This window comes from Muntiacus reevesi, chromosome 2 (genome assembly GCF_963930625.1).
Source record: "Muntiacus reevesi chromosome 2, mMunRee1.1, whole genome shotgun sequence".
Classification (NCBI taxonomy): domain Eukaryota; kingdom Metazoa; phylum Chordata; class Mammalia; order Artiodactyla; family Cervidae; genus Muntiacus; species Muntiacus reevesi.
The window spans coordinates 20,262,334-21,415,766 of record NC_089250.1 but is presented as its reverse complement, the minus strand read 5'-3'; the positions used below and the strand labels follow the sequence as shown (position 1 = coordinate 21,415,766).

The 1,153,433-nt window shown below is 37.5% G+C and overlaps 2 protein-coding genes, 1 long non-coding RNA gene, 1 other non-coding gene and 1 pseudogene across 6 annotated transcripts; 2 read left to right on the top strand and 3 right to left on the bottom strand.

Annotated features, from left to right (window-relative positions):
* Nucleotides 1–38,756: 38,756 nt before the first annotated feature.
* PLXDC2 (plexin domain containing 2) lies at nucleotides 38,757–455,334 on the bottom strand. 3 transcript variants are annotated; one of them, XM_065921072.1, is made up of 15 exons: nucleotides 455,317–455,334; nucleotides 454,208–454,986; nucleotides 284,545–284,756; nucleotides 244,424–244,570; nucleotides 226,396–226,465; nucleotides 168,376–168,498; nucleotides 162,500–162,618; nucleotides 150,940–151,039; nucleotides 140,596–140,691; nucleotides 140,316–140,397; nucleotides 103,425–103,491; nucleotides 96,400–96,550; nucleotides 94,935–94,973; nucleotides 77,501–77,661; nucleotides 38,757–49,642 (listed from the first exon to the last, which is right to left on the bottom strand). In XM_065921072.1, the coding sequence occupies exons 2-15, from the start codon at nucleotides 454,317–454,319 to the stop codon at nucleotides 49,526–49,528; spliced, it is 1,596 nt and encodes a 531-aa protein (XP_065777144.1). In that variant the 5' UTR covers nucleotides 454,320–454,986; nucleotides 455,317–455,334; the 3' UTR covers nucleotides 38,757–49,525. The 3 variants fall into 3 exon arrangements, with proteins under 3 accessions (XP_065777144.1, XP_065777143.1, XP_065777145.1); XM_065921071.1 differs by lacking the exon at nucleotides 455,317–455,334 and having other exon boundaries at nucleotides 454,208–455,194; XM_065921073.1 differs by lacking the exon at nucleotides 455,317–455,334 and having other exon boundaries at nucleotides 103,431–103,491; nucleotides 454,208–455,193.
* A 143-nt stretch (nucleotides 455,335–455,477) lies between these two features.
* LOC136159167 (uncharacterized) lies at nucleotides 455,478–459,492 on the top strand. The gene is made up of 4 exons (XR_010661421.1): nucleotides 455,478–456,556; nucleotides 457,744–457,821; nucleotides 457,921–458,102; nucleotides 458,403–459,492. It is a non-coding gene; the product is annotated as an uncharacterized lncRNA (long non-coding RNA).
* A 113,125-nt stretch (nucleotides 459,493–572,617) lies between these two features.
* On the bottom strand, nucleotides 572,618–1,085,128 carry MALRD1 (MAM and LDL receptor class A domain containing 1). The gene is made up of 40 exons (XM_065919555.1): nucleotides 1,084,951–1,085,128; nucleotides 1,076,508–1,076,648; nucleotides 1,066,071–1,066,165; nucleotides 1,065,821–1,065,982; nucleotides 1,057,413–1,057,503; nucleotides 1,046,829–1,046,930; nucleotides 1,046,090–1,046,236; nucleotides 1,042,291–1,042,457; nucleotides 1,035,654–1,035,746; nucleotides 1,032,690–1,032,897; nucleotides 1,021,487–1,021,633; nucleotides 1,015,726–1,015,823; nucleotides 1,005,573–1,005,746; nucleotides 999,071–999,191; nucleotides 974,045–974,197; nucleotides 972,461–972,566; nucleotides 971,634–972,001; nucleotides 967,056–967,468; nucleotides 938,752–938,839; nucleotides 928,074–928,250; nucleotides 925,066–925,228; nucleotides 898,740–898,896; nucleotides 895,507–895,617; nucleotides 889,232–889,445; nucleotides 866,582–866,829; nucleotides 862,086–862,377; nucleotides 827,104–827,349; nucleotides 825,144–825,301; nucleotides 783,994–784,177; nucleotides 748,767–748,895; nucleotides 738,120–738,281; nucleotides 709,943–710,100; nucleotides 695,083–695,284; nucleotides 678,641–678,904; nucleotides 668,809–668,934; nucleotides 659,432–659,498; nucleotides 598,929–599,008; nucleotides 598,737–598,833; nucleotides 575,551–575,626; nucleotides 572,618–572,698 (listed from the first exon to the last, which is right to left on the bottom strand). The coding sequence occupies exons 1-40, from the start codon at nucleotides 1,085,126–1,085,128 to the stop codon at nucleotides 572,618–572,620; spliced, it is 6,444 nt and encodes a 2,147-aa protein (XP_065775627.1).
* LOC136157789 (selenoprotein W-like) lies at nucleotides 1,006,936–1,007,386 on the top strand (annotated as a pseudogene).
* A 15,498-nt stretch (nucleotides 1,085,129–1,100,626) lies between the features above and the next one.
* Nucleotides 1,100,627–1,100,732, bottom strand: LOC136162114 (U6 spliceosomal RNA). Its single transcript, XR_010661961.1, has one exon. It is a non-coding gene; the product is annotated as a U6 spliceosomal RNA (small nuclear RNA).
* Nucleotides 1,100,733–1,153,433: the final 52,701 nt, after the last annotated feature.

Genomic DNA, 1,153,433 nt, shown 5'->3' with positions numbered 1-1,153,433 from the left:
GGTTCAAAAATAAACTATTCTCAACCCTATTCTCAACAAGGAAAAATTTCTCAAAGCAAATGGATTTCAAGCAAAGAATCAATCTAGGGCCCTATCAGGAAAGCATGGCACCCTTTAGACAGAAACTGGCTCCCTCTGGGGACAAGTTTTACAGAATTTGCTTCCTGGGACTTTCCTGGTGGACTGGTGGCTAAGAGTTTGCCTTCCAACTCAGGGTATGTGGGTTCCATCCCTGTTAGGGGAACTAAGATCCCACATGCTATGGAGCAAGTAAGTCCACGCTCCACAACTAGAGAGAAGCAACTAATACCTGATGCAGTCATATATATATGTATATGTATATAAAGTCTTTGACCTCTGTTTATCCTTAACCATCATTTCTGATCACACATTCCCATCAAATTTCCTCCCAGTGTAAGGATATTTTAGCCAATCTCCCTGGCTCCAGTCTTTCTCCATTCTGATCCATCATTTGAAACCACTAGATTAATAGTTCTGAAGTACTACCTTGATTATTAATGCAAAACATTTCCGTCTATTATGTATGGTTTTTAAACTTGACACTGAAGGGAAAGAGCAGGACAAATATTCTGTATTTAAAGAGGCCTCTGAATAGTGGATAAAAGAAACATGCCAACAATAATTATAATAACATATATTTTAAATAGAGGTAAGAATAGGTACTATGAAATGTTTGCATCTATGCCAAGTAGCTTACATACCTTTTATTTAAACATGTCAATAAGCTTAGGAAGCAAATATTATTGCCAGGCTGAAATAAGCATTATTTTAACAGTAAATACATTATTACACCAACTAGGAAACTAAATCTCTAAGGGTATTGATAGCAGAGTATGTGGCGGCGCTAGACTGTGAACCTGCTTTAAGGACAAAGTGGTAACTGTAACCGTGACACTGCCCATCATCTCACTGACAGTGTGCCCCTCTCTCTCAACAGAAGAGTCCTGGATTATAACCACAGAAGTCTAAGAATAAGAGGCAGGATTTCAAACCCCTCCTCCAGATCACATGACCCCAGGATGTTGTTTCCACTGAGTGTGGAATGATGGAGCACTTCCCAGACATTACTTAGCTCAAGTGTTCCAGGCACCATTTTTTCTCCCCCAGAGCCCCTGCATCTGTGTCCGCACATTAGTGAGGACTGGAAACCTTTCAGGCTAATGCACTGGGATTTGAACATCTATCTTTGGAAACCTGGAATCCAAACCACTCATCCATTTAAATTAATTATGGAGTTGTTAAGAGAGTAGATCATAAAAGTTCTCATTGAGGGGAGAAAAAAAATGTAACTATGTGAGGTGATGGATGTTAACTAAACTTATCATGGTGATCATTTTGCATTATCTACATATATCAAATCACTATGATATATGAGTTACACTAATACAATGTTTTAGCCAATTATGTCACAATGAAAGGGATTCCCAGGTGGCTCAGTGGTAAAGAATCCACCTGCCAATGCAGGAGATGCAAGAAACTCGGACTCCATCCCTGGGTCAGGAAGATCCCCTGGAGAAGGAAATGGCAACCCACTCCAGTATTCTTGCCTGGAGAATCCCATGGACAGAGGAGCTTGGCAGGCTACTGTTCGTGGGGTCACAATGAGTCAGACAAGACGGAGTACGTACATTATATCACATTACAGGGAGCTAAAATCCCACATGTCTTTATGGCCAAAAGCCAAAACCTGAAACAGAGACAATATTATTATAACAAACTCAATAAAGGCTTTCAAAATGGTCCACATCAAAAAAAAAATTTTTTTTTTCCAAAAAAAAAAAGCAAAAGGAAACTGAAGGTGTTTGTGGTCCTGAGACCCAAACATTTCACCTTCATTTAGATAACAAAGAAGCCCTCACCCAGGGCATAGTGGATATTTGTAATAGAGAAAAATTAGAGATAAGCTATTTTTTACCAAAGACATGATGAAGATATTGCTATCTGTCATAGAAAAAATACTGCAGAGCAAGTTAATGAGTGAATTAAATTTCTATATCTTACTTCAGATAAATCTTTAAAACTTAATATTTAACCAGAAAAAGCATATTGAAAATATCATTTATATGAAAATATACTATATTTTTCAATGATCACCTACATATGGATGAAAATTGTAAAATAATTACAGTGATGATAAATGTAAGTCTGAGACAATAGTCACTTTTGGAAGGGAAAATGGAGAATGGGATTACAGTGGGATATATAAAGGGCTTTCAAATACCTCATAGTATTTTATTGCTTAAAATAATCTGAGATGTGTGATACAAAGTGATCAAGAATTTATAAAATAAGATGTTTTGTGTTAGAACCTTCATTCAGTTAACTTCTATGTTACTTGCCTAAATATTTGAAGTGCTTTAATTTTTTTTTTTAGTTACAAAAGATATTCACTATGATCTTATTTTACTGCTATTGATTGCTAAGATCTGAGAGACTGAGTTGCAACTGGTAAATACAATTGGGAAATAATATGAAAATTAACAAGTTTACCTGATTTTTTTTTTTTAAATTAGTGACAAATCTTAGAGCAAATCACCTAGTTCTTATACATGAGTCTTTATCTGATCAAAATCAGGGAATCATTTATAAATGCTTGAGAAATCAGAATTAAGTAATTTAAACCTCTTTAATTGGGATTACTGAATAGCAAGGTGGATAATTATTTTTTTATCAATCCTAACAGTATCCTGCCCCATCCAATCCTTTTAAGACCCAGAAATTACTTTTCTTTGAATGGATAATTCAACAGAATCTTTTGATGAATATCTCTTTATACAGAAGGTAAGGGTAACATGACCCTTTTTAAAAAAATACATAAGCAGGAAAATGAAAAATTTTAATAGTTACATGTCTTTCCACACAACTCCCATCTCCCAAATGAAATCCAAGAGATTTAAAAGCTGGTCACCATTTCCTATAAAATAATAGCAATCTTTAAAATTACATAAATGACAAATAACAGTTTCCCCAAAGTTTCTACTCTATCTTCAGAGTTAATGTTTTTTATCTTTTAATTACCCCTGAGACTTGAACCAACACACACCAAATATATTACACTATCATGTTAGCTACAAACTTTGGTGAACATTTTTTCAACCAATATTCCACAATAAACTTGGTATATGTATATGAGTTCTTTTCTTACAAAAATATCTCTATAATAAACATCATGTTTCCTTCAGTTGATGAAATAGCCTTCCTGATATCTTCCATTTGCTATTGGTTACTCTTAAGCTTTCTCCAGTTAAATATTCTTTCTATTATTGCATTTGTCTGAATATCTAATTTTGCTGTGTATGCTGTTTGGTCAGTCACTAATTTGTATCCAACTGTTTGTGACCCCATGGACTGTAGCCCGCCAGGCTCCTCTGTCCACGGAATTCTCTAGGCAAGAATACTGGAGCCGGTTGTCATTTCCTCCTCCAGGAGATCTTCCTGACACAAGGACTGAACCTGCATCTCCTGCATTGGCAGGCAGATTCTTTACCATAATAGAGTACATTGTATAGATATAGATATAGTACCATATCTAATAGAGTACATCTAATGATACATAAGGCCCAATCATACAGGACGGTAACGATTGTTCTTCCTGTTTGGCTATAAAGAAAATTACAACAGTTATTGAGTATCTACAATGCTGTGGATGTTGTGTTATCACATTATAAAGCTCTTCTAACAAAAACTGTCTAAGGTAATTAATATGCCAATTGTCAGAGAGGGCTTGGAGAGGTTAAGCTTCCGTTTCCAGCCCTGATGGATATCCAAATGATTTGGAGAGCTTCTATTTATTTTATTTTTTAATTGGAATATAATTGCTTTACAATGCTATGTTAGTTTCTGCTGTACAAAAACATGAATCAGTTATATGTATACATATATCCCCTCCTTCTGGAGCCTCCCTCCCACCCATTCCCCATCATACCCCTCTAGGTCATCACAGAGCACTGAGAGCTTTTAAAAGACACCAATTCCTGAGATGGAGATTTGCAAGCAGGAGAATGTTTTAAGCAGTGGACCTGGGAATGAACCCCATAAGGAGGTGGGGGAAGAAGCATGGGAAGAGGGACACCATGAACTGTGATAATGTCACTACAAAATGGGCTGTCACAGACCAGGGCATCCTCAAACTGGAAGATGCTCCCACATCATCCCCAAGGGAGGTGAGGGGCTGGAATTTTGCACTGACACATGGATTGCTTTCCTGAAGGCAGTCTCCTGCTGAGGCGGGCAATTCCTGGAGGGGACTCAACTGTGAGCTGCCAGCAGCCACACTCAGAGCAGATGGGGAAATCAGCACCCAGGTGCAGAAGACATGGTCTGGGTGGCACCCCACACAGTACTGTTTCTTATTAACTCCATTCAGTTCAGTTCAGTCACTCAAGTCGTATCTGGCTCTTTGTGACCCCAGAGACTACAACACGCCAGGCTTCCCTGTCCATCACCAACTCCCAGGGTTTACTCAAACTCATGTGCATTGAGGTGGTGATGCCATCCAGCCATCTCATCCTCTGTCATCCCCTTCTTCTCCCACCTGCAATCTTTCCCAGCATCAGGGTCTTTTCTAGTGAGTCAGTTCTTCCCATCAGGTGGCCAAAGTATTGGAGTTTCAGCTCCAGCATCAGTCCTTCCAATGAATATTCAGGACTGATTTCCTTTAGGATGGACTGGTTTGATTTCCTTGTAGACCAAGGGACTCTCAAGAGTCTTCTCCAAAACTACAGTTCAAAAGAATCAATTTTTTGGTGCTCAGATTTCTTTATGGTTAACTCTCACATCCACACATAACTACTGGAAAAATTATAGTTTTGACTAGACAGAACTTTGTTGGCAAAGTAATGTCTTTGCTTTTTAATAAGCTGTCTAGCTTTGTCATAGCTTTTCTTCCAAGGAGAAAGCGTCTTTTAATTTCATGGCTGCAGTCACCATCTGCAGTGATTTTTGGAGCCCAAGAGAATAAAGTCTGTCACAGTTTCCAGTGCTTCTCCATCTATTTGCCATGAAGTGATGGGACTGGATGCCATGATCATGGTCATCATTTTAATGCAATCATCCATGGATGATTGCAAAATAGCTGAACCTCTACAACATGACTTGCCTTTTTGGCATTGCTATCTGCCAGGGACCCAGAGGACCTTGCCTGCTTGTGTATTCAGAGGTAAGAGAACCAAAGTGGTATACTGACCTGATGAAAGAATGATCTTACTTTTCCACAGTATGTTCCAGGTTATCAAAAACTCTTTTTCATTATTTCATTTGAGACTGGAAATGACCCTCTAGGTAGGAGCAGGTCCAGTTTTGCAGGCCAGCACCTCAAGACTCGGGTCTGTAAGTGCCAAATCACATGTGCAGAAGGTCTTGGATTAAGTCCATGGCCAATCCTCAGTTCTTATGGACCCAGGTGCCTGTGTGTTGCAATGTCATGTCCATAATGCCAGGGTGTTGATAAAACTTCAACCTCCCTTCATCTCTCATTTCTGACAACCTTTTACAATTTCTTACAAAGTACAAGCTCAGCACATCCAATGACTTAAATGTGGAAGAAAACACAAAAACTGCATCACTGCACAAATATTTGCTTTATAAGTCACCCTTCCTAAGGGAGCTTATTAAATTATGCATCTTAGCATAAGATAAACCTACTAGTCTTGACACTCACTACATCTTACTTATCCACGTGTACTGGAAACATGAAATGTCATAGATATGAATGAACATACCTAAGGAAAACTTTTTATGTGTAGTGTCTCAAGATATAGTGTACCACACCACTTTAAGGCAATACAGTATGTCAATGAAGAAAAAATATATAGCAAAAACACAAAAAACTTTGGCTACTTTTATTTTTTCTACCCATTCATACTTTTCCTAAAATCTGAAGACTCTGCCTCAAGTCAGCACCAGGAATGTTCAGGAAATGATGTGGTTGTTTTTGAGAGAACCAGAGACAAACAGAATATTTAAGAGATTTGGGGGATATATGTGGTCCATATTGGGCCTTCACTGTGTAAAAATGGAGAAGAACTGTATCTGAATTCTTTATAGTAGTGTGGCTGTCTTAGTCCAACAAGAAATTCACAGGAAGAAATACGAAACACAGCTCTGTTTTCTGAGTTAGGTTGCAGACTGTAGCTATTCTATGACAGGATTTTGAGTCAAGACAGATGTTTTAATTCTAGCAGGTGTGCCTTCTACAAGACTTCTCTAAAATGAGAAGTCTTCATTTTAGAAATTTGGGGGTATTCAGAAATAAAATGTGTACTCTGATAGGAAGAGGCCACTTGTTTCTGGAGAAAGGTTCTGCTGGGTGAGGCTGGTGTGAAAGTGGGGCCACTTTCTGGAGTAGGACACAGATTCTTAGACAGGAAAGGCAGTCTGAAGGGTTTCTAGTTGTTAATATCCACAGCCCGCATTTCACCTGAGGCTAAAAAGAGGGGTTTCAGCCTTTACTGGGGTTGGAGAAAGAGGGTATTGCATGTGAGTCAAAGATCAGGAGAAGAGGGGTGGGGCCAAAGGATTCATAGAAGCTTCCTGTTGGTTGACCTCATCAGAGGACGTCAACAACTATAGACCAGGAATCCACAGTATATAAACCTAGCCAAGTTTGAGCCCCAGCTAACCTACTGCTTCCCTGTAAAAACTAAAATGGAAATCTTAAAACCAGAGCACAGAGGAAAGAAGCAGGTATGTGTGGAGGTTGGTTTCTACTCCTTGGTAAGCTACAGAGGTCAATCCTAGGAAATCAACCCTGAGTATTCATTGGAAGGACTGATGCTGAAGCTGAAACTCCAATACTTTGGCCACCTGATGCGAAGAACCAATTCATTGAAAAAGATCCTGATGCTGGCAAAGATTACGGGCAAGAGGAGAGGGGGACAACAGAGGATGAGATGGTTAGATGGCATCACCAGCTCAATGGACATGAGTTTGAGTAAGCTCTGGGAGATAGTGAAGGACAGGGGAGCCTCTCATTCTGCAGTCTATGGGCTTGCAAAGAGTCGGACACAATTTAGCGACTGAACAACAAAAGCTACCTATCACATAATGGGACATATCAGGTCATGTCCATCTTTATTATTATCATGACTATTTCAGCCCTGTAAACATATCTCTAAGAGTGTTAATACCTCTTTTTCTAGTCTGGATTGGGTGTATCTTTAGATTTCTGCACAGATTTTTTTTTCACATTGTCATGGAAATTCTTGTCCTTCATTTCTATATCTTTCTCTCCCTTTCTCATCTCCCATGCCTCTCTCTCTTTTTCTTTCTTTCCCTTCTTTACTTACTCATTTTGTTGGAACATATCTTCCAAAACTCTGAAGACAGATCTACAGGGAGTCCACTGCTTGGAGACCTGGCGTGTCTGAAAATGTCTAGTCAACACTCGCACTTGATTTATTATTTGACTGGAAATAGAATTCCAGGTTGTAAATCATTCCTTATTTGTTTTGAAGGTAATTTTCCATTCTCTTCTATCTTTGGGGGGAGCTGTTGGAAATTTGATTCCATTCTGAGCCCTTTGGTATGTGACCCACTCCCTCTCCCCTCCTCTTCTCCCTGCAAAAATCCCTAAAATATTGAAATGCTGATTTTAACACATCTGTCAATCTGTTAGACAAAGCATAGTCTCTCATTATTCATTGAAATCTTGGGGACGTTTCCCCAGGAAGACCAGGTGATGACCTTAGTCACGTTCCGGATTCTTTCCTACATACCAAAGCAAGAGAGCTTCCAAGTACTGATGGTCTTACCAAATGGAGAAATTCTCTGGACTCAGGACACTGGTTAAATTAGGCCCATTTGTCAAATAGATTGAATTCTGTTCATATTACTCCATTTATCAAATGAGACAACTCTTCTCACTTAGATGTTCCCCCCACTTGCACTTACTTTATGCTATAGAGGAAAGCAGATGGTTTGAGGCTGACGTCAGGAAAAGAAAGTATTTAGCACAGAACTCTACTTTAATGCAACAAGATACAAAATGTAAGCCAGAGAATGGAATGGAAAACTAGAAATTATTGCTGGTCAAACTGATATAACCTTAAAGGAATGTACATTTATATAACCCTAAAAGAATAGTAACATATTCCCTAGAGGAATATGTTCTTTAGGGAATTAGAGAACATGTTCAATTAAAACATGTTCTTAAAGTGAAGTTTAAAAATTAAATCAACGTGAAATTCATCACAGTGTGATTTACTTTAGTTTCATCTTAAATAGGATGTGGATGTTCATGCTGAGGAGCTTCAGTTGTGTCCAACTCTTTGTGACCCTATGGACTATAGCCTGCCAAGCTCCTCTGTCTATGGGGATTCTCCAGGCATGAGTTCTGGAATGGGTTGCCATGCCCTCCTTCAGGGGATCTTCCCAACTCAGGGATCAAACCCAAGTCTCTTGCATCTCCTGCATTGGCAGGCAAGTTCTTTACCACTAGTGCCATATGGGAAGCCATTAAATAGGATAAGGAAATCAAAAGATAAAAAATTAAAATGGGTCTGGTATAGATTTTAAGCAGAAATCTATACAAATTACAATGACCAAACAAGCTCAAGTTGTAACTTGCAGAATTAGCTGCTCAGAAATACCTGTACATGCTCTTCTCCCACATTTGCATCCCTCTCCCCCAGGGCTTCCTTGCTCTCTGGGTTCTGGCTGGCTGTGTCTAACATGAAGCACCAGCAGGAGAGCAGATTGGGGGCTCTCACCCTCAATGGGAAGGATTGCCTTCCCATTCCTCCCTGTGAGGGTCCCCTGGCTGCTTGTTCCCACCTGGTTGTGGCGGTATTTCCACTAAATTTAGCCCCAGGTTCCTGTAACATCACTCCTTTCCTCTGCTCCGTGTTGCCTGTGGTGTTATGGCTTTTGTTAGATCTCCATGTACCCCCATTATTTCCACATATCTAGTTCCCTTGTTAAATTCTACCCACCTCAAGTCTTTTGAATACCCAGCTCTTCCTCCTGGGACTCTAACAATGCAGCCTGCTTGCTGGCCTCCTCTCCCACCTGTTCTGAGATGCACGCTTTACTCTGGCCATAAAGAACCTGTGCAGATACCCCAAAACTTCTGAGCTTTAAATACACCATTTGTACTCATTTCTCTTCATATATATCATTTAAAACGCCCTTCCAATTTTGCCTTCCCTGGAGACATTTGACTACTAAATATGATTTAAATGCCTAGACTATGCCTCTTTTCACCCTATTACTACCTTTTTGTTGTTCAGAAAATTATAAACGTACTTTTCCACCCTCCCCAGCCTTCTCTGCTGCCTTGAACCAGAAGCTTCTTCAGAGCAGCTGTCACGTCTTGGTCTTCTTTGCCCCCCTGGCCTTTAGAGTCTGTTGACTCAGATAAATGAATGGAGAGAGAGTGGAGGCACCAGAGCCAAAGGAAAGATGATTGCAGTAGGTTGAACATAGGAAAGAGAAAGATCTTGGTGAAGACAAAATCAAGAAAGAGAACAAGAACTGTAAGAGTTTTACAGGAAAATATTTGTGAATTCAGGTGCCACCATTGCCAGAAGTTAGGATGTGCAGAGAGGATCATGGCTTAGAAGAAAGCAGAAGTTAGACACATCTTCTAGGATGCAGGGAGAGAGGTAAACTGAAGCTGCTGGAGGGAGCATGAGCTTTGATACTAACATAGACATTGTTTCTTTTTAGAGGTTGGGGCCAATACTCTGGTTGAGATTTCAGAGGAAAGTACTCTAGTGTGAGTTGTTTGAGAGCCAGGGATGTGGGGAAAAAACACCAAAGAGGCAAAACCAGTGAAGGAAAGAGAGGCAAAAGGAGAGAAAGTACCATCTCTTGGGGCCACTGAGAGATGGGTAAAGGGGCCCTAGGAGGAGGAGGGTATAGACAATAGTATCATGTGTCAGGAGACAAGCGTTCAGTCCCTGGGTGGGGAAGATCCCCTGGAGAAGGGAATGGCAATCCACTCCAGTATTCTTGCCTGGAGAATCCCATGGACAGAGAAGCCTGGTGGGCTACAGTCCGTGGGGTCGCAGAGAGTCGGACATGGCTGAGAGACTAACAGACACACACACCGTGTATCAGGTAAAAGTGTCAAGGAAGGGGAGAGAAAAGGCAGCAGGATTAGTGTCATGAACCCACTGGGTGGCTTGGAGGCAGAAGTCACACTGAGGGGGAAGGATATGACAGAGACAGGAGATAACAGGAGGAATTCTGGGGAGGCGATAACATGAGAAGAAAGCAACTTTTTGAAGTGGGCAGAAAAGAGGATCAGAAAACTGCCTGAATTTCTTTGAAATTACTTCCCAAAGCAGACAGGGAATGTTATTTTCAGTATCTACACTCTTAAATCTGACTTGCCTTACACTATTTGTCCCCACCGTCCTTTAGTGGACAGATCCAGGCTCTGGCAGCATATGCACTCCAGAGCGTATGCCCCACATATCTATGGGACATTTAATTATCTTCACAAATTTAAACTTTAAATTTAAATACCAGCATATTTAAACTTTGCTTTACTACGTCATCCTAGCCATTCTGCAGCTGAGGCTCTCAAAGTTGCCTGTATCTGTCTTTAGATCTGTTTAGTGGAGAGACCTGTCTGGTCCCTTCAGATGCTCATGTGTCCTTTTCCAATTTGTAGTTACCATTTTAGGGAAAGGGTTTTAGAGAAATGCGTATGGCAAGTCTCAGCATTTGATGGTCCATTCAAGTTTAATCTTTGGGAATTACATTTTTTTTCCTCTTGGAAAACAGAAAATACTCGCCAAGGAAAGCATTATTAACAGGAAGAGAAATAGCCATATTTTCTCCATTCAAAAATAAATAAATAAATAAAAAGAGAGAGAGAGAGCGAGTGAAGGGGAAATAATCCTCACTTCTTCCTGAGAAAGCTTTTGGCCAAGTTAAGATCACTAAATTTTCACTGCAATAGTTGTAAACCCAAAATTACTTTGCAGGACTGACTAATCATCTCTTAATTTCCCGCAGGAAAAACTGGAAAGGTGAACAGAAATATGGCTGTGATGCTTCCCCAGAAAACAGAAAGTTCAGAGCAAGTTGATGAGGCGCTGAATAAAAAACCGTGAGACAGAAGTATGTGACAGACACAGCCCCAAAGGCGGCGGATGCAGCGTGGGTATTCTTTCCGTTAGAGAAAGGACAGAAAATGGTTTCAAAAATAAAAAAGAAGCTGGAAGATAATAGTAACTGCTGAAATTGAAGCATTGGCACCTTGCAAAAGATGTGCAGGAAGAATAAACCAGCAGGAGAATATAAGATCTTGAAGATGTGTGGGGTGTGGGGGGTTTTTTTCCCCTCATCTTGGCATTTGGAGATCTATTCTTAGCTGGGAGCACCAAATCATTTGTATTCTTGCTGTGGAGTTAACAGTCTGTACTGCACCTCAGCTGCTGAGATCCAAAAGACACAAACCCTAGAAATCCTATTATCACAGTCTCTGATTTGGTGATAGAGATGTAATGAAGAGCACAACTTGTATTATTAATGGAGTGAGTAGATTCCTAAATCTTGGTAGATATCACATTACAGTTTTGAGCCCAGAGATGCCAGTTTTAAAGTGCAGCGTGTTGATATTTGAGTGTGTGTGTTAAACTCTTGGTCCTGTCCAACTCTTTGCAACCCAATGGATTGTAGCCTGCCATGTTCCTCTGTCCATGGGATCCTCCAGCAAGAATACTGGAGTGGGTTGCCATTTCCTTCTCCAATTTGAGTGTAGGTCTATATATAATTATGGCTACTTTTTATCCTTTAAAAAACTTCAGAGGGGCGGGAATGCTTGAAGTGGTAGATTCTCCATAGAGTTTGAAAACCGGGAAGCTGGATTGCTCTTGGGCACTAGCAAGGTTGGTACTATGGAGAAATAGAGTGAGCTGGAGTTTCATGGAAAAGTGTCTCCCTATCTATTTTTATTTGATGTTTTCTTTACATTTTGACAGCATTTTTAGCTGACTTTGACTCTATGCTGCTGAAACTAAAGCTCCAATACTTTGATCACCTGATATGAAGAGCCATTCTCATCAGGGAAGGGACCCTGATGCTGGGAAAGATTGAGGGCAGGAGGAGAAGAAGGCAACAGAGGATGAGATGGTTAGATGACATTAATGACTCAATGGACATGAGTTTGAGCATGTGGGGATATCTGGGAGATAGTGAAGGACAGGGAAGCCTGGCATGCTGCAGTCCATGGGGTCACAAAGAGTCAGACACAGCTTAGCAACTGAACAACTGGACTCTCATTTTCTGACTAGGAATATATTTTAATTTTGCATGCATCCCCTCCTAAATAGCAAAAAGATTCAACTTACAAAACAGGAAAGTTTTTTTTTTTTTTTTTTCCACTTTCCTGAGGGATCTTACATTGTGGACTTCCTTGGTAGCTCAGCTGGTAAAGAATCCACCTACCATGCAGGAGACCCCGGTTCAATTCCTGGGTCAGGAAGATTCCCTAGAGAAGGGATAAACTACCCACTCCAGTATTCTGGCCTGGAGAATTCCATGGAGAGAGGAACCTGGCAGGCTACAGTCCATGGGGTTGCAAAGAGTTGGACATGAGTGAGTGACTTGCACTTTCACTTTTCTTATACTCTATTTCTTTTCAGAGCCTGGAGATCAGAGACATCATCTCCTTTAGAACAATAAAAGCCATTATCCTTGTTGCTAGGAAGTTTATAACTGTTTAAGGAGGGTTTATTACCGTCACGATATGGATCCCTGATTAAATAAATTCCCCCAGGAAATGATGGAAATTAACACTGGGCCTGATTGGTCCTGTGTAAAATATACACATTGAAGTGTAATGTCACTTTTTTTCTGCATAACACTTCCCTGAAGCTTCTAAGTAAACCCTTCCCACTAAGGCAGCATCCTCAATATAGGGTGGATAGGCTGGTGGTGGTGGGAGTGCATGGAGGTGACCTGCAGAATCAATGGTTAAGCTTCTCCCTTGAATTGCGCATCTCTGAGAGGCTGTGAGTGAGGAGCTCAGCTATTTCATGGGTCTCTCAGGACTGCAGGTCATGCCCCTTCCATTTATTTCAAGAAAAGTTTGTTTCAACTCTGCCCGGATGTTGTTTCCTACCAACTGCAGTAGAGGTTATTGTTTTTGTGGCTAGTGTCCATTTCTACCTCTATTTTCCTTTAGGGAGCCATCCTACCATCCATCTCAATCCCACTGTGGTTGGGGAATTTATTGATATTAGTCTGAGCTACAGAGATGGGCAAGTGACTGATGCCTGACTAACTGGAATACCCCTTTCTCCCAGCCACGGAGATTAGTTCAGGGATGGGCAAGAGTCTTAGTCAGAATAGGTGTGATGGATTCTTTGGACAATGGTAGGGTTTTTGAAGGAACAATATGTTATCTTTTATTATGTGCCATGAAGGTGTGGGAGTGTAAGCTTAAAGCTGTTGGCAGCTACTTTGCATCATGAGGGAGTAATCACTGAGCATCATACCAACTCATGGGAATTCAGGAGTATAATAAATGTTCATGAAGAACTGAAATTATTTTCAAAATAAAGTACTACTGCTCGTATGCTAACGTAGATCTATGAATCTGGTTCTTAGGTTTAATTATCTGCGGCCACTATGGAGAACTTACTTTCTTTTTCCATACCTTATGGCTTCTGTGTACTCACAACTTTCAGTTACTGCTTTCTCTCTAGGTGTGTCTTGGCTTCTGTGCTACTCTATTGTCTGAGCCCTGTTATGTGTTTCTCATATTCAACATCATCAAGTAAGAGGTCTACATATGTTATTCACCAACCAGTACAGAAGGCTACTATGTAAAATTTGGGGAGGAAAAAATTCTACCCTCTTAAGTTTTGTGCCTGGCCCTGACAACATAAGATTAACAGGAGAAAAGCACACAAGTTTTTACAATCTTCCATGCACTCAGGAGTCTTGATAAGGGAAATGAAGATGTAAAGAAGAGATTTAGGCCCTAGAGCTTATATGCGATTGTAAAAAAGAACAATAAATTGTGGAGATGGGACAAGACAAAGGGACTTGGCTTGGGATAGTGAATTAAATGACAACCCACTCCAGTATTCTTGCCTGGAAAATCCCATGGACAGAGGAGCCTGGGAGGCTACAGTCCATAGGGTAGCAAAGAGTCGGAGACGACTGAGCGACTTCACTTTCTTTCTTCCTAGGACATACACAGAGGGCTTCCTTGGTGGCTCAGTGGTAAAGAATCTGCCCGCCAATGCAGGAGATCTGGGCTCAATCCCTCGGTCTGGAAGATCTCCCAGAGGAGGAAATGGCAACCAGCATTCTTGCCTGGGAAATCCCATGGACAGAGGAGCCCATGGGGTGCAAAGAGTTGATTATGACTGAGCGACTGAAACACACACAGGAACCATATGGGGAAATGAATGGGAGATCAGGGTTGTCTTCATTGCTTTGTTTGTATAGGTTCATTTAGGTTTCAACTCACAATCTCCAGTGATAAGAATATTTTTATCTTTCTGGTGCGGGGAGGGCAGATTTTTTTTAAATGGAAATCTCATGACCAGCTTTTAGATAGAAAGGAGGAGGGTAGAGAGCCCTTCCTGCAAAGTTTCTCAATTGCCTTGCTCTCAAAATAATCAATATGCCAAAGTGGCAATATTTTAGGGTGGCATGTTGTGAACCACTTCAACACTTTAAAGATAATCTATAGGTAGAATATATCCTTTAAAAAGTATTTATTGAGCACCTGCTATGTGCTAGGCATTGTTCTATGCATGTTAACCCATATTCACTTATGTTATTCTCACAAAACCCCATCAGGTAAGAACTATTAGTATCTTTCATTGTATGGAGGAGGAAACTATAGAATTTAGATAATTTGCCTGAGGTCACATGACTAATGAGCAGACAAGCAATGTTTAAACTATCCACTTTTCCTGTATTGACCTTTCCTCTATAACCACCCAGGCTTCCTCCATCACATCAGGTCATAGGTGTCCGCTTCCTTCCTGCCGATCTTTGAACAAGTCTTCCTTCTGTGTCAGGGGCCAAACTCCAGGCAGATCACCTGGCCCAGACAGTCATGTCAACCAATGTGTAGGAAAGGGCTTCTGTCCTCTTGGGGCTCTTCCTCATCACTGGTTAGAAAAATGTCACTTTGTTTTCATTTTCAATGGGCTACTTGATTAAACCATGACTTCCTCTTATAGGATAGGGGGCACACTGCAAGCTGCTTCCATTTCCTTTCTGCTCCCCACTCATAGTCTTCTTTCCATTTTTATCACATCAGCTTTCCTCACAGCACTTAGCACAGTGTTCACCTATATTTGTCTACCTGTGTGTTTATCCCTTTATCTCCTCCATTTCTATAAGGATGCGAAGTGTAATCTGTTTCATCCATTCTGAGTCATCAGCAGGGCTTAGATGTGGTGAGCCATCCAAAATATGTTTCACATGAATAAATGAGCAAAGAAATCAATGAATAAACTTCTTATCTGGATTTCTCTTTTAGGGAAAGGAAAGTCTAAAAATAGAGGTGAAGGGAGTTTGGGATTCACATGTATACACAGCTATATTTAAAATGGATAACCAACAAGAAGAAGATTCTTTCTTGAGACTTCCTTGAACTGCAAGGAGATCAGATCAGTCAATCCTAAAGGAAATCAACACTGAATATTCATTGGAAGTGTCAGGAGAGTGTATGCTCCTCGGTTTTTGTCTCGTCACAACAAAGATTTGGAGTGACGGACATTAAAGCCCCCCTCGGCGTGTCCCAGCTCTCGGGTCTTGGACAGACCCTGTTATAGCTCTCAGGTCTCGAACGAACCGTGTTACAGCTCTTAGACAAATCAGTGTTACAGCTCAGTGTTACAGTTCTATTTTATTTAGATAATGGCAGGAAAATCCATCTTCGAGGCGTGAGGGCACGTCGATCCAAAGACGCAAAGAGAAGAGAGTCCCAGCGTGCAGGAGAGAGAGAGAGAGCTAGCTTTGGCTCCTCTTTTTTTTTTTTTTTTTCATTTATTTTTATTAGTTGGAGGCTAATTACTTTACAATATTGTAGTGGGTTTTGCCATACACTGACATGAATCAGCCATGGATTTACATGTGTTCCCCATCCCAATCCCCCCTCCCGCCTCCCTCCCCATTCCATCCCTCTGGGTCATCCCAGTGCACCAGCCCTGAGCACTTGTCTCATGCATCCAACCTGGGCTGGTGATCTGTTTCATACTTGATAATATGCATGTTTCAATGCTATTCTCTCAGATCATCTCACTCTTGCCTTCTCCCATAGAGTCCAAAAGTCTGTTCTATACATCTGTGTCTCTTTTTCTGTCCTGCATATAGGGTTATAATTACCATCTTTTAAAATTCCATATATATGCGTTAGTATTCTGTATTGGTCTTTATCTTTCTGTCTTACTTCACTCTGTATAATAGGCTCCAGTTTCATCCATCTCATTAGAACTGATTCAAATGTATTCTTTTTAATGGCTGAGTAATATTCCATTGTGTATATATACCACAGCTTTCATATCCATTCATCTGCTGATGGGCATCTAGGTTGCTTCCATGTCCTGGCTATTATAAACAATGCTGCGATGAATCTTGGGGTACACGTGTCTCTTTCAGATCTGGTTTCCTCAGTGTGGATGCCCAGGAGTGGGATTGCTGGGTCAAATGGCAGTTCTATTTCCAGTTTTTTTAAGGAATCTCCACACTATTCTCCATAGTGGCTGTACTAGTTTGCATTCCCACCAAGAGTGTAAGAGGGTTCCCTTTTCTCCACACCCTCTCCAACATTTATTGCTTGTAGACTTTTGGATAGCAGCCATTCTGACTGGTGTGTAGTGGTACCTCATTGTGGTTTTGATTTGCATTTCTCTGATAATGAGTGATGTTGTGGCTCCTCTTTTTATATGTTTTTCTCTTCCCGGGCCTGTCCTATGTAAATTGGGCCAGCCAGGAGTGCTGTTTGTTTTACCTGAGGTTCTCACTCCGGTCCTCGGAAGTTCCTTTGTTCTATTTTCATGGGTTTTTCCCTTCCAGGTCTTTTAGCCACCGCCATTCTGGACTCCTTTCCCCTATTCTAACTACCTAACAGAAGGACTGATGCTGAAGCTCCAGTACTTTGGCTGCCAGATGTGAATAGTGGACTCATTGGAAAGGACCCTGATACTGGGAAAGATTGAAGGCAGGAGAAGGGGATGACAGAAGATGAGATGGTTGGATGGCACCACCGATTCGATGGACATGAGTTTGAGCAGACTCCGGGAGATAGTAAAGGACAGAGAAGCCTGATGTGCTGCAGTCCATGGGGTCGCAAAGAGTTGGACACGACTCAGTGACTGAACAAGAACAAACCAACAAGGACCTCCGGTGTAGTACAGGGAACTCTGCTCAGTGTTATATGGCAGCCAGGATGGGAAGGGAGTTTGGGGAAGAATGCATAACATGAATACGTATGACTGAGTCCCTTCACTATCCACCTGAAGCTATCACAACGTTGTTAATCAGTTATACCCCAATATTAAGTAAAAAATTTTAAATGTCAAAAAATAAACAATAAAATAATTAAAAAATAAATAAAAATAGAGGTAAAAGGGTGAATTCCTTAAGAATGAAACAGCAATTTAGAAAAAGAAAATGACCATTTGAGTATGGCATGAATGTGGCAGGCTGAACCAAGCTGGATCTTATCTTTGGTTACTATTGCATATGATGGATGCTCTTAGACAAGGTGACCATATGTCCCTGTTCATTTGGGGCAGTCCTGGTTTGCCCCTTGACCTGGCATCCTGTCTGATTTAGCATTTGTTTAGGGTAATGTGATTATATGTAAAATGCAATATTTGGTGATTTCTCTCCCTTTCCCCGACTCCTTCCAAGCATAAGGATATTTACACCTCCCTTTCTAGGAAAGCGTGCCCAGGGCTTGCTGATAACGCCATGTGTGCTCAGACAGCTCTGGATCCCCTGATTGTCCATGTCAGGAGGTTGTGGGAGAAGCACACTGTGACACTGTCCATGATGCCCACTTGATGTGCCAGCCAATGTGCCATAGAGCCCGCCAGCTGCTTCCACAGGTATGAAGCAGCAGCTGCAGCTGGGGGATCAGAGGGGATAAGGGAAAATTATGGGTTAAGTGGGTGTGAAATATCTATGAGAGATATATCTTTTTTTCCCCCAAAAATGGTACAGAGGAACCTATTTTCAGAAATAGAGACATAGACGTAGAGAACAAATATATGGACACTAAGGGAGGAAAGGAAGGTGGGATACATTGGGAGACTGGGATTGACATACATATATACCTATAGATATGACATATATATATATATATATATATATATATATATATATATTACTATAGATAGCTAATGAGAACCTACTATATACAGCAGAGGTGGGAAAAAAAGAAGGTACCTGTTTGTAGGACATATATTAAGGTAACCTAAGAAATGCATTCCAGGGCCTTTCCTGTGGCTCTGTGGTAAAGAATATACCTGGCAATACAGAAGACACAGGTTCTATCCCTGATCCAGGAAGATCCCACTTGCCTCAGATCAGCTAAGTTTATGCACCACAACTATTGAGCCTGTGCTCCAGAGCTCAGGAGCTGCAACTAATGAGTTCATGTGCCCTAACTAGAACCCATGCTCTGCAACAGAAGTCACCACATTGAGAAGCCTGGGTACCACACTTAGAGAGTAGCCCCTGCTCTCTGCAAGTAGAGAAAAGCCCGTGCAGCAATGAAGACCCAGCACAGTCATTAATAAATAAAATTATAAAAAAGTGCATCCCAATATATCAATATATTAGGTGCAGACAAATACTGCTTGATTCCATTTCCATGAGGTACCTAGAATAGTCAAATTCATTGGTAAGAAAGTACTCTGGTCGGTGCCTGGGGCCAGAGAAGGGGTGAGCTGGGGAGTGGGGATGGGGAATTGGTGTTTAACAAGGACAGAGTTTCAGTTTAAGAAGGTGAAAAACCCAGGAGATGGATAACAGTGAAAATGGACTTAGTACCACTGGGCTGTGCAGTTAAATATGGTTTCCCTGCCTTAATGGGAAAGATTGAGGGCAGGAGGAGTAGGTGACGACAGAAGATGAGATGGTTGGATGGCATCACTGACTCAGTGGACGTGAGCTTGAGCAAGCTCCAGGAGATGGTGAAGGATAGGGAAGCCTGGTATGCTACAGTCCACGCAGTCACAAAGACTTGGACACAACCAAGCGACTGAACAACTAAATCTTTTCTATTTTTAATCTCATTTTCCCCTTATATATTTTGTGACTATTTATGATTCTAAAAGTTTTGCTTGTCAGTGAAGCATCCAGATTCAAGGACTCCCCTGTAGGTACTGAAATTCAGTAAACTCCAGGGGGAGCCCAGAAACCTGCATTTCAACATGTTTGCTCCAGGATTCTGATGCTAGTGGCCTACAGAACAGCCTTGGGGAACAGCATGTGTGTCCACAGAGGGGCAGTACTTTTCCAATGGCACACTGTGGTGGTAACAAGAATCCTGGACCTGAGTGTGGATCCAGGGCCCTGAGGGACAGAAAGGATGTGAATTTGGGAAGGAGGGAGCCAGAACAAGCTGCTCAAAGTCCTGCTTAACCTAATTGGGTTTTATAGGATCTCTGAACAGAATTTTTTTTTAATTAATTAATTCGGCTGCACTGGGTCTTTGGGTCTGCACACAGGCTTTCTCTAGTAAGCAGGGGCTGCTCTCTAGTTTGCAAGGCCAGGGCTTCTCATGGTGGTGGCTTCTCTTGTTGCAGAGCATGGGCGCTAGGGTGCGAGGACTTCAGTACTTGTGGCATGTGGCTCAGTAGTTGCAGTTCCCAGGCTCTAGAGCACAAGCTCGGTAGTTGCAGTACACAGGCTTAGTTCCCCAAGGCATGTGGGAACTTCCTGGACCAGGGCTCAAAGGAGTGTCCCCTGCTTGGCAGGAGGATTGTTAACCACTGGGCCACCAGGGAAGCCCCTGAACAGGAGAATGATACCATGTATCTAATGCGTACCATATGTGGGACTTTACTTCTACATAACTATATATATGTGTCCAACAGCAAGCACACACAGTGATTTTTTTCCTGAAGTCCAGGTCACTGGATGATTTGAGGACCTGATACTTAGTCAGCTACCACTCATAGTCCTTACCATTGGTGGACGGGATTGGGTTGTTCGATTTGTGTGTGTGTGGTACCTACCTGCAGGCACACGGGTGACGGTGGCTGAAGAGAATAATGTTGCCCTCAAACCCCAGGGATGATCCTGACACAGATTCCTTGCGGGACTAAACTTAAATCAAGCTCCATCACCTTTTCCTAGGGCCATCTGTGCACCTCTTTGTAAAATCTCGTTTTAGCAAGAGCCATGTTAATTCAATTTGGTGTGAGTTTGCCATCCTTCTTCCTCTTATGGCCCCTCAATATCTAATTGATTTCCTCATTCTCCATCATCCCCCAGGTCTGTCTTCAGCAAAGGTTCTGTTAGCCAGGTTCAGCCAGAACCCTTTCTACCCTTGATGCTCCTCTTAATAATTCTTCATCCACTGACCCCCACACTGCTTCTTGTCTGTAAATCCCTCCTTACTCTGCTGTATTCAGAGTTGAGCCCAGTTCTACACTGAGATCTCTGTCCCTCTTTTGCAATAGTCTTGAATAAAATCTACTTTCCCTGCTTAACTTCCTTCCAGCTCTGGTTCTCCTTTGTTCTGTTTTTTCTTTACTGGTACTGATATTTGCATAGAATATGGCCAGGATGGATGCGGTTAATCTCAACAGGTTGGAAGTAAAAAATTTGATTGTATTTAATTACATAAATACATATTATAGTTTTTCTTTTAGAAGGCACGATTTTTTTTCTGAGATCTGAGAACATCCTGTTTTTTAAAAAAAGTCAATCCATCTGCTGAATTTGCCACGCACAAAGGAAAACGTTCCCAGTTGGGTTGATTTTTCGCTAGTTTCAAGCCATTGTATGTACTGAATTGGTTTTCAATAATAAAAGCTACAAAGATCTACTTTGTTCCTTTCCAAAAAGCCTCGTTTAGATTCTTCCTTGAATGTAGCGTGCCCAGATGGTGCGAAAGTAAAGTGAGACACGTGGTTCCCAGAGCTGGGTGCCCTGCAGGCTCTCCACCAGCTCACGGGAGTGCCGTCAGCATGGCCGGCCTCACGGCAGCAAGACAGGCACGCACCACCAGTGCCTGAGAACTCTGCAACATATTTCTGTGTGAACACAAAAACAAAGCAAACCAACCAGTAGTATGTGTTAAATGTCATCACTTAAAAAGAACAACAAAGATCTCAATGATTCTCAAAGTTCTGGCAGTAGCAGTAAGATTCGGCAGAAAGGGCCCCTTACTCCAAAGAGGAATATGGAGGTTGGAGTCCTGTCTCCTCCATGCACTGGGTGTGTGAAAATGGCAAATCTTTGAGGGGAAAAGATGAAGGATAAAATGATGTATTCTGCTTCGTTGTCTAATATTTCAGAGTTTTGTCACCAGTTGAGAATGATAATTTGAGGAGGGCATGGCAACCCACTCCACTATTCTTGCCCCAAAATTGCCATGGACAGAGGAGCCTGGCAGGCTACAGTCCAAAGGGTTGCAAAGAGTCAGACAGGACTGGAGCGACCTAGCATGAGGATGACAATAGCTACTGTATATTGTCGTCCCACAGGGACAAATTAGACCCCATGGGGGATGGATCTGGGGTCCCTGAGTCCCTCCAAGACAGAAGAAAGTACAGTGAGGAGAGAAGGAATATGTATGTTGAAGATGCCATGAGCTCCTGGGTATCAGTGTTGGGGTCTGAATTCTTGGATTTGTCTTTCTGGCTCTAGCAGTTTCTAGCTGAGTGACCTTAGGCAACAAATATAAAAACTCTGACCTGCTAAACCTCAGCATCTATGAAATGGGGATGAACTGTAGAGTCTTTTTCTCCAGGTTACTGTTAGGATCTAGAAATAACATCTAAACATAGATGAATGCCTGGTAGACATAGCACTCAGCACGTGCTAAATGCCATTATTATGATTCCCTTCAGTAAACACAACATGAGAATCAACAGCTTTACCCGAAGTTCATTAACTAGGAACTCTTTTCACTAGGCATATTCTGGAATTTTCTCTTTTGGTTTCAAGAGCTTTTAGATTTATGATCGAAATGCACACCAGTGACACCCTTAAAATCGTTTCTTTTTAATCCTTCGTTAAGAAAGTTGATTCAAAGAACTTCTCTCTGCAGCAGATTTTCTTTTTCTAAAAAAACAAAACAAAACAAAATGAGACCATGGTTTTCCTAGATAAAGTTGTTGTGGAGGGGATAAAAAGGAGTGGGATAGAGTTAGGTGGGGCAGCGGTTTCCTTGGTCAAAGTTTGGGAGACTCCAGATTAACTTTTTTCCTGAAGAAATTTTCAGAGACCTTTGTTGCTCAATAAATACATATTCAGTGCATATTATGTGCCAGACATTTTAAAGTGCTTCATAAATATTAACATATTAATCACATGAAGTAGAAGTTGTCTTCATTTCACCTCTAAGAAACCAGAAGTTAAGTACATAAGTCTTACAGCTAAGGAATGAAGAGTGGATAGTGGCCCTTAGACTCTTCTTTGAACCCCTTGCACAAGCTAATAAGCAGTTTCGAGCTCCAACACGGAGTCTGGCCCTTGGACTCTGATTCTCTATACTTATTTGACTGAAGAACCCACTTTTTGACAGAACAGATGGTAACAGAACTAAGGGACTAGTTTTCTCCATAATTCACAAATTCATTGATCTCAGTGGGGATGGAAATTTACATTTATTGAACAGCTGCTCTATGCCAGGTATAGGGCTGGTGTTTCTCCTCCCAACAGTGATAGGTAGTCAGTACATACGCAAAGCTTTAACCTGAGAATGATGGATTGTCTTTGGATTTGATTAATAAATCCGATATGCTGGGTAGTTCATCCTACTGCTGGATTTTCCTATCTACCAGACACAACTATTTATGCTATCAGCCAGGATGAAATAAACTAGGTGTTGGGATCATAAACAACAATCTCAAATTAGATCACAAATCATTTCCAAAACAGCCAAACCCACTGTTAAGCTGAAGGAGTTTGCATTAATATACAGCCTGGGTTCCAACCTTCTCTAGGGAGCATCCATCTGTCTGCTCAGTTCCACTCAATCACTTCGGGTCTTTTCCCTCTGAAGCCCTCCCACCACTTGACAAAGCAATGCTGATTGTTCTGGAAGCCCCCTCTGTCTTTGCCAAGAGATCTTTTTTTTTTTTTTTTAAGTCTTTATTGAATTTGTTACAATATTGCTTCTGTTTTATGTCTTGGTTTTTTAGTTGCAAGGCATATGGGATCTTATTTTCCCAACCAGGGATCAAACCCAAACTCCCTGCATTGGAAGGCAACGTCTAAACTACCAGACTGCCAGGGAAGTTCGGTAAGGAGACCTTTTTAATCCGTTAGTTGGGAATTTTATTTATTTATTTATTTTTTAGTTGGGAATTTTAATCTGAAGCCTAAGACAGAGTAAAATCACACTTTGGAAATAAACATGCTCTACTCACTAAATTTTTCAGAAAGTTCAAGGAAAAGGCACATACAGTTTAAATTTAATGAAATGTTCTTTTAGAGCTGCCTTGGCAACTATAAAATATGACAGCATCTCTGAACTACAGGGCTTGCTTGATTTAAGATATCCTAGGCTGAACACAGAGGCAGAAAAATGGAAAAATGATCAGTGCCTCTAGCTTTCATTATGCCTCCAAACCCTGATGACAAAAAGCCAACCTTCTTCTCTAAGCAAATACATTATGTTTATAATTAATTTGTGTTGTTCATCTTTGGTTTCATTCAAACATGGTTGTTAATGACAATGCCCAAGTATATTTCCAACTTTTCCTAAATACATGAACTAAATATATGTTTTTCTGTGCGTACTTTATCTCTTTAAAAATAATTCAGAGAGAATTTTTGCTTGTTTTATTATTATGCAAAATGAAGCAGGATAACTTTAAATGTGATTGGATTGAACTGCTATCTTTCTCCAACAGTGGCTGGTGTTATCATATCAGCTTTTAAGGTATTCTCAAGAAAATGAAAAAAACAAAACAAAACAAAGAAACAATAAATCAACAACAGCAACAAGAAATACTGGAGACTAAAAAAGAGAGAAAAGTTAAAGTGTCCTAGAAGGTTCAGTTTCTTGGAAAATATTTCCCTTAAAGAAGTACTTTGGAATGCTTATATGTCAAGAATGAGTAAAGGCAAATTTCCCATAAAATTGTATAACTCCAGGAAAATGTTTTTATAAAAAAACAATAGTTATACAGAACCATGAGAGCTTTGATATTTGATACTAAATCTGATATTTATACTTATTTAGTTAAAAGAGTCCCATTCTTCCCCTTTTTTGGAAGCTCAGGGCCACTCACCAGGTAACTTTTTTTCTGGCTGTACCTCAATAGGAAAGAGGTGACCATGTGACCAAGCTGATAATAATGTATATATATTATATGAACATGTCTGCTTTTTTCTTCTTGCTGTTCTGCCTTTTTGCTTTCCCTTCACTCACCATATGTTCTGCTCCACGCTGATTACCTCATGACGCAGATGTGGCAGAGCAGAAAACCAGTTAAGAGGTAAAATACTTTCCTCTCCAACTTTATTCTTGCAGAAGCCTAAGTACTTAGGGGCATTCAGATGATTTCACACTGAGATAAAAAGGACAGAATTTCTGGCTGTAGACAGCCAAAGTATCTTGGCCAGAAACATTAGGAAAGCTTTTCACCAACCTTGACTGGGCATCAAGAGATGCCCTTGACTGAGTGTTGCATAAGGTGGGAGGTTCAGAGCTCGCCAGAGCCAGGAAGACCAGGGTCAGGGACTGTACGTCACATCCAGGACAAAGCCGACCATCCCCAAGCGCATCAGTGTGGGGGCTGTTAGCAGCCTGGCAAAATCATCTTCAGTGGTCCCTGACTTTTAGGCACCAGGGATCAGTTTGGTGGAAGACAATTGTTCCATGGAAAGGGTTGTGGGGGGTGGGGGGAGGCGTGTAGGGGCCAGGGGGACGGTTTCAGGATGATTCAAGCATGTTGCATTTACTGTGCACTTTATTTCTATTATTATTATTACATCAACTCCACTTCAGGTCATCAGGCATTTGATCCTGGAGGGTGGGGACCGCTGAATTCCAGACCTTAGCATGTCAAGGGAAAGAGTCCTTCAAGAAGGACACCGGGAGTGCCCAGGGCTATGAGACTGTGGTCCACAGAATTGCTCCCTCTCCCACCCCCAGCCTTGCTGAGCTGCTGTACCCCCGTCTCTCCCAGGGACCCCCAAAATTCCTTCCTAACCCAGTCAGTGATGATGACTCAACCGCAGACAGCAGCTCGCCCGGCGAAAGCCGAGCACCACCTTCTTTCATTCATTAATCCATTTTAATTAATTCAACACATATTTATTGAATACTTCCTGTTGCTGGGTCCTATGTAGGCAATGGACAGAGAGAAATGAGTCTCTCCCCTCACATGTCTTCCATTCTCTTGGGGAGCCCAGCCATAGGCCGTTAAAACACATCAGGTAGCCCCATGAAGAAAAATAGGGTTGAGGAGGAGAGAGAGAAGGGAGAAGGTTCTAAATACTCTAGAGAAATGGGTCAGGTAGGGAAGGTGGCTGAGAGGATAGAACATCTGAGCAGAAACCTGCCTGCAGGGAAAGGCGGTGGAGGACTTAAAGGCTGGTAAAGGCTGGAGGGGAAAGAACAAGAGCGATCCCATCCCGGGTTCCTGAGGATGGGACATCAACACCGAATAAAGCTGCTGAGCCTGAGGCGCTCATGGGGCTTGGGGGAGGGCGGGGGAGGACAGGGCAGCAGCTGGATGGTGAAGAGGCGCTATCAGAGAGTTGGGAACAAAGGGATGACACTTAAGAGATCAGTGCAGACCGCAGCACTGACACTCCAGGACAGGCACGTCACAGGCAAGGTACACGGTACATTCAAGTGACCAGGTCAGTGGCATAAAGTGGACCTGGAGTCCCACCAGGGTTGGGTTGAAGTCACATGGCCAGCAGGAGTCGGACCCAGGCTCTCTGTGCCCCTGACCACTAGTCACCTGCTCTACTGCGCTACCTGCTTCTATACTAATGCCGCGGGCACTCAAAATGGGACGTTGGTGGTTTTTCCCCATATAAAAGGGAAAATAGTTCTCTGATTGTCAGGCATAAGACAGGTTTAATCATCTTTAACCATCTTTCTCTCCCAGTTATTTGAGTCCCATGTAGATAGCGCCATTCTGGCCCCCCGCTGAACTGTTTTCTGTCCACTCTGGGGCTTTCATGATTCTACTTTGTTTTATGTTGTGTTGTTCTCCACTTGGGCTGCTTTTTCCTTCTCTGTAACCCCCAGGACACAGTCAATGCCATCTTCTCTGTGAAGTTATCCTGCCTCACCTCTTTTTCAAATGTCACTCTTATGGTTCTTGTTACACACTCCTCCATTTCTGGCTCTTACTTGCCTGCTCAGTTGCTTAGTCGTGTCTGACTCCGTGATCCCATGGACTGCAGACCACCAGGCTCCCCTGCCCATGGAATTTTCCTGGCAAGAAAGAATACTGAAGTGGGTTGTCATTTCCTTCTCCAGGGGGATCTTCCTGACCCAGGGATTGAACCCATGTCTCTTGCAACTCCTAAGGTGGCAGGCAGATTCTTAAAACTGTAACATTTCACACAAGTGTGATATGCTTGCTTTCTCCTCTAGACAATGAGTTTCTCTGGAATAGGAGCTATAACAAGGATGTCAATCTGTTCCTCCGAAGGGTCTCCTCTGACCATTCCAGGAGCCAGAAGAGTGCCTGGTGCGTAGTAGTCATACCATTGACTGAATTATTGAATATGTTAGGATGTGAATAAACTGAGTTTTATCACAGGGATAGCTCAAAAAAGGGGGTAAAGCACTTAAGGAACCCACTTGAAAAATAGGGGTCACAGAATAAAAGGAGAAAAGACTGTGTTCGTAAATTAACCCTGGTCCTCAATAAAATAAAGAATCTGGCAGGGGTAGGGATGGTTTCTAAAGTCATCTTAATCTTTATAAGTGAGTCGTTAGAATTATGAAATTATAAGAAAATGACTTTCATATAAATGAGGAAACCAGTGCTTACTTCTTCACTCTGTTTTCGTTCTTAGAAACTTTCTTTGGGAGAAACTCATATACTCAAAGTTCCCAACTAGGAATCGAACCTGTGCCCCCTGCATTAGAAGTGTGGAAACTTAGCCATTGGACCTCTAGGGAAGTCCCTGAAGGAGAACAGGAGAGGCCTATTCTATAGGAGAGGCCATCAGATTTTCCTTGTGTGTGAGAGAGATCACCTCCCAAATACATTAATATAATCAAGTAAACTATGACACAATAGTTAACTTTTTGAGCCACCACTTTCTCATGATGCGTACTTGCCTACATGTTAGAGTTGAAAGAACAAGGTATATGAATTACTAGCACAGTGCCTTTCACACAATAGGTTTCCAATAAATTGTAAATATCAGTTTTATTACTACTAAATGAAAGGACATTATCTTATTTTCCTCAGTTAGTGCAGTACCATGAGGGTTTCCCATGTCATTAAATATACTTTTCAATCATCATTTTCCTGGACTACGTTATCTATTTTATTTGGGACTTACAAATTTTTGAATAATTTTCCTTGTCCAAAATGTAGTCCACCCCCCACCTGTTCACTAATATAAATAACCCTGCAGAGAACATCTGTGAATATAAAACTTTAAGTTTCTGCTTATTTCTTTGGGGTGGATTCCTAGAAGAGGAAATGCTGAATTTTAGTATGTAGACTTTGCAATGAAATTGCTCTTATGTCATGTTAAATTGCTTTCCAGAAAGTTCAACCCAGTTATTTTCCCAATTAGGGTGTAAAATGGTACAATCACTTCACAGTTCTCTTGACAACATAAAGTGTCTGTTTTTAAACTACTTCCTAATCTAATGGTCAAAGTGGTGTCGCATTGTCATTTTAATATGTACATCTGATGGCTGGAGATTTTTAATATCTCATGTCCATGCTTTGTTCCTGGGGCTCCCTAGAGGCCAGACCACTGTTCTTCCTTCTGCTACAGTTTCTTCCCAGTTTTCTTTGCCCTTTTTCCTCAACTTCTTCATGTTGGAATGTCCCAAGAGTCATGCATTAGGTCACATTTTCCCTTTATCTACAGTCACTTCTTAGATGATCTCATTGGTCCCATGGCCTTGAATGCCATATTCATGTCAAGCACTCTTGAATTTATGTCTTCAGTTCAGACATGTCTCTTGAACGTCAGACCCATAAATCCATTTTCTGTTCAACATCTTCACTGCAATGTCATAAAAATAAAATAAACAGACATATCAAACACAAGATGTTCCACACTGAGCTTCTAATGTTTTCTTACAAACTTGTTCATTTTTCAGTCTTGCTGTTCTTCATCAAGGGCAGTTCCAGTCCTCCAGACTCAGGCTCCCAACCCCAGAAATCCTGCAGATGCATGCCTCTTTCTCTCGCATCCCATATGTGACCCAATAGCAAACCCTATTGCTTCTCCCATCAAATAGAATCATGACCTGACCAATCCTCAACATCTTCATTGCTTCACTGTCATATAGTGTTTTTCTTTATAATGCTCTCATGACCCAGGTTTTTTTTTTTTAAGATTTTTTTTGATGTGGACCATGTTTAAAGTCTTTACTGAATTTGTTGCAATATTAATTCTGTTTTAAGTTTTGTTCTTTTGGCCCTGAAACACCTGGGATCTTAGTTCTGCAACCAGGGATCAAACCTGCACTCCCTGCATTGGAAGGTGAAGTCTTAACCACTGGACCACGAGGGAAATCCCATGACCTAATTTTGAAGTCCTGGCTGATGGTTGGTCTGTTTTCTTCTCAAAGCAGGTGATTGATCCACACCCCAACCACTTTACATACACTTGGATTCACCATCCACTTGCCCTAATCACTTCAGGGCCAGGTTCCCAATAGCTAGCAACACCTCCTATGCTCTGGAGCCCCTCAAATTCTTCAAACTAGCCAATACTGAAGGGCCCCCATGGAAACCTAGCTAACTCCACCCCGGGTGTCATACTTGGGCTGTCCCCCATAGCTCCGGCTTGCTGTTGTCTTGTCCCCAGATGCAAAGTCTGTGTGATTCTACCTAGCAGACTTCCCCTCTGCAAAGCTGTAAGCAAGAGAGTTCAGCCATTCACCACAACATCCCTATGTGATGGCCACCATCACAAAAAACTCATATAGAACATCCATTAGAACTCAAGCCGTGTTACCCCTCACCCAGAAGATTTGTAAGAAATAAAAAACTTAAAGCTGTTTGTTTTCACAAACAACTAGCTTAGAGTGATAGCCTGCTGATATAATAGCCATTAGGATATTTGCGAGGGAAAAGTCAGAAAAATTAAAGAGAAATGCCTAGGATTTTTGTGTGGGCTCATTCTACTGGTGAATTCAAAACTTAAGAATTGGAAAGGAGTGCACAGAAAGAATAATAAGTCCAGGTGACATTAGGGAAACATTGTTAACTCCAGTAGTAAGTACTCAGCCAATGAGGAACTGGGGGAGGGACTTGCATGCTGAGAGGGTAAAAAACCCATTGTAGCGACTCTGGGTGTGCCTGCCCACCAGACACCCGATCTTGCAAGACCGTCATTAAAGCCTCGTATCTTGCTGCACCTCAGCCTTGTGTCTCCAAGTTCATTCCTCGGGTTTGGGGGGTGGTTTTATTTTCCACAGACCGCACCAGCCTTCTGACATGCTCCTTCTGTTTCTGCCCTGCCGCAGTCCCACCCAGAAGCCAGAGTCATCGTTCCCAGTCGGAAGTCAGGTCTTGTCAACGGACAGCTCAGGACTCTCAGTTGGTTTCCATCTCACTTGGGGTGGCACCTGGCCTTGCCTTCTCTCTGACCTCCTCCTGTTTCTCCCGCTGGAATCATTCTGCATCAGCCACGCTGATGTCCTTGCTCTTCTTGAACCTGCCAGGAATGTTTCCTCTTCTGTGTGGCTTTGGACTTGCATTTTCCCTGGAAACTCTCAGGTCAATACTCCAAGGTTACCTTCTCTGATTGCCCTCTTAAAATTACAAGCCCTCTTCTCCAAGGCTCCTGATTTCTCTTTTCTGTTTTATTTTTCTACATAGTGCCTATTTTATAACTTATTTTAATGGATATTATTTAGATAACTGTTTCATTTGTCTTTTTACCCCATTAGAATATGCATACAGAGGGCAAGGGATTTCTGTTATTTTGGTCACTGTTTTGTTTGAAAAGCAGCCCAGAGCAGTGACCACAAGCACAGCCCCAAGGCGTGCACCTGGTCTCTGCCTCTCACTGTCTAGGGGCTGTGGACCAGTTGCTCAAGCACTAATTTCCTTTACTTTCTCTTCTGTGACCTGGGATTTTCATTCAGGTTGCTATGGCAAAACACCATAGACTGGGTGGCTTTACAAGCAACAGAGATTTATTTCTTACATTCTGGAGGCTGGGAAGTTCAAGGTGAACGTTCTAGGAGATGTGTGGTGAAAATCCATTCCTCCATAGATATCTTCTCACTGTGACCTCACTTAGAGAAAGGGGTCAGAGCGCTCTCTGGGTCTTTTTTTTTTGGCCATGCCATGTGGCTTGTGGGGTCTTAATTCCCCAACCAGGGACTGAACCTGAGGCCATGGCAGGGAATTAGACTCCAGGGAATTCTCACTGGGGCCTCTTATGCTGTTGTGTTTTTGTTTAGTCAATATGTTGTGTCCAACTCTTTTGCCACCCCATGGACTGTAGCCCACCAGGCTCCTCTGTCCATGGGATTTCCCAGGCAAGAATCCTGGAGCAAATTGAATTTCATTCTCCAGGGTTTCTTCCCCTCCCAGAGATCGAACCTGAATCTCCTGCATTGACAGGTGGTTTCTTTACAACTGAGCCACCAGGAAAGTGCTGGGGTCTCTTTTATAAGGGCACTAATCATACTCATGAAGGTTTCATGCTCCAACCTAATCCCTTCCACAAGGCCCCACCTCCTAATACCATTACAGTAGTGATTAGGTTTCAACCTGTGAATTTTGGGGGGACATGAACATTCAGTCTATGGCACATGGAGATAGATAGAGCAGCTGCTAAGAGGGGATAATAACAGAATTCAATAATTTGATACCAAATTTTAACATTACAATTTAATATGTTTATTTCAATGTCTGGCATAAGAAAAACAATAAATAAATGAACAAAGTGTTAAATTTCCAGCACATAAAACACTATTTGGCTCCTGCAAGATGGAGGCAAACATTCATAGAATGACTCCTCAAAAGAAAAATGCACAGCAAAAGAAAAACCAGGGCTTTAGTTGGGGTGTATGCTGATGAATGTGTTTTGTTTGCTGGATCTGGGGGAGCCTCCTGTTTCCTGGTGGCTCAGATGGCAAAGAATCTGCCTGCAGAGACCCACGTTCAATCCCTGGGTCAGGAAGATCCCTTGGAGAAGGTAATGGCAACCCACTCCAGTATTCCTGTCTGGAGGATCCCATGGACAGAGGAGCCTGGCAGACTACAGTCCATGAGGTCGCAAAGAGTTGGACACGACTGAGTGACTGACATACACTCATAGTTCAGAGACGTCTCCTATGAGTTGCTTCCTGAGCAGTGGTGGTATTTGTGCAGGTGAACTGGATTACTTGGTTTTTCTGTGAATTCATAAACAAATGAACAAAGTCAAAAAAGAGTGGGGAACTCTTTACATTCTCTAGCCAAATGTTAATAACATATAGTGCTATCATTGTGTGTGTGTGTTTTTTAATGTTTATTTATTTATTTGACTGTGCTGGGTCTTAGTTGTGGCACATGGGATCTAGTTCCCTGACCAGGGATCGAACCTGGGTCCCCTTCTTGGAGAGTTTTAGCCTCTGGACTACCAGGGAAGTCCTTGTGTTTAATTTTTTATTTAATTAAATTATTTAAACTTTTTTAATATTTGATTTTTAAATTTTTCATCACTTAGCTTTAAAGCTCCCTCCTTTTTGCTCTGATAAACCTCTAAGAACGAGGAGAGGATAAGACCAAGATATACAGTGGGGAGGAAAAGGAGACTTGCAGCGAGAATGAAAAACAGTTTCCAGTTTGAGCTGCTTGTTTTCCCGATCTGCTCTTACAGTTAATTGCTGCTGTCTACTTCTTTGCCTTAACTTTATCTTCTTAAGGACTAAGAAAACACTTCCGTAGCCAAATCAATGTATCCTTCATAGGCAACATAATAACATAACTTTTATTGGAAATTGTAAATTTAACACAAAGTTAAATATTTTAGTTCATTTATTTGTCATAATCATCCTAGGAAGGAGGTACTATTTGACCAGTGGGGTTACAGATGATGAAATCGAGCTTTGAAAGGTCAGCTGGGCAATGTCACAGACTTTGTCCGCTTCGATGCTACGTATATAGGGTGTGTAGGTATCAGATGGCCTGGTAGCTCATATTATTGGTGGAGAGAGAAAACTGAGCTCCGGAAACTGATAGATATAAACTGAGAGCCCGTGCCTGCCCCGAGCCCTCGGCTTCTGGGGGATCCTGGCCTGACATTTATCAGAAGGGCAAAAAGCAATCACCAGTGGACATTCCTTCCTGTTTCAGCATGAACTGCTGTTTTCAATGCCTCTGAGCCATGACTGCCAGGTCAGTTATCAGTTGTCGTTTTCTGTCAAGGAAATCAAACTGACTGCAGCAATCTGGCTGAAGTCAATGAACTCCCACCTCAATGCCTCAAATAAAGCATCGTATCGGGGCATAAAGATAAACAATAGGAAATCCACATGACCCCCCCTCTTCCTCATGCACTGCCCCTCTTCCAGCCTGGCTGCAGGGGACTCTCATGTGATATTCATGCTCTGGTTTTCACTTGTCTCTAACCATGTGCTCCTTTCCTATTGGCTCTGCTACTTTAACCTGTTGAGATCTGGTCTTGTTCAAACATCCATTTCCTTGCTAAAATGATATCTAATTAAATCCCAAAGGACATCGTTTTACAAAAGGGATTTTTTTTTTTTTTGCAAACCACGTATCTCTTTCTGGCCATGCTTGATCACCATCTCACTTTGAGGCACCCTGAGGACAATTTGAAATGTTATACAATGAAATAAGATGCAAGGTTCTATGGCATTTAGAATAATTTATGCGTGCCATCCTCCAGGCTTACAGCCAAACTGCAGCAGGAGAAATTTGCTTCACACTCTATCAAGGCTCACACCACAATGAATCCTTTTGGAAGGAAATCTAAATTGCAATTGTACAAAGAAATCTGGGGAGAAAAATAGCCCAGTGTTACCCTGCAACCCCAAAATGTTTGTTAAAGTTCACAAAAAAAAAAAAAAAAAAAAAAAAAAAATGTCAGTAGACTGTCTGGGAGAAGTTCAAAGACACTGAGTAAAGTTTATTGCAGCCAATAAGAGGAATGCACATTAAAAAGGGGTCAATTAACATTTATCAAGAGGTGCTGGCATTTGTGAAGTGTATTTACTCGGGGAGGCCAAGTGCATTTCACTGTCTTTAAAATGATAACAACTCACAGAAAATAATAAGTCCATCACTAGGTGGAGGCTGGGGTTACTACATGACCTAGAGTTGCAAATGTGATGGGAGTCTTATTGGTTTTCTCTCTTTGACACATTTTTGAAATTTCCAAAAACTATAATTGCCCTATGTTTAGACTTGGAGAAGCAGACATGTGGATGACATTTCTTGCCGTGCCATCTACTTGGATCAGGGAAAGAGCATCAGCTGAGGCAGTAATGTCCTGTCTGCAGTCATCTCTTTTCTCTATTTCCACACTCCCATCGGTTCTGCCTAGAGACACACTATACCCCAGAGGAGATGGAGGTGTAAGGAATGTCACAAAACTGTAGGTTTCTGTGCTTCTACAGGCTCCTTAGATCACCAAGGCACACACTTTACTTCCTCATGAGAAAATGGGGGGGGGGATGGGGAGATGAATTGGGAGATTGGGATTGACATATACACCCTGTAGGTAGGGGTTTCCCTGGTGGCTCAGTGGTAAACAATCCGCCTGGCAATGCAGGAGACACAGGTTCGATCCTTGGGTTGGGAAGATCTCCTAGAGAAGGAAATAGCAGCCCACTCCAGTATTCTTGCCTGGAAAATCCCATAGACAGAGGAGCCTGGTGCCTTAGAGTCCATGGGGTTGCAAAAGAGTCAGACATGACTTAGTGACTAAATGAGAACAACAACAAGATAAATTAGATAATTAATGAGAACCTACTGTATAAACAGGAAACTCTCCTCAGGGCGCTGTGGGACCTAAATGGGAAGGAAATCCAGAAGAGAGGGGAGATATGTATACATACAGCTGGTTCACTTTGCTGTACCAGTAGAGACTAACACATTTTAAAGCAACTCTACGCCAACGAAAAAAAAAACAATGCACTTGACCTGCAAGGCCATGCATGATCTTTAAAATCTTTAAACACAGAGTCAGCTTCAGGGAGCCAACTGGCATCTCCTTGATTTCCCTGATGACTAACTCAGGAGTTTATCTGCTTCCTTGGAGAGCTCTGAAATACATCAATATACCCACAAATGATCCAGAGGTGGTTTCCATTGAAATCCTCTCTCAACTGAGACCTGACACAGCCAAATAAATAAATAAAAATAAATGTTAAAAAAAAGGCACGCCTATATTGACAGGAAAGAAATTAATGATATGTCTCATTTTCCTATTTGGTCCTCATCATGGAGGCAAGTCAGGAGGTCTTGACTGTCTGGGTTGTCCTGGGATTTTTAGGAGGTTGAGAAAAGAGCTCTTGTAGAAGAAGTTGAAGAGATGGGTAAACCTGGCCTGGTCTACCTGATTTCACATGACTGTCAGACTGTGTTGCGCTCTTACCTTTGGGAAAAAAGGAATGTATAATTTGCTGTCAGGGGTGCTTACAGAGGAGGGGGAATTTCTCCCATGCCATGGGGCTGTTACCCTAGAAACATGCCCCAGCCCCTCTTTCAAGTGGAAACTAACTGCTCTGATCTGAGTATCAGATTCAACTGCAAAAGGAGGTAGCTGCCAAATGAAAAACGAGAACTGGTTGGAAAGAGTTGGGCCCAAGATAGTGGAAGACCTGACCTCCAGTAGACCTTGAGACTCATTCTACACTCATTGTGTAGAACTGGAAGAACCCATTCTCTGTGCAAGTCTTATTTTCTCTCCATCATCTCGGTGGTCCTTATTCTCTTCCCATTGTGAGATATTTCTTACTCCTGAAATGGAGCGTTGCCTCAATTCCTCATCCAAACCACACCCCTATCCTCGGATGTCACAAAGATTCATTCTTCCCTGTCTTTACTTAATTCTTTCTTTTTAACCTTGACTCTCCTATATATATTGGATCTCAGCCCCAGTCTAGTTGAGAAGCTGGTTTGCAAACTGAGTTCCTACTTTCCTATTCATTGGCCACTGAATCAATCTTAGGATGTTCCAGTGTCAGCATCAGTTTCATTACTGAATGAGAGAATCCAAGCAGGAAAAAGAACCTCCCTGGGGGAGATGAAGGGTCTCACTTGGTCAGGACTTTGGCATGCGTCCAGACAAGCAATTGATTAACATCGGATTTTATGAAAGGGACCGACCACATAGAGGCCAGATCTGAGAACTAAGAAGGAAGCGTAGTCATGGAACAGAAGCCAGACTAGAATAGTTATCGCCAGGTGGTCTCCAGATTTCTCCCCTGTGAGTCATCCATTACTTTGCCTACTGGGTCATCTTTCTGAAATGGTCTCATTTCTATGGCTCCTCTGCTTCTTAACTTTCTAGTGTATCTCCTCCTTTCAAGTCATACTCTGAAGGCCTGTCTGTGGATGTCATCAAGGGCTTTACTCTCCAGCCATCCTCTCCTTGTTTCTCCTCCTTGGCCAGTCCATTTGCTCCTAGACACCCCATCCTGAAGTATTGGAGCTGAAGCTCCAGTTCTTTGGCCACCTGATGTGAAGAGCTGACTCACTGAAAAAGACCCCAATGCTGGGAAAGATTGAAGGCAGGAGGAGAAGGGGACGACAGAGGATGAGATGGTTGGATGGCATCACTGACTCAATGGACATGAGTTTGAATGTGCTCTGGGAGATGGTGAAGGTCAGGGAAGCCTGGGGTGCTGCAGTCTTGGGGTCACAAAGAGTTGGACACGACTGAGCAACTGAACAACAGCAACAATCCCATCCTTGGGCTGTCTCTGTTGTCCCCTGCTGAAGGCCTGCTCACCTGCCAAGATCATGTACAAGTATCATTTCTTCCACGAAAGCTCTCCTGATGGCTTCTATACAGAATTAACGCTCCCCTCCTCTGCAACTTAACGGTATAACTGTGTTAATACTTCCATCCTGTGCTTGTCATCCTTGATCTGCTGTTTGTTTAAATGTGTCTCTCCTCTATTACACTACAGGCTAATTGAAAACAAGGATTTCATCTTCTTTGTTTGTGTAACCCTAGAGTCAAGCACCCTGCATAGCATGGGGTATGTATGTATATAAAGTTGCTCAGTGATGTCTGACTCTTTGCAACCTCATGGACTGTAGCCTGCCAGATTCCTCTGTCCATGGAATGCTCCAGGCCAGAATATTGGAGTGGGTAGTCATTCCCTTTTCCAGGGAATCTTCCCAATGCAGGGATCAAACCTGAGTTTCCTGCATTGCAGGTAGATTTGTTACCATCCAAGCCACCAGGGTTAGCAGAGGTTAGACATTCAATAAATTTTAGTTAAATAAACTGAGGGGGGGGGAAAAATTCCTGACTGCATGTCAGAAAGCTCTGATTCTGAAAACAGTGGTTTGAAATAGAGGACCTATGAGGAGAAGACTTGAATTTGTAGGAGACAGATCTACAGCTAATTTAAAAGTTTTATGATTGTCATTAACATCTTTTCGTTAATATTTCCACTGCATTATTAAAGAGATGGCACACATTAAATGATTTTTCAAAGCACTGGCCTTAATGTTTTTTTACTGTTAGGGAAAGTTGCATGATTTACATTAATATATTTTCCCTTTTGGCATCAGGAAGCAATTTACACCATTTAAAATGGTAGTTCTGAATTTACTATGTGATTTCAAAGTTTAATCAACACAGCCCGAAAGATCCATACAGAGGTAAGATTTAAAAAGAAAATCACTATCGAGTTACACAGAGTAATTGTTCAACCAGCACCACTGACTGGAATTTTAGCTTCTGGCACTTGCTTCCTGGCCCAAGTTCAGGCTTGGGCGTACTTGGTGTTGATATGAGAATAGCCTGAGAGTGATAGATCAAAAAAAGAGAAAGGATATTTGGAACTCAAAGCATCTCACTTCAGACATTCTACTTTAATTAGCTAACAAAGGGGTAAGATCATTTCCAGTTAGGGAAAAGGGGATGGAATCAAGGAGAACCTTCAGTAATTTCTTTGGAAGGTCATGGGAGTTTGTGAACCAGACTAGCGTCAGAGGCAGGAGCTGAACTGCAGCCCCATGATTTATAGTTTGAGTATGAAATATAGTATGAAATATATATTTTTATTTCATATTGGCAGCTCAGATCCTCCCACCTATCTGGTCCAGGAGGACTCAACCAAGTCTCCACCCAGACATTTTCTGTCCTCCATTTTCTACAGCTGACTCTAGTTGGTATCAGTCCTACACTAGGGCTTGTTTAGAAACAAAAATGTGGTCCAAAAGGACATATGCACTCCAGTGTTCATTGCAGCACTATTCACAATAGCTAAGACATGGAAACAACCTAGGTATCCATCGACAGAGGAATGGATAAAGAAGAGGTGGTACATATATACAATGGACTATTACTCAGCCATTAAAAAAAAGAATGAAGTGAAGCCATTTGCAGCAGTATGGATGGACCCAGAGCTTGTCATACTGAGTGAAGTCAGATAAAGAAGGAGAAATGTCATATGACATCTTTTATATGTGGACTCTAAAAAGAAATGATACAAATGAACTTATGCACAAAACAAATAGACTCACAGACTTAGAGAATGAACTTATGGCTGCTGGGGGGGAAGGATGGGGGAAAGTGATAGTTGGGGAGTGGGGAATCCACATGCACACACTGCTATATCTAAAATGGATAACCAATAAGCACCTACTATATAGCACAGGGAACTCTACTCAATGTTGAGTTCAGTGGCAGCCTGGATAGGAGGGCAGCTTGGGGGAGAATGGATGCATGTATATGTATAGCTGAGTCCCTTTGCTGTCCACTGGAAATTATCACAACATTGTTAATGGGCTATAATCCAATATAAAATGTTAAAAAGAAAGAAAGAAACAAAAGGACTTTCTATCCTTTCACTAGCCTACAGCTCTGGACACTGCACTCAGATTTTCTTCCACAATAGAGAAAATGTTTCAAAGGCTAATAGTGGAAAGGAACAAAAATACCTTGAAAGACAAGGGTAAACACATTTAAGAAATTAAAACAGGCTTCCCTGGTGGCTCCATGGTAAATAATCTGCCTGCCAATGCACGATACACAGGTTCGACCGCTGGTGTGGGAAGATGCCATATGCCACGGAGCAACAAAGCCCGTGAGCTGCAACTATTGAGCCGGGCTCTAGAGCCTGTGCCCCCAACAACAGAAGCCCCTGCAGAAGCCGTGCCTGCAACTAGAGAGTAACCCCCTCCCTGTGCAACCAGAGAAAAGCCTCACAGCAACGAAGAACCAGCGCAGTCAATAAATAAATAAAACTATTTTAAGAAATTAAAACAAAATGATCATTTATTGTTTTTAATATGTAGTCAAATATGACAGCAGTATTACACAAATTGCTCCCTTCTCCCCCTTCTAAAAATTCCCAAATATGTTGACTCCAACTGAAAGTGAAAGATAAAAAAAAAAAAGATTTAATTCTGAAAATAGCAATTGACAGAGAGAAGACATATGGCATTTGGTCACAACCAGCTTCCAGACCTTAAAAGAGGAATTGTGTCACCACGGCAGTTGATACACTGCGCTTTCTTACAAAATGATTACTAGGAAAAACAAACAAACCAGATTTTCCACATACTGTAAGGAAAAGAAATGCAAAAAAATTGGTTTAAGAAGCTGTGTGCAGAAAACGTCAATGAATTATTGCAATCGTAATGATCCCCAGGTAAGAGATAGATGGCAAATGAATAGACTGTAAGGAAATACATTCAAACTTAGCTAATTAATCTTACAGTGAAAATAACCAAGAAGATTGCAGAAGTACGTAGCATCCAAATTACTAAATTTAAACAGGGGATTCCAGTAAGGTCTTCTGCTATCATATACCATCAGTGCAAATTCAGATACAATCATTTTTACATTTGCAGGTTCAGGTATGTCAAGCACGAGGTCATCGAGGAAGTATTTGAATATGATTTTACTACGAAAAAATGCGATCTCCAGTGTCTCATTCACATGGCAAAAGAAGTAGGAATGATGCCCGGAGGAGTGGAGTAAATTCAAAATGCTCAGTTTTCCAAGGATTAAATGAAGTTTTGGAAAAACCTCAGCAATATTAACCTTCACCTGACAGACATGTCCTTGATTTGAAGTCCAGGACTGTGGAAAAGAGAAACAAACTCAAAAAGTGTGACAGGCTTACCCATTGCCTTTCCTTTTGTTGGGGGTGGTGTTTAATCACTAAGCTGTGTCCGATTCTTGGAGACCCCATAGACTATAGCCCACCAGTCTCCTCTGTCCATGGGATTTCCCAGGCAAGAATACTGGAGTGGGTTGCCATTTCCTCCTCCAGGGGATCTTCCCAACTCAGGGGTCGAACCTGTGTCTCCTGCATTGCCAGGCGGATTCTTTACCACTGAGCCACCAGGGAAGCCCTGTGTGTAGAGGGTCAGATTTTCCCCTCAGGGTTCTCTTTCAGCAGCTCCATAGTGAGCTTTGTGATTCTGACAAAGTCTACAATTATACCCACTTTGAAATGCATTTACAAATATTCTGTGTGCAACTGGCACGAAACACAGACAGTCCTCCCCTCCCCAGGTGCCCAGTTTCTCCTCCTTTCACCCTTCAATGTTTCAGATGACTACAAGCAGAATTACCAGAAACAGTAGTAAATTCCTGGCATTGGAAGTTACCATGATCCCAGCTGGCATGCAAAAAAAAAAAAAAAAGCCTGTTTCTTTTTTCCCCTGAAAATAATGTTCTTCCCAGGCACTGTTCAAAGCCTCAAATGAGGCAAATGAGAGATTTGTTTTGACCAACCAATGAAAAGACTTCCTGCATCTCAGCTAAGGCCCTGAGATTTAGTTCCAATAAACACAAAATGTTTGTGTCTCAAGAAATTTACTTCATTTCCCTAAAATGATCTTAACATTTTTTAGCAGAAGAAGCTCTGATTTCACTTGATGGTATTTTCAGAGTAGCCACTTACAGAGTAGCCAAAGAAGACACTTTGAGTTTTTATTTCCCTGCTAAAAATATGACGCTGAGTATATTTTTGTTCCAACTAGTTTTACAATGGTTGCTTAGGCATGACCACAATGTCTAGACACGAGTATGGAGTCTGGGTCCCTAGATGGTCAAACTTCACAGAGATCTGGGTCTGTAGAATATTGTACCCTTTCCTCAGGAAAAGTATTTTTATTGCATTTTATTACCTATGTGTGGTTGGATGTCACCTGGTCTCTGGTAAAAGGGAATCAAAGTACACGGTTATGCCTTGTAATTCAGAGGATAATAAGTGAAAAGTGTCTTTTTGGTCATTACTTACTCAAGTAATCCAATTCCCTTGGGAAAAAGCCTTATGAATTTAGCATTGGTGCCATAGAAGAGGTACAGATGGGTAACGGCTAAGTTTTAGCTAAAATGGGGCCACCTCTGCCTTCTGGATGTCATGTGTTTCTTGGCATAACTGGTGGGATCTGTGACCCAGTGTCTCAAAGTCTGGATGACTTAAATTTGAGCTGATCTTCATTGAATATATCTTTGCACATTGCTCTAAAGATGTTGAAAATTACGCTCGAAAGCATATTTTGATCTTTATTTTTCCATGAATCATCCCCCATCCACACATTTCTATACTTCTCATATAGCAGATGTCTAAAATTAGTTTCATGCTATTTATCTATTTGATAGGCACAAAAGGTTTATGGTTGCATGATAAGTAAGTGATATTTTGGTCATGAATATATATATATATATATATATATATTTGTAATGCTGAGAGAGGCCACTTTTATTAAAAAAAAAGAGAAAACAATACTCCAGTGGTATTGACAGAAGTCACTGAGGTTTTTCAACTGAAATAAAAATGAATATATTACTATCTTCCAAGTTAAAACTTTTTACCTTATCCCATTAGGAGAGGCTTTTTTAAAAAAGTAATTTTCAAATCTTAATAAATCTTAGAAATTAGAAAAAGATGAGCAAAACATATGTTTTGCATTAGTTAATCTTTTATCCTGGATTTAAAGTAACATAGACACTTTCAGTGTGGACAGTGATCTGGAAATTAATAAGAATTAACACTGAGAAGCCAATGATGATATGTTCTATAAATTTGTTATGGAGAATTGATTCAAGAATTTAGGTAATTTTACTTGAGCAGTTATCATCTTACTGCTTTGCAATAATCATTGTGAGAGTAGTGGGCACTGGATGATTTAAAATACATGTCAGGCAATAATTAGGCACATGCATTGAAATTTAAGTTGAAATTGGAAAATCTTAGTCAAAATCTTAAGTGTCACCATAGCATCTGATATGACAGTGGTAGAGAAGGAACTCATACACACACTTGAGGATCTCCTAGGTTGGAGTTTTCTGATTTCTGTGATGGTGTGGGTTGGGAAAGGTCTCTCTGGATGTTCTTGTCAGTTCTCTATAGCCTTGGATATTATAATCAAAGCTTTCAATTGTGTATATATTAGCAACTTGTAGTAAACAATGAAGAATGCTTCCAAAGTCTGAGTTGGTCTTTTAGCAAAGGAGGAGAGGAAGACCTGATGTTCCAGTTGGAGGTTTGTTGTTATTTGTAAGATATTCTTAAGGGGTTGTCTCATAACGTCACTGACTTTTCCAATTGGTGCAGCACAGACACAAGTACAAACACAGGGTTGTTTACAGTAAATCACTGATCCAAAGGAAAACTGACATAAGGCACATTGAATCAGCAGGAACTTTGGCTTGATAGGTTTAGATAGTACAACTCAGACATCTCCAACTTGCAATTACTTGGGACAGTTCAATTTTTTTCCCCCAAAGAGGGACGATAAAAAGAAATCAATATCAGAAATAGAAAACTTAAGAAAAAAACAGTTCATGTAGATATACTTAAAATTAGATGTACTAAACATCAACTTTTATGCACATTTTGAAAGCAAAGATGATGGAACAGGATTTGCAGACATGTAAAATACCCAGAAGAAAACTCTTTGAAGTCTCTGAGATACTGAAGCTGTGTGACACCAACTTTCTGACTTAGGCAAAAACCCCTGCGGCAGTTATTTCAGGGCAAAGCAAAACCACCAAACAGCCTTATCTCTTGCTATGAGAAAGTAAATCCCCAAGTTCCAGAGATAAACAGACAATCTTCAGATCTCTCAATAAATTTGTAAAACTAGGAGATGATGATATAGAAAAAGATGATGTTCGGTTCTGATTAAAATAGTGACTTTTACAGTCCCTTCTCATGCAAAGAGTTTACGATGCCAAGTCTTATTATTAATTTAAAAACCTACTTATAATGAAGATTAAGTGCCAAGAGAAAGAGAAACATTTCTTTTTTTCTCCTGATATATTTTGTTCACTAGCGAATTCAGTAGTTTGCCCAATCTCATCCCAGGGGATATTTGGCAATGTCTGGAAACATCTTTCATTGTCATAGTTGGGATATGTGTTTGTGTGTGTGTGTGAGCTACCAGCATGTAGTCAATGGGAACTTGGTAAGCTGGCAAACACTCTGCAATGCAAGGGCCCACTCCACCACCCCATCCCCATCTGTGAATTATGGGACCCCAAATGTCAATTAGTGCTGAGGCTGAGAAAACCTGAGACAATCTAATGAATGACAAACAACCACACAGAGCTAAAGTGCAAATGCTTCATTGATCTACGGATACGTCTGGAAGACCTTGAAAAGATGGCATTGATAAATTGCAAAGCCACAGTAGAAATATGAGAATAAGATAGTGAACTATTATTACATCTAATCAGGAAGAATTCAAATGACCTAAAAAGTCCTTCTGGGTCTGGGACAACTTTGAATGAGTAACTTTTCTTCTCATCAGTGAAATTAACACATCATTTGAAATTGAGCAAACAGCAGAGATGGGCAATGATGTATCATATTTTAGAAACGTTCCTCAGACAAGTACTTGAGAGTTCCCTATCTTAGTAGAATAGAAATTAGAACTGGAAATTGGATAGAGTAGTAGTGAGCCAATCAATTTGCAAAGTTGTGTTTGAAGATTTTACCCTATTACAATTATCAGTGGACATGCCTGATCTCTTATTGCTTGTATCTATCACTGTATATCACAAGACCTAACACAGCAACTTGGTTCCAGTAGGTGCTCAGTAACTATTTAAGTGAATTGGGTGGTTGAATGAATGAACAAATGAAGAAATGAATCAAAGTGCCCTGTAAAATGTAAAGTGCTTCACGAACACAAGGAAATACGAGTACATAGTATGTAATGCCACTGACCTCATAACATTTGCTCCAAAGAGCTTTTTAGGTTCCACTGGTTTAAAAGCAAATAAAAATTGTGATAATTCAGTAAGAAAATCTGCTATGAGGATGACTAGTTTTCAGGTACATCTGGGAAGAAATGAAGCAAAGGCAGAGCAATTTTAAGTGACACAAGATAGTATTGCTAACTTAGATGGCCATAGGTAGGGGCATGTAAAACCAGATAAAGACCTTGCAATAACCAGAACTGGAACTACTGGTACCATTCTTAGGACAACCACTTGATGGCAGAAGGTTGGTCCAATGTTCTCTACTCTAGGACAGAGCAGAGAGTCAGGATAGCAAATAAAAATTTCTTTCAGGCAGACCCTGCCTTCTAAGGGCTTTCCTAATGGCTCAGAAAGTTAAGAATCCGCCTGCAATGCAGGGGACCTGGGTTCAATCCCTGGGTCAGGAAGATCCCCTGGAGAAGGGAATGGCAACCCGCTTCAGTATTCTTGAAGCTGATGTGATTGGCTTTAAATACTGATGGAGGGGTGTAGGCAAACAGAATTGGAACAAAAATGACCAGTCAGGAGTTTTAAGTTCAAGACCCACTTCTGATGCTGGGCAAATGACTTTATCTCTCTGGGCCTCAATTTTCTGATCTGTAAATGAAGAGGTTGGATTAGATGACCTTCCATGATTCTGGCGTATAGATGATGATGCCAAAAACTGGAGGCTGGGAAAGTAAAAGCAAGAGCAATCTCTGGGAATTAATAAGATACATCTTAATAAAATATCTTAAAAATGCCTGAAGAAATACAAAGCAAAATAACAATTCACAGGAGAAAAAAGCCTTAACCGCAGCATCTATTTTTCAGTTACTCTTACTTAAATATTAATTTCTTATCATGGAAGTGTCTTGAATCAAGCCATGAGTTCCAGCAAAACTTTTTCTTATTGCCCTGAGCAACAGACACTAGGGCATTGCTAAACTTATACTACCTCAGGATGAGGAAATAACGTAAGAATTTTTCTTTTTGCCAAAACTAAGAAATCACACTAATCTGAGAATATGTATTACCTGAATATGACAAAATTTAATTTTATTCTTTTCATGTAGTTTGCATTTGCAATTTTTTACTTTTAAAACTATGTTCCACCTGCTGTAATATTTCAGTGTGGCAGGCCCTTACATTTGTGTTACAGGGAGAAAATACGTATTTGAAATTATTTGTTTGAGGTCCTCTCTTCTAAAGAGAAGCCTGCTGGTCAGCTCCTGGGTTCTCTTTGTTGTGAAGAGTTAACTGGGAAATCAGAAAAACTGGAGCGGCTCAGGGACACTACACAATAAAGAACTGAGCCAGATGAAGAACGCACCCAAGGACTTTGAGAGAAAGGATGGTTGAGGCTGACGTCATGCAGGGGGAACATAAGAGAAAATATTAATATGGGGAAAAAGGAATTGAAGCAATTCTTGAGTGTATGTTCCTTTGGCATTTCCTCAAGAACTGTACTGATTTGATTGTCTTTGAATGCTTTTAGGATGGATGGACTTTTTGTCCCTCGGAATACAATTTCGTGCTGGTACCGGACCAAGAGATGTGCTTTATATGGGTTGTACCTGAGTGCTTAGTTGTCCAGGTGTCCAACTCTGCAATCCTGTGGATTGTGGACCGCCAGGCTTCCCTGTCCTAGGGATTTTCAAGGCAAGAATACTGGAGTGTGTTGCCATTTCCTCCTCCACTGGATCTTCCCGACCCACAGATCAAACCTAGGTCTTCTGCATTGCAGGCGGATTCTTTACTGTCTGGGCCACCTGGGAAGCCCCTTCTATGGGTTCAATTGACATAAGGTTTCAAAAGTCTGTATGTTTAGTCAGTCTACATAAAAATAACCTTGCAAGGAAGACAGGACAGAAATATTTTTATTTTCCAAACTTGCAAATGGAGACTTGTAGTGGTAAAAGTGATTTTCCTGAGGACATAGTGGAAACTCAAAACTGTGTCAGCTGGAATTCTTTTCATTATTTTAAGCTGCCTCTCTGAGAGCAAAAACAGGTCTAGAAACTATCAAATCTATTTTTTCTCCTCCTCCTTTTCTTCAGGAAGAAAGTGAAAGTGTTAGTCGCTCAGTCTTGTCTGACTCTTGGTGACCCAATGGACTGTAGCCTGCCAGGCTCTTCTGTCCATGGGATTCTCCAGGCAAGAATACTGGAGTGGGCAGCCATTCCCTTCTCCAGGGGATCTTCCCAACCCAGGGATCAAACCTGGGTCTCCTGCATTGCAGGCAGATTCTTTACTGTTTGAGCCGCTGAAAAGGAAAGACTTCTATAGCAGAGTTAACAGACTTTGCTGCAAAGACAGGAGTGTTCTGTGCTGTCCAGTATGGAAGCCACAAGCCCCATGTGTCTTTTGGGGGCTTGAAATATGGCTAGGGTGACTGAAGAACTGAATTTTTATTTAATTTTAGTTAATTTAAATCATTCAATTTGATTAGTGGATATATCGGACAGCACACCCTACAAGCTTCCTGTGAGACTGCCCCATTTGTATGTTCTCAGTTGCTAAGTTGTGTCTGAATCTTTGGGATCCCACAAACTGTAGCCCAGCAGGTCCCTCTGTCCATGGAGCTTCCGAGGCAAGCATACTGGAGTGGGTTGCCACTTCCTTCTTCAGGGAGTTTTTTTGACCCAAGGATTGAACACTGTGTCTTGCATTGGCAGGTGTGTTCTTTACCACTGAGCTAGACATCCCAAATTAAAATAATAATTGGAGGTAAATTGCTCTTTAACTTTCTATTTGTTAGTATATGTTGAAGTTCAAACCTTTCACAAACAAATCAACACTGTGGTCAGTTTCACCTCATTGGCTTAAGATATCTTTCTTGACTTTTAATACCTTTGAAAAGTGAAAGTGTGTCCATCTCAGTGTGTCCATCTCTGTGACCCCATGGACCCCTGCCAGGCTTCTCTGTCCATGGGATTCTCCAGGCAAGAATTCTGGAGTGGGTAGTCATTCTACTCACAACCCAGGGATTGAACCTGGATCTCCTGCACCACAGGCAGATTCTTTAATGTCTGAGCCATCTGGGAATCCTTTACCTATTCACTAAATGTTTTTACAAATAATTAAGATGAAATAACTAACTTCCTCTGTAGCACCATTTATCTGATTCCTCTAGAACTTTATATATGTTCCTTTGCTATTATTTTCCTTTTACTAGGCTCATAGTATATGAAATAGCATGCAGATGCATCCTTTCTAATACATAATATATGAAAAGTTCAAAGCACCAGAGTCCATTCTGAATTTCCAGAAACTCTGTGAATGTCTTCTCTTCCTTTGCAGTAAATGGGCACCAAGAAGAAACCAGAGGTACAGAGTAGAATGAAAGTTTCATGAAAAAAAGAAAAAAAGGATTCAGTCAGTCTTTTCCCTTAGCTCTAAAAGATTCATCAACAACAGAAACATCTCACCACCTGTTTAACTCCTGATTTGGCTGGGAAGTTTTCCCATACTTCAGCAGCCTTTTCACTTTCACTTACTGGGTGCTCTAGTACACTGGACAATTCAGAGAGTTTTAGGTTATTTTACAAAATTGGAATTTAAAAAAAATCAAAAGTGGAAGATGAACTTTGAAAGGGATAGAAATTACACCACTACTTCAAAGAATTGAGAAAGGTGTTGGATATATATATGCAGGATTTATATAACTGTCAATCAGCTGTATTGGAAGCCACACCTAACACAAAAGCAAGTGAAAGAAGCATCAACTTATCCTAGAAGGAATCGTCTATGTGTTCCTTATGCCTTCGTAGAATACCGGTTGCATCAGTTATATTGGCAAGTCATTTGGTAATTGCTAACCGACCAAACCTACTCCACAAGAAATAAGTTGGTTTATTTCGTATCAACTGAACGTAGCTATAGCAGAGAGCTATAGCAGTCATCACACCCTTCAATCACCTTGCTTGTCAATTTTTGTTGTTGTTGTTGCAATGATCGTCTAAGCAGTTTAGGAAAAAAAAATTAACACCCTCATCAGGTACTTTAAAATGTAAAGCAAAATATACTCGATGGAAAATGGCACGAGTTTATATCAGACAGTTGTGAGGATAATATGTGATACTCTGTTAGCAGACTGATGTCATTTGATGTAGACACTGTGTACAGATGCTGAGTTGGTAGTAAAGTGCTGCTTACGAGACAGCTCTGCTTCTTGATACCTGAATCTGCAAATGTTGGACATGGGTACTCTATGAGAACCAACAGCTTCTTGGCACAAGATGTAAGTTTCATGGGTCGAGATGTTGATGATTGTACACACAGGACCTGAATTCAAACTTTAGGAGCTCAGTATATATATTAACCACTTTCCTCCTCTGGGTGGGGGGGTGCCTTTCCTGTCTTCACTCACAGGGATGGTTCAAAATCTGGACTGTGATTATGGGGCAAACAACAGATCCATCTAAGGAGCTTTTTGCATCTGCTTTATTTTGCCAGGGAGGGAAGGGGTTGATATGAATGTGAGAGCGGCTCCAACAGGCAGGAAAAATGATCGGCGCTGCAACCAGTTGACCCACTTCCACTAAGTGACATAAAAATATTCTAATATTAAGGATTATTTTACAACTCTATGGAAGTATGCAGTAATGCATCTCGCATTTGTTTTGTCTCGATGACAAAATGCACTCTGAGTCACAAGAGCCTGCCTTGTGTTAGTTATAAACAAAAATATATTTATATATATATATTTATGTAACTACTATGTGCTTTAAAGAAAATTACTGTATGATTCAGCAGGGTTCTTTCGCTCTTTTTCTCGCCAGGGATATGCTGACTTGAAAGACTTCTTAGATAGGAATCGACAATGAAATGGGCCTCTCAGACTGAAACGGCAAAAAGTTAAAAAAAAAACACCAAAACACGAAAAACCTCATATGCTTAGAATCCCTTAACATTTTTGCTTCAAAAACGATTAAGGAACTCTTGGTACTGTTTCCTTCTGTTTCCTTCAGCCAAGAACAACTGTGGCCTCACAGTCTTCACAGTTGGGAGGTGGAAGCGATGCTTCTGAAAACCAATCAGATGTTTTACTCTGAGCTGGGGGGGAACCAGAAACCTCATTTGTCCCTCCCTCTGTCCTCACACTTAGCTAAAAGGCTATGATTCTGTCACTGCTTACACAGAAGGCGTCCAGGAAGAGGGAGGCAAAGTCGGAACTGGAAAGATAAAGATTCATCCTGTAAAGTAACGAACTGGTTGGAACAGGTGGGTCTAGACCAGCAAAACAAAATCCTTCAGCCACATGTCTGGTAGAAAGACATAAAATCTCTTCTTCTGTGTTTGTTTGGGCCCCTGCATCACCTACTTCTCTCAGCAAACTGGAAATATTTGTCACTGTTCTTTTGAGTGAATGGGTTCAGGCTTTGGAACACAGTTATCAGAGAAGAATATTTGAACCAAAGGTATAGATCCCTTGTGAACTAAAGCTTTATTAATATTTTTTTTCTCGATCCCTTTGCAACCCTGCACCTTAAGCCAACAGCACTGTAATCTTGTCATATTTCTGATAAGTCCACAGGAGATGTGCTGAGTGAATTATAGAGGCCATTCCACTAGGGAATTCTATGTTCAGTGGTAACTGGTATCCTCTATAAGTTTAAAAAATTTTTTTTAACCCTTCCTGGGCTGGGCTTGTCCAGAAATCTCATCTCCTTCTGGCTAGAGCAGCTTAGGGCTCCTGTGTGTGTGTGTGTGTGTGTGTGTGTGTGTGTGTGTGTGTCTTATAGGTATAGGCAAATTTTTAGTCTTAACACCTGTAAGCCAGCACTGGTGCTGTTCTGTCCTAGAAATTTTAGCACTGCTCTGATACGATAAAACCTTCTTTCTCTCCAACTGGTTCAACTTCAGCATAGGCAGGATGGCCAGAACCTCTTCGGAACTTCATTGCTGGCCATCTGCTTGGGCGTCTCTGAAATAGAAAAATGCAAAAGGAGTGAACAGTGTGGTTACAGTCACATCATAAGAAAAATATATTTGCCAACTATTCAGATGAACTTCTGAATTAAATGTACCTACTTATTAAATGATCTCATTACCACCACAGTTGAAACTATACATGCCCAAAGCACCCTGCTTGCCTCTCTATTAATGGCATGACCGGCACCTCCCAGATGACAGTCCCTTGGCCAAAGCTACCCCCCAAAGGATTGAGAGTTTCTCAAAGACATGGTTTATGCTTTATGCATATTTATGTCTAAAAGACTCCATTAAGAGTCCAAATATAACTAAGCAAAAATGAACAGTCATGAAAAACAAATTTTCTTAATATATAACCATGGACACCTTCTCTTCTTTAGAAGTCAATAATTATACCACTTCATTTCACTTATTAATTCACTCAAAAAACCAAAGACCATAAAACTCTGCACAGTTATTAGAAGTGTGCTTCAAATTTGGTGCTTAGACTTCCTAGCAAAAACCAAACTAAAAGATCAATCACCTTAATATCTTAAAAATTAATTTATTAAGCTAAGACATCCCATAGATGACTTTCTGTGTTTGAAAATGAACAGATGTCATGCCCTGAAAACTGAATCCAACGTCACAGGTTGTGGATAATCTCAAACCTATGTAAATAATTGCACATATAGACAATAGTCTTAAAATACAGGTTACTTGTATTCACACTTCTCCCTAACCTTATGTTCATCAAACAAACCTTTTGTGATTTACAAACAGAAGTTATGGGATGAATTATTAAGTTACAGTAGCAGAAGACACTAAAAGGCATTTCTCAGCCACAGTGGCACCAGAAACTACTATTCCATTTATCAGAGTACCTATAATTTTGGAGTAAATAAACCAATAAATATTAAAGGAAGTTTATTTCTACCTAAGAATTTTAATGTGAAAAATGTTAAATATCAGTGTAGGTATATTGGCATTTGGCAGCTTTCTAGATTGGCCAATTACATTCCACTGTCATGATTAATGGCTGTAAAAGAGTCTTCCCATCAGGTAGGAATGAGTATTAGCTCTACCTTCTGGAAAAATACTAATCATGGTAATTGCATCCTGCCTGTTAATAATAATAGTACTGTCTCTATAACATTATGTGGTCAGAATGCTTTATATTTATTAGCTGGTTAAGTCCCATTATGTAAGTGAAAATGAATTATCTTTATTTTCCTAAAAAAGAAGGTAAAACTGAGAGGGCTAAATAGCAATCTAGTGTCTTTGTTGGAACTAAAAATCATCATCAATGAAAATATACTAAATGTTTCTAGAGAGATGGACACTGTAATTTGTGGTCACTCCTGTTGTGGGAAAATGCCAATATGCATTTTCGTTCTTAAAAAAAAAAACCCTGGCTGCACCAGATCTTAGATCCCCAGAACGTGGGATCTTAGTTTCCTGACAAGAGATCAAACCCAAGCCCCCTGCATTGCAGGTGCAGAGTCTTAACCACTGACCACCAGGGAAGTCTTCAGTATGCTCACTCTTGATAACCCCCACTCTGGTTTCAGTTACTTCACAACTGGGCTTCTCAGGGCACAGCTGCCCTTGTGTTCCTTGGAGCCAAGCAGCACCACTGTCTGTTCTGAAGCTCTACCTTCCAAGGCCCATTCGGCCCATGGGCCCAGCAGGCAGGCACCGTCCTACGCACTAGCACCGATTTACCACTCGGCACATAAAGACACTGTGTTACAGGTGATCATTAAAAAGGAGCGCTGATTATCATCACAAAGACAAGAGATGGCAGGCAGTGGTGAGAACGTGATGGAAAGGGAAACTGAGACACTATAGGTGGGAATGTAGATTGGTCCAAAGACTATGGAAAACAATCAGGAAGTTCCTCGAAAACTTAAAAATGGATCTACTACATGATCCGGCAATTCCACTTCTGGCATATACCTAAAATAAACGAAAACAGAAGTTTGCTGAGATACCTATATTCCCGCGTTATGGCAGCATTATTCACAATAGCTGAGATATGGACACACCCCAGGTGCCCATCCATGGATGAATGGGTAAAAAAAGATGCAGTGTGGACACACAATGGAATATTACTCTGTCATGAGAAAAGAGGATATCCTGCCATTTGTGACAGCAAGGATGGACCTTGAACACATGATGCTAAGTGAGGTAAGTCAGAGAAAGACCAGAAATGTGTAATATCACTTATCTGTGGGATCTCAAGAAGTCAGACCTAAGAAAAAAGCAAACAGTGGCTACCAGGTAATAAAGGATGGGGAGATAAGATTGATGGTATTTAAGGGTATACACTTGTGATGAGTATTAAACACTATTGTACTATAAGCATGCAATATAATAAATATTATTACAACAGCAACTATATTACAATATATAAATGTATCAAAGTAACATGGTGTATGCCTTAAACCTACACAATGCCAAACTTATCTAATTAAAGAAATAAAAAGAAACATCACTGATGAGAAAGTTGATGATGATGCCTGGGAAAGTTACATTTTATTAAACATAATTAATCATATTTCATGCTGTTAGAAGGTGATTTACATATCTGATCTTATATAATGTGTACAACTCAATCATTTACCTTGCACCCAAACCTAAAAAGCTGGCAAATGGCAGATCCAAGATTTAAAATGAGAGCTATCAGCTTCCAAAGTTAATTCTCCCATTATAGAAATTAGCTCTTAAAATTCATTACTTTGTGTACAACCTATCTGAAATTTATAAACATGGTTCTATTTTTATTTCAATCTTAAACTATAACATTACCAACAACTTCAGTATTCTAAGCATTACTAAGAATTCTAAGAATTACTAAATTAATAATTAATTCTCTGTCTTAGGTGAAAAGGTTACAGGATTATTGATAATGTTTATCATGTTCTTTGTAAACTCATCACAGAGGTTCTCAAAATAGAAAGTACAGTGAAGCTACCACTGTTAACACAGTGCAAACTTTTTTTCTGAATTAATTTCATGTCCTTAAAGAAAATTTCTTTCATCTTACCACTGCTCATTAGAGAAAAAACACCCTAACAAGATTTAAAACCACTAGAGATTCCACCACCCACACATAATTTGGTTCAAGTATCTGTGTATATCACTTATATTCATTTCTAGAAACACTGAATCACTGCAAATACTGTTTTATGAACTCCTTTATTTCCAATTAAGAACACAAAAAATTTTATGAACTATTCCTCTACAAAATTACTTTCAGTGTGTGCAGAGCATACTACATATAACTCAATATGAGTTATAAAGTCAATTTGATTTTGAGATTGTTTTCCAGATTGTTTGATAATATAAATAATGCTCCAGTGAATATTTTTGCTGCTAACCTCAAAGGAATTTTTCTGATTAGTTCCTTTTATAAACTCACAGAAGTGAAATTATTGGGCCAAAGAGAATGCACAGATTATTTACTAAAAATACCTGAAATGTCTAACATGGTGCTAGATGCTGTTTTGAAGGACATATGATCAAAGAAAAGTATAGAACATGGTTTCCATATGGAAGATAAAAACTTCTTCAGGGTAAAAGGGGTAAGACTTAATTTAGGTTTCACGAAAGCATTCTAAAGATGAACAAGATAGAATAGGTGTTATCTAACTACAAAATTATTCAAGACTCCTATTTTATATGTACAAAACTGAAAGATTTATACTTACTTTTACAGTTTTTGACTAGATGAAAAGAAAGGGCATTTCCCATAATAATATGTCAAAATTTACAATGATATCTATTAACTGTCATGCAACTGGTCTGATTTCACATTCTTTTACCGGTTCTTGATATCTCAATTTTAACCCTAAAAATGCCACAGAGTAATAAGTTTATCATACTCCTGCTTCCTTTCTAAAATGCTTCCACATATCACAAATCAATTAAATGATCCTAAATAAATCACTTGATTTCTCTGAGCTTTTGTTTCCTTATCTGTAAAATGATATTTGGGGATCTGTCCTCCAAAACTGAAGGATCCTTATACCAGGTTGCCTGAAATAACTGAACACTGGGGAGAAAAGTTAGTTAGAAACTTCTCTGGGTCATGGTTCTTCTGATCGTTGTCCCTCCTACTTTCCTCCACTAACTTTTAGGATCTCTAAACTGAAATCTACATAAATTAGTCCTAACTGAAGTTGTTTTTCTAGGTCAATCTGCAGTTGCTCAGAGAATTTCCTTACAAATGAAAACAAGGGGTCAGTTCTCTGAGTTCCACGACTCAATGTTTAGTTCTCACAGAACAATCTGTAAGGTTGGTGACTGCCAACCTTATCTTTAAGCTTGGTAGATACCACGAAGCATCTATCCAATAGACAAATGGGATCTAGAAACCTGGGCATCATGTCTGACTCTGCCATGAAATATGATGGATGGGTCATAACCTAGCATTTAATACTTCTTTCTTGAGGCTTAAACATGTCCCAACCTGTGTTCTTTTTAGAATTGCTAATTCAAATGTGGCTGATGGGGGCCACAGGGTCACTTGTTAACAGAGCAGGATGTATGCTGAAAATTGAAAAATTCAAACCAGACTGTACTGTTAATTCATTACAGAGATGCAGGATGTCATGACTTAAAACATGACTGTGTGTAATGCGTGGGTGCTCTCTAATTTCATTTCTGAGAATTATTTATGCAATTCATCACATTCAGAAGTAAATGTTCACACTGATATGTCTGCACTGGGGCGAGCCATGCAGGCAGGTATTCTCCCTAATTACTCCTTCAGAACTATTAACTGAACAGTCATTCAGATCTGTCTCAATGGTCTGTGGCAAGATAATTAGCTGAAATATCCACAAACAAACCTGCAGGGTACCTTGTGTTAGCAGTGTACACAAACCTGCAGCTGGAGACCTGTCTTCAAGCTCAGAGAGCAAAGCAGAGAGTGCTTTTTATGCGTTAGACGAACCCTTGAAAGGCAGTTACTAGACGTGAGTGTGAAAGACAAGGGGCTAATTCTGAACTTCCAGGCCCAGCTAGAAGACACCTGTGGTGCCTGATGGTGCCTGACAAGCAGTTGTTCTGAGATTTCTAGTATTTTGTGCTTTCTTCAGTAAACAGTGAGAAGTGGAAGGAGGATGAGATCCTGAGGCATGGACAGCTTCGTGGTCCCGTCACTTCCCAGCACAGGACTCAGGCACAGTCAAGTGTTTTGTTACTTAGTTTCCCCATTTGGAAAATGAAATGAGCTAGCTGATTTTTTAAAAGAATTTTTTCTTTTTTAATTAAAAAAATTAAATCATGGACCCTTTATTCCAATGAAATTTTACTTGAAACCCAGACAGGATCACTCAGAGTAAAGGTCTCCCTTCATTACGATGGACGAAGCCCTGCTTACACACTCGCTGAGCCCTGGGGCATCCTGGGCCTGAGCATGGTTTTGGAAACTATCGAACTAGATCTGCATTTCTCACCTTGCAGACAATCACAAGGCATCTTGTTAAAATGCAGATTCTGGTTCGGCAGACCTGGGAGAGGCCTGGGACTCTGCATTTCTAACAAGGTCCCAGGTGATGCTGATGCTGCCGGTCCACAGCACACTGGGAACAGAAAGGACAATGACTCGCTACGCTCTCTGCAATCAGCATTCTTTAAAAGTGAGTGGAAGAGAAAATACTGAACTCTGACTTTACTTGGATCTCCGCAGACCTTCATGGAAACTCCAGTATTGTATGTGTTCATTCAACTGGGTCAGCCTTTTCACATTTAGCTTTGGTCACGTTTGATTGTCCAGAGGAAGGAAATCATTTCTCTCATCTGTTTTGTGTTGCATATTAGTTCAACACAGGTTATATTCACTGATAAATCTGGGCTGCCAGATTTAGCAAATGGATCTATAGGCCATCAGTTAAATTTGAATGGCAGATAAACAATGAGTAATATCTTTAAACTATACTTCATGGGACATACTCATACTAAAAATTATTCATTGTTTATTTGAAATTCAAATTTATCTAAGTGTCATGTATTTTGATTTGGCAGCCCTAAATTCACAGGAAGACACAATATAATATCTGTGGGCTCTGGACAGTCAAACTTGCAATCTAATTAAAATAAATGACTCCTATTTGTGGCTATGTCTCTTTGCTTCAAAAATTGTAGGTTACTTTTTTCTTAAAAAGAGAACTCAAATGGATTTGTCTGTCTTCTGGTGTGACCAAGAATTCTAAGCAATAACTCTTGTGTGAAACAAAGCCTGGACTTTTTTTTTTTTTTGCACAGTCCCTACTCATCCTATTTTAGTTGCTTTTCCTCATGTGAAAGTTGTTTTAGTATCCTGCAGTTGCCTCTCTTCCAACCTAAAATTATGAATTGCCAGTGGTCTGTCCCCCTCATTTTAGAACTGTGCTATGGATAAATACTGAAGAATTACTTACTATAATCATAGTTAACACATACCCCAAATGAAAATTGTCCCAAAGCATATGAAGAACAGTTACTTACTGGAAATAACAAAACCATCATGATACTCACGTGATTTTCTAAAAGCTAAATTACTCTCAAAGGGGGGATAGATAGTTAGGGAGTTTGGGATTGATATGTACACACTGCTATATTTAAAATGGATAACCAACAAGGACCTACTATATAGCACAGGGAACCCTGCTCAATGTTATGTGGCAGCCTGGGTTAGAGGCGAATGGATACAGGTACATGTATGGCTGAGTCCCTTTGCTGCCCACCTGAAACCATCACAACACTGTTAACTGGCTACATTCCCATGTAAAATAAAAAGTTTTTTTTTTTTTTAATAAAAAGTTTTAAAAAGGAGGGACTAGATTGGGAGTTTGGGACTGACATGTACACACTAATATATTTAAAATAAGTTAGGACTTCCCTGGTGGTCCGCTGGTTGAGTATCCACCTACCAATGCAGGGACATGGTTTTGAGCCCTGATCTGGGAAGATGCCACATACCTACTGCTGCTGCTGCTGCTGCTAAGTCACTTCAGTCATGTTTGACTCTGTGTGACCCCATAGATGGCAGCCCACCACATGCCTAGGGGCACCTAAACCCATGTACCACAACAACCCATGAGTCCACACACTGCAACTAGAGAGGAGCCCCTGCTCGCTACAACTAGAGAAAGTCTATGTGCAGCAATGAACACCCAGTACAGCCAAAAATAAATAAAAAAGTAATAATAAAAATAAAAAGATAACCAGCAAGGACCTACTGCATAGCACTGGGAACTTTGCTCAATATTCTGTAATAAGCTACCTGGGAAATGAATTTGAGAAAGAACAGATACATGTATAACTGAATCACTTTGTTCTATACCTAAAACTAATACAACACTGTTAATCAACTATCCTCCAATATAAAATAAAAATTTGAAAAACAAAACAAAATGAAAATTAAGTGATTATTAGCTGCTAAATTAGGGGAAGAAATTTTTTAATATGGGAAGAAAAACCTTACAAACATACATTTCAAACAATGTCCATTTATTTTTAATATAGCCCACTGGATTTGAGAAGGAACTAAAAATATCACTTGGGGAAATTTAAAAAAATTATTGACATCAAAGCCCACTTTGGCCAATTGATTTAGAATCTATCGCTGGGGCTCAGGCAGCAGATTTTTTTTTTTTTTTTAAGTTCTCCGAGTCAGTCAGATGCACAGTAAGGGTTGAGAACCACTTTCCATATCTATATCCCATGTTCTCCTACTTCTGAGCCTTTACCTGTGGCTCCCCTAACCTGGAATGTCACTTACTTCATCATTTTCACTTATGCAAACACTATCCATTTCCTATTATTTCCCAGAAAGCTTTCTGGATTCCCACCTACAGGTTAGAAGTTACTTTTCACCTTCTTGTGTTGTCACAGACAGTTCCTGATATTTTGGCTACATGTCTTATCACGGTGTAGTCCACATGGTTATCGCTTATGTGGTTGCATGCATGCACTGTATGTATCTGTCCTTCAGGCTAACGTCACATCTGCTCAGCCCTGAACTAGCCATGGCGGTGTGTACTGAAGATACGTGTCATCTGGAGTAGATCCCTTTCGTAAAATCTACCTCTTCTGCAAGATGTTATTTTCAGTCATAATCGGAAAAGGAAATGAATAATAATAATGACCGGAAAAGAAGACAGTGAAAACCTTCCTGTTTTGAACTTCATAGATGTAATCATATCAGAAAAAAACAAATAAACAAAACAAATACCACTGCATAAACAGTAAAACAGAATGACAACGTATTTTTGAAAAAAGGTGGAAAAGACACCTGAGAGAATATTGCCAAACGGGTGAGCACCAGGTTCAAAGAATGATTTGTACTTAGTAAAAATAGAACTGAAGTGACTCAAGTTCTTTTTCTTTGTCTTCACAAACACAATGCTGTCATTCTTTATTTTGAATCTATTGTTTTAAAGCAGACTCTTGAAGTACTGGTGGGGTGGAGACCCGTTGATCCTGAACACATAAAAAGACTAGATTTGATGCATAAGAATTCATTTATTCTCTAAATGAATGCATACAACTGAGTCTGTTGTCAGGTGCCAAGCATGCAATTGGGGGTTCTCTGAATTAACTTTCATGTAGAAGACAATATTCACTAAAGGAAAAGTAAAAAAAAAAAAACACACAACAAAACATGCCGAGTTGAACTTTACATATATACTATGTTAGCAAAATTCAATAGTGACTGAATCAACTCTTTAGACCTTAGATCAGCAAAAATTTTTTAAACAATTAGAATTTCAAACACACAGTGATAAGAAAAATCTCACCTTATTTTGGTTTACCATTTCCTGTAGACAATCCCTCCGCTCCCCACTTACGACCTGCACCTGCGGCAGACTGTGCTCAAAGCCCCATGCTTGGTTCCACACTGATCCACCACGTTTAGCAAAGTGTAAGGTACAAAGAGACTCATATCGATTTGCATAGATCTTCTTCTCCAATTTATGCCCCGTGAGATACTCAGCATCCAGATTTTTCTTTTCTCTTTTGACTTCAACCCATTATTGGGCATTTTGTTGCCCCAAATAAGAATGGTTGATAGTGACTATTAGTGCATTCATGTGGGTGTAACTGCATTCAGCCAGCCAATAAAATTGCTATTTAAGCACCTATATGTAAAACACAACACTAACTCAAGGCATTTAAAGTATATTTAGGGAAAATAAGGTATTTGCTTACAAAAGATTGAATTCACTTAAAGCTAAAAACACACAGACAAGAGATTAGATTACTCAGTATAAAATCAAGTATATGCTAAAAGTATTCAAAAGTAAATTTTATGAGTTTGGGGAAAGGAAGCCTTCCTTTGGATTTGAGTCATCAGAGATGGTTTCATAAGCAGACTGAACATGAAGGCAAAGGACAGAATGAAACTCTGAGTGCAGTCTGGAGGCTACTGGCTGAACTCATCTCAGGTCTTTAGAAAACCTTAGCCGCTGGTTTTGATGTGCATTGCTTTTCCCCTTCTACTTTATCCCCTCCAGCAACTTGAAGAACTTTAACATTCTCTTCCTCAGAATTCCTCCCTGATCACTTTGAAAATATCCACTTCTGTCTCTTCTATATTCTTCATCCTATCTCATCTCAAAACAGCCACCTCCAAGGCCTGGCCATCTCCCTGCACTGCACTAGCTCTAATTCCTTCAGATTAAGTTCTTCCAGCCATATCTTAAATCCTCATCCTCTACATTTTCCTATTCCAGACTCTAAGCAGTCACACTACTGCAGAAAAAAAGTCACATATTCAGGTTAAGCCAGTCCCAAAGGATTAAGGCAGGAGATAGATGGGCCCCAGACTCAGGAGATGGAGTTCATTTCCAATGGACAGAAACTCCATAAAATGGGATAACTGGAGAGGCTGAGCCCCGCCCAGATGAAAGATAAGAGACCACATATTTCTCATTCTCAAAGTCAAGGAGACCTTCCCAATTAGAAAGCTCCTTGGAGGTCAAAAGGGGAGTGATGTCAATCTGCCTGTAGGCCTCTTTGTTGGAACCCAGCTTGGCTAAGCGATGTGCACATGGGAGGATCCTGAGATAAATGAAATACAGACTCAGAATCAGGCAAATAAAAATGACTGGCCAAAGGAAACCTGGAAGAAATGCCCCCGGGGCATTCCAACTGCCACGGGGCGTGACTCTATTTCTGAGTCAGCCTCTGTGTCTCTCCACACTACTCTTTTCCTCCTAATAAACACTTCACTTGTTTCACTACCCTCCATCTTTGTGGGAATTCTTTTCTGCAAACCCGAACGGCCAGGGCCTTGTCACTGACCACTGGTCTGATGGCTACGATTCAGCGCTCTTCCTGCTGTGGCCCGACCTCACTCTCTGGCCAGGATCTGAAACCCTGCTTCAAGCTGCTGCAGGCTGAGGCCACCTGAGATCAGAATCACACCCTTTCAATTGTGAACTCAGTGATAAGTTCATTCTTCTCTTGTTAAATCCGTATGATGCACCCATACTCCATCCAATTCCAATTCTCTCTCAATCTTGTATTTCATTGCCATTTTTATTGAGAAGATTAAGCCACTAAGATGCTAACCCTTCCCCTTGTTCTTCACTAAAGCCTTCATATCCACTGATCCTTTCTTCTTGTCTGAAATAAAAAGATAGTCTCCCTCCATGGCATAGCTAATTGCATTTCCTACTCAATCCTGTCTCTACTTCATCCTTCCCAAACACCTTAAACAAACAAAAACAAAAAACTTTCCTTTTTTTTTTTTTTTTTTTTTTTAACCTTATGCCTATACTCAACACCAGAAAAACAAAGAACCACCTTTACTTGATGTGTTTTTTTTGCAGGGTGGGGGGGGGGTGCTCATTACTAAATCTCTCTTGAATGTCTGACTGAATCCTCTGCCTTCACATTATACAACACTTTTTGCCCCTTAAATCTGATGTCCCCACCTTCCCTTGAAACTGCATCCTCACAGGTGACAAATAATCTCTTTGTCAATTTAGTCCCTTTTATTGCTTCAAATTCTTTGGTGTCTCTAGAGCCCTTTATAATGATGGGTACGCTTCATTTCTGGTATTCTCCCTGTTGCTGGTTCTCTAAGATGGCATATATTCTTACATCTTGGGTTTTTCCTTTTGTTTTCTTTTTTTTAAAAAATATACTTTTTACACTTGTCTCCTTTGCTGGTTTCTAAACGCTAAATGTTATGATGTCCTAAGAGAGCTGCGAACTCTCTGATCCCTCTTCCCAGTGGCATTCTTGATTCCCTTGGAATTCAATTCTCACTGTTGTAACTTTCATATATTCTCATCTGACTGCTTTATCTTAATCCATTCCTTCCCTTCAGTTGCTTTTTTGAAGAGGCCCAACTGTGATTTGACCATCAGCTCAAAACAAACATGCTTAAAATCCACCCCTCTCACTTTCTTTTCTAAACTAACTTTGTCTTCTGATGTTTCTAATTCTAATAACCAGAAAATTTTTTGTCCCTCTTTCTCAGATTTTGTACTTTGGAATTATATTTGCTATTTTTTTCTTCATCCCACACTTTCAATGCAAAGAATCAGGACACCCTCTCTACCATTACCACGGATTAGCTCTAGGAGTTTTGGAAATTGCTTAACTCCTTCAAGTGACCTTCTCTGTAAAACAGGGGTGTAACAATGACTATACAGACCTCACTGAGAACCAAAGAAAATGAACTAAAGGCACTTTCAGATACAAAATATTAAACAGGTGAAAATGGCTGAATTCTGTCTTCTGCCTTCACATGGCTCTTGAATTAGCTTCATTCCATTCCTTCTATTAATACCCTACTTCAGCTCCCAGTTCTCATGTCGCACATGAACTACAAACACAGCCTTCCAGCTCTCCTTTGTGGGTCCCTTTTCTCTTCTCCAGCTGTCTCCAGCCCATTTCCCTAATGCCTTTTCAATTTCTACTTCTTTATCACATCAGTGATTCTGACTGAGTGAAGCCTAGATTTTGTAGTTAGTTAGTTCTTCAAAAATCTGTCACATGTAATCTCCATCTGCATTAAAGCTACTCCCAGTACTTGCCATAGACACCAATATATAGTTGAATAAACCAACCAATCTGAACCTTCCTCGATCTAACACTTCTGTAAAATCATAACAGACCCTACTTGCATGTGAATGCCATTTCCTCTTCCACAGCCTGGCACTCATTTGAGACTCTACTCAAATACTATCTCTTTAATGAAATTCCCCCTGATTAAATTAATCTTTCTTTCTTTCCTAAGAATTTTTCAGTCCTTGACTGCACTATTTTGCCAAAGAATGCTCAAACCATCGGACAATTGCACTCATCTCACATGCTGGCAAAGTAATACTCAAAATTCTCCAAGCCAGGCTTCAACAGTATGTGAACTTCGAACTTCCAGATGTTCAAGCTGGTTTTAGAAAAGGCAGGGGAACCAGAGATCAAATTGCCAACATCCATTGGATCATTGAAAAAGCAAGAGAGTTCCAGAAAAACATCTACTTCTGCTTTATTGACTACACCAAAGCTTTTGACTGTGTGGATCACCACAAACTGTCAAAATTCTCAAAGAGATGGGAATACCAGATCACCTCACCTGTCTCTTTAGAAATCTGTATGCAGGTCAAGAAGCAACAGTTAGAACTGGACATGGAACAACAGACTGGTTCCAAATAGGGAAAGGAGTAAGTCAAGGCTGTATATTGTCACCCTGCTTATTTAACTTACATGCAGAGTACATTATGAGAAACGCTGGGCTGGATGAAGCACAAGCTGGAATCAAGATTGTTGGGAGAAATATCAATAACCTCAGATATGCAAATGATACCACCCTTATGGCAGAAAGCAAAGAAGAACTAAAGAGCCTCTTGATGAAAGTGAAAGAGGAGAGTGAAAAAGCTGGCTTAAAACTCAGTATTCAGAAAACTAAGATCGTGGCATCTGGTTCCATCACTTCAGGCAAATAGATGGGGAAACAGTGGAAATAGTGACAGACTTTATTTTGGGGGGCTCCAAAATCACTGTAGATGGTGACTGCAGCCATGAAATTAGAAGGCGCTTGCTCCTTGGAAGAAAAGCTATGACCAACCTAGGCAGCATATTAAAAAGCAGAGACATTATTTTGCCAAAAAAGGTCTGTGTAGTCAAAGCTATGGTTTTTCCAGTAGTCATGTATGGATGTGAGAGTTGGACTATAAAGAAAGCTGAGAGCCAAAGAATTGATGTTTTTGAACTGTGGTGTTGGAGAAGACTCTTGAGAGTCCCTTGGTCTGCAAGGAGATCCAACCAGTCTATCCTTAAGGAGATCAGTCCTGAATATTCTTTGGAAGGACTGATGTTGAAGCTGAAACTCCAATACTTTGGCCACCTGATATGAAGGACTGACTCATTGGAAAAGCCCCTGATATAGGTAAAGACTGAAGGTGGGAGGAGAAGGGGACGACACGGGATGAGATGGTTGGATGGCATCACCGTCTCAATGGACATGAATTTGAGCAAACTCTGGGAGCTGGTGATGGAGAGGACTGTCGTGCTGCAGTCCATGGGGTCGCAAAGAGTCGGACACGACTGAGCGACTGAACTAAACTGAACTGAACTGACTGCACTATTCAGCATTGAGTATACCTTTAATGTTCCTTGTATTATTATTAAATTCCTATGTGGCTATTTGATCATTCAAGATTTTATGTTCCACAATTTCACCTATATAATAAGCTGGCAAATGTGATTATACAGAGGATGACCACATGACATTGTCCAAATTAGGACACTTTGAGAGTGAGTGGGAGGACTATTAACGATTATATCAGACAATAGATATAAGCTAGGAGTTACACCTCTGTGATATTAACAGCATCTACCAGATTGCATTTCACAAGTAGGAACTTCAGTTTTGACTGATTTCCATGCCATGGTATAAGTTGTGAAGATTCCAGTCCTCCTTAGTCTTAGCTCATAATACCATATTGATAATGCAGTTGACAATATCTCTTAATTTTTTGAACCAAACTGCCACGAGTGGTTGTTGTCTACTAAAATAGAGTAATAATTTGCTATTAGACAGGCAATTTACTCTGAGGAAAAGCAATTTGTAGTGAGTGTGAAAACAAGCCAGCTCACTGGCACCTAGTGACTTGGTTAAAAGATGAGATAAACTTACTTTGGTCATAAACGCTCTAATAAAAGTCAAATGTGAGTTAGTGCTGCTCCGAACAACAACAGGACTGGCTGCAGTCCCCAAGAGGCTGTTCTCATAAAGTAACTTCTATCTGGAGCATCACTGAGCTTCTCAGTGAGGTCAAAGAGAAGCAGCAAGTTAAACTCTAATTAGCCGTGACCTTACGGATGGTAAATAGTGAACTATCTTCTGTCCTAAAGGGATTGCATGTTTTAATCCACATTTAATCAGGAAACAACTCAAATGACTGGTTTGTGGGCCAGTGGACCCCAGCCATTTTGGCACCAGAGGCTGGTTTCCTGGAAGACAATTTTTTCACAGACTGAGATGGAGTGGCTTCGGAATGATTTAATTGAATTACATTTACTATGTACTTTATTTCTGTTATGACTGCATCAGCTCCACCTCAGATCATCAGGCATTCGATCCTGAAGGTTGGAGACCCCTGCTTATGCCATCAAATCCAAGGGTGAACCCGATTTATAATGATAATTTAGAGTAATGTTTATCAATCAAGCCAGGACAAAAAGAGATCTATGGTATTTGACTGGTATCTCATGACGTGTTTAATTTGTATATGTTTACATAAGATGAAAAGGTTTAGAAAAACTCTAAATGGCAGATGGCAAACTTTTTATCTATTTAAGGTACTACAGAAAAATAGATATATATAATATGCTGCTGCTGCTGCTAAGTCACTTCAGTCATGTCCGACTCTGTGCGACCCCAGAGACGGCAGCCCACCAGGCTCCGCTGTCCCTGGGATTCTCCAGGAACACTGGAGTGGGTTGCCATTTCCTTCTCCAGTGCATGAAAGTGAAAAGTGAAAGTGAAGTTGCTCAGTCATGTCCGACTCTTCTTGACCCCATGGACTGCAGCCTACCAGGCTCCTCCGTCCGTGGGATTTTCCAGGCAAGAGTACTGGAGTGGGGTGCCATTGCCTTCTTCAATATATATGATGTACATCTATTTTAAATTTGAGAAACTTGTCTTATTTATTTTGGAATTTTGGGTACATACTATCCCTTTTCAAGTCAATTCAGAAGTTGAAATAAAAAATAATTATGATCCTATCCATAAAAAAGTGAATCACTATGTTGTACCACTGAAATTAATACAATGCTGTACATCAACTTTGTTGTTGTTTAGTCACTAAGATGTATCCAACTTTTTGCAACCTTATGAACTGTAGCCCACCATGGGATTCTCCAGGCAAGAATACTGGAGTGGGTTTCCATTACCTTCTCCAGGAGATCTTCCCGACCCACAGATAGAACTCAACTCTGCTACATTGGCAGGCAGATTCTTTACCATTGAATCACCTGGGAAGCCTGTCCTTCAACTATACTTCAATTTTAAAAAATAAAAAAGTAATTGAAGTTCTGAGAAGGGGAACAATATAGCATTAGGATGGAAGGAAAATAAATGTTAAGCATATCTGCTCTATAAGATCATTGGAAGGGGTATTACAGATGCATTTATAGCAATTTTCATACAATGTCGTAACTGACTAATATCAGTGTTTAATCATTCCTTACTTAGAGCCTCCAGTGATGTTCACTTCTATCCTTTACAAAGACTCATGTAATTTCTACAAAAGCTTAGTTTAAAGCGAAAGACATTCATCCTGTGATAAAGAAGTAATGATGACCACTCTAATGATACTGTGTGTGCCAGGTTACAGTCCTGGAAGTAACTCCAACATTCACATTGTTTTTAAAATGAAAGAAAGAAATTTAAAAAATCAAGATGTCTGAGACAGACCAATTAGTACCTATAAAAATGAGTTTTATTGCACAATCAGTGGTATTAAATCCAGGGGTTGAGAACCTGGTTTGTGAATTATTTAGATCATTCTAAATCACGTTTTTCCAGCCTCTTCTCATTTGGATAACTCACTAGTGTTTGCTTAAGAAAGGAGGGCGAGTATGAGAAACAAATGAACCCTTCCAAGAAATACAAGAAGGAAGCAATGGGAAAAAGATGAATGAGGTGAAGTGAAAGTCGCTCAGTCGTGTCTGACTCTTTGCGACCCCATGACTGTAGCCCGCCAGGCTCCTCTGTCCTTGGAATTCTCCAGGCAAGAATATTGGAGTGGGTAGCCATTTCCTTCTTCAGGGGATCTTCCCAACCCAGGAACTGAACCGGGGTCTCCTTGAACCAGAATTGAACTGGTGGATTCTTTACCAGTTGAGCTACCAGAGAAGCCCAATGGGAAAAAAAGATAAATACCTCCAATAAATTTTGGCATTTTTGGTTAAATACCAATTTTTGGCTAAAACTAATGATCATCTTTTTAAAAATAGTGCTTTTAACACAATGCTGATGAAGGCACCTTGGGAGGCAGCAAATGTGCTTTTAATTCCCGGTTGTATTACACAGAGAAGTTAAGGAATTGACCAAAAGTGAAAAAGTTAGTAAATTAAAAGCTAGAATTTTTGCAAGGTCTGTCCTTTTTGCACTGATCTCTTTCTACTTACTGCACTTAGCTCATTCCTGCTTCCGTTACTGTCAAACACTAAGGTCTCAGGCAAATCACTTCCCATCTCTTACTATTCACTTTCTCATCTAAAAAGTGAGAAAATGGACAAACACTGGTTCTCTACTTACTATGAGCCTATAACCTCCAATTAGTTTATAACTGTTACATATGTGCCAATGATTTTTTAAAAGGGCAATATTTTCATTTATTTTTAAAAATTAAAAAAAAATATATTTTGTCTGCATCAGATCTTAGTTATGGCAAGTGAGATCTAGTTCCCTGATCAGAGATCAAACCTGGGCCCCCTGCATTGGGAGCTCGGAGTCTAGCCACTGGCCAGCAGAGAAGTCCTGAAAGTGCAATATTTTAAATCAACATTAGTTTTATGCATTTAAAGCTTATAGTGACAGATTCAACTTAAAATATTCCAATAAGATTTGCATTAAAAATGTCCAAATGCATCAAGTCTTATAACATCAATGTTGCAATTTCAAGAGTTATTTATAGTTTCAAGCACACAAAAGTTTATTCAGGGAAATGAAGTTTTAATTTCTCTTCAGGTGAGACATGTCATGCAAGAGTTGGGAACCACTGCATTTGATTTTTCCTTAAATTTCCTGTCTCCAACTTTCTATCATTTTATGATTCTGTTATTGGCATTCCACTTGGATTATTTTAGATGAGACTACTTATTTACAGGTGGTGCAGTGGTAAAGAATCCACCTGTCAGTGCCGGAGACACAGGAGATGTGGCTTTGATCCCTGGACCAGGAAGCTCCCCTAGTAAGCTTGAAATGGAACTTGAAGTGGTCCATTTTCAGGATGAGGTAGCTGGCCATGTGTGCAAAATTATCAACCAATGGTTTTCCACTCAGAGTGAGCCATTTTTTCTTGGAAAATTATTGGCAAGTTAGTGTTGTCTAACAGCTTATACCTGGAGAGTCCCTAAGCTAACAGGATGTTTGGGAAGAGATAAACTAAAGTCCTTGTTGAGAAACGTGGACTTAGGATGGGAACGGAGTAGAAAGAATACCCTATGAGACCTAGACAATGACGTCCAGGAAGATTGTAACCCCATAGTATGCAGCCAGTGAGGAACTGGGGCGGGATCTGTGTGCTGGGGAATAAAAGTGCTTGCTGTAACTGACAGGGGTGTGCTTGCCCACGAGACATCCAATCTTGCAAGACCATCACTGAAAGTCTCGCTTCTGCTGTGCTTTGGGTTTCTGATTCCATTCCTTGGTTTGAAGCTGGTGAGCATATTTCTCACACCCTGGAGAAGGAAATGACAGAGGAGTCTGGCGGACTACAGCCCATGGGGTCTCAAAGAGTTGTACATGACTGAGCACATATGCACGCATTTATTTAGCAAATATTTACTAAGCATTGTGCTTATCTTCGGGATAAAAACAATGAATGAGACAGATGTTCTGTCCCCTGAAGCTACCATATATTTATTAAAGTTCAGTAAGAAGCAAAATAAAATAATACAATGAGGGAAGTCATTCTGATTTTGTTTTAAACAGTCCCCTGAAAGATCTGATCAGTTAATTCCACCTATTAACCAGAGTTAATAGAAAATAATTTCAAATCTCATAACCTCTGGTCATTCTTCCACTGAAATACCATAAATCATTTCATTTAAAAAGTAGGTATATACTTTTTCTCAGTTACACTAAATATATTCTGCTAAACAGCTTTTAAACTTGGTAAATAAAAATTTAAATCCAAAAACATGATAATTACTTAGTTTTTTAAAAGTATATTCTACTTCTCCTCTTCTGTACTCCTGAAATTTTTATAGTAATATATCTTCTGTATTTTAATGTTGTTATTTAGTTGTGTTCAACTCTTTGCCGCCCCATGAACTGCAGCTTGCCAGGCTTCCCTGTCCTTCACTATCTCCAGGAATTTGCTCAAACTCATGTGCATTGAGTTGATGATGCCATCCAATCATCTCATTCTCTGTTGCCCCCTTCTCCTCCTGCCCTCAGTCTTTCCAGCATCAGGGTCTCTTCCAATGAGTTGGCTCTTCACATTAGGTAGCCAAAGTATTGGAGCTTCAGCTTCAGCATCATTCCTTTCAATGAATATTTAGGATTTATTTCCTTTAGGATTGACTGGTTTGATCTCCTTCCTGTCCAAGGGACTCTCAATAATCTTCTCCGGCACTGCAATTAAAAGCATAATTTCTAGGGCACTCAACCTTCTTTATTGTCTAACTCTCACATCTGTACATGATTACTCAAAAAACCATAGTTTTGTCTATGACTTTCTGTTACTATAGCTTTCTCCCCAATAATTCCATTTCTTTTACATTTGGATTTGTCACTATCAATATATTTATCAGTTTGGTTTTCTTTTGACTTTGCTCAACATCTTCAGTGGTTTTTAGTTCATCTGGACCCTTTTTTATATACCTCTCTTTTTAAACAAATTCTAATCCAATTATGTTGTTTGTTAAGACATACCCAGTCCAATATTTCTCCTGATATTTCATTATCCTAATGAATTTATTGGGCTTCCCTGGTAGGTCAGTGGTAAAGAACTGAACATGATTTAGTGACTAAACAACAACAGGAATGAATTTATTATGTGTCTTTCCATTCAAAGCATTGTTGTTGTTGTCCATTCGCTCAGTCGTGTCCGACTCTTTGCAACCCCATGGACTGCAGCACGCCAGGCTTCCCTGTCCTTCACCATCTCCTGGAGCTTGCTCAAACTCATGTCCACTGAGTCAGTGATGCCATCCAACCATCTCGTCCTCTGTCGTCTCCTTTTCCTTCTGCCTTCAATCTTTCTCAGCATTAGGGTCTTTTCCTATGAGTCGGCTCTTCACAGCAGTACTGAAACTTCAGCTTCAGCAACAGTTCTTTCAATGAATATTCAGGGTTGATCTCCTTTAGGATGGACTGGTTTGATCTCCTAGTAGTCCAAGGGACTCTCAAGAGTCTTCTCCAACACCACAATTCAAAAGCATCAATTCATGATAAATTATTTAGTTGTTTTATAATGCTGTCCTAAAAATCACACTATTTTGAATTGGTGGAAAAATAATCTAAGTTTAATTTATTATGATTGCAATGCAACTATCATTACTAAATTAAAGTTTATAGTCTCTGTCTCTACAAACAGACTTAAGTATTTATTTTAACAAAAGTCAGCTATGAAAGTAAAAAGGAGAAATTATTCAACCATTGGTATTATAAGTAGAGCAACTTTCTTTTAAAGAGCTAACAGAAAGAAAGACTTGGAACACCTAAAACATATATTGTATTCTTAAAGCAACACAATTCAGGTTTACAGACACCCAAGTAGACTGTAGTTCTGTGGGATTTTATTTATTTATTCACTTGATTCTTTCGTCTTTTAAGGGTTTCCCTGTGGAATTTCATACACAAGTATAAATTATATGTGTGTGTATGCTCGGTCCTTCAGTTGTGTCCGACTCTTTGTGACTCCATAGCCTGTCAAGCTCCTCTGTCCATGGAATTTTCCAGGCAAGAATACTGGAGTGGGTCTCCATTTCCTCCTCCAGGTGATCTTCCCGACCCAGGGATCAAACTCACACCTCTTGCTTCTCCTGCATTGGCAGTCAGATTCTTTACCACTGCACAACCTGAGAAGCCCCATAAAAAATATATATATACATATAAATATGTATGATAAAAATATAATATGAATATATATAAAGTTTATTTCATGGCTTTATACACCATTAAAGATAATGAGTTATGGTATGGTGATTAAGGGGCTTCCCTGGTGGCTCAGATGATAAAGAATCTGCCTGCAGTGTACCTGAGTTTGATCCCTGGGTTGGGAAGATGCCCTGGAAGAGGGCATGGTAAACCACTCCAATATTCCTGCCTGGAGAATCCCCATGGCTAGCGGAGCCTGGTGGACTACAGTCCCTGGGGTCACAAAGTCAGACACGAGTGAGTGACTAAGCACAGCACATGGTAATTAAGAAGCAATTAGAGCAGCGAACTCAGTGAGATATTAAATATTTTATTCACTATTTTAAATAATTCTTCCTGATGAAGTGAAGAAAATATTTTATTAATTTAAAAACACTATAGTCTTGCCCGGAGAATCCCATGGACAGAGGATCCTGGTGAGTTACAGTCCATAGGGTCACAGAGAGTTTGACATGACTGAAGCAACTTAGCACACACACACACACACACACACACACACACACACACACACACACACACACACATGTTATCCAGAAGAGTAAATGAAAGATTATGCTTACAAAGAGCTCTTATTTTGGTAACTGCATAAATAAAAGAATCACCATAAACCTAAACTGATGTCTCAGAAACATTCAGTGATGGATATGCATAAAATTCCAGCATTTTAGACAGATACACAAAAAGTGTCTTTTTTAAAAAATGCAAACAATTTTCACCTTTTTTCATATGGCTATATTTCTGGAAAATTGCCATCTAATAAAACAACTTCTTTAAGGAGAGTGTCAAACCATTTCAGCTGGATTTTGCCTCATCTTTCCTTCTTCACAGTAATTCATCAGAAGTGAATGCCCCCTTTTGCCTCCTCTAAGAAATAAAAATAAATATTTTCTTTCAAAAAACCACTTTTTCCTGGAGTTTCCTTTAAGACTGGAATAAAACTAAAGAATGCCTTAAGGGCAACACTCAGTTATGAAAAAAAAAATGTGACTTCAAGATAAAAAAAGATCCATGGGTCTATGAAATGAATTCTCTATTTACTACACAGGTTAGTCAATGAATCATGTCTTCCTGTCTTCCAAGTGCTATTCATTAGGCAGCTGTAAAGCAAGATGCTAAACTTTTAGTAAACACTTTTTTTCTCCCCAGCAGCAGCCTCTTGAATCCTTGCCTAGCTCCTTTCCTCCGGTTTCTTTCCTGGCAGCACTCCCGATTGCCAGGAAAAGTTGAGGGCCACAGCTGTCCGTCTTTCTTTCATCTCACTCTCCATGGGTCCTTGTTATTTACAAATATTTCTTGGGATGAGGAATTCCTTGAATGACAAACTGCTCAGGAGCCTGTGGTTATGTGGGTGTTATAGCAGCACAGCCCACAGACCAGATGAGTCCCGAGTTCAAGTTCTGGCTCTGAAACTGGCTGTCACATGCCCCAAGTGAACTGTTTCACCATGCTGTGTTTCTGTCTCCACACTGGAGTTGCCTCCAGAAATGGTGGAGAGGAGAAAGGACACTTGCCACTTAGCTTTTAGGAATAGTGTGTATGTGCATGCTCAGCAGTGTGTGACTCTTTGCGACCCCACGGACGGCAGCATTCCATGCTCTCTGTCCATGGAATTTTCCAGGCAGGAATACTGGAGTAGGTTAAAACATTTAGGAAGAGAGGGGCATTTTCAATAGTGATATGTGATAGTATTTAACAGTGGGCAAACATTTATGTCTATAACCCATATTCATTCTGTATTATAAATCACAGAATCTATGCCTAGAAATGTTCAGCAAATATTAAATTTCATGTAGAACCCAAGGCATTTTAATTCTTCCAAAGAAATAGTAGCTTCATGAAAATCTATTAAAAATTAAGGAACATGTGCTTATTTGAATATTTGTTCTCTGCTATTTTATTTCAATATAATGAACCTGATTTCAAAAAAAGATTTTTAAGCATGTTATTGTATAATGAGATAGGTTTTAGTCAAACTCAAGTATCTTTTTGAAAGTTACTGAGAGAAGCCAGATAGGCCAACACAAATGAAAGCCATCTAGTAAAAAATCAAAAGAAAATGCTCAGTTTAAGACCTGAAGAGGATGAACAGAGAAATATAAAAGATAAGTTTATGAAAAATAGAGTATTCTGCCAAATGAGTAAAGAGTGACTGTCTCAGGAGAATGGAACTCTTAGCCCCGATCCTCTAAGACACGAGGTGTAAACAGCTCAGTTATTATTTAGTTACACAATACATGAAGTCATGATTTGGTTTATCATCAAGACTTCCTGATTCTCAACTACTTTTCTCTTGATTTTAATCACTTGAGTCATAATCACTGAGGATTCCGTATAACAATGAATTTCTAGAATTTAATCCTTGTTTTATCCCATTCTCTTTCTATAAGAAAAAGTTTAAAAGCTAAAGTCCAGGTAACATATGAGGAAGAGTGTTTGCATCCACAAAACTTACGTATAATAATTGGTGCATCTTTTCTGCAAGAACATAATACAAATATAACAGCTACTGTCACTATTATCTTCACTAAAAAAAGAATAGCAAGGACGGCTACATAATGTGGTGTACGTCTTTGGGTAATGATTTTGGCAATATTTGTTAAGTGCCTTTAAGATGTTTCTTTCTTTCATGAGATCATACTTTGGGGAAACTGTTTGGGGAACATAATGTATGTCTTTAGATACACATCTTCCTGGGCTTCTCAGCTGGTGCTAATGGTAAAGAGCCTGCCTGCCAAGGCAGGAGACATAAGAGACGTGGGTTTGAACCCTGAATTGGGAAGATCCCCTGGAGGAGGGCATGTCAACCCATTTCAGTAATCTAACTTGGAGAATCCCATGGACAGAGAAGCCTGGTGGGCTACAGTCCATAGGGTTGCAGAGAGTCAGACATGACTAAGCAACTTAGCACACGTGCATGCATCTTCCTAGATGGCTACACACAGCATGTGAAGCAAGCCCCTTTAACAGAGAGAGGCAGCATAGCCGAGAGGTTAAGGGCAGGATTCTAGAGAGCCTGGGCTGGAACCCTGACTCCACCACTGACTGAATACACGATACTGAGCAAGCTGCTTAAATTCTGTGCCTTATCTTCCTCACCTATGACATGGAGATCATTTTAGTGCCTCACAGTTCTCTGTGTGAGGCGCTAAATGAGGTAACAAATACAAATCACTTTCACCAGTGAATTTAAAAAAGTTCATTGTTATCATTATCATGTTCATGTTCATTATCATGTTCATGGGGCCAATTATAAGAGCAAACAATGGTAAGAACTCCAACTGCAACAGAATACAATATGGCTGCATAAACTGTGGCCTATCCACGAAACGGCCAACGTATTAAACTGTCATACGGGGGGAAGTAAGTCAGACAGGGAAGCAGAAATATCATATGGCATCCTTTACCTGTGGAATCTACAAAGAAATGATACACATGAACTTACTTAAAAAACAGAGACAGACTCACAGACTTAGAAAACAAACTCATGGCTGCCAGTGGGGAAAAGGGATAGTTAAGGACTTTGGGAAGGTTATGTACACACCGCTCTATTTAAAATGGATAACCAACAGAAAGCTATTGTATAGCACGTGGAACTCTGCTCAATGTCATGTGCCAGCCTGGATGGGAAGGGAGCTTGATGGAGAATGGATACTTGTGCATGTATTTCATCTGAAACTATCACAATATTGTTAATTGGCTATATCCTAATATAAACTGTTTCTGGTGTTAAAAATAAATAAATAAAAAAATAAAATAAAAAAAATTCATCACAGCATACACTTATTTTTTAGCATGGAAACTAATTTCTATAAATGTTTAATGCAGTCTGAATTTCATGGTGAAATACACAAGAAACATACTGGGTCACATTTTAACATCATGGACATTGGGATATGTCTTAAAGTCAAGGGCAGGTCACAGTTTAATGGGGAGTGTGTGATGCAGCTCAACTTGCTTCAGTCTGTGGTAGGCAGAATAATGGCTTCCCAGTGATGTCCATGTCCTAACTGCAAAAACCAGTCAATCACCAGATAGGCGGAACAGACTTTGTAGATGTGATTAAACTAAGGTCCGTGACCTGGGGAGGTTATCTGGGATCACAAGGGGCCTTACGAGAAGGTGGTAGGGGTTGGAGTTAGTAGTAGATGATGTGATGACAGAAGGAGAGATGGGATGATAGGAAGAAGGGGCCAGGAGCCAAGAAATGCATGCAGCCTCCAGCAATTGAAAATGGTAAGGAAATGATTCTTCCTGAAGCCTCTAGAAGGAGTCAGTTCCACCAATACCTTGACTTTAGCCCAATGAGACTGAGTTTGGATTTCTGACCTTCAGAACTGTAAGAGAGTGTGTGTTGTTTTAAGCTACCAGGTTCATGGTAATTTGTTACAGCAGCAATAGAAAACTAATGCACAGTCAAATTGGGTGAAATAAGGTTCTTTTTACTTCAAGGCATCGTAAACAATGTTAGGCCCTTGGTGTTTCTGAACACCTCTTCACAGCATATGGGACAATCAACGTAAAGCTGTTGAATGAATGTTGAATGCAATAGCATACAGCCATCAGAATGATGTTTCAAAAATAAAAAGTATAAATTTGCATTTCAGTGAAATCACAATTATACTAAATGGGCAGACACCAAGTTATGCATGTAAAAATTACAGAAAAACACACAGTTACAGTGATTAGTTCTGTACATTAGGACTCTAAGTGACTTTTTTTTTTGTTTTTATGTTTCCACATTTTTTTTTTTTTTTGATAATGAAGAGGTACAACTTTCTTAATGGGAAAAAAGCACATCAAATTCGCCTAAAAAGCAGACAGTAATATAATATAGAAGATGAAAAGTAACTGAGACAATACTGATAAACACAATCTCTTCATGCACCAATAGCTCTAATTTAGTTAGTAATTCAAATCTTTGAATTCATAGGTCTGGCATGTCAGTAAAACTGTGCAGTCATCATGCATTTGTGTTTTGATTTTGCAGACATGGGTCAGCTTTAATAATAGTACAGTTATGATGACTATCTTCAAAAATCATCTGCCAACCAGCCACTGTGAGCTGCATGAGGACGGCAGGGTGTCAAAGAGCCAATGATGGAGGCAGAATTATTGGCAATTGACTCAATGGCAAGAAAAAAGGCAAAGAGAAGAGAAGCTGGGAACCTGGGGATTAGGTGTGGAGAGATGAGGATTCTTCCTAGAACTGTGGCTCTCTGATCTTGGGGAAGGCGATCCACCACTCTGAACCTCAGTCTCTTCCTGTGTGTTATGAGGGGGTAGGACACAGCGTGTTAAGAGGCTTAAACACGTGAGAGTTACGGCAGCAGCCTGGTGTCTGGTTAGTCACTGAAGATTTACAGCTTTTCACCTGTCAGCCTTTGGAGCAAAGCAGTCATGACCTTGGGAAATGACCTTTCTTCCATCAGCACTAAGGTGGAAGCACATTAACAAGACTTAATATGAGTTTTCCAACTCCACAATGCCTCATCATTACACAATTATTATGACTTTGGGCTTTCCTGGTGGCTCAAACGGTTAAGAATCTGCTCACAATAAGGGAGACCTGGGTTTGATCCCTGGGTCAGGAAGATCCCCTGGAGAAGGCAATGACTTTCCCACTTCAGTAAGTCATTAAATTATCACTTTAAATGAAAATGCCAATTTTGGAAGATATTGTGTGTGAAAAATTAGTGGAAGTTTGAAATGTCCTAGGATATTTATCCTTTTTCTAGAAAGTACTTATAGAATACCCTTATTTAAAAGAGATTTCAGTTATTTAATTGAAATCTAGAGGAAGTTATAAGTCTTCAGGGTGGAATAAATCACATATATATATAACTTAAATGCAAAACAGAAAGGCAAATGCCAGAGAAATATATAGATGTATCACTATGGATAGAATTTCAGAGGAAAGATAGAATACGTGTAGCTGTCCTAGCAGAGCGATGGTAAGGAAAGCTTACAGGGTACATGGTCAAAGGCTACCGAGACCCAGAATTCAAAGACTGAGGTGGAAGAGGGGACTTTGTAGGTGGAAGGAACAGAATGAGCAATGTCTTGGTGGCACAGAGAATTTCGGGTGCATGTGGAGAAGAACATGGAGTGAATTGGATGGTACTGAACTCCATGTTGAAGGTGGCTCAGGTGGTAAAGAATCTGCCTGCAATGCAGGAGACCCGGGTTCGATTCCTGGGTCTGGAAGATCCCCTAGAGAACGGAATGGCAGCCCACTCCAGTATTCTTGCCTGGAGAGTTCCATGGACAGAGGAGCTGGTGGGTTACAGTCCATAGGTGGCAAAGAATCAGACATGACTGAGCGACTAACACGAATTCCAAGTTGAGGCGCTATGGGATAAAAATTGAAATGACAGACAAGATAGAAACAGCCAAGGTCTTGAAGGAGATCTAAGAAGACTGCACTTCACTCCACAGACAGCTGAGAGCCATAGAGGACTTCTGAACAATTATTTAATTGATTTGCATTCACTTCCCACTGTTACAGAGGCCAAAGGTAAATTTGTAGTTTAAAGGTCATCACAATTTCTCACTTAACATGTGAATAAAATTCTAAGTAACTGTCTGTATATCACCTGGTGAACTGGAGAAGATCTAAACTTTTCAAGTTGGAAGGTCTGAGGGAGGTTTCCTCCACTGCTCTAGCATTTATGTTGTGTTGAAGAGGAGTGTGGCTCCATGATGTGGGGATGAAAGCCAGGCACACAGGGGGACCAGGAAGCCCAGTTGTCTGAGACAGACGGTGACTTGGTCACACTGACCTTATCCTGTGGCCCCCAGGCTTCCCAGTCTCAGGTCTTCTGGACACAGGGTTCGGCTCTGGCCCTTCGTACACTGCTGCTGTTCCTCCTACCTGCTGTCTTGGGCACTGGCATGTTGTACATGCAAACACAACACTCATTTGGCTTGATGCTCTCATTGTGTTTGAATGAGTGTATGTACATGCATGTGCATTTATATGTATTGATAAATGTATAAATGAACACATGTGCTCACACAAAATGCCAATGGCACATACCATTATCTTATTGTTATAACTGTTATTTTGTAGGGAAATCTCTATTTTTCCTAAATGGTTTGTGAGCATTTTAAGAGCAGGCCCACCATACTGTATTATGAATCCAGCCAATACTCAATTAGTATTTATCGATTAGTTGATTTAAGTTAAGTCCTTCAGCCTGTGGCACACGGTGCATTCCTTTCAGGATCAGAAGAACAGCTGGTTCACATACTTGCTATAATGAGACAAAAAATATGGTTTCTATTTTCTTTTAGGTCTGAAAAAGGCAAGATGGCTTATTTCTTTAAAAGCTCCTGAGATAAGGTAACTGACAGCACATGAAAGCCATCCGTCAATACACGTGTGTGTGTGTGTGCGTGTGTGTGTGTGAAAGCAGCCAGTGCCCAAGTGTAAAGTGGAGAAATGTGCTAAATATTAAACGCAGGTGGTGTTAGCAAATGGCTACAGTTCATCAGTTGGCAAGGTTTTCATGTACTCTATTTGACACTTACCTCAATAAAGAAGATACTGGCTGCTGATGTCGGGTGGTGATACATATAGACTGTCACAAGGATGGCTGCGGCTATAATGAGGACCAGGATGAGAATCCCGACGATGAGACCGGCATGAAGGGCTCCTCCTTTCTTCTCGGCTGCACTGTCATCTGTAGAGGCTGGAAGAACAGGACAGCTGTCAGACATTCATGGGTGCACTCATAGATCTGCATTTTCATTGAGGGGGATATTCATATTCTTAATAAAGTACCAGTGAAATTTTTTTTTAAACTTTCTGAACGACTTTTCTTTTCCGCAACACCAATTTTAGAAGTTAGATGCTCTTTCCTTGGCAAATGAAAAAACCTATACTCTTAATGATTAAAAGCACATTTATAACTATGTTTTAATTTATGGTTCAATAGTCTTTATTCTGTTAAATAAGGCAAAATTAATAGCTTTTATTCTAAAAGTACTGGGGAAAATCTAAAACTCTAATTAACTGTATAATAAATTTAACTTTGATCTCTCTCATTAAACCACTGGCACTGTTACCTATGGAAAAATTGATTACTTTTTGAAATCTCCTCTCTCATTTTCTTTTGGAAAATTTGAACTGAAGAGTACCAAACATCTTTTGGTGGGCTACACAGGCATTTTGAGAAAGTCTGTGCATGAGTTCAAAGGATAATTTTTAAAATCTGTTTTAAACTGAAATGCTCTATAAAAGTGTAACAGATGGATGCTAAATGACCCGCAAATAGTTTATCACTATCTAAAGGGAACACAGCATATGAGAATATTCTACTATGCCACAGACTAATATCATTTTCTGTAACTTTACTAAGATACTCTCCATTGTAATATCCATTTCAGAGAGTAAGGAAAAAGGAGAAATTAAATTTTGAAAGCAATAATTAGCCTAGCCAAGCCAACCAACCAAATAAAACCAATCTCTGAAGTCTTCTCTTGTTCTAAGATTCTATAATATTTGATGTTTACTCAGGCATTTAGAGGAGATAGTCTTAAATTATGTGCAGCAGGAAATTGTACCTTATTACATAATATGATGGGTATTTTTGAGTCATTAGAAAATTCTTTAAGACTCAGAAGTTCTAGAACAGTGATTCCAAGTCCTTTCATTAGCAATTTACATCTTTGTTATTTTCAACTTTTGCATCTATGTTTTAAACATTTTTTGGTCTATTAAACCTCACTTAATAAGCACTGATTTATTTCTTTTACCATAATTTTTGTGAGTAGAAAAAACCAGATGTGACTACCTATCAGAATGTGTGGTAAGTACAAGAAAACAAAATTACAGATGGAGAAGAGAAATATGAACTCACAATTCTTCCCATCCATGCTTTCAAGTTTTGTTGCTATTATTTGTTTATTCTTTGCGTGAGACCCATAGTTCAGTAGTCCTTCTCCACGTCTAATGGGCTTCCCTGGTGGCTCAGGTGGTAAAGAAACTGCCTGCCATGAGGGAGACCTGGGTTCGATCCCGGGGTTGGGAAGATCCCCAGGAGGGCATGGCAACCCACCCCAGTATTCTTGCCTGGAGAATCCCCATGGACAGAGGAGCCTGGGGGGCTACAGCGCATGGGGTCGCAGGCAGTCGGACACGACGGAGCGACTAAGCACAGCCCAGCACCGCACATCTAATAAAGCCTAGATTCCTGAAGCTTCCCCTTACAAAACAGAATTCATTAGTCATGGAATGTAAAATTTAGGGTAATTCATTATGAAAAAGTTCATTTTCAGAGGATTCTGGAAGATGGGAGAGGAAGAAGTATCAGGAATATGTCTTCTCACATTGACAACAATTCCACTGGCAGAATCTGACAGCTCTGGACTCTGTTGAAGGCTTGTAACTTCCAGCAAGAAGGCTCACACTGCATGTCGTGGTTAATTCAAGGCAATTTCAGTGCTTAGGACAGTAGTAACTACACATCCTTGGCTGCTCAGCCATGGGGCAGGCAGCTACACCCCTGCTCCTGATGCAGCCTGTCTAGTCTTTGGTTAGGCCCTCTCTCCATGTGGTCAATAACAGTAACTACGCCATAGGGTTGCTGTGAAAATCAAACATTTCAAGCATATTAAGTACGTGAGAACGCACCTGGCATATAATAAGTACTTAACTGATGTAGTTATTATATTATTATATTTTACATGAGGCAGATTGAGGCAAATTACACTGTCAGATTCAGGACACTGCATAAACTATGTTTTTGCCCTTAACATTTGTTACTTTTAAGAGTCTGGCTTCATTCTTAAGTATGCTTGTATTCTTGCATTTTGTACACTTGACTTTTTTTCTTATTTTTAAAAGAGGGTAACAGATCCCTTTCATGGAAAAATAGGATTAATTTAAAATGTTGCTTTGGAGAATATGTGGCAAAAATATCTGCTAGAGTCACGAAAGGAAGCCTTGAATGTTTCTTCAAATCTCACGTATAATTCCATCCAACTACCCCTCCATCCATCCATCCATCCCTCCTTCCATTCATGCATCTTTCCATCCATATATCTCTTCTTCCATTCAAGCATCCATGCATGCATGAATGCATTCTCCATCTATCGCTCTTTTCATTCATGCATCCATCTATCCAAACAGCATTTGGATCTTTTTCTGGGATTAGCAATCTTTCAGAAGCATCATGAAACCTGGTGTGTGTGTGTGTGTGTGTGTGTGTGTGTGTGTGTGTGTGTGTGTGTGTGTGTGTGTGTGTGTGTGTGTGTGTGTGTGTGTGTGTGTGTGTGTGTGTGTGTGTGTGTGTGTGTGTGTGTAGATGGGAAAGGGAAGGAAAAGACACCTGTGACTTGACCTTGGACTGTGATTTCTCAGGTGGGCCAGTGTTTCACTCAAGACCTCAGCAGTTCTTGTCAATAAAACTATGACTTGCAGGCCATATGTTGCCAATCTTTAGAATAAAAAATCATAATCATAATCATAACTGCATTTATTCCTTGAAATCCACTCACTCTTTTTATTTAGGCATAAATGCTTACACTCACAATGATTATTAATCTATATTTCTAATAATGGCTACTTATAATATCCTCCTTTACAAATTCTTCTTTACAGTGCTGGTTTGGATGTTAAGACACCATTTCATATCTGATGAAACCTGTACAGAGCGTAGTTTGTTACAAGCCAATAAGTGCTTCATAACATTTTTGGATGATGATAATTTTAACAAAATAAACAATCTTCATGGATTTTCAAAATATTACTAACCAGTAGGAACCATGAATGTGCACATGACTTTAAGACATGTCATAATTAGAACAAATCATTTAGGGAGAAATGTGGCAAATTTCAAAATACTACAGAGCTATCTTGGTGTCCCAAGCCTATGCTATTTCTAAATACTTCACAAAAATTCAAAATGAAGTGGCAAAAATTGTATTCATATTTCTGGAGAACTTACTTTTCTGCTCTCACTATTTAGCCAAGCTTTCTGCATCTCTATTCTAGCTGCTTTCTTTATTATCAGGTATTATGATGGCACATTAAGGACCGTTAAATCTGGAGATAAAGTGAATATGTCATTGATGTGCTTTGATTTCAAATTATTTCACTATTTGGTTTTCAGTTTGATACCCCTTTTCAATTAAATGGAGTAGGGTTTACACACTTATCCTGCTGCTGCTGCTGCTGCTGCTGCTAAGTCGCTTCAGTCGTGTCCGACTCTGTGCGACCCCATAGACAGCAGCCCACCAGGCTCCCCCGTCCCTGGGATTCTCCAGGCAAGAACACTGGAGTGGGCTGCCATTTCCCTCTCCAATACATGAAAGTGAGAAGTGAAAGTGAAGTCGCTCAGTCGTGTCCAACTCTTAGCGATCCACGGACAGAGCCTACCTCCTCTGTCCATGGGATTTTCCAGGCAAGAGTACTGGAGTGGGGTGCCATTGCCTTCTCCATGACACACTTATGGGGAACTGCAAACAACACAGAGAACCCTCTGTGGTAAAAATCATGATCAACTCAAACACAAGTTGAAATTTAAAATGTTTAAGCAAGTGCTAGTAATTTCCATAATTGAAATTTAGTTCATTCACCTCGGGGGCAGACTGCTCAAATAAATTGATTTCATTCCTCAGAAAAGACAATGAACAAGGATGTTATCTCTGACAATATTCATTCCTGAGGTTCAACTGATTGTTCTTGGAAATTGGCAGAAAGAAGTAGGTCGAAGAAGACTCTGAACCTGTATCAGGTACAAACTTCTAAAGTTCGTCAGAGTCTATATGAGTTGGGGGAATATTCAAAGAAGTCAGGAGGAATCTAGCCTGAAAACCAAGTTCTTTTTCTATTCTTGGAAATATCTTATGCTCTTTCATTTATGTCCCAAAGTGAACAAAAGCCAAAGAATTACCCTCACACACACACACAGTATCACACAGAGGACAATTCAAGTCTTTAGCTTGTTTACCTTTACACTGTATATTTAAATATGATGAGTTAATGAGAAGAGAAAATAAGACCCCCCCCCAAAGGGAGCCTCAGAGCCAAAAAATAAAAGAGGAAATATATAAATATATTTGAAAAGCCTACCAAATCAAAGCCTTTTTTTCTGCTCTCTTGGAGACATACTTTAAAACATAAATGAAGCACAGAAAATCAATAGTATCAAAGATAATACACTCCCATCTGATCCACAGAGTGACCTATCAGTTCTTATGAGTTTCTAACTTTTAGAACTTTATAAAACACAGATCAATATTTAGACACAGAGAGGACTTTGAGAACTGTCAAATCAATCAAAGCATTATACTATCTTTGGGTAAGTTTTATAGCTACCATGATAGCAAAGATGACAGATTTTTAAAAGGCATTAAGCACATACTGAAAATATCCAGGACCTCATGTAAATGTGTTTAATTTTCTGCACTCCAAGAAAAGCTCATAAATTATTGATAAAAGATAAGATGAAAAAAAGTAGAAGAAAGACGATAGGAGGAAAGAAGGAAAAAAAATTGACCTTTTGTTTCTTCAAGGTGTAGCATTTAATTTTAGACCTCTATGTCTCCTTGGTCTTTCTATGTCTGTTTTTTTTTTTTTTTTTTTAGTATTTATATGTATGTAGTATTGATAATGAAATTTAGAAGTACAATTCTTGAATACATTAGAGGTTTTAATACACTGCTGAAATGATCATACCCACTTTTAAATTTTGTCAGTAACTAAAGTCCAGCAATAAAGTAAAACTAAAATAGAAACACTCCTTGTCTGAAATTTTATTCACTTTAAAGAGTTAGTTCTAAATCTAACTATTCTCTTGGCTTAAAAAAACCCATAAATTCCACAACATACAACATCTTTTGGGGGACCAAGAGGCTTTGGGCAAAGTCTTGCATGAATTTATTTAAAAAATCCATAAATCTTATACAGGTGATGTCAAATGTTCTTTCTTAACACTTCAGAATGAAGTTGGACTACAAAATGCTTAAAATGTTAGTGTTGCATTTTTGGATTGAAAACACAGGAGTCTCCCTGTGGAATATTATTGAACCCATTTATGAGCTACCAAATGTAACAGCAGAAAATCAAGTAAAAGAAAAAATTTCACTAAATTGACTTTTCCTTTGGAAGTTTCCCTTGCAACTGATGTCATTTTGTAGCTCACATAATTTCCTTCATGACACTTTAAATTTTCTACAGACATGATATGACCTTGACTTCATTTAGAGTTTCTCTGGGTATTTTACGTATCTTCTTATTTCTCATAATTCTCTTTGTTCTTTCATTTTCTTAATCATGGTGTTCCTATTTTTTCTCTTGGATGCTCACCAATCTGTCAATATTATTTGGGTATTAGGGTTCCTTGAAAGTATTATATGAGACATTCTTAATCCACAGTACGAATCACTGTGACCCTACATTCATTCATAATTCACACGATGACATCTCCCTAGGAGGGATTTGAGTAAGTACTGTGAAAAGATACTAAAATGGTGCACAAAACACAGCTAAGTGCATTATGTGTGGTGAGAATAACATTCTGGCAGGGGCAGCTGGCCCAGCTTCTCGTCTGCAGCCTGGGCTACTACAGAGCAGCTGTGAAATTTCATTCAGGGAAACATACAAAATGTTCTGGCTTAAAAGAGCTTACGGTATGACAATCCTTTTTAAACAATAATCCGCTACCTTTTATCTCAGGAAAATAAGGCTAAATAAAATTTCCATGAAATCATATTAAAAGAAATGCTTGATTCCATCAAAATGAGGGAATTTGGAGAGCAGTCACCACCCAGTCTGCTACTAGCCTTGTTATGTGATTAGTGCTTTTGTGCATGTATGTGTGTGAGCATCAAAAAGAGGGGATTTGCCATATTTATAGCTACCGTAACACCAAAAGCAAATCCTTGTAATGATCCATTCTGGCTTTCATTTCTTATTTGTATGTGCTATGTTTTGTAATGATTGACCCGTGTCTTTAATATTTTCAGCAACCGAGATCTTTATAAGATCTAACTTTTAAAGTTTCCCTAACATCAGCTTTCTATATCAAGTTGTCTTGCTTCTTTATTTAAAAGTATATTTAAAAATTGTTTGCTAAAAATGTGTCTCTATTTCTATAAAATAACCCACAGAAATCTTAGTACTTAAGTTTCCCATCTAAATAGTAAACATATATTAAATATATATGAAAAATATATTCACAATTACATTGGAATACCAAAGAAGAGGTTGACAGTATACTTTCAAGATCTGGGGGTACAGAAGAGTGACTCTTCATGCCATTTAATCCTGTCTATTTGAATGAAGTCACTTATATTAAAACAGTTCATTTATATACAAACATATGAATGAATATACAAATGCAATAAATGTTTGCTTTCCTATCAAATCCATCATGTTTTCTGAACATAGAGAAGGAACCTTTTCACCTTGCTCCCGTCAGTGTGGAGAGATAGATGTGTGTCCAAACCACTTAGCTAATGTGAACCCTTGCTATTGCCATTTCTTTTAATCATGGCTGTCTTACCAAGTCAATATGAGGTTTTCTTGAAAGTATTCATGGAAATGGGAAGCTTAAGTGCATGCTGGATAAAGCAAGGATGTCTCAGTGAATAGCTTTTTCAGTGGAAAGATCAAGATCAATCTCCATGTACCTTCACTGTCTACCTGTTTGAAGGAAAACAAACCACCAATCTCCTTGAGAGTTTACCTGCCTCTCCCCAGACTCCAGCAGTAACTGGGACATGGCCATGTTACATAGAATCTGCAGACAGTATCTGAAAAACAAAAGCCCCGCTGCTATGGTTTGGTAGGCTGTCTAAACAAAATTAACCTTATGGAGAGCTTCTTTTGAAAACTGCTAAATATTAAGCCAGTCTCAAGTTCTTTGGCACCTGAGTTTATATTTACAATTAACGAGAACCTATGTACTTCCTATGAAAGCATGGATTAATTTAGTTGCTGGAGATGTCAATTTGGCCCTTGTGGATACCTCAGGATTGAACATTAGCCCTTGATGTTAACAACCACACAACTTTTTGCTATTTGTTGTGGTTGATGTATAGAATCTCCCAGGAGGGTAAATGGGCAGGACTAAATGAATGTGCTATGTATCTCAAAAAGATAGAATCGGAAACTGGAAAAAAATAAACTTGGGTAGAGCTTCGAAGTGCATTTTAATTTGTGTTACCAGAACTAGTAAGACAGGCTATAAAACTATAAACATATAACATAAAAAAATATGATATAAATAAAACTATAAACATATATCAAGGGTGGAAAGAAAATACTGGAACCAGTTTTGAAGGGTAAGTATAGTTCACTGTTCCGCATCAGAACTGTCAAAACATGGCTCAGATAATGCCTTTAATGGGGGCAGATTCAGCTGGCCTGCTTGGGAAGAAGGATGCTAAAAAAATGTGTTTATCATGACTGTCTTCCCCTCAGGTCCTGAAATATCAACTTTCCTGGAATACAGAGCTCCACACATTGAATGTGGGATAGAATATGGTTAGGCCTGGAGGTGAGCACTATTCTCAGCCTCACCTTTCCATCCAATCAGCTTTGTGAACTGGCCCCACACGTGGTACAAAGCAGTACTGTGAATCTTACAGTCTCCTGGGCTCTTAACCCGTTGAGGGATGGGCTCAGAGGACCCACAAGGCTCATTCTGACCATGAACTGGCACCTGGAGCTGTCCGCGCTTGCTGAGATCCTGCGTGGCTTTAGTAGAGGGAGAGTGGCAAGCAAGTGGCTACACACTGTCCATGCTTTCATTCAACATGCATTCAAGCTTCAGCGAGAGAAAGGATTCCATTTCCATGAATAATTTCAAGAAGGCTTCATACTGGCCTGGGAGTACAGCCATGACTGAGAGGCGTGCAGATGCTAAGGCTCCAGGTTAGCTCAGTGGTTTGGACACACCTCTACCGGGTGAAGGGGATTCTTCCCCCACATTCAGCGCCACAGCTGGAGAAGCCCTCCCAGGTTGCAGGATGGCTGTGGGGAGCACAGCGCAAGCTCCGACAGCAGTGTTTAGTGCTGCAGCCAGGCTATATCCCTTACAGATTAGGGACCCCAGACAGATTACTTAAATCCCTGTCCTTCTGATATTTCGTGCGTAAAATAGGATTACAGTATGACTTTCTTCATGGGGTACTCTAAGCATTAAATGAGATCAACATGCAAAACCCTTAGATTAATGCCTGGTGTACAGTAACGGTCCAATAATTGCAAGATAATTTTATCACTATTAGCAACTACATGGGAGGATTCTAAGAACAATTTAAAGTAAACCACGAATCAAGTAATCAGAGGCATTAAAATTTATGCTTATTAATTAGAGAAGCTTCTTTGTTAAGGATAAATCTTCTTGCTCTCTTTTGTTGAGAATTTGAAGAAGCTTGGAAAAATTTACTCAAGAGTTAAGAAAAAACTAGTTCATGAGAAGCACATCAACATTTCTGTTTTCTTACTTTTTTTTCCACTAAGGTAAAATTTGCATCCTTGAAACGCACAGATCTTATATACCAAAGGAATCATCAGCCAAACCAACATACAGACTATTTCCATGCCTTTGGAAAATTTTCAGTTAATCAATCGATTGATTCCATTCCAATCAACCCTGACCTTACCCTGCCATGGAAACCACTGTGCTGCTTTCTCTTACTGTAGATTAGTTTCATCTATACTGAATTTCACATAAATTAAATCATACTATATGTACTCTTTCATACCTTGCTTCTTTTACCTAAACTAATGATTTAAAGTTTTATTTATATTATTGTATGTACCAGCAGTTTGTTCTTTTTTTCTGCTGAGTAGTAATCCACTGTATGAAATATTTAATTTGTGTATTCTCTTGACAAACTTCTGGATTGTTTCAGTTATTGGAAATTATGAATACAGTTGCTATGAATATCCTTGTACAATATTTTCGTGGCTATGGTTTCACTTGAATAAATACATAGAAGTAGAATTTCTGACTCATTTAGGAAAATTATTTGTATGCCTGAATTTGGTCTTCCATTTCGCTATTTGTTTCCTTTGTGTCCATCCATTATGTGGTCCATTTTTTCCTCCTCTCTTGCCTTCTTTAAGTTAAACAGATATTTCTTAGAATTCCATTTCAATTTAACTCTACATTAAAATTTTTTTTCTTTAGTAGTTGCTGAGCATAATGTTAACACATGTTGAAATCACTTATTGAAATTTGATCCAATTAGTTGCTAATTCACTACTGTAACTGAAATAATAACATTTGGTCACAGTACTTACTGTTATGAATTAGTGTTAAATAATTAACGCCTGTCCTTGCTACCCAAGATACATTTTAAATCTTGCATGGTATTATTTGACCATGCAGAATAAAATTCAAGCAAAAATTAGTTTTAATGGAACAGTAAGCCAGTGAAAACCTAGCTGCTAAAAATATTAAACTAAATTTACCATCTAACAGATTAAAATACTGTCTTTAAAGCTTTATGTCTTTTTAAAAATAATATATTTTTTCTCTCAGAGAAAATGTCTTTTTCTTTTTTTGCTTGCTTAAGCCAAATCAGCATATTTCATATTTCATATGGATTCAAGGAATCCACATTCCATGATTCCTTGAATCAATAAGCATTGATTCAAGCACACATGAAAACATTTAGTGTTGATGTCACCAAAGCACAAGGATGGTCACCATGGTCATCAGGCTCCAAATTCACATTAGCACACCCTTCAGACACACATAGGAGGTTCCCTTTTCCCTTTCCTTCAGAAATGTTCTATGGGTTATTTCAACTCCTGGGCCCCATAACTGACCTCTCCCACTCACTCTTGTCATATTGCTGTCTCCTATCACACTGAGAAAACAACAAGCTCAGAGGAATTCCCTAAACTTCTGCCTCTTACCCATCTCCTCTCATCCACGTGGACTAACCCATACCTGTTTGCACATATATTGCTTCATTTTCAGTCATCTCTCAACTCCTTTTCTTCATGTCTTTTTTCTTCTCAACACCTCTAACATATAAATACACTCCTAAAAAAACAACAGAATCCTACTTCCCTTCTCACCAAGCTTCTTTAAATAGCAGTGTGTCCCATTTAACTTCAATTTCTTTATTGCTCATCAACTTCTCAGATTCTCTCTGGGGACTGTGCATCTGTGGACTATAGAACTATCAGGTCAAGGTCAACAAATGTCAACTTACTATTTAATTCAATGGTTACTTTTCTATTTTTTTTTCATTTGTCTTTGGCATTGTTCACTACTTGTTTCTTGAAATTTTCTTCTTGTTTTCTGTGATTCCAAATTCTTCTGATTGTCTTGCTGTCTTTGAGTTTTTTTTCCTCCCACCAAAATCTCAACTGCCGAGTTCCCTCATGGGCTTCCCAGGTGGTGCTAGTGGTAAAGAACCTGCCTGTCAATGCAGGTTAGCCATAACAGACATGAGTTTGATCCCTGAGTCAGGAAGATCCCCTGGAAGAGGGCACAGCAACCCACTCCAGTATTCTTGCTTGGAGAATCCCATGGACAGAGGAGCCCAGCAGACTGCAGTCCATGGGGTCACACAGAGTTGGACATGACTGAAGTGACGTAGCATGCATGTGTGTTTTCCCTCATTAGTCCTTTGCACTTTTCATTTTTACATTATTCTTCTGTGATCTCATTCACTCATAATTTCAACTATCATTATATGCTGATGATGCCTAAATGTATAGTTTGCTTGTATTTCTCAAGTGAATTTCAGATTTGCATAGATTCTCTCTTTTCCTGATGACTCCAATGCTTCTTAGTATTTATGAAGCACTGCCTCAGACCACTTGTTCTTGATGGAACTGTACGTGGGAATCGCCTGAGGGCTTAAAAAGTATTGATGCTTAGATCCTAGATCCCGAGGTTCAGATTTAAGTGTTATGGAGAACAGTCTGAGCACTGGGGTTCTTAGGAGCTAGAATAATAAAATGAGAATAACCAGATGATTCTTATGTACATAAAAAGTTGAAAAACACTACTCTAAACAAAATTTTAGAAGAGAATTTCTTAATCCTATGGGACATTCAAAATAATATTCTGAAGTGTAAGAAATGTTCATTATTATGGCACTTGTACACTTTCTTATAGAGTTATTGCTCATGAAAAGTAGTCAAACAGAGCAAAAGATAAAACCAAATGCCAAGATATTTTTACAGTTTTAGAAACAGTAAGTGATAGATACTCAATAGTCTGTCAAAATGTAATAACAGTTTCCCTTTGCTTACAAGACTCTGATCGCTGTTAAAGAAAAACATGAAAAAAATAGCAAGGGAAGGTAGGAGAAAAAAGTGAAGGATAGGTGACTTTGATGATTTATGTATTAAAGCCAAAAAATAATTTGACTGAATGATAAATGAAACACTAGACACTTGATCTGTCACTACACACTAGGTAATAAAAATATAACCTTAGAAGTAGTCTAGTGAAAAAGTCAGAATAATGTTCTAACATTTTATCTTTGGTTAAAAAGCCTTATATGTTCACAAGTAGGAGATTAAACACAACAGATTCAGAATTTAGGCGGACCACTCCATAATTCATTCAAAGTAATATTTCTGTATTAACTCTTTAAAATTAATCATCTTGCAGATCTGTACTCCAGAATTAACTTGATCACATTCTGCAAACTGCTTAATGTAGTTACTTCAGCATCCTTTTGATGAAGACCCCACCTTCCAACTCAAGAACACAGCCTTTCAGAGTCCAGGTTTGGCAGACTTCCTACCAATGAGAAGAAATGACGAACACAGTGCCACCTACATGACACACCAGTGATGTCTTGGGTGCTCATACTTTAAATATCATTAGTAATTAAGAACTTACATTCAAATATGTTTTTTAAAAAGAAACATGACTATATCAGAAGGTAGAATCTTTAGAGGAACCAAGAGAGAATGCAGCTTTTGGTCTTATTATCACAGTACCCAATATCAGTCAACAAATTTAAATAATAAAATCAACCACAGGGTTTTAGAGCTTGATATAATTTTAACATCTGCAGTGTAGCAGAATGGCACAACTCCATTTGCTAAATTGAGCTGAATCTGGTTGAAGACTTCACTTCTCAGTTAAAAGACTTTGCTATTGATTCAACTCGCAGACCTATTTCAACCCTAAATATAATTTTTTCCAGTTTCCATCTTGAAGGCATTTACATTTCTATTTAGGTGGTGAGTGGTGAGTGTCATTTGGAAGCAACTAATTTAACACCAAAGGAGGCAGTCAATAGTTACACCAGCTAAAAACATACAGCTAGGTAATTCCTTAAAAATGTGACTCTTCTAACAAGCTTTTGCCAGAATTTGAAAACCCAAGGGAGGTGTAGCTTTAAATGCTTATAACCATTATCTACAGAAATACATATTATTTGAAGAATATATTCTAGGAATCCCTTAATGGAGGAGTAAACTTGAATTTCTTGAGAAAGCTAGAAGACTGGAAGAATTTAGTTTTTGAACATAAATGAAGAATACCCCTGCAGTCTGCAGAACACATGCCACTATTTCAGAAAGGACTCAGTTACACAGGGGGATCAACGCCTTGTGATTTTCAAAAAAAGGCTAAAATGAAAAGTAAGGCATAATTACATGGCAAAAGGAAGTTTCACTTCTAAATACTTATAAGTATAATCAGTTGTTATAGAAGAGGAGAAAGAACACTGGAGGTGTGAATGGTACTCCTTGGGTTGGCGCCTCCCACGCGAAGTTTCTAAGAGGATGCCCTGCATGGGAGCAGCCATCCTGTGCGGCTGCCAAGGTCCTGGAATCCACACTAAGACCAAACAGACTCACACGGCAGCTCTGCCACGTACTAGCCAGGTAACCTCACCTTTCTGTACCTCCGTTTCCTCAGCTAAAACATGGAAATATGGGCAGGACCAGTCAAAGGGATGTTGTGTGAATTAAAAGAGTTAATACACGGACAGCATTTAGAACGGTGGTTGGAACGTAGGAAACAAGTGCCTTTCCTATTTTTCTTTGATTCTCCCCCTCCTCCTCCTTCCTCTCCTCCTCCTCTTACCTCCTTCTTCTTACTTGCCTTTCACATGAATAAGGAACAGAAATGCTACTTAATTAGACATATATATTACTTGCAACTTAATACCATAAACATGCAAGTAGGAACATTTCAGTTAGAGACAAAATACTATTTGTATATTGGTTCCTCTGAGTTTTTGTATTCAGCCATTTATAATGGCTAATCAGTGCTAACTTACTAATGGGACCTGCGTTCATTAGGAATCATTCTCTTTGTCTAGATATTTTTTCAGTCTCTTAGATCAGGTCCAGGAAGAGCCTCTGCATATTTCCAGTTACTTGCTTGATTGGAGAGGTTTTATTAGTCTTTGGCATTAAGTGAAAATTCTCAGTTCTCTAAGATTCACTCAATGCCGAAGACTAATAAAACCTCTCCAATCAAAGAACTAACTGGAAATATGCAGAGGCTCTTTCTACACCTGATCTAATTGTAGCAGGGAACAGTGCACAAGTGACAATTTATCAGGAGTGATTTTTGCAGACTGGAACTCAGGCTGGGTCCTGTGGATGAGAAGCCCTGTTGTGTGCCTCTGGTGTCCAGCTGCTCAGAAGTATTTTATGTTTTCATATCAAAGATGAAGGGAAATCTCCTGGAAAGTGAATTTATAATCAGGTCAGCTGTGGATACCACTGAGAAAATCAACTACTTTAACCCACAGAAATATTCCAGGAAGACTCAGAGCCAAGGTAATCCAATATCTAAAGAAGATGATATACGTATGTAAAGGGCAGAATATAGCTACACATTGAGTACTTTGATAAATGTCACTCTCTTTTCTAGAAAAGTACAGACCTCTAAATTAAAGTGGTTTTAAGAACATCCAATTAAATCACAAAAGAAAATGTGCTGAATTTCTCTGCAATACACAGCAATTTATACAAATGTCTTAGCTTGCATTTAAAAAAATTCTCAATAAATGTGAGAAAGCATTTAAATTAGGCATCCTTTTCCATTATTACCTCAATCTCAAATAAAGAAGAAAAAAATGTTAAGCTGGAAGAAGAGAATGATTCTGAATTCTGTTTTCAACATGTTTAATTAACTAATGAAGTTTGATTTAAATTGGCAATCCTTCCTACATCTCCATATTCCATAAAATAAAAAGCTGTGGTAGTATGCTAACTTGATAAAGTTGCTATAAAAAGGAATGTGCGATCTCAAGTACTCTTTGAAAGGAACGTTTATCTTAGCACTGGTCAAGTTGGTCTGCTCTAACTGCACTTTTAGGAAAAGTGCTTCATAAGCAAACCTAGCCATGAAGAGAGTATAGACATGCTAAGTCTTACTGTGATATTTTGGAACTCTGACGGGTACCTGATGCATGTTTGTGCTCCGTAGCTCAGTCATGCCTGACTTCTTGCAACCCCATGGACTGTAGCCTGCCAGGCTTCTCTGTCCTTGGAATTTTCCAGGCAAGAATATTGGAGTGGGTTGCCATTTCTTACTCCAGGGGATCTTTCTGTTTCAGGGATCGAACCCTCATCTCTGGTGTCTCTCTGCATTGGCAAGTGTATTCCTTACCATTGCACTACCTGATGCATATCAGTGATCTAATATCATCTGAAAATCCAATAGTCAATTTTTCTAGTATGACGAAAAAAGAAAAGAAGCCCTCCATTTCAATCTTGGAATTTACTTAACTTGATTTCTCAGTGTCATAAGATAGTTTTAATGCACTGCATTTAAAAAAAAAAAATCAAAGTTTTACAATTCCTTGCTGCATTAAACAAAACTAAGGATTTTCCTTGGGATAACTGGTAACATTCTAGATAACTATTTCCCAAAGTGTATTCCACAAAACATTAAGTCAGTGAAAGCTATTTGTAAAAAAATTTTAAGATCAAATAGTGGAGAAATGCCAGATGCTAAATCTTTATCACCATCTTGAAGTTTCTTTAGAATCTATGCTTTCTGAAAGCCAGGAATTTGTCTAAACCATTTTCACTACCATAGCTGCAAGCATATACAATCCCTTGCAATTAGCAGGCACTTGGCAGGAATAAGTAAATGAATGAATGAACGATAAAAGCTTTAAACAGTTTTCCAGAAAATAAATTTCTTACATTTTCTTTCAACCAGAATATCTCATAGCTATCTGATAATGGGAATCTTTTGTTTTTTCCGTTGTTGTTGGTTAGTCGCTAAGTTATGTCTGACTCTTGTGACCCCATGGACTGTAGCCCACCAGGCTCCTCTGTCCATGAGATTTCCTAGGCAAGAATACTGAAGTGGGTTGCCATTTCCTTCTCCAGTTTTTTCCTGTTAGCATTATAGAATATTTTAGTCATATTAAAGAAAATAGACAGAATAGAGAACAATATAACAACACATTTAACTACTACCTGTATTAATAATTAAATATAGCAAATACAACAGAAGCTTCTGGGGACCCCTCCTCCATTCCATTTATTTCTTTTTAACACCCTCCATCCAAAGGAGGTAACCCCAACATTAGGACTTAGATTCTCTAACAACCTGCTCTGAGAAATTTTGAATGGGGTAATTGCTAAAGTCCCTTCAACACTAAGATTTTATTTTTAGCTAGTGTATACGTGGCAAATGGCCACTTGTGAAGCTATCCATGTACTGCATTAATACAACAATAAATAAGAAATAAATGAAATAAAACATTGTGATACAGAGGCAAGACAATGGAAAACTGACGTGATAATGATATATATGAAGAGGTTAAGCAGCTTTTCTTTAAAGTGGACTGATCTAAATATACAGATACAGATATACAGTAACCTAAGAAAAAACAGAAATATTTGTTTCTTGACTTAGACTGAGTAATTTAGAAACTATTCTCTACAAATTGAGAGAGAAACATACCTAACACCATATATGTTGGATTCTGACTTACTCAGGTTATCACCTGGGGCTGCAAAAGTGAGACTGTGCCGAGATCAGTAATACAGTGAGCCCATATTTACATAAAAGATGCTGCGGTGAGGGTGGGATGTTTCGAAAGAACAGGATGTATATTACCTGTGGTGAAACAGACCACCAGCCCAGGTGGGAGGCATGAGTCAAGTGCTTGGGCCTGGTGGGCTGGGAAGACCCAGAGGAATCGGGTGGAGAGGGAGGTGGGATGGGGAACCAGGATGGGGAATACGTGTAACTCTATGGCTGATTTATATCAATGTATGACAAAACCCACTGGGGAAAAAAAAAAAAAAAGATGCTGCTAAGAGGAAATCCCCTTCCTGAACTGAATAAACAGTTACTAAAACAGCTACATCTCTTTCATGAAATCCAGCATTCTATGATAGAGTTGCACATATGACCTAATATAATTTAAAAGGAAAAGAACTATTTTAAAAATTTTGGTCAATATCTTTTACAGACTTGTTTTGGTAAAGCCTTTCTTCCTCAAATTTTCAAGTACTATCACATACATTCCTAAATTGTCTTCGAAAAACTCTAGTTATCTACTTATTAACTATTCTTTCTCAGGTTTCCTTTTATCCTTTTCTTTGCATAAAAGATAAAAATGCCTAGTAAAAGTATATTTCCATATTGCTCTATTTTTTAATTTTAATTATAAATGATGTTGAATAGTCAATGTAGAGCAACAGGGTAGAACCCAATACCTGTAGATAGCCACATATGCAGCCAATAAACCAAGGACTACAGCAACAAGAAATAGCAAGGGATGTGGATAAATTTTCACTTTACAATTGGTCAGTGGCGTTCTGAAATTTTATAGGCAAACACTGAGATTAGAATTTCATTCCGCTATTGAAACAATTTGACTTTTCAAGTCAACCATTGAATTCTTCCTGTGTTAAATACCATCAGGGAGTAAAATATGACCTCATTCTACATTTAGAAGCCCCAATCCTTTCTCATGTGTAAGTGAATGAAATAGATTAGTATCTAAAAAATACTTATAAAAGAAAAGTGTCAGTTCCTACCTCCATTATCTTTTAGGTGTAGAGCAATCTTGGTATCATCTGGAAGAGAAAGTCAAAGTTACAACAGAAAAAATTTTAAGGTGCATAAATCAATTGTCTACTAATTCATTAACTGTTTAACAGGAATGGATTTTGATACTTTACTGAGTAAATTTCTAGGTCAATGAGAGTTAGTCTTACCTTATAGGATGCAGTACTAAACTTCCTGAGATTGTAAGATCAAGACTGTAAAACTTTAGTAAAGTTTTATATGACACTTAAGAGCTATGAGAAAAGTACACTGTTATAACTTTGATTTAAAATACATTTTAATTTTCTAAAATGATTTACTGTAATTAGACTCTAGAGTTCTTATTTATTTTAAAAACCAAGATCAAGGAAATTCCAAGTTAATTGGAATAGTAAATATTTGTCAGTATTTACAAACTTAACTTCAAAAGTTAAATGCTTATTCATTGCTAACAAATATGACCAAATAATATACAAAAAGATCTTGTCCTATGAGAATGAAATGTAGAATGTGCTTTTAATTTCAGTTGTATATTTCATTCTAAAGGGGAGGATTTGAATTACAGAAATATTTTTCTCAGGCTACATAATAACCCCAAATAAGATGGATTAAAATATAATATTGGTTTTAAAAGCAATAAAATGTACTCAGCAGCTATCCTTCACCTCATTTTATCACTTTATTCCAGTTAACTTTAAATATCCAATTAAATTTCAATTAAGAGCAAAAGATTCAAGTTTAATATCTTATTCAAATTAAAGCAAGGCTTATGAAAATAAATAAGACCATGTTTTCCCCACAAGGCTTACTCTGGGCTAACTGGTCTCACATTTCTCCCTAGTGGCACCATTCAGAATAATTAACAAATTTGGGCTAATATACCATCTTTCCCCAATGAGCTGTGTGCATGCATTCATGCTCTCTGGTATTTTTGCCTTTCCTGGCAAAGGAAATGCTTCTCTAGTACAATTTCTGTGTGATACACAATGCTTCTCTATAAGGTAATAGGCCAGCATATTTTATTGACTGTATCCAGGCAAATATAAGAATTGTGCATTAGTAGAATTACCTATTATTCAGAATACAAAATCAATGGACATTTTCTATGCATATTGCCTTCCTATCCTGTGATTAAAATGTTAAACACAGTTATTACAAAGTTCAGCAAGAAAGGAAGGAAGGAAAGGACATGAGAGGAAGCTCTTTCTCTTTTCTAGGGGCTCTAGTAGCCAAGATCACCATTAAAGACTAAATCTTAATAAAAGGCATACATACATTAAAGAAAAAAAAAAACAGCACATAGTTTTACTCCATCATAATTTTGTGTTTTCCCTTGTAGACATTCCTAAGAAATCTAGTTTGCTCAAGAAAAAATTCCCCCTGGAGAACCTCTCCTGCACATGTCAACAGTGAATTCCCTCCTTCAGTAACAGAGAAAAAGTGTCCCCAGGGCACCTTCTGTGGGCAGGCTGGTGGGCAGCTGGGAGGTGGCTGCTCTTCTGGTGGTCGTCAAGACCCTGAACTGTGTGGTTGCTGCGCGTATGGTGGTGCTGGTTCGAGCAGAACTTTCCACTGGATCTGTGGGGTCACACATCTTCTCTTTTGACTAATAAGAGAAACAGGGGAAGACAATGGAGGAGTGATCAGAGCTGCATTTTAAAATTCTATCAAGAAGAAAAACAATAGAAGAAACACAAGAAATAAAAGAAGTTGGCTGTAAAGCACAAAGGCTTCTCAAATCAAGACGAGTAATACTTTTTGTACAGGACTCTAGTTATAGATTTTACTGACTTTATATGTATATATATAAAATTGGATGTTAGAAAGCATTTCCATGTTTAGATATTTGGATTCCATCATTTCTGCAGTTAACTTTTCATATTACTGTTCTTCTTAACCTAAACTTTATAGCAATATATTTTTAAAAGACATGATGGGAAACACTCAAACTAGAAGAAAAATGTACATGAAGAGAAGGTTTAAGACATGGTTAAGTGTGTGAAGAAAGAATGTATTCCATTCACATAAAATTGTTAATGCTAAATTTGAAAAATGTAACTGCTCTATAATACTTCATTGTTTCAAAAATAATTTACCACAGGTTGAATGGATATTTGAGATTAAAATTTTGCTTTCCTTTATGAAATATTCAAAGTCACCCATGCAAAGGACTGAACAGCACTCAGGTAATCACTTAGAATATTTTCTACCTAGCAGAGTTATACTAGGACAAGGTGCATGTCGTAATTTTCATTTATAGCCCACAAGAATAAACAACATGACATTTACCAATAACAATTTCCAACATGCAAACTTTTATGGTTTAGGAGTTGCTATTTCTCCCTACTTCTTTGTGTTTCAAAGGACTTCATCCCTCTGTTGGGCCTTGACTATTAATAGAAGATAACTACGTACATATGGATGGTACTTATCCCACAACTGAAAAGTATTATTAAATAAATACCGTTTTAAAGTTCTCTTGTCATTAGTAACATGCAGTGTGCTGTATTGCTGGTTCAGGAAGAACAACCAATATGGTTTCCTTGTCACTAACTAGATATGATCCAGCTTACTCTCTGCAACATCCTAGAAGCCCATTCAATCCCACAGACTTTAGTTTCTGCATCTTCTCAGCCTCAGTAAGCTCATGATCTCCTCCTTGACTCCACATGAGTTATCATCCCCACACCCTGGACCTTCTCTGCAGTTGGGGATGCTTTAGTTCTGAAATCACACATGCAGTTATCCTTTTTTCCATCTATTCATGTAGCTGTTCACTCACATTCTTCTTATCCTGCACTTCTGTAGAACACCCAAGCACAGTGATGCGCTCCCTTTAGTCCTGTTTTTTCCATCAGTTCAACCTCGCTTTTCAATATCTTTAAGCATCTTGCCCTGTTTTTTGTTTTGTTTTCCACATCACCTTCTTAGAAAATCTGCAATACCGAATACAGTAAAAACTCTGCCTTTCCTAGCCTGCGCCAAAGCTGAGAGAGAGAGAAAGAGTGAGCGAGTGAGCTGGAGAACCACCACACAGCCTCCCACTGGGAGCTCCACAACCTCACCTCCAGCATCCCCAGCAAGGGCTTATATGCTGCCTGGCAATACTACCCAGCTTGACTGACCTCCTCTTTCATTATCCTCAGCATCAATTTCAAACTCTCTCCACTCTACTTAGAACTGCCATTCCATAATGTGTCTCCCAATTTTGCCCTTGGCCTCACTTTTTATATCTTTGATAAGTGAGTCATCAGCAAGAATTTTTAAAATTTATTTACAGATCAGCATTCCTACTTTAATCTGTACTGACCTGTCCTTCTTCCTCCCGTTGGGATGGACAGGTCCACTGGTGACAGCTGTTCCCTCAGTGTCTGCCCTGGCCCAGCCCAGGCTACCTTCTCAGGTATTGTGAACCTGCTCATCTGACCCCCTCCTTTCTCTTCAGTATTTAATCTTAATTTCCTCCTGCCTTGTTATCATCAGCACTTAACCATACTCAAGCACATCCCAGCTTATTTTAAAAACTCCATCTTCCCTCTTCTCCACATGCATCCTGGGATCATCCTGTTTTTCCTTCCATTTACAGTCAGAATTCAAGAGAGATGGACCATCCTTGGGCTTCACAGATACCCACAAGTTTGTTTTGGTCCAGCACAATTTAACTGAAATTTCTTATACCAATGTTTCTAAATACCTCCTTATTTACCACACCTTCCATATATACTCAATAGTTCACTAGCATTTGGCACCGTCTGCCTATTTTCTAACCTTAGAGTCTGCGACACATCCTCATCAATTTGCTGACACCTGTCTCACAACTGCTTCTCCCTTTCTTTCTTTGCTTTAAGGGTTGGTAATTCTCACAGATCTTTCCTGAACTATCTTTTCTCTATAGGCATGGTCACTAACAATCTCCTCCATATCTATGATTCAATTAACAACTTTATGTTAATTATGCATAAATGTCTATCTCCAGTCCACATTTTTCTCTTGGATTTTAGGCCCAAATATTCATCTGTTGACTTATATGCAGGTGGATGTCACAGACATCTCAAGCTCAGTAAGTCTAAGATGGAATTTGTCACACATTATTCTTCCCCTGTGGTTCTATTTGCACGCATGCGCATGCACGCACACACACACATACACACACACACACACACTCTGTATAACAGTATTCTTAATTACTCTAATGGTTAAGCTGAAGTCCTAACCTTGTTTTGCTCATGGCAGTAAAGGCAGACTACAGATCCTGACTGGTCCTCCTGCCATAATACAAGTGGATTCTGGATAAAACAAGAATTTTGAAGCATTACGAGGATTTTCAAGAAGTAGAGAAAAATCTCTGAAGGGGCCTTTCTTTTGTCTCCACCACCAAAACAAAATAAAGCAAAACATGTGTGCTATAAAGACAGTGGGAGCAATATACATTAGGTAAAGTAAAAGCGCAGGGTTTGCTCTGAAGGTAAAAATGTCAGAAACTAATTATGCTCTAAGGAGATCAGTTTGGTACCAGCAGTAGATGGGGGAGATTAATCCAAACCTCTCCTCCCCATAGTAATGCAGGAACAGATGGCACCCCCTGAAGCACTCAGGTTTCCAGCATCAAAACCTCTTTAGTGGAAAACATCATCTACCTACATCCTAGGAATTCCCATGGAATAAGATCAAACAAATGCACCACTAATTAAAGGACACAAAAAGAAACACAAAGAGAAAAAGAGTAGTCTGACAAAGACCCAGCAAAAACAAAAACAACATAATTAGACTAGCAAAAACTTTTCGATCCCAAATTGGGATCATCCAGTGTGAAACATATAAAAATTATACATGAAATATAGAAATAAATAAAGAGGAAAATTTAAAAATAAACTAGTAAACAGGCTATAAAAATGACATGGCAGATTGAACAAAGATTGACACTAAAAAATGAAAAACACCATTGTTGAAATTACTACCTCAATGGATAGGTTAAAGAGCAGATTGAACAAGAGGAAGAGATAATTAATAAACTGGCTAATAGATCTGAAAAAATCCCCTGGGATACAGTACAGAGAAATAAGAAAATAGATGATATTAAAGAGAAGTTATGCAAGGAAGTGATGAGCAGGTCCAGTCTACCTCCAAAGAGCTCAGAAGGTGAAGATGAAGAGAATGGAGAGAGTCTGATTGAATTTATCACATGCCCGGAATTTTTATCATAATCTTTTCTGCTGTAAATATCTTTGTCACATGCACTTTTGCTGAAAATACTCTTGCCACATAACTAATTGGCTGTAAGGCAATTTTGCTGTAAAAGATAAAATATCTGGCTGGTGGTTTGGTTGGACATACACAGTACAGAAATCATGACAGATGATGATTTGCCCAAGAGTTAGTTTCTTCTTCTGAAACACAAGACACGGCAGGAAAGAGGCCAAGGGCTTTGAAGGCACAGAGGTGAATCTGCGTTTCCCACAAAACTTTGTAATGTCTATCGATGGCCACGTGACAAAATGCCAAGAACGAACAGCAGTGCAGAGGCTTTTATGACACAATAGAGAGCTCAGTTACAAACAAGCATCCTAGCATTTGAAATTGATACCTCTCTTCAAGAAGGAAGAAATTTTACTGAAAATAACATTGGGATGTTGAACAAGCAGACAAATTAGTAGCAAAAAAATGTGTAATACTATGAACAAAAGACTTGGAAGGCAAGTGCTTAGGTTCAACCCATAGAAAAAAGTCACTTACTTGCATGGTATTGTCGTGAGTCTCCACACACATTAAATGTATTCAGATACTTTGTATTTCTCAATAAAATCTTTTTAATTTTGTTATTCACTTTCATGTTTCATTATATCCTTTCTAATGTCCCTCTTTTATTTTTCCTTATTGTATCTTTTATGGCAAAATTATGACCTCATGGCCATTTACTTGGCAAGAATGTTTGTGGCAAAGATGTTTATGGAAAAGAAGCTTATGGTGAAAAAATCTAGAACCCATTTATCCAACTTAATAACCAATCCGTTAGAAAATACACATCCTTCTCGAGCACATGTAGATCTTTGTTACAAATGACTCATTCACTATTCCATTAAAAGCTCCAACTAATTTTAAAGGATCAGTGTCATATAGAATGTGCTCTCTGGCAATTCAGTTAGGTAAGAAGTCACTAATGAAAAGATGAAATTTAAGATTTTCATAATTTAGAAATGCAGTATAATTTCACAGTTCAATGTAACTTCAGTGAAAATGAGGGCCTTCCCTGGTAGCTCAGTGGTAAAGAATCTACCTGCTAAGCAGGAGATGTGGATTCAGTCCCTGGGTTGGGAAGATCCCCTGGAGGAGGAGATGGCAACCCACTCCACTACTCTTGCCTGGGAAATCCCATGGACAAAGGAGCCTAGAGAGTAATAGTCCATGGGGTCACAAAGATTTGGACACAACTGAGCAACAGACTTTCAGTAAAAATATTGACAAGATTGACTACAGATATTGCAAGTTGATTTTAAAATTTATATGAAGAACAAAAGTTCAAAAGTTGTCAAAACACCTGAGAAGATGCAAAAGCAAAGTTTGTTCTATAGCTAATGATATTTCTCATAAAACTATAGTAATTAAGACAGGGTAATATACAATATATTAATTCTTCCAAAAAGTTGTTTGGATCATATCATCCCCTTAATTAAAGCCCTCCAGATAGCTTTCTCCTGCCTTTAACATGAGGCTCAAACTCCTTCAATGTTACATACTGGGCCCTGTCCACCTCACCAGTGTTACCTCTCACCACCCTTCTAATCTTCAGTTACCCCTCAGAAGTCACTAAATATCACCTCCTCAAACAAACGCTCCCTTATCCTACTGGACAAGACCATGCCCTTAGATTTTTCCTCTTTTCCAGTGTCATTCTCTAAGTGTGGTTCTTTGTTCAGTGTGTGTTTCCCCTGCTACACACATTTCTCACACTTACATTAGCAGGATTTAGAACAGTAAATAGTAAGTTCTCAAATTAGGACCTGCACTTATTGAATAAATTCATCTCAAAAGATCAGAAGGAAAATTTAACCCTAGTTTTAGGCACAGAAAATAAGACTGGATTTTGTGACCCTGTTTACTTACCTGTAACAGAAGTCTAGAATTGCTCACAATAGAGCTAGTAATTTGACAATTTAGTTATGGAATAAAAAGGAAACACTGGCTATTACAGAATGTGCTAGAGTCTGAGCTTCCTAGGAAGAGGGAATAATTAAAAAAATATTAGTGCTTAGCACAAACCATGGGACATGGTGAATTCCGCACACATATATTTAGGAGGGCTTAGAATGTGGTGGATTCTTCTCAATAGCTTATGTTTCATGCTGCGCACACACTGAAGCAAGAAAATTGTGATGTCTCAATTATACTTTTGATATTCAATTTCAACATTTTTAACTGAGGTAACTGTGATTACCTGAAAGAAACATCAACCTGAAAACACAACTATGACTCTCATTAATATATTTTACTTTTCAAGTATCATTGTTAAATAAGTGAAATGAAATATTGTTGATAAATCAGTATACATTATTGTAATTCACCACCCCCCCAACCAAGTGTCAAAAAGTTGATTAAAGCTACTGTGGCAGTAAGTTCAAGAATATCCTGAAAAATGCATTTCTCAAGATATTTATGAGACATCATAAATAAAAATTTAATTAAAAAAGGCTTTAGTAACCAGGATTCCCTAATAGTTTTAAAAACAGCTCTTTGACATGATATGCTTCACTGAGTGAAAAAACTTGTAGAACTGTTAATGGTTTTTGTAAGAAATATATACCCTAAAACTTAACAAAGGGAAAAAGAACAAATACTACTTTTCTCTGTGAACTTTATGGGATATTTTTATGTGACTCTGAACTCACAGTGCAAATGCAATTCACTAAAAAACTTTTAAACACGTTAGAATCACTTCTGCAATTTTATTTACTTGCTTGGATCACTCCTTTGCATCACTGTATCCATGATGCTTGCCTGAGACTTACTGTTTCCACGTTAGACCACATCTACCTTCTTCTATTATGCTGATTTGCTGCAATCAATCTCTTCCTCCATACCACTGGTTTCATTATTTGAGTGAAAAAGATGAAAAAAAATATCTCAAAAAAGCAGCAAATATTTAAGAGAGCTGCCCTTTGATAAAAGAGATTTAAATCCTGGTTCTACAATTCCTGAGTCACATATCTAGCTCCAGATTCTTTCTCTTCACCCCTACCTCAATATCACCCTTCATCCTTTCCTCTTCTCTTCTTGGTACCACAGAGGCAATAACAGCTCTGATCTCATAGGATAGGTATGAGAGTAAATTGAGATAATATATGTAGAGTTAAACCCAACATCTGGTACATATAAGGGCTCAATAACTGCTGGCTCTTTTTATTAAATTAGACCCCATTTTCATTAAGTTGCAGCAATGATATATGACAGCTTGGTCTTAGCAATCTTGTCATAATAAAGCACACCTGTACCTCTTCAGGGCATCCACTGTCCACCCAGTCCTGCCGATGGCGATCAAATCCACTGGAACATCTTCAGAGACAGCCATGTTGTAGATCAGAAAAGAAAGTATGGGGTACAGAGTGGAGGTAGAAATTAAAAAAGAAACACTGGTAAGTAGTTAATTTTCAAATGTGCACAACATAAACTTTCTTCTACAGAACTGTTAGCTGGAGCAGCGGATGAGCATTTAGAGTTCTGTGTAACCACCTACACACACCTTAGGGAATGATGCCATTGTTTGCACGAGATGACAAGTCACTCTACTGAGGCTCACACACAATACGGAGATCCTCACACAAAGGCGAGACAGTAGCCATTCTTTGGAGCTGGTTTTCCTTTTCCTCATGCGTATAAATTTTTCATTACAAAAAACATATACAAAAATTTTTGCAGGCATTTTTCAGGATTTCAGATCTTGTTATTTATATTACTTACATTTTAAAACTTAAGATCCACAGTCACAAAAACTCTTTCCCTATTGTACAGTAAAAGGTTAGTAAGTCAGGTTTGGGATGTTCAAACCTACACATTCCAAAAAAGAACTGGCCCTTGTCCAGGTCCTGGGAGATCACGTCTAAGACCTTGGAATATCCTGCCTGATAAAAGCGTCTTTGTATATCTTGGGTCTTGGGCTATGTGAGATAGTTCACACCAACAACATGATTTATAGTGCATGTCTGTTTTTATTTGCTTGGAGCCCTGGGCCACGCTGCATCAGTTTGACCCTTGAGGGGCTGGAGAACAGAGATAAAGTTAGTCATGGAAAATTTCATATCTATGTTATGGCCCTCAGTAAAAACCCTGGACACCAAGATTTGGATGAGTTTCCTCGGTTGGCAATACTTGGTGTGTGTTTTCACAAACAGTTGCTGGAAGAATTAAGTGTCGACTCCAGTGAGGGAGAAAGACTGGAAGCTGTGCCTTGTCACTCTTGGATTCGCCCATGTTCCTCCCCTTTGCTGATTTTAATGTGTCCTTTTTAAAAAACAGCAACTTGGAACACAACTTTTTCTCCTTTCTGTCAGTTCTTTTAGGGAATCAGTGAAGCTGAATGTGTTCCTGTGGACTTCTGCCTACATAATTCCTATGATTAAGTCACGTCTAAAAGGTCGGATTTACAAGGGACCCTACTTAGTAGTGCTCTGTGGTGACCGAAATGGGAAGGAAATCCAAAGAAGAGAGGATACATGTGTATGTATAGCTGATTCACTTTGCCGTACAGCAGAAACTAACAGAACATTGTAAAGAAACTGTACTCCAATAAAAGTTAAGTAAAATGATAAAAATAAAAGGTCAAATTAAGCAAGCACTGGGCTGATGAGATTTTTCTCACTCCCACTTTCTTTCTTCTTCTTTTTTTAAAGTTTTTGACTGGGCTGTGTGGATGTGGGAATCTTAGTTCTCCAACCAGGGACTGAACTCACAACCTTTGCATTGGAAGCATGGAATCTTAACCACTGGACCACAGGGAAGTCCTCCACTCTCTTTCTTGATTGAAATAATTTCTGCCCTCCCTACTGAAAATGCAACTACAGTTTATTCACTTTTCGAGACTCAGAAATTACTACCCAGAGCCCATTCTGATAAAGTTTCATCATTAGTGTGATCACATATTACTTTACTAATTAACTTTTCTCATTTATATAAAATTTCAGCCTCATGTCTTATTTGGGATTCCCTTGTGGCTCAGCTGGTAAAGAATCTGCTTGTAATGAGGGAGACCTGGGTTCAGTCCCAGGGTTGGGAAGATCCCCTGGAGAAGGGAAAGGCTACTCACTCCAGTATTCTGGCCTGGAGAATTCCATGGACTATACAGTTCATGGGGCCACAAAGAGTCGGACACACTTATTTACCAAACTTTATTGTGAATACTTTAAAGTTAGGACAAGCAGTATATTTGAGCATTCCTAGTATATTTGACACGTGAATTTTTTTTTCATGTATTTACCTATGAAAAGTAAAGTGTCTGCTGTCACCTTGTTTGCTTTACTGATATGCTGAGCACGTCATAAGAAATGCAGGGCTAAAAATAATCTTGAGAAAGAAGAATGGAACTGGAGGAATCAACCTGCCTGACTTCAGACTATACTACAAAGCCACAGTCATCAAGACAGTATGGTACTGGCACAAAGACAGAAATATAGATCAATGGAACAGAATAGAAAGCCCAGAGATAAATCCACGAACCTATGGACACCTTATCTTTGACAAAGGAGGCAAGGATATACAATGGAAAAAAGACAATCTCTGTAACAAATGGTGCTGGGAAAACTGGTCAACCACCTGTAAAAGAATGAAACTAGAACACTTTCTAACACCATACACAAAAATAAACTCAAAATGGATTAAAGATCTAAATGTAAGACCAGAAACTATAAAACTCCTAGAGGAGAACATAGGCAAAACACTCTCCGACATGAATCACAGCAGGATCCTCTATGACCCACCTCCCAGAATATTTGAAATTAAAGCAAAAATAAACAAATGGGACCTAATGAAAATTAAAAGCTTTTGCAAAACAAAGGAAACTATAAGTAAGGTGAAAAGACAGCCATCAGATTGGGAGAAAATAATAGCAAATGAAGCAACAGACAAAGGACTAATCTCAAAAATATACAAACAACTCCTGCAGCTCAAATCCAGAAAAATAAATGACCTAGTCAAAAAATGGGCCAAAGAACTAAACAGACATTTCTCCAAAGAAGACATACAGATGGCTAACAAACACATGAAAAGATGCTCAACATCACTCATTATCAGAGAAATGCAAATCAAAACCACAATGAGGTACCATTACACGCCAGTCAGGATGGCTGCTATCCAAAAGTTCACAAGCAATAAATGCTGGAGAGGGTGTGGAGAAAAGGGAACCCTCTTACATTGTTGGTGGGAATGCAAACTAATACAGCCACTATGGAAAACAGTGTGGAGATTTCTTAAAAAACTGGAAATAGAACTGCCATACGACCCAGCAATACCACTTCTGGGCATACACACTGAGGAAACCAGATCTGAAAGAGACACGTGCACCCCAATGTTCATCGCAGCACTGTTTATAATAGCCAGGACATGGAAGCAACCTAGATGCCCATCAGCAGATGAATGGATAAGGAAGCTGTGGTACATATACACCATGGAATATTACTCAGCCGTTAAAAAGAATTCATTTGAATCAGTTCTAATGAGATGGATGAAACTGGAGCCCATTATACAGAGTGAAGTAAGCCAGAAAGATAAAGAACATTACAGCATACTAACACATATATATGGAATTTAGAAAGATGGTAATGATAACCCTATATGCAAAACAGAAAAAGAGACACAGAAGTACAGAACAGACTTTTGAACTCTGTGGGAGAAGGTGAGGGTGGGATGTTTCGAAAGAACAGCATGTATATTATCTGTGGTGAAACAGATTACCAGCCCAGGTGGGATGCATGAGTCAAGTGCTCAGGCCTGGTGGGCTGGGAAGACCCAGAGGAATCGGGTGGAGAGGGAGGTGGGAGGGGGGATCAGGATGGGGAATATGTGTAACTCTATGGCTGATTCATATCAATGTATGACAAAACCCACTGAAAAAAAATAACTAAATAAAATTTAAAAAACAAACAAACAAACAAAAAAAGCCCCAAAACAAACAAACAAACAAACAAAAAAGACATGCAGGGCTAGATGAGTTATAAGCTGGAATCAAGATAGACGGGAGAAACATCTACAAGCTCAGATAATGCAGATGATACCACTCTAATGGCAGAAAGCAAAGAGGAACTAAAGAGTCTTTTGATGAGGATGAAGGAGGAGAGTGAAAGAGCCAGCTTAAAACTAAATATAAAAAAAATAAGATCATGGCATGCAGACCCATTACTTCACGGCAAATAGAAGGGGAAAAGGTGGAAATAGTGACAGATTTCCTCTTCTTGGGCTCGGAAATCACTGCGGATGGTGACTGCAGCCATGAAATCAGAAGATGACTATTTCCTGGCAGGAAAGCTATGACATACCTAGACAGTGTATTGAAAAGCAAAGATATTACTCTGCTGATCAAGGTCCACATAGTCAAGGCTATGGACTTTCCAGGGGTCACATACTGTTGTGAGAGCTGAACCACAAAGAAGGCAGAGTACCAAAGAATTGATGCCTTCGAACTGTGGTGCTAGAGAAGACTCCTGAAAGTCCCTTGGATAGCACGGAGATCAAACCAGTCACTCTTAAGGAAAATCAACCCTGAATACTCGTTGGAAGGAATGATGCTGAAGCTCCAGTATTCTGGTTATCTGATGAGAACAGCCGACTCATTGGAAGAGTCCTTGATGTTAGGAAAGATTGAGGGCAGACGGAGAAGAGGCTGTCAGAGGATGAGATGGCTGGATCGCATCACTGATGCAATGGACATGAACTCCGATGTGATGGACATGAACTTCAGAAGATAGTGAGGGACAGAGAGGTCTGGCATGCTGTAGTCCATGGGGTTGCAGAGTCAGATACAGCTGGGTGACTGAACAACAACAAGTATATCTGACACATGATTTATTTTCATATATTTTTGGGTCTATGAAAAGTAAGGATTTACAATGATCCTGAAGTTTAATATATAAATATATATAATTATACATTATAAATATAAATCCATATTAATAATCTAAATAGATATTTATGTATTTTTCAAAATAAATGGAGGCTTTTTGTCTTATATCCTTACAGGCTGTTCAATTTTAGTCTCATGTTTTCTTACACTGTTACTTCACAACTTCTTTTTTCACTTGTTTTGCAATGAGTCCACATGATTTTTTTCTAAGAATCCTTGCCAGAGATCATGTACCATAGCATGAATGAGCACAATTTAATTCAAGTGGAATGTGAAAACAGCTCGACTGTCAACAGAAAAGATCATATCTATCATTCTGCCTGGACATGATCCATTAGAGCTCAGCTATTTTATACCTACCATCTGTGCTGAACAAGCTCAAGTGTGGAATAAACATCAGTGTGTGATCTAGCATCCTGAGTTGAGAATCCCCAGTTGGTCAAGGCCATCTCTGGTTACCCAGAGATTCTGACGTTTAGAGTCTAATTCCAGATGAATTAGATAGTTGTTGCCTCTTCTTTTTCTCCCCTTCCAAGTTTGCTTAAATATTGAAAAGTATACTGACATTCTCTTTTGCAAGACGGGGATCTATCAATTTTCTACAAAGAATATATTTTGGGAATCATCTGACAAGTAATTAAATGCGACAGATAATTTTTAAATGCAGTTTGTCTTTATTTATTCCATTCTAGACGTACTCAAAGCCAGTGGGAAATAATAACTTTTACCTTATATTGTAATAAGACAGTACCAAATCTTAAATTTATGAGTCAATTTTATCTTAAGTAATTGGTCCCTTAAATTATTATATTAATCCCCGGGAAAAGTACAGAAACACTGCAGTTTGCCTGAGTTATTAAATACTCTCTCAATTATTGTGTGTGAAGTTAGGTTCTACTGAAAATATGTAATTCAATTAAGTAATTCATTCATTTATTTATTCACAATTGATTACCTATTAGTTGATCCACAGCTTACTAACTGCCAGGGTGGGAAGGATCGACAATGGAAAAACACAAAGTTTGGTTTGAAAAATTCATACATTTTTGTACCTTATGATGCCTTTAAAAATTAACAAAACAGGACTTTGCCTTTTCATAATTTTATTTTAAAACCTAGTAATTTAAACAGCATCAAAAACCAATTATAAACAAGAAGATGTATCTGTGTGTGTCTCTGTGTGTGTGTTGTACCAATCATTAAGAAAAGCTACCTTCCTATTATTTCAAAATTCTAAATAATGACCCTGATTCTGGGAAAGATTGAAGGAAGGAGGAGAAGGGGCGATGATGATGAGATGATGGGATGGTTGGATGGCATCATCCACTCAATGGACATGAGTTTGAGCAAACCCCGGGAGATGGTGAAGGACAGGAAAGCCTAGTGTGCTGCAGTCTATGGGGTCTGACATGACTGAGCGACCGAACAACAAATAAGTAAAAAATCACTTCTGAAAACACCTTCCTCCCTCCACTCCGCTGCTGTGTTGCTTCTCTAAAACATCACAACACTAACCACATTGTGCTCTAGCAGGCTGATTTCCAGAGATCTCAGAGAGGCTCTCCTGACCTGGAATCATTCCTGCTGAAATGCAGATTCCTGTATCTGAGTAAGATTCTCCTACAACCCAGGTCCAGCAATTTCATTGGAAACAGGCATCCCTGGTGATTCTCCCCACAGTGAAGTGGAAAACCCACTGACTTTCTATATGATATGTCTAGTAGACAACAGGCCTCTTTCCGCTTCACCAGCCGATCTCCTATGTTTATGACCCCTCTCTGATTGTGTTTCTCTCTTTTTTGAGTCTCTGCCTTTGAATATGCCATTACATTTGTCTGGAGTACCTTCTTCATCTCTACTTAGTAAACCAAATACAATGCAAGCCTTATCTCCTTCCAGAAGCATCTCCTTTTCCTCTTACCCAGAAGAGATAGCACCCTGTTTTCAATGTCCCTCAATACAAGTGCTAATGTCAATTATTACACTACAATTGGTTGTTTTCATGCTTCTCATACTCATAAGACTTTGCAGGGGAACATAATTCAGATGAAAAGTCTAGGGTCAAAACTGCTTGAGGTAGAAGTCTGGTTTGGCCACCAAATAGGTATGTGATCTTAGGCAAGCTATTTTTCCTATTTAAACTGGTTTCCTCATCTGTAAAATGATGGAGGGGGACTAGGTAAGAACTAAAACTAGAGTGTATGGTACACAGTCAACATTTAGTAAATGCCAGCTGTTTTTAATACCTAAGTAATGTCTTTGCAGCATGTATGTAACAAGGGCAAGAAGTCTTGAAAGTGAGTAAGATTTTCACTATATGGACAGAAGTTAGAAAATGTATACAAAATTAGCTGTTTACCATTGTAATATGAAATGTGTTTTATACTTAAAAGTTCCTTATCACCATATTTGGAAATTTATATTATAAAATCTTGTGAGAGAAAAATCTAAATTGCTCTCAAATATAGAGCACATATTTATTCAATATTTATAAATAGAAATTATATGGTTTTGTAAATATTCCCTAGAAATTGATTTAAACAGTCTGAGTTCCTAACTACAAAAGATTTCCAGTGTTTTTATTTTCAAGCTATTACCTTCTTCTCACTATTACCTAATACCAAAGCAGATTGTTGGAGAGTGATACTTCAAGTTAATTGTACTATTTTCCACTCAGCTTCAATGGGATGTTGATTTCAAAGCCCTCAGGAACCATGTTAAGTGAACCTCAGTTAATAAGTCAGCCTAGAAAGAAAACGGTACTCTCCTAGTCTGCAGCATCTAGTCAATTGTGAGATTAAAGCGTAAATCTCGTCATATCTCTAACTGATCTCAGTTTGTGGAAAGGGCTTCACAAATACAACTTGTTTTGCAAAGGTAGTATGTTCAGATAAAGAAAACAGAGTAAATGTTAAAATACATATATAAGGATTAAAAGTGAAGTCCATGTCTTTCTACACAATTGAACATGTGTCATTTTACCAGTAAGATAAAACCTCTACAAAAGAAAATTCTGGAGAAAAACCTTCACAGATTCCTGAGATCCAGTTAAGAATTAGTTTGTAGATTAGGAGTCAGATTAAGAGATTAGAAAAAAAAAAAACAGGGTAGTAAATATTTTAGGCTCTGCAGGCTACACAGTTTTGATCTAATTATTAATACTTACCTCTTCGATCATTGAAAAAGCAAGAGAGTTCCAGAAAAACATCTATTTCTGCCTTATTGACTATGCCAAAGTCTTTGACTGTGTGGATCACAACAAACTGTGGAAAATTCTGAAGGAGATGGGAATACCAGACCACCTGAGCTGCCTCTTGAGAAATCTGTATGCAGGTCAGGAAGAAACAGTTAGAACTGGACATGGAACAACAGACTGGTTCCAAATAGGGAAAGGAGTATGTCAAGGCTGTATATTGTCACCCAGCTTATTTAACTTATATGCAGAGTACATCATGAGAAATACTGCGTTGGAGAAAGCACAAGCTGGAATCATATTGCCGGGAGAAATATCAATAACCTCAGATATGCAGATGACCCCACCCTTACGGCAGAAAGTGAAGAGGAACTAAGAAGCCTCTTAATGAAAGTGAAAGAGGAGACTGAAAAAGTTCGCTTAAAACTCAACATTCAGAAAACTAAGATCATGGCATCTGGTCCCATCACCTCATGGCAAATGGAAGGGGAAACAGTGGAAACAGTGTCAGACTTTATTTTTTTGGACTCCAAAATCACTGTAGATGGTGACTGCAGCCATGAAATTAAAAGATGCTTGTTCCTTGGAAGAAAAGTTATGACCAACCTAGACACCATATTAAAAAGCAGAGGCATTACTTTGCCAACAATGGTCCATTTAGTCAAGGCTATAGTTTTCCAAGTAGTCATGTATGGATGTGAGAGTTGGATTATAAAGAAAGCTGAGCACTGAAGAATTGATGCTTCTGAACTGTGGTGTTGGAGAAGACTCTTGAGAGTCCCTTGGACAGCAAGGAGATCCAACCACTCCATCCTAAAGGAAATCAGTCCTGAATATTCAATGGAAGAACTGATGTTGAAGCTGAAACTCCAATACTTTGTCACCTGATGCAAAGAACTGACTGATTGGAAAATATCTTAATGCTGGGAAAGATTGAAGGTGGTAGAAGGGGATGACAGAGGATGAGATGGTTGGATGGCATCACTGGCTCAATGGACATGAGTTTGAGTGAACTCTGGGAGCTGGTGATGGACAGGGTGGCCTGGAGTGCTGCAGTTCATGGGGTCACAAAGAGTCGGACATGACTGTGCAACTGAACTGAACCAAACCTCTGCGATTGTAGCTCTAAAGCAGCCACATACAAATGCATGGAGAAATGGGTGTGGCTGTGTTTCAATAAAACTTTATTTATAAAACAAGGATGTGGGTCAATTTGGCCCACTTGCTATAGTTTCCTGATCTGTTATCTAAAAATAAAGATCTTTCAAATTCTGAAGACTAGAATACCTCATCAAAGTGTCTGATTATTTAAATGGTCCTTGAGGTCTCAGGTGTATTTACTGGCATGGTATCTTAATGGGAAAATCAATTGTACATTTGGTAAGTTTTCTTGCCGTAGTCTGCAAAAGTGTGAAAAATGATCCTCTGGCATTAAAGAGATGGGAAGTACTTTAAAAAATGTGTTTTAGGTGAGAAACAAGTATAATGATAAACAGCTGTGACTAAAACTAACTCATAACATATTTTTTTATAAGAGTATGGAGCTGTAAGATATGGGAAAATGATTTTGCTTTCAAATACTGAAAAAATTTCATTGGAAAGGTAGGACATAAAAGTTAAAAAATGTTGAGTACAAAAAAAAAATGTTGAGTACAATAATCATTATCATCAATAAAAAGTTAGTAAAAGAAATCATATCTTATTTCCCATATGGGGTATGTTTGTTCCTAATTGGCTTCAGGCATGAGATGGATGATTTTATTTCTAAAAGCATTTCTTCTAAAATCAAGAAACTTGAGCTTAAAGTTTTTCAGAATCTTCATACCTGAACTAATCATTACTTAGAGCTCTGGGAATGATAGATGAATTTGAGTACACAGTAATCGAATACAGAGGCAACACTACAGGACAAATTATGAAATTTACATCATTATAATATGCAAGGATATGGAGCATGTTGCCTTCTAACATACTCTTCATAACTCTTAAGCTCTTGATATTCGTTGTAGCCCAGGATCATAAGCCAATGCCATTAAGAATAGTTATCTGCAGAACATAGGAACTTTGTAAGTGGAGGAGTTTCAAATGGAAAACTGGGGTGAAATCATCTGGATCTGATAAGCAGAACCTTGTCATATCAGATGTGGCATCATGCAGAGCTGCAGGTTTTATAAAATAAAGACTTACTTTTTCTTTAGATTTCTAGAGTCTAGAGCACCCTAATATGTGTTTAAAAGCATAACATTAGGGTCTTTTACCCTTTCAATTCTTATATCTCATTAAAAATATTCACATCTTATTTCTTTTTCCTTCCAAACTATTGGTTTTATATATACATATACATATATATATGTGTGTGTGTGTATATATATATATATTACTTTTGGGATTTTATTTCCCCTATCGTACAATGAAAACCATTTTCAAAATGGAAAGTAATTTTTGTAAACAGCTTCTCAAGCTGGGGTTCTTTCTGCGTGTCACCTCCCGATCACAAGTCTGTTTTCAGTTTTGGAATGTGTAAGGTAGGAAAGAATTGGAATGAAACTACGTTATTTAGACTTAGCTGGAAACAATCTAATATATTTAGAAATCATTCTTATTAAAAGCCACTGCTGATGTTAGGAAAATATCCTCATTTATGCACAGTTAATACTTTAAGGGAAGGACATATAAAAGTAGACTTAGGGACTTCCCTGGTGTCTACGACAGTGGTTAAGACTCTGTGCTCCCAATGCAGGGGGTGCAGGTTTGACCCCTGGTCAGGAACTAAGATCCCATATGCCACATAGCAGAGCCAAAAAAAAAAAAAGACTTAAATATCTTAGGAAATAGAGATGCATAAAAAGTCAATTATACCCTGCACAATCCAATAAACCCATTTTAGTGCAAAATAGTAAGTGATAGTACAGTGCTTTCATCATGTTTTAATCAGGGAGATGGCAACTTTACCCAGATTATTAGATATTTGAGTATTTATTTTATATCTATATCAAAAAGTTTCCTAAGATACTATTTAGAAGGGGCAAGAGAATGAAGTATTCACCCATATGGAAACAGTTAAAAAGTGTATGATTCAAAAGACTTGGACTTACTTGTTCGCAGTAAAATTCAATTTTTATCTTTGCTCTCCCTAACTTTTAAGTGCTTCTAGTGAATGCTGAAATATGCTGGCTCAGGGAATTTTAAATTATGCAAGTTTGGCTGTGTATTGACTTAAATTATCCTTCATTACAGAGCATCATATAATCTCTGTATTATTCACAAATTTAAGCCATATGTTTGGACGTTATAATTGTTATTTTTTTAAACCAATAGTAGCTTAAGTAGTTAAATCTGGATTCCCACCAGAAGTAGTTGAAATAACTAAATCTGAATTCCTCAGTGACTTCCAGCTTTGTCCTAATTCACCAGCATGAAGTGGATGTGACTGCATTAGTAATATGAAGTATGCAATTTCAGAAATCTTCAGTTTATCGAAAAACAGATTACTCCAAGGTAGCCTTTGAAACTTTTTGAAATAAACCATGCTAAGAAATAGTTAACATTGTTTAATCATTTGTATATCTGGGTATGTGTTATGGTTGTATGTTTGTGTGTGCTGAAACTACATATTTATTGTGATGTTTCTCTTTTCTTCTTTTTTCAAAACATCCAAATAAAGCACAGAGATATTTTGCATTTTATTCTATTTCATTAACAAAAGTGCTGATTGCAACCACTGGGTAATTGATAGCATGACCCTCCTGAATTGCAGCCCTCAGTCTGAATAATTCTATCCTCGTAGTTCAAAATTTTAATCATATTTATGCTTTAAACAGCATTGTCTGGTTTGTAAAATAATCATTTTAATTGAAAATTACAGAAAAGTACAGAAACAGAAATTAAAGTAGATAATATCCCAGTGCTAAGATATCACTAGTTTTATTTCCCAACCAGTCTTTATTTAACATATAATTATATATACTTATGTATTAATCAAATTGGAATCATATCATGTGATAACTTGCTTTTTACAATTAATATGATAGTCTTGGCATTTTCCAAGCCCATAAGTATCCCTTGAGAGTTAATTTTTAACAACAGCATATACTCCATTATATGCTTTATAAACATTTTATTGATGTCTTACTATGTGTTCTATGTGTTACTATGTTACTATGTGTTACTATGAAAGAAATTTTTTTTCCTTTTTCTCTCTTTTTTGCATCTATATGAGAAGATGGATGTTAGCTTAAGCCATTTTGGTAATCACTTCACCATATATGTTAATTAAACTATCATGATGAAAGCTTTAAAATTATACAGTGAAGTATGTCAATTATTTCTCAATAAAACTGCAAATAATTATTCAACCTGTATATGAGCATATGGGCTTCCCTGGTGACTCAGTAGTAAAGAATCTGCATGCCAATACAGGAGATGAGGGTTAGATCCTTGGTTCGGGAAGATTCCCTTGGAGGAGATGGTAAACCCACCTCAGTATATCTGCCTGGGGATTCCCATGGACAGAGGAGCCTAGTGGCTACAATCCAGGAAGTTGCAAAAGAGATAAGACTTAGCAACTAAACAACAATATTGTAAGCATGCATATGTCATTGTAACCCTTATAAAAATACAAACCAGCATTCTTTTTTCAACTTGATGGATTAAAAGTGACAGTTATGTTTTATTTAGCATTTCTCTATTACAAGTGAGGTGGAACTTTAAACCATGTCTATCAACATTTCATACATCTTTGAGTGTATAGTCATTTCTTTTCCTTATTTTATTCAATTGGGCTATTTTTGCTTATAGGTTGTCTATAAAATAAGAGCATTAAATTTCTGCTAAACATATCATCTGTCTGTAATTTGCCATTTAATTCTAAATATGAATTTTTTTTGCCATAATATTTTTACACTGTAACATTTTTCAATCTTTTGTTCAAGATTTATTTTTTGCTTTTTTGCTCAAAGAGGCCTCCACTATGCTGGCATTATGTAAAACTTGCCATAGACTCTCCTAGTTAGCTCATTATTTCATTCTTTACTTTCAGTTTTCTAATCTGCTTTAAATTTATTGTAGTATGTGGCATGAAGTTAGAACCAAATCTAAAGAGACAAATATTATTCAGATTTATAGCTAAGAGTCCTCAGATCATTTATTGAGTAAGAGATCATTTGTCCATTTTTTGGAACTGCATGCTGTTATCACATATTACACTCATATGCTAAGGTCTATTTCTGAAACTCTGTAATCTTCTATTGATTGCCCTGTTCCTTCTCATGCAATTCCTATAATGACTTGATTATTACAGTTTAATCTAATGATCTATTTAGACTTAGTACAGTCTGCTTTCATTGATCTTATTTTTAAATTTTTTCTCAAGTTGTCTCACTCTTTATGCTTCTCTGTGATTTTTCTAATTACATTCTGATGCTCCAAATAATAATGTTATTGATGGAACTGATGTGGAAATAATGATATCTTAATCTATTCCAGCTTTCCATCCATTAAAATGTTTATTCAGGTGTTCTTTTAAGTGTCTCATCAAATTTTCATTATTTTCCTTATATGGAACCTACACATGATTAAGACTGTTAGTAAGTATTTTATCTATTTTTGCAATTATTAAGGAACTTTAATCTTGCATTTTCTAAATGGTTATTTCTGACATGGAAAGCTGTGAGCTTCTGTGTATTTTGTATCTGGTTCCTTTATTTATAAAAACTAGCTTCTGCTTTCCAATAGTTTTATCTCATTTGTTTCTTTTCTCTGTGTGTTAACCAGAGTTACAGAATTTTGGTATACAATAGTAGTAATCACACCCATGTCTTCTTCCTTGTTTTAGTGGGAATGTCTCTGGGACATTAATGTTTGGTATGCTTTTCCATTGTTTGAAATAATATTTACTGTCATGTTAATATGTATCTATTTCAGCCTGCTAACATTTTTTACTTAGGGCTTCCCTGATGGCTCAGATGTAAAGAATCTGCCTGCAACACAGGAGACCGAGGTTTGATCCTTGGGTTGGAAAGATCTCCTGGAGAAGGGAATGACTACCCTCTCAGTATTCTTGCCTGGAGAATTCCATGGACAGAAGGGCCTGACAGACTACGAACATTCTTACATAGAAAAAATTTGAATTTTATTAAATATATTCCTATCTATTAATATGACTAAATGATTTTCAATACTAGTGCTATAAATGGCATAATTGATTTCTTTAAACCAAACCATGTTTGTTTTCATGGGGTAAATTCATTATTTGGCCATGTTTTAATTATTTTGACTTTGTTAACTATAATGCAAGAGCTCTATGAATAATCTATAGCTAACATCTTACCTAATGATGAATGTTTTTCTCCTAAAATTAGAAATGAGATAAAATGGCTACTCTGACTACTTCTAATCAAGATTGTATTGTTCAGTTTGAAGAGGCAAAGTTAGAACTCAAGAAAGTGAAGTTTCAGCAAAGTAGTCAAACCATTAACTGCTTCCCGCTTCGCATGTTCCTTCTACAAATGCAAAGTAAAATAAGAAGTCAATGTGCAGCTTGATTAAGTCGCAAAAACAAGGTAGCCACAGCAGACTTCAGAAGAAGTACCGAACTGGTGAGATTCAGAACCACCCACGTTGGAGATATAAAGTAATATTTGTTATGATGGTGGAAAGCTGAAAAGCTAACAACTTCAATACTACAATGACTAAAACCAGCTAGAATCCAAAGTATATCTTAGGGTTAAATGTTCAGAGAAAAGTAGGTAAAGTTTCTGAGCAGGGTGGAAATCGTACACTACTGAGATAACAAAAATTGCACATATTCCTCTTTTTGAAACACTGGGATTTGTATGCATCACCAAACTAAACCAGACATTTCTGTTTACTGAGTCATATAGTCTGCTTAAGAAATGATCTGCTCTAGGATTTCCAGAAGAGGGTAGCTGATGGGACGTAGAGAAAACTGACACTCAAACAACAAAGACTCAGCATTTTCATTCGCTTTCTACCAGCTCTTTCCCAAATCATTTCCCTCTAATCTCTAACATCTGTAGTTTGCCTGCCTTCTGTTTCACTGCAGTCCCTTTTCTTCTTCCATCTGACCCATTTCTTCTATGAGATTGAACCCAGGATGTGCTCTGGGAAGGGTCCTCTGGTGGAGGATTTTCCTTTTCCCAGATGCCATCTGAATCAAGATTACATGGTGCCTATTTTTAGGACAGGAATAGTGATGCACATGTAGAGAACAGTCTTGTGGACACAGCGTGGAAAGAGAGGGTGGGGCGAATTGAGAGCAGCACTGAAACATATACATTACCATATGTAAAATAGCTAGTGGGAAGTTACTGAATAATACAGGGAGCTCAGTGAGGGGCTCCGTGACAGCCTAGAGGGGTGGGATGGGGTTGGGAGTAGGGGGGAAGTTCAAGAGGGAGGGAACACGTGTATACTTATGGCTGATTCACACTGTGGTATAGAAAAAGCCAACACAATATTGTAAAAAAATTATCTTCCAGTTAAAAATAAATTTAAAAAATTACAGCACCCAACTTGAGAACAGAACATGTACTATCTGATAAAATTAGAGATGAATACAGAGTCTTCAGTTTACCAAAGGCTCAGTCATGTTTGACTCTTTGCAACCCCATGGACTGCAGCACACCAGGCTTCCCTGTCCTTCACCATCTCCCAAAGCTTGCCCAAACTCATGTCCATTGAGTGGGTAATGCCATCCAACCGTCTCATCTTCTGTCATCCCCTTCTCCTCCTCCCTTCAATATTTCCCAGCATCAGAGTCTTTTCCAATGAATCGGCTCTTTGTATCAGATGGCCAAAGTATTGGAGCTTCAGCTTCAGTACCAGTCCTTCCAATGAATATTCAGGGTTGGTTTTCTTTAGGATTGACTGGTTTGATCTCTGTGTACTCTAAGGGACACTCAAGAGTCTTCTCCAACACCACAGTATGAAAGCATCTGTTCTTCAGGACTCATCAGTTCTTCAGTGGTCTAACTCTCACAACCATACATGACCACTGGAAAAACCATAGCTTGACTATATGGACCTTTGTGGGAAAAGTAATGTCTCTGCTTTTTAACACACAGTCTAGGTTTGTCATAGCTTTTCTTCCAAGGAGCAAGCATCTTTTAATTTCATGGCTGCAGTCACCATCTACAGTGATTTTGGAGCCCAAGAAAATAAAATCTATCACTGTTTCCACTTTTTCCCCTTCTACTTGCCATGAAGTGATGAAACTGTATATCTTCATTTTTTGAATGTTTAATTTTAAGCCAGTGTTTTTCACTCTCCTCTTTCACCTTCAAGAGGCTCTTTAGTTCCTCTTTGTTTTCTGCCATTAGCCTTTCTACTAAAGGCTATTAACATTTAAAAACAAACTTGTTATTCCAACTTCAAGTATAATATTTCTTCATTGACTGACATTAAATATGGCTTTTGCAATTTGCCAAAATCTGACTGAAAACACATTTTAACAATTTGGCTTTTTCTTTATGAAAGATTGCAACTCCTTTAGTAACACTGCAACTCTTCAAAGAAGACATGTGCTAATCTGAGGCTGAGGTGTGGTAACTGAAGGTAGACTATTACAATTACATAAGTAGACAGTTCATTTTGTTTTTTCAAATTATAAATACATGAATAAGATGTCACGTAGCTTTTATTTTAGACAAATGAAGACTATTTATTAATTATTATTTCTAAGAGCAAAATTAATCATTTTTGCAGCTTTTAGAATATGTGCGTAAAGTGAGTATTCCATTTTAAAAACAATGTTCTTTTTCCACCTAACTAAATGTGCAACTTTTGGAGTCCTTAACATGGGCAGCATTCTAGCACATTCTGAAGAATCTGGGGAGCACAGCACATTGTGTCATATTAGAAAAGAGAACTCCCCTTAAACACTCAACTCCCCTTCTGAATTCAGGCACTAAGAGCAATGGAGTCTCTAAACTTAGAGTAATAACTAACTTGATTAATAATTTCAACATGCTACTGGGGCACTGACAGGAAAAAACAACATTGTCTCATATACTATTGGTATAATGGGGAAAAGAAAAGGAAGGAAGTAGAGGTTATTGACGTTGTTGGAGCATGTAGTAGTTGACATGTGTTTAATAACAGTTAGTTATGTAATTCTCATGCAAATCTGGCAGTATTCCTTACATTTATCCCCATTTGACTATTGCAAAAACTTGTGACTGACTTATTTAGTGGAAAGAGCATGAGCTTCAGAACTGTATACATAAAATTAGGTTCAGGTCTCGACTCTGCCATTGATTGATTACAATCCATCTCCAAGTTATTATGGAGATTATTGGGTGGGATCTATTGTGAGCTATTACTGGAGATTCAGTTTCTGTAAACTGGAGACTGCAAAATCTACATTCACTGGGTGAGGATAAACGAGATAATATAGATGAAGCACTCTTCTGGCATTCGACACAGTGAGTGCTCAATAAATATAAGTTATCTTATGCTTCCTTACCATCCACAGCACTTAGCACAGGTTGAAAAGTACTTGTTGGAAAAAAAAAAAAGACATTGTAACCTAACTGAAAATCTATAAAATAACCTTCAAGTACTGATCCAGCGTCTTCAGCCACAAAAGTTAGGAATACAAAACCGAACAGAAGAAATCTTTTCTTTTTGATGAATTCTTCCAGAATCTAAAAATTCCTTGCCAGCATTCAGTTTTGCTGTGTTGGTAGAACAGAAATGAGAGTTGAGTTCTCAGGGAAAGGAAAAAAAAAAAAAAGAAGATTCCTCCTTGTGGCAGTTAGCCATTGAAGCGAACACCCTACGATAAAAAAATTCCTGGACATTTCAGGATTCTGACTTTTAACACCCTTTCTTACAATTTCTTGACTTCTTACCAAATATTGTACTTGAATGGCACTTTCAAATTCACAGAAGTGGACAGAAAGAGCAGTGACTTTTCTTTGCTGCTGACTCAGGAAAAGGAGCATCAAGTTTTGCGGATATAGGTGTGTCATGCCTCTGTAAGATGCTATCTATTTGCCAATAAATTTTTATTCCATGGTGATCAAATGAATAACTCCTCCTCTTTCAGAGCTGTCCATCTTCCTCAGGAACATCAGTGATGCATGCATCAACTCACCACTGTTCTGCCAAGATAGCAGTGCTGGGCTTGGGTATAGAACCAGAAATTCCTTTGAGGAGAAGATTACCTCATCAAGGGAAGGTCTGTATTCTAATTTATTTATTTATTTTTTACTATGAAAAGTTTCAGAATTTTATTGGGAATGCTGAGATTTATAGAGAAACAGATAAAGATGGTACTTCTAGTTTCTCAGAGAACCATAGGATGAACTTTTCCTTGCCTTCATTTACCATTTAGGAAAGGGCTATAAGGAATAAAAGAGACATTTATCATCATCTCTCGAGGAAGGGAGAAGGACATGGCAACCCACTACAGGTTCTTGCCTAGAGAATCCCGTGGACAGAGGAGCCTGGAGGGCTGCCGTCTGTGGGGTCGCAGAGTTGGACATGACTGAAGCCACTTAGCAGCAGCAGCAACTATAGGAAGAGCTACCATGAAACCACCCCAGACAAATCAGTCTCTCTCTTTCTCCTCTTCCCCACCCCTTTCTTAAGAGGTGTGTGTGTGTGTGTGTGTGCGGGTCTGACTCTTCGTGAAGCTATGAACTGTAGCCTGCCAGGCTCATCTGTCCATGGGGATTCTCCAGGCAAGAATACTGGAGTGGGTTGCCATGTCCTCCTCCAGGCGATCTTCCCAACCCAGGGATCGAATCCAAGTCTCCCGATCACAGGCAGCATTTTTATGGAAGTATTTCTAATCACAGTACATTTGGGTCCTTGCAAATGATCTGCAGAAAGAATCGGTGAACTAGTAAAGTTAGTATTTTTAACTACGACAACTTGCATTCATCATGGATTTTCAAGTTCTAACTTTAACCATTTTGTATTTGAGGTTTCATTTTTCAAAAATGTTTTTCCTGCTTAAGATGAATAACTTTGAAAACCATTTTATTAAATCATTTGTATATCACATTAATTAATCTAGGCTTGTTACCATTATACATTACAATGTAATTAAATCTTTTAGACAAGTAATAAGAGCTTATTTAAAATATGATAATATAACACTGACAGGAACTCTAAGAAGAGAAGCAACCTTTTCTCTTTTTCTCGCTGTGTATCTATAGGAGAAGTAACTTAAGGCATTTTCAGCCAGTACAGTCGCAGTCGTGTCCGACTATTTGTGACCGCGTGAATCGCAGCATGCCAGGCCTCCCTGTCCATCACCAACTCCTGGAGTTCACCCAAACCCATGTCCATCAAGTTGGTGATGCCATCCAACCATCTTATCCTCTGTCATCCCCTTTTCCTCCTGCTCTCAATCTTTCCCAGCATCAGGGTCTTTTCAAATGAGTCAGCTCTTTGCATCAGGTGGCCAAAGTATTGGAGTCTCAGCTTCAACATCAATCCTTCCAATGAACACTCAAGACTGATCTCCTTTAGGATGGACTGGTTGGATCTCCTTGCAGTCCAAGGGACTCTCAAGAGTCTTCTCCAACACCACAGTTTAAAAGCATCAATTCTTCGGTGCTCTGTTTTCTTAATAGTCCCACTCTCACATCCATACATGACCACTGGAAAAACCATAGCCTTGACTAGGCGGAATTTTGTTGGCAAAGTAATGGCTCTGCTTTTTAATATGCTGTCTAGGTTGGTCATAACTTTCCTTCCAAGGACTAAGCGTCTTTTAATTTCATGGCTGCAATCACCATCTGCAGTGATTTTGGAGCCCAGAAAAATAAAGTCAGCCACTGTTTCTACTGTTTCCCCATCTATTTGCCATGAAGTGATGGGACCAGATGCCATGATCTTAGAATCCTGAATGTTGAGCTTTAAGCTAACTTTTTCACTCTCCTCTTTCACTTTCATCAAGAGGCACTTTAGTTCTTCTTTGCTTTCTGCCATAAAGGTGGTTTCATCTGCATGTCTGAGGTTGTTGATATTTCTCCCAGCAATCTTGATTCCAGCTTGGGCTTCATCCAGCCCAGCATTTCTCATGATGTACTCTGCATATAAGTTAAAAAAGCTGGGTGACAATACAGCCTTGACGTACTCCTTTCCTGATTTGGAACAGTCTGTTTTTCCATGTCCAGTTCTAACTGTTTCTTCCTGACCTGCATACAGATTTATCAAGAGGCAAGTCAGGTGGTCTGGTATTCCCATTTCTTTAAGACTTTTCCAAAGTCTGTTGTTATCCATGCAGTCAAAGGCTTTGGCATAGTGAATAAAGCAGAAGTAGATGTTTTTCTGGAGCTCTCTAGCTTTTTTGATGATCCAGCGGATGTTGGCAATTTGATCTCTGGCTCCTCTGCCTTTTCTAAAACTAGCTTGAACATCTGGAAGTGCACAGCTCATGTACTGTTGAAACCTGGCTTGGAGAATTTTGAGCACTATTTTACTAGCATGTGAGATGAGTGCAGTTGTGTGGTAGTTTGAACATTCCTGGCATTGCCTTTCTTTGGGATTGGAATGAAAACTGACATTTTCCAGTCCTATAGAAACTGCTGAGTTTTCCAAATTTGCTAGCATATGAGTGCAACACTTTCACAGCATCATCTTTTAGGGTTTGAAAGAGCTCAACTGGAATTTCATCACTTCCACTAGCTTTGTTCGTAGTGATGCTTTCAAAGGCCCACTTGACTTCACATTCCAGGATGTCTGACTTTAGGTGAGTGATCACACCATTGTGATTATCTGGGTTGTGAAGATCTTTTTTGTATAGTTCTTCTGTGTATTCTTGCCACCTCTTCTTAATATCTGCTGCTTCTGTTAGGTCCATACCATTTCTGTCCTTTATTGTGTCCATCTTTGCATGAAATGTTCCCTTGGTTTCTCTAATATTCTTGAAGAGATCTTTAGCTTTTCCCATTCTGTTGCTTTCCTTTATGTCTTTGCACTGATCACTGAGGAAGGCTTTCTTATCTCTCCTTGCTATTCTTTGGAACTGTGCATTCAAACGGGTATATCTTTCCTTTTCTCCTTTGCCTTTTGCTTCTCTTCTTTTCACAGCTATTTGTAAGGCCTCCTCAGCCAACCATTTTGCTTTTTTGCATTTCTTTTTCTTGGGGCTGGTCTTGATCCCTGCCTCCTGTACAATGTCATGAACATCTGTCCATAGTTCATCAGGCACTCTGTCTATCAGATTGAATCCCTTGAATCTATTTCTCACTTCCACTGTATAATTGCAAGGGATTTGATTTAGGTCATACCTCAATGGTCTAGTGGTTTTCCCTACTTTCTTCAATTTAAGTCTGAATTTGGCAATAAGGAGTTCATGATCTGAGCCACAGTCAGCTCCTGGCCTTGTTTTTGCTGACTGTACAGAGCTTCTCCATCTTTGGTGCAAAGAATATAATCAATCTGATTTCAGTGTTGACCATCTGGTGATTTCCATGTGTAGAGTCTTCTCTTGTGTTGTTGGAAGACGATGTTTGCTATGACCAGTGCGTTCTCTTGGCAAAACTCTATTAGCCTTTGCCCTGCTTCATTCTGTGCTCCACGGCCAAATTTGCCTGTTATTCCAGGTATTTCTTGACTTCCTAATTTGCTTTCCAGTCCCCTATAATGAAAAGAACATCTTTTTTTGGTGTTAGTTCCAGAAGGTCTTGTAGGTCTTCACAGAACCATTCAACTTCAGCTTCTTCAGCATTACTGGTCGGGGCATGGACTTGAATTACTGTGATACTGAATGGTTTGCTTTGGAAATAATCAGAGATCATTCTGTCATTTTTGAGATTGCATCCAAGTACTGCATTTCAGGTATCCATATTTATATACATTAGTCATTCAAACTTGAAAACAGTCATTGCGCCATTTCATCAACTTATTTTGCTCAAGGAACCTATTTCTCCAGGCATATCTTTAGCTCACGCTAAACTCAGTTTTGTCTTCTAACGTCTTAAGAGTGATTATCCCAAGTAGAAGTAAATTGATTTTGACAGAAAAACTTTTAAGATTTGTAGAGTTTGTTGCAATGTTAAACAAGATTTCCTCATTACTTAAAAACTGCATGTTTACATATTTTGAAATATATCTTTGTCTTTCTATCTACCTGCTTTCCTACCTACCTATCTACATTTGAGTTCAATTTGCCTCTTGAAGTCTAGATTTTAATATCAATGCTTAAAAAAATGTGTATAATTTTGTAGTGATTTTTCATATACATAAAGCTTTGTTTTCTTTAAACTGTTTTTTATTCTCTCTTCATATTAATCTGTGGACTGACCTGAAATGGTCTGTTTCTAAGACTATAGCAAGTTCAGGTCCTTATGCAGATTACAAACAATGTATTAGTAAATTCATTCCAGTTTAAGGAATGATTCTGGTTATAAAAGAGTGTTCTGCTTTCTTATTTCCTTGCTTTATTGTATATCAGATTTGTCAGGCATATAAAATATCAAATTACTAAATGCTAATTTTATTAGAGTTTTATGCAGCCCATGTGCACAAGTGTTCTATGTCTTGTTAAAGACAGCAAAAAGAAGGATTTTAAGAATTTGGATGTGAAGCAATTTTCTGCTTCATAAAATACAGTTAGTGTCACCTTATGTTAACAGGAGCATTTTTGGATGTGTAGCTTTTTTTCTTCAAGTTTGCTTTTAATGAAACTGACTTGGTATTCCAGAGCACTCCTTCAACCCAGATCGAAAAAATATTTATAGTAAAAGCTATAGAAGCATATGGAGAATATCTATCTAGACCTGAATCTTCATGCTAATAGTTCAGCAGACTCATCAATTCAACATTCTCAAAATTTCTTTCTCTCTCCGAAGTGTAGAGAGTGCATGGATCCATTTTAACTCCATCTTCTGATATGAGTAGAAAACTTGACACACACAAAAAATGATACAGGACTAACTCTCCTGTATGAAATAAACTGTCCATATGCCATTTTTACTGCATGCAATCTTAATAGATTATTTACAAATAATTTCCCCTATCTATGTGATATTTTTACTTTCTGCAATTCCCAATTTTAATTGTTTTTTTTTAATGAGGACTCTAGCTTGCCATTTACTCACTTTGCATGGATATAACTTCAATTATTAAAGGAAACTTTATATGTATCATTTATAACAGGTCATTCAGATAAGTTTTGAATAGAGGTTAGTGTAAATATGCTGTTAATAATAAACTCTTTTAAATGGGCAAGGGGAGGCCTTCTTCTGTTTTGGGTTGCTTGTGCAGCTTGTGAATGTTCTTAGCAAAGTCACATCTACTAAGAGTAGGCATAGAAGCCTAATAGAGATATTTATTTATTTTTCCCTTCATCTCTCCAACAACCCATCTTTCAAAAATTTTTATTTTAAATCCTGGCTCCACTGGTTACTAATGTCAGGACCTCAGCTTAGCTTCTCAAACCTTCCTAATTCTCATGTACTTAATCTATGAAACAGGGATCTTAAAAACCTCTTAATGTGATTGCAAAGACTGAATGAAATAATGAATTTGGAATTAAAATATTAGTGGCAGTAAAGGCTTGCCTGTGATGCCTGGCACATGGTAATAGAGGATAAAAGGTAGGTACTATAATTACGTTAAGCATCTCCAAGGTAAGGCATTCTTCCACTTAAAACAACCCCCTTGTCTTTTCTTTTAAAGCTCATGCAATTTAGTAGCAGCAGGAAATCTGGGAAAAGATGAAATAAACCTGTGTGCTAGCAGAGTGCAGAGGAGAAAGAGATGAATTCTGATTAGGGCACAGATCAATACAGAGGTCTTCTCTGGTGGCTGAAAGACATTATTTTAGGAATATAATATCTGTGTATTTTTAGGAGAGCCTGTCATTAGAAACTGTTGCAGACAAGGTCATGATACATGGAGAGAACAGTCCTCCCTCGGAATATGAATTGTCATTGAAGGGAAAATTTGACATCTGGAATGAAGGAGAAGGTGGTTCTCTAGAAAGGAGAAAAAAAAATGAGTGTCACTAATCTGGAATTTGCTGATCTATTTTATAATAATCCAGAAAAGGAAAATTGGAATGCTAGTCTTTGTTCAGACTTCCCTGGTAGCTGGTAAAGGATTCGCCTGCAGTGCAGGAGACCCCAGTTCGATTCCTGGGTCGGGAAAAATTCCTGGAGAAGTGATAGGCTACCCACTTCGATATTCTTGAGCTTCCCTGGTGGATCAGTGAGTAAAGAATCTCCCTGTAATACAGGAAACCTGGGTTTTATCCCTTGGTTGGGAAGATCCCCTAGAGGAGGGCAAGGCAACCCACTCCAGTATTCTTGCCTGGAGAATCCCCATGGACAGAGGAACCTGGCTGACTGCAGTCCAAGGGGTGGCAAGCAGTCGGACACGACTGGGTAACTAAGCACAGCACAGTCTTTGTTCAACCAATAAGATCACTTTTATCTTGAAATATCTTCTTTGTTTTTCCCTAATAAAGTGTTATCAGCTTGGTCAGATTGCCCTACAGTCATATAGAAAGATACCTCTCTGGAAGAACACTATTTAGATGTTCATAGAGCTAAAGAAATAACAACATTGTTACATGCATTGTATCTCTGACTCGAGACTTGAGAGAAAATAAACTCTCTAGCATTTGGAAAATTTCATAAAAGTCATAAGTAGTATGTTCATATCAAGAAGTATAAAATAATCATATTTCAGCTTTTCTCAGAGAAAGATTTTCAGTTCAGTTGTCACTCAGTCATGTCCGACTCTTTGTGACCCCATGAACAGCAGCACGCCAGGCCTCCCTGTCCATCACCAACTCCCGGAGTCCACCCAAACTCGTGTCCATTGAGTTGGTGATGCCATCCAACCATCTCATCCTCTGTCGTCCCCTTTTCCTCCTGTTCTCAATCTTTCCCAGCATCAGGGTCTTTTCAAATGAGTCAGCTCTTTGCATCAGGTGGCCAAAGTATTGGAGTCTCAGCTTCAACATCAGTCCTTCCAATGAACACCCAGGACTGATCTCCTTTAGGATGGACTGGTTGGGTTTCCTTGCAATCCAAGGGACTCTCAAGAGTCTTCTCCAACACCATAGTTCAAAAGCATCAATTCTTCTGCGCTCAGCTTTCTTTATAGTCCAATTCTCACATCCATACATGACCACTTGAAAAACCATAGCCTTGACTAGATGGACCTTTGTTGACACAGTAATGTCTGCTTTTTAATAGGCTGTCTAGGTTGGTCATAACTTTCCTTCCAAGGAGTAAGCGTCTTAATTTCATGAGAAAGATTTTAGCAGAAAGCAAAAATTCAGAAACTATCCAATGATATTTTTATCATTTTCTTATGTAAGTGTTGAAAGAGCTGACTTGAGTATGAATATATTGTATTTTGAACATTTTTCTACATCTTGACATTAGATTTCCAGCAAAACAAACACTTAAACCAACAAACTACTTTTACTAAATGTTCTCTTCTTACCACAATATGTCTTTTCATTATAAGACTGTTAATCTAAGGTTCACCTAATACTCAATAGTCATTTCTATTTTTTTAACATAGAAACCAATTGTGAACTTTGATTTTTACTTTTAAATGTTGGTCTCCCTGTCCTTTAAGGATATTTTTCCCTCATAATAATTTAGAACCTACTGTTTTTAAATTGAGAAATTCAATTTCATTCTTGGGCAATTAAATTTTACCTATTTCCCAGGGAACTCATTATTGCATTAGTACAAACCAGCTAAGGGAATGGAATATGTAATTTAGCACTAGAATGATCCCTTTTTAGCTACCCCATATATGTTTGTTAGATTGCATTTGTTGAAGTTTAGTTTTCTAAATTATAACCAAATAAAATGCAGCCACCACAGTTGGTTAACACATAAGCAAAACTTTAAAATCACTTGGATAATCTTGAAAAAGCAAGTATAAACAGATGTGATGCTAAATAATTCTACAGATTTTATCTCTAGTTTGCCAAATGGTGCTCAGATGGAATGCAAACACAGCATCATTCACTGACTGGAAAATCAAAGACAACTTTAAAGATGCCTTGATATTTCAGGTGGGACTTTCTTACCAGGAGACTTGGCTCAAGCACCTGTTGCTTTAGATTTTGGAAAAAAGAAAGCTGGTTTCCAATCTGTATTCACAGTTACCCACTCAGAGAGACTGGCAGATGGCCAGTGGCAAAAAGGAGACAGAGACCAAAATGCAAAATATATGATAGAAGAAAGATAGAGAGCTTTAGATTATAGATAGATAAAATACATAGTTCAGTACATTTTTTTTCCCAAAAAGAATTAAATGCATTTTATATCCAAAAGGCTAATAAATCCAATACATCTCTTCTGGAGAAAGAAATATTGCCCATACATTCAGCATTGATAATTTTCTGTTCCTGAAAGGCTCTTTAACTTTAGAATTTTCTGAAAGAGTATCCACTTTTTCTTAATACACTTTAACATATATTTCCTTTCTTTTAATATTTATTGATTGATTCGGTGTAGGTAATATGTACATATGTAACTTCAAACTCTATAAAAGGGAATCTGATGAAATGATATTCTCTTTTTGTCAATTTCCAATTCATGGCAGTTTTCCCAAAGATGAACTCTGTTACTGACATCTCAAATACCTTTTCAAAAGTACTCTCTATATCAGAATACACTGACATTACACCTCATTATACTATTATAATTACACTTATTCAAGCTGACCTTGGAATGCTTAGAAGGAAATAAAAATAGACTCTAACTCTGTATTCTTAAAAGACAACACTGTTTATGCTATATTTCAAGATAATCTAATTAAGAGATGTACTAAGATTCTTTATCTAAATTTGAAGGATTATAAAGGGCCTTACACTAAAATGAATTCAAAATTCAATTAACTGCTTAAAAAGCACTGCATGTCAAAAACAATTATCTTGGATGTATAGTATTTCTAGAAGTATCTTTGCTCTTTCAGAACAGTGAATTTCTACTTTAGAAGCAGTAATTTAAAATTTAATTTAAAAATTCAGAAATCAAATATGTTCCAACAATTCTAACTAGCCAACAACATTCCAAAATAATTTATTTATTATATATGCTATACTTGGCCAAAAATTTCTTGTTTTCTATTATTATGATCTATTTTGTTAACTCTTGATAGATTTTAACCACAAATATTTTCGCCTTCAGAGCTTTTTTCTGTAGTATTTCTCTATTCCAAATTGAGGACAAGTGTTTGCATGCTGCAGGCTTACAGGATTCTCAGCCTACATGTGAAAGAGCAGCATTCCCGCTGTATCAGTCAGTCTCCCATTACCCCAGGATCCCCTGAGGAGGGCTGTTAAAAAGTTAAATCCTTGGGCTTCATTCTGGACTTACTGAATATGAATCCCTTGGAGGGTTTCAGAGATATTTGCATCTAAATAAGCTTTGGTAGCAATTTTTATCTTTTTTTAATTGGAAGATAATTGCTTTATAATGTTGTGTTGGTTTCTGCTACACACCAACGTGAATCAGCCGTAAGTATATATATGTCCCCTCCCTGTTGAACCACCCTTCCATCTCCCACACCATCCCACCCCTCTGACTTGTCACAGAGCACTGGGGTGAGTTCCCTGTGTTATACACCAACTTCCCACTAGTTGCCTACTTTACATATGGTAATGTATATGCTTCAATGCTTTGTAAGCAGTTCTTCACTGTACTTGTATGTGAGAACTACTGAACTTACAGCCATTCAGATGTAAAGAACATAAGAAGCAAACATATCTAGATGATATATTGATTTTGCATTTTAGCATATACAATCAAAAAGTTTTATTGATTTGTCCAAGATTAGTCAGTTAACTCTTGCCTGTGGCTCTAGGTGTTCAGACATCCAGTCTGAATTTGCTTCAGGCAACAAAACATGGCTTCCTCTCTAGTTTCAATTTTGGGAATTTTGATTCCTTTTGAATAACTCAGGAATGCTTCCTCCATTTAGGGCTCCTCTTGAAGTTTGGCTGGTTAGTACTCCCTGACACAGAAAGTCGAATAGACTTAATAAGTATACACTAAAGAGAAAGAATTTCATTTAGTCTAGATTAGTGCTACTGTGGTCACCAGTTTCAGATTTAAGGGAAGTTTATCCACTGTTGCTGAGTGTATATAATGAAAGCCTAATGTTTCCTTGATGCCTTCAATTAGAAGTGACAGCAATTGTTTTCTTCTTGTCTATCAGGAAGAACAGCTAGAACTGGACATGGAAAAACAGACTGGTTCCAAATAGGGAAAGGAGTATGTCAGGCTGTATATTGTCACCCTGCTTAATTAACTTATATGCAGAAGTACTTCATGAGAAACGCAGGACTGGATGAAGCACAGCTGGAATCAAGATTGCCAAGAGAAATATCAATAACTTCAGGTATGCAGATGACACCACATTTATGGCAGAAAGCAAAGATCTAAAGAGCCTCTTGATGAGAGTGAAAGAGGAGAGTGAAAAAGTTGTCTTAAAACTCAACATTCAGAAAACTAAGATTATGGCATCTGGTCCCATCACTTTATGGCAAAATGATGGGGATACAGTGGAAACAGTGAGGGACTTTATTTTTCTGGGCTCCAAAATCACTGCAGATGGTGACTGCAGCCATGAAATTAAAAGAAGCTTGCTCCTTAGAAGAAAAGTTATGACTGACCTAGACAGCATATTAAAAAGCAGAGACATTAGTTTGCTGACAAAGGTCCGTCTAGTCAAAGCTATGATTCTTCCAGTAGTCATGTATGGAAGTGAGAGTTGGACTATAAAGAAAGTTGAATGCCAAAGAATTCATGCTTTTGAAACGTGGTGTTGGAGAAGACTCTTTAGAGTCCCTTGGACTGCAAGGAGATCCAACCAGTCCATCCTAAAGGAAATCAGTCCTGAATATTCATTGGAATGACTGATGCTGAAGCTGAAACTCCAATACTTTGGCCACCTGATGCAAAGAACTGGTTCATTGGAAATGACCCTGAAACTGGGAAAGATTGAGAGTAGGAGGAGAAGGGGATGAAAGAGGATGAGATGGCTGGATGGCATCACCGTCTCAATGGACATGAATTTGAGTAAACTCCGGGAGTTGGTGATGGACAAGGAGGCCTGATATGCTGCAGTTCATGGGGTTGCAAAGAGTCAGACACGACTGAGCTACTGAACTGAACTGATCATAACTAGGCAAAGTGACATAGCATTCCAATTAATTTTTTATCAATGAAATAATTTTTTTGTATCTGACATAAGTACATAAGTAAGGAGATACCTTCTATCAAAGAAAAAGTAGATTTTGCTATAGTTATGAATAACTTCATATTTTGTATTTAATCTGACATTCAATTTATATACTGAAAAGAATAACATTTTTGGCAATCAAAATATTACTAATCAGTAATTCTTTCAAGCAAATACAAGAGATTTCAACTTGAAAGTCAGTGTATTGGAACACACATCAATAAAATTTATTTAAAAAATTTAAAAATCATTGAGTTCCAAATCTCCATCTGAAACTAGGTGCATTTTCAAACAGAGCTTTATTCTACTCCAATCCACTGGAATAAACTTAAGGCCCTCTAAGGATTATAACTAGTTTTCGATCAGGGCTTCAAGATTTCTTAAATGGCTTCTATTCGATTATTAGGTTTGGACTTCACACCTTGTCACGAAAGTTAATAGGCTTCGTTAAGTGAAAAAATCATATAAATGAATAATTTACAAGTAGCTTTGAATGTGAATTTATTAGACCATAATGTCAAAAGTGTTACAGACTAGAGCTTTGTTCAAGATATAAAAGGTGCACTTAAGCAAGTAAAATTATACTCACTCTTATCTACTGATCTATCTTAATTTTACAAATTTCAGACTTGACCATAATTTCAGAGTATATGGCTTGTCACTCAAGAACCATAGGTTCCTGATCCTCTCCTACAATCTTAAAACCTTGGATTAAATTAAGCCTTCCTATTAAATCAGACCAACTTTATATAGGTTTGTATGGCCCTCTAGGGCTTCGCTTGTGGCTCAGCTGGTAAAGAATCCACCTGCAATGCGGAAGACCTAGGTTCAATCCCTAGGTTGGGAAGATCCCCTGGAGAAGGAAAAGCTACTCACTCCACTATTCTAGCCTGGAGAATTTCATGGACTCTATAGTCCATGGGGTCATGAAGAGTCAGACACAACTGAGCGACTTTCATTCATTCATTCATTCATTCATTCATGGCCCTCTAAGGATTATAGTGGAGTTGCACGTTACTTCAGGGCTAGATATTGAGGTGGGTAAGTAAGTAAAAATCATACTCAGTCAAAATATGCTTGGAATTCCCTTAGTTACAGCCCTCTCAGGAGCCTGACATTCTGTTCTTCCTTCAGTATCAGAATGGGATATGGAGTGTGAGGTTCTTGGTGATGAAGTTGTTGGCTTGCTTCTTTGGATAATGAAAAATACCCACTGTGTCTTTAAACACGAGTCCCACTCAATGCAGCAAAGGTGCCTGTGTTAAGGGGTACAAAGGACCAAGACCAAAGGACAAAGACATGTTCAAGTCACCCTGGTGTTGTATTTTAGAAGCATAATATTACTGACTGGTGAAAGGTGAGATCAGCTGCACAATTTAAATTTGTTCTCTCCAACTCCCTTTTTTCTCCCAAATGTAGGCAATTTAATTTCTGTGAGCTCAATGAAAATATGAAAAGAATTCTCTTTTAAAAAATTAGATGTGCTTTTATTTGTTGCTGTTGTTGTTTAGTCTCTCAGCCATATCTGACTTTTTTGAAGCCTCATGGACTACAGCCCATGAGGCTCAGATGGGATTTCCCAGGCAAGAATACTGGAGAGGGTTGCATTTCCTATTCCAGTGGATGTGCGTTTCTATCCTTAATTAATTTAGGTCGATAATATATTTCATATTATTAATGAATTAGTAGCCAATATTTCTGACTTTATGTATTTTCAAAATTTTTGAAATGTATTACCTGTGATTCTTCCTATTTTTCTTTTTGTTACTGCAAAGAAATCCAATTCATTTAGTGGAAAATAATAGGCAGTGCCAGAAGATGCTCAGGGAGATGCAATAGAAAGAATAGGTAAAAAAAAAGAGAGAGAGAAGGGTTATTCATAAACATCACTCCCTCTTCTCATATTTTTTCTTAAGTAAATATGCTATAGTATTCTTCTCTAGATCCATGTCTTTACCATTAGGAGAGGTTTGCCTATTTTATTTATTCTTTTGATGGGTAGAATCATAGAATGTATTTATTCCTAAATTTTTACCAGTACCATTCTTATGACTTTGACTGGAACTAAGTAAATATAAGGTGGAAAATTCTTTTAAAATGAGGCACCAAGAGACTAACTCCTCAGTGTTCAGAGTGCTTAATGATAAATGTTGACATTTTATGCTGGGTATCCCCATAATTCTTTCCACAGCCATGTGGTTGACACTGACACAGCCAACGGGGAGAAACGGCCAACGTGAGCAATTAGAATTCCCAGTAAGGTGGAAGTTTCTGGCCTCAATTATCTCACAGTTCAGTCCCTCCTGTATGTGTTGGAATCCTTTATTAGGTCCAGTGCTATGCTGGGTGCTATGGGAGACACGAAAATGAGTAAGACTAAGACTGCATTTCTATCCTTTAAAGAATTTATGTTCTTTTATGTCCCCTTTGTTGGTTTCTCCTTTTGTCATCAACTTCATGTGGCAAAATTCAAATCACAGGAAGGAGTACATAATGAAAAGCAATACTCATTCTCCTCCTATCCCTGTTCATTATCATTTCCCTGGAGACAAATATGTTTATCAGTCTTTTAGATATTTTCTCTGAGATTTTCTCTGTCTAAACAAACATACATGCCTACAAATACTTTAAATAATTCTAAGTAATGGAAAATCAGCATCATACCTCATTATGCCAAGCCATGGGCTGGTTCCTGGGATGTCTTCTGTTTACAATTTATATTTTCTCCACAGCTGATCTCATTCAGTCCACTGAATTTAAATGCTATCTATATGATAATAACTCTCCATTCTGAGCTCCTAGCCATAACCTTTTCCTGGAATTTTTGGCTCATATATCCCTACCCACCCAGTATTTCTACCTGAAAGTCTGACAGGCACCTTAAACTTAAAGTTTTTATTTATTAAAGAGTTTACCCCAAACAAACTCTTTATTTCTCCTTCCCCTAGCCTCTTTCTCATACGCCATCTTGCCTATCTCAAAAAGTGAGCATCTGCATCCATCAAACTGGTCAAACAAAAATTTAGGAAGTATCCTGGATTCATATCATTTTCTTTACCTTCATTTCTAATCCATTACAAAGTAATCTGTCTCCCTTTGAAATGCGCTTTCCTTTCACTTTGGTGTAGCTGGTTCCCAGTTGTTTTGTTGTTATTGTTGTCACTAAGTCGTGTCCGACTCTGTGACTTCATGGTCTGTAGACCGCTAGGCTCTTCTGTGCTTCACTATTTCCTGGAGTTTGCTCAAATTCATGCCCAATGAGTCTGTGATGCTGTCTAAACATCTCATCCTCTGCCGTGCCCTCCTCCTGCCCTCAATCTTTCCCAGTTGTTTAGATTTAAGTTTAACTGTCACTTTTCCCAAGAAGCCTTAGCTGGTCACTCAGTCCAGAACAAGTACCAGTTCTCTAAACTTGACAGACCACTCATCATCAACTGGCTTTTTAATTTAATTATCGATTCATTCATTTTCCAGTTTAATATGCTAAACTCTAAGCTGCATGAGAACTTTGCCTTGATGGATGCCTCACTAGTTTTCTAACTCCCTCAGTGCTTAGACTAACACTTGCTGTTTAGATCAATGTGGACAGCAGTCAATACATTTTTAAGTAAATGAATGAGTAAATAAGTACTTTAAGAGCCAAAATATATTGGCTTTGCCAAAATGTTCGTAACATCCATAACAGCGTTTGGAAAAATTAGAACAAACTTTTTGACCAACCCAATATTTTCAGTTAAAAACTAAACATTTGGAAGGTGATGGCTGATGAAACCAAGGTCTCTTCACAAAGACAATGTTACTTAGCACGAAACCAACATGTACACTCCTGTTATTCTTATCAGTTTTGCTATATTTTACCTTCTGATGTCCTATTTATTTCCTTTGGCCTAGCACTCACCACTACTAACTTTATTTCCTGCATATCTCTTTGCTTAAACTCTATCTTGCTTACTAAACATGTAAGCTCTATGAGAGAAGTAATTTTTTCTCATTTACTATTGACTTCACAATCTAGGATATTAACTTAAACACAGAGACACTAAAATTTTTTTGTGGAATAAGTGAAGATAAAAGGTATGGGTGAAAGTGGTTGATTCAGGTCCTCTCAGCTTTCAGTGAAGAAATAAAAACAATCTTGTCTAGAAGTAATGACCACCTATCCCAAGGAAAGTTTTTCTGTGGGCCATACTGTGTGGCTCACAGCTTGTTAGTTCCCAGACCAGAGATTGAACCCAGGCCCAAGAGAAAGCAATTGAGTTTTAACCACTGAACCAATGGGAATTTCTCCAAGAAAACATTTTTGATCATCGATCTCATTAAATGTTCCTATAACTCAAATTCCTTTAGACCTTGGATAAGCCATAATAAACATTTTGCCTTGGTTTTGGTTTGTTAAAAAATGGGAGTTAAAGGAAATAAACAAACCAATTAAAATTATCTTATCTTTTTAGAGGAAGCCCAACTTGAGAATTCAGTAATTGCCACCAACTGATTATCATTCAGGGATAACAAAGCACAGAGGGAAACGTAAGAAGCATGGAAGAAAGGAGTCTGAGAGGCAATTTTCATGCTCCTTAGGATAAGATGTCTCTTGTTTTGTTGAATTTGTTAACAAAAGCTCTAAAGTCTAGGGAAATGCTACTGGGCAGCAAAAGCGAAGTTTTGATGCTCACAGGCCTAAGGAGAAATTAATAAAATGCAGTGGGGAAATTAAGTTGAACAAAAGTGCAATGAGCCATAGTTAAACCAATTAATTAAGCAGGTCTTGATATGTATATAACTGAGTTGCTGATAAATTAAAAATAAATCCAAGATTTTAAACTGGTGTTTGGTTGCATACCAAACAAACTTCAAGTTTTCTGCATGCTACTATTCCAAATGGTAACATGCAGAAAACTTGAAGTTTTCTTTAATACTCTTCTTTGACAAATTCCTTCCTCATTCATATGCATCATCACCTTTCTTTTTCCATTAATCTTAAAAAAACCCCTACGCTTTCAGTAATACATAAAAGTCATGCTTTGCTTGATTCTCTTCTGCATTCTTTTCATGTCAACTTCAAAACTATATAATTTTCTTGCACCGTCAATTACAGAAATATTCATTTTCCCATAGTATGTCAACTGTTCATCAGGAAGTGGTTAAGATTTTAAGTAGCTTAGTACACCTGTGGCCTGGTCTGTGTGAAGCAGAAAAGGTGAGACATCAAAATGGCAGGCTGGAGCCAATGCAACACTGTAAAACAATTATCCTCCAATTAAACAAACAAACAAACAAACAAACAAACAAAAAATCCCCAGAAGGCTAGAAGTCACACAGATTGAGTTTCAATTCCAAACTCATCACTGAAGAGCTCTGAGATCGTACACAAATGACTTAGTTCCTGGAAGCCTCAGTTTCCTCAACTATAAAAATGCTGTATGAATTAAATATCTTTGGAAATTCCTTGGAACGATGTATGTCAGAGAAACTTCTCAATAAAATGGGAGCATTAACAGTATAAAGAAGTTTGTGACTTGTGGATGTGTTTTGACTGTCAAAATTGCTTGCTTGAAACCCTAAACATATATTTACATCAAAAATGTTTTTAAAAAATAATGAAATGGTTAGTGGAAGGTAGATTTCTAGACTAGTGTCCCAAACCTTCATTTATAATATCATTATTTCAGTCGAGAATTGTCCTAATAGTTCTCTAGGTGAGGTGGCTAGTTCATCCTGGTTTTCTGTCAACGTTCCTGGTTTCAGCACTGAACATCCCTCATCCTGTGAGACATTTCATTCCCAGACAAACTGACTCATGATTCCTTCATTTGGAACCTAACCAACAGTCATTCACTCATTCATGTTTCTGCAGTAGCAGGTACATCCTTAGGCTGTGGAGATATGGAGACAATTCACTTTTAATAAACTCAGAGCCTAGCAGAGGAGACCAATAAGAGACAAACGTCCATAAGCCCTGAGCAAGATGCTAAACATAGAGGTTGGTGCAGAATGCCAGGAACCACAGGCTTCCTGGGTGGCTCAATGGTGAAGAATCCTCCTGCCAATGCAGAAGACTCAGGAGATACAGGTTTGATCCTTGGGTCGGGAAGCTCCCCTTGGAGAAGGAAATGGCAACTCACTCCAGTGTTCTTGCCTGGGAAATCCCATGGACAGAGGAGCCTGGGGTGGGGGGGGCTACAGTCCATGGGATTGCAAAGAGTAGGACATGATTGAATGACTGAGCACAGATGTTCCCATGCCAGGAACCACAGCATTTGGGTACCGCATACAGACTCAGATGAAGGAAAGTTGGTGAACACTAAACTGGAACTTGAATTAAGTTCGCACCCCAAATCAAAACCTACTTCATTCTTCTGGGCATTTTTCATGTTTTAGTTCAGTATTATTTAAATATACATATTAAAATGCCATATTTTTAGGTTCATTTTGGTCATCATCTAAACAGATTTTAACTAACTTCTGATCTGCATGTAATTTGTATGCATTGTCAGCGATATCTGAATCTAAAGGACTATAAATCCTTAATTTTATAGTAGTTCTTCCCACTCTGGAGAGACAGCCAAGAATCTACTTTTAAGAACATGAATAGCTGGCTTGATTTTGCATTATTCGCAATTTATTGCACAAAGGAAATTATTGGAACATGTTATGTTTAAAATAAAGCAGCAGTTACAGTAAATACTATATTACTCTCTCTATTATATTATAGTGGTTGTCCTAAACTCAGCAAGTTACACATGTTTCCAAAAGCTTGTTATCAAGGAATTGGAATTCTATTCTTTAAGCTTCAGTAACTTCTAAAGTCTTCTTGAACATGCCTCTATCATCACAGCAAAGGCTGCAGTAAGATGATAAGGCACTGGCTTCTTATAAAACAGAAAGCTCTGGCGGAACATGTAGGAACCTGAAGACTCAGTTCTCCTCCTGGAGCAAGAAGCAGATTTTTCATGAACTCTGAAGGTGAGAGGGGACTTATTCTCAGACACACTGGAAGTTCCAAGGTGGGCAGTGAAGTGAAAGTGAAAGTCACTCAGTCATGTCTGACTCTTGCGGCCTCATGGACTGTAGTTGGCCTGACTCCTCTTTCTCTGTCCACGGAATTTTCCAGGCAAGAATACTGGAGTGGGTTGATCTATATGACCCACTGCTGCTCTCCCAGCACTTGGGACATTACTAATGCACAAAATGGTTGAGTATATAAAACACATTTAAATGTCTTCACTCTGTATTTCCAACAAATGATCATCCAGTCTCTGGAAAACCTTACAGACTGAAAAATCCTCTTTGCATTCATGAAAATCGGTAAAACTCTTTGACACCAGCGAGTGATGCAGCTTAAGTTTCAAAGTCAGTTAGTTACAACTCAGGCCCAAACCACACATTTTATTTATGTAGCACAGATCAGCTAGGGTCATCATATTCCTCAGCCTCCGACTATACCTCCAATCCTGGTTGGTAAACCTCTGAGTTATTTATAGGAATTTGCTAAGAATGTTAATGTGATTAAGCATAAAACATCCTTGTTACTGTGCAGATGTATCATATCATGATTTCTGAAGACTATGAACCAATAACATCAATTTATAGATTCATCCATCACCATCATCTACCTTAAGCCCCATTGTGATGAGAAGTAGGTCAGATAATTATCGTATGGACTACAAAGATTGCTAGTCATTTTGAGCAAACAGAAAAATATGACAATTCCCTCATCTGAGCACTTTGGTGTTTTTTTCTTTTTCTTTTTAAACATGTATATATTTGTTCATGTATGCCCAGTCAACACACCTTACACATTCAAAATTCAATGGAAGAGTACAAGCAACAAGTCTTCACAAAGTTTTTAAATGTGTTGCATTATTCTCTTTTTACCTTTGAAGTTTGCTACACCAACTGCAGTTGAAGCCAATCTGAGAGGATACACAGGGGCCGCAACCATTGAACTGGAGGCATGCTAGGAAACAGGAGAGAATGGATGCATCAAGATGAGGAGTATGAAGAGGAGGGGAAAAAAAAAGACAACGCCACTAAAATTGAAATCACCCACGCATCCCCATGTATATGCAGGATCCAGAGACCCATGAATAAATAGACCATATCATCAAACCTGCAAATTGTTTTCCCACCCAGTTTTGTTTACACATTAACTTACTAGGCAATGGGGTCATCTCCACAGCTGAAATATTGGTGATTTTTGACATCTGTAGTTCCACTCGGTGGTATTCATAAATTGTTCTTCTTCGAACATCTGGAAGAACAGAAAATAGAAAAAAAAAATCCCCTTTCAACATTTTTTCACTTATAAAAAAAACTGTACTTTAATAGTGAATGTAGAGTTATATGCTTTTCACCTGATGGGCCTTTAAAATAAAAAATTTAAATAATCAAAGCCTGTAAAAAGTTTGAGTATCAAAATTTGAAACTCAGTGCCCATGTACCAGAAATCTTTCATCAGGAAATTGAAAATGTTGATTAGGGTCTCAGATTTCTCACTTATTTAGCAGGGTTTAAATCCATTTTCAAACCCAGTGTATACTTAAGATGTTTTCTTGATAGATTTATACATTTTGAAAGAATTTGACATATGAAATCAAGAAGGTAAGATAATCCCACTTCTCTGAAGTTAAAGTGAGTCCTTTAGGAATGGGTAGCAATCAAAAATTTTTCATAACCTGAATACACCTGGTTTAGCTAGAATAAGAGTCTGTTTTAAAGGTTTAGGGTAAGTTTCTTTAACAAAATTGAAGACAGAACTTAAATCATTAAAAAATCAATATTGCTATTTATTAAATAGAGTGTCATATCCTATGAAGGTTAATAACTGGCACTTATATTGCATGTAGGAATTTATAATAATTCATCAGCAAATCTAGCCATGTTCCTGAAGAATAGGTTAGATGAAAACTTTGAGAAGAACTTTAATAAGTAAAAATCAGATAAATACAAGCAAGTGTATTTTGTAACAAAACAAGACACTGATGATACGTATTCAAAATCTACTTTAAAAAAAGACCTGAACCTTATACTTATTAGCTTGCCTAACTTTGGTAAGTATAAATAGAAATGTAATATTATCAGCATTTTACCTAGCTCTTAGAATGCTTACAATAACAGGAATGCATTTCTTGATACTATGATACCTATCAGGAATTATTTGACAAGCTATAAATTATATTTAAAACATTGATTTTAGGAAGTCATATGTCATAGTGTTAATAAAAAATTCATGCATTTGAACAGTCTGGTTCAAATCCCAGTGTTGCTGCTAGGTATGTCATGACCTTGGGCTCTTGTTATCCTTTCTGTCCTTCACTTTTCTCATCTATAAAATAGAGATAATAGTACCTATATCACAGAGTTGTTTTGAGGATTAAGATGAGATAGTAAATGAAAGTTGCTTAGAATAATCCCTTTCACACAGTAAGTGTTCAGAAAATGTCAGATATAATTTTTGTCTAATTTCAATATGGCAACCATAGATCATACTGCATGTAATGATCTAATTCCTATAGAAATTAGGGATTAGGCCCTGAGATTAGGCTTCTAGGATTTTGCCTCTCATTTTATATTAGGGAAGGTTAAAATTTTGATTGAAGTCAACAGACCCAACAATGATGTCCTCTAGGACATGAAGCAGGAGTGTGGTAACTCAGAAGACAGAAAGCTGTCCGTTAGTAACAACGACCAGGAAATTTAACCCACTCCAGTACTATTGCCTGGAAAACCCCATGGATGGAGGAGCCTGATGGACTACACTCCATGGGGCTGCAAAGAGTTGGACACGACTGAGCGACTTCACTTTCACACATCTGGGAGGGAAGTCAAATATTTACTCACAACCTACACATACTTCCTTTTCTCTCTATGCATATTCTTTCACACACTTCTGATTATTCTCCATGAAGTTCTACAGCAAGAAGAGGAAGGGGGAGGGAGTGGCCCAAAATGAGCTCTGTTGGGGCTGGGTTACATCTAGAGCCCTTCACCAAATACATCTTCAGGTTTCTCAGATTAAGAAACACTGCTTAGAAATCCAATTCACATTTTTTTGGCATAAATGAAAGATGCACATATAATTTTCAAGTGAAATTTTATCCAACATTAGAGAAAATGCTAATTTCATGGTATTTAGTGAGGTGTCTTGATGTACATGAATCATGTCTTCTCTCTCTCTTTTTAACTTTTAAGGCATATGAAACCATCACTCAACTTCTGCCTAAATGGTATACATTCCTATATACTGGTTTCCTATACATTTTACTGAACAATTTAGTTCTTAGAAATAAATAAATAACATGGACTTGCCATGGGATCACTGTGATCGGGTTTCTTTGAGCCTTCTTCATCCTAAAATTTGCATAGTATCTATCACATTAGTAGGTGCTTAAAATACTAGTTTTCTTTTAACTTCATACTATACTTTGAAAAGCTCAAACAATGGGTATGACAGTGAAGCCTCTGGGAGTTTATTATTGATGAAGCAGATGGGATAAGGTGAAGGAGTGACCTTTTTTGCCATGCTAGTTCTATCACCTTGCTCAGACACCTCCAACAATTGGGAGGAGATGAATTTAACAAAACCAAAATCAATAAGAATGAGTTTTGTTTGATGATCTGCCAATTAATGACAGCTTCCAAATGGTCATTTCTGTTGTATTTCAGACATCTCCCTGTCAAAAACAAGTAATTAGGCATGTATTTACTGGTAGCTCCTGCCAATGCTAGAAGCTTTCATTTGATTCCAGAAATGTATTTTACTCATGTGTCTTCTTAGGAAGCTAGCCAAAATAATGATGAACCAAACATTCCGTCTTGTTGTGATGCAGCTTCAACTGTTTTATTACATCTTTACAAAACCAAGATCAACTATAATACCCACGAAGGGCTTTAAATTTTTTTTTAATGAAATGAAATAAATCTCTGAGCAGCTAACACAAACAGAATAGAATTCAATAATCAAAATCTTAAGGCAATATGATTCAAAGCATAACTATTGAATTGCACTTTTTAAAATATTTTAGACCATATCAGCAGGAGGGACTGAGTGATCATATGGAAGCACCAGGAATTCTCTCCAATCAATATCCATTCCAGCTCAAATGGAAACAGTTTAATGAGTGCCCTGTGGCATGATTAGCGATGATCTAGTTTATCTGTCTGCTTGAAAACTAACATTCACAGAGAGAATGTATGAGTTATTTCCTAAATTTTCTAAATTGTCTGATTCTTCTATTTATATAAATATTTTAATATCTTGTCTGAGTTGTCAAGTAAATGATTAGCTAACAGGTCCTTATCTATCTGTTGCAATGCTTAATGACTAGTCCCAAATGATTATTTCTTATTTTCTTCTCCAGTTCCAACTGAGCCCAGCACACAGCACCATTTAGTGAGAGTACTCTTTAATGCAAATAGCATGTATTGCAAAACTCAATGACAAGTTCACTCCCAGCATAAAGACTCAGGAGAAAAAGAGACTCCTGAGCAAAAAAGTACACTATTACTTTTTTGGGAAGTCATAAGCTGAGCAAAAAAGTACACTATTACTTTTTTGGGAAGTCATAAGCTTCCCACACAAAAATCCAATGCATGGAAAGAATTAGCCAGTTGGAGCTGTGAAATAAAGCATCTCCAACAGAAGATACTTCTGCCTCAAATATTTAAAAATATGTATTTATTCTTATTTATTTAGCTGCACTAGGTCTTAGTTGTGGCATGTGTGTGAATACTTAGTTGCAGCATATGGATTTAGTTCCCTGACCAGAGATCGAACTCAGGCCCCTGGCACTGGGAGCACAGAGTTCTAGTCACTGGACCACCAGGGAAATCCCTGCCTCAAATGGTTAAAATTCTCTCTATAGTTTTAATTCTATTAAACAATAATATAAGTTAGCACTGGACAAGGCAACATAAAATTGGGTGATCATGAGGTGCTAATCTGAACCTCACAGATTTTCCTCTCATTATTCTTTTGTGTTCATAAAAATTCTAAAAACAATTTCAATTATGTCAAAATTAATCAGTGATTTCTAATATCCAAAAAATTATTGTTTTTTGCTTCTTTTGAAAAATCAAGATCAATCAAATAGGGTATGTGAGAACTGTATGTACTATAGCAATAAAATATCACTTTGCATAATGCTTTCTATCTTTGAAGAGTTTTATGAGCGGTGACTTGATGGGGAAAATGTCATGATTTCTATTTCTGCTTCCTTTTGTTGAGCCTGGAGTGAGCTAGTGTGTACTTGACAATGGAGTGCCTAATGAAGCTGTGCAGTAAAGAGAAGCAATTTTATCTTCTGTAAAAATGAATAATTTTGAAGTGTTTTTCATTTTGAGGAGAGACAAGGTTAGATGACACAGTTTACTGAAGGGTTTGTAGATCTATCCGTCATTAAATGAATGAAAAGTTCCTGATAACTTTGAAAATAATAGATGAGGCTCAGTTCTTCTGAAAGAGCTTTAATTAGAGTGTATAAAAATTAAGGGAAAATATTGTCAACATGTTCTTTCATTTTAGTTACTAAGTAATTATAATAGATGTGTCCTACTACCAAGTCCAAAATTATACACATTTTTTTAATGGGGAAAATCAGTTACAGTGGAATGCTTAAATTTGAAAATGTATCACTGAATCATTTCTAAAATCTTAAAGCCTTTCAAAAGGCAAAGAAGAAGTAAAAAGTAGGTTAATGTAAATATTATGCTTGAAATTTAATGTTTTATTTCAACATGTATATATGGTTCATTGTCAACCTATTCAATATGGTAACCATGAATCATACACAACTCTTACAATTGAAATTAATTTAATCCAATTAAAAATTCAATTCCCCTGTCTCATGAGTCACATTTCAAGTGCATGGTAGTCACTTATGCTAGTAAGTCCATACTGGACGATTTAGGTTTAAAACATTTCAACCGCACAGAAAGTTCTATTGAACAGTATTGGTCTATGCTACTATTTTTATTTTTTTTAGAATTACAGCTTAAGGTTTTTGTATAATAAAAGTGCATCTCTGTTTCTTTTTAAGTTACATTTTTTTTAGTCTGTGCACATAATTTTGATCAAGCTCTTTGAAAAATTGCTGCGTATTCTGTAAGTTCATAAGGAAACCATGTATGGTAAACTATATACAATGTTCATTAAAGAGTTCTCTAAATACCTAAGTATTTTTAAAATATATTTGATTCCCAAATTATTTTTGAAAATGTTGTTTCTTAATGAGCTGTGAATAATAATAACCAACAAAGTGAAGGCACAAACAGTGTCAGTATATTTAAAATAGGAGACGCTGATGAGAAAGGGATTGGTGTTAAGAAAGAGCCAGTTAATATATGTTGGTGGGAAAAAAAAAGTGGAGTATTCTAAGGGATTCAGAAATTGTCATTATTTTAACTTGTAGTAGAACAATTTCAAGTTAGGTCAGCTGCTTTCCAGATTAGTTTCTAGTACAGGAATTCTACATGCAGGTGTAACTTTGACGTTACTGGAATGACATAGCTTTGAATTTCCAAATAAGCCAACCATGGAGACATGAGTGGATTTTCTGCATTTCTTGCTGGAAACGTTATGCTCATTAAGTTCAGAAGGTGAAGCAAAAGGTGAGGGATGATGGGGAAAGTCAGCACTCTGGAGACTGACTGAAATTCAAAATGTTAAATGGGAGGAGAGAAACAAACAAGTATGAACGGAATCAGTGAGCACTGTCCATTTATCCAAGAAGACTACACACCGCGTAAAAGAATCTGGAGGGACATAAGCTGAGACTGAGACACAGTTATTCAGTAGAGCTACTTAGCAAGACTGTACGGCAATTACACATTACACACGATCTATGAATAGATGACAATGCCAGAACTTTCTGGTAATCACAAGAATACTAGAGCAACAATGAAATACCATGTTCTGCGTATCAAATCTGTGAAGTTTAAAAAATGATAATAGTGTCTGAGAGCATTTGGGGGAAAAGGGTATGTAATATGATGCTGCTGGGGGAGTAAATTGTTATAGCCTTTATAGAAAACAATTCGTCAATGTGCATAAAAATCCATTAACATTTAATGGTTGCATATTCACTTTTTATGAATTAGATATGTGTAAACATTTAAAAAGAGGATGTTCAATACTGTTGTTTTACTGATAATTAACATGAAAAGCAACCTACATGACCAACCAGTACCGAAACAAATTATATAAATTATGAAACAAAGGAATTTGTTGCAACTATTGATGACCACATTTAGACAGGTATTTAGCAGTATAGGGAAAAAAATGTTGTATATAAGAAAAACAGGTGCTAAACATATTTACAGGATAATAACAGTTTTCTTACTGTGTGTGTATACACTATAAACAAAATACTGGATGAAGATACAAGGAAATATTGATTGTTACCTCTCTATAGTAGATTACGGGCACTTTAGTTTCCTTCTTTGGGTTTTCTATTATTTTAAAAATTCCCTTGAATTAATATGGACTGTGCTTATAATCCCAAGTATGTTTTTACCTCATATTTCTATAATCTATAAACAAGTTCATTATATGTAGACCTATTTTTCACATCTGTTCCTTTGGAGACTGAACTGACTCATCTCTGTGGTTTTTATTCTGTTTCTAAATTTCTGTAAAATATTTTATGAAAAACAGAAGGTAATGCGGACATATACAACCGACAGACACAATAGGTTAACAAACAAATGATGTCATAATCAGAAAGAATGAGTTTCAGAGAGAGTGTCAAAGTGTCCTTGGGTGGAAATTCCCTGTGGCCTCACTCTCCAGGGAACTGGGTCTGGGTGTGGGCGCCCCAGTCAGCCCTACTATCTTTTTAAAGTAACAACGCTAATGCTGATCAATAAACAATACATGTAAATACAAATACAGTGTTCCTTTGTGCCAGGTACCACATGCTATACACACACTGTATCTTTAGATACCAAGATGGTCATTTTGCATACAAAGAAAGTTATAGAAATTAAATAAAATGTTCAAGGTCTCATGATCAGTATTCACATGACAACATCCCTTAAACTGTCTGGACTTTTAACTAGCTTTTATCTTTTACTTTCTTCAAATATAAGAATTAATTTCATCATAGACATTTTTCATTTTTTTTTGAAGGAGGAAAGGAATTTCCCTTGTAACCTCAGAACTGTTTACTAACCTACTAACAATGCCTGAATTCCCTCTGATATTTTAAACTATCAGATCACCTCATCTTTTTTGAAAGGTAAAGTCTATTTTAATAAGCCATGCTAAAAGTTATAAGGAAAATATTTATTATTTGGAAGTCTTTAAAAACTGAAAAAAAATTGTTTTGTTGTTGACATTATGATGAAAGGGAGGTGGATCTTCATAATAAATAAATTCCATTTGCCTTATAGCTTTTTGAATGCTTTACCAAACCTTTACCAAATCTTATAAGAATGGTATAGTAATTGTGGGTCCACTGGGAAGAATTATTCTCATGGTTGTCATACTTTTCCCATGTTGTCATGGTTAGATTAAGCCAAGGATCTAGATTCTATAACCCATGTAACTAAACTGATTGTGTGTTGGTTAGTTGCTCAGTCGTGTCTGACTCTTTGCAACCCCATAGACTGTAGCCCACCAGGCCCCTCTGTCCATGGGATTCTCCAGGAAAAAACACTGGAGTGGGTTGCCATTTCCTTCTCCAAAAGGAACTATAGAAAGAAAGAAAGTGAAATCACCCAGTCGTGTCCAACTCTTTGCGACCCATGGACTGTAGCCTACCAGGCTCCTCCACCCATGAAATTTTCCAGGCAGGAGTACTGGAGTGGGTTGCCATTTCCTTCTCCAACCAAAATGGTTAAAATAACAGAAAACTGATCTTATGAGAATGAGGTCCTGTGTAATAATGCACCTTGGAATACAGAAGAAATAAAACCACCCATTAGTGAAGATAATGATTAGTTTTTCCCTAAATTCACTCAAGAGAAGAAAAAGGGGTAACAGAGATGAAAGATTTAAATCCCTATAAGGATGACTCCTAATAAGGAAGGTTGCTAAGTAAGGGAACAGAATCTTGAAAATAACTTAAATATTTATCTAAATTCTGATTATGCAAGTAAGTAGCATATTGATCTCTAGGAATCATCTAATTCTTCAAAAAAATATTACTTGTATAACTTGTATTACAGTATTCTTGGGTTAGCCTAATCTCTGGCATAAATAAATAAGCTGGTTTTTTTTCCCCCTCGGCCAAGAATACAATGCAACCATGCAGCCATATCTTTTAAGCTGAACCTCCTAACAGATATTGTTACACTTTATAAATGTGGGAAGAGATTTTCAAGGAGATTAGAATTTCTCTGCTTCCCCAAAGATTTTTAAGTAGAACACATAAATTCCAAAGTTCCTGCTGAAATATGGTCCCATCTAACGGCAGGGATGAGTGGACTGGAAACTCAGGACTTCTGTTCCTTCTTGGCAAATTTTCTCAAGATGACAGTGAGGTCAACAGGACATGTGAACATCACTCTGACGCAAAGCCTGCCTGAGAGAAGCTTCTCCCTGAACTCAAAGCTTTAGTACTTCCATTAGATGAATGCTGAGTCCCAAACTTCAGATGTAATCTGTTCTCAAAATTCAGATTGACTTTGCCAATTTATTCAATGAAATTTATACTTGAGAAGGATATTTTCCACTCCAAACATAAGGGTCACCCTATTACAATGTCACAAGGGATGCAAAAATTGCATTTAGGGATGCTGCTGTCTGAGGACAATTGTGTCATGTTTTTAGTTCTGACAGTTTTGTTTTCAATTTGTTACTTTTCCCATATATTTTTTAAGTCAATATGTCATATTTTTACTTTGATTCAATTCAATAAATTTCCTATTCCTTCTCCTTTTTTTTTTTTTTTTTTAACCTCACCTCATGCGAGATCTTGGTTCCCTAACAAGGGATTGAACTCGTGTTTCCTGCAGTGGAAGTGGGGAGTTGTAATCTCTGGACTGCCAGGGAAGTCCCCTCTGACACAATACTTGAATATTTTGCAAAAAAAAAAAAATTCTTTTACTTTGGTGGATCTTCTTCTTGAAACAATAATATATCAGAATATCAATGTTGACCAGGATGTCTTCCGAGGAGGCTGCAAATAAAATTCTTTCTGGGATGAAAGAAGCCACACATAAATTAAAACTAGCAAATCTTTTACTTGAGTGATAATTGGCTCAGGTCATGCTTGACTGAACACCTCTGAAAGGAAGAATGTGAGAACATTCCTCCTCACACAGGAATCAACTTGGCCTCTCCCAGGGCTCAGCCTCTTCTCTAAGAGTTCTGTGAGTATGTCTTTATGTTGCCTGCACATAAGGATATGTCTCTGCTTTGTTCACAGTACAGGTTTGTCTCTGGAAAATTTGCCTTGATTTAACAGTTGGCTGGATTATTACCTCCTGCAAATTCTCAGCGAACAAGGAGAAATAGCCATGGAAGATGCACGGTCTTCACCAAACAGAACTGCCACAAAAGAATGTCATTCTAAACTGTAATTATAAGATACCCCCTATAACATTTCCAGCAATTCATTGCTCCGAAAAGTCTAATTTACACTGCATTTACTTTCTGTATTTGAGAGATGACATAATTAAACAGATGTAGCACAAGTCAAGAACAAACAGCATATGCATGTGATAAATAAAGTCTATGGCTATAATGAAATAAAAGAGGAACAAGACCTTTGAACAAAAGGGAAAGGAATGATCTAATCTTGAGATGTATTGTATTGTAACCTCTTGCTTTACATGAACACATCCAGGACACAAATAATAATCACCTTTAGTACTACCATACTTAAGTAAACTTCAAGGCTATTCTTTAAATAGAGGAAGATTTTTAAAAGCAGAAGCTTTGAAGAAATGGCTATTTACATGATCAGAACTACTACAAATAGCAGTTACATTTTTTAATTTTAATATGATGACCAGCTACCCAAAGTAACATATATGTTTTTACTCTAAAAATATAAACCACTAGAAAGGCAAAAATGATTCAAACCAAAAAATAAAATATATTATGTGGTAGGTATGGCTCTGGCAATATTTTTTAACCTCCATTTATACTTTTTAAAATAAATCTTCCTTTATGTTCTCAAATAATTTTATAAGGACTTGTTAAATATAGAATGGCACAAAGCTGTTCTTTTGCTGAGAAATTTATGTAAACTAAACAAAGTCACACAGCTATCAGTCAAATAACCTGTCACTCTTTTAAGTTCTTCTTCCTATTAATACAAGAAATATATCTGCACAACCAAACTCTGCCAAAGAATCCAAGCTCTCTTGGCTTGGTTATTTAATTTCACTCCTCCTAAATTATTAGTTCAACACTACCAGAGAGATAGCAAATGCCAATTAGACTTATAAGCCAAACAATATAATTAAGAAGCAGCAATTAGCCTAAATCAACTTCCTTTCAATTTATCCCAACAGCAGACTCAGACTCTGAGATTATCCTTCTTCTACATACTGGGAATTTGCTGGATCCTGTGGACAACGACAAATGCATCTGACAGGCCCACTTTCACTGGGTGATTGGTCGAACTTATCTGTGTGACCAAGACAGGAATCTGGAAAAGAAAAAGCAGATTGTTATGAGTTAGATTTGAATAAAACATTCAGGGGTAGGGGTGATGAATGTGAACATCCTGTTTAATGGATAAAATTAGATGATAGAGATGAAGGGACAGAGAGAGCAGGAAACAGTAAAGCAAAAAGACATAAATATCTGAAAATAACATCTGTTTAGAGCTATTTGATGGGTTAAAGTGACAAAAGGGTTCCTAGTCCTACAGATGGGGCTAGTTGATGATGAAAGTAACAGATTCTCAGAGAATCAAACGGATGTTGAATGCTGAAAACTTATCCACATAAAGGTACACCATAAATGCATGTACTGCTGGCTATCATTTCAGAAATACAGATTTTTTTGGTATCATTTGTTTTCCCTAAAGACTCTATTATACATTCATTTTCATAGTTTAAAAAAAATCCTTGTTTTCAAGTGGTCTTGTAGATATAAAATGTAGAGAAAGATAATAGTGTGCTCTTAACTATATATTATTAACATACATTTGATTATTACATTGATTAAAATTAATATTACTAGATTAATTTAAATTAATATTAATATAGTTGATTAACATATAGCAAAATTTGGCAATTGTTTGTTAATGGATGTCGAACTTCACTATCCTGGCTAAAACTCATATGGAAAACACATTATTATGGGTCAGCTCAAGGCCATATCTCTTAAATTTAAATCTCAATAGAACCAAAATCTGAATATTATAGACATCTATAATGTGTTCATTTTTAAAAATTAGGACACACTGAGAATATATTAAACATGATACAACAGTAGTAAGACAAATTCTTGGAGTCATTTTTTCTAGATTAAGAAAAGAATCATTAGAGGTATGATTACTATTTTTATCACCAGTTTTATAGAGAAAAAAAGGGGAATGAAAAAATTCTCAATAAATAAAGGGACAAGAAATGAAAAGGAAGGGTAAATGCATGAACAAATCTTTAAGTAGAAGAAGCAGCTTGTGGACCATCTGTGGGAAATTCATTAAAGAACATATTAGATCAGATATGGTTGTATAAACCATAATAAACAGCATACCAATAAAAAGGAAGAAAAATAACTTGGAGAGAAGATATAATAAGGGCTATAGAGGCAATCCCAAAGAATGCTCAAACTACTGCACAACTGCTCTCATCTCACACGCTAGTAAAGCAATGCTCAAAATTCTCCAAGCCAGTCTTCAGCAATATGTGAACCGAGAATGGTTTTAGAAAAGGCAGAGGAACCAGAGATCAAATTGCCGATATCTGCTGGATCATCGAAAAAGCAAAAGAGTTCCAGAAAAACATCTATTTCTGATTTATTGACTACGCCAAAGCCTTCTGTGTGGATCACAATAAACTGGAAAATTCTGAAGGAGATGGGAATATCAGACCACCTTGCCTGCCTCTTGAGAAATCTGTATGCAGGTCAGGAAGCAACAGTTAGAACTGGACATGGAACAACAGACTGGTTCCAAACAGGAAAAGGAGTTGTCAAGGCTATATATTGTCACCCTCCTTATTTAACTTATATGCAAAGTACACCATGAGAAACACTGGTCTGGAAGAAGCACAAGTGGGAATCAAGATTGCCAGGAGAAATATCAATAACCTCAGATGTGCAGATGACACCACCCTTATGGCAGAAAGTGAAGAGGAACTAAAAAGCCTCTTGATGAAAGTGAAAGAGGAGAGTGAAAAAGTTGGCTTAAAGCTCAACATTCAGAAAACTAAGATCATGGCATCTGATCCCATCACCTCATGGGAAATAGATGGGGAGACAGTGGAAATAGTGGCTGGTTTTATTTTTTTGGGCTCCAAAATCACTGCAGATGGTGACTGCAGCCATGAAATTAAAAGACGCTTACTCCTTGGAAGGAAAGTTATGACCAACCTAGACACCATATTAAAAAGCAGAGCCATTACTTTGCCAACAAAGGTCCATCTGGTCAAGGCTATGGTTTTTCCAGTGGTGATGTATGGATGTGAGAGTTGGACTGTGAAGAAAGCTGAGCGGTGAAAAATTGATGCTTTTGAACTGTGGTGTTGGAGAAGACTCTTGAGAGTCCCTTGGACTGCAAGGAGATCCAACCAGTCCATCCTGAAGGAGATCAGTCCTGGGTGTTCATTGGAAGGACTGATGCTGAAGCTGAAACTCCAATACATTGGCCACCTCATGTGAAGAGTTGACTCATTGGAAAAGACCCTGATGCTGGGAGGGATTGGGAGCAGGAGGAGAAGGGGACGACAGAAGATGAGATGGCTGGATGGCATCACCGACTTGATGGGCATGGGTTTGAGTAAACTCCGGGAATTTGTGATGGACAGGGAGGCCTGGCATGCTGCGATTCATGGGGTCGCAAAGAGTCGGACATGACTGAGCGACTGAACTGAGCTGAACTGATACTGCTTATTTTTGCCTCAACATCATTAAATTATAAAAAGGGTTATTTCATCAAAACTTATCAACTAAGAGGACATTTTAATGTTTTTGAAATTTGTGGAATTATCTCAAAACAAGTAAATGGAAGATGACATTTTCCCTTTATGTACTAATCGGTCTTCTCCTGAACAATGTTGTGGTACTGCCAATTTTATATCAGTGTGCCCAGTTCTTAACTAGCACTAAGAAGTATTCTGATATGTGGACAACAGAAACAAACAAAATCAAACCAAGATTTTTGTCCCTAAAAGTTTATTTACTAAATGAAACTCTGAGATAATTTATTTAGTAATTGCTAAGTCAAACTTGGGCTTCCCAGGTTACTCAGTGGTAAAGAATCAGCCTGCCAGTTCAGGAGACATGGGTTCAATCCTCAGGTCAAGAAGATCTCCTGGAGAAGCAAATGGCAACTCACTCCAGTATTCTTGCCTGGAAATCCCATGAGCAGAAGAACCTGGTGGGCTATAGTCCATGGGGTCACAAAAGAGTCAGACATGAGCTGGTGACTAAACAAGAACAAGTCGTACTTGTTATCAGTATATGTGGCTGGAAGTATACTAGATAAGTGGTAAGTATAGGAGCTGGAGTGGCAGGAAGATGATTCTCGGTGAACATACCATGGATTTAAGGACAGGGAGAAGAAGAGAGTCAACAGCGTCATCAAGACTTTTGGTCTTAGCAGCAAGAAAGATGGCATCATGCTTTTCATTGGGGCCAGTGTGCTGCACACCTCTGGGGTTCATTCCATTGCTGGCTATGAGCACAGTGTCATCTGCTTGTGCAGAGAAGACAGCTGTGAAGAGCAGCATAGAAGCGTCCAGAGAAGGAGGAGACTAGGGGCAGGAAGCGATGGAAAAGGAAGAGGACCACAATACCACTGGCCTCCAACGCTCTTCTTTCACATTTTATAGAGTGCATGAATAAAAGCATAGAATTTCTAAAACTCTGCTATTTTATCCTGATTAAATATTAACATGAAAATGTACAAGAAGCTTTTGACTCTCCACATTTTCCTAGAAGCCAGCCAAGTCTTTTAGGAAACGATTACCTATCATGTTTAGAATAAAACCACTTTTATCAGTGAATGAAATGCTTAATTTGGGAAAAGATTAATGAGGCCAAGTGTAGGCTTTCTCTTTGATTTCTTTTAGGAACACGCCTGCCTCTCTTCACCTGATACCGTCCTATCGTTTCCACTTTGCCTTCTTGGGCTGTTATCTTTTCACTTCAAAACCTCAAAGGCGTGGGTTGTTCAGCATAAGGATGGTTCATCTACTCACTTACTGAGGCAAGTAATTGGGCCATGTGAGTTCCCTGTGAGTGAGTCAGGCCAGGCTTCACAGCTTATAATGAGAGGCCATTTGTTAAACTAAATCAGGAGCACAGCTAAAACCACATTTAAAATGAACAATTTTTTTTAAACAAACACCAACAAAGCAATCGTGTGTGTGCATATGTATATAAATAAACTGCCTAGAATTAGAACTGAGAGTGCACAAAATTAGCACAAGAAAGGACCTGTCATAGTGTCACAGTCCCCTACTCTAGAGCAGACTCTATATTGGATACTAAGTACACAAGTCAGAGAAGCCATAGCGAAGGGTAATGTCCAAGAACGAAAACTCTGCAACTCTGCTTATGGAAGCTATTCTTTATCCTTTCTCCAAATTTATATTCATCTTTAAAATGTCTCCTAAGTTAGTTCTGAGGATGTCAGTCAGGAAGTCAATCTGCATACAATCTCTGAACGACACCAGCTTTTAAAAAATGTGGCTTCATTATTTTCAAGAGCCTGTAATACTCACCTTTTTATGATTAAAGCTAAACTTAATTTTCACTTGACCTCTGTATGATTTGTAATGAATCATAATTTCTAAGAACAGGTTTTACAATGGCATTCATTCCACAGGACAGATACAGAAAAGGAGCGTTAACACCACTTAAAAAATATGCTTCCATTTCAGCTTACACAAGCATTTGTCAATTCTTTTCTTTTAAGGTGTTTTAATTTTCCTTGCATTTCATAAGACACAGATGAGTTTGTTATTTAAGTACGTATAATTTTTTTTTCTAGAAATGATACAGTGAAGCAAATGAAGTATGGAGGCTAAAAGAGTTGGAATAACTAGGTGGAATTAAGGCAGGAAATGGTATCAGGCATCAGCTTAGGGCAGAGCATGCGGGTCTTTGGTGGAAGATTCAGAGACAGAAGTTGTTTTCTTTTCCGTCTGTGGTATCATTTTCCAGGACACGAGGGCCAGACACAGTACTGAAAACGTGAACTTTTATGTCTGTCTCTGTAACTGTACATGTCTATGTAACAGTTAGGTGTGTAACAGCATGCTGCTTGAGTCGGAGGGAACAGAATATTATTTTTCTCTCTGTTCTGCCCTGCAAACCTTGCCAAAACATTCATTTGTTTCCATTATGGCCCAGCTATCTATCTAATAGGCAGCACAGCATCTCAGCAGGGGTCTGACTGCAGACCATGTGCTCCCAAGTATGAATCATATGCCTAGCAGAATGTAACTGGAGAAGAATTACTTTAAACTCATTTTTGTTCACTCACTAATCAGCAATGTGGTGTCTAATAGCTTATACATGTACCTTAAAAAAAAAAACCAAAGCTTACAATTTTAACCACCCTTACCTTCACTTAACCCTTGGCTTCCTACCTCATCTCTCTTAAAAATCTAATTGGGCTTCTCCTTATGCAGTAGGGCATCCAATTTTTAAAAGTCATGCTCTCTTTTATTACTATCAAAGCAACACATAAAGTCCTGAGTATTAGGGCTTAGTTGTCTGAAAACTACATTTGAACAGCAGGGCTTTCAGTTAAATTTGACAATACAAACATCCATTTGCTTTCCTGAATATTGTTGCCAGTTGTCACAATTGTTTTAAACCGCCTCTAGCTTTCAGTTTCTGAATGCTTTTCATATGCCAGCTATTAAGCAATGCACTTAATGGCCTGCAAGCAAAGATGAGCCATAAGTTAAAGATCTATTATTTTTAATATTATTAAAAATTATTTATTTACTTATTTGGCTGCATCAAGCCTTAGTTGTGGCACTTGGGCTAGGTTGCCCTGCAGCATGTGGGATATTAGTTCCTCAACACATCACCTGCATTGGAAGGCAGATTCTTAACCACTGGACTACAAGGAAGTCCTAAAGCTATATTCTTAAAATCCTTCCTATCCTCATTTTCATGATTGTACCCCACAGAAAATCTGGAAGCAGACAACAGGATGAAATTGACAAGAACAGCGCTATGTTAAAAGAGGGGCTTCCAACTTCATTTCTATGTAAGTTAGAAATGTTCTGGGGTAGGAAAGAAGAAATTGATGAGGGAGACATTGGAGAGAGCACACCAAGAGTAAATTTTCTAGCCAATCGTCACTGAGTGGAAATGTAGGATGAGTGTTCCAGGCTTCTGATTTCTCAAGAAAGGAGGCAAATCTATATTTTTATGTGAAATCTTCAAATATTTAGATGTGGGCAATATATTCATTGGATGAGATGGTTGGATGGCATCACTGACTCAATGGACATGAGTTTTAGCAAGCTCCAGGAGTTGGTGATAGACAGGGAAGCCTGGCGTGCATGGGGTCGCAAAGAGCTGGACACGACGGAGTAAATGAACCGAACTGAACATATCCATGTTTTAAATACACATCACTGAGCCCTCTGACTTAAAGACTGCCCGTTACTGAACTGACAAACTAGAGTTGGAGCTTCGTTTAAAAGAAGAGAGTGAGGCAGGTGCCCCCTGAGGAAGCCAGCTTGGCTCAAGATGATCAAAACCATAATGGGGAGTTCTTCTGATATGATAGCTGGATAAGGGAATTTGCCTAAACAGTTGGGAATAAAACACCGAGGGAAAGGAAATGGGATTAGGAAGTGTACCATGGATTTGGAGAGACCTGGGGAAAGTACAAGGACTTTTGCCTCAAGGACAAATTAGGTCCTGGAATCCTCAGAGCAGAGAAATGGGATATGGCCTGATATGGACAGGAACCCTGTGTGAAACAAACCTCTCCACGTCATCTCAGAGATTAAAGGGAAGTGGGGCTTGGAAGGAGAAAATGCACCCAGGAAAATCAAATACCTTGTCCAAGGACAACATAACCCACTAGAGGCAAAGCAGCATTAGAATAAACTTTCTGTGTTAATATAATTATTTCTTGTAGGTCACTGATTCTTATTTCCTTGCTGCTTTATTTATTTATTTTCACTCTTAATATTATAAAGGAAGAATGGTTCAATCTGTCATTTTCTTGCACTATGGGAAGTCTGAGAAAATGAAGATATTGGGGAGCTTTAGTATGTGAGATAACAAAAATGTATAAATGCAAATGAATTAAATCCTAAATAAAGCCATGCAGATACAATTTTACACTTTATGTATTTAAAATACGGGGAAGTGATAAGATATAAAAACATCTGTATCTACATTTTTCTCGGCATTATTTCTTGATAGTTTATAATTAGCATTTTATGGCATCTGGGTTTTCTCAACCCTGTATGATACATTTATCAAATAAATTTTATTTAAATATATATATATATATATATATATATATATAGTTTCTGGGATGCATATACATTATAACAACACATGTTAAGCATTCTTGCATATACAGCAATAGCCATAACAGCAAATCACTTCATACCTAAATGGCAATTGTCTCACTGTTCAGTTCTTTCTGGCTTTCTCCTTTTCGCTTGAATTATTATTATTTTTCGTATAAATTTTACAAGCACACCAAGTGTTCATCTTTTAATACTTTCAGGATGATTACCATGAGTGAAGGATCGTTACAGTTTAAGTAAGAGGAATAGTCCTCAAAGAAATTTTAAAAATGCATTTAGGTTGCCAGTTAAACCTACAACCAATTGACAATGATTTATTAATTATGTATTCTTTCACAGAAACAGTAAATGTTACACTAAGGAACATTAGGATGAAATACTTATATGGTAGAAGAGATTAAAAAGTAATTTTACCTAATAAACAGTAAAGTTCCTCTATATATACTTCCTCTAAAATTTGCTGCAGGATGAGATAATAAGTATTGGTATTCGATACTTCTTGGTATTCAACCACGAAAATGGATAAAGTAGGCTGACTCTAAGGTGGGGCCTATATTCCTCTATGGCCATATAGAAAGACTGCATGACTTGTCTTTTTAATTGTATTGTCTGAAACTGATGACCACTCTGTACCTCCCATGAACTGGTGAAAAAAAAATAATCAAATTTACAATAGTCACAAAATAGATCACTTCCTTTCCGAGTCTGTATCTGAAGTAACAATAAATTCAAAATATAATAGGAGAAGAAAGATGAAACAAGTTAGAGAATGTAACTCCTAAAATATGATAGTATACTAGGACAGGCAGCATCAAGAACTTTAAGAACTCTGGTTTCAAATCTGTAATGTTTTGGAATAATATCTTTTTGCATGTGTGAACAGGCAGTTTCCTTGTTACATTATCAATAGACCAAGAATTTCAGGTCTGTACTGTAATCAAGAGCTCTCCTGGTGACTCCGTGGTAAAGAATCTGTCTGCCAATGCAGAAGACCTGGCTTTGATCCCTGGGTTGGGAAGATCCCCTGGAGAAGGAAATGACAACCCACTCCAGTATCCTTGCCTGGGAAATCCCATGACACAGAAGCCTGATGGGCTACAGTCCATGGGGTCGCAAAAGAGTCGGACACAACTTAGGAACTAACAACAATAATTGTAAAGCAAACAAATATCACTATTCAATGGTAATTTAAAAAAACATACTGAATCTGGGTTCTATTAAGACAGCTAGTTATTCCTATTAACAGAACAGAAAATGGTAATTTGATTTTTCCAAATTCCATTTATCTGAGAAAAGATCTATTTTTATCATTATTTTCACTTATGTACAACTTCTTTTCATTTTTAAAAAATTTAACAAAATAGGGTCTTTCCTGGTGGCTCAGTGGTGAAGAATGCCTGCCAATGCAGGAGACACTGGCTCCATCCCTGATCCTGGAAGATCTCATGTGCGGGCAGAGCAACTAAGCTTGGGCGCCGCTGTTGAGTCTATGCTCTAGAACCTGGGAGCCACACTGCTAGGTCCACGGGACCCTACTGAAGCCTGCATGCCCCAGAGCAGGTCCTTTGCCACAAGAGAAGCTACCACAATCGGAAACCTACACACCACAAGCAGAGTAGCCCCTGCTCTCCGCAGCTAGAGGAAAGCCCTCACAGCAACAAAGCCCTGGCACAGCAATAAATAAAATAAATAAATAAAATTATTTTAAAAATTAAAAAATAATTTTAGTTCTGTATATTTAGTCAGAACAGGACTACAACATTATACTCCTTACATTCTTACAATTTCATTAGCTCTATAGCTTAACTCCTGACTTTATGGGACTATAATTGCGTAATATATTGGAGTCAGATGAAAAGATTATTAAAAAGCAAACATTAACACATATTTATTGGAATGAAACAAATGGGAAATAGATTTGTGACTTGTTGTACATAATCTTCTTGGGAAAGAAAAAAACATTGAGGTGTCCTAGGGTCACCATATTAAAAAATTTTGTTCTGGATTGTCCATATGTAGCTCTGTAACCTCAGGCATATCAATTAACCTTTCTGTCTGCATAGCTATAAAATAAAGGTAATTGTGTATGACCTAACTCCATAATCAAGCCACACACATTTACTAAACACCTTCTATGTGCCAGTGCCTTTGGGAAAGGATAAGAATATAGGATATTGCTGAAGAATTGAAAACTATCAAGTGTGTGAAAGCACTATGTCAAGGATAGTATATTAGACAAACAACTATGTTACACTATCAAAATTATAAATGCCTTTCTAGAAAGGCCAGGAGCACCTAGCTGTCACCTCAAATGGGCAGGAGGATCTTTATTGTGGCAAATTTTATAAGCAGAACCTTGCTTTAGAAAAATAAAGTACAAGACAGTTATCAGGAAGAAAAAAGTAGAATATAAAATAAGTAACTGGTTTTTAACCAGGAAGGAGAAAGGACAGCAAGGCAAATGATAAAGCAATTACTTCTTTTAGAACTCTAAATTCACAAGGACTGATAGTTTGGTGACACCAAGAAAGTGTTAAAATTACCTATCATCTTAATATTCCCATGACAAAACAGGAAAATCATAATGGAAAATTTCTCTTCAGTTAAATAAAGAAAAGAAAAGGACATTTTAAAAATATCAACCTCACTACAAAGAGAGAATAGGAAAAATAAACTGATACTATGCAATGTGAGACACCCATTGAGAACAGTATAAATAAAGATGACAATTTTGATAATAAGGTTTAGAGAGAGAGAGACCACAATAAGAACACAAACCTCTGTTTTGACAAAGCCTACAGTTAGTGAGATTTCAGATTCTAGACTTTCTGACTCTTCATCTTTCCAGAAATTTTACCACTGTTAGTTACAATGTCGAAAATAACATTGCATAACATTACTTGGCAGTTCCAGCAACACACTGGATTACAATGAAAACTAGAAATGTATAAGTCCCTTTAAGCAATATTCCCTCAGATTCCAGGGAGCATGATACAAGGAGCAGGTGGGCTATGATATCAAAACAGCTCTGGGTGAGGATGCAACAAGCAGAGTAGATCTTCTCTTCTATTCTATGTTCACTATTTCCCCAAGTAAATGATTAATTCCATATGGAAGAATTCTTCAAAGGAGTGGAAACATTTAACATGGTTATGAGATTTCCAAAAGCTGGCCTATTTAACTGAAACATAACCATCCCTCACTTTATAGAAAAGATAGATTTCAGAAGACGTGACCAAAGTGAATCCTTTTAAAATCATCAGCATCTTTTTAAGAGTCAGGGATTCATTTCCCAAGGGAAAAATAACCCTTCAGTTTAATAAGATGGTGAGTCTGTATTGCAGTATTATAAATACTCATTAAGACATGGGTCAATAATGCCCATTTATCAATTCACATTGTCACAATTTCTCTCATGACTAGTGACTGCCTAAAACATTATATCTGATACTTCTGAAACTTTATTCATGTATTCTTTGCTTCCTTTCCCCCAAAGTTTAGGTTGTCTAATAGACCTTAATTACTTTGTCAACAGAGTTTTAAATCAAACATGCTATTATTCTAATTTAGACATCCTGTAAATTTAAGGTTACAATCTAGTCAATTTCTATTCTCTGTCAACTTGGGAAAATGAAACAAAGCTTAAATTTCCTTATTCATTCTCTCACTTAGATCTCTAATGAATCTTTCCTGCGTGTATGCTTAGTACCTTCAGTTATATCCGACTCTATGCACTGTAGCCAACTAGGCTGCTCTCCATGGGATTCTCAGGCAAGAACGCTGGGGTGGGTGGCTATGCCCTCCTGCAGGGGATCTTCCTGACCCAGGGGTCGAACCCGTGTCTCCTGTTTCTTCTGCATTACCAGCGGATTCTTTACTGCTGAGTCACTGGGGAAGCCCTAATCTTTCCTATCAGGTAGCGGTAAACACTAGCCAAAGGACTTGTGGACTCAGCTGTTTTGGAACGCTCTCAGTACTGGGTCATCGAGCCACACAAATCTTCATGTCTATTAACACTTTGAAATTAGAGTCAAAAGATGTCACAGAAGTTGATGAGGCAAAAACAAATAATATAAATATAAACAATCAGATTTAGATGAAAATTCTTCCAACTGGAAATGTTTTTTTCCTCAGAAATATTTCATTATACTATCACGAGAATATAATTATTTAATAATTTTAATGAAATTCATAGGTCATTATGCCAAAGATATCAGGATGCAAAAATAAAACAAAACCCCAAAATAACCATTGTTATCCAGATTTTAAAAGTTGTACTTTTTTAATAAAGCAAAAGAAATCAAGAGGTGAGAAAAGGACTTGAGGCTCATGAATGCTACATGCCCTTTTCTTGACACTTGGAGAAAATGATAGAGAGGTCAAAGGTCAAAGGGGAAAGAACTCATCAATATATTACTTACTTCTTTATATCCAAAGATGATGCGCCCATCCATGAGGAGGGTTGCTTGGAACGTGAAGCTTCCCAGGTTGTAATTATCCTGGAGATGTACATGGTCCCATTGGACAACAAGTGCTGTGCCTATAAACCCCATTGGAACAGAAGAAATGTGATGAGAAAAATAAATCAATCAGTTCTGGTAGGAATCTTCACAAAAGCATGGATCTTACTTTCTCATCTAGTAGTTGTGCTACTTGAATTGTATATAATTAACTGGAATTCTGTTACTGAAATAGCATTTGGGTACTTATAAAAATTGGGTATTTTCTCAATCTAACCTCATACTGAGGTTAATATTGAGCCCAGTATGGGGGAATTTTGCCTTAGGAAGTCCATTAATGTTAATGGGTTTACTGTCTGCTTAAATTTCCATGAGTCACTTTCAAAATGCAACCCAAGTGACTTGAATGAACTTCAAATACATTTGACAAATGCTGAGAGAGAAAGAAACACATTCAGGGAAGCTAGCATCACTTATAACAGATTTGAAGATGTCTCTTCCATATTTAGAATTATACTCTTCCATGCTGAAGAAATTTCTTTAACACTAATGGGAATTTTCTTCTTTAATTCACAATGCCTGCATTTCTGTCTTTGTAGTATTGCTTCTAGAAGGTTGCAAGGTAGCTTTAAATGCCCCAGGCTAAGATTTCTGAAGCCCCCTTGAAGTACACTGGGATGAATCTTCAGTGCTGTATACCACAGTCTGATAAGTCAATCTGCCAATGTTTACTATAAAATTATTAACATGAAATATTAATTGAAACACAGCTTAATAGCCATCAATGAGACAACAGGATGAATCTGGAGGGGCATTAAGCTAAGTGAAATAAGCCAAAAAGAGAAAGAGAAAAACTGCATGGTATCACGTTCATGTGAAATCTTAAAACAAAGCAGGGACTAGAGTCTGGGGGAAACAGAGATGCTAACAGAAAGATACCAACTTTCATTTCTATAACAAGTCAGGTCTGAGGATCTGATGTATAACACAGTGATTACAGTGACACTGGAGGTTATGTGTGTGTGCCCAGTCACTTCAGTCATGTCCGACTCTGTGACTCCATGGACTGTAGCCTTCCAGGTTCTTCCGTCCATGAGATTCAACTCTAGGCAAGAATACTGGAGTAGCTAGCCATTCCCTTTTCCAGGGGAATCTTCCTGACCCATAGATCTAACCCCTGTCTCCTGTATTACAGGTGGATTTTTTACTGTTGAGCCATAGGGGAAGCCCAACACTGTATAATATAACCAAAATTTACTGAGAATAAAACCTAAAGAGTTCACATCAGAAAAACAAAAAGTATATATGTGAGGGGATGAATATGTTAGTTAATTTGATGATAGAAATTCTTTTCCAATGTAAACATATATCAAATTATCACATTGTACACTTTAAATACAGAAAAATATGTTTCTTTAAGGTAAAACTTTACAAGCAAAAAAATTATTTTTGACTTCTACCTTGGTACGTTTAGTCATAAGCAGCACCTAAGACATACCCCTGTTTTAAGTGAAAACCCATGTCTCTTCCTTTCATGGGCATCTCTGTATCTCTACTACTATTTTTTTTTCAACTGGAAAAGGCAAGAGGACAATAATAGCCAGGAAATTTTCCATAACTGTAGAAGTAAAAGGGTCTTCTGATCATGAAATGCCTCTTAACAACTGCTTCTTTTCTTACACACGTGTCCACACCTTTCTGGTCTCCTCCTAATTCCTATCCTCGCTAATTTCTATCTTCATGAATTTCAGTCAACACTTTGATGGTGCAGAGAAAACACCCAATTGGTAGGCAGATGATCTAGACTTGGGCCCTGCCTCTAAAACTTTGTGTGTGACCTTGAACACAACCTGCTTGAACCTGTATCTTCTACAACATGGGAAGAATAATTTTTGCTTTCTAGAGATTTCTGCATTCAGCTCCCAAATCCATAGTTTCTGCAAATTCGTGTGCATAAAAGAGGTCTACCTCTTTTAGAGTAATTAAATGTTTTTAATGCAAATTCTGATGACAATATTCTCCACATATTATTATAGCAGGTTTTTAAAAATAACACTAAAATGTGTGAATAAGTTTTATATTATGTCCTAATATAGCTCCTCCAACATTTGTTAATTTAAGTGGTTCTACCAGTAAGATTGCTATTGTTTAGATGCTAAATAGTGTCTGACTCTGTGACTCCATGGAATGTAGCCCATCAGGCTCCTCTGTCCATGGAGTTCTCCAGGCAAGAATACTGGAGTGGGTTGCCATCTCCTCCTCCATGTGATCTCTTTGGCCCAGGGATTGAACCCCTATCTGCTGCCTCTCCTGCATTAGCAGTTGGATTCTTTACCACTTAGCCACAAGAGAAGCCCACTAGTAAGATTAGTTGAGTGTAAATGTTATCCTTAAATTTAAAAAATTACCTACATATTTTTATCTTGTTTTATGAAATAATCAATGTTTCAAGTTTCACCTTTTATTAAATCTAAAACCCTATAGTCCACAGGTTAGTGAGAGCGGTTTCTAGAGGTACAATCTTATATTTCTCTCAGCAGATAATGATCACATATTGCTCTCTAGGTAGCACCTAACACAGGAAGCAATTAGATAAGTGAGTCAAAAAACATTTTCTTTGGTCAGCTACGATGTAGGAGAATAATCTGTCAAGAGCAAACTTGGACTCAAGCATGGAATTTACCAAAGAGCTGGGTTAGAGTGGTGCATCTCTTGGCTTATGACTGACAATCATATGTTGTTTCTCTGATGATGGACACAAAGTCTAACGGCACAGTTCCTCATGGTGGAGCTGAAGTTGTTATTTAAGCTCATGTAACAGACCGCATGAGTTGCTGCACCATCCTGAGCAGCTGGGACTTAGTACCGCTAGGGTGATCATACTTTCTGATCAGCAGTGGATGCCAATTTTTTAATCTCCAAAATAAAAACAGGCAAGTAGGCTGATCTAGGGGCATTTAAGGTCACTGTTAACTCCAAATTTTCTGATTCTATGTTTGATTAGGTTTATGATTGTGGTAAGAATTATGCTTCTAATCTGCTATTTATGAGCCATCGAATTATTTTTCTAGTAAAAGATTTAGTTTTATAACTTTTCTAGTTCTTGAGGATTAATATTCTGTGACTTCCTTACACTCCAGTAGTCATCTAGGCTGGCTATCATATCTGGAAGCATCGTCTGATTTTTAAAACCTAGTGCTTTAATACTTGCAGAAATTTTATCTTAGAAGAAATGTTCTAAACTGCTGCTGTCTCCTTTAGAGAAGTTTTGCTTTCCTAAAATGTTGAGTTTCCCATCCTTAAGCACTCCTTCAATGATCCGAACCAATCTGAGTTGGAAATATTTCAGTAAGTTGCTTTGGTATGAAAGGACTTTGTAAAGATCCTTACAGTATTGAGAAGTACTTCTATCATTTAATAAAACACAGAAATTACTAGCTCTTATTATTATAAGAACTCAGTATTCCCATCTATTACTATACAGAAGATATTTCAATAAAGTAAAAATACAACTGTTCTTGACTATTTGTATTTTCACAACTCTCAGAATTAAAAATCATTTTACATACTTAATTTTTTTCATTTATTCATTTATTGCATAATTATTGAGGACCTACTGTGTATTGAGTTCTTGTGCCAGGTATGCAAGAGAAAATCATTTCTTATAAATAGCCACTGCTCTTTAGAATCCAGTTGAAGTGGCACATATCAATTTTTCAAAATCATTTTAATAAAAGTAAAATTAAAATATGGAGCTACTTAGGCACAAGGTATGTGAGAGAGTGTAAGGGGAAGGAGACAATATGTTTTATGATTTTGATGTTAATGATATAAAAACTTGATCATCAGAAGCTTGTGTCCATGACTAAATGTCCCCAACATAATCTAGTAAGTGAGCTTGGAAAATACTCAACTTTCTTAATTACTTAGGGTAGATTCCTTAGGTGATTCAGGAGATAAACTTCAGATAAGTTGCTCACTGTAGCTCTGTCTAAAGTATACTTAAAATCTGCTCGTATATCTCTGACCCTTTGTACATCATGGGAGGACAGACTATAACAGTTCTTAAAATAATAGAAGGAAATAATTATTATGGTTAACATTTAGAGTTAACTTCATTTATTGGAGCACACTTTGGTGTTATTCAAATTGTTTGAAATCTGTTTCTCAAAGTGCACATCTGAATGTGTTTAGTTGTCTTCCTCTTTTGCTATTTTGACTTGTAAAATGACTTTATCACACTGGTCAGATCTCTTTCAGCAAAGTGATGTCATTTTCCCAAAGCGGAGGTCACCAGTAAGTCTATGCTACCCTACAGTAAATTTCTCCCTTGGTCATTAAGGCAAGACAAGAGGAGAAATAACTCTGTTCAGGCCACATGTTTCTATTTTAAAAGATGATTCTCATTTGGGCAAATAAATAATATTTTTGTATTATAAAGAGTACAGAAATGTCTATTTTTAAGTTTTCAAAACAAACATTCTTTTCTTGTAACTTCTTTTTCTATCACAGTTAGAGCCTTCACTAACATGTAGACATGAAAATTCACTTATGTTTTTAGGAACATAAATTTCTTACTTAGGTTTGGGGGCATTTAGTGACATATTCTACATCTTTCTTGACTATTTTGTGTGTTACCCTCAAGAAGTAGTAGGGATAAACTGTTGTCAGTATATACGATAAAACTTAACAGCTCTATTTCATATTTCAAAGTCAGGAAAACTTTTTCCTTAAGTGAATTTTGTTGTTTAGTTGCTGAGTTGTGTCTGACTCTTTTGCAACCCCACGGACTGTAGCCGACAGGCTCCTCTGTCCATGGGATTTCTGTACTGGACTGGAAGGAAATGTTGCCATTTCCTTCTCTAGAGGATCTTCCCCACCCAGGGATCAAACTTACATCAACTTGGCAGGTGGATTCTTTACCACTGAGTCATCTGCGAAGGCCAAGCGCATTTTAATTACTCACTATCCTATATTTTCTGGAGAAGGAAATGGCAACCCACTTCAGTACTCTTGCCTGGAAAATCCCATGGACAGGGCAGCCTGGTAGGCTACAGTCAAATGGGGTCGCAAAGAGTCGGACAGGACTGAGTGACTTCACTACTACACTATCCTATATTTTCAAAATATACAAATAGTTTATAAGTTTTAGAAATTTAATATCAATATATTATGCCACTTGGCTCTACCTAAAAATTGGAACTAAAAAATTTTCCTTATTTACTTCTTTATAATAGGAAAGACTTATTTCAAATAGCATCAAATAAATGTGTTTGCTTTGTTCAAAATAATGTTTGCAGCAAATCATTTATTATATTCCCTGCTGCTGCTGCTGCTGCTGCTAAGTTGCCTCAGTTGTGTCCAACTCTGCGCGACCCCATAGATGGCAGCCCACCAGGCTCTGCCATCCCTGGGGTTCTCCAGGCAAGAGCACTGGAGTGGGTTGCCATTTCCTTCTCCAATGCATGAAAGTGAGAAGTGAAAGTGAAGTCGCTCAGTCGTGTCCGACTCTTAGCGACCCCATGGACTGCAGCCTACCAGGCTTCCCCATCCATGGGATTTTCCAGGCAAGAGTACTTATATTCCCTTATACATGTTAATAAATGTTTGTTAAATGAGCAAATGAAAGAATGAATACATGAGTGACATTTAACCATGTACTTTATCCACTATTATAGTATTAATAGGTGCAGTATAACATTTGTTACCTCAGGCTATTTGCATCAAACAGTTAACAAATCCAGTCTAAACCCAAGATTACAAAAATAGTCATATGAATCTGATGATCAGTGTTTATAAGTATACATTCAGCAAAACATAGGCTAGCCAACACATACCATTATCAAAATATCTGACAGTTGAATTTCTGGATACACTGGGGTCAAAATTTGCCATTAAAGGTGCTATGTACTGTGTGGCAGTTAGCATTCGGTGCACAACTTCTCCAGTGTATATGAAACCTGTAATTAGGAAAACAGGAACTTGTTAGGAAAAAAATAAAATTTTAATTAAAATACCTCAACTCAACTTCAATTACATTTTGAAAAAAAAATCACAGTAGTTAAAAAAAGAAACATAATTAATATCCTAATATCTGATCAACATAGTTGAGTCTGGATTAAGTGACAAATTCTCATACAATATGGTAGCAGAACAGTAATCAGAAACCTACTACGTGTACAATTTTAACTGTGGGAAAGTGACTACGATCCAAAGAGATTACTAGGCTGAAAAGGCTAGTATAGTAAGTCATCCAAACATTAAATCTGCCTCCAGTAATCCCTTGCTATTTTTACACTAGTCAAACAGGTAAGTTCCATTTACAAATGAATGTATTCTCATGATGTTCCGTTATGCATTCTTAATCTCAGTTTAGGACATTTTAGGATTCATACCTACATATATTTAACACTAAAATGCAGAAAGGATTTTGAATCATCTATTCAAAGTTGAAAGGAGTCTAAGCACTCATGAATAAACTTCACATTTCTCAGATTGCTCAAGTAGCACCGTATCAAGGAGTTAGTCTATATGTTTGCAGATGAGATGGTAAACCATTGATAATGCACAAATACCTCTCTATTTAGAGAGTTATCGATGCCAGCCTATTCCAGCTACTGGATAACGAGAGGGAATTTACTATGGAGAACTTTATCTCGAATTAAATTTTAATAGCTCCCGTGTTACAACTCTACCCACTTTCAATTATTCACACTGGGTTTATTTACTTTGTGGATTATCCATGACAAATTGTTAATCCTAGACTGGCTTCTTGCCTCCAAGGTATTTAGCTGCCTAAAAGGAGAGTCAGATCAGGGAATCCTAATTTCTAATATTAAACTAGGAAGTGCACAATTAAGAACATATAAAAACATACATATACACACATTATTACAAAATAAAATTCAAAGCAAGTTATTTGTGACAATGCAATTGTAATGTTTAGGTAATCATAAGTTAACTACATATCTAGGGTTACTATAGATCATTTTTCCATTAATATTTTCATAAGAATTAATTTTAGAAAAAGCAGAATTTAAAAAAACCCCACAAAATTATGTTGAATTTAAACCCCTAAAAGTGTAAAACTTTTATCTCACTTCATGGTCTGAATAAAGCTTTCATTAGCATATCATGGCCCTCATTGTTTCAAATTCTCTATTGCAATTTCTAGTAAGTTATTGGAGAATTAAATCTCTAGTTTGTTATTGTTGCTTAGTTGTTAAGTCATGTCCAACTCTTGTGAGATGCCATGGCCTGTAGCCCACTGGGCTCCTCTGTCCATGGAATTTTCCAGGCAAGAATACCAGAGAGGGTAGCCACTTCCTTCTTCAGAGGATCTACCTGACCCAGAGATCAAACTCCAGTCTCCTGCATTGGCAGGCAGATTCTTTACCACTGAGCCACCAGGGAAGCCCTAAATCTGTAGTTATTCACTTTGAAATCAATTTCTGTCTTTCCAGCAGGGTCTTCTTTCCTTTGACTTCCTTTTTATTTTTCACCAAATGCATAATTTAATCATAGCTATTCAGCTTTTAAAAAGATACTTAAACTGGTAAAATCTTTAGCATGTTATAGTCATCAATTACTCTTTGTTTCACATTCAACAACAAAAAATATCTTTCAAAATAAATTCCCAGTGTCTTGAGCAGAACTGTGTAATTTGCTATTTCACATAGCTCAAGTGTACTAAAAGATGACAATAGGGTGAAACAGTCATTGCTTTTATTTGATTTCCCTGTAGATTCTCAGAGTCATGCTCTGTGTTCAAAGTCCAACATCACATCCTTAAAACTATAAAGATGAAGAGTGACTATTTTTCAGGGTCTGTGATTTTTTTCTCTTATCCTCACCAGTGTGCCTTTTATAATTTCACCATTAAAAGGAATACAACAATTCTATAAATATAATCTTTTAAGGAAAAGATTGATTTACACTCTGAAAGTGTTCTGTCAGGGTCAATATCCCCGGATAGTTATTCCTCTACTTTAAATTTTCCATGTACTAATAAGAGAAACTGATTGATTTAAAGAATAAGGAGAGTAGCAATTCAAAGCAAAAAGATAATTTTAAATCAATACAATATTTATTCACTGAAACAACTGCAGTAAGAAACTGCAGCAGCAATTTCTGAAAACTGAATTGAAAAATGCAGTCATAAAAGATTTCAGATACATAATTCTCACTATTAGCTTTTAAAATAAATAAGATTACACTTATTTTTATAGATTTCCCAAAATGTTATTCTCCAGTTTTCAGATCATGAGAATCACTATCTCTTGCTTCCTCTCCTCAGGAAAAAGTTTTCCAGGACTAGAATTTCTCAGATTTCAAAGGTGAAGTCTCAAACTGTTCCCAAAGAACTAAGTGAAAAGATGAATGAATTTGCTAATGTGTAAAAGCTATATTTACAATAACATTAAACTATAGGAGTATTACAATTGCTACAACTTCTACTAACAAGAAGAGAAGTGAAGTTGCTCAGTCATGTGTGATTCTTTGCGATTACAAGGACTGTAACCTAGCAGGCTCCTCCGTCCATGGCATCTTCTAGGCAAGAGTACTGGAGTGAGTTGTCATTTCCTTCTCCAGGGGATCTTCCTGACCCAGGGATCAAACCCAGGTCTCCTGCATTGCAGGCAGACACTTTACCCTCTGAGCCACCAGGGTAGACCCACTAAGAAGAAGCTGCTACTATAATTACTAGCACATCTGCCACTATGATTAATCTGCTGCCACTATTACCATTAATACCACTACCACCAAGATAAATGTGAAAAACAATTCAAGGATAACTCTACACAATTAGTTTAATTTTGCTAATTCAGAGAATATTTGTTTTCTTTTAGTCATATGAAACCTAATTCCTCCATTATCTTAGGTTAGTTCTTAATGACTATAAAGTAAAATGCTTGATTGTAGCCATGGGCCCTACTGAGTTCTCCTTACATTCCTAAGTTTTAAAAATATCATTTCAGCAATGATTAATAACTGAGTGGAGAGAAACCTTCCAGGCCTGCTGAGAGCAGGGAGGGAAGTGTAATCAGGTGTTGAATAAGAGCCAGCTATGCAAAGTAAAGCATCCTTTATTTGAATAAATGCTTTCCAAATCTTCAAAAGCACTCATAGTTACCTATAACCCATTTAGACATATGTCTCTTTTCTTTAGTTGTCTAGAAAATGTCCAGTTGTACAGAAAAAAATATTTCATTTTTCTGGTCCGTCACGTTTTAAGGTAATTTAGGTAACATATATTTACAGTTTTTAATTTTTTTTTATTTTCAAGCTCGGTTGTACCCACTTGAAAAGCTAAGCACAAAATGTCTCTTTTACTCGTTACATGCTTCTAGTTTAAATAGAATTTATCTACCTGGTCATACGATTTGTAGAAAAGTGCTTACTACTGAGGTAACGTGTAACTCAGTGATACTTCCATTAAAAAGTTCAAATAAGAGAAGCAAATGTGTTTTGATTTTTGAATTTCAACAGTTACACACTTCTCTTGCCTTCATTACTAAACCTAAAGTCAAGTTCTGAGCTCAGCTATGATTGACAGATTTTCTCTTGCAACTGAAGAGGATCTACTTGGCTGTCTCTGTAGATGGTCTCTAGTCACTTGAATCATCTATAGTTTTAAATTTGTACACCTCCTCAAGCCTTTGAGAATTCTATCACTGTAGGTCCTGATATGAAATACTCCTACACAGTAATTATATATTTACTAATCATGATTATATATATATATATATTAACCACAAATATTATTGTGATAATTGTGAGATTAACCAATACCTATATGGTGCAAATTCGCTTTAATCGTGTTCTACTCTTTGTGACCCCACAGACTGTAGCCTGTCAGTTTCCTCTGTCCATGGGATTTTATGGGCCAGAATACTGGAGTAGGTTGCCATTTCCTTCTCCAGGGGATCTTTCTGACCCAGGGATTGAACCCACATCTCTTACATCTCTGGAATTGACAGGAGGGTTCTTTAGCAACCCTAGCACCACCCAGGTACCCCTTTCCAATAAAATCTTGTGCTTTGTCAGTACATGTGTCTTCCTGGACAATTCATCTTAGAATATTAAACAAAAGCCTGCTCTCAGGTCCTGGAAGGGGTCTCCCCTCAGGTAACAGTTTCACTCAGAGCGTGGCACACACAGAAAGGGCCTGGAAGCTGCACACACACACCCTTCCCCTCCCCTTGCCTTATGCATCTCTTCCATTCAGATGCTCCTGAGTTGTATCCTTTATAATAAACCAGTGTGAGTGTGAGTGAAAGTCGCTCAGTTGTGTCTGACTCTCTGCAACCCCATGGGCTATAGCCTGCCAGGCTCCTCTGTTCATGGAATTCTCCAAACAAGACTACTGGAATGGATAGCCATTCCCTTCTCCTAGGGATCTTCCCAATCCAGGGATCGAAACCAGGATTCCCGCATTGCAGCAGATTCCTCACCATCTGAGCCACCAGGGAAGCCCAAGAATACTGCAGTGGGTAGCCTATTCCTTCTCCAGGGGATCTTCCCAACCCAGGAATCAATCCAGGGTCTTCTGCATTTCAGGCGGATTCTTTACCAGCTGAGCTACCAGGGAATCTCCAATACCTATATGCACGTGTGCTAAGTCTCTTCAGTTGTGTCCGACTTTTTGCAACCCTATGGGTTTGGCAACCCTATGGACTGTAGCCTGCCAGACTCTTCAGTTCATGGAGATTCTCCAGGCAAGAATACTGGAGTGGGTTGCCATGCCCTCTTCCAGCGGATCTTCTTGACCCAGGGATTGAACTTGTGTATCCTAAGGCTCCTGCAGTGAAGGCGGATTCTTTACCATTGAGCTACCAGGGAAGCCCCCAATACCTATATGGGCCTTACCAATTACATTATTTTCATATGTTCTCTTCAATGTATCCTTATAATAACTTTGAAAGGAATTACATTATTCATTTTGTTGTTGTTTAATCACTAAATCGTGTCTGACTCTTTGCAACCCCATAGACTGTAGACTACCAGTCTCCTCTGTCCATGGGATTCTCTAGGCAGGAGTGGGTTGCATTTCCTTCTCCAGGGGATCTCCCCCACCTGGGGACTGAACCTGCATTGCAGGTGGGTTCTCTGCCTCTGAGACACCAGGGAAGTCCACATTATTAATATTAGCATTATTATTATCAGGCTTCCCAGGTGGCACTAGTGGTAATGAAACCACCTGCCAATACAGAAGATGCAAGTTTCCTTTTATTAAATGAAGCATGTAATGAAGCTGGGTAATTTGCTTAATGCCACATGGCTAGAATTGGTCTCCAAATTTTATGACCTCTTCACAACATACTTTAGAATTCATTATGTGTCCGAATTAGACACCCCTCCTCACTGGATTTCATTCTTAAACAAAGGGTTTGAGGGAGAAAAGACCTGCTGTCTCTGTGGAAGTTCCAACACCTCCACCTTAGAGCAGAGGGGCAGTCCTCCTAAGTCCTGCTACTTTTACTGTACTGCTTCGGCCTCTATTCTTTTAACTGCAAATTGTATAAACAGACTTAAATTAGATTCCTCTAGTGAAAGTGAAAGTGAAAGTCGATCAGTCGTATCTGACTCTTTGCGACCCCATGGACTATGTAGTCCATGTGGATTATAGGATGGATGGGAGGGATGCCCGCTATTACAGTCCCCCAAATGACTCTCAGATTGGTAGGTGAATGACATATGAGTAGAGGATTTATTTAATTTTTACTAATAATTTTTACTTAAGTTTTTTGACTTTAGTGACAAGTTCCTTGACCTTTCTGTGCCTCAGTTCTCTAATCCATTAAATGGAGGAATAATCATATCAATATCATTGGATTGATATGATGGTTGAATCAGTTAATAGATAAAAAACACCCAAAGACAGTGTTTAAAACAAAAACGGGCAAGAAAAAAACCAATCAATTAAATTCTCTCTAGAGGGGATGGGAGGGAGACCCAAGAGAGGGGATGTATGTATACTTATAGCTGATTCACAATGCTATATGGCAGAAACCAACAAAACATTGTAAAGCAATTATCCTCCAATTAAAAAATAAACTTAAAGAAAAGAAAAGAAATCCTCTCTAATCTTCACCCCTTGAAGACTTTTCTGCCTAACGCCTAATAGTTGATATACCTACAGTAGGACACTTACGTAACTTCAAAACTGTGCTTCGGACTCAGATGGTATGATACATGTTTCCTTGCATTATTCCAGTTTGGGTTACAGTGTACCACTGGACCTAACTCCAAGACAACAGGTAATTAAAAAGCTTTAATGTCCAAAGTTCCGCATTGTGTAGATCTATATTTCCCTACATTCTAATGGAATAAGTGCCTTGTAAAAATATCAACTTCCTATTGGTTGTCAATTGTTGTTTCACTTAATAGGAAGTGTCACAGTAATGAAGGAAGCCTGAAGAGGCAATCATCGTCTGTGAAACATACTATAAAGCTTTAATGTGTAAAAGACTACCTAAAATATTTCACTTCATCATTCAACTGACATTTCTGACCCCAGAGGAAAAGCTGAAGCTGATGGGTATGCCTGTAGGGCATTGAACCTTTACAGTTAAATGCTGCCTTTAGAGTACAAATGACAATGGGGTATGCCACTGTTGCTACCTTTGTGAGATGTGTACTATGAAACCTACACATTCACCAAATAGATCTGAAACTTATGACCTTTTATCCATGAAGACTTAGAGAGTAGATTCCTCATACTGATCTTTCCTTAACCTTATACATGACCTGTCTCGTTTCTGTTCATGAAGAACTGAGTTGTTGAATAGGGTGCTGTTTGTGGTTGAAGTTTTATCAGTTATGCCAAAGAATGCTCAAACTACTGCACAACTGCACTCATCTCACACGCTAGTAAAGTAATGCTCAAAATTCTTCAAGCCAGGCTTCAACAGTACGTGAACCGTGAACTTCCAGATGTTCAAGCTGGATTTAGAAAAGGCAGAGGAACCAGAGATCAAATTGCCAACATCTGTTGGATCATCAAAAAAGCAAGAGAGTTCCAGAAAAACATCTATTTCTGCTTTATTGACTATGCCAAAGCCTTTGATTATGCGGATTGCCACAAACTGGAAAATTCCCAAAGAGATGGGAATAGCAGATCCTTCACCTGCCTCTTGAGAAATCTGTATGCAGGTCAGGAAGTAACAGTTAGAACTGGACATGGAACAACAGACTGGTTCCAAATAGTAAAAGGAGCATGTCAAGGCTGTATATTTTCACGCTGCTTATTTAACTTACATGCAGAGTGCATCATGAGAAACGCTGGGCTGGAGGAAGCACAAGCTGGAATCAAGATTGCTGAGAGAAATATCAATAGCCTCAGATACGCAGATGACACCACCCTTATGGCAGAAAGTGAAGAAGAACTAAAGAGCCTCTTGATGAAAGTGAAAGAGGAGAGTGAAAAAGTTGGCTTACAGCTCAACTTTCAGAAAACTAAGATCATGGCATCCAGTCCCATCAATTCACGGCAAATAGATGGGGAAACAGTGGAAACAGTGGCTGACTTTATTTTTGGGGGCTCCAAAATCACTGTAGATGGTGACTGCAGCCATGAAATTAAAAGATGCTTACTCTTTGGAAGGAAAGTTATGACCAACCTAGACAGTATATTAAAAAGCAGAGACATTACTTTGCCAACAAAGGTCTGTCTAGTCAAGGCTATGGTTTTTTCCAGTAGTCATGTATGGATGTGAAAGTTGAAGAATTGATGCTTTTGAACTGTGGTGTTGGAGAAGACTCTTGAGAGTCCCTTGGACTGCAAGGAGATCCAACTAGTCCATCCTAAAGGAGATCAGTCCTGGGTGTTCATTGGAAGGACTGATGCTGAAGCTGAAACTCCAATACTTTGGCCACCTGATGTGAAGAGTTGACTTATTTGAAAAGATCCTGATGCTGGGAAAGATTGAAGACAGGAGGAGAAGGGGACAACAGAAGATGAGATGGTTGGATGGCATCATTGACTCAATGGACATGAGTTTGGGTAAACTCCGGGAGTTGGTGATGGACAGGGAAGCCTGGCGTGCTGCAGACCATGGGGTCGCAGAGTTGGACACGACTGAACAACTGAACTGAACTGGTGTTTGTGGTGGACAACTTGCTTGAAGCAAACAAATGAAGTCTGTGTATAATTCAACTTGCATTTTGCACAAATGACATTTTATGAATCATAATACATTATCCCATGCTGCATAAGCCAACTTCTTTTAGACAAATACTTGCTTGTAGTTCAGTCAGCGTTTTAAACAAAATCACATGTAGCAGCAACTGCTAATATGAAAATTAAGAGTTGTGGTAAGTTATCTGGTAAATGTCTGCCAGATGCAACTGTACAATGATGGGTTTCATGTAACTGGCTTCCTCGGGACAAAATTGTTGTTAGTAGACCACGCAGTTCACTCTGAGGATATTGGTGTGTTCATGCAACTTCGTTAAAGGAAAAAAGAAAGAACCATTTCTGCAACTCATGTGAACTAACTAACCACAGGCACCTAGGAAGCAAACTATACTCTTCTCAATCATCAAATACATTTCCTCTACAATTCCAACCACCTGTTAAGGTAAAATACATCAATCATATTTTATATAATGAAAAGTTATATATGTTAAAGTACATCACCTCTCATAGACTCCTTTATTCTATTGGCTTATAGCCATATTGGGGATTACAAATTACAAATTATCCTCTGGGGAAGAAAAACAACCAGTAACAACTTGGTTATTGGCTGCAAATTATAAACATGAAATTACCAATATAAGCATTTATGTAGACGATATAAAGTGCCTCTCTCCAACCCCAGAAGGAAAGAACAGGAGTTAGAATTGTGTAGGTGAGTAAAGGAAGAGAAACAAAAATTCATATCTTCTTTTGTTTTTTCATGTTTTCCAAGCTGTATGATTCCAACTCATGTCAATACTTACTCTCATTGAGTTGCAATTTCTTCTGTAAATCAGGCTAAAATTAACCCCCTTTTAAACAACATTGCTGCGTGCATTAGCAGGTGAAAAGGGACTCTACAAATGTGGGTGCGATTTTACCACACAGAATATATACATCGAGCATTTCATTGCTCTGACATACTTTTAAAATCAGAGCCCTGGGGAGGCCCATCTGCCATTGCATCATTGATTTCTCTCCTCTTGAGCTCCTGATCACTGTGATCCTGGTCAGGCTCGAACTTCTGTGATATTTCCACTCTCTTGAGACACTTGCCCTGTTTACAATCTGAGACTTGTGATCTTAATTCTGTTTTCTCAGATGTTTCGGTAGTTTAGTCCCTTAAAGTGACGAGTGCTCAATAAGAGGGACAAAATAGCTATAACAAAATTGCACTGACCCAATTGTCTATTCATACTACACATTTTGCACTTTGTACTTTCAATGTGCCCTCCAATTTGAACACTCTAAATGGTAAATGCTGAAAGAAAAACTCTATTTGGGAAAAGAAAGAAATTTATAACATATTTGGCTTTGTTTTTATACACATGTGTGGGTTTTGTGTGCATACACACCTCTGCTGCTGTTGCTGCTAAGTCACTTCAGTCGTGTTCGACTCTGTATGACCCCATAGACGGCAGCCCACCAGGCTCCCCCGTCCCTGGGATTCTCCAGGCAACAACACTGGAGTGGGTTGCCATTTCCTTCTCCAATGCATGAAAGCGAAAAGTGAAAGTGAAGTCGCTCAGTCGTGTCCGACTCTTAGCAACCCCATGGACTGCAGCCTACCAGGCTCCTCCATCCATGGGATTCGCCAGGCAAGAGTACTGGAGTGGGCTGCCATTTCCTTCTCCAATGCACACCCGTATATACACATATGTATATGCATACATAGGTATATATACATACGTGTATAGAGAGCATGTGCATGCACATCTTAGAGTACACAGATTTTGTAAATCAATTCAAAACACATATTGAGTATCTCAAAATCTGAAGCACAATAAAATCCAATCAGCTTACTTCTTCTAAAAGCATTTTAAACATGATTTTACCCATTTTGCTGATTCCCTTTGCACAGCCCTTCAATATCTTGATTAATACCAACTAGATTGGGCTTTTAAAAAGAGCATTTATTTTCACGGATATAATGTATTCTTACCTAAAATTTATCAACTCTATTTTGGGAAATACTGTAGTTACTGAGAGTAGTGAGAGATTAAAAGAAGTCCTAAGGCTTCTTCGCATCTATAATAATTCTAATAATTCTCTCCCCACTCTTTCCCTCACACTACATGAAAAACTAAACAACCCAAAAAATCAAGCTTGTTTATTCAAGGTCATCCCTTCCTAGTGTTGCCTCCGGGGAGAGTTTATGAGGATGTATATTCTTCCACCAGAGAGTTACTACAAAGAGCTACTCATATTCATTCAGGATATGGTCATAGAGGCAAAAGAAAAGAGAATTTTGTTAGAATTACTATATATCTCAGAAACTAGATCCTAATTCAAATGTTAGAGATTCTACTTCTTATAATCATTATGAAAAAATTGGATTGAATATATTTATTTTGATCAAAATGCCAATAAAGCACTTTTCCTTGACCTTGGGAGTCATTACAAAGATTGCTTAGATTCTAAAATGCTTAAGTACATGTTCCAGCATTCATACACATTCAACTAGGGATATTTTGTGATGTTCAATGAATTTGTTTGCTTTTACATGTGACCATGTATTTTATTTCTTCTTACTTTATACATACTTTAGACAGAAAGACAATCTAAACCATGAATCCTTAGATATCTGAAAATGTTACTTTCCTTCCTACTCTATTAGGGATCTTATTTTTCCATTTCCTTCTCAACATTTTTACTTCAATTATACCTTAACATCTCGTTATCCAACCGAAGGAAAGCAGGAGCAAATGTTATTCACAAAAACGGCTCATTTACTTCTCATTTTACTGAACCTTTGACCAGAATAACACTGGAATCAGGCGGAAATGGATACAGGTATGTGGCGAACAAAAGGCAGTCAATAGAACCACAACTCTGGGACCACCCAGAGTGAATGAATAAGGCTACACCTGCTCTTAGGTTAACTGGTACGGAAAGTAGAAAAAGACCTTCCATGTGCCGAGGCAACACTTTATTGCCTCCCAGGGAAAATGAGAGAGATTTGTATGCATATATTTTCAACACCTTTACATTTACATCTGCCATAAAGGCTGGGGGAGCAAAGCTATCATCTTCCTGGGTTGAAAGAGGCACCTCTCAGCGGGGACCTCAGGAAGCATGGCCACTTTTCTGTGATTGACAATCTGGTTCTCTAACAGGTAGCTTTTAAGGCAGAGCAGCAAAAACCCATATCTTAAAATGTGCTTTTGTGTAACTGATTCAGACTGATCCGAACTGAAGGGATGGAGTTTCTTTTATTTCACTGTGATGTTCGCTAAGGCAGAGCATGAAAAGGTTCTCCATGCTGGGAAGAATTCTTTCCTGGACATCCGTCCACAGGTCCTGATCAATGTGTGAATGGAGCCATCAAGGTGGCAGCTGGTGAATCTGGCCTCGATGACATGACCCAGTCATAAGAGGGCTCCTTGTATATTTGCCCAAAGCTCAACAAAGCCAGGGAAAGCCTATATTTAATCAGACCCCAGTGCTAAAGTAATACCCTTTAAATTTATTAAAATAAAGATGAATGAGGTTTTAACGTTTCCACAAATCTGAGGTACAGGAGGCCTGGGGAAAAATAGGAAAAATTTTATTAGAGTTCACTGTTCAGGCTTCAACAATGCCATTGTCAGAAACCCTACCTAGGTACAAAATGACTATCAACTGTCTCCTTCCTATTTAAATCTCTCAGGAAGAATCTGGTGAATTACTATGTACTACAGTGTGAATGGCATATGATCTTTACCATGGTATCCCCTCTCAGGAGTATTTAAATGTTATTTTGTTATTTGAGGAAGAGGACTCTCCTTAAGCTAAAAAAAAAAAAAAAGTTCTCTCCTGTTGTTACTAACAAGGAGTTGAAATTATCCCAGTAGGCATCAACTCACTGCTGACCTTGGGTAGGAGGTCTCCAACTAAACCCATACCATCCTGCAAAACGTGGAAGGTAAAATCACGTGAATGTGGGTCACCACCCCCTTCAGGTGACCACTGTCATCCTCTGTAGGCTCTGCAATGCTGGAGATTTTTAAAGACTTGATACCACTACACAGTTCATCTCAAGAGTTAGAGTGACATGCTAGTCCCTCTGGCTTATGGCTGCTACCCAATGACTTTGAAAGTATACAAAATCTCAATTTTTATTACATATAGCCATTTCAGAGAACATTATATTGGAAGAGAAAGAGGTTTAAAAAGTTGAACTGTGGGTTTATCTCCTTCTTGTGCTGTTCAGTTGCTCAGTTGTGTCTGACTCTTTGTGACCCCCTGGACTGTAGCCCACCAAGCTCCTCTGTCCATGGAATTCTCCAGGCAAGAATACTGGAGTGGGTAGTCATTGCCTTCACAAGGGGATCTTCCTGACCCAGGGATCAAATCAGGGTTTCTCGCATTGCAAGCAGATTCTTTACGGTCTGAGCCACCTGTGAAGTCCATGGGCTACAGTCCATGGGGTTAAAAAGAGTCGAACATGACTGAGACTAATACTTTTGCTTTCTCCTCCATATGTAACCTGGGCTTTGATACAATCACAGCTCTCTGCAGGTGCCATGGATTTTATGCATTTTCACATGCTGCTTTTTCTGCTTGAAATACACTTTCCTCCTTTTGTGTCCTAGAAAATCCTATTCATTTTTTAAGCTTCAATTGAAATGTCTCCTCTTGTGTGAAGACTTCTTTTATCCTCTCTGATCACATAAGATCTGATTATACCCTTTGAAGTTCCAGCCCTATGCTCACCTGACTTCTATTACAGGTCTTACCACACAGAGTTACAATTGTTTATTTTCATATCCATCCCCTTGCCTCTCCTCTCACTTATCACCTGTTACAGACTCTAGAGGACGGAGACCATGATTTGTTCAAATTTGTGTCTCAACACAAGTTCTGACAGTCATTCATGTCCACATCCATTTGCAGGTAATAGTTGAGTGCTTGACATGTTGGAGAGATTACACTAGGCACCGAGGTTACTGGAGGGAGAGGACCTTTTTTGGACTTTGCAGAGAATGGTATGTGTGCGTGATGAGGTTGGAGAGCAACAGCCAGGGGTTAGTTTTGGGAGGTTATGCCAAACATGGCAAAGGTGTGGGGACTCTTTCTTTAAGCCACACCGTGTGGCTTGCAGGATGTTAGTTCCACAACCAGGGATCAAACCTGGGCCCTCTACAGTAGAAGTACAGAGTCCTAACCACTGAATCACCAGGCAGTTCCTTGACCTTTTCTCAAAGGCTGCAGGAGCACAATGAAGGGTTGAAACCAAGACTTAACACAACCAGATCAACTTTACTGGAAAAGCACTTGGATAAACACCGCATTCAGAAGAGTGTTTATTTCCAGTGAAGAACACATGGAGAAGGGTACACAGCAAAATTCAACTGTGTCCGTTTTACTCCCTTCAGTCAGTACTGGGTACACACATGTTTTCTGTATTATTCATATTTTTGGTATGGCTGAAAGTTTTTTGTATGGAATTTTTTTGATTACTGACTCAATTTTCTTACAAATTACAGATGTGCTCAGATTTTCTGTTTCTTAAGGATTCAGTCTTGGTAGGTTTTATGTTTCTAGAAGTTTACCTATTTCTTCTAGCTTATCCATTTGTTGGTGGATAATTTTTCACCGTAATCTCTTATGATCCTTTAAATTTCTCTGATATAACTTGTATCCTGTTTCATTTCTGATTTGAGTCAGTTCTCATTTTTCTTAATCTAATGGTTTATCATTTTTGCTAATCTTTTCAAAAACCAAGTCTTAGTTTTATTGATTTTTCTATTGTTTTGTTGTTCTCTCTTTCATTTATTTATTCTCTAATCTTTATTATTTCCTCCCTTCTGCTAACTTTGAGCTTAGTTTGTTCTTCTTCCTGTTTCCCAAGATGTAAAGTTAGGTTACTTGAAAACTTTCTTCTTTTTTAATGTGGGTGTTTATAGCTATAAACTTCTCTCTTAGTACTTCTGCTAATCCCATAAATTTTGGTATGCTGTGACTTTGTTTTGATTTGTTTCAATATATCACCTGGTTTCCTTTTGACTTCTTGTTTGACCCATTGATTGTTCACATATTTGTGAATTTCCCAGTTTTCCTTCTGCTATTAATTTCTAATATCATACCACTGCGGTTGGAAAATATGCTTGATATGATTTCAGTCTTTTAAAATATGTTAAGATTGTCTTGTGGCCTAATATATGATCTACCCTGGAGAATGTTCCATGACTTGAGAAGAATGTGTGTTTTGCTACAGATGAGTGGAATATTATGTATGAAATGTGAGGTTCATTTGGCCTACAGTGTTATTTTGGCCTAAGCCTGCCATTTCCTAATTGATTTCTGTTTGGATGTTGTTTCCACTATTGAAAGAAGAGTACTGAAGTCTCATACTATTACTGATAACTTCTCCTTGCAGTTTGCCAATGCTTGCTTTATATATTTAGGTGCTCTGATGTTGGGTGCACATATATTTGTAACTGGTTATAGCTTCCTGATGAATTAACTCTTTTATCATAATACAATATATTTTGCCTTTTTGTAACAGTTTTTGATATGAAGTCTATTTTATATAAGTATAGCTACCCTGTTCTCTTTTGGTGCCCATTTGTAAGAAATACGTTTTTCCAACCCTCCACTCAAAATCTGTATATGTTCTTAAATCTAAAGTGATGGCAGATAGTTGGATATATATATACATATATATATATATATGTATACACACACACATACACACACACACACACATACACACACATCCATTCGGCTAGTCTAAGTCTTTTGATTGAGGAGTTTAAATAAGGACTTACTATTGTCATTTTGTCAATTGTTTTCTGTCTTGTAGTAGTTCTTTTGTCCATTTCTTATTCTCTTGCTACTTTACTTTGCATTTCATTGATAATTTAGGAATGGTATGCTTTGCTTCCTCTCTCATGTATCTTTCACATGTGTTATTTATCTGGTTACCATGGAGCTTACATAAAACATCTTATAACATTAACAGTCTACTTTAAGCTGAGAACACTAATATTTGGTTATTCTTAACCAATTTTAAATGGAGTAAATATGATGCAATGACTACAGCATAATTTTTTATAATGTTTATTGACAAAGCAAACATTCCACTTTGACATTTTTGGTTTAAGTTTTTGAACTAAACAAAACCAAATGTTAGGTTATAAATATGTATATTTTGCTTGGAGAACATCTACAGTCCAAGTGAAATATATTTTTCCAAATCTCAAGACAAATGTTTTCAAAAAGTCTAACTCTGAATCAAAAGAATTACCTATCTTTCACATTGCAAAACATCATAACCAGAGTTGTTGGTGTAGATAAAAAAGAAAAAAAATTCAGTTTTTATAGTAAAAACCAATTTGGTTATTTTAAGGAATTCAGTTTTTTTAAGTGTTTAAGTAACCATAGGTGCTGGTGTAGATTTGAAAAACAATTCAGGAGTTCTTTTAAAAAGGTATGAAGAGTTTACCATCAAGGTTAAAGTAAACAAGGTTATGTCAAAGTAATAGAAAATGATAGAAGAAATTTTAAGGCATTGTATTACTTATTCATTAACTAAGGTTTACCAGTCTGTCACCCACACTAAACTGACTGTCCATATGGAGCAGGGAATGCGTCTGTTATTGAAATCCTTTCTGCCTGCTGCTCTGTGTACCACGTAATGGGTTCTCAATAAATGTTGGCTGATTTCTGTTGTGAAACGCAGCAGAAGGGAGCGTACTAAAGATATATTTTAGTTTAGTTTGGTAGAACTATATTCCTTTTGGAGGGAGTAGCAGTAGACGAGAAGTCCAGCAAGGAGCCAGAGGTGATTAGAAATAATTCAGGTGTAAGGTGACCTAACTGATGGCAGTAAGAATGGAAAGGAAAAGATGGGTCAAACAGAGTCTATGAGGGGGAAAAACAGAAAAGATGATCAGAAGGAAAAAAAAAAATCACTTTAACTTTAGAATGTAGAAAAAAAAGTGGAGAGATGGAGGAAAAAGGCAGCAAGGTTTAGGAGGGGAGGTGATGATTATCCAAGCCTGAAGTCCTCAGGGGTTGGCCACCTGGAAAAGCAGAGTGGAGATGGGACAAGAGACTGCACATCCTACAAAGGCCGGCAGGCCGGAGGACAGGGATGATGCCAGCCTTCCTGATGGAGGAGAGTGAGCATGGAAGGAGACAGAGGGGGCCAGGAAAAGAGGGAATGAGCTGGGAAAGAGCATCACAGAAATCCAAAGAGGTGATTGATTTCAAAAGAGGGTGTGTCTACAATATAAATGCATTCAGTAAGAAAAATAAATAGAAAATTTCTGATCAGGGCAATCCTTGTTACTACTTATGATAAGAGAAAAAGGAAAGAGAACCCATTTACTGTAAAAGGTGATAATGAAACAGCTCTAAGTGGCATGGTCTACTTTTAATGCCCTCCTTGAGCAGCACTAAATGATCTATTCAATTTTCTCCCCTGGATAGGCAAAGGCAGGTCTTTTCCTTTCAGTGTTTTTTGCATTCCTTTCTTCACACTCTCTTCTCTATTTTCCCTTTCCAGAAAGTCTTTCTCTCCAATGAACTACTCCTGACAAAACGGCACCTTCTTCTTCAGCTTTATCTTCTTCCTGGGCAATTTTCCATTCCTACCAGTCTTGCATTCCTTTGAACTTTCCCATCATCTTTCAACTTTCCCATGACATGGAGAATATTTTTGACACTTCTACATATTTTGTGTATTTCTTTGTTTCTTTTGCTAGTCATATTCATTTCCCTTCAAAATGGAAACGATCAGACTTAGTATTTATTACATCTCCATGAATGTTTGGAAAACTGTGTTTTACATATTTCATTTATTCCTCAATTTATCAATCCGAGGGCTGACTCAGTCCAGATGTTATTTGGGGGGCTGGATATAGCACTGAAAGATAAAGAGGGTCTTACCTTCTGGGAGCTTACTTTCTATGTTTTGGATGTACATTGACTAGTTAAATGTCTTTCTAATTCTAAAGATTTATTACTTTAAGGATCATTTCTTAATTATGGTGGTATTTTTAAAACACACCTATTCTCCACTGAGATAATCTTATAATTCTTTTCCATCTGAAAGGAGATATTAGAAAGACCATTTTAAAATAGAAAATTACTGATTACAATTATCATTAAGAAGAGAAACATTTAGACAAGGAGATGTTTTCTCAGACAAAATAATCAAACTGATCTAATTCTTTAGAGCTAAGCTTAAAAACACTGGGGCAGAATACCCTAGAAGAAGAAAGATTTTGCTATAATTAGTTTTTAATGTTTTCAGTGCATCACTGGAAACACAATTTAATATATCAAGCTAAGAGAGAAGCTGTTTTTCAATCAAGGAATAATAATATCTAATATGCTCAAGTTGCCAATTTGTATGGAAACATTTAAAACCACTACAAAGCAGTAATTCCCACTGGAGGCAGCAACATGATATCTTAGAAATTAATGCATTATAAAAAATGATGACATATGATGTCATTATGACAATGCCCCAAACTCATAGCTATTGCTAAATACATTCTGGAAACAGGGTGATGAAAACATATCATAATATGAAGGTTAATTGGTATAAGCAGAAATCTTGGAAAACATGATATTTTATTAAAAAAAAAAAGAAATGGACATATAAAATTTCCCTGAGTTATAGGTCAGCATTTCAAACCACAATCGTTGGAGTTCCTTCTTATTTTTTAAACCAGGCAATGTATTGTCCCACAATTAGAAAAAGTTCAAGTTTTTCATTTTCTCTTTCAGGAAAATGATCAAGACATTTGTTGATCTGATTTTTTTCATCCTTTATTTTATACATAAACAAATGAAACCTCCAATCCATATAACTTTTTCTTGATTGCATTACAAAATCTTTGTTAAAAATAATTTTTTTCTTTCATTTAAATCCACTTTTGATCGAAACTTTGCATCTATTGCAAACTTGCTATCCATTGAATAATTCTAAAAAAACAAAATATGTTCTGGAGATCTACTCTATAACATAGGTCTTATAGTTAAAAATATACTTCAAATTTTATTAGGAGGGCAATCTCTTACCAGAAAAGAAAAATTAATATAAAAATCAATCAATCAATCATATGGGAGGAAACTGTGGCAGGTAATGGATTTATTTATGGGCTTCTCAGGTGGTGTAGTAGAAAAGAACCCATCTGTCAATGCAAGACGTGGGTTCAATCCCTGGGTCGGGAAGATCCCCTGGAGGAGGGCATAGCAACCCACTCCAGTATTCTTGTCTGGAGAATCCCACAGACAGAGGAACCTAGCAGGCTACAGTCCACAGGGTTGCAATGAATCGGACACGACTAAAGCGACTTGGCACAAACACACGAATTTACTTATAGATTTGATTGTGGTGATGGTTTCATGGGTGAATATCTCCAAACTCATAAAGTTGTATACATTAAATATTTACAGGTTTTTGCATGTCCATAGTGCTGCAATAAGGTGACTTTAAAATGACAATATGAAATAAGAAATTTTTAAAAAACTAAGGCAAGTCATACATTGGGTTGGCCAAAAACAGGCCAATCCAATACTTGGAAAGTTCAAAAGGCAAAAAAATGAGAAGATTGGGGATGATTGGGGATTTGGAACAATAGCAAATGACATAACTTCTATCAGAAAGAGGTGATGATGAGATCTCCTTCAATTTCAATATTGATAATAGCTTCTATCCGTCGTTTTCAAATACTGGTGAACTGGTATCCATCCTTTTTGCATCCATATGATTTTACCTAACCTACCATGCACAGAACTTCTAATTGCCACTAACATCTTTCTCTTTTCCCTCACATAACATTTATTTAATATCTACCCTGCACAAGACATTGGAGAGAGGATAGGAGTAACTTAAGACTGCTATTGAAAATACGCATAGAAATGAATGAAAATGAAAACACAACAATCCAAAACCTATGGGACACTGTAAAAGCAATGCTAAGGGGAAGGTTCATAGCATTACAGGCTTACCTCAAGAAACAAGAAAAAAATCAAATAAATAACCTAACTCTACACCTAAAGCAACTAGAGGAGGAAGAAATGAAGAATGCCAGGGTTAGTAGAAGGAAAGAAATCTTAAAAATTAGGGCAGAAATAAATGCAAAAGAAACAAAAGAGACCATAGCAAAAATCAACAAAGCTAAAAGCCAGTTTTTTGAAAAGGTAAACAAAATTGACAAACCATTAACCAGACTCATCAAGAAACAAAGGGAGAAGAACCAAATCAACAAAATCAGAAATGAAAACGGAGAGATCAAAACAGACAACACTGAAATACAAAGGATCATAAGAGACTACTACCAGCAGCTCTATGCCAATAAAATGGACAACTTGGAAGAAATGGACAAATTCTTAGAAAAGTATAACCTTCCAAAACTGAACCAGGAAGAAACAGAAGATCTTAACAGACCCATCACAAGCATGGAAATCAAAACTGTAATCAGAAATCTTTCAGCAAACAAAAGCCCAGGACCAGATGGCTTCACAGCTGAATTCTACCAAAAATTTAGAGAAGAGCTAACACCTATCTTATTCAAACTCTTCCAGAAAATTGCAGAAGAAGGTAAACTTCCAAACTCATTTTATGAGGTGACCATCACCCTATTAGCAAAACCAGACAAAGATGCCACAAAAATAAGAAAACTATAGGCCAATATCACTGATGAACATAGATGCAAAAATACTTAACAAGATTCTAGCAAACAGAATCCAACATATTGAAAAGATCATACATCATGACCAAGTGGGCTTTATCCCAGTAATGCAAGGATTCTTTAATATCCACAAATCAATCAATGTAATACACCACATTAACAAATTGAAAGATAAAAACCATATGATTATCTCAATAGAAGCAGAAAAAGCCTTTGACAAAATTCAACATCCATTTATGATAAAAACTCTCCAGAAAGCAGGAATAGAAGGAACATACCTCAACATAATAAAAGCTATATGTGACAAACCCACAGCAAACATTATCCTCAATGGTGAAAAATTGAAAGCATTTCCCCTAAAGTCAGGAACAAGACAAGGATACCCACTCTCACCACTACTATTCAACATAGTTTTGGAAGTGTTGGCCACAGCGATCAGAGCAGAAAAAGAAATAAAAGGAATTTAGATTGGAAAAGAAGAAGTAAAACTCTCACTGTTTGCAAATGACATGATCCTCTATAGAAAACCCTAAAGACTCTACCAGAAAATTACTAGAGCTAATCAATGAATATAGTAAAGTTGCAGGATATAAAATTAACACACAGAAATCCCTTGCATTCCTATACACTAACAATGAGAAAACAGAAAGAGAAATTAAGGAAACAATACCATTCACCACTGCAACAAAAAGAATAAAATACTTAGGAGTATACCTACTTAAAGAAACAAATAACCTATATATAGATAACTATAAAACACTGATGAAAGAAATCAAACAGGACACAAACAGATGTAGAAATATACTGTGTTCATGGATTGGAAGAATCAATATTGTGAAAATGAGTATACTACATAAAGCAATCTAAAGATTCAATGCAATCCCCATCAAGCTACCAACGGTATTTTTCACAGAACTAGAACAAATAATTTCACAATTTGTATGGAAATACAAAAAACCTCGAATAGCCAAAGCAAACTTGAGAAAGAAAAATGGAACTGGAGGAAATCAACCTGCCTGACTTCAGGCTCTACTACAAAGCCACAGTCATCAAGAGAGTATGGTACTGGCACAAAGACAGAAATATAGATCAGTGGAACAGAATAGAAAGCCCATAGATAAGTCCATGTACCTATGAACACCTTATCTTTGACAAAGGAGGCAAGAATATACAATGGAAAAAAGACAACCTCTTTAACAAGTGGTGCTGGGAAAACTGGTCAACCACTTGTAAAAGAATGAAACTAGAACACTTTCTAACACCATACACAAAAATAAACTCAAAATGGATTAAAGATCTAAATGTAAGACCAGAAACTATAAAGCTCCTAGAGGAGAACATAGGCAAAACACTTTCCAACATAAACCACAGCAAGATCCTCTATGACCCACTTCCCAGAATATTGGAAATAAAAACAAAAATAAACAAATGGGACCTAATTAAACTTAAAAACTTTTGCACAACAAAGAAAGCTATAAGCAAAGTGAAAAAGACAACCTTCAGAATGGGAGAAAATAATAGCAAATGAAGAAATAGACAAAAGATTAATCTCAAAATTATACAAGCAACTCCTACAGCTCAATTCCAGAAAAATAAATGACCCAATCAAAAAATGGGCCAAAGAACTAAACAGACATTTCTCCAAAGAAGACATACAGATGGCTAACAAACACACGAAAAGATGCTCAACATCACTCACTATCAGAGAAATGCAAATCAAAACCACAATGAGGTACCATTACACGCCAGTCAGAATGGCTGCTATCCAAAAGTCTATAAGCAATAAATGCTGGAGAAGGTGTGGAGAAAAGGGAACCCTCTTACACTGTTGGTGGGAATGCAAACTAGTACAGCCACTATGGAGAACAGTGTGGAGATTTCTTTAAAAACTGGAAATAAAACTGCCATATGACCCAGCAATCCCACTCCTGGGCATACATACTGAGGAAACCAGATCTGAAAGAGACACATGTACCCCAATGTTCATCGCAGCACTGTTTATAATAGCCAGGACATGGAAGTAACCTAAATGCCCATCAGCAGACGAATGGATAAGAAAGCTGTAGTACATATACACAATGGAATATTACTAGGCCATTAAAAAGAATTCATGTGAATCAGTTCTAATGAGATGCATGAAACTGGAACCCATTATACAGAGTGAAGTAAGCCAGAAAGATAAACACCAATACAGGATACTAACTCATATATATGGAATTTAAAAGATGGTAACAATAACCCTATATGCAGGACAGAAAAAGAGACACAGATGTATAGAACAGACTTTTAGACTCTGTGGGAGAAGGCAAGGGTGGGATGATCTGACAGAATAGCATTGAAACATGTATATTATCAAGTGTGAAACAGATCGCCAGCTCAGGCTGGATGCATGAGACAAGTGCTCAGGGTTTGTGCACTGGTAAGACCCAGACGGATGAGATGGGGAGGGAGGTGGGAGGGGGGATCAGGATGGGGAACACATGTAAATCCATGGCTGATTCATGTCAATGTATGGCAAAAACCACTACAATATTGTAAAGTAATTAGCTTCCAACTAATAAAAATAAATGGAAAAAAAAAAAGACTGCTATTGTATCTGTTCTCTGTGCCTTTTTTTTTTTTTTTTTCCTTAATGCTTTATTAGGTCAGCCTAGAATATTATTTTTGAAAAATTTTAGAGTGCCTTAGAGTTTTCAATCTAATGTACATTTCCAAGAGGGATTTTTGGTATATGGTAATCTCTACACTAATTTGAGCAGGGATATGCTGTTTTTAAAATTGCTGCGTATTGCTCAGCCCTACAGACACAACTTGAGAAATACCACAATAGAGTGAAAAGGGCAGAGCAGGAAGGTCCAGGAAGAGTCACTGCTAATGTTGACCTGCTGACCTGCTGTATTGACTAATTTTCCATTCAGGGGTTACCGGTAACAAGACATCATCTGTCTTTTTTGAGAAAGATCGACTAGAGCTTCTTTTTTAACAATCAGCCTTTGTCCTCAGAGATTTGTCTGTTCCCTGAATTATGCCCTCCCCTGATTATGATACAAGATTCTGAATTAAATTTCTTGAGCAAATAGATAAAGAAAATGGAAGATGAAGTTTTTCTTCAGGGCACTGCTAAAGATGTTTTGAAGATTTATTTCAAATATTTCAAAGTCTGAGTAAGATACATAAGCAGAGTAGGAATCCAGGAAGTCTGATAGAGAGAACTGCAAAGTATTTAACTTGTACCTGGAACCATTTATAAAACCTAGGACAAAGATGAATCTAAAAGAGTTATTAAAGATAACTTCCTTAGGGGTAATATTCAAGATTAATTTGTTGTCTTTCCCTCCTTTTGTTTATATTGCCTCTTGAGGTTGTTTTCTTTTAGATAAATATGCACATCCTTACTGCTAACAGGTACATACTTTGAAATAATTTTCATTTTAAGGATATGAATCCAAACACTGAAGCTAAAATACCATAAACTGAATAAACTCTATCATTCAAAACACCCAAAACTGAATAAATCTTTCTCTGCCTTGGCATCTGTTCATCAGGAAGACTTTTGAAAGTCACCTTTGCATAATAACTCTCCCAGAACAGTTTCAGAACCTTGACTGTGACAGTGAAATAAGGCCACTGCAAATCACTATGCTGAGGACAGTGTCTTATAAAGGTAGATTTCATCTTATAATTCATTAAAATAAAAAACCCAGAAGTTTACTTGTCACATGTTAGAAGCTTATTTCTGCTCTTCTGTTTGCCCAAGCTCTTCCATTCTTCAGTTTTTCTATCCATCCATCCATTTTCCCTTCAGAAATCTCAAAACTAATCTCTTCTGGAAGAGTATAACTCATTATTCAACCTTCAGAAAGCATTTATGGAGGCATAAGTATATAATGAAAAACTATTGGTGAAAATTATCTAAACAAATAACCGGAAACATTAATATATACTAAGGGACAGTGACAAATGCTATGCTAGGAAGAAGATATACTGTATGCAGCATGAAGTTGACATTATACATTATATAGTATATGGAATATAGCATGTATAATAGAGTCAGTAGCATATAGCAAGTAGCACATAGTGTGCGGTATATAGAATTTACCATGTATTAACAGTATTTAGCCTAGTATATAGTGGACAGTTAGGTGAGTGCCCTGAAAGGCTGAACTGAAGGATGCTTAGGAATTAATAATGCATTGGTGAGAGAGAGTTCCAGAAGAGGAAAAAGGCATGAACGGCTTTGAGATGGTAAGGAGCATGGTTCCTCTGAAGACTGAAAGGAGGTCAGCATTGTTGGGCCACAGCCAATGTGAAGGAAAGAATACCTCCAAATTAAACTCCCAAGTTGTCATTCCACCTCCATCCGAACACTACCCATTCCTTGCTCCCCACACAGTCCACCTCCACGTGACCCAGCAAAAAGCTTGGATCGGAACAGAGAAGAGTCACTCATCTCAAAGGATCATCTGGAAGGACATCATTGAGCAAATTCTAGCACGGTGGCCACAGGTAAGGGATGCCAGCATAGGTATTCTCTTTCCTACCGTCTATGGATACTGGAACACGTTAGGGAGTGCTGTGGGGGAGGAGACGAGGAATGGAGGTGAGAATTTGAGCGAGCAGAGGAGCAGAGTCCTCTCTCACCTCCTTTGTGCTCACCTCCCCTTCCCTGCCTGCCACCCTCCCACCCTCTCACTTCCCGCAAGTCTGTTCTGCAGGTAGCAAGCATATGGTCTCAAGAAAACCAGAGATGTGTTTGGAAGGATGGGAGGAGAATGAGATGCGTCTAGTTCAGAGCGGGGATTACACGGCCTACAAGGAGAGAGCAAGCTCTGCCACAGAAAACAAGAGAAAACCCATGTGTTAACAAAGAAGACTGGCAGCTAAGACATTTGTGTCCAGTGATGCATTCAAACCAAGAATGGTCGATATGGGACCTAGTTGCTGGCAGTGAAGATTTGGTAATTTCATTATGAAAACAATATATTCACATGGAAAGCAATTAAAATAACATAACAATATATAAAAAAGGGTACCATCACACACTGGAGATTGTCTCAGTGGAATTTCAACATGTAGCTGAATTTGATCCAGGAAAAATTCATATAGAAAATAAGAATCAAGGCAAGATACAAAGAATAGGAAGGCAGTTGGAGATTTTAAAAATTATTTTTAACAAAGCACTGCTGTTGAAGCTGAAGCTCCAATACTTTGGCCCCTGATGTGAAGAGCTGACTCATTCATGAAGACTCTGATAATGGGAAAGATTCAAGTCAAGAGAAGGGGGTGGCAGAGGATGAGATGGTTAGATAGCCTTACTGACTCAACTGACATGAATTTGAGCAAACTCCGGGAGATAGTGAAGGACAGAGGAGCCTGCTGTGAAGTCCATGGGTTCACGAAGAGTTGGACACAACTTTGTGATTCAACAACAAAGCATCATGTTAAAATGTTGAAATGTACTTCCATGTAAAAACGTTGAAAACAAAAATTATACAAAGTAAAATACAACTCAAATTTGCTTCTGCTACCCAGAGATAACTACTGTCATTAATATTCTCAGTTTTTTTACATTCTCTCTCCCTCAACAATCTTCTTACATTTCCCTAGACAATTCATTCTCTCAACATAAAAGTGACTACTGAATATTTTGTCCTCTCCTCATATCCCACACACTTCTCAGACCTCCTCACTCTCAGCTGATGATTTTATTTTTTATTTCACAGGGGAAGCAGAAGCTACAGTAAGAACTGTCTCCCATCCAAGACTTTCTAGTCCCACTGGTTATCTTTCCAACACCTTTTGACTCTGAAGGACTCTGCTCCTCCTTCTAAAAGATATGGCTTCCTAGTTTCCCAAACACACACACACACACACACACACACACACACACACACACACATCTCCTCTGGCTTCACTTCACACAAAATAAAACCAAAACTTCCTTTGACTCCACTTCTTTTCCAGTTAGGCTCCTATTTTTAAGCACTTCTGCACAGAACTGTTTTAAAGATTTGTTAAAAATTCAGTCTCCTGTCACCCATTTCAAGTGCTCTTCAACTTTCCCCTGAACTCACACCTATCAGGTTTCTGTTCCCAGGACTCCTTCCAGACTGTTCTTATCAAGGTGAGCAGTGGTCCCACACGGCCCATCCAGTGCTCAGCAGAGCCACATTAAGACCTTCGAGGGGACTTTTTTCCATAAAAAGTACCTAAAAAGATAATTAATAAGTATTAAAATTATAATTTATGTGTATTGTTATAAAGAAATAGAACATAGGCTGGATTCATTATTATATTTATTGTTGTTATATTCATATCTTCTTTTTGAGGCTTCCCAGGTGGCGCCAGTGATAAAGAACCCGCCTGCCAATGCAGGAGACATAAGAGATGCGGCTTTGATACCTGGGTCAGGAACCCACTCCAGTATTCTTGTCTGGAGAATCCCAAGGACAGAGAAGCCTGGTGGGCGATGGTCCGTGGGGTAGCAAAGAGTTGGACACAACTGAAGCGACTTAGTTCACGTGCAGGTAGTGGAGAACCTGGCTGTGACGGTGACTTTTAAGTCCTCATCTTACTCAGACTCTCAGGAGAATTCCACATAATTGATTATCCTCTTCTTGAAAGCTATTTTCAAATGTCTTCAATGACACTACAATCTTGGCTTTCTTCTTATGTTGCTAGTTTCTGTTTCCAAGCATTCGCCCTCCTTCAAGCTTAGTTTCTTAGTCCTGTCCAACTCTGTGACCCCATGGACTGCAGTCCTCCCGGCTCCTCTGTCCATGGGGATTCTCCAGGCAAGAATACTGGAGTGGGTTGCCAGGCCCTCCTCCAGGAGATCCAACCAACCCACGGATCGAACCCAGGTCTCTTGCATTGCAGACGAATTCTTTACCATCTGAGCCGCCAGGGAAGCCCTCTCATTCCTTATTACCTTGAAAATATTGCTGTGCTCCAGGGCCAAGTCTAGGAGCCTTCTCTGTCTACCTACACTCAATTCCTAGGTACTCTCAACTTGTCTTGTGGCTTTAAAAATTGATTATTCCCAAACTTAAATCTCCAGTCTCCACTTCTCCCCTGAATTCCAGACTCAGGAATTGTAAAAGTTGTTTTTTTAAAAATATCTTTATTTGAATGTTTTATAGGCATCTCAAACTTAGCAGGTTGAAAATGGACTTCCTATTTCAATCCTGTTCTTCCCCTGTTCTGTACCACAATAAGTAACACTGTCATTCATTCAGCTGTTCAAGATAAAATCCTTAAAGTTACCCTAAACTTTCTCATATTCTCATACCCCTTATCCAATTCATCAGCAAGTATTATCAGGAATACCTTTAAAATACATCTAAAAGACTTCCATTAATGGTGATGGAACAGGATCAGATATATAATCCATTTAATAAACATTAAAGAGCAGTTTAATTTATGGGTTAAAGGATAGTAGGAATAAGTAATGACTATACCTTGCGATGAGGGCTATATTACAGAGAGAAATAGGAAAGTTAGGGAAGAGTGTTCAGTTACTCTCAAAGAGGTGATGGTATTTATGTACTGCATTGGAGGAAACACTGAGTTAACTGCCTGCAATGCAGGAGACCTGGGTTCAGTCCCTGGGTTGGGAAGATTCCCTGGAGGAGGACATGGCAACACACTCTAATATTCTTGCCTGGAGAATCCCCATGGAAAGAGGAGCCTGGCGGGCTGCAGTCCATGGGGTCACGAAGAGTCGAACAGGACTGTGAAGCTAAGCACAGCACACAGAGTTATCTACACCAAAGAAGAAATAGGATCCCACGTCCTGCAGCCAGTCAAAGAAATTAATAAATAAAATATTTTTTAGAAAGAAAACAAATAGGTATAGGATGATGTATAAACATAGTAACAATGTAGACGGCAGATATGCATATATGGAAACTTCTGAAATACAAAAATAAAGATGAGAAGCTGAGTGACATCTTGGAGCATGCTTGTATACATGAAATGGCACAGTCAAGATCTCTTAGAAAGTTTGGTTAAAAAGGAAAAGAAATTATATATATATAAAACTAACACAACATTGTAAATCAAGCATACTCCAACAAAACAAAAATTACCAATATACTGTTATATTAGGATCTGAGGGGAGACAATATTTCATCAGGAACTGATGCCCAGCACAGCCTAATGCCACAAAGAGGGCAAGGAGAATGACCTGTCATCTGCCCTCAGATTGGTTACAGTGCTGGGCACTATTAAAGCAGGCCAATGTTGTAATGACAAGCCTAAGGAAGCCAAAGGAAGAAGTTTTCAATGAAGGCAACAATCAAAGATGTTTTTAGTTGCAGGAAAACATGGTAACAGGAGAAAGCGGAGTGAAACAAAATGATCACGATTTGTAAGACAGGAAGTGTATAAAAGCTGAGGAGAAGGCAGTAGGAAACATCAAGACACCAGGACAGAAAGGACTGACGCCGCGTGTAGCTTCCTCCAGAGTCTAAATCTAAAGAATAACATGACTGACAATGGTTGGCAAGAGTGTATCTTATTTAGGCTTATGATTAAATTTTCCTGTCTTGGTTCAGAATTCACACAAACCTTCACTGAGCTGAAATGAGAGCCATCCTGTTGTCCACTATGCCTTGGAAGAGTGTGGTGAGTAGATCAACATTATCCCACCCTCTGAGGTTTTAAAACATAGTATATTATCTCCACACTCTGTTTTCAGAAGTCACAGTGTCCCCAAGCCAGATGCCATTCATTATTTTATCTTTAATCATACCTTTTCTTCATCACTTATTTTCATCACTCTGTGAAGAAAAATTGTTGAAATAGATGAATGGCAGCCACTGGCCAATGAAAACCTTGACATCTTAATGATAACAAGTTCAAACTGAATTACTAACCTAGAAAATGAGGACAACATAAGATGATATGATATGGTGATTATCTTGTAACTGCCAATACTGCTCACAATTAGTTTCTTAGACTATTTTCTTTTAACTTGTGTGGATATGACTTAAACTGCTAATACCTAATATGCAATTTTTATCTCAGTTTAGATGAGTGCCCAGCAAAAACTGTGTTTTAGTGATGAATATTTTTAAGGTCAACTGATTGAACCACAAACCAAAATGTAAGATGCACCAAAATAATTGGCAAAATTATTTAAATGACCAAATGACTGCCCCTTCTTTCCTGTCACTTTTTTTTGTCTCAAAGGAGATCAAACAAGTCTATCCTAAAGGAAATCAGTCCTGAATGTTCATTGGAAGGACTGATGCTGAAGCTGAAACTCCAATACTTTGGCCACCTGATGTGAAGAACTTACTCATTGGAAAAGACCCTGATGCTGGGAAAGATTGAAGGCGGGAAGAGCAGGGGACAAGACCTGATGCACATGAGTTTGAGTAAGCTCCGGGAGTTGGTGATGGACAGGGAAGTCTGGCGTGCTGCGGTCCACAGAGCCACAAAGAGTCAGACATGACTGAGTGAGTTTCACTCTTTCATTCACTCAGGGGAAGGAGAGAATACCAACAGGAATGACATGGCCTGATCAACTGAGTTACAGTCAATTCTCAATTACATCGAATGCCTTCTCAACTACACAGTATGTCTGTCCACCATGTTTATGGTACTTCCACCCTTCACCACGGAGGAAGAAGTTATTTGTATCACATCACCTCCATATTATGGATTTTGTTTTGTTGCTAAGGAAACTTCCTATTTTCTTTTTCTTTTCCTATCATACCTCTGCCCATATCTATATGGAATTACAAATGGAAACACAAGATGCATCACAAATTTTTGAAAACATCATCACAAACTCCTACATGCAGACTAAGCAATTGGTAACTTGGTCTCAGTGAGAAAGAACAGGATTAGAGTTTCTCTTCCTGAATCATTGTTTTAACGAGAAACACTTTAACACTTTCCCTCCCCACTTCCTATGGTTTTCCACAGCTGGGAATACTTCCATGGAGAGTCAGCATTTGCTAGAATGACATTCTCTTACTCACTGTGCCCTTATTTATCTCCAGCAACAAGATAGAGGCAAAGTTTGTTTGTTTTCTAGAAGCTAGTCTTTCAGCTTCCTCCTACAAATTCTGAGACAGCATAAGTTGTTAGACCCATACTTTCCGTGAATTCCTTTTCTGCATATGAGAAATGTTTTGTTTTCCTTGGGCACCAATATTACATATTGATTTTATATTTTAAGTCTTGTTAAATCACAATTATGCTGTATGACCTCTTACATAAAGCTATTTTACATAAAAGTTATTTAGAGAATGTATTACTAAAATAAAATAGCAAAACAAATAAGATTTCTATCAAACATAATTAAGAAAAGCTCCTTAGCAACATAATCATTTACTCAGTCAACCCTAACTAGGTTTTATCCTCCTGGAACTTTCAGTTAGATTTCTCAGCAGGGAGAGGGAATATTGTGAAAACAAGGAAAATTTTCTTATGGCTCAGAGATCCTCACTTAACCTAGTGCTTTTTCCTTTTGGCTGTTCATATTCATTTTACATTTTATTGCTAAACAAACAAACACTAAACAACAACAATGAAAAGCAATTCTTGAAACACTCATTTGAGAGTCTGTGGGAAACAGACTGGAAAGGGAGGTACTTAAAATATTCAATTCCTAATTTTTAAATAAAAGTTCAGTAAAGATTATTTAATTATGGTTTATCAAAATGATGGATCACCATGGAGATATTTAATTTGCAAATTATTATTTACTGACATGAGGACAATGGTCATAACATAATTAGATCAAAAAGAATGCTCTGAAAGATCCCTTTTGTATAGCTGGAAGAATACACTACAAAATGTTAACAGTGATAATTCCTGGGTGCTGATGTTAATAGTGATTTCTTTTTCTATTTTTGTGTTCTTCAGTATTTTTGAAATATTTCAGTTAGGAATGCTTTTGGCTGCAATGACTGAAAATCTGACTAAGTGGCTTCAACAAATATCAGCTTAATTAATTAATTAAATATTCTTATATATCAAGAAGTTTGGGACAGGAAGTTGTTGGCATTGCTTCAGCTGCTTAATAATGACCTTCTTTCAATTCTCCCATCTTTGGCTTTGTTGCTTTTTTCCCCTTAAGGGCTTTTTTGCCTCGTGATCACAAATTGTTACCTTAGTAACAGGTAATCATATCTGATTTCAAGGTAGAAAATGGGACCAGAAATAGCGTTAGTCATGCCTGTTCCATTTAGGTTCTTTACTGAAGCCCCCTTCTGAAAACTAACACCCTGACTCATTTTCTTTTCTGTCTTTTTTTTTCCCCTTCACATCTCACTTGCCAGAACTGGATTACAGGAGCATCCCCAGCTACACAGCATGGAGAGACTGACTGCCAGAAGTGGTTCAGGTTCATTGTGAGCCAATGACAATATCTTATAGGAACACTGAACCTTGAACAAAATCAGGATTCCATTAGGAAAGAAGAAAGTGGGAATGTGTATTTAACAGTGTCTTAGACGAAAACATCCACCACCCCACCACCACCTGCAAAGATATTCACATCTTGACCCCTGGTACATTTGAATGTTATATAATTTGGCAAAAAAAGATCTCTGCCAATCCTTGGGTGGTAAGGATCATCCTAGATTGTCTGGATGGACAATGCAATCACCTGTATCCTTGAAACAAGGAGACACCAGGAGATTAGACATGAGTGTGCGTGTGCACACAGTCGCTAACACCCAGGAGAAGATGATGTGAGGATAGAGCAGAGAGCAATTAGAAGACATTGACCTTGAAGAGATTCAGACTGGAAGAGGCAAGTGACACATTCCCCTCCAGAGCCTACAGAGGCAGTGTGACCCTGCCCACCCTGACATCAGCCTAATGATACTTGCTTTGGACTTCTGGCCTCCAGAACTGAATATATTCTGGTTGTTTTAAACTACCTAGTTTATGGAAATTTGTTACAGCAGTCAAAAGTAACTAATACAGATGAAAAACTGACATGTTATGTCTGCCACATAGACTATATATGTAGAGAGATAGAGAGTGAGAGGAACTGAGAGAGATCAAGTAATACACTATTACTTTCCAAATCATGTATTTATTACTTTATAAGAGCATTATTTTAAAAATGAAATAATTTGTAAAACAGAGAATTAATTCTTCCCATATTTCCATTGCAAGAAAATAATGTCTTTTCATCAAGGGGTTGCCCCCAAATTTAAACAAATCTTTATATGATCCACGGGCACCTATAACCAATTTCATTGACTTCTGTAGCACCTATAACCAATTTCATTGACTTCTGTAGAAATTGCATGGCCATTTTCAAAACTGGATTTGGCCACACAGGCTAAATTTTTTTCCATTCAATTACAACTTTAAGTTTGGAAAAAGAAATTTATGAGTAAAAACAAACAGATTCATGATAAATCTAAAAGTTATCACTGGAACAAGTTTTTAAGGAAGAAATTAAGGAAATGGGAAAAGAATACTGCCTCACACTTTTCCTACAGAAACAAACTTAAAATAGTAAAAGTATCTGTAATCTGCCATGGAAAATAAGTGAAGGATGACAGAATATTGGTATTCACTTCAAAGCTAGTTATTAAATTTTCCCCCTTTCCCCTCCAGAACTCAACACGACTCGGGCTATTTTCAGACTGTGATCTCTCTTTCATCAAAGTCAGCACTAGCTGTGAAGACCACCTGATCCACGTAATTACCTTAAACACACTCTCAGAGTCTCCTGATTCAAATGACCTATTTCTAGTGAAATAAGATGTTTCGTAACTTGGGCTGTGTGAAGTACGCTCTCAACCCTAAATTACTTATTCATGGGAGACAAATGCCCTGGGATCAATTCAAGGTACCGATTTCTCCCAGTGGGCTCATTGGAACGATATTCCCAAAGCACAACAAGAAGGCAATCTGCAGATTACCGGATAGAAATAACAACACAGGCTGAAAACCAGCCACAAGGAAAACCTGCAGAGCTGCTCTTCTAAAAATCTTATTCAGATAAATCCAAGAAGGGAATTAATTTTGATTTTATTCATGTGTTGTTGTTCAGTTGCTAAGTCATGTCTGACTATTTATTCAGACTATTCATTCAGTAGGAAACAAATATTCAGATCCTGCCTTTAGGAGAGAGAGCACGCTGTTTGTCTAATGCTTGCCATGAGTTTATATTCATCAATGAACCCTTTTCCCAATACGTACACCTACAAATTTAAATAAGTGGAGGAATACCTATACAAGACTTGGGGCCAGGCTTGGCTTCTGTGAAGAAGTGTATCAGCTGAGACCCAAAGGTCTGGCAGGGATGATGCAGGTAATGAATCTGGGAAGGAGGAGCCTATGAAGAGGCCTGGACCAGGGGATAAAGTAACTATAACCCTAAGGTATTTAAAGTGTGGTTGAAACTCAGTACAGAAGGGCTATTTGGATAAACTAACAAGTTGGAAGCATGAACAGCCCACATTTCATGGAATTCCTGCTGATATAGAAAAGCTGTGCCTACCCCACCTTTAAAAGAATATTTTGTCACAGGGAGAAGAATTTGGAGGGACAAGATGAGAAGAACAACAATAACTTAAGAGGGTACATGAGTTATCCAGGAGGGAGGGTAACAGGCAAAACACAAAGACAGAAAGTAGTTAGAAAAGTTGTTGCATTAGAGAAAGATTAAAAAGTACACTTGGTCTAGACTTGCTAACACAACAAGAGTTGGTGAGAAGAGCGAAGTCATGAATGATAATGACAGCAAGGCCTCGGGTCTGGACAGGGCAGTGTGTGCGTTTCCATACAGGACAGTGCGGAACATGGGGGGAGGGTGGGACCCTGGTGGTGGGAGTGGGGCATGGGATGTTGAATTTGGTATTGCCTTTGAGGTGGGGCCTCAACACAGAGCTGTCCCGAATGCTAGTGATACCTGTATGTCAGAATCCCCAGGAAGTTCTGGGCTGGAGAGATCTGCACAGTGATGTTTTATTTATTTTTTAATATTTAATTATTTGGCTGTGTCAGGTCTTAGTTGTGGCATGTGGGATGTTTGTTGCATCATGCAAGATCTTTTGTGGTGGTGCACAGGCTCAGTAGTGGCATTATGTGGGTTTTCTAGTTGCAACACACAGGCTCCAGAGTGCACAGGCTCTGTAATTGTGGCACACGGGCTTAGTTGCCCTGCAGCATGTGGGATCTTTTCTTTTTTTACTTTACAATATTGTATTGTTTTTGCCATACTTTGACTTGAATCCGCCATGGGTGTACATGTATTCCCCATCCTGAACACCCCTCCCACCTCCCTCCCCATCCCATCCCTCTGGGTCATCCCAGTGCACCAGCCCCAAGTACCCTGTCTCATGCATTGAACCTGGTCTGGCAATTCGTTTCACATGTGATAATTTACATGTTTCAATGCCATTCTTCCATATCATCCCGCCCTCGCCCTCTCCCACAGAGTCCAAAAGACTGTTCAAGCATGTGGGATCTTGTTCCCCAATCAGCGATAGAACCTGCGTCCCCTGCATTGGTAGGCAGAATTCTTAACCACTGGAACACCAGGGAAGTCCTCACAGTGATGTTTAAATCATGGGGAAATGCAATGATCAAGTTCACAAAGCTATCTTTACCCTGGGTGCAACCCAGGTAGCAAAATGATTTGTTACCTATTACCTCAGGATTCTGAGTCTGAAGTTTTGTTCATTCAGACATTTGATTGGATATTCTAGGAAAAAAACTTTAATATTGGAAATTGTGTGAATGGATATCATATTAATGATACTGCTAATACTGTTTAAAAGTATGCTTCTTTAGCTACTATTAACATGCGATAACCTTTGCCTTTTAGGATACAGGGGGGATTGTTTTCTGGGGCTTTCCATAAAAGAGGTAAGTAATGATGGTTTATACCAAGTCATTTTGTTTCTAATGTACAGCTGTATGCAGTGATTATGGAATATTAATATATTATGCAGAAGAAACATCTTACAACTTCAGAATTTCAGAACTTTCTCTGAAAGTTTTTAACTTTAAATAACTCTATTTAAGACAGTAACTGTAGCTTAAATATTACACTTATGAAGCACAAAATAAGGGAGGCCAAAGCAGTGAACAGAGTGTATATAGATAGCAAAGCAAAGTTAAATATAAGCACGTCTCACTGCAAAAGCCTATGATTCTAGGAAAGACTGAGGGTAGGAGAAGGGGGCGGCAGAGGATGAGATGGTTGGATGGCATCACTGACTTAATAGACATGGGTTTGAGCAAACTCCAGGAGATAGTGAAGGACAGGAAAGCCTGGCGTGCTGCAGTCCATAGAGTGACAGAGTACTACATGACATAGTGACCGAACAACAACATTATTTCCAGGGCATGGATGCAGAACTACACAGTCTATCTCCCTCCATATTCCCCTTCCATCTAATTCATTCATTCTGCCCCTCACCAGAGCTACTTCCTGCTTAGATTGTATAGTTTCCTGCTCTCCGTTGTTATTTCAGATTTTGTTAATAAACCTAAGAACGATGTCAGGTTTACTTTTTCCTTTGCTTTTTTGTGGAAAGTAGTTCCTGTTACGTGATTTTTGTGGAAATCATGCTTGAACTTTAAAAAACAACCTGCGATCCCAGAATACATATGGGCATTCCCCCCTGTTTACCATGTAATTCTCCTGCCATCTACAAAACGGAAAAAGTGGCGAGGACTGGGGTATGAGCCACAGTTTACATCTGTGGGCACTGTGCACCCAGCAGTTAGGTCAGCTGGCTTAGCCAGTGGTGAGACTCAGCTCCATTTGTGGCAAGCCAACGTCCTTACACTCAGCTGTGCCCAGGAAAACGCCACTACACAGGGCTTACCAGGGTGTGCAGGCCAGGGGAACTGTGAGATTTTCCCTCTTTGTTACCCTACTACAAAAAGGTCTTGAAAAAACATAAACATACACACACAATGGACATAGAATCCGATGCCCATTTTCCTCTTTAGCTCATGGGACCGTAAAGGTGGGACTCTCACTCAACGCCTCAAGAGTGCTATTTATCCTTTGTCTCTTGTATTGGTTCATGGTTATTCTCTCCCGGATTTCTTTCACTTTGAATGAACCATCATGTGTAAGAGTTCTGTCAATGAACTATCACTGCCTCCTTTAATCTCCTTTCTAGTCTTCTGTCTTGGGCCAATTTAGATCCTATAGTTTTTTAACCACATACTGGAAATGATGACCAGGATCCTGTATTTTATCCGCCTTTCACAATGGAAACAAGAAGCAACCATAGTAATCTCCACAGTCTTCAACAGTCCCACCTTAGTGGTTATAAAACTAAGTTCGACCTTTTCCTGATATCAAGGACTTTTACATAATGTTTCTAACCCATTCCTTGACCTTTTCTCTTAGTACATATCTCCATATCCCATGTGCAAGTCTCTGGATCACTCACCACCTTCTACTTGCACATCTTCCTCTGCCTGAAATTCCATTCCCCAGCTTCTCAGCCTACCAAAATCCTACTCTTGCTTCAAGATTCAAGTCAAATGCTACTTCCACCATAAATCCATTGACACATGAAGTAGGAATCAATTTGCTTTTATCTGGGCTTCCAATGCCGTTCGCAATCTCTCTACAATGTATGCCATGCCGTGCGGTCCCAAGTCACTTCAGTTGTGTCCGATTCAGTTGTGTCCGATTCTGTGTGACTCTATGGACTGTAGCCCACCACCCTCCACGTCCCTGGATTTCTCCAGTCAAGAATACGGAGTGGGTTGCCATGCCCTCCTATAGGGGATCTTCCTGACCTAGGGATCTAACTCGGTTCTCTTATGTCTCCTGCATTGGTAGGTGGGTCCTTACTAGTAGAGCTACCTGGGAGTTCAGTTTAGTTCAGTTGCTCAGTCGTGTCCGACTCTTTGTGACCCCATGGACTGCAGCACGACAGGCCTCCCTGTCCATCACCAACTCCCAGAGTTTACTCAAACTCATGTCCATTGAGTCAGTGATGCCATCCAACCATCTCATCCTCTGTCATGACCTTCTCCTCCCACCTTCAATCTTCCCCAGCATCAGGGTTTTTTCCAGTGAGTCAGTTCTTCACATTAGGTGGCCAAAATATTGGAGTTTCAGCTTCACCATCAGTCCTTCCAAAGAATATTCAGGACTGATGTCCTTTAGGATGGACTGGTTGGATCTCGTTGCTCTCCAAGGGACTCTCAAGTGTCTTCTCCAACACCACAGTTCAAAAGCATCAGTTCTGTGCTCAGCTTTCTTTATAGTCCAATCTCACATCCAAACATGACTCCTGGAAAAACCATAGCTTTGACTAGATGGACCTTTGTTGGCAAAGGAATGTCTCTGCTTTTCAATATGCTGTCTAGGTTGGTCATAACTTTTCTTCCAAGGAGCAAGCATGTTTTAATTTCATGGCTGCAGTCACCATCTGCAGTGATTTTGGAGCCCAAAAAAATAAAGTCTGACACTGTTTCCACTGTTTCCTCATCTATTTTCCATGAAGTGATGGGACCAGGTGCCATGATCTTAATTTTCTGAATGTTGAGCTTTAAGCCAATCTTTTCACTCTCCTCTTTCACTTTCATCAAGAGGCTTTTAGTTCTTCGCTTTCTGGGAAACGTGTGGTGTCATCTGCTTACCTGAGGTTATTGATATTTCTCCCAGCAATCTTGATTCCAATTTGTGCTTCATCCGGCCCAGCATTTCTCATGATGTACTCTGCACATAAGTTATGTAAGCATGGTGACAATATACAGCCTTGACGTACTCCTTTCCTGAATTGGAACCAGTCTGTTGTTCCATGTTCAGTTCTAACTGTTGCTTCTTGACCTGCATACAGAGTTTTCAGGAAGCAGGTCAGGTGGTCTGGTATTCCCATTTCTTTAAGAATTTCCCACAGTTTGTTGTGATCCACACAGTCAAAGGCTTTGGCATAGTGAATAAAGCAGAAATAGATGTCTTTCTGGAACTCTCTTGCCTTTTTGATGATCCAATGGATGTTGGCAATTTGATCTCTGTTTTCTCTGCCTTTTCTAACTCTAGCTTAAACATCTGGAAGTTCACGGTTTATGTACTGTTGAAGCCTGGCTTGGAGAATTTTGAGCATTACTTTGCTAGCATGTGAGATGAATGCAATTGTGTGGTAGTTTGAACATTCCTGGCATTACCTTTCTTTGGGTTTGGCATGAAAACTGACCTTTTCCAGTCCTGTGGTCACTGCTGAGCCTTCCAAATTTGCTGGCATATTAAGTGCAGCACTTTCACAGCATCATCTTTTCAGATTTGAAATAGCTCAACTGGAGTTCCATCACCTCCACTAGCTTTGTTTGTAGTGATGCTTCCTAAGGCCCCCTTGACTGCATTCCAGGATGTTGGCTCTAGGTGAGTGATCACACAATTGTGATTATCTGGGTTGTGAAGATCTTTTTTGTATAGTTCTTCTGTGTATTCTTGCCACCTCTTCTTAATATCTTCTGCTTTTGTTAGGTCCATACCATTTCTGTCCTTTATTGTGCACATCTTTGCATGAAATATTCCCTCGGTATCTCTAATTTTCTTGAAGAGATCTCTAGTCTTTTCCTCTCTATTATTTTCCTCTATTCATTGCATTGATCACTGAGGAAGACTTTCTTATCTCTCCTTGCTATTCTTTGGAACTCTGCATTGAAATAGGTATATATCTCCTTTTCTCCTTTGCTTTTTGCTTCTCTTCTTTTCACAGCTATTTGTAAGGCCTCCTCAGACAACCATTTTGCCTTTACATTTCCTTTTCTTGGGTATGGTCTTGATCCCTGCCTCCTGTACAATGTCATGAACCTCCATCCATAGTTCTTCAGACACTCTGTCTATCAGATTGAATCCCTTGAATCTATTTCTCTTTTCCACTGTATAATTGTAAGGGATTTGATTTAGGTCATACCTGAATGGTCTAGTGGTTTTCCCTACTTTCTTCAATTTAAGTCTGAATTTGGCAATAAGGAGTCCATGATCTGAGACGCAGTCAGCTCCCCGTCTTATTTTTGCTGGCTGTATAGAGATTTTCCATCTTTGGCTGCAAAGAATATAATCAATCTGATTTCCCTGTTGACCATCTGGTGATATCCATGTGTAGTCTTCTCTTGTGTTGTTGGAAGAGGATGTTTGCTATGACCAGTCCACTTTCTTGGCAAAACTCTATTAGCCTTTCCCCTGCTTCATTCTGTACTCCATGGCAAAATTTCCCAGTTACCCCAGGTATTTCTTGACTCTCTACTTTTGCATTCTAGTCCTGTATAACAAAAAAGACATCTTTTTGGGTGTTAGTTCTAGAAAGTCTTGTAGGTCTTCATAGAACTGTTCAACTTCACCTCCCTCAGCATTACTAGTCAGGGCATAGACTTGGATTACTGTGATATTGAATGGTTTGCCTTGGAAACGAACAGAGATCATTCTGTCATTTTTGAGATTGCATCCAGGTACTGCATTTTGGATTCTTTTGTTGAATATGATGGATGCTCCATTTCTTCTAAGGGATTCTTTCCCACAGTAGTAGATATAATGGTCATCTGAGTTAAATTCACCCATACCAGTCCATTTTAGTTCACTGATTCCTAAAATGTTGATGCTCACTCTTGTCATCTCTTGTTTGACCACATCCAATTTGCCTTGATTCATGGACCTAACATTCCAGGTTCCTATGCAGTATTGCTCTTTACAGCATTGGACTTTACTTCCATCACCAGTCACATCCACAGCTGGGTGTTGTTTTTGGTTTGGCTCTGTCTCTTCATTCTTTCTGGAGTTATTTCTCCACTGATCTCCTGTGGCTTACTGGGCCCCTATCAACCTGGGGAGTTCATCTTTCAGTGTCCTATCTTTCTGATATACATATAAATGTGTGTGCACATGTGTGTGTGCCTGTAAGTAAATATAATAGCAGATCTTTGAATTTATCTAATTTAACATTTCCCCCTTTGACTATTTGTGAGTGGTTCTAAATGACCATGCCATGCATTATTTATGTTTTTACAGAAGCAATGACTGAATTACTGTGGGGGGCACATATTGGGATGAACTCCCCAGCTGGTTGTAAGCCCAGCTTGTGCCCTGAAGCCCAGAAGCTCTGTTTCCCAGATAAGGTCAAATACAGTGGTGGTTGGGGGTTGGTGGTCAGGCAGTAAATGCTGTAGCAATATTCCTAAATTATGGAAGAATTATATTCCTCAGTGAATATATGAAGTTTTTAATCTTTATTCAGTGTTTAGCATTTGCCAAGGACTGTCCTATGCATTTCACATGTATTGTAATATTTTATTCTCACAGCAATTTTTATGGCAGGGGTTGTTGAAATACCCAATTTACAGATTAAAAAACTAAGGAAAAGAAGGCAAAATGTATTCATTGCAAAGGCAGAGTATGAACCAAGGCCATATTGCTCTATAGCTGGCACCTTTAACCAACCCACTCTGCTATCTGTGTGTGCTCAGTCACTCAGACTCTTTTGTGCCTCCACAGACTGCAGCCCGCCAGGCTCCTCTGCCCATGGGATTTCCCAGGCGAGAATCCTGGAATGGGGTGCCATTTCCTCCTTCAGAGAATCTTCGTGACCCAGGGATTGAACCAGTGTCTCCTGCATTGGCAGGCAGATTCTTTACCACTAAGTTACCTGGGAAGCCCACTCTGCTATCCACCAGGTGGTAAATGTGAATGACCTACTATAGGTATAAAATAGTACACCTGAACCGGTATATTGTATCTCTACCTCTCCAGGGCACCAATATCATGCCTTTTGGCTTGTTTCATCAACAGTGCCCAGCATGGTTACTTGTAAATAGCAGACTGTAAAACTAACAGTAGGTTCACGAAAATATTGAGCCTCAATATTTCTTTCTAACACAGAAAAAATATTTCATTCACTCACAATTCTTTCTTCTTAAATGCAAGGCTATAAATTCTCATTTGCCTTTGGGTTTTTCACTAAAAATTAACTTAATACATATTGGAAACATTTAGCTTTGTCACTGCAGCTATGTAAAGTAAGCACTGGCACACTTTGCATAGTAGCATTAGGAGAAATCCTTCATCCACACTTACAGAACCACTTGTCAGAAACAGAATTAAAGTAGATTTGAAACACCTCCAGGCAGCCTAAGGCCCTAGTGCTGTAAAGTATTCAAAGTTTTACTCTTTGACCCATTGCTGTTTAGATAATTTTGATTTTATGAAAAAAGGAAAAGGAATAATGAGCCTGGACAGTGGGGATTTATATACTCCACTCCTCTCATTCTGTATAGTCTGACACGCGTTTTATTAACACTTGCATTAAAGCACAGGAAGGGTGTTGTGACCAAATGCCAGAACCAACATATCCTTGATTAAAACACTGGGGATATTTAAGGATATGTCAGAAGTAGTAGAGAAATCATTAATAAAAAGACTCTAATGAAATGAACACAGGATGTGGAAACTGCAGTCCACCAACAGAAATGCTGCCTTCAGATATAGCCTCGCTTGCTTTTCTCTTTTAAAACAAACTGCTAAACATTGCTCCTAGTTTTTAAAAGATCAAGTTCGTTAGGGTGAGAAATTACTTTTTGACTGCTACCACAGGGCTCTTCATCAGGCATAGTATGTCCGACTGCCAAAATGTCAAGATCTAAATACTCAAACTGCATCTATTGGAGGAAGAAAAATCACTTAAGGTTAGAAGGTCCCCGTGGTTTTAAGGTTGCTCAGGATTTTACATATAGAGCTCTACAAACAAATATCTCACTGGACAACATCGCTATGTATTGGCTTGAAGCTAATGTGTGTGTAAGGCAAATGGAACGAAGGTGATGGATTGTGGTTTACTCCATGAAAATGGACAACTTGACAAATTGAAAAAAAAAAAATTATTTAGCAAGCCAAACATTTTCGTCCTGTGTTCAACGTTAATAAATTGTCTCTGAGTTACAGGTAGATTCTCAGTATATTCAAGCTGAATGGCACACAAAGACTTCTTCTAGCCCAAACCTAGGTGTTGGTAGTGAAATTGACAATCCTGCTATGCTGTTCCCGGGTATATTGCTGGGGTCAATGATGGCCTGCAGGGGCCTAGAGGAAGCAAGCTGGACTCGCACAGGAAAGGCTGGGCAATATGCATTCAAACAAACATTCCAGAATAGATGGATGGGTCATAAAATCAAGGTCATGTAATGACCATTTTTGTTTTGAATTGCTGGGCAATGTGCATTCAAACAAACATTCCAGAATAGATGGATGGGTCATAAAATCAAGATCATGTAATGACCATTTTTGTTTTGAATTCTTAATTATGAATTTCTTCTTAATTATGAATTTCTTCTTCATCCTTGAGAATTTCAAAGAAAACTTTTTATACATTCTTTTGCCTCCTATTTAGGATAAAAAGGCTTCTGTATAAAAGACTCTCATCGTTCTATTTTTTTCATTGTTTTTAATACATGCCGAGCAGAAGTGGCAGAGCATTTGTTCAGACTGGTGTTTACATCCCTTCTCTGAAGTTAAGTGCTCTATTGTACCCGCAGGCTCAGTTTTTCAAGGAGCTACTACAAGTGCTGTTCACTTTGAGGATGGGTTATTTGAATGAGGTGCTTGTGACAGATACTGTCTCACTGAATCACTGAAGGGAAAAAAATAAAACTCTTCTCTTCTATCCCCCTTTTGAACTCTCACTCAAATGGCACAGCACTGTAATGTTAACTTGAAGAGGCTGCCCAACATTTTGCATTTGGACCAACCTAGGAGGAGACTGTCAACTATGATTTGTGTTCTGGAATGCTGATATGAATATACATAATGCCCTTATAACCCAAAGAAAACAGCATAACAAAGAATGGGGCAGGAGGGGATAAAACATATTATTGCTTAGAACACAGTTTGGGGGGAAAAGTTAATGAAAGTTATCAGGCACAAACTGTCTTTAAATACTGCCAGATGACAAAATCGGGAAAATAATGAGTCCGTGTCCCCGGTGGAAAGCTCTGGGAGACAGACACAAAACAGAGGTGACATTGAGCCTTGTAAGAACAATCCTATGCTCTGTGTTCTAAATCTTGACCTGCCAGGCAAACTATTACAAGAAAGTCATTAGACCCACAATCTGGGGATGAGTAGTGACTTTTTTTTTCTTTTACAGTTTACAGGCAGCTGCAGTTGAATTTATGCCTGAAAACTCTAATTGCTTTCTTGATGATGTAAGTAGAAAGATGTTTACAAGTTCATTTTTTACTACAGAGTCTCCACTGACCAGATTTATATAAAAGTGCTGTGTTTCTTAAAATGTGTTTTGTCCCATTTTGTTGTTCAGTCGCTCAGTCATGTCCGACTCTTTGTGACCCCATGGACTGCAGCACACCAGGCTTCCCTGTCCTTCACCATCTCTCGGAGCTTGCTCAAACTCATGCTTATTAAGTCAGTGATGCCATCCAATCATCTCATCCTCTGCCGCCCCCTTCTCTAACTGCCTTCGCTCTTTCCCAGGATCAGGGTCTTTTCCAATGATTCAGCTCTTCACATCAGGTGGCCAAAGTATTGGAGCTTCAGCTTCAGCACCAGTCTTTCCAGTGAATATTCACGACTGATTTCCTTTAAGGTTGACTGGTTTGATCTTCTTACAGTCCAAGGGACTCTCAAGGGCCTTCTCCAGTACCATAGCTCAAAAGCATCAATTCTTCAGCATTCAACCTTCTTTATGGTCCAATTCTCACATCCATACATGACTATTGGAAAAACCATAGCTTTGACTATATGGACCTTTGTTGGCAAAGTAATGCCTCTGACTTTTAGTACACTGTCTAGGTTGGTCATAGCTTTTCTCCCAAGAAGCAAGCATCTGTTAATTTCATGGCTGCAGTCACCATCTGCAGTAATTTTGGAGCCCAAGAAAATAGCAAGCATAATAAACATGAGGATCACCTGGGGAATTATTGAAAATCGGATTCTTGGGTTCTGCTGTCAGGAAGTCCAATTGAGAAGAGGGTGGTGGTGTCTAGAGGTGGTCTGTACTCCCCATTATCCACATCACTTTCCCATATCTCCCCAAATAAAATATTAATAATCAATTAAAACAAGTCTTACATGTACTTTGAATATGAAATATCAGAAAATTTTTCTATTAAAATGAAATAGAATCTGGGAAATTCTGTGTGTGTATGCTACACAAACTCAACTTCATGACCATTTTTCTAGGTTCATCCCTTGCCCTCATCTTCTAACCCAGTCCCTGATCCCTTGCCCCTTGAACATAGACATTCTAGAGCAGTTGTCTGCGGGTCTGGTATAGGACTCTGATATCCACATTTTTAAAAAGCACTCCAGGGAATTCTGAGGCAGAACTTGTTATTCATTCTAACATTTTATCAGTTCCATGGCAGCCACCTGCTAAGCAAGAAGTGTTGAAACACAGTTGCAGTTTAGTTTATGAAAATAAGAGTTTTTAAACTGAAGTGAATAGCAACTCCACCCCAACCTCCCTCACCTCCAGTAGGTGCCAGCCTAGTACTAAAATAGTGCCAAACTGCAGGACAAATGCCACAGGATCAACCACTGCCCAAACAACCCATAGTCTCTAGGGGAAAAAGAAATGCATGCTTGTGTCCTTGACCTGAGTGGTATACCATTTACATACGTATTGAAAAGGCAAGTAATTTATATATTCTATATAGGTTGAAGAGCCAACTCATTGGAAAACACTCTGATGCTGGGCAAGATTGAAGGCAAAAGGAGAAGGGGGTGGCAGAGGATGAGAGGGTTAGATAGAGTCACCGACTCAATGGACATGAATCTGAGAAAACTGGGAGACAGTGGAGGACAGGGGAGCCTGGAATGCTGCAGTCCGGCGAGGTCGCAGAGTCGGATACAACTTATCCACTAAACAACAGCATTGTATATTGAACAAACAAAAAGGTTATGTAACACCCAAGGAAGACACTGAAATAAAGAAGCCTCCTGGATAATATTAATAAGACACAGATTTCTCAGTAGAGATATTCTTACAAACAGAGAGCTAATGCAATCCCTTACCTGCACCACCACCTTCACACACACTTTCAGTGGCTGGTCCTGAAATCCTTCATTCTACACATTCTTGAACAGATAATCAACCGAAGTATTTGTGGGCTGTCCCATCAGGGCACTCTTCTCTTCTATCCAATAGTAAATCCACGGGCGGCAGCCCACAGCTGTCTGCTGTCCTGCATAACTGTTCTTCTGGAGAATCCTGTGGTTTGGAAATCTTCCCTCTGGCTGGCACTAGTCCCTGGACCCTGCACCTTCTCTGAGGAGTGGTCACCTACCACCTTCCGCAGGGTGTCTCGGTTATTCCTAATGATAATCTGCTTTGCCTCCTGCCCTTCTCACTGCCACCCTGGCCCAGCTTGGCTTCTGCTTCTCTGAGGCTGGCTCTGCTCCTTACAGCTTGGCCAAGGGACAGGTTACTCAGAATCAGGGCATTGCCAAGAACTTAAGTATCACTTTGGTCCAGAAAATCTGAACTTCTGGAGTCTGTCTCCCACCTTGTTGAAAGTCCAAAGTCATTAAGCCCTTTGGACATCTGTATTAGTTGGCTGAAGCTGCCATAACCTAACACCATCAATGGGGTGCTTTAAACAATAGAAATGTATTTTCTCACAGTTCTGGAGGCTGGAAAGTCCAAGATCAAAGTTCAGGCAAGGTTTGACTTCTGTTGAGGACTCTTCTTGACTTGCAGATGTGGTCACTATGTCATTAAGTCCTCACATGGCCTTTCCCCTGAGTGCACACAGGGTGAGCGTGAGTTTGCTGTAGTCTCCCCTCTTAAGGACACCAATCCTACTGAATCAGGGCCCCTTCCTTATGACCTCATTAACCTCAGTCACATTCTTAGAGGCCTCATCTCTACATAGGAGTTTAGGGCTTCAACATACAAACTTAGGGAGGGATAGAGATATTCAGTTCATAACAATATCCTCATTAAACAATGTCTAGCACCACAGCCAGAGGATCTCCACTGGTATGGCCTCATTCATTCCTGATTTAATTCCCCTTCCTCACGGGTCCACCCTTGAAGCGCTGATATTTGCAGTCTGCAGACTTATGATAATAGATACACTCCTTACATTTTCCTATTTCTCCTTAGAAAATACTCAGCTAATTGTTTTCAGTTTCTAATTACTGATAATATATCATCAAATAAATTGTTTCTAATAATATCAAATATGTGTTGATTAATTAGATGGTGATATCTTCCCTTCTAATATGACCAACGTGTTTAAACCATGAATCACCCAAATCTTTTTTCTGTCCTTCTTTCAATGTCACATTTACCAAGTTAATGTTAATCTGGGTTTATCCTCAAGAAATTTAGATACACCAATAAACACTTCAATAAACAATTTAAATAAACACAATAAAATGGCAACTTCATTTACTACCAGAAACTCTAAAACATAAGAAAATTTTGAAAAAAACTAGTTCCAAAAATCTTGATACCTTACACTCTGAAAATTCCATTGTTTTCAAATAACTATCTACTATAAAGATTATACAAAAGGAAAACAAATATATGTACTTCAGGGATTTATTCCCTATGAGTTCTCACCTATAAGAATGTTAAATCCTAACAGCATTTGAAGGGATAATACATGAACAAAGCAGTCATTTGATGTATAGATGACTTTGTCTCCTTTCTTCCCATCTCCAGCAATCTACCAATTCTTCTCTTTAAGAGTAACCACTGTTAATAGTTTGTTGTATATCTTTCCAGCGATTTCTTTGTGAACTTAAAATCATATCTCTTTCAAATTATTTCAGAGATAGTTTATGCATGTTTAAATGTACCTGTCTGCACTCATATACATGCACACATATATGTGTGTAACATTGTTCTGCATCTTGATTTTTTCACTAGATATATGGAGCTATTTATTTTGTTTAAAGGCTACATGGCATTTCATTCTGTGAGTGCATAATAATTTATTTCATCTGTTCACAACTTGAACAGCCTTATTAACAGGTTGTTTTCAATCTTTAGCCTTAAACATTAGTTGACACTTGTGTGAGTGCACATACAGGATATATTTCTAGAAGTAGGAATGACAATTATACATTTTATATTTTAACAGATTATAATTGAGACTACATCTTTCTCTATATCCTAAAAATTTATTGTATTATAAAACTTATTTTTTAAACATCTTTACAAATCACAAGTAGAAAAAATATTTCATTGTTTTAATTTGTATCTCTTTTATTAGGAGTATGATTACACATTTTCCATACATTTAATAGCCACTTGTATTTCCTATTTTTTTTAAAAGAAACAAGTTTTTTTTTTTATTATTACTAGGTTTAAATTTAGTGAAAAGCTGCAAAGATAGTGCAAAATCTTTCCATATACTCCACACTTGTTTTCTCATACTAACACTTTACATTAGTATGTCATTAGTATGACCATATTGTGGTCAAAATTAATGAAATGATAATGATACATAATTATTATCTGAATTATTAAGTAAACTTATTCAGCTTTCCCTAATTTTTTCATACTGTCCTTTTTATATTCCAGCATCCCAGGCAGGACCTCACAGCCTATTTAGTTATCATGTCTCCCCAGGCTCCTCTTTTTTTTTTTTCTCATTTATTTTTATTAGTTGGAGGCTAATTACTTCACAATATTGTAGTGGTTTTTGTCATACATTGACTTGAATTAGCCATGGATTTACATGTGTTCCCCATCCCGATCCCCCCTCCCACCTCCCTCTCTACCGCTCCCTCTGGGTCTTCCCAGTGCACCAGCCCCGAGCACTTGTCTCATGCATCCAGCCTCCCTAGGCTCCTCTTGACTGTGACAGTCTCTCAGACTTCTCTCGTTTTTGATGGCTGACGTTTTAAGGAGCACTGGTTGAGCATTTTGTAGGAAGGTATGATTTTCTCTGACTTCTTTCAAGAATTTCTCTTTGCCTTCTTTTGTGTGTGTGTGTAGTTTGAAACTGATATGTCCAGCTGTGCTTTCTGCTGTCATTCTTTTTTTCCTGGTTAGTGTTCTCTGAGATTTCTGGTTTGGTGTCTGCCATTAATTTTGGAAAGTTCTTGGCTATTATTATTATTTCAAATATTCCTTCTGCTCTGCTCTTCTTTTCTCTCTGCTAACATTCCAATTATGTATACATTACATCTTTTATTACTGACAAAGGTCTGTCTAGTCAAAGCTATGGTTTTTCCAGTAGTCAGGTATGGATATGAGATTTGGACTATAAAGAAAGCTGAGCGCCAAAGAATTGATGCTTTTGAACTGCGGTATTGGAGAAGAATCTTGAGAGTCCCTTGGGCAGGACGAAGATCAAACCAGTCAATCCTAAAGGAAATCAGTCCTGAATATTCACTAGAAGGATTGATGCTGAAGCTGAAGCTCCAATACTTTGGCCACCTGATGTGAAGAACAGACTCATTGGAAAAGACCCTGATGCTGGGAAAGATTGAAGGCAAGAGGAGAAGGGGATGATAGAGGATGAGATGGTTGGATGGCATCACTGACTCAATGGACATGAGTTTGGGTGGACTTCGGGAGTTGGTGAAGGACAGAGAAATCTGGCGTGCTGCAGTCCATGGGGTCACAAAAAGTCAGACAAGACTGAGCAACTGAACTGAACTACATCTTTTATTATTGTCCCATAGTTCTTGGGTGTTCTATTTTTGCTTCTATTCTTTCTCTTTGTATTTCAGTTTTAGAAGTTTCTCAGCCTTTAGTGGGCCTGTGTCTTTGGACTGTGACCTTCACTAATGTTTCTCCAATGGAATAGGTTTTTCTCTCTGCCACCTACTAAGAACAGTAAACTTTGCTTACAAGAATGTACTGGAATAAAGTTTTGGGAAACAGCTGTGTTTTGAAGGCATTTGGAGGAAATTGATAAGTTATCTTTGGAGATTACCACTTAAAAAAAGAATAATCAGGAGGAAAAACTTATTCGGAGCAGAGCTCAATGACTATACTTCATAAATAGTATGGTAAATGTTTTGCTATGTAAATTGACAACAATTTTTAAAACATTAAAAGACTTTTGTCTTTTATATAGAATTTTATATAGAATTTATATAGAATTTTGTGTTTTTTTTTTTTTTTGGCAAAATCTAATTGTTCCAAATTCTTTTACTTTTTCCATGTTCCTTGAGTAATCTAAATGTGCTATTGATTGTCTCCACAGGCTATTAACTAAAAGATGCTTGTTTTTTTAAAGGAGCTGTGGAAATTGATAATAAAACAATTAAAAAGGCTTTTCCCCTCCATTTTCTTTGCCTTCAGCAGAAACCTCTCATTTGAACCATAAGCAGATTAAATGAAAATCTCACTGTAGCCCTCTGGCTAGGCAGATCAACAAAGTAATCTAAATCTACCATAATTCCATTAGAAATAACCAACAAAATATGTATTGTTTAATAATATGTCCCAGCTCCAGAGCTGTACCAGTTGAAGTCAGAACACAATTTTGAGTTGTTTCCACATTATACCTACTGGTTTCCTGTGATGTAAACAGGGGAAAATCCTGACAATAAAGGTTAGCATTGAAATAACCTTATGCTTCCCAAGTGGCTCAGTGGTAAAGAAGCTGCCTGCAATGAAGCAGGTGCAGGAGATGCAGGTTTGATGCCTGGGTCACAAAGATCCCTTGGAGGAGGGTTCAGTAACTCACTCCAGTATTCTTGCCTGGAGAATCCCTACAGACAGAGGAGCCTGGCAGGGTACAGTCCACAGGGTTGCAGAGTTGGACATGACCGAAGTGACTGAGCACGAATAAAGAAATTTGTCTCCTAATTCAAAGGCAAAACATCACACATAAATTTAACCAAATGAATGTTTAACTTTGAATTTGGGGTTGGACCTTCAGTATATTTTAGAGTTGGATTATTAGCAATTAATCAAATCTCATGTCTATGAAAGGCAACCTGGATGAGATGACATCAGGCAAGTGTCTTCCCCACCCCCCATCATTTGACCCATAACTAACTTTATGCTTTGATGACTTGTCCTTGAAGTTCATGTTCTACAAAGGGTAGAATAAGAAGCATCAAGATATGGGTGGCTTGCTGTTGATAATAATGCCTGTTATCCAGTTACAACCCATCATATCACAATTAGACCAACATTTCAAGATTCTTCTGCCATGTGTGAAATTCTGTAAGACTTTCAGAGTTGCAGCACTGGGAGGCCTTTAGAGGAGCTTCTGCAGTGTACTTAGAGATGACAGACATATCCAAGCTAACAAAGAGGACATCCAAGTCATCTACACAGGCCTATATTTCCCAGTTAGGAATGGATGAGCCAGACTTTAAAAGGAGATAATGAAAAGTTAAAAAAGTTAAGTCCCTAAGCACGTGCTGAGCTATGGATCATGTTATCAAAGAAAACAATAGACGAGCTAATAGGTAAACACAGCTTTACAGCAAACATATTTTGAAAAAGAACAGAAGAGAAAGAAATACATATAAAAAAAGGACAGTAGTAACAATACATGCTATTTTTGGAGTATTTTCTGTGAAATAAGTATCAATAATACATGTTATGTCATTAACTCCTGACCGAAGTCCTTATGAACTAGGAACTTTCATTATGCTATTGTACAGATTGGGAAACTGAGGCAGGAGAGATTAAGTAATTCACTGAAGGTCACAACAGCTATGACTGGTGTTATTTATGAAGACCCACATTCCAGTACTGAGAGTCCCTTGAACTGCAAGGAGATCCAACTAGTCCATCCTAAAGGAGATAAGTCCTGGGTGTTCTTTGGAAGGACTGATGCTGAAGCTGAAACTCCAATACTTAGGCCACTTCACGTAAAGAGTTGACTCATTGGGAAAGACCCTGATGCTGGGAGGGATTGGGGGCAGGAGGAGAAGGGGACGACAGAGGATGAGATGGCTGGATGGCATCACTGACTCGATAGCATGAGTTTGAGTATGCTCTGGGAGTTGGTGACGACAGGGAGGCCTGGTGTGCTGCGATTCATGGGGTCGCAAAGAGTCGGACACGACTGAGCGACTGAACTGAACTGAACTGAACATTCCAGTACAAGAGTATTTCTCTTAACCTAGGTATCAGACTGCTTCTTCAGGAAAACGAATTTCAATTGCTGACTTGAGTAGAAACAGAACTCTCTTGAACTTATTCCTGAAATGTACAGTGCGTGTGTGTGTGTGTGTGTGCTCAGTCAAGCCCAGCTCTTTGTGATCCCATGGACTGTAGCCCGCCAGGCTCCTCTTCTGCCCATGGAATTCTCCAGGCAAGAATACTGGAATGGGTTGCTATTTCCTTCTCCAGGGGATCTTCCCAATCCAGGAATCAAACCAGCGTCTCTTGTGTCTCCTGCACTGGCAGGCGGGCTCTTTACCATCATGCCACCTGGGAAGCCCAGAGTCTAAAGTCAATCCTGCCTCACTTAGTATTTTTCTCCTCTTTCTAGGACTGGACAAGGTTAGAGCAATTGCTGTACTTTGTTACTTTATTAATTAGTCACCTAAACTCCTTTTGTTTTCAATTGGGTGATGTATCTGAGCATCTAGATAATACTGTTATCTGAACTAGGGAGGAAAGCAAATACTTGCCAATATTTCAAACAAAGCCTGGATCCACAAGAGACTAAATGGTGCTTTCCATGTGCAAACATTCCTAAGTGAACAGTGAACGTCCACTGATCTATGGACTTCTCTGTGGCTGCTACGGTGATGGAAGGGGCTAAGCCTGGAGAATTTGCTTCTTACCCTTACTTCTTACCCTTACTTCTTACTCTCACTTTGATTAATCAACATTTCCCCATTCCTGTCACCAGTCATCACTTATCCACCACGGATCAATGATCCTGCCTTTTTTTAAACTGTACTTCTGTCTACCCACATTTCTGCCTCTGGTAATTTTCATATTGACTCAGGTCTATCTCCTGGGTGGTCCCTTTCTGCATCTCTTGTCACTCTGAGCTCCAGCGACACCTCACCCCAATCCCAAGGAACCAATGCTGATGAAATACAGCACACTGATACACAGGAGGAACAAACAGGCTTGTGAAGATGTGATTCATAAAGCCACGGGGAAAAGAAATTCAGTAATGTTGGTGAAATCTGCTGAATCTACTGAGGGACACGAGACAGTCTGGGGGAGAAAATTATCAAGAAGGACAATTGAGCTGAACTTTCAGGACGTATATCCAGAGAATCACTCAGACACAGCAAAGCAGACATCAAACAACTTATCTTTCCATCCAGGAATCTTTGAGACTTGAGTTTGTTAAATTTGTGAACCAAATTGGAATGGATTTTCTTTTGTTCAACGTCTATCCCTTCAATATCTCCCTACATCTATCAGATCTCTAGATACACATAATAACATAATGATAATAATAACACAAAATAATGTCATTTACTTTTTCACTAGATTCAGAAAGCTAATGGATGCAATAAAGTTCTGTTATATTATATACTTGGAAGATTACAGGGTTGGTATTTTAAATCAATCATCCTGAGTAATAACTAACTCTCGTCTGCTGTTAAAAAGCCTTTTATAACTGTTATTAATCAAGTACCTCTAAAAAGCATGAAATATTATTTGGGACTACAATTAAAATATTTCTATTTGAAAGAAAGAATAAAAAAGAAGCTGGTAGACTTGGTAATATACTTCCTGAAAACCCAGTCAAAATAATATGCACTTTTTGTTTTTAACCTCTCTTATTAGTGACAAAGGGGAACAAAACAAATGACTATTAACAAGATATAGGAAATTAGTTTAGATCTGAATTTCATACCATAGCTCAAAGAGTGGGGCTTCCCTGGTGGCTCAGTGGTAAAGAACCTGCCTGCCAATGAGGGAGACACACGTTCGATCCCTGGGTCAGGAAGATCCCCTGGAGAAGGAAATGGCAACCCACTGCAGTATTCTTGCTTTGGAAATCCAATGGACAGAGAAGTCTGGTAGGCTAGAGTCCATGGGGTCACAAAAGAGTCAGACATGACTTAGTGACTAAACAATAAACAACAACAGTTAAAAAAAAGACTCAGATTAATTTATTTTCACCTTGGGAGGAGTACTATTGGATTAGGAGGCATGGGAAGAAAGGAGATACAGTTGTTACTCTGTCTCCCAGACACAGCCCCACTCCCATACCAAAATCCCCTGAAGCTCAATTTGTGTACAACCAACACATATCCTCCCACAAACTTTAATTTAATGCTAGGTTGTATAATATCTCATACAATGTAAATAATTGTTAATACAATGCAAATGCTATGTAAATAGTTGCCAGCTCATAGAAAATTCAAGTTTTGCTTCATGGAACTTTCCAAAAAAATTTTTTTCAAATATTTTTGATCCATAGTGTGTTGAATCCCAGGATTCAAAACCTACAATATGGAGGGCTGACTGTATACATTTTACTTTTCCTTGTTTGACTTTTTTTAATGCTATGTATTAATTTTCCAGATATTAAATACAGATTACTTAGTGGACATTTTACATTTTATTAGTTAGCATCTGGTAAACAAATGAAAACAGAACTAAAATTAACATCTTATACAATGCTATATGTCAATTAAATGAGAAAACTAAACCAGAAAAAGAGATGTGTGCAAAACAGGTTTTGCAATAAAACTGTTTTCATACCCTGAAAAAAAAACCTGAACAGTTATCTTCTTATATCTCCAAATAGAAATTCACAAAGAAAGGAAAGGAGGGTAAACCTTCATATAACCAAGGTTGCCTTTAAATCATGTCATCTTTGATTCCTAATCTCATGTGTGGCTTGCTTGCAATTCTACACACTCATTTTGAATCAGCCTATATCCACATAATTAAAATTTGGGGTCAGACTTGCCTGGATAATGTTAACTTTTCTCTTCCCCAATATATAAGGCATCAATCACCATTCTTCCCACCTCTCACTTTCCTCTCATCTAGTTAAATGTAGTGCCCATAATGAACTCAAGAAAAAGATATCATTACTAGTGATGGTTGCAAGAATTAAAAAATTATATCCTCAAATGTAAACCTGCTTTTTGAAGCTTTTAAAAGGTCACCTTAGCAGCCTAAAATTTAAAAAGAACCTATTAAAGTATTCATCCTGTTGCTATTTAGCTGCTCACTCGTATCTGACTCTTTGCGATCCCACGGACTGTAGCACGCCAGGCTATTCTGTCCACGGAATTCTCAAGGCAAGAATCCTAGGGTCGGTTGCCATTTTCTTCTCCAGGGGATCTTCCTGGACCAGGGATTGAATCAATGTCCCTTGTCTGGGCAGGCAGATTCTTTTTTTTATTTGTTTGTTTTTTTTTGTTTTTGACTTTGGTTTAGCAGGCAGATTCTTTACCAATAAGCTACCAGGACGTCCATATATAAAGACATGTCACAGTAATTTGTGGACACATTCAGGGAGAACTGCAGTCAGTAGAATATCTTCTTTCATTTTGTTTCATAGAAACCAACATATTCCTCCTTAAAAATTTCAGTCCCTGGTCTATTTGCAATGGCTTTCAGTCTACTTTATTTAACCTGACGTGTGGTTTCTATATTTCTTGTAAGTTTTTCATAGTTAATAACTTTTTCTAGTTTTGTAAAATGATGAGCCTTTATCAGGTAGGTCTATCTGCTTATACCACCTATTTACTCAGAAGAGACCGATTGAAACTCTATGATTCAGAAGTTCTTTTCCAAGCTGTTCCTGGCTTTACTCACCTGTGTCCTAGTGAATCCTGTTGCCTGAAAACCTTTGCAAACACAAGATTAGATAACTCAAATGATGTGCCCTTCACTGGCTTCAGGCACTAGAAGTATTGAAAAACCTGCTTCTTTCTTTGCCTTTAAACCCCTCACCTTATCCCATCCTCCACTACCAGATCAGGCCAGATCTGTTATTTACTCAAAGAAACCCAGTGCTTACTGGATATCACCCAAATGTCTAAAGTTAAAAGTATTTTACATCACTCTTCCCAGTTCCCATTCACTGAACTCTTACTTTGAGTCTCCACTCAAGACAACAGATTTACTTGAAAGGCTTCCAAATACGCTCAATATGGACTCAGCAAACTCACTTAGCTCGGCATCCATTTGTCTGGAATATTCCTTCCTTCTTCACCTCTTTTCAACCTGCTTCTCTGCATACTAAAATTCCACCTTCCTTTAAGGCCAATGTCAAATGTTAGCTTTTTTACAGACCTGTTTCTGATTTGCTCAATAACAATGACCCTCTCTTGGAGCACCTTTCTGATCCTCCAACACTCACAGTCAACCTTGTCTTATTGCGTAGTCACATAATCCATCCTCTTCTTAGATTCTAAGTTCCTGGAGGATCAACAGTTTATTCTTCTCTGTACAAACTGAAGTATTAATGTTATGTACTGTGTCTCTCACATAGGAGGGACTCAACCAAAATTGACTGAAAAAATAAACAATGGAGGTGTAGACAAGCTATTTAGTTGAAAACTTTTACAAGAGATTCTGATCCCAGTTTGGAGAAGCCTAGGTCAGTGTCTAAATTATCTTACTTGTCTCTCTCTAAACAGGGTATGGATTTATATATGCAAGTGCCATACTAGCATTTTTTAAACAAAAAATAGAAAAAGGTTTTTTTACATTATTGTTTTCTTCAAAGAAGATAGAAATCATTCAAGAAATCAGATTTTTCACTTATTTTGAGGATCTTTGCAAAGAAAAAAGATATTTTGAAGCAGTAAACATGATATAGCCATCTGTTTGGGTTTTCTCCCACCAACTCAGGTAAGGGAAATTTTACTTCATATTGGCTAAATTGCTGGCATGACTTTTAAAGATAAAATGACTTGAGAAACTAAAAATGCAAAGCTGCCCATATTTTCACCACTGTGTGTACAGATTTTGAACAAACATAATTAATGATTCACTTTAAAAAATTCAGTAGAACACAGTTAACCTAAGTCTCAGAAAACATGTTTAATGTTCATATTATGAGATAACCATGTATATATCATACTTTAAAGATGTGAGTGGACATGAAGTAATTCATGGCTTATAGGAGCAGTCTTTTAACTTGCCTTTCTCCTTTTCATTCAATCCTTCAACATATTAATTAAAATGTCCATTAAATGCCCGGCAATATACTAGCACAGAAATACACAGTGAACTGATTAAGACAGAATCTGTGTATAAATTTTACTTATATATAAGCCCTTTTTTACACAAAATGTAATAGTTTCCAGACTGAAGCCTTAAAACCAGTTCTTCTGCTTAGAGTTTGTAAATTTTGCTAATAGTATCATTTCTCTCCCATGGTTTGAAGCCACAGAATTACCAAGGTCCTCAATATTTGTCACACTTTCAACTATATGCACTAACTTCAGTCTTTTTATACTTTAAGGCATTACAAAATATCTTGATTCTGCTCTGTGATTTTACTTTTTTTTAACACCAAAAACATTTTATATTGGATTATAGCCAATTAACAATGTCATTAATGTTGTTTCAGGCGAACAGTGAAGGGACTCAGCCATACATATACATGTATCCATTCTCTCCCAGACACCCCTCCCATCCAAGCTGACACATAACACTGAACAGATTCCCTTCCCCCCAGCTATCATGAGTTTGTTTTCTAAGTCTGTGAGTCTCTTTCTGTTTTGTCAGTAAGTTCATTTGTCTCATTTCTTTTTAGAGTCCACATATAATCTTGGTTCTGCTTCTTAAGTTTATCACTTATCTAATCAAGGACTGGTGACTCTAACTGACTTTTGAGGCAGTATACAAAATTGTCCCAACCTGCTTTTCATATCTTAACATTTGTTTTTCAAACCTACACAACCCAGCTTCATTCAAATTCGGTTATTTATTGTCTCAAAATACTCCACCAATTTTCTCTTCTGTATAGTATTCATTCAAGATATTCTTCCCCATGACATACTCTTCTTTCCCTACACAATCACAGAAATTCTAACTTCCTTCAAGAAATACCTTAAATAATACTTTTTCTATTAAGTCTTAAAGGATTCTCACGTTTGAGCTTTTCATCTCTGGAAACCTGTATTTCATCATTTGTATTTTCTAAGGAACTCCCACATTCTGCTTCACCTTGTCCACTAGGTTACATGATCCTAAGGCAGAGGTAGCTTTGTTTGCCAGTGCTTAGAGATGGTGCTTAAAACTTTTACTTGATTATTGGTATTCCTGATCACAAATCTTCCTCCGAATCCTACATAACTTCTAAGTCATTTACTGAAATATGATGAGTGACCAACCTGGTTTCCATATCATCCAGAAGGCCAAGACCCAGTGAAGGAAAGGGACTCTCTCTGGTGCTTTAGTATGAGCCACCCACAGACCTTTCATCCTATCTGTGTATTTCATTTATTAATAATTTGCTTCTTTACTTACTCTTCCATTTTTATGTTTTTCTCTTTCCCCTACTTTCTCTACTGCTCCTTAATAGGCAAGCAGTGATATTCTCTGGCATTTTGCTTATTTCTGCTAGTAGCACTCAAGGAATAAATTTTTCTGACTCCTGGGATATGCTATAAAAACTGATAATTGCATTTCTAGGCTATTGCTAATCTCTAAACTAACCTCCAAAGTCTGTGGAGAAAAAGAAAATGAAGAGAATTCAAACCAAATTTCAGTGTTCATTTTTAAAATTCTCAAATGAGTTGTCAGTCAACTTAGGTGGCATTAAAGGGGGAGGAAACAGTCAAATAACTAAAGCTAATAGAATGCATGTGTGTGCATGTATATATATATATATCTCAATCTACTACATAAGTTAAAAGAAAACAATATACTTCTATAGCTTCCTTAAGCACTTTTTCTTTATAATTCTGTTCCCTTTCATGTAGTCTTCCATATTACCAAAAATGAATGAAGGCTTGAAAAGAAAACAGAGATGAATCTATGCTGAAAATTATTATAAGTACATTTTTTTTTCCGCAGAAAAGTTTTCCCAATAGCTATACTTTTCTTCGGTTTTATTTATACCCATGACTTTTTGATAGAAGACAATGGCTTTCCCAATAAATGTCCTTTTTGAAATATGGAGTAAATTAAAAATAATAACTGCAGTGAAACTGTAGATTATTTAGAGTGAATGGGTAGAAAACCACTTACCCCCAGTTGCCACAGTGATTTCACGTAGGAAATGGCCATAAAATGGAAAATCGAAGGACAGATTCACTCTCTGCAAGGAATAACAACCAGAAAAGAAAATCAATAATGTGCATAACAGTAAATGTAAAATGAAGAGCCTTCTACCTAAAAAAAAAAAAAAATGCTTCTACTTTGCACCACTATTACTGTAGCTGACTTTTAGAATCTGAATCTTGGACAGAAATAAAGAAATTTTACCCTCTGATAATTAAATGTTTAAAATATGTGACAAAAATAAAGTTGGGCTGTTATGATCTGTTAATATGTTCTTCACTTCCAAAGGGAATCTGAAAGTTTCAGCTCTGAATCAAGTTATTCTCTTTAACATCACCACTACCTTTCAGTTGTCCACTACAAAGCAGGTCAACCATCATGACCAACAATTTATTTAGGGTTATTTTTTGTTTGATTAATCTTCTCCAAAATAGTAGAGCATGTTATCTGTTTAGTTTTACTGAGTAAAAAGTAAAAATATTTTATTTTAGGCAATTATATAGTCAACTTATCTTCTGTATAGAACAAAAGGCAGTTTCATGGAACAAGATACTTTGCACCTACAGATCTACACCTGCAGATATTTTTCTTTTTCAGATTGTGATAAACTCCACTGATTCAGTATACAAATGACCCTTGAACATGGGTTTGAACTGTATTGGTCAGTTCCACTTATAACATGTTTTTGTGTTTTTTTTTCTTCCCCAATAATATAGTATCTGTGTTTTCATTAGACAGATCTTTAAATTACTGAAGTGTTGAGAAAAGTTTGATTAGAGATCAAAGTATGAAATCAAAAGGACTAGGGTTTGAGTCCTGACTCTATCCTGCCCTTGGGTGAGTTATTCATTAATTCCTTTGTTTTTGAGACAGAGGTACCACTGTGTGGATTTTCAACTGGGTGAAGACTGGCAGCCCTAGCCCCAGTGTTGCTTGAGAGCAACTGCTTTATGCACACTTTTAAAGGCATGGAATACCAAGAATTAAAAAGTGCTGGTTACTAGAAAGCAACTTTTACTTTGTAGAGAGGAAAACTGGAGAGACCAAGGAATAAAGTTCATAAACTTTGCCCCTCTTTTTTTCTAAAAGAAGATCTGAAGCTTTGGAGATATATATATTTATAATATATCTTATTATTATATATTATACATACATATGTATAGGAAGATAAAAAACAAGACACAAAAAGCAAAGAAAAAGAAATCCTAGATTTTTCATTTGTTTGAAATAATATGAATCAGATTTATTATTATTAGGAAGGAAAAAACAGTGAGCTATAACAAAGATGATCAACTGAAATAAAAAGATCCATAGGGAAATTAATTGGCTGATTTAGAGCCCAATAGAATGTACAAACCACCTATAATAAAAGGCTATTATGTTAAAATTCAACAATTTCAATATTATATCTCTCCCAACATACAAGTTAAAAAAATAGAGAAGTATAGCTAGATTGAATTTGGCTCTTTCCAATTGTGCAAATGACTGCTTTCTATATCCATCAGAGATTCCTAATGACTTATTTGGCATGATATTAATCATTTAAAATTTACAGTGACTTTCAATTAGTCTTTTTTCCCTTTCCTTTCTAATGAAAGCTGCATCTTCAGAAGGGTTTATCTTCATTTTTTTATTTTATGTTGACTAATGGGAACAACAAAACCTATTTTTATAGCACTGACTGAAATGAGTGGTTACTAATAACCCTAAAATAAAAGCTTCAGTGGCAAAATCATATATCTCAAAGAAGACATTTGACACAGTCTTATAAAGGCACTTGCTCTAGTATATTGTTCTCCATCACTCTAATTTTTTCCATGCCATGGGCAAATTGGAAAATTTACAGTCCTTTGGCATTCTCACCTCCAGAATAGGAGTTTCGTTTAAACACCTATCACTAACAAACTCTATCAATTACTACCAAAGATGAACCAGAAGAATATGACAATTTCTCAGCCACAACAAATATTTAAATATTTTTAGAATCAAACTGAGATAAACAAATACATAAGTTAAAGACTATTTTTGATAGTAAGTTCTCACAGAAAAAATTGCTAATATATTATCCTGAAGCACAATATCAATGATTCAAATGTCTCCCTGTTTACTGTCTAAATGACCAGCTTACCTTAGTTATCACCATGGCCTGCTTTGTACTAATACCAATGACAATTAATAAAGGTGTTACCTTCTCAATAGTTGTGAAATCTCCAGGTACTACTGACACCCTTCCCTAAGTGTAGGTCACTTTTATCTTAATAACTTGCTTACAGGTGTCTTGGTTCCATTTTCCTTGGAATTTTTTTCTCTATACTATCTAGAATATCACTCCCCAATCCAATCACTTTCAATTTAGAATCCCACTGACCCTGGAATCACGCAAAAATAGTGAAAATGAGTTTTAAGACCCACCACTAATTGGTCTCGGCTATCTTATGGTTCTCCCTTCACGTTCTCTACACTGGCCAGCCTTCTAGAACAACTTTTACTTCCTTGAAACTGCCACCCTTAATCCTGGGCTCTGGTTCTTCAACATGATGTCTCTTTTGACTGTAATGATCTCTCAACCTTGGTTGGCCATGGCTCCCATATTCAAGCCATGGCCTAGTTTCCTTGGTACCCTAAACCTGACATAAGGACTTACAGCAGATGATTTGTTTGGAAGGTGATCCTAGGAAGCATGTGCTAAGGAAATGGGAAAAGTGAGACATGGAAAAGAGAACAACCAGTCACAGTTGCTGGATGTGTTACCACTATAGCCACATCTCCCTTGGAGACCTTCTGGGAAAAGTAGGGAAAACATGAGTCAGAATCATCTCACTGGAGGTTAGGAGGCTGCTATGTTGATCCATCCACTCCGAGCTCCTGTTCATCGACAGCGGGCAGATGATTCTCTCCCCAGGATTACTCTCAGGCAGAAAGAAGAGACACAGCACTTCAGTTGGGATGTTAGCTAGTATCCTAGAAACCGCCTCCCATAGTTTCAGTTTTCAGTGAGCTCAGGGATGCAGAAGGGACGTGAGGCAAAGCATCAAGAGGGACCACAAAGTGTCACATCCTCAGAGTCCTACTGTTACTTCCTGCAAAGTTACACCTCCTACTCTATCTCACCAAGCATTCTCTCTATATGAATGTACACAGGAAACAATCACATGGGGTTCAGATTTTAACTGCTTCAAAGTGAAACTAACTTAGTATCAGAGTGGTTAAGAATGGCCCAAAGTGTCAGTTGCTCAGTCATGTCAGACTCTTTGCAACCTTGTGGACTCTTAAGCCCGCCGGGCTCCTCTGTCCATAGAATTCTCCAGGCAGGAATACTGGAGTGGGTAGCCATTTCCTTCTCCAGGGAAGAATGGCCCAAGGGGGATACCAAAACTTGAACCCAGATTTGAAACACAACAAAGGCAATGCTCTTAATTACTGAAATATTGAAAGTAAAGTAATAAGGGGTATCACACTTAATGGCAAATTTCTGAAAATTATCATCCCTCTTTACAAAACATATAGACACAGACACACAGAGCAACACATCCACACAAGTTATTAAAACAAACAGAAATGATTAAGCACTAGGAGTTTATGGGACTCTTTGAAGCTAAATTATTATATATTCCATATAATTACCCCTGGGTAGTTGGATAATTATTGCTTCCTTCCCTGGTAGCTCAGATAGTAAAGAATCTGCCTGCAATGCAGGAGACCCAGGTTTGATCACTGGGTTGGGAAGATCCCCTGGAGAAGGAAATGGCAACCCACTCTAGAATTCTTGGCTGGAGAATCCCATGGACAGAGGAGCCTGATGGGCGACAGTGGCTACAGTTCCTGGGGTTGCAGAGAGTCAGACATGACTGAGAAACTTCTACTTTCACTTTCTTTTCATGGTATATAAAACTGGTATTTGGTGAAGCCAGAGGAGAGTTTTATTTATTCATTCATTCATTCGTGTAGTCAAAAATCATTGATTCAACACCTTATCTATACCAGGCACTAAATCCAAGGCTGGGCCTCAAAGAGTAAGGCCCAACCAGTTTCTTCCTTCAAGGAGTTAAGAAGGTGATGCAGGAGAGCAACACGGAAGAAGAAACTAATAGGACCAGGCAGGAGCAGAGTAAGGACCTGAAGAGGACACCTCAACCAGAGGAGATGCACTGAAGCTCTGCAAAGGGGATTACCAGACACTAGTTCAGATGAGACCTGAAGGCATGGGAGTGAAAAGCATGGGTAAAAATATACGTAGAAAGTAAAACTGGAAGGATCATAATTAATTGGACATAAAGTTGGGCTTCCCAGATGGCTCCAATGGTAAAGAATCTGCCTGCCAACGCAGGAGATGTAGGAGACTCCAGTTCAATTCCTGGGTTGGGAAGATCCCTGGAGAAACAAATGGCAACCTACTCCAGTATTCTTGCCTGGAGAAAATCTCAAGGACAGAGGAGCCTGGAGGGCTATAGTCTGTGGGGTCACAAAGATTCAGACACGACTGAGAACACACATACACAAAAGTTGGGAGTGAGGGAGAGAAGTCTAGAATAAAGAACAGGTTTCTAGCTAGGTGACTGGTGGACCATAATCCACTAGCTGAGATGATGAATATAGGAAGAAGAGTTATTTTGGTTATGTGTGAGAAGACCTGCTGTGTCACTAATTACACATCCTTTAACCACATCATTAAAATTTTTTAGAACTTGACTATGCAACAAAAACTTTTCTGCAACCAGAAAGGTAAACAAAATCCTGGACAACATCACTATCAGAGGAAATTAGGGCCACGCTAAAGATTTCCTTTTTTTTCAACCATGCCACGCAGCTTGTGGAATCTTAGTTCTTCCACCAGGGACGGAACTCAAACCCCTGCTTTGGAAGGGGGGGTCTTAACCACTGGACCACCAGGGAAGTCCCTCTTATAGATTACTAAGTACGTCCACATCTCTTATTGCCTCTGTTACATATTTTTCTTATGCCTGTTGCCATCTGGTTTCTAATTATTATGATCTCTGCTAATTATTTTTTAATAATACAAGAATTATAATCCTATGTAAACACTGCTTCAGTTTTACTTGTTTGCCTATTTCTCAGTGGTATTACAAAGATAAATTAATTAATCAATGCTTTCAAGACCTTGAAGACAGAAACCTCCTAATAAGAGTTAAAGAATCTGAAGTGGGTGCATTTATAATCCTAAAAACCACTGAGAAAGTCATTCATAAAAAATGCCTTTTGTTTTAAGACAGCTTCTTATTTACAGGAGTAAAGTTATACTCTTATGGTTCTCTAGCCTCCATTTCATCTTTGTAAGGTATAATTCTGATGAAAGCAGCCTGTGGGGGAAAAAATTAGTAATAACTAATCTTTTAGTGGAGAAGGAAATGGCAACCCACTCCAGTATTCTTGCCTGGGAAATCCCATGAAGCCTGGTGGGCTACAGTCCATAGGGTCACATAAGAGTTGGATACAACTTAGCCACTAAACAACAATAACAAGCTCTAGTAATTGCTGATCTAACAAGTTCATGACAGCAACGAGTCCAGAGAAAATAGCTGGTGTCCATTTATTTAAGAATAAATTCATGGGTTAATCGTTCATTTCTATACATGTATTTGAACATGCTATTTTTAATCATTCAAATAATTTCATGTTTGCAGGGCACATGTTTATATCTTGAAGTTATTAAATAGGTGGGATGATGATGGTGATGATTGACAAAGTGAGATTTGCATTAATTTTTCCAAAAAATTAGGCCAAGTAAATTGGAGTCATAGCATTTTCAGTTTGTTTATTGATGATGCCAAGTATTATTAATACTTGATGCCAAATATTATTAAGTATTATATTAATAACTTTGGGAGAAGTTGAAAATTTAAAGAAAAAAATACATGCTGTTTTATTTACATGGCTATTTCTAATGATACTGGCTTTCATCCAAAATACCTGAATAAATGACCAAATGACACCTGGACCTTCATAAGCACTGAGTCAATGGAGTCAATGATGGTTAACATTGTATTATGTACCTGAAGGGTTTAGCACAGCAAAAGTTCCTTAAAACTAGTTTCCTAAATAATAACAGCTCCTTATCTGATTTCTTATTAGAAATTAGGAGATGGAAATGATTTGATATATGTTGTTTCTAATAGCAATGGAGGCAAACTGCTTTTGTAATAGAATCACATCACAATTAGACATTATGTTCCACAGAAACATTATGATGGCTTCATTTTTGTTATATTGAAATGATCATAACTAGTGTATTTACTGGTGTTATAAGAATGGAATTAGCTTTTAATGTGTCGGACATTATTCTAAGTATTTTGTCTGCATTAGGCAAGTATGAATGCTAAAACTAGGTGAGAGTATGACAAGAAAGAAGATGTTTTGTATGCACAGAGTATCTCCTCCAAAGACACTTAGTAATTAGAAAAGGAAAAATAGTAAGTTTATAGCAAAGAAACAAAATCTGGTAGACATCACCTTAAGCAGGTGATCAAAGTTAACATGCTGGTAAGGAGGCGTGATGGCATCAGGTATGTATGCATGATGATGGACAAAATGCCATTCCCTGGGTATTCTTTTTTTTTCTCCCACACTGTGTATCCTGTGGGATCTTAGTTCCCCCACCAGGGATGGATCCCGGGTCCTGGACAATGAAAGCCTGCATGTTAACCAATGGACTGCCAGGGAAGTCCCTCCCCTAGTATTCTTGCCAAAAATTGAGACCCATATTTAACCATGAAGAAGAAGTAAACAAACCCCAAATCAAGATCACTGTACAGAGACTGATGAAGACTCTTTAAAATGTCAAGTTCATGAAAGATAAAGAAAGACAGAAAATGTGTCATAGACTGGAGGAGGTACGATAAGGAGATTTGACAAATAAAGGCCATGTGGGTCCTATATTGGATTCCAGATAGGAATAAGGATAGTTTGGGGACAGTTCACAAAAGGTGAATATAGCATGTAGATTAGTTAAGAGTATCACACCAATGGTAATTTTTTGGTGTTGGAAATTATACCATGAATATATAAAGTGTTACTACTTGGGGACGCTTGTTGAAAGCTATATGGGAACTCTTCAATAATTTTTCCAAGTTTATTTATAAGCCTGAAATTATTTCAAAACAAAACATGACAAGTTGTTCAGTCGCTCAGTAATATGTAACTCTTTGTGACCCCATGGACTGCAACACACCAGGTTTCCCTTCACCATCTCCTGGAGCTTGCCCAAATTCATGACCATTGAGCTGGTGATGCCATCCAACCATCTTGTCCTCAGTCAACCCCTTCTCCTCCTGCCTTCGATCTTGCCCAACATCAGGGTCTTTTCCAATGAGTCGGCCCTTCGCATCAGGTGGGCAAAGTATCAGAGCTTCAGCTTCAGAATCAATTCTTCCAATGAATATTCAAGATTGATTTCCTTTAGGACTGACTGGTTTGATCTCCCTTGATCAAACTTTATAAGAAAGGAAAACTAATAAGTTCAAAGCACCAGAAGCAGTAGAGCCAGGATTTCAATCCAAACATGCTTGACTCTAAACTCCTAAATCTTGCCCACTATAGGACATCATTCTCTCTCCCTTATACTAGGTGATCCTTTTCCTACCTATCATCACATCTTCTATAGCCATTTTCTACCTGGTACTCTTAACATTGTCAGTGACTGATGTTTTTGTTCTCAGTAAACTTTAAAATTTAATAACAGTAGAAATAGAGAGCTCCCAGATGCCTGAGGCTAAAGCCACACACGCAAAAAGAAAATGTGAGGAAGGTACAGAGCAGTCTCCTCTGATGAACTCACAGGGACTAGAGTAGTAGCGCTGGGCTGGATGGAGCCGTCGTGGGCTGCGCACCACTGAGGTCTGACGCCAGCATGGTGATCTCTTGCCACCGGATGATGGGAACGGCCTGAACTACTCATTTTGCACATTTGAGGATTAGATGCTTCCACTTCTTATCTGCCAAGGATAGACCCAAGGGCCTGTTTTCTAAACTTACACAGCATTTATTTATTTATTTTACAATTGTCAATGATAATGACCTTTAACTGGTTTATTCACCTATTTAACAAATATTTACTTATAAAAGTAACATAAACCGAAAGATATAAATATAAGTATATGGGCTTCCCTGGTGGCTCAGATGGTAAAGAATCTGCCTGCAATGCGGGAGAGCAGGGTTTGATCCCTGGATCTGGATGATCCCTGGAGAAGGAAATGGCTACCCACTCCAATATTCTTGCCTGGAGAATTCCATGGACAGAGGAGCCTGGAGGACTAGAGTCCACGGGGTCACAAAGAGTCAGATATGACTGAGTGACTAACACTTCTCAATTTGATATACATGTATATGTATGTAGATACGGATAGAAAGATTTAAATTAACAAGTTTCCACAACAAGTAACTACCAGAGAGAGAAAATGTACTATGGAGAGGCATTTCCATGTGGCCGACAGCAATGCAAGCTTGTTTTATATATCCTAAAGTAAGATCCTGCTTCTAGGCCATAAATGAGCTGAGTATTTGCCAGGAACAAAATAGCTGCTGTGGGCAGGATGCTTCACACCACTTTTTTCATGTGGAATTTTTACAAAATGGAATTTTAAACAAACTCTCACTCTTGCAGGGGAGTGAACAGGATATGGGTCGTTAATCCAGTGACTGAAAACACTGGAAACCTAATTAAAAGATCAAATTGTTCAGGAAAAGGGGCTAATCAATATGCAAATATACAGGCAAGGGAGTGGCTCCTTTCAGAAATAAAGCCCATCAACTGAATTGATTTTCTGGGTTAGAAATTCTAACTGCTTCAGCACTTTTTTGTAACAGAGAACTTAATTAACCCTGCATATTGAATGACACTGCATGGGGTTACATGTAAATTAGAAAAATAACATATAAACATTTTGCAGTTACCCAATGCTTGTTCATATGAATTTAAGATTGAGTGAACATCATATCTTTTGATCTCTTACACTTCATGGTTCCCAGCAACACTTGGCTTATGGTTGCCTGCCTATACTTGCATGTTTTGAGAATTATTCAAATTAGTTATGTGACTGTTTACCATTCAGGGAGCGTGCAGAGCATAAGTGTTTAAGGACACAGAGGGTAAGAAAAAAAACAGGATGTTATAAAGGAGCCCTGGGAGGGTCAGTGGGGGAGGGGAGACCCAGAGGTCACATCTGGATTTTCCACACCGCTCTAAGAACAAGGCAGTAATTCTACCAGGCTTCTCCAACCTAAGTGTGCACGGCAATCACTTAGTTCTTGTTAAAAATAGACTCTGCTGCTGGATAGTTGGGGGTGGGGGGGGGGAGGGAACCAAAATTCTGCATTTCTAACAAGCTCCCAGTGCTCCTGAGGCTGCCCCAGAAACCCCACTTGGAAAGTCGAGTTTGTGTCATATAAATGGTCTTTGAAACTCTAAAAGAGTGCTGTAAGGAAGCTTTGACAAGCGTGAAATGGGTTAAAAGGATAAATAGACTTGATTCTGGATAACATCATCTCACTTTGCCTGTTAGCACTCATCTGACCTGAAATTTTCCATTTAAGGCAGGAAAGGATAGAGATACCTCCTAGCGGAGCACCTTTAAAGTAATGATTTGCAAAAGCTCTTTGCAGCCTCAGTACACCTGAGGACAAGGGCATGGTGGCTGCTTCCTTGACCAGTGACCCTCAAACAGGGCAGGAAATGTATTCCTAAGAGCTTACCCTTGACAGTTTGGAAATGCCCTTGCTTGTCTCAGTGGATCATAATCTGTCCTCCCTTCTTTCCTGTCACTGGAAAATGATTGTTTTAGACTTAAAACTTCTGTATGACAGTGATTAGTATCAATCCTAACAGTCATCTAGAGCAGCCACGACTTAAGCATAGTACAAATGTTATTAATAAATCATTCCATTCTAGTGAAAATCATGGAAAGTAGGTACTATCAGCATTCCCATTTTACAGCTGAGGGAAATGATTAACATAAAATAAAATCACTTTAAGTTACCCAGCTTTTAGCCGGCAAATGTGGGGACTCTCGTGCAGACAGCCTGCTTCTAAGTCGACATGCTTATACACTCTATCAAGCTGCCCCTCAGCTGACATTGAAGCAGCTTGAAACATGACCAGCTTAAACTGGTTTTGCTCCCTTAAATCAGGCTGTTGAATAATCAAAACCTGGGTTACTTTACAGCAGTGTGCATGTGCAAGATAGGAACCGGTGTCTCCAGACCGGCCCTCAACCAAGAAACTTCAATCTACAGATCTCAAAGAACAGGTAAGTTGCCACTGGAGCCCTTTACGAAGCGAGAAGTCCTTCAGCTTCCAGCAGCTGGAGACTAGCCAATCAGCTTCCAAGTTTGAAATTCCTCTGACCCCTTAAATGTCGCCACAACCTTGAATCTGGGAGACAGATTTGAGCCTTGCCTGACTCCCTGCAGGTCAACCTCTCAATAAAGCCCTTTTCTTTCTCAAACACGTGCGTCACAGTATTGGTTTCTATGCACATCAGGCAGGGTATTAGGATTTGGAATTCAGTGTAGGCAAATCTCAGCAGAAAGGTGACTAAATAATTCAAAACTTGACCACAGGTTGAAATGAAAATTTAGGCCAGGTCCAATTTTAACTCTTCATCCTCCTCCACTAACATCCCCTCTTTTATTTTATTTTTTTAACTTTTTATTTGGAAATAAATTCAAATGAAAGTTACAATAATCCAAGGAGTCTCCTATATCTTTTAGGCAGATTCACTGGTTTTTAAAATTTTGCCACGGTGGCCAACTTTTGGATTTTTCAAAAGCAAAATAAGTAAATTGACGCCTCTCAACACAGCTTCCAAGAGCTGCTCCTTTATCCACCCACCCTACAGCTGGTCCTGCAGGGATCAGGACTCAAGTGGCTAAACTCAGCCTGTCTATCAGGAGTGAAACTTATTGACATTTTGTCTCAGACACTGGCTTGCATAACAAGAAATTCCTGGCAATTTATCACTCATTGAGAGTGACTAAAAGTGTTCTACTTCTGGTCCCATTGGCATAGGAACAGAGCACCTTCAGTGAGGAAAGGATGAGACACCTTCGTTCTGGGGCTGGAATTTCAGGCACGACACATGTTCTGATGGGAAGCCAATTTATAAACAAACAGTGTGCGATCTTGACTATTTCACCTAGAGTAATCATCCACCTAAGTCATAGGCTATAATTTAGTATGAAGAAATGCATAAAAATAAAGTTACCAAAAACAGACACAAAAAATATTTTTAAAGGATACTAGAATACTAACTTGTTCAGGAAATTTCAATTCCAAAATGTCTTAAGTCTTCTATCTTCTACAATTTAAAATTTTCCACAAGACTTACACCTATCTGCTTTTACTTGTATTTACTCTTAGGGAACATTATATTCCTTCTATATTTTGCTAACTTTTCTGTGCTACAAAATGTTTTCCTTGAAAAGAGTCCTGTGGAAGCTTTATCATTTAATAACTTCAGGATGAGAATATGTTTTACACTCATGTTATCTAAAATTAACCCTTGTTAAGTCTTCATGGGGTCCTTGAGAGATCGGAAAGGATGATTAAAAACGGGTCTAATAAGACAATATAGGATGAAAGATAGGAGTAAATGGATTTATTTATTCTACCTGAAACACAGCTGCCTGACTGTGGGATCCCACTTTAGCAGCTCCTAATTATAGAAGATTAATGTGAAACCTCCAAGTATTTGCCTCACTTGTGACTTTAAAAAGTTGAGTAGATAGTTACCAATATCCAGAATTATTTTACAGTCTTCATTGGCAACAGAGAATGTACGATTACTTCCTATGACTCTAACTTTATGGAGAGAATGGTGCCTGTCCTCTACTAAAGATACAACATGGAGAAATGGGATGAAATTAAACTGAAATATGATGAACTCAAGGATGATTTTTAAAAAGAAGGTATGTTCTTGCTTTGGAAAACAAAGGTTAGGAATATGCATAAAAATTGGCCACTACCTTCAAGAATTTCCAAAGTCCCTTCCATTACTAAAATATTAGATGGGAATGTTTAACCTGAGTCATTAACACCATTTGTGGAAGAGGGACTAGATCCTTCCATGTCCACTGGCTTTGGGGCAAGCAGACCAGCTAACCTGCATGGCATGCAGAGGAACTCAGTCACTCTGACATCAGGTTGGTTTTGTGGGATGGGGGGGGCGGGGGGAAAGGCCTTTCTTTTCCATAAAAGGCCCTCAAATAAACCTTTCTTCAGGACAGATAATTATTCTCAAAGTTTATCATTTCAGTATGATAGCAGTAAAGTGAATTAATTAAACAAAAATTAAGTTGGAGAAACAGTTGTGCAGACACAGCTTATCCTAGTCTGTTATTAAACTACAGAAAAACCCCATGAATGAAGACAAGTAAGGGTAGGCTGACGAACTGTGCGTGTCTGTGCCTGTGTGTTCAGACGTCTGCGACTCTTCTGCAAGGCCATGGACTGGAGCCCACGAGGCTCCTCCGTCCACGCGTTTTCTAGACAAGAATACTGGAGTGGGTTGCCATTTCCTCCTCCAGACGTGTGTCTTACTTGAAATGAAACAACTCACAAGAGAAAACGCAGCAAGTTTATTTAACAGTCAAAATAAAAATAAAAGCAACTTATTGTTAAATACTGTGAATAGACAAAATGTGTGGTGTAGAAAATAGCCCGATAGAGATGGCAAATTAAATTGCCTTTTGAGTTAATAATTTAGAAAAATAATCACTTATCAACAGATTTTCTAATGCACAGAAAAAAAAAGAATTCTGCAATATACAAAAACAATTGACTAAAGTCACCACAAGCATCCGAATGTAGTTCTCCCAACATCAACATTATGCAAATTTAAGACCAATGCAAATGCAAGTCAAAATACTGTTATTTTCCTGGGGAAAAAGAAAATACCTCTAGAAAGCCTAATTTTTGTTTAATGAAGGTTTCTGTATATATTTGAGTAGTCTGAAGATCCCCACAGAGAATAATCCAATTTAAAAATTTTAAAACAGTCTACCATCAAAACTGTACCAGTATCATCTAAAATTTTACCAGCTTTATTGTAGACAGGAGAGCAATACTTCATTTCATTTTGATAGTGTTTTTTATATAAAGAATCAATCTTCTCACTAATACACAGAAAGATAGTTTAAAGAAAAAATTTAAAGCCAGGGTATGTTTATGTCTGACAAAAAGCACACTGGCAATTTCCTGGCAAAAAAAATTATTTAAAGATATATAGATATAAATATATAGGTACATATCTATCTATAGAAAAAGATTCTTAGAGATTACTTAGGTATTAACGTATTTAGGGGTTAATATGTTTTGTTGTGAAGAATTAGGACTCAAACAACAATGCTACCTCATTACTACCTCATTGTTATTTGATGTTTTCAGTGTCCTTTCATATTCATTTCATTTTTATTCTTGAAATAACACTGGAGGAGAGCCAAAGCAGGCACTTTCCCCTTTGTTCTAGGTTATAATATCGAGGTCCAGAGAGGCCTGAATCTGAGAAAATGAGTTTTGGAGTCAAGGTCTTATAACTTCTGTAACCCCAGACTCCTTCCACTGGGACAATGGTGTTTCTGTAGAAGTTGTGAATCAGAACTTCACAAACTGTGATTTCAAAAGACAAATGAATTCTAATTTGTCTGAATCTAATTTGTTGAATCAAACTGTGTGTCCAGCAATAAATTAAATTATATGGACTGGAAGTACAGAAGAAAATTTCAAAATTGTGGCATTTGAAGGTCCTCATAGAAATAAAAAAAAAAAAAAGAAGTTTCAACTGGTTCTCAGGTTTGTAGTCAGAAAGTTCTAGGTTTGCAACCTGATAACTGTGGACTTTGAATAAGGAACAAAAAACCCAAATAAGTACAGTATTTGAAGGTAAGGTGCTGCTGACTCATTGCTTGTCATGTGACAGGGACTTATGCCAATTTTTTGCTTTCCTTTAACTAGTATTTGAAGACACACTTCTTCCTTTAATGTGTCCAACTGGAAAACTAGGTTTTAATATCTGTTTTTACTGCAAATATGATTTAAGAAATGTTATTTAACCCGAAAAGAACAATGGAGATATCTAAACAAAAAAGGACAAAGGGGAAATTGAAGGAACATGTAATCAAATTACTACATATATATGTGTATATGTATGTATGTAATACATATATACATACATACATATATATATAATATAAATACTAATAATTTTAGCTTACATTATTAAAGGAAAGAGAAATCATGGTGTTTTGGCACGTGAAGAATGTGAATTAAATGATAAGTTTTACTCTGACAGCATAATAGTATTGTGGATGGGAGAAAAGAGACAACCGTTACGCTATATCCAACATACCTCCTTTTCTAGAAAATTAATCCAAGATCCCCAAATATTGTTCAGACCACATTTATAAATGATAGTGGTGAAGGGGACAATATTCTTTACAAAGTCACGTTTCCAGGTCAGACACTCCTGTACCTTCCTCTGGCCCCCTCGGAGGAAGTGGGAAGGGCAGCTTTCCCAGTTTTCAGCTCTCTAACTTCCTTCCCTTTGCCCAGGGCTGGGTGAGTTAACCAGCGGGCCCTTGAGTCTCCCCTAGGCTAGATCTTTCTGTTCTCTTCTTTTGTCTAATTGGCTGACAGAAAGAATGAGCTGGGTATGCAAATTTCATCATTTGGTGTTAAGACTTAAGGAACTCCCCTCTTCCCTGAGGTTAAACTTAAGTCCCGTTTCCAGGCAAACTTCCAGAGGGGGCCTGCAAGCTAAGTCGCTTCAGTCGTGTCCATCTTTGTGACCCCATGGCCTGTAGCCCGCCAGGCTCCGCTGTCCATGGCATCCTTCAGGCAAGAATGCAGGAGTGGGTTGCCATTCCCTTCTCCGGGGAAATCTTCCCAACCCCAGGATTGAACCTGCATCCCCTACTTCTCCTGCATTGGCAGGCAGGTTCTTTACCACTAGCACCACTTGGGAAGTCTACCAGAAAGCTCTGCATCAAGGATTTTGATGATTATATCAGGAACCTAATCTATGAAGTGGATCATTGTTTCCCATTTGCTGTTTTCCCTCAGGGTTAAGCCTCTCAATAATATCACAGAGGGGACAGTAGCTGTGGCTGAGTGTCTGTGTTGTGTGTGTGGAGAGGGGTGGGGAAAGAGGGTGCATGTGGGCATTGTTGAGTCCCTGGCCATAACACTACCTTAACACTGCAATTCTGTCATCACCTCTAAAACCTGGTTCTACTCCAAGGCTGGCATAATAGAGATGGAGCTAAGAGAACAAGGCAGGATTGGAAAGATGAGCAGGCCAATGGAAGAAATAGTGAAACATGGATCACTGTCTACAATTTGGAAATCTTCAAACAAATATGTAACAATCATACTTCTGAAATAAATAATGTAGGAAACTTTTATAAAATATTCTAGTAAGAAAATCTGTAAGCTCCAAGATATAAAACTATTCAAATGAAAAAGTCTAAATGACAAGTTTTTCCTGAAAAAAAAGTAACTAAATGACATTATCAAGTTTATTGTTATAAATTGAATTTATTAATATGTATTTGGACGTGAATGCTTGTGTGTGTGTGTGTGTGTGTGTGTGTGTGTGTGTTTTCTGTTGGTGGTGATAGGGAAAGTAGATTCAAGACGAATTTCTAGCAGGAATAAATTCTTGATAATGGTTTAGATTCTCACGGAAAACCAATGGCACAGTAACGAAAATAAAGGTTTCTATCAATGATATATATTTAAAAATCAATGCAAGGAGCACCAGATAAGTTTCAAGCTCAAGCTCAAGTCTTTCCATTTGTGTTTTAGCCAATCTTTGGTGTTCAAACCAACAATGTCACTCTCACAATCACAGTAAAAAAAAAATAGGCCTTTACATCATATTTTTTTCTCGAAACTATCAGAAAGTTGTTATGAGGCAACCAAACTCTATTCCAAAGAGGAAAAAAAATCTTCTTTAAGGAAAGACAAGACACACGAACTACCTCCCCTGTGGGAAAACATAGGGGAAAGTCTAAAATGAAATCAGCTAGCATTTTAACTGATGAAATTCTTCCTTTGCTTACAGACATTGCTCACAGTGTCTGACACCAGAACTAGGTCATATTCTAGAACTTCCATGTGGATATGCCAATGTTCAAACTCTTATGAAGTATATATTATTAGAGACTGTGATATTGTGGGAAGATTGTCAAATGCAATACATTCCTGAAAAACATGGTCTTAATCCAATCTTTCTTATTTTATCTTCTTTTGAAGATCTGTTCTAAGCCAGACGATGAAACATTTCTGAATCTGTCATCTTCTCTGAGACTGCTTGAATATGCAAAGGAAAAGGAATGACGTAATTCAGCAAGGGGAGGTGGCTACTTCATCTGCTTCTGAACTTCAATGAAGTATCATGATACAATTAATTTCCATTTTAACTGTTAGAAGGTGATCTCCTGATATAGGAACATTTACATATACACAATGAAGGCTGTTGGCCAACATTTTTGATATCTTATATTTATCTTATTAATGCCTCTGTAAATCAGATCAGCCATTACTCTTATTAGTTCTATCTTTGTGTCAATAATATCTGGCATTTGCACTTGAAAAATTAAAGTTATTTTGTTTTCTCTGCACATTTTTCTAAACTGAACAGGACTTTGCTTCACTGATAGTAAGATCACCACTGTAATCAGTGGCAATGAAACTAAATAACTTTTGAAATGTTAAATAAGGAATCATCTTTGACAGAATGATTATCAAAGAATATTTTGAGAACCAAGAGTAGTAACTTTTACACATACATTTTGAACAAGGGACTGATTGCCTAGGTTTGCACCTGAGTCATACCACTTACTAGCATGAGAACCTTAGAGAGGCTGGTTATTCCAAGGTTAAGTTCTCCTATATGCAATACCTAGATGGCAAATGATATTTAAATTATAGAACTGCTGTGAAAACTGAAAAAGCTGGGCTTCCTTGGTGGTTCAGTGGTTAAGAATCTGCCTGCCAAGACAGGGACATGAGTTTGATCCCTGGTCCAGGAAGATGCCCCATGCCACAAGGCTTCAAAACCCGTGTGCCACAATTACTGAGGCCCCACTCAAGAGCCTGTGCTCTGCAACAGGAGAAGCCACTGCAATGAGAAGCCTTCACACCACACCTAGGGAGTCTCCCCAGCTCTCCACAATTAGAGAAAAGCCCTCGTACAGAAAAAACAACAACAACAACAACAACAACAACAACAACAACAACAAAAACAACCAGCAGAGCCACAAATAAAGAAAGAAAATTTTTAAAAAAGCTAATCCATGTAGGCATTCAACCTGATGCATAGAACACGGATTCAGTGACCATGTAAGCTAAGGGAGACCTGCTTTAATATCTCCTGTCCTCTCCACTGTATAGATGCAGAAACTGTGCCTCAGAAGAATTAAATTATCTGTTTAAGGAACCACCACTGGTTTAAGTTAAACCTGGGCTTCAAGTACATTTGGAGCCTTCTAGATTTAATTGATTATTTTCTTTTATATTAAACTTCTTCGCTTACCACATGTAACTTAGTCTACATGTATTATTTGAATCATGAATGTGTCTAGTTAAATCATCTTCAGAGACTAAGAGTAATAAACTCATATAAAATGGAAGATTGTGAATTAATGCAATTATATTAAAAATGTTGTCTAAATGCATGGATGACAAGAAAACTGAAAAGTATCAAGATAAATCTCAACTTTGAATGGAATATGCAACTCATTCTACTTACTGGAGAAATCAGTGGATAATTAATTAACTAATGGTTAAATTAATAGTGGCTTCTCAAAATAATTCTTTATCCTATTCCACAACATCTTATCTGTAATTAGTAATCTAAACTGCAAATGCAGAACTAAATATACTTGAAAAGTGATCATAACAAACAATGTCAGTATGTTAGGTAAAGCAAAAATTTCTTCACAGCAGAAAAAAAAAAGAAACTCAAAATGTCAAAGTACTTACTGCAGCCTGCCGATGAGTATTGGACAGTATTCCATGAATCTTCACTTTGTCCTTTTCCATTTGGTCTATGTTCACCCACAAATCCCGGCTGGCAGAATCAGATGGACCATATATCCGAGATATATAGTAATTATGATCTGTGTCCTCCTGTAATGATAGAAAATAATGCACATCAAGAACACAGACAATACAAACGGACTTTGAGGGTATTGTACTAAGTGAAATGTCAGCAAGAGAAAGATAAATACCAAAAACCTTGTGATATCACTTACATGTGGAATCTAAAAAAGCCAAACTCATGGAAACAGATGAGAATGGTGGTGATGAGGGGCTGAAAAGGGGTAAAGTGGGGAGATGCTGGTCAAAGGGTACAAACTTCCAGCAATGAGACGATTTGTTCTGGGGATCTAAAGCACAGCATGGGTGATTTTAGCTAAGAATACTCTATTACAGAGTAACTATATGCAGGTCAGGGAGCAACAGTTAAAACTGGACATAGAACAACAGACTGGTTCCAAATAGGGAAAGGATGTATATTGTCAAGGCCGTAATTGTCGCCCTGTTTGTTTAACTTGTATGCAGAGTACATCATGAGAAATGCGGGGCTGGACAAAGCCCAAGCTGGAATCAAGATTACTGGAAGAAATATCAATAACCTCAGATATGCAGATGACACCACCCTTATGGCAGAAAAGTGAAGAAGAACTAAAGAGCCTCTTGATGAAAGTGAAAGAGGAGGGTGAAAGAGTTGGCTTAAAGCTCAACATTCAGAAAACTAGGATCATGGCATCTGGTCCCATCACTCCATGGCAGATAGATGGGGAAACAGTGAAAACAGTGGCTGACTTTATTTTTTGGGGCTCCAAAATCACTGAAGACAGTGACTGCAGCCATGAAATTAAAAGACATGTACTCCTTGGAAGAAAAGTGATGACCAACTTAGATAGCATATTAAAAAGCAGAGACATTTCTTTGCCAACAAAGGTCTGTCTAGTCAAAGTCTATGGTTTTCCAGTAGTCATGTATGGATATGAGAGCTGGACTATAAAGAAAGCTGAGTGAAGAAGAATTGATGCTTTTGAACTGTGGTGTTGGGGAAGACTCTTGAGAATCCCTTGGACTGCAAGGAGATCCAACCATTCCATCCTAAAGGACATCAGTCCTGAATATTCATTGGAAAGACTGATGCTGAAGCTGAAACTCCAATACTTTGGCCACCTGATGCAAAGAACTGACTCACTGGAAAAGACCCTGATGCTGGGAAAGAATGAAGGCAGGAGAAGTGGATGACAGAGGATGAGATGGTTGGATGGCATCACCAATTCAATGGACATAAGTTTGAGTAAACTCTGGGAGTTGGTGATGGACAGGTAGGCCTGGCGTGCTACAGTCCAAGGGATTGCAAAGAGTCAGACACAACTGAGCGACCAAACTGAACTGAACTGAGAGTAACTATATAGCTTTTCCAGTAGTTATGTATGGATGTGAGAGTTGGACCATAAAGAAGGCTGAGTGCTGAAGGATTGATGCTTCTGAACTGTGGTGTTGGAGAAGACTCTAGAGAGTCCCATGGACAAGCCAGTCAATCCTAAAGGAAATCAATCCTGAATATTTATTGGAAGGACTGATGCTGAAGCTGAAGCTCCAATATTTTGGCCACCTGATGCAAAAAGCTGGCTCATCAGAAAAGACTCTGACACTGGGAAAGATTGAAGGCAGGAGAAGGAGATGACAGAGGACGAGATGGTGGGATGGCAACACTGACTCAATGGAAATGAGACTGACCAAGCTCCAGGAGATGGTGAAGGACAGGGAAGCCTGGAGTGCTACAGTCCATGTGGTTGCAAAGAGTTGGACACAGCTAAGTGACTGAATAACAATATAGTAACTTGAAAGCTGCTAAGACTGTAGATCTTAGAAGTTATCACCACTAAAAAAGAAATGGTAATAGTGTGACATGTTGGAGATGTTAGCTAATGCTATATATAAGTGTATCGACTCAGCATGTTGTACTCCTTAAACTTACACCATGTTACACATCAATTACATCTCAAAAAAGGTAGGAAAAAAAGAGAAACATTTATTCTTTTTTCAGAACCTACTCAGTACTAGCTAAATTTGCCTAAAGCATTTTACTTTCTAATTTAGAAGATAAAAAAAGTATATTTTACTTACAACCTTGACCCGCTTGAAATTTCTCCATTTCATCAGTTTATTTTGCTCTTTCCCTAGAGTTGTTTAAGCACCATTTTTACCCTAAAATTGAGAGTCTGTCAGAATTATGCCAAGCAAAGATAGAGGTAATCATATTTGATTCTTGTTATAAGCTTTGTGTTGATTCTGACTGCTATTTAAAATAACACCTCTAAGATGAATCTACTTGTAGCATTTTTTTTCTTTTTCAGGAGAATTTAGTGCTACATTCAATTTTTTTAAACAGTTAAATTTTTAATACTTTTATTGTCCTAGGATCAAAAAAGATTTTTCTTTCTTCTGACTCCCTTTTAAGAAGAGAAACACTTAAATCATTATACATCAAACTTACATAATTTAAAGAGTTATATATAGAATTTTGGGCTTCCCAGGTGGGGCTAGGGGAAAACAACCTGCCTGCCAATGCAGGAGACTCAAGTGCCATGGGCTCAATCCTCAGGTTGGGGAGATTGCCCTGGAGGAGGAAGTAGCAACCCACTCCAGTATTCTTGCTTGGGAAATCCCATGGACAAATGAGCCTGGTGGGCTACAGTCCACAGGGTCACCGAGAGTTGGACATGACTGAGCACACACACTCCGCCTGGAATACTTCATATAGAGTTTCATTATAAAGAAGAAAAAAGTCAGCCCCCAAAAGAAAAAACAAAAGAACAGAGATGTTCCTAAAGTTCATAAAAGAACAAACAAAAAAACAAACATGATTCTATTGGAATTAGAAGTGTTAGTATTCTTCAAAATAGCCAAAAGAGCTAGATAATCTCCAAGGAAAGTGGGGCTTCCCTGGTGGCTCAAAGGATAAAGCATTTGCCTGCAAGGCAAGAGACCTGTGTTCAATCCCTGGGTCAGGAGGATACCCTGGAGAAGGAAATGGCAAAGCACTCTGGTACTCTTGCCTGGAAAATCCCATGGACGGAGGGCCTGGTAGGCTACAGTTCATGGGGTTGCAAAGAGTCGGACATGACTGAGTGACTTCACTTTCACTTTCAAGGAAAGTGAGTTAGATTTTTTAAATATAAAAGTAATAAGCCTCTTTAGAATAAGCTGTTACATAAAAACAAAACTTAAAGGCTAATGAACAATCTGTGTACAATGGTCTCTCCTAAACCAGTAATGTTAGCTCTCTCTCTATTTGCTGCTGCCTAAATAAAAAATGTTGGAGAAGGCAATGGCACCTACTCCAGTACTTTTGCCTGGAGAATCTCATGGATGGAGGGGCCTGGTAGGCTGCAGTCCATGGGGTCGATAAGAGTAGGACACGACTGAACGACTTTACTTTCACTTTTCACTTTCATGCACTGGAGAAGGAAATGGCAACCCACTCCAGTGTTCTTGCCTGGAAAATCCCAGGGCCGGGGGAGCCTGGTGGGCTGCCGTCTATGGGGTCGCACAGAGTGGACATGACTGAAGCGACTTAGTAGCAGCAGCAAATAAAAAAGGTCACTTTTGGAATTCAGTTCAGTTTAGTCACACACACACACTTTTTGTGACCCCATGGACTGCAGCACCCCAGGCTTCCCTTGTCCATCACCAACTCCTGGAGCCTACTCAAACTCATTTCCATTGTGTCGCTGATGCCATCCAACCATTTCATCCTCCGTTGTCTCCTTCTCCTCCCGCTTTCAATCTTTCCAGCATCAGGGTCTTTTCCAATGAGTCAGTTCTTTGCATCAGGTGGCCAAAGTATTGGAGTTTCAACTTCAGGATCAGTCCTTTCAACGAATACTCAGGACTGATTTCCTTTAGGATGGACTGGTTGAATCTCCCTGCAGTTCAAGGGACTCTCAAGAGTCTTCTCCAACACTATAATTCAAAAGCATCAATTCTTCAGTGCTCAGCTTTCTTTATGGTCCAACTCTCACATCCATACATGACTAGTGGAAAAGTCATAGACAGACTTGATTAGACAGACCTTTGTTGGCAAAGTAATGTCTCTGCTTTTTACTATGCTGTCTAGGTTGGTCATAACTCCTTCCAAGGAGTATGCATCTTTTAATTTCATGGCTGTAGTCACCATCTGCAGTGATTTTGGAGCCCAAAAATATAAAGTCTCTCATTGTTTCCCCATCTATTTTCCATGAAGTGATGGGACCAGATGCCATGATCTTAGTTTTCTGAATGTTGAGCTTTAAGCCAACTTTTTCACTCTCCTGTTTTACTTTCATCAAAAGGCTCTTTAGTTCTTCTTTGCTTTCTACCAGGTGGTGTCATTTGCGTATCTGAGGTTATTGATATTTCTCCTGGCAAACTTGATTCCAGCTTGTGCTTCATCCAGACCAGCATTTCTCATGATGTACTCTGCATATAAGTTAAATAAGCAGGATGACAATAGACAGCCTTGGCATACTCTTTTCCCTATTTGGAACCAATCTGTTGTTCCATGTTCAGTTCTAACTGTTGATTCCTGACCCGTATACACATTTCTCAAGAGGCAGGTCAGGTGGTCTGGTATTCCCATCTCTTGAAGAATTTTCCAGTTTGTTTTGATCCACACAGTCAAAGGCTTTGGTGTAGTCAATAAAGCAAAAGTAGATGTTTTTCTGGAACTAGTCTTTTCTAAAAACATGAACTATAATTACTATTGAGTGACAATAAATTCAAACTTCTCCTTTTAAATTAGAATTTTGCCCTCCTTTCACTGAATGGTCCTAGAAATTGAGTTTTCTAGATAGCATGTTAAAAAGCAGAGATATTACTTTGCCAACAAAGGTCCATCTAGCCAAAGCTATGGTTTTTTTCAGTAGTCATGTATGGATGTGAGAGTTGAACCATAAAGAAAGCTGAGCAGTGAAGAATTGATGATTTTGAAATGTCCTGTTGGAGAAGACTCTTGAGAGTCCCTTGGACTACAAGGCGTTCCAACCAGTCAGTCCTAAAGGAAATCAGTCCTGGATATTCATTGGAAGGACTGATGCTGAATTGAAACTACAATACTTTGGCCACTTGATGTGAAGAAGTGACTCAGTTGAAAAGACTCTGATGCTGGGAAGGCAGGAGGAGAAGGGGATGACAGAGGATCAGATGGTTGGATGGCATCACCAACTTGATGGACATGAGTTTGAGCAAGCTTTGGGAGTTGGTGATGGACAGGGAGGCCTGGCGTGCTACAGTCCATAGAGTTGCAAAGAGTTGGACACCATTGTGCAACAGAACTGAACTGAACTGACTGAGAAATTGAGATAATACATCTCTTCCCTATAATGTGCATTGGTGAATTCTAGTTTTAATTGAATTTTCACTATTGATATCAATATGGTACCTGTCACAAAACCTTCATTTTTCTTGTTTCTCACTCAATAAATATTTACATGCTTTAAAAAGCAGTTTTGATGAGGAACACTCAGTAAAATCATATTATTCTTGACTAATTTGAATCACAATTAGGTTTTTTGTTGTTTATATTCTCATGAAATGTAATTGTGCTTATCAATTTGAGAAATTTCTAAATAGAACCTACTTGAAAACACTCGGGTATATGTAAGATTAATGGTTACTGAATAGAGGGTCTATGATTTGAATAATAAAATTTGGGATAGATTTTATCTAATGCATTTATTATTTAAGTGCTAATTATATAAAATATAATTATCCTTGAGATCCAGTCTAAATAAGAATCCCATGTACCTTTTCTTAAATACCATATATATGGTACTAACCCTAACCCTAACCCTAACCCCTATATAAAGGAAAGGAATATGGTAAGCAATAGTCTAAATAGATTTTGCTTCATGACTAAAAGAAAAAATATGATCCCAAGTTTAAATCTTGAGAAATGTGATTAAATGTTAACAGTAACTTAAAAAAAAAAATCCTAGGAAAATCTCCAATTAAACTCTAGGTATCATATACAAATTACATGTATACCCATGATTAAAGATAAAGTAAAGCGGAGAAGAAGGAAAAAGGAAATACAAAGAAAGAAGTAGGAATAAGAGTGTGCAACTCAAAGGAGCTTCTATTAATGATTTTTCTGGCCCTCCCTTTCAGAAGGTGATGACACGGATGGCCCAGGTTCTAGGAGAGTAACAGGCTTTGTGGTTGTGCTTGGACTCCTTCCCACTGTCTGGGAACGCTTTCAGTGGTGGGAACCTTCTTGACTTTGGGCATAAGTCCTTCTGCAAGTGCCATACTTCTGGCAACAATAGCTGATTGTCAGGATGAGCATGTAACCTAAGAAAGACCAATTAGTGAGACATCCAGGGAGCGATGTAGAGAGGAGATAACTTCCCTGATTCTGATTGTTGAGATGTGTAGGTGTGAGACTTGGAACTACTGCCACCATTTTGCTACCAAGGGGGAACCTTACCTGAAGATAAAGCAAGCACAGATAAGGACAGAACCATAAGCCCATGTGTAATGCAAAGAAAGAGCCAGATCCCGAACCAGTATACCTAAGTGTGCCAGCTCCTAGACTTGTTCAGCCACTTAGATGAATCATTAAATCTCTTCTTTGTTAGAACACCTTGAGTTGAGTTATTATCAACCAAAAGAATCCTGACACACAAGTTTTCTTAAATTGCATGAAAAGAGACTTAAGCAGTGTTGAATAAGACAACCTTATCTACAGATTTATAGATCTGGATAATAAACATCTAGTATTCCATCAAATCACATAGAAGAAATGAAAACTTTTATCTAACCTTCCAGAAATCATCAAGTCTGAATGACAAATGATAATGACTCATTTAATTTTTCAACAAATGGTATAATAGAGTGGTTTTGAAGAAAATATTCAATGAGTTTAAATTAAAAAATTAATTTTCTGCCTATTCCTAGTATTTTTACAGAGTTCAGCATCATTGAGGTCAGAGATAGAGTCTTTATATGACTTATATAACAGATTTTATGATAGTGCCAAATTCTTGTATGATTGCCAAATATATTTTTTCTTTAATATTACAAACTTTCAGTATAGAGTTCAGTATAATTGTTGCAATCAAGATATCTAAAATGACTTTGGTATTTCCTTTAACCTCTAAGTCTTTGTAACGAATCAAGACATAGTCTTGAAGTTAACATAAAGAATAAGAGTATCGTTATGCTAAACAATGGACTTGCTGCAAAAATATACATTTTTCGGTCTGTAATCAGTAATTATAATTACTGATATGGCTATGCGAACATACATTTACATTTTCACTTAAACTGGAGCTTCTCAAAACAATATTACATCTTTGAAAATACTGAAAGTTAAAGCCTTTTGACTTCTTGGTGTTTGCCTTCTATAGCCCAAGCTTGCCAGGTTGTCATGGAAACTTCTATTCAAAGAGGAAGACAATTTATTGTTTACCTAGGAATTTAGAGACAGAAGTTGTTAAAGTCCTGGGAGAGGTGTTTGGCTCAGCTACTCAGGAACGCCATAAACTAGGTGTCTCAAAAATATGACATCTTAGCACTACTAAATTATTCAAACCACATCTTGTCCTTTATAGGAGTAATGGTACTTAAGGCTTTGCCAAAAGCCACTTCAGGCATAAAGATTTTCCTATTCTGCTCAAAAGTAAACTATTTCTAACATCATAGAAAATAAAACAAAACACCACTGTGATATGCCTACTTGCCAATTCATTTAGGAAACCAACTGTTACTGAAAGGGGATGGCACAGTAGGTAGCTATAAATCCTATAAATGCATGCTTTTCAGACACGTCTGGAAATGTGCAGCTGTAAACAGAGGACATACACCAAAAATACAGAGAAAAGGTCTTTGCAATTATAGCCTAACCATTCGGCAAGAATCAATTGACTCAATTCCTAGTGTGGCCTTCTCTTGTGTCATAGGTATTAAGTTCATTTTATGTTAAATAATTTTTATGGATGCCTCATATTGCCTTAAGTGGTAATAGCGTTTGAACTCTAAATTCACTTCATTGAGAATTATTTTTAAAAATCATGAGTATATTGTATGAACATCACTGTGCTAGTCATTTGAAATATACAGATACATAAAACATAGCCAAAGATCTTAGGTAAAGTTACTTAGCATTTAATGGATTGGTTACATAATAAATACAGATAGTTTCATAATAAATACAGAAATATTATAATTTGAATGGTTCTTGCTAGGTGTTAAGATACACCAAATATGTTATATTCTTATGTTAATGATTTCACAAGGGTCATATAGTATATTTAAAGGTAAAACCATTACTTGTGTATATAAACCTCCTCAAAAACAATAAGTAACAAATAGTGATATAAATAATCATAAATAATCCATTTAAAAAATCATGTTGATGTAAGGAACCAAAAGGATACGAGCAAATTACAAAAGGAAGAAGAGAGTGAGCTGACAATTACAAAGGAAAAAATTACGAGATGAAATCATTAGTGGAAACAAGAGCAGAATATGTGTGTGTGCGCGCGCGCTCAGTCCCTCAGTTGTGCCCGACTCTTTGCAAACTCCATGGACTGTAGCCCACCAGGCTCCTCTGTCCAGGGGATTTTCCCAGGCAAGAATATTGGAGTGGGTTTCTATTTCCTACTCCAGGAAATCTTCCTAACCCAGGGATCAAACCCACTTCTCCAGTATCCCCTGCACTGGCAGGCAGATTCTTTACCACTGAACCATCTGGAAAGCCCAACAAAAGCAGAATAAATGTGATTAATTACTAGTCAGGACATAGGGAAAAGTCTTGAGAAACATACGCAAAATGAAATGGAAAAGAAGAATGAAGTGTATATATATACACACACATATATAAGAATGACAATCAAATTATTTTAAAATGACATACATTTTACAAACTTTAAACTATATATTTTAAAATAACTTGATATACATACACAGACGTACATATCCACACACTTAGTTGATTTAGACAAGTCTCTTTAATTATGTTAGAATAATTTTTTCTGAGATACGGACTTGAATCATACACTATATCCCACATAAATTTGCAATACAATTTTGACTATTAAGAAATCTTCTGGTGAAATTTCTCATAGGTTGAAAAAAGAGAATCAGAAATCTTATACATAGCTAGCAAGACAAATTGAGTAACAGTAAAAAACCCTGGATATGCTGATACTTCTCCATAATTTTCAGAGGAAGCAATGACTGTACCATGTGAGAGAAGGAAGTTGGGATTCAAGGAATTTTTGCCTGAGTTGTAATGTTAATTATAAAGGCAACACACATATTTGTACTACCCACAAATACAGGGGGATAGTAACCAAGATTTTCACCTCTGGGCTCCTCTGTCCACGGGATTCTCTAGGCAAGCATACTGGAGTGGGTGGCCATGCCTTTTTTCCAGGGGATCTTCCTGACCCAGGAATCAAACCTTCACCTCTTATGTTTCCTGACTTGGCAGGTAAGTTCTTTACCACTAGTGCCAACTGGACAGCCTTTTCTTAAAAATGGAACACCTAATTATACAACCGTTTCAGCTGAGGAGTGAGTCAAACATGGTCACAAGAATAGAGAAGCTGCTATATTGGTTATTTCTAGATGATGGGATTTGGAGAATGTTTTTTCCTCTTAATCTGTGTTACTGAATTATTGAATCTTTTAAATAAACATTACATGTAACTGCTTTCTTTTTTTTTTAAATAAAATAATAACAAATCCTTGAAGATGCTTCAAAGTATTAATTGTTGATTATTTGAATTCAAATTACCACAATATATCAAGAGACACAAGACGACAATGTTACACACAGATCATGTAGAATATCTATAATAAGTACCCGGAAATAACTACCCTGCTTAAAGAAGACTCCTTCAACACACTGTAAATTAGATAGTCACACTCAGTGAAGAGCTTCAAGGTCAGTAACTTTAAATTGCCCTGTGAAGAAGCCAATATATAAATTTTCAGTAAACCTTTTCTTTAAAGTACTGGTTTTAACAACCTAATTGATATAGAGTGAAATTTTTTTCGCTACTTAAGGGGAATGAAATCAGTGTTAATAGAAACATGAAAATAGTCATTTCTACTAAATTTTGAAGGAGAGGTTGCTTATAGTTTCGATCTGTAAAAAATGAATTCTTGTTTTAAGCACTTTATACAAGTATTACTAAGTTATCTCTCTTCACTCATTATGCAGAAATCATTTGTTTCGTGTGTATAAGGCACAGTATATATTAGTGAGATACATTTTGACAGAAAATACAGGTGGTAACGCTGAAGAATTCTTCAATGGTACAGCTTCATCTTGGCAATGGCTATAGTTCTACCAAGAGACTTTTCTTTTTTAAAAAACTGGAATACAATTGCCTTAAATGATGTGTTGGTCTCTGCTGTGTGAAGTGACTCAGCCACATGCATACATATATCCCCTCCCTCTTGGAGCCCTCTCCTCCGTCTCCCCAGCCAACCCATCTAGGTCATCCCAGGGCACAGAGCTGAGCTCCCTGTCACACAACAGCTTCCCACTAGCTATGATTTTACACATAGGAGTGGAGATGTGCCAACCCCAGTCTCACAGTTCATCCCACTCTCGCCTTCCCCTGCTGTGTCCACATGTGCATTCTCTAGGTCTGTGTCTCTATTTGTGTCTTGGAAACGGGTTCATCTGTATCATTTTTCTAGATTCTGCATATATGTGTTCATATATGATATTTTTTTTCTCTTTCTGACACTCCCAAATTCCTTGTCTGAGAGACTTTTAATGAGTTGCTTACGCTTTCCTTTTAGTTATTATCTAATAATAACTATAATCTGCCGACTTGTTTCCAGGAATGTTATGAAGGATCTCAAAAAGAGGCAGTAGGCTGAGACCCGGCTACGTTCTGACAAAGTCGCGGGCAGAGGACGGAAGGCAGGGAAAGCTGCGGGGAGGGAAACATGATGTGGACCACAGCATTAAACTTGAAGGCAGCTGATCTGCTCCACAGTTCTCACACGCTTGGCCACTAATATATTCTGTCAGTTCAGTGAAGTCAATTACGCCTTCAGTTCATTTCAGTGGACTGAAAGTGTGAAATTCCCCAGGCTTATCATCCTTCTTTGGCCAGAAGTAAAATCACACAGAGAATGGCAGGGGTCCTGGACCTGCAGGTACTGCCCAGTTGATCTTCCGGGAGAACTGAAGACACCATTAGACAGAAGATACATGGAAAGAGAGGTGGATGAAAAATCCACGGTAACCTCCACTTTTCCCAGCTACATTACAAGAAGGTGACCTACAGGGAATGTAGGATAGGAAGATAGTTAGGTCACATGAGCGTCTCTATTAGTAAAAAGCCAGTGAGAGGATTTAGCTTTCTGTCACTGCATTGCCAAAGAATGAAATTAGACCAACATATTTAAGCACATTTGAAAAGCATATGGACAGAATGTAAAAATTATTAAATTAGCTCCATACAATTTCACCACGATAGGGACAACTCCATATTATCTTCAAACAGCCTTCAATATACACCAGCAAGTACTATAGCAACACCCTTTTCCAGACACTCTGAACAATTATGCAGGAAAAAATTCAACTCAATGTTATGGCGTCAGAAGCATCAAAATCAATTCTCTGTCTCCTGTTGATTATATCAGATCATTGCACCAGTTCTCATCATGCATATCTTTTATGTAATTTCAGTTTCTCACAGACTCCTCTACCATTTCTCTAAGGGTTTTTACCTACTTGATCTATTTGCAGAGTGGTCTATTTCCCTAGAAACCTTGTCTAGACTCTTTAATTTACCAGTTCTTCACAAGAGTTTAGTTAAATGATATCCAAGAATGTAAGATTAGTTGGGGTGTGTGTGTGTATGTGTGTGTGTGTGTGTGTGTGGTGTGTGTGTATGTGAATTTATTGTGAAGTCAGCTTACTATGTGACACAATAAAATATGGGATCCCAGTAATATTTCCATTACAAAATATTTTTCATTTCCCCAGTAACAGTTTCTCTTAGATAAGATCATGTCTCATGCTATGTAGAGAGAGGTAAAGTATATGGCCAAGAAGGCATAATACATTCATTTATGATCTTTCAAGATAATAACAAAATCAAAGCTCCATAATTCAATTAAGTGGCTGCCTAGCTCTCCAGGCATTTTGGAATGTGTTGGTATGTGTTTGTGTTGACTCACTTATTAAATGAAACAAATAGCATTTTCTATCTGGATATAATAATAGTATACATTTATCTGCTCCTGGTAGACACCTTTAACCTTTGGAAGAATAAACTTGGGAGAGCACTCCCAGTCTTAGAAGGGTGAGAAAGAATCCACCAGAGAGAGAATCTGGGGTAGTTTTGAGTGAATTAACATCTCAATTTACCTTTTATAAATACAAGCAAGTGAAACCAAATCAAACAGTGGCCACTTAAGAGATGCACTGGCAATTTACAAAGAACCTCTGAAGGTTAAAAAAAAAAAAACTACAGAAAAAAACCTATGCATGAAAAAAATTTTTAAATATGTAGGAAATTTCTATTTAAAAAGCACAAAATTAGCATTACAATAACATAGCTCAATGGAGATTTGGGTTGAAGTACAGTTTTTGTGTCTAAATAGCCTCTGTAAGTTCTGGACTTTATTCAACGTAAGAAATTGAACTAGGTGTCTCTTAAAATGCCTTTCAGGTCCCAAGATACTAAAGCCACAAGAAAAATGGGAAAACATTGCTAGGGATGAATCAGAAGACTTTGGTGATACTCACCAAAAGAAATACAAGTGTGCAGTTTGAAGAGAAGGCACAGGTCTCTAGTTATAGTAACTGGATAGTATAGTCCCATATCAATAGGTCCCTAACCATCTTTGTTGGTAAGTTGTAGACTGGCCCCAAGATTGGAGGCAACTTAACAGACGTGTTGCAAGGAGTGTACGAATCCCTGGGGACACTATGCATTCATTATCCATGCAGACTGAAAAAAAATCACAGGTCTTGAATTTCTATGCAGTATTTTTTAATTTGTATTTGTATGCATTTAAAAAATGCACAATATATCATGATGCATAAAATGTGTGATCATTTGATAGTATCATTGAATTTCTCTATAAATTTTGGTATATTTTTCTCATCAATTGCAAGAAATAAAAACAATGGTGTGAGGGACCTCAAAATGTTCTGATAATCAGAAAAAACTATCATAATTTAAAATTATGAACACTTCTATTCTAGATGTAGCATTCATGCTAGGGCAGGAACTGGGGCACCATAAACATACCATCTTAGTCTGCCCAAGCTGCTGTAACAAAAGACCATAGACTGGCTTAAACAACAAAAATTTATTTTTCACAGTCTTGGATTCTGGGAAGCCTAAGATCAAAGTTCTGGCTGATGTGGTTTTTGTGAACGCTGTCTTCCTGGGTTGGAGATGACTGCCTTCTTGCTATGTCCTCAAACGGCTGAGAGAAAGTTCTTTAGTGTTTTCCTCTCCTCTTATAAGGCTTCCCTGGTGGCTCAGATGGTTAAGAAACTGTCTGCAGTGTGGGAGACCCTGGTTCAATCCCTGGGTCGGGAAGATCCCCTAGAGAAGGAAATGGCGGCCCACTCCAGTATTCTTGCCTGGAGAATGCCATGGACAGAGGAGCCTGGCAGACTAACGTCCAAAGAGTTGCAAAGAGTTGGACGTGACTGAGTGACTATCATTTCACTTCACTTCTCCTCTTATAAGAACATCAATCCCATTGAATTAGGGCTGCACACTTAATGACCTCATTTAATCTTTACCTCATAATGGCCAAATACTGGGTTGGCCAAAAAGTTCATTCAGGTTTGCATATACAATGTGACAGGATAATCTGAACGAACTTTTTTGCCAACCCAATATAACCACGTGGGAATTAGGGCTTCAACCTATGAATTTAGGGAAGACAGACCCAGTTGATAGCACATACAGATAGTTTGTTTATTAACTTTGAATTTGCTTTAAAAAAAAAAATCCCTAAATTTAATACCTTTGAAAATTCATCTCATTCTCTAGTATTAATCAAAATTGCCACCCAAGCTATCTAAAATAAGAGGGGTTTTTGAAAAACCATACAGTTCCCTGTCTTGACCCATTTCTTAGGAAAAAAAATTGAGAAATAACTACTATTTATATTTTCACAAAAATTATGGAAAAATTTACTCTACAGCAATTTCTAAAAATTATAACTCAGTTGACAGTTTTCACATAACCATTTGTGGAAAGGCTGGGTAATTTCCTCCTATGCACTGACCAATCTTTTCATTTCTAAGGTGACTGTGACAGTCCCCAAACTATCCAGTCTGGTATTTCAAGTGACAGGTATTAATTATCCAGCTTTTTTTCATATTATTATACCTTTAATGTCAAAGAATAAAATTTTCCATGTCTTATTTTAAACCTCTCATATCTTTTTAAAAAAAAACTTGAGACATTTTATATTTTTATGCTACTAACCCTTACTGAAGCATGAATTCTCCTCAAACATCAGAGATCACTTATAGTCCATAATTAACAGAGTGAGCAGTGCTCTATAGCTGCTAATATTTGAGAACAATTTTCACAAATAGTGTCCATCCCTGAACAAAACCCACCTTTTCACCAAATTTCATGTAATTGCCTTGCCATTTTTATTATCAAAATATTTCTCTAAACGAAAAAGCATAGAAAGTACAGCAATCAAAGAAACTAATTTCATCATTAATAGTATATGTCATATTATGCTAGTAAAGAAAAGCACCAGGATATTTAACCTATGTTTGTGAGAATACTGCTGGCTGTTACAGAAAATGTGGTATCCAGTTCTATCAGTTATATAGCTACAAGGACTGACAATTACATCAAAATAAAATTATATATATATATATGTCATTGGAATTTTGGAATTATATTTGAAAATCTAACATTAGGACAGATAAAGAGGATATGTTACTTGGGTATTTATTTCAAATTTCTAAATTTGGTGAAATAACAGATAATTCTTCACAATGTCTCCATTTATTTAACTATATTTTTCAGCCCTCTCCATCACAATTTTCACATCTTTCACAATAAAATTTTTTTAAAAAATAATTGATAATATATCTCAGATTATTTTAGTTTTTCTCACTTGCAAATTTTATAGTACTGGTTTTGAGGCAAAATTAATATGTGGAAAATGGAACAAGAATTAGGAGAAAATACAGCTTTGAAGCAAATTGTATATGTATATTTGACCTGTGATAAACATACTTTACAAAACTGTTAAGCCCAATAAAGCATGAAAAGAGCTATGTTGCTTGGTAAACTAGAACTAAATAGATATACTCTCATACCTGGAATGACAAAATGACGGAAAAATAGTCCCTTTCTGTGTTTCAGCAGCCCCTTATTAACTGGCCTGACCAAGCTTCTAGTATCTAATATTGAATTAGAGTTCTGTATTCTCTACATATTGAATTCATTTGCTCTATCTTTGCCATCTATTATTGGACTCTAGCTAGTAGGTCTTTGTTTCAGATCTTTTACTTTAAAACTTAAGAAAATGTTAATCACATATTTATGAGAGCTGGTTAATAAGCATAGCTAACTCTCATGAGTGCAAATTCTCAGCCTGGCACATAATATGCATTATGCATATAATCTTTACAAACCAATGAATTGTATGGATACTAAAGTTCAGAAACACCAATTAAGTTGCTTGGCATCACATAAAACCCAGGGATTATTAAAAAAAAGTCCTATATCTCTCCAATGTCTATGTTCTTTCCACTTCTAAAATGCCTGCTAGGTATTAAACTCTCTTGGGACCTCAACAAATATTACCTTTGGTCAAATCGCTTTCATGAGGCGAGTGCTCAGGCCTTCTGTAATAGCTCTTCTCACAGGTTCCCCTGCTTCTCATCTTGGTTCCCTTTAGTTTATTCTCTACAAAGTAGAGTAATCCTTTTAAAAGAAATCCTTTTAAAGCAGAAATCTGATCATATCCCTCTCCTGCTCTAATGAGATTTCCCTTCACACTTTAGAATAAAACCCAAAGTCCTTATAAACACTGGAGCCATCCCCACCCCTTCATCCTCCCTGTCACACACCTCATCAACTCTGCTAGCTCTCCTGTTGCCCCAGGAGCATGCAGTGCACCCCAACACCATACTGTGCATCTGGTCTTTTATGCACCTCTCCTAGTCTATCATGCTTTATTTCTGAGCCTGCTTTAATTTCCTTTGTAATTTTTATCTTTGGACTTAAAATTTTTTTACTGTCCCCCTGTTTAAAATCTCTCTCTCTCTTTTATTGGGTTCACTGCTGTATTCTAAATAGCAAACATCAGTACATCATACTCAGTATATGCAGGTTATAGACCTTATTTACATTTTTCAAGCCTAGTTACTTTGGCCTTATTACCTCCTAAGAAAAGATGTTGCAGTGGTTAATTCTTCTTAATAGCAAGGTACAAGTAAAAACTCATATACAAACCAATCTAATTTACTTATATATTTTATTCACCATTCAGTTTATTATTCTTGAAATTTCCATGATCTATGACAACCCGCCCCCCCCACCCCCACCCCCCGCCACTGCAAGCTACTTCTACCAGGAGTTATTGCTGGATAACCAACAACCTCCAAACTCAGGGGCTTGAAATAACCATTCTTTTGTTCAGGAATTCAGTTGAGGTGAGATTGGGTGCAGCTGGGCATTGCTTCTGTCCTACATGGTGTCAGCTGGGCTTACTGCTGGTCTGTGGCCAGTTCTCATGTCAGTTGGTTCCGCATGGACTTGGCCACACATTTAGGGTCTTTATCTCATTGTGCTGTCTCAAGCCCAAGGAGAGCAGACTGGGCTTATTCCTAAGCTGAGAGAATCCAAGCAAGTAAGGGTGGAGGCTGCAAGAATCAGGAGGCATTGCTCAGAAGGAGTTCAGGGTCCCTTTCACCTCATCATTTGATCAGAACAAGTCACAAAGCTTGTCCAGGGTACTTCTTCATGGGATAAACTGCAGGAATTTGCAGTCATTTTTAACCCATTATGCCATGCAAATTTTCTGTGCCTGAATGGTTCAGCTGTTTTGCTAAGTATACATAAAGTTCTTTTGACTATACTATTTCCACTTCGCTGAGAAACCATTTTGACAATACCTGTGGACAGTTTTAATTAAAAAAATCTGTAGTTGCTTTCCCTTTAGCATAGAGGGACTTTCAACAATGTAAATCTTCCTACTGCTTTCTAAATACGAATTTTAAAAGATGTAAATCTTCCTACTGCTTTCTAAATACAAATTTTAAAAGCCCGTTTGAAATGATAAATTCTTTCAGGATTCCATTTTAGAAGATGGAAAATCTTGCTGCAAACTCACTTAACTCAAGGTAGCTGATGCACAGGTCAGAGAAGGGCAGAGTCAAGGCAGAGAGGCTGCAGTCATTTCATGAGCCATTAAAAATAAAGAAGCAAGAGGAAAAACACAATCTGTTGAGGCTTTGTTTTAAAATTACCAATTCCAGATTCAAGCAAATATTTTCACAATATGGTTTTTGCTGACTTTGCAGAGAGATTCCCTCTCAGATCTATAAAGCTGGTATTTATATCTTGCAATCAAATTTTAAGATAGGAGAGATTTCATTCCAGTGCAATCTGAGAAGCAGGCTTTCCTTTTTTGCTTCTGTCTTACAAAATCACTCAGGGGAAAATCAGTGTTATGAGCTTCTCACTATCCTAAGAACTAGCTGGAAAAGCTGCCAGAAAAATGCACGGAGGTCAAATATTCAAGAGAACATAGTCTAATGTAGAAGGTGCTATAAAATGGCCTATTTATTTACAACCCTTTCTTTTAGTTGTCACTCATACAAGCTAACAAGTATTTATGTTTATGTGTTTGGGAGGCCTTGAGCTGGCTGTTGTGAAGGGCAAAAGATGCTTAGAATACAGTTTTTGCTCTCCAGAAACCTGCAACAGAGTGACATAATGCAGGTAACTCAGATCTCCCTACCCCAGACCAGCTAAAGATAAGGGCTGTGCTAATGGCAGAGTCAGTTCCATAAGCCTTCTCAGAAGGAGAAAATCTCACTTGGCTTTAGTGATAAAATGTAGGGTTCATAGAAGTCATGATAATTAATCTGGGCTTTAAAACATGAATTGAGAGGGTAATTCTCCTCAGAAGGACTGGTCTGAGCCCAGGGGAGTGAGCAAGAAAAAAACTAATAAGAATACAGAAACTAACTTGAACAACAGGGGAGTAATGTGAATTGAGTGCAGCTACATAGATAGAACTTTGATGATATAAACCATTAAACATCAATCTAGAAAGTCTGAACTTGATTCTGCATAAAATGAGAGCCTTGGAAGTTTTAAGTGTAGACTTAGAAGAAACAATCTAGAAAATAGGAGGGACTGGAGAAGGGAGAGATCAAAATCATACATTGGTTGGAAGCTATTATAAGAATAAAGAATAAAAAAATTAATTAACTAACTAATTACTTTTTAAAAAAAGAATAAAAGAATCAAGAACAAAATCTTAACAGCTCAACCAGAGGACTAAGAGAAAGAACAAAAGGGAAGAGGCTGTTGTGAGAAAGACTGAAGAGTCCAACAGACTTGCCAGTATTTATGAGGGAGAAGGGCACTCAAAAATGACCCTGCTGAATTTAGTCAGGATAACTAGGACTGCCTGGACGGCTGAGAGGAACGATGCCAGTTAACACGTCACTATAAATGCTAACAAACAAGTACAGAAAAATAAATATCCCTGGTTCCCAGATACAGTGCATACACCAATGGTCACAGAATAAGGCCTGAGGGGTAACCAGATGCTAACTGAGAAGCTCTCCCAAATGCAAGCGGGGCTTCCCAGATGGCTCAGTGGTAAAAAATCCGCCTACCAGTGCAGGAGACTCGTTGGAGTTGGGAAGATCCCCTGGAGAAGGAAATGGCAGCCCACTCCAGCATTCCTGCCTGGGAAATCTCACGGACGGAGGAGCCTGGTGGGCTACAGTCCATGGGGTTGCAAAGAGCCAGACGTGACTTAGTGACTAAACAACAACTTCAACAACAAACAACCCATATTCAAGTAACAACTGTATTTCTTTCTCTCACTGAGTATTCAAATAAGTGCTCAAGGCAAAGGCGGGAGGAGTACAATGCCACGAGTTAATGAATGCCCTTGAACTGCAGCAGTAGTTCCCAAACTTGTCTGCACATTCTAATCAACTGGAGATAATCTACAAATTTCACAGCCCGGATCATATTCCAGGCCAGTTAAGTCAGAATCAGGGCTGAATGCAGTGTAACCCGATGTGCAGACACAACTGGGAAACACTGAACAAGAGCAAACATCACTCTATCAGCTGAAATTCGTAATATGCAACTGAACATGTTCTATATCTATATGATCATACCAAAACCAAGACTTTAGAAATATATAAAAAATTCAACTTCTCTCCAGTGAGTTTACCAGAATTTAAGAATTTCACTTCTTAAAACCTTGAGCTTAGCACTTTTCAAAGCACACACAGCAAGGTTTACATTTCAGAGAACCGTAGGAATAATAAACAGCCCTTCATCTGTTTTTCAAATGATAATCCTTAAAGTTCCCAATAAAGATGGCTGAGTCCAAATTTTTATTCCTTAGTGGATATGATATCTGGAGAACTTTTGATTTCTCAGATCTGGAGCTTTCTGATTGTTTCATAGGTTGCATCTGTACACGTCCCAAACAGTATAAATTTGGAATCCTCATATCATGGCTTTGGATGAATTCATTAGACATACAATTTTATGTATTTCCCCCCGCCCCCCAGGTATACTAGCTTTGAAACAAGTGCAATGAATGTGCTGTATCACTTTGGGATATCAACACAATTTTAAAGATCATTAGTCTTCAAGCATGATCATCAGACTTTGCATAAACATGCAGTGCAAAGAATTAAGCTGTGGTAAATTGAATGTGACTGTTGTTCAGTGGCCAAGCTGTGTCTGACTCTGCAACCCCGTGGACATAGCCCACCAGGCTCCTCTATCTATGGGATTTCCAAGGTAAGACTACTGGAGTGGGTTGCCATTTCCTTCTCTAAAGCATCTTCCCCATCCAGGGATCAAACCTGCGTTTCCTACTTGGCTGGTGGATTCTTTACCACTGAGCCCCCTGGGAAGCCTTCCTGGATATAGTGGAGACTTTATATAACTTATGATGGCCTAGAGGTTTTTGGTTGCAAAAAAACACCAACAACAGTTTGCAAAACATGCAGAGAAATAACAGGCATAATTTTTAAAGCCAAGGAATAAAAACTAAAAGACTGACTTGAAAACGGAAAGTGATCATTTCCCCCAGAGTATTTCATGAAGCAATAAAATCATTTGCTGGTTAATCTTTTAAATGAAGGAGTTTTGGAAAGTGGCTACCTGAAAAATAACCTGTTTGCATACTTATCAAAGAATTTACAATAGAGACAAATATATGAGATCCACAGTAATGAATTCATAATACAGTGGTTCTCAAAAAATACAATGCAAGAAAATGACAATAACTTAATGAGTTTTTTAAAAGATACACTTGGTTATTCACCTATCATTAGTCTAATATCATGTTCTATTTCTTGTTAATGCTTTCTTTTTCTGAAAAGATAAGTTTTGCAGATAACGCATTTTTTAAAATGCTATTAGTTTGCAAATGAAAATGTTGAGTCTTTTTTTTTCCACTTTGGTTTTATGATATCCAAGTTCCAGAGGCCACTGCCACAGTGCCTTTTCCCTTCCTCTTCAGAGGCAGATGACAACATCTTTAAAGAACTGAAAATATTGGTCATGAAACTGGTGAGTGAAGCCTAGAGAATTTCTCATACTCGTCATACTCTGACAAAGTTAACTCACAAGACTCTAGGAAAGTTACAAGGATTCCACCTTCAAACTCAAACTCACTCCTCACCTCTAAAAGGGACAATAATGAATCCAGCATATGAGTATTTGCATATGTTTACAGTTCATCCTCTTGGTACACAGCTCTAAAGGACTCCCAAGGTCACTCCGGTGCTTAAGAGTGGCTGAAGGGCTTTTGTGCAGGCACAAAGAGTGGCAGGCACCTCCTCAGAGCGGGGAAGTGGGGGTGGCAGAGAGTATTTACATGGTACTGATCTTCTAATCCTTTTTCCAGGAACCAGCCTCTGAGGGTCCTCTGGGGATCAAGCTGTTCCTAGTACAAATAATGCACAGGAAGTACATTAGGCCCCAAAGAAATGCAGACTCCTTCACAGGGCTTTCAAAGATCTCTGGGCTTGGGCTTGAATTTCAGCTTCTCTTCCTGAGCCAGTCTCTTCCCCACCCACCTTGGAACCAGGGCTTTCCTCCAGTTCCTGGAATATAGCCACCTCCTCCCTACTAACTGCCTTCTCAAAATGCTACTTTTCCCATCTGGAATATTCCATCCCTGTGGCTCCATCATTTAAGTCTCAACAGAAATTTCATCTATAGTATCTTAGAAACCCCTGGCATCCCCAGCTAATGACTCTTGTCTCCTCACCTGCTTTGCTTCTTCATCTTTATGATTCTAGATTTATTTATTTACTTTTTATATCCACCCCACTTAATTGCTGGGCTTCCCTGGTGGTTCAGATGGTAAAGAATACGCCTGCAATGCAGAAGACCAAAGTTCAATCCTTGGGTCAGGAAGATCCCCTGGAGAAGCAATGGCTACCCCCTCCAGTATTCCTGCCTGGAGAATCCCATGGACAGAAGAGCCTGAGAGGCTAGAGTCCCTGTGGTGTAAAGAGTTGGACAAGACTAAATGGCTTTCACCTTTATCTTACTACTTAACCGTAAGCTCCAAGAAGGCCAGTTCATATCTGCTTTATTTATGGGGCGGGGGGGGGGGGGGGGGGGGGGGGCGGGGCGCAGAGCTAGCAATAAATATTTGTTGAGTGAGTAAAATAAATGGATGAATGAAACCTAGGAACTTTGCTTTATTTTATTTAAAAAAAATGTATTTTGAGTTCCTACATGTCAGTTTCTAAGTAAATTTATAGAGTCTAAACAAATTGATACTACTTTCCCAATAGTAAGTTGAGGGACAGTTGCTAGTCTGCCCCATAATAGCTTCATGACAAATTCCTGCTGCGTACAATTTTGAGTTCAGCATTTTAATAACAAACAAAAAAAATTGTGGCTAGAGGAGAAAGATCTAAATGGTTGAGGTTCTGTAGGTCAAGTCATGTGAGAAATGAATGGGGAAGAGTCCACTGGATGACACAGAGGAACTGGACTTACTTTTCCCAAAGGTCAGAAGCACAATTCATGTGATTTTCTGGGGATGAAATATTCAGGCAAGGATAAGAAAACAGTTTAATAAATTAAGATGTCAAAACCAAAATTTTCCCTCTTAAAAAAAGGATAAATCCCCATTAGAAGACTTTGAGCAAACGCTGTTGGGACTATTATGGGTAAAGTTTCATGTATTTGTATAAGAAATGCATTTTATACTATCTCAGATTATTTTGACGATCTTTAAGCATATTTAAACTACATTTAGTTTAGCTATATTTAAAACTACTTTTTGAAGTAATTGGTGACTTAATAAATAATTTTCTATTTGGGTAAGAAATAAGCTGAGAACAATCTGAATTTTCCAAAAAAAGACCTAGATTATTTTTTGTCTTCACTGTCTTTCCCTTCCACCTTCTATCTCTGGCTTGTACTCATTCATTAGGGTCAACACTCTTAGGACACTCTTTACCTTATATGATGTCTCATTCTAAATAAACAAGGTTATCTAGGGTACAAGAAGAAAAGTATCATTAATTGTTATTTAATTTTCTCATCAGGTACTAAAGATTATTGAACGATGTGTGCAACTCTTGAGTGATTCTAGCCACACGCACACACTTTGAAGGATTTAGTTAGATAATTCAGTTTCCAAAACACTGTAGCCAAAACTTTCAGACCATTAAGGAAATACCATTTACAAATAATAGATCATGAACATGAATATAACAAAGAGGTTAAGGAATTTTCCAGCACCACAAATAGGAAATCCATATGAATAAAGAGAGAAAATGTGTACACTGGTAAATTGACCTTGCTACTTTTCTTGAAGAGATAAATTATCACGGGTTCCCTGGAAAATACACCATGAAGAAATGGGGTGGAAAGAAGATACAATATGTGACTTCTATTGTGGGGATCTCTGTAGCCAGTCACAGGATTGAAGAAGAGTAGAATTCTCATTAAGAAAACAGTACCTAAGTTCAATAGTCATGTATGGTTGTGAGAGCTGGGCCACAAAGAAAGCTGAGCGCAGAATAATTGATACTTTTGAACTGTGATGCTGGAAAAGACTCTTGAGAGTCCCTTGGACCACAAGGAGATCAAACTAGTCTATCCTAAAGGAGATCAATCCTGGGTGATCATTGGAAAGACTGACACTAAAGCTGAAGCTCCAATCCTTTGGCCACCTGATGCGAAGAACCGACTCATTGGAAAAAATCCTGATTCTGGGAAAGATTGAAGGCAGCAGGAGAAGGGGATGACAGAGGATGAGATGATTGGATGGCATCACTGACTCAATGGACATGAGCTTGAGCAAGCTTCTGGAGTGCATGATGGATAGGGAAGCCTGGCGTGCTGCAGTCCATGGGGTCGCCAAGAGTCAGACATGACTGAACTGACTGGCTGACTAAGTTCAGATTGGAAGGTTACATGTTCTAGTGTCAGAAGCTTCAAATAATCTTTTTAAGGAAACATCATGGAGTAAACTGTCTCTCCACACCTCCCGCTGTGTCTTAGTCCATTCAGGCTGCCATGACTAAATACCATAGATACTACTACATAGTAGTATGTAATACTACATACCTGAGTGGCTGTAACAATAGAAATTTATTCTCACAGTTTTGGAGGCCAGAAGTTTCAGATTAGGGTGCTAAGGCCTGCAGATCCTGGTTAAAACCCTGACTTGCACACAGCTGCCTTCTTAACCATGTTGTCACGCCACCTGACCTTTTCTCAGGGTGTATCTGTGCAGAAAGAGCTCTGTCCCTCCTGCTCTTTGCCTGAGACCACTAACTTTAGCAGATTAGGACCCCACCCTTGTGGACTCATTTAACCTTGTGCTGTGCTTAGTCATTCAGTCATGTCCTGCTCTTTGCAACCCCATGGACTGTAGCCCGCCAGGCTCCTCTGTTCATGGGATTGCAATATTTCTGAAGACCAAAATAATCTCAGAAACATTCTTCAAAATAACCAGTGAAGGTGAGACCTTTAAAACCATCTTTCACTTCTTGTTTTCAATATCAAGTCACGTTTACAAGGGACACAATAGGAAGCAGTTTATCAGGACTGTACTTACATAAAATAAGGGCAGAAGAAAAGTCGGACAGAAGAGATCTGGGATAGATCTCCAAGAATCAGATTATATTCGACTGAATTTAACTCAACACAGAGTATGCTGCCTCTGGTGTACAAATGAAGGTAACAGGGAAGTTCCTCTCAGAACCTGGCCCTCTGGGATATGACCTAGCAAGTTTATATCAATTAAGAATGTATCAGTTATTTGTATGGTATAGAGTAGCAATAGTATCTGTGTGGACCATTGGGTTGTCCTATGGTCACTAAGTCATGTCCAGCTCTTGCAACCCCATGGACTGTGGCCTGCCAGGCTCCTCTGTCCATGGGATTCTCCAGGCGAGAATACTGGAGTGGGTTGCCATTTCCTTCTCCAGGGGATCTTCCCGACCCAGGAATCTGGGTCTGAACCCAGTCTCCTACATTGCAGGCAGATTCTTTTACTGACTGAGCTATGAGGGAAGCCCTGGACCATTGGATAGATGGGCCTATGGACATGTTTTTATTTTGCCATCATTGTACTGGTCCAGGTGTGATTAAGGAAAAAAAAAAAAGAATGAATAAACAACTTTAGTGTTTGGGTATCTCTTAAGAAACTAGAAACTCTGGCAATCTGTGCCCACACTCCCACATGCTTCCACTCTGCTGCAGCTGCCACAGTTCTATCCCCATGCCCCATCGTTCTCCTGTGCCCAGGAATGCAGTAAATCATGCCACCTGTGATGAAATCTTTGGTTTTGGTTTCTTTAAGTTTTTGGGACTTTTGCCACCATGACCCCAAGGGCTCAAATTTGCCAACCAAATGTAAATCCAGTGATTGTCTTCAAATACAGGACTGCAGAGTTTCAGATCACTCAGAACCCAATTAAGGCAATTGTACTTAAATGTCAAGACAACAAATTTGGCATGTGCTAGTATAATAATTAGAAAGGGATTTAATGAGCTAGATGGAATTGTGTTTGGAGGAAGTCTATGTAAAGCAAAAGGGAGTCATCAATCCAAACCAGTGGTTAATGCAGCCATTTTTAAAAATGGAATTCGATTACTTCATGTTAGAAGTAGGCAGATACAAAATCCCTAAAGAAAATGGAGCGGGGGGGAGAAATTCCAGATTGATCACATCACAGTGGAACTTGAAAACAGGTCTCTCCTGATTCCTAACAGGAGGCTAACACATGAGTTACTCTATTAAAGGAAGCCTTGCGCCATGGATGTCTCACCAAGGAGTCAGCGGGTGCACAGCCCTGTCAGGGTCCGATGTTACACTGAACCTTTCCCTCCCTTTTCTATCTAGATGCCCAATGGCTGCTGCCCATCGGGAAGCATTATAATATTGCTGTTATCAGGGAAAGGGCAATTAGCACCCAAGGCAGGTGGTCTGAGATTCCCAGCAGTGGTTTCGCGTTTTCCATCATCACTGGCAGGGACAGAAATCAGTAAGGTGCTTCTCGGTTCTCTCTCTGCCTCTCTCTGTCTCCAGGCATGTGTGCTTTTGCAGAATTTCATTTCACTTCATTTCATTTCATTTCATTTCACTGAAACAGTCAGAGGGGAAGCAGAAGGAAAGGCAGCAAAGGGGATAAAAACAGCCCCAGGAGAAGCAAATTGACAGAAGAGCGAGCAGCAGCTTCAGCAGCTCGCCAGAGCCAGGAGGACACTTCTCTAGCAGGTGAACCCTTGCTTTTGTAAAGTGTGGCAGCTTCGCTGCTCTGCTCCGGATCACTGCATGGATCTGGTGCTGTGGATACCAGCACTGCTGTCGCCTCTTACTACTACTTTGTATATGTGGACAGCTTTAAATGTAACGCTTCAAAAATACAGCTTATAGGGGGTGGGGGAGCAAATATGTGCAGGCAGCAAGAGCTTCAATCGGTACAAATGGATGGGGACTTAGTCCAATGGAAACAAGCCAGGGTTCCAGGTAGGCACTGAGGAGGCGTTACTGTGCCTGAGTCCGAGGGAAAGGGGTTTCTACACCACGACCATGAGACACTTTCTCGGTAATCACTTACCCTCATTCTTCATCTCTTCTTTTGCAGAAGAAAATCGTATTCAGATCATTTGAGTATGAAGACAAATTTACTGTCATAGGAAGAATCCCAGGAGAGAAGCGATAATCACATACCCCACTTCACTACCCATTCAAAGGTGGAAATAGCCAACAACAATGTCAGGCTGTTGTTTGGTCATCTAGTTCTAGCCCTTGGCACATTCTACTTTATTTACAGTCCAAGCCACAAGTGAATCTTGGTTTTCTTGGTCAGAAAGGAAGTCGAGTCTCTCTACCCTTTCTGGGTTTTATGTCTAACCCTCAGTTAAATAACTACTCTCGGTAACACCAATAAAATTTACTTCAAATCGATGAATGATTTATGAATGTCAACAGAGGCTCCAGCATTGTTTCATCTCTCACGGAGGCTGTAATCTGAGTTAGGTTTCCCTAGACTGGGTCTTTTGAAACAATCTGGTCATTTCTTGGCTATGTGATTTAGGTGGATATTCACGGAGTTTCTCTTGCCAAACCATGCTTTAAAAAAGGGGCCCTTTCACTTATTCTAGAAGAGAATCTACCTTCTATTTTTCATAGGAACTTGCAGGAACAGAGAGACAGGATAATGACTTCTGACTATAGAAGCTATTAGTGGTAACACAAGCTTCCAGTCAAGAGAAAGTCTGGCTTCTTCTTGGTTGAGAGGAAGGGCAAATTTGCCCCCAAGGGAGAAGAGGGGCCACAGAGGTTGAAACAGAAGCAGGTGAACCAGGGGCTTGTGTGCACGTGCTGAAAGGGGCCCAGTGAAGGAAGAAGGACTGGAGAACCCTAGCTGCCCCACTGTCTTGAGCTCATAGTCACATCTCCCTTCCAGTTTTCATAATTTCTGATTCCCATTATTTCAAAAAGCCCATTATGCTTTGATTTCCTTCATTGTGTCTCGTCCTTCCCTTCCAGAACCATAATCTAAAGAACATACTCAAAGCTTAAGCCATTCACTGAAGCAAAGGGAATCTTAGCCAAGTCTCCCAGGTAGCTGTTTAATTTTTATTGTCTCCATGAAAAAAAAAATACTGATTTTTGCTCAGAGAAATAAGTGTCTAACTATAACATAGAAGGGGCTACCCAACCACTGTTTATTTTCCCCCACAGAGGTAAGTTTTATTTACAATGATTATGAATAATGTAGACACATGTATATGTCCACACACACACACAAAACATATACACCCAAACATACATAGATAACACATACATTTACAAATGACTAAAACTTCTATTTAGAGGCTTCGGAAAAAAAATAATCTGTAGTTTATAGCAACCTTGCCTACACAAAAGGATTTTTAAAACCACTACCTACAATGCCAAATTTTTTGGTTTTGAATTTTGCAACTTCAGCCCAAAGGAAGACCAAGATACTTTGGTACAGAGCTACTGGGCAGATGGAAGATGACTGGTGGAAAGCACTGCTAGAATGAAAAAACAAAGTGAGAAAATTAATGTTTGTCCCAGATTCTGCTTCATTGCTGTCAACTGGCTTCTAGTTTTGTTTCAGGGACTGTTTCAAAGTTGGAAATAATTTTCTCTTACCAGAGTCCATATTACCAACTCTTAAAAAGTCAATAGAAAATCAGGGAGAACAGTCATTTACCACTTACTCTAATTTGCATTCAGAAGTAATCACCAAATGAAAAAAAAAAGTTTCCTTTGAAGATGTTTAAACATTTTTCTTTCGGAGATTAAAATGCAGAGCTATTTTTTCTTTTGTCCTTTGATGCAAATGATTTAAATGCAGAAAATATCACCATTCTCTTTTTAAGAACGAAGTTAGAAATACACCTTTACAAAGCGAAATTAAAAAAAAAAAAAATCCTGCAAGTGGCAGTTATGATGGTTCAGCAACTAAACTGCCTGAGTAAAGCATATCAAATACATTTGAAATCTGCTCAGACCGTGGCAAACCTATTCGATGAGGCAAAATAACATTTTAACCATCATGGCAAAAGTGATTTTGATTTCTATTTAAGTGCTTTGTGGAGCAATAAGTAACTGAACTGCAGCTGCTTTCTTTGTAAAGTCTTCTGCCTAAATACAGTCACATTGGCCGGACTGTTGGTAGGAGGAAAGAAGGGGGGCTTTTCAATGAATTGATCACTTTATTTCCTTATGGTGGAAAATATTACTTTCCACAGAGTTTCTGAGGAACAGTGACAATACAAAGACTTGTCTAAAATTTTTAACTTTAGAGGATAAATTTCTTATCACCACGTCAAATCAATAAAGTGAGAAAATTTTCCAATGAATACTTATTTTGGCCTGCACATTTCTGTATTTATTCATAAAGCTGTTTTCTTACTCTTTGAATTACGCCTTTCCCATCTGAATATGACATCCTTCTACTCTGGTAAAGATTGATCTCCTTCTTTGTAAAAATAAACTAAATGATTAATAAATAATAAGATAAAATAATAAAAGATTAATCTCCTTCTTGTGAAAATAATCTGATTGCTCAATGAACAGAGAAAGTTGACAAGTCATTCTTTGTTCAATAAGAAGGAGAAAAATGATTGTTTATACTTGATTTTTAAGATAACAGATCATCTATAACACTGTTTACAATGAATAAATGAACTGTTTTGAGTTCCTTGGAGACGTTTTTTAGTGTTCCCTGTAAACATTTTCAGAAACTAAAATTTTAAATCATCTTTTGCTCTATATTAATTTTATATGACAGAACTAGTAAAGATTTGCATTCAAATATGAATACTGGGCAAAGCACTATAAACTAAGAAAATTGTAAAATATTATAACCTAAAATGTTCTCAGAAAAAAAAAATCTGACAATCGTAAATCATAACATTCAACTTTGAAAATTACAAAAATTTATAGAGTAGAATTCATGAAACCTTAAAAGGTAGGCAGTATTAAATTAAACTGGAAAAATCCTATCAGAAGATGAAATATTTTTAGTTTGGCAAATATCTAAAAGACTTCTTTAATAAAAGGTGCTGTGACTAAGAGAAATGTTTAAACAGTAAAAAATTTGCTTGCAAGTTTTTCTTTCAAATTCCTTTGGCCACAAGTGGGATCAGCACTGTGAATGTAGAATGATACAGCTAGATAGATGATAGATAGAGATACTGTCTAAAAGGTGAATGTTAGTGTTTTCCATAGTTTTGCTTTTTAAGCTAGAGATCATGTAAATATATGAAGTTTACAAAAAGAGCAAAGAATTACTTGTAAAAGAGAAATAGTTTCAGCAGTATTTAATCCGTTCATTCAATTCAGTGCCATGGATTCCAAACTATTTTTTCAATTTAATAGCTCAGGCTTGAAATACCATCAGAAAATAGCTCAAAACAACTGTTCCCAAGGGCTGCAAAGTTCAATTCTTTTCTTGTTTCTAGACAGATTCAGACATCTATGCATTGCTGGGGCATGAACAGAAAGGTTTTCTTTCGGACACACAAAAAGAAAATTATGGCATTTTCTGTTCATTCCGAATGTTAACCACCCCTTCTTAAAAAGACCTTTGGATATTTGGTGCCTTCCTGAATAGAGTACAGAGTGACATGCTGGAAAATTTCTTTAAGACAAATGCAAAAACCAAAGAATATGCATATGCATATGCATGCTTTTTTACAGAGAGACTTTATCTACATTGGACTTCTCTGGTGGCTCAGCTGGCAAAGAATTTGCCTGCAATGCAGGAGACCCTGGTTTGACTCCTGGGTTGGGAAGATCCCCTGGAGAAGGGAACGGCCACCTACTTCAGTATTCTTGCCTGGAGAATTTCACGGACAGAGGATCCTGGTGGGCTACACGGACTTGCAAAGACTCAGACACAACTAAGCAACTAGCACACTTTCATTTTATCTAACTTAAAACTGCTTCAGAAATATACAAGATGAGATAACATTCCCCTGAACACTTGGCAAAATATATTATATATCATTATTTAAGAATAAAACTATACTTTATCATACTGTAAGTTTAAAGCAGAAAATTTTAAATACTTCCTATATAAGCAATGGCCCACTTATGTGGAGACCTAATAACATCTCCATCTAAGTCACAATATTTGGCAAAGACATATGAGACATCTTTGACAAAGGTCCATAGAAACTTCTGGGTGCCATACAAAATGCCAGATCATCATTGTTTATCAGAGGCCTTGTCTTTATTTTTCCAAAGCACTGGTACTAAACTGCAGAGTGCACATTAATTTGTTAGATAAAATAAATGGCAAAGACTTGGTGCGATTTAGTGAACTCAGTTGGTATTAGTATTTCTAAAATTAAATAAGTTAATTTTACTTAATAACATCATAGGGGCTGGCAGATTCACTATGCTACAAATCTTCAGGTGATTAAGTAGTGGCCTCAATACTCTTCGGGATGTAGTAATAAAAATCATGTTATTGGCATACCAGTATCAATCCAGACTTATTGAGCCATTGAACTACAATTAAGGGCTTTCCTGGTAGCTCAGCTGATAAAGAATCCACCTTTATGGATGCAGGAGACTCCGGTTTGATTCCTGGGTTGGGAAGATCTGCTAGAGAAGGGATAGGCTACCCATTCCAGTATTCTTGGGCTTCCCTTGTGACTCAGACAGTAAAGAATCCGCCTGAAATGTGAGAGACCTGGCTTCTATCTCTGGTTTGGGAAGATACCCTGGAGATGGGAATGGCTACTCACTCCAGTATTTTTGCCTGAAGAACTCCACGGACAGAGGAGCCTGGCAGGCTACAGTCGATGGGGTTGCAAAGAGTCAGACATAATTGAGTGATTTTCACTGAGCTACAATTACTTTTATTATTCTGCTTCTGAAAAGAATCACATAAAAGACTAATCCTTAAGGCATAATCCATTAATATAGAACAGGCTGTCCAGTGAATGACCCTCAAAGCTGTCTCTTTGTTGCCCAGAAACTAGATAGCTGAGAAGATGAGCTATGTACCCAGTAAGGAGAAGGACTGAGCCTGAATCCAACTCTGCATGGAACCTGGCAAGACCAGCCCAAGGTACTGGCACTTCTTAATCCACTGGTGGGTCAGTCTGGGCTGCTTGGCGCTTGATCCTAAAGTGTGTATTTCCCCTGTACAATGATCCTCTTAGATTTTTCCAATAAAGAGGAAAAACAAACATACACAGCCCTCCTGGGCCACTGTCCACTGGCGGACACCCCTCCATGAGATGCCAGGAGAACAGAGGACTCTACTGGCTTTTCTGCTACCAACTTCTAGACCCTCCTTAGTGATCACTGTTCCTTTACCCTAGCCCCTTCCTCAGCATACAAAGACTGCACACATTCTGGACTATCAACAATTAATCATTTCTTCAGCATGACTTTAAAAAATCAGTTAGATAAATGATATAGACTGATAACATTGAGCTGTACTATAATCTTGATAATGAAAATAATAATAATTTTCATTAAAGCATATTTTAAACATCCTGTTGGAAGTTAGCCTAAAGAAAGACAAAAAATAAGATTGCAAGATGACAAGACAAAAATTCAACTGGTTAACCTGATGTTTCCTGTATTGTAAGTTCCGTATCACTATCCTAATTAATGTGAAGAAAGGTGGATGATATGATACAGTCCTCACAAGTGGCCAGGAAACTAAGGTTGGAGAAACTCAGAGCAAGATTCTATTAATCTCAGGGTCCTGGTAAGGGGAGGTTAAATATGATATTTCTCTTCTTCTATGGAGAATGTAAGAATATTATTCTAAAATAAAATTCTTATTCTAAAAATAAATCATATGACCATAACACACTTAATTTTCAGTTCAGTTCAGTCACTCAGTCATGTCCGACTCTGCAACCCCATGGACTGCAGCACGCCAGGCCTCCCTGTCCATCACCAACTCCTGGAGTTTACTCAAACTCATGTCCATTGAGTAGGTGATGCCACCCAACCATCTCATCCTCTGTCATCCCCTTCTTCTCCCTCTTTCAATCCTTCCCAGCATCAGGGTCTTTTCAGATGAGTCAGTTCTTCGCGTCAGGTGGCCAAAGTATTGGAGGAGATTCAGCTGAAATTTTATAACCTGTATATATCTCTTTCTGAAGACTATTTACATGCTCTTACTGTAAGCAAACTCAATTAACTAACAGTGAAGCATCATAGAGATAATTCCGTTATTCTTTATGGAAATCTTTGAAGGACAGTTATGGATCTTTTTCCATTTTTGTTTCAATAAAGAGCTGACATGTCAAGCTCAGAATAATCTATAATTGAGCAAGATATATGACACTCTATTTTAATCCTCATTATCTTTTTAGAGGGTGAGCAATAATTGCAGATAAGTTCTGCCTGATTTACTATTTTCAGTGGATTTTCTTCCTTGAAAACTGAAAGTCATCATCATCAAGATTCTAAAAGAAAATGAATGGGATTAAATCATAAGTTTGAAACTGTGTGTTTTTGCCAATTCCCAAAAAAAGGAAGTGAAACAGATTTTGTTGTCAGTTCACATAACCTTTGGCAATACAGAGTTGAAGACATGAGGTCAATTCTCAAACCATATGAGATAGTTGCTGTCAAGGTTGTAGCTGGCCACCTTGGCAGGGAAGGAAATGACCAGGACCTGTAACTGGCCTCAAAATCAAGCAAACACCAGAAGTTTGGGTATAAACTTGTTCATAGTGGTTAATATATGTTATTGATTAGAAATCTAAATATTCCTGAAATTCATATGCTCATTAGTAACATTCCTCGACTATTTCACTTTACTTCACAGTAATTATCATTTAAATTTAATCATCTTTCCACTCCTTAGATTTGTGTTTTCAGATCCACTTTTCCCTCAGCCCCCCATAGTAATATTTTTGAAGCACCAATACAATCTCACCTTTCCCTATTTAAAACCTTTCAGTAGCTTCCAAGTATCTTCCTGATAAATCCCAAACACCTTAGCATAGTGATATGAACTGAACAGTTGTGTCTCTCCAAAATTCACATGTTGAGGCCTAACCCCTAATGCCATGGTATTTGGAGGGACCTTTAGGAGGTGATTCATTCATGAGGGTGAAGCCTTCATCAGTGGGATTAGTGCCCTTATAAAAGAGATCCATGAAGCGCCTTCTAGTGCCTTTAGCCATGGGAAGACACAACAGAAAGAGAGCCCCCCTATGAACCAGAAAGTGGGGTCTCATCAGACGCCAAATCCACCAGCTCCTTGATTTTGGACTTCCAGCCTAAGAACTGTGAGAATCAAGTCTGTTGTTTAAGTCACCCAGTCTGTGGTATTTCTGTTGCAGCAACCTGAACAGACTAAGACACACAGTATATAAGGGAGTTTGGAATCCTGTCCCTGCTTGTCTGTGCAAAACTCTCTGGCTAGAAACACCTTGATACCTGGCTTCCTTCTAACTCTCTCTCCATGACTGGGTTCAGAGGCTAACTTGTCTCTACATTAATCCTAGCTCTCTACAGAAAAAGGGTCTTCCTCTGGGTATCAGTGAACTTCCGCAGTATTTCTGCTCCTTTTTAATCAGAGGCCCTCGCAACACTTTCTTTCTCATCTTTTGTGGAAGCTGATCTGACATCCCCATGCATTTAGGAAATTTCAATTCACTCTTGAGTCAGAGAAGTGTGCTTCTTCAGGATTTATCTTAGTATTCCCTTTGCACAGCTTTCTGATTCTGCAACCAGAGAGTGATACCTCTACAAGTTTAAGATTCCCCTGAGAAGGAAATGTTTCATTAAAAAATCTACACCAGCTTTTCACATTCATAATAAGCATAGTACCAGAAATTTCCAGTATCAGGTGAGACTTTCCTTTCTTTTGAGAAATGTCACAAATCTGTATTATAATCACACCCTTCTCATCTATAAAGACTGTCTTCCATTAGTTCCCTAAGCAGAACAGTGGCCTGAAGACAGAATCAGCATAGTAGTATTTTGCAAATTTCCGTTATTTCTGCGAAATGGGATGATGTGTCTTATTACTACTACATGATATTTCTATTTAGAACTGTTATTGTCAGATCTCTGAAATTAAGAAAGTATATCTAGGCTTGAGACACACAAGCAGTGGGGTTTCATTATCTAAGAATATTCTGATGCATTCTCTATCCTGCAAACATACCAAGGAGATTATGCCCACATGAGACATTATGAAATTTGCCTTTGCTTTGTAAAATGCCATCAAAGCAACCACACTCTCTTTTAGATCAAGGACTTGTCAGTGGCTTCTTTCTTGGCAAACAGAGTACCTAGTTATGAACTACAATAAAATATTAAAACACATACAATAACCCGTGTGCAGCAATTAGCAACTGCTAGCTTTTTAAAGAAATACAGAATTGGTGACAATATGATACAGATACAATTGGCAATGTGCCACAGCAGATGATCAAAAAAAGAGTTTTTGCATACACATTTGAGGAAAAACAGTTGATCTCTAGTTTTTTTTTTTTTTAATATTTATTTATGTGACTGTGCCTGGTCTCAGTTGCAGCACCCAGAATCTCGTGGCATGTGAACTCTTATGTGTGGCATATTTGATCTAGTTGCCTGACAAGGGATGGAACCCAGGTCTCTGGAATTAGGAGCTCGGTGTCTTAGCCACTGAATTACCGGGGAAGTCTTTGATCTCTAGTTTTTAGCTACAAGTACAGCACATTTTGGGGGATTCCGTGTAGCTTAGTGTTAAAAAAAAAAAATCTGCCTGCAAAGCAGATGTGGGTTTTATCCTGGGTGGGGAAGATCCCCTGGAGAAGGAAATGGCAACCCACTCCTGTATTCTTGCCTGGGAAATCCCACGGACAGAGAAGCCTGGCAGGCTACAGTCCGCGGGGTTGCAAAGAGTCAGGCACGACTTAGTGACTAAGCAACAACATAGGGTATATTTGCTAACTGTTCTCCAGGATCCTTTCCTTAAAGATAAGCTTTAATGTGAACAGAGGTGACACAATTGCTAGATGTGCCTGCAATTTTTAATTCGGTACAAGAATGGGAAATCCATGAGCGATATTGTTGGTAGTCAGTGCAATTTAATCTAGGATGTTTCAGAAATTTACATCCTCAAAACCAACAGCTAAATCTGCTCTGTGCTCTAACTCTTTGTAAGGCCAAGTGTGGCCTGTGGTTTGGCCATATCTGCATCCCCAGAGAGGTGCTGGTCAAATTCACAGTGTCTCCGTCAGTCTGGATCATGGACTTACACTTATATGATCCATAAATCCTATTTTTAGTCTTCCCTTCTTCAAGTCATCCAGGTAATATGGAATCAAAGCCAAAAACAAAGTCACACTTGACAAGCCTTTTCAGAAATACATTCATTGTCCCAAGAGAAGGAATATGAAGTTCCAAACACTGGATGTGAAAAAAGTGGTAAGAACCACGTATTTGCTTCCTTGCATGAGAAAGGAATTTGTGACTGATTTCTGTAAGGGGAATGACTGTAAGTTACCAACAATATTACACAGGAAGAAGCCCAAGAACCTTAGCTCTATAAAGACAGGCTGTTCTCACCAAACACTGCTTAACCCCCTCTTCCTTATGAGGCCCCCTCATTGCTGTAAGGGCTCCACCCCAGAAAACAGAAGGGCAGTCAGCAGGGAGGAGAAGGTCCATGTATTGCTCATCCATGCATGTGTCCCTGGGGGCATGGAATTCACTAAGGACAGTTCAAACAAGGCCGAATCATGAATGGAATTCAGCCTTACCTGAAAGTCCTTGAAGCCCTTCTGTTCCCAAAGTAATTACAAAAACCATGCTAGTGACTGCTTTAAATACCTGCTAATCAGAAGGAAGTATGCTTCTTTCGATCTGCCCAAGTAAGGTATGCCTCTTTTTGGATTCCGTCTGTTCAGGTGGTCATACGTCCACATGAACATGTCCACATGAACAGAGAAGATACAAGAAAGGTCTGTGTAAATTAACATCCAGATCAACAGGGGCGCTTGTCAACTACTGAGTCCCCACTTATTCACCAGGAAATACAAATAGTTTCAAAACATCTTTATATCTTCATGAAAAGAATGTAAAAAAAAAAAAAAGAAGACGATGACAACAACAATGAAACTTCCATTGGAAGCATTATTTAACTGGGATACTAAGGTTTATAATCCCTCCATTATCTGTTCTCATGCAGAGCCAGAAAAAATACTGTCACCAATTTAAGAGAATAACAGCCTTTGTTTATTTCAGAATGAGCCTGTGCCAAAAGAGTAAATATACTATTGTCTTTTGTTTTCTGTCTTTGTTCAGTGAAAGTGGGATATAAAGTCTAGACGGTGGCAGAAGTCGAGGAGAACATGCACATGAATGCCATTCTGGGTGGTTTAAATCTCGCTGGGATACGTGTTATTTTAACAGTTGCTGCTATAGTCTTTACTCTTAGGCAAAATAATTCTGATTCCTGACATCGACTTTGGAAGCTTCTAAAAAGAAAAAGCATACAGAGTCTCTCATGCTCATTGCTTGTATTAAGCAACATAAATCAAAATCCTTATTCCTAAAAGATAAGAAAGATCTTGTCACAATGCCCAGGGCAGAGCAGTCACTCTCTAGCCATTTGGTTCCTTTCTTTCTTATTCCCATTTAACTCAATCAGGCAAAAGTATTCCGCCCCCAGCCCCCAAAGAGATTCAACAGTGTTCAAAAATACTTTTTCAAGGGCCAGGATAAATAAACTTTGCTGAGAAGTTTCAGATGTAGGCTTTCGCTTCCAGAACTAGTGGTGGTTCCAAGCAGTGACTTATGGAGCTTTAGATCCCCAATAATCTCAATCTATCCCCAGAACCCCACAAAAACCAACTCAAAATAAAAGCAGTCCTCTTGTTATGAAATCTAGCTTCAAGAAAAGTCCCCTTCCAAACAGATTGAAACCCTGGAGTTACTCTATCGATATTCAGGCGCTGCCACTATCCAAAAACATTACCCCTTATATTAGAGGAAGTCAAATAGTAAGGCTGTCTTGAGAGCTGGGCAGCCCTGGTTTGAATGCCAGCCCTTTATTCATTAATGAGAGACCTTAAGAAAAATACTAAACCTAAACCTGAAAGTCCCTCATGTAAATCACTGAGATTAGCCAGTGAACCTGGGGATGCAAGTCCTGCCAGGCTGATGAGAGGACCAGGCGAGATGATTCCACAGGGCACCTGGCAGGTCTCAGCACCCAGAGAGTCCTCAGTGAGTAGCTCCCTCCATCATCCTTCCTCCTCTTTACTGGTTCAGAATCTCTGACATTCTATGGTCTCCCTCTATGAAGGTAGAAAAAGAGAAAAAGTGGCTGAAAAACAAAATCACGACTATACTGACAGCTAGGACTAATTTTGAAAAGTCTTCATAAATCCCTGAGCAAAAGGACTTTGCTATTTGATAAATGATAAGAAAAACTCAGCACCCGGCGTAGAGACCACAGAGGTCTATGAGTCCGTGTCCTCACCTTCTAATCTCTGCAGGTTACTAGCTTAGTTCTAGGCCGAGAGTAAATAGCTCTGTTTCTGCTCTGCTCTCCTTGCTTTCTGCTGCACCCTGGCCAAAGAGCAGCCCAGGGAAGAACTGTGTTGCCCGCTCTGAGTTGCTGTAACTACACTGTTGACAAAATAGCAGGCGCTCTGCAGGAGTCGGAATAGCCTCTTGGAAACACTATATGACTTCTGCTACTGGCACATCCTCTGTTGCCTGTTAAGGGGCTGACTTGGGGCATCCAGGGATCCCCCCAAAGTCACACACTAGCTAAGGGGATGGAGAAGGGTTTTGAAAATCACTGGGCCTCTCACATCCACAGAATCCCAATGGCCTAGGCTTCAGATCTGAAGATTGCTATTACCCTGAGGGAACAAAACAAAGCCTTGATACTATCTGCAGAACTATGTGACATATGCTTCCTAAATAATGAGTATTTCAGGGCACTAAAAAGAATGTTGCCTGGTTCTTTAAAACATAAGCCTACCTAGAAGATGGTAGGAACTAAAACTTCAGATGGAGAGAATATAGAAACGGACAATGTCCACACCATGAATAAAAACAGAAGTCTGGCCTCAACTTCTAAAGCAACTAGTCCAGGAGCCAAAACTCAATCCTGGAAGCAATTGGTCCAGAATGGGTAGGACTTGATTGACAACTGATGGTTTTTCTTTTTTTTTGTTCCTCTGCCCAACTCTGGACCAACCATGGATAGCCAAACATCCCCCAGACCAATCCCACAAGATTCTTGGCTTCTGATTAGCCCACCTCCGGCTTCTCCATGCCAGCCACCTCCAGTCACAGCATACCTGAAGCCTTCTTTTTTTTTTAAACTGAGAAGCCTTTCCACTCTCCTGCCTTCTTTGAGTCTCCTCTGAAGGCCAGTGATGAAGGCTCACTCCCTTGCTGTAACAAACTGAACAAAGAGCTCTGTTCTCATTCCAGAGGTTTTTGCTTATTTCTATAAGATTCATTTGTTTCTTTTTGTTATATCTGGTGTACTAACAAATCATATTTTACCATTTGCAATGCAAAGGACCATGGAAACCTAGATGCTTTTGAACTGTGGTGCTGAAGAAGACTCTGAAGAGTCCCTTGGACTGCAAGGAGATCAAACCAGTCAATTCTAAAGGAACTCAACCCTGAATATTCACTGGAAGGATTGATGCTGAAGCTGAAGTTCCAATACTTTGGCCACCTGATGTGAAGAGTCGACTCATTCGAAAAGATCCTGATACTGGGAAAGACAGGGCAGGAGGGGAAGATGGCAGTAGGATGAGATGGTTGGATGGCATCACGGACTCAATGGACACAAGTCTGAGCAGGTTCAGGGAGATGGTGAAGGATAGGGAAGCCTGGCATGCTGCAGTCCATGGGGTCAAAAAGAGTTAGACATGACTTAGCGACTGAACGACAATGCAACCAACACCACCCTTGAGGCCTCTGGGCAACCCCAAAATCTGCCTCGGATGTGCCTTCAGCAGCCTTCCATACTCACCAAGCCCACCTGCAACCATCCTTTTCTTTCCACTTCACGGCTCCAATTATCATAGAGAATTACATACAGTAACAGAGTAGTCAACCATCCTAGTTTCCCAGAACTTCCCCATTTTAAGCATTGAAAGTCTTACATCCCAGGAACCCCCTCAGTCCCAGGTAAACTGGGACAGCTGGCTGGTTACCATTTGAGACTCCATGCCTGCCATCCTGACAGTCAGCCTTTGCAGGTGTAATTCATTCTGCCAGCAATCTTCTTTTACTATTAACAGATTATCAGCCTGCTGAGCTCCTCTCAATCAGCTGAGCCTGAGCTTAAATGCCCACTCCTAAGCCTCTTCGCCAGCAGTCCATCCCCCCAATCGCAAGCAGGTGATCCCCCTCCTCCATGCCACACTGGCCTGTACATACTTATGTGCATATCACGTGGCTATGGCAGCTAGACTTTCTGACCCTTTGACATACTGATCTCCCAGCGGGGAGAAGCTTTATTCTCTCCCCGCACTGTCATCACCACACCGAGGCCCTGTTTGTCTGTTTCCTGAGTAAGTGAATCTGTGGATGATTAACTGGCTTAGCTATTTATTTACCATAATAATAATTACTTATCATTGAGTTCGTGAATATTAACAAATTGTAGAACAAATAATTATTGTTAAATACTGTGATTATTATTGTTATCATCATTCATCAATTATTAATTAATGAATTAAACTGATCCCTGCAAAAAGGTCCAAAAGTTCTAGATTGAGCCAAAGAGACAGCATAATGTGGAATTTGGGAGCCTTCCAAGAAGCATACTCATTAATCCATCTCAATCACCCAGATCATCCACCCACCTCAATCTGGGTGGTGTTGTCCTGCCCATCGTCCAGGATCAGGTCCGTGAAGCCTCTGGGCTCTGGGGAGTCTTGGCCCAGGCTAGCTCGGTTTGAGTCTACGGCCTTGAGAGAATCCAAGTTCCTTTTCCACCTGTGGCTGAATGCATGTGTGTCCACCTCCACCTCCTCTTCTGTCTGTGGGAAGGCTTGAGCAACCTGATACTGCCCATCTGAAAAAATAAAATAAAATAATGAGTTACCACCTGTTATGCGTCGTTCACATGCTTTCTCATAGAGAAGGAAAATATCCTGCCGCTCATGAAAAGAGGAAACTAACTCAAAACAGTGAAACCCATTTAACTATAATATTTTGAGTTTGGTATGAAGAACTCTGAGTAGAAGGCAATTTCAGGACATGCCATAAGTCGTGACAATGCTTAATGTGCAGATCCAACAGAGTCCCTAAAACAGATGTGCTGCCCTAAAGCAATGCATTTTTATTCCCTTCCTTCCCTGCCCTCCACACACACCCTTCATAAACATTCTCTAGTTGTTCTGAGAAAATAAGCTGCAATCCAAACAAAGGAATGAAACCAACTGACTCCCAGCACATTTGAAAATACAAATCCGACATCATTAACTTGAAAGTTTATATTGTTTCACATAAGTTATGCTGAGCAGCAGAGAGATAGCAGAGCATTCGAACGGGTTAAAAAATATATAGAATGATCTTCATGTCAATGTGAAAACCTGCCTTGTAGCTCACAAGTCAGACTTGGTTCACTGCCGAATTCATTTAATAAGCAACACCCCTGGGAGGCATCACAAATGCTTTGCTCATTTGGGCTGTTCTCACCTTGGAATCTTGTCAGAGTGGTTAAGGATGACAGTGATGGGCACTTAGAGAAATGGATGAAAAACAAGGAGATCAAATCACAAAGGCATTTTAAAGCCATCTGCAGGGACTGGCTTTGCTGACCCAGCTCATGCCGCTTCTACAGGGGGGAAAATTAGATTTCATCATTACTCCTAGTCTTTCACTTCAGTGGGTCAGCAGGGGAAGATGTTCCACAAGTGTGGGCAATTCAGTGTCTGACCAAGAACAGTTCTCCTCTAGGCAACGATTACCAAAAGATATGAATTGACAGCCTTTAATAATAGGCAGGACATGGGTTCAAAAGGGCTAAGAGAATAGTGATTTAATTACAGCTGTGATGTTGCCATCAATACTAGAAGATTCCAAGAAACCAAAATGTATTTAATGAAACTTATACTTTGGCCACCTGATGCAAAGAGCAGACTCATTGGAAAAGACCCTGATCCTGGGAAAGATTGAAAGCGAGAGGAGAAAGGGGGCGACAGGATGAAATGGTTAGATATCATCATGGACTCAAAGGACATGAATCTAAACAAACTTCGGGAAATAGCGAAGAACAGGGGAGCCTGGTGTGCTGCAGTCGATGGGATTGCAAAGAGTCGAACATGGGATTGCAAAGAGTCGGACATGACTTAGCAACTGAACAAAAATAACAACAACAAATAATACACTAAATCCATTACTTTGAACTCTAATAACCAAGCCAAGGCTACCACTACTAGTCACATGCAAATATCTAAAACATCTCCCTTTGAAATCATGAAGGTGCTAATCATTTCCTCTTGAGGGGATATCCTTTGATTTCCCTGTGACTTTAAAAGATCTGCCATTGTTTATTGCCTTAGTAGAGACAGCCTAGAGCAAAACATTACCATACTGTAGGCTATCTAGACCTTTCCATGGGCTTGGAGAATATAACAGTGTAAAAGAATCATGGAAATGGAAACGACCAAACATTCCATAGAGAGGAAACCAGAGCCAGACAACGCAGCGCTGTGCTCAGCTCACAGAACTGTTATAAGGCTAAAGAAAAACTCAGGTACATGGAGGGTTGATCACAGTGGCCTCCCACCTGCCACGCAGTAAATGTTCAGTAAGTATGTCTAAAGAGGATTTTACAGAAAATGTTTATTTTTTAAGGTGTTATACCCACTGGCCATTGAATAGTGCTCAATAAATGTTTGTTGACTGAATGAATAATAAATAAATTGTAGACAGTCTCTTCAGAGCAAAGATGATGAAAGCAGGCAGAATTAGGTAAGGGAAGAAATGCAAGGATTCAGGAGAACTGGGGTGGAATTCTTTCTGTTAGGTTTGCTGAATAGGGGATGTTGCGTAATTTACAAAGCCCTCTTGTGGTTTTGTTACCCTTTATTTCAAATGGGAATGAAAATATCTCACCTGCAAAAGCAGACCACTTTTCCTGAGTAGGTGTCAGGCTCTAAGACTTATGATTCTAGGTAAAGCTACATAAAGCAATTTTATTTGCTTTATTTAGATGTCCTGCCTCATTACTAAAAATATATGATGTAGCTTACAACAAAAGTACACAATAAAGTTTTATAACAACCAGGTAAGGCCTCATAGCACAATACTTAGACTAAACTTTAGAGCTCTGCATTCGCTTTGCCCTAGGGGTGGTGGCGATCTGAATACAATTATGTAGGAACTTCTGAAAACCTATAGTATCCTTATTATAACATCAGTCTAGATAAGAAAGATAGCAAATATAATGCATTCAATGGGTCAAACAGTCCTAGATATGTGGTTTTTTTTTTGTTTTTTGTTTTTTTAACATCACAGAAAGGGAAAGGCTCCAGCCAGAGGTGTGTCAGTTCTTTCTAATGTAAATCAGAAAAATATACCTAAATGTTCAAAGTAGTAGTCTTCATTAAAATCTTCACACCAGAAATTCAACCCCACTGTTGGTTTCTTTAAAATAGATGTTATCATTGGATATTCACTGCCCGACTTTAAAACTTCACCATTACCCTTTTAGATTTTTATAACACAGGACAAAATACAGTGCTTTTCATGAAACTTAGGCCAGAAACATCATGCTAGCCCCTATGGTCCTGGCACAGGGCGTGGAGTAGATGAAATAACAAACAATGAAGGAGCTGTCTGCATAGGAAGTCCCCTTTCTCCTTTTCTCCCTCTCTGCTTCTTACCCTAGAGAACAAATAAAAAGAGCTTCAGAACACAGGGAGGGTAAAGTCCATGTTCCCCACTATTAAATTAATTAAACAAGGAGGCCATCAGACTGAGGAGTCTCTGATGGCTTCAGCAGCCTATGTAAGCAAACCTAAACCTGAGCCTGGAGGTGCCTCAAGTCTGAGAGATCAAAACCTAAGGACAACCAGCCACAAACTCCCAACTAGACTTTTCTGAATCAGGCAAACACTTAAGCTGCTGCTGCTAAGTCACTTCAGTTGTGTCCGACTCTGTGTGACCCCATATACGGCAGCCCACCAGGCTCCCCCCATCCCTGGGATTCTCCAGGCAAGAATACTGGAGTGGATAACACTTAAGCTACAGCCAATGAAATAATTTTCGTGTTTTCTTCTGCCTTTTCTCCATAAAAATCTCTCCCCTAGTTGGGGTCCTTGGAGTGTTCCTAACCACTTCTGGTATGCTGCTGCCCCACTGAAACTGATTTTTGTTCAGGTAGACTCTTAAAATGCTTGGTATGCCTCAGTTTATCTTTTAATACCACTTAAGCTGAATTTATATGCAGAGTACATCATGAGAAACTCTGGGCTGGAAGAAGCACAAGCTGGAATCAAGACTGCCGGGAGAAATATCAATAACCTCATATATGCAGATGATACCACCCTTATGGCAGAAAGTGAAGAGGAACTAAAGAGCCTCTTGATGAAAGTGAAAGAGGAGAGTGAAAAAGTTGGTTTAAAGCTCAACATTCAGAAAACTAAGACCATGGCATCCGGTCTCATCACTTCATGGGAAATAGATGGGGAAACAGTGGAAACACTGTCAGACTTTATTTTTGGGGGCTCCAAAATCACTGCAGATGGTGACTGCAGCCTGAAATTAAAATACGCTTACTCCTTGGAAGGAAAGTTATGACCAACCTAGATAGCATATTAAAAAGCAGAGATGTTACTTTGCCAACAAAGGTCCGTCTAGTCAAGGCTATGGTTTTTCCAGTGGTCATGTATGGATGTGAGAGTTGGACGGTGAAGAAAGCAGAGCACCAAAAAATTGATGCTTTTGAATTGTGGTGTTGGAGAAGACTCTTGAGAGTCCCTTGGACTGCATGGAGATCCAACCAATCCATCCTAAAGGAGATCAGTCCTGGGTGTTCATTGGAAGGACTGATGCTGAAGCTGAAACTCCAATCCTTTGGCCACCTCATGTGGAGAGTTGACTCATTGGAAAAGACCCTGATGCTGGGAGGGATTAGGGGCAGGAAGAGAAGGGGACGACAAAGGATGAGATGGTTGGATGGCATCACTGACTTGATGGGCATGAGTCTGAGTAAACTCCAGGAGTTTGTGATGGACAGGGAGGCCTGGTGTGCTGCGATTCATGGGGTCGCAAAGAGTCGGACACGACTGAGTGACTGAAGTGAACTGAAGTGAACTGAACTGAACTGTAGTTGAAATTTGGAAAGTCTGATGAATGTGTCAAACTCTTGTTTCTGTGATGAACATTCCACCTCATCCTTTAGTGAGATTACTGGGGAAGGTGAATTTAACAGACAGATAGGCCTTCTGCATAAAACTGGCATAAATGCTTCCTTTGGCATTTATTGTAGGTTTTCCTTATGAAAAACCTACACAAACATTTTGGCCAATCCCATATAAGGGTAAGTCCCCAGACCCGTATAACGTGTTTGTTTTTCACTTTTTAGTGGTGTTACATGATTTTTTTTTTTCTTGCTTTCTTTACTGTTGTATTAACACCTATTACAGCTGTTGATTAGTTTGCTTCCAAGATGCACATGCTTGCTCCTCCTAGAATTTACCACCTTGAACTCTGTAAACCAATCACTCGATCATCTGCTGGCTCAGACTGTGAAGAGTAAACAAAGGCTAAGGAAAGATCTATGGGGCTTCCCCCTGGTGGCTCAGCTGGTAAAGAATCCACCTGCAATGAGGAAGACCTGGGTTCGATCCCTGGGCTGGGAATATCCCATGGAGAAGGGAATGGCTACCCACTCCAGTACTCTTACCTGGAGCATTCCATGGACAGAGGAGCCTGGTGGGCTACAGTCCATGGGGTCACCGAGAGTCGGACATGACTGAGTGACTTTCACTTTCAAGAAAGGACCTAAGGGCTTTCCAATGACAAAATTTGTGAGCTTTAGGGCCTAGCTTCTGAATTTTCCTTGGGGTTGTTGCTTTACATGTAAGTCTTCCTCTCTGCTTAGGTTATGTATAAGCAAAACTAGCCAATCACACACAGAGGAAACATTCCCTATATGCTCATGACTCAGTACTACATGGTTCATCAAAACGAAAGTCTGAAAATAAAAAATAAAAAAAATTAAAAAATGAAAGTTTGACATTGGCTTTGATTTTGACCCCATTTCAGAATGATTTTTAGAGAAGATAAAACAAGTCAAAAATGGATGTTTTCCAGAAATAAAGATGGAGAAAAACTGGCAAAGCCACAGTCTGGTTATCTACATTGTAAATTATTCCTATTCACTTCATGGGCTTTCCAACTCATAAAAATATTGCAAATTATTCTTTAAATCACTGCCAAAACAGATCATTCTGAAGCAAGAGGAAAGGATATATGTAAAATAATTTTTCCCTCCCCAGCTGTAGTGAAAACAAAAGCAACAGGAGGGATCTTTCAATAGTCTGCTTGAACAGATTGTTTGCTTTCTGTCTACTGTATGTTAATTAAACCACTGATGGAAAACCTTCCAAGATAATTTCCGTGAACACATTTTGCTATAGTTGTTAATCACATAGTTCATGGAAACATTAAATATATCTAAGGACTCCCATTTGGACATAAGGAGAGAAAGCTAAAAGACACATTTTGTATATTTAATACATAAATTGACCTTAACACATTCTTGAGATATTTTATTTGATAAAAATTGCAGATAAAGTACTATTGAAAAAGATTCTTCACTACCTTTCAAATGGATCATCATTATGAAACCCAATAATGTCTAGTTAATCTGAGAGCAAAATAAGAAACTCATGTACACCTTCATATCATTCTTTGCAAAATTTGCAAGTTTCTTTTATGCTATCATCTACCATAAAATAAAATCATTTAAAATAAAAACAAAAGGGAAGAAAACAGTTCTGGGTTAGCTATGTTTATATTTGCATCTCATCCTAATGATTTTATTTAAATACCTTACATTCAGTTAATAGTTGAATGCATCTTTAACTGCGTTTCTTTTTTTTTTTATTATAACCCCAGTATAGTTTTTTCTATTGTTTATTTATTTACTTTTAATTGGAGTATAATTGCTTTACAATGTTGTGTTAGTTCCAGCTGTACTGCATTTCTTGAGTCTTGCATACAATCATATACACAATATATGTCAAGTGAGCAAGGAGTAACCACATAAACTGACATGTATTTTATGTAGTGAGGACCCACCATGACTGTACCTTTTGGACATACACTTGTGGTTTGCACTTAAATGAACGAAATCACCCTTGTGGATCCTATGGAAAGACTACAATTTTTCACTGCAAATAGATTTGCTGGCTTGAATCATCTGAGAATAGGCAAATTATTCAGCTAAGGTAGACTGCTGTATGGTTTCACACACCTCAGTTTATGGAAGTGAAGGGGAACTTCCACACAAATGGTTATAGTACTGGTTCTGTCCAATGATGAGCTGGCTATGTAGTGGACTAGGAGGTTTTGACTGATAGCATTACAGAGAAGATAGCTACAGAAGAGAAAGCACACAGAATATTTTGTTGAGAGGCAGCAGAGGGTTTGAATGGGAGGTGGACACTATTTTCTTGTTAAGCTTCACACGTGTTTCCTCACGTCTCCCAGTTGAGGACCACTGCTCCATGCTCTCGTCTCACCACGGGTGCCGAAGGTCACGTCTTCATCATCTCTTGCCTCCTGCCTGGTCTTACTTTCTTCAAACTCTCCCTTCTCCAATCTTTTCTCCATCTGCTGTCAGAGATAGCTTTCAAATTTATTCACTTCTCTATTTTTATTAAAACCTCTAAGGCTCCTTACCACCCAACAAAATGATAAAGCACTTCATGCTCTTGTTCTAACCACTCTTCCCTGACTCTGCCTCCCTCATCGGCTCTATGCTCCCACCACACAGAATCTCTCAATAACCTCTTTACCTGCAATAAATACCTTTGCATGGGGGGAAAGTCCTTCTTCATTCCAGGCTTTGGGAAATCTCATAGCTCCTTCAAGATCTAGTTCAAATATTGTCTTGGTAAATGGAGCATCCCTTGACTCCTTCAAGCAGAGCCGATTAAGTTTTCTTCTGCAGTCCAATGCCCCTTCTCATCTGATTCTTTAATCATTCTTCCACCTATCCCCACTTCAATGTGAGACTGTGCAGAAAAGTGTTGAGACAGCAGGTCTGAGACTGCTATCCTTAGAAAATCTTGTTTGTAAGGTTGGCCCTTGGCTGGCACCTGGGAACTGAGATTTGTGGGTGCTGGTGGGGGGATCCCCCCTTTCCCTAACAGATAAGAGGGGCTTACTGTGGCTAAACTGCCTGGGCAAACAATACTGTTTATGCTGGCCACCTGTCTTCCTTCCAGGAGCGTGGAATTTAGGTACATGGCAGACAGAAAGTGGTTATGTGAACAGTTCCCAGTACAAGTCCCTGGGCACTGAGTTTCTCGTGAACTTCCCTGTCTGACCATATTTCACACAGTTGTTATCACAACTGGCTGCTGGAGGAAGAAAATGCTTCCTCTGTGCTCCCACTGGAGAGGCTCTTGGAAACCTGCCCTGCTTTCCCCAGACATCACCCCGAGTGCCTTTTCCCTCTGCAGATTTTGCTCTGTAGCCTTTTACTTCTAACAAAGCACAACCGAGTCTTGTGAGTCCTCCTATCACATCACCAAACTTGACAGTGGCCGTGAAGTCTCCCGACACAGAGGTTCGATCTTATTTATACCTTTTGTTCCATTGGTACAAACATGGATGTTGACATATGATAAATACCCAAAGCTTTTTCTTTTTGAAAAGCAAATGAATGAATGAGTAAGTGAATGGTTGGCCAGGCTGCTGCTCATCTGAGACAGTGTCTTAAAGGATTATATATGTGATCTGTTGTCCAACTTCTTGAAACTTTAATTATGTCTCTTGCTCAGTCAGATAAAAGAGCGGAAAGAGAAAGCTATGGGAAAACAAAGCAATAGCAGCTTCTCCTTATCGGATATGAGTTTGACTCAACAAAAGCTCGCTGGCCAGTTGGTGATGTTCAGCAACACTCGTGGTTGCAATTCTTTCTGGTTCATGAACTCAGTAAGAAATAGAATACAAGTCTTTGAAGAACGTGGGCGTGGCCCAGGGAGGTTGAAAAGGTATGAAGTACTTGAAACAAGGACATGGTAAATAAAATGTGGAAAATAAATGGAGACTACTCTACAAGCCTGAAGAATGAGTCCAGTCTCTGAGGCACAGAGTAGAAGAACCACAAAGGCCTAAGACAAGATGTGAGTGTCCAGCATACTCCAACTCTCCACTCTTCCCCTTCTCTGACATCTCAGTCATCACAGGGTTCTTGGTCGCTTGCAGTAATTTTCCAGTGAAGAACATTAGGCAGGTCAAGAAAAAACACATAGGAAATGAAAGAGAATGGGAAAATATAACCAAATAATCCAAAGTATGTACAGAAAAAATTTGCACATTAAAAATGAAGTAGTTTTCTAACCTTACTATTAAATAAGATAATAAGCACAGATCTTAATCTTATATATAAAATGGTTAATTATTCTATGGAAAACATGATTAACCTTTATGAGCAAAGGTTAATATTATTTAAGACAATGTTAAGGTATTTGTCCATATTTACTAAAATCTTAAAAATAAAGAGAAAATAAAACTGTGTTAACAGTTATAAACAGAGGTGATCTATGCATTGTTTCTAATAATGGATTAATAATAATAATATTAGTAATAATAACTGATCTTCATTTAGGATTGGCCGAATGTAACACACTGTTCTAAATATTTGCATATGTTAATGTATTTGGCATGTACTATTTGGCATTTCTTATTTCACATATAAGGAAACATGTATATGAGAGGGTAAGTGATACACTAGGAAAATAACCAGAGCTGGGCCCATAGGCTTGGTATTAACTGTTATCTAATCTACTTCAGATGAATCTTCCAGGGGTAGAATTAGACATCTGTCAGAAAGTCTAATGATTTGACACAAAGAAAACACCCTGGTGCTGGGAAAGACTGAAAGTAAAAGGAGAAGAGGGTGGCAGAGGATGAGATGGTTGGATAGCATCACCGATTCAATGGACATGAACTTGGCAAACTCTGGGAGACAGTGAGGGACAGGGAGACCTGGCAAGCTGCAGTCCATGGGGTCACAAACAGTCAGAATCACTCAGTGACTGAACGACAAGATGACACAAAGAATCTAAAACAAAATTTAGACAAAATGCACTATTTGAAATGGCAAAAATATGTAAACAATCCAGTAGTGAAAGCAAATAAAGAATACAATATTTCATTTTCATCAAGTTGACTCTGCCAATGGGAGGAAATGAAACAAAGTTGATGTAAAAACAGCAGAAAATAAGAGCACTTTAAAACTGATCATATTTTTTAATGTCTTGAAAAGTTTGGAAGCACTTTAAAACAGATAATTAATCTTGTTAACTGAGTATTTTCTATTAAGACTCCCTAACAGAAATTTAAAAGAAAAACTGAATTCCTTCAAGTAGACTTTAGGACTTGTTTACCATGATGATAGCCTCCTATTTTATTATAACAAAGATGATTGTCAGAGAACTCAAGCTATTCGCTGATTTTTCCAATAAATCTGTCAGATTTGGCGAGTAAACTCATTTCCACATCAGCCATAGCCTACAAATAACCTACAGATAGTGAAAACAGCATGTAATTAAAACTAAGAGTCCATCTTTTAATAAGGTTCTAGGATTTTCAGCAGAAAACACAGCATCATGAAGTCAAAAAGGATATGGAATTTTTAGGTTACATGACCCTAACCATGTGTAAAATAAGAAGGAGCAAATTTATAACTTTTACAGTTTCTCCTAGCTTATAAAATTGTATCATCTACTTGCTAGCTAAATATCTCATTAACATACTTGAGGCTATTTGGAATCATATATAAAATATTCTACGCATTTGTTTTCAGGTTTACTATTTGTGAGAATCCATTTATTATAAATCTTTAGAGTCTCCACAGTTGAGTTCAGTTCAGTTCAGTCGCTCAGTCATGTCCAACTCTTTGCAACCCTATGAACTGCAGCATGCCAGGCCTCCCTGTCCATCAGCAACTCCTGGAGTCCACCTAAACCCATGTCCATTGAGTCGGTGACGCCATCCAACCATCTTATCCTCTATCATCCCCTTTTCCTCCTGCCCTCAATCTTTTCCAGCATCGGGGTCCTTTCAAACAAGTCAGCTCTTTTCATCAGGTGGACAAAGTATTGGAGTTTCTGCTTTAACATCAGTCCTTCCAATGAACACCCAGGACTGATCTCCTTTAGGATGGACTGGTTGGATCTCCTTGCAGTCCAAGGGACTCTCAAGAGTACCCTCCAACACCACAGTTCAAAAGCATCAATTCTTTGGTGCTCAACTTTCTTCACAGTCCAACTCTCACATCCATACATGACCACTGGAAAAACTATAGCCTTGACTAGACGGACCTTTGTTGACAAAGTAACATCTGTGCTTTTTAATATGCTATCTAGGTTGGTCATAACTTTCCTTTAAGGAGTAAGCATCTTTTAATTTCATGGCTGAAATCACCATCTACAGTGATTTTGGAGTCCAGAAAAATAAAATCAGCCACTATTTCCACTGTTTCCCCATCTATTTCCCATGAGGTGATGGGACCAGATGCCATGACCTTAGTTTTCTGAATGTTGAGCTTTAAGCCAACTTTTTCACTCTCCTCTTTCACTTTCATCAAGAGGCTCTTTAGTTTTTCTTCACTTTCTGCCATAAGGGTGGTATCATCTGCATATCTGAGGTTATTGATATTTCTCCCAGCAATCTTGATTTCAGCTTGTGCTTCCTCCAGCCCAGCGTTTCTCATGATGTACTCTGCATATAAGTGAAATAAGCAGGGTGACAATATACAGCCTTGATGTATCCTTTTTCCTATTTGGAACCAATATGTTGTTCCATGTCAAGTTCTAACTGTTGCTTCCTGACCTGCAGGGTTTCTCAAGAGGCAGGTCAGGTGGTCTGGTATTCCCATCTCTTTCAGAATTTTCCACAGTTTATTGTGATCCACACAGTCAAAGGCTTTGGCAGAGTCTCCACAGAACAATAAAAACTAAAGCTATTTAGTGAAATATCTCAATATTTCTTTATTATTGGCCATCCTCAACTACCCTTATTTCTTATATTCAGAATGGTCAATTTTAAAACAAAAGGTAAATCCAATGCATGAAAAGTGTGACTCTGCTAGCCAATGGAGATGGAAATTTCTGTAAACAAGGACCAGTCATGGCCAACAGCCTCTAAGGAAAGTTTAGTCTCCTGAGGCAAAATAGGGGAGATAGAATCAATTGTTATCATGGTGCCCCATGTCAAAGATGACATCCAAATGCCTATGACCCAAATCACTAAGGGCCTTCTATTAAGTTATGGCTGCCAGATGTCTGATAGATTCAGTTTCACTGCATGTTGTCATCAGCACATATTTAGTTTGTAGGGTCAGATCCATAAAGGAGGGCTTCCCAGGCGGTGCTAGTGGTAAAGAACCTGCCTGCCAATGCAGGAGATGTAAGAGACATGGGTCTGATCCCTGAGTCAGGAAAACCCCATGGTGGAAAGCATGGCAACCCACTCCACTATTCTTGCCTAGAGAATTCCATGGAAGAGGAGCCTGGCAGGCTATGGTCCATAGGGTCACAAAGAAAAGTGACTTAGCACATATGCATCCATAAAGGAGCCTAGGCTGACTTAGCCAGTGACCACAGATGACAGACAATTCATGTATTAGATGTATTAATATTTCTATCAGATTATGTTTTTGTAACTTTGATTTGAAAGTGAAGTCACTCAGTCATGTTTGAGTCTTTGTGACCCCATGACTGTAGCCTACCAGGCTCCTCCGTCCATGGGATTTTCCAGGTAAGAGTACTGGAGTGGGTTGCCATTGCCTTCTCCAGGGAATCTTCCCGACCCAGGGATTGAACCTGGGTCTCCCACATTGCAGGCAGACACTTTACCGTCTGAGCCACCCGGGAAGCCCAATATAACTCATACCATTATCAAAATATCCCCTGATTTCCACAAATTAACATATTAACTGCACCCCACTCTCTACTTATCCCCAAAATAATGAGCAATGCCCTTCACAAAATCCAACAACTAAGGAATTAAAGACCTGGTTTGGCAAAGTCAGGGCTCAGCCCTATAGCCTGCTCTATTCCCATTATTACTAAACAGATAATATTAGTTGTTAAATGTTGAATATCATTCTTGGATAAAGATGAAAAGTACAATGACTGACTGGAATTTTTGGCTTTCTACTGTTGCCAGAGTTGATAATATAGGCTTAAAAATATGTGCTTAAGGTGCTCAAATTTGAGCATCAAACACACACACACACAAAGACATTAAAGAACATTAAGTAGAAAGTTAAAAAAATCCTATTTCAGTTTTATATAAATTTAAGAGGCCAGCAGGGAAAACATCAATAGCACACATTAAGATTAATACTATGTATATCTATTCAATTTTTTGATCTATAAAATTGCAATCATGTATATTTTCCTTAATATACACAAGTATATCCTATCTAATGAATTTTTTTAAAAGACTAGTCCTCAAATTTAAAAAATAGGCAAATTCCATAAATAGGTAATTCACAGCAAAGAAATATAAATACTACCAAATATATTAGAATATTTAATATTTTAAGAAGTCAGAGAAATATAATAAATTGTAATTTTTTTATATACTACACTCACAAAGATTTACTGTAAAATTGTACTTGTTAGTATTTGATAAGATTATTTTATGAAAATAGTATTGTACTCTCTAACACTGGTAGGCAGATTCCAGTTTTAATTCAAATTTCATATGTGCATATTTTCCATCTGTAGTAAAAGTCTTCTAGGATTTGATACTGTGGAAATCCTAGATATGCAAAATGATTTATGAATAAGTATAAAAACCTGCAATAGTATTATTTGAATTGGTTAAAAGGAAAAACATATACATATGAATGCAAAATTAAGAAGAGAAAGAAATACATTATAGTATTACTAATGATTTTTTTCTGTGTTATGCAAGTTGGAAGCAGTCCATTTTATTTGGTTTGTTCTTTTGACATATCTTTATTTTGTACATTTTCTATAATGTGTTACTTCTATGGCAAGGGAAAAAATCCCTAGGTCTCTACCGTTCAAAAGTCAAAGATTCTGACTTGGTGAAGCCTTCCTTCATAACCAATAGAAGATTTTCCTAGACAGAATATTTTAATGGGATATCATAGAACTTTAATCAAACCCATTTCCATGTTCTTCTCATGAAAGTGTAATTATTGATTAAATGCCATTCCTTCACAAACTACCATGAACTTATCCATGGGAGGTGTCATGTCTTTATTCATCTTTGTGCTCTTTTTTGTTATTATAATGCTGCTGCTGCTGCTGCTAAGTTGCTTCAATCGTGTCTGACTCTGTGTGACCCCATAGACGGCAGCCCACCAGGCTCCCCCGTCCCTGGGATTCTCCAGCAAGAACACTGGAGTGGGTTGCCATTTCCTTCTCCAATGCATGAAAGTGAAAAGTGAAAGTGAAGTTGTTTAGTCGTGTCTGACTCTTGTCATTATAACAGATGTTCACTAAAATTGTCCAGGCTATTTCCTTGAGATATGTCCTGATACATTTGGGGTGGTGACCTGGCATTTTCTCTCATGGCAGCTCTTGCTTAAGGCACTCTCATATCTCTGCTTAAAATTCTTAGCTTTGTATACCTATATTTTGGGGGGTTATTTCTTGAGAAAATTAGATGTAGCCCTGTCAATTTCAGTGCAATTTCCTATATTTTATCATCTTTTCCTATATGTTTCATCAAGTAAAATATTAGTGTTACAACATTCTATCTGTAGCATCCTTTAAAAGGTTCAGAAAGATTAATACAGCAAGGCAAAGTGATTTTCCCATTATTATACTTCTCACATTTAATTCATATATTTAATGCAATATATTTTCACACGACCTGAGAACCACAAAGCAATGGGCAAAACTATTCAGCTTTGATATCTCCAAATAACTTTACAAAAAAGTTCTTTAAAAGAAATCACAGGAAAGATTTATGTTTCTGAATATCAAAGGCATTGTGAGGCAAGGATTCATAAATAATATATTAGTTACAGTAGGAAGCATATAATTCTTTAAACAAAACTGACACTTTGCTATCTATAATTAAATAAGAAATGCTTTATATACAAAGATGTGTTCACTTCATTAAGAACTTGAGTATTTATTAGCTGAAAACTTCCATGATTCATCTCCTTGCCTAGTTCCCCTTAAGACTAACTCAAGATAGTATCGGGGTGAAACATGTTGACACAGAGAAAATATTTCTCTATGTAAACCTATGATTTTCAATTAAAAACAATCATGTTCCAAATAGTCTCTTTGATAAGGATTGAAATACTTCAAGTAAAAAACTGGGAAAATAATGAGGAATAGAATAGGGAATAAGAGGAATAATGTAAATTTAGTCAAGAAATTTTGATATTTTTACAAGCTATCATACTTATAATACTATATTTTTACTCCACTGAATTCACTGTATTTTTCCTTTTTTTTGAAAAGAGAAATACTTAAATTTGAATATCAACTACCATTCAAATAGCAGTTTTAAAATACAGTTCCAAGAATTTCTAAAATGGTATGAATATCTGAATTCTGTAGCTACTTTCTTAAATAACATTGCCTAATTAAACTGCTTGATTGCATACATTATGCTGATTACACAATTTAACTCACATTGTAAATAAACCACAATCAACAAAATTACGTTAAAAAAGAAATTAAGACAGTAAAACTGTACTAAAGTTAGATTTCAATTTCTCTGATATATTCCTGAAATAGTCAGACCACCAGTAAGAATTAAGCCACCAAAGTGAGATAGAAATCCAAAGCAACCTTTCAACCATGTAGAGATCAGGAGAACGCCAAAACTTTTAGTCTATTGCTTCATTCTTCCTTTATCCTTGAATTATTTTTTTATAAACATTTTTTTGACTCATACAAACAAATTCCAGATAAACTGGAGTAGTCTCCACTTTAAGTACTTATTACGATACATCATAAGGTATCTAATTAATCATCAATTGCTGAATTTTTAAGTTGATTGTAGAGGTTAATTTTGTGAGCAGCCTCAATTCTTTTTCAGGAACAATTTATGTCTGTACTCTATTGCACTTAAACTGCATCAGTCTACAAAATAACCAGAAGGACGTGAAGCCAGATATCCCATATTTTCATCAATCACCTAATGGTGTCTTAAAAAATTTATTTTTGCCTATTTGTTCAATGAAAAAACAGAATCTCACTAGTTTAATTTACATTTTTGATTGTTAGTGAGTCAACATTTTTAAATGCTATTCCCTTGTTTCTTTTTTTATTATCCTATTCAAACCCTTTTGTGAGATAGGTAACTCATTTTTTAAATTTAAAGGATTGGTCGGCTTACTAAAAACTCTATAAAATTTTTTCAGAAAATCATTCGTTATATAAATCTGTCTCAGACAAATTTGTTGAAACCATGATATATTTTCCTAATATATGAGACTATTATGCTGTTTAGGTGCCTCTGCATGGTTATATCATAAAGGAAAGATACAGGGATACGTTTTCATATAAAGCTCAACAAACATGGTTTATATATTATGTATACATATATATGTGTATATATATATATATATAATTCAGCCATGAAAAGGAATAGAAATCTTATGTATAATACAACTTGGATGAAACTTTAAGAGTGTGCAAGCTGAAATAAACTAGGCTCAAAAGGACAAATATAATTCCATTTATCTGAAGTACATAGAGTAGCCAAAATATTAGAGACAGAAAATAGGGTAGAGGTTACCAGATACTGAAAAGGCAAAATAACAAGGAATTATTGCTTAATGAGTACAATCTGCGATGAAGAAAATGTTCTGGTGATTGATAGTAGTGACGGCTGCACCACATGATGAGTATAGTTAATACCACTGAATTGCATAGTTAAAAATTGTTAAAATGATAAATTTTGTGCTATGTGTATTTACCACATAAAAAAATGAACTCCCCCAAAGAGGCCCATTGATTACATTTGCTCCTTTTTCTATATTCTTATTATTTAAGCAATTATTTAATATTTGATGAATGAATGAATGAATAGAATTCATGAAAAATAGTAGGAAATCATTGGTTATAATTCTGAGAGTGTCCAAACTCTTATAAAATATTGGAATGTCCTCCTCTTTTCTGAAAGCTATCCACCTATCAGGTATTTTCCAATTTTGAGTTTCCCTAAATATCAGGTAGACTTCCAGAGACTTTCAAAACACTGAATCTTCAAAACCCCAACAAGTGAAGCGTAGTCTCATACAATAAACAACCCCAACAGCAGGTATACAAATGGTGAGTCTGGTTCCAAATCAAGGACAGAAACACTAAACTCATTCATCATTTAAAAAAAAGCCACAGGAAGAATAAATGCAGTTATTTGGGGGAAAGATTCTAAATTTTAAACAAGATAGAGTAGGGGTAAAGTAATAAAATATAAGTGAAAGTTATAATGCTGAACTCTTCCATTATGTTAACAAAAATTTTAAACAAATAAAAATTTAAAAAAGCAAACAGCATCAAAAGCTAGAAAGTCAACCTAGGGTAAAGAAGGATGGCAGGCATACACTAATATCTAAATTTTAATCAATTTAAATCCAAATATCTATTCATGACACCCTGGACACCAAAAGGAAGAAACTAAGGTAGTAAGGGGTACAAACTAAAGTACTGAATGGGTATAAAAACCTGTCATAGGGGAGGTGAGATGCACATTACATCAAGGAGCCAGACAAGCCTTTTGACAAACTAGGAAAAGGAAAAAAAGGAAAGAAAAAGAGGTTTTAATTGGAAGTATTTAGAAGAAAAATGACAAAGTTGTGTAAAAATAATTTGGGGAGTTGATTAGAGAGAATTCTTTTGGAGTTAGCAGCTGGGCTGACATATGGTCACGCTATGCAGGTGTGACCTGCTGTGGTTTGCTCTGTGGGATCTGGGTCCACTGTTCTGCGTTCTTCAAACAAAAGGAATGAACCTTGGTTGTCCTTTTACACCAGACTGAAACCTGGGTAACGGTTGTACACCATTTATAGCTTAATTAATTTAACTTAAGAATGGCCATGCTAAGCTCTTTCGGTTGTGTCTGACTCTTTGCAACCCTATGGATTGCAACCTGCCAGGCTGCCTGCCCGTGGGCTTCTCCAGGGGATCTTCCCGACCCAGGGTTCAAACCGGCATCTCTTCCATCTAACCTGCATTGGCAGACAGGTTCTTTACCATTAATGCCACCTGGGAAGCCCTAAGAATGGCCGTACTTGAAAAAAAGAACATTGGGAAAGAGAGATATCAATAAATTAAACATATATGTACAATTTCACTCCTAACCAATTCACACTTCAAAAAGTGGTGATAACTGGTCATGAACATTTCCAATGTTCATACACAGAAATCACGATTTGAATTGAACTCCAGTCCTACTCCAACACAAACCTCTTCATCCCTTGCAGAATAAATTAACACACTTAGTATGCTTTTATTTCTACACAGATAATTTTCTTTCACATTTCCCCAGAGGAAAACACAAAATGCTCTGAGGCAAACTTTCAAATGTATTGCTTATAAAGAATGGCACGTGAATAAAGAGAAGAAAACACGTCAGCTTGTTCTTGCTTTAACTTTATGTAATGTCTCACATCTCACAACACACTGCTCTAGAGTGAAGTGTTTTAACCTGCCTTCTGTTATGAATTACTTGGCTGGGTAACAGACAGGCAGTCTGGGATCATTTTTGTAAAGCCGTCAATATCCTTCAGTGCTATTAATATTTAGAATGCCAAGAGAATGCTTTCTTCCTCTTTTTACTTATCCATCAAATACTTCATGAAGTTTAATTAAAATTAAGTCAAAAATATTCTGTGTGCTTGTATAAACCTTAAATTTGTTAACCTGTTATTGGATTTTCAAAAATACCTGGTTAGAAAACTGATTTAATTTTCTATTTATATGTAAATTTGTTTCTAAACTTAGATGCAGGTCTGCTCTGAGAATGCTAATCCTAACTTTACCGTATTTAAACTTATTGTGGGGCCAATTAGAAAGGCCTCATCCCAATCCATAATACGTTTACCAATATCAGACATTTGACACATTTCAAAGCACTCCCCCAAAATGCCTATGTCGCTTCCTGTTTAAGAAAAGAAATGCATTCTTCTTCTTACTGTACATTCATTCATTCATTCATTCATTCTCATGAATCACATCTTGTTACAGGCCATCTTCAAACTTCCCAAAGGCTTCCCAGCGGTAGGCAGAAGAAGCAACCAGAGCTGTGGCCCAAGCAGGGAGGGACATTCTACTGGAGAATCTGAAGGAGGAATAGTGTGTCTGGAAGAGAAGGAGCCTGGGCAGAGGGCTTACGAGTAGGCTGGGGAAGTGAGCAGGAACCGGATTACACAGGGCACTAGCAGTGTGTAAGGGATGGGGTTTTACTCTGAGACAGTTGGAAAGTCAGTGGAAGGGTTTAACCAGCAAAGGTCATGATCTGACACATGTTTTCAAAAGATCACCTCCACTACTAGGGATATAAGTTGTTTTTTATCACTTTAGGCTCTACTGATAACAGTAAGAAAGAAAGCACTTTTATTCTGAAGATGTTCAGCTGTCATATAGAAAGAATAACATGTTTACTCAATAAGGGCTTGACTGATCCCAATGAGTTGTCAATTAGCATAAAAGAGTGGACTACAGGAAGAAAAATAAGTAATTAAGCTGATAGGTGACTAACAAATGTCTAGGATCATTAATTCTCATTTTATGTATTTAATAAGATACATAAAATATCTGACTGTGAATTTTATATATGCAACATCATCAGCAATGTCTCTAAGTAAGAAAAGGAAAAAAACTAGTGTCCACTATAATCTACTACTATAGTATCTCCACGATAGTAGAATATACATTTAAATTCTATGTATTAAGGTGTGGCATGGAATAGCAAAGAACAAGATTTGTTCTGTCTTTATTTAATATCATAGTAGGTAGAGAGAAAAGCAATGTTGGCTTAAAGTAAAAGAAAAGGCAATACAGTGGGGGGGGGCCTCAAAATTTAGGGCTCCCTAAATTTTGCTGGTTCTCAAGCAAACACTGTGTCCAAAGTTCACATTTCTCCCAAAAAGCTAACCAAAGATCATTTTTAAGTATTTATTGCCCTGATAAATTAGGAATGCAAAACTAATAATGAAGTGGTTTTCTTTGACAGATGATAAACTTTTAAAGTTCTGTTAGATGCTTAATAAATTTTTATGGAAAGAATGAGTTAAACAACATAATCTCAGGGAAAAAAGCCGAAGTACAATTTCCTTCTAGGAGAGTAAATATGAAAGGGGAAATTACGGGTAGCTGTTATAAAATCAAAAGGCCTATGTGTTAAACTGTAATAAATTTTTTTCCTAAAACAGCAAAAACGCACTCAAATTAGTTTCTCAAGCTTTAGAATGCATCAGAATCACAGTGTTCCTGAAGATTCCTGAAGTCCACTCTCTTTAGGAAGGCCGCAGGAGACTCGGAGGCAGGGAGACCAGAGAACAGGGCTTGGAGGAACACGGACATAAAACTCCGAAGAACCTTATCTCTGAGTCTGGGATTAAACGTCGCCATGTTTACACCTCGGGGCACCTTTCAAAGTTATGGAATATGGAGGAACACGAAGGAAAACATTAGATAGTCTGTGGGTATTGGCTCTGATTTCATTCTGACAGAAAAGACTTCTCTTCCAATATTTAAAACCTTATTTTAACTCATCTGCCTACACCACTTTGAAAAGTGCTTTCTGAACCATTATCTACTTAATTTTTCTCAATAGCCCTTGAATTATGAAAGGCACTATCATGGAAAATTGAAGAAAACTATTTCTCTCCTCTCTTTTTGCTTTTCACAAGAAAATGGCGTTGTCTTCTGATTTGGCTAGATTCATTTAGAAAAAGGGATGGACTTAAGCAATTACCCACTAACTGTTATTGAATCTACTATTGACATTTGTATCAATTGATTCACTAGTGAAGATTCAAGATGTAGAATTTTCTCATTACTGATTAGTCGGGGTTACCTGAAGAGAGTTGCTACTTAGAAGATTTTTTTATCCACTAAATGAGATATGAATAATTTTAGACTTAAAAAATACACTAAAGCCCATATAAATGGAATAAAAAAGCATGTACTGACATGAACTTTATGATAGCATATTTAAATTTTAGCAGATTCACTTCTCACAGAAATAAATTGACTTTTCAGAGCTGCTGTTCTTTGTTCAATAACACCGATCATAATAATATCATGCGATGATTCAGTATCCCTTCAGCAATACAAATGATATTCCTATAGAATGAAGGTTATATTGTTTATTTCCATACAATCCTGTTTTGCAATGAGCACCACTAACAAAGAAGCTGATTTTTATTGTTCTTTTTTTAATGCAAAACCTGCCAACTAGATGCTGAATAGGCATCTCAAAAAAAAAAAAAAAAAAAAGATGTCCTTCAGGAGGTGAATGGATGAATTCACCATTCAGACAATGGAATATTATTCAGCATTAAAAAGAAATGAACTATCAAGCTCTGAAAAGACATGGAGAAAACTTAAGTGAATATTAGAAAGTAAAAGAAGCCAATATAAAAAGAATGCATACTGTGATTCCAACTATTTGACATTCTGGAAAAGGCACAATTATGGAGACAATAAAAAGATCAGTGGTTGCAGGGGGTTAGAGGGTGAGGAGATGAAGAGGGAGAATGCAGGGAATTTTTAGGACAAAGAAATTACTTTGATATTATAATCAGGGACATATGTCATTATAAATTTGTCCAAAGCCATAGAATATACAGCATTAATAGTGAATCTGAATGTATTCTATGTACTATGGATAATAACCATGTGTCAATGTAGGTTCATAGATTGTAACAAATATGCTACTCTGGTGAGGAATATTGATAGTGGGATAGGTTGTACATGTAAGTGGCACAGAATAAATGACACATTTTTGTACCTTCTTCTCAGTTTTACTGTAAACCTAAAAATGCTCTAAAAATAAAGCCTATTTTTAAAAATCTCTTGCTGTTGCCCATAAAAAATTTAGCTAGTGACCCTGATTTCCATATTTAAATGATGTAAGTCCATTATCAATGTTAAATTAAAAAACATTAATTTTGCTCCCCTAACAAAGAATCAAAGTAATAAATCAGACAGGTATTATTTTTGCTTGTACTGAATTGTATTCCAAAGAGCTGTCTTATCCCATAGTTTAAATAAGCTCATGCGTCTATGACATTCAAGAAGAAAAATGATTGTGAAGTTTATGACTAAATCAGGATAGTGAAAAGGGATAACAGAACGCAAGGATGACTCTGACTGCATCCATAGCAAATCAAACACAAGTGACCAACAAAGAACTCCAGGATTAAAACGAGTCATGTGAACTGCTGTCATTTTTGAGAGCCCCTTGGACTGCAAGGAGATTAAGCCAGTCAATTCTAAAGAAGTCAACCCTGAATATACACTGGAGGGACTTATGCTGAAGCTGAAGCTCCAATACTTTGGCCACCAGATGCAAAGAGCAGACTCATTAGAAAAGACCCTGATTCTGGGAAAGATTGAAGGCAGGAGGAGAAGGGGATGATAGAGGATGAGATGGTAGGATGGCATCACTGAGTTTGAGCAAGATTTGGGAGGCAGAGAAGGGCAGGGAAGCCTGGTGTGCTGCAGTCCATGGGGTCACAAAGAGTCAGACATGACTGAGCAATTGAACAACAATTGTATGGTGATGAATGGAAACTAAATTTTTGGTGGTGAGCATACTACAGTATATACAGAAGTAGAAATACAATATTGTACATGTGAAACATAAACTAATGTTACTTCAATTAAAAAAATCAAGAAAATAGAACACTCAGTGCTTTCTTTGAAAGTTTTGGAATGTAATTCTTAATAAATTAATCAAGACCAACTCAAAATACATTTTACAAAACCAGAGGTTATGGACTGAATTTTGTGTCACTCCAAAATTCACAGGTTGAAGCCCTAACATTGAGTCTGGCTGTATTTCAGATTTGGCCTCTCAGGAAGTCATTAAGGTTAAATGAGTTCGTAAGAGTGAGCCCTGACCTGACAGGATTAGTGATACAATAAGAAGAGACACCAGAGGAAAGGCTATGTGACGACATAGCGAGAAGGTGGCTGTGTACAAGCTAAGAAGAGACTCTTATTAGAAACTGAATTTGTCAGCAACTTGGATTTCTAGCCAAAAGAACTGTGAGAAAAAAAAATTGTTATTTAAACTACTTAGTGTATAGTATTTTTGAATAGCAATAAGACACTAGATCATGTCATGGTGCACTTATCCTCGGTTGTGTCTAACGCTTCGTGACCCCATGGACTGTAGCCTCCCAGGCTCCTCTATCTGTAGAATTCCCCAGGCAAGAATACTGGAGTGGGTAGCCATGTCCTCTTCCAGGGGATCTTCCTGACCTAGGGATCGAACCCGCGTCTACTGCGTCTCCTCCATTAGCAGGTGGATTGTTTACCACTGAGCCATCTGGGAAGCTGTAATACACTAGACTTACCAACAAATGTTACCTGATCCTCTATGGTGTGTTTGGTATTTAAGTAGCTTTTGTGAAGGACATACAAGAGTATCAGGCTCCCCCCACCCCCACAAATACACCTTGATAAAATACACTGATACACTACGACCTTTAACTACATATATCCATCACAAAGATTCATTCATTTAAGCAAAAAATAGATATAAAAGAAATCATAACATTTTGTTATTAAAAAAAAATGCAAAGACCTGCTATCAAATCGACATTCCTTCTCATCTTTTCTACATCTTGCATGTTCACAGTTTAGCAAAATATAATTGAAATAAGAAGCCTGAGGCACTACAAAAATCATCAAAGAGAATTTTAATAACACATAAGATACTTTGATATTACTTCAAATACACCCAGCATATATGACATTTAACTGACAAGAGAAACAATTTTTTAAAGAGATTTTTAATGATATAGACTCAATTGGAAATTCAAGCAACTGCCAAGCTCTCAGATCAATCTGGATTGTTTAGGGTTGGCCATTTCTCCACTGTGGATATGTCAGAGGCAAAGTTTATTTCAGGAGATGGTTTAGAGTCAGTTCACATTATTACATGTGCAGGAACTTAACTAGCCCCTGGTTGTAAGGCAAACCAGATCAGTTGTACCTTCAGAGAATCTGAAGTAGGGAGGGGAAAAAAAAAAAACCTCATACCAACTCAAATGATAACTTGAAGAACTTGCTTAAAACATATTGATAAAAAAGTAGTTTATCCAAGTTGGCTCAGGTTATTTTGAAACTATTTATTGAGTATGTGCCAAATACTGAATGAAGCTCAGGAAACACAAAATTCACCTTGTACAGAGGTGTCACAAAATAGTTTTACCATACACCTTCCTATTCCAAGGCGGGAATGGGATTTCAAAGAGTCAGACATGACTGAGTGACTAATACTTTCACACACCTGTAGCTTTGGCTTCCCTGGTGGTTCAGGGAGTAAAGAATCTGCCAGCAGTGCAGGAGACCTGGGTTCGATAGGGAAGATAGCCCGGAGAAGGGAACAGCAAGCCACTCCAGTATTCTCACCTGGAGAATCCCATTGACAGGGAGCCTGGTGGGCTATGGGTTATAGCCCATGGGATTTCAAAGAGCCGGACATGACTGAGACAGTAACACATTCCTATTCCAATGGGAGCATTTCGTAAAGTGCTGTACAAAAACAAAACAAGCGAAACAAGCTGATGTTCTGCAGCAAACAAAGATTTCAGGAAGATTTGGTTAAACCAAGTCAAAAGTATTCAAAGGCTGAAGGATCACTCATAGTCATTACTATGTTAAAGTGCAGCAAGATTCTCCAACCTGGAGGTCTGCCAACTTGGAGAAATTTTGTCCAGGAGCATTTCATGTGATTCTTGTTCCACCTGCATACACACATTCATAGACACACATACGTATGTGAGAAAATGTTTATAAGTAATTAGAGTCAATATTACCAAGTTCTTGTTTAGTCCTTTCCAAAGTTACAAGGAACAACAGTTGTGAGCATAGAGTTGTAATCAGTACTTTGCAGAGTGGTCAATGACCTGCGACCACAAAGCATCCAGTTTGCAATGGGTGTGTGTGTTTAGTTGTTCAGTTGTGTCCTACTCTTGGTGATCCCATGGGCTGTAGCCTGCCAGACTCCTCTGTCCATGGGATTCTCCAGGCAATAAAAGTGGAGTGGGTTGCCGTTTTCTCCCCCAGCGGTTATTCCTGACTCAGGTATCAAATCTGGATCTCCAGCATTGCAGGTAGATTCTTTAACATCTGAGCCATAGGGAAGCCCCCAACTGCAGTATTACTCACCAAATAGCAGGTCTGGTGATAATTAAAATGCTTAAAGTGCTTGGTCTTACATGGAATTATGATTGATTGATAGCACTTTATAATCTTGTTCAGATGCCAAGTAACTATTGAGGGGTGAAACTAGAAATAAGACACACATGACGTTTTTGCGATTCTGAAACTCTTAACACCCCTAGAACTAACAATGAATTCTGATGGTGCTAATTAACTTTGACCTCAGAACCAAGTTGCAAGTAAAACTTGAGCAATAAAATTTCTTTTTATGTACATTAAGATTTTTTTTTTTTAAAAACGGGGTACGTAGAAAATTTCTACACAAATAAATCCTGTTTAACACAGCACTATTTATTGCTCACATAAAATAACTAGAAATGACAGAGCTCAGATTTTTAAACACTGGGTAAAGACAAATTATAAAGAAGCAAGTAAATGTACCAATAAATAATAAGATATATTTATTCTGTAAAGATAGCAAAGAAATTGAGACATAAAATTTGAGATTCAGAGGAATTTTAAAATTTAGTCTACTTCTGGCTAAGGTGGTAAACTACATCCACATATTTGCCCCTGATCTTACTTTAAAACCCAATAAATCAGAGTGCAAGAATATTTAAATACAAAAATTAAATGGAGGAGAAAGAAACAACTACAAAAGTTTAGCTGTCAGAAAAACAGAAGGCTGATTTGCTCAGAACTGGGCTCTACCAACTATATCAGGAAGTAGGCGTGGATATGGGGCAGAAAATTGGGGAGGATTAAGAAGAAACTAGATCATCAGATTCTCTACTCACCTTAGCAAAAAGCTGGAGGCATATTATCCCGAAAGGATAAAACAGAAGTGACACCAGATGCTATGTTAATGTTCCCCCAGGTTTTAAATGTTAAAGCCCCAATTTCTATGATGATGTTATTTGGAGGTGAGGATTTGGGATGTATAATAATTAGGACTAGATTGGCTCACAAGGGTGGGGACTTTACCAATGAAATTATTGCCCTTATAAACTTTCCCCCATGAGAGGATACAGCAAGAAGGTGGCCATCTGCAAACCAGGACATAAGACTTCACCAGATGCTCCACCTGTTGGCACCTTGATCTTGGACTCACAGCCTCCGAAATTGTGAGAAACAAATATTTTTTATTTAAGCCACCCAGTCTATGGGTGCGTATTATGGCAGCCCAAACAGATTAGGACTTCGGGCAATAATGAAAGCAGGGACACTGCCTTGTCATCAGGAGATTACTTAAAAGGTTATCATCTAAACGTGGAAACACCTCCCCTCTACGCCATCTCTCACACCTCCTAGGATCCTGGTGTCTGGGTTGAGGAACTCCAAGTAAATGAAGAGATTGTTCTCCATGGGATCCTGATAAACAGTAGATAATGATCAGAAGCTTTGGAGTGGCAGCCAGACATTCTAGTAATACATTTAACAAGCTTACAGGTGATATGGATGCTATTGGTCACAGCCTATACTTTTAGTGGCAAGTCCTAGAATCTGACCAACATAAAAGAAGGACAGAGACTGATATTGAGATTTCTCAACAAATGAGACTCAGCCAGATCAACCTAGAGTGAATGCAGTTAGCTTTATAGCACTACATTCTACAATAATGAGCGAACAGCCAAGGACTTCCAGACATCTGAGGAATGTCTCTGATATAAAAGAGTAAGACCAATCAGATAAAGACAATCTGAAGGGAAATGATGTTATGCAATGAGATAAACACTACCATAACTATCCTTAGAAATACCAGAGATAATATTTCATTCATGAAATAAGGAATACAATTTTTTTTCTTAAAAAAAAAAAACAGGGGAAAAGAACTCTAAGAAATAAAAGTTTTGATATTAGGAATAAAAGGAAAGGCTTAGAAGAGCACTTTGACAGGAAAATCTAGCAAAATTTTTAAAAATAGTTGGAAAAATAAGAAGCAGCAAAGTGGAAAAAAAGAGAATATTAACCTAGAAAGCCTCACTCTAACCCTAAACTTAACCCAAATCTCACAACAGGAACTCCAGAAAGCAGGGGGAGGGGGCAGGTAACACATGAAATGGAGGAGTAAAACATTAAACAGCCAAGCAATGGAATTTCCCAGAAATGATGAGTTTCCAGACTGATAGAAACCACTGGGTTTATACACACACACTTGGCAGAGCAGCATGAAATTGTTGAACACTGTGGATATGACAACCAAAATATGTTGAAAGAGAGACAAAAATTAGATCAGAGACCAAAAGGTGAAAATGATTTAGGACTTCTCAAAAGTGTGGCAGGAAACTAGAAGAAAAAAATAAAACCTTCAAAAATTGTGAAGGTAAATGAATTCCAACTTAAAAATTCTATAGGCAATCAATTTTGCATGAAAGTATAACACTTAACATATGCCAAATATCAAAAATCTATCTCTCAAGCATTCTTTTTCAGGAAACCACTGGAGCGTATACTCCTGTACCAAAATCAGGTATTAAAGGAAATATTAGACAAGGAACTTATGAAGCTAGAAACCCAATTCAAAAAAGATGAAGGGAATCCTAATACATACATAGCTCAGAGCCAAAATGTGCTTTCACAATCCTAATTAGGTTAATGTTTGGAAGCTGGAAAGATGGTGTGTAATAGGGAGGTTGAGGTTAATACAAAGAGCTAAAATCTCATCTTACAATTGTGTCTTATGAGATGGTAAAGTTGAAAAACCAAAGCTAGCACCATAAGCATACTATTTAGATATGTGTTAATAAATATCAAGAGGAATAGTTAAAAAGAAGTGAAAATAGCCATGGGAAATTACAGGGCTGTGGATGTGGGCTGAGGATGGTTATTTGTTGTTTTTTTTTAAGATTTTTTTTTTTTTGCTGTGGACCATTTAAAAAGTCTTGATTGAACTTGTTACAATATTACTTCTGTTCACTGTTTTGTTTTTTTGCCCACAAGGCATGTGGAATCTTAGCTCCCTGACCAAGGACTAAACCTGCAACCCCTGCATCGGAAGGCAAAGTTTTAACCACTGTACCACCAGGGAAGTCCCCTGATGACATTTATTCAACTCTTTAAACTATTTGACACACTAGTTTCTATGAAAATGGGAAGAATAACAATGAATTAATCTAACACTCATTTTAATCATGAAGAACCCGAGAGACTCAGAATTATGACCTTTTCCTTGGTCCCTTAATAAGTGGCCTTTAAGAATCAGGACCAGAGAATTTCATTGTTTCATTATTTAACCTGGCATAATTATGTTCTTAAACATAACCGCAGTCATAAAACTTTAGATAATTGTTCACTCAGTCATTTCACAAAAATCTACTGAGTGCAAACTAGTTCTTGGGGGTAAAATAGGGAGCAAAACTAGACCCAGTCTCTGACCTCATGGAGTTTATGAGTTGCTCAGAGACATTTTATATGACATTTACTGTTAAATAGAACCATAAGATTTAGAAATTAAATCTCCTAATCATACATTCATCTTTCCTACATTCCTTCTGAACGTTTCTACCCACATCCAGTCTAACTCTTGACTTCATTTACTGACACAGTAAGCATTAAGAAATTTATTTTTCCTTTCTTTCTCAGCGCCAAGGAAGGTCCAGCCACCACCAGCATTTCAAGTATGGCCTTTAAATGACTTCATGTTCCCATGTTGGTGTTGCTTTGTCGCCAGCATTTCAGCCCACAGACTGGCTGACAGCCCCACCAGAGCCACAGAAACCACCAGCTGGTTGGGGAACTAACGATTTACCTCTCGTGGTGCAATGAAGATTCTGTAATAAGTAGATTGTGTTGAGGATTGTGGAACTACGTGAGAAATTGGCCACTCTCCGACTTCCTGATGGAAATGTGACATAAGAAATTCTCTTAAAGGAACAGTACTACAATCTTGACAGACATGGGACACATTCTCCGACCTTTCAAAAATAACTTCAAACGGCAAACTATTGATGTACTCTGTCAATCTTGCTCTCCTCTTATTTAGGCTCTCAAAATTAAAATATCACATATTTTAATGTTCAAAATATTATGCATGAAAGTTGTGCATCTTAACTCCTTAAAGTTACTCACAGTTAACTATAAAGATTTCTTAGTTTCACTCATAAAACTCCCTTGAAAAAATAAAATGTTCTAATTTTAGTTATTTATTCTTTATCTAAAATGAAGGCTTCTTTAGTCTGTTTTTGGAAGTTTTTTTATACTCTTTCATTCATTCTCTTACTGATTGTCCTGAATGTCAGACGGAGGCAGAATGGCGCTCTCCCAGCAAGCTCAGACCCCATAATGATAGGTGTTCAACCAAAGGGTGCTTATTAATGGTTGTTCTTGGGGTTTTCTGGCTGATGGGCTACCATTCCCTTACCACTTCCTCTCAGACTGGTAATTCATCATCAGAGGGAAAATTCCATTATTATAACTTTATTCTGTAGCAGTAAAACTGGCGTTCCTCTTTAAAGGTAACCCTGAATCTTAAGCTTTTGACTCCATAGGATTCACTAGAGCAACTCTGTCATATATTTCTTCTTACTAATTTTAGGCTTTAAGTAGAAATTAGAAATTTCTTACTAAAAACCGAGAGGTCAAAACATCCTTAGTGTTAGTTGCTCAGTTGTGTCTGACTGTAGCCTGCCAGGCTCCTCTGCCCATGGAATTCCAAGAACACTAGAGTGGGTAGCCATTCCCTTCAAAGGGGATCTTCCCAACCCAGGGATTGAACCTGGGTCTCCAACGTTGCAGGCAGATTTTTTGCCATCTGAACCACCACATAATTCTTTTTTGCCTCTGAATCCCTTTATGATAATGAGAACACTGAGGTTACCTTGGCAGCACTGGCCAGAGTTCCTGCTAGAAAGCATCCTGTACATTCTCAAATCCTAGAGGATGTTAGACAACTGAAAGATCTGCAACAATTGCAAATGACAAAATTTCTCCTAAAATAAAGAAATTAACTGAAGTTATAGCTTATTAAGAATTAAATAGCTAAACTTCAAAATTATGGACGCTAAGTTTGATCAGAGATCATTGCCAACATCCATTGGATCATTGAAAAAGCAACAGAGTTCCAGAAAAATATCTATTTCTGCTTTATTGACTATGCCAAAACCTTTGACTGTGTGGATCACAACAAACTGTGGAAAATCCTTAAGGAGATGGGAATACCAGACCACCTGACCTGCCTCTTGAGAAATCTGTATGCAACAGTTGGAACCGGACATGGAACAGATTGGCTCCAAATCAGGAAAGGAGCACGTCAAGGATATATATTGTCACCCTGCTTATTTAACTTATATGCAGAGTACATCATGAGAAATGCTGGGCTGGATGAAGCCCAAGCTGGAATCAAGATTGTCAGGAGAAATATCAATAACCTCAGATATGCAGATGACACCACACTTATGGCAGAAAGCGAAGAACTAAAGAGCCTCTTGATGAAAGTGAAAAGGAGAGAGAAAAAATTGACTTAAAACTCAACATTCAGAAAACTAAGATCATGGTATTTGGTCCCATCACTTCATGACAAACAGATGGGGAAACAGTGGAAACAGAGACAGACTTTATTTTTCTAGACTCCAAAATCACTGCAGATGGTGACTGCAGCCATGAAATTAAAGATGCTTGCTCCTTCGAAGAAAAATTATGACCAACCTAGACAGCATATTAAAAAGCAGAGACATCATTTTGCCAACAAAAGTCCATTAAAGCTATGGTTTTTCCAGGAGTCATGTATGGATGTGAGAGTTGGACTCTAAAGAAAGCTGAGCGCCAAAGAATTGATATTATTGAACTGTGGTGTTGGAGAAGACTCTTGAGAGTCCCTTGGACTGCAAGGACATCCAACCAGTCCATCCTAAAGGAGATCAGTCCTGGGTGTTCATTGGAAGGACTGATGCTGAAGCTGAAACTCCAATACTTTGGCCACTTGATGTGAAGAACTGACTCACTGGAAAAGACCCTGATGCTGGGAAAGATTGAGAGCGGGAGGAGAAGGGGACGACAGAGGATGAGATGGTTGCATGGCATCACTGACTCAATGGACATGAGTTTGAATAAACTCCATGAGTTGGTGATGGACAGGGAGGCCTGGCATGCTGTAGTCCATGGGGTTGTAAAGAGTCGGACACGACTGAGCAACTGAACTGAACTGAAGTTTGATAAAAACTTTTACGTAAGAATTGACAGAGTTGCCCAATTCATAGAAGAGTTAATGAAGTCTTATGGGTTTTTCCTTTAGCAAAAATACTAATTTCTTTAACCCTTTCAATATTTTTCTTAATTCTGACTCTCCTTTCCAGGTAGATAGGGAGTAGGGATATTTCAAATTTATTGTCTCACCACTGCTAAAATTTTTTAAAAGTACCTAAAGGACATTAATTAGCTCAGATTCCGCCAACTGATCAATTAAATGCCACTTAGTTTTAATTTCAACTTTAACACCATGGCTCATCTGGTTATACTTCTTCTGTATCCTAATATCTTAACCTGTACCCATTCTGTCCTCATTGAAATCTCCCTTGCTCACTGTTGCTAGATACATTATGATAAGAGTCAAATGACCAGTTCAAAAACTTCTACTGGCTCATAACTATTGACAGAACAAAGGCTAGACCTATTAATCTGATACTAAAAAGACCATTCCAAATGATGTCCCACCCCACTCAAACCTACAAACCTACTACAAACCTTCCAGCAAAAATACACTGCTCTTCCACTCCCAGATAATCCTTGGACATTCCTACCTCTATGCCTAGTTCATGCCACTCCCTGTTCTTAGATTGCCACCCCCCATCTATTCTGTTCTTAAGCCATAGGTCATGGCACCTTTGGAGAAGGAAATGGCAACCCACTCCTGTATTCTTGCCTGGGAAAACCTGTGTACAGAGGAGCCTGGTGGGCTACAGTCCACGGGGTCAAAAAAGAGTTGGACAACAACATGGCACCCTGCTTGATTACACACACACAAGACTTTTCTCCTCCTTATCATGGCAACTGACATACTCTGACTTACATCACTGGTAATCCCATCTTTTCTCTCCATGATGCCTGCATTGGGCATTGCTATGTTAAAAGCGTTTAATAAATGTTTGCTGAGAGGTGAATAGAGGGGAAAACCACATGCCAAGCAGAAGTCTAGGACAAACATAAGTTACCCAATAAATCATTAAGTGTAGAAAACCCAAATGTGTTTCTTTTGCCCAGGCATTGTTCATTTTCCTTCATCCTAGAATTCTGACCATATCAATCTTTACCTTTGCACATGAACCCTTTGCAGGCTACCATTTCACTAGGCTATGCAACTTGCCTCTCTTGCCTCAGAATATAATCCCCTCTTCTCAGGCCTTTTATTTCTTCCTTACCTCTGATTTAGGGCATAGCAACCTTGACTGTCAAAGTCGAAACATTAACTAGTCTAGAGTGGGCTTCCCTAATGGCTCAATTGGTAAAGAATGCACCTGCAATGCAGGAGACCCCCATTTGATTCCTGGGTTGGGAAGATCTGCTGGAGAAGGGATAGGCTACCCATCTATAAAAAAGTCTATAGTACTTTTCCACATATTTATGATAAGAGGGAACTGAGATTGTGGGATGGACCCAAATACACAGGGTTTTGCTTTGGCTTTAGTCCATAATTTCCACCTCTTAAAACAATTCACTGATCATGTAATAAATAACATATTCAAATATTGGTGTATTCTCTCTCTAATAACATGCTGCAGTCCATGGGATCACAAAGAGTTGGACATGACTGAGTGACTGAACTGAACTGATAGCTCCTTGAAAAATAGAAATAATTAAAAGGTAAGCAATAGAATGCAACAATAAATTTGTATAATTTAGCAACCTCAAAATCTACAAAATAATCACAAACTAGCTATGTTATAAATTAAATCATATCTATTTTAAAATTATATGTAAACTCAAAAATCTTACTAAGGAAAAGAGAAAGGAGCAGTGCAGGACTTGAAAGACACTGGGAACAGCTGCATAATTTAATCCCAACACATCCGAGGGATTTTAAACTTGTTAGGTCCAAGCCAACTTCTGACAAATTACTCTGTGATGTTGGAATGAAATTCGGGGCGAGACTCCCATGGTAGAACATGTTTAGTCTAGATTCCTTGGGACTTGTTCAGGACCACTCAGGGGTACCAGAGGGACACCAGATTTGTCACCCATGACATTTTCACCACCTTAGTTCTTGGAGTTGCCAGCATGTTGCATCTTACTCCCCAGAAGTCCCTTCCTGAACCATGGTGGTACGGTTGGGGGCTACAAAGCCATACCAGAGGATCTGAGTATCTCACAGTCAGGAGACTCTAAAAGATGTCTTATGTTTGCACAATGTAACCGCTGGAAAAATTCAACTGTCTCCTAAATAACAAGAGTACGCCAAGGTAATGTCTTCACAGGATGTAGAGGAAGTTACTACATGTGCTTCACAGTCAGAAACTGCTCAGAAATCTGAAGGATTATGTGAGGTAATCCAATAGAGTTTCCACTGTAAACAGAAGGCTTAAGTTCACATGACAGTTATACACAACACAAAGGCATTCACTGTCTACCGCTTAATTCTATCTTTCTCACATGAACTGCCTTGAAAATGTCACTGTAGTCTGCCAAGCGACTTACTGTTTCTAAATTTTAATTGTGATTAGATAGTTGATGCATAAAAGATATGAGGACCATCAAGAGCAAAAAGTTGCTCCCAAGCAAGAAATCAGTCATTCATTACCTGAATAAACCAATAAAATACAAAGCAGGGGCTTGATAAAAGACAATAATGCAAAATGCTTCCTTCTTGTTAAATGATAGCTCAATGCCTGCTAAGAAACAATGCAACCTGTGAAAATAAAAGGTCTCCTGAGGCGGGAGAATGGGCTGGGGGACACAGGCTAATGTACAACTGCAGGATAAGATTGAAATTCCACCAAGTCTATTGATCACTCTTCACTTAAACCAAAAATGTAGCCATTTTGTGAAGGAGAATTCTGCCTTATAGTTTTCCCTAGTCCTATGGAGAAAACAGAAAATGTGCCACTTCTCTCTGAATCACATGCAGTGTATTGTCCTTTGACATTAACAAAAGATTGTATTTTAAATCATTACATTGTTTTCCCTTATATATATTTGTATCCTTTTTTATGGCCAGTCTCAATTGTTATAAGTACAGTATTTTACTATTTCAACAAAGCAAAAGTTTTTCTGATGACTTACCCGGGGTCTGATAAGAAGAAAACTTATCTCATCATATTAATGGAACCACTGGCCAATGGCATAAAGGCATCTACAAAAATGTTCCCATGACATGCTAAAAGATTTCTCTCCAGGCTATTTCTCTGAATAGCCTGGCCTTTCCACTAAATTCTCACTCTCCCCCACATTTTCCAAAGATGCTTTGAAGTATAAGAACCCAAAAGTTGGAAAGTGCCGATTTGGGATAATGTTATCAATTTAAGTCTTTATTTCTTATCTATCAATTCCCCTATGAATAAACTTTAATTCACTTCCACATCCATTGGAGAGGGGCAAGAGGGCAGTGGAATAAAGTGTCAGAAAGGCTAGTAACATACTTTTAAAATGAGCATTTTCAGTTCAAACCTCCATTTGGTTTTTGTGGGATTTAATTTCCACTGAACAGAAACCAAGTACAGATGTATTTGATTTCTCCTTAAGGGCTGGTTATGGGTGAATGCAAGGACCAGAGAAATGCAACAGAGAAACACTGGAGCAGAGTACACAGAGGAGTGTATCTTGCCTTCTATCATGTGTTTATGAGCCTTTCTGCATTACAGAAATAAAATGTCTGGTACATTGTAACTTAGGCTAACAAAGTAGAAGAGAAGGAAACACTTGTCAGAGGTGATCAGCTACAATATATATAGTGCATTGCAATTCTAATTAAATAAAGCTGTGAGGTCCTTCAGCTATTAAAAATGTCATCAGCAATTAAGCTAATTTGTGTCTGACCAAGGCTTTTACAGTAACTGATTACTTACAGGTGCCAAGTGCCCCAGAGAACTTTTGTCACCTGTTTTCAATCTTTGGATTGGCAGCCTCACCCTGACAAAACTTACCAGTCTAACACTCGGTGGTGATGTCTGTTGCAAGGAATAATCAATAGTTTTTTACAGGATCCCATCTACATTACCAAAGGACATTTTATTTTAGCTTTTCCCCTATATTCTAGCCACTACTGATAATATCTGAAAATAAAATGTCCCAAATGAACGGCACTATTCAAATGTCACAACCTGACATAGTTGTTGAATGAATTCTAAGTGACATTCTTCCCCAAACCAAATACAGAATAGACATGAGGTCATCACACTTAATCTCTCATGCAAAGTGGAAAATTCCTCCCACTATAAACCTGAAAGATTGATCTCCCCTTCGCTTTGACCACGCCAACATGCTTGTGCTGTGCTGTGCTCAGTCACTCAGCCATGTCTGACTCTTTTCAACCCATGGACTGTAGCCCGCCGGGCTCCTCTGTCCATGGGGATTCTCCAGGTAAGAACACTGGAGTGGGTCGCCATGCCCTCCTCCAGGGGATCTTCCTAATCCAGGGATCGAACCCAGGTCTCCCGCATCGCAGGTGGGTTCCTTACCATCTGAGCCACTAGGGAAGCCCAAGAATACTGGAGTGGGTAGCATAGCCCTTCTCCAGGGGATCTTCCTGACCCAGGAGTCAACCCGGGGACTTCTGACTTGCGGGCAGATTCTTTACCAGCTGAGCTACCAGGGAAGCCCGCAGACATGCTCACCATCTCCCAAAGCAGTCCATTTCTGCTTTAAAGAGCTGCAATCTTACAAGACCCATCCTGACATTGAGTGGAGACCGGTTTATTTGAAACTTCAACTTGCTGATTGTTCTGCTCATTAAATTGATGTCAGTGAAGCCCAAACCACCATCTATATGACAGTCTTTCAAATATTTGAAATAGCTATCTTTCTCTTCAAGTCTTTTCTAAATATTCCAAATTCTTTCACCTAATTCACATGATACTTGTGTTCTTTTCTTCTTAATGTTATTGCTATAAACGAAATCCATTCCGTCACTGCCGGTATAAAAACCTTTCTCTGAAAAAGTACACAATACTAAATAACAGTCTCACCTGACATACAGTCTGATTTTTCCAGAAAAATTGTGACACATTGACACTGATGTGTCAATATTACCTACCAGTACATTCACTTTTGAGGCATCAGGCTCCATTTTTTTAACATTGTGTGAGCTTTTTTTTTTTTTTTTCCATTTTAAAACATGAAAGCAAGCAAGGTCTTCCTTCTGTTTAAGTTGTACCATAAAAATTGTACCACCTATAGTCTACTCAAAATTGTTCCAGATTCCAGACACAAATGAGTGAAGTGTTACCTGCAATTATTTCAGTGTGCTGAAATGTGTCTCCTTTGTACCTGAAATCTTAAACTAATTTTAATCAGTGAATTATGATTTTAACATAGGTTGTTCCTTCTTCACATGTTTTTAAAAATTATTACTATTAGTACCATTGTTGTTATTATTTTAGTTGTTTCATCTTCATATGCTTATTTTACCTTTTCTAGTTTGTGTATAGTATATCTTAACAGTAAGGAATGAAGCAGGAAATACATTAAGTGGTTTTCCTAGGTCTAAACCCAAATATTGAAGTCATACAGTGTTTTGAGCTCATTTTATTCACTTACTTCATCTTTTCAAACTCCCTTATTTTTCTGAGTTCATCCAGACATAGAAAAAAATCCTTTCTTTTCCCTTGTCTTGATACTACTATCATATTTCCATCTCCCGGGACATATTTTTGAAAATCTAGCCCAAAATTTGTGTCTTGATTGAACACACCATGTAGGTTCCCATGTTGTTTTTACTCCACAAGCCCATTTGTGATTTTATGTCAACAAAAGTTAGGAATAAGCAGTTAATAGGAAAACGTGGTGCTCTATACATTGTACTAAAACATGTATGTTAATAAAAAAAAAGGTTTTACTTTTTAGAGGTTAAGAATGTGACAGTGTCATGATGGTCACATTTTACACGAGGTTGGATGTTCCAAGTGCACATAAAATTTGCACCATTAAACAAGTCTCGCCATGAGGTTGCCATCTGTTAACGCAGACAAAGACAGGCTGGATTTATGTCCGGACAGGCCCTTCAGGGCTCCGGAACACGGCTGTGGACACAGCGACCCCAGCACCAGCTGCCGCAGTCACATTGCTAGATCCTCAGAGCCATTTCCCCAACATTTACCCTGCCTCCACATTCCAGGCCGGCCTACCTCGGAAAAAATGTTAATACCAATTGTTCTCTTCTCTGGGAGGTCTCACCCATTAAGGGCTTCAGCAAGGCTGGGAAAGTTTCAGGTCCAGTGTGGCTGGACTTGAGTGCTGAGGTCCTGCTTTTTTGTTTATCATACTTAAAGAGAAAAAGGGAAAGGGAGGAGAGGAAAGGGAAGGGAAGTCATATTATTATGACTGAAAATAGAATGCAAAACTGTACATTCTATTCATGAGGCAAAAGAACACAATAATATAAGCTCATATTTCTCCTATTTGAGTATAAATGTAACACATAAACAGCAAAGATTTCTACTTTCTGTTATTTCCTTCTATCCAAAATGATAAAGAAAGGGTATGCTGAATAACTACTGACATTTCACTTCTAGATTTACAGCAGTGGCACCATTTAAAAAGGTAACTCAAATTATAATATTATCTATTTCAATATCAGTATCATATACCCATATAGACCTATCTATCAATATACATACAGAGAAAGAGATAGCCACACAGCTCTGGTTCAATGTTTGTGTCATTTTTTAGTACCTGCAGTTCTATAATTACATATTTCTCTGGTTTATGATCATGGTGATCACAAATGTGATTGTAATAGCCCATTCTACTTTTCCCTAATTCAGGACAGGAGTTGAAAGTCTACTTGTCCCATTTAACTGATAGCTAAAAGAAGCATCTTCTACAATTGAGAATGGGATCCTATTAGTAAGAAGAACATTGTAAACCCATTTGAGGACTACTGGGATATAATTAAGTAGGAACTTCATTCTAAAACTAGGGCACGCAAGCCCGGGGTTAATAATAGCTGTTCTGGGGCATGCTGTAGAATCTAAACTTAATCATCCTCATATCTGAGATTCATACATTTAGATGATGTCATTTCATCGTGTAACAACAACAACCAAAAAAACCAAAAAAAACCCAAAAAATATGTTTTGCAAGGAAGTTTACTGTGCTCTTGAGGATCTGTGGATCCAAGCACACAGAATCATAGGTTTTCTCACTGCCTCTGCTTCACCTAAGCCTGGGGATTTGCTGCTGCCACAGACAGAGCTCTGTTATTCCAGACGCAGACCTCACGTTCTCTTGGCCACATGAATACACAAAAAACATGGGAATGGATTGTCCTTAGGAGTCCCAGGTGATTCTAAGGAATTAAGATGATAAAAAGGTCAGTTCAGTATGCCTCAGTCCGTGAGACTGTTAGGTAATTAGAATAGGGAAGTGAAGTGAAGTGAAGTCACTCAGTCGTGTCCGACTCTTTGTGACCCCGTGGACTGTAGCCTACCAGGATCCTCAGTCCATGGGATTTTCCAGACAAGCATACTGGAGTGGGTTGCCATTTCCTTCTCCTAGAATAGGGAAAAGGAGTCCAAAATGGCGGTGGCTAAAAGACAGGAAGGGAAAAGCCCGTGAAAATAGAACAGAGGAAGGTCAGAGGAAGGTCCGAGGACTGGAGTGAGGACTTCAGGTAGAACAGCGCTCCTGCTTAAGCCCAGTTTGCATAGTACAGGCCCAGGGGGAAGAAAAAAATGTATAAAAAGAGGAGCCAAAGGGCTCTCTCTCTCTCTTCCCCCCCCCCCCCCCCCGCCCCACGCGTGCGTACGCTCTTTCTCTCTCTCTCTCCCCCTCTCCCTCTCTCTCTCTTCTGCACAATGGGGTGCTCTTCTCTTTACTTCTTTGGATCGACGTGCCCTCACGCCTCGAAGATGGATTTTCCTGCTATTATCTAAATAAAATAGAGCTGTAACACTGATTTATTTAGAGCTATAACACGGTCTGTCCTCCGAGAGCTGTGACCCGCCAAAGGGGCTTTAATGTCCGTCACTCCAAATTTTTATTGTGATGAGACAAAGAACCGAGGGGCATACACTCGCCTGACAAGACCAAAGGCACATATTTACATTTTCACTGGAACTAGGAAAAAAAGTTGGCCCGTAGTCCATGCCAATTCTACAGAATTTATGGGAGACTTTCTGATTGCAGTAGAACTCCTTCTCAAAAGAGCTTATAATCTATCTCGAGATTTTGCTGCACTAATCACAGCTAAGCCAGGTCATTCTAATATAGAGTGGCAGAGAAATTTTTAAGAAGTTAAAGAATCTAATGGATTATCTAGTTTAATAGCAGCCTCAGCAAAATGATGCATGTTGCTTTTTAATAAATGCAAATTATTTCACGTTGCTCTGAAGTGCACTGCTGTAGAAAAGTGGCCAGATTTCCAAATATTTCATTATGCAATATTCAAAGCCCCAGACATGAACTATTGTCTTTGAACTGGAGATCTGCATGCAAGAGGTCTGTTGTAGCATGCCTTCAGCTTGTTAAGGGAAGCAGCATTAGGCAGAGGGAAAAATTCAACTGTAATGTAGTTACAGCAGAAAGTGAAAGTGTTAGTCACTCAGTTGTGTCCAACTCTTTGCGACCCTATGGACTGTAGCCCACCAGGCTTCTCCGTCCATGAAGCTCTCCAGGCAAGAATACTGGAGTGGGTTGCCACTCCCTTCCCCAGGGGATCTTCCCAACCCAGGAACTGAACCTAGGTGTCCTTCATTGCAGGCAGATTCTTTACCAACTGAGCCACTAGGGCTAACCCCAGGAGGAGCTTTGGACTAATGCGGCCCTTCAGAGTTGCCCTCTACAGAGGCACAGAACCCATGCAGGCACTGTTGTTAAGCAAGAGCTGTGTAAGGTTTGGCAATAAGAATTAAAAAATGGGGCCTGACCGCAAGGATCTCAGGGTCTCGTGGAGCAGAGAGCAGGTAAAGAAGGACACAGGCAGGGTAACAGGTCTCGGAACAACAATGTGAGGCACGGTGCCAGTGGGAGTACCAGCACACAGCTCACAGCGCAGAGGCATTACTACAAAGACACTGCCAGGATGCTGTGTGTCTATTTTCCCTTTAGTGATGAGTTTTCTTTAGTGTATTGCTTCTTTTGAATTTCTGAGTTATTTCTACAGTGATGAGAGATGGAGTGTCTTTTATTACATTATGTGGAAGTGGGAAGCTAGTTGGAAAAAGTCCAACCCTGAAACGTTTTTGCTTACATAAAGGAACAATATTGAAAATCCGAGGGTCATCTTCCTTCCTATTGCTATGTTCCCTCACCTGAAAATAAATAAACAATAAAGCTGCAAGCTTCTCGTGGTGTGAAGCCAGCTTCCAGGAGTGAACTGTGCACATCTCTTGCCAACACCATTTTCAGTGATATCTGTTTGGTAGCATAAAAGTGGTCTTGGTGGGAGTATCTACACCAAGGAAATTGGCAAGTGCTACAAGTCAGGCCTATTTTCTTTCCTCAAAGAGTCAGTTTTTAAACATTTGCTGGCACACTATTGCTTATAACTAATGCTATTATTTTGGCAATAGAATTTTCCTAGTTGCCATATTCTCGATAATGAATTAGCAATTTTTGCATTTACAGGAATCTACTTATCAATGTGGGCAGAAGGTGAAAAATCACTGCTTCTCCTTCCCAAAGAAGACCTTTCCCAGTGGTCAAACTCATTTTCTGACTCCAGACATGACCGAAAACCTAAAGAAAGAAGGTTGGCTCTAATCAGAGATAATCAGAAGGGCTCTCCAGGTATTTCCCATCATGTCTCCTGAAATCTGTATCCTTGAGTTGAATACATCACATGTCAGATGAAAACAACCAGTAATGAAAAGTGATCATACCCTTGAGGGTGCGACAGTGTGTGTCACTTCTGATTTCAGGGGACAGGAGGATGGCATGGAATACCTGCCCTCTAAAGTTTTCTTCTGAAATACTGTTAAGCCTGCTGTGTGGAGTGAGTTACTAACAGAGTACAGCAGAACCAGGACAAAGGCGTATCCCAGAGAAAGTGAGAGGAGGGCCCTGAGCCATAATCCATTATAAATCAGGAGAGAGCAATAAAAATCAATTCACAGAGAAAGATGGCTGCAGACACTTCAGTACAAATAACAAGAAAAAGTCAAAATGGCTCCAATGAAATACAAATATCATGTAATCAAATGCTTATTAACAGTTCATCAGGATCAATTAGATAAATTAGATGCTATGCTTCTCAATATTTAAATCCAGATTCTTAATCTATAGCTTGTGTTCCTTTCATTCACCAAAAAAGCATTTTTGAATGTCTTATGAAAGACCGCCCAATTTGGTGAGCTCTTTAAGAGGAAGAATACATTATAAAAAACAGAATTTAAAATGTAAAAGGGTTTTCTTCTCATTTTACAGTGACTTTGGACACACACTCACAGAGTAAAACTGGACACACAAAAGCATAACACACATCAAATTTTACTAGAACTATGATTCTCCTGTGATAGCATTTATTCACTGAATTACAAGAATGATTGGTTAATATTCACATCTATCCTCATGCACATTTAAGCAGTGTCTGACCTTTATTTAAACCAGTGTTTCTTGAAGTGTGATCCCAGACTAGAAGCATCACCCAGACATACCAGTTAGATATGCAAATTCTTGGGCTTCACCCAAGACCTACTGAATCTAACTATAACTGACAACACTGTATTGTATTATTGAAATTTGCTGAGAGAGTAGAACTCTAATGTTCTTGAAAAGGGGGGGGGGCGGGGAAGGTAAATATGAAGGTAAGGAGTGTATTAAATAACTCAATTCAAAGTGTATACTTATATCAAGTTCCAAGATGTATACTTTAGAGACTTCCCTTGTAGCTCAATTGGTAAAGAATCTGCCTGCAATGCAGAAGACCCGGTTTCAATTCCTGGGTCAGGCAGATCTCTTGGAGAAGGAAATGGCAACCCACTCCAGTATTCTTGCCTGGAGAATCCCATGGACAGAGGAGCCTGGCAGGCTGTGGTCCAAGGGATTGCAAGAGTTGGACACGACTTAGCAATTAAACCACCACCAAGATGTATACTTCAAATATATGATAATTTCATTTGTCAATTATACCTCAGGGAAGCTGGAAAAACAAAAAGATAAATAATTTTTTTTAAAAAAAAGGAAGAAAATGGGTAGTGTTCAATGATCTATGCTTTGAAGAACCCTGCAAGTGATTCTGATCTCAAAGTTTGAGAACCTCGGGTTTAGAAGTAAAAGATAAAAGATGGACTGATAGATGGCATATGTGAAGGCACAGACTATGTGTACCCTGTATCACTCTTATCTTCCGCAGTGTCTGCCCATGGTCAAGGTCAGTAAACACTTCCTAAAAGAACAGCCTTCCTTTGCTCTCTTTATCTGCTAAAGAAATGATGCTAACTGAACACATCAAAAAATCCTCAGGCTCCATTGCCTTTAGTAAAATTCAGTTTGGGGTCCTGCCTCAAAATTCCTTCTGATCATGTTTTATCATATTACTATTTTAGATAGAATATTGTTGCAAATAAACGGTCCAAAATCTATTCCCTTTCACTGTCAGTTCTCCAGGGGAAAATGGTCAGGCATGAGAATACCCAAGTGCTCTAAACTCAATACGATTTGACCTGTAAGGTTCATCCTTTTATTCCTGAAGCGAGTCTTTCCAATACAAAAATGTTTACTAAATTTCATGTTTATTGAATGGTTACTAAATGTTTGGCGGGCAAAGAACATCCTGGTTTATTTCTTTACATCTTTAAACAGACAAAAAGATACCCAGTCACCAAAAGCCACCTCATTTCCATTCTAAAAAGGACAGTGTGTTCAGTATCATTTGCTCTGGAAAAAGGAAATCCCAGGGACGGAGGAGCCTGGCACGCTACAGTCTGCTGGATCGCGAAGAGCTGGTCGGCACTTAGTGACTAAACAACAATAGAAGAGGTGACAATGAGAACAAGTCACTCTGTTCAAGTACATGGCAACTGTCACAATAGAAAACGGATCTGTTAAGGTTGTAGGAAACTGCTTCTCAGCAAGGGCATGATACAAAAAACAAAGTATCATCATTTTGAGGGGCTTTCTACCATGGTAAAGGCATCAGGGTAGAGCAGTCCAGTTTCAGTTCAGAAATCAAGGCAGGCTCTGATGAAGCCAGTCAGACAGACTCCTTTCACAAGTCACTGAAATGCTGCTCTGAGCAAACGGTCCTCCACGACCTCTTTCTGTTTAATGTGCCAACCAAACATCTCTGCACATTAACACCATTTGACTCATATAGACAACACCCAAATTAACAGAGTTCACTTTGAAACCTCTGTAACTTGATGGAAATTAACATGGCTCATCTCAAGACACGATTGGTGATCATAAGACAAAAGGTTCCTACTGAGCTTTCTTTGTGCTTCTGATCTTAGTGTAAATTTTGTCACTTTGATTATATGAGTGTATGCTAATTTGAGTATATGCTAATGTTTCTTCTCTCCTAAAGTTTCTTTAATGCCACACCTGCATTGAAAACTTAACTGGATGCTAAGTACAAGGGGGTTCAAGTTACACATATTCAAATCTGCTTAGAGCTCCATACAAGCTCACTTGTGGCCTGACACTGAATGTCAGTGCATTGCTATCCTATCTGGTTAGACTTCTATGATCTTTGTCGATGCATTCGGTGACAATCAGTGGCTAGTATTTTGACCTTGAAAATAATGAGTCAGCACATATACATTGCTGCTGTTGAGTTATAGCCACATCCATGACCCCAACAAAGTAATCATGTAACTTGAGGTTCTTCAACAGTGTGCAAGAAAATATGGAGGTACTATCCATAAACCCTGCAGAAAACCGTTGTGAAAACAAGCAGGGAATATTCTGCTAACAACAGCTAAGTGAATGCAAACATAAACCCATGCTGTACAGTTAAAACCAGCAGCTTCCAGAATGGCCTAGATACTACAGATATACAATGTAAGAGGAGGTCTCATGGCTCAAGGCATGTAACTGACTGCTGCTTTTCTTTCTAATGCACTAAAATAACTGCCACACTTATGCCTTCATAGATGCTATATTTTTTAGTCTGCAGGTCAGTGGGCTATGTACATTGATGACTTGTACTTCAATTGATAATGCAAAATGACAACTGAGCGGTAATAAGTTATTCATGGCCTCTGCAAACTGACCTTGCGGGCTGTCACGACTTATTATAAATTTTTATTGTAACGTGGTGGGGAAAAAAGGTGTACCCTGGCACCATGGTTCTTTGACTGAAGGGTGGAAGGGAACTCTGTTTACTTGGGAAAATTTCTCAACAAGCTTTTGATGGTATAAGTGCAAGTTCACGGGAGCTGGATACCATTTAGTTTCAGAGTACCAAGAGAGAAGTTTTCTACCTGCATGGAGAAAAGAGCAGAAGAGACCAGAGGAGAGAACAGGGAGGAAAAGGAAAGAGGAGCTATGAAGAGCATGAAGCTCTCTCCTAACAAAGACTACGACGCTAGAGTGCCCAAAGACTGCAAAAATGGAGATGATCCCTGTTCCATTTTTCCACTTTGTTTTTTGTAACATTTTATGGAAAAAACTCAAACAAACTTTTTGGCCAACCCAACAGTAGAAAACTCTTTACTTTCTGTGTAAATAGTCTTTGTGGGGACTCAAAGATGGTGATGATTTTCACATCTATGCTACATAGAAGAGCATGGAGAAAATATGTAAGAAGGAGAACTCTAAAAGCTAGAGACACAGAAAATGTCCTAGAAATTTTCAGAAATCCTGACAATAGCTCTGTATTTCTACAGGGCATAGAATTTCAAGTGAAGCTGTGGAACAAACTTCTGAGATATTCAAGATATGCAGGTCCCTAAGGTTCTATTTTTTTTTTTGGCGCTCAGCTTTCTTCACAGTCCAACTCTCACATCCATACATGACCACTGGAAAAATCATAGCCTTAACCAGACAGACCTTTGTTGGCAAAGTAATGTCTTTGCTTTTTAATACGCTATCTAGGTTGGTCATAACTTTCCTTCCAAGGAGTAAGCGTCTTTTAATTTCATGGCTGCAGTCACCATCTGCAGTGATTCCAGAGCCCCCAAAAATAAAGTCTGACACTGTTTCTACTGTCTCCCCATCTACTTCCCATGAGGTGATGGGACCAGATGCTATGATCTTAGTTTTCTGAATGCTAAGTTTTAAGCCAACTTTTTCACTCTCTTCTTTCACTTTCATCAAGAGGCTTTTTAGTTCCTCTTCACTTTCTGCCATAAGGGTGGTGTCATCTGCATATATGAGGTTATTGATATTTCTCCTGGCAATCTTGATTCCAGCTTGTGCTTCTTCCAGCCCAGCGTTTCTCATGATGTACTCTGCGTATAAGTTAAATAAGCAGGGTGACAATGTACAGCCTTGATGTACTCCTTTTCCTATTTGGAACCAGTCTGTTGTTTTATGTCCAGTTCTAACTGTTGCTTCCTGACCTGCATACAGGTTTCTCAAGAGGCAGTTCAGGTGGTCTGGTATTCATATCTCTTTCAGAATTTTCCAGTTTATTGTGATCCACACAGTCAAAGACTTTGGCATAGTCAATAAGCAGAATTAGATGTTTTTTCTTGCTTTTTCGATGATCCAACAGATATTGTGAAGAAAGTTGAGCGCCGAAAAATTGATGCTTTTGAACTGTGGTGTTGGAGAAGACTCTTGAGAGTCCCTTGGACTGCAAGGAGATACAACCAGTCCATCCTAAAGGAGATCAGTCCTGGGGGTACCTTGGAAGGACTGATGCTGAAGCTGAAACTCCAGTACTTTAGCCACCTCATGCGAAGAGTTGACTCATTGGAAAAGACCCTGATGCTGGGAGGGATTGGGGACAGGAGGAGAAGGGGACAACAGAGGACAAGATGGCATGATGGCATCACCGACTCGATGGGCATGCGTTTGAGTGAACTCCAAGAGTTGGTGATGTACTGGTGTTCTGCGATTCATGGGGTTGCAAAGTGTCGGACACGACTGAACGACTGAACTGAACTGAACTGAAGGTTCTATTTAGCTTACTGGATATTTTACATTCTAAAGAAATCTGGCATCCCTAAGGAGAGGATGTTAAAAAAGAGATACATAGATCCCAGGTTTAGAATGAATGATTTAAATAAAGACCTTTGCAAGTCACTCTACAGCGCAGTATATTCAGATATGAATGCTTCTAAATTTAAGTGCCAAGGGTACTAACTTTTTCAAGTTTCGTAAATTAAGGTATGAACCTTCAACTCACGCTGATCATATATTTAATGAAAACCTGGACAAAGTCCTTGCCAAGAAAGGAACCATATAAACTCATGGCTATAAAGATATCCCCCTAAGGCAAGTTGTTTTCCTCTCAGAGGTGAAATGTTCTCTAGTAGCTTTTTATCAAAAAGTAAATTTGGATAAGACTTCCTTTCAATTATCTCTAGTAACACAATCTTTGATTTTATTTTCCTTTTTTTATTAGCAATGTGCTTCTCAGAAACACCAAGATTATCTTTGCAGGTCCCTTTATGACCCCTTTAAAAAAACATTCAATCCCCATTTTCTAAGATAAAAGGAGTTCACTGGCTGGAAGTTGGATGATTTTTATCAAGAGATGGCAATCCTTAAATTGTGTGACTTCTTAGGACTAATTGCTTCATTTGAAAAATAAGCATTCAATGGGATAACAGCAAAGGTTCAAACTTAGGTTCATCATTTTCCCTCTGTTCAGATAACAGAAAGTAAAGTAACTGCTTTCTATTTCTACTTCAGTCAGAAGCCTGCCTGCAACAGGCCACAGAAACGAGTTCAAAATTTCCTTTGTTGACCACAAGATGATATGCCTTGACAGTCTGGCTAACTGCTCCACTTACTTTTCTGGGAACGAGGTTTATGACAGTTTGGGAATATAATTTAAGGAATAACAACAATAGCAAAAAAAAAAAAAAGAAAGAAACTTACATGAGGCTTATCTAGTCTAGGATTAAACACAATTTTTTGAGATGATCTATTCTCTCCTTGTACCTCATTAAAAAAAAAAAATTCTCCACAAACTAATTCTGAACAACATCAACGAAGGCAGCTACGGAATGGACTGCAAGTATTGGGCTTCATCACGGCCTTGGAGAAGATGTGCTAAATCCCAAATGCCCTGGCCAATTATATTTCATAGACAATTCCAATTAATTTTAGAAAGACAGAACTGCTTACAGAGATACTTGGCTTTATCAGACACTTTACTGAACAGACAAAGATGTTGGTTTTTCAATTCTAGCTCATGTGTTTAAATGTCATGGAACAGTATAGCTAATAGGTTACAATGATTTGTTTTAGATCTGTAGGTTTTATCAGTTATTGAATCAAGCACATAAAGAGTGACCCAGAACTTTATCTTGGTTCAGAGAAGGGCCAAACATTTACTTTCCACAACAGTGTAAGTATAAACAAAGTCATGAAATTAGTCATTTGTGTCTCTCTTAGATAGTAATTGTACAACAGGAATCTTATCACTATAAAATCAAGCTTGATTATAGTCTGAGATAGTAAAGAAATAGATGATTAACTTCATCTGGTCTTTCTCATATGAAATAGCAGCAAATGTACATTGAAAAATAATTTTCATTCAGCAACATGTGTTAACCCAAGAAGATATTAGATCTGAAGAAAAACAAGTTAAGTCTCTAGTTAAGAGCTGAATTTACAAGAACATGCTGATCTAAGTCAGATAAGTTCAAAGAATAGTCTAAATATTTGATCACCAGGAAATCACAATGAGAAAACAGTATGTGTATCTGTTAGCCTTTCTGGTATCACCCAATATAAAAATAGGTACCAACATTGCATATAACTTGAACTCTAAAAAATAAACCTCATTGTCCCAATAACGAGATTTGCAAAAATTAGATTTGTATTGCTAGGGAATATGAAAACAGAATATAAACAGGTACAACTTTTCTTAAGACAATTTGGTAACATGTATTAATATCTATATACCCTTGTTCCACCAAGGTCATATGTAGAAATTTTACTGAAGAACCAACCAGATCAGGGCACAAAGACAAGTGTGCAAGTAACTTCACTTCAGTGTCACTCAAATAAAAAATTGGGAAATATCGACATGTTCATCATTAGGGATTTGTATACATATATTACGATGCAATAACTTCATGCAACACTATGTTGCCATAAAAGAGGTAATCCCATGTGCTAACACGGAAAGACGATATTTCCAGCATATTATTGAATCAAAAACTTCTGCAATTGATGCAAATTTCTTGTAATATTATATACATGTAATCTAAATGTATGTAAGAATGAAAAGCTGCTGGAAATTTGTGTATGAAAATATTAAAGTGGCTGACACTGTGGGTCAAATGTGCAACTCTTTTTATTTGTGTGTCAAACTTTCTATATTTCACATTCTTACAGTGAGCATTTACCATGCCTATAGTCCACAAAAAAACTGTAAAGAGATCAATATGCCTTTTAAAATGTGACACACATCAGCAGAATACTCTCTCTGCTCTAAAATTAATTTCCACACTGTCCTAGTTTGAAGACAAGAATTAGAGACAGAACTAAATTGGTGTGAGCTTGCTTGCAAACTCCTTAAGCCCCAGTTTTTCAGTAAGCATATATATCTTTGTCACAACTTGTAAAATTTCCAAATTGTTCATTTTCACAAATTGAGTTGCTTTGTAAGAAATGAGACACATTTACGTTGACATTTTACAAATTACATAAGTGTCCAAAGAGTAGGTATCTAAAATTACTCTTTAATTAAATAGAGGTTCCCAGAAGGACTTCTTAATTGCTAATATTTCTGAAGTTTTCAGTATTTATACTATAAAATAGGGATAACTGTAAACTTTTAACAAAAATCTGACTTATAATGAAATCATATGTCAGTATGTGCATCTGCATGCTAAGTTGCTTCAGTCCTGTCTGACTCTTTGCGACCCCATGGACTATAGCCTGCTAGGTTCCTCTGTCTAGGAGATTCTCCAGGCTAGAATACTGAAGTGGGTTGCCACGCCTTCCTCCAGGGGATCTTCCCCACCCAGGGACTGAACCCACATCTCCTTTGTCTCCTGCATTTGCAGGCAGGTTCTTTGCCACTAACGCCACCTGGGAAGCCCCTGTTGATCTAGATATCCTCAAAATGTGCTACGTGACACAGAATCTTGCCATTACCCTGCAGTGTCAACCACCTGTACCACACATGCACTGCTTTCATTAGGTATCCTATGATAAATCTTTTTATCATTTTCATGATTGTAGAGTCCCTGGATTTTGAGTATTTTTCAAATGCACACTTTCCTCTAGTATGTACTGTGAGTTCTGTTATCAGAATGTCCTTAGAATAAAATTCTGGGCTTGAAAGACAACCCAGGAGACCTACACACTCCATTTATCTTTCAAATAAGTGTGATGGAGAAAAAGAATGCAAACTTTTACCCTTTCATAGCAATGTGACTTGGCCTTTTTAGAGAGAGGGCATTTCCACAGTAGAAAAGAGTTCATTACTGAGGAGAGAAGACAGGAAAGTCAAGAAGAAAACTGCTGAAGGATACTTAAAATTGAAGAATATATTCACATTAGGAAGAGTGAGTGTCATATAATGGAGTGCAAGCAGAAGCCATGCAGAATGCATTTTTGTTTCAGCTGGTTTTGTTTTTGAGACTTCATGGCGGATTCACCGAGTCCTTTAAGACAGAAGGGACCTAGGAACTGCTGATTGGCTACTTTAATTTAATCAGCTGAAAGCAAAGTAGCTTACCAAACTATCTATCGATTTTATGTGAAAACGGGAGCAGTGAATGCTCTTAAGAACAGCCAGAAAGTCATCTTTCTGCATCTGGGGCAAGTAAATTTCCCAACTCCCTTTATCAGAATCCACTGTTTCTCCACTGCATGAAGTCCTCTATTTCAGACAGACATTATAAAATTAAGATAGTTCTATATACTAGAACTAAACCAATAAAAAATTGGAGGTAATTCTATAATAGTATGTAGGACACACATATAAAGGGCTCATATATAATTGGCAGAGAATGTGCTAGATAAGATGGATAGATAAGTGTGAGACAAACACAACCTGTACTGTCTTTCATCTTTTAGTCTTTCGGTCCATAAATTTATTCATTTACCCATTTACCTATGAATCTAGGTAATAAGCTAGCTAACTGTTATCAGTCAGCAATTAGTAAATTCTCAAGTTTGAATTAGTAAATTCTCAATGGGTTTGACAGCTGACGTCTTCATTGAGCAATGTTGATACAGATTCCAGAAAAGAAACAGAGACAGAAATAAATAATATTGAAACAAATAGATATAGAAATAAATAATGAAGTGGGAGCTATATATGCAACTATTATCTTCTAAGAGATACATTTAAAGATAAAAGAAATGAGATAAATTATTTTATGTATCCTATTAATCACAGTATATAAAAAATGGGGCTTTCCAGGTGATTCTGAGGTAAAGAACCTGCCTGCCACTGCAGGAGATGAGGGTTCGATCCCTGCGGTGAGAATATCCCCTGGAGAAGGAAATGGCACCCCCCTCCAGTATTCTTGCCTGGGAAATCCCATGGACAGAGGAACCTGGCAGGAGATAGTCCACGGGGTTGCAAAAGAGTCAGACACAACTTAGCAACTAAACAGCAACCTTGGATCCCAGTATTGGGAGAAGCAAGGTGTGTACTACAAGATGGAGAGGATCTAGGAATTTCCTGGGAATGAGGTAGGGAATGTTTTCAGGGAGGGGGGAAGTACAGTGACCCTTGCAGGGTTGGAGGTACCAACACTCCACACACTGGAAAATCCTCCTATAATTTATAGCAGATCCTCTCTATACATGGTTCCTACATACTGTATGTCTGAATCCATGTATTTAACCAACCACTGATCACTAGTGAAAAAAATCCACATACAAGTGCAACCACGCTGTTCAAGCTTGTGTTGTTCAAGGGTCAACTGTAGTTCAGTTTGGTAGGAGATCAAGGAAGGACAGAACAAGAAACAATTATCGAAGATTAGTATGGAGAAGGCCACTTGTAGTCCCCATCTGGGTTTGTTAGGGTAGAGAGTTTTGAGCAACAATATAATTCACACATCCACTTTAGGAGAACTGTCCTGAAGGAAGTGTACAGGACAGGGATGGAGCACTGTTGTCATTCCACTGCTCAGTCATGTCCATCTCTTTGCAATCCCTTGGACTGCAGCACACCAGTCTTCCCTGTCCTTCACCATCTCCCAGAACTTACTCATGTCCATTGAGTCAGTGATGCCATCCAACCATCTTGTCCTCTGTCATCCCCTTATCCTCTTGCCTTCAATCTTTCCCAGCATCAAGGTCTTTTCCAACAAGTTGGCTCTTCACATCATGTGGCCAAAATACTGGAGCTTCAGCATCAGTCCTTCCAATGAATCATCAGGGTTGATTTCCTTTAGGATTGACTGGTTGGATCTCCTTGCTATTCAAGAGACTCTTGAGTCTTCTCTAGCACCAGAGTTCGAAGGTATCAATTCTTTGGCACTCAGCCTTCTTTATGGTCCAACTCTCACATCTGTACATGACTACTAGGAAAACCATAGTTTTGACTATATTGACCTTTGCCAGTAAAGTGATGTCTCTGTCTTTTAATTTGCTGTCTAGGTTTGCCATAGCTTTTCTTCCAAGGAGCAAGTGTCTTTTAATTTCATCCTCTTAAGATATCCCTTAAGTGACTAGCCCTTAAGCAGACCCAAAACCATCCTGAGAGTTTTCTGACTGCTTAAGTTATGACAGAAAAATATTTTTCAAATGTATATCCATTTTCAATATGAACAGCTTATACCTTTATGCCTACTTGTTCACTATGAAAGCAATCTGCATTAAATAGCATGTTAACTCAGAAAAATCAATACATCAATAGGCAAATTACCTGAGGATTCCCAGGCAATAGTTTTCTAGTCGTTCTACATTAATTTAATGGAAGTAAAAATAAAATAAATTCAAGTAAATCAGGTTATACTGTGAAAATGGAATTAAAGCTGTATTTTTGTTCTCTCCAATGGAGTCCTAAATAAATAAGACATAATACATAGAGATCAGCAAAAATCAAATGTCAGATGTAGATAATAAATTATTCCATTCTACAAAATGGAAATCCTGTGAAATATCTGAATGGATATGGGATGTGAGGTGCTTTCTCCTGAGTTTTTCCTTCAGATGGCATGTATGATAATTATTTTAACTGTCTACTGGTAAAGATTGGCTTAGAGGAGATTTTCATTCAAAATGTTAGTAAGAATAATAAAGGATAAAAATTTTGTCCTCAGGAAATAGTGTGCAATGGGCTGACAGAAAGTCAGTCAATATGCAAGGCTTCAACTACTTTTTCTAAGTACCTTCAAAGAAATTGCTTTAAAAGATAAGCCCATATATTTTGTTTAACTAAGTCAATTGTGCTTTTTCTACATTATTATTTTCATAACCTCTGCCTGTTCCAGTGCCTACACATCCTGTTGATTTTTCATCAGTTTCAGCTCACTGTATATCATTTGCTATAAATTACTAAACTTCTAACAGCTCAAGTCAAACTTTTAACATGATTTAAATGCACGCTTCCGTCACCCCTCTCACACTTCCAGAAGTTAACAGCTGTCACTTTCTTTTCTGGACTCTCTGAAATTAAAAGACAATCACCAATGTTTGGGAGAACATCATTTCATCAGTGAAACAGAATATTCACTGTCACATTTAAAAGAAAAGAAATAGGTCACTTTCTTTTCATTCTGTATCAAGGATGATTTATAGTAAAAATTTTTAAATCATTCCTAGCAATCACTGAAAGCATGGTGATTATAAACCTCTTTAAGGAAAACAATTTTAGTGTTCAAGAAAGATACAAGCTTGATGGCTCTGAAACTGAAATTTGAATTATCTTTCCCCTTCCAATCTTTCTATTTTAAACCAAATCCAAAAGAATCCATTTTGATGCCAACACTTTTTGACCTGCTGTAAGTCTGAACTTTTTTTCCAAATTAAAAACAAGAAGTGTATTTTTGATAGACCTGTTCTTCTGTTTTATTGTTCAAACCAAAAATAGAAGTTCTCCTCGATTTCTCCTGCTGCCTCATCCTCCATTTCTCTACATACTCTTCACCCCTAACTGCCCAGGGTGTATGTATTCTCTCTCTCACACACAAACACACCCACAAACACATACGTGGAATGCTTTAACAAGTTCTACTGCTTCTACCCCCAGATAAAATCTCAAATGCCTCTAATCTTCCCTCTCCCCACTCAACAGCCCTTGTCCACATCACCATCACCTGGGTCTGAGCTTCCACAACAATTGCAGTGGTCTCTGATCTCATTGCTATATCCCTAAAATTCATTGTTTACACAGCAGTCTAACTATTTAAAACTATAAATCTGATCTTGTTATTATCTCACATCTTTGACATTTTTCCGTGGCTCCCCATGGTTTCCAAGCTCCTAAAAAAGCTGAACACTGGCTTTGATATCAACTAAGATCAGTCTCATCCTCCTATAAATAAAAGCTCCAATGACATTTCTCTTCAGAGTACAGAAGGCTTTACCTGCCTTAGATCCTCTTCTTCTAGCTAAAGCTGGAACTTTCATATTGTCAGGTATGGGCTCTAATGCTCTTTCCTGAAGGAAGTTTCCCTGACCACGTTATGAAATGGAGGTCTCCCCCATGACAGTTATGACACCAAAGCTTGTCAATTTCATTCAGAGTATTTTAACATTTAATAATACCTGGTTTACTTCTCCGCTTATTTACCTCTATCTCCCACTAGGACACAAGCCTCATAAAGCAGAAACTTTCACTGTCCATTCTACTGCTGGATATTAAATGCCTAGTATCACACACTTGACATGTAGTAGATGATCAATAAATATGTGTTGAATCAGTTCAATAAATAATGCATAAATATTGCATTTGACATAGTTTTTATGCATCATTACTATTAAAATTATTTACTCTTTTCCCAAATATTGGGTTGCCAAAAAAGTTCATTTGGGTGGAACTTTTTGGCCAACCCAATACTACAGAAAATTTGCACTGCAAAATTAACTAGTAGCATAAAATAAGGTCTAAAAAGGATGACTACAACATCTGGAGTTCTCCATTTTAAAAAAATATACAGAAACTGCAGAATTTTGTGTTACACATGTCAAATAAAAAGAGATAAGATTAAAACTTCCCCTACCCAAATCAAACAAAAAAAGAAAACCTGCCTTTAAGCCCACTACCATTAGTCCAGACAAGAACAAGTTAACCTGTTTAAAATAATCCCCTGTCTCAGAAACTTAAAGAAAGTGACAACTAGCCAATTTCTCTGTAGAATTTACTGACAGTTCAATATATTTCCAAGATTGCTACTTTTCTAATAGGTACACAGGCAAGCAGGTCCTTTCATCCCAAGCAACCATAACAGAATGTCATATATTTAACATATTTTTCCCTGTACATTCTCTGAACCAACCACGGAGGCAATGCTCTGATTAAGTCTGGAATTGTCTAGGGGTCTTGACTGCTAAATGGAACTTCCTGCATTTCAACTCCTATTAGTTTCATACAGTGAAATGTTGTTTAATTTTAGGTGAACAACATTGGGTTTGGTTTTGAGATCCTGTGGGAGAATCCACACTGTATTTATTCAATTAAAGTTGAATGAATCGAGGAGGTGGACTATCATTACTTATGTGAGGGTCATAAAAAATCAGTGTCATTTCCTGAGAAATAGCAGCCAGTCAGCTGGTGGAAAGGCTGACTTAATACATAATTCACTGTATGGTCTAAACAACAGCTGCAGTTAAGTACTCGAGTAGGTCAAGAGCGATCTTTTGGACACTCGAGTTCTTAGATAAGTCCATTTGTAACTCAGAAATTCTTCTGAGTCAAAATCTGACACTAAAGAGACTATCAAACAAACTAGTCTACAATGCCTGGAAAAGCTGACTATGAGGCAGAGGCTACCTGAAGTCATAAGAGCAACCTAGAATATGATTTTGGCAAAGACAGAAAAAAATATGATTTTTTAAAATATCAAAATCTATATTATTGATGAATTTAAGATCACATGAATTTTAAAATAAGATATAAATCTTCAAAGAAATCTCTAGCTTATTAGTCAGACCTTATATTCGGATATCTCAAGAGTGTCAGTTCAACTTCCTTAATTAGGTTCAACTTCCTCTTTTGTTAGGAGTATTTTAATGGAGAAAAAAATCCAGGGAAGTACAGTTTTTGGAGTACTTTCAGTACTGACCTCAAAGTTCCCTGAATTAGAAGAATCAATAAGAACTTGTTTTTGTTTCTTTTCTATTTCAATTTAACAACAGTAGACTGTAGAAGGAACAAAAATGACTACTCATCTCTCAGAGTGACTAAAATTGGTCAAATTTGGTCATTTCTAAATTTGTAGAAAACACATATTAAGTAAATATTTTAAATCATGACCTCTGAAGCATTTGTGGGCAGGATAAAGTATCCTGCATCAGCAAAGTCAGTAGACTAACTCCTTAAGTCCAAACTATAAGAAGTTATCATTGTAAGTTGTGTAAGTTTCTAAGGAATCATGAAAGAGCTTGTTTTAAAAGGACAGTAATATGCAGACAAAGACTCTTATTTTACTATAAAGACTGACAGTCTTGTTAATGAATCAATCTCTCAACAAACATTTATGCCAACAAAGATCTGTCTAGTCAAAGCTATGGTTTTTCCAGTAGTCGTGTATAGATGTGAGAGTTGGACTATAAAGAAAGCTGAGCACCAAAGAATTGATGCTTTTGAACTGTGGTGTTAGAAAAGACTTTTCAGAGTCCCTTGGACTGCAAGGAGATCAAATCAGTCAATCCTCAAGGAAATCAGTCCTGAATATTCATTGGAAGGACTGAGGCTGGAGCTGAAACTCCAATACTTTGGCCACCTGATGCAAACAACTGACTCTTTGGAAAAGACCCTGATGCTGGGAAGGATTGAAGGCAGGAAGAGAAGGGGATAACAGAGGATGAGAAGCTTGGATGGCATCACTGACTTGATGGACATGAGTTTGAGAAAGCTCCAGAAGTTGGTGATGGACAGTGAAGCCTGGTATGCTGCAGTCCATGGGGTCACAAAGAGTCAGACATGACTCAGCGACTAAACTGAATTGAACTGAATACTTTGCTCTGAAGGGGATGTTTCAAAGGAACTAGTTACAGAGTTATGGGTTTTGTTCTTAATGAATCCAGGTGACTCTAAGCATGAATTAATCTAAAAGCCAAGGTGCTGATGCAGGTCAAGATTGTTTGGCTAAAAACTACCAAACCAAAGTTCAGGTTCATATACTGATTTCACATTCAGGATTCACTCATGTATATTCAGTACTGAAGCAACCATTTTATAGTATGGATATAGTAAAATCCTCTACAAGCCACTAGAGACTTCACTGGGAGTATGCCACAGCTACTAGATTTTGGGTTTGTGAGATGTTTTCAATTATTTCCAAAACTATTTATTCATTAGCTTTAGGAGAGACTCTATTTCATTTTCTAGATTCATAATGAAAATGTCAGAATGGTGTTACACCCAATTTTCTTGTTTGAGGGTATCTGAATAAGTAAAGACAATAAAAAAAATTGAGTTCCATAACTTTAGACCAAGGTTGTTCACAGGGAGGCACAGAATTGTTACCTGGGGATAAGAGGTTAAATTCAAGATATTACTAATATCCAGACAAAAGGGTTGAGAAATCTGATATGTTGCGATAGGAAAGAAGTTGTACTTGGGGTAGAGGGTAGAAAGTTTAGATAAAATGGCTAGGGAAAAATGACTTTTGAAGATCTGAGGAAAAAGCTCAGATGATGTGGGAGATTCATTTCAGAGACATATCACTCCCTGACATACTATTTATCTTATTTGTCTTGTTTATTATCTGTCTCTTACTTGTCTATTTTACTATCTTACAAAGTAAACTGCATGAGGTCGAGAATTTTTGCCTGTTTGATCACCATTCTTCCCCACTGCCTAACATATAGGGAGCATTCAGCAAATATTTCTTAGACAAGAAGGAGGGGAGGAATGAAGGGAGGGAGAAAATACCACATTAAAGAGAGTCTGTCCTTCAATAAGTCACTTTGGATCTGGAAAGTTGGGCTATAACAATAAGTCTGCCTATTGAATATGGTTAAAATGATCAATATGCCTTCTACGACTCGGTTTTTCTAAAAAATGATGTTATTAGGTTATAACCAACAGGGCACATATGCACACACATACATACACACATATGCTAGCTACTCTTTTTTCAAGTTCCTACTTTGTAGTCCAATGTGTAAGTAGTACCACTGACAGAAAATTCTCCATTATCAAATTAAATTATAATTTTCTATTAGATAGTCACACACAAATCAGTTTATATTGAGACATGATATTCTTTTTACATCCTAATATAAGCACCATGGCCCAAGCTGGTAAAGAACCCACCTGCAATGCAGGAGACCTGGGTTCAATCCCTGGGCTAGGAAGATCCCCTGGAGAAGGGAAAGGCTACCCACTCCAGTATTCTGGCCTGGAGAATTCTATGGACTGTATAGTCCATGGGGTCACAAAGAGTTGGATACAACTGAACAACTTTCATAAGCACCATTCCTATTATTTTGGGCTTCCCAGGTGGCTCAGTGGTAAAGAATCCGCCTGCCAATGCAGGAGACACAGGTTCAGTCTGTGGGCCAGGAAGTCCCCCTGGAGAAGGAAATGGCAACCCACTCCAGTATTATTGCCTGGAGAATCCCATGGACAGGGGAGCCTGGCAGGCTACAGTCCACAGAGATGAAAAAGAGTTAGACATGACTGAGCAGGAGCACCTATTATTTTAGCCCCCTAAGAGCACTCTGAAACGTCAATTTCATTTATCACACTTCAACTGAGGTTAAAGGTGAATCTCTGATTTACCCCTACTGTTCCTATTAATTGTTTTTCTATGCATCTAACCTTTTGTGCTCCCAGAGGATATTCAGGTACTTACGCTTAGACAAGCACTGGAAAAATGACCATGTCAGTATAGCTGTTAATTCTTTCATTTCTGCATATCAGAATTTTTTCCCACTTGAATATTAAAGGTCAAATTTTCAACTAGCCTTCAAACACACAAAGAATTAGTATTTTGACATGGACAATGCTCCTGCCCAAATCAGGCTCTTCAAAAATGAATAAAGGAGCATCTATTCTGTACATTAAACTGGCTTTGCTATCTAAGTATATACTGTATGTGTGTTCTCATTTATTAAATAATAATATGACACTTTATTCTTTAAAATATAAAAGATATACAAAGCAGAATTTTTGAAAGAGTAATAACTGTTATGTTTAAGGTAGATTCTTTGATTATTAATAGCTTTACATAAGAAAAGAGAAGTTTGGACAGGCGAAGCTTGGCTCAAAGCCACAAAAGTCCCGAGTGACAAGGCTGGAATCCACATTAAGCTGTCTCTTTCTCCAGAACTCAGAGCATTAATTGAACTAGCACACAAGGACAGAATTTTCTGATCGCAACCACAATTTTCCGTTGAAACTATCAAGCATAATTTATGAGAAAACTTCCAGCTATCAATGGAGAAGTGGATGTAGGAAACATTGGTCACGGTGTATGAAATAGAATAGAATATCAAAATCAGTCTTAACTGAGGGCATTGTGTTCTCTCTGTTCCTCCAGACACAGAGAAGATCATTCTGCAATGCCATCCTCTGCTTGCTTGCACTAAGACCCTTGTTTATTTTCTCCATTTTCCCTTCATTAGCGTTTGAGACTGGTACCAGCAGAGGGCTGGGGCAGGAGGAAAGAGAACACATCTCTGTCAATTTTCACCCTTGCTCGAGGCCCTGATACTAATACTTTGAGCATTTGAATCCTGCAAAGGATACCTCTGGCTGCTAATTTTAATATTTAAAAAATATATTACAAATTGTCAGTTGTGAACTTAAAAATTCATTTTACTGGAATTGCTTAAATAAGTTTATTTAGCCATTTCATCCTTGAACATTTTAAAACCCTTCCTGGGGACATGATTTCATTTATTTATTAAAATGGGTAGTATAGACTGCAACAACATCTTATGGAACCTTTAATTTTATAGGACTCAGGTTTCTCCAGTGGCCTAGTCATAAAGAATCTGCCTGCCAATGCAGGAGATGTGGGCTCAGTGCCATGTTGGGGAAGATCCCCTGGAGAAGGAAATGGCAACCCACTCACTGATTCCACAGAGATTTAGGGACATCTTTAACAAGCATTGTACTTTCCAAATCCTTAGGGGTGGGAGATTCAAATGTGAACAAAACCTGTCCATATTTTAAAGGAGTTTAAATAAAGTAAATACAATGCTTGACTACAGCAAAATTTGCAACTTGATAAAAATAAAAATGTTAGAGTTGTACCGAGAAAAAAACAGAGAAAGACATAAATTACCCTGATGGGATCACAAAAGTTTTTAAGGAGGAGAGAACATTTGTGCAGGATTCAATACAATAAGTACATTTTTTTCCAAGTAGAATTATGGGTATAACCTTAGCAAACTATGATAGCAGTAAAGCACAAGATGTTTTTTGGAGAAAATAATTATCTAGTTATCTGAAGCTTCATTGAGTAGGGGAAGAAAGCCAAGTTGCAGAAAACTTCAAGTAACTTGCCCAAGGACACATAGCTCGTGTCAGCATCAGGATTCAAGCCTGGCTGTCTGGGTTCAGAGTCGGTTTTCATAACTACTGCACTATACAATACTGTATGAGTTTCTTTTTACTGTTGCGACAATTTAGCATTAACTTAGGAGCTGATATAACAAATTTATTATCAACAGTTGTGGAGGCTAGAAATTCAAAATGGTCCCACTGGGCTAAAAATCAAGATTTCCCGAGTTGCATTCCTCTTGGAAGCTCTTGGGGATTGTTTGTTTCTCTGCACTTCCCAGCTTCTGGAGATCCCATCACCTCCCTTTCTTGCCTCATGACCCCCTTCCTCACCTTTCAAGCCAGAAGTCTAATTAGCATCTTCCAAACTGTCTGACTCTCAGGCTCCTGACCCTCTCACTTATAAGACCCTTGAGGTGACACTGAACACACCTATTAATCCAGGATAAGCTTCCCACCTCAAGGAGGCTGATTAGCAAACTTAATGCCTTCCTAACCTTACTTCTCCTTAGCCATGAGCTATAACACAGTCACAGATCCAGGGGAATAGGAGGTGGACACCTCAGGAGAGGCTTTACCCTGCCTACCACAAACAGGATATTACATTTGGTTAGTGCAAAGGAATGGAGTGGAAGCTGAAGATGTAAAGAAAGCTTATGGAGCTCAGTGAATACTAATGAATCTAGGGTTCAAAGTCTGTATAGTCAAAGCTATGGTTTTTCCAGGAGTCATGTATGGTTTCAAGAGTTGGATCATAAAGAAGGCGGAGTGCCAAAGAATTGATGCTTTGGAATTGTGGTGCTAGAGAAGACTCTTGAGAGTCCCTTGGACTGCAAGATCAAACCACTCCATCCTAAAGGAAATCAGTCCTGAATATTCATTGGAAGGACTGATGTTGAAGCTGAAGTTCCAATATTTTGACCACCTGATGAGAAGAGCTGACTCACTGGAAAAGACCTGATGCTGGGAAAGATTGAGGGCAGGAAGAGAAGTGGGCAGCAGAAGTTGAGATGGTTAGATAGCATCACCGATTCAATGGACATAAATTTGAGCAAACTTCAGGAGATAGTGAAGGACAGGGAAGGGAAGCCTGACATGCTACAGTCCGTGAGGTCTCAAAGAGTCTGACAGGACTTAGCGACAGAACAAGAAGAAGCAATGAGAGGCTTCTCCATCCCCCCTCCCACATTACTAGAGCTGCACTGTAGGAGTTAACTCATTCAGGCAGGTGTGTAGAATTAATTAAAGGACAAGACAATTGGAGGCAGGGGATTCAGCTGAGCTGCTTTGAGAAAATTCTCTAATATACCAGGACTGATTCATGATGATGTTGACAATCTTTTCAAAGTTGAAAGCAGTCTGCCTGAGCCATCCACGCCCTTAATCAGTGGATGGAATAAATTTGAGTGGCACATTCAAGTCCAACTTGAATGAAGATTCTCTTCTGTGGTCTTGTCCAAAATTATAACAAGGATTTTGAAAGCTGGTGTGAAAATACATTTCCAGTCCTCTGGAAACTCTTTTCAACTCAACAGGGTAGAGGATGATATAAATCTTTCATATCTGATTGGAGTGAATTTTAGGCTCTGTCACATCAACTGAAAGCACTTTGTTGGGGTTAGATGTAGGCTTTTCTCCCTCCACAAGAGAGTTAATTCACCAATATTAAGAGGCAATTGAGGGGGAGAATGGGACGAACGGAGAAAGTAGCATCAACATATATACTATTAGATGTAAGACGGATTAAGTGGTGAGAAGTTGCTGTGTAGCACAGGGAGCCCAGTCTGGAGCTTTTGATGACCTGGGGGGTGGGGTGAGGGGAGGGGAGGGAGGCAAAAGAGGGAGGGGATGTTTGTCTAATCATGGCTGATTTGTATTCTTGTAGGGCAGAAATCAACATAACAATGTAAAAATTAATATATATATATAAAAATTCAAAATAGAAGAAAAATAAAAATAAAACAAACCAAAGAAAAATCCAAATGAATTTACTTGAAGCATCTAGGTGCACTTATGAAGGACAGGCAGGATGACGTGAACAGACTGTGGAGGCCTTTGCAGGTCAGATGAACCTGAAGACAAGTCAAGTCACATACAAACTGCTCACAGCTAAGGATGTCACTAGTGCTACAAAGCTAAAAGCTATCCCCCAGCTCCATCAGGACTGCACAGGGAAAAATAAGACACCCAGGCCAAGAGAACTGAATCCAGGCCAGCATGGCCTTGGCAAGGCTGACAGTTGGTGAGTGTTGCCAACATGGCATTCATTTCCAAACAAATTGAAGGTTTACAGGATGGGGATAATGCCTAATCACCAGCATGGCTGCATGACTTCGCTCTGCTACAAACACAACAAGATTTTTTAAATAGTTTCATCAGACTCTCTTTTTGGCCACAAGGACACTGACAGAAAGACAATCTCCTCAATGATGAGCCTCTCAGTACAGTCAGTAAGTAGGCAGAGGAAGACCTAAAAGGACAAATAAGACCACAAATATTCATGTATCTGAACAGCAGTATTAATATAAAGTTCACTATGACATGCACCAATCTGAATGGTTTCTTCCAAGAAAAATTACTGAATACAGAAGTTAACAAGTAAAGAAATACATATTTCAAATCTATAATATGTGGCATATCCATGCAAATTTATATTCTAAAGGCTTTCATGTCAGAAGTTGGAGAAAAGACAGTTTCTTATTCTGGAGCTTATTTCCATGTCTTTAAAATACATCGGCCAATGAGATGCGACAGCTTCTTAGTCGAACTATACCATCAATTCTCTATTTCTCTAGAGAATATTTATTATTACCAGGCCACAAGAAAATCCCTCTAAAGCGATTTTATCTGAAAAAAAAAAAAAAAAAGAGAAATACTACACCTCCAAGAAAGTATATCAGACCAATTCCTGGTTTATAAGGATGCTACAGATATTTACCTTGCAATTATAATCTAAAATCCTTCAATCATTATCAAATTTACCATGTAGCTACTTCTGCATAACAGCTACCAGGAAGTTAAAAATAGCCCACTTTTTAGAGGAAAGTGGCAAGAATTGATGGCCAGCTACTTTAAGGTACAAAGACCACATTCTATCAAATGTGGCAAATGATCTTTCCAGTAAACAATGCACAGCAGAAGTCTATCTCCTCCATAAAGAAACACAAATCACCTTTATGACCATCTGCTCTTCCAAGTAAACAAGTCCCTGAAATAACTCATTTTCTTCGGATGGGTCGATTGGATTTCACAGGTCTAAAAGGATAAGAGAATACTTCTCCTATTTTAAGAATTTCTTCAGATGACTGGTACTGTACAAGGGAGACAGGAAGATAGAAAAGAATAGGAAGACAGCCCAGTGGCACAGGGAGCTTTCCTTGGTCTAATATTTTACAAAGTACAGCAATCTTTTTTTTTTTTTGCTTTAATAGATCTTGACCAGCAAAACCATGCCCATGGCATATGGCAATGCTTATGTGCTCAACTACTCTATGAAATAGATCTTACATAATGGCTGCCCCATTAAAATACTTTCACCCTGGCAGAGGGCAGAAGTGAGAGCTCTGTCGTCTACCTTGTTTCTGAAAGAAAGATTGTAAAGACAGAGAAATCCTTAGCATTAGAAGCTGAGAATATTCTCAGAGACCTAAAGAGATTGTACAGAACAATAGAAAGACACTTAAACTCAGCAGCAATTAGGGTAAAGATACATGCTTACATCAAACGATGTCCTGTTGTTATAAAACTCCTATAGCAAGAAAAATGCCCCATTACATAAGCAAGCAGCCAAGCAGGGTTAAATCCATATTATTCAGTGGCTAAATATACAACTCGTGGGCGGGACTTCATTCTCTGGCTGCTGCTTCCTTTTCTTTTGAAAAGTTCTCAAGCTACATCCTGAATTTTAGCCATTGTACTATGAAATACATGGGCTTCCCCGGTGGCTCAGCAGGCAAAGAACCCGCATGCCAAGGCATGAGGTGTGGGTTCAATTCCTGACTTGGAAAGCTCCCCTGGAGAAGGAAATAGTAACCCACTCCACTATGTCTTGCCTGGGAAATCCCATGGACAGAGGAACCTGGCCAGCTACAGTCCATGGGGTCCCAAAGAGTGGGACATGACTTAGTGACTGAACAACATCTACCAAACACGTAGAGACAGAAAGTAAACCTCACTTAAAACCAAAATAGCATCTGTAAGTAATAGTATGGAAAAAAAAAAAAAAAAGCTTTTTTTTTAAAGGTGGAGAGATTATAATTAGTGGCTAAAATACTGATTTTGAACAAACTGGGGTCATCACTATTCATTATAAGAATCTCCTCACTATCAGTAAGCACTGGTTGCCTTGACTTTCCCCCCATAAATATTTAAATTACAATTTGGTCAACTGAAAATGAAACTATGTAATATATTTTGGACTGGATCTGAAAAGAAAAGATTAGACTTTTCTTTGCAGTATTTTTGGAGAATCCAATTAGGTTTCATGAAAAATGTTTGAGCCATGTAAAATAGTACATAAAAAGTTACAAAATTTGCCTAACATAGAGGAAATTTATGAAATCTGTTAATGGAACCTCCATAAGATAGTACTCAAAATTATTAGGGAAAACAACTACAAAATATCAGACAACGAAAATCTTACTATTTCAGGCACAGCAGACGGTGTTGTATAATGCTACTCGGCTCGCTACATGATATTCAACAGCTTTTACCATCTGGACAATCTTTTCTTCTCGACAGCATTTCTTTTCAATAGCATTTCCAATATTTCAACTTAAGTCCATTTATTCTTTCTCTGGCCTTTGGAAAAGATACAGAATGGTTGTAAAATTACTCCCATCTTTACAAAAGAGCAACCATGGCTAGCTATGAAACCTTGCCCTTCAATCAAGATAAATAGCACCGGGGTCTTTTGCTTTTTGTGCCCAACTCTTCCATCACTGTGGAAACTTAACTCTAAAACCAAAGTTCTTAACTTTTGGAATTTCAAACACAATCTAAAAAAATTTAAAAAGGCTTGACTGAAGAGTAAGTGTACCTCATCTCATGAAAGGCAAAAATATATATTTGGTTGAAAGAAAATAAGAAGAGCTATGTGGAACACAGTACATGGCACATAATGGGAATTCAGTAAATGAGAGTTTGGAATTCAAAGATATGAACTGGAGGGGGTGGAAGGGACAAAGACAGACAAAAGGAGATGAGCCCTGGGTGCCCTTGTGCATTTCTGTGAATGAAATATAAAGTTCTTTGCAATGTTCATAGTCACAAAAGGCATTGTTCTTTCTCCCATAAAGATGTTTAAAAGGATAAACATGGATTAGGCATCATTTCATTTCAAGTAAGACTTCCATTTGACCTGGCTTTAGAGAAGATTTTTTTAAAAAATTAAAAAGGAATTTCTAACAAAGTTTCACAGGAGACATACCAGATGTGGGTTTGATCCCTGGGTTGGGAAGATCCCCTGGAGCAGGGCATGGCAACCCACCCCAGTACTCTTGCCTGGAGAATCCCCATGGACAGAGGAGCCTGGTGGGCTACAGTGCATGGGGTCACGAAGTGTCAGACATGACTGAAGCGACTTAGCATGCGGTGTGCTATGACGTAACCCAGTACAGCTGGCTCCCTGGAATGACTGGAACCCAGAACTGGAAAACCAGTCAGGCTCCAGCAAAATTCTCTGCCTATAATTTTCCACAGAGCAGCTTCCTCTGTTCCCAGAGCTACGCAATGCATTCACTGAGACAGTCCAGGAGTAGGAGTTTAATTTTCTGTCACAGTTCTCAGTTCCAGGGGAGTGGCTCTGACTGGCCCATCTGCATTCAGGCTTCCACACTCGGTCTGCGCGGCAGCTCAGGGGCCCACTGGTCATCACGGCCACAGTTCGGGGGCAGACACTGGGGCTGGCCATCAGAGCACACACGTAGCGCCTCAGAGGAACACATTATCTCTCCAAAGCGAGAATTCAGAGCAGACACGCACAGTGCTGCCTTATAAATTCCAATTACTTTGAAACGTATATTTTCAGGGAAGTGTCTTTGAAAGCTTCCGTATCTAGGGATCAAGAGCATTTATTCTTGAAATAAAATGAATCAGAGGTATGAGGAATCCTGTTAGGATTAAGAGCCCTGTTCTTCCATGACATAGCTTTGTCAGTTGGATCAAATCCAATTTGAGTTCTGCTTTTACTAGTTTATTTACCTGTAGAAGCAGAGCACTGAATTTCTTGCTCTGAAATTCTTCAGGTCTAGAAATAAATGATTCTAGCACTCTATTTCATAATGTAATACCAGATCCTGAATCCACAAGATAACTTTTGAAGTGTTAACCACCCCACATCCCAGACAGACCTCAGATTAGAAATATTCAACAATTACAATTTGAGAATTTGAAAAATTATTAAAAACTGCTCTTTTAGAGAATTTCTACAAGTATTTAATTATACTGCCTCAAAAATTCTTGTTAAATTTCAAAAGTACCAAAATGTCTCATTCTTTTATTAAGCTATAAGGGCAACAGGTATTGGGATGTGCTTTTTAATCTATTGTTCAAGGAGGCAATAATGTTTTTTGTTTTCCATATTTCAATTGAAGAGCTCAAAGTGAAAGTAAAATTGTTAGTTGCTTAGTCATTTCCTACTCTTTGCAATCCCATAGAGTGTAGCCCACCAGGCGCCTCTGTCCACGGCATTCTCCAGGTAAGAATACTGGGGTGGGTAGCCATTTCCTTCTCCAGGGGATCTTCTCGACCCAGGGATAGAATCTGGGTTTCCTGCACTGCAGGCAACTTCTTTACCGTCTGAGTAACCAGGGAAGTCCATAGAACTCAGGTGCTTCACAACTCTTGACTAAAGGTACTATTATCCTCTCTCTGCAGATGATGAAACGTGATGAAGCTAATCAGAGAAGCAAAAAAGTCAAACAATTCTGAGAACCAATTTAATTTGTCTACTCTTAAAAAAAGCAACTATTGGACAGAGAAATGTGGTGAAGAGGGAAACCCAACCAATACAGATGTTCTTTCCTTCTTCCACACATGTTCAAACATAAGTAAGATCTTAAATTCAACTCTATTGACCAAAGAAAATTAAAATGCTATAAAAATTTAATTATTTCCAGAAAGCTACCTTAGAAATGGTTGTGCATCCAAAAAACATCGAGATTTTTTTTTTACACAATTAAATAAACTTCTATAGTAAAGAAATGTATTTGTACCTACCCAACAGGTCTTCCCTGTAGCTCCAATGGTAAAGAATCTGCCTGCAATGCAGGAGACCCAGGTTCAATTCCTGCGTCTAGAAGATTCCTTGGAGAAGGGGATGGCAACCCACTCCAATATTCTTGCCTGGAGAATCCCATGGACAGAGGAGCCTGGCGGGCTACAGACTGGGGTCGCAAAGAGTCGGACACATGAGTGACTAACACTGTAACTACTAAGGGATATTCAATGAGTATACTTGTCTTGGAAAATTCAAGTAAGAAAAAAAAAACCTTATTCTGTTACTATCCAATTAATTGAGGCCAAAATTTATATTCATATTAAAGGGATAAATCAGACAGATGATTTCTTAATTCTATATATCATTTTGAAAATTAGTGTGCATTTGAAACATTCATGACTTCCTAGCACTTTATTTTTACTAAAAAATATATTTCCAAATTCTAGGCTTCTTGATACAAATAATTTTATAATGTTCAAATTCCTCGCTTTATTCTAAATGAAGTAAATCCTCCCAGAATGTAGTAATAGTATGACACTAAACCATGCTATTTTCCCACTTTCTATTTCCAGAATATAAGTTTGTTTATAATGATAAATCTTTCTGGTTTTCAGATTCTTTCACGTACCTGTATTAAATCACCTAAATTCTTTTCAATAGTTGGAAATTACCTAAATCTGAATTGATTAAAGTGACCACCTTGAATGTATGCATGCATCTGGGCTCAGTCATGTCTGACTCTTTTTTAACCCCATGGACTGTATCCTGCCAGGCTCCTCTGTCCATAGGATTTCCCAGGCAAGAATACTGAATGGGTTGCCATTTTCTTCTCCAGGGGATCTTCCTGACTCAGGGATCAAACCTGCATCCCCTTCATTAGCAGGCAGGTTCTTTACCACTGAGCCACCAGGAAAGCCCATGTAAAAATATACATATTACATGAAACATCAACCATATCAATATAATTCAATCACTGCTTTGACATCCCCAAGTCCACATAAGCATGTCTCAGATTTTAGAAGTTAGAGTTGGAAAAATAAATTTCCCCTCATAGCTCAAAATCATCCACATTTTCTGTCTTTTATGCCATATTTGTCACATTGTGCCCAACAGAATGTTTTACTAAAATCTATAAATATTACATCTTTTTCAGTTACTGTATTGTTTTCTTCTTACCACACATCATCCTGTAACAGTTCTCTAAAGAAAAAAAAATAGAGAGGAGAAAAATTTCAGCCCCTTTAAACCTAACTTTCCTGAGCTTTCATTATTAAAAACTCTCACATGTAAGTAGGAAATGGAAGCTTAACAGTGTCACTAGATAAATCCTGAAGTCACAGCACACTTTCTGGTTATGTTGGAAAAACCATGTCCCGTATGCTAATTTGATGAAATTTAACTTCATGGAGAGACTCTGACCTGGGGTTGACCTTGACTGACAGGAACGTATGTTTTGTCTCATTAATTTATACAGTTCGCCACACGGATATCCTAGAGGGGACATTCAAATATGTTAATTGGTTAATTTGTTTTATTCAACAAACTTGCACCTGAGTCTCTTGGGTTTCCTGCATTAGCAGGTGGATTCTTTACCACTGTGCCACTGGAAGCCCATATATGTATGTTTGTGTGTGTGTGTGTGTGTGTGTATAAAAATCTTACTGCCACTACCCTAGTTAGAAACCTCGTTACTTCCTGTGAGCCTACATCGTTACTTACAATACCAGACTATTGTAACAGACTTCTCACAGGATGTCTGCATTTTGTTTCTTCCTACTCTAATTGATTCTAAGAACACACGCCAGTTGAATCCTCCCATGACCCGAGAGTCAAGCTCCAGTTACTTCTGGTTGCCTGCCCAGCTCAGGCCCATCTCTGCAGTTCTATTTTCAGGTCATCCACAACTTGGTCTCCCTATACTTCCATCTCCCTGTAGTAACAGGTAACTGAAAATCTTGTGTGTGAGAGATCAGACTCCTGCCCTAGGAACTATTTAATGCTTTTGCCTGAGTTAGAGCCTTGAGCTTCCCAGCTGTGCGACTGGCATATGGCAACGTAAGATAAGCTACATCTGCTGTATTTAACGTATTGCAACGTTGTAAGGATAGGGATGGCATTTGCAAATCAGGAAGGCTAGTAATGCCACCACATGAACAGAGGTTTTGAGTTTTTATAACCATTGAGAAATCAAATGCAAAAGCCATCCAGGGCAGAAAGAAATGTGTTAGCCACTGCTTATGCTGGGCTGAAAGATGCAAATACAATCTGTGTCCCAAAAGTCAATGCCACACCCATAGAAGTGTGTTAAACACTCTCCCAAAGGTGTTCTGGAGATAATCAGTTAAAAGAACTTGTTCCTGGCTTTTTCTCAAATGTCAATTTAACCAGGAGCCCTTCCTCATCCAGAAAGAAATTCTTGTTAGACATGCCTACCCAGGGATGGCAGATCCTGCTATGAGGCATGACAATAAGCCCACGTTATTACTTTCTTGGGTTTCCCTGTTTTTCTGGCTTACATTCCAGCCATCTGTTTGTACCTTAGCAGAATTATGGTGAGATGGTATGAAGAAGCCTCTGTCCTCATGAAACTCACAACTCAATAAGAGAGGCAGATAAACAAGCAACCGATTATAACACAATGGGATATGCGTTATAACAAATGTTAAGCTCAAATGACCATAGGGATATAGATGAGGGTACAATTCATTCTGTTGTGGGTGCAACAGGAAGGAGGGTTGGAAAAAAGTCGAGGATGAGGAGGTATCATGGAAGCTGGCCCTTACAGATTAGGTGGAAATAATACGAGAAGATGCATCAGTATAACCAGAGGCCCTGGTGTATGCTGAGCAGATAGTGGAGATGAAGGATTGGGACAATACACGACTTGGTAAAAGGGATGATGCCCAACTTGCGGGCACTGGGAACCATTAACATTTGCAAAATTATTCCAGTATTCTGGAAACTATTAACAAATAGATATGTGTCACACTTTGGAAAAGGCAAACAATGACAGGTGAGGAGGACGGACTAAAGGTGCAGAGGACCAGAGGACATTCGCCAATTCTAGGTGTAAAAAGTTGAGGCTGGTGTACGTCTCAATGTAACTGGAGACTGGGGCAGGGGGCTAGTGTCAGAGACATTTCCAATGTCATTAAGAACATCTAAGATCCAAAATTAGAACACAGAAGTGCTAAGATGAACTCTCACAATCTGCTAATATCCAGAAATAGTCCAGAATATGATCATCATTTTGGAATGAAACAGGTAACATCAGCATGTTATAAAAGACACTAAGCATGTTATATACATTATCTCTGGGTGTTTCCACAACCCCATTACAAATGAAGAAACAGAAGCTAGGAGACATGAAGTGAATTGTCACTAACACCCAATTCTGTCACATTTCAAAGCAAATGGGGAGTAGAGGATGGCATGATTTGTAGCATCTGCCAGTTTCCATGGTATGAAAAATCCACTGGAGTCACTGATGGCTGAACTGGGAAGAGATGCACATAGCTGGTCCTCAAGAGCCAGTGTGAGCTGGCCCTACTGCACCACTGGATTGATCTCACAAACATACCAGCAGGCATGTATGTAAAGCAGAGGCTGGCAAACTGCAGCCACATGCAAATTCAGTCAACATCTGTTTTTGTAAATAAAGCTTTATTGGAACACAGCCATCCCCAAAAGGCTAGGTATTGCCCGTGGCTATTTCACATTGCAATGGCAGAGTTGCATAGTTGCAGTGGAGACTTGATGCCCCCCCAAGCCTAAAATATTTGTTGTCTGACTCATTAGAGAAAATACTTGCCAACTAATGATATAAGTGTAAAACAGGCAAAACCAATTTATACTATGAGAAGTCAGAGTAGAGGAGACCTCAAGAGAGGTAAGTGGGGAAAAGTGATCAAAAAAAGCACACGGTACTTCTGGGGTAATAGGAATGTTCTATTTTATCATCAGGGTGCTGGTTCCCTAGTAAGAAGATATCATGCTTACAATTAGAATATGTGCATTTTTATATATGCAAATTATACTTCCACACATAAAAACATTTTTTAAAAAAGAGCAAGATGTTCTGAGAACAAATTTTAAAATTTTGTTTTAAACTTCTTTATTTATATCAGAATACAATTAACACATACTTGTCTGTTTGATTTACAACAGATTCTGATGAATTCTATATGTATCCATAATAGCAATAAAGGCATCTATCTATCGGGTGTTATTCTGCCAAAACTTCCTTTTTGATAGTTTACACTAGTCTTTTACCATCTTTACTGCCCTGGCAGAGTTTTCATGGTTCTCTCTCCACTGTTTTAAATGTGCTTTCAGAATGTGAATTCACTTGAATGGCACTCTCACCAAAAGGCTGCTTATGGGCTCAGTGCACATCCTTGGGGAGTGACTCTTCACTGCTGTGATTATCATGAATTGGACTCAAAAAAAAGCGGGAGGCAGACCAATCATGTCAGTGCTAACAGTCAGTTAGGTGGCTGGGCTAAGAGAAAGAGATGCCTGGCTATGGCCGATCATCAGTGGGAACAGCCCAGATGTGTGCACCGGAGCCAGACGAGCAGCCATGGCCACGTCGGGGCTCCCACGGGAGATTTTTGGACACGTGCGTCTCCTCTGACCACCCAGAGAGCCCACACCTCCCTCAGATGAAACGAGAGGAGCCACGGCACTCGCTGCCTTGGCTCTTCCTCTGCCAGGTGCCAGCTTGGCCTCTCTCCAGGTGGGAGAGGATATTCTTCCAGTGCCAGGCACCACCGCCTGTCAGCTGTCGGGGCGCCATGTGCTCTGGCTGCAGCAGCCAGCCAGCCTGTTACCTGATGGTGATGCACAGGGCCACCGGGTGCTGGTGAAGCCTGCACCACTCTTGACGGGGAGACCATCAAGACAGCCAAAGCGCCTTAGGCTCCCCCTGTCAGCATCTCCCACCCGCCAACTCTGAGGCCAGCCCCGATCACAAACAAGTATGTGTTGAAGACGTTGTTGTTTAGTGGCTAAGTCGTGTCTTGACTCTTTTACGACCCCATGGACTGTAGCCTGCCAGGCTTCTCTGTCCATGGGATTTCCCAGGCAAAAATACTGGAGTGGGTTGTCATTTCCTTCTTCCAGGGGATATTCCTGACCCAGGGATCAAACTCATGTCTCCTGCATTGGCAGGTGGATTCTTTAACATTGAAGATAAGAAGAGGCTAAAAACCCTAAGAGTGACTTGTTTACATAATCATGATTTTTTCAAAACTTTCTCTACTAAATCTTCAGTGGGACCCTATTCCCTCTTTCTGGAAATGGAGCAGCCCTGAGGCATTACTGAGGCCAACACTGGTGCTGAAATACTCTTGACTTTACGAGTCAACACACCTCCTTGGATACATGAGAGAGGGTTTTCTTTGGAAATTTTCTTTAAAAGAAACCATTGATCAGGATGGAGGGGACATATGTATACTTATGGCCGATTCATATTGATGTAGGGCAAAAACCATCACAATACTGTAAAGTTATTATTTTCCAATTAAAATAACTAAATAAATTTAAAAATAAAGTGCACACTAGGCAGCAAAGGTTTACTGTATAGCACAGGGAACTATAGTCAATATCTTGTAATAACCTATAATGGAAAGTAATTTTAAAAATAATATAGGTGTATATGTATAACTGAATCACCTTGCTGTGTACCTGAAACATTGTAAGTCAACTATACTTCAATAAAATATTAATTAAAAAATAAAATAAACCATAGAAAAGTCTGCTTCACTTTAGTGAGTGAATCACCAAAGGAGCAGAATATCCCTTAGGTCTGGATGTTGTACAGTGCTCAGCTGTGTCTGACTCTGCCACCCCATGGAATGTGACCACCAGGCTCCTCCATCCATGGGATTTCCCAGGCAAGAATACTGGAGTGGGTTGCCATTTCCTTCTCCAGGGGGGTCTTCCCAGTCCAGGGACAGAACCCACTTTTGACTTGACCCAAAGTCATGGACTTGATTCTGCCTTTCTCAAAGGTAATGGATTACCTAAGCAGAGCCCAATGAGTTCAGGAGAATATCTGATTTGGAAAGGATGGTACTCCACCATGCTCAAAAGGAAGGTGTCTTTTGTTGTTGTTGTTGTTGTTGTTTTTCATTCCCATAACATTCTGACTTTGGAATTTGCAACTAAAACCTCTAGTGTGAGATATGAGGGTAATCTATCAAAAGATTACAATTTACTTAAAAGTCATTTCATATGGAAAGCTATCTTTTGTGCTCCTCCAATTGACTGCACATGTGGCTGGCACAGTGGTCTCACTGTGCAGAAGAAAACATAATCCTCAAGCAGAAAATCAAAAATAAAAGGAAAGCAGAAAATGCCATAGAGTGTGCCAAACAAATAAAAATAAATGAAAGAAGCTGAAAAGCCTTTGAAAGTACATGTTTATTTTAATATCTGTCAGAAGAGATTTGGAACCTTGTCAGAAGAGCCCCTCTGATAACTTCAGTTGACTGACTGCATGATCTTGGCATAAATAGAAAGGCTAGAAGGTAAGATGATTAAGATCAGGAAAGACACATATTGTATTAATACCAAGAGGAAAGAAAATAAAGGGATTGGGAAAAAGGACAAGAAAAGTGGAAAAATTTGACCTTTGGAAAAATCTAGAAGATAAGTAAATCAGAAGTAAGAATAATACCAGGAATTGAGCTGGTATCTGTTACTTTGTCAAATTTGTAATGAAAATTGCAAAAGCTATGTTCCATGACACAAGCAGGAAGGGACGTTGACTGGAGACCCACTGGGATGGGTAGGATATTTAAAACAGCACGTGATGTGATGCACACTATCAAAAATTTGTTTGTACAGACATGCAAGTCCTTCAGGCAGGAAGTTTTTTTTATTAGATTTCATTATTTAATTTAAATACACACACGTACCGAAACTTTCCAAATTAGAAGGTATTTCCTGTTTTGAAGCTAAACGCATTAGGTATTATTTCCTGAATATGTCACCCTTGAAGATCCAGTTATTTCTGTGAGTGTGTGGGTTTTCATTAAGGTTCATTCACAGTTAATAGGGGACTTGCAGGAAAGCCTGAAAGGATACTGCAAGGCAGGAAAAGAGTCAGAGGTGTTGTATACAATCTGCCTTCCTCCTACCAAACTGTCTGACCCTTCTGTGAGGCGTGCAGCAACAAAATTGATAAGGGACTCTATGTCTGTTGGGGGAGGAAAGAGACGTGGGATATATGGAGAGAGTAACATGGAAACATTACAAACATTTACATTACCATATGTAAAATAGAAAGCCAATGGGAATTCCCTGTATGACTCAGGGGCTCTGAATAACCTAGAGGGGGGGGATGGGGAAGGAGGTGGGAGGGAGGTTCTAGAGGGAGGGGACATATGTATACCTATGGATGATTCATGTTGAGGTTTGGCAGAAACCAACACAATACTTTAAAGCAATTATTCTCCAATTAAAAACAGATAAATTTATTTTAAAAATTGATAAGGGAGGTGGTGAAGCTGAATTTGGACCTCTACAGAGGGTAACAGACTGAAAATAAAGCTATACCCCGCTTTCAATCCATCAAATATATACAAGGCCAAACCTAGTGGGTGCTGACAGTTACTGACATCATAAAGAGATCCTTCTCCTTTCAAGGAAGATTTGTTGTAGGGTTCCTTTAATGAGAAAGCCCACCAGAACGAATATTTAAAATACATTTTTAAATGATTTACAGGCACCTTTTAAATAATGTATTAACTGTGAATTGTCCAACAATGTGCACCTGTAAAACATCTGTTTGGCTGAAGCTTACGGATAGTCATTAAAATCAGCTTGGCTCACAGCCTGGTGCCCTGGGCAAATCAGAGCCTGCTCACAACGTTCAGAGATGGCAGCGGAAGGGAAGGAGGCAGCGGTGGGTGCTGGAAAGGAGAGGAATGTGCCAGCTGGAACCCACTCCTGCTTCTGAAGGACCGGAGTTCAGTTCCCAGGGGGAATGGGCTCACTGAGACCCTCTTCCTGCACCGTGCTTACACTCTGAGTTAGCAAGGGCATCTGAAGGACCAGACAAGCTCTCCTCTCCCTGATTCTTGACATTTGAAGAGGTAACACATGCTGCTACCTACCCCATCTTTCAACACCTGGAACACCTATCCTTTTTCTTTGTAAAATCTGTTTTCACTTGTTTAGCCATCTTCCCAAATGTAGCTGACACATTTTACAAAATTAGCCTACACTTCTGCTTATCATGGTATGCTATTTTTTTGTCAGTTTTACTATGTATTTGGAATGAGTCCAGTGTGCTTGAAATTTTTAAAATCTGGGTATAAATACCAGCCTGACTGCATTTCATTGATAAGAGTCAACATATCCTCTAAGTCGGCAAATATTCCTCTTGACAGCCATGAATTATGCTAAGATCACACAGCTAAAGACCTTATTAGTGGTTTGCAGTGAGCTCAAGTGGAAAAAACATCCCAGCTGTTTGTTTTTTTTTTTAAAGAAAGATTTTTCTTGAAACCAGTAAATGTTTGCTCCTGAAGTTCCATTTCCAATTGAGATATAGCATCTCCACTTTAAAAACTGATTTCACTCATCTTAATGAAATAATCTCCCAAGTTGGAACTTTCGAATTGGGGGCCTAGAAAGAATATAATATTTCATATTGAAATGGTAATAGGGAGTTTGAGGAACTTAAAATGTACCAAAAAGCAAAGCAAAAAAAAAAAAAAAAATGTGCTGGGAAATGAAATCCTTGGGGCAAAAAAAAAGGAGAAATGAGAATGTGCTCTTTCAAGAGCATGAACTGATGGCCGAAGGACCTTCCTCAGGACACTGGAGAAATTGTCCTTCTGGAATCTCTAAGCAGACCAATCACCCAAGAAAACTCAATTCTACAGTGATTTCAGAATAACGATTGTTAGAAAAGTTCTAGCTTTAGAGTCATTTTCAACAATTAAATATGAATATCCCAGAGAATGAAACTAACATAAAGTGGCAATGAAAACTATTCTTTCTTCCCTTTTCTCAGGAGGTGTAACCAACCCACTGGTTCTGGTATCAGGGGCTATATTTCAGAGTACATGCGTGCTCAATCGTGTTTGACTCTTTGCGACCCAATGAACTGTAGCCCACCAGGCTCCTCTATCCAGGGGATTTCCCAGGCAAGAATATTGGAGTGGGTCGCCACTGCCTCCTCCAGGAGATCTTCCCATCCCAAAGGTTGAACCCATGTCTCCTGCAGCTTCTGCACTGACTTGTGGATTCTTTACCACTGAGCCACCTGAGCAGCCCATAATTCTGAGTGTCTGGATGAAAAAGCAGATTTATCTTCTTTTTTTTTTTTTCTCTTCCTGATTCATAGCTTTGTGTTAGCCATCACTTACACTCTGATTCTGGCCAAGGGAAGAAAAGCTGATCTCAAGTCTATATTTGTGTACAAATAGCTTCAAAGCCAGAAGGAAATTGATTTATGCAAACTTTAGAACATGATTTTTAAAAGGTCACTGTTTAAAAATGTATCAATCAGTTGTTAAAAAGGTGAGAACAAATTTCCACAAAGAAATATAGACTCCTTTGACAGTCTATTTCACATTTCATATTGCTGAAGAAGAATCATATGATTCCACGTACAGAGGCATTTCGAGAATCGCTTTAGGCTTTAGGCTAACTCTCCAAGATGGAAATCTGACAGCTGGATATACATCCAAGGTTCAAGCCCCACTGCAGCTTTCCTGTAGAAAACTGACCCACTTGGGCTTCCCTGACGGTCCAGGGATTAGGAGTCTGACTGACAATACAGGGGACATGGGTTTGATCCCTGGTCCAGGAAGATTCCACAAGTCATGGGGCAACTAAGCCCACAAGCCACAACTACTGAGCCCATGTGCCTAGAATCCATGCTCTACAACAAGAGAAGCTACCGCAATAAAAAGCCTGCACACAGAGGCTAGAGCTAATACCCATTTGATGCAATTAGAGAAAGTCTGGCTGCAACAAAGACCCAGTCCACCCAAAGATAAAATTAAAAAATAGAGTAAAAGAAAAAACAAAACTGACAGCCTCTAGAGAATGGGTCCGTTATTAAAAGATAAAAAAGCCTTTATCTCCCTCTGGATCACTCTAGGATGGAAGAGAGGACAAGGGTCCTGTCTACAATAAAGCCCACCCAGCCCAGACTGTTCTCCAGGCTCCCTGTCACAGGAAGTTCAGCTAAGCCCCACCCGAGGGTGACCCTCGGTTCTGACATACTTTATCAACCAGATGGACTCCCCAGTGTCCCCACCCTGTCAGTGGGATGTGAGTGCTCTTTATCTTCTGCTCACTTATTTGTTTTTCTAAATTTTGCAATAAATATGGTCTGTGAGCATTTAAAAAAAGGCTATTTCTATAAAAGCCTTAACATACTTGTTCATTTCCAGATGCCTAAGGCAAAAATCTTATAAAAGGGTGGACAATGCCCAGCATCACCTTGTACTTACTTCCTCCTCCAGACTTCAAGTCCTTCACAGCCTATCATGAACTTAAGATTTACTGCCATTGAACCTATTATTATTCTACGAAGATACTACACCTTTTCACGATTCTCTGCTATTGTAAATTTGTCTTTTTACCTGAATTGCCCTTTATTCTGCCTTGATCAGAAAAATGTCATCTCATATTTTGAAAGCCAAGTCAAATACCAGCTTCTTCTGGGAAGCTCTCCCACACTCTGCCAGCCCACCCCACCTGGCCACTGTGTGTCCAAGGCATGCGCTCCATCACCTAGCTTTACTGCTCTGTGTGCTAGTTTCTCCACGTGGGGTTCACCTTTCCTTTCATCTTTTTTATTCTCAGAATTCTAGCAGAGCATCTGGAATGTGTTAAATTCACAAGAAACTGGATGGATGAATGAAAGAGTAAATTTTGTCAGGAACATCAGTTTTATTGTGAGTTGGACAGCAGTTGAGTAAGGCTAGAGAGGGGAAAGGAATCTGGGGCTCAAGCCCTAGAAATGAGACAGAGAAAAACAAATATCATATATTAATGCATGCATGCAGAGTCTAGAAAAATGGTACAGAGGAACCTATTTGCAGAGCAGGAAGAGAGATGCAGACATAGAGAACGGGTATGTGGACATGGGGTAAGGGGAGGATGGGATAAACTGGGAGAGTAGCACTGATACACATCCACTACCGTGTTTAAAACACATAGCTGCTGGGGAGCTGCTGGCTAGCACAGGGAGCTCAGCCTGGCGCTCCGTGATGACCTGTAGGGGTGGGATGGGGCAGGAAGGGAGGCTCAACAGGGGGGGACACTTGTATACATACTGGTGATTCACTTTGTGGTGCAGCAGAAACTGATGCAACAATGTGTATTGCTTATACTACAATAAAAAAGAAAGAAAGGAGGATGAAAAAAGAAAGAGTTGGGACAATGATCATTATCCAAACTGCAGAGCCCTCTACATCAGGAGGCACCAACTTCTCAAGTCTATCTTAGTAGATAATGCAGTGATCAAACTTTCAAACTTCGTGTCAATAGATATTGCAATCACTATCCCGTCTCACTGAAACGCCACAAGACATGTCCCCCTTCAGCAGTTCTGCACAACTCCCCACACTACATGGTTTCTCATTTCTTCCCACGAGGCCACATTTCTCAAAGGCAGTGTTGGGAATGGGGAAGGACATACTTCAAGCAAGACTGACATTCGAGTCCACTCTCATTAATGTCTTCCCCACAATATGAAAACATCCATAGGAAAACATGGAAATAAATTCTGCCTTGGTCCATTTTCCCCCATCTTAGATCCTTGAGAAAGTGATTCCATCATCCTTTCCCTGTAGTACCTAGTACATTTCCCAACCACAGTGGGCTCAGTGCTGTAGTCTTATAGATTTTTGCACTCAGATGCTTCTCATAAGCAGACAATCCCTTCTCTACTCCTTTTGGTGATTTTCAGACAAAATAATGCAACAGACAAAACAAAAACAAAAAACACCCTCAGGTAGTTTGTTTACTCTTTTCAAAGTTTACTTTTTACAGTTTAGAAGGCCATTTTATCCACTAATTAATTTTTCATTTGAGTCCACCTACTCAGTGCAAAACTGTAGTGCCCATTAAATTAAGCTAGAATGGTGACAGTGTTCATTCATATGGGGACATAATCTCCCCCGGATCCTTGACTAAGCATGAGTAGACATTACTATTTTTCTCACTTTTATTTGCTTCCATGGGATGGGTATAAAGTCACAGATTCAGAAACTGTGGAGACTGTTGTGCAAGAAACTAGCAATTATGCTTCTCTAAATTTGCTTCTGGTACAAATCTGCCAGATAGAATTGTATTTTGTGTCACCTCTTTTAAGGTAAAAAATTTCTTCATTTACTCCTGCCTGTCCTATATTGAAAAATAAGGGAAAATACCAACCCTAACCCTATCTCCCTGATATTACAATTCTCTTGTTCTCCTTAACGCACACATATGGATGCACTAAATGTCCATATGTGGAAACTCTTTTTTCAGTGAGTAGGTATAATGAATGTACTGCTTAGCTGATAAACCCTGGCACAGAACAGTCAATGAAAAACTCAGGCTGCATGCTTTCTCATTTCACTCTGTGGAAAACAGCAGGCAACTCCAACTCAATGAAAGCTACTTATTCCTCACTGAAGTACCATTCTCCAGTGGCTGATGAAAGCCTATTTTAGGGATGGGCAGATCCTGAACAGAAAAGCCGACTCTGTGACTTGAACTACTGCCCTGTTGCATTTTATGCAAAATGCAGGTGAGCTAAGTAGAATATAATTTGGCATAAAATTCCATGACCAAATACTTAGATATTGTCCTTTTTTTTTTTTCAAGGATCCTCATGCAGATGTCATTTACTTAAAAACAACAGTAACAGTAAAACAGATGAAGGCTTTCACATACCCTTCTGACATGGAAGAGAAATGAATCAACACTCCTAGCAACTCCCTTACTGTTTTGCAAGTCTGTTATACCTACCAGACTATCCACACACAAGGCCCATTCAGCACAAAATTGCCTGAGTGCTATCATGTACCACCAGTGGGCAGAGGCTACTAAGCTCTCCACGCCTTCAGCTTCCTCAGGATGCCAGCTGAGCTGCAATAAGTTTGACAGACTTTCCTGTGGGACCTGGGTGACCTTCTCTGGTGCTTTGATGTTAAATACAGCTCACTGGTGTCACGGCTGGAAGTTAAGTGAGTTAACTGTGCTGTCTGGAGCAGGCCCACAAATTTATATTCTCTGCACTTGCAGTTTGCAGACCTTTAACTTCACCCTGATTTTGAATTCTTTTCCTGCCAATCTCCGCCACCCGCCCCCCCACCCCCTGAAAGGATGGAGAGGTAATAGATAAGAAATACAACTTCATTGTCATATGGAACAAGCCATTATAGTGTCTCTACGGATGGCAATAAAGCGGGCCCTAGGAGACTACATCTGCCATCTGGGAAGTATGGTAGCTTTTACTCGTGCTCACTCGTCACCTGAATTGCAAGAGAACCCGCAAGCACCAATATCTATGCTATAAATGCAGGAATTGAACCATCAAGAAGTTGAATGTCTTTACCAAAATCTACCCCTTGGTAGGAAAAAACTGGACACACATGTTAGGTCATCTTTCCAGATCACCTCCAAATGATTTACACAGACTGCCTGAGGGTTAAGTACAAGTGTGGGGATGAAAAGCCTTTTTTCAAAAGTTCTATTCAGAACCATATTAATTCCTTTGCTGCACTGAAAAATCATGTTCTACTTCTGTGTCAATGTTTTCCCTATGAATGGATAAGGACATTATGAACCACTGTTATATAACCCGGGTAAGGAAGCAGGGCCCTCCACTCAGCAGGAATGTCAACATAATTGCTAGTTCTATATCAAATCTGAGAGAAATGGATAAATTGTATATTAATAACAAACAACAGGGGAGTCAGTTGAAGATGTTCCACTTTGTTTATACAAACATAGAGCAGCATTCACACCTTAGTTTTGGCTAGAAAAAAAGTCAATCAACCTATTCAAGTGGAGGCACCAATAGAGCTTGCTAAGTTCTCCCCTCCCAACCCCACCTTCTACTGACTGGCATGAATGTTTTAAAAGTTACCTTTACTTGCCTCAGTGTGGTGGTGACGGTTTACTCAGCAAGTTGTTTCCTACTCTTGCGACCCTGTGAACTGTAGCCTGCCAGGCTCCTCTGTCTGTAGGATTTCACATGGCAGGAATACTGGAGTGGGTTGTGATTTCCTTTTCCAGTACCTCAGTGTAACACTTGGGTAAAATATTTTTTTCTGCCTACACTGAATAACAAGAATTTGGTTTAATGAGTATGTACACCAATACCACAGACCCTCAGAAGAACATGGCGCAACACCAAGAAATATAACTCCTTGGATTGATTTTTACTCCTGTGGGACTCTTTCAGAAACTTTTCTATTGTGTTGAACATATGTATTTATATTTCGTTAAAATGGAAATCATTGTTTTAAGGGGAGACTTTTCTGACAGTATATCTAATGCTAAGAGAAATTTCAACTGTTACGTGATGTTTGGAGTGAACGGTCAGTGAAATAAATCTGTTCGCAAACACATGAAACCTCATTCTTTCTAAATAAAGCTAAAATTCAATAACATACTTTCTGCTTAATGCTGGCGACTTCAACTTCCTGGCTGAAAGAAATAGAGCGCCCAACAGTTTATAAAATGACTCAAAAGATTTCTCAAATATAATAAGTATCTTTGGCCAAATAGCATTTGGATGAGTTAAAAATAAACAACAACAAAAATCAGTATGTATATTGATACAGTGTGATCAGATTTCCTTTGAAATACCCAAAGTCTCAAGATTAAGAGGTTAAGAGAGCTTTGTAGTTAAGAGACTCACAGGGTTTGAACAACAGCTCATTTTTTCAATCCTCAAAAATGTTTGGTACCACATCTGTTAATAAGGAAACAGTTCGATGAGTCAGTGTCTGAGCTCTCATTGCCTTGAAGGCAGTCCAAAATGGGGATTTCTGGCACTTTGGGCCAATTTTATGAGCTTTAAAAATGTGCTGTAGTTTTAGAATCACTGAGCTGTATTTTGCCATTCAAATCACCAAGTCTCAGATATTCTCTCTGAAGTGTCATGGTTGATCCTCTCTTCCCGAGGAAGGCTCATCCCAGCCAATTAACCAGAAAGGAGAAGCAGCAGAACCAATCCAGAGTAGGTCCTCAAGTCATCCTCAACAGACTAGAAGAATGACTTCCCACCAGCAACAGGTCTTTCCCACTGGTCCCTAGAACAAGGACTTTGACAAAACATCAAGTACACAGTGTTGGTTTGTGTTTAATTACTCTCCACTCCTTCCCTGATAGCTTCCTGGTGAGCTTCCCTGATAGCTCAGTTGGTAAAGAATCCGCCTGCAATGCAGGAGACCCCAGCTCGATTCCCTGGTCGGGAAGATCTGGTGATGAAGGGATAGGCTACCCACTCCAGTATTCTTGGGCTTCCCTGGTGGTTCAGCTGATAAAGATCTGCCTGCAAAGTGGGAGACCTGGGTTCCATCCCTGGGTTGGGAAGATTCCCCTGGAGAGAGGAAAGGCGACCCACTCCAGTATTCTGGCCTGGAGAATCCCATGCCAGAACTTTTCAGTTTCGTAAGTTAAAAAGCATAATTTGTGATGTAGCCTTTTACCAAATCATCTTAACTTTTACAAGCTAAAATGGAGAAAATAGTTTCACATAAATCAATTAAGAGGGACTATAGTCCATGGGGTCACAAAGAGTCAGAGATGACTGAGTGACTTTCACTTTCACTTCACTTTCACCCTCCACTCCAACACACAGATGTAATTCTACTCTCAAGGAATAGCCCCACAAAGGATAAGTTGTGCTAAGCTTATACCCACACTGGCAAACTGTCCCTCAGTCCACAGTGAGTAAGCAGAGACACGAACCAGTACATTAGAGTTGAGTGTCCCTGCGCCGGGCACTTAGGCACTGCTGTAACCAACGGGCCCCAGGGCACTGGGCTTGGTGTGCAGAATGCAAACTGGCTTTCGGCCCCTCACCTCCTGGGGCCAGTGCCTCGAATGCAGAGCACAGACCTCACAAGAGTTACACAGCAGCGCTGCGTGGCCCCATTGACCCCATTCGGCTAAAGCCAGAGCCTTAAAGAAGAGAAGAAAATAATAAGCATAGTCGAGAGCTCAGTGAGGAAAAAATGAAGCTAACATTTACACGCTGTGCTTTGTTTTTTTCCAGTTACATATGATGCATGGCTAAAGTCAATTAACCCTCTCAGAATCACGTGTTCTTGGAATCCTCTGCAAATCCCGGGGTGGGTGTCATACCCATAACCAGAGGGAGGAAGGTTCTCAGTATTTAGCGATGAGAAGAATGGTCAGCAGAGATGAAACTGGTCCTCTGAAATGTCCACTAGGGAGTAGCACTCTGTGCTTACCGGACTGTCTGCTAATTGATGTATGTGAAACTACTTTGTCCACTTTAGCCCGTAAAAGTTAAGATGATTTTGTAAAAGGTTACATCACAAACTATGCTTTTAAAAGCATGAAACTGAAAAGTTCCATGTTTCAAAAGAATCATACAAATGGAAGTTGAGTAAACTCTTCACTTAACCAGAATAACCGAACGTCCCTGCTGGCTCAGACAGTAAAGAAAATGCCTGCAATAGGTTGCAGTAGACCCAGTACTTCAATCCCTGGATGGGGAAGATCCCCTGAAGAACGGACTGGCTACCCACTCCAGTATTCTTGCCTGGAGAATTCCATGGACAGAGGAGCCTGGAAGGCTGCTGTCCATGTGGTCGCAAAGAGTCAGACATGATTAGGGACTTTCACTTTCAAACAGAGTAAAAATCAATAGAATATAGCCCATCATTTTGAACCATTAAGTATCACAATCATGGATTAAAAAAACAAACAAACTCAGATGTCAGGAGACAAAACTCAAATGAGGCTTAATGAGTACTATTAGCATGATAGATTGCCATGTGTAATGAAACCAAGGTACACGCACAATGATAAACAACTATTGGTGTTGGGTCTCAGTGCTGGGGATCAGCACCAGGTGGAGAGAGCACAATGAAACAAATTGTTTAATTCGCTGTGGACTGGTTATTTGCGTCCCCCAAATTAATATGTCAAAACCATCATCCCAATGTGATGGTCTTCAGAAATGGGGCCTTTGGGAGGTAAAGTCATGAGGGTGAAGCCTTCATGAATGGGATTAGTGCCCTTATATATATATAAAAAGGGGGGGCCAGACAGCTAGTTAGCTCTCTTTTTGTCACCTGGGGACACAAGAGTACGGTCCTCTCTGAATGAATGAGCAGGACCTCACCAGACACTGAATCTGCCAGCACCTTGAACTTGGACTTTCCAGCATCCCGCACTGTGAGAAATAAATGTTTGCTGTTTAAGCCAGTAATTTACTGTATATTTGTTACAGCAGCTCAAACAGACTCAGCCTCAAAAAGTGCTAAGGTGGTAGCAATCAATCATCAGCTCCAGTTACGTACTGCTATGCAGGAATTTTATTCTTATAAAATTATTTGGGTGTGTGTTTGGGGTCGATAAAAGTGGCAACTGGTTTTCTTTTAATCCAATGGACCTAAATCAACTTCCTGGAACTGAGAAATACATGTATCTCTAGCTCTTAAAACACAGCCTTTCAAATTCTAGTAGGTGGTTTAGGATGTCTTGGCCTAATCTTTCTTCTGCAGACTAAACACTGCTGCACTTTACAGTCACGTGTTTTCCCACTCTAGCTGCCCCTGTGCAGTTTGTTTAATGTCAGTATTAAAGTATGGTGTTTAGAACGGAGTACCAGATTGAGCTTAAATAACCTATAGCAAAAGTGAAGGTTTAAGTAACAAACAGCAGGAAAAGAAAAGGTAAAATAAACTAGGTCTTAGGGGTCGAAGTATATTTCAGCAGGTATATTTTTTTAAAAAATGTGAAAAACTGACCATCTCCACTAGAAACAACAGTGGATACAACAGACATTGCTTCCTTTTTCTGAATTCTTTTCGCTTCCTGTTTTTAATCAGGTAGATTAAATATCAGCTCAATTTGCTAATTGCTTTCCTTAAAACAATTAACTATTAATTATAGTCACAGTTATGAGCTGTCTCCAATTCTTCCAAGCTGCAGATGTTTTTACAGCAGGCTCCCAACAAGATTGGCAGTGTAGAATATTTTCTGTCAGCAAATTGCAGTCCTTTTAGCAAGAGCCTAGGCTCAGGGGTAAAGAATCTACCTGCCAATGCAGGAGATGCACAGGAAATGCAGGTTTGCTCCCTGGGTCGGGAAGATCCTCTGGAGAAGGAAATGGCAACCCACTCCAGTATTCTTGCCTGGGAAATCCCATGGATAAAGGAGCCTGGCAGGCTACAGCCCACGTGGTTAAAAGAGTCAGACATGACTGAGCACACACACATACCTTGTATATATGTAATTGTAAAGACTGTCCTTTTAAAAATAAGGTTTTGGTGCAAAGGAAAATGAGCACCACAATGTAAATGCACATATAATAGCAATTAAAGCTAAATATATATAATAGCTAATATATAATAATATAATATAATAATACTATGATTTTAATAATTAATATATAATAAAATACATTATATAATACATATAGTATATTTTATATATATCATAATATAATATAATGTATATTATATTATATAATAATATAATTTTATATATAGTATAACAGCTAATATATATAATAGCTAATTAAAGCTAAAGGGTCTATAATATGAATTTTTATTGTCACTTTTTTGGGATAAAAATCCTACATTGTATTGACTGAAAAACAATTTTGAAACAACACATTGTTAGGAATAATCAGAAGCCACTTACAGAGTGAGACCCTCTTCTGCTGACATTTCTCCATAATTTATAGTCACCGTGGAATACAGTAAACACTGCATATTTACAAATGCAAGGTCTAAGTTAACGTGACTGACACTTCACAAGGTGTATACACTTCACACAGTGTATACTAATACATCAAATGTCTTTAGTAACTGTACAGGTTGTTTCCGTGAGAAAACTCCACGGAACTCAGCAACAGTGATGCATATTTATACTTGAGTTAATGGTTCTCAATATGTCCTGCAACTCCACTTGTACTGCATGCATGATGCAGTAAGTTCTTAATAATTTAGAAACACTTAACAGTCTGTTACCTGCTACTGAAAAGGAAGTCATGCTTACAAATGCCCTTTAAGAAAGCTGTATTTGCTCTCTGAGCTAAGAAGAGCATATAATGATCAACTTGCTCTGTACTCATCTTCCAGGAGTATCGATAGAAGAGTACAGAAAAGCAGTGCCTGCCTTAATTTCTTACTTTTCTTTAGTAAGCACTTTCCCACAATTTTCAACCCTCCCAAACCCTACTCAAGCCAAGGCAAGCCTCTATTTTTTGTTGTCTTAAAACAGGTATTAGTTCAAATTTTTATTCAATTAAAAAACAGCTGCATCAATTTGCCCAGCTTGTGTTTAATATACTTGATGTTAGAAAATATCAGCATGCTCAGAGTCTTCTACACCCATCTCTGTTTTCCATCCTTTTCACAAACCTTTTACAGAATTTTCTTCCTACAGAAACTGTGGGGATGCTGAACTCTACCTACTCGCATGCTTCTAATTACCTAGGCTTTTAGAATCTCCACCTCCTCTGCAAAGATTTTTTTCAGCCATTGCAGCCCAGGTTAATTACATTCTATTCTGAGAAGAAGGGTGGGACTTCCTGGCTCTGCCATGAACCAGCTGAATGTCTTCAAGCAACGCTTTCTTGATCTCTCACAGACTAATCTCCTCTCTTGTAAAATGAAGGACTAGATGAAAGTGGCATCGCATGGTGTAGCAATCTAAACTCAGGGTTTGACCGGCTCAGCATTTCTGGCAAGAAGACAGTGTTGATCTAGTTACAATGCACAAATTAACCAATGGCTAAATGGAGTGTAAGAACTCAGTTCATAGACTGAAATCCAAAAAGGCTGACTCCAGGAATGGGGCACCTTCAAAGAAAGGGTGAAAGCATTTCCCTAGCTCATTCAAGCCGGATGAGAAACGTGGTGTGCCCAACTTTGCATCATTCACCAGGAGAGTATGAGCTGTGAACTTTGCAAATCAGGCTCACTGCTTTAGTCTGACAGGAAAACTACCTGTGCTTCCTTTGTTACCCAGATCTCCAGTTCAAGAGCTGTTCAGAGGAAGCTGAAGCAGAATATAGGCATTTAATTTATTGTATTGTAATGTATTCAGATGAGTAGGTTATAAATACCCATTAAAAGGCTTTCTCAGCTGTTGATACAGATCAGAGACTTTGGAGAATTAAAGGTCAGTAATTGTTGTCACTCAGTTGCTAAGTCATGTCTGACTGCTTGCGACCCCATGAACTGCAGCAAGCCAGACTTCCCTGTCCTTCACCATCTCCCAGAGTTTGCTCAAACTCATGTCCACTGAGTCGGTGATGCCTTCCAACCATTTCATCCTCTGTCGCCCCCTTCTGCTCCTGGCCTCAATCCTTCCCAGCATCAGGGTCTTTTCCAGTGAGGTGACTCTTCGCATCAGGTGGCCAAAGAACTGGAGCTTCAGCTTCAGCATCAGTCCTCCCAATGAATATTCAGGGTTAATTTCCTTTAGGATTGACTGGTTTGATCTCCTTGCTGTTCAACGGGCTCTCAAGAGTCTTCTCCGGCAATCTCTAATAAGACACCCACATTGTCTGAATCCCTATCTTACTGATGTGAGAAAACACAAACAGCCTAAACCTAAAACGATAGTTATTGAAATTCACATTGAACATGAGCATTTAACAGCTAGAAACTGCATTCACTTCTCATTGCTAAGAGGACTGGAGTTTAATTGAGTCAGACATGCTAAAGAACTGCAAAACCATCTGGGAGAATTTATGTCCAAAAGTTAAAGGAGAGACATAGAATATGATGAGTATGAAGCATGATTTAAGTTTCTGTAATAGTTTTGAAGATCAGCTTCAGGGTGAATCGAAGGTATCATGGAGAGACACTGTAGTTTATAAGAAAGGCTGGCACAACTTAAATTGCAGCCCACCAAGGACATAAAAGATCCTTCATTTGGTTACAGAAGTACCCGAAGCCCAATTCCACGCTGCTTCTGTGGTCACATTCAGAGCAATGCTCAGGTTTTGTGAAAGTGCTCCTTGCTCAAATGGCACGGCTGGGACCAAAGCTCTGAGCTACTCTGAGTATCACAAAGCAGGGGTCAGAACTGAAGCAAGCCCTGCCTAAACACACTCCACAATTTTCTAAGAGTTGAGACCTTTTGAATACCAGCCTTCTAACTTAAATGATGAAAAGCAGTCGACTCCTGCAAGTGAGCCTCTTACAAAGAAGAAAGGTCTTCAGACTCTTTTGGCGATGCATTTATCATGGCTAAATATTGCCCGTTTTCAACGGCTTTATTTAGCTAGAAAATTTTCCTGTGTTCTGCTCTTGAACTTAACTGCTGGAGAACCAGGAATATAGTCAGATCAAATGAACCTTTAAACTACAAAAAAGTCATAATTATGCTGTATCTTCTATTTTGGAACATCAACTGTATGCCAGGTACTTCATGTATTTATTTCTAACACACTGATATTTGAGGGGAAATTTGAGTTCATGGAAGCACCACTACTGTGGAGCTCTGTGAGACTTGTCTCTGAGCTTCAATTTTCAAGTCTGTTAAATAGAAATAAGAATAATGGTCACTTCATACAGCACTATGCAGTTTAAAATAGTAAAAAGATTAGCAGAGGGCCTGTAAATAACTGTTAGCAGTTACTGCTTTAAGATTTACCTGAGTGTTTTCCCAACTTCAGTTCCTCATCCATCTGTAAGTATTTTGAGAAGAAAGCAAAGGAAAAATTTCTTCCACATAATTTCCTCATCAGCATTTTATCTACTTTGCTGCAGCTCACTATATTCTTCCCCACAGCATTTACAAATCAGATGCACTCTGTACTAATGAGGTGAATACTTAAAGCTAGTTGTTAGACCCTAGACTCTGAGACAGAGAAAAGGGAAACATGAGCTCTGTGTTCCTATGCATGTTTCTGATGTTAGCTAGCTGTACTTAAATGGATAGGGGCGGTGGGGACTTCAGTTCTGGAAGTATGAAGTGAGCACATCTCCCCCTTATCACACCTAAATCCCTGGTTAAAATGAATAAAACCATCAGCAGAAAACTCTAAAAGGTAGAGACAAAAAGGCAGACTTTCTAGGGAACCTTGCTATGCAAAGAATGACTAATTGACCTGTGTTAAAAGAATGGATGAAAATAGAGAGGGAATAACAACAGAAAAAAACTTGGAACATCAGAGCAATCAACAGAACAGGTAAGAATACTGGTAAATAAAATATGCTACTTATTCTTTATTCAGTTTTTAAAATTCTGTTATAGATATTTGAAAGCAAAACTATAATAGTTTCCAGTGTGTTTCTCAATATACATAAAGAAGGTAAACACATAACACATTGTCAATTATTTCACTTAGTATGAGTGTTCTAAATATGCCAACTGAAGGAGAGAGATTGGCAGAGTGGATTTTTTAAAAATGCTCCAACTATGTGATGTCTATAAGGAACTCAATTCTAATATAATGATATAGGTAGGATGAAAGTAAAGACGTACTATGAAAATACCAATCAAGGGCTTCCCTGATGGGCTAAGTGGTAAAGAATCTTCCTGCCAATGCAGGAGACATGGGTTTGACCCCTGACCCAGGAAGATCCCACATGCCCCAGAGCAACTAAGTCCAGGTACCACAGCTACTGAGCCTGTGCTCTAGAACCCGGAGCCACAACGACTGAGGCACGTGTGCAACTACTGAAGCTTGTGTTCCCGAAAGTCCATACTCAGTAACAAAAGTCGATGCAAGAGAAGCCCGTGCACTGCAAATAGAGAGTAGCTCCTGCTCGCTGCAATTAGAGAAAAGCCCACGCAGCAAGGAAGACCCAGCACAGCGAAAATAAATAAATAAACAAATTTTTATTAAAAAATACCAATCAAAAGAAAGGTGTAATATCACATAAAGTAGTCTTCAGACCGAAGAAAGTTACTGGACACGGAAAGGAACATTATATACTGATAGACGTGTCAATGCACCAAGATGAAGAGTGTTATGGTTTCAAGTATAAGGATACGAGGTAGACCTTGATTATAATACTGGCGACCTTGGACTTCAGCTTTCTGTAAGTTTCTCTAAGAATCAGTGTTCCCATCTCAAAAAATATAGGAATAATAATGCCCATGCCTTGAGTTGTTCAAATGTATAAATGAGGTCAATACATAAAATACCAACTTTTTGTTTGTAACTCCACTACCATATAAATGCTTTGGTCCAAAAATGGACACAAGAAATCCTCAAAGTAACCTTGACTTTCCAATTTTTGACATATCGCTTCTCATGAATAATGAGTTTTATTCGCAGAGCACAGTGTTTTGCTATAAAACATAAGGGGGGGAAATGTGCTGGTAAATTAGTAAAGATCTTGGAAATATAGAATTCCAATTAATTTCAGAAATAGAATCCAGATCCTTACATATTTTCACCTGCCTCTTCTTTTCAGATTTAAAATAGGAAGGAAAGGTAAGGAATAAGAGAAATAAACTAGACCATGCAATATTTAGTGGCTCAGCTGGTAAAGAATCCGCCTGCAATGTGGGAGACTTGGGATCGATCCCTGGGCTGGGAAGATCCCCTGGAGAAGGGAAAGGCTACCCACTCCAGTATTCTGGCCTGGAGAATTCCTTGGACTGTATAGTCCATGCGATCACAAAGAGTTGGACACGGCTGAGTGACTCTCACTTCACATGCAATTATTTAATATTCCACAAAACAAGAAGAATTGCAAAAAGAAAGAACAAAAAGTTATTACTCAAGTAGTCACATTTATTATTTCCTTCCTTCCTTCCGTCCTTTCCTCCTTCTTTATTTCTATTTTTCTTTTAATTTTCTGTGTGTACTTCTCATCTTCCTATTTGGTGGGGAATGGAGGCATTTTTCCTTTTAACCATCATCCTTATCAATGTGTGTGTGAGTAAATGTACATGTTTTAACTATTGTAACTCAAGTGATTCCGGTAGAATTAAAGTAACAAGCTTCAGTAGAAATTAACTTTTCTTTTTTCAGACTTACAGGTCTAGGCCAAAATTTACCATTCCAAAAGACACTAGAAAAGATTAAAAAGAAAATGAAATAGGAAAAAAAAATGTTCCCCTCCAAAAGGTGCACTATGGTTTGCTCTTGATATTTGACAGCATAGCATCCCAAATAGTAGGTATCATTATTTTCATCCATCATAACTGACTAAAAGATTAGAGTGAAGCACAGGGATTTACTAATTTATACTAACTAAATTTTAATTTTCGGAAATGACTTAGCTACCAAACGAGTTACTAAATGAATAATTGAAAATAAATGAACTGAAACATAAAATTTCAAATATCCTAATATTAAGTTTGAAGTTATAATTTATTAATAGAAAAAAACTGATGCTCACAGGCTTTTTATGGGAATTCAATTGATCGCATGTTGTTGCCTTCAGAAACATTCAGATACTCTAAAAACTTGGGAGATCTCAAACATGAGAGCTTATTAAAAGTCAAGCTGTCCCAGGTCAAAGCTGAAGAAACCAGTCTTTAAAGCTTCATTTTAGATAACTAAACTGCCTTAGGAAACAGTTCCAGATTAAAATGGCTCCAGTTTCTGGTTTTCTCGACTGTATACAGTTAGAAGAGCTAGTTATTTGAAAATACAGTTCGAGTTTTGGATGCTTATCAAAAGAAAAATTTTACTGCTACCTAGATATAGAGCTAACTAGCACATACATTTCTCACATTTAATTGCTGTCACGTCTCTATTTTCATGTTCTTAGATTTTATATACCACCAACTTCTGAAAGAATTTGTGACAGCTTAAAAATTAATTGTGTTAAATGTTTCTTGTGTGTGCACACGTGTGTACTCAGGTGTCCGACTCCTTGAAACCACATGGATTGCAGCCTGCCAGGCTCCCGTCTATGGGATACCCCAGGCAAGAATACTGGAGTGGGTTGCCTTTTCCTTCTCCAGGGCATTTTCCTGACCCAGCGTTCAAGCCCACGTCTTCTGCTTTGCAGGCATATTCTTTACCATCTGGGTCACCAGGTAAGTACAAATGTTACATATGTTTTTTAAAACAAATACAGTATAGACCTTTAGAGGAGTAAGGAAAATAGGTGTTACCAGTTATCTACTTTATGAAGATAATACTAATATCATTGTTCCTACTGGCCATGGCCACTGAATTTGACTGAAAAAAAAGTTATGATATTAAAGTCAACCATACAAGTAGTCATGTATGGATGTGAGAGTTGGACCATAAAGAAAGCTGAGCACCAAAGAATTGATGCTTTTGAACTGTGGTATTGGAGAAGACTCTTGGGAATCCCTTGGACTGCACGAAGATCAGACCAGTCAATCCTAAAGGAATCAATCCTGAATATTCATTGGAAGGACTAATGCTGAGGCTGAAGCTCCAATACTTTGCCCACCTGATGAGAAGAACTGACTCATTGGAAAAGACCCCGATGCTGGGAAAGATTGAAGGCAGGAAGAGAAGGGGACAACAGAGGATGAGATGGTTGGATGGCATCACCGACTCAATGGACATGAGTTTGAGCAAGCTCTGGGAGTTGGTGATGGACAGGGAAGCCTGGTGTGCTGCAGTCCATGGGGTCGCAGAATCGGACACAACTGGGTAACTGAACTGAACTTTACCACAAAGAGATTAAAGCAGTAATTAGCACTTTACTTACATACATCAGAGATGTTTGATAAACATTTTTTATATTCACCTCCCAATGTCTCCTTCTCTTCGTGGTATGGCAAAATTCCAGCTATTATAAGGTTAGACAACTTACTAGAATGTTCAGAAGAAAGAAAATCAGATTGATTTCTGTTCATTTGGTTAACCTGACTTTAAAAGGAGTTTGTAAAAGTCTAAATTTATAGACATAGAAAAAAATAAGTTTTTGCTTTTAAATCTCAACTGGTTTATGGAAGGACAGGCAATACAAAGACAAAGTATTTCACATCTCAGCTCTAGTGCCTCTGTATACTCAGACTGAAATCCTTGCTGAATGCCAAGCGAGGGAAATGCTTCAGGGCCATTCATCCAAAGTCTTGAGATGCTGTGATTGAAAGTAACATGTGGAATCAGTTTAAGAAAAATAAACCAAGTCGGAGGAAAATGACATGAGTAATAAACTAAGATAGAGTGGAGACTATTAAAAAATGGAAATTGCTTCAGGGAAATATTTTGAGATGCAGCAGACAGAAATTTCAAAGCTGGAGAAACAGAATTTGCTTACACAGAACATACACTCTGAAATATTATGTGTCTATTCACTATCTGTATTTGCAGGAAATTGCTTTAAATACTCATCTGTAACCCAAAATATATTGTAATAAGCCCCACTGATAAAATACTTTTGTTTTTTAATGGACTGAAAATAGAAAAACGTGTTTCTTGGCATGGTAGGAAAAGCTGTAAATTACAGGCAGGAGAACAGGATTCTACCTGGCTTAACCACACAGATTATACTGGCTTCAAGGTGGATGTCATTTGCCTTCTCTTCTAACTATAAGGTGAAATGAGGTGACTTCAATGATCCCCCTTCCTCTGCCTGTGAATCCATAAGCCTAACACTTCCCAATGCTTCTGGTATTTAACAAAGGTTTGATTGGCTAACATTACAGTTTTTACTATCACAAGGATATTGACTCAAATGTAGGGTAAAATATTCAGGATATTTTGTAGGGTAAAACAATAACCTTAGGAAATTTGAATGACATAAGTACAAAGGTCTTTTTTTAAATGATCCCAGAGCAAATTTTAAAGAAATATTTAGAGTTAAAGAGAGGCATCGGGTATGTGAAGTTAAATAAGAATGGTGTTGAGAATGTATATCTTAAAACATATATATGAAACAGATGCAGAAAGGTAACCTTTAAATCTTTATTCCATTCAGCAGAACAATTTCAATTTTCCCTACTATTCAGAGTGATCAAAAAGCTCACTGGTTACAGAAGTCCGATTTGGAAATGTCCTCTGCTTGGTGCTTATGAAGTTTTAACACTCTTAAGAAATGCATCATAGTAAGATTCTGATGAATAAAAGAGATCAGTTATAAGGAATAGTAAGTATTGAAGTTTATGATCAAGATGGTAAGCATTCGTGTTCCACCATGGGTACACAATAACCCGATTTGATATAACTCTGGTGATATATCCCTGATGATATATCTTGCATATATTTTCTCATTTATTCCTCACCAAAGCCTTTAAGACTGCTTTGGGATATTGACCATAGTTTTCCCCACATTTCCAGGGAAGGAGGTATTCAAGAGAGAGGACATTGAAAGCTCTGTTCTTACAATGGGGAAGATAGCCTTCTTGGTTGAGCATTGTTACTATTAAGATCAGCTAATTTGCCTTAGTTTTGATCATTAAACAAGTTTTGATTGTAATTTTACCAACATATAAAGTTCCTTTCAAAAAAAAATGCACTGACAAAGCCATCTTTATGACTGTTTGCTGTGGTATGTGTAACGTAACTGTTGGCATTCTATTTTGTATGTCAACCTCTCAGGAATTTGTGTGGTGTGTGTTATTGTGTAATAACCCAGATTCTATGGGTAAGAACTGAAGCTCTGAAATGGACCTATAATAAGGCAGCAGCCTCAGCAAGGCTGACAATTCCTGAATCAAAATCTCAGAAATCTTGGTAACTGTTGTGTGGCAGAATTTTATACACACACACACACACACTTGAGATCATGAAGCTAATCACATTTCTTTGTTTAGATTCATTTTTATCTTGCCCAGACTAGTTTTTACTTCTGGTTCATAGGAAAAACAGAATATAACCCAGAGTCTTACCACCTCAGCATTCTAGAATCCAAACTCAACTTAGCAAGAAGAAAGAGATTAATAAAGCTTGTAGAAGCCAGCATATATTTTACCGAAGTCACAAATCAAAGTTGACAGCAGCTTGGCAAGAGACTAGAGGAAAGATCGGATGGCCAGGGCAGAATAGAATATGACCAGCAAATTTATTTGCTCTCATTTACTTGCTCTCAATTATTTGATTATTCATTCATTCTTTCATTCATTTATGTATTCAGTTACTCACCTATTAATAAACACTTATGGGGTCAAGCAGTATTCAATGTACTAGAGATATCAAGAAGACTAAATCACGATCCCTGCTTTGGGAAGCTTGCTCTCTGATGGCGAGAGGGAATAGACAGGTATAAGTCATTACAAAGATGAAGATGATGATGAAAGCTCCTTCCATCACCCTGACTAGAAGTCAGGTGTTGTTTTAAGTTCTAAAACTCAGATGCTCTAAGTGCTATAAAATGTGGTTAAGGGACTTTCCTGGTGGTACAGTGGTTAAGCCTCCATGCTTCCAACGCAAGAGGAACAGGTTTGATCCCTGGTCGGGGAACCCTAGGTGCTGCACTCGATGAGGCCAAAAAATAAATTAAAAAAAAAAAAAGACTTGGCAATTCCCTGGTGGTTTAGAACTCTGAGCTTTCACTGGCAATTCCCTGGTGGTTTAGAACTCTGAGCTTTCACTGCCATGCGCCTGGGTCAAAAAAATGAATATAAAATAGAGTCTGCGAATAAAACAAACCAAATGTATTTCAAAATGTAGTTAAAATGTACAGATCTATTGAACCTGCAGGCAAATAGAGTATAGTTTACTCATTCTTTCATGCCTCTGTCCCTGGAGTTCTCTAGTGTCTAAGATGTTGCCATTCCACAATGATGACCACAGAGATGGCAACATCACCCTGTACCACTCAGGCCCTTTGAGTGTGTGTGGCTGATTAACTTTGTTCTCCACAACATATTTCCCTTAAAAGATGGGATTAGAATTCCAGGGTCACTGGGGGCGGGGGCAGATAATTTAGTAAGAGTATAGCATTAATAGATATACACTACTAAGCCAGATAAGCAACAAAGCTTTACAGTATAGCACAGGGAATTATTTCAATATCTTGTAATAACCTATAATGGAAAAAGAATCAAATAATAATAATATATATATGTATATATATTACTCAGTCATTTTGCTGCCGTATACCTAAAACTAACATACTGTAAATCAACTATACTTCAGTTTAAAAAAAAAAAAAGGAGAGAGAATTCCAGGGCCCCAACTACAAATGCACCATAATATGTCATCCTAATGATTGTGTCTGTGTTAATCAGCCACACACACTCAAAGGGCCTGAGTGGTACAGAGTGATGTTGCCATCTCTGTGGTCATCACTGTGGAATGGCAACATCTTAGACAGCAGAGAACTCCAGGGACAAGGCATGAAAGAATTAGTAAACTACACTCTATTTGCCTGCAGGTTCAATAGATCTGTACTTGTAAACTTCTTTCAGATTACAAGTACACCCACCCACCAACACTCACCAACATTCACCCCTTCCATCTCTTTTAGAGATACATTTCCAATATTTCTGCTTTTTATGTTTAAGAACTATTTGTCATAATATGTAGTATACTTGGGCTTCCCAAGTGGCTTAGTGGTAAAAAATCTATCTGCCAATGCAGGAGACATGGGCTTGAACCCTGGGTCAGGAAGACCCCTCGGAGAAGGGAATAGCAACCCAGTCCAGTGTTCTTGCCTGGGAAATTCCATGGACAGAGGAGCCCGGCAGACTACAGTCCATGAGTTTGCAAAGAGTCGGACATGACTCAATGACTAAACAACAACTGGAGTGGAACTAGAAACATCTAGATCCTTACAGCAAATGATAATGTAGAATTACCACTATCATCTAGCCTCAGAATTTCAGGCTCCCAGCTCCCATGAAAACAAAATTCTAGTATCTAAAAATCAAAGGAAAATTTAATAAACACATTTCCATGGGAAGAAAAGGTTCACATGCCAAAGTAAACTTTTCCTAGTGGTTATGTTGCCATCTCTTTGAAGCTGACCAACTTTGATTATGTATAAGTTGAATGCATGCTCCCTTAATGCAGGTGGGAAGCAGGGGAAAGCAGAGAAAATATATGAATCCTCTAACTGGTGATAAATATACTTGGGTAAGAGGCTCAAGTAAGGGACTTAAATCCAACTCATGCATTTGCCATCAAACTACAATCTCCAGAGCTGTAAGCTCCAAGAGGGAGCATCTTTTTCTTGTTCATACAAAGGTACAAACAAAGCTAATAGTGGCCTGCTTTTTATCTGACTCTGACTTCTCACTTTCATCTAATCTTTAGAAAATCACATTGGCTCTACCTTCAGAGCAGACCCAGAATCTGATCAGTTTTCACAAACTTCAATGGTACTAGCTGGGCCCAAGCCACCATATCTCACGCCTGGATTGTTGCAATAGGCTCTTAACTCGGGCCCCCTGCTACCACCTTATTCCCCGCTGTCGTTTATTCTCAGCACAGCAACCAGAATGATCTTGCTAAAGCATAAGCCAGGTCGTGTGGCTCCTCTGCTTAAAACACTCCAGTGTCCCATTCCAGTCAGAGCAAACGCCAAGTCCTGACAGTGCTCACCAGGCCTCTGTGATTTCCCCTTTTGCCCTAGATTCTGAACTCATCTCTCACTTTTCCATTCACTGATTCTGTTGCAGACCCACACAGGTCTCTGTGTTGTTCCCTTAAATATCAGGCATGCCCCTGCCTGAAGACATTTGCACACACTGTTCTGTTGGCCCAGAGTCCAGACATCTGCTTACACTGAAACACTCTAACAGAGAAAGCCCTGAGGTACTTGTTATTTCCAAAACTACAGGGACGTTGTAGAGGATTTTACCTGAAGACAAGGCACACAACTTTTTTTTTTTTTTTCTGTATTGAAGAAAAGTTTTTGCTTCTTTTAAAGAAAAGGCATGCATTTTCCTAGGGGAGAGTTGTGAATCATCTGTTTCCCTTTTGACTTTAGTCATCCGGAAGGTCACAACCAAAATTTCAACTAAATGACTGCTGAGAGACATGTAGCTTAAAAATTATTGTTACAAAATACCACTTCCAACCATACACCTCTCAGTCCTAATTTGACCTTTTGTTCCCTGTGTTCTTTCTATTTCTCATTTGCATCTGTTTGTATTTTAACTCATTGCTTTTCAAGCCCTTCATTAAATGATATTTTAAAATTAAGTAGGGAAATGAAATCACATTTGTTATGTGGCTTTGCAAACAATCAGCAGGCCAGGGAAAAACAATTTTATTGGGGCCAATTTGAAATCCCCAGGAAGTGTGATGTATTTCCTAGCTTCATGTCTGTATCTTTTTTTCCCATCATGATATATCTAGAAGATTATGAATAAAATCATGCTCTAACCATGTAAGAAAATATGACAAAAAATTGAATAATCAGAAGTTATTTTTTTTTAATTTTTATTTATTTGGCTCCACCAAGTCTTAGTGGCGGCATGCGGGATCTTTTTTTCTTTTTTTGCTATTTTATTTATTTTTTAATTCAAGGATAATTGCTTTACAGAATTTTGTGGTTTTCTGTCAAACATCAACAAGAATTGATTCAAAAGATATAAAGATTTGAAATTAAAATAAAATCAGAACAGGTGAGCCAGAAATTTTCATTAAAATACTGTAGTTTTATTATGCTATTTTTAGAGAATATCCCCTGGAGGAGGAAATAGCAACCCACTCCAGTATTCTTGCCTGAAAAATCCCAAGGACAGAGGAGCCTGGTGGGCTACAGTTCAAAGGGTCAGAAAGAGTCGGACACAACTGAAGTGACTTAGCATATCATAAGAGCAAGTTTTAAAGAAATCTAAAATAACACACGCTGTGTTCTTATACAATGAACTCAGGGTCCTATCATCTTCTCACCTTTGGCAACTATGTGATATTTAATTTGGGGAGATTTTTAAAAATCTGACTTCTTTCCCCAATAATAAGAGTTTAGTGATACTTTCAGATCAAATACATCCATCTGAGATACACCTACTAGCAAAGTATTACTCCTTTCTGTACTTTGATTGCAGTGACTTGGCCTTACAAGGTTCTTTTTGAAGCTACTTGATATGGTTCGTGAGTATTTATTCTCATATTAATAGGTGCAATCAATAATCCTGCAATAATTTTGCAGAAATGATGTTTTAATTAGGCAGCAGTTGGCACCTTAAAGGCCAGAATGTTTAACCACCAGAACATCATCGGCTCAAGCAGCAGATGGAGGGCAAGAAGGTTGATCTATATAAATGATCTAGTTGGGAAGGAAATTGGCCATCATGCTTACTTATTATTATCCCGTAAGTATTTAATGTATCAGTGAAGTGTGCAAATCTTCCACAAGCATAATGCAAAAAAATATGAGAAACAACTTTAAGAACAAACTGGAGAGAAACAACTGGGAGGAGAGGTCCCAGAGGAGACTGGGGATGATGTTCCGTGATGAAAGGAAAAGCAAATGTGAGAGGTAAGGACAGTAGGAGGAGACGGCAAAAGTCCAAGCTGGCTTCCTCTTCGCGGAGTTGAAGTGAACTCTGCATGTGATAAACAGGTTATCTTTTGAGTTTTCTGTTTCTGTTTTGTAGTACCAGACAAGATGCTAAGGAAAAGAGGGTTGAACTCCTGAGGGCAAGAACTGTATATACTGATTTATCTCCATCATTCATTCTTTAGCATATGGGATGAATACCTGCTGTCTGCAAGGAACTGTTCAGGGTCGAATGTTCGAAACCACAAGGACAAATGCTTGTGGTTTGACAATTGCGGTCATCTGACTGTGGAACAGTCCTCAGCCTAGACTGATAAGGAAACTTTCTCATCCTCTCTTGTTCCAGGCAAGAGTTAGGACCTCAGAGGCAAAGAAAAGAAGGGATATAGGTTTGCAATCTATGTGTCCTAATCCTCAAATTAAAGTCAGCTTCTCTTGTTGCTGTTAAAGTTAACTTTTGTTGTTGCTGCTAATTTTCTATTGCTTATGCATGACAGACTAATCTAAAATCAGTTTTAGGGGTTGTTGTTAATTAAAGCTAATTTTTGTGGTTGCTATTAATTTTCTACTGGTTGTGCAAGATTGTAAATTAAGATTAAGACTTGTTTCAATAGTTCCAGATATGATGGAGTGGTAAAATTCTTAACTGAGTAAGAGAAGTGGTTACATATGCATAAACAGAACAAAAGGTGATAATTTTATTATATCTAAACTCTTTGATGTCAAGTTGGAACTGTCTTCCCTATTCTTAGTATTTATTGAGCGAATGACTCAAGGCTAAGATTTAAGTCATTTGAAATATGAAAATAATGTTACTTATTTTTATATCTAAGAAATGAATCCTAAATGGAACTTACAGAGTATGGTAGCCAAGAAAAATATATATTTTTTATGAGTTGATGTTATAGGTAGAGGGTATTCTTCAGTTTTGATGACTGCACAAGAGAAAATGAACAGTAGCTGATAGAATAATTTCTGATGTTGCAAAAGCAAAGCTCTTAGTCAGTCCTGCTGCTTGAAAATCACATTATTACATTATTATTTAGTAATGAACTACCTATTGCAAGTATATTATTATATATGAAGATTTATCATATACAATCACATACACTCCAGTTAGGGAAATCTAATATCAATTCCTAGCTCTGCTACTAACTAGCTGTATGATTTTGACCAAGCATTTAATTTCTTAGGCTTTGGTACTTTCAACTGAAAAACTGACAGTGGGCTGCATAGCCACAGAAAAAATATCCCAGTATGCATAGTCGAAAAAATAAACATGTTAAAAATTTTAAATACAATAAAAAGCATGAAGTATATTTTCTATCTTCTGTTTCTGAAAGCACTTTCCACATTTTGTTGATAACACTAAAGAAAAGAGTCATGGAAGAGATGTAACAAAAAGAAAAGTATTCTAATGTATTTCCAGAATACAGAAGATTCCTAAACAAGACAAGTCTTGAACTCATCCACAGAAGGAGATCTATCATTGTCCCCCTACAGAAGACCATGATTCCCCAGGCTCACGACTTCCTGGAGTTGTTAAGAAAAGTAATCCAGTTAAGAGGATATACAAGGAGATAATGGGCTTCCCCAGAATCTGCCTACAATGCAGGAGCCTCAGGAGATACAGCCTCAATCCCTGGGTTGGGAAGATCCCTGGAGGAGGGCACAGCAACCCAATCCAGTGTTCTTGCCTGGAGAATCCCACGGACAAAGAGGAGCCTGGCAGGCTCCATGGGGTCGCAAAGAGTGGGACATGAGTAAAGTCACTTAGCACGCATGCACAAGGGGATGTATGAATCAATGAATAACCCCCCTCACCTCACTTTGACCTCTAAGGAACATATGAAAGGTAGAAACTGGAAAGTGGTTAATGCAAACACATTGCTGATTCATGGGACCATGACACATAGGGGAACTACGCTATGGAAAATTTAGGGGAACAAATTAACTTCTTAGACTGTGATGGAAAGTGGAAAGTACCAATCCTTTGGTTTTCCAGGGATTCCTGTGATTTTAAACTCCAAGGACACCTTGGAAATTTCTTTTTTCATTAACATCTACCTTAACTTTCCTCCAGAAAATTTCTCACAGCCCGGGCTCCTGCTGCACTTCCAGCCTGGGGAGGAGTGCCCAGGCTAGTTTTTCCTTCTAAAAATTGGGCTTTGACTCCCTCTGCAATCTCAGGACCAGTGTGTTTGTTTGACTTTATACCATTGCAGGAATGGAACTCCATCAGGTCCAACCCCTGGACACGGGAGTGGGTTCACTGTTGGCATGGTTGACTCCCCAACCATTCAAGTAATTGATTAAATCCTATTCTTGAATAGAATCGAATCCTAGTCAGGTTTCCTCTTCAAAGTTCACTTATGCTGCTTCCAGAAAGGAATCATTTCTGAAAGAGCTATGTTACTAGTTGATCAGACTCCCAGCATGTGCTCTTGTGACGTGCTGATGTAATGGTGCAGAGATCCTGGAGAAATGTTTTATTAATCACAAAACTTCACTTCCTTCCTTGGGTTTTGTCTCTAAGATTATTTTCAACTATTTATTATATACATTCTTAACACACTGCCTTGATTTCAAAAGGATTGCTTCTTTGCAAAGGAAACATTATTATTATGTTGGACCCAGACACATCTTCTTGCAGAGAACTTCTACTGGGTTTAAAACAAGCCTTAGAATCTTCAGATGGATTTGATAGCCATTCTTAAATAAAGGAATACTTCCCCCAATTATTTATGCTACGTGACTTTCTAAAGGAATTTAAGACTTTGAGGATGAGCATTATAAAAATGCATATATAAACAGTCATTATGTAAGAGTTAAGTAGCCCATAGAGCACTTCATTATAAGCTCTCAACTATTTCAACTGATGAAGTATCAGAATATGGCACTTTTTATTCCGCCAAACGTTGTTTAATGCTTCCTGCAACAAACATGACAACTGCTATACACTTAAGATGTATATTCAGCCTTGGAAATATGCAGTAAGACTTAATATTCAGAATAACAATATTTTATATGGATACATTTGCAATTTTTTCATCATGAACACAAAAAACTCCGAGCAAAGCATGTGTTTATCATAGCCACAACCATTTTAAGTCCTGCATCAAATCAATTCCCCACACCCAGGAGTTCCCTGATGAGCTGCATAAACTGATGAGTAAAATATGATTATACATGTCAGCCCCACTGAAACAGCAGTATTACCCTTCATTGATGACAGCTGGAACCAAGCGCTGACGATAAAAGTTAAAGTAAACCTAGATCTCTAAACAGCTATCCAATTGACCTGCCTTAGATGAACCTACCCCTTGTGATGACAATGGTGAATCATTACTGTGACAAAGGGCACTCACTGCATCTAAGGGAAAGGTCAAGAAGAAAGTTTCCTCCTGCTGTCTAACTCGGGCCTTAGTCTGTTCTGCACACCACGGGTTTTATTTGGAGATAAACAAATCCATGTTGAGACTTATCCTGTTGTCGGCACACCGGAGAACATCAAAACCTATGAAGTGACCATCAAAGGTATGAAGTATGAAGTATGAAGTGACCATCAAAGGTGGAGGCAGTTTGGAGGAGGGAGTGGAAGGAATTTCCAAGGATAAGAAGTCAATGTTTATTTATAGAAAGTATTGTTTCCTTTAAATAAGATTCTGACCAAAGGATTGAGCTTTCATGACCAAGGATGAAGTAACAGGAATAGTCTGAATTAGGAAATCTTAGCAATCAATATTCCTGTATAGGATTACTGATTTTGTGTACATAGAAGCCAGCAATTTTGATTGCAGTCACAGTTGTAAGTTTACATCTGAAATTTTCATGAGTAGAATTATTTCAACAGGTACCTTTGGTGTACAATGTCATGAACAAGCCTGGTCTTTATACACGGGATGGCAGTATACACAGAGGGAGTAGGAGCAAACCTCTGGAGACAGGTTTTGAATCCCCGCTTAACTCCTCACTGGCTAAGAGACCTTGAACAAGTTTAAGTCATTTAACCTCAGTGTACCCTAGAGCTAAACCTGTAACTCAGGAATAAGAATAGAACATACCTCTTTTAGTGGCTGTGAGGATTAACTAAGAATCCTTGCATGGTGACTGGCACATAAAAGAAATATTTCAGTACTAGCCGTTATCATTGCTCAGTGAATATGGATCAAGTACCTACTAAGTCCCAGGAGCATATGACTCTACTATAGGAAATATTAATGTGGCCTGAAATTTCTTTGCACTATAAATATTAACATTCTGTATTTCTAAAATTCCTTGTTTTCTTCTAAAATAGGGAAGTGTCTCTTCACATGGATTCTTTTTTTTCACCATAAACAAGAAAACTGGTTAAAAGAGAACAATCTAACATGTGCATGAAGCTATGCTACCTTTTGTTTCAGTAAGGGTCTCTTATCCTATGAAAATGAAAAATCCAATTTTTATTTTTAAATCAAAGGAGCAATTCCCCATGTAATATCATTTGGCGTTTACTCTGTTCAGACTTGGAAGGTAAAACCAATTCTTTGGGTCACTGGACTTGAGTTTTACTTCAAAAATAAGTTATAATGGGTAAATGGAATTAGTCTAGAAGCAAAAGAGAGATTTCCTTAATCAAGACTAGCTTTAAAATCACCCCAGAGGTGACCAAACTTCCTAAGGCAGCGGGTCTAAAATTAGGCCTGATTTCTGTGTAGGGAAGAGGCAAGGAGCTTTTAAGCAGGAGGCAGAGGTGGCGACCCTGTGGCTTTCATTTGACAAAGCCCACAGCAGGCCCTGGAGGAGCAGGGAGCAGAGCTCAGAAAATAGGATTTCCCACCTTAGAGTCTGTGGCTATGCCAGTCAAAAGCCTGTAAGGCAATTTAACAGATGTGAAAGGTAATTACAGGAGACTGGGGAAGACAGAGGGGACAAAAGAGAAAGTGGGGGATGGGGGGGAAGTGCAGGAAGAAGGGAGTAAAGAAGCGAGTATTCTTTAAGTCAGAGAAACTGAAAGCCGCCAAATAACAAACTTTTACCCAGAGTAAGTGACCCACAAAGCACCACGATGTTGTGTTTTTGTATGACCACAAAGGGAAGAGAAATACTAACTACCCAATATTTTTTAAAAAAGAGAACGGGGCGTATTGGGTTATCTCCTCAGTGCTTTAGTTGTGTAGTTCTATTTTCTGGTGGCTTGGAGACAAGAGAGGCAGTTGAGAAACCAGAGGATTTGTGGAGAGAACAGCACAAGCAGGAGAATGCGCCGCACAATAGTCAGAAAGGAGCGAGGGCGATGGTTGAACCTACAGCTGCCGCAGGACCAGCAGGAGACTCGAAGATTCGGAAAGAAAGGAGTCCGGGGGGTCGCCAGTGGGGGGAAGGTTGGGGGTGGCTTGGGGGAATCCAAATCTAATTGCCCAGAGCAGAGTATTTCCAGAGGTGACATTTTTTTTAGACTTCTACACACAGGGCATGTATATGTCAGAGACGATCAGCATAAAAGGGAGATACACTCATATTAGCTACACATACATGCATACACATCCCATGTCTCACAGCAGCAAGAACATTAAACTGTGTTAGGTAAACATATGCTATATGCTCATGCATAACCTGAGTTTAAAGAGTGGGATTCCGCAACTCTTGGTTTAAGAAAACCATTCTCCATCATGACTATAAAGTTTAAAGGAATTGGATGAAGCTCAGAGCTACCCAAAATTCAGAATAATAGATTCCCCGCCCTTCACTCTTAGTAAGCTGTCAAATTTGTCACAGAGAGAGCATCAGTGATTGTAAGAGGAATGAATGAATGACAGAGGCCCCTGAAATGTGGAGATGGAAGGGCTACTGACTCTGCTAGGATTCCAACCGTACCATTTGCTTTGCCTGGGACTACTCTAAGCTTCAGTTACTTCATCTGTGAAATCTAGGTGAATATAAAAACCTACAGCCCATAGTTTGGGAGAATTCAATGAAAAAACTGAAATAGAGATTTAGTCCAGTGCCTATATGTAACACTTTCCTTTATATGGGCTACCTGCTGGCACTGTTATGGAGCCCATCTCAGAGTGCAAGTTGTAAGATCTGTCTTGGTCATTGATTTTCCGGTCGGTGGATGCCTAAAGTTAAGGTTGAGGAATATGTTAGATCTTGAAATTGCAAAACTACAAGCTTTTACGATATTAATATATATTTGCAGTTGATACCTCAGCAAGATATTGGGAAGGCCACAGGTAGACAAAAGATAAGAAAGGAATTCAGAAAAGTAACTCAGTTTACTTCCCAACTCTAGCATAATTGTGGTCACTTAACAAATTCCCTTTTCAAGAGTGACTGCTTCATTAAATGAGGATACATTTTGGGGGCACTGGGACACTATGTAATTGCAGGCTCCAGCAAGTTATTAAGTGAGGCCCTAGTGATTTGAAAACAATTAATGCGTCATTTAATGAATTGAGCACCTGCATACTGGGAGGAGCCCAAGTGGCTTGAATGAGTTAATGCATGACCCTAAGTGCACAGCTAATAACAGGAGTGTCATGGGCATTAGGAGAAATAAAAGTAACTGACAATGGAAAGAATCAACAGAGTTTGTCACCATATAATTTTAAAAAGTGTACCAAAAAAAGAGGGAGTGTACCACTTCCAAAAGATTTCAAAGGGCTATTAAGCATTTTATAAATAAATCCTAACATAAAAGAAAAATGAACACTAGTACTGAACTGAACCATCTTCCAAAAAAACAAAAATTGGTCTCTATTGTATTATCATAAAAATGTTTCCCAGAGGTAAATGATAATTTTTTTTTTTTTTTCCCAACTAAATCCTGTAGAATGTAAAATCAAACCACGGGCTAAACTCAAAAAAGAAATTTTGTATCGAATTAGTCCAAAGTATTTAATCAACACACACAGAGCTGAAATTCACTTGGAGATGGCCTCCAAAGAATGCCTGTTGGCACCATCAAAGCCGCCACTCTTGCTCTACACGCTCTGCAGGTAGAGGATTGTGCCTGATCTGCAGCAGGTGTCTCTCTTTAATGGCACTTTCAGTAACTGAACTTTTTGTTGATTTTATTCCACCTCCCCCTCTACCTTGGATCTTCCCCGTAGCTCAGACGGTAAAGAATCTGCTTGCAATGCAGGAGACCTGGGTTCGATCCCTGGGTCAGGAAGATCCTTTGGAGAAGGGAATGGCAATCCACTCCAGATTCTTGCCTGGAGAATCCCATGGACAGAGGAGACTGGCGGGCCACAGTTCATGCGGTCACATAGAGTTGGACATGACTGAGTGACTAACAGCTACCCCTCCATCCCAGGTCTGGCCAGACCCATCCCAAACTGCTGCTGCCAGACCCATTTCTCAGATGCCCGTTGCCTGGCCATCTCCCTCGGTGCAGGAATGGGCAGTGTCTCCGCTCCATCTGTCTGCTGTGACGTCATCTGTATCCATACTGACCCTCCCTGATGGGGACCATTTGCCTGTGACCTGCTGCCTTGCTTTGGTTATAATATTGTCACCGAGCTTGCTCCTCTTCTAGTCTCCTCAGGCTACTTCCCCGTCTCTTAGAAACCAATCTAATAATATGTCTAATTCACCCCAGTCCATTGCACCCTGCTGTAGGGAATCCACTCCTGAGCATTTTTTTTAATCATAATTTTGAAGGCTGCTCAACAGCCTGCTGTAGATCAATAACCAAAATAATTAAAAAAAGGACTTGGCCTAAAAATAAAATATGTCATTTATGCCCAATCCTATACACAGGTGAATGATTTCCCAGTAATTTTAATACTCCCAGAATTCTCAGGGAGCAAAATTCATATCACCTTCAGTCAGATAAATCTTTATTAAATGATATTTGTTTATTCTCTTGGCAAAGTTGACGACTCAGTTGCTAGTTTATTTTTAAAATCTCAAATAAAATGAAAATATGAAAGGAAAGCTCTTCCAATAGTGAATGCTTTAATTATGGCAAATCCATTAATACTTCCCCACAGATGGACACCAAAGCATGTTGCACTGGTAGCAGCAGAATAATGTGTATTCTTCTCCCCAGGACTGCATCTCAAAGTGAAATTAAACAGTTATAGATGACAGAATGTGGGCTGTGTAGATAATTCAAAATCTTGTTTCCTTCCCTATTTTAGCTGGCTCAGGACTAATGTCATCTTTAAATGACTTACATCCTGCTGATGTTGTCTATGTAATTGTAAAAAACTGTCCATCCTATTTCAAGCAAAAAAAAATCTATTTTATTTTTACTTTTGTGTCAAATAACCTTAACACTTTTATATTCAAGTAAAAGTCTTAACACTTTTACATTCAAGACAGGGGCAAATACTGTCTTTGATACCACTGCTATTTTTTTTTTTTTTTTTTTGAGTGATCCATATTACTTCATTCTCCACTGATCAACAAGGAACACATTCATATTTAAAAGGTAAAGTATGCACCTGTAAGCATGCATATGCCCACACATACTCTTTTTATATTTAGCCTCTTCACTCTTGAGCCAAACTCTTGCTTAGGTAAAGCCCAAGTTTTAATCACTAGTTTCTCTGATGAGAAGAGTATCACTGAATGCCAATGATCCAGAGTACAATGAACACATTATCTGTAACCACCAGAGAGACATAATTAGAAGATTAAAAAATACACAGAATATCCAGTTCTCTTCAAAGTAGTGTGTCCTGGGGACCCATAGGTGTTTCTGAGATCTTTTAAAGGGGCCAAAGGTCAAAACTATTTTCATAATACCACTGAGACATTTCAGTTGATACTTGAACAATATGAAGGATAGGGGCACTGACACCCACTCAGCTGAAAATTCTCACATGACTCTTGAATCTTCAAAAACTTAACTAGGAACAGCCTACTGTTGACTAGAAGCCTTACCAAAAACATAATTGATTAACACATATTTTGTATCCTATATATATGACATACCTTTTTCTTAATGTTTTTCAACATTTTCAGGCTGCATGGTTAATGTGTCAGTTTTTTCAAATTGCCAAAAATCTCCAATATATTCATTTTTTAAATCCACACATAAGCGGACCTGTGTCGTTCAAATCTGTGTTGCTCATGGGTCAAAATGTGTTTGTCCATTTCACTCTCATTCTATCATGAGTCTACAGTGGAATCTTCTAGGGGTTGTAGGCATGCTCAGTTGCATTCAACTCTTTGCAACCCCATGGACTGTAGTCCACCAGGTTACTCTGTCCACGGGATTTTCCAAACAAGAATACTAGAGTAGGCTGCCATTTCCTCCAGGGATCTTCCTGATCCAGGGATTGAACCCACGTCTCCTACATCTTCAGCATGGGCAGGCAGATTCTTAACCACTGTTCTACCTGGACTGATGTGTAACATAACATAAGGGACTGGATGCTGAAGCATATGGATGAATATAGCCATCCTCCATTAAACTCAAGTGGAGAAATGTACAAACATGGAAAATATATTGCCACTCTTCTTACTGTTTTGTCTTCAGGAATATATATTTTTTCCATAAAATGGCATTTATCTAAATCTAAAATGGATTTACTATTTTTAAATGATTAGGTAAATATTTTATTTCATTTTTCATTTCTAGTATAGTAAATACAGAGATATAACTCACAATAGACAAGTTACTAGAAATTTTTAAAGCTTCAAGGGATTCTGAGATAAAATCAGACATCTGAGCATCACTGATCTAAATAAAGATGAGCTTCTGCGACACTGACATGTTTGAAGAGGGAGACACTGGATGATGGAGATGTATACAGAATTTGAGGCCAGAGAATTGAACTGAGTTTTGATTTTCACTATCTTCTGTTGATTCCTATGATTGTTTTCAAGTCTAGGGGGGAAAAAAAAAACCTTTTTTTAGAAGAAAGAAAAAAAAATCATAGGAAAAGAGAGACCAAAATATTGATCTTAGGGAGCACTATTTAAACTATTGCAAAATTCCAGAGGAAAAAAAAAAGTGACAAAAGTGAACTCTCAGCATTCTTTTCTTCCTCCTCATAGTAAAAGACCAGACCTTTGAGAGAAACCATTATACACTCATGTAGGACATTCAGTGACTTATAGAGAAGTAACACAGGCAGAATATGATACTTTTGAGTTTTGAGTTTCATGCTATGGATTTTAAACCTTAACAAAACACAGCGATATATTGAAAAGAAGGTCAAATTTTGAGGACATCTATTATGGCCAGCTAGGCTTTCTAACAGTGACTAAACAAACACCTTCCATGTTTTTTAATCATTCCTTATAAGCCAAGCATTTTTAACTTCTACTGCTTTTATTTATAAATTTTAGTTCCCTTGAAGTGTAAGATGAACAAAGAAACCATGACTCAAGTCCAAGCAAACAATTTAAAATAGGACTCTCATCTTACCTGTTCTAAATTTTGTGCTTCTTTTAACACTCGTCAAGGGGTCTTGGCTGGCTTTGTCAGAGTGTTGACTAATACTGAATTTACATTAAGCAAATGCTTTTGACATATGTTACTATTTATCCACAGCTCATCTATTTGATCACAGTAGTTTCTTTGAATCCAGTGCAGAATTTGATATTTGGTTTTATAAGCCTTTCACACTATTATATCCAATTCATTGACTCACCTCTACCACACGGCTTCATGACATCTATTTATGGAAGCAGGACAACAGCTGCCTGTTGTCCTGCTGCCTGACTTTGGAGTCAGACAGAACTGGGTTTCAGTCCTGGATCTGCTGGTTGACTATCTGATTTCTCCAAAGACTGACTAAGCTCTTCCTCCATCCTTCCATTATTAGCCTAAACAGAAGGTCCTGATATTGACCTTCTGGACTTCTTGTTCTCTTAAAAGACATAAATTCTCTGATCCCTTAGTCCTTATTGCTATATTCAGGTGAACATTCCTACTGCAGAATAATGAATTGAGGTCTAATATGTAAAGCTGTAGCAAAAATAAATGTAAATGAAATTTTTAAGACCTTGTGATGGAAAGCAAGCAAATCTCAATTTGTGTTGCCCTGAATTTTATTATAAACATTCAAATTGCTTCAGTACTAACCAGAATTCCATAATGAGGAATACATCAAAAGTCCACTGATCACTTAACTATTCACTTAGAAATTATTCAAGAGCAACTTCAATTGAAACATGTTGAATTTTATACATGAACTTGAGCTGGAATCAGCAGTCAAAAGCTTACCAAAATAGATGTCTACCAGCACAAGATAATTGTATGAAGAGATAACTGGAACATTAAGTTAAGCTAAGCTAGGTATTCTTTCAGTCCCATCAGAAAGACAACATTGATAATTTGTAGAAGGTAAATATTTAAATATGGGCTCTGTATAATAATAAGATATATCAAATTTAAAACTACTAACTACAATGTCCTCCACAACATAACAATAGTGAAGTTATCTACATTTAATTGCAGTTTTAATAACTGAGAAATTTTAGCCCTTTAATTGACCACTAAAGTTCTTTACCCTTTTTCCACTTATCAATAATATAATAGATCTTTAATTTTTTGCTGTCATATCTGCCTTTTCAAGCAACTGAGAGCAGCTTTGTAAAACTTTGTATATGGGATGTTAAAACAAGTTGTGGAAGAGTAGAAAAACTCTGTTAGAAACTCTGCCACCATAGGGTTGATATCAATCAGCAAATATAACAGCTATTTCACAAAATTACAAAGTTACTTCACAGTTACTAATTCAATCAAACTAGTTTTGTAATTAGCCACAGCTGAAGGGGTTAAAAAGGCTCACAACATAAAGGACACATTGGGGGAAAAATCAAAAGACTCTGTTCTTGGAGGAAATGTACATCTTATACACAAAGTTCAGAGGCAAGAGAAGTGTGAGGTATCTAAGACACCAGTTGGGGGTTGGAGGGGTTGGGGGAACAACTCTTTTGAAGACTTAAGCAGGTTCAAAGCTCATTTGAGCACAACTTCATTTTAAATTATTCTTCTGTAAACATAATATTCAAAATCTTATAAGATTATTATAAAAATTAAAGTCTAAAAAATGTAATTATAAAAATTAAACTTTTGAGGTAACAATAGGAAAATGTTTTGAAAACTCCTAAGAACTATAAATACATGAGGCTATTTTAAAAATTATCTAGCTATAGTATTTTAAACAATCCTGAAAGAAACAGAAATTGAGATGACAAAGAACATTCCAGGGGTAACAACAATTTGAAATAAGGGAGAAGCATTAAAATTCAAATATAGTGTAAGTTGACTGGGGCATAAGGTCTAGACAGAGAATGAGTCAAGCAAAAGAAGTCAAAAGATAGACAATTTATGAAAAGCTTTGGATGTTTTATTTCATCAGTTCACTTGAGTTCAGTCGTTCAGTCGTGTCCGACTCTGCGACTCCATGGACTGCAGCACACCAGGCTTCCCTGTCCATCACCAACTCCCGGAGCTTGCTGAAACTCATGTCCATTGAGTTGGTGATGCCACCCAACCATCTCATCCTCTGTTGTCTCCTTCTCCTCCTGCCTTCAATCTTTCCCAGCATCAAGGTCTTGTCCAAGGAGTCAGTTCTTTGCATCAGGTGGCCAAAGTATTGGAGTTTAAGCTTCAGCATCAGTCCTTCCAATGAATAGTCAGGACTGATTTCCTTTAGGATGGACTAACTTGATCTCCTTGCGGTCCAAGGGACTCTCAAGAGTCTTCTCCAACACCACAGTTCAAAGCATCAATTCTCTGGCGGTCAGCTTTCTTTGTAGTCCAACTTTCACATCCATACCTGACTACTGAAAAAACCATAGCTTCGACTAGACAGACCTTTGTCGGCAAAGTAATGTCTCTCCTTATTAATATGCTGTCTAGGTTGGTCATAGCTTTTCTAGCATCTTTTAATTTCATGGCTGCAGTCACCATCTGCAGTGATTTTGGAGCCCCCCAGAATAGTCTCTCACTGTTTCCATTGTGTTCCCATCTATTTGCCATGAAGTGATAGGACTGGTCCCATCACTTCATGGCTTTATTTCATAGAGAATTTGAAAATATCCCCTCTGCCTACATTACTAATATTCATAATGTGTGTGTGTGTGTGTGTTTTATGTTGTGGGGTTTTTTTGGGCTCTTAGCTTGCTGACCAGGGATGGAAACCATGACCCTTGCAATGGAAGGTGAAGTCTTAACCGCTTGACCACCAGGGAAGTTCCAGTAACGTGTTTTTAAGAGTAAATGTAATTGACAGTACTTTTCTCACTGATTTCAAATAGTAAAGAATTTTTAAAAATCATTATTCAAGTTGGCCTCTCCTGTAATAGATACAAAGAAAGTGAAAGTGAAAGTCGCTCAGTCATGTCCGACTCTTTGCTACCCCATGGAATATACATCCATGGAATTCTCCAGGACAGAATACTAGAGTGGGTAGCCTTTCCCTTCTCCAGGGCATCTTCCCAACCCAGGGATCGAACTCAGGTCTCCCACATTGCAGGCAGATTCTTTACCAGCTGAGCCACCAGGGAAGCCCAATAAATACCATAGAACACCAAAAAAATAATTCATTATTATACTTCAAAAAAGTGACACTCAAGCTTTAAAGTACTGATTATCACATTGTGTTGTTAATGTTTTGAAACCATGCCTGTATATTTTATCCTTAAGGATGGTCAAAAGTGTTATCTTGTATTGTAATTTCTTAAGCAGAATGCTTCTACTGTGTGCATGCATGTTTAAGTTGCTCAGTCATGCCCGACTCTTTGCGACCCCATGGACTGTAGCCCCCTAGTCTTCTCTGTACATAGGATTCTCCAGACAAGAATACTGGAGTGGGTTGTCATTCCCCTCTCCAGGGGATCTTCCCAACCCAGGGAATGAACCTGTGTCTCCTGCATTGCAGGCGAAATCTCCCTGTCTGAGCCACTAGGGACGCCCAAATACTTCTACTAGAGAATAATGTCACATGAGTCATACCAACTGAGAATTTGCTTCAAAACCCCCCATAGGAAGATTTTTATTTTTCAATTTCACAATAGAACGAAAGAAAAAATTTCTTAGATCAAGGTTTTCTAAGCATTCATTATGGTCAAGTTTGCTAGATCAACTTACCACCAATGAAAATCACAAGTAGGTCAGCCATAGTCTTGCACTGTCTACATGTCACCTCTATTACCCACAGAAGGTTCCAAACTGGTGTCCCACTATCACTTCCTTCATATTTAAACCCATCTTAGAGAATAGAGCTAAATTAATCCTTCTGAAAACACTTTCATAGCATGTTTGCAATATGATGTGTTCAGTGGATTCCTACTGAAGTAAGTATAACCTCCTCAGCTGGAAATGCAAGGACTTCTACAATATGGTCAGGGAGTGGCTCATCTCCTGAGTCCCTCGTCTTACCCCTATGTCTATATGATAGCCCACAATTCTGAACTAATTCTTATTTGTCAAATATGCCTTATGATTTTCCAGAACTATACCTCTGATAATGCGCTCCCTTCCCACAAAATAGGCACTGCCTGCTCACTGCACTTAGCAGCATCATCCCCACCCCCCACCCCCGCCTTTTTTTTAGACTTCTACTGGTTCCATATGCCCTCTCTGTCTGGGCGACAGATATCCTTCCAGGGTCATCCTTCACTTGGCAACTCAACCAGGCAGATGCTGTAATTTCTTCGACGAGATAAGCTGGCGTCAATCTCTGAATTTCTAGAGTGCACTTCAGCTTCTAAACTGTTTGCTCACTTACTCTGTTTCCAGTTCTATTTGTTCTGTCCTTCATCCTCTCCCTCACCTGCATCCACAGACCCATCTGACTGCCCTGACTTAAATATCTTTTGGAAGGTAGAAGGGCATAATTAATTCAATCAATGCACAATTTGGTTATATTCTCTTTAAGGCAAAAGACCATGCTTGCTCACAATTGAGTGAGTGTCCTTTGGTGCTTATAAATAACATGGTACCAAAACTACTTTCCTTGCAGCCACCGGTTTTTCAGGACCTAACAGACTTATTTGCTCAGTTGTGTCCAACTCTTTGCCACCCCACGAACTACAGCCTGCCAGGCTCCTCTGTCCATGGGGTTTCTCCAGGCAAGAACACTGGAGTGGGTTGCCATGCCCTCCTCCAGGGGATCTTCCCAACCCAGGGATCGAAACCAGGTCTCCCACATTGCAGGTGGATTCTTCACTGACTGAGCCACCAGGAAAGCCCAAGAACACTGGAGTGGGTAGCCTATCCCTTCTCCAGGGGATCTTCCTGACCCAGGAATTGAACCAGGGTCTCCCACTGCAGGCAGATTCTTCGCCGCCTGAGCTACCAGGGAAGCCCATAGACTCACCCCATGCAATAGTAAAATAGCTGCATGGAAAAAGAAAGTTTCAACAAAGTTATACAGAAACAGGTTTTGTATATAAATCACTAAACAATTATATTTGTTAAAATACAAGCACCTGGTAAAGTGTCCTAGTCTATAATGGGCATTTCAAATTTAATAATAGAATAATTTGATATATATATATATTCATATATAGAGATACAAAACTCATGGACTGCCTGAATTCATAAAACATGGCATCTAAATGTTCTAGATAAATAAAAACTTGCATTTTAAACAGCAAACCTCAGCTGAATGCATTTTATAAGCCCAGCACTATGCTATCCACGCAATATTTTATAGCTTATCAACGCTAATGAGAGTCCAAAAATTTGTAGTGTAATCAGGCCTATACTCTCCATTTTCTTCTTAATGGTGTTCTGCAAAGTTGCAATTCTCAGAGTTCTAATTAGTTGTCCTTGTATTGCTTTATTCCTCTAAATGAAGTATTTTTCTTTACAGGTGCCTGAGAAATTTGTATCCCCAGATTCTGTAATGATTCCCTGGCTGATACCTATTGGCAGAGATAAGAATAGCTAGCTGACTTTAAAGACTGGTCAGGGTGCATGGGTGGTTCAGTGGTAGAATTCTTGACTGCCTAAAGACTGGTCAGTATACCAAAGACAGTGGCATCAATGAAAACTAATGCAGTTTAGAAAAAAATATGATACAAAGGAAACATTCTCTACACATGTTGGAGAGAATCCTTATGTTCTAGCTTCCCCATGCTGTGACTCGTTTGCCGTCAATTCTGAGAGAAAACTAAAATACCTATTGAGAGCTGTTTCAAAATATCATGACACCCAGAAAAAGCCAGAGTTCATTTGATAGTCGTTGCTAATATGTCAAAGAGGACAGGGTGATTTGAAACTGAAAAATATTAGCAGGAAAAAAAAAAACCTCAAAAAAGATTTCCTTGAGCAATAAAAACAATTTGAGTTGAGAAAACTATTCAGTGAGATTAATAAATCAGAAAGACTTTCAACCACTTTAGCTTCAATTAACTATTGGGGGTCAGGCTAGCTCATTGATGGATTAAATTATCCAAATGCCAATGAGCATGTTATATATTATAGGTGTTTGCCTAGAATTGAGCACTGTAGTTATCCAAAGATTTTTCTTTGGGAATTCCATCATTCCCCCCCAAATTATTCTACTTAAACTTGACTCAACCCGGCATTTATTTATGCAGTGTGCAACTTGCAAAGTTTTTTAAATGTTTATACCCTTTTCAAGAACTATATACATTTTTTAAAAATCTAAGAAGTGGGAAAGAGCATTTATAAAGTTAACATTCTAGATGTGTATTTTTAAAAATTCTTTAACTTAAGATGTAAATCAAAATTCATAAACATTTTTAAAGTGGGAAAATAATATAATTCCAGTCTTCAGTTTTTATATAAAACCATGAATAATAAAATGTCAAGTCTGATGAAAAGTGTAAGTGATGGTCATGTGATATTTTCCAAGTATTTATATTTAAACATATCTTATAGTTGAGATTTTGTAGGAAATACAAAATTTCTAATTTACTAAGTGGTACTTTTGACATTTTTATTCCTTTGTCAAATTCTTTCTTGTTCAACCCCATTCTAGGTATCTTCGCTTATCCACACCCATATACTCCAATGCATCTTTCCAAAAAAACAAGGTTGATTCAGGTATTATCTGCTACAGCAATGTTACGCAAGGCTGCTTTAAGCTCCTCCCATCCCAAGGTACTTGTTGGCATTAGGTTAAGTAGCACATATTCTTCCACTGACATTAACCCCTGCTGAAGACCAAGGAAGAAGAAGGAAAACATATCAATGCTTTATAGAATGTATTTTAACCACTATAATAGAGGGAGATAGAAATTAAGGGGGAGTGAGTGCTTTTGCTCCATGAAGTTATCTAGTGACCCAGCTCCCTTCGAGTTTATTCTCCAATAAGGCATTGTCCTTGAATTCCTCGCTGAAGCTGAGTTATCAGCCCTCCATTCTAACCCTCTTGGAGGGGAAGCAGTATTTCTAGGCAATGATGCAGGCACTGCAAACATCATTTCTATGAATAGCAAAAACCTAGTCACATGGTCACACCTGGATGCATAAGTAGGAGAGAAAAAAAAATCATTGCTCTCCAGGTGGCCATGTGCCCAACTAAACACTATATTACCCTGGAAGAAATAGAGAATGAATTTTGTGGGCAAAGAGCAAACTAGAGGGTTATATTTGAATACAATGTAATAGAAATAATGATAATCCAGGAAAGCTTGATGTAGTCCCAGTTCTGATGCTACTTATCTGCATGGATTGGATGCAGATACGTAGCATTATCTCTCTCTGCCTTATTTTGTGTGTGTGCGTTAGTCACTCAGTTGTGTCCGACTCTTTGCGACCCCATGGACTATAGCTCGCCAGGCTCTTCTGCCCATGGAATTCTCCAGGCAAGAATCCTGGAGTGGGTTGCCATTCCTTTCTCCAGGGATCTTCCCAACCCCAGGATCGAACCTTAGTCTCCCACAATGCAGACATATTGTTTACCATCTGAGCCACCAGGGAAGCCCCCTGCCATATTGTGATCATCTAAAAATTAAAGAGTTTTAATCAGAATATTGCTATTCTCATTTTCTCTCCACCGAATTCAATCTTTTTGTATTCAGTGGGATATAAAAAACTTTTATATAGTTCTTTACAGAGAACTTTTGAGGTTATTTGCACATCCTTGAATTTGCAATATAAATTAAATCTTCTGTTTTCTAGGTTTCAATTAAGCAACCTATAGCTAATGTTAATTTAATTAACAAAACATGAAATATGTTTTGTATGAGATTTCTTAAGAACCTGCAATGTAATATCGCTGATGAAAAATCCAACTTACACAACTGTAACCTAGCCAAAAGATAATATTTAACCTGACAACAGCGAACAGTTGTTAAGAGGCAGAAATGCTTCTATCTGCCAAGAGATAATGTCATAATCAGGAATCTGAGAAACTCTGAAATTAAATAAAAAAAAAAACACCCTGCTATATTGTGGTTGCTATAACTAGACACGCTCGGGAGTGATTCTGTCACAACTATTCACATTTACTGATGTTTTGTTTCCTCTTGAAGAATTCTTTTTAAAAATCTCTTCCTATTATGAGGAAACTAGACCAACAGCACAGTGTTGGTTGAGAAACCAGATGTTACAGTTTTGTATACATTTCACCACAGTCAAGCAGGAGAATATAATCTAGTTTCTAAAAAGATTTTCCAATCCTGATACACAAGTTTTTCTTAATGGTTTCAAAATAATCCTCTGAAGTTAGTAAAACCCATTTTACCACAAAAGGAAAAGATCTCTTACTCTGTAATCCTAAATCCCTCCCACATAACCTATTTTTTCCCCCCTTCTGGTTCCTTTTGCACTCTCCCAGAACCATAGTGCAAATAAGACTTGAAAATAAGAAATGGGGAAGGATCAATTATGGACCAGATTTTGGACTCATAATCCCGACCACTGATTACCATCTAATTTTGTGGAGTACACTGCAACAAAAAGCTTCAAACAAATGCTAGGATATTTTTGTTGTTGTCAAAAGGCAAACGGTTACCAAAAATTTCAGGAGTAAATCTGTATTGAGTGCTTGTGCCTAAACCAAGAAAATCAACATGCTGAGCTTCACTCTCAATTAAAATGCCCCATATTTTATACGACTGAATGAGAGATTATAAAACCTGATTCTCAGACGAACTCAAATTTTATCTTGAAGGAAATCTTACAGTTCAAGGAAACAGAAATTTTGCTATTGATTTCTTAGAAAAGTTGAACTAATTACATTAACTCGTAATTTCATACCCCCTGTAAGACACAAATTAACAGCAAGAACTCTAAATCCCATATGTATTTAGCTAAGCATTCTGGAAGAAATGGAACAGCAATTAGTTTGTGTGCCCGTGCACCCATGCACGTGCATACACATACACACACACACACACACGTTAGAGAAAATCTTTATTTATACTGCAGTTATTCCAGCAACTGTCCCAGAAAATGCCACTCATTCTTCAGACCCATTGGTAAGAACATTCTTTTCACTGATTTCACTGGCTGCCCTAAGCAAAGATAGACACCTGTAATCGAAAGTGTGTTTGACTCTGCAAACCAGCTATTTATTGGGGTAAGTTTATCTTCAGTAAGAAAAGTTGTAGTTACATGTTCAACCACCTGCTTTTCCTTGGCTACCCACAGGTAGGTCTGAAATTTGAAAAATATGGATACCTAGTTCCATGATTAAAAAACAAACAACTCGCACGGATCTTTTATCACATATCCTCATAAGAACTGCAAATGTGTTCCAAGGATTGACTATCAAACCTTTCCTGACTCCAGATCATTTAGGGCAGTACAAAATACCACATGGCGCCCCCACACCCACCTAATCCCATTTTGTAGTGGAAACAGATCTTTGTAATACCAAAGAAGTAATGTTTAATGAAAGAACAAATTTCATACATTGTTTACATTATGATTTTTTTTAAACAAACTTTTTGGATCAATTCCAGAATCACTGTAAGTATTGAAAAACATTGGATTAAAGAAGTGATTTTCCCCTAGTAGAAAGCCATGTTAGATCCATATCACCTCTAAGTTTTACACAGATCTTCTACCAAAAAGAAAACAAACAGGCATACAGCTCTGCTAGGTGTATAATACAATAAGCACAGACCCGGCAACTTTGCACAGAGCAAAGCTGTCCTGTTCTCAGCACTCCTCTGGGCACCCCTCCCCCACCCTAATCTCTGCAGCAAAGAACTCTGGGAACTCCGAGGGCAAGCATCAGCCCTGAACTGCGGTGTACTTTGGCACACGTGATAAAAACACTCCATGAACACCCTTGTTTTGAACCAGCAAAGACCCTTTTGCAGTATTAGGAGGTTTTCTGTCAAAACAATTCTTTGTGTAAACAGCCAAAATGTTCTGTGAGGAGTTTGTGCAATCATTTGAATCAGCATAAAGATCAGACAAGTGGAAAGGGGGAGTTGACAAAACAGTCCCAGACTCCTCCTCGCATCCTGGTGACCTTCAAGTAGATCCAGAGAAACTTTAATATTTCTCAGGGTGCAACAAAATGCAGTTCTCTACATTTGGGTTGACTTAGCCCAGAGAAAAATCTATGTCCCGTGACCACAGAACCTCGTGGCTGGAGAACACCCTGGAGGGAGGTCATGGGCATTTACCCAACCTCAACTACCCCCACCTTGATCCTAACTCTCCGCCCTGCAGCCCCTCACTCCACCCTGTTGTCCAACTCAACAGCTGCCGCCCTCTCCCTCTGGAACATTCCAAGGCTCCAAACCACATTTGTCTAGGTGTGGCTGAGACACTTCTCTACTGAGTTGAGCTAAGCCAATGTCGAAATTTTTCAGAGAATTTTACTAGGCATTTAAGGGCAAAACTACAAAAACACAGAAATAAGTACAGGGTGTTCTTAGGATAAAAGAACTAAAGATGGACACCATCTCTGCTGGGCTGCTTCAAGAAGCCAAAGATTTATTCCCTGTTCTGATTTTCATTCTTGCCAGGTTTTGATGTTCTTCTGGCCTACTGCATTCTCTAACAGGGCTGTCACCACCATCCAGTTAGTGATATTTTGTGATCTCCCCAAACCTAATCTCAGTATTTTCTTGACATCTGGGAACTCAGCATTATAGGATTGAACTTCACCACAAGGGTGAATTTGCCTTGGCCATAGCCTGCGATTTCTTTCTCTACTTCATGTCAGTTGCCTTCACAGATGCCGTCCTTCACTCTCAGGACTCTTTTATGCCTAATGGTCTCAGAAATTCCTGATTTTCTTCAGAAAATTACCAATTCCTTCTAAAGAAAAATAACTCACCCATTATTCTAAACGAGCATTTCAGCCTCATTATCCCTGAAAGGGTACTTTTCACTCCTTCAACAAATATCTATTAAATTTTTTATTTATTAATTAATATTTATTACACTTAATATGTACCAGGCAGGCATCTAAGCCCTGTCGATTTAGGAGTGAATAAAAAAAGACCTGCTGTCTCTCTCATTTGAAATCCCTCACTACAAGAAAGCATGAAGTCAGATCCCAATGGTGGTTAATAGCCAGTCTAAATTAAGTCGCTCAGTCATGTCCAACTCTTTGCAACCCTGTGGACTGTAGCCCACCAGGCTCCTCTGTCCATAGGATTCTCCAGGCAAGAATTCTGGAGTGGGTTGCCATTTCCTTCTCCAGGGGATTTTCCTGACCTAGGGATCGAACCCAGGTCTCCCGCATTGCAGGCAGACGCTTTAACCTCTGAAAATGATGGACCCCACCTCACAGGATCGCTGTTTATATTACATGAGTTAATGCATAAAAAGCATTTAACACACAATCCAGTACACAGTGAGCTGTAAATAAGACACACTTTCCCTCCTTATCCGAGCAATCAAACATCACAGTAATAACTGAAGTAGAAGCTGACATAGGAGTAGCAGTAGCAGTAACATTGCTCATCTTCACTGAGTACTCATTCACAGCAGGAAATGACCTGTGCCTTTTACATACAATACTTCAGTTAATTTATCACCTTCAACTATGTGCTTGCTAGTCGCTTCTGTCCTGTCCAGCTCTTTGTGACCCTGTAGGCTGTAGCCCACCAGGCTCCTCTGTCCATGAGAAAAGTCCAGGCTGGAGTGGGTTGTCATGCCCTCCTCCAGGGGATCTTTTCGACCCAGGGATCAAACCCATGTCTCGTATGGCTCCTGCATTGGCAGACAGGTTCTTTACCACTAGCCATATTTAGAGATAAGTAACAGACATGACATTTTCCACTTTCAATTAACTGAAATGCCCTAGTAGTTTCAATCTTTTCCTTAGGAAGTGCATTTCTTCTCCTTCCTGTCATTTGTTAATTGTGCTCATATTCCATAGCATCTCATTGATTTAAATAATTTTATAATCAGCATTTGGAATAAGACCCCCCAAAAATTGTTTTCTTGGCCACATTTGTGCAAAAAACATGTTAAGCAATCCTTATTCTGTCTTAACGAGCCTCCTGCCTTTTCTTTCAGCATTCCTCTGGTGGTTAAGGTCTCACCAGAAATCACCTTTACTTTAAAATCATGTGCATTTCATTTACCTTTGATCTCTCAGTGTTCCAAGAGATGCCCAAAACCACCAGAAGTGCTTTTATAAAACAACACCCAATGGCATACTCACTATGGCTTGTTAAATGTTTTGATGACCACTGCCTTTCTACATATTCCTCCACTGTGAATTTTAAAATGTTTTCATGTGTTTTCTTCACAACAACATAGACATGTTTCTACCATAATCAGGATGTTCAGAAATATAATGCATTGTTATTTACTAAGTAAAGTAAAAATTAAACATTATAGATAAACACAAACACTACTCTATAATAAAAGTAATAAAATATTAATTACACATTTCAACTTAATATTAAACATTAAAAAGTAACATAGCAATAACAAACTATATTGTTTACTCTAACTTAATCCTCTCAAGAATTCTGTGATATAATAATATTTTATACAAATAGAAGAATATTTAGACAAAGTTTAGAGAAATTAAATTATCTTGTTCATAATTACTAAGAGTAGAAAGGGCCTGAAGTTCTCTGACTCAAAACACTTGTATGGATTTATTCTAATCTATTTGCAATAATCTATAGGATATGCTAGAAGGTACTAATATTTATATAATTAAAGATCACCAAAGGGTATAATCAGGTGGTGACACAAAAAAAAAATCAGAAGAAACAAAAATATCTTACATGTTTTAACATAAGATTTGCAGTTTCTCATTAAAACTTTTGAATTAGTTATAAATATGTTTCATCCTGGTGGTTCCTATACAATCACTATGCACTGAAATAATATTTGAAGTATAGTGTGAAGGTTAAAAAAGAAAAAGTGGGTTAATAAAAACACTACAAAAATTATTTTTAGGATAACAAAGGTGATTCAGTAAGCAAAAGGGATGCTTTTTCAAAGTTCAACAGATTTTTTTTTCTGTTATTTGGGCAATTATTTAACTAAATAAAAATAAAACAATTATGGTTGCATATGTGCCTTTAATAGTGTAGCTTTGAACTTACTTTTTAAGCAAATTTTTGTGGCTCAGGTGGTAAAGAATCTGCCTGCAATGCTGGAGACCTAGGTTCAATCCCTGGTTTGAGAAGATCCCCTGGAGAAGGGGACAGCTACCCACTCCAGTATTCTGACCTGGAAATTCCATGGACTGTACAGCCCATGGGGTCACAAAGAGTCAGACATGACTGAGCGACTCTCACTTTATAGTCAGAAAATAGACGGCATTGAATTCAGATCCTGTACAACCAGTGTTGTACACTGGTTTTCATTTATCCTCAAAGTACAACACTGGTTTTTATTTTTAAGAGTGTGTCAATAGTTTGGAAAACTTGTGAGGAGATCCTCAGTACCATGCATCCCCTTTATTTGTATGCACTTGAAGACAACTTGAATAAGATTTTCTAATCTATGTCTTTGTTGTTTAGTCTCTAAGTCGTGTCTGACTCTTTGCAACTCCGTGGACTGCAGCCTGCCAGGCTCCTCTGTCCATGGGATTTCCCAGGCAAGAATACTGGAGTGGGCTGCCATTTACTTCTCCAGAGGAATCTTCCTGACCCAGGGGTTGAAACCATGTCTGCTGCATTAGGAGGTGGATTCTTTTTTTTTTTTTTTTTAATGTATTTATTTATTTTAATTGGAGGCTAATTACTTTACAATATTGCAGTGGTTTTTGTCATACATTGACATGAATCAGCCATGGGTGACATGTGTTCCCCATCCTGAACCCCCCCCTCCCACCTCCCTCCCCATCCCATCCCTCTGGGTCATCCCAGTGCACCAGCCCTGAACACCCTGTCTCATGCATCAAACCTAGGCTGGCAATCTGTTTCACATATGATAATATACATGTTTCAATGCTATTTTCTCAAATTATCCCACCCTCGCCTTCTCCCACAGAGTCCAAAAGACTGTTCTACACATCTGTGTATCTTTTGCTGTCTCACATATAGGGTCATCATTACCATCTTTCTAAATTCCATATATAAGTGTTAGTATACTGTACTGGTGTTTTTCTTTCTCACTTCACTCTGTATAATAGGCTCTAGTTTCATCTACCTCATTAGAACTGATTCAAATGTATTCTTTTTAATGGCTGAGTAATATTCCATTGTGTATATGTACCACAGCTTCCTTATCCATTTGTCTGCTGGTGGATATCTAGGCTGCTTCCATGTCCTGGCTATTGTAAACAGTGCTGCGATGAACATTGGGGTGCACGTGTCTCTTTCAGATCTGGTTTCCTCAGTGTGTATGCCCAGAAGTGGGATTGCTGGGTCATATGGCAGTTCTATTTCCAGTCTTTTAAGGAATCTCCACACTGCTCTCCATAGTGGCTGTACTAGTTTGCATTCCCACCAACAGTGTAAGAGGGTTCCCTTTTCTCCACACCCTCTCCAGCATTTATTGTTTGTAGACTTTTGGATAGCAGCCATCCTGACTGGCGTGTAATGGTACCTCATTGTGGTTTTGATTTGCATTTCTCTGATAATGAATGATGTTGAGCATCTTTGCATGTATTTGTTAGCCATCTGTATGTCTTCTTAGGAGAAATGTCCATTTAGTTCTTTGGTCCATTTTTTGGGGGGTTGTTTATTTTTCGGGAATTGAGCTGCAAGAGCTGAGCGTATATTTTTGAGATTAATTCTTTGTCATTTGCTTTGTTTGCTATTGTTTTCTCCCATTCTGAAGGTTGCCTTTTCATCTTGCTTATAGTTTCCTTCGTTGTGCAAAAGCTTTTAAGTTTCATTAGGTCCCATTTGTTTATTTTTGCTTTTATTTCCATTACTCTGGGAGGTGGGTCATAGAGGATCCTGCTGTGATATATCTTAGTGTTTTGCCTATGTTTTCCTCTAGGAGTTTTATAGTTTCTGGTCTTAGGTTTAGATCTTTAATCCATTTTGAGTTTATTTTTGTGTATGGTGTTATGGTGTTAGAAAGTGTTCTAGTTTCATTCTTTTACTAGTGGTTGACCAGTTATCCCAGCACCACTTGTTAGATTCTTTTACTGCTGAGGCACCGGGGAAGCCAATCTGTGTATAAAAACATCAATTATACTTGAACAGATTCTAAAACTCTAAATAACTGCTTTAGTTTCTAAATGCAGCACACTTACAGATAATAAGTTTAAACCTAGCTGAGATCTTCTATTAGTTTTTAATATTGATGTTTATAGATTTCATGCGAATTCTGTTTATGAATATTGACAGCAATCAAGTTTCATAGGGTCACTCCTTTTGGATTTTCAAAGATAGATTTATAGACACTAAGTATATTCTTCTTCACAAGATTTTCTTCAATGGAATTACCTCCACCCTGGTTGTTATTCTCACATTTTAGAATACTAAAACGAGAGACTGCATATGATTATCTTTCTACAAAGTTTATCCAGGAAATTTCACCTCATTTCCTCTTGTGTTAATCACCTAAGAGCCAAGAAAACTACAAAGCTCAGCAACATGATTTTTACCATAAGTCCATTCCAATAATCCTTTTTTTTAGTGGCAATAAAGTATAAACAAGGATGAAGGTGTGACTCCCGGAGCTGACAGGAGAGTGCAAACATTTTTGGTATGGCTGAAATAACAATAACCAGTGGGGCAGTAACAGAATCTGTATGTCTGCCAGGAAATGGAGGGAGGAGGGTGTAAGGGCATCCATGTGTACGTGTTCATCCTGTGTCCATAGCTGGAAGTTAAAACTGTGCATTTCCTAGAGATGGCTTAAAAAGATGTGTTAAATAATTGTGAAAACCTGCCTTAGTCTTATTACTGTCACAGGAGTTTGTTCTTTCTAAATGGTCCATCAAAAAAAGAAAAAAACAAAAAAAAACAAAAAAACTTCAGTTCTGTATAGAGTTTCCTGAGATGACCAAGGCTGAAACAGAAAGTAAAAATCTTCAACTAGAACTTCCATGGGAATATTCAGGAACTTGGAGGTATTTTAAGATTTTTTTTTTCCTCTCCCTATTGTATTTTGGAATGATAAAATGTGGGGAAGCAGCGAAGTAAATGATAATGATGTAAGAAAGCCTTAAAAATGCAAAGGCAAACAGGGTATCTTTTGATCCATTCATTCTAGTAATGAGAAGGCAGGATCTTCAGAGCATATAAAAGCTTTTTTTCTAAATTTGCAAAGTGAAGCACAGCTCAATTCTCTGGGAAAATACATTTCATAAGAATAAAAAAAAAGTGCTATGTTTTTCCACCAATCTTCTTAATTCTTATGTACAGAAAAAAAGCAAAAGAATTTAACCCAGAGGGTAGACAGGTTGGACTTCCCAGGATTCATATTTGCCTGCCAATGCAGGAGACGAAGAAGATGTGGGTTCGATCCATGGGTGGGGAAGATCTCGTAGAGAGGGATATGGCAACCCACTCCAGTATTCTTGCCTGGGAAATCCCATAGACAGAGGAGACTGGAGAGTTACAGTCTATGGCGTTACAAAGAAAAAGACATGACTTAGCGACTGAGTACCCACTAGACAAGTTCCCTAGGGCACAGAGTATGCAGAAGGGGAATCTTTCCATCGTGCAGATTTAACTTTTGACCACAGGTAAAGTGCCCCTGAGGTTTCCAGAGCTATTCCAACCTTCATGGTCCTCCGTAACTAGATTTACTTGCCTTCCCGTTTCTTTTTTTTTTAATCGACATTGCATCTATGCAGAATACAACATTAGGAGACAATCTGAAAACTATTCCTTTGCTGGTAAAACACCTAAAGAGAAATGGGTCTTATCTCTGCTCCCTCTTCTACAGTCTCCTCCAGTCACATTGAACCATGATCTTTTCCCCAAGAGTCATCTTCTTTGTCTCCACAGGGCATTGATTATGGCATTGATTAAACTGACCTCCACTGCCAGGAAAACCTCTTGTCCAGACTTCCCCAGCTCTCATTTTCCCTTTTGAACTCAGGAGTGTTGTCACCTCTTTCAGGAAGTCCCTCTTGACTCACTCTTTAAATCTATACTAGATATCTCTTATCCCCTTCTTCTTCTGCAGGAGGAGAGGATAAGATGGTTGGATGGCATCATTGACTCAAGGACCATGAGTTTGAGCAAGCTCCAGGAGTCGGTGATGGACAGGGAAGCCTGGTGTGCTGCAGTCAGTGGTGCTGCAAAGGGTCGGACATGACTGAGCAACTGAACTGAGATGTCTCTCATATGTGACTAAAGCCCAATGTGAGTTCCTTCCTGAGTTCTTTTCCACTCTCCTGAGAATATATTTAGATATTTATCCGATCTCTTTTGCTACACCCTCTTTGAAGGATTTGTACCCTATGCATCACTGCATCTTCATTGTCTAGCACAATGCATATAATGACTGCCAGTGAATACTCATTGCAAGTATAATTTGATTAGTTAATTCTCATCCAATGTCCATTTTCCCCTCTTCCTAAACATCTCATCAGCACTTTCACTATAATCTTCAGAATTAGCAAAAGGGCACATTATTTTAATAAAATACACTTCTTTAAATTATTCTATTTTTTAATTTTCAAATCATTTATACTTTAGTTTCAGGAAGAATACGAAGCTTAAGAAAAAATGGCATTTGCCATATATAAGAATGTTAAAGCAAAACTATAACTGATTTTTGAGGAAAATGCTACCAAATCTAGTTGTAATATAATTTCCTGTTAAACTATAAGGCAAAGCATATGAGGAAATCTAATTCTGAGCACAGCCACATTACTAGTCAAGAGGATGTTAAACATAAAGTCGTATGACAAAATTTATCATTATTATAACATTAAAAACAATATATCCAATCAAATGTATAAAATACCCATAAATAATAGAACTTTACGGCAAATGATACCAACCAAAATATATGTGGGGATATTTTCTCCAAATGCTCTTAAAAGAAATACATTTAAATCAGTAGACAAAATCCAATCAAAATCAGGACACTAAAAAGGCTTTTCAAGTGCTACTTTCAGATTTTACCTAAAATATTGTGTTAGGTGCCTATTTTAGCCTAAAACATAATATGATGAATCAGCAGGAGAGCATACTTTCTCATATTCAAATTTAAAAATCTTCCCAGATTTATCACAAGTGGCATTTTGTTTTAATTCATTCACTTGGTCCCTCTCTTAAGAAAACAATGTATTCTTTGTGTGTGAATAATTAGTGTGAGTTGGTCAGAGCCCCAACACATATTTTTATGAATTACCGTATTTAAATCACATTTCTAGCAGGACCAGTATTCTTTTCCTCTGGTATTTAAATGACATTTTGAAAAGTATGTTTGGTTTATATCTTCCACTAAAAAAAAAAACAGTTTTTGCTTTCTCTCTTAGCTAATATATGGCCAATTATCTCAAACCAATAAAAAATGTTTATTTGTTTTTAATATAAAACCTATAGAAATTTGGACTCTGTTTTCTTAAAAATACTGAAACAGCAATCCTTTGCAAAGAGACATGACAACAGTAAAAAATTATACTGAATTAAACCAAGGGATATATTAATAGTTCTTGCTCCCTTAAGGTACTGAATCATTAACTCATTCATTCTTGGAAGAGAAACATGAAGACAATAATTCCATTCTTGGAGTTATCTGTACAAAACAGCATGCAAATAAGGAACTGCTGCAGGACAAACCCAGGGCTCTCTGGGTAGGGCAGCGATGCTCATCTGTATCCTAGGAAGTCCTGCCTGATACGCTCTTCCTCACAACAATTATGTTAAATATAATTTCTAAGCAGCCCAGCTGTCAGTTCATAAGTGGCAAATGTAAAATGCTACATGCAGGATATCAGCCCTGCAAATGCTTCTGTAATGTAATGTCAGCTGGCAGGTGTTTCAGAACAATTCCCAAAACTAAAAATTGTTCCAAACTGGGATTTGCACAGATGTCTTTGTCAACACAACTTCTGCAAGAACATCTATCCGAGGTCCAAGATTCATTGAAACAAAACTGCAGGGAAAAAGGAACCCAAAACATCATAGCAAAATGTTCACATCCTTAGCCATCTCATATGCTGTTAAAAATTGAAATACACCACGAAGACTCAAATAAGAGAGACGTGGGATCATTTTTAGATCTTAAAGATCAAAACCACTTCCTCTTATCCTCTAAAAACACAACTGGGGGAAAAAAGTTTCCCATTTATTAACTTTGTTTATGTTTCTTAAAAAGAAAACTAGAAAAGGGTTCATGCAGAACAGGAATCACTCCAGCAAGTTATAGGAAGCTCTTCCCAGCCTACTTCTGCTATTCCTCAAAGCAGATTTAAATAGAGTTGGGGCGCCAGACAGCTTCCATCTCTCACTTCTAGATTCTGAAGGAATAGGAGATTAGGCCCCAGGGACTAATGGCAATTAAAAGAAAGCGGATGCAAACCTACAATAAGTCTAAGAAGCTTGGCTAACTCTTGGCAGGGTGTAAATAGATCTTAACACCATTTGCTTCTATTTTCCCTGATTGGAAAGTTCAGTGTTAAAAAGAAAAGAAAAATGAGTTGCTGTAGGGTAGGTGCTGTGTAGCATAGGTATTATAAAATGCTTTTAATAGCAAAACATAAAGCAAGTAAACTTTCTCATTCATGACTAATGAGCCGATTCAAATTCGTAAACTTGAAGAAGACACAAAGAGAAAAGAACTCTCTTTGTTCCCTCTTCCCATAATTCTATCTTTACTGCAACTCTTTAGTTAACTACTGAATTTCTACTGACTGGAAAACAGTAAACATTTAATAAGTACCATGACTCAACTAATACTGGCTGCATAAAATCTTTGCTTCTGGACTGAATGGGGTTACTTACATAATCTCGTATTTTACACGAAAGTACTACATCTGAGTTGGACAACATATAAATACTATCTATTACTATGCTGTATAATTATATATAGATATCTAAATCCAATCTATTTATGCACACTGTATGTTTACATATATAATTACTATTTTTAAATACTAGATAAATACCACGTAAGTTCTAGGCAAAAGAGTATCCCAAGCTTAGCAGTGAACACAAATAATTAAAGCTATTTAATCAAAACTAGTTGGATTATGACACTTTTGTTTAAATTTCCTTAAGTCAGATTATGCTATGTATTAATTATTATAGTCATTATTAATATCATGCCACTATAAGTTCTACAAAGAAACACATGTTTGGAACATATCTAATATCATTTTCCATATTTAGACCTGAGGATCTTTACTTGTTTTGAGGTGTTTTTAACTTCTCCTTTTAAGATAGTGTTCTAAAAAAATAAAATAGTGTTCTGATACCACATCAAGTGATAATGGCATTTTTTTTTCTTTGGCCACACTGCACAGCATGTGGGATTTTAATTCCGCAGCCAGGGATTGAACCTGTACCTGCTGCATTGGAAGATGAGGTCTTAACCACTGGACTACCAGGGAAGTCCCTAGACTCGAGTATCTTTAAATATCATCATACAATATACTGATAGTCCCCAACTAATAACACTTCAACTTAACGATTTTTTGACTTTATGATTGTGCAAAGACAACATGCATGCAGTATAAAATGTTCTAATTTTGAATTCTGATCTTTTCCTGGGCTGGCAACATACTGCATAGTAAGTGCTCTTTCATTCTGCTGGGCAGAGGCCATGAGATGCAACTCCCGTTCAGTCATGTAGTCAGAAGGGTGAACAACTAATACACTTACAACCATTTTGGAGTCAAACAACCATGCTGTTTTTCACCTTCAGTATAGCATTCAATGAATTACATAACATATTCAACACTTTACTATAAAACAGGGTTCGTTTTAAATGACTATGCCAATTGTGGGCTAATGTAAGTGTTCTGAGCACATTTAAGGTACGTTAGGCTAAGCTATGATGTTAGGTGCATTAAATGTGCTTTCTACTTAATGATATTTTCAGCTTTAATGGGTTTGTGGGGGCATAACCCCACTGTAAGTCAAGGAATTTCTGAATCTCCTCTATTTAGAGTTTAAGGTTCTAGCATTTCCCTAGGAGTTTTAAATTAATCGGTAGACCTGGGTTCAATCCCTGGGTTGGGAAGATCCCCTGGAGAAGGCAATGGCACCCCACTCCAGTATTCTTGCCTGGAGAATCCCATGGATGGAGGAGCCTGGTGGGCTACAGCCCACGGGGTCGCAAAGAATCAGACATGACTGAGCAACTTCACTTACTTACTTACACCTACACTTTAAATTAATACCATTTACTAATCCATGTGAGTAATCCACAAATAAAACCTTCTCTGTCTGAAAGACCAGACTCGATGTGGCTTCCAGGTAAGTAAGGAAGCCTCTCTGCCATCAAGTGCATAGTCCAAGGGAGACACTAGTGGGAAGCCAATTATCTTAGAATTCAGAAGAGTTATGAAAGATGTGCTCCAACTCTAACTGAGGTAGAGCTGGAGGTCAAGAGAACTGTAGGAAAGGTCAAAAATTGGACATTTGAACTGTGGCTTCAAAGATGAGCAAGAAATTGCAAAGCTAAAAAGGGGCAGAAGGGCACCAGAGACTAGATGAACAGGGAACGCATATGAGACAGGACAGTGCGTTTAAGCAGATGTAGGGATGGGGGAGCCTGGTGGGCTGCCGTCTGTGGGGTCGCACAGAGTCGGACACGACTGAAGCGACTTAACAGCAGCACAGGTAGGTAGTTTAGGGGAAGCTGAGAATATAGTGGCATGAAAGGAGGCTAAATTGGTTACTTGAATGCTGTGCTAATTAAGGGGTTCAGACAACCTCATAGAGACCAGGGAGACATTAACATTTTAAGCCAGGAGGTGGCAAAGTGAGATTTCTTCACTTCTGAAAAGACCAGTCAGGCAAGAAGAGGAAGCAGCAAGAAGACAGTGAGCAAAAGAAGCTGAGTTGCTAAGTTGTTGTTGTTCAGTTACTAAGTCGTGTCCAACTCTGCAACCCCACGGACTGTAGCCTGCCAGCCTCCTCTGTCCTCCACGATCTCCCAGAGTTTGCTTAAATTCATGTTCACTGAGTCGGTGATGCTATCTAACCATCTCATCCTCTGCCATCCCCTTCTGTTTTTGCCTCAAGGGGCGACTCCAAAAAACAAGTGGTCCAGGAAAGAAACACGAAGGTACCACACTTCAGGGGGTAACTTAGGAGCCAGAAAGAATTGAAGAAATTTAAGAAATACTGAGATGGTAAAATGATCAGACTTTGACAACTGTGTGGTCGCAGAAGGGAAGCAAAGGAGATTAGATAAAACTGACTCTCAGATATATTCTGGCAATGAAGAGTGTGTACATAATGATCCAATATCAGAAACACTGAAGGAAATGGGTGTAGTTTGGAGCACGTTCATTACCCAGTCAAATTATGTAGATGGAGGGATCCAGTAAAGTGGGTATTTGACAAATAGTATTGAGCATCTGGTTTGTCCCGCACACTGTTAGGCACTGGGCCTAGTATGTATTGATGGTGAACAAAACACCCATGTTCCCTGCCCTCATGGAAAGAGGGTTTCTCACAATGGAAAGAGAGAGCCTGACTAGTGAGAAAGATGTCTTCAGAAAACAATGAAGCATCACTTTTGATCAGTTCTCTGCCGGCTTTTTTCCCCCAAGTATAGGCAACTCTCAAGCATTTTTCAAAAGGAGCCAGGACAGAGCTCATTCATTCACTTTTTTCACTCCTTGCACCACCTCTATTATTTATGAAGTGTCTGTTCTGCGTCAGACACTGTGTGTTAGACACTGTGCCAGATGCTCTTACTGCCAGGGAATTTTGGTGGCGGGGCAAGCACACGGCACTGGTGACCAGACTTGGCCTGCTCTTGACTCATTTTGCCAAGTTTCTAAATGTCACTGGATTTCTTTCACCAGTAAACAAGTGTAAGTGTTTAGATCACTGACTGCGGACTGCCCTGCAGAGCCAGACCTCTCCACAGAGGCCAGACCACCTGGGGGGAGCATGGGAGGGAGAGAGGAAGAAGCGCTGAAAAGCTAGGGTGACCACCCCAATTTGCATCTGTGTCACACCTCGCAAGGCAAAGTAAGATGCTCTGTTTCAAAAAGAGATTTCTGGAGCTAAGTTAAAACCCACTGAGTTGGAAGATTTCTAAGATTTCTCAAAATTCTAAAATGTTATCCTCTGCATTTTCCCCATAGAAAGACTTTGTTGAATGGTGATAGGCCCCTGTGTCAACTCACTACAACTTACTTCAGCCATAATATAATACCATTCTATATAATATAATGCAATGTAATATAAAAGTCTGAAATGCAATACTAATGATACAGCCTGAAATATATATAAGCCTTGGGAACAGGAAAAAATTCAGCAAGGAAAGGAAGGGAAAGATTTGAGGTGTTTTATGCTAACTCCTGGGTACCCTTGCATTTCTCCTGCATCTTCAGACTTCTAATTTACCCACCTCCCTTCCTTTCTAGTGGCTTCTATCTCCATTGCAATGCCTGTTGTTCTCTCCTCCCGCAGTGGACCACTCTTCAACCCGAAGTCTTCTCCATCCCCCAATCTACCCACTTTCCTTATTTCCAAACTCTCCCCCACCTTCAACTTTAATTCACCTGGTGACTCAGACGGTGAAGAATCTCCCTGCAATGTGGGAGACCTGGATTTGATCCCTGGGTTGGGAAGATCCCCTGGAGAAGAAAATGGCTACCCATTCCAGTATTCTTGCCTGGAGAATTCCAAGGATAAAGGAGCCTGGCAGGTTATAGTCCATGGGGTCACAAAGAGTCACACACAACTGAGTGACTTTCTCTTCTTCAGTGAAGCTAATTCCAATTACATGTTGAGAAAAGGGACACCTGAATGTCACTCCCATTAACCTGAGAGCTCCTCATCTTATCAAAACTATTTATATTTTTTACAAGGCCAGGGTTGCGAATTCAAATGAATGACTGATTTGATGGAATGTATCTGCAGTCCTAAAGTTAAAATGAGACTGGCTTTGAGAAATCATTCTTTCACTTATTCAACAAGTATTTATTGAGACTCTGTTTTGCACTTGATACTGCATCAAGTGTTGTGGATTTCTCTTTGAAAAAGGGGGACTTCCCTGGCAGTCCAGGAGCACAGGTTCAATCCCTGGTAGAGGAATTAAAATTCCACATGCCACAGAACCAAAAAAAAAACGGAAGTAAACAGTGCAGTCTCAGGAGCCATACAGTTCAGTGGGAGGTAGAGATGAACTCCATGACACAGGTTGCTGGCAGATGACACACCACAGGAGGAGTGAGTGACAAAGGAAGATAACTCTGGGGACCAAAACCAACTCTAGGGAGTTTTCTGCCTGAAAATTTGCCTTCAGAAATCAGAAGCACAAAACTGTACTTGTTATTCCTCTCTCATCTTTTTCCACTTTGGCATTGATTCCTCCAAGAACCCATCTGGCTGGCTGACCGAGTGTCTCCATGTTGTTCCCAAAACAATAGGAATAAAGGCAAACCAGAAGAAGGGGAGGTAATAGTTTATAATTTCAAGGCCATGTTTAAATTAAGCAAGTCAAAAAACAAGCAAGTCCAGAGAGGAAATGCCCTTCAACAGCTGACATCTCCCTAACAAATTTATTGAAAATACCCAAATTCTGGAGGAAAACATAGGCAAATTTAAATACTCTAATAATGACCCATTGGCCAAGAGTTCATTGATTCAAACTTAGTAAATACTACTTTTGCACGTCTATTGCTGCGGCTATTGTTTGGCCTACACACTTCTTTAGAACTTAAGGTTGCCCAGCCCTTGAAAGGAATGAAGAAGAGGCATGGATCTAAAATACAATGTCTCTGATGTCTGTCAATTTCCTGTGTGAAGCCTGGATTATGATACAATACGTCTTGAGCCACAGATAAAAACTTTCCAAATTAGAAAAAGAACCTTCTAACAATTGCCAGGACAGATGATCATTCCCTAATAAACACTGAAGGAAATGAGAAATGCCCCTCTGTACTATTTCCAGATATTTTCTGGAAGTGTTGAGTAGAATATTTAAGTGAATGATTCTTAGCCAAAAGAAAAAAAAAAAAAAGACACAAAAATGAGTGACTAATTCCTATCTTAAGTTCTAATTAGGAGCGTGAATTATCTGATCCCTTAAATTGACTGTGTGCAGGGTATACTTGTAATATTAACACAGGCTTTAAAAACTGGGTAGGTTATGATTCTAAAGTTAAGAGAGACAGATTTAGTTCTAGCCAATCTTTGCTTTCTCCTGACACTGAAATATAAGATCTTAACTGAAATAACAAATAAGTGACTCCCTATTCTGGTAAAGGTCTGCCGGCTCTGTAACTTGCTAGCTGTAGGACTTTGGACAAGTAACTTAATATGTGAATTCTTTATTTCTCTTAATGCAAATTAAGTAATCTATAGTTAGTAGTGAGTCTAAGGAAATGATCCATGTAAAATTAATGCTCTAATGTGTGGCATACAGTAAATACTTAATAAATTATGTTTTAAAAAGTGTTAGCCACAGTAGAAATCCAATTTGCACGGTCCTAGTTATTTTGTACATGTCTATTTTTCCTGATTGATTTTCAATGAGGAAATGATTCAGCAATTACTCTTTTTTTTTATTTTCATCACTGCAGTGAAGTATATATCTTGAAGAAGGCAATTAAATGTATTTAAGAATAATAATGAAATAAGAAGTAAGGGAAAATCAAAAATTTCCAAAACTGTCAGAATTTCAGTACATGCTGTTTTCATTTCCCTTTTTCATGTATGCCTGGAATCATGAGCTGTGGAGGAAAGCAGGCAAAGAGGGTGAAACGCCAGAGCAGAGTTGTCAGGGCCAGAAGACACAAGGATGCAAGAGATGGATGAGCACTGACACCGCACAAAGCCCTAGTCCTCCCTGAGCTCCCAGCGATGGACCAACGGCGCTTGAACTTCACGTGGATGCTCAGCACAGTTTTCAGTGCCCAACTCTGCTTCCAACTTCATCACAGATCATCATGCTGGCAGATAACGATGTTTGTCCAACCTGATTTCACTTCAAGGAGATACTGACACATGGTGTGAATGGGTGTGTGTGTAAAGTTTCAATTATTGGGTATCTTTAACAAAAATGATAGTATTTTTACTATAATTTTCTCATGCTAAAGACCCCAAAGTAAGATTCTGGTTAAATGTGTGATTTAAAAAAAAAAAAAAGACATTTCTGCTAAAGAAAAAAAATCACTAAATGATGTGTAACACTTGTGAGAAATATACAGTTCACAAAAAAGACTGTGCTACCAGTACCAAACATAGTAATTTGACAAAACACCTTCAAATAAGAAAATCTGATATGTCCAATTTTTACATAGCATGCTATACTGAGTGGCATTTTTTAATTGCTTTTTTAAAATTTATTTAGGTTTTAACTGACGGATAATTCCTTTACAGAATTTTGTTTTCTGTCAAACATCAACAAGAATCAGTCATAGTTACATTCAAGTCCCCTCCCTTCCGAACTCCCATCCCACCGTTCTGGATTGTTACAGAGCCCCTGTTTGAGTTCCCTGAGTCATAGAGCAAACTCCCATTGGCTATCTATTTTACATATGGAATTGTAAGTTTCCATGTTACTCTCCATCCATCTTACTCTCTCCCTCCTCCCCTCCCCCATGTCCATAAGTCTGTTTTCTATGTCGGTTTCTCCATTGCTACCCTGAAAATAAATTCATCAGTACCATCTTTCTAGATTCTATATACATGTGTTAGTATACAATATTTATATTTCTCTTTCTGACTTACTTCACTCTGTATAATAGGCTCTAGATTCATCCACCTCATTAGAACTCAAATGTGTTCCTTTTTATGACTGAGTAACACTTCATTGTATACATATGTACCATGACTTCTTTATCCACTCATTTGTTGACGGACATCTAGGTTGCTTCCATGTTCTAGCTACTGTAAATAGTGCGGCAATGAATATCGGGGTTCTGTGTCTTTTTCAATTTTGGTTTCCTCAGGGTATATGCCTAGTAGTGAAATTGCTGGGTCATATGGTGCTTTTATTCCTAGTTTTTTAAGGAATCTCCATACCGTCTTTCATAGTGGCTGTATCATTTTACATTCCCACCAGCAATGCAAGAGGGCTCCCTTTTCTTCATACCCTCTCCAGCATTTATTGTTTGTAGACTTTCTGATGATGGCCATTCTGACTGGTGTGAGGTGGTATATCACTGTAGTTTTGACTTGCATTTCTCTAATAACGAGCGATGTTGAGCATCTTTCCATGTGTTTGTTAGCCATCTGTATGTCTTCTTTGGAGAAATGTCTGTTTAGGTCTTTTCCCCACTCTTTGATTGGGTTGTTTGTTTCTCTGGTATTGAGTTGTATGAGCTGCTTATATATCTTGGAAATTAATTCTTTGCCCATTTTTTTCCTTTGCTACTATTTTCTCCCATTCTGAGGGCTGTCTTTTCACCTTATTTATAGTTTCCTCTGCTATGAGAAGTGACATTTTTGAGCACTTGGGTTTATTATAGGCACTAAACCAAAACTTTTGATTAACTCATTTAATACTGTGGGTTTTATAAAAGAAGAAACTATGACTTAAAAAGTTCAAGAAAATTTCTTAAAGTTATATAAGGCAGAATAAGGACTCAGATCTGGGTCTGTTTGATTCCATAAATATAAATATCTAACGAGACTTAGTAAAGAATATTCTTTTCAAGAACTTCAAAGGCCAATAGTTGATAATAATTTGAAATGACATCAGACGTTTCATTGGCCTGATGAGTCTGTTATATCAGTTAACTCAGACCAAAAACATAAAATGGTATTTGAGCTTTAATTATGTGTGTATTTATATATTGCTGTCAGAAATGTCATTTCTACTAATACAGATGAAAAATTATACTCAACAAATATTTACAGGGTATTTGCCCAGGAGTGGGATTGCTTTGCTGGGTCATATGGTAGTTTTATTCCTAGTTGTTTAAGGACTTTCCATACTGTTCTCCCTAGTGGCTGTATCAGTTTACATCCCACCAACAGTGCAAGAGGGTTCCCTTTTCTCCACATGCTCTCCTGCTCTATGATACGGAGAGCCCAGTCTGGCAGTCTATGGTGACCTAGAGGGGTGAGAAGAGGGAGGGGAGGGAGGCTTAAGAGAGAGGGAATACATGTATAATTATGACTGATTTGCACTGTTGTATGGCAGAAACCAACACAACGTTGTAAAGCAATTTTCCTCCAATTAAAAAATTAAAAAAAAAAATGTTTACTCTATGAACTAGGCAGAATTTAAAGCTTATTGGATACATTCATGAATGGAACCAAGATCCCTGCCCTTACAGAGTTTGCATTTTAGTCCCATTACATTTTAATCTATCCATAGTAATAACAAAACATCCAGAAAAAAAGAGAAAAAAAATTCAGTCGTGTCCAACTCTTCGTGACTGTAGCCCAGGCTTCTCCCTCTACGGGATTTTCCAGGCAAGAGTACTGGAGTGGGTTGCCATTTCCTTCTCCAGGGGATCTTCTCTACCTAGGGATCGAACCGAGGTCTCCTGCATTGAAGGCAGACGCTTTACCCTCTGAGCCACTAGGGAAATCAAGGAGATGCCTAATCCTGCAGGTGCTTCTGGGAGGGGGTGAAGTACAGAGGAGTCAAAGCCCTTTAGAGTGAGTTTCGATCAAAGAAACAAAAGATGGGAGAATCCAGGAAACAAACTGATCCAGATAAAAATCTGTTCCAAGACATCATAGTTTCAGACAACTGCTCAGGCACAACATGTGGGACTAAGCATCCAGCTATGTTTTCTTGTGAAATTGTGGCCACTTCAGCAACACTGCTTATTGGGCTGTCTGCTTTCATTTTTCACTTTCCTTCGACCCACTCTGGCTTTCTAGGGATTGCACATCCCTCAAAAAAGCAGTAACAAAACATCTCAAGCTCAGTATTCTACACACCTCCCACTAAGAAACTAAAAAGAAAAAGGGGAAAAGGAGAGGAACAGAAACAGAAGGAGAAGATAAAATTGTTACAGCAAAGTAGTAAAATCTAATTACACAATGTCCACTTCTGAAAAGTTCTTGGAGTTCAGATAACAAAGGACTCTGCATTGAATACCTTGTCCAATCTTTTAGACTTTAAAATGGAGCTCTTATTTTCTGACTTTTCTGTATCTGTTGCCTTTATGGAGCACTTGAAAACACACACACATCACACAGTAGTCAAATAAATGGCTTTTTTGAATGGGGTCCAAGATTCAAATTACTGTGATTAGTTCACATCTATAAAATTAATAAAAAGTCTTTTCACTCTCAGCCTGGTGATGATTACATTGTTTGCTTTATTGTGCCAGCCCAAGACTACGACTGAGTTAGAAACTATCACAACAATATAAGGAGATCAAAAAATATTCTTAATAATCCAGACTCTTTTGCTTAATAATTGACTCATGGTAATTCACTCACCTTAGAAGGGCCTCTTGATACATACTATTCTGCAGTCTAAACAAAATAAAAAACACACTCATGAAAACACAGGTTTTCATTATCTGGCAGGTACAAGTAGTGTCCATTTTACTGAATATGTGTTTTGAGGTTTGGATTCTCCTTCATTTCCATATTATAATTCCACAGACTTTAGATGAATTATAAAATGTAACAACATTACCATGGCTAAAAAACTTTTATCTCTAAAATCTATTTTTATTTCTTACTTTTCAATGATTTATCCTATTTTTCACTGGCTCTAGACTAAATCTTAAAGTTTAATGCATGAAAGAACCACGTGGGAATCTTTTTCCAGAGTAGATTCTGTTTTAGTAGGCCTGGGGAGATTTCAAATTTCTAAAAATCTCTCAAGTGAGCCTGATGCTCCTTAAAAACATCCTAAAAATTCCAAGTAGAAATACTTTGATTCAGGTCAGCTAAGCAACTCTGTGTTGAGCTTTTATTATGGGAGAGGCCCTAGGCTGTGATGTCACATGATTCTTAATGGATGATGACAGGGGAGTAAGAGAAAATCAGTCCTTTGTTTGGAACATGACCAACTCTGGCAAGGATAATAGTTCTCCACTGATGTCCCAAAACACAGCACTATAAAATACCATTACTTATAACAATTATCAGTGTCATAAAATATTTTGTTTATGTGTCTATCTTTGTTTATGGTGAAATCATTTATTTTTGAAAACTTGCAAAATCAAGAAATAGGTCTTCTTATCCTCTGACTCTTCTAGGGTTACATACCTGAATGCTTCATGTATTGCAAGCACTAATTGAATGTTTGTTAAGCCAAATTGAAGGCAGCCTGCTGCAGTGCCCTGCCTGGAGAAGTCAGTGGAGAGAGGAGCCTGGTGGGCCATGGGATCCATGGGACCCCAAAGGAGTCAGACACGACTGAGCAACTGAACAAGAGGGCTGGCTACCCCGGAACAAGGTACCCCTCCTCTAGATTCAACCGCGAAGCACTTGAACTTCAAGCAGAATTCACTTGTCATTTAGCTCTAGGGTCGAGGCTTGCCATTCAGTCAAAAATTCTGAGCAAGACACAATTTGCTTTCTGGCCAGTTGCTCAAAAGTTCATTAAAATTCATGTCTCTCCTAAACTGTGGTATATAGAATATTTTTAAATGCATATTTTGGTGCCCTGATAAAGAATTTAACAGATAGTAATTCAAATGCAGATTATTTGCTTTAGAATCTCTCAGGATAGGGTTGGTAAGTAGTGGTCTTGTAGGAACTGATTAGACTGGTCTTTCATGATTAAATATCCATGAGATATTAATCTTTTAAGCAAATTTGCTTTCTACTTTGCCGTTTAATTATAATACCCTGTAAAGGAGAAGAGGTTCAAAAGTTTCAGGACACAGCATCTATAAACAACTCAGCTGACTTCTCACTGAAAATTTTTAAGCAGGGAGATTTTTACTAAAGGAAAAATTAGTACTTACGTACTCTAAATTACTGTGTGGGAAAATACATATTCAATTTTTTTTTCCTTATTCAAAGAGTGTGTGTGTGTCTGAGGAAATCTGTCAGCCAGGCAGGTGCAGTTTTCTTCTAGGTAAGATAAGGGGTATTTCTAATTCAACTACCCAGAGCAAGAAAATTGACAAGGAAAGCAGTTATTGTCCATGCTTAGTGAGGTTAGCACTAACCTCCTCAGTGGGGTTAGCACTAAGCATAACAGTCCTCTTCTGTGCTCAAAATTAATGAAAGTTGCTGAAGTGGGACGTCAATTGTTGATACTACTTAGGTCTATCAGATTACTCTAACATAATTTAGGGAGAAAGTACAAGTAACTTAGAGAACTATGTTTAATACTCCCAAAGACTGCCTGGCCTGGGCTGTCCCCACTGCCCAGTTCTCCAGGCAAAGCAGCCCTCACAGAAATCTGGAAAACTATTTTCTTGTGTACTGTCTCCCACTCTTAGGTGCTTATTTCACTTCAGACTTCTTGAATGTCAGGATAATCTAACCCACACACTGGGAAAGGATAACACATGTAATATTATATCAGACTTCATTTTGTAGAATTGTTGCTGTTTAACTGCTAATTATATCCAACTCTTTGCATCCCTGTGGACTGTAGTCTGACAGGCTCCTCTGTCCATAGAATTTCCTAGGTAAGAATACTGGTGTGGGTTGCCATGCCCTCCTCCAGGGAATCTTCCCAACCCAGGGATCAAACCCGTATCTCTAATATCTCCTGCACTGGCAGGTGCGTGGGTTCTTTACCACTGAGCCACCATTGTAGAATTAGGTTTTCATTAAAAATATTTATGACTCTATGTGTGTGTGTGTGTGTGTATGAGAGTATTTGTTTATATACATGTATGCTAATTTATATCAGTAAGTCTATCACATGGGAAAGAAAAATGCATTTGGGTTATTTTATTGTATTTGTATTTGTTTATTTCCTTTATCTACAATAAACATGTTTCTATTGTAATAGACTATTTTTCACTTAAAATATGATACATGTGTGTATATGCATTGAAAAACTTATAAATTCCACAAATCACTATATTTAAATAAAAATGCATGGACTTCTAAGGATCATAAAGGAGTGAAAATCTGCATAAATATATGTGATCAGATACCAAAAAGGCATTAGTAGGAATTCCTTCTTCATATGATAAAAATCTTAATTACCATTTAGAGTTTAAAACTTTTGTCCCATTACTTAAGACTAAAACAATGAAGTGAAACAGTCTTTTTTGAAAGCTTCATTTCATGGGATGGAGAGTGAGTTCATTAAAAACTCTGCCATCCTCTTCTTCCCTTCAAAACCCTTTGAGGCAAACCGAATCATTTCAATAAATTCAGGTGCAGCCAAAAAGAACAGCCTGTGGGTGCAACAGGGAGAGGAAAGACTATGCAATCCTAGTAGGTACTTCATGGAAACATTTGAAATTCATCTTAATCTGCATTAAAGGTGTTTGGAAATTCAAATTGAAAAAACAACAGTTATCTCTATTCAGTACTTTGACTAAGCACTTCTAATTCATTTTTGTTTGCTATCTCACAGCAGTGTTTCAGGTGGGCTCTTCCTCAACCCAAACTAAAACAGTATTCAAGAACTAGGAAGAGAGTTTATAAACATCCTTGTTAGACAACAAGCCTTGTTGGAAGCCTACATGGTACAAAACCCAGCTGGAAAACTGAGAGAAGTCACCAATAAAAGATGTAGTTCCTCTCTTGGAAGAATTTGCAATTCACTTGAGGGATTTGATGCAGGAACAGAAGACAACAAATGCCTATGGAAATGATCCATTCCACAGAGAAAGTCTGAGAAAGCTTCCAGGACTTAGGTGCGTCTTGAGACTGATTTTAACGGCAGCTACAGAACTGGATTAAGGAAGAAGGAAAGCAATATTTTCTAGGTGAGTCAGTACACACAGAGGAAGTTGGCGAAGACAGATTGATTTCCCACATAAAATGGGATCCCACTGGGTCTGAGACAATTTTATTCTAACCCAAGCGTTCAACGACTTTGCATTTGATAAATATCAGAGATATAGTTCTGTTGGTTAGGTGCACAGATTTAATTGTGAAACAGTCTGGATCCCAGTCACTGCTGCTCACTAATTGTGTAACCTTGGGAAAATTTCTCTCCATAAACATCCATTACTTCATCATTAAAATGAAGCTAATTATAGACTTTCTGTTACAGGGTTGTTCTGAGAACAGGATAATGCATGTAAAGTACTTGGCACACACCATGATACAATCTAGAGCACAGTGAATGCTGGCTGTAGTTACAGTTGTTGTTGTTTAGTCGTTAAGTCATGTCTGACTCTGTGACCCCATGGACTGTAGCCCGCCAGACACCTCTGTCCATGGGATTCTCCAGACAAGAATACTGGAGTGGGTCGCCATTTCCTTCTCCAGGGGATCTTCCCGACTCAGGGATTGAACCCTCATCTCCTGCACTGGAGGTGAGTTCTTTACCACTAAGCCACCTGGGATGCTGTTGGACTGAAATAAATTAAGTTCAGGACTCAGGAAATAAGAGGGGTGTTTCCTAAAGGAAAGATAAGTTTAAGCAGTGATTCTCAAACTTGAGTATCTACCAGAATTGCCTGGAGGGCTTGTTAAGTCACAGTTTGCTGGTGCCCACTCAAGTTTCCAATCCAGTAGACCTAGGGTGGGGGGAAACTGAGACTCCACACTTCTAGTAAGTTCTCAGATGATGCTATGCTCCTCCCTTTGGAAACCACTGAGTTAAGACATGCACACCAGGCAGGCATTTTTCACCTGAGAAATCACTCGTCTGTGTGATTCTCCACGTGTTCCATAGGTCTGCACGAAGACCAAAGTGGTACTTCTGATTCTCTGGGATGTGTGCTCCATTTATTTATAATGGTTACTCAGAATATTTTTTTTTTGCCATGTATGAAAGTCTGCTATTTGAAATAACCTGAACTCTACCTGGGCTTCCCTGGTGGCTCAGAGGTAAAGAATCTACCTGTTATACAGAAGACATAGGAGACCTGGGCTCGATCCTTGGGTGGGGAAGATCCCCTGGAGAAGGGCATGGCAACCCACTCCAGTATTCTTGCCTGGAGAATCCCATGGACAAAGGAACCTGGTGGGCTACTGTCCACAGGATCCCAGAGTCAGACACGACTGAAGCAAATGAGCAGGAGGCCAAAAAGAAAGCTTGTACATTCAAATATCTGGTGCAAAAAGTTGTAAAACATCTTATTATTTTTGGTAAGGACTTGAACTAGAATGGAACAAGTAGCGTTAGTTGCTCAGTTGTGTCCGACTCTGATCCCACGGACTGTAAAATGGAACAAAATGACCCATAAATTCTTTTTGCGGGGATATCTGTCACACTTCTCAAACGACCACTGGATACCAAGTCAGTGATGTGCCTAAGAATGTTGTCTCAGAGATTCTTCTCTCTTCTTCCCTTCTCCCCACACTGTGTGTCTTGACATTATCTCCCTGAAGACTAACTGATTTTTGCTGTTGCTTAGTCACTAACTCTTTTGTGACCCCATGGACTGGAGCTCAGCATGCTCCTCTGTCCATGGGATTTTCCTGGCAGGAATCCTGGAGTGGGGAAGGAGAAGGTGGGACGAATGGAGAGAGTAGCTTGGAAATATATACACTACCATATATAAAACAGATAGCCAGTGGGGATGTGCTGGCAGGGAACTCAAACGGGGGCTCTGTAAACAGCCGAGAGGGGTGGGATGGGGTAGGAGGTGGGAGGGAGTTTCAAGAGGGAGGGGACATAGCTATACTTATGGCTCCTCCATGTTCATGTATGGCAGAAACCAACACAATATTGTGCATCAATTAACCTTTAATTAAAAATAAAAAAAGTTTTAAAAAGAAAAGAGAAGGGATACTGGAGCGGGTTGCCATTTCCTTCTCCTGGGGATCTTCCCGACCCAGGGATCAAACCCGTGTCTCTTGCATTGAGAGGTAGATTCTTTACTGCTGAGCCACCAGGGAAACCCCTCTCTGAAAACGTTTTGGGAGATGAAGGAATCCTGCCATTCGGGGCTTATTATGAACACAACCAAAAACCTCAATTATGTTTTTGTGGACAAAAACTGCTCCCAGTAAGGTTTATTCCTATAAAGAGAGCTATTGTATATGAAGAAAAGATGATTAGAGTGTTTCATATCACTAGCTCTGTTTTTCGAAAGCTAAAATGCTCAAGGAGAAGCTGATGCAGTAAAACTTATTTTTTGCCCTGGATCTGGATTCAAACACTTCACAAAGCTGCCATTTCCCCCTTCCACTCTTGTCTTCTAAGGCAAAAATATTGAGTCACAAGAAAATAAAGAAGAAAGATAATTAATGCTTTTTTTCCTTTCATTTTCTCCTCCTCCTCCCCTAAAAATAGCTTTCCTGCTACTACCAGATCCAAGTTACTCACCTTTGGCACAAGCACCACGTTTATATTTACTCGTTAGGGTGGTTGCCATGGCTACCTGGAGGTACCTAGCAAGAAGTGAGAGGTCTGACTCATAAAATCTAGTGCAGCTTGGTAAAGTTTTGGTGTGGTCATAATATTATGGAAATAAGAGAACTGACTTAAAAGAATTAAATAAATGGCCTTTGGAGATGGAGCCCTATTGGCTTGGTAACTACCGACCTGGTGCTACTTACTGAGAACTGTTTACTGCAGGGCTTGGCTCTATGATTGACAAGCAGGAAAAGAGTTCCCACAGGTTCCAGCAAACACCTGTTCTCCTCTTGGCAAGGGTTTAAAATTACACTTCACTGCCTGCTGACAATAAATTGCCCCGATTTTACACAGCTTGGCTTAACATTTCATCTGACAAGAAGTCACCATAATTGCTTCTCCAAAGGTGTAGCAAAAAATAAATCCTACACATTTATTAGGATCTCTCGGGCACCTGTGAGAGCCTTGTGTTATGTCACACCTGGTGAGAGATCCAGAAGTGGCACAAGGGCCTTCTTAGAGAACGTCAAAAACAGAGAGGTGAAGTGCCATGGCCCCAAGTGAAGAGTGGAAGGCTCACCAAGGAGAAGCATGTCCAGGACCAGTGGTCTTGCTAAGCGAGAACTTGCAAGGATGTCCCAGTAAGTTCCTATCAGACATAAGAGATGAATAATCAGAATAAATCAAAGTGAGACATTTCCTGGCACAATCAGATTCTGAAAATATTGAAAGAAAACAAATCTGGGATTGTGTTTGTAGTTCCAATATCCAGAACTTTGAATTTTGGAGATAATAAATGACCTTGTACGTGACCTTACAGCAATATAGGAAATCCCACATTTCTATAACCTTTGGGAAGGAAGACCCTCCTCTATCTGTGAGTGTCGGTAGTTAATAGTTGGTCATTTGACTGAGTCAAAGCTAGTTGTGCATAGCCTTGGATAGCACCCATGAAAAAAATTCCCCTTTCTCCCCTCATCTTCTAAGGCAAGATGTTAGTAATTCTGTTAGCAATTTTGACTGGAAGTCTCTATTCACATGGCTAGAAAACTTTGGTTTGAGAATAAATTTACCAGATAAGCTTGATGTTAATCCTATTTCATTCACCACTAAGTATCAGATTTATTCCTAAACAAATAAATGTGCTTTTGCTCTTCACAATCATGTAAAACACCCTAGAAGGGAGAAACTCAGGCAACTGATGTTGAGACCTCTGTCCTCGATGTAGACAAAGGCATCTTCCTGCATTATTTGTTCTTTATTCACTTTCTCCCCACCCTTGTTTCCCATTTCTTTGTTTTCTAACATATCTTTCTCTCCTAGAAAATATCTTAATAAGAAGTCCTCAGCAGTATCCATGTTCTTATGAAGACATTTTGGACATAGCAGTAGTTGATTCTTTAAAATTCACAAGAAATTTTTCAAATATAGAAGAATAAAGTATTGAATAATTACCAATCGGGTCATCTCTAAGGTGTAGCTTTCAGTCCATCTGATTTGAAGCCAACATGTATGTTAGTTGAGGGCTTCCCTAGTGGCTCAGAGGTAAGGAATCCACTGGCCAACGCAGGAGGCACTGGTTTGAGTCCTGGGTTGAAAAGATCCCCTGGAGAAGAAAACAGCAAACACCCTCCAGTACTCTTGCCTGGGAAATCTCACAGACAGAGGAACCTGGCCAGCTACAGTCTGCAGGGGTGCAGAGAGTCAAATACAACTTAGCAACTAAACAACAACAAAAGCACATTATTTAGTAAAGATGTTCATTATGCCATTACGTACACAGGTGGAAAAATAAAGCAGTTAAATAGTCAAGTTCAAGTAGGTAGAACAGAAGAGAAATCAAGAGAAAACAAGGCTGCTGGGGGTTGTAATTGTCAGGAAACTACTATGATGGAGGAGGGGTGGGATATGGGTAAATTTAGCTGAACTCTAAAAAATAATCCCAGCATGTAAACCTGCTACTATAGGCCTGTGGTTGTTTTAGAGGCCTCAAACTAAAGCATCATAAGATGCCCTTAAGTCACATCTCCTTTCTGTAAGAATACATAAATTACTGTTAGAGAGTACTAAGTTTTCAAAATGACTTTGGGATCCTATCACAAATCTGAATCTGAAGATAGTCATCTGAAGATGTTGGTAAGTATTGTCATTTATCTTTCCTGCAAATGTCCAACGTCCTATGCCAAGTGGTCTCCAATGTGGGGCATGGCAGATCATCCATTGGGGTGTCTTGTTCCTCTTAATTTCTATTTTGTTTCTCTTTTATAATGTATGCACTACTGTAACAGGAGAGGCAAATAAGATATAAATAAGAAATGAGGAATACAAATCACCAGCATTTGCTGAGCATTTACTATGTGTCAAGCCCTCTGCTAATCACTGTACATGAAGTCATTTATTTCATCCTCAAAGTCACCCTATGAGGTAGGGTTTGTTATTGTTCCCATTTTATAAATGAGAAACATAAGGCACAGACCTCTGGGGGTCTAAGGTTAGTAAGTGGTGGAGCCAGAATGGAGCTTCCCAGGTGCGAGGGGTGAAGAATCCGCCTGCCAATACAAGAGACACAAGAGACTCAGGTTCCATCCTGGTTCGATCTCTGGGCCTGGAAGATCCCCTAGAGAAGGGAATGGCAACCCACTCCAGTATCTTGCCTGGAGAATCCCATAGACAGAGGGGCCTGGTGAGCTACAGTTTATGGGGCATAAAGAATCAGACATGACTGAGCACTGTACTGTACTAGAGCCAGAATAGATGGAATAAAGATGATAGATACATAAGGAATTTTTTAAAAAGAAAAAAACACATCAAATTCTAATATTGGTCATTTTGGACCACTGAGTGATAGGCAAGATTTCTCCTCTGTGTACTGCTTTGTATTTTCTAAGATATCTATAATAGAGATTGGTTTTATAACTTGGAAGAAGAAAACCCACAAAATATTAAAACACTGTAATTTGGTGAGTCAAGGTGAGAAAACAAAAACAAAAAGAGAACACAGAGAAACAAGTTAGAAATGTATGCAACCTGGAAAATAGAGAATGATCATGACAGGGTCTGTCATAATGCACACAATTCAAACTGTGACGGTTAAATAAATGCAAACAAATTTTTTAAAACAAACAAAACCCTTCATCTGTGAAAGCGTGCTTTGGAAAAATAATTAAATTACTTTGAAAAAGATCTGATATTTTAAGAGAAGGGTTGGATAGCTGATGCTGTTATTTGGTACATCAAATAAAAAACATTTTAATGTACATTTTCTTTGAAATTGTGAAGAGAGAGGGAAAGAGATCAGTGCCTACTCTATACAGCTAAGGAAAATTATTTGCTTCATAAGGATTCCAGGCAGGTTTCTAGAATTAAATTGGTGGCAGTAATCATGTTGTTATTAGTGTAATTGCTTTCTGACATCTGTTTCCCTGTCATAATCAGTTCTTTGATAATAGCAATGACATGGATGGTATATATCTAATCAGTAATGCTCAATGCTTCACCAAAATAAAAATGAAATTATAGGCACTCCTCGTCAAATTATTTTTGACCATAGATATTAAATATATATGAGATATAGTATAGTTATGAGAAGAGCTCTTTCTCTCCTCTCAAAGTAATTTATTGTCAATGATTTTATGATGCCATATAAGTGAGAAGATCCTTTTTGATAGACTGGTGGGGCAGAGTTCGAATCAAGATCTGACTCCCTTGTCTTGACTGCCAATCAGCACCCCTCATGGCTTCCCCTTGTGATCCAGACCAGCACGTGGTGGAGGAGCCCTGTCTGCCCACCATGGGAGTGCCCACAGGCAGGACAGGAGAAGGAACTAGCAGCAGGCAAACCAACAGTCAGCTCTGCAGTGCACTCTTTCCCCCCAAAGCGCTATTGTTGAAAATGGAAGAACATACAGTCCCTTAACCCCCAGGGTTAAAAGTAAATCAGTTCACAAGTACTGATGGAACTCAATGCCCATGTCCCTCCTTGCAAGGTAGAGAGCAGTTGTCGGAGAAACAATATTTACACAGGGAGCAAGTGAGCTGTGAAATGTAAAACTGATCAGCAGATTAACAGGTGTACCCAATACAAACAGGAACTCAAAAAAAGGCAAGGGAATGTGAGAAGATGGAAGCCATGAGTTGAGTTGCTTTATCATTCTAATATTTCAGTCTTTGCTCTAAGGATTAAGTAATTGATTAGGATTAAGTAATTGACTTAAGGCATCTGAACTTATAGGTCTCAGAATTGTTTCAAGACCTTCATTAGGTTAAGGAGTCTAACAAGCCGATCTGTCTTTTTTATTGGGACTTAAATATACTTGGTTACAAGTTTCCAATGCTGTATTACTAGGGCTTCCCTGATAGCTCATTGGGAAAGAATCTGCCTGCAATGCGGAAGACCTGGGTTTGATCCCTGGGGTGGGAAGATCCCCTGGAGAAGGGAAAGGCTAAATAAACTTGATTACAAATTTCCAATGCTGTATTTATTATCACATGTTAGAAAACATTATAAGGTTAACAAAAATATGTAAAATATGAAAAATTTGTGTTTTCATTATTTTATACATTAACAAAGCATTACATCATCTATTCTAGACACATTAGTGCATATTTAGTTTTACTAAGTTCACTGACTTATAACTATTTTCTCTTCAAATACACGTGCTAGAAAAACTAAATGGTTTTATGCTAGTTATCTCTCACTAATATATTGTCAGATTAAGTGAACAAGAAATGTAAAAAACACAAAAAAATTAAAAGGAAAGGCCTGTGTTTCTGATTTACAGGAAAGCATATGACAAAGCCACTAATACAGGCAATGATAAATGGCCTAACAAGTTCAGTTACAAGCTGAAGGGTCACTGTGGATGGATGCATATTTATAATCACATTAGCATTTCTGCATGTCTTATAAAACAAAAATTTAATTCTGCATTTTATCATTTTGGTCATTGTAATGCATTTCAAAGTCAAAATAGGATAGATATAATTTAAGAAAGCACAAACTAAGTAACTTTATGTATATATCCAGAAATGCCATTAGATTATCAGAATCCAACCAAAGGCCATGTTATTTTTCATCTTTTACTATCTTCCTCACTCATCACTTCCCAACCCCACTCCCAACCCCAAACACACACACACACACACACACACACACACACACTCTCTCTCTCTCTCTCTCTCTCTCTCTCTCTCTCTCTCTCTCTCAAGGCATGGAGCAATGTTCCAATTACAAAGAGAAACAAATTTACAATCTTTTCCAGGTCCTGTGGTGGTAAAGAATCCACCTGCCAAGCAGGAGATGCGGGTTTCATCCCTGGGTTGGGAAGAGGGAGGAAATGGCAACCCACTCCAGTACCCTTGCCTGGGAAATCCCATGGACAGAGGAGCCTGGTGGGTTACAGAACGTGGGGTCGCAAAGAGTCGGACACGACTGAGCGACTGAGCACGCAATCTACAGCTAAGAGGGTTTTATTGCTCTTAACTTGTGTTCCTGTTTTTAATCAGCCTTTAATTAAGGCTGATTATTTTTTTCTTAACTTCAAGCTGGTCAGGAATGTCTTGCTGGGTAGCATGTTACAGATGATAACAATCAGTCCTTTTAAAGTTTTCTAACAATTTTATAAAACAACTGCTGATAAAACTCCAACTCACCTTGAAGGCAATATTGGAAGAAAATAAATACCTCTTTTATAAGAGTTTACTGTTTCCTAGGAGAGAGATCCAAAGTTTTTATGAGAAAGTATTTTGGTCTTATTTCCTTGGTTGCTTATACACAAATAAAGGTTAGAAAACGCATAGTTCACAATTATTTCCTGAGTATGTACTATGTGCTGGGCACTATTTTAATCACCATAAATATTCATCCATAAACAACCATAAAAATGAACTACAGCAGGAAAAACAACTCCCTTTTCATAGTTTATTATTTTAATTTCTGGTCCCTATTGATAAAAGAACAATGGAAGCCATTACTCCCATTTCCTTCAGGGTGTGATGCTGGCTTAAAAAAAATGCATGAAAACTAAATAAGCTATATTTTAAATGCCCTTTTCTCTAATGTACTTTATTTATCATGTTACAAAGATTTTGCAGTCCAGGCTAAACTGATAAAATAAATGAAACATTCATTTTTCTTGTTGCTACTTCTTAAGGTGAAATTCTCTTTCCAACAAACTTTATTTCTAAGGTTTCATGGATTTGATGACTTCACGTAACACAAATGTGATATCATCCAGCCTTAATTAAATTTTTATTAGATGATCCAGCAATTTTCTTTAACATAATAAAGGATTCCATGAGTCAAGCTGTATTTTGGGAGAACTGTGATCATTCCTCCATAGACAACATGGTTTACTATATTTATAGAATATTATATTTATATGTAGCTTATTATATTTATATTCTCAATCTGCCCAGCCATCTACTGGCTGCTTCCCCATACCTATGTGTATGTGTGTGTGTGTATTCAGTGGTGTCCAACTCTTTGTGACCCCATGGGCTGTAGTCCACCAGGCTCCTCTGTCCATGGGATTTTCCAAGCAAGAATACTAGAGTGGGTTGTCATTTCCTCCTCTAAGGGACCTTCCCAACCCAGGGATCTAACCCACACCTCCTGCATCTCCTGCCTTGGCAGACAGATTCTTTACCACTGAGTCACCTGGTAAGCCCTGTAAACAGGTTCAAATTTCCCATCCTGGCAAAACCCTCTCTTGATAGTAAGTACTTCCTCCCTTTCAGTTCTTTCCCAGACATCCTTTTATTTTCTCTAAAGATTGTAGTTTCATCCAGATCACTAAATTCTCTTTCATCACGTATGAAATCTGGCAAAACTGGGCTCTCATTCATCCACCCAAGCTAAATTCTAACTGAATTCCCAGATGCCACTCCTTGCCAGTTCTAAAGACCTGCTTTTCCTCAGACAGACTGGCCTCCCTCTTCAGGTAATTCCTCCTCATCCTCCCTCCTGAGCACCCTACTCCATACATCCTTCCCAAACCACTTCTCTCGGACTCTGACCTTGACCCTCTGCTCTTCTCCGTCTTTTCTCGCTTCTTTGCTGGTTTTCACTATCACTTACACATTGATGATTCAACATCTCAATCTCATCCGAGACCACCACCTGGCAGAGCTGGCATCTATCTCCCCAGGAACGTCCCTTAACCACCTCAATACTCCACATGTCTAAAGCTGAACTCATCTGTCCCTTCCCTAAAGCACCTGGAGAATCTGGGAACTGGCTTAGACTTCCTCCTGTTATTGGAAGTCTTCGTCACCTTTCATCCTGATTAATCCAATCATTTCTAAATCTGGTCTGTCTCCAGGTCTGCCCCTTCCATACCAATACTACCTTTCTGAGAGGCCCATCTGATGGCCAGCTGTCACCTGCAGGCAAGAATTCAACACCTTTCTATGACAGAGGAGACATTTCTTGGTCTTTCAACTGTCTCTCCCCACAGGTAATGGCAGATGCCAAAGAGCCTGCTGTTTCCTGCCTCCAGGCTATTCTCTGTGTTGGGAACATATTTCCATCTTCTCCACAGTCCTAAATCTTACTCTTGCTTCAATTCAAAACTGAAATAGCTCCTCAAGGAAGTCTCCCTTGGCCCTTTAACCTAAATCCTATGGTCCTTTTTTCTAATCCACAGTGCATGATCAGAAGACCATGGGGTCCCCTCTCTTCCTCTCATCCATTTTCTTAGAATCATCTCTTTACCTTCCTATTTTTAATACTGCCCTGTAACTTCTACCTGGCAGGGACTATATTTTTTCTCTCTTCACAACACAATACTTGGCACCTAGACTACAGCTAACAAATGTTTGTTGAATGAATAAATAATTCTGAGAAATAAACTTCATCAACACCAACTTAATGGCCTATTAATTTCAATGTAATTGATAATGTAAGACACATTTATGTGGCTATGTGGGAGGGATGGAACAATTCCTGTTCATACTGATCATCATATAATTAAGCCAGTTTCTTCCAGTTAATAGGCTACTCCAATTGGATAATTTGGATATATTGAGAAGTTGTAAGTACTTTTGATTATATGAGCAAACAATGTAATAATAGTCATATATTAAAATGGGACCCTAGGCACTATACCTTAGAGTGCCACACACGGAGACATTGTATATGGGTTTGGTCCTCCAAGCCCACCCAGCTCTCTGTAGCAATTCTCTATCAGCCCCCCAACCCTGGCATTCCTGTTCCTCTGCCTGTTCCTGGCATTCCTGTTCCATACACCTTCACACGCACACACAGACTTCACATCGGCAAGCACATGCCCACACATGCTCTTAGTGACTTCTTCCTGTTCTTGGTCTAACCGGGGGCCTGCCTGCCCAGTCTGTTTGAACCTGGATGCTATCTCTTTACCATACCTGTTTTGCAAGGTTTCAAACAGCAAGGCCGTGGATGGCCATTGCTCCTCCTTTTAATACTGACATTTTCCACAACACATTACCTCAACCCAAAACACTACCAAAACACTACGTCTAAAGTTAGTAGCCACAGACACAGTAGTGTAGGTGACAGAAGCTGGAGGAGTTTTTCCATGGCTCTCCAATAGCACCATGAGTGTGTTCACCTCTTCCACCCATGTACCTAGGGCTGGTCTAACTAAAGCATCAAAGGCCTTCTGTAGTTCTGCAGAAAAATGCTAAATAGGAACTGCTCGGGGAACTCTGGATGTTTAAAGGGTTTTTATTCATTTCTTATTTGACATTTCTCATCTTCCGTTAACTGATGAAACCTCAGGATAGCTGTCAGGCTCTTATGCATATACTGCTTACCTTTTCTGATAAATTCACTAAGACACACGTAGCATTTTGGATCTCTTTATACACAGAACATCAGAATAAAATCCAACAAAGTTACCTGATCACCCAAGGGAGTTGTGTAATCTTATAAGGCAGTTTATTTACCCCAGAAGCAAGTATGTCATTAGTAATAAGGTCAAAGAATTCTTTTCTTCCTACAAAGCAGATGACACAGCAGAATTTTATTTCATGTCCTCAGCACAGGCCAAAAAAAGAAAACCATTTCTGGGAGCTTCGTCTCATTTTATACAACATGAATCTGTTAAAAATGAATTATTTGAGTGTTCTTTTAATGTACATTTTATCGGAATAATGTTCTTCAAATCCAAAGCTTGCCCTAGGCTATAGCCGAGTGAGGGCGAGGATTCTGAAAATGAGCGGTGCTTTGATTCTGGGACCTTGTCATCAAGTCGGAGCCTGTTGGTGGGGCCTCTGCATGCCATTTGATGCTCATGTGGCCATCAAAAGCACTCCCTGGCCTTAATTCTCCCTACACCTGCAACAGTACTATTGCCTGTGATTATTACTACCCCAAAGATGATGGTTTAATCTTGGACAGTCTGAAACACGGATACCACAGTAGTTAATATCTTAAATTATTACTGAAAGCCTTTTCAGTTGGCTCACCACTCTGTGGAGAACTCCTTCCCTGGTTCCACCCTACTCTTTCCCTCTTGTTTAGTTTTTCCCTTCGCTTATTGCTTCCACACTTCCTTATATTAATATTTCTATGGCAACCTTGCCAAACTGCAGAGAACAGTAATGTTCCGTGCAGATAAGTAGCTTTGCTCCCACATTACAGATGAAGAAATGGAGGCTCCAGGAGTTCACATTTTTGCTCATGGTCACTCAACTGGTAAACTATGAGCCAAGGCTGTCTGGCATCAGAAGCTTCCTTTAACAACCGTACAGCAATCAAATGCTGTCTTCCCAAAAGGCCTTCTCCCAACCTCGCCCCTGCCAAACCCTGGACATGGTTCTTCGATGAGATTCATGCTATGTCTGTGCTTGTGTTTCCCTGTGGGTCACATTCCTTAAGAATAGAAACTAGTTTTTATTTATCTAAGAATAAAATATGAAATTAAATTGATTGAACAAACACATCTTCCAACTAAAATTATCTCACTGGAGGAAAGGCTGAACTAATATATGAAAACTGGGTGAACAGAACTTTTAAGTGGATTTCAATCATACCATGAAAATGTCATATATTTTAAGCACTCATCACACATAAATGTGTAGCATATGGCAGACCTCAACTTACATATCAGTTTCTTATGTATGTGAGATAGAAAGGCTAGGTTTCCAATTAACCTACAAGATCCTATTTCACTTTTTAAAAAGGCATCGATTTATTCCTCCATTTCTTTTTTTAATTGATTACTTATTGAATGAGTGAATAGATAGAGGAATGAGTCAATGCATTTTAAAATTAGAAGCAAAACGGACTTTCATGGGTATTTAATACTTAAGTCAACCAAGTTTAAATTGAGAAGTTACTATGTGTTGGGTGCTATATTAGTATGTAATCTTACTATTTTTGTTTTCTTTTCAGATTTTTTTAATGGTCTAGAAAATCCCAATAAAAAAGAATTAAGCAAATAAAATGAATAAACCCTGGCTATAGATCAACTATTTTCTGCTTGATATTCGTTTGCCTCTTTATCCTGGGTACAGATTAATGGCCTAAGAAAAGCTATGATGTATCATCCATTGAAGAGTTAAGATCTTCTTTCTACTGCCTGGAATGTATATCTAGACCCATAAGAAAAATAAAATAATAGGAACTGCAGGGAAAGTAAAAGGAAAACACCAAATTAAACGTGAAGAAAGATTAGAAAAATAAAACTCAGGTAAGAGAATTTAATGTGCAGAATGAGAAAGGGACAAAGAATTACTTAAGAAAACCAACAGGGAAAAATCTATTGCAGTTGCAACTTCAGACTCATCTGATAAATCTCACATGATGTCTGAGCACTGAATTATTTTACCAGTCACTGAGATAATATTTCCCAAATGAACTTATTCAAAACTTCCATTTAACAAATATTTATCGAGTACTTTCTATTTCCAAACACTATGAAACATGCTTTAAAAAAAAACAAAAAAACAAATGTGGTTCCTACTCTCATAGAGTTTACAGTCTAGTGGGAAAAATAGTCCTCAATCAACTAATTACTCAAATAACGATATAACTGAAAACTCTGATGTATTTACTAAGATTCAGAGGCAAGCAATACATCTCAAGTTAAAACTGAAACTTCCTGACTTACGCTATCAGGAAGTCTAAAAGCAGAGGGATCAGTCGTGTCCAACTCTTTGCCATGGCCCACCAGTCACCTTTGTCTATGAAATTCTCTAGACAAGAATACCGGAGTGGGTAGCCATTCCCTTCTCCAGAGGATCCTGACCCATCCATCAAACTCTTATCTCCTGCATTGCAGGCAGATTCTTTACCATCTGAGCCACCAAGGACGCCTATCAGGAAGTCTATCTATAGATGGCTTTAGATGTATATCTTCCCAATAAAGCAACCCCCAGAATAACTTTTATAAAAAGACCCTCTCTTCCAGAATGTGCATGTAACGTTCAGGCAAGGACTAGTACGCCTGAAGTCCAAGATGAAAGGTTATTATGAGTATCCACCTTCGGGACATATGCTGAACTATCTGGGGAAGCACAGCATTATGACAAAAGACCCAAGTGAACAACACAGAGTCAGCAAGACGACCTTTCTAAATTGTGGTGACATGCTGCTTCCAGAAGACTGAACATCCCCAAATAACGAGAAGGTACTGTTACTAGAAGAAGGGGGTAAGAGACACGTATCAGATGTTCACTCCATAAAATTAGTGTGACATAGTGGAAGGACTTTGGAGGAAGTTTCTAGAAAAGCAATAAATAGAAAGATATGGTGAAAAAATGTGCTTGTAGAATAACAAATACAAGTTGTTAAATACATGAAGGATGCTGACCAAAACTTCAGCAAGTGAATCACACTGAAAACCTTGGAAAGACTTAACTCACATCAGTGTTTGAGGTAACTCCCATCCTGGGTACAGATTGATGGCGTAGCAAAAGCTAAGATGTATGAAGCATTAAGAAATCTTTTAGGATCTTGTTGAAAAAATGTCTAGTAAGTTGCCCAATGATTTGTATCTGGAACTCCTGTAAGTATATCATCTTAGAGCACATTTCCCAGTTTGCATCTTTAGCTTTGAAATACCTGGAAAGTTCTTCATGCAGATTTCATGGTTCAATCTCTAATTTCTATTTCATTCACAGTTTATCCTTCTAAGCTTTTTAACCATGGCATTCTCTCAAGAGAAACAAATGAACCAATTTTAACATTTTACTAGACAATTCAAATTGTTGGATTATAAATCATGAAAGTATCCCTTTCTCTGTTCTTAGCTTACTGAGTGACTTGATTGTTCTTAAACCATCATTTGTGAAAGAATTCTCAGTTCTTCACAAACATATATGACAAATTCCTTTACTCTGATGTCAATCTCTGGTTTGTCTACAGATTGTAATCACGGGTATTTAAATCCGAGGTGTCATGTGAAAGAAATTATAAGTGAGAAATTTTGCCCAAAGAAATATGTAGAAATAAGCTACAGACAAAACCCTTTGTCTGAGTGATAAATCTAAACAAATGAATTGACTCAGACAATAAAGAATTCACCTGCAATGTGGGAGACCTGAGTTCGATCCCTGGGTTGGAAAGATCCCCTGGAGGAGGGCATGGCAACCCACTCCAGTATTCTTGCCTGGAGGACTCCCATGGACACAGGAGCCTGGCGTGCTGTGGTCGATGGGGTCACAAAGAGCTGGGCACGACTGAGCGACGAAGCACCCATTAATAGTACCATCACACAAAGCAGAACACTAACATCCTACAAATGTTCAATAGGGCTTCCTCTACTTGGAGCTGGTGAGGCAGTGGTGATCAGTACAGCCAGCCTCTCACCCTGGGCGGCTCACAGTCAATGCAGGCACGGCCTGTTACCCTACTGGTGATAAGTGACACCATGAGGGTGTGCAGAACACACTTTGGGGAGGGACTCCTCTCAGTCTTGGAGCTGGCAGAGAAACACTGAGGAATGAGTCACTGCTGCTGAAAATCCAGATGGAGCTGGGACCCGAAAGACAAATAGACGGGAAGAGAAGGAAAGGGAGCTTCAGGGAGAGGGAATGGCATGTGCTGCTTCGTGGGGAAAGAAAATGTGGGGATCCTGGGAGAGCAGGAGGAAGGAAGTGAGGAACTTGAACCTGGAAAGTAAACCAGGATCGGGTAATCGAGGCCTCTGACCTCTAGGGTGAGAGCCTGAGGAAGACAGGAAGGCATTTTCAGCAGAAGGGTGACACAGATTCACATTTCAGAAAGATCTTTCCAGCTGCGGAATGAAGAAAGCATTCCAGCAGGATGAGGTTGGAGGGAAAGTGAGACACTACTGAAATGAACTAGGCTCGAAAGGATGGTGCCTGCCAGAGCTAGGATAAGGGAACTGGGGATACAGAAAGGCCGTCGCAAGTCAAACATCACAGCTTGGTTTGTAAAAAATCACTGTCTCATTGGTTGTGCCTATTTTACAAACTGCTGTTCTAAAAACAGCTTGACCAAAACTAAGATTGCACAAATCTGGCTTCCTGTGTAAAGCTGTTTTGCAATGTGTAGACAATGAGACTATCATCCGCAAACGATGTTGAATCATGCTTGTTTTTAAAAATATCTGAAATGAACAACAGATGTTAAAAAGATAATGAAGGCTAAATAACAAAGAAATAAAACAGCCTGCCCAGCCTGTCCATTTACTCCCTATTAAAAAAATATCCAGATCAGCAGGCAGGGTTCAGAGCAATGGCCAGACATAAACTGGGCTGAGAAGGAGGTGCAATTAGGATTTTCAAATTAAGCAAATTATAAACCTTTAATTTATTGTCTTACAGTCTAAATAAAATCATAAATTTACTATCTTTAAATGGAAGCAATTTATAAAGTGTACTCTCTTTCAATGTAAATCTGTCATGGAACTGATATTAATTAAAGAGCAAACATTAAGGAGGATCCTAAATCTAGAGGACTCTCATCAGAACTGATGCTTACAAAGCAGCAAATTTAAAGTCTTGTTTGGAACCGCTATGCTAATGAAGAGATAGGTTACTAAAATGACACTGAAAAAATGTTATTTCCATGAATTATTTGCCTGCCAGCCACCTCTCATTTGTGGCAGTTCCTAAAAAGTTAGGAATTAACATTCTTTTCTTTAGTTGAGTTGTTCACTTTAATCAACCTATGGTTTCCCCCTACTATTTCCCAAGAAACAATTAGATGTATGTTTAGTATCATGATGTGATCAGGAAAACACCACTTACACTCAACCTAAGGACATTGTTTCAACTAAAGAAAGGTCACTTGCCAAATAGCCACTATTAACAATTTGTTATGTAGCACAGTGGTACTTGTTGTGGCATTTAGCTGTTGTAGAAAATAAATTACATCGCTTCCAAGTTGTTTGACATTGAAATCTTACCAAATGACCCTGAGATATAAAGTGATTTCCATTAAAGTTCAATAGTTTTTAAAGAAACCTGAAAGTTTACTCTAAAATAGATATGAAAAAGCAAAGAGCCTTCCTTTGTTGTTATTTAGTCACTAACTTGTGTCTGACTCTTTGCAACCCCATAGACCATAGCCACCAGGCTCCTCTGTCCATGGGATTTCCCAGGCAAAAATACTGGAATGGGTTGACATTTCCTTCTCCAGGGTCTCTTCCTGTCCCAGGGATTGAACCCGCGTCTCCTGGCAGGTGGATTTTTTACCACTGAGCCACCTGGGAAGTTGAAAAAGCCTTTAGGATAGCCAAGATGCTCCTGAAGATCAAGAACAAGGAGGACAGCTTTGTCCCACAAACAAAGACTTGTTAAAAGCTAAAGTAATTAAGACTGTGGTATCTGCACAGGGATAATCACTAGGGTACCATGCACCTTTATCTTTGAAGCATTATCTTTGGAACAGACCTTTGGAAGGTCTATCAGAGTTTGTCCCAGGTTTTACCTAACATTCACAACCCCAATAACCCATGAATTCTACCTCTAAATAGAAGTCCCACATATGAACATGAAGAGATGTATGCAAGGCTATACACAGTACCAGTGTTCAAAACAGCACTGACAGGCCAGGGAAATTAAGAGGTACAAATTTGCAGTTAATAAAATGAGTCACAGGGATGAAATGTACAGTTTGGGGGAAGGCAGTCAATGACTATGCCAAAGCCTTTGACTGTGTGGATCACAATAAACTGTGGAAAATTCTGAAAGAGACAGGAATACCAGACCACCTGACCTGCTTCTTGAGAAATCTGTATGCAGGTCAGGAAGCAACAGTTAGAACTGGACATGAAACAACAGACTGGCTCCAAACTGGGAAAGGAGTATGTCAAGGCTGTATATTGTCACCCTGCTTATTTAACTTATATGCAGAGTACATCATGAGAAATGCTGGGCTGGATGAAGCACAAGCTGGAATCAAGACTGCTGGGAGAAATATCAATAGCCTCAGATATGCAGATGACACCACCCTTATGGCAGAAAGTGAAGAGGAGCTAAAATGCCTCTTGATGAAAGTGAAAGAGGAGAGTGAAAAAGTTGGCTTAAAGCTCAACATTCAGAAAACAAAGATCATAGCATCTGGTCCCATCATTTCATGGCAAATAGATGAGGAAACAGCGGCTGACTTTATTTTAGGGGGCTCCAAAATCACTGCAGATGGTGATTGCAGCCATGAAATTAAAAGACGCTTACTCCTTGGAAGGAAAGTTTTGACCAACCTAGACAGCATATTAAAAAGCAGAGACATTCCTTTGCCAACAAAGGTCCACCTAGTCAAAGCTATGGTTTTTCCAGTAGTCATGTATGGATGTGAGAGTTCGACTATAAAGAAAGCTGAGCACCAAAGAATTGATGCTTTTTGAACTGTGGCATTGGAGAAGACTCTTGAGAGTCCCTTGGACAGCAAGGAGATCCAACCAGTCCATCCTAAAGGAGATCAGTCCTGAGTGTCCATTGGAAGGACTGATATTGAAGCTGAAGCTCCAATACTTTGGCCACCTTATGCGAAGAGCTGACTCATTGGAAAAGACCCTGATGCTGGAAAAGATTGAGGGCAGGAGGAGAAGGGGACGACAGAAGATGAGACGGTTGGATGGCATCACTGACTCAATGGACATGAGTTTGAGTAAACTCCGGGAGTTGGTGACGGACAGGAAGGCCTGGCGTGCTGCTGTCCATCGGGTTGCAAAGAGTCAGGCATGACTGAGCAACTGCACTGAACTGAACTGAACTGATAACATAACATCTTTGTATGGTGACAAAGGCAATTAAAAGGTACAAACTTCCAGTTATAAGATAAGCACTAGGAATGTAATACACAACATGATAAATGTAATTAACATTATTATACATATATATCAAAGCTCTTAAGACAGTAAATCTTGAATTCTCATCACAAGGCAAAAAATTGTTTTATCTTTTATTTTGTATCTATATGACATGATGGATGTTCATTCAACTTCTTGTGGTAATCATTTCATGATGTATGGACATCAAATCATTTGCTGTTTACCTTAAACCTGGGTTCTATCCCTGGGTCAGGAAGATCCACTGGAGAAGGAAATAGCAATTCACTATGGTATTTATGCCTGGAAAATCCCATGGAGAGAGGAGCCTGGTGGGCAAGAATCCATGGAGTTGCACAGAGTCGGATAGGACTCAGTATGCACATGAACCTTAAACCTACATACACTGTGTTACATATCAATTGCACCTCAATAAAATGGAAATAAAATATACCATGTCACTGTTCCATTTTAAGAAAAGTACTGATTTTTTGTTGATGGAAGATTGGATACACCTGTTATAGAAAAATAACTGGAAGACTATATAAATCAGTTGGGGGATAAATCAACTTGGAGTAGGACCAACACAATGACATGTGATACATATGTACAAAATTCAGTCTCAATCAAAATTGTTTCACAACATATAAAAATTTTACAATTCTTGCCATAATTTACAAATATCACTATAGTGTTTTGATACAGGAAATATTATTACATACACTTCACATTAATCTAAAGTTTTCATAAAATATTTAAGTCAAATAAAATAAATAAGCATTTAGAGAAAACTACATAAAATTTAAAAATTCAAATTATAAATCCAAACAGGTAAAAATTTATACTATGCAAGATATATAATACCCTATGATATTCTATCAACATATGAAAATAAAACTTTGAGCAGTATCTTTACAATGTAGCAAGAACATTTTCAAACTAAAACGTGAAATGGCTTTGTTTTTAACCTTACAAATCAACTTTACTTTTATAGGACATCCAGAGTTTTCAAATAGGTGTTAAAATATTCTTTAAACTTTTGTTGCATGACAATAAACTCAATGACTCTATTTCTACTGCAAATAAACAAGAACAAAAGATGTAAATACATAGCAATATGCCTTTTAGTTCAATTCTTGTTTCTTGGAATACAGAAAATGGTAAATAATTGAAATGAAAATAGATTTGAAATATGTAAGTTATAAATTAGTGATATAAAATTAAAAACAAGTTGACTGTCTACTAAAAGAGCTAAGTTACCCTGACAGTTACCCTTACCCTTAAAAGGAAAAAATAATTATAGGTGTATATTCCTAGGAAATATATAAATACTAGAAAGTCACAATTAAACTAGTTAATATCAATCAATCATACTTCAATTAAAGTAAATAAATAAGACAGCTAACATCAGATGATATAATATTTGAAAGAAGTATGCATATTAGTGCCCTATAGATAATTTTAAACATAAAACTATGGTCTAACAAAATAATTGAGTTTGTTTTTTTTTTTAATCAAAAGTTCAGGACAGGATTCCTTTAAATATCAGGAACCCATAAGCATTGAAAATATGAGTTAGTACAGCAAAAATTAATTCCTGTACACTTTTTCAGGACTATTTTGCAATGTAGATTACATTGATATAATTTCTTCATAGACCCCTTTGAATGTATTGAAGGAAATGGATAACAGACGAAAAAGGGGAGGGTGCAAGCAAAAGAAGTCAGATACTGCTACATCTGCAGCAAGGTCAACAGGCTTTTTTAACCAAACAAACAAAAATATACCAACTGAATAATTGGGTTCATTGGGTCACTAGTAGCTGCTGTCTAAGCTGTAACTTGGAGAGAAATATGCAGATACGTATGTACTATATGTACATAGAAAGAGCTGTACCTTAACTGCACCTACAGGACTACTTTACATCTTGAACATCATTGTTATTTGTGAATTTCACATTGTAAAATAATAAATTCCACCTATCTTACTTCCCTTTTAGAGTTTAGGGAAATAAATATTTAATAGGATGCCCAAATTATGATTTCAGAGAGAAAAAGTTGGGAGCCACTGCCACAAACAGATACATATAAACACAGAAGGATATTACTACTATCTAAAAATCATCACTGCATACTGAATGTTCCATATTCCAACTGGACCAAAGAACACATTAGCCGGATCTAAATAAACCAGGGTGTACTTACCAAGCAGCAAGCTTAGAGAGAATTTATTGGCTTTATGTAGACTTCTCATGTCACTGACCACTCCAAGGAGTATGTACAAACTTGACTTTTAAACATTCTGATTCTTATGCAGTTTATCCACAGGGCAAATTCCCATCAGACTCTCTATAGTCTTATAGCCATAGTCAGCTAAGCACCTTACCTAGAGGGTCAGACCTTGAACAATACTTATTCAAGGGAAAATTTCCAATTAATGAGTGAAAAATAATAGGTGGGGGAAAGAGAGGAACTAAGTCACAAGATTCCAGAAAAGTAAAATGGAAGTCATTTTGCATCCCTGCCTTCTTAACCCCCTCTTGACAAAATCACAGGCCACTGTCTACTGTAATGCCTGAAGCAGGGAGGACAGCTGATTTTAATTTGGAGGGGAAAGGCAAGTTACTAGTGCTCAAATGTGTTTGGATGGCCTCTGGAGGAAGGGATTACAAGTCTGTGTTTCAAGGAAGGTCACACAGTTTCTGACCCTGTGTTCAGATCTACAATCCTTAACAGGCTATCCTAATTGCAAACAGGCTCCTGACAAGACCTCTAATTCTATTTAAATATCCAAATCTGTGCCATCAATTCATATCTTATCACCTTTTTAATTAAAGAGGGCAAAATAGAAACAAAGAAAAAACATGCAATGAGTTCAAAGTCTTGTTACAATACAATGTAGAATATTTTGTATTCTCTTCTTTCCTCAGATAGTATTCTTTTGGCCAGGCAATACCTGACACAATAAATAGTGGGAAAAACTGTCCTAGAAAAAGCATTACTACAGTACTTAGTCTGTCATTCTGCAGCAACGTCCTCAGTTGAACAGAATCATAGTCTGGGGGGATAGTGAGGGAAGACCTCCTGAGTGAACCTCAGGGAAGAAGCAAGATTTCTCAGAGTGGGATACTGGAGAGAGATAATCAAAGCTTTGTGAAATATGTGCTCAGAATAAAGGCAAAGGACTGAAATTAGATTAAAAGAAAGCAGAAAAGCAACTTTGTAATATACAACCTCATGTACTAGGGTGATTGTTGTTTATTTATTTATTTCCCCTCTCTAAAACTAATACAAGACTTTAAGTGAGAAAAGCTGGACACAGTTAAATGAAAGTAGGGAAAGACAAGATGAAGACCTAGGTAAGCCAGTACAAAAAATGCACACCAGAAGGTTCATATACTTGTTGCACTCGGGCCACAAATTGTGCTCTGAGCTTTCAAAAAACCTCATCTTTTTAAAGTAATGTTTCTGGTCACTATTCATAATATCCAAAAGATACAAACAAACCAGTTCACAAGAACTGTATCACTGTTAAGACACAAAATCTTCTTTCCCTCCCTCCCTCCCTCCCCCCCCTCTCTTACTTGAGGAACAAATACCATGCAGAGCATCGCACCGCACACCCAACCACCTTCCCCAGTAACAGCTACCATAACGAGTTTTGTGCTTAGTTGTGTCTGACTCTTCGTGACTCCATGGACTGTAGCCTGCCAAGTTCCTCTGTACATGGAATTTTCCAGGCAAGAATACTGGATTGAGTTGCCATTTCCTACTCCAGGCGATCTTCCTCACCCAGGGATCAAACCTCCATCTTCTATGTCTCCTTCACTGGCAAGTGGATTCTTTACTACTCCATCACTTGGGAAATCCAATAATGAGTTTTAGGAGACTGTTTTTAAAGCCACCTTCAGTGTAGGTTAATGGAATGAGGCCTAAGCAGAATTCAGTTCAAAAGTAATTTCAAAGAGAACTAAACTTATTTAATAGTGTTCACCTCCACTGAAAATAGTGCATCACCGCTATATATATACATATTATGTATACACACACATATATATATACAGATATATATATACGTACACACTGTACTTTGAGGTATTAGATTAAGTATATGAGAGAAAATATAGTCAGAACTCAGAAGTGTAGCAGAATAGTACGATGAACTTTTTCAAAGTTCTATTAACAGGTTTAAGGCCATTATGACAGACCTTTGGATCATCTTCTCTCATTTTAAACTATTGTTCTCTGAGACCTATTGTATATTCATTTCCATTTACTGGTAATGGCCATGCAGAAGAGCCTGGTTTTGGGGGGGGGGGTTGCTTGTTTGTTTGTTTTTTAAGCAAAGAAGGATGCTTGTTGGCTCATATAACTGAAAAGTCCAGGGGACCCCCTAGCTTCAGGCATGGTTGGAGGCAGGGGCACAAACACTGTCACGGCTCTCAAGTTTCTCCATCATGTAGCTCTGCTTTCCTGTGCACTGGCTTCATTCAGAGGCTACGCGTCACGCAGTGGGAAACTGACTTAAGATTTTAAATCACATAATCATGGTTGATCAACTCATTCAGCGCTGTGAACATACTGTTTCTATAAGGGAAGATACATTTTAGGAAGCAGAAAATGAGACCAAAACTATTGAAAAGAATCCACAGTATCTACATCTGTGCATGAAAGTATCTGATTCTTACAGACAAGAAATCTGTAGGGAGTGAATTAGTATTTTCCACTCCTAAGTTTTACTCAAGCACATTCTCCTTGATAAGAACCTCTTTCTAAAGATCAAACTTAAGAAATGCATAAATGGTCCTAATTGTAATGATTCCGAATCTCTCTGCAAACATCCATGAATTTCAAACCTTACTTCTGAACTGAATATTCTAGATTAGTTATGTCTCATTCCAAACTTACCCAGCCTCAGGCTTCAACTTCTATCTATCCTCTAAAGAAAAAAGACTCTCATATTCCATATTTTAAAAATGTTTTATATGCAACCCAGAGTCACTGGTAAAAAAAATTTTTTTTAAATTTTCTAATAATCTGACACATGCCCATTTTATAGAGAATATTCACTTGAATTAACCCTCTGTCATCATCTTTTGCTCCAGATATGTCTATATATAGTGACAGTACATCTCAACAGAAATACTCTCATAGAAAACTCCACAAATTAGTAGTTTTTCAAACTAAGTTTTTTAACTCTAATGAAAGCAGAAAATAATAGGAAAACATCCAACTAGAGAAAGAACTAAATGTAAATGATTTGCTAAAAATAAACTACTTGCCTCCACAACAATATTAGAAAGTTTAAAAAGTGAAAATTCCTCGGTGCCCTAAATTATCACTGCTCTTATCTATAGTGGTAATGAACTTATTTGTTGCATTAAATCACATCTAAGAGCAATAATGAGGCCAAAATATAAGTACATATTTTAAGACCTTTTTTCCTGATTTAAACTTTTGAATTCTTTAAGATTAATGCATCTATCTCCTTTGATATTGTTACTAAACTTTCACAATCAGTTCAGGATATAAAGATGAATGTATAACAATACAAAAATGATTTGAGACTTATAAAATTTAACATTATTCTAAGCTTATTTTTCTCTAAATATTGGTTGAAGTGTACTATTTAGTATGAGCAAATACTTTTCAGATATAAGTATCAATACAACACATTCAATCTTTAAAAAGTTCACTATACAATAATGAACTTTTAATCATGAGAGATTATTTCAAATATATTCTTGGGACTTCCACAATAATGTGGTAATAATTGCCAACAGTGATGAAGAAGAGAGCATTTGGGGTTTTCCACTACTTATTACACCAGAAGAATGTATTCAGAGTATAAGTCTACATGTAGGAAGTACTATATAAATGTTAAATGAATATTTAATTTCAATGAAAATGGGAAATAAAATAAACTCTCATTATTTTAAGTCACCATTCATTTTTAAATGTCAAGTTGAAATATCAACAAATACTGCACATAGGAAAAACAAAACATTGAGGATCATTAATCCAAGGTTTGGGAAAGAATGGGAAGGAAATTAGCAGTTTCTTTGCCCTCTGGTGGCAACAAAGTCAACTGCAGCATTTCTAAAGTAATGCATAATAAAAATGTTCCTGTTATGAAATCAGGTTTCTCCCCCCTGTGTCAAAATGTCTGTAATAAAAATCCTGATTGCTACACGCCAAATGCCAAGACTGTTGGACATTTTAAAAATTTCGTGTTTTGAACCTTTAGCTAGTCTATTTTACAAAGGAAACTCTTTTTATTCTTCCATTTCATTGCTATACTTTATATTTTACAATATGCTAACTATTTAATTCCAAGATGATTTCATGAAAGTAATGGAGATTGATATCCGGGAAAGAAGCTACTTCAGTTTGATATCTTTTAAAAAACCGCCAAGAAATTTAAACTATTCCTTTTTACTCAAGCCTAAAAATATATGGGCTTCTAGGTTTCCATCCGAAATATTGGTTTACAACACCTGCAGATTTATGTTGAGCAATATATGTATTTTATAATCCACAAAGCAGAAGCTTTCAATTATATGACCAATTTTAGAGTGGAGTGGACTTTACCCTCAATTTGAGAACTTAGTAAACTTACACATATATATTATTCTTTCCTTAGTAACATATTATTAATGAAAAGGTTCAGAAAAAAAAAATAATAATAATAATAAAAGGTCAACAAATATTTATTTTTTACTGTAAATGCATTATTTACTTTCAGTGCCAAAGTAGTTTTCAAATAAACAACTTAGGATGCATTCTGGCACAAACCCCTCTCTAATCTCCTTTGGGATATAATAAACTGTTTTCTTTAAGCATTTATTTCTTTCATGAATATGCCCATGAAAATTACTGTTACCCTTTTTAAAATAAATGTGCTGCTTCCCAGACGAGTAAAAGTTTATTATTTTTTACCAGTAAAATGTATCAGAGAAATAAACAGAAGGTATGATGTATTGATATAAACAACACCTTGTGAAGAACAACCTGTGTCCTTCTATGCAGAACAAACCGACATCCAGGAAATTTGCGTTTTATTCACAGCTTTAAAAAAGCGGTACCTTGTTGCCCACTCCCATCCCCAACACACACCCCTTGATGATAAATTGGAGCACAGTCAGAATCTGTTTTCTCTGTAAGAATTTTCACCAGGAGCAGACAGTGTTTCGGGCTGTCTCAGGTTGGTAAAATTTCATTTAAGGACTTCCTTCTAGATTCACCTCACCTGGAATCCCCAGGTGCTCTCCCTAGCCTTCTCTCTGCGACTTGCAAGTTTGACATTTGTGGACGCCAGAATATTTTCCGAGGAATCACTTATTATTTAACCCCTCCTCGGAATTAAAGCAACAAAATAAAACCTTGATTATCCTAACCAGCTAGCGTTAATTTCTCTTCAAGTGTTTTTTCCTCATTCACCTCCCCTCAAAGTCTATGCATTTCTTCGTGGGGTGGGGAGAGCGAAATGGGGAGCAGGCACTCGGTTCACGGTGGACAGGGTCCCGGAAGGCAGCTGGACCTTCCGCTCCGCAGAACCTAGCGGGAGAAGCCGGCGGGCCCCCGCAACCCCCAGGGCTGCATCGCCCGCTCAGCGCTCGACCCCGGGGGCGCGGTCCTGGGACGGACGCGCACCTGGCTGGCGCAGCCGCCCGAGCAGGGGGCGCCGCCCCCGGGCTGTGCGGGGCTCCCGGGCTCCGCGCGGGGGCACTGCCAGAACACTCGCAGGAACCCCTGCACGTTCAGGCCTGTCCGCGAAACCGGCCGGCGGAGGACAATGGGGCGGGTGGTTGGTCTCCAGAGGCGCGTCCCCCCCACCTCTGCCACCTCCTCCCCTCCCCGGTGTCCCGCCGCACCCACCCCAACCCACTTCCAGCGCCCGCTCAGCCCCAGACAGCAAGAGCGAGCAGAGGTGGGGACCGCCTGCGGGAGGAAGGTGCGGCCACAGGGAATTTTCTCCAGCAGAGGGGAGCGCTGCAATCCCCGGCTGCCACCGCATCCGCCACAATGCACCCCCTTAGTTTATCTCGGCGGGAGGAAAGGAGGAGGGAAGGAGGAGGAGCCCGGGAGGACGCGAACTTGGATGCCAGCTCCTGGGGAGGTATCCGCGGGAAGGTTTGCTCTAACACCCGAGCCCTCTCAGGACGCCTCGGGGGAAGACAGTACCACCCCCTGCTTACCGCTCAGGTGAAGCAAGTGGTAAACCCTTAAAAAACCCTCAGTCCCTACCACCCTACTCATCCAGCCAACCTTCTGCTCATCTGAGAAGCCCAAGTTTACTTGAAATGCAATTGCAATAACTTTGCCAAGGGCAGATAGATGGGGTGGGGGTGGGTGGAGAACTGGGTACCAGAGAGGTCTTCGACTGGGCAGGAGACCAACAAGCGAAAGTGCATCTTACCATTGACTTGATTTCCAGGCTTCCCTTCAGCGAACTGAAGCCGGTCCATTAAAAAGTGGCAAAGTAACACAACTCCCGCAGCAGCCAGGGCGGCCCTCCGGAACCTCGCCATGCCGCCGCCGCGACCTCCCCCGCCCCGCCAGTCCTTCCCCGGCGCCCGGTGCTGCTCCGAGGCTCCCGCTGCGAATGGGGACCACGGGGCTGAATGCTGCGGACCGGTCTCGGAGGGGCGCAGAAGGCCTTTGTAAATTTCTCTGGGATTGCACAGCCAGGAGCCGGGACGAGGAAGAAGGGAGTGCAGGCGGAGCGCAGTCCTCTCCGGACCTCCAGGTCTCCCTTCACAACTTGCCACAACACTCGCAGTCCTCACCCCAGACACAGAACAACAACTGCGGAGAGGAGAGGCCACTTGCAGCTGGGGCTGGCAAACTCTCCGTTCCGCACAGGCAGCGCCACCCCGGTGCCCGCAGACGGTGACTTCCAAGCCCCAGCGATGCGCTCCACTGGGTTCAAAACAGATCTAATTCCACAGCCAGCGCGGGTGCCTCCTCCAAATCCAAGAGGGCTGTCGGCTCGGAAGGAACTTTCCCCAGTCTTGGGATGGCCCCCCTAAGGAGACTAGGGTTTGCGGGAAGGGGGTTAACAGCGGGCTGGCGAAAGCCCTCCGACAAGTTTTTCTTCTTTTCTTCGCCCGACGCAGGGCGCGCGTCCTCGCCCGCAGCCGGAGGGATGAGAAGCCCCTAAGAGCTGAGCCTTGGGAAGGCTCAGGCTGCAGCAGTCTGAGGTCCGAAGGCAGAAAAACGTATTGAGGAAGGGGGCGGGGGGGCGGGAGAAGAAAGAAACGGGGAGAAAAAGTCAGGGTGAAACCTATTGGGAGAGGATTCCTCCTGGTGAAGGAGGAGGTGGCCCCGAGCCCCGGAGTTGGGTGGCGGAGGAGGCGCCGCCGCCGCCGCGCTCCCCCGCGCTCCTGCTCCACACTTTGGGGAGGGAAGGCGGCTCGCAATTTGCCAGATCCGCCGCTGCACCCTCCTCCCGCCTCCCCCTTCCCTCCCCCTCGCTCCTCCCGGCGTCTCCCACCTTCCTCCCCGAAACCGGCAGCTAGCACCGACCTGTCCAATGGCTGCACTTTCCTCGGGGCTGGCAGAGGAGTCGCCGAGAGATTAAACCCGGGGAGGAAAGCAAGGGGGAGTGAGAGGAAAACTCCAGCCCGGCGTGCCCCCGGCAGCTCGGCGGCCAGGAGCTCCGGGAGAGGAGGAGAGAAAGGCGAACGAGGAGGGGAGTGCCGGACGGCACCTCGGCGCCGCTCGGGCGCCATCCCCGCACTCGGCTCGCCCCCACCGGCGGCGGGCCAGCAGCGCCCGCACCCACCTGGCCCTGGGCGGCCCTCACGCCCGTCTGCGGGGCTTCTGCGGCCCAGCAGCCGACTCGGGGGCCACTAGCCGCCGACAGGGTCTTCCTGGGCTCTAAAGGGTTAATTACAGCTCGCCATTCCCGGGAGGGCGTGTGCGGCGGAGGTGGGGGGTGCGGAGAAAGCAAACCTAAGCCAATTCGGTTACTGACCCGGCGGAGCCCTTTCGGACCCCAGGCCCGCGGGGCGGGTGGAGGAAGGGAGCGCGCGGCGGCTCGGACCCGCCGCGGCGGCTTTGTTATAAACTGTCAGCGGGAGCGAAAGCGAGAGTTTAAAGAAACTGGAGGCCCACAGAATTTCCTACGGGGGCTTTAACTGGCTTTCGCTGGCTCGTTTGTTTTTGTTTTTCCAGCTCGCGGAAGTGCTTCAGCGTTAACCCTTTCCAGCCCTCTCAATAGTTTACATCTTGTTTTGCATAGTTAAACCTTTTTTTAATGGGGTAAAGATTTACAAAGAAAGAGAGGGAAGCGGCACATTGGTTAAAACTCCAGAACCAGACCGGGTAAAAGGATTCCACCTCCCCTACTAAATAGCTAAGTGACTTTGTTTTCCTTAGTGTCTCAGTTCCCCATCCGTCAAATGGGGAGAATTGTAGTTACACCCTTATAAGGTTCTTTTATTGGATGAAATGCGTTAATACGGAATAATGAGAGTTGAGAACAGTGCCTGGCACGAAGTACATGACTTCATGCTTCTTAAAAAGAAGAGAGGGAAGACGAGAGGTGTTCTAAATCAAATGGAGAAGTCGCTTCAGTGTTCTAAGTGCAAACGGTCCTGTTAGTCTATTCTTGCCCAGTCTTTTCCATGCTCTGAAAAATTGATGGGTGCCATCCGTAACCACCTTAATTTCGTCTCAACACCCACTGGAAGTGGAGCCAGACAATTAAACTACTCTTACAATTTGATGACCGAAGAATGCCTCTCTCATGGTTACTTGACTGGTGAGCAGAAGAGAAACAAAAAGTGTACAGTGTTGTCCTCAATCCCATACTCAACTTGCTATCTATTTTGGAAATGTTATGCACACACACTTTTCTATGCTCTTTGCTCTCTCCTGAGCTTTCTTCCAACCAGTTGATTGTCTCTCCTCACCTTACTTACAAAACCTGTTTCTTTTACTTCTGCCCAGCCAAGCGTTTTTAAGTTCTGGATAACCTTACATCCAAAGCTGAGTACCTGAGATACTTATGTATTTAACATTAAGTTGAAAAAAGTAATCTTCCTTCAAAATCTGATTGTTATTTAATTAACATTGATTTTTTTTTCTCTGTATTCCTGGTGACTTCACTACTTCATGAATCCCTGAAGAAATAAAACATTCAAAAAAAAAAATAAATAAATAAATTAAACATTCAGTGTAGCTCCATGTCCCATTTATACACAAAATCATGGGGGCCCAGCAGGAGCCATTTCAAGAGCATCTCTTCCTTAGTCTGGAGTGTTTCCGTCCTCTTTCACAGTAGAAAAATGGGTGTTTCTTGCTTTTCAAAGAAGAAACAAGTCCCTGCCTCTCCTGGGTATCATTTTCTTTCTTTTTTTCCTTTATTATTATATGTGCAAATTAGCAGTGCTTATTTTTGTTTGTTGTCAGCAATGCTTTGCCCTCCTGATGGAAGTTATATACCCTAAGAGGAAATTTGATGCCAAAAATTGAAAAGGAGCCAAGTGGTAATTCAGAGTGACTCTGAAGAGGCTTCTGTGTGTTTTGTCTATCTCACTGGTGCTGTTTAATTTTACTCATATCTTATGAATAAGTAAATCTTATTCTGAAGAACAGCCCACACAGAAAATACTTAAGAATGGGAGAAGATGCAGGTAAGCAAAATTCAATCATGCATGAGGATTTAGTGCTCAGAACTAAGAAAGAAATGCACCATCATAATAAAGTTAGGCTTTGGTACATTGCCTTAAATGTCAACCAATGATTATTTGTTAAAAATTATTTTTCCTTTACATTATAGCAGGTGATAAATAACTAAGATGTATGTAGAATGGTATGTTCAGGGTGAAATGGAGAGTTCATTACTCATATAAAATCCTGGCTAATTAAAAGTAGTATACTTTGTGGCTTAAATGATCTAAGTTTGCCATACATATTTCACCACAGAATAATCTATTTCACTTTCAGGGAGAGGAATTAAGATGTCTCTAAGGAAAAAGTTTCATCTTTCATCTCACTAGAGAGAAAAGAGTTACAGTGAGTGAGGTTTGTTTCTATTTACTGTAGTTATAAGAACTGAATTGCTGGGATTTTTTTGTTTGTTTGTTTTTTACTCACTGGCTTAATTTTAACTAATCTCTCAAGGAACAAATGAATCAGCAGTCTTCATGGAGCAGCGCTCGAGTTCCTTGTCCATGACAAAAGATCAGAAATTCACTGAACACCCTTCTTTTAAGATCTTAAAATTGTATGTGAGAATCACTCTCGCCAACAGAGAACTCTGGGCATTCATTACAGAGAACTCTGGGCGTTCATTAGCACCTGAGGTAATGTCTATACACAGATTTCAGTCCTGTTCACAGCCCCTTATGTATACGGACCTTCAGAGCCATTTCTGCACATTTCAAGTGCAATACTATCTACCTGAAGGTAATTACAATTACCCATCTCATCCCACCTCCAACTTTGTCATCTGTCCTAAATTGAAACTTGGCTAACGGATACTCAGGAAACCATCATGCTCACTTAGAAAAGAACTGAGATGTAATACAGGCTATGGGGCACTCTCTATTTATTGTAACCTATTTTTTGTTATTTCAGGAAATAATTTTTGTCTGTTTTAATAGGATTTGTTAAAACCTTATACAATTACTATCATGGACAGCAAGGGGATCAAACCAGACCATCCTAAAGGAAATCAACCCTGAATATTCATTGGAAGGACTGATGCTGAAGCTGAAGCTCCAATTCTTTGGCCACCTGATGCAAAGAGCCGACTCATTGTAAAAAAAAAAACCCTGATGCTGGGAAAGATGGAAGGCAGGAGAAGAAGGGAACAACAGAGAAGGAGACGGTTGGATGGCATCATCAACTCAACAGATATGAGTCTGAGCAGACTCTGAGATGGTGAAGGACAGCAAAGCCTGGTGTGCTTCAGTCCATGGGGTCAGAAAGAATCAGACGTGATTGAGTGACTGAACACCACCACCACCAAAAGGGAAATTATTATCAGTGGATTCCTTTTCTTCAGGCCTAATCTAATATTACAACCTTTTCCTCCAGGCCTCAGGCATTTCCTCTCATTTGAGAAAACTAGTCTTTTTATCTTTAGTACACAATTACAAGATTCCTTTCTTCATCTTGGCTGAATTTTTTCCTCGATTCATCCCACCCTCTCCTTCCCCACCCTCTTCATCCCCACCATGTCCACAAGTCTTTTCTCTGTCTGCCTCTCCACTGATGCCCTGCAAAAGGTTCTTCAGTTCCATCTTTCCAAATTCCATATATCTATGTTAATATATGATATTTGTTTTTCTCTTTCTGACTGACTTCAGTCTGTATAATAGGCTCTAGGTTCCTCCACCTCACTAGAGCTGACTCAAAGATGTTCCTTTTTATGGCTGAGTAATGTTCCATTGTATTCCATTGTATATATGAAATATACATATATGAATATTCCATCATACCACAAATTTTTAATCCATTCATCTGTTGATAGACATCTAGGTTGCTTCCATTTCCTAGCTATTGTAAATAGTGCTGCAGTGAACACTGGGGTACATGTGTCTTTTTCAGCTTTGGTTTCCTCAGAGTATATGCCCTGTAGTAGGATTGTTGGGTCAATAGGGTAGTTCCTTGTTTTTTATTCACCTTGTTTGACTTCTGCTCTCAGAATCAACTGGGAATTCATTATACTATTTCTGGATATTTCAGCTTTTTGCTCTTTTATAATCTTAAGTAAAATTTTTATGAATAAAGTGTTTTGAATGAAATAAGCATTTAAAAAATTACATGACAGCTAGTAGCACTTTTTTTTTTCAGGGACATTAAGTATGCAAGAGTACTTAATGCCTTTTATCCTCATGTCAATAGTACATTTACTATTTAGATGAAATTAAAATATAATTATATTCGGCTCACTCATAATGAAATAACATGCTGCATTAAAATGGCATACATGTTTATAGTGTCTTCTGAATCTTAATAAGCTAATTTTTTGACCAGTAAATTGCAAAGTACAAAAATGTGCAGTTCAAAATAGTAGAAAACAAAGTATTAAAATGAACTAGTACACTCATATATGATCAGGCCACTCAAGATGGCTGTTCTCTTCCTCTTTGTACAGTCCCTGCTGAACCAGTGCCTGCTTCGCCTACACCCTACTCAGGCAAGAGAGCCTGCCCCCTGCCCCAGCTAGTGACTGTTCTAGTCCTTAGACCAGAAAGCTCCACCTGCTAATTTATTAGAGGAAAACATTTGCCCGCCTGATGCTCATTAACCTCAGGGGCTGTAAGGGGCAGGCACAGGACAGACAGTCAATATAAGGGCAATTCCCCCTATAAATAGTCACCATCTTCCCTAAGTAGTAAATATGGCTTCCATGTTGCTTGCCTGTAGTACCCTGTTGGGCGTCACACCAGGACCCTGTATTTCATACAGGTAAGCTCCCTTATCCAGTATTATGGATGTCTCTGTCACTGTTTTGGGGTTCTTTCTCCAGTGTCCAGGCTGGTGATCTACAAGGCTTGCGGACTTGCCGGGTGCAACTCAGCAGCTGGTGAGCTAGTTGGGATGCCAGGGAAAATCCCTTGAGTACAAAGATGTTGGGAAAAAATAACAGGGAATGGAAAATTGTGGGGTTAGTCCCAAGGTGGCCATCCACCCAGCATGGGGGACTCTCTGGCAGCTATCTACCATGAGAGATATCTTTCTCTTCCATTATGTTGATAATATCCTGTTAATCTCGGAGTCTTTCAGGTTTAAGAGTAGGCAGTCTTGTGCTGGTGGTTCACCTTGACTACACAGGGATGACTGGTGAATACAGACAAAACAAGGTCATAGATTATTCACAAAATGCAAGCACACCCCTGACCCACTGCCCCTAAACTGTTACAGACACAAGCTTTAAGGATAGTAACTCAGGAATAGATTTGGGAGTTAGACATGGGCAGTTACCCGGGTTTGGCTAAGGGCTGTGACAATGGCAAAATGAGTGTACCCTTTCTTGTCACAGCTGTGGAGAGCAGCAAAGCAAAGATACAGTGTGAAGGAACAACAGTTACATGCAGTATGCAATGCGTTACAACAGGCAGGCAGAAGGAAAAATTACAGAAGGCCTATGTGAATCACCGAGTAATATAAAAACCTATTCAGGGTATAGAAGAGCTCTGCACAACACACGGGACCCCGTGGACATAGTGACCAAGGAACTCACGTCACCTGCCCCAAAGCGCAGGGACAGGTCTATGAAAATGACATGTGCTGGTGTTTTCTCCTGCCCTACGACCCTGCTCTCTCAATGTGTGGGCCAGGAGGCTAACTCAAGCCCTAGGAACTATAAAATCTAACATTCCAGGAGCAATCATCTCAGTGCCTACACCACGTTAAGTGAGAGACTTAACACCATGAGAATTCAACTGCTGCCACCAAAAGATGGCTCCCAGTTATAGGTCAGGAGAGTAACTCGCTTTTGCCCTCACCATAGAATCTACACCCTGAGGAACATAAAAGTGACCCTGGGACTAGCAAGTAAATCCTCAATAGTTTGGGTTTGCTACCCTGTGTATGGAATAGAATCAGAAAGGTACTTGCAGTTTTCACCTGTCTTTTCTATGGACTCACTGAAGACTACTAAAGTACGTAATCTGGCCCCGCTAATGGAGAAAAGCACCATTATATTAACCTGTGGTCTGTTATTCAATCTCTCCAGTCTATTGACATTGGCTGTGGGTACTGCAGGTCAGGGCGAAAACTACAGGTAGGAATGATACAATCTCAGAATGCTGTTACTTCTTGTGTTCTGCTTAATGGCCATGATCTTCCCTGTATTGCACCTGTTAAATATCTTATATTTTGTCCCTCGCCTAAGCGGAGGGAGTCTGTTTGTGGGCAACAGCAGTGGCCTCACTCACTGCCAAATGAATTTGATTGTGGGGTCTCCGGCAAGATGCCGTTGTCATCCTCCTGCGGACGTCCATAAAAAATTGACCCGATAAGAATGTGTCTCCAGTTTGCCCACCTCTTGGACTCTGTATTCTATATGTGTTATCTGGCTGCAGTACACCTCTACATACCTAAGCTAGGTATATCACAGAAGAGGGGTGGACCAAGATTGTGAGGATGGTGCAGGGTGTGTCAGGGTGTGATGTATGGTCAAGCCACTCAAGATGGCTGGTCTCTTGCTCTCTGTACATCCCCTGGTTGACCAGTCCCTGCTTCAAGTACAGCCTACTTATATGAACTTGCTTGTCTCCTGCCCGAGCTAGTGATTGCTCTCATCCTTAGGCCAGAATGGCTCCATCTGCTAGTTTATTAAAGAGAAACACTTGCCTTTGTGATGTTCTTTAAACTGAGGGGCTATAAAGGACATGCCCAGGCTGCTGGTTTCCCTGGTAACTGATGAACCAACCTGATGTCGATTCCCCCTATAAATGGTAGCTGCCTTCACTACTGAGTAGCGAATATGGCTGCCATGTCCTGTCTGCCCTATACGGTGAGGTGTTGCTCCAGGACTCTCTATTTCAGACATCTAAGATCCCCGATCCAGTGTCATTAACTCTGGTGCCATTTTCAGGTTCTTTCTTCATTTCTGGGGCTGGGTCACTACAAGGCTTACAGGCCTGCATGGTGCTACCCAGCAACCCCTAAAAAGGGTAAGGGCATTACCTGACATTTCTTTTCATGTAGCAACAATGAGTACTAGCAACATAGTCCTTATTCCTCAGTTATTTGCAAAGATAAATTCAACTCCTGCATTTTGCTAAAAAGGAAAATGGGCAAGTACTCAGCAAGCACTTAGTGAATTAATAAATGAAATATGTTAAGGAATATGCTGCATAATGCCTAAGAGGAAACACTCAGAAAAGTTCTGAAAATGCTGATTTGTTGTGGACATTGTCAACTCAGGCTTTTCTGAAGCTCAAGAAATATGTTTTCTAAGTGTGGGACCCAGCAGAAGCTGTGCTTCTGCAAACCCCTGATGGAAAGTTTTACTCCTAGCACAGATCATGGGCCTTGTGTTCACTGCTGAAGTGCTCTGCACACAAACCACCACATGACCAGTATTCAGCCTTGAAGGCTTCTCCTGCATTTCCTTTTCTCACCTTGCATTCATCTTGTTCTCCTTTTCTCTAAATTTCCTTCTTTGCATCTTCACCACTTGAGTTTTTTATTGATGTATAATTTAATTAATATACTTAGCTCTAGACTCACTCATTTAAAGTGTACAGTGGATTTTCTACTTCCAGAACCATATCCATCACTCCAAAAACCTCAGAGTAATAGTTACTTCCCATTGTCCTCCCCCGGACCAGCATCTGACAGCCACTAATCTACTTTCTGACTCTATGTATTTGCCTGTTCTGTATCCCTCACATGAACCAAATCAGACAATATGTGATTCTGGGTCTGACTTCTTTCATTTACTGTGTTTTCAAAGTTTATCCATGCTGTTGCATGTATCAATACTGTATTCCTTTTAATTGCCAAATAATATTCCAATGAGTGGATATACTACTTTATATATATATTCACCTAATGGACATTTGACTAGTTCCCCCTTTGGTGCTATTATGACTAATGATACTGTGACATCATGTACAATATATGTGAATACATGGATGATACATTGAGTATTTTTAACTTTGTGAGGAAATGACCAAATGTCTTCCATAGTGGCTATATCTTTTAAAATTCTCAGCAATGTATGAGGGTCTCAAATTCTTGTCCTCTTCACTGACACTTGTTATTTCTCATTAAAAAAAAATACTTGTAGCAATCCTGGTTGGTATGAAGTGGTATCCCATTATGGTTTTGATTTATATTTCCCTACTGACTACGGATATTAAACATCTTTTCAGTTGCTTACTGGGCATTTGTATATCTTCTCTGAAGAACTCTCTATCCAAACTCTTTTGCTCTTTTTTAACTGGTGGTTTAGTTGCTAAGTTGTGTCTGACTCTTGCGACCCCATGGACTGTAGCCCACCAGGCTCCTCTGTCCATGGGATTTCCAGACAAAACTACTGGAATGGGTTGCCATTTCCTTCTTCAGGGGATCTTCCCAACCCAGGAATTGAACCTGGGTTGCCTGCATTGCAGGCAGATTCTTTACCAACTGAGCTATGAGGGAACTCCTTTTTAATTGGGTTGGTATTTTTCATTTTTGAGATGTAAATGTTCTTCATATATTCTGAACACTAGGCTCTTGTCAAGATATATGAATTGCAAACATTTTCTCCCATTGTATGAATTGCCTTTTCACTTTCTTGATAGTGTCTTTATATGCACAACTTTAAAAAAATCTAATTTAAAATCAATTTAAATATATTTCATTGTTTCTGCTTTAGGTACCATGTATACAAAACCCAAGTCTAATTCAAAGTTACAAAGATTTATGCATCTGTTTTCTAAGAGTTTTATAATTTTAGCTCCTATTTTTTTTAAGGTTTCTAATTCATCTCGTTTCAATATTTGTATTCAGTATGAGGAAAGGGACCAAAATTATTTCTCTGTATGTGGCTATACAACTGTCTGGGTAATTGTTGACAAAATTATTTTCTCACTGAATGAAATGGCATCATTGCTGAAAATCATTTGGTCATAGACTGGTTTATTTTTGAACTCTAAATTCTATGCATTAACCTATATGTGCATCCTAGTGCTAGTACCAAGCTATTCTGGTTACTGGGCAAAAATAGTAGTTGGAATTTTGATAGGGATTAAACTTACTCTGTAGATTAACTTGGGAGACTTTTGCCATGGTAACAATAAGAAATCTTGCAATTCATTTGTATGGAATGTCTTTCCATTTATCGAGGTCTTTAATTTCTTTCAAGATGGGAGTTTTCAGTGTACTAGACTTGTACTTCTGTTGTTATATTTATTCCTAGGTGCTTTTTCATGCTATTATAATTGGAATTTTCTTAGTTTCACTTCTGAATTGTTCATGGCTAGCATATTAGTTAGCTATGGCTGCCAAAACAATGCCACGCTCTGGGTAGCTTAACATAAATTTTCTGTTTTGGAAACTGATCAAAGTGTCAGCAGGTTTGGTTTCTTCTGAGGCAACTACCTTCTCTAAGTGTCCTCACATAATCTTGGCTCTGTGCAAGTGCTTCCCTGAAGTCTCTTTGTGTAAGTCTTTATGTCCACACTTTCTCTTATAAGGACACCATTCAGACTGGATTAGCGCCTTCACTGACAGCCTCATAATAATATAATACCCTCTTTAAAGAACTGATCTCCAAATTCTGAGGTACTGTGTATTAGGATTTCAACATATGAATTTGGAGGGCATACAGTTCATCCAGTAACAACTGGTATAGAGAAATACAAATGATTTTGTTGCTTGTTGGTCATGTACTCTGCAAGCTTGCTGAACTTATTCTAAAAGTTTCTTAATATGTTTGGATTCTATAGTTTTCTATATGTAAGATCATGTTTTCTGCAAATAAAGCTCAATATCTTTCCTTTGAATATAACTGGGCTATTTTCTTTTTCTTTTTGCCTGATTACCCTGGCTGGAACCTCCAGTGCAATGATGAATAGAAGTGTTGAGAGTGGTTGTCTTATTTTTAGAGGGAAACCTTTAGTTCTTTCATCACTAAGTATAATGTTAGCTGTGGGTTTATCATTGATTCCCTCTATTAGGATAAGCAAGATATAGTCTGTTCCTGGTTTAAGTGTTTTTTTGTTTTTGTTTTTTTTTTTATCATAAACGCATGTTGGATTGGATGTTGGATCAAGTTCCTTTTTCTACACCTGCCAATATGACTATGCATTTGTTCCTTTGGCGTGTACTCAGTTGTGTCTGACTCTTTGAGACCCCATGGACTGTAGCCTGCCAGGCTCCTCTGTCCATGGAATTCCCCAACAATAATATTGTCGTGGGTTGCCATTTCCTACTCCAGGGTATCTTCCCGACCCACGGATCTAACTTGCATCTCCTGAATTGTAGGCAGATTCTTTATCTCTGAGACTTCCCTGGTGGCTCAGATGGTAAAAGCATTTGCCTACAATCTGGGAGACCCAGGTTCGCTCCCTGGGTCAGGAAGATCCCCTGGAGAAGGAAATGGCAACCCACTCTAGTACTCTTGCCTGGAAAATCCCATGGACGGAGGAGCCTGGCAGGCTACAGCTCATGGGGTCGCAAAGAGTCGGACACAACTGAGCAACTTCACTTTCTTAATCTCTGAGCCACCAGGGGAAGCCCAAAACAGGATACTGGCCCCTGATAGCTGAGGTGGATATCAAAGGAATGACTTCAGTGAACTCAGACTCTAGCATCTTCCCATACATAGAAAAGCACTAAATTCACTAACTTCAGAGGTTTGTTTTTCTTCATGTGTGTTTAGTCAGTCCTGCCCTACAATTGGTGACCCTTCAGACTATAGTCTGCCAGGCTTCTCTGTCCATGGGATTTTTCAAGTGAGAATACTGGAGTGAGTTGCTGTTTCCTCCTCCCGTGGATCTTCCTGATCCAGAGATTGAACCCATTATCTCTCATATCCCTTTTTTCTATTGGTATAGTGTATTGATAAGCAAATCTTGCAGTCATGATATAAACTCCATTTGGTAATAGGTTATACTCCTTTTACTAACCTTCTGAATTGAATTTTCTAGTATTTCTTGAGCTTTATAGTAGCCATATTGGTAAGAGATATTAATCTGTATTTCTTCTGATACTTTGTCTAATTCTGGTATCAGGATAAAACTAGCCTCTTAAGTTGGTAAGTGTACCCTCTTCTATTTTTTTAATAGTTTGAAGAACTAGTATTCTTTAAACATCTGGCAGAACATTCCAATGAAGCCACTTGGATATGCGATAGTCTTTGTGGAAAGCTGTTTTGATCACTAATCAGTGTTTTTACTTTTTATTAGACTGTTCAGATTTCATTTTTGAATCTGTTTTGGTATTTTGTACCTTGTTAGCAATGTGCCCATTTGTTCCTAATTTGTTGGCATACAATTGGTCATACTATCCCCCTAAATTTGGTTTTCATTGGGAAAGTTTGGTAGTAATGTCCAGTTTCATTCCTGATAGTAGTAACTAAAGTCTTCTCTTTTATTCTTGGTCAGTTGAGCTAAAGGTCTGTCAATTTTTATTATTAAAAAAAAAAAAAAAACTACTTGTCTTGCTTTTCTGTATTTTTCAATTCTCTATTTCCCTCTAATCTTTATCATTTAGTTCATTCTGCTTGCTTTAGATTTAGCTTGCTTTCTTTTTTAATTTCTTAAGGTGGGAAGTTTAAGTTGTTTTAGACATTTTTTCCCCCAGCTTGACTAAGAAAAAATGACATAACACTGTAAGTTTAAGGTGTACCATGTGAAGGTGTACCATTTGATTCAAGTATATATTGAGAAATATTGACCATAATGTTGGCTATCACATTCATCTTCTCACATAATGATGACTTTGTGGTGGTAGTGGTGAGAATATTTAAGATCTACTCTTATTAGCAACTTTCAATATAAAATACAGTAGTGTTAGCTATTGGAGAAGGCAATGGCACCCCACTCTAGTACTCTTGCCTGAAAAATCCCATGGATGGAGGAGCCTGGTAGGCTGCAGTCTATTGGGTCGCTACACGTCAGACACAATTGAGTGACTTCACTTTCACTTTTCACTTTCACACATTGGAGAATGAAATGGCAACCCACTCCAGTGTTCTTGCCTTGAGAATCCCAGGGACGGGGGAGCCTGATGGGCTGCCGTTTATGGGGTCACAGAGTCTGACACGACTGAAGTGACTTAGCAGCAGCAACAGTGTTAGCTATATTCACTATGCTGTACATTACATCACCAGAATTTATTCCTCTTGAAACTGAAAATTTGTAGTTACAATTAATATCTCATATCCTCCCACCCCTCAATCCTGGACAACAACTAATCTATTCTCAGTTGCTATGAATTCAACTTTTTTAGATTGCACATAAGTGGAATCATTCAGTATTTCTTTTTCTGACTAATTTCCCTTAACATAATGCCTTCAAGGTAAATCTGCTGCTGTTATCACAAATGAACAGGTTTACTTTTTTTTTAAAGCAGGAAAATATTACATTTTATGATATATATATATTTATCTCTTCATCCATTGATGGATATTTAGATTGTTTCCGTATCAGCTATTGTGACTATTTCTGTAATGAACACAGGAGTGTGGATAACAGTTTGATGATACAGTGATTTCATCTCCTTTGGGTAAATATCCAGAGTATAATTGCTAGATCATAAACAGCTTTATTTAATTTTTTGAGGAACCTCCATATTATTTTTCCATAGTAGCGGAGCCAATTAACATTCCTACCAACAGTTCACACGAGTTCCCTTTACTCCACATCTTCACCACCACTTACCACTTGCCTTTGTGGTAACAGAAAGGAGGTGATATCTAGCGGTTATGGTTTGTATTAGTGATATTAAGCACTGTTGACCATTTTTATGTCTTCTTTGAGAAAATGACTATTCAACTTCTTTGGCCATTTAAAAATCAGATTATTAGGATTGGGGGTTTTGCTAATAAATTATTTAGGTCCCTTATATTTGAATATTAGCCCCTTATCCAGAGATATGGCTTGCAAGTGTTATCTCCCATTCCATAGGTTGCTCTATTTACTTTTTTGACAGTTGCTTTTGTGCAGAAGCCTCTTAGTTTGTAGTTCAGCTACTTAATTTTTGTTTTTGCTTGCGTTTTTGATATCAGATCCAAAAAAAAATCATTAGCAAGATAAAACTCAAGAAATTTTTCCCTTGAATTATGTAGGAGCTTTATGGTTTCAGATATTACATTTAATCCTTCATCTGTTTCAAGTTAATTTTCATGAGTGACATAAAATATCTGTCCAATTTCAACCTTTGGAATATCAATATCAGTTTTCCCATCATCATTTGTAAAGAGACTATCCCTTCCTCATTTAGTATTCTAGCATCTCTTTTCAAATATTAACTGTGTATGGTAGGCTTATTTCTGGACACTTGATGCTGTGCCATAGGATCTATGTCTTTTTATGGCTTGGTTACTAGCTTTGTAATACAGTTTGAAGTGTGGTACTTACTGTTTAAGAAGAAATTGCTTTCATTATCTGGGTTCTTTTATGGTTCCATATGAATCTTAGGATTATAAACCATCTAAGTGACTGTCTTAGATTATTTAGATAATCATGTGCTTTTTGTTTCTATTAATGTGGTATATTGCACTTATTGACTTATATCTGACAACCATTCTTGACTTCCAGGAATGTCTCACTTGATCATGGTGTATGATCCTTTAAATGTGTTGAATTCTGTTTCTTAATATTTATTGAGTATTTCTGCAACTATATTCATCTGAGATATTGGTTTCTTGTTTTCTTTTTCTATACTAGAGTTTGCCTTGTGGCTCAGCTGGTAAAGAATCTGCCTGCAGTGTGGGAGATCCGGGTTCGATCCCTGGGTTGGGAAAGGAAAGGCTACCCACTCCAGTATTCTGGCCTGGAGAATTCCATGGACTGTATAGTTCATGGGGTAGCAAAGAGTCGGACATGGCTGAGCGACTTTCACTTTAAATACCATCCTTATCTTTTTTATCAGAGTAGTGCTACCCTCTTAAAATGGTTTTGGAATGTTTTCTCCTACAGTATTCAATTTTTCTTTTTTTTAGAGCTTGAGAATTGCTATTTAATTCTTTAAATGTTCAGCAGAAATCACCCATGAAAACATCTGATTAGACATTTTAGGTCATGAGGCTTTTGATCAATGATACAGTCTCTTGGTCTGTTCAGATTTTGATCATGATTCAAATTTGATAGGCTGCATGTTTCTAGAAATTTACTCATTTCTTCTAGGCTGTCTAATTTGTTGGTATACAGTTTCTCATATTGTCTCTCATGGTCTGCTGTATTTCTGTGGTATCAAATGCAGTGTCTCCCTCTTGACTTATAAAACTGAGTCACCTTTCTTGATAAGTCTAGCTAAAAGTTTGTTTTCAAAAAGTCTTATTTTCATTGATTTTTTTTTCTATTTTTCTATTTACTTCATTAATTTTTGCTCTGATCTTTGTTACTCCCTTCTTTTATACTAACTGGAACTTTGTTCTTTTTCTAGTTCCTTGAGGTATAAAGTTGGGTGGCTTATTTTAGATCTTATTAATAAAGCCTTTATCTTTATAAACTTCCTCTTTGGAACTGCTTTTCCCACATCCCATAAATTTTGGTGTATTGTGTTTCCATTTTCATTTTAAGATATATTTAGATTTCTCCTGATTTCTTCCTTGATCTGTTGGTTAGTCAGGAGTGTGTTAACATCTACGTTTTGTTAATTTGCCAATTGTCCTCCAGTTACTGATACATACCATCATAGTCAGAAAAAGATTTCAATATTTTTAAGCTTATTGAGAATTGTTTGAACACCTCTAGTAAATTTTTCCATTGGTTATTATACTTTTCAACTACATAATTGTTATTTGGTTTGTCTTTACAATTTCTATTTCCTTATCAACATTCTCTATTTGAGATACCATTTTCATAATTTTTAAAAACTCATCTGGGCATAGTTTCCTAGCTCTTATGAACATTACTTAAAACAGCTGATTTAAAGTTTTGCTTTCTTCTAGTAAAACATGTGACCTTCCTCAGATTGTTTCTACTAATTGCTTTTTCCTCATGCATGAGTTATTCCTTTGTGCTTCTTTGCAAACTATTTTTTTGTAAACTGAACATTTTAAATAATGTGACAACTCTGTAAATCAGACTCTACCCTCTCCCCAGGGTTTGTTGTTGCTCTTCTCTATAGCCATTGCTGTTTGTTTAGTGATGTTTCCTGTAATAATTGGGAGAAATCTTTGTATGTCATGTGTGGCCATTTGAGTCTATTTGGTTGGTCTAGCAGTTGTTGATCAGATTTCCTGAAAGGACTGGAACCAATTTTTCCATCTTTGCCGAGGGGCTTGTGTGCATGTTGTATGCCTTCAACATTAATTTTCAGCCCTACATTAAGTTTCCACTTTCTGTTGGGCAAGGCCTTATGGTCAGCCAAAGAGGAGCCACGGTAGTCTGCTATGATCTTTCCTCAGCAGGCACACATGCATGTGGCCTTCTAGATTCCTTGCAATACGGCTGAGGTCTTTTAGAGCAACTACAGGCATCTCATTCTCCAGGTTTTCCTTTTTAAGACTTTTTTGGCCAATCTGTTATGTTTTCTTCAGTAGTCATAAATCTCCCCAGGCAGCTGCAAAGATAAAGCACTTGATTCTAAATGTTTTTACCATACTGTAAGAGAAGAAGGCTTTTAGTATAGCGTATACTCCCAAGTTGAAAGTAGATCTTCCAGGAACCCTTCAGACAGGTAAAGTAATGACCATACTATGAAACTAAGGCTTTGGAAGAGCTCTTGTTCTATTTGCTCACTATAGTGAATGCCATGCTACACCAGAAATGCAGAATATTATCTATTATGGCCATCACTGAGCTGTATAGGGCTAGTGTATGATAAAATGCCTCAAAGCTCACTATTGTTCAGAGTTAACTATTTTTCTTGCATAACACTTATTGTGTTGCTGTGATACTTTGGTTAATTTCTAGAATTATGAAAAGATTTTTCTGATAATTTTGCTAATTGCTTTTATGGAAGAACATGTTTTTGGAGGTCCTGCTTGTACTATTTTTGCAGACATGTACCCCCACTTTTTGTAAAACAGTTTGAAAACTGGGGATTAAGGAGGGTAATGAATCTGAAAGCATTAAAGAATCACAGGAATAAAAATATGTAAAGCATAAAAAGCTGATCTAAGTTAATTCTTTGAAAATGTAGATGAGAAAAGCATGTGTGCTTAGTTGTTCAATTCTGTCTGACTCTTTGACTGCAGCCTGCCAGGCTCCTCTGTCCATGGGGATTCTCCAGGCAAGAGTGCTGTAGTGGGTTGCCGTGCCCTCCTCCAGAGGATATCCCCAACCCAGGGATTGAACCCAGGTCTCCTGCAGTGCAGGCGGATTCTTTACCGTCTGAGCCACCAGGGAAGTCCAAGAATAGCATAACATTTATATATTTTATTTGAAGAAGTTTAAAATTTACAAAATACATTAGTTTTCTTACCTTTAAATACTTCATTTGCATGTCAGCATAAAATAATCATATTTTAAACTCATTAACCTCATGAACCCTGCTCATACCTAAAGCAACTTTGTCATCTATTGCTCAGTAACCCCTTTTATAATTTTTTAAGTAGTTATTCACTTTTCATCTTTAAAACAGAAATAAACAACATACATGGAAACTGACTTGTGTTGTTAAGACTCTCAGTATATAATTCAACCGAACTTACTTTCTCACTTCACTTTTTCTGAAGTTCTTTGTAAATAAATTTGTTTCAACTGATTCTTGTCTGTTCAATTATAACAAGAAAACAGATAAAGAATGCAGCATAATATGTGACTACTTCTTAAAAAAAAGTAGAAGTTTCCTTAAATGTCTTCATATGCAAAGATTGACTAAAATGAGTCATTAAAATTATAAATTACATTAGATAACAGCTATTTTAATGCTAATTTATAGTGCTCTTAAGCCCACTACAGTGTGTTTCTCCACATCCTTTCTAGTAGGATTTCACTGTGTCCCTAAAGTTACACTAAGATCCCAAATGGACTCAAGATATTTCAAGCTATCTAATCTCTATTTAGGTCAGTTTTCATTCTAATTCCAAAGAAAGGCAATCCCAAAGAATGCTCAAACTACCACAGAATTGCACGCATCTCACACGCTAGTAAAGTAATGCTCAAAATTCTCCAAGCCAGGCTTCAGCAATATATGAACCATGAGAAATGCTGCGCTAGATGAAGCGCAAGTTGAAATCAAGATTGCCAGGAGAAATATCAATAACCTCAGATATGCAAATGACACCACCCTGATGGCAGAAAGTGAAGAGGAACTAAAGAGCCTCTTGAGGAAAGTGAGAGAGGAGAGTGAAAAAGTTGGCTTAAAGCTCAACATTCAGAAAACTAAGATCATGGCATCTGGTCCCATCACCTCATGGGAAATAGATGGGGAAACAGTGGAAACAGTGTCAGATGTTATTTTTGGGGGCTCCAAAATCACTGCAGATGGTGATTGCAGCCATGAAATTAAAAGACGCTTACTCCTTGGAAGGAAAGTCATGACCAATCTAGACAGCCTGTTAAAAAGCAGAGACATTACTTTGCCGACAAAGGTCCATCTGGTCAAGGCTATGGCTTTTCCAGTGGTCATGTATGGATGTGAGAGTTGGACTGTGAAGAAAGCTGAGTGCCGAAAATTGATGCTTTTGAACTGTGGTGTTGGAGAAGACTCTTGAGAGTCCCTTGGACTGCAAGGAGATCCAACCAGTCCATCCTAAAGGAGATCAGTCCTGGGTGCTCATTTGGAAGGACTGATGCTGAAGCTGAAACTCCAATACTTTGGCCACCTCATGTGAAAAGTTGACTCACTGGAAAAGACCCTAATGCTGGGAGTGATTGGGGACAGGAGGAGAAGGGGACAACAGAGGATGAGATGGTTGGATGGCATCACTGACTTGATGGACATGAGTTTGAGTAAACTCCGGGAGTTTGTGATGGACTGGGAGGCCGGGCATGCTGCGATTCATGGGGTCGCAAAGAGTCGGACACAACTGAGCGACTGTACTGAACTGAACTGAATCTCTGTTTTGCAAAAACCATGTGTAATGTACATAAAATTTTTCTGTCTTTTTTAGGTATACAAATCATTAGCATTAAACAATACTCACACTGTTGAACAGCCAACATGACTAACCATATTAAAAACTTTTTCATCAAAAACTGGAAGTCTGTATCTTTAAAAGAAAAGTCCTCATTTCTCCTCCTCCATGCCCGCCCACTACACCCCAAGCTCCATGTGACTACTGTTCCACTATCTTACTGAATTTGACTATTGTAGGCACTTCATAAGTAATACCACATTCGTCCTTGTTTCTGACTTATTAGCTTACTTATCATAGTGTCTTAAAGGTTTATGTGTATTATATATATCAGAATTTGATTCCTTTTTAAGGCTGATGCTGCTGCTAAGTTGCTTCAGTCGTGTCGGACTCTGTGCGACCCCATAGATGGCAGCCCATCAGGCTCCCCCATCCCTGGGATTCTCCAGGCAAGAACACTGGAGTGGGTTGCCATTTCCTCCTCCAATGCATGAAAGTGAAAAGTGAAAGTGAAGTCTCTCAGTCGTGTCCGACTTTAGCGATCCCATGAACTGCGGCCTACCAGGCTCCTCTGTCTATGGGATTTTCCAGGCAAGAGTACTGCAGTGGGTTGCCATTGTCTTCTCCGTTTTAAGGTTAAAGTTATCAATATAACTTATAGTACGCTTGTTTATCCATTTGTCCACCAACAGACATTTGAAACCATTTCAACAAGGACAATAATAATCCATTTTAAAAAATAAGAACTGAGTTGGAAAAAAATGTCAGCAAGTGAGAAAAAATTAAATGTAGATCTCAGAATACATGCATGCATTATGCCATATTTACATGACTAATATGTAGATAAAACTTGAGTTTTTCACCTGTTTACTTGGTCATAGATAAAAACAAATTCTGAATGAAATGTAACTTTTGCCTTTTTTGTTTGTTTCATGTTAATATACTGTATAAAGTCTCTATTCACACACACAAAAATCTATCAACAACATTATTTCTAGTTTATTTTCCAATAAGAAAATACCATAGAGTGAATCAACTCTAAACATAGTACTGCTAGGAGGAAAACTAATAATTAACATAGTTATAGATATGTACTATTTAAATTTTAGAAATGTTAATAGGTTATCACAAGTACAACAACCTTCAATAAGGAATGAAGGCCAACCCTCACATGGGATGTTGGTAATTAAAATCAATGTATACAGGAGGCAGGATGGCTCATGCGATGTGATGCAAAAGCTCGAAGTGAAAGGGTGTGGTGAAAACTCGACCTGACAGTCAACTGAAACTTGATGGCTCCAGCAAGTTTCTGCACGCCCACATAAATAGGCCAGTTTCAACCACCGTCATCTTAGGGATTCAAAACTGGGCCTCTTTTCTGGTCGGAATAAAAAGATAAGCCCAAAATTCAGGAAATCATAATCACTTCACATGAAGCCTTGGCAGATCTGGACTCAAATTTTTTAAGATTATTTTGTTGTTGTTTCTCAGTTGCTAAATTATGCTCAACTCTCTGTGACCCCATGATTCTATTACTTGTTAAATACTGTATAAAGTCTATTACACTAGAAGGGCTAGTAGGCAAATACATAGGAAACTAGCTCAGATTAATCTAATGGGCAATCCTCATTTTGAGGATAGTGAAAAAGCAGACTTAAAACTCACATTCAAAAAACTAAGATCATGGCATCTGGTGCCATCACTTCATGGCAAATAGGTGGGGAAACAATGGAAACAGTGACAGACTTTATTTTCTTGGGCTCCAAAATTATTGCAGATGGTGACTGCAGTCATGAAATTAAGGATGCTTGTTCCTTGGAAGAAAAGCTATGACCAACCTCAGTTCAGTCCAATTCAGTCGCTCAGTTGTGTCCGACTCTTTGTGACCCCATGAATCGCAGCATGCCCGGCCTCCCAGTCCATCACAAACTCCCGGAGTTTACTCAAACTCATGTCCATCAAGTCAGTGATGCCATCCAACCATCTCATCCTCTGTTCTCCCCTTCTCCTCCTGCCCCCAATCCCTCCCAGCATCAGGGTCTTTTCCAGTGAGTCAACTTTTCACATGAGGTGGCCAAAGTATTGGAGTTTCAGCTTCAGCATCAGTCCTTCCAAATGAGCACCCAGGACTGATCTCCTTTAGGATGGACTGGTTGGATCTCCTTGCAGTCCAAGGGACTCTCAAGAGTCTTCTCCAACACCACAGTTCAAAAGCATCAATTTTCGGCACTCAGCTTTCTTCACAGTCCAACTCTCACATCCATACATGACCACTGGAAAAGCCATAGCCTTGACCAGATGGACCTTTGTCGGCAAAGTAATGTCTCTGCTTTTTAACAGGCTGTCTAGATTGGTCATGACTTTCCTTCCAAGGAGTAAGCGTCTTTTAATTTCATGGCTGCAATCACCATCTGCAGTGATTTTGGAGCCCCCAAAAATAACATCTGACACTGTTTCCACTGTTTCCCCATCTATTTCCCATGAGGTGATGGGACCAGATGCCATGATCTTAGTTTTCTGAATGTTGAGCTTTAAGCCAACTTTTTCACTCTCCTCTCTCACTTTCCTCAAGAGGCTCTTTAGTTCCTCTTCACTTTCTGCCATCAGGGTGGTGTCATTTGCATATCTGAGGTTATTGATATTTCTCCTGGCAATCTTGATTCCAGCTTGTGCTTCTTACAGCCCAGCATTTCTCATGATGTATTCTGCATATAAGTTAAATAAGCATGGTGACAATATACAGCCTTGACGTACTCCTTTTCCTATTTGGAACCAGTCTGTTGTTCCATGTCCAGTTCTAACTGTTGCTTCCTGACCTGCATATAGGTTTCTCAAGAGGCATGACCAACCTAGATAGCATTAAAAAGCAGATACATTACTTTGCCAGCAAAGGTCTGTCTAGTCAAAGCTGTGGTTTTTCCAGTAGTCGTGTATGTATGTGAGAGTTAGACCATGAAGGCTGAGTGCTGAAGAATTGATGCTTTTGAACTGTGGTGTTGGAGAAGACTCTTGAGAGTCCCTTGGGCTGCAAGGAGATCCAACCAATCAATCCTAAAGGAAATCAATTCTGAATATTCATTGGAAGGACTGATGCTGAAGCTGAAGCTCCAGTAGTTTGGCCACCTGATGTGAAGAGCCGACTCTTTAGAAAAGGCCCTGATGCTGAGAAAGATTGAGGACAGGAGGAGAAGGAGATGACAGAGGATAAGATGGTTGGATGGCATCACCGACTCGATGGACATGAGTTTGAGCAGGCTCTGGGAGATGGTGAAGGAGAGGGGAGTCTGGTGTGTTGCAGTCCATGGGGTTGCAAAGAGTCAGAGACAACTGAGCGACTGAAGAACATTTTGATATAAAAATAGTTTAAAGAACTTATCAAACAGTTAATAGAAGTGGTATGGTCAAGTTAGATGTGATTCCTTTCAGAAGAGTCTTGAGAGTTCCCTGGACAACAAAGAGATCATAGACGTCAATTCTAAAGGAAATCAGCCTTGAGTATGCATTATAAAGACTGATGCTGAAGTTCCAGTACTTTGGCCCCTGATGTGAAGAGCCAACTCACTGGAAAAGACCCTGATTCTGGGAAAGATTGAGGGTAAGAGGAGAAGGGACCAGCAGAGCATAAGATGGTTGGTTGTCATCATCTAATCAATGGACATGAGTTTGAGCAAACTTGAGAAGATAGTGAAGGACAGGGAAGCCTGGCATGCTGCTGTCCATGGAGTTGCAAAGAGTTGGACACAACTTAGTGACTGGACAACAATGTTTTAAAACCAAGTGGATCTAGACAGCATCTTTAAAGAGAGGAAGATGCAAATAGCCTGTGTTACGAAAGACAAACTCTGCCATTCTAAATTTTAAACCTAAAATATTTCTATAGCAAACATGATATTAACACATCACAGTAAGTTGCCAGGATAGTCTAAAAGAACTGTTTAGTTCATGATACAGAAAGTTTATTCATTTCAGAAAAAGACTGTCAAAAGAAACATAATCATTAGTATTAAATATTAAATGCATGCCTAAAATATCCTATTACTTAAACAGTGTGCAGGATATAACATGGAAATAAATGAGATAATATTACATTGATCTAATAAGTAATAAGCCATAAATAAGAGCAACTAAAGTAATCTTCAAGTAATACTGCCCACTTTTAGATTCCCTATATATGCCTATTGAGTTTTCCACAATAAGGAACTTTCAGACTTATACAACTTTGTTGCCATTGTCCTTTTGTAATAGAACCACAGTATTTAATTGTGGTTGATTCATTGAAATACACAATATTTATTAAAATTCTGCAGGAAAAGGAAGGAACATTCAAATTTAGGTATTCTATGACCTACTTAAAATGACAAAGGAATCACAGGATAATTCGTGTTAAAAAGCAAATGAAGGCTTTAAAATCTTCTAGGGCATCAAAAATTTTTAACAAATGCTAATATGCTATCATTAATGAATGCCTTTAACTGGAAAAGTCTATTAGTTTCTTTTGCTACTTAGAGGATTTCATTTATATTAAGAATTCAATAACCTATTTTTTCCTAACTCTACAGAATTTGGTCTGACATATTTTACTACATGTGTGCATTTTCTCCTTCAGATTAAATTCTAGTTTTCTTGATTAAATCATCCATCATTTTTAGGAAGATTTTTCTCCTATTGGCTTTTTGGTACTGTCTCAATTATTTTAGCTATTTGCTACTTTCTCTTCTTGATATGTCACTTTGAAAATATTTCTGTGACTTTTGTATATTAAATTTCCTAATAGCATATTAATTTTCATTTTTGTTGCAGTTCATTTTTCTATTTCTTATCCTTCGTGCTTTTCATGTCTCTGGATTTCTGTATCTACCTGGGACCTTCAATAAAATAAGCAGCTCCTTCAAAGAAGAAATCTTACCCCTATGTTGTCATTATATGGCTTGCAAATATTCCATAATCCCTAAATCCTGTGACACCTAGAAATAAATATGTTTTCTAATGTATTAGATTTAAATAACTAGCTACTAGTTATTTTATGAGCTATGAAATGTTTTGTATTTATCCTGAAAAGACCAATTAAACTTTCTATTTTGGGAAAAATGGAACATAAAAGAGATACACTTTATAGGGATTGAATTTACCTGATGGCCAATGAAGATAAAAGTTCAGACAATGCAATGTCTGCATTACAAGATAGAGGACATACATGATTGTTTCTAGTATTATCTAAACCAGGGAGGTAGAAAATGTGTGGAGGTAGGAGAAGCAAAGGTACCATGCCTGTGTGCAAGAAAGTTTGTTGAAAGATCATCAAGACGTTGCATTTTTTTAAAACTCAGAAGATACTTGAGAAGCTGTAAGGCTGGAGCATGGTCTGGATAGAGGTATGTATTAGCAAATGATGACTGTGGAAAACTGAGATATAAAATAGTATGAATACACAGAGTAGCTAGAGACACCACCAAATAATGATTCCAGATAGAGGACAGAGAGATACAGAGAAAACATCATCAAATGACAATTGTGGAGTCACAACCACATGATGACCTTTCTTCCGTTCAAGGGATAACCTAGAGTCCTAGCATCATGAATTGACCTCATGACTTGTGGGGTCTAAAGGCTAAGTTGGATCTTAGATTAATGATGGCAACTTGAATCAATACCTTAATTTTCAATCAAAACATAATAGTACTTAACAGAAGTGTGATTCTCAACAGGATGAGCACATTCCTGTTTCTTAAAGGGCTGTGGGGGATATTTGGGGGAAAAAGGAGGCTATACAGGAAAAAATCCTGACGTTATAATTTTGTATATGGGAAACAAGTCTACTTTTTAAAACACAAATTACAAAACAACATCTCAACTAATCGGAATACAAAAAAGATCATGATCTTTAACTGGGCTGGGGTGCAGAGGGCACACACTGGCAGGAGTCATAACAGAACATTCATAAGAAGTGAGATTTTTATGTTATGGAGGACAGGAAATGAAGCTGGAGATACCAGTGTCATGAAAAAGTGAAAGTGAAGTCGCTCAGTCCTATCCGACTCTTTGCAACCCCATGAACGGGAGCCTACCAGGCTCCTCCATCCATGGGATTTTCCAGTCAAGAATACTGGAGTGAGTTTCCATTTCCTTCTCCAGGAGATCTTCCCAACCCAGGGATTGAACCCAGGTCTCCTGCATTACAGGCAGATGCTTTACCATCTAGTGTTGTCACTCAAGTGTGTGCTCAAGTCAAGATTTGAGTAGCTTTGGGCTACTATCAAAGCAGGAATTAGACTAATTTAGTGGTATTTAAAAATCTTTAATTATTGCCATCATTATCGGAAGTTCCACAAATGGTCAGTCATCAATTTAAAAAGGAGTCTCAATAAATATACAACAGATGCACACTTGACCTTAAAGTGTACTTTACATAAGTTGGATAGAAAGCATCCTAGTTGAGACAATAGCCTCTAAAGCAGGGACACTTTAAGGTCACTCCTTCAACTAACTCTCTCAGTATCACCAACTATGCTTGTTTTGTATGCATTTCTGATTTACATGCCTGCCTGGTGAGTCTGATTCAGTGAGTCTGAGTTGGGGTGGAAAGCAGGAAAGAAATTCTTAAGCAAGCTCTTTAGGTGATTAAATGGCTCAAGTCATCCTAACACCACACTTTGAAAACACTGTCCTAGAGTAAAGGGATGACAAAGGGGACTTTTCATCACACCTGTATATATAAATGCATTTTATTTTTGTTATCAGTTTTTCATGATAGCAAAATTAAAAGGAAATAAACCTCTATAAGATAATATGTGCTTTAAAAAAGTCTTCTCTAGAATATAAGTTTCTACAGTTTTATTAGGTTAGAAAGTAAGACACAGCAATTAAAGCACATCCCTCTATGATTAAATCAATTTACATAATGAGGTGTTGTAATTCAGAATTTAGAAAGTAGTAGTCAAGCTGAGGACAAGCTGTCTCATTAAATAGCTCCTCCTCAATTGTGAGTTAATAATCACTCAGAGCTTAAATGCTTTGGATTCTAAAATAAGTTTCACTCATAGGGCCTTTTAGAGAGATTTGTGAGAACACTTCTTGTTTCATTAATCAGAATAAGTTAAAAATATATGGGGCAGTTCATTTTTCACTTTATTTTTTTATAGAGATGAAATTTCTATCTGGGAAAATGAGCCCTTCAATAACCATACCACCTCCCATTGAGTGTGTGTACTGTATAGACAGACATCTATTTATTGCTCATTTCTATTCTAAAACATTATCACTGAAATTAATAAACCATGTTTGTAGCTTTATCTGAGAACACAGTTCTCTTGTGAAGTATAAGAAATAAAACATTTTGTTTGTAGTATTGCATATATACTGGTATTTAGCCTTATAGGCTTTTGTTTATTTAAAATATAGGAATTCGAGCTTACTACCTTTTCAACAACAGTAATTCATATCATGTGATTCTTACATATGTTATTTAAAAATTTGTGTTGAAATATTCAGATTGCCCAGAGTAAAGGAATTGTACTTCAAAATGAATCAAACTGATTGTTTTAATAAAAACTGGTAATGTCCTATATGCAATTTAGAATGTAAAAGGCATTAAAAAGTTACAGACCTTGAGAAAATTTTATAGTTGAAAAGTCTTATTTGGTGAGTCCATTAAGTCAAACTTCTGGATTTTTGATATCCTACAAAAAGCAAAGAATCTTCATGCTCATAACTGAGTTATTTTCTGCTTAAGTAGAGGGTTTGCCCAAATTATGACCAAGCTTGACAAAGGGATCTATTCTCAAAACTAGCTTGGAAAGTTGCCACTGTGACACTCTAGTAAAACAGTAGAATTACAGTAAAAGTAACAATACCCTTTTATTTCCAGTTCATGACATGGGTCAATCTGGATAATTTGGGAACTGTGACAAAATTAGAAATGGTTGCAAGTGCATAATTTCGAGATTTCATATGTTTAACTTTAGTGGTTTGAATGTGAGATTAATGCATATCTAGAAAAAAAAAACTATAATTGGTTCATTAATCACTTTAGCCTTTCTAATTCTTCTTAGATTTTTTAATTGAGGTATACCTGACATACATTGTGTTAAAGTGGATGACATAATGATTCAATTATTTGCATAGTGAACACCATAATAAATTTAGTTAATATCCATCAATACATAAAGATTTTTTTTCCTCTTGATAAGAGTTTTTAAGATTTACTCTCCTACTAATTTTTGAATGCAAAACAGTATCAACAAGTGTAGTCATTACTCTGTATGTTACATTGCCATGACTTACTAACTTCTTAATTAGAAGTTTGTATTTTTTCATTCCTTTCACCCATTTTGCCCAACTGTGAACCTCTGCTTATGGCAACCACAAACATGTTATCTGTTTCTAGGATGTTGGTTGGTTGGTGGGTTTTTTTTTTTTTTACATTCTGCATGTAAGTGAAATCCTTTGGTATTTGGCTTTCTCTGTATGACTGATTCCACTTAGCATAATGCCCTCAAGAGGTATGTATGATATCGCAAACATCCAGATCTCATTATTCTTTGTGACTGAATAATAATCCAGTGTGTGTATGTATGTATTTTCTTTATCCATTCGTACATCAGTGAACACATGTCATTTCTATGTCTTGCCTGTTGTAACTCTGCAATGAACATGATGGTTAATGTATCTTTCTGTGGCAACCCACTCCAGTACCCTTGCCTGGAAAATTCCATGGACAGAGGAGCCTGGTAGGCTACAGTCCATGGGGTCACAAAGAGTCGGACATGACTGAGTGACTAAACTTTCACTTTTCATTTTCCTTTGATAACATTTTAGATATGGAGTTTCTGGGCCATATGATAACTTCATTTTTTATTTTTTCAGAAACCTCCATACTGTTTTTCATGGAGGCTGTACCAATTTACATTCCTACCAATAGGGCACAAGGATTCCCTTTTCTCCATACCTTGGGAACATTTATTTCTTCTTGTTGTTGATGACCAGTCTAACAAATGTGCAGTTATAATCATTGCAGTTTTGATTGGTATTTCCCTGATTAGTAATGATGAATGTGTTTTCATATATCTGTTATCCATTTGCATATCATCTTTGGAAAAATGTCTCTTCATATCTTCTGCCCATTTTTAATTGAATTATTTGCGAGTATTTTTGCAAGTGAAATTTTATAAGTTATTTTATGTGACCTGATTTGACAATATTTCCTCCCATTTCATAGGTTATCTTTTCATCTGTTGATGGTTTCTTTTGCTATGCAGTAGTTTTTTAGTTTGCACTTCCAACTTCTTTATCTTTTGTTGTCAAATCCAAAATATGACTGCCACAACCAATGTCAAGGAGCTTACTGCCTATGTTTATGTTTCCTTCTAAAAGTTTGATTTCAGGCCATACATTCAATCCATCTAATTTTTGTATGTGGTATAATATAGTGGTCCAATTTCATTTTTTTGCACGACTGTAGTCTTTCCAACATCATTTAATAGACTGTCTTTTCCACACTGTATATTCTTTGCTAACTTGTCATAAGATCAGTTCAGTCACTCAGTTGTGTCTGACTCTTTGCAACACCATGGACTGTAGCACACCAGGCCTCCCTGTCCATCACCAACTCCCAGAGCTTGCTCAAATTCATGTCCATTGAGTCGATGATACCAGCTAACCATCTCATCCTCTGTTGTCCCCTTCTTCTCCTGTCTTCAATCTTTCCGAGCATCAGGGTCTTTTCCAATGAGTCAGTTCTTTGCATTAGGTGACCAAAGTATTGGAGTTTCAGCTTCAGCATCAGTCATTCCAACGAACATTCAGGACTGATTTCTTTTGGATTGTCATAAGATAATTGACCAGATATGTGTGTGTTTATGGGCTTTCTATTCTGATTCATGGATCTATGTGTCTCTTCATATGATGGTAGCATGTTGTTCTGATTACCATAGCTTTGTAATATAGTTTGAAATCACAGAGACCAATGTCTCCAGCTTTGTTCTTTTTTGCAAAGGTTGCTTTGGCTATTCAGGATCTTTTGTGGCTCCATACAAATTAAAGAATTGTTCCTTCTATTTCTATAAAAAAAAATACTGTAGGAATTTTAATAGAGACTGCACTGAATCTGTAGATTGCTTTAGGTAGTATGGAAATTTTAACACTTTTAATTATTTATAATCCAGAAGCACACAATATATATTTAATATGTCTCCTTCAAAGTCCTTATCAATGCCTTACAAGTTTTCAGTATGCAGGTCTTTTACTGCCTTGATAAAAGTTATTCATAAATATCTTACTTGTATTATGAAATGATAAATGAGACTGTTTTCTTTCTTTCTCTTTTTGATAGTAAGCTTTGTTATTAGCATATAGAAATATAACCGATTTCTATATGTTGATTTTTTTTATCCTGTATCTTTATTGAAATCATTTACTTTACTAGAATTTAGGGGGAGTCTAAATTTAGGATCTTGGCTATATAGTACCATATCATTCGCACAGTTTTACTTCTTCTATCCCAATTTTGTTGTTGTTATTCAGGCACTCAGTCTTGTCCAGCTCTTTGTGACCCCATGGACTGTAGAACACAAGGCTTCCCTGTCGTTCACCATCTCCTGGAGTTTGCTTAAACTCATGTCCATTGAGTTGGTGATGATATCCAATCATCTCATCCTCTGTCGTCCATTTCTCCTGCCTTCAACCTTTCCCAGTATCAGGGTCTTTCCTATTGAGTCAGCTCTTTGCTTGGCCACCAATATCAGTCTTACAATGAATATTCAGAGTTGATTTCCTTTAGGATTGACTGGTTTGATATCCTTGCAGTCCAAGGGACCCTCAAGAGTCATCTCCAGCACCACAGTTCAAAGGCATCAATTCTTTGGCACTCAGCCTTTTTTATTGTCCAGCTCTCACATCCATACATAACTACTGGAAAACCCAAAGCTTCAACCAAATGGACTTTTGTAGGCAAAGTAATGTCTCTGCTCTTTAATATGCTGTCTAGCTTTTCTTCCAAGGAGCAAGTATCTTCTAATTTCATGGCTGCAGTTACTGTGATTTTGGAGCCCAAGAAAATAAAGTATCACTGTTTCCATTGTTTCCCTGCTATCTTCCCAATTTGCATGCCTTTATTTCTTATTCCTGTTAATTACTTTGGCTAGGACTACCAATATTATGTTGAATAAAAGTGGAAAAATGAGCATACTTGTCTTGTCCCTGATCTTAAAGGAATTGTGTTCAGCTTTTCCTAATGTGTATGATGTTAGCTGTGGGCTTGTCATATATTAGTTACTCAGTTGTGTCTGACTCTTTGTGACCCCATGAACTGTAGCCTGCCAGGCTTCTCTGTCCATGCAACTCTTTATCTTTTTTTTGTCCATGCAATTCTTTAGGCAAGAATACTGGAGTGGGTTGCCATTCCCTTCTCCAGGGGATCTTCCTGACCCAGGGATCAAACTATGGCGTCCTGCATTGCAGACAGATTCTGAGCCACCAGGAAAGCCCAGGCTTATGATATATAGCCTTTATTATATTGAGGCACATTCCCTCTATATCCACATTGATAAAGAGTTTTTATTGTAAGTAGATGGTTACTTTTTATCAAATGTTTTTACTGCATTGATCAAGATAATCGTATAATTTTAAATTTTGTTCTGTTAATATGGTGTATCACACTGATAAGCAAATAGTGAACTATTCCTGCATTACTGTAATAAATTCCACTTGATCACAGTGTTTGACTCTTTTAATGTACTGTTGAATTTGGCTTATTAATATTTTATCAAGAATGTCTGCATCTATGTTCCTTAGAATATTGGCCTGTAATAGTCTTTTCTAGTGAGATCCTCCGGTTTGGGTATCAAGGTAATGTCAGTCTTTGGAAGTGTTCCCTCCTCTTCTGTATTATGGAATAATTTGAAATGGATTGGTATTCTTCTCTGGATATTTGGTAGAACTTACTAGTGAAGTTGTCTCATTTTTTAATATAGCTATTTTCTTTACTTATTTGGCTATGCTGGGTCTTTTTAGATCTTGCAAGCTGGGTCCTTTTTTTTTTTTTTTTAAGTTGCAACATGTGGGCTCTAGTTCCCTGACCAGGGATTGAGCCAAGAGTGAGAGAGAATGTCACTCAGTCGTGTCGACTCTGTGACCCCATGAACTATACAGTCCACGGAATTCTCTAGGCCAGAATATTGGATTGGGTAGCCTTTCCCTTCTCCAGGGGATTTCCCCAACTCAGGGCTCGAACCCAGGCCTCCTGCATTGAAGGTTGATTCTTTACCAACTGAGCGACCAGGGAAGCATTGAGCCCAGGGGCCCCTGCATTGGATGCATGAAGCCTTAGCCATCAGACCACCGGGAAAAATCCCATGAAGTTATTTAATTTTTACAGGAAGTTTTAAAACTACTGATCAATCTCTTCACTAGTAATCAGTCTATTGAGATTTCCTATTTTTTCCTGACTTAGTCTTGGAAGTCTATGTGTTTTTAGGAATTAATCCATTTATTTTAAGTTGTCCAATTTGTCATTTAATTATTCATAGTCTCCTATGATCCTTTGTATTTCTGTGGTATCTCTTGTAATATCTTCCCTTTCATTTCTGATTTTGAGTCTTCTCTTCTGATTTCTTGGTAAGTCAAGCTAAAGGATTGTCAATATTGTTTATCCTTTCAAAGAATAAGTTTTAAGTTTTTGGTTTCATTGATCTTTCCATTGTCTTTTTGTCTCTATTTCATTTATTTTTGTTCTGATCTTTATTTCCATATTTCTACTAGGACTTCATTTGTAATTATTTCTCTAGTTCCTTTGAGATGTAAACTTAGTTGAGATTTTTCTTTTTTCTTTAAGTGAGCATTGATTCCATCTTAGCATTGTTTTTGCTGCATCCCTCTGTATCCTGCAAGTTTTTGTATGTTATATTTACATTTCCTTTTGTCAAAAGGAATTTTTTGGTTTTGCTTTTGATTTCTTCACTGAACATAGTTCAGCAGCATGTTGTTTACTCTCTACACAATTGTGAATTTTACACTTTTCTTTTTATAGTTGATTCTAATATAATTGATTCTAATTTTATACCATAGTGGTTGGAAAAGACACTTATATCATTTGTTTCTTTTTTTGCTGAAGTACATTTGATATGCAATATTGTATAAGTAACAAGCGTACAATTTAGTAATTCACAATTCTCAAATGTTATATTACATTTATAGTTTTATAAAATATTGGCTCTTTTCCCCATGTTGTGCAGAATATTCTTATAGCTCATTTTATACATAATATTTTACACTTCTTAATCCTCTACCACTATTTTGTCCCACCTCCTTTCCTCTTCACAGTGATAACCACTAGTTTGTTCTATGTTTGTGAGTCTGCTTCTTTTTTGTTATATTCACTGTTTTGTACTTTTTAAGATTCTACATTTAAGTGATATCATATAGTGTTTGTCTTTCTGTGTCTTATTTCACATAGTGTAATGCCCTCCAAGTCCACCCATGTTGTTGCAAATGGCAAAATTACTGTATACACACACACCCCACAAACATAGACAGTGTATTAGAAAGCAAAGCCATCACTTTGCCGACAAAGGTCCATGTAGTCAAAGCTATGGTTTTTCCAGCAGTCATGTACAGATGTGAGAGTTGGACCATAAAGAAGGCTGAGTGCTGAAGAATCGATGCTTTTGAACTGTCAGGTTGGAAAAGAATCTTGAGAATCCCATGGACTGCAAGGAGATCAAATCTGTCAATCCTAAAGGAAATCAGTCCTGAATATTCATTGGAAGAACTGATGCTGAAGCTCCAATACTTTGACCACATGATACAAACCTAGCTGACTCACTGGTAAAGACCCTGCTGCTAAAAAAGATTGAAGGCAGAAGGACGACAGAAGAAATGGATGGATGGCATCATCAATTCAATGGACATGAACTTGGGTAAACTCCAAGAGATGGTGAGGGACAGGGAAGCCTGGTGTGCCACAGTGCATGGGGTCACAAAGAGTCAGACATGACTTGGTGACTGAACAACAACATACACCACAACTTCTTAAAACATTCACCTGTTGATGGGCAATTAGGTTGCTTATACATCCTGGGAATTGTCAATAATGCTGCTATGAACAGTGGAGTATATATATCTTTCTTAGTTGATATTTTGGAGTTTTTTTGGATGTAAACCCAGGAGTAAAACTGCTGGGTGATAGGTAGTTCTACTTTTAGTTTTTTGAGAAACCGCCATACTATTTATCACAGCGAGTGTACACATTTACATTTCCACCAATAGTGAACCAGAGTTCCTTCTTCTTCATATCCATGGTAACATTTCTCTGTTACTTTTGATGATAGTCATTCTGACATGTGTAAAGTGATATCTCATTGTGTTTTTGATTTGCATTTCCCTGACTGTTAGTTAATATTGAGCCTGTTTTCATGTGCCTGTTGGCCATCTGCAAGTCCTCTTTAGAAAAATATCTATTGATTTCTTCTGCCCATTTTTTCTTTTTTTTTTTAATGTTGAGTTATATGATCTATTTATATATTTTAATATTAACACCTTATATCATTTGCAAATATTTTCTGCCATTTAATAGATTGCCTTTTCATTGTATCAATGATTTCCTTTGCTGTGCAAAAGCTTTAAGTTTAATTAGGTTCCATTTGTTTATTTTTGCTTTTGTTTCTTTTACCTTGAGAGATCCAAAAAAAATTACTGTTAGGATTGCTGTCAAATAGTTTTTCCTATGTTCCCTTCTAGGAGTTTTATAGTCTTACCTTCAGGTCTTTAATCAATTCTGAGTTTAATTTTGTATATGGAATTAGAGAATGTTCTAATTTATTGTTTTAAATCTACCACTCCAGTTTTCCCAGCACCACTTATTAAAGAGACTGTCTTTCCTTCATTGTATATTCCTGCTCCGTTTGTCATATATTAATGAATGATAAGTGCATGTGTTTATTCCTAGGCTTTTAATTCTGTTCCACTGACTTATGCATCTGTTTCTGTGCCAATACTATGCTGTTTTGATTACTACAGCTTTGTAGCGCACTCTAAAGTCAGGGAATGTGATTCCTCAAGTTCTGTACTCTTTCTCAAGATTGTTTTGACTGTTCAGGATCTTTTGTATTTCCATACAAATTTTAAAATTATTTGTTCTAGTTCTGTGCAAAATTCCATTAGCATTTTGATAGCAATTGTTTTGAATCTGTAGATTGCCTCAGTGTGGTCCACTTAACAACATTAGTTCTTCCAATCTAAGAACATGTTATATCATTCCTTCTGTTTATGTCATCTTCTATTTCTTTCATCAGTTTCTTACAGTTTTCAGAGTACAGAACTTTTACTTCCTTAGGTAGGTATATTCCTAGTAAACAATCCCATTTACTTTTTGATGGAATAGTAAATGGGATTGTTTCCTTGATTTCTATGATAGTTCATTGTTAGTGTATAGAAATGCAAGATCTCTGTACAGTAATTTGGTATCCTGCAACTTTACTGAATTCATTGAGCTATAGTAGTTTTCTCATGAAGACTTTATAATTTTCTATGTACAGGATCATGACATCTGCAAACAGAAGACAGTTTTACATCTTCCCTCCCAATTTGGATTCTTTTATTTCTTTTTCTTGTCTGACTGCCATGGCCAGGACTTGCAATACAGTGTTAAGTAAAAGTGGTGAGTGGTGTCTTTGTCTTGCTCCTGATCTTACAGGAAATGCTTTCAGCTTTTCACTGTTTAATATGATGTTACCTGTGGGTTTATATATGGCCTTTAAAATGATAAGAAATGGCAACAGAGGATGAGATAGCTGGATGTCATCACTGACTCAATGGACATGATCTGAGCAACCTCTGGGAGACAGTGAAGGACAGGGAAGCCTGGTGTGCTGCAGTCCATGGGGTCGTACAGAGTCAGACACGACTGAGCAACTGAACATAAACAACAACATTGCGGAATTTACGAATACTGAAAAAATCTTGCATCTCTAGGATCAATCCCACTTGATTGTGATGTAAGATCCTTTCAATATACTGTTGGATCTGGTTTGTTAATATTTTGTTGAGGATATTTTCACCTATTTTATTAGTGATATTGGCCTGCAATTTTCTTTCTTCTTCGAGATACCTTTAGTTTAGGTGGCTTCATTGATGCTGGCCTCATACGATGTGTACACAAGCGTTCCTTCTTCAATTCTTTGGAATGGTTTCAGAAAGATATGTGTTAAATCTTTAAATAATTCACAGGTGAAAAAATTCACCTGTAAAGCCATCTGGTCCTGGACTTCTCTTGGGTGTTTTTAAATTAATGATTCAATTTCATGACTGGACATTAGTCTTTTCACATATTCCATTTCTTTTGGGTTAGGTCTTGGGAGTGTGCACATTTCTAAGAATTTGTGCATTTCTTCTAAGTTGTCCATTTTCTTGGCATACAGTTGTTCACAGTAGTCTCTTAGGATATTTTACATTTCTGTGGTGTCAGCTGCTGTTTTTGTTCAGTCACTTGGTTGTGTCTGACTCTTTGTGACCCCATGGACTGCAGCACGCCAGGTTTTCCTGTCCTTCACTATCTCCCAGAGTTTGCTCAAACTCATGTCCATTGAGTCGATGATTCCATCCAACAATCTCATCCTCTGTGACCCATTCTCCTACCCTCAATCTTTCCCAGCATCAGGGTCTTTTCCAATGAGTCGGCTCTTCACATCAGGTGGCAAAAGATTGAAGCTTCAGCATCAGTCATTTCAATGAATAGTCAGAGTTGGTTTCCTTTAGGATTAACTTGTTTCATCACCTTGCTGTCCTGGGGACTCTCAATGAGAGTCTTGTTCAGGAGCACAGCTTGAAAGCATCAATTCTTCAGCACTCAACCTTCTTTACAGTCCAACTCTCACATCCATACATAACTACTGGGAAAACCATAGTTATGATTATATAGACCTTTGTCAGCAAAGTGATGTCTCTGCTTTTTAATATGCTGTCTAGGTGTCAGCTGGGGCTTCCCTTGTGGCTCAGCTGGTAAAGAATGCACCTGCAATGCGAAAGACCTGGGTTCAGTCCCTGGGTTGGGAAGATCCCCTGTAGAAGGGAAAGGCTACCCACTCCAGTATTCTGGCCTAGAGAATTTCACGGACCTAGAGAAGTCCATCGGGTCACAAAGAGTTGGACAGGACTGAGCAACTTTCATTTTCTTTCAGGTGTAAACTGTAACTTCCTCTTTTTTCAGTTCTGATTTTATTGCTTTGGTCACTCCCCTTTTTATCTTCATGTGTCTAGCTAAGGGCTTATCAATTTCATTTCTTTTCAAAGAAACAGCTTTTAGTTTCATTCATCTTTTTTGTCTTAATTTCTAGTTTATCTATTTCTGCTCTGATAATTATGACTTCAAGACTGTATATTGTCACCCTGCTTATTTAACTTACATGCAGAGTACATAATGAGAAACACTGGGTTGGATGAAGCACAAGCTGGAATCAAGATTGCTGTGAGAAATATCAATAATCTCAGATATGCAGATGACACCAACCTTATGACAGAAAGTAAAGAACTAAAGAGCCTCTTGATGAAAGCAAAAGAGGAGAATGAAAAAGTTGGCTTAAAACTCATATTCAGAAAACTAACATCATGGCATCTGGTCCCATCACTTCATGGCAAATAGATGGGGAAACAGTGACAGACTTTATTTTTGGGGGGCTCCAAAATCACTGCAGATGGTGACATGAAATTAAAAGATGCTTACTCCTTGGAAGGAAAGTTATGACCAACCTAGATAGCATATTAAAAAGCAGAGACATTACTTTGCTAGCAAAAGTCCATCTAGTCAAAGCTATGGTTTTTCCAGTAGTCATGTATGGATGTGAGAGTTGGACTATAAAGAAAGCTGAGCACCAAAGAATTGATGCTTTTGAACTGTGGTGTTGGAGAAGACTCTTGAGAGTCCCTTGGACTGCAAGGAGATTAAACCAGTCCATCCTAAAGGAAATCAGTCCTGAATATTCATTGGAAGGACTGATACCGAAGCTGAAACTGCAATACTTTGGCCACCTGATGCGAAGAACTAACTCATTGGAAAAGACCCTGATGCTGGGAAAGATTGAAGGCAGGAGGAGAAGGGGACGACAGAGGCTGAGATGGTTGGATGGCATCACTGACTCAATGGACATGAGTTTGAGTAAACTCCAGCAGTTGGTGATGGACAGGTAGGCCTGGTGTGCTACAGTCCACGAGGCCGCAAAGAGTCGGACACGACTAAACAACTGAACTGAATTATGACTTCTTTCCTTCTACTATCTTCAGGTCTTGTGTATTCTTCCTGTAATTTCTTTAGGTGTAAGGTTAGATTGTTAGTGATTTTTTTCTTGTTTTCTGAGGTAAGCTTTCACTGCTGTAAACTTTCCTTTGAGAAGTGTTTTGCTGCAACCCATAGGTTTTGGATCATTCTCTTGCATCTGGTATCTACCCACTGGTGGGTAAGGCTGGTTCAGGGCCTACAGCAGACTTCCTGGAGGGAAAGGCAGGGACCCAGAGGATTCTGAAGCTGGTGCCTTCTGATAGATGGGCAAAGCTGGGTTCTAGGACCTCTGGTGGACAGGACAGTGTCTAGACTCCTGTTGAGAGGTGGCAATAGGCTCAGGGGGTCATTAGGCAGCCTGCCTACTAGTTAGTTGCATGGTCTGAAACTGCCCATCCAGTTAGTAGCCTGGCCTGAGGCACACCAGCACTGTACTTACAGGCTATTGAGTGGGGCCAGATCTTGGTGCTAATAAGCTAGAGCGAGGATTCTACTATGGTGCCTGTCAGCACCAGCATCCGCACAGCAGAAGGATCTCCCAAGAATGGCTTTCTCCACTGAGTGTCCCCAGGGAGAGCTGCAACCACTCCCCACCTCTCTAGGAAACTCTTCAAGATCAGCAGGAAGGTCTGGCGCAGATTACTATCAGGTTACAACTTTTTCATTGGATGCCACAGCATGGGAGGTTTCATGTACTCTATTTCCCAAATCGTATAGGGCAAGTCTTCAGAGTCAAATGCTCTTGGACCTCATCTTCCCAGTACGGGACCCCTGAGGTTGTAGAACCTGACACAGGGCTCAGAACTCTCACTACTCTGGAAGAACTTCTGCAGTATAATTACTGAAAAATGTGTGGGTCATCCACTGCTCTCGGGGGTATGGACTTGGCTATATGACTGCGCCTCTCCTAGATGGCTCCTTGTGGTTCCTTCTTTATGTCTTTAGTTGTAGGTCTTTTCTAGTAGTTTCCAGTCATTTTCATTGATGGTTATTCAGAAGATGTCATTTTGCTTTGTCTGTGAAAGGAGGTGAACTTTTAAGGTCTTTCTATTCTGCCATCTTGGCAAGATCTCTTGGCTGGTATGACTTCATATTTTTAAATTTGTTAAGTTTTGTTTTTTGCTAACATGATCTATTCTGGATAATGTTCCATGTGCACTTGAAGAATTTCTATTGTATTGCTTATGAATATAATCTGTATTATTTTTCTCTCTCTCAATGCTTTTGTCTTTTCTTTTCTATGAAGATTTGTATTTTTCAGTCCAAGTGTTGTTGAAATAAAGAAAGAATAACTTATATAACCTTGGCTATGTTTCAAGTTTTTTTTTTAAGATTAAAAGTAAACTCTGGTGCTTACTTGGTCAATATGTATACTGAAATTGGAATAGCACAGAGAAGATAAACATAGTTAATGTGCAATGATGCTTCACACATTTGTGAATCATTCCATAGCTGTCAGTCTTTTTTTTTTTTTCTGTTTTGTGTTTTTTTTTCCCCTGTTTTGTGGGGGTTTTTTTTTCCATTTATTTTTATTAGTTGGAGGCTAATTACTTTACAATATTGTAGTGGTTTTTGTGAAAAGAGACACAGATGTACAGAACAGAATGTTGGACTCTGTGGGAGAAGGCGAGGGTGGGATGTTTCAAGAGAACAGCATCGAAACATGTACATTATCTAGGGTGAAACAGATCACTAGCCCAGGCTGGATGCATGAGACAAGTGCTCAGGGCTGGTGCAGTGGGAAGACCCATAGCTGTCAGTCTTTGTCTTAGAAGAAATAGGGTAGGGGAAGCAGGATGACAAAGGAAGATTAAAGGGTACTGAACCTCTACCAATTATATTTTAGTTATCATATTTTATAATATAAAACACTGGTCTTAATACAGTAAATTTTGGTGGATGAGTGCAGTGATTGTGTAGTTATGATTTTTGTATTTTAAAGTAGAGAAAGAAATCACTATAGCAGTCATTCCATTCCAAACCTATAAAAATTATAAGAAGTGCATTCCAAGATTTATCCATAAAGATGCTCTCTTCAGCATTATTTACAATAGGGTAAAAGTAACAATAATATAAAATTTTAACAATATAGGAATGACACATAAATTAGTCATGTGATTGTTTTATATTTATTTATACATCTTATTTTCTACGTTTTTTTCTTTTTTGCTATTGTAAGAAATTACCAGAAACATAATGTCTGAAAACAACACAAATTTACTAGCTTACAATTCTAGAGGTCAGAGTCTAAAATGGGTCTAAATAAAAAAAATCAGGATGTTGGTAGGGCTGCATTTCTTCTGGAAGATTCTTTTTTTCTTGCATTTTTTTAGCTTGTGGAGATTTCTACATATAATGGTTCTTGACCTTTTCCTTACCTCACTCCAGCCTTCTGTTTCCATCCTCATTCACATCTTTCTACCACTGACCCTGACCTTCTGACCCCCTTATAAAGATCCTTGTGATTATAACATGCCCACCAGAATAATTCAGTTAAATTTACTCATTCCCACATGATAAATCACATCTGCAAAGTCTCTTTTACCATATAAAGTAATATATTCTCAGGTCTATGGACATCTTTGGGGGACCACTATCCAGCTACTACATTACATAAGCAACTAAAGGCATATGAATATTTAAAGTGTTTAGAATAGCGCCTGAGGCTGTTTCTTGGTGGCCTAATGGTTAGGATTCTGGGTTTTTCTGGCCTGGGTTCAATCCTTGGTTGGGGAACTGAGATCTTGCCAGCCGCACAGCTTGGCCAAAAAAAAAGAAAAATGCCTGACACAAAACACCATCAACTGGGACTTGTAAAATGAATGGGTAGACAGGCATACTTTTCACTGCTTTCACAGTCTTATCTAAACCACCAACATCTCTTATCTGATAACTTCAATAGTCTTCTCATGGGCTTCCCTGTTTCTACTCTTGCCCCTATCTATTCTCAGCATAGCAATCAGTGAGCTGTTAAAAACACAAATCAAGATTGTATTTCTCCTCCATTTAAAACCCTACACTGTCTCATCTCACCATTTCAGTCAAAATACAGTTCAAAATCTTTGGCCTCTCTACACTATGTGCTTCCCCTAATGTGACCTATTTAAAGAAACCTGTATTTCTATTTTGCCCCACCCATGCTGGCCCCTTGCTACCACCTCAGCACTTGTCACTTGCAGTTATCTCTGCCTGGAATAGTGTTCTCCTAGATAGTCATGTGTCTCACATCTCCCTTTCTTCAAGTCTTTGCTCATATATCACCTCATTGAGCCCTACCTTATGCACTCCATTTAAAATCTCAAAATGATGTTCCATCATTTCTGTATTCCAGATCCCTTTTACTCATCTTTGTAACTTTTATATAGCACATCACCTTTTAGTATTACAAATACTTTATTAATCATGCTTATATTTTCTCACCCCCTACTGAAATAAAGATTACAAAGGACTGGAATGTTACATGTTTTGCTAAATGATGTATTTTCACTCCTTGAATAGTGCCCGGCAAACAGAAATCACTCAATAGCTACTGAACAAGTGGATGATGAAATCCTACTATGTGCCAGGTTATAGCCTAGGTACTAAGATTACATCAGTAAATCTGAGTTTCTCCTTTATTGGTGCTTGCTTTCAAGTCCTCCAGTCTATCAAAATCTACTCCACCCAAGTCCCCAGTTGATGACATAGAAGGAAACACTACAGTGAGAAGTAGTAAGACTGGAATTATTAATTAGCCTTGTTTCTTTACACACCATCCCCACCCTTACCACTCCTATACTTCTGTCCCAATTACTGGGGTTGATGTTTTGGAGATTAATTCAAATAAATGGAGACTAATTCAAACAAAACATGGAATCTGTTTCAAGGGTCATAGAATAAGCCAGTGGGAAATTAAAATATCTAAACATTCTACCATTTTATAAATTTACGGAGAACATATGCACATGTTCTCATTGAATTGATTCAAAACTAATTAGTCTTTTTCAAAAATTACTTTCTTGTTGACTGTAGTTTTTAAACTGCATTAAGTATAAATCTCTGTCTTAAATGTATCCTTCAGTATGTTATATGGAATCCTAACAGTTACCAGGTGACTTCTGGCTGAGATTTTTCCATTTATTTTGCAGGACAGCACAGTACTACCTTTAGAAATTAAGCAAAGCAGGGAAATCAGCTATTCACAAGCAAATGTTTTAATCTGGCTGATTTATACTTTGCTGTTTCCTTTCTATATATAAAATACTCTTAAAGTTTAGAACCAACAAGCTGATGGTCCATCATCCCAAACTATTTTTTATCAGAGAATGCAGAGCCAGAACATGCCAAATAGTTGATATGCAACTTTCTGACCTAAACTATCAGGCTTCCAACAGATGAGATTAACTAGATAATTTAATGTACTATCCTATTCTATTTTACTTTTCTCTATTATAATGAATTTTTTATTGTAATTTACAAGTGTAAATATCTTAAAGCAGTATATTTTAAAAGATTAATTTTAAAGTAAAATTTTTAAAACTTCAACTACTTGTGTGCCATAGCCAATCATATCCTTTTGGTATTTTAAAACATTCACCAAGAATTTCTTTCACATTTTATGAGAAAATAGATTCAAGTTCAATTTCTCCTCAAATACTTTTCAACCACTTGAAAACAATGTAGTATTTCAAAAGGCATCCATTATTTTATGATTTTTGCTCTGTGACTACAATCTTTTTTTTTTCATTATTTGGAGGACCCTCTAAAAATAGGATTTGGGAAGACATTTTCATTTTTGAAGTGTTAGTAAACTCTGGCTCCTTTGGCCATCAACTACAATTTTAGTATTTTCAGATACAGATAATTTCTTATACTCCCAACTCAATTACACTAATATTACTACGGTACAATTAACTACTCATTGGATTAATTTGTATGTTTTTACACAGCAGTATTTTATAAGTTTGCATGAAAACTGTATCTTGCTTCAAGACAGAAATGTTACATTGCACATAACTTTATTTACTAACACCACTGAATAGATGATAGTGACTGTGTTTGCTTGTTTCTTCTGTTTCTAGTTTCAATCAAAAGACCTAATAGTAACTTTTACTTATATGTTCTACAGCAACTGCGCAGTACCTCTGAGCATCACTTCATCTTTTATATGGAGATAACGCTTCCAGCTCAACCTTACACAAAGGTTGTAAAAATGACATAATCTGGAGGTATGTTGTAAACTCTAATGCAGCTAGAGATACAATATTAGATTTATTAAGTGCTTATCTAAGTCTCCTCAGCTTAATTAAAATGTTCTCTCCCCTACTTTTTCTCCCATATGGTATTTCTGCTTAGAAAATATTAGGCCGTGTGACACAAGCATTGCATGGTTCCACTTACATGAGTTATCTGAAATAGTCAAACTCACAAAGATGAGAAGGGTGGGTACCAAGATCTAGGGCAAGGGAGAAATGGGCAGTTATTAACAGGAGTAAAGTTTCAGTTAAGTAAGATTTATAAGCTCTAGAGATCTGCTATAAAACATTGTTCCCATGGTCAACAATAACACACTGTACACAAAATTTGTTAAGAGGATAGATGTCATAGAGAGTGTTCCTAACATTATTAATTTTTTTTTACAAAAACTTACTTGATTGTATCATTGTATGATTCCGCTGATATGAAATGTCCACAATACATACATCTATAGACATGGATTTCCCTCATGGCTCAGTTGGTAAAGAATGCTCCTGCAATGCAGGAGACCCCAGTTCGATTCCTGGGTCAGGAAGATCCGCTGGGGAAGGGATAGACTATCCACTCCAGTGTTCTTGGGCTTCCCTTGTGGCTCAGCTGGTAGAGAACCTGCCTGCAATATTGGAGACCTGGGTTCGATCCCTGGTTGGGAAGATCCCCTGGAGAAGGGAAAGGCTACCCACTCCAGTATTCTGGCCTGAAGAATTCCACGGACTACATAGTCCATGGGGTTGCAAAGAGTAGGACATGACTGAGTGACTTTCACTTTCACTTTCACTTCATAGACATGGAGATGATTAGAGGTGACCAGGGGCTGCAGATGGGAAAATGGGGAGTTAAGTGGTTGGTAGAGAGTTACTGTTTGGGGTGATAAAAATGTTATGGAAATAGTGATGACTGCACAATACAGTGAATGTAATACCACTGAACTGTACATTTAACATAAAAATTGTTTTCTTCTCCTAGATCAACACATAGACCTTAAAAAATCATGAATATGTATGTCCTCAACAAATGTCTCAGTACCAATTTTGAGCTTGCTTTCTTTTAAGGACCTAAATTGTTTTCCTATTTGGGGAATACAGATATTTTAAGTAAGAACGCACTCACATATCCTTCTACTTCCAGTGTTAAGACCTTAGATCCCTATTAACTCTATACTTAATTTCTGAAGAGAGAGATCAATGCGCCCACCTATTTCTTGCCTCACCCTCACCTTTACTGTGATTTTTACAATGAAGGAAAAAACCACGCTAACCCTAACTATGAAACTCTGGTTCACCACATAAGAAAGTATGTTTAGATCATCTTTTCACCATAACTCTCCTGAGATCTACAGTTCCACCTGGTTCTTCTATTGGTATCTCAACATCAGTACAGCTCACACTGTACTTGTCTCTCTTTCCTCACCCCTACGCTGCTCCTTCTGCTTTGCTATTTCTGTTAACGCCAGTACCATTTTCTGAGGCCCTAATTTGAGAAGTTTTTGTATTTCTGACCTCATATTTTATTTCTTCTTGTTTCCATTGTATCACGCTATGGTTCCCCACTTCAAAAACATCACATTTCAGGCACTTACAATCTTGGCACTGGGTTTTTTTTTTTTTTAATAATTACTAGTAAACTACACTTCTATGTTACTTCTTATCCACTCAGTTGCTAGAATAATTTCTTGAAGACATAAAGTTCATTCTCATCTCAGAAGTCTTCACTAGCGTTCAGCTTCCTTAGAACATCATTCAGAGCTAACCTTACTGTCCAACTTTGTTCTTTCAGTAGACTTGAAACTTGATGACCTATTCTACGTGCCAAAACCTCTTTTTTCTGACTCCATTTGCTCATGTCATTAAGCTTACCCAAAATGTACAGCCAACTCCATATTCTATCTTCATTTCTTACCCTATCCATTACTAAAGACATAACCAATTACCTTTATGAGAGACACCCTAGCAGGCAATGTGAACCTTCTTTATATTCACACTACTTTTCAAAAAGACTAACAGTTTGTATACCCATAATTTGCTTTTACAGAGCTCATATTTCATCTGTTTAGCAATGTTGGTACTATGCTCAGCATATTCATAAATTGTCCTTTTATCTTACAGTGTAGAATCAACACATCGACAACAAATTAAAAGAATCATGAGGGAGAATAAAAGAGTGGAAAGAAGAGCTTTGAGATTCTGGGAAAAGCAGTTACTATATAGGACAGTGGAGGAAAAATAATGATTTGGGGAGGAGGAAAGGAGATATATTAAAGCAATAAGTGTATTAAAGAAACAAAATGATTCATGTTCTTCTCTTGGCTGTTGGTTTTTGATAGTTTTAATGGCATCTCTGTGTGCTCCTTAGAGTATTTAAAGGCCTATACACTATTAGATAAGTGAAAAGAAACAGACACACAACATTGTTGCTTCATTTTAAGATAAAAATTCTTTGAATTTTTCTCTTTCTTGGGAGTTTTCTTGTTTCACTAAGTAAGGATATGAGGGTAGTCATGATTCAGGACCATTCTGGTTTCTCTGTTATAAGAAAATCTATATATTGATCTTTTTTTAAAAAAAGAGATCTTTAAAATGTCTTCCCTTTTATATATATTTTTAAAAATTTATTGGAGTATAGTTAATTAACAATGCTGTGTTAGTTTCAGGTATGCAGTAAAGTGAATCAGTTATACAAATATGTATATCCACTTTTTTTTAAGATTCTTTCCCAATATAGGCCATTACAGAGTACTGAGTAGAGTTCCCTGTACCATACAATAGGTTCTTATTAGTTACCTATCTGATATATAGTTGTGAATATGTCAGTCCCAATATCCCAACTTATCCCCCACACCCCTGGTAACCAAGAGTTTATTTTTTTACACCTATGATTCTACTTCATATTTTGGAAGTAAGTTCATTTGTTGTTGTTGCTATTCAGTCTCTCAACTGTGTCTTGACCCCTTGCGACCACATGGACTACAGCACACCAGGCTTCCCTGTCATTCACCATCTCCTGGAATTTGCTCAAACTCATGTCCATTGAGTATCCGATGGTGCCATCCAACCATCTCATCCTCTGTCATCCCCTTCTCCTCCTGCCCTCAATCTTTCCTAGCATCAGGGTCTTTTCCAGTGAGTTGGCTCTTCACATCAAGTGGCGAAAAGTATTGGAGCTTTAGCTTTAGCATCAATCCTTCCAATCAATATTCAGGACTGATTTCCTTTAGGACTGACTGGTTTGATTTCCTTGCAGTCCAAGGGACTCTCAGACATCTTCTCCAATGCCACAGTTCAAAAGCATCAATTCTTCAGTTCTCAGCCTTCTTTATGATCCAACTCTCACATCCATAAATGATTACTGGAAAAACCATATCTTTGAACAGACCTTTGTTGGCATACTGAATGCAGCACTTTAACAGCATCATCTATGAGGATTTGAAACAGCTCAGGTGGAATTCTATCACCTCCACTAGCTTAGTTTGTAGTGATGCTTCCTAAGGCCCACTTGACTTTACACTCCAGGATGTCTAGTTCTAGGTGAGTGATCACACCATTGTGGTTATCTGGGTCATTAAGATCTTTTTTGGACAGTCCTTCTGTGTATTCTTGCCACCCCTTCTGAACATCTTCTGCAAATCCATACCGTTTCTTTCCTTAATTGTCCCAATCTTTGCATGAAATGTTCCGCAATTTTCTTGAAGAGATCTTTCCCATCCTATTGTTTTCTTCAAAGTTTTTGCACTGTTCACTCAAGAAGGTTTTCTTATCCTCCTTGCTATCCTCCTTGCTATTCTTTGGAATTCTGCATTCAGATAGAAATATTTTTCCTTTTCTTCTTTGCCCTTTGCCTCTCTTCTTTTCTTAGCTATTTGTAGGGCCTTCTCAGACAACCATTTTGCCTTTTTGTATTTCTTCTTCTTGAGAATGGTTTTGATCACTGCCTCCTGAATAAAGTTACGAACCTCTGTCCATAGCTCTTCAGACACTCTATCAGATCTGATCTCTTGAATCTATTTGTCACTTCTACTGTATAATCATAAGGGACTTGATTTAGGTCATACATGAATGGCCTAGTGGTTTTCCCTGCTTTCTTTAAGTTAAGTTTGAATTCTGCAGTAAGTTACAGTTAGTTCCCAGTCTTGTTTTTGCTGACTGTGTAGAGATTCTCCATCTTCAGCTGCAAAGAATATCATCACTCTGATTTCAGTATTGACCATACAGTGATGTCCATGTGTAGAGTCATCTCTTGTGTTGTTGGAAGAGGGCGTTTGCTATGACTAGTGTATTCTCTTGGCAAAACTGTTAGCCTTTGCTCTGCTTCATTTTGTACTCCAAGACCAAATTTGCTTGTTACTCCAGGTATCTATTAACTTCCTACTTTTGTATTCCAGTCCCCTATGATGAAAAGGACATCTTTTTTGGTGTTAGTTCTAAAAGGTCTTTTAGGTCTTCATAGAACCGTTCAACTTCAGTTTCTTTGGCATTAGTGGCAGTGGCACAGACTTGGATTACTGTGATATTGAATGTTTTGTCTTGGAAACAAAACAAAGTAATTCCGTTGTTTTTACACCCAAGTACTGCATTTCGAACTCTTTTGTTGACTGTAAGGGCTGCTCTATTTCCTCTAAGGGATTCTTGCCCAGGGCAGTAGATATAATGGTTATCTGAACTAAATTTGCCTATTCCTGTCCATTTTAGTTCAATGAATCCTAAAATGTCGATGTTCATTCTTGCCATCTCCTGTTTGACCACTTCCAATTTACCTTGATTCATGGACCTGACATTCCATGTTCCTATGCAACAGTGTTCTTGACTTTCACCATCAGATACATCAACAACTGGGCATTGTTTGGCTCAGCCTCTTCATCCCTTCTGAAGCTATTTCTCCTCTCTTCTTCTATAGCATTTTGGACACCTACTGACCTCTGGGGGGTTCATATTTCAGCGTCATATCTTTTTGCCTTTTCATACTGTTCATGGGATTCTCAAGGCAAGAATGCTGAAGTGGTTTGCCATTCCCTTCTCCAGTGGACCATGTTTTGTCAAATCTCTCCACCATGACCAGCACATCATGACTGGCCCTATGGGGCATGGCTCATAGCCTCATTAAGTTACACAAAGCTGTGATCCATGTGATTTTTTTGGTTAGTTTTCACAGATTGTAGTTTTCATTTTGTCTGCCCACTGATGGATGAAGATAAGAGGTGTGTGCAAGCTTCCTGATAGGAGGGCTGGCTGTGGGGGAAACTGGGTCTTGTTCTGGTGGGCAAGGCCATGCTCAGTAAATCTTTAATCCAATTTTCTGCTGATGGGTGGCAGGGGTAATGATGACTTCCTCCAAAAGGACTAATGCCAGCACACTGTGCCTCCCAGGACTGCTGCTGTCAGTGCCCCTGGTCCCACAGCAGGCCACTGTCAACCCATGCCTCCGCTGGAGATCCCTAAACATTCATAGACAAGCCTGGCTCAGTGTCTTTTGGGGTCACTGCTCCTTTCTCTGGCGTCCTGGAGCACGCAGGAAGGTCTTTTCCTGCCAAGAGGCTGTTTCCCCAGTCCTGTGGAAGTTCTGGAATCAAACCCCACTGACCTTCAAAGTCACATTCCCTGAGGATTCTCAGTGCCTTTGCCAGACCCTCAGGTTGGGAAGTCTGCTGTGGGGCCTAGAACTTTCGCAACAGTGAAAGAACTTCTTTGGTAGAACTGTTTTCCAGTTTGTGGTTTGTGGATAGCCCACCTGGCAGCTCTATAGTAGGGCTTATGGAAACCTCCTCCAAAAGGACTTATGCCACATGCCATGCCTCCCAAGACTGCTGTTGCCAGAGCCTCTATACCCACAGCAGGCCACTGCTGACCCATGCCTCTGCAGGAGACCCTCAAACACTCACAGGCAGGTCTGGCTGTCTCTTCTGGGTGTCACTGCTCCTTTCTCTGGCTCCTGAAACACACAAGGTTTTGTTTATGCTCTCCATGTGTCTCTGGTGGGTATGAGGTCTGATTTTAAATGTGATTGTGCCCCTTCTTCCACCTTCTTGCAGCTTTTCCTTTGCCCTTGGATGTGTGGTATCATTTTCTGGTGGGTTCCAACATTTTCCTGTCGATGGTTGTTCAGCAACTAGTTGCAATTTTGGTGCTCTTACAAAAGATGAGCACACTTGTTCATTTCTACCCTCTTTAGACTCCATATATAAACCATATCATGTGATATTTGTCTTTCTTTTAGTTTACTGAGTATGACAATCTCTAGGTCCATCCTTTTTTGCTACAAATGGCATTTTTTTTTAAATGGTTATATTCCATATTTAATGGTTGTATGTACCACATCATCTTTATCCATTCCTCTGTTGATGGACATTTAGGTTGCTTCCATGTCCTAGTTACTCTAAATAGTGATGCAATGAATATTGGGATGCATGAATCTTTGGAAAATATGGTTTTCTCTGGGTATATGCCCAAGAATGGTTTTGCTGGGTCATGTGGTAGTTCTTTTTTTTTTTTTCTTTAAGGAGCCTTTAGATAGTAGTCTGCATAGTGGCTGTACCAATTTATATTCCCACCAAAAGTGTAGGAGTGTTCCCTTTTCTCCACATCCTTTCTTGCATTGTTTGTAGATTTCTTATTAACTTATTCACTGTCTTAATTATTTTAGTATTTGTCACCCATACCTGAGACTCCACTATTGAAATTTTAGGAAGTAACACTTCTTTAAGGATCAGATAAAAATCTGGGAAGAAAGTCAATTTTGCTTTTCACTTAAAAAAAAAAGAGGGACTTTTAAAAATGGAAGTGTATTTGACTTACAATATTGTGTTAGTTTCAGGTGTATAGCAAAGTGATTCAGTTACATATATTGTTTCAGGCAGTTTTCCATTATAGATTACTATACGATGTTAAACATTCCTTGTTACACATTAAGTCCTGTTGTCTATCTATTTTACATATAGTAGTGTTAATCTGTTAATCCTATACTGCTAATTTATCCCTCCCACCTTCCCTTCCTCCTCTGGTCACCTTAATTTTATTTTCTATGTCTGGGTCTGTGTTTATTTTGTAAACAGATAAATTCGTATTGTTCTTTTAAATTCCACATGTAAATGATAACATATTTATCTTTCTCTGACCTGCCTTAGTATTTTGTAGGTCCATCCATATTGCTGCAAAAGGCATTATGTCATTGTTTTTTGTGGCTAAGTAGTAGTCCATTGCGTGTACATAGCACTTTATTCATGCCTCTGTTGATGGACACTTATGTTGCTTCCACGTCTTGAGTACGGTAAACAGTGCTGCTGCGGGGTGTATGTATCTTTTCAAATTGGAGTTTTCATCTTCTCTGGATATATAGACAGGAGTGAGGTTGCTATCTCATATGGTAACTCCATTTTTAATTTTTTAAAGAACCTCTACACTGTTTTCTACAGTGGTTGCACCAAGTTACATTCCCACCAGAGAAGGAGAGTTCCCTTTTTTCTACAACCCCTCCATTATTTATTATTTGTAGACTTTATGATGATAGTCATCCTGACCAGTGTGAGATACCTCATTATGATTGTTTCACTTATCCAATAATTAACAATGTTGAGCATCTTTTCATGTGTCTGTTAGCTATCCGTGTGTATTCCTTATAGAAATGTCTATTTAGATCTTCTGCCCATTGTTTGATTGTCTGTTTTATTTCTTACATGGAGTTGTATTAGTTGTTTGTATATTTTAGAAATTAATCCCTTCTTGGCTGCAACATTTGAAAATATTTTCAGTTTAACCATAGGCTGTCTTTTTGATTTGTTGATGGCTTCCTTTGCTGTGCAAAAGCTTTTAAGTTTGATTAGATCTCATTTGTTTATTTTTGCTTTTATTTCTTTTGCCTTGGGAGATTCATCTAAGAAAAAAGTTGCTACAGTTTAAGTCAGAATGTTTCTCCTATGTTCTCTTCTAATAGTTTCATGGTGTTGTCTTATTTTTAGGTTTATAGGCCATTTGACACTTAGTTTTGTATGTGGTGTGAGGGGGCGTTCTAATTTCATTGATTTTTATGGCACTGTTCAGCTTCCTCAAAACCCTTGAGGATATTATCTTTCCTTCACTGTGTACTTTTCTCTCATTTATGATTAATTCATAGTTGTCTAGGTTTATTTCTGAGCTCTCTATTCTGTTCCACTGATCTATATGTCTGTTTCTTGCCAATATGATGCTGTTTTGATCACTGAAACTTTACAGTATTGTCTGGAGTTTGGGAGGATAATGCTTCTAGGTTTGTTCTTCTTCTTCAGGATTGTTATGGCAATTCTGGGTCTTATGTAATACCATTTAAAAGTTTTACAATTTGTTTTTTGTAGTTCTGTCAAAAATGTCACAGGTAATTTGATAGGAATCATAATAAATTGAAAGACTGCTTTGGGAAGTATGACCACTATATTAATACTTTTTACCCACAAGCATAAAGTATCTTTCCACTTCTTTGAATCATCTTCAATTGCCTTGATCAGTGTTTTAACTTCTTACTATATAGGTCTTTTCACCTCCTACATAGATTTATTCCTGGGCACTTTATTTTTTCGATGTGACTTTTTTTTTCTAATATTTCATTGTTAGTATAAAGAAAAGGAACAGATTTCTGTATATTAACTTGTGCCCTGCTAACTTGCTGAATCAATTTATTAGTTCTAATAGCTTTCTTTGTGTGAAGTCTTTAGGGATCCCTATACAGAGTATTGTTCAGTTCATTCACTCACTCATGTCTGACTCTCTGTGACCTCATGGACTGTAGCATGCCAGGCTTCCCTGTCCATCACCAACTCCCAAAGCCTGCTCAAACTCATGTCCATCGAGTTGGTGATGCCATCCAACCATTTTGTCCTCTGTTGTCACCTTCTTCTCTTGCCTTCAATCTTTCCCAGCATCAGGGTCTTTTCCAGTAAGTCAGTTCTTCACATCAGGTGGCCAAAGTATTGGAGCTTCAGCATCACTCCTTCCAATGAGTATCATGTCATCTACATATGATGACAGGTTTACCTCTTTCCTTTCAAACTGGACACCTTTTATTTCTTGTCTTCTTGAAATGGCAAAGAACACCAATACTATGTTGAACAGAAGCAGTGACAGTGGGCATCTTTGTCTTGTTCCAGAATCAGTGGGGAGGCTTTCAGCATTTCACTCTTGAGTTTTCTGTTGGCTGTGAAATGGCACTATCCTGTTATGTTCCCATTTTAGTGAGTGGATATATATAATGTAGACTGAAAGCTATCAAATGCTTTTTCTGCATCTATTCAGATGATCATGTAGTTTTTGTCTTTTCTTGTTAATATGGTGTATCATATCAATTGATTTGTATGTTAAATCATCCTTGCAACCTTGTAATGAATCCAACGTCATCATGATGTGCAATTCTTTTTATGTATTCTTGGTGTAAGTTGCTAAAACTTTGAGGAGTTTTGCATCTATATTCATCAAAGATATTGCCCTTTTTTTTTGTAGTGTCTCTTTTTATGGTCCTCTAAATATCAATTAAGTCCAAATAGACTACTGTGTCCTTTAGGATTTGTTGCCTTTTTGATTTTCTGACTGGATGATCTGTCCACTGGTGTTAGTGGGGCATTAAAGTTTCCTACTATTATTGTATTCCTGTCAATCTCTCACTTCTTTCAGCACTTGTTTAATATATTTAGGTGCTCTTATACTGGGTGCATATACGTTAACAAGTATAATGCCCTCTTGTACTGACCCTTTTAAATAATATAGTGTCCTTCTTTACCTTTCTTTATGGACTTTGTTATAAAATCTACTTTATCCAGTATCAGAAAGCTGCATCAGCTTTCTCATCAGCTCCGTTTGAATGAAATACTTTTTCTACCCTTGTTCTTTAATCGATTTCTTTGCCAAAAAGTGAGCCTTATACGCAGCATACTGTAGTTTCTTTTATTATCCACTCTGCTGCTTTTTATCTTTTGATCCCAGCACTTAGTCTACTGACATTAAAAGTAATGGTAAGTATGTAGTTATTGTCACTTTAAATCTTCTTCTTTTTTTTTTTTTTTCCCCCCGGTTGGTTTCAGCTTACTTTGGCAGGCTTCAATGATGGCTCAGACGGTAAAGAGTCTGCCTCCAATGCAGGAGACCCAGGTTCAATCCCTGGGTCAGGAAGATCCTCTGGAGAAGGAACTGGCAACCCACTCCAGTACTCTTTCCTGGAAAATCCCATGGATGGGGGAGTCTGGTGGGCTATAGTCCATGGGGTCACAAAATAGTCATACACAACTGAGCTACTAACACTTACACTTTCATATAATTATTGTCATTTAAACCTTTTTCAGTTGGATTCTGCACTTCTTGTGTTTATACTTTTTGTCCACATTGCTACAAACGGCATTATTTCATTTTTATATATTTTAAAATTTTTCATTGCAGTTGCTTTACAGTGTTGTGTCAGTTTCTGCTGAACAGCAAGATGCATCAGCTATACATTGACACACATCCCTTCTTTGTCACCATCAGGCACTGAGTAGTTTCCTACACAGGAGGTTCCCATCAGTTATCTATTTTACACATAGAAGTTCACATGTGTGAATCCCAATTTTCCAATTGGTCCCACTCTCCCTTTCCCACCTTGGTGTCCATGTTTCTGTGTGTGTCTCTATTTCTGCTTTTCAATAGATTCATTTGTACTATTTTTCCAGATTCCACATATATGCATTTACATATTTGTTTTCCTCATTCTGACATACCTCACTCTGCTCTGTATGACAGCTACTATCTAGCCACATCTCTACAATTTGCACTATTTCATTTCTTTTTATATATATTCCATATATATGTATATATATGCTACAATGCCACATCATCTTTATCCATTTCTCTGATGATGGGCATTTAGCATGCTTACATGTCCCAGCTATTGTAAATACTGCTACAGTGCATGTATCTTTTGGAATTATGGTTTTCTCTGAGTACCTGCCCAGAAGTAAGTTTGCTGACTCATATGTTAACTTTGTTTTTAGCTTTTTAAGGAGCATCCATACTGTTTTTCATAGTGGCTGCACCAAGTTACATTCCCACCAATAGTGCAAGTGGGTTTCCTTTTCTCCACATCCTCTTCAGCTTTTGATGATGGCCATTCTGACTGGTGTGAGGTGATACCTAATTGTAATTTTTATTTTCATTTCTCTAATTATTAGTGATGTTGGGCATCATTTCACGTGCTTTGTGGCATTTGTATCTCTTTTTGGAGCAGTGTCTAATTAGGTCTACCACCCATTTTATGATTGGTATTGAGCTGCATGAACTGTATATTTTAGAGATTAATTCCTTGTCAGTTGCTTCATTTGCAAATATTTTGCCCCCTTCTGAGGGCTGTGTTCTCATGTTCTTTATAGTTTTCATTGCTGTGCAAAAAGCTTTAAATAGGTTCCATTTATTTTTGTTATTTTCACTACTCTAGGAGTTGGGCCAAAGAATACCTTACTGTAATTTATGTCAAAGAGTGTTCTGCTTATGTTTTCCTCTAAGAGTTTTACAGTGTCTGGCCTTACATGTAGGTCTTTAATCCATTTAAAGTTTATTTTTATGTATGGTGTTATGGAGTATTCTAGTTTCATTCTTTTACATGTAGCTCTCCAGTTTTCCCAGCACCAATTATTAAACAGACTGTCTTTCCAACATTGTGTATTCTTGTCACCATTTTCATAGGTCACCATAGTCCATCGGTTTCTCTGGGGTTCCTATCCTGTTCATTGGTCTATATTTCTGTTTTTGTGCCAATACCATATTGTCTCCATTACTGTAGATTATGTAGTACAGTCTTAAGTAAGGAAGCCTCATTCCTCCAGCTTCTCCCTCCCCTACCTCAGGATTGCTTTGATTATTTAAGGAGTTTATTTTTCCTTACAAATTGTAAAAATTTTTTGTTCTGAATCTGTGAAAAATGCTATTAGTAATTTGATAGGAAAATAGATGGTGAAACAGTGGGAAAAGTGGCTGGGTTTGTTTTGGGGGGCTCCAAAATCACTGCAGATGGTGAATGCAGCCATGAAATTAAAGACGCTTACTCCTTGGAAGGAAAGTTATGACCAACTTAGCATATTAAAAAGCAGAGACATTACTTGGTCCACAAAGATTTGTCTAGTCAAGGCTGTGGTTTTTCCAGTAGTCATGTATGGATGTGAGAGTTGGACTATAAAAGAAAGCTGAGCACAGAAGAATTGAGGCTTTTGAACTGTGGTGTTGGGGAAGACTCTTGAGAGTTCCTTAGGCTGCAAGGACTGGAACTAGTTTATCCTAAAGGAGACCAGTCCTGGGTGTTCATTGGAAGGACTGATGTTGAAGCTGAAACTCCAGTAATTTGGCCACCTGATGTGAAGAGCTCTCATTGGAAAAGACCCTGATGCTGGGAAAGATTGAGGGCAGGAGAAGGGGATGACAGAGGATGAAATGGTTGGATGGCATCACTAACTCAATGAACATGAGTTTGGGTAAACTCCGGGAGTTGGTGATGGACAGGGAGGCCTGGAGTGCTGTGGTTCATGGGGTCACAAAGAGTCAGACATGACTGAGTGTCTGAATTGAACGGAACTGAATTTGGTAGGGATTCCACCGAATCTGTAGATTGCTTTGGATAGTAATTTTCACAATATTGATTCTTCCAATCCAAGAACATGATATATCTTCCCATTTGTTTGTGTGTCTTTGATATCTCTTATCAGTATCTTATAGTTTTCTGCATACCAATCTTTTGCCTCCTTAAGTAGATTTATTCCCAGGTATTTTATTTTTTTTGGTGTCGTTGCAATGATAAAGGGGATTGTTAATTTCTCTGATTGTTCATTATTAGTGTATAGGAATGCAAGAGATTTCTGCATATTTTTGTATTGTGCAACTTTGCCAGATTCAGTGATTAGCACTAGTAGTTTTCTTTAGCATCTTTAGGATTTTCTACATAAAGTATCATGTCATCTGCAAACAGTGACAGTTTTACTTCTCTTCCAGTTTGGATTCCCTTTATTTTTCTTCTCTAGTGTAGCTAGAACTTTCAAAACTGTTGAATAATGGTGTCAAGAGTGGTCATCTTCATCTTACTCCTTATCTCAGAGGAAACATTTCAGTTTTTCACCACAGAGAATGTTTGCTGTGGGTCTGTCATATGTGGCTTTATTGTGTTGAATTAGGTTCTCTGTATACCCATTTTCTGGAGGGTTTTTTTTTTTTTTACCATAAATGGGTGTTGAATTTTTTCAAAACCTTTTCTGCATCTATAGAGATGATCATATGGTTTTTAATTATTCAATTTGTTAATATGGTGTATCACATTCATTTGCATATACTATTTTCATCACTGGGATAAATCTATCATAGTGAATGATACTATTAACATGCTTTTGAATTCTGTTTACTAGTATTCTTTTTATAATTATTGAGTCTATGTTCTTCAATGATATTGGTCTGTATTTTCCTTTTTGTGCGTGTGATTTATTTGTCTGGTTTTGTTGTCACAGTGATGATGGCCTTGTAGAGTGAGCTTGGGAGTGTTTCTTCCTCTTCAATTTTTTTGGAAGAGTTTGAGGTGTATAGGTAATAGCTCTTCTCTAAATATTTGATGGAGTTTCCTTCTGAAGCCAACTGGTCTTAGATTTTCACATGTTGGAAGATTTTTAAATACAGTTTCACTTTCAATGCTTGTGATTGGTCTGTTCATATTTTCTAATTTTTTCTGATTCAGTCTTGGAATATTGTACCTTTGGAAGAATTTGTCCATTTCTTCCAGGTTGTCCATTTTATTGGCATACAGTCACTTATAGTAGTCTCCTATGGTACTTTGTATTCTTATGGTATCAGTTGTAATTTTTCCTTTTCATTTCTAATTTTATTGAGTCCTTCCTCTTTTTTTCTTGATGAGTCTGGCTAAAGGTTTATCAATTATGTCTATCCTCTCAAAGAACCAACTTTTAGATTCACTGATTTTTGCTACTGTTTTCATCATTTCTACTTCTTTTATTTCTCCTGTGATTTTTACGATTTATTCTACTAACTTTAGATATTCTTATTCTTTTCTCTGGTTGCTTTAGGTGTAAGGTTAGGTTGGAGATTTTTTTCTTTCCTGAGGTAGGAATGTATTCCTATAATGCAGCTTTTGCTGCTTCCCTAGGTTTTGGGTTGTTGTGTTTTCATGGTTGTTTATTTCTATTTATCTTTTTATTTAGTAGCACATTGTTTAGCCTCCAGGTGTTCTTTTTTTTACTCTTCTTCCCTCTAATTGATTTCTAATCTCATATTGTTAAAAAGATGCTAGAAACAATTTCAAATTTCTTAAATTTACCAAGGCTGGATTTGTGTCCTATGATGTGATATATCCTGGAGAATGTTTCTTGTGCACTTGAGAAAAAAATGTATTCTGATTCTACTGCTTTCATATGGAATGTCCTGTAAATATCAATTAAGTCTATCTGGTCTAATGTGTTGTTTAGAGCTTGTATTTCCTTATTAATTTTCTTCCTGGATTATTTGTGTATTGGTGTAACTGGTGTGTTAAAGTCATCTACTATTATTTTATTACTGTCAATTTCCCCTTTTGTGGTTGCTAGTATTTGCCTTATGTTTTGAGGTGCTCCTATTCCAGGTCTGTAAATATTCTAATTGTTATTGTTTTCTTCTTAGAACGATCCCTTGATCATTATATAGTATCTGTATGTAGTGTCCAAATGATAGACAAGTCTATCTTGTCTGATATGAATATTGCTCCTCCAGCTTTGATTTCCATTTACATGGAACAACTTTTCCCACCCACTTCCAGTCTGTGTGTTCCTAGGTCTGAATTAGGTCTCTTCTGTGAACAGAATGTGTATAGGGGTATACAGATCTTCTTTTCGTATCCATTCAGCCAATCTGTCTCTCAGTTGAAGTATTTAATCAACTTACATTTACGGTAAGTGTTGATATGTATCTTCCTATCACCATGTTCTTAATTGCTTTGGGTTTGCTTTTGCAGGTTTTTTTTTCTCTTGTGTTGCCAAAAGATGTTCCTTTAGCATTCATTGTAAAGCTGGGATGGTGGTGCTGAAATCTCTCAGCTTCTGCTCATCTGTAAAGTTTTTGAAGTCTATGTTGAATCTGAATGGTATCCTTGCTGGGGACATTAATCTTGTTGTAGGTTTTTCCTTTTATCACTTTAAATATATCCTGCCACTTCCTTCTTACCTGAAGGGTTTCTACTGAAGAATCAGCTAATAGCCTTATGGGGATTCCCTTGTTTGTTATTTGTTGCTTTTCCCTTGCTACTTTTAAATATTTTTCTTTGAATTTCAGTTTTGTTAGTTTAATTAATACATTATTGACTGGGGGAGTTTTTGCAGAAAACTAATGCCTGTGGCTCAAAATTTGTAAGTAAATATTGAAACACCCATGTTGGACTAAAAATCAACAACTTTTCTCTGCACTTAATGTACCTATCTGAAACCTGCAAGATGGTGAAGAACAGAGAAGCCTGGTGTGCTGCCAACCATGGGTTGGACACGACTTAGTGACTGAACAATAACATGTCTTACAGAAGCATTCTAATATTTTGTTGAGAGTGTAATAAGCAGTATAGCAGGCACATGTGTGCAGGGAACAGAACATATGTTACAAATATACCATATACAATCTGCACTTTTTCCTGAAAGAGCAGATGCTACACTTTCTGGCAGCTATTTCTTTTTTCAGTCCTGTGGGTGTTATTTCCTCTAGAATATGTTATTCTATTGTACCTGATACTCAACAAGGTGGATATTTTCTTTTAGAAATGCCACAAGAAGGATCAGGTATGGGACTACCACTACATTCACCAGAAAGGTCAGTGGCTACTGCTAACAAAAATTGCTTGTGCATCATTTTATTCTATGTGTTAAGGCTACAAAAAATTTAAATGCATTGGATAAACCACAATTACTCAAATAGAAACCCACTTTCTTATACCATTTTTGAGCTTGCCAGAGGATATTGAAGTTTTCCAAGTATTAATCAGATCTATTAACTCCTAATTATACTCTAATATACAAATGGACTTAGCTATCTGATGGCCAGGTCTCCTGTTTTCATTTTCTATTGATGCTATTGATGCAATTGAGGTGTCATGAATAGTTGTCACCATGTGGACTAGCCACTTGTCTTTTCATTTAAGAAGAATCACTTCTCCCATCTATAAGAATGTCATTTCTTCCCTCTATAGATTTTCAGATTTCTCCTTTAATTGATTTGGTAGAACACGATTCTCTGTTACAGTCCCAGAAACTCTGGCTTTATTTTTCAATAGTATTTTACCTGTAGACATACTGTTGTAATAACTGTCTTAATAACTATGGTGCCATGAACCAAGATAAGGTTGTAGGACTGATAATATTGTTTCTTGCAGTTTCCTTTATTCACCTGTATAAATCCCAAGGTTGTATATACAACCAATTTCACTTTCACTAACCATCTTGATCAGAATTCATTCTATAATTTTTGTAAGTCTTCTAGGATTATAAATTTTGAATTTGAGTCATTCTCTCCACTTTTTGGTACAAAATAATCCAAAACAAGTTTAACCTTTTGAGATTTTGTCTGGAGGAAGTGGAGTTTCTGAGTTAAAGTGAAGAAATGTCATTATTTGTTTGAGCCTTCTCTTGTAATACTCTTTGGAAAGTTAGGTGTTTCAAGTAAAGGACCAGTCAACCAATACTCTTTTCACTGTGACTTATTCTTCCTATCAAAATTATTAATTCAATAAACTACTTCGGGCCACTATTGGTTACATCAGTCCATTTTAAAGCCTTATCATACTTTTTGTGTGATTTTTCATTCTGTTGGTGATAACAAGTTTGAGAAGTGACCAACTCAAAACAGTCATTATCAAAAATTCTGTTATTTCACTAACTTTGTGGGTTATTACATTCAATAGTTACACCTGACATAGCTATAAAGTTTTCTAATTTTCATGAAATGTCTTCAATCCACTCTTCTATAGAGGCAAAGCATTCTCCAGCACATGAGTTTCATTTTCACTTTCTGTATCAGAATCCGTCACTAACTTTTTTTGTCTTTTTGTTAGTCTATCATTCACATTGTCTGAACCTGAATTATATTCTGAAGAACTATCATCTTTTGAAACACTAAAATATATGTTGTTTGGACAATCAAAGAAAATATCTGCATAAAATTCACTGAAAAATTCTTCACTCAAAATTTAACAATGCATCATTTTAAAAACTTTTTTTAAAGCTTTAGGGTAATAAACTTGTGTTTATAATATACACAAAGTTTGAATAAAACCTAACAAAGCAAAATGTGAATGATAAAGACAATCATTACCCTCACTCAGTTTCAAGCTCTAACAACTCTTCATGTTGATGTTCATTGTTATCACTCTCTAAAAACGTATTTATATCTCCAGGCAATAGTGTGTTTAATGTGTCTTGGCATGTTTCCCTTTGGTTTATCCTGTATGGGACTCTATGCACTTTCTGGACTTGGTAGCTATTTCCTTTATCATGTTAGTGAAGTTGTCGACTATAATCTCTTGAAATATTTTCTCAGATCCTTCTCTTCTTCTTCTGGGATTCTTAAAATTTGAATGTTAAGGTGTTTACTATTCCAAAGGTCTCTAAGACCGTCTTCATTTCTTTTCATTCTTTTTTCTTTATTCTGCTCCTTGGCAGTTATCTAGCTCACTTATTCATTTTCTACCTCAGTTATTCTGCTATTGATTCTTTCCAGTGTATTTTTCATTTCATTTATTCTGTTGTTGATCACTGTTTGTTCTTTAGTTCTTTGATGTCCTTATTAAACATTTCTTGTATTTTCTCAATCCATCCTTTCATTCTGTTTCTGAGATTTTGGGGTCATCTTTACTATCATTGCTCTGAATTCTTCTTTCAAGTAAATCACCTATTTCCTCTAAATTTCTCTGGTCTTATAGGTTTTTACCTTGCTCCTTCATCTGTAATGTAATCCTATCATTTCATTTATGTTGATGGGTGGGGCTGTGTTCCTGTTTGGCTTGAGGCATCCAGCTTTGGAGCCTGGGGGCAGCTGGGTGGAGTGAGGTCTTGGTGCCAAGATGAGGACCTCTGAGAGAGCTCACAATGATGAAAATTCCCTGGAGTCCGAAGTTCTCTAGTAGTCCAGTGGCCCAGATTTTATGTTCCCACCACAGGGAATTATGTCCAACCCCTGGCCTAGGAAATCAGACCTTGCAAGCCACACTGTGGCAAAAAAAGAAAAAAAGTATAAATAATAATAATAGTATTAAAAGTAAAATATAAAATAATAGAAGATGAAAAAAAATTTAAAGATTAAAAAAAAAACCTAAAATTTCCCAAGTGCCTCTCTTAGTGTCCTTGCCCCTGCAGGCTGGCTGGGGTATAGGCTTCCACAGGCATGTCCACAAAGCACAGCACAGCTTGAAGAGGCTTTGAAGACATGTAGCATTCAGATCACCAGGACCCATGCGGCCCACAGAGGTTTTGAGGGAGGCAGTGCTCGGGTCCAGTAGGACCTGTGTGGATAGAGGAGGTGCTGCGGGGTTCAGGCCCAGGACCCATGTGACCCTGAGGCTTTGGCAGGGGTGAGGATCAGGCCTCGGATACAAGCAGTTTCACTTGGGCCTGAGCAGAAGAGGGAGACGCTGGCTTGAGGGGTAGGTGAACCTGCACAAGCATGCGCTGCTCCCATTGCCCAAAGAGGCTGAACCCAGGTGTGGAAGTGTCTTGCAATGGCAACCATGCCCTTTTGTGTGCCAATTAACAATGGCACCTTGCTTCCACAGTGGCCTGGGCCTCCCCTGCTAACCTTCCCGGCTGGCTGTAGAGCCGTTCCCTAGTGTTGCCTCAGCCTGTCTCCTCACCAACAGCTGTCCCCTCCCTGGGTCCACTCGGCAAACCTCACTCTCTAGCATCTAGCCTGCCTCCTCACCAGGAGACACATAACTCAGGCTGGGATGTGCAGGGTTGTAACACAGTGTACATAGGTCTTTCTCTATCTTGCCATCCACAGACCAGTTACTGCATTTCCCTGATTCCCTGAAGGTCTCTCTTAGCCCCCACTGATCCCCTCACCATGAGCGGGCTTTTCTGAATGGGGACATTCTCTTCTCCTTCAGCTTCCCCTCAAGGGCACCAGTCCCATCCCATCTCAACTTTTATGCCCCCATTCCTTTCCAATGTTCTATCTGGTTGCATGGGAACTTTTCTTGTACCATTAGATGGCTGAGGTCCTCCACTAGTGTCCAGTAGGTGCTCTGTGAGAATTGTTATGATGTATTCTTGATGTACTTGTGAGGAGATGGGAACTTCACAACCTCCTATTCTGCCATCTTTAACTCTGCCCCACCCTTTCCTTGGGCTTCACATGTGGCTCAGCTGGTAAAGAATCAGCCTGCAATGTGGGAGACCTGGGTTTGATCCCTGGGTTGGGAAGATCCCCTGAAAAAGGGAAAGGCTACCCACTCCAGTATTCTGGCCTAGAGAATTCCATGGATTGTATAGTCCATGGGGTCACAAAGAGTTGGACACAACTGAGCAAATTTCACACACACACACACACACACACACACACACACACACACCCTTTAATGACTATATGCAGTTACATTCCATTATATATATGTACCACATCTTTATCCATTCATCTGTCAATGGATATTTAAGTTATTTCCATTTCTTGTCTATTCTAACCAATGCTGCAATGAACACTAGGGTCTATGAATCATTTGAAACATTCAGTTCAGACACTCAGTCATGTCTGACTCTTTGTGACGCCATGGACTGCAGCACGCCAGGCCTCCCTGACCATCACCAACGTCGGGAGTTTACTTAAACTCAAGTGATGCCATCTAACCATCTCATCCTCTGTCGTCCCCTACTCCTCCTGCCTTCAATATTTCCCAGCATCAGGGTCTTATCCAATAAGTCAGCATCAGGTGGCCAAAGTATTGCAGTTTCAGCTTCAGCATCAGTCCTTCCAATGAATATTCAGGACTGATGTCCTTTAGGATGGACTGGTTGGATCTCCTTGCAGTCCAAGGGACTCTCAGGAGTCTTCTCCAACAGCACAGTTCAAAACACCAATTTTTCGGTGCTCAGCTTTCTTTCTAGTCCAACTCTCACATCCATACATGACTACTGAAAAAACCATAGCTTTGAGTAGACAGACCTTTGTTGGCAAAGTAATGTCTCTGCTTTTTAATATGCTGTCTGCTGCTGCTGCTGAGTCGCTTCAATCATGTCCGACTCTGTGCAACCACAACCAGGCTCCGCTGTCCCTGGGATTCTCCAGGCAAGAACACTGGGGTGGGCTGCCATTTCCTTCTCCAGCGCATGAAAGTGAAAAGTGAGAGTGAAGTCGCTCAGTCATGTTCGACTTGCAGCGACCCCAGGGACTGCAGCCCACCAGGCTCTTCTGTCCATGGGATTTTCCAGGCAAGAGTACAATCCACTGGAGTGGGTTGCCACTGCCTTCTCCAATATGCTGTCTAGGTTGGTTATAACTCTTCTTCCAAGGAGTAAGCGTCTTTTAATTTCATGGCTGCAGCCACCATCTGCAGTGATTTTGGAGCCCCCCAAAATAAAGTCTGTCACTGTTTCCACTGTTTCCCCATCTGCCATGAAGTGATGGGACCAGATGCCATGATCTTAGTTTTCTGAACGTTGAGCTTTAAGCCAACTTTTTCACTCTCCTCTTTCACTTTTATCAGGAGGCTCTTTAGTTCTTTGTTTTCTGCCATAAGGGTGATGTCATCTGCATACCTGAGGTTATTGATGTTTCTCCTAGCAATCTTGATTCCAGCTTGTGCTTTATCCAGCCCAGCCTTTCTCATGATGTACTCATATGCATATAAATTAAAAAAGCAGGTGACAATATACAGTCTTGTTGTACTCCTCTCCCTATTTGGAACCAGTCTGTTAGTCCATGTCCAGTTCTAACAGTTGCTTCCTGGTCTGTATACAGATTTCTCAAAAGGCAGGTCAGGTGGTCTGCTTTCCATCTCTTTAAGAATTTTCCACAGTTTCCTGTGATCCACACAAAGGCTTCGAAATAGTCAGCAAAACAGAAGTAGATGTTTTTCTGGAACTCTCTTCCATTTTCGATGATCCAGCAGATATTGGCAATTTGATCTCTGGTTCCTCTGCCTTTTCTAAATCCAGCTTGAACACCTGGAAGTTCATAGTTCACATACTGTTGAAGCCTAGCTTGGAGAATTTTGAGCATTACTTTATTAGCATGTGAGATGAGTGCAATTGTGCAGTAGTTTGAGCATTCTTTGGCATTGCATTTCTGTTGGACTGGAATGAAAACCGACCTTTTCCAGTCCTGTGGCCACTGCTGAGTTTTCCAAATTTGCTGGCATATTGAGAGCAGCACTTTCACAGCATTATCTTTTAGGATTTGAAATAGCTCAACTGGAATTCCATCACCTCCATTAGCTTTGTTCATAGTGATGCTTCCTAAGGCCCACCTGACTTTGAATTCCAGGATGTTGGCTCTAGGTGAGTGATCATACCATGATTATCTGGATTGTGAAGATCTTTTTTGTGTAGTTCTTCTGTGTATTCTTGCCACCTCGTCTTATTATCTTCTGCTTCCATTAGGTCCATACTCTTTCTGTCCTTTATTGTGCCCATCTTTGCATGAAATATTCCCTTGATATCTTTAATTTTCTTGAAGAGATCTCTAGTCTTTCCCATTCTGGTGTTTTCCTCTATTTCTCTGCATTGATCACTGAGGAAGGCTTTCTTATCTCTCCTTGCTATTCTTTGGAACTCTGCATTCAAATGGGTACATCGTCCCTTTTCTCCTTTGCTTTCCACTTCTCTTCTTTTCACAGTTATTTGTAAGGCCTCCTCAGACAGCCATTTTGCTCTCTTGCATTTCTTTTTCTTGGGGATGATCTCGGTCCCTGTCTCCTGCACAGTGTCACAAATCTCCATCCATAATTCTTCAGGCACTCTATCAGATCTCATCCCTTGAATCTATTTCTCACTTCCACTGTATTGATTTAGGTCATACCTGAGTGGCCTAGTTATTTTCCCTACTTTGCTCAATTTAAGTCTGAATTTGGCAGTAAGGAGTTCATGATCTGAGCCACAGTCAGCTCCCAGTCTTATTTTAGATGACTGCATGCTGCTGCTGCTAAGTCACTCAGTCATGTCCGACTCTGTGCGACCCCATAGACGGCAGCCCACCAGACTCCTGCGTCCCTGGGATTCTCCAGGCAAGAACACTGGAGTAGATTGCCATTTCCTTCTCCAATGTATGAAAGTGAAAAGTGAGAGTGAAGCCGCTCAGTCATGTCTGACTCTTAGCGACCCCATGGACTGGAGCCTACCAGGCTCTTCTGTCCATGGGATTTTCCAGGCAAGAGTACTGGAGTGGGGTGCCACTGCCTTCTCTGGTGGTAGAGGCTAGTCCTCCTTTTTGAAGGTCAAATGAAACAGCCTCAAAATAGGATTGGAGAAAGAAACTGGACACCTAGGACACCTAGCGGGGCTTCCGTTGCTGGGGACAAGGGCCAGCCCTGCTTCCTCAATGTGTTTTGAGGAGCCCCCAGGGGCTGGGCCAGAGACCAACAAAGTGGCATCCGGCCACCCTGTATATACTCCCTCCCAGATCTGTGGTGCCTCTGGGGTGGGGCCAGGCCAGGGAGTGGAGGATGGCTCCTCGCCCAGATTGGGAGAGCTATCTCTGCCTCTGTCCTGGAGAGAAAGGGCATCCCAGAGATGGCTGTCTCTGCTTCTCCTCTTGGGATGCAGGCGTTTCAGTAGGAGAGTGGAGAGAAAGTGGCTTTGGGAACCAACCCAGGCTCCGACAGCAGGCCTGCCACTTACTAGTGGGGTGACTTTGGACAAGTTTCTAAAACCTTCCTCCTCCAAGTCTCAGTTTTTTTCATCTAGAAAGAGGGATCATGGAGTTGCTCTTACAATTATGTGAGATAAGAAGGAGCATCTGACCCCAAGGAAGCACTAGATAAACAAATGCAGCATTTCTTTCCTGAGTTCCTAGAATTTATTCCTTGTAATGCTCAGATCCCCATGCTGGCCATCTATCCAACCATCCACCTATCCCTTCATCCATCCATCCACCTATCCCTTCATCCATCCATCCATCTATTCAAGTACTTCTCAACCTCCAGGCCCTGTTGGTTCAGGAGCATGTGAACAGTTTGATTTCACCATGCACCCTCTCTTCTCCCATCCCCAGATTTCTAGAATGGTCAGGCACCCCCAACTCCCCACCTGGGGCACTTAATATGCCAACCCACTATACCTAATCAAAAGGGAAGCCCCATGACACTCATATACCCTGTTTTGCCAGCTCCAGGCACACCAGAGAAATGAGCTGGGGGCTACACGCCCCATTCCAGGGGGCCAAGGAGGTAGTCCAACCCAAACCTGCTGGCCCAGCAGGGTGGAGCAGGAGGAACTGGGCTGGGCCTGAGCCCCAGAGGCTTGGAGCTCAGCAGGGTAAAGTGGAGGCTGGGAGGCAGATCGGTCAGACTTGGGTGTTTGAGGGGGTGGGACAGTGGGAGGAAGGAAAGGAGGAACAGCCCAAAAGAATAGAGCTCAGGAGGCTTCTGGAAGCAGAACTCGCTAAGAGCTTCTCCATCTTTGGCTACAAAGAATATAATCAATCTGATTTCAGTGTTGACCATCTGGTGATGTCCATGTGTAGAGTTTTCTCTTGTGTTGTTGGAAGAGGGTGTTTGCTATGACCAGTGGGTTCTCTTGTCAAAACTCTATTAGCCTTTGCCCTGCTTCATTCTGTACTCCAAAGTCAAATCTGCCTGTTACTCCAGGTATTTCTTAACTCCCTACTTTCGCATTCCAGTCCCCTATAATGAAAATGACATCTTTTTTGGGTGTTAGTTCTAGGTCTTGTACGTCTTTAGAGAACCGTTCAACTTCAGCTTCTTCATTACTGGTCAGGGCATGTATATACTTGGATTACTGTGACACTGAATGGTTTGCCTTGGAAATGAACAGAGATCATTCTGTCATTTTTGAGATTGCATCCAAGTACTGCACTTCGGATTCTTTTGTTGACCATGAGGGCTACTCCATTTCTTCTAAGGGATTCTTGCCCACAGTAGTAGATATAATAGTCATCTAAGTTAAATTCAACCATTCCATTCCATTTTACTTCGCTGATTCCTAAAATGATGTTCACTCTTGCCATCTCCTGTTTGACCACTGTCAGTTTACCTTGATTCATGGACCTAACATTCCAGGTTTCTATGCAATAATGCAATATTGCTCTTTACAGCATCAGATTTTGCTTCTATCACCAGTCATATCCACAACTAGGTGCTGTTTTTGCTTTGACTGTCTCTTCATTCTTTCTGGAGTTATTTCTCTGCTGATCTTCAGTACCATATTGGGAAACTACCGACCTGGGGAGTTCATCTTTCAGTGTCCTTTTTGCCTTTTCATACTGTTCATGGGGTTCTCAAGGCAAGAATACTAAAGTGCTTTGCTATTCCCTTCTCCAGTGGACCACATTTTGTCAGAACTCTCCACCATGACACATCCATCTTTGGTGGCCCTACACAGCATGGTTCATAGTCTCATGGCTCATATGCTGGATCATATGGTAGCTCTATTTATAGGCTGTTGTTTTTTGTTTGTTTTTTTTTAAGAAATATCCATACTCTTCTCCAGAAGGGCTGTACAAATTTATATCCCCACCAAGGGTATAACAGTTCCCTTTTCTCAAAACCCTCTCCAGCATTTGTATTCATATACTTTTTGATGGTAGGCATTTTCATTGGTGTGAGGTAATATACCCTTGTAGTTTTAATATACATTTCTCTAATAACTAGCAATGTAAACATCTTTTCATGTGCCTCTTAGCCATATATATGCCTTCTTTGGAGAAATGTTTATTTAAATCTTCTGCCCATTTTTGATTGGGTTGTTATTTTTGATTTTCAGCTGCATGAGCTGTTTGTAGATACTGGAGAATAATCCTTTTTTGGTTGCTTCATTTAGAAACATGTTCTCTTTAGAAACATGGGTTCTCTTTTTAACTTGTTTATGGTTTCCTTTGCTGTGCTAAAGCTTTTGAGTTTACTTAGGTCCCATTTTTTTTGTCTTTATAGTCACTCCTCTAGGATACAGAGCAAAAAGACATTGCTGCAATTTATATCAGAGTATCATGCCTACGTTTTCCTCTTAGATTTTAATAGTATCAGGTCTTAGAGTGAGGTCTTACAGTTAACACAGTGAATTTACTTTTGTGTATAGTGTTAAAGAATGTTCTAATTCCGTTGCTTTACATGCAGTTGTCCAGTTTTACCAACACCATTTATTGAAGACACTGTCTTTTCTCCACTGTGTAGTTTTACCTCACTTGTCATAAATTTACTTACCATATGTGCTTGGGTTTATCTCTGGGCTTTCTATCTTGTTCCATTGCTCTCTGTGTCAGTACCACACAGTTTTGATGACTATAGTACAGTCTGAAGTATAGGGACCCTGATTCCTCCACCTGTTTTTCTTTCTTAAGACTGTTTTGGCTATTAGGGGTCTTTTGTTTCTCCATACAAATTTTAATATTTTCCTTATTGTTCTGTGGAAAATATCATTGGTAATTTGAAAGGAACTGAGTTTAATCTGTAGATTAACTTGGGAAGTATAGTTATTTTGACAATATTGATTCTTTCAATCTAACAACATGGTATATCTTCCCATCTGTGTCATCTTTTTATTTCTTTCATCTTAGAGTTTTCTGCACACAGGTCTTTTGCCTTCGTAGGTAGGTTTATTTCTAGGTATTTTATTCTTTTTGATATAATGGTAAATGGAATTGTTTTTAAATTTTCTCTTTCTGTTAGTGTACAGAAATGCAACAGATTTCTGTGTATTAAATTTGTAAGCTGAAACTTTACCAAATTCATTGATGGCCTCTAATAGTTTTCTGGTAGCATCTTAAGGACTTTTTTGGTGTATATCATCATGTCATCTGCAAACGATGACAATTTTCTTTCCCAATTTGGATTCCTTTTTTTTTTCTTTTCTGATTGCTGGGGCTAGGACGTCCAACCCTGTGCTGGATAGTAGTGGTCAATGTCTTATTCTAGATCTTAGAGAAGAAAGAAAAAGCTTTCAGCTTTTCACCATTTAGTATGATGTTTGCTGTAGGTTTTTCATAGATGGTCTTTATTAGGTTGAAGTATGTTCCCTCTATGCCCAGTTGCTGGATAGTTTTTTTTACCATAAATGGTTGTTGAATTTTATCAAAAGACTTTTCTCCACCTTTTACATGATCATATGATTTTTATTTAATTTGTTGACCTGGTATATCACACTGACAGATACTGAAAAATCCTTCCATCCTTGGGATAAATCCCACCTGATCATGATAATGATCCTTTTAACATATTGTTGAATTGTGCTTAGTTGCTCAGTCATATCTGACTCTTTGTGACCCCATGGACTGGAGCCTGGCAGGCACCCCTGTCCATGGGGATTCTCCAGGCAAGAATGTTGCCACGCCTTCCTCCAGGGGATCTTCCCAACCCAGGGATCGAACCCAGGTCTCCTGCATTGCAGGTAGATTCTTTACCATCTGAGCCACCAGGGAAGCCCATATTACTGATTTCTGTTTGCTAGTATTTTGTTGAGGATGATGAACATCTGTGTTCATTAGTGATACTAGCTTATAAGTTTTTTTGTGGTATCGTTGCCTGGCTTTGCTACCAGTATTATTGTGGCCTCACAGAATGAGTTTGGGAATGTTCCTTCCTCTGCAGTTTTTTGTTTGTCTTGTTTTAAGAGCTTCAGAAGGACAGGTATTAATTCTTCTCTAAATGTTTGATCAAACTTGCCTGTGAAGCCATCTGGTCCTGGAATTTCACTTGTTGGAAGCTTTAAAATCAGTTTCTATTTCAGTATATGTGATTGCTGTGTTCATATCTTCTCTTTCTTCCTGGTTCAGTCTTGGGACATTGTACCTTTCAAAGAATTTGTCCATTTTATTGGTATGTAGATGCTTAACAGTAGTGTTTTATAGGTGTTTATTTTAGCAGTGTCCACTGTAATTTGTCCTTTCTCATTTCTAATTTTACTGACTTGAGCTCTCTCCCATTTTTTCTTGATAAAGCTTTATCAATTGTATTTTTTCAAAGAACCAGCTTTTAGTTTCATTCATCTTTTCTGTTGTTTTCTTCATCTGCTTTTCACTTATTTATGCTAAGATCTTTAATATTTCTTTCCTTCTACTAACTTTGGATTTTGTTTTCTTTTCTGTAGTTCCTTTAAGGTGTAAGGTTATAGGTTGTTTGAGATTTTTCTTTTTCCTGAGGTAAGACTATTACTATAAACCTCCCTCTTAGAACTGCTTCTGCTGAATCCCATAGGTTTTGGATCATCATGCTTCTATTTTCATTTGTCTCCAGGCATTTTATTTCCTTTTTGTTTTTCTCAGTGATCCATTGGTTGTTTAGTAGCACACTGTTTTGAATCTATGCGTTTGGGTTTTAAGTTTGTTTGTTTGTTTGTTTTTAATTTCTTATCTCATAGTGTTGTGGTCAGAAAATATGCTTGATATGATTTCAATTTTCTTAAATTTAGTGAGGCTCACTTTGTGACCCAGCATGTGATCAGTCCTGGGAAATGTTCCATGTGCACTTGAAAATGTGTATTCTACTGCTGTCAGATGGAATGTTCTATAAATATTAAGTCTATCTGCTTATAACGGGTGTGTTAGGCCTGTGTTTCTTCTCAATTTTCTGTCCAGATGACCTGTCCATTGATAAAATTGGGGTTTAAGGTCCCCACTATTACCGTATTATTGTCAGTTTCTCCTTTTATGAATATTAGCACTTACCTTATATACTGAGGTGCTACTATGCTGGGTGTATATATTTACAATAGTTATATTTTCTTGGACATTATGTAGTGTCCTTCTCTGTCACTTGTAACAGTCTTTAAAATCTATTTTGTCTTAGTATTCCTACTCCAGCTTTCCTCTGAATTCCATTCATGTGGAATACGTTTTTCCATCCTCTCACTTTCAGTCCATCTGTATCCCTAGATCTGGAGTGGGAGGTCTCTTATAGACAGCATATATACAGGTCTTGCTTTTTTATCCATTAACCAGTGTATGCCCTTTGTTTTAAACATTTAATCGGTTTACATTTAAGGTTAAGTATTGATAGAAACATATATATCACCATTTTCTTAATTGTTTTGCGTGTCAGGGAAGTTTTCAACTATTGATAATCTTTAATTCCTTTACCATTTTAATTACCTCTGTTTGAACTTGAGGCCTAGCAGACTGGAAAGGCCTGTTTCATTGTTTCTTCTTTCAGGGGAGTTCTGTCGTTTTCATTGGAAGTTGTTCCTCCACTTTTACTTTTTCTCAGATTTCTCTGTCTCTGTAAATTCAGGAGAAACAGTTAACTACTGTGGTCCTGAAGGGCTGTTTTTATGTGCGACCATCCCTGTGCAGACTCTGTGAGTCCAATATTTTGGGTGCAAGCTCTGTTGGCAAGACACGACAGGCATACTTCCCAAAGGGTGTGCTGGCCGTCATGCTTTTGATGGGGGTGTAACTGGTGTTGTGGTGACAAAAGCCTCGTCTGGAAGTTGCGTCAGACCTCTTTGCTGTTCGGCTGTCACAGACCTGTCAGGGCTGGGGTCTGCTTCCCAGTCGTCTGAGTAGGGGTCCTGAGGGTCGGGTTTGACAGGGGTCTGTTGCTCGTGTGTGTGTTCTGTCCCCAAGAAGGTGAGCACTAGTGCAAGTGAGGCCTGTGTGGTCACAGAGAACCTATGCACTGAGTGACCATGCAGGGTCCTCGGGTCTACCCAGGAGAAGCCCAAATGCTGCACCCCTTTCTCCATTTTGTTCTTACAAGACTCGATGCCAGGCTGGTGCTAGGGCCTGCGGTGTGGCGGTGCGGACTGAGGTGGTTGTGCTGCCTCCTAGAAACTGGGCTGCCTGTATGGCAGGACTCTCCCAGGACCTGTCTGCTCAGATTCAGCTCCAAGCTGTGGTGTGAGGTAGGCGGGACTGGAATACTCCATCTGGAAAGGGATCCCAGCACGCTTCACCCTAGGGGCTGTCTGCAGAGGACATGGGATTCAGTGATACAGCCCACCACCCAGTGTGTTCACCAGCAAAGCGGCTGCTGCTGGCCCCACCCCCATGGTTGGAACGCTGGTAATGGGCTTACGTACTATCCACACTCACACCACGTGCTCACTCACAAAGCCTGCAACCAGAGTTGCTCCCTGCTGTGAGCATGCCTACAAGGAGGCTCCTATGACAGAGCCAGGCCAGCTCGTGCAGGTGCTAACAATGGCAGCCCAGACCACACTCCAGACCCTTCAGGCTGCCTGCACAGCTAGACCAAGTCCTCTCTCAAGAGTCCTTCCACTGAAGCCTGAGTTTCAGTGCTTAGCTTCTGCACATAATAGCAGCATGTGTTTCAGACTAGACAGTGCAGAAAAGTGGCAGCTGACAGCACCTGTCTCTTTCTGTCCTTACTGCTAGCAAGTCAGTGTGCGCACACTCCTCCCAAGCAGAGAGTAGAGACCAGATCCCTTCAGCTCCCTATCTGTTCCCAGAGACTTCCCAGCTGCTGAAGGGTTCCCAGGGCAAAAGAATCATTCCTTTTTCATGACTCCCTTCCATGTTTGTCAGTCCTATCCTTATGCCTTGTATTTTCTTGTCCTACCTGGTTACATGGGGATCTTTCTTGCAGCTTCGTTTGCTTAATTAAGAGGTCTTCTGCAAGAACTGTTCCACATGTAGGTGTATTTCTGGTGTGTTTGTGGGAGGAGGTGAGCTCTACATCCTTCTCTTCTGCTATCTTGATCTCTGCCTCACTCTAAAGGTTTTTTAAAAAAGAGAACTCTTACTTTCATTAAATTGTATCCATGTTTTAAACAGAAATTTATTCCAATATAATAGAAACAATAATTACTATAATTAGTATCATGACAATAATAGATTGTCTACTATATGCAGATGCTTCATATACATCTATACCTAATCTTCACAATAATCTCAAGTGATTAGTATTTTAATACACATTTTATAAATGAAAACTTTCTAAGTATATAAGTAACTAGTTCAGGGATATGTAGCTTATTAACGATAGAGCCAAGTTTTTAATCCAGTGTTAATACACAAACACATTTTCCACTGTGCCATGCTGTCAAGCTTTTCTAAGGTTAACAAGTCTCCTCAAACTCTCTCACACACCAAAAATGAGAGAAAAAGCACACAGGTTCTAAAAACTCCAAATATTTGAAATTCATATAGGTCAACTTACTGGAGCTTCTCTTGCTCTACCATGAGGTCTGCAATGCTTGTGGGTCCCTTTAGGTGTCACTAACAGGCCTAATGCAGAAGCAGGGAAAATGCACATAGGAACAATAAAGGTGATATTAATAGAAGAAAAGAGAAAAGGAGAAATGACAGGAAAGGATACTTTTGGTGAGTAGTGGGAATACCACCACCAATTGGCTACCAGACACCACCATTTGTGGGTTCACTTTAACACTTCACGTATTTCTGATGATGTGTGAAAGTCTCATGTATAGCAGTCAAATATTAGGCAAATATAGGAAGAGTTCTTCTGCTCATAGTTTAAAGAATAAAAAAGCTTTTTTTTTCTTTTATACCTAATCATCAATGATTAAATTCCAACATTCCATACGTGTTCTTAAACTTTTTTGCTTTGACAATCAAATGAATAGATTTCTTCAAATATTTTCCAGTGTTATTGGAAATACATTAGGTTTATGAGAGTCATACTTCTTGTCCTCTTTGGAGTGTTTATCATAAAATGATAAAGACAAATTGTAGTATGATATTAAAATAATTACAAAAAACTGGTAGATTGGTAGATAAAAGTGATGTTACTGAATTATAACTTGAGAAAGTTCTTTTTGTCACAGCCTGAAATGTTTGTCAGTTAATCATAAAGGTCTAAATTCAGAGCAGTGAAGGTTTTTTAGGGACACTGATGGATAATTTGTGAAAATGAAACTGCTATGGAAGCGAACACCAACAGAAGTGCCTTTAATTACCTACGCTTTGTCTCCTTGGTTCTATCTTTCTGAGGCTACCCAATATTTCTTTAATTACACTTCATCAAGGACAGAATTGCTCTTTCAAACCTGAAGAGGTCAAAAGTTCACTCATTCTTTCTTCACTACATTTACTGGCTTTTCCCTTGAAGTACTAACAGAATAAATGTTCTCTTCTATGCAACATGGAGAAACATGAATGAACAGTTCGTCTTCCCTCAAGGAAGACAAACTTTGAACTCCATGAGAATGCAAAGTCTGATGTTGTTCACTGCTGAATCCCATTAACTGGAGCACCAGCTGGTACTTTATCAGTAGGCATTCAACAAACATTTGTGATTGAATGACTATATCTAAAGCTAAAAGTTCATTAACCCAGGAAGGGACTAGGAGAAATTTTAACAGTTATATAGTCTATGAAAAACTAGCAAGGGTATTTCATTTAATAAGTGATGGTTAATAATATTTTCATTTCTAATTCCCACTACATTACTTTCTCAACATTAAATACTTAAGATGAACCCAGCCATGTTTAGGCTTTATAAAGAATATAGGAAAAGTAACATTAAATATCTCTTAATCTTTGCAAAGTACACTGTTTATACAATAAATGGTGTCTGTAATTATTATTACTAAATAGTTTATATTTAGACTTTTGAGGACGCCTCATGTTAATAAAACTGTAAGTACAAATACCTCTCAAGAAGTACCTGGGAAAATAAAAGATTAAGGAATCATAGTGAATTTTAAAATCACACCATAACATTACTAAATTTCACAATGCTTAATATATTAGTCTTGGTTCTTATAAATAAACAGCTTAGTGAACATCTCTCAATGTCCTAAGTTATTTATTCTTTAGGATAAACTAAGGTTATTAAATGTTTCCCTTTTTAATACACGTATACCTTATCTCTAGAGCTCTTTGGAGGCCTTAAAGTTTTTCTCCTGTGATTTCCTAGTGGTGCCTTTCCCTGAAGCTATTCTCCAATAAAAAGAAGATTAATAGGCATACCCAGTTTGCTGCTCACTTTTTCTGAAGTAAGCTAAATAGCATCTCTAAGGTAGGCAAAGTCCTGAAAAGGAACTACCTAAAAGCACAGAGCAATGGCAAGTATACTCAGAAACCTGCTTGTGGTATCTTTTTTTTTGGTAAACACGTTCTAAGATTTTTTAAATTAGAGGATAATTACTTTACAATATTGTGATGGTTTTTGCCATACAGCAATATTATTTGTTTTTTGTTGTTTTTGTTTTGCTTTTGGTGTAAATAATAACCAAAGTGTGAATCAGTATGGAAGAAACTTTTGCTGTAAGAACAAGTGAAAACTTGAATCTGTCTATGTAACAGTTGCAGTGGAGGCCACGTCTATACACTATAGCATACTGCCTGCACCAGCCGAGGGTAGGGCAGTATACAGCAGTAACTCACAACTGCTTTATGCATCTTGCTTGATACTCACCAAGTCTGCTTAGAATATAAACTGCTTATTTCTGACATTTCATTTCTGAATTGTAGGCTTCCTGAGGTTACAATGAGTGACTGATTTATTTTTTCCCTGTTGTTCCTAGTCCACATCTTACATATAGTAATTGCTGCTCTAAAATATTAGGTGTGACTAGTTAACTTCAGATTTAATGCTAATACACTATAAAGTATTTAATGTCACTGAAATAAACCATTTAAACACCCAAAAGCAGTTCATATTTTTGTTATGGAATACTTTGAATATAGTATAAACAAAAATAAACAAAACTTTTATACAGCCTCACAAATGAGGCATATTTGTTCATTCTATAATACTGTGCACCACCAGGAGTTAGGCAAATCCTGCTCCAGGGGTGGGTAAGATGCCTGAAAAGTTCTGGAAAGCTCCTGACTAGAAAGCCTGCGTTCTACAGACAGAAAACCAACAAAATTACTAACACTGAAGTCCTAAAGTGGCAAGAACTTGATGTGCATGAAGATTCTGTGCCTGGAAAAGGTGAGCAGAGGGAGAAAAGGTACACGCAGATATCGTGCAGGCCACTGTTAAGAAGCTAAGTTTTTAAAGTCTATGTGCAATAGGAAGCCACTGAACACTCTTAAATAAAGCCACATGGGCTTCCTACCTAAGGGAAAAAAATATATACATAAAGGTAAAACCAAAGTAAGCCACACTGGCTGCTATAAAGATGATGGGTGATGAAAACTGGAAGGAGAGAGACTTGATATGAGTTCACTGCAATAATACAGCTACCAGGAGATGGCAATGGTTTTTACGAAAGGGATAGCAGAGGAGAAGAAAAGAAAGTGATAGGTTCAAAATGTACTTTGGATCTTCCTAGTGCACCAGGCCCGACCCAGAGGAATCGGATGGAGAGGAAGGTGGGAGGGGGGATCGGGATGGGGAATATGTGTAACTCTATGGCTGATTCATATCAATGTATGACAAAACCCACTGAAGTGTTGTGAAGTAATTAGCCTCCAACTAATAAAAAAAAATTTTTTTTTAAATGCACTTTGGAAACAAAACTAAGAGAACTGGCTGACAGATTAGATGTAGGGAAGAATTAAGGACTCTAGAATTTTTTATTTGAATCACAAGAGACACAATAGTTCTTTTACTTTTGATGGCAAGAATGGAAGGAGAAAGTGTGAAAGAGACATCTACCCGCCACAAAGTTCCAATTCTCTCCTTCTTCGGTAACAACAGGGTTTATATTAAAGATGGAAATGGGTCCAGATGAAATACATTTTTACTTTCCTTTCCTTAATTCTAGGTGTGTGCCCACTGGCTGGGTTCTGGTTAACAAAACATAATTGGAAATAACGTGGGAGATTTCTGGAAAGGCTGTTTCAAGCTAAGTGATGTTCCCTTTTCACATTTTTATCTTTTCCTGTCTTCCTTCTGAATCCTGAACATGACAGTTGGTATGCCAAGACCACCATCGATAATGAAAAGATTTGAAACACAGAAGCACCTGCCAAGACAGTTAATCAGAAACAAAAACATACCTAATGAATAGGAGTCTTCATAGCAGCTTTGAATGAAGACCTTCAGACCTCTTTCACATAAGAGAAACAAAATTTATATTTTAAGTCACTTTTATTGATAGCTCCATTTGCAGCTGAATTCAGTCTCCACTGATACTAACTTGTTTGAGGAAAGCTGTGGAAAATCAAGAACTATTTCTGAAACATTAATGTGAAGTGTCTTAGATATCCAAATGAAATGTCTAATAAGGAACAGAATATAGAAATCTTGTCCTAAAATAAGAGACCAGCACTGGGAGATACCCATTTGGAAGCTATTGGTGAGTTAAAGCCATGGGACTGATAAAGTTTGTATAGACAGAGAAGAAAAAACAAGTCCAGTGAGGTAGTAAGAAAATTCAAAGATTTCGGTTTCATAGCAGCAAAGAAAGGAAACGATTCCAAGACATAGGGAGCTTTCAATTGTTCTGAATGCATTCAGTAGAGAACTGAATTTAATGAACTGAGTAGAGAAAGAGTCTGCAGAACTGGGAAATGTGGAAAACATTTTGTCTTGAACAAAAACAGTTTCAAAACAATGGGGAAGAACTGGAGCCTGGACTGGAGAGAAGTAGGAGTGCATGGGAGGGCTTTAGTTTCAGATTCCTGCGATGTGGAAAAATACATACCCTGGAAAGCCTCCCAACAAGAAACTTAAGAAACACTGGGCAAAGTATAACAAACACCGTCCTAAATATGCAGCTAAGCTACAAGAAACTAAGAGTTGTAAAGGGTAGACAATGAAGAGGTGTGAAGAGGGACTTAGAGAAAGAAGCTGAAACTAAAACTGATTGCCCTGGGTTAATTTGCCAATCACCATTTAAATTTTTATTAAAAACTGGATACATAAATATTGAATTTTTGCAATGTATGAAAACAATCATAACAAAATGAACACTTGCAAGTGCCTTCCAAGTCCCCTTTGAGCCTCTTATATTGCCCTTTCTGCTCCTTGCTAAGGGTTAAACCCTTTCCCAAATGTTATTACTACCTTAACTTTCTTCACAGATTCATCAAAGCTATGCCCACCTCCACCCCACCGCCTGCCAATGTTACTACTGGTAACATTCTCATAGCAAGACTTAATCTGTGTTTAAATGAATTCAGTCTTTGTTATTCTGCAACTTGTTTCATAACTGTATTTTTCCAGTGTTTATCAGTGTTGTTACATAAATCCATAATTTAGTAACTGATGATGAAAGTAACACTTCAGAGCTCTGGGGAAAAGAAGGTTTTGTCAATAAATTTGCAGACCAACTGGAAAATACAGAAGAAACTTACCCACTACCTAGCCCAACTCTTAACCCAAATCAGAAAAAAATAAAATGGTGGGTTTGAGAGCTAAATGTGAAAGTTAAAACAATCAAGATCTAGAAGACAACAAAGGAGAAAATCTTCATGACATCAGAGTACAAATATATTTCTTAAATTAGATTCAAAAGTCACTAGCCATAAAAGAGAAAGAGAACTGCATTAAAATTAATAATTTTTGTTCATCAAAAGACTACTGAGAGTAGAGAAAGTATTTGCAAACATGTATAACCAACAATGAGTTTGTAATGAAGACTATTCAAACAATTTTTACAAATTGATAAGTCTGACAATCCAATAGAAAAATTAGCAACAAATCTGATCAATAATTTCATTAAATTAAAAAATTATAAGGAAAGATCCTGGCCTCATTAAACATGAGGAAAATGCAAATTAAAACCTCACATGGTACACAATAATGACTGCTATTTAAAAATGACAATTTCCAACACTGGAAAAGATATGGAGCAACAGAATCTGTCCTGCAGGTGCGATAATAAATTTATACAGAAACTTTGGAAAACTAACTGGCAGCTTGTATTAAAACTAAGCATTCATATATCCTCATGCATGTTTCTGTTCTTAGGTACTTACCTAGAAAAATCATATATATGTTTGTTTACCAAGAGGCATGTAAAGAATGTTCATAGCAGCATAATTCATATAAATCCAAGCTATTCAAACTAGAAATAGACCAAAACGTCCATCAACAGTAGAACAGATAGATTACTGGAATGTTCATATAGCTAATAACTTAACAATAGCAAAATGAAAAAAAAATGAATTTCACAAATACAATTTTGAACAAAAAGCAAGACACAAAATAACACATACTTATTATTAATTTTAAAAAAATATAACAACTCACATATGGTGTGAGATAGAGTAGTTACTTGCCTTTGAGGAAGGAGAAGTAACGATTGGGACAATCATGAGAAACTATGAGGGAGGTTTCTGGAGGGCTAGAGATGTTCTGTATCTTGATCTGAGTGCTGTTTACATAGTTGGGTTTTACTTTTGCAGTCTTAGCAAATGAGAATGGGGTTAAATATTAAAGGTTTGCATCAAATGTTGAATAAGTTTTGTTGAAGTTAAGATGAGAGGGAGAAGCCTTATAAATGAGATCATAAAGTTATATTATTTCAGTACTCCTAATATGTATCTCTACTGAAACAAAGAAACCAAAAGTGGTTAACGTGTATCAACTAAACATATTTCTATACTTTTTAAATATTTAAATTAGTAATTTCTAGAAATTTTTTTTGGCTGTACCACATGGCTTGCAGGATCTTAGTTCCCTGAACAGGGAAGGAACCTGTGCGCCCCTGGAGTTGAAGCATGGAGTCCTAACCACTGAATGGCCATTAAATTCCCTGGAAATTTTCTTATTCAGATTCTTTTTTCCCCTGACAAGTACAAATAAATTAGGTAATGAGAGTGAAAAGACATCACTAAATAGGTTTCTAGTGCGGATGACCAAATCCTAAGTGACTTTCACTGAGTTTCAGGAATACAATGTCAAAGTTTAACTCTGAAAGTTTTAGAAGGTATCAGGAGAGAAAAATGGGCAACATTTAAAATGTCCCTAAAATAATAAGGCTTCCAACTTCACACTAACAGGAAGACCTAAAGAATAAACTGTGGTACTTATAAACTGTTACAACATAAAGAATGGAGAGTTAAAGGATTTCCTTCTTCTAAATGCTCTCAGAAAAATAAACAGAAAACACTTCCTCAAGAACTATTCGGCCAATCCTCAACAAAATACTAGCAAAAAGAATCCAACACATTAAAAGGACCATACACTATCATCAACTGGGATTTATCCCAAGGATGCAAGGATTCTTCAATATAAACAAATGAATCAATGTAATACACCATATTAACAAATTGAAGAACCACCATATGATCACCTCAATAGATGCAGAAAAAGCTTTTGACAAAATTCATCACCCATTTATGATTTAAGAAAACTCTGCAGAAAGTGGGCATATAGGGACCCTACTTTAACTTAATAAAGGCCAGATATGACAGACCCACAGGAAACATTATTCTCAATAGTGAAAAACTGAAAGCATTTCCTCTAAGATCAGAAACAAGACAAGGGTGTCCACTCTTGCCACTATTATTCAACATAGTTTTGGAAGCCCTAGTCACAGCAATCAGAGGAAAAAAGAAATAAAAGGAATCCAAACTGGAAAAGAAGTAAAACTGTCCCTGTTTGCAGATAACACAATACTATATATAGAAAATCCTAAAAGATGGCACCAGAAAACTACTAGAGCTAATCGACTAATTTAAACTAACAAGATACAAAATTAATACACAGAAATCTCTTGCATTCCTATACATTAACATCAAAAGACTGAAAAAGAAATTAATGAAACAATCCCATTTACCACCGCAAAGAACAAAAATAGGAATAAACCAACCTAAGGAGGCAAAAGACTGATATGTAGAAAACTGTAAGACACTGATGGAAGAAATCAAAGATGACCAAAACAGACAGAGAGATGCGCCATGTTCCTGGATTGGGAGAATCAATACTGTGAAAGTGACTACACTACTCAAAGAAATCTACAGATTCAATGTAATTCCTATTAAATTACCAACAGCATTTTTCACAGAACTAGAGCAAAAATTTTTACAATTTGTATGGAAACACAAAAGACCCCAAATAGCCAAAGCAATCTTGAGAACGAAAAATGGCTGGGGAAATCAAGACTCCCTAATTTCAGATTATACCACACAGCTACAGTAAAGAGGAGAGCATGGTACTGGCACAAAAACAGAAATATAGATCAATGAAAGGGGGGTAGAAATATCCAAGAAAAACATGTGCATCTATGACAAAGGAGGCAAGAATATACAACAGAAAGAAGATAGTCTTTACAATAAGTGGTCCTAGGAAAACTGGTCAGCTGCATGTATAAGAATGAAATTAGAACACCATATTGGTGTTCTACACCTCAGCGAGCAGAATAGCCATCATCAAAAAATCTATAAACAATAAATACTGGAGAGGGCGTGGAGAAAGGGGAACCCACCTGCACTGATGGTGGGACTGTAACTTGGTGCATTCACTTCGGACAACAGTATGTAGGTTCCTTAAAAAACTAAAAATAGAATCACCATATGGCCCAGCAATCCCGCTCCTGGGCATATTCCCTGAGAAAACCGTAATTCGGGAAGACACCTGTACCCCAATATACACTGCAGCACTACCCAACAGACAGGACATAGAAGCAACCTAAATGTCCATCAACAGAGGAATGGATAAAGAAGAGGTGGTACACATATATAACAGAATATCACTCAGCCGTAAAAAGGAAGAAATTTAGTCATCTATAGAGACAAGGATGGACTCAGAGACTGTCACACAGAGTGAAGTCAAACATCGTATATTACAAAGAAAACAAACATCATATATTAACACATATATGTGGAATCTAGAAAAATGGTGTAGATGACCTTACTTACGAAGTGGAAATAGACAGACGGAGAGGTCAAACATATGGACACTAAGGGGAACAATGGGGGTGGGGTAAACTGGGAGATTGGGATTGACATATATACACTATTGATACACGTATAAACAAATTATTAATGAGATGTATAGCACAGGAAACTTGGTGCTTGTGGTGACCTAAATGAAAAGGAAATCCAAGAAAGTGAGGATATGTGTATACATATAGCTGATTCATTTGGCTGTACAGCAGAAACTAACAACATTTAAAGCAACTATAATCCAATAAAAATTAATTTAAAAAACTACTAAGCCATAATAAAAATTCAAGACATTTCTAATTTATAAAATGTTAGCCAGGGAATATTGCACATGAAAAAGAGTTTTCTAATAATCTTTTGTCTCCCTAGTAAAGGAAGCAGGTGAATTTCAAAGGGGAAAAGGAAAAAAAAGTTGGTGCTATGTTCTCCTTTCCTATAATAAATAATAATTAAATTTCAGTTATTCTATTTGCAGGTAAAGATTCTCTTCATTATGACAAGGTTGACAAAGAAATCATCTGTACCTTCAATTATACTTTGAAGCCAACTCAGATTGCAGTAGTATTCTAAAAACATTCAGCATCTAAAGAGGCCATTAAATAACTGCCTGAGATTTAACAACAAAAATAACAACAAAACGCAAATGTTCCAGAGCTACAGACGACTCCTCCAGCTCCAGGGTTAGCTACCTCCACGATTGCGCTGCTCCAGAGGAACCAGCAAACAGTGAAAGGATTTAGATTAGTGTAACCATTTGACTCACTGAAAAATAATTCAGAGCACAAGCCTTATCAATGAGTATCTACACTGTCATTTGTTGTTGTCAGTATTACAATGGAACATGTCTTGAGAGGTAGCTAAAGCCTTATAGTTTAGAAGACAAGTTTTAGAGCCAGGTTGAGTATGAATCCTGCCTCCACCATTTATAAGCTATGACTCTGAGCAAGTTGTTCAACCTCTCTGGACCATAAAACCATTAACTGTGAAAAGGGACTAATAATGTATCAACCTCAGAGATCTATAAGAGCTTCAATGGTTAATTTTGTGTGTCAACTTCACTTGCCTCAGGGGGCCAAGATTAAGCGTTCTTTCTGGGTATGCTGTGAGGGTGTTTCTGAATGATATTAGCATTTGGAATGGTAGACTCAGTGAAGTAGATGGTCCTCCCCAATGTGGGTGGCCATCATCCAACCCACAGAGGGCCTGAGTAGAACAAAAGGCAAAGGAAAGGGGAATTCATTTTTCCTCTTGCCTCACTATTTTAGCTGGAACATCACCTTTCATCTTCTCCTGCCCTTGCAACAGGATTTATACCATCAGTTCCCCTATTTCTCGGGCCTTCATACTCAAACTATATTACACCACCACTTTTCCTGAGTTTCTAGCTTGCAGAGAGCAAATCATGGAACTTCTTAGACTCCATAATTGCATGATCAAATTCTTAATAATATATACATACTATGAAATGAACCAATAGGAGATATATACCTGGAGAACTCTAATATAGGGGCTAATGAGTTAATGAGGTTTCCCTGGTGGTTCAGTAGTAAAGAACCTACCTGCAAATGCAGGAGATGTGGGTTTGATCCCTGTGTTGGGAAGATCTCCTGGAGAAGGAAATGGCAATCCACTCCAGTAACCTTGTCTGGAAAACTCCACGGACAAAGGAGCATGGTGGGCTACAGTCCATGGAGTCGCAAAGAGCTGGACATGATACAGCACACACAGCATGTGTGTGTATGTGTGCATCCAGCTTTTTTCCTGAGTTGAGGTTGAAAGGATAGGCATGGGGTAAAAATAATACATCTTTCTTTAAAAAACTGTAAATTTTTTAAGTTTCTGCCCCTCTTTTCTGTTTGTAGTAACACAGAACTTGTTTAGCCAAAGGAATTGGTTGTAATGAGATTGTCAAATATATGAACAGAGTCTTGACAAATAGCCTTGAAAAAAAGCAAGTATCTGTTCACTATACGAAAGTACATTTACATAAACATCTCTCCATCAAATTTCTGGGCAAATATTCTTAAATCTGTAGTGGGATGGATGTCCAATATTAAGCTTATAACATGATAACAACAAGCCCCAAATGTATTATACATGAGGCACCACACATAGCATTCATGTGGGCACAAAGATACACAAAGACCTGTACTGTCTAGGTATGCAATAAAGTTGTGAATTTGGGCCCTTAATCCCTCCTGGTGGGATGAGCAAAGGAACTGACCTGACATACCTCTGTGGTTGTATGTACCCTTAAAATCAACCTAACCAGAATGCTCAAATGTATACACGGGAACTTCAGCTGATAAGGTCAAAAAGAATGTTAAGTGTGTGACAAATGTTATTGCTTCTAGACGAGTTAGGAGGAAAGGATTCACTGCAGGCTGAGTAGGCTGAGTGTTGCAGGGAAGGCTTCCTGGAGGAGGGACGGCCTCAGCTGGATGAAGACAGAGCAGGCACTGGATGGCCATAAAAGCAGGACAAGGAGTTCGAACCTGTAACGTGGCAGTGTGGTTTTAGGTGATAAAGACTGGATGTGATAACATGAAAAGGAAATTGTAATGAGAGGTAGCACAAAGTAAGTTTGATTCAGTGTATGACTCATCCACTCTCCACTTCTGTGTGAAAAATCTCAAACTAAGAACCATGCAGTGTTTTATGGGACAGAATCATCCTGGCAATGCTATTAATTGCTTATTTTTGTAATTTTCTAATTGCATTGTGTATTTAAGAGAATACAAAACTGAAAAATCAGCTTCTTTAACATTTACCATTTTGGATTATTTTCATACATGAGGCACCAAATATGAAATGATGCCTACCTAGCTTTATTCTAATAAACCATCTTAAGGTATTGGACAATATTAAATATCAAGCGAAAAATAACTAATAATAATTTTGTAAAGTGTCATTAGTCTGCCAATCAACAAATGTTCATTTGGCACCGAGTATGTGCCAGGCTCTGTGATAGGTGCTAGGGCAGATACAAACAATAAATGCATTCTGGCTGGAATGAGAAACATTGATTTGAAATGCTGGAGAGGATGTGGAGCAAAGGGAAACCTCCTACACTGCTGGTGGGAATGTAAGTTGATGCAGCCCCTATGAAAAACACTATGGAGGTTCCTCAGAGAACTAAAAATAGAATTACCATATGATGTAGCAGTCCCACTCCTGGGCACACATCCAGAGAAAACTACAGTTCAAAAAGATACATGCACCCCTATGTTCATGGCAGCACTATTTACAAATAGCCAAGACATGGAAGGAACCTAAATGTCCATCAACAGATGCATGGATAAGGAAGATGTGATACATATATGCAATGGAATACTGCTTAGCTATGAAAAGAATGAAATGCCATTTGCAGTAACATGGATGCAACTAGAGGTTATCATAGTAAGTGAAGTAAGTCAGAAAGAGAAAGACAAATACCATAATATCACTTACATGTGGAATTTAAAAACAGGACATGGATGAATTTATCTATGAAACAGAAAAAGAATCAAGGACACAGAGAATAACTGGTGACTGCCGAGGGGGAGGGGGAGGGAGAGGGATGGATTCATCATGCGGGATTAGCAGAGCAAACTGGTGTATACAGAACAAACAAACAGCAAGGTCCTACTTGTTACAGCACAGGGAACTAGATCCAGTATCCTATGATAAACCATAATGGAAAAGAATATGAAAAAGAATGTATACATATGCATAACTCAGTTTGCTGAACAGCAGTTATTAACATTGTAAATCAACTCTATTTCAATAAGTAAAATAATGTTAAGGCGTAAGTAACAAAATCTGGTGCTCTGAATGTGACCTCTTGCATTTCCTCTAGGGGAGGGCTGCAGGAGTGATGTGACCTTATATATTAATAAAAATGGATCTTGGATATTTATGTTCTAACACATACATGTTTTTCACTTGTGGGACATAATGGCTGTATAAAGACGTTTATCTTTGAATCTATTTCCACTTTTATGATTCAAACTTTAATGTGATATTTCATAAAGTTGCTGCCTTCTCAAATTTCAAGGGCTAGCTTCTCAATCACAGAATTTGATGAAAGTTAATTATTTCTCTGTAGCCATCTGGTTCATGTCATTATACATCTCAATAAATAGTAATAAGTAAAGAAACACTGATTTGAAATGCTGGAGAGGGTGTGGAGAAAAGGGAACCCTCTCTTTGGCAGGAATGTAACTTGATGTACCCACTACAGAAAACAATATGGAACTTCCTTAAAAAGCTAAAATTAGAGCTACCATATGAACCTGCAATCCAAATCCTGGGCATATATCAAGAAAAGATGAAAAAAAAAACTAATTTGAAAAGACACATGCACCACAAGTTCATAGCAGCATTAGTCACAACAGCCAAGACATGGAAACAACCCAAATGTCCATCAACAGATGATTGGATAAGAAAGATGTGGTACATGTGTACACTGGAATAGTACTCAGCCATAAAAATGAATGAAACTGGCCTTCTGCAGCAACATAGCTGGACCTAGAGATTACCATCCTAAATTAGTCAGAGAAAGACCTATGATACCACTTATATGTGGAATCTAAAATGACACAAATGAACTTATTCTCTAAAGATAAAAAGACTCAGGCAGAAAACAAATTTACCAAAGGGCAAAGGGGTGGGGAAGGGGTAAATTAGGGAGTTTGAGATTAGCAAACACAAACTTCTATATAAAATAAACAACAAGGTCCTACTATAGACCACAGGGAACTATGTTCAATATCTCATAATAAACCATAATGGAGAAGAATATGAAAAAGAATTTATATACATATATATGAATCACTTTGCTGTATATCAGAAACACAACATTGTAAATCAACTATACTTCAACAACAACAAAACCACTGGTTTTGAAACCAAGAATAATTCCATCAATAAAAGTTTAAATAGGTCTTTCTGATAACTAAAAAATGCTGCAATTTATATGTACTTTATCCCAAAGAAACCTAAAAATATTTTTTACCTTGATATATTAATATTGAATCTGTCTTGATACATAACAATCTTACTAAACCAATATATTTTCATACTTGTCAATGCAAGATAATCATGTTAATTTTTCCTAACTTACAGAGGTGACCAAATCTATCATACTATTTCCAAATATCCACTGATTGGAAAGAAAGGAATACAAGCCTCATAAGTATCTATGCGCTCCTCCCTCCTATACAAAACAAAAAGGTAGTGAGAGAATTTTGACATTACATCCTGTGAGAAAATTTTGTATCATAAATTTCACAAGGTATAAACCAATCCCATCAATTGTCAGAGGTTTTGGATCTTCCTTGTAAAATCAGAAACTATGGCAAGGGCACACACAAGGTTAACCGAAATAGTCCTCCAAATTTTCCCAAGTTCTGTCTCAGGGGAGTATTTGTTAAGGTAATAGATTCTAATGAAAGCATGGTCCTGTTGCTTGTTCCCTACATCCCGTTTCCTCCCTCACTCTCAGGGACTTTTCTTCTGCAATTATTTTTTCTCAATTGACACAAATGTGCACTAGCTTTCTCCTACAAGTGACTAAAGGTTCAAATTCTAATTATTTAACCAAAGTGTTTAATGTCACATTAATAATGGTGTCTACTTGGGTGGGTGGGTGAGCGTGTGTGTGTGGCAGAAGTAGAGGACGGCTTGGAAAGATGGGACAGGGGTGCAGACTTGACAGCTGGGGGACAGAGACAGCAGAGGACTTCTGACTACATATCTTTTAAATGCTTTTTGGTTTTTGAAGCACATAACTATATAATCGATCACACCTGATAACAGCAGCAATAACAACATAACGAAATTTAAAAAAAAAATGTTTTCCAATCTCTGTAGGATTACTAGAGCAGAGCTATAAGAGCTGTAACACCTTGCACAAGCTGCTGATTAAATCTGTGTAAATTAAGACACCATACTTCAATTGTGGAATTTTTCCATAAAATATTTAGTATATGCATTAAAAATTTTTTTAACTTATGTTTTTAAATATTTACCAATCTGCCAGGTTAACAACATCAGCCATCTTTCCCCACGTGAAATATGAATAGCACCAACCCAACTCCTAGCAGCTTCAACTATGAAGGCTACTGTATTAGCTCAAGCATTGCAATACTGCGTCGTGATGCAGGCTTACCCAGGTCGGGACGCAGGAGGAAGAGTCAGAGCATTGCTAGGGACTAGTCGCAGCCAGAGGGGACCCGGATGAGAAGAGTGCCCTGCATGGGCAACCGGCCAGGCTCCTGGGACCATGGGCATCAGGCCTTGAAAACATGAGGCTCCCTGTGTCCGCGAGGAAGAGCAACTGCTCCGGCAGTCCTGTTTTCCAAGGTCCCAGAGGCCAAGGGCCTCCGGCCACCCCAGGATGTGCGGCAGTTGACTTCTAGGGGTGGCTTGCTCCTCTCGGCCGGCATCCAGGCCTTTAACGTGCCAAGCAATTGGCCCTTCCGTGGATCAGCCAGGAGGGAGTGAATTGGGAGAGCTTGCGGTCTCTCTACAGGCTGCACAGGCCCATCAGGCTCCGTTCAGGAGAGCTGTCTGGAAAGGTGGTTTACCTCGTCCACCACCAGCTGCTGTGAGCTGTGCCATGCGGACTTTGTGGCGGAGAAGTAGCTCAGCTCTTCAGAAACAGGTTGAAGGCTGCAGGGCCTCAAACAGAGGAGCAAATGCTCTGCAAGGTCCAGGCATACTTCCAGGCCTTCATGTCCCTCCTGGTCGTCTCCATCTTAGCTGGCCGGGCCGACGCCGTGGCGCAGGGCTACTTCCGGCTCTACATCCGCCTCCAGGCCTGGGGCTCACGCCTCGCCCTAGGTCTCTTCACCACCTACCGCCTCTGACGCCGGTCTGCTTCCGCGTCTACGGCACGCTGCGCTCTGAGTGCAGAAAGTACCCCGAGGAGCCCGGATGTCCGCGGCTTAAAGGCTCTCAGCTTCTCTTGCTAGCGGGTGGACTCCTGAAGAAGGTCATGATGGAGACGCTGTGTGAAGGCTAGGCTGGCAGGGCCCGAGGCAGCTGGCGATGCCCGGGCCATTGGAAGGACTGAAACTGCTCACCCTTTTATTCATGGCCAGAACACCTCTTAGGCCAAAAGATACCGAGCAGCACCTATTCTGGGACACTTTGTGAAGATAATTTCAAATGTATTTGTGCACCATTATGCACAAGGAAGACAGATCAAGAGGCCCTGGATTTCTGACGAAGCAGGTACCCAGGTCTCATTCTGAGATGAACTTGGCCCTTTCCGGGCCAGTAGGTGTGGCCCTAGGGAGATGAGGGTACCCAGTGGGTGGGGAGGCTCCACAAGTATCTTGCCCTTCTCTGCACAGGGCAGGCTTACTTTCCTGGCATCGCATTTCGAAAACCCACCTGATGAATAAAAGGAGATCTTGCTGCGGCGTGGGGAAGGGTGGGGGTGAGGTGGGGGGAGGCATGGAGCGTTCAAGCAACTGGCTGATGCTCTAGAGAATTCATAGGTTAGTCAGGCATGACTTTGCATATGATAATTCACAAAAATCAACATTTTTCAAGTGTTTTCTGTTTTAGAAAAACTCTGTTTCAATGCTTTGGTAAAGAATTCTTATTACATACAGAATTTTTGCCATTTCTGAAGTAGAAGAAAAGTGCTAGCTAGAAAGCACTGGGTTACTTAACTGTGGCTGCTAACAATGCCTCACATCTCTAGAAATCTTCTATATGAAACTTCAGATACATCACATTTATAGTACTATAGTGTATCTTTTTGAAATGAATGGGGAGGGGGGAGGAAGGGGCTGAGGAGGCTAAGGGACTCGTCCAGGATCACAGAGTCAGCACGGAAATGAATTGAGTGAACCTTTACTGATGCACTTTGCTGGAGACATCTGACTGCAAGGCGGAGAGAATGGCTTCTCCAAGTATGGAAATGAGTTCATGTATAAAAGGTTAATCAATGATCTTACTATTGGAGAGGCTTTCCTACTCAAAATACATCTTTCCAAAGTCTCTTTTCAAACTGAATTGAATCTTGTATCTTCTCTGCCTTCTCCCTAGTCATCATTTTCCATTAGGCACCACAGAAACATTGCTTGGAGACTACAAGTTTTCCAAGAGTCTAAGAAAATGTCAATGGCAAGAATAAATTATGCTAAATATATGAAAAAATAATCACAAAATTGAATTAAACATTTCATTTGTTGTCTACAAAATGTGGCCTTATATCATCTTCAAATACAGTCCAACTAACGTGATTATGTATAAAGTACACTTTAGTGTCTGAGAGAATCCCATGGACAGAGGAGCCTGGCAGGCTACAGTCCATGGGGTCACGAAGAGATGCGACAGTGTACATGCACATGGGCACATTTTAAAAGTGTTTGATATGACATGAAGCACTTCAAAGAGTCTCTGGAATTTACAGAGAACCTCTTCCCCAGGCCTACCTGGAGACAACTACTCGTCTGTCAGATGCCAGCATTAAGTGCCACTTTCTCTGAGAGGCTGTTTATTATTCTTTATTTCTGCTTCCTCTAAGCTAAAGAGGTAAGCACTTATTTCTCTGTGTCCTGATGATATTTTGTTCATATTATTAGTAGTTTACCATAGTTTTTGATGGTTGGTTGGTTGGTGTGCCTGGATTCAAGGACCAGGAATTACTCTCCTCTGTATTCCCAGTTACCAGGAACTGTGTGGGAGTGTGGTCGGTGCCCCATAGTTCTTGATTGACTTATATTCCTTTTCTGTGAAGATGCTAGAGCATCTGAAATTCTACCATTACAGCTATGCTTTTGGGGAGGGCACATATGCTTATAAAATCCACATAATCTTGGGACTTATATTGGAGTGTTTTCCCCAGATCTTTTTGCATACCTAATAGTTTTTCCTAGGACTGGGTAGACACAATGTTAGAATCATATTTGATCATCTAACTTTTCCTCAAAGGATGACAGCTAGCCTGAAATTTCCCCCAGATGCTCTTTGCCTCCATTTTCTTTCTCTGTTTCTTCTATCCATCATAATTTTTTCCCTTTTTACTATTTCCATTTTGAACCTATCAATGAAAGTTTTAGCTGGAATCAATTATCTTAAAGGTTATTTTTATAACAACTCTGAAAACTCAAGCTTCTCTTCTATATAAATCTTCTCTTAATTTACTGATATTTCCAGGATGTTTGTTTTCTCTTTTAGTAGAAAGTGGGGCAAAAAAGAAACAGAGCATGCTTCTCCTTATATTTAATATTTTTTACACTTACCCATTCTTAATTAATTACAGTGATATGCTGCGGATGTCCAGCATACACTGGATCATTTAATGCATAATTATACCTTTTAGATGACTCTCAGATCTATTGCTGTTATTTTCCATGGACTGTAACTGTTATGTGCCTGAACAGAATTAAGTTCCCATCATCCTGTGTCATGGAATATTATCTTATGGAAGATGAGAGTGAAAAAGGAAACTAGTTTGAGGAGAAATTATCCTTTTAATAGTAGAAATAGCACTTTGGAAATGCTTTGAGTTTCCTGAAAGACAGAAAACTGCCAGATGCCACTATTAATTCATATAAAAAATAAACTCCATTCTACAGATGATGAAACTGTTTACATAGTAGTGAATCATCCCACTTGAAGAGTAGGTTTTCAAGAAATGTTGTATCATACACTTGGTAACAAAATACTGTTCCTATGCTTAACTTTCTTCATATGACAGGGATACCTATCTTTTAAAAACACAAGAAAAAAAATTTTAGTTGAATGGATAAAAGGGTAAAAACAAAACATCATAGCATTGCTTCATTTTAAACTTTATCATACAGTATATATTTAATGAGATGTGTGTTTTTCTGTAAGAGTAATTATTATTCAAGACAGCACTGAATTTGTGTGGCTGAATTTTTAGAGATAACAGTAACTTAAAATTGTGATTGGTTTAATTCCAAATAGTATCAGAATTTCAACACTGACCCTGAAAAAAATCAACATCACCTGTATCTCCAAAATATTTGATTGAATTGTGCACTGGACAGCTTAATTCAGTTATGGATTATGAACCTTTGTCTCCCTTTTAGATTTTCTTTTTTTTAATAGTGGTGATAAACTACTGATGTGCTTTCAAGATCAAAAAGCTTGCTTATCAGAGCTGCCTTCCAACAACAGTATTTCGTGGAGCTATTTTATTGAGTCCAGAGCAAGTTCCAGAATAAGAGGATGAATGTTGAGCTACTGAGTGACTGATCTGATATAGTAGAGATGTAGGCCAGAGTCAGAAGCCAGACATGCAAGATTAGTTTCATAACTATATTTTGTGGCTGATCTTAGATAGGTTAAATCATAAGCCTTATAAAATTGAGATGATAATACCTACTTCAAAGAATGACTTTACAAGTTTTATGCTACATGGGAAGGCACTTTTAAAGTGCAAAATTATACAAATTTTAAATTCTAGATTTTCCCTTAACTTCAAATATACTATGGACTTCCAATGGATGATTTGTTTCTGTTAATCCAAATAACTTAAAAAATGAATAGCAACAGAACTGTCATTTATTGAGGCACTGTGTATATCTCATTTAGTGAAGTGAAGTGAAAGTGAAGTGAAAGTTGCTCAGTCGTGTCTGACTCTTTGCGACCCCATAGACCTCATTTAATTGTCTACTAAAGACTTTATGCAAAGAGCTGACTCACTGGAAAAGACCCTGATGCTGGGAAAGATTGAGGGCAGGAGGAGAAGGGGATGACAGAGGATGAGATGGTTGGGTGGCATCACTAACTCAATGGACATGGGTTTGGGTAGACTCCAGGAGTTGGTGTTGCACAGGGAGACCTGGCATGCTGTGGTTCTTGGGGTTGTAAAGAGTCAGATAGGACTGAGTGACTGAACTGAACTGAACTGAACTGACTTTATGAGGTAACTAGTATTATCTGCATTTAAAAAATGAAATCTAAATAACTCATTAAAAAAATAGCACGTGAATTTTCTCTTTTCATTTTCACATTGTCCTGGAGCTAGAAACCCATATTACCTACTGTTTATTAAACTCTTTACTGGGATATCTAGGTTATTCATATTTAATATGTTTAAGTCTAAACTCATTATAGTCCTTCCCAGATCAGGTTCTTTCTCTAGCATTCCTAATGTACTTAATTATATCAATTTCTGTTTAGTTCTAAATTGGGAAAGGAGTACATCAAGGCTTTATATTGTCACCCTGCTAATTTAACTTAAATGCAGAGTTCAGTTCAGATCAGTCACTCAGTCATGTCCAGCTCATTGCCACCCCATGGACTGCAGCACACCAGGCTTCCCTGTCCATCAACAACTCCCGGAGCTTACTCAAACTCATGTCCATCAAGTCAGTGATGCTATCCAACCATCTTTCCATATTTCTTGAAAAACATTAACACATTTAGGAAGACAGATAAACTCAAAGAGAGCTAGAAATAGACATGTAATAATAAAAATGATGAAAGTTGAAGACAAGGAGAAAATCTTGGAAGTAGCAAGAGAAAAACTGCTCATTACTTAAAAAGGACCCCAAGGAGATTAAAAACAGACTTTATGGTAGAGACAAGGGAAACCAAAATGCAATGGCATAACATATTCAAAGTACTGAAAGAAAAAAAATTGTCAACCAAGAATCTTTTATCCAGAAAAACTATCATTCAGAAAGGAAGTCCAAATAAAGACTTACCAAAAAAACTGAGAGAATCTATTTCTGACAAATCTATTTCTAGGTTTTTTCAGAGAGAAATCCTACACTACTTTTTCAAGCCAAAAGCCCGTGACTTCAGATGGTAATTTGAATACATGAGGGAAAAAAGAGTACCAGAAGACATAATTATGTAGTTGTAAAAAAGAAAATATATGTACATATTTTTTATTTCCTTATTTTAAATGATTTAAAAAGCAGTTATATAAAATATGTACATAATCTACTCTTGGACTTATAAAGAAATATGCCAATAACAGCATAAAGGAGATGAGTGGAAGTACAGGTATTTTGGGTTAAGAAAAGGACTAGATTGTAGAGTAATAATTGTAGCAATGTATTTTGGGTTCTGTAATATTAACAGACACAATGAGTATAAAAATAATACTTCAAAAAAAGAGAAAGAATAGAGCTGTATAGGAATAATATTTAGATATAGATGGTAAACCCTGAGCAACTATCAGAAAAACAACCAACTAAAAAAAATGTAGTGAAAAAATCATTAGAGAACTTAAAATGCTACATTAGAAAATATTCACTTAATGTTTAAAAAAATCACAGAGGAGGAATAGAAGAAGAAAAAAGACATGATATATAAAAAACAAACAGAAAAATGGAAGCTGTAAGTCTGTCATAACAGTAATTACATTAAATGCAAATGAATTAAAAATATATTAAACTCTCCAATTAAAAGGTAGGAATTTTAAAATTTGACTTAAAATAACTACCAGAGTGACCATTCAAAAGTGCAAACAGATTAAAAGAAAAAGAGGTAAGAAAGATGTATCAAACAAACTGCAATCACAAAAAAGCTGGAATGGCTATACTGATATCAAACAGGCTTTAAAATAAAAGATGATACTAAAGATAAAGAGAAATGTTTTATTAATGTACTGATAAGAGAGTCAGTCCATCAGGAACGTACTATATATACACTCAATGACACTTTAAAATATATAAAGCAAAATAAATAAATAAAATATATAAAGCAATAGTGATATAAATTAAGGGAGAAATAGACAATTTAAAAATAATAATCTGAGCTTGAATATCTTATTTTAAATAATGGATAGAAAAACTAGACAGAAGATCAATAGAAAATTTGAACCATGCTATAGACCAACTAGACCTAACATATTTATAGAGCACTCCTACATAACACAGGATATACATTCTTCTTAAGTGTACGTGGAACATTCTCCGTGATATACCATATACTATGCTTAAAACAAACCTCAACAACTTTAGAAGGATAGAAATTATACAGTATGTTCTTTGGCCACAATGGAATAAGAAATCAGTAGTAGAAAAAATTGGGGAACTCATAAATATTTGGAAATTAAAACATACTCCTAAATAACGAATTGGTCAGAGAACTCAAAAAGGAAATAAAGTATTTTGATATATGTAAAAATTAACACAATGTACTGAAACTTACTAGATGAGACTAAAGCAATGGTTAGAGATAAATTTATGGTAGTAAATGCCTATAATAAAAACAAAGATTGCAAATCAATAACCTAAACTTTAGACACTGAAATAGAAAAGCAAACTGAACCTAAAGCAAGCAGAAATAGTAAAGATTACAGTAGAAATTAATGAAACAGGGAATCTACAAACTATAGAGAAAAATCAAGGAAAACTAAAAGCTGGTTCTTTGAAAAGATCAATAAAATTAACAAATCTTTAGCTAGACTGACCAAGAAAAAAAAGAAGACTCAAGTTACTAGAATCAGAAATCAAAGAGGGGACATTATTATTGCCTTACAGAAATATAAAGGATTTAAAAAGAAAACTATATTTACTTGAATATCAACAAATTATATGATTGAGATGAAATGAAAAAATTTCTAAAAATATATGAACGACTGACATTGACTCCAAAAAATAAAAGGCAATCTGACTGAACCTATAATATAAAGAGACTGAGGAAATAGTTTCTTTAAAAATCTACACAAAAAAAGTCCAGACCCAGATGACTTTGCCACTAAATGCTACCAAACACCTAAAGAAAAGTTGCAAGCAATTATTCACAAATTCTGAAAATTAGAATAGGAAAGAACATTTCCCAACTCCTTCTATGAGGCCAGTATTACCCTGACAACAAAATCAGACAAAATCATTACAAGAACAGAAAAATACAGACCAATATCTCTTATGGACATGGGTTCAAAAACCTTCAACAAACTACTACCAAACCAAATCTACCAACATTAAGAAGTGTACACTATGACCAAATGGAATTTATCCCAGGAATGCAGGGCAGATTTACCATTTTGAAAACAGTACATTATATCAATGTAATAAAAAATGAAAGTCACATAGTCGTCTCATTAGATGTAGAAACTGCATTTAACAGACCTAATAACTTTTGATAAAAAAAGGGACTCAACAAATTAGGAATAGAAGGGATCATGCTCAACTTGACAAAGGCCACAAAAATCACAGCTAATATCATAGTTACTGATTAAAAATCGAGATACCTCCAAGAACAGATAAACAAAAAGATATCCTTCCTCACTATTTCTATTCAACATTGTAGTGGAGGTCTTAGTAAGGACAGTTAGGCAGGCAAAAGAAATAAAAGCCATCCAGACTGGAGAAGAGGTAAAACTATCTCTATTTGCAGATGACATAACTTTATTTATAGAAAATCCTAAATAATTCACTAAAAAGAACTAGAGCTAGTAAATGATAAGACAAACAAATGAACTAAAAGAAACAATCAGAACTAATAGACAAGTTGTTGTTCAGTCACTAAGTCATGTCTGACTCTTTGTGACCCCATGGACTGCAGCATGCCAGGCTTCCCTGTCCTTCATTTGCAGAATACATGATCAATAAACAAACATCAATTTTATTTATATTGCAATGAACAATTCAAAATGAAAATTTAAAAATCCTTTTATAATGGTGTCAGAAAGAGTAAAATACTTAGGAATTAATTTAATAAAAGAAGTATAAATCTTATACTCTGAAAACTACAAAGCAATGGTAAAATAAAATGTAATAATTGGAAAAATTCCTTGTTCATGGGTCATAATATTTTTATATGGCAAAACTCCCCAAACTTATCTACAGATGCAACACAATCATCATAAAAATTGCAGCTAACTTCCTTATAGAATTTAACAAGCTAACTCCAAAATTCACATGGAATTTCTAGTCACCCAGGTTTATAGCCAAAATAATTTTGAAAAAGAAAACCAGTTAGAAGACACATACTTTCCTATTTCAGACATTATGGCAAAATTTGAGTAAGTGACAGAGTGTGGTTTTGGCCCAAGGATAGACAGATAGATCAATGTAATAAAATTCAGAGTTCAGGTACAAACCTATGGTTTATAGGTTTATAAACCCATATATAGTCAACTGCTTTTCAACAAGGGTGTCAACACTGTTCAATGGGAAAACAATCATGTTGTTGATAAAAATGGCTAGGACAACTGAATATCCATTTGCAAATGGATTTGGTCCCCTTCTGCACACCCTATACAATAATTTACACAAAATGGATTAATCAAAATACAAAAACTAAAGCTATAAAAGTCTTGGAAGAAAACATAGAGGTAAACCATCATAATCTTAGATTTGGCAATAGTTATCAGATATTGACTGCTCCAAAAGCAGGAAGGAGACAAAAAATAAATGAATTGAATTTTATCAAACTTAAAAAAAAATGTGCTTTTAATGATGCCATCTGAAAAGTGAAAAGGCAACCACTAAAATGGCAGAAAATATTTGCAAATCATACTGATATTGTTGACCATGAGGATGGAACAAGAATACTAAGAAAGAGTTTCTGGCACCTTCACGCCCATTCTAAGCATGAGGTAATGATAACTAACTGCTATATGCCTTTGAAGTCTGCTGGGAGGGGTGGGTAAGTGGGGGGAAGAAAGGTTAGGAGAGCAGCAAACAAGCCAAAGTGCTGATTAGAATAACAACCCAACATAATAGAAGCATGACCAAAAAAGAGGCATGCTCATTTTCAGGTATAAATACTATTTAGTTTAGTCTCTACTAGTCTACATGTGATATCCAGCATTCTATACAAAATTGTCACACAAAAAAGCAAAAAGAGCTAATCCATAATTGAGGTAATCAGAAAATCCAGTTTCAAAATGACCAAGATGTTAAAGTAATCTGAAAAGAGAATTTAAAATAATGATAATTAATAAGAATTTTGCCGAAAATGTTGATAATGTATGAACAAATGCAAGATTCAGCAGGTTGAAAGAGAGTTTTTAATCAAATGAGAATACTAAAAATAAAACATACAATGACAGACAGGGAGAATTCCTTCAGAGGGATCATCAGCAGACCAAGTACAACTGAGAAAATAAATTTGCAGGTACAACAATAGAAATTGGCTTCTCCGGTGACTTTACCTACAATGCAGGAGACCCAGGTTCAATCCCTGGGTCAGGAAGATCCCCTGGAGAAGGAAATGGCAATCCACTCCAGTATTCTTGCCTGAGAAATTCCACGGATAGAGTAGCCTAGTAGACTGCAATTCATGCAGTTGCAAAGAGTCAGACATGACTGAGAAACTAACACACACAATAGAAATTATCCAAAGAGAAACTCAGAGATAAAAATTGGAGTAAAAACCCAAAACAGAATAGAGCATGCACAAACTTCAGGATAATATGAAATGATCTAACATATATGAAATTTGAGTCTTAGAAGAAGAGAGAAAAAATGAGATAGAATAAGAGAATGAAGAGATAATGGCCAGAAAATTTTCTAAAATTTATGGGGGAAAAAAAAAAAAGACATAAATCTATGAATTTCAAAGAACCTCTAAAAGAATAAATTCCCCCAAACACACCTACACATATTAGAGTCAAACAGCTAAAACTCAATGATAAAGAAAAAAATCTGGAAGCAAACAGAAAAAATAAACAAAAGATACATTACACAGAGAGGAACAAAGATAATTTCACTGCTCTTCAAATTAGGAACTACATACCCTTTAAGAATACGGAATGATATCTTCACTTTTCAAAGTAATTAAACTATTTCAGAGTAATTAAACTATTTCAAAGTAATGACAGAAAAATCTCACAACACAAGACTTTGATACTCAGCAAAAATATCTTTTAAAAACGTAAATGTAAAATAAACACTTTTTTCAGGCAAAGAAAAGCTGAGAGAACTTATTGCCATCAGGCCTGTGTTTAAAGAAATGTTCCAGAAACTTATTTAGACAGAAAAATATGATATCAGGTGGAAATTGAGACCTACCTAGACAAACAGTATAGTAGAAATGGTAAGCATAATGGTAATTTCTAGATTTTTTTTCACAATTTTAGTTTCTTTAAAGGATAATGTAGAAGAAGTAACAATACATTGTATAATTTTCACATATATAAATAGGTGTAAAAACTATGACAAAATCAGCATGTAGGCTAAGAGAAGGGGAATGGGAGAATATGATTGTAGGGTTCTTACACTGTATATGAAATTTTATCTCAAGGTTGGCGTGCATTCTAAGCTCTGCATAGTAATCACTTGAAAATAATATAATCATTTAAATTCTCATAAATACAAAAATTATATAATCTCTAGAATAAAAAGTGCCGCATATTTTTAAAAAATCTTATTTAATGAAGACTGATGCTCTCTTCTTATAAAACATTTGTTCTAAATTGAAAGAATATATTTTAAGATAAATGTTTAATCCTAAGGTCAGTAAACTTCATCTTTTTTCTCTCTGCAAATTCAAATATAAAATAACCGGGATTAATCTAGTAAAGACAAGGACAAGGTGGATAGTATTTTGTTCTATATATACTCTCAGCACCATGAAACATAGTAGTCAAAGTTTAAAAGTATTTTATTCTAAGCAACAAGCAATAAGATGAAATCTTTCACTTTCTATTCCTTACAATGGTAAGAAAGATAATAAACTTGCATTATAAAATCACCTTCCAGGGTATCATGTTTCAAAATAAACCAGACAGTGTGAAGAGCCCAAGGCAATAAAGAGGAATTTTAAATTTGGAACTTTTAATGGTAAGAAATAACACTGTTTATTTGTTCTTAATATGTTTTAATTCATTTTCATTTACTCTGTTATTTTGGATCCAAAACCACTGGGAAAATAGAATTTTTGTATTTTTAATTGGCATAAAACATATGCCATTCGAACAAAACAAAACCAAAAAAAGTTGAGTTTTTAATCCTAATATAAGCCTTCCTGTTTTTTCAACTCCCAAATTACATTCATTGCTATAATATGATTGCTAGAAACATATCAAGCACTGGCCATTTTCTTGCATTAATTGAACTACATTCGTTCTAATCTTTGGCTTGGTAATGGTTTATGCACTGAATGTGAATGAGCAGCCACTGGGCTGTTTTTCTGACATCTCCTCCCATCCCCCTTTCTTTCTTTTCAGTTTTGCCTCTAGATGCTGCAGTAGATGAAAGCTTTTCAGAAGCAGCAACATGCTCATTGTCTTTCTAATCGTGGTATGATAGAGACTGACGGAGAGGAACACGAGTGTTTGGAACAGCTACAATAGTATCTATTATGCATCAGTCATAGAAGGACGAGCTGAATTGTGCGGAATTGATATGTGCCTATTGTGGAAGCTTTTTCTGTAACATCAGATAGAAATAATCATTCTGAGGCAGGCTTTCCTGGGAAAGACATCTCTCTTTTGGACGTGCGTTTTCAGTATGGTAGGTGGTGCTGTGGTTAATGTAAAGCACATCAAATGAGTAATTCAGATTCAAAGAATTGGTTTTAATTGCTGTGGCAATACTAAATGATCAGTCATTGGGATATATAATACCAAGATTGGAACTGGGACTCTTTTGAACTAGCAATTATCTATTTTCATATTTATATCTGGCAACCACCTTAAATGTGAAGAAATGCAAATGCTTCAGGGAACTGCAAATGGGTATCTGCCAAATAGATACCCATGTGGAGCAAAATGTCTAGTACTCTTGAGAATCTTGAAATTCATTTTCAGAAATCTCTAGGTTGTGAAAATCCTACTTGGCACAGGCATAATTTGTCTTGTCTTTGTACTTTAAGGCATCAGATACTTTGTACCATTTTCTCCTGCTAACATAATTTTAATTGAAAAATGTTAAATATTTTACTATATTTAACCTTACAATATAATATCTCTGATTATGATCTACTTCATCAAATGTCCTTCAAAAAGTGAAATTCCAAGGTCTTTTTCTAATAACAATTTGCCAGGAGATTCATTTTGTAGAAAGACATAGAAATTTATTAAAAAATAGGGGGATTTTTGTAGTCTTATAGGCAATACAAAGACCCATAAATTTTTTAATAGGCACGGTATTAAGAATGTAAATTAACCAGTTTTAAATTTATAGTTTCTCTATAAGTTCCTTAATATTTTTCACATGGAAGGGAAAAAATCTGCCTGTAATCTGTGACAGTGGGTTTTCTTGAGAAACAGAACTGTTCAGACAGAGTTTGAACCCAAGAACTGTGCAGACAGAGAGGAGGTCACTAAGAATTTGAATGCTAGAAGCACCCCCTGTCTTGGCTCAGTTGGGTGGGGGTGGGGAGAGAGAAATTCTTTGCATGATGCCCATTCTAAAGCTGTCTTAGATTTGGATAGCCTAGTGAGGTTAGCAAAAGAAAGGATTAGGGTCTCCATCTTATGATTTAACATAAACCAGAATTATATGATCTCTCACTGTCTCTCTTTCTTTCTCTCTACACACATACACGCACACACACAAATCTATATACACCCATCTGTATCTACATCTGTAGCTATATAGATTTAGCTACAGGTATCTACATTCACATATCTCTATCTCCAAAATGTTCCTAAGAGTCTAACTTGCATCAAAGGTTTCTTCGTTTCATCGTTGCAAAGTTTTGTATTCAGTTGCATGTTGTCTGGACATGAGGATTTTCCCTTTCTCTCCATACAATGTAACTTCTATGTGTAGACATAGGATAAAATTATACATGAGCCTGAGTATGCTACTTACCTACCTGGACAGAATTCATGTCACTTAAATGGATACATTTCCTCCTTATTACAGCTGGGAAATCATTACTAATTTGTGGCACACGGATATAAATTATTATCATTCTTGATATTAATGTCATTATAATGTCTAGTTCTATCATAAGTCTGTTTTAATTTGGCACTAAGTAACTTCCACTTCTTGAAAACTGTAATCATGAATAATATTAAGACATTTATTTTATTTGTTGTGTTTACAAATTTAATACAATTTAGTACTTAAAATGTTTACATCTGAAACAAAAGTAAGGCCATGTAAAATGATTTCTAAGGAATAATATATTTCCAAATCTTCACCTTGAAATGTTTATTAGGGAAGTCAGAATTAAGTGAAATTGTGTTCACTGGGAACAAACACAATTTGGTAAAGAGGACTTGTGTTCTTCTAGATTAAATCTATGCAAAATTTGGCAAACATGTATTTTTTGTGATTCTTTAAGGAATTTCAATAACTTCACTCAGTGTTAATTAACCATCTGTGAGTTTCATTTTTAAAAGTTGCTAAGACTAAAGTTTCTAAAAGTTATCCAAGCTGCTCTTACAGTCTGTTCTCATAGCACAGAATGTTTTCTGAAAATCTATAAAATAATATTTTATATGACTTTAATAATATTTGTTAAAAACTTAACTTTTATTGATATTTTTAACCCCTAATAATGGACAATATACAGAATACCTCTGTAAAGAAGAATGAAGGAATTACTAGAAAGCAGAAGGGATAGATTTTCTAATCCATTCTTGGTCTGTAATCACGTGTCACTGTCTAAATCAGGATCTGAAGTTTATATTCTTATTCTATTATATTTTTAACCAATTCTTAATGTATTTCCCACACCTATGATCTATGAAAAATGTAACAGAAAACCATTGCAGATCCCATGTAACAACAGCACTGTTATGGACTGAAAGTTTGTATTCTCCAAAATTCACATGTCAAAGCACTAACTATAATGTGATGGTGTTTGGAGATAAGACTTTGGCAAAGTAATTAGGTTAAGGTGAAGTCATGAGGCGTGGGGCCTTGCAAAGGAGAGGCTACTTTCACTCTTCTCTTCCCTAACACAAGGAAGAAGTTATGAGAGCACATAGAAAAGGTAGCTGCTCAGTATCCAAGAGAAGAGGCCTCAGAATGAAACCTACTTTGCTGGCACCTAGATCTTAGACCTCCAGCCTCCAGAAATAAATAAGAAATAACTTTTTTGTTTAAGCAACTCAGTCTAGGGCATTTTTGTTACAGCTGCTCAAGCTGACTAAGGCAAGTTCCAATTTATGCTTCAGTTGGTTTTCTTTGGTTGTTTGCAATAGAAACAGCCTGACCAACTTAAGCAAGATAAAGGGATATATTGGAAGGATACCAGGGAGCTCTCAAAACTAAACAAAAGAACAATCAGAACATGTGAAGAATTTGAAGCAGAGTTGCTTTGAATATTGAAGTAAGGGCACCATCTTTGTAGGCATTTCCAAAAGATGCCTCAGCTTCTATTGCCTTCAGTCCAACTACCTTACATTTTCATATGTGTGCTTAATAGGCAAATTCCCATCAGGGAGAAATTAATTGACCCACCTAAGAGTTGGTAAGATTTATTATTCTAGTATATCTATTTTAAATTTATCATAATAGTTTCATTTTAAAAAATTTGTTTGTTCAAGACATATATTCAGTTAGCCTTATGTATTATTCTTGTATCTAACAAACTTGTTATACTATTTATAATAACAATTTTTTCCTCTTCCAGTACTTTTATGTATATATTTTTTTCTTTGTCATGTCTTATTTTCTCTTTAGGATCACGAGTAAACAGTTATTTAAAAAAAAACTGGGGAGGAGGAGCCAAGATAGCAGAGGAATAGGATGGGGAGACCACTTTCTCTCCTACAAATTCATCGAAAGAACAATTGAACGCTGAGCAAACTTCACAAAACTTCTGATCGCTAGCTGAGGACATCAGGTGCCCAGAAAAGCAGCCCATTGTCTTCGAAAGGAGGTAGGACAAAATATAAAAGATAAAAAGAGAGACAAAAGAGCTAGGGATGGATACCTGTCCTGGGAAGGGAATCTTAATAGAGGAAGTTTCCAAACACCAGGAAACCCTCGCACTGGCGGTTCTGGGGGAAGTTTTTGAATCTCGGAGGGCAACCTAACTGGGAGGAAAAATAAATAAAACCCACAGATTACGAGCCTAAGAGCAACTCCCAGCAGAAAAGTACCCCAGACACCCGCATCCACCACCAGCAAGTGGGGGCGGAATGGAGAGGAGCGGGCGGCATTGCTTAGGGTAAGGACCGGGCCTGAGTGCCCTGAGGGCAATCGGAGGGAGCTTTTGTGAGATAGCAACTTAAACTGTGGGATAGCAAGAGAGAGAGAGAAAATTAACTGGCCCAAACATACTGCCGGCCGTTCGCAGAACAAAGGGACCAAGCAAGTCCAGAGAAGAGCTAGCCAGCTGCAAACCGGCCCAGCCCCACTGGAGGCAGGAGGCAGGGGGAGGGGAGAGGGGGCAAACTCAGCCCCAGAGATGGCATCCCCTACCGCACTGCAAACAGGCCTCCAGTTTCTAACCAAAGACTTCCTGAGATTCTGGATGGTCAACATCCACCGAGAGGGTCGTGGCTAAAAACAAGGCACAAGCACCCAACTGGCGCGGGCGGAAACTGAGGCTGGGGCTGTGGAGGGGAGAAGGCGCACCGCACCCGGGGAGAGTGCGCCCGTCAAGCGCCTGGCTGCCTGAGCCGCTCAGGCTGGGGAAGGCACAAAACGCTGGCGCAACCGAGTCAGTTCTTTTGTGGAGTACCCGAAAACTGGAACCGCACACAATGCAGGGCACGCTCCATATAGAGCAGACGGGAGATGGGGCAGCGTAGACGGGGAAAACACACACACCCGTGAGCCGGGGGGCGGGGCAAACCCAGTGTGGCCAGAACACTGTGAATGCTCCCCACACACAGCGATATCTGCCTGCAGCGCCCCTCCCTCCCCGCAGCACGACTGAACTAGCTACCTGAACAAGAGACCACCTCCGCCCGCCTGTGTCAAGGTGGAAATTAGACACTGAAGAGACCGACAAACAGAACCCAAATAAACAAAGGGAACCGCTTCAGAAGGGACCGGTGCAACAGATTAAAATCCCTGTAGAAAACACTGATTACACCGGAATGGGCCTGTAGATATCGAGAAGTGTAAGCTGGAACGCAGAGCAATCTGAAACTGAACTGAACCCGCACTGACCGCAACAGCTCCAGAGAAATTCCTAGATATATTTTTACCTTTTTTATTTTAATTAAAAAAATTTTTTCTTTTCTTTTTTATTTTTTCTCTTTTATTTTCTTTTAAAATTCCCTGAAACGCCCCCATTACTCCTTAATTTTCATTTTCATTTTCATATATTTTTACAATTCTTTTAATTAGGAGAAAAATTTTTTTCTTGTTTCTTTTTTTTTCTTTTTTTCTCTTATTTTCTTTTAAAGTCCTCTATTACTCCTCTACTACTCCTTAATTTTCATTTTCATTTCAATATAACCTTGCAAAAAAAAAAAAAAAGAGAAGCCCTATTTTTAAACTGAACTTCATATAGATTTCTAAAATTTTTTGTGTTTTTGTTTTTAATATTGTATTTTTAAGAGTCTAACCTCTACTCTAGATTTTTAATCTTTGTTTTTCAGTATGTGATATAAATTTTGAACATTTAAGAATCAAATATTCACTTCCCACTTTTATTCACGAGTGTGTTGATTACTGTCTCCCACTTTTGATTCTCCGTTTTCTACCTCAGAGCATCTCTATTTCCTCCTTTCCCCTTCTCTTCCCAACCTAATTCTGTGAATCTCTGTGGGTGTCTGGGCTACGGAGAACACTCTGGGAACAGACAACTGCGTAGATCTGTCTCTCTCCTCTTGAGTTCCCCCTTTTTCTCCTCCTGCTCATCTCTATCTCCCTCCTCTATCTCCTCTTCCTCATGTAACTCTGTGAACCTCTCTGGGTGTCCCTCACGGTGAAGAATCTTTTCACCATTAAGCTAGAAGTTTTATTATCAGTGCTGTATAGGTGGAGAAGTCTTGAGACTACTGGAAGAATAAGACTGAAATCCAGAGGCAGGAGACTTAAGCCCAAAACCAGAGAACACCAGAGAACTCCTGACTACATGGAACTTTAAGTAATAAGTGACCGTACAAAAGCCTCCATACCTACACTGAAACCAACCACCACCCAAGAACCAATAAGTTCCAGAGCAAGACATACCATGCAAATTCTCCAGCAACGCAGGAACATAGCCCTGAGTGTCAACATATAGGCTGCCTAAAGTCACACCTAATACATAGACCCATCTCAAAACTCAACACTGGAAACTCCATTGCACTCCAGAGAGAAGAAATCCAGTTCCACGCACCAGAACACCAACGCAAGCTTCCCTAACCAGGAAACCTTGACAAGCCAATCATCCAACCCCATCCACTTGGTGGAACCTCCACAATAAAAAGGAATCACAGACCTCCAGAATACAGAAAGCCCCCTCCAGACACAGCAATCTAAACAAGATGAAAAGACAGAGAAATACCCAACAGGTAAAGGAACATGAAAAATGCTCACCAAGTCAAACAAAAGAGGAGGAGATAGGGAATCTACCTGAAAAAGAATTTAGAATAATGATAATAAAAATGATCCAAAATCTTGAAAACAAAATGGAGTTACAGATAAATAGCCTGGAGACAAAAATTAAGAAGATGAAAGAAATGTTTAATAAGAACCTATAAGAAATAAAAAAGAGTCAATTAAAAATGAATAATGCAATAAATGAGATCAAAAACACTCTGGAGGGAACCAACAGTAGAATAATGGAGACAGAAGACAGGATAAGTGAGGTAGAAGATAAAATGGTGGAAATAAATGAAGCAGAGAGGAAAAAAGAAAAAAGGATCAAAAGAAATGAGGACAACCTCAGGGACCTCTGAGACAATGTGAAATGCCCCGACATTCGAATCATAGGAGTCCCAGAAGAAGAAGACAAAAAGAAAGGCCAGGAGAAAATACTCGAGGAGATAATAGTTGAAAACTTCCCTAAAATGGGGAAGGAAATAGCTACCCAAGTCCAAGAAACCCAGAGAGTCCCAAACAGGATAAACCCAAGGCGAAACACCCCAAGACACATATTAATCAAATTAACAAAGATCAAGCACAAAGAACAAATATTAAAAGCAGCAAGGGAGAAACAACAAATAACACACAAAGGGATTCCCATACGGATAACAGCTGATCTAACAATAGAAACCCTTCAGGCCAGAAGGGAATGGCAGGACATACTTAAAGTAATGAAAGAGAATAACCTACAACCTATGTTACTGTACCCAGCAAGGATCTCATTCAGATATGAAGGAGAATTCAAAAACTTTACAGACAAGTAAAAGCTGAGAGAATTCAGCACCACCAAACCAGCTCTTCAACAAATGCTAAAGGATCTTCTCTAGACAGGAAACACAGAAAGGTTGTATAAATGTGAACCCAAAACAACAAAGTAAATGGCAACGGGACCACACCTATCAATAATTACCTTAAATGTAAATGGGTTGAATGCTCCAACCAAAAGACAAAGACTGGCTGAATGGATACAAAAAGAAAACCCCTATATATGCTGTCTACAAGAGACCCACCTCAAAACAAGGGGCACATACAGACTAAAAGTGAAAGGCTGGAAAAAAATATTTCACGCAAATGGAGACCAAAAGAAAGCAGGAGTCGCAAAACTCATATCAGATAAAATAGACTTTCAAATAAAGGATGTGAAAAGAGACAAAGAAGGACACTACATAATGATCAAAGAATCAATCCAAGAAGAAGATGTAACAATTACAAATATATATGCACCCAACATAGGAGCACCGCAATATATAAGGCAAATGCTAACGAGTATGAAAGAGGAAATTAATAATAACACAATAATAGTGTGGGACTTTAATACCCCACTCATAGCTATGGATAGATCAACTAAACAGAAAATTAACAAGGAAGCACAAACTTTAAATGACACAATGGGCCAGCTAGACCTAATTGATATCTATAGGGCATTTCACCCCAAAACAATCAACTTCATCTTTTTCTCAAGTGCACACGGAACCTTCTCCAGAAGAGATCACATCCTGGGCCATAAATCTAGTCTTGGTAAATTCAAAAAAATTGAAATCATTCCAGTCATCTTTTCGGACCATAGTGCAGTAAGATTAGATCTCAATTACAGGAAAAAAATTAGTAAAAATTCAAACATATGGAGGTTAAATAACATGCTTCTGAATAACCAAAAAATCATAGAAGAAATTAAAAAAGAAATCAAAATATGCATAGAAATGAATGAAAATGAAAACACAACAACCCAAAACCTATGGGACACTGTAAAAGCAGTGCTAAGGGGAAGGTTCATAGCAATACAGGCTTACCTCAAGAAACAAGAAAAAAGTCAAATAAATAACCTAAATCTACACCTAAAGCAATTAGAGAAGGAAGAAATGAAGAACCCCAGGGTTAGTAGAAGTAAAGAAATCTTAAAAATTAGGGCAGAAATAAATGCAAAAGAAACTAAAGAGACCATAGCAAAAATCAACAAAGCTAAAAGCTGGTTTTTTGAAAAAATAAACGAAATTGACAAACCATTAGCAAGACTCGTTAAGAAAGAAAGGGAGAAGAACCAAATTAACAAAATTAGAAATGAAAATGAAGAGATCACGACAACACTGAAATACAAAAGATCATAAGAGACTACTACCAGCAGCTCTATGCCAATAAAATGGACAACTTGGAAGAAATGGACAAATTCTTAGAAAAGTATAACTTTCCCAAACTGAACCAGAAAGAAATAGAAGATCTTAACAGACCCATCACAAGCAAGGAAGTCAAAACTGTAATCAGAAATCTTCCAGGAAACAAAAGCCCAGGACCAGATGGCTTCACAGCTGAATTGTACCAAAAATTTAGAGAAGAGCTAACACCTATCTTACTCAAACTCTTCCAGAAAATTGCAGAAGAAGGTAAACTTCCAAACTCATTCTATGAGGCCACCAGCACCCTAATTCCAAAACCAGACAAAGATGCCACAAGAAAAGAAAACTACAGGCCAATATCACTGATGAACATAGATGCAAAAATCCTTAACAAAATTCTAGCAAACAGAATCCAACAACATATTAAAAAAATCATACACCATGACCAAGTGGGCTTTATCCCAGGAATGCAAGGATTCTTAAATATCTGCAAATCAGTCAATGTAATACATCACATTAACAAATTGAAAGATAAAAACCATATGATTATCTCAATAGATGCAGAAAAAGCCTTTGACAAAATTCAACACCCATTTATGATTAAAACTCTCCAGAAAGCAGGAATAGAAGGAACAGACCTCAACATAATAAAAGCTATATATGACAAACCCACAGCAAGCATCACCTTCAATGGTGAAAAATTGAAAGCATTTCCCCTGAAATCAGGAACAAGACAAGGGTGCCCACTCTCACCACTGCTATTCAACATGGTTTTGGAAGTTTTGGCCATAGCAATCAGAGCAGAAAAAGAAGTAAAAGGAATCCAGATAGGAAAAGAAGAAGTGAAACTCTCGCTGTTTGCAGATAACATGATCCTCTGTTAGCATAGAAAACCCTAAAGACTCTACCAGAAAATTACTAGAGCTAATCAACGAATATAGTAAAGTTGCAGGATATAAAATTAACACACTGAAATCCCTTGCATTCCTATACACTAACAATGAGAAAACAGAAAGAGAAATTAAGGAAACAATACCATTCACCATTGCAACAAAAAGAATAAAATACTTAGGAGTATACCTACCTAAAGAAGTAAAAGACCTATACATAGAAAACAATAAAACACTGATGAAAGAAATCAAAGAGGACACAAACAGATGGAGAAATATACCATGTTCATGGATTGGAAGAATCAATATTGTCAAAATGGCTATACTACCCAAAGCAATCTATAGATTCAATGCAATCCTTATCAAGCTACCAATGGTATTTTTCACAGAACTAGAACAAATAATTTCACAATTTGTATGGAAATACAAAAAACCTCGAATAGCCAAAGTAATCTTGAGAAAGAAGAATGGAACTGGAGGAATCAACCTGCCTGACTTCAGACTCTACTACAAAGCCACAGTCATCAAGACAGTATGGTACTGGCACAGAGACAGAAATATAGATCAGTGGAACAGAATAGAAAGCCCAGAGATAAATCCACAAACCTGTGGACACCTTATCTTCAACAAAGGAGGCAAGAATATACAATGGAAAAAAGACAACCTCTTAAACAAGTGGTGCTGGGAAAACTGGTCAACCACTAGTAAAAGAATGAAACTAGAACACCTTCTAACACCATACACAAAAATAAACTCAAAATGGATTAAAGATCTAAATGTAAGACCAGAAACTATAAAACTCCTAGAGGAGAACATAGGCAAAACACTCTCCAACATAAATCACAGCAGGATCCTCTATGACCCACCTCCCAGAATATTGGAAATAAAAGCAAAAATAAACAAATGGGATCTAATTAAACTTAAAAGCTTTTGCACAACAAAGGAAACTATAAGCAAGATGAAAAGACAGCCCTAAGATTGGGAGCAAATAATAGCAAACAAAGCAACAGACAAATGATTAATCTCAAAAATATACAAGCAACTCCTGAAGCTCAATTCTAGAAAAATAAATGACCCAATCAAAAAATGGGCCAAAGAACTAAACAGACATTTCTTCAAAGAAGACATACAGATGGCTAACAAACACATGAAAAGATGCTCAACATCACTCATTATCAGAGAAATGCAAATCAAAACCACAATGAGGTACCATTACACGCCAGTCAGGATGGCTGCTATCCAAAAGTCTACAAGCAATAAATGCTGGAGAGGGTGTGGAGAAAAGGGAACCCTCTTACACTGTTGGTGGGGATGCAAACTAGTACAGCCGCTATGGAGAACAGTGTGGAGATTCCTTAAAAAACTGGAAATAGAACTGCCATATGACCCAGCAATCCCATTGCTGGGCATACACACCAAGGAAACCAGATCTGAAAGAGACACGTGCACCCCAATGTTCATTGCAGTACTGTTTATAACAGCCAGGACATGGAAGCAACCTAGATCCCCATCAGCAGACGAATGGATAGGGAAGCTCTGGTACTTATACACCATGGAATGTTACTCAGCCATTAAAAAGAATTCATTTGAATCAATTCTAATGATATGGATGAAACTGGAGCCCATTATACAGAGTGAAGTAAGCCAGAAAGATAAAGACCATTACAGTATACTAACACATATTTTAGAAAGATGGTAATGATAACCCTATATGCAAAACAGAAAAAGAGACACAGATGTACAGAACAGAATTTTGAACTCTGTGGGAGAAGGCGAGGGTGGGATGTTTCGAGAGAACAGCATCGAAACATGTATATTATCTATGGTGAAACAGATCACCATCCCAGGTTGGATGCATGAGACAAGTGATTGGGCCTGGCGCACTGGGAAGACCCAGAGGGATCAGGTAGAGAGGGAGGTTGGAGCGGGGATCAGGATGGGAAATACATGTAAATCCATGACTGATTCATGTCAACGTATGACAAAAGCCACTACAATATTGTAAAGTAATTAGCCTCCAACTAATAAAAATAAATGAATATAAATAAATAAATAAAAGCAGCAAAAAAAAAAAAAAAAAAAAAAAACTGGAAGGTGACGTCAAGCGGGTTTTAGAAAGCATTACTATGAACAAAGCTAGTGGAGGTGATGGAATTCCAGCTTAGCTATTTCAAATCCTAAAAGATGATGCTGTGAAAATGTTGCACTCAATATGCCAGCAAATTTGGATAACACAGCAATGGCCATGGTACTGGAAAAGGTCAGTTTTCATTCCAATCCCAAAGAAGGGCAATGTCAAAGAATGTTCAGACTACCACAGAACTGCACTCATTTCACATGCTAGCAACATAATGCTCAAAATTCTTCAAGGTAGTCTTCAGAAGTATATGAACCGAGAATTTCCAGATGTATAAGCTAGGTTTGAAAAAGGCAGAGGAACTAGAGATCAAATTGCCAACATTCATTGGATCATAGAGAAAGCAAGGGAATTTCAGAAAAACATCTACTGCTTCCTTGACTATGCTAAACCCTTTGTGGATCACAACAAACTGTGGAAAATTCTTAAAGAGATGGGAATACCAGATCACCTTACCTCTCTCCTGAGTAATTTGTATCCAGGTTAGAACCGGACAGAACTGGACATGGAACCACGGACTGGTTTGAAATTGGGAAAGGAGTATGACATATTATCATATGTATGTATATTGTCACCCTGCTTATTTAACTTATATACAGAGTACATCATATGAAATGCCGGGCTGGATGAAGCACAAGCTGAAATCAAGATTGCCTGAAGAAATACCAATAATCTCAGATATGCAGATGATACCACTCTAATGGCAGAAAGTGAATAGGAACTAAAGAGCTTCTTGATGAGGGTTAAAGAGGAGAGTGAAAAAGCTGACTTAAAACTCAACATTCAAAAAACTAAGATTATGGCGTCCGGTTCCATCACTTCATGGCAAATAGAAGGGAGGAAAGTGAAAATAATGATAGATTTTCTTTTCTTGGACTCCAAAGTCACTGTGGATGGTGACTGCAGCTATGAAATTAAAAGATGCTTGCTCCTTGGAAGGAAAGCTATAACAAACCTAGACAGCATATACAAAAGCAGAGACATCACTTGCCAACAAACGTCCATATAGTCAAAGCTATAGTTTTTCCAGTAGTCATGTACAGACGTGAGAGATGGACCATAAAGAAGGCTGAGCACTGAAGAATTGATGCGTTCCAATTGTGGTGCTGGAGAAGACTCTTGAGATCCCTTGGACTACAAGAAGGTCAAAGCAGTGACTCTTAAAGGAAATCAACTCTGATTACTCATTGGAATCACTGATGCTGAAGCTGAAGTTCCAGTACTTTGACTACCTGATACAAAGAGCTGACTCACTGAAACAGACCGTGATGCTGGGAAAGATTGACTTCAAAAGGAAAAGGGGTGACAGTGGATGAGATGATTAGATAGCATCACTGACTCAATAGACATGAGTTTGAGCAAGCTCCAGGAGACAGTCAAGGACAGGAAAGCCTGGTGTGCTACAGTCCATGGGGTTGCAAAGAATAAGACACACTTTAGCAACTGACCACCAACAACAATGCCTTATTTTCTCACTGGGATCACTAATAAACAGTTACAGGAAAAAAAAAAAAAAGCTAGGGCGAGACAGTTTGCTATTCTTGATCTCTTATGCTGGCATTTTTTCATTGGCTCCAAATTATACATTGACTGCAGATATTATGCTGATTTCCTCAGGTGATTTCTTAGTAACACAGCTTTAGGCAAATATTACAAAACTCTAAGGAAGCTGTCTTGAAAGTGGCTAGAACCAGGCCTACATAAATAAATGTTTTCAAATTTAGAAAAATAAAAACCTCTTTATTATTTCTTCCACATTCTAGAGAAGAAAATGTGTTCTTTATTTCTCAGAATGTTTAATGACATGTATCTTTGAATTTTTGAGTGGATCCTGAAGTATCATAATCATTCATTTATGCTTTTATTTATTTGCATACTTAACTGATTCATAGTTATAGAGTTCTTTAATTCAGGATATGGCATGTAACCAGTTTTACTGAAATCTCACAAAGTGGGTGCTTGTAGAAAGTGGTGCTTTTCCACTTCTAATTATTTAAAGAGCAAGTTCTGGAATTTGATGATTACTTATTTTAGAGATTGAACCCTTGTGTTGGTTTTCTAGACACACCAGCAATGAAACTCCAATCATTTTGCAAGTTGATACAAAAAAAAATAAAGCAGAATAACATTAAGACTCACAAAGCAAGACTTCCCTGGTAGTCCAGTGGCTCCCAGTGCAGGGGGCCCGAGTTCAATCCCTAGCCGGGGAAATAGAAGCCATGTGATACAACTAAGAGTCTGCATGCTGCATGTAAAAGATCTCTCGTGCCACAACTAAAACCCGTTGCAGCCAGAGAAGAGACTCACAAAGCTTTCATTGTTCACAGTGAAATATATACTTGAAATCTTATTTTTTAAAAGACTTTTTGGAAAACAAACTCAAAGTCCTTTTATGGATTTTCCCTGGTGTTTATTTTTAAGAATAAAGTTTAAGACTACTTATTGTGAAAGACATTGCTATGAATATAGTAGTTGGTTTGCCTAAGGTACATGCCCTTAAATGAAAAATACAAGGCAGTTATTATTTAAAGGATTCATGTATCTTCAGTTCTCAGTGTGACAAATGTGAAAAATGACTGACAGTCAAGAAGATGAAAAAGGAAAAGCAAACTCTTACATGATTTTTTCAAAATGCCTCTAAATGCGGAAAAAAATAGGCAAAGATGATATGGGTATAATATGTTACATGCCAAGAAAGCACCGTTAAAATATGCTACTTTATCACATAAATTTGGTAGTTTGCTTACAGCTAAACATGCTTTGTCTTATTTATAACTTATCATTATGCTAAAATTTGGCTGATTCTAGTTAAAATACATATACTGGGAAATATTTTCAGTGTTTATTAGATTTATAGAGATTACTGCTGTGCTATTTATAGGAAAATATTTCAACGTTGTTCTAAGCCACTGCTGTTGGAGAGAACTTCATGGGATGATGGAAATGTACTCCATGTTGACCAATACAATTGTCACAGGCCACATGTGGCTATTGAGCACTTGGAACATGGCTAGTACAACAAAAGGCACACATTTACATTTAATTTTGGCTAATTTAAATTTCACATTAAATATCCACATGTGGCTAATATAATATACACATTATTTCCATGTTTGTGATTTTAAAACACATAAGAACGGATGGCAGATGATTAGTACTTATCAGTTTGTTATTAATGTTGCTATTGTTATTAATATGCTTAAAGTATATTTTGGGAAACAGCAGGTTGGTCTCATGAATCCAATTAACAACAAGATGTTGTCTTAAATATGTGTGCATTCAAAGTCCTAAGAATCTATTAGCACTACTCATTGGTATCATCTCCTGACATCTACCAGCTTAAAAAAAAATACTTTCAACAGATTCTCTGTCCTGTGTGAAATTTTAGATGATTTAAAGCTGAGTTACATAATTTGTGGGTTCTCTATACTTCCTGTTGTCCCTCTATGTTTGTTTGTTTGTTTTGCTTGCTTCTTTTAAAAATGACAATGATGCAAATTTGGACATATATCAGAAAGTTTTCAGAGGAAGAAGTATGCAAATAAAAATGACATTTTTATTTCTAAAGTTTGCATTAGATTATGAAAACAACATAAACATTTCTACCTCTTCTACTTACTGGATAAGAAAATCAGTTTCATTCTTTTAGCTCCACAGAACTGCATATGTATTTGTTGTTGCTGCTGCTGCTAAGTCGCTTTAGTTGTGTCTGACTCTGCGACCCCATAGACGGCAGCCCACCAGGCTCCCCCATCCCTGGGATTCTCCAGGCAAGAACACTGGAGTGGGTTGCCATTTACTTCTCCAATGCATGAAAGTGAAAAGTGAAAGTGAAGTCGCTCAGTCGTGTCCAACTCTTCGTGACCCCATGGACTGTAGCCCACCAGGTTCCTCCGTCCATGGGATTTTCCAGGCAAGAATACTTGAGTGGGTTGCCATTTCCTTCTCCATGTATTTGTTAGGACCTCACAAATATTTGACTTATACATTTTAAAGTGTGTTTAACTTGCTCCTGAAGAAAGTTTTAAACACTTTTAAGAATATCTTAATTTCTAGTCTCTGTAGATTTTTTTTTTTTCATTTATTTTTATTAGTTGGAGGCTAATTAGTTTACAATATTGTAGTGGTTTTTGTCATACATTGACATGAATCAGCCATGGATTTACATGTATTCCCCATCCTGATCCTCCCTCCCACCTCCCTCTCTACCCAATCCTTCTGGGTCTTCCCAATGCACCAGGCCCGAGCACTTGTCTCATGCATCCAGTCTCTGTCATTAGTCTCAATCAGAAGCTACATATGTTAGGAGTTTCCTCGATATTCCAAAGAAACAAGCCAATTTAAATTGGACAGTCATTTTTATTATTTCTTTTGCACTTTCCCTATATTTTTCATGTAGTAGCTTCGAGACCTTTACTAAAACTATACCTGAATTTTAATTCACTGCTTCTTTAGGAAGTTAGATAAAAATACTGAATATATCTGGATATTTTTAAGCTAAAATAAATGCAACTTCCAAAAATGCATATGTCCCACAATGCCATGAACCAGACAGTAAACAACAATTCAACAATAAGAATGGCAACTGATCCTCTCCTGTATGATTTTTTTTCTAAAATCAGAAATTTTGGTGTTAAATTAGAAAGCAGCACTTAGAAAAAGATATTCATAGAGAGTAAAACTAGAATGCAGTTTATGGGGTTCAAAAAATTAATTTTGAAAAAATTTTAGATTAACTTTAATGAAAAGTAATATTTCCACTGTGTACTCTCACAAACGGCACTCTGTTGGTAGTGAAATTTACATGGGGCTCAGAAATGTCCCAAACATAGCCTGAGAATTGAAACTTGTGAACAAGAATCCTAGCTGAAGCCATAGAGCTGTCACAAGAACTACTGAACCACATACTGCAATTACTGAAGCCCATGAGCCTAGAGCCCGTGCTCCGCAACAAGAGAAGCCACTGCAATGAGAGGCTATTGTAGTACACCTAGAGAGTAGCCCCTGCTAACCACAACTAGAGAAAGACTGCATGCAGCAGTGAAGACCTAGCACAGCCCAAAAGAAATAAATTTAAAATAAAATGTTTAAAGAATAACAAAGCAGAGAGATGCCCTAGTTCCCAATTTCCTGATTTGTTGGATAAAAATCGCCACATTATTTAAGCCATTTCAGTAGGCAAGTTTTCGGTTACTTAAAGCCCAAAATAAAAAAAAAACCCAATATTTTATAGATGGTACTCCATTTAAGTTATTATAAAATATTGGCTATATTTCCTTGTGCTGTGCATCCTTGTTTCTTATTTATGTCATGGATAGTAGTTTGTATCTCTTAATCCCTCACCCCCTTCTTACCCCTCCCTTCTTCGCTCTCCCTCACTGGAAACCAATAGTTTGTTCTTTCTACCTGTGAGGGTTTTTTGTTTTTGTTGTTGTGAGGGTTTTTTTGGTTGCTGTTGCTGTTATATTCATTGGTTGGCCTTATTTTTTAGATTCCACATATAAGTGATAACATAGAATATTTATCTGACTTATTTCACTAAGCATAATACCCTCCGTCCACATTGTTGCAAATGTAGAATCTCATTTTTGGGGGGCTAAGTATGTATATGTATATGTATATGTATATATATATACACACACACATATATACACACATATTCACATCTCATATCTTCTTTATCCACTCATCTGTTGATGGACACTTAGGTTGCTTCCATAGCTTAGCTATTATAACTAATGCTACTATGAATGCTGGGGTACCTGTGAAACACTAAGTTTCAAATTAGTGTTTTCATTTTCTTTGGACCCAGGAGTGGGCTCACTGGTCCATATGGTAGTTCCATTTTTAGTTTTTTGAGGAACCCCCATACTGTTTTCCATAGTGACTGTACCAATTTACATTCCTACCAACAGTGTATTAGGGTTTCTTTTCTACACATCCTTGCCAACATTTGTTATTTGTAGACTTTTTGATGATAGCCATTTTGATGGGTGTGACGTGATGTCTCAATGGGGTTTCCATTTGCATTTCTCTGATGATTACTGATATCGAGCACTCTTCATGTTCCTGTTGGCCATCTGTATTCTTCTTTGGAAGAATGTCTACTCAGGTCTTTTGCCTGCTTTTTAAATCAGGGTGTTTGTGTTTTTGATATTGAGTTGTATGAGCTGTTTATATTTTTTTGATATTAACCCCTTATTGGTTATGCCATTTGCAAATATTTTTTTACCATTCAGTAGATTGTCTTCTCATTCTGTCAGTGGTTTCCTTTGTTGTGCAAAAGTCTTTAAGTTTAATTAGGTTCCATTTGTTTATTTTTGCTTTTGTTTCTTTTGCTTTATGAGACAGATCCAAAAATATTGCTATGATTTACATATGCTTGCCTGTGTTCTCCACAAGGAGTTTTATGGTTTCAGGTCTTACATTTAGCTATTTAATCCATTTTGAGTTTATTTTTTTATATGGTGTGAGAAGATGTTCTAATTCAGTTCTTTTATAAGCAGTTCAGTTTTCCCAGAAGCACTTACAGAAGAGACTGTCTGTTCCTCATTGTATATTTGTGCTTCCTTTGTTGCAGATTAATTGACCATAAGTGTGTGGGTTTATTTCTGGGTTCTCTATTCTTTTCAGAAAAACAAAGCTTCTTAACATATATTTTAGCATTATTTTTATATCTATGTAAAGATGGATGTTAAATGATGATTTGAATGAAGGCAAGTTCAGGATGATAATTTATCACATTTTTTTCCCCAAAATGCAGAAATACCTTTTATTCATGGTTATGTTGATAAGGATTACTATATTTGTCCGCCCACTCCTGCTGGTTTGTAGTCAGTTCAACTTTATTTCTAAGCTCAATGGAATATAAATAAGCATCTTAAAACTTCTCTATATTCATGGTCTGAAACAATTTGATTCATCCTTAAAAAAATAACTATAATAAAGTCAAAAGAAAACAAGAAACTTAAGTGGGACATTTTATTAAAATATTCAGATATATAATGAAGATAAAGTTCTTATTCAGATTCCATGAAAACATTCAATATATTCTATAAGAAAATTTATTTGCAAATGTAATAATTAGAGTGGTATTCCAAATCCCTTCTAGTTTTACTATTGAATAAGATGAATTTCTATCACATTTCACAGACTGGATACAAGATCATATTTGATCTTTTTGTCTTCTTTTGCCATGCCATGCAGCATGTGGGATCTTAGTTCCCTGACCAGGGATCAAACCTGTGCCCTCTGCAGAGGAAGAGCAGACTATTAGCCACTGGACCACCAGGGAAGTCCCAATCTTGATGATCTTGATGGCACTATTTGAGATGATTAGATATAGTCTCCAGTCTTCCTGATACTGTGTCATATAACGGGTTTGAGAAGGAGTATATAGAACTCTAAAGAAAAACACATTGAAAGGTTATGATTTTAGACTTTAAAATAAAAAGCGTTTCCAGATCATGAATAATGCAGTGAGTTTTTAATGAATTTTCACTGGAGTAATAACTAGTGCATCCCCGACTCCTACTTCAACACCTCCAGTCCATACTGCCTGAATCATTGATTGACACAGGCCTCTTCTTGGTGTGTGCCCAGCATCCTCTCTTAGCAAAGAAGCCACTGCCTTTTCCTCACTCTGGTGAGATGGGGGAATGCAGTGGCCAGGATCTTGACTGCTTCTTTCTATGGCACTGTTTTTACATCTATTGCTTTGATTATAGTTAGGTTAAATAAAGCTAAATAAAAATATTTACAAAAAACAACAGCCAACAGCTTTCATCTGGGAGAATTATATTTTGCAGTATATATTAGAAAATCTAAAACATGGAAATTTGTATAGGACAACCAACATGGTTTCTTCAACAAATAAATTGCAAGGGGAAAATACAAAATGAAATCTAGAGATTAAAAGAGACTAGAGACATGTCTAACAATTTGAATGCACATAAATTATATGGATCCTGATTTTTAAAATATAGCAACAACAACAAAGTACAACCCCTCCAGACACACTTAATTATGAGACAAATGGGACAGGTTGAACACTGATGGAATCTTTGATTGTATCACGAAATTACTGTTAAATGTTTGCAAGTGATACTGTGGTTATATGTTTTTTTAAATATGTTTATCCTAGTATAACTTAAGTCTTTACAGGTAAAATTAAATGATACTGGAATTTGCTTAAAAACACTCTGGTTGACACAAAGAGTGAATTGTAATGTAAACTATGGACTCTGGGTAATTACAACATGTCAATGTAGGTTCATCAGTTGTAAGAAATGTACTACTCTTGTTGGAGATGTTGATAATGGGAAAGGCTATGCCATGTGTGGGGACACAGGATATATGGAAAATCTGTGTACCTTCTGTCCTGAACCTGAAACTTCTCGAAGAAAATTAAGTCTGTTTTAAAAAACAAAAAAATAAAAAACATCACCACCATTCTGGTGGGTGGAGGAAATGGGTGGCAGCAGAGGTGAAACAAGAGTGACCATGGGTTGATCATTGTAGATGCTGGCTGATGGGTACGTGGTTTTCAATATACTATCTTCTAAATTTGTATATCAGAATATGAGAACTTTCTCTAAGAATGTTCAGAAGAGTATTTTCTGAGAAGTCTATTTCTCTGTTATGTCAGGAAAGATGACACTTAGTTTAATTAACACAAAGTTATTTGTTTCTGAAACAACAGAAATCAAAACAGCAATAAAAGTTGAGAGCTATGACAGGATTTCTTCTCTAGCCATTCTTAATGTAAAGAAACAACATGAAAGAGGAATGATTAATATAAAAATGTCCAATTTAAAACATTTTATTTCCTGACATCCTTTGTAACTTTCAGATTCTAAAAGTTAAACTAAGCTTAAGACTAAAATGGTTAAATTTTCTTTTCTTTAGTAAAAGTGAAAATAGGTTTATGTTACACCTTCCTACTTTGTCAAGAAGATACATTACCTTTGTTTCTTATTTATTTATTAATATTATCCATTAAGTAGAACTATGTTTTCATTTTTACTCTGTGAGTTAATTGACTTGAAATCAAGTTAATTCTGTATTCTTAGGTATATCTTATTTATTTTCATTTCTAACATAATTACATACAAAGTGTATGGTATGTCATTAATGAAGATGTGCCCTTAACTTCTCCCTTCCTCTTCTAAGTTATCAGGTAAAGTGCAAGTTGCTCAGTTGTGTCCGACTCTGCCACACCATGGACTATACAGTCCATGGAATTCTCCAGGCCAGAATACTGGAGTGGGTAGCCTTTCCCTTCTCCAGGGGAATCTTCCCAACCCAGGGATTGAACCCAGGTTTCCCATATTGCAGGCTGGATTCTTTACTAGCTGAGCCACAAGGGAAGCCCAAGTTATCAGGTAACAGAAATAAAAAAAGTCAAGCATTTTGTTAGACTTTGACCACATAACTCAAATATGCTAGAAACCACCTAATCTGAAACGTCTGCTACTTATTTTTAGTAACAGTAGTAACTGTTTATAACTGATTTTCATTAAAATTAAAAACTGGTTTTCTACCATATGCTTACTTTGACAAGAGAATTAATTTGATACAATATTTCTAAAATCAGATGTAAGGAAGCTTTCACACAGAAGTGATGTGTGATAGCCAATCCTGTTTTATACCCAAATGGATGCTCATATTACATACTTAAGAAAGGGATGAGAGAGATTTTACTTGACATTTTCTCTCCAGCCTATTTCATATTGCACTCATAAGGAGTGCTGTTAAAAAGGCCAAGAAAGATGTAACACACTTCAGTTTCTCCTTTCTCTGTCTAAATAATCAGGTAATAGACCTCACAGCCCACACCTGAATTGAAAGAGAGCACAGAATGCTATTCTCCCTTTTGTGTCTGGGAATAAAATATGAAGATCAGTCCATGAAGAGTTACTGTGAGGAGATGACTAATACTCTGTCAGTTAAACTGATATTTTCCAGATTTGTTGCCTCTCTCTCGGTATGAACAGTGACCACAAAGCCATTTAACAGTGAACTGATTCTATAAGCAGATTGAAACCGTCCTGAAATGGGAAATTCTCACTGCATATTTAGAGAGAATTACAATCCTTCCCATCTTATCTCTCTGGTGGAGAAATAAGTCCACTAAAACATATCTCTTAACCATGATATGAGAACATGTCCAGACAACACTATCTGTGTGTTGTATGTGTGTGCATGTGCCTGTGTTTTCCCTTCTGAGACAAGACAGTTTATCATTACCACTTACCTCTGTTTTCTCTGGGTTGCTCCAGTTCCCATAAATTGGATTAACAAATGCACGGTTAATGCTTCTTTTAGTTTTCCTTAAAGCAAACAAGGCCACAAAAAGGAAAGTAAGTATTGAAATTCACCACAGGACATTTTCAGGTGGTTTTCTGATAGAAATCTTTGGGAGACACATTGTCTAGCCAGTGTACTTATTTTCATGAAGGCATTTCCATAAGTAAAGACTACTTGTAGGACACCAAGACCACCACATCTTCAAAGGCAAACATAATGTGATGTCTGAAAAGTTAGATCCAAATACACCCAAGCATATAAAAAAGCTGTTCTTAATTTCTTAAATATTACTAAAATAGTACAAAGGATACAACATTAGAAAGAATGATGTAATGTAAAGCTGAACTGGTTATAAGGAAAGACCACTGTGAAGTCCCATAGATGCAAAAGTGCCAGGCCCACCACAATCTGAGAACTATGTCCCATGACAATGTCTATCATAATGATCTGTACATAGCATGTGAGTCATAGTATTTAACATTTTAAACAGAAAATTTAAATAGGAACATTTTGTAGAGAACTTTATGTTAGTATTTCCTTTCAGGAGTCATAAAGAGGTATGTCCTTGGTAATCTCACATATTGGTCTATATCTGCATAATTGACTCAGATTAACTGAGCTCCTAAATGATCATTCCTTTTTATATTTTGGTTACTTAAGAGTCAATAGACTTAATAGAAGACAACCAGCCCTGGCATAGTTGGTGACAACTGATGAAGAAAAAAATGCTCATCACAGTAACAAAATAAATATGACCAGATAACTAAATATACACTATTGAAGATATAAGGAAAATTGCACATGTGCACAGATTCATACACACATACACACAGTGGAGAATGGAAGGCCAGTTCCAGGATGATTGCCAGTGTCTTGGGAAGGCAGCCAGGAAGAAAAATTATATGTGTTATGTTTAGTTGCTCAGTTGTGTCTGACTTTTTGCAACCCCATGGACTGTAGCCTGCTATGCTCCTCTGTCCATGGGAATCCTCAGGCAAGAATACTGGAGTGGGTTGCCCTGCTATCCTCCAGGGAATCTTCCCAACCCAGGGGGGTTGAACCCAGTCCTCCCATATTGCAGGTAGATTCTTTACTGTCTGGGCCACCAGGGAAGCCCAAAAGGCATTAATATATTTGCTTAATCAGAGTATAATGAAAATTAATACTTGTCAATAATGTACCTTTAAATTCTGAAAGAAAAGGGAGTAAAGAGTAAGTCTTACTGATTCCCTCTTTGAAAAGATGTTGTCAGAGGTATGACCTCTTATTTCATCTACCAAACCACATGAGCCTCTTCTAAAAAGTAACAGGATTAATGAACCCAATAGCATAATCTGGGTAACTGTGTCTGACTGGCAATACATCCTCCCTGTGGATTCAGTGTCTTCTAAGATTCCTGACCTCTACTGTTTCTATGCAATTGACTTAAATGTTCAGTAGCTTAACCAGATCACCTTTGGGTTATGGATGAAGAGGGTTGTAGCAGCCATTTTTGTGAGTTATTTTGTGGGGAAAAAACAGATATACTTTAAAATGATGAAGGAACAATTACTTAACCACTAAATGAAAATGTACAATTGCTATAATTATTAATGAAAATTAATAATTGGTATTTGATTCTTTGCTTTTTCTCTCTCCAAGACCAGTCAAGGTTGGGTTTTCAGAGCACTAAGCTCAATAAGTGGCAAAGTTAGGGCCTGATGAGGCTGCTCTGAAAACTGAGACTGGGTAGGAAGTGAAGCAGTGTTTTGAAATGTGTCAAATGTGAAAGCAGAAGCTGGTACAGAAGAGACTGAGGATTAAAACAAGATGGAAATTAGGAGCTAGGTAAAGATGGGACAGCCACAAACACCAACAATTGAGAAAAATTATTCTTGGCTGAAATCAGGCATGAAATCAGAAAGCAGGAGGAAACCCAAACCATAAGACCAGACAGGGCAGATGGTCCAAAGACTGGGCAGGCAACCAGGAACTGAAGAGACAGGCTTTGCTGTCAGTGGGAAAGAAGTGAGGCACAAGCAACACAAAAGATTTTGATACGAGATGATTATTTTTGGCTTTGAACTGCTAAGACTCCAGATGACCGAAACCACTATTGGCAAGCAGAAGTCAAGTAAATTGATCAATTTTCTAACCCTATTACATAGCCTCAGCTATAGAAGCTACTTTTCTTCTGAAAGGATTTTAAGTCTTAAATAATTTTCTATTAAAATGAAGTGACCAGCCTTTGGGGTGGGTGACTATATAGAAAGAAGAGGGATGCATAAGTGTAAGGATATGAAGCTATAATAAAAGAAGAAAGGGTCACAGTATGAATAGTGGGAGGTGAGCAAATTATGTTTATTAGCAATCTCAAACTTTTTTAATTTTCCCCAGGTCAAGGGCTGTTTCCCAATATGGAAAATCTGAGAATTGCTGGGCTTAATTTTTAATGTCTTTCCTATTTAAGAAGTAAAATCATACCCACTACCCATAGATACCTCAATTAAGTACATTTCAAGTGTCAACTCCATAGAATTACTATTTCAAGTTCCATGATATAATTTTCCACCTTTATCAGTTATATGTTTGATATTCAGACATAAACAATTTTACTTAAAATGACAAATCCTGCTACAAGGGACTTTAAATGTTTGATTATGAAGTTTTCTGCAAGTCCTAACACTGTATGCTACAACATTAAGTCTGAATGAGGCTAAAAAATGCTGTGTTTAACTTACTGTATCTGCCATTATTAGGCAGATGGCTCTTTAAGAGCTGAGGTTTCGAAGAATGGAATCACCTCTGGGAATCAGAAAGGCATTGATTTAGAAGTTTAGGGTAGATAAAAAGAAACCCTGAATCACATGCATTCTGCTCCCCTGACTTAACAGGTATTCACATAAATTACCATTAAGCTCTGGCTACACCCAATGTGTGCAGGCACTGTATACCGGTGGTGTTCTGAGGGGGCTAAACAGAGATATGTTAGTGAGAACTAGGATAAGTCTGATACAAGTTTCTAATTTAAATGTAGTGAGCACATGGATACCGCCATAGGAATTGACTTCATGGCTTACAACTAACAAAATTGTTTCAGTGTTGATTAAAAACATGAAAGTAGTTATCATAGATATCTGAAATTATTTTAGATGAACAATGAAGAAAAACAAAAAATAAATTCCTCTATGTTGCATCCAGTAAACATGACTTTCAGGTAAATGCTTATTTTATACCTTTTAACCACCTTGTTAAATTACAATTGACACACCCTACAAGTCACCCATTTAAAGAATATAATTCAGAGTTTTCTAAGAATATTAACTGTATTTATTAATTTTAAAATGTGGTAAATATATATATATATATAACAAACTTTGCCATTTTAGCCATTTTTAAGAGTGTACAACAATTCAGTGGCATTCACTGCATTCACAGTGTTATGCAGTATTTCATTTTCTTAGTGAAATGAACATCGTTGATAAAATCCAATTTATCTATATTTTTTTTCTTTTGTTTCTTGTACTTTTGGTATCATATCTAAGACGGCATTGCCAAATCTCAGATCATGAAGATTTACTCCTATGATTTCCCCTAAATATTTGATGGTTTTAGCTCTTATACTGAAGTCTTTGATCCATTTTGAGTTAATTTTTATGCATGGTATGAGGTAGGAGTTCAAATTCATTCCTTTGTATGCAGAAATCCAGTTGCCCTGGCACCATCTATTGAAAAGACTATTCTTTCTCTATTGAATGGACTTGTCAAAACTCAACTGGTCATAGAGGTATGGGTTTATATTTGGATTCTTAATTCTAATCCATTGGTCTCCACTTATATCCACATGCCAATACCACACGGTTTCATTTCCTGTGGCTTTGTGGTAAGCTTTGAAATCAGGAAGTGAGTTCTCCAAGTCCATCCTTTATCAAGATTGTTTTAGCTCTTTGGTGCCCTTGTAATTCCATACTAATTTGAGGATAAATTTTATATTTCTGCAAAAAAAAAAGCTGCTGGACTTTTAATGGGTGCTGTATTGAATCTGTAGATTGCTCCGTGTAGTACTGACATCTTGACAATAATAAACCTCTCAATGAATAAACTCAAAATGTCTTTCTACTTACTTAGGTTTTCTTTAATTTCTTTCAGTAATGCTTTGAAGTTTTAAGTGTAGAAATCTTTCACCTCCCTGGTTAAAAATATTCCCAGGTATTTTACTCTCTTATATGCTATTGTCAATGTGATTATTTCCTTGATTTCTTTTTCTGATTGTTCACTGATGGTATTTAAGAGCATACCTGATTTTTGTGTGTTAATCTTGTATTTCAAAACTTTGCTGAGTTTATTAATTCTAGTAGCTTTCTCATGGATTTTTTTTGAGTTTTCTATCTATACATGTTCATGTCATTTATAGTATAGTTTTCTTTCTTCCTTTCCAATTTGGATGGCTTCTATCTCTTTTTCTTACATAATTGCTCTGGTTAAGGTTTCTTATTGATAACACATTTATCTCTAGCTTGCTGCTGCTGCTAAGTTGCTTCAGTCGTGTCCGACTCTGTGCGACCCCATAGACAGCAGCCCACCAGGCTCCCCCGTCCCTGGGATTCTCCAGGCAAGAACACTGGAGTGGGTTGCCATTCCCTCCTCCAGTGCATGAGAGTGAAAAGTGAAAGGGAAGTCGCTCAGTCGTGTCCGACTCTTCGGGACCCCATGGACTGCAGCCTACCAGGCTCCTCCATCCATGGGATTTTCCAGGCAAGAGTACTGGAGTGGGTAGCTGTTCCCTTCTCCAGGGGCTCGTCCCAACTCAGGGATTGAACCAAGGTTTCCCGCATTGCAGGTGGATTCTTTACCAGCTGATCCACCAGGGAGAGAAGAGTATAATAAAACAGGGATGGTCCCTCTATCCATTTCATCACACAGGAAATGAAAAAGTCATACAATTGGTGAAAAATTAATTTGAGAGAAATAACTCACTTTCCAACACTTGAAAAATAAAGGCCTGTGTTTCTTACATCTCATACATATATCTGGAAAATGAGAGGTATGAAATATCCATGTATAAATATCAGGAGTTGATGTGAGTTTTCAGGCTATGAAGTATATGATTTGTTGCTACTGGGGAAAATGTTTTCTAACAGTAAAAGTACATGTGACATATTTTTTAATAAAGGATCCGTCTAAATTATGAAATGCAATCATTTCACTGGTGAAAATGGAATTCATTTATTCTGGGAGTCATGCCTATTATATTAAATTTTGCTTACCCTGATTAATGGTGAACCTGAGGTGTCCCTAAGAAGTAAATCTCAATCCTACTCTACTCATTTCTACCTCTGTCATTTTAAACTTTTCAATTTGGTTTTTCTAAATATTTTCAATTCTAAGAGTTTATATGAAGTCTTCCTGAATGTGTTTAATCTTTTAGGTAAAGGGAAAATATATTTTAAAGTCCTAAGAAAAATAAAATATTTTTGGTCCCTACTTTTACTCATATCTATTAGACATATTTCTTTTGGTCAAGAAGAGATCTTTTTAGAAATGTTTGTTTCCTAGTTAGGGTACTATTAAATTTTATTCTCTATCTCATTAAAAAATTAATGAGTAATGCTCTTTTTTTTGCTTCCTGATTTTAAAACCTATGAAAATGAGGTTTGCTTATTTTGATTTTTTTGGTTTGTTCATTTTTAAGTTGTAGTAATAGGGAGAGATTGTGCACTGTATTTCCTGTGCAACCATTGGTGCCACACGATTTACATATATCATCTTTCTTTTCTGAAAACCCTAGATAAGCTTTATTTTACACCTGGTCTCTGATCGTTTCCAATCCAAATTTTAGCCTGTTTGAATAAACTGTTTTTAAGGAAAAGTATCACAAATTTTAAAATTCAGATACTGCTTTGTCCTTTTTGTAATGAAAACAAATTTAGAGCAACTTGCAAAGATAAGCACAACAGAAGAATATAAGACAAATGAGAAGTAGATCAGAAGTGGAGAAAGGGATTCAGAGAACTGGAAAATAGAGTTGACCCAGAGGGAATGCTCTGGGTACGGTCCATGAAATGGGTATGGTCCAATCTATGTATTTAATTCATACAGGATACAACTTTGACTTGAAGATTCCCCAATGCAAATTTAAGCAGGACAAAAGAATCAGTTACCATACGTCACACTTTCAAAACAAAACAAACCAAAGCCAGTTGCTTAGAAGCACATCTCCAATTTAGGAGAGAAGACATTTATGGTCTGTATCCTGTCACTCTCAAGACTAACAAAGTAACAAGGCCCGACAACATTATTTTAGGAAGACCAGGAATGTGCTTCATTAAGTTGTTTCACCTAAAATCCTTAAAAAAGGATCACACTGAGATTATGCCCAAGTGTGCTTCAGTAAAAACTATCTAGGAGAAGTGGTGGCCAGAGAGGAGGGATTTAATGGAAACCTTGAAACACAACAGTGCCTTAGAGAATTTGATTTGGGGGGCATTTTCATATGGTTGTGTTATCATAAAAAAGCCAGCACTAAGATTACAATCTGCAGTGTGTAATTACATCGTGGCACATTAAATCTGTTATAAGAATCTACAGATAGAATAAAATTACACAACGTTATAAGGCAGTATGAGAAACAATAAACCAAGTCTATTAAATCATCCTTTTCTCACTGAATGTATTAAAATGCTGTATTATCTGACCACTGCTAAAGAAAAAAGGGACGAAATCATGAGAAGTAGTAAACAAAAATATTGAGCTATAAAATGGTGTCTACCTTTGGAAAGATGATGACTTAAAAAAAAAAAAAAAGAATTAAAACAATCTGTAAGAAAGGAAAGAGAAAAAAGAAACAAGCCAATTTGGAAAAGCAGTGATAATTGGGGGGCTGAGGCGGGGCCAGAGAAGGGGGTGTGGGGAATGTCCATGAACTTAAGTTTTCATTTCCCAGTCCTTATGAAACAAGCTGAACCAAACGTTTGGGGTGAGAAAATTCAGAAAACATTGGCTTTGCAAATGTAACCAGAAATGCCACAAAAGGGAGGGGAAAGGATTAATCATCCAGGGTCACAAAACCAAATGACAACTGGGACATCAAATTTGCTAAAATGATTCACACGATACAGCAGCTGCCATATTTTTTCTCCTACTCTTTTCAGGCAGGAAATAAATATCACTGACCACAAAAACTGTCACTGTTTAATCGGATCTAGCTGTGGGAGAGTGCTTAAATGGGAACATGCCCAGGAATATGGAGGCAGCTAGGATGAATAAAGCTGGCCCAGGTTTCCGTAGCTTAACTCTAAGGAGACCCCATGTTGCCAACAGGAAGGCGATCTCCACCAGCTTCTCCTCCCGAGTGCAGTGTTAGCACATCCACAGCCACCTAGTGGGAACCAGGCGCAGAGTAAAACACAGACTTTCAAGATGAAAAGTGTATGTACATGTGTGCACATGGATAAAGGTTTGGAAGAAGACACATCAAAATGGTAACAGTCTGCATCTCTGGGTGGTGACATTAAATACAATCTTTAATTCTTTTCCGGCACTTTGTTGTATTTCCAAAATTCCATTCATTATGCTGCTGTGTATCTGAATCTTGAGGGCGAGGTGATGGTTTTCCAATTTGGAAAAGATCACGAGGTGTTTCCCCTGAATGAGCTCCTTGCCTCCTCCCTGCCCAGCTCCTTATAAATCATTTACCTAAAAGACAAGATCCTTATTGCAGTCTTTTCCTGATTCCTCTCTTTTTAGCATTTCTTCTCAACATCTACCTATCTCCTGTTGCGGCTGCACTCCTTAGGCTAGGTTTTAAGTAGGTCATGTTTTTTCATAATCCCTATTTTTGCCCTTAAATACCCTCCTTATGTGGGGCTTCCCAGGTGGCACTAGGGGTAAAGAACTGGCCTGCCAATGTGGGAGACGTGAGACGTGGATTCGATTCCTGGGTTGGGAAGATGGCCCGGAGGAGGCCATGGCAACCCACTCCAGTGTTCTTGCCTGGAGGATCCCATGGACAGGGGACCCTGGTGGGCTACAGTCCATAGTGTCGCACAGTTGGATGTGACTGTAGCCGCTTAGCACGCACACAGCCTTCTCACTGGCCAGAGTCTTTGCCAGCCTTGGAGCCAGGGAAACCACATCTCTTCTTTGTACCTCCATGTGCATTGTGCATTTTACCACCAGGCTATATGATATTTTTGTTAATTGAAATGAAATATTTTCCCCTGTAAATTCCTTCATATGAAAACCCACTCTAATTTCCTTATTGAATTCCCATAGACACATAATCTCTTTGCTTAAAAAACTGATTGCGGTATTCAAGTTAATTATCAGTCTTGTGATTTCCCCTAGCAATCACCTAGAAACTGGCTTCTTTCTAAATCTTTTGACAATTTAAACTTGAAAATGCTGTGTAAGAATCTGTCTGGAAAAATGAACTTAGTTGCATTTATTTATTTCTACACTCACGTCTCTCCAACTAGAATATTAACTTCCTATAGGAGGAGCTAAAATCTTCATAATTTATCTAGAAAACATTTCTTGAGCCCCAGATATGAGCCATGTACTCTACTGCAGAGCTACTCAGAATGTGATTTATATTTGGTTATGGTCTTACTCTGTTTATCGTTCCAAGATTACATAAATACAAAAATTGAGGATAGCTGTTTAGAAATGTTTGTGGCTATTTGTCTATTGAGGCTAAGAATACGAAATCTGGACTAGTGTTTTGTGTGTCTTTTAATTTTACTTTCCAAGTACTTCTTACAAAAGCATTGGTATGTGATGGATTGAAAACAAAACAAGACACAGCTGGTCCTCCTCATACAGTTTAGATAGCTCTGTTCTGCTAACACTGGTGTTTAGATATGAGTAAATACACATGTGCCTAGCTGATTTCTACTTCTGATTTCTAATAACTTTTGCTAGCTGAAAATATGTATATTTTTGCTCTTCTGAAAATATTTTCTCTTCCTTTCTCTTTGAATAAATGTGATACCCAAAGCCCCACAGTTGGAAAGGGCCAAGTACTATATAACTTTTTTCAATCAGAATGAAATAATTTTTCATGTAAATTGCTCTATATGAAAACTCACTCTAATTTTCTTATTGAATTCCCTTAGACACATAATCTGTTTGATTGAAACTGATTGCAGTGTTGAAGTTAATTATCAGCCTTCGTGATTTCCCTTAGCAATGGCCTAGCAACTTGCTTCTTTCTAAATCATTTCAGACAATTTAAAGTTGACAACTCCATATGATAATCTATGTAGAAAAACTGACTTACTTCATTATGACTCACAAATACTGACAAATTCCTTTAAATATACCCTGTTTTGGATTTATCAATACATTTATTAACACTCTCTTGGATCTATGAATTCATTTAGATCATAGTGCTTAACATTTTTAAAAAGCAATAAAATTGCATTTTCTTATACTTATTCTAAAACAACTTAGCTTTAAAATATAAAGAGAAATTTTTAAGTACATAAGCACATGATTAGCATTCTATGTAGATCTCTTAATTTCTTAATTTCCTATCATTTTTCCTTGTCTGTGTTTGCATGCTTAGTCATGTCTGACTCTTTGCAATTCATGGACTGTAGCCCGCCAGGCTCCTCTGTCCATGGGACTTCTCAGGAAGAATACTGAAGTGGGTTGCCATTTCCTTCTCCAGGGGATCTTCCCATCCCAGAGATAGAACCCGTATCTCCTGCATTGGCCGGCAGATTCTTTACACATTGAGCCACCAGGACCTATATTTTATTTACATTAACCCACACCATTCTCCAGTACAAGCTTGACACGAGTTGTTCTGTCTGCTCTTCCTGCTTTTCATCTGGGGTTTCCAATCTATGAATTCAGACTTGAGTGATGTAGCACATAAATCCTTTCTCAACCTCCCCCACCACATTATTTTCACCTCTGAAATAGACTTGGTCTCTCCTTTACCTGTGTTTCTCCAAAACTTAGTAGGAAGTAGCTGCATGTGCTTCATACATGCTTGTTGAAGAAGTGACATTATTTGCTTTTCTATATGCCTTCTCCACCAGACTGTACATTATCCTATATTTCTATATCCCCAGCCAAGAACACAGTGCCCAGCACATAACTAGGTGCTTAATAAATGTTTGCCAACCAGTATATTAATGAATGATTAAGAGTTTCTGATATATGTATTTCTTTTTCCAAAGACAAAAACAGGCTGATCTTCAAGTTCTGTTGTAATTGTGTCCTTTGATTCATTAGTGAGCTAGAGATTCCCACACAGTAAACAGATTGTTGAACTTAAAGAGTGTCCCTAAGGATGCTTCTAAGGAGAAATGGTATCAAAGATGATGTGAAAGCAGAAAAGAGTCTAGCAGGAGGATGGCAAAGCAGTTAGTGAAGAAAAATTATGGAGCTGATCCCACCGTCCCCTCTTTGAAATTCCCTATCCTCTAATATCATTAATAATGAACAACACTTAGAATTCTGATTCTCTGGCAAAAGGGACTGAATGTATTTGCTACATGCCACTGTAGAGCTAAATGGTTTGCTAATAGCACATACCTCACTCATCTTTACTACCTTCCTGTACTTCCTCGGTTAAACAGGTTACCTCTTTCAAGCAGCAACTCTGGTTTCCCTACAACACATTCTTCTACTCTGATTGCTTGGATAGGCAGGAACAAATGAAACCCTGAAATATATCAGAACTGAAAGGCTGTCTTCCTGCTCATGTAAGATTTATAGTGAACAGAAAGATGATGCTGGAAAGCACCTTGAATCTTGCCCCCAGGACTATTTCTACCAAACAGTCATCTGTATTGAAATGGGAAAATAGCTATCTTCAGATCAAATAATTAGAACATGGAGCTATTGTATAGTAAAGGGCTCTTTCTATTTTTTCACACAGAATTTATTTCTTAGACTATTTGGAGTCTGTATCCAATGACAACAGAATTGAAGCAACTTGAGAAAGTTAGCAATGACAACACACATACGTACAAACGAATGAAGCCTGTATTGTTCCAGACTTATATCCCTGACACATTGCATGTAAACTGATTTTGTACAGTCAACTCTTTGCAACCCTAGGAACTGTAGCCTGCCAAGATCCTCTGTCCATGGGATTCTCCAGAAAAGAATACTGGAGTGGGTAGCCACTGCCTTCTCTAGGGGATCTTCCCGATCCAGGGATCGAACCCAAGTCTCCTGAATTGGCAGGCAGAATCTTTGCCATCTGAGCCAGGGAAGCTCCAATGATCAGAGAAGTGGTTACTTAAGGACCTACTAGTTATTTAGTAAAGATAGCAAATCATTTTGAAAATTCATGTGAAATTTTTAATTTTGTTCATTTGATAAATATGAATATTACTTTAAGAGTAAATGTATATACTCATCTACATAGGGTGAGAATGGACACGTGTATATGTATAGTTGACTCACTCACTCCACTGTGTATCTGAAACTATCACAACATTGTTAGTTAGCCAACTATGTTAGCCAACTATAGTTAGCTATATGCCAATATAAAATTTAAAAAAGCAGAATGGGAGTAATAATATACTTATGAATAAAACTGATAATTAGATTACCAATTAGGTAGACCAGATTAGACTGTCAGATGCCAGGCATTGTTTTCAGAAACATTCAGGGTAAAATCTGTCACACATATAAATATCCAAATGAAATGATACAGTGTGAGGACAATATTGAGATAAGTGAATATAGTCACTTCTTAAAGTAAATTTGAATTTCCTGCCTCCCTGAAATGCCCAGTGTTTAGATATCCAGTTTCTTCCATAGATTATGAATGTGTATACTTACAGGTTTTTGGTTTTCTATAACATCCTTCATTCATATTCCAGGATTTAAGCTCCTGACTATGGGCTGATTTTCTAGCCCATCATGGAATTCAATAATGATTCTGCTAAAGGTCATACATGTAGGCATCATTCAGAATTCCTTTATTAGCTTTCAGCTTCTATAGAATGGAATGAAAGTCAATCTGGATTGAAATTTTTCAATAATACTCAACAACGATATCCTAACTTTAAGAGTCATCTGTGACGATTCTAGCAGAAATAAATCCTGGAGCATTGAAACCAAGTAAAATATTTCTTGGAATATAAGATGCTCATTTGGGCTCAAACATCCTACTGGAAATAGGCTAAGAAATCTGATTTAACAAATAATTCAGTTCAGTTGCTCAGTTGTGCCCAACTCTCTGCAACCCCCCATAGACTGCAGTACGCCGGGCATCCCTGTTCATCCCAACTCCCGGAGTTTACTCAAACTCATGTCCATTGAGTCAGTGATGCCATCCAGCCTTCTCATCCTCTGTTGTCCCCTTCTCTTCCCACCTTCAATCTTTCCCAGCATCAGGGTCTTTTCAAATGAGTTAGTTCTTCGCATCAACTGGCCAAAGTACTGGAGTTTCAGTTGCAACATCAGTCCTTCCAATGAACACTCAGGACTGATCTCCTTTAGGATGGACTGGTTCCAACCAGTCCAAGGGACTCCCAAGAGTCTTCGCTAACACCACAGTTCAAAAGCATCAATTCTTCAGCACTTAGCTTTCTTTGTAGTCCATATCTCACATCCATACATGACTACTGGAAAAACCATAGCCTTGACTAGACAGACCTTTGTTGGCAAAGTAATATCTCTACTTTTTAATATGCTATGTTGGTCATAACTTTCCTTTCAAGGAGTGTCTTTTAATTTCATGGTTGCAGTCACCACCTGCAGTGATTTTGGAGCCCCCCCAAAATAAAGTCTGCCACTGTTTCCCCATCTATTTCCCATGAAGTGATGGGACCAGATGCCATGATCTTAGTTTTCTGAATGTTGGGCTTTAAGCCAACTTTTTCTCTCTCTCTTTCACTTTCATCAAGAGACTCCTTAGTTCTTCTTTGTTTTCTGCCATAAGGGTGGTGTCATCTGCATATCTGAGGTTATTGATATTTCTCCAGGCAATCTTGATTCCAGCTTGTGCTTCTTCCAGTCCAGCATTTCTCATGATGTACTTTGCATGTAAGTTAAATAAGCAGGGTGACAATATACAGCCTTGATGTACTCCTTTTTCTATTTGGAACCAGTCTGTTGTTCCATGTCCAGTTCTAACTCTTGCTTCCTGACCTGCATACAGATTTCTCAAGAGGCAGGTCAGGTGGTCTGGTATGCCCATCTCTTTCAGAATTTTCCACAGTTTATTGTGATCTGCACAGTCAAAGGCTTTGGCATAGTCAATAAAGCAGAAATAGATGTTTTTCTGGAACTCTCTTGCTTTTTTGATGATCCAGTGAATGTTGGCAATTTGATCTCTGGTTCCTCAAATAATAATTACTGGTTCCTCTGGTTCCCCAAACAAATAATTACTAAGATGCATTTTCTAACTGCTATCTGTTGAACTTAGGCATATGAATAGGACATGGACCCTACCATCGAGAAGCTCACAATCTGTTATGGGAGACATCAAACCAAAAGTCAATGTGATGAGAAAAAACAAGGCTGAGAACAAAGCAGTCTGGACGCTTAAAAGTAGGAGTGCTTGCTTTTGTCCAACATCACCTGGGAAGATTCGCAGATGACACAGCTTCTGTGGTTAGTTTTTGTGAAAGTTTTTCCTTTATGTTTTATTTTTATGGGAATGGAAGAAGTAAACCTAGTATTTCTGAAAATTTATTCTATCTTCCTTTGACCAATAAGTTCTTCTTGATCACTGGAGTCTGGAAAAATGGCAGCTGGCATCATTCATTCTATGTCTTGGACATATTTGGCTTATAGAGCCTGAATTGTAGGACTTTGATATGCTACTGCAAATACATTACAGATCCTAGCCACCTTATTTTTCATCTGCCCTACATGTTATTTGTGAAAAGCACACTGTGTGTTAGGCAAAGAACAGAGTAAGCAAACACTGCTGTCTCTGCTTCCCAGAGATTTATCGGCAAATAGAATTATAACTGAGTCCCAGATATTGCTGTTTCTGATCATCAGTCATCTGTGTGGTCAAGACCACCATACAGATAGATTTGCTAAGTGCCTGGTCTAATTTTGAATTGTAAGCTAGACACTTTTAATTTTTAAAACTAAGCATTAACTCTCTTGGAGAATTGTAATGCAAAGATAAAGATAGGACACAACTCAGTCAGATAAAAGGCACCCTAATAGCTGAAAGGTTTAATGCAGTTATTAATACATCACAACCAGGCAATACTCAGGGCCCAAAGAAGTAAACCCTATGTCTATTTAAAGATAAATAAATAAAAAACAATTTTTTATTATTTTTTAATAATAATTAAATTCTGCTCTGAATTGTGGGGGTGACCTATACATCAGGGTTTCCCAATCCCCTGGACTCCAGTCGTGGCCTGTTAGGAACTGGGCCACACAGAAGGAGGTGAACGATAGGTGAGCAAGTAAAGTTTCATCTGTATTTACAGCTGCTCCTGATAGTTGGATGGCATCACTGACTCAGTGGACATGAGTCTGAGCAAGCTCCAGGAGATGGTGAAGGACAGGAAAGCCTGGAGTGCTGCAATCCATGGAGTCACGAAGAGTCAGACACGACTGAGCAACTGAACAACAACCCCATCACCCCATCGCTCTCCCATCACCCCCAGGTGGGACCGTCTAGCTGCAGGAAAACAAGCTCAGGGCTCCCACTGATACTGCATTATGGTGAATTGTATAATTATCTCATTATATATCACAATGTAATAAGAACAAAGTCCATAATAAATGTAATACACTTGAATCACCCTGAAACCATCACCCCACTCCCAGTCTGTGGAAAAATTGTCTTCCATGGAACCAGTCCCTGGTGCCAAAAAGATTGGGGACCACAGCTATACATGACAGATATTTGGGAAAACTAGTCCAACTCCCTCATTTTATGTATAAGAAAATACAGAATATCAAAATAGTGTTCTTCCCTATTGCTAAACCTGTTTATCTCCCTGGGTTTTTGGAGTTTTGTTAGTGGCATTATCAACTATGCAGTTGTCTAAGTATAATACTCTTGGATCAATTCTGACACTTGTTTTTTCCTCTCCAGTTATATCAGGTCAGTTGCCACTGCTCAAGTTCAAGTTCTCATTGTCTCTCATCCAAACCTCTGAAATAGGATTATGTTCTCTATACAGATGATCACTTTCTTAATCTTACCCTAATCTGTTCTCATGCTCTGCATTTTTAATTTTAATCATAAATGTGATCTGCTCATTTTTCTTACAGACTTAAAAGACTTCTTGTCATTCTTAAAACACTTTCCTGGCTTGCGTCAGTTAAGGCCCTAGCAGGAAACAGCTGATATACTCCAACTGGGAAATGTGAGGAGTGTTCGATAAAATGATAATTTGCAAAGGTGTGGCCAGAATATAAAGAAACCATAAAGGGTGTGGCAGTAGGCTGGCCAGTGACATCAGGCCTGTTCCCAGCCTAGGCTGGAAGGAGGAAGTCTGAGAAGAGATACAGCGGGGATCTGCATAGGGCCCCTCATGGACCCATCACTGCTCCCAGATGGCTATAATGGTGCTGGGGCCACAGTCCAGGCTGGAGCCAGGATCGTGAATACCCAGCCCCCCTCTCCTTCCTCCCTCAAGGTGCGCTCCACTTCAACGGAACATAATATAAATTCAAATGACAAGGGAGACCATTAATGCAATCCATACAGGCCAGTTCTCTAGACCTTGTGGGGACAGAGATAGGCAGTACTTACCCCAACTTTATCAATAAATTGAAAACTCCTTAATAGTCATTCAAAACCCTTAACCACCTCTCTACCACATACTTTTACCACAAGAGTAATGTAACTTGTTCCCCTCCATATTCTATAGCGATGTCAGCCAACTGAGAAACTGTAAGTTTCCACATTATCTTTTATTTTCAGCAATGTTCTTTCCTCATCTCTACCTAGTTTTTTCATCCTTTCAGGCTTTATATAAATGTTACTTTCTCCTTGCAGCCCTCTTCATCCATCTGAATTGCATCTCCCCAGAATACATCGCCTCTATGTGATATACACCAAGACGTATGCCATGCCCCACTCACACCACTCTGAATAAAAGGGGTTCTGAAATCCCCAGGCACAGGGTAGGGAATGGGACTCCTCTGAGAGGTGCAGAGATGTGATCTGCCTGGGACAAAGGCTCTTCTTCCTTTGAGGTCTTTTTTATGGGCCTGTTCTATCATTTCAAGACAAAAGACAAAGGTGAGGATTAAGGGAAAAGAATAGGTGGCATGTTATTCTTTGAAAAAGAGAGAGAGAGAGAATAAAAGGAAGGAGGAGCAAGAGGAGAAATCATCATGATCACATATGGTCCAATCCTGTTTTTAAGGGAAAGATTTCAAAACCCTGCTCTCCATTTTCCTTTTCTAGCTCAAAGTAAACATTTAGCAGAACATTTGACAGAACATGGCCAATATATGCACAAAGGCCTGAGACTGGGGAGTTAAGTTTGTGCATCTTAACAGCTGTACTTCTTTTGGGCAAACACATATGTGGAGAGAGCAAAGGTTTGCAAGCATTGGGAGGTGACCCAGGTGACCCAAGCTGGTGGAATTCCAGTTTGCTAAGGCTAAGAATTCATTTCCGGGACCAAAGACAGACTCACTAGTGACATTCTAGCTGCAAGAGCAGCTGAATGCCTTGAGGCACAGAGTAAGTAATTTTTGATTTTGGCTAAGGATAAATATTCATTACTGAGCCCAGTTTAGGTCTAGCCAAGGATCACAAACTAGGAGAGAAGTAAAACTTCTGCCCCCAAAGAAACACATTATCATACAAGGTGTTAGCAGTGGGAAAGGCTCTGGAAGAAAGAATAATAATATACAGACAGATATTTTATTTGGTCATCAAGGCCACTCATTCATAAATCTCAACCAAGAACATCTGTACTTTGCAAGGGTAGCTGGTATACCTTTTTGGATTCCAGTCACCCTCTTTCTTATCAGAAATGTAAATAATTACTATTTTGATCATTCTTTCTTTCCATTTTATCCCCAAAGTATTTTGTTTTACATTTCTACCTTTACACGTGCCATAGTGAAATAAATACATTACTATAATGGAGTATGAGTCAGAAAGCATATAAGATGATAATAACTATATATATATCTATATCTATCTATCTATATATCTTTGAGCTTTTGCAAGACCAGCACATAGGAAGTCTTAATATATGTTCACGGCATTGAATCAAGAGGCATTTCCAAGATCATATTCAGGTCTTATAATTTCCTACTCAGTAATATTTTTACAGTTGTACATACTTATAATCCCATGAAATTACTTAGAAAGTTTTTAGAAAGACATAGACCTATCTTATTTCTCAGCATAACTGAATGAAAAAGATCTGTTAATTTTTAACATCTGTTAGTGTATTTATTAAATCAACACAACCCTTTAGGAGTAAGTGCCACAAGACAACATAATAAACAGCTATTTATTGTGTATTTTTCCCCAGGCAAAGATGATGTAATCCAAAATAGGAAAGCAGTGGGTGTTATGTGGCTTTAGGAAAGTAAGGATAAATAGTCCACTATTTATTTGTGTTCTTTTATATTGGTTTCCTGGTATAGGAGGGATTATCACAGCTATTTTGTATTAGCTGCAAACAACTCTAGAAGTTAATACAAATTTGTTGCATCCTCTAAAGATGTGAGAGTTGGACCATAAAGAAAGCTGAGTGCCAAAGAATTGATGCTTTTGAACTGTGGTGTTGGAGAAGATTCTTGAGAGTCCCTTGGACTGCAAGGAGATCCAACCAGTCCATCCTAAAGGAGATTAGTCCTGGGTGTTCATTTGAAGGACTGATATGAAGCTGAAACTCCAAAACTTTGGCCACCTGATGCAAAGAGCTGGCTCATTTGAAAAGACCCTGCTGCTGGGAAAGATAGAAGGCAGGAGGAGAAACGGACGACAGAGGATGAGATGGTTGGATGGCATCACTGACTCAATATACATGGGTATGGGTGGACTCTGGGAGTTGATGATGGGCAGGGAGGCCTGACGTGCTGCAGTTCATGGGGTTGGCAAAGAGTTGGACACGACTGAGCGACTGAACTGAACTAAACTCTCATGAGGAAAAATCTGGTGGATTTTGGACTGTGAGGCCAGGTGTAGTAGATACCTTTCAGAGACCTTTCAGGATGACCACCATCATCCTTACCATGGGGCATTGTACGGGGTCCCAGCAGCTATATTTGTACAGTTGATCTTGCCCCATAACTCACCCATAGTTGGTTTAACCAGAAATGGGATCTTGACCCAAGTGGGCTAATCAAAGGGTCTTCCTTTGGAATATGGAATAGAGATAGAAAAACAAAGATATAGTCTCTCCACAGGTCTGGGGGCATAATGAATAACATCCATCCTCAAGGCAATAGCTTTTTGTTATATAGACAGAGTAAAGGCAGTATGTCTTCAGAGAGAGAATCACCAAGAGCGAAGCAAAAAGCAGCAGAGATGAGAAGCAGAATACCACTGGGTCCAGGCCTTCCTGAGGCCTGATCTCTTTATTCCTACCCTTGAGCTCTCTAAGACATGTGCACTGTTACACTAAATTCTTTATTTTGATTAAGGTGCTTGAGATGCTTTCTTCCCCTGCAATCAGTGTCCTCACTCATACATTTGGTGGCAAGTAGCTAACAGAAAGGTCAGAGAATGTATAATAAAATCCAGGAACTGCATCTCTAATAACAACTTTAAGAGGCTTGTTGTTGTGTTTAGCATTGTCTGAGCACACAGTGCTCCATCCTGTGTTTTTTAGAAATGAATACAAAAAAGTTTCAAGTCAGTGAAGGATCTTTTATGCTACAGATTCTTTTTATAAAATCTAATGAAAAATAGTAAGGTTAAGGTTTATTTAGAGAAGGTGATACATTTCCTGCTTACATTAATTCCTGCCTATCTCAAAGTTTTGGTATTATTTTCAGGATGAGTCATTGTTATCATGTAGCTATCTCCCAGCTAAACATTCTAACTTGCTTTAGGGCTTACATGATTTTTTTTGCAAAAAGACATTTTAAAAAGTTAATGTGCAACATTTTAATTAAAAAGTCATCAGTAGACATGAGCAATATTTCTGGTGATGATCAGAAGTATGGATAATATTAAAGTACAGACAGTCTTCAATAGGTATATATTGGATATGTTATGCATATGATGCTAGAAACTGGGAATGTAAAGATAAGGAATGGTTAAGATGGAAATTGTTCAGTAATGACACTACAAAATGGTGTTGTAACAGTCTCCTTGAGGATAACATTCTGACAACTCAGTAACTAACCCTGAAGGGATACCAGGCTATTTTTCAGTTCAGTTCAGTTCAGTCGCTCAGTCCTGTCTGACTCTTTGCAACCCCATGAAATGCAGCACACCAGGCCTCCCTGTCTATTACCAACTCCAAGAGTTTACTCAAACTCATGTCCCTCGAGTCAGTGATGCCATCCAGCCATCTCATCCTCTGTCGTCCCCTTCTCCTCCTGCCCCCAATCCCTCCCAGCATCAGGGTCTTTTCCAATGAGTCAACTCTTCTTATGAGGTGGCCAGAGTATTGGAGTTTCAGCTTCAGCATCAGTCTTTCCAATGAACACCCAGGACTGATCTCCTTTAGGATGGACTGGTTGGTAGTATCAAAAATACATGTGTTTCTATAGCTCTGCTAGGCATATTGTGTGAAATGCCACACACTTTAGAGGAATGCTAACACTTCCCAAGGGTAGGGTGTGTGTGGAGCGTGGAGTTGGTGGAGAATCAAACTTGCTGCAGTGGTCTTTGAGCCTTGCCACTTGAGTTAGCTCTAAAATCATTTAGAAAAATATGCATCTCCTTTTACATTTTTATTTTAATGTCTAAAAATTGTATTGAGTCAATTTCTAGAGAGGTTGATAAGAAGTTGGGGGTCCCTGAGGAGGAGAGAGGGGTCTGGAGTTCTCAAGGAGGAGAAAAGGACAAACTTTTTTTTTTTCTACAGTCCTTAGGTTTAGTTTTTTTTCCCTTAAGCCCAGAGCTGATGACTACACAACAAAACAATTCAGCTTAAACTCTGTACTAAGGATTATATAACAACAAAGTACCCTGCTTGAGGACATGTTTCTCCTGTTTAAGAACCTTCTGACTCACCCTGTTACCTTAAAATGTAAACTGTGGGAGTGGGTATGGTAACACCTTTACAATCTTGGGACATTCTTTTGATTTATTGTAATAACCAATTAAAAAAGTATATAGCTCCCTTGCTAAGACTAGTGAGGGGGCACTCTCCATCCCCTTCTGATGTCTTTGTCAGAAGCTTTCTTTGTTTTCACTGTAATACAACTTCTGCCACACAAGAGCCCTGAGTGGTCAAGCCTGGTCTCTTGTCCTGAAGCTAAATCTTCTTCGGAGATCAAGAATCCGGTATTGTTCACAGTAAGCTATAAGTTTAGTGGTTGCAAAGAAAAGAATTTCTAGATCATTTTATGTTGAGTTCTTTAGATTATGGAATTTGCCTATCATCTCATCTAAGTGACAAAGCCAGTCGTGCTAACTATCCAATCAACTAACTCAAACTTAATTTTCAGATAAAGCTGACTTATTGTTAAATTTAAATACATATGTTAAAACATGTACCAGGGAATCTAAAAAAAAAAAAAATGGTACAAATGAATTTATTTAGAAAACTGAAACAGACTCACAAACATAGAAAGCAAACTATGATTTGTTACAGTTACCAAAGGGGAAAGGGCTGGGTACGGGATAAATTAGGAGTTGGGGATTTAACAGATACACGCTTGTTTAGTTGATAAGTTGTACCCCACTCTTTTGTGACCCCATGGACTGTAGCCTGTCAGACTCTTACTTCTATATGTAAAATAGATAAACAGGTCCTACTGTATAGCACAGGGAACTATATTTGATACTTTGCAAAAACCTATAATGGAATGTAATCTGGAAGAAAATATATGTATGTACACATATAACTGAGTCACTTTGCTATACTCCAGAAACTAACACCACACTGATAAACAACTGTACCTTAATTAAGAAAAAAATCATGATTTCAAATTCTAAGTGAGAAAGGAGAGTAACAGGAAAAGAGATCTCTCAGGCTGGGCTGCGGTGGCACCTACATTTGCCTTAGAGGTCTCTCCATAGTCCAGAATATACAGGTTGTCCAATATGAATCTGGAGAAGGTGTGAAACTTAAGGTTCTTTTGGAGGACTTCTGCTGGTTGTGTTCATATGAAAACTTATTTATATAGTGCAATGATTAATTTTATGTGTCAACTTGACTGGGCTGTGGAGCCCTATCGTTTGCTCAAACAATACTCGAGATGCTACTGGGAAGGACTTCTCATATGTCATGAGCACTTACAGTCAGCCAACTTTAAGATTACTACCTCTGTTGTGGGTGGGGCTCATTCACTTATTCGAAGGCTTTAGGAGTAAAGGCTGAGATTTCTTAAAAAAGAAAGAATTCTGCCTCAGGATTACAACAGAGAAATCCTACCTGTGTTTCCAGTCTAATAGCTGTCTGAAAGATTCTAGACTCAAGCTTACACCATCAACACTTACTTGACTTTCCAGCTTGCAGGCCTGCCCTGCAAGTTTCATGCTTGCCAGTCCCCATATTACATGAACAAATAAATCCTTCTCTCTTAATATATTATATTATTATCTTATTAATACAATTAGATGTGATTATCTCATTAATATTAATAAACAATTTTATAATCCATATTGCATAAATGTAATATTAATATATAATTCTTTATATGAAGATATGTTAATTTTTAAAATATCTTAATATATTGTATACTGACATATTTAAACATAATAAGATAATATATTAATATGATAGTTATATAATAATTACTAATTTATTATATAGGTTTTATATAATGTTTATACATTAAATATAAATATATTATGTATTTGATATTTGATTAAAATATTTAAAATATTTGATATTTGATATCAAATATTATGTATTTGATGTATACATTTGATATGTATTTATGTATTTGTATTTGATATATACACACAGAAGGATAGAAACAACAATATATCCAACTAGCTAGCTTTCTTTTTATCTATTTTTTTATTTCTCTGGAAAATGCTGCTATATATAGTAGCACAAAACCAGTATTTCACTTAGTAACATTTTTTCTGTTTTTTCCCTACTACATTAAGTCCAGACTTATTTTCATTCATGTTTGTATCCACATTGTTTGGCATATTTTAGGCACATAAGAAACAAAGAATTAATAGATGAGTAAGATCTTAATAGTAATGGATTAAAACGTCGTATCTGTTTTCCTAATGAACACTATAATTTTATAATAAATGTGCCTTAATTGATGATATCAAGTTTGGTGTCTGCTAATTAACATGGCTGCAGGCTGGAGATCCGAGGAGAATTCAAGCAGGAGGCACATGTAAGTTGGCACCAAGGAACAGGCAGTTTATCCAGGGCTCTGTGACACATTGGCTTGCAGCAAATCTAAATTTCTGACCACAAATACAGGTGTGCACAACACTATGCATTCCTTTAATTTCTTAAAATTTCATGAAATCTTATTTTGAGTCCTTATCTTGTTTAGTTCTGGGAAAGTCAATCACTTTCATTACTGGGGGATGTGATGTGTTTCTCATTCAGATGATAGAAGATGGGTATGGGGTAGGAAGCCCCAGAATCCTGAAAGGCACAGTAGGGAGTGAGGTCTTAATCATGCATGAGTCCAGCCCAGAGCCCCTCCAGGTACGCAGCTCTCAGCCTCGGATCTGCCTGCTGCCGAGGACATGGAGATTTGGTCTGGGCGCTGGTGTAAGACCTCCCTGAGCAAGCTGAGAAAGCGGCTCTTTGAAAGATCTGCTGCCAACCCTGAGCACTGCCAGAAAGTGGGACATCCATCACCTTGCGCATCTTTCATTTGGGCTGAACGTCAGGTTTTGTTATTTGGTATCATCAAAAATGTTCCTAACATAATCAGAAAAGTAAACGCATGGCTTTTTATTCAAAAACTACTAATCATTAAATAGCTTAGGCTTTCTTCCCAGAAAAATAAATCCATGAAGTATGGAAAACTAAAGTTACCTGAATGTAATATGGAATGAAAGAAAAACATAACAAATGAAATGTTTCAGAAAATTGGTCTGCCAGAGCAATCGAAGCCATCACTTACCTTACTGGTACTTTTCTGTTGGCAAGAAAACACAAGACCGCTAGTGTAACATGAGCTATCAGGAAAGCTAATCCAATACCCAGGAGGGTCCATATATCTGGAATTTCAAACCAATGAAAAAAATGTAAATTTTCAGTGAAAAATATTAAGAGACTCCAAAATTCAAGTGATTTTGGTCACAATGTCACTTACTGTTCTGAGTGTTCGTAAAATCAGCAGTCGGTGGGTTAACCTTGATGTGGCAACGATTTCCCTTCCAACCTTGTGCACATCTGGAAATGAGATAAAATGTGATAGTTGGCAAAAAAAAAAAAAAGAAGAAGTGGAAACATATTTTAGCAGTACTGTCATGGAATAAAACAATGAATGTTAAAAAATAGTGAAATACCAGGAATGTGGGTAACTTTGATATGAAACCAAAAATGCTAAAGCAAAACAAAAAAAAATTAAATTTTATTATTTTCACATTATTGTGTAAGAGAATTTTTTTTCCAATATTTATTCCCTCCTTGTTTTATCTGTAAGGTGGGGGCTTGATTTCTTTATCTATTTGGTGGGAACCATATTTCATATACTGGAATGTATTTCCTTCGATTCCTGTGTTCCACAGTTCCTTTGATTACTGTGGCAGCCCAATTCCATATTTCCCTATGTTGGAAAAGGCCCTGATGCTGGGAAAGATTGAAGGCAGGAGGAGAAGGGGACGACAGAGGATGAGATGGTTGGATGACATTACCGACTCGATGGACTTGAGTTTGAGTAAGCTCAGGGAGTTGGTGATGGACAGTGAAGTCCGGCGTGCTGCAGTCCATGGTGTCGCTCGGACATGACTGAGCAATGGAACTGAACTGATGGTGGGAACAAAACTCATTTCTTGTTTTCAAAAGCTGACTTCACTTTTCACCAGTGCCCAATACTACTTTACCTTTTCATTTTCTCAAACTCTAAAGCTAGCACATTTTTCAATAGTGAATGGATTTAAGTTCTTTCAGATACCAATAGAGAATATTCAAATAATAGATTAACATAAATATAAATCAGAGAGTATTTTTATTTCTCATTATAAGGGGATGATCCTTCAATTTCACAGATGTGGAATCAGATTAATAATCAAATTGGAAATACCATCAATCCTATAGGATTTCACCATCTCTGCTTTATTTAGGGTCATACATGATGAAATTTGTAACACTGGGAACATCTGCTCTGATATGGATTGTCTTCAGAAAGTTCAGAACTGGAGACTAACTCATGCCTCAAAGGGAAACGAGGTTTATTTCTAAGCAGCATAAGTGTCAGAATTTCTCTGGTAGAATGTGTTTGCATATAAATGTGAAAGCTTATATATACATTCCTGTTTACCAGAAATAACAAGATACAAATTAAGAAGGGTTTGGTTGAGTTTCCTGCCAAGTTCATAGTACATGTGACAAAATTGGATTAAAAACTGGCTTTTGAATGCATGTTTTTAAAAGCTATGTGTTAGAAGCAATGTTTCTTCAGCACACAGTTAATTTGTTTTCTCAGTCTCTCTTTTGACTTTGAAAATCTGAATAACCAATAGAAATTTCTTCAAAAAAGCAATAGCTTCCTTAAATATAAAAAGCTTAGAGGTTCAAGGGGGCCCATAAGAATGCCTTCTTGCCTTAGTAAATATTCTTTAAAAAGTAGAAATTTAAGACAATTTAGTTGTTTTTGAAGTCTCTATTCAAATTAAAATAAATTAGAAATGTTTAAGATCAGAGTCTATTTGCTTTTTTACTCTCATAAACCTTAAGAAGTGTTCTTTATCAGTTCTCAGGTTGGCAGTGTGAATCAACATGTCAGTCTTTCACATTTTGCCTTAGACTGACTTGATCTAAGACATTTGACAAAGATCTGTGTTTTCTAGCAGTCATGTACAGATGTGAGAGCTGGACCATAAAGAAGGCTGAGTGCTGAAGAATTGATGCTTTTCAAATCGTGGTACTGGAGAAGACTCCTGAGGTTCCCTTGAAATGCAAGGAGATCAAACCAGTCAATCCTAGAGATCACTGAGATTTTTTTTTTTTTTAAAGGCTAGGCATCCTCTCTATTCCTTTTCATGTGCAATCTGAACTTCAGATATCTCATTCAACTATTTATTTTTTACTAGCAAATCATCAATAGTAGCATACCAAATGAAAAATAAGACTGACTTTTCCTGAAGAAGCAAGGCACAGATTGTTATTTTCAGTGGCAGCATTCTAGGTAGTTTTACAGTTGTTGGGGACGGAGGGTGAAGGCTCTTGTGGGGAGGAAAAGGGAAAGTAGACGATCTATTGGGAAGAACCTGGTGTGCTTTGCTTAAGCAAATGTCAACCAGAGGATACCAGTCCAGGTAGGGCATTCCTGGCACAGCTGTGAAAAGCTGAGTGGCTGGTAGAGTCGAGTGGGTGTGGGGAGTCCTGTGTAACTGTCTGATGCCAAGAGTGAGATCCCTAAAAGAATGGGGCAATGAGATTCACCCTATTTGCTTGAAAATTAAGGACCAAATAATCCTTTCTAGGTAATGTTTTAGCTATATAATGATTAGACAAGATTGAATGTAATGGTGATTCCACCTCTTGTATAACCCAACAAGATCTATTAATATAAGGATGATAAACATTATATAATATTCGTGCTAAAGACTAGGATTATTGTTGTTGTTTAGTCACTAAGTCGTATCTGACTCATTTGCAACCCCATCGACTATAGCTTGCCATGCTCCTCTGTCCATGGGATTTCCCAGGCTAGAATACTGGAATGGGTTGTATTTCCTTCTCTAGGGGATCTTCCTGACTCAGAGATGAAACCCACATCTCTTGCGTCTCCTGCACTGTAGGTGGATTCCTCACCAATGAGCCAACAGGGAAGTCAAAGACTAGGATATCTCAGTCTAAATGAGAAGGCTTGTTTTGTTTTAATGTCAAGAAGAAAAGAAATGTCAGATGTGATGAGATTATTCTGGAGGTCTTTTTCATACTGAATCATAAGAAACAGTTTAATAAAAAAAATTACCTGTTAAGCTTGATAACATGTCAAAAATAACTTGTTTTAATTCAGAAAGTACACATAAGCAAAAAGTTTTTGAGGAAAATTTAATTTATTCTGAATTAATGTGAGGCTGTGTGTTTTCTCATTTATTTCATATACCTACTGAGTTTAACATTGGAGCATTTCAGCCTTATCTTTTGTTGTTCAGTTGCTCAGTCATTTCCAACTCTGTGTGACCCCATGGACTGTAGCACACCAGGCTTTCCTGTCCTTCACTACCTCCCGGAGCTTGCTCAGACTCATATCTATTGAGTTGGTGACGCCACCCAACCACCTCATCCTCTGTCGTCCCCTTCTTCTGTTTTCAATCTTTCCCAGCATCAGGGTCTTTTCCAATAAGTCAGCTCTTTGCATCAGGTGGTCAAAGTATTGGAGCTTCAGGTTCAGCATCAGTCCCTCCAATGAATATTCAGGACTGATTTCCTTTAGGATGGACTGATTTGATCTCCTTGCAGTCCAAGGGATTCTCAAGAGTCTTCTCCAACACCACAGTTCAAAAGCATCAATTCTTAATCGCTCAGCTTTCTTTATGGTCCACTTCTCACATCCATTGATGACAACTGGAAAAACCATAGCTTTGACTATACAGACCTTTGTCAACAAAGTGATGCCTCTGCTTTTTAGTATGCTGTTAGGTTTGTCATAGCTTTTCTTCCAAGGGGCATTTGGAAGCATTTCAGCCTTATTTTAGAACAATGGAAGTTCAAGCTGCTACTCAATTGTCATGTATGTTATGACTGCCTGCCCCAAATTCATTGAAACACCCATCCTCCTTCCCTTCCCTCCATCAGATTATAAGCACTTCTATGGTTTGGTTGAGATGGAACCCCAGCCTGTCTCTAGGGCTATCTCATTTTCCTTGGTGCAGTGTTTTGCCTCAGGACCCTGTCCATCACCAGACAGCGTTCCCAGTCAACAGGGATTTGTTCATAGACAGATATGGACATGAGTTGTCCAGAAATTTTTCTGTCACCAGTGGGTACACATTGATGGATATTTGTGGTAAGAATTCTCCTCTGCTCAATTCTGATATGAAGAAGGAAGAATACAGCCCTATAAAGCTACCATTTTGCTACAAAAGCCAGCCTGAGGATAAAATAACCTAATGGGAAGACATAGCCTAGGAAATCATAGAGAAAGGGAGAAACAATCTTAATGGCATTTCAACCTTTTCAGTCTGTTCCTGTTTCAGGTCTGCTCTGCATTCAGACTTTTTAGATACATGAGTCAATAAATTCCTTTATCATTTGAGCTGGTTTGAGTTTGGTCTTCTATTAAGAGCACATATGCAAAACCCATTTTCCTACTCTTCCATTTTGATCCCTGAAGATCTCCTCATTAAATCAATAATCCATTATTCTTAAAATATTTATTGAATATCTACTACATACAAGATAGTCTGCTACATAGAAAAAGGATGGATAAGATATGCTAGAGAATTGGCAGGAGCATAAACTTAGGAGATAAAAATCTTTTTTAAACCTAAATAAGAAACAAAATAGAAAACAAAATATATGAAGTAAAAGAAAGGGAAAGAAAAATGCTAAAGGAGAAGATGAAAAAACTGCTTCCAGAATCTATTTCTCCAGACTCAGAAAGTGAAAAATGTGCAATCACAACTAGACATGTATGGAACAAGTGATTTATTAAAGTGTATTTATTCCAGAGCATGAAGTGTTTATATGTGTATTATATAACTATGAGTCAGAAAAAATGGTCATCTGAGTATGTAGAAACCATCATGACTGATGGGATCTGGACACATATGTCTGAATTATGTTCAAGTTGTTAATGGGATACTAATCTAGCCTCTAGATTTCCCAGACTGAAGTATATTTTTTTGGAAATACTTACTCTATAGTTTTTTAAGTCTGCAAAAGGGAACTTCCTTCAGAAGGGAGGGATTTTGAATCCAGTGCAGATTAATCATTTAGCATTCTAGTGGTAGACAGGTTTTTCTTTTTACTAGGCATGTTTACAGTAAAATTTTATGATTATTAAAATTATGAATATTGTTATAGGAACTGATATCATTCTACAATGACATTCATGCTTCAGAAAACTGCAATATACTAAACCCAACAGGGATTGGATTGAACACCTCCTCTGTGCTAAACAATATTCTAAATACTTAAATGTATTATTTGTGATACACCCATGCTACAGGACACAAGTTATTTCCCCTTTCATAGCTGAGAAAATAAAGGCCCAGAGTGGCTGAGCAGTAAGTCCCCAAAGGTACTCTGTGAGAAAGCCCTTACACTGTATCTCTTTGGCTCTCAGCTAATTCTCTGTATACTACATGGTTTCGCTCCCCACATTCTTCCTAAAGTTGGAATATAATTGTTTATAATTGCAGTTAACTTCACAATATTTGCCTGTTAGGAGAGAAACACTGGGGACATAGGTCTGATCTTCATTGTCCGAAAACATCCATTTATCACATTAAGTTTTACTCTGCAAACATCTAGGTGTAGAGGAGGCAGATGTGGTGCTGAGAAAAGAGTAAGAAAAGGGAAGCAGGGCACCTGGATTCATTCAGCAAGACTGAGCCACTTCCTAGCTCTGCAGCTTTAGGAGAGTCAGATCACTTCATTTTACTATTTATTTACTTATTTATTTAGAGAGAAGACATACTTTTCATTAATTAAAAAGTGATTATTTTTCCTCTTATAAAAGCAACAGTAGTTAAAAAACAAGCAAACAAAGATAAGCAAAAAGAAAAAGAAAAACGCCAGTTTCTATCCCTGGGTTGGGAAGTTTCGCTGGAGAAGAGAATGGCTATCCACTCCAGCATTCCTACCTAGAGAATTCTGTAGAGAGAGGAGCCTGGTGGACTACACTCTATGGGGTTGCAGAGTCAGACACAACTGAGCAATATGAGCACTTTCACTTCACTATCTCCACCCAACTAAAGAAAAATCATGATGTTCATATAGACTTTAAAAATACTATACAACAGCCATACACACACAAAAATTAAGTTTCCTATTTATAAAGAGTAATAAGTACAACTCATCTCACAAGATGTGTAGGAGAACTGAATTTAAAAAATGCACATGAAAGCACATTGCTAACTGTAAAGTATTATCTATGCCAGGCTTTTTGATACCCAGCCTTCTGCTTTCTGTATAAACCATGGTCGTGATCATTCCCTGCCCTAACATACTGACCCTCCGGGGAGCTGGCATCTGACAACAGTCCTGTCTCCACCCCTGCCTGAGCATCAGTAAATCTTAGGAGACAGTGAAAAGCCATGGTTCACAGCTTCTACTTTCATAACTTATCACTTATGTCACTTAAAAAGCATTTTTACACCCAAACTTACCTGGAGGTTCTTGAACCAGTTACACAGGTAGAGGAAGGAACAGCAGGTGTTTGAGCTGCTCACTGCCTGTGTTGAACATTTCTACACCCCTCCTCCAGTCCCCGTGGTTTCTACCCACTGGAAGTACTCCAAGGAGGCAGAAAGTAGTGCCAACCCAACTTTGCATGAAAGCATCAGTTCAGATGGAGTGCTTTCTGATCCCTATGGCAAGCCTGTGCCAGCAGAAGGGGAGTGGGACAATGGAGGTAAGCCCCTAATGAGCCATACATGTTGACATGGGTGAATTCATTTTAACAGAAAACAAGAAAGCAGGAGAAACCACTAAATAATCTCTGAGTCACAAAGCACTGAAATTCCACATTGAGCACCAGTGATTAATTCACTTGGACTAATTTCCTCTTTGACTAATTAGCGGCAGCATATTTTATAACATTTAGAAGTATTAGGTAGAGCCCTCCTGAAAGAGAAAGATAAACTTCCCACTCCATCCATGCATAAGGGCCTGTTTCCTTAACATAAACAGGAGAAAGAGAGAAATAAAATGTAATTAGACTCTTTCAGCCACAGCCAGCATCCTAATCTTTCCTAAATTCTTAGAGGTCTTCTGTTACTAGTAGGTAATAAGGAGGGAGTTATAAAATAACAGCTTATTTCTGGGTACGCTTGGGAACACCCATTCATTACTCACTAACACCTGGAACAAAAGATCCTCCCATCCTTTCTGTCATCTGTGTGCTGGTCCCAGCTCATCTCTCTCATTGCCAGGAAAAACAAATGATGAGCCACACATTTTCAAGCATGTGTTCATGGATTAATTTGGTGGGCGCCAGCAGGGGGTTTACTCTGTCCTTTTTAAGCAATATGGGTTGTTCAAATAATTCTAAAGTAATAAAAAACAAACTAAGTGATAATGCAGAGGCATGGCTATTTCATAACATGTTGATATTTGAATATTTTAGATTTTAATTAGCTGACCTGATCCAATACTTCTTACTGATTCAGGATAATGAGGCAAATACATCTGACTGCATTTTTTCCTAACAATTTTGAATGAAAACTCTTTAAAGGGAATCTTAATTCTGTTTTGAAATATGACATTTCAAGCATAAGAGAGAGGGAGGAATTTTATGTTAAAAGGAAGATGTATAGGTGAAAAACAGTTTCTGAATTCCCATATCCATTTTTCCACTTCATCATCTCCAGGGATCCCCAGCCTCTGAGATCTAATGCCTGATGATCTGACATGGAGCTGATGTAATAATAATAAAAATAAAATTCACAATGTAAGTAATGTGCCTGAATAATCCCAAAACCAACCTCATCATCCAAGTCCCAAGAAAAAAAAATTTTTTTATACAAAACTGATCCCTGGGACCATAAAGGTTAGGGACCGCTGATCATCTCAATCACCAAAGCTCCATCAGTTAACCTGCTAGGCGTCTCAGTCATACGTCCTTCTGCTCCATCCTGCTTTGGTCACTTGGCCAAAGGCCCTCATTGCTCTAGTACTGGAACTGGATTTCCTGCCTTAGGAAACTGATGTCACATCGTATAACTTCCCTGATTCAAGCCTTTGCTGGTTTTCTGCAGCTGTGAGAATCCTAGCTAGATGAAGAGGTTTCACATGGAGACTTCTCCAATAGGGCCTCTTGATGGTACGGAGGGTTTAATCTCAATTCTCCCTTTGTTCACACTCTCTTTACCTTTATTTGAGCCCCCTTCATCTAAGATACTCTTTCACACTCCTAGAACTTTCCAGGACATCTATTCTCATTAGCTGGAAAATGGGTTCAATCCTTATCAACCTAGCCAACTCATCTTAAGGACACAGACCAAACAGCATCTCCTGGGAAGCCTTCCTTCATGCTCCTGCCTAACTTAAATGGACCATCTTTGGTTCTAGGACATTCTGTAAGCTACCATGATAGCTGGTTGCTTTATAAATCTTTCTTGACTATGAATTTTTTCTTAAGGTAAAGACTATAGCTGTGTAACTCCTCTATGCTCCAATTAGCACAATCCTGCTCAAAGACAATATTTGCTGAAAATATTCACTAGCATCACAATAAAGGGAATTAACACAAGGACAATGTGTTACAGTTTTCAAAGCACTTTCATTTTAATGAAAGTCCAGAGTCCAAATAGTATCTGTTTAGCCACAGTCATGGTCACTTACAACTTTAGTATGTAATAGAATGACCTGGAATATTTGTGAAGACAGATGGCTGGCCCATCGACAGTTTCTGATTCAGTAAGTCTGAGGTGATCCCAGAATTCCATTTCTCACAAGTTTTCAGTGATGCTGAACAGAAGTCACACTTTGAGAACTGATGCCTTAGAACCCCTCTTAAGGTAAGTATTATTATCCCCAATTTACAGAGAGGAAACTGAAGCTCAGAGAGCAATGCTTTTGTAAGCGGCAAATTCAGGTTCTCAAAACTGCTTAGCCTGTGTTCTTGTCATTGTACCATATGAATATTTGTAAATTTTTCACTGTATTCCATTTTCTTAGGAATACAGATCTCTCCTTATTGAAGTATAGTTGCTGTGCAATATTATATGTTACAGGTATACAATATTATATATTACAGGTATACAATATTATATGTTACATGTATACAATAGTGATTAACAATTTTTAAAGTCTATGTTCCATTTATAGTTATTTTAAAACATTGGCTTTATTCTCTGTGTTGTATCATATATCCTTGTAGCTTATTTTATATATAATAGTTTGTACCTCTTACTCCGCTACCCCTGGTTGCCCCTCCACCCTTCCATCTTCCACTGGAAACCACTAGTTTGTTCTTTTCCTTTTTATTGGAGTGTAATTGTTTTACAATGTTGTATTAGTTTCTGCTGTATAATGAAGTGAGTCAGCTGCAGGTATACATATACCCCCTCCCTCTTGACCCTCCCCCTCCCACCCCCCATCCCATCCCTCTAGGTCATCACAGCACTGAGCTGAGCTGAGCTTCCCACTAGTTAGCTATTTCACACTGGTAGTGTCTATATGTCAATGCTACTCTGTCAATTATTCCCTGGCTCCCTCTCCTTCAAGTCCACTAGTCCCTTTTCTAGTGCGTCTAGAGACTAGTGCGTCTCTTCTCTTGCCCTGCTAACCAAAAGCAGTGTATGTATGGTCAGATTTTGTCCTTAGGGGATGATAACTTGTACATGTAAATCACATGCTCTTGTGTAGGAAATGCCAACCCACTCCAGTATTCTTGCCCAGAAAACCCCATGGACAGAGGAGCCTGGCAGGCTATAGTCCATAGGGTCACAAAAGAGCTGGACACAACTTGACTAAGTAATAACCACCACCACCACTTGAATTGGTAGCTAAGTTGCACAGAATTGCAAATATAGGAAGGAAGCACTTTCACATGTTACTTCAAATTATTACAGGAGAAACAACTTTAATTACTTCAGAATAGAAACATAGCAGATAAAAAGTGTGTTTCTGTTTCCTCTTTGTTCATATAGGGAGCTGATGTGATACTAAAAGAAAAAAAATTCCTGAAATTAATGTTTTGAGCTTCCCACTTAGCTTTTTGTTCTTTTTCCTCCCAACTGTTATGAAGTAATATTTCCCTGGAGTCAGATGAAAGGGGGGAAAAAGGTAGAGGAAATAACATAGAAACTAAATAATTCACAAACCGGGCAATGGAAAATGGCTGCAAGTCAATAGAAACCAGTCTTGTTCTAGGATGAAGAAGATAAGGGCATTAAGTTTCTGCTGTGGAGTGTAAACTAGCAAGAAATAGGTTTTTGAGCTTTTTCTCCTGCCATTCTATGAAGTGTAAAAGAATTTTCCTTTAAAGCATGAATTCTGAATTCCAGCAAGGCCTTATTCTTGTTTTCTCCCCTTCATTGAATATATGTGTGTTGAAATACATATAAAAACACACAAGATGGTAAGGCTGAAAACTAGAAGGAACAATGAATTGTCAGCTCTGGAAGGAATGTCCACTAACCAGAGCACCCACAAAGGCCAGGATGGGAGTTCATGGGTGTTTAGGACTCACTTTGACCTTTATTAATAATGAGGTCCTGTACATACTCAGTACACAACAATGAATCTTCTGATGACCTTTCATCCATAACTGAGAAAAAAAGTCTAAACCCTGCACTCTTTGTTCAGTGAGTAATTATTGAATGTCTCCTATTGGGTTGGCCAAAAACCTCATTTGAGTTTTTCTATAGCGTTTTTCAAAAGATGTTATGGAAAAACTCGAATGAACTTTTGGCTAATCCACATTATACACCAGGCCTTGTTCTAGGTGCACTGTAATCTGTTAGATCACATGTTGCCTGGTACTGCTCTTCTCTAAATACACTAAGCTTGTTCTTGCCTCAGGGACTTCATGCCTTTTCTGACAGTTAAGCAGTTTTGCCCAAATCTTGGAATAGCTTGCACTTTCCTGGAATTGTGATCTGGACTCAAATTATACTCTCTCAGAGAGGCCTTAATAAATTTATCAAAACACATCACTGCCTTCATACCTTCCCCACCCCTTGCTGCTGCTGCTGCTAAGTCGCTTCAGTCATGTCCAACTATGTGCACCCCTTCCTAGCAACCTGCTTACCCTAATGATTTCTTCATTGCACTTGTGACTATTCAAATTTAATGCACACATGCACACATAAGCATATATATCATATATGTATATTTAAAATATACATCTAAGTATAAATGTGAATATGCAAATATATAATGTATAAAGAATAAATTTGTGTATTATATGTATATACATACATATTTACATATCAAACTATAAATAGAAACTTGAAAACTTCAATGAAATGAATGATTTTGCAATGATACTACAAATTATACAATTAATGTAAGCAGTAGAAAACCAGAGAAGTTCAATAATACATATGATATTGAAAAAGCCTTAAACACTGCTTCAAGACCAGGCTATTTGGCTGTTTTGTCCTTTCAAAGTTTCAAGAAAGGTAATTCTCAGGCTTTACATGCTGTTTCTGAGAATAAAAAGCTACCCAATTTACTTCAGGGAGCTAATGCTTGCCTAGTAATGAACCTTCAAAAATATTCACAGAAGAAAAGCTGAGAACAATGTTGCTCATAGACGCTAATATCCTAAATAAATTACCAGCAATCTGAATACAACGTGCAAGAGTACATTGTCCTTTAGGATTTATTAAACACTCCCTTTTCCCTGGGTATGTAGTTTTAATCCATGGGGAAGAGAGAAATCAAATGGTACAAGAAGCAGAGGACCCTGTGAGAGAGAAGTAAAAGATATAGCAGAAGAACCTATTGTTCTAAATCATCCACAGAGTCCTTCCGATAAAGTATCTTTCTCTAAATCACTGAACTGGTGAATTTTCTCCAGTTCTTAATGAATAAATAATTTTTATGTTATATAAACTCTTCTAAACACAGAAAATATATAAAAATAAATCCATTTTGTTATTAATGAAAAACCTCCTAATATATTTCCTGGTTTAGATCAATTTACTGGTGAATTCTTTCACATGTTTAATAAACAGGTAGTTCCCAGGTCATATATGTCCTTCTAAACATGAAAAATAAAAAAAAAGGTTAACTAATTTGCCACATTAAAGTTACATATCTCTGCTACATAAATCAAGTATAGCACACCCACAAAATCATAGATCAGGGGTTTCCCTGGTGGCTCAGTGGTAAAGAATCTGCCTGCTAAGGCAGGAGACATGGTTCGATCCCTGGTCCGGGAAGACCCCACATTCCGCATAGCAACCAAGCCCGTGCGCCACAGCTATTGAGTCTGTGCTCTAGAGCCTGGGGGCCACAACTCCTGAAGCCCTTGCATACTAGCGTCTGTGCTCTAGAAGCCACTGCAAAGAGAAGCACATGCCCCACAACTAGAGAGTAGACCCCACTCATCGCAACTAGAGAAAGCCTGGGTGCAGCAACAAAGACCCAGCTCAACCAAAAATAAATAAATAAGATTATTTTTAAAAATCATAGATCAATCTCAATCAAAGATGCACAAAATCCTCATATAATGCAGAAAAAAATCCTCTGTTACACACATACAAATATGTCCATTGTTTATATTTCTTTGTTAGAGTATGTGTTGATCTCTTAAAACTTCACACCCGTGGACATAATGAAGAGTGATGGTTCTTCGTGTATAACACCTGGTGAGGTTGGAGCTCTGGATGGCTGCCTCTATGGGCGGAAGCTCTGAATAAGGATAGGGTGGTGTGACTAGCAATGGAAGAAAAATGACTCTGATAGGGGCTATTTCACCTTGTGAAAATCTCATAAATTTTAAGGATAATAGGTCATTAACCACCTGGCTGGAGATATTCTAGGTACACAGCAGGAGAAAGAAATTGGAAAAAAGGAAAAGTCAGGGCAAGAACAAGCCGGTGATGTTGATGGATCTTTACCAAAGAAATGTTTTTTCAACTCTCCTGAGGTTTCATCTGTTTCTGTTACAATAAATCCTGACATTAGAAGATTTTACGATACCCAATCTACAGAGAATGAAGCATTTCCCATTAAATTTAAAACATATATATAGTTTGAATTATTTCTGAGCACCTTACTATGTTTGCAAGGAAATAAACATGCACTAAAAATGGAATTTTTAAGCAATTAGAATGGACATGTAGCATGTATTGGTTGTGCTTATGTGCCTAAATCCTAAAAATAAAGCCATTTTTTTAGAATGTTATATTTTATTTGTAAAATATATCTCCCGTAGCAAACTCTGGGAGATAGAGGAGGACAGAGGAGCCTAGTGTGCAGTCCTTGGGATCTCAAAGAGTCAAACATGACTTAGCGACTGAACAAAAACAACATATTTATATCTATTATATAAACAGATTATAGTGGCAAATAAATATGTTTTCATTTGATTTGATTTTATATTTCTATTAAGTCAAATAATGTTTTAAAAAAGTATTTAAGTCATTGCCACACTGTATGGTGGACTTTACAATATGCTCTAAAACATCTTTTACAAACTCATTGTGTTGTTTTGAAATAAACATTTGATACTTAATTTACTTGTTGGAAGATATTTAATGAGGGCCAGGTGCCAAGTCCAAAGTTGGGACAGGAGCATAAAAGACAAAGTCCTAACCTCACAAAGTATACATTTTATTGAGAGAGGGGGCTTTTGAGATAAGAAGCCATTTGTCAGTAATTATGTTTATGGTGGACTAGAGACGGCATCACCGACTCAGTGGACATGGGTTTGGGTGGACTCCGGGAGCTGGTGATGGACAGGGAGGCCTGGTGTGCTGCAGTCCATGGGGTCGCAAAAAGTCGGACACGACTGAGCGACTGAACTGACCGAACTGAGAGAGGCTGCAGTGCCAATGGAAGGACTCAGTTGGCAACAGTGAGTGTGGACAACTCTGAAGTGGACATATATATTGGGAGCTGGAACAGAAAGTGGGAGCAAGTGAGGTTTGTGTCATTTTAAGGGTGTAGCTCCAAGAGCACGATTGCTGATGATTCAGTAGGTAAGGAGAGGCTGATGTCTGATAAAGAGAAAGGGGGTGATAAAAGAAAAATTCTAGGATGAGGAGAAACAGCCGCCTCCAGAGTCCATGGGAAGCAGGATCTTTTTTGAGAGAGGACAGGGAACATGAGGACAGGTCATTTGCTAATGGAAAGGCTTCTTGGGAGTTCTCTTCTAATAATAAATCTTTCCAATAAATTTGAGGGCGAGTAGTTGGCAGAGATGGTATTTTGTGGGTGGGGGGACTGAGGAGAGGAGAAAGCATGAAATTGGAGTAATTTCTGATTCAAAAAGCATTTAGTCTACAAACATGTAAGGGCATCTTCACTGAGGTCACAGGTGTGTGTGTGTAATCAGGGGGATTTTGCTACATTTATATTTTCAGATGCATAAGTGTTCAAAAACTCAAGTTGAACTATAAGTCTTAAGCTCCAAGACAAATACTTTCAATCTCCTTCCTGTTTCTTCCAGTATGAGCCTCTATTTATATTAATGATATTCATATGTGGTGCTTTTTGATTTATCTAATTTATTGTTATAGCTAAAAATTTCACTGTTATATATCCAGCACCCCCTTACTCAAGGAGCTGGCCTCTTAGCAGCTCCTTCCTCCACCACTCCATATAATTAAATCCATATTCACAGTTTACAATAACTATTACTACATAAATATTGCTGTTAACTGCCGAGCTAATAGGGTATGAAAGTGAACCATTCATTTACTTTTTTGTTCTTTTCTCTGGAGCTAATTATCTGATTTATTTTAATTTGCCAAGTTGTCTAGGCTTTGGGGCCAATTCTTAAACTCTCCAACAACTTCTCAATACAATTTAATCCAGTAGATTAAAATATCAGACAGACTTATTTACTTATCTATGTATTTATTTATTATTTAATTTTGGCTGCACTGGGTCTTTGTGGCCCCATGCGGGCTTTTCTTGAGTCAGAAAGAGCGGGTGTAGGGGCCCCTCTCTAGTTGCAGTGCACAGGCTTCTCACTGCAGTGGCCTCTCTTCTTGTGGAGCACAGGCTTCAGTAGTTGCAGCTCACGGGCTCAGTAGTTATGGCCCACGAGCTTAGTTGCTCCCTGGCATGTGGGCTCTTCCTGGACCAGGAACAGAACCCATGTCCCTTGCATTGCAAGGCAAATTCTTAACCACCGGACCACCTGGCAAGCCCATCAGACAGACTATTAGTACACTATTTCTTTTGGTGTTGATTCTTTGGGCCAAACTTGATGCCTGTTCTCTGAACCTCCTTTTCAGGGACTTTTCTGGGACTTCTCTTGAGCATCAGCCCTGTGTCCTGAATCCCACTCTGCCCTCTTCTTTGGTTCCCTCCCTCATTTTCCTAGAGCACAGAGTACATGGGATGTTCACTTTTTCATATTTTTTCTTTTAAAGACTACACTCATTCCATTCTTAGTTTGGAACTCAGGTTTGAAAATCATGTAATCTAATAAATAAATAAACTTGAAGATGTATTATCTTCTAGATCTCTCCATTCTTAGCTTCTAGCTTCCAGTATTTCTCGGATTATTCCCCCTTCTGTGTATGTGAACTGTAACATTCACAGAGAGTGTTGTCATCTCAGGTTTTCTGAAATTCCCCCATGGAGAGTCTTTGTAGGGCTCATTTGTCATTCACCGTACCTCTCGCTTCATCAGTCTGGGGAAGGTTTTTGCACAGATTTCTTTGACAACTCTCCCTACTTTTTACTTTCTCTGTTCTTTCTTTCTGCAACTCTTTTTGGGGGTACTGACCGTCTGAATTGATCCTTAAATGTTCTTATTTTCATCACATATTTTCTTAACCCTTATATTCCATTTTAAGGAGAATGCTCTGCTTTCATCTGCCAACATTTTTACTCATATTTTAAAATTCTGAGAAACATTTTCAATTTCTTTAAGCTTTTTTCTCTATTTTTCATAGATATTAGGTATAATAAATTTTCTCTCTCTGAACACATTAAATCAAATTAAATATTTTTCTTTAGATCCACACAGTTTGTTTTATATGAACTCCATTTTTCTGTTGAATCTTTTGATTTGTGTTATGAGTGCTATCTGTCTTTTATATCATTGGCTCTCCTCTACATTTGGTTATTCTTGGGTTTTTAGGTGTATTTAAGAACAAAGGCCCGAAAAGATGATCACTGGGTCTCTGGCATGGGCTAAGCTGGTTGACTGATGGGTTACAATTTAAGGCAACAAGACTCCTTTTCTTGGCACTGTCCTATTATGGAATTTGTAGGTCTTTATTCTGGTGTGATTCAGTCTCTTTAGTGGGGGTGGAAAGTTGGCATAGGGAAGATGCAAAATTAACTGCTGGAGTTCTGGGGGCTGTGAAGGAAAGGAAAAGAAAAATAAGGTTTTCACTATTAAAAATGCAAACTGGCAATTCTTGAAGCAGCATCTCATGACTGTTTTCCACTGAACCTGCTCTTCTGGCATTCAGAGTGCTGGCACAATTTATTCAGAGAAATTTTTGATCTTCTGAATGGGTGAAGGCAGCTGGGGGTTGGCTGACAGTCCCTTACAGGCTTTCAACAAGTTATTTTCCAACTTGGTGCTCCATTCCGCCATTGAAGTACTCAGTTCTCCAACTGTTGAGCCCTACAAAGCAGCTCTCTCTAACCTTTTTGGCACCAGGGACTGGTTTCATGGAACACAATTTTTCCCCAGACCAGGGGCAGTGCAGGGTGGCAAGGGGGTGGGGGGTTAGTTTCAGGATGATTCAAGTGCATTGCATTTATTGTGCACTTCATTTCTATTATTTTGTCAGCTCCACCTCAGATCATCAGGCATTAGATTCCAGAGGTTGGCGACCCCTGCTGTAGGGTGTCTAATGGGGTGAAGGCACCTCTGGCTCATTGGAAGCCCCTTCTGAAGATGTTTAGGTATCAGCTGGTTCCACTTGGACAAGTCATCCTTTACCTATGTTTCCTTCCTAAAATGCTACCAACTTCTCTTGTCTTTTATTGTCTATTCATCACTACTGAGACCTTGTGGATTTACATGGCTTTCATGCTTTGCTGCTGCTGTTATTTTAGTGAGTCTGAGAAAGAGATAGAGGTAAATGCATTTGCACAACCTCCCACCTTTTATGATCTTCTTCATCTACATTTTAGCTGACCTGGTGTATTCACAGAAAAGACAAGGAGTTGTGTACATTTAGAAGTAGTGTTTTCCCCAGTAAATGATTCAGAAAGTGAAAGTTGCTCAGTCATGTCTGACTCTTCTCAACTCCATAGACTATACAGTTCATGGAATTCTCCAGGTCAGAATACTGGGGTAGTCTTTCCCTTCTCCAGGGGAGCTTCCCAACACAGGGATTGAACCTAGGTCTCCCACATTGCAGGCAGATTCTTTACCAGCTGAGCCACAAGGGAAGCCCAAGAATAATGGAGTGGGTAGCCTATCCCTTCTCCAGCGGATCTTCCCGACCCAAGAATGGAACTGGTCTCCTGCATTGCAGGTGGATTCTTTACCACCTCAGCTATCAGGGAAGCCCTAAATAATTCAGAGGAAAATGTGAATGGGAACTGACAATATTATCAAGAGAAGACTTTTAATAATAGACTACAAAATTGAACTTTGATAAGAATGCACGTAAATAGATGAGGAAGTGAGGAAGAATGTAAAAACTACTTTGGAGTCAGTGGTATGGGGATCTGAATAAGAAGGAAGAATATTACAATGGACACTGCAATGACAGATTATGTGGTCTGGAAGTATTAGGCAGAAACTTGAAATCCAAATAATGGAGCTGTAGGTGGTGACAGTGTTCAGGATGTGACCATGAGAAAGAAGAGATCTGCAAGTGGGGAAGAAAAGCTAACTGGGAAGAAGTCAGAGAATTGAAAGGACAGAGAGTATTGTGAAGATATATTCACTAACCCTTAGGCCACTAAGAATGATTACAGGACTGGAAATGAATACAGATGAAAGCCAAAATCAAACACAGTGAGGCAGATGCTGGGAACAATGAGGGGTGGCAAAAGCAGAGCCAGAGGGCACAGTTTTCAAGGCACAAACTGTTTTAGATGGTGGAAAGGAGGAGGAGCAAGTCATTCTAGAAGTTGCTGATGCTATGAGAAAGTCTGTTGACTACACAGATTGGGGGACATGAGGAAAGAGTGTGGGGAAATGGATGGAGGTGGGTCGGGGGGTTGATGCAGATTAGCAAATGTATTTTATAAAATGGGGTTGAAAATTCTTAGATATAATAAATGGAAGAAAAATGCAGAAAAATTCAAGTTTAATCTAAGACCCTAATGGCTAAGTATTGGGAGGGCTCAGGCTAGCTATTCCCTTTAGTAGTTTAAGAAGATGTGATGTCTTATAGGAGGAAGGGAATTAATACAATCAACCCCAAACAGGTTCCTGTTTATCTGCCAAGACTCTAGATAATGATCTTTGAATTACATGTAAATACTCGATGGTCTGTGTATAACTAATATTATTTATAATAACCTTTGATCATACAGAGTGAAGTTAAGTTAGAAAGAGAAAAACAAGTATTGTATATTAATGTATGTATGTCAAATCTAGAAAAATGGTACAGATGATCCTATTTGCAAAGCAGAAATAGAGACATAGATGTAGAGAACAAATGTATGGATGTCAAGGTGGGTGGGAGGAATTGAGAGATTGAAATTGGCACATATACATGGTTGATACCATGTATAAAATATGTAACTAATGAGAACCTACAGTATAGCACAGGGAACTTAATGCTCTGTGGTAACCTGAATAGGAAGTCCAAGTGGGAGTGGATATATGTATATGTATGGCTGATTCATTTTGCTGTGCAGTAGAAACTAATACAATATTATGAAGCAACTATACCCCAACAAAAACTGATTTAAAAATACCAAAGAACAAACTATTATGATTCTTAAAACCATTAAAAAAATAACCTTTGAAATGAAGTGCAAAAATAAGTTTATGGTAAGTACAAAAAGAAGTGATCTGATAGTACACAGGCAGTATAATCTTAAAGTTAAGGTATAGCAACGTATTAATTTTGATTACTTCTGAGGTGTTTCTATTTGATGTACTTTTGAATTCCAAATTTTTCTATAATAAATATATTAGAAATACAATTTTTTATAAGAAAGAAAAAAAAGAAAAATCTTTTAAACTATCCAACAACACCATGCATTGACTATTTACTTTTCTTAGATGTGTGCTTATTTTTAAGAAGTTATTAGATGAAAACTTTAGATTAATAAACCAGGTTGCTTTGAGAAACACGAAGGCTATGAGACATTCATCCCTAAAACTGAATTAATACTTACAGCCAGTGATTTCCAAACTGGACTCAGCATTAGCATTCTCCTTTGTTGTTGTTCAGCCACTGAGTCATGTCTGACTCTTTGTGACCCTGTGGTCTGCAGCATGCCAGGCTTCCCTGTCCCTCACTATCTCCTGGAGTTAGTGCAAATTCATGTCCACTGAGTTGGTGATGCTATCCAACTATCTCATCTATGCTCCTCTGAGATCCTATTAAAAGTCCTGCTCCTCGGCCCATGGCTACAGCCACGATCACACTCCATGGCTAACAGGCCATGAAAGACAGAGAGAGACCTCTTCTGAGGGTTTTCACCCTGAATTTTTGCAGAACAACCCAGTCATCTCCTCAACCCGCATATCTGCAAAGTAGGGGCTATCACAGAGAGCTTTCAGAGTAATTTTGACTACTTTCTTTATCTTTACTGCCTTCGTGATGGGGGTGACTTTGGTGGCAGCAAAGCTTCACCTTGATGCACCACAAACAGGAATTACATTTCACTACGTTTTATACAGGACTATGCAAAACTGTGCTAAAACCTGAACAGTTGGAAATTTTAAAACCTTCCTTTTCTCTTTCCTTGGATAGCTGGATGACTTTGAGTAAATCATGTAAACCCTCAATACCTTTGTCTGCAAATATTCACAGTAGACTCTACATCTCAGAAATGCTGTGAATGCATAATTGTTTCAAGAGTGGGAAAATGTTTTGAATTCTTCAAAAAGAACAATCCTATATAAACTCAATAATAATGCTTGAGTTTGTTCTATAACAAGTGATGAGTAAAAGGATTATTTCTTTGCCCTTTTGCTTCTGCAATGTACTGCTACTCTGAAATGTACTTGGTGTGCCTTCTTAGTTTCCTCCAAAGAGCAGGTTAGGTAGAGACTTGGTGGTAGAGGCTCAATGAACACTTTCAGCTTAGAGGTCCTTAAATTTCCATTCAAATAATGCTAATTTACATGTTGTGGTTGCTGTTCAGTTGCTAAGTCATGTCCAATTCTTGCGACCCCATGGACTGCAGCACGCCAGGCTTCCCTGTCCTTCATCATCTCCTGGAGCTTGCTCAAACTCATGTCCATTGAGTCAGTGATCCCATCCAAGCATCTCATCCTCTGTTGCCCCCTTCTCCTCCTGCCCTCAATCTTTCTCAGCATCAGGCAATTATAAATACAATATAGTACTGATGTTGAATAGTACCCAGTCAATAGCAAAAATATATGACAAAGCCTTGTCCAATTATTTTCTTTTTCTTCCTAGAACTTGGAACAGTATGTCCAATTACACTCTTTTATAAAGTAGGGGCTTCCCTGGTGGCTCAGACGGTAAAGAACCCGCCTGCAATGCGGGAGACCTGGGTTCGATCCCTGGGTTGGGAAGATCCCCTGCGGGAGGAAAGGGCAGCCCACTCCAGCATTCTTGCGTGGAGAATCCCCGTGAACAGAGGAGCCTGGCGGGCTGCAGTCCAGGCGGCTGCAGAGTCAGACATGACTGAGTGACTAAGCAAACAGCACACATATTGAAGCAGTCTGTGATTTTATTAACAGATGCTACACTTTCAAGATATATATTTTTTAAAAGAAATAATGAAGGAATGGGTGTTCCATTGAATCCACCTGTAGGTGGAAAGCTAATTCAAAACCTCAAACTTTCCATCTGTTTTGTTCATTGTAATGCTCGCCATGGTGCTTAATAAATGCATTGTTCCTCACAATAGCAAGTGAGGATGTTTCCCTTGGCTTGCTTGCTGTGATTATGTTGTCGTTAATATCAATCTGTCGTTTGGTTTCCTTTTTACCAGAGAAAAACTGTTAAGTGTTTTTGGCATGATGGCATTGGAATAACTGATCTTATCTCTTACCTCTTCCCACATGGAAAGAAAAGAACCTGGGAAAAAATAGTTTAACAAGAAAGTCCAATAGGAAATCAGTTCTTTAAAGAACTGTGATCACAGTAGCTAATTAGTTTCCTCTTTTATGAAAACATAGGGGAGTAGAGGAACCTTCTAGAATCAACACCACTACTGTGTTTTGTTTTTGTTTTTTTCTTTTTGATGGAGCACTTACGGGAGAAAATATTTGATGCTTTCAGGAGATTATAATTACTGTGAACTCTCAAAAGCAAAGCAAGCCAAAGAAAAACAAAACAGAACTTTTTTTTTTCTCTCATAAGGAGAAAGGTGAAGGTAGTTTATCTGGGGATTTTGAAGTGATACCTTACTTGAGCGAATACACCTGATATCCTCTTCTTCCATGTTCATGGCCTCACCGTGCATATGTAATAACTAGTTAAGACCACATTTCACTTCCTAACCTCCAAGGCCCAGGAAGACACAGCAGTAATGACTGTCTTATTCACTGCTTTATCTGCAGCCTGGGATGAGAGGTACTCTGTGGTCACTTAGTACACGTGTTTTGAATTAAACTATGATGAATGCTTGTAACTTTTAAAAATTTATTTTTAATATAAAAGCAATTTATTTTTTAATAACTTCTTGTATGGGTATGTCTGATACACCACCCCCCCCCCTCCTGCTTGCCAAAAAAAGAAAACTCAGAAACCCTAAACTAAGACTGATAATTCACCTACTGCCCAAGACTGGGAGAAATTTCTTCAGGTAACAGTTTCAGGCAGATTAAGAGAAACATACACAAGCTTCGACATCTTGTGTAAGCAGATTTTAGTTGCAAGTTCAATCTGTGCCTAGCAAAGAACAAGGACTCACTTTATTACTGCCAAGCTGTGCTTTGATCTCTCTACCATCTTTTCAGTGGAGGAACCCTTGGAAAGCACCATGACCCAAAGATACTGATTTGGGGGTACATTATGAGTTTCTCTGGTAGCTCAGCTGGTAAAGAATCTGCCTGCAATGCAGGAAACCTGGGTTCTGTCCCTGGGTTGGGAAGAGCCCCCGGAAAAGAGAATGGCTACCCACTCCAGTATTCTGACCTGGAGAATTCCAGGGACTGTATAGTCCATGAGCTCACAGAGAGTCGGACGTGACTGAGCAACTTTCAGTTTATGACCCACAAGATAAAGTTCTCACAGCTTGTCACTGAAGGTGAGGATGGAATTAGGGAGAAAGTGCTCCCTATAGCTCAGGCTGTGCATTGTATCTTACACAATTCTGCATCAAGTCATCAACACAGTCATCAAGCTGGCAGATCCAAGGGCCAGTTAGCACCATGGAATAGAGCTGAAACTGGGACTGCTTCTTCCCATCACCAGACTCCGCGTTTGACTGAAGACAAGTTTAACATCATCCAAATAGAAGTGGAGCAGGGTTGTGAGCACCTGATATACTTATTTATTTATTGACCTCAATAAATAAATATAAATACTGATATTTATTGACCTCAATCCACGAGGAAAAATAAACATGCCACCTTAAATATTATAGTAGGAAAAGGTGAAAGGAACATTATCCTAAAGATCCAGAGAATGAGCCACTGTAAGAAGAAATAGCTTCTATGAAGCACACCAGTGGTGGAGAGAGAAGAAAATGACATAAACTAGAAAAAGATGAGGAAGATTATGTGAAAATTTAAAACAAAAGAGTTAAGAATTCAAAATATATGTTGGAGGTAACGAACATAGAAATAGGCATTTCAGAAAACAGCTTATTGATGAAGAGAATAAATTTGAGAATCTTGTATAGCATGTAGACGATAAAGATGATTACTTAATTTATGCTTCAGTTTCTTCATCTGTAAAATATGAAAATGTAACATTTATCTCTTAGGGACTGACTTAATATATGTCAAAGTGCTTATAACTGTAACTTGATATATATTAAGCATTCTATGAATCTTAGCTATTATCATAAACAAATATTTTATTGAACTCCTAATATATGCAGTGTGCAAGGCTAACTATTAGAAATATAAAGGCCAAAGCAACTGATGTATTGATGAAAAGTTCATCAAATGACTAGCAGAGCAAATATCAAAAGACTGAAATAGATAAGTAAGAGTTCCCTATCCTAACACTGATAGCTAAAGAGCAAAACATAAGAAAATACAAGATGAGTCATTTTTATGGTTGGTTTAGAAAACAAGCAGTTTTCTACTTTGCCAATTAAACCATTTACAAGAGAGCAAATGATTTGTCATCCAAAGCAAACATTTGGCTCAATTGATTTTTCATTTCTTTTTTAAAAAATCATGATTGTTTTCAATGGCATCTCTCTGACAAAATCAGTGCAACAATACTATTACTTTTAGAGATAAACCACCAAGAGACACCTACTAGAGTTTTTTCCAGTGTGGCCAACATGACAATGAAAAATAACCCACATGAAATTAGAGGCTATACCAAGTGTTATACCATGGTAGGTAAACAGGAGAGGTTGATAAAAAAAAATCACATTGAAACAGCCCTTACTGCTCTTCTGGTCCAAGTCTCTCCCCTCTTTCCCATCTATATATAAGGAGACTCAACATCAGATAAGTGAATTTGGTAGAAATGACTACAGCAATCAGAGCCCTCAACTTTTGACCCTCAATATAGAGATTTCTCTAACATTCCAAATTGTTGTATTTTGATTGTCCTTTGTTTGAAAAACGGAATACAAAGAGAAGAAAGTTTCCAGAACCTCTTCCAACACTTATTACGGTTCATTACATGCCTGTGTCTCAGAATTAAGTCTCTGTGATGTTTGGACTCTCAGGTTATGTTGAGAACTGACGAGTAAAAGATTTACTGGAGTAAAAGATTGAAAACGGACAAACCCATATAAGGTTACAGTACTATTTTGAGCATGCTGAGTCTCAAATCTATTTTGATCTTTTGTGAAAACTATTATACTTGGTCTGAGTATCAAAATACAGCACTCATACACTATTAGTCTGACTTAAATCAATAAATATTAACTGAATACCATGAGTGGAGCAGAGCAGATACCAAGGAGTATAATAGCCTCTCCTCTTTCAAAACCCACAATCTACTAGATACCTTATATCTACATCATAGCATTTTCAAAGAACTTCTATCCATACTGCTTTATCCAGTTCTCAGAACAGCCCTATGAGACAGCAAAGACAGACATTGTCATCCCATTTTAAAGATGGAGAAATCAGTGTTTATGGAAATCTCACAAGCAATAATAGCTGAAGACAAGTGTCACCTAAACTCTTAGATGGGAATCGTGATGGTTTTAACTATTCATGACTTGCACATTTTTAAAGTAGCGGTATACTTAACCAATTATTGAATAAATGTATATGTATTCTGCAGTATTGATTCTTCTCTCTTAATTCATTTATTTATAAAGGAAGCAAAAATAATTCTCCTTTAGTCCTTGTGGTCATTTCTTGGTGACTAGGTGGGGCTTCTAGACCTGGTATCTAAACTACCAGTACAGAGGTCCTGGATATCGACACTAGGAGACGCTTTCTTCAGGTTTTTCTGGAGAAGCCACCCTGAACTCTGCCTTCTCAAGAAAGACAAAAGCAAAGCCCAAGGATTTTGTGTGAGAATGCACATTAGGATGTGGAAGAACGGGATGGATTCAATGCAAAATAAAAATCCAGTTAGCATAAAGAATAAATCAGTCAACAATGCAAAATTTGAAGACAGATTAAAGAGAAAATGATTGGATTAGATGATCAAGCGTGGTTGAACAGCTGTGCCAGCATACCAAAATGTATACAAGCCTGCAATGCAAGAGACCCCAGTTCGATACCTGGGTTGGGAAGATCCCCTGGAGGAGGGCATGGCAACCCACTCCAGTATTCTCACCTGGAGAATCCTGTGGACAGAGTCTAGTAGGCTATGGGTTCATGGGGTCTCAAAGAGTCAGACACGATGGGGATGATTTAGTGCACACACACACACACATCAGAGTCACTACCTACTTTAAAAAAATTGTCTTTATCCTACTGGTGTTATTTTCAACAATGGATATGTCATATGTCTAGCTATTACATCTTACCAAGCAGTCACTTTTATCACAGGTAAAATGGGAATAATTGTGGATAATATACTTGTCCTGTCTCCACAAACATATATGACTTCTTGGGGTCTCTAGGTTCTGTGATATCAAATGTATCTTCAAATTATCAATAGTTACATTAAAGAAAGTCAAACCCAGAGAAGTAGGGCTTGAAGTATTGGAGAACTCAAGGCCAGAAATGGTCTATAAAATCACTTCCCTTTTCTCTTATACAAAGGGCAAACTCTTAGAAACAGACTCTTCTTCCACATCTTACTGCAGAAATTTAAAGATTCTTCAATTTGAATTTCATTTTTAAAATTAATTTGACCAGAAGACTGTAGGAGAACCATACCCAACCCTCCAACTGAGGCATAGATTTCTTTTTGATTTTAAATGCAGCTTCTATAGCTTTTGCATCATCATTCTGTCTACAAATTCCCACTTACTGTTATTTTTATCCCACGCCACAATGCAAAACATTGACCAACTACATCATGTTTTTTGCTCTTTAAAAATGAATCTTTAGATTCACATCAATTCTGTGATTATTTTAAAGTTATTATCAGAGGAGAAGGACTGATTCCTTCCTGTTAAATAAACAGGAAAAAAACTGCAGTTCTTTACTCTCTACAAAAGCCAAACACCTCAAGTCTTCATATAACTTTTATGTAGCACGTGGGGCAGGAAGCTGAAACAGCCATAAATATTTAAGGCCTCAGGCCCAGCACACACACTGTGTCTATCTTTTACATTTCTTTCTTGCCTCTAATTCTCTGGATAGTCACTTCCTGATTTCCCCTTTGTATATGGATATTTTTTACTTCAACTTTCATGCTACCTCATTTTCTCTTTCACTATATTCAACAACAAAGGTAGTTTCTTTGGGGAACTTTGTTCCCTAACCTCTTTTTACTTTAAGAACATTGAATTTCAGATTCAACTGAAAGTTATTTGTTTGCAACTGGGAGTAAGTGAAAGTAAAGTACTGCAGCCATTTAATACAGCAACGATTTCCTTTCCAAAATACACAGAGAACAAGAAACTGCACTATTTAATATGACTCACCTTTTGGGTTCATCTATGTAGAAATATGGATACTGGTCATTTTTCCCAGCCCACGACAACCTTTATACCTTTTTTCCCTGGTGCTTACTATGTAAATCAGCAGTGTGAATAACATGAAACAAGTCTTCACTTAAAGTCTTGAATGATGACTGTGTTTGGTGAAATGCATTATGTTACACATCTTGTTAATAAGATGCATAAAAAAACCCTCATTTTCTGATGAAATTTTTTTCTCTTCTTAATCTTTGTTTAATCTTTTATCCATCAAAATTGTTTGTTCCCACTGGAGAGAGCATGTGAAGGGAAAAATTATTCCTGCCAGGTGGATGGCAGTGCATATGGGAGGTGATAAATCATTTTGTCATGTTGAGGAAATCATAAATTCATCTGCTTCCACAAGAGACAATATTATGCTACGAAGTCTATGGCTGTCTGTTCTTAACACTGCACATGTCAGGAAGCCACCCAGTATATCAGTGATAACCCTGTTCACTGTTAACAAAGAGCTTCATTAAACTGTTAAATGCAATATCACAGTTCGACTTAGAATTGAGGATCATGTGTCAGCAGCAGAGAAATGCTCAAATCTCTCCCCATCAAGGTTTCAAAAAATAGAGGAAGGATAATGATAAATGATATTGATATTTTAGGTTCCTGTCTATAATCTAGAAGAATCTTTATATATTTCTATTATCCTAGTTCCATAAATTTAATTAATTATCTAATTAATTTCTGAACTATGAAGTTGTAATGGTGGAAAAAAAAGTAACATTTATCTTCATGGTTAGTTGATACTTCAGTGAACTGAGACACACATGGGTTTAAAGGAATGACATTCACAATTTGTAGACTACCCAAAGACTGTCACTCAAAAGAGAACAGTTTTAGACAACAAAGTCTTTAGACAAGTGATGACTTTACCCTGCATATATTTGCATATTTATATATATTCATAATACTAATTAGGATCCACAAGCAACAGTGTGAAATTCAAAAAAAAATTTTTTAACTAATAATAGAAAAACTATATTAAAATGTGTCACTATGGACCACCAAAGAATAACCTAAATATTTGAAGTTTAGTCAGACTATTCAGAAGTAGCCTTTGAATTATCTATATGGAGGTAAAGAATAAAAAATTCTTCTTAAAGTACAAAGAAAAAGAAGAAATTAACAAAGGTAAATGTGAATAGAAGGCAAATTAAATTTCCATTTTTAAACCTATAGAAAATGCAACTTTGAGGGAAAAATCGTATTTAGTAATTGTTTAGGTTTATTCTTGTTACGGATCAGAGGATTCTTTGCACGTTTAAACTGAAAAGCAATTTTTAGTATTCTCATTTTTAAGAAATGTATTAAGCTTCTAATATTTACCCCATATATTTTCTTTTTGAAACACTTGTCACATCCATATCCCATGTACCTTCTGGATTCACTGAGATGCTCTAAATTAGGTGGCTGGCGGCACTCTAGTTGTTACAAAGGGACTCTTTTCTAGGTCTTACCTTACTGGACTTTCCACCATTTGACAGTTCTGATGTCACTGGTCAGAATTCTCTAGGATTCTCTGGTTGAATCCTCCCTAGGACTTCTTGAGATCAACTCCCCCAGACATTATCCTTACTCATTCTTCTTTTCATTCTTTTCTGCAGTTTGCCTGTCCTTTATATTTATTTACTGCTGATTCCAAAATTAAAACCTCTAGCTCCAAGTGTTAAAAACTACATGCTTAATAGGTATACATCATGATTGACATATATTATCTTATTCTTTATATATATGAACCCTAGCAGTAGAAATTATTCTCCTTCTATAATTGAAAAACTGAGATTCAGAGAGTTTAAGTAACCTGTCTAGTTCATACGCACACATTTTTAAATTTAGTTCTACAGATACATTTTAAAAATAGTAGAGTGGTGACTCAAACCAAAGATAGTTTAACCAAAATCTTCAGTCTCAGTCCCCACACTATACTGCTTCTGATCAACAATCTCATCTAACAGCCAGATGCTCATATTTAATCTCCAGCGTCTATCTCCATGTGGATATTCCACATCTGCTTCAGAATCAGTGTATCCAAGCTGGTCAACATCATCCTGCAAAATCTTTGAACACATTTGCCTCTCTTAGTTCAGAGACTGCTATTTATTCCCAGCAACCTAGAGGAACAAGTCAGTAACCTGACTGTTATCTTAAGCCATTTATTTTCACTCAGCCCCATATCTGATTGGTTTTCAAGTCTTGCTGATTTCTCTTTTATATATATATATATATATATATTTTTGCAGCTTCCTCTTTGTTCTCATAGCCAGAGCCATCATCCAGGCCCACATCTTTCCTCTCCTGAATTCAATTCAGTGGCCTCCTCACAGATCCTTCTTGCTTCAGTGTATTACTGACACACTACTTCCAGAGCAATCTCCATCATGCATCATGATCTGTATAACATTCAGATCCAAGAATGTCCCTTCCCACTTTTCCAAGGCTTACCCTCCTTATTGTGACGCATGATCTGAACACTGTCTGCCTTTAGAAGTTACCTCTAAATGCCTTTCCTGTACAGGCCACATACTTGAAGAGCACCCTGAAGAAATGTCTTTACACACTTGGTTACTTCTTCTTGGACTATGTAACTCTTTGCTTGTTTAATAAACATCTATTTATTTTCCAAGATTCCTCTCAAAGGCATTTCATATAAGAAGTGAGAGGCATAGCACACATCCCATTATAGAAATCGAACACTCCAGGAATTTGTTTTTCCAGTTTCCATGGCAGCTAGGATGTCAGCATATGACAGGCTCTGCCAAAAAGAGGCTCTCATCCTAGACTTCCTTAAAATTTATTTTTAATTGGAGGATAATTGCTTTACGATATTGTGTTGGTTTCCGCCATATTACAGCAACATGAATCAGCCATAAGTATACACAGATCCTCTCCCTCTTGACCCTGCCTCCCACTCAGCCCTCTATCTCCATCCTACCCTTCTAGGTCATCACAGAGCACCAAGCTGAGCTCCCGGTGTTATACAGCCGCTGACCACTAGCTAGCTATTTTACACAAGGTAGGCTGTGCATGACAATACTACTCTCTCTATATGTCCCACCCTCTCCTCCCCTCACTGTGTCCACAAGTCTGTTCTCTATGTCTGTGTCTCTACGCCTGCTCTGCAAATAGGCTCATCAGTACCATTTTTCTAGATTTCATATCACCCTAGACTTGGAATCTGCTGCTGGTGATGCATCATGGGCATTCTCACTGGTAGTGCTGGGGGTTTCATCAGTTGTTAGTTTCTGTAACTATTAAGGACAGAGTCAAGGGACAAAGCAGGTGATTAAACAGTTAATCTCACTAGGGGACTGTAAGTGGAAAAAAATATGGGAGACCCATGTAAGTTAATGGTTACTCAGGAAAGCACGTTTGCTTAACCACAAAACCAAGCAGGCTTGCATAGCAACAAAAGCATGCAACAGAAGTATGAGACATGCCCCCAAACAAAAAAACAATAATGGTATGAGACCCACATCCTTCTCAGTGAGCTCAGTAAGTTAGGACACGCTCTCTGCACACATAAAAAATAAACTGTGGACCTAGCTTGACCATGTAGGGGCAGGAAGACTCCCCTGCCCAATCTGGAGAAGAAACTGATGATGGACACATGGCATCTAATCGAGAAAGACAAAGAAGGTCCTCTACCTCTCCCCTCTCTTCCTTTGATTATAAAAATGTGACCCACTAAATTCTCAGGGCACGGCATCCTCTCAGCCACTGTGTGTAAGCCTCTCATGTCTTATTCTAATAAATAACTTCTTATCTATCACTTTGCCTCTCATTGAATTCTTTCTGCATTGAGACATAAAGGACTATGGTCCTGGAGTTCTTCCGAGCCCTTTGAAATGCCACCCATCTGTTTCAAAACAACTCTACGATGGTGACACAGCTTAGCACCTATGCTCTGTGGCAGCTACAGTGATGCCCCATCACCATCAGTTCTGGGGCATGAATTTGGTCAGGGTTCCTGGCTTCATAGATCCCGCATACTATTCTTGAGTCTTCTGAGTGTTTCTACAGATTATACCGTATTTTAAAGATACATTCCTTTCTACTTAAGACCATCAGAGTTATATCTATTTTTTGCGACTAACAGCATTGATTGTCACACCCTGGAGGATTAAGCAAGTCCTATTCTCTGATCTCATAGCATCCTTTTTTGTAGGCTATTATGCACATCTCTCATTATATTGTGGTTTTCTTGCTCATCTGACTTCCCCACTATATTAATCATTTTGAAACTATGATAATTGCCTCCTTTATGCTTCTATCCACATAATACCATTGGTCTTGGTGCATAATGGTATCAGTAAGTGTTTGCTTTGAATGAGGAAACTGTTTAATGGATAACTAAAAACTTGTGATTCTGAACTAGTCTGCTTTTCTACATTATACTTTTTCTTTTTCAAATAGCAGCCCTCTCTTAAAAATTAACAATGACGCTTAAGTAGGCTCAATCTGCCTACAATGAATCTGATTATTTTAAGTGTTTTCTAAAGACACAAAATTGAGAGATCAAATGACACTCTTGTGTTTTTCTGATCAAAAATGTTTTGGAAGTTATGTGTAATATATGTCACTATAGGACATTTCTTGCATATTCAAGGGTATCTCAGTCCCCATCAAATTTACTAACTAATCTTCAGTTAATGAGAAATGTCAATTTCCTAACCATGATAGCTAAATTAAAAATTATTTGAACTGGAAGAATACCTAAATTCTTTGGACTTGTGACCATTTAATTCACTTTATTTTTAATGAGGAAAAATAGAGAAATGGTATTGAGGGGAAAATTCCATTATTGAATTAAAGTATTCCATTTGGGTCAAGAACAGAGAATATCGTTTGATGTGGACAATGGATTCTAAAGAGGATGGGAGATTGATTTTTCTATTGATCAACCACACATTTAGAAACACTCAGTGCTTTCTCTGGCTTTCAGTACAGACTCCCACAGTCAGGACTGGCTGTCAAGCTGAGCTGATACCAATTCCACCTCTCAGTAGGAACGGCTGCTGCAGATTTAACCTAATGGGTGACACAGGAGGCGGCCTGTAGAGACCCAACTGACTTAAAAGATGCACATTAACTGGTTGGAAATCTGAAATGTTACAAAATCTTAAAAGGTTATTACAGAGACACTAGTTAATATTAGTTGAGGCTGCAGTGTAATTTTATTGACCTTACAACCATGTATTACAATTACAAATTTATGTGTCTATCTCGGCCACAGTCTACTTTGAGGATAAGAACTTTGCTGAACTTCATCATTCATCTTCTGATCTCCATGAGGAGGCACTGTGCTTGGTACACCTTTAAAAGTAAATAAGTGATAACAGGCTAAACCCATAAGCCAATGCCCCTTAAAAACAGATTAAAAGCTGCTTTCTGCAAAAATCAGCTCAGATTTTGTTATTACCCATTTGAAGGTTTAAAGAGACTATTCAATAACAACCATTGAGAAATGGAATATTTCCTGCCATATCAGTAAAGAAGGATGTCACAGTCACCACCAATTGCAGCCACCATGGATGGTAAGCTGGTGAACCCTAAAGGAACTCAGAAAAGAAAGAATACCTACAATCCAGCAGCCATTGGACTGCAGTCACTCCCTATGTGAGTCCCGAGGAACTCAGGATGTGAAAACACACAGTACTGGCCCCAGATAGGTGAGGAGCATTTCAAAGGAATAATTTCAGTGAGCCCAGACTCTCACATCTTCCCATATAATTTTGTCACTAAGCTGGGTCTGACTCTTTCGTGACCCCATACATAGAGTCTTTTGTGACCTCCTTACCTTGAGATATCTGGTTTTGTTAATTAAACAGTAATCTCTTGCTGTTCCAAACTACCTGCCCTTTGTTGAAAAATTCCTATGTATTCTAGCTCCCCCCCCTCACCTCCTCTGAGCAATTTCTCAGAATTATCTGAAATGCTGTCTCCCAGGTTGCAGCTCTCATTTTGCCCCCAATAAAACTTAACTTGTAACTCTCACATTGTGCAATTTTTTTAAACACTACCTTATCCTTTCCAATGATTTCTAAATTGTTTTCATCAGTTTTTCTTCTTTTATTATTCTAAGAAATGTTAAACAGTACTTTACTTTGATTTGAAATTTAACAGTACCATGATCATAGTTGAAAACAACAGCTAACAAACATGTGAACTTAAATTTTTAGTTAATATGAATGGATATAGTAATATAGCTATTTGTTAAAACATAATAAACATCTAAAAAATTTAACCAATTTTCAAAACTAGTATGTTTCTCAAATTGAAAAATCATTACAGGGTTAACCAGATGAAAAGCAAAGAACCCAAAGGATGAAATGTTCTAAAAATCCATTTTTGAAGAAATTTCTAACTCAAGAAAGTTCCTGATATAAACATCCACAGTGAATCTAAAGCCTAAATTTTGTTGAAATCCAGGCTTTGCTTGCTGCTAATGTTATAACTTCTTTCAAGATTCTCATCCTTCTACAGTATTACTCCACAGAAGAGTTTTGAGGGTTGAGATAATGCATAAAAGTGCCCAGCAAAATGCCTGGCACTCTAAACTCTAAAAATATCATACCATCTAAATCAGATGGACAGCCTACATGGAAACAAAAATGGGTCCAATTTTTGAAAATTAAATCCTGTATTATCATAAATGTATTTAAAAAATTCAGGTAGAAAGGACTTTTGTCACTCTTTATACAATGTTAATAATAATAAGAGTGCTTACTCTAAATAGAAGGCTTACTATTTAGGAAAAAACCAAATTCTTTTTGGCAATAAAATACCAGAATATAACTGGGAATACATGAAGATATTCACTATCTACTTACATTGTTCATTTTATAAAAACAGAAAGTAAATTAAATCTTAACTTTAGCCTGACTAGAGGATTATTGGTTTTACGTATCTTTACAAAAATCCATCTTTTCATTGATTTTCTCTATGGTATTCTTGTTTCAAATTCATTGTTTTCTATCCTTATCACTTCTTTTCTTCTACTTACTTTTGTTTTAACTCACTCTTTTTTATTTTTGTAAAATGGAAACAGGTTATTGATTTCAGCTCATCCTTCTTTTCTAATATATTCACTCAATGCTATAAATTTCCCTTTAAGCATTTCTTTCACTGCATCCCACAAACTTTGATGTTATATAGTTTGGTTTTCATTTACTTCCAAATAGTTTTCAGTCTCTCTTGAGAGTCCTTCTTTGAGCCATGTATTATTTAGAATCACATTTTTAATTTTCATGTATTTTGGGATTTTCCAGTTATCTTTCTGTTACTGATTTTTATTCTTTCAAATTTGCTAAGGTGTGTTTTATGATCCAGAATGTGATCTATCTCATTGAATGTTCTATGTGAGCTTGAGAAGAATATGTGTTCTGCTATTGTTGGGTGAAGTAGTCTAAAATGTCAATTACATCCAGTGGATGGATGGTGCTGTTGAGTTCAATTATGTCCTTCTAATTTTCCTCCTGCTAGATCTGTCCATTTCTGATAGAGGAGTCTGAAATCTCCAGCCATAATAGTGGATTTACCTGTTTCTCCTTACAGTTCAATCAGTTTTTATCTCATATATTTTAACACCGTATTATTAGGTACATAATACATTAAGGATGTTCTGTCTTTTTGGAGACTTGACTCCTTTATAAATATAAAATTCCTTTCTTTATCCTGATAATTCTCCTTGCTCTGAATGGAGTCTGTTGTGGCAGAAATTAATATAACTATTCTTCCTTTCTTTTGATTACTGTTAGCATAGCATGTTTTTCTCTATTCATTTACTTTTAATCTATACACATTTTTATATTTACAGTGGGTTTCTTGCAGAAAACACAAAGTTGGGTCTTGTTTTTTGATCCACTCTGACAATTTGTATCTTTTTATTGGTACATATAGACTGTTTATGTTCGAAGTGATTATTGGTTGGGTTAGAATAATATCTACCATATTTGTTACTGTTTTCTATTTGTTGTCCTATTTTTTCTTCTACACATTACCTTCCTCTTTAATTAAACATTTAGGTAATTGTATTTTCTTTTTTTTTCTAAGTGTGTTGGTTATACACCTTTTTAATTTTTTTAAGTTGTTGTCCTACAGTTGGAAGTATATATTTACAGTTAATCCAAGTCCACTTTTGAATAAGTGGTAACACTAAGTGGTAACTTCATGGATAGTGTGAGTATCTTAATATTTTTTTTGGATAGTGTGACTATTTTATAAAAACAAAATAATCCCAATTCTCTCTCTTGTTCCTTGTATCATTGCTGATCATCCATTTCATTTATATACAAACACATATAATCAAAACTGTCACACTTGCAGTAAGCTTCATCAAACTTTCCTCCTAAACTTCTCCAGGGATATGCATTTGTTTCTTTCTGCTGCTAGGGTTTTTTTCTTGAAAAAGTTTTGAGGAATACTTCTAGGTCATCTGAGGGCATTTTTTAAAACTTACCCAGCTTTAAAAAATTTTCTCTCTGCCTTCCCTCTGTCCAACCAGTCCCCTCTCATGGGTCTTCTATTACTCAGTGCTCAGCACAGCTCTTAGAACTTTTCTGTTAAGAAACTACATATATGCCTAGCACATGTTGTGTCTTAAATGACAAGTAGCATCTACTTCTGTCCTTTTTAACTTCTGAACTAAGAGTGAAAGTCTTTACATTGGTTATCTCATTCAATGAACAAAACAACTCTATTAAAAAAAATGTATTATCATTTGCTTTATTGTATTTTTAAAGCACGCATATGCCAAACAAGGAAAGGAGGCAGCAGAGGATGAGATAGTGAGATGGCATCCCTGACTCAATGGACATGAGTCTGAGCAAACTCCGGGGGAGAGTGGAGGACAGGGGAGGCTGCATGCTGCAGTCCATGGGGTCGCAAAGAGCTGGACATAACTTAGTGATTGGACAACAAATATGCAGACAGCGTCCGGGCGCCAGGGTCATAGACATAGACAGTACTTAGCTCTGTATCTGAGAAACTAACAGAGGAAGGTTTAAAACCTATTTCAAGTCTAAAATATTTTATATTTTACAAATATTTTGGGTCATTGGTTAACCAAAAGTTGGAAACAATGTAGTCGCTGAGACAGAGGAATGAGTTTTCCCGTTAATAACCCCAGCCAGCAGCCACATGCCAGCACCCTCCCTAATAAACTGCTGAAAAAGGAAATGCTAACCTTTGGATATGTCGGGGTTGCGGGGGGGTGGGGGGGGGGTGGGCAGGAAACGAAAGAAGAAACGGTGTCATGTTTTAAGTAGAAAAGAAAATTGATGAAAACTGGATCCATATTTAACTTAGCAAAACTTTGCTTTTTCTTATGTACATGAGCTACAAAATTTGCATTCAATCAACAAAGAAAATGCCAATAAAGGAAAACCAGAATTTGTTTTTGTAGGGAAAACAGTACTTTGTTATTTAATGTACTATTTAGGAGCTAAGAAAAAGATTTTCTTCCTATCCATTTTTTAATATACTGAATGCAGAGAGTATCATCTAAAATTTTACAAGATGCAATGGAACCATTTAGCAAGAGAAAGGAAGGAAAATTATCTGATAATGTTCTTCAATTAGAACTGATACATAGTTTATTTCAAGTTATAATCAGTATGGGATAATTATTTATATATTGTTAACAAAACAGAACTTACCTGCAAAGGACAATGAATAGCTTTATAAACGGCTGCTTTTCTACATCCAAAAGGCTGATTATGAGGGATAAGAGTTAGGAAAATGTTATTTATAGTCAGAATGGGTTTACTTTCTGCTACTTGTTAGTTCCATGATTTGGGGAAGAACTACGAGGTGTTGATCCTCAGGTTCATTATCTGAAAACAATTCCCTCATGGACGTTTTATTCTTAAAATTAAAGAGACAGGGACTTCTCTGGTGGTCCAGTGGCTAAGACTCCCAATGCAGGTGGCCCTGGTTTGATCCCAGGTTGGGGAACTAGATCTCACATACTACAGTTAAGAGTTCTCCTGCAGCAGCTAGAAGATTCCACATGCCACACTGAGAGATCCCACATGCCGAGATGAAGATTGAAGCTCCCATGTGTTGCAACTCAGACACGGAGTGACCAAATAAATAAATAAATAAAATATTAAAAAAGTAAATGAAACAGTGGTATCTGGCCCATAGTAGCCAGAAGTGATGGCCATCTATATTATTAAATTATAATATGTATCCACTAACAACCCGTTTTGCTCTTGTCCTGAGCTCCTATCATGGTATAAGATCTTGCTAAATGTTAATCTTAAAGATGATCCTCACTTAAGAACTCCATTTTATTATGTAGAATCAGATGCTGTCTTGCCTATAAGCATAAAGATCATCTATTGATGTAAATGCCATTCCCCCCCCCATCACTGCACATGATCCAGGTAAATGAACTGCTTCCGTCAGTCCATCTTTGATTCCTACAAGCAACAAAGCAGGCTGATAGGCAGTTATGGTAAGCTTCTGCTAAGCCTTGATACAAATTTCAATGTCTCTTTCAAGTGAATAACAATGGGGTTACTTCATCAGATCAGTGAGTTTCCCTGAGAGCTCAGCTGGTAAAGAATCTACCAGCAATGCAGGAGACCTGAGTTCAATTCCTGGGTTGGGAAGACCCCCTGGAGAAGAGAAAGGCTACCCACTCCAGTATTCTGACCTAGAGAATTCCCTGGACTGCATAGTCCATGGGGTCGCAAAGGGTCGGACACGACTGGGAGACTTTCACTTGCACTGTGATATCAGTTACCTGAAATGAGTTCAGAAAACAGTATTCCACAGGACCACTGGTTCCTGTACTTCTGGGATCTTTAAGCTTACAGAGCACTACTTTTGCATTTTCTCCTTCTTTAAAACCACCAGTTGGGAGGGAAAATGTTCAGGTAGGGTTTCAGCAGAAAACAGATGATGAAGTCCTTTCAGTTCACTAAGGGAGTTTAGTAAAGGGATGTTTTGCAAAAATGAAGGCAAGACTTAGGCAAAGCCACAAGGGACAGTGCAGTATATCAGGGCAAATAACAGTAGGAAGCTGAAGGGGTGAGAGGAGAGAGCTATTTCCTGAGCTTAGAAATAGAACTGCAGTTGGAGGAGAGCTCCAGGTCAGAAGCTATGTCTTAGAAGGTACAGCCAGACTGCAACAGCGCAGTAGGGAGGTGTCCAGGAAAATAATCTCATTTTCTCTTCTACTGTCTGATCTCTCCCTGTGCATCCCCACAGCTGAATTCAATTAGAAGCCAAAAGGCATGGGAGTCTGTTGATACAGTCCATGAAGGTCAGCATCCCAGGACCAGAGCGTGGGAAGAGAGAGTGGAGAACAGATATGGAGGTAAAGAGGAGTATGTGCTGCAGGGAGGGGACCGAATATACACCGTTCGTGATCTGGACACTGCAGACTGATAAACACACCTCCATTCAACAAATCCTAAGGTCAAATATCTAACTTGATCTGTTAGTGGAGTCAGGGGCTAAAATAACAAGACTGGGTGCTGATCTTCCCTATCTATTATTATTCATGTGAGATTACATTAAAAAGTATGTTAAAATTATTGGAAAGTTTAATCAGGCACAGTTTTGGTTAACTGAAGAAATAACTCACATAGTCTTATTCATATAAACTTACAACATTCATGTCTTTACCCCAAAACTAATAATTACCATACTAGTTGGTATGCAAAATGTTTCCTACAGTGAAGATAATATATAAAAGAAATGCAAAGGGAAACTAAACTTGACCATTACCCACGAGGAGGCGATAAGACAGCTATGTTTGGACTAACTACAAAATTATTACAGCTGCTAAGTCACAACATGAGTCAAGTTCAGTGAGAGCCTGAAGAGAGAGCTTTTTGGAGCCAATGGTAATGGCTTTGTTTGCCTAAGTCTGTCTGAGACCACTTCCTTAAAGACCCCTCTAACTTCACAACCACATCCCCTTGCTGAGTAATACATGGATGCCAGTTATCTTTAGTTCTCTCACTCTAGACTCTCAAGCTGGAGGTATCTAACCTAATACTTCAAATTTTAAAAGACCCAGATCTTTTCAACAGAACATCACCTAAATTGAACTTGAGGATTTCTACACAGAGTATATATTTTTTATTCTTAGATCTTTCTCAATTACTCAAACTATTGCACCACGCCTTAGAAATAGGTTTGTTCAGTTGGATTATATGTGTATTGACTGTTCTGATTATTTTTATCTTTTTCCCTGCTATTCTACTCTATAAATTTCTAGTGTGTTTTTATATTGTTTACTTTATCTTTGCTTTTTTTGATTTTTTACTTTTTACTGAGAGATTGGAAGTAACAATGAAAGAGAGTCAACTATGTAGGTAGGCTGTTTTAAATTAAAAAAAGAAAAAACCCTCAATATTCCTGTTGCTTAGGTTGGTGTTTATAATAATTTCTGTACTTCTAAATGGATTTTAAAAGAAAAGGGTACCAAGCCCTAGTCAAAAATGTACCCATTTTTCTAACTCTGAGGATCATAGAGTTCAACATACCTTCATAGAAGAGTAATAAAATTAGCCACTAAGATTGTTCAGCAGATTTTCTGAACAGTCTGTTATCCTGTTTCCACAATGATTCAAGCTAATTTATGGAGATTTACATAAATCACAAACAAAAACAATTTGTTTGTACAAATATACAGACAAAAACACTGTTTTGTTGGGCTAACCCTTAAAAACAAAGTATCTGGCAGTTTCAGTAAATTTAGTTTGGGGTTGAAATTGACCTCTATCATTCAAAAATATCTTAAAACTATACCACAAATTACTGAGGTTATTTTTAACTTATTTTTAAATTAATTAATTTATTTTAATTGGAGGCTAATTACTTTACAATATTGTGGTGGTTTTTACATACATTGACATGAATCAGCCATGGGTGCACATGTGTCAGGGATTAGTATTAATTTTAAGGAAAAGTATACATTAATCTTTATTCATTCAAAGATAATCTCCAGTTCTTACCATTATGTGTTTACTTGTTATTATCGATAATAAAAGGACAAGGTCGAGGTATATGGACCATAATAAAACTTGGGTCATTTAATATATGTTGAATTTACAGTTTAATTCTGAGGAAGTCATGTCAAGTGTTTGGTAAATATTTTGTATATATACTTGTTATAAAATGCTTTTCCAGGCATTAAAAATCAACCAATGAGCTTGCATAACAGACAGCAAACTCCCATTAGATTATAAGATAGCTATGACGCTCATTTTCTGCTAACAAAGATTTTTCACTCCAAGAATGTAACAAATGGTTTCTATCATTCCTTGAAGGTCTTCCTTTTTCCATAATTTGTCTGTAGGATCCTATAATCTGTAATAGAGAATTAGAGTACCAGAAATAAAACATTCTAAACAAACTCTAATATTATACTGGGGGAAAATAGTTGGTCAATAAGTAAACCAAAATTATTAGTCTGTTTTAAGATAAAGTCTTTACTTGTAAAAACCACACTCTTATATAAAGCAGGATCCACTGCCACTTCCTTTTTGTATTTCAGAATGCACCTTTTCCTTTTGCATGTAAAGTGTTTGTCTAATGATCAAAGTCAATGAATGTGCATATAATTATTGCTTGGTACTCTGATACATACAGTTTTTTTATAATATCTTTAGTGATCTTCATAATTTACTTTAATTATCCTATCTAAAAATAAGATTTTGAATGCTAATTCTAGAATATCCTAATGTATTACTTGATGTTTATCAAACTTGTCATACTATATATACTATCATATAAAAATATAATCCACCATCATAGAGTCTAAATATGTTTACATTAAACATATCTTTGGGATATTTAAATGTGATAAATTTATGGCAAATATACCTTTGGGATTTTTAAATTCAATCATTTTAGCTTTTACCTCTTTTTTTAAACCTATTTTTAATCTTCCCTTGGGACCATTAGTAAAAATGAAAGTCCAAGAGAGAAAAACACAGAGGACATTAACAGGATAATAACATGATTAGAAAGCAATTCCTAGATGATTTCTGGTTGGATATGAAAACAAAATAAAAACTGCATAGTGTTAATTTTTTTTCAAAGATAAAACTCCATTATTCTGACAAGTTCCATTTTTGTATTTCTTCCTTTTCATTTGAAAAACAAAAAATGATTATATAATTGCCACCTCTCAGCTCTTTTGTTATGTAATACCATGAAACAGTTATTTCTGGATTGAGTAGAAGGAGAAAGGAGGAAATGAGATAGGTTCAAGAAACAAAATGAGAGGAACTTTTTAACCACAGACTAACAGCGACCCAGAGAGATACAAATTAGAATTAGATGCTGTTAGATACCACATTTTTCAAAATAGTCTAGTGTTATGAGAATCCATAAAGTATATGATACAGAATATGGTTAGGGTAGAAAGGAAATTAATAAAATGCTCAGTATTAAGTTTCCATTGAGGTTTTTGAAAGACCCCATACACATTTATCTATTGAAATAACTGAAACAGACTTTTTCTCCTCATTTTTCTTTCTCAGGATTGGAAACACCCTAGGATACTGCAATGGGACTTCAGGAAATAGCAGCTGAGGAGAATACAATGAGGCATCACCTTCAATGGGGAGTTAGTGTAATACATTTGACTTGAGGGGAGAGGAGGTGATTTGAGCTGGTTTCATTTAATTGGCCCAGTTCTACTGAAAATAACCTCCATCTACACTACTACCACCCCTGAAAAAAAATCCCATATGTTCTCCTCTATGATATATAGACACAAAACCATACATTGACTCTAGAGGAAAAGAAATTCTAGGTTTAGTTAACGGTGACTCAAACTATATACTGTCATGCTGACTTAAAAACATACAAATCTGAAGTGATATGGTGGTTAGCTGCTGGCCAGAGGTATGTACATTGCAAATATGATCAGAGAAAATACTAATGCTTGATTGTGGTATATTCATACTTTCTTATTTAATGCCTTCTGCCAGTGAAATAATTTGTATCTGCCATTTCTCACATGGATTTTATGATGGAAGACTAGAGCTGTATGCTCAGGTTCCCGTACACTCCAGGACTGGAACACTGAGATCTCAGTGATCCCTTCAGGGATACTGTGGAGTATCAGACTCAATTTTGAAGTGTTATTTATTTTTGCATCTTCCTCAAAATGTAAGGTGAGAGCTGGAAAAAGCTTGTGTGGTGGACAGCGTTATTTTACAGGATTCTTACAGGGATCAGAGATGTGCTTGTTGAATTTGGACTATTTCATTTCAGCCACCGTTCTAATCAAGACTGTACAGAGAAGACTACATCCTGCCGGCATCATACAGACAACGGAGCACAGGAGTTTCAACCATCTATGTGCAACCGACGTCTGTCTGGTGATGCGATGGAAGTTTTTCTAAAATAAAAGCACAGTGCTGTGCTGTGCTCAGTCGGGTCCAACTCCTTGCGACCCCGTGAACTGAAGCCTGCCAGGCTCCTTTGCCCACGGGAAGTCTTTAGGCAAGAATTACCACTGCCACGCCCTCCTCCAGGGGATCTTCCCAACCCAGGGGTCAAACCCAGGTCTGCCTCATTGCAGGCAGATTGTTTACCAGGAATACTGGGGTGGGTAGCCTATCCCTTCTCCAGGGGATCTTCCTGACCCAGGAATCAAACTGGGGTGTCTTGCATTGCAGACGGATTCTTCACCAGCCGAGCTACCAGGGAAGCCCGAAAAGTACAATATGAAGACTAAACTTTTTTCTTTGTTACACATTTTTTTAAGGAGAACAATGTTACACATTTTTGACACTGTATTCATTTCTATATTTGAACTTCTGGACCGTTCCTCCCCTTGACTTCCTAACTTTTACTTTGTGTATGGTTGTACACTGTATAGAGTTCGGAATTTTTTTTTTCCTACTCAGATAAAGCAAAATTTAAGAATTTAGTTTTCATGAGGCTTCAGCAAAGAAGAATAAATAATAATTTAAAAAAACCCTACCCTTCCTGTTACTCTGGTCATCCTCATGACAAAAGGGAAGTTAAACTGTTTGCTGACATGTCTCTTATGGTTTGAGTCTGGGCTTCCTTTTCTAGGACTGCTGCCAAACACTCAGCTTCCAAGACAATCTTTTGTGGGAGGTGACCTCTTTGGAATCTAAGAGCAAAGGCTAAAAAAAATGCCATAATAATTGCAAACAAACCCTAGTTCTGGTGAAGGATTGTTTGGTTCACATTCCTGAAGTAGCTGGAAATATACTTTCCTAAGAGTTTAACAGAATATTAGTTCTCTTCTCTTGAAAACAACTCTTCTAGACACTCAAGTGTACAGTTTACTGTACCACCACTTTCCAAGTTGTTAAAAAGAGTTAGGATAAACTTTCACTTTTCCTTCTTTATTGTCCATCACTCACATTTGACTTATTAGTTCTAAAATCTCTATGATGAATTTTCTGCTACTCACTTAATGCAGTATCACTTGACTTTTGGATGAATGGTATACCTGTAACTCTTTTTTTTTCTTCCCTGTACTTGGCTTTTTTTTAATTTATTTTTTAATTGGAGGAAACTTGCTTTACAATGTTGTGTTGATTTCTGCCATACAACAACATGAATCAGTCATAATTATATATAGATCCCATCTCTGTTGGGCCTCTCTCCCCGCCCCCCATCTCACCCATGTAACTTGTATGATTAATTTCAGTGTCTTTAAGTGTTCTCTCCATTATCATCTTCACCTAACTTTTTGTCCTGTGGCTTTTACACACTTCACATGTTTTCATGATCCATGGAAAGAAATCAATAGAAGGAAAAGTGTCCTTTTACATATAGGGCCTTATTCATTGCCTTTGTTTAAACATTTAGTGTATAGATCCTTGATATTCCTTTTGTTGACTAAAACTTCCTTTACGACTAAAAGATTTTTTGCCTTCTCTCCTGAATCCTTCCATCTCTTAGTGATGCGGTCTTTCTCATACCAAGTGGTTTCTCTCTGGGAAAGTGATCTCAAATTTGCTTTGGAGATTTTATCTTGGCATACCAGTATTATGACTTCACCCCATGTGCCCACCTTGGCATGTAGCTGGCATGTTTGCTGATTCATTTCTTATTTCTGGAAAGGAAATGGGACATTAACCTTCTGAAAACAGAATTTTGACCATATGACTAATGTGGTTATAAACCATCCATGACTCCCCTTTGACTCTGGATCTGGAACTAGGTTGACCTGATATCCAGTTTTGTCACCCCTAGCACAGTGACAAGCTCCTGAACCTCATTAGGAATAAGTTACTTTATCTGCTAACAATTGATATATTTGGTTTCACTTTTGATTTGCTCTTTTGTGTTTAGAAGTAAACTTTCTCTACACTATCTCTGCTTTGCCCTTATGCTTTATTGATACCAATATTATCCTAAGTGGCTCAGTGGTAAAGAATCCGCTTGCCAATGCAGAAGACACAGGAGATTCAGGTTCAATCCCTGGGTCAGGAAGAGCCCTTGGAGGAGAAAACAGCAACTCAATCCAGAATTCTTGCCTGGAAAAATCCCATGGACAGAGGAGCCTGGTGGGCTACAGCCCATTGGGTAGCAAAGAATCAGACATAGCAACTGAGCATGCACGCACTCATAAAGTAAAGTAAGTAGGATGGTTTTTCTACTTCTACTATTTTTAGAGGTAATAGCTAATAAATTTATAGAAGGGTTTACCAACTTCTTGAATCACCATTGTGTTGCACATCTACACTTTTCCTTTGGGATAAAGTTTTCTCTTTGTTTAAATACTTACCAAGGAATTATTTGTTTTATTTATTTATTTTTAATATTTGTTTATTTCTGATTGCACTGGGTTTTCATGGTTTTGCATCGGCTTTTCTCTAGTTGCAGAGAGTGGGGGTTACTCTGTAGCTGCGGTGTAGGCTTCTCATTGCAGCAGCTTCCCTTGTGGAGCGCAGGCTCCAGATGCACAGGCTTCAGTAGTTGTAGCGCATGGGCTTCGCTGCCTCAAGGCATGTGCTATCTTGCCAGACCAGGGATTGAACCCTTGTCCCTTGTGTTGGCAGGCAGATTCTTAACCACTGGACCACCAGAGAAAACTTCTCTTTTATTAGAAAGCCTATGGATAACAAATATTCCTCTGACCACATCTTTATTTCACTCAGGCTTTATTTTAAAGAGCTTACCAGAGCATGGAATTTCAATTTGACAATTATGTTCCCTCAGTACTTTCCCTCTGTTGTCATATGGTGTCCTGAGACAAGTCCATGGTCAGTTTAATTGCTACAACTTTATAAGTACTGTGTATCTTTTCTTCCAAATGCTTGAAAAATAGTCTCTTTCTCCTAATATCCTGCAATTTTTCTATGACACATTAAGTGGTGGATTTGGGGGTTTTTGTTTTGTGTTTCGTATGTGTATAGTACCTTGTGTGGTACATTTGAAGTCACAGTTTTACTCAATCAAAAATATTCTCAGCATCTTTTTTCTTTCACTATTGTTTTCCTAATATTCTATTTTTTTTTTTTATGTTTCTAGAAATCATAACACTCTACAGATCACTCCCTTCTGGGCCCTTATCTGTGAGGAGCCAATGACATCCTTATCTGTGGTCCTTGGTTGACTTTCTGTTGGGTTCAGCCGGAGGGAGACAGAAGCTGGAGTTGGAAGGGTGGGAGAATGGAGAATTCAGATATGTTTTCTCTATTTGTTTCCTCCAGTTTCTCTGACAGGCAGCTGCTCCCTCAACTCCCACTCCTGCTATGGGGTCGCCTCCCCACAGCTCCAGCTGGGGAGCTGGGTATCTACTCCCCGCCATGCAGTCTTTCTACTGCTGCTCGCCTCCAGGAGCCTCGCCTCCCTTGTCATTCCTTACACCTTGCCAATGCCTTCCTTAGAGTAAGTATTCTTGGAAGCTTTGTTATTATATCCATCTGGATTTGTCTTTTCTGATAGGCTTCTAACACCAGTATACAATTATGAAGGATAGTCAGGCAGATCTAATTCTAAATCCATTCTTCATTTTCTTATACCTCACACTATTTCATATACTTGACCTTCAATAAATGATTAAGTTTTATATATTGTGATACATTACCATAAAGACAAACAAAAATACAGGAAAACTACTTGTCAGTATGGATACACAGTTGTTCCCTAGGGTGATTTGTCCTAGTGAAAAAAAATAACATAAAAAGACTATATTACAAATCATCTATCAACATATATCTTTTTATGTATATAACTTGTGCCCCTCCATAACCAATAGGAAAAGGCAACACATTATAATTTACATCTTTACAGAGAAAATTCTTATAATATCTTTTTTAGTTCCAACAAATGGAAAAGAATAATATATATAAAATCTTATTTTCTATGTTGAAGCCTTCAAACTAAACACATTCTCATTCTGACACTCTAACAAGAGAACAGTACTTTTCAGTTTTATCTGCAAAATGAAGAAAAATAATTATTAGAAAATATTCTTCTTCCAAACTTAGAATTCCCCATATATAGTCCAAAGCATGCTATTTTAGTCTTCTATATTTTCAGATAGTGGTGGCACTGAAACACAAGTTTTGCTACGAAATTATCTTATATGTTTTCATTCTGAATCCTCAGGCAATAAATTCAAAAGGGATACCTTTCTCTTAATACCAAAATGCCTGTTCTCTCCTTTTATCTTTTTTTTTTTTGCTGCACCTGTGGTATTTATTGCAATATATTTGTGTAGTCAGGCATGGCACACAGACAGAATGAAAAGGCAAGAAGTCAACACTATCATATTTTGCTTAAAGTTATTTTTTCCATATTGTGTGTTGCCTTTTCTAGTTTTCATACGTCTGACTTACAACTCCTTATGTTTCCATACACAGTAAACAGAAGGATAATACAACCTTATAGATTTATAGCTTATATAAAATCTAGCCACTGATCATGAATAGAGGTCATTTAATCCTAAACTTAGAGACATAAACAAGTTCCATTACCTCCTTCTTCCTCCTGGTGCAAACAAGGAAAATAAACAAAGTCTTTTTCTGAAGAATACAAAGGGATGCCCTACATCTCAGAGTTACAGATGGACAGCAGATTAAGGCAATCACACAAATAAACCAGGACTTTCAGAGGATAAGAAAAGTCCCACGGAGGTTTCAAAATTAAAATGCACTAAACTACTCAGATGTGTCAACATTTCACTAGGAAGAGGGACAAGTTCAAAAAGTTCTACCTCATTTGGTAGATTCTGCTTCTGTAAGGCAGAGATCAGCCACCTAGCAACAGCACAAAGAAGTCTGCTCTTGACATAGTTAAACTCATGCTGGCTGAGCAGGAAGAAAAGCTATGTAGGATCAGAGCAGAGCTGGAAGGCCTGCAGTCCCAGTGCCACTAGGGAGCCTGGTTTGGGAAATTGTGAAATTCCATCAGAGGCATGACTTTTTGCCAGCATTCTTCGAAGCTCAGGTCTCAGCACCTCTGCTGGGCACTCTCTCCCCTATTCAGGAGATGGGGCTGGACACATGCACACACATCAAGCTTGGCAAAGGGAGAACGGATGTCACTTCCAATCAACGACTACCTCGTCAAAGCACCGGTGTGCATAGGCTAGGCAAAGTGAGAAAGTAAAAACGGTGTCAACGAAGAGGAAACATTTTCTGACGCAGCTATTTTAGGACTGGTGAGGCACTGAGCTTTTTCAAGACCCCGATCTTCACAATATAGACAGCTATCTCTTGTTCTCTCTCTTTTAAGGCCAGTCCTTTGGCACGGTAGATCCTGCCCCAGAAATAACCCACCACTTTTCTTCCAGGAGAAGAGAAATATCTACTTAACAGTCAGGTCAGACCAGAGACTTTGGAAAATATCTGGATCACAAATCTCTGTCAGCAACAACCAGTGAAGAAATCTGGGCCATGTGCTTCTTTGGAGGGCACCCTTTCGGGATGAGTCCACACCACAGGTCATTCAGAAGGCAGTTGCATCAGATTGTGAAAGCGATGCTGTAGTCAGCTGTGAAAGTTTACAGGCTGGCAGGGGAATCTAAAAACAACCGCACAATTAAGTGGCCCAACACTTCACAAGGCTTGCCTTCTGGGAAAGTGTCAGAGAGGGAGAATGAGGTATTACTGGGCTTTTGATTTTCATGATTCTCTGGGCATATGTGATCAGAGGAGACTGGAGCTCTGGGAGGGAGGTCGGGAGGGAGGCTTGGTGAAAGAGGTTATTTGTTTCATCGTCAGTCGCATTCCTGGCCTGCCTGGCCTGTCTGACTCCACACGAGGCAGAAAGTGTGTGATGCTTTCTGACAACGGGGGAGGAAAACCCAGAGACAGGCACATCTCATCACGGAGCTGCTGCTAAAAGCAGACAGTTGGCTCTGCCTTTTACTGTAAGAGGTGTTATTCTTTTTTAAACACTGCAACCATTTTAAAGATCTTTTTGGAAAAAATGCATTTCTGAACTACAAGAGCAGTTCTTGTTAAGATAAAAATGCAGAAACTAAAATGTGAGACTGTCCTTTTCTTCAGAGCCAGTCTCCTTCTAGAGAGGTCACAGACAACCCTGAATGCGTCGATGCTCATAATGCTATAAGCATTTGTCTTGCATTTTCACATACTTTCTGCCCGCCCTCCCTCACATAGAATTTTAATACACATATTATTTTGGAATCTGCGCATTTTTACCTAACAACAAAGATACTTTTCTGTCAGGATTTATGTTTCATTTAAAAATCATTTTCAAAATACTACTGGCAAAATACCCAAATCAACACATTTATCTATAATTTTTTGTTAATATGATAATGGGCTAGAGTCCTAGGGTTGAGATGACTGAGTTTAAGAGTATGGATATTAAAAATCTTGACTGGATATTGTCACTTTGTCTTTCCTACAAGTTTCTTTTCCTAAATGTTGTATGTATAATTTCCTAAATATACAAGTTATATTCCCATAGTCTATAAAAGAGAGTAAATATTTCTACCTTCTAGTAGATATTAGTAGATAGTAGTACTATTGAGTAGTACTACCTACTATCTATCTAGTACTATCTACTAAAATGGTAGATATTACTAAATTTTCTTTTGTCACCTTGATAGGTTAAACCAAAGTTTAAAAGGTTTAACTTTGTACTTTTTAATTAATGAGTGTTGAGTTTTTTCTGGTATGTGTTGAACATTCATATTCCTTCTTCAGTGAATAATCTTTGTCTATCATTTATTGCATTACATGTATGGCTCTGAGGGGATACTACGTATATTATAGCTAATCTCCATCTATGGTATTTACTGTATATCTTTCTTGCGGCCTGCTGTTGTGTCTTTCACCATTACTGCAGTTTCATTTTTGTTTAGGAACCATCCATGTGGTCAAATTTCCAAACCTGTTCATCTTTTCTGGAGTGGTTACCATTTCCTTCTCTAGGGGATCTTCCCGACCCAGGGATCGAACCTGGGTCTCCCACATTACAGGCAGACACTTTACTGTCTGAGCCACCAGGGAAGCCCCTTATGGTTGCTAGTAAGCTTATAAATGACTTCCATTCTTCAAGATTTTTAAATATTCTCTCATTGTATATTTTCTTTAATGATAAGTTTTCCCTATTTACACCTTTAACAAATCTGAGATTAGTTCATTATACCCAGATTAATTTCTGGGCATAATGTCAATAACAATTAATATTTTAAAATAAATAGCTAACCAATAGTCCTAACATCAATTATCACATAGTCCAACCCATCTATCCTCATCAACATGATATGTCAATGGTTTTATATTAATTCCACATAGCTATATCAACCTATTAGTAGACACTTCATTCTGTTCCAATAGTCTATTTGTCGGTTTCTGTCCCTTCTCCACAATATTTATTACCAATATCTTACAGCAAGCTTTAATATAAAGTACAACAAATAGCAATCCTTAATTTTGTCTTTAAATATTATATTTCTTTTTCTAGTGAACATTAAGATCCACCGGTCTACTTCAAAAACAAACAAAATCTAAAACACTAAAAAAATGTCCTTTGTTAACTATCATTATTATATTATTGAATATTGCTAATTCCAGAAAGAAAGTTTGTTTTCTTTTCTTATGCATTTGATTAGGTCTTCGAGTATCCTTCATTTGTGCCTGCAGTTTTTTTATGTGGGTCTTCATCATTTAAGTGTACGCATGTCTATACTATAATAACACTATTAGGATGGAGCTCTTTTTCTAATTATCTTGTTTAATTATTGTTCTTACTAGTGAAAAGGAAATTTAATTAGTCTTGCATTTTTATCTTGTATCTATCTACCTTGCTGAGCCCTTTTTATCATTCTAATAGTGTCACAGTTAATTTGCTTGGCTTTTCTGGACTGTGAGTATCTGCAATAATATTTGTGTTTCTTCTTTTTTAATATGTTTAATTTTGACTTTTTTTTGCTTGTTCCTTCACTCCAACCTCTTGAGCAAATAGAATAATCTCAGACCCTTTTTTCCTTTTTCCTTATTCCTGGCTTTAAGGGAAAATACTTTCAGTTTTTAAAAGAGATATACACATTTAAGTTTTTGGAGGAGAGCGACTACATCTTTGACATGAAATTTCTACTATGTCATTTAATCTAATCAACTTTAATATCTCTGTTTGGGCCAATTGTGGTGATTTATATTTTCCCATCAAGTGGTCTCTTCATGTGTTATTAGTAGATATGAAAACAAAAGCAACTGCATGGCCTTAGGCTTGCTACACAGAACATCTGAATGCTCTCTTTTTAAATTGACTTCTTGAAATTTTGAAATAATTTTCATTTACAAAGCATTCAAATGTTATTATAAATATATTTGTTAACCTTTAGCACTTCAGTACTCTGAAAAAAAAAAAAAAAAACAGAGGTCGTGATCTTAACTTTTGATAATTTGTTCTATTTTCCACCAGTAAAGAATTGTTGCTGGTTGCTATGGAGATGATTTCAATGATGTTAAATAAGAAACTGGCAAACAGATTACTAGTGCTTTCCACTTAGATACATTTTTAAAGTGTTCTTAAGTAAATAAAACAATTATGAATTATATATATTTAGCAATACAGAAGCTCTTTTCAATTCAAAGCTCCATCATGGCAGAGAATGTTGGTTTCTTAGTGAATGTTAATTTCCCCTCCTCTTTAGAAAAAAATGAGGTAATTTATTCAAAGTCATGGAGTTAGTCAATGGTGGATGGAGTTCATACCCAAGCCCACGTTGACCTGGTTTTAGGGTCAGATTCCTGCCCTCTTTTGTATACTTCCTACAGGATATGGCTCATATGCATGTGGGTTCATGGAAATAGAGAGGAGGTTCTACAAGTTGGGACATAAAAAATTAATCTGGAGTTTTTCAGGTAGTCAAGGTGAGAAAGTGAAAAATGGGCAGAAAGAAATAACATGAACGCTCATAAGAATAGAAGTGCACAGTGTGTTAAAGAACAGAAAACATCCAAATGCAAATAAAACTTAGTTTTATAATTTCTTCAGGCATTTGAGTCAACGCTATACTCAATGAATCTGGCAATTATAGAATCATGAGTCACCAGGACTTTCCTGGTGGTCCAGGGGCTAAGACTCTGTGCTCCCAATTTTGGGGGCCCAGGTTTGAACCCTGGTCAGGCAAGTAGATCCCACATACAGCAGCTAAAGATCCCACATGCCGAGACCCGGTACAGTCAAATGAATTAATTAACTAATTAAAATAAAATTTGAAAAAAGGAGTCACCTAGTCAAATACCCAAAGAGGCAACATATCACAATGGTTGATAACTTAGGAGTACAGACACTGGCCAGACGACTAAGGTTTGTCTTAACGCCACCACTTTCTTGCCCTCTGTCTTTAGGAAAACTACTCAATTTCATGGTCTCATTTTCTTACCTGCCAAATCAGACACAATATCATCTACCCTATAGGTTTCTGTGAAGGCCAAAGTCACGTCAGACACTTAAGAGGTACCTGACGTGTGACAGTAAGACATCTGATTTTTAACATTTGCGTCAAATGAAAGAAAAGCCATATGATAATTCTAGCAACTATGACTGTATAGTCTCATTTTCCTTTAGCCTGCCCCAGGGACACTTGTCCCACATCTGGTAGAAGGGACACCCCTTAACTCTTTACGTCCCAATTGCAGTCTGTCGTGGGAAGGTACCATCGTTTATTCCGCCACTCTCCTATATGTCAGCATTTAGGTTGTTTCCAATACTTTGAAATTATAAAAAATGCTTACAGTGAGTAACTTTGTGGACATGCATTCTCATAGTGCTGGAATTGTACCAAGAGTATAAATTCTAGGAGTGGAATTCTTAGGTTCAAGAAGTAAATGCATATGTAGTTTTGCTATATATTGCCAAATTCACCTCTATAAAAATTATACTGATTTGCATTTCCCCTAGCAAAGTGCTTGTTTCTTCACTTTCTTACCAACAGAATATGTTGCTCATCAGAGAGGCAGAGAACAGCATCTTAGTAGTATGGTTTTATCTTTATCATGAAAGAAGTTGAGGTTTCTTCATATAGTTAAGCGTAATTTTGCACATTTTTAAACTAATCATGGTCTGTTCTTAATATGATGTTTAGGCTTTGGCCATATTTTAAAATACTTAAGTATTAGGCATATTTTCATTTTTCTGAGATATATGATACAAACATTTTCTCTCAGATTCACAGGTGTCTTTAGATTTTGCATATGGTACTTTTTTATAACATGCCAAATATTCCTTCTAACCACATTTTTATGTAGTCATACTTATCAGTATTATATTTTATCATATTTGGACCTGCTTTTTTCTTATATCCAAATTATAGAGAAATTCTCCATGTATGTAACTGGTTTTAAAAATCACCCTAGTATATACATGGTTTCACTCTGAACTCTGATCTACCTGAAGTTTATTTTTGTTTGTGTATGGTGTGAGGTATAGTTCTAATTCTTATCTGTTTTCCAAATAGAAGTTGCCCTAACACTGCTTGAAAGTCCATCCTGTGCTGAGACTGAGTCATTAATATTTACTAAGTTTTCATATGCAGTTAAATGTATTTCTAGACTTTTTATTCTGTTAGTCTAAAATGTCTATAAAGTCTACTCAATTTCCTGTACTAACCTGCTTTAATAGTAAGGACTTTACTATCTTTGTACTAGTCGGTCTACTCAGCTTCTAGTAGCTTTTTCAACAGTTAACTAGCTAATTCTATGTTTATTCTCTCATATGAACTTTATTATCAAATTAATCACCCCAATTTGTGGATATTTTTGCAGGGTTGTGTAAAATTCATAGACTGACCTAGGGACCAAGGTCCTTTAAGATGTTGAGTCAGCTAGAAGGAAATGTCTTTCCTTCCAGAGAAGGAAACTGTCTTTCTATCTGTTCAAGATTGTGGGATTGATTTTATCATATGGATTTGCTTTTTACTTTATTAAATTTATTCATAAATATTTTATCTTTTTGTTTTTGTTATGAATAGGGTTTCCTTTTCCATTTTCCCAGAGTTTTGTGTATACTGACCACTGATTTCTGAATGCTAATTTTATATCCTCCAAACTTACTTATGGAATTGTTTTCAATTTTTGAATTTTATTTATGATTAATTTTCTAAGGTTTTCCAGGTATACTGTCATAATAATTTAAGTTCTTTCCTAGTTCTTAGGTTGTTTTTTTTTCTTTTGTTTTTGGTCCAACTAAATTGATTACTATCTCCCATACAATATTAAATGTCAGTGAAGATAGGGGTCAAATTTCCTTGTTCCTAACATTTTAATGGAAACACCTTGTGTGATTCTCAATTAAGATACTGAATTTATAAATAAAGAATTGATTCAAAGTTTAAAATAAGAATTTCTTATCACATTAAGAAAACATCATTTGGATACCAATTCATATGTTCCTTAAGGCTTTTTAAAAAAAATCAGGAATGGATATTAAATTTTGTCAAAGACTTTTTTTTTAAATTCTGGAGAAAATCCTAATAGCTTTCTTTGTCTCTCTGATTTCAGAAGTCTAATGCTTGACTAATCCCTTTTCCTTATTATTTGGTCTTTTTCCCTACAGGTAATGAGAATATTTTTCTTTGGTTTAGAGCCTACGGTTTTTACTAGGATATATCTTGGAAATGCTGGGTTTGTGTCAAATTTCCCAGGTTGCTGACAAGCTGTCATCTTAACAGTTGTTCATCCTTTCATTATGTAAATTCAGGTCTTCTTTCATTTTTTAGTTTCTTGGATGATAGTTTTAAATATTAATTCTGTTCTATTGTTTTGATTTCCTTCCTTAGGGACTCAAACTACAGTTGATCTTTGAACAACTTGAGGTATAGGGACTCGAACGCCTGCACAGTTGAAAATTTGTGTATAAATGACCTGCTGTATCTGAAGTTCCACATCCCCAGATCCAACCAGTCATGAAATATGGCATACTGTAGTACATATGTTTTTTAAAAATCTGTATATAAGTGAATTTGTAATCTGCATATAAGTTGTATGTACTTCAAATCCATGTTGTTCAAGGGTCAACTGTACATGCATGATTTTTGTCTTCCACTTCAATTACTTTCTCTTTGGCTCTTTTTACTTCATCTCACTTTCATTCCCTTGGTTATTTTCTCACTTTTGTTCAAAATTCCTTAACAAATTTAATTTGAATATATCCTCCCTTGAGAGAATTATAATTTAGATTTTCTTTTTTACTTTCTTTCCTGAGTTCAATTAGTAATTTTGATTCTTACTGTTGTGTTGTCCATTGGTACTTTGGTTTTGACTTTCCCAATTAAGATTATTTTCCCTTATCTCTAAATGTTTTATTTTTTTCTGACAATATTTAGGAGAAGGCGATGGCAACCCACTCCAGTACTCTTGCCTGGAAAATTCCATGGACGGAGGAGCCTGGTTGAGATTGTCGAGTACTCTGTCTTTTGCTTCATATTACTTGTTTTTTCTTCTTTCCCTCCTTCCTTCTCCTTCCTCCTCCTCTTCTTTCTCTTTTTTGTTGGAAGAAGAATAGTGTTCATAAGGTGAACTTTTAAACAGTGGCTTTGTAGGTATGAAAATTGCATTTACTCTTCATTTAAAGCCTAGGGTTGTAGATTTGAGGTATGGTGAATCAGACAGTAAAGCATTCTGCCTGCAATGAAGGAGACCTGGGTTCGATCCCTGGATCAGGAAGATCCCTGGAGAAGGAAATGGCAACCCACTACAGTATCCTTGCCTGGAGAATCCCATGGATGGAGGAGCCTGGTAGGCTATAGTCCATGAGGTCACAGAGTCAGATAGGACTGAGCGACTTTACTTTCACTTTAATAAGATTCCTAGTTGAAGAGCACCCTCTTCTGTCATTATAACAAAGTAAAGTTTCTTTAATGGGTGATATTTATTTTTTTATATCCATTCTGCCCTATAAACTGGAAAGTCATTACATTTTAGTAATCAGTCCTGAATATTCATTCATAGGCTCACTCAATATTCTTCTTACAGTCTACTTAGAAAACATTCAATAGTTCCTTTGTGGTTGACTGTCTGAGTTTTGGTGAGACCATATGCTCACCTGGGCGTCCCTGGTGGTTCAGATGGTAAAGAGTTTGCCTGCAGTGCAGGAGACCTGGGTTTGATCACTGGGTTGGGAAGATCCCCTGGAGAAGGAAATGGCAACCCACTCCAGTATTCTTGCCTGGAAAATCCCATGGATGGAGGTGCCTGGCGGGCTACAGTCCATCGGGTCACAAAGGGTCAGATACGACTGAGTGACTTCACTTTATATGCTCACCTCAGTAACTTAAGAACATATTAAAAAGTATTGATATTTTTTCCTTGAAACTCCAGAACTTTGCATGTATATCCATTTGTTCATCCTTCACTCAGTATATCACACAAATAGCTCTTACAATGTCAGGTATGAATTTGGTACTAGTCATGAAAAGATATACAACAAACTCTGGAAAATTCTTAAAGAGATGGGAACACCAGACCACCTGACCTGCCACTTAAGAAATCTGTATGCAGGTCAGAAAGCAACAGTTGGAACTGGACATGGAACAACACACTGGTCCCAAATAGGGAAAGGAGTACGTCAAGGCTGTATATCGCCACCCTGCTTATTTACCTTATATGCAGAGTACTTCTTGAGAAATGCTGGGCTGGATGAAGCACAAGCTAGAATCAAGATTGCCAGGAGAAATATCAATAACCTCAGATATGCAGATGACACCACCCTTATGGCAGAAAGCGAAGAACAACTAAAGAGCCTCTTGATGAAAGTGCAAGTGGGGAGTGAAAAATCTGGCTTATAACTGAACATTCATAAAACTAAGATCATGGCATCTGGTCCCATCACTTCATGGGAAGTAGATGGGGAGACAGTGGAAACATGAGAGACTATTTTTGGGGGCTCCAAAATCCCTTCAGATGGTGACTGAAGTCATGAAATTAAGACACTTGCTCCTCGGAAGAAGAGTTATGACCAACCTAGACAGCATATTAAAGAGCAGAGACATTACTTTGCCAACAAAGGTCCATCTAGTCAAGGTTATGGTTTTTCTAGTAGTCATGTATGGATGTGAGTGTTGGACTATAAAGAAAGCTGAGCGCTGAAGAATTGATGCTTTTGAACTGTGGTGTTGGAGAAGACTCTTGAGAGTCCCTTGGACTGCAAGGAGATCCAACCAGTCCATCCTAAAGGAAATCAGTCCTGAATATTCATTGGAAGGACTGATGCTGAAAGTGAAATTCCAATACTTTGGCCAGTTGATTCGAAGAACTGACTCTTTGGAAAAGACCCTGATGCTGGGAAAGATTGAAACCAGGAGGAGAAGGGGACGACAGAGGATGAGATGGTTGGATGGCATCACCGACTCAATAGACATGAGTTTAAGTAAACTCCAGGAGTTGGTGATGGACAAGGAGGCTTGGAATGTGCCAGTCCATGGGGTCACAAAGAGTCAGACACGACTGAATGACTGAACTAAACTCATGAAAGGGTACAAAAAGCATCACCTTTATTTTCTATTTTGTTCTTCAAAATTTTTGCCCACACTCTCTAAAAGAATTTTTGAAAATTTTGAATTTCCTTTAAGTCAAAGTTATTATTTTTTTAATCTTAACTTTAGCAATTGCAAATTATACACTCTCCAGGCTAGTAAAAATAAAACTTTTATACCACTTTTTCAAATGTTGTCATTGAAATGTATATATCATGGTGATTGGATACACATTGATGGTGGTTTAGTCTCTAAGTTGTATCTGACACTTGGCGACCCCATGGACTATAGCCTGCTAAGCTCTTCTGTCCATGGGGATTCTCTAGGCAAGAATATTGGAGTGGGTAGACATTTCCTTCTCCAGGGGATCTTCCTGACCCAGGAATTGAACCCAGGTGGCCTGCATTGCAGGCCGTTTCCTTACCAACTTAGCTATGAGGGAAGCCCTGGATACATGTTATCTTCCAACAAAAAATACATGAAGAAGTTTGCCTTTAATGGTTAGAATTTTTAATAGCTCCTTTTCCTCATTGAACTAATATTCTGATTTTCCTTTCCAACTGATTTTTATCATTCATATTGCAAACTTTTTTATATCACAAAGCTTTGTTATGTTTTGAAACTTTTCTGCAACAAATACACAATTTATTTTTTAAATTGTCTGTGATCATAACTAAGATTTTATCCTTATATATAAAACTAATAAAAATTGGGAAAAACAAATTTTGATGGTCATGAAAAATAAAATTGCATTGGAAATGTATTTCTTAATAGGATAGATAGGTTTTAAATAGGTAATGAAGTAAAACAAAGACTTGTAAAATAACATACTTATAGAGGCAATAGAGGAGCATAGAAGGAGCAATGAGTCATTCTACTTGGTTGGTATGGGAAATGATCTCCAAAGAAAATGCCATTTATTATGGATCTTAAGTATTAAAAAGCATCCTTTGGGAAGATAAGGCAGAAAAAGAAAACTTGAGGCAGAGATAATAGTGTGTGCGAAGCGTGGAGAAAAAGGAGAAGATGACCTGTCGAGGCAAAAGATCTTTTTGGACATGTTATATTTGTGATGCCTGTTAGATATCCAGATGAAGTCTGATGTCTTCTTGCAGCTGAATTTAAGAATGTGGAGTTTGGTAGGATAGGTTTGAACTGCTAATACACTATTCAAAGTCAATAAATTAACCCAAGCTTAGATGAGATCATATGGTAAGTGAAAGCAGGCAGAAAAGAGAAGAATTTCAAGCACTGAGTATTGGAGCACTCCAACATTACAAGGAGAAGGAACCAGTAAAGCAAAGTGAGAGTGATGGCGAGTGAGTATATAGTAAACTTCTATATATGTATGTAATTGTATAAGTACCTTAAATTTAATGCTGTTTCCTATTTCTCTCTCTTAGCCTGGCCAACTTGACTTTCTTTTCTTTCTTGTAACTTCTTTCCTGCCCTCCGTATTAACTTGGAATTTATATTACATAGCTCACTCTTTTTCTAATAAACATGTTGGTATATTGAAATAATATAATAACCAAGCCTCCTCAGGTGAAGAATAATTTACATCTTTTGGCTCATGGTTTGCTTCCTAAGTCATTGAACATGCCAAGCTATTAGTGTTTCTCAAGTAATGGGAAACCATGGTTCATCTTGTAGCCTCTACTCTTGTGGATAATTACAAGCTCCCAGCAATACGAATGACCTTATGAAGTCTCTTTCCTCTGGGATTGTAGATTAAACCTGAAGGTCCTTTCTCAACAGATTCCAAGGGGAAGTCCAAAGGCTTTTCTGACAGGTTTCCTTAGGAAACCATGAAATTCTTGTATCCACAGTGGCCTGAATGAGAGATGCGCTTTGGACTTCCGTCCTTATTTCTTTGGGTGAGAATGACAATGAATTCCCACTTCTGGGGATGAGAGAATAGGGCTTGACATAAAGCCAACACCTTTCCACAGTGCCCTAGAGTTACTCTAAATCCGTACTCTAACGCTGTCTTCATTTAACCTTATATCCAATAATGAGTACCTGCATGTGACAAATGAACTGGATGCTAAATTTAACTGGAAATGAATCTGACACTAAGGGCCATTAGAAATAATTTACATTGTTATTTGGCATTACAGAAAGACACATTATGCTTAAAATAAGGAACTGTACAAGAATAAGTCAAAGGATGGGTATTGTAAGACAACTGTGAAACAAAATATTTAAGAACCAAACAACCAGTAATAGGATTCATGGGGTTAATTAAATGAAGACAAGCCCATATATTGAGTACTATATACTACATAGTATAAAATAGTAGCATAGTAAAAATAATAGGTAGCATTCCTATAATGTCTTATGTGTCAGGCTTTGTGCAGAATGTCTTACGTATATTAACCCCTTTAAATCTCATAACGGCTCTAAGAGGCTCTATGAGTGCACTTATTTTCTCCATTTTAACAAAGAAGAAGCTGAAACACAGTCAAATTAATGGATTCACCCAATAATACACAACCAGTAAGTGGTAGATCTATAGCTATGTTGACTGATGTGAAAGAACAGCATGACATTTCATGAAGAGATTAAAGAAAACACACATACACAGTACAAAGTGTATTGTAAAGTATAATTTACATTTCTGTAAGAAATAAATGTGTGCGTGTGTGTGTGTGAAAAGAAAGCCATGTGGGTATAAACCATACTACTCAAGAGTAGGATTTAGGTGCTGGGATTTCTACTTTTTGCCTCATACACTATTTTATGCTTTTAAAAACTTTATTATAATACACGTGTCACTTCTGCAGTTCACCATTTAAAGAAATAAAAATTTGAATGAAAAGGCTACCATATTATACTATGAAAAAAATGTTAAAAAGTCATATTTTTCACCCCTATGGAGCTGATAGCCCTCAGACCAGCTGTTTATATTGATGGTAATTATAGTTAGCTATTTGAAAAGTATTATTTATTATAAAAAGTAACATAATAAGATATTCATTGGCTTTCCATTCAGTGAATTCCTTTATATTGCATTGGCCAAAAACTTCATGTGGGTTTTTTCCATAAGATCTTGTGAAAAATCCGAACAAAGTTTTTGGACAACTCAATACATTTTGCTGCATTAATTTCCTTCCTTTAGTCTAGATCTCTCTCAATCCTCTTGTCATATCTTCTCCCCCCACATCAGAGTTTCCTCACTTGAGAGAAACAAGTTTCAAACATCACCATCTGGATTTCAATTTTTAAAGTTTATTTAAGTACACGAGGATGTTGCCAAGAACGCAAAACTCTTTGCTTGCTCAGCTGAGACTGACTACAGTTGGGAGCCTTTGTCTAACCATCAGGGTTAGAAAAGAGAAAACTGAAACTTCCTTATTGTAAACAGTTGACACTAAACAACGTTACCCACTCAACTGATGTTCAATAAATATTTATGTCATCATTCTCAATTTCTTCCACAAGATTTTTAGAAATTAGTAATAAGTATCCTGTATTTCCATGAAGTTATAGTGTGTAGAAAGCTAATTTCCATGGAAACTGATACAGGGAAAAGTATAATTTTGCTAAGATGTTGTGAGTTAAATTATGTAGTGAATTTGAGAGCCAAAAACTTTGAGAAACACATTAATATTTCTGTTTCAACAATGTTAAAATAGTGTAGTATTTCATCATAAAAATTTTTGTTGTTCTCCTTAGTAAACATGTTTGCTTTCTTTTAAAGTGATAAACAAATTTTCCTCAAATATTAATGTTGACTCAGAAGGATATAAGCATTTAAACAACTATTAATGAGTTTTTTCCAGATATTAATACTTCTGTGTGCTTTGTTATGACTTGAGTGTCAACCTGAAACCATTTCTCTAATAAGCAAAGTAATATATACACTGGTCTGTTAGATTAAAAAATCATAAACACAAATATAATGGAATATGCATCATTTCCTTTAGAATTTATGAAACTGTTTTACACGATATTCCCTAAAGGGTGAGAGAAAAAAATCAAGCCATCTTTGATAGGTAATATAAATAATTCCCAGAAGAAATCATAAGAACTGTTTCTGATTATTTTTGCTTTAACTATGCAAATGTATTCCTTATCTGTACCTTAACTTTATCTACTCATAAACATCCATTGAATAAACCAGAAAAAGGTTATACTTATGAATTAGTTTATTTCTGTCTTGTTAGAAAAGAAAACTATAGAACTTGAAATAAAAAGGGAGATAGAAAATACAGACACTAAGTTTATCTGAAATAGGATGACACCTATATGAAATTTTTTTATAACCTGATATAAATATTAAAAACAAGAAATAATGAATATTATTAAAACTATATATCCTGTACAATATAAAATGAATGTTGAGAGATATAAAATCATGTGAAGTCATTGATATTTTTCTAAATATCATATATTCTTTTCTCACACTCAAACAAATAAATGTTAATATGGCCATTTTCACTGTTTTTACCTTAATAACCACATGTTCCTTCTGTTCTGTTAGATCAGCCTCAAGAAAAACAAGATGACTATAATAAATGTTTAAAAAAATTTAAAAAGGCAATTATTCTTACCGACACACTGGACCATTTTTCTCCACCACACAAGTCCCACCATTTCTGCAGTAACCTCTTGGACACTCTAAAAAGAAGCAAGCCAAAACCCACAGTTAATTATAAATATTAGCAGGAAGAAGGAAGACATATTACTATTAATCAAAATATTAAATCCAATCATGGAGAATAAATTGCTTCCTACTTGCTAAAAGCACAAGAATTTGTTTAGGCTACTTTCCTGTACCCCCAAATTTGTTCAATGCTCCCCAATGCTCTGGATGTGTTCATTCCTTTTACAGGCCAGTGCTAGGTCCTAAGACTTTCTTTCCCCATAGATTAGGTACAGTCTACTTATTTAGAAGGTCTGTATGACATTTTTGTGATTATACTGAAATGTTTTCTTTACTGAAATATTTCTTCACTTCCACACACCAGTCACTATATCATGGCAGATAAACGCTTCGCAGGGGTGACTGTCATTTTGATAAAATGTCACTCATACACAGACTCTTGTCCTACCCTCCATGTCTGTGACAGACGTCAACACAGCTCAAATGGATCCTCACCGCCCTGAACCTGCTTATTTTGCTGCTCGTATCATTCCTGAGTTCTAGGTTAGCATGAACATTTATCTTCAAAGACGGTTTGTTTATAAGTTAAAAAGAAGCTAAATAGTTTCATGCAGTCATGCCTTTAGAAGTGGTGAGTGTTGCTCTCCCAAATACACTACCACATGTGTAAGACCGGGAGCTAGTGGGAGGCTTTAGCTCCGAGAGGCTTTAGCTCCGAGTGCTCTGTGACAACCGGGAGGGATGGGCTGGGGGCTGGGGGAGGGAGGCTCAGAGGGAGGCGATGTATGTATGCATAATAGCTGCTTCACATTGTTGTCCACCAGAAACTAACACAACAGTATAAAGCAATTATACTTCAATAAAAAAAGAAGTGGTTAGTGATTTCAGCTCTTTGCTTAACACTGTCTCCTTGTATTGTCACTACAGGATCCTGATCCATTGAAACTTGCCAATTTCCCCACTCACTTAACCCCCTCCTTACTCTTTTTGGCTTCTTCACACCTCTTCTCTTGTAGGAGACAATTCTTCTCTGATTAGGCTATCATAACTCTAGTAGTTGAGAAGCCTATACTGCTTTTCATGTGTAATCAACACATCTATTTTGAGCCCCTATTCTATGTCTGGCACTTGGCTAGGCACTGGATATGGAATGATAAATAATACAGGAAGCTTCATAGCTGTTAAGGCTGAGGGTACTGGAGCCAGACCACCTGAGTTGAAATCTCAGCTCCGTCTATGAGCTGTGTGATTCAAAGTGAGGTAGTTAATCTCTCTGTGCCTCAGGTTTCTCTCTGTTAAACAGGGTTAATAATAGTACCTATCTCATGAGGCTGTTGAGAATTTTAATAGAACATCAGGCTCATAATATGTGCTTAAGAAATGTTGATCTAAAAATGATATAGGCACAGCCTCTGCTCTCATTGACCTTCCAGCTTCATAGAGGATGTAAAAAGTGACTAGGGAATTAAAATATGGCATTAAAAGTAGTCTACAAGGGTAGAAAAGTAGTTACAAGGGTAACGGGGACACCAAGGAGAGAACCTAAGTCAAATTTGACCAATAAGGAAAAGCTCCAGAAGAGCTTTTATTTGGATAGGGGTGTGTGTGTGTGTGTGTGTGTGTGTGTGTGTGTGTTAAGGCAAACATGAAGACACAGAGGTCTGAGAAGAGACTGTGGTGTATTTGAGAAACTGAGGGACGTTCCACCAGACTGGGTTGCTGATAATACAAAATATGAGAGAAGGTCATAGACACACAGGGACAAGATCATCTGGGTTCAGTGAGTTTAAACTTTATCCTAGGAGACTAGGATCTTAAGAAGGGAGGTGGTATGGCTTATGCTTTAGAAGGATAATTCTGGCTACAGAGTTTACAGCCAACAGCCAAGGCAAAAAATCTGGGTGTACGACACAATCCAGGAATGCCTGAACGAAAGGGACGGAATGGGAGTATTCAGAATTGTGGGAATTTATGAGATATTTAAATACTGGGACTGCAACATTTTTGGAAAGTCAAGGATGATATTCAAATTTCTGACTGGGTTACTTATTAATTGATGGCTTGATTCCTTGAGTTGTGGAATTTATGGGGAAGGAAGACTTTATAGGGAACAATGATGCTGTGTTTAGGTGCCTAAGGGACATCCAAATGGAAGTATTCAGTGGGCAGATTTGTAGGTCTGAAGAAAGGTGAAATATTAACATAGACAGAGAAACCATTTACTTGGGTAGGGGAAGGATGATGTTCATGAGGCAGAGCAGAAAAGTAAAGAGGAGAAATAGAGCCATTAGGTAGGTATTATCCACTGAAGGAAACCGTGAGTCTAAAGAGTCAGATTGTCAGGTCCGTCACTGAAAGTTCAGAAGAGACTGGTAGAGGCATTAGAAAAGAGGAAAACAGGGAAGAAGAAAGGTTGCATTCTGGAAATAAACTTGAAATATACTACATGTTTAGCATACATTTCGTTTCAAAACTTTCCAGTGTTTTGCTTTTCTTTTCCTGTCTTGCCTTTGCCAAATTCTCCTATGTTACTTCAAGAGGAAAGTGCAGGGCTGGAGATGAGCATAAAGAGCTGCCCCCCTCAGGCATTGAAGGCAGACTTGACTGAACAGAGCAGATGTGAAATTTCCTTCATAAATAAGAAATTAGCTGGCCTGACTAAAAATACCCTATCAATTCGATATAAATAGATATATACCTTGTTAGATTAACCATTTTATTATTATTGATATTTTTGGTCTTCAGTTCAGTTCAGTCGCTCAGTCGTGTCTGACTCTTTGCGACCCCATGAGCCGCAGCACGCCAGGCCTCCCTGTCCATCACTAACTCCCGGAGTTTACTCAAACTCATGCCCATCGAGTTGATGATGCCATCCAGCCATCTCATCCTCTGTCGTCCCCTTCTCCTCCTGCCCCCAATCCCTCCCAGCATCAGGATCTTTTCCAATGAGTCAACTCTTTGCCTGAGGTGGCCAAAGTACTAGAGTTTCAGCTTCAGCATCAGTCCTTCCAATGAACACCCAGGACTGATCTTCTTTAGGATGGACTGGTTGGATCTCCTTGCAGTCCAAGGGACTCTCAAGAGTCTTCTCCAACACCACAGTTCAAAAGCATCAATTTTTTGGTGCTCAGCTTTCTTCACAGTCCAACACTCACATCCATACATGACCACTGGAAAAACCATAGCCTTGACCAGACGGACCTTTGTTGGCAAAGTAATGTCTCTGCTTTTTAATATACTATCTAGGTTGGTCATAACTTTCCTTTCAAGGAGTAAGCGTCTTTTAATTTCATGGCTGCAATCACCATCTGCAGTGACTTTGGAGCCCAAAAAAATAAAGTCTGACAATGTTTCCACTGTCTCCCCATCTATTTCCCATGAAGTGATGGGACCAGATGCCATGATCTTAGTTTTCTGAATGTTAAGCTTTAAGCCAACTTTTTCACTCTCCTCTTTCACTTTCATCAAGAGGCTTTTTAGTTCCTCTTCACTCTCTGCCATAAGGGTGGTGTCATGTGCATATCTGAGGTTATTGATATTTCTCCTGGCAATCTTGATTCCAGCTTGTGCTTCTTCCAGTCCAGCATTTCTCATGATGTACTCTGCATAGAAGTTAAATAAGCAGGGTGACAATATACAGGCTTGACAGACTCCTTTTCCTATTTGGAACCAGTCTGTTGTTCCATGTCCAGTTCTAACTGTTGCTTCCTGACCTGCATACAGGTTTCCCAAGAGGCAGGTCAGGTGGTCTGGTATGCCCATCTCTTTCAGAATTTTCCACAGTTTATTGTGATCCACACAGTCAAAGGCTTCTGCGTAGTCAATAAAGCAGAATAGATGTTTTTTCTGGAACTCTCTTGCTTTTTTGATGATCCAGCGGATGTTGGCAATTTGATCTCTGGTTCCTCTGCCTTTTCTGAAACCAGCTTGAACATCTGGAAGTTTACAGTTCACATATTGCTGAAGCCTGGCTTGGAGAATTTTGAGCATTACTTTACTAGCATGTGAGATGAGGGCAATTGTGCAGTAGTTTGAGCATTCTTTGGGATTGCCTTTCTTAGGGATTGGAATGAAAACTGACCTTTACCAGTCCTGTGGCCACTGCTGAGTTTTCCAAATTTGCTGGCATATTGAGTGCAGCACTTTCACAGCATCATCTTTCAGGATTTGAAATAGCTCAACTGGAATTCCATCACACCTACTAGCTTTGTTCATCGTGATGCTTTCTAAGGCCCACATGACTTCACATTCCAGGATGTCTGGCCCTAGGTGAGTGATCACACCATTGTGATTATCTGGGTCATGAAGATCTTTTTTGTACAGTTCTTCTGTGTATTCTTGCCACCTCTTCTTAATATCTTCTGCTTCTGTTAGCTCCATACCATTTCTGTCCTTTGTTGAGCCCATCTTTGCATGAAATGTTCCCTTGGTATCTCTAATTGTCTTGAAGAGATCTCTAGTCTTTCCCTTTCTGTGGTTTTCCTCTATTTCTTTGCACTGATTGCTCAGGAAGGCTTTCTTATCTCTCCTGGCTATTCTTTGGAACTCTGCATTCAAATGGGAATATCTTTCCTTTTCTCCTTTGCTTTTCCCTTCTCTTGTCACAGCTATTTGTAAGGCCTCCTCAGACAACCATTTTGCCTTTTTGCATTTCTTTTCATGGGGATGGTCTTGATCCCTGTCTCCTGTACAATGTCATGAACCTCCATCCGTATATTTAATCTCCCTCAAGTAAGAGCTGTGTTTTAATAAGAAAAAAATAGAAGTCTGATACTCCACAGTGTCAACATATAAAACACAAGTGCAGACTTTTTTTCTGGAGTGATTAAAATTTGCTTTGATGCTTGCTTTACATCAGAATGACTTTGTGGAAATCTAAGTATGCATTTTCTTGCACAAGAGAATGGAGCACAGCAGAAAGAACACAGGCATCGGCTGCAATAAAGAGTGAATCCCAGTGTCTGGGTGAACAAAAATTTGTAGGTTATCTCTGCGAGAAGTAGGTTTCTAAGTTTTTGCCTCAAAACCAAGTTCTTTATAAAGATAATGGGCAGAAACAGTACAAGCACTTTCATCTTTAATTTACTCAAAAAAATTTACAGCAGAGAGCAGAGAGTGAAATGGGGAAAGACACAGACACCAGATAGTAATGAAGATACAAAAAATATTCAGTAGATAAATGAATAGTTGGGAGCTAGAAATCCATAAGCTGGATGTTAGAATTAGCACCACAAATATCTCCCTGCCTTGTATCCTCTTGAGTTGTTTATCATGAAGCCTGGAAGCCTATACAACTCACTGTTAACCATTGGAAATACAATTCTGGAAAGGATTCACATTCAATCTCACTCTCATGTATGACTTTGGATAAGCAGAAAACACATATAAGTTGGATAAGTGATGAGTACAAAAACAAAAGTAACTTCTAAGCTTAAATCTAAATAATCTGCAGTTAGGCACACACAAAAATATATATTTATGTAAAATATTTTTACACATATTTATAAAATATGCTTATATATCTTTATATAATATTTGGGCTTCCCTGGTGGCTCAGCTGGTAGAGAATCCACCTGCCTTGTGAGAGACCTGGGTTCGATCCCTGGGTTGGGAAGATTCCTTGGAGAAGGGAATGGCTACCCACTCCAGTATTCTGGCCTGGAGAATTCCATGGACTGTATAGCACATGGGGTCACAAAGAGTCAGACACAACTGGCTTCACTTTCACTTTTCACTTTATATAATATTTATATATATAATCATATATTTTTTATTTGTATTTTATTTATATATTTTTTTCCCTTCTCAGTTGCATGAAAACTGGAGTAGTGATGACTATTCTATGGTGGACTATAGGGAAGACTGACAATCATGTGAGTCCTGGTTTTCCCTCTGTGATACATGACTTAGTTAATGATTTATGTATTGTTGTTGGGTTAGGTATTTTAGGTATACAGTTCTTCATGTTTAAAATGAAGATGACCTTCTTTTATAGGACTTCTGGGAGGATAAATTGAAAGGACTGATGCTGAAGTTCCAATACTTTGGCCACCTGATGTGAAGAACTGACTCTTTGGAAAGGACCCTGATGCTGGGAAAGATTGAGGGCAGGAGGAGAAGGGGACAACAGAGGATGAGATGGTTGGATGGCTTCACCGACTCAATGGACATGAGTTCAAGCAAACTCCATGAGTTGGTGATGATCAGAGAAGCCTGGTATGCTGCAGTCCATGGAATCACAGAGTCGGACACAACTGAACGACTGAACTGAACATTTTTATAGCAGTGAATGATATGAATAAAGTATTAAATGATTGTTCTCATCCATTTCCCCATATTTGGTGTTCTTTTTTTTAATGATGCAATTTATTTATTTATTTGGCTCTGCTGGGTCTTAGTCACCACACGCAGGATCTTCAAACTTCGTTGTGGCATGCCAGATCCTTAACTGGGGCATGAGAGATCTAGTTCCCCAACCAGGAATCAAACCTGAATCCTCTGCTTTGGGAGCATGGAGTCTTGGCCCCTGGACCACAAGGGAAGTCCTATTTGGGGGTTCTTTGAGTTTACCATGGAACTTAATTTCTATTACCACTGTTCTCTCCAAATTCTCTTCTCTTATTTTCCCCCTTCTATCATCATGATCACCATCATCACTACTGTTTACAGAAGACCTGCTCTATCAGAGACAAACAGCAAGAGTCTCAAGAATTTTACTGATCTTACTTCATTTAATCCTCACAGCATTAAGTGGTATAACCTTATATCCCATACTTATCTTCTTCTTCTTCTTCTTTTTCTTTTTTTTTTTTACAGAGGAAGAAACTGGTTAATAGTATAATTTGCTTAAGTTAACAGCAAGGGAACACCAGATGTTTAACTAAATTTTGGTCCTCTAGTTCTAAATCCTGTTAGTCTAAAGACATCAAATAATTTGCTATTCAGTTCAGAATTTCTACCACCCCTTGTGTTTCTTGATATTATGTGGTATTTAGGCACTGCCATGGATTAAAATACATATACACAGTACACTGTATGTAGTTTCAGAAACTCTATGGATTATAAGAGTTCACCAGAAAATTGTGCAGCAAATTAATTCCTAGTGGGTAGAGACTTTTCTTTATCTTGAAATCCCAGCTCAGGGACAGCAGGGCGGATTAACTGCATCTCAGAAACTTGAAATAGCTTCACAAGTACTTGTATGAGAAGTTTTTGTGTTATGTTTTGGTTTGGTTTTCAGAACCTCTGAAACTTTATTAAGCTATATTATTATTGTTGTTGTTAAAATATTAAATTAATACTATCTCATCTGATAACTGTATATTTTGTGTGCCTTTTCCTAATTCTCCTTCAAATAATGATTATCATAATTACAGTATCACTTTAACATAATCTTTATTAACTATACTACTGCAAATGACTGGAAAAAGACTTTCAGTGTAAATTAACTCAGACATATTCTGTTTAATAATTTTCTGTTGCCTAAGCAACCAAAACTTGAAAATATTCCTTCTTAGTGTAACTTGGGAACAAATAGGACTCATTGAAATATACTTAACCTGCAACACTCATGCAGTGCCTGAGCTTGATGTTTTGGTTAATGACTTAAACCTTGAGGTGAGGGGAGACCAGCTGCTCACCATCTGTTGTGTGACCACTGGGAGAATTATTGGATGCTGTAAGATTGGGCTCATAAATGTCTGTGAAATGCTGACCTTAAGAGAATATGATGTTTTAAAAGAGGAAGGTATAATATGCATGGACACATTTTAGCATGGATGAGGTATAAAGGCATTCTTAAAAACAGAAACATTATCATATTTGATTGACAAACTAAAAGGCATAAAAATATAAATAAGAGAATACATAATATAATACAGACCATTTTTTATGAAAACTGCTTCACTAGTTCTTTACTTCATTCTAACCCAACAGCTGTGGCAATATGACCTATACTTTGTAAATGAACTAAGTGAACTGGCGAGTGATTGAAATGACAGATGACAAAAATGTGTACTATAATATTATCTACAGATTGTCCATCATACAGTATGAATGACAGGTCTTCTGTTTTCCTGACCGTATTTTAAAAGATAGAAAATGTCAAAGTAGACAGTGAACTATAACATGTTACAATATACTTGTTCTCACATAGGACAATCTTGAAAACAATCTCAGTTTTAAATAGATAAATATGAGTACTGGACATAAGGGCTGTATCTTCATAAGTTCAAAGAATGGACTTATTTCATTATTACCATTCTTATTCTCTTCAGAGTAAGATCTCTCTTCAGAGGGTAAGAACACTTCCTTTTGTATATCTGATCTGATGTATAAGCATGCCTAGTAGAGATCTAAAGTCAAAGAGCATTCATCTTTGCATATTTTATGGGATCAGATTTGCCCACTTCTTGATTTCCCTTTGTGCTCATAAAGTTCAGTGCTGTGCAAGAACTCATTTTTAGCAGTATAAAAAATATTTTTGCATTATGATTTTATTTTAAATGTCTTGCCTTTGTTGCTTATCTCATAACGTTTTTCTGTCTTGAAAGATACAAAGAATATATTCTGTCCTAGTTTTGATATGAAATATCCCCAGTTTATTTATAAAATGTGATTGAATATATCTTTTATCACCAGTCCATATTATCTTTTAGTTGTGACATTTACACTGTTTCTATCTTTTATTTTACATATCCCAGTATGAAATGAAAATTCAATTACTCAGGAGAGATGTTAACAATGTGCCACAACAAATTAGAGGCTACTAAAGCAGTTTTGATAAAAGTATAATCACAAAAACACATTATCAGTTCTTATAAATATTCTGGGGTCAGAAGGAAGAAAAATGTTTAAAAGCGAGTATAAAGTTTCATAAACTGACTTTTAAGCATGAATAGATCATGCAAATAGGGAGTTCTTAGGAAGAGGTGAAAAAAATGCACGATTAAAAAATATTAATAACATATTAGATTATGTAGGGGTTATATAAGATTAGATTATGTAGGGTTATTATAGAAACCAGCAATTTGCATAGAGGAGATTATTAAATGCTAATTATGCTGTTATATTAAATTAAAATTGTTTGATTTTTATTTTGTGAACATTTTTAAATGGAGTATGCATGAGTTCATTGTATTATATACTGTACATTTTTATAAATATAGCAGAATAACCTTAACATTCTTCCTGCCACTAAGCCAATAACAGAAATGTAATTATTCTATGTTTGCTATTATTTAGAATTTCAAGTTTTAATATTTTTATTGTGCACAGGTGAAGTTACTGACTTATATCACAAAGAATATTTTAATGGATAGTTACCCAAGCAGCTGGATTCATCAGGTTGGAAATCCATGCAGTCTGCAAAACCATCACAGCGCTTGTGCACCGGGATACAGCTGTTAGAAGAAACGCATGTCAAAGCTCCAAGAGAACAGCTCTCGTTGGCTGAAGAAAAGAACAATAATAACCACTTAAAAAATGGATTTCTTCTATAATATAAGCCAATTCATTTTATCCTTCATTTCTCTAGCCTTATTATTTTTAAAATATTTAAAAATCTACTCTGTATTGGAGTATAGTCGATTGTGATAGTAACAGGTGAACAGCACAGGGACTCACACATATAGCTGTATCCATTCTCCCTCACATTCCCCTTGCCTCCAGGCTGCCACCTAATACTGACCAGAGTTCCTTGTTCTAGCCTTATTTTTAAACTATAGAGCTCTTAATGAAGAAAACTTCAATTTACTAAAATTTCCTCAAAAACCTGTCAATAGAACCATCGTCCAGCTGTGCATCATGTAGTATTATTCATGTATGTATGTACAGAATGCTTTGTGTATGTTTGATGGTCTGAACTGATTTTAGACTAGTCAACTTTAATATCAAGGCAGATCTCTGTTTGTACTTCTGCTGCTCCCCTAACATCTCTATATTATGTGCTATTGAATTAGCAGAGACTGTAACTTGTTTGAATGTTCATCCATTTCCACCTGGGTCATAAGCCACGGGTAGTCACTGGGTATCTGTTAGATCCAGGTGATGGTGAAGGTCATTGCAGCCCAAGGTATTATGACTACATGCCTTGATAGCACTGTCAATGCATGATGTAGGTATTTCACTACTTCCAGAGTCTCCTGCTGGCTTGATTTCAAGGGGCAAGCATAAGTCTTGTGCATAAGACTTTGGCTATTTCAGAAAACTGCCTTTATAGATGCCCATCAAGACTACTGACAGCTCAATGGCAATCTAGTCCTGAAGGGTATTTGACCTTCCTCAGATGCTAGTCTTAGTCCTGTAATTGTATACTTGTATCCCTTATTTGACTATTTTAACCCAAGCTGCTGCCAAAAACTTATAAAAGACTGATCTATGAAGTTACTTCTACTAGAATAAAGACAATTAAGCTTAAATTTTTCAAGCTAAAATGATAGTTTTAGAATATTCAGGAGCAAATTTCCTCATGTATGGGTCTTGCACAGATTTTGTCAGTTCTGTCACAATTTTTCTTTTTTAAGTATATTTATGGGTTGGAAGGAGTTGTTTATTTGAATCAAAGGTTATTGACAAGTTTAGTTTGAGAACTGCCTATCACCATTTAATGTCAAGTAGAACATAAAAATGTTTTTAACAGTATATATTTTCATTGACTAAAACGGCTGGATCTGAAAAATTCAAGTGATACTCTTCATTGAGTGATTCTTCCTGCTAGAACATTAATTCCCACCAATAAATAATATTGAGCTGCCTTACTGTAAGAGATTATGCTTAGCACCTCCACTGGTAAGTGCAGGAAAGAGATTTTGAAAACAGTAATCAAAACACATGGAGCAACAAAATGAAGATAACAATATAAGAATGATTAATGTTTCAAAGTAAATATGAGAAATGTCATAAGGCCAGACTTAGCTAGAAAAGCATTGGTATAGGTAAGCATGACAGAAACAAGAGATTCCTTTAGTATAGGGAAGTCTGTAAAGGGTGAAAGTAGCAATAGAGTCTTGAGATATTCTTTACATTTTAACTTACATTTTAATGCTTCCAGAGAAAAGCCATTTAGCAGAGTGGGAATCAAATCTACAGATTGGGAATCAATACTTTTGATATTGGAATAGTAAGTAAAGCAGTTTGCCTAGGCTGGATAATTTCTGTGAAAAGGTAGGAGAGACAAATCTATAACCAAAGTCTGAAACCAGACTGTAGAAATGGCTAAAGTGCTAGGAGAAAAAGCTAGAGAAAAAGCTCTTTAAGTTTTTCCAAAGGGTAACATAATTTTAGGATATGCATTGACAAGATAAATAATATTCCAAACCAAGTAAACTAAGAAACAGAATAATTTTCCAACTCTTATAAGGTGAAGAGATGTTTGTAAAAAAAAAAAAAAAAAAAAGGGGTTGTGTCTCTAGAGCCTGCAAGCCACACTTACTGAAGCATGCATGTCTACAGCCTGTGCTCCACAAGAGAAGCCACCACAGTGACAGGCCAGGTCATGGCAACTGGAGAGTAGACCCACCAGCAAGAAGACCCAGAGCAACCCAAAATAAGTTAAAAAATACAAATGTGTGACTAAAAACATGCATCAATATATCCATATATATATGTATATGACAAAGGTCCCCATGGTCAAAGCTACGGTTTTGCCGGTAGTCATGTATGAATGCAAGAGTTGGACCACAAAGAAGACTGAGAGCTGACAAATTGATGCTTTCAAACTGTGGTGCTGGGGAAGACACTTGAGAGACCCTTGGACTGCAAGGAGATCAGATAGTCAGTTCTAAAGGAAATCAACCCTGAAGATTCATTGGAAGGACTGATGCTGAAGCTCCAATACATTGGCCACCTAATGCGAAGAACTGACTCATTGGAAAAGACCCTGATGCTGGGAAAAATTGAGGGCAGGAGGAGAAGTGGGAGACAGAGGATGAGATGGTTGGATGGCATCACTGACTCAATGGACATGAGATTGAGCAAACTCTGGGAGATTGTGAAGGACAGAAAAACCTGGTGTGCTATCCATGGGGTCTCAGAAAGTCAGACACAACCGAGCAACTGAACAACAGCAATGTATGTATATGCATTTTATCATTGTTTTGAATTGCTAGGAGCTGCGAGATCATACGAGAGAACAGTTTTAAGGCTTTAAATAATATGTTTTTGTATACAAAACATACATTTGTATACATACATACAATTTGTATACAAAGATGATGGTGCCTATCTTCTTGTAGAGCATTATTTTGGACCCTTCTTTTCTCAGAACACTAATCCAATTCATATTCCTTAACCCAATTTTCAGTATGACTGATAGGTTAGTTCCAAGTTTATTGTACAATGAAAAGTTCTAACTTGTAAATGATATAAGTGTTCAACCATAGCCCAAGTAGCATTGAAAGTCATAAAATATATATAAGAAAACACATGGTTTCAATTTGTACAAAATTTTACTCTTTTCTTTTTATAGAAAATTTACAGTTTAGATAATTTAAAATTGGCCTTTCACTTAATGAAATTAGAAACTAAAATCTTAGCTTCTGTGGTATTTTAAATGATATAATATTAAAGTTAATGAATACTTATTAATTGCATTTTTAAAGTAGGTGGAAAACCTACTTTTACATATGTGATGAATACTTATCAACACCTACACAGCAAAGGACTGAAAGTAGGAAAACAAATGGAATCATTATTTTCTTTTTATCCATTATTAATACATATACAACAAAGCATTTTCCAAAATTTGTCCAAATAAGCTATAAATAAAATTTATAGGAAAATCAGGTTTCAAGATGTTTCCTTGGACAATATCAACTTTTGCCACGTTCTCTTTCGAACATTATGGTTTCATGGCTATAAAAATACTTATTTCAATCTGTCATCACCCTAGAGGTTGATACTCTTTCTAACCAAAATAAACTAAGTACCACAGTGCATTTTATGGCTTTTAGCTCATTCGCTTAGGTAGATGATACATCAAAAATAAACAGCTGATGAATGATGGCTCACCAAAGTTACTTCTGTAAAGTAATATCCCTTTTGAAGATTATATCTGCTACATAAGAAATATACACAAAAGTAAAGCATATGTGACTATGACTGTGTATCTATTTACTATTAAAATGAAAGGTCATATATATAGCAGATTAACATTTCTAACATTAGAGGAGCTATGGTTTTGTGCCATGAGAATGAAGGCGACAAGCCCTTCAAGGCAGACGCACCCCCAGCATGAAGCAGGATGGATATGTACTCTGTCCCTGAACAAAACCAATCTTTACTCTTATTAAAATATCTTCGCAGCTTAAATAATTTTAATAAAACTATAAAGATAATTTAATGTGGAAAGGATAATAATTCTTATATTATGCAATCTGCCACATTAATTCATTTAATTCTTGAATACTTCTGTAAAACAGACTTAACCACTATGATTTTCTTTTTTTTTTTTCTCTTTAAGTAGCAAACATATTGTTTTATTTTCCTACATGAACTGAGGTCTGTTATGAATTTTAAAATTCTGCTTCTAAAAGATAGAGTCAGATAAAACTTCAGTTCAGTTCCTCAATCGAGTTCAACTCTTTGCGACCCTGTGAACTGCAGCATGCCAGGCCTCCCTGTCCATCACCAGCTCCCGGAGTTTACCCAAACTCATGTCTATGATTTTCATGTTGAATAAACTGAGGAACACTTTTGTAAGAAGCTGTCAAATACAAAGGGTAACCTTTATACATAGGGTGCTGAGATCATAGTTAACAAATCGAAAGTGAAAGTGAAAATTGCTCAGCTGTGTCCGACTCTTGGTGACCCCATGAACTATACAGTCCATGGAATTCTCCAGGCCAGAATTCTGGAGGGGGTAGTCTTTCCCTCCAGAGGATCATCCCAACCCAGGGATCGAACCCAGGTCTCCTGCATTGCAGGTGGATTCTTTACCAGCTGAGCCACAAGGGAAGCCCAAGAATACTGGAGCGGGGAGGCTATCACTTCTCCAGGGGATCTTCCTGACCCAGGAATCAAACCGGGGTCTCCTCATTGCAGGCAGATTCTTTACCGACTGAGGTATCAGGGAAGCAACAAATTGAAAGGCCAGCAATAAAACTGTTGATAAAGGTTGGTCTACAAGTCTTAGGAGCATAACCCCACTCCTAATTTTCAGAAGTGGCATTTAACTTCGTAAAATACATCAACTACTTCTGGAATATAAGCAAAAAAGTTGTGTGTGCTCAGTTGCTCAGTTGTGGCCAACTTTTTGCAACCCTGTGGATTGTAGTCTTCCAGGCTCCTTTGTCCATGGGATTCTCCAGGCAAAAATATTGAAGTGGGTTGCCATGCCCTCCTCCAGAGAATCTTTCCAACCCAGAGATTGAACCCGCATCTCTTGCATTTCCTTCATTGGCAGGTGGATTCTTTACCACTAATGTCACCTGGGAACCCCATCAATTAAAGTTAGATAGCAGTAAAACCATTCACCTCCCCATCTACTGGTCACAGTTATCTCTCTGATTGATAGAGAGCATCCATGTGCCTCTCTTGATCCATCTCCATCTTCTCTCCTTGCTCTGGGCCCTAGGAGGCAGGACATCTTTCTTTGTCTTCTAGCTTTGGTTGGGTTTGATTGATGGGTACTACCAGTGGGAGGTTAATGCAGAGGAAGAGACTGTGAGATTACCAATGGTTAGCTGCTCCCATTGCAAACGCCACATCCTTTATCAAGTAGCTCTCCTTGACTCTAGATTCAAACAACTGTTCCCTCCTCTCTCATCCTTTGTTCTATGGGTGATAAAAGACCTCCTTGTGGTTTTCCTATGCATATTATTTCCCTAATAAGTAATTCCTTTACTAAAATAGTCTAAAATTACACAATATCAACATGCCATCTATTTCTTGTTAGGACACTGACTGATACATCAGATGAAATGAAAATCTTCATGGTGAATAGATTTCTTTCAGAAAATATCAATGAGAAGAATGTTTCTAGTTTTGGGTTATTTTCCCATATCATTAAACCATACTTATTTTTTTCCACTTTAAGGAAATTGGATATTTTTGGTCAAACAAAAGTATCACTAACTGAAGTGATACTTTTCTAAAAAATATGTTATCAATGGAAATGCATGATTCAATATGAATTATTTTTAAATGTTGGACTCACCATATGCTCTGTTTAAGCATTCTGATCACTAAACACGTATTTTTGCAAAAATAAAAGACTTTTAAATATCAATTGCTGTCAATTTTCCTGTATAAAATTTCAAACTTTTCAGAATTATGTTCCTACAATGTTTAAAAACATGCAAGTCTCACAAAACAAACAAACCAATCAATGAAACCTCTTATTTTGTCTTATATTCCAGTCTCAATGCCACCTTCTTGAAGGGATTTTCTACAGCTGACTTCCCTCTATGATTTCTCATCTTCTCCACAAAAGGCTGATGTCACAAATCTGTCCTCCCACTCCACAGGGTGTTACCTCTCCAGGATCACAGCAACTACTTTAGCTTTTTCCCAGTCTAAAAATTTTTAGTTCTAATTTTATGTGATCTTGCAGAAACATCTGAACCTGTGCATACCCTCTGATACATAGATTTCTACCTTTGATTTAAGATCATCATTCTCTTTTGATTGCCCTCCTATATCTATGACCACATCTCCCTGTCTTTTGATTGTTTTTTTTAAACTATCCTTTAGATGTTCCTTAAGATTCTGTCTCCCCCCTTATCTTTTTCCTCTATTATCTCATTTACAGCCACAGCCTGAATCATTGTTTGCTAATAGCTTTGTATCTTTAAATATCTTCCTTGAGCTCATTCCTGAGCTCCACACACCCATTTCAAAACATATTCTGAATGTTTCCATGTGGATATGCCAGAGATAACATAAATAAAATATGTTTAAAGGTGAAGCCACATTCTTACCCTAAGTCCTTCTCTTCCTATTTTTCCCAGCTCAAGAAATGGCAGATTGGCTGTCTTGTTGCCTAGATCAGAAACTTGGAAACTATTATTAATTTCTTTCTCCTGCTCTTCACTTGAATATCTCTTAAATCTATTCATCCTGTGCATCATACCATTAACCTAATCAACCCCTTACTATTTCAAGTGTGACATCTCCTAACCAGGCATGCATCCTCATTCCAATCCACTCCATGTACCACTTAAACACTTACTTATCACTGGCATGATAGGGTGGACTCTTTAAGACCTAGTCCCTGCTTATCTCTCCCAACTTATTTCTACATTTTTCACCACAGACTATATGAAATATTCTTCGATCAAACAACTTCACCTCTATTCTTGGAACATTCTCACCAGAATCAAGCATTTCAAATTGCCTAATGACTATCTGTCTTTCCAAATTTGACTCTGTGATCACTTTTCATGTTAAAATTTATAGACACTCTGGCACCATAGTTAGGGAGTACTCTGTGTTATTCAATAACACTTTGGTTATCTCTCACAGAACTTACCACATGGTATCCCAACTATCATTTACTACCCTCCTTCACTAATATACAATGTATCTAAGAACCTGGGTTTGTATCGAGTCATGTCCATTGGATCATCAATGCCCAATACAACGTGTTGCATAAATTACATCCTTAAGGTCTGTCTAGTCAAGGCTGTGGTTTTTCCAGTGGTCATGTATGGATGTTAGAGTTGGACTATAAAGAAAGCTGAGTGCAGAAAAATTGATGCTTTTGAACTGTGGTGTTGAAGACTCTTGAGAGTCCCTTGGACTGCAAGGAGATCCAACCAGTCCATCCTAAAGGAGATCAGTCCTGGGTGTTCATTGGAAGGACTGATGCTGAAGCTGAGACTCCAATACTTTGGCCACCTCATGTGAAGAGCTGACTCATTTGAAAAGACCCTGATGCTGGAAAAGATTGAGGGCAGGAGGAGAAGGGGACAACAGAGGATGATATGGTTGGATGGCATCACCGACTTGATGGACATGAGTCTTAGTAAACTCCGGGAGTTGGGGATGGACAGGGAGGCCTGGCGTGCTGTGGTTCATGAAGTTGCAAAGAGTTGGACAGGACTGAGCGACTGAATTGAACTGAATGAACGTTTGTGAATGAATGAATGACAGTTTATAAAATGCCATTTCTAAATAAAAAAATGAGTCCACAAAAAAATACGGTTATGCTTTCAATTGTTTAGTAAATTTTCACCATCAGATGACAATCCTGTAATTATTGATCTAGCATTTTTTCCACAATTTATTTTCATGCAAGTTTCCCTACAGAGTCATAACTCAATAAATATTTTGGAGATGAAGAAGAGCAATTCTTTCACAGTACCATCTGTTCCTAATGTACACTTATTTCCCTTTAGGAGCAGAATCCCATATATTACTATCTCATCAAATAACAATTTTCTAACATGCATCTAAAAGTATAAGAATACAGTATCTTCCTATGCTTCTCTTTAAATAGCACTGTTATTTGAAGTCAAATACCATATGACTATATTGAGCTTAATCTGATTTCTTTTTTATTTTTTTAAATTTTACCAAGCCATGAGGCTTGTGGGATCTTAGTTCCCCAACCAGGGATTGAACCTGCGCCTATAGCAGTGAAAGTGTCAATTCCTAATCACTGGACCACCAGGGAATTTCTTAACTTAATCTGATTTCTAACAGCCAATTTCCATTAGAGCCTTGATCAGAACAGGGATAAGTAACTTGGCTTCCTCTTCCTTATTTGCCTCTATTTGTTTAACTTGCCTCTAAGACAATATTATATGACCTCACAAACTGACTTTACTATAGAAAGAATAGACATGTAGGAAATAACAGGGAAATAGAAAGCCAAGGAAAACAGATTCACTGATTTAAAGCTAAAACCTTCAAACATACAAAAATTGTCTTACTTTACTTCATTCATCTTCATGCCTTTTGCAATAGATATCATAATTCTGGATGCTCACAGAAAATGGGGCACTGAAATAGCCTTCTATTTTTTTTTTTTCCAATACCCCCATCTTACAGTTACATTCCAAACTTTACTGCTCCAAAAAAAGTGGCCACTAACATATGGCTTATGGAGCTCTATCACTGCAGCTCATATACAGTGTGATACAACATGAAACCAGACAAAAAATAATTAAATAAAATGCTAGTGGTGCCTTGACTCCACCATGATTATGTGCTCACCTTAAAGATTTGTGTAATTTGTGTAATTACTTAATTAACACTCTTCCTTCTCTATCTGACATAGGCTAATTATAATAAAGAAAGAAGTTGATGAATGCAGGACTGAGAATTTTACAGGCATTCTGATTCTTATAGCCCTGTAAGGTAGGTATAACATGGGTGGTGAGACTGACTCAAATGACTTTCCCCAGATTGTACAGGTAGTAAGTGACGAAGATGTCAAACCAGATGTCCCACTGATTTACCCTGGCATTAACTCTTTTTTAAAAAATTTATTTGTTTATGGCTGTGCTAGGTCTTTGTTGCTGCATGTGGACTTTCTCGAGTTGTGGCGAGTGGGGGCTACTCTCTAGCGGTGGTGCGTGGGCTTCTCCTCACCATGCCCCCTTTTGTTACAGACCATGGGATCCATAGCACAGGCTCTGTAGCTACGGCACACAGACTTAGTTGCTCTGTGGCATGCGGAATCTTCTTTGACAGGGATGGAACCCATGTCCCTTGCATTGGCAGGTAGCTTTTTATCTATTGTATCACCAGGGAAATCCTGCATTAACTCTTAATGACATAACATCTATCAAGGTCCAGGTCTAAACCTTAATTACATCTATTCACTGAAATGAATATTTTCCCACTTGTGCCATCTTCATGAACATTTTTTATGGGGAAGAAATTATAATTACATGTTTTTAATCCATCCCCACACACATTTAAAAAACTAACAGATCTGCAAGAGCATCCCCTATATGAATGATTCAGATGCAAATATAAAAAGGAGATTAGACACATCTAACAGAGATTAGTATGACTACAAACAAAATGTTTCTGGAAATGCTAACCAAGGACTGCACACCTTGTTCAGCAACATAGCACGAACAACTTTGTTACTGATGATATGATCATGCTAAGACTCTAGAGAACTTTGTTTTATCTGTCAAGCTCTCTCTATCATTTCCAAACAGCATTTCTTCCCTGGAACACTGAATGAATGAAAATAACTCACAGCAGCCAGATTCGTCTTCATTAAAGTAGCAGTCAGGCACTCCATCACAAAGCAGGAGGGACGGGATACACTCATGGGTGGAGCACTGGAATTCTGTTTGGCCACAGAGCTGGGGAAGGGGGCTGAAAGGACAATCCATTTCATCAGATCCGTCTGTGCAGTCTTCCTGTCCGTTACATTTCCCTGCAAGAGGGACACACTGGACAGTGTAGATACAAGAAAACTGATCAGCTTCACACAGTGATGGCTGTATTGTCACAAGACCTGAAAAAGAGAGCAAGTCATTTTCACATTAGGGGAGTCAGCTCTCTGTCCATTGTTGAAACATTGTAAGATATTTTCAATGAAACATTTAGCTACTTTAAGTACATTAATTTTCTATTAGGAATAATAAGAACTCTAACATAACAGGCCAACATGATTGCAGAATACACCTTATCTTAACCTCAGAAGCATTTTTATAAAGGGCATCATTACTGTTAAAAAATGACACTTTCCAATTAAAGAGGAAATTGTGGTTCATATTCTTAAATTCAACCATCAGATTTTCTTGGAGGAGTAAAAACACTTTTATATGGTAAGTTAGGCACTTTGAAGGGTTGCATTCATAATTTTAGCATTTAAGGAAATTGGCATTATGTCATTATACTGGTATACAGTTTATTAACTGTTTCTTAATGACTTCAGCTTGGGGAATTTGGATCCTGAGAACTTAGGGAGGACTGAGTCACAGAATTGAGGGCTGCTATGGTTTTGTCAGACATGACTGAGCGACTGAACTGAACTGAACTGAACTGATGGTTTTGTCACACTATTCTTTGCCCTTCAGTCTTGATCACATTTCAAAGGTCTAAAAAGTACAATATGTGCAGTCGTATCTGAAATAGAGATGAAAGCATAGCTTAAGCCAAGATATCACACTAGTGAGACTCTTCAAGATAATGTGATTCATACCCAACAATCCCATTTTACAGGTAAGGATACTGAGGCTCATAAAATTTTAGTGTCCAAAGACACAATGTAAATTTAATGAACTTTTTCCACATTAAACTGTTCCACAGCAATGGTTTGAATCAACACTTAAAGCATGAGAGAAGAGTGCTGACTTGCTGCTGTTTCTAGAGGTCAGAGAGTATCTGTGAATATACAGGATTGCACTGATTTCCTGGAACATTATTCTTGGAACAGTCCTTATACTTTTTATCATTTCTGGGACATATGCTCATGGGCTAATCAGTATTTTAGGGAAAAAAATAGCATGTAATGAAGACTGGGAATTCCCTGGAGGCCCAGTGGTTAAGACTTCACCTTCCAATACAAGGCATGTGGATTTGATCCCTGATCAGGAACTAAGATCCCACGTGCCCTTGTGGTCAAAAAACCAAAACATAAAACAGAAGCAATAAAGTAACATAGTCAATAAAGACTTTAAAAATGGTGCATGTAAAAAAAAAAATCTTAAAAAAGGGAAATAATGGGAACCAGCTCAAGAATACCTTTTTTTGTGTTTGTTACATTTTAACACTATTATTTATGGATTTTGTAAGAATGACTTGTTTTAAACATAAGATTGGTGGTGTGAATTCATTTTAGAAATGAAATCTAAAAGTTTCTCTCCCACTCAGTAGTGGTGATATACCCAGAATGTATTTAAATTCGAACCCTGTGATGAAAGTCATGTATCTGAGGGATTTTTTTGTTCATGGGAATAAGCATGTTTAAGTGGAGAGGGATATATGTATGACTTTGAGGTGCTTGTATCATGCTCTTATTTAACTACCTAAGACACAGCAGTGCATACAACTGCAGTGTTCCAGGGGAAACATTCTGAGTGAAAACTTAGAAAGTAAATTAGATTTAAATTTATATATATATATATATATATATATATATATATATATCATATATATCTTTTGATATTTAACCATGGTCAAATGAACAATTTCTCTTCATTCTTTTTATTAATCTCACATTGAAGGAATGGAAGACATCCTTACTTTTATTTTTTTCTCAAACATTTTATGGACTAAACTTTTATCTTTATAAATTTCCCTCAAGGTAGAACCTCAGCTCAAGGTTTAAAAGGCTGGATAAACTTTTTGCATGAAGAAAACCTAGAACTAATTTTAGTAATTAACCTATTACTTAGTTAAGCTATCAACCTTTTCTGAAAAAACACAAGGGAAATAATTTTCTGCATTTCACAAGCTTTTTGCCTTATTCAAAATGAAGTGTGTGTGCTTTCCTTTACATTTTTGCTTAGATAAGATATGCACAAATAAACTTCCCTCTTATTTGGTGGCAGCAATTCTGTTAAATTCTAGAATCATTTCTATCAAAAGATACTCAAACTCACTTGTTCCAAGTCCTTCTTTACAGGAAACCTGGTAGGCTTGTATTGTCTCCTGTGAATTCTGTCTTGTATTGTCCAGATTTTTCTCTCAAGGTCAAGGCCCTCATTCCCCCAACTGCTGAGAGGTTACCAGATGATAGCGCACAACTGTCTACCTCTAGTATCTTCCCTCTGAAGTCACACACCCTTGCAGAGGCTGTTCCTGGCAGAATTTACAATTGTCACAGTTGACCAATGGTGCTGGAAGGTTGATTATGGGAGAGACAGGTATACACAAACTCTGTAATTTTCACCTAATTTTGCTGTGAACCAAAAACTGTTTTAAGAAATAAACTGTGTATATGTGTACATCTCAGCACCAATATCCCTCAGAATCTGTATTCTAGCCTATAACTCATATTTGATATTTTTCTTTTCAAATTTTATGTGTTCTAGCTTCTCCAAGTCCCTTTTAAAATCCAGCATTTAAAATTCACAGTACATAAGTAAGTGTACTGTCCATTGGTCAAGCCACTTGGTCCATTTCTTCCCATGCCCAGTGAGCTGCTCATTCAGTTGTTTAAAACCAATAGAACTGAGGTGTAAAGCCAGTGAATGCACAAGAGAAATGGCACCATTTCAGTCCTAACCCAACTGTCTCCTTGAACATGGACGTGACTGTTCATTACATGTGACAGTTACTCTGAGGGACTGCAGCATGATCAGAAAAGGCAATGGATGACTTTCAAGCTGGATCAAGATTGCTAGAAAAATATCAACAACCTCAGATATACAGACGATACCACTCTAATGGCAAAAAGTGAAGAGGAATTAAAGAGCCCCAACTGGAAAAGATCCTGGTTCTGGGAAAGACTGAGGTCAGGAGGAGAAGGAGGTGACTGAGGATGAGATGGCTAGACGGCATCACTAACTCAATGGACATGAATTTGAGCAAGCTCCAGGAGATGGCGGAGGACAGGGAAGCCTGGCAAGCTGTAGTCCATGGGGTTGCAAAGAGTTGGACATGGATGAACAACTGAACAACCAAAGCACAATCAGAGCAAAAGAAAACCGACATCCAGAAAGTCAACTGAAATATACCTCAAAGAGTAAAGTGAGAATAGGAAGGATGAAAGGTAAGAAAGAGAGCCAGAGGGACATCAGAAATGTTGGTGACTGTGACAGGGGCAGAGAGAGAAAGTGGAAAGAAAGACAGCCCAAGAAAATGTGGATTCATTTTGACAATGTGACTCAGTCTTTAACGTATGGGTGTTCTTATTGCTGTTCAGCCAACATTTCTCAAGCTGTATCTGATTAGGGGAATTGTGAAGACTTAGTACAATTGTACACACATACACTCACACACATATTATATCATATTAGCTTTAGGGGCATGTTTCTCAAATAGATCACAAGTCTAAAGTATGTTGGGTTCGAAAACCAAGGGTATCTCACATTGTGGTTTGCAACTGATTCACAGTTCATGGGGTCGCAAAGAGTTGAACACGATTGAGCAAATTTTACTACTCTTTGCAGGCTGGAGCTGATTGAAGGCATTGTTAACTATCTTTTGCATTCCCAGGAATCAAAGACATTCCTCTCGTTAACCACATTCCATTTCATATTGTGCTATGCAGACAGGTACAATTTCTAACATTATGGATATTTCTTTGTTCTCCTAAAATGATGCTGAGTTTCATTGTTTACTAGTTTGGGTAGTAGCTGAAATACCTTTTTTTAGAGCAATAAACATTATAAACAATATAAAGCAATAAACATTTCATACTGATGATCTACAGTGAAATACAATGTAGCATTCTCATGAATTTCATATAAATTCAATAAAAGTCTAAAAGTGCCCAAGGAAAATCTCATGGATTTTGATCTTTATGATTAATATGTTTAGTGAAAGCAAAATTGATTGCCTGTTTTGAAGGGAAAGAAAAAAAAAGCATAGGGAACTTTAGTTTTAAAGAGCAGGAATTAAGCTCTTGCCAAATCTTGCCATACTCAATGACATAAACGGTAAAATGCTTATTGTAAAATATGACAGCCAGTTATAAATTGGTAATTATTTGTCGTTGGCCAATACTTCATTAACGGCATTCAAAAATGTTACAGGAAGCTACAGGAGGGGAACCAAATGATAAATTTTAAACTTCAATTCTGCAGAACTTTTGGTTTCAGATTATTTTAAATTAAAATTTAATTTTTATATTTTTGCAAATCACTTCATAAAGTATAAAATAGTTTTTTTTAAATTAAAAATACATATCTTTAAAGTGGAATCATAAAAGAATCACTTTTATCTTTTTATTTCATTTCAATATTTAATAGTTTAAGTATTTCTAGAAAGATAGACTGTGACTTCAGACTGAACTAAAGAAGATAGAAGAGCCTGGCATAAACAGAGTGGTGTGGGGAGCACTGGAGTGGGTACTGGATCAGGAGAGCTTGGGTGGCTGGTGAGAAAGGCTATGCAGAAATGTCAAAAGTCTAACACAGTAGACAAAAATAAAGGAAATTTAAAAGTTTGCAAAAGGTGAGTCCAAAGTTTTGGGTTGACCAAAAAGTCTGTTCAGGTTTTTCCATAACATCATATGAAAAATCTGAACAAACTTTTTGGCCAACCCAATAAAAGCTGCTAAGTATTTGAAAAGAGATGCCATATGGAAAGTGATAATTATTTTCAAAGTGAATGGCAGAGCTAGTTAAAGCTAAGGCTAAAATCAAGATAGAAGAATACTAGAAATTAAATTTGCTTTGCATTTGAGAAGAGACCATATATCTACATGACACAGAAATCATGAAAAAGAGTAACAATTATTGAAATTGAAAAAGTAAAGATAGAAGAGACAAGTTCAAAATTGATACAGACATACAGATATGCACAGACATACAGATGGTGACTGCAGCCATTAAATTAAAAGATGCTTGCTCCTTGGAAGAAAAACTATGACAAACTTAGATAGCCTATTATAAAGCAGATACATTACTTTACCAACAAAGGTTCATCTAGTCAAAACTATGGTTTTTCCAGTAGTCATATATGAATATGAGAGTTGGATTATAAAGAAGGCTGAGTGCTGAAGAATTGATGCTTTTGAACTGTGGTGTTGGAGAAGACTCTTGAGAGTCCCTTGGACTGCAAGGAGATCCAACCAGTCCATCCTAAAGGAAATCAGTCCTGAATATTCAGTGGAATGATTGATGCTGAAGCTGAAGCTCCATTACTTTGGCCACCTAATGTGAAGAACTGATTCATGGGAAAAGACCCTGATGCTGGGAAAGATTGAAGGCAGGAGAAGGGGATGGACAGAGGATGAGATGGTTGGATGGCATCACCGATGCACATTGAGTTTGAGCAAGCTCCAGGTGTTGGTGATGGACAGGGAAGCCTGGTGTGCTGCAGTCCATGGGGTTGCAAAGAGTCGGACACGACTGAGCGACTGAACTGAACTGAACAGATGAGCACTGATAAATGCATATACGTACTTTTGTGTAAAAACTGTGTGTATGGATATATGTGCACATGCACTACACACAGAGGCAGGTTAATTGAAACTATGAAGCTCTTTGCTAGTGACAGAAAGGCTGGAGGAAAGACATACAGCAGTGGATGTTGGGTTACCTACAATATGAGGTTGTGATGGAGTCGCTCTCTCCCCCAGCACACAGAGGCTGGACATGAGAGGAAATAAAAAATGCATTTTCCATATTGGGGAAAATCAAGAGCTGAAGGAGTAGAACATGTTAAGAGGTCCTCTAAAGAGTTATCATTTTTACCCAACATCAGTATTTGCCGCAATGATAGCCAATACCTTCCTAACTATAAATAGTGATTCCACTGCAAATGTCTGAAATTGCATAAATGAAGAATTTTCTGCCTGCTTATACCCTTCAATAATCTAAAACATATGTGAATGTGGAAACATGCATAAAATATGGAATGTGAGAACAGTTGTTGGTCATTTCTTTCTTGTCATGAAGCCTGGAACCCAGAGAGAGAACCCAGTGGATGAGATAAATTTCTCTCTTATCTTCTCCAGATGGTGCTATACTACACTTCTTGGTCTGCCATATCTATACTGGTGTGGCCTCTTCTGTATGTACTGTTGGGCCAGGTTAAGTACTTGACTTAATTTAATGCTACTGTTCACTGATAGCTCTATTTCCATATTAACTAAATTTTATTCAATAATCAAAGAATTCCCCAAATGTTAAACTCTTGACTTCTATATTAGGGCCAATATTATTTAGTACACTCCCCTTTTAATCCATGCTTTACACTGCTTCTACTATACATTTCCCAAAAGAAGAATCCTGTTCCAAAATGATTCTCCAATATCTGACACTATGAAGTCCACTGTCCTTATAAGATAAAGGCCTACTGTCCTGTGGTTATTCAGTGATTTAACTTCTGGTTCAGCCTCACCAGTGCGCTCCCATTAAGCCTAAAATTGCAGAGGAAATAGTGACTCTCTTTCAGTTATTACTGTATTGTACTCTGCAAATTATGACTGTATTTTACTCTTTGACTATTTCAATTATGACTGTATTGTACTCTTTGGGCTTCCCTAGTGGCTCAGATGGTAAAGAATCCACCTGCAATGCGGGATACCTGGGTTCAATTCCTGAGTTGGGGAGATTCCATGGAGAGGGAAATAGCAACCAACTCCAATATTCTTGCCTGGAGAATCCCATGGAAAGAGGAGCCTGGTGGGCTACAGCTCATGGGGTCACAAAGAGTCAGACACTATTGAATTACTAAGCACAATACTCTTTATCAGTTGAGATGGGGCAGAGAAGAGAATGCTGTTGTCATCCTATTTCACTTATAGGAATTATGAGAGGGTGTCTTGGCATCAATCAATTATCACATCTTTGTCTCAGTGTAGAAAGTTTGAGATGGAGAGTGGAAGGTTGTTTCTTTAACACACTCTACAAATACACACAATTGAAGGAAATCTAAGAGTCTCAGGCAATCTGTCTGTGAGGGAACATTGCTGAATTTCATACACACTTTGGGGACTTTCTATATGTCTCAAGAAAGTCAAAGAAGAGAGGCAGATACAAAGATGAAGATATGGAGGTGGGCAGTACAGACAACCACTCAGGAGTTAATTAAATATGGTGGTCTTTTAGAGATCTCCCAGCTGTACTGCCGTGACTGCCTCTGTGATCCAAGAGAAAGTGGTGGGGACAGCCCATAACTTTTAGTTAACAGGGCCTTGGCTCTAAATACAAAGACAAATACATCCAGCTATATTTAACTTACTATTAACTTTTGAGGAATAGGAATGAATAGCTTTCCCTAAAGTTTAGTGTTCTATATGACTGAATTACTATTAATTTTAAAACCATATAATTTGAAGACTAATTTCTGCCTTTCTAATAAAATCATTTAACATGTACAGCTATATACCTGAAACTAATACAACATTGTAAAATAAAATTTTAAAAGTTAAAAATACACTTTAAGTCAAAAAGAACTAGTAGAAATAATACTTCATTTGTTGCTTAATGATAAACAAAAATTGATTTATTGGGAAGATTAAAAAATGATTATTTTAAAGTGTGTTGGATTTTTTTGCTCCATATGGAATTCTATAGGAGGCATGTCTATTTAACATATGTTAATTGCATTTTAATCAGAAACAGCAGAAAGGGCAAAATGCAAGGTCTGGATATTTTAGAACTTTAACTGACTTCTTATCAATTATATCCATCCAAAAGAGAAGACCAACTATGGGTCTACTATTCCTTCATACCTTTTTTTTTTAATAAAAAATTGCTTATTTCTCTAACCTCAAATTTTTTATTTTGAGGAAGTTCATATTAGTGAAAATGGTAACTCATATATGTAAACCCATTTATTTACTCTTTGTTAAGACAAGAAAGTTGTTTTTTATTTTCTATTTTCCTATTTAAAAGAGTGGTCAGTCTTTTCTGAGTAAAATGTTCTTACATGCCAGTAAGATGCTATCAGAAAAACGGCCATTCTGTTGAAGTCACTTGTTTTCAATGAAAAGAAAAAAAGCTTTTCTTAAAATAGATTTTTTAGTGAATGAGTGTCACTTTCTTATTCTATTTCTTAGGCAACAGACAAACAACCTTGTTTTCATAGATCTGAACGTTTTCCAGAGAACAACATATGTGTTCCAGGAATTAGGAAACCTATAATAGAAACAGATTTTAATAGCCCAGGAGAACTAAACAGGCCCAGATTGACCTTGGCTATTGAAAAACTCCCAGAATCCCTCAGATACACTTGGCTTGGTAAAACATTTGGCCTGCTGAGTATTTCCAAGTAAAAAGAAAAGAGTCAGCAAAGGTTATGATCGTTTTCAAACTGACTGTAAAGTAGAGAAATAACAATCTCCATATTTTATTTTAAATATACATATATTTATATACTATGGTACAAAATACATATGATTATGTGGTAAACATCATTTTTCACATAAGAGCATTCACCTTTAAGACAGAGTGTTGGGACAGTGAAGTGTGGTTTATTGTTATGCTCAATATGAGGCACTTGTCAAATCCAGACTAATGGAGTACAGTTTCTACTGGGACTGATTTTTCCATGGTTGTCATTTGGATTTCTTCCCCCTAATTCAACAAAATTCCTTCCAGTCTGACGATCAGCAGGAAATCAAATAAGAACCACCTCATAGTGCAACAGACAAGCTCCTCCAAATGTAGTTAAGAAGGAATCCAGATCTACTCCTATAAGTCGGCTTGGTATTAGCTTTTAATGTCATTTTTCTGGTTCCTGTGTTTTACCCTTATAATCTAAAGTCCTTTCCAGGAATAAAGAGGAATTATTCTATCATTTGACAGACTGCGAGGACTTCACAACCCACAGTAACAGATTTAAAACCTAATAATATTCTATAAACCAGTAAGTGAATCAGAATGGACAGACAATAATTTTCCTTCAGCTTTTTGTACATTCATCACTGTTCCTTTAAAGATTAGACCCATAAATGATTCATGGAATCAGTATTACAAAAAGGACCCATGTATTAAAACTATGCTTTAAATTATTTATCTACAGTTGCCATGATACCATGCCTGATATAAAATGGATATCTACTGTATACCATATACTTTTTTCAAATTTATATTTTTATCCATCAACCTAAAATTAAAGATCACTTACACTCAACAAAATTTTCTTTAAAAAATAAGATAAATGGAAATTTTTCAATGTAGAGGAACTAAAAGTGACAAAAAACAAGCTACACATATCACAAAATACTATGTAAGATATATTACAGGAGAGCTGCAAACTTAAGGCTAAGACAATCTGGAACAGAGCTTAGCTTCCTGCTGGGAATATCAAGGATAAATTCAAGGATAATAAGATGACTTTTGTTCTGCCCTAGAAGGTGAAAAAGGATTTTAACAAGAGGAGATAAAGGACAGGGCATTCCCAGCCTGAGAAGTGGTAAGATTAAAGTCAATGAGATGAGAGGAGAGAATATAGGAGAATATTGGACAAGACTAGAGAAAGGCAAGAGGCCCTGTTTTAAGGGATCATTTTAGAACCAGAATCACAGAGCTAAGCCATGAGCTGCAATAAAGAATAAGCAGTGTATTTAGCAGGCAACTGAGAGTCTCTAAGTATTTTTCTTCTTCTCTGTAGCTGGTCTGAATTACTATATTTTAATTAGTCTCAGTTTTATTTCCTCTCTCACCACTGGCATATAGATAGATAATTTATTGTCTCTGGTCAACCATTTAAATTGAACCATACAGTTACAGAATATTCAGGCTTGATTATGAATTTTTTTAAAGAAGTAGAGGAATGGTGATCGTCCAGATGATGGATGATGTGGAAATTAGAAATGAAAGAGTAACAGGTCAGCTCTGAAGGAAGTATTCATAGGCAGTGGAATTAGGCAGTTTTACCCACTGGTGTAGTCAGTTTTACTCACTTTCTGCTCATTTTTCTGTCTTAGACTCTTAGTTTTACATTTAACTTTTGAAGTAATCTAATATTCTTTCAATAAACTTATTTTTTGCCTTTAAGTTAGGCTAAGTCATATACTGTTGCTTGCAATTAAAAAAAATCTTTCTGTTACTATGGTGAGTAAGAAAAATGCAAGAAATACTTTTCTGGAACTTACACTATAGTAGGGACTAGAAGATTAAGTTGATAATTATGAGTGAGTAAATTAGACAAATCGGGTATGCAGCCATAAGAGAGATTCTGATGAGTCATAAGAAGCCCTTGAACCAGAGTTTGAGCAATAAAAGGGAACTGGGGTTGGGGGTTGGGGGGGGGTAAGAAAGCAAAGTCTATAGAATATGCTGCCTGAGGTATGCTTGAAATAAGCAAATGGAGGAGAAAAATGCTGGTTTCAAAGTGAATATTTGAGGAAAAAATAAAGGCACTAAAAAATTGATAACACTCTTTATGGTTATTCATAACCAAGAGGTTTTGGGGCTTTGAAAATAACAACTGATACAAATGCTATAAATATCCTTATGATAGGGTAAGTTTTCACTAGCAATATTCTGGATTCATTATGCAAAATAAATATGCCCCTTCTTTGCCCTGACTTTGCACTCCAAGATATCTGGCTCTAGGTGAGTGATCACACCATCGTGGTTATCTGGCTCATGGAAATCTTTTTTGTATAGTTCTTCTGTGTATTCTTGCCACCTCTTCTTAATATCTTCTTCTGCCTCTGTTGGGTCCATACCATTTCTGCCCTTTATTGTGCCCATCTTTGCATGAATGTTCCCTTGGTATCTCTAATTTTCTTTAAGAGATCTCTAGTCTTTCCCATTCTACTGCTTTCCTTTATTTCTTTGCATTGATCACTGAGGAAGGCTTTCTTAGCTCTCCAAGCTATTCTTTGGAACTCTGCATTCAAATGGGTATATCTTTCCTTTTCTCCTTTGCCTTTTGCTTCTCTTCTTTTCTCAGCTATTTGTAAGGCTTCCTCAGACAACTATTTTGCCTTTTTGGTGGAGTGCAAGGTCAAGTGGGACTTAGGAAGCAACACCATGAACAAAGGTTGGAGGTGATGGAATTCCAACTGAGCTATTTCAAATCCTAAAAGATGATGCTATTAAAGTGCTGCACTCAATACGCCAGCAAATTTGGAAAACTCAGCAGTGGCCACAGGAAGAGAAAAGGTCAGTTTCATTCCAATCCCCAAGAAAGGCAATGCCAAAGAATGTTCAAACTACCACACAACTGCATTCATCTTACACACTAGCAAAGTAATGCTCAAAATTATGCAAGCTAGGATTCAATAGTACGTGAACCGTGAACTTCCAGATGTTCCAGCTAGATTTAGAAAAGGCAGAGGAACCAGAGATCAAACTGCCAACATCTGTTGTATCATCAAAAAAGCAAGAGAGTTCCAGAAAAACATCTACTTCTGCTTTCTTAACTATGCTAAAGCCTTTGATTGTGTGGATCACAACAAACTGCGGATAATTCTTAAAGAGATGGGAATATCAGACCACCTTACCGCATCCTGAGAAATCTGTATGTAGGTCAAGAAGCAACAGTTAGAACTGGACATGGAACAATGGACTTGTTCCAAATTGGAAAGCAGTATATCAAGGCTGTATATTGTCACCCTGCTTATTTAACTTCCATGTAGAGCACATCATGCAAAATGCCAGGCTGGATGAAGCACAAACTAGAATCAAGACTGCAGGCAGAATATCAATAACCTCAGATATGCAGATGACACCACACTTATGGCAGAAAGCAAAGAGGAACTAAAGAGCCTCTTGATGAAAGTGAAAGAGGAGAGTGAAAAAACTGGCCTAAAACTCAACATCCAAAAAACTAAGATCATGGCATCTGGTCCCATCACTTCATGACAAATAGATGGGAAAACAATGGAAACAGCGGGAGGCTTTATTTTCTTGGGCTCCAAATTTACTGCAGATGGTGACTGCAGCCAGGAAATTAAAAGATGCTTGTTCCTTTGAATAAAAACTGTGACTAATCTAGACAGCATATTAAAAAGCAGGGACATTACTTTGCCAACAAAGGTCTTTATAGTCAAAACCATTGTTTTCCCAGTAGTCAAGGATGGATGTAAGAGTTGGACCATAAAGAAAGCTGAGGACTGAAGAATTGTTGCTTTCGAACTGTGGTGTTGGAGAAGACTCTTGAGAGTACCTTGGACAGCAAGGAGATCAAACCAGTCAGTCCTAAAGGAAATTAGTCTTAAATATTCATTGGAAGGACTGATGTGAAGCTAAAGTTCCAATAATTTGGCCACATGATGCAAAGTCCTGACTCATTAGAAAAGACGCTGATGCTGGGAAATTACGAAGGCAGGAGGAGAAAGGGATGACAGAGGACAAGATAGTTGGATGGCATCACCAGCTCAATGGACATGAGTTTGAGTAAGCTCCAGGCATTGGTGATGGACAGGGCAGCCTGGTGTGCTACAGTCTATGGGTTCGCAAAGAGTCAGATACAATAGCAAGTCAACTGAACTGATTCTTTGCCCTGGACCACAGTTGTGGTCTTCACTCCTGTGTGGTGTTGGTAGGAAGCGAACACCATTAACTGTGAGGATCCTTCCTCTGATGTGTGTGTAGAGCAGCCTATGTAAAGAAAAAGAGGGCATGCTTTTCTTCTTAAACCCACCAACCTGCAGTGATGTCATACTGGTAAATTAAAATTAACCATGCTGCAGAATCGACGCCAAGGAAATAGGAAAATGCTACACACGGGGCTTTTTTTCCTCTTGAGAACTAGTTTACCAGCACACCACTGAATATTTTTCAGGAATATTCATTGATGGTTCAGTAAACTACTCCTCTATGCCTAATACTGCCTTCAAGTCAAATGAAATTGTCTCAGAACCATAGTTTAGAGCTAAGAGAGTTTCAATTACATTTACTACTATTTTAAGCTTCCAAGGATGCATTGCTATCCCAATATGTCCTTAGATATTAAGCTTCTGGAGAGCTGGCAATAATATTATAGGCACATATGTCTTTCAATCTACATTCAGGGCAGCACACAATAGATGCACAGCAAACTTTAGTTACATGGGATTCCCTGTTAGCTCAGCTTGTAAAGAATCTGCCTGCAATGCAGGAGACCTCAGTTTGATTCCTGGGTCAGGAAGATCCCCTGGAGAAGGGAACGGCTACCCACTCCAGTATTCTGCCCAGGAAAATTCAATGGACTGTATGGTCCATGAGGTCACAAAGAATTGGATGCAACAGAGCAACTTTCCCTTCTCTTTTGGTTAAATGAAGGGCAAACTTACTCAAGTTTATAAACACAGCAAGTAATGAGAAGTCTTCTATGTCTTTCCACAATGACGTTTCTGTTCTAACTCCTATACCCTCTAAACTTCCTCATCATTCTCTCTGGACTCTCTTCTTTTCTAGATCATTCTCTATCCCTTCCTTCTGCTTTCCTGATCCTCTTTTACAAATCCTGTCCCATATGATCATAAGAGAGTAGACTTAAAAGAGAGAGAAGACACTGTATATCCCTGATGATATAACATGATGTAAGGAGTTTAAATTTCTTTTGAAGTTATATGAGAGTTTGCTGATACAGTCATGATTTAGACTCATGTCTCCAAATTTTTAGTAAAATTGTTCTTTCTGCCTCTCAACATAGTCACACAGAGTACATTGGACAAATCACACAGCTCTGTCTGTCGCTGTCTCTTTCCTTTTTCCAAAACAAGGTTAGAGAATAAGACTGGAGGCAGAGGTCACTGGTGGTAGTGAAGAGGGGTATCATATAAATTCAGCTGATAACTTTTACTTTATTCATCTTTTCATTTGACATATTCATTGTTTATTCATAGGGCATGTGTATTGAGTATCTCCTATATAACAGGACTCTTCTAGGCATGTGGAATACATCACTGCAGAACATATAAATGATGAAGATGATGAAAACAGACAAATATTTCCATTTTTAAATAATTTGCATTCAAGAGAATATACCAGTCCTGGAAATGCTCCAGAGTAATACTCTCTGTTCACATCCAGAGAAGGGAAAAAAAGAAGAAAAATCTCTATTCAAGAATGAGGTGAGAGCTACTGTCATTTAGCAGTGATAATATAAACAAGGAGAACTTGTGGGTGCCTATTCCCCATGAATTCCTTATGAATTTCATTATTTTGTTTGGCATCTTGCTAGTTGCTGTCATTTTATATTTACCAAGTCAAGTTAAAAGGGATGCCCCGGGATAATATTTCTTTTTTTTGGAATTGCATTCACTCCCCGAAGATCTAATTTCTTTCAATTTAACGACAACAGCAACAACAAAAAATGTAGCTGGAAAGATTGTTCAAAAAGAAGAACTAAAAATGCCCAAAGTTAGTGGAAGGAAGTAAATACCAAAGATTAGAGCAGAAATAAATGAAATAGAGACTAAAAGCACAAAAGGAAAGATCAGTGAAATCAAGAGCTGGTTCTTTGAAATGATACACAAAATGACAAATCTTTAGCTAGACTCAGCAAGGAAAAGAGAGGACTCATAAAATCATATATGAAAGAGGGGATGGTATAACTGATAACACAGAAAAAAAAGATAATAAGAAACTACTGCATACAATTATACTCAAATAAATTGGACAATCTAGAAGAAACGGATTGATTCTCAGAAACACAACCTTCCAAGACTGGTTCAGGAAGAAATAGAAAATCTGAGCTGATGGTTGCTAGCAAAGAGATTGAATCAGTAATTAAAAATCTTTCAACACACCAAAGTCCAGCATAAGAAGGCTTCACAGGTGAGTTCTACAAAACATTCAAATAAGAACTAATATCAGTACTTGCCAAACTCTTCCAAAAACACAAGAGGAGAGAACACTTTCAAACTCATTCTGTGAGGTTCAGAATTATATACATAAACAAAATAAGGACACCACAAGGAAAGAAAAGTATAAGTCAATATTCCTGATGAAGATGAATGAAAAATCTTCCATGAAATATTAGCAAACCAAATTAAACAACAACTTAAAAAGATTGTATGTCATGATCAGCTGGGATATCTTCTAGAGGTGGAAGGATGACTGAAAATCTGAAAGTCAGTCATTATGATACACCATATTAACAGAATAAAAGATAAAAATCATATGATCATCTCCATAAAAGCATAAAAAGCATTTGGTAAAATCAACATCCATTTTTCGATAAGAACTTTCCCAAAGAAGATATAGAAGAAATGTACATCAACATAGTAAAGTCCATAGAGGACAAACCCACAGCTGATGTTATACCTAATGATGAAAAGATAAACACTTTACCTCCAAAAAGATCCAGAACAAGACAAGGATGCCCACTTTGTCTACTTTTATTCAATATAATATTGAAGTCTTAGCCACAGCAATCGGCGTGGCGGGGGGGTAGTAAACGGCATCCACATTGGAATGGAAGAAGTAAAACTGTTATTATTTGCAGGTAATGTGGTAGTATACATAGAAAACCCTGTAGACTTCACCAAAAAATTCCCTGTTGGAGATAATAAATAAATGCAGCAAAGTTGCAACATACAAAATTAATGGACAGTTTGAAAGGCAATGACCCTGCTCTCTAATGTTGATAAAGTGAAGGATTTATATGAGGACAAATAGCCACTTAAGTGGAAGCCTCTTAAACTTCAGAAACTCAGATTTTTGTTAAAGGAATGATTTCTTAGAAAAGGAGTTAATGACAAGACTTTTTTTCCTTTATGTAATAGAATAAGAGTTGTAGACTGTAACGTAGAAACAGAAGGGGAAAAGTTAATCTGGATGGAAAAGACAGGTGAACAGAAGAGTCTTTGTGCAGTTGCTGTGACCCTTTGGAAGTTAAAAATATATATATAGACAACAAAACTATATTGAGAAAACTAAATTTTCACTGAGTTTCTTAAAGAACTTTAGTCAAAACTACTTTGTTGCCTAGAGGGCATGGAAATTTCATGATAAAGTTTCATGGAGAGAAAAACTTTACCTCCAGCTGTGTATACTGCTCTTTCTACAATGTATAAGTAAGACTGGACATGAAAAGAAATGCAATTCCTCAGAAATTCCCAATTCTTTTTTATTTAGATATCTAAAACAATTTTTGTACAGCCCATTTTCAGAAGGAATTGCTTACCTCCAAATACACATTCCGGGGTAAAAGAGATGTCATCAAGGGCGATAAAGATGTTCTCTTCTCCACTCAAATCAGCTTCAAATGCCACTTTAAATGGACTATTGCTCGAGAGAGGAACATGTCCGTACATCCAACCAGTTCGTTTATTGCCAATGATTGACCACATGAGGATGTTTAATCCAGATTCGTCAACAGTATACACCTAACAATAGGGAAGAAAACAAACAAAAAAAATCAACTCTTTGTGGTTTAGGTATTAGAGGAACACAGACATCCAGATTGCCAATGAAAGAATGGAGTCTGGCAATGTGACGAGACAATAACAATACTTTATATATATATTTAAGCATGGATGCCTATGGATGTTATATTTTCTTTGGTGAATCAGACCTTTGTTTAGTTTTGTCATATTGATTTCTGTGTATCAACTTAGATATGGCCCCAAAGTGTAACTATTTCAAGTCTCTAAAAAGCTGGAGGAGGCGTGCAACCAGAATTTTTCACCACTTAAAAAAAACAAAACAAAAAACCATGGAACAACAGACTGGTTACAAACCAGGAAAGGAATACTTCAAGGCTGTATATTGTCACCCTGCTTATTTAGCTTATATGCAGAGTACATCATGAGAAATGCTGGACTGGATGAAGCACAAGCTGCAATCAAGATTACTGAGAGAAATATCAGTAACCTCAGATATGCAGATGACACCATCCTTATGGCAGAAAACAAAAAACTAAAGAGCCTCTTGATGTAAGTGAAAGAGGAGAATGAAAAAGTTGACCTAAAACTCAACATTCAGAAAAATAAGATCATGGTATCTGGTCCCATCACTTCATGGCAAATAGATGGGAAAATAGTGGAAACAGTGACAGATTTTATTTTGGGGGGCTCCAAAATCACTGCAGATGGTGGTGGCAGCCATGAAATTAAAAGAAGCTTGCTCCTTGGAAGAAAAGCTATGACCAACCTAGACAGCATACTAAAAAGCAGAGCCATTACTTTGCCAACAAAGGTCCATCTAGTCAAAGCTGTGGCTTTTCCGTAGTCTTGTATGGATGTGAATGTTGGATTACAAAGAAAGCCGAGTGCTGAAGAATTGATGCTTTTGAACTGTGGTGTTGGAGAAGATTCTTGAGAGTCCCTTGGGTTGCATGGAGATCCAACCAGTCCATCCTAAAGGAAATCAGTCCTGAATATTCATTGGAAGGACTGATGCTGAAGCTGAAACTCCAATACTTTGGCCATCTGATGTGAAGAACTGACTCACTGGAAAAGACCCTGATGCTGGGAATGATTGAGGTAGGAAGAGAAGGGGACAACAGAGGATGAGATGGTTGGATGGCATCACCGACTCAACTGACATGAGTCTGAGTAAGCTCTGGGAGTTGGTGATGGACAGGGAGGCCTGGTGTGCTGCAGTCCATAGGGTCGCAAACAATAGGACACAACTGAGTGACTGAAATGAACTGAACTACAACATTAACTTCACACTCCTTGAAAGAGACAGACTATTTAGGAGTAATCAGAATTAAAGTGCCTCTTAATAGCAGAAAAACCTATGTAGCATTCAAAGTTAGCCTGATACCTCCAAGTTTTTATTTAATCCCAATTAGTAATATCACTGTACAGACTACCTTCAAAATGCCTTCAAAGCATCTTCCCTCCAAATGAAGGAAGTTTTAGACTGTAAAACTACAAACAGGAAAAAAAAATGGAATTATTATTTGATTTACTTTTTTAGTGTATTTTGAAGAATTGTAAATATTTGGAAAAATGGTTTCTGGTTCTGATGGCTAACTGAAAACATGCATTTATCTATACACCTCAAAAATGTTTCCATCCCCAGAAACACTGGAAAATTAGGAGCACATCTACCAATGTACAAAAAGAGTAAGTTCTTTTTGGAAGTTTTAAATTAAATGGAAACTGTTGGTTGAAATTACATAAACAAAACTGAGGAATTTGCAAACATCCACAGGTGAAAAAAACCCAAAATTGACTGCTCCCAGCAGAATTCTGGAATAACTGTAAGAGATGGACAGCATAGAGAAGAATCTATGCATGTGTCACCAGCTTATAATTAACCAAAGAATTCCATGAAAAGCCCAGTCAGTCATTCTGTTAGGAGTTACTGGTGCAGACTTGCATACCCAAGACACACAGGTTGGGTATATACTGTTGGAGAAAGTGTTTTGTTATGGCGGCCATGAGCAGAGCAAACTAATGAACACATTAAACAAAAAGAATTCAATATAGTGGATGGCACAGGGATTAATATTGAGGGTAGGAGGAGAAGTGGGCCACAGAGGATAAGATGGTTGGGTGGATTATCAACTCAATGGACATGACTTCGAGCAAACGCTGAGAGATAGTGAAGGACGGGGAAACCTGGCGTGCTGCAGTCCATGGTGTCGCAAAGAGTCAGACATGACTGAGCGACTGAACAACAATAGGGATTAATAAAGAGTAGTGAGCAAAGATCATGCTCTTTGATAATTATCATTGATAATTATATACTGATGATGTCTAAGGAATTTTAAAGAATGCAATTGCCAGGAAAGTAGATGACATTTACAACATGCATATAACTTTAGTAAGTCATAGAGCTATATGAAAGGGTTAGTTTAGGTCAATAAAATTTTGCCAAATGTCTTTTTTTATTTGAAGGATAGGTAGTTTAAAGTATGCAATTAATTTTCAACAAAATTGGATGAATATTTTAAAGAGATTTACCAAAAATTAAGTGTCCACTTTACAGAAGAATATAGCAATTAGAATATAGAAACACAGGGAATAAGAAGAAGTAAAGGAAGTACAATCAATCTAAATGAAGACAGGGCTAACCGGGTAAATAATGAAACAGACAAACAAAAAGACAAATAGAAAATGTACACAAAAAATGGTTTGTATAGATGCGAAAGAACTGCACTGATTTATAAAATTTTAGATTACAGAAAAAAAAAATTCCAGCCATAAGCTGTTTATAATGGATGTTCAGTTCAGTTCAGTCACTCAGTTGTGTCCAACTCTTTGTGAAACCGTGGACTGCAGCACACCAGGCTTCCCTATCCATCACAAACTCCCAGAGCTTGCTCAAACTCATGTCTATTGGGTCAGTGATGCCATCCAACCATCTCATCCTCTGTCGTCCCCTTCTCCTCCTGCCTTCTATCTTTCCCAGCAGCAGGGTCTTTTCAAATGAGTCAGTTCTTCGCATCAGTGACCAAAGTATTGGAGTTTCAGCTTCAGCATCAGTCCTTCCAATGAACACCCAGGACTGACCTTCTTTAGGGTGGACTGGTTGGATCTCCTTGCAGTCCAAGGGACTCTCAAGAGTCTTCTCCAACACCACAGTTCAAAAGCATCAATTCTTCAGCACTCAGCTTTCTTTACAGTCCAACTCTCACATCCATACATGACTACTGGAAAAACCATAGCTTTGATTAGATGGACCTTTGTTGGCAAAGTAATGGCTCTGCTTTTTAGTATGCTGTCTAGGTTGGTCACAACTTTTCTTCCAAGGAGCAAGCGTCTTTTAATTTCATGGCTGCTGCCACCATCTGCAGTGATTTTGGAGCCCTCCCAAAATAGTCGCTCACTGTTTCCATTGTTGGGATGTGTAAGATGTTAAAGAATTTATTTTTAAAGTGGCAAGGATGTAAATATTATAAACAAACAAAATAAGATTTCAGGAATGTATAAAGGGGGGGATACTTAAAATTGATAAACATTTTAATTCCTCCAGCACATATAACTGTCTTGAATCTTCATGCATTCCACCATATGGCTTTGAAATAAAGAAGCTGAGACCAATAAAAATGGAAAACCAAATTGAGACTTTATACTGGAGGAAAAATGTCTTTCTTAAATTGTCAAATTAAGTCAATAACAGTGAGTAAGTTTGTAGCGGATCATGATTTATCTCTGTGTTTCTATCATCTCTGTGTATCTATCTATCTTTGTTTCAACTAAGAAGCAATCATTCTCTTACACATCTATAGAAAATTTACAAAGGTATACATAAATTTAATAATGATGACGAAAGCATGTCTAATCAACAAAGGGAGGGAATAGTATTGAATCAATGGTGTTGGAATAACCAACTTACTATCTGAAAAGAAAATCATGAGTTTCTCACTTCTCACCACACATACACAAAAACAATTATGACTGTATTAATCAGTTAGATCTGAAAATCAAAATTATGTGATAACAAACAAGTGAGAATATTTTGCTATTTTACGACAGGAAAAGGGATCCTAAACAGAGAATTGAAGCCAAAATCTATCAGGAAAATAGACCGACAAATTTCACAAAATAAAAATGGGAAAAAAAAGTTGCTTTAACTATGAATATATTAAGTGTTTTTCTCTTTTTAAAAAGTAATATTCAGCTTGGGACCCAGACTTTAAAGCAGAGCTGACTTTTGGTTCTTTCTCAAGGTGACTTTGCACCTAACTTGCTTTTAGGCAGGTGTAAGAAATATCTTCTTTTGCAAATTCCCATGTCTCTATCCTAAAACTGTGACTTGATTTTAATTTTTAGCAGCATAACTCTTCAACTTGAGGTCACTTTTCTTTTCCTGCTTTTATTATATTCTAAAGGGAAAGTCTAATTTGAAGGTCATATTCGATTAGCTCCTTCTCCTGAGTGTCAACCTTTGCATTTCATGGAGTGCCTTCTCAGCCTGCTAATTTATACTTTAATAGAAACTAATAGCAAAGTTTTTTCCATCCTGAGATTTATTTTCCTATTATATACAATAAAAGATAACAGCACGTGGCAGCACTGTTTCCTCTGTCCGCACTATTGAAGTATCTCTGCCATCAAGGTTTGTGCACCCACCTTTGCTAAGCTGTTAACATAAGCCCATGATTCTCAGTACACAACGTGATGGATGAAACATTCTGTTGGACACACTCTCCTATGGGCACACTCCCCATCACAGCATCCTCAGTGTCACACAAAGTGCTCAGCAAAATGCCTGGCACACCAGGTACAACCTTACCTTTCTTGCCTTCTATTCAGTAAGACCTGTTAGAAGAAATATAGGACACTGATACAAGGAGAATCTTGAAGCTATACTCAAAAAGGGAAGAAATCACACTGAAAAATACTTGGGTTCATTTTAACTACTGTTCTTGTGTATTACCTGTGTCCCATTTTACAAATGACTGACACACCAGCATGTGTACATGTTGAGAATTACTGCCTTAGTACATGACTACATTTTTGCTAAAATAGTATGAAATGCTCAAATGAAGGGTATTATCTAGAGTTTGATAAGTCTGTTTAGAGGGCAGAAATTTGCTATGTCTGCTCATCTACACAGACTTCCTACCTTTTATGCCTGGGGATATTTGCATGTATCATTGTTTCCTCTGTTAAACATTCTCTGAGGTTATTATCAAAAGCTGCCTTTGATAAGCAGTATGCCACTAGTTGTAGATATAAGGACTATGAGGTTCAGCATGTAACAGGAATGAGAGTAAACTTGTTAGTCTGGGATGGTTAAAATGTGTTTAAAAAAAGAATAAAATTATAGACAAAATGCTGATAATGTCTCTCAACAACTTTTGTAATAACATATCATAAAAATGCATTTTAAAATTAAGCATTAATAATAAAGAAAAGGACTAAACAGAAAATCTGATGTGTAAATTGCCTTAAGCATGTGCCATACAAACTAGAACCTATTTAATTTTGAATGCATGGTTCTATAAATATAAGTACATATTAAATTTTTTTGAATATATATTTTCCTTCCTGAAACTTAGCATTTTTATCATTTCTCCTTTTACTCAACGTATCACTGGAAGAATTTCTATAGCACTAGTGACAATTAAGAAATGGGCCAGGTCCTTGTCTCTGTGGTAACATCACATGGTAATAATCAGACTTGGGGCAAGTCATTAATGCAGGTTATCAATTTGTAAGTTATAACTTCATTGAACTAAGTGTAATCTAGTGTCCTGATTTGTGTGTGAATATAAATCTAAAATGGGCTTCCCTGGTCGCTCAGACAGTAAAGTATCTGCCTGCAATGCCAGGTTCAATCCTTGGGTTGGGAAGATACCCTGGATAAGGAAATGGCACCCACTCCAGTACTTTTGCTTGGAAAATCCCACTGACAGAGGAGCCTGGTTGGCTATCATCCATGGGGTCGCAAAGAGTCAGACATGACTGAGTGACTTTACTTACTTACTTACTTAAATCTAAAATACATTTTCCTTTATTACTAGGAACTGTTTATATACAATATTTTATTAATTCATTATTCAATTATTTCTGATCATATTATTATATATGGTGATAAGGGTAGTTGCCAATTGATGTATCAGATGTCTTTTCTAGAATACCTCAAAATACCTGGCCCTCAATGATTCATTGTGCGTCACCCCTAGAGGGCCCAAGGTTGTTTTGCATTTAAGAAACAAGGCTGAATTGAAATGAGACTCTTTTCTTTTTTGGCCACACGGCTTGAAAGATCTTAGTTCCCTTACCAGGGATTGAACCCGGGCCCTTGACAGTGAGAGCACAAAGCCCTACACTGGACTTCCAGGTAATTCCCTAAATGTCTTATTCTGAAGTTTGGAAGTCTGGAAACAACACAGGGAACATAAAGAATTTCCTCTTGCATTGTCTGAGAGACGGGGCCCCTGAAAGGGCCAATTCTTCTAATAGGACAGATATAGATCAGATAACAAATGTAAGAGGACTCTGAAACTGACCAGAAAGGGTTTTGAAAAGTTTGACAAAAAGGATGTAGTCTTGGTGGCTCTTGTTCTTGAGCAGCTCATTCAAAAGTTAACCATCAAAAGCAACAGAACAAAAGGATTAAATGTTATGTCACTGGGGCAATTACAGAAAAAAGGAATATTGATAGCACCCCCGCCAATACCAAACACACTATACATTTAGGGTGCCAAGTTTAGGAGGATGATTTAAATAACTGCTACACCAATTTTGTTTTTGTTTTTTCTTCTCTGTTACATTGGTTGTTGTTGTTCAGTCGTTAAGCCATGTCCAACTCTTTGTGACCCCATGAACTGCGGTACACCAGGCTTCCTTGTCCTTCACTATTTCACAGAGGATGCTTAAACTCATGTCCATTGAAGTGATGCCATCCAATGGTCTCATCCTCTGAAGCCCCCTTCTCCTCTTGCCTTCAATCTTTCCCAGCATCAGAGTCTTTTCAAATGAGTTGGCTGGCTCTTCACATCAGGTGGCCAAAGTACTGGAGCTTCAGTTTCTGCATTAGTCCTTCCAATGAATATCCAGGGTTGACTTCCTTTAGTATAGACTGGTTTGACCTCTTTGCTGTCCAAGGGACTCTCAAGAGTCTTCTCCAGCACCACAGTTTGAAAGCATCAATTCTTTGGTGCTCAGGCTTCTTTAAGATCCAACTCTCACAGTTGTACGTGACTACTGGGAAAACCATAGCTTTAACTATACAGACCTTTTATGGCAAAGTGACATCACTGCTTTTTAATATGCTGTCTAGGTTGGTCATAGCTTTTCTTCCAAGGAGCAAGTGTCTTTTAATTTCATGGCTGCAGTCACCATCCACAGTGGTTTTGGAGCCCAAGAAAGTAAAATCTGTCACTGTTTTCACTTTTTCCCCATCTATTTGCCATGAAGTGATGGGATCAGATGCCATGATCTTCATCTTTAGAATTGTTAAGTTTTAAGCCAGCTTTTTCACACTCCTCTTTTATCTTTGTCAAATTACATTAGGAATTCAAACCAAATTTATATTGAAAACCACAATATCCAGAATATAAAACAGGTAAAGTATCTTTTAAAGACCAGATTTCAATAATTATTGGAGAGAATAAAGATGATTTTGAGCAATAAAGTATGGAAAATAAAATATGCTGTAAAAACCCATCTAGAGCTAGGAGGCAGTAAAGCATGCTAATTAAAAGCATAGGCTGGAGCCAGTGGGTGTGGGAATATCATGGCCTGCCATCTCTAAAAAAGCACTGTGACCTTGAACAAATTCCTGAAGCTTTTTCTATCTCATTTTACTCAACTGTTAAAGTGTAGATAATGCCATTATGTTCCTCCCTGGATGGTTGAGGATTAGATCAATGTAAAGGATTTCAGAGTATAGCATATAGTAACCATCTTACATCATTCTCAGTTTTTTTTTCCCACTGCTCTTAGTATTTTTCTAATCATCGCATTAAAACAAAACAAAGCAAAATTCACAAGCACAAGGCCATGGCAATAATAGCTTCCTGAACAGACTTACATGTTGAATTCCATACATTTTAGCAGAAATCATTTAGCTCTAAAAGTCAACTTTATTTTTTTTAAGATTTTTTTTTTATGTGGACAATTTTTAAAGTCTTTATCAAATTCAGTTCAATATTGCTTCTGTTGTTTATGTTTTTTGGTTACTTGGTGATGAGGAATGTGAAATCTTAGCTCCTCAACTGGAAGGTGGTTTTACAAAACCACCAGACTGCCTAAAACTCAACTTTAAAATAAAAACCACTTCAACCTGGTAGGTTAACTGTTCTGATATATGAACAATAAGCTTCTGGAAAGCCTCTTTAGATATATTAACTCATCTGTTATCACTGAAAGAAGTTTTAGGAAATAGTTCATTTTTCCCCCTTTAACAAAGAAGCACTTTTATAAATTACAAAGAGCATTTTGAAAAGTATTAATTACAGAAGTTCACTTCCTTTTTGTGTCTTTAAAAAATGAGTCTGGAGTAATAAAGGGCTATTAGTTATTTGTAGGGAAATTCTCTTCTTCTGTGCCAAACTTTACCTCTTTTCATAGACATTATATTAATCTACCTGAGTTAGCATTAAATATCAGGACAAGTCAGAAGATAGGAGCTGAACTACTGAAACTAAATAATCTCATGGGAAATTAATTTGGTTTCACTTAGGGCTTTTTTGGCAATATGTATCAGAAAATGACCAGTACCATTTTAAAGAGTGCTTTTAATTTTATATGTAGTTAGGTAATTCAAAGAAGGAAACTGACCTAGAAAATAAAGTATGTATTAGCATTGCTCCATAAATCATGAGCCTGTGAATCAGAGGATACTGAAGCCTGAATAGACATCTTATTATTCTGAATATTATTCACTACCCTGAATATTATACATTTAGTATCAGGCTTTCTAGTTTCTATAAAACATTTCTTTCATCATGCAGCTTTCTATTTTTCAGGATGGATAGATGTGAATTATTTGACTTTTTATCCTAAAAAAGTAATAGGAAAGGAAAGTGAAGTCGCTCAGTCATATCCAATTCTTTGCAACCCCATGGACTGTAGCCCTGCCAGGCTCCTCCATCCATGGGATTTTCCAGGCAGGAATACTGGAGTGGGTTGCCATCTCCTTCTCCAGGAGATCTTCCTGACCCAGGGATTGAACCCGGGTCTCCTGCATTGCAGGCAGACGCTTTACCGTCTGAGCCACAGGGAAGTGGCACATCATAATTGAATTTCACCTTGATATCCTCAACTATGTAACATTTTGATTAAACTAACTTTATATGATGCCCTTCACTAATATACTAATAAAATTAGAGTGTGTTTTATTTAGAAGATAACCTTAATATGCCAATGAAGAGCTCAGGCTTGTTCACTATTTGTGGCAACTGTTTCCCAGTTTATTCTTACATCCCACTTTAAATCAAGTTGGGGACCCCTGGAAATCATGTAACTCGCCTTTCTGTTTCACATCCACTTCCGATCTCCTCCTCCTACCCCCAGGTCCTGTCCCTTTTCCACACAGCATATCTTCTCAATTTTCAAAGAAAATGTTATTATCCCTCAATTTAATACCTCAGCTATGGGCTGAATATATCCTCTTAGATTCATAAGTTGAAGCCCAAATTCTCAAATTCTCTTTTGATTTTGGGAGGTGGAGGTCTTTGGAAGGTAATTAGCTCATGAGTGTGGGGCACTGTAGATTAGATTAGTGTCCTTTTAAGAGACCCAAAAAAGATGATTTCTATCCACTGGTTGGGCACACAGACAAACTTCTACAAACCAGAAGGCGGGTCCACAAGAGGAACCAAATTGGCCCATACCTTGATCTTGAAATTCTGAGCTTCCAGAGCTGTGAGAAGAACACTTCTGTTGTTTGATCCACCCACTTCATGGTAATTTGTTATAGTAGTTCAAGCTGACTAAGACTCTCCAATGACTTTCCATGATTCTTAGAATAAAATTTAATCTCCTTACCATCTCTGCAAGGCCCTGAAGGAGCTGGTTCCAACCTATCTCTGATCGTTTCTCTCTTTCTTTTGCTTATTTTGTTCCACTACAGTGGGCTACAAATACCTTCTACTTTTGAACTTTTCCCTTAGCTTATTTCTTCTGCTTAAAACATTCTTACTACAGTTATTCACAATAATGGATCTTTCTAGCTTTTCAAGTCTAAATTCAAACCTCATATTTCTCAGAGAGACTTTCTTACTATTCAATATAAAATAACTTCCTCAGAAGACCATGAATAATTATGTATTATAGAAAAGTTTAATTTGCGCCATAGTATTATATCACAAACAGAAGTTTTCATATTAGTGTTTTTTTTTTCCAATTTGTTTTCTGTCTTCCTCTACTAGACAGTAAGTTTTTAAGAAGTTAATATAAGGAGGACAAATTTAAATTGGTGCTCATTCACTATTTTTCATTGCTTTATCAGTTAATGTCTTTGAGAGATTTGTGTTTTCTTTGAGGTAGGTACCTAGACAGGGCTGAGTTAGGAAACAGAAACTAATATATTTCAAATAGAGGAACTTTAATATAGATAATAGGTACAATGTTTATGGAAGAGATGAGAAATCACCAGGGAACTTATGAGGCAACCTATAGATTAGCATGTACAGGAAGATGTTCCTCCTCCGAAAACTAAAGTCAAAGGGAGGGAGTAGTGAAGTTGAGTTGTTGGAAGAAGAAGGCATTTGTCAGTATCCTTGGTGGGAGTTGAACCAGGGAGGCAAGGCCTTCTGGGGGAACTGAGTCACAAATGAGATGCAGTACAAACTCAGCTAGAGAAATGTAGATATAAATAAACAGACAAAGAAGAGAGAAGAGAGAGAGAGGAGGAAGGCTTGTCTCTTCTTCCTGCCCTCAGATTTTTGGCCAGTACCTTCTTTTGGTCAAACTCATTCAGGAATGCAAACAGCAAAGGAGTCTGGGAAATGTTCTCTGGGATACAGAACAGAGCACAGATAGGCAAGATACATAACACTCAGTACAAATTCAGATTTGTGCTGACAAGAAGCCATTCTAGCACAATCTGCTATTTGATCTCCTTTAGGAATGCCAGGTTATTTTTAGGGCCTCACAGATACTTTAGTATGGAACTTCACTTTAGGTGTTCTGACATATCCTTTTTAAAGAATTTATGTTATCAATCTAAGAGACGATTTATAATCTACCATGTGCTCCAGAACCACATTTGCTATTTATTAACTCAAGAAGTGACCTGTTTATGGATATCCTTGATCTGTGTCTTTCAACATTTTCAAACGTGAAGATCCTTAGAAAGACCCTTGTATATATTTTTCTTACTAGAAAGGCAACATATGCTTAATGTAGAAAAATTATAAAATAAATAAAAGTAATGAAAATAATCTTTCCATCTCACCATCTAAAGATAATTACTATTTCAGTGTATATCCTTCCATATATTTTTTTCACATATATACATATACACATACATACATGCTTATTTATATAGATTAAGGAATAGATAGTTCCATGTTAAAATAAGTGAAATAAGATATATTTTTATACCACATTCTAGAATACACATTTGTAAATTTAGTTACTTTGGTTATTAATGAATCACAAATATTTCTCTTTATTATCAATTATTCATTTACAGAATTAACTTCTACACAGTGTTTCACTGTAAGAGTGAATGTACTATATTTCACCAATTCTTAATATTTGACATTCAGGTGGTTTCAAATATTCCCTTTTATAAACAACAGTGAGATGAAGACACTTATAAATAAAACATCATGCATATCTATCTTTATTTCCTTATAATATACTTATAGATGTGGAATGTTTTGGTAAATAACATAAAAATTATAAAGCTTTTAATTTCCAACATGCTCTTTATAATTGCATGCTGATAGCAGTGAATATCTCTTTATCTGCATCATGCCTCAGTGCATATTATCATTTATTATAGTCTTAAATTTTTTTAATATTAAAAAGAAGAAATTCCTCCCCCCCATAAATCTATATAATATTATTTTGGTTACTTTAGAAAATATATTCACAAAGGTGGGTTTTCCTACCCTTTGTAAGAAGTTATCTGTCCATCAGTCTTATCAATACTGTAACAAGAGATGATTCTTTCTAAGGCAACACCTTAGGTGAAATACCCCTGCCAAGGAAATTTTATAAAATGTGACACTGTTATACTCAAATTAGAGATTACAAAATAGAAAAACAGTTGCCGGTGAAAGAATAGCATGCAGCTGGAAAGTCTCACTTTAAAAGAGTGGAAAGAATGGGTTTCCACTTCACTGATTTGTTCACATAATCTAAAAATATGGTATACTCAGGGAGTTTTCCAGACTGGGAATAACTCAAGATTAAAAGCAACAGTTGAGAAGCAGACTTGCTACAGTTACTGTGATCCATCAGAGACCTGAGGATACATTACAAAAACAGTTTCTCCCTGGGTTTCTGTAACAGGAATTTTCCAATAGCAAGTAACAAAGAGACCTTGACTGCCTCAGGTAAAGCAGGCTCCAGGATTTAAATAGGAACAGCTCTGTCCTCCTGCTTTTGGTCCCGAATCTCTCTGTGTCCTAGCTTCTTTCTCAGACAATCTCTCTCCCCACATCGGGAAAGATGGTCTCCAAGAGCCCCAAACTTAGTCCACTTCTAGCCAGTGACTTGCAACATGGAAGACAGAGAAAGACTTTTGTAAATACCGCATCAAATCCTGGAAGTGATGATAATTGGTTCTGCTTGGGTCACCTGTGGAGGCAGTAAAAAGCCATGGGGACAGTCAAACCTACCCAGACAATCTGGTGTTGAGGAGGGCGATTTCCCTACAATACCTGGATGTCAGCCTTACTGCAATTCCCCTCCACTCTTCTTTCCAGTATACCCATCTGAAGACAGCTGGGAGTATAAAAGCAATGGTATACGTGACGGCTGCCTTCCAGTTAGAAAAAACTGCACCCGCTATTTTAAGCAAGCATTCAGAAATCAAGACTTGAGACCAACATTTTCATTTCAAAGACTGTTTGCAGAAGCATGGCTAAAAACAGTGGGCTGTTTAAGTAGGTAACTCAACTAGCTGACTGTCATAGTTAGGATTTAACACGTGAATTTGGGGAGACAAAACCATTCAGGCTGTAGCACTGACTGGCCAGCTGGTGAATAGCTAAAGGATATACAAATGTTAGTTTTGAATTGAGAAAGCAACATTTTGTTAGAAAGTGACTGAAACCTGTGTGCATTCTGTTGAAAGGTTTCCATTTCATATTTGCTTCTGTGTAACAAATAACCACTGACTACAGTCCTCTTCAACTGCACTATCTATGTTTTAAAATATCAGTGAAAACAACATATTATAGAGTCTTTTTAAGATCAGTGTTTATAAATTACCCTAGATAAAATTTAGCATAAGCAATAGGCTAATCTACTGAATATTTACATACTACATGTAAAAACAACAAAAAAATCCAAAATTTTTTCATGATCTACAAATACTCACACATATCTAAACTGTTAAAAATGAATCTCTGTTGTTTTTACTGGCTTCTCTTGAGGAAAACAGATTCTCCACTTTCTTGCATGCTTTTATTTTTACTTGATAAGAGCTTGCTTTCCCAGCAATGGCTAGAATTGATAAGGCCTTTTATTCTTTCTCTCTTTCCCTCATAATTCTCCTTAGACGTCTCTGAGTAATGTAGAAAATATGAGCAACAATGCCGGATAAAGGATGCCAGATTTTTGAAATCAGATTTCTGGTCAATTGTGTAATCATGGAAAAGTTATTAAGCCACTTTGAGTTCAGTTTCTTTACTGAAAATTTTGGGAAAGTTAAACACTACCTCATTAGGACAATGTGAGAATTAAAACTGCTAACACATATAAAGTTAAAATGAATAGCCAGAAAGATAGGAATCACTTAATAATAGCTGTTATTATTTACAAGGGACAATGTTTGAGATAACGACAAAAATTCCAAATTGTATATTTATCCCAACAACAAGTGACTGTATAATTTCAAGGCAATATCACTATTTGTGGTGTTCTGATACACAATCTTTTCATTAGAAATTAAGATTTCAAAATTGGTTCCTAACAAGTGAAAATTTCATTCATTGATCTTTCATATAATAAGTATAGATGCGGCAACTTGTTTATTTAAAGACATTAGCATTTGGTATAGATTCTTGTGTTCAATTAGTTAAAAATAAAGAAGGTACATTGTTTTCAATGTGAGCTGATAATATACTTATAATCTTAAGTGTGTTTTGCTTTTACATTGAGGAAGAGAATCTTTTCCATCACTATCCCTCTCGTCACATTTCTTCATTGTTCCTATCCAAGTTGTTATTAGAAGATACATGTAGAATCTGCCCATAATCTTTCATCTGTAGATAATCTTTTAAATAGCATGCACCATAATTGAGTTGAGGTGGCAGCCATGAATGAGATAAATCTTGAATAAGATTAAGATGAATGACAGAACTGCTTGCCAAAGTCCCATTGCCCCAGAAAGAAATGAGAAATTAATAGAATCAGGATTGGTGTTGTCTGACTACCAAAAAAAGAGAGAAATGTTTAAACACATGCTCTGAATATGTCAGTGTAAGACAAATCTCTGTCTTCCTTTTGTACCTTTAAGACTCCTGTGTTCCTGGGATCAACCATGTAGAACCAGAACCGAACAGCACACATTCCGAGGCTTGCTGGGAAGTATTGGGAAGTGGTGATTCTTGCAGTGTATCCTTCTTTGGGGCCAGATGAGTTGACAAACAGGAAGTGCTGGCCACTACCTTGAAATAGATAAACAATTTTTATTTAGTGAAATGATATATTTTGCAGCATGAGGTGGAATATATTTAAATCATGTGTGAATTTCAGTTTTCCCCAAACACACACACGCACACACAGAGAAAATTAAACACAACTCACTTTCTGTCAATTATATATCAACAATATTGACTTCTTTAAACCAACATTAAAAAGAGCATCACCATGATTATGCAATTCACAAAATTCACCTTGGTATGTGACTTGCACATAAAGATGATCAAATATTTCGTTGACTCTGAAAGTGTATTCTTTTTCTCCTACATTTCTCAAACTTGTCCGTCAGTTTCAAGCAAATAAAATATTTCGTATGCGGCATGTAGAACAGGTATGGAGGGTGTTGGGACTGATTGATACTGTATGTTATTTTTGGCTGTTCCAATTCTCATACTGACCAAAGTAGCAGTGAATGGCAGGTGAGAACTGCAAAGTGAAATGTAATTCTGAAATTTACCTTGTTATTTTTCTGAACAATAGATAACTTCTCAACTACATCAGTACGTGAACGATCTCTCAATTTAAACACAGTTGGATTTTCTTCTTTTGAAGATATCATCAAAATGCATCATAGTTACTACTTCCTCTGTGGCTTTTACTAGGGGAGAATGAAATGCATATATATATATGTATTTATACACATATAAAAGCTTCCTCAGGTTAATTATTTATTTATAGTTCTAAACAAAGTCTATTAAAATGTTCTTTAGTTACAAGTATTTTTTCTTGTGACTTTCTCAGTATTTTTACTGAGAAATACGTGTGTAAATCATAAATTGTGAGTTAACAGTATGCCTTTTCCAGAATATCATGTAGTTGGAATCATACAGTACATAGTCTTTTTAGATTAGCTTCTTTCAGTTAGCAATATGTACCATTTGATGTTCTTCTGTTTCTTTTTGTGACTTGATAGCTCATTTATTATTATCACTGGGTAACATTTCCTTATATGGGTGCACCACAGTTTCTGTATCTATTCACCTACGAAGGACATCCTGGTTTCTTCTTAGCTTTAGCAAATGTGAATAAAGTTTTTATAAGCATTGGTTGTGTAAGTTATTGTGTGGACAGAAGTTCTCAACTCATTTGTAAGTACACCAAGGTACACAACAGCTGGATCTCACAGTAAGACTAGGTTTAGTTTTGTATGAAACTGACCATCTATTTTCCAAAGTGGGCAGTCTCACCAGCAAAGAATGAGATTTCCCATTTCTTCTCATTCTTATCTGCATTTGGGGTCATCAGTGACTTGGATTTTAGCTACTGTAATAGGTAATACCTATTGTGTTCTCTATTGAGGGCAGGTCTTGTTAGAGAGAACAGACTGTTCTGGATAAATGGTGACTTCTCTCCTCCACCAGCTCAAGGCAGAGAGGAGTTTTCTCTGATCTTTATTGTGAGAAATGGTAGGGCTCCTGAAGTTAAAACGTAAAGAAATGTGAGGACCTGTAACACTGAATATCCCCCAGGATTCTTTAATCTCTCAAATAGGTTCACATTGTTGTTGCGTAGTTGCCAAGTCATCTCCAACTCTTGCAACTCTGTGGACTGTAGCCTGCTAGGCTCCTCTGTCCACGGGATTTCCTAGGCAAGAATACTGGAGTGGATTGCTATCTCCTGCTCCAAAGGATCTTCCTGACCCAGAAATCGAAACTGTGTCCCCCACATTGGTAGGCAGATTCTTTACCACTGAGACACCCGGGAAGCCCAGTGCAGGCTGAGCCTAGAGCACTGCATCAGTTAGGAGTTACGGCTTCCTCCCCCAGTTCTGATTCCTGCAGAGGTTTCTGCTCTTGAGCTTCTGCTCCAGGAAGCTGTGATTCTGTTTCTCTGATTTGTCTCCAATTTGGAGGCAGTGATTTACATTTGACATCAATTCTCTAACAGATCTAAAAGAACTATTGATTTTTAGTGTATTCAGCTTTTTGTCTTGTTATGAGGATAGGAATAATGACTTCCAAATGACTTCCATGTCAGATGAGAAACTGAAAGTGACTTGTATATATTAAAAAAACAACAACAAAACTATTCCTTTCTAAAAGTATTTCTCTTCATTAAGGACCCTTATAATGTCTGGCAAAATAAAGAAAAAAATTTATCCAAGAAAAATAACCAGGAAACATGAAGTATGAGTTATTGCAGCAAGATTCTCCTCAATACAAAAGAGTGGCAGGAATTCCCTGATGGCCCAGTGGTTAAGAAATGGACTTTCTAGCCAGGGGACTGGGTTTGATCCCAGGTCAGGGAACTAAGATTCTGCATGCCATGACTAAGACCTGATACAGCCAAATCAGTAAATAAAGCATTTGTTTAAAAAAGAGTGGTAGTGGAAATAATTTGAAATGTTTCCCTATTACATCTGTGAATGGTCTTCTATCTTCAATGTTCTATGAAATTTATTTTATGTGCTAGCAAGTACTGGATTAGGAAAATTGTACACACTATTTTAATTCAACAAGGAAACACTTTTCTTTCACATTTCATTGCAAGGATGTCACTTGCTTATTTTCTTATTTGGAAAATGAAGGCATATAAGTGGCATGTAAACCAAGATATACCTACACTTCATCTGTCAAACCTACTAAGAACTGTGACTTATTCATTAAGAACATGAATTCTTTAACTCTATGCTATTTTGATTAAATAAGAACATTGAAGCTTTCCCTCATCTTATTACATTTTACACCCTTGATGACTTACAATTAGCTTAAATAATTACTCTTTTATATAGTTAAGACTTTATTGAAAACATAGTGGATATAAAGAAATAGACTTGATTGAGTTCCAAATAAGGTAAATTAATGCTAACTGTCTGGGCTGCCATTGTTAGCACCTGCACGAGCTGGCCTGGCTCTGTCATAGGAGCCTCCCTGTAGGCACGCTCACAGCAGGGAGCAACTCTGGTTGCAGGCTTTGTGAGTGAGCACGTGGTGTGAGTGTGGATAGTATGTAAGCCCATTACCAGCGTTCCAACCATGGGGGTGGGGCCAGCAGCAGCCGCTTTGCTGGTGAACACACTGGGTGGTGGGCTGTATCACCGAATCCCATGTCCTCTGCAGACAGCCCCTAGGGTGAAGCGTGCTGGGATCCCTTTCCAAATGGAGTATCCAGTCCCGCCTACCTCACACCACAGCTTGGAGCTGGATCTGAGCAGACAGGTCCTGGGAGAGTCCTGCCATACAGGCAGCCCAGTTTCTAGGAGGCAGCACAACCACCTCAGTCCGCACCGCCACACCGCAGGCCCTAGCACCAGCCTGGCATCGAGTCTTGTAAGAACAAAATGGAGATTGGGCTTCTCCTGGGTAGACCCGAGGACCCTGCGTGGTCACTCAGTGCATAGGTTCTCTGTGACCACACAGGCCTCACTTGCACTAGTGCTCACCTTCTTGGGACAGAACACACACACGAGCAACAGACCCCTGTCAAACCCGACCCTCAGGACCCCTACTCAAACGACTGTGAAGCAGACCCCAGCCCTGACAGGTCTGTGACAGCCGAACAGCAGAGAGGTCTGACGCAACTTCCAGACGAGGCTTTTGTCACCACAACACCAGTTACACCCCCATCAAAAGCATGACAGCCAGCACAGCCTTCGGGAAGTATGCCTGTCGTGTCTTGCCAACAGGGCTTGCACTCACACAGTCTGCACAGGGATGGTCGCGCATAAAAACAGCCCTTCAGGACCACAGTAACTGTTTCTCCTGAATTTACAGAGACAGAGAAATTTGAGAAAAAGTAAAAGCGAAGGAACTATTTCCAACTAAATAGACAGGAAAAATGAAACAATGAAAGAAGAAACAATGAAACAGGCCTTTCCAGTCTGCTAGGCCCCAAGTTCAAAAAGGAGGTGATAAAAGTGATAAAGGCATTAAAGATAATCAAGAGCTGAAAACTTTCCTAACACCCCAAACAATTAAGAAAATGGTGATAGAAACATACATATCAATACTTACCTTAAATGTAAACAGATTAAATGTTTAAATGTTTAAAGCAAAGGGCATACACTGGTTAATGGATAAAAAAGCAAGACCTGTGTATATGCTGTCTGTAAGAGACCTCCCACTCCAGATCTAGGGATACAGATGGACTGAAAGTGAGAGGATGGAAAAACATATTCCATGCAAATGGAATTCAGAGGAAAGCTGCAGTAGAATACTAAGACAAAACAGACTTTAAAGACTATTATAAGAGACAAAGAAGGACACTACACAATGATCAAGGGATCAGTCTAAGAAGGTATAACTCTTGTAAATATATATGCCCCCAGCATATGAGCACATCAATATACAAGGCAAACGTTAATATGCATTAAAGGAGAAACTGACAGTAACACAGGAATAATGGGGACCTTAAACACCAATTTCATCAATGGACAGATCATTTGAACAGAAAATCAAGAAGAAACACAGGCCTTAATATACCCATAATAAGCAGATAGACTTGATATTTATAGAACATTCCATCTGACAGCAGAATACACGTTTTCAAGATACATGGAACATTTCCCAGGACTGATCACATGCAGGGTCACAAAGTGAGCAAATTTAAAATTTAAAAATTCTTAAATTCAAAAAAACTGAAATCATATCAAGCATATTTTCTCACCACAACACTATGAGATTAGAAATCAAGGGGGGGAAAAAAGCTGTTACAAAAAAAAAAAAACCACATGTGGAGGCTAAACAATGTGCTACTAAACAACCAGTGGATCAATGAGAAAAATAAAGAGGAAATAAAATACCTGAAGACAAATGAAAACAGAAGCATGATGATCGAAAACCCATGGGATGCAGCAGAAGCGGTTCTAACAGGGAGTTTTATAGTAATAGTCTTACCTTAGGAAAAAGAAAAACCTCAAACAACCCAACCTTACACCTAAAGGAACTGAAGAAAAGATAACAAAATTCAAAGCTAGTAAAAGGAAAGAAATCTTAAAGATCTGAAGAGAAATAAATGAAGAAACAGATGAAGAAAACAATAGAAAGGATTAATGAAACTAAAACCTGGTTCTTAAAAAAAATAAAATTGATAAACCTTTATTAAGAAAAAATGGGAGACAGCTCAAGTCAGTAAAATTAGAAATGAAAAAGGACAAATTACAAATTACAGAGGATACCGCTGAAATAAACACCCATAAAACACTACTATTAAGCACCTACATACCAATAAAATGGAAAAATTCTTTGAAAGGTACAATCTCCCAAGACTGAACAAGGAAGAAACAGAAGATATGAAGAGACCAGTTGCAAGTACTAAAATAGAAACTGATTTTAAAACTCCCAACAAATGAAATTCCAGGGCCAGATGGCTTCACAGGCAAATTTGATCAAACATTTAGAGAAGCGTTAATACGGGTCCTTCTGAAACTATTAAAAAAAACAAAATTGCAGGGGAAGGAACATTCCCAATCTCATTCTGTGAGGCCACCATAATCCTCGTACCAAAGCCAGGCAAAGACACCATAAAAAAAGAAAATTAAATGCCAAGATCACTGATGAACATAGATGCAAACATCCTCAACAAAATATTAGCAAACTTAATTCAACAATATGGGCTTCCCTGATGGCTAAGATGGTAAAGAATCCACCTGCAATGCAGGAGACCTAGGTTTAATCCCTGGGTTGGGAAGATCCCCTGGAGGAAGGCATGACCAGTCACTCCAGTATTTTTGCCTGAAGAAGCCCCATGGACAGAGATGCTTGGCAGGCTACAGTCCATGGGGTCGCAAAGAGTCAGACACAACTGAACGACTAAGCGCAAGCACAAAACCCTTTTATAAAACTCTCCCACATTTCATAGCTCAGCTCTTAAACAGCATGACATGCATATTGAGATTGATGAACTTCGATCTCACAAAAGCAAATTACGTCTAACTCAGACATCAAATATATTTCTTTCCATGATTTAATGCTAACATGATGCTGAAGATTAAATATTTAGGGCAGTGGGGCAAAAACCATTTGTGTTCATTGACATGAATTTAATCTGTTCTACAAAGTTGAGAACCCTCATTTAAAACCTTGCATTTCAGTAAATTATTCTTCTAACTACAAAATCATGGAAACGTCACTAATTCAGATATTTCTCTTAAACAGTTTTAATCACATAGTATGTAGTTTAAAATGTAAGTTTTAAGCTTGCCCAGAAACCTGAGTCCATTCTAACCAAGTTCCCCAATCTTGGTCTTTGCCTACATGCTTCTAAAGTGACTTAGACTACAGCATCCTTAATGTCTCAATACCTTTTTTCACAGCACCTCAAGTGGGAAGTTACATCTCAATTTTGTTCATTAAGTACTTCAGTGCAAACAACTTAGTATTTATTGGTATCTAACAATATTACAGGCATTTGAAAACTAAAACATACAACTTAAAAAATTTATCTCATTCTTAAATAGCCACAATTATGTTCTATCCGAGTGTGCTCCCACTGGGCACTGCACTTGTTCTCAAACCTCGAAATCAGATTGAACAAAATCACCTTCACTCCTCATTCCACATGTATTTTCCCAGGTCTTAACTTTTTCCTACAGCAACTACTGAAAAGCAGTTTAGCAAAGATACAATATCACTGAAAAGAATGTAGGACAATCTGATGTTTGTATTTTAGGGTTATATCATGGAACTCATTAAAAAAAACAAAACTAATTCACTGGGGATGATGATAATCCAGCATGCCACTGCTGTATATATTATTTCAGTACAAGACAAACAATGTCACATAAGGCTCAACATCAAAGGTAGCAATTCCAGTTATTACTTAGGGGACTCTGGGTGAGCTTTCAGAGCACACTCCACCTCACCTCTTCTGATTTGCATATTCAATTTTGGTCTTACCAGATCCCCCAATCAAACACAGAAATCAGAAAGTCTATTCCTGTGTGATGTATTTGAGACTGTAAATGTAAAATTTTATCCATTTAAAAATTTAAGATTGCAAAACTGTGCATGGCAATTTAGAAGCCACCATTGCAAATTTGGTCTTGGGGATTTTAAATTCTGGAACTCAAGCATAACTAAGTTTGACTTTGCAAGTGGAATAGACTTGTTGCAATGTTATGTTTTTTATTTTTCCTAGTGAATCATAAAGGTGAAAGTTGCTAAGCTTCTTAAAATTATTAATAGAAATGTATAAATTCTCTGGGAACTAGGTACTCTATCACAAAATTATAAAATGTTACATTGAATTATACTTTCAGAAATAGACTTGTTCTTTATCTAGCAAGCTCAGACTAGACATGCTTTCATACATTTATAAACTTTCAGCTGCTTCATTGAGAACTACCTATTTACATCTGGCAAAATCCTTGGGGAGGTCAATCCAGCCTCCTTCACAAAGTTCAGAACTTGTTAAAGCAGAAAAAGCTGAAAAGTTCCAATTACCACAATATAGTGAGAATATAACAGTAAATCATTAAACCAGCATTATTTACATGTAACTGTGTGGCATGATCAAGCATTCATTCATGGGACAGATTTCCACAGAAGGGGACTGTTTTGTTCATTAACTTGGTTTTGAACTATTTCATAACTTTCTACTGGGCATTTAAAAAGCCACTTAACTCTGATATAATAGATCAGAATGGATCCAATTAAGTTTGTAAAATCTAAAGCATGACTACGTGTAATATTCTAGAACATGGGCATTCATTAAATATTATCTGAATTTTACCTCTGCTCAGATGCTATGCCTCCTGATATTTTCTGTACCTTTTCAGTTTAACATTTCAATTTTGCTTGTACCAGGCTAATGATTACAAATTCTTAAGATTCTTAGGGTATAGCTTTTATATTTCACATCTTAACTATAAGAACTGGACAGAAATTTCTCATTAATGTTAAATTCTTTACCTTAAAAACTTTAAAGAGTCGCACATGTTTTCAAAAACTGCCTTAGTGTCAAATAGGGTAAATTCATCATCAAAGTGTATTTTGTTCAAATCATTGCCGTTTCTTGACACTAGAGGCCAAAATATACTAGCCATATTCAGAATCCATCACCATGCTTCATGAACATTCTTTTTAAACTTTGATGTCCACAGAGAGTAAAGATTCTAATTTGTCTTGTAGATGTTATTAGCTGCTACAATTTTGAGTTTTTGAAAATGTTTCATTGAGTTATTATGCCATAAGGTAATATATTTGACATGTCTATTTAAAATAGACAGCTAATACTTTTAAAAGAAAGCTGCGTTTTTAAGGCTCCAATGCCCTCGGCAGAATGATACTCATTTGCACTAGGGTCAAATCATAAAAGACAATTTCTCACTTCAAGTGTTCTGAATTCACTCCCTGCTTTAAATTGTAGGCAATTTTCATCTTTTTTTTCTTGTTCATAAAATAGGCTAATTTTTTTTTCTTTTTTAAATGCAATATGTCTCTCTTCCAAGATAGCAAATTCTCCCTTCCTCAGAGTCAGACTTACTTTGTTTGGCTCCATATCCTCTATAATTTCTACCTGTCTCTCACTCTAAAATAGAAGGGTACATAGGACTATCAGTTGAAATGCCCTCAATCTCTTTAAGTACTTTCGTTCCCTCCCCACACCAGATGTTTAAGGTGCTAGCTATTTGCATCTGCAAGTTTTAAAGCCTGTGAAATAGAAACATATTCAGAGAGAGAACAAAAGTTTCCTCAAAGGTATCAAAATGGCAACCACAGATATGGCGCCTCTCAAGTCAAGTGAAATCTGCTCATAGTATTTGATAGACATCGTCACTGCATCACTTCCGAAGAGCTATGCACTGAATATATTTGACATTTCATTTTCACCTTTTCCAACAGTTTATTCTTTAGGCGTTATTCTCTTGAGAGTCATTATTACCTATTTTTTAAAAATCCACTTTCCAGCAGAATGTCTCATTTCAGCACTATTCTCTATTACCAAATTGAGTGCTATAAACTTTCCCCCTCAGGATGTGGTGCTCTGATATAAAAATGAAGCTTCTAGCTGTGACATGCTGACACAGGGTAGATTCAACTTTTGAAGTTTCTAATTTGCTCAGCAGCAAAAAAAGTCTCAATCACATGAAGATGATATATGAATGGAACTGGCTGGTACTTCCTATAAGTCTAGAAATTTCAAAGGACTCAGAGTTTCTTAATCCTCATACCAGAAGCACCCTGAATTGTGTCTTCAGTGCTTTTTCTTATCAAAATGCCTTTGGAAACATGTATTTCTGTAACATGGTTTCATTTGCCAAATTAAGATTACAAAGGAGACTAATTAAATTATAAACACTTTTCTTTAGGTAGGAGATATATGGTAAGAGATGATTTTGTTTGACCTATTGCCTGAAAGAGTATGGGAAGCAAATAAGAATGGAAAAATATTTATCTTTATAGAGATAGAAAACAGTATTATTATATTATTTTATTAAATAAATAAGGAGCAGAATCTGGGCTGGATTGTCTACCTGTTAAGCCTGCAGGTGCTTGAGGTCTTGATTTAAATTCTGACTTTTCTACTTATTAGGTATGTGAACTTGGGCAGCCTATGAAAATTCTCCAGGACTCAAAAGCAATAAGAGATAATTACAGTAGGTACTTTAGCCTCAAGGGGTTGTGGTAAAGATTGAATGAGACCCTACACGTGTGCATATAATACCAAATATCAGTATAGATGGTAACTGCTATGTACTTCAACAGATAACAGATGTCTTAAAATCGGTGGATACAGAAAGAGACCATAAAAGATGATTCATTATCTTGTTATTCAGTCCATCTCTTTGTGACCCCATGGACTGCAGCACGCCAGGCTTCCCTGTCCTTCATTGTCTTCCAGAGTCTGGTCAAACTCAGGTCCATTAAATTGGTGATGCCATGCAATCATCTCATCATCTGTCATCCCCTTCTCCTCCTGCCTTCGATCTTTCTTAGTATCAGGGTCTTTTCCAATGATTCATTATATTAGATTATTAAAGAATATTTATGAGTATTTACCTTGTAGTTCAGTCGATAAAGAATTTGCCTGCAATAGAGGAGACCAGGGTTCGATTCCTGAGTCGGGAAGATCCCCTGGAGAAGGAAATAGAAACCCACTCCAGTATTCTTCCCTGGAGAATCCCACGGACAGAGGAGCCTGGCGGGCTACAGTCCATGAGGTCACAAGAGTCGGACATGACTTAGTGACTAAACCACACTACCACCACCAAAGTAGATAATAGAGATGTCACAGGCAAAGGAGGTTGTACGGGAGTGGGAAAAGATCATTTGAAAAAAAAGAAAACAAATGTGGGGGGAGATTTCTGGTTTCCAGTCCAGCTTGTAAGGAGCTTGGAAAGCATTGGTTTCATCTTCCCAGCAACCAAAAATCAAAAACTCTTCTTAGATCCTTCAAGAAGAGAGATCACAGGGGAAACTGCTTCCCCCAAATTGATGGGCATATATAGAGAGTAAAACTTAGCAAAGCAAAAACCTGGAAAAAGGAACTATGACTGCAGCCAGCATTTGGCTTTCCAGGTGGCTCAATGCAGGAGACGTGGGTTCAGTCTCTGGGTGCGGAAGATACTCTGGAGAATGAAATGGCAACCCACTCCAGTATTCCCTGGGAAATCCCATGGACAGAAGAGTCTGGCGGGCTACAGTCCATGGGGTCACAAAAGAGCCAGTCAGACATGACTGAGCAACTAAACAACAGCCGTGCTAGGCAAGGACAAGGTAAATTGTAATTAACAAACTGCTGGAGGCTCAGTGCGGAAACACTTGAGGGATACGAAATCCAAGGGACCAGTCTTGTTTGGGGAAGAACATAGGAAGCCCTGAAAACCAGATTAAAAGGTAGTGAAGAGCCTCTGATTTGGTGTCATCATTTAGGAATATTAACCCTAGATCCATGTGAAGAGTGGCCCGGTTTAGGAGAATACTTATACAGAGATGAGTTGGCTGGACATGTGTAATAGCCCAGGAATTACTAAGATGGTGGAGGTGGAGATGCAATGAAAGAAAAGCATATGAGTTGAGAATGAAGAGGTAACAGATTGAAATTCAGAGAGAATTAGTTAATAATGTTAATAATGCTAATAGTGTTAATAATGATAATTTTAATAACAGAAATAGTAAGATCAGGATTAGGAAACTCTTTCCTAAAGGAAGGTAAGTATGAGTTTGAATACGAAGTTGCAGATACTGGCAACTAAAAATATGGGTTGAGGATGTAGAAATAAGGGCTACATACATGGGGGAATGAGCAAATTTTGAGTGCTGAGAGAATAAAAATTCAAGCAAAATGTGTAGGAAAAGATATAAAAAGGTAAAAGTCAGAATGTTTGTTGAGATACACAAATAGGTCCTAAAAGGAGAAAGAAAAAGCATAAAATATAAATATAACACGAGTGGGAAAAATCACATACACTATACTGAAAACACAGATGAATACTTTAAGAAGGTGTGGATTGATCATGAGTGCGTGCTACGTCACTTCAGTTATGTCCACCTCTTTGCAACCCCGAGGACTGCAGCCCACCAGGCTCTTCTGTCCATGAGATTCTCCAAGGAAGAAGACTGGAAGGGGTGGCCATGCCCTTCTCCAGAGGATCTTCCTGACCCAGAGATCAAACCCACGTCTCTTGAGTCTCCTGCATTGGCAGGTGGGTTCTTTCCCTCTAGTGCCATCTGGGAAGAACAAGTGGATTGATCAGTAGTGTCAAATGCAGCATTAGAAGAATCATTATAATTATGAAATTAATGAAGTCCTCAAAGACAGCTAGAATACATGCTTCATGAGAGTCAGCAATGTATTTGATGAACAATTATCTCTACAGTTTCAGATCAGTGACTGAGTGTCAGTGACCAATAATTATACAATGAAGAAATATATGTATATATTTTGGTTGCACAATGGTACATGTGGACTCTTAGTTACCAAACCAGGGATCGAACCTGCACCCCCTGCATTGGAAGGGCAGAGTCTTAAATACTGGGCAACTAGGGAAGTAAGTTCCAAGAAAAAATATTTTGGGGGGAACTATAGAAGACAGATTGCAGGAAACCAAAGATGTGTGTATTGAAGCAGAGGAAACAAACATGTTGCTGTTCAGTTTCTCAGTTGTGTCCGACTCTTTGTGACCCCATGACTGCAGCACGCCAGGCTTCCCTGTCCTTCACCATCTCCCGGAACCTGCTCAAACTCATATCCAATTAGTCAGCGATGCCATCCAAACATCTTGTCCTCTGTTGTCCCCTTCTCCTTCTTTCTATCTTGCCCAGCATCAGAGTCTTTTCCAATGAGTTGCCTCTTCTCATCAAGTGGCCAAAGTATTGGAGTTTCAACTTCAGCATCAGTCCTTCCAATGAATTTTCAGCGTTGATTTCTTTTAGGATTGACTGGTTTGATCTACTTGCAGGCCAAGGGACTCTCAAGAGTCTTGTCCAACACCACAGTTCAAAAGCATCAATTCTTCCCAGCTCAGCCTTCACGGTCCAACTATTATATCCATACATGTTCCACAATGTGTGGGAAAAGTTAATTTGAGGTAAAAACTAATTAAAAACAATAATACTTAGATGAGAAACAAAGTTAAGATTTTGTAGTTAGGTAATTCATTGTTTTTTAATGTAAGAAAGAATTGTGATGCCTAAAGGCAAAAAGTGGTGATAAAGAGGCAATTTAAGGACACACACAAAACGAACTAAATACAAAGAGGCAAGGTTCTGAAAAGACAGAAAGGGATAAGTTGAATGGTTCATTATTTCACTGAGAACTAAAGTCATAAGTAAATAAACATTTAGTAAATTCCTTTTAGAGAAACTCTTGATTCTTGGATACTTGGAAAATGATAAATAACCTGAAAGATTTTCAGAGTATTTATTCAGGCTTTAATCTTGCCCTGCAGGATTCTAAAAGCACTGCTTCCCTCACATGCCTTTCACTTTACACTACCTCTCACAGATGATACCACTTGGCATTTCAAAAAGAGAAAGCATATCTTTGAGTCCTACTTGAAACATTTATTAAGTATCCTTGGAAGTATTTTAAGTGAACACAGACAAAACGAAGAAAAGAAAAACAGAAATAAAGATTTTGTTTCTCCTGGGAGGCAGAAAAATGTGATATAAATTGGGTGGGGGTATTGATTCAAATGATACACATGAATGATTGGAAGGGGTTCAAGTTTGATACCAGCATTACTTTTTGCCAACAAAATAGAAATCACCGTGGGATCATGAGACTTTTTGAAGAAACACAGAGGAACTGTAGATGATCTGGGCTTGTTTCTGCTATCTAAACATCATCAAGTTTATCTTCTGTCTCAGAGTAAAATAAGGAGAACAGAAACAACCCTGGCCTAACCACTCACATCATGAAGGAAACTGTCCTTGTTTTCTCACTTCATGAAGGTAAGTCATAAAAAGAAGTGCCTTTTTCTAATTCTGCTTAACAAACAAATGAAGGTTGTCATCCATTGCCTTTTTGCAACGAGAAAATGAAATCTGCAGGATATATCCTGAGATTTATCAGCCAAAACAGCCTCTCTTCCCCCCAACCCTCGCATAGTTATATATTTGGAATGGAATATTTGTAACTCCAAGTAACTGGAGAAAAAGAGAAAGTAGAAATGATACTGAACTGTGATAAGAAAAAGGCAACTAGAGTGAACAGGAAATATAGAAATAAAACACTTGCTTGTTTTGAGCTCCTTGACATGGATAAAAATGCCATCTCCCAACATTTTTGTGTTCTAGAAGAGAAACTACTAAGTATTCTCATATGACCATCACATTTTACATTTGTAAGCTTTGAGAATGTCATGTTAAGCTGAAGAGATTGAGGGTTACACATGCAGGCTTTTGCTTTAGAGAGATATGAGTTTCAATGCTGGATTCAACAAGTGTCTTCTGTGTGGCTGGAGGCAAGTTATTTATTCTCTCTGTGCATCCATTTCCTCTGTTGTAAAAGCCTCAGGTATCATGAGGATTAGAAAAGAAAGCCAGGGACCTGAATGCTGATTGGCATTCAGTGACCACCAGTTACACAGTCACAATTTTTGATAACCAGGCTTATTCTATTTAGTTACATATAAGTAAGTAAGTATTAGTCGCTCAGTCATGCCCAACTCTTTGCAACCCCATAGACTCCAGCCCACCAGGCTCCTCTGTCCATGAGATTTTCCAGGCAAGGATACTGGAGTGGGTTGCTATTTGCTTCTTCAGGGGATCTTCCCAATGCAGGGTCAAACCCAGGTCTCCTGCACTGCAGGCAGACTCTTTACCGACTGAGTTACAGGGGAAGCCCTTAGTTATATACAACAATTTTCAAGTTTTAGTAGTAAAAATAAATAAATGATAACAATAGGAAACCTCTCTTCATCTGTACTATACAAAACCTCTCTCCATCTGTACATATACTCTATGTATATGTAGATCATTTAGTACTCTATCATTCTAAAGTATTTACTTAGTTACTGAATTAATACATTATTTATTAAATACCAGAGCCAAATTACATTTATGAGATGATATTAAAGGTTACCAAAAGGTATAAGAAAATCAGAAAAATATGTTATGCTATTTAACATGACTCATTTTATCCTAATAGTCTATATCATTATTCTTGATAAAATCTCCTTATACCTGATGCTATGTGTTTGATGGCATCATAGAAGAGAAGGGGGCAGAAGGAGGTACAAACAGGAGAAAATGAGAAAAAATACCAACACACAACCTGTCATCATACAGATGTTATCATACAGTAATAACTGTTGTCTAATTGGTATTTTCCAAATTTGTACTTTCATAAAATCAATAAAGTATCAACTTTGAACTTTAACTACATATTAGAAAAAGAAAAATATATAAAAGACAAATGAAAGAAAATATGGAAATAAAGGAAGACTGATTCTTCTCTTTGAAAATTATGGAACGAGGAGCCACAATAGTTGGGCAATAATTCAGAAAGCAGTATTTTTAGACATAGAAATTGCTGATACCATAAGAAAACTGCACGCTAAGGTTTAAGTATTAGGATGTAATATACACAATACAACATTATAAAGATAACATATCAGATAAGATTATAATCACTCCACTTTACTTTTTATATGTTCTTTTCTTTTTCAAAGTACCTTTTGCATAAAGCAAAGCTGTGCTGTGCTATACTTCATCACTCAGTTGTGCCCGACTCTCTGCGATCTCATGGACTGTAGCCTGCAGTTTCCTCTGTCCCTGGGATTCCCCAGCCAAGAAAAACGGAGTGGTTTGCCATGCCCTCCTCCAGGGGATCTTCCCAACCCAGGGATCGAACCCAGGTCCCCCACATTGCAGGTGGATTCTTTACTGTCTGAGCCACCAGGGCTAAGGAGGTCATTTTTGCATTTTCTAGTGGCAAGTACGTGAATTCAAAAACAAGAGGCTGCCCATCTTCAAAGAGATGGATATTTTTCAGTATTTCTTTAGATAATTCAAGTGTTTTTTTTTCTTTTCACTTGAGAGACAAGAAAGCCTTCTTTATGTGTCCAGGGTAATATAGAACAGAACATTGAACAGAAACAGTGAATCCCATATGTAGGTTTAGAATTTTTAGCAACACATTTTAAAAAGTAAAAGGAAATAGGTTAAGCTTTAGTAATACAACTTATTTAACTGAATGTTCCCAAATGCTATCATTACAACATATAATCGATAAATTCTTAATGAGATTTTCCTAAATTCTATTTTCTTTTGTATGACATGTTTGAAACAGTGTGTATTTAACATTTGGACCAGCCACATTTCAAGGGTTCAATAGTTCCATGTGGCTAGTGGCTACCACATTGGACAGTGTAAGCTGTAAAAGAAAGCCTTTTAGTCAGAGAGTTCAATGTTCCAATCCCCCTGCCCATTTACCCTTGTGACTTAGTCAAGTTTTTTTCAACCTTTTAAAGAATTAAGTATCTTCTACATCTCACTGTATTAAAAGGATGAAATGAGATAATAGAGGCAATTCTCTTACTGTTTCTGATCCTCAGGAAACATTTAACAGATGTTAGTTTTCTTCCTCTAAATCCCTCTAAAATTTATCCTTATTTTGTTTATAAAAAAAAATCCTTTTGTTTGGGTTTTTGTGAATGGATAAGAACAACTATTCAACATCCATTCACAAGACTTTATGGAAACAGTAATGCAGGCAGACTCATTCTAGTGGCTACAGACAAAAATGTCTTTAACTTATAGTATGTCCCCACCCTTGTAACACTATGCTACTCCCCACTGGCTCCTGGGTGATATTTTGTTGAAGGCTCCACTTTTCTTCTCTTTTTCCTAGCAGTTAACTTCCCACACACCATACAAGCTTTTAACTTAAAATGCTTGATATTTATTTTTTTGTTCTCCTCTTCTACAATGTCAGCCACATGACAGCAGAGATCCTTTCTTGACATATTCAACATATATTCCAAATAACTAGAACAGCAGCTAACAAAAAAATTTTAAAAAGAGGGGAGCTCAACAATATGCTGAATGAATAATTGAAAAAAAATTTTTTTCACTATGTCAATGTATGATGGCTCAGGCGGTAAAGAATCGGCCCGCAGTGTGGGAGACCTGGGATCCATCCCTCAGTCAGGAAGATCCCCTGAAGAAGGGCATGGTAACCCACTCCAGCATTCTTGCCTGGAGAATTCCATGGACAGAGGAGCCTGGCGTGCTATGGTCCATGGGGTCACAAAATGTCGAACATGACTGAGTGACTAACACACATACACAATGTAAATAATTTTATTTATCTGTCACACACGTGTAGAAACTCTTCCATCTAGTCACGTGCATTTCTCTTAAGATTTTTTGATGTGGACCATTTTTAAAGTCTTTATTGAATTTGTGACTATACTGTTTCTGTTTTATGTTTTGTTTTTTTGGCCCCAAGGCATGTGGGATCCTAGCTCCCTAACCAGGGATCAAACCTGCACCCCCTGCATGGGAAGGCGAAGCCCTAACCACTGGACCACCAGAGAAGTCCCTGATTACATGTGTTTTTAAAGTAGTGGCTGAAGAATTACACAAATTATGGATGTTTTCTTTTAACACTCTTCTCAGACTTTAATGTGATGATGATGATGATAAAGAATAGTAGTAGTAGAAATATGTTAGTAATTCACTCCCCTTGGAGTATCCCCCCAAATTCCCATAACACATAATGTTATGTATTATGTAATAATATTATTTAATACATAATACAAAAATTATGCATTATTATGTATAAAAATACATAAATTCCAGTGTATTGTTTAAGGATCAGCTAAAATATGTACATATTTAAAAATCACATACCCTTGGAGCAGAAACTGGCAACCCACTCCAGTATTGTTGCCTGGAGAATTTCATGAACAGAGGAGCCTGGTGGGTTACAGTCCACTGGGTCACAAAGAGTCGAATATGACTGAGTGACTCACACACACACCTTTGTTCTACAACATTTTCTCTACCCTTGAGTAGCATGTGTCTTTATGAGAAATATGCAGGCTTGACTTATGATACACTTTCATATTTAAGGAGAAAAAGATGTGTGTATGAGTGAGCCCATTTTACTGAAATGACTGATATTTTTGAAACATAATGTGTCATGTGTCTTTAACCAGCCAACACTCTTATTTAATCTATTTTTTTTCTTTATTTGTCTGTGGGGTGAGGGGCACAGAGTAACTGCAACCTTCCCAGGTGAATCCCAGTTCTTCCCTCTGATTCCTCCTTAGAGAGGCTTTAGGAACACTTCAGTGATTTTCTAGAGGTTGAATTGCAGTCACAATTAAAAAAAACACACAGCTAAATTAAGCTAAATGATAACAATACATTCAGAGAAGGAACCTCATTTTTAATCTTACAAAAGATTGTGTGAAGATTCACTGCTAAGTAAAGTGACTAGAATTTTAATGGTTGAAATGAGCATGTGTTGGTACAGGTACAGGTGAATTCCACAAGTGTCGCCATTGGCTTAGTCCCAGTATACAGACTAATGACATACCATTTGTCAGGGTATTTTGAATTCCTTCCTTTTATTTTTTTAAGCAACATGTGATAGTATTACCTCACGTTAAGAAATATACTGTACAGAAAGATATAAAAATAATGATGCATTCACTCTGAACCCTTCTCAGGGCCTTTCAAACAACTATGTGTCTAGTGTTGTATGGCCATTGTAGGCCATGTCATTTCTGTTGTGTTAATCTATGGCATTATTGTGAAGGCCCTTCTTCATGTTTTTCATGTTTTGTCTAAGAAGTCCTCAGCAAGCTCTAGGTTCTTAAATCTCTGATACATGTTGAGTTACTTTTTGTATTAACTATGCGCAGTTTAGGTTGTGTTTTTTTTTTTTTTTTGGCCTAAGGATATTCACTTATTCTGGCATCATTTGAATAGTTGAAAAGACTATCTTGCATCTACTGAACTGAAGTTAGTAAAAAAAATCTTTTGGGCATATTAATTTTTGGTCTGTTACTGAGTTCTTTATGTTATCCTACTGATCTGTGTATTTATACCTCTGCTAATACCACGTTATCCTGAATATTGTAGCTATCATTAAATCTTAAAGTTGGATAAAGTAAAAAAAAAATCATATACCTTGAGTATCATTTGAAAATCCAATGAAGAGATTATTTCAACTACTGCATTCATGTCTTCATTTCTACCTTGTGTATAACTCCTTTGGTGCTTTCTGAATATCAAATTCTTATTTCATGCTAGATATCATATTGCCAGGGTTTTTTCACTTCAGTTACATTCATATTTTGTGGGAAATATTTTTTAAACATCTTTGAGAAATTTCAAATATATACTGAAGTATTAAAAAACAGCATAATGAAATCCCATCTATGCAAAATCCAACTTCAACAGTTTCAACCCATGGTCAGTCTCATTTCTTCTAAATTAACACTCACATCCTTGCTACCACTAGACTACTTGAAAGTAACCCTGAATATCAAATTACATGTTTACATGCTAAATATAGGTCAGTATATATTTCTACCATATTAGGACTATCATATTTCATAACTATATTACACAAAGATGAGTTATACTTCATTATAATCAAATATTTAGACAGTAGGAAACATATTTTAAATTTATGTTCATATGGATATAAGTATATTTATTGGAGCAGAAGTATATATATGTATACATATATGTATAAATAGGAGTATCTACATTCCCAGCTTTTTCAGGAAATGATTATACTCCATTATAAATGGAGGAGGAGAACTGCTGTCTGCTTTCAAATCAAACTCGTATGCATCTGACTGGCAGCTTTCATCGTAAGCACAGGACAAGTTGGGTGAGATGCAACTCTTAAGGCTCAGTAGTAGACAAACATCTTTCTAAAGAACAACAAGAACATATGACAAATGTCTACTGCACTGTTATCTCCTTCCTCAAGGGTAATTTTTCTCTTTTTACGTCCTTATCTTTCATGACATTCATTGTCTTTAAATGCTTGGTGGAGCTTGGCTATATATTTCAACTTTTGAATGAAGGCCTGTATTACTTAGTATATAGATATCAGGAAAGAATATTCAGTGCTGTTAACCAGAACTGTTTACCCCACAGAGCTGTCCTCTGACTGGAAGAATAAAGAGCAGGTGCTGGACGGGTGGGCTGGACACAAAATGCACAGACCTCCCTAAGATGGGACAGTGTTTCTCACCCTGGGATACACATTAGACTCAGGAGAGTTCTTAAAAATCTTGCTGCCCAGGTCACAACACTGACTGATTTTGTCAGAATCTTTGTGGGTGGACCTAGGTATTAACATTTTGTTTAAACTCTCCAGGTGATTCTAATATTTAACCAAGTTTGAGAATCCTTGGTTGTGAGGTGAAGGGTTGGCAGACAGGCAGATTGCCTATTCGATTTTCTTTTATTCCTAGACAGAGTTATCTTTCTTTGTTTCCCCCTGAAAACCTAGGGTATGGATCCTGTATAATCCCCAATATAATTCTGTTTCTTTTTCAGGATGTAATTAAATCATGATAATCATTTTGCAGGCAGATATCTGGCTTTCCTTAGATGACATTTCACTCATTTTATTCTGTGAGAAAAAGCTACTCTTGTGAGCAGTTGTGTTTGGAAACCAAGGTCCTGGGAAGAAAATACAAAAGGTGGTGCCAAGTTCCAATTCAACCATGTGCTCTTCACTCTGTTTCTCAGGGACTTTGAAGAATTTTTCACAACCTTTCTTGGTATTTGTATTAGTCAGCTCAGACTGTGATAACAAATACCACAGACTGTGTGTTTCAACCACAGAAAGTTATCTCCTCACTGTTCCAGAGTCTCAAAGTCCAAAATCGAGGTGCTGGCAGGGTTGATTTCTCCTGAGGCCTCTCTCCTCGGCCTGAAGATAGCCATCCCCACTGCGAATTCTCACAGGACCTTTCCCCTGGGTAGGTGCCTCCTGGTATGTCTTCCTCTTCTTATAAGGACATAAATTCTTTGCATGCTGCTGCTGCTGCTACTGCTAAGTCACTTTAGTCATGTCCGACTCTGTGCGACCCCATAGATGAAAGCCCACCAGGCTCCCCCATCCCTGGGATTCTCCAGGCAAGGATACTGGAGTGGGTTGCCATTTCCTTCTCCAATGCATGAAAGTGAAAAGTGAAAGTGAAGTCACTTAGTCGTGTCCGACTCTTCTGGAACCCCATGGACTGCAGCCTACCAGGCTCCTCCATCCATGGGATTTTCCAGGCAAGAGTACTGGAGTGGGGTGCCATTGCCTGCTCTGGTTCTTTGGATGAAGGTCCCCCAATTCATGACATCACTTAACCTTACGACCTCTTGAAAGGCCTTGTCTCCAATGCAGTCACATTGGGAGTTAAGGCTTCGAAATCTGAATTTTGAGGTGGAGGTGGGGGGGGCGGGGAACACCATTCTGTCCAGGACAATACTTTTGACTTTAATCTGAAAATATCTGTGTAGTTTCCTTGGGAAGATCTACAGGGAACCATGTTCTCCTGGGCTGAGATTTCTGCTGTTTTCACTTCACTCATTCTGATCCCATTTGCCTTTTTATTCCCTTCTGGAATACCTCAAACATTTCTGGCCGAAAGATGGGAATTTTCTAAAATGTGTGAAAAGTATAGTTATTATCTCTTTCTGCATGTGTGTGTAGGTGTGTATGAGTGTGTGTAGATAAGATCAAAGTGAGTGGTCTGACGAACATGTGAGCGAGGGCTGGCTTTTGTATATAACACACCATTTCCCTGACTGAGCCTAAACTCTCCCTGCTCTATCAGAGACCACGGTGAGATGGTGACATAACTCATAAGAAAGAAAAGGTTAAATGGCCCGAATAAGGACATTAAGAAGTTTCAGGCAGAGCTGTACCTAAGGATAAAGCAAGACAGTGAAGGAAACAGCTTGGATGAAGCTCCAAACTCCAAGGGTTCTGTTCTGACGTGGGTGCTCAGTACACAGACTCAGAGAAGACCTTCAGCTCCTCTTGTTCTTCATCTCTGATGAAGGAATAATAATAGTATCTGTTCTGTCTGCCCAGCAGGAACCACAGCTAGCACCATGAAGCCTGCAGGGCTGTCAACCAAGTACCAAGTAAGTTCTGTTTGTTGGACACGTAAAGCTTTAAACTACTAACATACACATCAGACTGTTAGTGTCATTAAGATTGCTTACAGTTTTACTTTTTGGCCTTGGGCTATGAGTAGAGAATTGCACAACAGTAAGCATGTGGGTCATATAAGGAAATATACTCCATTTCAGTTACTTCCAAACATTCACTTAATTCAGTTTCCAACACATCATGTGTGGTATTAGAAGGCACTCAGGAAAACTACCCTGCATTCTTTAATCCAAAAAATTTGTAATAAATACAGATGAACAAAGATATAGGTCACGTGAGGCCTACATAAATACTCATTAAGGTCTATTCAATTATAAATTCTGGAAAGAATATAAAAATAGCAGAAGATGTGACTTTGGTATACCCCATCAGAGTTTATAGTCTAATTGTAGAGGGAGTAATTTATTATAACATTAAAAAGAAAATAAAGTTATGAGGGAAGGGAAAAAAGAGATAGCAGCCTTCTGCATCTTGCCTCTGTTAATTTATGTCATGCAAATGTCATTCTTGCCATTAAAACTCGTATATACTCAGTCCAAACACTATTCACGTGTAGACTGGAGAGGGGATTAATGCTTGCAGTTTCTCTCTACAACTTTGGTGATGGCTCCAAAAAGACTCATAATAGGCCTGTGATGGACATTGAGAATGCCCTCCTTATGTATCTGATTCTTCATCTTGGTAACAATAAGTGAAAAGATCCATAAACGCAGCTTAATTAACAGCAAGGTTGTGATGCTTAGAAACAGACCGTGGGTTCTTTGAGTCTGTTGGCCTTCTCATAAAGAATTTTGTTTTTCCCAGAGGGTCAACATTAATTAATGTCCTTACAATCTATTTAGCAGCCCATTGTCTCAGTGATGCCTAAACAAGTTGAGTGAGCTGCAGTGGTGTAGCCTGGTGATATAATCAGGCCGCTTTGAAAAGAGCACTCAGTAAAAATAAACTGTCTCGCACAGTGAGGATAATAACAGGAGGATAATAAACTGTTCTGTCCACAGGATTACTTTTCCTTATCTGTGAACAACATGACTTGTATACCATATTGCATAAAGAACCAGATGCAAGACTTTTCATGTGGTCTTTAATGAACTCACACTAGCTATAAAAGTTAAAAAAAAAAAGAAAATAACATTACCATTAATATTCTTTAAATGTTATATAAAAAAGGATCAATAGATCACTTGTGTTTGTCTTTTGGGACAATGCATGGAAGCTTTCCCATGTCTATCGATTATACTTCTTTTTCTCTAAACTATTATATTGTATTATATTTCCTAAAGGAAATCAGTCCTCTATATTCATTGGAAGGACTTATGCTGAAACTGAAACTCCAATACTTTAACCACCAGATGCAAAGAACTGATTCATTGGAAAAGACCCTGATGCTGGGAAAGATTGAAGGAAGGAGGAAAAGAGGACAACAGAGGATGAGGTGGTTGGATGGCGTCACCAACTTGATGGACATGAATTTGAGCACTCTCTGGGAGTCAGTAATGGACAGGGAAGCCTGGCATGCTGCAGTCCATGGGGCTGCAAAGAGTCGGACACAACTGAGCAACTGAATTGAACTGATTATATTATATTGTATTATATATTACTATATTATATGTTAACTATTATATTTCTTCTTGTTGTTTAGTTGCTAAGTGGTGTTTGACTCATTTGCAATCCCATGGACGGTAGCCCACCAGGCTCTTCTGTTTGTGGGATTTCCCAGGCAAGAATACTGGACTGCGTGGCCATTTCCTACTCCAAGGGATCTTCCCAATCCAGGGATCAAACCTCATTTCCTGCACTGGCAGATGGGTTCTTTATTACTCAGCCACCAGGGTAGCCCATTATACTTTTACATGTTCCCTAAACTGAGCCTACAATAATTCGTCCCACTAGTAATATGATACAAGCAGACATGCTCGGTAGTTTTCAAATGCTGTCTTAAGATGAGGAAAGATTGCTACATATGTTATCTAAAGAACTCCTGGGTATTAGTTACCTAAATGTTACTCTCTGGATCTTGTGTGAAGTTGCTCAGTCGTGTCTGACACTTTGTGACCCGATGAACTGTAGCCTACCAGGATCCTCCATCCATGGGATTTTCTAGGCAAGAGTACTGGAGTGGGTAGCCATTTCCTTCTCCAGGGGATCTTCCAACCCAAGGATTGAACCTAGGTCTCCCACATTGTAAGCAGACGCTTTACCGTCTGAGCCACCAGAGGAGTCTCCTCTGGATCTTAGTAGCAAATAAATATTGGTTTATTTCTCATAATTTCTCAAGGAAGAGAAAGTAATATTTATCCTCAGAGACTATCAGAAAAGGTTAAAAGAAAAAAGTTCCATCTAAATGCATATTGACTCTTGTGATGTTTATTATACTGAAAATGTTAGGAAATAATCTAAGAATTTACCATTAGATAATTTTATAAATCATGAGATATCCACAAGTAGAATACTATGATATAATTACAATTATGTTACTAATTGTACTGCGTAAGATAAACTTGTTCACACTTTTAATTACTGAATCAAGTAGAAATTTATTTTTATTGGCCAATGTGTACATTAAGAAAGAATGGCAGGATACACATATACGAAGCTTAAAAGTAGTTATACTACTCTACTGGAATGACGAGAGCTTTCTTTTTTCTGCTTATTTAAAATGTTTTAGAAAAAATGTATTTTCAGTAATGTAAAATTCAAGAAAAGAATTCTTGAAGAAAAAATAAATATTAAGGGTGAAATGCAATAGTTCAGGATTTCTAAGGAGTAAAACTTAAAAATATCCACCACATTTTCCACAAACACATAATTGTGCTGCTATCACGTATGCTAGCGTTTCTTTTGAGGTGTCATTCCTGGTTTCAATTATTCTTTTTGTTTTTGGATCTATTCCTCCTCTCTTCTACTCTAACCCTATCACCCATCTACATAATTTATGTTAATAAATGAATGTATATCCTTTCTCATCCTCTTTTCCATGTTCACATTGTTATTCTATAAATGTTTACATTTGGAGTTAAATGTATGCACAGATAAGAGGTGGTCAGTCATTGTTTTAGAAATATGAGATCACATCATATAATCATTTTGCATGTTATCTCACTCCTTTAAGAATGTCTTTTGGAAATCCTTATAAGTCAACTGTGTGGCACTATCCTCTTTAGTGGCTGCATGATATCGTGCTCTGTGGATTGAATCAACTACCTTGGATATTCCTTTAGATTCCTGACAAGGGGCAATTTTGGCCCCTTGGTGGTAGCTGTCAATTTCTAAAGACATTTTGAGCTTTCAACACTGGAGAGAGGAGTGATGCTGGTATTAGCTGGGTAGAGGCCAGGGATACTGCCAAACATCACAGAGTGTGCAGAGAAGCTTCACAGCAATCAATTAGATTACCAAAACACCCACCAGGCACACCCTGACCTCTGGGTGTTTGGCGCTGGCTGTTCCTCAGGCTAGAACACCCTCTCCTTAGGGCCCTACCTGTATCACTCTCTCACTTCTGTTAAGTCATTTTTCAAATGGCATTTTCAAAATTCAGCCTATTTTGACCAGCTTATTTAAATTACAACCCTCCCCCAATCCATCCTCTAGCCTTCAGGAACATACGTCTTCTATTCTTTCTTCCTCTAACTGACCATATAACTTTTTTACTTATATGTTTATTGATTATTGTTTCCCCCTTCTAGAATGCAAACTCCACTGTGGTGATGATTTTTGCCTGTTTCATCCACTTAATGTTTCCCAGGTCCTAGAATGCTGCTTGGCATTTAATAAATGGATAAATAAATGAACAAGTGAATGATTAAATGATGCATATTCATGTTGAAAGTGAAAGCCACTCAGTTGTATTTGACTCTCTGTGATCCCATGGATTGTAGCCTGCCAAGCTCCTCAATCCATGGAATTCTCCAGGCAAGAATACTGGAGTGGGTAGCTATTCCATTTTCCAGAGGATCTTCCCGACCCAGGGATGGAACTCTGGTCTCTTGCATTGCATGCAGATTTTTTACCATCTGAGCCACCAGGGAAACCCCATGTTTATGTTACTTCTCATTTTTTTCAACCTCAAACAATGTTGAAGTAAATATCCTTACATACATATGCTTACATAATGGTCTTTATATTTCTATATGGACAGAATGCTTCCCAAAATGGAAAATTTCCCACAACCATGAATGAGTGTCTTTCCCTCTTTCCCCAATTCCATCACTCAGTCATCTGTGAGTGGCTTCTAAAAATCCCTTCCAACCTTATTAATTTGTATTTTTCTGATGAGTTGTAAACTTGAGCATCATTTAATATATTTGTTGATTATTTGAATTTGTTCATCTGTGAATGGTTATGCAAATCTTCCCTGGTTGGTAAAATTACCATTTCTAATAAGTCTATAAGAGTTACCTACCTATGTACTTGCAGTATGTAAAGAAAAGAATTTTCAAATCTATTATATGCCTGTTGATTTTGTTTATGAAATTTTTAGACCATAGTTATAATTTTATATCTTTAAATACATGTGGTTTATTTATTTATTTATTGTAGCTTTTGGAAGGTAGATGCTTCCTTAAATTGCACATAGCTTACCCTATGTTTTCTTGCAAGAATTTTATTATTTTAATTTGTTATATTTATATTATTAATCCATTTAGAATATATGGTTGTATATGAAATATTCAGAAGAAAAACTACAATTTCATTTAACTTCCTTCCAGGTATATAACTAGCAATGCCAGCATCACACTAAATAATACATCTTTTTCCCAGTGAATTAACCTTTGTTACATACTAAACTCTTCTAATTATTTACCCAAGTGCTTTAATTCTCTATCCTGTTCCATTAACCTATCACCTGGGATATCCTAATCTCATCTGTTTTTCAAGGAAATAAAAACCTGATGAAAGGCAGAGGAAATACAATTTGACAGGTCAAAAGGAATAGAAGTATTCAACCTGAAGCTGAATTAGGAAATAGCTTCAAACAAAAATGCACATCCAAGCTGTAATTGAAATCATGATATTTTCAATCTGTCTGGAATATATAAATAATAAAAATACTGTTCTCATTTATTGGACATAAAATGGCTAAGCCAATCTTGAATACCTTTTCTATGAAAAATTATTTTAATTCCATGTAATCTTGTTCTTTTTCATTGAGCCCATGCTTCAATTATTTTGGGGAATGTTGTATTAATTAGAGTTCTCCAGAGAAACATAGCCAATAGGATATGTGTAAACATAGCAAGGCATTTATTAAAGGAACTGGCTCCTGTAATTATGCAGTCTGGCAAGCCCCATATTTGCAGAAAGAAAGCCAAGAGGGCAGTGAAAGTCCAAAGGCAGTCTGCTGGTGAGTTATCTCTTGCTCAGAGAGGCTGGATTTTTTTGTTCTAGTCAGGTGTTCAACTGATTGGGTGAGGCCCACCCACTATATGGCGTGTAACCTGCTCCAGTTTCACCAATTTAAATGTTAACCTCATCCCAAAACACCCTCCAAGATGATACATAAAATTAATCATCACAATTTTTAAGATGATTTTTTTTACCTCAAAGGAAAGCTAGATTTTATCCCTAAGAATAGTGTTGTCCCTAAGAAAATTTATCACTGAAAAAGGTTATTTTTAATTCCCAAGAAAGTTTACTCCTAAGAAAAGTGTTAAGCATCAGGCAAAATTTCAGGTTGAAAGCAAACGAGAATACAAGTTTACTTCTTCTCTGACTCTGTTACTTGTAAAAACCATTTCGGATCACTTTACTCTCAAGCCACCGGCAGGAAGCAAAACTTGTTCAGGGTTCACTGAGGCTCATTCCTTCTATCATCGCTTACCTTTTAAATCACTGCCTCTGCACTTCAGAGGGTCTGGAATGAAACTGATGGCCAGCTAGCTATCACTGTGGTAGCATGCCAACTGTATTCTTTTGTCTACTGCATGCGTTAATTTGAACATCCCCTACTTGTCCCTGCCCCAATTAAGAAATTTTGAGGTCATCTTTGTTGTTGTTATTTAGTTGATAACTTGTGTCTGACTCTTTTTGCAGCCCACCAGGCTCCACTCTCCACGGGATTTCCGAGGCAAGAATAGTGGACTGGGTTGTCATTTCCTTCTCCAGAGGATCTTTAAAACCCAGGGATTGAACCCACATCTTCAGCATTGGCAGGTGGATTCTTTACCATTGAGTCACCAGAGAAACCCTGGGCCTTTGGGGTACCAAAAGTAAAATTTGAGTTTCTTAAAATATGAGTCAGGGACTTCTTTGTTGTAGCAATATCAGTTTTAGGTCTGTTAAATAATTCAGGGGATAACCAGAAGGAGCTAACTCTCTTTTCATAAAGGATACTGAGTTCTATCTCCACAAAGACACAAGGAAGGCACTCTGACGTTCACTCAAATAGTTAAAGCAGATTACCAGCCAGTGAACTCTTTGGCCTGGCTGTGTCTCCTAGATTTACCTGGTGTGTGATCAGGGTCTGGACTCAATGCTTCTGTAGGAATTTCCCTGCCAATGACCCAATCCAAGTCATCTTGAGAATCTTGAGTAAGATGGCAAGCTGCGGTCCAGTTTCCTGAAGCTGTTTCAAAATTGCAGCTTCCTGCTGTGCCTGTATACTGGCCTAAGGAAACAAAAATATTAATGGAGTGTTCTGGAAATGTATGTCACACTTGATATTACACTACATTTGTGATGGTTTGAAATTATTATTTGCATATTATATTATTTAAAAATTTAAAGAATCATGGCATTTGTATTCATTGGAAATATCAGTTGTACATTGAAGCTTTTTTTATCACAGAATCTAGAAGTGCTTGAATACTGTCATTTAGCCATAAAGGATTTACATGGATTGACTAGTAACATTTAGATGAGAGATAAAACTGTATCTATACATGAAGAATGTATATAACATTATGATAATACAGATAATTCAGGTCAAATAAATCAATATTTCCAGTTGTCTGAATGATTAATGCAGTCCCTCTGTCCACTGTAGTGCTTGAGCAGCATGGACCATTAGAGAGGAAAAGTCAATAATTAAAGAAAAGCTGCCTTTGGGAGAAGTAGTAAACAGGATGCAAACCCTCTCTGCTACCATACTCATCACCCACATAAACATTTCAGAGCCAGTCACTAAATAATAAAAGAAGTTCTCTTCTTAAAGTGTTGATTGGTAACTCATTAAAAAATTAAGTTGTTCACAATGAGAAAAATTACTAGATAATAACTGATTGTCTACTAGTTAGTCATCTGTGAAAAGTGCCATCATAACACCCTGATATCTGCTTTCATTTTTCTTTAATTTTCTTTTTTCAAAGCAGTTATTATTTTTGAGCATTCACTGTAAAACTGTGTTACAGAGACAGAATGAATTATTGGATGGTTTAATCAGTATGAATCAACTGAGATTGTTATTGACTTTTTTTTTTCTTTTTTGAAAGATGAAATTTGTATTATTTTAACACTTCTTCTCCAGATGATTTCTCACTCTGAACTTTTTCTTAACATAAAACTATTATGAGCATGTATAGACATATTGTCACAGGAAAACTTGCTGTTAAAGTGGATGCCAAATATTAGGTATTCAAAGCTTTACTATTTTTATAGAAAACTTTCTGGATCTCTGAGAGTATTTTCATAAAATATCAGCCTTTTACTTCTCGGGCATGATTGCATCTTATTTCTATAAACTAGAATCATTTTTAATTATGTACATTTTTTTCATTCATTCTCCATGACTTATGATCCATTGGTTTTTACATGTTTATTTATGGGCACTGTATATCTTTTTTATGTTTACATGCCAGTATTATTTGATATAGATAGGTCTATATCATACTTAACGCAATATGGATAAAAGTGAGGAATTTGTTTCTCCAAGTGTTTAGCTAACCAACTGCAAACATCCAGAATCTTCCAAGGTTACAGAAAAGACAGCCATTGTGTGTTTATTAGAATGAAGTCACATACAGGTTCTACTGTATTTCTGTAACAATAATTATTCTACATCTTTTTTTTATTCTCTGTGATCACCCTTGCCCTAATTCTTCTACTCTATTTAATATTAAACTTTATATTTGATTCTCAAGATATCTACATGATCAGGATTCATTTTGTTACATTTCAGCCTCTCTAACTCAAATTATGTCACTTTTACTTTTCCCTTTTTTAGGGCTAATCTTGCTAATCAACTGTTTATCAAGCACTGCTATTAACATTCCAAGGCTTCATTTATTTCAAAGTCATACAAAGTTTCCACATCTTTCAAACACACATTCGTTACTAATTCCTTTCTCATCTTACAGAGGTAGCTAGGGTGCCCCTCATGTTAAAAAAAAAAACATCACATAAATGTTAAAAGTCTCACTCTGTATACCTTCATTCATTATTTCCCATGGCTTTCACACTTTTGTGCAAATGATCCACAAATCCACAGAATGAAATGCAGGTGTTTTTCTACAAATGTTTGTTGAATATTCTGCTTAGAATATGTGATTGTCATCTAAAAGCCAACAATCCTAAAATGAACTCATCATTGATCCCTCCAAATGGGTTCTACTCTGAAATTGATTTATATCATAGCATGAATCTTCTCTTTCTAAAGATTCAAACTTTGAAGTTATCTTTTGACTTTGCACTCTTATTTACATATCTAATCTACCAACATCTGTATATTCTCCCTTCAAGAACTTGTTTAATTCACTCCTTTTTGCAGCTCCATAGTTGCTGTTCTAGTTCCCTTGGTTCAAGCTGCCGAGATAAGAAGCCTCTTTCTTTACTGTAACTTTCATTCTATCAACCTCATAAACTCAAACTCCATCAATCATCTTTAAGACTTCTCTTCTGTTATTTCCCTTGCTCAAAATATTCAGGTGTTCACATTATTTGAAAATGCCCTCAAGACTTCTAGTCCTGAGTACAATAACCTTTCTGTTGATGCAATTTTTTTAAGGCTGAAATTTGTCTTGTCTTCAAACTGTCTCTACAAAATTTTTCAGTAAATTATTTCTTGAATAAAATTGACATTTTTTTCAACTTTTATGTTAAACTACTCTCTTATTTTTGCATATTCTCTCCAGCAATTGGATGCTACGTGTCAGTCCTTCCTTTTGTCTCTTGTTCAGGACATAACTGCGGTTTTATTGAGTGAAGAACTGAAGTTTTATGAAGAGTGTCTGAAGAGTCAAAAGTGTCTGAAGAGTCAAACAGCTGCTCCCATAGCTCCAGAGTTGCCTCACAGTTTATCTAAGCAATCGTGATGGAATGTTCAAACTTCCCTTGTCTTCACTGGTTTAAGACAGTCTCGGGATACATTTCTGACAATGAGACTTACTAGGAAAAAGACACCTAGGAAAATGTTTTTTTTATTCTTAAAAATAAATCAAAAGGAAGAAAATCTATCTGTCCTTTCTAGGATATCATGCAAAGATGTGTAAGGGGAGCTGACTTTATAAGACCGTTCATTATCTGAAGAAGGCAGAACTTAAAGAATTACGGAGGGCATATAGTTCTATACTTTTGATGACAAAAGTTACTAAATTAACTAAATTAATTTAGTTGGTTACTAAATTAACCAACTCTAAATTGTTTTTGGACTTCTTGCCATTTGAGAAAATACATTTTCCTTATTGTCTGTATCAGAGATGCATTCAGTTTCAAGTACTGAAAACCCAAATAATAGCGTAAATAGACAAGAATTCATTTATCTCAATTAGCAACAGGTCAGGAAGGTGTCAGCATAAGGTTGGCATCCTGCTGTTGTTCAGTCACTAAGTCATCTGACTCTTTGTGACCCCACGAACAGCAGCATGCTAGGCTCTCCTGTCCTTCACTTATCTCTCAATGTTTGCTTAAACTCAAGTCCATTGAATCAGTGATGCTACGTAACCATCTTATCCTCTGCTGCCCCTTATCCTTTTGCCTTCAACCTCTCCCAGGAGTCAGCTCTTGGCATCAGGTGGCCGATGTACTGGAGCACTACGGTGGTAGTTCCAGTGTGCAGAGTGAAGCACGCATTTTCCAGCCTTCCTTACGGTCATCTTGTCATCCTCATGCTCAATCATGGTTGCAAGATGATGCTGTACTTCCCAGAGCCACAAATATTCATGGCATTGAAAGGAATGGGAAGAGGAAAGAAGAGAAAAGCTTTTTGCCCATTCTGTTGCTTTTTTTTTTGAAAGTGATACTTTCCCGCAGTTACCATGTATATCTCATGGGCCTCTAGTGGCTACAAAGAATATGGAGAAGATAGTATCTGGCTGGTTATAATGCTGACCCAAGTAAAACTGGAATTCTAGTTTTCAACAAAAACATGGACAGGCAAGTAGCAGGGATTGCTCTACAGTCTAAACCTATCAAGTTTCAAATTTCTCTACAAGTGTATTAATTTACCTTCTCTGCTCCATTCCATCTACCAAATAATACTTTTCCTTGAAAGTCCAACCTAGGTCCTATCTTTCCCTTTCCAGATCATGTCAGCTCTTGAGGTGTGTGTGTGTGTGTGTGTGTGTGTTTTACAACAGTAATTATAGTTGTTACTATTTATTTAGCAACTTATTAATTATTGATTTTGCATTGTCACCCTAATTGTTGTTTACCACCACAGCCTGGTGTGTTACAGTTCATGGGGTTGCAGAGTCAAACACAGCTTCGTGACTGAACAATGACAACCACTGAATTACTATAAACATTTCCATATGATCAGGTATTATTATTAACTGCATTACATAAGCCATAATGATTCCACACAAATTATTGAATGATAGATGATATGAACAATTTGTAATATTTCTTGATGATTAATACATACCAATATCTTTGAAATGGTTACGGCTTTAGAAAAAATAATTTCCAAATTGTGAACTTTATCATGATTCCTTGAATGGATTCAAAGCATTACTAACACTCTTAAACGACTGGCATTTTTCCATAGTACATTTTTTTGTACATTTTCCATTGGTACAATAGTCAGCCATATGGTTGTATGGTCAGTACAAACATTAATCAACTCACTTATATTAAAGAGATGGCTCCATCATTAATTGTTTTTAATTCTAACATCCACATAGCCACCTTATTTTGCAACACCATAATATATAACATGGGCTTCCCTAGTGGTTCACTCAGTAAAGAGTCTGCTTGCAAGAGGGGAGAACCAGGTTCTATCCCTGGATCAGGAAGATCCCCTGAAGAAGGGCATGGCAACTCACCCAAGTATTCTTGCTTGGAGAATTTCATGGACAGAGGAGCCTGGTTGGCTATAGTCCTTGGGTCACAAAGAGTCGGACACGACCAGAGTGACTAACACAACAATATATAACATAGGACTATTAAATAGCTTCTCCTTATTGTGACATGGCTTCTTGGAAAGTTGTGTTCAAAAGAGTTTTGGAGAATTTGGGTACAGAGGGAAGGACTGTTGATAATGATGCTCATCACTGTAAAAGACAGGAGAGAATGTAACCGCCCCATTCTCTGCTTCCCTAGCCTAGAATATGAAGCACTCTTAATACATGTTTCAGGTAATACATTCCTTCCATGAAAAACAAAAAAAAGGACATCTTTTCTAATGTAACTATTTCTTTGAAAAAGAATTGCTCCCCTTTCCTATCAACTATGCATTTTTGCATCAAGAGGTAGAGATGCAAAAGGAAAATTTATCTTTGCTCATAAACTACAGTCAAAATTTAGTCATAAGGAATAGCTGCATTTATTGTCTGATGAGTATGAAGGACATGTAAATAAGGCATTCACAATGACTGACAAATTTCAGGAGAATATAAAAACAACAGTATGAAGGAAGCTAACATTAATCCTCAAAGACTGAACAAATATATCCTTTACATAATTTCATTTAATTCTCAAGGCACTCTGTATGTTATTATGTCTACTGTATAGATAAGGAAAGTGAGTCTCTAAGAATTTAAATAATTGCCCAAGAAATGATGTTCAAAGTAAAAATGAAGACTTCAGTTTAATAATCTCAAAGGTCAATTCTTTCCTTATTTCTTAAAAGGTCACTTTGAAAATGTTCCATTATCCACAGTAGATTCTCTGCCTGCAGGAATCCAGTGCTGATGTCTCTACTACAATCCAAAATACTGAGGGAGTCAATCTGAAGCATCAGTGTTAGTTGCTCAGTCGTGTCCGACTCTTTGTGACCCCGTGGACTGTAGCCCACCAGGCTCGTCTGTCCAAGGAATTCTCCAGGCAAGAATACTGGAGTGAGTTGCCATGCCCTTCTTCAGGGGATCTTCCCAACCTAGGAACTGAACTCAGGTCTCCTGCATTGCAGGCAGATTCTTCACATGGTGAAGCCTTTGCAGAATCAGTAAAGTTACCTGAATATCCTTGTGTGCGTCGCAATGTTCTTTTTGGATATGAACAAAATCTATCAAGATGTTTTAAGAAAAGTGACTGTTCACTTCTCAACATATTTCTTTTACTTTAATGAATTCAAATATTTCCTGCTGTTGTCCATCAAAGTCATGGGTAACACTAACAGACATGGGTATGTAATGGACTTTTGAAAGTCAAAAATGCCTTTGTGTGTTTTACATCAGTACCTCAAATAGCTGTGGGAAAAATAAAAATCATGTAAGATACTCTGAGAAGAAAAATAAATGAAACAGAAAGAGCATAGGTAGCAGTCACACCTGAAAAACCAAAGGACTTGAAACTCTTTATGTTTTAAAAGTCTATTTTTATATTTTGTCTACAGATGTACAGACACATACACATTATTCTTCATATATACCCCCCAAATAACCGGTGGTAACTTTATTCCTGACAGTACCTGTCACATTTAAAGAAAATAACCAGGGATCTTTTCATTTACAAACTTTTTAAAAAACAAAGAAATTCATATTTTAATATATTTTCCCCTCTAATTATTTTTCCACAGTATAAAGTCAATTTCTGAAACCTAATACAATGTCTTATTCATTTTCGTATATCCAATACGTGAACCATGAACTTCCAAATGTTCAAGGTGGTTTTAGCAAAGGCAGAGAAACCAGAGATCAAATTGCCAACATGTGCTGGATCATTGAAAAAACAAAAGAGTTCCAGAAAAATAACTATTTCTGCTTTATTGACTATGCCAAAGCCTTTGACTTTGGCATCACAGTAAACTGTGGAAAATTCTGAAAGAGATGGGAATACCAGACCACCTGACCTGCCTCTTGAGAAACCTGTATGCAGGTCAGGAAGCAACAGTTAGAACTGGACATGGAATAACAGACAGGTTGCAAATAGGGAAAGGAGTACGTCAAGGCCATATATTGTCACTCTGCTTATTTAACTTATATGCAGAGTACATCATGAGAAACGCTGGGCTGGAAGAAGCACAAGCTGGAATCAAGATTGCTGGGAGAACTATCAATAACCTCAGATATGCAGATGACACCACCCTTATGGCAGAAAGTGAAGAGGAACTAAAGAGCCTCTTGATGAAAGTGAAAGAGGAGTGAAAAAGTTGACTTAAAGCTCAACATTCAGAAAACTAAGATCATGGCATCCGGTCCCATCACTTCACGGCAAATAGATGGGGAAACAGTGGATGACTTTATTTTGGGGGGCTCCAAAATCACTGCAGATGGTGACTACAGCCATGAAATTAAAAGACACTTACTCCTTGGCAGGAAAGTTATGGCCAACCTAGACAGCACATTAAAAAGCAGAGGCATTACTTGGCCAACAAGATATCCGTCTAGTCAAGGTTATGGTTTTTCCAGTCATGTATGGATATGAGAGTTGGACTATAAAGAAAGTTGAGTGCTGAAGAATTGATGCTTTTGAACTGTGGTGTTGGAGAAGACTCTTGAGAGTCCCCTGGACTGCAAGGAGATCCAACTAGTCCATCCTAAAGGAGATCAGTCCTGAGTGTTCATTGGAAGGACTGATGTTGAAGCGGAAACTGCAATAGTTTGGCCACCTGATGTGAAGAACTGACTCATTTGAAAGATCTTGATGCTGGGAAAGATTGAAAGCAGGAAGAGAAGAGTACAACAGAGGATGAGATGGCTGAAAGGCATCACCAACTCAGTGGACATGAGTTTGAGTAAACTTCAGGAGTTGGTGATGGATAGGGAGGCCTGGCGTGCTGCAGTCCATGGGGTCACAAAGAGTCGGACACGACTGAGTGACTGAACTGAAATGAAGTGTTTAGAAGGTGATTCCGAGTCCAATTTAGGAATAGGAATAAATGGAAGAGTTTAATTTTTATATAAACATTCTCAATATATGTATATTTTTACATGAGAGAAAGATAATTTACTATCTGTAATAAATTTTCCATATGCATTTAACAACTGTCCCTCTTGTCCCATTGGGTTATGTACCTCACTATCACCATATTCTTATTATTTTTCCTTTAGAACCTTCTTAAACTTTGGCAAGTTTTTAATGTTTTTACTGGTGATTCTTAAAGTTCTACTTGTCATGTCTTGTGGGGAGAATGGTGATTTCAAAATGCTTCAGAGCACTGTTTAAGAACTCCATTGAAATCAATTCCTTACAGTCAATTAAAATATACATATATATATATATTTGATTCATGTAAAAGAAGCTAAAAATAATACTAGGAACTATTAGTCAATATATTTTAATTTCACTGGAGAAAATATACAATATAGAGGAAACAATATTTATAAAATTAAGATTATATACTGTAGTATTAGTAGTACAGTTTTAAAAAGTACCAACCATTTACACTTTTTTATGCTTGATTTAAAATGAAAAGATGGGGTGAATGTTGATAATAATATGCTAACTGAAATAAGCCAGTCACAAAAGGACAAATACTGTGATTCCACTTATATGAGGTACCTAGAGTCATCAAATGAATAGAAAAAAATTAGAAGGGTGTTGGTTGGGGGCTGAGAGTTAGGGAAAAGGAAGGGCTGTTGCTTAATTGGCACAGGGTTTTAGTTTTCAAGATAAAAAAAGTTCTGGTTATAGGTGGTGATGTTGGCTGCACAACAATGCAAATATACTTACTGCCCCTGAACCGTAACGTTGAAAGGCAAGAATAGTACATTTTATTTCACATATATTTTACCACAAATAAAAAAATAATGGATCTAAAAATGATAAATGAACACTGCAGAAGCACTGTCACTGTACCATCTTGAAAACAATACTGAGCTAAAAATAAAAAACACTTAACCATGGCTTGAGTATTACTCCTTCCCAGTGCATGTGTGATGTTTCCCCATTGAGAAGTGGAGTCTACACTCTTCCTCCCTTTGAATCTAATCTAGACGTTGTTATCTGCATGACCATTAAGAAGAGTCAGGAGGGACATTCTGAAACTTCTCAGGTGAAATCATAAACACACTTGCTATTTTTCCACAGACTCCTAGGATGCTTGCTCTTGGAACATTCACATGTGGAATGAAAAATGTTGCCTGCCACGTCAGTAAACAAAGAATGTTGTAGCTCTCAGCCACCACCCCCTCCCCCATCGTGAGCCCTGAGGGAACTCGGGGTAGAAACAGCAGGCTGCCTGCCGTCAAGTCCGGCCACTGCAGCCGCCACAGCAGTGTACCCTGCGGGGACTCTGGATGGGAGAAACCAGGTGGCACCCTAGATAGCTGAGATGGATCAAAAGAGCGATTTCAGTGAGCCCACAGTCTTGCATTTTCCCCCACACAGAAAAGCACTAAGTTCCTTAAGATATCTGGTTTTCTTTAATTAACAGTAATCTTCTGATGTCTGGACTACCTTGTCTTTGTTGCAAAATTCCTATATAATCTGGCTCTTTCTGGACCTCTTGGGAACACTCCCTCAGAGCTATCTGAGAGGCTGTCTTGTAGGCTTGAGTCCTCCAAGTGGTAGTAGCAGTAGTAGCAGTATTTAGTAGTTATAGTAGTAGTGGTGTGGTGTTAGTCACCCAGTTGTGTTCGACTCTGTGTGGCCCTGTGGACTGTAGCCCGCCAGGCTTCTCTGTCGCTGGGATTCTCCAATCAAGGATACCAGAGGGGGTTGCCATTCCCTTCTCCAGGGGATCTTTCCGACCCAGAGATAGAACCCTGGTCTCTCACATTGCAGGCAGATTCTTTACCATCTGAGTCACTAGAGTCCTCCAAAGAAAACATAATTCTTAACTTTCAGGTTGCACGTTCATTTTTTCAGTCAATACATGGTAAAAGCCAACCCCGTGAAAGATGTCTGACTAACCTGTGATAGTCCAAGCCACACCAATTGCCCTAGAAGTTGATTCCATGCTGATCCATATGAAGAAACCAAAGAGCACGCATGTGCCAAATAAATAAGAGATACCACCAACTTGGAAGTGTTCCTCCAGGTCTAGATGTCCCAGTTTGAGCCATGTGGATCCAAGACAAGCTGCCTCACTGATTCCTTCCTAAGTTACTGACCCACAAAATTGCAAACCAAATGAAACTTGTTTGGACCACTAACTCTTAGGGTACTTTGTTACACAGTAAATGCTAATTGCAACAGGTAGCCTGTGTGGTATATGAATTCTCATCAGTAAGATATATGAAAAAAAATTCTTTGGATTTAAGTATGTGCTCATGTTTTAAAATTACATACTTGGCTTTATACATGACTTTAAAAATCATTTGAATTAAAGTCTGAATTTTAAAAATGTGGCTCATGTATTCTTTTTCCAGTGCAATGTAATTAATAAAATTAATCATTAAACTAGTATTTATTCAAGGTGCTCATTTTTTGCCTCATTTATAAAATCAGCCATTGGCGGGGGCTGAGGGGGGAGGAATGAAAACAGTAATGAGAATTGATGAAGAAATGTACACTGCTAGTTCAATTTCTGACAATTTGAATTCTGACTCTGCACACAGTTCTATACAATGACATACTGGGAAATTTTTGTCACACGATTTGCTATAGATTTGCTGCAGTTTTTAGTATGGGGATAAAAAGGATGGTAGGGCTTCTATTTAAATCTTCAGAGAGAAGCTGGAAAAATATTTTGGATGTTCTAAATCTACTCTAGTGCATGAAAAGAATATTTCTTCTCATTCACCAATGTCAATAAGTTACTTTACTAATACAGTACTAATACAGTGAAACTCTGTGCTGAACTGGCAGCATTAGAACCTTCAAATACACTTACCACAGTGAGTTTCATCAGACCCATCAGAGCAGTCTGGTTTATAGTCACAGACAAGGTGGGATGCAATACACTTCTTGTTGTGGCACAAAAAATCAGTGGCTTCTGGGCAAATCTCAGAAGTCTCTCCCACTGGAGAAAAACAAAATAGTAATCACAAACATCATTTTGTAATACTTACTTTATATTTCAATGCTCCCTTTGTTTTATAGATCCCACAGTCTTAGATAAGTTCAAGATTTGAATCATTGCCCAAGAGAGACTTTAGATGACTCCTCATCTCTCAGTCACACCTGGAACTGTTCAGCAAGTAATAGAAACTGCACTTTGAAAATATCTTTTAAGCAATCAAGGGCTGACCATTGTCTATTACATAAACCCAAACTCCCAATCAAGGCATTAAAATCTTTTGATTTTTGGTTCCAGCTTAGTTTTCCAGGTGCAACTCTTCTCTGAAGCACCTGCAGCTAAACTCTATCCTAGGCCTGAGGGCTTCACCAAGATGCCACTTGCTCTGTGTTTTGCCATGTCCTCATAGATTTCTTCCTTTGTCTGTAGTGATCATTCCCTCTTTTGGTCCTAGTGGCCTGTTCAATCTTAAGACCCAAGGAAACAACTTTTCTCTACTCTGGTCTCACCTTCTCTCTGCCATCCAAGCCTCAGGTTGGACACTCCCTATTTCATGCTGCCTAAGAGCACTTTTATTTCTATATTAAATGCTTACCACCTTGTATAAGAGCTGTTTACACATCTGTCTGTCCTTACAGACTCCAGGCTCTTTTGACACAGGATTTTTTTGCTGTGTTTTTTGGGCCTAATACAGCACTCAATATACGATTTGTGCTTTATAAATGCTAGTTATAATAATTGAAGGCATAACGGTATCATCTAAAGGTGACTTAGAAAAGCAGATTGATGGACTTCCCTGGTGGTCTAATGATTAAGAATTTGCTGGCAAATGCAAGGGACACAGGTATGATCCCTGGTCCGGGGAAGATCCACATAACATGGAACAACTAAGTCTGTGTGCCGTAGATACTGAGTCCATACTCTATAGAGCCTGTGCTTGGAAACAAGAGAGGCCAACACAGTGAGAAGCTGGCTCCCTGCAACAAGAGAAAGCTCAGACAGCAACAAAGACCTAGGTCAACCAAAAATAAATGAAAAAAAAAATTTTAAAACCAAATCAACATAGAATTTTCCAAGCAATTCACAAGTTTGCATATAATTTCAACTGACACAAAGTCTAATGATAATACTTTATAGCTTCAAAATTATATACATTAAAGGTCTAAAGCTATTGTTATCAAATTCAACGTATTAAATAAACCTCAGCAATTCCTTTGTTACATAGATTACTATGGGTTTGGATCAGTGTGACTGTGGTGGGGGTAAGTCACTCAAAAATAGGCAGTATTTTCATGAAGGAAAATAGTAAATCTCTGCAGCTTTCATAAAAATGCATTTCCATAGTCTTTGAGTCATTTCCATAATACAACAGTTAAAACCTGAATAATTTCCAGAAACAATTTACCAGTAAAATGGAGTCTAAATATAAGATTGAAGAGAGGGAACCTAAAAGAACAGCCAATATTCAGACCGTGGATATCAGTAACATGAAGAATTAAAAGTTATGTTCTTTGAGTGATGTAGAATCTTTGCCACATAATTTTCATTAACATTAGTGAGAACTTACTATTAATCCAGAGTAGTATGTGGACACTGTTCAGTATGCAAGTCTATGCACTAGAGATTATTTTATTTTTCTATGTCATAGGCTGTGAAGTTATATAATTACTCCACAGAGGAAATGTGTTTTAATTTATAATCTAAATAATTGGTTCTTTAGTTTTAAAAAAATGACCGAGAGATTCATCTCTAAATGAGGCTTATTTCCTTAACAATATAGAATAGAAAAAGAAGACAGAAATCATATAGTATAGTGAATTATAGTATAATTATAGTAAACTCTGGCATAGACCAGAGTATCTATGGTATAGTTCAGTCACTAAGTCATGTCTGACTCTTTCTGATCCCATGGACTGCAGGATGCCAGGCCTCCCTGTCCATCACCAACTCCCAGAGCCTACTCAAACTCATGTCCATCAAGTCAGTGATGCCATCCAACTGTCTCATCCTCTGTTGTCTGCTTCTCCTCCCACCTTCAGTCTTTCCCAGCATCAGGGTCTTTTCCAATGTTAGTTCTTCGAATCAGGTGGCCAAAGTATTGGAGTTTCAGCTTCAGCATCAGTCCTTCCACTGAATATTTAGGACTGATTTCCTTTAGGATTGAATGGTTCGATCTCCTTGCAGGCCAAGAGACTCTCAAGAGTCTTCTCCAACATCATAGTTCAAAAACATCAATTCTTTAGCACTCAGCTTTCTTTATAGTCAAACTCTCACATATGTACATGACTACTGGGAAAACTGTAACTTTGACTAGAGGGACCTTTGTCAGCAAGGTAATATCTCTGCTTTTTAATATGCTGCCTGGGTTGATCTTAGCTTTTCTTCCAAGGAACAAGGAGCTTTTAATTTCATAACTGCAGTCACCATCTGCAGCAATTTTGGAATCCAAGAAAATAAAGTTTCTCACTGTTTCCATTGTTTCCTCATCTATTTGCCATGAAGTGATGGGACCAGATGCTATGATCTTGGTTTTCTGAATGCTGAGCTGTAAGCCAACTTTTTCACTCTTCTCTTTCACTTAAATCAAGGGGCTCTTTAGTTCTTCTTCACTTTCTGCCATAAGGGTGGTGTCATTTGCATATCTGAGGTTATTGATATTTCTCCTGGCAATCTCGATTCCAATTTGTGTTTCATACAGCCCAGCATTTCTCATGATGTACTATGCATAGAAGTTAAATAAGCAGGGTGGTACTATACAGCCTTGATGTCCTCCTTTCCCTATTTGGAACCAGTCTGTTGTTCCATGTCCAGTTCTAACTGTTGCTTCTTGACCTGCATACAGCTTTCTCAGGAGGCAGGTCAGATGGTCTGGTATTCCCAACTCTTTAATACTTTTCCACAGTTTGTTTTGATCCACACAGTCAAAGGCTTTGGCATAGTCAATAAAGCAGAAGTAGAGGTATTTCTGGAACTCTCTTGCTTTTTCGATGATCCAGTGGATGTTGGCAGTTTGATCTCTGGTTCTTCTGTCTTTTCTAAATCTAGCTTGAACACCTGGAATTTCATGGTTCATGTACTGTTGAAGCCTGGCTTGGATAATTTTGAGCATTACTATGCTAGTGTGTGAGATGAATGTAATTGTGCGGTAGTTCAAACATTCTTTGTCATTGCTTTTCTTTGGAATTGGAATGAAAATTGACCTTTTCCAGTCCTGTGGCCACTGCTGAGTTTTCCAAAGTTGCAGCACTTTCACAGCATCATCATTTAGAATTTGAAATAGGTCAACTGGAATTTCATCACCTCCACTAGCTTTGTTCATAGTGATGCTTCCTAAGGCCCACTTGACTTCGCACTCCAGGATGTCTGGTTCTAGGTGAGTGATCACACCATCGTGGTTATCTGGGTCGTTAAGACCTTTTTTGTACAGTTCTTCTGTGTATTCCTGCCACCTCATCTTCTGTTTCTGTTAGGTCCATACCGTTTCTGTCCTTTATTGAGCCCATCTTCGCAAGAAATTTTGCCTTGGTATCTCTAATTTTCTTGAGATCTCTAGTCTTTCCAATTCATTTATTTTCCTCTATTTCTTTGCAATGATCACTGAGGAAGGCTTTCTTATCTCTCCTTGCTATTCTTTGGAACTCTGCACTGAAATGGGTATATCTTTCCTTTTCTCCTTTGCCTTTTGCTTATCTTCTTTTCTCAGCTCTTTGTAAGGCCTCCTCAGATAACCATTTTGCCTTTATCCATTTTTTTTGGGGGGGGGGGAATGGCCTTGGTCACTGCTTCTTGTACAGTGTCACAAACCTCTGTCCATAGTTCTTCAGGCACTCTGTTTATCAGATCGAATCCCTTGAATCTATTTCTCACTTCCACTGTATAATTGTAAGGGATTCGATTTAGGTCATAGTGATGGGACCAGATGCTATGATCTTGGTTTTCTGAATGCTGAGCTGTAAGCCAACTTTTTCACTCTTCTCTTTCACTTAAATCAAGGGGCTCTTTAGTTCTTCTTCAGTCTAGTGCTTTCCCCTACTTTCTTCATTTTAAGTCTGAATTTGGCAATAAGGAGTTCATGATCTGAGCCACAGTTAGCTCCTGGTCTTGTTTTTGCTGACTGTATAGAGCTTCTCCATCTTTGGTTGCAAAGAATATAATCAGCCTGATTTAGGTGTTGACCACCTGGTGATGTCCTTGTGTAGAGTTTTCTCTTGTGTTGTTGGAAGAGGGTGTTTGCTATGACCAATGTGTTCTTGGCAAAACTCTGTTAGCCTTTGACCTGCTTCATTTTGTACTCCAAGGCCAAATTTGCCTGTTACTCCAGGTATCTTTTGACTTCCTAGTTTTGCATTCCAGTCCCCTGTAATGAAAAGGGCACCTTTTTTGAGTGTTAGTTCTAGGAGGTCTTGTAGGTCTTCATAGAACTGTTCAACTTCAGTTTCTTCAGCATTACTGGTCAGGACATAGACTTGGATTACTGTGATGTTGAATGATTTATCTTGGAAACAAATAGAGATCATTCTGTTGCTTTTGAGATTGTACCCAAGTACTGCATTTAAGGCTTTTGGTTGACTATGATGGTTACTCCATTTTTTCTAAGGGATTCTTGCCCACAGGAGTAGATATAATGGTCGTCTGAGTTAAATTCACCCATTCAAGTCCATCTTAGTTCACTGATTCCTAAAATGTTGATGTTCACTCTTGCCATCTCATGTTTGACCAGTTCCAATTTGCCTTGATTCATGGCCCTAACTTTCCAGGTTCCTATGCTATATTGCTCTATACAGCACATCCACAACTGGGTGTTGTTTTTGCATTGTTCCGACTCTTCATTCTTTCTGGAGTTATTTCTCTGCTGATCTCCAGTAGCATATTGGGCACCTACAGACCTGGGGAGTTCATCTTTCAGTGTCCTATCTTTTTACCTTTTCATACTGTTCCTGGGGTTCTCAAGGCAAGGCTACTGAAGTGGTTTGCCATTCCCTTCTCTAGTGGACCACGTTTTGTCAGAACTCTCCACCATTACCCATGCAACTTGGGTGGCCCTACATGGCATGGCTCACAGTTTCATTGAGTTAAACAAGGCTGTGGTCCATGTGATCAGTTTGGTTAGTTTTCTGTGATTGTGGTTTTCATTATGTCTGCCCTCTGACGGATACGGATTAAGAGGCTTATGGAAGCTTCCTAATGAGAGAGACTGACTGAGGGGGAAACTGAGTCTTGTTCTGATGGGTGGGGCCATGCTCAGTAAATCTTTAATCTAATTTTCTGTTGATGGGTGGGGCTGTGTTCCCTCCCTGTTGTTTGACCTGAGGCCAAACTATGGTGGAGATAATGAAAGTAAGGGGCACTTCAGTGCCCCCTACCCTGCAGCAGCCTCCGCCAGAGACTGCTGGACACTCACGGACAAGCTGTGAGGTCACTGCTCCTTCCTCCTGGGTCCTGGTGTGCACAAGGTTCTGTTTGTGTCCTGGTGTGCACAAGGTCCTGGTGTGCACAAGGTTCTGTTTGTGCCCTCCAAGAGTCTGTTTTACCCTGCCCTGTGTAAGTTCTGACAGCTCTATGGTGGGGTTAATCTATGGTATATGGGTTGCACAAATTAAAAAGAGACTGCAATTCTAAGAAATGTAGATGTTCTTTAAGAGTATGGTCAGTCAGACGGGTGTTAGGAAAGTCAGCACGGTCAATAGAAGAGGTGCATTATTTTCCTGAGCATGTCTTGTCTGTCTTTAACCATTTTCAGTTTCTTCACTTAGTCAAAATGACAAAAGCAGTACCTATTCACCTGGTCAACAGATATATGAAATGAAAGATAATCTCACATATACTGTAGTTAATGAGAAGGAGAGTGGAAAGAGCACTGGTGTTCATAGGAGCAAGTTGAAGATACCCTGGCTGGCAGAAAACAGTGTATGAAACAGAAAAATATTTATTTTAGTTTAAAAAGTAAAGACTGACAGAGCCCTAAAGACCTAAAACTAAAATATGATAAATGGAAAAGTCCCAAAAAGAAGAAAAAGTCTGCAAAATGATGTAGCCATAAGAAGTAAATATTTAATCCAACAAAAAGCATGGGGAATTTATAGGACTAATCCACTGTGGATCTGAATACATTGTCCCCACTTAAAGTGACATCACTTGAAAAGTGGCATCATTCTTCTTTGTAACAGAATTGACAGTAAAGAAATCCTTGCCCATATAAATTTTTATTTGGAGTAAAATAGCTTTGCACACAGGATTCATTACACGGAACTTAACATAATCATTCTACAGGTTCTATTTGTGGGCACACACTCATTTTATCATCTTTTTCAAGTGATGATATTCAGTATGCTCTGGGATTTCAGACAGTAAAATTTACATGGGCAGATATTTTTAAACACCTTTACTTCTCATGCAGAATATTACCACATGAAGTACATAAAAGATGTGATGATAATGGACAGACCCATTATTGAAAACCATGTTATTCAGTTGGTAAGGTCATGTCTCCTCAAGCTCCTCTTCACTGGGAGAGTTTCTCAGATTCTCCGTGTTTTTGATAACTTTTAGAATTTAGACATTACTGGTTAAGAATTTTGTAGGATTTCTACTGGACTCTGATTCCCAACCCTTATAATTTAGATGGGATTAAGGATGTAGGGGAGGAATACTATAGAAGTGTTATTTTCATCACATCATGACCAAGGTACATACTATTACTTGACTCGTCACTGTTCAAGCAGACCTTGTCTACCTGGCTAATGTAGTTCTTGTCATGTTTCTCCACTGTAATTTTTTTCCTATCCCTTTCCATATAATATTTTTTGGAAGGAAGTCACTATGTGTAGACCACATAGTGAAGATCTATACTTCCCTCCTTACAGGCAGAGAATCTACATAAATTTAGAGTTCTTACATATAGGAGATTGATCTTTTCTCTCCCATTTATACATTACTTAGTTAATTATATCAACATAGACTCAAGGATATTTATTTCACAATTTGTATTATTTAGCATAATACAACGCTAGTTTATTTTATTGCTCAAATTGCTCCAGCTTTGGCCAAGGAGAGCTCTTTCATTTGGCTCCTATGTCCCTTTGACATATTCCTATCCAGGTAGACTTTAAAATAATTTTTTTTGCACACTGCCATCTGTTCTAACACCACAATTTGCTTCAGGCTTATCTTGCATATTTCTTGACTCAGTCATAAAATCAGCTGTCAGTCATTTCTGTAAGCATCCCAGGTTCCTTTTATTGGAGAAAGCTGTTGGAAACCAAATTCTGGTGCTGGGTCGCCCCCTGCTATTAGGGTGTGATTGTTTCTATGCTATGATAGCTTGAGGATTCATGATATTTTCCAACTACAGAAGATGATCGATTTTATCTCTTCAAGTAGTCTCTGTTTCTATTTCTGGAATTGCCATAAGAAGTGTTGGATTCATGTATTCTATCCTCAATGCCTCAATTTCTATTTAAGTATTTTTTTTTCTTTACTTTTTTGCGTCACATTCTGGTGAATAAGCTCACATTTCTTCTTTGACAATTTATCCATCAGTTGTGCTTCTGATCTGTTTAAATTTTTCACTGATATTTATTTTTAATTATAATAATTTCTGGAAGTTAAAGTTAATTATTTTATTTAGGATCCTGCCTATTTATGCTTTCCTTTTTCTGTATTATGATCCCAATAACATGGGGTACCAACAGCATAAATGTACAGTGGCTTCATGACTGTCCTTGCAGTTTTAAAGGTTCTAGGAATTTTAATATCAATGTGTTGTTTTAGAGTTATTCTCAAAGCTTGTACTATTCTATATGTGGTATGGAACGAATTTTAGGGTTTTGGTTTCATGCTGGGAGATCCTGTTCTGTTTGTTTTTCTTTAACTTTTTGTTAAGTCCATGGGCAGACAACAAATTTCTGGGGTTTCTCTGGAAAGGACCAGGCTTGATACAAATTATACATGTCTAGCTCTCCTTTTCTTATACAGGATTAATACTTTCAGTCTCCAGATACCATACTACATGTTCATGTCCTCAAGTCCTTTAAGCCACTGGGAAGTTAGTTTTCATCTATAATCTGTGGTTGAATCCCCTCTTTGGTTCTGGAACTGGTAGATTTTCTTTTTTAAAATTCAATATTAATTAATAAAATAATATCTAAATTATATACATTAGATATTAACTTAAAATAAAATAATTAAATTTCAGTATTAGTAAGTGCTTTTTAAGGATTTTTTTAGATGTTTGAAGTGAATGGGAAACACATCCTATGATACAGTTCTGCTAATTTTTCTATAGTTTAATTTGCAACATTAATTTAATACTTTAAAATTTTTAATATATCATGAATCCTAAAAATAATCTCAAGAAAGTCCCATGTTGTGCAAAAGCTTTTAATTTTCATTAGGTCCCATTTGTTTATTTTTGCTTTTATTTCCAATATTCTGGGAGGTGGGTCATAGAAGATCTTGCTGTGATTTATGTCGGAGAGTGTTTTGCCTATGTTCTCCTCTAGGAGTTTTATAGTTTCTGGTCTTACATTTAGATCTTTAATCCATTTTGAGTTTATTTTTGTGTATGGTGTTAGGAAGTGTTCTAGTTTCATTCTTTTACAAGTGGTTGACCAGTTTTCCCAGAACCACTTGTTAAAGAGATTGAAAAGACAGCCCTCAGATTGGGAGAAAATAATAACAAATGAAGCAACAGACAAAGGATTAATCTCAAAAATATACAAGCAACTCCTGAAGCTCAATTCCAGAAAAATAAACGACCCAATCAAAAAATGGGCCAAAGAACTAAACAGACATTTCTCCAAAGAAGACATACAGATGGCTAACAAACACATGAAAAGATGCTCAACATCACTCATTATCAGAGAAATGCAAATCAAAACCACAATGAGGTACCATTACACGCCAGTCAGGATGGCTGCTATCCAAAAGTCTACAAGCAATAAATGTTGGAGAGGGTGTGGAGAAAAGGGAACCCTCTTACACTGTTGGTGGGAATGCAAACTAGTACAGCCACTATGGAGAACAGTGTGGAGATTTCTTAAAAAACTGGAAATAGAACTGCCATATGACCCAGCAATACCACTTCTGGGCATACACACTGAGGAATCCAGATCTGAAAGAGACACGTGCACCCCAATGTTCATCGCAGCACTGTTTATAATAGCCAGGACATGGAAGCAACCTAGATGCCCATCAGCAGATGAATGGATAAGGAAGCTGTGGTACATATACACCATGGAATATTACTCAGCCGTTAAAAAGAATTCATTTGAATCAGTTCTAATGAGATGGATGAAACTGGAGCCCATTATACAGAGTGAAGTAAGCCAGAAAGATAAAGAACATTACAGTATACTAACACATATATACGGAATTTAGATAGATGGTAGCGATAACCCTATATGCAAAACAGAAAAAGAGACACAGAAGTACAGAACAGACTTTTGAACTCTGGGGGAGAACGTGAGGGTGGGATGTTTTGAAAGAACAGCATGTATATTATCTATGGTGAAACAGACCACCAGCCCAGGTGGGATGCATGAGTCAGGTGCTCGGGCCTGGTGCACTGGGAGGACCCTGAGGAGTCGGGTGGGGAGGGAGGTGGGAGGGGGGATCGGGATGGGGAATACGTGTAACTATATGGCTGATTCATGTCAATGTATGACAAAACCCACTGAAATGTTGTGAAGTGATTGGCCTCCAACTAATAAAATAATATTAAAAAAAAAAAAAAATAAAGTCCCAGAAAGCAATTTTCTCCAAATCACTCTCCTCATTTAACATTACTTGGATTTTGTCCAATCTATGTTTTAAAAGAAAAACCTCTGAAATTGGCATGTATCAGTTTATTTTGTGTTTCTATAAAAGTAAACATATACCAACATTTGAATGCATTCACTGAAACAGAAACATTAAGATACATTTGTAGTGGTTAGAAGAGAGACTTTTTTCATAAACATGTTTTTTTGTTGTTTGTTAAGATATAAATTTTCCTTGTCATTTGTCCATTTTAATTTGTTGATAAATTGCCATTGGGTAGTTTTTATTGTAAGTATGTTTCAAAAATTTCAACATGCTAAGCAAAATTTCTCTCTAGTTAAAGTTGGTACTATTGGACAGTAGATATTGATTGTTAATGGAAAGTCCAAATATGTGAGGCCAATGTAATGTGCTGAACCTCCATTCTCATAAAAGCTCTGTAACCTTAGGGAAGTCATTTAATATCGATCTCTACATGAAAATAATGGTAATAACTCTCATATAAAGGACTGTACCTTTACACCTACTGATGTAATCAATTTAGTATCTTTACTTATTCATCCTAGAAACATATATCAAACCATTATCAGACACCAAGGTGGATAGATCTTACCATCAAAGAATTTACAATCTGGTGGTGAAGACTTATATGAGTAAAACAGGATGTTCAGGGCTGTAATTGAAGATATTAAATGGCTTGCTGTCAGAGGACAATAAAATGTAGCCCTAGTGCAAAAAAAGCCCTAGTGTGATAATAAATATTTAATACATTTATTCAGCTGCTGACCTTTCAAAATGCCTATCATCTCAGCTTGTCATTTAGTCAGTCAGAAAGATGGGCTAGACTACTCAACTGAGAGGAAGTAAGTCCTTTACCAAATGCCATTCTTTCTCAGTTTCCTTATCAAGTAAGTTTGGGCACATGTTGCAAATATGGAAGATTCAGATTTATTTTGAGAATAACATTTGGATTTTTTAAAAAAGGGAAATGGGCTCAAGGAAAAAGCATTTTGGGAAAGATCATATACCTGAAATCTTCCTTGACAGGCATTATTCTTCCTTAACAGAACTGCTTACTTCACCTGAGTGCTCTCTTGTTCTAGAAACACTAACAGGGGCAAATTTGCAAATACAAAGACATCTCAGCACTGCTGACAACATTCCTCATGACCAGAATATTTAAATGTCCAGAAAATAACAATAATACCTTTCATATTTTCTATTCAGAGTGAACATTTAAATCCATCCTATGTTAGAAAAATCGCTAGGTTTTAGGAAGGTCACTGCACGTATCAGACAGTTCAGTACAACGAATCTAACATAGTAACCTCATGAGCTCAGGGACAGCAAAGTTCAACTTGTGCCAAAATTATCAGAAGTGTTACCAGAATTACTGGACCAGGTACCATGTCTTGATACAGCAAGAGCTTAGGGAAATATAAAAAATGTGAATCCACTACACAGAGCCAAGGTGTATACAAAGAGGAAAATATCTGTCAAGACCAACTTTTAAAGATTTTAAGCAAAAAGGGGGACTTTATAAACTGATTCTATGTTTGTCTGAAAGAAAAATTATATATATCAACCTCTCCTTTAAGACATGAAACTCAGATTTTTATCTTTAGTGTTTTTTAGATCTGGTTATATTTGAAATGTCTGATTTTCCTTGCGGATTCTCCATATAACTAAGTACAGTAGTTTGCTAAACTCTAGGCTCTAGACACATCAAGTTTAAAGGTTTATACAAAACCCTTTTTAGAAGGCCTATGATGAATGAAAAGGAAATAATATGAAAAGCAAAACAAAATCAACAACAAAATTCAGAAATGATGTATATAATGAAGGCCACTATGCATTTATGCTTGAAGAAGCATTTTTAGTGTGCTAGTGATTCAAAAGTCATTTACTCCTCACGTCTTTTCAGGTCTTATTGCTATTGCTCAGTTACTGTCATGTCCGACTCTTGGCGACCCCATGATTTGAAGTCCGCCAGGCTCCCCTGTCCTTCACCATCTCCCAGAGTTTGCTCAGATTCATATCCATTGAGTCGGTGATGCTAACACTCCACTAAAAGAACCCTTGCTCAGTTATCTGATGATTTCCTAACTGCCATTTTAAAAGAAATGCCAGCCCTTTCCACTCTGGATTTTACTTCTGCATCTGATATGGCAAAAATGTCTTCCTTCTTGTAAGCCTCCATTCCTTTAGCTCTTGGCCACCATCTTTCTACTGCTCTGTCACATCTTGACCCCCTTCTCCTCTCTTGGCTCCTTTCCTAATCCAGGTATTTAAGGCCACAGCAACAAATTGTGACCCTTTGCTCTCTTTGGACATCATACTCATGATCATGATTTTACCTGCCATCTGGGAGTTGGTGACATGATGTCTGTAACCCAATCTGTCCCTTTGCCTGAGTTTAGAAACAGGATACATTTCCTGCTTGATTTCTCAATAACATACCAGACACAGCAAAGCTGACCAACAAGGCACATTCTTCTTCTTCTGTTTTTTTTTCTTTTTTTCTTTTGCTTTCTATTTTCTCTTTCCCTATTTGTGTCTCACACCAAATCTCACAATGCCCATCTGTGGATGGTCCACAAAAGCATTACATTTTTCCTCATCTACTTCAGTCTTTACTCTTGTTTTTACACCCTCATCCTGTCTCATGCATGTGGTGGAGATGGCTGACTGCTTACAACATATACCCTCAAATTTCTACAACAGACCACTGTTGCGGGGTAGCAGCAATTTAACTTCTCAGCTCCATTTGCAACGAGGTGGGGCCATGACATTAAGTTCTAACACAAGGAATGTGAATGGAGGAGATACCACCTCCAGCTGAAGGCACACAGACTTCCACGCACTGATCATGACGTTCTCTTTCTCTGCAAGGCGAATAAGAAATGAACTTGAACTGTGATCTACCTGTTATGGCTGCAGCTTCACCAACTACAAATGGGAAACAGTGAGGATGATTCTGATGATGATGGTGGTGACGACGACTCTTAAGGAAAAAGAGGGGGAGGAAAAGGCAATGGATTGTATGCCTCATCCTGTTTAAGCACATTACATATATTAACTCATTTAATTCTAAAGATAGCTCCACAAAGCAAGTACTATAATTTTCCATACGGTTTGAACTACTGAAGGTCACACAACTACTTCATAGCAAAGCCAGAATTCATGCTCTGACTACAGTCTTTACTATTATAAACCCCAACACCTCCCCTCATTCTGCTCAAATGTCCAATCCCATAAACTATAAGTTAAGTGTTACTCTTTCCAAGTCCCATTTACCCATCCAGCTCTCTTAGTTCTCTGGATAATGTTAATTATAGCACACGGTATTGAAATACAGTGCAATGATACATTTCCTGTTGGATTTATCCACTGTACAATAGAAAACTAGACAAATTTCTTCTGCAAAAAAAATGAAAGAATCCTAAAGGGAATGAACTGTATTGTATTAATTGCTACATCCCTAATACATATCACAGAGTCCAGGTACCTTCTGGTGATTAAGCTAACATTTGTTGAACTGTGTCTAACTTTGGTAAAACTGTCTGTACCTTACCACAATAATCAGAATAGGTGGTATATTAAACATAAAATTCTAAACATGCTATGAATTACATTTAATGAATTTAAAATATATTGGGCAAAATCATTCTTATAAAATTTTGCGTTTAAAATGGTTTTAAGAAAATTGTTAAATATTATGAACTATTTATAGGATAAATCAGCTGCAGGATAATTATTGTCACTGCCTAAGATCATTTCTGAGATGTACAATATACTGTGAGCTGGATCATCTATAAACACAGGTCATGATGTAATTTTCTGGTTGTTACACAGACTTAGGTCCATGGTGTGTGATGACGTGAGGTAGAAAGCAAAGATAAGCTAAAGAGAAGTGAGGAAAAGCAGCCAGGAGTACTGAGATAGTAAATACTCTTTTTGAGGATGATGAACTTGGTGTTAGACATAAAATTGTAAGGAAAGAAAAACACTCACCCAAGAAAATTGTAATCATCATTCACAAGCGGTCCTTTATTAAGGATATCTATCTACATGCCAAATTCCAACTCTAACTTGAAGACAACCCATAATGTAAGAAATATGTCATCTGTTTAGATCTACTTAAAATTTTCTAATTGGTATAAGAGGGGAATGCACATTTTAGCTTAAGTTTATCTCCAGTCCACTGGAGATGAAGTGTAAGAGGAAATTCTCATATCAAAGCATATATACACATATGATAGAAAATGCAAAGGAGGTAGATTCAGTTGTTTATTTAGCATTTGTCTCAGAATACTATTTTTTTTCCCTTTGGGTACCTTTTGTATGAAAATTATACTGAAGCATTTGCTGATTGATTCAAAATATTAATATACAGTAGGCATATATGTTTATTTAGATAGATAATAAGTAGTTGATCTATTTTTACCAAACTGAAAGCAACTATTTGTATATATTTTACTAATCATGTCAGCAATTACCATGTGTGTTTTTTTCTTGTTCTCCTACACCTGCTATGGAATTACAGAATAATTGGAATGACAGACTCAATTGAGTCAGTAATCTTCATTCAGTCTTCAATTCTTTAGAAAAAATGACCTTGATTTAAGATTGGTAAAATTGGTTTCTAGTATATGCACTAAATGAGGCTATAAACTGTTAATCACACCTATTATTACCCCATCTTGGCCCTTCTTTACAAGTAGGAATCTTCAACAATAATCAATGATATGTGTAATATAGAAAAATGATCATACATCAGATATTTCCACATTAAAGGAAATATATGCTCTTCCTAAAAATGTAAGATTCTGGAACCTCTCTGGTGTTGAAACCATTAATGGGTTTTAATGAAGAATAAGAGATTTTGAAATACTGATCAATCTGACTCAGTTTTCTTAATTAGTTTGTCTTGGCTCTTATTTGGGACTGTTACATAATTTGCAATTTATGTGCAAATTTTAGCATCAGTGATCAAGTTATGTTTTTCTGTATAAAATGAATACAAATAAGTATAACCACAGCATACTATTACCTTTTATCCCTTCCACTGAATTCTCTCCTATATGTAAGATGTATAAAAATTTAATCTGCACTGTATATTTGATAAAATATTTCATTCAAATCTTCAGAATTTAATCAGTTTACTGTAGTCTAAAGAAACATATTTGGATGCATTTTATAACTGTTTACAAAGAGTTTATCCATAACAAAGAAACTTAAAGATATTTTTAAACAAACCTTCAAATGTCCCTGAGTAAATTCTCTAAAAACTGTGTCATTTGGCTAAATTAATCAGTCTCTCTGAGGCTCAGATTCCTCATTCGACAAATGGAGCTACTGAAGGGCCCATCTGAATAACATTGGGTGTTCATTGAGGTAAATGAACATTAGAAATCATGTATGCAAAGTTTTCAGTACATGTTTGACATTTAGTAATCAGTTCTTTAGTGTCACTTTTTTCCAACTTTTTCTTGGTTCTTGACTACTTGTCCTATTAAGAACCTTAGTTTCTTTATCTATAAAATAGGTTCTTATAAGATTTAATGAAGATAAAACTTATAAAGCTGGTAAACTGTCCTTGATTTGTAGATATCGAAAGTCCTAATTCTTTTTGTAGTCATCCTAGGCCAGCACTCTTTCCACAACAAAATGTTGCTTTGAGAAAACATTAGTAATATTTTACACTATTGTTTCCTTTCTAAATAGTGTTAGAAAATGCTTCATCATTTATTTGCTATTAATCAAAATTAATATCATCAGTATTACTAGATGATATTGATTCTTCACTTAAAATGGACTGAGTACTGGTTGAATCACTTTGTAAGAATTAAATCAAGAGATCTCCACAATAATGCAATTCTATGGAAGATGCCTAGATTAGGTAAGTGACTTGTTCCAGGTCATATACCTGAGAAACAGTGATGCTAAAATTCAAACTGAGTTAAAGCTTCCAATGCCTATTCTATTATATAACCTCTAAGATATTGCTTTTCCAATCAAAATAGTGATAAAAGAATAAAATTAAATTGTGTATTCTACACTTCTAAGGAAATTTGAAAAATATCTAAAATATTGAAAAATAAAGGTTTTCTTAGAATATAAGATAATATCTTTTAGACTAGAAACAGCCAGAAGCTCACTGGATTCATTTTCAAACTCAACATAATACTTAAATTGCTTAATATGTTGCATAAGTTACTTTAAAGATAAACTCATCAAATAGAACATTATATCCTAAAGAACAAAGCAGGATTGACATCTTGGGAAGAGAGATACATCTAAAGTAGGATTCAAAAAATGATGATGTTATTTTCCATAAAATATAAAACACTGCAAAAGACTTTGGTAATCATGTGTTTTACATTTTAAAATATTTTAAATATTATTGATAGAAACCACTTTTTTACTTCTTACATTTTTGGCAGTATGAGATTTTTGTCATTGTATTAAGGTCATCTGAAAGAAAATACCTACAATCTGTAATAAAATACAGAATTATATTTTCAAATGCAAGACTCTTCAAAGTAAAAAAATGAAATGAACTCAGCCAACTGGAATTTCTATTAAAATCTGGAGATAACTTCATGGGCTAAGAACTACCCAGGGCAGACTTACTGGAGGTTCCCAGACAAAACTGGAATCAACAGGGTTTATATTTGCTGCATTAGAGTAAATGAGAAAGAAACCTGCCCCTCACAAGTGGTGGAGATATAGATATAGTCATAATGAACCACCTGAGTATCTATCTCTATATCTGTCTATCTTTGGCCACCTGGTGTGAAGAGTGGACTCTTTGGAAAAGACCTTGATGCTGGGAAACATTGAGGGCAAGAAGAGAAGGGGGTGACAGAGGATGAGATGGTTGGATGGCGTCACTGACTCAGTGAACATAAGTTTGAGAAAACTCAGGGAGATAGTGAAGGATAGGGAAGCCTACCGTGCTGCAGTCCACAGGGTCACAGTCAGACACAGCTTAGCAACTGAACAACAATACCCATCTCCATAGATATATACCTATATATACCTATACCTACCTCGATAGCAACATACCTAGAGAGAGAGAAACAAAGAACTTGAATCTAGAATTGATACAGAATAACAAAAGGCTAACAGGAGCAAAGACACTCCTGAGAAAGAAGATCAAAATCAAGAGCCTGTATAGCAGATCGGCCAAAAAGGTTGTTCAGGTTTTTTCTGTAAGATGTTGTAGAAAAATCCAAATGAACTTTTTGGCCAACCTGATTTTCAGATATCAAAACTTATTTAAACATTATAGTAAATAAGAGGTGAGGAATAGCAGATACAGACTCATAGACCAGAGAACACAATGAAAAGACCTAGAACTGAACCTCGTGTGTTTAGATATTTGATTTTTGGCAGACTTGGCATGCAGATCAGAAGGTAAAGAAAGGACCTATCACATCTAAGCAGTCTTCAGGCTAATATGGGTGCACTGCAAGGAGATCCAACCAGTCAATCCTAAAGGAAATCAATCTGGAATATTCATTGGAAAGACTGATGCTGAAGCCCCAATACTTTGGCCACCTGATACTCAGAGCTAACTCATTAGAAAAGACCCTGATGCTAGGAAAGATTGAAGGCAGGAGAGGGGGACGACAGAGGGCGAGATGGTTGGATGGCATCACTGACTCAGTGGACGTGAGTTTGAGATCCAAGAGATGGTGAAGGACAGGGAAGCCTGACCTGCTGTCCATGGGGTCGCTAAGAGTCAGACACGACTGAGCAACAAGAGAGTCCACAAAAACGCTTGCAAGGGAGATAAAGACATAGTTTTCATGAAATGGATTTCTAATAGATTTTCTTTCCCAAATATGAAGCTTCCTATAACTGATATGCCTAGAATGTTCCTATGACCAGCTTGGTCTTGCTTTATACACTCTTTCACAAGCACATGTAACGCTTTAGAGAAGGTAGAACTTTGCATCTTTCCCTCTATTTGACATTCAAAAATATACACGGGCAAACTGTGACAGTAGAAATATGGTAATTTTTAGCTCATTTAAAGTCTCACTTCCCTTTGTTCTATTTTCAAAGAATGTTTCAGCCTGATGGAGTTTCATGAGATTGAAGGGAAAAATATTAGCATGAAACCATTTTACCATACAATGCTATTTACCAACAGTGCATTCACAACTAAAAACAAAACTATATTTTAAAATTAAGAAATCAGAATATATAACCACAAACATAAGTAAGTTTGATATTTTTAAGCTTCCATCAAAGTATTAAAGTTTGATATAAATCAGCATTGCTAACAGTGAAAGCTGGAGAAACATACACACCTACAGAAAAATGATTGTCTGATGTACTGTTAGTAGCTAAAAGTTAAATGTTCTTGTTAGCACTTCAGAAAGCTGATTACCTATCATGACATCACTGTGCTCATGAATGAATGTGATGGTGGAAGCCATTGTTCAAAAAACTGCATCAAAAATCATCACAAGGGAAAATAAGACTACACCTCATTGCCAAGAAAATATATTACTACTGAGATTACAATAAGCAGAGAAGAGCTTGTTGAAATATAGATACTTTTGCAAAAGTATGTTTGGACTTACACTGGGAGAGGAGTATTTTTATAAATGTTTACACATTTGTATTTACACTTTTTTTCCCCTGAAGGAACTGCTTGATGACTAAGCAGAAGAGTGCCTTTCTTGCTCATGTTCATCTCTTTCCTCTTTTTAAAAGTATGTGCTTACAGACTTTTTTGATGATAGCCATTCTGACTGGTGTGAGGTGATATCTCATTGTAGTTTTGATTTGCATTTTTCTATAATGAGTGATGTTGAGCATCTTTCCATGTGTTTATTAGCCATCTGTATGTCTCTGGAGAAATGTCTGTTTGACATTTGGAAATGTATATGCTACCATCTGTAAAATAGACAGCCAGTAAGAATTTACTATATGACTCAGGGAGCTTAGACCCATACTCTGTGATTACCTAGACGGTTGGCACAGGCTGGAAGGTGAGAGGGAAGTTCAAGAAGGAGGAGACACATGTATACCTATGGCTGATTCCTGTTGATATATGGCAGAAACTAACACAATATTGTTAAACAATTATCCTTCAATTAAAAATAAACTTTAAAAAAGTATGTGCTTAAAAGTCAATAGCAAAAAAAGAAAACACACACACAAATAACATGGATAAAGGAATTGAATAGATATTCCTTGGCCCTTATACAAAGGGCCAAGAAGCAACTTGAAATGATGCTCACTATAAATAATTTATAGATTCTAGATTGTTGTGTTTCCATTTCCATTTGTCTCCAAGTATTTCCTCTTTGATTTCCTCAGTGACTCACTGGTTGTTTAGTAACACATAAAGTATGTAGGAATCGTGAGACAAAACCAACTTTTTTTATCACTTATAATTGACAAAGTTATGTTAAAATTATGCCTGCAATTTTTTACATCCTTATGAGTATATTATGTTAAAAAATGAGCCACTAAATGGAAGAGTAAAAAGATTACTAACAGTATCTTTTTAAGTCTTGTTAGGTAAATCATTCTTGGATATTATTCCTAGAAATTAAGAGATGAAAAATTCTACTCACTATATTATAATAAATGCTTTTATAAGTCAGGTGGATACTAATCCATTGCTTCCAATAATTAGAATGGTGAATTAGTTTTCAGATATTAGATCAAAAAGTAACTTTTGATTATAAAATCCTATGATTTTTTAAAACTTATATTTTTGGCACATAATCCAGTTCAAGTACTTTCAGGACAGTGCTATAAAAAATTCAGTCTTAACAAACATCACAACCTTATGTTAATAAGATTTCTTAGTACTTACTTTTAATAACAGCAATAGGTAGAAATAGATCCTTTCTTATTCTAGGAATATTCATTCATGAACACATAAAATAATTGATGCCATGAACATCAGCTCATGACAGTTGCATGCAGAGTGAAGTCAGTTGCATGCAGAGTGAAGATTCTCAAAAAACTTTAGCCAAAAAAGAAGCAACATACACATACACAATTTTACAGTATGATTCCATTTACATAAAGTATGAAACCTGACAAAATTAAATAATATGATTCAGGAATACAGTTGTGCCAAAACTAAAAATAAATTCAAGAAGATGATTATCATAAAAGTCAGGGTATTGATTTCCTCTAGCAGAACATTACATGAGTGGAGAAGTGCATATAAGATTTGCAAAGTACAGGCAATATGCTTATTTTGTGTAGAGTAACTTGGGGGATCATTTTATTTTCATATTAAGCTGAAAATACACACTTAAAATACACACACACACACACACACACACAATAAGGGCCTTTATAATTTACTGTGCATTAGAATTATCTGAACCTCTAAAAATTATCAATGCCTGCAACCCACATCCAGAGATAATGATTTAATTGTTCTGGAATGGAGCCTGGGAAGATATTATTTTAAGCTCCCCAAGAGATTCCAGTGTGAGACCAGAGATAAAGGCCACAGCACTGATGCATTTCACAGTAGGAAGTAAATAATGGGTTTTAAAAAATTTTCATGAGAATATAGTTGTTTCTTTTTTAAAATTTTCAATTGGAGGATAATTGCTTTACAATATTGCATTGGCTTCTGCCTTACAACAACATGAATTGGCTTAAGTATACACATGCCCCCTCCCTGTAGAACCTCCTTCCCAACCCCCACCCCATCCCGCCTCTCTGGGTCACCAGAGAACAGCCAGTTGAGCTCCCTGTGTTATATAGCAACTTCCCTCTAGCTATCTATTTTACATATGGTAATGTATATGGTTTGATGCTACTTTCTCAGTTCATCCCACCTTATCCTTCCCCTGCTGTGCTCACAAGTCTGTTCCCTATGTCTGCATCTCCATTCTTGCCCTGAAAATATGTTGATCAGTACTTTTTTCTAGATTTTATATTCAGTTAAGTCATTCAGTCATGTCTGATCCTTTGTGACCCCATGTACTGTATCACACCAGACTTCCTTGTCCATCACCAACTTCCGGAGCTTGTTCAAACTCATGTCCATCGAGTCAGTGATGCCATCCAGCCATTTCATCCTCTGTCGACCCCTTCTCCCCCTGCCTTCAATCTTTTAGATTTCATATAAATGTGTTAATATATGATATTTGTTTTCTTCTAGTTGATTTACAAGGAAGTAAATACTGTTTTTAAGAAACAGTAGAGGAAGAGAGAGTGAGAGAGAAGATCCTGGAACGCTGGAGATTCTGAATTTTTTGGATCATCTAAACACAGGGGATATGGTTTATGCCTTGCTGAAGGCCTCCATATGTTTTATTGAGCATATGTTCTCATTGTCTCTGTAAAACATTCCATAACTTATTGGGCAATTGCATCCAATACCCAAAGAGAGCTGTGTTCCTCTCAACTTCATTTAAATGTGTTTATAATATTTAATATATCAGAGATGACTTTCAACCAGTGATTCAACCCATAAAGGTATAGCTGGGCACAAAATAACTCACACTAACGTGATCTAGAAATGTTAACAAGAGTAAAAAATCAATGAATAATAAAATCATTAATTTCTTATTGTCATTTTTTTTCTTATTAGTTCAACCAGCACATTTAGCTTACTACAGATTAAAATAACCTTTTAATAATACTATGCTTATATTTAAAGCAATTAAGAAAATGAAAGTATGACCCTGCTAAATGAATTCCTATGAGTCCTTGATAATCAGGATAATCACCTAATTCCATTATTTTAGTTTCCACCAGAGTGGGATAATTAAGAGAATTCTAATTAACCACTAAGAAATAAACATGTAAAATCAATGCAGAATGTTCCCCAAGTGCAAAACACAACAGATTAAAAAAGAAAAAAGTAGATTACAATACTAGGAAAGTATAATAAAATGCACCAGCATGTTGTAAGTGAAAAAACAATCTAACAGTGATTATATTTTATTTTATTTTATTTGGTAGAGGGCTTGAGAAAAAGCAACAACCAAAAATATAAAGCATAATTAAAGTTAGAAAAAATCTGAATGGTGATGAAATAGTATGTTCAAGAATATTTAAATATAAGCATTAAAATGTAAAGATGGAAAACAGAATAAAATGTATTTATTTAACCTCTGGTGTTTCTTAAGCTATACAACAAAGGCACATGTATAAAATAAAAACTTCATTAAAAATAGGTTAAATAAATTGGAGGAGGATGCTTTCCAAAAGTTCCCTAGTGGCTCTGACAGTAGAAAATGTGCCTGCCATACAGGAGACCTGGGTTCAATTCCTGGGTCAGAAAGATCCCCTGGAGAAGGGAGTGACTACCCACTCCAGTATTCTTGCCTGGAGAATCCCATGGACAGAGAAGCCTGATGGGCTACAGTCCATAGGGTCACAAAAAGTAGGACATGACTGAGCGACTAACACTTTTACTTCATCAAAAACAACACGAAAAAAACAGTAAAAGCAAGAAAAACATATTTACAACATATCTTATAAAAGAGTGTTTATATAATTAGTGAAGAAAGAACATGTCCAAATCAATGCAAGAAGCAAACAGCTCAAAACAAATTTTTAACAAGGAAAGGAAAGGGCAAATTCTTTACAAGAATTTAATGAAAACCAATGGGCATTGAGGATTTAAAGATATAGATAGTTTGCTGTTGCTGCTAAGTCGCTTCAGTTGGGTCAGACTCTGTGTGACCCCACAGGCAGCAGCCCACCAGGCTCCGCTGTCCCTGGGATTCTCCAGGCAAGAACACTGGAGTGGGTTGCCATTTCCTTCTCCAATGCATGAAAGTGAAAAGTGAAAGTGAAGTCGCTCAGTCGTGTCCGACTCTGTGCAACCCCATGGACTGCAGCCTATCAGGCTCCTCCATTGGCGGGATTTTTCCAGGCAAGAGTACTGGAGTGGGTTGCCATTGCCTTCTCTGATAGATAGTTTACCTAAACTAAAAAGGGAAAGCAATCTTGGTGAAAAAGGTAGGAGGTTGAGAAAGGTTTAGGGTTTTGAATTATGGAAGGGAAATATGGAAAGAAGGAAACAAGGGAAATATGGCCAAAGACTGAGAAGAACTGAGCAATAAGGAACCTTAACAGATAGCATGAGAAGAAACAGCAAACAATGAGGGGTTGCCAGTGGAAATTTGCATTTTATTAAACATTCTTATTGACACTATATATTAAATTCATTATTGTGTACACCCTTAGGCTGGGATATTGCCTGTAGGAACTTTTGGTAGGCTAGTCGTTCTCTAAACAAATATCCATTCCCTTCCTCTTCCTTAGTTTTGAATGAACATATTTCCTAACTTTCCTTATGATTTGACTACGAAACAAAATTTTGACAAATTAGTTATGAGTGGAATTTTAAGACACCAGCTTCAAGAAAACTTTTTAAAGAATAGTTGGTATGTGCTCTCTGTCTTTTTCTTCCACCTTAATTTTTTCTTGCCAGCTGGGAGGGAGATATTACAACTGGAGCTAAAGCATTCATCGTGAACTACCATCTCCCTGCCAATACCTCAAACAGCTATCTCCCCTTCTCTATTTCTATGGCAATCCTCTAGCTAATTACTTTTCACCTATGCCATCAGACTAGCCATTCATTGGAATAAGTAACTCATCTGTGTACTTATTTGTGGAGGCATTGTATTCATATTTGTTGAATGAATACTATTCTAAGACTACATGATCAGTGAACCAAGAGTGGACCTGTTTGTCCCACTCCCTTCATCTGATGACTCCCCATCATTCACCTGGCCACATGGTCATCAAAGTGGGGGCTCAGCAGGCATGTTTGCACATGTCTCTGACATCAAATTAGTTAACTGGTCTGAAGATGGCCATTTGACCCAAGACAGGTCAGTTGGAGTCACCTACCAGAGAACTAAAAAGTGTAACTAATGGGTTTCTGCAATGGTGTTTTGAGGCTCTTGAATCCTATGGTGTAGTAATATTTTTTCCATATACGGGGAAGCAAAGAAAGCTGGTTCCACAGTAGAAGAGCCCAAAACAGACACACAGAAGGAACCAAAGAGGCACAGAAAGATCACAGCTCAATTTCCCTCTTTCCAATCCTTGGTTTTAGAATCTTCCTGAAGCTAGACTGCTCTCCTGAGCTTGAGTTTCCTGAGATTCCTTGTATCCTTAAATAAACTCTTTATGTTTGATGTTTTTGGCGATTAAACTAGACCTAATTAACCTAGAGACTTCTCAGAAATGATCATGAAGATGTATAAAGACTGACAGGCCAACGAGTAAATGAGTGGAAAGAAATTCAAACCACACTTTTTTTTCCACTGAACTCCTTCCTGACCATTTAATCAACAATTTAAAACTGTATTTCCCAACTCCTCTGAGGCAACTTTCCAAACAATTTGTTTGACTCATTTTGCTCAAATCCCTCAAGAACCACTTCTGTATTAAATATCCTATTCCTGTCTTAAAAGACATTATGTATGCACTGGGTCTGGTTTCACCACGCCACCCACGATGCTGGGCGTTCAAAATATATTAGCTTCCTTTTATTGTCTTGATGATCATGTATGCAATGCAGGTTTCTGTAAAATAATGAAGTTTGTATGCAGCTAAACAATGAAGGAATTAAGTCAATACAGCCTAGAATTTGTATGGATTCCTACATAATTTTTCCCTCTATGATAACATCTTCTGCAGAGAAGGCATAGCAGAAGAGAGGGAAGTACCCTACCACAGCTCAGTCAGAGATGAACAAAAAAAATACAGGGCTGTTAAGTATGCACCTCATCCCATGTTTCTTTGCTCTGTTTCTCCACACGCTCTCATTTATTCTTTGGTCACTTTCTCATGTTTCCATAATTCAAAAGCCTTAAAGTCTTTTTCACACCACCCATTCATCAAGATTCCTTGCATCCTACCCCACACACCTTTTTAGGTAAAGTAGCACATTTGCTGAAAAGTTCCTCTATTAGGATTCCTTTATTAGGATTTTAAAATGTTTTAAACTGTGCCTGCCTGTATTTTTATTATGGTTGCTATTTATACTAGCACTGTATAACTTAGTTATCTATGCTTATAGTGGCTTGTCCCAATCCTGTTTTCCCATAAGCCCTTTTGTATGATTATCCAAATGAAGAGGTTTTGCATAAACTCATACTCGCCTCGTGTATATGTATGGATGTATGCATGTGTTTGTGTGTTTCGTCAATTAGACAAAAGATTAGTTTCTGGTCCTGGTCTAATATTTGCACATGTGTAAATACCTATGGATTTTGTTGAAACCTATTTATGCTTGAACTAACTGGATATAAATCTAAGTTCCGCATCTACTTAATTTTGATACACTTCTATCTTTCATATCCTCTATAAATACATTTGTTTCAGGACTAAAGACTTTACCTTTCAACTGTGTAATGGAAATTAAAAATATATATATATGTATACATATATACCAGTGTAAAATGGAAGTTTCATAAACATTAATATTCATTTTGATTAGAAATTAATCAGCAAAAATGTAATTCAGTATAAATTGAAATGCCATACTATCACAAATTCTCTAAGCAATAGTCTTACTGACCTAATAGATATTAAGTGGGGAAATGTTCATTGTAATTGAAACAAATTCTAATTAGAAATTGCATGAATTGAGGAAAATGTTAGTATTCAGATCTATGGTAGTCTTCATTTGAATTTATGGATATTTCAAGGGCTATTGAAGGCTTGCTAAAATGTATGTTCAAGTAATTATATTTTCTGAATATTATGAACAAACCAAGTTATACTATTGTGCTTGATTATAATCAAGTACAATCACATTAATTATAATATTCAGTTTATCATGATGATACAATTACAGTTACATCTTTAAATGTAGACTTTTTTGACACTGAAGTGCTAATTTCATCAAATTTATTGAAAGATAAATTAAGATTTGATATTTTCTAGGTACGTAATAAATGGTTGACTTGAATGCAACATTAAAGTAATTAGATTCATTCATAGCTTTGAGTTTTTAATTTAAAATAGCTGATTAAAGATATAATAAACTCAATTACTTAGTCCTATTGTCTAAAACATGGACATGGAATCAGGAATAAGAATCTATTCCCTGATTTTACAAGAAGCAAATAAGTTGGTTCTCAGAGTTAATGAAAAGTAATGTTGTTGGCTGACTATAACAAGGAGACTTCTCCCCTGAGGCCTGGCTCAGTTCAATTCAAGCAGTGAGGCAAAGTGTGCGCACTGCTGTCAATGACCAGAAGGAGAGGGCTGATGCCACCGAGTCTCTCCGCCTCTTGGTTTTGAACTTTGCTTAGTGTCAACTTAATTTTTTGATCACTCTCCTCATAAGACTGGAGCCAGGAAAGCTGTGGATATTCTTTCTAAACATATCTAAAGTTTCAGTATAGGACCAGTAAATATATTTTTTACAAAATAGCCCTAATGTAAAAAAATATTACTGAATTTTACCCAAGTAAATGCATGATGTGTTCATTAGATCTGACTAGATTATATGAAACTTAAAAAATAATCTCCAAATTTCAAAAACATCATTTTTTTTTTTTCGGTCACTTTGCTATTGAAAGTAGGGATTTTTCTCTGCAAACTCAAGAGGAACCAGGCAGATGTAGACACGTTGCCTGGAAGATGAAGCATCCTCAACCACAGCAGCAGAAGGAGACCAGGTGGGTTGTGCAACAGCTTGGAAAAGCTTCAGCCTGGAAATGACATTTCATGTCCTCACAGCACTCTGGCCACATCTTTTTTACATGGATCTACCTATCTGAAAGGTTCTGGGACACACGAGGGAGAAAATGGGTATATCGAAACAGTAAATATCTCTAGTGTACAATGGTAGGTTTAAAAATTTTGTAGCATTTGTTCATAAATCAATGAATTGAGATCACCATTATTCCCTTTTGATAAAGAAACAACATTTTTTAATCAATAAAAACTAGTTACCTTTCTTTGAAAAATCAAATATTTAATTTCTGCATAATGTATAAAGTATATACTTAGTAAAATATGCATTTATGGATTGATGGATATCTTATTGATATGTAAGTTGGGAGAGGAATATAATCAGGATATATATTATTTATAACAAAAATTTTTAGGTATGAGCTTGATACTTTTTGTTAACCCATAAAAGATATTTGCAGAAATGTAAAGTAGTTACTTCAAGTAAGGCTACTTTTTCATAGTGTTTTTCAGAACTACTTGAGACTCACTGGACATTTCACCAGCCAACAGATAAAGTTCAATATAAAGTATCAGGCTTAATTTAAAGATATGAACTGGCTCTGACACACAGAATATGTTTAACAAATTATATCAATTCTTGGCAGAAATTTTTAGCTTTACGTACAAAAGGTGCATTGCAGTTTGACAAAATCTAAAATAAAAACAGTCATATATAATCAGATAAAGAAACTTTTGTGAATTGAATCTCATTCAAGTCCTATAACATTTGTTCACAAAGTGTATTTCTGAAAAACATTCTGAGTTCAAAATAAAACAAGTCTGTAACAATGAAGACTGGTTGAATATTACATTTTTTAAAAAACAAGATTTATAATATTGAAAATGTTTCAAGTGTTACTAAAACACACCACTGTTAGGAGTGCAAGTGATGTGTCTGATACTGCCTTTCTTCCAAGAGCATTTGAAATTGACAAACTAGATGAGGCAGGGGTTGCACGACTGCTTTCACTCCGGAGGATTCATCATGACTTTAATGGTACTCTATGCTGTTATGGTTCAACATGGCTGTTTCTGTGCCATTAAGCATCAGTAAAGAAATCAAGCTGGTTGGGATTATTTAGTATAACCTCTGGATCCCTCAATTTTCCAGAGTTGCAGTGATGATTAAATTAAACATGATGGCGAGGATTTCAGTGATAATCAGGTCTAATATTTACTGAGTAGTTACCACAAAGAGTTACTGTTCAAAGCTCCTGGCACATATTAACTTGTTAAATCCTCACAAATTGCCCTATAAAGTAGGTCCGATTTTTATCGCCATAAAAAACTGAGGTAAAGAGTTGATAAGTGCTTATTCAAGGTCACACAGCAACCAAGTGGCAGAAACAGGATTTAAACCTAGGAAAGCTGACTCCAGAGTCTGCTCGCTTACCCTCTGGGCTGTGAGACGATCCTAGCACAAAGCAGGTGTCCCTGAGGGCAAAGCTCAGCATCCTGAGGGTCACTGCCATCTCCCCACACCTGCTTCTGCTTCAGGAATGCATTCCTTCCCAGTGAGTCTGCCTTATTCTGCCTGAGGCCTGGAATGCTTTTCCCCAGGGTTGGTATGATTGCCTCTTTTTTTTTTTTTTTTTAATATTTGGCCATGTTGTGAGGCATGTCAGAACTTAGTTTCCTGACCAGGGATTGAACCCATGGCCCCTGCATTTGAAACAGAGTCTTAACCACTGGACCACCTGGGAAAGCCCATGTGGTTGCCTCTTAGTACATTCAAGCCTTTGCCCATCTGTAACTTTCAGAGCTTACTGTGGCTACTCTAACCTGGGTAATAATTCTCCAACACTTTCTCCCTATACCATTCATAGTACCCAGTATTGCATGACACAACATTACATATTTCTTTGCTTATTGTCAGCTCCTACCAGTAGACTGTAACTCAGTGAAGGCTCTGTTCTGATTTTTCAAATATAACAAGATTTGAATAAATGTTTTCTATTAATCCATCTGTCCATCTATTGGTCCACCCACCCATTCATCCATCCACTCACTCATTCATCTTCTATGTACTCTTACATTATAAAGCACTACATATTTTTTTTTCTTTTCATTTATTTTTATTAGTTGGAGGCTAATTACTTCACAACATTTCAGTGGGTTTTGTCATACATTGACATGAATCAGCCATGGAGTTACATGTATTCCCCATCCCGATCCCCCCTCCCACCTTCCCCTCTACCCGATCCCTCTGGGTCTTCCCAGTGCACCAGGCCCGAGCACTCGTCTCATACATACCACCTGGGCTGGTGATCTGTTTCACCATAGATAATATACATGCTGTTCTCTCAAAACATCCCACCCTCGCCTTCTCCCACAGTCCAAAAGTCTGTTCTGTACATCTGTGTCTCTTTTTCTGTTTTGCATATAGGGTTATCATTACCATCTTTCTAAATTCCATATATATGTGTTAGTATACTGTATTGGTCTTTATCTTTCTGGCTTACTTCACTCTGTAATAATGGGCTCCAGTTTCATCCATCTCATTAGAACTGATTCAAATGAATTCTTTTTAACGGCTGAGTAATATTCCATGGTGTATATGTACCACAGCTTCCTTATCCATTCGTCTGCTGATGGGCATCTAGGTTGCTTCCATGTCCTGGCTATTATAAACAGTGCTGCGATGAACATTGGGGTGCACGTGTCTCTTTTAGATCTGGATTCCTCAGTGTGTATGCCCAGAAGTGGGATTGCTGGGTCATATGGCAGTTCTATTTCCAGTTTTTTAGGAAATCTCCACACTGTCCTCCATAGTGGCTGTACTAGTTTGCATTCCCACCAGCAGTGTAAGAGGGTTCCCTTTTCTCCACACCCTCTCTAGCATTTATTGCTTGTAGACTTTTGGATAGCAGCCATCCTGACTGGCGTGTAATGGTACCTCATTGTGGTTTTGATTTGCATTTCTCTGATGATGAGTGATGTTGAGCATCTTTTCATGTGTTTGTTAGCCATCTGTATGTCTTCTTTGGAGAAATGTCTGTTTAGTTCTTTGGCCCATTTTTTGATTGGGTCATTTATTTTTCTGGAATTGAGCTTCAGGAGTTGCTTGTATATTTTTGAGATTAATCCTTTGTCTGTTGCTTCGTCTGCTATTATTTTCTCCCAATCTGAGGGCTGTCTTTTCACCTTATTGTTTCCTTTGTTGAAAGCACTACATATTATCCAGCCATTAGTTATTAAAAATAAAAGTCACTTTTAATTATTTCACTATGGTGAGATATTTAATATTTTTTCTACTTACTATCATCTTCCTCTTTTTCCCTTTTCTGACATTCACTTTAAGAGAAAATTACTTGGAACACTCCTGTGCTGAGCAGAAATACAGTTTTTCAGATTAACTAAGTGAAGAAACGAAGTTTTGAAGTCACTCCGCAGGGTGGTGTGTGTAGATTTATGTATATGTGAACTCTATAAACAGCAATCACTGTTCTGTGATCTCCCAAGTTCAATTTGAATTCAGAGTGAGGCTGCGCTGAAATCATTATCATCAAACCACTATTTTTCACTCCAAATCAATTACTGCTTACAGGACACTGAGGAGTCGTACATACAGTGTTGAAGGGGGAAAACAAAAGGTGTGAGAGTCATTATAATCTTTTCAGGTGATGTGTGAAGACAATGTACTAGATATCTGATATGATAATGATGCTATCTTCTCTTACTTTCTCCCCAAGGTTATTTTCTTGCTTTCACATCTAGAAATATTTGGGGGAGCATGAGGTCTTTTCCTCTATATGACTTAAGAGAGAGACAGAGTGGTTACTGGGCTCCTGTCTACTTAGAAGAATTTATTGACTTTTGGAAGCATTTTCAATCCCTGAATTATTTCCTTCTTTTCCTTCAATGGAAAACTGGTCATCATTCAGTTGGATCTTCTAAATTTTTCAGTGGAAAAGGCAACATTTTATACTGTTACTGGCTCCTACCCCAAGGCCCTGGGTTTACCAGTGTCTTAGAGACTGCTTACAGAGCAGAGCTGGCAGCAAAAGACACAGGGGAGACACAGCGAGGGGGAGGAAATTCCGGGCATCAAGAGAGGGGTACTGAAAGGGGAAATGGAAAATCAGGAAAGCCAAACGCTGCAAGCCACAGGCATCTCAGCCCTGCTTCAAAGAGATGCACGCATTTCATTGCAGTTTTCTGTGGCCTAGTAGCCGAGCGATAAAGACTGACTGAACATGGGAATGGACAGAACCAGCTTTTAAGCGTTGATACAGAAAGTGTTGTGCCTACAACATGCCAAGTTTTTGTCATTGTTGTTCATCTACACTTGTAGCCAACAAATATTCAGTGTTTCTTATACCTCACATATTCTTCAAAGAATTTTGTTTAAAGTAAATGATTTAATCCTTTTAAGAGCTCTTTGAGATGGAAGCAGTATTCCTATCATTTTCTGGCTGAGGAAAAGAATACAAAGGAAGATTATGAAACTTACTAAAGCCACAGAGTAGATAGCAAGTGGTCGAACTAGGATTTGCACCCAGCGTTCTTACTGCAAAATTGACATAACTGATATTTAGTATTAAAAATAGTCAGCTCAATAAGTATCAGCTGGATGGCTGCACATAATAAATGATTTTACTTAACAAATAATATTGATCCAAGATTGAGTAACCATTTAAATTTTGAATTGCCACTTTTATAAGTTACACTGATGGAATATTTCTTTTGTCACTATATGAATTCTCTTCCTACTTTTCTGTATTATAGAATGGTGGTTGTATTTTATAAGATTTTTGTACAAATAATTTCTAAATCAACTAGAATTTAAAAAGAGAAAACATCAAATTCATTAACAGTCATTTTTTAAAAAATGAATAAGCTACTAGGTTCTATGTTAACTTGTCCAAAAAGGAGGTGCTTCTTAATGTGTCCTTGCACATAGCAAAGATAGACCTATTCTTTTATTTTTCTGTTTTAAAAAAATACAATAATTTTGACAGTTAACTGAAGGTAGGACCATGATGTGTTCTGAATGCAAAGAAAAAGTGGGCATATATCTAGCTTTATGTTGGCCATGTACTAAATATTACTTAGTAAACCATTGTTTCTGAATGGAAGGTAAAAAGTAGACATGAAGCTGAAATAGTTTTCTTATCTGCAGGTAAAGTAGGTAACCATCAAATATATCTAATCTATAGCCTCTACTTTCTCCCCTTTCACTCTTAATCAATTTAAAACTTTGTTCTCATTAATATTGAAATTTAAAAAATATGCATAGATTCCAGAGTTTCCAAAAAGTCCTAGAGAAATCTCAGAGACACTCTGTTACGACTCTAGGAAGAATTATAAGTCTATACATTCTATATACATGTATAAAAAAATAATGATGTGCTTTTCAAACTTTTCTGAATCTATGTCCCTCCAGCTCTTTGGTGTTAGTCTTTTCTGTTCTTCATCTTCCCCTTTTGACTTCACTGCCATTGGTGTTTTTGTTTGTTCATTTTTTGTTTTGTTTTTGAAAGGGCTGCTGTCCTGAAAGGGAATCCTGGTGGATCCATTTCGGGAGTTCCTGGGGTTTAGACTGCTTCAGCCTCACAGACTTAACCACAGATCCCTTGGTGCCAATGATTCTAAAAGTAGGTGAAATCTCTCCCAGTGTTGGCTGCCATTTTAAAACCACGTGACTGCATCTTAAAGTGAGTATCTGTTGGCCATTTTGTGATTCTCCTGGCTTCTCTCTCATACACATAAATACCATATAGATCTTGTGGCTGTTGGCAGTTTATCCTCAGTAGCTTTTATATTGGGTTTCTTAGGAATGCATTTTCACTTACTTTGCTGCATATGTTTTCTACAGCTTATAGACTGCCAACTAGGCTTTGACTATTTCTTTTTTAATTTTAAAAATTAAAGTATAGTTGATGTACAGTATTATATAAATTACAGGCATACAATATAGTGCCTCATAATTTTTAAAGGTTATTATACTCCACTTATACTTACTATAAAATATTGGCTATAGTCCCCAGTTTTGTTTTATGTGAGAATTTGGGAAAGTTCAAAAGCTATTCACCACCACCACCATTTTCTCAGAATTTTTTCTGAATTCTTTTTTAATTTTAACAGCTTTTGATAAATAATTTATAATTTAGATACCATTAAGTCCACCCATATAAAGTTTACAACTTTATGGTTTTAGTATATTTATGGAATTGTATAGCAATCACTATAAAAACTTAGAATAGTTTTATCACCTCATAAAGAAACCCTATATTTATCAGCAGTCACTCCCCCACCCCATATTCTTGAGTCCTAAGTAGCCAGTAATCTGTTTTCTGTCTCTATATACCTCCTATTCTGGGCATTTCATATAAATGGCATCATACAGAACGTGTTCTACTGTAACTGGCAGAAAATGATAAGAGAAATGAATATTAAGTCATTTTTTAAGTTATTCATCTCAAATGGGAATCAGTTCCATGATAGATTTTATGGTGACTTATTTACATAGGATCTGAAGCTGGTTTCTTAATAGAGCAATAAAGTACCACTTAAAAATATGACATAGTTAATATTAATGACAATGGTTAAAATAATACAATGCAATACATAAATTTTTTACTGTGTCAAGAATATTCTAAGCAATTTATGTATAGTAACATAGTATTCACAGAAATCTATGACAGAAGTGCTATTACTATTGTACCCATTTTACTGATGAAGAAACTGAGGAAAAGTAAAATAAGCTCACCTAACTCAGTCAGTGGCAGAGCCAGTTTCCACGCCCAGGTAGTTTGACTCCACTCCTTGTTCCTAACCATCATTCTATACTGTCCCTCTGATGTTTTGTCAGATACCATTCTCTTCTAAATTGGCAATAGTAGAAAACAACCTAGATCAATTTATACACTAGTTTGCTTCTTGTTGCTGATTTTTCACAGCACTGCTACTTTATTGACATACAATTTAAAACTAAGAAGACCAAAAAATTTATTGTTTTTTTAGTTCCAGATATATGCAACAGCCTGGCTATTTAAAAAATAGTTACTTCTTCCTAAAATATACTTGACATATAATTGACCATATTCACTACAATTAACCAAAATTGCCTCTTTATGACATAGAAAGACTTAAAAGTACTATATCACTAAATATAAGAAATAAAGTATTAGTCAGTAAGCTGAATGAATGTTCAATTGACTTGAATGCATTATAATCATGTAAATTTTCACAGGATTTTAAGAGAAGAACAAGAAGAACTTCAACATGAAACTTGGCAAAACTGGAATAATAACTCTCAATTTTTTCTCTGCACTGAATCAACCCATCCAAGAATCATTCTGCTTCCCTTGAGAGGAAAAGAATCTCTCCTATTTAATAAAAACTTCTTTCTAAAAATCTTAGATAAAACTTTGAAGAGTTTCTCCTTTTGAACTTGCCAGAATCACTTATAAATTGAGAACAAACTATAACGGAAATTTAGCATATTACTAGGAAGTTACTAGAAAAGCATTAAAGAAGCACATTCTAACTTCTAAGATACCTTTTCATGATTATATTTTCAGATCCCATTTTCTGTGGTCCAGGAATCCTCTTCCAAACACCTCCACACCCAAACCCTGTTTTCAGATTCTCTCCTCCCTAGATTATCTAGGGTGCATACATTCTGCTTTTATGTTATATGTGTGTGTGTGTGTGTGTGTGTGTGTGTGTGTGTAAACATATAATAGCTGAGTATCAGCTGCCTTTGCTGGAAACACAGCGTGCGGATGGGGAGACTCAATAAAAGACTGACATTTAAGTAGAAGGCTTTTCATAAAGAAATCGAATGATCTAACAGCACCAAAAACCAAAGTCATATTTTCAAAATGTCTCAGTGAAGTGATATTTTAATATGAAAGCAGCAACGGAATTAAGCAGCACTCAGGTTTAGCTCTTCAGTCCCAGGGGCTAGCCTCCAAGGGAATCAGCATAGGAAACCACAGAAGGCATATCTTTCATGGGCAGGACATATCATACTGTACTATTTCATAAATCAGATGGAATAGCTTCTCGGAAAGAAACTCTGCAGTTGTGAAACTGTACAAATGTATTTATAATTATTTTTGACATTTTCTGGGTGGTTTCATAAAGAAAATCTAAGTGTAATTATACTTCAGATTTAGAAGCGTGATAAATGATAACATATTTTTCAAATTATTGTTCACTGGCTAGAGTAGCCTTTTAGATGCCTTAAGTATAGCTCTCAGTTCAAGTTCTGCTTGAATTATGCTAAGCTGTATATATTTCTTATATTAGCCACTAACTTCCTGTTTTCTAACCCTTTCTACTGGTTCATTTAAAATTAGTTACATAAATGTATGTGACTACTAGGCTTATGCTTTAAATTGTGTTGAAAAATAAATTCAAAGAAAAACACTTTTACATGCTAGAAAAAGACAATAACATAGAAGGAAGAGAGGAATTATCTTTATAATCGAAGGATGGAGAAACTATTATCTCTGAACATGGAACTGTAAATTCAACCATCATAAATCATCTCTTTCAATTGATTTTTATGTACATACAAAATATGTAACTGTGGAACATTTTATAAACATGAAGCAAAGATAAATGGCTAGGTTTTATGTGTGCTTCCAAAGAGCAGAGCCTTCCAGAAACTTACCAGTCATGCAGTTTTCAAATTCAATGTCATCAATTGCAGCTCCTCCTCCCAGATCCCGTGTTCGGAGACCTTGAAATATGACTTCGAAATTCCTTAACTTTCCTAGAAGGATGACAGCCTTTTGCCAGAGATCACCAGAGTTCTGCTTATTTTCTTCCCATACTTTTGATAGTCCTTTCTCTGTCTAAAGATAAAGAAGTTTGCATTAGGCAAATAATTTATCACAAAAGAAGGAAAAAACACCAATTATTGAGAACACAAGCATTTGACCAGTGAAAACTGATTAAAAAGCTGATAATAGACATGGTATACTTTACTCCATTGAAACAGAGGCCTATTAATCTACTATGTATTCCCAAAAGAAATATGAGCAAGACTTGTAAACTTGTTTCAATATTTTCAGAGACATCATTATTAGCAAGTGAATACTCAATTAAATCCACTTCTTCTTGCTTGCATGCAGAGTTCTTAATGGATAGTTGATGGAGTCTGAATAGTTTACTGAAGCCCTGGTTTTACTGTTCTAGGTACCCTCCCCGCCAAACTTCTATGCACATTCTTTAATCATTGATACTGTATTGGGTTGACCAAAAAGTTCATTAGGGTTTTTCTGTAACGTCTTATGAAAAACCCAAATGAAATTTTTTGTCCAATGCAATACCTTTCTTTACAGACCTGAAATAACTTACAGACCTGAAATAAGAGAAAAGAGAGAAGAAAGGAGGAACAGGTAGGAGAAATCACAGATCAATGATAGATATAAGATATTGTGAAGTGAATGGAAAGTGATCACTTCTAAGATGGTATTTCAAATGTTCTATTAGATGATTGTATGATTTGGGCTATTTATAAAATTCTACTATGATCAATACATGAGGCTAAATAGTATTTTATAGCAAATCCTTCAAATTGTAAATGAAAAATTAATTTTCTAAGAAAACATTTAAATATCTCCCCTCAAGAGAAATGTTTCCTTGACCAAGGGAATATAAAGAAACAACAAGGGACTAAAAATAACTGTACCCATGCACAGGTGGGGTAAATTATGAACAAACTACAAAAAGACTAAAACCCAACTGCCACTTCTGAGGTGCCAGGAGCAAAAGCTGGGACGGTGCATGATTCCTACACAACAGTACCACCAAGGGGGTGGGCAGACCACGCACACCATTCCTCAGTCCACTTAAGGGACCCAAGCAGGGGAAACTGGCACTTGCTTTTGCTCCCTGATGCTGCAGCACGAGTCCCAGTGAAGTCTTGGTCGAATTTCTTGTCTGCCTTCTTATCAATTTCTATTGATTAAAAAGTTCAAGAACCCAAATTAGTAATACTCTGAATATGAAAGTTTGGTCTGCTAGCAGTACAATATTCTAACAGATGAATAATCCAAGTATAACATGACATGATATGACAAGACATAATGTGACATATTACCTAATATTAACAATAACAATAACAAAAAGTGATACTAACAGTAAAACAGACTGTAAATCAGTTGAGCACAAGGAAAGGCTTTAACTGTATGTGTTGCTCTTTGCTATTCTGGGCACAACCCTTTTTGGGAATTAGAGGTTAACAAATCACAACAATGGATATATAACAAAGAAAAAGGAGAAATATATATAATTATGTTTATGTCCCCAAAATTAATATTTCAGGGTCCAGTATTGTGTTTTTATGACAAATTCACAAGTAAATTTGGTCACTGAAACTTATAATCAAAAAGGTGGAATAGAGGAGAATATTTAATGGGATGGCATCTAGAAAATCAAATAAGATATTCCAACTGATTTATAGCATATAACTGAAATACATATTTTACAGATTTTTTTAAAAATATGAACTGAACAAAAAAAAGAAATGCTTGAAGAGGAGATCCAAAGGAGTTACAGATTCATAGTCTCACCCTTTTGGGAAACTAATGTTAATAAATGAGGCAGCTGACACCTCATTCTGTTGAGGGAAGCACAAATCAATCAGTCAAGCAGCTCTTCTGGGGAATTACAGAAAGTGGAACTCTGTATTAGTTCCTCTAAAATTAAGTTTGTAAAACAACTAACAGTGCACAGATAGATCTTTCAACATCCTCCCCAAAATAACAAACAAATTTTTACACCCAGAGAGTCCTGTGGCTTCTGCATTGAAGAGGATGGGAAATTCACACCTAATTAATGGAAATTCATATCTTTCTAATGATTAAGGAAGAGAAGCTTTTTCAAGGTTAGTCTCTGACTATCACCAATGTCTTGGCAATTTGGAATCAAAGGAATGATTAGTTAAATTAAAGATTAAAGTAGAAGGTGTTTGACACTTCACAGCATAACATGCATAGTTAACGATACAAGTCTGTTTTAATTTGCAAACTTAATTCGAGGTCAGTGCTTAGTCATGTCCGACTCTTTTGGACCCCATGGACTGTAGACAGCCAGGCTCATCTGTCCATGAAACCAGGCAAGAACATTGGAGTGGGTTGCCATTTCCTCCTCCAGGGGAATCTTCCCAACCTAGGGATTGAGCCAGGTCTTCTGCGTCTCCTGCACTGGCGGGCAGATTCTTCCCCACTGAGCCACCTGGGAATACATTGCTAATTTATCCTGTTCATCTCAGAAGTTTATAGAACCACTTATACACTATGCCAATCACCAAAAGGGTTTTCCAACAAACCCCAACAAAGAAGGTTATGTGATCACTTTAACCAATAAAATGCAAATCACTTCTTTAATCTGATAGCAGGCCTTCTAATAAATGAGATTTAACTAATATATTTGTTCTCATTTTATATGATAGGAAAAGAAAATGAGGGTTAATGGATTGACCTGATAATGGGTTATTGTAGTATATCATTTTAATATATTTGCTCTCATTCAACTCTGGATATAACATATCAAATCATGTCCCCTTAATTATCAAAAGTAGCCATTCAAATGTGCAATGGAGATTTATTTATTTATTGACTTAGTCAGACAGTCCTCCATTTATTCAGCAAACATTTAATGCTCATACAGTTGCCATATATGACATTAGACACCAGGAATAAGAAGGCCAAAAGAGAGGGGGAGCCTACACTAAAATGGTAATCATTTAATAGAGATGAGCCATAAAAAAATTATTAATATAAAATTACTCTAGAAACTAAAAGCAGAACTTTTAAAACACTTAATATACACAATTAAAAAACATATAAATGTATACATTTATATAAAATATATACCTTTTATGTAACTAAAAGTAACTAAAAATTATCAAGTCAAATTTGAAAAAGCCAGAAAAAATAAGAACTATAAAAATTATTTGACCTTTACTCATTTTTAAGATAATAGAGCATAGCTTCCAAATATTCCAATTAAGCTTTCTGTGTTTGGCATGTAATGAATTATTTCTGCTATTAATACTTTTTGAAACTTCAGCAATATTTTACACTTAAAATATGCTTAAATAAACATAATGCTTACATAAGCACATAAAGGATACAAGGACACTGAGCACATAAAGGGTAAAAAAGATGCAACGTGATCCAGGAATAATTCTGAACCAAAAACAACAACAAAAAAGTCATTTAATACATGTCTGGCCCTAATTACTGGCACTGCAGCCAAGTTTTGTCTTCTGACTCTAGACAAGACTAAAATATTGATTAATGATGCCATGTAGTGTTAAAATCTTTCATAGCCATAATAAAATATTTTTATATATCTTTTTTAAAATGGAAAGGAATAGCTATGATTTAGAATAATATCTGTATCTAGCAGATAAATATTGGGCTGGCCAAAAAGTTCATTCAGATTTTTCTGTGTAAGCTCTTATGAAAAAACCCAGATGAACTTTTTGGCCAACCCAATATATATAATTCTCTAAATCATCTAAATATTAAGTCTTAAAAAATTAAATATTAGAAATTTATATTCTTTAATCATCCAAACATTTTCAAATGTTTAAAATTTATATATAGTTAATCCTATTTTGAATTTTCAAAAATAGGATGAGATCAAGCATAGACTATTTTTAAACTGCATAAAACCTCTTCCACAGAAATATCTTGCAAATGGCTGCTATACTGGGAGTAAAATCTGTAACCAGTGGCTCTTGTATTTACAAGAGAATTTCTGTCCTAACAAAACGATTTTGAAGTTTAGATTAATATATTCACTGGTCATCTGTGGTTTTAGACATATATTCATTGAAAACATCTTAAACAGTATGTCCTCGTGTTTTGTAGAATAATGTTTCTTTAAATTCAAAACATTTATTTCTTGATAACTGTCTTTAAAATTTTAGACAACTAACACGGGACTCAGGCAAAGTAGGCAGTTTAATGCAAAGTATCGAGATCAATAAAGCTGAAGTTTTATATAATTTCTTACAATCACTTTTTTTTTTTCCTTTTTACCATTCTGATCTTTCTGTTTCCCTTCCTGGGAAACAGGATTCCAGAATCACAACTTCATTTACACTGTACAAGATAGAAAGCTTAGTTTTTCTTTCACTCATGAACACACACAAATCTGATATATACATATATATGTATATACACACATACATATATATATTTTTCCCCCAAAAATAAGCAATTGTCTTCTTCTCTTCAAATGTCACCTTGGAGAAGCATTCATAGGACCTTCAGGGTGGGTTTCATTCTCACTTACATCACATCACCCTGCTTTAATATTTATAGCACTCTCACTTCTCATTTTCCAATATTGTCTTATGTTTTAATTATTTCAGTAATTCTTCACTGTGTGTCTTTCCCACTACAACTTAAAGTCTATGAAGACAAGAGCTTTATCGATATTATTAACCTAGATCTCCCATGCCTAAGACAGAGTTTGGCATAGTGTAGGTACTAAAAAAGCATCTTTTTAATCATTGAAGACATACTTAATTGAAAATGGTGAATTAAGATGTTGCATGAAATTGTTAGTACTGGCTGAAAATAGCTTCAGTGCCTCTTTATAAAAATTATACCAGATTTCAGATTCTCTGAAAAGGTAAAAACTAGTTTTAATGGGTTTAAATTGCAGAGTTTGTCATAATAAACATTTAAAAATTGACTAATAGATAAATTCTCTCAACAGTGAGTCACGACACTCATAGAGATAATTTCCTGAGACTTACTATAGTTATTTTAACTCTTAGGTGATACAAAATGGAGGAAGAATTATTTATAACAAGGACTAGGCTGTGGAGCTGATTGTTCTTACAAAGTTACATTCAGAATGATTCTTGCAAGGTCCTTATGCACTTAAAAGAAAGGGCTGACTAACCCAATTAAAATTCCCAATCTATGATATTCAAGGTGATACCCTCCTTAGTGGCTGATGGCTTGTTTCTACTGTCTTTCACACTACATTTGGTTCCTGAAGGAGAAAAATGTTCATATGGGTGAACATAGAAGAACAATGGGGAAAAAAATAAAAATGAAGAGTCTTTAGGAAGCATCTGACAGGAAGAATAATAAGAGGAGGCAGCAGGTCTGAGGCAGAATGTCAGTCATGAATGATTGTATCTGTCCCTTGGCACACTGCCGTTCACCAGGGTTGATAACCACTCAATGCGAACAAAAGAACAGCATTTTATGACAAAATCATTGGACATAACTCAGCTTCCTGTCTTCCTCCAGGGGTGGGAAATAATGAGAGAGAAAATAAAACAAATATATGCATGTGAAACAGCATATGTATACAAAGGTATGACAAACTTCAACTAAGATCCTTGCACAAATTTTTCTTCCAAAGGAGACACAGGTATACAATGTTTATAAGACGTGAATAATGGTCTTTCAGTAAAGTATTAAAAAAGTAAAATTCTCAATTTAAAGTTCTCTGAATACCAATCCTAATAGCAGGCACAAAATTATAGGTATAAAGGTATTACTACCAAGAGAAGTATATATTATGTGTGTATGAAGAGTGAGAAAATTTCCTGACTTTAATAAATCATTGAATTCATCAAAACAGTAATGCTGTTTGTATTCAACAAACAGGTCAAATATATCCACACTTTTACACTCAAAATATACTACTAAAATAAAAAGCGCACTTTAAAAAAAATTTTAAACCTAAAATCTGAGTATAAAGATGAAAAAAGAATACTAGGATGAGAATTAAGTCAATGACAAAAGAATAAGTCTAGTCATTAAATCACTTGGGATAGGAATTAAGCAGGAAAACAATGGTTTATTAAATATTAGAACCCCAATATGATAAAATGAATGTATCAGTTTTCTACTTACTTAACTCATATATTGAGTATTAAGTCTGGGTCAGACATTCTTCTAATTGCAGATAAAATGTTATAATGATAAGAAACACAACCTAATATTCAGCTTGTTTTACATAATCTCAAAGCAGGCATGTGCTCACTACACTGCAATATTCCCTATTGCAAGTAATGAAGGAAATGAACATCTATGATTCACTTGAATGTTAAATTTTAATTTAAATCAATTATTATTAGGTTCTTGTATATGCTGTTAATTGAGATGGGTGTCAAGAAGAAAAGCAAGAAGCTGTTATTATTTAAGGGACTCACAAAGAAATAGAAACAAAAACACCATGTAACTATTTAACTTGAGTGTGAGCAAATTCCATTATATTATAGAAAAATAATACAGTACTTGAGTGCAGTTGCAGTAAAATGAAGGATCTGTGTGAAATTAGGAAGGTGTTGTAAAGAGTGTAGTTTTGTATTGGGTTTTGAAACTGCACAGAATATCACCAAGGGCTGATAGTATACGAGGATATGAGGGTATTGTATATGTGAATATATAAGGGTATATGAAAGTATATGAGGATATTCCAAGTAAAGAAAACCCCACGATTGCAGGCAGTAGCCTATGGAAGTGTTGAAATATTTTGGGTACCTTGAATAGTCTGATGTGATTAGAATATCAAAAGTATAATAAAGACTGAGGATGCGCAGATATAGATATCTCAGATATAGAGACCAAGACCATATAATGGAAAGTATCTTTAAGACTTAATCCCAAAGCCAATATAAAGCCACCTACAATTTTTAAATAAGGAAGTAATCTGACCAGATCTGCTTTAGAAAGATCTGTTCTTTAGTAGAAAGAGCTGTAGACAGTGGGCAGGGTGGATTCATGGCAACTAATCCTGGAGCTTCAGAGGAAAGAAAGAGATGTGATATGCAAGCGGGTTGAGACAGGAAGGACACGTGTCAGCAGAAAGCAAAGGCTGAGGCATCGAGGAGTAGACATTATTGTGAAATGAATGGGAAGCTTAAGGGACTGCACTGAAAAATCTAGTTGAAACTAGAATTCAAATTCCTCATGGAACTGATCAATATAAGTATTAGTACATGGTTTCCTCAGTAGTCCAAAAGCAATAACTAGAATTAGAGCAAATTCACATAAAGAAATGTTTTTTGGAGTTGTTGCCATGCTGGGAGTTCATAGAGAAGGAAAAAGAGGATATAGGCAAACACATGCTTGTGTTTTATAAAGAAAGAACACCTTTGATGAAATTAACAAAAAGTGTAGCCTACAGTGAGAATCAGGTAAAACTTCTAGAGACTATTCATCCACTCCTCTCCTAATCACCAGTATTAGTCTCCCAAAGACTCTCTCCCTACCCCAAGAAGACATGAAGATAGTAGTGGAAAGGGCTATGATGAGGTCAAACTGTTCTTTATTCTGTCCACAAGATGGGGACGTTGACCTAGAACAGTTGACATTGGTCAGAGCTTCTGGACAGGTGATAAGAAAGAGGTCAAGTCTTTATAGCTCCTGGTGTTAAAGGTACACAGGTGGTACAGTGGTAAAAAACACGCCGGTGAATGCAGCAGACCAAAGAGAAGTGGGTGTGTATTCCTGGGTTGGGAAGATGCCCTGGAGGAGAAAATGGCAACCCACTCCCGTATTCTTGCCTGGGAAATTCCATGGACAGAGAAGCCTGACAGGCTACAGTCCACGGGGTCACAAAAGAGTTGGACAGGACTTAGTGACTAAAACAACAAATAACCTGTTATTAATCTATTTTGTAAACAAGGAAACTGAGGCTCAGAATACTTAAGAAATTTGAAACTGAGAATACATAGCAAGAAATATTAGGATAGAGCAGAGTTTGGACCCAGATTCATCTGAATCTAATGTCCATTCCACCGCCTGCTGCCTGAAACAGGAGAGCCACACTAACAAGAATTTGTATGCAAAATATGCTCTAAGCCTCTGCTAAGCCAAATGGAATATTTCTCTTTAAAACAGTAATAACAACACTCGCTCTATAATTTATTATCTGGACATTTTAACTGCTGAAATGCAGGGTAAGAGCTAAAAAATGAAAGTTTGATTTGGTTTAGCCTTTCAATTTATTATGTATATAAAAATATGAGAGCCATACTCATTAAGGTTTAATATCATAAAGAACTGTGCATGTCCTTTGAAGCCTTGGGCAGCAGCACTGAGACCCAAATGCTTACGAGTAGTGGATTAATTACTCAGCAATAAATAGTAAGAAGTTTACAAAGGACAAGAATAAGGAATAATTATTGGATTTATTTATTCATGCCCTTGTTCCAAGGATGAAAGGTAAGGATACAAGAGTATAATAAGATGAAACTAAGTGATAAATATGTAGTTAAGGAAAAACTCTTGTGGTAAAACTTAAACAAATTCTAGTACACTGGCCTGGATATTGGCCAGATACTCCTCAGAGCTGCATGTGTTAGCAAAAAGAATACATATGTGTGCACACATAGTCTAAAATACAGGGTAATTAGAAAAGGCAGAACATATTTAAATCAAGAAAAAGATTCAGAGTTCTATTCATAGATCGGAGGTACCATAATTTCCTCTCATCTACCAAAGACTAAACTTCCAAAAATGAATGTGGGCTTAGCAGTAAAGAATGTCACAGCAGTGGAACGAGAGGGTGGGACAAATTGAGACATATATACACTCTCATACATAAAACAGCTAGCCAGTGGGAAGCTGCTATATTGCACAGGAGCTCAGCTCTGCGATCTGTGATGGCCTAAGTGGTGGGATGGGGGCGAAGAAGGAGGTTTGAGAGGGAGGGAATATACATATACATGTAGCTGATTTGCCTTGTCATACAGTGAAAACTAACACAACATTGTAAAGCAATTATCTCCCAATTAAAAACAAATAAATGCATTTTTTATAAAAAAAGGTGTAAAATTTTTAAAAAGGAAAGTCACAGCTTCCACCAGGCTTAGCTAGAAGGACAGTGCTGCTTTCTGTAGGTATTCCCCATCCCTTAAACCACAGAGTAAGTGATACCTAAACTAAAATCTCTCCTTATTTGCAAACTTGCCTCATCTATACTACTTAATTTATTCTGAGCTCAATGGAATGTAATGGAACTAACCCAGTTCTGTACTATGAGTTTCCCTTTCCTCATCTGAAAAATGAGAACTATCATATTTACCTTGTCATCTTTTGTAAGGCTTGGAGATCCAGTGTTTAGAGTTTCTAATACCATGTCTGACAAAGAAGACATTTACATTTTACCAATATATGTTCACACATAAACATTATTAAGATCTATAGCAAATAAAAAATATATTTCTAAAACATAAATCATAATTGTTTAGATGTATTATCTCTGATCGTATTTTCTTTCCAAGCAAATGTTTTAGGAGTGAGATAAAGAAAAGTAGAAATAATAAATATGTATATATCTATATATATATATACACACATTGAGTTAGCCAAAAAGTTCATTCCAGTTTTTCTGTAACATCTCATGAAAATCCCAGATGAACTTTTTGGCCAACCCAATATATCTTTATACTCAACGATTAGATTAATGCCCTAAGATTCAGTGAAGAGGGGAGACTAACAAATGGGCTGGTAGCTTGTGGCTCAAAGACGACCCTAAGGACAAGTCTACAATCACTACACTCCACAATGCCCTGGATCTCTCCACCTGCAATGGGGCAGACCTGGGTTCAACCTGTGGGTTGGGAAGATGCCCTGGAGGAGGGCATGGCAACCACTGCAGTATTCTTGCCTGGAGAATCCCCATGGACAGGGGAGCCTGGAGCGCTACAGTTCATGGGGTCACAAAGAGTCAGACATGACTGAGCGACCAAGCACAGCATGCACGCACACACACACACACACACACACACACATGCATGCACGCACACACACATAAAGTTACATATATACAGGTATGTACAAGCATATACACATAACACCATACTTGAGTTTGACTCTCTGCAACCCCTTGGACAGTAGCCCTCCAGGCTCCTCTGTTCATGGAATTTTCCAGGCACGTAGTACTGCGTCCTCCTAACCCTGGGATCGATCCCACATCATTTGTGTCTCCTGCGTTGGTGCACAGACTCTTTACCACTGGCGCCACCTAGGAAGCCCCACATATATACACACACACATGTGTATCCACCGTAACCTATTCAATGCTACTATTTCTTTTTTTAACCTTGTTATGTAACTTTAAAGAATATTTTATTTTTATTAATATATTTATTTGGCTGGGCCAGGTCTTAGTTGCAACATGCAGGATCTTTAGTTGTGGCATGTGGGATCTAGTTTCCTGACCTCCTATCTTGGGAGCTTGGAGTCTTAGTCATTAGACCATCAGGGAAGTCCCTACTATTTCTTGAGTGTCACCAGAAGCCATTGTTTTCTCCCACAGGTGTGATGCACTAATGCTAAAGGAAAGAAGGAAGAAATCATGGATAACAGGTGAAGTTCAAACTCAGGTAAAAATCAAAATAAACAGCCAAAACTGTACTAGTAAGGCTAAGAATAAGGGAAAGACTGAACCTTAAAACTAATAAAAAGGGCTGAGGTTTATCTCACATTGTCATCTGTTGAAGGGCAGATCACCACTCTCTTGGAAAGCCCCTCAGGCAGATGAAAAGATGGGGAGGAAATAGCCCCCAATCACTTTTTAATGATGTGATTAAACATACAACTATGGTATTTAAGATGACAGAGCTCAGAATAATTCAGGTCAACCATTAATACACTTTGGGAAAAGTGGTCCCTCTGTTCCAATCCTACCCTCTTAACCTTTGTTGCATTTTTAAAAAATTGTACTTCTTTGTATCTCTTGATGGTCAGATTTACTGTCAGAGACCCAGACTTCTCTGGTACCTGATGTTAATCTGGTGGCTGGTATCGGCTGCCAAGCAAACTAAGCTCAGAGCTTTATCACTTTTCGATAAAGTCCATTTCCAGACTCAGAAAGCAATCACTCAGAGAGTGATTTTTAAAGCAAATGTTAATACTTAAACCTAACATGATCAGGGGAGTTTCTGAATACAGAAGCAGGTTGTAGTGAATTGTTCATTTCACAAAAGCAATAAACATCTTTGGGTAATATTTTAATTGTAGCACTGCAAGTTATTTAAGCTCTGGTTTCTGAAGGGTCCCAAGTAAAGAGGCAAATCTCATGATAACATACATACTTCTGTGTAGGACAGTCAGTAAAACCTCTTTTTTAGTTTTAAATTAAAATTATTTAAGAGTATGTTAAGCAACAACTGGCATAGTTCCAAAATATGAGCTAGATTTCCAAACTCTTGGCTCATTTAATTGAATATATATTAATAGTCTAAAAATTGTTTCTCTTATTTTCTTTTGTCTTATTTTAGCCATGCATGCTATATCAATCTCTTCTGTGATCAGTTTCATCCATACTTTTATGTCATCCATGGTAGATGAATGCCTAACATAAATGATTCACATGACACAATCATCTCATTTCACTCTTGTTTCTCAGCCTGTTCATAGGTCAAAGTGTGTTTATTGTTAGAATGGTCATCCTTGTGCTGATTACAATTAGACTCCTTGGTACATCCTGATCTTCATGAATGACAGAAGGAAGTGCTTTGGGATGACAAGAAGCTGCCAATTATATGAGTCTTTTTCAGCCTTGATAATTGTTAGGTTCTTCACATCACATGGGGAAGGAACACATAACCTTCTACTCAGTACCTCAACCCCTCAACTGATTTTTCCTCTCTTCATTACTGACACCAAGGTTGATTTTCTCATCCTTATAAACACATGATGACCTGCCACTGGAATCCCTCATTACTCTGATAGTCTTCTACAACACTGAAAGTGCAACCTGTACTATACTTCTTACAGGAAGAATGATTCAATGCTTAATGAATTTCGTTTATATTTCAGCATCATCTTTTGCATACAGATCTTCATTGTAGGGTGCTTTGGGTGATTTTTAGTATCATATAACTTGAAAGTCTATAACTCCTAAATCATGACCATTTGAATCAAACTATCTTAAAGATAACTGAAATAATTACTAAGATATTTGTGCCTAGAGAAGTATTAAATGTCTATCTCCTGAAGAAACAGATTTAGAGTAAAACTAAGTGAACAAGATTTCATTTTACTATAGAATGGTGATGATACAAAATATCTAGATCTCTGCTTTGTTGGAACAATTACAATTTTATAAAATATTCTAAGGAAGATTTAGCTGAATCTCCTATAGCAATTACTAGACTTCAGAAAACTTCAACTGGAATAAGCACTTTTTTTTTCAGTAGACTCTCAGGCTTTTCATTGTAAGAGTCATCTTCTATCTTGACAGCATGGCCCAGGCAGCCAGGAATGCAGAGTTAGCACTGCATGGGCTCGAAAATATCATTAGTGGCTGCACTGCCCAGGAGTGGATTTGTTACAAACACTACCAGTAGAAGCAGAGCCTGATTATTGATGAAACTGCCTGAAAGTGGGACAGAATGCAGACCCAGTCAACATCTCTTGGGGACCCTCTTGGAGCACATGGGTGAAGAATGAAAATGCTATCATTATCCTGCACTTTGCATTTCTCATAGAAATGTCCAGCCCAATTAGTGAGGCTTCATAAACTTCCCACATGGAAGGGAAAATGAAAATTCAGATGGATAAACTTCCGGAAAGCACTCTCGATAGAAACTGAAACCTGACTTTCTAAGATTATAAAATGCAGTAATTATTTTATATCATTCCAATAAACCATAGATCCGTTCTCTGTCTCATCACTAGGTATAAAAAATGCAATTCTCATTTGTTACATTTCACTCTGAATCTGTAGCTCTGGAGCCAGAAAGCAATTACCACTCTGTGCACAAAGATTATGCAGTAATAATTATCATTGTCAGTCTTAAATTTTCTCTAGCATGCTGGCTTGGAAGCATTCAAGCTTTCGTTTCATGACTTTTCCCCAAAATTGTAGCTCTCTTGGTTTTAGTCTATGCATTGCTATGCTTATTTTCTGTAAATGACATTTTTAATATCTGAAAGGTATTTATCTGGCTAATACTTTTATTATTTCTTTGTTTGAAATTCATTTCTCATACATTGATTACTATGCTATGGCATCAGGGTATTTTATTGATCATAAAATTACAAAGATACTGCAGAGTGGCATTTTATCACAGGACTTCACAGTCAATTTTACTAAATAGTATAAGTGCCAACATGAAGTTAGGGAAGAATATAAATGGGAAAGAGTCCACAGAGAAGCCATTAGACTTTAAAGGTTAGAGAAATGGATTTTCCTTTCCAAAATTTCTTGCAGGAAGAAATGCTGTTTTTTCTGTACTAGTATCTTTATCAGTCTTCCAGAGGATTTATTCATTACTGAAATCATTCACTGTTTTTTCTTGTGTTTTAATTATTTTTTGTTGCATCATCAAAGGCAATTTGCTACAGATGGGTCCAGTCATATGCTCCTTCCATCCTTCTTCTTGGCACAAGCATACTCATTTTGGCTCTCATCTTTGAAATCCTTGTATCTAAGCCAAACTCTGGACATGTCTTTCAAGTTAAGGGTTTAACCCTGTCCTAGTCCAAAAAAAATACAATAATAAAATGCCATTGAAGACTAGAGAAGGATAAGATGAATTATCCAAATATTCTTTCTGGATTACTGACAAGCCATACAAGCCCTGGCAAAAGCATAAATGATATTTTTAGCTGTATTAATTTCAGTGGAATATATAGAAATATTTTAGCTAGAGCAGCAATCAATCATTCCTGCATTTGGTCAAATTTGAAATCATAAAAGGTGGTTCTTCCTTGCAGTTTTCAGTGTGTAAAGCTCTTAAACATTCTTCAATTCTGGAGTAATTACCCAGGGACACAATAATTACAGAACTTCGGTGTCTGTAATATCTTGTACTCGTTTCACTGTGGCCTCTAATCAAGAATTAAAATGCTCTCTTTTATGATTGCCTGCCTTTTCCTACAATGGCTTCAGGTGAATCAGGCACTACTTATTACTCCTCATTTAAGCTAGTAGCTCAGCTGGGAAAGAACCCACCTGCAATGTGGGAGATCTGGGTTTGATCCCTGGATTGGGAAGATCCCCTGGAGAAGCGAAAGGCTACCCACTCTAGTATTCTGCCCTGGAGAATTCCATGGACTATACAATACAATCCATGGGTTGCAAAGAGTCAGACACGATTGAGCGACTTTCACTATAAGCACATGGTTATTCTTGGAGATCTACATTTATCCTAAGATTTTACATTCTTTGTGATGATAAAACTCATATGAGTTCATGAATATAAAGAATGCTATCGAGATTTTTCATAAGTCAGTATGTTTGCCTTAAAAGAAGTGAATCCAGGACAGAGACTGCCATACTCAGGGAAAAAAGTCAGACAGAGCAGGAGAAATATTATATGACATCCTTTATATGTTAAATCTAAAGAGAAATGATACAAATGAACTTACAAAACAGAAACACACTCACAGACTTAGAGAATGAACTTATGGTTGCTGGGGGAAAGATGGGACAAAGAGATAGTTAAGGAGTTTGGGAAGAACATTTATACACTGCTGTATTTAAAATGAAAAAGTACCTACCGGAAATCTGCTCTGTTATGTGGCAGCTTGGACAAGAGGGAAGCTTGGGGGAGAGTGGATACATGTATATATATAGCTGAGTCCCTTCACTGTTCACCTTAAACTATCACAACATTGTTAATTGGCTATCTCCACTTTTAGTCACTCAATCTTGCCTGACTCTTTGCAACCCCATGGACTGTAGCTCACCAGGCTCCTCAGTCCATGGAATTCTCCAGGCAAGAATACTGGAGTGGGTTGCCATTCCCTTCTGAAGGGGATTGTCCCAACCCAGGGATCTAATCCAGGTCCCGTTCATTCCAAGCAGATTCTTTACTGTCTGAACCACCAAGGAAGTCCCAATACAAAATAAAAAGTTTTTTAAAAAAGTGAAACCACAGGTCATGCATGTGTTTGCTGTTGCAACCCCAATACGAGGCACACTAAGCCACCATTTGCTGAAAGATTAGGAAATGATTTTTTCATTATATCACATATTTACATGATGTGATAGACAATACATGTTACATTACATACATATACATCTCTAACATATACATATTCACATGTATGATATATATATATTAGATATTAGATATATATTATACATATTACATATACATTTTGTACCTATATACAGTCACTCTGAATTGAGATCTCTACACTCACAATTCCTACATTGTGTAGAAGGAATGAATAAAAATATCACTCTACAGCTATACAAGGCATATACAAAAATGACTGATATCAGTCTAGGAAAAGCACATTTTATTCATTTAGATATATTTCTTAAAACATATTCTATCCATTTAGATGTGTTAAGTGTGCTTACTTAAGAAACAGTGTTAGAGATTTGTGTTCCTGTAAATTATTATACTAAGGTTAATCAATGACATCACTTAGAAGTAAATTTGTTTCTCTGTCTAGAACTGAGACTGCATTTATTTTATAGGCTGTACTTGTCCTGTCATACTGATATATTAGTTGAATTCAATGGGTATTAAGCACCAAATAGTTCCCTCTCATTGTGCTATGTGTCATAACAAATAGTAAAGTATAAAATACATTTCTGAAACTCTAACTATTTACAACCACTCTGGGAAACATAAGTCATATATATATAATATGTATTATATATATATGAAGCTATTATAAAATCATGGAACTTAAAAGCATCCACCAGAATAAAAGTTTAATTTATATTAAACTTATTGGAAATCCAGTTCATTGAGTAATTCGATATAAGGCAAGGAACAAAACAGTTGGCATTTAAAGCTGTATGAGGAACGAAATAACCTAAAGAGATTCAAAGATGGAGAATAAGGAGGCAAAGATACTGTCTGGAAGAAGAGTTAGGAAAAGATATGAAGAGGAAAAGATGGGGGAGTTAGGGTAAAACCGTGAAGGTACAGTATCCCATAAGCTAAGACAAGGAAATGAAAGTGTTTCTAAGCAGGGGTGGTCACAGATGCCAAATACTGCCGAGTTGCCAAGCAACTTGGGCCCAGAAAAGTGTTGATTGGCATTGGTGAGATGAAACTGGTAACCTTTCCAAGAGAAGATTGAGTGCAGTTTGGAAGGCTGAATATGAGTTGTTTGAGGAGTGAACACAAGTTAAAGAAAGGAGTGCAAGAACTACAACTTTTTAACAAGTTTTGCTGTGAACAGAAGCCAAGTAAAGAGGCAGTAACTAAAGCAGGAAACGAGGCAGATAAAGGAGTTTTAAAGGATTTTAAAAGCGGATTGGATGATGCAGTGAGAGGGTGAGATTGAAAACAGGAGAAAGAGCATCATCATATGGAAGCAAGTACAGAAGGAGAGAGAGATTATAATTGAGGACACACTGGAGAGGAATTGTATGCACCATGACGTCAAGGTTGGTTGGTGCCAACAGTTGAGAGGAATATGCAAGCTTTCCATGTTTGGACTTCTTTTTAAGCTGGGAATGAAGAACCACTGAATATATATATGAGTAAATGAGAACACGTAACGAGAAGAGAACGTGCAAACATCAGTGAAGTTTAAGCTGGGAGTGGTTATCAGGATGTCCGTGTGGCAGCCAGCCAAGATGGTCCCACTCCCCATTGTCTGGTATTTACTGAGTTCAAGCCTGATGGACTGCTCACACTGAAGATGTTGGCCTATATAACTAATGGGTAATCGTGCAAATGATAGTGGATAACTTCTGAGGCTAGATGGTAAGACACTCTGACTCTTGCCTTGTTCCCTTAGGCGAATTCCTTGACGTGCAACCAGTGCTATCTTATAAACATACAAATAAACTGCCTACAGCCAGAAGCAAGCCATAAAACATCCCTTACTTAGATTATTTTTCCTTAAAAGCTCCATTTCATTTAGTAACTGAATATTTGAGTGCCTTTCTTTTATCAAGACCAGCTCTTAGTGCTTGGAATCCATCTGTGAACAAAAGAGACAAAAATCCCTGACTGTTGCAAAATAAAGTTTATTGTTCAGAGATTACAAAGACCAGAACATACCCTTTTCCTATTCGCAATGTTACTTAGCCAGGGTTGTTCACGTCTTTAAAATTCTTATACTCTTCCCATAAAATATGAAAACTAAACTAGGATCTTTAAAAAAAACACTTCAGTGAAAGTCTGCAGAAATCATCCATTCTCTAGGATCTATTTCTTAAAAGAGCACATTTATGAATTTTTAAAAAATAGCAATACCAAAAAAAAAAAAATAGCAATACCATGATCTGGTAATTTTAGTATGTCCTACTGAAAAAAAAAATCCTGCTTTCTTGTCTGATCTACATGTAGAAATGACATTTTGATTGCCATTTATCATGTTTAAATATGATAGCTAATTAGCCTGAATACAGTGTAATACATTATTTATGAAAATACAAATCATGTAACAGATTCTCAAGAACTAGAGGGATTATATCTTTGAATTATTGATTTTGTCTAATAACTGAGAAAGGGAATCCCAGTATCATTAAATGTTTTTTTGGGAAAAGTTTACACAACCAACCTTCATTTAAATGAATACAAATCTTACACTGATTTGAAGGAATGGTCAATGCCCAAATACAAAAAATTTTATGGCTGTGTGGGATTGGTACATGTGCTTAGCTGGTTGACAGGCTATGTAGGTGGCTGTTGAAGCTCTGAGAATGTCCACCCAAGTTCCTTACACCCTGCCCATTTCCTGGTGGGCAGCCTTTAAGTTTAGCTCTTTGACTCAGCAGAATGGCGAGCCACCCTTCATGCCCACCATACATGATTTGGAAGTCTCCTTTCCATTCCAATCCTACCTCTTTGGTTTTGAAGATATGATGCTATTTTTGGTAAGAATCCATAGTGTTCCATGCCCAGTTCCTTAGAGCATGTCTCTAGAACCTCCAAAATGTCTTAAATGTGTGCCTAGTAGCTCAGCTGTGTCCGACTTTTTGCGACCACATGAACTGTAGCCTTCCAGGTCCCCCTGTCCATGGCAGTTTTTGGGCAAGAATACTGAAGTGAGTTGCTCTTTCCTTCTCCATGGGAATTTCCCAACCCAGGGATTGAACCTGCATCTCTTGTGTCTCCTGCCCCGCAGGCAGGTTCTTTACCTGCTGAGCCATTGGGGAAGCAGAATGTCTTAGTCCTGTGGTTTAGTTGATACCTCTGAAGTGGAGGAACCTGAACATGGGTTGGGAAGTGCCAGGAGTCTGAGTTTCTTAGAGAGAAACACCTGCTTTAGGGAGGAACACGGTGTGAAGGTTCAGGACTCAGTTCAGATATCTCCTGGTTAAAAACTGAGGTTTGACCAGAGACACAAAGTAAAGCAAACACATATGTAAAAGAAAAAGAGAGGATACTGATGTCTCAAAAAAGATCTTCCACCCAGGGAGAAGATAAAACAAAAAATTAAGGAAAGTATAGCAAAGTAAGATTGATGCTACAGATAAAATAGATAACTAGAGAGAACCTACGGTGTAGGAAACTGCACTCAGTGTTCTGCGGGGACCGAAGCAGGAAGGAAATCTAAGAAAGAGGGGATGTATGTATATGTAGAGCTGATTCACACTGCTGCAAAGCAGAAACTAACATGGGCTTCCCTGGTGGCCGAGAACACAACACTGTAAAGCAACTAGACTCCGGTAAAAATTAATTTTAAAAAAGACAGAGAAAATCAATCTAAGGAAGGATAAAGAAGGAACTTTTAAGTATGAAGGATTAGAGGAGGCAGTTAAGTTAGAAAAGTTTTGTGTTTTCAAATAAAAATGTTTCCTTCAATTAAAATCCAAATAAAAAAAATGAACCTAATTGTGTAAGCAATATACAAAAACCAAGGGGAAAAAAACAAAGTTTTGAAATTCAATTAAATACACAGAAGAGCACAATAAACATTCAAGGACTCTGAGAATGCCCATGAAGTCCCTTTATTATTCATCACTCTCCATCTACTGCATCACTCCCCACATCAGTTTAATTCCTCTCACATGTTAACATTCAAAAGTAAGTCTAAAAACTTATCTTATTCAGGACATGAATTCCCTTTGGTTGCATTATCTCTAACTCAACACATTTAAAAATCATCCTATCTACCAAAGATTATTCCGTGTATGCCATGTGCTTAATTATAATTTTGGTGTTTAAAAGAACAAAAAAGATGTTTTCTATACCTATTATTTTCATTTCAGATGTAGAATATATTATGGTTTCAATAGGGTTGTATAGACTAGTTTGTGAAAGAAACCATGATTTACAATATTGTGTCTACAGAAAAATGTGTGGCAAGTTTCAACCAGCTGAATTATTCATGATCTTTTGGAAAATAAATCATTCACAAATTTTGTGCTGCCGAAAAATGATATGAATTCTACCAATAACCTCAGATATGTAGATGACACCACCTTTATGGCAGAAAATGAAGAAGAACTAAAGAACCTCTTGTGAAAGTAACAGAGGAGAGTGAAAAAGTTGGCTTAAAACTCAACACTCAGAAAACTAAGATCATGGCATCCGGTCTCATCCCTTCATAGCAAATAGATGGGGAAACAATGGAAACAGTGAGAGACTTTATTTTCTTGGGCTCCAAAATCACTGCAGATGGTGACTGCAGCCATGAAATTAAAAGATGTTCTTTGGAAGAAAAGTTATGACCAACCTAGACAGCATATTAAAAAGCAGAGACTACTTTGCCAAAAAAGGTCCATCTAGTCAAAGCTGTGGTTTCTCCAGTAGTCATGTATAGATGTGGGTTTCAGGACTATAAGAAAGCTGAGTGCTAAAGAATTGATGCTTTTGAACCGTGGTGTTGGAGAAGACTCTTGAGGGTCCCTTGAACATCAAGGAGATGCAACCAGTCAATCCTAAAGGAAATCAGTCCTGAATATTCATTAGAAGGACTGATGCTGAAGCTGAAACTCCAATACTCTGGCCACCTGATGCGAAGAACTAACTCATTGGAAAAGACCATGATGCTGGGAAAGACTGAAGGTGGAAAGAGAAGGGGACAACAGAGGATGAGATGGTTGGATGGCATCACTGATTCAATGGCGCTGAGTTTGAGTAAGCTCTGGGAGTTGGTGATGGACTGGGAAGCCTGGCATACTGCAGTTCATGGGGTTGCAAAGAGTCGGACATGGCTGAGCGACTGAACTGAACTGAAAAATGATATGAATTCTGATGTATTTGGCCTGTAGTAAAGAATTACAGTATATCCAAGATACTCTCTGCTCTTTTCACATTTATGTAGAAAAGTATGCCATATATGGGGCTTCCAGGTGGTATTAGTGGTAAAAAAAAAATCTGTCTACAATGCAGGAGACTTAAGAGATGTGGGTTCAGTCCCTGGGCTGGGAAGATGCCCTGGAGGAGGGTATGGCAACCCACTCCAGTATTTTGACTGGAGAATCCCCCTGGACAGAGGACCCTGGCAGGCTACAGTCCATAGGGTCACAAACAATCGGATATTACTGAAAAGGCTTAGCAAGCAAGTATTGCCATATATACAATTTCCAAGATGTTTCATAAGAACCCAATGGTTCACAAAATTTCTAGCCTATAGAATTCTTCAGGGATGAGGTGACTCAGAAGATGCTGGATAAATACTGATTATCAAGCTGTCATGAAATCCTTACACTTCTCCTGAAATGTAAGGATACTGAAATTATACTCATCACCTCTTTTCCCGTAACTTTAATACATTTCTGAGAGTAATTACCAAATTTTACTTTCAAATTCCAACATCTTCCAGGCCATAGCTATGTATTCCAGTTAAAAACTGTGTGTCATATATGCAGTAAAACACAACCTGAAATTAATTCATCTTCATCCCACAAATAGGTTAATTTTCTTCCTGATTTCTCTGTTCTTCCAGTATGTAAATTTTTACCCCAATCACTCAAACTAAAATTGAGGACTGTGATCTCTTTCTTTACCTGGCTACCCAGTTCCAGGTCACAAACCATTTATTTGACAATGTGTTTTCAAAAATGCACTCTATGGTTTCCAACCTATTTGTGACAAAGTGGTTTATCAATTATTACCTTACGAGTTTTTAAAATTACATCTGAATGGATTTTATTCTTTCCTCCCACCTAGTTCACCCCATGCATTAACATTGGAAAAACCTTCTGGAAAAGGAGTAGATAGAATTTATTCAGGAGTTCAATTACTGAAGACTGTAAGCTATTACATAAAACTCTGTATGGTCTAGAACTGGGAGACCTTTACTGAAAAAAACTACTAAATGATGTACTACATTTAAAAGGAAATTGAACTCAGAGCGAAGGAGCAAAGGTGAGGAAAGAAATTGGAAAACTCTCTATTAAAAAAAAAGAAAACCTACTGACTATTTAGAAAAATAAGAAGAAAGTAGAGAATAATAATCTGGTTGATGGGTGAAATATGGGGATATACACTAATCTTTCCTAAAATTCTTACATCTCTCATGATTAAAAAAGAAATAGTCCAACTAAGTTGCGTCCACTAAATAGAGAAATTTAATCTATAATTTTCAAAGCAGAGATGAAAAACTATTTAAAATAAAAACAGAATCTCTCAAAATCAATTTAATAGAAAGCAAGAAATTAGCAAAAGAAGCACAGGGTAAACACAGTAACTGAATATTACTATTTAAGTATTTTTCTGCTTTCTCTGAGAATATAAATCTATCAGTGTCTCAGACCTAAATCTGCAGCGTTGTAAAGCAATAAGAAGTTAAAGCCATATCAAGAAATGTCAGTTTAAAATTATTAACAGCACCCAAATTTCAAAACGACCTAGTGCAGATCATTGTTATCATGGACTATGAAGAGAGACTCCAAAATTGAGCTGAAGTTCCTCACTTGTAAAATGGATAACTGTTTCATAATATTTTTAAGAGAAGTAGAATATGTCATATATATGGCATACCAGCATATAGAATGTATTCCAAAATTAATATTTACCATGACTTTTTTCCAAAGGTTTCAATCCATATATAGCAGTGAGTTCAATTTAAAAGAATAAAATTATCTTCTAAAATACATCATATAAGAATGACTCTTTTCTTCCTTTTAATATGGAATCTTTGATCTACAAAGGAATAACTTTTAATCTATGCAATACATTGAGTGTCTATACTTATCATTACTAGGAGAGAGGATAGTAATATACAAATCATGGATTTCCCTAGACAATGAGGAGGATTTTCACAGGAAAAATGGCAAGAGATTAGCTTGGGAGTAGAAGTAACAAGATAATTCCTTAGCTTTCTAGTGGCTGACTCAACCTCCTCACACTATTGATTTGTGAGTTCATCATTTGCAGGAGGCTGTGTGTTTAAGTTCTGAATATGTCCCTATGGGGCTTTAAGTTCAACCCTAAAGGTTCCAGTTGTTCTACATTTGCTTTAATGCTAATTTCTTAGCTCAGCATGTCTCCATCATGCAGATAATACACACCGGGATTTCTCATTGAACATTTTGCAAATCTAAGTTTTCACATTATTTCAGAGACATTTTAGCCCTACACAAGACTCCTGAAAAATGGCAGACTTCTCTGCTGCTTTTCTTTGAGGGTTGATGGAGTTTTTCTAATACTGTATTTATTAATTACTGATTCAATTTATGCAGGGGAATTCTTGTGAATCCAATCAGTTGCCCTTCTTTAAGAGTGGATTCCATTCTAAACTTAAGACCATCACATATTATATAATTTATTTATGCAATGAACAATATGAAGTAGAGATCTGAAAATGTGTGTGTACCATTTCCCCACAAAGGTCATACTGTCTTTAAAATTCTTTAATATAGCTTTTAATTAAATAGTAAAATTTTCTCATACTAAATTCCAAATCAGTATTATGCTTAGAGAAGTCTAGGAAAGTACTTAAAGTCCCTTGGTTTCTTGCCTGCTAGATGTTGAATGAAGGCTGTGTGTGGAATTCCTAAATCTCTGCATTCTACAAACTGAGAAGCAGCCTTAGGAGATGGTTAAGATTTGAGTTCTCAAGATGAACTGTCTGGATCTACAATCCAGCTCAACAACTTAATATGGCAAGTTAATGAGCACTATCTAATGCAGTTATGCCATCGAAAGAAGAGTATTACAGTAATATCCTTTTCATAGAGTTACTGTGCTTCCTTGATGGTTCTGCATTAAAGAATCTGCTTGCAATGCTGGAGACGCGGGTTCGATCCCTGGCTCAGGAAGATCCCCTGGAGAAGGAAATGGCAATCCACTCCATTATTCCTGCCTGGAAAACCCCATGGACAGAGGAGTCTCGTGGACTATAGTCCACAGGGTCACAAAAGAGTCAGACATGACTTAGCGACTAAACAACCCCAACAACAAAAGAATAAACAAGATAACGCATTTAATTAACAGGGTGCTTAGTTAGTAGGAAGAGAATAAGAATAGCTACCATTCATTGCCCCATTACACACATTTTTCAATTTCCTATTCCCTGTTAGGTGGTATCTGGATAATATTGCTATTAGAGAGGCTTTGGTAAATGCTAACAGCTGCAGCAAGGCTTTTAGAATTAGTTATATCTATTCACAAATCTAAATATTTTGTTATGTTCTTCATATTTTAGCTGAGAAGGGTAAGATGATGGAATCTAAACAATACCTCCTTCTAACCTTGAATGTGATACATTCAAGGGCTGGTCCATACATCATGATAGACAATTGCTATGGCATTTAAAAACATCCTTCTCCCACTCACTGTGCCTAAGAGGGTGATCCAATATTCACCTTCCTTTTAACCCCAAAATTGTCCACTGTGATATCACACCAAATCATGTATTCGTTGACAATACTTTTCCAAAAGTGAATTGTAGCACATTTACCAAAAAAGTCCAATTAAAGAGAGAGTTAATGAAATTAACCTGGGAAAAAACCTTACAGTTAAATAACACTGAGAGACTATCTTGCTAGGAAACATCAACACCAAGAAGTTCTTTCTTTTAATGTTCTTTTACCCAAATTCAGCTCTTAATAGAGTTCAAGCCTGTAACCTCTATCTCACAAGCTAAATGGAATTCTTAGAAAATAATAAATTATCAATTTGCTGCTATCATGTAACAGTTATTCTCAAGTGTGACTGGTTAAAAATAGGTCCTCACTAAACATTGGAAGGAATGAAGGAAGAAAGGAGGATAGTTCACTAGCTTCTATTTCTTTTTCTCCTTGCTTGTTATCACCAAGGTTATTTCCTGAAGTGTACAATGTTCACACTTAACTGAGAGATTTAATTTAGATTTCCAGAGATCAAGAGGTAGGCTCATACTATGCCATTCTTTTGATTTGAAACACCTCACTACAGCTTGATCCCAAAGTGCAAATTATTCCATCTCAAATTTTAAAGTAGTGAGAAAAGTGTCTGTCTCCTAGACTTGACATTCATGAAGACTGCTTCAAGGGTCATTTACAGTGACTTGTAATGAGGTTAAAAAAAACCTAAACTAAACTTGGGCATAAAATATCAATACCATTTACCCAATATTGCTAATTATTAGAGAAGTGCAAATCAAAACTACAAAGAGGTACACCATCTCACATGGTCAGAATGGCCATTATCAAAAAGTTACAAATAATAAATGCTGGAGAGGATATGGAGAAAAAGGAACCCTCTTACACTGTTGGGGGGAGTGTAAATTGGTGCAGCCATTGTGGAAAGCAGTACAGAGGTTTCCTAAAAACTAAAGAGAGCTACCATATGAAGATCCTACAATCACACTTCTGTGCATGTTTGTGGAGAAAACCATAATTTGAAAAGACACATGCACCCCAATGTTCATTTCAGCATTATTTTTACAATAGTCAAGACATGGAAGCAATATCAATGTCTATTGGCAGTGAATAGATGAAGACATGGTACATATGTACAATGGAATATTAATCAGTCAAGAAATTGAATGAAATAATGCCATTAGCAACAATATGGATGGATCTAGAGATTATCATATTAAGTCAGATAAAGACAAATGTCCTATGACATCATTTATATGTGGAATCTGAAAAAAAAAAAGATACAAATGAATCTATTTAACAAAACAGAAACAGACTCACAAACATAGAAAACAAACTTATATTTACCAAAGAGGAAAGGCAGGAGGGATAAATTAGGAATTTGGGAGAAACATATACACACTTCTATATATAAAATAAGCAACAAAGACCCACTGTGTAGCACAGGGAACAATACTCAATATTTTATAATAACCTGTATCTGATAGGTGTATAGTGATATCTCCTTGTGGATTTAATTTGTATTTCCCTAACACCTAGTAATATTGAAAACACTTTCATAATTTTTTTGCCATCCATTATAGTCTCGTCATGTCTTTTGCCCATTATCTAACTAAACTGTTTATTTTGTTTGTTACTGCATTTTACTAATATATGATTTTCACTGTTTGAATATACCACCCATTATTTGATGGAATCTATTAGGAGGATAGACTGTGATTCCTTGAAAAGACTCAAGGAAGAGTCAAAACTGAAAGGGAGGAGAAAGGATGGGAATTAGAGTGCACTGAAAGAGGGAATCCATGTGGAAGTTTGATATTTGTTTTTTCTTTTGTGCTATGGGAATAGTCACATTCAGTTATTCTTCTACTGACTGACATTTGGGTCAATTCTAGCTTAGAGGTTTTATAAACTCTCTGCTTTGAATTTTTTCATGACTCTTAGACACAGAAGCAATTATTTTCCTAGAGAATATGAAAATGAGGAACATAGCTGGATAACGGGGCCTATGCCATCTGTTTTACTTACTATTGCATAGCTATTTTCCAAAGTTGTTATACCAATTTATACTCTCACTAAGAGTTAAAAAAAAAAAAATCTTCTATGACTTATTCTACTTTCTTGGCAACACTTGATATTGCCCTTTTAATTTTTGCCCAGCAATTTCATGTCAGATAATAGCTGCCTGTGTTTTGACTTGCATTATCCTGATCACTAGAGTGGAGCATCTCTTCATATATTTAATGACCATTTGTACCTTCTCTTAGGTGAAATACCTATTTATGTCTTATGCTGATTTGTCTGTGTTTTAGCAATCTGCAGGAATTCTTTATAAAGAGAAAAAATAGGATATGTTGGTTTAAAGTGCAGATTCTGGATCTTAAATCTTAAGATTTAACCTAGGTTTAAGTCAAGCCAGGCTTTAGGATGGATAGGGGTACAAAGAAGACCAGAGGTGGAGGAGATAAACCTTCATCAGGAAGAGAGATCTCCTCCTCATTTGAAATAGGAAGAAAAGTTGTACATGTATCTGGAGGTAGAAGGTGGACACAGGGCTATACATGGAAAACAAAACAAAAATCTGAAATCATATTAATCATTGGATTATCCTTCTCATATTCAGTGCTCTATTGGAGAGCTGGTACTCTGATAACAAAGTGTGAGCACTGGATTTTCTTCTCAGTAGAAAGTTACTGAATGAGGTGTCTATGGCACTATATCATGTTAATGCTCTTCCATCTGTGAGATATCGTGATTATTGGAACATTCGCCATGTGGGACATGGGGAATAATGTTTTTTTTAATGGACCATGTTGACATATCTCAATGTCCTTCCTTAGTTTAAAAACAAACATCTTAGGTTTATCTAGATACCTATTTGTCAGGAATAACCTCACCCATAACAACGTTCTGCTTTTCTAAATATTATCTCCTCAATGACAGACATCTTTAGCCAGGTTATGGGAGGCAAAAAATAACAGCTCATGCTCTAAGCCTAACACCTGAGGGGATCTCATCACGGCTCAGCTACAGTGAACACAGGCACAAAGTCCTCTGCATCCAAACAGACAATGTGTGAGAATCAAGACAGATAATGAGTTCTGGCATCAAAGAGAAGGGCACTCGCGTGGAAACAATATGAAAACTCCCGTTTAGAAAAGTGATAGAACTTACATTTGGGGATGATACATATATTAATACAGTTTATTTTCAACAAAAGAAGAAAAATAAATATTCTAAATTTTATTCTTTCTCCCTTTCCTAAACATACTTTTCATTAAGCATCAATAGAAAAAAATGACTTAAAACTTGTTTCATGCTCTATAGTTTTCAAACAACACCCTCACCTATTATGGCATTTGATGACTGTAGAACTATTTCAGCTTATGCTATGACCATCATTTTATATGGTGGTCCAGTGGTAAAGAATCTGACCCTGCAGGAGATAATCCCTGGGGCAGGAAGATCCCCTGGAAAAGGAAATGGCAACCCACTCCAGTATTCTTGCCTGGGAAATTCCACGGACGGAGGAGCCTGGTGGGTTACAGTCCATGAGGCTGCAGAGTCAGACACAACTGAGCAACTAACTTTCAATTATATATATATATATATATATATATATATATATATATATATATATAAAATGTATAGTGACTCATGGACCCTAAGGTCATGCCCAAGGTCATGAGTAATAAGTGGTACAGCTGGGATTCAACTCTGGCTACATATCTAATGGTATTTTGATACACCTTGAAGCCCAGGGTGAAATTCTGTCAGTTAAATACTTGACACCTTGAGAAATGAGCTGATATAGGTATCAATGTCGTTTGGTCACTCTGGCAAAATACATCCACAGTGAAGACCAACTGCTATGTTTAGGGTGGTGTTATCTGAACTGGTGTCTGTCTATGCACTGGAAGGACAGATCATCTGATTCCTTGAAAGCCTCAAAGGAGGGTCAAACCCAAAGGAAAGGAGTAAGTCTGAGAATTAATTTTGTTTACCTTTCTACTGTCCAAAATAATAATTAAAAATCTGTAAAATCTATGACATACACCAAAGGCTGTGTTGTTGATTTTTCCTTTGAATGAATAAATGAGATCAAAGAAGTATGTGACTTTCTTCATTTGGTGAAAACAGCGAAGTGGTTGTAGCAGAGTATAAATTAAGGGGTCTCAGAGTACCAGACAGCAGCTAGAACAGAAAACTGATGACTGAAAATATTGCTGAGAGTTCCAGACAGAAGTACACAATGATGAGAAGCAGCTCCCTGGTAAACAATTCAAAAGGGGATATAAAAATAATTGCAAAAATATTAGATAATGGTGATCTTTCAAAAGGGGAGAAGATGACCCTTCTCATGAACATTTTGTTCATGTAGCTCCTTCTACATTCTACTTGCAGTTCTCACTTCCTTCTTCAGATAGAGCAAGTAAGATGTTTCCAGTATTCTCACCAAATTCAGAGATATTAAGAGAATTAATATTAATATATCCATAATACTATCAAGGCCTCATTTGCAATTTCAACTGTTGTCATAAATTTAACTTCTTGCAGGATTTTTTTGTTTTCATTATGAAAAACCTACTGAATAAATTGTGAATTATCTTCATGAATATTTACATAGACTTATTCACATGGATATATTCACAGGCAATTACAAGGAAGAAATTAGTAAGCTTTCTTTCTCTTCTCTGTGTATAGAAATTCATGTATTTTCCAAGTAATTATCATGTATAAGAAGGTACAAATGGACGAAATGAGTACTGTGCCTGGGGTGATGATTCTGATCCTTGTGGTTCACACTGACATTATTAAATGTAACAGAACTTTACAAAAGTGCTGACTAAAAAAAAGTTAATACACCTTATGTGTGTGCAAAACATAATATGGAGCTATCACTTGCCTCCAGAGATCTATGAAAACAAAGTGAATCTACAGTCACCCATCAGTCACTCCAAACCAAGCACTGTTCTTTAGGCAGCTCTTGGTCACCATGCAGCTATGCCTGCATTCATAAAATTGTCTTACAAGTTTAACAGTATCTGGGCTACTCAGAAAAAAAAAATCCTACATGTTTGAAGCTAGAGAGTTTGGAGGGGGAAAAAAAGGGAGATTTTCAAGGATGTAGGATATATCAGAAACTTCTAACAGAAAATAGAAAATATTGTATCTTAGCTACAGATAAATAATCTGGAAAAAAAATGACCTGGTGCTCCAGATCAACAGTGTGCCTTTAATCATTTTATAAAATACAGAAGCATTTTTCAAGTACTGAGGTATCTATTTGAAGTATTGTATGAGTTTTTGCAAATGATGTTTATTACTGTGTGGATAGAATAGTAATAAAAAGAAGCATAAATGCACTGTAAAATCACTACTAACTGTATATCTGGAAAAATAAAACTGCTCACAATCTCTCGGCATCTAAGTAAACAAACTAAATTGCAAAAAAAATCAATTATATGTCCCCATATTTTGTGCTCAAATGTAGAAGGAAAATGAAAACTAAAAAATTTCTTCTAATTTTGACCATTTCTTTTTCTTAACCTATCTTTTGTTTAGACATCTTTTGGAAGGGAAAAAAAAAACTCAAAATGAATAAATTGCTTTGCAAAAGCTTAGCTTGTTTAGTGCCATTTAACGTTTTATTTTCTGTTCTTCCATACATGTGTTTGTGTATGTTCTTTTGACTATTAAGAAAAATTAGCTCCAATTCTGATGAAGCTGAGAAAGTTATTACTTTGAATCTAACTTATAATTTAGAACTTTTTCCAAAAGTAATTTAAATACTCCACCCTATGCTAAATTAAATCTAAATAATTTTCTCATCACTCAGAAGCCATATGCATATCTAACTTTGGTGAGATTTTATTTGAAGAATGACCCCCAGTGAGGTAAAAAAAGAGTCAAGTTAACTCATTAAAAATATGACCCCTAAAATCCTTAAGGGCTCATGAATGCTGATGAAAAGAAACCCATAAATTCACAGAAAATATTATTTTACCCTTCTTTTTAACCTCAAGTCTCTATGTCACTTCAATTGCTAGCACTCAGAATAATGATCTCGGCTCATAAAACTGAAGAACTAAGTATGCTCTTTTGCCACCAAGAGGTTAACATAAAAATATAAGACAAAGCAATGTACAATGATCATCTGTAAGATACAGTACATGGTGCACCTTGAATTGAAAATAAAATTGATCTATATTTATAATCCATAACTAAGTCCTCAATGAATCAATCAGGGAATGTGCATGTTCAAGTCTTGATATGTAAATATATGATACAGGAAATAAAATGTTAAAGTCTTGATCCATAAAGTAAATCCCCCCAAAAATGGTCTAATTCATAAAAAAGAACAGTAATTCAGCCAAGTCCATGCTTAACACTATTTTTCCATTCTTGGGAGAATAACATCAACTGCAACATGATATAGAGTTTTCAATTAGGATCACAAAGGTAGTAGTTTTATAAAGAATCTATCTAGACGGCATAGATTATTCCATCTATAGTTGCCACTCAAAAATTTCTCCCATTATCTTCCATTTTGCAAATTCCTTTTATTATATATTTACATATTGTTCTCCTGTCTATATCTAAGTTCATTGAGATATTGGAAATCTGTCTTATTTTTTTTTTCTAACAAGTACTTAATGTGCCTAAAATAAACTATTTTAGGGCTTCCCTGATGGCTCAGATGGTGAAGAATCTGCCTGCAATGCAGGAGAGCTGGGTTCCATCCTTGGTTTGGGAAGATCCCCTGAAGGAGGGAATGTCTACCCACTCAAGTATTCTGGCCTGGAGAATTCCATGGACAGAGGAGCCTGGCAGGTTATAGTCCGTGGGGTCACAAAGAGTCAGACATGACTGAGAGATTTTCACATTCAAAATAAACTATTAATTACTTGAAAGGTTTAGTTTCAAGTTCTCTTATTTCCCCTAAACACTTTCATTCCACAAATATTTTAATAGCACTGAATTTCTAGGATGTTGAATGGTTTGTTCTCCATAGTTGGCATTTAATTATATATGAGAAGCCTGTATGTCCACTGATTCATTTCAAACACCTATTATATGCTATACACTAGACCCTATGCTACATGCTAGAGATAAGTAAATAAGGTAGATAGAGATTCTACAACACAAAAGCTCCCTAGTCATTGGACTATAGAGCTTTACATGTAGACAGTGAGGATGCAATGCGATGGGGTCATGAGACATAGATCCGTGGAATGGGAACACACGCCATTCAATCAGGACCCACACCATGACCCCAAGAGAAGTTCCTATTCTGGGAATACAGCAGAGCAAATCATAAGTCACCTTCTCAGATGGAGGACAACTTCAAAAGAGGATAATTAAATAACAAAGAACATTCCATTTTAGTGGGAGAGCTCTGACTGATTCTGATAGACTGAATACCACACTGCTGCATTTTTGCAAACAGTTTAGTCCACTCTGAACTCACAGCCTTCATGACAGCAGGAGTATATTCAATAGAAGTTCACTGAAGACGGCTTTGAATGCATGAATGAAAGCGTAATGGTATCCACAGAAGTAGGATCACAGCAGAATGTACCACAGAGCCTTGCTGACACAGGTCATAGATTATTAGAAAATATTCTTGACTTCTTTAGAAGATGTAAAGAGATGTACCAATCTGGACAATGGAAATTAATTCTAAATACTTTTCACCATTCAATGTGCTATATATTCATCTCATAGAGATAAGACTACCAACATAATTAAGATTTTCATTGTTTATTTTGACAATACATACGAGAGTGAATCATACGGTTTTTTCCTACTCCAACTTTGTGATCTATAATTAGTAAAAACATGTCACTGACCTTGTAGCAGCCTGAGTCAGGCATGTGATTCATTTAGAACAGTCAGCCCACAGATAAGCAATTTTAACCTATTCGAGCAGAAACATATGTTGCAAACTCCAAAGAAAATTAACAGAGCAGGCATTATAAATTAACTGATAAGATAAATAAAAACTATACTAAGCATCAAAAAAATCGATGAGAACTCACAAGTTCCAAAAAGTTGCTATCATGTGCCGAAGACTTAATTTTTCCAGCAGTGCCCTCCCCAAAAATGAAAGAAAGTGAAAGAAAAAAGTGATATTTTGCTATGGCAAATTGGTTTTATATAGTGAAGATGCAAATATCAGGAAGTAAGCAAAAGTAAAGAGGAAATTAACCAACCTTCAAGATTCCCATCACTGGAGGAGGGCATGGCAACCTACTCCAGTATTCATGCCTGGAAAATCCCATGGACAGAGGAGCCTGTCAGGCTACAGTTCATGGGTTGCAAAGACATGACAGAAGCAACTGAGCATGCACACACAGGATTCCCATGTAGGGCAGTCCGTAGAAAATTACACTTCTGAATTTTCTGACATCAAATGGAGGGAAAGCAAGTGACGTGACCAGCCAATTACACCTTGAATTAAAATTAATTTAAACATTAAATTTAAATTTAAAAGTGAGGTAAGTTACAATATTGTTTTTCTTCACTTCTACCAGACTTTATATTACATAAAAAGTCAATAGCTGTGACTCCTTATGACATTTGAAAAGACACTCCTGAAGCTGGGTTATAAATCTTTCAATATTTTAATCCACTAACAGTTTGGAAGCTGCTGACTCTACCTGGCTGCAAGTCTGATAACAGCAGCTGAAACAGTTCTTTGCTGTGGCAGTACCTAAACCCGTTTACAATTATCCTGCTCTGAATTTGGTTCAGATTGAATGTTATCTTCAGTGCCTTTAAGTTCCATTTATTGGGAACTGGAGTTGCTTTTCCATGCAAAAAGTTCCTACTCATATAAGATATATATATATATATATATATATATATATGTGTATATATATATATAAAACAACAAATAAGGTAGATAGGCTTATGAAATTAAAAATTCACAAGACCCTTTATAAGAGAAGGATCTTGGTTTTTAAAAGGATCAGAACATGGATGGTGGAAATACATCTTTATTTTTACTATCTTGAACTAAAATTTGGTATTTTTTTTTCAACTGTGAATATAGGCAACAAATTCACAAATATTGATAGCACTTCTGACTTTCCCACCAATAATAGTAACAAATATTTTAACATCACTTTAAAGTGACATAACTGTCTCAAAAATATTATTTATGTTTATCACTCTTTGGAATAATAGTTATTTTATCTTCCATTAAATTTTGTCCTTTACAAATGTGTCACAAATTTACTATATCATGACTTTGGAGTTTTAAAAGTACTTTAATAATTAGCATTATTTTTTTCTGGCCACACAGCTTGCAGTGTCTCAGTTCCCCAACCAGGGATCAAACCTGTGCCCTCTAGAGTAGAAGTGCAGAGCCCTAACCACTGGGATGCCAGGAAATTCCAAATAATTAGTATTAATTAACTAGTTTTCTTTGTAATTCTAGGATTTTATATACTTGTAAACAGTATTCTGAGAAGTAATTCAGAAGTTCAGCAGATTTCCAAGGAATCTGTAAAATACACAAACACATACATGGACAATTGATTAAGAATCCCTGACCTTGAAGATTTCTGCTTTTAATTTACAGGGTCTCAGTTTTCAAAAAGGGAAAAATTGTTACTAAGTTTGATCATACTAGTAAGCAGAGAGAGAGGGGTGGGGGAGGAAGATTCTAAAAAACAACTGATGTTTGCAACAGTTTTAAAGATTTCATGTTTGAATAAAAATTAAGAGCTTTCATCTAGCTAGATTTCTTTCTTATAAAAAACAAATTTGTTGCTTCTAACTTATTCTTTCTTCACCAACATTAAAATACAGCTATTAATCATGATTCTGAAATTTTTGAAATATTTAGATATCAAGTAGAGTGATTTAGATAAATATGGTTATTATTATTAGATGCTGACAAGTTGTTCCAAAAAAAAATGTAGAAGTTGCTAAACACAAACTAATCCTTTCCCCTCTTTAACATGTGTGGGACAGGCCTATGGGTTTATTATTATGGAGAGACAGAAATCTCGAATACGTATGATCTCAGAGCCACAGGAAAACTTTGATGAAATATGTTTGCCTCCTCGGCATGAGAATGTTTTAAATTCTAAAAGCAGAAGGTGAATGCAGTAGTTTAGAGATGGATTTTTAGAGTCAGAATTGACTTTAAACCTGATGACACTGCTTATTATTTATGTGATTTGGGTCTCAATGTCATGGTCTGTTAAATTAGAACAAAATATCTACCTCACAGATTTATTCTGAAGATTAAGTGAATTACTATGTGTAAAAGACATCTATGATATATAAAAAATAAATCAGCCAAGATATGTAAGCAAACTAAGTGTATACAAACAAATAAATGAATAAAGATGACGTGGTATGTATCAGTTCAGTTTAGTCTATCAGATGTAACTCCATGGACTACAGCACACCAGGCTTCCTTGTCCATCACCAATTCCTGAAGCTTGCTCAAACTCAGTCCATTGAGTCACTGATGCCATTCAATCATCTCATCCTCTGTTATCCTCTTCTCCTCCTAGCTTCAATCTTTCCCAGCAGTAGGGTCTTTTCCAACGAGTCAGTTCTTCACATCAGGTGGCCAAAGTATTGAAAATTCAGCTTCAGCATCAGTCCTTCCAGGATTGAGTACTTTGATCTCCTTGCTGTCCAAGGGACTCTCAAAAGTCTTCTCCAACACCACAGTTCGAAAGCATCAATTCCTAGGCAATCAGCTTTCTTTACCATCCAACTCTCACATCCATACATGACTACTGGAAAAACCATAGCCTTGACTAGACAGACCTTTGTTGGCAAAGTAATGTCTCTGCTTTTTACTATGCTGTCTAGGTTGGTCATAGCTTTTCCTTCCAGGAGCAAACATCTTTTAATTTCAAGCTGCAGTCACCATCTGCAGCGATTTTGGAGCCCAAGAAAATAAAGTCTCTCACTGTTTCCATTGTTTGCCCATCTATTTGCCATGAAGTGATGGGACAGGATGCCATGATCTTCATTTTTTGAAGGTTGAGTTTTAAGCCAGCTTTTTACACTCTCCTCTTTCACTGTCATCAAGAGGCTCTTTAATTCTTCTTAGTTAGACAGGTGTCATCTACCTGTCTGAGGTTATTGATATTTCTCCCAGAAACCCTGATTCTAGCTTATGTTTCATCCAGTCCAGCGTTTCACATGATATACTCTGTATAAGTTAAATAAGCATAGTGACAACATACAGGCTCAATGTACCCCTTTCCCAATTTGGAACCAGTCCATTGTTCCTTGTCTGGTTCTAACTGTTGCTTCTTGATCTGCATACAGATTTCTCAGGAGGCAAGTAGGGTGGCCTCGTATTCTAATCTCTTTTGAGTGTTCCACAGTTTGCTGTGATCCACACAGTCAAAAGCTTTAGTGTAGTCAATGAAGCATAAATAGATTTTTTTCCTGAACTCTCTTGCTTTTTCTATGATCCAACTGATGTTGGCAATTTAATCTCTGGTCCCTCTGCCTTTTCTAAATCTAGCTTGAACATCTGGAAGTTCTCAGTTCATATACTGTTGAAGCCTAGCTTGCAGAACTTTGAGTACTATTTTGCTAGCGTGTGAGATGAGTACAATTGTGTGGTAGTTTGAACATTCTTTGGCATTGCCTTTCGTTGGGATTGGAATGAAAATTGACCTTTTCCAGTCCTGTGACCACTGCTGAGTTTTCCAAACTTGCTGGCATATTAAGTGCAGCACTTTCACAGCATCATCTTTTAGGATTTGAAATAGCTCAGCTGAAATTTCATCACCTCCACTAACTTCGTTCATAGTGATGCTTCCTAAGGCCCACTTGACTTTGCCCTCCTGGAATATAGGCAACAAACTCACACATAAAAGCAAACATTACTAACCCTAACCTTAACCATAAAAAATGCATGAAATGTTGCCATTTGCAACACTATGAACACAGACATTATGCTTAGTGAAATAAGTTAGAGAAAGACAAATACTGTATATTTTCATTTATATGTGGAATGAAAAATAAAACAGATGAATATAATAAGATAGAATAGACTTATGGATACAGAGATCAAGCTAGTGGCTACCAGTGAGGAGAGGGGTGAGGGGAACGGCAAGATATGAGAAGGGAATTAAGAGGTAAAAAGTACCAGGTGTAAAATAAATGAGATACAAGGATGTAATGTACAGCATAGTGAAAAAAGCCATTATTTTATAAAGATTTAAATGGAGTATGACCTATAAAAATACTGAATCACTCTGTTGTATGCCTGAAACATACAACTTGGCAAATCAACTATACTTTAATTAATAAAAAGAAGAAATCAGTCAATAACTAGTGGGTTGTAGTGGGAATAGAAATGGACGTGAAACAGCAGTATAGTAGTTAAAAGGACAATCTTCAGTGCCGACCAGATGAGTCTCTTGAAAAGTAAAACTCTAGGATCAATTAAACTAATTAACTAAGTTGTTAGTCTCTTAATAGAAATCTTAATGGAAAGGGCTCCACTGGCTGCCTAGTAGGAAGTAGTAGAGGTACCTAAAAGAGACAGAGGACGTGAAACAAGTAGTGAGAAGTTCAGAAAAAAAATCTTAGCCAAAAATATATGGAGGATAAACATTGACCATTGTTGTGCAGCAGAAATCAACACAAAATTTTAAGCAGTTTTCCTCCAAATTAAAAAAAAAAATAACAAATTTAAAAAAATAAAACAAAAAACAAACAAGAAAACACTGCCATGTTCTCTAAGGAACATTTTTTTACATAAACTATGGTGTTGTGATCTTGTGACTACTAATTAATCAAACTCTGGGTGTGTTGCTCTCTTGCAAGTCTATAGTTTGAAATGCAAAGATCAACTTTTCTCTCTTGATTTGGTTAAGATCAATAATGCAGTAGTACCAAAACTACACAGATTGAATTGTTAACACACTGAAACAACTCCAGAAAGGTAAATAAAGTTCTGGTACTAAAGTTTAGTTAAATGAATTTACAGCTCCCAATGCACATGACTGACTTTGAAAAAATCAATTTGCTATATACAACTGCTATGTATCCCTCTCTCCATATTTTCTACATCCTTCTCTCTGAAATAATGAATCAAATCTCAACAATGTGATTAAAATAGCATCAGATATTCAATAGGCAGAAAAGATCAAAAGATGTCTAAGTATGAAAGCCTGTCTGACATTCTCTTAGGCACATTAGTATTAGGAATTAGCTGTAAATCTCACATTAGGACTGTGGGGCTGTGTGTGTGCATGCACCAGGAACGGGGTAGTGGTGGGTGAGAAAGGATGGAGGTGCTCACTTTTGTCAGTGGACCCTTCACCCAACTGAAGCTCCTTGTTTGCTAGGTTGAGGGTAAAACCAGAACCAGAACTGCCAAGTAGTCAGTTCTTCCAAGTAGGCAAAGGAACCTGGCCTTTCCTTTGTCGATTTGACATTTTCCACTGCCTACTGAACAAAATCTGTATTTCCATACTGAATATAATTTTTAGATAGACTTTCCAGGAAGTCAAGCACATATGATCTCTGAATCAGAAGTCAGGAAAATTGGATTTGCATCTTAACTTTTTTCTTAAAATACCATATGAGCTGGGACAAGAAAGACAACCTCATAATCTTAGTTCCTTCATCTGTAAAATGAATAGTTTAAACATACTTCGAAGGACCTTACCAGCCTGAAAATTCTCTGAATCACTAAGCAAGAAAAAGCAATAAGTTAATTTAATTATGATCTTTCAGCATAACTTGGTTGCTATAATCAGGAGGGCTCTCCTGAAATACATTATTTTCCTCCACTTCAGGCTTGAATATATTATGTTTTCTATCACGATGGCATAATGGATAGTCCTGAAGACCTTCAGTCAAATAGATTCAAATTCCCTACAGCATGAAGTCATCTTGATTAAAATATCAACAGTTTATCACAGATGGAGTTGGTCCAAAACACAATAATGCCCTTCAGGTAGCAGGTGTGTCTGCATTTTATTCACAAGACTAGTTGAAAAGATGTAAAGTCCTTTTGTTTCTTGATGAGACTAGAATTTTTATCTATGAAAACAGTTTAGCAAATTCATGTAAACTTTAAAATTCCCTCAATTCTTTTTAACATATTAAAATTGACATATTATTCATCATTAATTAATTCCATCAGAAAAAAGTGACTTGAAAAATGTGTAAAATTAAATATATTTGTAAAAACAAGTTAACTTTCACGCTGTGGAAATCTAACTCTACCCCTGAGCATTTGTTTCATATTTTTAAAATCTTAGATGGTTTCAAAAGCAATACACTAAAACTTAATGAGAAATTTCATACTAAATGTATGAGTTAAAAGGTAGGTAAAAATGATAGATGATATCAAGAGCAAACATACTAGTTTAGAAACAAATCATGGTGTAATATGGCAGAAATCAACACAACATTGTAAAGCAATTATCCTTCAATTAAAAATAAAGTTAAAAATAAAAATAATAAATTTTAAAAAGAAAAATGAATTATTATCATATGCAGAAAAAGACACGACTCAGTATGTGTTACTGTGGTTATGAATTGTAATCAACAACACTACCCTTTAGAACTATATTGTTATTAAATTATTGGTCAGTGGTTGCATACCTTTTGCATCTGGATGCATGTATATATTTCAGACCTAGATTACAGATTCTCCAGGTTAGACTTTAATGTCATGCACGTAATGCATAATGGCCACTCCTTTGCAAGGATTATCCCAAACAATCGTTGTCCTGAGCCCAGTGATGGGCTCCTCTGGGGAAGCACCACTCCTTTCCTCTAATCCCTTCATCCTGCAGTCCCTTCTCTGAAGAGCTAAGACAGACATAAGAACTAAGTCTCAAGGCTTTGCCTTGACTATGTAATGATGTATTCATTGAAATAGTATAAATATAAGTGAACAGTCAGTCATCAGGAAGAATTTCTGGCGCTGTGAGGGACGTGCAAAAGGAATAGTCATGGTTGGCAAAAGTGTCAAGGAAACATTTGTGAAAGGCTGAATCTACCCAACTGTGTTGGACTTGATGTGGAGGGAAAACATGGGAACACAGAAGGAGGTATTCCTGAGAAAAAATAGAGGAGACTGGGCCGGGGCACCATATGCATATATTGGGACCATGTCAAAGGATACGGAGGACAGAAAGAAAGAAAAGGTAGCATTCATACCCCTGTTGTGTTTGCCATCTGGCCAGGACGATTTCCAGCTAATGAGTGAGGTGAAATCCAACATGCTTCCACACAGACAGAAGCCTAAGCAGTACTTTGTAATGATGATAAAAAATATGTATTGTGTTAATTACCAAAATGAAATGATTGCCCTAATTCACGAACATAAAATATATGGTATGAAAGATTTCTCTTTGTAAAAAATATAAGTAAATAATAATAGGCACTTTTTAAATACAATAGGAATATAGGTCTTTAAAGTTGCTATTAAATGTCCAGGGGAATTGGGAGGAATATGGGAGCTCAATGTGACTTGATAGGAAGACATATATGTCAAATCAGTATAATTTTGTAGTAAAGCTTCTTATAGTAATGTAAAGCTTGTTACTATAAGAGAAGAGAAATGTAAATATGAGTGAAGCAAATAATAAAAGCCAAATCCAGTGCATCAAACCCTTCACATGGCACTTTTGACAACTTGCTCAAAATGGAGTCACTTGTACTAAGCACCAAGACAGCAAACTAAGACCATAATATCTAATTTAACTGCAGTTTCAACTTCCCTCAGGAATGTAATCTTAACTAGTCAGCACTAGAGACGTTATCTGTCCAACAGAACCCTACCATCCTCCTTAGGAGAGGACCTTCCCTGAAACAATGCATTTCTTTTTTTTGGCTAATAATTTCCTTTTCCTGCACCCTGTCTGCCTTTGAAAACCTTTTTGTTTCTATAACTTGGCAGAATTCCTTTCTATCTGCCACATGGGATGCTGCCCAATTCATGAATCGTTCAACAAAGCAATTTGATCTTTAAATTTACTCAGTTGAAGTTTTGTTATTTAACAGTACAGACCATATAACCCAGTGTCACATTCAATAGAGTACTGGAAAATATACTTAAGCACTGTATTTCAGTAAGTTTCCATATTTAAATATAAGAATATAAACATAAGAATTAATCATTGTGGTATTTTCTGCATGTATTTTATTAGGCAGGCTTTTCTGCATTATTATAGAAGGTTCCTAAATTATAAAGTTAACTCAGGTTTCAGATAAAACATGAACTATGCCGCCATGAGCTATTCAGACAAATGAGGCCTTTGATATTCTGGTCAGGCATTGTCCATCAGTGTGGGGCACTTCACCAAAGCCCATGTGTGAGAAAACAGCACGGGCCCCAAAAGCATGTTTTCAGAGTAAGCTTTCTTGGAATTCTAAAGAGATTCTTGAAATGAACACACACATGTGTACATGCACACACACACATACACACACACACCCCTCCTTTTTGCTGCTGCTGGAACTTGCCAAAGAGTCAAAGTATAGGAACCAAGTCTCATTAATATTAATATATGCTTCGTTATTTTGCTCCCCAAACACTGTCACTCTGTTAAACTAAATTAAAGCCCTGTCAGAAACATCTAATTAATCCACAGTAAGAAAATGCATTTCTGTGTCATAGTTAATAAGCGGTTCAATGTAATCATACCTTGATCATTCTCCTGAGCATTCCTGTCCTTTGTATGCTGTACGTAGGACCAGAATGTTTCACATTAATTTCTTTAATGATCGTTCATATATTAATTACAATGGATAGCTACTCTCCTTTCAGATGTATAAATCATCTAGATTCTTTCAGTGAGGAGGATGGGCAAGGAAATATCTAAACAGAGAGAAGAAACTTGTGGGTCTTAGACTAACTGTTATCACAAAGAGTTTCAGGGAGTCAGTTACAACCTGTGTTACAACCTGTTGTATGATGGTTGTATGATATTGAGCTCAAAGCTGATTCCAGTGCCCAGTTTACCAAATTCCCCAAAACATCTGAACCATAAGCAGCATCGCCCTCTGATGGGAGGAGGCCTCCCAGGGCCAGGTCAGCAGAGTTGTGATAAACTCCTTTGGCCATGTGCTAACCGTAGGAAACTTCGCGAAGCTCAGAGGCATCACAAAATGAAATCTTACCTTAATGAGGATCTGAATGGACCCTGTGGCTTTTGTGGATATGAAATACCAGAAGCTCATGGTGCAGGCAGTGCTGGATTCTTGCCACAGACCACTCTTGAGGTGTGCCTCTTCGCCCCGCAGGCCCACTGGAGTAGCTTCCAGATACAGGAAGTGACCTGGGAACAAGATGAAATTCAGATCATGCCAAAATAACATGGAGAGGATCATTTTAGTTTTTCTATCGTAGGGTTTTTAATTACATTTCATAGGATCTCAACTGCCAAAGATGTTTCTACTTGAAAGAGAGAGGAAATCTAATAGCCTTGCCTCCAGCTCACTGACAGAACAATTTCCAACTGTCTGTGCTTTTAGCAAAGTACTTCACAGTGTGCAGATGAACTGATCTGACAGAATATTTATGCCAAGGACTCAATGAGACAGTTACAGAAATCATTTCATGGACTTCCCAAACTATCCAGTTACTGTGAAACAATGCGAAGATTGTCTATGAAATGTAAATAGAGAAATATGACATGCTTTCAAAAAGTCACCTTTTGAGTGCACAAATAAAATGCTGAGAATTTTAATATACAACATACAAGGAAAGATACTGAGTTTTTGACTTATTTATCCAAATATCCACAACATTTTACATATGTAGAGCTGAGTGTTAGAATGGGACTCAGACCTTCCTTTCTTTGGCTTGGTTGGTCTGGCTTGGAGAGCTCTGTTTTATCATGTGTTGTGTGCTTAGCCTCTCCATCACGTCTGACTCTTTGCGACCCCATGGACTATAGCCCACCAGTCTCCTCTGTCCATGGGGGTTCTCCTGGAATTCTCCTGGAATACTGGAGTGGGCTGCTATGCCCTCCTCCAGGGGATCTTCCTGACCCAGGGATTGAACCCAGGTCTCCTGCAGTGCAGGCGGGCTCTTTAGGGAAGCCCCTATTTTATCATAGGCCTGTGAAACTTCAATATTTAAACACCTTTATTTTACTCTGTAACAGCCAGGAATTCAAGATCCCTTCTTTATTCTGCTAATGTCTTTTGCTCCTTGACCAAAGAATCTGAGAAATAGGTTCAGCTCACTGTAAAAATGAGCCATTCCAAGCACCCTTCACAGAGATGATCTTACAGCTGCATCTGCATAGCACCTTTAGGGCTTTCTAACTGCCTGTCCTCAAATACAGACCATCTCCCTTGATCTTGACAACTCCAGGGCAAATTTTATTATCTCCGCTGCACAGAGGAGAGATTTGAGAATCTGAAAAGTTACATGACTTGCCACTGATCACATGAATAGTAGAATTCAAGGTTATTGATTACAAATGCATCATTTCGAAAAGGTACCTGAGGACAGCCTATGTTATTATCTATCTACAATTATCAAAGCAATATTCAAGTTTAATTACTCACTGTTATATATTACATAGTGTCTCCCCCCCCCAAAAAAAATGTGAAAGTCCTAACTTCTATCCCAGTTACTGTGGGCTTCTTTGGAAATAGGGTTTTTGCTGATGATCAAGTTAAAATAAAATCATGAGGGTAGCCTCTAGTCCAATAAGATTATTGGAATGAAAAGGAAAAATTTAGACATCGAGACATACACAGAGGGAAAACAACGCAAAGACAGGAAGAGAGTCCCAACTACAAGCTGAGTAGCGTCCATAGTTACCAGAAGCTAGTGAGAGGCAAGGAATAGATTATCCTCCTTCAAAGTCCTCAACAGGAACCACCAGCCCTACTGACACCGTGATTTCAAATTTCTAGCCCCCAAGCTGTAAGACAATAAATGTCTGCTTTTAACACCACCCCGTCTGAGGCTGTCTGCTATGCAGTCCTGGGAGACAAAGGTACTCATTAAATGTTTGACTTAGTTGCCTTGGCACCACGGTGGTCTCTCTGATGCTCTCAGGAAAGACAATGTGATGCTCACTGTGAATCAGATTAGAGTAACTGGGACAACCTGATAACCTACCATCTTCATTTCCAAGTGTGTGGTCTCTGGGGGGTCTTAGGCTTTGTGGAGAGCCAACCCCCAAAACCCAATCGAAGTTTTCAGCCAAGGAGTTTTGCCAACCACACCAGCCTTTTTCAAAAGTACAGGAGCCACCGCATTCATTTTCATCAGTATAATCTCCACAGTCATCTACAAAATTACAGCTCTGCTCCGGTTTAAAACATTTGCCATTCTGACATTCCCGATAGCCAAGTGGACAGTAACCTAAAAGAAAAACAAACAAAAAGGATGAGGAAACACTCCTACCACATTCATGAGGTTAAAAAGTAGGAAGAGTAGATCCCTTTAATACGTGAAAAAACATGGTGTTCTTAGGAGTTTGGAGTGTCTGACCTCTGCGTCTCTCTCCCCTAATCTCCTCTAGGGTTCTGGTCTATAGCTCATTCACAAGCATCATGCAAAATGAAATCAATCATTTTATTGATCTAGGAATGTACTCCAATCGTCCTCAAATGCAGCATGTCCTGTGAGCTATCCTCAAAGAGATAAATCAGATCTGAAAACCAAAGAGAGGCTTTCTATTTTTAATCCTGAAACAAGATCTTCAGGGTAGTAAGGACTTATGTAACATGGGGTATTTGAAGGTACATTCCATCAGTATCCATGCACTCCACTATTTATCAGAAGCCAAACATATATCACACTTCCTCAGAAGCAGGGGCATGAATATACAACTAATATATAACCTTCCAACAGATTTTTTTCCTCCAAAATGCTTATTTATTTCATAGTTATATGGAACTTAATGAGCAATTTTCCTACAAAGCAATGTTATCCATAAAGACTTTTCTACAAACTTTAAGATAAAGCACGATGCTTTTGAATGCCTGAGTTTGAACTGATACTGATAAGTCATCAGTTATGTGACTGGATCATTCCTATATTTGATGAGTTTTAGTCTACTGATCAAAAAAAAAAAAGAAAAAAATAATAGTAAAAAGTTAAACTAATTAGAGAGACTTGTTTATATTGGGGATCCTCAATCTCTGGGATTTAATGCCTGATGATCTGAGGTGGAGCTGATGTAATAATAATAGAAATAATGTGTACAATAAATGCAACGGGTTTGAATTATCTAGAAACTATACCCCCATCCTTACTCCACAGAAAAATTATCTTTCACAAAATCGTTCCCTTGTGCCAAACAGGTTGGGGACCTCTGGTTTCTATCACTAGAAGAGTGTTTGAACGTTCACAGGCAATCAGTAAATATAAGTCAAATGAATTAGTTAAACTGTTTTGGAAATAATAAACTAGTTCAATAGGCACAGTCAAGTGATAAATATCCTGCTCTAATATTTCAATAGAACATAACCACCGTGGTTGACAATATTTCAGTAGGAAAAGTTTTGATGTGGTGACGTCAGCTTCCCATTTGCTTTGTGACTCTATAGTACTTGAATTTTTGTCTTCCTTCCTCCTTAGTTGGCCAGTTAGGGGACCTGGTAATACCACTTCCTACTTCATTTTTAGATGGGAGTTTCCATGGCCTGAGAGAGTGTCTGGAGGTTGAGGACTAATGTGGACTAGAGGAAGGAGGTGATTCAGACATTTAATGGAAGGTGTTCTGAGAACTGGAAACTGCTGCTGATAGAATCTCATAGAAAAGCTTTTATGTTCTCGATCAGTCTCACATTTTAGAAAACAGATGGCTAAGAGGGAAGAAGTGGCAGGAAAGGAATGGAAGGCTGGGTAGAGATTAGCAGGGAAGAACTGGTGCTGAGAATTCCCAGCCATGTTGTGTGCTAAGCTCTTCTTGGACTGCACGTTCAAGATTGCCTAATTAAATGGCCTTTATACGTGTAATGCCTTTGAAAACAAATTTCAACTATGCATTCTATCTCTAACAAAACTTTCTTGTCTTCTAGGTTAATTGCTAACATTTTCCTTTCTTGCAGTGTAAGATTAAACTATTTTTATTTAGGTGCCCAGTTCAGCCGGCAGATTGGAGGGTAAGACAAAAGACCTTTGCTGTTTCAATTACAGAGCTTGACTGAGAATTGTAACATTAAAGCATTTTTGAACTACACAGAAATGGAGATCACTTACATTAACCCTCTCATTTATAGATGAGAAAACTGAGGATTATAGATATTTAGTGACTTGCTGAATTTTCAAGAGGAATAGTGCAATTTGGATCCAGGTCTGTTGTCTTCAGAATTATTTTTTAAATCCATTGACTTGAAGAACAGTGGTAGGTCTACTACCATAAGACACAAGATCAACGAGGGATGAAACACTGGTGTTGACTACCAGATGCATTATTTCTCATGGATCTGTTGAGAACCTGAGAAATTACTAGATCATTTGATTTTATATTATTGACATTTGTATTGATTCTGTCAATTTCAATTTGTCTGGGGAATAAAAGCAAATTTACTGGTTTTGAAGATGTTTTTCTCCAAAGCAACTTGGTCAAGCTAAAATCTAATTATTTTAAAACACACAAGAAAATAATTTGGACATGCCTCTAAGTGGAAACATGAGGCAAAATATTACACAATCAATACAGCTAATATTTTAAGGTAGTCACAATGTGAATCACTGTTTTATATTTATAAAACATAAATATCTGCATAATTTAAAATACAATAATTCAAATATTACACAAGATTAATTTGAACAGACAGCCCTCTAGGTTAATAAAGAAAATTTCACTGTGATAATGTGCTCTTATCCATAAAACAATAAGCAGCATTTTTTGATAAATTCAAGGGAAGCTATCAACTAATATTATTTAACTATTTCTAAATTATTTTCCATGCCTATTGTTTTGTCCAAAGAAATCAGCTACCTAAAAGTAGGGTGTATATCTTTAAATGATTTACATTAAGGATCTGATGAAACTGTGTTCATTTTTACAGAAAAAAATACTGTTTAGATTAGGCAGTGACCCTCCTGATGGCAGTTTAATTTTGTGTGCTGTGCTTAGCCGCTCAGTCGTGTCTGACTCCTTGTGACCCAGTGGACTGTAGTCTGCCAGGATCCTTCGTCCATGGGGATTTTACAGGCAAGAACACGGGAGTGGGTTGCCATGCCCTCCTCCAAGGAACTTCCCAACCCAGGGATCGAACCCAGGTCTTCCGCACTGTAGGCAGATTCTTTACCATCTGAGCAGAAGGGAAGCCCTTGATTTTGTAAGGAAGAACATATTATGAAATTTAAAAAACTCCCATGTAAACTTCAGAGACTCTGAAACTTAGTATGCTTAAATTCAAAATCTGATTCTTCCCCTTCAAACTTCCTTACTGAACAGTTTTCTCCATCTGTGTTAATGGCAGCTCTATAATTCCAGTTGCTTGGAGAGAAAAGCGTCTTGTAAGGAGCTCTGTATTGGAAGTCTGACTCCACTTTTTAACGTATGACTTAATGACTGACAGCCTTTCCCCATATGTTTTACATCTAGGATGTAAATTTTCAAAGCATCTTGGTATGTATATGGTGTCATCAGTCTTAGAGGTGATAAGATATATTCTAATTATAAGACTGACAATTGACAGAATTCACTGAACGATTACATAAGATTTATGAGATAAAATATTACATATATTATTACTACAACTCCTAGAGCTTAGGACTAACCTCAGTTTCAAAGTAGACCGCTGTCCAAAATTTGGTTCAGGTATTAAGACTGATAACACCAGACTACACACCAGGATGGCATTACTCACAAAATGAGGTTTTCTAAGAAAGCCCAGGTGCTCCCCCTCTTGGTAAATAAAGAAAAGTAAAGTTGCTCAGTCGTGTCTGACTCTTTGCGACCCCATGGACTGTAGCCTACCAGGCTTCTCCCATGAGATTTTCCAGGCAAGAGTACTGGAGTGGGTTACCATTTTCTTCTCCAGAGGATCTTCCCCACCCAGGGATCAAACCTGGGTCTCCCGCATTGTAGGCAGATGCATCACCATCTGATCCACCAGGGAAGTCCTAATGGTAGAAGATCCCAAATATATCAGCCCCTACCTGTGCACAGAAATCTTCATCCAGGTCCTATCCCCTAACCAGCATAACTCTCTCCCCAGTTTCCCCTCCTCATTCTCTAAATAATAATATATATCTATATATAATACTGTACTCATATATAATATTTTATCTCAAAACTCATATATAATCTTTCAGTGAATTGTGTCAATTTTCAATCCTACTCTGTAACGAGAGGTGATGTTACTACTACTTTTGGTTCAAGCCACTATCATTTTCTGTGTGTGATTTTATTACAACACTTTCCTTCCTGATCTCTGTACCCAACCACTTCCCTGTATGGTACATTAAGCAATAAAGAATGATGGTGATGAAAGCTGTTATATATAGAATGGATAAACAACAAAGTCCTACTGTATAACACAGGGAACTGTATTCAATATCCTATGATGAGCCATAATGGAAAAGAATATTAAAAAGAATGCAATGTATACATACACACACAGCTATATAAATCACTTTTCTCTACAGCAGAAAATTAATACATTATAAATCAACTATACTTCAATAAAAATATTTACCAAGAAAAACCATGGAGATATTTTATATAAATTGAATGTCACTTCTCTGTCCCAAACTCTACAATATTTAAATACTATTCCCCATTACAAGGAACTAGGTCTTCTTGGAAAAATGGTCTATTTCGGCCTAAGGAAAAGAAGGTCCAAGATGAGCCTGGGAATTTTGTGTGTGTGCCGAAAATTAGAAAAGTGCTCAAAACAATTACATCATTATGATGAAAGGCTGAATTACTGGTCAAATCAGAAATAATTTCAACATCAAAATAAGTAATGAGAGGACTTTGACTCTAACCACATATATAAGAAAGAGTAAGAAGGTACAGAATTATTCTCCAGCCATAAGCAACTAGAAACTTGGGGAAAATCTATGTCTGATGCTTATGCTCTGTGAAACTGTTTATACTAAAAGAGGAGAAGCACCGGCTCATAACAACCTCAAGGCCTAGCTGACAGTTCCAGACCAGGTCCTGAATGTCAGGAGATGCATTTCTTTATCTCACTTTGCAATTCTATTTATATGGCAAGAGAGTTCAGTGGAGCAACCAAACCTTCTGGGTGATATGAGGCTAGAAAATAAAACCTTTCTGGTTATTGTCTTTGCAGTAGGTAAACCATGGCAGACCAATTGCTTTGGGAGATGCTAAAAGACTTCAAAGGCCTTCCTATTTGTTATTTTTAAGCCTCTTGATACTTCCCTTTAGTAATTTTCAGCAAAAACTTGAAAATATCAAGGTTTGTGGGACCTACTTTAATGTTATTAGCATGGAGATAACATGTGGGGAAAAAATTCCATAAAATAGATAGTGGTGGCCTTAAAGAATCGACAAACGAAAGACAACAACAACAAAAAAAGTAGAGGAACTGTGATTTGGAATAAGAAATGAAGGAGAAACATGGAGGGAAGTCTAGGCAGAGAAAAGGCCTGTAGGTTTTAAGGATTCCAGCTTAACGTGGAATTCTAACATGATTCCAACTGGCTGTGACTGCAGTGCTGCAGAGGCCCTAGCTGAGAAGAGCAGCATTCTGTACTTCTGTGCTTCCTGGGCAAGGCTTACTAGCCAAAGGCTCACCCAGCCCTCAGCTGGGAACAACTTGCCAGCTGGAGAAAATATAAAAATATTGTGCCTGCAGGCTCCCACTTCTTCATTCCAAATAGCAGCAATCCAAATATTCAAAGAGTACTTTTCAAACAGTCTTGACCAGAACGACGAAATTTACACTAACACAGTTACCACTCATGTTCATTCAAAATACACTGTCAGAACAGTTCATTCCTCAACTTTTACTCAGTTTTAATACTTAACATTTGAGAAATATTACATTAACATTGCATGCTCACCTTCAATTAACTCTAACTCTCTTAGAAGAACACTTAAATAATTACAAAGGAACCTATAAAAATACATGTTTCTTAATAATTCTGACTTGGAGAACATTTCTAATGTCTTGGTCGTGAATGATTTATATACCTTGATTTTGAGGGTATCATACTTAGTAACATAAAGGAATGAGCTAGATCACTAAGCATCTCTGTTTTCTGAAGTCCTATTTTTGCTTTCAAGAAATGTAAAACAATTCTTTACTGTCTTTCAGGGTACCGAGTAGAGGCTTTGAGAATTTAAGGATAATTACTTTTATCTAAGACACTGCAAATGGAGCTGTTGCCATAAGACGAAGCTAGAGATACAAGTCTGACCTATGGTTAAATCTCAAGATCGAAATCACTTTAGGAAAATTGTATTTTGTACTTCTACGCAGTCAAATTTTTCCATCCTTCCTTTTATGACTTTTGACAATCCCATACTAAATAAAAACCTTCCATATGTTTTCCAGGACTGTATGATGAGTATAAGATTTCATTTTCAAAAGATTTCAAACCTTTGATGCACCTGAAATTTACTTTGGCTGCAAATGAACAATAAGATTTTTAAAGTGAAAAAGAGGAATATATACACAACCTCAACATACATGTGTGCTGGTGTATTTATTGATTGTCTCTGGAAAGATACATAAGCAGTGAACAATTCCTCTGGAAATAGGAACAAAGACTAAAGTCAAAAGAAAAATTTTAATTTCTGTTCCTTTTTGGTAATACTGTGTGTGTGTAATGAAACAGAAGTTTGCTTTATTTTAAAAAGAAATTGATGAGAACAAAGGCCTGAACACACCAGGGCCTCATTCCAGGTTAAAGAAAGGGCTATAGTTGTAAAGTTATATTATAATTGGGAAATCCCAAACAGACTGAAGTTCCTTTGAGGAGTATTAGCCTGGAGTTAGTGGCAAGAATGTTGACAATTTTCTGGACACCATGGTTAATGGGAAGTGGGAGACTAAATACACTCTACTCCATATGGCTATGGAAGAAATGTTGAAATTAAGGGAGAATTGAATCCAATTTCAGTTTTAAAAAAGGAGTTATAAGGAATGAAGTGCTCTATCACAGTAAGGGGAAAGGCCAAGTTTGCTAAGGTGACAGAGAATCAACTCAAGGTCTGTTTGCCGCTCACCTTTCCAGCCTCCTCTCTGACATGCTCTTCCCCTCAACTTCCCACCATGAACCTACTGGCCTTCATCCAGCCCCTCCAACCACAGACACTTTACGCAAGCTGGACCACCTATCTGCCTCAACAACTCGCCCTTTGAAAATCATCAATCTCTACTTCCTGCAAGAAGCCTTGATTGATCAAATCCTTCTATTATAACCTTCTTCAAAGGTTATAACCTGCCTTCAAAGAAGGCAGCTCTTCTTCAAAGGACTTTTCATAACTCTGTGTTATATGTGTCTGCGTGGTTATTGGCATTTGACTCTTTCCACCGCCAGTCAGTAGGGTCCACGGGGGACTGAAATAGACACACACTTCAAAGTGCTCACTATACATTTGCTGGCTGAACAAAATAATGAATGAGTGAATGAATGAATGGGCTGAGTAAAACAAAGAGAAGAGCATAGTGATGACTGAGAGCTTCCTAGAAGATAGTGCATGCTCAGTTGCTAAGTTGTGTCCGACTCCTTGCAACCCCATGAACTGTAGCCCAGCAGGCTCCTCTGTCCATGGGATTTCCCAGGCAAGAATATTGCAGTGGATTCCCATTTTCTCCAGGGGATCTTCCTGACCCAGGGAGCAAACCCACATCTCCTACTTGGCAGGTGGATTCTTTACCACTGAGCCACCAGGGAAGCCCTCCTAGAAGATGGCTGAGTGGAAAATGACTTGCTATTCTGGTTGCTGCACAAGGATAACAGGCACGGGACTGTGTTTGAACTGATGAACTCTGAGATACAAGACTGAGAAAATTATACAGAGTCAGTCACCTCGGACCTGTTTTGCTGTGATGAAAATGTCAAATACTTCTGGGTTTTTCTCCTTTTGTTTTGGATAGTGACAGTAGCTATTCAGTTTGTTCAAAACACACATTTTCAATACTTTAAGCAAAGATTTACCTATTACTTCTATAGGCAGAATTCATTATAGTCACAATCCCAAATTAATACTACCTTTATATAATTTGATCCTATAACAAAGCAGTTTCCATTTGTAAACCCTATTGTCCTGGTTAACAAAAATTCTATGTAATGAAACTGAGGCAATTATCTAATTCAAAGGGAAATATACAACAGACCATTTAAGCTAAATTCTATTAATAGGAAGCAAAGCAGATCCACAGGGTTTGTGTGCCTAAATGCTACTCCCATTTGTTCAGTGTATTATGTCTAAAATTAACTGGGATAAACCAAACCATGTTTGAATTTGCTTTAGTTTATGTATTTTTTACTTAGTATATATCATTCATAGTGAGTTGAGTGCAAAATCCTTTTAAAACAAGATTAAAATATAGGCTCCCTTTCCTTCAGATATGTATTGTCCACCTAGGGTGGAACTAGTTTTCAGTACTTTTGTGTGTATGTCTGTGTGTATGCCTGTGTGTATGTATGTTACATATTTGTTCCATAAGTCACAGATTATATATATGTGTGTATAATTTTGTATATATACATATGACAGTATTAAATATATGAGCATGCATATATACTAAAATATGGTTAAAATGAGTGAAGAGCAATTTTAAAGTAAATGGTAAAATTAGTTGCTTATCAATCACCTCCTATATGCTTTGCTTTGTGCTAGACATTTTATGAATATCATCCCTAATCCTCATAATAACATTATAAGAAACATTACCTCCATTTTCAAATGTGGTAACTAAGGATAAGAAGGCTAAAGTACAAATTTACACACGATGGGTGCTACTTTCTCAATTCGTCCCAGCCTCTCCTTCTGCTGTGTCCACAAGTCTGTTCTCTACATCTGTGTCCCCATTCCTCCCTTGCAATAGGTTCATCAGTACCATTTTTCTAGAGTCCACATATATGCATTAATATACAATATTTGCTTTTCTCTTTCTTACTTCACTCTGTATAACAGGCTCTAGGCTCATCCACTTCACTAACACTGATTCAAATTCATTTCTTTTTATGACTAATATTTCATTGTATGTAAGGTACATGTTAATGGCATTTTAATACTTTCTCTTCAGTAAGAACTGAAGTGATCAAATGGGTAACCAGATAGAATCAAAGGATAAAGAGAGCCTAATACAATGAATTTAGTTACAAACTTAGAAGCACAAACTAGAATCAAGATTGCCAGGAGAACTATCAATAACCTCAGATATGCAGATGACACCACCCTTATGGCAGAAAGTGAAGAAGAACTAAAGAGCCTCTTGATGAAAGTGAAAGAGGAGAGTGAAAAAGTTGACTTAAAGCTCAACATTCAGAAAACCAAGATCATGGCATCCAGTCCCATCACTTCATGGAAAATAGATGGGGAAACAGTGTCAGACTTTATTTTGGGGGGCTCCAAAATCACTGCAGATGGTGACTGCAGCCATGAAATTAAAAGACACTTACTCCTTGGAAGAAGAGTTATGACCAATCTGAGACAGCATATTAAAAAGCAGAGACTTTTTTTTTTGCCAACAAAGGTCCATCTAGTCAAGCCTATGGCTTTTCCAGTAGTCATGTATGGATATGAGAGTTGGACTATTAAGAAAGCTGAGCACTGAAGAATTGATGCTTTTGAACTGTGGTGTTGGAGAAGACTCTTGAGAGTCCTTTGGACTGCAAGGAGATCCAACCAGTCCATCCTAAAGGAGATCAGTCCCGGATGTTCATTGGAAGAACTGATGTTGAAGCTGAAACTCCAGTACTTTGGCCACCTGATGTGAAGAGCTGACTCATTGGAAAAGACCCTGATGCTGGGAAAGATTGGGGGCAGGAGGAGAAGGGGACGACCGAGGATGAGATGGTTGGATGGTATCGCTGACTCAATGGACATGAATTTGGGTAAACTCTGGGAGTTCATGATGAATAGGGAGGCCTGGTGTGCTGCAGTCCATGGGGTCGCAGAGAGTTGGACACGACTAAGCGACTGAACTGAAATGAGCTGAATACCACCCAGAAACAAATTTTAAAAAATTTCTTGATTGGTACATGGAAAGAATAGCATGAATACATAAAAGGAGACCCACTAGGAGGCTCTTATGGTTAGGGATGAAGTAGGTTCAGACACACAGGAATGAGTATTAAGTAAGCAATGCCTGGAACATAGTGAATACTCAACCCCTATGAGCTGTCAAGATTGTCTCTAGAAGCATAGCTGAGTTGATGGTGAAAAGTGGCTGAAATTGGGAAATATGTTAAAGAAAACAGGCCCACAGAAACTTCTGGTAGATTCAAAGGTAAATAATCAGTATGGGAAAAGTCAAGAACACTTTTAGGTTTTTGGTATGAAAAATTGGCTGAATGAGTTAACCATTTATTCAAGTCAGGAGAGGAGGAAAATTTGAGACAGAATACACTTCTATTATTATTTACAAGAAAAAGATTAGTATCATAATAGATAATAATAGAAATACCTTATTTTTATATGTATTATACTGTCCTCATCTCAATTCCCAGGGGGATTAGAGACCACGATTCCTTTGTTTAGATGAGAAAATTGAGCTGGAGGAGGTATAAGTGGCTTCGACATCTATACATTCACCAAGACATCATCACAGCAAAGCACACATTGGCAAATATTAACTATCTGCCGTATTTAAGTGCTCTCTCTGGAGAAGGATAATGCTGAATTTTCCTTGAAGTTTACTGACACATAGAACCACACACATGATGTGTTTAAAAAGAGAAGGGGGAAGAGTCATACACTGAGGGAGACGAGATGAGAAGTGGAATGAAAGCTGAAAGAATTTAAGTAATGAAGGTAATCAAAGGTAAACAAATCATTTCCTCCCAAAGTATTTGAAAAATACAAGGGAAAATAACATACACACAAAGAAATTGGCAGGAGACAGTCTAGTTTTCTTTTTTCAGATTGTCTGCTACAAAATCAAGGCACCGAAAATTTTTGATGAAAATATGCAAATGTCCGATAGTTTTAGGAATATGAATTCCAGTTTTGGTGACAGAAGGCTAACTGCTAATAGTTAACTAAGCATAGCAGGCAAATTCACCACGTGAAGATCCACTCATAGAATTCAAAGTCTGGTCTTAATCACTTCTTTTAACCTTTCTGTACAAAAATTTTCCATTACTAAAACTGTTGTTAAAACTGACTTCACTTTCACGGTTGTTCTGAAATATAAATAAATGATCGCAAGATGCTTTGGAAAACATGGATCACTGTGTAAATAAATATATAAAACCAAATTTAGGTGAACACATGCTTGGTTAAAAAGAAAAACACTGTTTAATAGTCATCACTTTCATTATTGTAGTTTCCCTGATAGCTCAGATGGTAAAGAATCTGCCTCTGAGGCAGGAGACCTGGGTTTGATCCCTGGGTTGGGAAGATCCCTGGAGAATGAAATGGTAACCCACTCAAGTATTCTTGCCTGGGAAATCCCATGGACAGAGGATCCTGGTGGGCTACAGTCCATGGGGTTACCAAGGGTCATACACAGCTGAATGACTCTCATTTTCACGTCATTACCATAGCTAAAATTAATTGAATGTCAACCAATGCTGGGCATTTTATACATATTATCTCTAATTCTCACTACATTGAAAAATAAATATTACCTTGATTTTACACCAATATTAATTAACAAGTGCAAATTCCCATTATTGGTATATGGCAGAGCTGGGATTTAGACACAAATGGATCTAACACTGAGGTTTGTGTTATTTTTCATTATAACTCATTACATAAAATCCTAGGCCAAATGTAAAAACTAAGAAATAAGAAGAAGCCAAGACTACATCTTTGTCCTAACAGAATTTATAAAGAGCAATGCATACTAGAGGTTAGCTGAGAATATAATTCAGTATATGATGGGAGAACTGAATGGCATAAGTGAATTCTAAGAAAGATGAGTGATAACAGCAGATGTAACACTGGGGTCACCAGTGATGACTCCAGAGAGGAGTTGAGTACTTAACTACCATAAAAAGAAGAGTAGAATTCATGGAAGAATCACAGAGAATGGAAAACGTCTTTCCAGCAATCAACAAGTGGTATGATAATAAGTACAATTCACAGCATGCTTGTGGATAAGAAATAAGTCAACTTTGAGATCCAAACTAATATAACATTGATAATTTACAAAGCACTTTCATATGTGTGTGTACCTATAGAAATATATATACATGTACATAGCAGTTCAGTTCAGTTAAGCTCAGTCGCTCAGCCGTGTCCGACTTTTTGCAACCCCATGGACTGTAGCACGCCAGGCCACCCTGTCCATCACCAACTCCCCCAGTTTACTCAAACTCATGTCCATTGAGTCGGTGATGCCATCCAACCATTTCATCCTCGGCCGTCCCCTTCTCCCACCTTCAATCTTGCCCAGCATCAGGGTCTTTTCCAACGAGTCAGCTCTTTGCATCAGGGGGCCAAAGTATTGGAGTTTCAGTTTTAACATCAGTCTTTCCAATGAACAGTCAGAACTGATTTTTAGGATGGACTGGTTGGATCTCCTTGCAGTCCAAAGGACTCTCCAGAGGTTTCTCCAACACCACAGTTCAAAAGCATCAATTCTCTGGTGCTCAGCTTTCTTAATAATTCAACTCTCACATCTATACATGACTCCTGGAAAAGCCATAGGCTTAACTAGATGGACCTTTGTTGGCAAAGTAATGTCTCTGCCTTTTAATATGCAGTCTAGGTTGGTCATAACTCTTCTTCCAAGGAGTAAGTGTCTTTTAATTTCATGGCTGCAATCACCATCTGCAGTGACTTTGGAGCTCCCCAAAATAAAGTCTGCCACTGTTTCCACTGTTTTCCCATCTATTTTCCATGAAGTGATGGGACCAGATGCCATGATCTTAGTTTTCTGAATGTTGAGCTTTAAGCCAACTTTTTCACTCTCCTGTTTCACTTTCATCAAGAGGTTCTTTAGTTCTATACACACATGTATATATGATTATACCTGTTTTGCATCAAACCTTAAGAACAATCATGTAGAGAGTAAATTGGTCAAAATTGGGTCAGAACTCAAAATGTATGTCCTCCTACTCTGAAATTCATATGTGGACTTTAGTACAGATATGATCATACAGGATTCTCAGCTGTCTTCGTCATGATCAGAACACTTCCTCTGAATTTAATGGAATTTAGTCTAAGCTCCTGAGCACATCATTCAAAGACATTCACATGCCACTCCCATCCCAACTTCTAAATCATTATCTCAAATCTTCATTACTACATCATCTCTCTTTCATTCAAAACAGGTATCTGTCCATCCTTCTAAACACACATGTACCGAGACTTTCCTGGCAGTTCAGCAAGTAAGACTCTGCTACCACAGCAGGGGTGCAGGTTCGATCCCTGGTCTGGGAACTAAGATCCGGCATGCTGCAAGGTGTGGTCAGTAAATAAATAACAAACACACATGGACCTTTATGTCCCTGAGTCCTTAATCATGCTCTTCCTAGTTTTAAGTATATCTCTATCCAAAGAAAATCTACAATTCCATTAGATCAAGCATCTCACTTTACTAGATCCCTCATTCTCTAGGAAAAATGATAAAGATGGGTGTGGTAGTATGAACAATGACTCATTACAATGTCCCTGCCCAAATCTCTGGGGGGAACCTGTGAAATGGTAATTTGTGTGTGACATTGCAGGGGGAGGTGTATGATTTTGGTGAATGTGATTAAAGGTAGCCATCTTGGGATGGGACTATTACCCTGGGATATCCAGGTAGTCCTGATCTAATCACATAAGCCTTTAAAAGCAAAAGAGGGAGGCAGAAGAGTGAAGCACAAAAACTGAAAAAGAGGCAGAAGAGAGTCAAATTATGAAAGGGACTTGCTCCACTATTATCAGCTCTGAAGATGGAGCAAGAGGGTCATTAGCCAAGGAACATGGATGGCCTGTAAACACTGGGTATGATCTGAAGCTGACAGCCAGCTAGGGAATGGAGACCTTAGCCCTACACCCACAAGGAACTGAATTCTGCCAAAGACCTGAATGTGCAAAGAAACAGATTCTCTTCTAGAGCCTGTTGCAAGGAATGCATTCCTAAGGACACTCAGTGTCCTGATTTTTACTCAGTGGGATTCATGTCAGACTTCTGACCTAAAGAGCTATGAGATACATTTGTTTTCTTTTAAAGTCACTGAGTTTGTGGTATGTTGTTATGATAACAATATAAAATGAATACAGTGGGCATGGGTGTTATAATTGAGCAAATATGAGTCTGAATCTCATTTGTATCCATAGAATTTTTGCTAAGTCATGTTTTCATTGAGTTATATCATTGTAAGATAATCTTACAAACAGAAAAGTGCATCTAAAATGCCAAAGAGTTCCCTGTGTACCATACATGGCAGACTATCAACAAGGATAGTTGTTATCAGTATTACTATTATTATTATTTTATCATTTATTTTGGAGGGACCCTTATAACACTGATGTTTTACCATAATGTTATAGTACACTGTAAGATTTTTAAAAATCATTATTCATTTACAAGGATGCTCTTTTACTAAATCCTAAACTCCTTACAGTAGAGCAAGAGGCTTATGATGTTTATCTTGGCATCACTAGAGCCTAGAATATTTTTATATATATGATATCTACTCAAGAAACATATGCTGAATAGAACCAAATGGAATATCCATCTAAGAAGTCTGAAATTTATCTTTTAGCTTAGGAGAGCTATTGAGTAATTCTCGGCAGAGAAGCAATGTGATCAGAGTATGGTTCTAGAAGGTTTAATCTTTTTAAACTGAACAATGACCTGAAATTGGCAGTGACTAGAGGCAGTAAGACTAGTTAGGTTTCAATTAGCTAGTCTCTTTCATTTGATACTTAACATGTTAGGAAGCTGACACAGAGAGGTGAAGGGACTTACTTAAGGCTCTATTTTTAACTCTGAGCTGGCAAAGGGCTAAAACTCATTTAAAAAAATTCAAGTTCAATATTCTTCCCACTATATAGCATTGCTATTTGTGGTTCAGAGTCTGATGGTGAACTTTAATGCAGAATCCAGAAAGCATTATCACCTGCCAGACAGTACCCATTTTTCAAAGTATAATGTGTAATTAACCAGGGACAGCTTCCTTTGGTCCAGCTGAATTTCCAAGGAAGCGCCAATTCAGAGGACTGACAGTGGACATAAAACATATAAAGCTATTCCTGTGTGTCTACGCCTACAGTCGTTTCTGGTTACATTCGGTCTCATAAGACTAATAATATTAAGAATAATGAAGAACCAAGTATAACAATAATTACTGGAGGCAGAAATATCAATAGAGATCATTTAGCCTAATAGGATTCTTTGAATCAAGGGGACACACATCTCAGGAGCCAATACCAGGTTCATTCTTTCAGTGAATGTGTTTGGGACAAAGAGACCACCTACACCTGCGACGGACATAATAAGAACTCACCACTTATTATCTACGTGCAAACCTTAGTCAATGAATTATTCAAATAATTCTAATTACAATAAAGCGACCTGTTGTGGGATATTATGATGGTTTTCAGAATAACCTAACGAGGATGCAAATGAACTAGATTATATGTTTCAAATACACTGAGGCAAAATATAAAGATATTCTTTAAAATCATTAAGATTCATTTTAAAGTCATCTACAATAAATGATATTCTTTTAAAATATGTATCTTTTTAAAGTTTTATTTTTCAATTGAAGGATAATTACAATACTGTGCTGGTTTCTGCCATACACCAACATGAAGCAGTCACAGGCATACATATGTTGCCTCTCTCCTGAACCTCCCTCCCACCACCCACCCCGTCCCACCCCTCTAGGATGTCACAGAGCATGCGTTTAAGTTCCCTGAGTCAAATAACAAATTCCCACTGGCTATCTATTTTACATATGGTAACTTATATGTTTCCATACTACTCTCTCCATCTATCCCACCCTCTCCCGTCCCCACCCCCTTTGTCCAAAACTCTGTTCTCTATGTCTGCATCTCCATTGCTGCCTGCAAACAGGCCCATCAGTACCATCTTTAAAATATGTGTCTTAAATTGGGGGCCAATTCATGTGGTGTCTGGCAGGAAATGTACAATATATAGCCTGCTCTATATAAGCTTAAAGTCTTCCTTAAAGAATAATACATTCATACACAGACACAAAATAAACAATAAAGACTGGTTGCTGGTTGATTACTGGTCCAAGGCAAGAGTCTTTTAGAGTAATTCTTGGGGCTGGATGGCTGCTGCCACCCAGTGGACATTAGTTTGGCCATGTCTTTGATGAACCAAGTCCATGTATTCTTGAGAAATTCCTGGAATGTTTATCATGGTGCCAAGGTAGCCAAGGCTTCCTCTATTATTGACCAAGGGGGAGGTAAAGGTTCTAAAGATGTACCTGTGACCTTTTGGTGTCAGAAAGACACTACTGCAGAGTCAGATGGGGGTCTCTTTTGAGTATACCATCTCTACCTCAAAAGAGAAGACTGTGATGACTGTAACCATCTTTATTGCCCATCTGAACCTGTTTTCCATACAATTGTTGGAGTGATATATCTAACCAGCAAATCTCATCATATATGTGTATATATACTTCAATATAAATATTATTTACATGCTTCCTCAAATCACTTAAAAAATACATTACAACTTAAAAGAAAAGGATGTAACTTCCACTAAAAACATATTTAGAGTTTCAGAAAATATACTAACTAGGTTTGCAATAACAAACAGAAAACAGAAATCAGCCTTTACCATTTCTGCTACAGGGCTTTGCCTCAGTCTTCAAATTTTTTTTTTTTTAATGTGGATCATTTTTAAAGCCTTTATTAATTTGTTACAATATGGCTTCTGTTTTATGTTTTTGGATTTTTGGCCATGAGGCATGTGGGGTCTTAGCTCCCCAAGCAGAGACTGAACTCACACCTCCTGCATTGGAAGGCAAAGTCTTAACCACTGGACTGCCAGGAAGTCCCAATCTTCAAATCTTCAATGTGAAAACCTATCACGAAGAATATTACGCTGAAATTTTTAATTTATCTGAAATTGGCAATTGTATTAATATACATTAATATACATATATATTCTAGCTAGATTATACAGCATAATTTCCAGTATATTAAAATGTCCTCTGTATTATAAGAGAATGAATTTCTGTATCACTACTTTATTGTATTATGTATGCCGTCTAAATAACTAAAGCACTAAAAGAAATAGTAGTATGTGTTTATATATGCAGTCTAAGTCATTGACAACATTTTAAAGAGTAGCTAACGCATGCATGTATTTAAATGGACTTTCTTTGGAAAGACAATAAAGATGCCAAAATGAAAGTGCTTCACAAATAGCTTCTCAAACAATTTCCAGTACAAACAATAATTTATGCTAAGTGATCAGTAAAGAACTGCATTTCATTCAGTTCAATTGCTTTTGCACCATCCAACCTGAGGGAGAAATAAACTAGTCAGAAACTGTTTTGAACTGATAAATGTGTGTTCTTCTATGAAAAGTTAGTCACTCAGGTGTGTTCTGGTTCTTTGCAACCTCATGGACTTCTCTGTCTATGGAATTCTCCAGGCAAGAACACTGGAGTGGGTAGCCATCCCCTTCTCCAGGGGATCAAACCTTGGTCTCCTGCAATGCAGGCAGATTCTTTACCATCTGAGCCACAGTGAAGTCCTGTGTTCTTGTATATTCAGTGCAAATCTAATCAGAAGACAATCCCAATTTTTCAATTTCCATGTTGACCTATACATTCGCTCTGACATCTGGATCAGAGTCACAAAACTATGTGATAATTGCCAAAGCATCTTGGCTAATTGATATTCATAATTTTCAGAAAACATTGTGAATAATGCTTTGCCTGTAGATCCAAGGGCAATTAATTTAAAGTGAGGAATAAGACCCAGGTGGCACGGTGGTAAGGAATCGACCTGCAAATGCAGAGATGGAGGAGATACGGATTTGATCCCTGGGTCAAGATCTCCTGGAGGTGGCAATGACAATCCAATCCAGTATTCTTGCCTTGGAGAATCCCGTGGAGAGAAGCCTGGAGGGGCTACAGTCCATGGAATTGCAAACAGTGAGACATGACTGAGCGACTGAACACAGCACACACGAGGAATAACATATACTGAAGTGTGAGAAACTTAGAAGTCATTTCTTTAAAAAATTTTATATTGGGGAGGGAGGTGGGAGGGGGATTCAGGATGGGGAACACATGTACACCCATGGCAGATTCAAGTCAATGTACAGCAAAACCAATACAATATCGTAAAGCAAAATAAATAAATTAATTAATTAAAAATATTTTTTTTCTAGAGATGTTTTCCCTTACAGTTTATCTTGTCATTCATTTTTGGTATGTGTTTAGAATAGTATACAATGCAAGAAATAAGTCTACTGGAAAAAAATTGAAGTTAACTTTTATCTTTCTGTTGTCTACTGAAAGAACATAAATTTCAGTAATGGCTTGGCTTATTTTCCCCCATAAGTGTAAACTCATCTTTTCTAAGAATTTTAATCTTTAAAAGTCCATTTGAGAATAATCATTTGGGTAGTGATAACCCTATATGCAAGACAGAAAAAGAGACACAGATGTATAGAACAGACTTTTGGACTCTATGGGAGAAGGCGAGGGTGGGATGATCTGAGAGAACAGCATCGAAACATATATTATCAAGTGTGAAACAGATCAACAGACCAGGTTGGATGCATGAGACAAGTGCTTAGGGCTGGTGCACTGGGAAGACCCAGAGGGATGGGATGGGGAGGGAGATGGGAGGGGGGGTTCAGGATGGGGAGCACATGTAAATCCATGGTGATTCATGTCAGTGTATAGCAAAAACCACTACAATATTGTAAAGTAATTAGCCTCCAACTAATAAAAATAATGGGGGAAAAAAAAAGAATAATCATTTGGCTAGGGAACTTTAATTCACAAGAATGTTCCTTTTATCATCATCAATGATCTTACTTTAGTTTATTGATGAAGACTATAATCACAATGAAAAATACATGATTTGACTGGTAATTCAAGTCTTGAGCAACCTAATGATTGTATTAAACTGAAAATAATCTTATATAGTCATTATAAATAGTCTCAATTATATATATATATATATATATATATATATATAAATGGAGTTTTAAAAGTTGAAGACTACTTCAAGTAGCCCATGTCTCATCCTACACTCATTACATTGTCTTACTTTATATACATTCACTTTCATCTATTTTATCTGATAACTTCCAATATGTCTAAATAAGGTATTTACAATGTTAATTCTTGATTTTTCCATTTTCAACTTCATCCTACAGAGTATGGATATAAGTCATGCTACTTCCTTCTCCAACACATATACTTCTCTTCCCTCTTCCAAATATTCATGAACTGTTATAATTTTTTGTTAAATCTATACTTGGTGTTCATATTATTGTAACTATACAAATACTGTTCTTGACTTAATCACATATATGTTTATAATAGTTAAGTTCTTAAACAATAATTATATTCCTATACATATCTATTTTTCTTCTACCTGAGAATATAAACGAGATATACAATGCCTCTAAATAGTCAAATCTATGAGTAACTGTCCACTTGTACATTTTCTTGGAGATATTGATATTGCAAATCAGGCCTCCTGACCCAGTCTTGGTTGACTGCCTTGTGCACCCTGATGGGATGACATTCTGCACACCCATACTGTGGGAATTCCATTTGCCTTTCTAATTAATCTATTTAGGAGACAATTACTGAGCTCCTACTATGTGACAGGCAGTATTTTAAAAAATAATTTTGAATATAATTTTAAAGCATTTTTTTTTAAAAAAGTAACTTAAATTTCTTTGAGATGAAATAAAAAGCCAGTCTACAAATATATATGATACGTATACTATGAAAGATGAGGGGTCAGTATAAGAAAAATTATCAAATATGAAAGTTACAGAACAATGCTTTTCACTAATATAAAAGTAAAGATAGTCAGGAAAATTATACCTAAAATCTAGCAATATATAGGTAGGATAAAACATTCTAATCAAGTGAGTTTAATTCTAAGAATGCAAAGCCTTGTTTAAGATTTGAAAATCAGTTAAGGTACTATCTACAGTTAGATATTAAAGGAGAAATACTGATTGATTTTCTTCACAGATTCAAACAGAGCAATTGACAAAATTTAATATCCAATCATGATTAAGTCTCTTAGAAGGTTAGGAATGAAAGAAAGCATCTTTAAACTGATAAAACTGTTCATTAAAAATATACAGCTATCAGTTCAGTTCAGTCGCTCAGTCACGTCCGTCTCTTTATGACCCCATGGACTGCAGCATGCCAGGCTTCCCTGTCCATCACCAACTCCCGGAGCCTACTCAAACTCATGTCCATCGAGTCAATGATGCCATCCAACCATCTTATCTTCTGTCTTCCCCCTTCTCCTGTCTTCAATCTTTCCCAGCATCAGGGTCTTTTCCAATGAGTCAGTTCTTTGCATCAGATGGCCAAAGTATTGGAGTTTCAGCTTCAGCATCAGTTCTTTCAATGATATTCAGGACTGATTTCCTTTAGGATGGACTGGTTGGATCTCCTTGCAGTCTAAAGGACTCTCAAGAATCTTCGCTAACACCACCGTTCAAAAGCATCAATTCTTCAGCGCTCAGCTTTCTTTATAGTCCAACACTCACATCCATACATGACTACTGGAAAAACCATAGCTTTGACTAGACAGACCTTTGTTGGCTAAGTAATGTCTCTGCTTTTTAATATGCTGTCTAGGTTGGTCATAGCTTTTCTTCCAAGGAGCAAAGTGCTAACATCACATTTAATAGAGAACAGAATGCTCCCCTCTAAAATCAGAAGCAAGGCAAAATGTATCTGACCACCACTTACTCTCAACATTGTCCTGGATGTTCTAACCAGCAAGGAAGATAAATAAAAGCTTGAAGTTTGGAAAGGAAGTTTGGAAATAACACTGTCTTTTATCACATGTTCCAGATTTAAAGTCATAAAAAACTTATGAAAAGGCTACTGTTAGAACTAATATCTCAGTTCTGCAAAGATACACATTTAGCATACAAAAATCAATTATAGCTTTAGACATTAGCAACAAGCCTCTGTAAAATAAGATAAAATAAAACACTGCCACTAGAAATAGCACTAAAACATTTAAAAGTTTGACCTTCTTTTTTGAGCATTTCTTAATATCTATACAATTAAATTACAAAGTAGTACTGATAGAAACTAAAGAACACTCAAACAATTGGAGGCATATACATGGATAGAAAAACTCAGTACTATTCACACATCAACTCTCCCCAAACTGACAGATATGAAGCTATCACAATCAAATCACATTTACATTAAAATACACAGGATATTGAATAGACAAATAAATCAACAAAAGAGAACAAAGTACCAGTTTTAGATCTATACCTATGAGATTAATTTTGATAAAAGCTTCCACATAATCAATAGGCAAACAAAAATCATTTCAGCAAATGATGCTGGAACATCATACGTAATATTGACAAGTCAGAGACCTAAGTATAAAAGTTAAAGCTCTAAAACTAATGAGAAAACATGGAAGAATACTTTGTGACTTTGGATAAGGAAAGATTCCTTAGAGAGAAAAAAAAACTGATAAATTGGACATTTCTCATCATTAAGATACTATTAAAGAACTAAGACATTCATTTAGAAAAAAACGTTTTACTATATATATGCTGATACTTATATCTTGAGTATATAAAAAATTCTATAACTTAATATTAAATATCTATAACAATATTAAACTTAATATCTATATCTTAATATTAAGCATACAAGATGTTAAGAAAATGAAAAAAAAAAACTTAAACAGGCACTCCATAGAACAATATACACAGGTGGCCAAAAGCACAATTAAAAATCATGAGGGAAAAGTAAACTGAAACTACAAAGAGATACAATTTCATACTCACTAGAAGTGCTACAATTAAAAAGACAGACAAAACAAATGTTAGTTAGAATGAGTAGCAGCTGGCAATTTCATACACTGCTGGTGGTGTTATAAAATCATTTTGAAAAAGGTTTGGTTTTTTTTCATAAAGTAAAACATACATCCGTCTAATGACCAAGCATTCATAGTTCCAGATATTTACAAGGAAAAGACACATTTTGACAAATAGATGGTACACAAATTTTCCTAACAGTTTAATTCACAATATCCAATAAGTTGAAATAACCATGTGTTTATCAACAGAATGAATAAACACCTTATGACATATTCATACAATAGAATATATCATATTTATTTATTCAATTTGTCTATTTTATCCATCTATTCATGGAAAAAATAAGCAAATGAGTAACACACTCACTAATATGGATAAATTTAAAAAACCTTATATAAGCAAAAGGGGTTAAACACAGCATTGATGGGATGCTCATGACAGGCAAATCTACTATGTGGAGAGATACTTCAGAACTTCGATTGCTTTTGGAGGAATGGGGGGCAGTGTTACTGAGAAAGAGAACAAAGAAAATTTCTGGGGTGAAGGGAATTTTCAGTATTTCAAAGTGGTTTGGTTAACAACAGTGTAAGCATTTGTAAAAATTCATTGAATTATGTAGTTGACCCTTGAACAACTGGTTTGAACTGCTGAGGTCCACTTAGATGTGGATTTTTTCAAAAATATAGTGCCTATATTTTCATTTTACAGATCTGTAAATTAAATCTGGGGAAAAGTTTGTATAAGATTAGATATCACAATATGTGGAATCAAAAGAATCATGGTTGGGTGATGATTCTATCCAAACTGTTTCAGCCCTCTGCCCTTGGATGAATCATTTATTAAGTCCTTTGTTTTTGAGACAGAAGTAATAGCACAAGAGTTTTCAACTGTGCAGGAGGTTGGTGCCCCCGACCCCTGTGTGGTTCAAGGGTCAACTGTATGCTGAAAACCTGTACTATATCTAAGCAATAAATTTTTTTAAAGGAAAAGATGAGAAAATCCTACGTAAGTTTTAGCAGAGATCCAGAGGACAGAAAAGATTGAATGAGGAACAAGTAATATTCTAAGACATAATAGCTTAGAATGTTTGGGAATTTATGTAGAACCTCAATTCTTAGATTCTGAAAGTTCACTGACTCTTAAGCAGAATAAATACAGAGAAGCCTATCCTATTTCATATAACTTGGAACACCAGTAAAAAAGAGAAAATCTTCACTATCAGCTTATTTTTTAGCAGAAACTTTATAAGTTACAAGAGAGTACCAGGATGTACTTAAAGTGCTGAAAAGAAATTTTAAAAAATGCCCCCTACTGAATTGGAGTATATATTTGCAAATGATATACTGGATAAAGTGTTGCTATCTAAAATATATACAGAAGTCTTACAGCTCGATATTACAAACAAAACAAAGATACCTATTAAAAAATGATCAGAGGAGCTGAATAGACATTTTCCCAAAAGATGAATATAGATGGCCAAAAGATGCTCAATATCACCAACCATCAGGGAAATGCAATTTAAAAACACAGGATGTCACCTCACACCTGTCAAAATGGCTATCATCAAAAAGCAAGAATCAAGTGTTGGTAAGGATGGAGGAGAAGGGAACCCTTATCATTATTGGTGGGAATGCAAATTGTTCCATACATGATAGAAAATAGTATGGAGATACCTAAAAAGTAAAGAAAAAAAGAACTATTATACAAACCAGAAATTCAATTTTTATGTGTTTATATGAAGAAAACAAAAATACTAATTCAAAAAGATATATGCACTCCTTTATTTATTTCAGCACTATTTTACAATAGCCAAAATATGGATGCAGCTTAAGTGTCTATCAATAAACGGACAAAGAAATTGTCAATATGACTCAGCCATAAAAAAATTGAAATGCGATCATTTGCAGCAACATGGATAGGCCTAGAGGGTATTAAGTAAAACAAGTAAAACAGAGAATAACCAATAATATATGATTTCACTGATAGGTGGAATCTCAAAAAACCAAAACAAATGAACAAACAAAACAGAAACAGACTCACAGACACAGAAAACAAAACCAGAGGGCCTTGGGTTGGGTTGAAGGACAAAACAGGTAAAAAGGATTAAGACATACAAACTTCCAGCTATAGAATAAATGTGATAGAGATGAAACACACAGCATATGGAATACAATCATTACTGTTAACAATTGTGTATAGTGACAGATGGTAACTATGCTTATGGTGGTAGTCATCTCATAATGTATAAGCGCACTGAATTATCATAGTTTCAGTTGTACACCTGAAATTAATATTGGATATCAATCATAATACAATAGAAAAGTGCTCAGGATACCGTTACTTGTGCTAGTAATTTGCTATTTGATTCCTATACAGAGCAACCTGGTTTCAAAAATAGTGTCTTAAAATACTGTATGATTCCACTTACATGAGGTACCGAGAGTAATCAAATTCATAGAGACAGGAAGCAGAATGGTGGTTACCAGGGCTGGGAACTCTGGCAAATGCAGAGGTATTGTGCAACCAAGCCCGTGCTCTAGAGCCCAGGAGCCACAACTACCGAGTCCACACGTGGCAACTACTGAAGCCTGTGGGTCCTAGAAACCACGCTCTGCAACGAGAGAAGCCACTGCAATGAGAAGCCCACGCGTGGCAGCTAGAGAAAAGCCAGTGTGGCAACGAGGACCCAGCACAACCAAAACTTTGAAAAAGAATGATGATGATAATAATAATAATAATAGCACTTGAATATTCTAATTCCCATTATCCTTTCCACAAATTAATAGAAATAATTTATTTGGAAACAAAAATCCTAAATTGAATAAAGGACATGTTCTTGGAACAATGATATAGTTAAAAATTAAACTGCACCTCTCTCCACTACTACATCAGTAGGGTACAGCCAATTGGCATTTCAAATGAAGCTGAAATTTTCCAACATGTTAAGTTCATTGGGACATAAAATATATTTGATTTCACAGAACCATATTTTTCTTCCAAGAGAAATGTAATGTGTTGTTTCATTTACATTCAACCATTAAAATAGCTTATCACACAATCTTTCTTGGTTTTTATTTAACCAGAATATATTTTTAGGGCTCAAAGAGTAGAAACAGCTTAATTTTACCTTGAAAACCAAGATAATGCCAATAATGCTGTAATTTCTAACTTTGCATATGATATAAATATTTCAATTAGGATCAAGCTTATGAGAAACACAAACATATATTATTTAAGAGAATACAAATGTAGTGATTTGTTTTAAGAGTTCCCAATAACCAAATTATAAATGCAAAGGAAAATATTTAAGATACAAAACACATTTTTGAGAATTATGTAACAATATCTACTACCAGTCATTTAATAGGAAATGAGATCATCGTTAATCAGTAAAAAGCTGGTATGAAAGTGTTAGTTGCTCAGTTGTGTCCGACTCTTTTGTGACCCCATGGACTGTAGCCTGCTCCTCTGTTCATGGGATTTCCCAGGCAAGAATACTGGAGTGGGTGACCATTTCCTTCTCCAGGGGATCTTCCTGAACCAGGGATCGAACCCAGGTCTCTGCACTGTAGGCAGATTCTTTACCATCTGAGCCACCAGTGACTTCCCTCAGCTATCATTTAAATATCACCCATAGTTATCTAAAAAAGTGTCCATTGAAAGCAAAACAGTAGAAAGCTAAGTGGTAGTCTCTGTAGTACAATGTGAAATGCATAAGAAATTCAGGCATTATCGGAGTTAGTTGGCTACATTGGAGTTCATAGCCAGAGAGTTTATAAAAAGAACTAATTGGCTCAGAACTTTCAATTCTTTGTTTCAGCTTTGATCAGAAATTCAGAGTGTTGCTGCTATGACCCTAAAGAAATTTATTTTTGCTTGTAGGCAGGAGGCTGATATAGACAAAAAAAAAAAAAAAAAAGACAGAGTTTGACTTACCAGATTGCAGAATTATAATAGAGGTTGAAATCAAATCTGGCAAGTAAGGTTTTTAAGTGACATTTGGCACTGGCTTATTAGAATCAGAATGGCACATTTAGAAAATTCATACAAATACAACTAATACAAATAATAAAGTCAAAACTTTGCTACCAAATGCCAAGATCAATCAGCATTTAAAAGCAGATAACCCAAATCACCCTAAATATTTTTAACAGAAAGTGATTTGATAGTGAGAATTATATATCTGAGAAACTGCTGAAATAGTTGGAGGAGTGATGTGTGTTGAGTTCCCACAGGAATGACTCCCAGAATTAACTTCCCAAGAGACCAACTGGCAAAACAGAGATCATAGAACATCTTTCTTGGTGACAGGTAGAAAACTAGAGATCTTCTGAGAATAACTAAAGACAAGCCAACATCCAAATAAACATCATAATGACACACCATGTAGCAATTGAAAATAACAAATTCCTTTATTAAGATATAGACTGGGCTGCTGTCCCAAATCAAAAGACAACAGTGACAAAGTGAGAGGGTTTTTTTTTTCCCCTCTCACTGCTAAACAACCACAGGCTAATGTTCTATTCTTTGCAGTCTAGGGGACCAGACCCCTTCTATCTGTCACATGCTAAAGAGGCAATTACTCAACCTCATGAACTAAGATCAAACTTTAGCTCCTGCTGTGACATCTACATTCCAACCAGCTGGTGAGAAGAGAAGGGAAATAGAGAGAATGTTTCTGTTTTTTGATGTACAATCTATAGGGTACATGTAGTGTCTATTCAGAGTCCATTGGCTAAAATTTAGTCACATTCACTGCAAGGGAAGCTGAGAAATATAGTTTTTTTCCTCAATTAAAAATGAGTTGATACGGGTGTGTTATACCAGTAACAAAAAGAAATAGAAAATTGAATTTTAAGAGACTATTTTTGAAAATATCATTTGCCTTTAGCATTTAAAGTATTATATAATAAAAGCTCCTTCCATAAAAACTATAAAACATTACCAAGAAAAATTAAAGATTACCTAAATATGTGTTTATCCTTACCATAAACAAGGTTAATATTTTAAAAATCAACTGCTTTTCTACCCAAATCCCTTGGAGTAAAAAATGACTACCCATTCCAGTATTCTTACTAGGAAAATCTCATGGACAGAGGAGCCTGGCGGACTGTAGTCCATAGGGTCACAGGAGTCAGACACAACTTGGCAACTAAACAAACAAACAAATATGTACTTATCCTTACCATAAACAAATTAACATTTTAAAAATCAACCACTTCTCTATCCCCAAAACAAATAGAAAACAAAAATTTAAAGATACCACTTTAAAGATTATAATTTTCAATAATGAAAGATATTAAATGCCTTTACCATAAAGTTACAACATATTATTGAATCTTTCAGTCTGTGGAAATAATGCTATTTTCTATTTATTGCAGCAATGAAATGTTTAGCTGTATGCCTTTCTAAATATAGGGCTATCTATATACCAAGAAGAAAAAGAAAATGGCTATTTCAGAACAAAAAGTGGACTACCACAGTTCCAATACTGGGCGATTCAATAAAAATGATACCTTGTTTAGACAAGAGCACTTACTTTTATGTAATTAACTGTATGATAATTATACTGTAGTAAAACTATAGGGAAGAATGAATTATAAGTGAAAATTCATTAGTTGCCTTACTAAACAAGGAATTTTAAAACTGATATTATGCCATTGTTAACTAATATGTAATACAATTAATAATATGCATTAGTACTATTTTATTATTATATTCTTACTATCATCTAAAATATTCTAAGATGTGTTTAAATAAGACATAATGATGTTATATATTTAAATTTATGTATGCACACACACAATGGAATACTACTCAGCCATAAAAGCAAATAAAATCTTGCCATTTGCAACACCATGGATGATCTTAGAAGGTATTATCCTAAATGATGATGAAGCTGAAACTCCAATACTTTGGCCACCTGATGTGAAGAACTGACTAATTGAAAAAGACCATGATGCTGGGAAAAATTGAAGGTGGGAGGAGAAGGGGACAACAGAGGTTGAGATGGTTGGATGGCATCACCGACTCAGTGGACATGAGTTTGAGCAAGCTCTGGGAGTTGGTGATGGACAGGGAAGCCTGGCGTGCTGCAGTCTGTGGGGCCACAGAGTCGGACACGACTGAGCGACTGAACTGATACTAAGAGAAATGAGTCAGACAGCAAAAAACAAATACTGTATGCTACCACTTACATGTGGAATCTAAAAAATAAAATAATAAATAAAATGAAAACTAAGGAACAAATTTCTTTATCCAAAATGTATAGAACTTACACAATATCTGTTCTATTATATTTGAAATTAGAAGAAAGAAAATTTGTAAAATATAGTCATCACTAGCAACAGAGAGACTTGGGACACGAAAAAGAATGGGGCTTGATGGGTGCCTTCCTACTATAGTGAGGAAAATTTTGTTCTACTTGGAACAAATACATAAAAAAATAGGATTCCATAATTTTTTTTGATTTATGATTATATACATGAACATAAGACAGGTATTTGTTTTTTTCAATAGACCCAGGTAGCACAAAAGAAGTACAGCTTTCAGACTTTAAAAGTCCCATTCCTTCCCCGGCCATTCAAATCTGAACCCTCACAAGTCCAAGTGTTGCCCAAATGTATCTATCATCATGCCTCCTTGAAAACTTACAGTATAGTTCCTTCCTTCATAGTTAAAAACATGTTTCTAAAATTCAGATGTTCCATTTATTTTTAAAGATTTTTTTTGATGTGGACCATTTTAAAATCTTTATTGAACTTGTGACAACAATGCTTCTGTTTTATGCTTTGGGTTTCTGACCTCGCGGCATGTGGAATCCTAGCTCCCTGACCGAGGATTAAACCAGCACCTCCTCATTGGGAGGTGAAGTCTCCAAGCACTGGACTGCCAGTGAAGTCCCAGATGTTCTGTTTTAAAATGCTGTATCCATAGCCAATTTCACCTTATTTAAGTGTGAGAAATTATTATGCATTACACAATCTACTCATCTAACCCCAACTAAGTTCTAAAAATGCAAATGAAACACAGAGGAACACCAATTAAGGTATTATGTTTATCTCTGCAATTATAAGAGCCATAAATTCTTTCAAGCCAATGATGTCTATCATTTTAATTAGTTAGTGTCTGAGTTTTCCTTAGACTAACATTATATGTTTACAGGAACAAACTTAATAGCAAATCCTTCAGTAAGATATAAGTGCACTTCAATAATTTTTTTTTTTTTTTTTTTTGGATGTGGACTGGCTTAAAGTCTTTATTGAATTTGTTACAGTATTGTTTCTATGGTTTGGTTTTTTGGCTGAGAGGCATGTGGGAATCTTAGCTCCTTGAATAGGGATCAAACTCACACATCCTGCATTGGAAGGCAAAGTCTCAACCACTGGACCAACAGGGAAGTCCCTCTCTATTCTTTAAGTCTACCTTTGAAGAACCAGCTCTCATTGGTTAATATTATAATTGCCTTTATCTTCTCTTACACTGAAATCTCTTTTGTTTTCGCTTTCAAATTTTTTCAACATTTTCTCAATTTCTGGAGGAATTTATTGTTCAAATTAGACAAAAATATGCACTGAAAAAACATATTCAGAACAAATGCACAAATGAAATAATATTTTACAGTGTATTTATTACTCTCATGCTTCTCCTAACCAGAGCAGTGTCCATGATGAACTTCCTCTGTATGGTCACTGCATGAAATTTTCAAAATCTCTTTGTCTATTGACTGTATTTGGAACAGAACTTGAGATTTTTCCTGTACAATATGTTGCTTAAACAGCATTCTCAGTGTTTAGTAGTGCAAATATACCAATATAAATATTGAAAACATAAAAATTAAAAATTTTTAATTAAAATAAAAATAAAAAAGCAGAAACATAAAAATTAAAAAACCAGAGTGAAATATAGGCATTCCATGAATTTGAGTACCAAAAATCAAGAGATATTTTACTGGGAAAATATTAACTTGGAAATAAACACTGGTTGGAGTAAGCTTGTATATTTAAAATGAACTTTACTCTGCCCCCACCCACACATACGCAAGTCATCAACTTCCTTGAATCTTAGACCCACTTCTTTCCTCTCTAATGTTTGTTATGAATAACAAATGAAACTAAAGAATTTAGCAATTTAGGGACTTTTATGAGAGCAAATTCTTTGAAGAGAATAGGAGGGTCAGAGAAAATCTGAATTTTTAAGCAATGAATGGAACATGAAGAAGAAAAAAATAACAAGTATACAACATGCTTTTAAGAAATTTCAACTTATGCACACTTTAATTTCACAATCTCCCCAGCAGGGAGAGAACTGGTAGAAAAAAAGGGAGAGGTACTAAACACTGACTGTATGCCAATGGTTGCTTGAAACATACTATATATTATTATCTCAATTATTTTTCAGATCACTTAGTAGATTCCAACAGCTCCATTTTTATGGACAAGAAAGATAAGAATTAGAGAGGTTAAGTAGATCAGGTGATGCCTTGTAAGTAGTAAGCAGTACAAAAGTCCAAATTCATCTTTTTAAACCCCAAACACACGCACTTAGCACTAAACCCTGGGTACAGAGTTCACTAAATTACAGAGCCAAGTATAATCAGCCAGATTTCCCAGCAAGAGACTCTGAGTTGCTATGCCTGCATTCTCATCTGTAGGTACTAGCCTTTTAAACTCCCCCCAAGTATTTCAAGGAAATACTTGACTTCAAAGAGAAGCTAATCCATTCAAGCTCCATTGCCTTATACATTTTTTTTTGCCTTTTTTAAACTTTTCATTTTATATTGGAGTACAGCTGATGATTAAGAATGTTGTGATAGTTTTAGGTGCACAGCAGAGTGACTCAGCCATGCATATACATGTATCTATTCTCCCCCAAAATTCCCCTCCCACCAAGGCTGCCACATCACATTGAGACCAGACTTCCCTGTGCTACACAGTAGGTCCTTGATGGTTATCCATTTTAAATTTGGCAGTGTGTACATGTTGACCTCATTAAGCAAAAATTAATTGTCATGTTAAAACATAATTGTTTTATGACTCATATTTATAAATTACTTAAAACACACAACTGCATGCACACACAAATTAAGACTTGGTCTTTGTCCTTATTATACTAAAATTTTTATTAAATATCGGTCAATAACAGAGAATATGATAATGGCTGAATCTCCATACAGACATTTAAAAGAGGAATCTTGGTTGTCTTTTTCTTATTAAAATTCATTAAACAATTATTTTTCTCCATCATCATTTAGCAATTAACAAAATTGCCATCAAAATAAGTTTTTAAATATAACTTCTAAAGACTCAATAATAACCCCTTAATATTACTTTTGCTAATAAAGCTCTGGTTCTTATTTGACTGATTAGAATCACTAATTCCAGATTCAGTTCAATTGCATCTTCCTAAATATATATGTTTTGCCTCCTCTTGTCTTTTTCTATTTTAAGTTGTCCTTGACGGAATTATTAGCCTACGCCCATGAATATAGATGAAAAGTGTGCATGAACTAAAGTCACTTTCAGAAGTTTAGTGGATATAGCCACTGCCTGAATATCATTTATCCTTCATTTATCTGTGAAAGTTCCAGGTTAAGTGTTTTTGCAGTACTGAGAAACATTTCAAAGATACACATATACATACACGTTATTCATGACAATTAAAATTACTAAATTAAAGAGGTTTTCAATAAATAATAGGTTAAATGATTACAATGTAATATACAATAATTATATGCTTGTGATCTCTGCAAGAGAGAACATTTTGCTAAAACACATGGTAGAAATATATTCTTAATAAAATGCAAATAATGGAGGCTCACACTCAAATGTCTATACCATCTAAGGAATACTGGTAAGGTGCTCAAAATATCAGATAATGTAAAATGACATAGTTTTTACTGAATAAATGCCAAACAAGAGAATATACCAGACATGAGACTAGGTAAATTATATAGGTGATTGAGTGTGTATATGCTAAGTCGCTTCAGTCCTGTCCAACTCTTTGTGACCCTATGGACCGTAGCCCACCAGGCTCCTCTGTACATGGGATTCTCTAGGCAAGAATACTAGAGTGGGTTGCCATTCCCTTCTCCAGCAGATCTTCCCAACCCAGGGATCAAACCTGCATCTCTTATATCTCCTGCTCTGACAGGTAGATTCTTCACCTTACCACCATCTGGGAAGCCCATATAGGTGATTACCTCTTTTTACTTTAAGAACTTAAGAAATAGGTTCTCTTTGCTTAACAGATGAGGAAATTGGGTCTCAGAGAAGTTGTACAACACATAGCTAGTAAGAAGAATGTCTGAAATTAGTACCTACTTCACTAGAACATGGTACCTACCCACGCTTTCCCATTTAGCCTAGGGGTATATTTTTGCTTCTGTTTAAATAAGAATACAACTGAAATTCTTTGAAATTCACAAATTGGACCCCAAATAATGGAACCCAATTGTCAGACATAAAAGTGCCGTCCAGTATCTACTTCATCTCCTGTACACGGGGATAGAATGAGTAGCTATCAAGCAATCAAAATGCGGCTAATCCAAATTGAGATGGGTTGCAGTTGTAAAATATACACTGGATTTTAAAGGCTAAGTCTGAAAATAAGAATATAAAATACTTCATTATTACCTTACATAGTTTTTGTGTTAAATGATAATACTTGGGGCATATTGAGTTAATTCAGCATTTTCCTTGTAGTTCAGTCGGTAAAGAATCTGCCTGCAATGCAGGAGATCCAGGTTCAATTCCTATGTCAGGAAGATCCTTTGGAGAAGGAAATGGCAAAATATATTCTAAAAATTAACTTTGCTTTTTCTAAACATAACTTCTAGCATATATAAATTACACAAGTAGCTTACATTAGTGGTTTGCATTATACTTCTGTTAAAAGTTCATGATATTGCTGAATTCTCTTGCACCAACTTTGATGAAGACTAATAAAAAGCAGTTTGGCTTTTTAAAAATTTGTCCAGGACACTCTCCCAAATATGTTTAAACACATATATACACAACAGTATATATATATACCCTCTACTGGCACTTTATTATATCTAACCTAATATTAGGTGGTTTTTGAAATGGTTTTCCTATTCTCCCCTCCAACAATGAGATATTCTTAAGAGCAGAATCTCAATTCTATTCATCAAAACTTTTAATAGAATATCTCCAATAGCATCAGGATATACAAAGAACTCTAGTGATATTAACACGCACCCTTAATTTTACAATTAATATATAATCTATACCACTTTGTACATACTTTAAAATTTCCCTTTTGGAAGCCTTTTTATTTTTGTTTAAGAAACTTCATTCCAGACTTCACAGGTTTAAGAATTTAAAATTCCCAATGAGATTGGTTTGTTCCTCTGACACCCCACTTAGTAGTTGTTCATTGAAGTTTAAAGTGGTTCTACATAAAAGTTTTGCTGTCTTGTTACTTGGATGCTATAAGATTACTTTTATTATGATCAAAAATTTACTATTTAAAAAGTCAGATCTGGACAAGAGTTAGTATAGCTGTCATCAGATCACCTACAGAGAAAGAAGGTGAGGCTTTTCTCAAGAAGTAGATTATTCTGAGGTATCTGAAGTGCTTTTATATTTAATTCTTGTTAGTATCTGGGCTTCCCTGATGGCCTCAGCTGGTAAAGAATCCTCTTGCAATGTGGGAGACCTGCATTCCATCCCTGGTTTGGGAAGATCTCCTGGAGAAGGGAAATGCTACCCACTACAGTATTCTGGCCTGGAGAATTCCATGGACTGTATAGTCCATGGGGTTGCAAAGAGTCAGACACAACTGAGCGACTTTCACTTTCACTTGGTAGTACATATATCCCTCAACACAATTTTGAAATGTTTGTTTTCCTCTGTACCATTCCATATAGTGCGGGAAACTTCAAGCAAACATCCTGACTTAATTATGTGTCAGCGGGGAAACATTTATCTAGAAACATACTCTTAACCAAATTAAAACACTCCCTTTGAAACGAATGAGGAAGTCAAGGCAGAAATGGCACTGTTCCCCATTCTACCCACTGTAAGTCAGCACAAATAAATTAGTTCATTCTTCTTAAAGCACTTTTGTTTCTTACTTACAATATGTAATTTATATACAAAAAGAATGGCATTTTTATTTTCTCCTCCAAACTCATGGTTTAAATATTAATATATATGTTATCAATTGATAAAATTTGTTATTTTGTTTTCTTAATACTACATACTGTATTTATTTTCATTTCATACTTCTAATATATTATAGGGATTAATGCTACTTACTATTTCCACATCTTATAACACTGTCAATCTATGTATAATATTGGACATCTATCAAGTGAACATTTTAATCTAATTATTAAGAAAAATTACCCAAATATTTTTAGGTGAATGGATGGACATAGTCAATCATCTACATGACTTAAATATATAAATCCAACCATTCAAATGAATAAGTGAGTAAGTGTTAGTCAGTCAGTTATGTCTGACTCTTTGTGACTCAATAGGCTATATAACCCACCAGGCTCCTCTGTCCATGGAATTCTCCAGGCAAGAATACTGGAGTGGGTTGCCATTCCCTTCAAATGAATAAAGTATTTGTCTGAAGAGAATAAAGTATATAACATAACCACACTAACATCTAATTAAAATGGAATAAATCTGTTCTTGACATTCTTACATTTTATTAAGAGTGAAAGATATTTATTTAGGACTAAAATCTGAATCAAACTGAAAAGAAAGGAGCCTTATTTTATTGATCTAAGAAGATACTGACTAAACTAAGGACTCAGGAATTGGTAAATACACCAAAGCTTGGAGAAGAACTTGGAAGACAAGTTTATGAGTAAAGGCTTGAAAGATACCATTTTAGATTCAAAAATATTTTTCCTTATGAAAAGAATAATTTACTAGGTGTTTAGGTCACTTCTTTTCCATTTCCTTCCTTCCCCTCTACCACTCTGTAAAAGCACGAACTAAATAAATCAAAACATACCTGTTGGAAGAGGCGCTGCGAGTTCTTCTTTCATGGAGCGATGGGAAGGTAGACAGTTCTTTGTAAGCACAATGTCGTCCAGTGCAATATCACCACGGTGGCCCTTCCCAACTCGGCCTTCAAATTTGAGTTGGAAGTCCTCATCACCAGATAGGGCTAGTTCTTTCCGCTGCCAGAAATTGCCTTGTTCTACAGTGAGGTTAAGCAGGACCTTCGTCTGGTTTGAGACTGATACCTGGATCAAGGTGAGCGCACCAATGCCATGTCCATACATGTGATAATGAAAAATTATCTGCAACCAAGAACAGAAATGTTATAAATAATTAGTACAATTAATTTCATCTTATTTTCAATTATATCATGCTGCTCTCTCTTTTCTTAACAGATTCTGGAAGGAAAAATGAATATGTTCTATTGTTTAGTGAATACTCTATCAATGAATGACGCTAGTCCAGCCTTAAATCATATGCTGCAAAACATGGAATATAGTACAATAAGGACCAAGCAAGAATTTAGTTGAAAAAATGAGCAGTGTTTACTTTCTTTTTGTGACTTATAAAAGTAGGATTCCTCCACAAACTCTTAAAATCTACTCTTGAAGGGATAAAAATATCATTAAAAAGTGCTGTATTATATAGAAAGATTTTTCATGATTAAGAAACATCAGGTACTAAAGAAAATCATTTCCCATCTCATGAAACTTAAACCATTTTCTTCAAAACAGCAGATACTTGATTGCTTATTCCACCACATTCTTATACTTGAAACACATTTTCAGTTCTACAAGGTCCTCAGGGCTCTACTATACATAGCAAAACCACCAGAATAGCAATTTCTAAATTTTACTTGAAATGTTTTAGAAGAGTAGACCTGAGTTTTACACCCAAGTAAAAATTAATATGAGTATTTCCAGGGATTAACATCTCAATGTTTCAAATATGGAGTTACCAGATTTTTGGTGACTAAAACACTGATGGAGAAAGTTAGGGGAAATTCTAAAAAAAAAAAGGAGTATGAGTTAGGAACAGTAGGGACTTGGTGATTTTAAGCTTTTGGCTTGTAATTTTTAGGAGTGAGGGAAAACTAACGGTGCGTGATCTTCATGCAGGAGAATAACATTTTAGAAACACTGGTACTCATGGATATTATATTCTAGAAAAGGGAAATGAATGTGCTTAAAGAGTAAAGAATGTGACTAAACAATATACATAATGCGTACTTTCAAACAGCATCAAGAGGCAAGGTCTGTGAAGTCAATCTATGCAAATTTCCTAGCTGATGAATAATACCCAAACTTCAGCTATTACTCTATGATCCAAAAATGCTATTCGATTGATTAATCCATTAATGTAGGAAAACATGAACTCTGTGACCACCGTGGCTTGTTCTGGGAGGACTGGTCAAAGCTAAGTGGCACAAAGGGAGAAACAAAAGGTGGCTGATGGGGATTGACATGTGTACACCACGGATGCTCTGTATAAACAGATAACTAACGAGAACCTACCGCCCAGCACATGGGACTCCACCCAGTGCTCTGCCGTGACCTAAATAGGAAGAAAATTTAGAAAAGGAGGGGATATACGTGTCTGTAGAGCTGATTCCAGGGGCTCTCCTGGTGGCTCAGTGGTAAACAATCCACCTGCCAATTCAGGAGACATGGGTTCCATCCCTGGGTTGTGAAGATCCTCTGGAGAAGGAAATGGCAATCCACTCCAATATGCTTGCCTGAGAAATCTCATGGAGAGGAGCCATGCGGCTGCGAAGGAGTCTGACGTGACTTTGTAACTAAATAACAACAACAGAGCTGATTCACTTCACCGTACAGCAGAGAACTAACGCAACATTGTAAAGCAAGTATATTCCATTAAAAATTAATTTTAAAAAAGGGTCTGAGTCCAGTCTGTTGAGCAGTGTCAAAAGGCAAGAAAGGAAACTATCCAACAGGCAATAGCACACATCTGTCTGAAGCCCCTGCAGTCATACACATGGTCTTCCCAGTATTCTGCCTTGTTTTGTCTTATTTGCACAGAAAGAATAAGGCATATGTTTTATGTCACATAAATACTTCTGTATTTTCTTGAGGTCATTTTCTGAGTGATACCATTGGGTTAACATGCAAACAAACATCTAAACACAAACACTCCATTTCTACAGAGAATACTTGATGACAATGTAACCTAATCACAGGGCAACATGAGCAAATAGATTTTTATCAAGTACAGATTTTTGTCAAGTACTGAATTCTTTTAAGGAGGCATCTTCACCAGAAATTTCAGTTACTCAGAGGTTTGGTCTCTATACTCATCAGTCTATGTCTGCATACTTCTCTGTATTCCACCCATCCCTCAGAAGGGCGAAAAATCTCCAATTTGGTTTTTTTCTGCCTGAAGGTATTCTGCAAGGTCAAGTGACAGAAAGGATTTTCATGAAAATTTGGGAGGTCACTTCTGCTCACCTGATAAACAAATTTTTTATATCTAAGAGTCTCAATCATTTCCAGCATGACTTTTCTTTACTTCTTTGTATACAGTCTATATCATAAATATTCATAAAATGAACCATTCATCATTAATTTTTTGACATTTCTCGTAGGCATACTTGATTATTCTCGCACAGATGTTTAAAACAGTGGGAACTATAGTTCTGGGACCAGGCAAAAATAGAGATAAATGAAACCCTTAGTTACTACAGTATGAAAAGAAAAAATCTATTGAACATTCTTAGAGGAAGTCTAAATAGAACAGCTAAGAAGTCTTCTTTCTGTTGTTTTCCAAATTACTTGATACTTTCTTGAAAATAAAACCCCAGAACACTGGATTTTACATATGTTGTGTCTATATCTATCAATCTGTATATTCAGACATTCTGAAATGAGAAAATCAGTTCTAGTCTTGGAAAATTAATTAAAAATTAAACATGAAGTACATAAAATTTGTTTGACTTCTTTGCTTTTCTAAAACTCAATTTTTACCAAACTAATTAAAGTTTAATTGTGTATTTTTTCATTACATCCATTCTGGACTGCCGAGTTATGCTTCTCAAACTTTGACCATGTCACTTTCTCACAGAAAATCTATCAAATGTGCCTAAAGAGAGAAGAGAGATATTACTCTGAGTGTTAAACTATGAAATCAACTTAAACTGAGCAAGAAAAGCTCCTAAGACAAGCTAAAGGTTTAACATGACCGGGCTGGGACAGTGGTAGGATGTGAAGGCTGGTCAGTATAAAACAGAGGAATAAACACCAGTAGTAAATATAGGTTCAGCTGGAGAGCCCATGAGCAAAGATTTAACAAGCCTCCTACTGGAGTTAAGACTCTGTGTGTTGTGGAAACAGATATACAAGAATATGACAATCTGAAGATAATAAAGATTTAAATCATTCCTCCCAGTTTGATTCTGTGATCAGCTAGCAACTTTCTGGATATAATTTGTTTTCTTTCCATTGTTGAGACATTGAGGAATACACCAGTCTGAATACATGTGTTCACAGCTTATGGAGACTGTATTTTTTGTCATAAAGGGCACATTTATCCACACATTAACCACTTATAAAAAGATGCCATGAAGTAATTTCTGAGTGCTTAATTTATATGTAAAGCTAAATTTAGCTCCCAGCCTAGCTGGCTCAAATCCCTTGGGGAATAAAAACAGACAATCACACAAATAGTAAAGGAAAGTGAAGGACCATGCAAATGCATAGTCATCATATGAAGATCCAAACAACTCTACTTATGTTTTTAACACTCTATAAACATTTTCTTCAAATTTCCACAGGATAATGGCCAAACCATTTTTTCCTAATCTAGAAATTCTACCTTTTAAAGGGTCAACTTCAGTCTTTAATTTTCTGTGAAGATGTCCAACCATTTTAGCATGGTGTCAACTATGACTAATATTAGCTCTTGGAAATATTTAACTATATGCTATTTCTCACTGTTTAATTCTCTTCCTTATGGTGAAATTCCCATAATTCCAATGAGTGCCAAGTTCCCTAAGTGGACACAACTGATATTTTACTTTGTTCTAGGTGGCTCAGACAGTAAAGAATCTGCCTGCAATGCAGAGACACATGTTCAACCCCTGGGCTGGGAAGATCCCCTGAAGAAGGAAACGGCAACTCAATCCAGTATTCTTGCCTGGAGAATTCCATGAACAGAGAAGTCTGGTGGGTTACAGTCCACGGGGTCGCAAAGAGTCAGACATGACTAAGTGACTAACACTTTCTTTCACTTTCACCCACAGTTGTGGATAATAACCATGACATTTTTCCAATGGATTCCAAGATTCCTTGTCTATGGAACTTATCCATAGGATAAATTCTTCCAACACTTCTAACAAACCTTCCCTTTCATCTTCACTTTCTGCCTCTCACAAAATTCCAAGTTGAGACCATTCAAACTCACTTTTTGGTTTGGTTCTGGCCATTCTGTTTTCTGTTTTTGACTCTATCAGAAGTTGCTTATAATATTTCTGTTTTAATTTTTTCTCCATACCTTACAGTTTTTGCTCCTCCTGCTTATGACTGGACTTGAAATTCTGGCTGCCCTCATGGGCTGCTGAGGGAACAAGCTCTTTATAAAGATGTAATGGCCAGATGAATTTCCCAAGGTGTGATCAGCTGCTGGCTCTGTGCCTGTAGCAGGGACGTTGCTCGCCTTCGGATTCCAGTCAAAGTCATCATCCTGCTCCTGCTCCCAGGAACAAAGATCAAACTCAAAATCACAGCGCCCACTGGAGGCACCTGGAAAACATTTTCCAATTCATGGTGAAGAGAAAAAGCAAATTAGCAGATAAAGCATGCAATCCAAAATCACATTTTATAAAGCACTCTCATGTCTAGGGACCTTTGAACTTGCTCCTCTCTCTGCCAGGATTCTTTCCCAAATGTCCACATGACCTGGCCACTCATTTCTATCAGATCTGTATTTGAATATCACCTTGTCAGTGGATCCTTATTTACTGGTGTATCTAAAATCTCCTATACTCAACTCTCTCCTGCTTCACTTCTTTATTTTTATTGTTGGCACTTTCCTAATATATTATATCTTTACCTATTTATTTTATTTTTTGGTCTTCCCTCACTCATCACTCAGCAGAATGCATGTTTCATGAAGGAGAGAATTTGCTCAGTTTTCTTCATTGTTATTTTCCCACTGCCTGGCAAAAAACTGTTTAATTTGCTGAATAAATAAATGAAATTTAAAAAAAACAAAAAATTATAGTAATCTTATGTAAGCTTTTATATAGAGAATGAATAAACAACAAGGTCCTATTGTATAGCATGAGGATTATATTCAATATTGTATGATAAACTATAATGGCAAAGAATACAAAAATAATGTGTATATATATGTATAAACTGAATCACCTTGCTGCACAGCCATAATTAACACAACGTTGTAAATCAACTATACTTCAATTAAAAAATACCAAAAAAATTACAGTAATCTTGCCACATCATGCAATATTCAAAACCTAACAATATTATCCTGACAGAAACATTAAAGTAGAATATTTTAGTTTGTTCCAAACAGATATGTAACAAACTAATGATGTACGTAAGTTTATTTCTTCACCAATCTGATCCCAGGGTCAAAATCCATGGGAAAATGTTAGTATTATACACACTTTCTCCTCCAAACCCCTATTTGATCAAAGTAACTTATTTCTTCTCTCTTCTCCTCTTTGCTTCTCAGCTCTTGGTAGGGAATTTAGGAAGTTCATTAACTTTCAACACAGTTTGGCATGGGAAATACTGCCTGAAGCAAAAATTACTAATCATCATAATTATTTTTTTAATGTCTACTCATCTTAGAGATCATAAAATTGTAAAGTGAAAAAAATAAGGTTAAAACTGCAATGATTTATTATAAAAAGTCACAGAAACTAAATCTGTTATTTAATACCAACTATCTCTCAGGCATTCTAAAAATATTTATTATGAACATTGCTTAAGTTTTTCTTTCATTTCCAGAACAGAAACAATTATTGAGTTCAACTATGTCCTTGTTGGTTTTCCGCCAAATCTATGCATCTCTGACAGCTGTTGCTCTTCAGTCACTCTCACGTCCAACTCTCCATGACCCCATGGGCTGCAGCACTCCAGGCTTCATTTCTTTTTTCTTCTCTTTTAAAATACAGGCTATCCTTTTTCTTCTTCTTCTTCTTCTGCTTTTTTTCTGGTTGCCCTAGAGTCTACATTATACATTTGCAACTAATCCAAGACAGCTTTTAAATAACACTATACCACTTCAAGGGTGATGCGAATAGCTTATAATAACAAAATAACCCTAATTCCTCATTTTCATTCCTTGTATTACTGCTGTCATTAATATCACAAAGATAAGCACACGTATTGGAGAAGGAAATGGCAACCCACTCCAGTATTCTTGTCTGGGAAATCCCATGGACAGAGGATCCTGGTGGGCTACATTCCATGGCGTCACAAAGAATCAGACACAACTTAGTGATTAAACAACAAAGTATATGTATATATACACACATACATATATATAGATATATACAAGAAATACATAAGCATATGTAATACATTGTTGCTTTTTATTATTTTGAACAAACCAACTGCTATAAGAAGAAAAAACGTTTTTTATTTTACCTTCACTTATTGCTCCTCTGATACTCCTTTCTTTATATAGCTCTGAATTTCAGATCATTTTTTTCTCTCTAAAAGTTATTTTAACATTTCTTGCAAGGTAAGTCTACTAGCAACAGATGCTCTTATTGTTTGTCTAGAAAGTCTATAGCTTCCTCATATTTAAAGGATAAATTCATAGATTACAGAATTCTACATCAGTTTTTCTTTTCCTTACAACACTTTAAATGTCATTTCACTTTCTTCTATCTTGCACTGTTTCTGCAGAGAAGTTGGATGTAATTTTTACCTTTATTTGTGTATAAGTAAGGTATTTTTCCCTCTGACTTCCTTCAGAAATTTTACTTTACCTTTGACTTTCCGTAGTGTTAAAAGTTAAGCCCATGTGTAGATTTTTTGGACATTTATCCAGAGTCTTATTTCCTGAGCTTCCTGTATCTGTGATTTTTATGTGCCATATGTATGGCAAACTTCTCAGTCAAGATTGCTTCAAACATTTCTTCTGTTCCTTTCTTTCTTTTCCTGTAGCTAATCCCATCAGTCACATCTTTGATAGTTGTCCCATAGTCCCCCAACATTCTGTTCTGTTTTTCTCAGTCTTCATTCACTTTGCTTTTCAGTTTGGGAGACTTCTATTAATATACCCTCTAGCTCAGATCTCTCCCCTCAGCCACATTTGGGAGACTTCTATTAATATACCCTCTAGCTCAGATCTCTCCCCTCAGCCACATTTGGGAGACTTCTATTAATATACCCTCTAGCTCAGATCTCTCCCCTCAGCCACATTCAGGCTACTATTCAGTCAATCAAGACACCATTTCTGTTACAGTGTTTTTGATCACCATCATTTCTTTTTGGTCCTTTTTAGGCCTTACATCTGTTCTTCTTGCATGCTATCTGTTTTACCTACTAGAGGCCTTAGAATATAAATCATCATTGTTTTAAATTCTTAGTCTGATAATCCCAACATCCCTGCCATGTCTAGTTGTGATGCTTGTTCTGTTTCTTCAGAGTGTATTTTTGCCTTTTAGTATGCCTAAGTAATTTTTTCTTGATAGCCAGACATGATGTACCAGGTAAAAGGAACTGCAGTAAGTAGGCCCTGAGATTCCCTGGTGGCTGAGATGGTAAAGAATCTGGCTGGGATCCCTCTGTCAGGAAGATCCCCTGGAGAAGGAAATGGCAACCCACTCCTGTGTTCTTGCCTGGAAAATCCCATGGGCAGAGTAGCCTGTCAGGCTACAGTCCATGGGGTTGCAAAGAGTCAGATATGCCTGAGTGACTTCACTTTTACAGAAGTAGGCCTTTAGTAACGTGGTGGTGAGTATGCGGGGAGGGAGAGTGTTCTATGGACCTATACTTGGGTCTGTTTTAGTGAACCTATGCCTCAGGACTGAACTTCACAAGTGTTCTCAGGATTTCCCCCTCACTCCTTAGGCAGAACAGGATTCCTAGAGGAAGCTAGCATTATTGCCCCTCCCCCTATCAGTTAAGCTCTGATAATACCCCAGCAATACAGGCTCTGGTTAACTAATAATAGCTTCCCCCAGTGACAGGACTTGTTAAGAAGAATCAAGTGCTTTGGTGAATTTCAAAACGGTTCCTTTATCCCTCCTCCTGCTGGAAGAAGGAGGGGATTCTTTTTTCTCCAATATGTAATGTGGGAACCTGGTTGAACTTCTGGAGATAAATCTCACAGTACTGGCCGAGGGGTGGGGGCACCTTATGGCTGTGTTCCCCTATAGTTTCTAACACTCAGGCTTGGCCACATTGAACCTCCAGCAACTCTTCAATATCATTCAGGTTTTCCTACCCTAGCAACTGATTTCTGAAGTGGCTACTGCTTGCAAGTCTCTGCTCTGATCAATTCTGACTCTCTGTACAGACTGTCTATCTTTCCAATCTTGAGGACAGCTTTTGTGCTATGTCCTCCCCTCTCTTATGGAAGCAAGTGAAGTGAAGTGATATTGTCACCCTGCTTATTTAACTTATATGCAGAGTACATCATGAGAAATGCTGGGCTGGAGGAAGCACAAGCTGGAATAAAGATTGCTGGGAGAAATATCAATAACCTCAGATATGCAGATGACACCACTCTTATGACAGAAAGCAAAGAACTTAAGAGCCTCTTGATGGAAGTGAGAGTGAAAGAATTGGCTTAAAACTCAACATTCAGAAAAGTAAGATCACGGCATCTGGCCCAATCACTTCATGGCAAATACATGGGGAAAGAGTGGAAACAGTGAGAGACTTTATTTCCTTGGGCTCCAAAATCACTGCAGATGGTGACTGCAGCCATGAAATTAAAAGACCTGTGCTCCTTAGAAGAAAAGTTATGACCAACCTAGACAGCATATTAAAAAGCAGAGACATTACTTTGCCAACAAAGGTCCATATAGTCAAAGCTATGGTTTTTCCAGTGGTCCTGTATAGATGTGAGAGTTGGACTATAAAGAAGGCTGAGTGCTGAAGAATCGATGCTTTTGAACTTTGGTGTTGGAGATTCTTGAGAATCCCTTGGACTGCAAGGAGATCCAACCAGTTCATCCCACAGGAAATCAGTCCTGAATATTCATTGGAAGGACTGATCTGAAGCTGAAACTCCAATACTTTGGCCTCCTGATGTGAAGAACTGACTCATGTGAAAAGACCCTGATGCTGGGAAAGATTGAAGGCAGGAGGAGAAGGGGACAGCAGAGGCTGAAATGGTTGGATGACATCACTGACTTAATGGACATGAGTTTAAGTAAACTCTGGGAGTTGGTGATGGACAGGGAGGCCTGGGGTGCTGCAGTCCATGGGGTCACAAAAAGTCGGACATGACTGAGTGATATGAACTGAAGTGAAGTGAAAGTTGCTCCATCGTGTTTGACTCTTTACAACACGATGGACTATACAGTCCATAGAATTCTCCAGACCAGAATACTGGGGTGGGTAGCCTTTCCCTTCGCCAGGAGATCTTCCCAACCCAAGGATGTAACCCAGGTTTCCCACATTGCAGGTGGATTCTTTACCAGCTGAGACACAAGGGAAGCCCAAGAATACTGGAATGGGTGGCTTATCCCTTCTCCAGGGGACCTTCCTGACCCAGGAATTGAACCGGGTCTCGTGCATTGCAGGCAGATTATTTACCAACTGAGCTACTGGGGAAGCCCTATGGATGCAACAATAATTGTTCATTTTCAGTCTGTTGAGACTTTTACTTTTAATTAAGACAATAGGTTGCTGGCAATTTCTGAGCTCCTCATATACAGAGCCAGATAGTGGGAATTACACCAACACCTTTTTACAATTCTGCTGCTAAATGTTAAAGAAGGCTGACACCGAAGAATTGATGCTTTTGAACTGTGGTGCTGCAGAAGACTCTTGAGAGTCCCTTGGACAGCAAAGAGATCAAACCAGTCAATTCTAAAGGAAATCAACTCTGAATATTCATTGGAAGGACTGATGCTGAAGCTGAAGCTCCAATACTTTGGTCACCTGATGCGAAGAGCCGACTTGTTGGAAAAGACCCTAATGCTGGGAAAAACTAAAGGCAGGAGAAGAAGGAGATGACAGATGGTTGGATGGCATCACCAACTCAATGGACATGAGCTTGAGCAAACTCCAGGAGACAGTGAAGGACAGGGAAGCTTGATGTGCTGCTGTTCATGGGGTCACAAGAGTCGGACACAACTGAGCAACTGAACAACAACAAAATAATAGGTTGTCAGCAATTTCTGAGCTCCTCACATACAGAACCAGATACTGGGAATACACAAACAGCCTTTTAAAATTCTTCCGGTAAATGCTAACACTAACAATGTTAGTAAAGATGTTATAAAACTGAGAATGTATTAGTAAGAGCAATATCTTATAAACATATGTTTAGGACACTTTTCACATTATTTAAAGTAAATTCACTTGCTGTAGCATAAAACCAATGAGTGATTAATTGGACAACAAGAAAATGTACTGTTTATAATTACTTGTCAACAGTACTTCTTTATTAAGTCGCATGTGAATATTACAAAGCGAAAGCGAAAATCTGTAAGATCATAATTATATGTAAGCTGATGTTCAAAACTAAAAATACTTGAGAAGAAGGTAAGTTGCAACATGTCAAGGTAATTTAGACAAGATTTTTCTCTTAAAGATAGCATATTTGAACAACTGCTCAAATAAATTTAGGTGATTTTATCAAAATGAGAGTAGGAATGATTCACTCCAAAACTCTCAGCAAAGAGGAGGGCAGGTCAATATCCTGGAAGAAGTCACTGAAATTCCTGGATGAATAATCTATTTTATTACATGGGATTCTTTAAGAACTTCCAAGGCATCTAAACTGTGTTTTTTCAGGGAATTCCCTGACAGTCCAGTGGTTACGGCTCAGTACTTTCATTGCTGGGGCCGTTCAATCCTGGTCAGGGAATAAGATCACACAAGCCACACAGCACAGTCAAAAAAATAAAACACATCTTAAAAAAAAAAAAAACTTTTTATTTATGGAAGTATTCTTACTGTTAACACAGGTCAGATAAAAGTTTTAGTTCAGAATACTAAAGTTCTCCCAGGTATTCTCTCCAAGGACTAGGAAGTAAATCTCACTAAAATAATAATGAACTCCAACGCACTGTCTTGTTTATAACCTGAACTCTTGTCTTGGTTAAGAATATAAATGAAGTAACTAATTCAGTTGCCCTTACATTAGAAAATTTAGCAACCCATGAGGACCAGATTTCCATATGGACAAGCGTCTAAAACTGCCACTTGTATAAAGAAATGATGTGCATTGCTAAAAGACAGATTTGTTTAAAAAAAAAAAATAAATAAAATACTGCTACATGAATCTCTATAATGTAAATCATATTTCTGCTTTTGATAGTTACTATAGGTTTGAAGATGTTTCCTTGGAAAGTTTAATTCTAAAATGTCGGTGGAGAAAACACAAGCAGGCCTAAAAGCAGTTTGAATTTCACATCACTATGGTAAGGAGGAGCAACTTATCCTTTCATTTTCTACTATTTCCCATCGGTGCCAGGTGAGACAAGCAACAAATAGCCTTCTGTGCAGATGCCAATTCCTGGCATTTCATGGGGCAATTAATGCCAGTGCCAGACAGGTGTGCCCTCAGAGGGAAAATGTTCATCTTTGTCTACAGCTGTGTCATCCATCAAACCAGTTTTCCCTTTCAAAATGCTATTATTTTTCCATGGGTCAATATCCTTAAAAGTGTAAAATATCAGTTTCATTTAAAATGTGCATAGTTTTGAAAGAACATGCCTTGTAAGATATTACCATCAAATCTCTAAAATTAAAATAGCATTATATTCATTTGTCCCTTTCATATACATTTTAATTATTCATTTTAAATTGAAGTATAGTTGCTGTACAGTATGTTACAGGTATACAATATAGTGATTCAAAAATTTCAAAGGTTATACTCCATTTATAGTTATTATAAAATATTGGGTATTTTCCATGTGTTGCATTATATATCCTTGGAGCTTATATTATACCTAGAAGTTTGTACTTCTCAATCCCTAACCCATATATTACCTATATTACCCCTCCCCTCCTGCCTCCTCTCCCTACTGGTAATAACTAGGTTGTTCTCTGTATCTTTGAGTCTGCTTCTTTTTTGTATTATTCACTAATTTGTTGTGTTTTTTAGAATTCACATGTAAGTTATATCATAGAGATTTGTCTTTCTCTGACTTATTTCATTTAGCATAATCCCACCAAGTCCATCCATATTGTTGCAAATGGCAAAATCTCATTCTTTTTGTGGCTGAGTAGTATTATAATGTATGTATGTGCACGCACACACACACATCTTCTTCATCCATTCATCTGTTGATGGAGACTTAGGTTGCTTCCATATCTTGGCAATTGTAAATAATGCTGCTATGAATATTGGGGTGCATGTATTCTTTTGAATGAATATTTATTGAGTACATTCTATCAATAAAGCACATTTAAGAAAATGGGAAACAGCCTGGAAACAGGGCTCTATTGAAGATATGTCCATATGTCCATCAGAAGATAACATCAGGGCCTGAGCATTTTCTTTATATGTATTATTACACTTAATTCCCACGTCTCTGTATAATAGTTATTATGCTTATTTTGGTCAAAGAGAAAGCTAGAATTCAGAGTTAAAGTACTTTGCTTAGTATTATCCAGTAAGTAGCAGAACTATGAATTTAAGAATGGTATGATACAACCCCTGACCCAGTATTCCCCATTATAATGAGGCACACAGTGGCTGGGGGTAGAGGCTGCAAAAAAAAATACAAATAATGCAGGGTAAGAAAACACATGTGTCTATAAGGAAATGCTCTAGGAGCTTTCTGCTCTAGGGTAGAGAGCTCCATGAGGAAGGCAGTCATCCAGTTTGGCTTGATTCTTCTTGAGGTGGCAAGACATCGTTCATCATTTCTTTAACTCTGTTCATCTGAATTATGAAAGTCCAACAGATATCAATTTGCTGCGCAAAGGAAGTACACTCTTCACAGTTGCCAAGAGACAGAATATGATCAATCTTATAAGTTATATCGCTCACTGAGAGATTTCAAAATACACTAGCATATTAAAAGCTCCATGAATTCCCACAATATAGAAACTCTATACAATGAAGTCTATTCCCAACTTATTTAACTAAGGAAACTTTTTACTTGCTTATTTAGAACTATGAACAACTTTAGAATGCTACACTGCTGATAATGCACAGAGCAAGGTTCACAAATCCTAATTAAGAACAAACCAGCTAGAAAAATGGTACAGATGAACCTATTTACAAAGCAGAAATAGAGATACAGATGTAGAGAACAAAAATATGGACAAAGCGGGGAAAAGAGGGGCCTGATGAGTTGGGATTGACCTATGTACACTACTATATATAAAATAGGTAACTAATGAGAACCTACTGCATAGCACAGGAAACTCTATTCAATGTTCTATGGTGACCTAAATGGGAAGGAAATCCAACAAAGGGGATATATGTATATATACAGCTGATTTGCTTTGCTGATGACACCATCCTTATGGCAGAAAGTGAAGAAGAACTAAAGAGCCTCTTGATGGAAGTGAAAGAGGAGAGTGAAAAAGTTGGCTTAAAGTTCAACATTCAGAAAACTAAGATTATGGTATCTGGTCCCATCACTTCATGGTAAATAGATGGGGAAAAAATGGAAACAGTGACAGATTTCATTTTTTTAGACTCCAAAATCACTGCAGATGTGGACTGCAGCCATGAAATTAAAAGACACTCCTTGGAGGAACTGTGACCAACCTAGACAGCATATTAAAAAGCAGAGATATTACTTTGCCAACAAAGGTCCGTTTAGTCAAAGCCATGATTTTTTAGTAGTCATTTATGGATGTCAGAGTTGGACTATAAAGAAAGCTGAGCACCAAAGAAGTAATGCTTTTGAACTGTGGTGTTAGAGAAGACTCTTGAGAGTCCCTTGGATTGCAAGGAGATCCAACCAGTCCATCCTAAAGGAAATCAGTCCTGAATATTCATTGGAAGGACAGATGCTGAAGCTGAAGCTCCAATACTTTGGCCATCTGATTTGAAGAACTGACTCACTGGAAAAGACCCTGATGCTGGGAGGGATTGAAGGCAGGAGAAGGGGACGACAGAGGATGAGATGGTTGGATGGCATCACCGACTTGATGGACATGAGTTTGAGTAAACTCTGGGAGTTGGTGGTGGACAGGGAAGTCTGGCGTGCTGCAGTCCATGGGGTCGCAAAGAGTCAGACAGGACTGAGCAACTGAACTGAACTGATAAAACTATACTGTAACAATTTTTTCAAAAAACTAGCAAAAAGCAAACTTAAAGATGTTAGTTTCCACCAGTTCTGAGTGGGGCACTTTCCTTGAAGAATTGTATTTGTTTCTTAGGGCTGCTGTAACAAAGTACAACAAGGGGGTGGTTTTAAACAACAGAAATTGACTCAGTTGCTCAAGTTAAAGATCTGAAATCAAGGTGTCAGCGGTACCGGGCCCTCTCTATTGGCTCTGGGGCGTATCCTTTCTTACGTCTTCGTCAGTACACAGGTAGTTAGTTACCGGCAATCTGAGCATGCCTTGTCCTGTGCACACCACTCCACTCACATGGCATTCACCCTGTGTGTTATCACATCATCTTCCCTCTAGGGGTCTCTGTTCCTATTTCTCTCTTATAGGGACAGCAATCACAGGGTTTGAGCCCACCTAATCCAGTATGACTTCATTTTAAGTCGCTACATCTGCACAGACTCTGTTTCCACATCAGGTCGCATTCATAGGTTCTAGTTGGAATTTAAAGGGAAACACTATACAACCTAATACGGAAATGTTTACAGGTTATAAAGCACATAACCATGTCATTGGAAAATAATCACAAATTGCTAAGACAGAAGATCTTAAAAGTTCTCCTCACACACACATACAAAATGAGTAGCTATGTATGGGATTGGATATTAAGTAGACTTAATTTGGTGATCATTTTGCAATATATACTTTATACTGAATCATTATGTTGGACACCTGAAACATAATATTATATGCTAATTATAATTCAATAAAAAGAAAATATAATTTGACGTTTCCGTATTTCATTTTATGTCCTACCATATTAAGCAGAATCACAAAGAGTACAAATAATATCAGTAATGGATATTCTTGACATGATCTTGATTTTACTGGGAGTATTTCCATTGTTTCCTTCTTTAATTTGATAGGCCATTTTAAACTTGCTAAAGGAACATCATTCTGTATATATTATAAGAAATGGTTGTTAAATTTCAGAGAATATTTTCAGCACCTATTAGTTAACTGTGACAGTTTTCAGTGACTTGGTTACATTAACAGTCTGCTACATTAAAACATTTTTAAAACGTAAGATTCTCATCTCAGAGTATATGGTTGTTACATTACTGAATTTAGTTTGCTGGTGTTTTAAGCTTTGCACATTTATATTCACAAGGAGGTTTAACTTTCGTTTTCTTTTCTAATTTCCAGAGTCTTCATTATCAGTGATGTATTAGCTTCATAAAATAAATTCTATCATTTCATATGGTTGGAATAGTTTCTTTGGGCATTATCAATTCATTAAAAACTCAGCAGTAACTATCCCAGGAGACAATATTGCAGGACATTTGTTGATAACTTTATTTGATAGTTAATGGTCTAGTCAGGTTTTCTGCTTCATTAGTTTGATTTTGGTCATTTTTCTGTGAAAAAACTAACCATTTCACTGACATTTTCAAACTAGCACAGTTATTAGTTTCCATATGCTTATTAACTTCCCTTAAGCAAACCTACATTTGTATGTGTTTTTCCTTTTTTTTTTTTTCATTTATTTTTATTAGTTGGAGGCTAATTACTTCACAATATTTCAGTGGGTTTTGCCATTCATTGACATGAATCAGCTGTGGATTTACATGTGTTCCCCATCCCGATCCCCCCTCCCACCTCCTTCTCCACCCCATCCCTCTGGGCCTTCCCAGTGAGCCTGCCCCAAGCACTTGTCTCATGCATCCAACCTGGGCTGGTGGTCTGTTTCACCATAGATAATATACATGTTTCGATGCTGTTCTCTCGAAACATCCCACCCTCACCTTCTCCCACAGAGTCCAAAAGTCTGTTCTGTACTTCTGCGTCTCTTCTTCTGCCCTGCATATAGGGCCATCGTTACCATCTTTCTAAATTCCATATATATGTGTTAGTATACTGTAATGTTCTTTATCTTTCTGGCTTACTTCACTCTGTATAATGGGCTCCAGTTTCATCCATCTCATTAGAACTGATTCAAATGAATTCTTTTTAAAGGCTGAGTAATATTCCATTGTGTATATGTACCACAGCTTTCTTATCCATTCGTCTGCTGATGGGCATCTAGGTTGCTTCCATGTCCTGGCTATTATAAACAGTGCTGCGATGAACATTGGGGTGCACGTGTCTCTTTCAGATCTGGATTCCTCAGTGTGTATGCCCAGAAGTGGGATTGCTGGGTCATATGGCAGTTCTATTTCCAGTTTTCAAGAAATCTCCACACTGTTCTCCATAGCAGCTGTACTAATTTGATTCCCACCAACAGTGTAAGGGGGTTCCCTCTTCTCCACACCCTCTCCAGCATTTATTGCTTGTAGATTTTTGGATAGCAGCCATCCTGACTGGCGTGTAATGGTACCTCATTGTGGTTTTGATTTGCATTTCTCTGATAATGAGCGATGTTGAGCATCTTTTCATGTATCTGTTAGCCATCTGTATGTCTTCTTTGGAGAAATGTCTGTTTAGTTCTTTGGCCCATTTTTTGATTGGGTCATTTATTTTTCTGGAATTGAACTTTAGGAATTGCTTGTATATTTTTGAGATTAATCCTTTGTCTGTTGCTTCATCTGCTATTATTTTCTCCCAATCTGAGGGCTGTCTTTTCACCTTGCTTATAGTTTCCTTTGTTGTGCAAAGGCTTTTAAGTTTAATTAGGTCCCATTTGTTTATTTTTGCTTTTATTTCCAATATTCTGGGAGGTGGGTCATAAAGGATCCTGCTGTGATTTATGTCGGAGAGTGTTTTGCCTATGTTCTCCTCTAGGAGTTTTATAGTTTCTGGTCTTACCTTTAGGTCTTTAATCCATTTTGAGTTTATTTTTGTGTATGGTGTTAGAAAGTGTTCTATTTCATTCTTATACAAGTGGTTGACCAGTTTTCCCAGCACCACTTGTTAAAGAGGTTGTCTTTTTACCATTGTATATCCTTGCCTCCTTTGTCAAAGATAAGGTGTCCATACGTTCGTGGATTTATCTCTGGGCTTTCTATTCTGTTCTGTTGATCTATATTTCTGTCTTTGTGCCAGTACCATACTGTCTTGATGACTGTGGCTTTGTAGTATAGTCTGAAGTCAGGCAGGTTGATTCCTCCAGTTCCATTCTTCTTTCTCAAGATTACTTTGGCTATTTGAAGTTTTTTGTATTTCCATACTAAATTGGTGCTTTGTCTACTTTTAAAAATTACATATTCTTGTATTTATCACTTGAATTGGTTTTGTTTCCAAGTTAGTATTTCTTTCTCTTGATTGTCTTAATATGATGCTATTCTTTGCAATATTTTACTTTGAAATAATTTCAAGCTTATAGAAAAGTTATAAGAATTGTATAAGTATTTTCTGTCTACTCTTTAACTTAATTCTCACATATCTGCATTTCCCCATTAGTTCTATCTATACACGCATATGCATATCTATATAAGAATTTTCAGAAAATCTGAAAATAACTTATAGATATAACATCACTTTATCAATATTTTCATGTGTCTTTCTCATAAACAAAGATGTTTTCTTACATAACCACAGAAAAATCACAAAGCCAGAAATTGTGACACTAATACTAATATCTAATGCACAGGTCATATTTCAATTTGTCAAGTATCCTGCCTAAGTCCTTTATAGTTATCTTTCTCCTTGGTTCAAAATTTAATCTAAGTTAGATCACACATTGTATTAAGTTGTCATGAACTTTTATTTTCTTATCTACAAGGGTTTTTCATCCTTTCTTTTTCTTCCTTTGCCCAGATATGTTCCATGAGGCCAGGCCAGTTATTTTAGCAAGTACTTGAATGTGGGTTTGTCGGAGGAATCCTGGTGATAAGATTCAGATTATGCATTTAAGCAGAAATACACATGAAGTTTCATTCAGCAATGAAATTAAAAGATGCCTGCTCATTGGAAGGAAAGCTATGACAAACCTAGACAGCGTATTAAAAAGCAAAGACATCACTTTGCTGACAAAGGTCCATATAGTCAAAGCTATGGTTTTCCCAGTAGTCATGTATGGATGTGAGAGTTGGACCATAAGAAGGCTGAGCACTGAAGAACTGATTCTTTCATGTTGTGATGTTGGAGAAGACTCTTAAGGGGCCCTTGGGCTGTAAGGAGATCAAACCAGTCAATCCTACAGGAAATCAATAGTGTACATTCATTGGAAGGACTGATGCTTAAGCACCAATACTTTGACTACCTGATGTGAAGACCAACTCATTGGAAAAGCCCCTGATGCTGGGAAAGATTGAAGGCAAAGGGTGGGGTGGCGGGCAGAGGATGAGATGGTCAGATAGCATCACCTACCCAATGGAAATGAATATAGCAAACTTGGGAAATAGTGGAGGACAGAGAAGCCTGGTGTGCTGCAGTCCACGGGGTGGCAAAGAATCAGACACTACTTAGTGACTGAACAAGTGTGAAGGATATATAATCTATTGATCTATATGATCAATACATACAATTTTAACTGTATAAATTGACTGAATTTTATATACCATCATGAATAGGTAAAAATAAAACTTTTAAATATAATTCTAATTGCAATCCTTTAAAAGTGAAATGCTTAGGTACAAATCTTATAAAATATGTATAGGACTTACAAGCTGATAACCACAAAACATGGGTTAAAGAAATCTAAGTCTTAATAATGGAGAGACAAATGGCTCTTGGTTTGGAACACTCATCCTATTAAAAGTCTTATTTCTCCCAAACTGATATATGTATTTAATAAAATTCTTATCAAAATTATTTCACTTTTGATAGATATATAGATGATTTTTTTAATGCAAAAGCAAAGCCAAAGAAACTGGGATAACTTATACTATTTAGTTGAACAAGAAAAATAACATAGAAGGACTTGCTCCACCTAATTTCAGGACTTATGATAAAGCTTTAGTTCCTAAGACCATGTGGCATTGATGATGGAACAGACACATGGATCAATGGAACAGAATAGAGAACTCAAAAATAGCTTCACACAAGTACAACCAGCTAATATTTGACATATGCAAATACAGTTACAGGAAGGGAGGTCAGTTTTGTTAATGGTGATGAAGCAACTGGATAACTATTTGCAAAAAATTAAAAACTTGTCCTAAATCTCACATCTTATATAAAAAACTAACAAAATGAAGCATACATTTAAATGTACAATACTATACTTTTAGAAAAATAAAATCTGGAATCTAAAACGCAGTGAATTGTTTTTACCATATCAAAAGCATGATCCCAAAAGGGAAAAATCAATAAAGTGGACTTCATCAAAACAAAACTGCTTACTCTTTCCCTGTAAGGAGATTGTAAAAACAATCAAAGCTTAGTGCCACTAAATGCCACACTATGTAATGTGCCAGTCATATCAGTCAAAGGACTTATATCTATAACATATGAACTCTGAAAACCCAGCAGTTTGAAAAAAATCTGCTTAGAAAATGGGGGACAAAGACATGAAGAAACATTTCACCAAAGACAACAGATGACAGAGAAACATGTGAGAAGATGTTTAACACCAGGAGCTACTAGGAAAAAGCAAATAAATATCATGATGGGATTCCATACCGATAGGAAGAGCAAAAATAAAATAGTTACAATACCAAATGCTCACAACAACGGTAGACAGATCTCTCATACATTACTGGTGGTTACATAAAATGGTATAACCACTCTGGAAAATGATACTAAGTGGAACTATGTACATTCCACATAGTGGAACATAAGTCAGCAATAAAAAAACAAATAAACAGACAACATCTTGGATGGCTCTCAAGGGGATTATGCTGAATGAAATAAAAAACAGTCTCCAAAGGTCACATGGTATATTTACACATGTACATAACTTTCTCAAGATGACAAACTATGAGGTAGAGAACAAAGTAGTGGTTTCCCAGGTTTGGAATGGTAAGAGTAAATATAACTGCAAAGAAAGACCTCAGGGGAGATTTCTGTGGAGATGGAAAAGTTTCATTACACAGATGATTACAGGAGTTTCCACATATAATAAAATGCCAGAGAACGAGACATACACATTAACCCAATGTCAGTTTCCTAGTCTTGATATTATATGTTACATAAACTGTAACCACTGAGGGAAACTGCATGAAGGCTAACAGAATTTCTCTGTAATACCTATGTAACTTTTCCTATTAATTCATTAATATTTCAAAGTTTAAATTTCAAAAAAGTTAATGATATCTGTCAATCATTATTGTGTTATATCAATAAGAAATTGTGATATGATATCCTTTCTATCACCTTATTTTGTTAAAATAGTGGGAATAAATTCTATAAATACTTTCCAAGCTGTTTCACAGACAAAACAATTGTTCTACAAAGAGTATATTGGTTTCCATACTAAAAAAATTGGGGGCATAAGGAATTTGGAAAAATTCCATTTATAGTATCAGCTTTTTGAAAATTCACACTGCAGGATCCAGAGAAACACCTCACATAGAAGTTTGTCTTCCCTGATGACTACCTGATTTCATAATTTGGAAAATATTATTCTAATGCATGTCACTTACAAAACTTGAGTTGGTGAGAGTGGGGATCAGTGTCAATAATTTTGGAAAGACAATGAGTTTCCTGAGCTCCAGTCACTTGACTACAGCCTGCAAATAATGAATTCCTGAAGCTTAAGATAGCTGATCCTTCACAGAAGGCCTGGTTTATTAACATTATGATACCTGACCTACTTTCTAACATAATCTCCCAAAGAAAACAAAAGCTATTCATAGTGCATGATAAATATACCAGTTGTTTTCAAGGTGATGTAAAGTTTATGAAAGTTCATGTTAGGAGTATATATTTATTAGATATAAATATATTAATTTATATTTATATATTATATATTTATATATTCTCTCCCACTTTTATCCATTCAAAAACGCTTTGTACTTACTCTAGTGCCCATTCACACTGTGAATGTTTAGGTACCTATTTCTCTAGCTAGACAAGAAGCTCAACAATTCTTCATGTAATATCTTAGTTTTCTTTGTTTTCACTCCAGGTCACTTATATTAATGTTAGAGATGCCCAGTGTTTATCAAATAAATAAATGAAAAGGAAATGTCCAACATGCAAGGCTAGGTCAGTGGTTTTCAGTGCTCATGATGGTGGACACTGCTGCACTCTCACAAAGGCAGTCTACACCTTTAAATTCATTTTAGACACAACTGAGCACAAATTCTGAAATGCTGAAAAGTTTTAGGTGAAGTACTGGATATGATGGAGACATAACATTCATAATATAACCTTGTGTGTGTTTGTGTGAATCATTCAGTCATGTCTGACTCTTTGTGACCCCATGGACTATAGTTCACCAGGCTTCTCTGTCCATGGAATTCTCCAGGGAAGAATACTGGAGTGGTCTGCTATTCCTTTGTCCAGGGCATCTTCCCGACCCAGGGTTTGAACCCAGGTCTCCTGCATTGCAGGCAGATTATCATCTGAGCCACCAGAGAAGCCCTAATATAACCTTACAGTGAGTAAAACATTATATATATATACACACACACATATATATATATATGTCATAGCATCAAACAGTAACCCCTTCTCCCTCCAAGATTCATCAGTTTACTTAAAAAGAGAGAGAATTCTGCTATAACAAATGAGAAAGAATGTTCAGGATGTAAATGAGTCAACTCAAAGGAACGATAACTGTTTAGGGGAATTACAGTTATACATTCACAGAAACCAAAGGAAATTGTTAGTGATGTGCTGATGATACAGAAAGGGCTGTGTTTTGGTTGTTGCTGGCTTTTAAAATATTCTTTAATTTTTTAAAAAATCATTCAAATACATTCAAATATCACTTGACTCAAACCCAGTTTTTTCATTCTTTATTTAAATGTTAATTTCTCAGTGAGAACTTCTCTGGTGGCGCTTAAAACTGTAACTGTCACTACAAGCATTTTCTTTCTCATTTTTCCCTATTTTACTTTTGTGCCAGAGCACTTATCCTTACGAATGTACTGTATTATTTTACTTACTCTGTTCTGTCTGTGTCCACCTGCACTACCACCATCCATAAAGCAAGTTCATGAGAGCAGGAAATTTGTCTGTACTTGTTCATAGCATTAATCCAAATAGCTAGAAGAAACCCTCACACATGACAGATACTCAATAAATATTTCTGAATAAATACACAAATGTTCATTCTTTAAAATTTCTTAAAATCGCCAATAAATTATATCAGGCAATTAAACATATATACAACCATTAAATCTTGACTAGAGTATGAATGAATCAATTAAATTCATTAAAAATACAGAATCACTTTCAATATTTAAAACATTAACTATTGCCCTTATACAAATCCTGATATATTTGTATATGTCAACAAAGAATAAAATCATAGCTCTCTCTTCTCACCAGAAAACTTTTTCAAATGTTTGTCTGTTTAAATGAGTGTTTCTCAAATTTTAGTGTGTGTGTGTGTATATATATGTATACATATATATATATATATATATTTGTTAAAATGCAGTTTATAATCTGTAAGTCTGGGGTGGAGCCTGAATTCTAACAAAAATGGTATTTGTGGACCAAAATTTGAGTAACTGAGTTTAGGGAAATTTTCAGCAGTGTTAAATTGCACATAAATGTAATATTAAAAAATGATATTTTTGAAAAGACTGCATTCAATAAGAAAAAATGTGTTTAAAAATATTGGTAATGAATTTAGTAAGGCTACTATAAAGTAACTGAGTCTAAGAGTTTGATTTACTGTTTTTCTCCAAGTGTCTAACACTTGGTCTTCTTTCACCAAGAGGGAACCCTAATGTAAACTATGGACTGTGGTGATAATGACAACTCCAGTGTAACAAGTCAGCCCTCTGGCAGGCAACGTGTTAGCCAAAGGGAGGCTGTGCATGTATGGGAGTTAGTTTTGCTGTGAACATACAAGTCCTTTAAAAAATAAATTCTATTGAAAATTTAAAAAGACAGCCTATGGAATGAGAAAAAAATATTTGAAAATCATATATTCAATAATGGCTTAATATCCAGAATATATAAGTAACTCCTACAACTCAACAACGAAAAAGTACACAATCCTATAAAGAAAAGCACAAAGGACTTCAATAGACATTTATCCAAAGAAGACATGCAAAGAGCCATTACTCACAAGAAAAGATGATTAAGACAGTTAGTAACTAGGGAAGGACAAATCAAAACCACAATAAGAGTCTGCTTCACACACATTAGGATGGCGATACTTTTAAAAAGGTGGGGAAGGGGAATAAGTATCAGTTAAGTCCCAGATCACCTTCAGGTTATAAGATAAACACTAGGGTTGTAACACACAGCATGATGACTACAGCTAGCACTGTTGTATGGCATATTTGAAATAAAGAGATTAGATCCTAAGAGTTCTCATTACAAGGAAACAAGGTGTTTTTCCTTTTTATTTTTTTTGTACCTATCCTAAGCTCCCTAATATTGCAATTTGCTCTCCATTTTTTATCTCCTTTAATTTACTCTATAGTTTCTCATACAAAATATATCCTTTACCACCTTCTGCCACCCTCTGTGATATACATACACACAGACACACACATTCTGTGTGACTTCTGCCTTCTCTACCTCTCTTGCTCATTCTTGATGGATTCTTGAAAATGTTATCAGTCTTTCCAAATTCTCTCTATCTGACATTTGTGGTCTATTCCATTAATTTGCATTGCAAGCTAATTAATTTCTAATGTAAGAATTTAAGTACATAAAATTTTCACTAAGCACTTCCTTATCTAAATACCACAGGTTTTTTATTGCATTACTGCTATTATTTATTTAAAACATATTCTAGCTTTTACTGTAATTTTTGGGGGGGAGCCATGGGTTATTAAACATGTCATCTAAGTAACAGGGATTTTTCTAGCTTTTGCCTTAGAACTGATTTCCAGACTAATTCAAAGGATTAATCCATGTCACTTTAATTCACTTAAAATTACTGACATTTATTTAGTGTTTAATAATTTTGTATGTACTTGAAATAGATGTCTGCAGTTAGAAATACACATTATTAATACAAGTGCCCATTAAGTTCAGATTATTAAATAACTATGCTGGTCAAATATCCTGTATCTTTGCTAATCACAGTTCAGAATTAAATTATTTTGAGTTTCCCTGAGACACTCTTAGTTGCATACCAACAATAAATATGTTAATTGGAATATATAGGAAAAGGAGCCTCTATACCAATGGGAAAAAAAATGTTTAAGATTTCAGATTTCTCAGATACACAAATCATTTTCTTTTTGACTATGTCCTGTATTTTATATCATAAAATAAAAAGTAATATTTCAATTTTCAGCCAAATTTTGCTTTCTGAGCCTATATTGCTCTACAGAAAATTAAAGCCACAGATACTTTGTTTTATAAAGGATTATTTTATTTTCCTCTGTCAGAAATAGTCTACATCTTTAAAAAATAGCTCAGTTTTTTTTTTTTTTCTATTCTTAGGTGGTATATTTATACCAAAAGATATTTTAGAAGTTTTATTAGAGTTGTGATATTTGTTCAGCCTTTACTTAGCATCTCAAAAAGTAAATAAATAAAAAGAAAGAAACAAAAGAAGCACACACAAGTTCCAAAGATCATGAAACTTAAGGTTAAATTCCTGGTTGGTTGTCAGCCAAACTTCTGAAATCAGTTGCTATGGTGATTTTTTTTAAAGCTTTTCTTCCTATTCTTCTGGGTCTAATTAAAGCATCAAAGTTTATAGTATATGGAGGAAAAATAACAGCACTAATTATTCACACAGCAGGTTCTAGCCACTTGTAATTAAAACATTTAAAACCATTAATATAGGAATACAATTGAAGTTTTTAAATACATAATAAAATAAGCAGTGCTATATAAAAAGAAATCATGTTCATGTAATAAGATTCAATGTTGAAATGTGGATTTTTTGGTGTTTTTTTTTAAGGTTTGCTATAACTTGTTGGTTATTTTTTCTAAGGAGATGAAAAAATATTCTTCTTATGTAATATCAGGAACTAATTCACCTTTCTACTCCAGTATTACTGATATCATAGCCCATTCAAATCATAGAGAGACTGGGAAATTAGTTCACCAAAAAGCACCTTCTGATAGAACTTTCCCTCCAAAGGCTTGTAATGATTTTTGTCTTTAGTTTTCCATACAAAAGAGCTACCAAGACAACAAATTTCAGTGCATTTCTCTGACCCTCCCAGTATATCAGTATCCCCTTCCAAACACAGATAGAAGATACCTAGAAATATTCAAAACAGTATTATCTAAACACAAAGAGTAAAATTCAGCAAGAAATAAAATGTTACTGTAAACGCTGAAAAAATGCATTAAATCATACCTTGGGAAAGATATAAATTGGCAACATTGCAAATAAAATTCAAGAACATAATATCTGTTCTGTATGACTGATAACCTAACAAATTTGTGAGATACTCATATGAAAATGACAGTGAAGGAAATGGAAAAGCATTCAATGCAGAAAATGACTAAAATGCAGCAAACAATATTCATAAGATACAGATAAATATTAATTAAGAATATAAGATTAGCCAAACAGTTTTGCTTGGTTTCTATAATAGTAACAATGGATATTATAAAACATAATCCACAACTGAGGAAACAGTTATCAGATAGAAACAAGATTTCCACATCTATAAGATCTTTGGTTTTCCTAAGATTCAGCTGTACATAGAGGTGGTAAGGTATTATAGCTTTGGCAAAGCAGTGAATCATAAACCAAAGTACCCGGAAACTTGGATCAACTCTGACAGTGCCAATTTTATGAAATTTGACCTAATCTCAGCCATTCTTGTCAGCAGCTTTATCCATGGAAATCACTAATAATTAATACCTTTCTCCCTTACCCCTTGGGTTTCTGTGACGATCAATTGGAGATTAACAGATAAAATGGCTTTAAAAGTTGAAAGTTCTAAATAAACATGAGCTCTTACTATACTGAAGTTGTTCTTGTGATTCCAGATTTGGCTTCAAGAGGCAAAAAATTAAAAAAGATCAAACTGTAACATGCTAGCCCTGAAATTATTACTAGTAATAGTGGAATAATTTGTCAGCTTTCATTTTGACAATTTGTATTGCCCTCATTTGCAATGAAATGAGGCAACAATGGACTGTTGCACCATTTCACGGACTTCCCTGGATGAGCACATATGGCCCATTTAGCTAAGGATGGTTTAATAGGTGCTGTTTATTACAAGTTGATCTCTTACAACAATATTACACAGCTGATATATATTTCCCTTAGGAGATAATTTTATATATTATCTGGATATTGTTTTTTTTTTTTAATCCACTTCTCCCAGATCATAATTGACGCAAGAGAAAGACAATTCCCAGAAATACATCAAAACATCAAGGCTCATCAACCCTGCATGAGTTGGCTTTGATGGATGCTTGGCTTGTCTTCTTCTCCAAAATTTATTTCATGTAGAAAATACTTGTTTCAATTCAGTTTGTCTTTGAAGACATCTGTTTTCCAGTTAACCTCCAATTCTTCAGACACTAACACAAAGTCAGTGACTAGTTTCAAATGACTTAAGTTTTTAAATGACTTAAGTAAATTAAGTATTGCATTCAGAATCATTAAAATGTATCTGAATGGTTAAACCACCTTACTTGCTTAGGCTTCTCCAATTATATACACTCTGTATTTTTCATCAATGAACCCATGGCAGGGAGGGAGGCTGTAGAGATAAAGAGGACAAGAAGGAAACAGAGCATGTGTACTCACCGCAGATGGAAGGAGTCTCATCTGAATTATCAGCACAGTCATTCACAAAATCACATAGCTTGTCCTCGGCAATGCAGTGCTTGTTAGCGCACGTGAATTCTTGAGCAGTACATGTTCTGTCTGCGCTTAGAGGTGGGGAACAATCTTGAAAGGAAATATCATCCACTGCTACATCTCCTATGTAACTGATACCACGTTTTGCCCTGAAGATAATCTTTAAAAGAAAAAAAAAAAAACAACAATTAAAAAAAAGAACCAGCATCAGTAGACTCATTCATCAAGAATTCAATACTTGGGAGACTGGGATCAACGTACATAGACTATCGAAGTTGTTTAGTTGTTAAGTCATGTTGACTCTTTTGCTACCCCATGGACTCTAGCCCTCCAGGCTTCTCCATCCATGGGAGTTCTCAGGCAAAAATACTGGAGTGGGAAGCCATTTCTTTCTCCAGGAGATCTTCCCAACTCAGGGGTCAAACCCATGTCTCCTGCAATGGCAGGCAGATTTTTTTACCACTGAGCCACCTGGGCTTGGACACACTTTTGATGCTATGTATAAAATAGATAACTAATGCAAATCTGCTGTATAGCACAGGGAATTCTACTCAGTGCTCTGCGATGACCTAAATAGGAAGAAAATCCGAAACTGAGGGAATATATATACATACATAGAGCTGATTCACTTTGCTTTATGGTAGGAACTAACACAGCGTTGTAAAGCAATATACTCCAATAAAAATTGTTTAAAATTTAAAAATAGAATTCAAAACCTGGGCAAACAGTAAATACAGTACAGAACACAAGGCTTGAATCTGATAAAAATGATCCTACAATTCGTATGATGAAACTGATCCAGGAAGTTGGAGGGATATTGAAGATCTGTACCATTCTCAAGACACAAGAATGTGTGAGTAGCAACACTATTGCCTCTTGTCTAGATTTTTGAACATGGGGCCTAAGAAACTGGCAGGAGTCACCTATCACTGCTGCCTCTGTAAATCTCAGGGCCAAAAACAAGACCTGGGCACTTGAGAGCCTCAACGAACATAGAAGTAGGAGGCCAGTCAGGTGACAGGATGTACCTAGAGACAGAAGATACAAGCATACTTTTCTTTTTTATTTTATCCACTCCTTACCATTTTTCTGATCTATTCAATTCAACTAGTGTTTATCAAAAACATACCAAACCTCAAAACTATGAATTTTTTTTAAAACTGGTCACCTCTTTGGACTTGAAATAATTGTGATTTGCCTTTGATTAATGCAAGTGATGAACAAAATTCTCAAGTGTGTCACTGTTGGTCAGTGAGATATCACTTCTATAGATTTTGATGGAAATGATGGAAAATAGGAGCAACAGTACTCACTAAAGTTTTCTAAGTGAAACTAATTCAGACAGTTTCTATTAAATTTGTCTGCAAGCTAAATATGCATTTGTGTGTTAACAGGAAATAGTCATATATTTTAAAGCAAATTTAGGACAATTAGAGATGAGTTAATAAGAAATACCTATTTATTGTCATCAAACTCTCAAACATCTTTTTACCAAATCTAAACAACTATTTTTCTTGAAAGAAGTAAGTAATTTTTCCTTAAGATATGATATACTTCCATACTATATGAAAAACCTAAGTGTTTTCCTTTTAAGATAATAACTTAAAATTCACATCTTTTACATTATAAAAATATACATTTTTATGTACAATAAATTCATGTATCAAAGTTACATAAAAGGAAAAAATTATTTTTTTTCATAGCAGTTGTACTGGAAAAGAAAAATAAATTTTTAAGATATATTAAGAGATTGGCTGTGATTAAGAAGAGGTGAAATTAGAATTTTTTTTTCCTACAATATTATTTAATACCCAGACCACATGCGAATTTTTTCATTTGTTCCCCAAATACATTTTATATAATATTTTGTACAACTGGGGTTTTGTGTGTCTCCTTTAGTCTCTTTTAATTAGAACACTGCTCTCCCCAGCACTCTCTACCCTTCATCACATACACACATTTTCCTTTCTATGGCACTGAACTTTTAAACAAACTTCTATCTAGTCAAAGCTATGCTTTTTCCAGTGGTCATGTATGGATGTGAAAGTTGGGCTATAAAGAAAGCTGAGCACTGAAGAATTGATGCTTTTGAACTGTGGTGTTGGAGAAGACTCTTGAGAGTCTCTTGGGCTGCAAAGAGATGCAACCAGTCCATCCTAATGGAAATCAGTCCTGAATGTTCATTGGGAGGACTGATGCTGAAGCTGAAACTCCAATACTTTGGCCAGCTGATGCAAAGAACTGACTTATCTGAAAAGACTCTGATGCTGGAAAAGATTGAGGGTGGGAGGAGAAGGGGATGACAGAGGATGAGATAGTTGGATGGCATCACCAACATGATGGTCATGAGTCTGAGTAGGCTCCGGGAGTTGGTGATGAACAGGGAAGCCTGGCATGCTGCAGTCTTTGCTCTATGGAGTCACGAACAGTTGGATACAACTGAGCGACTGAACTGAACTGAACAGTTTTTGTGTGAGTGTAATTCTTTTTACATATAATATCATCTGCAAACAGATAATTTTACTTTTCTTTCCAAATTGAATGTCTTTTATTTCTTTTTCTTGCCTAATTACTCTGACTAGAGCTTCTAATAGTATTTTGAATAGAAGTGGTGAAAGTCAGCATCCTCGCCTTGATCTAATCTTCAAGGAAAAGTGTTCAGTCTTTCACGATTGAGTGTGATGTGAACTACAGGCTTTCCATATGTTTATTATGTTGAGGCAATTTTCCTTCTATTCTAGTTTGTTGAGTGTTTTGTCATGAAAGGATATCAAATAACTTTCTGCATTGAGTTGATCATGTGGGTTTTTATCCTTCATTTTATTCATGTGGCATATTACATTAATCAAATTTTGTATGTTGAATTATCTTTGCATTCCAGGAATAAATACTGTTTATCATGGTGTAAATTCTTTTAAATGCTGCTGCATTCTGTTTGCTAGTATTTTGTTGATTTTTGCATCAGTGTTCATATGGATTTGGCCTATAATTTTTTCTTGTAATGTCTTTACCTGGCTTTGGTATTAAGGTATGCTGGCCTGAAATAAATTCAAATAAACTAGGAAGTGTTCTTTCCTCTTCAACTTTTAATAAAAGTTTGAGAAGTACTGGTATTGGTTCCTCTTTAAATGTTTGACAGAATTCAAAAATGAAACACTCAGGTCCAGGTTTTCTCTGTTGGCAGATTTTTGATTACTGATTCAATCTCATTACTGGTTATAGGTCTACTTAGATTTTCTATTCCTCTGGGATTTAGTTTTAGTTAGCTTTATGTTTCTGGGAAATTTGTCTACTTAATCTGTGTTGCCCAATTTTTTGGCACACAATTTTTCATAGTATTCTCATAATCCTTTTGATTTCTGTAAAAAATAATGTCCCTACTTTTCTTTTTTTTTTTTTTACTGTTGTAAAGAATTTACTTTTTTTCTTTTTTTTTTTTTTTTAGTTGGAGGCTAATTACTTCACAACATTTCAGTGGGTTTTGTCATACATTGACATGAATCAGCCATAGAGTTACATGTATTCCCCATCCCGATCCACCCTCCCACCTCCCTCTCCACCCGATTCCTCTGGGTCGTCCCAGTGCACCAGGCAGTTGTACTGGAAAAGAAAAATAAATGTTTATGATATATTAAGAGCTTGGCTGTGATTAAGAAGAGGTGAAATTAGAATTAAAAAGAAAACTTTATTATAAGAAAACTAAGCCCAAGACAAATGGATACACAAACTGAAACAGGTATTCAATTACTGGATGTATCTGACCTCTTAAATACATAATGCATTGCTTCTGATTAAGAAATCATATAATTCTAAGAGTACCTCAATATTCATATATTTGTCGTCCTATAGATACAACTTTAGGTACTTTGCCAAAATCCAATGGTCAAATTATCACTTACATGTCAACGCTCCACACAATGTTGGCTAAGATTCCATAGACTTTAATGCTAAATGTCACTAAACATTTTTAAAAGCACAAGTATATTTTTTTCTAGTACAATAAAAGTTGGGGCAATTATTTTATAAAAACATAGGAAGCAATAAAGCATAGCATCTGTATTATGGACTTGCACTTGACCTGCCTGTACTTAAAGCCTATTACTGCCATTGTGTAGTTATATAAAAAAGGCAAGTTACCCAACTTCTAAGTATTTCTGTATTCTAATCTATAAAATGGAGATAATAATAGTAAGTTCCTTATAACATTACAGGAATAAATTTTTTATTCATAGAAGAGTACTTAGCATTTAGTAAGTGCTATACACATGATTAGTTATAAAATTATTATAATTAAAGATTATGATTAAATTGTGGTTCCCAAATATAACTCTGAAAATGACCCAGTGCTGACTCAGTATATAATTTCTACAAATACTATGTACTTCTACTCAAAGGTTAAAGACACTCATGTTTCTGATGCTAAAGAGAATGATACTATAAAAATGGAAGAAGAGTGGACAACACATATGCGCCATCACTATTTCTCCAGTGCATAGTAATGCGCTTTCCTGCACATAGTAGGTTCTTAACATGCTTTTATTGAAGGAATGAGTGAATCACATTAAATATCAAATATTAACAAACCATTAAAATTTCATCTTATGATTCAAACAACATGAGCATATTCCTCTGAAAACTCCAATATATGAAAAATTAAATTTCAGAAAAACTAAATTAATAATTGATTCCTCTGCTTAAATCCCTCTTAATGTTGTTTTGAACAAGATTTTACTATGCAAGTAGAATATTCTACTTGCACAGAATAATTAAGAATCCACTGCCTGAAGTGGAAGTTGATGCCTGGCAGCAGCTGAACCTTCTACATGTTCTTGCTGATGATCCTTCTTGCCTCTGTTAAAAGGTCTTGAAGGTTAAACAGGTAGGATCCTTTAATAATAAATTTCACACATTGCAAGGCCACTATAATGCTGTCCAGTCTTTCTTATTCTCAAGTTGAACTTATTTCTTGTGCATTTCCTAAATTATCTACAAATGATCCTTCAGAAAACTAGGTTCCAGCAAGATGGATTTATTATACCTAACATTCTAAGAAATTGGGGATAATGCTGAATCAATGCCTTTATTTATTTATTTATTTTAAAATGTTACCTCTTCTTTATTTTAAATCTTAATTGAATTTTTTTACAATACTGCTTCTGTTTTATGTTTGGCTTTCTGGTCAGGAGGCATGCAGGATCTTAGCTCCCCTACCAGGGATTGAAACCACACCACCTGCATTAGAAGGCAAAGTCCTAACCATTGAACAGCCAGGGAAGTTACAAGTACCAGCGTCTTTAAAGAGCTATATCTAGCCTGTGCTTCCATCGGAGTTGAAATGGGCTGATCTATCAAATATGGCACATGACTGCTGATATAGTTACTGAATAGTCACAGCTGATTTGACTACGTTTGCTATATAAAGGACTGGAAATGCAATCATTAGCAAAGATAGTATACCATCTATATACATGGTGCAAATTCAAGGAATTCAGACTTGTGCAGTTAAAACTAAGAAACAATGACATAAATGGCTCTGGATTCTCACTTTCCCTTATCCAATCTAAATCTTAATAGTTAAGCATTATTTTCCAATAAATATCTCTTCATGTCAGACAAAACAAAACTCTAAAAGCAAAAAACACACATCCTAGAAGCTCTTTTTTGCCAGATAATCTATAAAAGTCACATTAAATATCTTGTCACATAATTACTTTCGGGTTAAATGTTTTAATCTAGGTATCATTAGTTCTTTTCCTTTACTTTCAGGTCTTACCCTAATATTATTGTATTTTACATGAAGACAAATACAGCATCACACAATTTTGTACTTCCCAAAATATTTTTCAGTCAAGTAAACTTGTTTTCTTTAATAAGGTTCAACAATGCAGTGTACTTTCAAAGGTCTTTTTAATCAGGTTTGAAATAAATGAAGGTAATTACAGTCTCTGAGAATATATTTGCAAAATAGAGAGTGGTGTGTGAGATTGTGGGAGCATGATCGCTGTCACTAAAATTAAATGTTCCTAGAAATATGGTTGTCTCATTGGGAACAAAATTAGGGCAGTCCAGAACTGTAAATTCCTTATGGAAAATGCTATATGGAGTGGTAAGCATTCATATAACATACCAGAATGGGAATGAGAGACCAGAAGACAGGGGTAGAGGAAATAAAGAAAAAAAATGAACAAAACAATTATCATCTTAATACTTGGATTACAAACCTGTATATGGGAATGAACACCTAAAAACAGCTCCACTTTTTTCCACTGTGCACCTTGCTGTCCACTTTGAGCCCACAATTTAGAAGTAACATTGTCTTTCTTGCTGAGTACCTGCAGAGACAAATCAAGTAAGAAGTATTGAAATATTGTGCCTTGACAAATTTTAAACATGTAGAATTTCCCCAGTGTTTCTTTTAATTTTAATGTCAGCATGAATCCCTAAGAGAAAAGCTCAGACATTTTTCATTAGATATCTTTGTTTTCTAGAACAGCACTGAGTCCCCCAGGGTACCTTACTAGCTCTGTGTAATAAAGTTGTGCATGAATATCTGTCAGTCAAGTCTGAAGGTATCTGGGCACCATTTAATTAAGAATTCTTAACTACCTTATCTTTTAAAATCTGACAGCAGGAACAACTGGAAGTCTCAATATTGAATAACATTCATGTAGTCACATGAAAAGCACAGGATTATTTACCGAGACATAGCTTTGAGAATGACCTTGCGTTCAGTGGGGATGGTGAAATTACAATGGAAACCAATTCAACTCCAACAGCACGTATGGGTGATACAAGCAGGCATCTTCTTACCTAAGCCAGTACGAGTTCCCCACCCAATAAACTCTCACCAGTACTACGGGGGGGCTTCCCAGGTGCCACTAGTGGTAAAGAACCCACCTGCCAATGCAAGAGACTTAAGAGACGTGGGTTTGACCCCTGGGTCAGGACGATCCCCTGGAGGAGGGCATGGCAACCCACTCCAGTATTCTTGCCTGGAGAATTTCACGGACAGAGGAGCCTGGTGGACTATGGTCCACAGTGTTGTAAAGAGTTAGACACAACTGAAGCGACTTAGAATGCTCACACGAGTACTACTGGGCCCTCGTTCTAAAGGCAAATTGAGACTCAGCAGATAAATAGTCATGGCTCCTCATTTAGATGACACAAAAGGAACCATCAAGGGAGTAACTGAGAAGAATAGTTTCACATTTTAAAAAAACTGAATGAGATGATGTATTTAATTAATATCACATTACTTTTTAACAATACAAATATGTACAATGGAATTATTATTCATATAAAGGGTGTGGGAAGGTTTTGGTTTTTGAGAGTGAAGGTAATTTTGAATGCTTTCATCATTGGTTTTTAAAGATGTTAAATAGAAATGGTTATTTTTACAAAGTTAGAGTTTTCAGAGTCATATAAAAATTAGTATGCACCTAGCAAAAATATCACTAAATTCTTGGTTCATAAAATTCAAGCTGAATTTTAAATATATTAAAGTCAAGAAAACAGAATTTCTAAAAAATGTAAAAAACCATTTTTGAAGGATACTAAAATGAGTGTATAGGAAATAGGTCTTCTTTGTATGAATACTGCTCTATATACAAATCACTAAAGAAAAATGTGTTCATATAACATAGTACCAACATTTAATGTCCTTTTTTAGCCATGCACAAAAATATGGATCATATGTATTACCACTGTAATTATTTGATAATTAATTCCCTATAAAATTTAAGGCTGTTTTATAATTTTTCATCTACTAATGTAAAATCATATATTGAAAAAAATGAAAGCCTATTTCAGGCAATTAATCTCAACCACAAAATACACCTGGTAAATAATTCTCATTTTTCTGATGGAAATCCTGTAGTCAGTTGTATTGATTGTTTTCTCTAAATCAATTTTTAAAGAATCAGTGTAACACAAAGGTAAATTATAACTTCAATCCACAAGCCTACTTGGATGTTTTCAGGTTATTATATGCACACATACAAACACACAAACAGGTTTACTCTTTAACTGTTTTTGGTGAGAAGTCTCATCTATATTAAATAAAACTATTCTTTCAAAATTGATTTATAAATTTAACATATTTCCAATTAAAAAAGTAACAGCATTTTAAAAATAAGATGTTTATCTAATTTGGGGGGATACAATACTTAATATAGCCAGAAAAATCCTAGAATACTACTAAAATTACATCAAGCTACCTGAAAAGAAATGGATAAGTAGGTGATCTGCAGTGTATTTCTTTCTACTTATTGCAGAAAAGAAAGCAGGTAACCCAAATATCACCTCTTTGCAAATATACTAAATATAGGGCTTCCCTGGTGGCCCAGTGGTTGGGAATCCTTCTGCCAATACAGGGGACATGGGTTCAATCCCTGGTCCAGGAAGATCCCACGTGTCATGGAGCAAGTAAGCCTGTGCAGCACAACCACTCAGCTTGCACTCTAGAGCCTGCAAGCTACAACTCTGAGTCCACAGGCCACAACCACTGAAGCCTGCGATTCCCAGGGCCCGTGCATGCAGCAAGAGAAGCCGCCACAAGGAGAGGCTTGCACACCGCAACGGGAGAAAAGCCGGCGCATGGCCCTGAACATCCAGCGCAGTCAAAAAAAAATAATTTTTTAAAAAGATACTAGAAAGAGATAACAATAGAATGTGAAAAGAATTCTATATTGAATTAAATTTTTACTACAAAAGATCCTATTGGGATAGTGGACAAGAAAAAGAATCTCTGAGTGAAAGATACATTAGCGTTGCCTGTGAGATTCTTGCAAACTTTTGTGAGTCTCAAGCAGTTTAATATATATGTGTGTATATATAAACATATGTATGTATTTTTTTAACCAAGAAACAATTTGAAAGAGACTATTGAAGAATGTAGCACCACTACATCAAAGACAACAAAGAATCCACATCCAAATATCACCCAAGTGTGTATATTTATTTGTTGTGTTATTCACAGAATATTGACTCTGAAACCTATACGACATATTTCAAGGGTAAACAGTATCACTCAGAAGCTGTAGTCTCAGAATAAATTTCATAATCATATATAACATCATAAACTATACCTCAATAAATTAAAAAATAACAAACATGGGGTCAACTGGCTACTTGAGTTTTGAAATAAACTTTAAATTTTTATAAATGGTCTCGACACACTTTTGTATGTCAAATACATTTTTAAAAAAATAGAAGAGAAAATAAAACGACCCAAAAAAGACCATAATCATAAATACGATAGTTAAAAAAATTCTATTAGACATTCAGGTCCAATTCTACTAAATTTTTTCATTCATAATGCTTTGAAACCAGTTGATAATTGTTGGTAATTGTCCATGTCTAATTTATTAGCAGACTATATATTTTAACAACACTAAACTGTATAGTATGGATTTTTATAGAACAAATTTCGAAAATGCCATTGCCTAAGCAGTACCTGGAGAGAACCAACTGTGGCACCATTCATATGAGTCCAGAACACCAGGGTACATTTTGGTCCTGTGCGTGAAATGACAGGAGTAAGGATATCAGCCATGTCACCAAATTTTCCATTGGAACTATCAGCATACAGGTACCAGCCGTCTGCGGTATTTCTGGGGAAAGAAGGATCAAATAAAAACGAAGAAGAAACTCATAAATAGTTTGTCATTGATCATACATTACTGTTCTGTAATTTGTCCTAAGAATATAACATGCTGTTTAGCATAATGACGATTCATAACCTTCAGCATAGACATTCTTCTATTTTAATTTTGAATCTATGTAGCATTGGTACAATGTGCAAAATTTATGGTAAAGCCTGAAATTACCAAATCTAACATGTAATGACTTGATCTTTTGTTTACAACAATACTGCCAACACTCTGACCAGCTTTGTAGAGCTTATTTTTATGTGGGTAAAATGAGACTTTGAAACACTGAAAACATATAAAAGAGGCATAAAAAATGTGACTATAAATAATTAAAGCATGAAAAAGAGAAATGAACTGTCCTGGGGTTCTATTAACTGGTCTAAAGTCTTTCAGGTTCAAATTTATTTTCTCCATTAATTTAGGTTAGTTTTACTTAAACATATTTTAATAAATTGGTAGATAATTTTTAATTGTGTCTTTTCTCTCTGAGTTTCAAACCAGAAAGGGAAACGAATGATGGAAACAAATATTAGTGTAATCTTGCATAGAGTTTATACCCCCATTTTAATTATCAATTCAAAAAAGAGATAAGACACACTATGCAGCACAGAGCTTTTTGAAATATTAAACAAGGAAGTGATTCCTCAAAATTTGGGCACTCTGGCATTCTTTCACTTCTTTGATTAATTAGCTTTCACATCACTTTTTCACCACATGTGAGACTAGTGCCACAGAGTTTAAACTTGCTACTTATTAAAACCATTTGGAAAGCTGCATCACTTTTGGAGGAAAGACGTATGAAACATTAATAGAAAATAGATGGAGAGAAAGGGGGAAGTGTTCATTCAATCACCACACATTTACGAGTCAGTCTTCCGAGTCTTACTTGTCCGGCAGTGGGAATGTGATTGTGGACAAGAGACAGGACGGGGCTGAGCGCTGGCCACAGCATTTACTAGATGGCAATATTAGGCAAGTTATTTAACCTCTCTGAACCTACTGCTTCCTTCATTTATAAAATAGGATAGCTCCATGCTATTAAAGGAGTTAGAAATAAGCGGAACCTCTAACACAGTACCTGGCCCACCTAATATATTTAATAAATTGGAGTTGTGATGTGTGATTATGTTTATGTCACTAGTCGATGCTAATGGAATAGAGTTTAGTGTCCTATGAACTACACAGGGTATGAATTAAGATTATTTTTAAGAGGTAGGATTATTAAATTGTGTGTCAATGACTAAACAGTCCCAGCTTTGTTCCTTGTGTGTGCTTAATATCCAAGGATTCCACAGATGCTGAGAACAAAGATGAATACATGAATTATTCAGTGGTTCAGGATTCACTGAGATTCAGCACCATTTCAGTATTTTTTTCCCCAAAGATTGACAAACTGATTTTAAGCATAATATAGAAATCCAAAGAAATAAAAATAGCCATTTTATCACAAAAGAGAACAAAGTTGAAGAATTTACTTGATCAGATATCAAGATTCATTATAAAGGTAGAATAACCAAGATAGAATTGTATTGCAGTAAAGACAGAAAAATGGACAGAGAAATGGATAAAAAAAGTCTTAAAATTCTATACATATTTGTACATATGATTTATGAAAAGCTTAGTTCTTCAGAGCAGTGAAGGAAAGGACAATCTTTTCAATGTGGATTGAATAAATTAGGTAGTCCTATGGGAAAAAAAGAAACCTTGACCCCTATTTCACAGCATTCAAAAATAATGAATTACAGGTAGAATATACCTGAAATGTGAAAAGTAAAACAATAAAGCTTGTCTAAGATATGTAATAATATCTTCATGATATAGGACTGAGAAAAAATTTTAAATAATATATAAAGATTACTAACTATAAGAAGAAATACTAAAAAGTCGACTGTATTAAAAAGCAGAGACGTCACTTTGCCAACAAAGGCCCGTCTAGTCAAAGCTATGTATGGTTGTGAGAGTTGGACTATAAAGAAAGCTGAGCACCAAAGAATTGATGCTTTTGAACTGTAGTGTTGGAGAAGACTCTTGAGAATCTCTTGGACTGCAAGGAGATCCAACCAGTCCATCCTAAAGGAGATCAGTCCTGGGTGTTCATTGGAAGGACTGATGCTGAAGCTGAAACTCCAATACTCTGGCCACCTGATGCGAAGAACTGATTCACTGGAAAAGACCCTGATGCTGGGAAAGATTGAGGGTGGAAGGAGAAGGGGATGACAGAGGACAAGATGGTTGGATGGCATCACTGACTCAATAGACATGAGTCTGAGTAAACTTCAGGTGTTGGTGATGGACAGGGAGACCTGGCATGCTGCGGTCCATGGGGTTGCAAAGAGTCAGACATGACTGAGTGACTGAACTGAACTGATTATATAACTACATATTCATATACGGAAGAACAGGATGAAATACCATCAAATGGTAATGTTTATATCTTTGGGGCCATGACTATTTCATCTCTTACACAGTGTCTGGTTCACTCTCAACAATACTTGATACTCTTAAAAATTCTTGATAAACAAAAATTACTTTAAAATCAGTATAGCACATGTGGAAACAAAAACACCAAGGGAATACTAGAGATGTAGATCAGATGATATTAGGCAAGAAAATTTTATAATAATATGTTCCAGGCTAGGGGAGAAAAAATACAAAAAGACAGAACAATATGAATAGACTTGGAGACCATGGAAGTATTTGGTGACTAAAAGTCATAATTCTAGTAATGATAAAAGCATCTAATCAATGGTTCTTCAACTGGAGATCCTTGTACTAATTTCATAGCAACTAGACAATGAAAAAATACAAATGCTTCATTTCCCCCAACAAAACAGTTTGAGAAAATTCAATCACAATAACAAAAGTAAATGAATTATTGGAACAATTCTAATTATATTCCCTTAAAGTATCCCCTCACCCGCAAAGAAAAGGAAAAAGGGAGACATTTCAGGAGATCCATTTGAAAATCACAAACAATACACCTGCATTTGTGTTTTAACACTGCCCTATGAACACTAGGCTTCCGCAATGGATCAGCAGTAAAAGAATTTGCCTCCAAGGCAGGAGACATGGGTTCGATCCCTGAGTCAGGAAGGTCCAATGGAGGAGGAAATGGCAACCCCAGTATTCTTGCTGGAAAATCCCATGGGCAGAGCAGTGTGGAGGGCTACAGTCCACAGGGTACAAACAGCTGGACACAGCTGAGCAATGAACATGTAGAAGCACATCGACACAGTACCAATGTAAAAGTATATCATCTGGTTACTAGTTTTATACGCCTTAATTGAGGACATATGATGTATGTATGATGTCTAATGGAAAATGAAGAACCATCCAAGCACGTGCCTGAGATGAAATTATTTGAGCACGTACGTGCAAAGGAAACCAACTCCTCTCCTGGAAAGAGTACAGCAGTAATGATCATATCTACCAGTGCTGTCACTCATAAAATACCAGCATCTCTCTCCCAGCCTTCAAACTGTCTTTTCTCATACAGGGCAGGAAGTATGATGTTTTATAGAAATATACCTTTTCTAATAAAACATAGCATAAACCACAGTAGTAAAGGTTTAAAGAAAGCACAGCTTTACATCCAGGTATCACAAAAGTAAAGATCCAGGCAATGATATAGAAGTCATTAAAAAGTCATTATAAACAGAGATCTGATTTACAGTCATGCTATTTTTTAAAATGTTGCCTAAGCGTCCTAGGCCTCAGTTTCTAGAGCCTCAGAATTACACAGATTAAGTGATTTAAAAATTGACATCTCCCTCTTATTTGAGAATCTCCTGAGTATTCACCTTATTTAAATTAGTAAGGGAAAAAATATACCCTTGCATGGACAGATCAAAATATACAGGTACAGTATAAGGGACATATTCTTCAGACTTATCCTCTGTCTTGAGATATATCTTATGATTATAATACTGTAACAGGCTGTTGTAATGTACCTGATGGTATATGAATGACTGAAAGTTGTCATGAACTTGATTACCTTCATGAGTAGCAGAAAATACAAAATGTTGAACAGTATAATTCTTCTGGGGATTTCTGCAGTATCACCCTCATGTCTGCAATGAACCATCCTTGCCATGTGTAACTGCTCCCCACCCCTCCTACCAACTCCACAATCTGATCCACCACTGCTGGAGTAACCTTCTTAAATAAGACAGAACACTCAGAGGTCTCATATGGGATTTTTAGAATATAAGGGAAAAGGAACATTCTTTCTTGGGTGTCAGGACATGATCCCACCCCCGTCCCTGACCCCCACCCAGGTCTGAAACCAGATGTGTAGGATTCCAAAATTCCACATATGCCCTCTACATTCTGCTGGAACATTGCAAAAGACCAAAACAAGAAAAAAGGTTCTATTTGATCTTATTGGTCTTTTACAATATAGGTTTGATTTTACCATCAGCTTAGAAATCTTAAATATACCTTTACTTACTCAAAGTGAGATCCCTAAACTAAATTGTATGTTCCTGGATTGCAAGTACATAAGAAGCCTTGGTAAAATACACATCAATTCATTACATACACTGTCCTGATCTGCAGACACTGTTTTGTTTCATTTTTTTAATAGTTAGAATTTCTTGGTAAAGGAAGCACTGAATTAATTTGCTTCTGGTGCAAGCTCCTTGATATCATCATTTTCTTGTAAAAAGTCCGTCCACAGAGCGGTCTTTCATAATGAGAAAAAGAGAGTTGGTCGCTCAGTTGTGTCTGACTCTTTGTGACCCCGTGAACTGGAGCCCAGCAGGCTCCTCTCTCCATAGAATTCTCCAGGCAAGAACACTGAAGTGAGTAGCCATTTCCTTCTCCAGAAGATCTTCCCAACCACAAAGCCCAGGTTTCCTGCATTGCAGGTGGATTCTTTACCATTTGAGCCACCAGCCTCTTTCAGGCTGAATTGGTATGCTACTGGGGTCAGAGAACTTTTTTCTATAAAGGCCATACAGTAAATATTTTAGGCTTTGGGGGCCATATGGTCTTTGTTACAACTATTCAACTCTGCAACATGAAGGCATCCATGGATCACTTAAATGAATGATTATAGCCATGTTCCAAAAAACTACACTTATAAAAACAGGCATTAGGCAAAAACTGGCCCACAGACCACAGTTTATTTAGCACCATTCTTTGGAAAAAACTCTCAACTCATCAGGATCTGAGAAATAACTTTCTATACTAACATCCAGCTTCAACTCTCATATATTTCTTCACTCAGCCACCCAGGTTTATACTCATTGTATGTGTTCATGCAATTACTTGAATACATCATGTATTTCCTTCTCTCTGTCTCCCTTATGTTGGTCTTACTTCTGGACAATGTATAACCTCTGTTGCTGTTCAGTCACCCGGTCATGTCCAACTCTTCACGACCCCATGGACCGCAGCATGCCAGGTCTCCCTGTATCTCACCATCTCCCAGAGTTTGCCCAAGTTCATGTCCATTGCATCAGCCATCCAGCCATCTCATTCCCTATGAGATGAGTATAACTTCTATCCTTGGTCTTTCTCCCAAAGATTTACCTTCCACAGCGTCTCTCAAGTATATTCTCATTTCTAAGCCTTCTTAAATCCCTCGGCTCTAAATTCCTTGATTCAAAATCACTCCCTCACCCAAGAATTCCATGTCATTTTATACATAACTTTTTAGATGCATTTATCATATTAGATTTTAGTTCACTGAATATAAAGTCTCACATAAACATATGAAGGCATATATTTTAACTTACCTATTACAGTATCTAGAACACCTTGTAAAATGGCTTAAACTCAACTGGTGCTTAAGAAATATTTCCTAAATATGTTGCTAAATAAAAGCAGTAGATATTTCTTGCTTTTCTATAAAAAAAATTCTTCTTTACAAATACAATTTGTACCTCAATTGTGAAAAAGGGATTTATAATTTGAGCAGTGCTTTTAGATTTCTCTTTCCTAGTCTTATGAAACAAAAAAATGAAAAAACATTTGTTGAAATTTTACGTAACCACCTGGGGTTTTATCAACACAAAATTTAATAACAAAGGTATTAAAGCCAACTGTTTTAATTAGGAGTGTCCATGGTTCTTGTTTCAATATTGTATGACATTCACTGGAGAACAGCTCTTTGTGAGGCAAGAAGAAATATATTTAAAAGATAACAACTGATAAATATAGAGGTCTTACATGGGAACTCCTAAATTTACACAATGCAGCTGTGTTTATCATCTAATTCCAAAATAGGAATTTAGAATGCTTATGTATGTATATTCTTTGTTAAATAGATTTCAGACCACAAAAACACTAGCTTCTACAATGTATAAAATATTGGAATTTTTAGATCAGTCTTTAAATTAGTATGCCTTTAAATTAGGGAGTATTAAATAATAGTTTATTATTTGATACTTGCAACAAGCCTAAGAAAGTAGGATTATTCATTACTATTTCATATATGAGATAACTAAAACAATTTGCCAATGGTTATTCTTTTGCAAAATACTGAAGTCAGGACTAGGGACTTAGATTCATCACCCCATGCTTTATACTCTTTTTAAAATAAGAACACTTGATCTATGCTTAGATAGAACTGACATTTTTACAAAATAACCTTCCTATTCAAGTATGTATTTCCACTTATCCATTTTTCAGTGTTCCTCAGAAGTTATTTTTTAAACTGCATTATAATTAATATACAATAAACTGCTTATATTTTAAATGTTAAGTTTGATGGCTTTTTCTTTTCATTTTTCAGTGGGTTTTGTCATACACTGATATGAATCAGCCATTGAGTTACACGTATTCCCCATCCCGATCCCCCCTCCCACCTCCCTCTCCACCCGATTCCTCTGGGTCTTCCCAGTGCACCAGGCCCGAGCACTTGACTCATGCATCCCACCTGGGCTGGTGGTCCGTTTCACCATAGATAATATACATGCTGTTCTTTCGAAACATCCCACCCTCACCTTCTCCCACAGAGTCCAAAAGTCTGTTCTGTACATCTGTGTCTCTTTTTCTGTTTTGCGTATAGGGTTATCATTACCATCTTTCCAAATTCCATATATATGTGTTAGTATGCTGTAATGTTCTTTATCTTTCTGGCTTACTTCACTCTGTATAATGGGCTCCAGTTTCATCCATCTCATTAGAACTGATTCAAATGAATTCTTTTTAACGGCTGAGTAATATTCCATGGTGTATATGTACCACAGCTTCCTTATCCATTCATCTGCGGATGGGCATCTAGGTTGCTTCCATGTCCTGGCTATTATAAACAGTGCTGCGATGAACATTGGGGTGCACGTGTCTCTTTCAGTTCTGGTTTCCTTGGTGTGTATGCTCAGGAGTGGGATTGCTGGGTCATATGGCAGTTCTATTTCCAGTTTTTTAAGCAATCTCCACACTGTTCTCCATAGTGGCTGTACTAGTTTGCATTCCCACCAACAGTGTAAGGGGGTTCCCTCTTCTCCACACCCTCTCCAGCACTTATTGCTTGTAGACTTTTGGATAGCAGCCATCCTGACTGGCGTGTAATGGTACCTCATTGAGGTTTTGATTTGCATTTCTCTGATAATGAGTGATGCTGAGCATCTTTTCATGTGTCTGTTAGCCATCTGCATGTCTTCTCTGGAGAAACGTCTGTGTAGTTCCTTAATAACCTTTCACATCTGTATAACCACCACACAGGATATAGAACATTTCTTTTACCCCAGAATATCTCCTACTAGTTGTCCTGTAAGTATGGTGTCTGAATTAGCAGCATTAGCCTCACCTGGTAACTTTTAAAAATGCTAATTCTTGGGCCCTATTTCAAACCTACTGAATCAGGAACTCTGGGGTAAGGTTCAGCAATCTGTTCAACAAATTCTTCAGCTTATTCTGGGGCATGTTAAATTTTGAGACCCACTGCTCAAAATTGTTAACAGTTAAAAGTTGCTAAATAAGGATGCTAATCCAAAAGGAATATGCAGAAAAAGAGATATTCAAGCTTCATTATCCTTCCTGAAATGAACATTCTAGGGACAATAACTTTAAGATTAAAGAATTTTTTTAAATAATTGTTACAACAATATCTCATTTTCCATTATATAATGTGTAGGAAAAAGGCCCTATGTTTTAGTAGTAGAAGAGGAAAAGGAGGAAGAGAAGGAGGAGGTGGGGAGAGTAGGGAGAAGAAAGAAGGAAAAGAAGAAGAAGAAAATGGTTAGGAGAAGTAAGATATCCATTTGTAAAATAATGAAGTTGGACCTTTACCTTTGTATCACAAAAAGATTAACTCAAACTAAATCAAAATCCTAAACATAAGGGCTATAAAACTCTCAGAAGAAAGTTTAGAGGAGGACTTCCCTTGGGGGTTTAGTGATGAAAACTTCATGCTCTCAGTGCAGAGGGCACAGGTTCAATCCCTGGTCAGGGAACTAAGATCCCACATGCTGCATGGTACAGCCCAAAGACAGACTAGGGAGAAAGCCTCATGACGTTGAATTTGGCAGCTCTTTGTTGGCTATGATACCAAAAGCACAGTAACCAAAGAAAAACTAGATAAACTGAACTATGCCAAAAGTAAAGCTTGTATGCATCAATGAACACTATCAACAGAATGAAAAGCCAACACAGAATCTGAGAAAGTATTTGCAAATCATACTCTGATAAGAGATTAATATCCAGAATATACAAAGAACTACAACTCAAAAATAAAAAACAAAAACCCCATTCAAAATGAGCAAAGGACATGCATAACTATGCAAATTAGATAAGTACATATAAAGATAGTCAATGTCACTATCATTTGGGAAATACAAATCAAAACCACCATGTGATATCACTTCACACTCACTGGGATGGCTATTATAAACCCCTGCCATAAAAAAATAAATAAATAAATGTTGTCAAGAATATAGAGAAAGAAATGTTTATTATATATGTAAAATTGTATGTTAGATATATTTTGTCATAATAAAAAATTTGAAAGACTTTAATAGGAAGCAAATAAAGACCTTGTTATCTTTCTGGGGAAAAAAATCATTAGCATTATTTGAAACCAATATTTAATATCTTCCAAAACTTGCTTTATTCCTCTTACCATAATTATATAAAGAAAATATTTGTGGTTATTATTCAGTCACTCAGTCACATGGACTTTTTATCTTAAGAATGGTACACATAATATCAAATCTCCTTTAATTTACCCAGTGGATCTTACCAGTATTATCATTTCCTACAGGCTCCATGTCATGAAAAAGATTGAGACCAACTATATTCAAGCTTTCTTTCCTTCTACTGGTCAGTTAACTTATCTTACAAATATAGGAGTTGAAAGTCGAAAAAGAAATGAGAATAAGCAGAAGTATAGCATTCTGTCTCAGAAAAAAAAAAATAATATCTGTAATGGAGAGAAAACAACTGCTTGGATATATTTTCCTTTTGAAAAGCAGTTTGGCTGATTCCATAATCTAAAATCAGCATAAGCCTGCTAGTGTCAAGGAGGTAAAAGAAATGTACAAGCCGTCTCTGTTAACAGGCAATAGGCTTGTCAGATGTAAATGACAATCACAAGTATGCAAATGAGTCATATTTTCCAGTCAGATTCTTATTCATTCAACATTATCAGGGTCTGATAAAAACTAAGATGTTTTATGCTCAAAATTTAAATGATTCCTGTATTTGAATATTTTTCAATATTATTAAAACTATGGTGCCTTGAGATTAAGCACTTCTACATTTTTACCATGTTTTTAAAACACTGTACACTGTACTAAAGATTAAATTAGCAATAAAGCATGAGTGAGGAGCAGCTATGATGAGTAAAACTATCTGTTGTCCTGTGTCGCACACAGAAAGCTGACCCTCAGATCTCTGCGTTTGTAGAGAGCAGATCATTTGGTTCTGGTTCTTAACCTCACAATCACACTGATGAAAGGGGATTCATATTGTACCATGAATCCCCTGTGCTAGGCCACTGGAGTTCAACATCAGTATTTTAAAGCCTTGTATACTTTGCTAAGGATGATCATGAACTATCATTCTTTGACCTTTACATTATTCTACAGCACTGCTCATCAGCAATTGCTGTTACCAGTTAATTATAGTATCACTGGTCTATGGTGGAAAGGGCAATCTAAATTCTGAATATATGAAAGATGTAGAGCATGTTAGAAGTATTTGAAAATGTAAACAAAGACTACCACAGTGTTTTGTGGCTAATCCTCTGTTTTTCTAATAACGTGAATACAGAATGTCACAACTGGAATCTAAACTAAGGCAATGCTAGTAATGAAATGAAAATGGTACAAGCTCTAACAGTTTAACACTGTTAAAAGGGAAATCTTTTTTGAATTGAATGTGAATAGTGAATGGGTCTAGTCCAGGACAACTTTGGAGCAGACTATTCTACTTCATAAAAAGCCTCTTGTGTCCTTTCATTTTAAATCAATCTTTGAAATACGCCAATGCTATTGATTAGAACTACTGGGCTGTCATATGTGTTCCAAAAATTTTGCTGATAAAAATTGAATTACCAAATTTAATATTTAAATTTAAAAATAATTTAATAATAAATATCATTTAATTTTAAAAAATCTATATTTTCTAATTAATTAAGAGCTTTCCCAGAATATTAATTTGAGTTCATGATGTACTACCAACACGATAACTATGTTTCATTAGAAAACTTTGTGTTTAATTTAAAAGAGACTGAAAAGTAATCCCTGGAAGGAAATTTAGATTCCTACTTTAATATCAGAAATTTTAATTTTAAACTTAGTGATTTCTCCAAAGAAATTATAGCTCAAGATATTTTTCTGTCTTTTCTTTTACAAGAAACTGCATACATCTCATGTAAAATATATCCAAAGTTAATAAATGTAATATATCTATGCACATGAGTTAAGAACATATCAGGAAATAATCCATAAAAGCTCCATAATTCTATCTAAAGCAGTTTGGAAAAGAGAACTAATTTTATCATCAAAATTTTATTATTGTCACCAATCTCCTCTGGCTTTGCTTTCAGCTTTTATTTACTTTTTAAGAACTCCTCTATTGGTCCAAATAGTAAATGTTTCAATTGTGTTGTCTTTTCATCATCCCTCTTTTCTCACAGTTACTTAGCATGCGATCAGCACAATGGTTGGTGGTGTAAAATAGTCAAATTGTCAGCACCCTTTTTCTCAAGATACAGTATCATGAAGGCATTAGACAAGTAAACTAATATTAGTGGTATTCTCAGACATATGCTGGAATACAGCTAATACCCAAAGAAGAACTATTTGGATTTGACTGGAGAGAGATCAGAGAGTTTCACAGAATTGACTTTCAACTAAGTTTGAAAGGATGGTTTGGAGATTGTTGAGAGAAAGTACCATGCATGACACAGAGTCCCACATTTGGAGAATAAACAGATTCACTAGAACAGCAGAGAGGGCTAATGATGATGTGGCCAAAATAAGAAGCCTGAGTCAGACAAGAAAAGACTTTAATGATGGATGTGGTAATTAACCTTACTCTGGTGATCATCTTGCAATATGCACATGTAGAGAATTATTACATTGTGTTACTTAAGCTTACGCAATGCTGTATTATCAATTATATCTAGATAAAGTTGGAAACAAACAAACAAAAAATCATAATACCAAGCTAAGGAGATGAAGAATGTCAATTTGGATGTTGGCTAAGTGCCTTAAACTAAAGAACTCAAAACAAAATGAGAGATCTTTTTCTGTTCCCACAGAAAGGTCCTATTGGACTTCTGTCAACCCAGGCTTCTAAGTAAGAAACTAATAATGCTCTTTAGCAGCTCTTCTTTCTTTTTCCTTGCATTTCCAGTTAATCCAATTGTATTGCATTTATATCATACAAGTATTACATCAACTTCTCCAGCCTTTGCTCTCTTTTTTGTCCTTAATTTCACTTCTTACTCATCACTTGAAGCATTTCAACAATGAATTAGCCCTCTAGCACAAAGTGCTACTCCAATCAATTACTATTACCAATAACTTTGGAAAAGCAAATTCAAGTACATCTTTGCCTTCATTAAATGTTTTATCAATCATTCTACTATTGTAAAATAGCTCCAGTTCTGAAGACCTCTATAGAATGTGTCATCCAGATTCCATTAACTTCTGACTTTCAATTAGAATTGGCTGGTATATGATACTAGCAGGGGACTGGAAGGTGGAAAGAAAGAGCATTCAGGGTATTTATTCCCACAATCCCAGTCCATTCCCTCTCCACCTCACCATTTTTGTGGCAGGGAGTCACAAAGTGAAATAGAGATAGAAAATCCACCAGAAAAAGAATTCAGAGTAACAATAGTAAAGATGATCCAAGATCTCAGGAAAAGAACAGAGGAACTGACTGGAGATGATACAAGAAATGTTTACTAAAGAGATAGAAACTTTAAAGGACAAAGATGAATGCTGTGATAACTAAAAAATTAAAAATACACTAGGAGGAATTAATAGCTGAATAAATGATGCTGAAGCATGAATAAGTGAGCTGGAAGACACACTGGTGGAAATCATTGCTGCAGAACAGAATAAAGAAGAATGAGAAGAAACAAGGGCAGTCTAAGAGACCACTGGTACCACATTAAATGCACCTACATTCATATTATAGGGGTCCCGGAAGGAAAGGAGAGAAAAGGACCTGAGAAAATATTTGAAGAGGTAATAACTGAAAACTTCTCTAACATGGTAAAGGGAACACTCAAGTCCAGGAAACACAGAGAGTCTCATACAGGATAAATCCAAGAAGGAACACATCAAGACACATATTAATCAAATTGATAGAAAGTAATGACAAACAGAAAACTATTGATTATTACTACTCCATGATGGGAGCATAGTATAGCTGCTATTTTATCTTTGCTTGGTGAAGTTCTATGCAGTTCTTTAAAATCAGCTCAAAAATCACTTTTCATAATGTTTTTTTTTCCCTTTGTATACGATCAATCCTGCTTCCTCTGCACCCAAGTAATACTGTACCTTCTTTATGGTTCTTATATTCTCTTTGAAATGACATCTAATTTTTAAAATTTCTCTTATCTATACCCAAATTTAAGATTCTTGCATCTCCTTCTGTTATTTGCATAAAGTATTTCTCATAATGGTATGCAGAAATCTCTCTTAAATTGATTTATAATTATTGTATATCTAGAAGTAACTATTCTTAGGGAATACCAATGATGTTAAGAATATATCAATAGTTTACACATTATGAAGTCACTATAGTCTTATAAAATTTTGACTAGATATAGACAAATTTGAAAGATAACAATGATGACACAGATTTTAAAATCTCAACTCTGAATCAAACCTTATTATCCCAGAAACTTTATTACTTGTACTGTTATACTACAAATAAAATATCTAAATATTGTAGCCGCTTAAACAAAACATTATGTATATATACTTATTCTTTTAGTCTTATGATGGTAGAATTTTAAGAACTCTTTAATTATTTTATGATGATTAATAACAATGAGAAAAATAAAATTATAAAAATGAAAACATTTATAAGTTAATAATAAATTATGTCCATTAAAACAAAGTTCATAGAACTAGCACATTTTTAATGAGATCATTAATATTACTTACACTTCCTTAATTTAATTTTTATTATTATTGTTATATCTCACCTTATTCTCAAAATATACTGCTATTTACAAAAATAAGATATAGTGTAACATAAACTAGAGCTTCCCTGGTGACTCAGTGGTAAAGAATCTGCCTGCCAATGCAAAAGACATGGGTTCAATCCCTGGATTGGGAAGAACCCCTAGGGAAGTAAATGGCAACCCACTCCAGTATTCTTGCCTAGGAAATACCATGAACAGAGGAGCCTGGTGGGCTACAGTCCATGGGGTCACAAAAGAGTTGGACATGTCTTAGCAACTAAGCAACAATAACAACATCATAAACTAAAAGATAAATACACAAAAATGTATATTTATTCTTACACTAAATGGAGCCACAGATAAAACTAGATCACAAGATGCATTTTATGTTTACAGAATCACTAACATTAGGTTAAAATTTTCATTCTAAGATTTCTCTGGGTCAATATGAACAAGGAAACATAAACAGCAACATGATTCAGAGACTCAAGGAAACACACAGCCAACGTGATTGTATCACCCCTTTGGCATCAATAAATTCTTAAAGACACAGGAAATAAACACATACTTTTAAGGGTCTATATTTCTCAAAATGACAGAAAGTTGACAAACGTAAAAAAGTAACCAAAGTTAGAAGCCCATTTTTGGAGACATTCCTTTATGAGTATCAGGGCAAAAAAAAAAGTTTTCTGTATAAAACAGTGTTTCCAGACAAGTCCAATGTGCTGCCAATTTTGAGAACCAGAACTTGGCTAAACAAATGGGTCTTCACAGCATGGCTGCCAGATGAATGGCCTCACCTGGGAACTTAAAAATGTAAATATTAGGGTCCTACCCAGACCTACTGAATCAGAAATTCTAGAGTGAGCCCAAGATTCCTGTGTTTTAACAAGCTCTCCAGGTGATTCTGATGTGTGATGGGGAGCCACTAGACTAAAACAATTCCCAGGAAAGCAGAATGAGATTGCCTTCTACCAACAAAATGTGGGTTCTGGACTTAAAGAAGAAAAGAAGGCAAGAGTGGGTTTGAATACTGGATAGTTATTTTATTTTTTCAAGATTTTTTTTTTTATGTGGACCATTTTTAACCCCTTATTAAATTTGTTACAATATTGCTTCTATTTTATGTTTTGTTTTGTTTTTGGCCAGGAGGCATGCGGGATATTAGCTTTCCAACCAGGAACTGAACCTCCTGCAGTGGAAGGTGAAGTCTTCACCTCTGGACCACAATGGAAGTCTCTGGACATTTCTAGATTACTGCTTTCTCTCCAAACTACCATCACTAACACTTCTTTCATCTACCCTTCCTTTTTCTTCTGAATTATTTATACAGTACCAGTTGTCTTGTTTCTCCACCTCCTGTGGCATAAAACTGCAATCAAATCAGGTTAGATATCTTAAATATGCTTGGTTCTTAAGCAACAGATGTTTCCAAGATGAGGGAAAGTGTGTAAGATCACAGATTAGAGCATTTGTGATTTGGATTCAAAGGTTCCATCTCCCAAGCTTACTAAATAGTGTGCACCAAGGCAAGCTGTTTAACATCTTTAAACCTTGGTTTGCTGACATGTACAACAGGGATAATTATACGAACCAGCAAAGTTCACTGGGAGGACTTAATGTGATTATGTATGAAAGGCATCCTCATAATGCCTATCATATAATAAACAATTAATACTGATTTCATTTCTAAGATGCTTCACTATGAAAGGTACCAGGGCTCATTTATCAGACCTCCCTGTTAGTCGTGTACAGTCAATGAGAACATGCTGAGGAAACAGATCTATATAAATATCTGAATTTAAGAATTCATAAACTTGGCATTTCCCCCCTTTTTCATGAACAGTCTCCACTTAATTGTAGATATTATCCTTTGAAACAGGCAAATCAAAGGTAGGTTTTAAGTATAAATTAGATGTAATTTTTAATTCTATCTAACATTTATTAATGATAAATAAGTAATCTTATGTTTCCAGAGAAAAATGATTTAAAGATATAATTGAACTTATATAACATCCTTCCATTAGCCATTACATTATCGATGAATTGTTGAGCATACTGACCTTAGTACCTATCATGTGTAAGACTATGCATGATTTTTAACAAATCCACTTAAAGCTTCTTTTGTAGATACTTTTAAAATAAACACTATGGAGTTAATCTATGGAGAGATTCATTTAGTCATGAAAAGATAACAGCTGTTCTATCTCTTACATCACATTTTAATCTTCCATCCTTTGGTTATCTGACCACTAATACAGAACTAAAGTATAAACAGACATCTCTTGTAAACTATTTTTAATAAACTGTTTTTAGTCTGATCTGCTACACTTGATAACTAAGACAAAACTACTCTCCTTGGATAATAATGTTATAAAGAACTTGAAGAAAATGAGTTCTAAACAACAAATCTACTGAGATTTACTCAAACCATGAGACTAAGAAACTGTATTTTGAATTTCATTATGACTGTAGTTCTAAAGATAGACTTTGTAAGACCAGTGTAAATAATTCTTCGGGGGAAAAGTCTGTGCTAGATAGGATTACTACTACCTTTACCCATAGTTTATGGTTGAATTTGAATATCATATAAACTCTCAGGAAAAATTTATGTTCTTAATGTCAGAGATATTTGAATGGATGCATTAAAGTCGCATCATCTTACAAATAAATATCTTTTTAATATGCAAACACAGGCATCACATTTAAGCAAAAACCTTCACACCATAAAGACAATGCATTGCCTTCCCTTGCTTGTATTTCTAAGTCTACAAAGTGAATACACAACAAATGTAGAAGATAAGAGGTTTCTTTCTTCCTCTATTAAAGCTCACTGTATATTTTCATACTAAGCCTTATGTTGACTTTGTTAACTTTTGCTCAATTTATTGCTCAAAACCTGGAGAAAAGTTTAATTTCAATTCAGTAAATTTCTTTTAAGTGGACAGAAATTTAAAAATCCACTTTATGGCAATCCTTGGTGATTGAAAATATTAAACTAAATTAATAATGTTAATAATGAGGCTTAAAATGTCAAATTGAAAGGAGAACTAAATCAAGTAGTTGCAGGTGAAGCAATGTTTCCATTAGAGTAAAATTATCTAAGAAGTATGAATACAGATTACAATAAGAGATGAATTTAGCTAAATAGGAAGCCACTTAATAAACTAACTTGAAGCATTTCCAAGGCACTTGTTTTAGTGCCTGTATTTAGGAAAGACACAAAAGGGAAAATATTATGGAGACTAGATCTTAACGAACTTACAACCTAGTGGAAAAAAAGAAAATAAACCCAGGTGGCTATTTGCAGAAAACTCAATTGATGGAATTAATGTTAAATATTTGGAACATAAAGATAGCCATGAAGTATGTTACTGAAATAAGTGATAATTCTAAATTCAGAAAAAAGGCCTCTCTTTCCATCTCAGTCTACCCTCCACTTGCAGATATAGCTTCTTTAACAAACATTCTGAAGTTTAAATGATACCATTTCCTTCCTGGCATTTTGACCACTGCAAAATAAGCTCTCTACTATCACAGTCAACGTCTGGTCAAGTTCACTACCCAGTGTCCTGAAACCTTAATATAATGATATTGATTTGGGGGATCTATACTGTTATTTTGTAGACATTCTGCACAAAATATTTTGTCACAGTATTTTCCACTGCCATCAAACATATGATGCTGACTTTAGAAGCAGTTTACTGTTACTTTTTCTAGAGTGATAACTTGTTTGCATCTTTACCTTTATTTTTGTGAATTTGTCTATTCTCTTTTAGAGACCAATCCCCTTTCCCGTATGCTTAACAATAATTCAGTGCATACTGGGGGTGGAATGTGTTACATACATAGCAGAAAATTCTTCTCTTGTACCCGAATGAGGCAATCACTCATCATCAATGATAAAACAGCATGGCCTCTGCCCTCCTGAGCTTGTGGTCCAGGGAAGACACACAAGGTCTTTACGGAGATACTGTTTCTCTCTATTGTTGCTCAGCCGCTGAGTCATGTCTGACTGTTTCGACCCCATGGACTGCAGCACGTCAGGCTTCCCTGTTCTTCACTATTTCCTGGAATTTGCTCAAACTCGTATCCATTGAGTTGATGATGCTATCCAACCATCTCGTCTTCTATTGACCCCTTCTCCTCCTGCCTTCAATCTTTTCCAGCATCAGAGTCTTTTTCAATGAATCAGCTCTTCACATCAGGAGGCCAAATTATTGGAGCTTCAGCTTCAGCTTCAGTCCTTCCAAAGAATATTCAGGGTTGATTTCCTTTAAGATTGACTGGTTTGATCTCCCTTCAGTCCAAGGAATTCTCAAGAGTCTTCCCCAGTAACACAATTCAAAAGTATCAATTCTTTGGCACTCAGCGTCGTCGTTATGGTCCAACTCTCACATCCTGAATGACTACTGCAAAAACCACAGCTTTGACTATACAGATTTTGTCAGCAAAGTGATGTCCCTGCTTTTTTCCTCTCTAGTTCATGTCAATAAAACCTCTTCTCACAGTTGGGAGACATAAGCATGTACATCCTAAGAATTTTAAGATATGAAAAATATGATAAATAGTAACAAAAGGCCAATAAAAATGGGGAAATTTTTCTACGACATTTGTAACAGATTAAAAAAAAAAATCACCTCAATGATTTAAAAGACCTTACATCTAGGACCTGCAGCTACAAAGGCCCATGTGTCTAGAGTCCATGCACAACAAAAGAAGCTACCACAATGAAAAGCACACACTGCAATGAAGAGTAAACCCAGGTCATCACAACTAGAGAAAGCCCACATGCAGCAAATAAAGCCCACAGTGCACCCCCAAATAAATATCTTACAAATCAGTAAGGAAAAATAAGCACTATAAACTGAAAATCAAGCAAAGAGCACAAACAGGAGATACACAGAGAGATACACTTGAACAAGGTACAAAGAAAAAAAGATAGGCTACACTCTGTTTTAGAGAAATGAAAAGAATGCAATTAGTTGATATTTAATAGCTTTTATACAAAAAAAAATAATTCAATACTCAATTGTTTGGCAAACATACAGAAAAACAGACATGATCACGTACTGCTTTCAAAAATGGTACGTTTTGCAAAGTAACACAAAATTTTAAATCAAGTGTTTTAAAATATAATTAATAATATAAGAATTCTACTCTGTATGCTTTTTAACTCTCAGGATATAATCTACAGTATGTGTAAAGTTGCATAGCGTTCAGTGAAAGTTGATTAAATTTGTGTATAATCAAAAACAACTCGTAAATCAAATAGAGAGGAATTAAATTACTGAGTTATGGTGCATCCTGTTAATGGAAAACTATTGCTCCATTTTAAAAAGTATTGGGAAATAATTGCTTACAGATTGTATATAAAATTAAAAGCATATTAGAAAACAATGTGATTAATAGAACATATTTTGCTTATCAAATATATATATATATATACACACACACAATGCTTTTTATCATGGTGGCAAGATTATAGTTATTGTCATTATTTCCCTTTCTTATTTATATTTAAACATTTTCCTACAATAAGAATACATTTCTTCTTTTGTGGGGAAAAAGCAGTATTTTTGTAACAATAAAAAAGTTAAAGTCTTAAAATAATCAGTAAATGGTCTTTACCCTTATTTTAGTTCACTTATTTTAGTTCACTTATATTGTTCACTAAAATTCAAATTTGGAGGATCTTTCCAGGTATTATCAAAGATAGAGACAACCAGGACAGACCTGGAGATCTCAGTGTCTCCAGGGGGCCTCTCCTGAGCGTTACACATGTATTCATGTCTATGCTGGTTCCATGTCTGATTAAGCTTGCCATTCTCACAGACCAGATGCTCAGGAAATACATGTCTAATTTAAGAATGAGTTGTGTGTCTAGTCAAGGGTACCTCTTCCAGACCATAAAGATCTTTGAATATTTGATAAATCTGCATATACAAAGGTCATTAGATGATATTAATATATATGTGATTCATAAGTTATATATATATAAAAATGGTTCATATGTGATATAGTATGTTCAAATTTTCAAGTTGCCTTCATATAAGAATTAAATCTAATTTACCTTACTTGAGAAAATATTTTATTCCTCCATATTTTGAATAACTATAACAATTTTTTGCAGAAGTTAGAATACAAATAAATTTATTTCATCTCAATGTGGTTAAAGGGAAAGCACATTTAAAAACTGTATGATGAAAATGAATTCAAAAATTTTGAAAATAACTGTAACTATGATATAAAAGTTATTTTATTATTACAGTGATCATTAGTAACATATCACAAATCATATGCTATGTTATGAATATATTGTTAAAACTTTACCATGTACAGCAAATACACTACCAAACAAGCTATATTTATATTATTTTAGGAATGGCTTACAAAAGTATTATTTTCAGCATAGATTTCTCTTAAATTCCATGTTCTGGAGCAACTGCAGTTAATTTTTTTTAATATTATAAACTTAAAATACACCAAAATAAAATTAAAGTGATTTAATTCACTTAATTAAAACAAATTATTGATGTGTATGGAAAAATAAAGAATAGGTGCTTAACTCAAGGTCAACCTAAAATGAAAGCCATTTTTCAAGTGTTGTAGAGGTGCAGTTATGCTTTGTATTCAGTCCTGTGGAAACACTGCCCGAAATGCTATTTCCCACAAGTGTTAAAACAGTTAAGAGAAAATCACTACAGTTTAATTTTGATTTTGCCTGTTTGCATTTTTATTTTCATTTTAGCCAAACTGTTTCTAAAGCCTACTATTTAACCATTATTCTAGATTTATAAAACTGGATCTTTCAGAAATTATGTTGGGAGAGTGTTGAAGCATTTAAATTGGCCTATAAAATATTGGCTTCCCAGACAGGACTCTGAGAAAGCAGTGATCCTGGCATTTAATGTCTAAGAGAGTGAAGCTTTGCAAATTGTTATTGTTGCAGAGCAGAAAACATTAAAATATTTTTGGGTTTACTGAAGCCTTCATCCACATTTACATCTAGCACTTAGAACATTACGGTATGCACAGTTATGTCACAGAGACAGCTTGCATTATTTATGTGGCTTTTAGATTATAATGATGTCAAGCCGGTACAAATGCACAATGTAGATAGGAATGTAGGTCCATTGGCAACAGTGTGGACTATAGCTCATTCCCACCTCAAAGACAACGGTCAGTGCTATGAAATAAAAAGAAAAATTTCAGAAAAAGTACTTCCAGCTTTATAAATAAGCAACACACGAAATTATATTCTATCTAATCTGCATTTTGAATGAGATGGTTCATACTCAAACAGCTTCTCAATATTCTGTAAGCAAACCTTAAAATGCAAGGCATTTAAAAATATCCTTTTTTTTTTTGTCAAAATGTTAATAAAATCAGTACAGTTGATTTTGATCTTAAAGAAAGGCAAGAATCATTTTGATTAGGGGTAGAGAAGAAAACACACAGGTAAAAAGACTTGAGAAAAAAGGTTGGGTATCTTACATGAATGAGGCAACACATAGGGTGCCTTGAAATTGCATGTCTTCTAGATGAACACAGTGTGGAGTTTTCTCCTATACGATTTCTCAATTTTAATAGTTACTTTATAGCACACACATTTTGTTGTTTTTGAATAAAATCATCTTTGAATTTTTCTGTCACTTCATTTTTCCTGAAATATTTTGTTCTAAATTTTTTAATTAGTCACTGGACTTAGAGGAAAATGAGTCAGTTCTGATCAAAATTGGAAATAGTTGCTAAGAAAGCCACCCTCTTTTAGCAATACCCTCCCCACTTTCTCCCATAGACAGCTGCTAAGAGTGAGGTTTTAGAACCATCTAGAAGTTATACTAGAAGTACAGAGTCCCAGCTCTAGCCCCAAGATTCTGATTCAAGTGTCAGAATCTGCTTTTAAATAAATGTATTACATATTTAAATATTAATAAACACAGAAACATGATCAGAGGTCCTCGATCTATACTTTGCAAAACTTCTCTAGAGTTTCTGGGAGCAGTCAGAAACCACTGACCCAGAATATGCATGTGTATTCTACTAGATATAATTCCATATGAACAATAAATAGAGAGAGCTTAATCTGCTTGAGGGAATGATTTAAGGCTCCTAAAAAATCTTTATAGCAGACCTTATTTAACCAACAGATAGGCATTTACTGAAGTCAAATAAAATGGAATTGAGGGCCAAGGATTCCAAACTTTGCTCTTCTTGCTTCCAGCTGTGAAAATGAATAAGCTGGATCAAAGGCTTTCTTGTGAGATAAAAATGATCGTAAATTTTATGGTACTTACCTATGAGCCAATTTACCAATTTACATACTATGGTAAAGTTGACTTGGCTTGTTGAACTGATTATGGAGGTTAGAGGACAGGATTCTGAGGTCTTATAAAATTACAAACTGAGAGAAATCATGCACGACACTCCTATAGCATCAATGTTCTAAACTTAATATGAATTAGCTACATATTCATATTCATACTTAATATGAATTAGCTACAAAGCTTAGATGCTAGGTAATCCAAATGCCTTGATTCAATAGTAAGCAAATAATTTTTTTAAACAATTCTCAGTTAAGATTCATGTTTTTCCAAGTTCTGCAGTAGCTCCTGGAGCATGAATGGATATAAATTCATTTTGCTTCTGTGTTTTGTGTGTGTGTGTGTGTTGTTGTTGTTATTGTTTAACTAGATCATGGTTTTTTCCCCAAAATACCAAGAAAATAATTTTTCTACTAAATAGTCCCTCTCACTGCCTAAGTTAAAGGAAATGGAAATTTCATCCAACTCCAATCTCAAAAGAACATGCAAATTGCAATGATATTTACATTGAGTAGGTTTTACTTTGTTATTTCTTCAGATTATAATTGAGAACAATATGTATTTTTAAATAAATATTTAGACTTCAATCCTAGGAAAAAATATCATGCCAGGTGCCTTTAGTTGGTCCCTGCTGAGCAGGATGAAGGGAGAATCCACTCACAAGCCCCATTGCTAAGACCACGGCCACATAGAAGCAGCCCCAGAAGAAGAGAAGACTATTTCTAATTAATACACATATGTTGAATGAAACAGCTAAATGGAATGGTATTACTCTCCTGCAAACAAAAAAGTAAAATAAAGATACAACCCTTATTATAGACCCAGAGTTCACTTCAGATCCTCAGGTACAAAGACTTGTCTGTTAAAGTGTGAACACAAACCAAAGAGTGTCAGAATATCACTTCACTTAGCCTTTACCATTTCATTTCCATGATGAAAAATATAAGACTTATCAGAGATTCAACTACACAATGAAAACCTCCCTACATATTCCTACTCCATCATGATAGACATTCTACTGCTTCACTAGGTATATAAAGTGAGAGAATATTTTGAAGTACAGTAATGTGACTTGTTTTTCTTCATACTAACTTATGAGTGATCTTCGCCACCCTAAGCCAGAAGCAGTCTTTGCCTTAAGGCGAAGTGAAATTATAGCATGAAAGAATTGGTGTAGAGCTTTTGTATTTTCAAGAGTGCTCTTGAAGACTATTTCAGACACAACAGTCTAAAAATCTGGCTTTAAATCTCGAGACCCAGATATCTGAGAGAGAAAAAATTATTTTCTAAATAGAAAACCTCCTCTTTAAAAATAAAACAACAACAACAAAGAAAAACAAACAGAATTTGGGTAAACTGAGCTTGTGCTCTATGCCATGCTTAGTTGCTCAGTTGTGTCCAACTCTTTGAGCCCCTGTGGTCTATAGACTACTGGGCTCTTTTGTCCATAGAATTCTCCAGGCAAGAATACTGGAGTGGGTTGCCATGTCCTGCTCCAGGAGATCTTCCCAATTCAGGGATCAAACCTAGGTCTCCCATACTGCAGGCAGATTCTTTACCATCTGAGCCTAAGGGAAGCTTGGGGTTCTACTACAAGCCAGAGAGTAGAATAAATGACACGTAAGAACTATTTCACGAAGTAAAAGGGGGAAAAAAAAAAGAAAAAAACAGAGAGGAAGGCAAGAGGAGATGGAAGCTTAGGGACTGCACCCTTCTCCAGGACTCACTGTCATGCAGTGCTCATCCATTAAACATTATCTGATTAAGTATTCCTATTTAGGATATATTTAACTTTGTGCCTTGCAGCCTTTAATTATAAAGTATCAATATATTGATCCTAATCATCAACTAACTCAGTCAACAAATAATTACTGGTACTTAATTATATAACAAATCTTAAAAATAATGCAATGGATGGGAATCAGAGTCCTTGAAATTCCTCAGGGAATTTGCAGTCTATTGGAGGAGGTGGGGGTGAGGGGCAGAGACAAACAAGCTAAAAGTCGATCATATTACTTTGCTTATGTGTTGTCATAGTTCTATTTATACTTTTACCGCCTAGAAATGAGACGCTCCTCTTTTTCTTTACAAAAATATAGATTATTAATGAAGCACAGCTTCGCATGAGCCACAGAAATTTTCTGAAATTATCCTATGCTTTTTTATATGAGAAGCAGCCCGAGAAAACTTTTGTGTAGTGAAATTACAAAACTTATTTGCCAAATGTCAGATGTGATCAAAACAAAGCAGCATTCATATCTGCTACTCTATATACTTTGGGCAACTTGGTTGCAGATGTTTAAACAAAATGATGGTAAAACTGGAACCATTTTAATGGAACACAAACAACAAAAGAGAGCTCAAAAAATCAGGGTGAAAAAGTCAGTCAGGAAAATAAAGTCACTGTACACTAAAGATACAGTGATCCCCTTGAGTGCAAGGTCAAGTTGGCCAGGGCGACAATGGACTGGACAGCAGATATACCTTTAGTTTTCTTTGAAGCAGCAACCAACCACAGGAGCTGGGGTCATAAAGCTTTACCGGTGGAGAAGTGTGAAGGCATAAAGGTTTTGAAAAGATTCTCTTTAATATAAACGGGGAGTTCTTTGTTGTCTTCAGTAACATTTCCTTGAAATCATTAAAAGGAAAAAAGAAAAATGGGAGCTTGTAGGGAGTATTCTTTGCAGGCTACAAAACAGGGGAAGGAATGAGTTATTAAAACTTGAAAGAAAAGACCAAAATAAACAATGATAAAGAGCAATGACTGGAAGAAGGGAGAAAGGGCAAGGTGATGGAGGAGAAGTTTGAAAAGGAAGAAAAGAGGAAAAGAAATTTGGAGAAGGGATGAATATATAACTCCTTCTGGATCCTGGGCCATATTACAAACTATTTTTCTTCACTTAACGCATGCTTTTCTCTGGGTTCTATGACTTTTTTGTATGTAAAGGAGTAGTTTACTTGGAGAAGAGCATAGAGACCAAGGAAATGGGGATTGTGTCATCTATCCTCACCAGACAGTTGCAAAACATATTGAAACACAATAAAAATGAATATCAATACACAAAGACTTCATGAGGTATAATAAATTGCGTACACATTGAAGGCAGTCTATGAAATGCTTTTTCTAAATTTTTTAAATTAAAAAATATTAATTTTTATTATATTTGCTTTACGATGTTGTTAGTTTCTACCACACAGCAAAATGAATCAGCTATATGTGTATATGTGTGCGTGTGTGTGTGCTAAGTCACTTCAGTTGTGTCCTTCTCTTTGCACTCCCATGGACTGCAGCCCACCAGGCTCCTCTGTCCATGAGATTCTCCAGGCAAGAATACTGGAGAGGGTTGCCATGCCTTCCTCCAGGAGATCTTTCCCACCCAGGGATCAATCCACATCTCTTATGTCTCCTGCATTGGCAGGCGGGTTCTTTACCACTAGTGCCACCTGGGAAGTCTACACATATATGCATTCATATCTCCCCTCTTTTTTGGATTTCCTGCCCATTTAGGTCACCACAGAGCACTGAGTAGAGTGTGCTGTACAGTAGGTTCTCATTAGCTATCTATTTTATACATAGTATCATATCAATAATGTATATATGTCAATCTCAATCCCCCTAATCATTCCACTCCCCTCTACCCCCTTGGTATCCATACTCTAATTCTGCTTTGCAAATAAGATCATCTATACCGTTTGAGGGGGGGCTTCCCCATTGGCTCAGCAGGTAAAGAATCCATCTGCAATGCAGGAGACACAGGAGATGTGGGTTCGATCCCTGGGTTGGGAAGATCCTCTGGAGGAGGAAATGGCAACCCACTCCAGTGTGCTTGCCTGAAAATTTCTATGGACGAGGAGTCTGGCATGCTATAGTCCAAAGGGTTGCAAAGAATCTATGTGACTGAGCAAGTAAGCAAGCAAGAAAAATGATACCATTTTTCAAGATTTCATATATATGCATTAATATACAGTATTTTTCTCTTTATGACTTTCTTTACTCTTTGTGACTTTTATAAAAGCCTTGACCACTTTTTTAACTAAATGTTTTCTTCAATCTTGTAAGAAAGAATACTTAGTCCACTTATTCTCTCACTTAAACATCCATCTTTACAAGAGCACTAACAGGATAAGGGGGCAAGGCAGAAATTTGGGAAGTGCTTAATAAACAGTTCCTAAGAGACATTTTCCAAATATGTGGTCACTTACATTGTATGATCCACCGATGGCCTGTGATTTTCCTCACCATGATGAATACTGGTTCCATTACCAAGTCCCCATCTGAATGCGTTTGAATCTTCAATTAATTTTTCTGAGATTGGCTGGTACCATTTACACAGGCTTCCATTTTCAAAACTGCAAATGTCCATAGCTTGAAGAGAATGGGACCGAGAAAAGATGAGCTAATCACAACAAATGTATCAATAAATGGCAATTTCCATCTGCATCAGCACTTTCTTACACTTGGGGATTTTTAAAATTTTTAATCAAACTTTTCAACATTACTGAACTAATTAGGCAAATGCTTTACATAATCGCTTGAAGAGTTTTAAAGAAATCTAGCTGTATTATATTCAAATATCTATAGTCACTGAAATGTGGAAATAAAAGCACATACTGAAGAATCTGCTTTCATAAACAAGTAAGATTTTAATTAGCTCCTAAAGCAGCACTTCAAGCATCACCAGTCTCTTCTGACACAACACTTACATTGCTTATATGACCTCCAAGTTCTGATAAGTCTGTTCTTTTGTCACAGTATTACTGGAAAACTAAATTCCAAATTACTTAAATTCAAAGCAATAAGATTTTCAACAGCTTTCATATTGAATCTCTTTCCTTGAAAGTTTTCAATATTCTTATGACTGTATTCCAATATCAAAAACTTAAAAACCAGTGACTTTTAAAAATACATAGGTTGTGTGGAAAAACAAAAGCTCTCTCTTCCTCTCCCTCCCCCCTTCTCTCTGCATGTGTTCATAAGTCTGTCTGTTTTCAATCCTCCACTTCTAAAAGAGTCAATTCAATGTTTTGTGTATAAAATGGAAAGCCTGGTGTGTTAAAAAAAAAAAAAAAAACAAAACTCCAGGTTTTTTCAATTTTTAATTGGAGGTTAATTATGTTACAATATTGTAATGGTTTCTGCCATACATCAACATGAATCAGTCATGGGTATCTTTAGATGGCATAAACGATAACGGCAGAGGCTACCACTACCACCATTAGAAACTTGGGTTCACAGTTTAACATAAAATTTGAGAACGAAACACTCCATCAAAAAAAGTGATTTTAATCATGACATTCAGGTGTGTTATTTAATCACTGATATTAATATTGATTATATGATTATTCTGTGAAGAGGTTAAGTATTCAACAGAATCTTGTTCTTCATATAATTTAAAGAAGACCTTAAAAAGTATAGATTTTTAAAAAATTATAGGACCGAGTTTGAGGCAAGCTATCTGCTGTACAACGTTGTACCTATAGTCAACAATGCCGTATTGTACACTTAAAAATCTATCAAGGGGGTAAATCTTATGTTGTGTTCTTATTACAATGAAAAAATTACAAAATGTAAGACTGCAGATGACAGAGAGATTTATCACAATAGTTCATCTTACAAAGAGATAGAGAGGCAAGACATATAATTTGTTCAGAAATAAATGGCAATAATTCATATTTAATCAAAATAAATAAACATCCTCATGATTTTAAAATGATAATTTAATTGTAAGCATTCAAGACATTTAAAGAACTTAACGAAACTTAACAAAATATCCCATCCAATCATCAATGACATTGCTAAAATGTCTAAGCCGAACTAAGAAGAAAGTCAATATTCACTAAAAATGCTCACTAGATGTAATTAATTAGATTTTGTGTAAACTTTTACAAAGATAACTTATGTGTGATTAGAAGTGGATTCTACTGTCATCCCATGAAGAAGATTGAATACCACAACATCTTCCATTATCCCACATTACCCCAGTGTATCTTCCTGACCAACTTGAGTTAATTACTGTCTCATCTCATTCACAAAGTGGATCAGCTTTGATTTTATGAGTTTTTTTAGGCCTCGATTAGTTTACATGTTGGAGAAGGCAATGGCAACCCACCCACTCCAGTACTCTTGCCTGGAAAATCCCATGGACGGAGGAGCCTGGTAGGCTGCAGTCCATAGGGTCATGAAGAGTCGGACACGACTGAGCGACTTCACTTTCACTTTTTACTTTCATGCATTGGAGAAGGAAATGGCAACCAACTCCAGTGTTCTTGCCTGGAGAATCCCAGGGATGGGGGAGCCTGGTGGGCTGCTGTCTATGGGGTCGCAAAGAGTCGGACACGACTGAAGCGACTTAGCAGTTTACATGTGTATTTATATTTTCCAAGTTTTAGAATTCCTTGATGAGGCTGACACAGACAAATTATAAAGTCACTATACACTGTACTGTCTGTATGTTCTAAATCTTTAATATTATCAAGACACTTGAGCAATATTATGGTAAATTCACACATAATCAATACTTAATAATGATCAAGGAAGAGAAAAATTCACAAGTGTTTATTTCTTCTGATTCTGTGCTTTGCCTATTCAGATGAAGATTAATTTTCCTCCTCTCAGTTTGTATCTCTGACTGAGACATTCACTTTTAAGTTAAATAATTTGCCTAGATCCATTTTTAAAAAGTCATAGATTGGTAGATGCCAAGAAATGGATACCATCTTTCAACAGTATATAGCTACTGAAGTGTCCACATGTACTAGGACTGATTTTCTTATTAACTCTGCACATTTGACATACTATTCATTTTATATGTGTATTTTGACAATGGCAAAATTTGAACAGGTTCATCTTATTTGAGGGTATTATGCTTCTTCTCTAAATATTTCCATTTAGTGATATTGAAGAATAAAGACAAAACAAAGATGAATTTAAAAAGGGCTGGTAAATTATAGCCCTGGAATCAAGTTAAGTTCATGAAAACAAGTATTTTGAATCTAAAATATTAAAGACATTTACCTCTTGTTGGACATGATAGAAGATATATGTTGATTCTTCCACCATTTTCTATACAAATACCTTTTATATTAAGAAACTGCTTTAAACCAGGTTGAAGACTTCTAACTAGGACATTACAATACTACTTGAGATTACACTAGTGTTTTCTCATCTGTTTTATGGCTATATTTAATGCAAAATTTAGGAATTCACATACCGCAAGAGGATTCATCTGACTGGTCACGGCAGTCATATCTAAAATCACATTTCCGGATATTTTCAACACACTGACCATCAGACCTGCAAACAAATTCACTGTCTGTACAGTTGTGTGGAGGCAGTGGTACTGGAACTGTAGTTTCTGGTGGAGTTGGAAGGTTCACAGGCAAATGACCTTGAAATAATAGACAAGTATCATTTTGCAGTTTTTCCATTTCTTTAAAGATTGCACATGATAAACTTTATTAACTATGCTTCATATTCAACATTATAAGAAATATCTGATATCATTTGCTAATCTGCTGAACTTTATGTAAGCATATAAATTGGGGTCCATGGTCTTAGTAACGGCAAATAACTCTGGATATCTCTGATTATAAAAATAGTGAAAGTGCAGATGGAAATTACTGAAAACTCTTCAGAGCTCACTGAATAAATGGGAGGCTCAAGAGCAGGGCTTGGATGATCTTCAGGAACCAAAGGAATCCCAGGTGCTGGCATTAGGAACCAGAGTCAAGGTCAGATTAAACCCTCAAGTTCTCTATGTAAAGGAACTTTGTTCTTTCACTTTCATAATGAATCTAACATCTCATGTTTGTTTCAGATATCCCTGCATAGTTGGGATTCAAAGGCTGCAAGGCAGACCCAAACAAAAGTCTTCACCCAGAAGTATTTAAATAATTAAGATAATAATTTCTGATATTATAGAATTTAGAAGAAATCTATACAAGCTAATTAATTTAGAGAGTAAGCTATTCAATAAGCATTTATTAATAACATCTCTGTATCATATGCATGCTAGTTGCAGAGAATTTAAAGCCAAAGTTGTCACTGCGATAAAATACTGGGTTGGTCAAAAAGTTCATTCAGATTTTACCATAAAATGGAATGGAAAAACCCAAACAAACTTTCTGGCCAACCCAATATTTCTCTGTTCTTTCACCATTACCACACTGTCTTGATTACTGAAGCTTTATAATAAGTCTTGAAGTCGGTAGTGTCAGTCCTCCAACTTTGTTCTGCTTCAATACTACATTGGATATTCTGGGTCTTTTGCCTCTCGATATACACTTTAGATTTAGTTTTTCTATATTCACAAAATAATCTACTGGGATTCTGTTTGACTGGGGTTGCATTAAGCCTATAGATCAATTTAGGAAGAACTAACATCCGGAATATAATAAGAATTCCTCCAATGCATGTTTTTGTATCCTTATGTTAAACAAACATTTTCTGTATAAAATATATACTGTGTCAGAAAATTTTACATAAATAATATTCATATTTTTTGAACTTGTATTTTTGACTCAAAACATACTTTTCAGTTTTCTCTCTATTGACACATACAGAATCAATTCATTCATTTTTATCTGCTTTAGGGTATTCAATTAAATGAATACCCAGATTCATTATTTATTGTATGAATAGTCTGCAGCTGGTATACCTCTTCTCAAGTAGGATAGTAAGAATATAAAGTCCTACAATGGATGTGTTTGTACATTTCTCTTTGTGAATACATGCCAGAGTTATTTCCAAGACAAGTCATCTTAAAATGAAATTTCAAAGTTACAGAATATTTAATTAGTCAACTTTAGATGTTTTCAAAGGTGGTTTACCATTTCCACCCAGAAATGTGTGCATTTCTCATATTCTAGCCAACACGTGGTATCATGAGTTTTTTTTTTTAATGTTTGCCACAGTAACAGTCCTGAAATAATTCCGTGATATTCTAACTTGCATTTCTCTAATCATTGAGACCTTTTAGGCCACTCAAGTATTTTACTATAGTTTATGACTATTCACATCTTCTGCTCTCTCTGTTGAATCCATTGTCTTTTCCTTATTAATTCACAAATTTAAATCAATCCTATATTCTCTATATTAATCCTCAATCATTTATTTATGTGAAAAATAAGCGCTTTTAATCTATGATTTGCCTTTTCATTTTGTATGGTTGCACTTCAGAATAAAAAAATTCTAACTTTAATATATCAATCATTTCCTTTATAGTTTGTGCTTTAAATTTTCACTGAAAGTAATCTTCCCTGTTCTAATAGCATAAATATGTCTTTGATAATTTTCATGAAGTTTTGATAGCTTTACTTTTCATATTTAGATCTTTACTCCATCTGGCCTCTGTTGTTCTCTATTGTCTGTGATAAGAATCTAAATTCAATTTTTTTCACACAAATGACCACTTTTTGACCTATTAATCTATTGTGCAACCCAAACTTTTCTTGCTTATCATTTTATATTTTATTATGAAATGTATTGAACTTTCCTGGTGGCTCAGACGGTAAAGAATCTGCCTGCAATGCAGGACCTGGGTTCAGTCCCTGAGTTGGGAAAATCCCCTGGAAAAGGGAGTGTCAACCCACTCCAGTATTCTTGCCTGGAGATTTCTGTGGACGGAGGAGCCTGGCAGGCTACAGACCATGAGGTCACATTGTTGAGAATCAAACTTTAGATGAATGGACTCATTCTTTATATAATCTGCAACTTAATTTTTTCTTAACATTGTATATTGACCCACCCAAGCTAATGTATGTTCCCGCAGATTAGGGGTTGAATGCTGTATAATAGTTCATTATATGACTATGTAACATATGTTTTCATATGTTTTGTAGCCATTATAATATCAGTGGTTCTTGAGTTGATCCTGTTTGAGGAGGTGTTTGTTTGTACATTTCTCTTGATATACCTAGGTATGGAATTGCTTGGTCACAGAGCATGCACATTTAATTATAATAGATAATGCCAAACTGGGGCTTCCCTGGTGGCTCAATCTGCCTGCAATGCAGGAGACACAACTGAGTGACTAACACACACAATGCCAAACTAGTTTCAAAAGTAATTGCATCAATGTCTATACTCCTCAAGAGTGTATAAACTTTCTGGTCATATCACACATTCGTCAACCACTAGTATAGCTAAGAATTACCTGTATGCTTCTCATTTACTTTGCTGTCTACTCCCTTTTGCATCTCAGCCTTGGTTTGACTCATTCTGTCTTACAATGTTGACATTTACATTGTTCATTTGGTAAGAGTCTGGTACAGTAAATTCATTTTTTCATTTGTTTGTGGATGTCATACTGAGTGCCTTTTTTCACGCTCATTCTTGAAAGAATTTTGCTTTGCTCTAGACTAACAGTCATTTTTTCTCAGAACTTTGAAAATAATATCCAACTGTCTTCCTAATTCCATTCTTCTGTAATTGTATTTTAATCTCTGGCTATTTTTAACATAATCTTCCTTTTTATTGTTTTTCTAATTCTTTTTTCCATAAGCTTGTATCTGATTTATTCTAATATTTTTGCATGAGGTTGACTAGGCTTTTTAAATCTTGAAATTCTTTGTCCTTTTCTCATTACTCTGTATTCCACCAAAATTAATCAGTCTTAAGTGTAGTATCTTTGTATTTGAGAGCACCAAAAGAACAATTGGAGGAAAGTGCTTTTTCCAGCTAAAATGTAAGTATTTTAACAGTCTTCTCCATTTGGGGTATTCAGCATTTTCCTCAAATAAAAGATGACAAACTTTTAAAGTTTTAAATTTAAAATAAGTCAATTATTTGTCCAGTTTTATTTTCCAGAGACATAATAAAAAATATTAAGTTGCATAGGCTTTGGAGAAAACTTTTCCCTGGATATATGCTAAATCACTTTACAAAACTACACTAGAACACTAAAACAAGAATATTTCAGATTATAATCACTGAGTCTCAAATTTCTTCATTTACGCCTTGAAGAAATATTTCCAGCATTTCTAAAATTTTTTCAGAATCTGTATTCCCTTTCAAAATACAGATTTTTTCCAAAGCATAATGCTTTCATGAAATTTATTATCCTGAGATAAATGTAATGGGCACACCAAACAACTTAGTATTAGAGTGTAAAAAGCTGCCTATGATATCTTAAAAGCATACACAATACAACGCACACATTTTGCCCCAAACACCACCCTTTGTAGAAGAAAGGGAGACTTGATCAAGCACAAATAAAGCTGGTAAGATGTGTAGGCAAAGGAGAAGAGAGGTAAAAAATTCCGTAACTCGGCCCGTTTGGCAGCAAAGCAAAAATTACTCGGTGGGTAGGAGAGGAACATGGCAAAAACTGTTGCTAAGCATCCTCTAAAGAGTTAATATGGTTTCTCAATCTTAAGGTATCATCAGATGCAAGAAATGCCCCTGACTTAGTAACAACTTTCCTCGGAAAAGCAAAATATGAATACCTTGGATCGTGATGCTCATTCTTGTTCCTTATGCATGTTCAGTCATGTCCAACTCTTTGCGACCCCACGGGCTACATCCCACAGACTCCTCTTGGAACTTTCCAGGCAAGAATACTGGAGTGGGTTGCCATTTCCAACTCCAGAGAAACTTCCCGACTCAGAGATTGAACTGACATCTCCTGTGTCTCCTGCATCGGCAGGTGAATTCTTTAAAACTGTGCCCTCTGGGAAGTCCAATACTCACTCTAATAATTAGTAATTCTAGTAACTAATCAATGTCATATGCATGCTGAATTCTGAAACTTTAAATTGGTGTAAACTACCCATTCCTGGGCATGTATCCAGAGGAAAACTTGATCTGAAAGGATACAGGCACCCCAACGTTCATTGCAGAACTATTTACGATTTACAGAGAAATGGATAAAGAAAATATGGTACATGTATATAATGGAATATTACACAGAATTAAAAAGAATGAAATAATGCTATTTGCAGCAACATAGGTGGATCTAGAGACTGTCATATTGAGTGAAGTCAGAGAAGGAGAAATATCACATGACAGCTCTCATATGAGGAATACAAAAAGAAATGATGCAAAGAACTTACGAAACAGAGACTCACAGACTTAGGAAATGAACTTTTGGTGGTAGGGGAAAGGATGCGGGGAAGGGATAGTTAGGGAATTTGGGATGGATATATACACATTGCTATATTTTAAATGGATAACCAACAAGAACCTACTATATAGCACATGGAACTCTGCTCAATGCTATGAGGCAGTGTAGATGGGAGGGGAGTTTGGGGAAGAATGGAAACATGTATATGTACAGCTGAGTGCCTTTGCCATTCACCTGAAACGATCAAAACATTGTTAATTTGCTATACTGCAATACAAAATGGAAAGTGAAAATAAAAAAAAACAAAACAGAAAAGTATATAGGTGATTTTTCTTTCAGTTGGCAAACAGTATGTCGTGATGCCATGTCATCACAGATCTATTCTTCCAAATAACTCAGCTATCTCACCAATAATCTTGGACACAAGAAAGAAAACTCCTGTTGGATGTGTTCTGCTGAAAGAAATGTACTTCTTGCTTTTCTGATTGAAGATGGAAGGCATAATGCAAAACAGATACTTCCTCTGGGATAATATTTTTAAATCTGAATGTCTGGCAACAATTCTTCCAAAATAATCTACTCTGAAGGTCTAATTCAAGGTGAAGGGAAAGCTATTTAACTTTGCCATCATTCCGCATCATTATCTACTCTGGGAATAGACAACACCATCACACACTGATGCAAAAAATCATACGATTCAATTGCATGGTTAAGAATGTCTACTTTCCCTAGAAATGTAATTAATCTTGCCTAAACAGCTGTTTCTCTATTTTCCTCCTGAATTAGATTTCAAACTAGAATCTCTGTCATCAAAGTACTGAAACAAAGGCAGTACAATCCATAATTGAGAATGGATTTGAAAATTGTCAGAAACAACTAGAAGTTAGAAAATGAGAGAGGAAGGACCTAAAAGAGCAAGTAATAATCGTCTAGGATTAAGTGGTAAGAAACTAAGTTTATGGCATAAAAATTATTGAGGAAAAGTAATAAAGGTTTGCAGTTAAGAAACTCAATCATTTGAGTCAAGGACATGGCAGAGGTAATGGAAAAAATAGAACAGATGTGAGAAATATTTTGGAGTTGAGAGTTAATAGGATCCGCAAGTGGGCAAGTTTAAGGGGAAAGCCAAAGATGACTATGGTATTTCAATCCTGGGTTGCTAGAGAAAACTGAGTTCATCCAAAAGGAATAAGGGAGATATGGTGGAAAGAGTTTGATTTTGAGGAAATAGGTAAAAATGAAATGATCTACTTCACTTTAGTCATTTCTAGTATAAAATAAAATTACAGGTCACAAAACTGTATTTTGGACATGAGGTCAATAGTTTGTGCTTTTTTTTTTTTTTTTTTTTAGTTTTTATTTGTTTTGTTTTGTCAATCATGAGGGGGAACATGCCATAGATAATGTTTATACTGAAAGCAAAGCAACGTCTGTAAGTGATCCTACAAACACTGATCCCATCTCAGCTAATGTGATGTCATGACAAACCACTGACTGATAATCATCAAAAGCAATATTTTTATTAAAAGCCTAATTTTTATTTTCATTTTCATCTTCTAGTAAGATTACATCAACTTCCTTTATGAGACACATGGCTTCATCAGATTCTGCAGTTTCAACCCAAAGTTTCTTTTGTTATGAAGCCAACATGAAAACCACACAGTTCAGACAGTCTTTAAAATTCCATATTTTTCTTCCAAAATGTAAACCAGAAGATTGGGACTAATGGTGTGTAACTGATATTTCACATCTCTGCCCTTGTTTCTGGCAGCTCTTTCCTCTCCACCTTGGAAACATCAGCCACAAAACACATGCAGCAGTATAATAAAGCAGCAACAGTATCCACGATGCCTTGGTTCTCTTTCTGAATTCTTTATTCCCTTCCGCCACTGGGGTTACAGGCGTTCTCCCCAAGCTAAGAGTTGGAGGTGATTTGGCTACTGAAATCAGGCACCTTAGGCGAAAATCTCACTACAGCTTTCAACGGTGTATTCTCATCCCCGTCACCTACGCTCTTTAAGTTTTGTTTTTCATATCCCTAAAATGGAAATCACTTTTTCTTCCTTGGGAGGTTAATGCATTTGACAAGCAATATAATGATAGTGGTAAGCATTCTGAGCCAAAGAAGAAGACCGCACTCTGCCATTTGATAGCTACACAGCCTTAGACTGGCTATCTCCTTCTCAATTTGCTCCAAAAAATTGGGATAACAAATGCATCCAATCTATTTATCACTCAAGGTCTCTTCAACCTGTGATGGACCAAGCACTATTCCAGATTTTTAAAAGGTTACAGGATTATATGAGATGATATGGAGAGTGATAGACAATATTTAAGGAGGTGTGTTTTTTAATATTTATTTACTTATTTACTCATGGCACTGTTGGGTCTTAGTTGCAGCACATAGGATCTTCACTGAGGCCCAAGGACTTCTCTCTAGTTGTGGCACGTGGTCTCTAGAGCAGACAGACTCAGAGTTGTTGCGGTGCATGGCCTTAGTTGTACGGCAGCATGAGGGCTCCCAGTTCCCCTACCAGGGATCAAACCTGCATGCCCTACACTGGAAGGCAGGTACCCAACCACTGGACCACCATGGATTACGACCATTTATCAGCTCCCTTTCTTTTAAGGACTTTCTGTATTTTCCGTCCTTGCCAAGCTCCCTGACTGTAGCGAATACTGCCGTGCCCCATTGTTAGGCTTGATCACTTAACTTGCTCTGACCAATGGAAACGAGTAGACACAAGTCCCTAATAGAAGCTTTAAGTGTGCGTTCTCTTTCTAACCCTCTGACTTAAAAACAGAATGTGTCAGACAAGGATTTGGTTCATCAGCCTGGGTCCCAGATAGACAGGGCACACAGAGCCGATATATAGTTTGGAACGACATGGAATTATGGGGCTTCCCTGGTAGCTCAATGATAAAGAGTCTGCCTGCCAATGCAGGAAGATGCAGGTTTGATCCTTAGGTCAGGAAGATCCCCTGGAGAAGGAAATGGCAACACACTCCAGTATTCTTGCCTGGGAAATCCCAAGGACAGAGGAGCCTGGTGGGTTACAGTCCATGGGGTCACAAAAGAGTCAGACACAAGTCAGTGATTAAAACAATTAAAACAACATAGAATCATACAGAGATATGAACAAGAAGACTGTATGCTTGCTGTTATTTTTCTATGCCAACTGACATACTTGAGAGCAAGAAATAAATGCTACTGGCTATAAGCCATTGAGATTTGGCTTTCAAAAGAGGCTGACATATAGTATCTTACATACAGAATTAATATTTTAGCAATAGTAATAATAAAGTAAAATATATAAGCACTTAAAAAAAACAGACATCTCTCCGCCTATCCACCCATCTATCCAGTAGATGCTTATTTAGTACCACTATGTGCCTACGACTAAGTTCTGTTTATACTACAAGGGACAGCAGTGATCAAATAAAATCCTTGCTCTCAGGCAACATCATTATGGGAGAAAATCAAATTTGACTATAAGGTGACAGGTGTTGTGGAGAAAAACGGAGACGGAAAATGCCAGGTAAAGAGACAAGAAGAGACGTGTGTATGTTTGAGAGAGAGGTGGGGTATAGGTTGAGAGAAGGTTTTACTAAAGAAGAAATTCTCCAGCAGAGATCAGAAAAAAGGAGGTGAAATGGATATCTGGAGGAAGAACAGTCCAGGAACAGGGTAAAGCAGGTATAAAAGTCCTGAGGCGTAAGGGGGTTGGAATAATCAAGGATCGGCTAAGAGGTCTTGCTGTTGAGGGACGTCAGTTAGAAGCACATTGGTCAGGACTTCCCTGGTGGTTCAGTGGTTATGAAATCGCCTGCCAATGCAGGTGACATAGGATTGATTCCTGGTCCTGGAGGATCCTACATGCTGTAGGGCAACTAAGTCCATGTGCCACAACTAATGACGCCAGTGCACCTAGAGCCCACGCTCCACAACAAGAGAAGCCACTGCAGTGAGAAGTCTACATACCTCAACTAGAGAGTAGCCCCTATTCACCGCAACTAGAGAAAGACCGTGTGCAGCAATGAAGAACCAGCACAGACAAAACTTAAACAAATAAAATTTTAAAAATAAGGTGCTTTCAAAAAAAAAAAAGCACAGTGTTAGAAGGTAAAGACAGAGCCATTTATGACAGTGCTAGTCGTTTATTCCTTGGATGTTATTGTAAGAAGTTTGGCTTTTGTTCGGAATGAGATGGATGTCATAGCAAGGCTCAGGTTAGGATGACAAGAGCTTATGTAAGTTTGAAAAGGATCATTCCGGCTGCTGTTATGAGAAGAGATTATATGGTTCAAGGGTAGAAGCAGAGAGACCATTTAAAAAGCAATCACAAAAATCTATATAGAGACACTGGTGAATTGGACCAAGAGGAGAGAAGCAAGGGAAATGAGAAGTGGAGTATGGACACACGTGTAGCTAGTGGTTGATCAAATTTGTTGATGAAGAATAAGCAACTAGAGATAAATTGTCATTCACTGAGATAAGAAGGCAGGTGAAAATGATAGGATTGAGGGGACAATGGGTCATCAAGAATTTACTTTTATACATTGAGGGATAAAAGTAAACTTGTTGAATTCTGCTTTCATCTTTGCTGGCCTTCCAGAGAGGGGTTTGACTCTGCAGAGTTCCATGGAAACTGCTACACAGAGGATGATAATTTACCCTGCCAGAATGATGAGCTGGAAAATTGGAGCTGGGACATGTAGCTACAGCAGAAAGCATTGGAATCCAACCCTCTGATTATGTCTGGGTAGGGGCAGGTACTCTGATGGACCATTGCACGTAAAGTTTTCAGCATATGAAAGCACTCTCCATATGGATTACTGCAATTGACTTTTAAACTACCCAACCTCTGATCACTCTAAAGAGGAGACTGTGCTTCCTCTTGTCATGCAATTAGAGAGTCTACAGTCTCAATCCCAATATCACCTTCCAAGAGCTTGATATCTACCCTACTTGATCACTATGCACTGCTGGAATGAGTCTCCCTTGGGGCATGTTTGTTTTAGGTTATTTCTCCTAGTTATTTTTGAGATGCTCATTACATCTAAGTTTGGATATTGAATAGGTGGTTAGTATCCAAGTCTGGAGTTCCACCATTATTGGGCTTCCCTGGCAGCTCAGCTGGTAAAGAATCCGCCTGCAATGTGGGAGACCTGGGTTAGATCTCTGGGTTGGGAAGATCCCCTGGAGAAGGGAAGAGCTACCCACTCCAGTATTCTGACCTAGAGAATTCCATGGACTGTATAGTCTATGGAATCTCTAAGAGTCAGACACAACTAAGCGACTTTCACTTTCTTTCTAGAGTTCGGGGGGTAAGTATGAAGATGGAGATATAAATCTGGAATAAATATATTAGTTTTTTAATGGAAAGAAGTCTTTAACTTGGAAAGGAAATGGCTGGCAGCAATCCTCAGGAATGTTTAAAGTGTAGCCTGAGAGTGAGATGTCACTGCAGGTAACTGAATGGTTACTAAAGTCTCCAAAACAATGTAATTACAAAGCAATCAGTTCAGTTATTATACACCCCCCCCCAATATGATAGACTTACTGTTTAACTTCAGGCACATCTTCCTAATACTTTGAATGTGATGGGACATATATACAATTGACTCAAACCTCTTTACTATGTTTGCAAAGAATTTGATGAATTACAAAGATTTGCAACCTTTTCCATGGTTAATATATTAATAGAATAGAGAGAAGTAAGAGTACTTTTAAAATATTTCTGGAAATGAAATATTGATTTCCTTGGAAGTTTTATTCAAGTAAACAGGCTTGAAAACACTCATACATTGAAATAGCCTTCCTTACCAGGGTAGAGAGTGCAGTCCATAAATGACAAATCATCAATTGCAATGTCTCCAGTAAAGCCATCTCCCACTGATGCCTCCACCGAAATCTAAGAACAATATAAAAAACTTGTTGATATTCTGAAGAAAATTCATTTACGGATGCACATGGTTGAAAAAGAATTCAGAATTCACCAAAAGACAATCTTCTCTTCTGAACCATTAAAATCATACTTTGTAAAACTCTCTGTAAGCAGGCATCTTGTCTCTCTACCAAATACTTCCAGTCATGGGAAGCTCCACACCTTACTGGGGTCATTATATCCATGAAGCCCATTCTGTTGCTGGTGAAAGTTTTGATTTTTTGAGATTTCAGTGTATCAGATTGATATCTACTTCTTTATAACTTTCCATCATTAATTCTAGACTTGTCTTTGCTTTCCTCTGAGCCTTTAAGGCAAATTACTGAACCTCTGCCCAGCGTTCCCCTAGTAGCTCATCTGTTTCCAAGGTTAAATCTCTTCATCCTTCAAGAAACCCAATTTGTTGCCAGAGGTACTTGCTAGACTGCACATTGTGAAGAGCTTTAAAATTTTTCTCACATCGACCTTTTTCTGTAACACTTTATGAAACCGGCTAATCGTTATTAGATCTCCTTCAGAACCACATTAATCACAGTGAACTCAGATGACATCAGTGCTGTTATATGAGCTGCGATTCCACTGCAACTCCAGTAAAATATGAAATACTGACAAATCACGATAGTATATGGCAGATTGTAATTAGGGCTGAGATTTACTACAGCAGAATTAATCATGATGAATTATCTTAATACTCATGCAAATATGTTGCACACTTAATAGGAATTCTGCTATATAATGAAGAACAGTAAGCAAACTAAAAAAAAAAAAAACACATTCCCTTTTTCCACTAGTATAGGAATATATGTTTCTGTTTCGTTTTTCCTCACAGATGCTATATATGGAAATTGAAATTTCATTTCGTTCTTCAAATTCTATCCTCCATTAAAAGTTGTTTCATACATTATTCATGCCCTAAAAAAGATAATTAAAAGGTCAAATTACTGACCTTAAGCCTCTTGACATCTTCTACCAGCTTTCCAGATTTTCTTCAGAATTACTAGAATTTTCTCCCTGATATGTCACTAAGAATATGAATCAATTTGGAAAAGGTTTACACATTCACCTAATGGGCAAATACAATCCACCTAACAATGCCTGAATAACAGGAAGTCTCCTGCTGTTTTAAAATGGATCACTGCAAATATAAAATGCACCCTTCTTTTCATCACCAGCACGATTAAAAGAAACACTACAGGGGGAGAAAACAGGAATGCAAATGTATTCTAATAAACAAAAAGTCAGCAGTCAGAATTTGACAGAACACACTGTAATACAATATCTCTAATTTATAGAAAATAAAGACAGCAGTTGGGTGAACAATAAGAAAAAGGTGTAAGGACTGATTAATAACTATATATTAATTAATTACTAACACATTCCTTGGATCAATATCACTGCAATACAACAGAGAACATGGTAACAAGAGGCTCAGAAGATGTAAGAAAAAGGAAAAATTAGGATAAATTAAAAATAAGCATTACTAACTTGGCTATACTGCTCATGATCATCTTGCTTTATTTGTCAGAAGGAATAGAAAATTGATATAATAGAATCTCAAGTCTATGATAAGCACAACTGTACATATAAATATCTATAAGCTAACTATATGGGTATATAACCACACACAGCTCCATTCAAGTGGGTGGGTGGGCTCAAGGGTCCCAAAGCATTCCTTTTGTTGTCTTTATATAGTCACAAATTCAAGAATTGGCCATTTGTGAAAGTTACAAATTCTCTCATTTACAGCCCACACCAGGTAAGCAGCATTTGTGACTGGATGCTGTCTATACAAGGAGTATTTGCATTGGGGTTACTTCATATTAAACAATAAGCATTTTCATATTGTTTCTACTAGCACTGTCAACGGGAAGACACAGAAATAATCCACGGCAGAGGACAGTTGGGTCTTGCTTTAAGACAAAAGTTAACCATAATTTTTACCGAAATATCTTCAATTTCCTAACCTCTAAATGGTAGCATTCTTGAAAAGAATGAACAATAATTTCAAGCTGAGATACTAAAAAAGTCAATTTGCATATATAACTGCAGTCTCAGCCTCTTTTGAATATTTAATTAAGGCAGACATTAAAAAAGTCTACTTGATAATAAATCATATCTTGAGAAAAAGTTATGAATGTTAAAGTTCAATTCTACTTCTGTCCTGTATTTATTTCAGTCTTGCAAAAAGCTTTGCAAATTATCCTATGAAGCTAGTTACAAGAAAGAGCAAACCCAAGTGTCTCTATTCTGGAAAATTCACTTTCTCTCTTGGTGTTTTTCCCAGAATAAATGGAAGGATATTAAAACACTAATGTTATTGTATGTAAGGCAGTATTGCCACTCTGGACATTAGGGAAGCCAAATTTTCCTCCTAAGTTTCATTAGCACCTTACTGAATGACTTAAAAGGCAATTGAAAATTCCAGTTAGGTCTGAATGACCAGTACTGTCTGCAGAGGCCAATTCTACTTACATGAGAACTATTACTGGCTTGGAAATTTTATAAAGTAATCCAGCCCTTTTAAGTTGTTCTTTTCATGGGCTGTTGCATGCTCCAAAGAAAGATGGAGTGGCTTTGTCAGCTACATTGGAAATTTTAGCCCTAATATAGCCAAAGACTCTCATATTAATAAGCCTCTAAAGACTTGTCTGAATAGATTCTTTTCCATATTGAGGAAACTGAGTTATTCACCAAAGTGTTTACATGATATAGAAACTAATTATTCATATGTAAGACAGAATTTAATCATATTTTTTACCAAAATACCTTCAATTTCCTAACATATGCATATTAATTCATATATGAGTTATATACATGTACATATGTACATATACACATACTCCATTAACTTGAAAGAAAGGAAAAATGGAATGGAGTCAGCCTGCCACTTAGTTTAACCACCTTGCATTGGGAAAAAAGTTACAAAGTTCCAGGATAATATATATCAATTTTTAATATAACTCATCTTCAGAAAGACTTGAAATTCTTGCTTAAAATTTATAAAAAGCACAAATCCTGTGTGGAGCAACTGGAATTCCAATGCATTGTTGATGGGAATCCAAAATGATACAGTCACTATGAAAAATGGTTTGGCAGAAATAAGCCCGTGCACTTAGTGGTAAATTAATGAATGACAAAGGAGATAAGAATATACAATGGAAAAAAGATAGTCTCTTCAATAAGTGTTTCTGGGAAAATTGACAGCTACATGTTAAAGAAAGAAATCAGAACATTTTCTAACACTATATACAAAAAAAAACTCAAAGTGGATTAAAGACCTAAATCTGAGATCAGAAACCATAAAAGTCCTAGAGGAAAGCACAGGCAGAACACTCTTCAGCAAAAATCACAACAATATTTTTTTAAATCTATCTTCTAAAACAAAAATAAAATAAAAAAATAAACACATGGGGCCTAGTTAAACTGAAAAGCTTTTGCACAGCAAAGGAAACCATCAGCAAAATGAAAAGACAACCTACTGAATGGGAGAAGATTTTTGCAAATGATGTGACCTACAAGGGGTTAATATCCAACACATATAAACAGCTTCTACAACTCAACATCAGGAAACCAAACCACCTAATTTTAAAAAATGGGCAGAAGAGCTGAATTTTCCTAAGAGGAAATGTGAATGGCCAGCACGCATAGGAAAAGATGCTCCACATCACTAAGCTTCAGGAGAGTGCAAACTAAAACCATCATGAGATATCACCTCACACTCGTCAGAACAGCTCTCATCAAAAAGAACACAAGTAACAAATGTTGGCTAGGATGCGGTGGAAAGGGAACCCTCCTACACAGATGCGTGTGTCTGTATGCTCAGTCATGTCCAAATCTTTGCGACCCCGTAAACTGCAGCCCACCAGGTTCCTCTGTCCATGGGATTTTCCAGGGAAGAGTAGTGGAATGGGTTTCCATTTCCTCCTCCAGGGGTTCTTCCCGTCCCAGGGACAGAACCCAAGTCTCCTGCATTGGTGTGCGGATTCTTAACCACTGAGCCCCCTGGGAAGCCCTCCCACACTGTTGGTGGGAACGTACATTGGCACAGCCACTATGGAAGACTCTATGGAGTTTTCTCAAAAAACCAAAACTACCATATGACTCAGCTTATATATATAAAAAAAATACCATGTTTCTTCTTGTCAGGCTCTACAATATTGGTAAGAATTCAATTTTTCTGTGCAAGTCTACTTTGGCGTTGTGCCAACTGTTCCCCTGGTTACCAAGAAGGAAAAAAGTCTTCCCTGTCCTGGCGTTTCTCATCATCAATGACAGAAGAGACTCAGCGGTGACGGTTAAGTTCTTGTGAACTTAGTTTAACCCCAGCAGTGCTTTCAAGTAGAAAAGTGAAAGTGGCTCAGTTATGTCCAACTCTTTGCAACCCCGTGGACTATACAGTCCATGGAATTCTCCAGGCTGGAATACTGGATTGGTTAGCCTTTCCCTTCTCCAGGTGCTCTTTCCAAACCAGGGATCAAACCCAGGTCTTCTGCACTGAAGGTGGATTCTTTACCAACTGAGCCACAAGTGAAGCCCAAGAATACAAATACTGGAGTGGGTAGCCTGCCCCTTCTGCAGCAGATCTTCCCAACCCAGGAATCGAACAGGGGTCTCCTCCATTGCAGGCAGATGCTTTACCAACTGAGCTATAAGGGAAGCCTGTATCAAGTATAATAGGTTGCCATGCTCTTTAAAAGAAAAAAAAAAAAAAAGATTTTCTTGATGTGGACCATTTAAAAAGTCTTTATTGAATACATTATTGCTTCTATTTTACATTTTGGCTTTTCAAGATCTTAACTTCACAATCGAGGATCACACCTGCACTCCCTGCATTGCAAGGCAAAGTCTTAACCATTGTACCATCAGGGAAGTCCCAGCAAATACTTCTAAGGCAGGATATTTCTCAAGAAGATACTGCCTGTAGTTGCTGCAGTCCCCATTACTCCCTATCACACCTAACTCTAAGGCTGAAAGTCAGGTGCCATTATTTTACACCCAGACCAATTCTCTTAATTCACATCCCTTGCCTGGTTTCCATGGGCACTTGGGTTTGCAATTCCTTGTGCATGCTGGTTAGGTTAGAAACCATGAAGCGTCTGAGACTTTACCCTACTTTCAAGCTGACAAGTTAGCCTGTCACTGTTTCATATACATATACTGAGAGAAGATAGAAGATACTTGACTTAGAGAGATGGCAAAAAACATCAGCCAGAGAAACGTCTCTCCCACTTCCTGCAGGGAAGCATGATAAGCGCCAGGCATTTTTCTGCATGAGTGGTGGGCTGCATAATAGAAGAAGAACCCCAACATTAGGAGATTCTAGTTGTTATAGTTGCAGGCACAACTGAAGGACAGGAGGAGGAGGGGACACAGAGGGGAGGAAGGAGATGGGCCCTAGGTAGGTAAGTAACTGTGGAACACAAGCAAATGTCTCAGGGTAAACTCTATGCAATAGATTCTTTGCTCAGAAGCTGAACGCAGGACATACAAAATGCAGGAGAAGCCTGGGTGGGAGGGGAGTTTGGGAGAGAATGGATACACGTATATATACGGCTGAGCCGCTTGGCTGTGCACCTGAGACTATCATAACATTATTAATCAGCTCTACCACATATAAAATAAAAAAAAGTTTTTAAAAAAAATGCATGGAGAACTGTCTCCCAATGGCGAAGTTGGACAGGGCTAATCTCCCGATACACTTAATTTGTGGAAGTATGATGACCCCTTCATGTATGTAAAAATTGAAATATTTATATAAATTCAGTCTCCTTTCCTCTTATACCTCATTTTATACTCTTCTGAACTGAATCAGAGTAACTTGTTAGAGTCTCTCAGAGATGGTTATCCACCTGCTATTGGCCCAGCTCCTTTTCCACGCACAAAAATCTTTTCCCATGAAAGCTTCTGCTATATTAACAGTAGAGATTTTTAAAAATCAAGAAGCAAAGAATGGGGTTGAAGAAATAAGGTCACTGAAAACTTCATACAAGCTTCTTTATTCAGATAAAATTTTTTTCTATTCTTCTTCTTGAATGAAAGAGACAGAAACCTAAAGAAAAAAAAACTCTGAGTATTCAGGTCACATTATTTGGATTTGCTTTCCACAGTTTTTAAAGGGTTGGCAAGCCACAAAGCTTATTTCTGCTACTTTTCTCTCTATACCATTTTAGACATACAGGAAGAGTCAAAATTTGGGCAAGATTTTTTCCCTCCCCATCAATTCTTAACAGTGCCTTTCTGGAACTTGCCTAACTAGATTTTAAAAGGGATAAATGTTGATCAATTTGAAATTAATTTGCTACTTGAAACTGGACACATTCACATGCTATATTACAGCATCCTCGGGGGACTCATCTAGACCATAACCCATTACACATCTCATCAATTATGTGAATGAAGACAAATGGTTCTCAATTTCTCTAGTTCCAAGAATTTATACAGAACCAATTTGATTGGTGGTTACAAAGAAGCATTTAATTGAAAAAAAAAAACCTGGTCAATATCAGAGAAAAGTGATGCAGGTTTGGAATTATTGACTTAAAAGTTCAGAAAACTGTGGTTAAAATGACACAATAAGATATAATAGAATTTTAACATAATGAGATGCAATACTGAGTGACTGGTTCACATGTGCCAAAATTAACTTCTCATTTAAGAAGCATAGTTTTGAAATTCTTAAAGGTTATCTTTTTTTCAATTAGAACTCACATTTTATCCTCCATACTATTAAAAATAATATTTAAAGGAAAAGGAGTAGAACTGCAGTTTATTGACTTACAGTATGTCTTTTTCACAAAAATATCACATGCCCCTCAATCTCCTTGTGAAAGGAAAAAGCTCCAAAGCTACCCCCTACCTCCATGTGGGTACTTCTTAAAACTGATGCAGACAGAAAGCGAGAAAAATCGGGTCATGCATTTAAACTCCAATGATAACACACATCTGTCCTTTCTGCATCTCATAATACCCACCCAGGGATGACTGAATTAAAAATCCCATTTCAAGTCTCAGTTTTAGATTATTACTTCCTCAGAGAAGCCTTCCTTGATCACTCAAGCTAAAGCTATTTTCCTTTAAAAACTTCTCATTTTAATTATATTGTTACGTAATTTTTAGCTATATTGTTATGTGTGCATTTCAACATCTGTCTCTTCTTGGAGACTTTAAGGACACATGACGTGAGGCCCGCTGAGGGACACAAAGCTTATGCACCCAGCACCCGCACCCTGATAAGCATGCGGTGAGAATTGACTATTACAGGGAAAAGCCAAACCAATTTCAACTAAAACTATACATGTTACTCTTGATGCTAGATGTCATTGCCCACATTTCCTTTTGCTTTCTTTTTTAACTTATTTGGTTGTGTTTAGTTGTGGCATATACAATCTAGTTCCTTGACTAGGGATCTAATCTGGGTCGCCTGCTTTGGAAGCAAGGAGTCTTAGCCACTGAACCACCAGGAAAATCCCAAGCTGGTGTTCTTTAAATGCAACTTAAGAGAGAAAATAGGCCTCTTGATGCCATTTAGGTGATAAACTTGAATGAACAGTCACATTTACATCTCCAGGTATTTTTAAAAATAAATTCAGACATTAAATAACGGTAACACCTAATTTAGACATCATTTAATCCACTATCTCCTAAACTTGTCTCACCATCAGAATCACCAAAGGCTTCTATTAAAAGTGCAGATTCATAGGACTCTCCCTCTGGGGTTTCTGATACAGTGCATGAGGGAACCTGTATTGTTTTTTAATGCTCCAGATGGTTTTGATAATTAAGAAAATTTGGGAACTACTAATCCAATCTAAATTCTGTGTTTAAAAGAAAAAAGTAGATTCCCAGAGAAATAAAGTTCTTTATAAGATAACTGAGACACTTCACCACACACACATATAAATACCTAAGAGATGAAAAGTATTCTGCCTAATAATGGAGATAAGACATAATAAATAAATGCCATTTAAACCAGTTTCTGTCTACACAGTGCTACCAGGAGAATGTACATTATGCACAGACTTATTTTGTTGCTCAAAAGGAAACATTTGCTATCTTTTTCCTGAAATCTGGAGGATCTCTAACTGTATTTTGTAGCCTCCTGTATATCAACTAAACACCCTATAAGTTTCTACTTCCTAAGAATCCATTCTATTTTCTCTAGTTCTCTACCATCACTTATTCTATACCTAAAATTACCACTGCATCTCATAGTCAGCTCTCAGTATTCAAGCTTAAGTGCATTAGGGTGAGCCTCCTTGAATGGCAAAATTTCAATACTGAAACAAAATTAAAACTAGAACAATATGGAAGCCACTTAGTGTAGAGTTTATTTACACCTGCTTTTCATCCCCAGCATTTAAGTCTTCATTGAATTTGTTATAATATTGCTTCTGTTTAATATTTTGGCTTTTTGGCCTCAAGGGATGTGGGATCTTAGCTACTTGACCAGGGATCGAACTTGCACCTCTTGCATTGGAAGGCAAAGTCTGAACCACTGGAGCACTAGGGAAGTCCCCATCCTCAGGACTTTTTTTTTTTTAATGTATTTCTTTCTTTTACTTTTTTATTGGAATACAATTGCTTTACAATGTTACTTTCTGCTGATCAACGAAATGAATCAGCAATATATATACATAGCAAGTTTACTGATAGAAATCAACAGTCACTCTAATACACTGAAAAGTCAGCTAAGTTGGTTGAGATACCACCCTCATTGCTCTGTCCTGGATCATCCCAGTTCATGGAGCCTCTGCGGGAGGTACAGACAGGCGGCCACCAATCAGGGACAGCTGTCCTTGCTCTTAACTCACACCCAAGGCCACAGCTTTTCATATTTGTTAAAGAGAACAAGATACAGAATGACAAGTTTATATATTTTTTTTTTCTGGTGGGTAGATGAACTTTTAAATGACTGCCAAAGGAAATCTAAACTCTAAGTATGCATATATACAGCTTGCTCTCTGAGTCACATACTTATGTCTGTTGGTTCTATAGAAAATGCAAGTAAGCAATGGCGTTAAAAAAGTCATTAGCCGTAGAACTTTCTTCATTTTGAATCCCATGGAAACCAAAGCTTCACCTATCACTAATCTCTTAAAAATTAATTTCACATGAAATTGTCTAAGTAAGCAAGGGAAGGTAAGACACCTGAGGAAGCAATCAGTGGAAGAATAAAAGTAGAAAATCATATGTACAAACAGCATGATGTCACGTGGTAATAAAAAAAAAATACCACCTAAAGTCTTAAATCCTGGATTAAAGGATTATTTTTAAAAACTAGACTGTTTTGGACACATTTTAGATAGGAGAATGGAAAGTCATACATACGGATTATTAAAGTGTTTCCTTCAGTATAATTTTAGTATAGGACATTCACTTTCATATAATTCATGAGTCAGAGAGTCAAAAGGCAAGGTTGCTGTCAAACCCTCAGTCTCATTCTCTTTACATCTCCTCCATCCTTGTGTTAGTGACCTCTTTTCAACCTAATCTGTCAATCCTTCTGAAAACATATATTTTGTTTTCACCTCATCAGAAAACCATTACTCCACATCCTACCTTTCTGAGCAAGCAGAAGACTTGTTTTTAGTATATATTTCTAAACCGAGATGAATGGGAAGGATTGATACAATTCCCAATATATCTTTCAGTTAACAATCAGTGTGATCTGACTCTGGGATAAGATAAAAAATGCCTGAAAGCATGGTCTAACTATGTAACATTTTTAACAGGCCTAAATAAATCATAAAGCAGAAATACTCAAAGTTACATTCAAATTGGTAATGTGGCCAACATAAGAAAAACAAAGAATCATACCTAAGAATGACATACAACATATCTAAGGATGAACAACAATTCTACTTCTATTATAATATTAAAGTGTATAATGATCTTGTGAACTCCATAGTGGCTTTCTGTAAAGATCAGGACTCAACAAAGTCATAACTTAAGTGGTTTTTTTTTTTTTTCCCCTTTTTAATTGGAATCTTTATTTTAAAAATGTTTGTTTTCTCAACTGGAACACCCCATTTGTTGCTGTTGTTTAGTCACTCAGTTATCTCTGACTCGTAGTGACCCCATGGACTGTGGCCCACCAGGCTCCTCTGTCCATGGGATTTCCCAGGCAAGAATACTAGAGTGGGTTGCCATTTCCTTCTCCAGGGGATCTTCCTGACCCAGGAATAGAACCCATGTCTTCTGCATTGGCAAGCAGGTTCTTAACTGCTGACCCACTAAGGAAGCCCAACAACAAAAGTTGCCTTCATTCTACCATGACTCCGTTGAGTAGTCAGGAGAGCAACGCTATGGCTCATGATATCTAAAATATTTATCACTTTGCTCTTAACAAGAAAAGTCTGCAAATGGCTGATACAGATTAAAAATGTTTTGCCTGTCAGAATCAATAACAATTAAACGGTCCTTTCATAACCTTTCATTTTTTAACTATGTACTTATTTAAATTAAAAAAATATAAAAATATCTCAACAAATCACTTAACACTAAACAATTTAGATTGAACTGTTTTAAAGCTGCCTTTTTTTAGTAACTTAGAAACTTACTTCATTTCTTTCAAAGTAAAGTTTAAGAGTCTGTGCTCAATTTAGTTCCAAACCTGGAAAAAAAATGTGTTAGGAATAGTTGTAGATCCTTTCAATTTTAAAAGTCTTAGATAAACTTTTGAAATATAAAATGTATTTCATGTACTCTATTCTTACATATAACCTGGGGTGAGTCTTCCTCTTAGGTGAAGCATACAAAAAAGAAAGGTAAAAGTGTGTGATAAGATTTTGAAGTATTTGGGGAAAGTATAGTGAAATCCATAAAGCCAAATTTTCTATACAGCAATCTTCCATTTTATATGTGTTTGGTGGTTTTAGAGGTAGGAATCTAGATTTGGGATATATAATTAGAATATCAAACTATCTTCCCTAATAGTGAAAGTAAATATTTTGAGAATTTAGGAAGAAAGGAAGGAGGAGCAGAGTGAGATACAAAAGGAAGGAAGGCAGCTTAAAAGGATGACTTAGCAACTTGGCCATCACTGTGATGGAATCTCATAGGCCTTTTGAGGAGCTGAATGGAATGGTCTAAGAAACATCCAAACCATTAGGGCGAAGGGAAGGGCTTCATCCCATACTGGTCATGAAGGGGGTCCCAGGGCATGAAATTTCCCACACTCCTGGGCAGCACCTGTACGAATATCCCAGCTCCTAAGCAACAGAAGCCATGAGCTGTGGGCCAGTCTAGGCAAGTGTTGTCCTATTACACCTGAACAAACTGGTTCCAGCCCTACTGGAAGTTTATGAAGAACTGTCTGTTACAGCAGAAGCTAAAATAAAATATGTGCCCGAAAGACTGAGAAGTGGTGCCCAGGTATCCAAAATAGAGTCCCATTCACCTTAAGTGGGAACTGAGAAATATTATCCTTTGCCTTATAAGAAATGCAGATGTGTACCTTTTAAGAACATCTAGGTTAATTAAGCACTACATGAGTACACTGACGAGTCACCTAATTTTACCTACTCTTTGGTTTACCCACTTCAAGCATTCTCTCTGCATGAATCAATTTTATACTTTCAACTACCACCAAAATGTTGATTACCCCAAACCTCCTTTCACTCCACACTTCCCTAAACTTCAGACTTCTTTTTTCCCCAGCCCTAAAGTTGACTTTTTTTTCCCAAAAAGAAATGTCCCTCAGAGTTTCTGATGGCCCTCAAAGCTCTAAAATGTCTTTCAACAACTCATCTTTATCCCTAAAATTTCCTCTCTTTTGCTCTGTTCGATATTTCAACTGACGGTGCCTACTGTTGTTACTACCAGAATCTTGAATTACTCTGGACTATTCCCCATCATTCACATCACACATGCAAGCCTCATTGGCATTACTTTCTAAATATTTCTTGAATCCTTTTCATTCCATCTATATTAGCCCACATTCCCAGCTTAGGCCCTCGCTGTCTCCTACCTAAGCTACGTAATATGCATATACAAATACACACATAATACATATATGTATATCCATGTATATAATTGCTTATTTTTTAATGGTAATCCCTACTTCAAAATGTTCTCCTCACAGCTAACCGAGTGATGGATCTGAAAGTGACCACTTTTGGATGGAGTGATCCATCCACTACTTGTATTTGTATCGCCAAAAGGGCATAGTGCCTGAAGCAATGGAGGGCCTAAAATCAGTGAACAAATTAATATAGACATGAATTAGCACTTGTTAAAATTTACATAGAGAGATTATAATTACAAGTTAACTTTATTGTCTATGTTTCATTTCTTTCAGGAAATTAATTATTTACTTTTAGTATTCTCATCACATTTTGCTGATATTAAAAAAAAAAAAAGAGGAACTAAATGGCCATCTCTAAAATATACAACAGTAGAGCTGTTGCTATCTATCAGTAGAATTTGAATTATCTGAAAGGAAATTAAAAACAAACTCTGATCTTAAATGTGCACTAGGGGCTCAAAAATCATTGAAATTCATGGTAACAATAAAAGTTTAGGAAAGCTTTTAACATTTGATGGGTTTCCCTGGTGGCTCAGATGGTAAAGAGTCTTCCTGCAGAGCAGTTTGATCCCTGGGTCAGGAAGGTCCCCTGGAGAAGGAAATGGCAACCCACTCCAGGGTTCTTGCCTGGAAAAATCCCATGAACAGAGGAGCCTGGCAGGCTACAGTCCATGGGGTCACAAAGAGTAAGACACAACTGAGCTTTGAACTTTTTTAAGATATGATAAAACTAAATTTAAGTTTCTTAATAAGAAGGATTTCTGTGACTTATAACATGCAATAAGAACTGTAGAGCTCAATTGTGAATGAAAAATGGAATTTCTAGAATTTTATAATTAGAAAGAGTTTATAGAACATTTCACTGTTCTGATGAAAAAATATATAATTAAAAGATTAAGTAACATCCATAAAGTCACTAGATCCCTTAATGGAAAATTTGATCTTTAGAATCCAGGTATTCTAGCTCCTGACTTGGTTTTATTTCCCTTTTATCACATTGTTTCCCAAGTGCTTTTTAAAAAAATATTTATTTATTTATTTGGCAACATCAGGTCTTAGTTGCAGCATGTGGAATATTCAGCCTTCCTTGTGGCATGCAAGATTCTTAGTTGTAGCATGTGAGATCTAGTTCCCTGACTATGGATTGAACCGAGTTCCCCCTGCATTCAGACAGAGCACACAGTCATAGCCACTGGACCACCAGGGAAGTCCTGCCCAATACTTTTAAAAATAAAAATTGGAAAATTACATTTACTTTACATGTACAGCATAATATCAAGCTCAGCATAACTATTATGTGTATCTATTAAAAGCAAAACAATAAAATTCCATATGAAAATCATCTCAAAATAATCGAATATAACTGGGTAATCAAACAGGAAAAAACTCTTATACACAGATATTTTACCCCTGAAAAGGGAATATATTGAAAAAATAAGATAAATTATTTGTAAACATGATGAAATATAAGTTAATTCATTTTAATCCAAAGCTTCAAGTTGAAGAAAATTGGCTTTGGAGTTATTCCCATTTTCCTTCACAAGCTTGTTCTTCATTATATTATACTATGCTTCCCAGTAACTATAATCAATTTTTCATATTAACATGTGCTGAAAATACAAAGGGTCAGCATGCTAGAAATAAGTAGGAAGAGTATTTGTTTCTAACTAGATATTTTTTTTAAGTTTCTTGCTAAGTTTTTTTTTTTTTTAAAACAGAATCATTTTATTCGAACACAATGATTCCCCTTCATTCCAAGAACTGGGATCTGTGAGGAAAAATAAGTATCAGCTTAAGGATGACAAAGTATTAAGATAAGGTGCTAACTAAAACTGCAGGGAGACTGCTTGAACCATTTCATTCTATACAACACTGAAAAAGCAAGAGAGAAAAGGGTGGGAGTCACGTATTCATCCATTTGGATGCAGACAGGACTGTATTCACTGAAATTCATCTCCATGCTTGCATATGTGCTTTTGATTATGGCTGATACAGCAAAAACTATAATACAAGAACTAGATCCCTGTTTTTAGGTAATTAGAATCTAAGTGCTAATACTAGACTGATCATTTATACAAAGCTATTATCCATAATAGAATATTTTAGCTAACTATGTCTAGATAAACATCCCATTTCACTCTATGCAAAAAAGGCACACAATCATGTCATTTTGCTGTGGTTTGAGTCCAAGAGAACTTTTGTTTCAAAGGCAATTTAGGTTGGTATTTAAGAACTTGAATCCTGAAGCCACACAGCAAATCTTAAAAACCTGGTTCTACTACTCAGGGTCTTCAAATCCCTCTATTCTGACTTTATTTTAGACTTGCAGAAAAGATGCAAAAATAACACAAAGAATGCCCTATGTCCTTCACCCTACTTCTCCTAATGTTAACATTTTACTGAGCAACCCTCATTTTCTCCAGGTAAGAGCAGAGTCTTCCTCTTAGTGGTTTGGGGATATTATAAAAAGATAACATACAAAATACAGCACCAGGCACATAGAGTGTTAAGTTAAAGTATTAGCTATGGTTAACTAGTTTCTTTTCTATCTACATGTGTAAAGCTTTGGTAGAAATAGAGGCTAGAAGGAAAACCAGAAGGGGGGAAGCTCCTTGAACCGGCTTTGGACTGCTAAAACTAATCAGGGTTAACAGCCAGAACTCATGGAAATAGGACTCATGCCAGGTTCTCTGTAAAAATAGATCTGATACAGAGATTTGGGTACAGAAATTTTCCTGGGGGAACTCACTGGGAACCAACAACTGGAGGGAAGTGAGAGAAGGAAGGACTCAGTGGAGGGAGCAGTTGAGCTGTGATGCGGTCACAACAGAGACCTCAGCCAACCACAGAGGGAGCCTAGAAACTGGGACGGCCCAGTACTGTCCTACCTGGAGGAAAGAGCACTGAGTTTTTAGGTCTGCAGTGACCAGACTGCAGATGCGGGCGGGCTCCAAGGAGAGGTACTCCCTTGGCAAGTCAACCCACTTGAGAGCAATTTCTAGAGAGAGAACCTGCTAAGAAGCATTAGCTGCCAACAGTCCCAGCACCTGGGGGAGGAGCCCTCTTATCCTGAGGGAGAGTTAGGCTGTGGACAGGTGTCCACCACCACCAAGTCATACAGAACTTTGTGTGGACAGGGCCAATTCACGGCCAGCAAATCAAAACTACATCATCCTTTCTATTAGGTGATAGACACTGAAAAGATAAATTCAAATCAATATATTAACGCTCAAAGCCTGTTAAAACATTTGTCTTTGCTATATTTTGTTTTGTTTTGTTTTGTTTAGGAATCTCGAGAGAGCAATCATTATTAATATAACATGGAGTAGGAAGGAGTTAGGAACAAAGAGAAGCTAAGTCTTTCCCCTTTCCTGGAACTCAGACTGACTTAAGACGCTCAGCATCCTAGCCTGTGACAGCGTCCATAGATGACACACCCTTAGACTGAATATAGGCTGGCCTCCTGTCAATGGGCAGTAGCAATCCTGACAGCATATCAGGAACTTTTGTGAACAGTGACTTATAAAGGTTGGATCTACTACAGAGTATTGAGTAGAGTTCCCTGTGCTATTCAGTAGGTCCTTATTATAACAGCATATATGGAAAAATAATCTAAAAAAGAGTGGATACAGATATACATGTAACAGATTTACTTTTTTGTACACCTGAAACTAACATTGTAAATTAACTATTCCCCTCAAAAATTTTTAAATAAATAACTTAATGTTTAATAATGTAAAGTTAAAATAGTATTAATATTATTAAATATTCATAGTATTATTATTATTAAGAACAATAATAGCAGATATCAAGCTCAATTTCCTATTCCTAACATTAATGTAATTCTTAAATTTTTCCATAGTTATTAATAACTATTTAATGAAAATTAATTTATGCATGCCCAATTTTATCCTATGGGACATCATCATCTGAGGATCATGCCAATATCTTTTGAAAATTGTCATTTTTTTGGTTTATTACTTAGGGTGTATAATACAAAATACTTCACTAAAAAAGTAAAGGTTGGATCTAGATATTTAAAACAAACTGAATGACAGGTGGGATTACAGACAAAAGCTGGACTGCTTTTATTTTTTGTCATGTAAGGAGCAGAAATAAATATGGCTAAGATTAAGGGAAAAAGAAAAAGACCTTTTGTTTGATGCAGATGGAAGCTACTAATCCAAAGGATAAATCCAGATTGTACATCATAATGCAAGTCAAGCTAGAGGCATGAAAGGCAAAGATCAGGCAATAATTGGAATAGAGATCAGTTGGAATCATGAAATCCCACACTCAGAGAGGCTATGATAGTCCTGGAAGGAGTCAATTTTGCCAAAGCTAATTAATGAAATGGAACCTAAGGAAGCATTGTGTTATCAAACATAAGTGGAACATAAGCAAATTTTGAAATAATTCAATAATTTATCTTTTGGTGGCTCAGACTGTAAAGAATCTAACTGCCCTGTGTGAGACCTGGGTTCGATTCTTGAGTTGGGAAGATCCCCTGGAGAAGGGAATGGCAACCCACTCCAGTATTCTTGCCTGGAAAATCCCATGGACAGAAGATCCTGGTAGGCTACAGCCCATGGGGTCACAAAGAGTCAGACATGATTGAGTGACTTTACTCTTATCATTATTTTACAACAGAAGAGAAGAATCAGGTAGTTTGTGCTGGCTACCATGAGAGGAGAAATGCCTTTATTTAGAGTAACTAGGCACAAAGATGGAGGAAATGGCTTATCTCCTCAACGACTTAGAAAAGTCATATAATGTTTATTCTAGTTCAGTGACAACCTTCAATTTTTAAACTTCATAACACCTATTATATTTATTATTAGGACATTATTGTTCTTATTGCTAATGTTTGAGTAATTACTGTATGCCTGGAAAATTTCAGGTGCTTTATATGTATATATTAATACACGTAATCTTAAAGAAAGAAACTATACAAGGTAGCACTATTATTATACCTGATTATAGGTAAAGAAAATGTGGCACAGAGAGGTTACCTAATTTTCCTAAGGCTACACAGATAATAACTGACAAAGTCAGGATTTGAACTCAAGCAAATCTAAAGTCCATGTTATATCTTCCTCGATAACCTGAAATCACTCTATAACAGAGTACAAGTTAAATTTATTGTACTAAAAAAATACCTCTTGAATCTGAGCTACTTAAAATGTAAACTAAAATTAACTCATACTTTACACCAAGTAGTAGTTCCAAGTCAATGCAAAGTTCTCTAACACTGCATAAATTGTAGCAGCGGTATAGCACTATAATTTGCAATTTAGGTATAACACTACGAATTGTAGACCCAAATGCATAAAGTTGACTTAGATAGAAGGACATGTAATACACCCACCTCGATCATTAGCAGTTATCTGAGCAAAGATAAAGCCATGAATTATAGAGGAAGCTGTCATTACCTATGAGGGCAGAGAAGGCAAGAAAGCAGTAGGAATAAACCTTAAAATGGAATCAAAGTTTCAAACATCAGGGGCAACAACACAGGAGGAGTATAGAGTCTTGGAGTAGTTACACACTGTATTTGATAAAAATAAAGCCTTATCCTGAGATAGAGCCTAGGTGCTCCCTAGCTTTTCTGACACTTCCTCGTGGATTTTAATTGCTTCTGACTGTGTTATAATTAAGATGAAGCTACAACCAGGGACACAGTGGGTGAAGGTCTGCTCTGTACTGATTGAAGCAGTAATCGGAGACCTGCAGTTTAAAGAATACTCATGATACATACAGATGAAAATCATAGTAACTCTGCTAATAGAAAATATATTTATATGGATTTGCACATAAATCGATGTGCACAGAGTGTGAATTTGGAGACACCAAAGGATTCAAGTAGCCTCTACATGAAAAGGATGCATTTATACACAAGGACACATACTTCAGACTCTCCAGAACAGTCCTCATTTAAAATATCATAAGTAGTCTCTACAAATCTCTCAAATGTCCTGAAAATTTCAAAGTTTCCAAATACAAATAAAATTTCCATAGACACCAACTCACAGAGAAACTGTGAAGAGAAAAGTCCTTTGTCAGATATTCAGTGTAAATAAACACTTCAGGTACATCACAGAATTGCCCAATAGATCAAAGTATGAGGTTCTGGGGATTGACATCTACTTTTTTTTTTTTTTTTTTTTTACAATTTTTAGAATTTTTCTCCATCTTCATTCGCTACTCTTAATCATGCTGGAGACTGGTTCAGGGATCAATAAGCATCTTTTACCTGAAACATTTCATTAATTGGATTCAAGATGGAGTAGCCATCATAGTCAACAAGAGTCCGAAATGCAGTACATGCATGCAATCTCAAAAATGACAGAATGATCTCTGTTTGTTTCCTAGGCAAACCATTCAATATCACAGTAATCCAAGTCTATCCCCTGACCAGTAATGCTGAAGAAGCTGAAGTTGACTGGTTCTATGAAGACCTACAAGATCTTCTAGAACTAACATCCAAAAAAGATGTCCTTTTCATTATCGGGAACTGGAATACAAAAGTAGGAAGTCAAGAAACACCTGGAGTAACAGGCAAATTTGGACTTGGAGTACAGAATGAAGCAGGGCAAAGGCTAATAGAGTTTTGCCACGAGACATACTGGTCATAGCAAACACCCTCTTTCAACAACACAAGAGAAGACTCTACACATGGACATTAGCAGATGGTCAACACCGAAATCAGACTGATTATATTCTTTGCAGCCAAAATGGAGAACCTCTATACAGTCAGCAAAACAAGACCAGGAGCTGACTGTGGCTCAGATCATGAACTCCTTATTGCCAAATTCAGACTTAAACTGAAAAAAGTAGGGAAAACCATTAGACCATTCAGGTATGACCTAAATAAAATCCCTTGCGATTATCAGGGGAAGTGAGAAATAGATTCAAGGGACTAGATCTGATAGAGAGAGTGCCTGAAGAAATACGGACGGAGGTTCATGACATTATACAGGAGACAGGGATCAAGACCATCCCCATGGAAAAGAAATGCAAAAAGACAAAATGGTTGTCTGAGAAGCCTTACAAATAGCTGTGAAAAGAAGGGAAGCGAAAAGCAAAGGAGAAAAGGAAAGATATACCCATTTGAATGCAGAGTTCCAAAGAATAGCAGGAGAGTTAAGAAAGCCTTATTCAGTGATCAACGCAAAGAAACACAGTAAAACAATAGAATAGGAAAGACTAGAGATCTCTTCAAGAAAATTAGATACCAAGGGAACTTTTCATGCAAAGATGGGCTCAATAAAGGACAGAAACTATATGGACCTAACAGAAGCAAAGATATTAAGAAGAGGTGGCAAGAATACACAGAAGAACTGTACAAAAAAGATCTTCATGACCCAGATAATCATGATGGTGGGATCACTCACCTAGAGCCAGACATCCTGGAATGTGAAGTCAAGTGGACCTTAGAAAGCATCACTACGAACAAAGCTAGTGGAGGTGATGGAATTCCAGTTGAGCTATTTCAAATCCTGAAGATGATGCTGTGAAAGTGCTGCACTCAATATGCCAGCAAATTTGGAAAACTCAGCAGTGGCCACAGGACTGGAAAAGGTCAGTTTTCTTTCCAATATGAAAGAAAAGCAATCCCAAAGAAGGTTCAAACTACCACACAATTGCACTCATCTCACAAGTTAACAAAGTAATGCTCAAAATTCTCCAAGCCAGACTTCAACAGTACGTGAACCATGAAATTCTAGGTGTTCAAGCTGGTTTTAGAAAAGGCAGAGGAACCAGAAATCAAATTGCCAACATCTGTTGGATCATTGAAAAAGCAAGAGAGTTCCAGAAAAACATCTATTTCTGCTTTATTGACTATGCCAAAGCCTTTGACTGTGTGGATCATACCAAACTGTGGAAAATTCTGAAAGAGAAGGGAATACCAGACCACCTGACCTGCCTCTTGAGAAACCTGTATGCAGATCAGGAAGCAACAGTTAGAACTGGACATGGAACAACAGACTGGTTCCAAATAGGAAAAGGAGTACATCAAGGCTGTATATTGTCACCCTGCTTATTTAACTTATATGCTGAGTACATCATGAGAAACGCTGGGCTGAATGAAGCACAAGCTGGAATCACGATTGCTGGGAGAAATACCAATAACCTCAGATATGCAGATGACACCACCCTTGTGGTAGAAAGAAAAGAGGAACTGAAGAGCCTCTTGATGAAAGTGAAAGAGGAGAGTGAAAATGTTGCCTTAAAACTCAACATTCAGAAAACTAAGATCATGGTATCTGGTCCCATCACTTCATGACAAATAGATGGGAAAACAGTGGAAACAGTGGCTAACTTTATTTTTGGGGGCTTCAAAATCACTTCAGATGGTGACTGCAGCCATGAAATTAAAAGACACTTGCTCCTTGGAAGGAAAGTTATGACCAACAAGGACAGCATATTAAAAAGCTGAGACATTACTTTGCCAACAAAGGTCCATATAGTCAAAGCTATGGTTTTTCCAGTAGTCATGTATGGATGTGAGAGTTGGACTGTAAAGAAAGCTGAGTGCTGAAGAATTGATGCTTTTGAACTATGGTGTTGGAGAAGACTCTTGAGAGTTCCTTGGACCACAAGATCTAACAAGTCCATCCTAAAGGAAATCAGTCCTGAATATTCATTGGAAGGACTGATGCTGGAGCTCCAGCTCCAATACTTGGGTCACCTGATTCGAAGAACAGACTCATTTGAAAAGACCCTGATGCTGGGAAAGATTGAAGGCGGGAGGAGAAGGGGACGACAGCGTATGATATGGTTGGTTGGCATCACCAACTCAATGGACATGAGTTTGAGTAAACTTCTGGAGTTGGTAATGGACAGGAAGGCCTGGTAAGATGCAGCCCATGGGGTTGCAAAGAATCAGACAGGACTGAGCAACTGAACTGAATGAACCTTAAACATTTTAAAGAATTGCATTCATCCGTGTTCTTTTCCTCCCCTTGGCAGTACGTTTTATAACATAAAATGTAAAGACCTCTTCTACACAAGCACAAAACAGCCTAGTCATTTTTTAATTCAATAAAAAGTTCAAGATGGTAACAATGAAATACTGTTTTCAGCACAGATTATGACAAGACAAAGTAAACTACAATGTGTGTTTGGAGTAAATTTAAAAAAAAAAAAGTTACTTGGAAGATGATTTCTTGAATTCTAGTCCAAGAAATTATATTTCAAAAGTTTATAATCAGATTTCCTTTTGGCCATAGTTGACAATGCTATTTTGAATATAATTCCAGAAGAGGCCCTAGAGCAGTCCAAATGATAATCCTGATAACACAGAGTGAAATCTTGCTAAGACCAAGAATCCTGAGTTTCTTTTCAGACCCCAAATTTCTGGGAAGCCCTTGAATACCCTAGGATAATAACCATCTTCAATCACCTTTTATTTGATAAAGGAACATTTTCACTAAAAATTTCAATATAAAAATTTGGATATGCACCAAAATCATTAATCTGACATATTTAAGAAGGAATAAGGCATTGTGTCCCTAATCTACTGAGTTGATATGTTCCATAAACAATTCTGGAAGGAGGCTGCACTCAGTGCATAAATTGGTATAGATCGCTTTGCTCTCACAGATATCACCATGATATTTTCTGCTGAATGAGAAAAGTTTAAAGGCATAAATCAAGATAAAGCAATCATCTGACAAAGAATTACAAACAGGTCCCATACCTTTTTCTTAGTGAGCGCTATGACACATTGATTTTCTACTGAAGGTAAAAGCCAAAATCATGTGTCATCAATAAAAACAAGCAAAACTATTTGGTTCAATACGTTATATTGTTAAACACACACACACACACACATTTGCAGAGAAAAGTCAAATCTGAAATGTTACACATGATTAAAATGAGTCTGGATCAGCAGAAAAAAAAACACACTTGAAAGACATTTCACAGAGTTTATTCCTAGAGGGTGAACAATACATCAGATGGGAATAAGCTATTGTTTTTGTTTGTCCAGATAAATACACAGACACTGTCTGAATAAGAAGGCTCATATCCAGTGTGCTATCTACAGTTTTGCTTTTAGCAAAATAATTCTGCCCTGATAATCTAATGCACTCTTCTTCATACTGCAGTTTCACAAAAGTGTAGTTAAAAACGTTGTCAAGAGGCCAGCAAGGCAGCTGGCAGCATAGCCAGCACTTTTGCACAAATTCCAGAATGGCAAATAAATCCCACAACTGAGATACCAACCCCACTCAGAGCCCCTCAGCTGTATAGCCTTGCTGGGGCAAAATCTGCCAAACCAGACATGGCAACCCCCTACACTGCATCTACATTTTCTGCCTCCATCTTACTCCTCTAGCCAGAAGGGAGGATAAAAGGAGTTGCAAGTATGATTAGAAAGGAACTGAATGGTTCATATATGCAACACCAGGGAGAAAAAGAAACAAAAAACCGAAGCAGAGTTACATGAAGTTTCAAATAGGCCACAGACTAAAAGGGAATAAGACACACTGGATGTTATGGAAAAGATCACAGAGAAAACTCTGAACAAACTTTTTGGCCAATCCAGTAAAACATTCAAACTTGCTCTTTTTCTTATCGCTACAGTCCATGGGGTTGCAAAGAGTCACACGTGACTGAGCGACTAACACTTTCACTTTATATAGCATGTATTAATTTCTATGATTTGTCAATACTTCATGACCCATAATATATAACACATGTATTACAAATATATAAAGCATATTTTCAAAGTTTGATGACTCATTAATATTCTACTGTAACTTTAGAGGATCCAAAATATTAGATGTCATTTAGTATTACAGAAGTCGTAACAAGTAAAGCAGAATTTAAATAATGGATTGATTAAAGAATGAGACTTCCTTTCTGGCCCTTGCATTCTTGTAATATTCTCTACCTAACCTTTTCTTCTCCCTTTCTCACCCGCACTTTCTTCCCACTGGAAACCAAGCTCATCACTTTGGATCAGGATGTGAGAAGGAGCTGACACATTAAGCTGTGGTTATATTTGAGTTCAGCAGAAGAAGACAGCCTATGAGAAACTTAAGACTGTAAAATAAGATTCAGTATACTCTTCAGTAAGCAACAAATCTATGAGCGCTACTTATACAGGCTCCAAGCCAGCAGATTCCATCCCAAACCTTTCAATGTAAATTCTAACAACTCCACTAGAAGCTTGGAAGAAAAATGTTACATGAGGCTGCATAAATAATTTATACTTGTAGCACTTCTGTATACAATTTCATGAAAAGTGGAATCAACCTAACATTATTAAATATGGTCCTATTTTATTTACAATATAACTTATGAAACATTTTTCCTAGAAGTACTGAAAAATGATGCACCATTTAGGATTTAAAGCTACATCCCACAAATGAAAAGAATAAATCATGATTATGGATGAGATTGTTCACTCTTTTCACAAAACCCACCAGTGGAAAATTCTCTTTAGTACTGAGGGATGTTACCAGAACACTATAGAATTCTTTCAGATTTAGTCAGACAGTTCTGTGGTGTTAAGAGGTCTAGCCAAAGAATCTTTTTTTTTTTTTTTTTCCAATTTCTTAATATTTTAATGATGGGATATCACCTGGAGAATTTTTTTCTTTGAAAGTTCATGTCCTCCCCTTGGGCCAATTTCATATATAAATATATACTTCAGAAAACAAGGCCATGTTAGGAATAAGTGAGCAGAAGCTTGTAAGTCCTGGTTCCTGTGGTGCCAAAGAATTAATAAGTTTCTTTAAACTAGTGAGTTTCTTTAAACTAGTTGCAGTCCAAGGGACTCTCAAGAATCTTCTCCAACACCACAGTTCAAAAGCATGAATTCTTCAGTGCTCAGCTTTCTTTATAGTCCAACTCTCACAACTTTAAACTAGGTTTTTGCAATACTTATCAGTGAACACTGCTGATATTGAATCCCTGCCAAGAAGAATGGAAAAACTGCTCTATCCATATCGTGGAATACCATTTAACAATAGAAAGAAATGAAGTATTGATATATTTGGTAATAAAATGAATCTCAAAATAATTATACAGAATGAAATATGTCAGAAAAAAGTACATGCCATACAATTTGACTTATGTAACAGTTTGAGCGGCGTAAGTTAATATACACTGAAAGTTCAGTGGTTGTCCAGGGATGGAAGTGAGGACCAGGAGATATTACAAAGGGGTATCAGGAACTTCCCTGGTGGCACAGTGGATAAGAATCCACCTGCCAATGCAGGGGACATGGGTTCGGTCCCTGGCCCGGGAAGATTGCACACGCTGCAAAGCAGCCGAGCCTGTGTGCCGCAACTACTATGCCTGCACTGTAAGACCCTCAAGCTGCAACTACTGAAGCCCTTAGGTCCTAGAGCCCGTATGCTGCAACCACAGAAGGCCGTGCATTCTAGAGCACGTGGTCTGCAACAGGAGAAGCGACTGCAATGAAAAGCCCATGCACTGCAACCAAGAGTAGCCCCAGCTCACCACAACTAGAGAAAGCCTGGGTAAAGCAGTGAACACCCAGTGAAGTCAAAAATCAATTTTTAAAAAGGGATATTAGGAAACTTTCAGGAATGAAGCACATTGATATTTGAATTAGCTTGACTATACATTCACTATGCATAGTTATCAATCAAATGTCAAAAATCTCATAATAAAAACTAGGTAGAAGGTTGACCTGAAGTTGAATATGCAGTAACTTGCTGAACTTTTACTGGTCATACCACACATAAAAGCAGTGGATGATAATTTAAACTGACATTAATAAGACAAATAATTCCTATACCTGCATGCACAATCTGGTTCTACCCTATGTATTTCATTTTAAATGAATGATCCTGGAAAACCTTTAAATTTTTCTATTAACCAAATATTTAGTGAGTACCTATTAATTCCTGGGCATGATACTAGGTAATTTCACTACAATATCACAGTTAACAAAAATGTTGGTTGTTACCACTTTAGCTCAGTAGAACAGAAACTATGTATATCCATCATTCAATGAACAAACATCCTATTGCTTAAAACAGTCTCAATCCTTGTTATCTTAAACCATTAATCTACACAGCATGCAGAATCTCTGATTTAATCTTTTCATGCCTAAAATTCATTAAAAAAAAAGAACCCTTGGATAAAATCAAACAGAGTACTCTGTGTAATCCGGGATGGGTTTCAAATCTAAATATTTATGCTTTAGATTCATAACCAAAGGAATCTGTGGTTAGTTCCATGGTCATCTGACTCTGAAGCCACTCCCGTGCAAAGCTGATTTTCTCCTGAAAATCAATTTTTGTTTTCTTTTCACTTTTATTTTGTACTGGGGTACAACTGATTAACACCATTGTGGTAGTTTCAGGTGGACAGTAAAGGGACTCAGACATATATTTAATGTATCCACTCTTTTGCAGCCATGAAATTAAAAGACGCTTACTCCTTGAAAGGAAAGTTATGACCAACCTAGACAGTATATTAAAAAGTAGAAACATTACTTTGCCAACAAAGGTCCATCTAGTCAAGGCTACGGTTTTTCCAGGGGTCATGTATGGATGTGAGAGTTGGAATATAAAGAAAGCTGAGCACCAAAGAATTCATGCTTTTGAACTGTGGTGTTGGAGAAGATTCTTGAGAGTCCCTTGGATGGCAAGGAAATCCAACCAGTCTACCCTAAAGATCAGTCCTGGGTATTCATCAATAGGACTGATTTTGAAGCTGCAACTCCAATACTTTGGCCACCTGATACGAAGAGCTAACTCATTTGAAAAGACCCTGATGCTGGAAAAGATTGAGGGCAGAAGGAGAAGGGGATGACAGAGGATGAGATGGTTGGATGGCATCACTGACTCAATGGACATAGGTTTGGGTGGACTCCGGGAGTTGGTGATGGACAGGGAGGACTGGCCTGCTGCGGTTCATAGGGTCACAAAGAGTCGGACATGACTGAGCGACTGAACTGAACTCTCCCCCAAACTCCCCTCCCATCCACGCTGTCATGTAACACTGAACAGAGTTCTGTGTACTATACAGTAGGTCCTTGTTGGTTATCCACTCAAAATATAGCAGTGTGTATATCCAAATGCCCTAACAATCCCTTCTCCCCACCCATCCCCCTCCAGAAACCATAAGCTCAATTCTCTAAGTGAAAAGCAATTATTGAGTAAACATCACAAGGAAAGTTTATCCATTTAAATACTAGTTAAGCCCAAATTACAACCGACCTCATTAGACATTAAGAATTAACTTGAAGTGGATGAGTCATTATTAAATAAAAGTCAAAAAACCCTCTTCAATTTCATTTCACATGATTATATGGATCTTACCATTGGGCAGGACAACAAGATATCACTCTGCACCCTGCAGATTAGGTTTCGTGATGTCAGCTTATGTCTATCAGGACAAAACACCACTCCCAGTGTGTTATCTACTGAGCCACATACAATGGACAGCTATGATGGTTAGGAGCTCAGGTGGCCTGCAGCTAAGTTCTTGGCTATAAAATTCTTCACTCGAGACATTTAGATAAAGATAGTGCTTTCAACTGGCTAACTGAGACGTTTAGAATATGCCAAAAAAAAGTTTAGCCAGTATAGATAAGAAGTTTCTTCCAATATATTATACGCATGTCTATTTGACCAGAAGGAAAAAACAAATATTCAACACTGCTACATACAACAGGCTATATGATGCATCAGAAAGAGAATGAGGGTTTCCCTGGTGGCTCAGTGGCAGAGAATGTGCCTGCCAATGCAGGAAACACAGGTTCAATCCCTGATCAGGGAAGAGCCCACATGCCATGAAGCAACTAAGCCTGTGGACCACAATGATTGAGGCTGTGCTCTATAGCCTGGGAGCCACAACTACCGAGCCCATGCACTACAACTACTGAAGCCCACACACCCTGGAGCCCATGCATTGCAATAAGAGAAGCCAGTGCAATGAGAAGCCTACAGACCTCAACTAGAGAGTAACTCCCACTCGCTGCAATTAGAAAAAAGCCTGTGCAGCAATGAAGATCCAGCAGAGCCAAAAATAAATAAAATTATTTTTTAAGCAGAATAAAAAAATGCATTATTTAAGAAAAAAAAGAAGAAACAGAATGAGCGTGAATTAAATAGACATCATGGGTTCTAGAACAAGTTCCTGTTTTTCTGCTCTCCATCTATCTGGCCAGGAGCTCAGCTGACAAAGAATCCACCTGCAACACAGGAGACCCTGGCTTGATCCCTGGGTTGGGACGATCACCTGGAGAAGGGAGAGGCTGTCCACTCCACTGTCCTTCAGCTTCCCTGGTGGCTTGGATGGTAAGGAATCCACCTGCAATGCAGGAGACCTGGGTTTGATCCCTGGTTTGGGAAGATCCCCCAGAGGAGGGCATGGCAGGCAACCCGCTCTAGTATTCCTGCCTGGAGAATCCCCATGGACAGAGGAGCCTGGCAAGCTACAGTCCATGGGGTCGCAGAGTCAGCCATGACTGAGTGATGAAGCACAGCACAAAAAACAACTTGAGTTTTTTCCTTCTTATCTATAAAACTGGCAACAAGGGTCTTTGACTTACCCACTTCAGGGAATTGCTGAATCAAACAAAGTATGCCAAAGCCCTTTACAAAACTGTAAAAGCACATAAGCATTTGAACTTGCTATTGAAACTTTGACTTTTAGAAGAAGGTAGGAAAGATTTAAAGAATATTCCACCAAAAGGAAGGAAACCTAGATTCAAAGTCTGGTTCTGCCCCAGAATAGCTCTTCCAACAATGTGTGCTATCTTCCTGGATTTTTGCTCCTTACCTACAAAATGTGAGGAAGTCAAATGAGAGATTCAAAATAACAAATTTAAGAGTCTGAACTTTTGGCAGAAGACTAGAGATTCAGCCAAACTTTTTTTTCCTCCAGGTTTTTCATTTCAGCACAACAATGACTTAGATTGGAAGAACCTACAGCTGTGTCCAATGCCATGTGTCCACCTGTAGAAATTTCAATCACACGTTACTGGAGGTAGTCAAGGAGGAAGACAACGTAATGAGTTTGGGTACACCCTTAATTAAATGATAAATGTGTGTCAAACCAACTGACCAAACTTCACTTTTAATTCAAAAACACAGAAATCTTTCATATTCCTTAAATGTTCTGACGCTTATTTTGAATATACCTTGTGAAAGCCATTGTCCATACCTGAAAAGGCTGCCTGCTGAAAAGGCTGAGAGATTTCCGTATCCAAATGGGACCTTGGTTCCCAAATATATGCCATAGCAGCTGTCCTCTTGTATTGTTCCAGACTCGCTGGTAGACGGCCAGCCTATAAATGTGCTTTCCGAACATGTGGTAGTACAAGCGGAAGGTGCAGCCCTCTGCATCAGTGGCGTTAAGGATAGGGCTGAGCAGAGCAGCTCGGTGCTGGAAAACCTGTGGTTCAGAAGTTTCGATGTACAGATAGTGTCCTTGAGCTGTGCCCAAAGTGTTATCCTTCATCGGTCCTGTATTAAGCGTTGATGTTGGGCCCTGGTACCGGGTCCAGTCGAAATCATCTTCTGTATCTTGTTCCCAGTTACAAATTCCATTTTCAAAGTTACACTGAAGTTCAGGTACTGAAATGGGCATTAAATAAAATCAAAAGATCATTAAGGACCAAAATAACTATGAATGGGAATACTAGTTGCTCCTTTGCTTCTGCCAAGTTAAACCATTCTAATCTTTTTTAATGCAACATTAGAGCAAACTTTTAAGAAGAGTAAATCTTAGCTATTACATCAAGCAATAATAGTTTATAGATGGAGGTGGAATCACTTCGGCCATTATTTTGTAAATGCCTTTTATACCCGTCCCCTGCCTTGTAGCACTATCCCAAACTTAGGGAAATGATCACTACCCCACAGCTGGCTCACTGCAACAAACTTCTGTCTCCATGGATTTCAACTTCAGCTGAATGCTCCAATCACCAGTGAACATTAAAAAAATTAAAGTTCAAATTCAGCTCCAGAAATGTTGATTTAATTGGTCCAAATTGTGCACCCATATTTTACTAGCTCCCTTGGTAGTTCTAACATGCACAGTTGACAAGAATCATACTAGTGCTCAACCTTTTGAAATGCTCTGGGGTGAATGGTAAAGTTATTTATTCCGTGGTAAAGTCCTGTATAAACACTGTGTAAGGTATGGAAGGAAGCCCAGTTTTTAATAAGTACCCAAGATGATTCTGAGGCAGGTATTTTCCAGACTTCACTCTAAAATCGAATTCTTCTCTCTGGATCCATCCCACCCCAGTTCCAAATATCCCACCTTCGTACCACAATGACCATACTTAAATGGTAGCTTATCATTTCTCTTCTCTATTCAAAATCCTTTCATATTTACTTATTTAATCTCAACTTAAATCTAAACTCTATCTTTCAAGTTTCACTATTCCCAAATAAAATTACTTCCTGTTCATCCACAACTGTCTTTGTCCTTGGCATGCACTAATTTGTCAGCATGCCCTAAACATCTCACCTCTCCTTTTCCCTCTATCTATGCCTCTTATGCTGTATGCCTCATCAGCTCTTAGCTGTGTCTCCTCAGTGGTAATCTTTTCTACTCACTGGATTGTAGCTCCTTTGAGCTGATACTTTAAAATGTTTTACTTATCTATTTATTTGGCTTCACCTGGTCTTAGTTGTGGCATGCAAATGCTTAGCTGCAGCATGTGGGACCTAGTTCTCTGACCAGGGATTGAACCCGAGCCCCCCGCATTGGGAGCATGGAGTCTTAGCCACTGGACCACCAGGGAAGTCCCTGGTGCTTTTAAACTTTCAACTCCCTTCAGTCAGTAGAAGGACCCAAAGCACTTTTAAAGAATTAGTCAGTCCCTTATCCACTCAACACTCTACCTACAGTTGTAGGATAATATTGGAATGTATTCATTTTTTAAGATGTGACAATTCTGTTGACACCAAGTATCTGTTCAGAATAAATGGGATAGAAAATACGTTTGACATTATTTGGGTAGAAGGGACAGGATTTAGAATCAATGAAGATTCCACATTTTAACTTCATTTACATAAGTTCATATTTTTGAACGACAAACATCAGCTGTCCTCTATTCATCTTACTAAGGCACTTGGCACCAAAGGTGAACAAATATTCTGAAACAATAAATAAAAGCATACGTGAGTAAACGCAGCCAGGCAAGAACAAATCATCTGTCTCGAAACCTAGAGAACAGGAGCTTAGACCTAATGAAGGGAACCAAGAGAGTAAATGTCAAATGGGAGATGAGCTTTCCTTTGATATTTCCTCACTTGTGACTAATCAAGCGCAGCTGTGACGTGAACCGGGCCCCGCAGGTCCTCTGCAAGTGTCAGTTTGGGGCTGTGCAGCAGAAGGGGGATGTCAAGCAACTGAGATTTTGACATAAAACTGCACTAAAGCCAACAGATTTTTTCACATTGCCTGTCTTCAGACTGACTGCATGCTCAATCTTTATTTCAAAATGGAAGGCATTATAGCCCCACCCTGAAATGAAAGACCACGTTTCACGCATACTTCAGGAAATAAAGCATTGATTTCTGGATGACTAATGCATTCGGTGTTAATGAAGTACTAAATCTAGGGACTTCCCTGGTGGCCCAGTGATTAAAACTCCACACTTCCACTGTAAGGGGCACAGGTTTGATCCCTGATCAGGGAACTAAGATCCTGCAATGCCACATGGCACAGCCAAAAAATAAATAAATAAAAGCTAAAAAAAAAAAAAAAAAAATTAAAGTCTCCATTAAAAAAAATTACTATGTCGATTTATATTCTTATGGCTGATTCACAGTGCTGTACAGCAGAAACCAGCGCAGCATTGTAAAGAAATTATCGTCCAATTAAACATATTTTTAAAAATTACTATGTCTAGATGGAAGGCTATGAGAGAAAGTGACAGTCACTATTGTTTCCTCTTGTTAATATTTAGTCAGAAGAAATATTTGGATATTATAGCCATACTTTCAAAATCCTATTCTACTCAGTTAATACTGTGAAGTTTGAAGGATAATTTGCTCATCTTTAGTAATAGGTCAACATCTTTCAAGGAGTGGGACTTGAAGTGAGTGAAAAAGATGAAAAGGCTTTCTAAATTTGCAAAAATAAATTACCTTTAGGACAAGCAATGCTTCTTGTAACAGCCATTGGTTGAAATCATCAATTTCATTTATACGCACTAAAATTATTAGTTGTGTAACAAGCTGCATGGCAATTCTAACTTTAATGTGCTTGACTGTATTAAACACCACAAACATGCAAAGTTCTCCACAATGATTTATATGGGAATTTCTCAATGTAATGTTTCCTATGATGTTCCAAGTATTTGATGGCTTTCCTTTGGTTTATGATAAGGCTGCCAATTTAATAGGCACATAGATTGAATTTTAAGGATTGTTGCTATTTCTGGACAAAGAAAGATGCAAACTTTCCTTGATAGATTTTGGTAATTAAAAAAGAAAAACCTCTCTTAGCTTGTGATTCATTTTCAGAAACGAATGCATCTGGCACTACAAAGAACCAGGTTTATTAAACTGCAAGAGGTACGCAATGATCAGATACCATCAACTTTTTGGTAAATTAAATCAGAAATTCAGGACTTTAACATCTCACTCTCTGGTCCCTATATCTAAGACATCATCCAATGTCCTTCCTAAAGGTCCCTCCCCCAAACTTTAGTCCCTGCATCTCCACCACTGTCACTGGAGAGAGGCTGCCATCCCCTCTCCTGGGAGCTGCTGCTACAGACTCCTAATAAATATGACCCACTTTCCTCTAATCCACTCATTACACTGTATCCACAGTGACATTTTTAAATCTTAAATTTTTAAAACAACCATATTATATTACCTTCCTTCTTAAAAACCTTCAAATGGGGAAAAACTTTCTTAAAATGGTCTACAAAGATCTGATTATCTGGCCTCCCCCTTCATCTCCATCTTTATGTTGCATCCAAGGTCTCCCTCAATGCCTTGCTCCAGCCATACTGGGTATCTTGCAGCTGCTGTGCGGTCATGCACCAGGTTTTGCACGTCTTAATTTACTTACTATTTTTCAGATCTCAGTTAAGTCACCATTTCTAGAAAGTCCAAAGCCGTACTTATATAAAGTCACAGCATTTTTAAGTCCTGTCAAAGCTCCTGTCATTTTAGAAATATTTTTTAAATATGTGAATAATATCTATCCCCTCAATGAGACTGTAAGCTCCATGGGGTCAGGGACTCTGTGTAATTGTGCTCATCACTGTATCTCTAGTATCTAGTTCATAAATCTACATAATAAATACTGATGACTGACTAATTAATCACACAAAACATTCATTCAACTTTGGAACAATGCTTAGGGCCTTTGTCTTGATGGACTAGGAAAACAATGAGCTGATCAAGATCACCACCATCAAAATGTATACCTATGGCTGATTCATGTCAGTGTATGGCAGAAACCAACACTAGGCTTCCCCCCTAGTGGCTCGGTCAGTAAATAATCTGCTTGAAATGAAGGATACACAGGTTTGATCCCTGGATCAGGAAGATCCCCTGGAGAAGGAAATGGCAACCCACTCCAGTATTCTTGCCTGGAGAATCCCATGGACAGAGGAGCCTGGCGGGCTACAACCCATGGGCCCACAAAGAGTCAGACATGACTTAGCAAATAAACCACCACCACCAGCACAATATTATAAAGCAATTATCTTTCAATTAAATAATTTTTTAAAAATGAGTAAGAGGGACCAGAAAGAAAGATACTTACCACAATCGACCTCATCAGTATAATCACCACAATCATCCACCAGATCACACAACTGAAGTTTTTTCACACAAGCCCTAGTGTGCAGACACCAGAAGTAATCTGGCCCTTTGCAGCTCTTCGAGGCGGGTGGAAGAATACAGTTTTCAAATTTGATATCATCAATAGCTGAGACACCAACATAAATGCCAAGACTGACTTTATGTAGCAACAAATGGAAGGGCTGAGTAAGACGTCCAAGCTGAACAACTGCCTGTGACCACTGGTTACCCTGGTTATACAATACTCTCCAGAGTACCGTGGACTCGCTGGAATTTTCCATGTGTAGCTGTAACTCAGCTGCCCCCACTGACAGGCCATAGTTATAAAACCTGAAAGAGAACAAACACAAGAAATGGAAATAATTTCTGGAAACGACTAATTGTGTGACTTTTACTCAGTCAACGGTCAATCAAAAATGAGTTCTCACAATAGACGCCTTTATTTACTACTGCGGCCACCCATTTGAAAGAGCTTATCTGCTCAGGTGCACACTCTGACTCTCAGGACCCTGGGAACCTCTCTCAAGGAGCTCAGTCCAGAATTCAGGAAGCAGTGTTAATTAAATTATAATCCACTGTTGGAGGAAGAGTCCCTTTTATTTTAAGAAAGAACATATTAAATACTGATAACGTGCTCCTAAGTAAAATGCTAAATGTATGGATCTAATGCAATAGCTATTTTTAAAATAAAGCCAAATTACAGGAAAAATGACAGTATCGAGTATATGCAAGTATATGCTTGCAACTGCCAGGCTGCTAGAGTAATTGACCATTGTTTTCAATATTTACCAGAAGGAAAGAATGCATCCTGGTCCTGTCTGGCTGAAAGTTGGGCTCTGGAGTTTAGCAATTTGTGATAAGCTGTTGCTTTTCTTCAGAATGAACATAAAGTGCCCTATTGGAAAATAAGAAGAAATCATAACGTAACCTACTAAATTCTAAAATGAGACATCTGTAACCCCTACACTGAAGACTATACAACAATGAAAAATCAATAAAAGTGATTGTTAGCAAATTTGCTTTTATGAGTACTCAACTATTATCTAGAGCTGGGCCAAAATGATGCCAAAAACAACTGGTAGTTTCCATTAATTCAGCCAAGAATATATCTATACTCCATTCCCAGAACCTGTAAAGGAGCATTTCTTTTTTGACAACATAAGTACAATAGATAATATTCAACTGTTCTATTATTATTTAGTTGCTTGGTTGTATCCAACACTTTGTTGACCCCCTGGACTGTAGCCTGCCAGGCTCCTCTGTCCATGGGATTTCCCAGACAAGAATATGGGAGTGGGTTGCCATTTCCTACTCCACACTGTCCTATGTTGTAGTATCATAGAACTTTACTGCCTCTCTTTTTCTTCCCAGACTTGAGCAAAGGTAAACTGAAATACAGATCTCCCTTGACTAAAGATGAAGTTATGTCTCATAAGCCCATTGTACGTTAAAAATATCAAAGTCATAGCACAGGGAGCTCTACTCAATACTCTGTAGTGGCCTATATGGGGAAAGAAACTAAAAAAGAGTGGATATAGACATATACACTCTGCTATGTTTAAAATGGATAACCAACAGGGACCTAGTGCATACAGCACAGGGAGCTCTGCTTGATGTCACATGGCAGCCTGGATAGGAGGGGTGTTTGGGGGAAGAATGGATACATGTAGATGTATGGCTGAGTCCTTTTGCTGTCCACCTGAAACTATCACAACACTATTAATTGGCCATACTCCAATGTAAACTGAAGTTTTCTTAAATACATGTATTTTAAATTATATACATCAGATATATGTATAAATGATTCACTTTGCTATACTCCTGTAACTAACAGAACACTGTAAATCAACCCTAGGCAAATAAAAAGTTTTTTTAAAAAAGAAAATATCGAGGTTCAAAAGGCATTTAATACACCTGACCTACTGAACATCACAGTTTGGCCTTACCTCCCTTAACCATGCTTAGAACACTTACATTAGCCCACAGTTAGACAAAATCATCTAACACAAAGTCCATTTCATACTACAGTGTTGGATATTGCATGTCATTTATTGAATGAATAAATGACTGTTTATTCATTGTTTATTCATTTTTCACTGGAAGTGAAAAACAGAACAGCTGTAACTGTATCAATTATCCATCATGATGATCACGTGGCTGCCTGGGAGCCACATCTCTGCCTCTTCCCAGCATCAGGAGAGAGCATCACAGGTGTATCATTATCCCAGAAATGGTCAAAATTCAAAACGTGGTATATAGTTTCTATTGAATGTGATCTCTTTCACACGATCATTAAGCTGATGAATCATTAGGTCAAACCATCGTTAGCTGGGGAAAGTGTGTAGGTTCGGAGAACCTCTGCAGGCGTCTTACCTTGAGATGTGTTGTGAGTGTGATCTCGAGGTGGAGCCTGACCCTCAAATTCAGCAGAGAGGTTACTTCTAGAGCTCCAGGTCCACTCAAAATCATCACCATAGGCTGCTTCAAACCAACCACAGCTATCTGTTTCAAAGTCACATTCGGTAACTGAAAAACAAAAACACAGCTTTTCAGTAGACTCTTGAAGGTGATCACATGTTTAAAAGGGTAGACAGAGCTCAATGGGAATCACCTTGTCACATTTCCCTATGTAAAGTTTTATTTGAAGAAGAAAAGGATGTTATCTGATCCCCTCCAAGAAAAAAAATCAGAACTGTGCTTTTCATACTGGAAATTGATAGGTAAAATCAACAATTTAAGAATATTTTCCAAATATTTTTCTAAGAAACAGCATTGGGACTTCCCTGGCAGTCCAGTGGTTAAGATGTCACCTTACAATGCAAGGGGGTGCAGGTTTGATCCCTGGTCAGGGAGTTAAGCCCACATGCCTCGCAGTGAAAAAAACCAAAACATAAAACAGAAGCAATATTGTAACAAACTCAATAAAGATTTTAAAAAACTATCCTCATCAAAAAAAAAGAAAAAAAAACTTAAAAAAAAAAAGAAACAGCATCATTCCGCCACATTGCTTACAGAATTGCAAAGCTCTAATTTATTCCGATACTTATGCTAGTTTCTCTGCTATTACATTATCTGGAAGGCTTTATTTTTCCTACAGACTATTTTAAACCAAACCATGAAAAGTTACTTCTAAAAAATTTAATATTTGAAAAATCCAGATCCATGATTTTTAACATTAATGTTCACTTCTAATGTTTGTAGAGTTACTATTTCCCAAAGCATTGAATATATCACCTTATAGGCAGAAGGCAAAATAATATGACCTATTTGCAAGTAAAAAGGGAGAGAAACAGGTAACTTTCATAAAAACATTCTGGAGAAGGAAGAGAAGAAAAAAGTAAAAGGGAAAGAAGGGGAAGTTTTAATAATAATAGTGTGGAATTAAAACTAATATGTAGTGAATACCTAATGTAACAGACCCTATACAGTAGGAGTTATATAAATCTAACTTTTACAACAGCTATGTGGAGAAGGTATTATTATTGTTGTTTTACAGAGGAAGAAAGGAAGGTTTAGGAAAGCTTTTAACTTAACCAAGGTCACATAGTTAGAAAGTCATAGAGACTGATTGAAATAAGATATTCTGACTTCTACTCTAATAGTATTTCTGCAACTGTTGACAATAACTTTTAATTGTCATTAGATTGGAAAAGGGATAAACCAAAAAGGTATGATTTGAATTTGCTTAGTGAGGATATTTAGGTGTTACTACAGACACCAGTGAAAAATAAGATTTGCCCCATTAATGATTATTACACTGGGATCCTTGGCCACTGGATATTTTTATCCAAGGATACAGTAATAAACTGCACAGATTGTCCTTTAAAAAAACAATTTAGAAAGCAAGCAATATATTTAAAAGATAAAAGTATAAAGTAAATCACTCAATGAAATTATAAAATTTTACATGGTAAAGGCAATTTTACCTAATGATAAGTTATGTTTAATTTTGAAAGTGCTCTTTCCACATGGGAAGGAATGTTAGATGACTAGTAACATAATAAACATTTTTATTTTTTAAGATTCTAGATTTCAAAAAATATGTTTTCTATCAGGTCTTCTGGCCCAAAATATGGCCTATAGAATACTTTCAAATGTTATCAAAAGTCAATGAGAAGGTATGAATATTTTTAAAAATAAATATTTTGAAAATGTTGCATCAACTTTAATAAGCAAGTGATAACTATATTTCAATAGAGACAAATAGAAATCATCAAAATGGAGACACAATTGCTACACTTAGAATAAAGACTTTCAAATAAAGTTTAGAAAGCAAAATTAAGTGCTATTCAAAAGTGACAAACAATAGTGATAAATATGACAAGCTAGGGACAAATGCTAAGAATATTTAACTCTTTGTATTTTTAAAAGCCATCCCTACCAATACAAATAACCCATAAATATGCAGAGATTCCAGTATGTAGATGCTATTTCAATCCCAAAGAAGGCAAATACTTTTGATTCCTATTTCAGACAATCCCAAAAATAGGATCCAGGAGTTTTGTTATGCACATATAGAATGAAAATAAGTTGTTGCTACTGTATAATATCTATCCCACATACATCCCTGAAAAGCGAACTTTATCATCTACTGTCATGGGATATATTGCCATGGAAATAAATGAATATTCAAACAGTAGTAAAATTTAAGAAACTACTGCAGCAGTTCTGTAGTTCTCAGATAAAAATCATTATCTTTGAAGAGCCTTAGGAGATGACTATGCTGTTAAAATTCAAATATGTCTTGTTAGTATACTTTGTTTCTATATATTTAGATTTCTACACACATTTAAAAACTTAACTTGACTGATCAGAGATGTAATAATCAGATGAAACCTTCTCAGATTAAACATACACCTTGTCAATGGTAAACAAATGTCCTAGTCTGGAGAGGGGATGCAGGTAAGGGGGAAGGCAATGGATATGGACTTCCAACCTACAGAACTAAGAGATAATAAATAAAAGTTGCCTTAAGAAACTAAGTTTGTGGTAGTTATATAACAACAGAAAGCTCATGTTCTGAGTAGAGACTGATGGCTGATTTCTCCCAACACTCTGGAGATAACTTTCCATTTTTTTCTGGTTTCCACTGTTTCCATTACAAAAGTCTAACAGTCATTCTTTGACAATGATTTATACCTTTCTCTCGCTGTTTTAAAAATGTTTCACTTTGTTATAGATTTTTAGCAACTTCACTATGATGTCCCCACATGGTTTTCATTTTTATTGTTTTCATGCCCATAGGGCTTCTTGAAATATGGTTTTGTATCCTTTTCAATTTGAAAACTTTTAGCTAAACTCTCTATAAACATTGTCAGTCTTTTTTTTTTTTCTTTTCTTTTCTTTTCCTGGGACTCCAAATATATAACACTAAAAATTCTCACTGCTCTCCCACGCTTATTCTTTTTTTTTTCTTTTTCTGTAGTTTCAATCATTTTATTATATTTTACTTCACTTTTTCTCCTGATCTGAAGACTAATTCCCTTATCTCATTAACTGTGTATGGTATGCTGATAAACCACTGATGAGTTCTGAATTTTGATTATTCTATTGTTGGAATTTAGAAATTTCATTTAGTTCTTTTTTATAACTTCTCATTATCTGCTCAAATTCTCAGCTTTTTTATATAAAAAAAAACTTTGAGCATATTAGAGATAATTCTTTTCAATTCAACGTCTGATAACTGCTTTATCTGGAGGGATTTTTGTTTGCTTTCAGTTCTAATTGTGCTTTTTCTTTCCTGTGGCCTCATCTCACTGGTGTCTAAGTGCTTGACACTGTATATAATAACAGGTAAAATAATTTCGGACCTAAGATATTACCTTTCTTCAGTGAGATTTATGTTTGTTTCTGTGGGCATGAAGAGTAAATAATATTTGAGGATTACACAAACTGACTTCGGAGATTGAGGGTATTTGCAACTGGGTTTGAGACTCTGAGGAACCACACCTTGCAGTTCACACAGATCTCTTAGCTACAGAGTTTAGGCACTGCAGACAAAACTACAGGGTGTCCCAGCCCATATTTAGTGTACTCAGCCTGGGCTCCAGCTTGTTCCCTTGCCTAACAAGACTTTCAAAGTTATATACCCTGATGCTCAACTACCAGTTCCATGTTGACATATAAAGTGGTACTAAACGCCAGGTTCAGTTACCAAGGTCTTTCTTCTCACTGGTCACTTGATCTGTCCCTTCCTTCTTACATCTTCAATGCATTCAAGTAGGTTTAAACATCTTTTTGAATAGAATGTTCTCAGAGGGTGTCCCAAATTAATCTACCATAACTAGAAACAGAAGTTCTAGAATTTTTCTTTTCCATTTTTTAAAACAGTACTTCAGAACAAATTTTATGTAACAATAGCGTATACAGAGGTCCCCCCTTAGCCATGGGGGATATGTTCCAAGACTCTCAGTGAATGCCTGAAACTGGCAGATAGTACCAACCCTATATATAGTATGTTTTCTTCCTGCACATACCAATGATAAAGTTTATCAATTAGGCAGAGCAAATAGAAATAGTGAACTATATAGAAAAATTACAACAATATACTATAATAAAAATATGTGAATATGGCCTCTCTCTCTCAAAATATCTTACTGTACAAATTTAATTGCTTTGCCATATTAGGTGAGCATTTATCATGCACTGTGGCCATTAACTTTTGTAGTTTGAGATGCAACAGTAAACTAGAACTAATCTTTTTCCTACTTGACAATTTCATGTATTTCCTTCTTACTGTAGATCTTAGCAATGTCAATATACAAGTGTTTTACTTTATTCGGTCAAGAATTTTCAACTTTTCACTTAAAGGAAATACTTTACAGCTTCCATTTGGCATAATCCAAATTAACAGAATGACTACTCTCATGTTTTGGGGCCATTATTAAGTGAAATTAAGTTATTGAACAAAAGCACTGTAATACCATGATTGTCAACTTGATAACCAAGATGATACTAGGGGCAGGATACAGTGAACAAAGGGACGGTTCGCGTCCAAAGCAGGACAGAGCAAGACAGTGGGAGATTTCATCATGCTGCTCAGAACAGCATGCAATTCAAAAATTATGAATTGTTTACTTCTGGAATTATCCATTTACTACTTTCAGATCATAGCTGACCATAAGTAACTGAAACCACAGAAAGGGAAACCACTGATTAAGGGGGACAACTGTATTAAAATATTTATAGAAAAATTATGGGCACATAATGCTCTGGTAGAATTTCATAATATTTATGGATGGGGAAAAGTTATTTTTCCTGATGTCAAATTGTTTTTGAAAGAAAGAACAAAGAAAACTTATGTGTATATTTAGATGTATATATATATGATACAAATTGATATGTGATAAATAGATAGTGTAAAATATTCACTTAAAAACTTTCCAGTTTACTTTGTGTATCTTATGTCAATACTTAAATTTAATAAATTTTTGTATCTATATAGCTTCTAAAATATTGTATTAACAGGTGTTGCAATGGCTTCTATATATCTAAAACAGCAACTACTATTAAATACATTATAGCCAGGACATGGAAGCAACCTAGATGTCCATTAGCAGATGAATGGATAAGAAAACTGTGGTACATATACACAATGGAATATTAAAAAGAATCCATTTGAATCAGTTCTAATGAGGTGGATGAAACTGGAGCCTATTATACAGAGTGAAGTAAGCCAGAAAGGAAAACACCAATACAGTATACTAACGCATATATATGGAATTTAGAAAGATGGTAACGATAACCCTATGTGCGAGACAGCAAAAGAGACACAAATGTATAGAACAGTCTTTTGGACTCTGGGAGAGGGCAAGGGTGAGATTATTTGGGAGAATGGCATTGAAATATGTATATTATCATATGTGAAACGGGTTGCTAGTCCAGGTTGGATGCATGAGACAAGTGCTCAGGGCTGGTGCACTGGGAAGACCCAGAGGGATGGGGTGGGGAGGGAGGTAGGAGGGGGTTCAGGATGGGGAACACATGTACACCCATAGTGGATTCATACCAATGTATGGCAAAACCACTACAATATTGTAGTTAGCATCCAATTAAATAAATTTATTAAAAATTTAAAAATAAATAAAAACTAATAAATAAATAAATACATTCATAGGATAATAAGTCAGAAATGGAAATATGGTCAAACTTAGTTATAAATAGTCTTTTATTTTGTTTAGGAAAGGAAAAGAAGAAGGAAATATGGAAATACCAGAAAACTCTAAATTTCAACACTTTGGTATTCTTTTAAAATCAGTAAATTACTAATGTCAAAATGTTTTTCGATTTGAGGTGTGTCCTAAAGTTTAAGCTCCTGGAGTTACTAACTCATTTATCTGTAAGGATGAGAAATCCTTAGAAATGCTGTAAGTCCCACAAGGAATTCTGAAAGGTCAAGATTATTCCACCAAATAATCAATAATATCATTTTAACAAGGAAACAGGATGTAGGAATAAAATAACTTGCAAGGTAAGCCTAGAAAATCATGTAATAAAAATGCATGATTAAGACGTGATAATGGGAGACTATTAATAAAACTGGACTTGCCTTGCATCTTAAAATGGATAAAATAATAATATAAGTGACTCAGAAGTGACTGAGGAATAGGATAACTTAGGTAAATGAAAAAACCCTATAAATGTTAATGAAATAACCTGAGCTTATTAGCTCCACAGATAGCTGGGCTCTTCTCAAGAAATACAAAATATCTGAAATCATTAGGTTAGTCTGAGGAAAGAAACAAAATACCTATACAAAGAAGATACACATAAAAATCAAATAGGATAGAAAAAAAAGTTAACCGTTTAAAAAAAAGCCATCATTCATTTCTGCCTACTCTTGGGGTAAAAAATAGTAAGCCCTTTTAAGAATCATATTTTCTGTCATTTATACTACTAGAGTATTCATTCAATGTGACTATCATCTCAAAAGTTGTTTCTCATAAGTTCAGGTTAGGGAGATGAACATAACGAGTTTATTATATGTCTGTGCGTGGCTTATTCTTGCTCTATGGAAGGAGCACATTAGACATTTTTCCATAGAAATGTGATGAAGCAGAATCTTTGCTCTTACTCAGCAAAAGGTAGGGAGTTCCCTTTGTTTATATTTCTGGTAACGCCTTGTGATCTTGAATTATTACTTAATATGGAGCTAGTCTAAGACATGGTTATCCTAAGGTTCAGTTAACCTTATTCAAGTTTTAAAGACAGTTAAGAATGTTATTCACAAATGACTAAAAATTTCAGTAGTAAACTAAAATGAAAAAGAAAACATATCCATTAAAAATACCCATAGACACAACAGTCTAAAGATAGTAGTAAAATTAAATTGTTTAAAAGTGCCATCTCAAAGCTTTATTCTCTTACTAAAATGGTTTTCTTGAAAAATATCAATGGTTCTGAAAACAGAAGTATGGATAGTCTTCTTGTATGTATATATATGATTAACTGAAGAAACGTGATGAGAAGAAATTGAAGTGTGCTTTTCCTTTTAAACTGAAAACTAACACAGAATATTTTCTTTATAATGGAACTCATTGTCTTTTGAACAAAAATGTTAAGTTTTGATTTTTAAAATGGTGTTTCAGAAATTTGCTATATACTTGTTCTGCCACAGATACAGCATGAGCTTTTTAAGATGATAAGCCAAGGTGGAATTTTACCCTTGCCTCTCACTGGATTTGTATTTTTAGTTGTTGATCTCTCCAGGGGGAATTCCTACTTCCTTAAACCCTCCCACAAATTATACAACACAAGCTTAAATCCAATAACAAGTTCCTCCTAAGACTCTTGCTAAAATACCCCACAGGTCCCCACAGTAAACCGTTTTCCTTGTTCAATCAACACAGCTTTGTTACAGGGATTGAACTGGTATTCTCTAACGGTTTTTCCTTTAGTCATGTATGGACATGAGAGTTGGACTATAAAGAAAGCTGAGTGCCAAAGAATTGATGCTTTTGAACTGTGGTGTTGGAGGAGACTTGTGAGAGTCCCTTGGACTGCAAGGAGATCAAACCAGTCCATCCTAAAGGAAGCAGTCCTGAATATTCATTGGAAGGGCTGATGCTGAAGCTGAAACTCCAATACTTTGGCCACTTGATGTGAAAAACTGACTCATTGGAAAAGACCCTGATGCTGGGAAAAATTGAAGGCAAGAGGAGAAGGGGATGACAGAGGATGAGATGGTTGGATGGTATCACCGGCTCAATGGACATGAGTTTGAGGAAACTCCAGGAGTTGGTGATGGACAGGGAAGCCTGGAGTGCTGCAGTTTATGGGGTCACAAAGAGTTGGACACGACTTAGCAACTGAACTGAACTGGTCTTCTCTGATGGATGGGCATTAGTACCTTCCTGTCTGTTCTCAAAATAGCAAGCACAGTGATTCTACTAAGTCAGTTCTTGGAAAGCTTCTCTGCAAAGTGCCACAGTGGTTCCCCCTCTCACTCATTTAAAGCTGGTGACCTTAAAATGACCCTGTAAGGTCTTAACTGAACAGCATTCAAACTTGGCTGCATATTAAAAATCACATAGGGAGCTTTAAAATTGCTAATGCCTGGGTTGCACCTCCAGTGAATGCAGTGTTAATTGGCCATGGCATCTAGAACTTTAGAAGCTCTCTAGGTGTTGGAATGGGCAAAAAGTTCATTCAGGTTTTTCCCTGAGATGTTATGGAAAAACCCAAAGGAACTTTTGGCCAACTCTATACTTCTCAGGGCCTTCCTGGTGGCCCAGAGGGTAAAGAAACTACTTGCAATGCTGGTGAGACCATTCCCTGGGTAGGGAAGATCCCCTGGAGGAGGAAATGGCAACTCACTCTAACATTCTTGCTTAGTGAATCCCATGGACAGAGGAGCCTGGTGGGCTACAGTCCATAGGGTCGCAAAGAGTTGGACACAACTGAGTGACTAACTTTCAATTTCTTTCTTTCAATACTTCTCAAATGCAGTCAAGGTTGAGAAGCACAGCTTTAGATCATTTGCTTATTTCTTTGGCCTCATTTCCTATTATTTTTATCTTTTGTTAAAGGAAAGCCTTTATTTTCTTTTTTATAGAATTTTATTTATTTATTTATTTTTGGCTGTGATCAGTGTCCACTGCTGCGTGGGCTTTTCTCTAGCTATGCCAAGTGGGGTCTGCTCTCTAGTTGTGGTGCGAGGGCTTCTCATTGAGGTGGCTTCTCTTGTTGGAGAGAATGGGCTCAAGGGTGCCCAGGCTTCAGTAGTCGGGGCCCATCGGCTCGGCAGTTGAAGCTCCCAGGCGCTAGAGCACAAGTTCAATAGTTCTGGTGCACAGACTTAGATGCTTCAAGGAATGTGGAATCTTCCCTGATCAGGGACTGAACTTATATCTCTTGCATTGGCAGGCAGATTCTTTACCCAAGCCCCCAGGGAATTCCTTTTTTCTTATAATCACTCTCTTCCAGTCAAACAGATCACTTGCTATTGCTCAAACTCACCAGGTAGCCTCCTGTCTCAATCCCTTTATTCTTGCTTTCTGCCTGAAAATCTTTTCTCTGAGATATTCTCAGTTTATTTCCCTTCCCTTAAGTCTGCTTTAAACCACCTTGTCCTTGAGAGCTACTATGACAATCCTATTTAAAATTGCAAAGTCCTCCCCTCCACTATTACCTGATTGACTTACACCACTCTATTTCTTATAACATACACCCCTTCCAAAATAGTATGCACTCTGCTCACTTATTGATATATTCACTCTGCTCATTTATCATAGTCTCAGTCTCTCCCCTACTTGGAAGCAAGTTCCAAGAAGAGAGGGACATCTGTTTGTTTTACTTACTGTGGGATCTATATGCCTGGCATAGAGCAGGCACTCAAAATGCACTTGTTAAAAGCATCAGTGGTGACTTTCCTTTTTCCAGAAATAACTTCTCTCTTCTCATTTCTTATTTTCCCCTATGTTCTTGATTCTATTACTGAGTTAGACATACTTAGTTGGGACCCCCTAATACAAGCCCACTTATCAGTCCATCCACTCCTAAAAAATCACTCCTAATTTTTTTTTAACTAGGTTTCTCCTTTGTCAGAGTTCCCTAATTGTGTGTCTCTCTTTAGGTTCTATTTGACCCTTTTGCTCATCTTACTTATAATTATATTTAATTGCCTCTCAAAGGAGATGTAATTAAATATCATACTTTATCTGGAATGGAAAACCTCAAGTGGTGTCACCATGCCAGAATTTCAGTTAAAAACACTGGCTCTTAGCCTATACTCTCTCCCCAGTAAATTCTATCCAATATCAAAGTTTCAATTACTTTACTATGTCAATAAAATTATTCAATAATTATTTCTTCAACTCACTGCCCTGTTAACATCAGAACTATCCAAACCCTAGACAATAGTGATCTCCTCCTTCAATCTTACTTCTCTGTGTTACTCACTCTACATCCTGTGATTCCGGATAAAAACTGATAAGTATTACATAAGACACCCACTTTCCGTTCTACCAAAATTCAGGGACGCCCCCGGCAGTCCAGTGGTTTAAGACTTCAGCTTCCAATGCAGGGAAGACTAGACATAGACCTTATACCATTCACAAAAATTAACTTCAAATGGATCACAATCCTAAATGCAAAATGTAAAACTATTAAACTCCTAGAAGATAACTGAGAAGAAAATTTAAATGACTTTTTAGGTACAACACCAAAGCATAAGCTATGAAAGAAATAATTAATAAACTAGACTTCATTAAAATTAAAATTTTCTGCTTGCAAAAGACAATGTCAACATACAGTATTTTCTTTCTGTGTTTGACTTATAAGTCACAGGGATGTAATATACAGCACAGGGAATATATAATTGGTAATATTATAACTTTTTATGGTGCATAATCTATAAAATATAGAATTTTATGTTGTATACCTGAAACTAATATAATACTGTAAGTCAAGTGTACTTCAATTAAAATTGAAAAAGACAATGTCATGAAAAGAATGAGAAGACAAACCACAGACTGGGAGAAAATACTTAAAGACACAGCTGATAAAGGATTCTCATCCAAAATTAAAAAAATCTTAACATTCAACAATAAGAAAATAAACTACCTGATTAAAAAATAGTCCAAAGACTTGAAGACACCCCACCAAAGAAGATACACAGCTGGCAAATGAGCATATGAAAAGATGCTGCATGTTTGTACATCATCAAGGAAATGCAAATTAAAACAACACTGAGATACCACCATACACATATTACAATGGTCAAAATCTGGACTGATGACAACAAATGCTGGTGAGACTGTGGAGCAACAGGAGCTCGCATTCATTGCTGGTGAGTATGTGAAATGGTACAGCCACTTTGGAAGACAGTTTGTCAGTTTCTTAGAAAATTAAACACAATCTTACATATAATCCAGCGATCATGTTCCTTGGTATTTACCCAAAAAGGAACCAAAAATGCATGCCCACACAAAATCCTGCACATAGATGTTTACAGCTGCTTTCTTCATATGGAATATTGAACAACGGACTATTAATCAGCACAAAAAAGCAATGCACTTGAAAGCCACGAAAAAACCTTAGATGCGTATTACTACATAAAAGAAGCCAATCTGAAATGGCTATAAAGCATATGATCCCAACTACCTGACCTTACAGCAAAGGCAATAAACACTATGGAAACAATGAACAGATCAGTGTTTGCTCGTAGTTGGGAACAGGTAAAAGATGGAACAGCAGAGCACAGAGGATTTTTCAGGGCAGTGAAAATATTTTGCTTGATACTGTAATGATGGATATATGTATTTATATATTTGTCCAAACCCATAGAATGCACAACACCAAGAGTGAACCATGAGGTATACTATGGACTTTGAATGATTATGATGTGTCAATGTAAGTTCATCAACTGTAAGAAATATCCCATCGTGGTGGGTGATGCTGATAATGGCAGGGGTCATGCATGTATTGGGGGTAGGGGTTCTATAGAGACTCTCTGTACCTTCTCAGTTGTACTGTGAACTTAAAATTGCTCTAAAGTTTTTTATTTTAATTTTTAAAAAAGGCTAGTATACTAAGAAAAACTTCTGGTATCTTAAGACTAGGGCTAATCAAAGAGTCAATCTATTAACTTTCACTCTGTAACTCTTACATAATCCTCATCAGAATTAGAATTATGGCTATATTAGTGTAATATAGTTCTCCCCACTACACTGTAATCCCTAAGAAGGTAGGAACTACATGTGTCTTGTTCACCCTGTAAACAGCTGTTGAATCAAGTACAGTGCTTGATAAATATTTATTGAATGCATGAACTAACCCCAAGGACAGCAAGTGTTAAATGACATCTGCTTCCTACTATTATCCACTCTTTTCAGGCACTCTCCCAAAGTACCCACTCCTCTAGCCCAATATTACAACACTAATGCCCCAGGTAAAAACTTTCCCAGCCAACTTGCCTCACTCTACTTTTATCAACAATTTGATTACACCAACGCAAACTGTGCTTCCAGAGAACTTCACCTGTGCTGTACGGAATTTTCAACTGAAGTCAAGAAATGTTTATTCTCAAACTTTTCATTAAACCTTTCCCACAATCTCCTCATTTTAGAATCTGATTCATGCCTATCCTAGTCCACCCTTATTGTCTATGGAGCAAAATCAGCTTTTTCTATTAGTTACATTTTTATGTATACTTTCATCTATTTTGTAACTTTATTTTTAATTGAAGGATAATTGCTTTACAGTATCGTGTTGGTTTCTACCAACACAATATGAACCACAAACATCAACATGAATCAGCTGTAGATTTACCCACGTGCCCTCCCACTTGAACAACTCTCCCACCTCCCTCCCCATCTACCCCTCTACATTGTTACGGAGCCCTGGTGTGAGTTCCCCAAGTCAAACAGCAAATTCCCATTGGCTATCTATTTTATATATGGTAATGTATGTTTCCATGTTATTCTCCCCATACCTCCCACCCTCTCCTTCCTCCCCACCACCAGCTGTGTCCATAAGTCTGTTATCAATGGTTGTGTCTCCATTGCTGCTCTGCAAATAGGTTCATCAGTACCATCTTTCTAGAGGCCATTCTAGATTCTGGTCAGAATCCCCATATTCTTCTCCATAGTGGCTGTATCAATTTGCATTCCCACCAACAGTGCAAACCTGTTCTCCAAACCCTCTCCTGCATTTATTGTTTGTAGATTTTTTGATGGCCATTCTGACTGGTATGAGGTGATATCTCACTGTAGTTTTGATTTGCATTTCTCTAATAATGAGTGATATTGATTATCTCTTCAATTGTTTATTAGCCATCTGTATGTCTTCTTTGGAGAAATGTCTGTTTAGGTCTCTTGCCCAATTTTTTATTGGGCTGTTTTTCTGGTATCCATTTGTATGAGCTGCTAATATAGTCTTGAAGTTAATCCTTTGTCAGTTGTTTCATTTGTTATTAGTTTTTCCCATTCTGAGGGTTGTCTTATCACCTTACTTATAATTTCCTTTGCTGTGCAAAAGTTTTTATTAGGTCTCACTTGTTTGTTTATGCTTTTATTTTCATTACTGTAGGAGGTGGGTCATAGAGGATCTCGTTGTGATTCACCTCATAGAGTGTTCTGCCCATGTTTTCCTCTGAGTTTTATAGTTTCTGGTCTTATATTTACATCTTTAATCCATTTTGAGTTTATCTTTGTGCATGGTGTTACAAAGTGTTCTAATTTTATTCTTTTACCAGTAGCTGTCCAGTTTTCCCAGCAGCACTTACTGAAGAGACTATCTTTGCTTCATTGTATATTCTTACCTCCTTTGTCAAAATTAGGGTATCCAGAGATGCATGGGTTTATCTCTTGGCTTTCTATCTTGTTCCATTGGTCTTTGTTTCTGTTTTTGTGTCAGTACCATCCTCTCTTGATGACTATAGCCTTGTAGTAGAGTCTGAAGTCAGAAAAGTTGATTCCTCCAGCTCCATTCTTCTCTCTCAAGATTGCTTTGGCTATTTGGGATCTTTTGTGTTTCCATATTAATTGTGAGATTTTTTGTTCTAGTTCTGTGAAAAATTCCATTGGTAATTTGGTAAGGATTGCATTGAATCTATAGATTGCATTTGGTAGTATAGTTATTTTCACAATATTGATTCTTCCTAGCCCAGGAACATGGAGTATCTCTCCATCTGTTTATGCCATCTTTGATTTCTTTCATCAGTGTCTTATAGTTCTCTGTACACAGCTCTTTTCTATCCTTAGGAAGGTTTATTCCTTGGTATTTTATTCTTTTTATTACAATGGTAAATGGGATTGATTCCTTGATTTCTCTTTCTGATATTTCATTGTTAGGGTATAGGAATACAAGTGATTTCTGTGTACTCATTCTGTATCCTGCCACTTTGAAAATTCAATGATTAGCTCTAGTAATTTTCTGAAGATATCTTTAGGGTTTTGTATGTATAGTATCGTGTCATCTGCAAACAGTGAGAGTTTTACTTCTTTTCCAGTATGGATTCCTTTTATTTCTTTCTCTTCTCTGATTGCCACAGCGAGGACTTCCAAAACTATGTTGAATAATAGTAGTGAGAGTGGGAACCCTTGTCTTGTTCCTGATCTTACAGGGAATGCTTTCAGTTTTTCACCATTGAGAATAATGTTTGCTGTGGGTTTATCATATATGGCCTTTACTATGTTGAGGTAGGTTCCTTTGATGCCGATTTTTTGAAGAGTTTTTTAATCATAAATGGGTGCTGAATTCTGTTGAAAGCTTTTTCTGCATCTATTGAGATTATCATATGGTTTTTATCTTTAAATTTGTTAATATGGTGTATCACATTGGTTGATTTGCATATATTTAAGAATGCTTGCATGCCTGTGATAAAGTCAACATGATCATGGTGTTATGACCATTTTAATGTGTTGTTGAATTCTGTGTGCTACTCACAGCAGAGCAAATATATTAATATCTCTGCATATTCTACATACATTTATTTTAGCAGATATTAAGTACAACCACTGTTTATTATTATTATTAACCAGATTTGACTGGCAATAGATTATCATGACTTCTTTTATGCACACATGTCTAGATTTTCTCACTAGACTGCTTTTCCCTAGAGTAAAAACTCCTTTCTGTGTCTACCATACAAACCTAACAAAGTGTTGGAAATGCTCAAACAGTCTTAAAATACAGTCACTGGAAATACCAACTTATTTTAATGCCTCTCTTATAAATGCCCATGGGGGTGAAAAGGTTTACATTCTTTGAGAACTTTACAAATTTAAGCACCGTGAAGACTCAGTAGGTGAAGTGAAAATCAATCCCAAGATTCATTTTTCACTCCCACCTCTATCTCTACTAAACTAACTGCATGACCACGACCATAGGAAGAGCCGTGACATTCATCTGTGTGCCTTATTTTTCTTAGCTATAAATTATTTACACATATAAATTCATTTTAAACAATGTCAGGAACAAAATAAGTGCATGAGAAGTGTGTAACAAAATGTATATTATTGTCATATCATCTTTAAATCTATGTTTAAGTCTACACCCCAAAGAAAGGGGTTTCTATCAACCCTGGAAGAAAATGATAACTTCACTATCTACAGTGGTAAAGTTCTTCAAGGCAAGGAGACAGGGACTGCTAAGCAAACCTAGTGTTCAACAGGACAGGATGATTAAAACCCCTTATATTTCTCCTCACAACCATCACTAATCTGAAAATAGAAACTAAATGGACAACTGTAGTAGGTGTGAAACTAAAGAGAAGGACTGAAGTAGTTGGGGTATACAAGCAAAAATAATTCCACTTATACATCTAGCTTATAATTTTCAGAGTAAAGAAGAAAAATGATCATGCTGAAAAATAAAATCCAAGTGCCTCTTGATCAAAGTGAAAGAAGAGAGTGAAAAAGCTAGCTTAAAACTCAACATTCAATAAGCTAAGATCATGACATCTGGTCCCATCACTTCATGGCAAATAGATGGGGAAACAATGGAAACAGTGATAGACTTTATTTTCTTGGGATCCAAAATCACTGCAGATGGCGACTGCAGCCATGAAATTAAAAGATGTTTGCTGCTTGGAGGAAAAGGTGTGACAAACCTAGACAGCATATTAAAAAGCAGAGACATTACTTTGCTGACAAAGGTTCGCATAGTCAAAGGTATGGTTTTTCCAGTAGTCACGTATGGATGTGAGAGTTGGACCATAAAGAAAGCTGAGCACTGAAGAATTGATGTTTTTGAACCGTGGTGCTGGAGAAGACTTGAGAGTGCCTTGGATAGCAAGGAGATCCAAACAGTCCATCCTAAAGGAAATCAGTCCTGAATATTCATTGGAAGGGCTGATGCTGAAGTTCCAATATTTTGGCCACGCGATGTGAAGAACTGACTGATTGGAAAAGACCCTGATGCTAGGAAAGATTGAAGACTGGAGGAGAAAAGGAGAACAGAGGATGAGATGGTTGGATGGCATCACCAACTCAACGTGAGTTTGAGCAAGCTCCAGGAGTTGTTAATGGACAGGAAAACCTGGCATGCTGCAGTCCATGGGGTTGCAAAAGTCAGACATGACTGAGCAACTAAACTGAACTGAGCTCAATGCAATAATGCACACAAAATCTTTCCATAGATACTCTTAATAATGTAATTTATTGAAATTTAATCTTAAATAATCATAGAAAAAGACTTTCCTATGAAAGAAAGACATAGATTCATATTCTCAATAGAATTTTCAACTGAGAAAATTTACTGTCTACTGCATTACCTATTTTATTATTTTATATCTACTGTCCTGAATTTCTCTAGTCTAACAACATAATTATCCACAGCAAAGACTGATCAAATCATCATGGGTCATTTACCAGATTTTACTTGTTTATAGAAATAGTTTTTTTTCCCTCAGTGATCAATGGCCCCACAAATGAGAAAGAACGGATTTTTTCTGAACTTCTTAGTTTTATGTCACAGAAATGATGAGCCTTCACAAGAAACAACTTTCCATTCTAGTCTTTTACAGTTACCTCTGTCTAGGGAGATTTTATTTATTTTTTTTGGACTGGAAAACAGTGTCTAAATCGTGGAGGACAATATGAAGAGAAAGAGAGCCCAGTTCAGTAAGAAAAAAAAATAGCAAGATAGCCTTCTTTCTAAAAAAATGTGTAGATTGATATACATTTAAGCAAGATGCTAAATAATTAGCAAATTTAGTTTTATTTGGAGACCCTCTTTTCCCCTGGCAGTCGGGTCTATAGAAAACAGCATTAGATAGAAAACAGGAAATAGCTTATTTTCCCATCTTTCATTAAAATAAAAAGCAATTTGTGGTTAAACAGAAAAGTGCATTTTAGGAAGCCTTTAATTCTATAATTAAGTTTATATATGTTCAATCTCACCAAAAAATACCTTCTCAAAAAACATTTTTTTTTTTTTTTTAGAATATAAGCAGTAAAAACAGAGCTGTCATTAGATCTCTCTCACACAGACACAAACATACACACATTCTCAACAAATAGCAAAAGAAACATAGATATGGAAAATTCAAGCTTTCTCACAATGCTGTTGTGTCATGAAAGAAATTTGTCTCACTGCAGAATACAAAAATTACTATTGGAAGGTAAAGCGAAGTGAATCAAAATGTTAGTCCCTCAGTCATGTCCAACTCTTTGAGACCTCATGGACTGTAGCCCATCAGGTTCCTCTGTCCATGGAGTTCTCTGGGCAAGAATACTGGAGTGAGTAGCCATTCCCTTCTCCTGGGGACCTTCCCAACCCAGGGATCAAACCTGGGTCTCCTGCATTCAGGTGGATTCTTTACCATCTGAGCCATCAGGGAAGCCCATTGGAAGGTAAAACATTAGTAAAAATACATGGAGATGGCCTCCAAAGCATCAACACATAAAACCGCTTAGCCTCTACCTTACTATCAGCTGTAGAAATGCCAGTGTTTAATACATACATTTTTATATTTAGCAGACATAGTAGTTTGGGAAAAATAAACAGCCAGTATTTAAGTTTGAAAAGTCAAATCAGAAAAATAATAAATCACTCTTTCCTTTTCTGCTCAACCTGCTTTGGGTTAGACTTTATTGAATTCAAACCAAGTACTGATGTACGTGTTTTTTCCTGTGAACAGAAAGAAAAGTAGAAAACGAGAAATTGTGTAGATCTATTTTTAGAAAAAAAGCATATGCATTTTCTACTAACCAGTTTTTAGACAGAAGTACATTACAAGTGTTTAGAAAATGATATTTGGGAATATTATAATACCTTTAAAAGACAAAGAGTTGTTTTAAAAAAATATAGGCTTTCTCATCTATCTGATAAACTATGTCTTTTACCAAAATTGGTTAAAAATTACATTTGGTAATTTTTCCTAAAAAGTTCAAAGATATTTTAGAGACACAGAACACCTAAATCATAGTAATTTTAACAACTCTTTTGAGGTAAGTCATAATCATTCTTATTATAAAGAAGACAACTCAAATTAGGTCCAAGATAGTTGTGAAAATTAGAATAAATTGCATTAAGATATTAATATTTGAAACCCTAGAGGAGCAATGTTCCTTTTACAGAGAATTTATTTTTATGTGTAGAAATCCTGAGTGTGGTATCGTCTTTTCCTCCTTACAGAAAATCTTTTTTTTTTTTTTTTTAAAGCAATTAAGCTTTCTATGGGAAAACTGACAAGTAAGTTCACTGCTAAACTCTCAGCCTAAAATCACTATGCTTACTTCTCTTTTTTGCTGCAAAGAAGACAAAAGATGCCTGCTTTTACTCCAGATTCTTTACTGTGCCTTTACTTCATCTCAACTCACTGCTGGAATCTTTAATGTATGAATTCATAAAAATGGGTTGAAGAATTAGCATTTGTATGACAAAACAGATTCATCACGATAAAATCAGTCTTGCGGGGGCTGGGGGGGGGAGGTTGGACAAGCAAAGAAATAAAAGACAAAGATTTTAGAGAACTGAAGTTCATTTGCTTATTTTTTAACTCAATCCACTATAATCATGGATCCAATGCCAAATAAAGATCCCTATCCTCTTTTTGTGTCTGTAAGTCGTTTAAATCCTTGAAACACACAAATGGAATGGAAAGAAATTTAGTGCATTTCCGATTTATGAAATGTAATGTGATAAAATAATTTCTAAAGGGAAAAGATTAAGGTTTCTTTCTTTTCTTTTTTTGTTTAAGGATATTAATGTTTTAAAATTTCTAGACAGAATTCCTAAGATACCATTTGACATCCTAGGGGCCTGAGAGCATGATTTCTCCTCCAAAAGTAAATTCTTTCACTGGCTTCAAATTTCCTATTGCTCAAACTGACCAAGGAAGCAACTTTTCATTTCTGGAAACTATCATTTTCAATTTAATGATGAACTTGAAAGGACAGAAAGGCTGCAAAATGTGTGGTTAAGAATGTGTTCTGGGAACAGATTACCCAGATGTAAGCTGGCCTTCCACCAATTACAAACTACACAACATTAGGAATGTGTGCCAATTATAATCACATTGTGTCCCAGCTCCAAATCTACCCTCTTTGCTCTGCTTTGAGATAACGGAGCTGGACTGTGCAAACATTTCTCTTTTCAATAGCTCATACAATGGTTGGCTTTCTTAGTAAAGAGCAAAGAATGCCACAAAGAATAGCAGAATAAAGAACTTCCCTTTTTGGTTCCAGGGTACTTTTTTCTTGTTTTTATTCTTAAACCATGACCACCAGCCTTATAAGACAGTGCGGATAAGTCACCCTTCCGTGAGTTTTGCAGGTATCTCAGTGGATAATTTCTTTCTTGACTACTAAGCTGTTAACCAAATCTAGCCTACAGCATCCCAGCAAATTTCTCCAAATGGAAGAACACTTCCAAATACACCTTCAGGCCAACATTACCCAGATACCAAAATCAGAAAAGGATGCCACAAGGAAAAAAAGGGGGGCCAATATTCCTCATGAACAAAGATCTTCAACAAACACCTCAATAAAAATATTAGTGAACCAAATTCAAGAGCACCTTAAAAGGATCAAACACTAGGATCAAGAAGGATTCATTTCAGGAATGCAGTGATGCCTCAGTATTTACAAATGTAACACACCATGTAACAAAATGAAGCAAATGTGATACATCATGTGAACAAAACAAAGGATAAAAATCAAATGATAATCTCCAAAGATGCAGAAAAAGCACCTGACAAAATTCAACATCCATTTATGATAAAAACTCTCAACAAAATGGGTATTAAGAGGATGTAGCTCAACATAGTAAAAGCCATATATGACAAGCCCACAATCAACATCATAATCTACGATGAAAACTGAACATTTTCCCTCTAAGATCAAGTTCAGGACAAAGAGGCCTACACTTACCATCTTTATTTAACAGTATTGGAAGACCTAGTCACAATATCTACCAAGAAAAATAAAATAAAGAGCATCAAAATCAGAAACAAAAAATAAAACTATTTACAGATGACATGAATATAAAAGATTCCCCAAAAATCTGTTAGAACCAATCAACAAATTGGTAAAGCTGCAGGATACATTAACAATATACAAAAATCTATTGCCTTTCTATATATCAAAAATGAACTATGAGAGATAAATTAAGAAAAGATTGACACTTAAAATTGCACCAAAAAAAAAAAAAAAAAGACACTACAAAGTATTTAGGAATCAATTTAACCAAGAGGATGAAAAATCTGGACACTAAAATATATAAAACATTAATGAAAGAAATGGGTGATGACACAAATAAATGGAACAATTTTCTATGCTCAATGAATTGTAAGAATTAATATTGCTACAATGTCCATGCTACCCCCCCAAACCCCCTCCCCATGAGGCAATCTACAGATTTAATCCAATCCCTAACAAAGTTTCAGGAGTATTTTTCCAAAAAAATAGAACAAACTATCCTAAAATTTTTATGGAACCACAAGAGACACCAAATACCCAAAGCAATCTTGAGAAACAAGAAAGAACAAAGACAGAGGCATCTCACACTCTGATTTCAAATTATATTACAAAGGTATCATAATTAAAACTGTTATTGCCATACATTAAAACAAACACAAATCAATGGAACAGACTAGAGAGCCCAAAAGTAAACCCACCCATAGATAATTAATGTTCATTAAAGAAGGTAAAAATAAACAATGGGGAAAAGATAGTCTCTTCAATAAATGGTACTAGGAACAATGGACAGTCACATAAAAATAAAACCAAAGTGGGCCACTCTCTTTATACCATACACAAAAATTAACTCAAATAGATTACAAACTTCAACATAAGACCTGAAATCATAAAAGTTCTAGAAGAAAACACAGGAAAGAAGCTCCATGACAAAAGTCTTTGCAACGTTTTTCCAATTTGACACCAGAAGCTGAGTCAACAAAAGCAAATATAAACAAGCGGGATTACATCCAAAAGGTTCATCCCTGTTTCTGGTTCAGAGTTCCTAAAATCCTTGGAATTTCCTAAGTGTGCACGCATGCATGCTAAGTCGCTTCAGTCCTGTCCAACCCTTTGTGACCCTGTGGACTGTAGCCCACCAGGCTCCTCTGTCCATGGGATTCTCCAGGCAAGAATACTGGAGTGGGTTGCCATTCCCTTCTCCAAGGGATCTTCCCAACCCAGGGATCAAGCCTGCATCTCCTGAGGTTCCTGCACTGCAGCTGGATTCTTTACTGCTCGGCCACTAAGGATTCCTAAGTATGGAGAATAACAAAGTTGTATTTTCTCATGTTAATTAGGCAACTTTGGAGTGAACCTAAGGGTGGACGGTGGTTGCCAATGAAGCCAAATAAGTGATTAGAGGTTGGAACTTCCAGTCCTACCCCTGACCACTGAGGAGAGGAGATAGGCTGGAGGTTGACTTGGTGGCCAATCAATCATGCTAATATCTATGTAAAGAAGCCTCCATAATAACCGAAAAGGATGGAGTCTGGAGAGCTTCTAGGTTGGTGAACATGTGGAGGTGCTGAGAGGCAACTGGAGAGGACACAGAAGCTCCTCATCCTTTCCCCCACATTGTGTCTCTTCCGTCAAACTGTTGCTGAGTTAGATTCTTTTATAATAAACAGGTTATCTAGTAAGTAGAATGTTTCTCTGAGTTCTGTGAGCTGCCCTAGCAAATTAATCAAATCCAAGGAGGGAGTCCAAGGAACCTGATTTAGAGCCAGCCAATTGATAACAAATTGGACTTGAGACCATCATCCAAAGTATAGCAGAAGGGAGGCAGTCTTGTAGGACTGAGTCTTAACCTGTAGAACTTAATGGCATCTCCGGGTAGTAGCGTCAGAACTGAGTTAAAAGTGTAGGACACTCAGATGGTACCCTGAATTTATCTGAAGAAAACAAAAACACTAACTCAATAAGATATATGTGTCCCATGTTCACTGCAGCATTACTACAATAATGAAGAAAATGTGGTACATAGACAGTGCAATAAAATTCAGCCATAAAATAGAAAGGAATCTTGTCATTTGTGACAACACAGATAGACCTTGAGGGCATTAGGCTAAGTGAAATAAGTCTGACAGAGAAAGACAAATGCCATATGATTTCATTTGGAATCTAGAAAACAGACAGACAACAAAAACCCAAGGTCCTAGTTCAGGGAACAGATTGGTAATGGCCAGAGGCAGGGAATTGGGGATCAAAGGGTACAAACTTATAAATAAGTCATGAGGATGTAATAACGTATAGCATGGTAATAATTAGCAATAATATTATATTGTGTTTTTGAAAGTTGTTAAGCGAGTAAATTTTTAAAGTTAAGAGCAATGAAGATCCCATATGCTACAATTAAGATCCAGTACAGTGAAATAAATATTTTTTTAAATAAAAGTTCTCATTACAAGAAAAAATTTTATAGCTACGTATGGTGATATAACTAGACTTATTTTCATGGTTGTTTTGCATTATATTCAAATATCAGAGCATTATGTTGTATGTCTGAAACCAATATAATGTTATACATTAATCACACCTTGATAAAAATATTTTTAAAATATAAATAACAAAAAAAGAAACATTCTTCATTAATTAAGTAGCATGCACTTAACATTCAGAGAGTAAATATGTACCCACAGATCTTAGTCGAGTGAGTCTAGACTCTCACTCACCACAGTTAGCTTCCTCTGCTCCATCTGGACAGTCAGATGTGAAATCATACACCCTGCTGGATGAAGTCCAGCCTGCGTCCTCATGTGGCACAAGTCCAGCTTCAAATGAAGAGATGGAGAGAATAAAACATCTTTTTCTCTTCCAACAAATAGATGGAATGTGTAATTGTTTCATGAACACTAGTTTTTAAACGAGCTAAACATTGCAAGCATAGGGTCTCAATAAATCTCTGGCCATAAATATAACATAATTCACCGTAAGTAGGACTTGACAAGTCCCCTTCTCCTCCCATCCCTAAACTCCTGCTCAGTGGAAATACTAAAGTTCATGAAGGAGATCTTATGATTGCCTACTGGATAAATTTGTACAAATGGTAAGAAAGTTTTTTCCTTTGTGTAAAATCATTAGTCTTTCAGGAATAATTCACGTAAGTTTGGCCTAATGAGAATTATGCCCTAACCAAGTGAGCTGGTGTGCCAATTGAAGCACACATAAATGAGTTTTGAGTTAATTTATGAAGAGAATTCTCTGTAAGTGAGATCAAGTATTCTCAGAGACTTCTACTAAGGTTAATTTTACTGATAATTTAAAACCTTTAACCACTTCTGCTTCCAAATACACCACCCTCAATGTCAACTCTAATACCTTCCTACGATTCCAATTCTGGTGATGCAGCATTTAATTAGGAGAAGGAAAATGTTTAATTAATTATCAGAAATAAGGTAATTCTGGTTAACCCTCCAAAACTCATTAATCATTAAATCTGCTGCTTTGCATTCTGTAATGTCTATCAAAACCCCACCCCCACCCCCACACACACTACACACAGCTTAGAATGGTTTATTGTAAATTCAGGACACACATTCTGAATAATGTAAAAGCATGTTAACACAATACAGTTAGGACATAGAATATACAGCCTCCCCAATGAAAGATGCCTTTAATAAAAGATCCTTAGTGAAAAGTTCTTTAACTCAGATCTCAATTTAAAATAGTTTCTCCTATATCATCCTTGATTAATGCATTTAGCTCCTTTTAAGAATTTAACTTCTCTCACTAAATATGTCACATAAGAAAACATAACTTCAGAATGTATGACATGCCTGATGCCCACATGCAATTATTTTTCATATAAAGAGATTAATAAAATGAAGTGTGACAATTTTCAGAAACATTTTTAATATTCATTTTTGTTTCTTAAGTGAGACCTGAGGAAAGGGGTGGTCAGAGAGAAACGTCAACCAGGGTTAAAATAACAAAGTAACTGCAGGCACAATGTATACCCGTTTCAACGTACTCTCACAAAGACCCCATGGGCTATAGACCCCCAGGCTCCTCTGCCCCATGGGATTCCTCGGACAGGAACACTGGAGTGGGTTGCCATTTCCTTCTCTAGGGGATCTTCCCCACCCAGGGATCAAACCTGAGTCTCCTGCATCGGAGGGTGAATTCTTCACCACTGAGCCACCAGGGAAGCCCATATATTACGGAGAGGTTTTCAAAAATGCCTATCCTATTATTTGGGATCCATTTTTATGACAGTATATCTTTCTCTCAATTGAAATTCTCTACAAAATATGTAGTCAAAGAATTAGTCAAACTCCATCTGTTTCTTGAAAAGATTGTTTTGAATTTGAACACATAATTTTAGGGTCAAGTTTGAAATTTTTCTTTGGCCTTAAGTCACTTTTCTAAACAATACTTTTTTTGAACTCCTGAGTGATTCTGAAACATGAATTTAATTACACATTCACTTGAAGTATCAAACAAAATTAAAATACAATTGATTTTTACAGAGGTATTTTAAAACATGCAAAATATTTAAAATTCTTTCATAACTATTATAATTAAATAATCTGTATGTGACAATTTTAGCCACAAGTATACAATGTTATTAGAGGATAGCCTCAGGCCTAGACTGTGATAGACTGCATTTTTACTTTTTTTAAAAAAAAAAAAGAAATGTCTTAGTTTTCATGGACATGTGACATAATCCACATCCTGGTATTAGCGAACTATATTAATGAAGGATTCTAATATATTTCATATTTTGAGGAACTTTTCTGGTGGTCTAGTGGTTAAGACTTTGCCTTCCCATGGAGGGGGTGAGGGTTTCATCCCTGGTCAGGAAGCTAAGATCCCACATGCCTTGTGGCCAAAAACCAAAACAGAAAAATATTGTGACAACTTCAAGAAAGATTTTTTAAATGGTCCATATCAAAAACTTAAAATGTATACATATATTTTTATATTTTGATATCAAAGAAAACCATTTCAATGTTCAAAATTGCAACAACCATAAGAAAAAAAAGAAAAAACTTACCTTTGCTTTGCACACTAGTACCTGGAAGTGTCTTATATGAAATTTCACATTCCTGGGATACACTGATGTCATCTAGAGCAACAGTAGCATTTGATGATAAAACTGTAGCTTCCAAAATTAACTAAAATTATAGAAATATAAATTATTAGAAATATACTATAAACTTTTTAAAATTCTAGGCCCAAGATGGAGCCATTCCTGCCCTGGGTGCCATGGCAGCAAATCAAAACTTAAGTAACTTTCATGCCTTTAAATGCTCCTCTTGATCAGAAACATAGTATATTCAGTCAGTCAGTACCCAAACTTCAAGTCAATTCTGGACTCTATATTTCCTTATTCCTTCTCAACCCAAACAAGGTTGACTTTGAGGCCTCAACCAACTGAACATCTTCTGTTTTATCTCTTCCTCATTTTTTATTCTTTACCCTATAAAGTTTCTTGCCTTCCACCCATTTTGCATTTCTCCAAATTAGAGACTGTTTCTTGAAGTGCTGAATAAACCTTGTTTGTACCCCCTAAACTATCTTCCTTAATCATTTTTTAACAAAAGTAAATGCATTACAATCATATTTCTTTGTGTAGAGGAGCTCATTTGCATATGTCCCAATCTTCCAACCTAATTTTAGAAAATTGTTTTGATCAGAAAATTCAAATTAGGAATTTATAAAGTCATAACTGCTTTGACAGCACCTTATGCAACCTTAATATCCTAGGTAACCTTGTTTCAATTAGAAGTTGCAACATTCATCACAACTGAAGGGCGGCCTTCCCACTGGAGCTATTAAGAGTTATAAGCATTTAAAATGAGCTCTTTGGGGTAATCAACTGCGTGGTTTACAACTCAATTTAATTGAGATATGAGTTAATTTATAATGTGTCTGCTGGAGGCAATGATTCATTTACATACCAGAATATTTAAAAACTTATATAGATTATATATACATATATGGAAACCTACTTAGTGAGGCAAAAAAACACAGCAGTTAATAAGATTCATATGCTAAAGCACTTCAAGTCATCTACTTAAGTTTAATTTATTCTAACTTTCTAAACAATGACTAATATAATTTGTTTTCTTTCTTATTAATCACTCACATTATATTGTTATTCCACAATCTTCAAAAAAAAAAAAAAAAAAAAAAGAAGGAAGAAAAAAAAAAACACATGTGCAGAATCTTAATAGCACATAGCAGGACCACCAGTCCAGGCTAGCAAGTGGCTAGAAAGTGCATCTCCATGTTATCAGGGAGGATCTCTGAGCTCAAAGATCTTAAAAATTAACTTAATAAGACACATTGACACATAAACTATACCATAAGTGCTATATAAGAAATATGCACAAGATTCTAAGAGAATCAAAGAAAAGCACTTCATTACTTCTGCCAAGAATGTGAGACAGAATTTGGAAAAAAGGAAATGGCAACCCACTCCAGTACTCTTGCCTGCAAAATCCCATGGATGGAGGAGTCTGGTAGGCAACAGTCCACAGGGTCGCAAAGAGTCGGACATGACTGAACGACTTCACTTCACTAATACTAAACTTCAGTTTCAGGTCATCTATACCTTTGCCGGCTTTCCTATATAATTAAATGCAAGACTATGTGATGAACAGTTACAATTTGATCTGGATTAATTAAAATCCTCCAACTTTAAGTAGAGAAAAATGTTAAAATTCCTCTAAAAATATATATCTCATATCTGTAAATAATATCACCTGATTGTGCCAAAATCATCTTCACTGTTTCTATTTTGTATTACTTGCTTTAAATCAAGCTGATCTTTCAATTCGTCATTGAAGGCAGTTCCCCCGAGAACTACAGTATCAGTTAATAATCAGTGTGTGAGCCAGAGGTTGCTCAGAAAAGATGCTTCAACCATGCAAAAAGGCAGAGAGAAAAACCTAATCTTAAGAAGATTCTGAAGGTAACTTGAAAGCTAAAATTTCTAATTATATGTAGATATCTTTCCTTCTAAAACTATTTTTTAGGATCTTGCTGAGCTTTGTTTTAGTCAATTATATTATATTATTTCCTGAGCGAGCAGAATCATTTCTTGTTTTTGCTTTCAGGAAGCACGGCAATGGTAAATATTGTTTACAGTCAAGTGATTACTTTTTACATCTGCAAAACTGAGAGAAGGTTTTCCAGAGAAATATTCAACTAGCATATTCAAATTTTGGTTCTTTGATATCTTGTTTTAAACAAAGGATAATGAGAATGAATATGAATCTAAAAGGAAATGGAGACTATGGGAATATGGTAAGAAAAAATAAAGAAAAACTGGACAACAGTAATTTTTAAACAATGATGGTGGTGTTAAGAATAAGATCAACAGCAGATTTTTACTAAAGAGCTTGGATTTTTTTTTTTTTTTTTTTTTACATGCCAGGCTTGGAGTAAGCTAAATAAGTTAAAATACATTCACTTATTTTAACCCTGTGAAGACAGTGCTATTTTCATCCACATTTTAAAGCAAAGGAAACAGAGCTTAGAGAACTGAAGTTATTGGTTGAAGGTCACATTTGAGTAAGAAAAATGTGTGACCTGAGCAATGGATGATTATGCTGAACATCATCACTACCTTGAAATAAGAGGTAACTGGTCTTCAGAGATACTGGAGGATAGAGCTACCTGGCAAAACAAGATTTAATGAAGTCCTGGACTAAGAAGGCCAAGGACATAGCAACAGTACAGAGACCAGATCAGCTTTTACTTTGCATTATAAATCTTACCCTTCACTGAATCCTCAAATAACATCAGGAAATTGTTATTGATTTACACCATCAACACTGATCAAGAGTGAAAATGGTATGAATTATTGTAGAAAATTCCACAAAAGGGTCATTTTAAAATAAAATCTAAATGTGACACAATTATGCTTTAGTAGCAAACTCAAAGACAGCAGATCAACCTGAAATCAATAAACAGTATTCAGAAAAAGTACCACCTCTAGATAGGAAATTAAGAAGAAGAGTTAGGAAACAAATTGCATATTAAGTGAATATATTTGTGTAAAAAGCTGAATATTTAAAATGAGTAGGAACAGTTAAAACAGATCAGAAAAAAAATACTATTAATGTGAACTATGTGACTTACGTTCTTCCAATAAAAACTGCAAAGACAATGGAGAGAATATTAAAATGCTAATTTGCTGTTCTTGCAAAACAAACAGTAAGCCAAATCCATTTCTATCAGAAGATTGAAAGCCCTACCTAACCCAGGCACTGATTTCCTAAAGAAATCAGAGCAATTTATATTCTGTTGCGATGTGTACAAGAGACATAAAAGGACCACATTGAATCTGAATGTCACGGCTACAAGAGAACAGAGAGGTCACACAGTCCATGTCTTTCTCCTTTCCAATGTTTGGATTAGATAACTGGACAAATATATGCTTAGCCGCATTAAACTGATGGTCAGGCAATGACGAAGGTCACCCTTAAATACTTCAGTCCACTAAATTTAAAGTGCCAAAGGAGTCTGTTTCCAAGAAGATCAGCTTTAATTATTGGAATATGTAAGAGCTAGATTGACTCTTTGTAGGTATAATATCTTTTCTATTTGCTGTCGACCAAAGAATGAAGTAGAACTACATCTAGCTAGACTCCTCATGCATATTTCCGTAACTTTGAAAATACACTTAGAAAAATCAGGTTAAAAACAACATAATTTTAGCATTTTTGTTTCTTGTAGAGGATAAGAAATGGAGTAGAAAAGGGTACCAAGAGGACAAAAGCTGTGTTTTTAGAAACAAACATATCAACAATACAAGCAAATGAAAATGTTCATATTAATTCATTCTGAAGATTAAGTACATGGGTGTTTGCCTCTCTGTGTACTTTCTACTTGTTTGATAGATTTAATAATGTATCTAAACATTATTAATATATTCAATAAAAACACATCATGTATGTGTGTGACTGTGTATTTATCTATCTTATAAAATGTGTATAAAATCTGCACTGCTTCACACCAGGATGTTACACAGACCCCAATTCCTTATCCACAGTGTTTGAGTCCAACTAGGATTTGACATCTGAACAGTTCAGAGGTGTGGATGTTCATCTTAACTCTATCATGATGCCCTCAGAGATACCAAGGGCAGCTCTCTATCATCAAACCCATCACTAAATGAACTGCTTAACACTGGTTCAGGTCAGGTTAAACTTTGCCTCTAAATTTGTTTTTCAAAAGCTTATTGCTTCCCAAATTTTAACTTTCTAAATTGCTGCTTAGAGATGGTGGACCTATAATAGCCTTCTGAATGGTGACATCTGAGAAAACAGTTCTTATTTTTCTTTTCACTGGCTATAGTTTCTAAAACAAACCAAGTACCAGGTTGACATGAGAAGGAGCAGAGGCACAGGCTAAAACCCTGACCTTCTCAGGGGCAAATTAAACACGGCTGTAGCTTAAAGCAAGAACCCAGGGCCGTTCATCCCCCTCAAAAGCCAGAACAATTAAGAGCCTGGGACTTCCCTAGTGGTCCAGTGGTTAAGACTCTGTGCTTCCAGGGCAGGGGGAGCAGGTTTGATCCCTGGTTGGAAAACTAAGATCTCATATGCTGCACAGCGCAGCCAAAAATATACTAAAAAAAAAAACAGAGCTGACTGGTGCTGACTGGTACTAACTGGGAGCCCTCAGGTTAGGAGAGAGAAAAACCAGCACAGGGGAGGGGAGTGAGGGAGAAAGAGAGCACCAGAGTGCATCTGTTTAAGAAAACACCGTGGCTGCCAAACTACAAAATCTCATCAAACCCTGATCAATCCACAAACGAGTTAATATGTCCCCAGATAATAAAGAGCAATCTCAATTTTCACTGCAAAACAAAGACAAAAATCCCCAAAGAAGAAATAATTAAAAAAAACAAAAAACAAAAAACCCTACACTACACTAAAACTCTTCAATAATAGTGACAGGTTAATGAAGCCCAGAAAGAACACTATGAGTTTCAACTGCTAATATTTCTCAAAGAGTCACTTTCAACAAAGGACATTCTGGTTTTGGGGTTTTGTTTTTTATTAAGATTTTAGAGCACCTTTAGGGACAGTTTTAGAGCACAGTTGAGAGGAAGATGCAGAGGGTTCCCACACACCTCGTGACCCCACGCATCCATGGCCTCCTCCATCATCATCAACCCCCATCAGGGGGGGCATTTGTTACAGCTGAGGAGGCAACGTTGATATATCATAATCACTCATGATAAAATGGTTTCCCCAAAGGTTGAGTCCTGGATTCCCTAGCAGTTGGTTGTTTTCTGGGTGGGGCTGTTTATTCTGAGGTGAAGCATTATTTTAAATTAAAAAAAAATATTAATTTATTTCTTGGCTGCACTACATCTTCATTGCTGCATACAGGTGTTTGCTACTTATGAAGAGCGGGGTCTCATCTCTACTTGCCTTGTGCAGGCTTCTCATCTCATTGGCTTCTCTTGTTGTGGAGCACAGGCTTAGGTGCCCTGTGGCCACTGGGATGTTAGTTCCTGGACCAGGAATCAAACTCATGTCCCCTGCATTGGCAGGCAGATTCTTAACCACTGTACCACAAGGGAAGTCCCTATTTTAAATATATACCTGGAGGTTCTAAAGGCATCTTCTCCAAAATAGTTTGTTCTCCCTGTTTGACTTCTCTATTTGCCTCAGTTAGGAAGTGAGTAGCAGATGAGTTGTGTTATTTTTCAGAGGCTTCAAACACCCCAACAATCTTACATTCATGCACCCATTTATAGAGAAAAAATCCGAAGCATGGAAGGATTAAGCAATTTCCCTCTGACTATACACCAGGGTTTGAACTCCAAGCTAAAGAGCCCATGTTCACAGCTACCATTTCAGCTACATTTTCTTTAATACTCAGTTTCCCCAAATACTGCTTTTATTATCACTGTGGTTTTCACAGATTGGGAAATCTGAAACTCGAAGGCGTAATGTATACAGTCACTTAGCAACCCTTGGGTTAAGCAGAGATGGGAACTCAGACCAACTGACTGAGTTGGCAATGAGTGTTCCTCTAATTTCACCATCCAATCTAGTTACTAAACTAGCTCTTTTCAAACATCATCCATAAGGCAGTCATGCCCAGAAGGGTGAAAGCTGGGGCATCATCTGATAAGCTACAGTTTCCTTCTTTCATTATTTAACCAAGAAAATGACATAAAAGTGTGATAAAATTCTCAGTATAAATGGACGGCAAATTGGAGTACAGCTCAGATATTTTTCACTACCTCACGCACTCTGTCATGCTTGTTTAAGAAAAACATTTTCCCATTACATTTCTCTTCTCTCTGCCATCCTGTTCAATCTGTACCTCCACTTTTGCTCTGCTTCCACAGGTTAAGTCGTGAGTATTTAGTCAAGATAACCTCTCTACTTATCCCTGACTGTGAATATGCTTGCTTTATTAATATCAGATAAACTTACGGGGCATATGTGTTCCACTGTTGTCTGGGAAGATCAGCATTAAATAAGCATCTTCTTCTGAGTTGTATTCATCTTTTACGTGCTTACCTGAAAAGGGAGAGTAGACTCTCCAGCCTTTGCAATGAGATTGATTTTTGCTTGTCGCCATTGAGATTCAGAGATTCCGATTAGATCACTGTGCTTCTGCAAATCCCCATTCAAAGATGTTCTTGTAAAAAGCGAGAGACGTGAATGCTGAGACAAATGATACCAAAACCGCACCTGGTGAAAAATGTGTTTGAGTGATATAAATATTCCATTTACTTATGCCCAGTAGATCTTCTATAATTAAAAATACCCAAAATTACTTTGGTGTTCAATATCATCTTCTTAATTCTCCTCCAAATATGTAGACTCAGAAAGTGCTAAGTACATCTCCTGCCAGCCTTTGTGGTCCCTGCTTAAGAAAAGGCTCAAGGCAGTAACATTAACTGGTATTTTAAACACATGCTATAGAGTTGTCTAAAGACATGAGACACCAGGATCCTGCTCAGACAAGTATAACAAATATTTGTCTACACCACTAGGGAACATTTTAGGACCCTTTTCTCTTGCTTTCTTGCTTCTTATGACTCTAGGAAGATACACGTTCTACATCTGACTCAAATTACAAGATCACACTATTCATTCTCTTTGATGTCTTCAAAATTTTTCTCAAGTAAAAGAAGACTGCAAGGAATACTTTTTCATTAATTTCTTCTTTGTTGTGACATTATCAAAAACCTTGGGAGATCATATAATACTGTTTATCAGTAATTTAATCTAACTAGAAAATGTTCTTTTTGAGGTTAGGGAGCCTAGATTTGATCACTTTGTTTCCTATTCACCATCAATGGTGACACAATCTAAAGAACTGACAGTTTAAGGAGGTAGTGGAGAAAACAGGATTATATTAGGTGTTGACAGCTGCAGCTATAACATGGAATTCAGCACAATCATAACTCAACCAATATTTACTGACCATTTACTAAGGACTGGACACAAGGCAAGTTGAAAATTAATTGCCTCAGTGGTTGGATGATATAATACAAAATATATCAAGGAAAATAACCCCACAAAACCAAGTTCAGACACAACAGCAATTTTTTCTTCCTCTCATTATTCCATAGAGTTCTAATACTTCATGTTTCAAAGACAAACAGAGCATTGTTCAGAGATGAGGCTCCTGAGAAATGAAACCATTCTCTTTTGACTCAAAGTGACTCCTTTTAAGTTTCACTACACTTTAAATTCCTGCATTTTTCCCCCTTCATCATTGGATTTTTACCTTGTTGCATGGACAGACATTATTACACACATTACTACTTATTTATTATCCCATTTATGTCATTGTGGGTACCAATTTCAGTGGAGATGAAAGCTGAAAAAAATGTGTAATGTCTTCTAAAAAACTGAGCAGATCTCGCCCTGCCTCGCCCGGGTGCGGATCGCGAGTCTGCGCCGCAGCGGGCACCGCGGTTCGGAGCGATGGTGGTGGTCGTCCGAGTGGTTTATTGGGACGCTTGAGGCTACAAGCCCAAGTGTCTTCAGTTCAAAAGGAAGTTAGAAGATGAGTTCCCTAGCCGTCTGGACATCTGGGGCGAGGGGACTCCCCAGGTCACCGGCTTCTCTGAAGTGTTCATAGCAGGAAAGCTGGTTCACTCCAAGAAGGGAGGCGATGGCTACGTGGACACGGAGAGCAAGTTTCTGAAGCTGGCGGCCGCCATCAAAGCTGCGTTGGCTCAGGCCTGATGTGCCCTGAAGGCAAAGACCAGTAACTGTGGCCCAGCCCCTCCCGGCAGATGCTTCATGACAGGAAGGGCTGAAATGTCTCTTGGACGCCTGGTCCTTCCCTGATGTTCTCACGGCCGCCGGTTAGAGCAGAGATGTCTGTGTGTGTGTGTGTCCCCGCACGCTGGTCCTGCTGCCTTCCCCGTCCCTCATCTCCCTGCATCTCCCCCCAGCCCCACCCGGCCCGTGTCTTCCCTTCTACCCTATGGTGTTTGGGGTGGTCCTTCTCCAGGCTTCCTTTTCAAGGGGAAGCCGAGAGGAGGATCAGGATGAGTGAGTCTCAGATTTCAGCAGTGATGGCAACAGTTCACAACTCAATAAATGGTGATGAGGTTAACAAAAAAATAAAAAACTGAAACATCAAGCATTCTCTGTTTCAATGTGGTAGACATTTTTTTCAGTGTCTACTGAATTGCCATCACTTGGTCAAAGCATTCTTTCTGATCATCCATTTCATATCAGATTTTACCACCAAGTTCACCTACACCCAGGTGTTGAGGCAAGCCAAGAAACATAAAGTCAAATGGAAGTGTTTAACTAAATTCTGTGGAAACGGAGGCTATACGGTCCCCTACCACAATTAAATTTTAGATCCCTGCTATAGTTTCAGCATGTTCCAACTTCGTAAATATGCGGAACAGAACTTTAAACCTAGTTGAAGATTTGAGCATGCCACACCAGAATTTCAAACTGTCAAACTGTCACTCAGTACGTTACCTGTGCGCAGTTAATAGTGCATTAAGAGTAAATACCAACGGGATCCATATTCAATTGGATAAGAGCTTAGAACTTCACATTTAATTTACTTTTTTTAAAGTGAATTGGCATTATAGAGATTTGAGGAGAATTCTTTAGTTTGGTATAGACCAAGAAACCTCCCAGAGTCTTTCCAAACTTAATACTGGTCAGGGTGAAAATACTGTACAAAAGTTAATGGCTTTAGACAGATATGTAGTCAACATCTATGGTTCCCACTGTAATACACATTAGTAGTGTAATCTTATGTCATGAACTCAAAATCACAATGCACATTGTTAATTCCTCACAGAACCAACTAAGGCAATTTGTATTTAGTAGGTATTCAATTAATAGGCAGAGAAGGCAATAGCACCCCACTCCAGTACTCTTGCCGGGAAAATCCCATGGATGGAGGAGCCTGATGGGCTGCAGTCCATGCGGTCGCTAATAGTCAGACACAACTAAGTGACTTCACTTTCACTTTTCACTTTCATGCATTGGAGAAAGAAATGGCAACCCACTCCAGTGTTCTTGCCTAGAGAATCCCAGGGACAGGGGAGCCTGGTGGGCTCTATGCCATCTATGGGGTCACATAGAGTCAGACATGACTGAAGAGACTTAGCAGCAGCAGTTAATAGGTACTAAAGAAAAGAAGGAAGTTTGAGTAGGACTATCAGCATGAATGTTAAAGTAAATGTTTACAGGACTTTCTTGATGGTACAGTGGATAAGAATCCCTCTGCCAATGCAGAGTACACAGGTTCGATTCCTAGTCCAGGAAGATTCCACATGCCATGGAGCAACTAAGTCCATACATGACGACAACTAAAGCCCATGTGCCAGGAGTCTACACTCTGCAAGAGAAGCCACCACAATGAGAAGCCTGGACACCACCACCAAGAGTAGCCTCTACTCTCCACAACTAGAGAAAGCTCCCACAAAGCAACCAAGACCCAGCACAGCCAAAAATAAAGAAATATAAATAAATGTCTAAAGACTTGCAGAGAGAGTGACAAGAGAGAATCGCTCCCCCGCCCCGCCATGTATTATAAAATGTACAAGGAATCAGGTGTCCTTAGGGACCTCAAAGTTTTATGGGAGGGAACAAAAAGGAACAATTAAGCATATAATGACAAGCATATGAAAACAGGGTGGCTATTTACATGTAAATTTACATGAATTCAACAAAATGAAAAATTCACTCTCTGTTATCATCACGTTTTAAATGCTCAGTAGCTATTTGTAGCTAGTGACTTCCACAGTGGATGCAGAAGACAATTTTCATCACAGAAAATTCTATTAAGAAGAACTACCAAGCATGTATATTAAAATCATGTTGTTGTTCTTATTGTTTAGTACTAAGTCATGTCTGAATCTTTGTGGCCCCACTGACTACAGCCCACCGGGCTCCCCTCTCCATTGGATTTCCAAGGCAAGAATACTGGAGTGGGTTGCCATTTCCTTCTCCAAGGGATCTTCCTCACCCAAGGTTTAAACCCATATCTCCTGCACTGCCAGGCTGATTCTTTTTTTTTTTTTACTTTTTATTTTTTTTAAATTTTTTTATTTTTCAGTGGGTTTTGTCATACATTGATATGAATCAGCCATAGAGTTACACGTATTCCCCATCCCGACCCCCCCTCCCCCCTCCCTCTCCACCCGACTCCTCTGGGTCCTCCCAGTGCACCAGGCGCGAGCACTTGTCTCATGCATCCCACCTGGGCTGGTGATCTGTTTCACTTTAGATAACATACATGCTATTCTCTCGAAACATCCCACCCTCGCCTTCTCCCACAGAGTCCAAAAGTGTGTTCTGTACTTCTGTGTCTCTTTTTCTGTTTTGCATATAGGGTTATCGTTACCATCTATCTAAATTCCATATATATGTGTTAGTATGCTGTAATGTTCTTTATCTTTCTGGCTTACTTCACTCTGTATAATGGGCTCCAGTTTCATCCATCTCATTAGAACTGAGTCAAATGAATTCTTTTTAATGGCTGAGTAATATTCCATGGTGTATATGTACCACAGCTCCCTTATCCATTCATCTGCTGATGGGCATCTAGGTTGCTTCCATGTCCTGGCTATTATAAACAGTGCTGCGATGAACATTGGGGTGCACGTGTCTCTTTCAGATCTGGTTTCCTCAGTGTGTATGCCCAGAAGTGGTATTGCTGGGTCATATGGCAGTTCTATTTCCAGTTTTTTAAGAAATCTCCACACTGTTTTCCATAGTGGCTGTACTAGTTTGCATTCCCACCAACAGTGTAAGAGGGTTCCAGGCTGATTCTTTACCACTGAGTTACCAGGGAAACCCATATTAAAATGATACCAACCATTTAAAATGTATTTATTAACTATCAGTTAAAGGAAACTACTATCTTGATTTATGTCTGATTCACTAAAAAGCAGGGATATAGGGACTTCCCTGGTGGTTCAGTGGTTAAGACTCTGTGCTCCCAATGCAAGGGGCAAGAGTTCGATCTCTGGTCAGGGAACTAAGACCTGGTGTGTCCCCCTGCCAAAGGAAAAAAAAAAGAAAGCAGTTATATAAAATGTTAATATTAAAGGCTAGCTTTTATTTCTTCTGGGTTTTCAGTAAGTTGTATATCCACAGCTTGGTTGTATGTACAGGGTGACTATGCAAGACACTGAAACAATTTATTCAAGAGAATTTCGTGTGGTTTAAAAAGCTTCCAACAAAGCAATTCCTTTAATTGCAAACTGGAGAGAAAAGAAATGAAGCTCAAATTACTTTATGTTTTTAATTGTATTCTCTGATTTTATATTATTTGTATATATATTTTTAAATACTGAATCATTCATTTTACTATAAAAATAAAGGACATCTTATCGAGTGACTTATACTATTAGTTACTGAGTGCAGGCTGAATAACTAACCTTGCTCTTCTATTTCTACAGTGCCCTGTGATATTCCCAGAGGAAAGGCCACTCTCTACAAAAGAATGTGATTAGGAACAACTAGGAATTACTTATTAGTAACAGACCTAGCAGGACATTATTTAGAAGCTCAAAATAATGTCTTCCTTATTTCTCTTTGCTATTTCATTTGATTTGGGTTTGTCTCCAATCAGAACTCTACTCTTCAGATTTTCTGCTTTTTCCCTCAACTTTCTTAAGCTCTTGACTCCTTTTGCTTCCCTATGAGGGAGCTTACTGGTCAAATCTTCAAGTCTTTTCTCATTTTCTCCACATGCACAGTTATCTCTGCTTTCTCGGCCACAAACATCAACCCCCGTCTGGTGTTTTCAACACCTGTTGTATCTTCAAGATCCAGAATAAGACAAAAAATAAAATACACACACACCAAAAAAAGAGAAAGAAACAAGATATCTGTAACTCCTCAAAACTCTGCTGGGAATAAATCCATGAGTAGAGGGGGAGCATTCATCTCTCTCTCTCTCTCTCTCATTTATCATTACCAGAATACTGGAGTACAAGAAATCTGGAGTGGGTTGCCATGCCCTTCTCCAGGGGATCTTCCTGACCTGGGGATTAAACCCAGGTCTACTGCATCGCAGGCAATGCAGAGAGACGTAGGTTCAATCCCTGGGTTGGGAAGATCCCCTGGAGAAGGGCGTGGCAACCCACTCCAGTATTCTTGCCTGGAGAATCCCATGGACAGAGGAGCCTGGTGGGCTACTGTCCATGGGGTCGCAGAGTCGGACATGACTAAGTGACTAACACTACTACTACTATAGTGATTCTTGTGACTCCTAGTCATAATCATGCTTTTCCTTGACCTTTTTATCTGAATGAGCTTAAGTGGAAGTTTGGAGTCTTCAATAAAATATAATCTTTTCTCATCTAAATCATTAATCTGGGTGTGTTTTGACCACGTCCAATAAGAAAGAATATCTGCTCAACCTTTCCCCAAAATTCATCGCTTCCTCTAGAATAGCTAACATGTATGTGTGCACACAAAGTCACTTCAGCTGTGTCCAGGTCTGTGTGTCCTGAAGGGCTGCAGCCTGCCAGGTTCCTCTGTCCATGGGACTCTCCAGGCAAGAATACATGGCAACCCACTCTAGTTCGACCCAGGGAACAAACCCTAGTCTTCTACATCTAACCTGCACTGGCAGGTGGGTTCTTTACCACCAGCACCACTGGGGAACCCCAGGATCTCTAACATGATCTAACACTATCCTTGGAGTAAAGAAAGCAAAGAATAAATCACGATTACACCATTTCAAGCCCCGCTGCAAATTTCCTAAATTTCTGATAAAACTTCATCACTCTACTTGGGGAACATGATGAAACATGGCCTTTTAAAACTCATTGAGAGAGTTGCTACAAGTCGGTTATCACTGTTACATTTTATATTGTTAAATGTTTTATATATATGTTATATACATTTATTTTATGTTATTATATTATACATTACATATAATTACAGATAATATTACATATTGGACTTCCCTGATGGCTCAGATGGTAAAGAATCTGTCTGGAATGCAGGAGACCTGGGCTCGATCCCTGGGTCAGGAAGATCCTCTGGAGAAGGGAATGGCTACCCACTCTGGTATTACATATATTATATTTTTATCATGCTGTGAAGCACTTAACACTGAACTGCTATTAGTATCCTTCACTAAATTCTACATTTTGGCAAATATTTTCTATATGCCAACAAATATGGGTTTCTATTGTCCCTTTAGGATCTGCATGAAGTATGGAAGTAACAGGTGTGCACTGAATCAGAGAAAGAACATTTACACCTGTATGTGTGCCCTCAGAAGTCTCAGAACTATTTTTCTTTTGTTTTTTACTTCCTTGAACCTGAACCAAATGAAGACTCACATGTCTCTCTGCACTGGCTGCTGGGATACTTTGATTCAAACATGTAGCCTGACCCTCAAATTTCATTTTTGGAACAAGTCTATCTTTTGTCTCATCAACCTTTTTCCTGATATACCCATTCACATTTTTTTTTTAATTTTAAGAATTTTTAATTAAAGACTTAGAATAGCAAATATGTGTTGGGGAATTTAGAACAAACAAAAGGCAAACATATAAACTATTAATAGCATTGAAAGCAGAAGCTTCATGTTATCAGTCCTGCTGTATTTAATTGTGAAGTGAGATATTTGGTCTTTCAAACAGCAACTCAAATATGAGAGTTCAGAAAATATTAATATTTTCACAAATCTCTTTCATACTCTATATTTCCTGATTTATTAAAAACAGTATTTCAACAGCAATAAGAAATACTAACTTCTGGCTTCCACATGTTCTGTGTGTCCTATCTCCTGGCTATTCTAAGGAAAAATGCCAAATTTCCACCAGTGACTAAAGGAGCTTTTGAAGCTTTTAATAAAAGTCCACACCTTGAATACTGCATAGTTGCAGGACCAATTCTGTATGTAGATGACATTGTGTAGTCTACACATAAAGTACAAGGTAATTCATGCAAAATGACCCTAAAGTCTGTTAGAAAAAGTTTCAAAAGAAAGCTTCATATTCCTTAAAAATCCTTTCAAAAAAATATTCTTAGCTGTAATAGCCTGATATGATTATGTAGAGAAACAATCATATAATTTCATAAAATGAAAGCTTTAATCATAAGTTTCCCACTTTGGTTATCTCACTGCCTCACTTTATTATTTTATTACAAAGAGCATTTGCTATTCCATGAATATAGCTATGATCAATAGGTTCCAATTAGGAAGATCAGCTGTATTTTCTTTTTACTGAAGAAGATAAGAATTTGTTCTGTTAGCTTATTTTGTAACTTTCATGAAAGAAACACACATTACCACAGACTTCTAAAAAAGTAATAGTATATTCTTAGAATACTCCTATGAGAGAGAACTTTAGCTACGCGCATCTCAGACTATGAATAACCTATAACAATCGAATAATAATTCTAAGCTGGAAAGTACTATGAAGTAATCCAAATATCCATCCTTGTAACTCAAAGATTCCTAACATTCAAGCAGATGCAGTTAAAAGGAAACAAAGACTTCTGCTGGTAGTCTGTAACCTCTTATTTTTCCACAAATCAAGGCAAGCCCCTAAATCAGCATCTGAGAACAAAGGTGGAGGACTTTGTTCTGAGAGACAAATAACAAAAAATCTAAATTGTTCATTGCTTTTACTGAGGCTCCAACCCAATAGCTCCCAGAGGTAAGCTTCAAATTTAAGCCACAATAAAGAAAAATGTCCTCAAGTGGAAACAATCATAAATTGTGGGTCAACCCCAATGACCACAAATTAACGGCTACCCACAGACAACAATGGGAAATGCAAATCATCTTGAAAAAGAAGACAGCTGTATGATTTCTTAATGAGTCTCAGAATTTCTAATAAGTTCTTAATGTTAGTTTTCATACTTCTGTAAAAGAGGCAGAATTAATACATTCCATTCCTTTTTATCTAGTGTCTTTAATGAATTTAACAACAGCAGTTGCATTACTTTGGTTTGTGATCTCGAATTAAAGTTCAGTAAGTCTGTAAAGTGCTTTTAAAGAGCAAGTAAAGGTTTCACAAGTTCTCCAAAAAAATCTATATCTATCACATCAGATTTAATTAAAATAAACCAAAGGTGGGAGAGTCTAGAGTCCAAGTGGGTGAGATGGAGGTAGAGTTCAGGCCACTGTTTTAATTCAAATTCTCACAAAGATATGGACAACAAAAAAACAAAGGAAAAAAACAACAGAGTAGGACAATCTATTAAGAGTTGCAGGCACTCTGTCAGGCTTATATCAAGCTGAAAGTGTAATTAAATTTACACCTCTGAATGATCTGTAATTTATCACCAAGAATGCCTGAATTAATTCTGTAACCCTGCATTTCCAGGCAATGAATTTAGTGTGTGGGGCTACTGATCCCTTCATTATTTTCTGATAGGCAAAGGGAGAAAAAGAAAGCTGAAATCTACAGGCTCAGAGACATGTTAGAACTCTTAAAAGGATAGAAACTTCTAATGGAGACATTAGTGTTATGGAAAAATGGAAAGATTATGTTTATTGAACACCTACTATGTCCCATATACTTTCCCAGATCCTTTATTTAATCACATTTGAATTCTCACAACCACGTGAAGAAGGTATACTAACACTACACTTCCAGTGTGGACATTGAGTCTCAAAGCATATCATCTGTGGCAGAAGTGAAATTAGAACCAGGTTCATCTGACTCCAAAGTTCCCTTGCCTTCTTCTCTGTTATGCTGTGGGAATGAACTGAGTGTTTTACCCCTTGATGTGTGTCTAGTGGCACCAGAAGGACTAACTGAAAAAATAAAATTCTGGAAATATATTTATTTTTTCTGAACATATTTGTCTTTATTTATTCATCCTTTCCTCTTTTTCTCAACACAATTTGTTAAACTGCTTTTATTTTCCTCAATTATTAGCAACATTTCTGGCCAAAATAACAAGCAGTTGGGGCAACGTGTATCCATAGCTTTAAATTATTAAAACAACTACATGGAAAGAATACAAAATGATAGAAATATTTTTGAATAGGCCCCCCCAAACAAAGGGTGCAAGTCATACGCTGTAAATGTCTTTTGGAATGATATGACATTTCCTGTTGAAATAGCTCACATAAATCTCTCAATACATCATGAAAATAGTAGTAAAACATAGGAGGCATTTACTAGCTGGAGCAACCCAAGCCTAACAGTTTATAACCACAGACTGGGCAATGAAAATTCCAGTAATTGGTTACCTGACATGGGGTAGAGGCAGTGACTGATTTTGTAAGAACAGGACTTCCAAGCTTGGCCACTGCAGGTGGTTGATGTGCCCCAAAATAAATAAATGATCCTGCAAAAACAAACATAAAGTCATGTGGATAAAAGTTCTTCTCTTGTACATTTGGCAGTTCTTTGCTCTAATAGTTCAACTGAACACACATTCAACAGTCAATCAGATAAAGAAAATTACGTTTTTACTTCTTTACCATTAAGTTCCACAGATAACCATGAATTGCTTTCATATGGATAACACTAAATATTTGAAATAAAATCTCACTGATGAAAAATAAGCTCTTGATCTAAATCCTCTCAATGAACATATTTTATTGACTTAAGTCACAGTTTGAAAATAAATTAAATGAAGCTTGTAAGTTTACAATTAGATATTCAGCATGCCCTTAGAAAATTCCCAGGAGATCTTTACTTGTAAGTTTTTTCTGGATGTACTGAAGGATGAGAGCCTATAGAACGAGCTTGGTTTCTCCTGGGGCTTACATGTTTGTCATTGTTGTCTGTGCTAGTGGGAATGAAAGCTTAATTAAAGATGTAATCTGAGCGTTAACAAAATAACTGCTTTTAGATTTTAACTACAGTGGAAGTGCTCATGGCAAATGTACAGGGGGGATAACATCTCTTAGCAGCTTGAAAGATCACACATTCAGAAGAGTGGTCAGGGTAATAATGAAAATTTACAAGGTAGTCTCTGCTGCACAATGTCAAGGTCTGATCCTGCCCTTTGATAATCATGGAGTGACGGGCAACCTGGAAAGACAACTATTTTGATGAAATAAAACACATTCAGAAGGGAATTTTCTTAGATCAATGCTGACTGCACAGAATGAAAAGGATTTCAGAATTAAATGTGTTACAGGTACCACCACATGTTTAACCAAACTACCATGACTGCAAGTCAGCAGTGTGGTCTCTGAGTGAGAAAAACAGAACCCAATTTCTATGGGCTTTAAATCCAAACCCAATCGGGAAGGATAATGCCTCCTGTTCCCAACTCCAGACTAAGAGTAATAGAAAAAGTGTATGCGTTCATTAAATTCTCTATTTCACCTACAAAAGAGTAGGAAAAGATGACTTTGAAAAATTATTCCAGCTTAAAAATCCTCAGGTTCAAGTAAAAATAAACTGAATATTGCCAAAAGAATAATAAAAATTCTAAATATTAACAATATTCAAAGATCTTGCTCCTCTGGTCATTTAAAACAATGTGGACAATTTCAAACAAATAATGAAGGATGAAACACATAAACACTAAAACTCCAAAATGTAAAAGAAGCAAAAGGTTTGAACAAGTTGATTATCCCACAAAATTAACTGTAAAAGTGATAGGAAAACAATCTACCAGGGTGTGTGGCCCCACCGCTTAATTTTATTTAATTTTTAAAGAATAAATATTTGCACATTACTTGCATATATCACAGGTTTTAGAAAAATATGAACATCTCCTTGACTCATTTTATGATGCCAGATATCTCTAATGTTAAGAATGATGAAAAGAGAATAAAACTATAGATCAATATTACTCAAGATCATATATACAAAATTCTAATTAAAATGTCTCAATTGCATTTACAAGTCTTAAAAAAAAATTGCTGTGTCCCGACCAATGAGCTTTCCAAGAATAGAAGTTTGGTTTAACAGTCTTATCAACATAGTCAATAAGATCAAATTAAAGAGTAAAATAATAGAGGCATATAAACAAATATTGAAAAGACTGAAAAATATTCATTCCCAATAACCTCAATAAAATGTTAAAAAGAAACAATAAAGATTAATGATCTACCTCAAAATAAATAATGTCTTCAGTGGCCAACAACAAAGTTATTTTAATTATAATGAGAAACTACCTAGAGAATTCTGTCACCATTACTAATTAGAGGAAATATTAGTAAGATAATATTACTTATCTTAGACTAATATTATCTCATAGGTCTAGCAAATGTGCAAGTCAAGAAAATAGAATTTCTAGTAAATACAACAGAAAAGTAGAGATAGAGCTCCATGTGTGTTGCCAATAATGTAATTGTAAAATCAGAAACTCCAACAGTTTCTCTTTTAATAAAGACAGGTATCAATAAGAGAATTTAGCAAGGTAAATTCAAACAGAAATACTTCTAAGTTATTTTATTTATTTTAGCAATAAGACCCTGAATATAGAATGATAAGAAATATTCTACTCACAGTTAACAATGACAATACAAGATATGTAGAAATACATTTAAAAAGAAAAGAACAGGACTTGTATAAGGAACATCATAAAACTCCATGAAAAACTATAAGACTTCCGATTAAGTGAAAAGAGATAACATTTTTTAGACAAAAAGATAATATTATGAAAATATTACATTAGTGAAAACTGATGTGGAAGCTAAACGCAATCTCAACATTTTAACCAAATATTTGAAAAACAGACAGTATTGACTTAAACTTTATATATGCAGGTAGAGCCTAAAGAGAATGAACTCTGACCCTATTCCATGTACTTCCAGAAATATATCTCTGGATTTATTTTCTTAAAAGCCTGCACCACAGAATGCTCTGAGTTAAGAGACTTATGGAATTATAGCATACCAAAGAGACTGTTCCGGTTCATCTGAACTGTTCATCGTAAACTTGTTCTTGTAAAACTCTTGTAACCCCAGAGGGGCTAGATGACCAGCACAGTATAAAAATAAAGAATGCAGGGGTCAGCCTCCCCGGGCTACACTGTCCAGGCCAGTCTCAACCTCACCTTTTGCAAAGGATGCACCCCTTTTAATGCAATATGGCCCAGAAAGGATTCCTTAGACGCTGTGAGAACATTAGAGAATAGACCTTATAATGAATTTAGGTAAAAATATCACCAATATACCATTATGCAGGAAGAAATCATAAATAAAACCAGTCAAAAGAAGTTTGCATCAGGAATACAAGGGTGGTTTAATATTTGAAAAAATCGTTCATTTTATTATAAACAAAAAAGAGAGCATCACAATGATGATTATCACAATATGTTCTGAAAAGCATGCACCAAATTTTAACAGATTAACTTATATACATACATATACATACACACACACATATATATAGACGTTAACACTACAAATAGAAACATCTTTATCCGATACAAAACAACATTTTAGTAACTATGCAAAACAACCTTTTAGTAATATAGCATTCAAGGATGAATTATTGACAGTTTTTCCCCTCAACAGGAATAAGACAAGTACAGCAGCTATCACCAGCTCTAGTCAACATTTTTCCAGAAGTCTTTGTCAGAACAATAAAACTGAAAATAGAGAGTTTAAAATTTAGAAAGAAGGAAATAAACTTGTCAATCTTTGAAGACAAAATAATTATGAGCCCATAATTTATAAATTCTTAACTATAATTTTAAAATAAGCACGGTCATTGAATACAAGGTCAATATTTTAAAATATAACTACATTTATATATACAGCAACAACTCCAAAAATTAAGTTTTTAAAATGTAACATTTAAAATAGCTGCAAAAATTTTAAAAACCTAAGGAAATATTAGCAAAATCTTTTTAAAATCTATTCACTGAAGCTTCAAATATAGAGAAATTAAAGATCTAAATAAATGGAAAAAATTAGAAACATTTGAAAAAGATCATCTTTCCATGAAATACAAATCAAGGTTACATATGAGAAATCATTTTTTACACATATATTTTTTAAAAATTAAGAGAATAGCATGTCTATTGATGGTAGACAAATAGAAAACAGTACTCCTTTTGCTGCTGGAATTTTAAGTATTAAAATTTTGAGAGAAAGTACATATCTTTCTGTAAAAAACAAGAGCATCACTGTTAGTTATTTACTGCATAGAATTAAAGGTCCCCATATAAGAAAATGCATAGCAGTATAGATTTTGCAGCATTGTCATAATATTGTTATCCAATAAGAGGATGGCTAGATATACTACAGCATACCCAGACCACAGAAATTAAGCAAATTAACAAAAGGAATTAGGCTTTTTTCTGTTTTAAGGCAAGGTTGAATAAGAGGCATCAGATTTAGTCTTCTATCTTACACTAGCAAAGAAATCTAAGCAATATATATTATATAACGGTTTTCAAATGTAGGACAATGGGAATATAGAATCACAATGATCTCTGAGAGAGGAAACAAATGAACAAAGCTACACAATTTTCCCAGCTTGCTACCTAAACCCAGTTTTCAACTGTCCGTCAGGGAGGGGGAAGCCAGCAGTGTGGTGGTCTTCTCTAACTGAAAAGCCTGCAGTGTGGGGAAACACAAGTGGCCATAATTCATGAGGCAGGGTTCCAGGAAAAGGAGAGCCGCAAAGAGAGCGAACTCTGGAGATCTCCAGAGAGTTCTCTCCAAATCTCCACCTGAGTACTGACCAGGCCATGGGCATAAGGAAACCACCTGAGGCTGGAGGACAACCTTCTAAAAGGAGCAGCTGAAACACTACCCCAAGGTCATAAAGGGCCAGAAACAGTAGGGTCTTTTTACTAACCAGAGTGGAAACATTAATTATACATAGGAATTGGACAGAGTGCTCAAGTCTAATGAAAATTTATGTTCAGACAAAACCCGTCGGCAAATTATACACTCATAATCACCAAAATGTAGGAACAACTCAAATATCTTTCCACTGGTATACACCCAGGTCTAATATATGGTATGTATTCAATTGGTTTAAGAAAACATTATATAAGCTTGGAGGAAATGTACTAGTAATAAATATAGTTCCAATAATTAATAGTCTCCTTCCTATTTTAAACTTTAGATTTAATCCAATCTGCCACAGAATCTGAAGAGAAAAATAAGACCCACTGGCACAAGAGCAGAAATTAAGATCTTAATCTACTGTTAAATAATAAGCTGAGTTTACAGTTTTAGACAACAGATGGGATGAATAGCCAAAGTCTCCCTCTCTGTCCCCTAACATCCTCCCCCACTAACCCCAATTTCCAATGGCTAAAAACACAGTCAACACTATTAGTTTTGGTGTACTTCTTTGGAAATCTCAAAGGAGAAACAGATATAATGTCTAGTGGAGGTTATACAAGCTTAAAGAGGATCTATGGCGCAGTTGTGTTATTATAAAGTCAGTATGAAACTAATGCACCTTTGCAATTCATCAAACAAAACGAAAACAGAACAAAACCCTTCTATTTTCCTTGGAGTTTTACAAGCCTTCAGTGGAATGCTATATATAGTTATGGTTGCTCTATTTTAAGGGGATATGTAAAAACTGTACTGCTGGTTAAAATAAAAGGATGTACGGGGAAGAAGTAAGACTGTTACAAAGAAGTTTTAAGAGTGATTAACTTGTATTAGAGTATTTGCAATTTGTTTTTAAGCTAGTGCTATGTCTGTTCTCTTTTCCTAGAAAAAGGATTAAACTATTCTGTTTTGCAAAACTTGGGATTGCTCTAAAATGAAGGTAAGCCTACTGTACATGATTCATGACAACGAGAGAAAATTATCAGAAGACTTTTTGCCTCTTCATGCCTTCAATCCCACCTTTTAAAAGGTGTAACAAAATGTTTTGTTATTAAAACAATGCTCCTTTCGGAAAACTCAACCACAAATTATTAAATTGATTAGAAGAAATGAAAGCAAGACAAACCAGAGTCCCACTTAATGCAGTCTATAGTGGGAGGTGAAAATGCACAGAATCATTATCCCACAACAAGAAAAACAACAACAAAAAAAAAAATGTTAAGAAAAGAGGAAAATATCCTACCACGATTTGTGCTTGTCAGGTGCTCAGCATCAGGAAGATGGGGGTCTGCACTGGGCAACCCTTTCACGAATTCCCACTGTGAATCTTCTGTGAGATATGGCTCCCAGCCGCAGAAACCAGACTCAAAGTCACACCTGAGATGACTGGCTATTAAGGACAGAAAGGAAAACAAGTGAGAACAAAGGGGGAGCAAGCAGGCGAACATCGACTCTGGCATGGCCAATAACCTGGGTGGTCAGAACCATCACTCTACTTTGTAAAGAATGTTTTCTGATCATCAGAGTCGTTTTGCTTTTTCCAACCTCACAAAGTTCTCCATGTGCTGTGTGAGGCAGCGCCCTTCTACACTCTTCTATCTACACCTGGCACATTTCTTCCTGGTTGGCCATCTCTATTGCATTTAATGACACAAGGTAAAACTCTGCAGCTTTTCAGAGTAACCAATTCAACTGCCAAGATGAAAAAGATTCACCCGCTGAGATGGTTAAAAGGATGGAATTTAAATTAATTCTGGACACCTGAAGAGCCTGAGGTCAGCACCTTAGAATTCAATCTATTATGTTAGTTTAACAGTTTCTCTTAAAAAAAAGAAAAGAAAAAAAATCCCCAGCCACTTTGGATTGCAAGTAAATTACATATTTTTGAACTTCACTTTTTTCCTTCCTCTTAATACACAACTACAGAGTTGAAAAATACTTAAGTTCCTACATTTATCACAAAATAATGAGTTCTGGAGAAAGTCAGGATTTAGAGTAAGTTTCCTAAACACCACTCATAGCTTTGTCACCAAATTTGTGAGGAAAAAAAGCAGCAAGTCTCAGTGGACTGGGTAGCACACTAGAAATTCTAACAACTTGATTTGTGCTGTCAAGAAATTAATTTCTATCTGTTAAAGTTTCCTTATCCTAAAATAAGAATTATAGTATCAGTCTACATTAGATAGTGGTTTGGGAGATAAATCCATGCAATTAATTTAAAACATATTTGCAAGTATTCGTCTTTATGCAGAGGCATTTTCATCACAGAAAGCAGGATAAAACAATTTTTGGTCTCGGTCAGAAAACACCTAAAGTTTTGACAGCTCCCTCAGATCACAATTCTATGATCTTCAATAAAATAAGAATAGATGTATTCCCACTGAGCTCCAAGTATGTGACAAGTATTTTGCATATATTACCATCTGTGTTCACAAACACCCTACAAAGCAAGTGTAATTATCTTTTGGAAACGTTAGTGCTAAGTAACTTGCCTATGGTAAATTTTAGTAAATGGAATATCCAGGCTTTGAGCTGTCTGATACCAAAGGTTATATTTGGAAGCCTCCCTACACCAGGGACTTTGTCTCAAAATTTAAAAGACTGCATCACTGCTTGCTCTCAACTGTTACGCTCAATTTTTTAAAATGTGACCAATTTTACCAGTATACTGAATAAGCTCACTATATCTTAATAATCAAAGGATATTCAAATTTCTATAAAAATGGATGCCTGGGTCACGACCAGATATTTTATCACTAATATGTCAACTTGTAGAACACTAAAGGGTAATTTTTTTGCAGATAAGGCCACAAATTTTCTCTCCATGTAAATTCAATGTTTAGTTCTTAGAGCTATGCCAGTTTAGATATTCATATAATGGATATGTAATGAAAGATTTTTCTCTACAAGCAAACATTATTTCCCCTTAAATGTATTCTCCAAAAACAAAAACAAGCAAATTAACAATAATATAATAATGGGAAAATGTTGCTCATAACCTAATGGTGAATCTACATGACAAGGAAATGCTGTTCACCCACATAGTACTTAACTGGCAATCTATTGCTTCTGGATGTTTTTCTTTTCTCAGCTCTGTTGCTGAGCTCTGTTGCTCTTTTCTCAGTTGCTGGAATACTGCTATTGATAGCAAGTTACTGCTCCAAGCAGAGCCTCTTCGGTTTTTTGACAGTGTTAAGAATGTATGACCTAACTGTGACTGTCTCCCCCAGCATCCAGAAAATCTTCTGATCTAGTTCTTTGGTCTTCTGTGAACTTCAGCATCTGCTAAGCCACCTCCCAGCTCTTCTCAGTCAGAAGAATATACAAATAGACAAGGTTTAAATACATAATGGATCTCTGAAATGTGTTAACAAGTTCCCAATTCTTGATTGTGAACTTGGTCAAGGAATCCCTCATCCGCCAACCACAGGCACCCCCATCTGGGTTGGCCCAGAAATGTCCCAGTTTATACCCATTGTCCAAGGATAATAATTAATACCTCTCCTCTTTCCTCTCAAGTACCCTGTTTGGGCAATAGATTCAATATCGCCCTATTGAAGCAACAAATTACATGTTAATACACAAAGCAAGCAAGCAAGCAAGACCATGCAGAGAACAATCATAGTTATACAGAATGGTAATGGCTATAATACCATTGAATGTGGAAACATTAAAACATATTTGCAAGTATTCGTCTTTATGCAGAGGCATTTTCATCACAGAAAGCAGGATAAAAGAATTTTTGGTCTCGGTCAGAAAACACCTAAAGTTTTGACAGCTTTGACCCAAACATCACCAACTCTTCCACAGATGCTTCACATCTGTGCCTGTGTCACTCAACTACATAAACAGTAAAGAAGTTTTCAAGACAAAATAGATCGTATTCATGTTGAAATTCAGCTTTAGAAGAAAAGTTTTAACCATTTCTTTCATTATCTGGATGTTTTATCACTTAAAATGTCAATCATTGCACTTTCCACAGAACCCAAAACACTGTCTTTTGAAAAATGAAAATTAATTTTTAAAGCCCATCACTGTAAAGATATATGAAAGCAAAATAATGCAAAGTGAAAGTTTCTCAGTCATGTCTGACTCTTTGCGACCCCATGGGCTATTCTCCAGGCCAGAATACTGGAGTGGACAGCCTTTCCCTTCTCCAGGGGATCTTCCCAACCCAGGAAACGAACCCAGGTCTCCCGCATTGCAGGCAGATTCCTTACCAGCTGAACCACCAGGGAAGCCCAAGAATACTGGAGTGGGTAGCCTTTCCCGTCTTCAAGGGATCTTCCTGACCCAAGAATCAAACCGGGGTCTGTTGCATTGCAGGTGGATTCTTTACCAGCTGAGCTACCAGGGAAGCAATCACCTCTATAAAACGATGCAATCAGCTCTATAAAGATCTTAGTGAACTGCTCAGCTGTTTTGCTTTTTTTTTAACCAATGACATTCATTCCAGTAGATGTCAAAGGACTTTCTTAAAGCTAAATATTCTAGAACTTAACTGTACTATAAAATAGAAGTCAAATTCCAGTCACCAAAGCTGAAGTCCTTCCATTAATATTTCCCCTACAAAATTCCAAAAATTTAAGGTAAAGTTATATCTGAAGTAAAACCGGGAGGGCCAAACACATGCAGGCAGCTAATAAATGCCTTATGATACCACATGTGTTAAATGTTAAATATTTATAAAATCTAAAAATTTACCTATTCATATTATACACAAACTGTATTCATGACAAGTAGTGATTTGGATTATCTGGTTGCTTTTACTTAAATTTCTGTGACTGCAGAATACATATCACCATCTCTAATCAGAGGATGAGATATGCCACAGTTCATAATTTCAGTGAAATTTCACTAAGTTCATCAGTTAGAGTAATATTTTTAAATTATGACAAAGCTTTCTCTTGCATATTCAACCACTGAAGCATACTGGCAAGAGAAAAAAGAATTTCATTGTGGCAGCTGAGGAAAATTCTGGATCATGAAAATTAAAATATTTATGAACTCCCTGGTTCAGAAGTCAGTCAGTTCTCTATTGTATAAGAAAAGAAGTCTGTGTGGGAACATTACTTTCATTAAGCAGATACTAGGTTTCATTATGATTATACTAACAAAAATATTTTATTTATTGAGAACCCACAAGATCTTTTCTCCACTAAATGAACATATATGTCCCTTACCCTCAGGAGATACTTTAGTAGTCAACATTTTTTTCAAAATATGGAAAGCATTCAGGCACAGTATCACATTGAAAATTAAACATCTTGCACCGGATTCTTGGTTTAAGTTTCTTTCACTTGAATATTGTACCTTCTCCTTTGAAGTGTCATAGTTTCTATTCACATTTTAAATGCTCTAAAACATTCCTATTTTTTCATTCAATTAAAAGTTTTCCCATGGAATTTTCCAAACTGCTTTAATTTAAACACTGATCTGTCCATCCTTCCGTCCTTGTTGACACACAGTCTTTCTGCATGAACTATATATATTTTTCAACATTTTATTGTGGTAAAATATACTTATATGGGCTTCCTTTGTAGTTCAGTTGGTAAAGAATTTGCCTGCAATGCAGGAAACCCAGGTTTGATTCCTGGGTCAGGAAGATTCCCCTGAAGAAGGAAATGGCAACCCACTCCGTTATTCTTGCCTGGAGAACCCCATGGACAGAGGAGCCTGGTGGGCTATAGTCCATAGGGTTGCAAGAGTCAGACACAACTTAGTGACTAAACCACCACCATGCTTACTATAAAATTTACCTTTTTGACCATTTTTAAGTGTCCAGTTGAGTGGCAGTAAGCACCTTTACACAGTTGTATGACCATCATGTGTCTCCAGAACTTTCCCATAATCTCAAAGCCAAACTCCATACCCACTAACATTCTCATTTTTCCCTTCCCTTCAACCTCTGGCAACCACCATTCTGCTTCCTGTTTTGAGTACTCTAGGTAAGTAGAATTATACAATGTTTGTCCTGCTGTGACCTGCGTATTTCACTTAGCAAAATGTCCTCAAGATTTAGCCACGTTGTAGCATATGTTGGAAAATTAGGTATATTTTATATGTTAGTTGATCTGCTAGCCAACGTACACCTTTAGACGAGGTATGCATATGCCAATGTATACTGGTATATATTACATTTTATCTTATTAGAAATGTGGTAGAAAATATATGGCCTGAGTATTTTATTCTTAAATGTCCCTGTTTTACACAGGATCATATTAACAACCATCAAAAATCTATAGTTCGGAATTGTGCAGTATTTGCCTTTCTGTGACTGGCTTATTTCACTTAAAATGATGATGCCACTTCTATGAGGTATCGAAAACACTGGAAAGCATATGCTGTTCAGTTGATACAAATTTTTGGTTATGCAAAATAGCGTCTATAGTCAACAACACTGTATTATACACTTGGCCAATTGTTTTGCAATACTTAATACTTGTAAAATATATATATATATATATATATATATATATATATATATAAAACGTCTTGTGAAATATTTTGAAATGGGAGAGGCAAAAAGGAGACGGAGCATGAAAAAAAGCTCAGTTGTCTGCTCCACGAGCACCTGCTCAGCAGAACCGTCCTTCGTGTCCATTTAAACGATGTATTTTAAGCTGAAAGTGTTGTGGGAACAGGCATTTGCCTGTGCATCTCCAGCACCAATCTTGAGCCTTTAAGAGTGGTCAGTGGCGACGTTTTCCTGGGCAAGAGCATCCAGGCTATTTGGAACTTTGACAGGTGATATCCTCCGCTAGAAAGAAGTTCTACAAAACTGCTTGCAACAAGCCACGCAATGGCACTTCCTCATCCTTGCAGGGCCTACAGTCCTGCTCCTGCTCTGAGAACTAGAAAGGCCTGCGCTCCTCGCTGCTCGGGGCTGTCTGGCCACCACCCCTCTCCTCAGGGGCTGGCTCCCCTGGGTGACAGCGTCCAGGCTTCCCCGCCTCCAGCGGCTGATCCGGGCGCCTAGGTGCGCACCTCCCTGGACCTTCCGCGGCTCCGGCCATGTCCTCCCACAAGGACCACGGCCGCTTGGGCACCTTCCCCAGCAACACCTCTCCTGCCCCGGGGTGTCAGAGGTGGTGGCCCCCCGTTCCCTCCGGCACCCCCACCTCCACTCCTCCGGTCTCTTCCAGGAAGGAGGAGCCGCGGCGAAGGTGAGGACTCAGCAGAAGCGCCCGGGTCCCGGGGCGCTGCCACGCAGGGATGCCCTGCTAAGGGGAGGCCCCAGACCTGGGTGACCTGCGGCCGATGGCCAAGGGGCCTGTGCCTTTGCCTTCAGGACCAAGATCGCTAGGGCAGCGGGTCGTAGGTCCTGCGGCGCCCCTTTCACCATCCTAATGAACGCTGCACCTAGACATCGCGACGCGGGTTCACCTGCAAGGGCCGGTCGTGGAGCTGCTAGACCAAGGCAGGGGTTCACCTGCGGCAGGTGGGCACTGAGCCGTTCCGCTGCTGAGAAACGCTGAAACACTCGGCCCTAAACTGACCTGAGACAGAGAGACCAGGAGGCAGCGGAGGCGGAAGTGGGAGGGGAGCGCAGCCCCGGTACCGCCGGCTGCCCCTCCCATGCCACGCCCTTCGCCCCTGCGGCCCGCAGGTAGGGGCTGGTTCCCTCCAGTTCCTAGGCCTCCGGGGCGCCTGTATGCGCGGCCCCACCCGGTTAGCAAGATAAATCTTGGGTCAAGGGTTTTGGCTACAAAAAAGTGCGGGGGGGGGAAGGGCTAGGGGAAGACAAGGAAAACTTTGAAGGTGGAGGACGCTGCACAGGTTTCACAAGTGTATGCATATGTCCAAAGTAATCCAACTGTATACATTCATTTAGTGCAGGTTTTGTACATCAGTATTGGAGAAGGAAATGGCAACCCACTCCAGTACTCTTTCCTGGAGATCCCATGGAGGGAGGAGCCTGGTAGGCTACAGTCCATGGGGTTGCGAAGAGTCGGACAGGACTGAGCGACTTCACTTTCACTTTGTACATCAATATGTCTTAATAGCACTATTTTAAACCTATATTTTTAGGAATTATAATGATGCCCTTAGGTATTAGTGATGTACCGGGAGTTTTGTTTTTTATCATAAAAGGCCTCCAATTTGCCTTTTAAGACTGTTTCCTCTTACAGTTTTCTTTCCACCTGTTTTCTTTTTTCAGGAAGTGTTGTCGGCCTCCATTTTGAAAGCATTTTAGGCACAGTGGTTCTCCAATTTTAAAACATGCGGGTGAATCATCTGGGGCACTGTTAAAATGCAACTTTGGGTTCCATAACCCAGAATTTCAGGCTACAACCTTTCCAAGGAACTCTCAGATGCTGCTGCCAAGACTACTGGTCAACCAAGTAACACTAACGGTAGGAACAGCAGAATCTGTTTTTCCTTTACCATAAGCTACTTTTGGAAAAGTACTGGCCTGGAGGCTCAATCAACTACATTTGTTAAAATAATATAAAAGTAAGAGGACCTTGGTAAAGAAACACCACCTGAGTAAATATACATTTTGCAAATTTTCCACAGATACCAACTGATAACATTCATGAGTTAATATTTACTTAGCCTCTGGAATACAGTAAAAAAATTTGATGTATTCAAGCTGTATATATGAACTATCAGTTCAGTTGCTCATCAGTGTCTGACTCTGAGACCCTACAATATGCCAGGCTTCCCTGTCCATCACCAACACTCAGAGGGTGCTCAAACTCATGTCCATCAGTCAGCGATGCCATCCACCATCTCATCCTCTGTCATCCCCTTCTCCTCCTGCCTTCAATCTTTCCCAGCAGCAGGGTATTTTCCAATGAGTCAGTTCTTCACATTGGGTGCCCAAAGTATTGGAACTTCAGCTTCAGCAAAGGTCCTTTCAATGACTCAGTTCAGTTCAGTCCCTCAGTCGTGTCCGACTCTTTGCAACCCCATGAACTGCAGCACGCCAAGCCTCCCTGTCCATCACCAACTCCCGGAGTTTACTCTAACTCATGTCCACTGAGTCGGTGATGCCATCCAGCCATCTCATCCTCTGCTGTCCCCTTCTCCTCCTGCCCCCAATCCTTCCCAGCATCAGGGTCTTTTCCAACGAGTCAACTCTTCACATGAGGTGGCCAGAGTATTGGAGTTTCAGCTTCAGCATCAGTCCTTCCAATGAACAGTCAGAACTGATCTCCTTCAGGATGGACTGGTTGGATCTCCTTGCAGTCCAAGGGACTCTCAAGAGTCTTCTCCAACACCACACTTCAAAAGCATCAATTCTTCAGCGCTCAGCTTTCTTCACAGTCCAACTCTCACATCCATACATGACCACTGGAAAAACCATAGCCTTGACCAGATGGACCTTTGTTGGCAAAGTAATGTCTCTGCTTTTTGATATGCTATCTAGGTTGGTCATAACTTTCCTTCCAAGGAGTAAGCATCTTTTAATTTTATGGCTGCAATCACCATCTACAGTGATGTTGGAGCCCAGAAAAATAAAGTCTGACACTGTTTCCACTGTCTCCCCATCTATTTGCCATGAAGTGATAGGACTGGATGCCATGATCTTAGTTTTCTGAATGTTGAGCTTTAAGCCAACTTTTTCACTCTCCTCTTTCACTTTCATCAAGAGGCTCTTTAGTTCCTCTTCACTTTCTGCCATAAGGGTGGTTTCGTCTGCATATCTGAGGTTATTGATATTTCTCCTGGCAATCTTGATTCCAGCTTGTGCTTCTTCCAGCCCAGCATTTCTCATGATGTACTCTGCATATAAGTTAAATAAGCAGGGTGAAAATATACAGCCTTGACATACTCCTTTCCCGATTTGGAACCAGTCTATTGTTCCATGTCCAGTTCTAACTGTTGCTTCCTGACCTGCATATAGGTTTCTCAAGAGGCAGGTAGGGTGGTCTGGTATGCCCATCTCTCAAAGAATTTTCCACAGTTTATTGTGATCCACACAGTCGAAGCTTTGGCATAGTCAATAAAGCAGAAATAGATGTTTTCCTCTATTTGCATTAATCACTGAGGAAGGCTTTCTTATCTCTCCTTGCTATTCTTTGGAACTCTGCATTCAAATGGGAATATCTTTCCTTTTCTCCTTTGATTTTTGCTTCTATTCTTGTCACAGCTACTTGTAAGTCCTCCTCAGGAAGCCATTTTGCTTTTTTGCATTTCTTTTCCATGGGGATGGTCTTGATCCCTGTCTCCTGTACAATATCACAAATCTCCCTCTATAGTTCATCAGGCACTCTGTCTATCAGATCTAGTCTCTTAAATCTATTTCTCACTTCCACTGTATAATCATAAGGGATTTGACTTAGGTCATACCTGAATGGTGTAGTGGTTTTCCCTACTTTCTTCAATTTAAGTCTAAATTTGGCAATAAGGAGTTCATGATCTGAGCCACAGTCAGCTCTTGGCCTTGTTTTTGCTGACTGTATAGAGCTTCTCCATCTTTGACTGCAAAGATTATAATCAATCTGATTTCGGTGTTGACCATCTGGTGATGTCCATGTGTAGAGTCTTCTCTTGTGTTGTTGGAAGAGGGTGTTTGCTATGACCAGTGCTTTCTCTTGGCAATACTCTTTGGCCATAGTCTTTTGCTTGGAGGAACTTATTTGTATAGTAATGGAATTTTTAGAATCAATACAATGCTACACTATTTTATGCACTAAAGTATATTTAGCATGTTTTGCATATTACACATGGGCTGCACATGCTAAATACTTTAGTGCAGAAAACAGTGTAACATTATAACATTTACATCAATTCTAGTAATTCCATTACTATACAATAATTTACTCCAAGCAAAATTGATTATACAAATATGTACATGAAACACTCATGCTGACACCAGACTATATGGATGCTTTGTAATATGTAACACGGCTATCTTTTTTATGTCATATCTCCTATATAAAGCTGACCTAAATCTAGCAAGCATGCCAGTTGTTCTTTGACTATTTGTTTAAATGATCTTACATTATTTGGAAAATTTAGCCTGACTATGAAGCAAAACTACTTTTTGATAAGGACAGACATCTGTCCCTGAATTCACACAAAGGAAACAGCAAAGTGGGATCGAGATATATTCTATGGGTGAAATGTCAGATAAGTAATCAATAAAACTTCCAATAAAGAGATATGGGAAAGTATGTTCAAAATCAAATGCTAAAGTATCTATTAATATTCTAGGTGAAATTCGACGAAGAAAACAAGTTAAAAGGATAACATAAAGAATCCTTCAACTGCAGGGAAAGAAAGGAGAAAAGCTATTAATAAGTTTAAGTTTCAATATGTGGAATTGAAAAGACAATATATTTACTCTTAATTACTGAAATTGAGAATAATACAAACCATTAGAAAGGTGAATTTGTCCCAAGAAATGAACCAAATTGTCTGTAAAAAAAACTTTTTAATGAAGCACAACAGAGGAAAGTGACAGTCACGTTAGAGAAAATGAAATGCCTCTTTTCTAATGAAAAAAAAAAAAGGACACAAGAAAATCCATGGAGATCATATCAGTAAGGAGATTATTTTACTTAAATTTATGGTTAAAACCAAGTGTCCATTTTTATCCCTTTGTCCATTACTCTCAGTAAAATCCTTACTCACCAATCAGCAGAAGCATACTGTACAAAGCTTTCCATTAAAAAGGTGACATTCATGTTGTTATAATATTTTATGTTGCTCAACAAAATATATCACAAAAATAAAGCACTGCAGCAAAAATAAATGTAAAGTTTTTAATAATTAAGAGACTCTCCTATTTGTGATACAGAAATTGGATGAATTTAATTGTATTCATTGTTTCTAAAAAGACAAGCATTTTAGTTGCTAAGTTACCTCATATGAATGAAAACCATGATGTAGGTTGTAAATTAAATTATATTTCTTTCTGATATAACTAGGTTTGAATAGTAAATGAATTTATCATTACTCTTATCAAAGACTCTTCATAAAAGTTCTGAAATAAAGGAGTTGGGCCTTTTTGCCTAATCATGAATACCAACCATGGCTGATTTCTACATCATCATGGCTATCTGGAAGGTAATAACAGCCCTCCTTCTCTTTCCCTTGCCCCACAGCTTTCTACATAATTGGTCAGAATGGAAAAAAATCTCACATTTAAAAAAGGTTATTAACCCATAGTAAATTTGTATTTAAGAGAAGAATACAAATAGATTCCTTCTCCCATCCATTTTCTTCTTATTCAAAATACACACACCTCACTCATCATCACAACTATTCATTTGTTGAACAAATAGATTCTGAGAGTGAGCAAAAAGCACCAAAACATTAAGTTAGCATAGAGACGCCCACAAGGAATAGCACTTATGGCTTCAAAATGAGAACGTACATTCATCTTACTTCATACATACTAACTTCACCTTGCTCAAAATAAAAGGCTCCTTTAAATTAAACCACTATCATGAATGTGAGCATAGGAGTGAGTCAACCATTAATTTACTTACAGCAAGTTGCCGGGTCCTCATCACTCTCATCAGAACAGTCCTGCCAAGAGTCACAGACCAATTCTCGAGCAATGCACTGACCACTGGCACAGGTGAATTCGTCTGCAGAGCAAAGTTGTCTGGACGGGGTCTGGGCACAGGCGTAGACCCACAGGTCATCAAGTCCAATAAAACCTTTGTGGCTCAAAATAGTCCCTTCAAAAATAACCTTCAGGGGAGCACAGAGAACAATTTGTGACCTTAAAAATCTCTTCAAACAGGCTCCAGAAATAATATTAGAGATTCAAGAATTATTAAGAAAAATGCCTTTTTAAAGATAAAGCAAATACAATTAAGAAGCAAATACAACTAAGAATAAAGCTCCCATTTGATAAGCTTGACTCACAGACATCAGATTGATGGGCACATTAGAGCCGCTGAGGTGTCTAAGAAACCACCCGTGATCTGATGATCTGATCTGAAAAATCACCCGTGATCATGATCCCCTTAATCACCAACAATGTCCCTGGCTGCAAACTTACTTGGTCATCATTTTCACAGCCCACTGACTTTAATATTCAAGGAAAAGAATAAGTATTGTTGCTATTTATATAACAAGAGTTATAGATGCACTTGGTTTTTTAACTATTGAAATTAGTTACTAGATAGGAAGTGAAGTGTCAGGCAGATAAAAAGGGATGCAATAGAATAGGAAAACATTTAAAAGAATAAATTTTAAAATCTATTAATCCTTATAAAAGAATTTATCTAACAAAGAAGTACTAATTAAAGGAAATGAATTCATTTTCTGTAACTGAATTGCAGGCTTTCTAAAGGTATAATACTAGCAAGTTGAAACAACCATACATTGCTATTCTAGTGTAGGGTGATGTGGAAGTAGTAATATCCCTTGAGGTTTTAACGAGAGCAATTACTAGGTAACACCAAGAGTGCAAGAGAAATCAAAAGCTGTCTAGCAGATGCCATATTCTCTGCCATCCAGTATGGTAGTCACTAGCTACCTAGCGCTATATCAATTTACATGAACTAAAATTAAGTTAAAAGTCAGTTCCACATTTCAATAGTTACATTTCAAGAATTCAATAACCACATGTGGCTACTGACTTCCACACTGGAGAACACAGATAAAATTGCCATTAACACAGAAAGTTCTGTTGATCAGCACTGAACTAAATATTGGGTTTGGTTTGGTTTTCATGGAATACAGCAAAAGTATTTCTATTTTTTGAAGTATAGTTAATTTATAATATTGTGTTTCAGATGTCCAGCATAGTAATTCAGGGGGTATTTTTTTTGCATCGATATTGTTAATACGTAAATAATACTCTAGGAACACAGACCGACTCCTTTTACTCTCTTCCAGCTTCAAGTGTCTGATAAATTTTCTTTTCAAAAAGATGAGCAATATATATTTAAGAATTACTTAAGATCAAGTTTGCATAAATATTTAACAATGTATAAAATAATAAATTTAAATATTTCATAGTAATAAAACTTTGCATCTTTTTTGATAATGACTATATGTTAAAATCATTGCACCTATTTTCACAGTCTCAAAATATCAGATATACAGAAGTGATTTCAGTTTAGATTTCCAAAATTTTGAGTTTCAATTTGGATCTCAAAAGTCTGCCATTACTGAAAAGCTAGTTACGTTTAATATGCGCTTGGAAATGGTAATTCCAAAATTATTTTCATTACATTTTTTATCTCTGAGTTAAGTACCAAAACAAACTTTAATATTTAGCTTATGAAAAAATAATAAAAGTCCAATCATTTAATACTTCTTTCAGAAACTATAGAGGTAGATAGGAGCTTAGAAATGTTAAAATAGTATCAAAATGTTAACTCAATGGGCTATGATATAAACCTCAACTTCTGAGACTGCTACAAAAATGCTGTGATTTGTAAGTTCCAAATTCAGCTGTAAATTGGATTTTAAAAATCTGCATAGTCACAGTTCATATCATTTGGGGCCTCCTTCTAATACCTAGAAAAATGTTTGAGTGTGATATTACCTTAAAGGAATAAAATTGGTTTCATAAGCCACACGTACAATCAGCCTCATTATTTTACACTTACACTCCAGTATAAATGTATTTATGTACTCTTTATAACACAAAATGAATGGAACCTTAAAGTACTGTACTTTAAAAATAAAAAGTCTAAATAGCAATTAATAATACCAGAATTTTAATGTTGATCTGACATTACTACACATTGCAATATTGCCATGATATTAGAAAAGATGACAAATACTGAATATGAAAGTTTTTAAATGTTACCAGATATTTTTATGCACAATCTCAACTCTATATACAACACAAAACCCCAAGTTAATAATTTGAAGAGATAGCATTCCCACTGAGCATATGTATATTTCAGATGCATCTTTGGACAGGTAGAGTTACCCATGCGTTATAAAGATGTGAATTCCTGCATTCAAAATATTTGCATATACTCTCCTGATTTTTCAATACTGGTTTATTGTTTATCTGCTTCAAATGCAACTGGCTTCCTTGGTTGTACTGCACAGTGTTTGGGGATGCTAGGGAAGGAGCCGATGGAGAATGAAGATGCTTTAAACAAGAGTAGTTAATATTCTCATCATTTCAAAAACTTTTGTTGAATACTGAATTATATAAAATTTGAATGTGTCAATCTTTTGTTTGTGAGTGACCTGTAGCTTCAGTATAAGAACTGTATTATTCTGTCCTAGATTTGATCAATATACTAACTCTGTTTAAAAAAAAAAAAAATAGTAGTTACTTTCTTGCTTCTCCACTCAAGCAAATTTGATTTGAGTACAGGTAGGTACAATGAAAACAAGTAATTGCTCTCCCTAAACATATGAATCTATATTTCTAATTTAAATGCTAATTTAAATTAACAACAAATGATAAATTCAATACAAGGCTAAAAATTAAACCTATGATAAAAAATACTTGTTTTTCCCTTTTTTACCTTAAATGTCTTCAGTTCTTCTGGTATTACCACATCCACTTTCACCCATTTTCTGTGAGTTGATGTGTTGTACATCCAAAATATTTCTTCTCCCTTTGATTCAAAGGAAAAAAATCACTCATTCCCCAAATTCTACTCTTATATTCATATATGTTCCCTCTTAATTACATTTCAGTAGAGTTGATTGTACCTGTAGGATATTAAGTACTAAAAAATTGAAGTATTGTTTAAAATGGTATATTATATTTTAAGAGAAAAATAAAGAAATGGAGATAAGGAGGGATGAAAAGAGAGAGCACAGAGAATGTTTAAGGTAGTAAAAATACTCTTTATGATAATATAATAATGGATCCATGTCATTCATTATACATTTGTCCAAACCCAGAGAATATGCAGCCCTAAACATGAACCCTAATGTAAATTAGAGACATGTCAGTGTAGGTCCATCAATTATAACATGTGTGCCATTCTAGTGGAAGATGATACTAATGAGGAGACTATGAATATGTGGGAACAGAGGGTTTATGGTAAATCTCTGTACCTTTCTTTTGATTTTGCTGTGACTCTAAAACCACTCTATAAAAATTATCTTTTAAAAAATAAGGAAATAAAGTATATATACATAATAAAGCTGCCTATTTTTTATGATGGAGAATAAGTTTAGAAGAAAAATTTGAATGGAATCTTGAATAAAGTACTACACTTCAAAATATAAAATTCTAAGTATCAATTAATAAACCAGCTATTTAAACATTGATCCCACTGATATTACTACATTTTGTAATATTGCCTTGATTAAAGAAAAGAAAAAATGCAGGCAAATATTTAACATGAAAGTTAAAAAATGTTATCAGATATATTTTCTGCACAATCTCAAATATTTTTTCCTATGAAAGAAGTCATTCCAAGTTCCAAATAATGCAGTTCTTTTCTGGAGATTATATTTCTATTTTACTCTCCAGTCACTTAATCAGAGACCTTTCCATGTCTTCTAAAGCATCCAGGTTGCAAAGTATATGCAAAACTATATTGCTATGTACTAGGAGGTCATACAGAAAGGCAATGGCACCCCACTCCAGTACTCTTGCCTGGAAAATCCTATGGACGGAGGAGCCTGGTAGGCTACAGTCCATGGGGTCACTAAGAGTCGGACATGATTGAGCGACTTCACTTTCACTTTTCACTTTCATGCACTGGAGAAGGAAATGGCAGCCCACTCCAGTACTCTTCCTGGAGAATTCCAGGGACGGGAGCCTTGTGGGCTGCCATCTATGGGGTCACACAGAGTTGGACACGACTGATGTGACAGCAGCAGCAGCAGCAGGAGGTCATATATTTGATAAAAGTTTGTAAAGTACTCCACAATTTTGCCCATGGTGTTGGACTTTTATGATTTTGATTGTGCTTTCATTCTATGAAATAACCCTATTTTCCTTAGATTTCGTGATATATATAATCACTGTGGATGGTGACTGCGGCAAAGAAATCAGAAGACGATTGCTTCTGTCAGGAAAGCTATGACAAATCTAGACAACATGTTGAAAAGCAGAGACATTACTCTGCTAACAAAAGTCCATATAGTCAAGGCTATGGCCTTCCCAGTGGTCATGTATGGTTGTGAGAGGTGGACCATAAAGATGGCAGAATGCCAAAGAATTGATGCCTTCGAGTTATGGTGCTAGAAAAGACTCCTGAGAGTCCGTTGGACAGCAAGGACATCAAACCAGTCAATCTTAAGGGAAATCAACCTGAATATTCATTGGAAGGACTGATGCTGAAGCTGAAGCTCTGGTATTTTGGTCATCTGATGTGAACAGACAACTCATTGGAAAAGTCCCTGATGCTGGGAAAGATTGAGGGCAAAATGAAAAGAGGGCATCAGAGGATGAGATGGCTGGATGGCATCACCGATGCAATGGACATGAACTTGGGCAAACTTCAGGAGATGGTGAGGCACAGGGGGGCCTGGAGTGCTGCAGTCCATGGGGTCGCAGAGTCGGACATGACTGAATGACTGAACAACTATATATATATAGATGTATAGTGAAATACAGTGAAAATGCAGACAGTGGCATAAATCTCAGGTTAAACTCTGAGACCATCTCTGTGCCCTCCGTCTGTGAGATAGGAAACAGCACTGGAAGATGACATCTAGTTGTAATCCAAATGACACATGACATTCATCATTTTCAGACACTTAAGAGCCTTTATCTCCTTACTTGGTTTCAGTTATTTCATTCATATGCAAGATTTTCTAAATATGAATTTCTTTTTAGCTTTGTTCTTTGCCCTCTGTTATCTACTCCAATTTCCAGGTCTTAAATATTTCAGAGGAGATAGTCTAAACCTATTAAAATGTACTTCATTCTATTACTTATTTATATGAACAGTTAAGACTTCCATAAGACAAAGAAACATACATGGCGGACACATATTTTCAGCTGATAGTTTCCAGATCACATCACAATGAAGTTATAAAGGGTTGAGAAACACAAACACAGCAAATTTTTCTTTCAATAATTTCTTAAGCGACTTTAGCTATTTAGCACTGAGACACTATGTCCTCCGCTGATGCTTTTATTGACACTACTAGGCAAGCTGCATTTACCACGTCCCTTCACTTTCGCTTTATGAGGGGAATGTACAGTTGTTTTGCTCTTTCTTCACAATGACTAATTGATTTTCCCCATTGTACCTGAAGAAGAATGCATTTACATTTTGTTCAGGAGGCTGAGTGTAGTTCCTTCTAAACTTAACTTAGCATTTGAAAAACTATTTAATGGTATATTGTGTATGAAATCCAGACTTTTCTACCACATTTTCCTATCTGACAACACAAGTCATGCAAACGAAAAAAATTTACTCCAACTACATATCAGCTTTTATTTTATATTTGTCCATACTCTCAGACTTAGCTAGTTACTTTCAACAGGTATCAATGTAAAACACAAACCCTCAGGTCAGAAAAGCCTTCAAGTGATGTTCCAATTTTCTATTGCCTTAAAATAAACCAATCAAAATTATTTAAATGTCTTTACTCCCCTAGATCAGCTTCCCAGGTGGCACAGTGGTAAAGAGTACGCCTGCCAATGAAGGAGATGCAATGCGGTTCCATCCCTGGGTCAGGAAGATCCTCTGAAGAAGGGAGTGGCAACCCACTCCAGTATTCTTGCCTGGGAAATGCCATGGACACAGGAGCCTGGCAGACTACAGTCCATGGGGTCACAAAGAGTCAGACACGACTGAGTAACTGAGCACACACCTAGGACTTAGCAACTGGACAAAAACAACAACAAAACTCCCCCAGACCTGGCTTAATAATGCCATTTTACCTCCTAAGAAAAATATTTATGATCAGATCTCTTAGAGCTCTCTGCTTCTTCTCTCCTCTTCCAGTGGGGTGGATGGGGTGGGGGTAGGGGCAGAAATCAGATATCAAATTCAAGTTTTTTTTAAACTACTTTTGATTGCATGTGGTGATAGGTCCATGTACTTTAGCAAAAGCTCTCCTTCAAGGAGAGCTTATTATAACTTTAAAACTTGTATCATCCAAGAAAAGATATTTTTCTAAGGCATTTTCTTTCCTTTCCCAACTACAATTTCCTCCTATTTATTTGCCAGTGGGAATTTTAAAAATATATAAAAGTCACCACAAGCTGGGAACCCTTACTATCCTTGGCTCACTGACATGGCAACTTTCCTGAGGATAAAAGATAGGCTGTTGCTATGATTATTAGCTTATAGATGATGGGCAGAGACTTAATCCTAAGAACAGTTAGATGGTACATACACTGAAGCTGACTTTCAAAGTTTCAACTTTTTATATAATAACTTTCCTTTTACCTACTTCTTATTTCTCAAGCTCTAAAGTACTCCAAACATAAACTTGTGCTAAGCATTCTCCCCAGGTATTTCTTGGTTCACCTGCGCACATTATCATGAGGGTTGTTTTTGTTATTCTATCGACAGATTATGTTAATGATCATTTTCATCAAGAGCTAATTTTTTAAATGATAGGTTTGAAGTCCTTTTTAACTTTGTGACAAAACATCAAGTTGTAATTTAAATATACTGTGATGCAGATTTTGCACTAGTAACCGATGTGTTACATGTAGGGAGCACAGTGAAAAGTGTCAGAAAAGACTGGTCAGGGCCTTGCAGAATACTGGGTGAACTCACAGATCAAATATCAGCCAACACTGTCTAAGATGCACCTCCAACTGGTTCTGATTAATACTCTGGATCAATTCTCCACGGTTAGCTTCTTTTTACAATGTGGGAGACAGAATCTTGATAAGTCTATTATTATTATATGATATAGTATCTGAAACCAATTTTTTTGCACTTTTTTCTTGTACAGGCCCAAAGCCAGAGGAATGATACTGCTCACTTCCAATAATTCATATCTCTATATACACATACTGAAACATAACCTACCACTGATGTTCAGGGTATTAAAATAATCCTTAGTAGTAGAAGATAACACAAATTTCTACTTAAACTTAGGATAATAGCTCATTCAACATTTAATGAATATTAATTACACACCTTGTGAAAAGCAGTATTGTAGCATCATACTTTTTAAAAAACATCTTTAACTATAAGCTCAACAAAATTTCAGAATTTTCTTTGTACTATGCCTTTGTTGAAGAAGGATTTGGAAATTACAGAAAGTTTCAAAGTACATGAAAGTTCACTGGACTTGTTTTACATGGCACAGCTGATAATAACTAAAAGATGCTTGAAGCTTGAATGCTGCAACATATATAGATAAAGTTAAACCTATTTTTGTTTGTAAAATTTTTCCAATTATCTGAAAAGTTTGGAGCCCTACAGAAAGGGCAGGGAGATATTTCGGCCCCTCTACCCACTTCATACCACATCAAATTGAATGAAATATATCAAATAGATTCTAGGGCAGTGGACTGCCAAATACTACTGGAAAAAAAGATGATGAAAGTATAGTTACAAAGTGATACAAATTGTGTCTCATCCATGTAACAAAGGAAAATGTATTAGGCCATCTAATGAGACTATTCAGCTTCAGAAGTCTGTGAAGGTCCTGGAAAAGAGAAGTAGAAGAAAAAAAACTGGATATGATGAGAATGACACAAAAAGAAAAAGGGACGGGTGAAATGACAGAACTCGGGAGAAAAAGAATGCCTTTTCAATGTTCAAGTATCTTGGTAATACGAAGTCTGATACTTGAGGATTAACTATGAAGTCACTTCACACTTCTAGAGTCTATTATACAAGAGGAAGTACAGAAAGAGAAAGACAAATATCATATATTGATGTATATATTTATGGAATCTAGAAAGATGGTACTGATGAACCTATCTGCAGGGCAGCAATGGAGAGGCAGTCATAGAGAACAGATTGTGGACACAGATGGAAGAAGAGGGTGAGCCAAATGGAGAGAGTAGCCCTGATACATATACATTATATGTGTAAAATTAGATAGCCAGTGGAAATCTGCTATATAATACATGGAGCTCAAATCTGGTGCTCTGTGACTACCTAGAGGGGTGGGATGGAGTGGAGGGTGGGAGGGAGGTTTGAGAGAGAGAGGACATATGTATACCTATGGCAGACTCATGTTGATGTGTGGCAGAAACCAACACAATGTTGTAAAACAATTATTCTCCAATTAAAAATAATGAATTTTTAAAAAAGAACAAAAGAAAATGCTTCTGAAAGATGGTTAGTGTGGCACCTGGTAAGTACAAGTGACAAACTTTTGTTGAAGAATGAATCTGACTGATGTCACACAGAAGTTTCAACTCGATTAACCCAAAGCCATTTGAGCAAAAGGAAACTTGATGGGAGGCTTTTACTGTGCTTTTCCAATGCCAGAATTCCTGTAATTATTATCAAATGTCTCCCATTTCTACAGCAACTGCTGTTTACCCCTATAACTTCTTTATCTCTACCTGTAAATAAATTTTTCACAATAGAAATTCTGTGTCTCAAGTATTTTTTGCATGTGTAGAGAATTGTTTTCAGTTAGTTTTTTTTACTCACTAGCATTACCACTACAACTTTCACTCTGCCCAATGCAATATTTTTTTTTCCAATTATATGATTCATTTGGCTTATTTAATCAGCAATTACCAATCTTTTAAAACTGTATCTACTGTAACAGAACAAGTAATTTGCTTCCATCATATTTATAACTTTAAGGATACAGAGATTAAAAGTCCAGAGCAGATCACATCAATGCTTCAGTGTAGAGTTAATAATATAGAATCTCCAATACATTATGACACCATAGTTTCTTTTAACATATTTTCATGAATTTTAAAAATCTTATGAAGTTTTTACAAACTACCACCATGACTTTTGTACATGACAATATCTCTTAAACCAATTTCTTTGTACATTTTTAAAGGTATACCAAATAAACAAGGTCCTATTGTATAGCACAGGAAACTACATTCAATATCTTTTACTAAACCATAATGGAAAAGAAAAATATAAACTCCCCCTCAGAGAAAAAAAAATAAAGGTATATCAAATAAAGGCAAGTTAAAGAATACCTTCAGTCTACACATAACTAAGAAATAGAAACAAAAATTGCCAAGAATAGAAATTTCATTTATTAATGAATTTGAAAGTAATACAAGTTTCTTCTCACCTTATCATTAGACAGTCCTGCTCTGAGAACACTGTTTTCCATAGCATAATAGAATTGAAGATGGCAGCTCCAGCCCAGGCAGTGATACACAGAGCTATTCAGATAAGCCCTGCTGTCTAAATGGTTAAGAGTAGAAACTTGCTTAGCCCCTACCCACAGACAGTAACCTGAAAAATAAAGGGGGAAAAGCAACTTAGAAAAAAAATCCAGCTGTTTTTGTTTGAACAAAATTATCATGTTTCTGAAATTTTCAAAATCAAGTTTGAAACACAAGTAAATTATTTAAAAGAATAGGATTTTTTTTAAGTGACATCAACTACAAATTATAGATTTTCACTTCCATATTTTATTTTGTACTTTTTTTTTTGATGTGGACCATTTTTAAAGTCTTTATTGGATTTGTTCCAATATTGTTTTCTGTTTTGGTTTTTTCAGCCATGAGACATATGAGATCTTAGCTGCCTCACCCCTTGCATTGGAAGATAAAGTCTTAACCACTAGACAACCAAGGAAGTCCTGCCATATTTGATTTCTAAAATGCATTGTAATCTCATCCTAATTCCTGAAATCAAAGTTTTATACTATCCTCAATATGAATGTTCTTATAAAAAGAAATCTATTGATATAAAAATCTCTGTGCCACCAAATGATCATTTAAATGTCACAATGCACTCTTTCTTTAATCAAAAATTCCTCATCTTTCTTCCCAGAATTATTTTCCCTTTTGATTACTTTTTCTATTCTTCACAGGAAAACCTTCATCATTTAAGGGAATGTAATTTAAACTGCCTCTTTCTGATCAAACTATGTTGAAGCACCAGATACTTACAATCCCACTAAATTACACAGATGGGTTTTGTAGTGCATAAAAATATTGTCAATCAATTTTTCCCATCTGATTCTTAAAACTAATTTGGATTTGTTTTAATTCAGTAATACATATAATGCAGAAATACAAAGCTATTTCTATATTTTCATAACTTAAATTTTCAAAAATAAGGTCTTTCAAATGCTCTATTTCCTTTTAAGATAGCAAATATTCCTACAGCTTCAAAAAAAACTATGAATTTAGTGAAGCTCTGATTGACTTTAATCAAAATAGTACAATAAATTAACACTTTGCCTCTGACCTATACACAAGGAAATGATAAATGACATAAAAATACATTTTTACAAAAGCAGAGACAGAATAAACCCTAGAGAAAACATCTCAAAAGATAACGAAAAACAGATATGATGAACAGAGTTGAAACCATAAAACTCTCAAGACTTGAGACCAGACACAGGCTGTGTCTAGAATTCGAACTACTTCAAATGCTGCACAGTCCTGGATGAACAGAGTCTAATTCTATCAATGAAGTCAGAGATTAGGGCTGGGAACCTTGCTTATAAACTGAGATGGGAAATATTCTTACCCTCATTGTTGTGGCTAGGGATAAGTGACAGAATGTGGAAAACATATGAGCCCCTCAAACAGGGCTGTTATTCACATAAGGTTCTGGGTTGCTGAGTAATATCACAGTAAAACAGCTGAACAAGAAGGCAGGAACAAAAAAAAAGAGCAGTAAAGAATAAAGGTAGTGGAGAAAGAGAACAAATCTCATTGAAAAAGAGCCTGCAAAATTTCCTGTTTCTGGACCACTACGTAAGGAGCTTAGAAGCTGTTACTCCCATCCACTCAGCAAGAAAATATATGAACTAAAAATCAACAACTCCTCTTATACCCCTAAGAAAACTGAGGTCAGGGTACAAACCACTGGGCAGGAACTGGTGAGACAAGCAGATACAGAGAATCACAACTTTCAAGACCAGAATCCCCAAAACACAAACTTCTATGGGAATCAGTACTGGGGTGGAGACAGCTAGACTGTAATGGATGAACTGCTAGAGGCTCAGGGTGAGCACACTTGAGAGCTGAAAACTCCAGCGAGTCCCATCTTAGGGAGGACCCCACTCTGTTTTACCTCCAGGAGCCCTACCGGATTCTCACAGTGAGAGTTAGAGAAGAATCCCTTTTTGCCTACAGCTAGGGGAATAGATGCATGGCACCACTGACTCAATGAGCAAGCTCCAGGAGATGGTGAAGGACAGGGAAGCCTGGCGTGCTGCAGTCCATGGGGTTGCAAAGAGTGAGATGTGACTGAAGCAGTGAGCACAGCACAGAGGAAAAGGAAAACAGACATTTTGAAATATACCTGGCCTCTCCTGTTATTCTCAACAAGGCTTTTACAAACAATTTACCACCACCGCCATATAACTGACTGCAGTTGAGATCAAGGAGAACTGCAATATCAAATCCATCAGGTTCTAACCTTCCACATGAAGTGAGGAAAATATCCAGACCCAGTCCCCTCTGGCATTCCTGTCTCACCTGATGTAAGGGAGAAGGACTTGTGAAGGTTTTAGAGCCAAGGTACCATTTCTCTCAAAGACTGAGATTGACTCGTGGGACTGCAGTATGCTTCCCTTCCTCTCACAAGTTATCACCACATCAAAAGTGGTCTTGTAAAATAGCAAGGGCATGTTATCAAAAAAACAGCAGGCCTCAGACCTTAATTCAGAAGACATCTCTAGGGAAACCCAAAGAGAACAGAGGGACAAGAACAAAAACATCAGATGCAATTTTCATCTCAGACATTAAAAGCTATTGCCATCAGTAAACAGAGCCTTATCTGTAGCTGGAAAAATATATAACTCATATTAAACACCTATTTATCTTAATTCCAATATGCCTGGCTTTCACAAAAAAATTACAAGGCATACTAAAAAGCAAAAATTATATAGTTTGAAGAGAAAGAAAAAGCATCAGAACTAGGCCCATAAAATGGCAGGGATGTTATAAGACTGAAAATTTTTTTAAATTAGGATTAATAAGTTAAGAGTTCTGATAGAAGTAGAAGACATGTAAAAAAGATAATATAGGCAGAGAGTTTAGAATATTAGGAATAAAAAACACTAGAACAGAAATGAAGAATTCCTTCAAAGAACTCATTAATAGACTGACTCAACTGAGGAATGAATCTGAACTTAAGAAAATGTCAATAGGAACTTCCAAAACTGAAAAGCAAACAGTGGAAAAGAAAGAAGCAGTTCTATAATTCTATCTAAGAACTCTGGGAAAACTACAAAAGATGCAACATATGCATAATGGGAGTATGAGAAGAGACACAGGAAGAAAATGGATATCTGAAGTAACAATGACTGAGAATTTTCCCCCAAATCAATGTCAGACAGACAACAAAGTGCAGATCCTAGAAGCTCAGAAAACACCAAGTAGGATAAATGTCTAAGAAACTACACCTAAGCAAATGATTATATTAAAAAACTGCAGACAATCAAAGACAAGCAAAATTTTTGAAATACTCCAGACTTGCTTTGTAAGAAATGCTAGAAGGCATTCTTCAGAGAGAAGGAAAATGACACAGGTCAGAAACTCTGATCTACATAAAGAAAGGAATAGTATTAGAGAAGGAATAAATGAATGTAAAACAAAACATTTTATTTTCAGCTGCTTAGTTGATCAAAGAATAAGTTTGTTCACAACAGGAATAGTCTTAATGTACTTGCTAATTAAGTGAAATGAATGACATCAATAATATGAGAGAATTGAGGGAAGAATTAGGAGTATTTTATTATAATAAGGTCCTTGCACTACCCATGAAAAGTATAGAGTTATTTGAAAATAGTCTTAGATTAGTTGTAAATTAGATTAGTTGTAAATGTAAATTTTTATGATTCTAGAGCAAAAACTAAAAAAAGTAAAAATGGAAGTATAATTGATATGATTTGTATTGGCTACCTTCATCATCACTGCTCTGATCTTGTTGAGGTGTATACTCTAACACAGGAATTTCTCTTGCTTTTGTGCGCCTCCAGGAAGTTTGCCCAGCAGTGGCTTCTGATACCCAGTCACACATGTCAAATGCAAATCCACAGGCTTGACACGCTGAAGAGGGGAGAAAAAGATGTTGGGAGACTACCACAGTCTACTGGAGTCGCTGCTTAACAAAGGTTACAGGTGCAATCAAGGCTAAACACACACACACACACACACAAATACACTAATTCAAACCAAGAAGACTTAGAGTGAACTCTTCTCTTTAAAAGTTCTTAATTTGATCCAGACAGGCATCATCCCAAATGAGAACCATTACCATGCTTCCATTGTGGTTTTTTTTTTTTTCTTATATAACATAATACCAGACTTTACCTACTTTATGGAATTCAGTTAGCTTAAATCATTTACTATTCATAATCACATTAAAATTTTAAAGAAGATACATTGTATTTAATTCCATGATTTTTAGAGCAACTGTTTTTCAAAACATTACCTTGATATATTTACTATCTTTCACTTTTTTTAATAAGCCACACACTTCCAATTACAAACCAGCTAAAACCCCAATGATACTCCTGGTAAAATGAGGACACAGATGAGAACAGAGCTTGTCAAATTAGTACCCCTACTGGTGGTTTGATATTTCTGTTGGGGTCTGAGTCTCATGGATGGCAGGCAGGCATCTCATTTTTACACTTACACTTCAATCCTTCATCTGTAGAATCAAATCTGCAGAGACTTCTATCTGGATGGCAGAGTTCCTTCTTGGTATTTGATGCCTCTTGACATGGCAAAATGTCATCTGTTAAATGTAAAGATTGGCAAAAAGTGAGATGTGGTATCAGTAGAAAGGATCATAAATTCCTCAAAAGGTTAACTTTTGTTCTACAGAGAGTGCTGAAGCCAACTCTTCTCTCTGGCAGTATCACACCATTATATAGACAGAGAAAGAGATTCAGGAAGAGAAGAGAAGAGAGAATAAAACCACCATGCCTGTACTTCTAGATTTTAATCAGATCTCTGTGGTGATTTCTAAGACCCTAAGCCAAATCATCCAGGTCTCCAGGGAAGTAGGTTACATGCCTTAATGTGTAAACAAAGAGCCTATCATTAGGCTGATAATTGTACATGTATCAAATACAACATATGGTACCCTCTTTACCTGGGTCTGCCCTGGATTTACTTTCCCTGCAGCTCTTTCAAATGGAGCCTGTTTCTGCCCACTCCCCCCACCCACATAGTCCTCCCAACACAAGACTTGAAGATGGTGGAATTGTCCTTTTATCCCCTGCTTCCACAGATAATTCTCACTCAGCACAAAAAGAGGCAAGAATATACAGTGAAGAAAATATAGACTTTTCAATAAGTAGTATTGGGAAAGCTAGACAGCTACATGTTAAAGAATGAAATTAGAACATTCTCTAATATCATAGACAAAAATAAACTCAAAATAGATTAAAGACCTGAATGTAAGACCAGATACAATAAAACTCCTAGAGGAAACATAGGCAGAACACTCTTGGACATAAATCACAGCAATGATCCATCTCCTAAAGTAAAGAAAGTAAAAGCAAAAATAAACAAATGGGACCTAATTAAAGTTTTAATTAATTAAGCTTTTGTACAGCAAAAGAGACCATGGAAATGGGGGAAAAAATTTGCAAACGATTACTGATAAGGGGTTAATGTCCAAAATATATAAACAACAACACAACTCAACATCAAAAAACCAATCAATCAAATGACCAGGTTAAAAAATGGGCAAAAGAAATGAATAGACACTTTTTCCAAAGGGAAAATACAGATGGCCAACAGGTCATGAAAAGATGCTCAACATCACTAATCGTCAGGGAAATGCAAATCAAAACCACAATTAGATATCACTACACACTAGCCATAATGACTGCCATCAGAAAGAACACGGAAAACAAATGTTGGCAAGGATGTGGTGAGAAGAGAACCCTCGTACACTTTTGGTGGGAATGGAAACTGATGCAGCCACTGTGTAAAGCAGTATGGAGATTTCTCACCGTCCTACATGTTTGACTTTTGAATCTTTTGACATCAAATGATATCCCTCTCTGCCTGTGCCAGCTTGTCACCATCATCTATGGGCACCGGTGCACCACCAGAACATGTTAAAGTTAAATCAAGTAGCGAGTCAGATCTTGTTTTCTCTGCTCAAGAACATCACGTGGGCTTCTGTCCTACAAGAAGTAGATGTAAAATTCCTTTGCACAATCCTCACACAAAGCAGGCTTACTTTTTTTGCCTCAGGACTTCTACATTTACACATGGCTTCCTTCCAATATACACATGGCTAGTTCCTTCAACTTATTTTCTCAGCCAAAAAAAAATATATATATACATACACACACACACACACACACACACATACATTCTCCATGTGACCATGTGTGATCTACTTAAAACTTTAAAACTCTACTTAAAACTTCATTTCCCCTTTACCTGGGCATTCTCTTCTCAATTTTCTGCTGTTTTATTGTCACATAGCACATATCATCACTTGACATAAAATACCTTTTTCTATTTACTTGCTTAATTTCATTCACTGTCTGATTAAAATATAAATTCCATGAACTCAGGGATTACTTTTTTTTTTAACTGCTTCTCCCACGCATCTAGAAAAATTCTTGATGTAACATAGATGTTCAATACGTACTTATTTAATGAATGGATAAATGAATGACCTAAGACCTATTCAATGAAATGTTTAAAATAGTGCAGACTCTATCTAAATTGTTTGTATTTTTATTGGAAATAAATGAACCAATTGGTTATGAAAATGATTTATGCATAACATCCTTAATCTTGTTTCTCATAATGGAAGCTAACAAATGATGAATATGCAAAGCTTCTTGAATGTAAGATTCAAGGAAAATAAAACTGCATATGCAATTAAGGGAGTGTGGGCAATAAATGAAGTGAAGATTGCACAATAACAATTACCGTGAAACAATTAAAACAGTAATTTTTGTAGATTCATATAAGAGCTACAAATCTTCTACCCCTAGAGGTCCATAATTAAATATTTGCCATAGTTCAATTAGATGTTGTATATAACCTCTAATTTTTCGTTATTTGTACAAAACAATACCCACAAAAGTGCTGTAAACAAAAATAGCAAAACAGTCAAGTATAAATTGCACAGAATTTTTTAAAAAAATTTTTGATGTGGATCACATTTAAAGTCTTTGTTGAATTTGTTACAATATTGTTTCTGTTGTTTATATTTTGGTTTTTTGGCCAAGAAGGCAGGTGGGCTTTTAGCTCCTGACCAGGGATCGAACATGTGCCCCCTAGAGGAGAAGGCAAAGTCTCAACCACTGGACCACCAGAGAATTCTCATGCATGGAATTTAAAATGCAGCTTGTATCAATTGGTATTAAGTATCTTTCACCAATGTTCACCACTTTTACTACCTTTAGTCCCGCAAATGAAATTCAGTTCAGTTCAGTCACTCAGTCATGTCCAACTCTTTGTGACCCTATGAACCGCAGCAGGCCAGGCCTCCCTGTCCATCACCAACTCCCAGAGTCCACCCAAACCAATGTCCACTGAGTCGGTGATGCCATCCAACCATCGCATCCTCTGTCGTCCCCTTCTCCTCCTGCCCTCAATCTTTCAGGGTCTTTTCAAATGAGTCAGTTCTTCACATCAGGTGGCCAAAGTATTGGAGTTTCAGCTACAACATCAGTCTTTCCAATGAACACCCAGGACTGATCTCCTTTAAGACGGACTGGTTGGATCTCCTTGCAGTCCAAGGGACTCTCAAGAGTCTTCTCCAACACCACAGTTCAAAAGCATCAATTTTTTGGCACTCAGCTTTCTTTATAGTTCAACTCACATCCATACATAACCACTGGAAAAACCATAGCCTTGACTAGACAGACCTTTGTTGGCAAAGTAATGTCTCTGCTTTTTAATATGCTGTCTAGGTTGGTCATAACTTTCCTTCCAAGGAGTAAGTGTCTTTTAATTTCATGGCTGCAGTCACCATCTGCAGTGATTTTGGAGTCCAGAAACCAAATGGAATTGGCAACCACAAAAACAATGACATGGGGGAGGGGTGCAATAAATTGTCAATCGATTAATTTCCTGAACAGTTTTTTGTTTTAGCATATTCTATTTCAGAGCTCAAAGCTATTTAAAGATGTCATCTATATTTATATTCATACTCAATTTTCTCCCTCTCCATCTTCTCTCCCTTTAATTCTTATATTGCACCACAATCCAGCTATAGAAAATTATCTTTGACATTTTAAAATTCTCCATCAATGATGTACAATCAGCAGGATGAAGCTTTGCCAACAATTTCAAAGTCTCTATACCAATGAAGCCACATGTGCAAAGCCTGCCATCCTTCAAATCTTATCTTGTGTAAACAGGTTACATGAAATTGACCAGACTCCCTCAGATGGTAGAGAATGAAGTCCAAGCCTCAAGGCTACTGCTGCAAAAGTTATAATTGACATCTACTTTTGACTCCAGGGGTTTTTGACAATTTCTTTATCAGTTTTCTTAAATCAGTAATGAATTTCAATGAATAGTCATTAGATCTTAAAAGATAGCTAGAAATTAATAAGATAAAAAGATAACTAGTCAAATAAAGCTTATTTAACTGGATAATATATAAGCATTATTCAGATTTTCATCAAGAGATAACTTGTGTACTTGGAATGTTTATAAATGAGACTAAGGCAAAATCCTGGCAAACCAACCTAAAAATATTTACAGAATATTCACGATATTTTGATTGTGAGCTATATCATGCAATCTTTATAAAAATACATAGTGAGCAATTTGTTCAAGAATCAATGTTATTTAAGAATCAGTGATTAAGCATATTCTTATTTAGTCACAAACACTGATCTTTTTTCATATTTGCTATTTTGGTAAAGCCTAAACAGATCTTCCTTCTAATAAACGCACAGTGAATACCCCTGTCTTGGGAAGGGCAGTGGTTAGATACTTACTATCTGAAAGCATGGAAGTAATCTAAAATATTTCTTTAATGTTATAAAAGGAATTTAGTTTCATTTTCCAACTTGAAAACCTTCAGAAACCATGATAATACCTATATCTATCACTTTTATAGAGATGTTTATACTTCTATAGTAAAAAATAAACAGTTTGTCTTTTTTCCTAAAGATAATAGTACACATAATAATCTATGTGGTAAAATAAAATATAAGAACAAGAAAAAGCTATCTGGTGGATTTCTCATGATCAGAATTTTCCCAAATGTAAAAAGTTACTATTTCTTTTTAATTTAAAAAAAACCTAAACAATAAAATTACACATTTCTGGTATTTATTTCTGTGTGTTTTGACAAACATAGAGCCATGGTCTGAAAATCCATCAATATTTCATTTAGTCAATCAGGGCTGTCCCTAGTTGCTCTGATGGGTTGAACTCTACCCACCTCCACCAATTCATATGTTCAAGTCCAAACACTTAGTAGCTCAGAATGTGACCGTATTTGGAGATAGCATCTACAAAGAGGTAATTAAGGTAAAGTGTGGTCATATTGGTGGGCTCTAGTCCAATATGATCAGTGTCCTTATAAGAAGAGGCGTTCAGGACATGGACACACAGAGAAAGAAGACCAAATGAAGACCATGGAGAAGACAGTCATCCACATGAAGGGGGAAAAAAATGCAAAAAAAACCCAAACTTGGTGACCCCTCGATCTTGGATTTCCAGCCTTCTGAATCATGAGAATGAAATTTCTGTTGCTTTAAGCCATCCGTTTGTGCATTCTCAGTCTCTTCAGTCGCATCTGACTCTGTGTGACCCTATGGACCGTAGCCCGCCAAGTTCTTCTGTCCACTGGATTCTCCAGGCAAGAATACTGGAATGGGTTGTCATATCCTCCTCCAGGGGATCTTCCTGACCCAGGGATCAAACCCGTGTCTCCTTTGTCTCCTGCATTGGCAGGCAAGTTCTTTACCACTAGCACCACCTTAAGCCATCCAGTCTATGATAACTTTTTTTAAACTACTGCCTTAGAAAACACGCACTGCCCCTGGGGTGATTAAGGCAGGTAACTAGTGACAAAGAGCATGAAAGCCTAAAGAGGTAGCTGTCGATTTGAAAAATACACTGTAAGGCGAGCTAGTTTACTGTCTCTAGGAATTGGCTCACTCTGGAAGAGACATACCCTCTGTGATCAGCAAGACACCAGGTATCAAAGCATCAAAACAGAGAAAATAAAAACATGGTAATAGAATTGTTTCCTTGTCTCAAAAGGAAAAAAAAAATCAAAACAAATTTTTGAAAGCACACTAGTTTGAAGAAGAAAAAAGAGAAGTCTTGTCAGGAAACCTATATATCTTAAACAGAACCATTTCTATAAATCAAAATGACCACCAAAAGACTTATTACAGCATTCACTTTCAAGTGGACTCATTTCCAAATGCTATATGTCTGCTGTAAAATGACAAAAAACACAATGTTTCTATTAAACCATGGCAAATATTTGCCTCAGCTTAAATCATCCTGATAAAAATCTCATTATTTTGAAGACATATCTTTACTTTTGATGCTGAAACAAAACCTAAAAAATAACATAATATTCTTAGCATAAGTGTAAGTACTGCTAGATATATTCCCAAGATATTTTATTAAATCTGGTTTTCATGGAATGATGCTTGTGGCTCAGCAGAAAGAAGAATTCATCCAAAATCCCAAATACTTGATATTTAAATAATTTCACATACTCTTTGTTCAATCTATTATTCAATTCTCAGCATTTAGCTGTGGAGGTAAATCAATACTGTGTGTGTAGGTATGTACAGCGACTGGGAGTATGGGGGCATTTTTTGAAAGAGGAGACGTCTCAGAAAAGACATCCTGACTCAGTCTAAAAGGATATCTAGTAGCAGGACAGGTCAAAAAAAAAATTTATGAAATAAGCAGAGGGAGCAATGTTTGCAAAGATACACAGAAAAGCAGATAACACTGGATTCACGAGTAGCTCTTTTGGGTCAGAATATGGGAATTCTTGGGGGAATTAAGAAGGAAGAAGTTGGGCTGGTGTGTAAGAGCAGGATCCTGGTGAGCTTATGTCATGACAAAAAAATCTGAATTCCATTCTGAAGGCAATGCGAGTTACTGAGGGATTTAAATAAAGTAGAGATTGGTCGTAGTTGGATGTTAGAAAGTACAAACTGGTGGAGAGCAGGTAGTAGTGATTAGTGGAGCAGAATAGACTGAAACTGGAATTTTCAAAACCCAAGAGAAAAAAAAATGTGGGATAAACAAAATCAGAGTTGGATGAATAATAATGATAAATATGTAGAGACAATTGGAGAAATATCAGAACACACTCTCAATAATGTTTTGCACCAAATTAATGTGGAGGTGAGAAAGGGGAAGAAGGATTGAAGAATGACTCCTTGGCTTCTAATGTGAGACCAAACAGACATCAATTACTAAATTAGGGAACATAAGAAAAGAAACAGAGTTTGAAAGAAGATTGGAATTTAATTCTAAATATGCTAATGTTGAGTTTCTGTAGCAAATGGATGCTCACTCAACTTATAAATCTGTTCTCCTTGCCTTCCTTTATTACAGAGGCCAAATTTAAACACTCAGTTTTCTTAGCCTCCCTAGCAACCAAGGTTATCTGCCTGATGATCATATAGCTGATGAACGACATGTCCAAAACTGTTTCCTATGCCATTCCTTCCTTCTTCCTATCCTGAATGAGAGAGGTTATTCCAGAAGCATAAGATGGCAAGCATGAGGCAAATAGCAAGGAAACCCCTTAGTCCTTGAATTTAGCAGTATCAGAGTTAAAGAATCTATGCCATGACTATCTATCTCCTCCTTGTCATCTGACAAGTGAAAGTCACTCAGTCATGTCTGACTCTGCAACACCATAGACTAAGCATTCCATGGAATTTTCTAGGCCAGACTACTGGAGGGGGTAACCTTTCCCTTCTCCAGGTGATCTTCCCAACCCAGGGATGGAACCCAGGTCTCCCGCATCGCAGGCAGATTCTTTACCAGCCAAGCCACAAGGGAAGCCCCAAAACACTGGAGTGGGTAGCCTAACCCTTCTCCATGGGATCTTCCCAGACCAGGAATTGAACTGAGGTCTCCCGCATTGCAGGCGTATTCTTTACCAACTGAGCTATCAGGGAAGCCTATTAAGTCTTCTGAGCAAAAGCAAAAATCTCAGACTTTTCTGCTTTCTTGCATCCCAATGCATATCTAACCCTATTTTCCATTGGAATAGGATTTTCTCATGGAAGTGTCCAGAAGGTGTTGGGTTGGCTCTGCCTGCTTCTCCCGCCTTGGCCATCACCACCAGGACCACAGACTGAAACCATTGACTCTAGTCATCCAGAACCCTACTCCAGGGCAGTCACTGCCAAATGCAAAAAATGGTCTCACGGTTCCCAAAGGCTAGTTCTGTTCTTAAACCTAGAATTGGCTGACTTCACAAAAATTTCCTAAGGACATTATTTAAAATGTAGGCCCCATCCTCAGTGATTCCCATCTAGCAGGGCTGGAATGAATCCCAGAATCAATCACTCTTTTACGTGATTCTGATGATTAACTAGATACAGTCTGTCAGTGCCTGAATTTGACTGAAGAGTCTCACTTGAAAATTTAATGCCACCTAATTTTACCATCTCTCACAGTCCCACCATTTGTAAAATGTAGCTCCATCTAAATGCCAATCCTATCCCATAATGCTTTATCCTTTGTCTCCATTATTAGTTCTCATGCTGCTGTGTTTTCCTCCCAAAAGTTTAAAAATGCCTTCAATCTTCATTCTATTTGAAAAACAAAAAACAAAACCTGTGCACCCTCACCTTCAAAGATGAACACTCTGTGACCTTACCTGAGTGTGGAATTTCTCTAAAAGGAAGCCATTCACTTTGCAGCTTTCCCCAAGGGGAGATATCTTTTTCCAATGCCCCATAAAACACAAGGCCAAAAATTAGAGTCATCATCCTTCTAACTCCCCAGTGTTGCTTCCATACAGTGATTTATTCTTCCATGTTGTAAAGACATCTTGGCTCACGACATTTAACTTACAGCCCTGGGTCATCCACGCAGGAGGTCTGATTTCCATATTTATTGAAGACTTCAGTCATGGATTTCAAAGTTGTCTTCTCTAGAACTTTATCTTATAATCTTGTATAAATGTAACAATCATGTAAAAGCCCTACCCAATAATTGAGTTTTAAAATCCATGTCTCATCTTCATCAAACTTTATTTCCACATCACCTCACAACAATATGGTGATAACACTATCTAGAACTATTCTTAGAAATTGTCGGTGCCAGTATTTTTCTATGTGACCACAACTTTTCTTTGAATGTCCAAGTATCTGATGCTCTCACTCCCACTATTACTGCGCTTTTTATTTCTATAGTGATTTTAAGGAGTTCAAGTGCTTACTAAAAATCCGGCATTTGCTTTCTGAGTAATTATTATGGCCCATCTACACAGGTGTTTGTCCTAGTGAATGGGTCATGGGTACTTAGAGAAATGGCTTTGCTTCCCGGAGCTGAAGATGAAGAGGTAAGTTCATGTCTGAAATGAGAGCAGAGTCCTACTACAAGCAATCTCAGGTCCCAAGCACAACCCAAGCATTTTCCTCTGTAAATTTGCTGTGTAGACAGTTTCAATGGCAACAGCCATTTCCTAACTCCCTGATGGTCCACGAAGTCCACTCAATAGCTGATTTCGTGGTTTTGTTCTCCTTTGAGGGTAATCAGCCAGACTGGGCAATAAATACAACTATTAGGGATCATTTTGTCTGGCAGACCTCAATTTCTGTAGAAACTATTAAACTGAGATATATAATGTCCCTGCTGAAGTGATCAGGGTCAGGGACTAGATGTTTCATTAAAAATTAAGTGTAAGTGGACTGTGCTCTGGTTCAGAAACAATCATGCAGGGTAACCAGGAGAGAGATTATTAGGGGAGTTTTGAATGGCAGATCAGGCGCTGCCTGGAGTTGACAATGTATTCTCTACTGGCATATTGCTTCGCTTCTGATAAATCTAAGGAACATTATCTTCTTTTAGTGAAAAGTCACTGATGTGCTTAATAATAATGCTTAAATAATAATAATGCTTAAATTATTTACTTCTAGGAATGGGTGGAGGTTACAGTCTGTTCCTTTAAAGTTCTACATTTCACTTATCTATATTTCAATTTATCCTATCATGATTTCTTACTAATATATACAGAGAACTGAAAATACAAAGATGAAAAAGAACTTTGTTCCATGTTGAGAGGGGCTGTCATTAGCTCCTATAAATTTACCTTGATTTGAGTGACAAGAGACACAAACTTGTAAGCTCTTATAACAGCCCAAGTGCTTTTTAAGCATCAAAGCACAATGCAAACATCCTTTAACAAGTTTCCTTGGTCTCTCTTAGGTAGACTGGAACATTTTTTCTTAACCACATTTCTTCTGTTACTGGAACATTTTGATTTTAACCAAAAGTACCATTTCTTTTTATCCAACTAGAACTCAGAACCCTCTCTACAAAATAGCTCTCTTGATTCTACCATATCATAATAAAATTTCAAAAGGAAAAAATTCTATCAAATATCTATACTCAAATATATCAAATAAATGTGATTATTGCATATTAGACTAGTGCTGCAATTCATGGAGTCGCAAAGAGTCAGACACGACTGAGCCACTGAAATGAACTGAACTGAACTGAATTTCATCCTTACCAACTTATATTTTAAACATTGAACTTTCCTATTGAGAACAATGTGAATGGTGAATTGAATATTACACAGTTAATGTAATCACAGGACTGATATGGATAATTTTTTAGATCTGATGTGTGGTTTATTGATCTAGTTATTTCAGTCTAAATAGAAAATAGATTATAACTAATATACTTCTCCATTTGTGTCTTTCAGTGGCTTAGTTAAATTGATTCTCCAAGAAGACAGTTTCAAATCAATGGGGGCCAGTTTTCTCCTGATATCCTAGAAGGCATAGAATTCTCTGGGTAAGATTTAACTAAACAGTGTAAATACTGCTACAGGATTTCAAATCTGAGACTAAATTACACACTTCAGTTCTTTATAGTAGCCTGTGTTCACCTCTAGCACAAATCCAGTCATTGTACCACAGTGTATAAGGACAATAGAAAATAGCTCACTCTAAAACATTAAGCAAAAATAAGAGTAGATCAAAATCATTACACAATGTTTAAACTGAACTGAATTTATTATACAATAAGGATCAGAATGAGAAAAATATCTTACCATCTGCTGGCAAGCAGCCTGAGCTAAAAGATATATCATCGATAGCAATGACTTCATCCTGAGCTGAAATCATCTGGCCTTGAAAAACAATCTGGACAAGAAAAATAAACAAAAATAAAGAACAAGCAACAGTATTGTCTCACAGTCTTGTAGTACAGAGTCTACAAATAAAAGAAACATGATACTTCCTAGAAGCACATGGGTGACCATGCCAATTCCAAATGGAAAGAGACCTATATTAAATGCTGGGATGGGAGGGGAGTTGGAGGGAGATTAGATGCATATATATGTATGGCTGACTCCCTGACCACCTGAAACTATCACAACATTTTTAATCAGCTATACTCCCATACAAAATAAAAAGTTTAAAAACAAAACAAACAAACAAAACACACCTGAACCAAAAAATGTAGTCTTCTCTGTATCTCACTTGTTTAGAATAGGTTGGGTAACACATTTGTGAAATGAGTCAACAGTCACCTGGTTTCTTCCCTGTATCATCTTCCATGTTTGGTTCCCATGCATTCATACTACTTAGCATTTACTAGTTCTGGGAGCCTCACTCCATCTTAAGCTCTGGTTCTCAGCATTTTGCATCATTAAGCAAAAATAAAGAGCAGATCAAAGTCATTACCTCTGGTTCTCTGAATTTTACTTGCAGCCCCATCTTCAATGTCCTTGTGCTATCCTCCCTAGGATTTTCTGCCATTATCTAAACATAGCTTGGGACACTGACTGGAAATCATTGTTCAGTGACTTACTATTAAAATGACCGAATATTGTACTGTGATGTGAGGCCAGCCCAAGTCTCCACCAAGAGGAAATACTCTAGCATAATGAATCTGAGACACTTGGAAAGATCAAGTAATCCTAATTACTTAAATCAATAAAACATTGGTGTATTGGTGGAGCGTATTCTTCTGTCTTCACTAATGAATATCAATAATGTGTGAGGCTTAATTCATGAATGCATTAAACTTGTGTGCACGACTCAGCCTTGTTCATAATGTCAACATTATTTCAAGACGCCACACTGTTTCTTAGCTTAACAATGGGTCTGTATCACAAACCCTAGCAGATCATTTTGCTGTCCTGGATTTTCTTTGGTTCCTGTACAACATGATGTCCTAATATATTTCCTTTCAAGCCAGAGATTGTCTACTAGTCTATTAAAAACGTGATGAAAAACATCCATAACGTACCCAGTGAACTGTCCATATGCAGCCCTAAGAAAGTCATCCTTCTTCACATAAATTAGAATAACCATGGGACTACTTACAAGTCAGGACCATGATGGAAAAGTCTATCAAAGATTGTGATGTAGGGATGGTTTCACATGAAGGTAGCATAGCATGGTGTGTATGCTCAGTCATGTCTGACTCTTTGTGACCTCATGGACTGTAGCCCGCCAGGCTCCTCTGTCCATGGGATTCTTCAGGCAAGAATACTGGAGTAGGTTGCCATTTCCCGCTCCAGGAGATCTTCCTGACCCGGGGATTGAACCCATGTCTCCTGCATTGCAAAGCAGATTCCTTACCACTACGCCACCTAAGAAGCCTCCGTAGCATAGTGATTGAAGTGTATATTTGGAATCAGATTACTTGCATTTAGATCCCTGATACACCACTTTCCAGCAGGAAGACCCTGGAGAAATTACTTAACACTTCTGTGCCTCAGTTTATTTCTTTGTAAAAAGGTACTGATAGTTATCACCTATATGATAAGGTGTATGCAAGGTAACAAACGAGTCATCACTTATACAACAGCACTTGACCTATATAGTTGGCATTAAATGTCAGCTCTTATGGCATAGAGTTATTAAAATATTTATGCTACTACATAGTATTTACTAATTAAAAATCTACTCTGCACAGATTAACTTTATGCTTCTTGAAAGCCTATTCACATAGATACATTCCCTAGTTCCTGCTGAACTGAACACTTACATATAGCAGCCACATTTAAAAAAGAAAATTTTTTTGGTTGAAATGCAATTATTTTAGTATAATTGAAAATATTTCTATAGTATTACAATGATCAAGGATAACCAAAAATTAATATTCGGATGCCAGGATTTCAAGGTGCCATAAGGTACTTGCAGCAGCCACATTTAAAGAGAAAAGTGGAAATAAGTGTTGACTAATCACCAGTCTCTCTTCTCCTCCATGCTCTCCCCATAAACCCATTTATCTTCATGGCTTTAACTGTCACCCAAGCTGATGAATACATGTTTACATCAGCAATGTCAACCTCTTTCTCTTGAGCTTTCCTTCCCCATCTCTACCATCTATTGAATATTTTGTCAGGTGACACAAAGCCACTTCTTATTCAAGATGTTCTTTCCTCTGGACCTCTGACCTGACGCTCATCCTCTGAAAAATGGTACCAGGAGACTGCCATCTGCAATGCTCAAAACTCCAAAATGACCTTTGGAATCACTTTCTCCTCCAGTCGTGTCCAATTGATCAAGACCTATTAAACCCTCTTTCCTTTCTGTTGCTACTTCCACTCCTACAACTTCACACTTGATCTAATGAAGTAGCTTTTATGTTATTTATTTGGCTCTGCCAGGTCTCAGTTGTGGCATGCAAATTCTTAGGTGCAATATGTGGAATCTAGTTCCCTTCCCAGGGATTGAACCACAGGCCCCCTGCATTGGAAGCGTGGAATCTCAACCACTGGACCACCCAGGGAAGTCCCTGAAGTAGCTTTTAAATTACCTTCTTGCCTTCAGGCCTCTCCTCAGAGTTTGCAACATGTGTCTTTATTTATCTGATCCAGTTAAATTATAGATTAACTTGGTATAACTGAAGAGAAGCTAGTATGAAAATCGGCCGTCATTAAATCCCACGGTAGTGCAAGAGCAAAGGTTTCTTAGGGAAAAGAACTGCTTCTCTAATTGTAGGGAAATTACTTGTGGATCTATGTAGCTAGGAAACAAAAGACCCGCAAGGTACAAGGAGATAATCCAGTTAAATGTATTTAAACAAAAAGTTTCCAGGGATTTTGGTTGGGATCCTGAAAAGGGGGGTGGGTGAACTATCTAAAGAATGTGGAAAGTGAGTGAAGTTGCTCAGTCATGTCCAGCTCTTTGTGACCCCCATGGACTGTAGCCTGCCAGGATCCTCCATCCAGGGGATTTTCCAGGCAAGAATACTGGAGTGAGTTACCATTTCTTTCTTGGACCTTCCCAACCCAGGGATCAAACCTGGGTCTCCCGCACTATAGGCTGGCTCTTTACTGTCTGAGCCACCAAGGAAAAGCCCTTAAAAAACATGGAAACCCATGATAATTTTTTAAAAACCAGGCCCTGTAGCCAGAGGCTGTTTGTGATATGGCAATTGTGTTTCTAAGAGAAGTGATTAACATTCTTTGTTTTCTCCAAAGCTTTGGCAAAAAACATTTTCCAAATACTCACCTCATTTTTTTCTGTTAAGTAAAAAAAAAAAACAAAAAAGATAGGGACTTCCCTGATAGTCCAGTGGTTAGGACTCTGTGCTTACACTGCAGGGGACAAGGATTTGATCCCTGATTAAGCAACTAAGATCCTGAGTGCCTCAGGGGCACAGCCAAAATAAAGAAAACAACAGCAAAGTAGCAAAATAAAAGCAGATCACAACAGGGATAATGAAGTTAGAAGTTTGACACCATCACATAACTCAGGAATGGCCTGCACTGATGCAGTGAAAAACATGAGACAAATTCCTTTCACCTCAAACATTTTAAGAGAAGATGGCTTTGGAAGGGAGGCTTTGTGCTTGAAATACTTGATTTAAATCTTAGACGAAACTTTTATGGAAGGTAAACAATGAATATAAACTCACTTGGATTGTACTAGTAACGACATGAATAGAAATCCTTGCATTTATATCTTCTGTATGAGAATTTTCCTAATTAATAGTATGCATTCAATGGTCTTTTTCAAGAAAATATATACAACACAAAAAGATGACAGTAGTCTTCTCATCATCATGTGTTCACACAGTAAGTATTCTTGAATTAAAAGATAAAATGTCTCAAATTATGATTTTGAAAAGTTTGAGAGTAGCAGTAAGTTAATAATTTATATTTAGCATTATTAACCACATCTTTTGTTCATATTAATAAAGCTTATTGTTTCTGAATGGGAGAGTGATGAGAAGTCTCTGGCATTTCTAAGTGGAATATCAGAGAAATGACAAGTAGATAACAGCATATTAAAAAATGCTTCAGTTATCCTCTTAAAATTCAGGCACTGATTTCAAGAATCCAGACATTCAACTTGAAAACCACAGTCAATGATATGCTTAGTAACATAGTACTCATTCCTTCCTACCCATAAAATCAGTAGGGGAAGTCCCTTCAAAAACCAGAAAAAAACAGGGATGAGGGGAGATTTCATCTGAATTTGAGGCTAAATTTCAACTATATGTTTAGCCTGGTTTATTCTTTGCTTTTATGAATATTTTAAGACAATAGTAAAATTAATTGCTTTTGCCTGCAATTTTGAGAAATGTGATCGCGGTTCATTAGCACCATGCAATGCATAATAATGTTTCATCTAACACAGCAGACAAAGGATTGTTTAATAAGTCACATCAGATCTGACCAAATCTAGAGGTTGGATTTTTTTCCTATATTTTATAAATTCATACACGGCTTTATTAGATAAAAAATTATCATGACTCAGTGACTGACTGAGATCTGAAATCAAACTATCCTTTGTTCTAATCTTATATGGGATTTGGTAAGCTATTTCATTCTCTAAAGCCTACAATCCTCTGGAATTCCCTGGTGCTCCGGTGGTTAAGACGTCACCTTTCAATGCAGGGGGCCTGGGGTTCAATCCCTGGTTGGGGAGCTAAGATCCCATTTGCCTCAGGACCAAAAAACCAAAACATGAAACAGAAGCAGTATTATAACAAATTCACTAAAGAATTTAAACATGATCCACATCAAAACATCTTTGAAAAATAAAGTTTACCATCCTCATGTGAACAATGGGGTAAATGATAGTTGAGAGGACTGCCATGAAGGGCCAGTAAGATAGTGTACATGAAGGACTAAATGTAATTCTTTACACACAGTAAGCACTCAGTCAATACTAGATGTTATTCTTTAAACACCTGCAGAAACTTTCTGAAACACTGCCATCTCTGTGGACTAAATGCATAAACACCATTCCTAGTTTACACAGCAGCAGCCTCTCAGAAATTGCCATACACTTCAGGTTAACAAGCGATGGGTCCAGTTAGTCCTTTGTAGGTGAAGCTGACCAAGTCCTGACACAGCAGCCAGATCCAGAGGCTTTCCCAGAAACCCAGGCTAAGCCAGAGACCAGCAGGGACTACAGTCTATTCAAGTATTTCTAAAGGAAGCATGAATGACTTTAGAACTATCAAGGCAGCATGGATGGGAAACTGCCAAGAAAAACAAACAAACAAATAAACCCAGAATAATTCTAGGAGACTTGTGAATTGATGAGGCAGCAGATACTGTCTGGAGACGCTGATTACAAAATGCCCTCAAATAAGCCTCTTTCTAAAGCTTTTCAGGAAGAGCTACTACATAGCGGCAGGCAGTATTTACAAGCACAGCACATCTCTGTGGCCCAGCTCAACAGAAGCAAATGAGTATCTGTTCACTTGCTGACAGGATAGAACTAAAACCTACCTGCAGTCTTAAAGATTGAGGTAGCCAAAGGATCCCAAGAGAGTTGTACGGTTTCCTAATTTTTAACAATGCCTTTAAGGTAGAAGCACTGTTTTCGTATCAGCAATAAAGGATTTTGAGAATCAAATTAATATGCTCCGTGGGCATCTGCTTCACTGGAAGACACTGCTGCATTTTAAAACACTCAGGTGAATAATCTCACTTCCTCTGCTACAGCTGAATTGCCCTGGAGATAATCTATTTGGGAATTTAAAGTTTTATAGTTATCTACTATACATATTTAATCATCAACCCCCACAATATGCTATTTGGGAATGGAGAGCTGAGAAAAGCAAAGAATTTATATTAAAACACTTAACTTACAAGTAGCAGGTTCCCGCTACTTGTATCCAACATCAAATCTCTTGTCATGCTACTAATAAAGACCTTGACCAAAATATTTATCTTTGTTGTAGTTTTAGTTGCTAAGTCATGTCTGACTCTTTTATGACCCTTGGACTATAGCCCACCAGGTTCCTCTGTCCATGGGATTTTCCAGGCAAGAACACTGGAGTGTTCTTTGTTCATTGCCTTCTCCAGGGGATCTTCCTGGAGCCAGGGATCAAACCCATATCTCCTGCATTGACAGGCAGACTCTTTACTAAAATGAAAAGACACAGTGCTTGACAAAGATAGCTTAAGACTCTTTTTTTTAATCACCCACTCTGTTTCAAAGTTGGAAAAGATGTATAAATACTGATAAAGTTTACACACAGACAAGAATCCCATAGCAGTCCTTAAGGTTTAGACAAGCGTGCAGACAGGGAGACTTCAGCAAGCTCATCCTTCAACATCTAGTCAGCATCCCCTCAAAGGCACGCTTGGCTCTCTTTTGTTGCTATTGCTGTTACAGAAAAGAGACAGACAGAGGGAAGTAAGAAAATAAAGTAGTAATATAATAAACTAGAAATTCCTCCTTTGGCTAATGACACCTGAACATCCACAACAAACTGGATGCATTCTTGTTGCCTGGGGTTCACACTGTGCAGAGCACTCCCCACCAAGGCAGGAACGCAGGATGTCTTTCCCCTGTGCCTGAGGAGTCCATTACAGGGAGACTTACCCGCCTGATGACTTAAAATACCACCCCACCTCACACTCACACACACACACCAGTAATGCTGGATTTCAAGAGGATGCAAAGCCTCAAATGACAGAATTATGCTTCCAACTGTACAGTTCTCCTCAAGTCATCATCCAGGAGTCACCTAACTATCTACTAAATGATTTTCTTTCATCTTCTTTGGACCCCCATTTGGTTTTACAAAAGGCTGAAAATTCTGAACTTCAGTGATTTTATGACAGATCAGTTAAGAATATGTGTCATTCTTAAATCTTATCATTCAATTTTAATAATAGATGTCTTGTTCATTCTCCCATATTTCTTCTTAGCCACTCAAAATTCAATACAATTTACTCTCTATATTAAGGTAAATACTAAATTCATCACATGTCAGATGATTTTCTATTCCATATCAAAATTATAGAATTATTATATTATTCTAATAATAAATGATAAAGGAAACCTACCTGGGTTAAATTGACTCACAAACCAGGTTTAAAAAGCATATTTGTTCAGAATAAAATGCTTTAAGATCCCCTTTTTAACTGGAAAATTTTGCTTGGCTGCCCAAAATGTTAAAGTATGCACTATTTTTCTAAGAACTCCTATAATAGTTATTAGATTATAATTTCCATCACACATAAGTTTTATTAGGCTGCATGAATAAATATCTTTTATAGGCTTACATTGGCTTTAATTCTCAAGATTATTTTGGAAGATGAAGTCTGTATTGAGTAATTTGAGTTTAACCATGAAATGAATATGACAATGATTCCACTTCAGCAGCATTTGGTATTAGTATTGAAAACAGCCTATGTGCTCATGACCCAAGGCAATCCTGTTCTCTCAAAAGCTTGAGAAAACTGTGAAACAGAAGCAATTTTTTTTTTAATTGGAGGATAATTGCTTTACAATGTTGTGTTGGCTTCTGCCACATAGCAATGTGAATTAGCCAGAAGTATAATGTGTCCCCTCCCTCTTGACCCCCTCCTCCCACCCCTCTAGATTGTCACAGAGCACCAGCTTGAGCTCCATGTTATCCTGCAACTTCCCCAAAGCTATCCATTTTGCAAATGGTAATGTACATGTTTCAGTGCTACTCTCTCAGCTCATCTCACCCTCCCCTAACCCCACTGGGTCCACAGGTCTGTTCTCTATGTCTGCATCTCCATTCCTGCCTTACAAATAGGGTTATCAGTACCATTTTTCTCGATTCCATATATACGCATTAATGTACGATATTTGTTTTTCTCTTTCTGACTTACCTCACTCTATATTCATCCACCTCACTAGGAGTGACTCAAATCTTAAGAATGCAAAATGAAATGAAAGAAGATTGGAATAATGAGAGGAAAAGGAAAGTGGAGGGGATTCAAGAAATTAGGAAGAGTATTAGAAGGTCATATTTTACTGTTATATCAATATATGTCAGTATATAACAAATTTAGTTTTCATACATAAGTTTTAAACTTCTTAAAACTGTCTTTTACGATGACTGGTCACCCCAACTTCTGGAACTATTTGGTTTCAGCACGTGACAGTCCTGGGAAATTCCTCAGTCCTCAGACAACTGGGATGATTAATCACCTGGTGTTAAACATCTGTACTTTATCATTTTTCCTTCAAAGACAGTTATAAAACACAACACACGTACCTGAAACCTCTGGGGACTCTGAATTTTGATGACATTCCTCTCCCAACGATTCTGGAGTCCAGCAGTGTTTTGCCATAAATGCTGTGTAGGGCCACCACAGGTAGTTTGAAAGCCAGCCATTAATTTGCCATTCATTTGGCTGGAGAAGTAATAAAATGTAATCTGTGAAAAATAATGAATGTCCACATGATTATAATAACGAAGTTCCCAAATGTGGAAAGTAATTCAAATGCCATGTGCTTTTAAATACCTGACAAGCATGTTGGGTATTTGTTGGAAGAAAAACTCTGCTGCTTATGTTTGAGGAAGTAGAATCCAAGTCAGAGACCAATGAGAGGAAGTGAGCTGTCAGAAATAAGACCATCATTGGTAAACTTATTCAATACACCAGGCAATAATTCAGGTCCACAGCCACATTAGGTCAATATACTTTTGTTTAAAAAATGAACTATATAACTGCACCATTTATTTTTGCAAATGGTCTGGCTGATATTGTTACTTCAATATATTCCCCAGTAAAACAACTAATTTTGACTGTACTCCATATAACACTATTATGGACTGTAATCCACAACCCAGTTTATCTCATATAACTTAGAAAGTTATAACTCAGCAAAGATGGTATCCAGGAAAAACATTATATCACCAAAATAAGTAATTCAATGAAGAATTCAAAAGAAATTCTGTTTTGTAGTGCTCTTCTCCTGAAAGAATTGGGTCAATTAACTGCAGTTTTCCCCAAGATTACGTGGAAAACAATACTGAGTCTCAGCGCTGTCCTATACACTGCAATACAGATTATGCCAGTGAACTCACTATTTAGAAGCTTACAAAATAAATACAGAATATTCTCTGAGATTTCACAAATTTTTGCAATGCTTGACAAGGTTATAGTGTATTATCTGGGAACCACTATTTCCTCCTACCCTAACTGGTAAACCTCCATTTGTCAAGAAGAATGAAAAAATGACATTAATGATGATTATGAAGGTCTATCTACACAAGTTATTTAGTGGTATTTTAAAGCTATCTTGGAAATTAAATTTAATTGTCACAGCATTGAGAGACTTAATTATGAAACCTACAAAACCCTCTTACTCCCTACAGCTTTTCTAAAATTTACCCTAATTAAGTGGAAAAAAGAACATTAATGATTGCTTATTGATATAGTCAGAGGCATAACTGAAATCCTTGAAATAACAGAAAATTGTTCTGAGAATGTACTACCTGGAATAATTTCATAAACATAATTTAGATGAAGAGTTGGCATCATGGTGATACAAGTGGACAATTGTTAGCTTGCTTCTGCTTCATATTCGGCAGGGAAAGCAAATGTTAAGCAAGTGAAAAATCAAATGAGCATAATGAGTCACATGGATATATTGTTTGAGGTGTAAATAAAATTGTTTGCAATACAAATGGTAACACTATTCAATGGGCCCATAATTATTGTTTACAAATATTCAGCTACTAAAAAGCATTTGTGATACATACAGAAAAAGTTTTTCACTTGTCAAGGAAATTACTTAACCATATTTAGTTTTCAAAGCTTGGTCTTAAAAATCAGATGGATACATGTAAGCCATTATGTAATAGAACAGCATTTTCAATAGAATAATAAATTATATAAATATTTAAGTTAGGTATGTTATAAATAAGAACTGTCATTTAGCACATTTTATGACACTGAATTATTCTGTATTGTGTCCAAAATTAAATGGCAATCTTCGGCTTATCATAAAAAGTAAAGTTTAAATTCAGAAACAACTTAAGATCCTTCGGCATTTGTTCTGGTAATAAGCTTTCTTTTCATGGCGTAAAAAAGTGTTCAAACTACACCCAACATAGCCATACCTTTTTAACTTTTAATTCTAATTTAGTGACAATAACAAGTATTTTTTTAAGACACAATTTTTAAAACATTTTTATTGGAGTATAGTTGATTCACAATGTTGTGTTAGTTTCAGGTGTCCAAAGGCAAAGTAAATCAGTTATGCATATATCCACTCTTCTTGCATGCTCAATTTTACATTGTTCCCTATCAGCATAGAATTTCTTTAATTCATAACTGGAGATATTCCTTGGAGAATATCAAAGTATAGAAAGTTCTCTTGCTTTCCCTGGGGCCTTAGTTATCATGTTTATGATTAAAAAAGAAAGAAGCAGATCCCTGGCAACAAAAGTTTTTCCACAAGTCTATTCCCTCATCTGAAACCCTTTATTGCCACTGGCTCTCACCATCAAGAAGGGACTTACGAAGCTGATTTTTAAAAAAGGTTCTCAATGTTCTATCCACACACCATTCTTAGTCCTTGAGGGAGACTAGTAGTATCATATTACATATACACACATCATTGTCATCATCGCATGTCGTCTATTTATCTCTACCATATTTGTTTCAGTTTATTCATTATCACCGACTCGATGGACATGAATTTGAACAAGCTCTGGGAGTTGGTGATGGACAGGGAAGGTGGGCATACTGCAGTGCATGGGGTCGCGAAGAGTCGGACATAACTTAGCAACTGAACTGAATTGATTCATCTGATTCATAAATTTCCATTTTATGCTTGCATCCATAAAAGCAACTGCATAGCACATCTTTAAAACATTTAAAATAGACCTTTGATGAAGTTGTTAACTATTAGAATTATAAAATAAGAATTATTAAAATTATAATATAAGGATTATTGAAATTATAAAATAAGATGACACGATTTCATTTATAATCTCAAATGTTTACATTAAAGGGGTTTTTCTTCCTAGTTGCTGGGTAAGTGTAGGAGTAAAACTCCAACATAAACTTAAGATTGATGACAAAAAAGTATATAAAATATGAAAGCAATAAAAAGCATGAATCAAGTTTTTGAAGGCTAAATTCAATAATTTTGGCAGTGAATTCCACCAAGCTTGATCCTCAGAAAAGATAAGATAGAATTTTGGGTCTCACTTTCTTCAATGACTGATAGGCGGTCTTGCCTTTCCTCCATTTTCCAAGTTCTAAGTGATTAATAGTAATGAATACAAGCAGAATAAATATAAATCCGATTGCGTGCTGCATAGTAACCAATGCATTTAAAGGAACTCAAAAACTTGACTATTTTAACAGTGAGATTCTATCCAAAAAAAATCAGGCTGCAGGAATGGATCACTGTGACAAGCTCCAAGGCATGAGGCAAAGGTTAGAATATTAAAACTTTGGAAAAGAAAAAGTAGGTTCATCTGTGACAGAAATATGGCTCAGTTCAGATAACAGAGGTAAAACAGCAGTCTTGCATACAAAGTCCTTCAAGATGATAATTTCTACTTATTAAATTCCATTTCTATTGAATCAAGTTTTGGCTCATTCCTGTTCATTAAATTCACAAGTCAACATAGCCACATTATATTTGCTAAAACTGTGTCAAAGGATACTCTCAAACAGTAATCCCTTATAGCTGCTAGCAGTGTGTAAATAAATGCTGCCATGTCAATTTAAGTCTGCTTCAGTGATAAAAGGGTAGGTGAATCACTTTAGGAAATCATAAAACATACAAAAATATGAGGATGATATTAACAAAATTGCCAATGCAAAGATTTCTGAAAATTTTTTCCTCCATTAAAGCAATGAAAATATTGGCAAAATGACCATAATAAAGTTTAGAGAACTGGAGAACTTTTATTCAATAGATAACTGAATCTCAGTTTAAAAAAATGAATTTCAGTAAATTTTAGGCTTTTTTTTTTTAATTTGCCCTATTCCCATTGCCCACTCTCAAGCCCCATAGCAACTATAAAATATGGCAGCCTGCATTCCTGGTGCAGTATGGCAACCATAGGAATGAGCAGACTGAAGCTAAAACTCTTTCAAGCCTCATTACCAAATAATTATCATTATTTGACCTCAGTGGTGTTTCCTGATGGAGAAGGAAATGGCAGTCCACTCCAGTATTCTTGCCTGGAGAATCCCATGGACAGAGGAGCCTGGCAGGCTATACAGTTCATGAGCTATCAAAGAGTTGGCTGTGACTGAACATACATGTTTCCTGAAAGCCATCACTTACAAGGCTGTCTAAAATTGCCCAATGCAAATAGACTCCTCATAGTAGGCATGTGTTGAAAACAACAACTGGCAAATATTTTAACTTTATAGTTGCCTGGAACAGTATATAACATCTGGGGCCAACAACAGACTGACTAAACTGCCCAACAATCCCAAATGACCAAAGAAATGCTCTAGAAATGGATCCCGCGGGTGTGTCTGTGGAGAACAGCAAAGGAATTTCAGTTGTAGACTATGATCACACTTTCCTAGGACAAAATGAAAAGACTGGATGCTGTTTAATAGTGTGTTTCATAATACAGTATATGGACTTTAGACCCAGCTTAACAATTGGTTAAAATAACAAAAGTTCTCATAATTTCATTTAAACCTAATTTTAAACATCCAAATAAGGAAACTAATCTGTGGTATAAAAGGAAATATTAACTTTTCATAATTTTTTTATCTTTGATAAACCTATACAGTTTAAGTTTACAGATAATTGTACATTTTAAAAACCTCATGTATCACCTCTACAATCAGTTGAACTCTACAATTATTCTATATGTATATAGAATAATTTATAAGAATTAGAAGAAAAACTCATTTATGAATTACAAGAAAAAATTTTCTACTCTTACAAGAAAAATTGTTATAACCCATCCTTTTAAAAAAGTGCTACTGTAATTGCAAGGATGTTTTTTGAATTTTTGTAATAATATTATTTTATCAAATTGCAATGTTATATACTTTTAAAAATCAGTACTACATCTTAATTACTCTGCTTCAAACTTTAGTAGACTTAAAACATCAGCACAGTGATGCTTTTAATGTTCTAACAGATTTTCAAACTTAGCTCAGAAAACTTCTCAAGGCATTGATTACATGATGAAACTTATTCTGGAGCACTGGCAAATTATTTCAAGTGTAAGTTAGTCAAACATTTTATTAAAACTCATGAAATAAGGATTTTTGAATTAAGACAAGATTTCAGCATAGTTATTTTTCCATAGACATTTTCGACACTTTATATCTGAAGGCAAAACATTTGCTTATTTAAAATTATCTCTAGGGAAATACTCATATTTTAACATTTAATTGTAGTTATGAGACACACCACTATTATTAAAATCACTAGCCTTTCATTACCATGCTAATCAATATTTTTACCTCCTTTTTCCTTTTTGGCTTATATTATTATTTCCATGTTACAGATGAGGAAACTGAAACAACATAGTAAGCAGGTTAGCAGGGCCAGGGTTCAAACCCAAAGAGTCTGACTCCAGAGATCTGAGGTCAAGCCAAGTGATAACAGATAAAAGAGTGTCTCCCTGGAAAATATCTCAATTATGATATAAATGATCCCACTTTATCTCTTGATTAGGCTATCAAAAAATTAGCATGGCAAAATGAGAAAACAGACAGAAGGAAGGAAAAAAAGAGGGATGAAAAAGAGAACAGAAAAGAGGTAGAGATTCTGATGTTGTCTAACTTCCAGACGAAGGGGCAAGCAAGAATAGACTAAGAGCTACATATGACATAAAATGAGAGTATCAAGTCTTCTGTCCATGATGGAGACAATGGTAACTAAAAGTATACTGTGAAAAATCTTATAAGTACAAGGAAGAAACAGTGGGGAGGTTCTAAAAGGGAAATGGTATTACATTGGGAACCAGATTCAGGGTCACCATCTCAGTTTAGTTCAGTCGCTCAGTCGTGTCCGACTCTTTGTGACCCCATGAATCGCAGCACGCCAGGCCTCCCTGTCCATCACCAACTCCCGGAGTCCACCCAAACCCATGTCCATTGAGTTGGTGATGTCATCCAACCATCTCATCCTCTCTCGGTCCCTTCTCCTCCTGCCCTCAATCTTTCTCAGCATCAGGGTCTTTTCAAATGACTCAGCTCTTCACATCAGGATGCCAAATATTGGAGTTTCAGCTTCAGCATCAGTCCCTCCAATGAACACCCAGGACTGATCTCCTTTAGGACGAACTGGTTGGATCTCCTTGCAGTCCAAGGGACTCTCAAGAGTCTTCTCCAACACCACAGTTCAAAATCATCAATTCTTTGGTGCTCAGCTCTCTTTATAGTCCAACTCTCACATCCATACATGACCACTGGAAAAACCATAGACTTGACTAGACGGACCTTTGTGAACAAAGTAATATCTCTGCTTTTTAATATGCTGTCTAGGTTAGCCATAACTTTCCTTCCAAGGAGCAACTGTCTTTTAATTTCATGGTTGCAGTCACCACCTGCAGTGATTTTGGAGCCCAGAAAAATAAAGTCAGCCACTGTTTCCTCTGTTTCCCCATCCATTTGCCATGAAGTGATGGGACCATGGAGTGATGCCATGATCTTAGTTTTCTGAATGTTGAGCTTTAAGCCAACTTTTTCACTCTCCTCTTTCACTTTCATCAAGAGGCTCTTTAGTTCTTTTTCACTTTCTGCCATAAGGGTGGTATCACCTGCATATCTGAGGTTATTGATATTTCTCCCAGCAATCTTGATTCCAGTTTGTGCTCCCTCCAGTCCAGCATTTAGTTCAACTGAATTCACAATAAAACTTTTATGTATTACTGCGTATCACTGGTCCTGTTTGTGAACTGGTCTTTTTTGGGGGGGTGGTGAGGGTGGTGTAGTGAAAAAGTTGGCTTTTTCCCAAAAATGGTTAAAAATTATTTTTTAAAAACTTATCTTTGTCATCAAAGTCAAGGAAGGTAAACATTTTACTTACTTAAGAGTTAAAATTAGGAACACCAAAATTATTCAGGAATATACCAAATATCAACTTTGTATCAGATAGTTTATGACAAGTTCTACTCAACATATCTTATTTAGCTCTTAAATCTGATTCAAGATAGATTTTAGGATGAGTAAACCAAGTCTTTTTTTTTAAATTTATTTATTATTTAAATTTACAATATTGTATTGGTTTTGCCATACGTTGACTTGATTCCTCCTTGGGTGTACATGTGTTCCCCACCCTGAACCCCCACTCCCACCTCCCTCCCCATCCCATCCCTCTGGGTCATCCCAGTACACCAGCCCTGAGCACCCTGTCTCATGCATCGAACCTGAACTGGCGATTCGTTTTACATATGATAATTTACATATTTCAATGCCATTCTCCCATATCATCCCGCCCTCGTTCTCTCCTACAGAGTCCAAAAGACTGTTCAATACATCTGTGTCTCTTTTGCTGTCTTGCATACAGGGTTATCGTTACCATCTTTCTAAATTCCATATATATGCATTAGTATACTGTATTGGTGTTTTTCTTTCTGACTTACTTCACTCTGTATAATAGGCTCCAGTTTCATTTACCTCATTAGAACTGATCAAATGTATTCTTTTTAATGGCTGAGCAATATTCCATGGTGTATATGTACCACAGCTTTATATCCATTCATCTGCTGATGGGCATCTAGGTTGCTTCCATGTCCTGGCTATTATACACAGTGCCGCAATGAACACTGGGGTACACGTGTCTCTTTCAGTTCTGGTTTCCTTGGTGTGTATGCCCAGGAGTGGGATTGCTGGGTCATATGGCAGTTCTATTTCCAGTTTTTTAAGGAATCTCCACACTGTTCTCCATAGTGGCTGTACTACTTTGCATTCCCACCAACAGTGTAAGAGGGTTCCCTTTTCTCCACACTCTCTCCAGCATTTATTGCCTGTAGACTTTTGGATAGCAGCCACTCTGACTGGTGTGAAATGGTACCTCATTGTGGTTTTGATTTGCATTTCTCTGATGATAAGTGATGTTGAGCATCTTTTCATGTGTTTGTTAGCCACCTGTGTCTTCTTTGGAGAAATGTCTGTTTAGTTCTTTGACCCACTTTTTGATTGGGTCTTTAATTTTTCTGGAATTGGGGTGCAGGAGTTCCTTGTATATTTTTGAGATTAATTCTTTGTCCGTTGCTTCGTTTGCTATTATTCTCTCCCATTCTGAAGGCTGTCTTTTCACCTTACTTATAGTTTCCTTTGTTGTGCAGAAGCTTTTAATTTTAATTAGGTCCCATTTGTTTATTTTTGCTTTTATTTCCAATATTCTGGGAGGTAGGTCATAGAGGGTCCTCCTGTTGTTTATGTCAGAGAGTGTTTTGCCTATATTTTCCTCTAGGAGTTTTATAGTTTCTGGTCTTACATTTAGATCTTTAATCCATTTTGAGTTTACTTTTGTGTATGGTGTTAGCAAGTGTTCTAGTTTCATTCTTTTACACATGGTTGACCAGTTTTCCCAGCACCACTTGTTAAAGAGATTGTCTTTTCTCCATTGTATATTCTTGCCTCCTTTGTCAAAGATAAGGTGTCCATAGGTGCATGGATTTATCTCTGGGCTTTCTATTTTGTTCCATTGATCTATATTTCTGTCTTTGTGCCAGTACCATACTGTCTTGATGACTGTGGCTTTGTAGTAGAGACTTGGAAGAAATGGACAAATTCTTAGAAAAGTGCAACTTTCCAAAACTGAACCGGAAAGAAATAGAAAATCTTAACAGACCTATCACAAGCATCGAAATTGAAACTGTAATCAGAAATCTTCCAACAAACAAAAGCCCAGGACCAGACGGCATCATAGCTGAATTCTACCAAAAATTTAGAGAAGAACTAACAGCCATCCTACTGAAACTCTTCCAGAAAATTGCAGAAGAAGGTAGACTCCAAACTCATTCTATGAGGCCACTATCACCCTAATACCAAAACCAGACAAAGATGCCACAAAAAAAGAAAACTACAGGCCAATATCACTGATGAACATAGATGCAAAAATCCTTAACAAAATTGGATTCTAGCAAACAGAATCCAACAACATATTAAAAAGATCATACATCATGACCAAATGGGTTTTATCCCAGGAATGCAAGGATTCTTCAATATTCACAAATCAATCAATGTAATATACCACATTAACAAATTGAAAAATAAAAACCATATGATTATTTCAAAAGATGCAGAGAAAGACTTTGACAAAATTCAACATCAATTTATGATAAAAACCCTCCAGAAAGCAGGAATAGAAGAAACATACTTCAACATAATAAAAGCTATAGATGACAAACCCTCAGCAAACATTATCCTCAGTGGTGAAAAATTGAAAGCATTTCCCCTAAAGTCAGGAACAAGACAAGGGTGCCCACTCTCACCACTACTATTCAACATAGTTTTGGAAGTTTTGGCCACAGCAATCAGAGCAGAACAGGAAATAAAAGGAATCCAGATTGGAAAAGAAGAAGTAAAACTCTCACTGTTTGCAGATGACATGATCCTCTACATAAAAAACCCTAAAGACTGCACCAGAAAATTACTAGTGCTAATCAATGAATATAGTAAAATTCCAGGATATAAAATTAACGCACAGAAATGCCTTGCCTTCCTATACACTAACAATGAGAAAACAGAAATAGAAATTGAGGAAACAATTCCATTCACCATTGCAACAAAAAAAAAGTAAAATACTTAGGAATATATCTAGCTAAAGAGACAAAAGATCTATATATAGAAAACTATAAAACACTGGTGAAAGAAATCAAAGAGGACACAAATAAATCAAGTCAACGAAGTAAATTGCTCAAGATTATATAGTTAGTGACAACGCTGGGATTACATCTACTTGTATAATATTTACGTAAACATTTCCAAGCAATTAATATGCAAATGCTCTAAATTATCTCTAAGCAGGTAATTCTCTGGTGGTCCAGTGGTTGAGACTTGGGCATTCGTTGCTGTAGACCCAGGTTCGATCCCTATTTGGGGAACTAAGATCCCACAAGTTGCAAGGAGCAGCCAAAAAGAAAAAGTTATCTTTAGGGAAACATTCATATATAACATTTAATTGCATTTATTTGAGAGAAATACAAACTTTAAAAAACCACCAGCCTTCAATTAGTTATGCCAGGCAAAAGACTACCTCTTTCCATATCACGTATAAGGCCATCTGATGAAGGCAGACACAGGGTCAATTTCTTGATACTAAATATCTTAATTGTCTGGTATAAAATGGTGAATGAGTGAAATTCATTAACTAACAAATAAAACAAAGAAATGTCTGGGTCCAGAGCCAACTCAAAGGCCAGTGGTCAACCCATCAGTGCTTTTCTAGGCAGCCAAAGAAAATGAGCATTACTACAATTAACCAAGTCAAAAGCAAAGATATTTGACAAATTAATTTATGTAGGATTGTCACATTTAAATTTCACAGTTTTCAAATAGAGTTAAAATAGCTAGAAAATCTCAATTATCTAGATAGTCCTTTGGGATCTCAGGAACCCAATTATAAGTATCTAGTATGACATTTTAGGTACTGAGTGGCTCAGTGGTAAAGAATCCAACTGCAAGGCAGGAGACATGGGTTTGATCCCTAGGTTGGGAAGATCCCCTGCAGAAGGAAATGGCAACCCACTCCAGTATTCTTGCCTGGAGAATCCCACTGATAAAGGAGCCTGATAGGCTACAGTCCATGAGGTTGCACAGAGTCAGACATGATTTAACAACCAGATAACAACACAATATGACACTTTAGAATCACAAATATCTTGAATATGGTTGAAGAAGATATCAAATTAGACATTATAATCATAATCTCTCAATATCAGCCAAGATTCTACTGTCCTAACCAACCATTTGACAAAAATGAATAATAAAGTTCAAAGCATTTACCAGACATATCACCATTGTGATCATACAATGGAGGTGACTGGCCCATCAGCCCATTTCTCCTTGTCCAGCCAAGTTGCAGACTCTGATCTCGTATCATACTACAGAGCCCATCCTCAAAATCACATCTTTCATAATCCGAGCCTAATGAAAGAAAAAAGAAATTAGTTTCCAAAACCCAATGTGTCTTCTTAAGAAATAATACAATACGTGAAAAAAGAAAGCTTAGGAACAAATGACAAATAGAGATTAATAAATTGCTATCTATTAACAAATAGAGATTAACAAATTGTGATAGTTTTTCACAATTTCAGTCTACTTTATCGATGCAAAGGTTTTCTGCACATGACATTCAAATATATCCCCACCCGTAAAAACCAGTGTGATCATAGAGACAGAATGCCGCAGGTGAGGTCATAAGACTGAGGACCTAAGCCTGGTTTTGTCTCTTACTGAGAGCGTGGCTAAACCACTTAACCACACCAAGCCCCTTTTTTCACCTATGGAACTTAAATAGTGACATCCTGTCCTTTCCTCCCATGAATGATTTCTATGAAGACCTAATGATACAATGTATTTTAATCACACACACAAAAGGTATTTTCTAGCTTTTTTTTCTTTTTTCTCATTTTCTCTGGGTACAAGTGATCCAACAGATTTGGGAGAAAGAAAAGGATTTGGACACCTGGTTGCTCATGATAATCGTCCAGAGTGGGCTTTATTCCATTAACCAACATCTGCAAATGTCATTCTCTAAAAAATAGATTAATTCAACCACAAATATACCATCCCTGGGTTGCAGCTCTTAGTAACGGTGCTCTTCCTTTGACAAGTTTGTTCTTGTCCTGACTGGTTGCATTAGCCACAGTGCTTATTCTGATTAATAGATAAGACAGTGCTTGGCAACCCAGTCACAAAAACCTAAGTTTTATTTAATCATATTTTGGACAAAATATTACTTAGTAATACATCTGGTGCATGTTCTTGAGATCATCCATGTGAGTACTAAGAGCCAATTTGGAAATGACACTTTTAAACAACATTAGCTAAACCTGCTTTACTACCAATGGTCTGTTTTATTAATTTTAGTCCTAGATTCCTAATGGAAAGATTTTACAAAGCAGCTGTATTCTGTAATATTAACGGGAATCTTCCAGGTACAATTTACTGAGGAAGGTCAGTGATAGGCTTTCTACGTCCAGCAGTGTACTCTTTACAACAATCTTACAAAGCAGGCAGCAAGTGAATGCTGGGGCAAGAGTGGAACCCAGGTCTTTTGTGACTCCAAAATCTGAATTCTTAAAACTCTAAGGTCTCATTGTTAATCCACTAACCCATTTTTACCAAAGACCTAGATTTAAAGGTCTGTCAGAGTTTCTACTCAGCCTGGGGAAGCCAATATTTCCAGGTAGAAGCAATGTCCCTCTACTTAAAAACTAAAAAACGTGATTAGTCTGTGAATCATACTATGATTAAATTTATAGTTGCCTCAAGGCCTTTGAAATGTTGAGAATTGCTGAAATATCTGAGTTATTACCTCATGGACTCCTACTGATCCAAGAATCTAATTGAACAGAAAATGCACTAAATTATATGCTATTTGTATATAAATGTGTATGTGTCACTCAAATAGCTGTGCAATAGCCTGCATAAATATGTATCTGTTTAAGTCTCTTTCAGCACCCAGCAATGCTTCCAATGATCTATTTCTGATTACAAAATATTCACAAAAGTATTTTTATCACTGTATTTCAACAATTATGTGTATGAAGTATACTCACATTCTCAAATAGGTGTCAGTTTTTAAATACCAAGAAATTACCTTGCGTTAAAATTACTTAGTTGATGTTTGTTTTCAATGTTTTTGTTCTCTTTAATAAACAAGGATAATGATGATGTATTCTGAAGTGTTAGAGCTACAAAGTAGCTAAATAAAACATTTTTATTTCTGAATAGTCTCAACAGGGGTTCTTTTCGTTACAGCATGAATCTAATGAGTATACATTTTTCAACTCATTCTTATTAAAAAGAAGCAATCATGAACTTCTCATAACTGCTGGGTTATTCAAAAAATCCATCAGAAAATTTTCTAAGCATTCATTTTTCTCCCAATAGAGAACTGGGTATTTCAAGCCAATTGAACAATTTTTTCTTGAATTGTGGTTGATTTGCCTTTTATAATCTCATATGCCACCCATCTACATTCAAATCTGACAGTACTTGCTATAGTAAAATCTGTGTGGAGATTTATCTGCTATTATAGCAATGCTGCAGTTGGACTGCATATGGAACAAGAAGGAATGGATGCAGGAACTTATCCAGAGAATCATGTTCCTGAGCTTTCTGAACTTGAGAAACTCATCATTTTGCTTTTAATTTTGTGATACCACAGGTCAAGTGTACTATAGTCAAAAAGAGACTGTGTCTATGTTGTCCTTTGAGGTTGCTTGGAAGACCCAATTATCTTCTGAATTGGCTTCCACCATGCCATATTCTCTCATTAAAATTTTACTTCAGAGCCATTTAAAGATGTGATCATTAACACCGTAATTGGGGAAAATAGTTTAAAAAATATCCTCAAGTGATAGTTAACATAGGGCATGCTTCTCAGAAAATGGAAAGGAATAGAAAAAAATTTAATAATGGTAATGGTGAAGAATTTGATGCAGAATTCAGGATTAACTTAGTATGAGTAGGTAATCACAATAATGAAGTTCTTAGAAGACAGAGAAAATATAAGAATTAGGAAAATTCTAAAAAGGAGAGGTAGAAGGCCTTTATTTCACAGTTTTGCCTGGACCTATATTAATAATGCACATTTTTTCCCTCTTGAAAGTTCTATGAGGCAGAGTTGTAGTCTTTCCTTAATAATAAATCCTGCTTTTCTTAGAAAATTTTGCCAAGACATACATAAAATGCACCATTTTAAGTGTATAGCTCTGTGGTAACAAATACATTCACACTAATATGCAACCATCATCACCCTCCAAGTTCACAACTGTTTCATTTCCCCCAAGTAAAATTTTTCATCCTCCCTCCCCTCAGCCCCTCAAAACCACCATTCTACTTTCTGTCTATAAACTTTACTACTCTAGGTACCTCATAAAAGTGGAATAAAATATTTGTCTTTTTGTAATTGGTTTAATTCACTTAATTGTCCTCAAAGTTCATCCATGTTGTAGCATATGTCAGAATGTCCTCCCTTTTTAAATCTGAACAATATTCCATTGCATATATCTACCACATCTCATTTATTCATTCATCTTCTGGAAGATACTTGGGTACTACTGACATCTAAATACTATTAATTCTTCCAATCCCTGAATATATGTCTTTGCATTTATTTGGGTCTTCTTTAATTTCTTCCAGCCAACAATTTTTAGTTTTCATATCCTTGGCTATGTTTATTCCTAGGTATTTTATTTTGTTTTACACTATTATGAATGGATTTTTTTCTTAATTTCCTTTTTAGATGGTTCATTGAGTACAGAAATGCAGCTAATGTTTGTATGTTGATTTTGAATCTTGCACCTTTGCTTCATTTGTTTCTTTGTTCTAACATTTTTTTCATAGACTTTTTAGGATTTTCTATATTTAAGATCACATTTTCTGTGAACAGAGATAATTTTTTGTGTTCATATCCAGTTTTAATGGCTTTAATTTATTTTTATTGTCTAATTGCTCTGACTGGGACTTCTAGTACTATGCTGACAGAAGTGATTAAAGAGGGCATCTTATCTTGTTCAAGATCTTAAAGAAAAAGCTTTCAGTCTGTCACCATTGAGTATAACGTTAGCTGTGGATTTTTCATATATAGCCATTAGTGTGTTAAGGTTAATTTCCTTCTAGTCCAAGATTAAGTGTTTTTATCTCATTCCTTTTTGAGGAAAGCTATATATTACTTAGTCACAAAATTTTACATACATTTTACTGTTTAGAGGATGATTTCCCTCATGTAGAAAGCATATAAAAAATTTTCACAAAGAATTATCTCCCTTACTCTCATTTAATTTAAAAATTAATGGCCGGTTCCTGCAAAAGATAAAAATACATTCAAAATATTCCAATTAAATAAAAGTAAATTTTAATTATTCTCAAAAGTAAATTTCCATGAAAGAGTGCTATTATTTGGCTGGGCAATTTGAAACCATTAATTAATTTTTATCAGGGAAATGTTTATACTTCACACTGAATTAAGTTTAATAGTTTCAATGAGACAAAAATAGGAAAAATCCTAATTCAGAAAGCTATGTGATAGCAAATGGAATAAGAAGTTTCATAGCTCACACCAGAATTATCTAATATTACTTAGGTTGGAATCTTGTCATATAGTTGCCTTGAATCTCAAGCCATTAAGCACATCTTCAGCAAGAATTTGACACAGATATCATCAGTGACACATGAAAAAAAGATTTCCAAATCATTATTTTAACTGTAATACTGTTTCAAGATTAGCAAAATTCAAAGGAATTCTCTGTGTCTGATTGTCTGGTGATTTCTATAGAAATACTGACTATGTGTGGCATTTACTCCAGCCTGTAGTAGTTTTACATGAGTATTATAAAGGTTATACAGGTGCTTACAAACAATTCTCTACTTCAGAGCAGCAGTTTGGCCAAAAGATCTTATTACTTTTCACCGCTGTCTGTAATGGTGAATATGGGACCTTTAATAGAAAGTTATCACTCTTGCATAGAGAAAACTTCATTTTGCATTCAACGTAGTGGTAAGATAAATACTGCACGTGAAAACTCACATTTCACTCTATTAATGTTTATCTTCAATGAATTTCAAAGACATATATTCAGGGATTGGAAGAATTAATAGTATTTAGATGTCAGTAGTACCCAAGTATCCTCCAGAAGATGAATGAATAAATGAGATGTGGTAGATATATGCAATGGAATATTGTTCAGATTTAAAAAGGGAGGACATTCTGACATATGCTACAACATGGATGAACTTTGAGGACAATTAAGTGAATTAAACCAATTACAAAAAGACAAATATTAATATTTATCTTCAATGAACTTCTACAGTTACAATTACTTTTAAAAGTAGTTGACACTTATGTCATCCTACTGAAGAAAAAATGTTTGTACTTAATATCACCTGGCTAAATACTATCACCTCTCAGATTTTCAGAATGTACCTCTAAGGTAATTTTCACACATTTCACATACAAAGATTTATGTGAAGCAAATACCTTTTGAAAAATTCCTAAATCCAAAAAGTTTTCAAAAGAAGTTAGGTAATACTTTAAAACTTTATGATACATTTCATCATATCAAAATAAACAAAAGAGACCAAATGGAAGTATTCTTAAGCAAGACATGTATGTAGGAGAGAAATTATATAACAATATATTTTTCCACTTTGAGTCAATGGTAAATTTAGCTCTAAACATAAATGTATGTAACAGCTAATGTTAAAACTAACTTCAGGTATGCTCAAGTAATTATCTAAGAATATTTTCTTGTAGTATTCCAGTAGTAGAGACCCACTGCATGGGATATACCTCAACATTGTATCAATAGTATAGTTTATTATCTTATGGTTGATTTGTTATCTGAATGATAGCAACATAAGTAACATTACTGTTTTATCACTGAGTAAAAATAAAACAATAAAGCCTTTGGACATCAAATAATTTTGCATGATTGCTAAAAAAGAAACTATTGCTTAGTTTAATTACACTAATAGAAACGTAATAGAGTGAAGAAGACCAGGCAATGGGGTAGTGCATGAGGCAGACAATGTGACATGAGAAACATAATTAAAAAAAAAAAAATACCTAGAGCAGTACCACAGATTTTTATTTATTTATTTATTTATTACCACAAGATTTATTTCCCAGGCTCAGGATATTAATAAATTCTAGTAAAGGGAAGTTCTTGTCAACATTAAAAACATATAATTGTTACACCCAAAAATTATTTTTCTTGCTCAAAATTTATTTGCTAAATATCATGTATACATATTTCATTCTGAAGATTTAGTCTTTCTAAATTTACTATTTTAAAAAAATACTGAGTTAAAATAATACATCCAAATATTCTGAAAATAGGACCATCATGTAAAATAAGAAAATTTTCAAAAAATTATTAATAGAATTAGTTGCATCTGAATTTTAACTATGCCAATTTCACTTAAAAAATTATATTAATCCATTCTCTAGAGCTCACATTATTTGGATTTTAAAGAGGGTCACAGACTGCTTTTTTCCCCAAAAATGTGATTGCTTAAACATCATAATAAAGTTAGCTTTAGGAAAAAAAAAAAAAAAACCTTATCTGTAAGTTTAGCATTGCAAATTTTCAAGAGAAAAACTGCTTTGCTATCATGATTCCTCCACAATATTTTCCCTCTAGTGTGGCATACAAAAGAAACTCATGCTTTAAAGTGATTGTCAATTCTATCTACGGTTATCCCATTTTAAATAAAATACCAAAGTGGAACTTCTGAGAAATGAAAATGAAAAGTGAAAAAGCCAAGAGGTGACTTCCCCAGGGTAACATTTAAAATGAAATCTGTTTATTCGACAGATCTGTTCCTTCATGCTTCTCTCAGGCTGGGGTTATTAGAATCTTTCACGCAGCCAGATCTTTCCTGCTCAGCAACTCTCCCCTTCTTTCGCATTAACCTTTTCCTCAAAGCAGAACCACTCATGTTATCAGAGCAATCGTGCTAAAGGAAGCTTCAGAGGGATTATTAATGGAAGGGACTTTGCACTTCTGGTCAAACCAGCCAAGTAGTTTCCCTTTGCTGCTCAAAGAATAAAATGGCTCCTGCCAGACAGGCCAAAGAAAGGGCAGTGTGTCCACAGGTGGCCTCTCTGGGTAAACTGGACAAATAAAAATGAATCCCTCTCTTTCATTGCACTTTGTGTTTAATAGTTCCTAACAGCCTGATTGTAATCACAAACTGTAGGAGAAAAATCCCTCACCTTCTAAAGACAAGATTTTCAGTAACCACTTTTCTTGTTTTTTGTAGTAACAACTGAATTTACAAATTCCAACAAAGCAAAAGCAAATATGTAGAGCTTTATGTAGGAGAAGAAAATGAAGAATTTTGTAAGCCCTAATTAAGATCGTATCTGAACACAAAACAGAAACTATGTTTGAGAAAACTGTTCTAAAATGCTAGAGTTAGTGCCTCCAGGTATCTGAGGGTTACTACAAACCAATAACAGACCCATTTAATTGTATGAAAATGTTGTTTATAAAAGGGGACTGCTTGTAGGAATGGCACTCGTTCCACTGAGGAAATGCAGTCTATTTTCAGGATGTGATACTGTAATGGAAACTACAGAAACATACGTGCCTTTACCCATATCTTCCTAAGTGAACTTTTTATTAATGTTATACCAGGAGCATTTTCCCACCAGGAAGATCAGTTTATTTCATTTTATAACTTCTTATAACAAACTGGAGGTTCAAGATCACATGATTAGTAGATGGTTGATCCAGGATCCAAATCAAGGCCCTGAACTCTCTAAAGCTTCCCCTCTTTCCTCTGCCTTAGAATCAAAGGATATTCATCAGTTATGCTCTGCGTCCAACAGGTAACAACTCACTTGGTGGGAATATCATATAAGCAAAAACAAAACCTCCTCACTCAATCTTAAATTCATATTAAATATTCCCATACTATATTCCAACTTAAGCTCATAATTTCCATCACAGCATTTTAAAACTGCACGACTAAGTTTTTTAAAGATCTTGTTTCATGGATAACAACATTAAACTTATCTTTTTGCATTTCACTCCCTCTTTATACTCAGTAAAAATTGATTCAAAATACATCCCATCAAGTAGAATCTTAGTAATTTGATAACATTTAAGTAGAGTTATTTTTATTTGTGGATCTGCTTCTTTAAGTTTATTTATTTTTAACTGAAGGATAATTGCTTTGTAATATTGTATTGCTTTCTGGCACATATCAACATGAATCAACTATAGGTCAGGTATTCACCCTACTTCTTGAAACCCCCTCCTACTCCGGCCAACCTACCCCACCCCTCTAGACTGTCAGACCACCAGATTTGAGTTACCTGTTATCATGCAGCACAGTCCACTGGCTATCTATTTTACATCACCAACTCGATGGACATGAGTTTGAGTAAGCTCCGGGAGTTGGTGATGGACTGGGAAGCCTGGCATGCTACAGTCCATGGGGTCGCAAAGAGTCGGACAAGACAGAGCGACTGAACTGATGATGCTTCAGTGCTACTCTCTGAATTCATCCCACCCTCACCGTCCCCACCCTGTGCCCAAAGTCTGCTCTTTACGTCTGAAAAAGAGTCTTTTAGCTTCTGATTGACACTGAAGTCATATACATGAACTCTGTACAGAATCAGGCATCTAGCTGAGCTTCCTCAGGCAGCTCAGCAGCCCCTGGATTAAAGGTGGACAGGACTTAGAGGAAGGAGAGAAAGGAAACTTACATTGCTGTTCATCGCTCATGTCACCACACTGATCTGTGAAGTCACACACATTGTCAAGAGGCAAGGAGACCCCATTGTCACACTGAAAGGTTCCGGTTCCTTGCTGAACCAGTGCGGAGATGAAAACATAGGAGATCCAAAGGACACACAAAGCTTCATTCTTTGGAAAAGCTAACATTCTGGCAGAGGAGCATCACTTGACATGTTTCTTAGAGATCAGGCAGCTGTAACAGGTGAGTCCATAATTGGAAACATCCTTTTTCTTTTCTCTGTTCTTTAATCTCCAGGTTTACCTCTTATGACTGGAAACTATTGGTAACTATCCACAACTCTTAACAAATGAGTAAATGAGCTCATTTACTCTTTCAGAGGAGTGTCTTTAGAAAATATTTAACTGAACAATTGCATCATTTCTATATCTAGCTAAGCATGTATGTTTATTGCCCTAGTTATACCATGTTCAAACAGTTTAAGCCCTTATAATCATTTATATCCTGAAAGAAAAAAAATTCTTTTAAAAAAGAGCAGGCAAATAAATGGGAGGAAAACCACAGCAAAGTAAGAAGCAACAAAAAATTGCTCTATATGAATTCCTATGCTTAATCTTGTTCATGCAATTCAGAACACTGTCATGAAAACTTATTCAAATATTTCAGGGCCAATTATTAGAACTATTTCATGAGAATGAAATTCTTGTCCTTTATCACTGAATGGAAACTTTGCACTGTTTGTTGAGATAAACTGAAAAACACAGTATTTTTAAAACCAAAGGGACATTGGAGACCACTATTTTCCAAATCACATTATTTGGACTCAAGAAAGTTAAGGTATATGTATGAGGAAATACAGTAATCTGGTGTTAGAAACTGGAACTCAAATATCCTGCTGCTGAGTGCAGTGGTCTTTCTTCTGTAGTATGTGGATTTTCCTGTTAATCCATCTTAATTTGCTTTCACAAGTGAAACATACAATTTCAGGGTGATATTTACAATGAGTAGTATACTCAAGTTCAGAACACTTGAAATTCATGTTATAAATAATAATTCTGTGAAGCTGAAAAATAGAACTCATATGTTGATTATTCAAAATAGTCCTTTATATTTGATTTATTAACAGCATATTAAAGTTCTTTTGAACTACTTTTAATTTCTGCAATATAACTTCAAGAGATGAAAACACAAAGACTATACGAAGTGACTGAAGAATATAGGGTGAGAAGAATCACAGACCAGGAACCAACAACGTACCTATGCTCTTAAAGAGGATACAAGGAAAGCAAGATTTTTCACATATTCAACGAAAAAAGACCCAATAAACATATGAAGTTCTACAGTGTGATTAGTCAGGATTCTAGGAGAAAAATTCATAATTTTGTCCTATTATTAAACAGTTCACACAATTTAGCATTTCCTCACTCTGTGCTCTGTTCTATTTCAGAAATATTTATTCTCCCCACCTCTCTGCTCAGATTATATTTTCCAGGCTTTCTCTTCATGCTCATAATTTCAAGTACCATCTATACATTGTTGTCTCCCAAGTTCATATCTGAAGCCCTGATATGACATGCTGAAAGTGAAAGTCACTCAGTCCTGTCCGACTCTTTGCGACCCCATGGACTGTATCCAGGGAATTCTCCAAGCCAGAATGCTAGAGTGGGTTGCCTTTTCCTTCTCCAGGAGATCTTCCCAACCCAGGGATCGAGCCCAGGTCTCTCACATTGTGGGCGGATTTTTTTACCAGCTGAGCCACAGGGAAGCCCAAGAATACTGGAGTGGGTAGCCCATCCATTCTCCAGCGGATCTTCCTGACCCAAGAATTGAATCGGGGTCTCCTGCATTGCAGGCAGATTCTTTACCAACTCAGCTATGAGGGAAGCCCACAATATGACATGCTACTCAAACCTATATTTTAAGTCTTCTTCTGGAGTATATATACACATACACACAGCACATAGACAGACACTGTGACTTCTCTACTTGCGTCAAAAACTAACCTCATCTTCCTTTCCCCCACCCACCCAATGAGCCTTTACTCCCATATTCTATATTTCAGTGAACAGCACCATCTCACCAAGCCAGGAACTGATATGTTGGTCCAGGACTACACTCACCACCTAGTCATCAATCATCAAATCTCATGAATTGAATTTCATATATGTCAAGTGAAGACTCCATCAGTTCTTATTTCAGCAATGCGCTGAACCAGATGTCTCCTACCCACAACTCATTTCCCATTCTTCAGGCAGAGTGACCATTTTTAAAGCGTAAGCCACTCCTACTTATTTCCATCTGAAATAACTGTAAGTGCCATATGCCCTAGCAGCTTACCTGCTGCAGTTCACTGCTGATTGAATCCTCCTCTGTGTTCTCCATCACAATTTTGCTTAACCATGACCCTGGCAGTTTTCTGAACATGCATTTCAAGACTCCAGATTTGAGATCTCCTTCCTATCCCAGCCACCTGATGCATACTAATTAGTCTTTAGTTTTCCAATTTTGAAGACTATTTTTGAAGTATCTTGACTTCTTTTCTCAGGCTGTATTAAGTTTTGTTCCTGGGTTGTCTCTCATAGTCTTCTGCTCTCACTAATCTCAAATACTTCTGGGTCTGGTGAGGTCACTGATGTTTACTTCAGTGATTCCTCCACTAGTCTATAAGACTAGTGCTGGACTGTGACTTTCTCACTCTTGTATCATGAGTTACTAGCAAGGTCCTAGCAGATAGGTCAGTAAGTAATTCCTTATTGAATGTAATTTAGGACGGCTTACCATCAATAACCTCAGATATGCAGATGACACCACCCCTATCACAGAAAGTGAACAGGAACTAAAAAGCCTCTTGATGAAAGTGAAAGAGGAGAGTGAAAAAGTTGGTTTAAAGTTCAACATTCAGAAAGCTAAGATCATGGCATCTGGTCCCATCACTTCATGGCAAATAGATGGGAAACAGTGGAAACAGTGTCAGACTTTATTTTTGGGGGCTCCAAAATCACCGCAGATGGTGATTGCAGCCATGAAATTAAAAGACGCTTAATCCTTGGAAGGAAAGCTATGACCAACCTAGATAGCATATTAAAAAGCAGAGATACTACTTTGCAAACAAAGGTCTGTCTGGTCAAGGCTTTGGTTTTTCCAGTGGTCATGTATGGATGTGAGAGTTGGACTGTGAAGAAAGCTGAGCGCGGAAGAATTGATGCTTTTGAAGTGTGGTGTTGGAGAAGACTCTTGAGACTCCCTTGGACTGCAAGGAGATCCAACCAGTCCATCCTAAAGGAGATCAGTCCTGGGTGTTCATTGGAAGGACTGATGCTGAAGCTGCAACTCCAATACTTTGGCCACCTGATGCGAAGAGCTGACTCATTGGAAAAGACCCTGATGCTGGGGGGGGGCGGCGCGGGGCGGAATTGGGGGCAGGAGGAGAAGGGGACGGCAGAGGATGAGATGGCTGGATGGCATCACCAACTCGATGGACATGAGTTTGAGTAAATTCCAGGAGTTGGTGATGGACAGGGAGGTCTGGCATGCTGCGATTCATGAGGTCGCAAAGAGTCGGATACGACTGAGCAACTGAACCGAACGGAACTGAACCATCATTTCAACTTTTGCTAGGCACATGTAAATAAATGCAAGAGGTGAAGTTTTTAGTGCCTCTAAACAAAAGGCATATAATTCTTGTGTTCAATGTGGCTTTTTTTATTTTTAAATCTTGTGCTATTTTTAAAGGTCCTTTAGATTTTGAAATTGCAATTTTGTGTTGCATTGGCAATACACTCCACCATCCCCCTAGCTAAATAAGTAAAGACATGTATCATGTCAAAACTCATTCCAGATTTTCCTTTTCAAGAAAAGAAGACAAGAGAGATTAGAAATGAAAGAATGTTATAAAGAAGAAAAAAGAATAAGTAGAAGAGTGTAAAAAGGCATGAAAGCATAAAAACATTTCAATTTTATATTCTAACTCTGAATTCAGGTCCCTTAACACTTTATATGATCACTATTTTCCATTTACAAAAAAGTTACATATTCCATTGCTGTCATAGCTGTTTATTGCCTAGTTTCAACTGGGAAACTCCTTTATTAACTGTTACTGTCTACTAAAAATAACATTACTCTATAATGTTTCAAGTGTCATTCATCATTTAGACAAGAAATGAACTGGAATAGTGGCACTCAAAGTATATCAGTATAATCCAGTACAAAAATCAAGTTTATATTTTGTGGCCAAAAGGTAAAATTATATTCAAATGATAATATGTTTAATCACCTTTTCTCTACATATACCAAAAGGGATATAAATTGATACTGGTAGCACCCGGGGTTGTTTTTATCTAGTTTACTGAGGAAAAAGACAAGTCTTAGAGATCCAGTGCTCCTACACTGGGCTGGCTCTATTATATACACTGTTTCATTATATCCAAAACATCTTGCATTGTTCCCTAGATCTAAATTTAAAAAATAACACTCAGTTGTCCAAGATCACATGATTATTAAACGATGGTACCTGGGTTAGAACTCAAGAGAGATGAGTTCTAAAATTACATAGTCTAAAAAAGGACTATGTAATTTTAATTGGCAATAATTGTTCAATAATTTCATAAGGCAATATAAAGGTGAGATTTCCAACAGGTAAAGTGGCAGAATATTCATTTTAGAATGACATATCATTCTATCTTTTGTAAAAGACTGAGAAGCTACTTTACACAAGACATTGGGGGTGGAGGTTAGGAAGATACAATGGGAAAAAAAAAAAAAGACAATGTCCCTAACTTAAAAGAAATTACAACTTAGAAAGGTGATATGAGACATTTATAAAAAAATGTACTCACACTGATTCTAAATTTGGCTAAAAAGTGGTAGGTCATGCTTTATATTTAAAAAGCAGCATTCTCAAAATACAAGAAAGTTAGATGATGGACGGAGTGGAATATAAACTGCTTTAAAATACATAAATGAATCCTGAACCTATAAAACTCAAAGAAAATTCCCAAGAGTTGTAAGGGAAATAGGAAAAAGGAAATAGCACTAACTCAGAGTTTATTACTGAAAGATGGTCCTAAAGAATATTTTAAGGAAAATTTCAGATGAGTTCAAAATAATGACTGAAAGACGGTATAAGATGCATGAAGAAAAAAAAAAAAAAAAGATGCATGAAGAAGGCATGAGAAAGCACTTGCTCTATTACAGATTGAAGTGACCCATTACCCTAATCTTGAAAGATGAACTGAGAAAGGTCATAAAAAGACTTGGATTTATATAATATAGGGAAATACAAGTGCTATCATTGCAGAAATCCAGAGGAAGAATAGGCCAGGAAGTAAATTCCTGACACCTTCAATAAGGATTCCCATAGGTTGTGATCATCCAAATAAAAACTCGGTGAAAAATTAACTGACAAGTCACAAAGAAGTCTATATAACTCAGGGCCATCACAAATAATCAAATAAACAAAGGTGTAATTACACACCCAAAGTGTCACACACTGGAATTATGTAATAGTGAATAAAAATTATTTACCAGAGATTTTAAAAGATTAAATTTTTAAAGTAAGCACAAGGAAAGAGACTAAGCATGATTTTGTAAAAGTGCCCAGGAAAAACATAATCATTGAGAATGAAAACAAAGTAGATGGTAGAAGCAGGAAGAAAGAAAATGAATAAATTTTGTGAACTGCAAGATAGATATTTTTTTAAAATATACAAAATGCACCATAGAGATGTATGCAAATATTTTAAAGTATAGTTTAAGACCCTGGAACATAGAATGGGAGAGTCCAACATATGACTAAATGAAACTTACAGGAGAGATTAAAAACAAAAATATAGCCAGGCAATATTTGAAGTAAAAATTTTCCAGAAAAGAAGGTCATGAACTAGTAACCCTTTTGATTCCTCCAATTGTCTACAACCTCTTCTAGAAGACAGAAGCAGAGGGAATGCTTCCTAACTTGTTCTATGAGGACATGCGTGCATGCTCAGTTGGGTCCCATTCTTTGTGACCCCATGGACTGTAGCCCATGAGGCTCCTCTGTCCCTGGAATTTTCCAGGCAAGAATACTGGAGTAGGTTGCCATTTCCTACTCCAATTCTATGAGGACAGCATTACCCTATTACCAGACAAAAGACAAAAGAAGAAAAGTTACAAACCAATCTCTCAAGAACACAGACATAAAAATCCCCAACAAACTGAAGGCAAATCAAATTCAGCAATGTATAAAAATAAGTGTGTGTGCATGCAAGCTAAGTCACTTCAGTCATGTCCAAACTATATGCCACTCTATATATTACCAAGTGGAATGTATTCCAGATGTGTAAAATTGGTTCAACATTCAAAATCAATTAATGTAATCCATCACATCAATTGTCTATAAATAAGAAAAGTTATGATTATATCAACTGATGCAAAAAAAGTATTGGACACAATCCAACATTAATTATAATTTTAAAAACTCTCAGAAGACCAGGAATATAAAGAAATTATCTTCTTGATGAACATCTACCAAAACTCCACAGCTAATATCATACTTAATGATGAGAAACTAGGTGTTTTCTCCCTAAGATCAGAAACAAGCAAGAATGTCCTCTTTTCCTATTCAGTATCATACTGAAAGACCTACATAACGCAGTAAGGAAACACACACACACCACACACAAAAGATATACTAATTGCGAAGCAAGAAATGAAACTGTTCAATTTTTTTGACAATTTTACATGTAAAAAAAATTTTTTTTTAATCACATATTAAAAAAACCCTGAAACAAACAAGTGACTACCATGTTACAGGATCCAAGTTTAATATATAAGGTAAACCATTTTCCTATATACTCATAATGGAAAATTAGGTTTTGAAATTAAAAACACAGAATTATTTTTATTAGTATCCAAGAAACATATAAATATAAACCTAAAAACATATGCATAAGAGTAATATAAAGAAACTTATAAAGTTTTTATCTAAAAAAATTAAAGAAAATTTCAATAAATGGAGAAATATCCCATGTTTATGGATAAAAAGACAATGTTAACAGTTCTTCCCAACTTCATGTATGAACTCAACACAATCCCAATAAAAATTCCACCAAGTTATTTTATGATGTTCACAAAATGAGTCTAAAGTTCATATGAAAAGGCAAAGACTCAGAAAAATCAATACTGAAGAACATTTGAAGGCTTCACAGTGTGAATATACCACCTCATTGCAAAAGTTAGTATAAAGCTTTAGTAATCAAAACAAGGTGGTACTGGTTAAAGAAGAGTTAAATTAATCAATGGAACAGAATGGAGAGCCCAGAAATAGATCCACACAAATACAGTAAGTTAGTTTCTGACAAAGGAGCAGTGGCAATTCAGAGAAAGAATAACCTTCCCAACAAATGTATTGGAACAACTGGATATCCACACAGAAAAATATATTAATATTTTTAAGATATTAACATATAAACACAGACTTTAGAGCTTTCACGTTCATTAATTCAAAGTAGATCATAAACCTAAATGTAAAAAGCTTAACTATAAAGTGCAGAAAATAACATAGGGGAAAACTGAGGTGACTTTGGGCTTGGCAATGATTTTTTACATATAATATCCAAAGCACTATCTATAAAAGGGAATAAATGCATAAGTTTGATTTTATTAAAATTAAAAATGTCTCTCTGGAAGACTAAGTGAATGAAAAGATTAGCCATAGACTGGGAGAAGATCTTTTTCGGTACATTATCTGATAAAGGTCTTGGGTCTACAATAACAGAGAACTGTGACATTATCAACAATGAAAAAAAAAATCTAATTCAAAACTGGACAAAAAGAAAAAAAAAAAAAAAAACTGATTAGAGACTTCAATCCAAAACCTGAAACCATCAAATTCCTAGAAGAAAGTATAGGGTGTAAGCTTCTGGACGTTCATCTTGGCAATGCTTATTTGTTTTGGGTTTGACATCAAAAGCAAAGGCTGCAAAAGCAAAACTAAACAAGTGGGGCTAGATCAAACTAAACAGCTTCTGCAAAGCAAAGGAAACCATCAACAAAATGAAAAGGCAATCTGTGGAAATGGGAGAAAATATTTGTAAATCAGATAAAGGGCAAATATCCAAAATATGTTTTTTTAAAAAAACTTGCACAACTTAATATCAAAAATAATAATAATAATTCAATTTTATCTGCCATATGACCCAGCAATCCCACTTCTGGGCATACACACTGAGGAAACCAGATCTGAAAGAGACACGTGCACCCCAATGTTCATCGCAGCACTGTTTATAATAGCCAGGACATGGAAGCAACCTAGATGCCCATCAGCAGATGAATGGATAAGGAAGCTGTGGTACATATACACCATGGAATATTACTCAGCCGTTAAAAAGAATTCATTTGAATCAGTTCTAAGGAGATGGATGAAACTGGAGCCCATTATACAGAGTGAAGTAAGCCAGAAAGATAAAGACCAATACAGTATACTAACGCATATATATGGAATTTAGAAAGATGGTAACGATAACCCTATATGCAAAACAGAAAAAGAGACACAGAAGTACAGAACAGACTTTTGAACTCTCTGGGAGAAGGTGAGGGTGGGATGTTTCAAAAGAACAGCATGTGTATTATCTATGGTGAAACAGATCACCAGCCCAGGTGGGATGCATGAGACAAGTGCTCGGGCCTGGTGGGCTGGGAAGACCCAGAGGAATCGGGTGGAGAGGGAGGTGGGAGGAGGGACCGGGATGGGGAATACATGTAACTCCATGGCTGATTCATGTCAATGTATGACAAAACCCACTGCAATGTTGTGAAGTAATTAGCCTCCAACTAATAAAAAAAAAAAAATTAAATAAAAAAATAAATAAAATGGGACAAATCACATAAACATTTTTCCAGAAAGGATGTAGATATGACCAAAAGGTCCATGAAAAAGTGTTTAGCATCAATAATCATCTGGGAAATGCAAATCCAAATCACAACGATCTATTACCTCATACCTGTTAGAATGGCTGTCTTCAAGAGACAGGAGAAAACAAGTGTTGGTGAAGATGTGGAGAAAAGGGAACTCATGCACACTGTTGCTGGGAATGTAAATTGTACAGCCACTTTAGAAAGCAGTTATGTGGTTTTCTCAGAAAATTAAAAATACAAATACCATATGATCCAGTAACCCCATTTCTGGGTATGCAGTCAAAGGGAATGAAAATGGGATATTGAAGATGTATCACACTCCCATTTTCACTGCAACATTATTCACAACCATCAAGTTACAGAAGTAACCTAAGTGTCTGTCAACAGATGAATAATGGATAAAGAAGAAGTGGTACGTGTACACGTGGAGTATTATTTAGCCTCTCAAGGAGAAGAAAATAGTGCCAGTTGGGACAACATGGATAGACCTTGAGGACATTATGCTTAATGAGCCAGACAGAGAAAGACAAATAGTATATATCACTTGTATGTGGAAAAGGCTGAACTCATAGAAATGAAGAATAGAGTAGTGATTACAAGGGACTGGGGAAGGGGGAATATGAGGAGAAGGTGGTCAAAGCTTATGAACGTCGACTCAGAAGATGAATAAATTCTGGGGATATGATACACGGCATGGTAATTATGGTCATTATTATTACATGACATAACAGAGGTGTTCACTAATGTGATGGCGGTCATCATTTTTCAATATTTAAGTGCATCAACTCAACATGTTGTATATCTTAAACTTACACAATGTTATACATTAAATTATATTTCCATAAATCTGGGGGAAATTTTAATGTGGGAAAATATGAATATATACCTCAGCTAAGAAGATATACAGATGGCAAATAAGCATATAAAAGGATAAACAACATAACATGAGTTCAGGGCATTGTGAGTTAAAGCAATGATATAATATTACACATCTTTTAAAATGGCTAAAATCCAAAAAAGGAGAAAGTCTCATCCCCTGTAGATGGGAATGCAAACTGGTACAATCACTTTGGAAGACAGTTGGCAATTTCTTGCAGAACTAAACATATTCTACCTTATAACCCTGTAATCACATTCCTATTTAACCAAATTATTTGAAAACTGTGTTCACACAACTTATTTACAACACTTTATAAAATCACCAAAAGCTAGAAATTATCAAGATGTCCTTCAATATCCAAATTATTAAACAAATTGCAGTATATCTATACAATGGAATAATATGTAGTGATAAGAAATAAACTATGAAAAGACAGGAAATTAAATACTTAAAGAAGTAAGTCTGAAAGCTATACACGATTTGATTCCAACTATATGATGTTTTGGAAAAGGCAAAACTATAGAGATAGTGAAAATACAAGTGGTTGCTCCTGCTTCCAACTCAGTTCAGTTCAGTTGCTCAGTCATGTCTGACTCTTTATGACTCCATGAACCCCAGCACACCAGGCCTCCCTGTCCATCACCAACTCCCGGAGTCCATCCAAATCCATGTCCATTGAGTCGGTGATGCCATCCAACCATCTCATCCTATGTTGTCCCCTTCTCCTCCTGCCCTCAATCTTCCCCAGCATCAGGGTCTTTTCAAATGAGTCAGTTCTTCACATCAGGTGGCCAAAGTATTGGAGTTGCAGCTTCAGCATCAGTCCTTCCAATGAACACCCAGGACTGATCTCCTTTAGGATGGACTGGTTGGATCTTCTTGCAGTTCAAGGGACCCTCAAGAGTCTTCTCCAACACCACACTTCAAAAGCATCAATTCTTTGGTATTCAGCTTTCTTTATAGTCCAGCTCTCACATCCATACATGACCACTGGAAAAACCATAGCCTTGACTAGACGGACCTTTGTTGGCAAAGTAATGTCTCTGCTTTTAAATATGCTGTCCAGGTTGGTCATAACTTTCCTTCCAAGGAGTAAGCATCTTTTAATTTCATGGTTGTAATCACCATCTGCAGTGATTTTGGAGCCCAGAAAAATAAAGTCTGACAGTGTTTCCACTGTTTCCCCATCTATTTGCCATGAAGTGATGGGACCAGATGCCATGATCTTAGTTTTCTGAATGTTAAGCTTTAAGCCAACTTTTTCACTCTCCTCTTTCACTTTCATCAAGAGGCTCTTTAGTTCTTCTTCACTTTCTGCCATAAGGGTGGTGTCCTCTGCATATCTGAGGTTATTGATATTTCTCCTGGCAATCTTGATTCCAACTTGTGCTTCTTCCAGCCCAGCGTTTCTCATGATGTACTCTGCATAGAAGTTAAATAAGCAGGGTGAAAATATACAGCCTTGACATACTCCTTTCCCGATTTGGAACCAGTCTGTTGTTCCATGTCCAGTTCTAACTGTTGCTTCCTGACCTGCACACAGGTTTCTCAAGAGGCAGGTCAGGTGGTCTGGTATTCCCATCTATTTCAGAATTTTCCAGTTTATTGTGATCCACATAGTAGCTTCCAACTCAAGATCAACCAAAAAAGTTAAATATGCAACTGCCCCCACAAGCCAATCAGTAACACGACTCACTTTTTATTAGCTGGTCCACCTCCAGCTTTCCGATGGCAACAGCATCCACAAAGTCACAACTAAAGCCCTCCCCTTTCCTCGTTATGGAACTTTCCCACTTCTCTACCTGCCTTTGAGTCTGTGCAAGTCATGCACTGACCCTTGCAATACCAGGCTTGGAATAAAGAACCTCTGTGTGTTCTCATATGGGTGGTCTTCGTTTATGTTCACATTGGCAAGAACGTTAACATCCCTTCCCCTGACACCCCTTCCCCGCTGCCTTCACTCTAGTTGTTCTGCCCATTCTGGCAGAAGGGATGCATCAACTCAGAATTACAGAGATGAAAGCACAGTAGATGTGTTTAAAGTACAGATACTCTGTGTGTCCAGCAGTTTACAATGATTCTAGTAACTAGCCTCTCTTTTCATTAACACTATAGCACTGCCAGCTTGTGTAGGAGACAGATTCAGTACACCTGCTGAGAGTGACTCATGGCCAATCCACAGTTACATGCACAACAAGGATCCCCCACACATCCCATGACCCCAAGGTGGAGGGGAGAGGTCAACAGCAGGCCAACCCCCTCCCCCATCCATGATGCTATTACACTAAGTTCTGAGGATTCAGGGCACTCTTCAGAGCAAGAATCCCCAGGGGCCTCCACATGGAGTTTTTTCTAGTTGGAGGATAACTGCTTGACAATAGTGTCAGTTTCCACTAAACATCAGTATGAATCATCATAGATATAATTATGCCCCCTCCCTCTTGAACGTCTCTCCCACCTCCCACCCCAATCTACCCCTCCAGGATGTCACGGAGCACTGGTTTGAGCTCCCTGAATCATACAGAAAATTTCCGCTATCTATTTTACATATGGTAATGTATATGTAATGTATATGAGGTAATGTATATGAGGTTTTTTTGCCCAGTGTCCTGAGCTTAAAATAGCAGGCCTGTCCTGGGTGGACATCTCTGGAGCTTTGCCGCTGTAACTAATCAGCACCTGTCTCCTGCCCAGCCATGCCCACCCTCACTCTTCCACTCCTGGGCTCTCACTTTGAGCCCTCAACTGCTTCTAAGGACCTGCAGGGCACCAATAAACACTTAGCAGTAACCACCCAACTCTGTCACCTTTGAAAGCTTTGTGTTCCCCCAGTCTTTCAAATACCCTAATGGTTGCATCCTTGAGGGCATTGATTTCCCAGGTCACTTTTGGTGAAATCATTAGCAGGTGGGCTATCACCAAGTAAGTGTCAGGGATTATTTTGCCTTGCAAACCATTCAGAGTGGTGTCCATTTCACCGGCAAGGTCACAAGTATATCAGTTCCCAAACCTCATCTCACCAGCTTTTCTCTTATACTCCTTTTGCTAAGCAAATCTAAGAGCAGATGCCAAAATGGAAGAGAAAACATTGATTAAGTGGGGGTGGCAGGAGGGTCGTCATGATGAGCAAAGGGCTGAGAGCTGGAAGAGCAGGAAGACAACCTTCTAACAATCTTGGACAGAAGAGGGGAGGGGCTTGGATTGCAAGAATCTGTGACTATGGCAAGAATCAAGCCAGTGACAACACCTTAGAGAAAGAGCTTTGTGTTATAGCAGCCTTTCTTTCCCTCCAAATAAACACACGATTTTTGCCTTTAAGACTTGAGAACGTTATGGTGACAACTTTGATCCCACAGGACTTGCACATATAGTGTGATGATCAGATTCCTAGCAGAGGAAGAGCCCATCCAGAGACCCTGGAGTAATCAAAACTGTATGACCTCTCAAACTGTGGAGTTCTATTGCTTTCCCCCTCAATGGGGAGGGTGTTTGTTATTATGTGTTTCTGCCATAAAATAAATACAATATAGAGAGCCAACAGTGCGGACGTGAAGAGAGCGCAGGAGAGTTCAGATTTTCCACAAATGTTAGAGTTTCTATGAGCACGAAGGTAAATTTTTTTCTCAACCAAAGTCTTAGCAGCAGGTAGAGGCAGGCGGTGATCTCAACCCACCACCAACCCCAAGTCTTCAAAATCCATCCTACTGAGAAGTGACTCTGACAGATTCCAGTTCCTGGGTCAGGCCCCCAGAGTGCAGCCGAGTTCACTGGAAAATGATGCTGCACAGCCAGGCTGTCTGCCACAGCCCTCAGGCCCTGCCGGACTCCTCTTTCATTGCATTCAATATTGATTTTGATTTTAAGAAATAAGATAAAATATTGATTTCAAATTTAAGGGAAAGGGCATATTATGAAATGAATCTCTTCTGGCAAAGCCTGGCAAGGTGGTGTTCTCCCTCACCATGGTGAGCAATAAATTCAGCTTTGTCTTATCAAAAGCCTTTGTTGTAATGTCAGGGGAGCCAACTAGCTAGAGTGGAGTGGCACCAAATTCTTTACCATCTGAGACACCAGGGAAGCCTGATAATATTTACAGAGGGAAGGAATTTAGAAACTAATAATTTGGAAGATTCAAGTAGCAAGGGATACACAGCTCAGCAACATCGTAACAATGATGGACACTCTGATGTTAAGGCAACCAGTGCAGGAAATACATAATTATAAGTGAAGAAAAGCAAATTCACTGGGTGTTCATATGTGTCTGTGTTTAGGAAAAAATAAATAGAACGTGGACCATATTATGTTATCTAACAAATGACCAAAAACTCTTAACCCTCCACATGACATAGGGAAGACTTGGCATTGTAGACTCAGAGAAGCTACACAGATAAACCAGACATGGAATATGCCAAATGTTGTGATTAAATCTTAGTGATTCACGGTTCTTAGACATTTGCTTTAGTGCTTGGCCTTTGTCCTTTGTTCTTTGGCAAGAGTGCAGAGGCAAGGGTGGGAGGGAGGAAGCCATAGGACAGGCTGCTTGATAATATTACAAAACTTCACGGAAGAGTGCTCCAAAAGCTTGAAAGAGCAGGAAGATGTCCAAGTGAATAATAAAGAATGATTTTTTTTTCCTTTCTGTGCTCTTCAATGGTAAACAAATACATCTGCATTTCTCACTCTATTCACCATTCTATTCTCTCTTGAACTACTTTTGCTTCAACCTTCTAAAGGGCTGGATGTGTTCATAGTCCTTAAAATTATTCTTGAATAAAATCCAGTCAGAGACTATATGGTGCATATGGTGTGGGTTTGGAGTGAGAAAGCATGAGTCAGAGACACTTGTAAGACACTGAAAGGTACTTTTAAGGCAGATGACTAACAAAAGCAATCAGGACTAAGAGAAATTAGAAAGATTCACTAAGTAAGGAAAAGATAAGAATCAATGATTAATAAGAATTTGGAATAGTATATAGAAGGCAAGGTAACTATAATTGTTATAAGGGGGTGACACAGGATGAGATGGTTGGATGGCATCATCGACTCAATAGACACAAGTTTGAGCAAACTCTGGGAGACAGAGAAGGACAGCGAAGCCTGGCATGCTGCAGCCCATGGGTCAGATGCACGGGTCAGCCATAACGAGTCAGCCACATCTTAGCAACTGAACAGTAACAAAGTAAGTAGAAAGTAAAATTGGGAAAGGAAAAATATTACTATCACCATGAAGTGTGGGTATGTTGTAGAAACAGAGAAATGACTTATGAAACAATCCAAAGGTACATAGTAAGTATAATTTAATGTGATAGAGCATCCAATCTGAAATAAGATTGTAGAATATGATTTTGGAATCTAATAAAACGATATATTTCTGTCAAGGCTATGTTTGGAGTACTTAGAAGAAAATGTGAATGTTATTCATTGCTCACTGCCATTCTTTGGAGAATAGTAAAGTAGTGATGAAAACTAAAGCACCAGGCGATGGAATGGCAAAACTATGATAAGAGAACCAAAAAGTGGGGGAAAAGGAGAGAATTTATCCACTTGATCTCACCTGCCAGTGGCGTAGGGATGGGTTGCACAGGCAAGGAGGTCACCAGGTGGCATTAATAGAAAAGCCTCTTGCCATGTCTTGGTCCATTTGGACATCTGTAATAAAATACCATAGATTAGGTGACTTTTTTTTTTTAATTTTTTTTTATTTTTATTTTTCAGTGGGTTTTGTCATACATTGATATGAATCAACCATAGAGTTACACGTATTCCCCATCCTGGCCCCCATCCCACCTCCCTCTCCACCCGATTCCTCTGGGTCTTCCCAGCCCACCAGGCCCAAGCACTTGACTCATGCCTCCCACCTGGGCTGGTGGTCTGTTTCACCATAGATAATACACATGTTGTTCTTTCGAAACATAAAAATATGGAATGCTTCACGAATTTGCGTGTCATCCTTGCACAGGGGCCATGCTAATCTTCTCTGTATCGTTAGATTGGGTGACTTATAAACAACAGAATTTTATTCCTCATAGTTCTAGAGACTGGGAAGCCCCAGATGCAAGTATCAGTTTTTAGGACTTGTTTCCTGGTTTATAGACAACAGTCATCTTCTCCATGTCCTCACATGAAGGAAGGGATGAGGAAGCAATCTGAAGTCTCTTTTATAAGGGCACGAATTTCATTCACTTTGACCTAATCAAGCTGCAAACCTTGGGGATTTGATTTCAACATATGAATATTTAGAGGACACCAACAGTGCATGGCATGCAGGAGGCAGAAAACTGAAGGTGCAGGCTGAAGAGCTGAAATGGAATGTATGAGGATCTGAAGTGGTATCAAGAAAAGTGGATGCAACAATATTGAAAGCCAAGATATAGGATGAAAGCACCAAGGTTGTGAAAGAATAAACTCAATGTCAGGCCACTCCAGTGTGCCGGGGCCAGAAAGATAAGGAGCACAAGTGGCAGAGAGGCTACAGATGGGAAGGTAGGATGAAAGCCAGGACAGGGAGACATTCCAGAAATGAAATTAAAGAAGGAATTCAGGAGGAGACAGATCATCTATGTCAAATGCAGCTGAGAGATCAACTGAGAGTAGAACGATGATAGAGCAACCATGTGAAGCTTATTGGTGACTTTGTCGGGGGCAGCAAAGAGCCTACTTGGAGTTCAAGCCTGAAAAGGAGGGGAGGAATTTGGAGAAGGGATTACAGGTAACTCTTTCCAAGAGTTTTACCTCAAGGGGGATAAAAGTGGGAGAGTAGCTGACAAAAAGATGTGAGATAAAAGGAGCTTCATTTTTTAAGAACAGGGAAATGAAAACTTGTTTGTGTGCTTATGAGACTAACCCAGAAGAAAGAGACAGGTTAACAGTGCAAAAGAGGAGAAAACTGCTACAGGAATGGCACTGAGTAAAGGGGATATACGCTAGCATCTGGGGGGAGGAGCTGCAGGGACTGTGGCTCCATGTCCACTGGAGATGGGGCAGAGTATACATTAAGAAGGCAGGCAGTTAACCATGGTGGAGCAGGTGAAGTTCCCTCTGGATTACTTCAATTTTCTTAGAGACCTAGAAAACAAAGTCATGAGCTGAGAATGCATGCATGCAGAAGAGAAGGTACTGGAGGCTCAAGGAAAAAGGAGATGTAGAAAATAATCCTACAGGAGAGAAGAGGAAATGAAATGCAGCAGGGACAAGTACATGATAGGGATAGCACTCAGAGCCCATGGAAGGGATGATGTGGGGCTTATGCGCCAGACTCTGTAGTGAGAGAGACTGAATAAGAACCTAGCCTCCATCAATTTCCACCTATGTTATCTGGGCAAGTCAGCTAACCTCTCTCTCTAACCCTCCCTTTCCTGCTCCGTAAATTAATGTGCTAAGTTGCTGCAGTCATGTCTGACTCTCTGTGACCCCATGGACTATAGCCCACCAGGCTCCTCTATCCATGGAATTCTCCAGGCAAGAATACTGGAGTGGGTTGCCAATTAGGCATAATAATAATATTGATATTTTCTCACAGAAAAGAGGATTCACTGATTAGATGGATGGATGGAGAGACAGACAGACAGAGAGATGGACAGGTAGAGATAGACAGCATAGAAATGTGCCTGAAACCAAGTTTTACATGAAATCTGTTATCTGTCCTGATGTTAATGACCATGGATTTAAATTCAAGATAAACACCAAAAATCAACAACTATCAAATTCACTTAACTCCCTCTTCTTTCACCACGAAATACAATTAGTTACCAAGTCTTGTCAATTCTGTTTTTTTTGTTTTTGTTTTTTTTAAATTTTTGGCTACACCATGAGGTTTGTGGGATCTTAGTTCCCCCACCAGGGATCGAACTGTCAACCTTGGTGGTAAAAGCACAGAGTTCTCACTACAGGACTGCCAGGGAATTCAAGTCTTGTTAATTTAAAAAAGGAAACTTTAAGGTATAATTTTGCATCATATAAAATTACTGATGTTCAATTGCTGATTTTCTACAAATAAATATATATAGTTCAACTTACTATGTTCCCTAACTTGTGTCAGACCAACTTTAGATAAAGGACCCAAACCCTCACAGACCGTAAAATTTTTGTTCTGCTTTGTTGGAAAAAGTGAAACTGAAAATGATAGTCACTTAGTGGTGTCTGACTCTTTGTGACTCCATGGATTGTAGCCAGCCAGGCTTCTCTGTCCATGAAATTCTCCAGGCAAGAATACTGGAGAGGGTAGACATTCCCTTCTCCGGGGATCTTCCCGACCCAGGGATTGAACACAGGTCTCCTGCAATGCAGGCAGATTCTTTACTGTCTGAACCACCAGGGGCATTTACTGGGAAGTTCCTTCAAATGCCAGAATATATCTGCCTTTCCATATCTTTTTCTGAATCTATTCCTATTCTATTCTAGAACTTTAGGACACACTCACACACACACATGCATGTATATCCCTTTTAAAAACTTTCTTTTTAAAACAATCACTGGCAAAAGATATTTTTCTAAATTGAAGGAAAAGGCATCTTAGCCAGTCAGGAGATAAATGAGTGATGAACTCTCAGCAACTGAAAGCAAAGTGATGGATCCCCTGAGTAGATAAAGATTAGTTGAGCCCTGGAGGGAGGAAAGGATGCTTTAGCAGGGTCCACCAGTGCACCTTACCTGAAACAGATTTCCCAGAAAAATATCATGAAGATGAAAGATAAAGCAAAACCCAAGAGGCAAACACACTGAAAACAATAACAACCAAACAAACCCTCTAAAAAGTCAACTCTCATTAAAAAAAACAAAAACAAAAACACAGGAACCTCAAGCCTGAGACAAAATGACTTGATTGTTTTTTCTTCAGTATATAATGCAGTGTGTTTCACTCAGTCAAACATGCATTCCATCCTGAAAACTTCCAAGATAACCACAGTTACTTCAGATTGAACACTGAGTCAATTTTAAAAAAGATTCTCAATTCTTCTGAGCAGGTTTATAAACCTGTTGCATAGTAATTTACTTTAAAAAATGTGTTTACAGTTTCTAAAGAGCTGAAAACATCATTTACATTCAATCTGCTGCTTGGGTGGTAAGTGAGACTGTGTTTGTGGTCGCTCCAAGCAACCTTCCTTTTTTAACCAGAGAGAATGCCCAGCAGATGATCAGGCTGCAAGGTCTCCCTCGACTCCATGCCGGAGGAAAGCATCTAACAAACAATATCAACTTTGAAATATAAACTTCCACCCATGTTTACACAGGGACAATTTTATTTTCTAACTTAAAATAGCAAAAGTAAGTTGTATCTACAAGAGGAATTCACTGCCCAACTATTTCATTTTGCAGCTGAGATGCGAAGATGCATAATGAATATGGAATTAATGTGATTTCTACACATTTTAATTGCCAAATTCAAGTTGAGTGAACTGTATTAATCAAAACGCAAGGAGTTTCAGTAACCCTTGGCTTAATCCATATTTAACAAGTATTGACAGGCTTTTTTTTTCTTTTTCTTCTAGGAAGGCAATAATCACACACCATCTGCTGCCAGTTAAATGGAACTAATTCAATTGTTAAATTACAAATGTAAGGGACTGAGTTATAAATATGTTTGATTAAAATAGATGCTGGGCAGATTTCTTTTGGTAGTGGCTGGTGCAGCCAACTCTCAATCACTTGAAAAGTGGAAAATTTGTCCTCTTTCCTTCTTTCTTTCCCGCTCATGCTTTGCAGTTTCAATGTATGAGCACTTTTGTCCAAGAATGAGCAGAACAAGAAGTGATGAATATACATGCGTCCCTTCTTGGTCTATGACTCCACATAAAAGCAGTAACACCACTTCTTGTTTTAAGCAACAACAACAAAAAAATGACCAAAACCCTGTACTCCTAATGGTAACTATAAAACAGTATTTTTCTTTGTGCTGTACATTCAGATTCATGAACTTCTAGACTTAAACATTTAGCCAACAAAATCATTATTAGTCACTGCTTAATCCATTCAAATCTCTGAGTCTATTTATGGAATTTATATTCTCCAACTTATAAAAATATCAAGGAATTTTAGTTTATGTAACTAAATTAGTTTATGGCAGATGGTCTCTCTGCTTCCTAAGCTACCTGATATAAGGATGAAAGAAAAAAAGATATAGATGCAAAAGTACAAAGAGATGAGGAAAGAAGATGACAGCAGAAATGAGATGAACAAATTTTGAAAGACGGAAAGTAGATGGAGAAGTTGTCAAGGGCTTAGCAGAGGTGGGGGAAAAACAAGTTATGTCTCACAGGAGCCTGAGGATCTCAGCCCCTGGAGGCACCAATGCCTTGGAAAGCAGAGTAGAGTTGAAGGAATGAAAATTAGACTTTATTAAAAGCTGGAATACAAGTCTTAGATGCTCAGCTCTCTCCCTAACCCAGCACAGCCAGGCCACTGTCATCGATTCTAGTCCTCTCTCTCATTGCAACTAGAGAAAGCCCACATATAGCAACAAAGACCCAGCGCAGCCAAAATAAGTAAATTAAAAAGTAAAAAGAGTGCATATAGGTATATAATTGAGTCACTGAGATGTACAACAGAGACTGGCACAACATCGAAATCAACTGTACTTCAACAACAACAACAAAAATTTTTTTAATCATATAGATCCATGCTCATCTTTTCATACCACTTTAGATTTTTCAGAATAGTCATAATTTCAAATATTTAATCTCACTACCCTGATAAGAAAGCTTATGCTTTTCAGATAATGTGACCTAATTTTCTGCTTGAAAACTATTGTTACTCTGTATGTTTAACTGGGCTTCTCTAGGGGCTCAGTGGTAAAGCATCTGCTTGCCAATGCAGGAGATGTGGGTTCAATCCCTGGGTCAGGAAGATCCCCTGAAGAAGGAAATGGCAACCCACTACAATACTTTTGCCTGGGAAATTCCATAGACAAAGGAGCCTGGCGGGCTACAGTCCACAGGGTTCAAAATAGTCTGACTCAATTTAGCAACTAAACAACAACAAGTTTTGACTTAGGCATATCAAAGAACTCAATGCTGCACAGTCTATCTAAACCTTTTATACCAGATACAGAAAAACCTATTACTTCTGTCTTCGATGTGATAAAGGTCACCTTTAGACAAAACAATCATCATGTGCTGTTTTAGTCTTGGCATTTAAAGAATTATAGCTACAACTTTAGAAATATAGATCCATTTTGAAATCACATGTCACAGTTTGCTTAACCTTTCCAGATAGCTAAATCATACAGTACACTGCAAGTAAGGTGTGGGTGTGAGTGTGTGCACGTGCTCAGTCATGCGAGCAAAGTGAAGAACTTTAAAAGAGAAAAAATAAAAATAATAATAATAAAAGAAAATCAATAAATGGTGGATGAGGAAGCAAAAGGGGAATAAAGAGACAATATTTTCATATCTACCAGTTCACCAAATTCTCTTAACTGAATGAAGTAAATTAAACTTTACAAATGACGAAACTCAGGTTGAGAGAGCTTTTAACTTGCCAAGGATCACACATCAATTTTGGAGAAGGAAATGGCAACCCACTCCGGTATTCTTGCCCGGAGAATTCCATGGACGGAGCCTGGCGGGCTACAGTCCACAGGGTCACCGGGAGTCGGATATGACTGAGTGACTAACTCATACATCAATTTAATTGAATACTTATTGAGCAGTTACTTTGTACCTGATACTGCACCACCACACACCAGGAATACAGTGGTGACAGGTTTCACAGAGCTTACAAAGTCAGAGAGAACAGATAAGAAATCACTGATGGATAAGCAAGGTACCATGGCAGCTAAGCCAGCCTTCCTGGAAAGCTAGCAGTTAAACTGAAACCTGGAAAACTGGTAGGAATTAGCTGGGCAAAATTAGTTAGTTTTCATGCATGTAACACCACTTTCATATTTTTTGATGAGAATTTTAGGGAATATCCAATATATACAATTCATGTTTCCCATCTGCTGTGGATAAAATGTGTCCCCCCAAATTTCATAATTTTGAAGCCCTAACCCCAATGTGATGATATTTGGAGGAGGGAACTTTGGAGGCTAATTACGTTTAAATGAGATCATGAAGGTAGAACTGCCATGATAAGATTAATGTTCTGGGGGCAAAAAAAAAAAGGAAAGAGACATCAGAGCTTTCTCCTACCATGTGAGGACACAGAACTCTGCCGGCCGGAAGGATGGTTCTCACCAGAAATGAAACCGGCCATCAACTTGTTCTTGGACTTCCAGCCCCCAGAACTGTAAAGAAATTCATTTCTGCTGGCTAAGCCCAGTCGATGGCATTGTTATTGCAGTCCAGGCCAATTAAAACATTTTTTTTTATAAAACTCCAAATCTACCTAGGATGGCAGAAGAGAAGCACAAACCAGTAAGCCAGAAACAGGCAGACTTGGATAAAATGACTTGGTTTTGAATCCAAATTCTTCAAATGGCTAAACCTCTCCAAAACAGAGTTTTCAACTCTCTAATAAACATATTGACCTCATAGAATTGTTGTGAGAATTAAATGAGTTAATAAACATGAAGTCCTTGTAAAGGGCTCAAAAAGTGATAACTACCATCTTTATGATAACAAAAGATGCTATGAGACTGTCGAAGAAAAATTAATCAATCAATCTAAAAATGAAATGGAAAATTTTATTCAAGAAAAAACTTGAGGATTCTAACCTGGGAACAGCATCTCAGAAAGCTCGGAAAACTGCTCCACCCATTAGAAGTCAAAGTACAGTTCTGTGCATTTTTTGAAATAGAGGGCTATACATTAAGTGATGCATTATTGACAGTTTACACCATCCAGATCTAAATGTCTTGGACCTTTAGGAGATCAGGAAGGAATGTTATCTTTAAGGAGTTGTTGCTGTGAGGAGAATGTAGCTCTTTCTGATTGAGTGGGTGCTTCTGCTGATCAGGGGCAGTTTGTTCAACACATAATGTAGATAAACAATGCACAGTGCAGGGAGAGAGGAGGCCAAAGGGCAGAGAAAATATTTTCTGTTTATATCTTTCTTGTCTTGCCATAAAATATGAATTCCATTTCACAATACAGTACCTATTTATGTGCCAAATGATTAACTAGTATAAAAAAATACACAGTTTTCTCTTCAATATTTTTGCTCCTTCCTCCCTTTGGAAATCTGGAGAAGAAATGGCAACCCACTCCAGTATTCTTGCCTGGAAAATGCTATGGACAGAGGAGCCTGGGATGCTACAGTCCATGGGGTCACAGAGAGTCATATAGAACTGAGCAGGCACGTAAGCACACCCTTTGGAACTCACTCCCATCACTTCTCCCCAGGCCCCCACCTCTTATTTTTCAGATCTCCATTTAATTATCCCCTCCTCTGAGAACTTGGCTGAACTTTCTTGAGCCCAAGAAAGCCTCTCTTTCTTTTTTCCCTTCCTCCTCATGGCAGTATTTCAGTCTGGGATTCTTTAAGAATTTATTGCTAACAACTTGCATGCTAAATTGTTTCAGTCAGTCCAACTCTGTGTGACCCCATGGACTGAGTCCACCAAGCTCCTCTGTCCATGGGGATTCTTCGGTCAAGAACACTGGAGTGGGTTGCCATGACCTCCTCCAGTAGATTTTCCTGACACAGGGATCAAACCTGTGTCTCTTAAGTCTCCTGCATTGGCATATGGGTTCTTTACCACTAGCACCATCTGGGAAGCCCCTAAGAACTTGTTACCACATGAAATTACCCATTTTAATTTTATAAGTTCTTATCTATCTCCTACAATAGCATAAACTTTATGAAAACCAAAGGCATTTTCCCTGAAAACCCAAACATTATTCTGTGAATCTGTCACCCAATTCCAGAGAGAAATGTATATCAATCCTGTAAATTTTCTATCATTCAGTGTTTAAATACTAAATCATTTACTGGTGAGAAATATCCTGAATCAAAAATTATTTCTTGAATATTCCCTACATGTACAGATTGATTTGGGGAATTTTTGTTCTGTTCCATTGATCAGTATTTCTGCACTTACAGAAAACCTATTCTGTCTTGATTAACATAACTTTTTTTTTTTTTGAGGCATTTTCTTAGCCAATGTCCTTACCCGGAAACAATATCTGGCATACAGTAGTGGTTCAATGAACATTTTGAACAAATGACTAAATGCTCTTGGATTAATAAAGTATATATCAAATAGAAAGAATTCAATGATTTCATCAGGAAGGTTACTATCTATGTAGAACCTAAATAGTATCTGTGGGGGTCATCGCCAAGAAAATAATATTCTATCAAGGAAGCCAGTGTCCACAATTTTGGCAGATGTCCCCATGAAGCATTAGAATTTATCTTGATCTTGACAGTATGTTACTTATATACACTAAGTTGGTATGAATCCACAATGGTAAGATTGAGGTAGATACAAAGGCAAAGATACAGAGGCAAAGTTATCAAGACATGGCTGCAGAAAGAATCTGAGCATGCGGATATGTGAATAGAAACTTCCAAAATTAAAAAATGGCCAAAAATTCCCCAAATTTGATTAAAAATGTCAACTTCTAGAACCAAGAAACACACCAAGTTCTAAGCAGGATAAGTTCATAGAAAACACAATTAGACAGATCACCACTGCTAAATCAAAAGAAAAGTAATTCTTGAAGTAGAATGAGAAAAATGATTTTAAAATTACTGCTAACCTCTCAATAACAGAAAAGGCTAAATAACAATAGTTAAGCACTGAGTGAAAAACAAAATGGTCAAGCCAGAATTCAATATCCATTAAGAACATTCAAAAATTAGGGTGAAAACCAGACATTTCAGATTATCAAAAACTGTAAAAATTCAGCACTAAAAGATCTGTGTCCCAAAAAATGCAAACAGAAATTCCTCAGGCTAGAGGCAAATGACACCAGGTGATAATTGTTGGAAGAAATGATAAGAATATGAGGACATTTTCTAAACAGCCTAACAAACCAGCCTAAAAGCTAGTTGGCTGGTTGGTTTAGTCACTAAGTTGTGTCTGACTCTCGCAACCCCATGGACTATAGCCCACCAGGCTCCCCTGACCATGGGATTCTCCAGGTGAGAATACTGGAGTGGGCTGCCCTTTCCTTCTCCAGAGGATCTTTCTGACCCAAAACTTAGTAGCTTAATATAAAAAATGTATTCTTCTCTCTCATAGTCCTGTGGGTTAACTGAAATCAGTTGAGCAATACTTACCTGAGATCTTTCATGTGGTTGCTGGCTAGAAGCTTACCTGAGACTTCTCCATACAGCTTGAGCTGCTCACAGCGTGGTGGCTGACCTGTAAGGGGAAATGCTCTAAAAAACTCGATCTGAAGCTGCGAGGCTTTCTATGAGCTATCTTTGAAAGAATAACACAATTTCTACTGTATTTTATTGATCAAGCATTAAAGTCAGCCCCAAGTCAAGAGCATTGGAAATCAGATTCCACATTTCAACAGAGTAGCAGCAAAAGTAAATATTTGTAGCAATGTTTAATCCATCAAAAATATTTAAAAAAAACATAAAATGCAATCAATGACAAAATGTTAATTTCTTTGTATTATATAATACTTAAAAACAAGTATAATGTATGTAATTGCAATGCATATGGTACAAAAACACATGGGACAGAGATGAAAATACTATTACACTGATGGAAAATTCTTATACTTTGTATGGATTAACACAATATTAACGCTAAGATTTTTATTAATTAAAGTTGTAATTTGCAAATCCTAGAGCAGCATTAAAATCCCTTCAAAGCAGAAGAGCTAAAATGTCAATATACTTATCAAAATAGATTTTTTAAAAGTATTTGGGAAGGAAAGGGTGGGACAAATTGAGAGAGTAGCATCAACATACATACACTACCGTGTATAAAATAGAGAGTTAGCAGGAAGCAGCTGTATATAGCACAGGGAACTCAGCTTGGTGCTCTGTGATGACCTATGGTGGGATGGAGGCTCTGAGGGGGGAGATATATGTATACAAATGATGGCATAGATGGCAAAGAATCTGCCTGCAATGCAGGAGACCAACATTCAATCCCTGAGTCAGGAAGATCCCCTGGAAAAGGGTATGGCAACTCACTCCAGTATTCTTGCCTGGAAAATTCCATGGACAGGGGAGCCTGACAGGCTACAGTCCATGGGGTTGCAAAGGTTGGACAGGACTGAGCGACTAACACTTTCACTTTCAGAGCTGATTCACACTGTTGTATGGCAGAATCTAACACAATATTGTAAACCAATCACACTCCAATTTAAAATTTTTAAAAATTTTGTTTTGCCCTAAAGAAAGACAAAGGAAGCAAAGGAAGAAAAAAGAAACAGTTAATAATACAGTGGATTCAAATCCAATCATATCAACAATTATATTAATTTAAGTGAGCCAAACTTTTCACAAAATAAGCAAAGATTATCAGAGTAGATTAAAAAAAACAAGGCCCTACAGTACATCTTTAAAAGATGTACTTTAATACAAATGAAAGGGATGAAATACAAATATTTATCATGAAAAAGATTTTATCACTGGCTATATTAACATTCCTGGTGGCTCAGATGGTAAAGTTGTCTGCCTGCATTGCGGGAGACCTGGGTTCGATCCCTGGGTCAGGAAGATCCCCTGGAGAAGGAAATGGCAACCCACTCCAGTATTCTTGCCTGGAAAATTCCATGGATGGAGGAGCCTGGTAGGCTACAGTTCATGGAGTCGCAAAGAGTCAGACACAGCTGACTGACTTCACTTCACTTCATAATTAACATTAGACAAAGCAGACATCAAGACTAGTAGTATCAAAAATAAAAGATTTAATCATGAAAAACAGTTAATACATCATGAAGATAAAACGTGTTAATGTGTACACACCTAACTATAAAGCTTCAAATTCCATGAAGCAAAAGCTAACAAAATTAAAAGATAAACTAAATAAATCTAACATTACTGTTGGATAGTCTTGTATCCCTTCTCAGCAACTGACAGAACTATTAGGTTATCAACCAACTTGATCTTACTGACATTTATAGATACTATACCCTAAACTGTAGGATATCTTTCTTTCCAAAAGCCTGCAAACATTCAGCTAAACAGACCACATGCTGAGCCACAACACAACACCAATCATAATCCCAGTAAGGTATTTTTACAAGAATTGATCATCTAGCTCTAAAATTCATATGGACCTAGAATATACAAAACAATCTTGCAAAAGAAAAAACAAGGTTATAAAATATATGCTGACTGCAAGATTTACTGTTAAGCTACAGTAATCAGTTAGAGTTTGGAATATAGGTAAATACAAAGTTGGAACATGATGGAGTCCAGAAACAGACTCATATTTACACAGTTAATCGATAATTGACAAAGATGTGAAATCTATTGAGGGAGCTGTTGTTTTCAGCCAACAGTACTGAGACAACTGAAAAAGGAGCCTGGCAGGCTACAGTCCTTGGGGTTGCCAAAGAGTCAGACATGACTTAGTGACTAAACAGCGACAACAAGTGAGACACCTGGACTGAACATTCAAATGGAAAGATGAGTAAATAACCTCTACTTAGCATATACAAAAATTACTCTGACTGAAGCAGGGTTGTAAAAGATAAAACTATAACACTTTTAAAAGAAAACATACAAAAAACTCTTGCAGACTTAAACAAAGGTTTCCTCGAAAGCAGAACGAAATTACCACAAGAGAAAAAAAATGAAAAATTAGACCTTCTCAAAATTAAAAATTGCTGATCAAGAGACATCACAGAGAAAATGAACAGAAAATTATAGACTGGAAGAAAATATTCCTAAAGCATGTAGCTGACCACAGTCTTGTATTCAGAATATTACAAAAAATTCCTTTTGAAAAATAAATAGTAAGCACATCCAAAAATACTGAATATCATTTACCATCAGGGAAATGTAAATTAAACCCATAAACCACCACCAATGAAAATAAAAAGCAGTACAGCTGTTTTGTAGATATGATTAGCATTTGTTATACAAATAAACATACCCCACTTTACCCAAGCAGCTTCATTCTTAAGCATTTATCCAAAAGAAGTGAGAACATATGTCCAAAAAATAGAAAGACTTACAGAAGAATATATACAGATTTTGAACCACAGCCAAAACCAAACTCATTTCAATTGTACATAAAACATTCAGCTGGATGACCACATAAAACAATGGCAAATGTCAGTTACTGAGAGAATGAAAAGACAAACTGCCATGTATTCATATAATGGAACATTACAACGTTGAGAGGAACTAATTTGCATTAATGCATGCAAAAACATCAATGATTCTTAAAGACACTGTTCTGGGTGAAAGCAAAAAAAGGAAAATGAAGGATCCCTAACCTACCCTGGTGGCTCAGCTGCTAAAGAATCTGCCTGCAATGTGGGAGACTTGGGTTCGATCTCTGCGTTGGCAAGATCCCCTGGAGAAGGGAAAGGCTACCCATTCCACTATCCTGACCTGGAGAGTTCCATGGACTGTACAGTCCATGGGGTCTCAAAGAGCTGGACATGACTGAGCAACTTTCACTTTGATTCTGGCTTTTAACGTACAGATCAATCTAGACAGGAAGTTCTAGAACAGAAGAAACTAGGTTCAGACGAAAAAAAGAGAACAATCATTGCTTGGGTTAGCAGGGCAGGGAAGAGTGACAAGAGCAGTTTGCCTTGGAAGGGACAGGTGTTAACTTACTGGGCAGATGAAGTGTTTCATGTCACGATAAAGATGTAGTATACATAGGTGTATACATTTGTCAAAAATTATATAGATTTATGTATTTCAATATGTGTAATGTTACCTCCCCCCAAAAAATTGAGTCTCCACTGAATTATCAAACAAGGGGTAAACAGACTAAGTGATATAAGAATGGTCAAATGATGCTAATTGTTGAAGCTGAGTGATTGGTATAAGGGGTTCATTATACTACTTTTCCTTGATATATGTTTGATATTTATTATGACATTAAATTTTAATTGCAGTATAATCATTCATTCATTCAAATATCACTTCATGTTTATGTGCTAGGTTTTCTCAGTTCTGATGATAGAGCAATTATACAACAAACATTGCTGCTGTCACATTATATGACTAACAGTTCACATTCTAGTGGAGAAAGTTTTAAAACTAAAATAGTAAAGAGAGAAACAATAAGTAAGGAAAAGATTAAGCATAACAGGTGGTCATAAGTGCTTTAAAGAAAAAGTGGGCAGAGAGGGGAGGGATATTGGCCTCTTTTGTTCCCTATCATGGTCTATTTCTTCCTCAAATATCACCATCTCAGTGAGCCCATCACTTAGTTTAAAATTACATCACTGGCCTTTGTTACAATATCCCAAAGTGGGTGTATACCTGGCATGTTCAAAGGGCAGCAAGGTGGGGAGGGGAACAAGTCATTAAGGAACCTTGCAGGCCAGTGTGAAAACTCTGACTCTCAATTGGAGTGAGACAAGAATCCTTTGAAGCGTTCTACACAGAGTAGTTACATGATCTTATTTACATTTTAATAGAAACGTTCTGGCTCCTGTGTTGGAAATAAATTTAAGAAGATCAAGCAGGGAGTAGGGGAACATCCAGATGAGAGAGAAACTAGATCTGACGATGCTGGTTTGTGCCAGCTTTGTAGCTACGCAAGTGTGAGAAGTGGTCAGATTAGGGCCATATTCTTAAGTTAAAGCTGCCAAGCTGTGCTGAAGAATGATTTCTGAAATCAAGAATAACTCTCAGATATTGTCCTGACAAATTTAAAGATGGGATTACCTCTTATGGAAATGTGGAAGATTCTAGAAAGAGTAGGTCTGGGGATGCAGTCCATCATAGGAGGGTTAATATCGTCACTGTTTCCCCTTTGAAGTCTCAACAGACCTGACAGGTTACAGGGTTTTTCCAGCTTTTGAGAGGAACTCTTCAAGGCAAACCAAATTTTTATTATGTCTGGTTCAAAAGCTCCTTTCCAAAAAGGGTAAAGGTGGGAAATTTAGAATGGTATGAGGGGCTTAAAAAAAAAATCCAGCATTGCTCTATGGAAAGCAAAGAAAAGTCATGTGACTCTCAAATTTCAGATGAAACCATTTAGTGCCCAAAATATAATTTTAGTTTTCTAGGTGGTAAAGAATCAGCCTGCCAATGCAGGAGATGTGGATTCAATCCCTGGGTCAGAAGATCCCCTGGCAAAGGAAATGGCAACCTACTCCAGTATTCTTGCCTGGAGAATCCCAGGGACAGAGGAGCCTGGTGGGCTGCAGTCCATGGGGTTGCAAAGAGTTGGACATGCCTGAGAGATGGGGCGCACGTGTGCACACACACACACACACACATTGTATAAGAAGGAGGAAGTTAGATGGAAACAGCATTAAGAGATGATGGAAGAAAGAGTATATTATAGGGAGAATTCAAAGGAATAGAAAATGAAAAAGAAAGGCAGGGAAGGAGAGAGTCACCAGAATGATATAAGCAGTCAATGGTTTTGTGTCATTTCAAATACCTTGTGGAAAACAAAAGCTACAGTACCTTTCTTAACATCTCGCAAGTTTACCACCAGTGGTTGTTAGTTACTTATCCGCAATTATTTCAAAACTTACCCTTCTTCCTCTCAGGCCGAGTGTTCCCACCTTAGATACTAAAGGAATCTTCTCTCTCTCTGTTCTGCCCCTAAATGCTATCGTGTTGGTACTTAATGTTTGGAGCTGCCAAAACCTTCAGGGCTAAGTGGAAATGATGCCCAGTGAGGAAGCCATAACCAACACAATGAGGATGTCACAGAAGATGAAAAGGGGTGGACTTTTGACCTTTGTGCCACTGAACAAACTCTGGGACTTTCTATTTCTGGATTTCTATCCATGGGAGATAATTATTCCTATTGTTAAATCAACCTCAGTCAGGTGTTCTATTATTTGTAACAGAAAGTAATCCTCCCAAGCACTTCTTTGTATTAGCAGTTTTCCTAGCAGCCTTAGTCTCACCTGGAAACTACAGAAAGACCAATTCCCAAGCTCTATCCCAGTGCCTGGAGATGGGAGTCCAGCAATCTATCTCAAGGTGATGCTGATCCACCTACAGTTTGAGAATCCTTGCTCTGTACTTTAATGAGCAGAAGCAGATAGATAAAAAATTCCATTCCATTCCCCTAGACTCTGACTCCTAAATGCAGGTTCTATCAGGGCAGAACTGAGAATATACCTTAATTGAAAGACCCAAATTTACCTCTTGGAAACTGCAAATGGTAAATCTATGGGAATAATCATGTAAAGTTTGAAGGAACTGTGATCTTTGCCACACGTTTATCCTCCAAAATATAATTATTCATGAGAGATCCTGAAATTTTAGCTACTGGAAGGAGAGGGAGGTATTAAGTCCTGTGACAGGCCACATCATGGCCAAAGCTAATTTCACAGCCATTGCTGCTATCCTTTCTAAATGCATATTTTAACCACCTCACCTATAATCCCCAAACTTGGTTCCCACTGTTAAATTTATATATCAGTTGCTGGCAGCCGCTAAGTTTTTTAAGCATGGCCAATCATATTTCATACACTCTGAATTTAAAACATTTGAAGCTAATTTAGTGGTTATGTCTAGCATTAGATATTTTAAGTGCAGCAATAAAGTCTTATTGCTCTCCTGACTGATGGAACATGTAATACAATTGCCACTGTGTTTTGACTGTCAAAATAATTCATTACATCCCATATAAACTTTTTTTTTAAAAAAAGAGAGAGCAGGTTACATGAAATAATTTGAATAAAAGTTTAAACCTGAGGTCACCAAAGTGCTTGAGACTCCTTTTCAGAATTAATTGAAATTCAGGTGCATTCTCTGCAATGATTTGGAGTCTCTTCCCAAATATACAAACTGTCTGAAAGCAACAACTTGCCGCCATGCTGACTGAGTTGTTAAGCAATTATCAGTGACAGCTGTAGCTCAGGGCGATGCCAAGCAGGACCTGCATGCAGACAAACTTTTTAATTCTTTCGGCTGACAGTCAGTGGATTAATATTTGACACAGTTCAACCAGCTCCACTTTATTTGTGATGATGGGGGCCCAAGAAGCAAAATCTACTGACAGCCTACTTCGTGCCAAATTCTCTGCTGCCTAAATTCACACATATCATCTCACACTTATCTTTTACTCTAATTTAAAGAAGAGGAAATCAGAACAGAGAAGATAAAGAGTTTTACCATGACTCCAGCAATGTATGAATTCAGATGTCTCTGACTCCAAAATGCTTTTTTCTCGTACAGCATGTTCGGGTTTGTGTATAATAATTTGGCTAATTTTTAAAGCTGTTTTTGTGATGTGCAAAGTCTAGTGTAAAAAGTTAGACATCTTCCATGCTTCCCTGTGCATTTTAGGAAGAGTTGTTCCACTGCAAGCCAGTCCTCAAGTAAACCATAAGTGGTTACATTCCTAAATGGGAAAAGAATTTTAAAAGAATAGATACATGTATGTGTATTATTGAATCACTCTGCTATATATCTGAATCTAACAACATTGTTAATCAATTATGCCCCAAATATAAAAGTTTTTTCTAAAGTGATTATAGTAATTTCTAACACCTCTCACTTTTTTCTGTGGGAGAAAGAGAGGAGAGAAAGACTGAATAAAGAAGGAAGACAGGCAAAGGACCCAGGTACTCTCCCAGCCCCTACCATGTGGTAACCATGGGGCCTGATCATTTATGCAAAATTAACTCATTTAACAGCTTCCCTGGTGGCTCAGGGGTGAAGAATCTACAATGCGGGAGATGCAGGAGATACAGGTTTGACTTCTGGATCAGGAAGATCCCCAGGAGGAGAAAATGGCAACCCACTTCAGCATTCTTGCCTGGAAAATCCCAAGGACAGAGGATCCTGGCAGGTTATGGTCCATGGGGTCTCAAGGAGTTGGACAGGCCTGGGTGGCTGAACACAGCTCATTTAACATTATTCTCCTCATTACTGAGCTTCCCTGGTGGCTCAGATGGTAAAGAATCTGCCAACAATGCGGGGTATCTGGATTCGATCCCTGGGTTGGGAAGATCCCCTTCAGAAGGGAATGGCAACCCACTCCAGTACTCTTGCCTGGAGAATTCCATGGGTAGAGGAACCTGGCTATAGTAGTCCATGGGGTCACAAAGAGTCAGACACAACTGGGAGACTAACTTTCACTTTTCTTCACTACTCAGTGAAATAAATATTTGTCCCAATGGTGAAGCTGGGTCTTTAATTAGTGAGATAATTTGCCCAGACATTACAGGACTACTCAGAGGCACAACAGGGATTAAAATTGAGTTCTGCATGATTAAAAGTAGTTGTGTTTCCTATTATACCTTTAAGGTATATGCACTCTCTCCTCTCTCTCTCTTCCTGGGATAAAACTAATAAAAGATTCCAGACAACAGAGCAAGTCACTTATTCCCACTACAGACAAATGTCTCCATTTAGCCACCCTGGCTTGGTCCCGATTAATACCAAAAAAAAAATATATGACTGCATCACTCAAAAACTTCATTTGTAGCCAAGCTCTAAAAGTGTTATTCTTCCTCTTTGCTACTGAGCTCTGCAGTAGACTTTCACTATCTTTGATTTCCCCTGGGCATCTTCCTGATGGATTCACTGTGAACTAAGTAAGAGTTGAAAAGAGGAAAGAAGCCAACTGAGGAAGTTCACGCTACTGTGATTAGAAAATAAAATGCAACTCCCTTACAAAAAATACATGTTATTTAAAATGCAAATATGCATTACAGATTGATTTACTTTAAATAGTGCACAGGCATTTTCACTAGAAAACTACTGATTTATACTTATTTTACTGTTACCAAACAGGAAGTTTATCAAATCTGAGGTGCTTGAAAGGCCTACTTTATATAACAAAGTAGGAAATTTTTCAATGAAATGTTTTCCCTCATTTTAATGATAATCTCAGCAATTCTCAGTATTGTATTTATCAGTGCACATTTATCAAAATAAAAAAGATTTAGACTTCCACATATAATCTGTAATGATTGTCAAATGTATTCTAATTGATTTAAGGCCCATTAAAATTCTATTTTCAAATACAAAACAACCAAACATGAAATAAATGATCAGTCATCTAGCACAACCAGAAAAATCATATTAATTATAAGTTATTCAAATGAAATGGTAACTCAGCAAAATCTTTAGACCATCTCTGAGACTTAAATAAGGAGGGAAAAAAATTAAGGTTTTAAATGGATTTTCATGATCAAATTGGTATTATGCTTCAAACACCCATCAAGAATTACTAGAAAATACTACTAAAATAAGCTCAATATTTATATTACTGTTGCTACATTCAATGGAAGATAAAATCAAGAATGTTACATTAAAATTAAAATGAAGATTATTCATTTTGATGTTATATGTTAAACCAACTGCTTTTCTAGAAATCACATGTGCTATCAAATTAATCTGTATAAACCTCAAGATATTTTCAAAATCAAGTTAGCACTTATTTAAAAAAAGAAGTCGTACTAAGTTTAACATAGTATAAACAAACACATAAACATATACATGTATAGATATAAATTATATAGCTGTATCTACATACCAGAGACAGAGAACAAGAATATAAGAGCATAAAATCTGGAAAGACATCAAAGATTTGGCACATATGACCATGTTAAGTGCGGTAAGGAGCTGGTAGGATGACAATTTGCAAAACTGGGCTGGATGAAACTAATGACAACGTAAAACAGGCTGCGTATTTGCCAGATCATAACTTCTCAGTTACTACTTCTCTTGGGATATGCTAAATGCACACAAATATGTAACAAATAATCAGAAACACAAGTCTTCTGACATAATTATCATATATTCATGTACAGGAATGGATGAAAGAGCAGTGTTAATGCATAGTGTTCATTGTAATTTTGTCCAGCAAATCTAACTATTGGGCAAATTCCCTTCCCCTTGTGTTTTAGGAATGGTTTAACTTCCATACATGGTTCAAAATGTTCAATCTGTATCTGAGGCTGGGGTGAATAGGTTAGTTATTCGCTCAGAAATGGATGAATGACTCACTTCCTGTTACTAACATGCCAGAAGTTTACTATGGATCCTAAGGAAGATTCTTAGCCACTCTGTGAGAGAACTTCTAGAGGGGCCCTTCTCTTTTCCTAGCAATGACAAGAAAGCATGTATCCCTGGGAATCGTTGGCAGCATCATCATTACCTAAATTAGGAAAAGAGAATAAAGTTGATGTTGTCAAAGGCAGACTAGAGAGGTAGACATGAACTTGACCCTCAATGAGCTGAATGAGCCCCTGTGTCAAACCAGACTCAAAGACTCTTTCACTTCTGTACTTTCCTGATATGTGAACCAGCAAACTCACCATGCAGTTTAGGCCAATTTGAGACAGTTTTCTCTTATTTAGAACCAAGTCCATTAAAAATTGTATACTCAAAGTGTTAATTCAACCAGCAATATTTGTTCAGCTTCTACTTTTAAAAAGGAACTAAAAGTTATGATGATAAATAGGGTTGTACTTCCAGACTTCATCTAGACAATAAAAAGGAACACTGCATCACTCAGCTTTAAGTCACATGACAATAAGCTACCAAGATATCCAAGGCTTGCAACAATGCAGGATCATTTCTCCCTTCTGTTACATGTCCACTGGGGGTCTCGTCCATGTTTTCACCTGAGCACACAGTGCCACCCAGAGCACATAGTACCCCCCAGAGGCAGAACCCAGGCTACAATCCCCCCAAGCAGTGAAGCCCAGCATACAGCCCTGGTTGACTGCTAAACACAGTCCCTGAACTCACTCAACTGTGGGTTCATTCGAAGGCCCTCCCCGTCCAGAGAGCCGGACCGGTGACCTCAACCAAAGGCAGAACACAATCAATGGAGCTAGATCACTGGTTGATCATCACTAGATCAATGGAACACAACCATCAGAACACAACTATCTGATTGCAAAGCCCCGTCTGCAGCCTTGATCAACTTTGGGGCATAGCCTGATTACCCATCTGCCCATGAAGCCTGCCGTTTAACCCTGCCAGCTCATGGAACCCAGTCTGTGGAAATGTGCAGGCAGGGAGCACAGCCTAAGGCCCCACCCACATCACCCACAGCTCTACCCAACTGTGGAATCCCATCATTGGTACCACCGTGCCAGAGATCGTAGTCAGCAGTGCTGTCCAACCAGGAAGCCCACCCAGTAAACCTACTTAAAAACACAGTCTAAGCCTGGAGAGAGAAATAGACACTTAGAATCATGAAGCTCAAAAGACCACAAATAGGTTGAACTAGTATAGAAAAGTTCTACACTGAGACATATTATAATTAGACAGTCAAAAAACAAAGATTTTTGAAAGCAGCAAGAGGAAACTGACTTGCCACATACAAGGTGGCCCCCTGTAAGATGATCAGAGGTCTCTCAGTGGTAACTTTGCAGGCCAAGAGAGGGTGGAAAGATCTATTCAATATTAAATGAAAAAAATTCAACCAAGAATTATTTTTCTGGAAAAGCCATCCTTCATATAAATTGTTGCAGCCACTATGGAAAACAATATGGATATCCCTTGAAATGGTAAAAATGTAACTATTTTATGATCTAGCAATCCCACTTCTGGGTATATATCCAAAGGAAACAAAAATACTATCTCTAATAGATATATATATATTCCCCCAGATAACATTATTTATAATATCCAAGGCATGGAAACAACTTAAGTGTTCATAAATGATAACTGATAAAGACATACACACACACACACACACACACACACACACACACACAATGGAATATTATTCAGACATTAGAGATGAAGGAAATCCTGTCATTTGTGTCAACATGAATGAATCTGAAGGGTATTACACTAAATGAAATAATTCAGAGAAAGACAAGTAATTTGTGATCTCACTTAAACATGGAACCTAAAAAACTGAACTCATAAAAAATAGATTATTGCGTGCCACAAGTGAGGGTATGGATAAAAGTGGTCAAAAGGTACAGACTCCCAGATGTAAGATGAATAATTTCTGGGGATCTATCGTACAGCATAATGACAATGTTAACAATCCTGTAATGTATACTTGAAAGTTAAGATAATAAATCTTAAAAACTCATCACACACACTCATACAAACACACACACATAACTCTACAAACTAATTTTTATCTGAAAAAAATAAGAACCAAAATTTCAGAATACCATAGATATTAAAAAGCCTCACATGTCTTCAGAAGAAAAAGTATGTATATATACAAAGGATTGAGAGCCAGAAAGTCATGAGACTTTTCTATAAAAAACTTAGAAGGTAAAAGTAATTGTACCAATGCTCTGGATTATGAAGCACAAATTTTTCACCTGGAATTCTATGTAATTCTAAACAATAAATTACAAGTATGGGGAGAATAAAGAGATTATCAAGCAGACAAGGTCACAAAAACTTTGCTTCTGAAGCAAACGTTCTCAAGATCCCCATGTGTTTGTTTACACCGAGAAGAGTTTTACATTTTCAGTCAAAAACTAGGCCAATAGACAAAAAAAAATTATCTCCAAGAAAAAACTGTACATCATAGAAAATATTATCACTGATGCAATGTAGTTCACTTGTGAACAATTTTTACATATTATTAATATTATTATACTAACAATTTTATCAGATGGTTGGTACATGGACCTTTTTAATATTATAATCCTATGGTACTACTTGACTTTTATATTATGTCCAGTTATTTCTTTGATTAAATTTCTTAATTTAAATAAAATAACAAGAACAATTTAAATGCTTAAACTTCCTTGCAAGGTTTTCATTTTCTTTCAAATAAGCTTAAGTTCCTGTCTGTAAAATGAAAAGCTGGGTCAAATTACTTTTATTGTTATTATTCAGTTGCTCAGTCATGTCCAACTCTTTACAACCCCATGGACTGCAGCACACCAGGCTTCCCTGTCCTTCACTATCTTCTGGAGCTTGCTCAAACTCATGTCCGTTGAGTCAGTAATGCCAACCAACCATCCCGTCCTCTGTTGTCCCCTTTATTCTGAGTCTATGTGCCTATAGACACAATTTATTTCACTCTACTAGTGGAGAAGAATTATGAATGTGTAAAGAAATAAAGCTTTTAATTCTTTTTTTGAGCTCTTTTCTAGAGTTCACATTTGCTGAGTTAATAAGCTGTTCTCAAGACCCATCTAGGCATCACCCTTAGATTACTGTATGTGTAACATAGCTAATCTTCATCTCTCTACTCCCACCTTTAAGCAGCAACAAATTCTCACAAGCTGATGCATGTCTGTTAATTTCATGGTGGAGTGACCTTTTAAGAAAGAGATGCCAGGACTTCCTTGGTGGTCGAGTGGTTAGGAATCTACCTGCCAATGCGGGGAACATGGGTTTGATCCCTGGTCCGTGAAGATCCCACATACCATGGGGCAATTCAACCTGTGCGCCAAAACTGCTGAAGCCTGCACACCTAGAGTCCATGCTCCTCAACAAGGGAAGCCAGCACAATGAGAAACCTGCACACCGTAACCAGATTAGACCCCACTCACTGCAACTAGAGAAAGCCTGTGCACGGCAATGAAGACCCAGCTGAGCCAATAATAAATAATTTTTAAACAAAAAGAGAGAGATGGCCTCCTGGGATACCAAGTAGTTCCCATTTTCTGCACTTGTTCATATTTTCCAAATGACTTTGAAGACATTTTTTTCTGAATTTAAAACCGAGGTCAATTTTAAGCAATTAAGTTTTATTTTTGAAGAGGAATCCTGTGCTAAGATTAATGCAATAGAAGGTGCCCTGACTTGTTCTGACAAGGTGAATTCCAAAATCAAAGAAGAACAATTTGCTTTTTCACATTAAAGGTCAAATTTACAAAATGTCTCTCAAAGGCATAGGTCTGCTTGTCAACTTCATCAAATAAGACCTAGATGTATTGATTCAATCGTCCTGGTAACCCAAATACATAATCCAGGCACTGCAAGGAAGATTACCGAATGCTGTTATCACATTCTTCTAACAGATACTAAAGCTGAAAAAGCAGAACCAATTTGGTACAGTTATGCATGAAATCTTTTTACAGTACACAAGCTTCAACTGTCCTATCAAAGTATCTCAGAACTCAAGAGCAATTGTATCTGAACCGTCCCACTGCAACAACTAACGCAATACTATAGACATGATCATTTGATTTTTGCCCATATTGTTCATGGCTGATTCAGCCTATTTTAACGTAATGAATGGAAAAGTCAGCATTTTTCTCTCAAAATAGAAAAGCATGTTTTTCAAAACACAGTGAAACTGCATCTGATGTATGTGGTAGTGGTGGTTTAGTTGCTAAGTCGTGTCCAACTCTTGCGACCCTATGGACTGTTGCCCGCCAGGCTCCTCTGTCGGTGGAATTGTCCAGGAAGAATACTTGAGTGGGTAGCCATTTCCTTCCCCAGAGGATCTTCCTACCCCAGGATCAAAACTTTGTCTCTTGTGTCTATTCCATTGCAGGCAGGTTTTTTTTTATCACTAAGCCACCAGGGAAGCCCTCTGATGTATATTTGTAGTCAGCATATTCTAAGATGGGGCTTCCCTCATAACTCAGTTGGTAAAGAATCCACCTGCAATGCAGAAGACCCCAGTTCGATTCCTGGGTCGGGAAGATCTGCTGCAGAAGGCTACCCACTCCAGTATTCTTGGGCTTCCCTTGTGGCTCAGTTGGTAAAGAATCTGCCTACAATGTGGGAGACCCAGGTTCGATCCCTGGGTTGGGAAGATCCCCTGGAGAAGGGAAAAGCTACCCATGCCCGTATTCTGGCTTGGAGAATTGCATGGATTCGTCCATGGGGTCGAGACTGAGCGACTTTCACTTTCACTATTCTAAGACAAAGTGAGAAACATTGCATCTTACTTAAAATATTTTCAGTCTTAAACAGAAATTCAAACAGAAAATATGTAAGCTATATTGAAATAGTATCTAAACATCTCCTTGGTACTATTCTGTTCAGTGAGCCTTCATAGGGCCAACCACAAACTCTCCGCAAGGTTAGGGAGAATTCATTAACCAGAACTCATGCCCAAAAGAAACTTATCTAACACATGTATTTTGTCCATGAGACACATCACTGCCTTCTTGCACTTGGATACAGTAGAGGTACAGCACTATACTTGGGGCCAATTTTAAACAATGAAGTTACCAACAAAAAGTACAAAAATCTGAAAACTCAATATCAGTTTCCTTAACAGCTGTACCATTTTGCATTTCCATCCAGGCATCCTAACAGATGTGGTTTGCATTTGTACTTCCCTGATGAATTGTGACATTGAGTAAAACATGGTACTAAACAGAACATGAAAAGGATATTTTTTTTCTTTTCTTTTTTTTTTTCTTATAATAGTATGACAGCTGAAACAAGAAGGCAGAGCATCACCTGTTCAACTTCAGTTGAAAACATGAGTTTCAGGCGACTCAAATATTTCACCACTCCACATTTCCACAAATGACGACCAAGGCAGATTAAGTATTGGTTTGGAGGTTACCAACAAGCTTTAGCAAACAGGCGAATTTGCAAATATGGTGTCTGTGAATAATGAGGATTTATTTTATCTCTTATGCATGGTTTTGAATCCTTAAACATTTTATGAAGTCCTTGTTTTATTATCCACTATTCAGGCCAATATATTTTTTTTTCAGTTTTCAGTTTAATTTTTAGACCAGCATTTTGTTTGTTGTAAATTTATTTCTCTCAAAGGTTTCACAGTCATTTTAATTTTTCCTCTATGCTAATTTTTTAAGGTTCAACAAATTGTATTTGTTAACACATGACACATTATCTTACTCCAGTTTTTCAGATGCCATTTGCTGTTTCTGTATTAATAGTTCATTTCATGCTGCAAATTGGACATTGCTTGTAATTGTTAGGCTTCTACTAAGTGGAAGCTTCTGGTTTCTTGAGGCTAAATGAGATTTGCATGCTTTTTTAAAAAATTTAATTTAGTTTATTTATTTGGCTGCACCACATCTTAGCTGTGGCATGCACAATCTTTTATTTGTGTCACATGGAATCTAGTTCCCTTACCAGGGATTGAACCCAAGTCCCTGGCATCAGTAGCATGGAGTCTTAGCCACTGGGTCATCAAGGAAGTCCCTAGATTTGCATGATATTGCATTTACCGATTAAAAACTAAGCTGGAATTGAAAGTTTATTTCTCAGGAGCTTCTGCAGTACTAGTTTTTCTTTCTAAATCTAGATTGAAAATAGAAGCAATAGATAGCTGAAACCAGAAATATAAGGCCAAGTACAAACTCTGAAGTATTTCAATCCTCTCCATAGTAAAGATATATTTTAACTTTAATTTTAGGACTAAGCATCACCGAACTACTAGGACTTTTAACTTGAGTCCCAAAATCCATTTTAACACTTGCTATAACTCTTTTCCAATTGCCTGTGCTAACTGGGGATACAGAAGGAAAAGGAAGAAAATATATAGTATCTAAATTTTCAGTAAAAAATAATCTAGAATTTCAAACACTCTACTGCTCCCTTTTAATCACTTATTTGTAGGAGATTAAAATAGTTGTTTTTTGGACAATCTATATTATACTTTGAAAGATTAGCCTTACAAGCAAAAAATAAAAAAAGGAATGCTTGTGTTAACAAAATTTCTTGAATATCTTGGATATTTCCTAGTTCCTAATAGCTTTCTTTTATCATTTCTGCTTCACACTGATACATACTTTTCTTGTGGGGAGGGAAGGCCTGGTGTCATTTCACTTGCCACTTGGTGAAACTAAGTTTTTATCACCAAGAAGCAGCAACAGATCAAAGTTCAAATTTATGTTGCTTTATCTTTGTTCCTTGTGTCTGAACCTTGGCCTAATAATCCACAGCACTAACTATAACCACTGGGAAGATCAAGATGTGGATAAGGGTTGAGTTAGTGTTATAAAAGATGAAAGAATCAAAACCACACTGATATAGTGACTTTCATTTTAAAGTAATCAGCCTGTCAATGGTTTTAATCTAAGTTGCAGTTTACCAGTTATAAAATTTGGATGTTCTCTTTTCACATGGTATACTATTTGGGAAAACTAACTGCTCTCTTTGCTGTTGAAAATTCAGTCTTGAGAATTATGGAAATTATTAGTTTAGATTTCAATAGATGTATTAAGGAAGTCAAATAAATATGAAGAGTGTATGCTAGTCTATTATCTAATATATAAAAGTCCTTAACTTTGAAGGTATAATATCACAAGGACAGAAATATCCATCTATGCTGTTATTTATAACTGAAGTATTCTCTACTAGAGGCCTTGCATGATTTATCACTGATAAAAAAAAATTACTTCCTTCCCCCAAATTTTGCTCTTAAGAAGAGGATATTACTTTTTATTTCTCCTGGAGCACATGAGTAAAATATTTCTTGAATATACAACTAATATTGTTGCATTATAGGGCAAGAAATTAAAATAGAAGTGCCAATGTTTTTAAGTAATTTTACTTATAGATATAACCTACCAGCAGTCTATAAAGGATCCAGCTAATCTAACACTGGCAATTGTCTGCCTTCTCAGTTGCTGCCAGTATGAATTTATCATTCTGTCAAATAGTTATTCATATATTTTACCCATTTCTATACTGTGCTGTTTTGTGTCTTTCTTGATTTGTTCAGTTCAGTTCATTTCAGTCGCTAAGTCATGTCTGACTCTGTGACCCCATGAGCTGCAGCACGCCAGGCCTCCCTGTCTAATACCAACTCCCGGAGCCCACCCAAACTCATGTCCATTGAGTCTGTGATGCCATCCAACCATCTCATCCTCTGTTGTCCCCTTCCCCTCCTGCCCTCAATCTTTCCCAGCATCAGGGTCTTTTCCAATGAGTCAGCTTTTCACATCAGGTGGCCAAAGTATTGGAGTTTCAGCTTCAACATCAGTCCTTCCAATGAACAGTCAGGACTGATTTCCTTTAGGATGGACTGGTTGGATCTCCTTGCAACCCAAGGGACCCTCAAGAGTCTTTTCCAACACCACACTTCAAAAGCATCAATTCTTCGGCTCTCCACTTTCTTTATAGTCCAACTCTCACATCTATACATGACCAATGGAAAAACCATAGCCTTGACTAGATGGACCTTTGTTTGCAAAGTAATGTCTCTGCTTTTTAATATGCTATCTAGGTTGGTTTTAACTTTCCTTCCAAGGAGTAAGCGTCTTTTAATTTTATGGCTGCAATCATCGTCTACAGTGATTTTGGAGCCCAGAAAAATAAAGTCAGCCACTGTTTCCCCATCTATTTGCCATGAAGTGATGGGACCAGATGCCATGATCTTAGTTTTCTGAATGTTGAGCTTTAAGCCAACTTTTTCACTCTCCTCTTTCACTTTCATCAATAGGCTCTTTAGTTCCTGTTTACTTTCTGTGATAAGGGTGGTATCATATGCATATCTGAGGTTATTTATATTTCTCCCAGCAATCTTGATTCCAGCTTGTGCTTCTTCCAGCCCAGCATTTCTCACGATGCACTCTGCATATAAGTGAAATAAGCAGGGTGACAATACACAGCCTTGATGTACTCCTTTTCCTATTTGGAATCAGTCTGTTGTTCCATGTCCAGTTCTAACTGTTGCTTCCTGACCTGCATACAGGTTTCTCAAAAGGCAGGTCAGCAGGTCTGGTACTCCCATCTCTTGAAGAATTTTCCACAGTTTATTGTGATCCACACAGTCAAAGGCTTTGGCATAGCCAATAAAGCAGAAATAGATGTTCTTCTGGAACTCTCTCACTTTTTCAATGATCCAATGGATGTTGGCAATTTGATCTCTGGTTCCTCTGCCTTTTCTAAAACCAGCTTGAACATCTGAAAGTTCACGGTTCACGTATTGCTGAAACCTGGCTTGGAGAATTTTGAGCATTACCTTACTAGCCTGTGAGATGAGTGCAATTGTGCAGTAGTTTGAGCATTCTTTGCTATTGCCTTTCTTTGGGATTGGAATGAAAACTGACCTTTTCCAGTCCTGTGGCCACTGTTGAGTTTTCCAAATTTGCTGGCATATTGAGTGCAGCACTTTCACAGCATCATCTTTCAGGATTTGAAATAGCTCAACTGGAATTCCATCACCTCCACTAGCTTTGTTCGTAGTGATGCTTCCTAAGGCCCACTTCACTTCACATTCCAGGATGCCTGGCTCTAGGTGAGTGATCACACCACTGTGATTATCTGGGTCATGAAGATCTTTTTTGTACAGTTCTTCTGTGTATTCTTGCCACCTCTTCTTACTATCTTCAGCTTCTGTTAGGTCCCTACCATTTCTGTCCTTTATTGAGCCCATCTTTGCATGCAATATTCCCTTGGTACCTCTAATAATTTTCTTGAAGAGCTCTCTAGTCTTTCCCATTCTATTGTTTTCCTCTATTTCTTTGCATTGATCACTGAGAAAGGCTTTCTTATCTCTCCTTGCTATTCTTTGGAACTTGATTTGTAGTAAGTAGATAATCTGATTGTTAGTACTTTGTCAGGTCTGTGCAATATAAATATCTCTTCCTAGGTGGGAGCCTCCTTTTTCAGGCTCTTCAACTCATTTTTAATAAAATGAAGTTCTTAATTTTAATGTAATAAATGTACCTATAATTTCTCTGCTGGTTGAGTTCCTGTCTTCAGAAAGCCTTTCTAATGCTAAAGCCAGCAGAGCCTTCCCTTGTATGTTCCCTAAAAGTTTTAAAACTTTTTCATATTTGTGTCTTCAATCCACTAGGGGTTGAATGTTTAGTATGCAATTGAAAGATACTATTTTATGTTTTCATGTAGTTAACCAGTTTTTCCAATTTCATTTATGAGACATATGTTAACCATATTTTCCAATTTCATATATGTCTCCACTATAAATCTGTTTTGTCACCTCTGCCAAATATCTAGTTCTAAATATGCATTGTCTGGGGAGGAAGGATAAATTGGAAGGTTGGGATTGACATATATATACTATAATGTATAAAATAGATAACTAAAAAGAACGTACTGTACAGCACAGCGAAATCTACTATGGCCTTTATGGTCAAAGAATCTGAAAAAGAAAAAATGGAGACATATATATGTGTGTGTGTGTGTGTGTGTGTATACACATATACATGTATATATACATACTTATATACATGTATGTATAACTGAGTCACTTTGCTGTATACTTGAAACTAACACAATATTGTAAATCAACTATGCTCCAATAAAAATTTTTTAAAAGAGAGGCAATTGCCAAACTTACGCAAAAAAGGATATATCAAGCAGGGGTTAGAAAACTACAATCCATGGGCCAAATCTGACGCAATGCTGGCTTTTGTGAATAGTTTTCTAGGAAAACATCAATAAATAAATAAATAGGCATGGTCTATTTCTAATCATTCTGTTCGTCATTATTCAATTTGTCCACCTCTGCACTAACACAACAGCATCATAATTACTGTAGCTCCATAAGAGTCTTGATATATGGTAAGGCAAGTACTTATTCATTCTTCTACTTTTTTTTTTTTTTTTTTTTTGGAGTGTTTTGACTTTTCTTGACCCTTTGTTCTTCCTTATAAATGAGAAAATTAGTTTGTCAAGCTCCATGAATAACCTGGTTGAGATATTTATTGGCCCTGCATGGACTCTATAAAGAGATTTGGAAAAACTGAATTATTAATGATATTCAGCCTTCTCATTCCTGAATTTGGCATGACTCTCCACTTTCAGAGGCTTCTTTAATGCCTTTTATAAAGTTTTATAAATATATCTTGCTCATATTTTGTTAGATTCATTTACATGTGTCTTATAGTTTTTGTTGTTATTATTGTTATTATACAAGGTATTTTAAAAAAACCATTTGCTGAGGGTGAGATGTATGGAGAGAGTAACATGGATATTTACAATCCCATATGTAAAATAGACAGCCAATGGGGATTTGCTCTATGACTCGGGGAACTCCCACAGAGGCTCTGTAACAATCTAGAATGGTGGGATGGGAAGGGAGACAGGAGGGAAGTTAAAGAGGGAGGGGACATACGTATACCTGTGACTGATTCTTGTTGACATTTGACAGAAAACAACAAGATTCTGTAAAGCAATTATCTTTCAATTAAAAAATAAACAATTTTTTTTAATTAAAAAGAAAAAAAGTTCATTGGTGAATGAGGACTTAATTGATTCGTTCATATTGACCTTGCATTGAGTCACCCTGCTAACCTTTCCTCTAGATCTAATAATTTATAATGTTTGTAGTAGATTTTAAATTTTTTATGGAGACAAAATCAATAGTAACTGTATTTACTCTTTTATAATCTTTACACTTTTCATTTCTTTTCTTTGACTTGCTGCATAGCCAAAACCTTCAGTAAATTGGTGAATATAAATAATGGCAAGGGTATTTCTGGCTTTTAGCTGGTTTTAAAAGAAATTCCATTAATGTTTGTTCACTTAGAAAGTTGATTGCTATGTCCATATAGTAAGGGCTATCCGAGTATTAGCAATATTCACTGTCATTTTATTGTTAGCGACTTTTACTGCATTGACTTAATTTTATAGAATTGTATTCTATTCCTTCAAATAAATAATCTGTACCTTTTCATTAGTATTTATAGTGAATGCACGCATGCATCCATGCTAAGTCACTTCAGTCGTGTCCAGCTTTCTTTTATGACCCCATGGACTGTAGCCTGCCAGGCTCCTTGGTCTGTGGGATTCTCCAGGCAAGAATACTGGATTGGGTTGCCGTGCCATTCTCTAGGGAATCTTCCCAATTCAGGGACTGAACCCAAGTGTCTTAAGTCTCCTTCACTGGCAGGCAGTTTCTTTACCACTAGCGCCACCTGGGAAGTAAATAGAGTACTTATATACTAGAATTTACAGAATAATATAGTAAATACTATTATAATGTTTTTGTCTGTCACCCTCCTTCCTTTTTCTGAAATGTAAACATTTTTCATTATGAAGAACGCAATTTAAGTGACTTATATGGGAGTAAATTATCACCTACTCAAAACCCAAGCCTGCATAACCAATTCTTCCAAGCCATAGTAACTGCCAGTCCAATAAGAAGCCATTTGAGCTGAGACCACAGAAAAAGGAACATTTACCTGCTTCTGAGATCACTGGTGCTAAGAACCATATAAACCTGTAGTACAAAGAATGTTCTCAGCTAAGATGTAGAGAAAGACTGACTGACAATACAGACAAAAAAAGGAAGTGAGCAAAGCTGGGGTCCTCTTTTTCCATCATTTAAAAATTGTTAGTCCTGTACTTTTCCTCCTCATTTTATTAAAAGGTGTAAATTATTATTGGTATTATTCTTCTCTCCTTCAAGCATTCATTCAACAAGCATGTACCCAATATCCATGTGACACCATGTAGATATTCCAGGAGATTCAAACTGAATAAGGCATGGTCACCACTTCCAAAAATCATCCCAGTGATGTTTCCCATGAATTCAGTGTCTGTGTACTCTGTAAAACAAAGTTAAGTGAGGAAAAGAACTCTGGACACTAAATGGCTTTCTAATAATCAATAAGATAAAAAGCTCTAAGTATATGATCCTGCCTAAGACAAGTTAAAAAGTAAAGAGCAAAAATAATAGCTAAAAAAGAAAAGTACCATGATGAGGTAAAAATAAAGAAAAATGATGACAGCCAGAAGCATGTAATTAGAACTGAAACAGATGCTGAATTACCCTCAGCATCTTTAAAATTATACTTTCCAAACAACCAATCATTTCTAAAATCTTAATCCATGAACATCATTTTTCATACAAATTGCCCACATTTGGCTATAATTTCAGGAGTTTGCATTTATGCCAGGAGATTCGAGAAAGCAATGTTTTTACATAGCATTCAAGCTGTTACTGTTGCCATTATTAATCTGGTCATTTATATGGGTGAACCGAAATATAGCCTGCAAATTATTACAATTTCATCTGTAAATGTAAAACACAGAATTTCCAACATCTGAATTCACACTGATGTGGAAATTAAATCAAATGATGCATTTCAAAGTACAGAGTATACACAGTGAACTTGATACAACTAAACAGTGAAAACTGAGAGATCACTATAGTAAGAAAGATATTTTTTATTAACACAAAGGAAGTGTCTCAAGTTTTGTGTTCCAAACAAGACTGTTCCAGGTTATTGTCAAATCCAGAAGTTGTTCTTTTCTTTTCTGAATCCTATAAACTGCTCCCACTGGCATGGCACATATCAACAAGTTCACAGAGCAGAGATCATACAAAAACCCATAGTGGATAGAAACCCATTCCTAGGATAACAGGCTCCAGGTACTTTTCAAGGACTTTAAAGAAGGAGAAATTATTTTTTTATGAAGGATCTTCGCTCAGATAGTCATAAGTCAACAAAACGCAGGAGATGCCTTCAGTTGATTCTTAGCAATCTGCAGAAACCCTGAGCTTGGATCAGCACTGTTTCCTACTGGGGTCACTCCACTATCCAGCGTGGCACCCAGACTACATAAGCAAAAGCTGAGCTTTCTTGTACATGAATTGAGTTGACAAAAATAAGGGACAATATCACTAATGGTAACGAACTAGCCTGCCAATGCAGGAGACACAAGAAACACAGGTTCAATTCCTGGGTCCAGAAGATCCCCTGGAGTAGGAAGTGGCATCCCCCTCCAGTATTCTCACCTGGAAAATTCCATGGGCAGAGGAGATTGGAGGGCTACAGTCCATGGGATCTCAGGAATAGGACATGACTGAATGACTAACACTTTCACACTTTTCACATGGTATGAAGATAATCAGAGGATGATGGCCCAGGGTCAGGACTATAGAAGTGGGATCAGAGCAAAGATAGTACCGCACACACACTAGATATGAATGTGCTAGATATTATTTACATATATAATTTTATATGTGTTCAGTTCAGTTGCTCAGTCATGTCCAACTCTTTGTGACCCCATGGACTGCAGTACACCAAGCCTCCCTGTCCATCACCAACTCCTGGAGTTTACTCAAATTCATGTCCATTGAGTCAGTGATGCCATCCAGCCATCTCATCCTCTGTCAGCCCCTTCTCCTGCCTTCAGTCTTTCCCAGCATCAGGGTCTTTTCCAATGAGTCAGTCCTTTGCATCAGGTGGCCAAAGTATTGGATTTTCAGCTTCAACATCAGTCCTTCCAATGAATATTCAGGACTGATTTCCTTTAGGATGGACTGGTTGGGTCTTCTCGCTGTCCAGGGGACTCTCAAGAGTCTTCTCCAACGCCACAGTTCAAAAGCATCAGTTCTTTTTTCTTTGGTGCTCAACTTTCTTTATAGTCCAACTCTCACATCCATACATGACTACTGGAAAAATCATAGCTTTGACTAGATGGACATTTGTCAGCAAAGTAATGCTCTGCTTTTTAATATGCTGTCTAGACTGGTCATAGCTTTTCTATCAAGGATCAAGTGTCTTTTAATTTCATGGCTTCAGTCTCCATTTGCAATTATTTTGTGCCCAAAAAAATAAAGTCTGTCACTGTTTCAATTGTTCCCATCTATTTGCCATAAAGGGATGGGACCAGATGCCATGATCTTAGTTTTCTGAATGTTGAGAGGATTTTCTGTTTTGTTTTTTTTTTTTTACTTTTTAATTTATGTATTTATTTTACTTTGTAACATTGTATTGGTTTTGCCATACATTGGCTTGACTCCACCATGGGTGTACATGTTTTCGCCATCCTAAATCACCCTCCCACCTCCGTCCCCATCCCATCCCTCTGGGTCATCCCAGTGCACCAACCCCGAGCACCCTGTATCATGCATCGGACCTGGACTGGCGATTCATTTCACACATGATAATTTACATGTTTCAATTCTATTCTCCCATATCATCCCACCCTCGCCCTCTCCCACAGAGTCCAAAAGACTGTTCAATACATATGTGTCTCTCTTGCTGTCTCGCATACAGTTATTGTTACCATCTTTCTAAATTCCATATATATGCATTAGTATACTGTACTGGTGTTTTTCTTTCTGGCTTACTTCACTCTATATAATAGGCTCCAGTTTCATCCACCTCATTAGAACTGATTCAAATGTATTCTTTTTAATGGCTGAGTAATATTCCATGGTGTATATGTACCACAGCTTTCTTATCCTTTCATCTGCTGATGGGCATCTAGGTTGCTTCCATGTCCTGGCAACTAAACAGTGCTGCGATGAACATTGGAGTACATGTGTCTCTTTCAGATCTGGTTTCCTCGGTGTGTATGCCCAGAAGTGGTATTGCTGGGTCATATGGCAGTTCTATTTCTAGTTTTTTAAGGCATCTCCACACTGTTCTCCGTAGTGGCTGTACTAGTTTGCATTCCCACCAACAGTGTAAGAGGGTTCCCTTTTCTCCGCACCCTCTCCAGCATTTATTGCTTGTAGACTTCTGGATAGCAGCCATGTGGACTGGCGTGTAATGGCACCTCATTGTGGTTTTGATTTGCATTTCTCTGATAATGAGTGATGTTGAGCATCTTTTCATGTGTTTGTTAGTCATCTGTATGTCTTCTTTGGAGAAATGTCTGTTTAGTTCTTTGGCCCACTTTTTGATTGGGTCATTTATTTTTCTGGAATTGAGATGCATGAGTTGCTTGTTTATTTTTGAGATTAATTCTTTGTCCATTGCTTCTTTTGCTATTATTTTCTCCCATTCTGAAGCCTCCCTTTTCACCTTGCTTATAGTTTGCTTTGTTGTGCAAAAGCTTTTAATTTTAATTAGGTCCCATTTGTTTATTTTTGCTATCATTTCCAATATTCTGGGAGGTGGGTCATGGAGGATCCTGCTGTGGTTTATGTCAGAGAGTGTTTTGCCTATGTTTTCCTCTAGGAGTTTTATAGTTTCTGGTCTTACGTTTAGATCTTTAATCCATTTTGAGTTTATTTTGGGGTATAGTGTTGGAAAATGTTCTAGTTTCATTCTTTTACAAGTGGTTGACCAGTTTTCCCAGCACCGCTTGTTAAAGAGATTGTCTTTACCTCCTTTGTCAAAGATAAGCTGTCCATAGTTGCATGGATTTATCTATGGGCTTTCTATTCTGTTCCATTGATCTATATTTCTGTCTTTGTGCCAGTACCACACTGTCTTGATGACTGTGGCTTTGTAGTAGAGATTGAAGTCGGGCAGGTTGATTCCTCCAGTTCCATTCTTCTTTCTCAAGATTGCTTTGGCTATTTGAGGTTTTCATACATATTGTATACATATTCCATACATACATTTCCATGCAAATTGTGGAATTTGAATGTTGAGTTTCAAGCCAACTTTTTCACTCTCCTCTTTCACTTTCATCAAGAGGCTCTTTAGCTCTTCTTCACTTTCTGCCATAAGGGTGGTGTCATCTGTATATGTGAGTTTATTGACATTTCTCCCAGCAATCTTGATTCCAGCTTGTGATTCATCCAGCTCAGCATTTCACATGATATATTCTGCATATTAGTTAAATAAGCAGGGTGATAACATACAGCCTTGACGTGCTCCTTCCCCTGGTTTGGAACCAGTCTGTTGTTCCATGCCCAGTTCTAACTGTTGCTTCTTGACCTGCATACAGATTTCTCAGGAGGCAGATCAGGTGGTCTGGTATTCCCATCTCTTGAAGAATGTCCCACAGTTTGTTGTGATCCACACAGACAAAGGCTTTGGCATAGTCAATAAAGCAGAAGTAGATGTTTCTCTGGAACTCTCTCATTTTTCTGATGATCCATCAGATGTTGGCAATTTGATCTCTGGTTCCTCTGCCTTTTCTAAATCCAACTTGAACATCTGGAAGCTCACGGTTAACATACTGTTGAAGCCTGGCTTGGAGAATTCTGAGCATGTCAAATTTTGCTAGCATGTCAAATGAGTGCAATTGTGTGGTAGTTTGAGCATTCTTTGGCATTGCCTTTCTTTGGGATTGGAATGAAAACTGACCTTTTCCAGTCCTGTGGCCGCTGTTGAGTTTTCCAAATTTGCTCAATAGAGTGCAGCACTTTCACAGCATCATCTTTTAGGATTTGAAATAGCTCAACTGGAATTCTATCACTTCCTATAGCTTTGTTCATAGCAATGCTTCCTAAAGCCCACTTGGCTTCATATTCCATAATACATACATATATTTAAGTATGTATGTATATGTTTACATTATATATGTGTGTGTATATATATATATTCCTTTTATCCAGTTGATAATCAATAAGGTACTTGATAAGTAAAAATAGAGCTTATTTCATTGAATGGACTAATTCTAAGGATGTTTTTTAAATTCTTACATTACTAAGTTATATTTTTTCTTAACTTATCCTATATGTGGTGCTTAAATTTAAAATGATATATAGGCATCAACTCTTCAGCTGTCAGATCTTATGGATAGAATATTCAGTAGGGTCTCAACAGCGTGGAAAGAGTGTGAGCAGCCCTTTGCAGGAAACCCCCCTCTGCAAGAAATCCCTTTTCTTGTCACTTTACCAAAGTTACATTGCAACTAAACTTTTAAACCAGGCACCACCATGCTCTACTCACCTCCCGCACTAGCAAATCCTTCATGTCTTGGAATTACACTTCACCTGTGCCTAATAAAATCACTGCAGATGGTGACTGCAGCCATGAAATTAAAAGACACTTGATCCTTGGAAGTAAAGTTATGGCCAACCTAGACAGCATATTAAAAAGCAGAGACATTACTTTGCTAACAAGGGTTCATCTAGTCAAGGTTATGGTTTTTCCAGTAGTCATGCATGGATGTGAGAGTTGGACTATAAAGAAAGCTGAGCACTGAAGAATTGATGCTTTTGAACTGTGGCGTTGGAGAAGACTCTTGAGAGTCCCTTGGACTGCAAGGAGATCCAACCAATCCATCCTAAAAGAAATTATTCCTGAACATTCATTGGAAGGACTGATATTGAAGCTGAAACTCTAATACTTTGGCCAACTGATGTGAAGAACTGACTCATTTGAAAAGACCCTGATGCTGGGAAAGATTGCAGGTGGAAGGAGAAGGGGATGACAGAGGATGAGATGGTCGATGGCATCACTGACTCAATGGACATGAGTTTGCGTAAACTGCGGGAGTTGTTGATGGACAGGGAGGTCTGGTGTACTGCAGTCCACGGGTTCACAAAGAGTCGGACATGACTGGGGGACTGAACTGAACTGTGCCTAACTTGTTGGTTCTTTCCATAAATCAAAGTAGAAGAAATGAAGAATAATTAACAGATAACAAGATCTCTTCCCCAGTTTTCTGTCAGTCATCTTGTGGACAAAGTGAACAAGATAACATGTAGAGGAAGATCAGCAAGAGTCAACAAGCCTATCCTCAGTGGGAGGATGTTAACAACTCTGACCCCCTATCTCAAAGAATAAGTTTACTTCTCTTTTTCTCTTTAAAACTTTCATGACTGAGCAGACCAGGAAGTGGTTTTTGTGGGGGGACACTGAGTCTACTATCTCCCCCAGATTACCAGCCTTCTGACAAAAAGCAATTTTCCTTTCCTACCAACATTTGTCTTTCTTGAGTATTGATTTTTTATTTTTGAGTAGCAGGACCTGATTTGATAGTAAGAGGGAAAGAGGAAGCTCTCTTCTCTTTCTCCTAAGAGCCTTAATCCCATCATGTGGGCCCACCCTCATGACCTCATCTAAACAAAATTATCTCCCAATAGCCTGTAAATACACTAGGGGCTATGGGTTAAACATATGAATTTGGGAAGCACACAATTCAACCTACAGAATTGGTGACGTCCTCAGGACAGGGTGCAGGCTATCAGCATATTTCCAGACCTAACCTGACCATGTGGAAACAGGCTAGGATCTTGATCCATTAGCCTCTGGTCTCACCATACACAGTCATAAGATACCAACCTTTGCAGCGAGGGCATAGTTGAAAATTAGCCCTCTGTACAGTCCTGGGTGTTCACTGGAAGGGCTGATGTTGAAGCTGAACCTTAATATTTGGCCACCTGATGCAAAGAACAGACTCATTGGAAAAGACCCTGATACTGGGAAAGATTGAGGGCAGGAGAAGAAGGGGATGAGAGAGGATGAGATGGTTGGATGGCATTACCGAGTCAATGGACATGAGTTTGGGTAAACTCCGGGAGCTGGTGATGAACAGGGAAGCCTGGCATGCTGCGGTTCATGGGGTTGCAAAGTCGGACACGACTGAGTGACTGAACTGAACTGAACTGAAAGTGATTATAATCATACTTCCTCAAGAATATTTCATTTACAATTATTCAGAAATAGGACTGAATTACAATGTCCCCAATTCCCTATGCAAATGTAAACTTCACAAGAATTAAGTGGAATATTTTTTTAAAATTAATTAGCGATGAACATTGTCTTATCTTAAAGAGTATTCCTTTTTATGATAAAAAAAAGTAAAAATATCAATGAATATAGCTTAAATTGGAAAATCATTCAGTGTGTAATAGAAGCACCAAATGGATTTGTAGATGGAAAATAAATGAGCTGGAAATGAAAGAGTAATGCATTAGGGATTCTTTTCTTTATGTAATACGTTTCTGCATCTGATGGAATCTGAATTGACCACCTCTCCAATCTCTCATGAGATGGAAATGCCAGCATAGAAGAAAAATGCTAGAACTAAAATTCTTACTGTCAAGGGTTTTCAATCAACTCTTATCATATGAGGTCTTAGAGCTTCTGTTATCTTTCTATGCACATGTGTATTATCTTCCTGCAACTAAATTATAAACTGAGCTCCTAGAGGATTAAGGCCATATCTCAATAGATCATACCTTTCTATAAACTATTTCAGCCTTAGAACAATTAAGAATACACAATGACGACTTTAGAACAACCAAACTAACACATGTACGTTTTTTGTCTTCCTTTGAATATTCTCATCCATATTCACACAGTTTTATAGTTATCACAATGGCTTACACAGAATTTCATGTTGCCAAGTACCTAGAATTTCTTCAAATATTCCACTGGTTGATTTAATAGTTTCTGTAACCATTTCCCCTTATCCTTTGTTTAATCTTTTTGAAAATTCTGTATTACGAATAATTCTGCAACAAACCACTCCACACAAATAGATCTTACTTTAAAATATATCCAGGAACTTCCCTGGTGGTCCAGTGATTAAAACTTCATGCTTCTGCTGCAGGAGGCACTGGTTTGATCCCTGGTCAGGGAACTAAGATCCCTCAGGCCACTTGGTGCAGTCAAATAAATAAATAAATTATATCTATAGGATACATTTCTGGTGTGGGATACATGGTCTAAACTAACACCGGTGTCTGGAATGCTTCATACACAATAATACAAATAAATATAAAAGACAAAATTGGAAATACTAAAGGAAAGACACTGAGTAATTAATATCAACAGATCAGGGACATTAACTAATGAAAGACTGGAATGGGATCATAAAGATCTTCAAAGTCTACTAATGGAAGCCTACTAGATGAAAATAAATAGCTTGCATTACCAAGAGGAAGAAAGAATAGAGGATAATTTAATAAAATGAGGAAAATGAAATTTAGATTTAAAATCTTAAAGATCAAATCCTCCAGACAGTTTTTTTCAAGGTAACATAGTGTCACATGGGTTTGGGACATTCTGCTCAGAAAGTTGCTGTCCTCTGACCCAAGTCCTGATCCTCCACATAGTCATCTTTGGGGCTGAACCCTGGGGGTTCCACCTCCTCAACTCGCTCCCCAGAGTTTCAGGGTTAATGGCTGAGAATCTACAGTAAAATACAATTAAATCTTATCCCTTCTGGGGAAGTTCTCTCTATTCTCTTCTTCCCTATTTAAGAAGCATTAGCCAACAAGATAAATTAATTTAACTTTTTAATAATGCCTTACCTCTCTGCTATTTTGGACTCTAATTGGAATTACCAATCACACAGGGTAGAAGATACTAATTTGATAAATCAGTGGGATAATTATGTTTTGATGGGTAAGCAAAGTTTCTTTCACAATACCTTTCCAAATATGATTTACAGGTGACTATGTGGCCACCTAATTATGTTTAAAAAAAAAAAAACTTTACTTTTATGTCAAGTGTATTTAGTACCTCATAAATAATTCTAAATTAGCAGCTTAGAAGAAAAATAGAAGCCTCTTTGCTCTTTTTCATAGTCATTGCATTTACAGGCATATTAAAGAGGCAGAATAAGATGCTATATAGACTAGGGCGGCTTCAAGCAAGCCCAGGAGTCAATGCACAGTCAAAAATAATGGAACAAGTAACCTCATAGATTGCTGAGTAGAACAAATCTATATAGCCCTTTTGAAAAACAATTTGATACTCACTGCCAACAGATATTTTTAAATGTTTTCTTCTCCTGCAAGCCACTAAATTCACCTGTAAGAAAAATCCTAAGTAAATAATCTAATACATAAAAAGCTTCATACTCAAAGCCTCTTCTTAAAAATACTTGTAGTGAGAAAATTATAAACAACTTGAATGTCCATTTATAAAGACCTGGCTACTAATCTTGGTTCTGCCATGTTCTGGCTATGTGACTGAAGGCAAGTTACTTAATTCTGTCTGTATTCTCCTTGGCCCTACACCTGTATTCTAGAATAGACAGAGAAGGAAGAAGATTCTGTCCTTGAAGTGTCTAACACATCTGTATTTGAAGCTTCTAGTTTCAGATTAGATCATAAACTCACCCCTATGCCTGGCCAAGAGAGTGTCATGAACTAATAAGCTTCTATTTACAATAGCCAAGACACAAAAGCAACTTAAATATCCATGGACAGATGAATGGAGAAGATGTGGTATATATAAATACAATGGAGTAATACTCAACCATAAAAAAATAAAATAATGGCATTTGTAGCAACATGGATGTACCTAGAGATTATCACACGAAGTAAAGTAAGCCAAAGACAAAATCACATGATATCTCTTATATATGAAATCTAAAGGGAAAAAAAGATACAAGTTAACTTATTTACAAAACAGAAATAGACCCACAAACAAAGAAAACAAACTTATGGTTACTGAAGAAAAAAGGGAAGGGGAAGGATAAATTAGGAGGATGGCATTAACATATATACACTGCTATATATAAAATACATGAGCAACAAGAACCTACTGTATGGCACGGGGAACTATACTCAATATTTTGTAATAATTGAAAAAGAATAGGAAAAAAATTTTTATATGTGTGTCTGTAAAACTGAATCACTCTGCCATACACCTGAAACTAACAACACATTGTGAATCAACTATGCTTCAATTAAAAAAAAAAAAAAAAAAGTTGAAGCTTTCAAATTCTGAACATATCACTTCAATAAGTGATCAAACTACCCAGTAGCATAGATTAGAAGGTATCCGCTCCTTGAAGTTGGGGTCCACACTCAAGGGATCATTTTACACACCCCTGACTATTGTATGAAAGGTGCAGGATAGAATGGATACTGAACAACAAGCACAATGATACATGAAATGCTTCATTTTATATCTTAGGAAAAGAGCAACAGTCACCATAGTCAATATGCTTCAACAAAAACATTTATCTATTAACTATCATGTTTTCTTTCTAGTCACTAGGGCTATGTGTGGACAAGATGGTCACAGTACAGGCCAATGGGAGAATGAGACATAGTTATAAGCACTGATACCAGTAAATGGTTAATTCTATTTAGATAGATGCTAAGGAGGAGGATGGGCTTCCCTGGTGGCTCAGAGGTTAAAGCATCTGTCTCCAACGCGAGAGACCTGGGCTCGATCCCTGGGTCAGGAAGATCCCCTGGAGGAAGAAATGGTAACCCACTCCAGTATTCTTGCCTGGAGAATCCCATGGACGGAGGAGCCTGGTAGGCTACAGTCCATGGGGTCGCAAAGAGTCGGACATGACTGAGGGACTTCACTTTCTTTCGCTTTGCTAAGGAGGAGGATAAGGATAATGTGAAATATACTTGAGGGACTTTCATGTTCTAGATGTATATATGTTCTGGATGGCAATGATTTTAAGCTAGGTTCTGCAGGATAATAGACCAAATAGTCTGTGTGAAAACTCAAAACCACAGGAACCTGGCATAGCTTGGTATCAAAAGGTGACCACTGTGTAGATTATGAATGAAAATCTATCTGCAATTTACCTTCTAAGCATTTGGCAGTTTTTCTTCAATTATAGTCTGCGACTGTGCAGCCACAAAATTAAAAGACTCTTACTCCTTGGAAGAAAATCTATGACAAAGTTAGACAGTATACTAAAAAGCAGAGACATCACTTTGCTGACAAAGGTTCATATAGTCAAACTATGGCTTTTCCAGGAGTCATGTATGGATGTGAGTTGGACCATAAAGAAGGCTGAGCACTGGAGAATTGATGCTTTTGAACTCTGGTGCGGGAGAAGACTCTTGAGAGTCCCTTGGACAGCAAGGAGATCAAACCAGTCAATCCTAAAGGAAATCAACCCTGAATACTCATTGGAAGGACTGATGCTGAAGTTCCAACATGTTGGACATCTGATGCGAAGAGCTGACTCATTAGAAAATATCTTAATGTTGGGAAAGATTGAGGGCAAGAGGAGAAGGGGGTGACAGGATGAGATAGTTGGATGGCATCACTGACTCAATGGATTTGAGTATGAGCAAACTGGGAGATGGTGAAGGACAGGGAAGCCTGGCATGCTGGAGTCTGTGGAGTTGCAAAGATTGGACACCACTTCATGACTGAACAACTGTTCACTGATTTGCAGGACTTTGGCTAATGTGAATCTTTCTCATTAGATAATTAGTTCTTAAAAGCATGAAATCTTTCTATAATGCTCACCACCATATGTTAGCATGTAGCCTGACACAAGTTAGGTGTTCCATAGGTATTTGTGGAAGTAGAGAAGAAGTCTAAATGCACTTGGATTTAAGGTGTGGTTATTTGACACACAAATTCCAGTACAACAGCCACTACACACAAGGACAGAAACAAAAATTATATAATAGAATCAGATAAAATCACCATCTGGGAAATTCTGCAAACTTACTCAGATCTCACACAATTACTGACACAGCATATTTGCCTCAAAGATAAAGGATCTCATGAAGGGCATATAGGATTCCTCCAGAATCCAGGGTTTCTTGCCCAACTTAGATTATAAAAAATGAAGTCTTAATTCCTATGGCAGCAATGGACCAGACACAAAATTAGAAAATAAAACTAAATAATATATATTTTATTTTGTACACATGATAAAGGAGGCATCTTAGGAGGAAAAACAATATACAATCAGACAAATAATGTGTCAAGTTGTAAGCAGTAGATCTCACAACTTGAGCATAGAGCTCTTAAGTTAAATTAGGAATACAGTAAATTACCATGAAGAATTAAAGTGGAAGTTGTTTTAGAAAAGTAACCTAGCCAGAAGAGATCTGTGACTGATCTGTGATCACACAACTAGAACTAGTTCCCCTAGTTTTCTGGTCCTACTTCTATTTTGGTATCAGTTAGATCCACCATTTAAATATCACATTAAGGGGAATTCCCTGGCAGTCTAGTGGTTAGAACTCTGTGCTTCCACTGCAGGGGTATGGGTTCAATCCTTGGGCAGGGAACTAAGATTTCACATGCTGCACCAGCACAGCAAAAAAAACGAAGGGAGTTTGGGGGAAGTCCTTCAGTGGTCCAGTGGTTAGGACTTGATGCTTTCACTGCCAAGGACAGGGAACTGAGATTCTACAAGCTGCGTGGTATGGCCATAAATAAATTAGTATCACGTTTCACATTTTTTTCTACCATATGGACCTTCCAGTTGAATTTGTCTCAATGTGTACCAAATAACATTCATCCTACAACACTGGGTGCTAGTTATTCTTTGGGTACCTAAAAGGAAGAATTCATTCTGAAAATCTGTACAGTTTTTTTCACTTCAATAGAGCCAAGAACAGCTCAGAGAAGATTGCTTCTTCCTCTTTAATTTTAGAGAGCATCTCTTAATCCTTGCCTTCATCCCTGCCCAACAGATATCTGAATCAATGGTTAAAAAAAAAAAAAAAAAAAAAAAAAAAGTCAGTTTCATTCTTTTACAACTGGTTGACCAGTTTTCCTAGCACCACTTGTTAAAGAGATTGTCTTTTCTCCATTGTATTTTCTTGCCTCCTTTGTCAAAGATAAGGTGTCCATAGGTGCATGGATTTATCTCTGGGCTATCTATTTTGTTTCATATTTGTTCCAGATCTATATTTCTGTCTTTGTGCCAGCACCATATTGTATTCTCAAGACTGCTTTGGCTATTTGAGGTTTTTTGTATTTCTATACAAATTGTGAGATTATTTTTTCTAGTTCTCTGAAAAATACTGTGGGTAGCTTGATAGGGACTGCAATGAATCTATAGATTGCTTTGGGTAGTATACTCATTTTCACTATATTGATTCTTCTGATCCATGAACATGGTATATTTCTCCATCTATTTGTGCCATCTTTGACTTCTTTCTAACACCATACACAAAAATAAACTCAAAATGGATTAAAGATCTAAATGTAAGACCAGAAATTATAAAACTCCTAGAGGAAAACATAGGCAAAACACTCTTTGACATAAATCACATCAGGATCCTCTATGACCCACCTCCCAGATTAATAGAAATAAAACCAAAAATAAACAAATGGGACCTAATTAAAATTAAAAGTTTTTGCACAACAAAGAAAACTATAAGCAAGGTGAAAAGGGAGCCTTCAGAATGGGAGAAAATAATAGCAAACAAAGTAACTGACAAAGAATTAATCTCAAAAATAAACAAGCAACTCCTGAAGCTCAATTTCAGAAAAATAAATGACTCAATCAAAAAGTGGGCCAAAGAACTAAACAGACATTTCTCCAAAGAAGACATACAGATGGCTAACAAACACATGAAAAGATGCTCAATTCCACTCATTATCAGAGAAATGCAAATCAAAACCACAATGAGGTACCATCTCATGCCAGCCAGAATGGCTGCTATCCAAAAGTCTACAAACAATAAATGCTGGAGAGGGTGTGGAGAAAAGGGAACCCTCTTACACTGTTGGTGGGAATGCAAACTAGTACAGCCACTATGGAGAACAGTGTGGAGATCCCTTAAAAAACTGGAAATAGAACTGCCATATGACCCAGCAATACCACTTCTGGGCATACACACTGAGGAAACCAGAACTGAAAGAGACATGTGTATCCCAGTATTCATCCCAGTACTGTTTACAATAGCTAGGACATGGAAGCAACCTAGATGTCCATAGGCAGATGAATGGATAAGAAAAAAAAAAAGAAGAAGAAGAAGAAAGCTGTGGTACATATACACAATGGAATATTATTCAGTGATTAAAAAGAATGCATTTGAATCAGTTCTAATGAGGTGGATGAAACTAGAGCCTATTACACAGAGTGAAGTAAGTCAGAAAGAAAAACACCAATACAGTATATTAACGCGTATATATGGAAGATGGTAACAAGGGCCCAACATGCGAGACAGCAAAAGAGACACAGAAAAAGAAAAGACTTTTGGACTCTGTGGGAGAAGGCGAGGATGGGATGACTTGAGAGAGTAGCATTGAAACATGTATATTACCATATATGAACTAGATCATGAGTCCAGGTTCAAGGCATGAGACAGGATGCTCCGGGCTGGTGCACTGGGATGACCCAGAGGGATAGGATGGGGAAGGAGGTGGGAGGGGGGTTCAGCATGGGGAACTCATGTACACCCATGGCTGATTCATGCCAATGTATGGCAAAAACTGCTACAATATTATAAAGTAATTAGCCTCCAATTAAAATAAATTAATTAATTTAACAAAAATTTAAAAAGTCAGTAAGTCACATACCCAGGGATTCTTAAAGATTTGAGGAATTTCTGGGAGAAACTGGAATCCACCTGCAAGTGTAGCAAGATGTGGGCCTTGGTTTAACTCAGGTTATATTATGAGAAGTTAAATAAAATTACCAAATTGGCAGCTCCCATAAGAAATCTGTTGGAGGTCAGCTTATATCGGAAAATTGCAGAATTGGATTGTGGATCTAGACCTTGATATTTCATTCTCAAAAAATATTTAGTAAATTGATTGATGGTGACAACCTGGATGTCAGACGAAAGATAATTCACAAGCAAATGGTCCAAAACCAGTTTTGTTGATGGCATAAGGCAGGAGGGACAGGCTTGTAATATTGGCTCTATGCCCAAGCCCAGAGAAAAAGAAGAGATGGAAAATTTTCAAGGTAGTGTTAAGAAATTTAGAAAGCGGAAGCAAAGGATTCATAGAGAGAAAGTGATGATTCATGGCTGCACATTTATGGAATGAGTGGAGCTGGAAGCACCCTCGAAGACTGAGAACGTTTTAACTTAGAGACAGGGGGCTGTAGAGACGGAAAGTTATCATGCAGGTTTAAGAACAGAGGAGTAAGTGGAAGTCATTGTTGTCTGTGGTGGCTCAGTGGTAAAGAATCCACCTACCAATGCAGAAGACAAGGGTTCATTTCGTCAGTCAGGAAGATCCCCTAGCGAAGGAACTAGCAACCCACTCCACTATTCTTGCCTGGGAAATCTCATGGACAGAGGATCCTGGAGGGTTACAGTCCATGGGCTCGCAAAAGAGTCAGACAAGACTTAACGACTCAACAACAATAACAAACAGGGTTATGGGAAATAGACACCTGCCTTCCTTTTGTTTTGTCTTCTATCTCTGCCTTTTTTCTCTTCCTGAGCTCCGCTTTAGTTTCCACCTTGTGTAAGGTACTGTTGCTGCTACCAGACCTGTCCTTGTCTCTATCCATTATGAATCTACGAGTTCTGCAAATTTCTATTCGTTTGAGAGCTCCCTGATAACCTCACCTTTCTCATAAAAAAACTTAAGGTTTGTCATGTTGGTTTCTGTTCCTTACAATTAATACAGGCCTGTTTCAATCAGTACTTTGAAAACAGATACTTCTATGAATTCTAATACTGATGATAATGAAATTATCTACCCAGAGGTAGTATAGAAATTAATCAGAAAATTTTACCTGCCCACTATGAATGAAGTATGATATTGACTAAGAAACCCAGAATAACCATAGAAGTTGGAGATCGCTTAGAAAGGAAGAACAACCTATAGATAATTAGAAGGAAGTGATGCAAGTCACAGATCACAGGATGAAGACAACTAGCCTAAGTAATCAACTGGGGTCCAAGGAAATATAAATTGAGTATGACAGCAGTATCATTTTAAACTCATATCTAACTAAAGGATGGATAAGAGATTAATTTCCAAAAATATCAATATAATTTTACTTTTCAAGTTTAGACTATCAGAATTGTAATAATATCAGAATGTACTAAATGTAGGAAATGTACGTGAGTCCATTGTAAGGAAAAAATAGAAATAATTCAAATTTATCCTTATATTAGCATTTCAGATCCCCATAAGAAACTTATTGGCCACTCTTGATGACCTTCACATATAAGTAGCATAAACAATCAGAGTAATCTATTTCAACTTTCTTCTAAGAATTTTTTTAAAAAGAGATAGAAATTCATGTCATTTAATTTTCTTCATTTTTGACGTCGGTAGGTGCCCAATATGCTAATGGAGATCAGTGGAGAAATAACTCCAGAAAGAATGAAGGGATGGAGCCAAGGCAAAAACAATACCCAGTTATGGATGTGACTGGTGATAGAAGCAAGGTCCAATGCTGTAAAGAGCAATATTGCATAGGAACCTGGAATGTTAGGTCCATGAATCAAGGTAAATTGGAAGTGGTCAAACAGGAGTTGGCAAGAGTGAATGTCAACATTCTAGGAATCAGCGAACTAAAATGGACTGGAATGGGTGAATTTAACTCAGATGACCATTATATCTACTACTGTGGGCAGGAATCCCTTAGAAGAAATGGAATAGCCTTCATGGTAAACAAAAGAGTCCGAAATGCAGTACTTGGATACAATCTCAAAATCGACAGAATGATCTCTGTTCGTTTCCAAGGCAAACCATTCAATAACACGGTAATCCAAGCCTATGCCCCAACCAGTAATGCTGAAGACGCTAAAGTTGAATCGTTCTATGAAGACCTACAAGACCTTTTAGAACTAACACCCAAAAAAGATGTCTTTTTCATTTTAGGGGACAGGAATGCGAAAGTAGGAAGTCAAGAAACACCTGGAGTAACAGGCAAGTTTGGCCTTGGAGTAGGGAATGAAGCAGGGCAAAGGCTAATAGAGTTTTGCCAAGAGAATGCACTGGTCATCGCAAACACCCTCTTCCAAAAACACAAGAGAAGACTCTACACATGGACATCACCAGATGGTCAACACCGAAATCAGATTGATTATATTCTTTTCAGCCAAAGATGGAGATGCTCTATACAGTCCGCAAAAACAAGACCTGGAGCTGACTGTGGCTCAGATCATGAACTCCTTATTGCCAAATTCAGACTTAAACTTAAAAAAGTAGGGAAAACCACTAGACCATTCAGGTATGACCTAAATCAAATCCATTATAACTATATAGTGGAAGTGAGAAATAGATTTAAGGGACTAGATCTGATAGACAGAGAGCCTGATGAACTATGAATGGAGGTTCGTGACATTCTACAGGAGACAGGAATCAAGACCAACCCCATGGAAAAGAAATGCAAAAAGGCAAAATGGTTGTCTGAAGAGGTCTTACAAATAGCTGTGAGAAGAAGAGAGGTGAAAAGCAAAGGAGAAAAGGAAAGATATACCCATTTGAATGCAGAGTTCCAAAGAATAGCAAGGAGAGATAAGAAAGCCTTCCTCAGCAATCAATGCAAAGAAATAGAGGAAAACAACAGAATGGGAAAGACTAGAGATCTCTTCAAGAAAATTAGAGATATCAAGGGAACATTTCAGGCAAAGATGGGTTCGATAAAGGATAGAAATGGTAGGGACCTAACAGAAGCAGAAGATAGTAAGAAGAGGTGGCAAGAATACACAGAAGAACTGTACAAAAAAGATCTTCATGACCCAGAAAATCATGATGGTGTGATCATTCACCTAGAGCCGGACATCCTGGAATGTGAAGTCAAGTGGGCCTTAGGAAGCATCACTAAGAACAAAGCTAGTGGAGGTGATGGAATTCCAGTTGAGCTATTTCAAATCCTAAAAGATGATGCTGTGAAAGTGCTACGCTCAATATGCCAGCAAATTTGCAAAACTCAGCAGTGGCCACAGGACTGGAAAAGGTCAGTTTTCATTCTAATCCCTAAGAAAGGCAATGCCAAAGAATGCTCAAACTACCTCACAATTGCACTCATCTCTCACACTAGTAAAGTAATGCTCAAAATTCTCCAAGCCAGGCTTCAGCAATATGTGAACCGAGAACTTCCAGATGTTTAAGCTGGTTTTAAAAAAGGCAGAGGAACCAGAGATCAAATTGCCAATATCCGCTGGATCATTGAAAAAGCAAGAGAGTTCCAGAAAAACATCTATTTCTGCTTTATTGACCATGCCAAAGCCTTCGACTGTGTGAATCACAATGAGCTGTGGAAAATTGTGAAAGAGATGGGAATACCAGACCACCTACCTGCCTTTTGAGAAACCTGTATGCAGGTCAGGAAGCAACAGTTAGAACTGGACATGGAACAACAGACTGGTTCCAAATAGGAAAAGGAGTACATCAAGGCTGTGTATTGTCACCCTGCTTATTTCACTTATATGTAGAGTACATCATGAGAAATGCTGGGCTGGAAGAAGCACAAGCTGGAATCAAGATTGCCGGGAGAAATATCAATAACCTCAGATATGCAGATGACACCACCCTTATGGTAGAGAGTGAAGAGGAAGTAAAAAGACTCTTGATGAAAGTGAAAGAGAAGAGTGAAAAAGTTGGCTTAAAGCTCAACATTCAGAAAACTAAGATCATGGCATCTGGTCCCATCACCTTATGGGAAACAGATGCGAAGACAATGGAAACAGTGGCTGACTTTATTTTGGGGGGCTCCAAAATCACTGCAGATGGTGATTGCAGCCATGAAATTAAAAGGTGCTTACTCTTTTGTAATTTTGAAACTTATGACCAACCTAGATAGCATATTAAAAAGCAGAGACATTACTTTGCCAACAAATGTCTGTCTGGTCAAGGCTATGGTTTTTCCAGTGGTCATGTATGGATGTGAGAGTTGGGCTATAAAGAAAGCTGAGCGCTGAAAAATTGATGCTTTTGAACTGTGGTGTTGGAGAAGACTCTTGAGAGTCCCTTGGACTGCAAGGAGATCCAACTAGTCCATCCTAAAGGAGTTCAGTCCTGGGTGTTCATTGGAAGGACTGATGCTGAAGCTGAAACTCCAGTACTTTGGCCACCTCATGTGAAGAGTTGACTCATTGGAAAAGACCCTGATGCTGGGAGGGATTGGGGGCAGGAGGAGAAGGGGACGACAGAGGATGAGATGGCTGGATGGCATCACCAATTCGATGGGCATGAGTTTGAGTCAACTCCGGGAGTTGGTGATGGACAGGGAGGCCTGGCGTGCTGCAATTCATGGGGTTGCAAAGAGTCTGACAAAACTGAGTGACTGAACTGAACAAATGGAAACAATAGACATACAAAAGAGTAACAGTGAAATGGGAGAAACATGAAAAAACAAATTATATAATCATCTGCTTGGAATTGAAAGTTGCCTATAAAATGATACTCCTTTGTTCAAGAACAAAAATTAAACAGGAAAAGGAATTATTCAAACAATCACATAGCTGCTATGATCATATAGCACTGTCTCCTACTAGTATGAAGTACATTCAGAAAAAATAATACAACTGAATGTTTAGCCCTAGCTGAAGACCAGATCTTTAATATAACCTGATAGAAATATTGAAATTTTCTTTTTGGCTTTATAAGCTTGAGTTTATGGAGTTAAAAATTCTGGAAAATTAGCTTACAAAGTTTAGATAGAACACAAATTCAATTGTTCTAGGACCTTAATATTCCTGTTCTCAAAGAAAAATCTTCCAAAAATACCACGCCAGACACCTCCAGGAATGAAAATTTTTTCTATCATGGAACCAAATATTGAAAAGGCAAAAATAAAACAATTCTACTCAAGTCCAAGAAAAAAATAAGAACTATTTCTTTTGTATATATGGATGGCATTTAGACAATGTGTTAAAAAATAATTGAACAAAAATGAGGGGGAAATGTAGGCCTTTGACTTTAGAATCTTTCCCTCCAGAATTAACAGGAGGCAGAGGTGAGCTAGGAAAACCTCCAGTAATTGAAGATCTCATTCAAAAATAATGATCTATGACCAAATCCCAAAGTGTTTTTTTTATTGTTATAACCATCTTGTTTCTTTCTAAATTAAAAATGGTAGTTCTTAACTTCATATACCTATAGCACAGAAATTTTTTCTTTCAAAACTCCAGTTCAGAAATTATTCTGACCTAATTCTGGTTTTCCATGCTTTCAACACATCCTAAAATGTACTATGCAATCTTATCACATCTTGGATGGTCTCATCAGATTAAAATTCTGTTCCTGAATCCGCCTGCAATTCAGGAGACCCCGGTTTGATTCCTGGGTTGGGAAGATCCACTGGAAAAGAGATAGGCTGCCCACTCCACTATTCTTGGGCTTTCCTTGTGGCTTAGCTGATAAAGAATCCACCTGGAATGCGGTAGACCTGGGTTCGATCCCTGGGTTGGGAAGATGCCCTGGAGAAGGGAAAGGCTACCCACTCCAATATTCTGGCCTGGAGAATTCCATGGACTCTATAGTCCATGGGGTCACAAAGAGTTGAACATGACTCAGCGACTTTCACTTTCCTTTTATAATTAACAAAATTCCAATCAATAGGAGAAACAAAATCTAGTCCCTATTCCAGGATCTGGTGAGAAAAAACTTCAAGTAAGTTGAGCTTTTCTTTGGTGATGTCCAAGCCAACGAGATCCTGCCAGAAAGTAATTCTATATGAATTTCATGATTTGAGAGCAGATTGTCTACCAACATTTTTTGTTAAGAATCAGATAGGAGATATTGCAGGTGTTTCTGGCCAAGCAGTCATTCACAGCTACTCAGTTCTACTGCTGTAGTATGATGGATTTGGCTGTGTTTCAATAAAACTTTAGAAAGACATATGTGAGCCAGATTTGGCCTTTAGGCCATGGTATGCCAATCAATGCCTGTTCTAGAATATTATGGTATTGCAACATTCATCAAATCAATTTAAATTGGATCTTTGAACACAGTATCTCTGCAAAAACCACCAATAGAATATAAAATTCAATGATTCATCTACTGTCTTCCAATAAACAGGTAAATTTTTTTAGGCTGTCTGTGCTTACTCACTCAGTAGTGTCTGACTCTTTGCAACCTGATGGACTGTAGCCTGCCAGGCTCCTCTGTCCATGGGGATTCTCCAGGAAAGAATACTGGAGTGGGTTGCCATGTCCTCCTCCAGGGCATCTTCCCAACCCAGGGGTCGAACCCAGGTTGCCAGCATTGCAGGCAGCTTCTTTATCATTTGAACCACCAGGGAAGCCCTTTGGGCTGTCTAGAACCAAATTATCTTTCTAAAGATGTTTAACTACTTCAGATTGATGAAGGAGATATTTCCGCCCTTAAATCTAATGGCTAAACAAATCATGGTATATGTACAAAATGGATTATTCATCCATAAAAAGAAATGGAGTACTAATATATACAACTTGATGAGCATCATGCTAAGTAAAAAAAGAAAAAAAATTTTTTAAAGCCAGGCACAATGAAACACACACTGCATGATTCTTCTTATAGGAAATATCCGGAATATGTAAATCTAGAAAGACAGATACCAGGTTAGTGACTGCTAGGAGATGGAACCTAGAGAGAATGGGGAGTAAGTACTTAACAGGTACGGTGTATTCTTCTTGAAGGACAAAAAAACCCCTGAAACTTAAGAGGGGTGATGTTTGCCCAATA

Excerpts from the sequence above, each read along its gene's own strand:
- PLXDC2 (XM_065921072.1), bottom strand. The coding sequence starts at position 454,319 with ATGGCGAGGTTCCGGAGGGCCGCCCTGGCTGCTGCGGGAGTTGTGTTA. Across the intron at positions 244,571-284,544 it reads ACAACACCACCCAGATTGAG|GAGGACACAGATCATAATTA; the intron begins GTGGGTGGATGA and ends CTATCATTACAG. Across the intron at positions 168,499-226,395 it reads AATCACTGTGGCAACTGGGG|GTTTCATATACACTGGAGAA; the intron begins GTAAGTGGTTTT and ends TCCTAATTACAG.
- MALRD1 (XM_065919555.1), bottom strand. The coding sequence starts at position 1,085,128 with ATGTTAGCTTTTCCAAAGAATGAAGCTTTGTGTGTCCTTTGGATCTCC. Across the intron at positions 1,046,237-1,046,828 it reads TACAGATGAAGGATTGAAGT|CGTGTCAAGCCTGTGGATTT; the intron begins GTAAGTGTAAAA and ends TCCCCTCTTCAG. Across the intron at positions 967,469-971,633 it reads TACTGATGAGGTCGATTGTG|TACCTGAACTTCAGTGTAAC; the intron begins GTAAGTATCTTT and ends TGCCCATTTCAG.